The sequence below is a fragment of the Crinia signifera genome, chromosome 2 (genome assembly GCF_055691185.1).
Source record: "Crinia signifera chromosome 2, ASM5569118v1, whole genome shotgun sequence".
Taxonomy (NCBI): Eukaryota; Metazoa; Chordata; class Amphibia; order Anura; family Myobatrachidae; genus Crinia; species Crinia signifera.
Genome location: NC_139218.1, coordinates 38,127,652 through 39,208,607, shown reverse-complemented (window position 1 = coordinate 39,208,607; position 1,080,956 = coordinate 38,127,652). Strand labels below are relative to the sequence as shown.

General features: G+C 44.0%; 2 protein-coding genes across 6 annotated transcripts; both read left to right on the top strand.

Moving 5' to 3' along the window:
- Positions 1 to 5,764: 5,764 nt before the first annotated feature.
- Positions 5,765 to 9,643, top strand: LOC146058389 (uncharacterized). The gene has a single exon (XM_083170673.1). The coding sequence runs from the start codon at positions 5,765 to 5,767 to the stop codon at positions 9,641 to 9,643; it is 3,879 nt and encodes a 1,292-aa protein (XP_083026799.1).
- A 118,156-nt stretch (positions 9,644 to 127,799) lies between these two features.
- Positions 127,800 to 1,068,723, top strand: ROBO1 (roundabout guidance receptor 1). 5 transcript variants are annotated; one of them, XM_083171919.1, is made up of 31 exons: positions 127,800 to 128,244; positions 287,952 to 288,073; positions 642,481 to 642,564; positions 809,619 to 809,945; positions 951,057 to 951,214; positions 975,577 to 975,697; positions 980,663 to 980,801; positions 980,973 to 981,100; positions 993,779 to 993,903; positions 996,070 to 996,241; positions 998,553 to 998,758; positions 1,002,604 to 1,002,685; positions 1,003,050 to 1,003,218; positions 1,003,316 to 1,003,482; positions 1,005,275 to 1,005,396; positions 1,005,670 to 1,005,901; positions 1,006,993 to 1,007,114; positions 1,010,672 to 1,010,843; positions 1,020,714 to 1,020,911; positions 1,025,519 to 1,025,545; positions 1,029,660 to 1,029,702; positions 1,032,942 to 1,033,096; positions 1,037,131 to 1,037,466; positions 1,045,072 to 1,045,179; positions 1,046,416 to 1,046,560; positions 1,047,679 to 1,047,924; positions 1,051,144 to 1,051,547; positions 1,052,401 to 1,052,553; positions 1,062,172 to 1,062,480; positions 1,062,810 to 1,063,003; positions 1,065,163 to 1,068,723. In XM_083171919.1, exons 2-31 carry the CDS (start codon positions 287,986 to 287,988, stop codon positions 1,065,175 to 1,065,177), a joined length of 4,947 nt encoding a protein of 1,648 aa, XP_083028045.1. In that variant the 5' UTR covers positions 127,800 to 128,244; positions 287,952 to 287,985; the 3' UTR covers positions 1,065,178 to 1,068,723. The 5 variants fall into 5 exon arrangements, with proteins under 5 accessions (XP_083028045.1, XP_083028044.1, XP_083028046.1 ...); XM_083171918.1 differs by lacking the exons at positions 127,800 to 128,244; positions 287,952 to 288,073 and adding an exon at positions 480,227 to 480,623; XM_083171920.1 differs by lacking the exons at positions 127,800 to 128,244; positions 287,952 to 288,073; positions 1,025,519 to 1,025,545 and adding an exon at positions 480,227 to 480,623.
- Positions 1,068,724 to 1,080,956: the final 12,233 nt, after the last annotated feature.

The following is a 1,080,956-nucleotide window of genomic DNA, read 5'->3' as shown; positions in this document are numbered from 1 at the left end:
TGTGCTCCATGTCTGCCACCGCACTAAGCTCAAACCCTGCCTGTGTGACTGCACCCCCATGAACTTTAACTGCCTTCAAACACACTCTGCCTGTGTGAATTTACTCACCAACTTACCCACCCTCCTGCCCCCTCCAAAGCCCTCACCTTCAACACCCTCCAAAACCCTACCCCTCCCCGCAATACTACTGTGCCCCATGCCTGCCACCAGCGCACACACTAAGTGACAACCCTCCCTGTGTCACTGCACCCCCCAGAACCCTGACTGGCTTCAAACACCCGCATGCCCCCTCCCAAGCCCTCACCCCCCTCACAAAACCTCCCCCTTCCCCGCTATACTACTGTGTCCCATGGCTACCACCACGGCACACACTAAGCGCCAACCCTACCTGTGTGACTGCAACCCCCTGAACCATGATTAGCTTCACCCACACTGTAGCTGGGTGAATTTACTCCCCACCTACACTACCCCAACCAGAAACAACACCCACTACTCTACTATACTTTATATACCATACCCCCATACAAACACCCTTTTCGATATATAAAAACAATGCATCTACAGTCTGTCTACAACTAAATAATTATTGCTTGCTTACACAGCTACTACTGCACCCACTAAAAACACACACTTTCACAGCCTTTACACACACAATCCACTGCAGCGCTCAATGCCAAACTTAACAACGACATAACTAAACTACTACCAGTATACTGTTATAACACCCCCCACACACACACGCTTCTACTTACACACACACACATAACAAATAAACACACACACACACACCCTCATTACACAACCCGCATACCCACTGCACACACACACACAAACAACCTTTACAGCACACTTTCACATGCACACCACTAACAAAAAAACATTTATAGCCCTCACAACAACACAACATACACAAAACCACCCACAAATACACACTACTCTACATTACTCATTACACAAACACTCAAACACAATTGTTACATTACTAATCTATGTATCTCTATTCCTTACATAACAATCTAATACCTTCCTTCACAGATACTATAGGTGCAGCTGAAACCACAGAAGATAAGACCTGCTACAACATTGTTACACTGTAGCACTCAATACTGCTGTTTACTACTACATCTAAAGACTACACCACAAGCCACTAAACCAAGGTAAGACCATTACTATTTTAAACATGCACAAACTACACTGTATACGCTCACATTAGCACACTCTCATTTCATTTATAACACACTATATCAACACACACCACAACACACACTGACAACTAATGCACACCCACCTTAGCCACATAAACACTACACACACAGGCCACTCACTATGATACATCATACAACTACATTACTAACATCCAAAACACTAATATACATCCTTCTTCAACACAAAACAGTCTCAAACACATACCATTACTACACTCTATATGCCCCACATTTAGGATAGTCTTCACACTTTTTGAGTACATAAACCAACACCAAAACAATACACAACCACGCTCACAGCAATACCGACCAAACTACCCACTATTAGTGCAACTTATAGTATTAACCACAACACACCTGCATCTATTATACTACAAATACAATATACAAACTTTACTTAATACATCCACACAAAAATCAAATACTCTACCACTTTATCTACTGTATTAACCACTATTCACAACACTATATTGGACAAAAAACACATACCCACACACAACACATTTAATTTAAACCCCATACACCCTAACTTTAGCTACACACCACATTACCCTACTAACAATACCCTGAAATTATCACTATAATCATACTTTTTTACAAGAGCCCCACCGAAACCTCGATACTGTTATCACACATTACCCCACACGCTCACAAACTGAAACAAAATACGAACTCAAACACACATAACTAATAAACACCACACATACTAAACACAAACACACACACACTTCAAAATACACACAATCAACCACTGCAGCACTCAATACTTCACTTAACAACTACAGCTCAAAACTACAGCACTAACCACTAAAGGTAACTCACACATTCCATTAAACATTACTATTTTCACACTACTCATACTACACTGCAAACATTTTAATCACATCCCTTACACTCCATTTCAAAAACCATATCAACACACACCCCACATACACTTACAAATACTGCAAAGGCATCTCAAGTACAACAATACTACATGCACACACCACACTCTATAATACATAATACAACAACCTTACTAACATTGCTGGTGATTCTCAGTCACTCGCAATGCCAAAATCACTCTCTAATGTACAAAACCATATGCACTGTAGATAAGGGTCATGTAAAATGTACAGAGCAAGTTTGATTTAGTTTGGGGGAGAACTTCAAAATGATATTACTGTTACAATACAACAGCCAGTATTTACCCTGCACAAAAATAATATCACACCCAATTGTACCTCTCTCCGCACATGTTACATCAGTCCCACTGAGTGACAGATGTACCCAAATATATAAGAGATTTCTAATCATACAACAAATCTTTTTCCTTTTAACCTTTACACTGCATTTCACACATTCTTAAAATTGATTCAATCTTGATTAACAATGTAACATTTATTAATGTGCTACTCAACATTATCCACAAACTATACTTACACAATCATAGCCAACACAACACAACAATAATAAGAATACACACACACACACACACACACACACTACTATTCAACATAACTCAACACGTCCACCCATCTACTTAACAATAAAACTGCACAATTACTCTTTATGCACTACACTATGAAATGCACTATAAACACGTATACGGCCACACAAACATTCACAACCAAAACACACAAACACTATGCACAAACAACACACAAACACAATTTAATATTCTATCCAACTACAATACATACACCGCTATATCACTATCACTACACCAACACATTCAACATAACACATCACACACAGAAACACCTCTAACCCAAACAATACAACCACACAGTACTTCCCTCACATATACTAAACACAACACACAATTTACAATAGCACTGTCACATCTGCCACCAAACAAGCAAAAGTATACTACGCCACACCTTAAAATCTCTACACAACATACACACAACTCACAGCCAAAGTATTACTTTTATCATACTATAACACCTACATCACACACATACTTCTATCACTAACCCACACACACACCCATTTCTACAACACTCACAACTATAACACACAAGCACATAGCCCACCCTTCACAATACTTCTACTGTACCTTACTTAAGCCCTAAACGTTACAAGCTGATTTTCAAAAACAATTACTTAACACACAATATTACATTTCACTCTTATATACACCTGACACTATTACACCAAAATCATCCCCACATATATTTACAACAAACACAGTATATGCACACATTTATACACGCCACTATGCCAATACATTACCCACACTAGACTTACACACAACCCTCACACACATATATATCTCAATTTGACCTTACACATTTTCAAACTATTTAGATACAACAACTAGATAATTCATTTGACATTTATTGTAACTTGACTAATAGGTGAAATGTGTTAAATACAGAACATATTATTTGGAAAAGGGGTGTGTATTGTTTTGTTTAGAAATACAAGTTACAAAGTAAGATGTACACTGACATTGGTGGGTGTGTGTGTGTGGGGTGTGGGTGTGTGTGTGTGTTGTTTAGGTGTGTGTGTGTGCAATAGCATAGTAGGGTGTTTTTGAGTTAACCAATCCCCACTGGTGGAGGTCACCACACAAGAAAACAGGACCCTGGGTAGTGATAGGGCTGTGTGGCCATAAGGGGGAATAAAGAGGACGGTGGGGGACACTGTGCAACTTCTGCAAGTGGCTCAGGGTCCAGTGTGCCAGCACAGGAGTACAGGATGGTGGCAGAGGGTGTCTGCCACTGTGGCCTGGTTCTCTGTCACTATGGCCCTTTTTTTTATCGGTGCGGTAATAGGCGCGTGCGTTCGGTTCGGCGATGTTTTGTGTTTGCGCATGTGCAGAGGCATATCTGCGCATGTGCGAAAGGAACGTACCGCATGAATTGTTCACACTACGAACAGGGGGAGGAGAGGGGCGTGAAGGGCTATTTGGGCTCATTACCATATGTGTACACCCAGCGTTTCATGGGCGTTCCCATGAAAACACTGGGCGTACGTATGGTAATGCGGCCGTGACGCACGTGTAGGGGGCGGACATATGACATTGCCGGATGTCAGCTGCCCGCCCAGATCCCTGCTTTTGCACGGAAAAATGTCCGTGTGGTCTGAGGTTGCGGGAGCTGGTGGAGCACTCGGTCCTGCATTCGATGGTCTGCGACCATCGAATGATGGGGGAGGTTCCCTGAGATGGAGGAGGCGTATTCCAAGAAAAATACATGTGCGGTCCGTTTGGACAGCTTCTTACCGCGTACGGACGGAGTTGGCGATCCGTATGGAAGGCGGGGTTTCGCACGCATGGTCCTGGCCACATAATCGGATCCGGCCGCACCGATCAGAATAAGGGCCTATGTGACTGTGTGTGGCCCGAGTTAGACGCTCTGCTAGACTATCAGACAAAGACTCCAAACACCCGTATAGACACATTAATTAAGTAACAAATGTATCCTTTAATATAACACATTATAGAAAACTGACACTTCAGATTTATAATGTGGCAGATAACAACAATGGACTCTCAAGAAGATCCCATATTAAGAAAACGACGCAAAACTGCAGAACGACAAGCTAGATGGTTAGCTAAGCAAAGCCAAGAGTCCCTAAAAAAAATGAAAGCACAAAATGCTAATTCTAAAAAAATAAAACGCACACAAGAAACATTGCAACAAACTCAAAGGCGTCGGTTTGTTAATGCACAAGCACAGCGACGCAGAGTCCAACACAACAAAGAAGAAACAGCTTTACTTCAACAGACCGTGCAGACAGTGTGTCAGGCAAGCACACAAACTGACCAAAAATTACTACCAGAACCAGTACCTAAATTCAAAAATGTACCAGATGAACAACATATACTTCCAACAGAAAAAAACTTTTGCAAACAAACACACAATATTGACAACAAGATTCAACCAAGTACATCCTACACAAATACATCAACAACCACTTTTAAAACATTGTTACATGGTATTGTCAATACACAAGCACAGCAACCCACACTCAAACACAAAAAAGAGGAAACACCTTCACTTCAACAGCCAGTGCATAAACAGTGTCAGCCAACCACACATACTCAACTAAACTTACTACCCAAACCAGTACCTCCATTTGAAAATGTACTAGATGAACAAGTTATACTTACAGCGGAAAATTCAACCGTTTCCAAAACAACACACAATGTTTCAAACAAAATTCAAACAATTACATCCTATCAAAATACATCAACGACCACTTTCAATACATTGTTACATAATGACATCAACAATGGTCACTTTAACCTACACAATCCAACAAAAACAACAAATGTCAACTTTATGTTTCAACCACAAGAAGTCACACCACATAGTTGCGGACCATTTAATATTATCTGCCAGTTTTGTGGATCCTTTAATTTTATCGATGAGCGTCCACATGATGGCAAATTTACTCACTGTTGTCAAAAGGGAAAACTAAAGTTACCAAAGCCACAAGACGTTAATGGACTACAGTTACAGTATCCAGATTTTTTAAAGGAATTACTTTCAAACCCACTTTGCCCACATTACCAACATTTCAAAGAAAAAATACGATCATATAATAGTGCACTTTCCTTTGCATCTATGGGAGCAAACATTGTTCAGTTACCAGGAAATGGTCCATATGTGTTTAAAGTTCAAGGACAAACATATCATCGGACGTCACACTTACAACCCATCAATAATGAATCACCCCAATTTGCTCAACTATACGTTCTGGACAGCACACAAGCAACCAACGTTCGAGAACATCATGCTGCCAATGAAGATTGTAGACCCGATATCATGGACAAAATTGATCGCTTTTTTCGACAACACAATCGCCTTGCACAAAGCTATCACCTTATGCGCCAAGTTGAAAAACAACAACTGAAACTTGCCGCCGAAAAAGGAGAAACCATTCCAGTGATTAGTATGGCGCTGAAACGTGATCGGCAATCTGATGCAAGACGATACAACACACCCACATCCAACGAAGTAGCTATGATTTTTGTCAATGAGGACGGCGAGCCACCATTCAAACGAGACATCCGCATATACCCCATAAACCCCACAAATCCAAAGCAACAATTTATACATTTAAACATTTTAAGCCCAAACATGGATCCAATGACATACGCCCTTTTATTTCCATATGGTGAACCAGGATGGCAACCAAATTGGCAATGTGAGTCATACAATACAGCAAAACTTAATCCAGTGAACAAAAATGTTTCCATGTTACAGTACAAGGCGGCCTTAACAGCCATTCGTGAAGAATTTAGTCCCATCATGTCTGCTGGAAAATTAACTCAACAATGGTTAGTTGATTCATATCTTCAAGTTGAAGCTAATAGATTAAACTACATTCGACACAATCAAACACGTTTACGAGCAGAACAATATCAAGGACTTGCCGATCACATTGCAAACAAAGCTGATAATCTCAACATGCAACCTGGTGTCGCTGTTATTTTGCCATCAACCTTTGAAGGCTCACCAAGACATATGCGAGAGCGTTGCTGTGACGCTATGTCTATTTTTGCAAAGTGGGGTGCTCCTGATGTTTTCATAACGTTCACTGCTAATCCAACTTGGAATGAAATAAAAGACAATTTACGACCTGGCGAACAGACTTCAGATCGTCCAGATTTAGTAGCACGTGTATTTCACATTAAGCTACATTCGCTTATTAATGATATCAGCAAGAATGGTGTTTTTGGAAAGGCCAAAGCTTATGTATATACCATTGAGTTCCAAAAAAGAGGCCTACCACACGCACATATACTTATGACACTGCAAACTGAAGACAAAATTACCACTGTCCAAAAAATCAATCAATTTGTCTCTGCTGAAATACCATCAAACGACAATCCAATTTTGCGCAACATTATAACACGCTGTATGCTACATGGTCCATGCGGCATCAATAATCCACGTGCACCCTGCATGAAAGATGGAAAATGTTCAAAACTATTTCCAAAACCATTCCACCATGAAACCACCTTAAACACAAATGGATATCCTATTTACCAACGTCGACCGGGAGAACAAGTAGAAGTTCGAGGTGTACTTATGTCCAACCAAAATGTGGTCCCATACAACCCATACTTATCACTCAAGTACAATGCTCACATCAATGTAGAAGTATGCACATCACTGACAGCTATTAAGTACATATACAAATACATATTTAAAGGCTTTGATTGTGCTAATGTGGCCATTACCCCAAATGGAGAAGCAGAACTTCAATACAATGAAATAACCAATTTCATTGACTGTCGCTATGTGAGCCCACCAGAAGCCATTTGGAGACTACGAGAATCATTCATGCATAACCGCTCACACAGCGTAATTAGACTTCCAGTACATTTACCCAACCAGCAAACAATCATATTTGAGCAAGGCCATGAACAAAGAGCGCTCCGTGCAGCACAAACTGTACAAACCAAACTAGAAGCTTGGTTTCACCTCAATGCTAATACACCACATTCACAGCAATGGCTGTACTCCGATATTCCACTTCACTACGTTTACACACAATCTAAATGGCAACCAAGACAACGAGGTGGAGACAAAATTGTTGCACGAATGTATACCGTCAGTATCAAAAATGAGGAACGGTTTTATCTACGTCTTTTACTACTACATGTGCCCGGTGCTATCAGTTTCCAGGCATTGCGAACTGTCAATGGTGTGCTTTGTGAAACGTTTAAAGCTGCTGCTTTAGCACACGGCCTTCTCGCATCAGATAACGAATGGCATAACTGTTTAACTGATGCAGCCACTTACATTATGCCTAAACAGTTACGAGAAATGTTTGCCTACATATGTTGTTTTTGTCAGCCTGCTGAACCACTTCAATTATGGAAAGATCACCTGATTCAATTCACTCTTGACTTTAGTCACAATAATACCCAAAACATCGCTGAAAGCAAAGCTCTACACCACATTAACAATATTTTACAGCAACATGGATTGTCATGTGCACTGCTTGGCTTGCCAATTCCAAGTGGAAATGCACCACAAGAGCAAACATATAATGTGATAGAAGAACAAAATATAGCTAATCAACATATTTCTATGCTTAACAACCAACAGTTAACTGCTTTCAAGACAATAATCATGGCTGTACAATCTGACAACATCCTTAGCCAATGTTTTTATGTTGATGGCCCAGGAGGTTCGGGAAAAACATTCCTATACACGACACTGATAGCATATATACGAGGCCAAGGTAACATTATATTGCCGTTTGCTACAACAGGAATTGCAGCAACTCTACTCAAAGGTGGACGCACTGTTCACAGTGGTTTTAAGCTACCTGTCCCACTACTAGATACATCTGTTTCTTCCATGAGACTAACGTCCCCAGAAGCACAACTGTTACGTCAAGCTGCTGTCATTCTCATTGATGAAATAACAATGCTCCCAAAACATGGCCTTAGATGCATCGACAAACTTCTCCAAGAAGTAATGAACATAAACAAACCATTTGGTAACAAAATTGTTGTCTTAGGAGGTGATTTTCGACAAACCCTGCCAGTTGTTCCAAGAGGATCACAAACCGATATTATTGAATGCTGCATTAAATCAAGTCATCTATGGCAACATTTCACTTCTCTCAGTCTTACTACGAACATGCGAAGTGAAGGCCAAGTACAACATAATCAATGGCTTTTAGAAGTTGGAATGGGAACTCTACCACCAATACCAGAAATATCCCAAACTAACATCATAGAAATTCCACAACATATGCTAACTACTGAAGATCTCATTACAACTATTTTTCACAATGTTCAAAATATGTCAGTAGAAGACCTTTCACAACGAGTTATTCTTGCTCCCACAAATGCACATACACTTGAAATGAATCGCAAAATTATTGATTTAATGCCCGGAATTGGAAAGATTTATTACAGCGCAGACTCAGTCGTTAGTGAAGACCCCAACGACACTTTAAACTACCCTCAGGAATTTCTACATGACCAAACTCCTTCAGGAATGCCTCCACATATCTTGCTCTTAAAAAAAGGAGTCATTGTAATGCTTCTACGCAACCTTAACCCAAAAAAAGGATTGTGTAATGGCACACGTTTAATCATAGAAGACTTAGGTCAACACTTTATAACAACCAGAATTATTTCTGATTGCAACCAAGGTGACATTGTCTTTATTCCGCGAATTGATTTAGCTCCAAGTGATACCACATTACCATTTATCCTAAAACGCAGACAATTTCCAATAATTCCAGCCTATGCTATCACAATAAACAAATCCCAAGGACAAACATTTAATTTTGTGGGAATTCATCTACAAACTTCGGTCTTCTCACATGGTCAACTTTATGTTGCTTTATCAAGATCTAGACAACCAAATCAAGTCAAAGTCCACATTAACACTAATGAAGAACAAGGACGCCTACTTTCTAACCATCGTCAATTTACAAAAAACGTTGTTTTTCATGAAGTATTTCACATGTAATGTCTCATTGCTTCATAATGTCTGTTCTCTACTATGTTTCAACCATTTCTGTATGGTGCAACTTACAAAGCTAATTTCAATGTTCACAATTAAACCTTTCTAATCTTCAACCTATTTCTACGCTTTTTTCAACACATGCATTACCGCAAAAATTTATTTTATACATCTAAAGTAACGAAAATACTATTTTGAACAATAACACAAGCACAAAACCATTAACAATGTCATTTCATCACATCTTTAAATTTTCAAACTCACAATCCAATTGGCATTAGACACATTCAGACAAAAAATACAAACTTCATTCATACAAATATTTGGTTGTCATCTTAATGGGGCGCAGCCCCCTACGACGGTGTGAAGAGCGCCCGTAGGGCGCGATGAATCACCTAGTTGCATTTATATAGCTGTAAATAATAGCTTCCACTGTCTATATTGCATTGGTGTATCTTTAATGGGTGCAAAGAGTTACCATAAGGGGGCTCTGACTACAGCTCAGATACTGCAAAGGGTTGCATAGGACAATCCACAGCATTAGCATCTGCTAAAAGAAGTCCTAGCAGGCTTGTCTGGATCTCACTATTTTTCTATTCAGGTCCTAAGTTGTGGGGCTTGACTACTCTACTTACTAGTCCTGCAACTTACAATTGGATCAGACTTCTTCAGGACATGCTACAATGATCCTAGACCAATCCACCGAAACACACTGTCATGTGTACCATCTGAGGACACTACTTTTCTCTCTCTCTCTCAACTATTTCAACCTAGAGGCAGCAGAGCGTCAATGACATAGTCCCTCCAAATTGGGGTACATGGCCTTGTGGGGAAAGTGTGGCCTCATGGGAACCTCTTTCCTATTACAGCACTCCCATAGATGCTGGGCTATCCCGGGAGACTTTGGCTGCACCGACAGCTCCTTTTCAGTGGTCAGAGCTGGGTGCTGTGCGGGAATGTCAAAGAGTAGCACCCCTCTCCTGTCGCTGCAGAGTCTACAGCCCCTTTGTGATGCCTCAGCCTTATCCAGTCTATACTTTTACCTTACAACAGGCATGTCCAAACTATGGCCCTCCAGCTGTTGTGAAACTACACGTCCCATCATGCCTTACCACAGTTTTGCTATTAGGGAATGTTAAAAGTATTGCAAGGCATGCTGGGATGTGCAGTTTCACAACAGCTAGAATGCCATAGTTTGGACATGCTTGCCTTACAGTATAAATCTCCCTTTTACCTTGACTTATTCCTAGCTAAGTTATCTTAACCTATAACAAATCTTTGTTTCAAGAGCTTCTTTAATTTCACTATAAATATGTCTACTGTATTAGTAATAATTGAAGTTAAATAATATATTTCTTCTCCAATACACCTGCATAGTTGAATTTGTAATCCTCATATAACCCCAAGCAATCTAGAAAAGAAATACAATTCTGAAAGTCAACGTCTAAATGTTCTCCTGACCACATACTGGGATATTTTTTCAATTCTGTGGGCTAACATGCTATAAATTGCTATTAATGCCAGTAGTCGAGCTGGTCGGTATTGCTTTTAAGATGTCAAATCCTTTCTTCAACCTATCTAAAGAATAAAACTCTTTTCAAAGTTGAAGATTCAATCTCTTCTCATTCCAGCCTCAGTGGATGACCTTGTGACCTCTGTAAGGACTTTAAATACATTTTCACAAATGTTAAACATTGGCAATTAATATATTTGCAGCACAGAAGGTGTAAAGGTTACAATTACTGCCTCACAGCCCTGAGGTCATGGGATAACTTTCCACCATGGCCCTAATACATACTTGTCTACTTTCTGTCAGTCAGCTTCAGGAAGCATGGGGCAGGATATAATGTATTGGGGGCATGGCCAGTGCGATTGTGTCAATTTTGCCACACCCCTACCTTGCAATTTTGGCATTACAGGCATTGCACAGTGTGGACAGGACTACGATGACACGATTTGCGTCAATTGGGGTTGCAGAAGACTGACGGCAATGCGGGGGACTTTCCCACATTCCGGCGGGAGACATGCATCACAAATCCCTATGTGACCCATACAATCAGATTAATTCTCAGGATGAATCACAGTCACTCCTCAATTGGCTTATTATAAATGTTGATACCAAGAACAGAAAAAAAATAGCTAAATCCCAATACATTTTTAAACCAATCCACAGTACTGGATTCTAGAGTAAGCTGGAGGCTATTATCTGTATAAAGTACATAACATTGCTTTGCTTATTGATTTCATAGAGATAAACAAAGCAAGCTGCTGTCTAATATTTATCCTAATTTACTTCTAAAACAGTGTCGGAGCTCAATGCAGTTCAGATCACATTCCCACTGGTATTTTCCCTGCAGGTCAACAGTCGTAAATACACGTTGAATGCATATACATTTGACAAGCAATGTTGATGGTGAGTTAACTAGTGTTAAAAATGTCAGTGTAAAAACTTAGATTCATGAAGAATTGTCCACAATTGTCTCCCAAATTCTCAAGCTGTGTACATACTAGACGACGGGTGCACCCAGCAAGATCGCAGGTGACGGGACCCCAAGGTGGAGATTTTATCGGCAAGAGCATAAACATTTGGTGATAATGGTGTAGACGGACCTCCGGCAGCCATGCTGCATTACACATCATGACACCTTCTTCCGTTTGAACTGCATGCAGGGCCAATGGAGGATGCTGATGCTCTGGAAGGATTTGGACGATTGGAACATTTTGTAAATCCAAACCTGTTGGAATCAGCAAAATCGTTAAAAATATTGTCTAATGGATACCCAGCTCTAGCCACAAACTGAGTTTTCTCTTTCAATGGTCCTGGTGACACAGCTCAACACTGGGATGTAGGAGGGTCCGAAGGAGCCAGGCACCTATCCTAAAGCTTTAGAGGGTAGGCTCCTCCCCTACTGCATCCCTGGACTCTTCAGTTCGTGTTAGGTGCCCACTGGAGTGGGTGCTATTCTAAAGGGCTGCAGGAGCAGCCGAAGAATTAGAGTAGTTAGGGGATTTTTATTGTTTTATTAACTTTCACCCTAGCTAGGTAGGCACAGTGTGAGGATTCTCATAGTGAATCCTCACACTGCTTGCGCAGCAGGAGCTGACAGAAGCGCGTCCTGTCAGCTCACTGTGCACAAGGGAGACACTGTCTGGTCCCCCTGTGCAGCGCTTATAGCCTTTTCTAAAAGGCTGCCTGGGCTCCGGAGTACCCTGAAACCGGCTTTACGTTTAGGTGGGGATCATGGGGGACAGGCGCTCCGTGATGGCGGCGGCCATTTTATGCGGAGCTTACACGCTGAGCTCCTAGATGAGAGGACAGCAGCGTTGTGACAGGCATGTTCCAAGTGATCCCCATTTGAGGGGGAGACACTGGAACTAGGAAATCCTACCTAAGGAGCGGCTTGCTGGGGGTGGTTGGCGCCAAAAGGTCACGGACCCCGCAGCAGCAGGGACCTGTGGTCTCTTCCTTCACTCTGACTTTGGCGCCTTTCAGAACGCTTGCAGCGGAGCTGAGCTGGCTTACTGATCCTGGCAGAGTGACTTGGATTTCCTGGGCATCGCTTCCCCGCAGTTGAAACCAACAGACAGATAAGTGATTGGGTGCATTGCCTCTGTATAAACGCTTGTACATTGTTTGCACTGTGTATACTGATAGATATACATTTATCACTTGCATCATGTCTGAGCATCAGGCTGTGGTTTTGGGGGAGGGAGCCCTTAATGCACTGAGCGCGTGCAATGTTTGCACACAAAAGTTTGTCCCTGAGCAGATGGCCAAGGGGGGCTTATGTATTACTTGCGCTGATGTGAGACCCATGGGCAGTGATCCCCATAGGGCAGAGCATATGGAACCTGCGTGGGCCAGGGCCCTAGGCAGGTCAGTAAACGCTTTGGTGCAGCTTTTGGACAGGCAGAGTGATGGGCTGGTAGAATCACAGAGACCTATGCCATCATCTCAGCAGTCGTCTGGCTCCTTGCCTCTTACCCAGGCAGATCCTGCACTTATCCAGGTGATGCAGGATACTGCAAAAGGGATTAACAGGTTCAGTGAAATGCTGGACAAAATGGATGAAAATGTGGCAGGGACCCCTAGAAGGTCTTATGCTTTAACTACTGTGGTAGATGAAGAGGAAGGAGAGTATACTGACATCCCCTGGGATCAGGGTGATGATTTGGAAGAGAACTCTGCTGCTGGTATAGAGGATCTCATTGTAGCTGTGAAGCAGGCTTTAAAGCTGACTGTGGAGGATAAGACTCCTGTTAAAGGTGTTTTTAAGCGACAGCGGAAGGAGGCTGTTACTTTTCCTTCAGATGAGGGGTTACAGGAATTGTTAGAAGGGGCTTGGAAAACTCCTGATAAGAGGCTTCAGATGCCAAAACGATTCCTAAATCTGTACCCCATGCCAGAGTCTCATGCGGAGCTCTGGGAAAGGGTCCCAGTTGTGGACGCTTCAGTGGCACGTTTGTCCAAGGCTACTGTATTACCAGTACAGGGCGGTGCAGCTTTTAAAGATTCTGTGGATAAAAAGCTGGAGGGAAACCTCAAGGCTATCTTTGAAGGGGTGGGGTTTACCTTACGACCCCTTATTGCTTCAGCCTGGGTTTCTAAGGCCATGATAGAGTGGGCTGGTGAATTATGCACCATGCTGCAGGCTGACCCGAGTGCATTACTGCTTGCAGAAAAGATTAAGGCAGCAGCAGAATATGCAGTTGAAGCAGAGGAGGAAGCTATTAAAATGGCAACCCGAGTGTCCACAGTCTCCATTAATGCCAGGAGAGTGCTTTGGCTTAAAGCCTGGGAAGCAGACAATGAGTCCAAGAAGGCTCTGGAAACATTAGCCTTCAAAGGAAAGGTACTCTTTGGTACCGAATTAGAGGAGATTATAAAACAGGCCACAGGCGGCAAAAGTACATTCAAAACTGCCGGCCTCCTCAGCAAAGCAGACATCCAGATTTTCTGCTTTTAAGCCGTCCTTTCGGCCCTCCCCTAGAGGTGGTGCGTCCTTTCGAGGACAGTCTTTCAGGGGAAGGTTTCAGCCCTCTAGAGGCAAGACACAAAAGTCAAAATTTGGCTCTTTTCACAAGACTAAACAATCACGCACCTTATATACCTCATTTTTTATTTTCCATTTTTATTGTTAATTTTTTTTTAAATTGTGTAGAATATATATTTTTAAATTGTGTCGAATAATATTGTTTAATAAATTTATCTACTTCAAAAAAGCGCAGCAAAAACCCCCCCTTTTTTTCTTTTCACAAGAAGCCTGCCAATAAAGGAGAGGATAAACCCTCTGCATGACTGTCAGGGGCTTTGCCCGACAGTGACAAAAGTGGGCGGCCGTCTCACACTCTTCAGGGACGCTTGGGCTTCTCTAGACCAGGATGCCTGGGTGCTAGACATCATAACACAGGGTTACAAAATCCCTTTCAGAGGGCCACCTCCGAAGAGGTTCATTCCCACATCCTTACCAAAGGAGGCACGGCTGCGTACAGCTCTTGTGAGAGCAGCGCACTCCCTTTTGGAAAAAGGGGTGGTGACACTAGTCCCCAAGACAGAGTGGAAGAAAGGCTTTTATTCCACGCTGTTCCTGGTGCCCAAACCAGACGGGTCTTTCAGACCAATACTAAATTTGAAGTCTCTAAATGTTCATTTATGGGTAGACCATTTCAAAATGGAGTCTCTACGGTCAGTACTCCTGAGTCTGGACCAGGGAGAATTTTTGGCGTCCATGGATGTCCAGGACGCATATTTGCACGTTCCTATACACCCGGAGCATCAGACCTTGTTGAGGTTTGCCATAGGAGACCTGCATTTACAATTCCGGGCGTTACCCTTTGGGCTAGCAACCGCGCCAAGGGTATTCACAAAGATAATGTCAGTAATGGCGGCGGTGCTGAGGCTCAGGGGAATCACAGTAATACCCTATTTGGACGATCTCCTGTTCAAAGCAGAGTCAGCAGCCATGCTGCAGAGTCACTTGGCAGAGGCCATCAGTTTTTTGCAGGCTCACGGCTGGATTTTAAATTTGCAAAAATCTCAGTTGGTACCGTCACAAAGGCTCCAATTCTTGGGAGTCATACTGGACACCCATCTTCATCGGGTATTCCTCCCGGAGGTAAAGGCCAGGGATCTGGTCACCCTAGTCCAGGAGATTCTCAGGGCTCAGAGCATTTCAGTATGGAGGTGCCTCAAGCTCCTGGGGAAGATGGTGGCGTCATTCGAGACGCTTCAATTTGCCAGGTTCCACTCTCGGAGGTTCCAATGGAACATTTTGTCAGCTTGGTCAGGAGACACTTTGACCATGAAATCCGAGATGATAGTGCTGTCTTCGGACACCCGAGAATCCTTGAAATGGTGGACAGAAGTAGATTCCCTTCAGTGGGGTCGGTCATTACAGACCTGGGACTGGTTGATAGTAACTACCGACGCCAGTCTCAGGGGCTGGGGGGCAATAGTCCTGGATCTCAGGCTTCAGGGCCTGTGGACGGCAGAGGAATCAGCGTTACCAATCAACATCTTGGAGCTGAGAGCTGTCTGGAAAGTCATTTCCTTGGCGGGAGACAGGTTACAGAACCTCCCTTTGAGGATTCAGACCGACAATGCCACAGCTGTGGCGTATCTGAATCACCAGGGAGGTACACGCAGCAAATTGGCCATGTGGGAGGTGTCCAGAATCTTCCTATGGGCGGAACAGAATGTTCCAGCTGTATCGGCTATATTCATCCCAGGAATAGAGAATATAGAAGCCGACTTCCTGAGCAGGGAGGAGCTCAAGGAAGGGGAATGGAGCTTACACCCTCAGGTGTTTCACCAAATCACTTCGATGTGGGGAACTCCGGATGTGGACCTGATGGCATCCAGGATCAACCGTCAAGTGCCCAGGTTCTATGCCAGAACAAGGGATCCACTAGCGGAGGCAGTGGATGCCATGACTATTCACTGGCAGGGAGATCTCCTTTATGCATTCCCACCAGTACCAATGTTACCGAGACTTCTGAAGAAAATACAGGGGCAGAAGGTTCCAGTGATCTTAGTGGCCCCGGATTGGCCAAGGAGATCCTGGTACTCGAGGCTTCAGAGGTTGTCTGTGGACTCATGGCGTCTACCTCTGAGACCAGACCTTCTAAGACAAGGCCCATTCAATCACCTGGATTCAGATCGATTGATTTTGACGGCCTGGCTATTGAAACCACCATTTTGAAAAGAAAAGGGTTTTCTGAGGCAGTAGTACAGACTATGATAAAAGCCAGAAAAGCTGTATCTTCGGCAAATTATTATAGAGTCTGGAAGACTTACATTCGATGGTGTGAGAGAAGAAAGGCTCATACATCTCATTTTAAGCTATCAAGAATGATGGAATTCTTACAAGATGGTTTTTCATCGGGCCTAAGCCTTCAGTCACTGAAGGTGCAGATTTCGGCCTTGTCCATCTATTTCCAGAAAAAGATAGCCATTTTGCCGGAAATTCAAACCTTTTTACAAGGAGTATCCAGGTTGAAACCTCCATACAAGCAACCAGTAGCACCTTGGGATCTATCACTGGTTTTGGAATGCCTTCAAAAGGCACCTTTTGAACCTTTAAGGTCGGCTGACTTTAAGTTTCTCACGTGGAAGCTAGTGTTTTTGTTAGCAGTAGCATCTGCTAAAAGAGTTTCAGAATTGGGAGCTTTATCATGTAAATCTCCCTTCTTAATTTTTCATGATGACAGGGCTGTTTTAAGAACAGTGCCTCAGTTTTTACCGAAGGTGGTATCTACCTTCCATTTAAATCAGGAGATAGTTCTACCTGTGTTTCAACCCCCAGAGGGTTCTAAGAAAAGGGACAAGTTGAGAACTTTGGATGTTGTGCGTGCCTTACGCATATATGTGGACAGAGTGAAGAGTGTCAGGAAGACTGACACATTGTTGGTATTGTATGACGTACACAAGATTGGTTGGCCTGCATCTAAGCAGACTATTGCTAGGTGGTTGCGGTCTGTGATAGCCTTTGCATACACCAAAGTGGGTAGACCAGTACCGGCCAAAATAAATGCGCATACCACCAGGTCAGTTGCCACCTCTTGGGCGGTTCGACATGGGGCCACAGCTGAGCAGGTTTGCAGAGCTGCCACTTGGTCATCTGTTCACACATTTGCCAAATTCTATAGATTCCATGAGTTCGCGTCGGAGGACGCATCATTCGGGCGAGCAGTGCTGAGAGCTGCAGACCTGAGCGTACCCTCCCAAAGGACCGGCTCTGGAACGTCCCAGTGTTGAGCTGTGTCACCAGGACCATTGAAAGAGAAAAAGGGATTTTTGTAAGAACTTACCGTTCGAATCCCTTTCTCTGATATGGTCCTGGTGACACAGCGATCCCTCCCTTACGCTCAGTAAGTATGCCAGAAGTTTCATGATGTTCATGTTAAAATGGTTAAAAGTTAACAGTTTTCTGTTATAAAATGTGCATATAATATGTGCAGGCGTTTGTACTGAGTTAATGTATTCCAGTGGCTTTGAAAGATGAACTGAAGAGTCCAGGGATGCAGTAGGGGAGGAGCCTACCCTCTAAAGCTTTAGGATAGGTGCCTGGCTCCTTCGGACCCTCCTACATCCCAGTGTTGAGCTGTGTCACCAGGACCATATCAGAGAAAGGGATTCGAACGGTAAGTTCTTACAAAAATCCCTTTTACTCAAACACCAAAATATGCAATAGGAGGAACTATCTTATGCAGGTCAGTAAAGGAGGGCAATAGAAAGCCTTGCTGGGCACAGGTACTTTTCAGGGTGTGTGGTCTAACCACAGGAGGTGTGGCCATGCACCCTTAAGGTGCATACACACTGTACAATTTTTTGGACCAATTTGGTTGAAAGACATTTCCATTGAACCCAGTGTCCTGGACGAAAGAATTTGACGAAAGATATTGGACGACAGACGAAAGATCTAGCTACAGTTTATAGTCTCTTTTTGAAAGCTATACAAATTGAGCTGCATGCACAGTTGACGAACAATCTTGATGAACAACTGGCGGGTATGCGCATCATCATTCGGCGTTCATCTGTCATCAATATCTTTTGTCAACATCTTTCGTCCAGGACACTGGGTTCAATGGAAATGTCTTTCAACCAAATTGGTCAAAAAAATTGTACAGTGTATATGCACCTTTAGAATAAAATACAGAAAAAAACTAGTACTTTAAACACCTGCCTGGCCACACTGCAGCCCAGCATACATAAACATGTCCTCTGTTAAGGGCAGCTGCTGATGCTGCCAGGTTATTGGGGCCCCACTGGGCCCGGATTATTAGTACCTTCATCTCTCTCGGCGGCTCTGAGTATATAAGTGCCTGCTTTACACTACCGTGTTTCCCCGATAATTAGCCCTACCCCGATAATAAGCCCTACCCCAGATTTTGGACGCTGGTCCAAAATAAGCCCTCCCCCGAAATTAAGCCCTATCAAATTTCCCATGTTTTTTTTTTTTTTTTTTAACTGTAGCCCCCGCTCAGCCCCGCTGACCCCCGCTGCCCTCCGCTCACCTCCTCTCACCTCGCCTGCAACACCGCGGCTCCCGTTCCCAGGGATGCATTGCGGTTGGCGCGGCGTGACGTCACGCCGCGCCAACCGCAATGCATCCATGGGAACGGGAGCCGCTCAGCTCAACGCATACAGACGGAGTCGGAGAGGAGTCCCTGCACAATAAGGTTTATACATGGCTTCAGGGGGGGGGGGGGGGTTTATACATGGCTCATGGGAAGGCAGGACTTGTCTGGGTCTTTCTTACTGAGAAGTTCATAAAAGGGAGATACCTGGTCCCAGTCACTAACTGTTTTAATGGAGCAGTGGGGCATGTTTTAAATAAGCCCTCCCCCGAAAATAAGACCTATGGTCTTTTTTGAGTGAAAAAAAAAAAATAAGACAGTGTCTTATTATCGGGGAAACACGGTAGATACAAGTCACATAGAATGAATATATTCCATGGGCACAAGCAGAATGTTATTCTATGTGAAACATACAGTACTGTAAGTAATAATCATTATGCATTGATACTGATAACATATTTACAGTATATGCACTAATGTTTATTTTTTTCAACTGTAAACTACACTGCTTTTATTTGTATTGATTTAGGTTGGGTGGTTATACAGACCTTATCACACAGATGCCAATTTGCAGTGTGATTGATTATTGAACGACTGTGCTGATGTATGGAGCGAGCACCAGGCCATCCTAAAAACTAGCATATTTTTTAATCAGAGGCTGTTCACATGTTGAATGACAGGAAGCCTCGTATGGGGGATGGTACTGTAACTGAACGTTTCCTGTGAGTGTCGGGAAAAACGCAGGTTTCCAAAGTGTTCACAGGGAGGATCTGTGACGTCAGCTTCGGCCTCTATCAGCCTGTTTCTATTGCAGCTACCGAGTAAGTCCTGGGTTTGGCACAGACTGCACACAGTGGAAAAATCATTCAATGCCGGCCTACAAAATTTTCGCAGACTTTTTGGAGCCTTTTGCAGGGCGGGATTTCACTCTGGCAGGGTGGTGGCTATCTGATTGCCCTGCAATTTAGCAGAAAAGTGATCAGGTCTCAATAACCCCTATGAACATACAAGGATAATAGTTGATGAAATCACCAATCAGACAGCCAATCGCAAGTGGAGGAAGTGGCAGTAAGCTGCCATTCTATACTATATGCAAACGTCTGAGAATATGGATATGAACCAGTGCTTGCCCACATCTGGGTGGATCGGTACTGCTGGTCCAGAGACGGGACTGAATGAGCTACGACCTCCATTGATGAATCTTGCAGACCTTTAATATCAAATTCATTGCGTGGTATGTACTGAGCAGCATATGGCATTCTGTGCGTATTGCACATATTTTTGTAGCTGCCTATAGTATCACACTATCTATGCAGGTAATTTATCTTACACTTATTCATTATGTCTACAATAACTGTACACAGCTCACAAGTGTCCAATGTCAATTGGTAGAAGTAAAGAGAACAGAGACATGTCCACATAGTCTTAGGGGACCATTTATTATTATATACTTGTGGCTCTTTCCTAGACGACACACAATGAATTCCTGATACCGCCATCTGAAAGTGGTGCTAGCCCATTGTAGCCCATGGGCTGCACGTCACATAGCTGGGCATGCAGAGGGTTCCCCCAGGACCCTCCCAGGAAGTGGCCCCGTGCAGTATGGTCATTGCTGACCGTGCATACACAGGCCACCCGACCACTCATTGAGCACATCACAAGTATAGACTCCTTTTTGAGCCCTATCCCTGCCTGTGCTCCGTAATACATCCAGCTGATATGATCGCATTTTGTAATGCGATCCTGGACGCTAATATCGCTCCCAGATCGCATTGAATATGCAATCATTGATAAATAGGCCTCTTAAACTTTCCATTGATCCTTTGCCTGCAGTATATTTCTCTAGGCCTTGTAGGTAAACCTTACTCATGAAACACAATAGGGAGCATGCCTCCCAACATTTGAATCATCTAAACCGGAACCCTTTTGAAAAGAGAGTGTGGCCTCTGCCAGAGGGGCATGGACTCACAGGGACGCCACAGCTGCGAGCCACGTCACTGTTTTCCGTCACTATAGAGGTATGGCCAGCGCTGTGTGAACTGCTGGTCATCCCCAGCCCTTCAGTTTCACTCCCCACTGAGCAGCGGCAGGCAGGAAAACTCCCAACTGCCCACCCACTGTGGGACACTGCTGGCCCCGAGTGGAACGCAAATAAACAGGACTGTCTCTCAAAAATTGGGACAGTTGGGAGTTATAAAGGGGGATTTAAAAACCAACACTGTGCAAGAGATTCTGACCCTTTTTTTTTCTGCCGCGTGTTTTATACGGATAACATTCATTAAATGAATAGTCTAATTGCACTAATATAAGTCTAAAAATGATATCCTTTGATCTATTCGCTCTGTGTAAGCAATTTGGTTTCCATTAACAAACATTAGAAAATACCAGATAATTAAAGGAAATGTAATAGTACGCAGATTAAGGTTATCAAGGCACGAAAACTTTATAGCATAACGTTTGCAAAGCGATGTTTGGTTTTTCTGATTCTTTCATGATTTAGGTAAAATATAAGAAACCTACTCCTTGATATATTGATTTTATTGGGCTCAATTCTGGTTAAAGACCAAATTACTCGCCAGTCTTTTCCTGCCTGTATTTCCTGTCAGTATAAATTTAGCTCTGTGTGTATTTTGTAGCTTTGACAGCATAAATGTCTTCAGGCAGCTGCTAGACTGGAGCTATTTAAATCCTGTGTGATGTTGAAGGCAGAATATAGAGATTTATACCTCGGAGCACTGTGCGGTGTAATAGATGGCTGGAGGGAATTTGTCTCTCCCTATGCCGCACAATCTGTAAAGCCTACTTTAGCTTAAGAACAATGTTTTTCTTAGGTCATGTATTTCCCCCAAATATTCTGCATTAAGTAACCATTATATACATAGAAATTCAAATGTGATGGTCCTATGAAGAGAGATGGAGTCTAGTTTTATGAATAGAATGTCCCATAGCAGCAAATGAGAAAATGAGGTATTACAAAAGGGATCATTTTAAGGTCAAGGCTATACAGTAGTTACAAGACAAGTAGACCCCTAAATGCTATTCCAAGAAACAGAATTGTTATTATTTTATTGGAAAAATAGTAGACTAAATCCAACTTTGTGTATGTATTTCTATTAATGGGTGCAACATAGATGTTTGTTTTTTTTTTTAACAGATTTTTTTTAAATAAAGATATAATATACTATATCTATCAAATAGACAATCTCTAGCAGAGAATATATAAAGCTTACTTTGCCTTGAATTGTTCAGTATTTATGGCTCAGTATACAGTATATAGGGGCAGCATGGACGGTGTAGTGGTTAGCACAGCACTGAGGTCATGGGTTCATTACCCACCATGGCTCTAACTGTGCAGAGTTTGTATATTCTCCCCAAACATGTGTGGGTTTCCTCTGGGTACTCCGGTTTCCTCCCACAAATCAAAAATATACTGGTAGGCTAATTGGCTCCCAACAAAATTAAGCCTAGAATGTCTGTGTGTACATGTACATGTGGTAGGGCATATAGAGTGCCACTGGGGCAGGGACTGAAGTGAATGTTCCTATAATCTCTGTAAAGCGTTGCAGAATTTGTGTGCTCTACATAAATAACTGGCAATAAATAAATAGCCATAGCAGTCCACTTATAACCAAATTAGAGCCTTTTTGTTTGGTGGTACTTAATTAGTTCCATTTATTAATGCCCCTGAATGGAAAAAGTAAATTTCCCATGCAATCAATGTTGGTTCCTGCTATTATTAGCAGTTGGCTTTTAATAATAATAATAATAATTATTATTATTATTTTATTTATATAGCGGTTTCTCCAATCGGACACAAGGTGCTTAACAGATAGAATGAATGTAATAGAGTAAAGTAACAATAAAGTAAAGAAAAGCTTTTCATAAACAATACTTAAGGGACTTACAGAAATGCTTGAGTAAACAGGAAAGTATTGAGTCTGTTTTTGAAGGATTCTAGAGTGGTGGCCTCTCAAACTGTTAGAAAAAGAGTGATATAGTCCCTGTAAGTGTTTGAAGTAGATGTCTTGTATTTAAAAGGATACCGTATATGGACAAAAATATTTGGCCAAACTTGTTATTATTAAATTCAGGCGTTCCATTTGCTGTGGAAGCCATACTACAGTATTAGAATGAGAGTTTCCATAGGGCTGTAACCAGGAATCGGCTCCACCCATTATATTACCACCCTCTTCTGTATGAATAACTCAGAATAGCACTGCACTCAGGGGAACAACACTCCCCCACATGCATTGTCGTCTAACATTTCATTCATTGGGTCAATGCAAAGAGATGATTCTGAATCAGCTACAATACACCTAGCCTCAGTGTTTGCTTAGGGGTCAGTGACACCCAGCATGGCCAAGAGCACACCCTGCGTGTGCTGAATGTGTATAATCCGAGTGGCCTCATGGGACTCTCAAGCTGATATCTTTGCAGGAGGCATGGCCATGTGGGAAGCCCCCAATTACCTCACACTGGGGGCATGCCTTCGAACACTCTGGATGCATTAACAGCTCCTCTTCAGTGAAAGGAGCCAACTGTTGCTGGATAATGTCACACTGCAGCTCACAGTCCCAGTCACTGCAGATGAGCGGGTGTTTTGGTTTCATTTCCTGAACTGCAGAGGAGCGGGTGTTTTGGTTTCATTTCCTGAACTGCAGAGGAGCGGGTGTTTTGGTTTTATTTCCTGAAGATGCAACAAAACACCACTTCAATTCTACTGCAGATGCTCCCGCCAGAGAGGGGATGTAGCAGTGGGAGTGTATATGATGTAGTAGGGAGGGTCCCCTTTATCTTATGCTGTCCTCCTGCTATGACACAGCACGATCTCCATTAAAATAGAACTCCCAGTTGTTGCTACTGCTTGTACTGCATTGGAAGAAAATTGAGCAACCCCTTCTAGAGTCTATGGAACTTCCACTTCACTTGTGCCCATTCACCTTTGCTCGGTGGCTTTTCTGCGCATAAAGTCATGAAGAATACAGCAGACAGTGATGAAACAGTCAATCTTGACCACCCTCAAGTTGATTGGTGTGTGAAAAGTCCACAATCGTTTGCTCAATTTCCCTTCCCAACTCCGCCACCCATCTACACTGCATCCCAGATATCAGCCCAGAAATTATACCATTCTCAAACAGTCCACTACCTGCACCACTCATACCAGTCTGTTCCCCCACCCACCTCCTCATATTAGCCTGCTCCCCCACCCACCTCCTCATACCAGCCTGCTTCCCCACCCACGTCCTCATACCAGCCTGCTCCCCCACCCACCTCCTCATACCAGCCTGCTCCCCCACCTTCTCATACCAGCCTGCTCCCCCACCCACCTCCTCATATTAGCTTGCTCCCCTACCCACCTCCTTATACCAGCCTGCTCCACCACCCACCTTCTCATACCAGCCTGCTCCACCACCCTCCTCCTCATACCAGCCTGCTCCCCCACCTTCTCATACCAGCCTGCTCCCCCACCTCCTTATACCAGCCTGCTCCACCACCCACCTTCAGCAGAGCAGAGGAGGACAGTAGTGATTTGATCACAGATATATAAATGTTGCACATCAAATTGAGCGGTGCAATCTAGAAAAGCAGTTTTGATGCTTTGAGTTGTTTTATTTGTGTAAATAAGATGCACATTTTGAGCCAGAAAAAAAGGAATTCTGTGCATATCTTGGCATTTATAAGCACGATTCTAAGGAGCAGAATATGTTTGAGGAATTCCACAATTGTACACTTGTAAAGATTATTTCCAACTAAAAACTAATCTTATGTGCATGTTTGTGAGTGTGCACTGTATTAAATATATACAGTACATGTTTGTAATTGCTCCTTGCTTTTTATATAATGGCTTCCTCTACATTGTAGTAATTGAGGTGATACTGTACAATGAGCCTGTTTCAACATGGATCAACAACCAGGCCCATTACTAGGTGTCTTGCCCAAAGCGCATCTGCACTGTGGCCATACACCTTTACCCTTATTCAGATCTGATCGCAGTACAAATTTGTTCTCAAAATGGGCAAAACCATGTGCACTGCAGGTGGGGCAGATGTAACATGTATAGAGAGACCACAGATAATTGAAAAACAGAGAGCGCAGTTGTCACAGTATAAAAATATATTAATAACACATAGATGGATCTATATTAAATATAACAATTCATTCAGCACTGACATCTGTAGGGCACATTTATTTTAAAAACGTTGGAGACAATGATTGCCTTAAAGCAGTGGTGGGGAACCTCAGGCCCGGGGGCCGTATGCGGCCCCCGTAGCCGGTCTGAGTGGCCCTCCTACCACCCGGCAGCTTTGCTGGGAGTCAAGTACAGGGGACTTCTTGTGAGAGGTCGGTAGTTCTTGCGAGATTCCTCTTAATCAACAGCAACCGGAGACTGTCCGTCATATTCAGCGGCAGCCGCCGGAGCGTGGGGCGGCTGCAGCAGGACAATTTGTAAGAGAAATTTTTACATATGGCCCCCGAAGGATTTTTCCACCATACAATTGGCACTTGGCTCAAAAAAGGTTCCCCACCCCTGCCTTAAAGCTAAATATCACTATTGGAACCAATTCTCCCCAATGATGATCAACAAATCTCTTGTAACTTGTTATCCCTTTTGATTTTTTATGCAAAGCAGCACAGAAGTTCCAATTGGAATAAGGTTGCCTCCAGAGTCTGCCGTGTACACACCAGGCAATTTTCCAATTTTGTGTATCCACAATATTTTGGTAATTTTATATTCCAAATGCCTTTTCGATTGCGGCTGCCAGGGGGAGTGATAAAGGGCTAGACGGGCTGAGGGACCTGCCATCCGCTCAGCTCTCAAGTACTTCCGGCACCCAGGTGTTAGGAGACCGTACTCCTGGTCTCTGTGTCTCCCGCTGGAGCAATAAGGTCGTCCGGAGGAGTCTGCTGGCAGTTGTAGGGTCACGATCAGACTTGGGGGCAGCTGGAGTGGTTTTAAATAGCAGTTAGGGATAACTGTCCTGCAGTGTCAGTGCTTTAGAATAGAGGCTCTTGATGCATTTCTCCGGTGTAGCAAAATACTGGTTTCCTCAAAAGATCATGTATAGAGAGAGTTAGCTTTGTGCAAGTTATTTTGTTTCTGTGCAGGGTAAATACTGGCTGCATTATTTTTACGCTGCAATTTAGATTTCAGTTTCAACACACCCCACCCAAATTTAACTCTGCACGTTACATCTGCCCCACCTGCAGTGCACATGGTTTTGCCCATTTTGAGAACCATAGTCTGCAGAGTGGGGAAGTGTGGTGCAGGAGAGGCGGTCTCCCTGCTCTGCTGCCGGCTGCTAAGGAGATAGTGGCGCCCAGGAGAAGAGAAGCTCAGGGAATAGGTAACGGAAATGGACTCCAACCTGCACTGTATCCAACCTACACTGTATCCCACATTGTGTCCAGCCCACACTGTTCTGCCCCGCACTGTATCCAACCCACACTGTATTCTGTATACCTCACTGTATCCAACCCACACTGTATCTGACCCATATTTTATCCTTCCCGCATTGTATCCAGCCCAAACTGTTCTGCCCCGCACTGTATCCAACCCAAACTGTATACAACCCACACTGTATACAACACATTGAATCCATCCTGCACTGTACCTGACCCATATTGTATCCAGCCCACACCGTATCCCACATTGTATCCGACTCATACTTTATCCAACCTGCACTGTCCCCTACACTATATGTAACCTACAAAACCATGGGGCTTATTCAGACCTGATTGCAAAGCTTCTTTTTAGCAAATGGACGAAAGCCATATTGCACTGCAGGTGGGGCAAATGTAATATGCGCAAAGGAGAGTTAGATTAGGGAGAGTTATTTTGTTTCTGTGCAGGGTAAATACTGGCTGCTTTATTCTTACACTGCAATTTTAATTTCAGTTTGACCCCCCTTCCCCCAAATCTAATTCTCTCTACCCATGTTACATTTGCCTGTCCTTCAGTGCAACATGGTTTTGTCCATTTGCTAAAAATCAGCTTTTTGATCAGGTCTGAATAACACCCTATGTGCACTGCAGGTGGGAAAAATGTAACATGTGCTGAGTGAGCTATGGTGACAATACACTGGTACGATTTGGCCACTTTTCACCCGATTCATGCCCGAGAAATTGTGTGAAAAGTGGGCAAATCGCATGTGTTTGCGGTCCCATCTGATGCGCGGTCCCGTGCCCATTGGATCGGAGCCAGAGATCCTATGTGCAGTGCATCAGATAAATTGGATCGCAGGCATCAGGTACATATCACAGGTGGTTTTTAGCACCTGCGCTATATTGCATCTGATCTTCCTTGAACTTCCCCGGCAGCTCCCTGGGAGTCCTTTTACATACGATTCATTGCATGTAAAAAATGGCACATCAAGTGAAAAATCGCTTGAAGGACTCCCGGCTGATTTACCACTGGTACATAATAACAATACAATAATCAAGTAAATAATCTACTAGGGAAATGCCATTCTCAGCAGTAGCTTGTATATAAGGCCCCCCATACATTAGCCCGACTTGTCCTAGGGCAGAGGTTCCCAATCTTTTTTGATTCACGGCACCCTAGAGAATCAGAATTTTTTTCACGGCACCCCTAGGTCCCAAAAAAATTAATTAGATTGGGTTTATATGCGATTCTTAGCGGCAGTTATGTGGTAAAGGGCAGGATTTGCTTCTGTTTGTACACATTCTATGATTGGCAGCCACCAGCACTGGTTTTGCTCCTAAATAATTAACCATTAATAATTTGAGTTGGTCCTGGACCACCAAGCCGCGGCACCCCTGCATGTGTCCCGAGGCACCCCAGGGAGCCACGGCACACAGTTTGGGAACCACTGTCCTAGGGACAAGTCGGACCCGATTTCCCCGGCAGCTCCCCGGGAGGTTTCCATCATGATAAGGCACTTGATGTGCCAAGTTGTGCATATGATAAATCGCCTTGCGATTTATCATATAAAACTCCCGGGGAGCTGCAGGGGGAGAGCGGGGTGAGGGACACTGGGGAACAACAGGGGGGGAGCCGGGCATTGTAGCTGTCAAATAGGCAGCGGGCGGTGGGGGGGGGGGGGCGCTGGAGAGCCGGGCTGGGGACACAGGCAGTGTGCAGCCTCCGGGCGGGGGACGCCAGAGCCAGGCAGGGGGAGAGCGGGCAGCGTCAGCGGTGACAGACGCTGGGGAGGGCGATGCTGGAGAGCCGGGCTGGGGACACAGGCAGCAGCGGGCGGGGGTGGACGCCGGTGAACGGAGCTGGCCGGGCGCAGCATGATTGACCGGGGACGGGGAGAACGCTGCAAGAAAAAAAAAACCCATTACAAATGAATTGGAAGCCAGTGATTGGCTGAGAGAGCTCTCTCAGCCAATCAGCAATTGGCTGAGAGAGCTCTCAGCCAATCACTGGCTTCCAATTCATTTGTAATGGTTTTTTTTTTTTCTTGCAGCGTTCTCCCCGTCCCCGGTCAATCATGCTGCGCCCGGCCAGCTCCGTTCACCGGCGTCCACCCCCGCCCGCTGCTGCCTGTGTCCCCAGCCCGGCTCTCCAGCATCGCCCTCCCCAGCGTCTGTCACCGCTGACGCTGCCCGCTCTCCCCCTGCCTGGCTCTGGCGTCCCCCGCCCGGAGGCTGCACATAAGATTTAGGAAATCTTATGTGCAGCCGGTCCGACTGCCCGACTCCGATCCGATGCGCACGGGACCGCGCATCGGATCGGGGGGGCTGTCAAACCATGCGATTTGGGCCGATTTCATGGCCCGATTCATCCGAATCGGGTGAAATCGTGCCCAAATCGTATAGTGTATGGGGGCCTTAAGTGTGGCATATCTCTTGATCAGGAAAGGTCTGGTAGTGGACATTTGCTATGTTGGGACGGAGCCTGCAATATTCAGAGGGATACGGTCATTAGGTCTACACCAACTAGGACAACAAGCATTGGGTCGACACCACTAGGTCGGCAGGCAGCAATGTCGACATGGGTTTAGGTTGACATGTGTCTAGGTCAACAAAAGCATTAGGTTGACACAAGCATTAGGTCGACATGGGCTAGGTCGACAGTCAAAAGTTCGACATGGGTTTTTTTACTGTTTTTTAAACCGACGTGCTGGCAGGCGGTATTTCATGGACAAAGTGGAGTCAGATTTTCTGTGTCCGGTCCAGTCATCAGCATGATTCCTAAATCTGTTCCTTAGATGCTTTTGGTAATATCATGAAACTGAAAGGAATGATTAGAATATAGACTAAAATCTTATACACAAAATAGCCTGACACATCTGTAAAGGGAACAGCATTACCTTAGTATAACAGTGAAATAAAAGGTTAACATTAAACAAATGTCATACTCATTATCTGTGGCATACTGAGTCTGTGGTGACACTCAAGAACTATGACATTCAGAAGCCTTGATCAAAATATAACTTATGCCTAAACATAAGATATACTGTATCTTCCTTCCGCCTCCACAATATCTGACTCATGAACTGTATGACTTCAGGAGTAGTTTGTAGGTTTTTGTGATCACAGCTGTATGCAAAAATTGCAAGGCCATGGTGCAATGAATGTGTATCTTCATTTAGTTCGGCTATGAGCCTATTGTTCTAAAAATAGGTGAAGGCTTATCTTACTAGTCAGGGCCGTAACTGAGCAATTTTCCACTATGTGCTGGCCCCGCCACTGAACATGTGATGACACAAAATCAAAATGAAGAGTGAGGCCACCGGAACAAGGAGGAAGAGCACTGCTTGGTGGAGTTACAAATTCAGTGCCAGCTGTACCCAGGTGTCACCTTCTAGAAGGTTATACCAAAATGCTGACTCCTCCTCAGTGACAGGAGCCAGGTCCTGCAGTGTGACATTAACCTCCAGCAATCCTGTCACTGAAAATTAGCCGGCAAGGCTAGAAGAGTCTCCTCGTGCCCTCAGAGAGAAGTGATCGGGGGTTACAATAAGGTTACACCCCCTTTAGTTCTGTCAGCATGGCTGACCATTGAGACCATGCCCCCTTTCCCCAAAAATGATAAAAACCAGGGTCACAGTGCTAGTCCACGCCCCCACTACCTGGGGCCACGCCCATCCCTTAGCACCGCTGGAAGTCTGTTGGCCCACCGGTACCTTTCTTGGCTACGTTCTGTACATATATGCAGGTATGCTCAAAGAAAGGTGAAAAAGGAAAGATGAAACCAACTATTACTATATTTATTAATTCATAGTCTCCTTATGACTAGCTTTAAAACACCAGGAGTGTACCCTAACTCACACTTTGATGGTGGTAGGTAAACATGTAAGGGTTTCTTTAAAGTGTCACCTCATGCAGGGAAGAGTGATAATTCTGTCACCATAATAGGAGGGTATAATTGAATCGTACTATACTCACAGTATTGCGAGGCGAAACTTTCCCAAAAAGGTATCGTTTCGAAGAAATATGTGACCAACCGGTCTACTTCTGTAAAATTCAGTTAGTATGTGGTATGAAAAAAGTAGGAAAAATTCCACTCAGTTTTCAAAATGTATTCATGCAGACAGAAGCGTTTAAAAAACAATGACACCTGCAGTTTTTCGGTATCCTGGCCCGGTATCCACAAGACCCCTCCACCAACCTGTTTAGCTTGTGCTGTCTTTTTCAAGGCTAGAGAGAGACTGTGTCCAGTTTAAGCTATCTGAGGAAGTGGGGACATCTTTTGAAATACTAAAATATTGGTCTATTGGCTTATTTAGTTCTTTATGCCGGACAGGAAATACGGAAGTGAAGACTTCCAGGACTAGACCCGCCCTAATTACCTGGTGCCCTTTTAATGTTATAAATACCTCCACTGAATGCACTCTCTCTCCAGCCTTGAAAAAGATAGCACAAGCTATCGAAACGCGTCGGTGGAGAGGGGCTGCTACAGTATTTACAGTATTTCTTGTGGATACCGGGCCAGCGGCTTATGGTCATAAGACACGCAATACTGTGAGTACGGTACGATTCAATAAAACCCTCCTATTATGGTGACCTTGGTGACAGAATCATCACTCTTCCTTGCGTGTGGTGACCCTTTAAAGAAACCTTTACATGTTTACCTACCACAGTCATAGTGTGAGTTAGGGTACGCTCCTGGTGTTTTAAAGCTAGTCATAAGGAGACTATGAATTACTAATTATAATAATCATTGCTTTCATCTCTCCTTTCCACCTTTCATTGAGCATCCCTGCATATACAGAAGAGTAGCCAAGAAAGGTACCGGTGGGCAAACAGACTTCCAGTGTTCTGTTCAACGTTGCTTCTGCTGTATCGATTTGGATTTTGGAGGATGTTTGTGGTGGTTCTAAAATCATACCTCCCAACTATCCCGCTAAAACACGGGAACGTTACGGTTTTTTGGGACGTTCCCACGTCCCGTCCGGGGCAGCCATTGTCCCGCGGTGGGGGGACAGTTGATAGTCCCCCCCAGTCTGCAGGGAATAGACGCTGTGCGCATGCACACAGCGTCTATTCAGCGTTGCAGAGCGTCGAAACATGGGGGCGTGGCCTTAGGATGCGTCATCCCGCAAGGCCACGCCCCTTCTCTGGCCGCTCGCACAGCTTCGCCGTGCGTACCGCTCCTGTTGCAGAAAAAGTTGGGAGGTATGCCTAAACTGAATGTTTGGCTGCAGGAAGTCATTTTTCTTTGTCTTGCATATTTTCAGGGTTTTCACATCATTTTCATATGCACTAAACCCTGTAGGTCGGGGCTTGGTGCGGAGGGACATGCCAGCTTTTTCTTATGGGCTTCTTTCTGCATCATCCTGAGAGGGATCTCATACGGATTCCTCCCAGCAATCCCCGGGGCCACCCGTGTCAGTCTGCGCATACACAGATGACTTCCTGAGTCATTATCTCAGACTTCCAGTAACGGGCAAATATCATTAAGGACCGCTCTTATCAGCAGAGAGGTCCTTTCCAGTACTATTCGCATATGTTAGTGCATATGCGAATAGTATCAATGTCCATGCAATGTGTGCCTGTATGCACCAGTTTAGTGCATCCGCCCACTATCAGTTACTTTTTCTTTGCACCTGCCCACTTAAAACTCATAACAGATAACTGACTTATCTTTCTAATAATAAACAAGATGTTTAATATAGATAACCAAGTGTTTGGATGTAAAATTAATTTTGACAAAATAAATTTAAATTTTTAAAATTAATTTATCTTAATTTTTATGAAATGTAAAAGTTATTATGGTGGTGGACAAAAAACAAGATAACAAGCACTGGTGTTCAATTCTCCAGCCAAATAACACACCCAGACACGGATGGTGTAATGGTTAGCATTACTGGCTCACAGCACTGAGGTCATGGGTTCCATTCCCACCATGTCCTTAACTGTGTGAAGTTTGTATATTCTCCCTGTGCTTGGGTGAGATTCTTCTGGTGTCCTCCCACAATTTAGAATATAGTGGTGGGTTAACTGGCTCCTAGCATAATAACCATATAGTGAATAATAAATAAATTATAGGGATATACAGTCGTTTTGGGAGCAAGGTTAGGGGGTAAGAGTTCAATCCACACTGTGATGTCTAGTTTCACAGCAGCAGGGGTACCACACATTGCCTGTCCTTGAAATACATAAAAAAATAAATCAATGTTTTAAAAGCAATATGGCCGTGTTGTGTCTCAGAGCTCTGTTGGTGATAAATAACCACTGTAACATTAAGTTCATTTAATCCTCATTCGCACGGAGGACCGATGTTGCGCGTTTCTGCGCATGTGCAGATGTAGGGTGCCTGCACCCATGGCAAACTTTCAGTTCGCCGGGTGCACACACCAATGGCGGGGGGGCGGAGAAGGACGGGGGGCGCCGGGCTGCCCCATCACCATATGGGAAAGCCCAGCGTTCCATGGGGATTTCCATGAGAACTCTGGGCGTTCTCATGGTAATGAGGCCTTGACGTGGGTGTGGAGTGCAGGCAGCTGACAACACCTGGGGTGACATTCTATGGGATGAGATAAATGCTCATTTTTTTTATCTTGCACCACATCGCCGCTATTCGCACTTTTTTCATTTGCATTTTTTGGTAATAATTTGCATATTTAATGGGATGCGATTTGGAGGCTTAAAAGTGCGATGTAGTGCGATTTGCGGCGAAGTGGTGCGATTTTATGACACAAAAAAGTGTGATTTCTTCCGCCGGTCATGTGCGAGTTTTGGACCAACCGGAGTGCGATTTACAAGACTGTCTCCGCATGACTAAGAACCCCCTAACCTATTGGCCCACCTCTGTCCCCTCCATTATGCATCACACCCCCTATATAAAGGGGCACTGGCGCCATTTCACTCTTTGATAGGAAGTAAGGAGCATGGAGAGGAGCAGTGGGAGTGTGAGCAGAGGAAGAGGTGTTGGTGGCAGAGGGAGAAGTGGCAGAGGGAGCAGTGGCAGAGGGAGCAGTGGCAGCAGCCAGCCAAGTGGGAGAGGCAGCAGAGGACTGCTGAGGTCATCCTCCATTACAGGGAGTGGCAGCAGTGTGGCAGGCAGCATGGCCACAGCAAGGCCAGGCCCTGGCGGACCAGCCCCAGCAGGAGGTGGAGGATCCGCTGGCATCCCCATCCTATACCCAGGACCTATTCCATACCCCAGAGCAGCTGCAGGAGGGCCACATGTCAGAGGTGGAGGAAGATGGAGGTGAGGAGGAGGAAGACACTGGCATGGAGGAGAAGGGGTTCATGGCTGGAGTAGAAAATGAGGAGGAGGAGGTAGAAGCTGGCCGCACAAAAAGTGTCCGAAAGGTCAGATTCTCATACGAGGAAAATGCTGCGCTTGTCCGGGCTATCATACCCGTGTTTGACCGGTTACTGGGGAAAAGTCACCACAAGACCACTGCACAGTGGAAAAAGGGCTGTGTGGAAGGACATCACCCAGGCGGTGAACGCTGTAAGTCAGCACAAGCGCCTGGTCAGAAATGTCAAGAAGAGGTTCAACGACATCTAGAGACAGCTCAAAAGTAAAATGGCCATGGAGTTGGAGGAGGCCACCAAGACTGGCGGAGGAAGCCCCACCACTGTCTGCTACACGTCCTATGAGGTCAAGCTCAAAAGAATCATACCCTCTGAGGTCCTGCCTGGCATGCACGTTGCGGATACCGATAGGCCACCAACGCCATCCAGAGCTGGTAAGTGTGACCACATGCAATCTCAAACATACATGGCAATGTTTTCAAACTGTAATGGTCACTTGTATTGTTATGCTAAGTAAAGTGCTGCGGTGGAACTACATAGCCCAGCAAGGTCAAGCACAAAAAATTGCCTGCTCCTACTTTCAAATTGGTCATAATGATGGGCCTTGTAGTTCCACAACTGCTGATATTGAGCAACACTTTAACTTTATTTCTAGCAGCTTAACATGTATGTGGCCCAAAAAACATTGGTGTACTGGTGGTTTAGCTGCCATGCCTACATACAGGGCCGGCGCCACCACTAGGCAGCTCTAGGCATTTGCCTAGGGCGCCGGCACCTGGAGGGCGGCAGTTCGCCCCTCACCTGACCCCCATGTGCATATAGCTGGCCGGGGTGTCCGTGCCGTGGGGGTACCTGCGGCGCTGTCCTGTGTATATTATACACAGGACAGCGCCGCAGGTACCCCTGCGGCACGGACACTCCAGGGATCCCGCCGCCGCCAGCAGCAGCTTTACACAGGACAGCGCCGACAGCTGCAGCTTTACACAGGACAGCGCCGCACGGACACTCCATGGATCCCGCCGCCGCCAGCAGCAGCTTTACACAGGGCAGAGCCGCACGGACACTCCAGGGATCCCGCCGCCGCCAGCAGCAGCTTTACACAGGGCAGCGCCGCACGGACACTCCAGGGATCCCGCCGCCGCCAGCAGCAGCTTTACACAGGACAGCGCCGACAGCTGCAGCTTTACACAGGACAGCGCCGCACGGACACTCCAGGGATCCCGCCGCCGAAAGCAGCAGCTTTATCACAGTGACAGCGCAGTGACAGCGCCGCAGGACACCCCTGCCCGCTCCAGCACTGCAGGGACGGGCAATACAGGTACCACCCCCGGGCACCGGGGCGCTCCCAACCCGACTCGCCTGGGGCGCTCCGGTGCCTTGCACCGGCCCTGCCTACATACAGTACCACAGATTATTCACCAGTTGTAATGTGTCCAATAGTTTAATAATAATCTAACAAAAAATTCAGGTGAAAAACATATGTCAAATAATGTGGGGACTAAATAATGTAGTCCTTGACCAAAGGAAGTATTGTCCAGTAATGTAATTTCAATGCCTTTTTGGCATAAATGCTTATCCATTGCAAGGTAGATAATGGCTGCCCATCTTTCCTTTCACAGATTGTCTGTCCCGAAGTGCTCACACATCAAAGAAAAGAAGGCCCGTTGGAGCAGAATCTGTGGAAGCAGGTAAATGAACAAAAAACAGGCCATTACACATACAGTACACACACCCATGTCACATCAACAATATCTCACACTACATTCATCTCCTGCTGCTACATTGCAACGGAAATGAATTTAATCTGACCTAGCCATCTCACTTATTATTAATGTCAATGTTACATGCAGTATCGGGGTACATGTGTAAGTACATAATACCCCTAGGTATGTGCGTTCAGCATCTCAAGCCCTTTCAAAAGCAGTACTGAAGAGAGACTGGCCTATATATGCATCAGTACTTACCTCTTCATCTGTATCCACAGGTACTGTACAACTAGGAACACAACCAACAGAATCCTCTATGATGATGTTGGGCGAAATGGACATCATTCTCGAACCCGTGGAGACCTTTGCGGCTGAGGAGGAAATACAGACGTCATCACAGAGTGATCTTCCCCCAAGTGGGGTGACTCCCAACCCACCCACAAACACACCCCATACAGCAGCTTCTGCTGCACAAGTAGCTAACTCCTTGGTAAATTTCAAGGAGAAACAAATAGAATTTATGGCCTCCCAAAGCCTGCAAATAGGGAACATCCAGGGGTACATGCGTCACACTTTTCTTCAATTAAGAAAAATTTCAAGGAGTGTACGGGTTGGTGTAGGTACTCATGTGCGCATGGCTAATAGCATTGACACCCGTTTTGCAGATCTTACTTCTGCTGTAAGGGAACAGAATAGCCATATTGGCAGCCTTGCGCAAAGTATAGCTGCACTTAGCCAATCGTGCACAGCGCAGACCAATGCCTTAAAAGGTATGCATGCACAACTTCAGCAGATGGAAGGCAATGTCATAGGTGCAGCAGCATCTACACTGAGTAGTGTATCTAGCACCCCAGTAAGTGGCTCCCCCACTTCCCCACCCCGTCGGAGTAGTAGGACCCGGAGTGGCCTGGGTGCAGCTTCAAGAAGTGGTTTAGGGTGGCCTGATGGTGGGAGAAAATAATTCCTATTTTTTATACATTTTTAATTTGCATCTAATATGTTTTGCATCGTTACATCCCCCAACAGTTCGAATGTTTGAGTGACAAAAATGCAGGTTGTTTATGACATACTATACTGCAGTAAAAATGTCTAAACGCATACCATTTTGTCTGTGTATTATTTTTAAAGCAATTGTTGTGTGAAATATGACATAGTGTAATGGTATATGACAATGGGATTGCTGAAAAGTAGTGTTGGGTAACTTCTGGCCCGTCAAAGGTTGTGGAACTACATATTCCAGCAAGCTCTGGCACTCATTGTTTGTACTGTAATGGTTATAGTGTGTCAGGGCATGCTGGCACGTGTAGTTCCACAACACCAGGTGAGCCATGTTTTAGAGCAAACTTAATTCATACATGTTACAAATGTACTTACAAGGTTGATTACAGCAAGGGATAGGTCAGCACCACCAGCCGCATCAGTTGGGCTCTGTGTATTAGGCTAAATGTCAGTGGAAACAGATGATATTGCTAAATAATTTGTTTATGAGTACACTAACAGCAAAGGTACATGTTGGAATACAGGGCACATGTGCTTACCAGAAAAGTAACGCCTGATGATTTGTGTACGCACCAGATTCCCCCTCTGCGTACCCCTCACTACCCGAGGTGTGGTAGGTTGGGCTTCCTGCATGACTGCTGCATGTTCCTCCTCCACATAGGCAGGTTGGGACAGGGCTATGTTGTGTAACATGCAGCAAGCCTGGACGATCATCACTACTTTTGCTGGGTGGTAAAGCAGCGTACCTGATGACCGGTCCAAACACCGGAATCTACTTTTCAATACGCCAAATGTACGCTCCACCACATTGCGGGTTGCAATATGGGATTCATTATACCTGTGCTGTGCAGGGCCCTCTGGGGAGCGCAAAGGTGTCATGAGCCAGGAAACACACCCATATCCTGAGTCACCTAAAACACAGGTAGGAAGTTATTGCCTTATATGGTAAGGTATGTGCATTGTGCAAACAGGAGACACTGGGACAAGAGCAATATGCTTGTGAAACTGGAAACACACACATTTGAGCAGGTACAAATAAGGACAGAGAGGGTAATATGTAAAAATGTACTTACCAAGTAGCCAGCCCTCTGGCATTTGTTGTTGGTTGAATCGGTTGCAGAGGGCTGAGTGCCTCAGAATATAGGCGTCATGGCAGTTCCCAGGGACGCCTGCTACAACACTTAGGATTTTGAGATGAGCATCACATACCACCTGAACGTTCAAAGAGTGCCGCCCACGCCGATTGACATAGACGTATCCCCGCACGTGCGGTGCCCTAATCCCAATGTGTGTGCAGTCTATAGCTCCCAGCACGTGAGGGAATGCTGAGAGTCTATAGAAAGCCACCTTGTGGTCCTGCCACTCCAACTCAGAACGTGGGAATCTGATGTATGTCCGCCACAACTTCTTTAAAGCAAGTAACACTTGAGTAAAATGCTTAGAGAAAGTGGTCTGTGATACCCCCAAGGACCATGAGGTCACAGACTGAGTGGAGCCTGTGGCCAAATAGTAGAGGGTACACATTAATTTCTGCAGCCCAGACACTGCATAGTTGCCTCCCCCGAAAGGGTCCAAATCATCTCTCACCTGCTCATATAAGTCCAACAGGTTATTGCGGTTCAGCCAAAACATCCCCACAACCTGTTGATCCGAGAGGGAGTCCAGGTACAGCCGAGCACGATACATACGTGGGGTACGCACTAGTCGGGGGGCTACCTGGATCTGGTGTGCAGCTTCCTCCCTCCTGCGCAGCTCCTCCAAATGGGCCACATCACAAATCAGCAACTCCAAACCACTCTGCAAAATCTCCATGTTTCAAACCCTCACAGGTGTCCTTAATGATGTTGGGGTATATGTAGGGGTGTTTCTGAGTGAAATTGAGTGCACCTGTGTTGAAATTAACCATTTGTGCACTTGACCAAAGTGAGTTCTGGGCCAAATCGCCAAACAGAACCTGGTCTGAAAAAAGTGCGATTATTAGACACCTTAAAAGTGCGATTTGCGAAAACGCATTCCATTAAATAAGCGATTTGTATACTTTTCTGTACGAAAACATCTGGATGCGATAAAAATGCGATTTTTTTCTCACACTTTTGGTCCGCATGAGTTAACGCACATAATATGCGATATCCGTCCCTTAACGCATCCTAGTAAATATGCGATTTCAAGGAAAAATGCGATGTCGCTATTTTTTTTACTAATATTCGCCAAAAAACACAAATCTCATCCCATAGAATGTCACCCTTAATGTCAGCTGCCCGCCCATATCCGTGCCAGCGTGCACGCATATGTAAGTGACTTAAAAGTCACTTTTATATGCGTGTATCTCCCACATCTTTCGATGGTCGTCGTCCATCGAAAGATGTGGGCGGTTACCCGAGGTATACAAATGGATGTTTATGCTAAACACCCATTTGCAGCCTGTGCGGGCGAACCAGCACTGCGAGAGGTGGGCGGGTGGGCGTTCATTTGCCGGGAGGAGTTTGGTGAATTTGCGAATCAACCAAAATAACCCCCATTATATGTTAAGAATTTGGGGATAACCATATGCATTCATTCCCACAGCACCACTGTCCACATCAAAATGAGGCCAAAAAGGAGGTTAGGCCACTGTGTATATGGGTTATACAAAGCCCCAACCCATTTCCTATAACCCCCCCCCCCCCCCAAAAAAAAGAATATTGTTAAATTAAATGTACCAATGATAGGTACTGCATTAACACATTTGCAAATAAATAATACTATTGCTTCTATGTAACTTTAGTGCAGGATTTTATATATATATATATATATATATATATAATTATAAATCGTTGCCATGTTTTGTATATGCTTAGGGTGAAAAAAATATTTGTAATATTCCATTAGAACGTACAATTAATAGCATTGATAATATATTAACAATGGGTTTTTTTTGCATTATTTGTTAGGAAAATGAGGAACAAGTGTTCTCTTTCTTACTATGTAACGCTGTAACAACTTGCATAGAAGCAAATAACAGGGGTCACCTTGTGATGTATGCTGTCTGTTTGGTGTGTTGGAATTGGTTTTACACGGAGAATAAGAGTCTTCTAAAATAGTGTGCTATATATATGCAAATTGATTGTGTAACTTTCAGTAGCTCTGCATAAATTTTCTTTTCATGTTGTAAATAACTATCCCTGGGATACTGGAGGATATTATAATCATAGATATAAAGTAGATTTATTAAAAGCATTGAATAAAATTTCAGCTGGCAAATGGTCAAAATAAATTAATATCTTCATGACCATTTGTTACTTTCTCTTTTATCTCCATGCTCAGATAATGGTGTAACATAAATGTGCTGTTCGTGGTTTTTTACTATTATGTGATAAAACCATTGTTTGTAGAATGTTGGTATTCATGCGGCGTATTTCTTGGTGTCACACAAGTAATATTTCTCTCCAGTTTCTGCACAATGATGTCTGCTACGGAAACAAAGACTGGACCCTTGCTGTTGCAAAACCAATTTTCGGAGGGTCATGCAGAAAAAAATGGAGCTTTGAAGGATTAATAAAACTCCAGAGGGTTGTTTGACTAAATCAACCTATATTTAATTGGGAAAAAAACAAGTGATTCATCTGAGAACATGCTTATAGGCCAGTTCAGATACACATGTGGATGCAAGTACTATTTTCAAGGATGGGATGCAACCATTCTAAAATGTTCTAATAGACATCAATTTCCATTTACATTAGTTTCTTGTTATATATTTTAAAATATAATACTTAAACCTTAATAAAAAATCTAACAAATAATAAAAGTTTAACACTGCTCCTAACCTTTATGGCGGGGATTCAAGTGTTTTGAGCACGGAACTCCACTAGGTGGGGCCCAACTGAGCAATTCTATTGTTGTTCCTTTCGGGCATGGACAACCGCCGGCACTGACATTACAGTTATGTTGTTCCGTCTATGGAGGATATTGTGTCACAAAATAGTGAAACGGGGAGCCATCTTTATTACTATGAATGTGCAAAAATATAAAAGGCAATATAAATTAATCTTAATTGATCTTGGCAAAAAAAAATTACAGTACCCCTTCCCGCCGGAAATAAAGGCTATATGGAAAGTAGATAAGCATTTTAAGCATTTGCCCCTTTTTTGACAGAAAATATTCTCTATTTGGTACCTGGATGATATGGCGTCCCTAATTAGGTCAACAGTCAATAGGTCAACCCCATATGGTCAACATGCATTAGGTTGACTTGGTCACTACAGTAGGTCGACATGTCAAACAAAGGTCAACAGTGTTTAAGGTTGACAGGTATAAAAGTTCAACTGGTCAACCTGACAATGGTTGACACACACATATGGTCAGGATGGTTTCGGGATTCTGGGATTTTTTTTTTCTTTTTTTTTTATCAACTGTTTCATCCTTTTCCAGCCATGTGGGCTACGATTGAGAATATATAGGGGGGTATTCAATCAGTGTCGTGCTCCCGTAGCCATCTCCCGACGGGGGAGATAGCTGCGGGGCCCTATTCAATGCTGTCTTCCCCGACGGCATTGAACAGGGGTTCTCGGCAGAACGAGCCCGACATCACAAGCTGTCGGGCTCATACTGCCGAGAAAAGCCGGAAATAGGCAAGCTCCCGGCCGAGGCTCGTCTATTTCCGTCCTCAGCTCGCCGCTCGGCGGCTGGGGCATTGAATCCTGACTGCCGAGCTCCAGGCGAGCAAAACAATGCCGAATGGGACATGGGGCACGGCTGTCACGCTAGCTCGACAGCCATGCCCCTGACATTGAATACCCCCCCTAAGTGAGCCATGCACTGGGAAGCGGTATACTTAGTAGAGTCACATGTGGTTTAACATACAAAATGACACAAAAAAAAAACTGGCTTGATCATTTTTATGTGTTGACCTGTTGACATATTCACCTGTCTACCTTTTCAATGATCATGTAAATCTTTTGACCCAGTCGACCTACTGTGTACCATGTCGGCCCTAATTAGGGTAAACTCAATGAATAATACCACATACCAATATTTGCTATCCCAAGATTCCAATGAGGTTATACAGTATGTGGCCCAAATTACATAAATCGTCTACAGGACTTAGAACAGGGCTGCTTAATCGGACATAGAGGAATAATCAATTCCCTTTAAATCTCCATCTAAAGGCTGATCCCTTTGTAAAGGAGAATATGTCATATCTACTTTTCCAAATAACAAATCCAAAGACCTTGACAGATTTCCTATTGGATGCCCTATGTAGTATATAGATTTTCTTTCACCTAAACTTGATCTTCGATAACAATAACCCATTGAGGGAGAATTCTCCAAGGTCTCTGAGAAGGTAACTTTAATATCTAACTCCCAATAAATTCCGTATATGACGTTCTTGAAATTGACATTTATCTTTATTTACTCTAAAGTGCTGGCTATAAGATTGACTCTAAGTTCATTCACTTATATTGAGGATGTAGTTAATCCAGATTGTGTAGTTAGTTTATGCCCAGACACCTGTTTTAGAAGATGCATGCACTACATCCAGGTTGGTCTTTGATAACAAAAATCATAATATCATCAGAGACTGCCTGTTTTGATGGGGGGATGGGTGTTCAGTGTGTATGAGCTAGATCATTTCAGCAATATCATTAACTATATTTCTCAAGGAGGATCGTATAGTGTGTACCCAGCTTTAGAGTTACAAAAAAAATTAAAACTATGGGCGAGATTTATTGTGTTGACCGTTTTTCCGAAAATGCGATTTAAACTCAAATCGCCATATATTAAAATCACATTTTTTTCCAGAATTTGCATTTTTAATGAGGTGTGTATTCCGTCATGAAAAGTGCGAGAAAGTGCGATGTAGGGCGATTTTCGGGATGAAAAGTGCGATTTTTTAGTCATGAAAAGGTGCGATTTTTTTAAAATGTGCGATTTTGTGATGGAAAAAAAAAAAAATTGGCGTGAGGTCCCCCCTCCTGGACATAACCAGCCCCTGGCTCATTGAGCCGGATCTGGTTCCAAAAATACGGGGGACAAAAAGCGTAGGGGTCCCCCGTATTTTGAAACCAGCACCGGGCTCCAACAGCCCCCAGTGCCATGCCACAGCCGGGGGACACTTTTTACACAAGGTCCCCCGGCCGCACCATGAGCACCGTGGCTGGTCAGCCTTGGACGGGGTACCTGGAGGAGTGGGGACCCCCCCAATAAAGGGGTCCCCCCCAGGCTTCACCCGTCCAGGGGTGAATCCAGGATCCAGCGCTGGTCTCTCTGCAGCAGAGCCGGACAGCCCGCACTGACAACGGGCTGAACCGGCTTCCTCCGATGCAGCTAACAGCTTCTGTCGCGCTGTCCCAGCGCGACACAGGCTGAGAGCGTGATTGGGCGATGCGTCTCCATGGAGACGCATAGCTCAGCCCTGATTGGCTGAGCTATGCGTCTCCATGGAGACACTTAAGCCGGAGACGCTCTCAGCCTGTGTCGCGCTGGGACAGCGCGACAGAAGCTGTTAGCTGCATCGGAGGAAGCCGGTTCAGCCCGCTGTCAGTGCGGGCTGTCCGGCTCTGCTGCAGAGAGACCAGCGCTGGATCCTGGATTGGTATGTATAGCGGTGTAAAAGTGAGGTGTGTGGATGTGTGTGTAATAAAGTTGTACTTTTCTGTGTGTGTGTTTTCTTTTAACATTCTTTTTACAGGTGGACTACTAGTCCCAGCGGGCCCATTAATGCCCCGCATGCTGGGACTTGTGGTTCTCCAAGTCCCAGCCTGCGGGGGAGGTCTGCTGGCACTTGCAGTTCTCCTGTATTAAGCAATGTTAGGAATGAGATTTTAACCATATCAGGCCGGCGTCCAATGGCCAGGGACGCCGGTGACAGCCCCGGGCTTCAGCCCTGGACGGGTGAAGCCTAGGGGGGGGGACCCCTTTATTGGGGGGGTCCCCACTCCTCCAGGTACCCCGTCCAAGGCTGACCAGCCACGGTGCTCATGGTGCGGCCGGGGGACCTTGTGTAAAAAGTGTCCCCCGGCTGTGGCATGACACTGGGGGCTGTTGAAGCCCGGTGCTGGTTTCAAAATACGGGGGACCCCCAGATTTTTTGTCCCCCGTATTTTTGGAACCAGGACCGGTGCAAGAGTCCGGGGCTGGTTTCAGAAATACGGGGGACCCCTACGCTTTTTGTCCCCCGTATTTTTGGAACCAGGTCCGGCTCAATGAGCCCGGAGATGGTTATGTACAGGAGGGGGGACCTCACGCCATTTTTTTTTTTTTACTTTTACACATATTTTAACAAAGAACCATACACAGATCACAATGATCTGTGCATGGTTCTGACAAAATCGCCATGTTTCTGACCAAATCGCCAGTCAGGATCAGGTCTATTTTTTTTTGGAACTTTAGACCATTTTTTTTGGCGATTTCAAAATTCGCATCTCATTAAAAATGCGTATTGTATCTTTTTCAATGGGGAAAACATCTGGATGCGAATTCCGGAGTTAAAAAAAAGTGCGATTTTGCGGCAAAAAGTGCGATTTATGCCGCAAATCGCCACCCAGTAAATAGTCGATTTGGGAAAAAAATGAAAAAACGGCCGTTTTTGCGATATAAATCGCCAAAAACCCAACAGCGATCTCTAATAAATGTCACCCTATATTTCTGTTATCATCTTCAACCTTAACCCCTTCCTGACACAGCATGTTTTTGCCTTCCTGACAGAGCCCTTTTTTTAAAATCTGACATGTATCACTTAAGTGGATATAACTTTTTTTTGCTTTTACTTATCCCAGTGATTTTGAGATTGTTTTTTCGTGACACATTGTACTTCAAGTTAGTGGTAAATTTTCGTCGATACAGTCTGTGTTTTTTTGTGAAAAATACCAAAATGTCGGAAAAAAATGGAAAATTTAGCAATTTGCAAAATGTTAAATTTTCTGCTTGTGAGACAAATAATCATACCACTCAAAATAGTTAATAACTAACATAGACCATATGTCTACTTTATGTTTCCATCATTATTTCAACTTCCTTTTAATTTTTTTGGACACTAGGAGGCTTACAATATGAATAGCAAATTTTCAAGAAAATTTCAAACACTGATTTTTTTAGGGACCAGTTCAGTTCTGATGTGACTTTGAGGGACTTGTATGTGAGACACCCCCATAAATGATGCCATTTCAAAAACTGCACCCCTCACAGTATTCAAAACAGCATTTTGGAAGTTTGTTAACCCTTTAGGTGTTTCACAGGAATTAAAACAAAGTGTAGGTGAAATTTCAAAATTTCATTTTTTTTGCAGATTTGCAATTTTAATACATTTTTCTAAGGAACACAGTACATTTTACTAGAGAAATGTGACTAAAAATTGATTCCCCCAATTCTTTTGTTTTCATAAATATCCTATATGTGGCCCTAGTGTGCACGTTGACCAAACCACAGGCTTCATAATAGAAGGAGCACCTACTTGATTTTGGAGCCTCCTTTTTATGAGATTATTTTTTAGGCACCATGTAGGTTTCTAGGCACCATAAGATGCTAAAAGTTAGGAACCCCCCCACAAGTGACCCCATTTTGCAAACTACACCCCTCAGGGAATTCATCTAGGGGTATAGTGTACATTTCAAACCCCCAGGGGTTTCACCAATTGTGGTACAACTGGGCAGTGAAAATGAAAAATTAAATTTTTTACACAAAAATGCAGTTCTGGCTCAAAATTTTTCATTTTCAGAAGGTATGAAGGAGAAAAAGCACCCCAAAATCTGTGCCCCAATTTCTCCCGAGTACGGCAATGCTTCATGTGTGACCAAAAAATGGCAGGACTCAGAAGGGAAAGAGTGATATTTGGATTTTGCAGCTCAGATTCTGGTGGAATTTTGGTGGGTGCTATGTCGCATTAGCAAGACCCCCGAAGCACCAATACAGTGGAACCCCCCCACAAGTGACCCCATTTTGCAAACTACACCCCTCAGGGAATTCATCTAGGGGTATAGTGTACATTTCAAACCCCCAGGGGTTTCACCAATTTTGATACAACTGGGCAGTGAAAATGAAAAGTTACATTTTTTTACACAAAAATGCAGTTCTGGCTCAAAATTTTTCATTTTCACAAGGAATGAAGGAGACAAAGCACCCCAAAATCTGTGCCCCAATTTCTCCCGAGTATGGCAATGCCTCACATGTGACCAAAAAATACCAGTTGGGTGCATGGCAGGACTCAGAAGGGAAGGAGTGATTTTTGGATTTTGCAGCTCAGATTCTGGTGGAATGTTGGTGGGTGCTATGTCGCATTAGCAAGACCCCCGAAGCACCAATACAGTGGAACCCCCCCACAAGTGACCCCATTTTGCAAACTACACCCCTCAGGGAATTCATCTAGGGGTATAGTGTACATTTCAAACCCCCAGGGGTTTCACCAATTTTGATACAACTGGGCTGTGCAACTGAAAAATTACATTTTTTACACAAAAATGCAGTTCTGGCTCAAAATTTTTCATTTTCACAAGGAATGAAGGAGACAAAGCACCCCAAAATCTGTGCCCCGATTTCTCCCGAGTACGGCAATGCCTCACATGTGACCAAAAAATACCAGTTGGGTGCATGGCAGGACTCAGAAGGGAAGGAGTGATTTTTGGATTTTGCAGCTCAGATTCTGGTGGAATGTTGGTGGGTGCTATGTCGCAATAGCAAGACCCCCGCAGCACCAATACAGTGGAAGCCCCCCACAAGTGACCCCATTTTGCAAACTACACCCCTCTGGGAATTCATCTAGGGGTATAATGTACATTTCAAACCCCCAGGCGTTTCACCAATTGTGGTACAACTGGGCAGTGAAAATGAAAAATTAAATTTTTTACACAAAAATGCAGTTCTGGCTCAAAATTTTTCATTTTCAGAAGGTATGAAGGAGAAAAAGCACCCCAAAATCTGTGCCCCAATTTCTCCCGAGTACGGCAATGCTTCATGTGTGACCAAAAAATGGCAGGACTCAGAAGGGAAAGAGTGATATTTGGATTTTGCAGCTCAGATTCTGGTGGAATTTTGGTGGGTGCTATGTCGCATTAGCAAGACCCCCGAAGCACCAATACAGTGGAACCCCCCCACAAGTGACCCCATTTTGCAAACTACACCCCTCAGGGAATTCATCTAGGGGTATAGTGTACATTTCAAACCCCCAGGGGTTTCACCAATTTTGATACAACTGGGCAGTGAAAATGAAAAATTACATTTTTTTACACAAAAATGCAGTTCTGGCTCAAAATTTTTCATTTTCATAAGGTATGAAGGAGAAAAAGCACCCCAAAATCTGTGCCCCAATTTCTCCCGAGTATGGCAATGCCTCACATGTGACCAAAAAATACCAGTTGGGTGCATGGCAGGACTCAGAAGGGAAGGAGTGATTTTTGGATTTTGCGGCTCAGATTCTGGTGGAATGAATGGTGGGTGCTATGTGGCATTAGCAAGACCCCCGAAGCACGGTGAAATGATGAACCTAATAATCCATAGATGTGTGGTATATTTTAAAACACTCCTTTATACATAGGCCGGGTTTGTCGGGGCAAGTGTCACACTGGAAAATAGTTTGCTTTCTTATTCCCTTTTTATAGCAAACTTTGCACCTTTTTTGTGTCCTGCCCTTTTTTCCAGTGGAGGGGATTTCATCAGGAAAATGCTGCCCTGGTACAATACGGGGGCCAGTACTAGAAGTACTGGGGCCCTCTGCCTGCTGGTTCCCAAATATTAGGCCCTTTATGACTTCCTCTTGAAAGTGCATAAATGTCCCCCTCTGGCTGGTAGAACGGAATAGCACGTAAGCGTTATACAGTGCCATCTGGATGATATACACGGCCAGCTTCTTGTACCAGATTTTTGTTTTCCGCAGGGCACTGTACGGCTTCAGTACCTGATCTGAAAGATCCACTCCGCCCATGTACCTATTGTAATCCAGGATACAATTAGGTTTTGAGGTGTGGGTACTGGTACCTCGTACAGGGACGGAGGTGGTACTGTCTCCGTGAATTGTTGTCAGTATAAGGACATCCCTCTTGTCCTTATATTTGACCAACAACATATTTTCGGTGCATATTCCCCTGCTTTCACCCCTTCTCATTACTTGGGCAATGTGCGTTTTTGGGAGGCCTCTTTGGTTCTCGCGCACAGTACCGCAAGCTGCTGTACCTCTTGAACCAAGGGCCTTAAACAGGGGGATGCTGGTGTAAAAGTTATCCACATAGAGGTGATAACCTTTATCCAGGAAGGGGTGCACTAAATCCCAGACAATTTTTCCACTAACACCTACGAGGGAGGGGGGGCATTCTGGCGGTTCAATTCTTGAATCCTTCCCTTCATATACCCTAAACCTGTGGGTATACCCTGAGGTGCTTTCACACAGCTTATACATTTTTATGCCATACCTTGCCCTCTTACTGGGAAGGTACTGGCGGAATTTAACCCTTCCTTTAAAATGTATAAGGGACTCGTCTATGCAAATGAATTTATCTGGGATGTACATCTCTTCAAATTTGGCACTGAAGTGATCAATGACCGGCCTGACTTTGAATAGCCGGTCAAAGGTGGGATCATCTCTGGGTGGGCACTGTGCATTATCGTTGTAATGCAAAAATTTAAGGATTAACTCAAAACGATTCCGGGTCATGGCCATACGGTAAAGTGGGGTGCTGTACAGAACATCTGTACTCCAATATTGCCTAATTTCTGGCTTTTTTACTATGCCCATATGAAACACCAGACCCCAAAACGTCATCATCTCTACTGCATCTACAGGGGTCCACCTAGCAAATGATGACGTGGGGTTTTGAGCAATAAACTGCTGGGCATATAAATTATTTTGGTCCACCATTAAATTTATAAAATCATCAGAGAAAAATAATTTGAAAAAGTCAATTTCTCTGAGACCTGTTGAATCAAATTGGATTCCTGGGATGGCCAAAAACTCAGGAACCTGGGGCTCAAAATTGTCTGGTGGTGGGGTCCATACGAGATCAATTATTGGGGGGGGGGTCTCAGCTGCTCTACGGGGGCGTCTTTGAGGGGGTCCCTCATCACTAGAGGAGGAAGAGGAGCTTAAGATGAATCCTTCAAATTCTCCGCTTGCCTCACTGGCTGTGTCAGAGTCAGAGGCAAGCATGGCATATGCCTCCTCCGCTGAATACATTCTCCTGGATGACTGGGAGGACATTTGGGAGGACATTTGGGAGGACATTTGGGATGCCATTTTTATTTTTGTGTTACTGGTAGTGAAATGTTTCAACACGTGTATAGTGTAGGGGGGGGGTACAAACTTTATTTCAATGTAGTATGTAGTGTGTAGTGTGTATGTAGTGCAGAAAAAAAAAAAAAAGGTCCTGCGCCAAAAATTGAGCACAGATGTTGGTCAGTAACGTCCGTCACTGAACAGCGCTCAAAGGCAACAGGAATTTGATCAAAAAAATTTGATCAAAAAAATTTGATCAAAAAAAATTAAAAAAAGACCCCACAGCACCCTTAAAAAAAAAAAAAAGGTGATCAGTGATGTGACACTGATTACCAGTGAGGGGCAGCAGGTGCACAACCTTTGGTGCAACTGACAGTGCAACTGGCAGGTATATATAAAAAAAAAACCTCTGCACCCCCAAAAAGTTGCTGATCACCTCAGATATAGTGATCAGCACAAAAGGGGGGGCAGCAGACACAAAATATAGCACTCTCTATCACTCTCTGTCACTATCTCTCTATCTCTCTCTATCTCTCTCTATCTCTCACTATCTATCACTCTATGACACTGCAGCAGCAGCACTGACAGTTATATATATAAAAAATAACCCCTGCACCCCCAAAAAGTTGCTGGGGGTGCACAAAAAGGGGGCAGCAGACACAAAATATGGCACTTTCTATCACTATCTCTCTCTATCTCTCTATCTCTCACTATCTACCACTCTATGACACTGCAGCAGCACTGGTATATATATAAAAAAAAACCTGTGCCCCCAAAAAGTTGCTGATCAGTTAATTTATACTGATCAGCAAAAAAGGGTGGGGCAGCAGTCAGTTGCACACGCAGTACAGCTGTATATATATAAAAAATATATAGCACAATCTGTCACTATCTCTCTATCTCTCTCTATCTCTCTATCTATAACTCTATCACACTGCAGCAGCACAAAATGTAGCACTCTCTGTCACTAGCCCTCTCTATCTCTCTCTCTCTATCTCTCTCTATCTATAACTGGAACACACTGCAGCAGCACAGCAGCACAACACAGCACAGCACAACACAGGAAGTCACAAGCTCCAGGAACGCTACAAGCTGTGATCAGGTAAGTATTTTGCAAGGATCAGGTCAGTAAAACGGCAGATTGGCACGGTGACCGCACTGCACGCAATTCCAGACCGGAATGGCGTCTGCAGTGCAGTCACCGTTAGTTTAAATCCCCCTCCATGGCTGTGATTGGTCCGTCGGTCCGACGAACCAATCACGGCCTTTGGGGGCGGGTTGGGTGAGGTGGGGTGACACCAGTGTCACCCTTACACCCCGTGGTGATTGGTGCTGTACTTTACAGCACCAATCACCACCGATCCCTGTGTCACCGGCGAACGTTATTCGCCGGTGACACAGAAAACGCTGTAATTGGCTGTTCACACTGAACAGCCAATCACAGCGATCGCCGACGGGGGGCGGCATCGCAGCCCCCCCTGGGCATGCAGGGACATGTCTGCTGTCAGGGACAGCAGACATGTTTAAACTGTCACCGCGTCTATAGACGCGGTGACAGTTAAATGGCATGACGTACATTTATGCCATGTGTCGGGAAGTACATCCCGGCCATGACGTAAATGTACGTCAAATGTCGGGAAGGGGTTAAAGAATGTATTTTATCCCAGTTGCTATGTGGCCAATGAGTCTCTGTTGATACCCTTCTGTGTTTGAAAGACCTGGGGTGAAATGTAATAGGGTGAGAGAATCAGAAAGTGAGAGATTTGGTATGAAATCTCCAGGTTTTTTTTAAAGTGGCAATCATTTACACTGCAAAATCAAACTGATTTTGCAGTGTAAATGATTGCCGCTTTAAAAAAACTGGAGATTTATTACCAAATCTCTCACTTTCTGATTCTCTCACCCTATTACATTTCACCCCTGGAACCATTTCTTATGGCAACCATTAAAAGTAGTAAACACTTACTGTATGTGCTTCCCTTTTTTTTTTATTCCTTCTCTCCTTCTTCAACCCCACCCCGACAACCCCGGCTCGTCCATACTGACAAAACATCACCTCTTCCTTCCCCTTCTGCAGTAAATTTTGGCATGACTACACATTTCTAGCTACCCCTTGATTTTTAAAATTTCTCTTTGTCCTCAATATACTCTTTTGATATCTATTCTCCTATCAATGCCCAACACTCTGGGGTAGATATATTAATCAGCAATCATGGGAATATGCACTATCACCGTGTGTCATGGCAGGGCATAGTGCTTCCCCTGATGTATGACACAGGTGTTTAATTGGCAGCACTACGGGGAAGGAGGCTTAGCACAGCTACAATATTTTATATTGCGTGCATCGCTCCTACCTAATGTATGAACGGTCAGCAGCACTGTCCATTCCGCCTCCTGCAGCTATCGACTTCAACAGCTGCAGGTGGCGATGCCCTACCCCACAGCAGGGACAGCCCTGTCCCTGCTGCAGGCTCTGAGCTGCGCTGGAGATCTCGTATGAGTAGCGAGATCCCGCGCATGCCCAGTCCTGCTGGCCAGGAGGAAGGAGACAGCTGCAGGTGGCGATGCCCTACCCCACAGCAGGGACAGCACTGTCCCTGCGGTAGGCTCTGAGCTGCGCTGGAGATCTCACGTGAGTAGCGAGATCCCGCGCATGCCCAGTCCACCCAGCCAGGGGGAAGGCAACAGCGCATTAGTGTTAACTGCTGCGCTGTCAGCAGGAGGAGGTATCGCCGGAGGGAGGAGTTTGTGCTCCCCAGCTTCAGCAGGCAAGATGTTAATACATCAGACTCCCCTCCTGCTTAGCCTTGTTAATGAGGCGAAGCAGGAAGTGTTATAGCGGCGCAATAAATCTACCCCGTTACTATAATATATTTGTTTTAATTGTCCTTTTTTATTGATATACAGCCACATAGGGCTTATTATAACTATTGATTCAGAACTTTTCAACTCATATTCAGTCTGCTTTTGAAGCTGACAATTATAAATAGGGATAAAACAAACTGGGTTGTTAGACAGTCAAATAGTAGAAGGGTCCTGCTCGTAAGCTTACAATTTATAGGGTTCTGTATGTATGCACTATATCATTGCCTGAGAGTTCCACTGATATTGTTATGGATTCACCCATTGAACGTATCAACTTGTGTTTTTGGGGCTTAAGATTTTGCAGACCCCTTTGCTATAGCCGTTCTATATTGAATGTAGTGAAGATAAACAAACACAAAAAAGACAGACATATTTATACAAAGCTTTATTACAACAACAACAAAAAACACAGTGACAAAGTCTTGTTCTCTACAGGGTTCTTCTATATGATGCCCCAAAATCAATAAGACAAAAGCAAGTCAATTTGTGTCTGGATTGGAACAAACCATGTTGCTACACAAAGGGATCAAATACATTTATATGGTTTCTCTGCAGGGTAAATACTGGCTGCTTCTGCATGTAGCCCACAGATGTTAGACAACTTGATTTTTACACTGCAATTTAGATGTAATTTTGAACACACCATGTTACATCTTCCCCACCTGTAGTGCAACATGGTTTTCCCCATGTGTGTGCTTTTTTACTTTGCTAACATATCTGAATCAAGCCTGAAATCAGTGTATTTAAAAAAAAAAAAAAAACTAAATTGCTTTCAACCTGGACTTTGTACGTGCAAAATGTATATAATGTGTATTGTGTGCTCTTAAACACTTGTCATCTATGATTGTGGGCTATAAATGACCCAAATTATGTCCCATTTAGGTGTAGCACTGTAGCCAAATATACCAAAAAAAAAAAAAAGAAAACATTTTTCTGCTACTTCATTTAATTCCAGAAAAATGCACATTTCAGACTTCCTTGACAAGGTACAGTAAGGTACAAAATATGAGCTCTTTACATGAGAGGGATTCAATCCATAAATTCTTTTTGGTCTTGGCGATGCTCCAGAACCTGTTTTTTCCCTTGTCAGTTGATGACACCACTATCATCCTTTATCCTTTCTTAAGCCGTATGCTGCACTTTCCGTTTGATGTTTGCCTGATTTCTTCCCTTTTCACTTGGCCCATTTCCCAGGCTGCTATATCCTTTCTGAATGGCCTGAGTTAATTGCTTGTACTTGGATTTGATGGCCACCAATACCAATGCTATTACTTATTACCATCCCCAAACTGCTGTAACATAAGGTACCAGCATCCTCAGTGCAAGGTCATTTATGTCTGTGTCCCTGTCAGCAAAGTGCACAATGGCTATGTGAGAACCAGTTATTTGTAACATTTCTTTATTTATGATACATGGATAGTAACAGTGTTAATGGTGCAACCATAGTATAAATTTACGGATTAAAGGGTAATCATTGATGAATAGTCAGAAGCAGTGGTGGCTCAAGAGATGAGGCTGCAGCACAGTTCGAAATTCAAATAATGGAGGCACACCCACTGCCAGTGAGTCAGTTTGGAAAGTCCGGTATGGCAGCGGTTGTGGTTCCCCTATTTGAATTTTGAACTGGGCTGCAGCCCAGCCTCTGGAGCCACCACTGTCTAGGAGTGAGTATAGAGAGTAAATAGCCTGTGGTGGTCAGAGGTGGATTTAGACCTCATTAAGTTCTAAGCAAGGCCTTGTTCCTCAAACTGATTGTAGTATGCCCATTGACCTTAGTATAAAACTGTAGTAGTACTGCATTATAAAGTTACAGCCAATATTGATTATTTGTCCACCTATGGGGTACATTTACTAAGATGGGAGTTCTGTTAAAGATGGGATGTTGCCCAGAGCAACCAATCAGATTCTATCTATTATCTTCTAGAAGGTTCTAAATAAATAGCAAGTATAATCTGATCTTTAATAGAACTCCCATCTGATTTTACCCCAGAGAGAGGCAATTTTTGGGGCATTCCTTTTAGGTAACAAGCAGGTGACTAGTCAGATCCAGGCATATCCTGGACAGCAACTGTCCAGAATGAAATGCTGCACTTCCATAGCACTGCTCTAGTGTCTGATGGTACATTAGTGTGGGAAGTTGTGATGCAGCAGATGGGCGTCTCAATAGGAAGCTCATCAATTGAGGTATTAGCATTAAATACAGAGAACTCAAAGAAACATATACTACTGTCCTATCCTGGTGTAATCCAGGATCATATATTACTGTACTCCTCTTCTGTCCTCTCCTGGCATAAACCATGAGTCAGTGTCTCTCCGCCTTATCCCTCCGTGTCTCTCTAGCTTCAACCCTCACCTGTGTCTCTCCAGCACCATCCCTATGTCCCCAGTCTTACCTATATCTCTCCAGCCTCTTCCCCAAGCCTCTCTATCTCCAGCCATCAGCCCTCTACTTGACTCGACCTCAATTTGTATTTGAATTCAGCATCATTCTCCCTGTGTCTCAGTCCCACAGTCCTGTGTCTCAGCACATTTCCCTGTGTCTACAAACAATTGTGTCTTAAGCTCCATAGCCCCATGTGAAAGTTGATCACCAGACACTTGAACCTTTGTCTGACATGTGTCTCTTCAGTCCACACTTATTTACTGCTGCCTGCTGCTCCTCTCCATCTCCGATCCAGTGGCGCACATCATCCTATCATACATGTTGCAACAGCACAACAAAAAACTTTATGGTGGCAGTTGCCAGGCTCATTCTCTCTGCCTGTGCACTGCCAAGTACTGCAGCAGCAAAGGAAAGGGGGACATACAGTATGTACTGGTATCCCAGTAGTACACCCATGTCTCCAGGCTGATCAGAGCTGACAGCCTAGGCTAGTAGGAAAAATCTGATGGTCAAACAGGTCCAGAATTCTCTACTACAGCTCTAGGCTTTAGCAGCCAGGACTGGGGGTAACACCAGAAGTGCGGTGTACCATTGCCGTAGCACCATACCCACCCAATGCCAGTCAGTCCAGGGCGGCTGAATTCCTTAGGAAAAGTTAGCCTCATGCTGATAACACGTGGGTTCTTCCCATACATGACTAGTGTTGTGTGTGGGGTTCTATACATGTATGTTTATTTAATCTCATGCTACAGTTCCCAGCAAACAAAGTACTATCCAACTGTAATGGCTGCCAGAGGAAGCTGGCACCTGATAAACCTGCAATGCAGCAATAACATTTTATATAAAGGCAAAACACAGACAGAACTGTTTTGAAATAAAACCCATGAATGCGAATAATAAAGGCGAATGATTTGTCACAGATACCGTAACAGGGCTCTGATTGGTCAGAGCTTGACAACAGCCATTCTGATTTTATAGGGCAGTATTCAATGTGAATAAACAGGATTCGCTGCACATTCGCCACTGCTCGCTGCGTTCCGGAGCCTCGCCGGCTCGGGTATTCAACGAGTCAGGGGCTCGCTGCCCCTGACCGGCGAATTTGAGCTCCTGCGGCGGACGCTGCAGGGAGCCTAAGGACGGTGGTAGGCAGGGAAATGGAAGTCTCCCTGCCTACCCCAGAACGTTTGTGGGGGGGGGAGGTGGGCTCCCCGGGAGCCAGGCAGCACAGGCTGCCCCCTGGGGGTGCCAGCAGGGGACCGGGTATATTCACTACACCCGATCATGAATATGTAATGATCGGGTGAAGTGAATATATGAATATCTAATGAGCGGCTCGGCTCCGGCCCCCTGCTGGCTGGTCTGTGTAAAAAAAAAAATATATATATATATATTATTGGTACTCTTTACTTAGAAGGGCGCCCACGATTTTGATCGTGGGCATAGTTAGTAAAAAATCTCAGGCATCTCGGGCATTGAATGCACTAAAAAATCGGGTGCGATCAACCGACGAGATTTCCACGTCGGCGTGGAGTTGAGAATAGAAAGTGTGCCGAGCGCAGCGAGCCACCGAGCCCGAAGCGTGGCGAGCGCAGCGTGCCCCGCGAGGGTACGCGGACAGCTGTGAAGCCCGCGAGGGGACGCGGATACCTGTGAAGGTATCCGCGTCCCCTCGCGGGGCTCGCTGCGCTCGCCACGCTTCGGGCTCGGTGGCTCGCTGCGCTCGCCACACTTTCTATTCTCAACTCCACGCCGACGTGGATAGTGGGGGTATGAAAAGGTCGTAGGACGCGTACCGCCGCCCCTCGCGGGCTCGCTGCGCTCGCCACGCTTCGGGTTGACGTTGATCGTGGGGTGCCGTTAACAATTCAGGTGGCCATTATTCACTTCAGGGTGCCTATTTGGCCTCTGTGGCCCATTTAACATTGTTTCCTATGGAAAAATTGGGTCAATTGAGGCATTGAACAGGAAAATCGGGTCAATTGAGACATTTAACATTGTTCCCTATGGGAAATCTCGGGCATCTCGTCTGTCGCATCGCACCTGATTTTTTAGTGCATTCAATGCCCGAGATGGCCGAGATGGGCGCCCTTCTAAGTAAAGAGTACCATATTTTTTTTTAAATTAAATATATATTCATGTGCTTACAGCACATGAATAAAAATAGCATGCCGCTCCTCAGAATAAAATTCCTGATTTTTTTACACCAATTGTAAAAAACAAAATACTTTATTTTAAAAGTTCACCTTCATCTTCACCATAAAAAGATAGCAATTGCTACTCGGTGAATCATGGCGAAAAAAACCTTGAAATGTATTCGCCATCTGGTCATTGAATAGGGTGATTCACCGTTTTAGTTAGAAATTCGCCTTACAGCACAAAATCGTCATAAAAACCTGGCGAATCAGCCTCATTGAATACCACCCACAGTATTAACAGCCATTATCCAATCGGAATTACTATACTCACCCTCAGACATCTGGTGACTTGCATATTTAATATGATAAAATTCAGGTCATTAATGGTCAGGCGAGATTCAATCTGAGGCTATTTGCATTCTATTAAACCTGGCAAGTGGCAATTCACAGGACAATCACCAGCATTGCACAAGTACAGTATACAAAAAGTGGAGGCCATTACATTCCCTCAGACACAGAACAACAGTTCCATGGGCCTTCTAAAATCTTCTCTCTCTATGATCTTTAATGTGGGCTGGTTGGAAGCTCATTGTGGATCACTGGAAGGGTGGATCATTTTGTCTAGAAATCTGTTGCCTCTTTTCACATAATTTGGCCTTGCACAGTATTCTTCCATAACCATTCATTGCTTAATTTCTGAAATTAGTTTTCTACCCACTCCTATGTTAGTTTTGTTATCCTTGGCTTCTGTCGGAGGGAATGTCCTGCCGTTGTCTCTCTTTCCCACCAAAAAAGACCAAATATTTGTTATGGAATCACAGGATGTCATCGGCAACCTCGTCTTCTGTGATTTGCGAAGGAAATAAAAGCCAGTTTCAACTGACTTCTATATCCAAAGGCAGGAGAAATTATTCGATTGATCAGTGACCATCAAATGATATCTCCTGCTAGCGGCCGCATGCGAGGGGATATGTAGCAAATACATCCCATCACATTGCCGAGCCAACAAGAATCAGGCCATTGATACAAACCTGACACTTCCTCCTTTCCATCCTAGGTTCCACAGCAACAGATGGCCAACACTTATTTCTCTATGACAAAAAAAAATCACAAACAACTTGTATATCCCTCCTAACAGAACACCTGACCAAGAATTGTATCCCGCTGATGGTTATCAGATACAAATGTGATGTTACTGTACCTAATGCCTCATTTGTATATATCTATAATGTTGTCTGTGTAATTCCACAAAGAATGCCTCTGTGGAGATGTGGCTACCCACATCACCAACTTACTACCTAGAACCTTTCTCTTTCCTTCTTCTCCCTCTGGCCTAAGTCACTGGAGGTATTCCCAACTCCAGGAGCATGGCGAGTCCGGCAAAATATGGCCAGGGGTGGGTCACGTGCTTTGGTACCCTTAATCTTGAATCTGTCACTCTCCCTTTGTACATACTGTCTTCTATAATGCCCATAGTCCATTAGCACAGCTTAGATGTCTGTATGTCTCGGTATTCAGATCATTAATCAAAAATGTATTGGTCAAAAGTCTATAGCTCAACTCCATACAGTCAATGTGCAGTAGGCCAACAGGTACACAAGTGTGACCGGTACAAATGGTCGACAGGCAGAAAAGGTAATTTGCAGTACTATTACCATGGGCATGTATTACCAACATTGTACTGTCCGGAGGCGGGACTAACACACAGCCCCCTCATGTGTTCCCAAATATGAAGTGTGGCTTATGTAAAGAGGGTGTGTCTTCACGGAATGTCCGCGACCGTGAGACTATGCCTCCCGTATCGCCTCTGTGGGGGCATGGCCAGCCCTATTTTAGATGCTTGCAATGACCCTGTCCATCTGCCGCTGAGCATAGATTCTGTGCACATGCTTTTTCCACAGGAGTTGAAAGGGGGGGACTCCCAACTGCCGCCCCCCCCCCCCTCGTGACACTGCCGGATGTGGGACAGTCAAAAGATGGGACTGTCCTGTGAGATTTGGGACAGTTGGGAGTTATGGTATTGGGAATAGAAACCTTAAGCATGGCGGTCACATAACATTAAATATACAAAATTTGACTAAAAAATAAGGGGGAAATTTACTAAGAATACGAATACAAAAAATTGTATTCGTATTCTTGCTACGAATGAATACGACTGCATACGTCGCATGCAAAGTCGTGTTTCGGAGGGGAATTTACAAAGCAGTCAAATATGACTGCTTTGTAACCCTCCGATGTCGTATTAACGGCCGCTAATACGAATTAGTGTAGGCAGTCTGCTAGGCGGCCAATCAGGAGCCGACTTTCTCAGCTCCTGATTGGCCGCCTAGAATCAATTCTATGGAGAGGCTCGGAAGATGAAAGATCTCTGTGCCTCTCATCAGTCCGATGCGGGGAGCTGCTGGAGTCGCCGGCAGGTCACAGAAGATGCCAGAAGACCAGGACTACGTCGGATCAAGACGACAGATCTTCACAGGAGGACCTGGGTGAGCTGGATTTCCTTCCACAGGTCCCCCATGGATTTCTTCGGACCCGGATGGACGCCGACAGACGCCGCCAACATGGACATCGATATGGAGCCGAATGCCGACATGGATCCGGACCAAGACCCAGGGACCTATCTACGGGCTCAAGATAGGTAAGTATCAGTATGTATGGGCTTTGGATGTATTAAAGTTTTATTTTTATTGTGTGTCATTAAAAAATATTGCACTATTTTTTTTTTACTGTGGAACTACAAGTGCCAGCGGGCCCTTTAATGCCCCGCAGGCTGGTACTTGTGGTTCTCCAAGTCCCAGCTTGCGGGGGAGGCTTGCTGGGACTCATAGTTCCACAGTTAAAAACATTAGTTTTTTATTCTATTTTCTTACACTCAATCAGCCCGGTGGCCACCACCCAGGGTCGCCGGGGACAGCACCAGGCTTCAGCCTGGTCAGGTAAGTCCTGGAGGGAGGACCCCTTTATTTTGGGGGTCCCCACTCCCCCAGGGCCCCTGGCCAGGCTGACTGGTCAGTAGGGTGATGTTTTGGCCGCGGGAACTTATATAAGTGTGCCCCGACTGTCACATTACCCTGCTGGCTGGTTTGGTCTGGGGCTGGTTCTTAAAATACGGGGGACCCGAGTTCCGGTGGGCGGGGCGCCTAGAGCGGCCGCATTTTAACAGGGCTCCCATCTACCCGAAAGAAATCTCTTTCCATCGCCTCCCTGCGGTGATTAAAGCCCATGAAACCAGGCTCATCTGACAGCTGAGACCACAGGGATCATGGCGCTAATATTTTGAGCCGAAAAATCCGATATCCCACCGGAGCCCGGCCCTCAGCATAGAAGGCCTGCATGACCGCCCAAGCAAGGGCGCGAAACTCGGCGCCATATTGCAGGCGCTGCACGAGACCAAGAGCTGGACAGCCTGCGACTCCCCACAAGAGTAACCCCACACAAGAAACATAAAAGCCGGTACCCTACCTGCAGAAGCCTGCCCGGGATAGAGCCTGGCTGATTGACGTATGCTCTCCCCTCCTGCGGGTGTCTGCCATCCGCGCCGGGACCTCCGATACCCCTGACTGACGCGGTCTCTGGAGCCTGATCTCGGGTTCATCCAGGTGGGGTCACAGCCATCCCACCCACAGGCACAGGCTTCACCTACACCTCCGCACTGCCTGGAACGCGCCGCCTGAGGGAGACTCTACACACCGGAGGCCGCTGGGGAACGCGGCGGTGTCTGGCGCTGCTCACTCCTCTCCCCTGCTATCTCCGACACCGCTGGTCAGTGCGGAGCTTAGACGCCGGCGGGTCCGGCCGGGACTTGGAGGAAGGAGACAGATCCCATCCTGCCACAGCTGGTGAGTGCCCGGATCGGGCGAAGTTGCCCCCATTGAACCCCTGCTACCCTTCAGTATAATGGCTGGGTCACGGCACAGAGACCCTGCCTATTGATCTATTCAGACCCCCAGTGCCTATTAGCACCTGCAGAAGCAGCGCTGTGCAACTGCCCTAAGACATCTCCTCTGTGGACCCCCCCTCCCCAGGCATATTCTTAGTGGCCTGGAAGCCCCATTCCCACACATAACCACCTACACTTGGAGTATGGTCTGCGGGACTCTTGAACTCTAGTGCCACACCAGCACTACACACTGAATGCTCTGCTGACCCACACAGAGCCCACCCACAAGGTCTGCAGATCTCTCCCAGACCTGACTACCCATCGATCATAGAGGCCACTTAGCCGTGGACACTTGCATGTAACTGGGTGTCTGCAGTACCCGGACAGACTGCCATAATCACAGGCACCCTCTTCACTGGGCAGGACATCTATATTGGGACTGAATTGATTTGAGAAGAACATATATGGAGCAAGAGTGCCATCTACTGACATCTCTTATTACTGCAGGGAAGCACTGAATAATAGCCTCAAGTGACATTTGGCCAAGAAAGCCTTTCTATAAAGATTTTGGAATTACTATCTTACGCCATTTCTTAAGGGTCAGTACACAAACCCCCTTTCATCTTTCGAGGTATCATTCAAGGAGACCCCGCTTCCCAGCCGAGACAGTTGATAGGTTGACTGCCACACCTTGCAGAAAGAGAGTCATTGGAGACTTCATCACACTTCGACCCTGTCATAACAGTAGAAACACCTCAGTGCATCTTCAATAACTGTCAAAGCGCCACCCGGCCGATACCGTGTGGCGGATTCTGTTAGTAAGCAAAAGTGCCACGTTTATACTGTTCAATTGTTTATTGTATAACAATTTGTGAAAACCGTGCATGTTGCACAACACAGGGGTAATCCACACTGTTATAGCACGGTTAGTTCCTGAAATTGTCTGAGGACCAAACCCCTCCTTTTTCTCAGGCATTAGGCCTGAGTGGGTCGTCACCCAGTTATAGCTGTTTTCCCTTTGTTGGAAACACAGAGTGTAACCCTACAAGGGGACATTAAGACATTAGAGGTACACGATCACAAACCAGGGCCAACCCTGTTAGCCGTGAACAGACAGCCGTAACTGACGCCACTCTACCCCTGTAGAGCGACGTGGTACCTGCCTTAACAACATCAGTGAGCATAGATTGCCACACCCCCATGCTGTAATTTGGAAACATCTAGACACTAAACCATGTAGCTCCGCCCGCTTATACGGGGGAATGGGCCTCTTATAACCTTTCACGACTATACTCATACCAGGCCAATTGTCCACTATAAAAACGCGAATAAAAAAAAATATATAAAAAATAAAATAAAAAATATATATATAGAATAAAAACAACACTCCCCCGAGGTATAATATACAAATCAATAACGTCCTACCCTGACAGGGTATGGACAGATTCCTTGAAAAGAAATCTATCACAAACTCACCCCAACCACCAGAAGATCAAGCCATGGTCAAAAACCGTCAAAAACACACCCAAATGACCGCCCCCCCATCCCCAGTTCTATTTCCTACGGAAAATACCTCTAGCGGGATCCAGTCTACATCCTCCCAAACGCCGGTGATCCCTACACCGGAGGAAAACGCCAAGGTGACCATTCAAATGTTAATGCCCCTGCTCGACAAGAAATTTGAGGACTTACACACCAGATTAGAAACCTCACTAACAAAAATAGATGCTAACACTGCTAGGATAGCTACGGCCGAACAGAGGATTAGCGATAACGAGGATGCCGTGCATGATTTGCAGAGACAGCTAGAAAACAGGGAACAAACAATAAACACCTTGGCGTCTAAACTAGACGAAATGGAGAACAGAGATAGACGATGTAACCTACGCTTCATAGGTATCCCTGAGACAGTTAGAGGTCCACAACTGGGGGAATATATCAGTGTCCGAATAGCAAGGGCCCTGGGGGTATATGATGAGTCAGCGATACCACAAATAGAGAGGGCACACAGATTAGGGCCTGAGAGACATGACCAATCCTCCAGGCCGAGGCCCACCATTGCCAAATTCTTAGATTATAGGACCAAAGAAAAATTCCTAACAACATATAGAACAACCCAACCCCTAATGGTGGAGGATCAGAAAATCCTAATATTTCAGGATTTCTCCGCTTTGGTCTCCCAAAAGCGGAAAGAATTTTCAGGAATCTGTAAAATATTAGTGGAGAAAAACAAGCGCTTCGCTTTGATGTACCCGGCGAAGCTGAGAATAGTGGATAATGGCCGCACACTGTTTTTTACAGACCCAAAGCAGGCAAGGGAGTTCATAGAGAGGGCGCCCCAACATCCTCCAGATGGACAGGATGATTGAGCCGCTTGTAAATGCCCAGGGTGATAACGTTGGCCCCAGATAGATTCACTGTTTATCCATTTAATCAGTAATGTTGAAAAAAAGATGTGTTCATTAAGTAAAATGTACACCAAGAATGGTGGAATCCCATGTTATTGCATATACATTTTTATCTCTCATTGTTGGGAACAGGTTTTCATGTTTAATCTTGTACCTTTCATTTCGCATGTCTCGAGCCAACTATTCTCCCCTGATGGCGATCCATGTCTGCACAGCTGAACACAGGTGAAATACCCCAAACCCCCCCTCAGCTAAAGTTGATCTCGTGGAACGTGGCGGGCCTGAACACCCCTATCAAACGTAAAAAGGTACTTACACACCTTAAAAAATTAAGGCCGGATATTGTCATGCTGCAGGAAACCCACTGGAGGAAAGGTGATGATTCAGGGCTTAGAGCTCGATGGATCGGAGATTGCATCTCCGCTCCATACCGCACAAAATCTAGAGGGGTAGCCGTGCTTTTCCACAGCAGTCTTAGATATGAGGTTCTGGACAGGGTGGAGGACGTGGAGGGACGGTTCCTTCTTTTGGATGTAAAGATAGAGGGAACTTTGTATACACTCCTGAACGTGTACGCCCCAAACATCTCTCCGGACAGATTTGTGTCCAGACTAACTCAATTTCTCGCGACCCGCACTGTCCATAGATTGATTATGGGAGGTGATTTTAACTCTGTTGATGACCCTAAGATAGACAAGTCACCGCCGCTGCTTCGCACCCTACCCCCTTCCTGGTACCATATCCAAGCTTTAAAGACAAACCTGCAGCTAAGCGACCCCTGGCGCCTTCTTCATGACCAGGAAAGGTCCTATACACACCTATCCAGGGCACACCAAACGCTGTCCAGAATTGACTTCTTCCTAGTCTCTAATAGTTTAATGGCAGGAGTGACACAGGCTGACATCTTCGACATATTAATATCAGATCATGCCCCCATCTCCTTGAGCCTATGGCTGGACTCAGGCAATGTAGCGGACCGCCTCTGGCGCTTCCCGGACTATCTAGACAAATCAGACGATTTTAAACAATTCTTGACTAACACATGGAACAATTATCATGACGATAACCTAGAACACTGGGAGGATATTGGTCTGTTCTGGGGAGCGTCCAAGGCGGTAATACGAGGACACATAATCCAGTACATCTCTAGACGGAAAAGGGAACAGGCCAAACATTATAGAGAACTACATTCCATGGTGTCACAGTCCTTTAGAACATATCAAGACACACCTACACATAATAATCTAGAAGCCTACCTGAACAACAAAAAGATCCTGGAATCATTTCTAACAGCACAGGCCCGCCTCAAATTGGATTTTACCAAACAAACGTACTATAAATGGGGTAACAAGTCGGGTAAACTATTATCATTAATGTCCAAACCTTACAGAAAGCGTTCATTCATCACCACTGTTAAAGACCCCAAAAACAATAAAATTTACCTGACTACCAAAGACATATTAGCACATTTCGAGGATTATTATAGATCCCTGTATAAAGCAAGGCCGGTACAAGAAGCTAAACAAGAATCTTTCCTAACTTCCGCCCACTTGCCCCCTCTTAATCAGGAACAAAAGGATAGCCTTATGAAGGAAATAACGGCCGAAGAGCTCCACTCGGTAATAAAAGACTTACGTTCCCATAAAGCTCCGGGCCCAGACGGGTTCTCGGGAGTATATTTTAAGATACTAGAGCCAGGGATCACACCGACATTGTTGAACTTGTATAACACTATATTGAAGGAGAAGCCCCTACTCCCGTCATTCACGGAGGCATATACATCCCTGATCCCTAAGCCGGGAAAGGACCCCCAGCTAGCAGAGTCCTATAGGCCAATCTCCCTACTGAATGTAGATTTTAAAATTCTCACCAAAATAGTGGCCAATAGATTGCAATTATTGACCTCAGTCTTGCTCACGCCCCATCAAACAGGATTTGTGAAGGGCCGCCACTCAGTAAGGGCCATACGGATGGCTATAGCGGCGGTGATAGCGGAAACCCAAAAAACACTCCCTAGAGGCACGTTATTGAGCCTGGACACAAACAAGGCTTTCGATTCAGTGGCCTGGCCCTACCTATTTGCGGTGTTGGGAAAGAGAAATTTTGACGACTCATTTATTGAACTAATCAAATACTTCTACACCACACCCCTAACCAAATTGCTAATAAATGGGCAAAGAGGGGAACAAATTCAGATGTTTAGAGGCACCCGTCAGGGTTGCCCTCTTTCACCCTTGTTATTTAATATATGTATCGATCCCCTATTTAGGATCTTACAGTCATGGCAGTCCTTCAAAGGAATAATGGTAGGTGGGTCAGAGTTAAAGTTGTCTGCATTCGCTGACGATTTACTTTTATATATAGGAAATCCAGAACAGTCGCTGGACCAAATACTGGACAAACTCAATGATTTTGGAGAGATGTCGGGGTACACGATTAATTTATCCAAGTCCTCAGGACTATACCTACACCCTCATGTGACTACACCACACTGGGGGAAACACATCCCGGTAAAGTGGGAACCGAGGATGATTGACTATCTGGGGATCCGCCTCCCAAAGCGTCCTTCCGACCTGTACAGGGCTAATATCACAGAGGCGGTGAATAGGACTGCTGGGGAGTTAGAGGGCTGGAAACAGTTGAGTCTATCTTATGTTGGCAGAGCCAACCTCATTAAGATGGTAACCTTCCCCAGACTATTATACATTCTACAGGCCCTACCTCTCTTGTTAACCCAAAAAGACTTAAGATTATTAAATATGTTATTCAGAAAATTTATATGGGGCTCAAAACGCCCACGCATCGGTCTGGTCAAACTCCAGCAGCCGACGTTCAACGGGGGCATTAACTTCCCTCATATCTTGAATTACAACCATGCAGCCATCCTACGATTTCTTAGGGACTGGATTCATAACAATGAGACTTATGCTAATACAAAAATCGAGAATGAATTTTTGGAAAATTGTGGTCTGGTGGGTTTCCTGCACATGCATGATGGAGAAGTGCCAGAAAAGATTAAGAATAACCCCTTACTATGGTCGACAAAGAGAGTCTGGCACATACTCAGGCATAAAAATAATCTTAATGCACATAAATCATTGTTTCTCCCCTTCTTAAACAACCCAGAATTTCAGGGTGGCACTGCCTCTCAACCTTTCCTCAACCTCAAAAAAGAGGGCCTAAAAACAATACATGCCCTGATTGACAGGGACTCAATGAAACCAATGTCATACACGCAGGCAACAGACATCTTCCCAACCTTTAAAAAATTTCCTTTTGCCTACATACAGGCCAAACACTATGTGAATACGGTCACTCGCGCCTTCTCAGAAGCCGATTGGAACAACACACTAGATACCATGCTCTCCGCGGGTATTGCGGAGAGCAAAGCCATTTCTATACACTATAACTATTTACGCCAAATTCTAGATCATGATCATATAAGTTCAGGTATGAAAGCATGGACCTTAGTGATGCCCTCACTGACATGTGACCAACTGGTAAAGACCTTACAAACATCTAGAAAATTGCTACCGGCCATGCAATATCAAGAGATGTTCCTGAACATCTTCCATAAAGCCTATTTTTCCCCACACCGTCAATTCCTGGCTGGGATGACGAGGTCGGCGGCCTGCCCACGTTGCCACGACAGGGAAGCGGGTCTTTATCACTACTTTTGGAGTTGCCCCCTTCTAAAAACTTTCTGGCTTAAGGTCAGGAAGTTTTCTCTTGACCACTTGGTAAATTACATTCCTTTCACGGACCAATGGGCCATTTTCGGAATACTGCCGGAGGGCCAAAGAGTGACTAGGGGATGTAAAAGACTACTGGTGATTATAAGCGCGGTGGCACGGAAAGCTGTACTGCAGACATGGATCGACACCACACCCCCTACCCTGAGACTTTTTCAGGAAAAACTGTACCATGTATTTAATATGGATTGGATTGAGTGCCTTTTAGAGAAAGATAAACGAACCGCAAAATTCTTTAATACATGGGAGAGCTATATCTCAACATTATCCCTTGAGATAAGAGTGAAACTGCATGACTCCTTTAAGGGCACCCAATGGTATATTATGAGAATGATTGCTGGGGACCCTCCCATCGAGGTCTCGTAGCGATACTACAGGAGAGGGGGACCCCTTTGTTGGCTCCTACACCCTGAGCCGCTCTTCTAGACAAGGAGGGCGTGGCTGGGGGAACCGTTAAATCTCTCCATGTTTCCTATGATATGTGGGAAACTGGACACCTTGTGAGGCCTACCTGTTTGAACATGAAAACCAAGTGAGATTCGTTATGTAATGCCTGTTTCTTTCCCTCATTGAAATTTTATACTGCTTATTTTCACGAATAATAACTTCGTACTGTATGAACATTTGTTATCTGCATTTTGAAATACGTTTATGTAACTGGATGTATTGAACAGTGTTTTAATAAAAATATTATTAAAAAAAAAAAAAAATACGGGGGACCCCTAGTCATTTTGGGAACTAGCCCTGGAGCCTGGGGCTGGTTGTAAAAAATCGGGGAACCCCTATTCGTCGGGTTTCCTGATTTTTTATTACCGGCCCCGGCTCCTTCAGCCTGGTGCTGGGTTCAGCTGTGGGGGGGGCCCCACACTGATTTTTTTTCATTTTTTTTTTTAATTTTATATTTTTTAATCACTTCAGCCTGCACGGATCTGACTGATCCATGCAGGCTAAAGCCAAATACGACAGGAAAATAAAGTGTATTTTCCTGCTGTATATATTCGTGGCCGTTTCACTCCAATTAGCAGCCGTATTTTCAATACGGCTGCTTAGTAAATCAGGAGTCACCATTCTTTTGAATGGTGATTCCTGTCGTATTCTAACGATGGTGTATGTATTTGTAAATACAAATACGAATGTCCCATCAATATGAATACGAATATTTGTATTTTTGGCATAGTAGATGCCAAAAATATGAATACACCCCAAAAATTCGTATTTTCCTAGGAAAATACGAATTTTTCCAAGAATTCATATTAGTAAATATCCCCCTAAATGTGTTGACCATTTGTGCGTCAACCATTGTCATGTCGAACTTTTCAACTTACTATATTTGCCTTTTGTATCTGAAAACCATAAGCATGTGTTGGCTTTATGCATCTGTCAACTTTATGTACCTGTCAACCTTACTTACCTGTCAAGCTAATGCTCATAGACCATTTGGAGTTGACCATAACATTGCCAGTCTTATGATCTACCCGTATAGATTCGCAGGAAGATTGACAGCCGGCCGGCGTTTGTGGTTGGCACCCAACGTTTTCTGAGAGTGTCTCGAAAAAAAGAGCAGATGGCTCCTGGCCTTTGGGAGGGAGGGCCGCTGATGTCAAGCAATAACCGCATTAGGGTACAGTTATGAACCAGGGGAAAAGTTTAAATAATTTGGTGAAACAATGTACACATCACCCTGATTATTGGTCATTTATTTTACTACGGCCCTAATACAGTATCTTTATGGTCCTAATAACATTTATTAGTTTTTGGGAAAAAGAAATGTACTGTAGGTATGTTTTGCCGAGCATCATTTGTTAAATACATAAATATATTTCTCATTTGATCAATAAATAAGATCTGCCAGCATACTGCGAACAATACCAATTACTTTCATTTTTCCGCATCAACATACCGTGACTGGTAAATATCCTAATTAACCTTTTCCTCTGACAAAGGGTAAATGTAGATATGTAAACAATGAAACAGTTTTCATTCTCTATGTCACAGTGTCAAAACGAGATGGGAGACCCGTGTGCATTTATATAGAATACGGAACCCACAAGTATCTGCTGCCTTCTGAGTGGTAGAAAATAATATCAGATATCAGTCCAAGAGATGCCGGAACAGTATATTTCTGTTGTGTAATAATTCTATGAATATGATCATGTTCACTATTGAACACAATAGTCAAAATAATAAAAAACATTACAGATTTTTTGGTACTTGTGTAGTTTCACGGCGCCAGCTGCGGGCTCGCTACGCTCGCCACGCTATCTAAAATCAACTCCATGCCAACGTGGATAGTGGGGGTATGAACTATCCACGTTGGCATGGAGTTAAGTTACTTTGTTTTAGATAGTTTGGCGAACGTACCCAACCCGGAAGTAGCTGGCGCCGTGAAACTACACAAGAACCGATTTTTTTTATGAGTCTATTGGGTAAATAAAGCTCACTATATCGGGTTCAGGCTGCGTAGCGGTGGATTAGGTTTACGTGGCATGGTGCGGGGGGTTATATTTAGGCACTAGTGGGGAGAGTGTGGGTAAGGCTGTGGGGGGCGAGTTAGGCTGCTACAAGGGAGGTTTAAGGTTAGGGGGGACGATATCGCCAGCATCCTAATGCATGCTTATGAAGGACAGAACATTGTGCCATTGCGTACTTGCAGTACCTATTGATGAGGGATCTTTCCGACGTCGGAACCATTCCCCATCACTCAAGTGTATACTCAGCTCAACAGATGATCCGGATTTACCTCCCATCTACAGTTGTGCACTGTCACCAGAAACTCTCTTATATAAGACTATAATTGTCTTGATTAGTTTATTTGTATATACTATGAAATGTATATACACAATTGTTTATTTGTTTGAAGATGAGATTACGTCAGAGATATGTGATTTGAATTTTTTTGTTAAACTTGGGAAAAGCCGAAATGAAACTCCTGAAATGTTATGGAAAACATACGGTGGTGAAACAATTAGCTGTGCCACAGTAGTAATCTCACAGGCATATCTTTCTCCTCCACCATGACGATACCCAATGTCACCAAACTAAGGAGACTACGGTAGTCCAACCGCAGGTTCAGACACATCAGTGTATGAGCTTCACAATAACCAGCATAGCACCTGTGCAAGCTCTTCAGGATTTTCTGCATCTGTATTATTAAAGTGGCATTCATTTATAAGGCAAAACATCCAAGCATACTAAAAAGTTTAAAGGGGGGCTAGTAGCTCAATTAACAGTATTATTCACCCTGTCACTAGATACTGGAGTAATGCCAGAGGACTGGAAAGTGGCAAAAGTGTCCCACTGCACAAAAGTGGAAGCAAAGAAGGGACATATCAATTACCTATTTGCAACTCACTCACCTTTGAATTTTTCCACTGTGTGCAGCCTGTGCGTAACCCAGAACCTACTCTGCCAGTGCAATAGAATCAGGCTGATCAAGGCCAGAGGTGATGTCCCACACCCTGCCTGAAAGCGCTTGGGCACACCTGCATTTTTCCTGACACTCTCCAAAAACAGTCGGTTATTACCCACAAACAGCAACTTCCTGTCAGTTACACTGCAGCTGGCTTGCAAATAAAAAGTGTACTGAATTTTGTCGCTGGCTGGTGCTGTGCAGGCACGTTGTGGCCCAGGCGCATGCACAGTCATTTGATAGTCAATGATCCTCCTTGTGAAACTACAGGGCTGCGATCAGGTCGGCATAACCCCCTAAGATGGTTGAATTGATAAGATCTTGGTTGCAGAAGAGAAAATAGACAAATTAAGTAAATAAAGTGCATTCACAGGAGGGAGAACCTCAAGGATCTGTACTTGGACCAATGCTTTTTAATATTTTTGTTGGTGACATGCCTTTTTGTATATGACCCAAAGGTATGCAACAGGGTAGACACACCGGAAGGGGTAAAACAAATGATTGATGACCTAGGTAGACTAGAGGAAGGGTTAAGAGCATGGTAAGTACAATGTAATGGCAAACAATGCAATATCATACACTTGGGTCTCAAAAGTTCAAAGGCTATATTGGAAACAACTGAGGAGGAAAGGGATCTAGGAGTCGCTATTTCAGATAACTTGAAGGCACTGAAGCAATGTAATAAAGCAAGGAGGAAGGCCAGTCAGATGCTTGGTTGCATAGGGAGAGGTACAAATAAGGGCAACTAAAATGGTACATGGTCTACACCACGAAATGTACCCAGAGAGACTAAAAGATCTTAATATGTATTGTTTGGAGCAGAGAAAGGAAAGGGGTTTTCATAGGAAGAGAAGCTTTAGAAGAACATGAGGACATGCAGAGAAATTGGAGGGGGGCAGGCTCAGGAGATATTTGAGGAAAGATGAGGAAAAAATAGTTCACAGAAAGGGTAGGGAACAAGTGGAGTAGCCTTTCGTCAGAGGTGGTAGATGCTGAGAAGAGTAACAATTTAAATATGCGTGGGATAGACATAAGAATATCCTTACAATGAAGATTTCCACTTTTAAAATACAGACAGAAATTCCCAAACAACCTCCGCCTCATGGGGTATTACATATCGCCCTTAGTCTTACATTTACCAAGTTACAGACACACCTGTAAGCTCTGGTGTTTTCAAATTGACTAACAAGGTCTGTGCATGTATTGCGGGACAAGGTCATACAAAATCAGGAGAGTAGCAGTCTCATCCCGTTACAAATGTAATATAAGTATGATCTGCAGAGCTAAGCAGAGTATGTTAAGTCTGAGTAATTCCGGAATGCATCAATTTAAAATGTGATTGTTACGGACACTATTAAGGCTTATTTATCCTGCTGTGTGAATCTCTAATTGCACCAGCTGTGTTGTCACTCGAGTATGGCTATTTGTGTCTGTAATAATTCACTGGTGAAATAAGGGTCAAGTTAGGCATCCTCCCTCTGGACTGACAAAGTGCTGCTTCTGAAAAGCTTGCGGATCTGATTTGTTGCAGCACCTTCCTTGCATGAATCACACCTGGTTACAGCTAGACATTGATCTGTTTGGACATTTTCTATCAATTAATTCCACTATCATTACACTGTGCAATCAACTGAAAACATCATGCGCTACAAGCAGATGGAGGAAAGCCATTGTTGCAAATTACTATATGAAACCTTATCATTTGGGCTGTAGTTTAATAAAGCATTAAAAGTAAAAGTTTTGCTAATTGAAAAATAGGTTTCGGCAATATTATTTCATTCTTTCAGACACCGGTCTTAAATTTGTAAAGATGATTGGATTGATGGGTATCAGCATGGGACATAGGCTCTGTTTTAGAGTTTATGGGACGTTAGAGGGGTTCTTTAAAGGAATCACCCAAAGCCCCATAGGGCTCCCCTAATGGTCGGTGCAGGTGCTTGAGGGACATAGGCTCTGTTTCAGAGTCTAGGGGATGGTAGATGGTTTCCGTAAAGGAATCGCCCAAAGCCCCATAGGGCTCCCCTAACGGTTAGTGCACCCCCTAAAAAACTATCATAATAAACCTGTTACCCATTTCATTGCAAGTCGCTCAGCGGGACCATAGACTCCTAATGAGGAGCCTATGGGCGTATAAAGTGGTCCCTAAAAGACCACCTGAACCCCTGCAGGTAATCCCCTTACGGTGAGACTACAATGAAATTACAAGGAAGACGCCTCTAGGAGATTTTGTTTTGTTTAAGCATTAAGGACATTGTATATCTTTATTGTGTGAACATCGCGAGCGGGGGAAATGGGGAAAGATACCTGTGCACCAGTACCACTTTATTCCATATCCGAATCTGCCACTGTGACACGTAATAACCCACTCATTTGTGAGGAGAAGGTGAACCTCCTCCTGGTACAGCAAACAGCAGTGGTTACCGTGTGACATACAGACTGCAGGGATTTACAGACTCCAGCTATTCTTTCTTCTCTCCTTTTTTTTCTGTTCTTTTTTTCCTCTCTCTTTTTCTGAGATAATCATCTTAATCTGTTCAAGATCTCTCTCTCTTTTTCTGAGATAATCATCTAAATCTGTTCAAATTGTTAAATTTGCAGATGATATTGCTATGGAAGGTCTTATTGTTAATGACAATGAGTTTGACTACAGGCTGGAAGTATCCAGGCTGGAGTCTTGGAGTAGGGAAAATTGCCTGGTCTTAAATGTAAAAAAGACCAAATAAATGATTGTAGATTTTAGGAAATCCCCTAAAGTTCCATACTGCCCACTTGTTTTGAATGATCAACAAGTTGAGATGGTTGATTCTTTTAGATTTTTGGGTATAAATATGTCTAAAGACTCCCTATGGAGTACCCATATAAATACTGTTACAAAAAAAGGCACACCAGCGTATGTTTTTTTGAGGAAACTACGGTTGGCTGGTATGTGTAGGAGAACCTTGATGAATTTTTACACAAGTGTCATCGAGAGTGTTCTCACTTACGGTATTGTGGCGTGGTTTGGCTCCTGCTCTGCCGCTGATCGCAAATCCCTTCAGAGGGTAGTGTCTGTGGCTAGTAAAATTACCGGGGTTGCCTTACCAAGTATACAACACATATTTGAAAACCGGCTTCTCTCAAAGACAAAAAGTATCCTGAGGGATCCTTTCCACCCTAGTAACGATCTGTTTTCTCTTCTTCCTTTAAATAAGCGATATCGTTCAGTTTTGTGCAAAACTAAACGATATAGAGAGTTTTTTCCCCGAGGGCAATTCGTGTCTTAAATACTTAGCGGGCATACTGAAACATGCCTAAATCTTGTACTCTAATGTATTTTTCTTTTATTGTCTTTTACTCTGTATTGTCACCATTCGAATTTCGTTTAATGTTCATGTATGTGAGCATTTTATGACAATAAAGATATTATTATTATATTAATTAACTTCACTAGAGGGCACTATAATGGCCTAAATAACAGCAACATCAATACAGTCCCTATGGACCCCCATACACACAACAGGCCTAGCAATTATTCCTAAAGGAATTACTAAAGACAGAGGGTGAGATTTAATAGGATGATTCAGAAAGTGAAAGATTTGGTAAGAAATCTCCAGTTTTTTAAAAGCGGCAATCATTTACACTGCAAAACAGTTTTGCAGTGTAAATGATTGTCGCTTTAAAAAAAACTAGAGATTTCTTACCAAATTTCTTACTTTCTGAATCTCTCATCCTACTAAATCTCACCTATTGTCTCAAAAGGGGAACTTACCCTATACAATTTACTTAAACTATTTTCACGGTTTACAACACATTCTTAAGTGTGGATTACCACAGTTCTGAAATTCTGTCAAAAGACAGACAATATCCTCTTTGACATTCGTTATTAGATTGATAAGAAACTGAAAACTGATAATTGATAAGAAACTGAGTGATCCAATCTCAATACAAGATCTCTCACAATTTATGTTATATGTTATTTGCGTCATACAGTATATGTGTGTTTTTTGATGATTTACAAACATGTCTTTTTTAATTAAATCAAATAAAAGTTAAGTTTTATTAAGTGTGCCCAAAAAAAGACTCTTTCTCTTCTTCCATTTTCATATCTTTATTGTGGTAAACTGTACCTGTACACCCCCCACCACGACCAACCCCCCCCCCCCCCCCCCCCCAAAGTTTTCACTTGCATCTAAGTTAAACAAATTGCATAGTGACTATTCTCTTTTTTTCTTGTCTAGCCTCATCACTTCCTTTTTCGTTATCACTGATAACATTAACAAATGACATAGCATCACACGCCCTACAAGAACACACACACACACATACACTGGCAGCGCTAATACCCACCAATCCAATCATAATTAATTTAGAGGGTTTAGAACACCCTTAAGGTAAAGCAGCGCCAGACTCATCGACTAGTTAAGGTGAGTGCAGTGTTTCCAATCCTTGCAATTAAATTTGTAAAAACATGACAGAATTGGAATATTTTAACAAATGCTCACTCATGCATGTGTGCCTATTCTTCTCAAATTTTCAAGAGATTTACATGCATTTTTGTAACCCATACTCTGAGAGAACAGCCCACCTTCTTGGCACCCATACAATTCCCCAATGTAGGAGAATAGTGGGATGCAGCAGTGAATCACATCATTAAGCCCCAGTTGAGTGATGTAGTGAATCATGTAAGGGCCTTAATTATGACAATCTTGCCAACAAGTTCCCCATAAGAGGACCATGGAACTTCTACTTTGACATCTGTGAAGGAGAGCCTCCAAAATAATTAAGTATATAAGTATTTTATGAAGTAATCAGAGCCATCTTAATATATGGGTATAATGGGCATCTGCCAGGCAGGACCTGATGATTTAAAGGTCCTTCACCAAAGGTAGGGGGGTACAGTGCCCCTGAGGACTGATGCTTGCAAAGCTTTTTGAGACTGCCATATTGCTGTTTTAATAGGGGTGTGCATTGTGAAATATGTTTTGGGTCTGTATCTCCAGCAGTGTTGTGGATCTGTTCCAAAACACCACTTTTAAGTGTCTTGCGTTTTGGATCTGTTGTTAAAAAATTAAACAAAATCGCTAAAATCACAGAATTTGTGGGGTTTTTTTGCTCCTACACTATTATTAACCTCATCATTAATTTCCAGTCTATCCTGAATACCTTACACCTCACAAGGGGCCTTATTCTGGTCTGTGCGTCCGGAGCCGAATATGCGGCCAGGACCGTGCGTCCTATACCCCGCCTTCCATACGGATCGCTCACTCCGTCCGAATGCGGTAAGCCGCTGACCGCACGGAGCACAAGTGGATTTCTCATGTATACACCTCCTCCATCTCTGGGAACCTTCCCCATCATTCGATGGTCGCATCGAATGCAGGACCGAGTGGTCAGGCAGCTCCCGCGAGCTCAGACCACTCGGGCATTTCTCCGTGCAAAAGCAGGGATCTGGGCGGGCAGCTGACATCCGGCAATGTCATATGTCCTCCCCCTACACGTGCATCACGGCCGCATTACCATACGTACGCCCAGCATTTTCATGGGAACGCCCATGAAATGCGGGGCGTATGCATATGTTAATGAGGCCAAACAGCCCTTCACGCCCCTCTCCTCCCCCTGTTCGTAGTGTAAACAATTCATGCGGAATTTGGACGTATGTCTCTTTCGCACATGCGCAGATATGCCTCTGCACATGCGCAAACACAAAACATCGGCGGAAAGAACGCACACGGACATATCCACACCAACCAGAATAAGGGCCAATGTTGTTTTTAGGATAAAAGGTTGCACCAAGGTAGCTGGATGACTATGCTAAGCGACACAGGTGGAAAGCACAAACACGTAACCCATCTAGGAGTGGCACTGCAGCAGCACACAGGATGGCAGTTTGAAAAACTGGGCCCCAAAGAGCCCGCAACAACTCTCCCACCCACCCTTATGTTGCATAAATAGGACATGTACAGATGGCGCCGGCCTTATTATTGCTGGCGGAGCGCCAGGACCGTGTCCCTGGCGATCCGCCAGCAATCTGGCGCTCTGGCTGAATGAGACGCTTGTGCGTTTCCCACGCACGAGCGTCTCAATAGCCGGGCGGCGAGGCGGCGCGGCGGGTGCAGTCCTGCCCGTCCCCAGCTTCAGTGAGACCGACAGGGCTGCGGGGGGGCGGTGTGGACCGGCGGGGACCCGGGGAAGCCGGCGGGGACCCGGGGAAAAGCACCGTCGGAACGGGACGCGCGTGCACCTCGTGCACGCGCGTCCCCTTCCGACATACAGATGGCGCGGGGCGGGGGATGGCGGGTGGCGAGTCCTCCGCCATCCCCAGCAAAGACAAGCCCGGCGCCATCTGTATACTTTAACAAACCATTCATTTCAGAGACAGGGTCTTCCATGCGTCTGCTTGCCCTGCATCACTGCCAGCGGGTCGGGTAGAATATTTGAACTGTTTCCTTGCAGCCACAGGTGTGGGAGAAAATGAAGGAGGAGCTGTTGCCATGTCACAGTCCGCTTCAGATCACAATCTCCTGACCAGTAGGTCTCTGCACCGCTGTAGACTTTAAAACCAAGGATTGAGCACAGTTGCCAGAATGTATTTCCCTGACTCTTAATAGACTGGCCACACTCGTATCCTGACAAAGCGTATGAAGGGCTTCATCCACAAAAGCTACATGCTTTGTGGAATCACAACGCTTTAGCTCCACCACTTTCTCCAGCTGCTTCTGCAATAGCCTGATCAGGGCAATGGCCTGACTCAAGCTGGCAGTGTCGGTACTAACTTCACGTGTGGCAAGTTCAAATGGATGGAGAACCTTGCATAACATGGAAATTAGTCTTCACTGTGCTTGAGTCAGGTGGATCCCTGCACCTTTGCCTATGTCATAAGTGGCTGTGTAGGCTTGAATGGTATTTTGCTCCTCTTCCATCCTCTGCAGCATATAGAGTGTCGAGTTCCAGCACGTCAGTACCTCTTGTTTGAGGTTATGGCAGGGCAGGTTCAGGAGTTTTTGATGGCGCTCCAGTCTTCGGCAGGCAGTGGAAGCATGGCGAAAGTGCCCCGCAATTTTGCGGTTCACTGCAAGCATCTCCTGCACGCCCCTGTCACTTTGAAGAAAATGCTGCACCACCAAATTTATATTATGGTCAGAACATGGCACATGTTGGATATTGCCCATATGTAATGCCTGCACAATGTTACTAGCATTGTCTGATACCACAAATCCCCAGAAGAGTCTAAGTGGGGTAAGATACTGTGTGATGATTTCCCTCAGGTTCTCTAAGAGGTTGTTGGCATTGTGTCTCTTACTAAAACCGGTGATACACAGTGTAGCCTGCCTTGGAAGGAGCTGGTGTTTAGGAGATGCTGCTGCTGTTTCTGCAGAGGGCGATGCATCTATCCAGTGGGCTGTCACAGTCATATAGTCCTTAGTGTGCCCTGTACCACTTGTCCACATATCTTTGGTTAAGTGAACAGTGGCTACAACCGCCTTTTTCAGGGCACTGAGGACACTTTTTTGGATGTCTCTACATCCTGGGTATCGCCTGCCTAGTGAAGTGGAATCTTTGGTACTGGGGACACAATACCTCCATCAATCGTCTAAATCCCACTCCACTGATGGTGGATACCAGACACATGTCTAACACCAACATAGCTGTCAATGCCGCATTTATCCACTTTGCCATAGGATGACCGCTGTCGTACTTCGTCTTCATTGCAAACAACTGTTGGATGGTCAATTGCTTAGTGAAAGACGTATCGGTGTTCCGGGATGATGAAGGACTCCCAACAGCAGCAGCAGTAGGTGTAGCACTGCAGGATCCTCCAAAGGATTCCCAGACAGAAGAGGAGTCAGTTATGCTGGTGACATGGCCTGCCGGACAGCCTCAGATCCGGATCGAGGAGGAAATTGATGAGGAGTGACTTGCTATTGTGGTTTTCAGTCGCTTGGATACAACAGGATCAAGGGATTTAGGTGTCCCTGGACTGCTGACAGTCCTAGCCACAGTTTCTTAACTAAAAAGTGACTTATGAACCAACTTCAGGTGATGCATAAGCGAGGATGTCCTTAGGTGGCCAATGGCTTCACCCCTGCTTATTGCAGCTTTACATAAGCTACATATTGCAGGACAATTGTTGCCCAGATCTGTATAAAAATAATTCCAGACCAAATAGGTGGATTCTTTGGTCTTTCGTCTTTGCGTGGTGACGGCCTTTTGCATCTCACAGACAACAACTGTCTCACCCGGTGCCTCATTTATGCAAACCACATCAGCAGCATCTTCCTCATCAACTTCCTCCTCATCATCAGTTATATCAATATCCTCCTCCTGGTGTACAACATTGACACCTTCAATCTCAAAATCAGGATATGGACTGTGGGTGATCCTTCCAGCATATGCAGAGGGCGTGCAAATGGTGGAAGGAGCCACCTCTTCCAGTACAGTGATGGTAAGGTCATGCATCCCAACCACCAACAACCTTGGGTATTTGTGATACCATGATTTTAGAAGGCACAGTTGTTTGCTGTGTTTTTGATGACAGCTTAACTCTCAATTTTCTAACAGGGGGAGGAGGAGGGCTTAGATCATCATGTGAAGCTGAACCACTATTCATGACGAACATAGGCCAGGACCTTAGCCGTTTCTTGCCACACCGTGTCATAAATGGCATATTGGTAAGCTTACGTTTTTCCTCAAACGATTTACATTTATTTTTTTCTTCAAGTTACTAAACTTTTGGCATTTTGGATTTTACATGCCCTCTACGATGACATTGGGCATTGTCCTTGGCAGACGACATGTTCTATGCCATCCTGACTATTGGCAGCAGCTTCAGCACTAGAAGGAAGTGGTTCATGTTCTTTCACTAGTTTATCCTCCAAATTTTGGTTCTCATAATCTTTAAAAGCAGTATCACTGGACTGGACTTATGCAGCAATATCACTATATCTAATGGCAGTATTACTGGACTTATGCAGCAGTACCAATGGACTTTAACGTCAGTGCCACTGGACTGGACTTATGCAGCAATATCACTGGTCTGTACTTATGTAGCAGTATCACTGGACTTTAACGGCAGTATTGCTGGACTTATGCGGCCGTACCAATGGGCTTTAACGTCAGTGCCACTGGACTGGACTATACACACATTATCACTGGACTGGATTATACAGCACTTTCACTGGACTAAACTATACAGCAGTATCACTGGCACTGGACTGGACTATACAGCGCTTTCACTGGACTGGACTAGTATATACAGCAGACAGCACTATCACTGGACAAGACAGCACTACTGGACAAGACAGCACTATCACTGGACTGGATGGCAGACGGGCAAGCAGGCAGATGGTCAGGATGTGCTGCCTCTTCACTCTCCTAGACTCGAGTGAAGATGGCGTCCAGCCGCCTGCCCCTTTAAAGGGTCCAACAGCGGGATCTCATGAGGTCCGGAGATCTGCGCTCCGAGTGTGGGTGTGAATTCCCAAACAGGATTGGAGCATGACGTCGGATTGGGGGTGTCTGGATTTCCCCAATCCGAACTCGCACATCCCTAGCTTTAATTACACACAGAGTGACCAGGCAGCATTTTCTACCTGCCTACAGCTAGATAGTGAATGTCTGTTAGCATGCTGATTGGTGGATGGTTGGAGCTGTCCACCAATCAGAGTGCAGACAGTCATGCACTGAGTGGAAGCATGTGGAGGGATGGTGTGAGACTGCAGGAGGGGCAAGCTATTATTTTGTTAATGTATTTCCATAAATAGGTTGATATGGGCCCTGTGCAAGGCATCCAATGCTGTCGACAGCCCTGCACGCAACATATAAATATATTTTTTATTGCATTCATCTTTAATCACCTCCTTTATAATGCCACTATCACTTACCTCTAGGTATGTTCTCTGCCTAAAAGTGCATTAATGTATATTCATTTCATTATACAGTAGGTTCCCCCATTGTAATGACATGCTCCATGGTCTCCGATGTTTTCTGTGTAGTATAGAGGTAGCCAGCTTTCAAGTGAGGATAACATCTGACACAGATTTGTTCAATGAAAAATGATTTATTTTGTTTAACTGAATTATAGGAGAGCACTGGGAATACTCAACTATAGATAATATATAGAATCTGATTGGTTGCTATGGGCAACATCCCATCTTTAATAGAACTCATCTCAGTAAAATTCCCCCAAAGATGGCAGATTTGATTAAACATTTCAGCTCATTCAATACACAAATGACCTTTTCCCCTCTACATAACCTTCACTCATGTATTATGTTTTTCCTTGTGAACAACATGGCAGCTGGGTCCTTACACATACTTGCCTACTTTTGAAAACTAGTTTCAGGGAGATTATAGTTGGTAATAGAATTTTGCACTGTGCCCCATTGAGGGGGCGTGTCATGATCCTCCCAATGGGCCTGACTAGTTGAATATATGGAGAGATTGTGAAAAGAGATTGTGAACGTGGCACCTAGAAGCATTGGTGTGTAGTTTATAATGACTTATATCCAAATGTAGATGAGCCCCAATGCAGTTAATAAGAGATACTGTACTTGGTAAAGTGCTGGAAAATGGTGCTGATGATTCAGTGTAAATGTATCTGTCTCTCATTCCCTTTTCCCCCAAAAATGTAACCATGTAATGTGGGCTAGGTGAAATAAGGGAGATTGCTTGACTAATCAAGGAGAGAGGGAGATTGCTATTTCAGGGAGTCTCCCGCAGAATGCAGGAGACTAGGCAACTATGTCCTTATACGGTGGACTGTTTTGCCCTGTGGAGATAAGTGGAGATAAGATTTCTCAATTCCCTTTTGTTTCATTGTCATACTGCTTAGCTGTAAATTCAAATATTGCTGAAATGGAAAGGTCCATAGAGGAATTGTGTTTGCTTTATTGGTCATATGGGAAGCCTGCACGGCATCTATAAGGGGATATTTTTTTTTACATGTAAGCATCCCGAAGGCAGAAGACTGAGGGGTAGATTTATCAAACAGCGCTATGGGGCATTTGCGCTATCCCCGTGCGCTAAAGCAGGGGATAGCGCTTCCCATCATCTATCAAACCCGCTGTGCGGGTGCTGTAACGGCGGCGCTATGGGGAAGGAGGGATAACGTTATATACGTTATGTAACTGGGCTCCTGCCTAATATACCTTATTTATTAAGATGCTGGATGGCCGCGCGCTCCTCTGTTTTGCGCATGGGCATATCGCCAGAATTATCTGGCGTTGCGGGGCTCTCCTGCTTTCTTCTTCGCCGCTTGCTGGTCTCCGGCGTCTGCAAATTCAAACTGCGCATGCGCCGGGTACACAGCATCCCCGGCGAACATTACCCGGCGCATGCGCAGTTTGAATTTGCAGACGCCGGAGACCAACAAGCGGAAAACTGCGCATGCGCCGGGTATACAACGCGAGACCAAGGTATCTGGCGCATGCGCAGAATCCGCCGCCGGACGCCAATGCATCATTCGTTATGGGAGGGAGCGTATCCCCGGCAGGAGGGGATAACGCACTCCCATAACGTGCGGCCACACAATAATAAATTCGGGCGAAAGTCAGGTTCTCTTCACCACGATAAAGTGGTGAAGCGAACCTGCGCCCTTAAGGAACGGTAAGGGAATATTAATAAATCTACTCCTGATAATGCTATGCAGGCTTTTAATAACGATAAACACCAGCATCACAAAATACTGGACACATTGGAGAATGCAGATGGTGTGATTTTGGCTATTTATTCCTTACAATTTTGAATAAGGGGGGTGCCAAGGTCTGATTAAAGGTTCCTAGTGCCCTAGGCTAATACACATGTAGCTCCTCTTGTAATGCTACTAAACACACATGTAGGAACTCCACATTCATACTGTCCATGTGTGTGTAACAAAGGTTATACAACTGCCATGTAGGATCTAATGCTTGTGGTGTATAAAGGAGACTTTGGCTTTAGGCCGCCCAGCTGGCACTGTAGCACAATGTACATAAAGTAATCTTTCCCTCAGTAAGTTACATTGGCACAGCCGGGATGCAGTTAATATCCCGGCGGTCGGGATCCCGGCGTTCAGAATCCCGACGCCGGAATCCCGACCGCCGAAATGCCGACACATTCTCCCTCATGGGGTGTCCACGACACCCCTGGAGGGAGAATAAATTAGTGTGCCGAGCGTAGCGAGGCACCGGGCCCGCTGCGTGGCGAGCGCAGCGAGCCCGCAAGGGGGGGCGATCCACGTCCCCCCCTTGTCGGCATTTCGGCTGTCGGGATTCCGGCGTCGGGATTCTGTACGCCGGGATCCCGACCGCCAGGATTCAATACTGAATCCGGCACAGCCATCTGGCAGTCACTTTAAGAAGGCTACCCCCCCCCCCCACCCCTATCCCCACAGTAAATCAAGACAGGTAATAGCTAACAAGCATGGAATAACTTAGGCCTTCATTTTATTCCTTGGCTGTCAACTGCAAGGAACCCCCCATTCCTAGCGCCCTAGGCTGCAGCCTAATTAGCCTATTGGTTAATTAAACACTGGGGCTTGTGATACCGATGTGCGGGACAGGTGTAGAGATCTCACATAAAAGTTATTCAATACAAACACAAATGCAACATACAAAACATAATAAATAGAAATAAAACAAAATAATAATAATCTTTACTTACGCAAATAAAAAATATTAGTATATTAGTTACGTTTTCTGAATAAGTGGGCACAACTACATGTAATATATTATACAGAAAAGAATATCGGTTTATTACGGTCTATAGCGTACCGTGCAATATGAAAACCAGACCATGACCTTGCAAACGTTGCGCTGCGTCCAAACCTTGCAACAGTCGCTATAGTTAGTCATCTCTCATTGCTGAGTACAAAATGACATCATCTGAATAACAGGCATTCTGCACTGACTCCCTGTGCCACCAAAGCAATATATTAGTTTGCTTCTCAAGGCTAGAATAACCTAAGGGAAGTTCTATCTATTTTACCTGACTATGATAACTCACTTCAATAAATTGCATTAATGTTAGGACTGGATTCCTAATTAGCTGTATAAAGAATTGCTTTATAAGTACCAGGAGGTTGAGAGCATTCCAGTCTTATGCTATGCTAGAGCTATGTCACTAATTTGCTAGCTAGCTGCATTAGGACTGCACAAGCACCTACAATGGGATTCCAGTCATGCTTGAAATTACACAATTTGCTTTTTAAAGAGCAAGTAAGAGCACTTTTATGTGTTACTCAGTTAAGTACTAAAGCTCAAATTACTGAACTGTTCATAGTTAAAGACCAAGTAGCCATACACTGTTAACTTACTGTACCGAGTACTAGGAAAAAGTGGTTTGAAAAGACTACATTGTTATTATTCGTAAATATACCTGTCCAATATTTATTCACCCCATTTGCAGAGCTAGTAAAATATTGCATAAGGATATTGGAGCTTCTTTATCTTGCAGCACTCTAGAGGCCGCCATACACTGCACCGCAATACTGCATGCAGCCTAGCATATCCAGATTAAGGGGGGGATACAGGGGATACTGGGTCCGCCTCTGTAAGGGGGAATCCCATCCAGAGCACAGTGACATCACAAGCACTCTTGATTCCTTTTGCATGCAATGTATCGCATGCGATCCGAGTCATGGCTGCGGGACAGGTCAACTCCCTGCGGCAGCCTTGACGATCTCCAGATCAGATGCGCATGGGACCGCGGATCAGACCGTAATCGGAGGTAAATCACACATGATATGGCACTTTCACACGATTTATCAGCCTGATGGATGTCAATTTTGTTGTGTTAATATGTATTAACATTTACTTATATACTGTAGGTGCTTTACATTTGGGAACAAAACAGTAATAGTACAATACTGCCATGATACAGACTGCGTTTAACCCTTTGAGTACCAACATTGCGGTGAGAGATCCTCAAAATATCCACTAAACATGTAGCGACTGATCTTTTAGTATAAATATTTGTATTTGTGTATAAATATATACACAAATACAACCAAGTCGATTAATTGAAATGTAGTTAAATATTGCACACACACAAAAAAAAAGAACAGTCACTTTGAGCAGCGTTGGATTTTTTTAGTGGATATTTTGGGGACCTCTAACAGCAACGTTGGCACTCAAAGAGTTAAAAAAAACCTTGCCTATTCTTCCCCAAGTGCCAGAAGACTTCCAATTTTTTTTTCTGTCAATCCCCTGCATACATGGAATAGTTGCCAGATCTTCCACATCAGAGCTACTTCCTTGCAAAGCCTGCAGGACCCCCTGCACCACTCCCAACCCCCCCCCCCCCCTCCTCCTCCTGAGGAGCTCAAAGCTCACTCACCCGCAGGGGTCATGAAGCCTGGCGTGAAGTCCGGGTTAAAAAGTGTATTGGTACCACTTTCGCCTGCCATGTCACAGAAGCCCAGTGCCGGCTGGTGGTTCCATTGTGGAGTGAAGTAGGTGGCACCTGGAGAACCTCCAGCAGGGGTCAGTGATTGTTAGCCAAGTTTCCTGAAGCGCCGGAGCAACACACACACAGTGCATCACTTTAAGGAGCCGTGAGCTAGTAGAGCCGTGCAGAAGGAGCACACTGCGCGTGCCGCGTGGAGAGGCTTCAGCCAGTGAGTGGAAATGTGTACAGTAAGTATGACTTTATCTCTCTCCATGTCTTAGTACATACAGTAAACCCTAAAGCATACTTGCCTCCTTCTCTTGTTTCCTTTCTGAGAGAAGCCCAGACAGGAGGTACAGCAGGTGATTTCAGGTGGGGAACTGTCATTTCAAGGGTCCCTCCCACCCAACAAGTTGAGGAAATGCTTGCACGTTCCATTGCCACAAATGGGGTGCGAGAGCGTCTCACATGCACGTGCGTCTCATTCTTTGCGAACGGTGCTCCAAGATGGAAAGCTATGGCGCACCGGCTGTATGAACAAGCGTGGCTTCATCTGTACTTTATCTCTCTACACTCTCTCTCTAGACTACATAAATATATATATATATATATTATTCTGAAAACAGATATCACTCAGATATCAAGTTTTCTGGGATTAATACTGCAACAAAGTTCTCTGGAAGCTATATAGTGACAAGACTGCGCGCCTTTTGTGCTGGTATTATTGTATAGCACAATCTCATCCTTACCGACAACCATATGGCTAACTTTCATATACTGTTGCCCTGTACTGATGATGCCATATGTTCTGCTGTGTTAGCAGGGAAAATAAATTTCCCACAGGCGCTGAAATCTGGTGTGCTGCTTCTGAATTCTATCTCTAAATGCGTCACTTATTTCTACCTATTCATTTAACGTCATAATCCATTATCATCTAACGACGTGATCACTTTAGAATTGCTTTGACTCCGATACAATTTAATCATCCGTGCAATTCTAAATCTTTAAATGGTGATTTTTGCTTGAACACTTAATAGAAACACAATGGGCTTTATTGACTAAGCAGTATTGATGATTCTTGGCAGGTTTGATCTCAAATTTTAAGGTCAGAAATAATAATAATAATAAAAAAACACCACAGAAAGACCTCCAGTGATGCAGTGCGGCATAATTCTGTTAAACTGTGATTATAGGGCTGATTCTGTGGACCTCTGTAAAGCCGTGTTGCACTACTCATTGGTAAATGGAAAAGTTGCAGAGAGATTTGCTGTACATCTGTGGGCTACATGCAAAAACAACCAGTATTTACCTTGCATGCACAAAGAATATGAAAAAGTGTATTTGCGCCCCCCCCCCCCCCCCCCATGCAGTTCAATATGGGTTGTTCAAAAAATATACAGTTACATGCTCTTTGTTGTGTTTCATTGCTCCCATCTCAGAATCAGCCTCTGGAAAAGATGTGCTAAGCCTAATGGGGCGTACACATGCTTCGATCCCGGCAGCTGTCGATACTGATAGCGGGTGCTGGCATCGAAGAGGAGGGAGGGAGGATGGCGCGTGAGGGTAAGAACTAGAAAGAGGGGATGCTGCATAGAGCAGCATAGAACTGCTCCAGATCAAAGCAGAAATATGAGGTGTACACACGGTCATTTTCTATTTGATTTTGCTTATAGAAGCAAAATTAAATCAAACCAAAAATTACCCTGAATCGAAGCGGGCCTGGGGTGTCATGCTGGGGGTAAGGCTAACAATCTGGTAGATGATGGCAGAGTGTACAATCCCCCCACCCCCCATAAAACATAAACTGTCATGCTGACTTTGAGATGGCTAGGACTAGGGAGTTAGGATAGGACTAGGGAGTTAGGACATTACAAGATTCCATTGTGTCAGAAGAAGCTGATTGGGTGCAGTGAGTTGCAGCACTAGAATTCTAAACCCATTTAGAACTTGCCCTAACTTTGAGTACCAAGTGAGTTTGTTAAAATTGGTGTGAACATTGACAAGCAAACATTGTTTTATTCATCATAATGACCTGTAATGTTTACCTTACAGATGTGGCCCCTGTCATCTTTGGCCGGGGCTCGCAAGAGCGTTGGCGGACAGGGGCTATGGCAGCGGCATTCGCTTCAGGGAGACGGGCAGGGTTAGGGTGGGCAGGGCGGCGAGGGGGACCGGTGGCGGGGGAGACGGCAGGGACCCGGGGGACGCTCCATTGCAACGGGGCACGCGAGCGTCTCGTGTGTGCGCACCCCCGTGGTGGGAGCCGGCGGCTGGAAGGACTATCGAAAGTATCGCCAGCCCCTGCAAAGTTTAGCCCGGTTCCATCTGTATATAGGAAAGAAAATTTTTTTTGCACAACATTTTTATCTAAATTTATATAACAAATGTGAGCGACACTGGTATTTCTAATGGTTATTTTCCATAGCTCTCACAGAGATTTTTGACACTCAAAAGAGTTAAGAAATCTACATCCTGTGGCTTTTTGCGCTAATAGCTAAGCATTTATGTGATCCTTCTTTCAATCATACCATATTAATATTAGATATTCCAAAATGACATGGCAGTGAACTCTCTATATAAATGTATATATTAGATAACGTATATATTTTCCCATTATGTCATTAAAAATAAAACAACAAAGACAACTAAACATATTAAATTCGAATATCTGATTGCTGGAAAGTGTTATGTTTTACAGTTATTATGATATTTAACTTCATTCAATTTTTTTGTCTGGTTTTTGCTATGCATTCAGACTAAATCTAGTTTGCATGCAGAGCAGTCTCAGATGTTTGCAGCGCAGATCAATTAATTTTAAAGTGTGAACTGCTGTCACCACCATCCAACAGGCTAATTCCAATGCAGCTACTCATTAAGACCCTGACAAATCATATAACGGAACCCTATACTAGCCAGTTTGGTCCCAGGAACACAATGTATGATAAGAGTCCTAATCATATTAGTCATTCCCTGGTCTGGAAATTTAGGATGCTCTATCATTGTATCACTGATAACAGGGTTTTTACTTCCTCTTCTATTTCATGGTAGGGGTATACTTCGAATATGTCTAAGATTTCTCTAGCTGTTCCCCTTATGAGTATTAGAATAGCTTTCACATAAATTATTATGGGGAATAAATTATTATGGGGAATACGAGTCATAGAAGAACGGAAACTTCAAGTTTCTGTTTTGTTTCTCCATTTGGAGTAATGAGCTTAAGCGTAACCCGGTAGTGGAATAGGAGTAGTGAATTTCACTGTGTCCAACATCCACCCTTTGATATGGGTGGAAACTTATGTACAGGGAATTACTGGCACATGTGCAGTGTGAATTTTTCAGTAGATGTTTCCGACTCCCGATATACTGACGGGCGGAAGTTGGAGCACAGGGGACTACAGGCTCATGTGCAGTGTGACTTTTTACCAGGGGACTTTTCTGACTCCTGATATACTGTAGGGTGGAAGCTAGAGCACAGGGGACTGCTGGCACATGTGCAGTGTGACTTTTTACCAGTAGACTTTTCCAAATCCCGATATAGGGCAGAAGCTGGATCACAGGGAACTACCGGCATAAGTGCAGTGTGACTTTTTACCAGTAGACTTTTTCAAATCCCGATATAGGGTGGAAGTTGGAGCACAGGGGACTACCAGCACATGTGCAGTGTGACTTTTTACCAGTAGACTTTTCCGACTACTGATATACTGTAGGGTGGAAGCTAGAGCACAGGGAACTACCGGCACATGTGCAGTATAACTTTTTACCAGTAGACTTTTCCGACTACTGATATCCCCAAAGTCTTAGCATCGCTTGCCGGATTGTGGAGGGGCCATTTGGTGGAGGACTTTCCTGGTTGGCCACAAAACATTACTATATACCGCAACAAAATGTTGTGATTTATAGTGATATTTTTTGTCAACAGAATATTAGTAACATTTCAGGAAATCTCATGGGTGTGTGTATGTTTTATCCTATAGTATATATCTCTCACCTTGAAAACAGGGCACATTAGGCCCCAAAGCATCGGTTCATGAGAGCCTTTTGAGTGTTTTGTTTTATTAAAAAACTTTTCAACATATGATCAGTCTCTGACGTGCCGCGGCTACCACTGCAGCCTCTCTCTGTCGCTCTCTCTCTATATATATATATTTCTATATTTAAATCTATGCTTACACATGTTACATTGCCACAATTGGGCCAATGTTTAATGGTTTTATAAAATTTTGGAAATAGCAATTTATTTGAAATTTTGCTACTTATGCATATACAAATTTAGGGTCTGAAGAATTATATATCTTAAAATTGGGTTCTCACATAAAATGTTCAAGTTCTTTCTTAGAATAATTTTTTTTATTAATTTGGATTCAAAATTCTTAGTAAGAAAAGTTGACTTAGATCTTTTCGGAGGTTGTTCATTTGTTCTACTAGGCCACAATATTTTCCTAGAAACCTGTTTATTCATCCACTAAAAATATAATTTCTTATCTGCAGTAAATGGTCACAATAAGCACTGAGCACTGCTCTTGCTGTTCTTGTTTACCTAACATTTGGGTTTGGCAGATACCCATAAAGTGCAGCTGCTTCATGCAGTTAACTCTTTGTGATGGTGTCTTGAGAAGGTCAGTTGGGTTTTTCAAAATTAAAATAGTCTGATCCTCATAATCGCTTTCCCAGTACAATTTCCCTTAATCTAACCAGATGGATTTAACAAACGCCTTTATGCCAATTTAATATATGCTATTATATTGTAAGCATCTAGTTTAGTATTAGTGTCTGAATCATATATATATATATATATATATACACACATATACATACACACACACACATATATAGCCTATTTTACTACGGACACATCAGGTGCTGGGGGAACTTAGGCTACAGGAGTGTTTAGAGCAGCAGCAGGAGGGGGAGGGAGCGGCGCTGCAGATTGGGGAGCCACACTGCAGGGGGACAGGAGACTTGATGGCATGGATTATGATGTGGAAGACGTGCTGTTTCACGGACATGGACCGTGGCAGGCGAGACGGCTTTCGAGGGGGGAGGGGGTCACACGGTGAGGATGGGGGGAGCCAGGTGCATTTCAGGGGTTACCACTGATAATTTTGCAAAGTGAGTAATCCAGCACAGTGCTAGAACCCAGGGTGCCGGATTATCGGTGTTGTAGCTGTACTACAAAATTCACAGATGTGTACTCTTCCATAATTGGTGCAATGTTCATTGGAATATGACGTGTGGTAACGCTATTCCGCGTTGGGCTGCATATAGTCGGACAATGGTCTACAGTGAAGGACACGCCCAAAGATACACGAGGACACATCTGTAGCACTTTTTTCATTCACCAAATTATTTATGGCAATAACAAGATACTATCTGCACCAAGGGCCTGATTGTACGCAATGCCGATGGGTCATGCATCTGAGTGATTATCGGACATGTGCCGCAAGGTACCTGTGTGATGTTACTCAGGATTTAATTGTAAACACATAAAGGAACCGTTTATGAGAGGTAATGGGCACATGGTAGCAAAAAAATGCACATGTGCTATTGACGATTTTAAGGTGTTTTTCTGCCTCCAGCTGCAATTGCACATACAGAAAACATGGCAGCAACGTCGCTGCCCGCACCAGCCATACACTAATTCGGGACATCAATGCTGCATATTTGTATGCATGTAAAGGAATTGCTACAGTTGATGTCTAGATGTATCCATTGCAATAACTGTGTTGAATGTAGAACCAAATAATGAAAATAGTTATACGATAGAAGAATCGCCAAACATAAAAAAGGGAAAAATTTGTAGCTTCTGCCATTTGTCATGTAATAATTGAATAGGACAAGCCAAATTAGCTTAACAACATATGAAACTCATTTCTATATTTACAATCTTGTTAAAAATTCATGAAATCTCCTGAATTTAAGGGGCCGATTCAGGATCCAAATTCGTCACCAGCCACGATAGTCAGGGTTTGCACATGCGCATTTCTGCGTATGTGCAAACCCTGGCAGCGAATGGATTCAGTGAGTTACACACTCGCTGGGCCGTTCGTTGAAAAGGGAGGGAGGGGCAGAAACGGCGCTCGAGCAGGGGAACGCCCAGCACTTTACGGGCATCCCCATGAAAATGCTGGCCATTCCCCTGGGAGCGCAGGCGGGCTGATGCCTGCTCGGGGTGGGCAGCTGACATAACATGACGTCGGCAATTTGCGGAGGAAATAAAAGTCAGTTCGGGCTGACTTTAATTTCCAAAGGTGGGAGAAAACATTCAATGGTCAGCGAACATCGAATGTTCTTCCTGCGGCGGGCGCATGCGAGGGGATGTGTTAGGACCATGCAAGGGCATGTGTTCGCTGAGGGGATTAGGCAGTGGGAGGTGGGCGGGTGGCAGGCATGAATTAGGTCCTAATTTTGGTGACTGTAGACTTGAAAAATAATGAACACATTAGCAGAACCAATTCCCTGGAATAATATGAGCCCAAGGTGGAAAATCTACTGGTTTGTGCATTTCCAATTAATGTACTGTAATCATAACTTGGCAACAAAATAATTTAACTTATGGATATTATTCAATAAAGCTTTATTTAAATATAGCAATATGGGCCTTATTCGAGTTCACTCTTTCTGACAAAATCCTTCTTAGATGGACAAAACCATGTGCACTGCAGGGGGGCAGATGTAACATGTGCAGATCTAATTAGATTTGGGTGGGGTTTTACTACAAAGTGAGATCTAGATTGCAGTGTTAAAATAAAGCAGCCAGTATTTTCCCTTCACAGAAACAAAATAACTCACCCAAATCTATTTCTATCTGCACATGTTACATCTGCCCCCCCTGCAGTGCACATGGTTTTGTCCATCTAAGAAGGATTTTGTCAGAAAGAGTGAACTCGAATAAGGCCCTATGTAATATAGAATCCTGAATTTGGATATATACCAATATTTAGGACTGTATAAAAAAATCCCATTTTTTAATAAACACAAGAATGTATTCATACAGATAGCAGTATTTAAAATCACTGCCGGCACCCATTAAACTAGCTAAATATTATGAAATGGGTTGTTAAGTTATTTATTTTACGACTACCTTTCAATTTAACTAATACTTTTTTTTTTACCATTGATTTGGCGAGTTTTACAATCATGCCAATAATATCACAAAAATCAATTTTGGATGAACTATCGTAATGACTTATGGGTTAATCAACAAACCAATATGTATTCCAGAAATGAAAGCCTCACATGTATTCATTTTATGGATAGTATTATAAAGAACACAATTTAAACATTTGGAGCCACAAAAATATATTTGATTGTAATTAACAATGTGTGTGGAGCCCTGTTTTAGTTCTAATTTCCCTGTCATGGTTTGGTTTTGGAAAACAACCATTAAGTGTTTTGTTTTGAATTCGGATTTAAAATGTAATCTTGGGTTTGGATTTCTTGAAAATGTGTAAAAACAGTGTAAATTATGTCATTTTTGCAATCTAAACTTGATTTAAAATCTGAATTCCGAAACTTGAGAACTAAACCAGGACCTAGTTCTAATCTGGGGTTTTAGTTCTGTTCGGATCCACAAAATCTGGGTGGGTTAGGGTTTCTAGAGAACCAAACCACACTACTTTAAAAATTAACATTTCTTCTACATTTTTTACATGTTCCACAGAATGTAGTTTAGGTTCTTCACTCCAGTAGGAAAATATAATCTAGTTGACAACAGAATAATTCCAGTGCTAACCTGGGTCTTGATTAACACAGTGTGTAAAGTGACTGATACCAACATATTAATAACTTGACTTTGAAAATGCTGGCAGGTATTTAATTATATTTGAACAGAAATATAATGAACCCTTACCTTGCCCAGAGCCAAGTATATAAAGGCCAATTAGAATATTTATATTCTTGAATTAAATTGTAAATGAACACATCACATGAACAGTAAGAGACATATGTAAAAATAAATGTTCAAACAAATTAAAGGGGTTGAAAAAATTAATGTTAATACTGTGAACTACTAAGGAAATTGTCTAACATGATATTTAAAAATCCAATTCATTTGGGTCCAGGCTTTGAAAACCCCTGTGGTTAAATCTTGACTTAAATCCAAATGTTCAAAGAACTAGGTGTCTATGGCAGCTACCAGCCCGCCTTCAAGGGGGTACTGTAGGGAGATTTGTCATGGGCCTCACATTTTCTGAAGGCAATGCTGTCTGCCAGTTTTGCCAAATTTGTATCCCAGAGCTTGACCCGATAGAATAATGCCATCTTCAGATAATGTTACTCTATGTAGCCTATGGGCTACTTATTTGTACTAATGGGCATTGGGAACACGGACCAACAAGGGGGAGTATTCAATCCTGGCCGATATTTCCGTGAAGTCAGACATATCGTCTGTTTCCGACAAGATTAGATCGAATTAACATTCGACCTATTCAATGTTGGGTTCTTTTTTTTCAACTTTTTTTCAGAAGCGGATTCAGATTCAACAATACAGTGGCTGTTTTCGACAATGCAAATTCGACTTTAAACAAAGTCTAATCTGCATTAACCCTTTGAGTGCCAACATCTCTGTGAGAGATGCATAAACTATCTGCAAAAAATGCCAGAGTCGCTCACATGTTATATAAATTCAAATAAAAAATATTTGGTAAAAAAAGAATATTTCCTATATAAGGTAAACATTACAGGTACACCTATTTTGACAAATTTGCTTGCCATTCAAAGGGTTAAGGGAGCGCCGGGATTGAAAACTGATGGCCGGTATTTCCACCTGTCGGAAAGATCAGTCAACATTGAATACGCCCCATGATGTTACCCAATCACACTACTGTCAGCACTGGCTTTTGTCGGAGCACATATTTCTACAAGAGAATCTCCTATATATTTGGCTACATCTGTCACTCAAAGTGGGTGTCTGTGTCTATAACGCTCTGTTCCTGGACTTTCCTCTTAATGTGTGATTGCCTTCATCTGTGCTGAACACCTTTCTGAGAAATTAACCTGTAAAACAGGTGATGGCAATCATACATTAAGGGGAAGTCTAGAAACAGAGCATTGTGTCCCTCCTGGAGAGGGTCATGTTGGGAGGTATGTGACAGAGAACCAGTCCAGTGAGCCCACAGACAGTGCCAGACACCCACTGCCTTCCCATGTTGCCCAGCACTGCTACTCCACAGCCACCAGGTGAGCGCCCCCCTCCCGCGATTTGCGGCAAAACCTCCCCCCCGCGCCCCCCCCCCTCCCGCGATTCGCGGCAAAAACACCCGCTCCCCCGTGACCCCCCCTACCGCGATTCACAGCAAAAACACCCCCCGCGACCCCCCCCTCCCGCGATTCGCTGCAAAAAGAACCCCCCCACGACCCCTCCCGCAATTCGCGGCATAACCACCACCCCGCGACCCCCCCCTCCCACGAATCGCGGCAAACCCTCCCGTGGCCCCCCCCCCGATTTGCGGAAACCCCCCCCCCCCCGCGCGACCTCCCTCCCTCCCGCGATTCGCGGCAAAAAGAAACCCCCCCGCAACCCCCCCTTGCACGATTGGCGGCACCCCCCCTGCCACCCCCCTCCCGCGATTCACGGCACACCCCCCCCGCAATTCGCAGCAGCCCCAGGATTAAATGGCACATGCAAAACACTGACATGGCTATGGTCGACAATGAAAAAGGTTGACATGAGTTTTTGAAGATTTATTTTTAATTTTTTTTTTTTTTCATATTCATTGTCATGTGTCGACATGGACACCAATGAAGTGGCACACTTATGTCAACATTTACATGTGTTGACCTTTCTGTGTTGATTTTTTCTTGTGGCGATTCGCGTCACACCCCCCGCAACCCCCCCTCCCGCGATTGGCGGCACCCCCCGTGACCCCCCACCTCCCGCAATTCGCGGCAACCCCCCACCGGAACCCCTGTGAACCCCGCCCTCCCGCGATTCGCGGCACCCACCCCCACGACCCCCCCTCCCGCAATTCGCGGCATCCCCCCGTGATTCGCGGCAGCTCCAGAATTAAATTGCACATGGAAAACACTGACATGGCTATGGTCGACAATGAAAAAGGTTGACATGAGTTTTTGAAGTTTTTATTTTTCATTTTTTGAATATTTTCATATTCATTCTCATGTGTCGACATGGACACCAATGAAGTGCCACACTTATGTCAACATTTACATGTGTTGACCTTTCTGTGTTGATTTTTTCTTGTGGCGATTTGCGTCACACCCCCCCCACCCCCCCCACAACCCCCACTCCTGCGATTCACGGCACACACACACACACCTCCCCCGCGATTCTCGGCACCCCACCCCGTGACCCCCCCTCCCGTGATTCACGGCACACCCCCGCGACCCCCCCTCCCATGATTCGCCGCAACCCCCGCCCCGTAACTCCCGCGATTCGCGGCACCCACCCCCGCGACCCCCCCTCCCGCAATTCGCGGCACACACCCCCCCCGCGATTCGCGGCAGCTCCAGAATTAAATTGCACATGGAAAACACTGACATGGCTATGGTCGACAATGAAAAAGGTTGACATGAGTTTTTGAAGTTTCTTTTTTTCATTTTTTGAATGTTTTCATATTCATTCTCATGGAATGAATTCGACATGGACACCAATGAAGTGCCACACTTATGTCAACATTTACATGTGTTGACCTTTCTGTGTTGATTTTTTCTTGTGGCGATTCGCGTCACACCCCCCCCGGAACCCACACTCCCGCGATTCACGGCACACACACACCCCCCCGCGATTCTCGGCACCCCACCCCGTGACCCCCCCTCCCGTGATTCACGGCACACCCCCCGCGACCCCCCCTACCATGATTCGCCGCAACCCCCGCCCCCGTAACCCCCCTCCCGCGACCCCCCTCCCGCGATTCTCTGCAATCCCTCCCCTCCCGCGATTTGCAGCATCCACCCCCCCACAACCCCCCCTCCTGCAATTCGCGGCACCCCCCGCGACCCCCCCTCCTGCAATTCGCGGCACCCTCCGCGACCCCCCCTCCCGCGATTCGCGGACACCTAAGTTGCAATACAGGGCATCTTTCATACAATTCTAACCATATTTCTCATATACAAACGTTCACAAATTAAGGGGGCGCAGCCCCTTACGACGGTGTGAAGAGCGCCCGTAGGGCGCGATGAATCACCTAGTCTCCTATATATTTGGCTACATCTGTCACTCAAAGTGGGTGTCTGTGTCTATAACGCTCTGTTCCTGGACTTTCCTCTTAATGTGTGATTGCCTTCATCTGTGCTGAACACCTTTCTGAGAAATTAACCTGTTTAAAACAGGTGATGGCAATCATACATTAAGGGGAAGTCTAGAAACAGAGCATTGTGTCCCTCCTGGAGAGGGTCATGTTGGGAGGTATGTGACAGAGAACCAGCCCAGTGAGCCCACAGACAGTGCCAGACACAAACTGCCTTCCCATGTTGCCCAGCACTGCTACTCCACAGCCACCAGGTGAGCGCCCCCCTCCCGCGATTTGCGGCAAAACCTCCCTCCCTGCCCCCCCCCCCTCCCACGATTCGCGGCAAAAACACCCGCTCCCCCGCGACCCCCCCTACCGCGATTCGCTGCAAAAACACCCCCGCGACCCCCCCTCCCGCGAATCGCGGCAAACCCTCCCCCGTGACCCCCCCCCCCGATTCGTGGAAAAAACACCCCCACCGCGACCTCCCTCCCGCGATTCGCGGCAAAAAGAACCCCCCCGCGACCCCCCCCTTGCACGATTGGCGGCACCCCCCCCTGCGACCCCCCTCCCGCGATTCGCGGCACCCCCCCCCCTAAATTCGCAGCAGCCCCAGAATTAAATGGCACATGCAAAACACTGACATGGCTATGGTCGACAATGAAAAAGGTTGACATGAGTTTTTGAAGATTTATTTTTAATTTTTTTAATTTTTTCATATTCATTGTCATGTGTCGACATGGACACCAATGAAGTGGCACACTTATGTCAACATTTACATGTGTTGACCTTTCTGTGTTGATTTTTTCTTGTGGCGATTTGCGTCACACCCCCCCCCGCAACCCCCCCTCCCGCGATTCGCGGCACCCCCCGTGACCCCCCACCTCCCGCAATTCGCGGCACCCACCCCCGCGACCCCCCCTCCCGCAATTCGCGGCACCCCCCCGTGATTCGCGGCAGCTCCAGAATTAAATTGCACATGGAAAACACTGACATGGCTATGGTCGACAATGAAAAAGGTTGACATGAGTTTTTGAAATTTTTTTGTCATTTTTTGAATATTTTCATATTCATTCTCATGTGTCGACATGGACACCAATGAAGTGCCACACTTATGTCAACATTTACATGTGTTAACCTTTCTGTGTTGCTTTTTTCTTGTGGCGATTCGCGTCACACCCCCCGCAACCCCCCCTCCGGCAATTCGTGGCACCCCCCCGCGACCCCCTCCCCTCCCGCAATTCGCGACAACCACCCACCGGAACCCCCATGAACCCCGCTCTCCCGCGATTCGCGGCACCCACCCCCCGCAAACCCCCCCTCCTGCAAATCGCGGCACCCCCCGCGATTCGCGGCAGCCCCAGGATTAAATGGCACATGGAAAACACTGACATGGCTATGGTCGACAATGAAAAAGGTTGACATGAGTTTTTGAAGTTTTTTTTTTCATTTTTTGAATATTTTCATATTCATTCTCATGTGTCGACATGGACACCAATGAAGTGCCACACTTATGTCAACATTTACATGTGTTGACCTTTCTGTGTTGATTTTTTCTTGTGGCGATTTGCGTCACACCCCCCCCCCCCACAACCCCCACTCCCGCGATTCACGGCACACACACACACACCTCCCCCGCGATTCTCGGCAGCCCACCCCGTGACCCCCCCTCCCGTGATTCACGGCACACCCCCGCGACACCCCCTCCCATGATTCGCCGCAACCCCCGCCCCCTAACCCCCCCTCCCGCGATTCGCGGCACCCACCCCCGTGACCCCCCCTCCCGCAATTCGCGGCACCCACCCGCGATTCGCGGCAGCTCCAGAATTAAATTGCACATGGAAAACACTGACATGGCTATGGTCGACAATGAAAAAGGTTGACATGAGTTTTTGAAGTTTTTTTTTTCATTTTTTGAATGTTTTCATATTCATTCTCATGTGTCGACATGGACACCAATGAAGTGCCACACTTATGTCAACATTTACATGTGTTGACCTTTCTGTGTTGATTTTTTCTTGTGGCGATTCGCGTCACACCCCCCCACCCCCCGCAACCCCCACTCCCGCGATTCACGGCACACACACCCCCCCCCGCGATTCTCAGCACCCCACCCCGTGACCCCCCCTTCCGTGATTCACGGCACACCCCCCGCGACCCCCCCTACCATGATTCGCCGCAACCCCCGCCCCCGTAACCCCCCTCCCGCGATTTGCGACAACCCACCCCGCGACCCCCCTCCCGCGATTCTCTGCAATCCCTCCCCTCCCGCGATTCGCAGCATCCACCCCCCCCACAACCCCCCCTCCTGCAATTTGCGGCACCCCCCGCGACCCCCCCTCCTGCAATTCGCAGCACCCTCCGCGACCCCCCCTCCCGCGATTCGTGGACACCTAAGTTGCAATACAGGGCATCTTTCATACAATTCTAACCATATTTCTCATATGCAAACGTTCACAAATTAAGGGGGCGCAGCCCCTTACGACGGTGTGAAGAGCGCCCGTAGGGCGCGATGAATCACCTAGTTTTAGTATATTTGCCATATTCTTTTTCACATTGTGAATGTGATTGAAAAATATTTCTCACAAACTATACACATTAATAAAGATTGTTATATATTTGCTCCTTTGAGTATAGGAGTAAGATATAAATGAGCTCCATTATTTAGAAGACAGGACAAATTCATGGGAGGAGTTAAAGTGCTACAAGGACAAAATATGATTATGTTTAAATTCATATATTAGTGGTGAGGGCACAGAGGCAGACTTAGACCTCATGGGGCCCAAGCGATCAGTTTGGGGCCCTCCTCCCTAGAGCAATCCAGCCAGCATTGATAGAGTACCTTGGCGCATACACTGTCTACCGGTAAATGCTGAGCTGCGTGAACATCAGCATTGCGTACAAATCTGAATCAGGTCTTTTGTATGTAGGCTTAATACCTGTTACCTTTTAAGTATACTGACTGCCCACCTATAGTGGATGAAACCATTTTGTGTGTACAAACATTTTTAACCTAAAAAAAAACAGATCCCTGTGATGTCACAACAGTTGTGCAATGTGTCAGCACCGGGGTCTGCTGTGTTCCCGGCTGTGACCTTGGTGGACACTGGGAACCGGGAGGAGAGTAGTTTGAAGTACGATGAGGTCATATACAGGGACTGTTGACTACCTGGGAGTCATTAGGAGTAGTCGACGGCCTGAGAGCTATCAGGAGTGTCGACGGACTGGGAGCTGATGATGTTCGATGGCTTGGGAGCCGTAGGCGAGTGTTGTTGGCTTGGGAGATGTCGATGGCCTAGGAGCTGGTGATAGTTGTTGGCCTAGGAGCCGGTAGGAGTGTCAATGGCCTGGGAGCTGATGACAGTTGTCAGCCTGGGAGCCGATGACTGTTGTCGGCCTAGGAGCAGAGGAGTGTCCACAGCTTGGGAGCCAATAAGAGTTGATGACCTGGGAGCTGGTGATGATAGTAGACAGCCAGGAGACTGGTGGCGAAAGTCTCTGGAGAGCCCAATAACTGGGATGTCGACAGTCAGTACTCTGGTGGTGAATGTCTCTGGAGAGCACAATAGCTGGTGGTCGACAGTGATAGACGATGGTCAGGACTAAGAATGTGATAGTCACTGATGCTAAGCAATAACACGAGATTGGCCTGGGAGCCAATATAGATTACTAGCCTGGGAGCTAGCAGGGATAGCTAACCAGGGCCTGCGGTGATCTCTGCTGGAGATAGCTGGACAACTCAACCACAGGGATGAAGTAAGCAGGGGTGACTGGCAGGAGATGGGTTAACCAGATCAGCAGCAGCAGTAGAACACAGGAGATAGTAATGCTGGAAGCACTGGTTAGCCTGGAGCCTAAGAACTTCTGACACAGGAGCAGGAACTCAGGGAACAGAATGAGCAGTTGTTCAAGGCAGGGTGGCAGGGCCAGAACCCTGATTTATATCCCCCTTGCCTGTTGGTGATTGGCTGCAAGCCGCAGCATCAATCACAACCAGGAAGGACTTGAGAATACCTTGATTCTGGCACAGGTGTACAGGTCAGTGTTGGCAGGTAACCTATTGGAGCAACCATCTCAGCTTATGGTCTTCAACATGGAGGAGCCTGGAATGCAGACATCCTTAAGTAGCCTGTGATTACTTCAGCAGACAGGAATCCTCACAGGTGAGTAATCAGCTAGGAAGGTGATGCTGCAGCAGCATGGACACAGGCAAGCCTGGAAACACTTGGAAATTGAGAAAATTAATGTAGACAAGTCAGGTTTGTGACAAAATGCTCCTCTGGAAATGTTTTGGATGGCCAGGATATCTTTTTGGGGCCCCTTGGCAGACACCTTGGTTGCCTTGTGGAAATCCGCCTCTGCACTGGGACACAAATTGAGAATTCTAATCATATGAGCAGCTATGTTTTTATATAGAAATACAACTTCTAGGACATAAAGGAGTAGATGTATCAAACCTTATAGAGAGATAGCATACCACCTAATCAGTTGTAACATGACATTTAGGAGTTAATTTGCTGGTACTGCAGTATATTTCCACTTTATCTCTCTCCAATGCTTGGTAAATAGATATTACTATAAGTCAATCAGATGTTTGTATTCATGTGTAATCATGTTATCTATAAGCAAGGTTTGATATATCTCCCCCATAGTGTGTCAATGCTAATCATATACTTTTTGGGAGATTTAGGAGTATCCAATCTGTGCTGTTATTTCGCAACAGGGGAAATATCATCATTGAAGGGTTTCAGATCAGACTTTTTAAAAAATTGGATCTGTTTTGTTGGAAATGGTCGCGGATTGTCAAATTCACACTCCAGGTTTGTTTTTGCCGATCCACTGGCTTTCCAACACTCAACAGCCGAAACTGTTGGAAGAAACAAAAACGACTCGGGATTCCAATTTGGATTGTGCCCGAAGCATGGTGAGCGGACACGGTGCTGCGTTTCACAGTCCAAATGTCCACGACATTTGGGTCAAATGTCCACGACATTTGGGCCAAAAAAAATCGAAAATCCAAATGTCAACCTTTTACCTGTCAACCTAATTACCCTGTCGACCTAACCCATGTCGACCTTCAGTCATGTTGACCTAGTGGTGTCGACCTAGTTGGTGTCTATCCAATGATCCATACCCAATTAACGAGTGTTAATGTAGCTATTTAAAACTCGTGTATAATAAATGGTTCTCCTGCCAATCACTCCCTTACTGTTATGTGTCTGAAAACTGACAGTTGTGAGTTGATTAGCAGGAGCACCAAGGGCCTTATTCTAGTTCACTCTCTGACAAAATCCTTCTTAAATGGACAAAACCATGTAGACTGTAGGGGGGCAGATGTAAAATGTGCAGAGATTTGGGTGAGTTATTTTGTTTCTGTGCAGGGTAAATACTGGCTGCTTTATTTTTACACTGCAATATACTGTAGATCTCACTTTGAAGTAAAACCCCACCCAAATCTAATTCTCTCTGAACATGTTACATCTGCCCCCCTGCAGTGCACATGGTTTTGTCCATCTAAAAAGGATTTTGTCAGAAAGAGTGAACTAGAATAAGGCCCTTCGTGTCTGAACAAACCATGTTACATTGCAAGGGGTATAATTAAGTTTATTTTTTCCATGCAGGGTAAATAGCGACTGTATTTTTTTTGACAGCTTTATTTTTACACTGTAACATCTACTGAAGGGTCTGGTATGGGATCCCGGCGGTCTGATTCTGCAAAATACGGATGCCGGCATCCCAACCACCACAATGCCGACAGGGGGGCAAGCGCAACACTGTCCCTTGCGTGCTTGCTGTGTTCGCCACAATGAGGGCTCGGTGCCTTGCTACGTCCGTCACACTCATTTATTCTCCCTCTAATGGGTGTCATGGATTGTGGTGGTCGGGATCCCGGCGTCGGTATTTCGACCGCCGGGATTTTGACTGCATCCCCTAGTGAAGTACAGTACATTTTAGTGCAGGAACATGGCTTGTTCAGGTGAATAGTTTCATGCGTGTTTTTGCTGCTCATCCAACTCGGTCCGCCCAGAGTGAGTATTAAGGGCCTAATTCAAACCTGATCACAGGACAAATGTGTTCTTAAAATGGACACAACTATGGGGCTGATTCAGACTTGTTCGTACTGGTCCAAATTTGGCCCCGACTGATGATGTACGCATGCGCACTCATGAGCGTGTGCAACCCCCATTGCAGATGCAATCGGTGAGTTTTTTACTCACCAGGGCGTTCGAAAATTAAGGGACAGACAGGGGGCGGTGACTGGGGTCCGCCTAGGATTTCATGGGCGTGCCCACTAAAACAGTGGGAATGCCTATTAAAACACTGGGTGGACACCTGCGAATGCAGGGGTGCCCCTGCCTGCTTGGTGAATGACGTCCTCGCCCGCCTTAAAGCGTAATGTATAAGCTTACATATCTACTCGCATCATATCACGGGGATCCGGGCGGTAGCGCGTTTGCCGTGGCAGCATGTACCTTCTTGCTTGGCAGCGAATATATGCAGCTTAGGGAGCCGGTCTGAATTACCCCTATGTGCACTGCAGGTGGGGCAGATGTAACGTGTGCTGTGCTGTCTGCTAGCATTGCTGTCTTCCAAAAATGGGGCTTTGGGTTGAATTTATAGTAGAGCCGTATCTGTGTAAAGGTTGCATGCTCTCTCCATGGGCCTTATTTTGGTTCATTCTTTCTGACAAAATCCTTCTTAGATGGGCAAAACCATGTGCACTGCAGGTGGGGCAGATGTAACATGTGCAGAGAGAATTAGATTTGGGTGGGGTTTTACTTCAAAGTGAGATCTATATTGCAGTGTAAAAATAAAGCAGCCAGTATTTAACCTGCACAGAAACAAAATAACTCACCCAAATCTAATTCTATCTGCACATTTTACATCTGCCCCCCTGCAGTGCACATGGTTTTGTCCATCTAAGAAGGATTTTGTCAGAAAGAATGAACCAAAATAAGGCCCCATGTCTGGACGGGTTCTTCAGTGCTCTGATTTCTTCTACAAACATACTGGTACAATAATTAGATCCTAACAAGATGAATCCCAGTTTGTGTGGTAGAGGACTTTACTGTAAGCTTCAGGCGTGTGGAACTGACATGACTCATTAACAATGTACGTGTAAAGCTCTGCGTAATATGTAAGCTCTAAATACTGTAAATAAGAGATACAAAGTAAATGTGCTGTTGTAAATGGGCAAAATATTGTCATGTTAAAAAGGAGGACTACAGCTGAATGCTCCTGTTTCAGGGAATCCTATTATTCTGAGGTTACTCCTCTTGGACCTGTTATCAAGATCCTGGACCTTGTTGTGTAAATGATCAATTTCCTTGGTGGCTGTGTGCAGGGATTTTTTATGCTCAACAACATCTGCAAAATTAGCACCCACAGTCTGTTCAGTAGATAACACCCTCTGCTGCAGGTTAGCCTGTTAATGTCTGCTGCTTGTTCTTTGAGTGGGGGGCATATGGCAGCCCTGATTGCAGCCCCCATATCCCCATATGTGACAGGGGCAGTGAGAGCGGGCAGCATTTGTTCTTGTGCAGGGTACTCACTGTGGGGGCCGAGTGCCCCAGAACGGTGGGTGTCCAGCAGTGTAGGAGTGGGTCCCCGGGAGTTTGGAAGAGGTGAGGCAGGAGCAGCTCGGCGTGTGTGGGCGTCCGGCGCCATCTTGGATCCCGGAGTTTGGCACTCCCTCTCTTTATTTTTCCTATTTGCGGTGCTGGGCATTGCGCTATAATAGCGCTTCATGCAGCGGGGGTCCGCGGGGATGTGGTAGGTGTGGCGGGCGGGCTGCAGGGAGGCTTGAAGCCGAGTATTGGAGCGGTTTTAGGGCTCAGGCAGCGGAATAGCTCTCTCCTATTACCACTTCATTGTTAGGGCGGAAGCGGAAGTGAAAAAGTGCATTTAACCATTAAAAGAACTATAAGATGTTACAGCAGAGAAATAGTTAATGAATGACATGAAAAATTAGTCTAGCCACTGCTTTCAAAATTAATTGTAGGGTTACGGTATGGACAAGATGAGCCCAGTAAGAGGGGAATTGCAAAAGTAAACATGGATTATAAATGCATGAGTACAGTTATATCTTGGGTGAGGTGCATGTGTGTTGGGGAGCCTCACATTAGATGCATGTAACAGGATATGGGGAGAGATGTATCATCATGTCCCTTTTCTTACCGCTAAGAGACTTCTTGCTTCTCCAACCATTCTCTTTCCAGATGGCTAATTGGATGGTGTGATGCTGACACTGGCAGAACCAGGAGATTCAGTGCTGACAAGGTGATGATGGCAAAAGTGAGGAAATGACATGAGGAAACAGGGTCATGCTTGCGAGAACTTACAATTTATAGGGGATGGGCAGACAGACAAAAATGACACAGAGGGATGAGTCAGTGTGTGAGGAACACAGAGATGTGAGTTAGGATAGTACTGTACCCTGTAGGTTTTAAACAGATTTGGAGTGGATCTACAGTAAATAACAGTGAAAAAGTAAAAGTACCCAGTTATCCGATTTGGGCCGAAGTGACCCAATCTCGACAGATCTGGCCGAGATATTGGCCAAGGTCGGATGCGTGTGTTTTCCTCCTCGGGACTGATGTTTTGTTCCCGTGGCATCGAACCTGAGCAGCAGGGCCAACCTCCAACTCAGCTACCCTCCTTGTGGCGGGGAGCGGGGTTGTATGCAATACATTGCATGTGAAAGGACCACATGCGATACATCCTGGGCAGCTCAAGGGAGTCTGATGGCCCATACATTGCTGCTATACATTGCAGTAGTGTACGGGCACCATGAGAGTTTGCAACATCTAATGGGTACTTACAATGTTAAATGGGGACGCGTATTGCTTTACATGTATTCCATGTCCCCTCGCGGGGCTCGCTGCGCTCGCCTCACTATCTAACATCAACTCCCCACCAACGTGGATGGTGGGGGTATGAAAAGGTGGAAGGATGCATACCACCACTCCTCGCTGGCTCGCTGCGCTCGCCACGCTTCGGATTGCCGTTGATAATGGGGGTGGCGTGGGGGTGCTTTTAACATTGTAAGCACTCCTTACGGTGCTTATACAATTAATAATCTTATAGGGGGTCCATTTAACATTGAAAACACCCATTAGGGTGCTTATACAATTTTAAATCGTATACCATTGTACTGTATATGGCATACAATGGCAAACAATGCGATGGTATACGATTTAAAATTGTATAACATCGACTGCCATCGCGTAACATTGCATCGCATACCATTGTATGGCTTATGGTATACGATGCGATGGGCGCCGTGCTAGGAAAAAAGTAACTACATTACTCTTGATGCCTTTTAGATATGGAAACTGCCCTTTCATCTAGTTAGCATAGAAACATAGAATTTGACGGCAGATAAGAACCATTTGGGCCATCTAGTCTGCCCCTTTTTTATCCTTTAGGTAATCTCAATCCTTTTTAATCCTTATTTCTTTGTAAGGATATTCATATGCCTATCCCAAGCATGTTTAAATTGTTCTACTGTCTTAGTCTCTACCACCTCTGATGGGAGGCTATTCCACTTATCCACTGCCCTTTCTGTGAAGTAATTTTTAACATTTCCCCTGAACCTACCTCCCTCCAGTTTCAGTGCATGTCCTCGTGTTCTATTAGCATGTTTAGAATGATGAATGTTTCATTTTGTAATATTACAACTACATACTAAATATGCTGTCAGTAATTTAGGTAAAGTTTAATGGCATGACATAATTTTTTAAATTTTTTTTTACAGGGGCTGGTCATCACTGTCCTTGGTAGCAGCTAGAGGCGTACGCTCAGTACTGGACACGGGCCGGGCAGAAGCATTGGTTCCGTTCCCCGGTAACAGAGTCCAGGCAGAAGGATCAGGGCTTTTGCCAGGCAGTGGGACCTGACTTCCAGGTATGCTCCGGCGCTCAGCACGTCGGAGGAATAGGGTGGCTGATGTCACAGATGCTCCAGGTCATTGATTGGGCAGCTATTTTGAATACATTTCCCGGCTGCCTCCAGGGAGGAGCCGGTACTCTCTGCCACAGCCTACCTGTCAGCGTTCCCTTGGGTTCAGTATCAGCCACCGGTCTCCTGTATCCCCGGGGATGTCGGATCCTGGTGTGCCTCTGGATCATTTCCTCTTCCCTCCATTTCCCTAAGAAAGTTGAGATAAGTGTTCTCATTCCATTCCATGCTACCTTGGAATATTAACTGTAGTATTCATGCAGGTTGTGCGTCCTTGTTTGATATTCTATTCCACCACTGTGCATTGTTGCATTCAGACAGTTTATACTTTCTAATTGTGATATTCTATGTTATCACAGTTGCATTGTTGCATTCATTCAGGTTATACCTTCCTATTTTGATATTTTACTCCATCTTTGTGCATTGTTGCATTTATGTACATAGTGTGACTCCATTGTGGGATGCGACTAATCGCAATAGTCACTCCGTGGTGTGGAGAGATTCTCGCAGTTGCTATTTTATATGGTACTGTTGGTAGAACCACAGCCTGCTGGGGGCGGCAGGACCATTTTATACTTGTTTATTCCATTTTACAGGCAGTCTTAGTTAATTACAATCTTGTCTTCACTGGAGGTATTAGGCACCTTGTCCCATGTAAGACCTGGTGGCATCGGAGTTGTGGAGAACTTAATTCGCCCCTCCAAACGTGGCTATTAAAGGTGAAGCCTTAGCTCTGCAGGTGTTTATAGTCTCTGGAGGGATTAACAGAGTTAGGGTTCGGTCTGTTGCTTAGTCCCAGCTGCAGACCCAGTTGTACAGATAAACTTGAGTCATAACAGATACACAAGTACATTCTTGATGTTTGCAATGGTCCCAAATGCTCTACACTCTATAGAATTGATTTTGGTAAAAAATTTCAGTGGGCAAGTTTTTTTTTAGATTGTTCATAAAAACCTCCTGCTATAACTGTAACACTGGTAGAATATATTAATCCCTTTCATGGCTAAAGTTGGAGTTTAACAAAAACTGTATTGCTGGGAAAGGTTGTTATTTAAATTCAATTTTAAATAAGGTTTTGCTCTGCCACTCCGCTTCTGGGAACACGCGGCAGAGGAAAGTTTGTAACAATTCTCATTCCAAATGGCCAATCAGAGTCATAAGTTATTCCCACAGTACAATTTTACTTAAATGTAAATAGCGCCCTGAGTCATTTTATCCTGAAGAATTTCATTTTATAAAACAAAATGAGTTTGCAACACATTATCCTAAACATGATTGTTCTGGTCATATCATTTTCTGTCTGGAAGGAAAATGGAATATGGTGGGGTACGTACATCCTTCTACTTTTGATTTCTCATTTGACTGTAATTAAGTTTGCCTAAGGCTCCGAAGATTGCAAAGTTTACAAAAATACAATTCAAATATGTATATTTTAGGTCAACTTCTTAATGCTTGCCTTTTAAATCCCAAGATGTCTGTTGTGTATATATAGCCAGATTAAAGAAGAGACGCAGGGGATATTGTACCCCAGGCCTCCCTATGTCAGGGGGCCACCCAAATGGAGCAAAGTGATATCACTAGCTCTCCTTCTTGTGCAGCAGCAGCAGTGAGTTTGAAAAAACTCAGGAGCCCGAGGTGTGCTCCCCACCACCAGTGCTGTGCCTAAACACGTGCAAAGGAGGCCGTGCGATCGAAATGGGTCCGTCTCCGAAGAGACAGGGCCCCGTTTTTCCCCTAACCCCTCTCAACCATAAGGCTGAAGAGGGGAAAATAGGGAACGGTGGGTCCTCTTCGCCGAAGCTTAGAGAGACCCTCATTCCTCAACCCCCGAAAGGGTTAGGACGGTGGGTCCTCCGCAGCCCGTGCTTTGGAGAGACCCGCAGTGGACTTCCCTCCGCCTTGCGGCTCGGGGTCGTCCTCGGGGGGGACCGAAGCTCTCCCCAAAAGGCGAGAGCTTCGGCACATTGGGGAAATGGAAGGCCCAGAAGGGTCGACCACACTACCCAAAAAAACGTGACAAACTACAAAAAAATACAAGGAACGTGAAAAGTGACAAACGTGAGAGAGGGAAGAGAAATAAATAATATAGGACCCTAGCCAGAAGGCCAGGGTGGGGGTGTGAAAAATTGTCCTACCTCATCCAAAAGGACGAGGTAAGGACGTGAAGCGCATACCTAGAGGGAAAGTGCGCAGTGCTAGTGCCATACTAGTGCATGGTGATTTTGGGATCACCCGTGCATGTTCGGCACCCCCGAGTTTCCCCGGGGGCACAGTGCAGCCTCGGACTCCAAGCAGCCAGCCAGTCAGCGTCCGACCAAGTGTTTCTCCGCCCTACCAGTAGGCCCTTTCCGACCCCCCGGCATGGGAATGGATACTCCACCGGGCTTTTCGATGAGTCTCCCCCGCAGCGGCCGAATAGACCAACCGAAGGAGAAGAAAACACCTACTCAGTCCCGACGTTTCACCTCTCCCAGGGATTGAGTACTGGGCTGGGCTTTTCGCTGTCTCACTGGCCGAGGTCCAATGTACCCCCCGGACAGTGAGCAATCTACTCAGTCCCAGCTTTTCCCGTCTTCCTGGGATTGGATACTAGACCGGGCTTTTCGAGTGACTCTCCTTCGGAGGCTATGGACCCCCGAACAAGAGCCCCATCTACTAGGCCCGATGCTTCTCCCCTCCCTACCAGTAGGAAGGTATGCTCCCCCCCTACGGCAGGATGAAGATACTCAGCCAGACCTTACACCCGCCCAGAAGCAGTACCAGGCAGCAAGAATGTAAGCAGGACAGTTTGCAGTGCAGGCAGACAAGGGAATATCAGGTTTTATGAGCTACCAATATTGCTTCCTGAGTAGAGGAGAGATATGAGGCTGGAGAGATCTGTAAGCTGACATCGCAGAGTTTGGTGTACTTGCAAGGCTGCAAATTTTGCAGTCTTGCGAGTCAGCCAGAATAACCCCCAAAGTCCTCCTTTTTTAAATGCCCCCTAAAGCTTCAGCCATCCCTGAGTGTTGGACCCTGAAAAAATTCCCCAAGGCTTCCTGAAGGCATAAGCCATTAGCATATGGAAACGCTCAGCGTGACAGGCATGCGGGGAGTAGGCAGCTGACATCACCCACTTCCCCCCGAGCGTACATGCATATATAAGGTTGCTCAGAGCATCCATTCGCAGCCAGTGCAAACATACTCACCTTGCGAATGGTGGGCCAGCATACCACCATTCTCGAGGCGGGATCTGGGACACTCGCAAGGATGCGAATTTGCATCTGAGCGAATGAACCAGAATACTCCCCCTAGCCTAAATTTGCCATGCAACTTGACATGCCAGGTCCCGTGCAACTCTGCTAGCGTATGGTGTCTTCTTTTGCTGTAAATTTGTGTTAGTTGCAGCGTACTGATAGGATAAACAATGAGACTGTACTGATTAGTTTGATATTTGACACATATATTGTGTGCAACTAAAGGGTCCCCATATCATTTATAAAACTCATTGTGAATGATAAAACGGTTGTGCCTGTGTACAGCTGTGCATGCTACTATTGTGTTTGTGTACATATGTACTGTTGTGTCTGTGTACAGCTGTGCATACTACTGTTGTGTCTGTGTACAGCTGTGCATACTTCTGTTGTGTCTGTGTACAGCTCTGCATGCTTCTGTTGTGTCTGTGTACAGCTCTGCATGCTTCTGTTGTGTCTGTGTACAGCTGTGCATACTACTGTTGTGTCTGTGTACAGCTGTGCATACTACTGTTGTGTCTGTGTACAGCTGTGCATACTACTGTTGCGTCTGTGTACAGCTGTGCATACTACTGTTGTGTATGTGTACAGCTGTGCATACTACTGTTGTGTCTGTGTACAGCTGTGCATACTTCTGTTGTGTCTGTGTACAGCTCTGCATGCTTCTGTTGCGTCTGTGTACAGCTGTGCATACTACTGTTGTGTCTGTGTACAGCTGTGCATACTACTGTTGCATCTGTGTACAGCTCTGCATGCTTCTGTTGTGTCTGTGTACAGCTCTGCATGCTTCTGTTGCGTCTGTGTACAGCTGTGCATACTACTGTTGTGTCGGTGTACAGCTGTGCATACTACTGTTGCATCTGTGTACAGCTCTGCATGCTTCTGTTGTGTCTGTGTACAGCTCTGCATGCTTCTGTTGCGTCTGTGTACAGCTGTGCATACTACTGTTGTGTCGGTGTACAGCTGTGCATGCTTCTGTTGCGTCTGTGTACAGCTGTGCATACTACTGTTGTGTCGGTGTACAGCTGTGCATGCTTCTGTTGCGTCTGTGTACAGCTGTGCATTTAAACAGACATACTGGGTGACATTTAATGGGATGAGATTTTTAGTCACTTACCAAAATCGCACATTATCGCACTTTTAAAATCGCATTTTTATTTTATTTTTTTTAATGAACAAAAAGAAGAAACTCCAGTAAGACCATTAGGTCGCTATTCAGTATTAAACAAAGGCAAAAGTATGGATGTTGTGTGACACTAGGGTCTATTTACTAAGCCTTTTAGAGAGAGATAAAGTGGATGGAGCCAACCAGTTCTCAACTGCCATGTTACAGGCTGTTTTAAAATGACAGTTAGGAGCTGGTTGGTTGGTACTTTACCTCTGTCCACATTTCCTCTCTCCAAGGCTTAGTAGATCCTATTACTACAGACCTTAGAACATACACAAAAAAATATCAAATAATTTGTCAATTAAAATCACAGGAAAAATACAAGATGCCCCGATCTGATGAAGCAGTTGGTGATAATAACAGATAACATAGCTAAGGCTAAGATATTTCACATTATATTATCCATTCCAAACTTACATAGCCTTAATGTTATGCCTTTCAGTAAGCTTACAGACAGAGGTAAAGGCAAATAAATTGTAAATCAACCAAATGTTTTGTTAATATTTTACTCCAATAGCCCTTTGTTGGGGCACACACATATATTTCTGAACAAGAAATAGTGGCACAGAGTTTCCTCTAACATGTGAAATGTGGGTATTGATACCTTTTAAAGTATATCTAATAAAGAGTGATTTTAATTTAGGTTGCCAAGGAAACACGTGCACCCGTTTTAACAGATTCTTTAACCTTTTCTACTGTCAGTTACAATGAATTTAATTAAAGATGCTTGAAATGTTTAAAGTTTCTACTTTAATTGAATTTCATTGGTTTGCTGGCTACAGGTATATAAACATATTTGTGGCATATTCGCTGAGTAACCCTATTTCCAATATGTGGCACACATGAGTCAAGTTGGTGAAAGAACTAACATGTGGCCAATGCAAGCATCTGTTTGTAATGTAAAGCCACCAGACAGAAAGAATGAACAATCGCCACATTACCCATACCTCCCAACATTATAATGCCGTTTATCAGGATACTGATACAGCGTGGCCTCGTGGGGATGCTACAGCCGAAATCTATGCCTTCATTTTTCATCACTATAAGGGCATCGACAATTGCTGTGTTAGCTGATGCCCATGCCCCCTGATCCTCTGTTTCACATGCCCAGTTGTGCACAGCATCTATTTCCCACTTCAGGAGACTCCCAACTGCCCCCATCCCACACACACCGCAGGTGTTAGGGCTCTGGGGGTATCCCCGCCAACCCCTGACTCCGTTGCCTCAGACTGGGGTTGACGGACAAGTGCAGAGCTAGTCTTCTCCATTAACCGCCCCGGCTGTAAGGGCAAATTAGGTACGCCCAGACTCCGTTGCAGTCAGGTCTTATGTTTAGACAACGTGTCCGTCAAGGCCGGAAGATAGCAAGGGGAAAACTAACTAAAGCCCAACAAGGTATGGGGAACCCCCAGAGTCCCCAGGGGAGCAACAATGCTCAGGAGATGACACACTATATATAAATGAATGCACAGGTAACTATGGTGCCAATACACGGTGTAGGTGCAACAATGCACAGGGATGGAAACACAATAATAAGTTAACCCCCAGTCCACTGCACTGGGGTGTACAACCACAGGGGCTGTACTACCCAAGCCGTGCGGGACAGTACACTTAATGCAGATGGAATAGCAGGTATACAGGGAGTGTAATGATTGCAGGGAGAACCCTGACTTATCTGGGAGTTGTTGAACCATAGGTGGAGCACGGACTGCCGCAGCACTGGGACACTAGGAGAGGACTGGAGACACCGACAAGGATAATCCAGGGGTCAGGAACACACCGGGGACTGAGTCAAGACAGGGTCCAGGACGCTGAGACAGCACAAGCTTGCACACAGAACTATGGCTGGGAGCTCTGAACTAAAGGCTATGACTGACAGGGTTGCACAGGTCAGGATGCCTTATAAAGGCCTCAGGTAATTAGGGCAGCTGTACAGCATCCAGCCCGACATGACTGATTAAGTCAGCCTCGTGCATAATTAACCACAGAGGACTGGGTTGCAATGGCACAGACTCACCACTGGAGGCCACCAGAGAGTCAATTCCCAAAACAGGCAGAAATTGACCCAAGATAGGCAGGAAGGATAGGAGTCATACAACTGACTCCTAACAGCAGGACACTGGACAGTCCCAAAAATATGGCACTGTGCTGTAAAAATGTAGGAGCTATGCACTACCACAACTGTATAATAGGTACTTTGGAGGTCATTCTGATTGGCCCGCAAAGCCATGAAATTCGCAGCATTGCATGTCATCATGGGTCATCTCACGCCCATGACCGCCGCCCCACGCCCCCATACCCACTGCTTTGAAGGGGCTGGCCAATAATCGATTCACCGCACCCACTCGACCAAAGCAGCTGCATATGCGCAAAATAGTTTATGCGCATGCACAGATGCACAACAGCACAGAACCCAAAATGAGGGCCTTATTGTATTGCCACTAAAGTTGTGGTAATCCACTGGGTAAACTATTACCTGGTCAGTGTGCATTCTTCCTGTGTATAGCCATGGCTAAAAGAATGACACAAGTATTAGTTTAAACAAGGTTTGCTGCTTCAGTGTTTTTAGACCTTTTTGTCCGATGTTACTATGGTAAATCAACTTCTGGGCCATATACTGACTGATGGCCATATTATTGCCTAATAAATGTTTGGACGTTGTCAGAATTTTGGGGTTTTAGTTTGTCCACCTAACTTTTGAGGATTGACCACAAGTTCTCAAAGTGATTAAGGTGTGGGAACTTTCATGGCCATGGACCCAAAATGTTGATGTTTTGTTGGCAAGGTACTGTTCTTGGATGGTTGGGAGAAGTTGCTCTTGGGGGATGTTTTGGCACCATTCTTTATTCATGGCTGTGTTATTAGACAAAATTGTGAGTCAGCCCCCACCCTTTGCTGAGAAGCAACCCCACACATAAATGGTCTCAGGACACTTTACTGTTGGAATGACACAGGACTGATGGTAGCGCTCACCTTTTCTTCTCCAGACAATTCTTCTACCGGATACACCAAAGAATCTGAAAGGAGGATTCATCAGAGAAAATTACATTGCCCTACTCATTAGCAGTACAATCCCTGTGCCTTTTGCAGAATATCAATCTGTCCCTGATGTTTTTCCTGGAGAGAAGTGGCTTCTTTGGTGCCCGTCTTGACTCCAGGCCGTCCTCCAAAATGTTTTGCATCGCTGTGTGTACAGATGCACTCATCCCTGCCTGCTGGCATTCCTGAGCAAGCTCTGCACTAGTGGGACCCGGTCCTTAGCTGAATCAACTTTAGGAGATAGTGCTGGCACTTACTGGATATTCTGAGGTGCCCTGAAGCCTTCTTTACAACTCGTCAAAGTTCTTGATGATCTGACAAATGGTTGATTGAGGTGAAATCTTACTAGCAGCAACATCCTTGCCTGTGAAGCCCTTCTTGCGCAAAGCAATGATGACTGTACTTGTTTCTTCGCAGGTAAAAATTGTTTACAGAGGAACAACAATGATTTCAAGCACTGCTCTTTTGAAGCTTCCAGTATGTTCTCTAATACCACGTTCTCATTGCCGCCCCTGCAAAAAAAACGGGTTTTTGTTGCTGGGTTTTTGGCAGGGCACAGATCATCTCAGCTCTACAGACCCCAATTATACTGCACCTTAGACCCTGGAAATTCCCATGACTGCCCCGTTCACACTGCTTCCCCTGGTCTGCCTGCCAACAAGTGTGGAATCTAAGAGCAGCTTTGATTGGCTGTTGAAAAAGTAGCTTTGATTGGCTGTTGAAAAAGCAGCTTTGAGCAATACAATGAGCTTGCTTTTTTGCATCTTGTGAGAAAAACCCAGGTCTAGCCTGTTCACACTGCCATACACCCGTGTATTTCCCAGGAAAAACTGGGGCATTACACCTGGGAATTTCACTCACACCCGTTCACACTGAGACACGACACGGGAAATTACCGCTTGCCCTCGCAAATACCCAGGTTTTTGCGGCAGTGAGAACAGGGTATTACTCAATCAGCATCCTTCTCATCAACACAGTATCACTGACATGATGTGAGCTGGTGCTTTTGTTCACAGGTACACAGGTATATGGCGGCGCTGAAATGCAGAGAAAATTTGTTTTTGGGATTAAGAGCCTGATTCAGACCTCATGGCTCATCTGTAAGGTTGCAGATAACTGTTATCTGCCACCCAGAAGGAAAGAAAATCCTCCACATGCAAATGTGTGTTTAAATTGTGAAAATATTGGTAATCACTATTCACATGCAAATCAATGCAATCCTAGAATAATCTAGTGATTACTAGATACGAACCATTCCCCAACTCTGCGACAGAGACCGGCTAATCGAGGCTGGCCCTTAAAAACGCCTGGGTATGCATGGTTTTTTTCTAACGCTCCCAGAAATTGTCTTATTTCCACCCCCGAACACCGACTTCATGTCAGTGAACTTGCGAGGGGATTTGCAATTACATCCATGCACTATTTTTGACGCTTTTTGGGATTGTGAATGCGCGCTAAGATCCATATACTGTACATGCGCAGTCATTTGATAATTGAATGTTTTGTGAATTCACACAACAGCCATCAACTCTGAATCAGACAGTAAGTTCATTGTCAAGGCAAAGAGGGAATTTGCAATTAATTGCAATTCATCTGATCACTCTTCATGAAATTCTGCAGTAAATGCAAATTGCCATCATAAAAACTGAGGCAGCTGACTGTGAAAATTCAAATTTGTGTTGTTCTCAAAACCTTTGTCCATGGCTATATTGCAGACATGGCTGCTTATAGGAATTGGGCTCTCTGATAAACTTTGATACTACCATCCCCAATGAACCCACATGCAGCATTTTTCCCACATTGTAGTCTTAATGTGTTTATAGGTCTCTGTGTAGCATTACACACCCACCCCTCCAATGTCCATATGTCCCCATTGTAGCATGAACCACCACTCTCCCCAGTACTAATAGATCCCCCAGTTGAATTAGCCCCCTTCAACCCATTACCCCTCCTAGTGGAAGGAGATCCCCCAGTGAAACTAACTAACCGGGTCCCCATGTAGCAGTAGCCATATGTCCGCCATTACAGAATTACCCCCATCAGCCCAGCGGTTGACAGATCCTACAACACAGTGGTTCAGAAATTTTTGGGAATCACAGCACTCTAGAGTATTATAATCTGTTTTGCAGCACCCCAAAGCCAAAGTGTTCTAACTGAGAAATCTAGAGAAAAAAAAACTGAATTATGTAAATTGTGTTTATATATATATCATCCAATGATGTGATGATGGACAAGATTAATTTTTGTTTGTTCACATATTTTATGATTTGTAGCCACAATCACTGGTTTTGCCTTATTGATTGACCAGAAATCATTTGATTTGGTCATGGTCCACCAATCCAAGGCACCCCTGCAAATGTTCAGAGGCACACCTGCAGTGCACATAGGCCCTTATTCTGATCGGTGCGGCCGGATCCGAATATGCGGCCAGGACCGTGCGTGCGAAACCCCGCCTTCCGTACGGATCGCTCACTCCGTCCGAATGCGGTAAGAAGCTGGCCGAACGGACCGCACGTGTATTTTTCATGGAATACGCCTCCTCCATCTCAGGGAACCTCCCCCATCATTCGATGGTCACAGTTTATCGACTGCAGGACCGAATGGTCCACCAGCTCCCGCAACCTCAGACCACACGGACATTTTTCCGTGCAAAAGCAGGGATCTGGGCGGGCAGCTGACATCCGGCGATGTCATATGTCCGCCCCCTACACGTGCGTCACAGCCGCATTACCATGCGTACGCCCAGCGTTTGCATGGGAACGCCCATGAAACGCGGGGCGTATGCATTTGGTAATGAGCCCAAATAGCCCTTCACGCCCCTCTCCACCCCCTGTTCGGAGTGTTCACATTTCATGCGGGATTTGGCCGTACGCCCCGCTCGCACATGCGCAGAGACGCCTCTGCACATGCGCAGACACAAAACATCGGCGGCCCGAACGCACGCGGATATTACCGCACCTACCAGAATTAGGGCCATGGTTGCGTCCATTTTGAGAACAAATTTGTACTGCGATCAGATCTGGATAAGGGCCGTTGTTTGTGTCCTTTCATTTTTTTCTTTTTCTGTATGTCATTGGATGTCCAATTGAGGACCACTGCCGACTATTTGTACAAAGTGTATTAAGAATATCTCGAGGATTGATACTATCAAGGGACATATTCATTTTCAGAAATGTGATCGGAACCTCTACATTCTATCATGATGTATGAGCCAATCCCAGTCAGAATTCAAAATGGTAAAGTACTCATTGCAGTGGTAGTAGTTTGGGATATCATTCAGTTTGAACTATATAAGCAGTCTTTGGGGAAAATTTACTAAGAATACCTATACGACTCAAATGAATATGACTGGCAACGTCCGTATTATTGCCTAAATACAATTTGGAAATAGGACAGATTTATTAATCTGCCCTATTTACGAATTCGTACTTGGCCGATGGCATAGCCAGTTGTATTCTGGCCGATACAAATCCGTATTTAGCAACCGTATATATATATATATATATATACGGCCGCTAAATACAAATACGAGTCAGCAGCCTGCTCCGATCAGTCAGATCAGCGGTTCCCAACCTGTGGTACGCGTACCCCTGGGCGTACGCGTCCACACGCTTGGGGGTACGCCGCGGCCCGGCCTGTAATGGCGGCCGCTGGAGGGGAGGAGAGTGCATTGCGCATCTCTCCTACCCCTCAGTGTGCTTCCCTGTGACTGGCCGCCCGTCCGCCAATCAATCAGAGCTTGCGGGCCGGCAGCCAATCAGGAGCCGGCCCGCGAACTTTGATTGACAGTCAGCCCAGTCACACTGAAGGGAAGGAGAGATACGCAGTGTGCTGTACTCTCCTTCCCTGAGAGAAGCACTGCAGCGCGGCAGCTACATGGCAGGGGGACACTGGACTGTCCTCTCCCTAGCAGCAGCGTCAATGGTGAGTGTGCTGCTGCTGGGAAATACTATGGGGGCATTGCTGGCACTGTGGAGCATACTTGTTGCTGGCACTGTGGGGCATTGCTGGCACTGTGGGGCATTGCTGGCACTGTGGGGCATACTTGTTGCTGGCACTGTGGGGCATTGCTGGCACTGTGGGGCATTGTTGGCACTGTGGGGCATACTTGTTACTGGCACTGTGGGGCATTGCTGGCACTGTGGGGCATTGCTGGCACTGTGGGGCATTGTTGGGACTGTGGGGCATACTTGTTACTGGCACTGTGGGGCATTGCTGGCACTGTGGGGCATACTTGTTACTGGCACTGTGGGGCATTGCTGGCACTGTGGGGCATACTTGTTGCTGGCACTATGGGGGTATACTTGTTGCTGGCACTGTAGGGGCATTGTTGGCACTGTGGGCACATACCCAGTACCATGGGGTCATACCTGGCACCGTGGTGGCATTCTCGTTTCTGGCACTGTGCGGGCATACCTGGCAGCATTGGAGCATATGTGTATCTGGCACTATTGGAAGGCTAACGTGATCTGTTGGAATGTCTGTTGCTTCAGTAATAGAGATTTGACAAGGTTCTGTTATTTTATATGCTGTCCGCAGAATGGGCTGAGCTTATATTGTGGTCAAGTGGTTGCACTTTTTTTTTTCCTCGTCATTGCCAGTATGACTTGCCCCTGTTAAGCCACACCCCTTTTCAGGCCACGCCCCCTAAAAATTTCACGAGGGGGTACTCATAAATGAAAAGCCTAATCAAGGGGTACGGGAGACAAAAAAGGTTGGGAACCACTGAGTCAGATCCATGCAGGCTGCAGTGTAAAAAAAAACAAAAAAAACGGCGTGGGGTCACAGCCATAACCAACTCCAGCCCCCATAGCCATAACCAGCTCCAGGCTCAAAGAGCCGGTCCTGGTTTTTAAAAAATAAGGGAACAAACTAAATAGGTGTTCCAAATATAACAAAGCGGGATTTCCAAGTCCTTGGCGCAACACTTGAAGTAGGTAAGTCTGGAGGTCTTTTCCCTCAGGGATTTTCTTACTTTTCAAGGGTGTTTTCAACAGTACATAAAAAAGAGGGGGATCATTGGTTAGAAATATCTCAACCCCAATGCGGGGAAACTGCAATGAAGAAGATATAGATATAGGCGTACCCCTACTCACGGTAAGTAAGGTGATGTATAGGCCCGTAGCAGTTTCTTTATAGTTTTCTTTCTTTAGTTCTCTTTTTCTTCTTTTCTCTTTCCCTCTGTTAAGGATTTTTGTTCTCCGTTTGGACGTGCAAATGAAGATAAGGAGTGAAGGTTAGTAAGCAGATTTTTTCAATGTGATTAACACCCCGTGCAGGTTCAGATGTGGGAAAGATGTGGTTGTCGTACCTTACTCACCCCAAAATAGAGTAAGATACACATATAAAGGTTTCTTTGTGAAGAATAATTGATTGCTACAATAAAACGTGGATATGCGTACCGCACTCACGTGTGAAGGTGCGGGGTATATACCCGTAGCGTTTTCTTTATCTGTGCAGATTTCTGTTGATCCGTGAAGGGCGATATTTTCTCCCAAATAAATGGATTATAGGAAATGAAGATATAGGGTGGAGGTTAATAAATCAATTATTATATTATGATAAACACCCAGTGTGGATTCAGACGTGAGAGGGGTGTGATTATCGTACCTTACTCACCCCAACATGGAGTAAGATACACATATAAAGGTTTCTTTGTGAAAAATAGCCAATTACTGCAATAAACCGTGGATATGCGTACCGCACTCACGTAGGTAGGTGCGGGGTATGTGCCCGTAGCGTTTTCTTTGTCAACGTAGGTTTCTATTAATCCGTGAGGAACGGTGTTTCTCCCAGGTAAATGGATGGGGATAAATGTAAAAATAAAATGGATTAATATTATATCTTGTGTGTACCCCTGTACATAAATTCGAGGGTATGGGAAGAAGTGGGTGTCTTTTATGAACCAAGGAGGAGGTAACTGCAGCGTACCGTGACTCACAATGAGGAGTGTAGATAAACGCCCAAAAAGGTTTCTTTTATAGAGGAAAGTACAGCTTCACCACGTGATGTATATAAGTGTATAGCAATATATACCCAAGCATGAACCAATATGAAATCTGCGTACCCAAACTTACAATGATGTAAGTTTTTTCACCACTTATAAAGGTTTCTTTACACTTTAGATGGAGATCAATCAGTAGAGGTATTTTTCTCCCAAATACGACAAAAAATTGTTTAAAAATTATTAGTCCTTTATTCCATAGTAAAAAAAGTTAAAAAATAAAAATCCTCCATCCCAACAATGGTAGGATTATACAAGAGTCCAAAGATTGTCCACAAATATCCGCATTAGATCCCAGAGGAAATACAAAAATACAAAAATACAAAAATAAAAATAAAAAATACCGATAAAAATACAATGTTTAAAATACATACAGTGAATCCAAGATGGAAAGGATGATGGCTGCTCACTCTCCACAGAACTGGTCAACGCGTTTCGGTGTATACAAACACCTTTTTCAAGACATGTCTGTGGAGGGTGAGTGACCATCTTTTATACCTAGAGCAGCCTATCACAGCAAACAGGAAGTGAGGTTTGCACAATTAACTTCCTTTTTCGTATGTAGCTAAAAAAACATACAGAATAACATAACAATAGCAGTATAATGCTAAATAAATGTTATATATATTACATCTGGAGTGTTATTTATTCAAAACATGTGAAATAATCCAGCGTGACAAGTACATTCCATATCCGGTATAAGCGGTCACCATGACAACCGCTGATTCGTTTCCGGACGTATATTTCAAATGGCTATATGCCAGAAATTTTAAACTGGAAGGGTAGCAAATAGAGGGCTGAATGAATGCCGCATAGTAACAATAACATATAGCATTCATGATAAGGTTTAACAGTTCATAACGCTATACGAGTGTGTCTATCTCCCCCGCTTCCGGCTGCTGGAACGCATGCTACGGAAGCCTAGGGTGGTCAAAACACTCGAATGCGTGTCTGTTTCCGGGATTTTGACCCGCACGCTGCAGTTCATAGCGCCGTACGAGTGTGTATATCTCCCCTGCCTCCGGCTGCTGGAACGCATGCTACGGAAGCCTAGGGTGGCCAAAAAACACTCGAATGCGCATCTGTTTCCGGGATTTTGACCCGCACGCTGCAGCAACCCGTGTTCCTCTGTCTGGAAGCGTAGCCATTGTCATGGTGACGCGCATATCTAGGACAGAGTGAAAAAAACAATATTAATACAGGCACAATGGTGGAAATATACTTGGATCTATATGGGATACGATAGTACAGTATTAAGATGTTGTGGTGGGGGAATTTAAGCATAATTTATATTTCATCTTTGCACGTATATCATGTCTAGTAATTCTGATACAATATCCCATTGTCCTTCAGAGTAGATGGTTACATATTGTGCTCATAACTACACATAAGTTTAAAAAGATGTAATCAAGTAACATATATATTTCAAATGTGTATAACAGCGATATTTGAGCCTGGGTTATGCTTACAAGAACCACTTCAGCTCAAAATCGCTGTTAAGCCCTCCTGGTAACAAGGTTTTACAATTAAAGATGAGGTTCATCTCAGCCTTAGCTAGAGATGGTGTATTATCATTATGCCTGATATTTTTGTTCACTACTTTAAGGCCACAAAAAAATGTTATCTCTGCCGGGGAGCAATTGTGTACATTTTTAAAATGTGATGATAGGGCATGGCCCTCTAGGCCCTTTTTGATGTTCCTAATGTGCTCTCCGAGTCTAACTTTTAGGGCTCTTGTAGTGCGGCCTATATAGTGCTTATTGCAACTGCATTGTATGGTATAAATCACATTCTTCACGTTACACGTGATAAAATCTTTAATGTCCATTTTGAACCCGTTAATCTCATAGGAGGTTATTTTGTTGGTGCCATTGCTTTTAGTATTTTTGCACCCCATGCAGCTTCCACATCTGAAAAAACCTTTTGTGGTTATTCTAGACATGTGAGGTTTGGAGGTGAAATTACTTCTAACCAGACTTGTTTTAATGTTTGGAGCTTTGCGATAGATGTGTTTAGGAACTTCAGGGATAATGTTCTTCAATATTGGATCACATAACAAAACCTTCCAATGCTTTTTAAAAATCTTTTCCACTTTTTTATGTTCTTCAGTGTACGTAGATACAAAAGCCAATGCGAAAGGGTTATCCTTATTTTTTCCATTGTTCTGGTTCTTATGGCGTACAATTTCCCTCTTTTTAAGGGGCTCAATTTCACCATCTAGTTTAGTTTTTTCATAGCCACAGGCCTCAAATTTTGTTTTCATTTCTGTTGCCTGTTCTAGGAATATTTTATCATCGGAACAATTTCTTCGTAACCGTTGAAATTGTCCCTTTGGAATTGAGTTAAGCCATTGGCTATGATGGCAACTGGAGGTGGGGATATATGTGCCAGAATCAGTTGGTTTACGAAAGTTCTTATGTTTTAATACTCCATCTTCTACATATACGGTGACATCGAGGAAATTGATACTCATTTCCTCGATTTCAAAGGACAATTTTATATTGAGATCGTTATTATTGAGAAGATCACAAAACATATTCAAAGACTCTCTGTCCCCCTCCCAAACGAAAAAAATGTCGTCGATGTATCTTGCATAGGACACCAGATTCGCCCCAAAAGGGTTATTAGCCCAGATGTTATTCAGCTCCCATGCCCCCATGAATAAGTTGGCATAGCTTGGGGCGAATCTGGTGCCCATAGCAGTGCCCGTGCGCTGCACGTAGAAGACATCGTTAAAAATGAAGAAATTGTTTTGCAAGATAAATGTTATGCTGTCCAGAACAAAATCTTGAAGACCCTGTGATTTTTCTGATAGGGCAAGAAAGTGCTTAGAACTTTGTATACCTCTATCATGCTCTATGATGGTATACAAAGAGCCTACGTCGGCTGTTACGAGGAGGAAGTTTTCCTTCCATGTAATTGAATCGATAAGTTTTAGAAAATCGCCTGTATCTTTGAGGTGAGATTTATTAAGTAAGACAAGCGGTTGGAGATGGTGATCTACAAACATTGACAGGTTGCTGGTAATTGACTCCACCCCCGAGATTATGGGTCTCCCGGGTGGGTCTATAAGGCTTTTGTGCACCTTAGGCAGTACATAAATGACTGGGGTAGTGGGTTTGTCATTAAGGAGGAATTTTGCTTCTCCCGAGGAAATGATGTTTTTGTTCAAAGCCATATTAATAAGGGTTTCTAATTTTTCGATAGTATTAGACGTAGGGTCTCCTCTAAGTTTTTTATATGTCTGTTTGTCTTGCAATTGCCTAATAATCTCAGCTTCATATTTTTCTATATCTAGAATAACAATCCCCCCCCCCTTATCAGCTGGTTTAACTATGATTTTTTTATTTTCCTTTAAACTCTTCATAGCCAGCTTTTCTTTTGCGGTAAGGTTTGATATGCCTTTGTCAATTTTTATGGACTTAATATCCTCTAGTACCAATGTGGAAAAAGTTTCCACATATGGACCTTTGCAGTGCTGAGGGAAAAAAATTGATTTGGGTTTAAATTTTGATATGGTGTTTTCATTTTCTGGACTTTGTTCAATCTCCTCATTTTTATGATAGAATTTTCTTAGGGCTAGTTTCCTTGAGAATCTCTGTAAATCGATGTATAAATCGAAGTTATTCACATGATTTGTTGGGGCATATTTTAGCCCTTTCTGTAAGAGGGTTATTTCCTCTTGGGATAAATCGTAAGAACTCAAGTTAAAAATTTTAGTGGCCATTAGAGAAGAGTTATTATCACTCTCATCACTATTTGAGACTATTGTGGGAGTTTTGGTCTTTTTTTCCCTTTTATTTTTATAAGGTTTAGATTTCCTTGTGATGGGTGGTGATTTTCTCTTTCCTCCCCTTTTGCCTCTATATTGGGACCGGTATCCTATCTGTTTGGGGATGAGGTATGACTCATCTCTAAAAAAGGAGAGTAACATGGATCAACATTGTCCGTGAAAGAATCTTCCAGTATTAAAGGGCTATATCTGTTTTGTGTTTTAAAATTTACAGAATCGTTTCTTCGTCTATCACTGTTGTCTCCCCTAGAGGTTTTTGGAGGAATTCTCCATTCAGGTGTTCTTTTAGTATCATTTTTATGATACCTGTTTGTTTTGTTAAAGTTATATTTGTTCCAATGGGATGTATGATTTGTCTCCCTTCGGTCGTATACGTTCTGATACCGATAGGGTGAACGTGTTCTATTGTATCTTGGGTGTTCTATATCATTATCACGGGTCCTCTCACTATAATTGGTTCTCTCTGTATAATTCGTCCTATGTTTATATGGCTCATGGATGTAGTTTTTCCTAGTGTAATTCCTTCTTTGTCCCTGTATGGGTTGTTTGGTCTCGTTACAGGTATTTTTCACTGGATTTTTAATTCTGTTTATTTCTTCTGGGCTCTTATTTAGTTCTTCTTTGTCCCTTTTAAATTTCTTTACTTTTCTTTGTATTATGGCTCTTTCTGCTCTCCTAACATTAGATGTAATGGTTTGTTCTAGCAATTTGAAATCTTCGTTTTTAGCATAAGGGAGGGCTAACGATTTATACATTTTAATTTCTTCCTCCACTTTTTCTAACTCTCTCCTTCGTTCTTTGATAATCAAAGTCATGAGTGAAAATGAACACTCATTGATGATTATTTCCCATTGTTTTTTAAATTCCTCTCTTGCAGTGGAGAAGGTTGAGGTTTTATTAATTTTCAAACCCTTGGGGATCAGTTTTTGGGATAGATACTTCTCCAATGTAATGACCTCCCATAATATTTTACTCTCTTTAAGTAACATTGACTCTAGTTTTTCCATAATGCCCTCTAGGTCTTCATCTATTAATTCTATCTCATCAGAGTTGTCTTCAAACATTTTTTCAAAGTTGGAACAACGTTGTTCCCTAAATTGGAACATAATGTATGGCAGCCTTTACTGGTCCTCCTGAAATAGGTGACACAACAAATACAATATGCAAAAAGAAATCGGGATATGACCTGTAATGGCGCGCTGCTGCCTATGAGATGTACTTTCCCTGGTTATCACCCAATAACCGTAAAATATCACAAATATAACAAAGCGGGATTTCCAAGTCCTTGGCGCAACACTTGAAGTAGGTAAGTCTGGAGGTCTTTTCCCTCAGGGATTTTCTTACTTTTCAAGGGTGTTTTCAACAGTACATAAAAAAGAGGGGGATCATTGGTTAGAAATATCTCAACCCCAATGCGGGGAAACTGCAATGAAGAAGATATAGATATAGGCGTACCCCTACTCACGGTAAGTAAGGTGATGTATAGGCCCGTAGCAGTTTCTTTATAGTTTTCTTTCTTTAGTTCTCTTTTTCTTCTTTTCTCTTTCCCTCTGTTAAGGATTTTTGTTCTCCGTTTGGACGTGCAAATGAAGATAAGGAGTGAAGGTTAGTAAGCAGATTTTTTCAATGTGATTAACACCCCGTGCAGGTTCAGATGTGGGAAAGATGTGGTTGTCGTACCTTACTCACCCCAAAATAGAGTAAGATACACATATAAAGGTTTCTTTGTGAAGAATAATTGATTGCTACAATAAAACGTGGATATGCGTACCGCACTCACGTGTGAAGGTGCGGGGTATATACCCGTAGCGTTTTCTTTATCTGTGCAGATTTCTGTTGATCCGTGAAGGGCGATATTTTCTCCCAAATAAATGGATTATAGGAAATGAAGATATAGGGTGGAGGTTAATAAATCAATTATTATATTATGATAAACACCCAGTGTGGATTCAGACGTGAGAGGGGTGTGATTATCGTACCTTACTCACCCCAACATGGAGTAAGATACACATATAAAGGTTTCTTTGTGAAAAATAGCCAATTACTGCAATAAACCGTGGATATGCGTACCGCACTCACGTAGGTAGGTGCGGGGTATGTGCCCGTAGCGTTTTCTTTGTCAACGTAGGTTTCTATTAATCCGTGAGGAACGGTGTTTCTCCCAGGTAAATGGATGGGGATAAATGTAAAAATAAAATGGATTAATATTATATCTTGTGTGTACCCCTGTACATAAATTCGAGGGTATGGGAAGAAGTGGGTGTCTTTTATGAACCAAGGAGGAGGTAACTGCAGCGTACCGTGACTCACAATGAGGAGTGTAGATAAACGCCCAAAAAGGTTTCTTTTATAGAGGAAAGTACAGCTTCACCACGTGATGTATATAAGTGTATAGCAATATATACCCAAGCATGAACCAATATGAAATCTGCGTACCCAAACTTACAATGATGTAAGTTTTTTCACATATAAGGGAATAAGGGAACAAACTAAATAGGTGTTCCCTGTATGTTTTAAAACCAGCACAAGGCCCAAGGGCTGGTCCTGGTTCCCAAAATACGGGGGACAAAATTAGTAGGGGTCACCCGTATTTCAAGAACCAGCACCGGGCCCAAGCAGCCAGCAGGGTAATACCACAGCGGGGGGACACTTATTATATAAGTTCCTGCGGCGAAAGCATTAACCCGCTGACCGGTCAGCCTGGGCGGGGATCCTGGGGAAGTGGGGACCCCCCAATGAAGGGGTCCCTCCTCCAGAATTTATCTGCCCAGGCTGAAGCTTGGGGCTGTCCCCAGTGGCCTTGGGGTGGTGGCCACCGGGCTGATTAAATGTGTAAAAAAAATTAGAAAAAAACCTATTGGGTTCTGCTTTGGAACTATGAGTCCCAGCAAGCCTGCACCACATACTGGGAGAACTACAAGTCCCAACATGCGGCCCATTAATGGGTTTGCTGGGACTCTTCGCAGAACCAATAGTTAAATAAATACACACCGACACCAGAAAAATAAAACTTTATTACATTCAGAGCCCATTCATACAGATACTTACCTATCTTGACATGTAGGTAGGTCTCCTCTCCCCGCTGGTCCTGAAGAAAATCCATATGGGTACCTGTGGAAGGAATCCATACTAACTAGGGTCCCCTGGCATAGATGCGTCCTCTTCGTTCCAAGTAGGCATACACGGTCTTGGCAAAATTAAAAAAACGGGTGTCCCGACATCAAACTGACGAGAAGCCGCAGGATGTGTGTTTATATCCTGCAGCTCCTCCTTCCAAATACCACTATTTCCCGCCTAGCGACTCCTGATTGGCCGATAGGTACTGTACTGTATCTTTGCACCTAGAGATGCAGTTATGTCCATGCTCCCTACCAAAACCTTGGTTGAGGTAGGGTCCAGATCACAGGTAGTAGGATGCATGCAACCTTTGGTTGATTTCAGCTATATCTTTTCCCATCCATACTTTTATCCTTGACGATCCACCCCACACAGGCTTCAGCAGGCCTGCATTCCCAGGGAAACGCCTAGCATTTTTTGGTACTTGTGTACTAGTACGGTGCCCATCGCATCGCAGACCATAAGGCAGGCAATGGTATGCAATGCGATGGCAGCCGATGTTATACAATTTGAAATTGTATACCATCGAATTGTATGGCATTTTATGCCAGTGTATCGCATATACAATGGTATGCAATTTAAAATTGTATAAGCACCCTAATAGGGGCTTACAATGTTAAATGCACCCCCATGCCACCCCCACTATGAACGTGAACCCGAAGCGTGGCGAGCGCAGGGAGCCCGCGAGGGGCGGCGGTACGCGTCCTACGACCTTTTCATACCCCCACTATCCTCGTCGCGTGGAGTTGTGTCTATATAGTGTGGCGAGCACAGCGAGCCACCGAGCCCGAAGCGTGGTGAGGGGACGCGGAATACATGTAAAGTAATACACGTGCGCTCGGCAGGCGAGGAGAGGACAGGAAGTGGTGTGATCGGCCTCTTTGTGAAGTTTTTCCCCTCCCTCCCATCCCTATGATTTATGTTCGGTGGCGGTAAAGAGCGGTCACTTGTTTATATGTAGTAGTATGTAGATAGTGGGTGCGCTCTCCTGACATCGCTATCTCATTAGCCCATACTCCTGGACGGGAGATGGCTTATACCACCCTGCACGGGTGGGTTGCCAAGGTAGAGTTGATCACCAGCGGTGTGTGAATTGTGAATGATGATCTTACCTCTCCCCCTGACCATTCTTCAGTGCCGCCACCTTCTATAGTCAGATCATAATCGAGTTATCAATCAATACATTTGACATTCATTTTGAAATGCCAGCACTTGTGTCCATGTCTTATTTTAGTGTTACGTTTGATTAAAGGGTTAAGTTTATTAAAGTGAATGCATAAGGATAACCCTTGGTGAGTTTAAGGGTTATGGCTCACTAAAGTTTAGACGGGATGCGGTCATTTGGTCTACAGCATGATGGTCGACAGTCATTAGGTCGACACCATTAGGTCGACATGGGAAAAGATCAACATGGGTCTAGGTCGACATGGGACAGGGTCGACATGGTTCTAGGTCGAAAGGTCGTTAGTTCGACAGGTCATTAGTTTGACAGTGTCTCGGTCGACAGTCATAAGATCGACATGGGGTTTTTCACTGTTTTTTGAGCAGACATGTGCCGACAGGCGGTATTTCATGCTCTACCATCCACTAGCGTGGTGGGAGAATAAAATAGTGTGCCGAGCGTAGCGAGGCACCATGCCCGACGCATCGCGAGCGGATGCGGTGCACTTGAAACTGTGTCCATGTCGACTGTGTTGACATTCAGGTAAAAAAAACTGTGAAAACCCCCATGTCCACCTTTTGACTGTCGACCTAGACATTGTCGGATTAATGACCTGTCGAACCAACGACCTGTCGAACTAATGACCTTTCGACCTAGAACCATGTCAACCTAAACACATGTCGACCTTTTCCCATGTCGACCTAATGGTGTCGACCTAATGACTGTCGACCATCATGCTGTAGACCAAATGATCCCAACCCATTTAGACACCCCCTGATCTAGAATAGTAAGGCGTGTTATCCCCTGCCAACAGAGCCATGTAATTAATGTAGTGTACTTAGGAAATATGTATACTGCGATTCAGGGTTATGCAAATGTCAGAATATTTATTTAGTAAATAACTCATAAAACAAGGACGTCCTGCTACTCTCATTAATTAAGGCCAGCTGCAATTCTGCAATCACACAAGGTTAATGTTCACAATAAGACATTCTTTGTACGAGTTTGTTTTCTTTTATAATAAATATATAACTGCTCAGCTAGACGAGAGTGTATAATACAGTATATCTCTCTATAGTCTCTCTTTTTCCCTGAGCTGTTTAACCTATTGGCTATAGGAAATGTATGCATTAGCAGACACAAGCAGGTACAGACAGAGGAGATACTGATTTGGAACTGTAATATTGAACAGCCTGGAATTGTATTCTCCCTTTACTCCGAGAGCATCCCTTATTCTATAGAACGCTCTCCCTACCCCCTTCAGAAGAGATGCCTGGCTTTGTACTGCTTTGCAATTCTATCAGAGCCAGGAGGCAGTAGGACCTGACATCCTATCAGAGGCACAGAGCAAGCTTGCTGCATGGGTCTATTTGTATTCAATGGCTTGTGCTCCCTGCATTAATAGTAATACAGATAACGGGTCACAATTCTACGCTGAAGAAAGGATTTGGAATTCCACTGGACAGATACCAGGAAGAAACCTCTTGGCTGATCTCCTTACAAAGTCTTGAACTCGCCGTGCTGTCATTTTGTCCCTTAAGCGGAAAAAAAAAGATCTTGCGTGAAAGTTGCATGCATTTGTGTGTGAATAATGGAACTGACAGACTGGTGAAAGCAATACCGTCTCAGAAGGTAAGTTCCAAGCCAGGCGAGTGTTTGATTTATACGTGCACACCTGAGGTTACAACATTGTCAACATTTCATTTCAGCAACTTTGATAGCCTAAGGGGGTTAGAAAAAAACAAAAACACTTTAATAGCGGAAGGTTTTGCAGGGTGAGTGTGTAATGTACATGTTTGATGTAAAGAAATATATGCAGTGAAATCTTGGGATTGAAGGCATAGAAAATGCGGCATTGATTTGTAGCACTTGAACTTCGGAAAGTCATGCTCTGTTTTCAATTGCAAGCTCTTCAGCCTGTCTTATGTGCTACACATGTTTGGAGAACTTTGGGCAAACTGAATGCACCTCTCAATCTGCATAGACCGGGCACCACAGTAGGCAACTTTTACAAATCCACTGGGGCTGTAACGTTGCACATCGATATGGATACTGGCAGTGTACATATTGTGTGTGTGGGGTAAGGGGGGCTCAAGCCCCCACAGATCTGGCTTGTATGGTGCTCTCTGTGTGACAGGAGCTCACCCTGATACATGGGCATTGATCTGGTTAAGAGCTGCTCCCTCCCACCATTGTATTTCTTATAATGGGTCTCCTAAGCAGAAAATGCTCCTATAATTGATACACTGCTTCGGTATCTCTGCCACATCTATACAGAACTGCGCCTGATTTAAAGGGGACTATATACCAGGGGAATATCCAGTCTGGTATTTTACTTCTTCGTTATGCGTTTGACATGCTGTGGGAGGTGAGAGTGTGTCCCCTATAAATTACATAGGGAGCTCTTGATTTCCCATTATAACATACCTGCCTCGGTGACTTGTGCATGCTATATCATGGTTTATAGGACAGGAGCCGTGTTGCTTTGCATTCATGCAGCGAGGCCGTCTGCATTGTTAAAATTTATTTAGCAAGATTTATTGAAAAAAAAAAAAGAAACCGGTTGAAAAACTGAACATTAAGGAAGAAGAGATTTCTGTGTGTGGTGCTCAGAATACCAACTGTGTAATTATCTGCAGTGCTCCTTGGCAGAGCGGAGGGCTGAGAGGAGGGTGCACCTCCCCAACTGTTCCCTGTGTGTACTGAGGGAGTCAGTAGGAACTCTGCAAGACTTTCATTGTGGAAAAGGGCTGGATAAGACCTTTGCAGCTCTCTGCAGGGATCTGGACAAATACAAAAGGGTAACAGAGATACTCTAGGAATCATTGGTACCTGTAGCTAGGAGACTTTAACCTCTGCAATGATCAGCCGAGACACCAGGCTTAGAATCGTATCATGCTGGGTCTAGATAATACAGCCCTGTAGAAGGATGTGGGCTGTGGCGTTCAAGGCAGAACTGGATTCCCATTTTTCTTGCCTCAGAGAGCATGAGTAATGGGAATAAGCGCCACATAGATACTATTAAACGAATGCACAGTGTTTTTATCTGCAGAGCGTCGCTCGTTGCTTAACTTTTGCAGAGCGTTCTGGACTCTTATTAAATAATAATAATTCTGCGGGAAGACTGGGAAGAACATAACTTAGCTGTGTGCTGTTACAGAGGATATCTGCAAAGTTTGGCATCATGTGGCCGGTAGTAGCTGTACTACTGCAGCGTCCGTATCAACTGAGTGCACTGACAAGTGGGCCGGAAAATAGACAATCTACTTAATTTCAGTTTGTAAATCACCTTGATGTTTCCAGCTGGATGAGCAGAGGTGCAATGCAGCAGAGGAGAGCCAGAGAATAATGCTGAGTGCACAGCACCCGGCTGTATGGAGGCTGTGACTGTCACCTGTAGTCTGTCTGTGTGTCCCCTCGCAGTCTGACTGCTGGAATCTCACTCTCCTTGTCTGCTCACCTGCACAAGACATAATGAACCAGCTAAATACAGAATAAAGAATATGACAGATTGGTAGCTCGCTTGCCCTTACCCATAGCTGCCTACCCTCCTGCATTCTGCAGGAGACTCCCTAACATAGCAGCAATCTCCCTCTCTCCCTCATTAGTCTAGCAATCTCCCTCATTTCACCTAGCCCACATTACACTGTTACATTTTTGGGGATAAAAGGAATGACAGATAGATACATTTACATTGAATCATCAGCACCATTTCCCAGCACTTTAGCAAGTATAGTAGCTCTTACTAACTGCTTTGGGGCTCATCTACATTTGGAATATTTAAGTAGAGCGGCTCGGAGCACAGATGCTCTACAAGCCTGGTGTTTGACTGCTGTTCCGGCGGATACTTCACAGCACCGTAGTATTAGCAATTGGAGATGCCGGCAATAGGAGTAGATATAGGTCCCCCAGGATTAGCGCTGTGTAGAGCAGTGTTGAGTCCTTAAAAGACGTGTTCCGCCGCACACAGGGTGGCTTTGTCAATTTAGAAACTTCCCAAGCGCCAAATGGTACTGCTTCTTTTTGTTCCACTAATTAGTGGGTGGCATCCCTCTACCATAGAGGCTGCTGGTCTATAATACACTCAGCATTTACCCATAGGGCCATAGACACTCTTGCTACTATAAGCCCGATTCAGACCTGATCGCTGCTGAGCAAATTAGCAGTAGCCAGCGAACAGGTAGATGTCCCCCGCGATATTAAAATCGGTTATGGTATATTAGATCTACAATATCTAGGTCTACAGTGATATGGTCGACCACTAATGGTCGACAGTCAAAAGGTCAACAATGAAAAGGCCGACAGTCAAAAGGCAGGGTTGACAGTCAAAAGGTTGATGTGTTTTTTGTGTGTGTCTATGTCGACATAGGTCGACATGAAAACTGTCTAAGAGGACCGCATCCCCTTGCATGGCTCGCTACGCTCGCCATGCTTCAGGATCAGTTCATCAATAATCGGCCACTGCGTGAATTCACACTGCAATGATCAGGTCTGAATTATGCCCATGGTGATCAGCGATCAGGTCTGAATTAGGCCCGTGGTGATCAGCGATCAGGTCTGAATTTTAGATAAATATTTTGCGATCCATGCTGAGACAGGCCTATGAAGCTGTAGTGTGCTAGGGTTGGATACTTCCTTTGGGGATGCATGGCATCACGGAGGAGGTCTTAATATGTAGATCAGTATTAAGGTCCATAGATTTTGCCACTCAATACAGAACTTTCTTTTCTCAGCAGTTAAGTCTCAGAGATGCAGAGCAGTAGTCACTTCCCTGTGATGGGAGGCACTATGGATATCAATATACAGTAGAACATGCATTGGTGTAGAGGGGGGGGGGGGGTACTTTTTGCCCGGGTCTGCTGGAGGGGCCCGGGTCCCATTCCCCCCTCCCCTGTTACAGGGAGCTGGGCAGTGGGGAGAGAGATGACAGACTGCAGCCGCAGCACAGCCTCTCTCCCCAGCTCGCCGCACGCTGCTCAGTGCCATGTGCTGAGCTGGGGAGAGAGACAGCGGAAGCCTGTGCTCTCTCTCTCCCTCTGTGTATGCAATGATGATCCCGCACCCTGCATCCCACATTAATGACATATATTTTTTCCACGGGGGCGTGGCCACAACCCTTTCCGGGGGCCCAGCTGACCTGTCAGCCCCACTGAGAACATGGTAAAATTTGTTGATATCCTTTAATTACCAGATTCATGTTGGGAAAACTACAGTATGGAAACTTAGGATAAAATACAAATTACTTTCTCTTATCACAATCCCTGGGAGTGCATTACGATGAACAAGGGTGGTACTTATGTAGTAACTGGGCTGCCGATTTTGAAATCGGGTCCATCGCATCGCATCGCACCCGACCAAATCGCATGCGATGCGATGCGATGCGATGCGATGGACCCGATTTTTCCATAGGATTCAATGTTAAAATGGACTGAGTCCATTTTAACATGGAATTCAATGGGAAAAAGGGGTCCTTTTCATACCCCTACTATCCAAGTGGGCATGGAGTTGGATATAAACCTGTGGCGAGCGTAGCGAGCCACCGAGCCCGAAGCGTGGCGAGCGTAGCGAGCCCCGCGAGGGGACACAGAATACCGTCCCCTCGCGGGGCTCGCTTCGCTCGCCACGCTTCGGGCTCGGTGGCTCGCTACGCTCGCCACAGGTTTATATCCAACTCCATGCCCACTTGGATAGTAGGGGTATGAAAAGGACCCCTTTTTCCCATTGAATTCCATGTTAAAATGGACTCAGTCCATTTTAACATTGAATCCTATGGAAAAATCGGGTCATCGCATCGCATCGCATCGCATCGCATCTGATTGTATGCCTTAACTTAAGGCATACAATCAAAAAATCGGCAGCCCAGATACTACATAAGTACCACAAGGGTGGTTCCATCTGTAATTTGAGGCTGGCTCTACCCTTTTCTGTATCTCACTACTTGTGACAATGTTAAAGTTGCGAAGTTAGCAGAAATTTTGGTTGAAATTTAATAGGATGAGAGATTCAGAAAGTGAGAGATTTGGTAGGAAATCTCCAGTTTTTTTAAAGCAGCAATCATTTACACTGCAAAATCAAACTGGGTTTGCAGTGTAAATGGTTGCCACTTTAATAATACCTGGAAATTTCTTACCAAATCTCTCATTTTTTGAATCTCTCATCCTATTAAATTTCACCCAGAGTTTTTTCAGATATCACTTTAGTAGCCTCCTTATGTATTATCAAGGGCGCTCAGAAGAGCAATATGCTCTGGGTCACTGAGGGGAGGTGAAATTTTGGTGTCAACCCCCACCGATGGTGATACCTAGTGCATTTTGCAACCCCTGCGCCCGCCAGTGATGCTACTGGGCACATGGATGGAGGGCAAAGATGCTATTATTTTCTAAGAGGATTGTTACCCTGATCCGTGCTTTTCAGATACTGTATCTCTATCTATCTCATATATATAGATATATATATATATATCTATATATATCTATATATATAGATATATATAGATATATATATATAGTGGACGGGAGAGGCGGCACTCAGAGACGTTTTCTTAGTGGAACCAGTGAAGGTTTATTCAAAACATACCTTTTGGGGTCAAGCCAACAATCAACAACTTGTTGCCGTATGTTTTGAATAAACCTTCACTGGTTCCACTAAGAAAACGTCTCTGAGTGCCGCCTCTCCTGTCCACTCTGCATATACGCCGTCTGCGTTTAGGAAGGCACCTGGGCATATCCACCTAACACAGCATAAGGGAGTACCGGTCCCTACGGATTATATATATATATATATTATAGATAGATAGATAAAATAAATATCTAATGTTTGAATCATTAACATCTTATGATATTCTGACTTTTGCTACAGTGTTTAATTAATACAGGATTGTTAAGGTTATGTATTTTCTAGACAGACAGATCTGGCAGAACTCCAATACGTATCTGTGTACATGAGAAATGTTTATTTAAATAGTGTCTGATGTGCCTTTGGCTGCATTATCCTTCTAATTAAATGAGTTCAGATTACACATGGCGTCAAATTGTTCAGAGCTGTCAAGGTTTGTTTTTTAATGACATGACTGTTTGAAACGTGTAATATGGACAGTGGGAATGTCTATAACTGAGCAGTCATACGCTCCATCATTGCACAAAATATATGGTCGCAGAGTTGGGAAAAGTATTACAGCAGTCGTTGTGGGTGATGAATGGTAAAATGTCAGGTATCCGTGAAACTAAAAATGTTGCAATAAACTTTAGGGTTAGCTGGGATTAGTCTGTATAAATAGAACATTAAGGTGGTCATATCTGTTTTTAAGTATTTTCCTAGTTTAGATCCACTATAAAAATATTAATTTTTATAGTATGCTTTTCGACAAGGAAAATGGAGCCCCTCTTGTCTTTGCCTGGCACTCGCCAGAACGTCCCTGCTGGCGATCACCGGTGGAGAGGGACTCCATCAGACTGGGACGCGCGTGTGACCCAGTCTCTCGGCGGCTGGGCGGTGGGACCATGCCCATCTCCACTTCAGGGAGACAGGCAGGGTTAGAGGGGGGGGGGGGGGGGTTCAGGGTGGCGGCAGGGAGCTCCATCGCAATGGGGCGCGTAAGTGTCTCGTGCACGTGCGCCCCTTGGTGACGGCTGGTGGGGGCTGGCAAATAGAATTGCCAGCCTCCGGCTGGATGGAGAGCGCTCCATCTGTAGTGTACATGGTGGGTTGAACACGGATTCAGATTCATGTTGGACTTATTTGTACTGTAACTGGGGTGCGCATCTTTCACTGACTGTGTACAGTGGTGTAACTAGAAACTGTGCCGCCCCCAGCCAAAAGTTTACCATCCCCCATGCAATAATTATATATTTTTTGTATACATGCTCATTGCCATGGATTACGTGTTTATTGCCAGGGGTTTCTTGTTTATTGCCAGGGGTTTCTTATTCATTGCCAAGGGTTTCTTACAGGTTGCCAGGGGTTACCTTCTGGTTGCCAGGGGTTATGCATTGACATGGCTACATGCTCATTGCCAGTGGTTACTTGCTCATCACCATGGGGTCACATGCTCATTGCCGGGGGTTACATATTCTCATTGCAACATGCTCATTGCCAGGGGGTGATATGCTTATTTCTGCGGTTATATGAGGTGACATGCTCGTTGCCAGAGGGATACTGCTAAGAGCTCACCAGCGCTCCTGAAATCTGCACTTCCGCTTAGCGGTGTCCAAAGACGCATCAGTTAAACGAACTGCGCCCATCACTGAGTCAGTCCTTAAATCCCTAATATACTGTACATGTGTTTGGGTGTTTAACACAAATATATTCTTTTAGAAAAGGCAGCCATGATGTCACCATACAATTATGACATCTTTCTTACCATTATGAGTCTTGAATAAGCAGTAGATTAAGAAGAAATCTTGCAAACTTATATTAAATGACAGATTAAAAGTACTGAATTTGCACCATTCAACATCCAACACCATAAGTAGTGGGCATACTGTAGGAGTCAAGCTTGACTCACAACACTAAACAAGGTTCGCTGATTAGGCTGCGCCAATGTCGTAAGTGAATGCTTATGGTACAGAAATGTCATCCTTAAAAGATTCAATTTCTCAGATAGAATGATTGTTAGTCTGTTACGATGACTCAGAAAGCAGGTTCTTTTAGTTAGCAGTGTATCTGTGATTATGGGAACTGGTGATTCATACCTCTGATACTATGTGGCCAAACTAAACACATATACTGTATAAAATGTTAGATGTTGCATTGGGCTACAAAGCTGCTAGCAGGAAGTAATGTATGCACAGTACACAATTTAATGACTCCTTTGCATAATGTGTATAACTACGGGGTACGGTCATTAGGTCTACAACAACTAGGTCGACACCACTAGGTCGACATGGGTTAAGGTCGACATGGGTCTATGTCGACGTGGCATTGAGTCGACACAAACATTAGGCCGACGTGGGCTAGGTCGACGGTCAAAAAGGTCGACATGGGTTTTTTCCCTGTTTTTGAAAAAGTGAAATTACAATTATAGGTGCCCCTATTCTGCACTTGGGTAACCCTCACCCTACTTGTCCTGTTGCATCCACACCAGTCACACCAAGTGAAAAAGAGCTACAGTATGTTAACTGTGTGACCATATACTGTCATAAGGCCAAATGTAATCGGGTGTGAGATTTAAAAAGTGAGAGATTTTGGGAGAGTTTTCCCAATCATTTACATGGCAAAATCATCCCGGATTGTCAGTGTAAATAATTTCCGCTTTAAAAACAATGGGTGAAATCTCCCAAAATCTCTCACTTTCTGATTCTCACACCCTGGCCCTTATTCTGTTCTAAGCGGTAACGGCCGCATGCGGACGTTCCGCCGATGTTTTCGCTCTGCGCATGTGCAGAGGGCACTCTGCGCATGTGCAGGCGAAATCGCCGCACAATTTTTTTTAACGCCGCAAAGGGGGTGGATAGGGGCGTGAGGGGCTACTTAGCCTCATTTCCCTATGCATACGCCCCGCGTTTCATGGGCGTTCCATGGTAATGAGGCTGTGACGCATGTGTTGGGGGTGGCCATCTGACATCGCCGGATGTCAGCTGCCCGCCCCCATACATGCTTTCACACGGACAAGTGTCCGTGAGGTCTATGGGTGCGGGAGCTGGTGGAGCGTGCGGCCCTGCCTTCGATGGTCGGTGACCATCGAATGCAGGGGGCTGCTCCAAGATGGTGGAGGCGTATCCCCCGCCATTTTCATGCGGACCGCCACATGTCCGCGTACGGACGGCCGTGGCGATCCGTATGGAAGGCGGGGATTCGCCTGCACGGTCGGAGCCGCATATGTAAGCCAGTCACTGCATTTCCCTATCCTCGGCTGGCCTCGCAGTGCTTTATAAACTGAAGGTGAGCGTATCAGACTGTTAATCCTCACGTTCGCATCATTAAAATGTGTCCCTGACAACCAACGCTTACTACAAAGAATCAAATGAGTTTATACAAAGTCAACTTTGCCTGGCAAGGGAATAACACTGCACTATTTATTAATGCACACAGTACTGTAAACTATTATTATTACTACTACTACTACTACTACTACTATGATGCTGCTTTCCCACTGCAGACCAGTTTAAAGTACTGGTAATCTTAAATGGTATTTAAAACGTTATTAGCATTCCCACTGCAGCAGATTACCGTTTTAAATACCATTTAAGTACCATTCCCATTGCAGTGAACCGTGTATAATGTACAGTGCCTAACCCCCCCCCCCCCCAGTGTAAAGAGTGCCTAATCCCTCCCCCCCCCCCCCCCCCAAGTGTAAAGAGTGCCTAACCCCCCCGTACCTGCCCTGTGCCCCACCTCCCCTCCCCTTGTACTTACCTGCACGGGGATGCAGGGCAGTGGGGAGGCAGCCTTTTAGCCTCCAGGCAGTCCCAGTACCTGATGAGACCTAGTAGTTCTCACTTTGCGCATATGTAATGAGTGGCTCATTATTATGCACGTGCACTCATTACACATGCACAAAGTGAGAACTACTAGGTCTCAAACCAGCACTGGGACTGCCTGGAGGCTAAATAACGTTTAAGAGGCATTCCCACTGCCTCTTAAACGTTATTTTAACGTGTAGGACTCTGCTTTAAAAACGGGTTGAAATACCATTTAGCTTTAAACAGTATTTCAACTCTGGCACTTTCCCACTGCAGCCTTAAAACGGTAAATTGCACTGAAAATCGGCAATTTACCGTTTTTTAGCTGCAGTGGGAAAGGGGCATTACTGTTACTTTCGTTGTTTATAAATGTATTTATTTATTTATTTGCTTTTTTATTGGAGGGATAATCCACTGTACTATACTAAACAGTTGTGGATAGATCCATACCTCCCAACATTGGCCAATTGTGAAAAGGAACCCAGCCCCTCTGGCTACAGTGTATATACGCACTCCCCCCCCCCCCCCCCCCCCACCCCCGGGTGCAAGCCACGGGACACTGCTGGCCCCCGGACGGGATGCGGAACCATCCCCCCAAAAAAACAGGAAAAGCGGGACAATTGGAATGTGTAATAGATCTTCAGTGACATTCAATACAGTAGGCTGACGTGCAATAAGTCGACAGGGTCAAAGGGTTGATATTCAAAAGTTTAACATGGTCAAAAGGTCGACAATCAACAGCTCGACATTCAAAAAGTCGACATGAGTTTTTCACCTTTTTGGGTTTCAATGTTGACACCTGTCAATTAGTGCATGGCTCACTATTATATTCTCCTGCTATGCTGACATGGATGCTGAAGTACAAAAATATAATAAAAGTTAAATATTATGAAAAAAATCATGTTGACCTGCTGACTGTTTATCTAGACACTGTAGTTTTATTAGCCGGATACCATACTAAACAGTGATTTTGTTTCCAAATCCCAAATACTTTGACTGTCAATAAATTTTTTATCAATTAACCAAACACTTCAACCTATTTAGAAATGGATTCATTTACAAAACCTTTGATTGGACAGACTGGAAAACAAGTACAGGTACAGTTAACACCATTGTACGTTTATCTATTATTTACTATCTTTTTTGTTATGGAAATAGGCAGAAGCAGATTGTATACAAGGCAGCCAAGGCCCCTGCCTAGTTACCAGCAGGTCCCAAGATGCCCTATTCATCCAAAATGTTCCCAGAGGAGTATTGCGCGACTACCACGTGTTGTCATGACATCACTTGGACACACCCACACTCCCAAAGTCCGTTTGAGAGAATAACAAATGTTTGGACACACAGAATGCTTTCATCAGTGGCGTAACTATACATTTTTCTCCCCCTGCGGATTTTTTTTTAGCCCCCCCCCCCCCCCAAAAAAAAAAGAGGCAGAGAGAGTGAGAGCGGAGGTGAAAGGGGAGAGGGGAGGAGAAAGTCAGAGAACAAAAAGAGAGAGAGGGGAGATGTGTGTGTACTTACTACCTCCAGCGGGTGTTTTTTTCTACATCAGCGCTGGGTCTCCTTAGCGGCGCCAGCTCCTTGGTCCCCTCAGTAGCGCTGGCTCACCACATCAGCGTCAGTGTCCCTCAGTGGCGCCGGGTCGCAGTCTCATCAGTGCTGTGAGCCGTCGGTCTCCCGCACACCGCCAGCCAGCGATGTCTGCTCCTGATCTCCCGCACAGCACCAGCCGTGACACAGACAGCTTCAATTATTCGCGCCGGGGCTGGCTCACGTGACTGCAATGTCAGTGAGAGGGGAGGAGAGCAGAGGCTCTGACGGCGGAGGGGGAGAGGAAGTATGGGGCGGCTGAGGCAGGGGAAGAATGGTTGCTCAGGTTATGTCGTTTCAGTGCGCCCAGCTGGTGCTGGCTCCCCCAAGCTGCCGCGGGGGGCTGCCTCACCATAGCTACGCCCCTGGCTTTCATCCACTCTATGTGGGCAGTCATTTTACTTACACATGACACTGCGATTCACCCTACTTCCAAAAGGCCTAGAGCCTGAATCAGATTTGTATGCAATGCCGATGGTCACACATCTATAAGTAGACTGTACATGCGCCAAGGTACTCTATGGATGCCCAGGGCTGCCACTAGGAATTTTGGGGCCTGGGACTGATTTCCGGTCAGCTTCCCCCCCCCCCCCCCCATATCTCTCCCCATCCCCCACCCCCTCCACTCGACTCCTGCTGCAGGTTCACCGGCCTCTTCAATGCAGGACGCCAGCGGTCAATTAAAATGCAACACCGGCTGGTGAGCCTATCAGAGCTTGTGTACCGGCAGCTGCTCTGATTGGCTCAAAAGACGGTGTAGCGTTTTAATTGGACGCCGGTGACCTGCATTGAAGAAGCAGGCAGCACAGCAGAGTTTGGGGGGGGGGGGGGGGGCGGGGGGACTAATGCGGTGGGCAAAATGAGCTGCCTGGGCCCTTCCAGAGGCCGAGGCCTGGGACAGCTGTACCCACAGCACCCTCCAGTTGGAGGCCCTGTGGTTGCCACCTGCAAATAGCATCAACAATTTAGTGGTAAGAGGGTCCTCTTATGAGGTCTAAATCCACCTCTGGAAGTGAGATATATATATAAGTATTTTTGTTATTATAAAGGCACTATGCTGCCGTGCCGATGCATGGATGTAATTCCTGTATGATATGCTCTCCGTGTAGTAGCACATTGGGGGACTGCAGTTGTTGAATGAAAACGAGGAACATTTTCTGGTCTGTCTTTGGATATATGACACAGCTGGCAGCTACCGTATGCATACATAACAAAATGCAGGACAGCTGATATTGTGTGCCCTTTGCTCTAGTGTATAAACAATTGTTTTCCTCAAATATACATAATAGTCTACCCGCAATTGCTTGGAATTGGTGACAGAACACAGAGCTGGTGCCAAAATACGATCAATACACAATACAGCTGATTCTAAATTGGGAGCAAAGCAAAATAAGGAGTAAATTTGCATTACTACATTGCAGTACTATGGATGGAAATGCTGTTGTATTTAAATTAATAAATGTATTTCTTTATTTTTGCAGCTTTTTTACATGTAGTCCTTAAATTCTGGACAGCTTTAGTTTTAATACTGCAAGTTATTTTGAGCTAGGACAACCCCCCCTCCCAAACCATAAATCTAATCAAATAATAAATATGAATCCTGAACTAACAGTAGGTCATGCACTTGCATTGGGCAGGAACGGTATTGGTGAGAATCACTGCTCCTTCGGTAGCATTGTTAGCGATTGGTCCACGCAAGGAGCAATGGTTATTTGTTCAGGTACATATGTATCCACTGACACAACTTGCGGCAATTTGGATACTTAATAATCGGGGGCCAATAGGAACACGATAATGTAATTGGCACCAATGTCATCACGGGCTTGCAGCTCAGTGCCACCATATCTTTTATGGTGCTCTGGCATCATCTCTGTCAAATTTACCCGGAAAGACAGCTGGTGGCTCATTATTTGTGATCACTCAAAAACATTAAACGTTAAACATTCTCTGATTCTGACGACATATCACACATCAATTCTACACCGTTCATGCACTTTCTTGTTTAAATGGGTGTGTATTATTAAATAGACAGTACCCCAAAAGAGTTACATGCAATAAGCTGTCAGGGTCAAAATTCGACATGAAAACGGTAGACACTTTTTGGACTTTTTTTAAACTTTACCTTCCATGTGGACTACAACTGAAAATGGTAAAGTGTGCCAAGCAAAATGAGGCACTAGACCCGAGCAAAGCAAGCCATGCGTGGGTACGCGTCACACTAATTGGGTGTCCATGTCGACAGGTGTCGACAGCAGCAATTTTGTTTAAAAAAAACTCATGTCAACCTTTTCATGTGTCTAACTTTTTCATGGTGACCTTTCGACCCTATCGATCTATTGAATGCGACCTTTTGGAGTCGGCATATTAAGAAAATGTATGAACGGTGTAGAATTGATGTGTGATATGTCGTCCGAATCAGAGGATGTTTAGTGTTCACAAGTAACGAGCCACCTGCTGTTAATGATAGTACGTAAATAATAGGAATGTCGACATTATCTGATATAAGGTCACAATAAACTACAGTGCAAGCTTTAGGATAAGACCAAGCACCCTATTGAGAGATTGTTGCCGACGGTCGCCTGTGTGCGACTTATACAAATGCAGTTACAAAGTCCTTCCCTGGTGTACATCCATGCTATTGAATGTGCACGTACTCAGACGCCCACTGTCACTGTCAGCAGGCGCTGTAATGCCACCTGGTGCATCTTCAGATGGCACCATTGCTCGCACTTGTGGCAGCCATGGCAAGTGCTAATTTTCCAGCTGAGTTTGGCCTCCAACGTGAACGAATGTGCATCTGTGTGCACCAGCCTCTGCTTGTGCTCTCATGAATCTCATTTCAGTTACCAGACCCTTCGGACGCCTATCTGAAACCTGTAACATCTGCATTTTGTCAAATGTTAGTTGGATTATGTTGTGGTTAGGAAGGGAACCAATACCATCAATGTAAAAACATTACACAGCAGGAAGTGTGTTGTTGCCAAAAACACTGTAATACTGTGACAATCTCTGCGGCCTTGAGACCTCTTACTTGAGCTAGGATTGTCGTATCATTATATACTGAGCTAATAGGATATAAGAATCATAGCAGATACATAAACAGTGAGAGCCGCTGCGCCACAATTCTAACATGAGCAGACGCCGCTTACAATGCCTTCATGTTATTGGAGTTTTGTCACACAATGGGACACAGGTGCACCATTTGATGCAGTAACATTGATTTTCCACCATCAGACACAGTTATGCTGGAAACATCTGTACCGCAACCAGGACATTTAAATCAAAATCACTTTAGGAGCAATCTATTTTGTCTTTGCATCAGACAACACTTTTCCGGACAAGTCAGAAAAATGTGAGACTACAGTATAGCAGGTTTCTCTATAAAAAAGCAAAAACATACATAAAATATCTTCACAACTTCAGAGTGTTGTGAACTCACATCTCTATGTACAGCAGCTACAGGACAAGACCAGTTGCGTAAATATGATTTTTGCTGCCCCCTGCCAAAAAATTGTCTGCCCCCCCCCCCCCCCATAATGCCCCTTACACTCTACACCACACACGTTTCACACATGCAGCAGCCTCACTCATGGGCGCCGCATCGTCCTTGAATTTTCTACACTGCCCGCAGACCCCTTTGGTGCTGGCACCCCCAAGCCACCGCAGGGTCTGCGGCACCATTGTTACGCCACTGGACAAGACCAAATATTCTGAATTACAGTATTGCATTAGGGAAACTGTATGGCAGAAATCTGGCCACAGATCTTTGTGAAGTTTACTGATGGAATTTGACCTAAAGTGTTTCCAGTCTTAACCCTTTGAGTGATCTTGTCAAAATAGGTGGGAAAATTGGCAAGCAAACATTTTTATTCATCTCCTCCTGTGTTTGAAAAATTATAGTTATAAGCAGAATAGCTGGAACTTTATTTCTCTCCACTTTATCTGTCTCCATGCATTGATATATATTCCATATGTCGGAACCCCGGGCTGTTTTCGTTTGAACTGACAGTAACTCGACAGCCAGAATTCAATGCTGCGGCTGTCAAGTGTAAGAACGTCCATGGATCGGCAAAAAACGAGCATGAATTTTATTATTATTATTATTATAATTTTATTTATAAATTTGACAATTCGCGGCCATTTCTGACAGAACAAATCCGACTTGTTTTAAAGTCAGATCTGTTTTGTCGAAATCCGCCTTCAATGCTGTCGGGAAAACGGCAGCATAGATTAGTCGGAAATAGCGCACTACATTGAATACCCCCCCATTAAAAGGACAAACCATGAAATGGGGAACAAAACACAGAACCTGCAGACTGAATCACTGGAACTTTATCGTTTCGTAAAATCGGGCGCAAAATTTAATCAAATATTCCCTTCATTTTACACATCTCTGCTAAATTTAAATTCCCACGATTAGATTTTAGCCATCTGTAGAGCTCCAAAGATCGCAGGACTACATGTGTCAGCATACCATCCCCTTTTCCACAGCAGCTGGGGAAGGACACGTTACCTAGCGGTAGTGTAGACCTTTCCATGAACCGCAGTAATAAATGCTACGCCGCACTTCATTACAATTTGGATCAGATGATGTCTGTGCTGCTTAAATATTGACATAGGGTTGCCTGCAGCATACATTTTTTTCATTAAGTAATAAAAGCTTGTGTCAGTAGAGCTAGGTTTTAATCTACTCCTGAACTACAGGCAACTTTATATGATTAGAGACTTTCAGAATGAACTGCATATGTAAGTCGCGGGTTTTTTTTTACTGTCAAATAAATGATGAGTGTCAGGAGAGATTTATAGAGTGACTAAGAACACTCGTGTGATGCCAGGTGTCAGGGGTTCCTGTGCGTCTCATCCACACGAATCCAACCACTGTCTTATTACACACTGTCACTAAGGGGTGCATTCACTAAGATGGGAGTTCTAGTTTAGATGGAACGTCACCATGGACAACCAATCAGGCACTATCTATTATCTTCTGGAAGGTGCTAAATAAATAAGTAGATTCTGATTGGTTGCCCATAGCAACATCACATGTGACGTCGAATACAAATCTTGGTAAATTTCCCCCATTGTGTTAAGACCAGGACAACCCCCCCGCCCCCCTCATTTACAAACACCCAACAACAAAAAAAAACACATGCAACGCACATGTCACACTGGAACCACGCTTACCCGACCTCCCGGTATGTCTGGGGAATTAGTGAAATGTCAATTGTCCAGGTGCACTAAGCTGATTGGCTGATAGTTTATCACTCTCCACTTTATCACTTTTTGAAGCTAAGTGCATCTGACCCAATATGTGAAATGCTGAGATTCAGGGGCCTAATTCATATGTATTTGTATATTGTAACAATTTCTTAATTCGCAGCCATGTGAGCAGGGCCTGAATTAGGCCCAATATTCTTATGCTTCAATCCTTCCTGATTTTCCCAGTGTCTACACTTTCCTTTATGTGAAAACCTGCATTACCTGCCTCCCACAAACAATGTAGTCATCCATGACTCAGTGAGCTCAGCAATTAAGTGCATTGCTTCATGTGCCTTGAATTCAGGCATCTTTTGTAGGATCCATAATAGCACTATTTTGTGTATTGTTTTTGATGCTTTATGACTTTTGGCAGCATATTAAATTCACGTGTTGGCACTTGGAAGGGGCACTCAGGGTCACAGTACATAACTGATAGCATGAAATCAGCATGGAAGATCGTCTTGCTTTCTGTAGGACGTTGTATCTTAAATATGTTGGTGTACAAAATGTAACATGAACTGTACTCATGCAGGGATGATGGGGCGAACAGGCGGCTGCCCCTTGGACGTGGTGTGTGTAGTGGAATAGTTGCATTAAATGCAGGGTGCCCAGAGATGCTCTGCTTGCTCTGTCAAATTCTGCCTATATAATACCGTCCAAGCCGTTTTATTGTAGTACAGGCGGAAAGTGGTTTGATTGCCAGGAATGGTAGGTTCTTATCGCCCCGTATACTGTACAATCAGTAACTGCTTTTGCTGATGCCGCAGGTGGCACCTTTGGGTATACAGTATTTGGTCCCCCCTACCTAGATGATCTGCATACAGCATCAGTGGTAGTGGTTTATGAGGCTGCCCAAGTAATGTCTTGGCAAGCACTGTGCAACATCCATTCATAAAATATTTGTATACACTTTTTATATATTCTCATTATCTAAAATATGTTGAGAATATTATTGAGGATGATGCATAGTTGGCTGCGGCTTAGTCTCACATCACAGGTGCTATATCAGTAGGGGTTAAAGTGGGGTGGGATGGGGTGGAACTGAGTTCTAACACCTGTAAGGGTAGGGGGAACTCAGGAAGCTGCTGGAGGGACAGAGTCAGATACAGTACTGTATCTATAAATAGCACTTCATTTGAAGATTTTGAGTAAGGGGTACTACTGCTGAGGGCATTATATGTAAGCGACACTACCATGTATAAGGAGTATTACTTGTAAATAACATGAATAAGAGGAACTACAGTGTACCATAATGTGAATAAGGGGCACTACTTTATGGTGTAATATGAATCAAGGTCACTACATGCGGTGTAATCTGAATATTACAAATTTTGCCATTTGCAGGGGATGCCAAAAACCTCTTGTACTGGCCCAGGCTCCACTTGATGGGGGAGTGATGGACGATAGCGGCAGGGGAAATGAGTACCACTGCCTCTCCATGACCACTTCAAGCCGTTCCTATCGATGTATATTAATGGAGTGGGAGGAAATCCATGCAGAGAAAACATACAAACTCCACACCTTGGTTGGGAAGCAAAGCTAGGCCCCTAGCGATGTGATGATGTAATGTTAACTACTATGCCACCATGCTGCTCGTATGCAATGGAATATTTAAATGGTTAAATCTCAGGAAAACCTCAAATCCACGAATGTCAGATTTGCACCCAACATACTTGATATTAGGTAACAATAAAAATGCTTAACATCTCTGTCCTCTGTGCAAACATCATTTTGCTTTGACATACTGTACAGCAACGAAGAAATCACATCAGCAGTCCAGCCAATCACAAGCTGTTCACTAGTGTTGGGCACCGTCACCATCATTATACTCTAGCAGTACTGTATCTTCCAGTCACTGCTCACAAATATGGCTTTATGGTGTAGGTGTTGCCGGCTACTGTCTACTCAGATCTGCTGCTTGTGTCTAAAGATGCAGCATAATCTCACCATCACGGGCAAAATGTGGGCCATTGGCTATCTGCACAACTGTAAGGTTGCTGAGAATGACCAGCTGCCAACATCAATTAGTCCACATAGAATGATTTTTAGTCGCTGACTTTGGCATGCCTCCATTTCAGTTTCGGTCCACTGCGATCCCATATGCAGTAGCAATGGCTATGGCCTTTCATTTCCCGTGACCAGGGCTTAAAGTGGTCCTGGAGAGATGGTGGAACTCCTAACCCCCCCATCGTTAAGCAGAGCCTACTCCAGTGCCTGGCAATTTGTTCCCTACCTCCCATAAAGGGAATAATGGTCCCATAAGGAAGGGGTGTGGTCACACAATAGTAACTCCAATTAAAAATGACAGCACACAGTAGCACAATCATATACACATTACACCGCATGTAGTTCCCTTGATTCCTATTAAATTACACAGTAGTGCCCCGTATATACAGAATGCCCACAGTTGTGCTGCTTATGCACATCTGTCTGTCACTCCAGCAGCTCACTGTCCATGTCCCTCAGCAGATCCATGCCCTGTAGCCCTCCAACAGCTTCCCCACCTTTGAGTACCTCCAGCCCCCTCACCCTGCCTTCGGCAGGCACAGAGCCTGTTCCTTTTAGTGGAACTTATTCACTTCAGCGGCGGTGATGGCATGACATCACATACACTGTGCCAGAAGAAGAAACCGCTGGGACAGGGCTGTGATAGAGGTGGAACTCAGTTCTCCTTACCATTAGAGGTGGTGGAACTTAGTTCCACCCCGCTCCCCCTAAATTAAACCCCCGCCCGTGGCCATTCTGCATGACTATAGGGTTACTCAGAACGGCGATAATCAAGAGATCTGTGAACGCTGCTCAATCTTTTTACGAAGCTGCTGGGATTTTTAGGCGTCAGTTGAAGCTTATGTTAGCAAGGATAATTTAGCTGTCAGCCTCTCTGCGCACTGACTGCGGGAGGAAACTGAATGACCTCAATCGGCCTTTGTAATATCAATGAAACTCTCCAACAAACTTTCATTAGGAAAACATGTATAAGAAATAACATAACCTTGGCTACAAATCAATAGAATGTTCTGTATCCATTGATAAAAGATTGTTGTTCTTTATGAAAGCATACTTACTTTCTCCCAGTCAGCTTGTGGCAACCATGGAGACACGAAAGCCACCCTTCGCAGATCCTTGGAAGAAGACAGTAAATCTCCATCTAGTGATGGAGATCCTGGCCTCTTCCATCCCCATACAGTCCCATGAACATGAACAGTTGGGTAAGCAGCATTATTCATTTGTGTAAAAGGATTGTGTATTTCAGAGTAAAAACATTGCTGCATCAGGGTTAGAGGTTTGCATAAATTGAATTGTTTCATCTTTATCAACCAATCCTATGAAACCACAGTATCAACTTCACTCTTACACCAGGATCAGACCACACACACACAAGTTGGACCTCTCCACAGGACAGCATTTGCTATTTTGAACTGTTCATTTTAGTGGAAGTGCCACGGCAGGTACAGACCACACTCTTACTGTACTTTTGTCGCATGGAGGGCCCGCTGCTTTGAGGTCAGATATGGAGGGACCGGGCAGATATTGGATGTACCAGCAGTGGTTCGTTCCAGAGGCGGTGTTATGGGTCATGCCCCTAGACACAATATTGTTGTCAAAAATAAATAAGTAATACAAATCTCTGTTACCTCACTCCATATCTCCCCATGGCTTTCTCATTACAGCTTTATTTGCTCTTTCCAGCTTCTCCTCTATATCTTCCTTCTACAGGTCACACTGCTCTTCTCACACCTCACTGCCCACTCATTGCACACTTTCATCACAACTTACTCTGTCCCTGCATGCAAAACTTGATACAGTGTTCAATCATTGCATTGCAATGTGGCCCGATATTATCACAGCACAGACAAATCTGAGGCAGAGACAGTGTCAGGGAAAGAAAGAGAGCTTGTCAAGGAGAAAGACGGTGTCAGGGAGAGTTAAGGTGCATACACAAAACGAATTGAAGGCCAATGGGGGCATTCCCGATCGATCGTAATGATCAATTCAAATCATTATGTGCATCGTTAACGAGGCACATACCAACCGATCGTTAACACTGGTCTACGATGAACAATTTGATACACTCGTAAACGTTGTCGGATCGCTTCCGGCATTGTTCCGCGTGTATGCACCTTTAGAGAGAGACAGTGTCATTATTTGATAAATGGGGCCCGTAGCGTGTATTTTAGTGAGAAATCTTATTGATAAATAGGGCCCTTGGCGTATATTTTAGTAAATAATCTTATAGATAAATGGGCCCCTTAGTGAGAACTTTGTGAGTTGTTTAGTACAGTCTCACTTTTTTCTTTGTAGATAATTCAATATTTCAAGAAAGTAGAAACAAAATAATGAGATGCAATCTTCAGCAGACAATGCACCTGAGGTCTATTCAATATTCCACAGAGGTACTCAGTAGGAAAATACATATATATATATTATTTTTTCTTGCTTTCAAATATTTTGGTTAGCAGAAAAGGAGAGCGCTCATAAATATTATATCCTTTTCTTCTTCAACTCTTCAAATGGCAAGAGACTTTTTTTGGTGGAAAATACTGTATGCAGGATTAAAATATAAATGATAACCCCATCAAAGAAACTAAGTTATTTGTAGTGAACCCCCGGGGTATCACTAACACATAAACAAACAACCCTCAATGGTGAAAAATACAGTAAATGCTAATACAGAATAATTAGGAAAGGGTCACTAAATTTACCATATTATAATTATTGTGGGTATTGAGTGTGCCTGGTGAGTTCCTCTGAAGTGCCGCTTAACGTGCACTGGGTGCCATCAAAATAGGTGGCCGATAAAACACAGAGGAACTCAAGCGGCTACAAGTAAGAACATTTATTTGGCAGAACCCGGATTAATAATGTATGCCTATACAGATACAGACAAATAGTGCATGTATGTTTCATTCACTTGGGGGAACTGATTCATGCCTGTAAGAAAAGCAAGCAAGCAACTGGGCAAAACCATACTGCACTGCAGGTGGGGCAGAGAGATTTAAATTTGGGTGCAGGGTAAATACTGGCTTCTTTTGCATGTTGCTCACACACACACTGGACAGCTTATAATTGTACACCCACCCAAATCTAACTCAAATTACATCTGCCCTAACTGCAGTGCAGCATGATTTTGCCCATTGGAGAACAATTTTACCTATAGATCCTTACTGAATCAACCTCATGGTCAGGTATCTTATTCTTAAGGAGCCCATACACTCTTCATATATCTACCCTATGTAGTATTGTATGTGATCTAGCCAAGCCTGGTGGACATATCTATAGTGCAGCCCTTCTGATCCTGGGACTGCACATTGGATCGGACCTGTTGTCAAACACATGAGCTTTTGACCCTTTTCATCCCATTTCTCAGCCTCAGACAAAAGGCTGAGACCAACAAATGAGTTCTACAGCAATCGCAGATGTAATACGCCTCTATGGTGGAAGCAGGTGGGCAGCTGCCCGCTCCCCCCACCAGCATCATTGGTAAAGTACCATGGGAACCCCCCCCCCCCCATGCACTACCTGGTGCGAACGGGATGGCGAACAAGCAGATCACCACTCCCGCACACACCAAGCGCCTGCACATGCACTATGTCGTGAAACCAGAATATGGTTCAAAATCTCTCACTTTCTTTGTCTCACATCCTATTACATTTGGTCCATAGTTCCAGTAACTAATCACGGATCCTATGTGTTTTCATCCGAAAATAGAATTTTTCTTCATTTGAAAAACAGGCTAAAATTTTAACAGAGAGAAAAAAGAGAAACAAAAAAAGTAAAAAACAAAACAAAAAACTTTTTTTGTTGCAACTGAACATTTTTCTGCCCAATTGAATATGCCCCCCGCCCCCACTCTCAATGCAATATCTGCATCCTACCTGCTAAGGTATTAAGCAGCAAACAACCCGATAGGGGACTACAAGGGTATGTACTGACCCCTTTTACAGATACTACTTTTCGGATACTACAGTGATTCTAATGCACCTGCTGGAGGTCAGGGAATTACCAATGAAAGACTGTGGATGTCAGCTGGCTTGATTGCGACTGAGTGATGTAATGCGCAGGGACCCAGAGGACAGCTGGAGTCATCTCTGACTCCGGTCCAGGGATATTCTTAACATGAATAAACTGTTATTAAATATTACTCATAAGACCTCAACAGAGGAGATTTAACATAAGGATATATGACAGGTAATCTAAAGAGAAGAGCATCGCTGGGCAGAATAGAAGCCAACCTTGAGCAAAGGACACAACTGGAAGCCAAATGAATTGAACAATGCAAAAACATAATTGATAGGTAAATTAATTGAGATTGAGCTCCGGGAGATAAATGCCTCACGGACTCATTGTACTTGATGATAGTAAATTCTATTTGTCAGGGAAATCTGTGGGAAATGCAAATCTTCCAAGACAATTTGGAGATTTTGCATGTAATTTTATCCAGCACAATGCATTGTTAATTATGTATAAAGGAGCTGGTATTATTATAATTCATTTAGCAAAAGGCATTGCGGAGGCAAACGGAGGAACTATTGAGAAGCAGAAATTTGACAGGAACAAAGGTCAATCACTGATGGAACGTAATTAGACATTCTTGTGGCTTAGATTGTATTGCCTGTGTTCTCAATGTCAGACAGCAGTTGAAAAGGCTAATTGGATATTGCCACAAATAAAATTGTGAGGATCATTAGATCGCTAAAGCTGAACTCCTGCATCTATATAAATTTAAACATTCATGCAAATATGTTAACATAACTCGGCAAATACATACAGGGATAAATGTAACGGCCTCCTGGTTGCCGTTGGCTCGGGATTGGTGCTAAAATTACTGTTTTTTTTTTAAAGCAGCAATCATTTACATGCCAGAACCAGGTTGCTCTTGACTTTTAAATTATTGCCGCTTTAAAAAAAAAAAAACAGGTAAGAAATCCTGAACCTTTGGAAACTCGGAGGCTTTTAAGTTTAGCCCATAGTGTTAGACAAGTACAGTATGCAAAAAAGAGGTTATCCAAAAGGTAAGGGCACCTTGCTGGGTGTTTTGCCAAGCAGCTCACACTAGGGAGGGTCAAGTCTCCGTATACAGTAACAGAAAGAAATAGAAGGTGGAACGGTGATTAACAATGAACTTTGATCAATTGGGTAAATTAAAAATATATAATAGTATTTTAATAATCAAACAAATGTATATATAATAACACACTATAAAAAACCATTACACTAAAAATATATTAAAATATATATATGCACTTCAAATTTTTTAAAAGATTGTGGCACTAAGGAAATATTCAAGTGGAAATTAGAATGGAATATGCTTAAGCTGGCCCTACAGCCATGACCCTGTCCCGTTCTCGGCCAGCTCTACACTGATTTTGCAGGCGGGATTCAATGTCCCGCCTGACGAGCGCTGAGAATGGGGTGTGGCTGCAAGAAGGGGGCGTGGCTGTGAGAAGCAGACGGAAATTGTCGAGCTGCAGCTCGACAATTCCCGGCCGTTCTCGTCAGAACGTTTCCAGCTGCTTGTGAATTTGAGATCCTTGTTCAATGCTGTTGGGGAAGACAGCATTGAATAGAGCCCTCCGCTATTTCCCCAGTTGGGAATAGCGGCAGGAGATTGAATATCCCCCATAGTCCCCAATTTAGGTCCTTTGTGGTTGAGAAGGAATAACATGGGTATCCATAAACCTGGCTTGTGTATTATAGCTGTTAGGTGGTGTATCCCATTGCAGGGATTAGACTCACTGTTTAGGCAAATTGCAGTCCAATTATTAAGCAGGTGGTGTTGTACCAATGTCCTTTTTGGTGATGGCAGCAACCTCGGCCTGATGGGGGTTATGATGAGGGGAGCAGTTGATTCATGTGAGCAATCCACTAATGAAAGGGTCTAATAGCAACATGTGAGTGTTGTATACCCTATTGGACCCTTTCAAGTGGATATTGGACCCTTTCAGAATTGTGGCTGCGCATATGCCAAACATCGGTCCCCGTGTGAATGAACAGTCCCTGCGAACGGACCAGAATAAACCCCAGAGTATCATCTCTTATATAAAATCTTAAGAGTTTAGGTGGAGTAGTTGCATAAATCAACCAATCTGGTTACAGCTATCATTGAATATTAAGTACTCCATAAGTGATGGCTAGAATCTGATTGGATGCTATAGGCATATTTTCCACTTCTCTGAAGACTTGATACCTTTTTTCCCCTTATTCCAGTACACTAGCGTGCATTTATACTTTTACCACTAAGGGCGGTATTCAGTCCGAGTTTCTGACTGTCGGAATTTCGGGCTGTTTTCGCTCCGCTCGACAGATACTCGACTAGCAGAATTCAATGTTCCGCCTGTCAAGCGCCGAAAAGTGGGCGTGTCAGCAAAAACGGCAGTTGACTGTCAAAAAACGGCAGTGAATTCGACAATCTGCATACATTGCCAACAAAACAGATCCGACTTATTTTAAACTCAGATCTGTTTTGTCAGGGTCTGCCTTCAATGCTGTTGGAAACGGCAGCATTGAATAGTCGGCGGCCGCTAATTCCCCCGGCGAAAATAGCGGCCAAGGTTGACAACCCCCCTAATTCTGACATCAGGATTCTCAAATGTAAAAAAAAAAAAATAATTGCAATTATAGTGGAACGCTATATCTATGGTTTCCTATCTCATTCTATATAAGGGAATAAGGGAGAAAAGTAGGTGAAAAACTAAAGGCACTAAGATGTTTCCCAATGTTATGGTTCATCATAACTTACAGTATATCCATCATAACTTTGGAAAACAACTTATCGCCTTTGTTTTTTATTACCTATCCTTCCTTATCTTTTCTGCGGGTTCATTATGACACCCAAGGAATCTTTACCACTGGTTGCTTAGGAAGGCAAGCAGCCAGTGATTTATAGCACTTTTGTATTACATCGTAGTAATAAATAGCTCAGCCGTAGTACATATTTGCAGGTGTCAAAGCCCCACACCCTCCCCCACCCCCAGAACGAGGCAGGTCCCCCCCAGAAGGTGGCAAGTCCCCCCTGAACGGAAGCAGGTGTGCCCACCCCTCAAAGAGGTGGGTCATCTTCCCCCTCCCGGATGGAGGCAAGTCGTCGTTCCCCTGGTACCTGGGCATCGTGGGATCCGGGCAGTGGGTATCCGGGCTGCACCTTCGTGAAGTGCTGGGGAGGCAGCGGGGTCCCTGCAGCGGATGGGAACTAGTAGCGCTACTAGTTCCCATCCGCCGAAGGGACTCCACCATTGACTGCCCATCTGCCACAGGGACCCCGTTGCTGACTTCCCATCTGCCGCAGGGACCCCCTGCCCAGCCACGCGGCCTGCCACCACTGCAGCAGTGCTGGTGTAGGAGCCATGGATGTGTGGCGACCGCCCGTCACCCTGTGGATAATCCGGAACTGCTGTATAAACTACATTCAGTAGCAGCAATAATATCAGTCAGTCTAATTACTCTTCTTGAGTGTCATCTGATATGAAATGCTATAGTGGGTGATTATCTTTTCATTTGCAATTGCAACACTGTTAAATGCAAACAAGATATTTATCTTTTTTAAAATAGCTCTCCTTATTATCAAAAGAAAAGCGTATATTAAACAGTACAATCTGGCTGATAATATCATTCTATTAAGACAATCATTGCTGCTTTATAACAGATTCACCCGCTGCTTGCAAGTTTGCATTGATATAGTAGGCTGAAAAATGTGAAGACATAAATCTCCTCTTGTACACTACCATGTGAAGATATATATTTTCTGCTCTCACAGGAGTTCCCTGTTGCACACTACCATGTGAGGATATATTCTCTGTTCTCACATGAGATGCCTGTTGCACACTACCATGTGAGGATATATTCTCTGTTCTCACATGAGATGCCTGTTGCACACTACCATGTGAGGATATATTTTCCATTATCACAAAATATCTCCCATCTCGACCACTCCGCTCTGCACAAGATCTCCGTCTCTCTTCTGCACGGATCACTAGCTCCTATTCACTATTACAGGACTTTCACCGGGCTGCACCCACCCTATGGAATGCCCTTCCACTCACAATAAGACTCTCCCCTAGCCTCCAAACTTTCAAACGTTCCCTGAAAACTCACCTCTTCAGGCAAGCCTATCATATTTAAGTTCTACACGCATAACCCTCTGAGGCATTTATGTATTGTATAGCTTCCCTTCTGGACCATGCGATGTATACTGTATTCTCTGCTCTTACATGCTCAATCATGAGCACAATTGATCTTAAGATCGAACCTTCTGATGTATGGCAAGCTTTCCTCAGTTGCACCCTCTTGGCATCTACCCCTTCTCTATAGACAGTAAACACTCTTTACCCACTTTCCTAATGTTACGCTACAGAACCTATACATTTCATCTCAACCATCATACCCTTGGTAGACACACTGCCCATTCCGTAAATCCTCATTGCTTGTCCTCTCCATACCCGTGCCTCTTCTGTACTCCTCCAAACAATGCAACCCATTACTATATGTTCTCTTTGTTATTGTAGTTGTTCTGTCCCTATGCTGTCCATGCCTGCGGTTTTCCAATTAATCTGGCAGGGCTATTCCACACACTCCGGCTCATGCCGGGCGGCGAAACCCTGCACGGCCAGGAAGCCATGCCTCACACAGAAGTTAATAATGGACACAAATGTGTCCATTCACACGGGACGGCCATGGCCCGGCTGCCCGGTTGCAGCCGGATCCCACCACTGGAAGGGACAGCTTCCGGGCTGTGGCCATCCCCACCATTCTAAACTCCTGAGTGCGGCACGGCTTCTTGGCCGTGCGGGGTTTCGCCGCTCGGCAGAGTCCGGAGCGTGTGAAATAGCCCTCAGGTACCACACCTAAAGGCCACGTCCAGCGAATAAAGAAGATCCCGGAAGCCTCGTACTTACGCTCTACACTCTGTGGCCCATGCGCATTCCTTTGACAATCGCTCTGGCTGTGAATTTGCAGCCCAACGATCTGGTCTGAATTAGGCCCCATGTTAAAGACATCTAAAATTCTAGCCTAAACACATTTGCTCTAAAAACACAATAAAGTCTTACATCAGCAATAAGCAACCTGCGGTTCTCCATCTGTACGGAAAACTCTACAACAGCTGATGAGCCATAACTTGCCGATGCCTAAATTAAATACCCCCATGCAGGCTACTAATTAAGACGAGCTGCCCGCAGGCGCTATGCAGAAGTGTGTATGATATCAACGGAAAGATGAAGAAGATGTGTGACTGCAGTAAATAACAGGCATCTGAAATTTGTGCCGCAATGGGTAGGAGTGGTAATAACTGTGTCTCTCCCCACGCAGATAGGGGCAAGATCCCCATACAAGACAAGACCTAGCAATAACTTTATGGGGAAAATGTATTGTGCGGGTGTAAGAGAAGAATGGCCATGTTGTGTTCTTACTTAAACTCAGTTTCACAATAAATAAATCAGTGAGTAAAACAGTAAACCTGAATCGCACTTAAGTTAATTTATCGCTGGCAATATGGTCGTTGAGCGACCATATTGCCAGCGATTGGAGTGTGCACTGGAGATAAATCGCCGGGTGCGCGCTCCCATTTTTAACCCCCTTATGATCGCTGGTCGCAGGAGCTTGCAATTAATCTCTAGTATACTTTCCACATCAGTGACACAAACATCTGGCTTTACAGTCTACTTAAAAATTACTTTATGGGTAAAATTTAATAGGATGAGAGAATCAGAAAGTGAAAGATTTGGTAAGACATGTCCAATTTATTTTAAAGCAGCAATCATTTACACTGGTTTTTAAAAAAAACCTGGACATTTCTTACCGAATCTCTCACTTTCTGATTCTCTCATCCTATTACATTTTACCCTCTATGTTTAGATGATTTCAAAGTCTTAATGTGGGTACACAATAGGCTGGCATTGGTATGATTTGCAGTATCGTAACGTTTATTCTTGTATATTGTCTGATGTGTACTCTCAATTGCGCGCTCCTGCATGCAACGTTTTCCGGTCGGTCCATGCTACATGGGCAGCCAGGCGATGCCGCATGTAGCGATGGAAATGTTAAATCGTCTGATGTGTGCGGCCAAACAGGGATGGTCCAAGACAAAGAGAAATCATTCCGACTATTCAGTGGACCATTGTTCTGACCTTTTCATACCCCCACTCCACTATCCAGTTCGGCATGGAGTTGATTTTATATAGTGTGGCGAGGGGACACGTATTACTTTACATGTATTCGCTGCGCTCGCTACACTACATAAAATCAGCTCCACACCGACGTGGATAGTGGGGGTATGAAAAGGTCAGAGGACGCGTACCGCCGCCCCTGGCAGGCTCGGTGTGCTCGCCATGCTTCGGGTTGGCGTTGATAGTGGGGGTGTCGTGGGGGTGCTTTTAACATTGGAGAAAGGAGATAAAGCTGCAGGACGCAGTGAAACGCGTTAGGTGAACCCCCTGTTTATCCCCACCTCAGGACATACTCAGGACGCTGCTGTGGACTTTCACTTTTTTGTGGACATTTGTCTATACCCCAATACTGGATCCTATGCAAAGGCGGACACCGTGTTCCAAGATATCGCTGGTTAACAACATCCTACTGAGTGAGGTCTCCAACTTGGACACGGAAGCCACATTTCATTGCTGCTGGTAACTACAGGCTATCGTTGTATTAACATCCCTCCGGTGTTTGAGACATCATCCATCCGTCTCACACCTCAATCAGAGGACTGACTTCACCTGTGTCTTCAAACTCCTCCAGCGGCAAAATTCCACGGCTGTAAAAATTGTGAGGATACTCCAGCTACAAATTCTTTTTCCATAAAGGATCCAGAACCCAAGCCGGTAAAGTGCACTTACCCAATTGCCACAATCCAGTGATCAAATATATTTGTCCCGGTATATGCATGTCCACTGAGGCGGGATATCCACTTTTTTATTATTGCAATTAATTCCAATTTACTTTTACCTCCCCACCTTCAATCTTTTATTGAGTTATGTTATTCATTGTTTTTTACCTGTAAATGTATACTATACTTCTATGCTATTTTAAACAGTAAAATTTATATCTTTATAACCATTTGGTTTATTCATTGAAATAAGCGCTGCCTAACTTGGTTTGTACAAGTATTCTGTGCTTTTAACATTGTAAGCACCCATTACGGTGCTTATACAATTTAAAATCGTATACAATCGCATTGTATGCCATATACAATGGTATACAATTTTAAATTGTATAACATCGGGTGCCATCCCGATGGTATGCGATGCGATGGGCACCGTGCTAGGAAACAAGTACCATTTTTTTTTAAATCAGTCAGTGTCAGAAAGCTGTGTCAGTCAGTGTCAGGGAGCAGTGTCAATGTCAGAGCTGTGTCAGTCAGTGTTAGAGAGATGTGTCAGGGAGCATTGTCAGTGAGCTGTGCCAGGCGTCAGTGTCAGAGAGTTGTGTCAGGGGTCAGAGTTAGAGAGCAGTGTCAGGGGTCAAAGTCAGGGAGTAGTGTTACCACCCATCCGGGATTACTCCAGACAGTCCAGTAATTAAGCCGGGTGTCTGGAGTCCGGACAGGTGGCGTTCCCGGACTATACAATGTCTGGGAACCACGCTGCCACTAGTGACTAGAGCGAGGTGAGAAGATGCTAGAAGAGGAGGTGGTGGGTCTGAGTTGGGACACAGGCCGATGCGCAGACCTGGTTGCTCGTCGGCTATTTCAAATATTGCGGTTAAGCAGCCAATTAGGAGTGGCTATTTGAAATAGCCAGTGAGGAGCCAGGTCTGTGCAGTGGCTATCTCCCCGTGTCCCTGTCGGCGCTCTGATATAGCTGGGCTGTTACCTGCCTGACGCCTGCTTAAACTCCCCATTGGCAACGAGCATTAATAATATTCCCCCCCTTGGCAATGAGCATTAATAATATCCCCCCCCCCCCCTTGGCAATGAGCATTAATAATATTCCCCCCTTGGTAACGAGCATTAATTAAATTCCCTCTTGGCAATGAGCATTACTAATATTCCCCCTTGGCAACGAGCATTAATAATATTCCCCCTCGGCAATGAGCATTAATAATATTCCCCCTTGGCAACGAGCATTAATTAAACTCCCCCTTGGCAATAGGCATTTGTTCTCCCCCTTGGCAATAGACATTTGCACTCCCCCTTGGCAACATGCATTTGCACTCCCCACTGGCATCGAGCATGAAGGCCCTGGCATTGAGCATGAACCCACTATCAATTAACATGTAGGTAAGTGGCACTTATATGGCATAATATCTAATAGGCATGACGGTGTGTGGTGTATGTAATGGGCATCATAGTGTGTCGCATAATGTGTAAGGGGCATTACGGTGTTTGGGATAACGTGTAATGGGCATTATGGTGTTTGGCATAACATGTAATGGGCATTACAGTGTGGTATAACGTGTAATGGGCATTATGGCATGTGGTATAATATGTAATGGTTGTGTGACGTATAATAGGCATTACGGTGTATATTTTTGGTGCGCGCCTTTGGCGTGCAGTGTCCCTGTTTATAGAGAAGCAAAAATAGAGCCCTAGCATGGTGTGTAATGTGCATTATGGCATGTGGTATAATATGTAATGGGTATGTGATGTGTAATAGGCATTACGGTGTAAATTTTGGTGCGCACTGTCCATGTTATCCCTTTTTTTTGTCCTGGCATAATGTGTAATGGGCATCACGGTGTGTGGCATAATGTGTAAAGGGCATTGCGGTGTGTCGCATAATGTATAATGGGCACTACGGTGTGTGGCATAACATGTAATGGGCATTGTGGTGTGTGGCATAACATGTAAGTGGCATTACGGTGTGCAAAATCAAGAATAGAATTAAAGCAAAGGTTAAAAAAAAACCATGATAAGATGGGTCAAGGGGCGGAGCTGAGGGCGGGTCAAAGGGTGAACTGTGGGTATGTCAAGGGGCGGGCCACTGTCCGGGAATCTCTCAACACAAAGGTGGTAACCCTATATACTGTATATATCTACTTATATACACTGCATTCTGAACATTGGAATGACAATGTCCTTATTGTTCAGTATTGAACTTGTGAATGACAATTTCCACTTATTCAGCCGGTTAGGCAATTCTTAACGTGTATTTGTTATTTTCTAGACTTTATACGTTTAAAAGTATTGATCAGGAGAATCTAAATGGCAAAAAGTAAAAAAATAACTCCAGTGCAGATGTCAGGGTGGTGACTGTGCACCCCAGGGTAACATGCTTCGGTGTACCTGCAGAGCAGCTAAGTATGCCAGGAAATTTACTTAAACCTTTGATAACTATGGATCATTGTGATTTTTTGAAGGTTAAACTTAAAAGCATGCAAGTGACAAGAACAGTAACAAGCACAGCACTGTCACATTTCACCTGCCTATTATGCTGCTTGCTTGTCATTCTTTTATGCTTTATATAAGCTCTGACAGTAGTTCAAGGTTTAGACAAGGCACATTAAGGTGGCATCAAGGCACTTTGCATGCGGTAAACAGGCATGCAATAGCAATTCTGGGACTCGGTACATATTTTGGCTGGGCCCTCCCCATAGCTGTTGTGTAGATATATGGTCAATAGAAGCTTGTTCTGTCCATTCAGCAGAACACTTAATTCTACATGGATTGACTAGACACTTGTACACTCTGCTACCATTGGCTCTGAGAGTTAGCTGGTGTACTTCTGATGGCAGCCCTGGTTCTGTATAAAGAGCGCTAGATGAGAATTGCTATAGGTGAGGCGTGATGGGTGTTGCTGGCTGTTGCTGGGAGCTGTGTTTCTGGGTAATGGATGCTGTGCTTAGTACCCCTCGTACTGGGTCAAAGGCAGAATCAGTGGGAGTACTAGAGGATACAAGCCCAATTCTTGCTTGGGGCATCAAATTGGCTTTGGCCAACTCTGAGTATGTCAGTGCTAATAATTATATAATAAAACCTGGAACTCTTTATTCATTCATATAATTTAAAACAGAGCACAACAAAGTTATAGTGCAGGATATCATTATGTTCTTACCTGCACCCAGCGCTTAAAGCGATCATGCAGAGGTGGGGGAACTCATTTCTCTATGGTACCTAATTACTCCCCTCCCCCCATTAGGCAGAGACAGGGACAGTGGTAGGATATTGGCATCCCCCTAGAATGCTTTTCTGTGAGAATTACTGTGCAGGGCCAATGTGGATTTTATTTATTCATTAACAATTTCGGTACTTGTGTAATATCTGGGCACCGATTGTTTTCATCGGGTCGGAAAAATCGGGTCGATCGCATCGCATGCGACCAAATCGCATGCGATGCGATCGACCCGATTTTTACATTGGATCCAATGTTAAATGCCCCCCAGACCCCATTTTTAATTGTATACCCACCCTGATGGGTAATTACTATGTGAAATGCCCCCCCATTGTTAACGGCACACCATGGTCAACGCCAACCCGAAGCATGGCGAGCATAGCGAGCCCGCGAGGGCCAGCGGTACGCGTCCTCCGACCTTTTCCTACCCCTACTATCCACGTTGGCGTGGAGTTGATTTATATAGTGTGGCGAGCGCAGCGAGGCGAGCGGACGCGGAATACGAGCCCGAAGCGTGGCGAGCGCACGCAGAATACATGTTAAGTAATCCATGTCCCCTCACCGGGCTCGCTGCGCTCGCCATGCTTCGGGCTCGTATGTCACGTCCCCTCGCGGGGCTCGCTGCGCTCGCCACACTATATAAGTTAATTAAGTTAAGGCATGCATTCAAAAAATCGGGCGCCCAGATATTACACAGTTTCTTATATAGCGCATACATATTACGCAGCGCTTTACAGAGAATATTTGAACATTCACATCAGTCCCTGCCCCAGTGGAGCTTACAATCTATATTTCCTACCACATGTACACGCACACACAGACATTCTAGGGTTAATTTTTTGTTGGAAGCCAATTAACCTATCTGTATATTTTTGGATTGTGGGAGGAATCCGGAGTACCCGGAGTAAACCCACGCAAGCACGGGGAGAATATACAAACTCTGCACAGTTAGAGCCAGGATGGGGATCGAACCCATGACTTCAGTGCTGTGAGGCAGTAATGCTAACCATTACACCGTCCTTGCTGCTAATCATTACACCATCCGTGAGTTTAAAATGTTCCACCTCCCCATTGGAGGTGGTGGAACTCATTTCCACCCCGTTCCCCCTCACTTTAACCCCTGCCTGCACCGCATTCTGCAATTTATTGTACAGTATCATATCCTGCACAGTGACTGGAGTTATTGCTAACCAATCTGCTTTTGTCATTTTACAGACTGTGTGGAAAAATGACTGTTAGTAGCTGATTGGTTGGCACTTTATCTATCTCCACTTTATCTCTCTTTGAGATTTAATACATCTTCCCCTACCTCTGAATAGCATAGTAGGGAAAATCCTGGTAGTGCACAAGGCACTACTGTATCTCATAAAGCAAAAAAATAAAAAATTATATATAAAAAAACATAATAGTTCCGGTGACAGGTCCATTTTACCCATTATTGATAAACGATAGTCAAGTGGTACATAATAATTTTCATTTCCCAGCCTGACATTGACAGCAGAATAAATGTGCTACAGCGTATTAGTATGTAATTTCACAAAACCCCTTGAAATATTTTAAGGTGGGAGTCTACTTTCTGTCTCACCTGTCATTTTCCTTACTTCCATTTAACTTGTGATGGCTGCACAAATCATTCCTAGCTGTGGTCTGTAAAACAAATTTGGAGGTGAGCTTGGAACACGGCTAACTTAAAAGGTTTAAATTGGCTATTGACGTGTTTTAAAAAGTCTGAGATGTGAAATTCGAAAAAAAAATTCTGTCAACAGTCTGAGCAACTTTTTGGCTTCTTGGTCCCATAGCTCTGATCTCATACACTTCTCGATGGGGGGGCATTTGAAACAACCAGAGCCAAGATAAAATGCCCTGTAGCTTAAAATAACCAATGAGATGTTTGTTTTAGCTCTCTAAAGCGTATAAGACCTAAGGCAGTAGTATATTATTGTTCCCTATGAGACACCTCACTATGGGGGTTATTTTGGTTCACTCCTTCTGGCAAAACCATGTGCACTGCAGGGGGGGTAGATGTAAATAAAAGGTGTGGAGAGAATTAGATTTGGGTGAGTTTTTTTGTTTATGTTTCTGTGCAGGGAAAATTCTGACTTCTTTATTTTTATACTGCAATATAGATCTCACTTTGAAGTAAAACCCCACCCAAATCTAACTTTTACTGCACAAGTAACATCTGCCCCACCTGTAGTGCACATGCTTTTTTTCCATCTAAGAAGGAATTTGCCAAAAGGATTAAACCAGAATAACCCCCAATTTTTTTTCCCAGAGCAACAATTTCCAAAGATGTCCCATTATGTGTTCATTTCAGCTCAGAACTCTATCGCTTAGTGACAGATTTGTTTTCAACTGGGTCAGCCCAGTGGTAGGACTCCCCACAGGTTCAATTTTATCTATATCATTGTACAAAGCTATATAATTTTCTTCCAGGTAATATAAAGTGTCTATACTCGTGCATGCTATTTCTTTTCAGTCTCTGGCCAAATAACAGTACATATAGGCGCTAAAATTTTTAAAAATGGTTTTGGAAGCTGCTCATTGCATCAGATTCTAAGTTTCAGAAGACTTTTTTGAACTTTAAAATAGACAAAAGCATTTTGACAAAAGACAAGTATGATGAAAAGGTCTAGATTAAACTTTGAGTGCTAAGTGAATTTGTCAAAATCGGTGTGAAAATTGCCAAGCAAACATTTTTATTAATCATAATGACCTGTAATGTTTACCTTTATATAGGGAACTAGGTGATTCATCGCGCCCTACGGGCGCTCTTCACACCGTCGTAAGGGACTGCGCCCCCTTAATTTGTGAACATTTGTATATGAGAAATATGGTTAGAATTGTATGAAAGATGCCCTGTATTGCAGGATTGCGGGAGGGGGTGCGCGGGGGTGGCGTGAATAGCGCGAGGGGGGCGTGAATCACGGGAGGGGGGGTGCGCGGGGGGTCCGCAAATTGCGGGAGGGGGGTACAGGGCGCGATGAATCACCTAGTTGGTTATATATTCTTGTAGAAGTATGGTAGGATGTTGCTGTCATTCAGAATGCATTTACATAAACAGAACAGGTGTTATATATTATACAAAGAATTGGTTGATGATGTCTAGGTTGACGTGCACATAGTTGTCACTGGAAAAAAATTGCCACAAGAAAAAATCAACACAGAAAGGTCAACACATGTAAATGTTGACATAAGTGTGGCACTTCATTGGTGTCCATGTCGACACATGAGAATGAATATGAAAACATTCAAAAAAAGAAAAATAAATCTTCAAAAAACTCAAATCGTGGGAGGGGCCCCGCGAATGGCGGGAGGGGGGGTCGCGGGGGTGGGTGTGCCGCGAATCGCGGGAGGGGGGCAGGGGGCGCTCACCTGGTGTGTCTGGAGAGTAGCTGTGTCCTTGCTGGGCAACATGGGGAGGCAGAGGGTGTCTTTCACTGTGGGCTCACTGGGCTCTCTGTCATGTGAGTCAGTCATGTGAGTCAGAGGCTCCACCCAGCGTTAGAGAGTCAGACACACTTTGAGTGACAGATGTAGCCAAATATATAAGAGATATAATCTGTTATCACACAACATTTTTTATTTAAATGTCTATAACAAAAGTGAGCGATGCTGGTGTTTTTTGCCGATATTGTGCAGATCTCACAGAGATGTTCAAACTCATTTTTTTAATGTTAGCATTCAAAGGGTTAAGCACTTCTGAACAGCATTTCTAATGGCTTTCAAAGGAAATGGCAGCCTTTTTGAATGCCATATTGTTTGCTGTTTCAGTTAAAACAAAAATAGTTTGTGATGTTTTTGAACTTAATGAACTCATGTTGCTTAAATTATTATTTTCACTACTTAAATACCTGTCAAAATGACTACTCCTCTACTCCTACCTCCAATCTCTGTCTTCACAGCCCCCTCTCTCCATATCCAGCAAGTTGGTAATAGATCATTTTGATTTCACTCAATTTTAAGATTTTTTACTAATACCATGTATTGTACATCAAACTTGTCTATATCGCTATCATGTTTGCTAATGAAAGACTATACAGTGTATAATAGCTTCACAAATAATTGCAAAGTAGTGAATTTTTATTCCAGAAAAATCACCTACCCAGTACAATAAAAAAGAAACAATATACAAAAATGATTTAGTATACTGACGGAAATAGCAGGCGTTGTCTATTCAATGCTGCCGTTTCTAACAGAATTTAAGGCAGTTTCTGACAAAACAGATCCAACTTTAAAACAAGTCAGATCTGTTTTGTTGGAAACAGAAACGGATTGTCAAATTCACGGCTGTTTTTCAACAATTCGAGGGCGTTTTATCTCCAATCCTCAAACTTTCCGACACTCAACTGTCAGTAATTTGAATACCAACAGTCGAGTGACAGTCGAAAAAAAGCGGAAACGTCCTGGGATTCTGACTGTTGGGATGTTCTGACAATTGGTATCCCGGGCTGAATACCCGCCTATAAGCTAAATAAAGCTGAATTATAAACATGCTCGAAAATTTGGAATTCTATACTTTCTTTGACAGTAACTTTCAGATGGGGAAATGAAATACAATGTCAAACAAATTGATGAACTTAATAGTTACTAGCTGACTCGCCCGACATTGCTTGAGAAAAGCTTGTGGGTTTTTTAATTTCCAAAATTGCTGTAAAATTTTGTCTTATGCTGTGCCAAAGGCCCAAGATTGTAATTTGTTAAAACCTCCACCATAATGCTAGAATGTGTTTGCATTGATACTCAATGACCTTGAATGAAATCAGGTGTGGTGATGTTGTTTGAAATACACCGCTCCTGACTTAATAGCTTGTGTGTGTTGATGAATTCCACATCCTGAGATTTAGCACCTATGATGGATTTTTTTGTGTGTGTGTTCTGTGTGTTTGTGTGTGTTTTTACTGTTTTTGTGTGTGTGTGTGTTGTGTGTATCTGTCCAATGTATAAGTTTGTGCAGGGCCGGCCTTAGGCATAGGCAAACTAGGCAATTGCCTAGGGCATTTGGAATGCCCAAGGGCATCATCAGCTTATGTTGATTAAAATGATATGCAGCATGCCTATATTCTGTGTGTGAGTGAGGCTGTATCTGCATATGAAATAGTGTATTCATGGAAATCACTGTAACATAGCATTCCGTATGCAGGTACAGCCACAGTCGCACACAGAATATAGGCATGCCGCATAGCATTTTAATCATCGGAATCTCCTTGTGTGTCCTGGTCACATAACAATGCAAATAAGACTAATTTTCAGCAAAAAAAGGCACCCAACGTTAGCAGAACTGGCCAGGAGCTGCATGGCCTATTGAGACAAGATGTATGAGGAAACATCTGTATCCAAGCAGAGGCAGAGGTCACAGCAACGGTGTAACTACCATAGGTGCATGGGGTGCAGCTGCTATGGGGCCTAGAGCTGCAGGGGGCCCATCTTTGCTGTATAAGTAATATGTTTTACATACATTTATCACCATCAGTTGCTAAATAGGGGCCCTTAGAAACTTTTGCTATGGGGCCTATGAATATCTAGTTACGCCTCTGGGTCACAGTGTTAGTGGCTGTGCGAGTGCTGTCTGCGGGTGGGTTGGTTGTGCAATAGTGTTCGGGATATGTGTAAGGGGCATTATGTGTGTCATGTATAAATGCATTAATAATGTGTGACATATGTGTAACAGCCATTATGTGTGTCGTGTATAAGGGCATTAATAATGTGCAACATATGTGTAATGGGCATTATGTGTGTCATGTGTATAAGGGCATTAATAATGTGCAACATATGTGTACGGGGCATTATGTGTGTCATTATGTGAATGAAGGGCATTAATAAAGGTTGGCATAATGTGTAAGGGGCATTATGGTTCTAAGGACATTAATAATGTGTGTCATGTGTAAGGGGCATTACTGTGTGGTATTAACAGGGGTGCCGAGAAAAAGGGGTAGGGGGTACAAATTACCCAGGCCAAAGTCTGATGGGAGGGCCCAGTAGGGGCCCCGGGCCCCCTCCCCTTAAGTGACAGCAGCAGCTGCAGCTCTTCTCCTCTGCCCAGCACACACTGCTTTGTGCTGGGTTGCAGTGTGGCCATGGAGGTGGTTACATACAGTAGTTACATAGGAGGTTATTCTGATCGGAGCGGCCAAACGTGCGTACGTTCGCTATTAACGTACGCTATCCGTACGCGGACGTTGGGGTTAAGTCCACCCACAAATCAGCCGCATACGTACGGGCAGAAACACCGTCGAAGGGGAGTGGCGTACAATTGAGCGTACGCCAACGTACACGGACGGACCAGCCCTTACACTCCGACAACTGGCGTACAATTGAGCGTACGCCACCGTTTACGGACGTCTCTCGTCCGTCTTCCCACCGACTTCTTGTGGCTATCTGAGCGTACGCCAGCTTGCACGGACGGGTCCCTATTGTTTTCAATAGAAAACTCAGCTTATGTCACCGCTCGTGAGAGTGAGCGTACGTCCGTGTACGCTGGCATACCCTTCACATATATGGACCTGCAAATCTTGCCTTTCAACTATAATTATGAAAATTAATTAATTGATTGAATTAATTAATGTGCAAAATAGTGGGCATGGGCTTCAAACATTGCTGACACATCCTTTGTAGGTGTTAGATGTGGTTTATGTTATTGTATCATAAATACAAAACCTATGTTTGTATTAGAGTGAACACGTTGACACATGTCGACTTGTGTAGATTGAGTGTGCTACTGTGTAAAGTCTATGAAAGCACGTAGTGAATGTGTCTAACTGTTTAACAAATAGCTACCTTAGCATATATAAGCAGGTCTTAAAAAGATTCTTACCTTAAATTAAACAAACCTTTAAATGTAGAGAAGTATAGAAAGATAAGCTTCCAATGTGTTTGAGTGCTGTGTGTGGCTTGCAGGTAGTGAAATCATGGTTTGGACTTAATAGACTGCAGCATTGCTTATTACATTCAGGTGTATGTGGTTGAGTAGTAATCAGCGTAAATTAGCAAACCCAGGCGCACGCAGGCATGCGGTATCTGTAGGGGTGGTCTGAGCTGGCGGTTGGTGGCCGCCTGTTTTGTGTCCGAAATGAACGGTGCTTTAGGCGATCGTGCGGTAGTAGCACCGCTCATTTTTGGTGCACACCCCCGTGTACGCCCATATTTACGTCCATTTTCCCTCATTATTTCGGCCGCTCCCCTCAACACGCCCCTATGCCGCCCCCAATGCCCGTACTCTCGCGTACAGGTTTTTTCGCACGGAGAGACCCGTCCGTAAGCGTTGTGGAGTGTTCGCGCCTGCGCATTAGCGAATGTACGCATGCGCAGATCATGAAAAACCCCGGAACGTACGCGTACGGCCCGGCCGCACCAACCAGAATAAGGCCCATAGTTACATAGTAGGTGAGGCTGAATAAAGACTTGCGTCCATCTAGTTCAACCTATGTTTATAGTAGCTAATCCCTTGTTGTATAGTATGTTCTGATATTTTAAAGACAGATTGTTACTTATTCATACCCGTGGATGTTTTTAACCAATTAAAATTAAATACAATATTTTCTCAGGATTTTTTCTAAGGGTATAATGTGAATAATGTAAGGAGTAACGTATAAAAGGTAAAGTGGTACTACTGTGTGATTTAACGTGAATAAGGGACACCATCGCATGATATAATGTGAATAAAGTTGCACTACTGTGTGGCATAATTTGAATTGGGGGTACTATTGTGTGGCCATGCCCCTTCCCAGCAAGAACACACCCCTGTTTGGGCTGCACACCAAATGTGTGCACTGTTTCTTTTCTATTTAAAATATTGCGGGTAGGAGCACCAAAATGATGACTGCTATGATGAGGGTTGATGATGCTTGGAATGGGGAGCAGGGTCAGAGGCGGAACTAGTGGCGGTGCTAGGGGGTACCAGCCAAAATCTTGCCTAGGGCGTCATTTAGGCTAGGGCCGGCTCTGAGTTTGTGAGGTGCACTACATATACAATATATGTGTGTAGTGTGCTGTGTGTATCTGTGCAATGTTTATGTGTGTGTGTTCTGTGTGTTTGTGTATGTTGTACTGTGAGTGGTGTGTTATGTGTGTGTTGTGTGTATCTTTCCAATGTGTAAGTGTGTGAGGTGCACTGCTTATATAAATGTGTGTTCTGTGTGTTTGTGTATCTGTGCAATATTTAGGTGTGTGTGTTCTGTGTGCTTGTGTATGTTGTACTGGGAGTGGTGTGTTATGTGTGTGTGTGTTGTGTAGTGTGTATCTGTCCAATGTGTAAGTGTGTAAGGTGCACTACGTATATAAATGTGTGAAGTGTGCTGTGTGTATCTGCAATGTTAAAATATGTGTGTTGTACTGTTTTTAGGTGTGTGTTGTAGTGTATGTGGGTGTGTGTTGTACTGCATGTGGCGTGTTCTGTATGTGTGTGTTGTGTGTATCTGTCCAATGTGTAAGTGTGTGAGGTGCGCTACATATATATGTGTGTGTGTGTGTAGTGTGTGTGTAGTGTGTGTGTGTGTACAATGTGTAAGTGTGTGGGATGTGTGGTATATGTATATCCCAAATTATTACTAATTGTTGAAAGCCTCCAACATAAGGTGTTTGCATCCATACTCAATGACAGCAATAAAATCAAGGGAGAAATGTAATAGGGTGTGATTTTTAGTAATGACAATGTGCGATTTTTAGACGGGTGATTTTTAGTAATGATAATGTGTGATTTTTTTAGATGTATGATTTTTAGTAATGATAATGTGTGATTTATTTAGACATGAAAGCTTATGGTATTTATTTTAAAAAATGGCGTGGGGGTCCCCTTTTGTTTGTACAGGGAACAAAAAACGGTGGGTCCCCTGAATTTTAGAATCAGGACCGGTCCAAGAGTACGTGGCCGGTTTCAGACCGGGACCCCTATGCTTTTTTCCCCCCGTATTTTTGGAACCAGGTCTGGCTCAATGAGCCCAGGACTGGTTATGTTTAGGGGGGGGGGGATGCCATTTTTTTTTTACTTTAACTTTTACACATTTTTTAAGACAGAGCCATGCACAGATCTCAATGGTCAGAACCTGGTCTATTTTTTTGCAATTTTTGATAACATTTAGCAAAAATCGCACCCTATTACATTTGCGAGTTGTATACTTTGTAATGGGAAAACATTTTAATGCAAATTGAAGTTTGACCAGATATCGCCAGGTCAAACTGTGTGCATTTTGCTGCAAAAAGGGCGATTTTTACCACAATTTATACCCTATTAATTTTCCGAAAATGTCCGAATTCGGACGTTTCTAACAAAAAATCGCACCTGTCTAAAAAATATTGCACCCTGTAACATTTCGCCCCATGTTCCTTCGTCATCTGTTTCCCAGATCGTCAATCTTTTTTCATGATCATCAATCAAAGCAAATTGAACTTTTTAAATTTCTAAAAGAAATTTCGCAAAAAACGGTGCACACCACCGGGTTCAGAGGTGCCTTGTTGTCGAATTTGGCTGCTCTGAGTGCCACGGTGTCTCCGCAATGCGACAGACACGCACACACGCTCTTCAACTTATTATATAGATTTATTTCACTCACATTTACAATTCATACTTTGTAACGTAGCATAAATCAGATTGGTAATCAAACCAGAAGATATGCGCAGACAAGCAATAAAGTTCTCGAGATATATTATATCATTTAAACAAAAAAAAAATTGTACTACGTAGTGCTCTATGGAAATTGGGACAAATAATTGCCAAGCATTTTACAGCACAGAAAGATTATTGCAATGCTAACATCCATATCCTATTACTCTGAGTATAAATGTGCCCACAGTTCTTCTTATTATAGTCTAACTGGAGGGCTGGTGAATAATCTCAGCATGGTTGAGCAGCAAATGTTGGAGGATAATTGGATCTGCAGGCTAAGGTAGTACAAATGAAAGGATTTTGGATTGTAGATTGATAGGTAGTTCTTTTGCATTGTGGCTTGAAAACTATTTTTCCTGATGCCAGTCTCGCGTATTACAAAATAAAGTAGAATTACTTCTATCCTATTGTTCTTCTATCCTCGAGATCCATCTATGAGGAGCTTAATTTGATGACCAAAAACAAAATCGAAACCAATCAGTTGACCCAGGATATGTGTGATAAATGCAATATAAACACTGCTGCTGTGCAACTAATAAATTAGAGGATGTCACATACAGTAATTCAAGGTTCCTGTAATATTCTTAGCTTAATCTTTTTACAATAAGTTAAGTTAGTAACTTTTATTTATTTACTATGACTACTCATATTGTATAGAAAATTTAGCGTCATGATTTTGATATTGTCGATGAGTCCTAATATGCGTCAATAAGCTGCCTAGGTATCCTAGTTCAACATGGTGAGAGGTACCTCCTGTTTTTTGCCATGAATAGGGTTTTTCTAAGGGTTAATTTTTCGGTATACTATCGTTAGCTCTACACACCTAAGGTCAACATGCTTTGGGTCGACCCCTGAGGTCGTTATGGCCTAAGTTCAACAGAAGCATTTGGTCTTTAATGGCTAGGTCGACAGTTGAAAGTTCGACATGGGTTTTTAACTTTTTTTTATGCCCTACCATCCACTAGGGCATGGAGGTAGAATAGAATAGCGTGCAGAGTGTAGCGTGGCACCATGCCTGAAGCATGGCGAACACACGCGGTGCACCAATACGGTGTCCATGTCGACCATGTTGACATTTGGGACAAATTTTTTTTGAAAAACCTACAGCGACCTTTTGACTGTAGATCTAGCCATTGTCGACCGATTATCGGTAAACATCGGACGATATATCGGCCGATTTATCGGAAATCGGCCAATCTGTCCAAAAATCGTTGTAGTGTGTGGGCACCTTTAGGATTGGAGTTTGGACTTAAACCCACACACTGCAAGATTTTATTTCTTCCCAAATTACCATCTCTTAGCCTCTAAGCTGATGAAAGCTATGTATTACTTTTTTATTTACTGTTTCTTTGCCATGATTTTATCATGTAACGGTGTTTAAAGCCTGTATTTTGTAGCTTCACTGGTTATACTCCCTGCCAGCCTGTGTAGTGCACCTCAGATATTTACCTCTGTGTGGAGGATGTACTGTAGTGTCCATTCTTGCACCCTGCATGTTTTGGGGCCTATGAGGTTCCTCTCTACTGCGTGGGGTGTTGCTGTCTACTTTTGTGCTTCTGGTGCTCTTTGGTCTGTACAGTATCTCTGCACTTTGGTGCAGGCCAGGCTGCGCTGGAGGGGCTGCGGTGGAGAGTGGCACCCTGGGTTGGGGGGAAGGGGCTGCGTGAGTTTTGGGAGTTGCAGTGTGCTAGAATTTACACAGAAAATTTACTACTTGTGTATCTATTAATGCAGAGTTTATCATACTATTATACATATCAGTTTTCCCATATGTGCATTGCTTCCATTTGTGGTTTACCTCCTACAGCATAACTTTTGTAGTGCGCCCAAAATGTATGCTGTGACACTACCCCTAGGACTAGGATGCTGAAACTACACATTTTGTGTCATCTATTCCTCCCAAGGTATTCCTGTGTTGTGCAACCAAGACAGTTGCCGCACCTGGTACCTTTTTTTTGGTTGGAATATATAACCCTTAAAAGTTATTACCCAAAATGTCTGCACCAACCCCGCACTATGCTTATTGTGCTCTTTACGTTAAGTCCTTAACTATCTCTGTTTTTCAACTTCATGCCATTCTAATGCCTTTGTTCATTGTACCATGTTTTTTATGTATTTTAAGTGACTTTGAGTCCTATGGGAGAAAAGTGCTATATATATATATATATATATATATATATATATATATATATATATATATATATATATATATATATATATAGAGTCCAGGGGGTGCGGCGGCACTCAGAGTAGAAATAAAACGCAGAGGCAGAAGTATACCCAACGGTTTCGAAGCCTTAGCTTCTTTATCAAGGTGTCATAGAGAACTTCTCTATGACACCTTGATAAAGAAGCTAAGGCTTCGAAACCGTTGGGTATACTTCTGCCTCTGTGTTTTATTTCTACTCTGAGTGCCGCCGCACCCCCTGGACTCTATATTAGACAGTTGTGACTGTCTCCTCGGAGGGCACCAGCTTATTGAAATTTATTCTACCTGCAGTTGGAGTGCCGCCACAGGACTGCGTATATATATATATATATATATATATGCGGGTAGAGGGGGTGCGGCACTCGGGACTTGGCTTCAAAAAACAACAACTTCACACGCTGTGTGGTTCGTGACGTTTCAGCCGATAAGGCTTTTATCAAACAGCTTACATACAGAAATGTGAACACTCACCTCTATTAGTAGAGCAATCTCATGTGTTTGTGCGGGAACAGCGGCACCTGGGACTCCACCTCCTCTCGGCGGGTCTGTATGACGTCACTGGTCAGGGAAGCCGTTGTCTTGGAGACCAGACAACGGAACTAGAGCATAACAATAAGTTATCTCAATTAACGTGCAATCGCGTGCACAATACTGGTGGCTAAAAACACATATTAGTGTATTAAAATAGTACTAAATTTAAAACCGTGGAAGTGACATAATTGATAAGGCTGCTGTCTGTGCTCAAACTCATGAAACTCCTCACACAATACAACGAACAACAAGTGTCAAAATACCAACATTGACAGCCTTGGCCTTATTAAAGTGACAGTGCATATATATGGCAACATAAAAAAAAAATTTTTGTTGTAGAAATAAATATAAATGTACAGATAAGTGAACAGCTAGACAAGTAGATTAAAACATAGATAAGAAAGATAGATAAGAAAAGCAAGAAAAGCTGAGATCCACCTATGAAATTATTAAATGATAACAGCTTAATTGAAGTGACAAGATGTAAGCTTAAACACTCCTTTAGTTTGTAACTACATTTGAATACAGTGGAAAGGGCAAGAGTGTTGCTAAACTCGGTTAGTTCCTAAATTAATCTCTGATTGTATAACTCACATTTATAATGTTTTAAATCAACAGTATTATATGAAGAACCTAAATACTTAAAGAACATTACAAAAAGCAGTGTAAGCTCAGTTGCTCGTTGAGGCCCCTGGGGGCCAACGTGTTCAATTTGAATATCCACCTGGCCTCTAACTGGAGCAATTTTCTGCCTCTATCGCCTCCTCTACGGAGGGGTGGTATATGATCTATGATGGTATATCTGACCGAGGCCAAAGGATGCTGGAATTGCGCAAAGTGTCGGGCCAGCGGTTGATCGCTGGTACCCTTCTTAATAGCTGCCCGAATGGCCGACCGGTGGTTGGCCATTCTTTCTTTAAAGGGCCTCTCAGTTTTCCCTACATACACCAGGGAACAGGGGCAGAAAATAATATAAACAACATAACTAGAGGTGCAGGAAAGACAAAATCTGATAGGGATGCGGGCTCCTGACTGAGGATGGGGAAAAGATGTTCCCGTCTGCATGAAACTGCATGTGATGCAGCTTGGGCATTTAATGCAGCCTTTTTTGGCTCTCCCCAAAAAAGTGCTTGGTGCTTTCTTCCCTAGATCAGTGATCTCGGTTTTTACTAGGCGGTCTTTCAGATTACGACCTCTCTTGTAGGCCGGCATCAAAGAAGTGGATCCCATTTTCAACTCAGGGTCTGTCTTAACTAACGGCCAGTATTTTATTATATATATATAAAATACTAATTATTATTATTTCAGAAAAATGTTATCCCCTTCGGTAGTATGCAAGGATATTATTTGGGCTGAGGTGCACTGCCGGTGCGGGATACCTCTGAAGTTTTCCAAGCATACCACTGACATGCGCCCGTTGTCATTCCACCACACACACACATTTGTCGCCCCCCATCGCTCACACCGTCAACCGCACACTACTCCCCCCGCTGATTGCTAAGCCCCCTAACGTGCCTGAGCACCTAAATGCCCGAACACCCAAGTGCCATCGAGCACCCGAATACCCAAGTCGCACAGATCTTTAGCTGCATCTTATGATCTTCCCTGCAGCATGGAAGATCAGAAGATGTAACTAAAGACCCGTGGGACTGCGCATCAGAACGCAATCGTCCGAAATATCGCTGTAGTGTTTGGGCACTTATGCAGTGACCTATGTCGACATAGTCACAAAAACATGAAAAGCTCATGTTGACATTTTCCATGTCAACTTTTTGACCATCTCAACCTTTTTTCCATGTCAACCTAATGTTGACCGTTTTCATATATCGACCTTTTGACTGTTGACCAATAGTGGTCAACCTTTTGACTGTCCACCTAGACCCTTGATGGCTAACCTTGACACTCTAGATGTTTTTAAACTACACATCTCAGCATGCTCTGCTACAGTTTTGCCATTTTGGTTATGCTAAATCTAATGCAGAGCATGCTGGGATGTGTAGTTCAACAACAGCTGGAGTGTCAGGGTTAGCAATCAATGACCTACAGTAGGCACTGTCGACCTAATGACCCATACTACAGAGCCCTAGTACCTGTATTTTTTTGTATATTTTATTTTGTCCTACTGTAGTACCTAAATATGAACATGGATCATTCATAATTAACAGGGCTAAAATGCACCTTAATCAGGTAATACTGTATATAGACTTATACTGAATGATATATAGTAACACATAAACCCAAGACAAACAAAGGACAATGTGGCATTGTGACTGCATAGTTTTCCTACAGTAGAACAGAACATTTAACAGTTCTAAAAGTTATTATCGTTAAAAGAGACAATTTAGCTGTAACACAAGCACTTAGTCACACTGGATTTTGTGTCTTACACATTTGTTTCCTAACCTTTTGTCTCAGAAACATGGCATTATACAGACGACGTCTCTGTAATGTTCTAACACTCGATACCTCCTGGAGGGAGTTGGAAATGTAATCATTTTCTAGCCATCTTAAAATATAAACCTAAAGTCATATATTTGGGTCCAGCGATAGTCCAGAAAATTGTAAAATAAAATACGTACCATGTAATAAGACTTCTTTTTTTTATAGGGGCAATCATTTACAAAGCATAACCATGCTTTATAAATGATTGCCTCTTTAAGAATAAAATGTCCAAATTTGGCCGGCAATCCGCATGGCAAGTGAACTGGAACGCTATTACACCCAGCTCATCGTCTTTAGCGGTAACTTCTTGTAGGAAAATTTGGAGACCGACACATTTTGGATTGGAGTTTGTATAGACCATATGTTCCCACGTGGTCCTCAAGGCACCCTGACAATTCTGGTTTTAAGTATATCCGTTAGTCAGCACAGATGGTTAAATCAAAATGACTTATGTACTTATTAAGCCACCTGTGGACAATCATGGATATACGCAGTGTAGGACAGGGAGGACCCATTGAGGGGGTCCGCTGTGTGATGTCATGACGCAGGGGCGGGTCCGGCTTGTGACATCATGACACAGCGGATGCCACGATGTTAGCCCACCTGCATGCCGGCCCACCAGCCCGCACTGCTCCTCTTCTCGCTCCCAGCCTGCAGCCGCCACCGGGTCAGTCAATAGCTGATGATTGCCCGGTGGTGATTACTATGATTATATCAGCCATTACTGACTGCCCGGCGGCATTAAAGGTTTGCATTAGGCCCCACCTAATAAATGGGTAGGGTCATAAATCACCAGGGCCTACCAGTGAATCCCTACTGGGCCTGTCTAAGCCTGGATATACTTAAAACCTGGACCATTAGGGTGCCTTGAGAAACCTTGGCTGTAAGCTATAGGTTAATGGGGAAGAAGACTTCTACCATCAGTGTCAAAACAGGGTGATTTTTCACCCTGTGCTGGCCTAGCACCAGAACATGTGACATCACTATGTCACATGACTTAGCGGCACCTGGAACCGCAGCACTGTAAGGGCCATCCGTAGTGTGTACAGGCACTGCTGGCACACTGAGAGGACTTCATAATGGTTTTCCGCAGACTACTGTCCCCAAGAAAATCTTCCTTGAAGGCAGTCATCGCCAGCGCAGTATTATATAGCGCACAGTTTTTCATAAAATACTTTTCCCTGTTATTTTTTCATTTATTCATGTATTTTGCTTCCTACTTCTTATGCTTATAGAGGGATTCATTTTATTTTGTTGTAAATATTCTGCACTTAAAACCAAACTGAACAAACTGTTAAAAAAATTAATATTAATGCGCCACTTACCATGTAGAGAACCTTCTGAAGCCCCAGTATTTATTGATGGATTACCACATGTGCCACTGATGCGGAAATTGGATTAAATATAAGAAGTGTGTTCATGTGCTAAGGATGATTTATTGTGGTATATGTAGGACTAATTGCTACCCACATGTTATTTAATTTGAATGCATTCGATGTGTATTAATGAATGAAGTGGATGGAAAGCAATGCATATATTTAATACTTCAAATAATGTTCTACCCTTCAGTGTTAATTAAAGTCTCCACTGGCCTCTCACAATATCCGTAGCACTCTGTAATTAATATTCTGTAAAATTTTCCTTTATTTTAGAGCTGGCAGTATTGATTGGTTGCAATTAATGGTTGCCAGTAAGTAAATTAGCAGAGCACCTGAGGCTTATGTCTTGAGTTGTTCCTGTACAGTAGGCAAGAGTTTTCCTCCGACAGTGCTGAAGCTGCAGGGAACGCCATCTCTCAGCCCTGACACGGACATTACCAATGTCCCTAATGACAGGTCATTTACAATAAACCTATGTCTTACTGCAAAGATGTCTGTTTAGGTGGCATATTATCGATAGCAATTCAATTAGTCAGGCTGCAGGCTAGAGAGCTGTATCACATTTCTGCACGCCTGGAAACAGTTATTTGCATTTTAACTATTCATCTGTGTTTTAGGATGTACTTATGGTGACCTTCAATGCGTCTACGTTTCCTATTACTATCAATTATGAATTATATTCTACTGAAGAAAAATAAATATTAATGTTTATGTACAATTGTAGTCATGTAGAATTGTGGTGCTATGATAGACCATTGTGAAGTATTATACTTACTGGGACCGTGGGGTAAATACAACAGCCTGCAAGTTGCGGGAAGCCACAAATTTACTGCAAATTAAAAACCAGATTTAAAGAGGCAATATTTCAAAAGGCAAATCTGGTTTTGGTTTTGAAATGTTGCCACTTTAAATCAGGCGGTTAAATTCTGGAAATTTCTCAGGTGCCTGCAGCTCGCAGCCTATTACAGTACATTTACCAATAATACAGTGTGTTTGCTTATAGGGTGATTTACCAGTCTGGATCAATTCAGAGTAGAGATGAGCAAAGATGCAGAGAATATACAGGCAAGTCTTATAGTGGAACTGCTGGCGTATCATCTTCCTGCGTAAATGGTGTTTTGGAGACACAATGGAGGTGTCCTCAGAACCGTGGAACAGGCGCCATGTTCCCAGGACCCGTACCAGGCATCATGATCCTGGCCCATGTGCTGCAGACGCTGGCAAAATGTCAAAAAGTCTCCTGCATTGCAGGAGAGGAGGGTGTCCAATCGGAATCTGCACATGGGCCCCCTCCTCTCTTAAAGTGCCCCTATTCATATCGTTTTAAAGGTGGCAGTATGACCTGCTGCTCAGTCTCATCCTGTATTAAATGTTGCCCATTTAAATAACTATCCTGTACCAGATAGATAGATAGATAGATAGATTAGATTAGATGTCAAACTGACATTATTATACATATCCCTATACATATTGATTGCAATGTTATTAAGCGTTAAGATGATATACAATGTGTCACACAGCCTGGCTCACTACTGCCAGTAGCAGAGGACACTGCGTAATACACAATATATCATCTTAATGCTTAATAACATTGCAATCAATATGTAAAGGGATATGTATAAATAATGTCAGATGTAACAGTCAGTATGACATATAACAACAACTACACTATATTGATCTGACTATATGCAGTACTATATATGCAGTACTTCATGCCTTCACACTCTCATTGTCATTCAGTTCAGGGCGAGTTCCAATGGCATTTAAAGTGAACAGTAGGTTGCAATTATATTAATGTAGGGGTCCTCTGAACTAATTCTTGGGACTAATGAATGCTGGGCCGTCTTTGGTACCAGATGTAATAGGCTAAGCCATATCTGGTACCAGATGTAGTAGGCTGAGCCCTATCTGGTACCGGATGTAATATGCGGAGCCGTCTCTTGTGCCAGATGTAATACGCTGAGTTATCTCTGGTGTCAGATGTAATATGCTGAGTCATATCTGGTGCCAGATGTAATATGCTGAGCCGTCTCTGGTGCGAGATGTAATATGCTGAGCCGCTGCCAGATGTAATATGCTGAGCCGTCTCTGGTGCCAGATGTAATATGCTGAGCCATCTCTGGTGTCAGATGTAATATGTTGAGCCAGCTCTGGTGTCAGATGTAATATGCTGAGCCATCTCTGGTGTCATATGTAATATGCTGAGCCATATCTGGTGCCACCTATAATATGCTGAGCCATCTCTGGTGTCAGATGTAATATGCTGAGCCATCTCTGGTACCAGATGTAATATGCTGAGCCGTCTCTGGTGCCAGATGTAATATGCTGAGCTATCTCTGGTACCAGATATAATATGCTGAGCCTTCTCTGGTGCTAGTTGTAAAATGCTGAGTCTTCTCTGGTGCTAGATATAATATGCTGAGCCATCTCTGGTGTCAGATGTAATATGCTGAGGCATCTTTGGTGCCAGATGTAATATGCTGAGCCGTCTCTGGTGACAGATGTAATATGCTGAGCCGTCTCTGGTGCCAGATGTAATAAGCTGAGCCGTCTCTGGTGCCAGATGTAATACGCTGAGCCGTCTCTGGTGCCAGATGTAATATGGTGAGCCATCTCTGGTGCCAGATGTACTAGGCTGAGCGGCCGTCTCTAGTGCCAGATGTAATATGGTGAGCCATCTCTGGTGCCAGATGTACTATGCTGAGCCGTCTCTGGTGCCAGATGTAATATGCTGAGTTGTCTCTGGTGCCAGATGTAATATAGTGAGCCATCTCTGGTGCCAGATGTACTCTGCTGAGCCGTCTCTGGTGCCAGATGTAATATGGTGAGCCATCTCTGGTGCCAGATGTACTATGCTGAGCCGTCTCTGGGGCCAAATGTAATATGCTGAACCGTCTCTGGTGCCAGATGTAATATGCTGAGCCGTCTCTGGTGCCAGATGTAATATGCTGAGCCATCTCTGGTGTCAGATGTAATATGCTGAGCCATCTCCCAGATGTAATAAGCTGAGCCATCTCTGGTGTCAGATGTAATATGCTGAGGCATCTTTGGTGCCAGATGTAATATGCTGAGGCATCTTTGGTGCCAGATGTAATATGCTGAGCCATCTGCCAGATGTTATAAGCTGAGCCATCTCTGGTGTCAGATGTAATATGCTGAGCCATCTGCCAGATGTAATAAGCTGAGCCATCTCTGGTGTCAGATGTAATATGCTGAGCCATCTCTGGTGTCAGATGTAATATGCTGAGGCATCTTTGGTGCCAGATGTAATATGCTGAGGTATCTTTGGTGCCAGATGTAATATGCTGAGGTATCTTTGGTGCCAGATGTAATATGGTGAGCCATCTCTGGTAGCAGATGAAATATGCTGTGCAATCTCTGGTACCAGATGTAATATGTTGTGCAATCTCTGGTAGCAGATGTAATATGCTGTGCAATCTCTGGTGCCACATGTAATATGCTGAGGCATTTCTGGTGCCAGATGTACTATGCTGAGCCGTCTCTGGGGACAGATGTAATATGCTGTGCTGTCTCTGGTGTCAGATGTAATATGCTGTGCCATCTCTGTTGCCACATGTAATATGCTGAGCCATATCTGTTACCATATTCCTCCTTTCAATAAACTGCTGCAGCCGTGTGATGTGCACGGTGACGTCACGCGCTGCCCGCAGTGCATCCCTGGGACTGGGATCTGAAACGGCTTCAGTAGAAGCCTTTACAGTTCTACAGGCTGCGGAGGTGCGGGGGGTTAGCGGGGGTGGAGAGGGGGTAGAATTGAGTGTGTGCACTTCGTTTTTGGGAAATTTTAATAGGGCTTATTTGTGGGGTAGGGCTTATTTTGCACCAGTGTCCAAAATCAAAGATTTTTACGTTTTTTTTACATTCTTACCTGGTCCCCTGATGGTCCCATGGCGTCCCCCTGTATCCACGGCAGCCTTCAGGATCTTCTAAGCGGTCCCAGGGGTGCACTGCGCAAGCTTGCAGGCGTACCAGTGACATCACCAGTGCGACCGTGCACCTGCTCAAAGCACTCCTGGGACCGCTGAAGATGCTGAAGAAGCTCCGGAAGGCCACCGTGGACAGTGGGGGACTTGGTAAGTATGGGAAAAGGGGCACGGGGGAACAACAAAATAAAAAAATCTTAAATATTCTAAAAAAAAAACACGGTTTTTGGAATATTTTAGTTAAGAGATCTCCGGATACAGGAGACTCTACCTGTACTACTAATTGACCTTCGGAATTGTCATAATATAATTATAATAATAATAATAATAAAAAAATGTATTTATAAAATAGTATAAAACTGATTAAATAAAACTTCTACCAATCCTTATCTAATGAAATGAAGTCCGACATTGACAGAATAGACGTCGTTGCTTCATATTTCACATTTACGCAGTTTTTCGTTATGCATCAGATATATTATACTGTAGCACATTTTCTGTTCTTCTATTAGAATTTCAATTTGCATGAAGTGCAATCATTTCTTTAATGCCTTGTTATGCTGTTCTGCATTTATCCTGGCTAGACATTTGGTCAAGTGGGCTGTTCAGGGTGTATTTTCTAGGAAAATATATTTTTTGGCTTTGTACGAGATTTGTGATTGCCTAAAAGTAATGGGAAAAAAATGGGAAAAAAATGAGAGGGTAAAAAGGCATCCCGTCATGTTCTCCTCCATTAGCACCATTGTAGACTAATGTCGTATTTTATGGTTATCTTTCCCCTGGCGGTATTTAGCATCTCCAATTTCGAGCATAAATGCTGTAAAAGCCTTTTATTACGTCCCAGTAAAATGTGTCTTAAATAGATTTCTATTTTTTTGTTCTTGGGTCACAAGAAAAAGCTTGAAAGATTCTTTGGTCTTGTGGAACGGCTGTATTATTTACATAATTTAAAATGCCATAAAACAGTGTGACAGACTACGGGGAACTGTGCTGTAATTGGGAAAAAATTGCCTGCATAAGTCAGTCGTGTATTTGGTGAAATTCAAGTGTCTTTTGTTTATTTCTTTATTTGTAATTACAGCATTGACTCAAAAGCGGCTTCACGTGTGTCTAGTTAATGGAATTGTTATATGTTTTAATAAAGGATACCTTGCTTTTAGCTACCGAAGCACAGTCGTGCAGTGCTGTACTATCGGCTTAATTCAGTCCATATACTCGCAGTATAGAGAACAGGTCAGTGCCGTCCGCTACCCCGCCGAATGTCCCCCACTGCATGCGAGGGGATGTGTATGGGAACACATTAACTTGCATGAGGCCGTATTGTATACATACTGTAGCATAACAAAGTGTTTTCACCTTCTGTATAGCAAATCCTACAACATTGCATGCAATCTCAATTAGATGAATGAATTAGGGAGCCAGAAAATGCTTCTTGGAAATTCCTATTATATACTATCAATACCGATATTTATATGATCAAAGAACAATAAGTGAAAAGCGTAGGTTACGTATTATGTCCGTAACCTGCGTACCCTTTATTCCTAGCTACGTGCGAACAAAACGTAACGCAGCGTAGCGTACCTTTATCGTGTATTGTACACGGAAGAACCAATGTATTAATAAGAGATCCCTTCGCAGTACTTTGTCTCTAAACTGCGAATACACCTTTAAGGACAATGTCCGTAATATACCTTATCGCTAGAGACGAGACCACAGTATAAAGGTGAGGAGATAGAAACTCCGTAAATGATGTATTTAGTCCCTAATGGACAAAAGGGGATTACAGAAAATAGGAAAAACACAGTTTAACATGTAATGCAGTAGTCTAACAATGAATATACTACTCAAGCTCTTCTAGGGAAAGAAAACAGGCACAGAATACAATCAGCCAACAATACAATAAAAGTAAGTACAGTGAATGCAACCGTTTACCGTCTCATCAAATATGCGCAGCGCAGTCCGGTCGAAACTCGCTATGTTCAGGTTTGAACTATAGCCCGGTAGGGGTGGGAGGAAGGTTAGGCACTGAAAATGGAGGGTTAGGCAACAAAAATGGACTGTTAGGGTTAGACTATTGGGGGAGGGTTAGGCCTCTGGAAGGGTGGGTTAGGTTGGAATTGGGAGAGAGTGAGTATGCTTACCAAGCCCCTCTAAGGATTCTGACCGGGATGCTGGTGTGGGTCTTCTGACTGCTGGCATCCTGTCGCCAGCCATCCGCATGTATTCCATACAAGTTTGGTGTGATACACAAGAGGCCTCATTTAATACTAGGTGCGAATCCAGCTTAAGACTGAACAGTTGGCAACCCATGTGAATGCAAATACTTGCCAGCTTTATTGTTGTTATTATTATTATTACTATTATTATGGAGCCACAAGGATTCCACAGCGCCTAACAATATATAAATGAGTAAAAAACAAGAACATAATGAATTACAGTACAAGGCAATTTAGGATAAGTACATGGTTAGTAAAGACAGTTGCATCAGGGGATAGGACACTGGAGTAATTTTAAGGAAGGCAAAGATATATACTGTAGCACATGAGACACTGAAACAGCTTCAGGTGGCTTCGCACCTTATGCCATCTAAGACTTGGACAAGCGAAGCCGGCCCTAGGCATCTCAGATTTTAGTTTACACAGCGATCAGTGGCAGGATGGGCCGCTGGAATAGGCAGCTCTGCATTTGCTGCCATATCAGAGCTCTCAGCTAAGCTCTGATTGGGCATCCAAGAATATACAGCTGAGCCGGCTGTAGCAGGAGCACTGGGCTGGGGAGAAGTTACTGGAGGCATTGGGCAGTAACAAAATGGCTGCTGAAGGAGGGCTACTGTGCATGCCCAGCTGCTGCAGCGCCTTTTCCCATGGGCCTTTGTGGAGTTCAGCAGGTTACACCTGCACTGACTCCATGCAGCCTGCTAGCTACCGCCACAAGTCAATAGTCAGGAATAAGCCAACTACAGATGGAGCTGCTCCTGGCGATTCTATCACTATTTGCCGCCGCCAGAAGGGGGTGCGCGCACATGAGACGCTTGCGCACACCATTCTGACAGAGCCTGCCACCACCCTCCGCCAGCTCCCCGCTGCTCCCCCATCATCCCTGCAGCTGCCCGCACCCCCCTCTCGCTCCGCCCATCTCCCTGAAGCAGAGATGAGCAGGGAATCTGCTACCCGCCGCCATGCTGACATTACTAATGTGTGACATAATGTGCGACAGTTATTACTATGTGGCATTATATGAATACAAGCATTACTAATTTTCTGGGTCAGAGGCAAAACTAGTACCGGTGCTAGAGGACACCAGACAAATTCTTGCCCGGGGCATACAATTGGTTAGGACTGGTTCCGTGGACAAGTTTAGTTAGAGACTGCAAAAGCTGAGAGCAGAACTTTGGTGCAAGAGAGGAAATAGTGACAGTTTATTTAACCACCACCAGAGAGTTTTGTTAATAAACCATTGCTTTATGTACAAATCTGAATTAGGCCCAATACTAATTGGCAGGGTTAAAAAAAAAAATAGTATGAAAGGGGAAGAGTTCACTTTGTTAATCTTCGATGTTGCTTTACTCTTCGTGGTTGTTATCATTTGATTACGCTTGGCTGCATATGTTTTCCAGGTTGCGTACTGCAGGAGACATACTGTAGCTATACTTTAATTGGATTTCGGTTAATAAAAAAAAGCCCCAAATTTAGTCATACACTATTCTAATTCCGCCAATTCTACATGTGTAAGCCTTCATCTTTTCAGGACTCAAGTCTGGGCCCTGTGGCGAGATACAATATATATATTTTTTAATGCTGAACATTAGATAATTGAAATCTCTCCCCCTCCACTGGCAGATGGGACCCTGCTACATTCATTAATGTCAAGCGTGGCTCAATTTCATGTTCATAGAGTTATACTGCCTGGAGATTTTAACTTGCTCCCATCTGCCGACTTAAACGTATCCAATAATGAGACTAGTTCATTAGCTGACTGGTAGTGGTTGGCATTTCTGCCTCTCAGCCCTGAGGTCATAAGTTCAATTCCTGACAAAGGCACTCATTCTTTAGAGTTTATATGTTCTCCCTGGGCTTGCGTGTGTTTTCTTTGGGTTCCTCCCAAACTCCTAAACATACTGGTAGGATAATTGGTTTCTGCAAAAAAATAAAAATTGAACCCTGGTGTATGTGCTTCTATGTTATAGGGAAATATAGTGTAAGCTGCAATGGTACAGGGCCTGATGTGAGTGACAGACATATTATCTGTAAAGCACTGTGTGTGCACTATATACAGATGGAGCCCCTCTCTTTCATTGCGCTCGACGTTCTGGCGGAGAGGGACTCCACCAGACTGGCACACGCGTGCGTCCCAGTCATTCAGCGGCTGGGCGGCATGACCCTGCCCGTCTCCGCTTCGGGGAGACGGGCAGAGTTAGGGGGGGTTCGGAGTGGTCGAACAGGCGATGGGGACCAGGGAGGTGGCGGAGGGCGGGGAGCTCAGTCAGAACGGGGAGCGCAAGGGTCTTGTGCATGCCCCCTTTCCGACGGATGGCGGTGGCTGGCAGGGGGATGGTGATAGCCCCTGCAAGCATAGCTGATAAAATAAAAAATAATGCGCGATTAAATGATGAAATAAAAAAAATAGAGAATTACAGAAACAATTTAGAACCCAACTTTTCAGAAGTTGGCTAAAGGAAAAGAATAGCAAACAAACAATGAAGGACAGGAAAGCTGGATGGGAAAGGTGGGAGCTAAAGGTTAGATGAGATAATGTAACATTCAAGGAGAAGTAATTGAAAGTGTTTACCAGAAAACAGTAAATGGAGAAATACCGTGACATTAGGGGGGTCGGAGAGAATATTTTAGCTACACATAAAAAAAAAAAAAAGGAACCCTACTGATGTCATAGGAATAAAATATATTTTGCTGGAATATTTTATTTTGAGCTGGTCCATCTTGGTTCAGACTGACAAATGCAAGCACCGGGCTGTGGATGCTCTGCAGAGGGCTGGCTCTATAACTCACGCTGGCATACTGATTACTGATCACTGAGGGAGGTAAGGCATGATTTAACAAAGCCAAAAGACCAATATACTCGTCCAGATTGAGAATAAACAGTTGCAGTGCACAGCAGTGATATTGTCTATTGGCATTGCTAAGAAACAGCACAGACAAGTGTACTTTGCAATAAAAACAGAATGAGTTCTAGAGGTTAGTAGCAATAAAACGAAATATAAATGTCTATCTTTAGCAGAAACTCTAGAATAACATGATTATAGCTGTGGCCAGGTGCACTAGCTCCTGTCCTATTGTATATACTGTACAGTGTAGTTTTGTACATTGCCTGTTGATGCTGACTGTTGTATATATTGTATACTATATTGCAAAGGGAAAAAGTCAAGTATTACTTTTATCGTTGGCCTCAATATGCTGTTAGAACATAGTTGCCTCCCCTCCTGCATTCTGCAGGAGACTCCCTGAAATAGCAGCAATCTCCCTCTCTCCCTCATTAGTCTAGCAATCTCCCTCATTTCACCTAGCCCACATTACACTGTTAAATGTTTTGGGGAAAAAAGAAATGAGAGCCAGATACATTTACATTACAGTATAGTAACTCTTACTAACTGCTTTGGGACTCATCTACATTTGGATATAAGTGATTTTAAAAGATTCCTCCCAGATACAGCAGTACACACCCACGCTTCTAGGTGCCACGTTCACAATCTCTTTTCACAATATCTCCATATATGTAACTAGACACGCACTTTGGGTGGAGCATGACACGCCCCCTTAATGGGGCACTGTGCAAAATTCTACTACCAACTATAATCTCCCTGAAACTAGTTTTCAAAAGTAGGCAAGTATGTGTTAGACTGCTTAGGAGAACAATTATTTCTGCCACTATTTGCAAACTTTTATAGGCTGATACATCATAAGAAAATTAATCAATGTCTGGTTTTTGTTCATTTTGTAAAACATATAAAGTTTTGTATAGTAAAACTGCTTAAGGAGAGATCCAATCATTAAAAAACTGTAAAAGACTACTGAATTTAAAACATACCTGTAAGTGGGCTCACAGTAATTCTCACATATACAGGGAGTTCAGAAAGTCCCTTCGCAGTGGCTGTGTGCTAAACAATTGTGCCTGAAAACAATGTTTTGTGGTAGTGTCCTGTGGTGGTTGGGGGTGGACAGTTGGGACTGGAGTTCCCCCTGCTTGGGGAATAGATGAGCACAGGATCTATTCAGTGACGCAGAGGGGCTTACAGAACTCTGCCCATGCCCCCATAGTGATGCAAAATGGGGATGTGGTTTGCGGCCTCCAGCGAGGCCAAGCCCCTTCCACATAGGCCACACCCCTTTTGGAACACTTGGCCGATTCTGCCGCACGGGCATTCCGATCACCAGGATTTGAACGTTGGAAGGTATGGCTCAGTAACAGCACAACATACTGCACATAAAAGAGAATATTTTGTTACATACATATTTGCATTAACTGTTGATAGTGTTGTCCCTCTCTGGCTTTCCATGGCTGCAGCCAGAGACAGTACTCACTGCGGAGGGACTTTCCGAACTTCTTGTACTTGCAAAAGTTTTTGCAAGCCTATCAGAGTAGAACGTATCTAGAAAAATGTTGTGAATATAAGGGAATGTGTTTATTATTAAACTAATGTCAAGACTTCTTTTCCATAAAATGGCTGATATTGTAACATATAAACATATTTTAATATTTTATTAATTTGCCTAGCAAACTAAATTGAAATGTCAATCATCTTAAATCCTGTAAAGTTACGGTAAACTTAATTTATCTAAATGTTATTAGTAATTAATTTCTAAATGGTCATTTGTGGTTTAGGTTTGGTGGTGCTTCAAATTCTGGACACCATGTCAAATGGAGTCTGATCACTCCATGATTTTCACCCTGGCTCCCGTTCAGTGCTAATAGGATCCGCTAATGTTGTTAAATTAAATGTGTCAGTAGTATAAATGATTGGAAAATAACTATTTTGGATGAAGGATCTTCAGCTGTAAAAACTGTGCTTTTCCCAGGAAATAGATGTGGACTGGAGCCCTATTTATAAGAGACAAAGGATTCAGGTCCATACATACGAGCCCCTTCGTTCGCAAGGGGTCCAATGTTTTGTCCGATGCACATGTGCAGGGTCATTTCTGTGCATGTGCAGACGCTGGATGCGTGTGCCCACGGTAAACAAACTGTTGCGAGTGGAGGGCGGGGGGGTGTTCCCATGAGAACGTTGTGCGTTATTATGATAATGGACCGATGGTGCGGGAGGCGGCCCACCCACTTCCCTCAGTATGTGCACGCAGATCTAAGGTTGCTCCTTAGATCTGCGTGCACGTTTCACATCATTCGATGGTTGGCGACCATCGAATGATGTGGTTGTTGCCCTGCAGGCTGCAAAACATCCATTCAAGCCAATGCGCATGATCCCACGCTGCAAATGGGTGGAGGCCAAGCCACCATTCGAAAGGCTGGGTTAGGTGGACTCCCAAGGCTGTGAATCAACGAGAATACCTTCCAAATGACACTTTGGGGGTGGTGTTTCAAGCAGTGAAAGGAGAGAAGGGGGCCAGTGAAGATTTTGTCCATAGCAACCAATCAGCTTCTACTGTACCTCTCATTTTAAAGTATACACTTCATAAATGCTACATCAAAGCTTATTGGTTGCTATGGGCAACTTCTCCACTGTTCACTTCTCCACTCTTTCAGTGCTGGAGGTTGCTGATCAGATCAAACCTCCAGACGTACTCTCATGGGACCCAGTATCTTCTATCCACTGTATTCTGCAATCATGCAAACACTTCACCACTTGTCTACCAATGCCATGTTTTGTCACTTTCCAAACCCTTCTGCTCTAATAGTATTTTAAATAACTCCTACTGTTCCTACGAGCATTGAGAAATCAGGTGGAGAGTACATTGAGGAACACTGAAAACTATAGTCCTCTGTTTCTTAGATGTATAGTGGGGTCTTACATTACAATCTTTAGTGCTATGTACAGGGCCATCTTAACATATGGGCATACCGGGCAGCCGCCCATGGCCACACAGTTGTAGGGGCATTTAAACAAGGACAGGTCGGGCTGGAAGCCATCTTCTACAGACCGATGTACCCAGAGCTTCTTCGGAGACAGGAAGAGAATGCCTGGCTGCTCTTATTGTGAATGACATCCAATCATAACAGCCAGGCAGCATTCTCTACCTGCTTCCCTGCCTACAGCCAGACTGGAAATGACTGTTAGCATGCTCATTGGTGGATGGTTGGAGCTATCCACCAATCATACTGCTTCAAGCCATTCACTGTATGGAAGCATGTAAAAAGAGATGGTAGTGCAGGTGAGGTAAACTATAATTTGTTATACATATACAATATACAGATGGAGCCCCTCTCATCCTTGCTCGGCTGGCGAGAGACAGCGGAGAGGGACTCCATCAGACTGGGTGGCGGGACCCTGCCCGTCTCCGGTTCAGGGAGACAGGCAGGGTTAGGGGTGGGGTCGGGGTGGTGGTGGGGACCGACGATGATGGTGGGGTAGACGTCGGACAGCGGCGGGGAGCTCCATCACCATGGGGCACACGAGCATCTCATGGTGGCGGCTGGCGATGGAAGCTCCAGCCCCTGCAAGAATGTGCGGTGCTCCATCTGTATATATGTTTTTACATGAATGGGTGGGTCGGGACTCCAGTGTATTGCTTTTCCCACGGCACTGGCTATGCATGCAGCCTCTACAAGCAATGATCCCTAGAACAAAACTTGTTAAAGCTGCATTCCTACAAGTTTTATGTGTTTTCAACATTTATTTATTTTTCTAATTTTAAAGCAAAGCACAAATTATATTAAAGGCATATGAATGAGCATGACAATTTTATGTATCTTTTTACATCTACCATATATAAATTGTGTAAATCAGCTCCAATTAACGTTATTCGCACCAACATTTTTTAAGAATTCCTACTTTTTTGTTTTCTGAATAATTTAAAAAATAGCAATTAAGTTTATCAGTAAAGTGTTTCTCGTACATAATTGCTGTTATTCAGTCAATCATAGTGGAATAGCTTATATGGCTCACATATGATTTTTGATTTATTCATCCCTTGGACTTTTCATTAATATTCATTTATCCAGTGGAAGTTTGCTACTAACTCACCCATGAAACCAAATCAATTTTTATTCTTATGAGTGATTGAGCACTGGCAGTGTGCGCATATCTCGCCGTTAGCACATGCCACCAAATGAGATTAGGACTGGTTAATTAATACTGCATAGAACTGATTAATATGTGTTTATGGCTAAAAAAAATATAAGCTAAACTGTCTTTATTATTTGGCGGAAAGGTATCAAATCTGTATCAGTAATTCAGCAAAGGTGGTTATTTTGTTTATTTTTCCAAGTCAATACAAAGACAGTTTAAGTGTATACAAATTTATTTAGAAAGCACATTTGTTAATTTGTCAAATTGAGGTTTTGTTGGGAAAAAATACAAAATAAACAGACAATTATTTTTCACATGACAAAACTTTTTGCTGTAACTATAGAAAAATTGTTAATCTTGTTGAGTTGATTGTTTTCCCTCTGATTCAGTTTGCAGGGTTTATTGTTAACAACTATAAATGTTTTATTATTATTATGATGATTATTAATAATAATAATCATCATAATAATAATCATAATGATGAGTAGAACATGTGAATACAGTTTTATCTGCAAAATCCCCCCAACCCCCCCCCCCCCCCCCCCCCCAAAAAAAAATCTGGATATTAGTACAGGAACCCAGCATAAGAGGTCAACTTGGTCTGTCTACCCCTATGCCCCCTGTACAACCAGCCCACTCCCTTTCACAGCCATATACTCACCAGAGGCAGAATTTCCACAACGCAACCTAGGCACCAGTCTAGGGCCCAGCAGCTCCCAGGGGGCCCCCTATACAGTGGCGTAACTATAAATTTTGCTCCCCCCAGCCAAAATATTTTCAGGCGCCCCCCCACGTACTGTCCCTTATACATTAGGCAATACATCTTAATGTCACTTAAACTATATGATACACACTGTAATTCCACTCCCACTTCCACCCCACACCATAATGTACCTTACACTATACACTCTATGGTTAGGGTTATAGGTTGCGGGGTGGGTGTATGGTTAGTGTTATAGGCTGCGGTGTGTGTGTGTAAGGTTAGTGTTATAGGCTGCGGTGTGTGTGTGTGTGTGTGTGTAAGGTTAGGGTTGTGGGATGCGTGGTGTGCATGTATGGTTAGTGTTATAGGCTGCGGTGTGTGTGTGTGTATGGTTAGGGTTATAGGCTGCGGTGTGTGTGTGTGTGTAGTTAGGGTTATAGGCTGCGGTGTGTATGTGTATGGTTAGGGTTATAGGCTGCGGTGTGTGTGTGTGTATGGTTAGGGTTATAGGCTGCGGTGTGTGTGTGTGTAGTTAGGGTTATAGGCTGCGGTGTGTATGTGTATGGTTAGGGTTATAGGCTGCGGTGTGTAGTAGTAGTAGTAGTACGTTTATTTATAAGGCGCCGCAAAGTGTCCGCAGCGCCGTACATAGCAAACAAAAAAAACAAATTACAAGGTAACGTACAGGGTGTGTTGAAAGATACAGTGTGTGTGTATGGTTAGTGTTATAGGCTGCGGTGTGTGTGTGTATGGTTAGGGTTATAGGCTACGGTGTGTGTGTGTATGCTTAGGGTTATAGACAGCGGTGTGTGTGTGTGTATGGTTAGGGTTATAGGCTGCGGTGTGTGTGTGTGTAGTTAGGGTTATAGACTGCGGTGTGTATGTGTATGGTTAGGGTTATAGGCTGCGGTGTGTAGTAGTAGTAGTAGTAGTAGTAAGTTTATTTATAAGGCGCCGCAAAGTGTCCGCAGCGCCGTACATAGCAAACAAAAAAAACTAATTACAAGGTAACGTACAGGGTGTGTTGAAAGATACAGTGTGTGTGTATGGTTAGGGTTATAGGCTGCGGTGTGTGTGTATGGTTAGGGTTATAGGCTGCGGTGTGTGTGTGTGTATGGTTAGGGTTATAGGCTGCGGTGTGTGTGTGTGTATGGTTAGGGTTATAGGCTGTGGTGTGTGTGTGTGTATGGTTAGGGTTATAGGCTGCGGTGTGTGTGTGTGTATGGTTAGGGTTATAGACTGCGGTGTGTATGGTTAGGGTATAGGCTGCGGTGTGTGTGTATGGTTAGGGTTATAGGCTGCGGTGTGTGTGTGTATGTTTAGGGTTATAGGCTGCGGTGTGTGTGTGTGTATGGTTAGGGTTATAGGCTGTGGTGTGTGTGTGTGTATGGTTAGGGTTATAGGCTGCGGTGTGTATGTGTATGGTTAGGGTTATAGGCTGCGGGGTGTGTGTATGGTTAGGGTTATAGGCTGCGGTGTGTGTGTATGGTTAGGGTTATAGGCTGCGGTGTGTGTGTGTATGGTTAGGGTTATAGGCAGCAGTGTGTGTGTGTATGATTAAGGTTATAGGCTGCGGTGTGTGTGTGTGTGTATGGTTAGGGTGATAGGCTGTGGTGTGTGTGTGTGTGTGTATGGTTAGGGTTATAGGCTGCAGGGGGGGTAGGTGTACACACTCACACGCAAACTTGGTGCAGGTGTATTGGTGCAGTTATTATACTTATCTGCTCCTGCAGAGGTCTCTCTGCTGGCTTGAAGTCTGCACAGCCGTGCAATCTGGAGCAGGAGGGTTCTATTAGGCAGGCAATGAAATAGCGCTGCAGGCGCTATGTGGAGACACGGACACTGTCGGGTGGTGATTGACAGCTCCCCTAGCATAATGTCACAGCGGGCTCCGTCTCCTCAGCTCCCGGCATAATGATACCTCAGAGCAGCAGCAAATATAGCGCCGGGGCTCTCCTCAGTCACAGGAGGGACGCTGATCCTAGTTACACAGCTCGGGCACAGCACATTACAGCGCTGGGACCCCCCCACAAGCAGCGCTACAATTGGCTGTTAACGGAGCGCTGAGGGGCTAACTGCGCTGTCACTCAAAGATGTGACAGCGCAGGCGCGCCTATACCTGGGGATGGTAGCTGCAGGGGACAAACAGCCTGCGGGCTGCTGCTGGGGTTGACATGGAGAAGGTTGCTGAGCGCTCCCCCGTGCCACCGCTGGGGCTGCCTACCGCTAGTTACGCCACTGCCCCTATAGATACCCTTGCCATCCAAAATGTTACAGAGGAGCATTGAGCGACTACCAAGTAACACCATGACATCACTTAGACCTGTCCACAGTCCCTTTGATGTTCCTTGATAGGTTAAAAAATGTTTGGACACACCAAATGGTCCCATCCACTGTACAGTATGTTGGCAGTTTGTTTACTTTAAATGTGCCACAGGTATTAAGGGGGGAATTAAATAGGATGAGAGATTCAGAAAGTGAGAGATTTGGTAAGAAATCGCCAGGTTTTTTTAAAGCGGCAATCATTTACACTGCAAAATCAAACTGGTATTGCAGTGCAAATGATTGCCGCTTTAAAAAGATCTCTTTCCAAAACTCTCCCTTTCTGATTCTCTCATTCTATTACATTTCACCGTAAGTCTACAGTATTTACAAAAGAACTAGAGCATGATTTAGATTTGTACGCAATGCCGATGTTCAAGCAGCTGAGCATTTATCGGAAGACTTTGCACTTGTTACTCTAGATCAAAGCCAGTTAACACTGTCCGATTTAGATTTCATTTCGCTTAAATTTAGCTTCTAGTAGCAAAATCGAATCGAAAATGTGTCCAAATCGATCCGCTTGTACTCCCCATAAGTCGTAAATGTTTATGTTTAATGTTGATTGCATTTTTAGGTTCAATTAATTCAACAATTGTGGTTGTGTTTGACAATATTCTATAATACGCTGCATGATTATAAATAGAAGGGTAAATATGGATATAATAAAATTATACACATTCTGTAGTTTGGTAACAGCAGCGCACACCACATGGAACCTGAAGTCACCACTGTCAGCCTACCAGCCACCAGCTGTATTTCCCAGTGTGAGTCTGACTTAAGGTTCTACTGAGATGTAACAGACTAAATCTGTGTGTTACTTTATTCATATGCAATCTGCTGAAATTAGAAAGGCCATCTGTTATTGCCTTCAATGCTATCGTTCTTGTTACAAACGGTCAAGTGTATAATATAGAGCATGTTACTTATTTTGTTATCCATAAAGCAGGTTTGCAAAGTATAAGACATATTTGTTTTTTTTGCAACACAAATGCTCTGTCTGAATTTATTATTCCTCTTATCTTTTGATGTAAAATTTTGCAGTCAGGTCAGAGTTGCAACCATCATTCCTGGGGGAAATAAGAAGATTTGGGGGGCCCTCAATTAGATTATTGAGTCATTATTTTAATTGTGAATTCAACATCCCTCCCAGGTTATCATTGAGATGCTCAGAGTCGTGCGGAGAGAATCTGTATTTTTAAAACATATGAAAACATGAATAAAAGCAAAAATGTATGTAGGGCCACTTGGAAATTTATACAAATTTATTTAAAAGCCAGATTTAAATTCAAAGAATACGAGCTGGTTACACAAGAGACTTTGACCTGTAATCTTTTCGATGTGCCCGATTGTTCAAATTGGGTGCAAGCAGTCTAATAAGAATGACTGGCAGACAATTATAATTTTTTTTCCATTTTCCAGTGAGTTTCCTAGAACAATTGCAACACACATGTAGCAAGTGCCATATCTGTCTGGATGTTGTTTTTTTTTTATCAGAGTTGTAATATGTAATTGGACTTAACCCTTTGAGTGACGACTTCATGTTCAAAATATCCAATAAACCGCCAGTGTCGCTCACATTTGTTATACAAAATGTTGAGTTAAAAAAGATGATATTTCCTATATAAGGTAAATATTACAGTCCATTATGATGAAAACAAATGTTTGCTCTGCAATTTTTACACGGATTTTGGAAAATTCACTTGGCACTCAAAGGGTTAATTCTCGACTGACTAACGTTTGGTCCTCAAAATTGTGTTCCAGCACATGAATATAAAACTACAGATAATCTGTTCAAAACTGTTGATTTTTAAAATACAGTTTAATTTAATTAAATTTAATATAATTATGAGATAGGTGTCAAATATCATGTGATCAGTTTCACGTGATAAATCAAACAAAACTGCACAACTGCACTTGCATTGTGTTTACCCAGCTTAAGTCCCAACACCATTGGATCTTATGTATATCACCATACTTCCGGTGGTGGCCAGGGATGGTCGCATCACGTGGAGCTCCGATCTCCCATCCACGGAGCTCCACCATCCCCGGCCTCCGGAGCAGCGTGGCGGCAGCGGTGGGCAGAGAGGAGGAGGCGGCCGGTGGGAGCAGAGCAGAGGAGAGCGGAGGAGGCGGTCGGAGGTGACCTGCGGCGGGAGAGGGTGAGAAGTGAGCACCGTGTCCCCTCGGCGCAGGATGCAGCGGCACCCGGCCAGAGGCGGACAGAGCTGTGCTTCCGCCTGCAGCACCATCGATCGAGCACCAGCACCATTGAGCAGCACTGCGGGCCCCCCCCAGCAGCACCATCGGGCAGCGCAGCCCCCCCACCCGCAGTACCATCTTCTCCCCCCCCTGGCAACAACACACCACCGGCAGCACCATTGAACATTTGTCCGGGAAAACCCCCCCCCCAGAAACAACTTCAGGATCAGAAGATCCCCCGCACACTGCATTGGGGGAATATGGCTGAACAAGGCAGTTTGGGGGCAGGGCAGGTCTCCACATCACATCAGTCTGGCAGGATCCCCCCCAGACAGGCCGCACCGGCCCCGGGTAACTCTGCAGGACCCCCGAGCCCTCCACCCCCCTCCCTGACTGACTCTCCCCCGGCCTCACTGACTCTTTCTGCCCCCTCCCCCCGCCACCATCACCACCACCCACAGGAAGATACAAGTTGGCGCCGCAAATGGCTGCCTAGGATCTGTGCACTCAGCCATATGTAACCCCGTGTCCCCTATGTGATAACTGTACTGTCTCTGCTTTAATTGCAATGTTTGTGCTCATACTGTTACTGCTACCTTCCACAGCTACTTCAGCAACCAGTGGCGCCGCGGATGGCTGCCTAGGCGCTGTGCTGATCGGCGGGCTGCGTTCCCCACATGTAATGTCTCAATGTAATGTATGTAATGCCCCCACCCCCCCTTTTACATCCCTGCTGATGCTGCACTGTATATCCACAAAAAATTCCTAGTGTGCGCAAGCACACATGGCCAATAAAGTTGATTCTATTCTATTCTATTGATTCTAAATTCATGCCTCTTAACTTTAGGCAGGGATCATTGCAACATCATGATGGGGGCTTGATCACTCCGTTGGTCTAAACAATTGAATCACTAAAATTCTACTTACCCCCTTTTTCTCCTAACACTTGTTACTCGCATCTCAACTTTAAACTGTCTCAATCAGGTAAGCTTGAATGGACACTAAAATCAGAACAGTCCTGCCTAAATCAGGACAGTTGGAAGGTATGAAATTCCCTCTCACATACTGTATACTGTCAGTGACATTTCAGTCTACTTTTGTCAGCGGCCAAAAAAACTACCGTTATGTTTTTGGATTGTGGGATGACACTAAGGTTGGAAATTACAAAGCCTTTACAGTATATTCCGCCACACATCCCAATTATACTATTCACATTTGTACTAGAAGTACGGCATTTCCAGGCTCAGTACATATTGGAAATGCAACCAAAGCCCGAAAAAAAAACTTATTTTTAGCAATTTTATCTTGTTGAAGCCTCCATTCACCTGGAAAACTATTTAAAATTAATTGCAGCCACTAAGCTTAAACAGCTAATATTTTGCTACATTTTAGACTAATCTAAAATGCACAAATATATTGTACAGTTTTAAACCGCTTTGAAAGCATAATGAGCACCTCTTGTACAATGTGCAGTTGTGGGTTAAATGAAAGGAAAGCTGTATTTTCACTTTTAAATTAGAATAGAATACAGAATAATTATTAAGACTAACTCAAATTAATAAACCTGGTTAGTGATTTTGCTTTGCTTCTATATAAGCTATTCAACAACACATTTTTTTGCTTCCTCCAGTGGTTCATAAAAGACATTTTTTATTTTAAGACACAACTTCTATAACTTTTTGAAAAATGAGAAAAATGGCCAGAGATGTATGATACTGTGTGAGGATGTCTGTTTTAATGAAAAGGTGGGTTTTAAGCATGTTTAAATCCCTTCAGACTGGTCAACATTCTGATTGGGTGGGAGAGTAAATTAGAGAGCAGGAAAGCAGCACAGGAGAACTCTTAGGTCCTCCTGTTTCCAAACACGTTTCCAACCGTTCCAGTAGTCTAGAACTCATCATGGACAAACATTGTAGCTGTAGAGTATCAAATATATGAAACAGGCTTCATACAGTTTATATCATTGCTTTATATGGTTTTATTTTATTTATACCTTTTTACTTCTAGAAGTTAGGTACTAAATTTCGGAATGTGTAACTGAAACTATGCTAGATTCAGTAATTTATTTAGTTAAGGTTTTTCTTTGAAGAGCTTCTCTTTTTAAATATTCATATTTATGTAACAACAATGGTGAGATGGCGCCCTGGAGGCAGGTCTTATTAATATATAGCCTTGATTGGCACTCAACAATAATAATAAAAAGTCCCAAAGTCCTTGAGTGTATTTATTTTCCTAAAAAGTTCATAAAAGTTGATAAAATTTCACTTAATGGCAGATGTTCTGTTACAGTTTCTTTGCCACTTTTTGAGTGTAGATGGAATATTTTCACAGTAAACATTAAACCCCTAAGTTTAAAGGTTTTATGTTTACTGTGAAAATATTCCTTCTACACTCAAAAAGTGGCAAAAAACTCTAACAGAACATCTGCCATTAAGTGAAATTTTATCAACTTTTATGAACTTTTTATGAAAATAAATACACTCAAGGACTTTGGGACTTTTTATTATTATTGTTGAGTGCCAATCAAGGCTATATATTAATAAGACCTGCCCCCAGGGCGCCATCTCAACATTGTTGTTGTATTCTTTGTTGTTTCCAATACAACAGTAAACTGTGTGAGATAGGTAGCCTTTTTCAATTCAATATACAGTGTATAAATATCTGTTGGCGCGTTTGAGGAAAATTGTGTGTATTCATATTTATGTGTAAATTTTTCATGCTTCATTTATCCATAACAAAGTATCTGAAATTTTCTTTCATTGCCTATTGCACGAGTCACATAAAGTGTCATGGAACACTTCATTAAATTTGCCAACTCATCAATCAATTATTGGTGTATATAGAGATAACACCGTTTCTATGGCTGAATACATTCATGCTGTGTTACTTTTATATGAATTTAATTAAACAAAGAACCTCTGCAATTTCATAAAGTTGATAGTTTTAATTACATAAGGATAGGATTTCACAGCATGGCAGTCCCACAAGATTTCAAGACAGACCTGATGGGATTCAATTAGATATGAATGCTACTGGAGGTTATGTGGGGGTTCTGGAGTATGATAGGCTTGCCTGAGGAGGTGAGTTTTCAGAGGACATTTGAAAATTTGAATGCTAGAGGTGAGTCTTAATGTTCGTGGAAGGGCATTCCATAGGGTGGGTGCTGCTCTGAGAAAGTCCTGTAATAGTGAATGGGATCTAGTAATGAGTGTGGATGAGAGATGCAAATCTTGTGCAGAGCGGAGAGGTCGGGTGGGGATATATTTCGAGATAAGCAAAGAGATATATGTTGGTGTAGTCAGGTTAATAGCTTTATATGTGAGTAGAAGTATTTTATATTGATTACAGTAAAATATAGGCAACCAATGGAGGGACTGACAGAGCGGATCAGCAGACATTGAACGTCTAGCCAGGAAAATCAGCCTCGCAGCTGTATTCAAAATGGATTGTAGTGGTGAGGGTGTTTTTTTAATTTTTCCATAAGTAGTTTATCACTCTAATCATATTAGAGCGATTTTGGGGTAACCATGTACTGCTGATTCCAAATATAACATCAGTTTTGCTATATTAACTCCCATTTTAGAGATACGCACACAAGAACTCAACTGCTTACTGAACCCTGTGGGAGGAATTTACTAAGGCAAATACGCCTACATTTTTTTTTATATTTTCATAGTAAAATACAATTTTTTTCGGCGTATTCCTATTTTTGGCATTTACTATGCCTAAAAAATTGCATTCGTATTTGTGTTTATGGCACATTTGTATTTGTATTTACAAATACGAATATATATGCCATCGGAAAATACGAATAGGTAAATCGGCCGTAAAGGTGGCCAAATACGCCAGGAATATACACTTCATTTTCAAAAAATAGAAAAAATAAATAAATAAAAAAACGGTGTGGGGTCCCCCCATGGCCGGAACCAGCACCAGGCTCAAAGAGCCAGGGCTCGTTCTAAAAAACTCAGGAAACCACCGACATAGGGCTTTGCTGAATTTTTAAAACCAGTCCCAGGCTCCGGGGCTGGTTCCCAAAATACAGGGGACAAAATGAATAGGGGTCCCCCGTATTTTAAGAACCAGCCCCAGGCCCAAACAGCCAGCAGGGAAATGCCACAGCCGAAGGGAAACTTTTTATAAAAGCCCCCCGGCCAAAGCATTCATCCCTACTGATCAGTCAGCCTGGGCAGGGGTCCTGGGGGAGTGGGGACCCCCCCAATGAAGAGGTCCCCCCCTCCAGAACTTACCTGGCCAGGCTGTAGCCTGGTGCTGTCCCCGGTACCCCTGGGCTGTGGGTACCGGACTGATAAAGTGTAAAAAAAATAGAAGAAACCATTGGGTTTTGTTGTGGAACCACGAGTCCCAGCAAGCCTGGAACACATACTGGGACTTGGCGACCCACAAGTCCCAGCATAAGGCCCATTAATGGGCTTGCTGGGTCTCTTAGTTCCACAACAAAACCAATAGTTAAATAAAAGCACACTGCTACATATAAAAAATAAAACTTTAATACACACAGAGCCCATACATACTGATACTTACCTATCTTGAGCCCGTAGGTAGCCCTCGGTCCTGGTCCGGTGTCCGAAGAAATCCCTAGGGTACCTGTGCAAGCAACTTATACTTACAAGTCTCCTCCGGTGAAGATTACGTCCTCTTCGATCCATGTAGGCTCCAGGGGGACTTGGCAAAAAAATAAAACGAGTACGTGAACCAAGCCGGACTGAGCAGGAGCCACACAATGTCTTTGTTTACATCGTGCGGCTCTGCCCCCCGAATAGCGCTATTGGCTGGATTGCAGCCTAGCGGCTCCTGATTGGCCGCTAGGCACCGCAAGCCGGCCAATGTTTTTTTCTATTTTTTTACACTTTATCAACCCGGTACCCACAGCCCAGTGGTACCGGGGACAGCACCAGGCTTCAGCCTGGCCAGGTAAGTTCTGGAGGGGGGATCCCACGCGTTGTTTTTTTTTTATATTTATTTATTTTCTTTCTTTTTTTTTACACACTGCAGCCTACATGGATCCAGACCTGGTCCTACAACTATAAATATTAAGTAGCTCCTTACCAGCTATGTATCTGCCTCTGATTTCTGTCCCTGTGGTGTGTCCATCAGCTCTGCTGCAGCCAGACTCTGTCTGCTCTGGTCTCGGACAGCAGTTGCTGCTGGGACATGTCGTTTTTTTAAGTGTCTGGCAGCCATGCACTTAAAACAAAACTACATGTCCCAGCAGCCCCTGCTGTCCGGGACCAGAGCAGACCAGACTAATGGATGCCTGAAAGCAGTTCTCGGTAAGAGGAGATGGTGCACTGCCTGTGCGGATCAGGGGAGGAGGAGGACCCAGCAAGTCACAGGGATCCAAAGCAAATACTGCAGCAAGGATCTCCCTGTCAGCCCCCGTCCACAGTGATTACTTGTATTACAGTATATATTCTTGTTCAGGCTGATCTCTCTCTCTCTCCTTTCTTTCTTTCTTTCTCTCTCTCCTTTCTCTCTCCTTTCCCTCTCTCTCTCCTCTCTCTCTCCTTTCTCTCTCTCTCTCTCCTTTCTCTCTCTCTCTCTCTCTCTCTCTCTCTCCTTTCCCTCCCTCTCTCTCCTTTCCCTCTTTCTCTTCTGTTTTTCACTGTGTCACACACCAATTTCCCCTATTCATTCTCTCTCACCCTCCCTCTTCCATTTCCACCTATTCCCTTCTCTCTCTCTCACACACACACACATATACATACATACATACATACATACACATATATAAAGGTCTTTTTTGACAGTCGCGGGCCCCATCATTTCTGATGGCAGCACTGCACGGATCTGACTGATCCGTGCAGACTGCCCATACGAATTCGTATTAGCGGCCGTATATACGGCCGCTAATACGAATGGATACCACATCAGGGATTACAAAGCAGTCGTACTTGACTGCTTTGTAAATTCCCCTCCGGAATATGAATTTGCATATGGTCAAAACAGCTGTATGCAGTCGTATTCATTTGTATTAAGAATACGAATACGAAAAATCGTATTCGTATTCTTAGTAAATGTCCTCCTGTGCCTCTGCTCTCCCACCCTGCACATGAGTACTGGTACGGTTTCACCTGGCCCCCTTCACAGAGGCGATTTAAGAGAGGAGGAGGCCCGTGTGCAGCCTCCTCCATTTGGGCCCCCTCCCTGCAGCACAGCACAATAGAGACTGAACACTAGAGCACTCAGACTCTACAGCATATGCGAATACCCCTGTGCTGCTGCCTTCATGGCTGGATTTCAGAGGGTTAAGTATTACAAAACGATTGCAGTGTGTGTGGTGTGAGCCCCCCCCCCCCCTGTGATTGTGCCCATTATACATATGCCACTGCATCTTCACCATAATTTATACTGGTATTATTCCATAAATTCATTCTGTGTCCTGCTGCTGACTTCAAATGGTTTCCCTGCCACATGAATTTAGCAGCCATGTGAAGCTCATCATGCCAACTCCTTCTGCCCCCCAGTACTTTTGGCTGGAGCTTGCACCCCTCGCTGTTCCTCTATCCCTACTATCTTCTTCCTCTGCTCCCAAGTGACTCCCTACTACTGTGCACCACAATAAATAATTTAAGGTTCTTCCTACCCTACCCTACCCTACTCTGATGTGTCCCTCCATGTTTTTTATTTTTATTTGGTTCTCATTTTCCATACTTATATAACTTACAGTATCCCATCCTTTCTCTTTCTTGCTCTTTATTTCTTTTAATTGATTTTCCTAACCAGTGCAGTACAGTTATGGTGCCATAGTTCACTATTATGCATATCTGGGATACTGTATATACGCATTCTGGTGCTCAGGATGACAGCATCTCGGAAGTTGGAATCCTGAAAGGGGCACCAATGGGAGCCTAACTGTCTCCCCTTAGCCCTGAACTCTCCCTTGTAGCAGCCTTATGCTATCCCTCCCTGCTAGTGCCTTGCCCTAACCCCCTCATCCAATCTAAACTCAGGCTTACCTACTTTTAGAGTCTCCTCTCTGAGAGAAGCTGGGAGAGGAGACTATCAGCAACACTTCAGGGCTGGGGCCTGATCTTGACATCATCAAGCTCCCTCCTTGCAGGTCTCCGAGGAGGGGGTGGGGCTAAAATGACATGAATTGCATCCTTTTAGCCACGCCTCCCCCCCAAAAACAACGAGTTGTTGTATTTAAATGGCAGCATCAGGGAGATGCAGTGGGTCTGGGGCATGCAGGAGATTTGCCCTTCTTTCCGGGGGGCCAGGAGGGGGACCCGATTTTCTGGGAGCATCCTGGCCATTCCGGGAGGGTAGGTATCCCTGCCTAAACCTAGCCCCCCTGCCTCTCAGTCTAACCCCCACTTCCTGTGGTCTACTCTTCCCCACTCCACAGCCTAACCATAAGTTCCCCAATAGTGTCTAAACCTAACCCCCCATCCCCGTACACTTACCGATCGGGATGCCGGCTGCCAGGATTCCGGCGTTGGCATCCTGATGTATTTGGGGTTCCGGCACCAGTCATATGAAGGCAGTTGGGATGCCAGTATCGGTATAGTGAACGCCAACATGTTCATGTACAGTACACAAATAATGATTAGTAAATGTATATGTACAGTATTTATTGATGCATATAATCAAGTCCTACCCCATTCAGAGTTAATTTATATAAAGTTGTGTTTGGGAGACAGTTTCCTCCCTCCGCATTTAGCTTTTATAATGTGCCTTTTGTCCTGAAGAAGGCGGGTAGAGCTTGTTTAATAGAGGGGCTTGACGAGGGCCCAGGTCCTGATACCCCCTCCTGTTACAGGGGGATTTTGGGAAGGGAGTGAGACGCCTGGCTGCTGTAGCTGCTGTAGCAGCCTCTCTCACCAGCACAGCAAACAGCACATAGCACAATATGCTGTGTGCTATGCTGGAGACAGAGGCAGAAGCATTCATCCAGTCCATTTTTTTATCCCAATAAAAATTATATTTTAATCCACTGTGAGAAATGAGAAGATGATTTGAACGAATGAAATAGTTTCCAGTGTGAAATTGAAATCATGTTCCCTTAGTTAGTGTATGTAGTTGTAAATACCTAATAAAGCATTTAGCAGTCTATTCACTTATCTCTGTGCACATTTACATGTACTTGAGCTCAGGAATGTGACTACAAATACTGAATCAGTTTTCGTACAATCTGGACAATTAAAAAAAGGGACATTTATAGGGTAAATTTACTGAGATGGGTGCTCTATTGAAGATGGGATGTTGCCCATGACCAGTGGCGTAACTATAAAAATTGCGCGCCCCCCCCCATAAAATTTTGGCAGCGCCCCCCCCCCCAGTAAAAATAACACCCCCCCGCCGCCGCCCATGCCTTGCCCTCCTCTGTACTGCGGCTGGGACCCGCAGATTTTGTCTGCAGTCCCAGCTCCCCTCCGGCCCTGGCTTCTGCTGGTATGAAAACGGACCATCACAAAATGTCCGCCCACATACAGCAGAAAGTTTTAGAGAACTGTCTGCTCTATGGGGGCGGACATTTTATGATGGTCCATTTTCATATCAGCACTGCAGAAGCCGGGACCGCTGCGCAGAGAGGTAAATCTGTGGGTCCCAGCCACAGCACAGCGGCATTACAATAGCCCCGCAGATCCCTGCCGCCTGCATTTACACAGCGCCTCCCCGTGACCGCGGGTTCTGCGAGCCTATTGTTACACCACAGCCCATGGCAACCAATCAGACTTTTTCTTCTAATTTATTTAGCACCTTCTAGAAGAAAATACATAAGGCCAAATACATGGGGCCAAATGTAATAGATGAGTGTTTCAGAAAGTGAGACATTTTGGGAGAGTTTTCAATTTTTTTTGCTGAGCATGCTCCTGATGACGGTAATGGGACACCGAAACGGCCATCCACCATGATGATTTTTTGATGAATGATCTATGCTGGTCGTGGTAACATTTTTCCTATGGATTGTACATCCTATTGTATTCAATCTTGGTGTGTCCACCATTGATTTCTTTCCTATATAAAAATATCCTTGCTTATTTTTGGATGTCCTGGTTTCTCATTTTTCTATATTCTGAAATCCGGAATAATTCTTTATCTGAGATGGTTGTGGTCCCGGGCATTTCGGATAAGGGATACTCAACCTGTGTTCACTCGGTTTTGCAAATAAGACGTATTTTAATGGAAAAAGACCCCTAAAAAAACCTCGGGGCTACTACATTGGCTGTTTAATGCAAAAGGAGGATATACAGTATGTGGACACATCTGCAGGAATCAATATCTTCAAGTAGCAGAAGGAGTTTTGGAGGCAAAAATATCTTAGCCTTGTTAAGAATATAGTGTAATACTGGGCTATTGTTACAAGGTCTGAAAGACACTGTTTCTTTTTCAATTCCGCTCCACAGCATGAAATTTACAGAAGCTATTCACACAAGGATACAATATGTTATAGTCCCAAGTGCAGTCAATAGTTGTATTTGTCCATTTGATCTACAGTATGATTGTTTTCTCTGCTCCAGATATTTTGTATTATATAAAATTTTATCTTTTATTCACAGCGTTACCTTGTGCAGTGTTTTTATACATTATTTTCAAAAAGATAATTGTTTTGTTTTAATATTACTGTATGTAACAACCTGGCAACCTCTTATTTGTATTAATTATATTTTTTAAAGGAAATTTAGAATACTTACTTTAATAATAATAATCATAATATTAATAATATTGTGAAAAATTATATACAAAGTATACAAATGGAGCCCCCCATCATTCAGGCTGGGGCTGGTGATTGAATCTCCAGCCGCCGCCAGCAGCGGCATGAGACGCTCGCACTCCCTGTTCCGACGTAGCTCCTCGTCGGTCGCCACTGCCTCCCCGCACCCCCTAACCCTGCATATCTCCCTGAAGTGAAGATGGGCAGGGTTCCTGGTCCCCGCCACTCATTGACTGGGGTGTGTGTGAGATGCTCCCTCGTCCCAGTCAGATGGAGCGCCTCTCCACCGGCGCTCGGCAGCGGGGACTGTCTGGCGAGCCCTGGAGCTGGCTGAGCTTATTTCACTTGTTTTGAAATTCCGTGTGTGAGGAATCTATTCATACAGTTGAAGTCAGAGTAAAGGAGCCTACACATGGGGAGATTGCTGAGCGTTCTGAGCAATGCTTGATCGCTCAGAACGCTCAGCAAGATCGGTCAGCACACTATGTGTCATAGATGTCCCGCTGAACGATCTGTCAGGGCCAGTGTTCTCCGGTAAGAACACTGTCCCTGACTGAAGATTAAGTAGATTTATCCAGCATGAAGGATATTAATTGCTGGGTGATAGCGATGCGTGGGGCTGCGCAACACTATTGCTAGGGCCCCTACACACGGACCGATGTAGGGGCATGTTCTAAGCGATCTAGTGAGGTCGCTTAAAAAATGCCCTGAAATCGCTCGTGTGTAGGCCACATAATAATGGATAGTTTATACTGACTTCAACTTCATGATCTCAGCTTCCTCTGACCGTCAGCTGCACTGATGAGCTCTCTCCACGATTCTCGTCTCTGCTTGCACACCAAACAGCCAAGGAAATTGTGTGCTAGTTGCGGTAAAGGGGCTTTGCTGTGTCTGTTTTTGGAGCAATATGATCTATAAACAGGTATGCAGGACGCAGACTATGCCTGCTGCATACAGCGTTGTTAACAAGACAATCAATTTATTGAGCCAGTGAGTGAAAATGTTGGATGGGTTTGTACAGAATCATATCAGCGCTTAGCAGCACACAGTGAGACACTTCTGAGTCATTTTATGATTAAAGGCAAGCAAGTATGAATGGTAAATGGTTAGATTCTCATTTTCGTATCTCTGCCATTTTTATTTACCGTAGTCTTCATTTTAGTATTAATTATAGAGTTCATGTAGAGCTGAATGTACTCAGCTGTTTGCAGTTCTTGCACTGTTCACTCATGTTCTTGAAGTGTATACAAATACAGGCAATGAAGAGTAACATACAGTATGCGTGCTACAGTTGCATCTCTACTTGTGATTGAGACTCCCCCATAACATACAGGAGGCTCTTGAACAATGAGTGGTTCTCCTGGACTCCTGAAAGATTTACCGCAAGACCTTGGAGGCTTGATGACATGACTCGGACGATATAACAATATCTTGGCCCTCTCCCACACTTTTCAATGCTAGGAATCACACCATTGTATAGCAGGAATAGGGGTTACTGTGATGCAATTGTGGCAACCCACCCCCTAAAAACCACCTAGCACCATAATGCCTTATGGCAACTTCCACCTAGGGATGCCAATCCCGGGAATCAGGATTGAAAAATGCTCAATCCTTGGATTCCCAGGATACCGGAATTGACATCCCTAAAAGAAAACCGCCCCCTGTCCCCCACATTGACTTACTTGGGGGAGAGGTGGAGCCAGCCAGATGACAGCGGAGTGGAGGAAGGCGGTGGGTCTGATGCCGGAGATGCTTTTGTGCTGCTGGGAGAGGTCAGGTGGAGGAGGGTTCCGGCGGTGGAGGCGCAGTAGTGCCATCTGCGCAGCATGACCTATGACCAAGTCACACTGCGCAAGCCACACACTAGGTCAGGAAGAGCAGCAGTCTAATCGCTGAGATTTCGGGGCCAAATCCCGGGATCCCGCCGATCCTGAGATTGGCCACCAGGCTTCCACCTATTTCCCCCTGATGAATACCAAATCAAGCATATGGATAAAGATGAGATCTCCACAATGATGCATACACCTTATACAGTATATTTGCCCATAAAATACAAAATAATTTCCACGCAAAAAAGACAATTTTCTCTTCTAAAACCTCATTTATGGTGAGATGCACTAAGCTTGAAAAAGTGATCAAATAGAGAGTGATAAACCACCAACCAATCAGCTCCTGCCTGACATTTTTCAAACACATTCTGTGACATGGCAGTTCACCGCTGATTGGCTGGTGGTTTATCACTCTCCATTTTATCACTTTTCAAGCTTAGTACATCTGGCCCTTAAAGAGATCCTGATACAGCACAATGATGAGTCCAAACACAACATAAGTAGTTTGTGGATCCCACTAAACAGAATAGAATACTTTCCAAATGATTGTTGACTGTTTCTGGCTTTGTGTAACTGTTGGTACAGGATGCATCGTAGGTCGACAAGCAAAAGATCGACAGTCAATTGGACGATCACTAATGGTCGACAGACACATACGAAAGAATTTATATGTCTTACTTCACAGTCTTGTTGGTGTATTCGTCTTCATAAAAAAATCTATAATATAAGAGGAAGAATTCATTAATTATTTCATGAGAACATACTGTAATCTATGTTTTCAAGCTTTATCCAGTGTTCCTACTGTCTGTCTATGAGAAAATAAAGGGGGTTAGTTGAATGGAACTTTATTTTGAAAGGTGGGGAACCTGTCTTAGTTCTTTACAGCAAACGTGTTGTTAATGTTCTGAGCAGACTAAATTGTTCTGTGATCCCTAAATAACATGCGCATACAGTATATATGGCTGGAGCAGGGATTCAATCATTAAAATGTTCCCATGCAGGTGCCATGTACAGATTTTTTTTCATATTTTTTCTCATTAATATTGCATTAGAAAATTAATGAAACATTTGGGTGAATATATTATAAATAACGAAGGCATTATTGTTAGTTTTCCTACACTCAATTATGTAAATCAGCATCTGTTATTTTTTTTATGTATTTCAAAAGGTTACAATACAATGCCAAAGGAGGGAAGGCCACAATGTATTTCACGATGATAAAAAGACTGTCAATTTATTGCAGCTTAAAATATCAGTAATTTCCAAAGCTGAAAAAAAAAAATATATATATATATAGATAGACTGCCCCATCCGCCTTGACTCAACCAGCGTTACCCGGACAGCGGAGCAGCACAGAACCTGGTGGCAATCTACATACAAACAAAGGGAAAGCACATTACACATACAGTAATAGAAAACAGGTAAATACATACATATAAAAGGACAGTGCAGAACACAACCAACAAGAATATTCAATGTTTAATGAAAAGAGTTCCAGTTGATCTTATCATTCAGGCCCCCCGGTCTGGTGGTGCCCAAGCGCAAGATCCACTGGGACTCTCTAATAATCAGTGATTTAACACGATCACCCCCTCTCAATGACAGAGGGACATGATCGATGATGAAGTACTTTAAATCTTCAAGCGTGTGACCTGCCGCCTTAAAGTGACGCGGCACGGGTTGGTCTACTTCCTTGCCACGTAAAGTCAAACCAATGGCAGACCTATGTGCGGCCATCCTCTCCTTAAATTTGCGAGAGGTCTGGCCCACATACAGCAAGCCACAGGGACACGTGACAATGTACACCACAAAAGTGGTATTACATGTGAGGACATGCCTGATGTCATAGTTACGATCACAATGGGGGTGGGGAAATGATTTGCATGCAATCATATAAGAGCATGTGATGCAATTAAAACATTTATAGCAACCTGGAGGCTTGACATACACATTAGCCATGGGACGTTCAATTGTAGTGCCATTGTCGCAGATGGTGAGGGCCGCCCGTATCACCAGTCAGCCTAATAAGATCCCCGAAGCATTGGACAAAGTCGTAGTTAAGTTCAGTGATAGAGGTTATGATCTTTCCTTGTTAAATCAACACAAGAGTAAAGGGAGTGGGATGTTACGGGAAGAACTTATGTCCCCAGCCCCGAAAGTGGCCATGAATAGGATACCCTTTGTGTCCGATTTTTCTGTGTCCAGCCCCGTGGTCAGTAGAGCTGTCAAAGCTCTCTGGCCCATAGTGGGTACTGAAAAAGACTTGAATATGCTCTCCCAGTCCAAACCGCTATTGTCGTATCGACGTGGTAGAAATTTAAGGGACCGCCTTGTACATGCTGATGTCACTACAATTGAACGTCCTATGGCTAATGTGTATGTCAAGCCTCCAGGTTGCTATAAATGTTTTAATTGCATCACATGCTCTTATATGATTGCATGCAAATCATTTCCCCACCCCCATTGTGATCGTAACTATGACATCAGGCATGTCCTCACATGTAATACCACTTTTGTGGTGTACATTGTCACGTGTCCCTGTGGCTTGCTGTATGTGGGCCAGACCTCTCGCAAATTTAAGGAGAGGATGGCCGCACATAGGTCTGCCATTGGTTTGACTTTACGTGGCAAGGAAGTAGACCAACCCGTGCCGCGTCACTTTAAGGCGGCAGGTCACACGCTTGAAGATTTAAAGTACTTCATCATCGATCATGTCCCTCTGTCATTGAGAGGGGGTGATCGTGTTAAATCACTGATTATTAGAGAGTCCCAGTGGATCTTGCGCTTGGGCACCACCAGACCGGGGGGCCTGAATGATAAGATCAACTGGAACTCTTTTCCATTAAACATTGAATATTCTTGTTGGTTGTGTTCTGCACTGTCCTTTTATATGTATGTATTTACCTGTTTTCTATTACTGTATGTGTAATGTGCTTTCCCTTTGTTTGTATGTAGATTGCCACCAGGTTCTGTGCTGCTCCGCTGTCCGGGTAACGCTGGTTGAGTCAAGGCGGATGGGGCAGTCTGTGAAACGCAGTGCAAGCCAGGTGACATGCAAGCTATGCGGTCACCATGGTTACGCGCTGGACGTAACCGGAAGTGCGGCATCTGACGACTTCCGGCGGGACGGAGTCAGCGTGCAGAGACGCCGGGACCAGGTGAGTGATGGGGTATATGTAGGGGGGATTGTGTATGTGTCTAACTGCTGTAGGTATCTGACGAAGGGGCTGCGGTCCCGAAAACGGCTGTTTATACCGTGAATACAGTTACATGTTGTACCGCTGAACAAGTCTCCTGAGTGCTCTTTTTCATTTGGAAATTGGATGTGCTATTTACTGTGGCACCGGGAGCAGGTGATTACATCAGAGTGCCGGCATAAGTGGATTGCTATATATAGATAGATAGATAAGGTGACCCTAATATTGCGCTTATAAGATAAAGCAGCACCCCTATAGAACCTCAGAGACTAAAAGGAAAATGGATATAGACAGGGCCGGTGCTTGGGTGTCCGGCGCCCTCCTGCAAACCATACATTTTGCGCCCTTTCACATTGCCTTTGCAACAAGCTGCAGCCCGATTGTGGGAGCGTATGCAACATGCGATCCTATGGAGGATCTGGGGTGCATGTACATGTATGCATACACCATCTCAGTGCTGTGTCCGCAAACTGTTGCAGGCACTAAAGGTGCCCATACACGCTGTGAGAATCGCATATGTTATGTGCTAGATCGCATCGCATGGCATACATGCAATGTGATGCGATCTGAAAGCAGTACAAAAAGTATGTGCAGCACATACTTTTAGTACTGTGCGATGCCCGATTGTAGCATGTATGGCCACATTTAGGCACATAATCCAGCCCATTATTTAAAAAGTGTCTAAATTAATATAAAAAAAAAAATCTACAATTATTAAAAAATTGGTTATAAACATGTATGATAAAAGACTCACTGTTCTTTTGCTGTTTAACTCTTGTGCAGTCCCTCCTCTTCTATCTGCGTAGGCAGGACGCTGAGGACGCCATTACACCCCTCTCGTGACTGAGGGGGAAAGGAGGGGAGATGGAAGAAGAGGGGAGGAGATAGAGGGGGCGGAGTGTTGGGGACTGGCAGTGGCACTGGCACAACACACTGAGAAGAGGGAAGGAAGGGGAGGCGGTGCTGCTGCCTGTTTGTCATTTGATTGACAGTTGACAGGCGCAGGAAGCAATGGGTAGGGGGCAGATCTGGACATGACATGTCATCCAGGCATTCACAGACAGCGCTACATGCCTCAGCGCAAGTGTCCGTGAGGAAGAGGGGGCAGGTCGGAAGAAGGAGGAGGACAGTGTGTGCGTGGTGCAGGGAGCTGCTCAGCCTCTCCATACTGCCGTCCACTGTCAGACAGGTGCTGTGGGCGGCACGCAGGCTGTGTGCACTTGCGGGGCAGGGAGCAGCTCTTTATACTGCCGCCTGCCCGCTGTCAGGCAGGCGCTGCGGGCAGCGTGCAGGAAGCAGTGACAGTGAAGGATGAGGCAGCTTTAGCAGAGCAGGGAGGGAGACAGCGCCTTTTCAGCATGGCGCCTCCCTGCTTTGCAGGAGCTGCTGAGTGGGTAGCGCCGGCCCTGGATATAGAAAAGAGGTACGCTACAGTTTTATCACCAATGCCCACCGTTAGGTTGCTATTAAAAAGATAAGTCAAAGAGCTAAAACCAAATAGACGTTTATTCAATAATACAGCATGTAGATTTTCTTCAGCTATGCATTTCCATTTTTCAAGATGTGCCACATATAGAAACACTCCGCATCCTTACGCGTTTCGTCCTTCAGGACTTCATCAGGGACAATGAATACAGTATGTTACTGTACTCATCCTTGCTGGCGGGTCGCCAGAACGTACGCGCTGGCGACCCGCCAGCAGCCTCGCCAGCGGGGAGACTGAGACGCACGTGCGTCTCACGCGCACGCGCGTCTCAGTCTCCGGCGCTAGCGCGACGGAAACCCTGTCCGTCTCCGCCTCAGGGAGACGGACAGGGTTAGGGGGGGTTAGGGGGGGTGCGGGCAGGCGGCGGGGACCCCGGGTTACCGCCGGCAAGCCGGCGGGGACCCGGGGGAACGGATCGAAGCGCCGTCGGAAGGGGACGCGCACGCCTCTCGTGCGCGCGCGTCCCCTTCTCACCATCGCCATGGCGCTGGCGGGGGATGGCGGCTGGCGACGCCAGCGCCATCCCCTGCAAAGATGGGACCTGACCCATCTGTACATCTAGTTAGATGGTATAGGTAGATCCTCTATTTAGTGCAGTGGTGTACTGCTATTCCTCTATTTAGTACAGTAATATGCTGCAGTAGAATAGGTAGAGTGGATATTTATGGTCGAATAGGTAGAGTAGGTATTTATGGTCACCTAGTTCACATGAAGACTAGGTACCCAAAGGATATTTATAAATAAGCAGATGTCATTCAGGTGGTAGGTAAGTATATATCACTCCAGTCACAGAAATGTAGATTTTCTCAGAGAAAGATATGCAGAATCTACTCTATTTTAATTTATCTAGAAGATAGTTGATAGAATCTGATTGGTTGCCCATACCAACATTCCATCTGCAAGAGAACTCCCATTTTAGTATTTTAGTAAATTACCCCTGTAGAATTTGATTGGTTGCTATGGGAATCATGATTTGTAGACTCTGGTTGCTAAGGGCGAGATGTACTAAGCTTGAAAGGGGATAAAATGGAGAGTGATAAACCACCAGCCAATCAGCCCCCAACTTTCATGTCACGGGCTGTGTTTTAATAATGGCAGTTAGGATCTGATTGGCTGGTGGTTTATTACTCTCCATTTTATCACTTTTCAAACTTCTCCACAAACCTGCACTTACAGTACATACAGTATAAACCCTATTATCCTTTGGATTGTAAGCTTGTAACCTGGACTGTCTGTTAATGTCTAATCTCGTACTAATACTGCCGTTGCGATTTCTTCCCAATCGTGGCGCACATTGGACAATGCTGGTGTTATGAAAAAAAGTTAATAAATAATAACAAATATCTGACTCCTTATTTGACATTCTACTTTCAGAAAATCTGGTGCGATTAATATAAATCTACTAAAGCAAACAAATGGGAACCGGAGTTAGAAATATGATGGAACACACTGTGTTATCCATCAATTTTTCAGAACAGCGCACTCCATCAAATGTGCACAAGCCATAGACCTAAGTGTACTCCTCTGTAAACGCTGGCAGCCAGGAACTGTGAACAGAATAAACAACTGAATACACGGTACAGAGAAATATCCGATTTCTAAATGTCTTTGGCTTATGGTAATCGGACACTCCCAGCTGCAGGAAAATATTGCTCAGTATTATTAGGAGCATAGGAAAACAGCAGTAGAGCGATTGCCAGAGTAGGGTGCAACTCAATCATATCCATATCCAGGGGCCACCCACAGCGCAGTCTGGACCCAGTAAAAAAAGAAAAAGGGGCATGACCTATGAGAGGGGCATAGCCAATGAAAGGTGTGTGTCCATGTCTCAGTAAAATAAAAAAATAAAAATAAACAATTTAGCAGGGGGTACGGGTTGTGTGCGGGCGGCCAACCAGGGATTGGGGACAGGCTCTCACACGCTCAGCACACGCCACTGCCATGCCTTGCCTCTACTCCACACTGCCCAGCTCCTTGCAATTGGGAGGGTGGAGCGTGACCCTGGCCTGGGTAAAAAGTACATGCCCCTCCCTCTTGACACCACTGCTCATATCCAACCCTGAGGGTTTTCAACTGATTTGAATGACATATCGAATGACATATTGAGGTAGATGTATCAAGCCTGGAGAAGAGATAAACTGGAGATAAAATAAAAGGGGATAAAGCACCAGCCAATGAACTCCCATCTGTAATTTTCAAACACAGTTCATTGGCTGGTGCTTTATGTCCTTTCATTTTTTTCTCCACTTTATCTCCAGTTTATCTCTTCTCCAGGCTTAATACATCTGCCCCAGTGTTTTCAAACTGTGTGTGAGTATGATAATGTTGCAATGTGCACACCCATTGGTCTTGATCGCTGATCCCTTCTACATGCAGAAAGATCACGACCTGTCACACATGATTTGGCACTCATCATGTCATATCTAGGCAGGATGTCATGGATAATTTGGTGTCGCTTTGCCTGCCCGCTCCCAACCTCCATTTTCCCTAAGTATTTTGAATAAATTGAGAGCTTATTTGGTGCCAAACGATATATTGTTAACACTTTGCGGCAGTGAACGACCCATCTACAGTATAACCTTGGATCGTTTGTAAAATCCTTTCGAGTGTATGCATAATATCCTTTAAATTGGGAGTGTTAAGGAGTTCAAGGGAAACCATTAATGAGATCTGAAAAATGCTAACATCACTCCACATGTGGCCACCATTAGAAGGAGATTTATCAAAGCATGGGGAGAGATAAAGGATCAACCAGTTCCTAGTGCTTGGAGATAAAGTAGAGAGAGATAAAGATCCTGATTCAGCCCTGTTCGCTAGACAGCATATATTTGCATTTTTGCACATGTACAAACCCCCAAACATCGGACGGGGGAGTGAATTTAGATCGCTCCAATCCCCACCAAAGTACTAACGAATAGGCTGCTAACTGTCATGTTAAAAGAGATAGAACTTTATCGGAGGTTATCACCTCTTTAGCGAGTGATAATGGGGTAAGACGTGTTCTTTAATGGAGACCTCATGAACAGAAAACAACAATACTCTACCTCGCCTAGTATAAAATGAAGTAATGCATTTTATCTACCCAATTCTAAAACCTATCTAACATAAAATCATTCATTTAGTATATGTTAGACCTTATGCTGGGTACAAACCTGAATGACCACGACTGTGCCACCATTTCCTTGAAAACGTACAATGGTTGTACGATCTGTTGGAGCACACAATCTGTACCCAGTCTAAAGGTGCCCATACAAATGCAGATTTATCTTCAGATCTGGCTGGTTGGAACAAAAACATGGTTATGAATGAGAGCAAATGGAAATGCTGGAAAACTGACAAACTGTCACTCATCCCTAACCATGTTTTTATTCCAACCAGCCATATCTGAAGATAAATCTTACTAGTGTATGGGCACCTGAAGGGAGATTGACAAATCCTTAATGCAGCAGTTAAAATCTCCAAAGCAACCAAACGACTGTTGGGGACGCGCATGGGAATCGCATTGAAAACATGCCCAAATCTGCTTTTTATTACATACAATCGGTCGAAAGTGCATCGAAATTGGGGGGAAGTTGTTCTGGTGTGTTCTGTGTACCCAGTAGTAGTGTTTGTCACATTTTAATAAAATAACAGGTTCTGTATCAGGATTTGTGTTGTAAATGTCTCATTCAACGTAAGTGCTCCATGAATGCAAATACATAAAAAAAAAACTAAATACAGTAGTTAATGAAGATAAATAAAATATATATGATAAGAAGCCTTTAATAGCCTGTCTCTGGCTAAAAGACATCCCCTTCTGTTTGTTTGACAGAAGCTCCCAGATTTCCGTCAGCTTTTTGTCACTGACCTTTCCAAAGCTGTATATCATTTCTAAGACCCTCAGCTTGTTTTCTCCTCTCCCACCGGGCACCAAATGACACTTCTGCTATACCTTCAGCAGCTGTGTGTCACTTGTAATGCACCATTTTGCACCTCCATTTTGTGCTTGCTGTGCTGTTCCATAGCAACACTACACCGCCCGCTGTGCAAAGGTCTGTTGTAGTTAAGTCCACTGGGAGCCATTAATATGTTACGGTAGACTTGCTGCTAAACTTGCAGTAGGTGTTGTACTCATAAGGGCAAGATCATTTCAGATGTTGAAATGTTTTCCGCATTTTCATAGTACAGTACATTGAGCTCAAAATAAACTGCAACGTCAGTCAAAATTCCTCATCTATAACATGTAACACTAATAAATAACAAGCTGGTATAGATACATATGACCCTACACAACCACCAGAATATAAATTTAGTAATATTACTATATTAATTACATCCTCTCATTTCTGAAGATGAAACAACACAAGTGCCAAACACCCCTGGGGGGGAAGGGGGGGGGGGTATTGGTATCTGTCACTTCCACAAGAAATATATAACTAGTATGCATGAAAACTATACCGGTGAATTGAGTCGTATGAGATTCATTACATTGCTCTTTGGACCTATTCGCTGTAGTGTGAAGCGAGGATGAAACACATTTAACAACGAAGAGAATCCTAATCAGTTAGCTTCGGTTTTTTCCCCCCCTCAGAAAGATGAAATCGTATTCCATATTATAATGAGTTCCAGTAGAGATCAGCTCTAACTCTTAATATTGCACAGTAGAATCGGTGATTATTTCTCATTAATTGAAAAAGATTACCATTATTATTTTGTGACTCTGGCAATGTTCTAGCAAAGGAATCATTCAATCAGTACATTTGTTTTTGTTTCTTGCATAGTAATTCACAGTCATGTTCTAAAAGACTTAAAAGATAATTATAACTGGTGACCTTATCATTGCATTTTTAATGCTGAACACTGTGCAACTTTATTACAGATACAAACAGACTATCGCAACATTCATAAACTTGCCGCATTTTTAATGGTTTATTTCAGAGTTTTTCAACCACCGCTAGTGTGCATTGAGATGTTCTCAAGTGTACCCCCAGTACTAGAGATGCCCAAACCAGTTTACAGCCACCACCAGTTCAACTGTTATTTACTGGTCTCTTCTTTTCATGTAAAGGGCAAATGTATTTTATTTTTGTTACCTGTGGGGACCAGTGTGATTGTTTTTATATGGTGGGCCAATAGGTTTGGTTTTTTTTCCTGTGGGGGCCAATGTATTTTGCCCTGTGGGGATCTTATGGTGTACCTTGGCAATTTTTAAATCTTATTTAGTGTGCCGCAAGGTAAAAAGGTTGAAAACCACTGTTTTATTTATTTTAATCTACCAAACCATACAGGAGTTCGTTGGACAATGGAGCTGATTCTGGTTCACATGCTGTGCACCAAATTCGACCCCTGCGCATTGTACAAATCCCAACTGCAAATTGTCGTTCCAAATTACACAGTCGCCTGGTTGTTTGCATTGGGGAGGGAGGGACGGGGTGGTGGTGGCGCTGGGCCATGAGGACGCCCAGCGTTTCATGGGCATCCTCATGGGTACGCAGGTGAACCGATGCCTGCCTTGGGGCAGGTGGCTGATGTCACGTGACGTCAGCCGCTCGCCTTGTCTTCGTATCGATGGCCGCAAATATAAAAGTCCCAGCTAACTCATATTTGAGAAGGCAAGGGCGGCATGTCGGCCTCACAGGGACTCAGTAACCTGTGAGCTTTATAGCTTACCAAGTCAATCAGAATGACCCCCAATATCTCTTCGGAATGCCCAATAACAGCCTGTTTTATGTCACTGTAAAAATGTTTTAAAATGCGTCTTTTTGTTATTGTTAGTTGTTAATTGTATTCACACTTTGAATATATATATATATATATATATATATATATATATATATAGAATTTTTGTAAGGAGGGCACTCACCAATTCGCAGTTAAAACTTCATGTTTATTCAAACCATTAAAATATTGAACATCGGGTAGTTGTCAACGTTTCGGTCCGCATTTCAGACCTTCTTCAAGACAGACAAATGCAGCAAGAGATCTTACTCCAATAGAGGTCTCTATTGGAGTAAGATCTCTTGCTGCATTTGTCTGTCTTGAAGAAGGTCTGAAATGCGGACCGTAACGTTGACAACTACCCGATGTTCAATATTTTAATGGTTTGAATAAACATGAAGTTTTAACTGCGAATTGGTGAGTGCCCTCCTTACAAAAATTCTATTTCATGGTCTAGTGCCTTGGAGTGAGCACTGCCGGGATGAACTATTATATGGAGTGCGGATTCCTATGTATATATATATATATATATATATATATATATATATATATATATATATATACTGTAGATTCTAAACAGGAGTAAAACGCAACCTTCCGTAGTTTTTTTGACCATAAGGGCCCCTGACAGACAATTCTCAGATGACAAACGTCAAGTGTTTTGAGAGTGTGTCCCACCTGCTTGGGTTATTATAACACCTTGCTTTATACGGCATGGCGTAGACAAAAGCCAGCACCGTTCCCTATTCTATGCTTTGTGTGTTCTATCTGAGGTTGCTCAATAAGGTCACACAAATCCCCGGAGCCTCCGGACGCACTGGCATTATTTTCTGCAAATGTTGACACAAATGAAGCAAAACAGCAATTTATATTCACATTTACATTATTATGGTAATGTGGCCGTTGAAAGGGATATCAGTATGGTAATTCCAAATAAAAATGCATTTCGGTAAATTATAAAACCAAGTTAAATGTAATTAGACATAGCGTGTTAGATTTAAAAACTGCTTTGCAATTAGGCACTTGGAGTCATTTTTATAAGAAGGGCCGTTTTAACCCATTGAGTGACAACATGTCTGTGAGAGATGTTCAAAGTACCCACTAAAAATGGCAGCGTCCCTCACATTTGTTATATAAATTCAAATAAAAAGTGTTGTGTGAAAAAAAAAGATTATGTTTCCTATATAAGGTAAATATTACAGGTCATTATGATGAATAAAAAGGTTTGCCAATTTTCACACCTATTTTGACAAACTCGCTCAAAGGGTTAATCTTGTTTCGGGCATAACTGGACATCAATGTGTCAATGGAACTGTGGGCTGTACAAACAATATAATGATGTAATTGCGACACAGATTAAATTCATATCTGTGTAAAATAAATACTGTACTTAACAAAACTATAAGGCAGCAACTGGTGTTGTGGATAATGTTGAGTTATATACTGTAGGCACACACCAGAGGGTGAATCAAAGTATGAACAGACCAGTTACTTATACAGTGCTGTTGGTTTATTAATAAATAGCAGGCCCGTACTCACTGTTACATGTACTCTGGTGAAGGAGCAAATAGGGTTTCCGGCGCCCGGGGCAAGGCAGTCATTTGGTCGCCCCCCCATACCTATGTCCTGCCAGCAAGGGTCTGGGGAGGGGCAGAGGGGGTCCGGGGACAGGTGTTTTCAAAATCTGCTTCCCACCCGCCGGCCCGGCAAATAGCGGAGCTTGTTTCCAGGTGCCACTACACCCGTCCCCAGACCCCCACTGCCGGTCCCCGGACCCCCTAGCCCGGACCTGACAGCGCCCCCCCCCATGCAGTGCCCCGTGTGCGTGACCCCCTAGCCCCCCCTAGTTACAGCCCTGGATTTATCAAGGTTTGGAGGGGGTGACATTTAATAGGATGAGATATTTTGACCAAAAAGGAATTTAGATAAATTTACCCTAATGGTTTCATTGGGAATTGAGATCAGATGAACTGATCAATAGTAATGACTGCGATATCAAAAAAATATCCGATTTTGCACCTTTTTCCAAAATTTGCACATGCAATAGGGTGCGAATTGCGGTCAAAATCTCACTTTTTTGCCCTGAAAATCAAACATTTTGACCTGTCGATTTTTTTCTCACACTTCAATTCACTTCCAGATGTTTTCCTATTATAAAGTATACAACTCACAAATATAATAGGGTGCAAATTTTGATAAACCTGATCAAAAATCTCAAAACAAATATACCTTAATCATGCACAGAGTAAACAAGATAGTTGTTTTTGATTGTTGTGCACTTGGGATATCACACCATGCAGCCTATTCATACACGAGGGAAGAAACAACATCGTCTTGACAAATGCTACAAAGAAAGATACTGTATGTATGAAATTGGCGCTACAGGTGATATACAATGTTTTAAGATACGGTACGATAAAATATTTTTTCGAACAATACACAATTTATTCCATAAAAACAATACAATAATGGACAGTGAACACTGAGATATCATGCAGAGAGAGGATCAATGAATCCCAAAAGAATGGCTGCACGTACCCCCGGCTGCACGTACCCCCTGATATTGTTTGTTTACAATCTCGGCTCCACCCACATACCAGGGGTTAGGCCTGCCCACCAGCCAATGCCAACCCTCTGGTGTGTGCCTATGTAACTCAACATTATCCACAACACCAGTCGCTAGCTGCCTTATAGTTGTCTCATTGGCTGGAACCTGCAAGAAGTCCCACTGTAAATCTGCAATTGCACCTATTAGTTGGTCATCTTGGTATAAAATCCAAGGAGACAGCTCTGAACCTCCAGTCTCATAGCCTAACCCAAACCCTCTGCTGCCGTTCCATGCAGAATGTTCATTTGCACATGTCGACATTGTGAACATGTTGATATTAAACAGATTCTGAAAAGTTCAGTGTTGAAATTTTAACAATGTTGACAGCGTAACTCTGTGGACATTATGACACATCCTGAGTGTTACACTTCTTCAGGCCTTATATGGTTATACAGTATGGCTTATATAGAGGGGCTTTTGGCTACTCTAAGTGCATTTGCAGACTGCTTACAAAATACTTTACATATATTGGAGGGTAATGTATGCATTTTATGGTCCTGTTAGGCTGCAATTTTTGCAGATGTACAAAACCATGTGCCCTGCAGGTGGGGCAGATGTAACATGTGCAGAGACATATTTAGGGAGGTTATTTTGTTTCTGTGCATGGTAAATACCGGCTGCATTATTTTTACACTGCAATATAGACATCAGTTACTCAGACATAGAGCAACATACATTGATGGCACTATAATACCGAGACTGATCGTATTGGTGCACAGCTCGTTGTGGACGCAGTCATTACTATTGATCAGTTCATCTGATCTCAATTCCCAATGAAACCATTAGGGTAAATTTATCTAAATTCCTTTTGGGCTTTAGAATCCCGGCTAATTGGCTGCACTATGAATGTATTACCTTTATAATGGTAATGTAATGTATTGGCCTTTGCAGTGAACAAAAAATGCAATGATTTTCCATCAGGAGCAGAAAACACACAAACACAAAGTGGTAAATTTACTGAAGCTTCAAAGAATATAAAAAGAGGGTATGTTTCCCATATCAAGCAATCAGATTCTGTCTATCATTTTCTAGGATGCAATAGAAAAATGAAAGACAGCATTTGATTGGTTGCTATGAGCAATATAACCTCTCTGCTCAGATCACAGCTGGTCACAGAAGTGTGTGTTTTTTTTGCTCTTATACATGTGCATATCCTCCCTCAGGTATCCTGCACATGTGTTACAGTGTTTGTATGCACAGAGCCGCAGCTGTAATTGAGATACATGACATCAGGTATGCAGTGGTGGGCGGTGACTATTCAGGTCTGTATAATGGGCGTGTCACCGGTGTGTCGCTGTACTGGCTGCCTAGCCACCCACATAGGAGGCCATAATCACATGGAGAATCTGGACTTGCCGTAGGGCTGGTGCAAGTTTTCATTGTGCAACTAATGGTGGCATCTTAAGATGCACCAGGCTGCATTGAAGCATGTATGGAAAACATACTTAACTGCTTTTGTTTTAGGGTGATTATAGTTGGTAGTAGAATTTTGCAATGCACCCCATTGAGGGGGTGTGTCATGCTCCACCCAAAGGGCGTGTCTAGTTCCATATATGGAGAGATTGTGAAAAAAGATTGTGAACGTGGCACCTAGAAGCGTGGGTGTGTACTGCTACATCTGAGAGGAATCTTTTAAAATTACTTATATCCAAATGTAGATGAGCTACACAACAGTAAGTAAGAGATACTATACTTGGTATAGAAAAGTCACTGAGACGTGTCAGGGATTGTTCATCTGTTGTGTTTTACACACGGCTCCATATACAGTACAAGACATGCATGTAGCCATAAGGATCATTGTGTTTTATCACCAATACTGGGAAATGGTGCAGACGATTCAATGTAAATGTATCTCTCATTCCTTTTCCCCAAAAAAAGTAACAGTGTAATGTGGGCTAAGTGAAATGAGGGAGATTGCTAGACTAATCAGGGAGAGAGGGAGATTGCTACTGTTTCAGGGAGTCTCCTGCAGAATGCAGGAGGGTAGGCAGCTATGATGGAAAGTGGGTGTCCCAGTCCTTGCACCAGGAATGGCTGATACCAGCATTAGCATAAGGTTGTAGATGTGAAAAATGCATTACAGCTTTCTCTTACTCTCTCTAGACATTACATGACTTTAGACTCTCAACTGGGCAGCAATTCTCATACTTTCCTACTTAATACAGCATTTGTGTCAAATTTAGCTACACCCAAAGTTGTTTATAGCATGCTTCTTGGGGTTGGTATTTTTGTTGCATTGGAGTTGATAAAAAATCGCCACGGAAGCATAACATCAGCCCTCCGCCAGGTTAGTCTTTGAGACGTTTACTTGTGCATTGTACTTTTATAACAATAGTGATGTGTCCGTGATGTGCCAAACAGGGGTATGTGAGGACTGGGTAGGATGGGCACATTTCTGCTTATTGTAGATATCTGTTGCTAGCAAAAAGTAGTTTAGTCTAAATCGTATTCAATTGTATTTAACACTTTTGTGCTATTAATTGTGTTTAAGGTTCTGGTTGGTAAATCATCAGCTGTTAAGAGATAACACTGGAGAATTAAGCTCCCATTAAATGCTACCATTATGTATCATTAATGTTTCAGTTAATGGTTAAAACAGCATTTCACAGTAATTATGTAGGAGCAGTTGTTTTAGCTCTCACAGCGATGCCATGGAAAAGCTCACAGAGCAGATGCATTTAGCTGCAGATTTATTTCATTTCATATTGATTGTTTTATGGCTGTTGCTTGTTTTTATATATATATATATACAGTATATTATGCTGGAAATTCTTTGTGTAGCTTTATATGGCCTGTATTCTCTGTAGGAGAATTAAGGCGAATGTGTGCGCCACAGATTCAGTTTACTGCTTCAAGGTTAAGTAAGAAGTGTTATTGACATTCTTTTGTTTTATATTTGTTTTGATTTTGGGCCTTTTTAAAAGGTTTTCACCCAAACTACATGATGATATTTTGTTCTCCAAGTGCACCTCTTACCAGGATCAATATATTTTTATTGACAGTTTGTATAATTTATTATTTATTTACAGTCTCTTATATAGTGCAGCAGATTCTGTTGCGCTTGATAGAACAAGATGGCTGGCCGTACGAACACCTGCCCTCCGCTACACGCCAAATTTCCCTGCAGTACTGCCAATGGATGTTTTGCATAAACATCCATTCGCAGGCTTGCGTGCGTGCCCAAAATCATTTGATGGTCGCCGACCATCGAATGATTTCTGTAGCACTCCCTAATCTAAGTCATTCTGGTGACAATGAGTAGCGGTGCCCTGCTCCGAGAACAGGGTGGGCGGCTGACATACGTTGACGTCAGCCGTCCGCCCCTGAAAGGCAGGTGGCCACACCATTCACATGGGGACCCCCAGCTTTTTCCTGTCCGCACCCAGCATTTTTGTGGGTGCGCCCAGGAAACGCTGGGCATTCACATGCGAATGCCCCCTGTCTGCCTCCTGCACACCGCCATGGTACGAGCGCCTCAAAGACTATGCGAGTCTCCGAGGGCACCCGCAGAGAAGACCTGCACATGCCCATATTTGGTATTCTTTAATTTGCTTGATTAGTTTTAGCTTATCCTCTACCAGGTTAGTCTTCCTCCCTTCCTCCATCGTCTATGCAAGGTCATATACGCAGATACAGTTATATCTAAAGCTGCTGGCATGTTCTCATTACAGTAATGGACAAGGAAACAAGGATCTTCAAAGGATTTGGTTCGGGAGCCTCAGGAGTCATACCTCTCCTTGGATGATCATTTTGGCTGCATTGGCTATGTGTGACACATAGCCAATGCAGCCAAAATGATCAACCCACTGAACAACTGATTTACCGACTTTCTGATCAGCCGCACAACATGTCTGGCCAGTGGACACTATTTCAGTATGGTCGCTGGTCATCATTATGCTGTCATAATGATGGGCCTGTTATATGTGAACGCCAAGAGATGTAGACTGTTCCTTTGTTCATTTGGCCCTGGCACTAGGAGGCTCAGCTGTATTGTTTTCACACACATACACATTTACAGGTTGAATCTCTCTTATCTGTGTATTCTAAAAACCGAAATATTCCAACAACCGTGGTTTGACAGAATATTTTAGGTTTTTTTTCCCCCGCCCTTTTTTTCATACTTAAACTCGTCCCCGGGGTACAGGGCGGACTTTGGGATCATCTTCAGTGGCATCTCCGGTCCCAGGGGTGCCTTGAGCAAGTGCGCGCCGGTGGTGTCACCGGCGCATCCGTGCACTAGTGCAATGCACCCCTGGGACTGAAGATGCCATTGAAGAGGATCCTGGGGGACACCGTGGACATCGGTGGTCCATCGGGGCACCACCAGTGGACCAGCTAAGTATGAAAAAATATATATATTCCAAGGTCTGCAAAAATCCCTTATCCTTATCTGGTCCCGAGCATTTCGAAAAAAGGGATACTCAACCTGTATATCTGTGATATAAAGAATTCACAACATCACACCTCATTTACAGCAGGCTCAGGCGTCCAAGATTGTACTGATCTTTCAGAAGACTCCTCCAGTTGTATAACACATATCACATACAGTATGTGTTTTACTATGCCTGTTTGACCTATATGAGCCTGTATACTGCCCTGAGCTGCAGCATGCTTTTTATAAATATCAAAATACCAAGCAAATCCTAGCATGTCATATTTACTTAAATCCAGAGATTTCGATATGGTATTCCTGGTGACGGGTGCTATAATGACCTATTTAAAGTAATACTGTATAAAATCTTTTTTGAAAACCCATAAATAGAAAAAAAAAATATTAATTCTTAAAAGGGAAATTTTTAAAAGTTTATTTTTTATTTTAACCATATAGAACCCAAAAGAAGTGCTCCAATAATGTTGTTTGTAGCCTTGTTTTGATGTTCTCATGAGGAATTCAATGTTGGTTTCAAACCGATTTCTTAGAACACATTATATGAATGATCCCATTAGAACCTGAAGGCATTCTTTGTCAGCAGAAGCTCATACCTCCCAACTGTCCAGTTTACAGCAGGAACGTACAGTTTCTTGGGGATGTTCCCGCACCCCGCCCAGGGCCGTCAGTATCCTGCAGCGGGGTGAGGGCAGTTGGGAGTCCCCACTGTCGCCGTGCATAGACTCTGTGCACATGGGCAAAGCGTCTATTCATGCCCCACAGTGGTGAAAATGGGTGTGTCCTTGTGGGAGAGCGGCAAGTATAGGCCATGCCCCATTTTGTTAGTCCACGCCCCAACATTTCCGGCACGTGTGTGAGCTTTGGGGTTGTGTCCCTCCTGCTGATCTATGAAAGTTGGGAGGTATGTAAGCTATATTCAGGGCCATATTGACAATATGATGGAGCTGCAGCTCCAGGCCTCCAAATAAAAGTAATAGTTCCATCACCATCACAGCATGATGATCTATAGACACCAGCCAGTCACATGGTTGGCCATAAATCGTAAGTATAAAGATTGAAATCCTATCTTACACATATATTCTAATTTTTTGTACTTTAATATATATATGTAGGGAGACATTGGGGTGTATAGTGTATGGGTATTGGATTTATTGCATTTTTATATGATGTCACAATAAATTGATTGATTGCTAAACTCATTTCCTATTTAAAAAAAATGAACTAATAATCCACCATTTCAACACAAACTAAGAAGGTCACCTTTGGTAAGTTAAGAGCAGGGGGACAAGTGTCTGGTTTCACATATTTTATTAACTATTTTAATTATTATTATTATAATGGTTTATTTGGTGCCACAATGGTTCCGCAGCGCCTAACAATTCATAAATGGGCAAAAAAAAGAAAGAAAACAGTGACTTATAGTACAAGGCAACTGTTCAGAGGCAGCATTGGATCAACTGCATGATCATCGGACATCTGAAGTTAACCTATGATGTCCAGTAATATCTTGCTGCTGGAGCCAGTAGATCTGCATTCAAAGATGGAGCCACTGGCCTTGGCATGCTCTTGTCCTTGCAATGCCCCCAGTGACTGCACATCTGAGTAAGTTTTTACTCAGGCTGCAGTCGCAGATGAACATCGTGACCGATCGTCGTAACTGTATTCGCATTGCAGTTTTTAGCAATCACAAATGGAGGCAGGGGGTAATATGCCCGTCCTCCAGCATTGGTCATTACTAAGAATCGCACATGCTAAGCTGTTATGACAACAGAGAAACTACACAGAGCTTAATTCAGATGCAATCGATTGCAATGCTAATGCCTTAATCAATGACAGTGTTATCAGGTGCGGTGCTTGGAGATGACATCATCTCCAAACACTGGGACCGCCGATCACCCTGCCGGGACGGCCGATCTTCAAGGTAAACTGCTGGGGGCTTCCCCCAGCCCCTGTGCACCCCAGCCCCCATCCGCGAGTTGAATCGATGCCGCACACAGGCATCCATTCACCTCTTCCCTGCCTCCGCTGCTGTCTGCACAGTACAGCAGAAAGCAGCGGAGGCTGTATGCGCCCGCTGCTCAACCTCCATACTGACCGCAGGACGCTGCAGTCCGTAGGTTGGGCTCCCCATCGCTGTAAATGGGAGCTAGGTCAGGTGACCCGGTGTACCTGTTTACACTGCCCTCTACCCAGGTCCTGTCCGTGTTCTACCCTGGTCAGGACCTGGGTAGAAGTCCTGTGTAAATGGACAAAGGTTAACCCCTTTTACACCGCCGCTGATCTGGGTCCACGAGGGAAAACCCCATATTTTTGCGGCAGTGTGTAAGGGGTATAATGGACAAAACCAGAGGCAGATGTAACATGTGCAGAGAGATTACATTTGGGTGGGGTTTGTACTTCAAACTGATATCTATATTGCAGTGTAAAATTAAAGCAGCCAGTATTTACCCTGCACAGAAACAAAATAACACCCAAATCTAACTCTCTCTGCACGTTACATCCCCCCCCCCCCAGTGCACATGATTTTGTCCAGTAGAAAGAGAATTTGCTTTTGCCAGTGAACCAGAATCAGGACCCAACTGCATACTCTGTCCTAACAGCAATGCAGATGTGAGGCACATTGACTCCCTCCGTGGCTGCATTGAATAGCCCCAGGAGCTGCAACACTGGTGCTATGTATTATGCGTACCAATTTGCTGTTGCACCAAGACTTGCCTTTTCATGTCAATCTCAGCAACTGATTCCTCATTGCAAGCAGCATCGCAAATGTACATTGGCGCATTCCCAATGAGGCCACAGTGCAGTCTGCTAATAATTGCTTTGTTGTCCAACATTGAAGGTGCAACTGAATCAGGCCCAGTCACAGCTCAATGTATAACACCAAGTCTCCCTGTTATAGCGTTTCATGTAATACTTAGCCTGTAGCTATTGTTGTACTCTAACATTCCGTACCATAGTTAAACCCAATTCATCTATTCTCGATTTCTTGTGTTTGTTAATAGATTGGCTAATTAAGTGTGAATAAAACCATCTTGTTAACCTTCGCCACCTTCATGCCTAATTTGTGTCTGTCGCTGAGAACTATTTTATACCATAACGTATTTTATAAGCATGTAAATCATGAAACTTTCTTCCTCTAATACTGAAAATGCGGTGGGTGACAATATCATCAGCAGATTTGCTTGGGCTGTTCCATATGGTTAATTTGAAGTCATTTAAAAAGCTGTCGTTTCTAGGTGTAAATTCGATAATTAATGCAATTCAATTAGATGCACTCATTTGAACTACCAGTAACTATGTTTTTCATTGTACAGTACATGACATATCTGACAGATGGTTATTGCTCAGTAGCTAGCCATGTAAAGATACTGTAGCTGTATTGTTAGGAACTGCAGGTTTTTGTTATGGGACGTACCAGGCTTTCTGTGCAGTGTTTGCTTCTGAATAGCTGAACATTCTGTACACTTGCTGTTACAATGCAATCTCTGCTCATCTGGAAGCCGGTCTCATAGTGCGCAGTTTGCGCTAGCTGCAGAGGCTTAGTTAGAGAGGAAGGGGACCTTGTGCAGTCTCCATCTGGGCACACTTATCTAGGACACCCTGCACTAGCCAGCAGCTCAGTACAGACTCTGGGCACTAGGATCTCTAGGAGACTCTAACGCTGTCCCAGAGTCTAGAGCGCATGATCAGGTCTCCAGAGAAATAGGGCGTTGGTCATTTTCCCTGCGCATGGGTAAAAAAAGGGGCTTGGCCAACAGGAGAGGGCATGGTCATGCTCTGCTAAAAGAACTTAGCAGGGGGTGCGAGGTTGCGGGTGGCTGACCAGAGGGTGGAACACCCACATAGGGAGAGAGAGAGAGAGAGAGGACAGGCTGCCGCTGCAGCTGTCTCTCTCCCCTGCTTAGCACACTGCACTGAGCAGTGTGTGCTGTGCTGAGGAGAGAGGCTGCTGCAGCGGCAGTCTGTCCTCTGTACTGACACTGCCCAGCTAGCTGCAGCGGGGGTGCGGCATCTGGGGCCCTCCATCAGACCCGGGCCCAGTTAAAAGTTCTCACTGTCACTGCGCGTGGCATAACTCCAGGAAAATGGCCACTGCACCGTTTTCACAATTTGATTTCTGCAATGCTGCTGCCATCAATATGGGACTCCTTGGGGGTACATATTCAAGAAAATGGCTGCAGGATGAGTTCAAAATGATCTACACGCTAGTTGTATTACAACTTCTGTTGGCCGCACTCTTATAGGTGCTTTCCGTACTAGATTGCTGTCTCCCTGGTCACTGTTGAGAACAGGGTGATCTGATTCTGTCGGATCGACGAGTGACAGTGTATTATTATTGGGTCATACAGACCTGTTTGCTGTTCTGCAAATTTGCAGAGCCCTGCGATCTAATAGACTGCCCCGCCAGAGTGAAAACTCGCCCTGTGCAAGCCGGCGAATGGCTTGCGAATATCACACCGATTGGCGCCCAGCTGGTAATCCATACACAACTCACTCACCATAAATGATTTTTCCAGTATGTGCATAACCCAGAACCTATTCTGCCTGTGCGACGGAAGTAGGCTAATCATGGCCGAAGCTCATAGGGTAAACTAGAAAGTTGGTAATTGGTGGTCCTGGTTCCGAATTTGAAAAAAATGAATTGCATGCGCCACAGGCAGTGACTCAAAGATGCAGGAACAGTGATGGCGGGGATGCAGGGACAGAGACAGCAGGGACGCAGGGACAGAGACAGCAGAGACACTGGGAAAGAGATGCGGAGACATAGACAGAGATGGTGAAGACGCAGGGACAGTTAAGCATGAGAGCTGGGTGCACCCCACATGGGTGCCTGGCAGGGCTCCAGCAACAGCGGGCATAAGAGCTGGGCACACCACAAGTGGCCGCCTGACGGGCTCCAGCAGCAGCAGTAATATAAAGTAGTGTTCTTAAGTGCAACAGGATGCTGCCAACACTTCTGGCCGGCCAGGTAATAATAATTAAAAAAAGTAGATGTTTGGCAAAAGGGTGTTCCAGTGCACCCCCTGACCCCCTCGCAGTTTCATCTATGCCATAGCTGATGTCGCACGCTCTCCCTGAAAACACCTGCGCATGTCTGCGTTGTCCCTGACTCTAGCAGGGATTGGCAGGTTACCACCGACAAACGCTGCCTTCCTGTCAATCAAACAGCATCTGGCCTGCGATTCAAAATATTGCTGAATTGTGTCACTGTTTGGCATCGCACATGTATACTGTGATCCATTTGCATCATTCGATAATCGTCCGGCTTGTGAATTCGCACATCAGCAATCAGGTCGGAATATCCCCCTATGTTGAAAATCATTTGCAAATCAGCCATGGCTCTGCCTAACCTAGGCAATAATCCACCACAGACTTGGGTGCAATCGTGGCTCGCAGCTCACCCAAAAACACTTTTTAAAGAGGGAATACGAAAGCTTGTGGACAGATAAACAAAGTGTACTGATAAGCAGAGAGATTATGTCAGAAAAAAATATGTATCTGTCTTTTCTGACAGTTGATTAAAATTAATTTTAAACCAGCGTGTGGAAAATTTTTACCTCACCCTCGTAGATATGCCACTGGCACGCTGCTTTAAATAACAGCCTTCGGGGAATAACACATTGGCTGCCAGTTCTGACCTCCTGCTTGTGACATAGACTTTGTTATTATGCTGTATGCCATCTGGTCTGACCCTTACTCATGTACACTGACTTATCCTGCTACTTGTTGTTAGATCTATGACCAATACACACCTGTATGATGATACATCACATCCCTGCTGAGGCTATGTCATTGCTTCTCTCTACTGCTGTACTGAGCCTGCTGGATATCTTTGGTACAACACCCTGCTGTAATCAACTGTTGTCATGGAGTGGTGCCTGAAGATTTGTTAGTAGTATACAGTATAGCCTCTTATCTTTGTGAAGAGCACTTGAAAGTAGGTACATTACTACATACCTACTTTTAATCTAACTACTGGCACACACACTTTAAGCACTCATTGGAACAGAGGTAGGGTGACCAACTCATCCCTTTAATCTGGGACACATATTAATTACACAGGTTCTGTGGCTGGCTTTCACCTGGTTTTAAACTGCCACACCTCAAGACTCCATTTCACCTGGTTTTAAACTGCCACAGAACCTGTGTAATTAATATGTGTCCCGGATTAAAGGGATGAGTTAGTCACCCTAAACAGAGGTGACTGGACATGAGGGCATCACCTGTGCCCAGTGGCGTCACTACCCCCAAGGGCCAATTGTATGGTGGTAAAATCCTTCGGGGGGCCATATGTAAAAATTTCTCTTACAAATTGTCCTGCTGCAGCGTCCCATACTCCGGCGGCTGCCACTTAAAAGGACTGACAGTCTCCGGCTGCTGTTGATTAAGAGGAATCTCGCAAGAATTACCGACCTCTCACGAGAATTCCCCTGTACTTGACTCCCGGCAAAGACACCGGGTGGGTAGGAGGGCCACTCAGACCGGCTACGGGGGCCGCATATGGCCCCCGGGCCTGAGGTTCCCCACCACTGCTCTAAAGAGTCCATGCTAAAATGCTGCCACTGAAGACAGCCCTGACTCTGGGGGCAGCCAGCATCTCCAAGGATGCTGGTTACGTCCCCAGAGTGACAAAAACAGGATTCCCACAAGGCCACAGCTCTCTGAAATAGGCCACTCCCCCTTTTGGACACCCTCCGCTTCAGCGTTCGCTGGGGGGGGGGGGTTGGGGAGGCGCTCTCTACACTGTGGCATAAATGGAGAGTTTGGCTAATGGCAACACAATAACACCATAAGACTAGCTTTGTACAAATTATAAAAAAAAAAAGGTGCAACTTTTTTATCCAATCATTGATAAGTCAAAATTAATCAAAACTAATTGGAAAGGTCAGGCAAAATACATATCCATTATTACCATTGACTTTAAAAACAAGTCATTTCTTAGGGTCAGGGCCAGTTATTAGATCTGATCGGCAGAGCAGTTGGACTTACCTGCGCAGGAGATTTATCTCAGCATCAAAAAGAAAACCGAAGAGAGAGAAACTACCAACCAATCAGCTCCTAACTGTTATTTTCTAAACACATCCTGAAAATCACAGTCTGAGTGTCTGGGTACCTGGGGCCCGATTCAGACCAGCTTGCTAATTATTGTATGACTGCACACGCACACGGTATGCTAAGTGCATGTGCAAACCATCTGCGCAAAGGTAGCCAGCGATGGCTAGCGCTCCCTGGCTGCTCGCAGGGTGTTTGACACCCTGCGGCCGTTTAAGGGTGGAAACTCTGCATTTTTTGGGAGTGCCCCAGAAAATGCAGGCATTCCCTAGCTGTAGGGAGGATGGGCCGATGACATCAGCATGACGTCAGCAGCTTCTTCTCCCCGCGGCCATCACAGCGCCGATTAAGTCCTGGCTTACTCACCGCTGTAAGGGGAAAAACCATTTGATGGTTTTGTGGTTGCGAATGGTGTTCCACTCATGTGCGCGGCTGCGAACGCATTCAGTGCACATGGGCGGGATTTCACTTGTGCACGGCAGCGTTTCCCTGATCGCTGGGCTGCGAAGATTTGCAGCCCAGCAATCTGGTCTGAATCGTGCCCTTTATCTCTTCATTCTCCCCCGGTGTATCTTCAGTCATCATTGGTCTAGGGAAAAAAAAGAATGCTTAAGTAACGAAATGATAAAATCTAGGGAAGGCATCAGGCTTTGCCTTCTATCTACTGCTCTGTATTGGTAAAAAGAACAAAGTAATCACGTCTTACTTGTGTGACTGCTATTCTTTTCCCCACTAAGCTGTCTCTAGTACCACTTAAGGAATCCACTCTTCTCACGTTAACCTCAGCAGGCTTTCAGCGATGGATTTGAACATCATTATGTGCAAAAAAAAAAAATCCTTATTCACAGATGAAACCTGAGATCGGCAGAGTGACAGGATGTGCTGCTCCGAGATTCACAATGGGATTCTGTAACAAAGCCATTTATCCGCTAGCTGCCATAGAGCCTCAGATCCCGAGAGCGATACTGGGATCTCGCATGTTCATATGCACGCGGAACATGTGACACGCTTATGAAATTTATATAGATCTCAGCTAGGCTGGTTTACTGCTTTATCGATTAGACATGCAGTACAGTAAGCAGAACTAAAGGCGGTCGGATGCTATACGTGGGTATTGTGGCAGATACAGCATATTTTCACATCAGGATAATGTGGAGAATCCAGGCCAGGTTTTAGAGCAGCAGGAAAATTGGATCCGGTCCAGGTTTCCTAACTGATGTGATCAGGGTTGAGCAGATTAGCAGCACCTGTGGCTTTCTGATATAAGTCTTTCCAGGGCAGGGGGTCAATGTTCCTGATGGTGGAATAGCTGGCCAGGTGATAGGCCAGGGGTGTGGTCAGTGCCATTAAAGGATTACAAGTGAACCGCTGTTTACCCATACTCACATGTTCGTAGCCCTGCGCAGGGGCTTGGACGGTGAAGGGGCATGCGATCGGCCGGCAGGTCTGAATCCCATTAGGTCGATAGTGTGTAGGTCGGCAGTCAAAAGGTCGACCACTACTGGTTGACAGTCAAAAGTCAACATGAAAAAGGTTGACATGCAAAAAGGTTGACATGAGTTTTTCCAGATTTTTTTTCCTAAGCCGACTTCATCATACTTTACCACCCCAGTGGGTATAGAGGGAGAGTATAATAGCCCAAAGCGTGGTGAGTGGAAGGGGACGCAGTACACTTATACGGTGTCCATGTTGACCTACTGTATATTGTCAAAGACTTATGTCAACCTTTTGCTATGTTGTCTTTTTCATGTCGACTATATTCATGTGTTGACCTTTTGACTCTCGACCTAGACACTGTCGACCTAACAACCCATACCTGGTCCATGAGTCCTCACTTCAGTCCAGCCTTCTTCTCGTTGCTTCAGAACAGCTACAGTATTCTTAACTCGTTGCTTGTTCCCATGTTCTCCACTTTTAATTTTGTAACTAAACAATTTTTTTTAATTTGAGCAATTTACTACAGTACTTACCGTTCTACCATTCCAGAAAATTCACCCGACTCAAATGACTTAAGTTTTAGTAAGAACTGGGAAAATTGGGCGCTTTAAATCTTTTGACTCACATGACAGGTTGCCTGTGGTGGGCCCAGTAATTGGTTTCCTGGTACATTAGACTGCAGAGGAATAACTAAAACCATGTTATGCCATCCCTAGTATCGCAGCAATAAATAATAAGCCCCAGCTCGAACTTGTGTGTCATTGAACCTCCCCACATTTGGCTTCCTGTCCCCATAATGTTATACATACACAATATATAGTATTATGAAGCTTTATACGAGATGCAGTCAAAATCCAGACAGGGTCAACATCCCGAATGGGTCAAAATCCCGACAAGGACAAAATCCCGACAAGGTCAAAATACCGACACATAGAATGTACAGTTGAAAAAGTCAACATGACTTTCGGTTGACAGGTCGCGAGGTCGACATGGGTTTTTTCACTGTTTTTTGACCCGACATGTGCCGACAGGCGGTATTTCATGCCCTACCATCCACTAGGGCGTGGTGAAAGAATAAAATAGAAAAAAACCCATGTCGACCTCACGACCTGTCGACCGAAAGTCATGTTGACTTTTTCACCTGTACATTCTATATGTCGGTATTTTGACCTTGTCGGGATTTTGACCCTGTCAGGATTTTGACCGTCAGGGATTTCATACCGAATCCCTTACATATACAGTAGTTACTACAGCAGGTCAGATTGACACAATAAAGTTATGGTTATATGATGTAAATAAAAAGATGTTTAACATAAGTTACACATTTCATGTATAATTCACCAATAACGCCAGTACATTTTGTCCGAGAGACGTGGCAGCATACATCTATTCTTCTTGTTACTGGGAAGCTGGAATTTGGTTGTCCTTGGAAAAGTAATTTAATCCCATAGCTGCTGAGTAAGGTACACTGTGACTGCTTGGCATGTAAATAGGCAACCTTGGCAGTAGGATGAGGAGAAGCAGTGAGAGGTCAGCGGCCCTTCCTTAGAGAACTGTTGGGCCGCAAAACATGTTTATTTTATATGAGAACGGCTGATTCGGGTTTTCTAAATCTTTTTGTGTTTATTTATTGGCAGGTAATAAATACACAAGTGTATTACACATTTTTGTTTAAAATGTACAAAGTAAAACCATAGTGCCTGCATTAATATATCTGCAGAAGCAACTGTGGTGGATCACATCAGGGAGCCATAGTGATGTCATGAAGGGGACATAGCCATGTCATATTGTGGGTGTGGCCACTGTCTTCGGATGTGCCTAATCTTAGCTTCTTAATGTACCCTGAAAAGACTCTTTTGTTGCCTTACACACAAGAAGACCATGCATGGCAGGCACATACTACCCAACATGATGACCAGTGGGGTACCACTGGTGGTCATACACTAGTGAGATTTAGGCCCATTTCATCATATTCCAATTCGTCGGGCAAAGAAATCGGATGAAACGTATCAAATTGCACCTGTTTTAGCTCCGAGCCAGAGATCGCAAGGGCTGCGGTCAAGATTTACTGGATCCCGCAGCCTCCAGCAGCCTTGGGTGTGATTTCATACAATACATCCAGGGGTTAAAGTGTTGAGGGAAATGGGGTGGAACTGAGTTCCACCACCTCTAATGGTAGGGTGAACTAGATCCCCCTCCACCACAGCCCTGCACAGTAATTCAAATGGAAAACACTGCCCCAGCAACTTCCTTTCCTGGCACGGCTATGTGATGTCAAGCCATCAAGTATTATTGCTGTGGGTATTGTGTATGAGCAACACTGTTGCACCGCATACATGTATAAGGAGTACTACTAGGCAGCTTAACATAAATATGAGGCACTACTGAGTGAGGTAATGTGAATAAGGGGCACTACTGTGTCATAAAGTGAATTAGGGGCACTACTACAGTATGTGGTATAATATGAATCATGGGCACTACATGCTTGGTAATGTGAATGAGATTGTGCTTCTGTGTGAAGTAATTTAAATTAGGGGTACTATTGCGTTACCACTGTCCCTTTATAAAATTTGGGAGGTGGGGCACAAATTAATAAGGTGGGGCACAAATTAATAGTTTGCAGGCGGTTGCCAAAAACCCTGGCACTGGCCCAGGCTTGCCTAATGGAGTGGGTGATGGGTTAAATCGGTCACAGGGGAAACGACCACTTTAAGCCATGGGTATACCGATTTAAAAAGGACCGCATATGATGTATCGTATGCGATTTTTGCCTCCTTGAACCACTGCCAGACAGTTCAAGGAGGTGATATGCAAGTTCCCCCTGGGAGAATTAGCTTTTACTGTATATTAAGGCTGTCCCAAGTAAAATAGGATTGTTGGGAAGTTGGGAAATCCTATACAAGTCTCTCATGATAGGGAATGGAAGTTATATAGTTGCAATTTTGCTGACATATGATTATTTGTGGTTCGTTTACTTCTCTTTTTATGTCTGTTTTGAACTATGTCAATGTCTTTGTTTCCACCAGTTTGTACACATTTTGTTCCCCCTCAGCCTTAAAAAAGAAAGGAGAAAAGAGAAAGTGGAACAAAGTTAAATACTTTCTCTTCTGTATCTTGTTTTTTTTTCTTCTGATGTATCCAAAAAGACTTTTAAGTTCAGCTTTCCCTCAGTTCTACAGGGAGCACATGCTGGGAACGTTGAATGTGCAAGACAGTGCGGTTTGCTACACAGAGATTCGGGAGGATTTGAGGAAGATTAAGAGATAATGTGGTTGAACCGGCCGGGGCAATCATTAAGCCGAGGCATATATATAATGAGAATATTCTGGAACTCTTGCTTGCTTTAATGCATTTGGGCACAAATGACATAGAAATGAACTGCACGTTCAGCAGGTTCTCACCAAGATGACTGTGAGGAGGGAGGTGGGGGTCTGAGTACTATACAGGCACTGGATGCCGCCCATGGCTCGCCAGTGTCAGCTATTGTCTGCAGTTACTGCTGGTGTGCGGATATGTCATGTCTTCTCCAGGCTTTTGTTACATGTATATTTAATGATCACTGGATCATGATACATGTCAAGATTTGTGAGTCTAAATTTCACTTAATTACCCATGAATAATGTGTAAATCTAGTAATGTAAACAGACACACACAAACAAACAAACACACACTCATATATATATATATATATATATATATACACACACACACACACACACACACACACACACACACACACAGTCTTTGTTCAAGCTGTACTCACATTAATGCTGAGCTGACACATAGAAACATAAAATGTGACAGTAGATAAGAACCACTTGGCCCATCTAGTCTACCCCTTTTTTAAACGTTACCTGAAATCATATTTAAACCTTATTTCTTTGTAAGGATTATTTACAGTTTCTTATATTTATTTATTTTCAGTTTCTTATAGCAGATTCCATTGCGCTTTACAATGGTAGACAGTGATAAACTGGGTAACAACAGACAGACTTGGATGTTAGAGAGCTTACAATCTATAAGGATATCAATATGTCTATCCCAAGCATGTTTAAATTGCTCTACTGTATTTGCCTCTACCACCTCTGATGGTTGGCTATTCCACTTATCTACTACTCTTTCTGTGAAGTAATTCTTCCCCTTTTCCCCACATTTCCCCTAAATCTTCCTCCCTCTAGTGTCAGTGCATGTCCTCGTGTTCTGTTACTCCTCTTCCTGTGAAGAATGAGCACTCACCAGACTTGTATAGGTCCAAGGTTTTATTCAATTATCTTTAAAACAGGGCATCTGACGATGTTTCGGTCCACTGGGGGCCTTTTTGAAAACCACCAGGAATAGAAAATCAATTAGCAAAAGGGGACACCAGGATATACGATCACTACTAATAATATTATGTATAGGAGCAGATCCAATTAGTCTGGACCTACTTTATTCAATTAGATTCTGCATCACAGAGCGTACCAGGAACGTTTTTGGTGTACTCTCAAAAGCTGTGAATAAAAATCTTGGGGGAACTCAAAATTCCACCATTTAACACAGAATCTATAGGCTACAGTAGGTTACAGTGGGTTTACTGTACGGCACGGGGAAGAGAAAGAATAATTGAATATGCCTCATAATGTAAAATTAAAATATTTTATATTGATTTCCTCCTTGTTGGTCCTGGGTTTTGTCTATAGTATTCATATTGTAAAATAAAGGACAAGCTCAGAAATAATGAAGGCCCATCCTTAACAACTGGAAACAGTCTGTTGCAATCCAATTTGTGGTTTTGCTAAATTACCTCCATTACTTGGATTTTTACTGAACAATGAAGCAAATCAAAATACGAAACAAATCAATTGACACTGTATGGGACAAATCATTTTCTGAGCAATATTCTAATCCACTTACAGCATGTCGTTTTCTCTAGTAACTCTTCATTATATGCTTTCCATTATAAAGAAGCAGAAGGTGCAGCCATGTTTTACTGTGTTTATAATTATTTGGCAGTGCTCAATGAAAAAATTAAGCTTTAATGGGATATTCAATCCCGGGTCAAGACTGTCGGGCTGGCCTGACAGCCGTGACCCGGTCCCGTTCTCGGCCGGCTTGACTGCAGCTCGGCAGGCAGGAATAAATGTCCCGCCTGCCGAGCGCCTAAAAGGGGGCATGGTCACGAGAAACGTCAGTAAATCATTGAGCTGCGGGCTGGAACTCCACAATTCCCGGCCATTCTCGGCAGAACGGGTCCGACTGCTTGTAAAGTGGGGCCCGTTCTGCCGAGATCCCTCTTTAATGCTATTGGGGAAGACAGCATTGAATAGGACCCAGCCGCTGTTTCCCCCATCGGGAATAGTGGCGGGGGATTTATTACTCCCCTAAGTCTTCATTTGAAACACGTATCAAATGAAAGATTTCGGATGGGATGCACCAAATTCCGCCGGTGCATCCCGCCACACATCGTCGGGTACCGCATTTTTAATAATAGCATATGCACTAACATATGCAATTATTAACGCAAAGGACATATCTTATCGGAAGCAATGTGGCTCCGTCACTGGACTTCTGGGTCTGTGACCTGGGAGTCTCTCTGCGCACGCTGGCTGCGGGCAAGCTGGGAGCGATCTGTGATGGATCCCTCTGACAGTGCTGCAAAGAGAAGCCCATAGGCTTTTGCTGGCATTACCATTTGCGACAAAGCTACTGCGGAGGGGCTTTAGTGCATTTCAAAATTCTGTAATAACCCCCGAAAACAAGGTGTTTACCACATTTTCACTTTAGTGCATCTCGCCCTATGATAACATGATGGTACAGTGCAAGTACTTTATATAGGTTTGCAGGCTACATCCATACTTTGTATTATTGGCAGCAAATAAATGTACAGCTTTCTTGGTATAAGACTGCAGCTTGCACAGTCACAAAGATGAATATCAGCAACAAAGGAACACAGGGGAACTTTGGACTGTAATGAAGTGGGAGAACATGGGGCTTGCACCAGAGGCGTAACTACTTTTTTTGCGCCCCCCCGCCGGACATTTCAGGTGCCCCCCCCCCCCCCCGAAATATTAACCCCCTCCTTACCCGTCCCCATTGCCGCCGGCGCTTCTGCCTCTAACCCGACACGCAGCTCTGTGTCGGGTGACGGGCGGTCCCCGGCTCCGGCTGCAGTGATAATATAATAACAGACACTCGGAAAATGGCTGCCCCCATACAGCATTATGGGGGCAGCCATTTTCCGAGTGTCTCTTATTATATTAGCACTGCAGCCGGAGCCGGGGACCGCCCGACACAGATCTGCGTGTCGGGTTAGAGGCAGCGGCGCCGGCGGCAATGGGGTAAGGAGGGGGAGGGCAGGAGTCGGGAGCCGGGACCAGGTGGTAACTATAGTCCCGCAGACCCCCCAGGCGCCCACACCTGCCTAGCGCCTCCCCGCCACCGCGGGGGCTGCGGGACTATAGTTACGCCACTGGCTTGCACACATACTGTATGATGTATTGTGCACTAGCAGGAACTCAGTTCCTGACATCATCAGGAACTGGGTTCCTGAACCTGTTCTGGGCAAAAATGTACTTTCCATAAGATAAGTTTTATTTTAAAGTCCCCTGTGAGAGCGCAAAAAAATCGGGTGCGATGGGCCAGACGCGATGCCCACGATTTCCCCATAGAGAACAATGTTAAATGCCTCAATTTACCCGCGATGACCACGATTTCCCATAGGAAACAATGTGAAATGGCTCAATTTACCCAAATTATCATAGGAACAATGGTAAATGGGCCAAAAACACCCCTGAACATTGAAATGTCCCCCCAAAAGTAGTTTACGCCACCACGTGATCAACGTGAACCCGAAGCGTGGCGAGCGCAGCGAGCCCGCGAGGGGCGGCGGTACGCGTCCTCCGACCTTTTCATACCCCTACAATCCACTAGGGCGTGGAGTGAGAATAGAATAGTGTGGCGAGCGCAGCGAGCCACCGAGCCCGAAGCGTGGCGAGCGGACGCGGATACCTGTGAAGCCCGCAAAGGGACGCGTTTACCTGTGAAGGTATCCGCGTCCGCTCGCGGGGCTCGCTGCGCTCGCCACGCTTCAGGCTCGGTGGCTCGCTGCGCTCACCACACTATTCTATTCTCACTCCACGCCCTAGTGGATAGTGGGGGTATGAAAAGGTCGGAGGACGCTTACCGCCGCCCCTCGCGGACTCGCGCTCGCCACGCTTCGGGTTCACGTTCATCGCGGGGTGGCGTGAACTACTTTTGGGGGGACATTTCACTGGTCAGGGGGGTTTTTTGGGCTTTCTGGCCCATTTACCATTCTTCCCTATGATGATTTGGGTAAATTGACCCATTTAACATTGTTTCCTATGGGAAATCGGGGTCATCGCGGGTAAATTGAGGCATTTGACATTGTTCCCTATGGGGAAATCGCGGCCATCACGGGTGGACCATTTAAGCATTTTTAGGCGCACACGACGCGACCGACCCGATTTTTCACTGTTTTCAATGCATTTCAATGGAAAAATCGGGGGCATCGCGTCGGTCGCGTCGCAGGCCACTCAAATTACCCCCGATGGCCAAGATTTGTGGCCGTGCTAGGAAACAAGTACCGATTAACATGCTCTGCCAGGAGTTAACATGCTCTGCCAGGGGTTAACATGCTCTTTGCCATGTGATTAATATGCTCTGCCATGGGTTTAACATGCTCTTTGCCATGCGATTAACCTGCTGTGCTTGGGGTTACATGAGCTGCCAGGGGTTAACATGCTCATTGCCATGGGTTTACATGCTCTGCCTGGAGTTACATGCTTTGCCAGGGGTTAACATTCTCTGCCAGGGGTTAACATGCTCTTTGCCATTGGATTAACCTGCTCTGCCAGGTGCTATATACTCTGCCAGGGGTTAATATGCTCGTTGCCATTAATTTACATTCTCTGCCATGGGTTACATTCTTTGCCAGGGGTTAACACACTCATTGTCATGGAGTTAGAGTACATTCTCTGCCAGGGGTTACATGCTGACTTCTAGAGTTGATCTCAGCCCCAGCAGCATGCAGGGAGGCAGCAGACACAGAGCAACCAGCCACCCACCTTCCACCTTGGAATGCAGTGCCCTGGACATGGGTGGGGTACCAGGTCTGGGATTGCTTGGCTGGAGACATGGCACTGGCACCTGCTGCTGCTGGTGGCGGCTGGGATGGGAATGTGGAGAGTGGGGCTGGCTGGATTCTGTAGAGTGGGTGGTACTCCTCTCTCTGACCCAGCTCCTCCCAGCACACAGGAACTACGTACCCTAAGTATCCTCCTGTAGCCGAGCCACGGTAAACTCCCGAGTCACGTGGCGGGCTCTCAGCAGGCCCTGGAGTTGGAGAGCGGAAGGACCTCTGCAATGCTGCTGCCCCCACACTGGCCCACATCCGCACTCCCAATGCCGCTGCTGAAAAGCTGACTGGTACACTCAGACCCGACGCACTCTCCACCAAATAAAAAAAACTGTGTGTCCAGACCTGGGCCCCCTGGCAGGCCTGGGCCCATGTAAACTGTACCTGCTCACCCCCCCCCCCCCCCCCTCGGCACCCCCGCTGATACCAGCCAGCAGTGTATTGCCATCGGCTCCCCTTTAAGCCTCCGGATCCGATCCACTATGCATGGGGCTGTGCACCGGATCAATGGGATGTCAAACGCATGCAATTTTGGCAGATTTCACCCGATTACGCGACCCGATTTCTTCGGAATCAACTGAAATCAGCCCAAATCGCATAATTGTATGGGGGCCTGTAGAGAATTAAAAATGCTCCCTGCTGATCCAATAATTATGGGCAGGTCTGGCATATCTCCGGCTAATGTATTAAGATGCGCGCATGCACGTGCATCATGGCAAACATGTCGCACTACAAGCCTTATCTTTCACATCTATGATAATCATTTAGGAAGTGTCTTAGGAATTAAGAGGTAGATTTATGAAGCAGTGATAAGGGAGAAGTGATACAGTGCCTGGTAATTTATCACCGGCCAATCAGCTCCTATTTAAACCCAGCCTGTAACTTAACAGTCAGAAGCTGATTGGCCAGTGATAAAGTACCAGGCACTTTATCACTTCTCCTCTCTTATCACTGCTTCATGAATCTACCCCATAGTTTTGAAGAATAAGTGACAGAACGTCATAGACATAGGCGAATCTAGGGGGTGGTCCGGGGGTGCACCGGACCACCCATTAGACCGCCGGCCACTATTTAAAGAAATGACAACCGGGCAGCAAGATCTGTGCGCTGCCCGGCTGTATACTCACTGTCGGAGCAGTAAGCAAAACAAAGCAGCAGCCTATGGCTATTATCTTCAATGCCCCCGCTGGACCGCGGCAGCCAATCAGGAGTGGCCACCAATACTGCTAATGCCACTCCTGATTGGCTGCCCTGCGAGCAGCGCGAGCATTGAAGGTGTGACGCTTGTGTCCCCTTTCCAGGGCAGCGGCAGCACAGGCAGTGGAGCCGCTGCCCTGACTCCTCCGTCCTCCTCTGCCCCTCAAGAGCAGCACCGCACCAGTGTCTGCCCGCCAAAGCCCCCCCCTCCCCCGCCTGCAGCAGAGCGGCCAGCAGTGGTCCGGACGTATGGGTTTAATAGTCAGAACATCGGGCAGTTACACAGACCGGCAGCCCGCAGCCCCATCACTCAATTCTCCTCCGGCGGCGGCGCTCACATTTCGTTGTGCGCATGCATACCCTGGAGCCATAAATCAGCCTGTGCGTAAAAGCGCAGGCTGGCAGCGGCGTCGGGGGAGAATCCGGTGATTGGGCTGCGGGCTGCCGGTCTGTGTGACTGCCCAATGTTCTGACTATTAAACGCCACCCGTCCAGACAAGTCCCAGTGCCTCCGCTGCCCGGTGCCTCCACATAATCAATATATGTACTGTAAGTGCCAGTGTAATTTGTTACAAAAAAAATTAGACAGTTCAGTGCTGTGTGTGGGGCCCAGCATACCCTGTGGATCAGCTGTCATCACAGTGTGGCACTGGTAGGTTGTGTGGAGCCCTTACCTCCCTGGCCCCTGCTGCTGCCAAGGGCTCACGCTGACCTAGCAAAGCCCAGCCAGGCTCCAGCCCTGTGCTTGTGGGACCATCCTCTTGAGTCCTGTGGCTACCACTGTGTGGCTGTCTCTGAGAAGCCCTAAATTGCCCCCCTGGCCCCTGCTGCCCTGTCCTAGCAGGGCCCTCCTACTCGGCCTGTTGTGACACTGACACAGCATAGGTGTCACTGGCTGCCTGTCACAGAGACCCCAGTCAAAGCATGAAACCCCAGGCATCGAGCATGAAACCCATAGCAACGAGCATGTAGGTAAGTGGCATTTATGTGGCATAATATTTAATAGGCAGTACGGCATGTGTTATATATAATGGGCATTACTGTGTTTGGTATAGTGTGTAATGGGCATTACTGTGTTTGGTATAGTGTGTAACGGGCATTAATGTTTGGTATAGAGTTTGGTATAATGTTTAATGGGCATAGAGTGTTTGGTATAGAGTGAAATGGGCATTAAGGTTTTTGGTATAGTGTGTAATAGGCATTACAACATGTGGTGTAATTGGTATTATGGCGTGTGGCGTAATGAGCATTACGGTGTGTGGTCTAATGTGTAATATGACGCCCCCTTTTTGTGATGACACACCTCCTTTCCATGAGACCACACCCCAATTTCACCGCGCGGCTTCGCCGCGCAAAGGTCCACATTCCTGCAGTTTGGATCTGGGACCACCCATTACCATATTTCTAGATTCGCCTATGGTCATAGAATGTATATAAATGATTTAAATAGTTATAAAAATAAAAAATATATATAAAAAATATGTTTACCAAACTATCAATTAATCTATCTATCTGTAATATAAAATAAAATAAATATCTATCATATATCATATATGAAAAGGGATATATTTACAATGACAACCACAATTTCAACAACACAATGTAAACTGTTATGTCAACATTGTTGAAATATCGACATGGAACATGTCAACATGATCCCAAGGTCAACATATGTAAATTCCAACATTCCCAGAATTTCATCAGATTATGGATAGACTGCAGCGGTTGAGGGTTAGGATTAGGGATGAAGGTGCATTAGGCTGTAGAAAAGTATTTTAGGGTTAGTCTGTATGGTAAATAATGACTAGGGTTAGGGGTGAAAGTCAACGCTCACAGTCACTACTAGACTACAGTGACTACAGTGATGTCAATATCTGATGACATGATAAATGTTCAATGTCAACATCCCAAGCACATGGACATGTTGCATATCTAGATTCTCTTATTGGCAACACAAGTTACTGTACTCAAGGGTGGTAATGATCCATGGAATTTACTTTGTTGTGGACTTGAGGTGTGTATGAGCCTAACATCTGATTGGATAACCACATATACTGCCCAATCCAGTCATACAATCACTACAAACCTCCCATCAAGGTAGATTAGAATATTCAGCCTTCTGTATATCTATAAAGGAACATGTACAGTATGTGTCCCAATTGCCATCAAATAACAAACAGGCACATATTGATTAATGGTGCAGAATATTTGCCCTTTTGACATCTGAAGTATATTGTATACAGTATGGTATATTATATCCCTTTATTGCCTAAGTAACAAGCTTAGCCACCTCCATAATTTCCTCTCCAGTCTTCTTGTTTCCTAATTGAAGTATGTGTTTGTTTGTTTGTGTTTTTGTGTACTGTATGTGTGTGTGTTTCCAGTTCTTTCCTGCTTACTTCCCGCCTTCCTAACGAGATTATTTCCCCCAGCTGTGCCTGTCACTACATCAGCTGAAGTAATTGACAGAGCCCGGCGCAATACACCCAATGACTAATTGAGATACTGCTGATACCGGCATTTGCAAAGTAATTGGCGTCTAAACCCAACAAGTATGTATGCCTTGGGATTGGTTTTGCTCGTGTGAAGCCTACATAATATGAAAACAAGTTTACACTTCAGTTCTCCTAATTGCATGTACCCTGCTTAATGTAATATAATATTGTTCATAGGAATATAGGAATTAGTCGGGTTGAATTCATTATTCCTTTTGCAAACACCAAATTACTATAAGACGTGCTTTAGCATCTTTTAGATTTTCCTTGTGATCTACAGTATGTTGGAACTGGAATTCATCACATTCATTTTCATTAAGTAGTTCGGAGAAATATGAACTTCATTTGTAAAATTAAAATATTGATGAAACAATTAAAGCAACGGTTTATGCAGGGGAAGGGATCGATTCAATGCAATGCATATACTAGAACGACTTCTTAGTAATATTGGACACTGTTGGGTAAGTGCCCGAAATTGACCTCTAATGTATTTAATCATTGTTTTATAAGAAACGCTGCTTTTAATCTGAAGTGTTATTTATATTATCTAAAAAATGTCTGGCCCTGTCGAACTTAGCCATGTCAACCTACAGTACCTCTGTCTCCAATGAAGCTCTGGATGCAGCAGCCCAAGTACAAGTGCCCACCAGCCCAACCCACAAGGCGATTGGAATTGTTGGGACTTTGGCAGCTGCCCGATGTGCCTATATGCTAAGATGGCCCAGTCATTAAGCTTGCAGCTAGATTGAAAGCATCATTTTTTTTTTAAAGGTAAACCAGGTTGGTTTAGCCTTTAACTTAATCCTTAAACCCAGCATTATATCAGCGATTATAATGTAACCATGCTGCTAACTCTCAACTGTGTGTACAATAAGTAGCAAATAAGTTGCACAGCACAATGGTGTGTATGCAGAGTCACAGTCCTGGGTGGTGACTGGGAGGTGGCTACTCAGATGCACAGAGATGCATTGCCTTGTAGGTGTGTCACATAGCTAGTTGCAAACTCAGATGCTTCATCACTTATATTGGAGCCATAGCATACAGCTGGTGCAAGTTTCCATGGTGCCGGATGGTATCTGGTAGCCTCAGACTTGGGGAAGATTTATCAAAGCTTGGAGAACATGGTGGAAAGTAATAAAGTACCAGTTAACAAGCTCTTAAATGTCATTTTTCCAACACACTCATGACCTTATTCTGGTCCATTCACAAGGCCATGTGCTTTCGCACGGGGCTGATGTTTTCCCTTTGCACTTGCATGGTGCTGTGCGTCAAACTCTTCGCTGGGAACGGAGGGCAGGGGTGGCGGTGCAGCCCACTAGCATATGGGAATGACCAGCATTCCATGGGCGTTCCCTTCTCATGCTAAGGGGCTGATGATGCGGGGGCAGGAAGAGGGAGGGGCGGCCAGCTGACATCACCAGATGTCAGCTGCCCTCCCACTTCCCTCCGAATGTGCACACAGATCTAGCAGGTTGCTCTGAGCAACCTTAGATCTGTGTGCATGTTCTACATCATTCGATGGTCGGATGGTGGGAATTGAGCTCATGACCTCAGTACCGGTAGGCAGTAATACTAACCGCTATGCCAATCATTCTGCACAAGTTGGATATTTTTAAAGTTATACTTTACTGTCCCCTCCCCAAATGTCAAGCCAGAATTATTGATGACAGCCTAAGAATTTACCGTGAGTGGGGTACGCCCATTTTTTCACCATTGAATCGCATTTCAAGTTCACCTTATATAAAGATACCTTTATATGTGTACCTCCCCCTGAGATCGGGTGAGTGAGGTGCGCCTAGTAATCCCTTTTTTCACTGAAAATTCTATATACACCCATAAGTAAACGGGTTCACACAATATCATTTATTTTTTCTTTATGATATATACATCATTTGGAGCGAGGAGAGAGAATAGAGAAGATTGATTCCAACAGGAGAAAGTACACGCTACGTGCACTTACAGTGCCGCTCACAGAGTGAGTAGGGGTACGCTCACCCTCAGTTCTTCCTGTTCGCCCCATCTGTGAAATTTACCTATGTGTTTGAACTTAGCCTAATTGTTGGTTTCTCTGATTTATATTCCAAAATATATACGGAGGGGATTCACACACACGGAGAAATTGGTTGAAAATTTTGACGGTCCGAACACCATCAGGATCATTTTGCGCCTCAGACAGTTTGGAAATCTCAATTTTGTATTCTATAGCCTAAGAATTTACCACCAAATTTGGCAGGTAAAAAAATCTAAATATCCTCCGATATTGCAGATACCAGCACTAGGTACCAGCCATTGCTCTACGTCTCCACAGCATGTCCCCCCGGCTCTGCCGGCCAGTGGCTGTCTTCCTACTGTTAAGTTGAAGGAGAAAGTCTCCCCTACACTAGAACAATAAGTTGGGAGAAATCAAAATTTTTGTTTTCCCAAACTACAATAGTTGGAACAATTTTGGCTTTTTATTTTTTTTATGGTGCTTGGGAACACACAGCTGCTTATTGTTTTCTCCCACATGTATCAGCCCATTAGTTGGCTAGCTGGCACAAAGTCATTGTGGTATATGGCCGTTTTAAGCCTGGTGTGATATGCCACTAGCTTACCGTACACATAATGTACTAAATCTCAGAAATGTATGTGATATACACAGATGCAGGCACTGTAGGATACCCGTGGCTCTTTAAATTACACAAATTGCTTATTTTTTTCTGCAAGGAATTTATGCTAAAATTATTATTACTTTTTTTTTTACTGCTGAACATTTTCCCAAAAGTTCTCAATCTGTATGGAAGTCATATAAATGCTACATGACTCAGTGATTGCTTTCAACAGCCACTTCACCGATCTTCATCTCTCATTAACTTAATGGTACACGAACAGAGCTTTACATAAAGGTATAACCTATATTCATCGATTAGACAAACAGAGGTCAGGAGAGTGCTCCATATTCTGCAGTTAGAGTAGATGTATACTGTAGCAAACTTGTTGAACCTTAGACATTCGATATAGTCCTATCCACTTAGACCCATTACCATATGTCTCTTCTTACTAATAGAAAGGAGAATATTACTTAATACATCACACAGACAGCCATATCTCACAGATTATTTACTGTACTGAGCTCCCTCTTATCCGGTCTCTTTCTTCAACACCCCCATCTTTTTCCAATTTTTTTCTTCCCCTCTTAAGCTGGGTACACATATGTACAATCGTCGGGCCGTTCTTCCGTTCTGCGGACGAACGGCCGTTCGATTGTATATATATGTACGCAGTCCCGATCCCTTCGTTGCGATCGATAAACGGCCAAAAACGCTCTTGGCCGTCCACGGTCGGTCGGTCGAAGGTTCTTTGCTGCTTAATATTCTTACGACAGGACGGCTCCATATCGAAAGAAAAGTGACATGTGTACGCACGTTCGATCGATATGCAGCCCGTTCCTGCGATCATTCCTCTCAAAAGCAGCACACCCATGTGGGTGTTGACTAGCTGCGTCATCCCTCCATCAGCGCAGCATGTAAACAACAGGAAGTCTTCTCCCCCGTACTTTCCGCGCCATGCTGTTAAAGAATATTCGTTGTGTGTGCATTCCTTTTGAAATAAATAATCGTTGTGTGTGCATTCCTGGATATAGTTATATAGTATATAGCCAGATCGGGAGAGTGTGTACGGTGGTACAATCTTTTTCTTGCGATTGTTTGGACGGGAGTACATCGGACGTCGCAAGTAAAATTGTACATATGTGTACGCGCAGATCGGTCGTATGTTTTGGACGGTCGAACGTGTATTCGGTCGATCGAACGGTCGCAAGAAAAATGAAATTGTACATATGTGTACCCAGCTTTACTTCATTTCTCTCTCCACCCTCTTTCGCTTATCAGCATTTGACTTTGTTACATAGCATATCCTTTGAATGATCTTTGTTCTTTTCATATTTGCAATTGTTCTTTTTGGGATGACTTCACAGTTTTCTACTCTGCAGATTGTTTATTCTTTCTTTATGTGATTTGTGCCTTGTTTGATCTGTTCCTTTCTGATATACTGCTGTACCCTTTAGCAGGGATAAAGATGTGATGTTGTTGGGTGATTGTATAAGGTGGCATGTCATGCTCAGGTATAGGAAAACTGTTTGGAGACCGTAGATGTGTGTTATGGCGGTAATGCCAACTGTCATAACATTCTAATGTGATAACATAATTTTATATGTGCTGCTGTCAGTGAGGCGAGGAGGTGCTGCTGTCAGTGAGGTGAGAATGTGCTTCTGTCAGTGAGGCAGAGATGAACTGCTGTCATTGAGGCAGGGATGTGCTGCTGTCAGTGAGGCAGGGATGAGCTGCTGTCAGTGAGGCAGGGATGTGCTGCTGTCAGTGAGGCAGGGATGTGCTGCTGTCAGTGAGGCAGGGATGTGCTGCTGTCAGTGAGGCTGGGATGGTCTGCTGTCAGTGAGGCAGGGATGTGCTGCTGTCAGTGAAGCAGGCATGGTCTGCTGTCAGTGAGGCAGGGATGTGCTGCTGTCAGTGAGGCAGGGATGTGCTGCTGTAAGTGAGACAGGGATGTGCTGCTGTCAGTGAGGCAGGGATGGTCTGCTGTCAGTAAGGCAGGGATGTGCTGCTATTAGTGAGGCAGGGATGTGCTGCTGTCAGTGAGACAGGGATGTGCTGCTGTCAGTGTGGATGGGATGTGCTACTTTTTGTTCATGTCTCTGTGAGTGTTGCTGTGGCTGTGTGATGAGGATTTGGTGACAGTTGCTGCGGCTTTGTGATGAGGTTTTGGTGACAGTTGGAAGTAATTCAGATGTGTTATGCTCGGAGGTGTGTGGTCTTTAGTGAATAATGTGATTTAGTGGAATATATAAGTAGCAAGTGATATTGTTATTATGACTCCTTACCAATCTCATATGGTGCCCCAACAAATCAGCTCCTGTTATGTGCAGGCTGATTGGATTACGTCTAAAGGCGACACACATCCACGGCTTTCATACCCAGGCCAGATAAATCCCCCAAACCTTCATAAGGCATTTCCCCATAAGACCACAGCATACAACAGAAATCCATATGTATTCTGTAAAAGCGGGAACTCATCAACCCCTGCTATGACCTTCTGCATTCATACTGAGCATAAGGAATTTTGATTAATGCTGGACGAAATGCTGCTATAATTGTTATATGACCCAGAACTATTACATCTGAGCACATAGTTCATTCCATTTATAGTAATACACAATTTTACATGACTAATCTCAAGTATTAGTGTAATAATCTGAGTTTAGACTTTCTCTAAAGCCCTTTCAGCCACTGCTTCTCTCTCTTGCTGTCTGTCTAGTTCATTGCATTGTTGCCTAATATTTCCTGTAAGACAAAGTATTGGTCACGCTCACCTCTAGCAGCTGCCTATGTGAGATGACAGATCTGAATAACCTTAGAAATATACAATTTTCCCACAGAACATTTCATCCTTCCAGCCTGCTAGTGACTAGTTACATTTTCTATATGTTGTTATCATAGGCGTGCGCAGCCCATTTTATTAGGGGGTGCACCATTGAAGGGGCATGTCAATCACCGCCTAATGGGCGTGTCTATCAATGCCTATGGGGCATCAATGCAAACTAAATAGAAGATGACTTATTTAGGTATATGCACTTCAGAATTTAACAATCTCACCCCTCACAGCAAAAACAGAGACAATGTGCGCCAAAGACCTATTACACGCCACACACCCATTACATATTATACCACATACCATAATGCCCATTACACGTTATGCCAGAGCTTGACAAAAAAAATAAATAGGGAAAGCAGGGACAGTGCGCACTGAAAATTTACACCGTTGTGCCTAGTACACGTCACACAACCATTACATAGTAAACCACATGCCATAATGCCCATTTCACATTATGCCACACAGCGTAATGCCCATTACATGTTATACCAAGCACCATAATGCCCATTACACATTATGCCACACACTATAATGCCCATTACATATTATGCCACATAAGTGTCGCTTACCTACATGCTTGTTGCTACGGGTTTCATGCTCATTGCTACGGGTATCATGCTAGATGCCAGGGGTTTCTTGCTCGATGCCAGGGGTTACATGCACTTGTGCTAGTTGTGCTGCCCGGTGTTCTGTGCGGGTGGCAGTGGCTCCTCCACAATCGATGGCTGGGCGACAATGTCCTGGGCTGGGCAGGTCTGATATGCCTGCTGGAGCTGGTCCCCAGCTGGGCGAAGTGACATCAGACACAGTCGAACACCAAATAATAAATGACAGTCTCCTTTTGACTCTCCCTTTTATAATTGTCCCTAAACTGCTACTGCTGGATGCTTTGCTCTCTGCGGCCTGGGCCAGTCGTTTGGGGCCTGGACGCCAACCAGGTGCAGTGGCTTATCCCCCAGCACTCAAGTACCAGCTCACTCCTGGCTTATCACCAGCACTATAACACCTGGTTTATCCCCCAGCCTCTCTGCACCACCACTGAGACTACAAGTCACACTCCTCGTCACGCCTGCGGGCGTCACATCACGCAGCGCTGCTGGAGCAGGAGGGCACATCATAACACACATTGTCCCTCCTCCTCCTCCCAGCGCGCGCCGCGGTGGTGTGTGTGTGTGTGTGTGTGAAAGTCACAGACAGTGCGGAGGGAGCAGTGCGTAGGGTGTCCAGGCTGTGGGCGGGTGGAATCGTGGATGCTGCGGCTGCCAGGAGGTGCTGCAAGCGTGCGGGGGTGCCGGTCATTAGGAGGTGCCTGTGCACCCCCGGCACCGCCCGTGCGCACGCCTATGGTTGTTATGTACACACTTATATATTTACAACCAGGGTCACACAGTTTATAATGAGTTATAGACATAGGGCAGTATTCAATGTGATTATTCTCCGTGCATGGCGAGCTTATTTTTTCGCTCGCCATGCACTCGCCGTGTTTTTGCGGAGATTCTCCATGTTTGGAGACTCTCCGTGACGGCACTTTATACACTATTCAGTGTGACTGATACTCGCCGCCCCTCGCGCCGAGTATCAGCCAATCCGGCGTATGAGGTGACGCCGCAGGGAGCCCGAGGACGGTGGCAGGCAGGGAGATGGAAGTCTCCCTGCCTGCCCCAGAACGTATGTGGGGGGGAGGTGGGCTCCCCAGGAGCCAGGCAGCACAAGCTGCCCCCCGGGAGAGCCAACAGGGGGCCGGGTATTCACTGCACCCGATCGTGCATATGTAATGATCGGGTGCAGTGAATATATGAATATCTAATGAGAGGCTCCCGGCCCCCTGCTGGCTGCTCTGTGTAAAAGAAAAAAATATATATATTTTTTAAATAAAATATATATTCATGTGCTATAAGCACATGAATAAAAATAGCATGCCCTTACACAGATTAAAATTCCTGATTTTTTTACACCAAAATTAAAACAAAAAACCTTTTATTGTAAAAGTTCACATTCCACTTCTCCATGAAAAGATGGAGAATTGCTACATGGAGAGACACGGCGAAAATCACTTAGAAAGACGGCGAGAAGTGCACGTTGAATAGGGTTGCTCGCTTTTTGAGAGCAAAAGTCTCCGTCCAACGCGAGAAAAGCACAAACTCGCCATAAAACACGGAGAATTTTTCTCATTGAATACTGCCCATAGTTGCCGACTTTTCTGCTGCCCCCGGGAGAGGGCAGCAAGCTCCCCGAAGCAGGGGGGGGGGGATCGCCAGGAGGGACGAAACCACAGACGGGCTGCACTATTGGGGGTGTGTCTAGTGCGATCTTGTCATTTTAGCCCCGCCCCCCGCAGTGCAATGTCTGTATTTCACGACCGCGTCATTTGACCTGATGACCCCCCGCACCGTGAGGGGAATTCGCGGGAGATGAAGGGAAATGCTATTTCCCGGACCCTCCCATCCATTCCGGGAGGGTAGGCAACCCAGGTTATAGAAGCCTTCCATGTAAGGAACAATACTGTATTCACGATCACAAATAGCATTGCCTAACATAACAAGAGACATTATGCACACACATATGACTGCTAAACTCTTAATATATTGTTATTTGTCTCTCCCCAGGTATAAATTCCCCACCTGGGCACCTTCCTCAGGCATTGCACATTGGGGGTGATTCAGACCGGCTTGTTGCGGGTCAAATTCACTCCCATGTCCAATGTTCAGGGTGCGCATGTGCAAACCCTCACAGCAGAGTTTCCTACCCTCCCGGAATGGCTGGGAGGGTCCCATAAATTGGGTCAACCTCACAGCCCCCCATAAAGGTAGGCAAGCCTCCCAGAATCTGTGTAGCCTCCCGCAACCACCACCCCCCTGCGGCGGGGGGCGTAGGGGAGTCTGTGTGAGCAAATTACGCGAATTGTCTTTGTAGCTCCGCCCCCCCCGCTTTGTAATTCCTGAAATACTGGTATGGGGGGTGTGGCCATGAGGATGCAATTGCATTGGTCATGCCCCTGCACTGGTCATCCGCTGGCCATCCTGCCCCCATCCCGCCCTGTCAGTGACCCCGCCTCCCGTGCCTCATTAAACTTGCTGCCCCCAGGGCCGTCTTTCCCATTGGGCTGAATGGGCAGTTGCCCAGGGGCCCAAGGATTGTAGGGGCCCAGCACAATTGGGAACACTGCACTGCCCTGGGGAATGGTGGTGGGGATGCGGTCAGCGGCGACGGTGATCCAGGCAGCGGGGGGCTGGAATCTTGATGTAGCGATCCGGGAGGCGTGTGGCAGGGATCCAGGCAGCAGCTGTCAGCGGGGACAGCGGTGATTCGGGCAGCGGGGGGCTTGATGTAGCAATCTGGGCGGCATGTGTCGGGGATCCTCCGGGCAGCAGCTGTCAGCGTTGTCCATACAGGCAGTGGCGACTCAGACCTTGCTGTTGCGCTATTTGTCGCCGGGCGGGAAGCGCTGCTGATTCTGAAAATTCTGGCCGGACGCTGATTGGCCGGACGCTCAGCCAATCAGTGTCCGGCCAGTCTTTTCAAAATCTGCAGCGCTTCCCGCCCGGCATCAAATAGCGCTACATTAAGTTCTGAGCGAGCTGCCTGGACGGACAACGCTGACAGCAGCTGCCTGGATCCCCACCACACACCGCTACATCAAGCTCCCAGCCCCCCCCCCCGCTGCCTGGATCACCGCCGCCACCGATGAGTCGCCTAGACAGATGCCGCTGACAGCTGCTGCCCGGATCCCCGCCACACAGGATCCCCGCCCAGCCCTCCTCTGCTGCTGCACATAGGTGGGTGGAGGGGGGCCCTAAAAATTATTTTGCCCAGGGGCCCAGTAGATTGTTAAGACGGCCCTGGCTGCCCCCGCCACGAAGTAGGCAACCCTGCCCCAGAGTGAACAATGTTGTTGAGTTTCTCACTTGCTCACTTGTGCAAGGTTGCGACTGGCTTGTGAAAACCAAGGCGATCGTCAAAAAGTTGTAAATCCGTTCACAACTCAATCACCATCAAATGATTTTCCCAGTGCATGAAGTCTGTGCGTAACCCAGGACTTACTCTGCCTGTGCAATAGAAACAGGCTGATTCAGGAGGGAGCTGATGTCACTTACCCTCCCGGGAAAACGGCCAGGTGACACGCCCAAATGTTGGCTTCCTATCATATAATTGCGTACGGCTAGTGATCAAAAAATACGCTTGAAGTGTTTGCTGTTTGGTCTTGTGCATGCGCACAACAATTCATGTGCATGCGATAATCAGCTGATCAGGTCTGAATAACCCCCATGGCCTGTGAAATGGTGTTTAGGAGCTGATTGGCTGGAACTTATCACTCTCCGCTTTTTGGAGCTTATTATATAAAACCCCAGATCACTACACCCATTATTGGATGAGACCAACTCCGTCTGGTGATCGTCAGAGGCTCTCTACAATCCCATTGACTTGTGGTCACTCTCTGTACATCTCCACTGTATCTATTCAAGTCCTTTCTTGTTTACTGCATTTGTAAGCTGAGATGGAGCATGTATATTTTGGATTTATTAATGCTATGGGTACATTTGAAACAATTAGTAGTAACCCATGGCAACTTATCAGACGTTGAGGGCTCATATGCACAGTGTGTTAAAAAACGACTCTAAAAATAAATAAAAGCACTTGCTGTATCTAAAAACTGTCGGCAATTTGGACACGAAAGCCAAATGAATCCTTGGCAGTAAGTGTATTGGCTTATATTATTTCTTGGTCTATTAACTTCAATTCACATTTATTTGGCTTTAGGTCATAACGGACAAAATAACTGTCTTAATGGCTGATCAGGGAAACGGAACCTTTATTTTTTGTTACCGGTGTTCCAGGTTCAATGAGTTTTTTCAAATTACTTTAAAAAAAAATAAATATTTGTTTTAATATATAAGAATTGAGACGATCCACTTGTGACTTACATCGAGTCCGCTCCCAACAACCAACAGTCACTTACCAGGGTAAAGAGAACCCATTAGTGCACTGATTACAGCAGCACATTCACCCACATAATAAATCCACACAAGTCCTCATTTCCATCTAAATAATGCATTGCTAGCGTTACTTTTATTTAAGTTATCCTGGGATGAATTGATAATTTCACTTTAAGCGGTGTCATTTTATAGTCACAAATCTGAAATATTATGTTTCATTTTCTCCTTTATAGTCGGTGTGGATGGAATACGGAATTGCACCATTGACATTTAAGAAATCGCATATCCCTTCCTCTCTCCAGATTACAAATTGAATCTGTCACATTGTATGAGCATTAAAATAGTGGTTTGGTTGCCTCATATCGTGTTTTCTCTTAAGACATTTTATACACTTTATTCGTTGAATAAATTAAGTCATTCAAAGTTCAAATGGTTTACGCTCCCTATGGCTTTTGGGGGTCCTGTCAATCCCTCAAGGCTTTGCCCAGGCCCAGCTGTGTGGGTCTGAAATCGCTCGCCTGGTAATTAGGTATTTATCAGATTGTTTCTGAAAAGCCAAGAGACAGCTATCTGACACAATTATCTTTGAAAATTGAATCCCCTCTTTTAAGCCCTGCTGAGGACATTCAGAAGAGATGTGAATGTTTAAAGCTAAATGGCGTTTAAAGCCCTCTTGCCTTTTTAAGAACAAATAGATATGAAGAGTCAAAATACCATCTTGGGAGAATATTTTGCACCCTTTCCGGCGGTGTTTTTTCTTTTTGTTCTCGTCTTATCGTTTCATCATTATTTTATAAGCTAAATTACTTCTGTCTGTCAGTTCTCTACACTGGCGAATGTCTATCAGTGTTAAAGAATTCTAAGGTCTTTCTTCTGCAATGATCCTTAAAATTAAAGGTTATTCTGCCTCGGTCTCTGAAACCTCGCTCATAAATGAAATACATATATAATGTTATCTATCACAGCTAAGGTGGCTGGGTTGTTATAGCCGTCAATGTAATTTTGTATACCAGGACAATGGCTAAGTAAAAATCCTTCAGAGAATAAAAGCTTCTGGTGTTCTGTAAGAATTAAACGGTACAGGTTCATGTGTGCAAGAGATATGTAAGAAATACTCTAGAATGCATTCCTGATTTCTATTCCTTACTTCTTAATTATTATTATTTATTATTATTATTATTATTAAAGGATGAGTATCCCTCATCCGAAATGCTCGGGACCACGAGCATTCCGAATAAGGGTTTTTTGCACGGTTTTTGGAATATATATATATTTTTACATACTTTCCTGTCCCCTGGGGGTTCCCTGGCGGTCCCTCGGCGTCCATGGAGTCCTCCGGCGTCCACGGCAGGTCTTCAGCTTCATCTCCAGCAGTCTCAGGAGTGCATTGCGCGAGTTCCCAGGTGCACCGGTGATGCCACCAGCGCGCCTGGGAACTCACGCAATGCACTCCTGGGACTGCTGGAGACGCCGGAGATGAAGCTGAAGGCCTGCCGTGGATGCCGGGGAACTAAGTAAGTCTAAAAAGGGTCAGGGGGTAAAAAAAAAATTTGAATGATTACAAAAAAAACACCTTTTTTGGAATAATTCGGATACGGGATGCCCGGATACGGGATACTCAACCCAGTGGCGTACTTCGCGGAGGCAATGGAGGCTTTTGCCGCCGGGCGTTAGCCACCGGGGGGGGGGCATAGAGAGCAGGCACTAGCAGAAAAACCCGGGCCCCCACCCCCACTCTGAAAGGGTGTCCTGCGGCTGCCACTCGACGTGGATCAGATCTTTATTACAGATCCGATCTGCGCAGCTGCCCTCCCTTCTGATGTGAGCTGACAGATAAACTTAACTCACATCAGGACGGTGTCTGCCCTGTGCGGCACAGATAGTCTAGACACTGCTGAGCGACGGCTTAGCATCCAATGATCTTTAAAACTTCAGCCTGCAGCACCCTGATTGGCTGGTGCGAAGGAAGCTGTGGCGTCACTAGGGAGAGTGGACCGTCCCACACTGCTGCCTCTGCCGGTTAGGAACGGAGCACCGCAGGGTTGGAAGTGGGGCTGGACCATCCTTCTATGGTGCTGCTGAAGCAAGCAGCATTGCCGGTCACCCATTCTAACAGTTATTATGGAACACCAGCGGTGCGCTGCTGCACTGGCTGCCCCGGCTCCCTGCACCTCACTGACCCCCGCTGCCTACACCTTACTGACCCCCGCTGCCTACACCTTACTGACCCCCGCTGCCTGCACCTCACTGACCCCCGCTGCCTGCACCTCACTGTCCCCGGCTCCCTGCACCTCACTGACCCCCGCTGCCTGCACCTCACTGACCCCCGCTGCCTGCACCTCACTGACCCCCGCTGCCTGCATTCCTCTGACCTCGGATCCGGATCACTGCACCTCACTTTCCCTGGCTCCAGCTTCAGCTTCCTGCACCCCGCTTCCTTGAAGAACCTTCTATACCAAAGGTAAATAGGGAGCAGAGAGGCAAATATTATATAAGGGCTGGCTGGGGGGGGGGATTACATGCTGAAAGGTATGTGACTTATGCTGTGCATGAAACATATTAGGAGAGGGGCAGGGTGTTGATGTGCATAAAATAGGGGTGAGGGGGTGATGGATATAAAAAATAGAAAGGGCTTGAGCAATAATGAGCATAAAATATATAAGGGGGAGAAACAAAGTTATTTAAAAAAAAAAAGGGAAGGGGGATACCTAGTGGCGTCATTAGGCTGGTGCGGCCAGCGGGTGTCACTATATACTATATATGTGTGTGTTTTATTTATTTATATATATTTATATATATATATATAATTTTTTTTCTATCAGATAGCACCACTGGGGGGGGGGGGGGGGCACACCACTATCCATACCGCCTCCGGGCATCTTGCACGAACTTACGCCACTGACTCAACCTGTATTATTATTATTATGATTATTTCCACCAGTTATTTATATAGTGCATACATATATCGCAGCACCTTACAGAGAGTATTTGGCCATTCACATCAGTCCCTGCCCCAGTGGAGCTTACAATCTATATTCTCTACCACATGTACACACACAGAAACACACACATACACATATTCACGCTAGGTTTAATTTTTTGGGAGCCAATTAACCAAACTGAATAGTTTGAGATTGTGTGAGGAAGCTAGAATACCCAGAGGAAACCCACACATGCATGGGGAGTATATTCAGACTTCAAACATTAGAACCATGGTGGGAATTGAACCTATGACCCCAGTGCTGTAATGCTAACCATTGCATGTCTATACTAAGGGCCTGATTCTGAGTTGACCGTTGATATGTGAATTTGCAAATCAAGCAATTAGCGAATGACTGCATATGCGTATTGTAGGGGAAATAGCCACAGAAAAAGCATATGCATTGTAATCGCAATCTGCTTGGAGTTTGACTGACAGGAGTCTAGAGTTTGGGAGGTAGTAACTGGATGTTTTCTGGGATTGTCAGAAAAACACAGGTGTGCCCAGGCATTTTAAGTGAGGGTCTCTGATGTCTGCGGTGGCCCCGATCAACCTGTCTCAGTCACAGATACCCGGTAGGGTCAAACTTGTTCACATTCGCACAGACTGGGAAACCATTCGATGGTTCTTTAATTGCGTATTAATTGCATAACTAATAGCGACTTACTCACAGGTTTTCTTTATGTCTGGCAGTCATTGGCAACTTTGCTGATGAGCGATCAGGTCTGAATCAGGCCATAAAGACATGTCTAAGTTTAAACATGTGTGGGTGAGATCGATCTTCTATAGGGCTGTTCCAATAAGAATTGTTTGGATCACAATAGGAATAGATACATTGTTAAAATGACTTCAGAGCCAGTATGTTTGCTAAGATTCCTAAATGTCAAATATTTGTTTTAAATTCTGTTAAAATGTGATATTTATTGACATGCTCTAATAAGTTAATTAAATCAGTGTTTTGTTCCAGTGCAATAACAAGTAGCAAATTATCATTAATGTACCTCATACATTTTCAGCTACGACCCTATTTTATAACTTTTATTCTTTGCAGAAGTGATTCTCATCAACTGCCATCCAATCACCGTCCAACTTATCAGCCGCCATACAACCATCATTCCTCTTTAACTGCCATCAAACTCTCATCAATTGTTGTCAATGTCATACAACTTATCAACCTCAATTTAACTTAGTAACTGCCATACACCACCATTCAACTCATCAGCGACCTTGCAACCATCATCCAACTCAACAGCCATCATCCAACTTATAAATTGCCATGTAAACCATCAACAGTCATCCAACTCAATTGTCCAACTAATCATCTTTCATTCAGCTTATCAACCACCAACCTCATTCAATTAATCAACCATCATCCAACTATCACCAATTTGTCAACCTCCATCCAATTCATCAACTGCCATCAACTATCAATCTCCATTAAACACCATCCAACTCAACAGCCGTCTTCTATCATCCAACCACCATACAGCTCATCAACCATCAATTGCATTTATTGTTCTTTTTAATCTGACTGAATTGACACTGGCGTCAACTGCATAAATTGTATCCCTAATCAAACATGCCCATAATTTTATATTGTACTTTTCTCTTGTTCTGTGGCTTTTGTTAGAAATAAAAATGAGTAGAAATTTTCCACAAGTTATGTTTTTTCAAATAATAGTGATTTGCATCCCAGAAAAATCAGTTCAAGAAAGATATATTGAATAGTTAAAATTCCAAATGTTTTTGATCAAAACTTTTCAATTATATTATTTTTAAATAAACAATTTACCATCTAAGCAGTTAATATACATATAAAACAGCTCTTTAAAAGCTATTACATTGAACAAGAAAACAAATTTATTCACTTAATGGAGAAAAAATTTACAACTTAAAATTGCAAACCGTCCAATGAATCTCTGGCATTCAATTAATCTCTAAACACTATTTACAGCACAGTTCAAACTAGAGATGTGCAGGTTCTGATTTACTCTGATTTCAAAGCAGAATCTTATTGGCTATTAACTGTCAACAACTGTCATGTGATTTGGGATAGCCAATAAGATCCTGCTTTGAAATCAGAGTAAATCAGAACCTGCACATCTCTAGTTCAAACTGTCATCTATGAGTCCCAGCTTCCTGGTCAGTGTTCATTTAGTGCAGGGGTGTCAAACTCAAATTCATCGGGGGCCGCATCAGCAGTTTGGTCACCCTCAAAGGGCCGCTGTATAATAATAATGCAATGACACCACAGGCTGCTCCCGCTGTATAATAATAATAATGCAATGACACTACAGGCTGCTCCCGCTGTATAATAATAATGCAATGACAGCACAGGCTGCTCCCGCAGTATAATATAACAATAGTAATGCCATGACACAAATTTTTTTTTTTTTAAATAAATTTTATTAATGAGATGCCATGGATACATCAAGCAATAGTTAGGTAAAAAGACATAATGTAGAACAGGGTCCAAGTATGAACAAATTAACGTAAAATTAAGGAACCAACGCAGTGGTTCCAGAACACGGACCAAATATTTACAGTCAGTAACTTATAGAAGCATCTCTTTTGTTTTTAAGGGTGATAAAATATTAAAGGTATAAAGTATATAAACAGTGATAAATAATAAAATGAACCAAAAAAAATAAGTAAATTACATATATATTTTCATACACACACACTTACACACATACATACCTATATGTCCATATATATATACACATACACATACATATACATACCCAACTGTTATAAGCTAAAGTAACTATATAGTAAAAATATTTAAGAAATATAATAGAGAAGAAAAGGAGGGTGAATGAAAGAAGGAAGGAAGACAAGGAAAGCGAAGAGACAGGGTAGGGGAAGGGGAACGAGGGATCCGGAAAGGAGGGGGTCCTATTCGACTTGTCTAATCCATTTGGAGATCCAATTTTTTAGTGGAAGGCTGGGGGTACATTAAAATATGTGGTCCAGGGCTCCCAGATCTTAATAAACTTAGTGGAAGAGCAATTTAAGATACTAGTGATGTACTCCATCGAATGAATATGCCAGATCTTAGCAGTCACCTCAGCCAGAGACGGGACAGTTGGTGATCTCCAAAGACCCGCTATAATGGTTCTAGCCGCCAGGACCATATGAGTGAACAATTTGTTCTTTGCACGAGTTGTTTCTGGGATGTTCATTGAGAGTAGAAAATAGCCAGCTTCAAATGGAATTTGTATATGCAGAATAGAACTAGCTAAGGATGCCAGCTTCTGCCAAAAAGGGATTAAAACTGGACAGTCCCACCATATATGCAGAAAAGTTCCATCTGACCTTTTACATCTCCAGCATAGGGAGGATATATCTGCGTTCATTTTATTATGCCTAACTGGCACATAATACCATCTATATAGAAGTTTATATGCATTTTCTTTAAGTTTTACACATATCGAACTAGAGGCAACATTAGAGTAAATTTCAGACCATTCATCGTCTTGCAGCGTTTTTCCAAGGTCAGATTCCCAAGCATTTACAAATGAAGCTCTAATATCAGAAGACTGAGGTAATAAAGATAGATATAAAGTTGAAATTAGGCCTTTTGCTGGTGCTTTGCGAAAAACTAAGAATTCTAATGAGGTGAGTGGCCTAGCAGTGAGTTGTGTAATGACTGAGGAATGAAAATGCCTGAGTTGGAGATATTGAAAAAAATATTTATGCGGAATAGGGTGTATTGATTGGATGTCTGCGAATGTGGGGAAGGAGGAATTTTGAGAGATGTCATTAATGAACCTAATCCCATTTTTCCACCAGCTACTAAATGCCTTAGGAGAGCAACCAGGGTGAAAGTTTGGATTATCAAATAGAGGGATCAGTGGATTAGGGGTGGGTGCTATTTTAAAACGCTTGTTGGTAGTGTCCCAGATATCTAAAGAATGTGAAATTACTGGGTGGGCCCTTATATTCTTAGGACGGTTCGATCTGGGTAACCATAAAAGCGAAGAAACCGAATGAAGATTGAGATTTTGAGATTCAATCCCTACCCAAACCCTCTCAGAATTAGATCTATTCCAAAGGACACATTGAGCCAACCCCGCTGCTAAGTAATATGCATATAAGTTTGGGACCCCTAGACCTCCACCAGAAGAACGTCTTTGGATTATCAAACGACTAACTCTTGGCTTTTTGTTGGACCAGATAAAGTCCATTATTTTTTTTTGAAGAAATTTAAAGATACAAGGGGGAACACGGATCGGCAGGGTTTGAAAATAATAGAGTAGACGTGGTAATACATTCATTTTGACTGCATTTATTCTACCAATCCAGGATATATGATATGCTCCCCAATCAGCTAGGTCTTTTTGTAAACGAGCTATTAGTCTAGGATAGTTAGCTTGATAAAGTTGTCTGTAATTTTTAGAAATAGCGACACCCAAATAGGTGACTTGGCTTCTATTCCAGTGGAAGCCATAGGTCGACGCCAGTGCATCTTTAATGTGCTGCGGAACATAAAGGTCTAGGGCCTCGGTTTTTAATGGGTTGATTTTATAACCCGATAACATCCCAAAATCTGATATCTCACGGAAGAGATGAGGAAGGGATTTAGCTGGGTCAGTGATTGTGAGCAGGACGTCGTCAGCATATAGGGCTACTTTATGCTCCGCATCACCTATTCTGACTCCTTTTATATTGGGTTTGGATCTAATGCGTGCTGCAAGGGGCTCAATACTTAGTGCGAAAATGAGAGGGGACAGCGGGCATCCTTGTCTCGTCCCATTGGTAATCAAAAACGGGGAAGAGGCCAATCCATTAGCCAACACTGCAGCACGTGGTTTGTCATAAAGAGTTGAGATTCCCTGAAAAAATCTACCAGAAATGCCTATAGTTTGGAGCATGTTAAACATGAAGGGCCACTGAATCCGGTCAAAGGCCTTTTCAGCGTCTAAGCTTAACACTAGGGCTGGAATTTTCTGTTCATGAATAGCATGAATTAAGTTAATTGTACGACGCGTATTATCAAATGCCTGTCTACCAGATATAAAGCCCACCTGGTCGGGGTGGATCAGGTCCGGGAGTAGGGGGCCCAGCCTGTTGGCCAACACTTTTGCATATATTTTGATATCAACATTGAGCAAAGATATGGGCCTATAGCTTGAGACCAGGAGGGGATCTTTGTCTGGTTTGGCAATCACCACTATGTTGGCCAAGGAGGTCAAAGCATCGAGGGAATCACCATCAAGGAGACCATTAAAAAAAGTTTTCAAAAAAGGGGACAGAATGGAGGCGAATTTTTTATAATATAGAGGGGTAAATCCATCTGGGCCAGGAGTGGAGGAAGCTTTTAGACCCCCAATTACGGAGAGAATTTCCTCTTCAGTTATTTCTGCATTCAGTACAGCCAATTTCTGGTCGCTAAGGGATGGAAAAAGGCCACTAGAGAGGAAGGCAGAAAGAGATGGGGGATAAGTAGAATTATTCTGATCATTAGAACCTTTTAAATTATATAATTTTTTATAAAAATCATGGAATTCTGCTACTATTTGTTTTGGGTCGTAGGTGATTCTCCCTGAGCTGTCATTCTTAATCTTTGTTATTAAGCTAGACAATTTCTTCTGTCTGAGCTTATTTGCTAAAACCGAGTCTGCCTTATCTGCTTTATCATAGTATTTTTGTTGTAGTTTTTTCAGAAGATTAGCAGATCTACGGGATAAAATTGTATTTAGTCTCCCTCTAAGGGAGTTAATCTGAGTAAGTAACTCTGACGTCGGATTCAGTTTATGCTGGTCAAGAAGCAAACTGATTTCCCGTTCTAGGTGTAAGATTTCTCTCTGAGCCTGTTTTCTCCGAAAAGCAGCTTTACTAATTAAATTACCTCTAATTGTAGCTTTATGAGCTTCCCAGATAATTCCTTTTGTAATTTCGTCAGAGTTGTTAAGATTAAAATATTCAGAAATCGCTGATTTGATATCTTGCAAAATAGAGGGATCTAGTAATAAATTGTCATCTAGTCGCCAGGAACGAGATTTATGTTGGAATGAGAGAGAGTCTAACAGTATGTAGGGGCCTGCATGGTCCGTCCACGAGAAAGGGGTAATTCCTGCCGCCAAAACCAAAGGGGCAATTGAACGTGAAACAAATATCATGTCTATTCTTGAGTATGTTTGATGCGGTCCTGAAAAATGAGTATAATCTTTGGCCGTCGAATTTTTGAGGCGCCAAGAATCTAGGACCGACAATTTGGCTAAACCTGTGTTCAGATTATGTGCTGTACGCAGTACGTCTGGGGAGTGCTTGAGAGGGCGTGCTGCTTTTTTATCTATACAAGGATCTATCACAGAATTAAAATCACCACCTATTATCAGATGTCCTTGTGAGATTTTTTCTATTTGTTTAAATAAGAACGTATAGAAATGGCATTGTTTGGTGTTAGGGGCGTACAAGTTGACTAAGGTGATCTGATTTGAGCCTATAGAACCCACTAATATAAGAAATCTGCCATCCGTGTCAAGTACTTTTTTCTCTAAAACAAAAGGGACATTTTTTGAAAATAAAATAGCTACTCCCCTTTTTTTACATGAGGTCGATGCAAAATATGTTTGATGGAAATATCTACTTTTAAGTTGGGAATGTTCACCTGTGAGGTGGGTTTCTTGTAACAGAATGATATCTGCCCTTTCCCGTCTACAAGCACTTAAGACCAGGGTGCGGCGTTTGGGAGAATTTAGCCCATTCACATTTATAGAGATTAATTTCAACCCCATGGTATGCTTATATAGTTCGCTTTAAAGAAGGTTCTGGGATAACCCCTGAAGAACAAGGGTGGAGACCAGTCGGATAGGAGGGAGGGAAAAAGTTGGGCAAAGTGAGAGAGGAAGAGAAAAATAGAAAAGAAGATAGTGGAGTAATGTAGAGAATGAAGAGAAGACCTAAGTAGGTCAAAACCCTGAAAAAAATAGACCCAAATGAAGGGGCTACAGATAATAACCATTAACTAAAAACTTAGACAGAAGTAGGGATATTATATATAAACAGTATATAAATATAGGAGTATATATATTTTTATCTAAATAAGGGGGGGGGGGGGAAGGGATGTGAGCGAGGAATTCCCCTGGCAATGGAACCCGGCCAGGGACCCTCACATATACAGTAATCTGTAAAAATAACATATTTAAATATAAATATATACATAATGAAGGTGAATCCAACATTAGTTAATAAGTTACACGAAAACTATGCAAAATAGTAATAATTTTAAATAGAGAGATAGGTCCATATGGCAAAAAGTAGACCTCCTCATGAGGGGACCGAATCTTCTCTTCTGCTCCGTCGAGTTGTGGACCATTGGGTCGCAGGAGGGCAGGGACGTTGGGGTCCTGGTAGACCTTGGGTGGAGGGTAAAGTAGCGGAATCCTGTAATAAATTCAAGTCCTCCAACATTTTTTGCCCCTGTTCCAAAGTTTTAGCCGTGCGAGTGACATTGTCTTTAATGACTTGCAACTGAAAAGGAAAGTTCCATCGATATCGTATGTTATGTTGCCGAAGCACTTTGGTAACGGGTTGAAGATCTCTCCTCTTTTGAATCGTAGAAGGAGCAAGGTCCTGGAAGATCTCGATGGAAAGGTCTTTGAAAGAGATTGTCATCATATCTCTTGATGCCGTTAATAATTTCTCTTTGGTGCGGTAATAATGCAATCTTGTAACTATGTCTCTAGGTGGTTGACCAGGGGCAGGTTTAGCCCTAAGAGCACGATGTGCCCTGTCCATGAGGAAGTCAGCATTAGGAAGATCTGGGAGGAGGTGTTTAAATAGATCTTGGAGGAAAGATGAAAGTTCAGATGGAAGGAATTATTATACAGGGGGAGCAGCCTGTGGTGTCATTGGATTATTATTATACAGAGGGAGCAGCCTGTGGTGTCATGGCATTACTTTTATATTATACAGGGGGAGCAGCCTGTGGTGTCATGGCATTATTATTATACAGGGGGAGCAGCCTGTGGTGTCATGGCATAATGCCATGACACCACAGGCTGCTCCCCCTGTACAATAATAATGACACCACAGGCTGCTCCCCCTGTATAATATAAAAGTAATGCCATGACACCACCACCAGATATATTGTTTTTTTATGTAACTTACTGCATTTTATCCCTCAGGCTCCTTTACTGCTGCTGCTGCTGCGGCTCCAGTAATTTCAATTACACTCTCTGCGCCGCGGCCTGTCCTGCTGCGGCCCCCCGACTCGGCCTGCCTTCCTTCCTCTCTGCAGACGCGTGGGTGGGAGGCGTCATCGTCATGACGTCCCCACCCAGCATCTGCCACTGCCTCGATAAGAGGGAACAGGCTGCCGGGCCCTCCTCCATGTAGCCGTGGAGGCCAGCGGCCGTGTACCTGTGGCCGCAGACATCTTAAAAGACCACAGGAACATGGCCGCCGGCAGTGCAAAAAAAAACCTCTCAAAAAAGATCTAAAAAAAGAGAATAAAAGGTGAAGGCTGGCGGCGGCTGCGTGGGCCACATGACGAGGTCTGTCGGGCCGGATTTAGCCAGCGGGCCTTGTGTTTATCACCCGTGATCTAGTGGTATACTGTTACTGGTGGTTGTTTACCTTAACATAATTCTATTACTAGAACATAAGTTTTAGACTATAGACCAGTGGTTCCCAAACTTTCCTGAATCACGGCACCCTAGAGTATCAACAACTTTTTTAACGCCATCCCTGGGATAAAAGTTTTTTCATTAACAAATTTGAAAAAATGTTAACTGAAGTAAATTGTGAATACTTGTAATATCTATGGTCAGCCACAGTATGTGCTGGTATTTAGTTTTGTTTTTGATTGTCCACATGTTTTATTATTGGCAGTTCGGTTTTCCCTATTACTTTGACCATAAATTTGACTTCAACCTGGACCACCAACCTAAGGCACCCTTGCAAGAGCCTCGCTTCACCCCAGGGTACCTAGGCACACAGTTTGAGAACCACTGCTATAGACTATATCAGTGGTACCATAGGTGTTATGTAGGATGCATGTAGAATACCTCATATTCATTGTTTTGCTTATATATGTTCATAAATAAGTGTTTTATATCTCACACTGTCATTGTTTTAAACGTTCACTGGAAATGAACCTACAGATCAGAGGCAGAACTACTATTGGTGCAGCAGGTACAGTGTACTGGGGCCCACTGCTGCCCATTTTACCCTCTTTGTGTCACCCACTGTTTCCCTCTGTCACTCTCTGCCTCTCCCTGTCACCCACTGCCATGTTTCATATTGTGAACTTTGAGTTGGAGGAGGGGAAAATGTTATTTTTTCACCTTGGCTCATGACCCATAAGTTCCGCCACTGCTACAGATGTCTCCTGCTATACCTAGCCTCAATACACCATAGGGCATTAGATGAATGAACAGCGTTGAATGGTGTAGGAAAGCAACTTTTCCTTTAAATATGCATCACATTCACACCAGAGATGCAGCAAAACCACACTCAGGGCCAGATGCACTAAGCTTCAAAAGTGATAAAATGGAGAGCGATAAACAGCCAGCCAATCAGCTTCCACCTGCCATGTCAAAGACTGTGTTTGAAAGATGTCAGACAGGAGCTGATTGGTTGGTTGTTTATCACTCTCCATTTTATCACTTTTGAAGCTTAGTGCATCTGGTCCTCAATCTGTACCAGAGACAATGGAAATGTGGCATGAAAAGAAGCCAAGGGTGCTGCATTATTGCAATTCATATGCACACTCGTTTGCACACAAAGGTACAAGTGTCACATATCAAATGAATCAGTGTAGTCTTTTAAAGCCAGTTTTATTACACTGCATTGCTACTAAGACTCATATTCAAGCATAAAAGGCATAAGCTGAGTTGCAAAGCAACTGGCATCCTAAGTGCTGCAAAAGTGTATGAGGACACATCTGTATTCATTGAACACACCAGCCCTCCTCACACTCTTACCTTATAGGGCCGAATGTAATGCTGCCCAAACTGGAAAACATTTTTATGGGGAAATCACTTGTGAGGCAAAATCATGCCTTGTAAATAATGTTACCCTTTAAAAAATTTTCCCATTTCAGCTGGCATCCCGTGCGGCCACTAAAATTGGTTGCATTAAGTCCTGCCCCTACGCTTTGTCCCCCTTTCTCATCTCTTCCCAGATTACCTCAAATGTAACCCCCACTCTCCTAGATTGTAAGATCTTGCTAGCAGGACCCTCCACTTGATTTTTAAAATGCACACTGATCTATTCTATCTTCCTGGTTCATCAGGTGCTACTGCTTACACCTGTCACTCATTTAATTTTTAAATCTGTGACTTTTTTTGCCTTGTTAATATGTCAGTTCGAACCTATACTGTATATTATATACTGCATTGCTTGTCTGTAAATGGGTACTTTTTGTTTTTCCTTTTTTTTACTTTTTTACATGTCTTCAATGCATCTCAGCAAGTGGTGGCTCCAGAGATGAGGCTGCAGTGCATTCCAGAATAGAAATAGGAGACCCATCAACTGCTGGGTGCCAGAGGGGGTCCCGACGTCGGGATTCCGACAGGCATTTACCCGACGTCGGGATCCCGACTGTCAAAACATCGACAGCCGGGTTCCCGACAGCCATCGGCTATTTTCCCTTGTGGGTCTCCACGACCCCCATAGAGGGAGAATAGAATATGTGGCTCATGTAGCACCGTGCCCGCAGCGTGGCGAGCGCAGCGAGCCCGCAAGGGGGGGCGATCCACGTCCCCCCCTTGTCGGCATTTCGGCTGTCGGGATTCCGGCGTCGGGATTCTGAACGCCAGAATCCCGACCGCCGGGATTCAATACTGAATCCCTTCAATGCATCTCAGCAAGTGGTGGCTCCAGAGATGGGGCTGCAGTGCATTCCAGAATAGAAATAGGAGACCCATCAACTGCTGGGTGCCGGAGGGGGTCTCGACAGTCGGGATCCCGACAGGCATTTACCCGACATCAGGATCCCGACTGTCAAAACACCGACAACCGGGTTCCCTCGTGGGTCTCCATAACCCCCATAGAGGGAGAATAGAATATATGGCTCATTTAGCGAGCCACCGTGCCCGCAGCGTGGCGAGCGCAGCGAGCCCGCAAGGGGCTTAGTTGTGCTCACCATGCTGTCTGGGTCCGGCCAGTCAGGATCCCGAGGTCGGGCTAATGACTGTCGGGATCCCGACTGTCGGACCCCTGTACCACACCCCAACTGCCAGCGAGTGCCAGATGGTATTGTTTGGCAGTGGTTGCAGCGACAGTTGGGGTGGTTTGCTTATTTTAATTTAGTACTGAAGTTCCATCGCTACAATTGTCTCTGACTATTACCCCTTTTGGATCAAGTCAGTATAACATCATTGCAAGTGGCTTAATTTACACATCACAGCACAATATAATGCCTAAAACAGCTTAGTAAATGCCGCCACATACTGTATTGGCCTTCATTCTGCTTCAGTTATAGTTTTGTGGATTTTTGCAAAACTACAACTGATCCCAGCACAGGACAATGCTGCGCCATATGCCGGGTCCCACCCCGCAATGTGAACACAATGGGTGACATTTATTAGAGATCGATGTTGGGTTTTTGGCGATTTTTATCGCAAAAACGGCCGTTTTTTCATTTTTTTCCCAAATCGACTACTTAATGGGTGGCGATTTGCGGCATAAATCGCACTTTTTGACGCGAAATCGCACTTTCTGAAAGTGCGATTTTTTTTTTACTCCGGAATTCGCATCCAGATGTTTTCCCCATTGAAAAATATACAATTTGCATTTTTAATGAGATGCGAATTTGGAAATCGCCCAAAAAAATGGTCTAAAGTTAAAAAAAAAAAAATAGACCTGATCCTGACTGGCGATTTTGTCAGAAACATGGCGATTTTGTCAGAACCATGCACAGATCATTGTGATCTGTGTATGGTTCTTTGGTAAAATATGTGGAAAAGTAATAAAAAAAATTGGCGTGAGGTCCCCCCCTGTACATAACCAGCCCCGGGCTCATTGAGCCGGACCTGGTTCCAAAAATACGGGGGACAAAAAGCGTAGGGGTCCCCCGTATTTCTGAAACCAGCCCCGGACTCTTGGACCGGTCCTGGTTCCAAAAATACGGGGGACAAAAAATCTGGGGGTCCCCCGTATTTTGAAACCAGCACCGGGCTCCAACAGCCCGCAGTGTCATGCCACAGCCGGGGGACACTTTTTACATAAGGTCCCCCGGCCATACCATGAGCACCGTGGCTGGTCAGCCTTGGACGGGGTACCTGGAGGAGTGGGGACCCCCCCAATAAAGGGGTGTCCCCCCCAGGCTTCACCCGTCCAGGGCTGAAGCCCAGGGCTGTCACCGGCGTCCCTGGCCATTGGACGCCGGCCTGATAGGGTTAAATTCACATTCCTAACATTGCTTAATACTGGAGAACTACAAGTGCCAGCAGACCTCCCCCGCATGCTGGGACTTGGAGAACCACAAATCCCAGCATGCGGGGCATTAATGGGCCCGCTGGGACTTGTAGTCCACCTGTAAAAAGAATGTTAAAATAAAGCACACACACAGAAAAGTAAAACTTTATTACACACACATCCACACACACCTCACTTTTACACCGCTATACATACCGATCCAGGATCCAGCGCTGGTCTCTCTGCAGCAGAGCCGGACAGCCCGCACTGACAGCGGGCTGACCGGCTTCCTCCGATGCAGCTAACAGCTTCTGTCGCGTTGTCCCAGCGCAATAGAGGCTGAGAGCGTCTCCGGCTTATGTGTCTCCATGGAGACGCATAGCTCAGCCAATCAGGGCTGAGCTATGCGTCTCCATGGAGACGCATCGCCCAATCACGCTCTCAGCCTGTGTCGCGCTGGGACAGCGCGACAGAAGCTGTTAGCTGCATCGGAGGAAGCCGGTTCAGCCCGCTGTCAGTGCGGGGGTAGCCGGCTCTGCAGCAGAGAGACCAGCGCTGGATCGGTATGTATAGCGGTGTAAAAGTGAGGTGTCTGGATGTGTGTGTATATAATAAAGGGCCTTATTTTGGTTCACTCTTTCTGACAAAATCCTTCTTAGATGGGCAAAACCATGTGCACTGCAGGTGGGGCAGATGTAACTTGTGCAGATATAATTAGATTTGGGTGGGGTTTTACTTCAAAGTGAGATCTATATTGCAGTGTAAAAATAAAGCAGCGAGTATTTTCCCTTCACAGAAACAAAATAACTCACCCAAATCTAATTCTCTCTGCACATTTTACATCTGCCCCCCTGCAGTGCACATGGTTTTGTCCATCTAAGAAGGATTTTGTCAGAAAGAGTGAACCAAAATAAGGCCCAAAGTTTGGTACTCTTTACCTAGAAGGGAGCCAGCGATTGGAATCGCGGGCGTCGGGGGTAAAAATCGCGGGCATCGCGGGTAAATCGCGGGTACATAAAAATCTGCTACCCGCGATGACCGCGATTTTCCCATAGGGAACAATGTTAAAAAGGCTGATTGAGCGCGATTTTCATGTAAAATGCCTCAATGACCGCGATTTGGCCATAGGAATCAATGTTAAATGGGCTACAGAGCCCAAATAGGCACAATTTAGCCTTAAATGTCCCCCCAAATTTTTAACGCCACCCCACGATCCACGCCAACCCGAAGCGTGGCGAGCGCAGCGAGCCCGCGAGGGGCGGCGGTACGCGTCCTCCGACCTTTTCATGCCCTACTATCCACGTCGGCGTGGAGTTGAGAATAGAATAGTGTGGCGAGCGCAGCGAGCCACCGAGCCCGAAGCGTGGCGAGGGGACGCGGATACCTTCACAGGTAAACGCGTCCCCTCGCGGGCTTCACAGGTGTCCGCGTCGCCACGGACACCTGTGATGCCCGCGAGGGGATGCGTATAACTGTGAAGGTATCCGCGTCCCCTCGCGGGGCGCGCTGCGCTCGCCACGCTTCGGGCTCGGTGGCTCGCTGCGCTCGCCACACTATTCTATTCTCAACTCCACGCCGACGTGGATAGTAGGGCATGAAAAGGTCGGAGGACGCGTACCGCCGCCCCTCGCGGGCTCGCTGCGCTCGCCACGCTTCGGGTTGGCGTGGATCGTGGGGTGGCGTTAAAAATTTTGGGGGACATTTAAGGGTTAATTGTGCCTATTTGGGCTCTGTAGCCCATTTAACATTGATTCCTATGGCCACATCGGGTCCATTGAGCCATTTAACAGTAAAATCGTGTCCATCGGCCCTTTTAACATTGATTCCTATGGCAAATCGGGAGCATCGCGTCGCGGGCATCGCGGGTACATTTATGGCCGGCCGCGACGCGACCGACGCGATTTCCATGTTTAACATGGGTTTCAATGGGAAATCGCGGGCATCGCGTCGGTCGCGTCGCGGCCAGACATAAATGTACCCGCGATCACCACGACGGGCGCCCTTCTAGGTAAAGAGTACCTAAAGTTTTACTTTTCTGTGTGTGTGCTTTATTTTAACATTCTTTTTACAGGTGGACTACAAGTCCCAGCGGGCCCATTAATGCCCCGCATGCTGGGACTTGTGGTTCTCCAAGTCCCAGCATGCGGGGGAGGTCTGCTGGCACTTGTAGTTCTCCTGTATTAAGCAATGTTAGGAATGTGAATTTAACCCTATCAGGCCGGCGTCCAATGGCCAGGGACGCCGGTGACAGCCCCGGGTGAAGCCTGGGGGGGGACCCCTTTATTGGGGGGGTCCCCACTCCTCCAGGTACCCCGTCCAAGGCTGACCAGCCACGGTGCTCATGGTATGGCCAGGGGACCTAATGTAAAAAGTGTCCCCCGGCTGTAGCATGACACTGCGGGCTGTTGGAGCCCGGTGCTGGTTTCAAACTATGGGGGACCCCCAGATTTTTTGACCCCCGTATTTTTGGAACCAGGACCGGTCCAAGAGTCCGGGGCTGGTTTCAGAAATACGGGGGACTCCTACGCTTGTTGTCCCCCGTATTTTTGGAACCAGGTCCGGCTCAATGAGCCCGGGGCTGGTTATGTACAGAAGGGGGGACCTCACGCCAATTTTATTTTATTTTTTATCACAAAATCGCACATTTTAACAAAATCGCACCTTTTCATGACTAAAAAATCACACTTTTCATCCCGAAAATCGCCCTACATCGCACTTTCTCGCACTTTTCATGCCGGAATACACACCTCATTAAATATGCGATTTCTGGAAAAAAATGCGATTTTAAAAAACGGCGATACAGGGCGATTTGAGCAAAAATCGCATTTTCGGAAAAACGGTCAACACAATAAATCTCGCCCAGTATTTCAAAAGCGCATCGCTTTCGTGATTGCCCATTGAGGGTAGCACGCCTGGCAGCGCAGCCTAGCTGCAAAGTGGGAAAGCCATCTTTCGGGACACAGCATCTGCATATGAGGTCACAGCAGCCTGCCCACGCATCTTCATTGAATGGACTGCTTTCCCTCAATTCTCCAACGTCACCCCAATAACGCTGTGTCTCCGCCCCCTGCCAGCACTTACACTGCGGTCACATTTTTTGGAATGCAACCACAGATCCAGGGCTTACATGCGCACATAGCGATTTTCCGTAATTAGCCAGATTATCCAGACAATGTCAGACACTATTTTGAATAACATTTGTTCCATTTGTAACTCCAGAGCCCCAAATCAGAATACAGTAAATGTCAGGGGTGTTCTCTGACGACAAATAGACTCTGGCATAATTCCAGAATCTACAGCACATGTGCAGGTCTCCGGGAACATGGCTCCCACACCTTGTTCCCAGGGACATAGACAATGCCCATGTGCAAATCACACGGAAATGGCGGTGGCTGTTTTTTGAGTGAGATGTGCCTCCGGTGCCGAGATGCAGCTGTGGGACTCCAGATGGGAAAGTATAATGTAAGGGTGCGGTGTGATCCCCCTGGACCGAAAGGCCCGCGTTCACCTCGCACAATGCACCCATTATAGAAGCTCCTATGGTAAATGTTCCTCCAGTGTTCTGCCCAAAACCGTATTGTTACATTTCTGACCAGTGGCGTAGATAGATATTTTTCTTCCCCCTGCCAAAAAATTCCCCCAAGAAGGGGTGAGGCGATTGACAATTGGTGCCACTGGCTGAGCGGACAAGTGACCCAGGCAGCAGTGAGCACTGAGCATATGCACGGGGCAGGGACCTGCTCATTAAATATACACTGCGCTGGGTCCCCGTTCATTAGATATGCATGGAGCGGGACCAGCTCAGAGCTCACTGCTGCCTCTGTTGTCCTTCAATACAGCCAGCAGCGCCCACCACAGACCCCACTGGTGCCGCTCCCCCAAGCCATTGCAGGGTCTGCCACATATGTAGCTACGCCACTGTTTCTGACACTCATGATTGTTGCAAACTGGATGGTAAATTACAAATGCAGCATAAAGGACTGTAAGTGATTATTTTACCCCGATACTAAGTTGAAAACACATTATTTCTCTGGTTACTAGTTTTCCCCTATAAGAATGACCTTTTTATAACCATTTTAGCTAATGGGAAAGTTTGCTCACCTTAATTATAGACCACTTGACAATTAGAAGTCATCCAGGTTCAATAGCATAATTAAGTCTAATTGACTGTTCAAAGAATTTGTGTAAACACATACTCATCATTTCATTAATGTGGTGTACATTCTAAATAGCCACTTAATAATGATGAACAGGCGAGCCGCATAGTACAGCATGGGACTCGTCTTACCATACGCTGTGACAATAATCAGGGAAAACATTTCTAAATCTCATGGAGGATTAGCAGACAAAACAAGATTTATTTTATTTGTTTACGCTTTTTGGGGGGTCTGGGGTGCTCTTGTTTGGTAAACATTTGGAAACAGAATGCATGTAGATTGTATTTCGGTTTTATTCAAAGGGTTTATAATGCCCATCGTTGTGATCTACAGACAAGCCTATGATTAAGACTGATGGTTATAGTTACACTAGACCAACTGGGCACTTTAATTAGAGACTAACAAACATACAGTATACTTTCATGTGGAATTGTTCATTACAACAACTACGCGGCAGTTGGTCGTAGTCAATGTCACCCTTTCAAGTACAGTACGGACACTTATTAAAAGCAATTTAAGCCTTTTGTACACTTAGGCTTATTGGGCCTTATTCTAGTTCACTCTTTCTGACAAAATCCTTAGATGGACAAAACCATGTGCACTGCAGGCGACGCAGATGTTACTTGTGCAGAGAGAATTAGATTTGGGTGGGGTTTTACTTCAAAGTGAGATCTATATGGCAGTGTAAAAATAAAGGAGTCAGTATTTACCCTGCACAGAAACAAAGAACTCACCCAAATCTAATTCTCTCTGAACATGTTACATCTGCCCCCCTGCAGTGCACATGGTTTTGTCCATCTAAGAAGGATTTTGTCAGAAAGAGTGAACTAGAATAAGGCCCATAGTTAGCACACTTCTATTAAGACTCTCTATTCCGCCTTTGGAGGAGTTAATAGATAAGAGTGCCAATACAGTCAAAAGTCAGGATAATAGAATGAGTAGTACGGAATTGGAATAATTGAGCCTGTTCTAAGGACCTTATTCAGGTCGAATGCGCAGCCTTGCGAGTCCACCAAACCCCGCCCCACACCTGCCCGTCATGCCTCATTACCATGAGAATGCCCAGCTTTCCCCTCTCTGTCAGCTGAAGACGAGTCTGGATGCGGGCTTCACCCGCATCCAGACTCGTTTTCAGCTGACAGAGAGGGGAACCCAGACGCTTGGGAGAGCAGCGGCGTGCAAGAGGAGAAAGCAGAACCGGTATCCCGACTCCATACAGATTACACATGCGCTTGTTGAACTGTACGTCTGCAGTTCTCCCACCTTTGGTAATTACCCATTTCTCATGCTGAAACCTGACGGACAACATCTATGTTGATTGTTTTTATGTGTTATGTTCATTATATATACATGTCGTACTATACCATGATATATTTTTCTATATTCCCCATATGCGGATTACTGGCTGAATGAAAGAGTTCAGCGGAATTTGCAGCAGAGCGCCGGATAAGTGTTTGACTCCAATTTGTTGTGTGTGTACTACTACTAATAATAATAATACGACATTACCCTGGTCTGCTATTGAGGAGATCTTCTTGTATCTGGATGGGCCTGAATGTGATACAAGACCCATATGAATGGCTGACATATTTTCTGTACAGCACCAGGTAATATGTATGCGCAATATACAGATGGAGCGCCTCTAATCCTTGGCTGAGGATCGCCAGCATGCCTGCGCTGGCGATCGGCGGCGCAGAGGTGCTCCATCTGACTGGGACACGCGTGCGTCTCACACACGTGCGTCCATGTTTCAGGACGGCGCCGCGGCGGCATCCTGCCCGTCTCCTCTTCAGGGAGATGGGCAGGGAAAGGGGGGGCGGCGGGGCCGCAAGGGGCACTGGAGGAGGCGGCGGGGGAGGAGGCGGAGCCAGCTCCGCAGCCATGGGGCGCGCAAGCCTCTCATGCGTGCTCCCCCCTGGCGAGAGCCGGCCACTGGTGGGGGCTGGTGATAAACTGCTCCATCTGTAAGTAACTGTTAATCATGCTGTAAATACTAAAGCTTAGGCTCTTGAAATACAGAAAAATGGACTTTGAGAAGCATTTTCCTGTTTAATGGAATTTCATCACAACGCACTACATTGGTATTTGTGAAGATTAGTCTTCAAATTAGTACCAGCAAAAAGGAGATAACAAAAGCTTAAATCAAACGACAACCGGTGGCAATCCAGCGCTATTTGATGGGAACACAGTAGAACTTCCCGGCCTTGAACGTTGACTTAGAAGCTGAAAATGTAATCCGCAGAAAGAAAAGATAATTATTTGAAAGTGATTTATTAGCCTGCAACGGTTTGCTTGGTGACTTTTGTTACTTCTGTTCAATGCTACTTTCATCACAGTTTGTTCCAAGTTTCAAGCTGACAAAAACAAGGTAATTACATTTCACCCTAATCCATACTGTTGTGAGATTCTTTCATTTACTGTTTGCTGCCAGCCCATAAGAAAGCCGGCGTTCAAAGAGGAGAAATGTTGTTATGAACAGAATTTACATGTCGATGGATGTGCTTAGGCAGTGTGTTTCTCCAAAATACGCTCGATATGAAAATATTACTGAAGGCAATTGTATTGCTGTCTAGCATTGATATCACTGGGAAGAAAAAATGCCTTTAGGAAGAAATTATAAGTTAAACAAAAACTATTCACAGCAGTATATACCAGTGACCTGTGGTGAGGTCCAGTGGCGTAACTATAAATTCTGCTCCACCCTGCCAAAAAGTTTGTGGCTCTCCACACCCCCCCCCCCCGCTCCTTTCCAGCATGTTTCCCCAGCGTGTGACATGATGACGTCACAGGCATAACGGAGAAGCTGAAGCAGAATAGAGGATGAGAAACTAGCAGACACTGCTGATTCCCTTGGCTCCGATGCACTGGAATCCCTGATACAGGGTAACAGATTATCGGGTCAAGCATAATTAATAAAAATTACAGATTATTGCTGCAACAAATGATGGCCTGTAAATGAATAAAAATAAAATATAAAAAGTATTTACACTCATTAAAGGTACAGCACAATTTTTAGTCACTTTGTTGACACTATGAATGAGGAGTGCGTCATACTAAACTGATTTGCTTTTCTTCTATTGTATTCTATATATATTAAATCAGTTGACGGCACCCTCAACCAATTGGGGCAGATTTATCTATATAATAAATTGAAGAGTGTGTGTGCGTGTGTGTTTGTGTGCGTGTCCGTTGCATTGCGGACACACCGTGGCACTCAGAGCCCCCAAATTTGGCAACAAGGTACCTCTATACCCGGTGGTGTGCACCTCGAAGCCGTTTTTGGGAAATTTCACTCCGAAATTTAAAAACACCAAGATTCAATTTGCCTTGAATCAGGATCTGGAAAAAAAGATTGACGATCTGGGAAACAGATGATGACGGAAAAACACCACACCTGAATTCATTGCTCCCTTTGAATATGAATGCAAACACATTCCAACATTATGGTGGAGGATTTCAACAATAAGGAATATTTGGGGATATACATATACCACACATCACACACACACTATACTTGCATACCTCACCCTCTCCCTGGTAATGTGTGAACCTGTGGTGAAATACCCTTCTTATCAATTAACCAGCTCACCACAGGTGACAGTAATCAGACATTACCAGGGAAGTCCAGGAACAGAGCATTTTCTCCCTGAAAGAGAGAGTCTGGTAGGCAAGTTTCACACACACATAACACACACAGTACACCACATACGCACACACAGCACACCACACACACAGATACATGTACATGGCTCTCTAAACACACTTATACATTAGTTAGATACACACAACACACACATAACACACCACATGCAGTACAACATACACCCACAAACACTGCAACACACACCCTAAAAGAGTACAACACTCACAAATACACGCACACACACTTAAATATTGCACACATACAGAAACACACAGAACACACACTTAGACATTGCGCAGATACACACAGCACACTACACACACATATATATGCATAGTGCATACATGCCGCACACAGACATCCATTCACCTCCTCCCGGACTCCGCTGCTGTCTGCAGAGTACAGCAGCGGAGGCGGTGTGTGACCCCCATCCAACCTCCATACTGACCACAGGATGCTGCGGTCTGGAGGTTGGGCTTCCCCCATTGATGTAAACAGGAGCCGGGTCATTTGAATGTGACAGGTAGCAGGTGGGATGAATGTGACATGTAGTGTGACATAGAGGTGCATGTCCCTGCGTCACCCCACCATCTCTGTCCCTGCATCACCCCGCCATCTCTGTCCCTGCGTCACCTCACCATCTCTGCCCTGCATCACTCCGCCATCTCTGTCCCTGCATCACCCAGCCATCTCTGGCGCTGCATCACCCCTCCATCTCTGTCCCTGCATCACCCCACCATCTCTGTCCCTGCATCACCCTGCCATCTCTGTCCCTGCATCACCCCACCATCTCTGTCCCTGCATCACCCCGTCATCTCTGTCCCTGCATCACCCCGCTATCTCTGTCCCTGCATCACCCAGCCATCTCTGTCGCTGCATCACCCCTCCATCTTTGTCCCTGCATCACCCCACCATCTCTGTCCCTGCATCACCCCGCCATCTCTGTCCCTGCATCACCCCACCATCTCTGCCCCTGTATCACCCCACCGTCTCTGTCCATGCGTCACCCCGCCATGTGGCATAATGTGAATTTTGGCTCAATCCAGGTGGCATAATGTGAATTTTGGCTCAATCTGGGTGGCATAATGTGAATTTTTGCTCAATCCGTGTGGCATAAAGTGAATTTTCCCACTTTCTGTGTCGCATAATGTGAATTTTGGCTCAATCCAGGAGGGATGATGTGAATTTGGGCTTATTCCAGGTGTCATGATGTCAATTTTGCCTCAATCCATGTTGCGGAACGTGAATTTTGGCTCAATTTATGTAGCATAATGGGAATTTTGGCTCTTTCCGGGTGGTATAATGTGAATTTTTTTGCTCATTCTGTGTCGTGTAAGGGGAATTTTGTCTATTTCTGCATGGCATAATAATTAAGGGGTAAGTGTAAGGGGGTCTACTACTGTTTTGCATAATGTGTATAAGGGGCATACAGCATGGTACACTACACTCAAGGACATGCCCCCTTTGAGTGGAAGCACCCTCTTTTTCTGGAGTGTGCACACAACCGTTTACACTGTGGTGCCTACCTGAAGTGTAGACGGATGTGGCGCTTGAAGATGACATCATCTCCAAGCGCTGGGACCGCGATCACCCCTGCCAGGACCGCTGATCATCGCCTTGGGGGCAAGCCCAGCCCCCATGCACTCCCCGCCTGCGAGGTGAATGGATGCCGCACACAGACATCCATTCACCTCCTCCCTGACTCCGCTGCTGTCTGCAGAGTACGGCAGCAGAGGCGGTGTGTGAACCCCATCAAACCTCCATACTGACCATAGGATGCTGCGGTCTAAATGTTGGGCTTCCCCCATTGATGTAAACAGGAGCCGGGTCAGATGAATGTGACAGGTAGCAGGTGGGATGAATGTGACATGTAGTGTGACATAGAGGTGCATGTCCCTGCGTCACCCCACCATCTCTGTCCCTGCATCACCCCGCCATCTCTGTCCCTGCGTCACCTCACCATCTCTGCCCTGCATCACCCCGCCATCTCTGTCCCTGCATCACCCTGCCATCTCTGGCGCTGCATCACCCCTCCATCTCTGTCCCTGCATCACCCCACCATCTCTGTCCCTGCATCACCCCACCATCTCTGTCCCTGCATTACCCCGCCATCTCTAGCCCTGCGTCACCTCACCATCTCTGCCCTGCATCACCCCGCCATCTCTGTCCCTGCATCACCCTGCCATCTCTGTCGCTGCATCACCCCTCCATCTCTGTCCCTGCATCACCCCGCCATCTCTGTCCCTGCATCACCCCGCCATCTCTGTCCCTGCATCACCCCACCATCTCTGCCCCTGTATCACCCCACCATCTCTGTCCATGCGTCACCCCGCCATGTGGCATAATGTGAATTTTGGCTCAATCCAGGTGGCATAATGTGAATTTTGGCTCAATTCGGGTGGCATAATGTGAATTTTTGCTCAATCCGTGTGGCATAAAGTGAATTTTGCCACTTTCTGTGTGGCATAATGTAAATTTTGCCTCAACCTAGGAGGCATGATGTGAATTTAGGCTTATTCCAGGTGTCATGATGTCAATTTTGCCTCAATCCATGTTGCATAACGTGAATTTTGGCTCAATTTATGTAGCATAATGGGAATTTTGGCTCTTTCCGGGTGGTATAATGTGAATTTTTTTGCTCATTCTGTGTCGCATAAGGGGAATTTTGGCTCTTTCCGCATGGCATAATAATTAAGGGGCAAGTGTAAGGGGGTCTACTACTGTTTTGCATAATGTGTATAAGGGGCATACAGCATGGTACACTACACTCAAGGACATGCCCCCATTTTAGAGGCGGCACCCTCTTTTTCTGGAGTGTGCACATAACTTCAGCCTTTAATTTCCCATGCCTTACCATACCCCCACTTCAAAATTTCCACTTCGACCATTGCACACACATATTTATACGTAGCATACCTCACACACTTACACATTGGACAGATACAACACAACACACCACACCACAGTACACACACCCACATACACTACAACACACGTAAAAACAGTACAACGCACACAAACACAAAAAATAAATTCATCATAGGTGCTAAATTTCAGGAGTGGATGTGGAATTTATCAACACACATCAGCTATCAAGTCAGGAGTGGTGCGTTTCAAACAACAACAACACCACCCCTGATTTCATTGCTAGCATTGAGTATCAATGCAAACACATTATGGTGGAGGCTTTAATGAATTACAATCTTGAGCCCTAAATGCAGCATAAGACAACATTTTACAGCAATTTTGGAAATAAAAAAAAAACCAAGGTTGTCCCGGGCAACGCCGGCCGGGTCAGCTAGTATATAATAAATCCACATTGGTGGGATTATCTCCATTCATAATTGCAAACTAAAATTTATAAAATTCACCACATATGGTGCGGGTCGCCCACTTTCTCTCCAAGTATGGGTATGTGTATGCACCGATACAGTAACTGGTCAATACAACAATAGATCTTATTATTATTTTTGCATTTTTAAAAATCCCATATATAGTGTATAGCAAGGCAGGGGACATTTAATTAAAATTCATTGCAAATTCAGAAACCTCTCATGTTTGAAGAGCAGTAACTCCAGATTTAACCTCAGTAATGAAGATAGTCTCTTTACTTCTGGAATCAGATTACACTAGTAATATAGTTCATAACTTATGCAAATTGTACAATGGGCTCCAGTGACCATTCTAAATGTACAGTAAATTCACATACAGTACAGTACCTTGCTGTTTGAACTTAAATCAATTTCTCCTCGCATCTTATACAGTACTGTATGCATCACTTATGTGAAGAGATAAACTAGCCTGATGTGATGAACAGGTATCTGGGGAATTCTTCGTTTATTCCCACACTGACTGTATACTGCATACCTCCCAACTTCTGTCCGTATGAAATAGGGACACTCCCGAAAAGGGGGCGGGGTGTATGCAAATGAGGGTGCGACTTATGCTAATTAGCCGCGACTTCCTTTTCATACGAGAATAGACGCTGTGCGCATGCGCACAGCGTCTATTCTACTAGATTGGGGGTCTCCCAACTGCCACCCCCCGCAGCGGGACAATGCCTGCCGCGGGTGGGACAGCGGGACAGGACCCGAAAATCGGGACTGTCCCTCTAAAATCGTGACAGTTGGGAGGTATGATACTTCTATAAAAATAAATATATTAACATGTTCAACACAGGGATAAAAACTCTTCTGGTACAGCAGTGCATTTTCTAGGTAGGATGGACTAAGAAGAAATGTGGTAAAAAAAACCCTGTTCTTTGGATATTAACCACCTTTCCTAATGCACCACAGCCACTTCACCCATGCGCTGTTGCAGAGGACAATGCTAGCTGTAGCTTGCATTACCCTTTAGCAGCCTATGAGCTTCTCTCCTTAGAGCTCAGTGAGGGATCTGACATTGAACTATAGAACTTGGAGGATTTTTGTTTTGAAATATGCTGTAACCAGCCCCCTTTTATGGTAAATATCCATCATTTGGATTACAAATCGGAGTAATATCCCTATCTTGGATATATATTTTGGTACTTGTTTCCTAGCACGGCCACACCGATTTCCATCGGGGTGGTCGTGTCGGAAAAATCGCGTCGGTCGCATTGCATGCGATTTGGTCGCATGCGATGCGACCGACCCGATTTTTTAATTGAATCAAATGTGAATAGGGTCCCTAGACCCCCAATTTTACACCGTAAACCCCACCCCACGATTGACGCCAACCCGAAGCGTGGCGAGGGGCGGCGGTGCGCGTCCTCCGACCTTTTCATTCCCCTACTATCCACGTCGGCGTGGAGTTGAGAATATAAAGTGTGGCGAGCGCAGCGAGCCACCGAGCCCGAAGCGTGGCGAGCGGACGCGTATAACTTCAGAGGTATACACGTCCCCTTGCGGGGCTCGCTGCGCTCGCCACGCTTCGGGCTCCGTGGCTCGCTGCGCTCGCCACACTTTATATTCTCAACTCCACGCCGACGTGGATAGTAGGGGAATGAAAAGGTCAGAGGACGCGCACCGCCGCCCCTCGCGGGCTCGCTGCGCTCCCCACGCTTTGGGTTCACGTCAATTGTGGGGTGACGACGGGGCCATATATAATGTGAAATGGGTCATATTGGCCCATTTCACATTTTTTACTATGTGAGATGGACTTAATCAAGTCCATCTCATCTTGTGCCATTATAATGGCACAAGACCGATGCGATGCTCCCGATTTCAATGTTAAAAAATATTTTAACATTGAAGCCTATGGGTAAATCGCGGGCATCGTGTCGGTTGTGTCGGGGCCAATGTTAATGGTCGCGACCGACGCGATGCCCGCGATTTTCCCTTTGCCGGCAAAATGGACCTGATTTCAAAGGAAAACGGGTCCATCGCGGGCATCGTGTACCTTAACTTAAAGGTACACGATGCCCAAGATTGTGGCCGTGCTAGGGAACAAGTACCTATATTTTTGTATTATACTGTATAATCTTCTAATCAGCTACAGATGGAGCGCCTCTCTTCTTTGGCCGGGGATCGCCAGCATGTCTCCACTGGCGATCGCCGACACAGAGGTGCTCCATCTGACTGGGACAGCACACTCGTCCCAGTTTCAGGACGGTGCCGCTGCAGGGCCCTGCCCGTCTTCACTTCAGGGAGACGGGCAGGGATAGGCGGACAGTGGGGCGGCGAGGGGCACCAGGGGAGGCGGTGGGCAGTGGAGCCAGCTCCGTAGCCACGGGGCGCACGTGAGCATCTCGTGCACACACGCCCCTGGCAATAGCCGTCCGCTGGCGGGGGCTGGCAATAGAATCGCCAGCCGCTGCAAGGAAGAGGCTGGCTCCATCTGTATGTTTAATGCACAACATAATTTCCATTGTTAACATATGTCCGGACCCTTGTCCAATAGGAGAGTTTACTCTCTGAATAATCAGCCCTTGTTACTTAGCAACTTGGATCAGGTGGTGATGAGATGACATGACCAGACATATGCGCAAACGGGAGTTGGCAGAAGCTTTCACTGAGATTGAGGGGGATCTGTGGGTGCTGTTTCTGTTCCCTTTTGATCTTAATTATCTCGGTTATGTATGGCCTTGTCGGGTGGCACTTTAACTACTGTATACACTTATTTGATTTGCTGCGGGCAAACAGTTGATGTTCCCTTTTTTTTTTTACCTGCTTCGCCATATATATATATATATATATATATATATATATTATACTGTTTATCCCTCAAGTATTATCCTGCAATAACCAGAATGAACCTATTTTATCATATCCTTCTATTGCAAGAAATATGGTGCTATTCCTGATGAGGTCATCTTGATTTTGTTTTGCCCCAGGCAGTTATTCGTTTATTAATTCTTTTCTTAGTGGGATGGTGGGAGGGGGGATAGGGAGATTTGTCTAGGTTAGTATAGTTTAGAATAAGTATAGGGGGAGCTAGGTTAAAAGGGATTCAAGTACGCCTTAGTTGGGGGGTGGGTTGTACAGGGTGGGGGGTTATATGGGAGGTTTGCTTTGGTTTTTTTGAGGGGTTTCTTTATAACTGTTAGTGGTTTTTTTTATTTTAGATATTCTTTTTATTTATAAGATTTAAGTAGACTAGTAAAAAGACTATTTTACTTAGCCCAGTAGTGTTTTCAATTGACAACTGCTTTATACTGTAATTCGATGGTGCTTGATGGCCACTCGAGAAATACGACGTTGTATCTATACCTCCTCTCAAACTGTTATTCATGGGGCCCCGGACGGCGCCTCCGGGTACTCTCATGTCTCTTTGAGCTTTGCCCTATACATCCTTATACCTATAGGCGAGATTATGTATGACTACTTTTTCTATAATTGTCGTATGTATATGAGTACCGTTATGCCATATGTGTTATGCGCACCTCTTTATTTGTAACACCACAATTCGCTGTCTATAGCAAGGGCTTGTTTGTTTTTCAATGTAAAATCAATAAAACTACTCAATTAAAAAGAGATTGAGGGGGATATGCAATCCTGTTGAAAGTCTTTTCTTTTTACAGATGTTTCGTTTTTTCATCTGAAAATGTTGTAGTTTTGCTTTCGTGTATTCATTCTAATGTTTTTACGACGTTGTTTTGACATTGTATGGTTTTGTTTTTATTTCTCTTGCTTGCCGCAATGTGTACTTTGCGTCTTAACGATGAGTTGTGCTCGAAATGTTGAGATATCTTTTCAAACCTATTCAATGTGCAATAGTCAAGATGTTTACTTCACCTTACAATCACTAATCCGTCAATTTAATATAGACCGTTTTGATTGTTGTGACAAGGGTACTTTGAGAAATTTAACTGACAATATTGATGTTTATGTATTTAAATCCTGTTTTTATGCTTCAACTATGTATCCTGGCCTTTTTTTTTATTATTTATTTTTGGAGGCGTTTTCTGCTTTGGGGTCGATCTTATTACACCCGAAGGGTGCGGATGCGCCCAGTGTTTGCGAATCTTCACGACACCAGGCGCACTTTACGGCAGGCCGAATTCGCTGAAGCGTTCTCGCACCTCCATGGGGGTGGGAGCAATTCTCAGCGAATTCGGTCCTGCAAAGGGTGCGAGTTAGAGTTAATTCGGGTGCTGTTTTCAGCGTTAACACAGCACACGAACGGTAACTCGCACCCTTTGGGGTTATTGGGATCGAGCCCTTTGTCCAATAAGTCATTTCTGTCTTGTTTCCATGATGAGGCAGATTTTCCCATGATGCATTATTGTTTGTTGTTGTCATGTTTACTTTTCCCACAAGCCTCTGTTTACCTCAGAGCTCTCACTCCTGTTTTGAGACTTCAGGGAGATAACGGGATATTGCAGTGTGCTGATTTGGAAGCGGTTTTTGTAGGATATTTGCATTTTTAACAACATCAAAACTTTCTTATCATTGACTACAATAACGGAGCCATTCTCTGACACAATTGTGGTGTTCCTTATTGAAGTCCTTTTGGTGCGATGTCGCCATTGACAACAGCAGTATGGTGGATGTAGGACTCATGCTCAGAGATTGTGTGAGTCAGTGCGGGTCTCTATCCCACGTCCACGCCAAAATTGCAAACCTGCAGCAAAGACAATAAACACCTGATGCACCCCAAGTACATCACATGTCAATGCAGGCACCCCTTACCCTTTGCAGACACACATAGCCCATGATATTACTTATCATCATTGCAACAAATTTTAAGCACCAAAACTGCAGCAAAGATACAGATAAATACTAAAATAAAAACCTGATCTAAAAACGCACAAAAACAAATGAGAGCATGTTTAGAAAGCAATCATTTAAAAACCACCAAAAACCTTAACCAAGTAATAATCCAAACAAATGCAAAGACCGTCTCTCCGCCACTTGAATCGCATGCTGTCCATGGTCCTGATCATGGTCCTCCTCTGCTTCTGCTTCCCAACAAAATTACTGCGAACACTCTACAAGTGTTTTCGAATCCACTGCACTATAAGCCAAATTTAAACCACCTCCTCCAATCTTGCAAAATGGCAACGTCACACACGGTGCAGGCGTTTATATAGTAACTGTCGAAGCGGGAAGTCGATTTAGCAATGCCTACATCAGGTGTCATAGGCAAAATATCGTCAGGAGGTGTATCGCCTGTATGACAATTTCAATAGGCGGCCTGCAAAATGCAAATGCTCAAAATCGATTAATCATTTCATTTCAAATGGGATTGCATACTCTCCTAAAAGTTAATGAGTTTTAAGCACAATATACAGAGATTGTGTCCATCTGACAATTAGCAGCCATGTTGAATAGTGCCTATATAAAGGAAACTCTGGCAATGTGGAGGCACCTTTGCTAAAGCTGCAATTCTAGCAGTGAAACGCGTCAGCAATATTAGTTTGAGGGTATTCTCCACTGCAGCTCTGGACAAAAGCAAAACTGGGACTTTCAGTCTGTTATTGGGACATTGGGGCATCCATCCATCCTACGAGACTGCTTGCCTACAAATGAATTGTCCATTACCCCTCAATTGAGACTATGAGGAATTTATTCAAAGACATAGGGGGATATTGAATCTCTGCCACTATTTCCGAAAGGGGAAATAGCGGCGGGCGCCCATTCAATGCTGTCTTTCCCAATAGCATTGAAGAGCAGATCGACAGAACGGGCCCGACAGCTTTTAAAAGCTGTTGGGCTTGTTTTGCCAAGAACAGCCATGAATTATCGCAACCATGGCCGCATCTTGACAATCCACGGCCGTTTACACAGACACGCCCTCTTTTTGTCACACGGCAGGCGGGACATTGAAGCCCGCCTGCCGATATGCGAGGCGAGCAGAAGGAAATTGGGCCAGGGTCACGGCTGTCGGGACGTACCGACAGTCATGACCCGGGATTGAAAACCCCCCTTAAGCTCTATATCAGTTGTTTATTAATTTATTATAAGACTGATTTGCTGCTCACTACGAAGTATTATAAGTTATTTTATTATTAAATTCTTTGTTTTTGAAAGTTAAAATTTAAGTGAATCTGTTTACCAACGCCGGCATTCCAACTGCTGTCAGAACCCCAGAGCTTGAATTTCATAAGACATCAGGATGCCGACACTGGAATACAGAAAGGCAGCATCCCGAACAGGAATATGCCAGGAAGGGGAGGTTAGGTTTAGCCATTAGGGTGGGACTTAGGGTTAGACTGCGGGAAAGGGGGAGTTGTGTAGGAACTTACAAGGAGGGGGTTAGGGTAGGCTGTGGGCACAAGGTTAGAGTCAGGCACTAGCGGAGAGAGTTAGAATAAGACTAGGCTTAGAGTTAGGCTGCAAGCAGAGAGGGTTAGATTATTCACAGAGCCCCTGTCGGGATTTGCCTGATTGGGATGCTTTGACCGCTGACATCCCCACAGCCAGGATATTGTATGTATCCCATTTCTAGCACATGCTGTCTTTAGTTTTTCTGTACAGCCTGTAATGTATCAGTTAGGGGCTGATTGATTGATAATTTATCTCTCTCCAAGGATCCATATCCCCCTACAATATAAAAACACCCAAAATATAAACAGCTGAGCTGCATAAAGACGTTTATAATGTATAAAAGGTTTGATTGTTTTAGTTTGTGCTGCTCTGCAAGTGCGTGTATATCGCCTTTGTATAGAAAGTTACCTCTCTTACTCTATTTTTTTTTATTTTTTATTATTTGCACATTTCCATTTTACTGGTGCTATGTAATTTGCAATATTGCTGGCAAATTAATTAAGGCCTCTTTCTACCTTATATATACATATCATTAAAACTGATTCATTTTAGTCATCCCATCTAAAATCCAATTTACATTTTTGCAGCCGACACATGCCTACTGGGTCCTAAATGTGTTAACTGATAATAATAAAATGTTATATTGTATATAAACTGCGAGAATGTGAATGGTCTCCACAACTAAAGTATCCATACAAAGTAATCTATGCGAGGAAATGGCTGTATTACTGTGGTTTTTAATACGCCGCCAAGTGAGTGTTATGCAATACAATAATAAAGGGCATAAAAAGGTCCGTCAATAAAGAAAACATAACTACATGATAGAGTTTACAATGCCCTCGCTTTCGCAATGTGACTGGAGAGGTTTTGCAAATAACTTTATCGAAACCCTTGACTTAGCACATTATGACAAAGTGCTGTCCATATATTATGTCTTGCTGCCATTCAATAATTTCCAGTAAAGCACCAAATTGTGGAGTGCGGCTTTCTTATTGAGCGTCGGTTGAAGTGAAATGTATGCTTTTAAATTAATCAAGTCATTTGTCACTATTCTCCTTGAAATTGACACAAGACGGCGAACAGTTTCCAATCTCGCTTCTCTCATATCTTTCAGATAACATTGAACTAATGCGCAAAACGGGGGCAAGATGAAATGGAAAAAAATGTCCTCATTTGCTCTGTCGATGATCGCGGTTCTCTTGTACCTTCAGCCGTTGTTCGGACAACTGATTCCAGGTAAGTGGAATAATTCATGTAAATTAAGTATGGTTGTCATCTGATAATATGGACATATCACTGTACAGCAGGGATGGGGAACCTTCGTCCTTACAGCTGTTGATAAGCAACACATCCCAGCACATAGTTGCCTACCCTCCTGCAGGAGACTCCCTGAAATAGCAGCAATCTCCCTCTCTTCCTCATTAGTCTAGCAATCTTCCTCATGTCACCTAGCCCACATTACACTGTTACATCATAGTTACCTCCCCTCCTGCATTCTGCAGGAGACTCCCTGAAATAGCAGCAATCTCCCTCTCCCCCTCATTAGTCTATCAATCTCCCTCATGTCACCTAGCCCACATTACACTGTTACATTTTTGAGGAAAAAAGGAATGAGAGCTAAATACATTTACATTGAATCATGAGCGCCATTTCCCAGCACTTTACCAGGTACAGTATCTCTTACAAACTGCTTTGGGGCTCATGTACATTTGGATATAAGTCATTATAAAAGATTCCTCTCAGATGTAGCAGTACACACCCACACCCACACTTCTAGGTGCCACGTTCACAATCTATTTTCACAATATCTCCATATATGGAACTAGACACGCCCTTTGGGTGGAGCATGACACCCCCCCCCCCTCAATGGGGTGCCTTGCAAAATTCTATTACCAACTATAATCTCCCTGAAACTAGTTTTCAAGAGTAGGCAAGGTTGTCCCAGCATGCCCTGCTACAGTTTTGCTATTTGGCCATGCTAGAACTGTTGCAGGGCATGCTGGGATGCATAGTTCAACAACAGCTGGAGGGCCAAAGATTCCCCATGCCTGCTGTACAGTATAACTGTTGGAAGTATAAGTTCATTATGTACATATGATGCATGTGTTGTAATCCAGTATCCCTTTGTTCATGCCACATTTGCCCTGTCTACTATATTTTACTTTGATGGGCAATGCGGCACAGTCAAGCATGATAGATACACAATATAACAGGCACTTAATCACTCTGCTTGTCTCTTAAAACATACTGAATACTGTGGTTAAATTGCATCTTTGTCTTCCCATGATGGAGGCTGCCATGTTGTATTCTTACTATACAGAGACTCCAAGCTTCATGAATATTCATTGTGTTGTACCTCAAGTGAGAACTGGCTCATGGGCACCTGGTAGACTTGAAGCTCCACCCACCATGTTGCTGCCTGCACATTTAAATTAGATAAGGAGCAGGAATGCCAAATTCAGATTAGAAATGGAAGGCTGTGGTGAATGCTAGCAACTGCAATGAGAATCTTGATGTATAGAAGCACTTTGTGCTAAACTCCCTGTTGTTACATGATTTTGGCAGGTTATGCCGGTTGTTTATGAATTGCAATACATACGCTTGTCATGCACCTCGATTGGCAGAAAGATTTGGGCAGGTCACTGCCTTGAAAAGCATATAACTAGCTGCACTTTGGACTATGAAATACTCGATGTGGTCTGTTTTTCTATTCGATGTTGTTTATATAAGCAAAATCGAATCAAATCAAAACTGAACGGAAATCGAACGCATTTGATTTCGATTCGATCCTGATGCATGGCCCGGCGGCATTGCAATGGAATAGTAAAAGAGACTGTGCAAATTGAATGCGTTTGCCTTGCGATTCGATCCCGATCGAATAGCAAGACAATCGCACTGTTTGTACACCCCTTAAGACATACAATTGACATATTTAAGACCCCTCATTCTCCTTATTAATTTGAGGCATTAATGAATTTCAATGAAAGTATGGCCCTAAAGTACTGTACTAGGAGGTTGCACATTGCCAGTAGATGTTTGATGTTTACACTTTTATAAAGTCTGCATATAAGGGCAGATGTACTAAGCCTTGAGAAGTGATAAAGTGTAGTCCAAACTAATCACTTCCTAACTATCATTTTTGATGGCAGTTATGAGCTGATTGGCTGGCACAGTACTTTGGGGTAGATGTTTGAAGCAGTGATAAGGGAGAAGTGACAAAGTGCCTGGTACGTTATCACCGGCCAATCAGCTCCTAACTGTTCTTTTTTAAACCCAACCTGTAAATTAACCATCAGGAGCTGATTGGCTGGTGATAAAGTTCCATACACTTTATCACTTCTCCTAACTTACCACTGCTTCATACATCTACCATACATTTTTCACTCTCTAAGATTTAGTACATCTCCCCCATAGAGCGTCTCAGCACATTTCATAGTTACTAGAGTGGAAATGTACTGTATCACGCTTTCTAAATCAACCAATCAGCTTTTAGTTAGACAATATAAAGTATGTTCTATTAAATGATAGCTAGAAGCTGAAAGGTTTCTATGGACAACTTCTCCACTTGTACACTCTTTTGAAGGTTTCATACATCTCAATGTCGGGTCCGTGGATCGCCGAAAACAGGCCGCCGTTAGTTGACAATCCAGCGGCCATTTTTGACAATGCAGATTTGACTTTAAGCAAAGTGGAATCTGCATGAGGGGAGGCCTGGCTGAAAATGTCTGGGATTGAATACCGATGGCCGATATTTATACCGATATTTATACCTGCCAGAAATATCGGCCAAAATGAAATACCCTCCTATGAGTTTGAAGACGTGCTGTCCCGATTCACCTATTCAGAACGGTACAAGAATTCTTTCCTTGGTCTAGAGAATTCTCTAATCGGAAATTATATTCAACCCAAAACAGTTTCTGGTTTGCAATTTATTTCCGCAATCCATCAGATCTCAGAGCTACTTCCCACTGTTTCATTATATATCATGTCCGTGGTGAAATCTTTGTGTGACTACAGAGAAGAAAGCACTCTATGCTGATTGATTGATTTGCTCGAGATGATGCCTTGAAGCTCTGTAATCCTTTTTTAGACTCTCGGCTTGTCAGGGAAATTTATATATCACCTGTGATCAAGCAATCAGGGAATTTATGCTGGACGGGCGTCATTTTTGCAAATTGTTTTTACTACCCAACTGCAGGCAACTCTTGTCGAATAGCTAAAGGACTCGCAAGCAGTCGGCACTGTTATGCTAACAGTGACAGTAATGTATGGTTGTATTGTAAAATATGCTGAATATAACTACGGACAAGTGTCTTTTCTGCTGATTTGATTTTATTTATTTCTTTTCGAAATTCCCCAGTGACACTTTGTGTTAGTAAAAAATGTGCTGAAAGTGAATTGGGTAACTTGTATCTCTGTCAGCTGTGTAAGCACTTCCACTTATTCTATTACTAGTAAAGTGCAGTGCAAGAACTTTCCTTCATAAATCTTCCGGTAATGTCAATTGTCTCAAAGGCTTTTATGGATTTGGATTATTCGATATGAAGCCAAATCTTGGAAAGGAAAATCAAATGTCAACATTCAGTTACATGTCCTTATATTAAACAAGTTAGGATGCAGCATGGTGAGGATTCAATCTACATAGCAGCATCCGATAGGCAACAAGATTGTTTATTGCCAGTACAGTCCGTGCTCTAGATTACGCTACTAGGCAAATATAGTAGGAGAAACTAGAGAGAACTTAGGAGTTACAGTACGAGTAAGAGATCCATTATGCAACCATACCAAACTTTCCATGAATTTGGCATCGAACCTCCACCATCATGGCTAAATCAGCACTGGCCCTGACAAATTTGGTGCCAAACAAGATTTTTTTCCCCAAACCCCCCCCCCCCCCTGCACCTCATGATAGAGCACACGAAAAAGGGGAATGACCTTGTGGAAGAGGTGTGGTCTCATGGAAGGGCGTGGTCTTGTGGTCCTTTGCCTCATTTCCCATATTGTGTTGTGTTCCCCATCCCACACAGCTTCATCCTCCCTTGTGTCTCTTTAGCCAACACAAGTGTCTCTCCAACTCCACAACATTGTTAAATTTGTGCACACTTAATTTATCCAACATAATGAATCCCTGCAGACTCCAGACCCAACCCACAGAATTGTGTCTCCAGATCCACACCAACCTTCTTTGATGTGTTCAGTCTGGTCATTGCCGCGGCTCCTTAAACACAGTGGTGGCAGCAGAGATTAAATATATATGTTGTTGTGGTGGTGACACAGTGGACATCGGGACAGGACACTAACCGTTATACAGAGCAAATCAGGAGCACGTCCTACATACAGGATGGTGGAGGACATTTGTGCAGTAGAACCGCACATGCTCAGTAAGTGGTTGCTTGGGATCTACCAGGTGGCTGCAGCATTGAGAGACAGTGCTGATTGGTGCACCACCATCAGTAACTGCTTGCACCAGTAGGGGAGGCTTGAGCAACTAGACTGATTATGTATGTGCCCTTCCAGGCTACAGCACTCCAGGGACTGCCCAGTCAGCCTGCCTCTTGAGTTGCCCTGTTTATATAAGTGTGGCTATGTAAGGATGAGTGTAAGGATGAATTTCACCTATAACCTAGGCTGTCTAGCTCTAATTATTATTTCAGTGTCTTCATCTGCAAAATACCACAAGCTCGCTGTGAAATAAAAATTAATATATTTTCATGCCTGGCTCATTTAATGTTCATTGCTAAATTTTTTGTATGACACACACTTTTAAGTGCCCGATGAAAATGTAAAAAAATCATATATGTTTTAGGCATCACGTCTCAAGTATATCGACTGCTCTATTCCACTGAGATGCTTGGCCATAATATTTCCTCTTTATGTGCCCACATCTTTTTATGATGCATGCAGATAGTATTAACTTTAACACCAAGACATGAATACAATTATTTGTTTGCACTGTGAGTTTGTGCCCCTTGCTGCAAAGCATCCTTCATCAAAATTACCCAGTAATTAAATAAACTGATGTCGGTGTTATGACCAGCCCTAAAATGTTATGTGATAAACCGTATGTCGGGTCAGAGCAGGTAATATTTGTGTTTGAATATTGTTACTATAGTGGAACAAAAAGCCGGCATTAGTTTTACATTACATTTATTTTAATAATTATCCACTTTATAGCATCTATTATATTAATATATGAGATTTAATATACTATTGCTTACATATAAAACTGATTTTGAACATAATGTATAGAACCCCCCCCCATTTAGTAAATAGAACTTTGTGTTTTTAATTAAACTTATGTCCTTCAAATTCTATTTAAATTATTTTATAATTTAAAGTATTATGGTATATGCTAGTAAATCAAAGAATTAATATACAGTAACTGCTATAGACAAAAAAAGAAATATGTAAAAGAGGAGTGATTAGGAGACCTGCGCTATGGACTAAGAATAATAATATGTAGGTGCGTACAATATGAGTAGGTAGGCAAAATAAAGAGTGTAATGTCGGAGTAGGTAAAATTAAAAAAGATTTATTGATATAAATCTTTTTTAATTTTACCTACTCCGACATCACACTCTTTATTTTGCCTACCTACTCATATTGTACGCACCTACTGTACATATTATTATTCTTAGTCCATAGCGCAGGTCTCCTAATCACTCCTCTTTTACCTATCTATTACTTAGAGGGTGGCCTCCCTCTTCTTTAGGAGACCAGCTGCTGTTTCTTGTAAACCATTCAGAGAGCGCCAACCTTGTACTATATATATCAAAAAAAGAAATATAACTACTAACTGTGGTGTAATTAGAGGCTATGGTGCCCATGGCAAACCTTAAGGTGAGCTGCCTATTATATACCCTTAGGTATAGTTGTGCAGCTTTGTACCGATGTGTCCTGCTACAGTCTTACTGCTTTTGTAAATCCACGATGAGGCTTGGGGCTTCTCCAGATACAGCACTGATGCAATAACGAGGTACTTTGACTCCTCGAGTGAGTCTATTGTCAAGTAGACTAGCTTCTGCAGTAGACTGGTTGTGGCAGTAGCAACGCTGATGCCATCTTTGTCTACCTACAGTACATGATTGCAGCTGAAGGCAGATACACGCTCCAAAAACGGCCATGGAAAGCCTGCATTTTTGACAACACTCCCTCGGGCGTCCCCCAAACAGTCCCTTACTGTCAATCACAGTGTGTTAAAAAAAAAAGCAGTTTGAAGCACTACAAGAATCCTTGTCATCGTATCCAGTCGATTTATCGACGGTGTCTAGATCGACCATGTTATGGTTGAATACACTTATACAAACGTGTCTTATTAGAAGCCTAAAGATAGTCGACAGCATCTAGATCTACAGTAATGACAGTTAGACACACGCGTTAAACTTGTGTGTTGATCATGCTCATGGTGACCTAACGCTTGTGTCTAACTTTCATTACTGCCGATCTAGATGCTTCGACTATCTTTAGACTTCTAAGTAGACGGGTTCCAATTAGAACTAGACGGGTTCCATAACACGGAAGATCTAGACACCGTTGATCCGCTATACCATAACCCCTTGTCATGTGCGCAGTGAGATCAATGCACATTAGGGTGGAAAATTCCGGGATCGGTGGGATCTTGGGATTTGGCCCCCAAAACTCTGGGATTTCATTTTCTGGATTACAATGCGCATTTGCAGTCTAATGCCGGGCAGCATCTGAGCAGGTGCCCGGATTCTCCCATACCCGTCAGTGCTGCTCTGCACAGCGTGACAAGGTCAGAGGTCATGTTGCGTAGGCCACACAGCCCCACAGCCTGCCTGAGCCGCCCTGATCCTGGGTGCACTGGTCGCCCGCCCGCACCATTCTCTCAGGACGGCTCCCAGAGAAACACCCCACCCACCCAGCTTAAGGCAGTATCAGCTCGACCAACCACCCAGCTTTCTCCCGGCAGCATCAGAAAGCTCACCGACCAACCTGGCTCCAGGCTGCATCCGCACATGTAAGTAAATTTGCGGGGCGGATGGAACAGACCCTAAGTGTGAAGGAGAATACAGACCAGGGCTGCTGGGAACACAGTTACTATGGGGTCTTGAGGCATGAGTAGTGGAATTTAACAGGAAGCAGTGGAAAAGAGCTTGTGATTGGGTGTGACAGGGGAGATGGTAGAGGGGCCTGGGTGCAGTGCCGGTGCAAGGCCCCTCTACCATCCGGGGGAGATGCGGCCGCAGCGTCTCACTCCACAGGGGGGGGGGGGGTTGTTAGAGGGAGATGCGGCATGTGTAATACAGCATCTGCCTCCAGGTGGGGGGGGGGGTTTAGAGATATGGTGATGGCAGCAGCTCCAGCGGGGTCAGTGTGGCCGCTATACATGGGCGGGCTACAGGGGCATGGGTAGGCTCACTCACTTTCTTCCAGGACGGTGCTTTCCTCCTGCTCTCCTCTGCACCGGCGGGAGTCAGGACCCTTCCTGCTGCTGCTCCTCCAGCCAGCTCATTGCCGCCCTCCAGTGGCCGGAGCCCTAGGCAAAATGCCTAAAGCTGCCTAGTGTGGGAAAGCAGTAAAGAAGGGGCGGGGAAGAATAAAGTGGGAAATAGGGAAGTGGTGGATAAGAGCAGTGGATTAAATGCACTGGTCAGAGCAGCGGGTAGAGAAAGTGCCAGACAGACACGGAAAGAAAACAGACTGGGCAGAGCAGTGGGAAGAGACTGGGCTGGGCATTAATAATTCATTTACATTATTAATAATAATCATAATAATAATAATAATAATAATAATAATAATAATAAAAAGTTTGCCTTGGTGTCGGTGGTTTGGGGATTCTAAAGTAGACCAATGATTCATGGGTTCGGATGGCTCACAGATCATTGTTAATACAGCAACAAATATTCAGTAAGCCTCCCTGACCACTACACCACCCTTATTCCGGGCTACAAGTAACACCATCTTAATTGCTCGGTTAAATAGAACGTGGTAGAGATTTTCTGAATAGAAATGCTAAGGAAGCAACATATTTTAGCAACAATTTTTTCCCTCTCTAGAAATGTTCACATTTGCCAAATAAATATTCAGATCAGAGAACGATGGCATTAGACAGAACGATATGAAAGCTGGAAATCCATCCAAGGCAATTTACCTGTCAAAAAGACATTTGCCGTTGTTCTAAAATGAGTACCTGTGGAGCTCAACTTATTTCCATGATAACTAGCTCCATCTCTGCGTATTGGTTTCAATCTCATCAGAGCTTTACAGAATCCACTAAAAAGGCAGTTTGCATTGTATTGCTCTACCCATCAATTTATTTTCAGAATAAAATCACAGGTGGCATTGTGATTTCATCCCTTCTTAGTAATTTTCATCACAGCCCTAGACCTGAACTCGCTGATTACCTTCATAAAGGCAGACATCAAAGAGCGCCGTGCTTTCTTAGTAGGTGCCTGATTCTGGTCCCAGATCAAATAAAGGAAACTCGTACTTTTTCCACTGTTTCTCCCATTATACTCAGCATCCGGCCTTAGGGGGTTCTTTAACCAAGTTGCTGCCTTAAGGCTGTCAGATTTTCCATCGATTGCTCACTAACATCAATAGGAGATGCAGAGAGATTCAGCAGAAAGTGTTTTTTTAAAAAACATAAGGCGATTCTGTATCTATCTAATAATTTGTATTAAATGTATAAACATATTGATTCTGATGTTCTTTGAGGTGCATTTTGTTTGCAATGTGTGTGTACAGGCTTTTGCAGCAAAGTTTCTGTACACGCCTACGGATGTCTTATGACTACGAACAGCCCAGTTACTTTGCTAGTGCAGTGTTGTTATTTTTTTTTTTTAGGACAAACAGGTATGGCTGTACTCACTGTTATATGCACTGATAGATAGAGCAGAGCTAGAGTAGATTGGGATGTCATACAGTTCACCAGCATTTGTGTGTATGAAGGTATGTTGCAGAATGCTGGAAATACTTCTGGAATGGAAATCATATGGTCTCAAGATGGCTCTGCACATGCTTAGTAGTAGACTAAGTAGCCATCTTGGTACAGGGAATTAAGCTCCACTATAGTAGTAGCATATCCTCCAACGTTTGATGGGCAGAAACCGGTACAAAATTGGAAAGGGGTTTGGCCACAGGAAAGGGGCTTGGTCATGCCCCCTTTCCTATACTTTTAATGGAGAGTCACATTCCCAGTAAACCGGTACAAAGCCATTTTTGCAGGTACAGGCCAAAAACAAACAGTACTGTACCGGCCAATAAGGTACAATTGGAGGGTATGGGAGTAGTAACATGGAGTCTGCACAGTAGCACACTCTACTTTCAACCCATGGCACATATTGATCAGGAAAGCATCACAAATTGACTTAAGGACACCTATCACATATTAATAAGGAATACAATTATCATGTAATAAATTATTTTGTGTATTTTCTATATTTTTGAACATTTTTTATAAGAGACATTTATTTTTGATATCCCTCTGAATCTGTCCCCCTTTTGTACAACTTCTAACACTGTAAATCAGCTGTCTATAGAAATTATGTGGAAAAGCTGTAATTAAGGTTTGTTGGGGGGGATGCAGTCAAAATCCCGATGGTCAAAATCCCGACAGGGTCAAAATCCCGAATGGGTCATAATACCGACAAGGTCAAAATCCTGACATTTAAAATACCGACAAGGACAAAATCCTGACATTTAAAATCCCGGCAAGGTCAAAATACCGACATATAGAATGTACAGGTGAAACAGTCAACATGACTTTGGGTCAACAGGACGCGAGGTCGTCATGGTTTTTTTCACTGTTTTTTGACCCGACATGTGACAACAGGCGGTATTTCATGCCCTACCATCCACTAGGGCGTGGTGGGAGAATAAAATAGTGTGCCGAGCGCAGTGAGGCACTGTGCCCGAAGCATTGCGAGTGGCTGTTGTTCACTTCCAACAGTGTCCATGTTGACAGTGTCGACATTCTGGTAAAAAAACTGTGAAAAAAACCATCTCGACCTCGTGACCTGTCGACCGAAAGTCATGTTGACTGTTTCACCTGTACATTCTATATGTCGCTATTTTGATCTTGTCAGGATTTTAAATGTCGAGATTTTGACCTTGTCGGGATTTTGTCCTTGTCGTTATTATGACCCATTCGGGATTTTGACCGTCGGGATTTCATATCGAATCCTGTTGGGGCCCCTAGGCAACTACCCACAACATATGACATAGTATCCCCCACACACCGGAAATGTATATATATATACGAGGGAAGGGGGGGGGGGATTAGTTGTTAAACTAGCTCTGGATAGGATTGCTTCACCAATTCACAGCTCATTCACCGACTTTATTGCACTAGATTAATAGTGAATGGATCTCTTCGACAGATGCACTGAGATGGGGAATGGTTTCAAAGAACCCAAGGGCAAATAGACTACTCCTTGGAGAGAGATAAAGTAGAGATAAAGTACCAATCAACCAGCACTCAACTTTCATGCCAGATATGAGATGACTGATTGTTACTTTATCTCTCTTTATTTTTCCACCCCTCTTGGCTGAGTACTTCTCCTCAACAGTCTCGTGCAGTAGACTAGTTATGCCAAAGTAGCACCGCCATGTCCTCAAATGTTGACATCTTCCCCCTAGAACTGCAGAGCCAGAAATCTGTCATGGCAGTTCTGATCTACGGAGATAACTCAGATAGCTCGTTTATGCATACACAGTAAAGCCCCAAAGCATGAGTTAGCCAGGTACATGCTGAGAATAGCATAACCGGGGCTTTGGAGGAAAGTGGATAGAGATCATCAGGTTTCATAGCAAAATTGTAGACAATCCTATTACCATGAATGAGAAATGGGACAACTGTCTTGTTTCAATTATGAAGCCAACTTCAACTTTCAACACTTTTGCCTCAGGATCAGGACCATAAGGAGTGACAAGTTGTGCCGTGCACCCTGGCCCTTATTCTGGTTCACTCGCAAAGGCAAATCCCTTCTCAAATCAACAAAACCATGTGCACTGCAGGTGGGGCAGATGTAACTTGTGCAGAGAGAATTAGATTTGGGTGTGGTTTTACTTCAAAGTGAGATCTATATTGCAGTGTAAAAATAAAGCAGTCAGTATTTTCCTTGCACAGAAACAAAATAACTCACCCAAATCTAATTCTCTCTGCACAAGTTACATCTGCCCCACCTGCAGTGCACATGGTTTTGGCCATTAGAGAAGGAATTTGCATTTGCAAGTGAACCAGAATAAGGGGCCATATCCATTTTTCAACTGTATTTAGCTTGATAGAACCCTGAAATGGTGAGCTGCATCCTAGAGAGACGTCACAGAACCGTGCACAGGGCCTGCTGATTCACGTTTGCAAGCAAAGCAAAAACATTTCTATTTTTTCTGTGCAGGGTAAATACTGACTGCTAGTGCATGCAGCCCACAAATGTTAGACAGCTATATTTTTACACTGACATGGTTTTGACCAGTTACGTTTCTGCTTTACTTATGAACACGAGCCTTGCCCACATGATGGATTATGGGGGGGGGGGGGGGAATCCTTTTTTAGTTGTTGAACAACAGTTCTATGCCCAGAGTTGTATTTTGTTGTGTTGCTCTGCCCTTTTCAGAGGATACAATCGAAGCTGATGCAGACAGTTTTTCTTCCTTCTAAATGAAATGAAATTCTATTTTCGAATAAGATGGCGTAAATCATCTACACAGTTACTCTGGCATAATGGAACCTCTGTAAATGGGTTTGATTGCAAAAAAAAAAAGTTGAGTATTTCAAATGTATTGTTGAAATTCGAAATTGCAATATAATTTTCTCTGTATGCTGACAGAAATAAGAACATTTCACAGTTGTAGGAACTTAGGAAGGACCACCTTAACACTACTGCTGCTTGGGTTGTGTTGATGCATTACACTTCAGGCGGCCAACCAATTCACACATTGTTATACAGTCCCTTACAGGCAAAACTCACCGCCACCATTTAAGTCATCAATTTTGTGAAAGTAGACATCCTATGGTGTTCATGGCTTGCATTCAGTTTCTGTGCAGCAGACCACACTCCTGCCATTTTTGACAAAAAAAATATTTTTGCAATAGAAAATACGCTAAAAAATCATTACAGCAAGGGAGGTGAGAGGGGTAGAGGTGCCAGACGCCAATATGTGTATGCCGAGGGGGGACATTGGGATTACGTGTGTATCTGTGGGGCGAGGGAAGTGATGGATACCGGCTTGTGTGTGTGGAGCCGGGCAGGTGGAGTTGGATCCCAGCTGGTGTGTGTAGAATAGGGGGGAGAAAAGTGTTGTATGTCTTCTGGTGTGTGTGTGCAGCCCGACTTGGTACCCTGAAAAAAGTGTTCCATCTTTACCTGGCAGAGGCTGGTGAACTATATACAGTAGCATCCCCCATTTTAAGATACTGTATATGTATTTATATTTGTGTACAGTATTCTTATTCATTAAAACAAAATTAATTACAGTCTCTATCCCTATTTTTTTCTGGTATCTACATTGATCCATACTTACTGAGTAACTTCGGGGTCTGGTGGCCCACAAAGAAATTGTTACCAGTAAGGTGTTACAGTGCAATTCAAAAATAGGGTACGCTCCAATCTCCATTAATTCACATCGGTTGGTGCTCCCTGGTGGATCCAGGTACACTAATGATAAAGATACCTTTATATGAGGAAAGCACTCCATAACCACATGTGTTGGGTACGCCATCACCAACAATTTTAAAGATACCTTTATATGAGGAGTGTACTGTATGTCACTTGGGTGTGAGTACAGTACGCCACCCTTATAGAATCCCTCTAGATCACATGGACCTCACTAGAATTGTTTCCTAATTTTGTACAATCCTACTACACTATGTGGCAGATGTATTAAGCCTGATGAAGAGATAAACTGGAGAGAAATTGAAGATAAAGTGGAAGGAAACAACGCACGATCCAATTAACTCCCAACTGTCATATTTCAAACCAAGGTGATTGGCTAGTGCATTATGTCCTTCCAGTTTATCTCCACTTTATCTCCAGTTAATTTTTTGCCAGGTTTAATACATCTGCCCCTATGTTTGGTATCTTCTTTTCTTTTTATATATCTGAACATTGAGGAGAGAGGAAGATACAGAGCTATTGGACTATTGGACTCCCATGAAGGGTTGAAAACAAGAAAAGGACTCTTTATTTTGTCCACCTATATATTTAGTTTGTGAGCGCGGTGTCTGGCAGGTGAAAATGTTGTTCTGTAACTGTGTATTGCTAAAGGTTGGGTGACCTTCTTTTTGCCTTGTCCACGCGGCTGCTCCAGAGTGCGCAAGCAGGGATACTGTCTCTTTTATTCTTCCGGTATTTTCTAAGCTGAGCAATTATTGGCTGTCACCACATGTGCAGTGTGCACGCCTATGGCTATTATGTCCAATTTTTCCATAGACCTAAGCTTTTCATAGCTTGGTAAATAAAACCTATTCACAGTTCAAATATAAAATATGCCATTTGTTATCTAGATAATATATATATATATATATATATTTATATATATATATATATATACACACACAGATGAGGCCGTTCTCACGCATCCATTGCCAAGAATAGGGTGCGAGTGTCTCGATGGGCGCATGCCCCATTCAGCGGATGGCAGTCAGTGTCACCGGGAGCCACTCAGATGAGAACGGCTCCATCTGTATACATATATATATATATATATATATATACACACACACACACACTGTGTGTATACAGTATATATTTGATAATGCTCTTTTATACACTATAGGAAATACAGTATGAACTTCAGAAAAAAAAAGAAATCAGTGGATTGGATTTTTGGTACAATTGTGTCAATCATAAACTTTTCTTCTCTTGATCAAAACTGACAATTGTGTTAAAGTATTTTTGATAGGCTGGATAATACCGATCTGAAGGTGACCCTGACTTTTTCATTCATATTTTGTTATCGAGAAGTCACAAAGGCTTAGAAACACTATCAATACAAATGTCACCTCTCAAAGGAAAGACCGATATTAAAAAAATAGAATGAGAAGGACACGTCGTAGGCTCTCGGGATGTCACTGTAGCACGCCAAAAATGCCAGCTGTACATCAACGTCTTTATTAGGCTGGATCCTGCAGCACAAAGATTGCTTTAATTGAGTGGTCTGATGGAAGGTAGTGGGAACCGCAGTCACTACATATAAGCTTAATAAAGAAATCCGTATTTTTAATCTAGTGCAGAGACTGGCAATTCTCTTCGGATAATGATATCGGCCTCTGAGATGAGCCTGGCTCAAAAACACATGTGCTACTCTATTTACTTAAGTAAGTTATCAGAATGCAGTGGAGCAGACAAGATGGCTCATATGGACATTTACAAGTCATTGTGTCCCTATTGCCTGGTTAATAGGAACCGACAATGTTCTAGATTATGACTGATAGGGGTTATACAGTGCAGAGTCAAAGAAAAAAACACTACTTTAGTCACAATTGGGGACATTGACTAAGATGGGAGTTCTATTTCACATGTGATGTTCCTATGGGCAACCAATCAGAATCTACTTATTATTTAATTAGCTCCTTCTAGAAGATAATAGACAGGATCTGATTGGTTGCCGATAGTAATATCTTATGTGAAATAGAACTCCCATCTTAGTCAATTTCCCCCAATGTGTTTCTCATTGTCCAAGAGTGGTCTAACCTCTCTTTTTTTAACAATTATACCCCTTTAACGGCGCAATAATAACCTGGGTTGATCCTGGGTTGTTGCCAGGTTGACATGGTTTTCTGTGCGATGTGAAAGTGCCTTTTTAAATTTCCTGGGTCCAGCACCACAGCATTCTGACCCGGGTTAAAAGAAGTGTTAATCCCAGGTCAGGCCCGGATTTCTGTGCAGTGTTAACGATTAACCCGAGTTGAGCGACCCAGGTCTCGTTCACACTGTGGAGGAGGCAGCGCTTGGAGACATCATCAGCTCCAAGCGCTGCCTCCTCCCCCACCCCCGATTATGCGCCATCACTCCACCCCCGTATGAAGTCAGTGACCCATGTCCTGTTCACACTATGGAGGAGTCAGCGCTTGGAGACAGCATCAGCTCCAATCGCTGCCTCCTCCCCCACCCCCGATTATGCGCCATCACTCCGCCACCCGGATGAAGTCAGTGACCCAGGTCCTGTTCACACTATGGAAGAGGCAGCGCTTGGAGACCGCATCAGCTCCAAGCGCTGCCTCCTCCCCCACCCCTGATTATGCGCTGTTGCTCCGCCCCCGAATGAAGTCAGTGACCCAGGTCCCGTTCACACTATGGAGGAGGCAGCGTTTGGAGACAGCATCAGCTCCAATCGCTGCCTCCTCCCCCACCCCCGATTATGCGCCATCACTCCGCCACCCGGATGAAGTCAGTGACCCAGGTCCTGTTCACACTATGGAAAAGGCAGCGCTTGGAGACAGCATCAGTTTCAAGCGCTGCCTCTTCCCCCACCCCTGATTATGCGCTGTTGCTCCGCCCCCGAATGAAGTCAGTGACCCAGGTCCCGTTCACACTATGGAGGAGGCAGCGTTTGGAGACAGCATCAGCTCCAATCGCTGCCTCCACCCCCACCCCCGATTATGCGCCATCACTCCGCCACCGTATGAAGTCAGTGACCAAGGTCCCGTTCACACTATGGAGGAGGCATCGCTTGGAGACCGCATCAGCTCAAAACGCTGCCTCCTCCCCCACCCTCGATTATGCACGTCACTCTTCCCCCGTATGAAGTCAGTGACCCTGGTCTCGTTCACAATATGGAGGAGGCAGCGCTTGGAGACTGCATCAGCTCCAAGCACTGCCTCCTTCCCCACTCCTGATTATGCGTCGTCGCTCCGCCCCCATATAAAGTCAGCAGTGTGAAATGGGTATTAGTGAATAATGTTACTGGTATTATAACTCATACCTAAATTATTGTTTTAATACAAATACTCATTATTGGCTTGCCAGAAATACATCCATCTGTTAACAATGTCTATTTAAAACGAGCACATGTACAAATGTTTTTGTGTTTGCCTTTCCACTTGTAAAATGAGCATGTTAAGGAAATAACGGCATTTAATGGAGATAAATAACAATGTATACTGAAATACCCGTGTTGTCTTCTCTCATCGAAGTCCCAGTGTTCTATGTGTATTGATGATCTATTGACTAAACCATTACGCAGCTAATCAATGTATAGACTTCTAACTAATGTATTTAAATATACAGCTAGGAGCAGTGGCAGTTTTTTCCTATGGGCTGCAGGACTGCAGCCTCCCAAGGTAAAATCCGTCACTGTAGTGAAGCCAGATGCGGTCTGTGAGACTACACTGACTTCACTGTGACTGGCAGTGACTTCCTATGAGATGTTTGACCTGCCAGTCACCCAAGGCAGTCCTATTGGGAAGTGTTCCCTCCCTTCCAGGGCTGCCTCTTTGGCTTCTATGGGCTATAGCCTAAGCAGCCCACTGAACATGGGGTCAATACTGTGAGCTGCACCGATCCTGGAGCCTTTTACCTGCATTAAACAAGCACTGGGACCGTGATTCAGCTTCTATGGGCTGCAGCCGAAGCAGTCCATAGAAGCTCGGGATATGCGCATGCGCAGTACTGAGACCGATACTGTCATCTGTACAGGCACCGGGATCGCTGCAGACCTAGGAGCAGCGGGTGAAGAGGGGGTGCCGGCATCGTGGCCAGCGGGAGTCCCCCTCCTAGAGAGCGATAGCCTAGCCACAAAATGTTTAGTGGGGGTGATGAAAAACTCTAAAGTCGAAGGGGGAGTGTTATTGTCGTCGTCCCCGTCCCCCCCCTCAGCAGCAGCACACCTACAGCATGTGCTGTACTGACAGCAGGCGGGAGGGACGGGGGATGTAGGGGTTTGGACCAGGGCCCCCGCCGGGCCCCTCCAGCAAGCCCGGGCCCGGGTAATAAGTACCCATGTCCTCATCGCTGTGAGGCAGTAATGCTAACCATTACACCATCCGTGCTGCCGGCAAGTTTTCCCTATCATGTGTTTAACGACTAAATCCCTGACTAATATTACAGTAGGGAAGCAGAGAAGCATACAGTATATATTGGTTATTGAAACGCTAGTCTAATTTGGTAAATATCATATAATCCAGCCCTTTGTTAAACATCTGTAAATGGCAATTTAGAATGCTCCTTGAAATAATTATGTAACACATGAAATCTCGACGTACAATAGGCCTTTGTTTGTGAGATTGAAATGAATCAGACTGCAATTCAATGCTACCTCAAGTGAGTAATACACCGCCATGTGCGGTTATATAATTATAAGCTGCGGGCTTCGTTATAGGTCAGCACAAACCCAAGACAGCCTTGAAGGGATGCTTTAAAGAACTACCAGCTATTCATTTACAACCAAATGTACATGTTGAGACATGACTTTAATTACAATTGAGGTTGGATAGTTTTTATACAGCCCACAGGCAAAGTTTAATGATGCTATATCTTATGCTGGAAGACAGGCAAAAGGTTAGTTTTATCCTGTTTTATTTTGATACAGTATATCACTATTGTAAAACACACTGTAGAGTAGTCAATACTTAGACAAAGTAAAAAATATCACCTCAGAGTGAATAATATAAAAAAAACTTTAGATTAAAGTGTGATTCCATAAAATATGTACAGTATATGCAATAGCTTAAGTGTGAGAGAAATTAGGTGTGTGCACGTGTGTGTATTGGCCCGGGAGGGTCGCGGAAATCGGGTCCCCCTCCCGGCTCCCTGGAAAGGCATACCTCCCAACTGTCCCGCTTATCCGTTTTTTGGGACGTTCCTGCATCCCTCCCGTGGCCGGCAGTGTCCCGCGGCGGAGGGGGGCAGTTGAGAGTCCCCACCTGCCCCCTGTGAATAGACGCTAGGCGCATACACACAGCATCTATTCATGCAGCCCGATGGTCTGGGGACATAGCCAGCAGCTCCCAGACCCGCTAGCCATGCCTCACAACGGCAAAATGGGGAGTGGTTTCATGGCAGAAAAATCACAATGGGGGTCTCATGTCAATAGATCAATCCCCTTTTGGTGAGGCCACACCCCAAAAATGTGGGCGCGCGCCTCCGGCGCACAAAGTGTCCCCCCCCCCGGGGAGGTATGAAAAGGTGTGCAATCCTCCCCAATTATGCCAGACCCCCCAAACCACCCACAGCTGCCTCGTTAAATTACCGCAATTTGCAGCTTTTCACTGGGATGGGTGGGGCTAAATATTCAAATAGCACTTTTTAGCCTCACCGCCTCCTCAGGGTTATTGACATCTACATCAGGCTCCGCCCCCGGAAGTACTGCTTACAGGCTTCTCCCTAAGAGGAGACTTTGGAAGTAGGCAAGTATGGGTAGCACATATACACACGTGGCTTGCAAAAATTTCGCCCTGAGAGTAAATATACAGTAGTAATAGTAGTACGTTTATTTATAAGGCGCCACAAAGTGTCCGCAACGCTGTACATAGCAAACAAAAACAAATTACAAGGTAACGTACAGGGTGTGTTGTTAAAATACAGCATAAATAGGGGTATAGCTGGTAGAACTAAAATCAGCATCAGTTCTGAAGTAGGTGTCGAAATTGTCGAGGAGACTGAAGATGAAGTAGAGGAAGGGAAGAACAGGACAGGAGCACAGGTGAGGTAAAGAGGTAGGGTGAGTACGTGAGGAAGGAGGGCCCTACTCATAAGAGTTAACAGACCGAACGAAAAAAAATAGGATAAGTGGGAACGGATGGGAACGGAGGCGGGATAGGAGGATCAAAAGAGGTTAGGAGTAGGGATAGGCTAGTCGAAAAAAGTGGGTTTTGAGGGAGCGCTTGAAGGAGGTAAGGGAATCAGAAAGCCTGATGGGTGTCGGGAGGTTGTTCCAGTGCAGGGGGGCAGCGCAGAAAAAGTCTTGGACACGGGAGTGGGAGGAGGTGATTAGGTGAGAGGTCAGTCGGCAGTCAGCAGCGGGAGGCGGAGGTAGAGCGGCGGGAGAGGAAGATGAGCCTAGCAGCAGTGTTAATAATGGATTGGAGAGTAAGATGAGTGTCCTATTGAAGATGTGATGTTGACCATAGTAACCAATCAGATTATATTGTATATCTATTATCATCTAGAAGGAGCTTGTCACACCAGGGGGCCCAGTCGACAAGACTGAGACCTCTGGTGGGGACCTGGACCGGTACCTGAACCGGGGAAGTTGGAGAGGACCCTTGCGCATGGACTGCGCGACAGTGCACCCAGAGCCAATAAGCAGTCAGAGGTAAAATACAACCAGATTTATTATGCAGAAGGTTGTAACGGTACAGGCAGTAAAGTATGCAGGAATAATGACAGTTCATGCAGATTGCAATACTTTACAGATGTGAAGAATGGTATCGATGGTGGAACATCGGATCCGGATATCGGATATGGAAGATGACTGTGGGTCCGGAATGACGGACGGAAAGCTGGAGCTTGACTGTGGGTCCGGAATGACGGACGGAAGCAGGAGATCCGGAATATCGGACTAGCGATGAAACATCGATGGTGGATGATGCTGGAGCATCGGAAGGACCAGAGTCCCGGAGCTAGGCTTGGTCGCTGGGCTGAGAGGCAGGATCACAGGCGGTGGAATAACCTGGACTTCACAGGAGATGGAACAACCTGGAACACACTGCAGCATGGAAGACAACACCAGCAGAGAAATACACTTGCACGGAGGCAAGGACAGCTGACCATACACTGGAGACAACTGAAGCACTAGCAATGGTTCTGAGAGCTCCCAGCATACTTATCCCCACTGGGTGGCCAGGATTGGCCGAGGAAGTATGACAGGGAGATCAGAACCAACAGGATTGGACAGCACAGACATGTGACTGGAAAGAACATGGCAGCCCCCATGTCTGCTATGGCGGGAAAGTGTGTTTGTGCACACCATGCTGGATACTGGGAGCAATGGCGGCGGACAGGTGGATTGCCGTGCACTGGGGACTGTCACTGGGAGACAGGACGCCGGCAGAGATGACGTCTGGACCGCAAGCTGAACCTGCGGAGGCACTTAGCCGGTAAGAAAGTCTGTCTGACAGCTTGGATCGTGACAGCACCCCCCCCTTTAAGGGTGGCCCCAGGACACCTTTTAGGCTTGCGGGGAAACTTGGAGTGGAACGCCCGGATGAGTCTGGGAGCATGGACATCGATGGCATTGGTCCATGATCGTTCTTCGGGGCCGTAGCCCTTCCAATCGATCAGATATTGCAGACGACCATATCGGATGCGAGAGTCCAAGATTTTACTGACCTCATATTCTGTTCCACGCTGGGTGCAAACCTTAGGAGCCTTGGGGAGCTTGGAATGAAAGCGATTCAGAACCAGCGGCTTGAGCAGCGAAATGTGGAATGTAGCTGGCACTTTCAAATAGGGCGGCAACTTGAGCTTGTAAGCTACTGGATTGACGACTCGCTCAACTGGGAAAGGACCAATATATCGGGGAGCGAACTTCATCGATGGCACTCTCAATCGAAGATTCTTGGTTGACAACCAGACACGATCTCCTGGACGGAGGGCTGGCACAGCTCTGCGTTTCCTATCGGCAAATTTTTTGTACCTGCTTGAAGCTTTCAGGAGTGAAGAACGAATGAGCTTCCAGGATTTGACGAATTGCCGGATGGTCGTGTCGACCGCTGGAACAGAGGACACAGGTTGCAGAGTGAAGTCAGGAACTCAAGGATGAAACCCGTAGTTGGCAAGGAATGGAGTGACATTTGATGAAGAATGATATTGGTTATTATGGCAGAACTCTGCCCATGGAAGGAGTTGAGCCCAGTCATCTTGGGAAGAAGAGACATATGTGCGGAGAAACGCTTCAAGGTTCTGATTCACCCTCTCCGTTTGGCCATTGGTTTGAGGGTGGTAGGCTGTGGAAAACTTTAACTTGATTTGAAGCAGGGAGCACAGGCTTCGCCAGAATTTGGCTATGAATTGGACTCCTCTATCGGAGATGATTTCAAGAGGCAGTCCATGAAGCTTGAATATCTCTTTGATGAAGAGCTGGGACAGCTTGGAAGCTGACGGAAGACCGGTGAGGGGAACGAAGTGAGCCATCTTGGTGAACCGGTCAACAATCACCCAGATGGTGGTGAATTTGTCAGACTCTGGAAGATCAGTTACAAAGTCCATAGAAATATGCGTCCAAGGACGATGTGGCACTGACAGTGGCATCAATTGCCCAGGAGGAGACTGACGACTGGTCTTGTGCTGAGCACATTTAGCACAAGAGGAAACAAAGTCCTGTACATCCTGTTTGAGGGACGGCCACCAGTAGGACCTGGTGATAAACTCGTAAGTTTTCTGAATGCCTGCATGGCCAGCGAATTTTGAAGAATGCGCCCAACAAAGCAACTTCTTTCTTAGAGCTGGCTTTACATATCTTTTCCCTGTAGGGGGCGTGAGTTTTGAAACTCTCGTTGCGGAGAAGGCCACTGGATCAATAATGAAATGTTGATGTGTGGACTTAGACTCACTTTCTTGCTCCCATGAGCGGGAAAGGGCATCAGCTTTTCGGTTTTGTGTCCCTGGACAGAACGACAGCTTGAAACGGAACCTGGAAAAGAAAAGTGTCCATCTGGCTTGACGGGGATTTAAACATTGAGCAGACTTGAGATACAGAAGATTCTTATGGTCTGTGATAATTGTGATCTCATGAACAGCGCCCTCTAGAAGATATCTCCATTCTTCTAATGCCAACTTGATGGCGAGGAGCTCTTGGTCACCGATGGCATAGTTACGCTCTGCAGGCAGGAACTTACGGGAGTAGAACCCACAGGGATGAAGACGACCATCGGGCGCTTTCTGCGAGAGGACTGCCCCAACACCCACGGAGGAGGCATCAACCTCGAGAATAAAGGGCAAGGTGGTATCAGGTTGTCTTAGAACAGGAGCTGAAGTGAACCTCTGTTTCAACAGATGGAAGGCTTCGATGGCTTCCGCCGGCCACTTTGCTGGATTAGACCCCTTTTTCGTTAAGGCAGTGATGGGAGCCACAATAGAAGAGAAGTTACGAATGAATTTTCTGTAATAATTGGCAAAACTCAGGAAACGTTGAATACCTTTCAGCGAAGAGGGAATTGGCCAATCTTGGATGGCCTGCAGTTTTCCTGGATCCATTTGAAGACCGGAACCGGAGACAATGTACCCTAGGAAGGGTATAGACTTCACCTCGAAGACACACTTCTCCAGTTTACAGTAGAGATGATTAGCTCGCAGCCGGGACAGAACCTCTTTGACCCAATAACGATGTTCTGTGATGTTATTGGCGTAGATTAAAATGTCATCGAGATATACAACTACATGACGATACAGAATGTCCCGAAAAATCTCATTGACATAGTGCTGGAACACGGCTGGGGCATTGCTGAGCCCGAAGGGCATGACGAGGTACTCATAATGGCCGTCTCTGGTATTAAACGCCGTCTTCCACTCGTCGCCCTCTCGTATACGGATGAGATTGTATGCACCCCTCAGATCGAGTTTCGTAAAGATGGTTGCACCGCTGACACGGTCAAATAGCTCGGTGATGAGGGGCAACGGATATCGGTTATTTACTGTAATGTCATTGAGGCCGCGATAATCAATGCAGGGACGTAGGCCTCCATCCTTCTTCTTGACGAAGAAGAATCCTGCGCCAGCAGGAGAAGTCGAAGGACGGATGAATCCCTTTGCCAGATTTTCCTTGATGTAATTGGTCATGGCTTGAGTCTCTGGAAGAGAGAGAGGATAGGTTCTACCTCTGGGTGGTTCTTTGCCTGGGATAAGTTCGATAGGGCAATCCCACGGTCTGTGAGGAGGTAGGACATCAGCGCCCGACTTGCTGAATACATCTGAGTACTCTTGGTAGGGAAGAGGCGGAAGGTCTGCTGCATCGGCTGAAGAATGACGAGCTGGGAGTACCTTTTGGAGACAGGTACCGGAGCAGGAAGGATCCCAGGAAAGGATTTCCGATGTCTTCCAATCAAGACGAGGATTGTAAAGAAGGAGCCAGGGTAAACCCAGAACCAGAGCATGAGTGGCTCGGGGTAAAACCAGGAAGGACAAAAGTTCAGTGTGCAGGACTCCCACTTTTACTGTAAGTGGCAAAGTTCTGCGGGAGACTGTCGCATCAGGAATCCTACTGCCATCCACAGCAGTAAGGAAGACAGTCTTGGAAAGACTTTCAGTGGGTAACCCCCACTTGCGGACCAGTTCTGCAGTAACGAAGTTGCCAGCGGCACCGGAATCAAGAAGTGCGGAGACAGTCTTGAAATGCTGACCAACTTGTAGGGAAACTGGAAGGACACAATCAGTTGCTGATGGAGAGGACTTAATTACTCCTAGCCTACCCTCTCCTTGACGGGCTAGGAGGAGGAGTTTTCCTGATGCTTTGGGCATGCAGAAATTTGATGTGCAGGATCGGCACAATACAGGCAGAGCTGTGCCAACCGTCGACGTCGATGTTCTCCTGGAGACAATCGGAAACGGTTTATCTCCATTGGTTCTTCTTTGGAATGGACCGCAGGAGCAGTGGGTAAAGAAGGCGGAGGAGTTGGCACTCTAACTGGAGCGCTCTTGTGACGTTCTACAGCCCTTTCTCTGAAGCGTAGGTCTACTTTGATACACAATGAAATAAGGTCACTTAGACCTGAGGGTAAGTCTCTGGTAGCGAGTTCATCCTTAATACGATCGGATAGGCCATGCCAGAAAGCTGCGTATAAGGACTCATCACACCAGGAGAGTTCAGACGCCAGAATCTGGAACTGGACCAGATATTGCCCGACGGAGCGGGATCCCTGTCTGAGACGGAGGAGTTCAGTGGAGGCAGATGCCGATCGCCCAGGCTCATCGAAGATACGCCGGAATGTTGACACGAAGTCCTTGTAATTGGACAGGATGGCATCAGATCTTTCCCATAAGGGAGACGCCCATTCTAATGCTGCTCCACACAGGAGGGAGATGATGTAGGCGATCTTGACCCTTTCAGTAGGGAAGTTGCTGGGTTGCAGCTCGAAGTCAATCTCACACTGATTGAGAAAACCTCGACAGGTCTTGGGGTTCCCATCATACTTGGTGGGGACAGACAGATGAAGGCGAGGTGCGGCAGCCATTGCAGGAGGATGAACGGGACTTGGAAGTTCTCTGACAGGCTCAGGGCCACTGAGAGTGGTCTGTAGCTTATCCAGCCGGGAAGACAGATCTTGCAGACAATGAATCTCTTGGCTCTGCGCAGCCTCTTGCTGATCCAAGCGAACAGCCAGTTGCTGTACAGGGCTGGGTGGAGATGCTTGGTTTGCGGCTGGATCCATTTGGCTAGTGCTTACTGTCACACCAGGGGGCCCAGTCGACAAGACTGAGACCTCTGGTGGGGACCTGGACCGGTACCTGAACCGGGGAAGTTGGAGAGGACCCTTGCGCATGGACTGCGCGACAGTGCACCCAGAGCCAATAAGCAGTCAGAGGTAAAATACAACCAGATTTATTATGCAGAAGGTTGTAACGGTACAGGCAGTAAAGTATGCAGGAATAATGACAGTTCATGCAGATTGCAATACTTTACAGATGTGAAGAATGGTATCGATGGTGGAACATCGGATCCGGATATCGGATATGGAAGATGACTGTGGGTCTGGAATGACGGACGGAAAGCTGGAGCTTGACTGTGGGTCCGGAATGACGGACGGAAGCAGGAGATCCGGAATATCGGACTAGCGATGAAACATCGATGGTGGATGATGCTGGAGCATCGGAAGGACCAGAGTCCCGGTGCTAGGCTTGGTCGCTGGGCTGAGAGGCAGGATCACAGGCGGTGGAATAACCTGGACTTCACAGGAGATGGAACAACCTGGAACACATTGCAGCATGGAAGACAACACCAGCAGAGAAATACACTTGCACGGAGACAAGGACAGCTGACCATACACTGGAGACAACTGAAGCACTAGCAATGGTTCTGAGAGCTCCCAGCATACTTATCCCCACTGGGTGGCCAGGATTGGCCGAGGAAGTATGACAGGGAGATCAGAACCAACAGGATTGGACAGCACAGACATGTGACTGGAAAGAACATGGCAGCCCCCATGTCTGCTATGGCAGGAAAGTGTGTTTGTGCACACCATGCTGGATACTGGGAGCAATGGCGGCGGACAGGTGGATTGCCGTGCACTGGGGACTGTCACTGGGAGAAAGGACGCCGGCAGAGATGACGTCTGGACCGCAAGCTGAACCTGCGGAGGCACTTAGCCGGTAAGAAAGTCTGTCTGACCGCTCGGATCGTGACAGAGCTAAAGAAATAAGATGTAAAATCTGATTGGTTGCTATGGGCAATATCCCATATTCAGTTGAAACTCCCATTTCAGTAAATTTAGCCCTGAAACTCTCATCTCTATTCTCCACAGGATCAGATAACAGCCCGTCCCGGCAAAAAGTGAAGAGTATTACTGTATTTCCATGTATGAGCATGGATTGCCCAATGCACTCGGTTATTGGGTTCCCTTGTCATAAAACAATGTAGCCCATAAAGGACATGTAGCTTACAATGGCTAACCTGTCTAAAGAAGGCGTTCACTATCACAACTAAGCTTTTCTCACCTTGGTCATTTGCCCATTTTCTCAGGCCCTGTAAAATGCCAAGGTGACTGAGGTGGTACACTCAGGAAGAGAGGACTGCCCCAGGTATCTCTGATGTCTGCTCCGCTACTACCTTGCTATATTGTCCCATACTGAAATATAAAAGTTTGTTTCATAGAATCTACCGCAATAGTAGTTTAATGAATTGGCTTACAGGAAGTTTAAGTGTATATTATTATTTATAGCCAGTTGTTTATATAGCGCACACATATTCCGCAGCGCTTCACAGAGAATATTAGAACATTAACATCAGTCCCTGCCCCAGTGGAGCTTACAATCTATATTCCCTACCACATGTACACTCACACACAGACAATCAAGGGTTAATTTTGTTGAGAGTCAATTAACCTACCAGTATATTTTTAAATAGTGGGAGGAAACCGGAGTACCCAGAGGAAACCCACGCAAGTACGGGGGGGGGAATATACAAACTCCACACAGTTACAGCCATGGTGGGGATCGAACCCATGACCTCAGAGCTGTGATGCAGTAATGCTAACCATTACACCATCGGTACTGCCCCGTATATATATATAACATGGTGGGAATAGAGCCCATGACCTCAGTACTATGAGGCAGTAATGCTAACCATTACACCATCGGTACTGCCCCGTATATATATATAACATGGTGGGAATAGAGCCCATGACCTCAGTACTATGAGGCAGTAATGATAACCATTACACCATCGGCACTGCCCCGTATATATGACACATGGTGGGAATAGAGCCCATGACCTCAGTACTATGAGGCAGTAATGCTAACCATTACACCATCAGTACTGCCCCACTGGACTGGATCATTTAGCATACAATTTAAAAAAGCCCAGAAATATAGGACCTAATCCTGGTTTAATCGGACCCCGAGTGTTCGCACGGGGTCCGATTTTTGTGCGATTATTTATGCGCATGTGCAGCAGCTGTGTGCAAGCGGCCACAGCCAATAAATTATTTGCTGGGCACTCGCACACATCAGTGGGGGCGTGGGGAGGTTGGCCTGGGGGATTCCCCCATGGGAATGCCCAGCAAATCGCCTGGTGACGCAGGTTCGGGGGTGGGCAGCTGACATCAGCGGATATCAGCTGCCAGCCCTGTCCTCGCACAGGGCATCTGCAGATCAGCAAAACCATAGAGATATCTCTGATCTGTGAGTGCAGGAGAAATGATTCGATGGAAGCTGACCATAGAATGATTTCTCCCTTGCTGCAAATGGATGATTATGCAAATCACCCATTCGCAGTCGTGCAGGGGATCGCGCCCTGCGAGGGGGCTGCCGGTAGCGTCTGGTGGATTTGCAGCCTTGCGAGTCAACCAGAATAAGGTCCATAATCCCAATTATGTGCATGGCACTAGTTCATATAGCAGGGAGAGATGTCTGGATATGATAATGTAGATGATAAACAATACGATTTCTCACTCGCCGGAGTAACACAGCTTTGCACAGACGAATAAAGCTTAATGGACTGTGATAATAAAATCCAACCTAAGATATTGTCCGATTCATAAAAGGGTCGCCCCCTGTATTAATTCCCATTCAATTCAGAACTTGGGAGTATTGCTATACAAAGAGGAGGGCACGGCTTTTATATACAGCCATTTAATATTATGGCACACACACAATTAAAGGTATTAAATGTTAATGTAATAATGGACAAGTGTGAAAATGATGACTGTCATACAGTCTGCCGCCGCAACAATAGCCAAAAGTATCCCCGATAAATCTCCTTGGTGTCTTGGATTTACAGGACGGTCCCTAATGTTACATTAGTGATCTTTAGCGCATAAAGCATATTTAGATTCAATGAGTATTTTTACACCTTTAATATCCCGATCACCCGACACAACCATCAGGGGATTGGGGGATTGTCCCAATACACCACTAGTGTGTGATTCTGCATCTATGAATACAGCCATTATGAGTGACACGTCTGCTACACTCCCATTGGATGGAACATTGCCTCATTGTCTATTTTTTGTTACCTCCCAACCGCCGCCCAGGAACGCCTAATACATTGCAGCAACCTTGCATCTACCTTTGTACTGTGATTCTGCACAAGCAAAATCGGGACATATGCGCATAAGAAAAACATTGCTCCATTCAGTGGCGTAACAATAGCACCACAGACCCCGCAGTGGCAGCTAGGTGCTGAGTAAGTGAGGGCATCGGGGGTCTACGGGGCTATCGCTGCACTGCGCTGGGACCTGCCTTACCTCCACATCTCCCCTGCTTGCAGCCGCCGGGACCCGCAGATCTACTTGTCTGCACCAATCACATCACTCCTAGTGGCTTCTGCTTTGCCTCCTAATGAAAAATGACCTTCACAAAATGTCCGCCCCCTTACAGCCTACACCTTAATAACGGCATCCATTTTGTGAAGGTCATTTTTCATTAGGAGCCAGTCCAGGAGGAGCGCCAGGACCGCAGACATGTAGCTCTGCGGGGTCCCGGCCACAGACCCGGCGGCGGCGGTTGCAAGCGGAGGGTGTTGGCCCAGATTGCCTCCCCATGCCTGAGCCTGCCATGAAAGCATAAGCACGGATCTTTTCTTTTTTATTTATTTCTTAAAGTCACACAGCCCATTGTAGCCTACACAAAGAGCGTGTACTACACATCAGCAGTCACAATAATGGTAGAAATCGGACGTGCTTGTTAAGATATGTACTCGATGTCGAGGCTTGTTTTCATCTGTCTATTGAAATTTGTAAGCTTTGTATGCTGCTGAATCTCCAATCAATGTATGTAACAGTCACCTTGCAGAACAGAACTGAAATCTCTCAGTCAGCCTTTTTGTGTTGTTGTTAATTCAACAGAGGCTGACAGGATCTTGGCTCCTCCGTACAGTCTGCAGTGCAGAGGCAGCATCTACAGAGCCTACAAATGCATTCCGCCGTTACAAGGAAATGTAGACAATAAACTGAAATGAACATTTTAATTAAACAGACGATTGTTCCAGAATGGCCGCCTATTGTAACTGCTTTATCCCCCCTGCTGTTGTCCGTGACAGTTAATGTTCTCATATAGTGGCGTGTGCTGCAGTCTATTGTGTGAAATAATGATCGATTTGTACCAGAACCACTTAATTGTAGTATAAACATAGACCTCTTTAACTGGAAATGCAATACAGGTGACAAATGAATGGTCACAATCTAATACAATTGAAGTTGGTATATGTTACAATGTATTAGATTGTGATTTCCCTTGGGACAAATGTCAGATATGGGGGGAGGGATAAGTAAAAAATAAATTGGACAAGTGATGAAATTGCCCATAGCAACCAATAAGATTCTACCTATCATTGTATAGACTGTAGGATTAAGTGATAGCAACGTACAGTAGAAGCTGTGTGGTTGCTATGGCCAACTTCTCTTCTTCAGAAGTTTTAATACATCTTCCCCTTAATCATAGGTCAGAATATTACAGGGGTCTATGTACTAAGCCAGTGATGGCTAACCTTGACATGACTCCAGATGTTGTTGAACTACACATCCCAGCATGCCCTGCTACAGTTTTGCTATTTGGCCATGCTAAAACGGATGCAGGGCATGCTGGGATGTGTAGTCCAACAACAGCTGGAGTGTCAAGGTTAGCCATCACTGTACTAAGCTTTGAATGCAGACGGTGGCATATCTATAATGGGTGCAGCTATTTTTCTAATACTTTCCTTCCTTCCATTGGCGCCGGCAGGTAGCACTGCCGTAATAGCTGGGAAAATGGTGCGGTGACCATTTTTCTGATGGTCTGTGCATGCGCTCTAGTGCTCAGACTCCACGATGATGAGCTGCTACTGGCAGCAGCACAATACCAAAGCCACAGAAAAAATGTCTGCCGCGCCATTTTCCTGGAGATTCCTGCATGTGCAGTAGGATCGGAAGTCTCTAGTGCTCAGACCCTGCTACACAAGCGCTGCTCCCAGCAGATAGGAGAGGGTCTGGCCGGAGGAGGCTGCACATGGGCCTCCTCCGCTCTTAAAACGCCCCTAGACGTATATAAAGTACTAACCAACCAGTTTTTGTCTGTAATTTGCCAGTTAGGAGCAAATTGGCTGGTACTTTCTCTCTTTCCACTTTATTACTTTCCAAAGCTTAGTACAGCTTAGTATTTATCTCTCTTTGCTTTATCTCTTTCCAAGGCTTAAGCTGGAACACTAGATGACATGTGCAGTGTCTAGGTCGACAACCACACGGTCGACATGGGGGTTTTCACAGTTTTTTGAGCCGACATGTGCCGACAGGCGGTATTTCATGCCCTACCATCCACTAGGGCGTGGTGGGAGAATAAAATGTTTTGCTGAGCGCAGGAAGGCACCGTGCCTGAAGCATTGCGGGCAAAGCGAGCAATGCGAGGGGATGCGGTGCACTGGAAACTGTGTCCATGTTGATTTTGTCGACATGCGGGTAAAAAAACTGTGAAAACCACACGTCGACATTTTGACTGTCGACCTAGACACTGTCGACATATTGCTTGTGTCGACATATTGACCTGTCGACCTAAACCCATGTCGACATTGACCCATGTCCACCTAGAACCATGCCGACCTAACGGTGTCGACCTAATGCTTGTCGACCAACTTGCTGTAGACCAAATGATCCCAACCCCAATAAAGAGGATGTCAAAAACATTGCATCCCATTAATTCACAGCAACGGCAACATGCATTGCAGGCAGATGTAAAATGTGGCCAGGAACACAAACACACACAGCACATAGAGGGTATTCAGCATAACCCTCTATATTGACTACCTATCTGTAAGGGTGATCACGCTGCCCTCCACTAAGCTGTATAGCCATTCTGTCAACAAATGCAAGTCCAATCAAAATTAAACTATTGCACCCCAGTTGATGACTTTTCCTGAGACAAACTAGCCAACAACAGTGGCGGAACAGGGTTGGTGACACTTGGTACGTCCAACAGCCTACCAGCGTGCTCCTTTGAAATTGGGTGTGGCCTTGTGCAGGGCCGAAACTAGGGTTTCCGGCTCCCGGGGCAAGGCAGTCATTTGCTCCCCCCCTGGCCCCGGAGGCTGAGCGAACCCTGCGCCCACATACCTCTGTTGGGGTCAAGGGACTGCGGAGTAGTCCATAATACGGAATATACAGGGGGTCAGTGCTGTGTCTGCCGCAGTTTCTCCTGTGTATAGCGTCAATCACCTAGTGTACACAGCGCCGCTCAGAGCTGTACACTAGCAGAATAGAGTAGACAGCCCACGGCTGTGCTCCTGACATAGTACATGTGGGGTGACGCAGATACAGCGTAGGTGCGATAACTTACTGAGTGAGATAAATGCCATGCAGCTGCTATAAAGATGCCCTGCGCTAATGATACATAGGACTGTTACATATCCATCCTCCCCCTCTGCCAGGATGTACCAAGCATGTGCGCAGATGCTCGCAGCAAGAAGGGCTCTGGGACATCCCCACAACGCGCCAACGTACCTCAGGGAGCCGGCCAGTGAGCGGCATGTGTGTGCAGGGTGCTGGCACTCTGTGTCTGACCTTTGTGGCTGTGGCTGTAGCTGGTATAGGCACGGCCACAGGATCCCCCCCCCCCTGAGAGAGCAGCAGTTAGTCTGTTCTGGGCTCGGGCTGCACGCGGGGAAGCTCCAGCAGCGAGGTCTCCGGGTTTTCATCACCTGCTCCATCTTCCTCCCAGTGTCCGTGGCCTTTGCAGCTCCCCGTCAGCAGGGGAAGGCTGAGATCACTCCCGCCGCCATGCAGAAGCCGGTAACACAAAGGGAACGTTACTACCATCGTCCCCGGACCCCCGCTGCCTGGCCCGACAGCGCCCCGACCATGTAGCGCCCGGTGCGTGTGACCCCCTAGCCCCCGCTAGTTACGGCCCTGCCTTGTGGGAAGTACTGAAGATGCCGGGCAGCCCCCAAATTCTCTGTCTACACTGGTGACTCCATCTCTGTACCTGCAGCCTACTGCTGCAGGATAATGTCACAGTGCAGCACCAGGAAGACGGTCATTGCAAAGGAGCTGGCATATTGGTGTCATCCACTGGAAGAGTGACACCCAGATGCAGTGCATGTCTGTATAACTAGCCAGCAACAAACAAAAAATACACAACCATACTGTATGCTGCAGGGTGGGGAACACTCGCAAATCAAAGAGGCTTTGCCCCAGTAGTCTTCTAAAAGCTGCCACAAGACATGGTTTTACATCTTAAATGTCGACAGCTGGAAAATGTTGACATTGTTAGAATGTCAACATAAGCAATAAGCTTTAGGTTTAGTGGTTACGGTTAGTTGAAAGGGTTAGGTTTAGGTATTAGAGTTATGCGAAATTGGAACTCAAATTTCATTTTTGGAAAGACATTTCCATGTCTGAGAAATGTCTATTTCCTCCAAGAGGCTTAAACAGTCCCAAAATTAGAGATTGCCGTGGACCACTGGTGGCTAGTAGTGATAAATGATCTGACACCGATAGTAGTTTTACTATTGATGTTCATTGAGGGTAATCATAGGCTACTGAGGTACAATGATGATGGCTGCTGCCTGCACAGGTTCAGTCAGGAACAACTGAATGTTCCACTCTTGGTGAAAAGCTATCAATGGATAATCCAAAATGTCACCAGTTATCTCATCTCTACTACAAAACTTGTCTACTAGCACCTTTCATAGTCAATACTAAAATCACTAAGCAATTTCTAATTGGTTTCTATTTTAAGATAAATGGATGATGAGGAAGTGTCCCGGCTCATATTGTACTAACCCAAAGAATTAGGGATTAATTGTATTAGCATATTTTGCAACCTTTTACACGTAATTTACCAGCGACAGAGAGGCAATTATAATCAAGGTTGGAGTTAGGAAGCTATCAGAGGGGAAAAAATATTCATCTAGTCCCCTTCTTCTGATGGGTGCCGGATGAGTCACCGTCAGTCGGGATCCTGGCGGTTGTTTCTTTGACATTGGAATCCCGACTGTCAGTAGCCTAACAGTCGGAATACCGCTTACATGCGCTATTTTCCTTCATGGGGTCAACGCCCCCATAGAGGGAGAAAAGAATAGGTGGCGAGTGCAGTGAGCTTCAATATGCTCACCACCTTGTTGGGCTCCTGACAGTCGAGATTCCGATGATGGAGAAATGACCGTCGGTATCCCGACTGTCAGCAAGTTATACCATACCCCTTCTGATGTCCATGTTGATTCTCTATATATAACATATTCAGTTTATTAGATGCCTTCCTATCAGTTATACTTCCTAGGTTAAACACGGTACTATCTACTGAAGCATGCCAATAACTCACTCATCTCTTAATACAATAGCTGGATACAGGGAAATCATAATATAGAGACCAGAAACTGATAAAGGTGAAATTAAATGTCCAATAAACCTATTAACTTATTCATACCACCAGAAAAACTACACATTAGAGTTTATGGTGGGAATGATCTTACTTTCGAAACCCCTGTGATGCTGTTTAATTCCCTAAATTCCTCTTATGCAGATCATTAGTCCTTGGTGGACAATGACCTCTGCCTCTCTCCGGTTTAGCTGAATTGACAATTCCCAGCATGCACGCTCTGCATCTCTTAGCCGCTTCTTCCTACTGCCAGCTATGAAAGGACAATATGTATAATGGAATCACGCTGCAAAGAACTTTGAAAAGTTCATGGAAATGAAAGACTTTCTTTCTTTTTAAACTTCTCCATTACCAAATCACATAACGCGACCAAGGTACCAACACTTGTGTCCAGAGAAATATGCCAAAGGATGCTATCACAAATGGAAATATTGTAATTGAATGATTTAAACACACACATTAATGCTTCATGATCCTTTGTCTATTAAATTGGACAATAAATATTCCATAGACTGTATCGTGATGACAGTTGCCAGTCAAATCCCAATGGCTACTTAAATGTACGAACAAAGGGGCCTATACCCAGGAGAATGCTCAGCTTTAATGGGCGTCCCCATGACTATGCTGGGCATTCCCATGGGAACACGGGTGGGCCGATGCCTGCTGGGGGGGGGGGGGCGCATGACTGACGTCACAGGACGTCAGTCGCCCGCACCCTCTTATTCCAATGTGCTTGTGAATAGAAGTCAGTTGAGACACTTTTATTTGCAGAGACAGGAAATATCATTCGATGGTCTGCGACTATCGAATGATTTCTCCTGCTAGCAGAGGCATTATTATTATTATTATTATAATTTTATTTATAAGCCGCCACAAGTGTTTCGCAGCGCCGTACAAAGGAACAGTACAAGGAGACAAAACTTGGCATAACATTGAATAAATAACAAAAATAGAGTACAAATAAAGAGCGCCGCAGTTCATACATTGGGATGTGTTCTTGTTACACATCCCCTTGCATGTTACCGAGGGGAATCGGCGATGGGGCCGGGAGTTTGGACAGGTGGCCTTACGCCACTCGCTAAGCAGCGAGGGATCGCTCCTTAACGAAATGTGTTGAATCAGGGCCAAACAGTGAAAGTGTAAAGGGGTGTACACATGGTGCGATACTCAAAATCAGATAGTAATTTATCAAAAATCGCACATTGGTAAACCTGCATGCGATACCAATGCGCTGCCCCGCCAGGTCAGTATTGCATAGCTATATAGTGTATTTGGCCATAGGCCTAATTGCAAGTAAAGATAGTCAAAGTCTCAATTGTGTGGTCAAAATCGGCCACGAGCCAGAATCGCACCGTGTGTACACACCTTTATCAAGATATCAGATTAGCATGAATCTCAATATTTCGGCCTACAAGCTACAATACTTTGTGCTAAAGACTAAAATAACGAAATTTTCCAAACCATGGGCCTTATTCTAGTTCACTCTTTCTGACAAAATCCTTCTTAGATGGACAAAACCATGTGCACTGCAGGTGGGGCAGATGTTACGTGTGCAGATATAATTAGATTTGGGTGGGGTTTTACTTCAAAGTGAGATCTATATTGCAGTGTAAAAATAAAGCAGCCAGTATTTACTCTGCACAGAAACAAAACAACTCACCCAAATCTAATTCTCTCTGCACATGTTACATCTGTCCCCCTGCAGTGCACATGGTTTTGTCCATCTAAGAAGGATTTTGTCAGAAAGAGTGAACTAGAATAATGCCCCATATTTTTTGGGAGGTTACTCAGGGATACACCGAAAACATTAAATGGGTCATCAAGGGTTTTTCTGTGTGCTGAGAAGTTGCATAAAATACTAACAATACTGTATGCAGTAAGTTCAAAATAAATATGTCCGTTACTGTACAGTAAAGAGCCATACACACCGGGCATTTTTGCCCAACATGTATATCCAACGATGTAGTGAAAATCGCTGGCTGTAAAAATGCTCAGTACATATACTGTACAATGAGCAATTATCACCTGGCCCAGCGATTTCCACAGGGTTGGATAGCTTTCCATAGCAGGACACTATGGAAAGCCGCCTACTCAGCTGGTAAAACAGCCGGACTGCGTTGGCGGACGGTGATGATGCAAGAGCGCGCATCGGTGCTCACCACTCATGGCCTGGGCATGCTCCTGTGACCAGCAACCATTAGGGGCTGAACATGGAAGCATACACCCAGCAATTTATCACCCACAGCACCTACAAATCACTGGCAATATGGTCAATCAGCGACCATATTGCCAGCGATATGTGCTTAATATCACCCCCGTGTGTACACAGCTTTATATTACTGTATGTCAGGAATTCACACACCCACATGCACTTCCAATATTGGCATTCATATCCCCGCTCTATACAATGCAGATATTACCAGAATTCCAAAGCAGGGGGGGAAGCATGGCTATGACACAGCAATTCATCCAAATTGCATATTTGGACACTAGGACCGCTCCCTTCCCGAGTAAAGTGCCGGGTGGATAGTTGCAAAGTTGTATAGGCACACACCACCAGATGACTCAAACTATGAACAGCCCAGTTACTCCACCAGTAGTTTTGATTTATTGATAGACTGTCATTACAGCCGTACTCACTGTTACATGTACAGTGGTTTTCATAGTGTAGAACTTCAGCGAAGTGGAGTGTCATACAGCTCACCAGCCAGTGAGTGTATGTAGGCAATAGTGCATTAACAATGGAATCATTGTGGATTGCAGGTAATCCCAGGCCTCTCTGGACAAATGTTTTCCACTGCAATGTTCTCACAGTCTTTTAATATGTACCCTGCACCTGCTCAGTAGAGATATTAGTGGCCATGTTGGTATAGAGCATGAAGCCTACCTGGAGAACAGGCAGACTAGAGTCACAATGTCACCCCTTCCATCCCATCTCTGCAGTCACAAGCATTGGCAAGTGATGATGTGTGTAGCGAAGCATAGGCACATATTCCTACAAACCTTGGTTTATGGCCACACAGGGTTCAGATGTGTGGATTTTATGGTAAACAGAGAAGCTTACATCTAATTCAGCAGCTGGTCTACTGTTGGTCAACTGATACCAAAGTGTAGGGGGCCCTTTTAAATGACAAATTTAGACAACCTTGGGCTAGTCTACTCTAGCTCTCAGCCAATCATTGTTTACAAAAAAAAACATGTCTATTCAGCACACTGGCCTGACATGTGAGGTGTCCTATGTATATTGTTATCTGCACAGCCTGAACCACGGCATATAAAGGGAGGAACACAGCAGATAGCAAATCGCAGAGTATCTTCCATTTTCCAAGTTAAGGAGATCATGAAATTATTATTTTTACAACAATGCACTAAAAAACAAAATGTAAGGGTTCTATATGGGCCCTGTTACGGCTAATCCTCATATGTGGTGAGGATTTCATCTTTGGCAAACCACCACTCCCATAGATTGCTAGACATCTTGCAGAAATTTGGATGCCCAAGTTTGTTTAAGCTAATGGTAGAAGATATTAACCATCCTAATGGATGATGTCAGCCTGTGAAACCCAGCATCCATCAGTACCCCAACTTAACTAAAATAACGTTACAAACTGGGGGCAAAAACGGTCAGCTTTATTTTTGAGTATTTAAATATAGGCCTTTATTCAGATCTGATCATAGTAAAATGTGCAGAGAGAGTTAGATTTGTGTGAGTTATTTTGTTTCTGTGCAGGGTAAATTCTGGCTGCATTATTTTTACACTGCAATTTAGATTTCAGTTTCAGCACACCCCACCCAAATGTAACTCTCTCAGCACATGTTACATCTGCCCCACCTGCAGTGCACATGGTTTTGCCCACTTTCCAAACAAATTTGTACTGCGATCACATCTGAATAATGGTCATAGTGTGATGAAAAATGAATGGTGGTAGATCATCTACGAACACTTAGCCAAATGGACTGAATGGGGGGCAACTGCCTGCTCACCAATAACAATTCAAATCCAAGATGGGAGCCAACTGCCAGCTCATCACTAACAATTCAAATCCAAGATGGGAGCCAACTGCCAGCTCATCACTAACAATTCAAATCCAAGATGGGAGCCAACTGCCAGCTCATCACTAACAATTCAAATCCAAGATGGGAGCCAACTGCCAGCTCATCACTGACAATTCAAATCCAAGATGGGAGCCAACTGCCAGCTCATCACTAACAATTCAAATCCAAGATGGGAGCCAACTGCCAGCTCATCACTGACAATTCAAATCCAAGATGGGAGCCAACTGCCAGCTCATCACTAACAATTCAAATTCAAGATGGGAGCCAACTTCCAGCTCATCACTAACAATTCAAATCCAAGATGGGAGCCAACTGTTAACTCATCATCAACAATTCAAATCAAAGATAGGGCCAGCTGCCAGCTCATCGCCAATATTTCAAATCACACATGGGGGCTAGCTGTTAGTTACTTACCAACCAACAATTCAAGTTATTGATGGGAGCCAACTGTTTGCAAAATGCCAACAAATCAAGGGATCCAAACTTTCCACCCAAAGACACAAAAAGTAGGGTAAAACCAGCCTAACCCAGCTTTTAGCAGGGAAAGCACCTTGACAACTCTCTTATCTAATTGTTCCCTAGCATAGCAATATGGAGTGAAAATTTACTGATTTTGCTGTGAGTCTGGACAGGCAACAAGTTAATAACAATAGCCAGAGTTCAAGGCAGGTCACAGACAGCATATAGCAGTAAATATAGCCAAGATCAGTGCAGCAGCAGACAGCATATTTCAGTTAAATGCAGCCAAGGTCAGCGTAGTCCCAGACAATGAGTTAAAAATAACTAAGGTCACTGCAGTAGCAGGCTCAATGTTTTTGTCAAACAAAGTCAAAAGTTAAGGACAAGTTACACCACAGCAAGTTACACCACAGCAAAAAAATAAAAATGACCAATGAGATTTTGCACAGTTTGCAGGAGACAGGCATCAAAGTCGCTGTCAGCTCTGCACTCCCTCACATTTACTGTAAATACCACCCAATCAGAATGCATTCAAAGAGCATGCCCACCAGGTAGAGAAAGACCATTGCAGAAACGTGACCACCAGAAGTCAGCTGTGTCAGGAAGCATACCCTATGCTAAGCAGCCGTAGGAACTTCGATAATGCATGGGTGCGGGAACTTCCCACCTATAATCACACAATCTCGGTTCCTTTTTTGGCTGATAAAAATGGCCTCTAACTGCATATACTGCAAGATCGTTTTTATTAACCGAATACAGATCGCATCTAATTAGGAAACACCCTTTAAGCTGATTAGTTGCTATGGGAAATATCCATACCGTCTCCACTCTTTATACTTTCTGCCACAATACCCCCCCCCCCTCCCTCCGGGCACTTGAGCCACAAAGTTCCACAGTCTTCCTATATTTTTGGGTCTCTGAAGCTACAGGTTAGATATTTAGTCCTTCCCACTTTATCTCCTGGTATATCTGGATTCAAAGGATACATGCAATAGGTTATCCGATCCTATTTAAACATACCTATTGTGCATCTAGGGAATTCTGGGGGCAAATGGGTCTTATTATTTGTGCTTTACAATATATTTCTTGACATACAATACTGTTGCTAGTTATCCAATAATATTTCATACACCCACCCCATATGAAATGCAATGCTACAGTAGCATAGAAAAGCCATTTCTCATATATTAAATCTCATCGGTATTGGATATTGCTTCAGCAGTCTAGGATAGTAATTTAGTTAATTTATATTAATATGATGTAACCCATAGTTTTCATAAACAGATTACTGAAAGCAAGTATGTGAGTGATTACTTCTGCCAGCTATAAGTCTTTTACTCTAAATAATTTAAAACTTGTCACAAAAGAAAAAAATCTCACTAGCAAAATAAACTGAATGAAAAATGTTGTAGCAGACAGCGATAATATCAAATTGAAACGAATTGTTATAATGCTAAGACCCAATGTTGACATTTTATCTCAGTAATTTAATTTTTTATGATGTTCTCCCTTTAGATTTTCTCTCTACCCGTCTCTATGAATCTTGTAAACATCATAAAACAATGTAATGCCTTTCATTTGTCTTAATGACTTGCCTAAGCTACTGTAACATGTATGCCCTTTAATTAGAATTGTTATATTACAAACCCATCTTCGCACACGTTGTCTTAAAAAATCGTCCTCATTATTCTAGAGAGACTCTCCAGCACAATCATCGTTGCATCTCTAGATATGGCCAATTGTTACTTTCATCGACAACGGGTTTGACTTACAACCTTGACTATGAAATGATCGAGCTTAAACAATTCCAGGTTGATGATTCTTCTACATACAGTAGAAATGGAATGTCTCTCCAGTAATCGAATCATTCACAAATGGCATTTTATCATAGATAACAAACTGAAAATTGGGTCATAATGCTGTATGTATATTATTGTTCTGTCTGCGACGCCAATAATAAATGCACTCATAAATCAATGTGCGACGGATAATGCAAAAGTCATAATGTATTGATTAACGGCATGGGAAATAAGAAAAACAGATCTATTAGGATTTCACATATCGCTAGCACAGGGTCACCTTCAATATACTGTATAATGTACTGTAGTCATACCGTGTATGAACCAATACAGTATAATGGATGTCAATAATAACTAGCACTTCTCAGTCACTTTGAAAACACTGAAGGTTTTGTCCTTGAATCCTTTGACTTTGAATAGAAATGAAATTTTAATGACCAAGGTCTTCTTGGTGGGCAAGTGTGACGTGTCCTGGATCAACCTGAGCAAATGTGCCTTCTTAATAACTACTAATAGCAGAGCCTCAATAGGGGAGGTGCTAAAACATCTGACTATTCTCTAATTTCACTGTAGGGTATATACCAGAATGATTTGGCCTCAATTGCCCCAATTTCGATGCAATCTCGACTGATTGTATGTAAAGTGGGCATGTTTTGGCATGTCTTAGAACCGATTCCGATCCAATGCTCGTTTGTTCGTTTTGGAGATCCTACCTCCTGCATTTAGGAACTGTAAAAGATCCATTCAACTGGATACAGATCATGATCTGATCGTATGCAGATTGTGAGTAGATTGCATGCTCCAGCAGATCGTACAATCATCTCACGATCTGCTCATGATCATGATCATTCTGGTGTGTACCTAGCATAAGACTACCCTTGATCTCCCTATTTCTCACATCTACCCACGTCAATCTACTCTTAATGCTGCTGCTTGTCTCTTTCACACTACGGTGCATGCACCCTACACAACCTGATTCATTGGCTTCTATCAACGCACAAACTTTGTAAATCACTTCCTCTCTCTGTACATTTCTACTCTCATTTTTGTCCATAATTTCTCTTGGCCTCTACATTCGTCCTTTGACTAGCCCCTCTCCTCCACGTTGGTCACTTCCTCCCATGCTTCTTTCCATGATTTCCCTCACTTCTTTGCCTAGTCAGGCTCTCTAGCAATACCCCAGCTTCAAAAGCACATGTAAAATGTACCTATTTCTGAGAGTCTGCCAGTCCGTTTCATAGCAATAATTTTCTACTCTCCCCCCCCCCCCCCCCCCAGTTATTGATGCCAATCTCGGGGAATTTTTTGAAAAATGCTCAATTCTGTGATTCCCGGGAAACCGGGATTGGCATCCCTAAAAGAAAACCGCCCCCGTCCCTTAAATTTACTTACTTGGGGGAGCAGTGGAGCCGGGCAGGCAGGTATGATGCCGGAGACACTTGTGTTTGGCCGGGAGAGGTAGTATGTTGTAGGGTTCCAGTGGCGAAGGCGCAGTGGTGCGGCCTGCACAGTGTGATTTGGTCATAGGTCACACTGCACAGGCCGCACATCGGTTGGGAAACAGCCGGACAGCGTCTGCGTGGGTGCTCAGACACTGCCCGGCATTAGACTGCGCATGTGCAGTCTAATCCCAAAATCCCAGGATTGGACACTCCAATCCAAGGATTGAAATCCCGGACATTTTGGGCCAAATCCCGGGATTCCATCGATCCCGGGATTCCATCGATCCCGGGATTGGCCACACTACCTCCAGTATGTATACTTCGAAGTTCACCCGGTTACTCTTCATACTCACTTTAGTAAGCAATATATTCCTCCTCCCTCTTGTTCCCTAGAAAAATCCATGTGTCTCCATTGCTCTTCTCCCTTGTCTCCTCCCTTTATGTGAGTTAGAGTTAGGCACTGGGGGAGCTAGGCTGTGGAGGTTTAGAGTAAGGGGAAGAGGTTAGACTGTGGCAGTGAAGTTAGGGTTGTGCATTAGGGTGGTTAGACTGTGGGGGTGTTATGGTTAGACACTAGGGGGAGTTTAGGATTAGGTTGGGTATGCACTACGTAAAAGTTATTGTTGTCAATTTATCCTACCACAATCCATTTGATGAATTTATATATTATTGTAAAATCCAAGACATGCTACTAATCCGTAGGCTGTCTGTATAACTGTGAAAATATAACAATTGCTTTATATTGTTAATATTTTGCCTTTAATTGCATGTAATTTATTATGAGAATCCACTGACAACAACTGAAATTTGTCAGAGATAATTTCTATTACCCTTTCTCATTACTAGGGGATAATTTTGGAGCACAAAGGCTTTAGTTTCCTATTGAACTGCTGTATAATTTACCGTATTCAAACTCCTCATTTGTTATGATAGGACAGTGCCTCGTTTGTGTTTTGTTTTTAATTATTTTACTGTACTACATCGGAAAGAATGTTTTATGTTTGAAAAGACATATGCAGGTATAAAATAATAGCAAGTGTATGATACAGTATAAGCATAGGCGAATCTAGATATATGGTAATGGGGGGACCTTTGCGCGGCTAAGCTGCGTGGCGAAAAGGGGGTGTGGCCTCATGGAAAGGAGGTGTGTCGTCACAAAAAGGGTGTAATGCCATAATGCCCATACATATTTTAGCAAACTCCTTAATACCCATTACAAATAAAGCCACACGCTGCAAAGCCAATTACACATAAGGCCACACACCATAATGCCCATTACACATTGTGCCACACATCATAAGGCCCATTACATACTATATAACAAACAGTAATGCCCATTACATACAGTAATTGACACCTAAGTGCCGCTTACCTACATGCTCAATGCTTGATGCTCGATGCCAGTGGCTTCATGCTCAATGCCAAGTGGGCTTCATGCTCATTGCCAAGAGGGAGTTGTTAAATGCTCATTGCAAAGGGGGAATGGGGATTACTTGTTGCTAAGGGGGAATACATGCTTGTTGCCAAGCGGGAGCAAATTGTTTGTAGCCAAGGGGGAGTTAATTGCTCATTGCAAAGGGGGAGTGAATTTGCCCGTTGCGGGGGGGGGGGGGGATTGCTCGTTGCCAAGGGGGGAGGGAATTGCTTGTTGCCAAGGGGGATGGAATTACTCGTTGCCAAGGGGGAGTGACACAGGGCGCACACAATTTAAAGAAATGACAGCCGGGTAGAAAGAGCTGTGCGCTGCCTGGCTGTATAGTCACTGTCTAAGCAAAGCAGCAGCTCTGTCGATATCTTCAATGCGCCCGCTGGACAGTGAGCCAATAGGAGCTTGCGGACGGCAGCCAATCAGGAGCGGCATTGGTGGTATTGGTGGCCACTCCTGGTGATTGGCTGCCAGACCGCAAGCTCCTATTGGCTCGTGGTCCAGCTGGAACATTGAAGATATCTGCTGCTTTGCTTAGACAGTGACAATACAGCCTGGCAGCGCACAGCTCTTTTTGCCAGGCTGTCATTTCTTTAAATTGTGTGTGCGGCGGCGGCAAAATACATTATTTTAATAGGCAAGAAGATAAGGCCAAGAGACAGCAATACAACCATCCAGCCTGAAGGTCAGCAGTATGACTGACTATTAGGCTGGATGGTTGTATTGCTGTCTCATCTTGAAAAAGGCCTGTGGCCTGTAAGAGGCCGAAACGTCGATGATAGTCTGATCTTTTTGCCTATTAAAATTCTGTCTTTTGCAAGTGGTGAGTGCCCTTTAAGAGCATTTATTTGCTGATTTATATATATATATATATATATATATATATATATATATATATATATATATATATATAGAGAGAGAGAGAGAGAGAGAGAGAGAGAGAGAGCGGAGGGGGATGGTGCGGCACTCTGACAGACTTAACCACACCTGCTACAGTATTTGTAAATACATGCTGCATTAGAGTGGGCACCAGGGCAGCTTATACTGGAGATGGAAGTGCTAGGTCATCAGAGACTGTTCATGTGTATATAAATATATATATATATATATATATATATATATATATATATATATATATATATATATATATATATATACTGGTCACAGTCCACCTCCCCACAGGAAGGTGAAATACACACACGACACTCCAGGAATCTTTGCAACAAGTTTATTGAACCTCAGACGTTTTCGGAGCACCACGCTCCGTCGTTTTCGGACCCCTCTTGAAGAAGGTGCTATTGCACCGAAACGGGCGTCGAGGAGACGGGAGAAGTTGTCTATGTATTTCAATGCCTGATGGGTGATGTATTCATGCTTTGATCAATTTGAGCTTGAAGATTTGTTTGCATTAAATATGCACTAAAGAATTTATTTGGACTTCCTTATTACTGGTGCCGGTAGTTCTGTATTGCTCAGGACTCTACCTCTATGAAATTGTTACCTGGCACAGGTTATTCATCTACATGTCAGCGTGTGCGTTTGCTCTTTGGACTATATATATATATATATATATATATATATATATATATATATATATACACATATACACACACACATACATATATTCATACAGAGATATACTGTAAATTAACATATCAAACTTCCCTTGATTATATAATTTTATTTAATTGCTCATTTTAATCTTGTAATTCCCTATTAGTTCATACAGTAGATGAATAATTTAGTCAGATGAAAATGTTCGAAAACTAAAATTCAAGCAGATTTAATGTATTCTTAGATCAATGTCACTGCTAGTTTGAAAGGATGGATTAATACGATTATATGAAACTCATTTACATGATCTGTCTGAATCTATGCAATTATATAGTACTTAGCTAAATATGCTTCTAATTGATAAATGACATTTCTATAACATTCCAGGCCAGAGAAATTGAATATCTTCCATAAATACTTAATGACTTTTTGATTGGTGCTTTGGACAATGAAGGTGATATATTGTATAGTGTGTGGCAAGGCGACAGGTGTCCTTTAAGGGTTAGGCCCAAAAGGCCATGGTAGTGATTTCCAATGGGGCATTCAAGATCGATACATTTCAAGTGCACAATCCATTCTTTTTTATTATTTTTTATTTAATGTGTTGGGGATGTAAAATTGACTTCTATATTTCATATACTGTATTACATAGAATAAGCATCGGTCAAAGATCATTTGATTGTTGCAGAGTAACTGTATGGTCAGTCATCTCGGGAATGTTGACATTACCATTAGACATAGTAGTATGGGTATTGTTATAGTTACCATTATGGCTAGGAGTAGAGTTAGAGGTACGGTTTGGGTTACTAATAAAATAGCAATCAAAACACATTGTAAACACTTCACAAAGTTGATATAACATCAGTATCAACATGATCATTGATGGCCAATGTCGATATTAAGACCTTGTTAACATTTACATGTCAATGAATTGAACATCAACTTTGTGATTGTCAATAAGATATAACCCCTTTTCTTCTCTTCTTTGATTCAGACATGAAGTGCAACTGGAAGGTGTCAATGGCATCACATTAAAGAGTTAAACAAAATCATATACAGATGGAGTCCCTCTCATGCTTGCTGGGCTCTCGCCAGAACGTCCCCATTGGCGAGAGCCAGGGGAGAGGGACTCCATCAAACTGGGATGCACGTGCGTCTCGCGTGCACGAGCATCCCAGTCTCTCGGCGGCTGCATGGTGGGACCCTGCCTGTCTCCTCTTCGGGGAGACGGACAGGGTTAGGGGAGGCGTCTGGGAGCTCAGTCGCCAATGGGCGCGCAAGTGTCTTGTACACTCGCGCTCCCTGGCGGGGGCTGGCGATGGTTTCGCCAGTCCCCAGCTGAATGAGCGGCACTACATCTGTATCCTGCAGTGAGTTTAAAGTGTTTGTATCCAACACTTGGTTTTTCCTTTTAAATGATTGGCACTTTAAAAATAATGAAAAACTCACTATATCTGTTATATTCACACATAAACCATCTCCTGGTGAATCTTACTCCGATTATTTATGTACATATTCCCCTATGATCACAATTATTTTTACTGCCCAGTTATGACTTATTACAAAGCTATGTCTTACTGTACTCAGTGGATCAAAGTTCTCTTAGATTCTAATGAATCTGTTGGTACTTGTGTACTATCACGGCTCCCATCTCATTGCATACCATAAGGCTTAAGATGGTATGCAATGAGATGAGATGTGCTGCGATGGGACCCGATCTTATACAATTTAAAATTGTATACCATTGTACAGTATATGGCATACGATGAAATGAGATGAGATTTTAAATTGTATAAGCACACTAATGGGTGCTTTCAAGGTCAATTGGCCCCCCTATAAGATTTTTAATTGTATAAGCACCCTAATGGGTGCTTACAATGTTAAATGCACCCCCACGCCACCCCCACTATCAACGCCAACCCGAAGCGTGGCAAGCGCAGCGAGCCCGCGAGGGGCGGCGGTACGCGTCCTCCGACCTTTTCATACCCCCACTATCCATGTCGGCTACGCTCGCCACACTATATGAAATCAACTACACGCCGACATGGATAGTGGGGGTATGAAAAGGTCGGAGGACGCGTACCGCCGCCCCTCGCGGGCTTGCTGCGCTCGCCATGCTTCGGGTTGACGTTGCTAGTGGGGGTGGCGTGTGGGTGCATTTAACATTGTAAGCACCCATTAGGGTGCTTATACAATTAAAAATCTGATAGGGGGGCCAATTGACCTTGAAAGCACCCATTAGTGTGCTTATACAATTTAAAATCTCATCTCACCTCATCGTATGCCATTGTATGCCATATACAATGGTATACAATTTTAAATTGTATAAGATCCCATAAGATGGAAATCGTGGGAGCCGTGATAATACACAAGTACCAATCTGTTTTGTTTAGATACTGTGGGGGGGGGGGGGTGTGTGCTCTAACATCCGCCCCCCTTTACCGCCGCACATCGCCGGCTACCGCTAACATAATTATCGCATATGCTCTACTAAAATATGTGATAATTATGGCAAAAGACAGCTCTTGCGTTAAGAGCTGTCTTTTGCGGTGAGCCGGCGATGAGCGGCGGGTCCCTGTGGCTTCCCCCTCCCTCCCTTACCCGGCTAATATTGCTGCTGCTGCGGCGGGGGTGCTGGCTCTCCTTCTCCCTGCACCAGAAGAGGATCATTGTGCCGGGAGGAGGAGGTCACACGTCCAGGCAGCACAGCTGTGTGCTGCCCTGACACAGATGAGGGGGGGTCAGTGGGGGACGGTGCAGGGCGGCAGGGGGGGTCGCGGTAGTAGCCCATAGACTTCTATGGGGCATCGCCAGATTTTTCTGCCGATGCCCCCCGTCGCGGTGACCCGGCGGGGGATGCTTAAAGCATCTTAAAATGCGGTAAAAACCCTGATAACTGGGTTTTTACCACATTTTTTGTTTAGATAATCTCCCCCTGTATCTTTATTGACATTTCACCTCCTCCCCTTTAATTTCAACTAATTTCTTATCCCAATCTAAACAATCTAATTCCTGTTCCCAATCTAAACAATCCTGCACATCAAATTCATTTTATTATCATTTTGTTTAAGTACCTAAGATTTGTGTTAGATTTAAAGAAAAAAAAATAACTTACGGAAAGTTATTAAAATAGAAATACATTATTACTAAGAACAAAAATATATATTAATATTTAATCTGGAACCTACTGAATTTGAATTATTCAGTCTGTGGTTTTATTTTTCTATTTTTATTAAAAATATTTTTTTTGTGCAAAACTAATAATAATAATAATAATAATGGTAGGGCAAATAGCTTGTGCAATAATGTTGTTGTGAAATAAATATAATATGAGCTTTATTACATCAGTACGATTTTTCATTGTCCTTTGCTGGATAGAATGAAAAATAATTTATTTTACAAGAGTTGGCGTTAAGAGGGACATGAGAGAACACAGTTGTCCATCACATTTAAATTATTTAATGCATTAACCCCGGGCGTACAACTGTATGACTATGTAATTGCTTACCCTGCATAAATAAATTCCTAAATTTATTTTGCAACACCGATTCCTCCAGCAGATTACTGAAATATAACATGGCACATTGTCGAATGTGACTATTTTATTGCAAAAACCTCTGCTGTGAAATAGAGTAGTGTCTAGAGATGTGAGAAGGTAGATGGAAAATACAGACTTGCATACAGTACTTTCAGTCTTTCAAACTTTATAAGTACAATTTAATATAAATCCAAAGCTACAGCTATCATACGGCTGCAATTTTCAGTGCTAAAATTTGGAAAAATATATATACTACGCATACGGTTAGCAATGTCCATTTGTAATACATGAACTATCTTCATGAGAGTGTAGAGTGCAAGTTTCTTACGCCCCTTGGAGATGCATTGCAATTGTATTTTGAGCTCAGTTTGTCAATTGATAATGATGACCATTGTAGCTTTTTACAGTAAAGTAAAGCATTTTGAAAGGGAAAAAAAACTTAATTACTCCAGTGGTTCCTGTATAATATTTCAGCTCCCAATTAGAAAATAAAGTATGAATAATTAATTTACTTATGTTTTAAAAAAAAAAAAAACTTGAATGAAATAAAATGTTGATTGACATGATTAATATATTCATTTGAATTGATCCTAAACCTGGAACGGTGACTTAGGGTCAATTCAAATTATTTATTGTGCATGTAATAGGCAATTCTAGTACTTGTGGCTTCCGATTATAAATTGTTTGGACAATCAGAACCAAATCCTGTCCCTCGCTGTAACTGAACCTAAGAAAGACCTATAAACAAAATTTACTTCATTTTTTTTTTGGGGGGGGGGGGGGGGGGGAACTTTTGGAAAGGTACTTGTGGAGTATCACGGCTCCCACGACCTTGATCGTATGCTGATCGTGGATAGTGGGGGTATGAAAAGGTCGTAGGACGCGTACCGCCGCCCCTCGCGGGCTCGCTGCGCTTGCCACGCTTCGGGTTGACGTTGATAGTGGGGGTGGTACACTATGAAAAATGGCATTTGGGGACATTTCACAAGTTTACTACACATTTCAATGCATTTTGATGCATTTCAGTGCAAAATCGGGTGCGATCGCATCGCATCTTATGCCATCGTATGGCATCCGATGCGATCGCATACGATTTTTGACCAGAAATTATAAAAAATCGTTAAAAATCGCATTGCATCGTATACCATCGTATGCCATCGTATGCCACTACATATGGCATACGATGCCATACGATGGGAGATGTGATACTCCACAAGTACCACTGGAAATAATGAATTATAGATTATACAGAACATTACATTGTCTATCACAATTGTATTCTGCAAGTGTATATAATGAGAGTTTTAGCTCTATCTAGTATTTTTGTTGATTAATGCCTTCCGTGCATGTCTAGCATAAAGGAACTTGAGGGGAGGAAAGCTTTGGCTATTGGCATCGGAGCCCTATCTGCACAGATTTAGACTGAGTCGCAAAACAGATGTACAGGTATCACAAATCACAGCGTCCTGCATACACTAGAAATAGAGTTTTGATGCTTCCAGTAGTTTTATTTGTGCGGAAAGGCTGCACATTATTGGTGTAAAGCCACTTTGACGAGCCAATCAGGACCTTGCACACAGAGAGATGCTATAGGGCATGACTTAAGGTACGGTGTATGAAGATACATATTTATACAGCTGCTCTTGTAGTGGATATTGTCTGAGGATAGAAGTGTAGGATCTACGCTATAATGTGACTGGTATAGCTGTGAGTATATAATGGTGCTGCACTCCAGTGAATAACACTTTCCATGATGAATTCATCCAATACTGTGCTTGCAGCCCAGGCGGACTATGACTGCGAAGGGCTAATACAAAGCTATCATTCCACCACACCTCTAATGCATAGACCCGTTGTCTCCTACCATAATCCGTCAGCTCTGGGCCTTTCACAACATTCCTAAATACACTAGAAGAAAAAGGGAAATGACCAAATATTCGCACAAATGAGTAATAAAGAAATCAGTATTTCACATAAAATAACAATAGGACTTATGTGAATGTAACTATATCTAGCAGGTTCTCTAATATCTTCTTATCTCTGTGATGTATTACAATAATTATTATAAGACCTGAAGACAAATAATGGAAATGAAAATATATTAAGGGATTATTTTTGTTCACTAAATTCATGTCCGTTTGTGTATACACAGTCTCGGCATGCATGTCCTGTTGCATCATGCATAGGAGCCGGAGACACTAGACAGAGATGAGGGCACAGCCGTTGCTGTGATGGAGCTGTGGGCAGGGCTGGACTGGCCATCTGTCACTTCTGTCAAATGTCAGAAGGGCCAATACCTGGATGAGTGGATTTTGCCCATGGCTGGGCACCATCGCACCTATGTTTGTGTGCGGGAAAGTCCATTTGGCCATCCAGGCCAAATAACCGCCATATGGCTTTCTTTAATTTGTTGTGAGAGTGCCGCAAAGCTAGGCCCTCCCTGACTTGTGACAAGCCCCCTCAGACTTTGCTGCTCGAAGAGCCAACTGCGATGCATGTTCACAGGCATGTGACAGAAATGCGAACCAGCACCAGTCCGATGTTGGCTGTGGGTGATACCATCAAACAAAAAGGGAGCAATATCCAATTGTAGCGCGGTGTATTACATGTAGGTACGTGTGCGATCTGTATCACATCTAAAAAAGGACAAGTAAATAAGATTATTGCTATCATTTCAAATAATCTGATATATAAATAATATCTAGAATTTCATTGGTTGCTATGAAAGGTTTAAGAAAATTGTAAGTTTTCTTTAGGAATTGTTTAAAGCCAGGGCTGCTCTACTACACATCCCAGCATGCCCTGTCACAATTTGCAGCATTTCCTTATTAAAAACTGTAGCATGGCATGCTGGGATGTGTAGTTCTTCAATAGCTGCGCCCCTGGATTATGCAATAAAACTCATTTAATAAAATGGAATAGAGTTCTGGTCGAATTCGGAGCCTTGCGAGTCCACCAAACTCCACCTTGCGAAAAGGTGGCTGCCGCAACCCACTCGCAAGCGCAATTGGTACGCAGGGCATGCCGACCATCGTAAATGTGGAAGGGGCACGCATATGTAAGGTTGCTCTAAGCAAACTTCTATATGCGTGCAGGCTTTGAAGGAAATGGGCGGGCAGCTGACACCCGGTGATGTCAGCTGCCCGCCCTCCGCACCCGCATCATGGCCTCATTAGCATGAGAACTGCCAGCGTTCTCATGGAAACGCCCATAAAATGCCGCCCCCCCGCTGTCCTGGGTGCACCCGGCGAACAGCCTGTTTGTCGTGGGTGCATGCACCCTGCATATGCACATGCGCAGAAAAACACCGGTCCCCGTGCGAATGCAGCCCTACTGCGAACGGACCTGAATAAGGTCTAGAATGTAGTAGAAATTAAGTAGAAAATAAAATACTTTGCTAAATAAAGCGGTACTTGTTTCCTAGAAGGGCGCCCATCGCGGGCATCGCATGTACATCGCATGCCATTATAATGGCATGTGATGCGACCGATGCGATGGCCGCGATTTTACATAGAAATGCATGGTAAAATGTAAATCGCGTCGGTCGCATCGCATGCGGCCAAAAAATCGCATGCGATGCGACCAACGCGATTACCAATTTTACATAGGGAACAATGTTAAATGGCCCAATTGACCCGATTTTACATAATGAACAATGTTAAATGGCCCACAGACCCCAAATAGCCACCCTGAAGTGTGAAATGGCCCCCCCAATTGTTAACGCCACCCCACGATCAACGTCAACCCGAAGCGTGGCGAACGGCAGCGGTACGCGTCCTCCGCTGTGGCGAGCGCAGCGAGCAACCGAGCCCGAAGCGTGGCGAGCGGCCGCGGAATATGAGCCCAAAGCGTGGCGAGCGCAGCGAGCCCCGCGAGGGGACGTGGAATACATGTTAAGTAATCCGTGTCCCCACGTGGGGCTCGCTGCGCTCGCCACGCTTCGGGCTCGGTGGCTCGCTGCGCTCGCCACACTTTCTATTCTCTACGCCACGCCGACGTGGATAGTGGGGGTATGAAAAGGTCGGAGGACGCATACCGCCGCCCCTCGTGGGCTCGCTGCGCTCGCCACGCTTCGGGTTGACGTTGATCATGGGGTGGCGTTAACAATTGGGGGGGCCATTTCACACTTCAGGGTGGGTATTTGCGGTCTCTGGGCCATTTGACATTGTTCCCTATGTGAAATCGGGTCAATTGGGCCATTTAACATTGTTCCCTATGTAAAATCGCGGTAATCGCGTCGGTCACATCGCATGCGATTTTTTGGCCGCATGCGATGTGACCGACGCAATTTTTTTCCTTGCGATGCCTAAGATCAAAATCGTGGGCGCCCTTCTAGGAAACAAGTACCAATAAAGCTTTTCCCACTGACTTTTTATTGCTTTTGTACATACATACAGTATCTAACATCAACAGGATTGTGAACTCCAATTTCTTCCACACAAAATTGTATAGGACATATGTGTGTTTGTGCGAAACTCTACCAAGGCCAGAGCCCATTCGTAATTCTTAGATCAGAAGATTACCGAGCTGCGCACTTTCCCATTCTCACCTTGTAACTAGCCAACACAAATTGACACATACAACAGAGTGGTAAAGATTAATTGCTAATTTTATCTCCTCGGGCCACATGTGCAGTGCTTTAGATTATTGAAGGATACGGAAGTAAGGCGACTTTTTCCTATAGGCCATTGATTCTTATCAACACGAAGACACATGAAATGTGCAGTTTCCTAAGGAAACAAACTAAACATTACACAAAGCTGTTTTTCAAACCAGAGTAACTGTATTAAATGTATTTTTATCTGGGGACAATTTATCCCTACTGCAATAAGTATCAGATTTATTATAAGAGTCTGAGTGATAGCAAAACGATTTCAGATAGTGAGAGGTTTGGTAAGAAATCTCCAGTTTTTTTTAAAGCGGCAATCATTTACACTTCAACTACTATACTTGAGGGCCCTGCTCTCAAGCTTACTATAGATTGTAAGCTTGTGAGCAGGGCCCTCATACCCTTGACTATCTGTAAATACCCTGTTTGTTGTATTACTGTCTCCTTTTGTAAAGCGCAACGGAATATGCTGCGCTATATAATAAACTATTAATAAATAAATAAATAAAATCAAACTGGTTTTGCAGTGTAAATGATTGCCGCTTTAAAAAAACCCTGGAGATTTCTTACCAAATCTCTCTCTTTCTCAATCTCTCATCCTATTACATTTCCCCCATGATGTCATCATGTCACAAGAGCAGCTAGGTCAGGAACAATTGCTTTAGGTAGCTGGTCACACCCTAAGGTCGGGTGTGGTATAGGGGTACGAAGGTCGGGATCCTGACAGTCATTAGCCCGACGTTGGGATCCCGACTCAGACAGCATGGTGTGCACAACTAAGTCCCTTGCGAGCTCGCTACGCTCGCCATGCTGTGGGCACGGTGGCTCGCTATGCTTGCCACCTATTCTATTCTCCCTCTATGCTGCGCTCGCCTCACTTTATTAAGTCAGCTTCACGCCGACGTGGATATTGTTGGTATGAAAAGGTCGATAGGACGCATACCACATCCCCTAGCGGGGCTTGCTGCGCTCGCCACGCTCTGGGCTGGCGAGGATAGTGGAAAAAACAAGGTCAACAGCTGTTAAGTGTCATTGTTGACAGGTTTACAAGAGTTTTTCAAAAAAAATTTGGTCTGTGTATTTTTGGGAATAATGCTGCACCCCTATACCTGACTACAATTTAGACACCCAAGCATCTAAATTTAGATGCACATTTGTTAGCGGTTTGCAGAGCGTCTAAATTCTTGACGCGCCCTTTTGTTAGCGGTTTGCCGGCGCTGTACTAGCGTCTAAATTTTAGACGCACCTTTTACACGCCCCCTTTGGTAACGGTTTGCCGGGGTGTCTAGTTTAGATGCCCCCTTTGTTAGCGGTGTGCCGGGCTGTCTATTTCTCTGTGGAACTACAAGTTCCACAATGACCTATCAGCACTGGGCTGCCGCGGAGTCACTACGCTGACAACATAGTTTAAGGCAGCCTATGAGCTACACTGATAACGAAGCTACGCTGATAACGTAGAAGTAAGCCAGCCGTTGGGCATACAGCTAGCAGGATTCAAACGTAGCGTAGAGCTGCCACCGTGAAACTAAACAAGTAAAGAAAATCCCTACCATATAATTCATTTTTCTTATGTTGGTCTGAACCTTTGTTCTTTTTGACTTTTGTTTATTATGTATATTTTTTTCATTTTAGTTTTCATCTCACTTTTCTCTTTTTTTTCTATTTGTTTCTATATTTTTTTCTTTCTTTGGTTGATTAGAGGGAGGCAAAGGGATGCAAATGTCTAGTATTAGTAATATGGGGCACAAGTCTGGCAATACAGTGCTGTATGTATTACATTATATCAGTGAGTTGGTATAATCAATGAGGGAACAAGGTACTGTAACACATGTCATGGAGAACAGCCAATTTGTTTTAACCCCAATATAATAAACTGATTACTTGCACCCAAGGATGTCTAGGAAATTTGGCAGGTGCCCATGGCGACCATGGAAATGGAATAGGATGAGAGAATCAGAAAGTGAGAGATTTGGTAAGAAATCTCCAGGTTTTTTTAAAAAGCGGCAATCATTTACACTGCAAAGTCAAACTGGTTTTGCAGTGCTAATGATTGCCGCTTTAAAAAAAAAACTAGAGATTTCTTAACAAATCTTCCACTTTCTGAATCTCTCATCCTATTACATTTTCCCCCAAATGTCTAAGTGATCCTTTATCTCAAGTCAGTAATGTAAAGATGTAAGGTGAAAATCCCTTTTGGTACTTTGTGTTTCATCTTTTGTATAAACATGCAGTAACCATAACAGTCAATTCAAAATGGCTGCCTCCTCTGTGATATGTACCTGTAAACCACTTGAGTCTTTCAGGAAAAAAGCACTAAATAAACATTATTTTTGTATAATTATTATTATTGCTAGTTATCAGCCAATCAAAAATAAGGAACAACATAACATAACAATAATGTCAACGCCTGCGGCCTTGCGCATTCAAATAGAGCAACAGTTATGTTTCCTTGGGCGCTATGGAAGCAAATGCTTTGTTGGGCGCCATCTAGTGGCCAATGTACACAAAACTCTTGAATTACCTCATAAAGGGGAGGAACAGGGTTAGTCTTTTTTTATATAGGATTACTAGAACATAGAAATAATTTATTCACTTTTAAAACCTAGAACAGAGTGGAAGCAAGCAGATTAAATTTCCCAGTGCATTCACAAGCATCGCTTCCTTTTGTGGTTGAAAAGGGACATTATAAAATGGCCATATATTTCTAGAAGATACTTTCTAAACTAAGTTCCAGGTACTGTATGATATAAAAGCATAAATTTACACTAGAACCGGTCCCTACCTGCACTTCTCCGTTTTTTGTATTTTTTTTACCTTTACGAAAAAATGGACGAGCCTGCAATGCTTTTTCTTGTTAATATCTGTAGGCTGTCAATGTTGTAATACAGTATATCGAAGAAAACAAGTTTGATGTTGCAATGCCCTGGATCCCCATGGTTTAGACCAGCTGATAAAGTTAGATAACAATCCAACTACTTATGCTCAAACATATCTCACTAGACCTAAGTCTACTATAGCCACTGGGAGACCATCTGCAAAACCAGGCAGGATACATTGGCTTCTGTCTGCATTTCTTACTAGCATGTCCCCAGATCTTTCAGCCAGGCCGCGTTCTGTCCCACTGGTATGAGTCAAATGGGAGCAAGGTAAAAAATAGCATACTGTATAGCAAATTAAAACTAAAAGCAAAAACCTTATTGAAAATGTATAAAGTACCTGCATCATACTGTATCACACAATCACGCTCAACACAAATTATTTTGGCTCCTAGGATATTGACCTATTTAAAAAGTCCACATACAACAGCATTTTGTGTTCTAGCACTGGCTAATAGCTGTGTGCTATTTATTTATTATTATTTATTTCCAGTTATTTATACAGCGCACACATATTCTGCAGCGCTTTACAGAGTATATTTGAACGGGTATGGATCATTTGGTCTACAGCAAGTAGGTCGACATGGGTCGACATGGGTCTAGGTCAACATGGGTCAAGGTCAACATGGCTCTAGGTCGACATGGGTCAAGGTCGACATGAGTTTAGGTCGACAGGTCCTTTGGTCAACACACACATTATGTCGACATGGGCATGGTCGACAGTCAAAAGGTTGACATGGGGTTTTTCACTGTTTTTTGACCCGACTGTCGGCACAGTCAACATGGACACAGGTTAAAGTGCACCGCATCCCCTCACATGGCTCATTATTTTATTATCCCACCATGCCCTAGTGGATGGTAGAGCACGAAAACCGCCTGTCGGCACATGTCGGCTCAAGAAACAGTGAAAAATCCCATGTCGACCTTTTGACTGTCGATGTTGCCCATATTGGCCTAATAATTGTGTCAACCTAAAGCCATGTTGACCTTGACCCATGTTGACCTATACCCATGTCGACCTGATGGTGTCGACCTAATGCTTGTCGACCATCATGCTGTAGAAGACCTAATGACCATATCCCATTTGAACATTCCCATCAGTCCCTGCCCTAGTGGAGCTTACAATCTATATTCCCTACCACATGTACACGCACACACAGAGAGTCTAGGGTTAATTTTGTTGGGAGCCAATTAACCTACCAGTATAGTTTTGGATTGTGGGAGGAAACCGGAGAACCCGGAGGAAACCGGAGTACCCGGAGGAAACCCACGCAAGTACGGGGAGAATATACAAACTCTGCACAGTTAGGGCCATGGTGGGAATCAAACCCTTGACCTCAGTGCTGTGAGGCAGTAATGCTAACCATTACACCATCTGTGCTGCCCTATGTGCTATATAAATAACGTAATTAATTAATAACTTAGTTAATCAATAATATACGGGGGGGAGGATCAATAAATAAAGTAACAAGACTGCTCACATGTGCAATACCCTTGCAGGGGGACGCGTATAACTCGCTGCGCTCGCCACGCTTCGGGTTGGCGTCTATCGTGGGGTGACGACGGGGCCATATATAATGTGAAATGGGTCATATTGGCCCATTTCACATTTTTCACATTTTTTCCTATGTGAGATGGACTTAATCAAGTCCATCTCATCTTGTTCCATTATAATGGCACAAGACCGACGCAATGCTCCCGAGTTCAATGTTAAAAAATATTTTAACATTGAAGCCTATGGCAAAATCGGGGGGCATCGCGTCGGTCGCGTCGGAACCAATGTTAATGGTCCCGACCGACGCGATGCCCCCCGATTTTTCCTTTGCCGGCAAAATGGACCTGATTTCAAAGGAAATCGGGTCCATCGCGGGGATAGTTTACCTTAACTTAAAGGGACACGATCCCAAAGATTGTGGCCGTGCTAGGAAACAAGTACCGAAACTTCAACTTGATTATTCACATTAAGGGGTCTTTTCTTGAAGCATAAAAGAGCGGTGAAGCGGTGAAGTTGCCCATGGCCACCAGAGGCTAAATAAAGTCGATTGATTGCCATTGGCGACTTGTCCACTTGCTCACATCGTCATTCTTTGCACTGCTTTGCGAATAATCCCCCAAATCTCTGTATTAAGAGCTTGTGTTTTTTTGTTTGTTTTTTGTGGGTCTTTTTTAAACCTAAGAGAAAAATCTATTATTTAACTTTAACCATATTTTGAAAACTCAAGAAATTCGCCACTACAGTTTATCTCTCCTACCAAGCTCACTGCCTGATAAGTGATACTAGCATGTGGCGGAACCTCATAACTGGAGATAGCTATTATATTTGTATAATTTTATTATGTTCCAATGAAGAGGACCCATTCACCCTTCTGTATAGATAATATCTGTATTCTTTCTCGGTTTAAGTTTGCTTTGTCTCCCTATTGTACGCTACTCATGTATGTGTCTTTATACTGTACATAGATAACTATAATAACAGTGCCAGTATCTCCTTGGACCAGCTATTCCTACATAAACCAGAAAATCAATTGCTCAGATGGGTAGATATGCCTTCATTATGTGGCAGCCGAAGAGTAATGTGCGGGCCGTAATAACTGTACCACAACGTCCGTTAAAAGGATATCACAATCTGCAAATTACCATCCCGTACAATGAAATGCAATGCAGATTACATGCACACATGCTTTTATCCAGTCTCAGTTTTGTAATACGTCTTCAGCTGTGAATATGTTTGAGATCATTAGAAATGATTAAACAAAATTGAATTCTCACTAAAATCAATGTAGATATTGAGTTAATACACGTTTAATGGAACACGTATATCTTTATTACACACAGTCACTAGACTTTATCCGGGGTGCAAAGCGTACCACATCCATTACGGCGGGCAGCCGAATAGATGTGACCTCTAGGTAGGTCTGTTGTTGATTTAACCATTCCGCGAGCTCACTAATATTATTAACGTGAATAAATGCATTTCTTATCCCCCACCATATACAGCTGCTAGGTGGTAGGATAAACATGGTAGAACAATATGGATTTTGGAGTGAGTGGAAAAAAGGCACGTGTTGGAAAATGTTCATAGATTTATAGAGTATGGGTCATTGGGTTGGCCACTATTAGGTGGACATGCTTTCACACCCTTTCAGAGCTGAAACTGGTACTTAGTAAGAAAAGGTCTGGGCCAAGCACCCCCCCCCCCGATGGAGGCAGCCAACCACCCACCATAAGAGCCAGCCAACACACGCCACACCCCCCCCCTTCCCCCTGGACAGAGGCAGATCTCCCCCCCCCCCCCTCCCCTGGTACCTGGCCGGCGCGGGGATCCGAACAGCAGGTCCATGCAGTGCCGGGGAGGCAGCGAGGTCCTTGTGGCAGATGGGCAGTCAGCGTCGGGGTCCCTGCGGCGGATGGGAACTAGGGACACTGCCGCTGACTTCCGATCCACCGCAGGGACCCCGCTACTGACTTCCCATCCAGCGCAGACCCCGCTGCCTCCCCAGGATTGCATGGACCTCACTGCCCGGATCCCCGTGCTGGCCAGGTACCAGGGGAGGGGGGACGGTCAGGTGTGGGGGCCCCAGATGTGTTGGGGCCACTGAGAATAAATATTTTCATGAAAGGCCGCAATCTGTAAATATGTACACAGGGACAGTATGGCTCTCTAATCAGGCAACTGGGGGTAATTTTACTAATGCATCTCAAAATGAATAAAAATTATGTTGCCCATAGCAACCAATCAGATCCTGTCTATCATTTTTCTATTGCTTCCTAAAAAAATTGTAGAAATTGATTGGTTGCTATGGACAACGTCACTTCTATTCAGTTTTAGAAGCTTTAGTAATTTTACCCCCTTATGATTTATTGGCTTGGGTAAGAAGTTTGTTCTTCAATAGCGAAACACCACTATTCCCAATTAAAGTGTCCACTTAATTAACAAACCATTATCGCTTATGACAGCTAACTGTATTCTGAAAGTTTCCCATACACCAAAAGTGTACAATTTTGGAATATAATATTTACAAAGAAGTCATTATACCAAATGAATTTTGGGCAGAGAAAAAATTGTCAAGAAACAACCAATTTAAGTCACTGCGCTTCTTAATTAGAAGCTGGGGATAAATAATGGCTGATAGTCATACATCAATTGTCAAAATTGCAATAATAATAATAATAATTGACAATTGATGTATGACTCAGATTAATTCAGCCATTATTTATCCCGCAACTTCTAATTAGGAAGCGCAGTGACTTAAATTGGTTGTTTCTGGACAAGTTTACCCAACCATCCCACCCATGTGAGGAGACATTGGAGTTAAACCTTGAACGTGTATGTACAGGCACGTTAGTCTACTGCAGCTGTGAAGACTAATTTATGTACAGTATATATAAAGAACTGTTTTTAATCCTTAGCAAAGTTGGCAAAATTGGCAAAGATTCGCTCCCCCCACTCAATGCTTTTCCTATGGTAAAAACTCACAACTTTGAAGCGTTATTCCTCAACAACCTTACTGTAACCTTTACTGAAGGGCGACATAGGTTAGGTCAACAGGTCATTAGGTCAACACAAGCATTACGTTGACATGGGGAAGGTCTGCAGTCAAAAGATCCACATGAGTTTTTTTGAGGCCTGAATTTCGACACAGTCAACATGGACCCTGAAGCATAGCACTGCGTCCCATCGCATGGTTCGCTGTGCTCGCCATGATTTGGCCACTATTTTATTCTCCCACCATGCTCTAGTAGTGAAAAACCCCATGTAGATCTTCTGAATGTTTTGACCTAGTGCTTGTTGCGACCTAATGACATGTTGACCTAACCTATGACGATTTTCATGCATGTTGACCTAGTGGTGTTGACCTAATGCTTGTTCACCTAGTTATTGGAGATCTAGGCTACGATGCGGATAAGGCGCAAAATTCATCAAAACGAGTTTCTTTCAGTGTCTCTCCCCCATGTGGTGCGATAACGCTAGGTGAATGAGGACACACCGGTACACAAAGAAAAACAGAGAGTAGACCGATAGGTAGCTGAGTTTGGCTACTTTATGCGGCCTCTTCTGTGTAGATTGTTTCATGGTAGAACATTTTTTTTACACATTATTAAAATCGAGGGACTATGGGGATGATTCAGATCTGAATCTGAGAGTGAAACCCTGCCTTGCAAATGAATATGGTAGCCGTTTGAAATCAATTGTAAGCCGTTCTCCATCAAATGATTTTTATATTGGGCACTGGTCATCGCAGACTTACTTAGCGGTGCGATGAAAACAGGCATATCTGGCCTGGAGCTGACGTCACACATCCTCCCCTAAAATGCTTGGGCACACCAAGCATTTTCCCTGTCGCTCCCAGCGGTTGTTCTGGCATCGCCTAGCATTTTTCTCGGCACTCCCATGAAATGGCTGGTTACCACCCCCAATTGCCCACTTCCTGTCAATCACCTTGTGTACGGCCACCAATCAAAAAAAGTAGCAGGACGTCATCGCAGGCCGTACGCATGGGCAGTCTATCGATAATCAGCCGCAGTGCAAATTCACACATCTGCAATCAGGTGAATTGCCCTCTATGAGAGGTATAAACAAAATGGAGGATCTAGAACATTATGGCAGATTATTTTTAAATACACTATAATTACTTTAAAAAGAGTAGTGGTAACAATACAGGTCGAGTCTCCCTTATCCATGTATTCCAGAAACCATAATATTCCGAAAACTGGTTATTCAAAATATTTCGGTTTTTTTTTACCTCATCCCTAGATGTCCACGGCGGCCTTCAGGATCCTCTTCAGCGGCATCTCCAGTCCTAGGGGGCATTGCGCAATTGCACGGTTGCGCCGTTGACACGCCTGCACACTCACGTAATGCACCCCTCGGACCAGAGATTCCGCTGAAGAGGATCCTGAAGGCCGCCGTGGGACACCGTGGACATCGGGTGACTATGAGGGCACCACCAGGGGTTCAGTTAAGTATAGAGAAAAAAAAAAACATTCCAAAAACCAGAAAAATCCCTTATCCAAAATGCTTGTGGTCCTAAGCATTTCGGATAAGTGATACTCAACCTGTACTTACAACACTAATGATAGCAGTACGTGTTCTGCTGATGAAATATTGTATTAAGTTAGAGTTTAATAGTTAAAAATCTGGTCAACAGAACAAGACATAATTTTTGCCCAAATCTTGCAGCAAAAGTTTAATAGTTTGTAAACTTTAACACAAATAGACAGCGCTACAGAAATTTGCCAAGCATTACGAATAGAGCTTCTCAGTCAATTACGGATATTTATCTCTCGTCTGCAGGTTATTGATTTTGCACTTATCAATTCACTGCTTATTTTTCAAGTCAACATAAACCTTTATAAGGAATGAAGTGAAATCAATTGAAAAATCAATCGATGGTCCAGACCTTCTTTGCTGCCGTTAGACTATTATCCAAGCATATTAAGCAACATTACATCTGGCGGTGTATAAAACTAAACACAATTAAAATGATTCTGCTTGGAAAAAAGCATGCACAGTTTATTAGGGTAAATATAACTTCCTGAGCTATGGTACATGGTCATATAGTGTAAGGCTAAAACATAACAGTGTAGTTTATGGATGCAATTCAGTACAAAATTCAGCACAAGAAAGAAAATCCTGGACACTGTGCCCCTTTCATCTAATTAGGGCTGCCCCTATCATAATGGGGTACTTCAATGGGTACTCTGTTTTACGGAGGCTTTAAGTATTTACTTGTTGGCTATTGCAACTAACTGCCAGTGTAGCAGTGACATTCTGCACCCCATGCATGTAAAATGGTCCCCGATAAAATGGCGCCGGCTCCTGCATGTTCACGTCAGGAAACTGAGGGGCAGATGTATTAAGCCTGGTGAAGTGATAAAGTGGCTGGTGATAACGCAGCAGCTAATCAGCTCCTAACTCTTAAACCCAGCCTGCAAATTGACAGTTAGGAGCTGATTGGCTGGCGCATTATCACCAGACATTTTATCGATTCCCCAGGCTTACTACATCTGCCCCATAGTCTATAAATACTGCTCCTGATGTCATCAGCTTCCGCAAGCGAATGGGATGTGTTCACACCCACGGCTAGACCATGCCCGCTTTGAGCTAAACCCCACCCCTGCCTCCTCTGTAATTTTACAGCCCACACTCCTAACTGCCTTCCCCTTGATTAGCAACTGACATCACCTGGAGGTGTAGATTAAAGCCAAGGTAACCAGAAGGTGGGCTTATTGCTATAATAGATGGGGCATGACTTACTGCCGGGACAGGGCTTTGCCAGGCATTGCAGGTAGTACTGCACAACAACGTATTATAACAGAACACCATTAGGCATGAGACATGGATGACTTCAAGAGTCATCACCAGTGGGAAAAGGCAGCTGCCACCAAATGGTAATACTACTACATTGATGGGTCTCAAACTTCTCGATGCAATGTCCATCCCTATATAGATGTAATTCAGCCATTACAAACAGGTCTTTTGCATATAATCTCATATATGAAGCATCAACGTTCTAATACTAAGGGCTACATTTACTAATATGGGATGTCTATTGTCTATTGAAGGTTGGATGTTGGGCAAAGCAGCCAATCAGATTCTACTTTTTTATTTCTTTAGCACCTTCTAGAACATAATAGATGGAATCTGGTTGCTATGGACATCATCCCATTTCCAATAGAACTCCCATCTTAGTAAATTTACCCTTAAAATATTGGGCAGTAAAAAAGTGGCCTGGGTTTTCTTAAAGTTTGGCATACAGATAGAGCCATCCTCATCTTGGGCCTTATTCTGGTTCACTCCTGGCAAAATCCTTCTTAGATGGAGAAAACCATGTGCACTGCAGGTGGGGCAGATTTAAAATGTGTAGAGAGAATTACAGTATGTGCCTATGCACATCCTTGCTGGCGGGTCGCCAGAACGTACGCGCTGGCGACCCGCCAGCAGCCTCGCCAGCGAGGAGACTGAGACGCGCGTGCGTCTCACGCGCACGCGCGTCTCAGTCTCCGTCGCTAGCGTGGCGGAAACCCTGTCCGTCTCCGCCTCAGGGAGACGGACGGGGTTAGGGGGGGGTTAGGGGGGGTGCGGGCAGGCGTCGGGGACCCGGGGAAACGTTTGGAAGCGCCGTCGGAAGGGGGCGCGCGCGCCTCTCGTGCGCGCGCGTCCCCTTCTCACGATCGCCATGGCGCTGGCGGGGGATGGCGGCTGGCGACGCCAGCGCCATCCCCTGCAAGGATGGGAACAGACCCATCTGTAGATTTGGGTGAGTCATTTTGTTTCTGTGCAGGGAAAATACTGACTGCTTTATTTTTACCCTGCAATATAGATCTCACTTTGAAGTAAAACCCCACCCAAATCTAATTCTCTCTGCACATGTTACAAATGCCCCACCTGCAGTGCACATGGTTTTGTCCAGCTAAGAAGGAATTTGCCAGAAGGAGTGAACCGGAATAAGGCCCCTAGCTCTTTAATAGGATTAAGTGAGCCAGAGCTGTCAGAGTTAATCCTCTGCTAATCCCCTACTGTATTGTTCTATGAATTGTATTGCAGCTGAGAACAATAGGCCTTGGTGAGCCGTGGCTATCCAGAGAAGGCTAGCTGAGGAAGGCTCCATCTGTAATTCTGGACAATCAGAATATCAATTAGTAGCAACAACCTGCATATTAGCTTAGTGTGACAGGGTCCAGTTGAAATAACCCGAGTCACGCGACCTGGCATTTGAACCCGGCTAATGACCAGTGTTGAACAATGGGATCACCATGGGTCATGGTGCAGTGTGACCAGGTACCCTGGGTCGGTGTGACCTGGGACCAATTTACAGCATTGGAAAGCCTGCACTTGGAGATGATCTTCAAACGCCAGCCCTGCACACATGAGACCTTGCTTATTGCTAGTTCCAGCCCAACATTCCGAGCGGGGTCTAAGCAGGGTCACACCTGTGTTGAACTCATGCACACAATCCTGGGTGCGACCTGTCTTTGCAATGTGAAGGGGTATACGAGGCATATTTTTAGTAAAATAGACACACCGTGCAGCTGAGTCGTAAGGACACATCTGTAGTAAATATAGATGAAATCAGAATGATCTTTTTAAATCCTTTACTGCATTTCCCCATTTTACATCTAACAAAACAAGTTTTCATAATATTTCCCAATGTGTATTATACTTACTGTGAACTGATTGCGCGCGTGTAATTCTTCTTCTTCTTATTATTATTATAATTTTATTTGGTACTCTTTACCTAGATGGGCGCCAGCGATTGAAATCGCGGGCGTCGGGGGTAAAAATCGCGGTCATCGCGGGCATCGCGGGTAAATCGCGGGTACATAAAAATCTGCTACCCGCGATGACCGCGATTTTCCCATAGGGAACAATGTTAAAAAGGCTGATTGAGCGCGGTTTTTTATGTCAAATGCCTCAATGCCCGCGATTTGGCCATAGGAATCAATGTTAAATGGGCCACAGAGCCCAAATAGGCACAATTAACCCTTAAATGTCCCCCCAAATTTTTAACGCCACCCCACGATCCACGCCAACCCGAAGCGTGGCGAGCGCAGCGAGCCCGCGAGGGGCGGCGGTACGCGTCCTCCGACCTTTTCATGCCCTACTATCCACTAGGGCGTGGAGTGAGAATAGAATAGTGTGGCGAGCGCAGCGAGCCACCGAGCCCGAAGCGTGGCGAGCGCAGCGAGCCCCGCGAGGGGACGCGGATACCTTCACAGGTAAACGCGTCCCCTCGCGGGCTTCATAGGTGTCCGCGTCGCCACGGACACCTGTGAAGCCCGCGAGGGGACGCGTATAACTGTGAAGGTATCCGCGTCCCCTCGCGGGGCTCGCTGCGCTCGCCACGCTTCGGGCTCGGTGGCTCGCTGCGCTCGCCACACTATTCTATTCTCACTCCACGCCCTAGTGGATAGTAGGGCATGAAAAGGTCGGAGGACGCGTACCGCCGCCCCTCGCGGGCTCACTGCGCTCGCCACGCTTCGGGTTGGCGTGGATCGTGGGGTGGCGTTAAAAATTTGGGGGGACATTTAAGGGTTAATTGTGCCTATTTGGGCTCTGTGGCCCATTTAACATTGATTCCTATGGCCAAATCGGGTCCATTGAGGCATTTAACAGTAAAATCGCGTTGGTCGGGCCATTTAACATTGATTCCTATGGGAAATCGGGTGCATCGCGTCGCGGGCATCGCGGGTACATTTATGGACGGCCGCGACGCGACCGACGCGATTTCCATGTTTAACATGGGTTTCAATGGGAAATCGCGGGCATCGCGTCGGTCGCGTCGCGGCCAGACATAAATGTACCCGCGATCACCACGACGGGCGCCCTTCTAGGTAAAGAGTACCTTTTATTTATAAGGCGCCACAAGTGTTTCGCAGCGCCGTACAAAGGAACAATACAGGGAGACAAAGCTTGGCATAACATTGAATAAATAACAAGAATACAGTACAAATAAAGAGCGCCGCAGTTCCAGGGCCGGCGCCACCACTAGGCAAGGTTAGGCATTTGCCTAGGGCGCCGGCCACTAGGGGGCGGTAGTGAGCTGCAGCCGGGGAGAAGCAGCAGCCAGCAGGAAGCTATGCCCAGAGAAGCTGCCATGCCTGCAGAGGAAACAAGCAAGCAGCTATTTGTGAGTAACCCCGCCAGAGCCCGCCCGCATACTAGCCAGCTGCTGCGCTGACAGACAGTTCCGAATCCCCAGTTATCAGGCCTGCCTGCTACAGCGGGAAACTTCGTAGCCCCTGTCAGTCAGTCAACTGCCTGTCAGCGTTGATCCCCTGCCCGCCTCCCCACCCTGGATGGTCTGGACCGGACATCGACACACATGATGATGCGGGCGGCAGAGCAATCTACTGACTTTGGCGGGTGGAGGAGCCGCCGCCGCCCGACCGCCCAGCTACATAGTGAGTGTGTTTCACTAAGTAGCTGGGCTGGCGGGCGCTCCTCCACCCGCCGGAGTCAGTACATTGCTCTGCCGCCCGCTCGTGTGTGTCGGTGTCCAGTCCAGACCGTCCAGGGTGGGGAGGCGGGCAGGGGATTAAGTAACGCTGACAGGCAGTTGACTGACTGACAGGGGTGACAAAGTTTCCCGCTGTAGCAGGCAGGCCTGATAACTGGGGATTCAGAACTGTCTGTCAGCGCAGCGGCTAGCTGGTACACGGGCAAGCAGTCCCCTGCACCCTCGGTAGTTTCATTACTTTATTAATTATAGAGCCTGGTGGGGGTAGCGTCTACGGGGGGGGGCGGTGTCCTGCAGGTTTGCCTAGGGCACCTAGATGCCTTGCACCGGCCCTGCGCAGTTCAATACACATTACAGCTTGGATATAAGTAGTGAGGACTCAATCAACATACAACTAGAGGCTAGATGCCAATGATGGAGATGAGTATGCATACGAAGATGGTCACTGAGTGTTGGATTATAGGAGAGCTGTGAGTGACATGTGAAGAGAAGAGGGCTTTGACAACAGGAGGGAAGAGGGCCCTACTCGGAGGAGCTTACAATCTAGTAATGCCTTCACTAACGCTTTTCAAAAATACCCCTGGCTCTCTCATGTAGAAGTGCTGTAGTGTTTTCCAGCTTGATACATTTCCGAAGCAGACAGACAATATATATATGTTCAATACTCCCATATTATCATCCACAAACTTACAATATACAAATACACTAATTTTATTTATATAATAGTTTTCTTCCAATAGCCATCCAAGTGCCTATGAAATAACTGCAGTCCCATAAATTAATAACATGGATTCAATCTGAGTTATAATCTTGTAGGACAATGCAACCACCGCACGGTAACGGGTTTCGCCACCACTGCCGTTATATGACAATCAATCAGGGCTGTAATCTGACAGCGTCGCTGTAAAAAATGATCGTCCTTTGCATGTTGTCTCTTTTAACCACTGCATGAACCTAGTCCGCTTGTTCTTTCAATCACTATTTGCGGTGCAAACTGTTCTATTAGATTTCCCGTGTTCTATGTATATGTCCATGATATTTCCATTGCCTCCAGCATTACATCCGATATTGTAACATCTTTTAATAGGGGCATCTGTCAGTTAAAATGCTTCACATCTTGTTAATGTTATGGGCATCTGCCATTTCACAGCAGACACCGTGAGCAGCGACTGACAGTAGACGGAGGTTATGAATGGCAGGGAATTACTTTCCAGTGTAAGGGCTGTGCGTGCGAGGATAACCTAGCAACAAACAGGTGGGAAAAGTCATTCAGATATTCAATTATCACACTTGCCAAATGTGAAAGGCAGCTGGAAGCCACGAGTCAGTAAAGGACAGGCATACTTTATTCCTGAGTTGACAATATAATACAAAAAATAGTGTTTTGGAAATAGATTGATTGGACATCTGATGAAAGCATTGGTGAAAAAAGCGAATAGTTTCTTGACCAGGCGCAAAAATATATTTTGAGCCCACCTCTCACCCCAAAACCTAAAATGACTAATACCGCTTTCAGAACGCAAATGCAGGGTCGCACCGGGATTTTGAAACGGTTCAGTCCCGGTGCGACCCTGCATGTGCGGTCTGTTCAGATTGCATCAGCGAACCGGCAATATTGGCAATACTGGTCCATAAAGGATACGTCCTAGTTTTCTCTCCAGGGGAACCTCTAATTTGGGACTGGAACACTAAGGAGCCAAGTTAAGTGGTCTTGAAGGACTTCGGCTCTTCACAAGGGCATATATTCAATGCTGTGGGCGAGCGGTGACTGCGAGCAGGACGTTTTGCTCGCAGTCACCGCTCACCCTGTCAGTATTCAACTGACCCCCCTCATACGCAAATTCCCCCTCGCTCCGTTTTTTGAGCGAGGGGGAATTTCCGAATGTGCCTCCAAAAGCTGCGAGAATCGAGGCTAATTACAGCGAGTTTGCTGCACTAGCCGCGGCTCTCGCAGTTTAGGGGAATCCTCGCAGTTCTGTGACTGCGAGGATTCCCCCCGGAACGTTGCATAGTGCGAGCGGCCGGCGCAGGGGTTAAACTGCGAGGATCACTGGTTTTCTGTGATCCTCGCAGTTTAACCCCCTCGCCGGCCACTCGCACCAGCATTGAATACCTGCCTAGGTGTTCAGTGAGAAAACAAAATAGCGCAGTTTTGGTACTCTTTAATACATGAATTAGTAGCAAAGGAACAACTTAATCATACAGTATGTCTTATACTGCTAATGCATGATCCACTGTAATATTTTATGTATGATATAAAGGGGCAGATGTATTAAGCCTTAACAAGAGATAAATGCAAGGGTGATAAGGAGAGATAAACGTCCAGCCCAGGGCCGGATTAACAATGGGCCTGATGGAGCTACAGCTCCAGGCCCACTCTCCAAATAGGCCCATTTTGTAGCTGAGGATCAGGGCTTTCCAACGAGCCCAGCCCCGCATCGCTAGCCCCCCGGGAACCGGAGATACCGCCAGGCAAACCTGGAACGTTTTCCCCATAGGATAACATGGGACCCGCTAATTCCAACCTCCACCAGGTTACGGCTGCCAGTTCCCCCTCCGGCATCACAGAAGCTCGAGGTTAATCTCAGTCGAACCCAAATCGCTGGGCCTTCAATATGATACCTGGTCCATATGGGTTCATTGGTTCTAGAGTTATTGCGGGTAAACCAATTTTTATCATTTCTGAAATGTAATTTCATGGCTGTTCATGTTGTTTGAGGACAGATTTCTCTGGAACTAAATGGCCCAGATTCACGGGACTAAAATCATTCGAAGCCTATATGTAAATGAGTCAGTTGGTTCCAAAGATATAGCTGGTTGTTTAAAGGGGGGCTTGGGTGGTTTTCTCTCCCCCTCACACCAGAAAATGCAGGGACTAGGCTGGTGTAAAAGGGGCCAGTCCAGGAATGTCCCTACATGATCCTGGGACCATATTCCCGGGTAAATCCCTGCATTTTCTGGTGTGAAAGGGGTATTATTTTAAATAGCCGGGACATGCAGTGCTCTGAATACAGCCGGGCAGCCCCTGCTCTCTGCCCGGCTGTCAATGGCTGTCATTTCTGCCCGGTGGTGGCTGTCCCCCAGTTACCGCGAGCATGTAATCCCACATGGCAACGAGCATGGAACCCCTGGTAATAAGCATGGAGCCCCTGGCAATGAGCATGGATCCCCTGGCAATGAACATGTAGGTAAGCAACACTTATGTAGCATAATTTTTAATAGGCATTATGGTGTTTGGCATAATACGTAATGGAGATTATGGTATGAGGCTTAACATGTAATGGGCATTATGGTGTAAATTTTTAATGCGCGCCTTTGGCATGCAATGCCCCTATTTGTGAAGCATATTGTGCATTATTGCTCAATCTGTTTGGTATAGTGCAGGCATGTCCAAACTATGGCCCTCCAGATGTTGTGAAACTGTAAGTCCCATCATGCATTGCCACAGTTTTGCTATTAGGGAATGCTAAAACTATGTCAAGGCATGCTGGGATGTGTAGTTTCACAACAGCTGGAAGGCCACTGTTTGGATATGCCTGGTATAGTGTGTATTTTGGCTCAATCCATGTGGCAAAATGTAAATTTTGCCTTAATCTGTGTGGCATAACGTTAATTTTGACTCAATCCATTTGCCATCGTGTGAATTTTGGCTCAATCGGTGTGAATTTTGGCTCATTCCATGTGGCATAATGTGTAAGAGGCAAGCACAGTATAAGGGGGTTACTATTGTGTTGCATGATTTGTATGGTGTGGTAAATTTAGGTGACCACATAAAAGGTGCTGAAATGTTGTCTACCAAGTTTCGGCTTTCATTATTTTTTTTATGACTGGAGTGCCGCCTCACCCCGCAAGTATCTTAGGACATCGGCATCCTGCGGGTGCACCTTTGGAGGGCACCTGACAATATATCTCCCTGCATTTTTCTTATGCCAGCCCCCTGCCTTTTCCAGGCATATATAATTAGTTGAAAGTATTTACACAAATAACGACACACCCATGAGCAGACCACCCAACCAGAACACTGGTCACGCCTCCGACATTATTAGGTGCTGGCCACAACCCCTATTATTGCGCATAATAGGCCCTTGATCATTTTCAGCTCCAGGCCCATTTAGACCTTAATCTGGCTCTGGTCCAGCCAATCACCTGCTAACTGCCATGTTACAGGCTGTGTTTGAAAAAAGTCAGTTAGGAGGTGATTGGCTGGACGTTTATCTCTCCTTATCACACTTGCATTTATCTCCTGTTAAGGCTTAATACATCTGCCCCAATACCCTTTATGCATATAAGGCTTTTTAGCTACTTTTGACATTTTTATTTCTAGTAAGAGTTATTGTATTTCCATTGAACACTGGGGATTCTTATGGTAACACTGAAATACTGTAATTAATGTCGGTCTTTATTTGATGTTATTTGTTATAGATAGCATCAGAAATACAATAACTCCCCCCCTCATCCCCCACAATACTTCCAATAGGTATCTCTATATTTATTACAATGATGGAAAGAAGCACACTGTTATTAAACGTTAGTGCTTTGCAAGGTGTTATTCCAGGCATGGCTCTAGGCCTGCTGACCTGGAACAGTCCCCGGTGATGCTACATGTTGGACTCGCTGGACAATGTGACATTTGTACAAATATTCCAGTTCTGTAACCGCATTTACTTATGTCAGTATTTAGAGAATGGAATTATTAATGAAGAAGGACATTGCCTTGCTGTACTTGCTCCTTTCTTGACTTATTATCCCAGCCTGGGGTGACTGTTTCAGAATAACCAGGCTGCACAGGACAGATAAACGCTCGCTGATAAAATTCTCTAGATTAACATTAAGGAGGATGGGAGCACAGCACCAGCCCATTACTAAGACAGTGTGATGATGATCCTCCTCTTATCTGGCCCCACCGTCAGCCATAAATTAAAAATATTAAAATTGCATTTCTTTTTTCCTTGCAAGATTGTCATTGTTCTATTTTTACATGTATACAACGATATTGGGGCTTATCGTGTACACACCCATATAGACTGGCCACACCCACATATTACTGGCCACACCCACATGACACTGGCCACCCCCCATGCAGCACTGGGTATGGATTGTATGGTCGACCTAAATATGGTCGACAGTTATTAGGTCGACACCACTAGGTCGACATACTGGAAGGTTGACAGGGGTCTAGATCGACATGGCACAAGGTCGACAGGTCAGCGGTACAGAGGCTGTTATCTGTGCAGGAGAAAGCCGGCTCACCCTGCTGTCAGTCCGAGGTGAGCTGGATCTGCAGCAGAGAGACCAGCACTGGACCCTGGATTGGTAAGTATGTTGGTGTAACAGTGAGGTGTGTGTATGTGTGTGTAATAAAGTTATACTCTTCTGTGTGTGTGTCTTTTATTATAACATTCTTTTTACTGGTGGACTACAAGTCCCAGCGGGCCCATTAATGCCCCGCATGCTGGGACTTGTGATTCCCACCATGCGGGGGAGGCCTGCTGGCACTTGTAGTTCACCTAGTCCCACCATGCGGGGGAGGCCTGCTGGCACTTGTAGTTCACCTGTATAAAGCAATGTTAGGAATATCTGATTTAACCCTATCAGGCCAGCCGGTTATATAAAAAGTGTCCCCCGGCTGTGGCATGACACCGCGGGCTGTTGGAGCCCAGTGGTGTTTTCAATATACGGGTGACCCCCAGATTTTTTGTCCCCCTTATTTTTGGTACCAAGACCGGTCCAAGAGACCGGGGCTGGTTTCATGACCCATACATTTATACACCTAACCAGGGCTGGATTATAATGGGGGCACAAGGGGTCAGTGCCCCTGGGCCCCCTCTAGCTAGAGGCCCCCTGTGGTTGGCATGTCTTTTTTTTTTTTTTTTAGCTAAAGGTTTTGTGCATGGGAGTGGGGTAGTGCTGCAGCTTCACCTATCTGCCAATGTGACAATTATTAATGGTGCTGAGCATTGGGAGCCAAGTGTGCAGTGCATTACTGGGAGTTAACTAAGTCCCATGACACTTTGCACCAGAGGGCAGAGACTGAGACGTTTGTGCTGAGCTCTGATTGGTGGAGCTCATTACATGCTTCTCAGGCCCATGGATAACAGCAGCAGCAGCCTAGTCATGGGAGGGTTTTTAATCAGAGGCAGCACTGGGACTGTGAGGTCTTCTACAGAGTAAGGTGCAGAAGGACAAAGGCAGGCTTTTCATGTGGTATGTATGTATGTGTGTGTGTGTGTGTGTGTGTGTGTGTGTGTGTGTGTGTGTATATATATATATATATATATATATATATATATATATCCCCTGAAGTTACCCATTGACCAAGTTTATAATGCCTTTACTCTGTGTTTTGACAGTGTAATATTCCCCCATGCAGTTTGCGCCCAGTAATGACAAGTGCAAGGGGGCCCCCCTGTCTAAAGTTCCCCGGGCCCCCCGAAGGCTTAATCTGGCACTGCACCTAACCTAAAATCTATTCAGTCTATTCTCATTTTTGAATTGAAGAGGAAGATCAAAACCATTCCCCCAACATGGACCAGAATAGTATCACATTATCACAGCATCACTGTTATCGTTTTATGTATACACTATCAGATCTGCAAAATTTATGGCTGGAAATTCACATAACTGCCTAATGGCCTTTTTGTCATAAATTCTGAATCATTATAACATCTAAAGTGAAATGCAAAGTAAAAAGCATCCAAAATAGAATCAGTTGACTCCTCAAACACTTTTTTCCTCTGTGCATGTGTATATATGCAATCTGAGATCACGGCTGTCGATCCCCACCAACAGCCGTGATCCTGGCCCGTTTGCGGTCATATCGACCGCATAACGACAGACGGGATTCAATGTCCCGCCTGCCGCTCGGCATAAAGGGGGCACGGCTGCGAAAATGGCCGTGGATTGTCGATATGCGTCCGGGATCACGACAATCCACGGCCGTTATCGGCAGAATGGGCCCGACAGCTTCTGAAGTCGGGCCCGTTCTGCCGTATTCCCGCATCAATGCTGTCGTTAATGACAGCATTGAATAGAGAGCCTCCGCTATTTCCCACGCCGGAAATAGTGGTGGCACATTGCATACCCCCCTTAGTGCTCTCAGAACTGAAGATGCAATTGAGATTCACGGGAAACACAATCCACTCCTAGTTGTCATCCTTGGAGGGGGTGACACCAAAATTCCAGCTCCTACAATGTGACAGGGGCTGGATGCTGCACCTCAACATTTTCCTGCAGCATCTGACTCCTGTCACTGAGAAGGAGCCTGCATTGCAGGGACAAGCCTCTGAGGGCAGCGCATCATATCCATGGGGCGTAAGTAGATATTCGTAAGCCCCATAGCAAAAGTTTGTAAGGGAACTCTATTTAGCAACTGATGGTGATAAATGTATGCAAAACATATTAGTTTGACAGAAAAGATGGGCCCCCTTCAGCTCTGGGCCCCATAGCAGCTGCACCCCCTGCACCTATGGTAGTTACGCCCCTGCATGGAAGCTGGCCATGCCCACAGAGGGATGTAACCTAGGGGGCATCCCAATAGACCATGTCTACTCTGGATGGCAAGGGGATACTCCATGAGGCAACACCCTTTATCCTAGGCCCTATTTCTTTTCCATATTCCTAGGGGTACTATCAACCAAACTAGGGGATCACCAGGTGCCGTCACTGATAGGAGACGCATGGTATCACAACTGTATTTAAAAATGGTCTGGGTGTTCTGGGTGATGACTGAGAGTTAGCTATTCAGATGCACATAGATAATCCAGTTTATGGGCATGCTATGGGAGTGTTGTTGGCCTGTTGCTTTACTGTTGGGTAGTCAAGCGCATAATCATTCACATTGGAGTGCTCCCATCCTATGGAATGCCCTTCCACGCAGAATAAGTCTCTCCACTTGCCTCCAAGCTTTCAAGCGTTCCCTGAAAACTCACCTCTTCAGGCAAGCCTATCATATCTAAGTACCACACACATAACCCTCTGAGGCATTTATGTATTATATAGCTTCCCTTCTGGACTTGTAACTTGGTGGGACTGCTATGCTATTACTGGTGCCTGTCTTTGTGTTTCCCTCCTATGTCCCTATAGATGTAAGCTGGCAGCAGGGCTCTCTAACCTCCAAGTCTGTCTGTTGTTACCCAGTTTTTTATCTCTGTTTACAATTGTAAAGTGCAACGGAATCTGCTGCGCTATATAAGAAACTGTAACGGAATCTGCTGCGCTATATAAGAAACTGTAACGGAATCTGCTGCGCTATATAAGAAACTGTAAAATAAATAAATAAATTGGAGGCCATACTTTGAATGAGAATCTGCACGTATCATGGAGCTAGTGCACTTTTCAGTGGTGGGACTGTTAATGGCCTCTAAAGACACACCAAGGTCCTAATTCAGGGTGGTTTGCAAAAGCAAACTCCTTCTTTAATGGACAAAACCATGTACACTGCAGGTGGGGCAGATGTAAAATGTGCAGAGACAGTTACATTTGGGTGGGGTATGTTCAAACTGATATCTATATTGCAGTGTAAAAATAAAGCAGGCAGTATTTACTCTACACAGAAAAAAAATCACTCAAATGTAACTTGCACCTGCAGTGCACATGATTTTGTCCATTAAAGGAGTTTCCTTTTGCAAACCAACCTGAATCATACCCCAAATACTGTAGTATATGACAGGTAAATACACTCAAAGGGAGAACATTTAGGCGCACAGCTGTATACCAGGGAAGGGCATGTAGCGACATGTGACCGGTAAAAGATGTAGACACAGACGCCACAACATCTGAGACATTTCAGTCAAAATAAAAATCCCCATATGTAGCGACACTTCATAACATAATAAAATAAGAACAATGCCTTCATATATGGCAGAACATAGGAAGATTTTTGTTGTAATTTCGCTGTAAGCTAAGGTGTCAAATCGCATTTAGATCACCTTCAGCAATGAACTTGAACATATGCAAATAGGAAATTTTCTGACCGAAGACCCCATGACAACACTTCAATTTGACTGTGAAATTAGAGTATCAGTTATTTAAACAGGAATTTCACACCTGCTGAACCAGCGGGCTCTGATTATGCATGCTGAATTCATACCTCTCGCAGTCCGAAATTTTGTATTACAAAATTGGCTTAGATACAGTAGATTAAAAACATTGTAAAGAATACGGCGGCATTTTATTTATTTCTGCTTCTGGAATGGTTATATAAGCAGTTTCGGCATCACTGATATCTTTTTATAATCCAATTTTAATGTAAAAAGTGTATACAGCAACGCTTGATCTTCTCCATACAATAACATCACCGATCCCAGAGGACCCGTATTCTAACTAGATTCCTGGAAAGCAAACAATTACATCAGCCCAGCTGGGGGATATAAGATCTTACAGAATTACATATTTTATATATATATATGCTCATCAATATTAATAGCACATATTTGTTATTTGATAAGATACAGCGGTATCATTTGGACATGAGATACTTTGCAGACTTTAATTGTTCATCTAAATGTTACGGATGTAATGTCGTAGCTTGTTATTATGCGGAGTGAGAATGTAGAGTTTAGGATGAATTGTCTATTTTCCTAAGAATACAATTATTATGTGTTTATTTGAAGATAGAAGATATACTGCTGCAAAAGGCTTCCGTTACGTGTTGCTCATCACTTCAAGTTTTCAATTATCGCCTCTCCGTGACCAGGCACATTTTCACATACTGGAGATGTACTTTTCTTTTTATTTCCAATTCCATTTACATTATATTTCTATTTGTACTGCTTTTTTGTGAACAAGTATGTTCAAGTATGTCATATTCGTAACAATAAAAATGTTGTGTTTCTTAGTAACATTAAGGGGGGTATTCAATCACCCACAGCCATCTCCCGACGGGGGAGATGGCTGCGGGGCCCTATTCAATGCTGTCTTCCCCAACAGTATTGAACAGGGTATCTCGCAGAACCAGCCAGACGTCACAAGCAGTTCTGCGGAGAAGTGATGAGCTCTCAACTGCAATTCGCCTCTTCCTGACCGCAGCTCGCAGCCACGCCCCCTTCTTGTTCCACAACAGGCGTGACATTGAATCACATCTGCTTTTTCTTGGTCGAGCAGACCGAGAATGGGACATGGTCATGGCCGTTGGGCCAACTCGACAGCCATGGCCCATGATTGAATACCCCTTTAAATATACTTTTTTTTCATGGGAATTAAATTGATGATTGTATACTGTACATTATGGGGCTTATTCTGAGTCATAAGCACTACTAGGGCACAATTCAATTCAAATCCCACCCCAGTTGCCAATAGATGGCGCCCAACAGAGTAATTCAGTTGAGGTTCCACTCGAACACGCATGCGGGAGGGTAAAGGGCACAACAGCTTGCAGGCTTCTGAGATGGCTTTAAGATTTTTGTGAAATTTTAGGAAATAAATGTATATATCTTATATTTGTAAGACCCCACCCACGGAGATGGAGAAAGAGATAACATTATAAGAAATTGATGGTCATCTTGATAGTTATACAGTGATACGGTCATTAGGTCGACATGCATTGGGTCAACACCATTAGGTTGACATGCAGAAAGGTCAACATGGATCTAGGTCAACATGTCATTAGGTTAACAAAAGCATTTTGTCGAAATGGGCAAGGTCGACAGTCAAAAGGTCGACATGGGGGTTTTCCCTGCTTTTTGAGCCAACATGTGCCGACAGGCTTTATTTTATGCCTTACCATCTACTAGGGCGTGGTGGGAGTATTAAAAAAAAAAGTGCTCGAAGCACGGTGAGGGGACCGGTGCTATGTTACAGTGTCCATGTCGACTGTGTACATCGAAGTGCACTAACAGTGTGAAAAAAAGTAAAACAAATAATTTGAGGTTAAAAAAACAACACTAATAAAACCACTCAAACAACCCTGGATGAACAGCGCTTTTCGGTTCATTTTTGCAAAGATTTGTTGGCCGAAGATAGCACTTTAATTCTTTGGGTTCTTGAAAGCCCTCTCTGGCAGCCTATGTACACAGTGTTTTAAAAACAATTATCATTTGTATCTTTAAATAAAGGACCCCAAGTCTTTTACTACTGTATACCAGTCATTTTTTTCTAAGGTTGCTCAATTCTAGTTCTCCAGTAGACAATTTATTACGGACTCAATATTGAACCCACAGGCATGAGGCTAAACTACTTCCAAAGCAAATCTGTCAATCAAAATCTTGCTCGCTGAAGTTCCGTCCATCCAACATTCATAAAGCACTTTGGTGAATGAGCGTTTCATTACAAATGTCATAGTAGCTGCAGACTGGCAAAGAAGTTGCTGTCATAGGATCTTGAAAAACAATTATATTATCAGGCATTAAAATGTACCAGTGAGCATCAGTACGTTTGATGAATCTATATAAAAAGTCACACTTTTCGAGCGTTCTTGCTGGAGATATAAAATTCCAGCTGTGAAATAAAAACACTTTTGTTGAGAAGTTGTTAAAAATGCATCGTTCGAAAAGAACTTTACATGAATATAGAACAGATTTCTCAACACTTTAATATTCATTGCTTGAGGATTGTGAAATACATTGTATAGCCTTTTACATTGATCGGTCCCAATGAGGGCTTTTTAGCAAATGGAACAATATGGAAACAAGCGTTAGGTAACATACCACCAGCTAAAGATCGACCACCACACTGCACACTGTATGTTGTGCACATTGGCAACATTGGAGCATGGAGAGTTTCCCTCCTTTTTTTTTTTAAGCGGCAATCATTTACATAGCACAATCAACCTGGTTTTGAAGTGATTGGCGCTTTAAAAAAAATGAGAAATCTCTCACTTTCTGATTCTCACACCCTATTACATTCCGCCCATGAAGACCAATCTCCTTGCTGTGCTCGCAACAGGTTCTATTCTCCCTCTATGAGGGTCATGGACCCCCACGAGGGAGAATAGCCCCTGTCAGTATACAGACTTTTGGTCATTTGAACAGTCAGGATTTCGATGTCGGTATACTGACCATCTGGATCCCAATTGTTGGGCCGTCATCCGGCACCCATGTAACTGGCACTACTGGGGACATGATATGTAACGGGCACTACTGGGGACCTCTGTGGCTGGCACTACTGGGGACATCTGTAACTGGGACTTCTGAGGACACACATCTTATACAGTATGTAGATAACAGCTCGACCTTGAACACGGTATTTCCATCATCATTAGTGAGCAGAATTTCTAATTTAGGATTGAGTAAGTGCATCTGCAGATGGATTTTGGACATTCTGTCAGATAGGCCACAGGTTATCAGAATAAAATATCAAGTATCTGGTGAACTGACAGTAAACACGGGGGTACCACAGGGGTGTGTTTTGAGCCTTCTGTTGTACTGGCTGTTCACTTACGATTGCTCTTCAAGCTCTAAATCTGTCCAAATTATTACATTTGCAGATGATATTGCTATAGTGGTCCCTATTGTTAACAACAACGAAACAGCGTACAGATTGGTTGTCAGATCGAAGTCTCCAGACTGGATTCCTGGAGTAGGGACAATTGCCTGGTCCTAAATGTGGATAAGACCAAGGAAATTATTGTGGATTTTAGGAGGTGCCACCAAGATATATATTGTCCACTAGATTTGTATACAAACATTGCCATAAAGAAATCTCACGTATGTTTTTCCTAATGAAATTACTTATCTGGTATGTGCAAGGGACCACTAGTGATGTTCTACTCCTGTATTGTTGAAAGTGTTCTCACTTATGGTGTTTTAGTATGGTTTGGCTCTTGCTCCGCCGCTGAGTGTAAATCTTTTCAGAGAGTGGTACCAACGGCAAGTAGAATAATTGGGGTTGCTCTACCAAGCATCCATCATGGATATGGAAATCGGCACCTCTCAAAAGTGAAGAGCATTTTGAGGGATCGCTCACATCCTAGTGGAAAACTGTTCAAATAGGAGATATTGCTTGATTTTGTGTAGGATTAGTCATTGTAGAGAGTTTTGTCCACAGGCAATACACATTTTAAATAATTAGTGGGAGTATCGGTTGTAATTTTGGCGATGAAGTACGTTCTGTATTCCTGATGCTGGTTTTCTTTTCTGTTTTGTCTGTGCTTTTTTGTTTACATATGAATTTCGTTATCTGTTCATATTCTTTTATATGTATTTTATATGTTTGATGTGTTTATACAACATAAATGCATTTTGTGTTCACACATCGGCCCGGTACTCAAGATTCCTCATTGAAATATAAAAGTATTCCAAAAAGAGAATTAGGACAATAGGAACAGTGTATCGTTTTTAATTTTTGTACAGTTATTTTGCTTTTATTTCTGCTTAGTCACATTTTCAGAGCTATTAATCGTACATGTGTAATGTTGACACGTTTAAATATGTTTATGCTTTATGTTTTGTCAACTAAATGTTTAATCTGTCTTGATACATATGCTTCAGTAAAAATTGAATTAAAAAAATGTTCTGAAATACGGAACAATCTGTTATCCAAAATTCTTCTGGTCTCGAGCATTATGGATAAGGGGTACTCAACCTGTATATATTATTAAGTGAAAATTATAATATTGTAGAAAGTGCCTGTATCAATTACTGCTACATCCACTCAACTATTCCATTCACCTTATTTAAAGACATGAAGAAAAGATCACCAATATAATTCTTGATTTTCAACAATTTTAAGCCGGTACACCCTATACGATATGTGGCACCACCAATATCCTTAACCATATCGGCGGTGTGGTTGCACAAAGGATGTAGCGCTAATTCAATGAATGATATCGTTATCATTCATATCTTACAATTCATAGGCTATGTCCCTATCATGTGCTAACTGTGCATTGTGTTTTAAACGTGACACAAATAATGTATTAACACAAACTCTTGTTTTTAAATATTTTGAAAGGGGTTCTAGTGAATAGAGAATTAGGAATTTACTGTAAAACCTCTCTAGCGGTTGATGGCAGATTTTACTCCAAATTCATTGTGAATAGCCATGGAACCTAAACACTATAATTATGCATTTGTATAACTATACAACAACACAATACATAAGTTGGTCACCTTCATTGTTTGAATAAAATAGCATAGCGGCAGAAGAAAGAATGGCCAGATAATCAGTGGAGCTAAGAGACTTATTGCAAGATCACTTTGAAGAGCATTCCCATGGCTAACTGCCCCAATAACAAAGTCAGAGCTCTCTAACTCCCATACCTACAGTATACCAAAAACAAAGTCTTCAGTATAACAAAAACAAAGGGTTTTGTATCCTGGCCGATATTTTCAGCAGGCGAAAAAATGGGCATTTCACCCTTTTTTAGGTTCATTTCCACAGCTGAAAAAAATACAGTATTGTCAAAAACCGCTTGTATCAGCGAAATGGCTGCAAATTGATGTGGTTTTGTTAAATTTGCGTCCGTTTTCACCTGTTTTTGGAGCTGTTTTCACCCCTTGCAATTTCGCCTGCCCCAAGTAGGCTTTGGGACGCCTGCTTTATCTTGGGGATGTCCATCATTTTCCTTGACGCACCCACTGTTTTTGTGGGCACGCCCTGGAAACACTAGGCGCCCCCATTCGCCCCTTCCCGATGTTTTCAAAAAGCACGGATACTATGCAAGTCACCGAAGCCATTCGTACAGGAGGGCTGGACATGTGCATAATCGGGCATGCACATGAGCAGTCCCCAAAATTTCAGAACAGGTGCTAGTAAACATAAATTGGCCCCTTAGTTTCCTTCTTAGGGGTAAAGTTTCTAAAAATATAAGGGGTGATGTTGCCCAGAGCAACCAATCAGTTTCTGTCTATCATTTCTCTATGGCATCCTACAAATTTATAGACAGAATCTGATTGGTGGCCATGAGCAACATCACCTCTTTTATTAGAACCCTTATTAAATTTACCCCTTAGTGTTTTAGACCTTATAATGAAGTGCGGCTTCTCTGATCTTCCTTCTGTTATATTTAAAAATATTTAGTCTGTTGGCTCACAGTACACGTTGAGTGGTGGCATTACAATGAAAATGTATTAAAATATCTACCTTTATTAAATTATGTTTTATACATTTTCATTTATTTATATTATAAGGCCGGCAGCATCACTAGGTCCACATGGAATTAGCCTGTTGTTTATGTCAGGGATTCAGGGGAGTCTGTAAGTCAAGGAAAAGTGCTAGAGGGGACCTTAGGGCTTATGGGTATTAGTGCTTAATAGATGCGTCTCAGAGGCTTACATAAGTGACTTGTCCAAGGTCATAAGAGGATATACTGACATTTAACTCAGGATTTTTCTCTTAAAACATTAAGCTGTTCATTCCATAATATTGAATTGCATTAAAAACATTTGTTGTGTACTGATGTGATTTTCATTTAGTTATTTGCAGAATAAAATGCATGTGGATGGACTATGTGGAGACTGGAAACTGACTGCTATCACTGCTCTAAGCAAAGTCATTATATTTATTGAGAATTTACTGGAAATTATGTCCAAGTATGTATTGCAGAAGACACCTCAATTTGGGTTTTTGTTACCTTCCCATATGACTGAACAATTGCATACCTCCAAATTTTTGTGAACAGGTCAGGTCTTTTATGCGAATACATGAATGAAGTGGGGTGCGGCCTTGTGGCAAGGGGCATTGTCTTCGTGTGAAGGGGTGTGGCCTTACAGAAAATGCCATTACCCCAGTCCCTCTAGCGAATGAACAGTTGTGGCACACATGTGCATGGCTTCTACGTTGAGAGGACCACCCCAACAAAGTATAATAAGGTCAAGTGGTGGCATGACGAGAGAGTTAGGAGCTATGAATTTATCATGCTTGGACAAAACAATTGGCTGCAGGAATACCAATATTGGGAAATTTACTAGCACTTACATTTATGACCATCATGTAATGTCTCAACATGGTGGGCCATAGTCCGAGGACACTTATCCAAAGTGTATGAAGCAATGATCAATTGCTCTGGAATGGGCACTGACAGAAAGGGTCAGGGCTACTGGGAATGGAAGTACACTGGATTCAATGGTAATGCAGGTTGAGAACCAAGAGTTGTAGAGGCCTTCTTGATGAAGCTTACAGTCTACGGGGTTGTTAAAACAGCATAAATAATATAGGCACCTACAAATAATTTCTACACAAATTAAGGGGCTCATTTAAAACTTCTTGCTTATGAAAAATGGTGCTTTAATCAAATAAACTCCTAACTGTCATGTTTTAATCATGCACAAGTTTTATCATTCATTGATAAATGGGCCCCTGAATTATTATGTCGTTATAATTGATGAGTTGATGTAATCATTTTAGTGTTCGTTTGGAATGCTTAAATATTACATGTTATGTATACCCACTTGTACTTCAACAGAAATATTCCAGACCACCAAGGATTTTTCTTTATAATCATATATGTTTATTAGAGTTATGGTAATACAAAAACTGAATATAGCAAAAAGCCAGTAATAACATGGCAATTACAGATTATAGCAAGAGCCATCAAGTGTGAATTGCTAGAATATTGACATACATACGAACCAAAAGGGAAAACTGTGAGGGAAACACGGCTCGAGGGGTATCTACAGTAAAGAGGAACGACTTGAGAAATAGCTCTTAGAAGAGGTCAGGGAAAGCCACAGTGTGAAATATGAAGTAGCCAAGAAAGGTGGAAGAGAATAAGAAAAATAAAAAAAGGGGGAAAAAAGGGGTGGGAGGAAAGATTATTTGGAGTCAGATCACCAAGTGACTGAGAGAGTTCATTTTCCAATATTTAACTGTTATATGTATTCAAAGCAAACAGTGTTTATTCTTAGTGTTTCAAGTTTCAGGTTTTTCATTATACTGTATTGTTTTATATTGCTTTAGGTTGATAGTGTTGATTTTACATTTCTACTTTTTTTTTTTCGTTTTGCACAGCACGTAACTTTTTTTTGTAACCTCAAAAAATATTATTGCATTAAATATATGTTTCTTTTGGTTCTTTTAATCTCTGTTTGTATTACTATGACCTCTGGTAAAAGAGACCAATGTCTCCAACCTAGTTATAGGTGATATTGATCAAAACATTGACATATTATGGCCGCCTTGTAGCAAGCTCATCCTGTCACAATGAAATATGTGGTTCCAACCTAAGCATCGGAGAGGTTCATTTAAAACCTACTTACAAATCTGTGGTGATCATAAAGGATGCTTTTACTCTAAGAGTCTGTCGTTACTTCTCCGTTATCTGATAATAATATTTTATGCTATCTACAATTACAAAAAATCTGCTGTAAACTTTGCGGTTTGACAGAGCCGCTTCCGTGGTGTTCATTTCAATGTCAGATTATGGGCGTGATAAAATACATGGAATTTATGGTGTATTATTACTTATGATGTTCAGGTTATGACAAATGACCTTATTTACAGTTTATGCTTTTATCCTTTGAGGGTTTTTTTTAGTATATGCTGTGTTTTATTTCACTGTGATTTATAACTTTCAGTAGATCCACTTCTTTTTGATGGAATAATCTTCACGGATCTTATGCCCGGGGCACAGTCATAAACGGCTAAATAAATAGCTAAAGATAGCAATACTCAACGTGCCACTAAACATACGGTTTCGTCTCTTCTGGGCTAGAAATATATCTAAAAGTTAAATGTAATGGCGGAACTTGATTTTTTGGGCAATGTATTTACAATTGATATGCCTGCCAAAGTTTACCAACCATTTTAATGGAAAAATAAGCTTATAGCGGTCTTCTTAATTATCTTTCTCTAGAAAATATGATGCTCTCAAATCAGCTTTGTGAACAACTGGCAGGTTTTCTGGATAGCACTGGAATAGAATAATGTGAAGCAATACTGGAGTAAGTTTTCCAGATAGCACTGGATTAACTCAGCGCACCGATCGCCAAGAATGGGATGCGCATGCGTGTGAGATGCTTGCCCACTCCATTCGCAGGAATAGTAGAAGTATACTCTCAACAGCTACAGTCCACGGGCCAGATGTACTAAGCTTGAAGAATTATAAAATTGAAAGTGATAAACCATTAACCAATCAGCTGCTAACTGCCATGTCTGATGTCATGCCTGATGTCTGATGTCATGCCTGATTGAAAAAAGACAGTTAGGAGCTCATTGGTTGGTGGCTTATCACTCTCCATTTTATCACTTTCAAGGCTTAGTACATTTGGCCCATTATGCTGAAGATGGCTTTCCATGGATACCTTAGACTACAGCACATACCACCATCTGATGCTATTGGGGGTCAAACGAGCTGAACAGTTAAAATTGATGAATTGAAAATCGACCTTTGGTAAATATACCGGTCAGAATTATGTGCTAGGATGTAATGATGCCTGATTCGGTGGCCATAACGTGATGCCGGCCGAACTTGACATTTTTTGGGCAACCACCAACCATGCCCTTTAAATGATTGACCCTTTAAAAAAAAAATCCCAGCACAATCCAACACAGCCGACGAACTCGGGAGTCATTACATCCTACTTATTGTTTGCAAGTAGAATTTAAAGGAAATATGCAATTCTGGGTGTCGGAAACTCCGTAAATTTGCCGAAAACAACTGTGAATTTGACAATCCACGTGCGTTTCTGACAAAACAGATCTGCCTTTAAAAAAAAGTTGGATCTGACACCCTTCAGTGCAGTTGCTAACGGCAGCATTGAATAGATGAGTGCCGATATTTACTGCCAGGAAATATTATTGAATACCCCCTTAAAGGAAAAAAAAAAGTTCTGTCTCTTTTCATCTTCATTAAAACCAGTCATGATTTAAGTGTTTCGTTTTAAATGGAAGATTGTCAAGGCAGCCCGCAGTATGGATTTGTTGTCGAATGCCTGCTTAGAAAGACAGAGAAAGGACATAATGGTATGCATACATTAAGAAGTTGGTTGTCAAGGTGACGGATAAGTTACATGGTGTGAAATGCATTGATGGAGTATGCAGAGCACGTGAGCAATTTGATAGTCTCTTGTTTTCTAACACAGTGAAGCAGGAAATTAGCAAGTCTGTGATTCTGGTAACTTTGATAATTAAGCTAGTTAATTGCCAAGTGACAATCCCGGGGAGGAAGAGAGGCATTGTAAAATGAAAAATAAACTCTAGATAAACAATTCGTAGCTCTGAATCGGTAATGTGTTGGAGAACATTGACCATCAGTAACACCGCTCTTCGGTCAGACTGGCCAATAAAGTAATATGTGGGGCGAAAGTGCAGCAAACATAATAAAAATGTCAATTTTAGTGCTGAGAAGAGCTATAACAGGCTTGCCGGTCTACCTTCCGACTAAAGTACGGCCATGCTGTTCTTACACATTTACCTGGAGAATAACATGCTATTACTCCCTGCTCTGCATCAGGCTCTGTGTCACTGGAACGTACTCTGGGCAGCAGCCATGTTGTCTCCTGCTGTAGCTTTATTTATAATATCTGCAGTGTACAAAATATACACATAGAATTTTTATATATGCACAATGTGAGGGCCAGGAAGACATTTGACAGCTTGTAAAAGCAACACACCTGACCTTCCCGCCCCCCATAATATCAGGGTCACCAACCCTCCCGGAATGGCCGGGAGGATCCCGAAAAACGGGTCCCCCTCCCGGTCCCCCGGAAAGGGGGGCAACCCTCCCGGATTCCGGCTGTCCCCTTCCCTACTCATGTACCTTGTGGTGGCCGTAGTGTTAAATTGCCGCGATTCGCGTCATTTCGGCCGAAGGGCGGGGCTAAATATGCAAATTGCTCATATTTAGCCCCACCCCCTCATCGGAGACCTGCGTATTGCGGTATTTGCATTACTGGGGCAGGGACTGATGATGTCTCCATCAGGCCCCGCCCCCAGAAGTGATGTAGACAGTCTTCTCTCCGGGGTTCTCCCGGAGAGGAGATTGTAAAAGTCGTCAACCCTACATAATATATTTTTTATTTTATTGCATGCAGTTTATGTGGGATTATTGTATGTGAACTTGTGAAGTGTTATATTTATTATATAAGGGGTATGAGACTACTGCGGGACAATTCTGAAGTGGATGCAGACATTGGGACAGATGTATCAAGCGTGGTAAAGTGAATGAGTGGAAGGTGATAATACAGCAGACATTCTACTCCTAACTGCCATTTCTCAAACCCAGCTGATTGGCTGCTGCATTATCACCTTTTGGTTTATCACCTCTTTATTACCACTTTAACACCTTACTACAGGCTTGCCTACCGGGAGGCTCCCGAAAATCGTGTCCCCCTCCCGGTCCCCAGGAAGGTCGGCAATCCTCCCACAATTGCCAGGCACCCCCCTTCCATGCCGCACTTATTACCGGGTTTTTAAGGGTTCCGCAGCAAGGGACGGGACTAAAATGGCACAAAAATCGCATCATTTTGAGTCATTTTAGCCCCGACGCCTACTGGCAGACCCGTGAATCGCGGTGTTTGCATGGGTTGAGGGCGGGGCTTTCAGTCATCAGCCCAGTTCCCGCCCCCCGACCTGGAGATCCAACTGTCTCTCCGGGCTTCTCCCAGAGAGGCTATTTGAAAAGTCGGCAAGTATGCCATACTAGGATTAATACATTTGCCCCATTGTCACAATTGTGACTTTTGCTGCAGTAGAGCTTATGACATTTCACTAATACTGCTACAAAGCCCCTCCCCTTACTCTGAGGTAACATTCAGAAGGAAGTGGGCAGGCAGCTGACATCCGGTGATGTCAGCTGTCCGCCCCTGGCGCCCAAATCACTGGGTGATTTCCATGGGAACGGCCAACATTTTCATGGGAACACCCATGAAACGATGGGCGTTCCCTTGGGCACGACTATCCGACGCCGCCCCCTGCCTACAATCTTGGGTATGTGCACCCAGCAAACAGTCCATTCACCGTGGCCGCACGCACCCGGTGTATGTACATGCACAGAAATGCGGTGCGCATGCTCGTGTGAACGAGCAGCCGCTATGAACAGACCAGAATAAGGTCCCAAGTGCTTCCATGTCACCAGATACATACTGACCCAAATGCATACCTCCCAACTGTCCCGGCACTGTCCTGCGGTGGTGTGGGGGCAGTTAGGAGCCCCCCCTGCCACTTGCTGCTTTGCTTAGCAGAGCAGCTGTGAATAGAGGCTGTGCACCTGCCCACAGCCTCTATTCAGGGAGACAGTGAGCATGGCCAGCAGCTCACAGAATTCTGGCCATGCCCCACAGAGGCAAAATGGGGATGGAATCACATTTTACAGTAATTACTGTGTAGCACCACCTCCTTTTCACGAAGCAAGTCCCTTTTTGGGAGCCCAGAAACCCACCCGGCAGGAAGTTGGGAGATCTGCCAAATGCCCCCTTCTCTGAACCTTCCCCTGAAAGCCCAGGACGGTCTTTGCTGTACAGTGCGTTACATTCAAATACCCTCTCCCACTGGCGTAACTACCATAGGTGCAAGGGGTGCAGCTGCTATGGGGCCCAGAGCTGAAGGGGGCCCATTTTTACTGTCTAAGTATATGTTTTACATACATTTATCACCATCAGTTGCTAAATAGGGGGCCCTTACAAAATTTTGCTATGGGGCCCACGATTATCCAGGTACGCCTTTGCCCTCTCCCATTGGCAGCTGTAGTCAGAAATGTTTGCATTATGGTGTACAGTACCTGTTTCATGATCCACGGGCTGTGGCAAGGGGAATCAATGCTTCCCCCGCTGTCTTGCTGCAGAGCACTATGGAGCATTACAAATCAGTGATAATCTCCTATATATTTGGCTACATCTGTCACTCAAAGTGGGTGTCTGTGTCTATAACGCTCTGTTCCTGGACTTTCCTCTTAATGTGTGATTGCCTTCATCTGTGCTGAACACCTTTCTGAGAAATTAACCTGTTTAAAACAGGTGATGGCAATCATACATTAAGGGGAAGTCTAGAAACAGAGCATTGTGTCCCTCCTGGAGAGGGTCATGTTGGGAGGTATGTGACAGAGAACCAGCCCAGTGAGCCCACAGACACTGCCTTCCCATGTTGCCCAGCACTGCTACTCCACGGCCACCAGGTGAGCGCCCCCCTCCCGCGATTTGCGGCAAAACCTCCCCCCCCACGCCCCCCCCCGCGATTTGCGGCAAAAATACCCGCTCCCCCGTGACCCCCCCTACCGCGATTCGCAGCAAAAACACCCCCGCGACCCCCCCTCCCGCGATTCGCTGCAAAAAGAACCCCCCCACGACCCCTCCCGCAATTCGCGGCATAACCACCACCCCGCGACCCCCCCCTCCCGCGAATCGCTGTAAACCCTCCCCCCTGACCCCCCCCCCGATTCGCGGAAAAAACACCCCCCCCGCGACCTCCCTCCGGCGATTCGCGGCAAAAAGGACCCCCCCGCGACCCCCCCTTGCACGATTGGCGGCACCCCCCCTGCGACCCCCCTCCCGCGATTCGCGGCACACCCCCCCCCCCCCCGCAATTCGCAGCAGCCCCAGGATTAAATGGCACATGCAAAACACTGACATGGCTATGGTCGACAATGAAAAAGGTTGACATGAGTTTTTGAAGATTTCTTTTTAATTTTTGTAATTTTTTCATATTCATTGTTGTCATGTGTCGACATGGACACCAATGAAGTGGCACACTTATGTCAACATTTACATGTGTTGACCTTTCTGTGTTGATTTTTTCTTGTGGCGATTCGCGTCACACCCCCCGCAACCCTCCCTCCCGCGATTCACGGCACCTCCCGTGACCCCCCACCTCCCACAATTCGCGGCAACATCCCACCGGAACCCCTGTGAACCCCGCCCTCCCGCGATTCGCGGCACCCACCCCCGCGACCCCCCCTCCCGCAATTCGCGGCACCCCCCCCCCCCCCGTGATTCGCGGCAGCTCCAGAATTAAATTGCACATGGAAAACACTGACATGGCTATGGTCGACAATGAAAAAGGTTGACATGAGTTTTTGAAGTTTTTTTGTCATTTTTTGAATATTTTCATATTCATTCTCATGTGTCGACATGGACACCAATGAAGTGCCACACTTATGTCAACATTTACATGTGTTGACCTTTCTGTGTTGATTTTTTTCTTGTGGCGATTCGCGTCACACCCCCCGCAACCCCCCCTCCGGCGATTCGCGGCACCCCGGCACCACCCCGCGCCCCCCCCCTCCCGCAATTCGCGGCAACCCCACACCGGAACCCCCATGAACCCCGCTCTCCCGCGATTCGCGGCACCCACCCCCCGCAACCCCCCCCTCCCGCAAATCGCGGCACCCCCCGCTATTCGCGGCAGCCCCAGGATTAAATGGCACATGCAAAACACTGGCACGGCTATGGTCGACAATGAAAAAGGTTGACATGAGTTTTTGAAGATTTATTTCATTTTTTGAATGTTTTCATATTCATTGTCATGTGTCAACATGGACACCAATGAAGTGGCACAGTTATGTCAACATTTACATGTGTTGACCTTTCTGTGTTGAGTTTCTCTTGTGGCGATTCGCGTCACACCCCCCCGCAAACCCCCCTCCCGCGATTCGCGGCACCCCCCGTGACCCCCCACCTCCCGCAATTCGCGGCAACCCCCCACCGGAACCCCTGTGAACCCCGCCCTCCCGCGATTCGCGGCACCCACCCCCGCGACCCCCCTCCCGCAATTCGCGGCACCCCCCGTGATTCGCGGCAGCTCCAGAATTAAATTGCACATGGAAAACACTGTCATGGCTATGGTCGACAATGAAAAAGGTTGACATGAGTTTTTTTTTTTTTCATTTTTTGAATGTTTTCATATTCATTCTCATGTGTCGACATGGACACCAATGAAGTGCCACACTTATGTCAACATTTACATGTGTTGACCTTTCTGTGTTGATTTTTTCTTGTGGCGATTCGCGTCACACCCCCCCTGCAACCCCCACTCCCGCGATTCACGGCACACACACCCCCCCCCCGCGATTCTCGGCACCCCACCCCGTGACCCCCCCTCCCGTGATTCACGGCACATCCCCCGTGACCCCCCTACCATGATTTGCCGCAACCCCCGCCCCCGTAACCCCCCTCCCGCGATTTGCGGCAACCCACCCCGCGACCCCCCTCCCGCGATTCTCTGCAATCCCTCCCCTCCCGCGATTCGCAGCATCCACCCCCCCACAACCCCCCCCTCCTGCAATTCGCGGCACCCCCCGCGACCCCCCCTCCTGCAATTTGCGGCACCCTCCGCGACCCCCCCTCCCGCGATTCGCGGACACCTAAGTTGCAATACAGGGCATCTTTCATACAATTCTAACCATATTTCTCATATACAAATGTTCACAAATTAAGGGGGCGCAGCCCCTTACGACGGTGTGAAGAGCGCCCGTAGGGCGCGATGAATCACCTAGTAGTAATTATAACTACCTCCATTCACACTGCATCACTAGCATTTAGTGCAGCAACAATAGGATGTAAGGGCCTTTATGTGCTTTACTATTTCCTGCCTCCCGGTGCCGCACGTAAGGGAAAGTAAATCAGTTTCTGCTCCTGAAGCTGGAATGATTCAAAGCTTAAACTGACAGCAAATAATGCATGTTATATTTCATCGTCTAATTGTGTCATATAGGAAAATAGATTTCCTCGCAGAAGCAATCAGCTGAGTGTTTAATAGTTTCACTTCCAGAATATTATGCAGAACTCTACGTCTTCCGTTATTTAGTACCAATGCAGAACTTTTATTAGTGGTTTATACTGAATCCCGCTAAATATGCGATTTGTCAAAATCAGAAATTTTAAGCATTTTTTGCGGTGGGATATAAAGCAGCGCATTTTTTCACAGGAAAAACCCGGACTTGTTGTTTTATGTAAGATCACTGAGAATTTGTACAAGTCGTGCTTCTCTACATTTCCTTAGGTGTCTGAGGCACATTTACTTACATAAAATAAAATGCCGGTCCCGGGCGCGACGTGGGACTGTCCGGCGAAAACGGAACGGTTCCGCAAAAAGCGGGACAGTTGGGAGGTATGAGTAATTCAGATGCAGTTTCTTTGTCCAAGTGCAGCCTCCTAAGTGAGCATTTTAGCATCTATTTTAACAACCCGCCCTCGACACCCCCATAATACACCAAAAGATGGACCATCACCATCGCACATTTAATATTGCACAAATGCATTTGCCTACCATGTAAATTTCTGTTCTGTTTAGGGACTCTCCATGTACAAACTGTTAGCACTAATGTTTGTGAGATTTTAAAGTTACGAATAAGCTGTGTGCATATATAACTACAGTAGTAAGCCTTCTTGAAGCTAATTCTTCGAAAGCTAGCCTGCTACCTTGTGATTGCCTCTGTGTATGTGCATGTGTGAGAGAGAAACAGAGGTAGTTTCATTTGTTGCCAACAGATGTCAGTAGTTTTGGAGACACACAAACTGAAAACTAGACATATATACCGTATATGCCGGCGTATAAGACGACTCGGCGTATAAGACGACCCCCCAACATTTCCACTCAAAATACAGAGTTTGTTATATACTCGCTGTAAAAGACTACCCCCTCTTCCGCACACCTTCCACAGACTGCTGCTATTGACATGGAGTCAGGGAGACAGGGAGGGCAGACAGGGAGCAGGGACCAGTATTATAGTACCGTACCATATATTAACCCCTTGAGTGGTGGGTTTTGCTGGGGCAGGACAAACCTATCAGGGCAGGTTTGTCCTGCCCCAGCAAAACCCACCACATAAAGTTTTAAGACCCCCTCATGCCGCTGTCCTCCCCCCCCCCAGGCATAAAATATATTGTAGGGTAGCTCTCCTCAGCCCCCCCACCCCCCTTCTTATGCACACGGTACCTTGAAATAAGAGTATCCAGGTATGCCAGCGCTGCTCCTTCCGTTCTGCCTAACCGCCGATCACGTTGAGCATTGAAGTCAACGGCAGGCTCGGGTATTTTCGGCGCGGCTCGGGGGGACTCGGGAGCGCTCAGGCACACAAGTCCTCCCGAGCCGCGCCGAAAACACCCGAGCCTGCCGCCGACTTCAATGCTCAACGTGACCGGCGGTTAGGCAGAACGGAAGGAGCAGCGCTGGCATACCTGGATACTATTATTTCAAGGTACCGTATGCATAAGAGGGGGGTGGGAGAGCTACCCTGTAATAATTGTATGACGCACCCGGAAAATAATAATTCCAGTATGTCACGCCGTGCACCCGGCGTATAAGACGACCCCCCACTTGGAGGCATTTTTTTCTGGGGTAAAAAGTCGTCTTATACGCCGGAAAATACGGTATATATATATATATATATATATATATATATATATATATATATATATATATATATATATATATATATATAGATGATTGTGAAATTGAACCCTTGACAACAGTGATGTGCAGCAGCAATGCTAACCATTGCGCCATCACAAGATCTAGATAGCCGCCCTCTACATGCAATTAAACTCATCTACACTCTCTTCTCTCGTAGAAAATGGCTGCCCCCACACTGCAGACAGTTTTTGAGGATGCTAGAGGAGGCGGCGGCCTCCTCTAGCATCCTTAAAAACTGTCTGCAGTATGGGGGCAGCCATTTTCTAAGTGTCACTTTTCAGTACAGCAGCAGGAGCCAGCGCCTGGAGAGACGGGAACGGGACCGTGACTGTAGATGCGGCAGGCCAGGTACAGGCATAATGCGGGGGGGGGGGGGGGCGCACATTAGGAAGTTACACCACTGGTCATAGTACACCCCGCCCTAAGAGTGTGGCATTGCCAAAGGTACCCACTACCCTGTTCTACCCAGCTACAGGCAAAACTGCTGCTTGCTGGCACTTATGTGTGACATTATGACATCACAAATTGCCAGGGAGCGAGGATAAAGACAAACCAGAGCTCACTGTTTTAGCCATGGCGTTAAACCCCGCCTGTTTTCAATGAAGCCACACTCTCTGCCTCTCTGGTTGCCTCTCTGGTTTAACTGTACTGAGCACATGCTTGCGGTTGATTTCATTGCCCAAAACTAAAAACATGCTCTGCAAATTAAATTTCATGTTTTACAGCAAACCGATGAGACGTTCCCGCTAAATACCTCCGTTCTATGATTCCTAAATGCTCAAAGTTAACTGTAAATGTTCCCTGCCAGAGCTGCATGCAGGCAGTAATGTTACATTTTATTTGAATTTTTTTTTTAATCCTCTTAATCAGGAACGGGGGAATTAGCCAGCTGTTTGGAATTCGTGTTAAGATGTAATTAAGTATCTGATTGGATTTTTGCGCATATCAAACTCTACAGATAATATTTGCACATAAGATGTATGGCTTTCATTAAAACTAATACGTCCTTAGAAGCATCGTGGCCGTGATTGGACTGGGAGATATCCCTGTGCTGTAAAACACACATTTTGAGTGACATGAACTCTTGCTGCCGGTGTCAATCACGCGGGCAGGAATGTCTGATGAGTGACACGGAGCCTTCCCTTACATCTGTACTGCACGCCGGTGTAATACACCAAGGAATTGCCTGTCTGGGAAGTCTAACCAAAAGAAGGGTTTCACAAATTATCAATTACTTCACTGTGAAAATGGGTTTCACTGCCACCTGTGCTTTCCAATTGCTCTCTGGGATCTCCATTTATATGCATCCTTCCTTGCATTATTTAGGCAGCAGATTCAGGATAATACATTTTCTATTGCTGTAGAATTTATATGCCAGTGAATAAAGCGGACGCATCGCCAACATATTCCGCATTGCTCTGGAGAAATGAAACACACAATATTGACAGGAAAAAAAAAGAATTATACCTGGCACTTATCAAGTGTTGCCGAGCCCTAAGATACCAGCAGCTCTGTTATCTTCAGTGATTGTTAAAGGCAGTAGGTCACGCGTGGGTTTTGGTGGAAGATCATTAACACTAGTAAGGACATAGACAAAGGAACACTATTGCCTGTATTAGATATGTGTAGGCCCTATAGCAAAAGGTTATACAGTAAGGGCCCCTATGTACCACCTGATGGTGCAAAATGTTACTTTGACAGGGAACGTGGCCCCTCTCAGCTCTGGGCCCCTTAACAGCTGCACTCCCTGCACCTATGGTAGCTACACCCCTGTATATTACACATGTAACTGTGACAGAGAAGGTGGCCCCTATCCACTCTGGGCCCCATAGTAAGTAAACTCTCTGCACCTATGGTAGCTACACCCCTGTATATAACACATGTAACTGTGACAGGGAAGGTGGCCCCTCTCAGCTCTGGGCCCCATAGCAGCTGCACCCCCTGCACCTATGGTAGTTACACCCTGTATATAACACATGTAACTGTGACAGGGAAGGTGGCCCCTCTCAGCTCTGGGCCCCATAGCAGCTGCTACAGCACCTATGGTAGCTATGCCCTTGTATATAAGCCATGTAACTGTGCCAGGGAAGGTGGCCCCTCTGAACTGTGGGCCCCATAGCAGCTGCATTACCTGCTCCTATGTATGGTAGTTTTCAAGGAGATTATCTTTAGTGCCAGCCCAAAGGGAAGTACGGTGTATACAGTGTAGGGCACAGGGACACTGACACTGCTCCCAATGTTAGGTGTGCCAGTGATATTGCATTGGGTACTTATGTAGTATCTGGGCGTCCGATTTAGAAATCGCATCGCATCGCATGCGACCAAATCGTATGCGATGCGATGGTCAAGATTTTTACATAGGATTCAATGTTAAAATTGGCCATTTTAACATAGAATTCAATGGGAAAAAGGGGTCCTTTTCCTTTCCCCACTATCCAAGTGGGCATGGAGTTGGATATAAACCTGTGGCGAGCGTAGCGAGCCCCATGAGGGGACACAGAATACTTTTTAAGAAATATGCGTCCCCTCGCGGGGCTCGCTTCGCTCGCCACGCTTCGGGCTCGGTGGCTTGCTGCGCTCGCCACGCTATATAAAATCAACTCTATGCCCACTTGGATAGTGGGGAAATGAACAGGACCTTCTTAACATTGAACCCTATGCAAAATCGCATCGAATCGCATCGCATCGCATCTGATTGTATGCCTTAAGGTAAGGCATACAATCACAAAATCGGCAGCCCAGATACTACATAAGTACCTTGCATTGTTATTAAATATTCTTTGGTGCCTCATTAGAAAGAGGAGGGGACTAGCATGGCATATGTCTGTGAAATAGTTATCCTGCCTCCGGGCAACTGGGACGAACCTACGCCACTGGCATGAGATATATCGCAGGTCAATAAAACGCTAGACTCCAGCTACTGCCCCCTGTCTGTCCATCGTCTTGCGAACACCCCGGCGAGTGTAAAAACCCGCCAATTGCCATTTTCTCCGGGAGGGGGGGTTCATATATGCATGAGCGAGTATGCACATGCGCATTCCCCACCATCGAAAACTAATTTGCTGCTCACTGTGCAGGTCTCAATAGGCCCCTATACAGTCTAATACAGGCTTGCAAACAGTTAAATGGTTAATTTTTAGACTATACTTTTGAAAACGTACAACTTTAATTCCCGTTATACTTTGAAAAGAAAAGGTTGCGGAGAGAGCAAGCTATTACTATAGAAACTTACGTATAAAGTGACGACTGGCAGAGATATTTCAATTAAATGATGGCGCTACCTCTAGGTAGATTAAACTGCTTTGCATTTGAATAGAATGTCAGATACTGACGCTCTCATTAATGACAGAGTTAATACCTGCTCCTGGCTGGTATAATAGCGCAAGACTAGACTAGACTTTGCTGTGTATGCATTAGTATGAAGATGGCTGACAGACGGTGTCTAGTTTGACGGTCAATATGGTCATCACATGCAATAGGTCGACATATCAATCAATCAATGGTTGACACATAAAAAGTTTGCCATGTTTTTCATGTTTTTTTTCCATTTATGGGATTTTTTCATACTTTACCGTCCACGCGGAATGGATTAGAGACGGCAAAGTGTGCCATGCACAGCAGTAGCGGAGCGAGACACCTGGTCCAAAGCACACCATGCGCGGGGACGCGGTACACTAATTGGGTGGCCACGTGCTCCGGTGTCGACATCAACACCAAAAAATTTTCAAAACCTTGTATCTACTGTAACTTTCTTTTATGTCAACGTTTTAACAGTGTAAACCTTGTAATTGTCGACTTTTTGAGTCCCACCTAGACCTAGACATTTCCGGCCGTATGCATAAATTATTCTTTCCATAAGAGAAGATGAACCTATAATACTAATACTGTAAATTATATTTTATTTAAGATAAAACCTGTAATTTTCTGTGTTCCTGTTACACAAAATGAAATGAAAAAAAAAACAGAATAATTAAATTTTGTTAAATACTTTAATTGGACAATTTGATCAGTGCACACTAATTTAAATGCTATGGACTTTGCTAAATATTTAAATTAAGTACAATGCAATTATCTTCAGGTGCAGTAATATTTTTAAGTATTTTTTTTTTTTTATCCTCCCCAAAATAAAAAAAAACGTTGATTTAATAAAAAAAAAAGGAAGGGGAAGCACTACCGGAGGGGACCCCGTCATCTCACACCACAATATGCAGTGTGGAGCTGGTTGGCTCATATAGGCCCTTATTCTGATCGGTGCGGCCGGATCCGATTATGCGGCCAGGACCGTGCGTGCGAAACCCCGCCTTCCATACGGATCGCCTTCTCCGTCCGTACGCGGTAATAAGCTGGCCGAACGGACCGCACGTGTATTTTTCACGGAATACGCCTCCTCCATCTCAGGGAACCTCCCCCATCATTCGATGGTTGCATAATACAAAATTATACAGAGCAGTTCGGCTCTGGCTCACTTCTCCTCCCTTATCACTGCTCTCCAATCATCAAGTAGACTCCGTGACAACAATGGTAAAAAGTAGAAATTGATAGATTAAAAGACGTTAAAGCCAGATAACTTTTCTAGATTAAATTTGATTTCAAACAAAGTCTTTCACCAAATCAAACGACAGACCTCTTTCGTTCAGAACACCAGAGTGTAGCTGTTCAGCATTGTAGGGATTAGTGATCCCTTTCTGCGACTCTAATCTCTGTTCTCTATTTTTTAAGTTAAAAGATGATCAGATGCAAAACCCGCCAAGCCTACTTGCCCATAAGATTGAATAACACACATTCCCAAATCAATTAAAATTTTAGTTCTACTAAAAGCAAAATAGTATTACCAAAATCAGACAGAATCTTCGGGGGTCATCTATAAAGCAACAAAAAACATCCCTTTGGTTCCACAGTAAGAGCGACTTTTATGCACCATGAATAACGAGGTTCTTGTCCCAGACAGCAATTTCATGGTCCATCTGCTCAAATGCTTTGCATGATTATTGCACATTAATTTTAACTTTTTTCTTTTTTTTGTTATTACATAATTTAGAAGTGCAAGGGGACATGAATCTGCTTTTATTTCATGTGATTTGTTTATGGTGTTTCTAACCTTTAACACGTTAGGTTCATGTGCAGAAATGTGGGACCTGATTTATGTATTCTGCTTACAGATTCAGTGGTAGAATCAAAAGCGGAGAAAAAAAAAGGGGTAGAATCAAAAGCGGTGAAAAAATAGCAATTTGCTCCTGAAACATGACAATGTAAAGGGTATAAATGCATTTGTTTTACATTCAAGGAATATACTGGCCTACTTTTGAAAACTAGTTTCAGGGAGATTATATTTGGTAGTAGAATTTTGCTCAGCGCCCCATTGAGGGGGCGTGTCATGCTCCACTCAAAGGGCTTGTCTAGTTCCATATATGGAGAGATTGTGAAAAGATATTGTGAATGTGGCACCTAAAAGCATGGGTGTGTACTGCTACATATGAGAGGGATCTTTTAAAATGTAGATGAGCCCCAAAGCAGTTAGTAAGAGATACTATACTTGCAGAGGCGTAACTACTTTTTTTGCGCCCCCCTGCCGGACATTTCGGGCGCCCCCCCCGAAATATTAACCCCCTCCTTACCCGTCCCCATTTCCGCCGGCGCCGCTGCCTCTAACCTGACACGCAGATCTGTGTCGGGCGGTCCCCGGCTCCGGCTGCAGTGCTAATATAATAACAGACACTCAGAAAATGGCTGCCCCCATACAGCATTATGGGGGCAGCCATTTTCAGAGTGTCTGTTATTATATTAGCACTGCAGCCGGAGCCGGGGACCGCCCGTCACCCGACACAGATCTGCGTGTCGAGTTAGAGGCAGCGGCGCCGGCGGCAATGGGGTAAGGAGGGGGAGGGCAGGAGTCGGGAGCCCGGGACCAGGTGGTAACTATAGTCCCGCAGACCCCCCAGGCGCCCACACCTGCCTAGCGCCTCCCCGCCACCGCGGGGGCTGCGGGCATAGGCGTGCGCAGCCAATTTTCTTAGGGGGTGCACCAATGGAGGGGCATGTCCATCACTGCCTACTGGGCGTGTCCATTACCGCCTCCTATGCGTCAATGCAAACTAAATAGAATGTGACTTACAGTATTTATGTATATGGATTTCAGAATTAATCATTCCCATCCACACACATACTAGAAACAGGGACAGTGTGCGCCGACAGCGCTGCAAAAATTTACACTGTAAGGCCCATTCCACATGACACACACTAAAATGCCCATTCCACATGACACACACTATAATGCCCATTCCACATAATGCCATGCACAGTAATGCCCATTCCACATATTGCCTCCCAACATAATGTCCATTACACATAATGCCACACACAGTAATACCCATTCCACATAATGCCACCCAAATAATGCCCATTCCACATAATTCCACACACCATAATGCCCATTAGACATTATGCCATGGCTTGACATACTTTTCTTAAATAGGGTTAACAGGGACAGTGCGCATTGAAGGCGTGCACCAAAAATTTAATTGTGCCTATTACACCTCACACACCCATTACATAGTATACCACATGCCATTATGACCAATTCATGTTATGCCACACACCGTAATGCCCAATAAACATTATACCAAACACTGTAATGCCCATTACACCACACACCGTAATGCCCATTACATGTTGTGCCTCACACTGTGATGCCCATTACAAGTTACGCCACAGACCGTGATGCCCATTACGCCTCACACCATGATGCCCATTACACCACACACTGTGATGCCCATTATACATTATGCAACACACTGTGTTGCTCATTACACATTTTTTGACACACGTGATGCCCATTACACATTATGCCACACGCCGTAATGCCCATTATACCACACACAGTAATGGCTATTACATATATGATGCCAGATAAGTGTTGCTTACCTACATGTTAATTGCTATGGCCTTCATGCTCGATGCCATGGGGTATTACATTCAGGCTAAGCTATAATGTGTTTTTTTTAAACAATATAAATTAAAAAACATAAAACAGCTGGCATATAAAAGGCTGGTGAGAGAGGGACTAGCACTCAGGGGCAAATGTAGGCTTTTTAGGAAAAGCTTTCCAAATATTTGAATCTGTAATATACAGTATATAAGGATGCACATGAGGAGAGATGGAGACATGAAGAGAGAAAGGGAATGTGGAGAAACATGGAGAGGGGGCATGAAGAGAGAGATGGAGTAGAATAAGAGATGGACAGAGAAATATAGGAAGAGAGGGAAATGGGAGAGAGATGCAGAAAAGAGAGGGGGGGGTACAGAGAGAGAGAGAGGGGGGGGTAAAGAGAGAGAGAGAGACAAGGGGGTACAGAGAGAGAGAGGTACAAAGAGAGAGAGAGAGAGAGGGGGTACAGAGAGAGAGAGAGAAAGGTACAGAGAGAGAGAGGTAGAGAGAGAGAGAGAGAGAGAGAGAGAGAGAGAGAGAGAGAGACATGAAGACAGAGAGTATACCATTAATCTCTGAATGTGAGGTGCACAGGTCAGAGAACAGTTACCCGGAGCAGCTCTGTATTGCAGGGGCTCTCACATCATGAAGCACGTGAGTGGCGGGGGAAGGGGGGTGAAGTGAGGAACCCACTTGCCGGGTGGAACTTTCAAGGAGCTGCGCTATAGCTGCGCGCTATACCTTCCTGGTGTGAGTCAGCCCAGGCTTTGCCGCGTCATATGCATAAAACGTCGTCTGTAGCAGCCTGAGCTAGAGCTATGCTGTCTCTGATTGATCGGGCAGCAGGGGGGTATGCCGGTATTGAGGTAACTCCACTTCAGTGCTGCCTCCGCATCAGCCTGCCTCTGCCACCTCGTACTGTTCCCTGCTGCCGGACCGGCTCTGCCCCGGCACGCAACCACCTCAGTGACTCCCCACTCTGCAACGTCCACGGCAGGGGGAGCGGCGAACTTTAGCATTAAAAAAATATTTTTTTAGAAGTGTTGCCAATCGTGCGGGGGGTCATTAGGAGGTGCCTGTGCACCCCCGGCACCCCCCGTGCGCACGCCTATGCCTGCGGGACTATAGTTACGCCACTGTATACTTGGTAAAGTGCTGGGAAATGGTGCTGATGATTCAATGTAAATGTATATGTCTCTCATTCCTTTTCTCCCCAAAAATGTAACAGTGTAATGTGGGTCAGGTGACATGAGGGAGATTGCTAGACTAATGAGGGAGAGAGGGAGATTGCTGCTTTGTCAGGGAGTCTCCTGCAGAATGCCGGAGGGGAGGTAACTATGATGTAACAGTGTAATGTGGGCTAGGTGACATGAGGAGATTGCTAGACTAATGAGGGAGAGAGGGAGATTGCTGTTATTTCATGTAGTCTCCTGCAGAATGCAGGAGGGGAGGTAACTATGATGTAACAGTGTAATGTGGGCTAGGTGACATGAGGAGATTGCTAGACTAATGAGGGAGAGAGGGAGATTGCTGTTATTTCATGTAGTCTCCTGCAGAATGCAGGAGGTGAGGCAACTATGGTCTTAACAAGATGTAAATTGCTCCTTTTTTACTTGCTCCTATCTCTAAATCAGGTCCATAGGACATCCCATGAGCAGCAGTTACTGATGCATCCATTGGATGTTAAATCTGATACTTTAAAATTTCCATAAACTTCCAGTATTAGAGTAACTATTGCACAATTAAAATGACACGAGTGGTGAAATGTAATAGGGTGCAGTTTTTTGCAATGATTTTTTGGTCAAAACCAGTGAAAATTGCACATGTAGTTAGGTGTGATTTGCGTAAAACATCAAATGTTGTGCCATGACCAAAATATCTCACATTCAAAATTGCAACATTACCAAAAAATAGGCCAGGTTCAGCCTGACGACTCTGACAGAATAACCAGGCCTGGGCACATCGAGCTGGTCCTGGTTTCCAAAATATGGGTGGAAAGGTGTGTGAGATTGGAGATGTGTGAAAAGTCTTCACAAGTCAGGGCTAGTAGTTGGAATTGCCCTCTATAGGGGATAGAGAGCCAGTATAGTCACTGACAGCGATGAAGATCAATCGTGTTGTGGCATTCAGAGGCGACTGAAGAGGAGAGACGGTGGATGAGGAGGAGATGGCTGTAGAGACAAGAGAATATTACAGGGATAAAGCCTGGCTTAGCACCAGTTTAAAGATACAACAACAAATAATTATTTCATTCGAGGTTTGTCTGTAGATAAGTAACTTGTTTTACTCAATGTTCTACAGATTCTTTCGTAAAGCCTCCAGGCATTCTTTGCTGTGGTGGTAAAGTTTCGTTCTAAAGTATGGAAACATAGAAAAATATATAGAGCTGCGCACCCAACTTGAGTATAAATATAACAATTTATTACAATTAATATATACAATACAAAATAAAAAATAAAAAATTAGGTATAAAAATTATACAATAAAAACACACACAAAATATGAAAAATTGGGGAAAGGTGGATTATACAACCGGTTGTATTCACTGTAATCCAGTCCTGGTGTTATTAAATAAAGTCAGGTTAGTACTGTTAAAATTTGCAGTGTTAGTGACAGTCACTATGCATTCCTGGGTTTTTCATAGTAATGTTAGGTTTTTGTTAGACTGCGATATATTAGTAGTTAGATGGAGTTTCACTAACTTAATTGGTCTGGCCAGACTATATGGGTACCTTACAGACGACCTGATACTGCTTTCTCCTGTTCTCCCAGTTGATGGCGCTGATTAGCCAAGGTTACAACTTTATCCGGAGTAATAATTATTTCAGGTAAGCGGGTCACAGTAAATTCGGTGGTACCACGTCTCTTAGGTGTATTGCCAGTATCCTTGTGCTCTAACGCGTTTCCCCGCCTTTGAATTTTCAGCGGCTTCCTCAGAGAGTCTGCAAGTGGCAAGGCCTAAAGTATACAACGAAAAATAATTTGTGAAATAATCATTATTTTAACATTTACAATTAATTATTTATTTGTTTTGAGCATAATCATCACCCTGGACTGGAAACATTTCTCCCAAAAAATGTACAACTGTCTCTGCTGGTGACCAACGTGCATGGTTTGGTGAGTGGGATTTAAAAAAAACCTTTGGGCCTGAACAGACCTTTTTGCGTATACTCGCAGCATAGCGAACGGGTAAGCCCCACCGCGCCGAATGTTAGAATGTGAGGGGATGTGTATGCAAACACCTCCCCTGCACGCAGCCGCATGGGGATTCGGTCTGAAAAGTAAGTCAACACTTTACTTTTCAGATGGCGCTGCAGTACGAATTCGGGTGCAGGCGCTGACATCATATGATATCAGCTGCCCACCCCAGGGGAACACCCACCATTTTTACGAGGATGCCCCCCCCACCTCGGCCCATCTCCAGACCTCTTATTACTGTGTGAACGCCTCAGCGTATGTGTGATACTTCCCTGGGATTTGCACATGCATATATTCACGCATGCGCAGGCACCCAACATCGAAAACAGGGCCGAATTTGTACCCATACAGCTCTGAATCGTCTAGACAAAAACGTGTATGTACGGTGTGGCGGTAAGAGGCTACATTGTTTTTTTGTTTTTTTTTTACATTTTTCCACGTGAACAAATTTTTTTATTTTTTTTGTTTCAAATAAGAATATTTTTTAAATACTTTAGCTTAAACAGGCGACACTTTACAGATTATTTTAGCATTATTTGCTTTGAGCTACGAACAAGAATTTCCAAACTGTGTGTCCACCTCAGAGGGCAATTTTGTTGCAGAATTTAAGTTAAAAATGCTCAAAATTAATTATTGAGTCAAATAACTGAAACATTTGTAGGATTTTAGTTTTTGTTTAAGGTGATAAATTTATACTTGAATGTTTTGCACCTAATAGTACTTTCAGTCCACTGCACAACTGGCGTCTGTAGATCACTGCACAACTGGCGTCTGTAGATCACTGCACAACTGGCGTCTGTAGATCACTGCACAACTGGCGTCTGTAGATCACTGCACAACTGGCGTCTGTAGATCACTGCACAACTGGCGTCTGTAGATCACTGCACAACTGGCGTCTGGTTTGAAGGGTTCCGCTTTAAACCTCGCAAACCACAAACTCGCATTGGCCAGCATTTAATTAGGCCACTGCCCTGCTGGAGTGAAATCCCACCTTACAAAACAATGCGCATGCTTTACGGAAGGAGGTGTACAGATACACATCCATTTGCAGCCATGCAAATTTATCCAAAACCAATGGTACCAGGCTGACCATCGAATGATGTTTACACTGGCCACAAATCGTTGCAGGTGCCGCCAGGGCCGGACTGGGACCAGAAATTGGCCCTGGCATTTTCAGCACACAGGCCCACCCAAAGTAGGCGGGACCCTTGCGTGGCTTCGCCGTGCAGCGAAAAGGGGTGTGGCCTCATATAAAGGAGGCATGGTCTCACATAAAGGAGGCGTGGTATAAAAAAAAAGGAGCCATTACACACTGTGGAACACACCGTAATGCCCATTACACATTGACGCACACTGTATTGCCCATTACATATTATTTATAACACACACCCTAATGCTCATTACACAGCATGGCACACACCGTAATGCCCATTACACACACATATATATATATATATATATATATATATACATATACATACATACATACATACATACACACACACACACACACACACACAGTTCCCCCCACCACTGCAGCGGGCTCAGGAGTCAGGACGGCTGCAGTGCATCATAATGACGGGGGCACACATCATATCGATGTGAGTCGGCACCGTATGATGACGGGGGGTGGCGCCGCATCATGACGGGCAGCAGTGGGGCGGGGGCGGCGCGGCTGCAGAAATTTCTAAGAACCTCTAAGTTCTAAGAACTATCTGCACAAAATCGGCCCACAAGGCCATCAGCCCTTCTGGCATTTGCCAGAAGAGCCAGATGGCCAGTCCGGCCCTGGGTGCCGCGTAGCCAGAGACTTACTAGGCGGTGCGATAGATAAAAGCATATCCTGGCTTGAGCTGAAATAACACACCCTCCCCTAAAATGCTCAGACACCCCTAGTGTTTTCCGGGACACACCCAGCATTTTCCTAGGCACGATTGCGTTTTTCTTAGCACTCCCACTAATCGGCCAGTTTCCACCCCCAGGCCCCTACTTCCTGTCAATCATCTTGCAAGCGGCTAGCGTATATAGTTGCAAGACTTTATCGCAGGCCTTGTGCATGCGTACTACATCGATAATCGCCCCCTGTGCGAATGTGCAGCCATGCCAACGGGTCTGAATTGGGCCCTGTGTTCTATAGTGGATATAAGGCTCTATTCATGAAGTAGCCACTGGCTACTACCTATAATGTTATACACAATGGGGCAGTATAAATGGTGTAATGGTTAGCATTACTGCCTCACAGCACTGACGTCATGGGTTCTATACCCACCATGGCTCTAACTGTGTGGAGTTTGTACATTCTCCCCGTGCTTGTGTGGGTTTACTCTGGGTACTCCGGTTTCCTCCCACAATCCAAAAATATACTGGTAGGCTAATTGGCTCCCAACAAATGAACCCTAGAATGTCTGTGTGTGTGTACATGTGGTAGGGAATATAGATTGTAAGCTCCATGGGGCAGGGACTGATATGAATGTTCAAATATACTCTGTAAAGTGCTGCGGAATATGTATGCGCTATATAAGAAACTGTTATTAAATAATAATAATAATAATAGAATGCACTAAATGTTACTTCAAAGCTGATTGGTTGCCATAAACAACTTCTTAATTGAAACAAACATGCACAAAGGCACAATCAGGCGCAAATAATAATCTTAACACTTAGAACTAAAATAAATAGATATGAACAGAGAGCACCATCCACGGGTGTCAGCGCCTCCAGAACGTCAGCGCACTCCATCTAATGCTGACCGCTGACGACGGACAGCTCCCCCCCTGCACATTCCAGCATCAGTGGTCCGTCAACAGGTGGCAACCACGGAGCAGGGTGGCTTGGGCGGTCTGCAACAGGATCCTAGCCAGCTCCAGTGAGACCAAATTCATCCAGGTCTAAGGTATATTCTTACCTATGGCATTATTCCACCATTGAGGCTGACTTGAGGAGAGCCAAGTGAAGTGCCTATACCCATTGCACTACACAGCATCTTTATTCTGCATTTCAAGCTTATTTTTCAAGATCTATGAACAGGGGTGAACCCCTGTTCATATCTATCTATTTTAGTTCTAACTTCTCAATTGGCCCACTTCTCCACCCTTATCACTGCTTTACAAATAGACCCCCCTAATTTGACTTTCAAATTACATTACACCATTTCAGCATTGAGGAAATACTGTAGATGTGTGTAAAATGTTACAATCTACAAGCTGATGCTAAAATCAATCTTTCCAATGTGTATTTGCATCATAAACATAATTTAAGCATTACTGTATATCCATTGCAAACAGCTCACATTTCACATTTAAGTTTTTATTATGTTTAGCAACAATTACTATTTTCCACTTTAAAACTTAAAACTCACATAAGCCGTTATACATTTTGTACAATGTCCACTATCGCCCTCTAGTGAATATTTCTGTGATATACACTACACCATATCTAAAGTACAATATTTATGCTGTAAATTTTGTAATTTATTATTATTATTATTATTATTATTATTATTATTATTATTATATTATTAGCATATAATATGGTTTCAAAACCTGATGAATTTACCGCTTTACCCAAAGTGGAAAAGGCTACCGTATGTAAAATTCTAAAATTAGATTTATATAAAGTTTTTGTTTACATTACTCTTTGGAATAAGTCTTGTTGGAGGAAGTGTGTTATATTAAATAAAATAATAAGTATTGTTATTATTGTTGTTTATTATTATTATTATTTCTATTGATTATACTGTAATATATACATTGGATGGAAATGCCCTAGGAGCCTTTATCTTTTATTTTCTGTGTGACTTCATAAATCATTGCAGTTCTTGTAAATCCAATACAATTAGATTGAGAAAATCAAGCTGCATTCTATGTATATACATACAGTAGCTAAACTTATATATTTTCTATAGCAAATGAGCATTTACCATTTCCTTAGCACAGTGGTTCAAAACTTGAATCATGACACTCTAAAGTGTCATTATTTTTTCACATCACTCCTAAGAAAAAAGTTTTTTATTGTGGAATTTGTAAAAAAAATTATAAATTAAATTATGCTTATTTGCCATCTTTACAGTTTGTTTTGTAGTGGTTTACAGGGTTGTACTACTGTTTATCCACATGTTTGATGATTGGGAAAAACCACCTCTGGTCTGGTGCGTCCTGTCACTTTCACCTTAAATATTTTGATTTGGTCCTGGAACACCAAACCATGGCACCCCTGCAAGTGCCCGCTGTACCTAAGGGTGCCACGGCACCTAGTTTGAGAATCACTACCTTAGAATTTTGCAACACACAGTAACACAACCTTATTCCCATTACACCACATGTAGTATCCCTTATTCGTGTTATAACCCACAATAGTGCCTCGTATTCACATTACGACACTCAGTAGTGTCACTTATTCACATTAAGTACACTATACATGTTATGCCACACAATAGTGCCCATTGTACACAATTCCAATAGTAGTAGTGTCCCTTATACAAATAATGCACTCAGTAGCAGTGCCCATTATACAAATAATAAACACACTGGGGTGCCATTCATACACATCTCTGCCTCTATCACTCACTACCTGTGTTCCTCCAGCATTTCTATGCCCTTTGTCCATCCATGCAGTTTCCCTGCCTTTCTGTGTCCCTCCAGCCCCCTATCACCTTGTCTTCACCATGTACAGAACCTGCTCCTCTTAATGGCTCTTCTTTACTTCAGCAGTGGTGATGGCATGACATCACATACGCCGTGCCAGAAAAAGAAGCTGCTGGTACAAAATTATTGTGCAGGCCTGTAGTGGAGGTGGAACTAATTCTACACTACCATTACAGGTGGTGGAACTCAGTTCCACAACATCCCCCCTCACTTTAACCCCTAACATTTTCAAAGGTTACTCCTGGGTCATCAGCCTTCTTCCAGTGAATCGGATCTTCCGGCTTACAGTGTCATCTCCAAATGCTACTGTCCCCACCAATCAGATCTTTTTAGACATGACCTGGGTCATCAAAACTCAGTTTATAACTTTCAGACAGAAGCAGGGGCACTATCCCGAGTTGCTAGTCCAAGCAGTAACAGTGTTTGATTATAAGGGCACAAGACATAACCCGCACCTGGATCCATGTTTGTTCATGACCAAACCCAGGTTTTTGGCTTGTTAAAACTTTGTATATGTAAAGTGGGTACTTGTTTCCTAGCACGGCCACACCGATTTGTATCGGGGTGATTGTGTCGGAAAAATCGCGTCGGTCGCATCGCATGCGACCAAATCGCATGCGATGCGACCGACGCGATCGACCCGATTTTTACATTGAATCAAATGTGAATAGGGCCCCTGGGACCCTATTTTACATTGGATTCAATGTAAAGTAGTCCCCAGACCCCAAATTTTACCCCCTCAATGACACCCCACGATTGACGCCAACCCGAAGCGTGGCGAGCGCAGCAAGCCCGCAAGGGGCGGCAGTACGCGTCCTCCGACCTTTTCATACCCCTACTATCCACGTCGGCGTGGAGTTGAGAATATAAAGTGTGGCGAGCGCAGCGAGCCACCGAGCCACCGAGCCCGAAGCGTGGCGAGGGGACGCGTATAACTTCACAGGTATACGCTGCGCTCGCCACGCTTCGGGCTCGGTGGCTCGCTACGCTCGCCACACTTTATATTCTCAACTCCATGCCGACGTGGATAGTAGGGGTATGAAAAGGTCGGAGGACGTGCACCGCCGCCCCTCTCGGGCTCGCTGCGCTCGCCACGCTTCGGGTTGGCGTCAATCGTGGGGTGACGCTCACAATGGGGTTGCTTAAAGCTGACGGGGCCATATACAATGTGAAATGGGTCATATTGGCCCATTTCACATTGTTTGCTATGTAAAATGGACTTAATCAATTCCATCTTATCTTGTGCCATTATATTGGCACAAGACCGACGCGATGCTCCCGATTTCAATGTTAAAAATATTTTAACATTGAAGCCTATGGCAAAATTGCGTCCATCACTTCGCTCGCGTCGCGGGCCATGTTAATGCACGCGACCGACGCGATGCTCACGATTTTGCCTTTGCCGGCAAAATGGACCTAATTTCAAAGGAAATCGGGTCCATCGCGTCCATCGTGTACCTTAACTTTAAGGTACATGATGGACAAGATTGTGGCCGTTCTAGGAAACAAGTACCGTAAAGTGTATTTAAGTAAGAGTGCTTATGAAGTATTTGTATTTCCATTTAATCAATTTCAAGTATTAGGATGGTGTCAATCTATTACTGGAACTTGTTTTGAAACACATGTTATCCTGCCTATTTGTTATGGTATTATGAATCTGTAACAATTCCTATGACATCTGGAGCAGAGATTTGATTTTTATGTCTCTTGGTCTTCTCTTTCCTTTTATGGAAAGTGCAGGAGTAAATGCGCACATACGGTCTCGTTGTCTTCCTCCTGCAATCACTATGTGTGCAGCACAGTGACTGACAGCAAGAACGTAGGTGATCAGGAGTCTAGGGAAGAAGAATTCATCCACCACCAAACCCTTCTCCTACCCGTCAGTCACGGTGTCGTTATTACAGTGACTGCAGTAGGAAACAAAGTGCTGCTCTAATCCATGTGTCATTTCATAAGGACAGTTTCAAGCTTCATCCTTTTCCATTATAATCCATCACAGGATTGGGAAAGTTTAAGTTCAATGACTAAACCAGTGGTTCCCAAACTGTGTGCCGTGGCACCCTGGTGTGCCTGGCGGGACTGGCAGGGGTGCCTTGGGTTCAGGGGCGGGCTGGGCCGGGGGGCAGAGTGCCATATGCCCCCCGGGCCGCTTACCCACCCACTGGCTGCGGGCCGTGCTGCGGCTGGATCAGCTTCTCCAGCCCTCCTGCACTGGCCGCGGCTTACATAACACGGCCGCGGCTACAGGAAAATGGCCGCCGGCCCCCTGCACTGAGGACATGTTCTCAGTGCAGGAGGCCGGCGGCCATTTTCCTGTAGCCGCGGCCGTGTTCTGGAAGCCGCGGCCAGCGCAGGAGGGCTGGAGAAGCTGATCCAGCCGCAGCACGGCCCGCAGCTAGCGAGTGGGTAAGCGCTCTCCCCCCCCCCTCCCTCACCCCAGCATATGTGTTTCTGTCACTGTGGGGGCATATCTGGCACTGTGTGGGGGCATATCTGGCACTGTGTGGGGGCATATCTGGCACTGTGTGGGGGCATATCTGGCACTGTGTGGGGGCATATGTGTATCTGGCACTGTGGGGGGCATATCTGGCACTGTGGGGGCATATATGTATTTTGCACTGTGGGGGCATATGTGTATCTGGCACAGTGGGGCATATGTGTATTTGGCACTGTGGGGGCATATGTGTATTTGGCACTGTGGGGGCATATGTGTATCTGGCACTGTGGGGCATATGTGTATTTGGCACTGTGGGGGCATATCTGGCACTGTGGGGGCATATGTGTATCTGGCACTGTGGGGGCATATGTGTATCTGGCACTGTGGGGACATATGTGTATCTGGCACTGTGGGGGCATATGTGTCTGGCACTGTGGGGGCATATGTGTATTTGGCACTGTGGGGGCATATGTGTCTCTGGCACTGTGGGGGCATATGTGTCTCTGGCACTGTGGGGGCATATCTGGCACTGTGGGGGCATATGTGTCTTTGGCACTGTGGGGGAATATGTGTCTCTGGCACTGAGGGGGCATATGTGTCTCTGGCACTGTGGGGGCATATGTGTCTCTGGCACTGTGGGGGCATATCTGGCACTGTGGGGGCATATGTGTCTTTGGCACTGTGGGGGAATATGTGTCTCTGGCACTGTGGGGGCATATGTGTCTCTGGCACTGTGGGGGCATATGTGTCTCTGGCACTCTGGGGGCATATCTGGCACTGTGGAGGAATATGCGTATTTGGCACTGTGGCAGAATATCTGGCACTGTGGCGGCATTTGTGTCTGGCACTGTGGGGGCATATGTGTATTTGGTACTGTGGCGGAATATCTTGCACTGTGGGGGCATATCTGGCACTGTGGACATCACATTGTGCGGTGTAATGGGCATCATGGTATGGGGCGTAATGGACATTACGGTGTGGGGAGCATTGGGTAATTGCCATCACAGTATGGGGTGTAATGGGCATCAAGGTGTGCAGCATAATGTGTAATTAGCATCACAGTGTGCGGTGTATTGAGTAATTAGCATCGCAGTGTTGGGCGTAATGTGTAACTGGCATCATGGTGTTCAGCATAATGTGTAATTGGCATTACGGCATGTGGCTTTATGTGTAATGGGTATTACAAGGTTCGCTAAAATGTGCAATCTGCAGGTACACAATACAATCATGGTACAGGCAACGCCCCTTATGATAGGCCACGCCCCTAATTTTTGGGCGCGCCTACGGCGCGCAAAAGCATTCCTTCCGACGGTGACTTGGCTGATTATGGGCCAGTGCTCTGGACTTGCCCCCTAGGCTAAAAGTTGCCAGCCAGCCCCTGCTTGGGTTGGTGGTCCAGGACCAATTCAAGTTATTTATGTCCAATATAATACTGAAATTGGGGACAGACTGTAGTGAATCCGGATGAGTTATAAAGACAAATAGGGGTGCCGCGAAAAAAAAATCTGGTGTTTCGGGGTGCCGTGATTCAAAAAGTTTGGGGACCCCTGGATAAAACATTGAAATAGAAAATTAAAAATAAGTTAACTTTTTTTTGTAATATAATTTTATAAGAGGCTGAAGAAGTTTATAACCTATGGCAATTTGGGCCCCAGACATATAAATAACTGGAGGGAACTGAAAATCATTTTATTAAGACTGTACATCTAAATGAATCAATACTTGTCCAATGCAGCTGATGGATGTGTCTCCCCGGCTCTTTGGCTGTGCTGGAGAATATTCCTCTTTGTCTTCTCTGAGAAGCATTGATAAAAGGCTCAGTGCTGACTTATTGGCAATACTGAAAGCTGCACGCTGTCTTTTCATCTAACTCTATTAACACATGTTGAAAAGAAACAATCCATTCTGTTGGATAACTAAGGAATTCGTTATGAACCCTTTAATGACTGACTTAGATTTAATACGTTAGGACCATCAGGTTCGTCCATTCCATTCATTCAATTATTATGTGCTCTTTGTGTCATATGTTTGGCAGGAAGCACCTTCTTCTATCTCCTACCTAGCATCCATTGCCGTCCATTGGGTGGTGATTGACAGATGCCAGCTGTGGCTGAGGTAATGATCCGAACACAAGTACTGTACCAGTATGTGTTGAAAATACATTTGGATTTTAATTGGACTGGAAAAACGTATAGATGCTTTATTATAGAGGAATTTTCATTCAATTGATTTTTTTTGTAGGTAATCACAGTGAGATTCGACTACGCACTATAGTTTAGGCTGATTGTGCTGTCTACAGATGGGAGTGGGGCAGAGCACAATTGGAGTGTTCATTTAGTGGCACGTCTCCAAATGATGTACAGTACTAGACAGTCAGCCCTGTTACGGCTGGTGCTTTGTACTGTACCTCACTTCTGTGTTGACATGCTTGATGGTGGCATTACAGCCATGTTGTGAACCTAATAAAATCCTATCTACCTAGCTGCAGCAACACCTAAATTTACTCCTGAGAGATTGAGTTTGCGGACAATCTGTCAGTGATTGCTGAGAGGCAGAAGGACAGTTCCCTTTCCCATTAAGGCTAACCTGTATGCCTGGAGCCCTCAGCCACCTCAGGTCCAGTGGCAACCTCATTGCAGTGGGTGGCAGCAGTTATCGCCATGCCCATGGCCTTGCTTGGAAAGGTGGCCCCGCCGTTGTTCGCACTGACAACACCCCCCCCCCTAGATGGCCTGCTGCTATGACACCCCTCAACCTTACTCCCTGGAAGCACCACATGTGACTGCCTCAGCCAATAAGAATCAGCATGATTCTTATTGGCTATCACTGGGTTGTCTCCTTTAGCCTGCTTCTACTACGATCGACTGGTTGCCTCCCTGTTGACCAGTTAATTGCCATTGACCATTTGGCCACCTCTGCACCATGTCATTTGTCAAACACAGCTTGTAACATGGCAGGAGCTGATTTGCTGCTGATTTATCTCTCTCTCCAATACTTAGTGAATAGACTCCTAAGGGTCCTATTTATCTATCATAATCCACATTTTTAATGAGAATATGATTTAATTTTGAACAAAATGAAAAGTACAATTTTCACAGCAAGTTTGCGATCGGTCTGATTTTGGATTTGGATCTAGCGTGCTAGAACTAGCAGAATTTTAGGAGAAAATTTACAGTTTATGGAATGTAAAGGCCCACACACACTGGGTGACTTTGAGCTGAAAGTCGCTCAAAACAGCATGTTTGAGCGGCTTTCAGCTCAATGCCGCCAAGTGTGTATTCCCCGGGCAATGAGCGGTGAGCGCTGCTGCACGCTCCCGCCTCATCGCCGGGAAAGCCGTTCATCTGCTGGTAATACCAGAAGATGAGTGCCTTTGAGGACATCTTTGCATAGCGCTGCACTATGAAAAGCCGTCCTCTCCCCGCTGATGGCGCCGGGCAGGGGGAAAGCCGCTCAGTGTGTATGCACTGAGCGGCTTTCCCCCCAGCGATGATAGCGATCATCGATGTCCATACACGCTGGGCTAAGTCGCCATGAACCTTAAGAGTGTGTATAGACCTTAAGATTGACTTTTTTAAATGCAGTTTTACAATTTTTCATGTTGCTCTTCTTCAGGTTTAACTCCCCTGTAAGCAGGGAATTTTGTGCTAAGCATGCATTGCACTTTGTAAGTGAGACTCATAGGGGTAAATTTACTAAGATGGGAGTTCTATTGAAGATGGCATCCAATCAGAAGATAAAATATAGAATTTGATTGGTTGCTATGGGTTACATCCCATCTTCAATAGAACTCCCATCTTAGTAAATTTACCCCCACTGTGTGTAACCTGTTGCAGAAACAAGATGAGCAAAGGCCTCTGCTATTATCCAACATGCCTCTTTGTGGCTACCCCTTCTATAGGCTCTGGGAGGGAGCCCATCATTTCATACAAAAAGTACAATGACTCCCTCAGGTGCATTGGAACTTGTCAGCCATTTTGTTGAGGTCTGCAGTAAACAGATTCTGTCTTTGCTCGTCAACAGGTTCACTGTTATCCACACATCAACACCCAGGCTACCAGGGGTCCACAGGGAAAGGCCACAAGATAAAAATAGATATTACTCTCCAATGTCCAGTGATTTGAGGGAAAGGAATGAATTGCTTTTAGCTGCTATCACTGCTTCACCCTTCCCTGAGGATGTGAATATATCAGGTATACTACAACTGAGAAAAGTCATTACCTTTGGAAGCAGTGAATCACCAAGCAGCTGTAAAATAAGTCATATCGTGTCTGAATTGTGATTTTGGTATTTGAAAACCCTATAAAATACTCAATGAATTCGGCAAATTGCACCACAAATCGCAGCATATTCTTATCTTTCTTGAAAGAGCGGCTGGGATAAAAAATATGGATTGCAGGATCCAGTCACGTCAATGTGTTTGGGTATTTTTCTTTTCCCATGTCTGAAATACCGTTCAAGATTCAGACCTTGCTCGTGTGTTTTTATAAGATATATTTTACCGTTAATTTAGCTTTGCAAATTACCTTAAGACCAAATGGTAATTTGGGATCCTAATACCCCTTTTACGCCACCGCCTAGACCTGGTTTAATGTGGGGGTAACCTGGAAAGCAGCTCAGTGTAAAAGGGTCCCCCTCCCCCAAAAAAACTAAGATTGAGTGACCTGGAAATCCTAACCACCTGGGTTACGGGGTAGTAAGAACAGGTACACCACCCTGTTAGCACTATCTGGAGATCTGGCTCATCTCAAAGCGCCAGCAGAGGAGAAGACCACTTAGGTATCTGCCTATGGCCCAGAGGACACTGAGGGTCCATTTTTTCTTTCTGTTTAGCCCAAATCAATTTATTGGGCCCAATGGTTCTTAATCTGGCTCTGACCAGGAACCCACAGTAAAATAACTAAATACCGCCTTACCTGTTCACCTGCATCATATAACAATACAACACTTAAGGCTCCCTCCATTGACTTTGTGTGCATGTGTGAACCCAAGTTTATGCATGAGCTCCAGAACTGCCAAGCCAGATGGCAGAATTAATTAAGTATCGGTGATAAATTTTGTGGAGAGATCTGATCTTCTGTTCTTACACCCGAGCAATGTTTAGTTTCTCTATTGATTTCTTATAAACTATTACTACTCACAATGAGTTGGATAAGTAAATGTTGTGGACCACCATCCCCCTGATAATTAGGTTGATGAATAAGTCAGTTAGGATGTTGGGTAAGATTCAGATGGAGTGTAGGTGGATATCTCATCTAAAAGCTGCAGTGGAATGTCAGGATAACAATGAATAATGTACTCATTTACAACACGAGTGCTTTAGATTGTAAGCTCTCATGAGCAGGGCCCTCTGTCCTCATGTGCTTCCCCTTCCCTCACTGGGTACGGACGTGGTATAATAGGTCAACAATGAAAAAAAGTCAACAGTGTCTATGCTGACCCCAGATGGGTCAACATGCACAATGTAGGCACAGTAGAAAGGCCGGAGCAATCAAGAAGTCGTCATATAAATGTCAGCACATAAAGTGGCACAAGTTATTTATTTTTTGTGTCGATTTTAAGAATTCAGCAAATGAAACCGATCATAGTCCAAGTGGATGGTAAAGTATAAAAAAGTTGAAAAATGTGTAATTTTGACCACCTTGTTGACTATATAGAGCAGTATTCAATGCTCTTTAGTGAGCTGTGATGGCGAGCAGTGCTGATTGCTCGCCATCACAGTATTCAACTGACCCCCTTGCACCTGCACTTTCCACCTCAGAACAGCGGGCTCTCTGCATTAGCCGCAAACTTCTCGGTTTGGGGGAATTCTCACCATCCTCTGACAGCGAAGATTCCCCCGGAACGTTGAATAGAGCGAGCGGGTGGGCAGGGGGGTTAAACGGTGTGTGTGGCTTGTTTCTGCCCATCCTCGCTGTTTAACCCCCTCGCCGTCGGCATTGAATACTGCCCATAGTGTTGACCTGGAAAGAACCGATTATTCTGACTTCACATTCAATATTGTTTATATACAGATGGGGCCCCTCTCATTCAGCTCAGCCAGCGCTCGCCAGAATGCCCCCGCTGGTGAGCGCTGGCTGAGAGGAACTCCATTAGGCTGGAACTTGTGAGCCTCTCACATGCAACAGCAGGGAGCTTCGTCGGAACAGGGCGCGCAAGCGTCTCATGCACGCGCGCCCCCTTTCGACGGATGACGGGGCCTGGCAATCGCCAGCAATCGCCAGCCCTCGCAATCACCAGCCCTCGCAAAGCTGACCAGTGCTTTTAAAAATACCAAGGCACACCATGAGATCCCCATAGGGTAACAGCCCATCTTCAGTAGAACTCCCATCTTAGTAAATCTACCCTATGTCTTTGACTTTTCTTGTTTGGTTTGCAATGTCTCTGCTTGCATAATGTGTTAGGTGCTGCGTAACTCTTGTTGTGGAACCATACACATACAGCATTATAATTTGTGTTTATAATTAAAGATATTCCCGAAAATGAAATATATACTTACTACATGACGTTCTACAACTTTTCCGGTGCATAAAAATGAAATAAATATTATGGTAAAGTTGTAATTCCCCCCCAGCACTTATTGATTCCATGGAAATACATTTTAATTATTTAATTAAGTATAAACAATAAGATAGAAATCGATCCATTGCATTGTGTCAGATAGTAGCATTATAACATCAGTAATAGAATGAAAAATCTATCCACAAACAATAAAAATACTATACAGCGTAAAATTAATCTGAACAATAATTTTAAAGTAACACTAAGCGAAGAATTCAATTAGTCCCATAGAGATGGTTTTTTTCACCTGCTCAGTGTCGGGCAAAAAAAATCAGCATCACAAAGGACAGCTCTTATCGCCAGAGCCGTCCTTTGTGTTACTAATGGCATATGTTAGTGCATATGCGATTTATATGAATGCGGCAGCCGGCAGGTAGGGGTGGCCAATGTTAGTACATCCCGCCATTTATCTGCATTCCGCCATATTGAGCCATCTGACAGTTAAAGTAAAGTTGTCATTAACCTGTTCACACCCACAAAAAAAAAAAAAACACCTACATGTAGTTATCTCTTTTAAATTTAAATGGGAATCATGTTTCCTGCAGCAGTCCATGTGTAAATAAAAAATAGGACATAGGAATATTCTAAATCATGTAAATATGTTATACAATAGTAGTCCTGCATTATAAACCATAAACAGCCATGCAGAAGCCGCTTATCGTCATTGTCATTATTGCGTTTATATTTGGAAGTTGCCTACCCTCTCGCTCCCGACAGTTGGGATTCCGACGTTGAAGAAATGACTGTCGGAATCTGGCACCCATTTCTAAAAAGGGAATAAACATATTCACTTTTTATTTTGTTGTTATAATAAATATCAATACCAGCCATAAAACAAATAAGCATAAGAAAAGTAGGCGAATAATAACAATTATACTCTATTAATAGATGTCTAGAACATTTTACCATCTCCGGATCGCTTGCCTTACTGAATGCTTGCACTGGAGCCTGGAGATGTTGTCTTGCTCTGCCATCTAGTGTCAACAGTAAACATTTCAATAGTTTATATATATAGAGAAGTTGGTAAGATTTAGTAAGCAATACAATATTAAGATATATTGTACATAGTATATACTACAGTCTGCACTAAAATAATATCAATTCTGATACCATTTTCAGATATACGGCACACACATTATAAACATCTATAAATATCTTTTATGGGATTATAGACAGTTTAAATTGGGATATGGCCACTAGGTCGACCATGGAAGGTTGACAGGCCTAAGGTTCATACACTGAAAAGATTGACGTGGGTCTAGGTCGACGCACACATTAGGGCAACATGGGGAAGGTCGACAGTCAAAAAGTCGACATAGGGTTTTTCACCTTTTTTTATAGCTCACATGTGCCGACAGGCTGTATTTCATGCCCTACCATCCACTAGGGTATGTAGGGAGAATAAAATAGTGTGCTCGAAGCATGGTGAGCGCAGCGAGCCATGCGAGGGGACGCATTGCACCGATACTGTGTCCATGTCGATGGTGTCAACATTATGAGCAAAAATGTGAAAGATCCATATCGACATGTTGACTGTCGACCTTCCCCATGTTGACCTAATGTGTGTGTCAACTTAATGACCCTGTCAACCTAGACCCATGTTGACCTTTTCAGGGTGTTGACCTTCAATGGTCGACACAATGTATGTCGATCCTCCTGTGGTTGACCCTATGAACCCAACCCGTTTAAGTTAAGTTCTGATACCATACAGAACATGTGGTCCTTTAAAAAGTTCTTAGATTTAAATACTGTGGGCAGTGATAAAAGGTTCCATTATTCTCCATTATTCTCTATCATTAGCTGTTCACAATATTTTCGTGCCAGTAACAATTACATTAAATTCCACATTATAACATACATATTGCTGATATATGCCACTATAAACCAGCTCGATTTGTAAAGGTGCGTACACATTGGATGATATATTAAGTGATATGCACAATAACAGCTGGTCATAAGGACATTTTCATATCATCTAGTGTGTCGTTAACTATGCCCTTTGTCATCTGTGAATGCAGCTCAATCCGAGGATATCGCCAACAATAGCTATACTCCTGGATGTGGCCACCGACGATGTCGTTTGTAAAATCGCTCAGTGTGTACGCACAATATTGTTTGTCTGGTAGTTCCAGGCAGGGCTGGCAACAGAAATCTTGGGGCCCGGTACACTGATATCTCTGGTGGGCCCCCTAACGCTGCCCCTTGAGCAAAACATTTTAGTATACTGCATATTGAATGTGTTTTGTTACAATATTTCACTAATACCGGAGGAGGGTCCGAGTAAGTACCCTTACAGGAACCAGGGGGGTGCCTTTATAAACCATTGCTAGGCACTGCACTGCCGCAGCTATGCTATCAGCCCCTGAGCACCTCAGAACCTTGGGGCCCCTAACAAGCTTGAGGCCCGATACAGGTGTCCCCTTTGACCCCCCCTGTCGCCTGCCCTGGTTCCAGGGAGTTCAAGGGAAATCCTGAAAAACATTGTATCGTTTGCAGTGTTGTGTGGTATGTACCCAGCTAAAGTTAGTGTACACTGCTAGTATCCATCATTAAATATATCCATACTTAGCCACAGGTGACTTAATATGTATCTTAGTCAATTTGATGAAGCTATCTGTCCTGTCCTGTGTACTGCTGTGCTTCTGATATTCCACATTGGCAACCGCTAACACTGGTTTTGTCTATCACTTTGACAATAAATAATTTTATTTGGTCCTGGATTACCAATGCAAGCATTGCGGCACCACATGGTGGGAACCACAGAGCCATGGGGTAAAAATCTACTTTTTGGCAGGTAACTATTTTTGGAAATCCAGGCACGTTTCCATGTGACATTTCACCAGTTTCCTAAGATGAGTACTTTAATTATTTTAACAAAGGAAACATAATTATGCATATGTCTTTAGGGATTGTTCACTCAATGCATTTAATTTTTTTGGAAGAATGTATTAAACCCCTTAAGTGGTGGGTTTTGCTGTTGAGCTCCCTGCTCCCCTGGGACTGCTACAGAAGGCTCTGTCTGTTTACAACCACTCATGAAGTTTGGCGCCACTCGGGGGTGTGGCTTTGGAGAGCTTGGGTGTTTGTGCGCTCAGGCCCTTATGCGTTTGAGCGCCCGAACACCTGAGCACTCCCGAGTGGCCTGAGCTTCCATGAGCGGTGATGGAGAGGATCGGTGGCGGGGACCGGCGGCAGGGGCCAGCAGCGCAGGGGGATATGTATCTGAGCACCAGGTAGGGGTAGGAGCATTGAGAGGGTGAGCGTTTGAGCTTCCAAGGTGTGGTGTGCCAGTGGTGCACCACTGGAGACACCACTGGTGCACAACTGCCCATCAGTGACATGTCCAGAACTTTCCTAGGAGAGTCCGCTCCTGCAGCGTACAGTAGCTCAGCCCAGAAGATTCCGGGCATACCACTGAAGCGGTTAAATATGTTAATTTATAAAACGGGATATGGTCACTAGGTCGACATAATGAAGGTTGACATACATTAGATTGATGCCTCAAGGTCGACAGGGTTTAGGTCAGCATAGCTAAGGTCGATACTTTTTTTATAGCCGATTTGTGCCGACAGGCAGTATTTCATACCCTACATCCAATAGGGCAAGGAGGGAAAATATAATAGCTTGCGCAGCAAGGCACCGTGCCCGAAGATTGCAAACATAGCGTTAAACTGACACTTTGTCCATGTCGTCTTACTTGGAAATTTGGGACAAAAAACATGAAATATCATGTCGACTGAGAGCGGCAGAGGCATTAAGACAGTATGCGGTTAACATTAGTATTTGTTGGTAACCTAGTATTTTGACTGCTTACATCCCAACTGAAAACTGGTGCCAGAATACCGAAACAGGTGGAGATACTAACAACTGAATCCAGACTGGTGGCATTCCACTTGTAAGTATTTCAGGAGTGGGTTAGGGTTAGGACAAGTTGGGGGAGGAGGTTTAGGTGGAGGGTCAGGTTTAGTCACATGGGGGATTTAGGATTAGACTGTGGGGGGCAGGATAGTGTTAGGCTGTGGGGAGGGAGGGTTAGGCACTTAAAAGGGTGAGGTTAGGGATATGCTTAGGGGGAGACTTAATTTGCAAGGTATTAAGGTTAGTGATGGGCACTAATGGGGAGGATTGGGCTGTGGGAGGGGAGAAAGTTTAGGGTTAGACTGTTGGAATTGAGGGTTAAGGGACAGGAGTATGAATACTTCACGGAACCCCTGTCATGATTCCTTCTATCAGTATGCCGGTGTCGGTATTCTGACCGTCGTCATCCAAGCCAGTGAAGGGGGAGGAATGGCTGTTATGGGGCTGGTTATTTAACTGCCTGTTGGCTACATTTTGTACCAGCTTCAAGCGGTGTAATTCTTTTGCTGGGATACCAAGAGGGAATTGCAGTAGTCCAGGCATCCAAATACAAATGCATATATTACTTTCTAAGTACTGTATGTGGCATATATATAGTACTGTACCCGATGTGTAAGTGTCGGGCCACCATTGACATCTGTCATTCGTGATAGGTTTTGTTTTGATTCATAACTAATTTCATGAGAATTTAATTTTGGTGACTTAATACCTGGATTACCACAGGTTAATATTAGGTGATTTTAGGTGATTATTTTCTAGCATCTACTGTGATGTCCCTTTATTTGGGGTTTATATACAAAGCCTTGGGGTGAAATGCAATGCAGCCTGAGTTCGGTGGCAGTGCAGGATGCCGGCTGAACTAGGAAGTTTACAATCATTTACATGGCAGTGATTGCCCCTTTTAAAAAAACATCCGATTTCCTCTAGCATCCCGTACTGCTGCCAAGCCGTTCGCTCCAGAGGAGTCAGGCGGTAGTGGACACCGGGCAGCAGGGGAACCCCCAGCATTTTATGGGCATCCCAATGAAAATGCTGGCCTTTCCCCTGGGAACGCAGGAGGGCTAATGCCTGCTCGGGGCGGGCGGCTGACGTCACATGACCTCAGCTCAGCGCCTGCCCCTTTTTCGGCCATCTTCGGCTGAAATAAAGTTACGTTTTCCCTGCTTTTATTTCTAATGGGGAGAAAAATCATTCGATGGTCAGCGACCATCGAATGATTTCTCTTCCACTCAGCTACAGTAGGAGCAAGTTTCATCTTTGCTCCTTTGGCCATGGCTAGCCATGGCTTTTCTATTGTTCTCAGCTGCAATACGTATTGTATTGCAGCTGAGAACAATAGAATAGCCATGGCTAGCCATGGCCAAAGGAGCAAAGATGAAACTTGCTCCTACTGTACATTCAAGCGGATGTGTTCTCAGTTACATCCCATCGCGGCGTGCGGCAGGCGCCGGGCAGCCGCCCCATCACTATATGGGAATGCCCAGCATTTCATGGGCGTTCCCATGAGAATGCTGGGCGATGTCATGGTAATGAGGGCGTGACGCGGGTGCGGGGGGCAGGCAGCTGACATCATCCATTCGCAGCCTGTGAGGGCGAACCCACGCTGCGAGAGAGGGGGTGGGTTGATGGACATTCGCAGAGTGGGGTTAACCTTCTTAGTACATGGACCCCTTAGTGGTTTGAAAATTACCATATAAAATGTTAAAATACAGATGGTGTCTTATTATCTATTGTTCTCAGCTGCAAAACAATACATAGAACAATACAGCAGGGGATTAGCATAGGATTAAGTCTGACACCTCTGGCTCACTTAATCCTATTAAAGGGCTAGATGGGGATGGCTCTATCTGTATGTCGGGGTAAATGTTACAGCCCCCTTGCTGCTTTTTGCCTATCTGACTCTAGCAGCTAATCACTGAAACCTTGCAGGGGACTGCAGACAGCATAGGCCATTACATTTACCCCATATGATTTTTTTTTGTATAAATAATGAATTCCATTTCCAACAATATATTTATGGTGGAGGCAAAAATCCATTCCGTCCAAAATGTCTTCTTATTAACAATAGTTTTATCTGCTTCAGAAAATAAACTCTGAATGTCATAATGATGTTTAATCGGACAATTTAAATGCATCCAGCTTGGCTGCCTGCGCGAGAAGCAAGCGCACATATTTTGTTTTAAAAAAATTCTCATTCCTCGCCAGGATGACTGATGTAAATGAATGATTGATTGTAAATGCCACGCCATCTTATTTCCAGTGGTGAGCCAAGAAATGAAGGATACTTTAAATTTAGTTTACACCATTTCTGCAATTTTTCTAGATTGACTGTAAAGTTATTAGGGATTTCCTGCTGAGACGCAGCGATACAAATGCAATGAACATGATGGAGGATGGGGTTCAGTCCTGCCTAGAACTCCAGGACAGATAGACAGATTTGTGCGAGAGAAAGACATTTATGGCTCTTTTACATTTCATTTATATTATTACAAAGCCTTGATTGCTTAAGTTTAATGTATCATATTTATCTTTACTACAGAAATATCTACCCAAAATAAATGATAGTTGGGAAACGAGTGTAGATCATTTGTAACTGTGTACAAAAGAAAGAGAGGGCTAGTTTTAGAGAAGCTGTATTTGAGTGCAGTCCATCACTTATAGTAATAATACTGTAGCATCTCAAATCTATGATAAGTGTTCTCTCTTAATTCTCCTGATGATGTTCTTAAGTTCATATATATGAAAATAAGACAGAAATTGGTCCATTCACTCTACTGTGATTTTTAGAGTGACTGTACCTATTTCTCACTCTTATTTCCATATACAAACTTATGAACTTCATCAGGAGAAATAAGAGAGAACAGTTTTCGAAGATTTGAGATCCTATGTAAGGTTGTTTTTCCATTTTTGTGCTATATTGAAATGTTGTACCTAACAATTGTGCACTGAATTTCCATACTTTGACCTATTTCTGTGGACCTTATTCAGGTCCGTTCGCAATTGGCGCTCGTTCGCACGGGGACCAATGTGAATCAGCCTGAATCTGGATCAGCGGGATACTGGGATTTGGCACCCAATTCGCCAGGATTTTGGGATTAGACTGTGCACCAGGCAGCCTCTGAGCACCCTTTCAGAGGCATGCAGCTCGGTGGTCAGCGGTCACCTTGTGAAGGCCACACCACTTTAGCCCGACCCCCTTCCGGCGTAACCCCTGCACCCGACCACACACTTTTGGCAGCAACCCCAGGCACGCACTGCCGCAACCCTGCCTCCCGTCCTGCTCACGGCCGCACATGTAAGCAAATGTGCAGGATGGTCGGTTTTATTAATTATGGAGGCCAATCCCGGGATCCTGGGAATCCTGGGATTGAGCATTTTTCAATCTTGAAACCCGGAATTGAAAAAATGCCCCATGATTGGCATCCCTACTGGCGGTGTCTGAATCACTGCTTGTGTATAAATGATAGCATCTCATGATCAGATGCAAATCAGTCAAATATCGACCTTCAGAGTAACTACATAGTTGTGCACCATTTCTGCTGTAAGTAAGAAACCAGATCCATTGTAACAACATTAGGCATAGCAGCCGCTAGCTGTGGCACTTCCCTACTACAGCCGCTTGTGTTTGAGTCACCTCTTCCTCATACCTCCCACAAACGCTTCCATGTTTCTTTGTAAATAAATCTTTGCTGTGACTGTACATCCACCAACATCGACGGTTCATCCATCTCTGTCCCAGTGTTCAGATTGCACTGTACGGTGTAAATACTCTACATGTCCATCATAGAGAATGTAAAAAAAAATACTGTTCAGATAAATGTAGAAAATTAAATAAACACCCGGAAGACAGGGACAAATTAACTAAAATGTACACTTTGGTATAAAATAATTATGTTGGTCATTAAAGAAACCAATTATGGCATGTCTTACCACATAGTTATTTCAAAGTTTCATCTTTCCCTATCTCCCTGGGGTTTCATTCACTGGAAGGACAAATGCAAAGTCAAAATGATAAAACAAAGAGATGGTTGCTAGATCAACAGTGATGGTAATGTGATATAAGATCTGGTAAGATCCAGTACAATGTTAGACAGTAGTATATACTGTACAGTCAACAAGCATGGCACTGAAATGGGAGTTGGACCATGAGAGTTATGGGCCCCATACATCAGCAATCACAATTAATGGTTTTCCAGATCCAATGATTTTTCTGGGCCAGATAAATGGTTTCTACAATCTATTTGACTTGCCCACACATTACAGATTTATTTCAGTGATCGGCAGATTTTTCCCATCTAAAGATTGCATCTTCATATCTGGAAAGTGCCCATACATCACCTCAATCCATTGTCATTTCAGATGTTACTTCTTTTCATAATGTAAATAGAAGAATAAGAGGAAGCGGGAATGCCCACACATATAAAAAACAACCGCAGATAATACCAGATTATTAAACATTTTTAAAAATCTGATTCAGCAATCGATTGGCCATCCCGATCAATTTTTGATCGGGATCGCCAAAAGGGGGAGCCCACACATTAAAGATTAATTGTGACAAGCATCTCTAGATCTGAGAATTGTCACAATTAATTGCTGATGTATGGGGCCCATTACTCTAAAGTACATACTAGGACCTTGGATGACAGTTGATGTTAATGATGATGATGATGATGATGATATTGGGGATGGATAAATCTCATGGTAAATCAGTAACTCATGCTGAGCCAAATTGAAAGCTTGGAAAATTGTCTGTGTGGGCCAATAGCTGTTCTTTTAGCCGTGTGATTACACCTGGAGAAAATCACTTTTCTATGGCAACGAACATTTAGATCAATTACAAAACACAGCTTGTAGGGCTTGGTGGGCGGCACTGGTGCTGACTCATGGACTTAGTAGGGTGCAAGGACCGTCACCCTACAGCTAGGATCACTGTCTTAGTGGCACTGGAATGTGCTTTTAATGCTGCAAATAGATACGGTTGCTAGAGACAGTCACAGGCACAGATTCATTCTTTAGATGGAAAACATTTAAATACTCATTGTAGAAATATTGAGCTTAATGTATCATGACCTTTAATGTACAATTTTACCTTCTGCACAGTCAATTGAAGCAACATAAACATTACATGAATGAATGGGGAGATCCTTAAGTGGTTGCAAGTTGGACGAAGTAGAGATAAGTTTACAGTTTCCACCCTTGTAATTCTATAGTGTCAATAGAATCACAAATAATTATTCATTGTTCTGTATATTGTACAGTGGCGTCCCTACCTTTTGTGATAGCTGGGGCTGTAGAACATGATTCACGTATGCTGACAATAAAATAATATGTATGCAACAGTTTTCCATGTTGGAGGGGGAGTTGGGAGCAGGGCAGTGCAGCAGTGAATAGAACAGCCATGGACACAGCGTCTATTCATGGCAGCTCACCAAGCGCTGGGCATGCTCACACAGTGACGGCAAACTACGGGGGTATGGCTCGCAACGGCATCATTCTGTGAGGTCCCGCCTGTTTGGTCAAGTTCATGCCCCTTTTGAGGGGCAGCTTCGCCTCATGGCGGAGTCCCAATTAGAGATGGCCATTGGCACATCCCCCATCTATGGTTGCCATTGATGGCTTTAAAGCAGGAAGCATCGATGACTTCTACCACCTACCATCAATGGTTCCCGCTACCGATTTGCAGCGTATGCCCAGAGTAATGGGATGGGCAGCCACGTCGCTGCTGGCTGCCTGCCCGGGCAGGATGTGAGCACATGTGCATTTTAACTAGCCATCCATCCAGTTTAAGGTTCTTCTGTGCATGCGCGCACCTTACAGCGGGGAGGGCCGCCTGCAGCGACGCCGCAGAATGCAGCAAAGCTGCACACCCATTGCACAGGCGCCCTCAACCTTACCATCGCAAGCCATCCATCGGTGGCATAAAACTATTCAACCCTCCACTATCGATGCTCAAAACATCGAGCACTAGGTCCCAACCATCGATGTTTTTGGAACATGGATAGTCGATGGCCATCCCTAGTCCCAATCGGGACAGTTACATTGTTGGGCGGTATGCTATAACTGAGCAGATTTACGCAACACATTCCCTAGTCCACACCGCATTAGTAAGCCGATCCTCTTGTCTTTCTTATCAAAACATTTATTCAGTTACCGTTGTTAATTTTAGGCACCTGTACTTCTGTCACTCTCACCAGCAGAACAATACACGGAATGCACATTTATATAAGATCGGACATGACAAAAGGTTCTGTCAGCCGGATAAAAGACCCTCTATTGTTGCATCCCGAATCAAAGGAAGATAAAAGATTACTCATAAATATGTAGAGTTCCGTACGCCAGACTGCGAATAGTTATATTGCAAAGTTATATTTATTAATGTTCAAGCAAGGCTGGGTTTTTGAACTCCGCTACGCATTAATCTACAATGTTATGCATATTAAAGTATAGCTACACAAGAACATATTCCTTTTTCTTCTTTTTATGCTTGATATTTTATTCTAAACATAAGGGTGTTTTTTTTTTGTTTTGTCTGTTTTGCACAGCGTGCCATCATTTGTCGTTACACAGGAAAGAGATGTCTTTACATGAAGTTCTTTTCAAGCTGTTAGAAACAAACAAATAGCTTTTGGCTGAATGGATTTTACATCACTCTTTGGTTTCGGAATAAATTACAATATATATTTCAGAAAAAAAAGGTTGCTCCTGGTAATGAATGTGTATGGCCTTGTGTCAACGCGCTGCGGAATAAATGATATTATTCACCGACTCGAAGACCATTTCAACTTTTCAGACGCTATTAGAAAGGAAAACTTTTATAACCGCGTGAACTGTTTGTTTTGTTCCCAACATTTCCATATTTGGGTGTAAAATGATGACCTTATTCTATATGTTCCAAGTCCTACACCATACAGTTACTGTATGTCCTTGTCATGGACACTTAAGGTACATTTACTAAGATGGGAGTTATATTAAAGATGGAATGTTGCCCATTGGCAGGGCCGGTGTAAGGCATCTCAGCACCCTAGGCAACACTTCAACCTACACCCCCTCCCCCCATACTGCCACCAATACCCACTTTCCAACCCCTTAAGGCATAATTGCCTAACATTCCAGAAAAGAAGGGAGGCTCCCAAAAATCGGGTGGTCCTCCCAGCCCCTGTGGAATGTGGGCAAGTCCCTTGCTTTCTCTGAAGGTCCCCTTTTCCACCCACAATACAGTACAAGGAGGAGGGGCAGCAAAGTAGGGAAAGTACAGAGGTGAGGTCTTAGAAGTTCCACAGCAGCCACCTACATTAAATGCAACAAGGATCCTCATAGACATCCTTGATTTTTTGATAAGCAGATTGGTGATGCCCCCCCCCCCCCCACCTAGATCCAGGCGCCCTAGGCAGCTGCCTAATGGTAGAGCCGTCCCTGCCCATAGGTTGTGCCCATAGTTTTATCAAAGATGAGATTCTATCTATTATGTTCTAGATAGTACTATATAAATAAAAAGTAGAATCTGATTGGTTGCTATGGGCAACATCCCGTCTTCAATAGACCTCGTATCTTAGTAAATTGACCAATTGATGGGCATATTTACTAAAGATTTTTTTTTTTTTGCAATGCTTCCAATTTGCAGCATTTTTAAAGGCTGGATTTCAAAATGGCAATAGCCTTACACAGAACCCAAGCCTGATTTTGTGTGTATAACTATTGCCCAGAGTCAACCAGAATACCCTCCTATGACCATCTTATCAAATTGCCAATTTGGACTTATTGTATTGTGATTTCAATTTACACTACAACTACAGTATGTGGCCTAATTCAGGGTGGATCCTTAATCTACAAAATTGTATTTGACTGCAAGCAGAAAGCCACCACTCAGACTGAAAGAAGAAAGGCACCGTGCCAATTTACGGATGCATCGGAGATCACCGTCCATTCGCGGATTCATTTGCAAATCCCGGAACATCGAAGAGACTTTGCCGCCTGTGCAAATGTGAGTAGGTCTGTGACTGAGACAGGCTTTAAGTGGTCAGCGCTGACATCTGAGTACCACTCTAAAAACACCTGTGCACTCCCGCCTTTCTTTTCAGACACACCCAGAAAACTCCATGTTTCTGCTTCCAAACAAGGGTCAAACTGTGGCTACATTGCTATTACGATCGCATTTCCGGTCGCTAATTCGCAAAGCGCAATGTGTATGGTACACATTCGCAGTTGAGTGATAATCAATTTCTTACACATCATATGCCCAATGGCGGATTTGATCTCCGTAGAACAACAGAGGAGTTGTGTCCATATGTTTTGTATTGTACTTGGTTTTATTGCAGCTGCCTTCTCAAATATTCATCAGACAACTTCTGGTCGTGGACACTGGATTATTGCTAACAGCTCCCTAGGATAAAGTATACATTATAAACAGGACATTGGAATGAACAGATTCAGCGCAGTAAATCAATACTCAGCCATATGCAAAAATAAGGCTTGGAAGTAGAACCCATATATTGGAAACCAAGGATGTAATATGGCTCTACAGGAAATTCTTTACATTTTTAACTGTTTGAGGTCATCCATGACCAAAGTCAATATTATTTTAATATTGGCGAACACTTAGCGTAACGTGTATTGTTTCCATCAATCTGTCTGCCTTGAAGACAAGCCTAGGCTCACAGGACCAGTATGTCAGCTTGTAGTCAAGCTGTTAGTGACAGGGGGAAGAAGTCAGGCATTGCGCTTAATAGGAAATTGATTAGTGACGGTCTCTTCAGAATACAGCTAACAAAGCTTACTGTAGGAACAGAGTCAGCGCTGTGTTATAGTCGTCCAAGATAAACTAAGTGAGATAAATAACTGCCTTCAGCTCGGAAAATAAGGAGGCAGTTCATTATTATCATTGCATATATTACATTTACATTTTAGGCCATTTGTTATCATTATTTTATAGTAACGGTGAAAGTCATGGGCTACAACACTGCAGTGACTGTTGTCACAACACATTTCATTATATAAGGTGGAAAAATAATGTAGCTTTCACATCACATAAAACATTTTGAAACGTTTTGAAAAACTGTAATTTTAAATGGTATTTTAAAATGGATTCAGTATTGAATCCCGGCGGTCGGGATCCCGGCGTTCAGAATCCCGACGCCGGAATCCCGACAGCCGAAATGCCGACAAGGGGGGGACGTGGTTCGCCCCCCCTTGCGGGCTCGCTGCGCTCGCCACGCAGCGGGCCCGGTGCCTCGCTACGCTCGGCACGCTAATTTATTCTCCCTCCAGGGGTGTCGTGGACACCCCAGGAGGGAGAATGTGTCGGTATTTCGGCGGTCGGGATTCCGGCGTCGGGATTCTGTACGCCGGGATCCCGAACGCCGGGATTTTAACTGCATCCCTTTAAAATGGGTCTAGTGTTCATATTGCAGCAGATTACCATTTAAAAATACCGTTTAAGTTCCATTCACATCACCAGTCAAGCCGTTTAACCTCTGAACACGATTCTACCCACAGCTTATTTCCTGGTTCAGGGAAGGGACACAAGACAAGGGACAGCCTATCACAGTGCTCTAACCTTTATTTTTTACTAAATACCATTTAGGTGCCATTCAGACAGCACAAAAAACGGCTCTGAATTGGCTTTAAAACGGGTAGGACTCTGCTTTTTAAACGTGTTGAAATACCAGTTAACTTTAAATGGTATTTCAACTCTGACACTTTCACACTGCAGCCTTAAACGTTTTAAAAGGCAAAAAAACGGCAATATACCGTTTTAAAAGTGTGATGTGAAAGCTACATTAATGTACAGTAGTTGACCTTTGTATTTAATTTAAGAAAACAATTGTATTTTTGAAAGCAAAGATTTTATTTAGGCTTCATCAAACTTAATACAGGTTGAGTATCCCTTATCCGAAATGCTCGGGAACACAAGCATTTCGGATAAGGGATTTTTACGGTTTTGGGATATTTTTTTATTAACATACTTACCTGGTCCCCCCGGCGTCCACGGCGTCCCCCGGCATCCACGGCGGCCTTCAGGAGCTTCTTCAGCGGTCCCAGGGGTGCATTGCGTGAGTTTGCAGATGCGCCGGTGATGTCACCAGCACACCTGTGCAATGCACTCCTGGGACCGCTGCAGAAGCTGAAGAAGTTCCTGAAGGCCACCGTGGACAACGAAGGACTTGGTAAGCATGAAAAAAGGGGCAGGGAAAAAAAAAAAATCTAAAATATTCTACAAAAAAAACACGGTTCTTGGAATATTTCTCTGGATACGGGAGACTCGACCTGTACCCCAAGGAAGCTGTTATTAGATTAGACCAGGGGTCAGGGAACTTTTTTACATTTTACCTCAAAATATATTTGGATACGCCGACATTACCCACCCCACCCCTGTCAATTCTACCTCCAAAAGCGTCAGCAGTACGTACAGCAGCAGGCCGGGTCTTCCAGCCTAGTGGCATAGCATGTCAGTGGTCGGGTCTCCCATCTCAGCAGCGGCAGGCTGCAGCACATGGGTGCTAAGGCCACACCCATCGCTAAGAGCTGTCCTCACCCGCGGCAGGTCCTTCTGCACTGGGCTACGCCGCCTGATCTATCCGTTCATAAATCAAACTCTATCCCCGTTGCAGTTAAACCCATGCACGGTCTGCATTTCATGTTGCAGGGCTGAGGATTCCAGGGGATTCCAGCGCAATCATTGATTACCCCCTGAATTCAATTTTTACCCCATTTGGGGTAATTTACCCCAGTTCCCTGACCACTGGATTAGTCAGCTACCTGTGGGGCTGGGCTGTTGGAAATAGACTGTTAGGTTAGGTGACTGTTAGAATGCGGAAAAGCAAAAACTCTTCTCTTACGATATATTGAATTGCTGGATTCTTGCTTTTTCTGCGTGCAGATAGCTTATGCAACTTATCGCCCATGTCACTTCTTTGTGCGTGTGATCAATTGTTCTCACTATAGACCGTTTACCACACTTGGAAGGATCAGCAACTAAAGAAGATTCAGCAACAGAAAGATTCAAACTTATGTGTACAAATATTCCATACAAATTTGCATATAAGCATATCACAGGTGGTCCCACTGCCCCAGGGGCCTTAGCCAAGGCTGATAATATGGGTGGTAATTCCACGGCCTCTGGCATTTATAAAAAAAAAAGTGACTCCCGGCTGTGGCATTACCTTAATGACTGTTGGAGCATGGTGCTGGTTTCAAAAATATGGTGGGATCCCTACTTCTTTTGTCCCCCTGAAGTTTTGGAACCAGAACTGGCTCAAAGAGCCTGAGGCTAGTTATGCTTGGGACGAGGGACCCATGCTATTTTTTTTTTATTTGAACTATTGCACTGAAAGATATTTTGACCAATTTCATTCAGAATGGCCGAGATGAACGAAATTGGTAAAAAAAAAGTTGGTCAAAAAAATTGTACAGTGTGTAGGCACCTTATGCTTTTGTTAAACTCGTTAGCCAGAAGCTTGTCTATTTTTGGGCAATCCTTTTAGTCATTTTTTCTGTGCAGTTTTAAAAATTGCACCCTATTACATTTGTGATTTTGTATGTATGTGATTTGAAAACACCTGGATTTTTTTATGTGCGATTTTTTTGGTCACTGTAAAAATGTGCGATTGTTACTGCAATAGCCCCATATTCCATGTGCTATTTGTGGTAAACGTGCAGTTTTTTAGCACTTTTACCACAGAAAATCATATATTTCCAAAAATTGCACCGTATTACATTTGGCCCCTGATGTAAACAGTTTGCAGAAATGGTGGAAGCCTGAATTTTTGAAGTTTGACGTACTGTGGATGTTCTCAGTCACAAAATATCATAAACACTGTGTATGTCATATTATAGAGGTCAATAGACTAAGCCTTGAGGAGCGATAACCCCTAACTGTCATTTTTTTAATGTAACATGGAGATAGAAGCCAATTGGCTGGTATTTTATCTCTGTCCACTTTATATCTCTTCAAACCTTAATACATAGAACCCAAAGCCCCTTGTTTGTGATGCAACAAAGTCCACCTTTGGTTTCGTACCTATATACTGTAGTATGTAGGTGGTATTGACACAAACAACTGTCTATGGGGAAGGAGCTACTGAGTTGAAAAATAAAAAATAAAATACTGTACATTAATACCATATTTAATAATCCCTGAGAACAAATATATGTAGTCGCTAGGTACTTTGGGGGTTACATTTTTGGTACTTGTTTCCTAGCACGGCCACACCGATTCAGATTGGGGTGGTCGTGTCGGAAAAATCGGGTCGATCGCATCGCATGCGATTTGGTCGCATGCGATGCGATCGACGCGACCGACCGATTTTTGACCCGATTTTTTTCATTGAAGATTCAATGAAAAAAATTCCCAACCCCCCCAAATTTAAGCGCGTTAATCACAGGCCACGATAGACGCCAACCCGAAGCGTGGCGAGCGCAGCGAGCCCGCGAGGGGCGGCGGTACGCGTCCTCCGACCTTTTCATGCCCTACTATCCACGTCGGCGTGGAGTGAGAATAGAATAGTGTGGCGAGCGCAGCGAGCCACCGAGCCCGAAGCGTGGCGAGCGCAGCGAGCCCCGCGAGGGGACGCGGATACCTTCACAGGTAAACGCGTCCCTTCGCGGGCTTCACAGGTGTCCGCGTCGCCACGGACACCTGTGAAGCCCGCAAGGGGACGCGTATAACTGTGAAGGTATCCGTGTCCCCTCGCGGGGCTCGCTGCGCTCGCCACGCTTCGGGCTCGGTGGCTCGCTGCGCTCGCCACACTATTCTATTCTCACTCCACGCCGACGTGGATAGTAGGGCATGAAAAGGTCGGAGGACGCGTACCGCCGCCCCTCGCGGGCTCGCTGCGCTCGCCACGCTTCGGGTTGGCGTCTATCGTGGGGTGACGACGGGGACATCTATAATGTGAAATGGGTCATATTGGCCCATTTCACATTTTTTCACATTTTTACAGCATTTCAATGTTAAATTTTTTTTTAACATTGAACCCTATGCAAAAATCGGGTGCATCGCGTCGCATCGCGTCGGGACCAATGTTAATGGTCCCGACCGACGCGATGCCCCCGATATTTTACCTTTCCCGACAAGATTTCAATGTTAAATTTTTTTTTAACATTGAAGTCTATGGAAATATCGGGGGCATCGCGTCGGTCGCGTCGGGACCAATGTTAATGGTCCCGACCGACGCGATGCCCCCGATATTGTCTCCTAGCCGGCTAAATGGACCTGATTTCAAAAGAAATCGGGTCCATCGGGGGTAATCGTGTCCCTTAATTAAGGGACACGATTACTTAAGATTGTGGAAACAAGTACCCATTTTTTTTTTCTTGATTATGCTAAATAGAGGAATTTGCAGCTTATTAGAAGTGTTTTCTTAAGCTTCTCAGAGCGTAATGTTATAACAAGTCACCGTTTTCCCATCCATCACTATTTCTTTATGACTTTGCTGTCGTTGGATTAAGTGCGACACCAAGATTTTCCTTTTTCTCCTTTTGTCTCGCAATGGGCTGAAAAGATCCTGGCACACCTAAACAACTTGGCACATCCTACCAGCTCATTTGGTTCCATTGAACCGTGGCTATTTGCTGAATAAGCCGCTTCGAGAGCAAACACAAAGAATTATTTGCATCAATGATATCACCTGTGAGCAGAATTTTCGAGGGCCGTGGACAGGCGCCAATGAGCCAAATATTTTCCTATTTGCAGCCTCGAGAAAGCAAATGAGATGCTAACTATTCCGCCAGGTCGCGTGTTGATCTAGGGGCTTTTTAGCGCTCTGTAGGATTTTTATTTGTGGAATATTCTGTTGCATTATCTGCATTAGAGCACACACACAGTCAATTGTATACAAAATCTGCTGAAGACCTCAACCGCTGTAATTATATGTATTATTCCATTAGACGCGGCAGTATAAGAAAAAAGATTCACTGGAACCATATATTACTATGGGCTATTATCACAATTAAAGTGCTGTAGGTGATCTCTGGCATACACAAAGCTGGAACATATCATTTTGAGAATTAATTAATGTATCGGGGTGATTCAGGTTGGTTCGCAAAGAGCAAAATCAGCCTGGGGACCGATGTTGCGGATCTGCGCATGTGTATTGGCAAAATTATGCACGTGCAGGCCCCTGTGCGAATGCCTTTGGCGACTGTCACAGTCGCGGAAGCGCTCGCACAGAGGAGAGTGGGAATGTGCAGACAGGAGGCTGGCACATAGGGACGCCCAGTATTTCATCGGTGTGCCCAGAAAAACAGTGGGGGGCTTCACAGGACGTCAGCTGCCGGCCCCATCTACGTCCAGGCTTAGACTGACTTTTATTTGCAAATGGGTGGAACAATCATTCAATTATCGCTGACCATCGAATGATTTTCCCCATACACTTGCATGTGAATGGATTTTGCTTGTCGTGCGTTTGCTTTCCCACCGGGTGGCATCTAACCATTTGGATATGCAGGGATTGTACGCTGCTTACCCAGCCACTGGGAATCACCCTCATAGTGCTGCTTACCCAGCCACTGGGAATCACCCTCATAGTGCTGCTTACCCAGCCACTGGGAATCACTCCCATAGTGTTATTTAAAAAAAAAAAAAAACACAAAATAATGAATATTACTGTCAGTACTCGGTTATGTGAAATCATATTAATGTTACTGCCAACAAATTGTTATACTGTACTTTTAGTACACTAGGCACACACACATTGCACATTACTATTCAGGCTCATTATACCGGTAAAAAATAAATCCCCCAAAATTGGTGCATTCCGTTCCCCCTATATCCATATATAGGTTCTACCCCTTTTCAGGATGTTGCCCACTAATGTACCATTATGTAATTGTATAGACAATCTTCACCAATATATACCCTTACCCACTGACATTAACATTCATTCTTTTATCATTTATGTGACAGAATATTGGGCTTTATAATAGAGAACACAGTAAAAATAAATGCTATGGGCCAGATTCTGTAAACTTCAAAAGTGATAAACTGGAGAGTGATAAACAGCCAGCCAATCAGCTCCTGTCTGATGTTTTTCAAACACAGCCTGTGACATGGCAGGTAGGAGCTGATTGGCTGGCTGTTTTTCACTACGCTTCATGAAGAATTCTAGGTGGGCACTGACACCATGTGACACCAGTCGTCACCCCAATCAGCATTCGAAGGGGTATGCCCAGCATTTCTATGGGCGCACCCATTAATCGCTGGCCATTTCCTTGCTTCCGTCCCATGTCTGCCTACTGCCCGCCCATCCTGGAGCGAACGCCCCACCGGGAGCAAAACTTGCTGAAGGCATTTGCTCTGGGGGTTTGCACAGGTGCATATTCTCACATGCGCAAACCCAAAACATCGGCTGGGGGAGCGACTTCTGCCTGCAGAGAGCGGGTCTGATCTCCCCATTAATGTGAAGGGCAAGGCAATGGGCGGTATTCAATGTGAATACCGGCGACGTGCAGCGAATCCTGTTTAGGATTCGCTGCACATTCGCCACTGCTCGCTACGTTCCGGAGCCTCGTCGGCTCTGGTATACAACGAGTCAGGGGCTCGCTGCCCCTGACCGGCGAATTTGAGGTCCTGCGGCGGACGCCGCAGGGAGTCTGAGGACGGTGGCAGGCAGGGAGATGGAAGTCTCCCTGCCTGCCCCAGAACGTTTGTGGGGGGGAGGTGGGCTCCCCGGGTGCCAGGCAGCACAGGCTGCCCCCCGGGGGTGCCAGCAGGGGACCGGGTATATTCACTACACCCGATCATGAATATGTAATGATCGGGTGAAGTAAATATATGAATATGTAATGAGCGGCTCGGCTCCGGCCCCCTGCTGGCTGGTCTGTGTAAAAAAAAATATATATTTTAAAAAAAAAATTAAATATATATTCATGTGCTTACAGCACATGAATAAAAATAGCATGCCCCTCCTCAGAATAAAATTCCTGATTTTTTTACACCAATTGTAAAAAACAAAACACTTTATTTTAAAAGCTCACCTTCCACTTCACCATAAAAAGATAGCGATTGCTACTCGGTGAATCATGGCGAAAAAAACCTTGAAATGTATTCGCCATCTGGTCATTAAATAGGGTGATTCACCGTTTTTGTCAGAAATTTGCCTTACAGCACAAAATCGCCATAAAAACCTGGCGAATAAGCCTCATTAAATACCGCCCAATGTGTGTTCACCAACGCCCTATACATAACTACTGTATGGATGGTGTAATGGCCCTGTCAGTACTTGTGCTTGTCTTTTAGCTGGAGCATTAGTAACAGGTATGGATCATCCAAGAAAGGTTGACACTCCTTAGGACGACACCGGCAGGTCGACAGGCAGAAGGTCGACAGGAACTGAATGTCGACAGTGAAGATCAACCGGCGGAAGGTCGACAATGCAGAAGGTCGACACGTTGTTTTTTTTTTAGGCATCTAGATGTAGACGTCTAGTTCTGGACACTGTCTAAGTGTTCGGCAGCCCCTCGCATCACTCGCTGCGCTCGCAATGCTTCGGGCACGGTGCCTCGCTACGCTTGGCACACTATTTTATTCTCCCTCCATGCCCTAGTGGATGGCAGGGCATGAAATGCCGCCTGTTCTGGAACCACAGTGGGGAAAAAATCAGAAAAATGTTGACCTTCTGCATTGTCGACCTAAGGAGTCTTGACCTTTCTTGGGCCTACCTAACGACCGTATCCCTTAGTAACATGGCCCATCCTCTGCTACATGCAGCATGTAGAACTGTAGTGTAGAAGTAACGTGCAGTACTTCTTGTATGACATTGACACGAATGCTAGGTGTCACTACAAGAGCTTCCAAACATTACTTACAGTATTTCTGGCAGGAAATTCGTATCACTCTATAATGCCCAGAGGGGCTGGGGGCTTGGCTAGAGGCTCACAGAGCCTCAGGGCCATGCCCCCACAGCATAAAACAGGGGCGTGGCCTCGGGATATGACGAGATTATAGGCCACGCCCCTCCCACGACAAACCACGCCCCCTCATTTCAAGCGCAAGTGTCCCTCCTCGGACAAACTAACAGTTGGGAGGTATGTGAATACAGTGGTGTAGTTGGCAGGAGATGTGATGCAAATAGTCAGTGCTAAAGATTGGACGAGAGGACTCCAGCAGCTATGTCCCAGGTGCAGGTCAGGCCAGTGCTGTTCAGTCATGTCAGCTTCTATTGTGTAAGCATACTGTACAGGTGTGTGCATTGGCAGACATGACTACAAATTAACTCAGGATTAATGGGGGCAATATACTCCACTAACTCATGTATTTTGTTTGGGACATTGGGCCTTATTTTGGTTCACTCGTTCTGACAAAATCCTTCTTAGATGGACAAAACCATGTGCACTGCAGGTGGGGCAGATGTAACATGTGCAGAGAGAATTAGATTTGGGTGGGGTTTTACTTCAAAGTGAGATCTATATTGCATGTAAACATAAAGCAGTCAGTATTTACCCTGCACAGAAACAAAATAACTCACCCAAATCTAATTCTCTCTGCACATGTTACATCTGCCCCACCTGCAGTGCACATGGTTTTGTCCATCTAAGAAGGATTTTGTCAGAAAGAATGAACCAAAATAAGGCCCATTGTGACAAAGGACCTTATTCTAGTCCGTTCGCTTGGACCAGAATATTTGCAGGGTCTCCGATGGTGGACGTATGCGCAGGGTAATTTATGTGCATGCTTGCGTCCATGGGGAACATGGTGTACGCCGGGCGCACACACCCAAGTGTGCGGGCAGGAGGCGTGGGGCGGCAGCCTGGGCCATTTGCATATGGGGATGCTGCCAGCCCACTTCCTGATAGTCACTTTTAAATGCGTGCCCCTTCGCCATCATTCGATAGTCGCCGATCATGGATGGATGTGGGTGGATCCCCCTAGGCTACAAATGGATGTTAATGTGTAACATTAATTTGCAGGCCCTGCGATGAAATCCGCCTTTGCGAATGGGTAGCGGCCAGGCCTCCAATCACAAGGCGGGGTTTTGTGGACTCGCAAGGCTGCGAATTTGCAGCCTTGCAAATCAACCTGAATAAGCCCCAAAATGTATTTTTAGATTGTTTTTTACTATAACAAAGACATACATTGTGGTGTTCTGTCATCTCAAGTATTTGAAATGTTATTTATGAATATTCTAGGAAAATGATCATTTACAACCATGACATGATAGCAAGTCAAATACGACCAAAAATCTCTCATTATTATTATTATTATTATTATTATTAGTTATAATATGTTTAGAGAAAAACCTGGTCAGTTTTACTTCAGACAGTAGATGTATTTTGTCAGTAGGTCACTAGAGGGCAGCACATGTTAAATAATTAAACGGTGCTGATTGCAACAGAAAACTTATTTTCAAATCTAAGAAACTGGTGCTTTCTCTGGTGTAACTATGCTAACAATGATACTGCATTCAATTAAAGGGATAGTTAATGAACATTTAAACATGTTATTCATTAAATCTCATATTTTATTGAAGTGAATAATTTGAAAGAGTAACAGATGGCAGCATTGGGAAGAGGAAAGCTCATCTCTGGTCAGGGACCTGTCAGTCAGCACAAACATGAAAGAAGGGTTTGTGCGATGCATACTAGCGTATATCACGTGTGACCAGATTTCTTTAAACGATGGTAAAAAAATAAACATACAGGGGTGTTTCAGACTAATTTGGTTTGTGCTCTAACGCCCTTTTCTTTACACTGTTTCATTCTCACCCACCCTACCCATCCTGCTATAACCAGCATTACATACTACCTGTAGCAGAGACACATGTCATAGATTAACAACATAATAAAATATGCACTGAGTGGGGCCAAGACAGGTACCTGATTAACCCATGATCATATAGTTTATATAGGGTTCTCATTATTAATATTTATGTAGGGTCCTCACTTTGTGTTATTATAATCAATTATGTCTGTGTATATAGATCAGTCGGTGGTGGTTTGTTTGCAGCAAAGGCAGAATTATTAGTTTGCCAGGCAAGTTTTGTTTGTCCACCAGAAACCTTTATACTCTAGTTAGCACAATACTTATTTCCACAGAATACAGACTGTGGGTGCACCCTTATTACCTCAATGTTGTGTGTTCATGTGTATTCCTATTTTATTTTATGTGTTGTACAAAATTTCATAACGTTCTGTGTAAGCTTTCACGAGCCGGGCCCTTTTCCCTCTTGAGCGTTTCCATGTATTTCTGCCTACTGATAACTTCCTCCCAGTCCTACTTCCAAGACTTTTCACATGCTGTTCCCTACCTCTGGAAATCTCTACCTCTCTCCCTCAGACTCTGCACCTCTCTACAAAACTTCAAACAGGCTCTCGAGAACCCATTTCTTCACCAAGCCCACCCAACTCTCATCCTAACTCACTGTTACTATCTCATTTCTACCCCATCTATGTAAACCCTGTCTGTCTGGCCCTTCCCTCATGAGCAGGGCCCTCTAGCCTCATGTGCTGTTCCTTCTTTTATTAATACATTTGTCATATTTAGCATTCATACAATATTGAGGTCACGGTTACCCACACTCTGCATGATCATCTAAAATAAGAGATTGGATTATTACATTGCATCGAATGGTGCACATCACAGAACCTAACCATTGGACGTAGGAGATAGGATCGTTACATTACACTATCTGTCCTTGCAGATTTTTTATCATGGCATGTAATGTCTGAACTATTACACTTTAGGGCTGCAGCGTCTGCTGACAAGTTTCTTTATGTAATAAATTTTGATACATGCATTATGCCCCCCTAGTGCCACACGCATAATGCTCCCCATAGTGCCACACACATAATGCTGACCCAATAGTGCCACATACATACTGCCCACCATAGAGCCACACACATAATGCCCCTGTGGTGCCACACAGATAATGCTGACCTTTTAGTGCCTCACACAATGGCCCATGTGCCAAGGGAGGGGGGTAGAAGAAGGCGCCAATCGGATGGAGTGGTGGAGGATGGAGGGGCTGGGCAGAGGAGGGATGGAGCTAACGTTGCCGGGCGGAGGGGGGGGGAAGGAGCTGATGTGGCTGGGCAGCGGAGGGACATTTTGCAGCTTCCGGACGGAGGGGGGAAGGAGGTGGCAGGAAGTATGTGTCTAGCGGCTGAAAGAGGAAGGTGGCATCATTAGGAGGTGCCTGTGCACCCCCTTGCACACGCCTATGTCCAGCGGGACAGGGGGTTGCGCTACTGTGTGTGGGCATTGTGTATTTCTTTCTGTAGTGGCGTGGGTAGTAGCAGCACTTGATGGGTGAGCGGCTCCTCCCACTGCCAGCCTATGGGGGTGTGTGGGTGCGCATGCTTCATCAGCGCACCTAATCAGTGTAGGGGCAGGTGTGTGGCTACCCCGCTGGAGTAAAGTAGCAGCAGTGGAGGAGAGAAGATAGTCAGCAGGTCCTCCCACTGATTGGATCTCCGGTGTGTGGGGTTTGGCTGCATCTTAAAAGCATGCTCCTACACTGCATCTTAAAAGCATCCCAGTTTTTTGGTTCTCCTCCATATGGGGGTGTGCCCAATACCCGGAGGCACTCCCCTGTTTGGTTAGGGCACACGCCTGCAGTGACATCACAGGACCTCCGGACAGCTTTCCCGGGGAGTATGTATATGAAATTCATATCTCTTATATAATAGCCCAGATCTCTTGCTCCAGCTGTAATGTGTGCAGCTCTAATGTGTGCAGATAATATATATGGTGGCCTGCTCCAGCTTGTGCTCACTCTGTGACTGTGTGTATGGCTCCACCCAGTGTTATACATACACTGTGACAGATCTGGGCTTTTATATAAGATATATATATATATATATGAAAAGCCTGTGTTTATCTGTTCCTTACTCTGTAGGAGCCCTGACAGGCTCAGCACTGCCTCTGATTAGAAACCCTCCCATGATGAGGCCGCTGCTGTCCTCCATGGACCTGAGAAGCATATGATGAGCTCCACCAAGCAGAGCTCAGCACAAGCCTCTCACCCTCTGACCTCTTGTGCAAATGGGACTTAGTCAACCACCAGTAATGGGCAGTAAATACATGCTAACCACAGGGTGCCCCTAGATAGAGGGGGCCCAGGCATACTGACCCCCTGAGCCCCCCTCCTTAATCCAGCCCTGGATATAGATATATAGATAGATAGATATAAACTCTGGAAACCCCCCCCCCCCCTCCCGCACAAATCCTGCGTTTATCCCTGACTATGGTGGTTAGAGCCTAATTGGTTTATTTTGAGTATCGTTTCTTGGTCAAACACCTCCCATGTCTGTAGGAAGCAAATCATTGGTGCACATATTTATTTATTTCTTCTTATTTATTGCCAGTTATTTTTTATAGAGCCAGGGCTATTTTTCTGCAGGCTCCAGCAGGAACTGAGGCCCTTATTCTAGTTCAATCTTTCTGACAAAATATTTCTTAGATGGACAAAACCATGTGCACTGAAGGTGAGGCAGGTGTTACTTGTGAAGAGATAATTAGATTTGGGTGGGGTTTTACACCTGCCTCACCTGCAGTGCACATGGTTTTGTCTATCTAAGAAATATTTTGTCAGAAAGAGTGAACTAGAATAAGGGCCTCAGTTCCTGCTGGAGCCTGCTGAAAAATAGCCCTGTATAGCGCACACATATTCCGCAGCACTTTACATAAACTGCAGTATGCAAAACAATATACATACATCTATGTGAATTAATATCGCTATTGTATATTTCTATACGCAGACTTATCCGGGTGCCACTGCGTCAAATGCATTATTCTAAAATTCGTATTTCGCACCATTTGCCTCTGTTAATATCCACTTTAGCAAGGGAGAATACACCAGGACTGCACACTACATGTAGCGTGAGCCGACAGAGGTAATCTAACAGTGGCGAACACACCAGGACTGCACACCAGGACTTCACACCAGGACTGCACACCAGGACTGCACAAGGAGAACACACCAGGACTGCACACTACATGTAGCGAACACACCAGGACTGCACACCAGGACTGCACACCAGGACTGCACACCAGGACTGCACAAGGAGAACACACCAGGACTGCACACTACATGTAGCGTGAGCCGACAGAGGTAATCTAACAGTGGCTGCCTACGCGTCTTAGTTCATTAGGCAGTTATGTAACAGTTTGACTTTTAACTTTTATGTACTGAAAGTCATCAATGACATTTTGTAACTGATGCCTGAGCAGCCAATCAGTGGGCAGCTAAGCGTGCACTGTAAAAAAAAAAAAAAAAAAGAGCTTGCGCTTTATTACTATATGTACTCATACAGTAGCAAAACAGGCCTGGTTTTTGATAAACACTGGAAATTGTTTTGTGTGTAGACTTTCAGCTGGGCATTCGGTATTATGACGGAACACCTGTTTTCTTGACACGCGTCACGTCAGAATGATTGAAGTAAAGCCCCATAAGAATATGTATTTACTCAGGGAAGTCAAACAGTCTCACCACAAAATCTGCAATTTCACCCACACAACTGGCTTGATGCAAAACACAGGCTCCCTGGGCTTCCACAGAATGCAACTGCAAGCCAGATTGAGGTAGAAATCCAGGAAGATGTAAGGCTACAGCCAGTGAATTGTAAAAGCAAAACATGCTCATTTACAGCTATTTTATGGAGCAGAACAGACCAACATGGAAATATCTTGAAAGAAGCAGAAGTCAAATGCAGCTTGATCTTGCTTCTTTGGAATAAGGAGTTTTGTACCCTGAAACACCTGCTTCATTTCCTGCTCCATAACCCCCTCCGAACAAGTCATGATGTCATGTCTAAGGGGCGGAGCCACTGGCACCAGGAAGTAGAGTTCTGCGCATAGAGTCATTAGGACTCTCCAGGCACTTCTGCAGCTGTACTATTGACTACAGGATTCCGTTCCAGTCTTTTGCAGATGCTGCGGGGCAGTGATTCTGCCCCCACAGGGCCATGATGTGACCCCAGCCAGGGCTGCCATCAGGAATTTTGGGGCCAGGGATTCATTTCCAGTCCCGGCTCCGGATCTCCCCCTCCTCACTTGACTTACCTGAGCTGCAGCCCAGAGGTACCGGAGCACAGGCTTCTTCAACTCCGGATGCCGGCTGCCAATTACAATGCAGCACCGGCTGGTGAGCCAATCAGAGCTTGCGTACCAGAAGCCGCTCTGATTGGCTGCCGATACGCGAGCTTTGATTGGCACAAAAGCCGATGCAGCATTTTAATTGGCCGCCGGCGTCCTGGGTTGAATAAGCCTGTGCTCCGGTACCTCTGGGCTGCAGCTCAGCGCAGCACAGTGGAGTCAGTCAGGGGGGGGGGGGGGGTTGTGGTCGGCAAAATGAGCTGTGGGCAAAATGAGCTGTACCAACAGCACCCCCCTATTGGTGGCCCTGCCCCCAGCAACTGCACAGCTCTAATTATATCAGTTCCACTCTCGGGAGAATCCATAGTCACACTTTTGCTCTATGAAATCCAAACAACAGCAGTCTTTAAAAAGTTAACATTGGAATAAATATTTGGTAAAATCTGTTGGGTCTATTTATTAAAATTATACGCAGCTGTAAAAGGTACTCTTGGCTGGAACTGCAGCTCCAGGCCTCCAGATAAAAATAGGCCCACCTATAGGATCACCAGACACCAGCTGGCCACATGGTTGCCCATGAATCATAAGTATTAAAATGGCAACCCTATTTTACACATTTATACAATTTTTGGATTTTTATATATGGGACTTTTTTTGTGGCTTATAATGTAGGGCAGTGGTTCCAAATTTTTTTCAAATCACAATGCCCTATAACGGGGGTTCTCAAACCTGGTCCTCAGGACCCTCACACAGTGCACGTTTTCCAGGTCACCAGCAACTGCCCTCTGTATCAACAACTGTCACATTTTTAAAAACTGGAAAACATGAACTGTGTGGGGGTCCTGAAGACCGAGGTTCCGAACCCCTGCCCAAGAGTATCAGAACCCCAGGACAAAAGTTTCTTTAGAACAATCATTTATTATTAAGACATTTGTTCCTACATTATAAGGTTTAATTACATGGTGAGGGACAAGATTTGCTTCATATTTTATGATTGGCAGCCACAAGCCCTGGTTTTGACTATTACATTGACCATAAATAATTTTAACAGGTCCGGGACCACCGATCCAAGACACTCCTGGAATTCCAACAACGTCCATACAACTGGCCACACACAAGTGCAATTTGGGTCCTTTTCGCACTATTTCGACCCATTGGGCCGGCAGGGAGTTGCACCAAGTTTGAGTCATTCCATCAAACTCTTTTTCTTCTTGCTCCTATACTCTTTGTTGACCATCCCATTACACCACTGCTAGACCAGGGTAGTAATACCTATGCACTGTATACACAAGGATGTGTGTGAATTCATCAGAAGAACTATAAAAAATCCATTTGATGTAGCCCATCAATTTTCAATTGACTGTACATAAATGATTTCACTTTTAAGTAGAGTTTGTGGTTTTTACTTGAATTTTAAGGCTGATCTGAACCCAAAGTACACAATTAGATGTGTTTCAATGTTTATATGCGTCTGGACCAGCCATGATACCGTAATGTAGGATCTTTTTTATCCTGCCTTCCTTATATTTACATTGGCAGGACTGGCCTGTGAAGATCTATTTCTAACATAATATAATCTGTAAAAAATGGTGGATAAAACACTTGCGTAAGTTCATTTTAGTTTATTCTTTCACCTTCATTGCACAGTCGACATGATACACGATCTCGCTCCAGGACGGCTCTTCTCCAAGGCTCCCTTACCAAAATAAACTTCCCTGTTATTCTTTGTTTAACTTATAAGCATTTGTAGTAAAGAATGTTCGAGCTTAGAACCAGCTACACAGAAGTACTGTACAGTATATTTGGATTTACTTTAATATAGAGGAGAAAAATTATCTTTGTATCGAATAAGAAAATACTGGGCCGGTGGCTGAGTTATTATCTGAAAAATGACTTCTCAAGCTGTTCCCTGTGATATCACTGTCTAGCACATATTTGGCGTGATGTAATGTGGTGCGGGTTTAGCGCTAAAACTCAACAATTTTTTAAAACGAGACCAAAGTAATTTAAGTAAATGGGTGCGAGTACTTGCAAACTTGCGCGCCGCAGAACTTACAGTCCAAGCTGTTTTTCCATTTTGCACGTACCACTTGGCCAGTGTTATAGGGTGCAAGTTCTAATCTGGCACCAGGAAACTGGCACAAAAATTCCCAAAAAGTGTAGACCAGGTTTACATTGGCGAGTTGCATGTGACAATTTGGGGTAAATATTAAAAATATAATGTAAAAGCAAATTTACAATAAATATACATTTATAAAAAGATAAGGTACTTGTGTAGTTGTGTATACACGTCAAATAATCCGCTGCGCTCGCCACGCTCCGGTCTCCTTTTTACGCGTCCCCTCGTGGGGCTCGCTACGCTCGCCACGCTTCGAGCTCGCCACACTTTATAAAATCAACCATTATAGCCATGTTTGAGCACAGGTGCATTCATTAGACCCTTCATTAAATAAATGAAAATACTACAATATACAGTAAGCATATTTATTTGGGGGTTTGGCTAAAAATAAATCCTTTACATAGTGGGGGGATTATCGAATCCGCTGCCTTTTTGTCAAAATACAGGTGGATTCAATGGGTGCCGGATGACTGCCCGACAGTTGGGATCCTGACAGTCAGAATTCCGACTACCGGTGCCCCGACAGGGGTGATCCAGAATGACAGGGGCTATTCTCCCCCCACAAGGTGCTTCTTTGAGCTCGCCACCCTGTCAGAGCACCGCCAGTCGGGATTCTGATGTTGGTATGCTGACTTTCGGGACCCCGATTGTCGGGCAGTCATACCACACCCGGATTCGACAATTGACATGTATTCCATCTGTCGGAAATGTTGGAATCAACATAGTGTGATTTAAGTATGACAGTATTATATATTCACTGATATTGTATGTTGTTGATCACTGATAGGTTGCAGATTTAATCATATAATATTGCAGGCCTGAATGTCACAATGTTATAGTAATTAATGTTGTGTGACATATTTTTATTAAACTAAAAGCTGCTGACCCATAGGAATGGATGTAATGTGTGTTTTTTGGGGGACAATACTCACCAGCTTCCTCCTCGTCTGATTCTGAATTAACTTTATTGGCCAAATTTAACACCGGTTTTCCATTGCGCCAAGTACTCACACAAATAAACAAACAACCTACATACAAATTACAATTCATGATGCAATAAATAAGTACTATCATGCAATACAATGTCTATAATTAAAAATATCCTATACTACAGGAGCAGTACAATACAGATCATGTTAAGAACCTCTTCTGAACTGTTCAATAAATTAACTGCCTGTTAAAAAAAAACTTTTAAGATGTCTAGTACAGGCAGCACTCTTTCATACACCTTCCAAATGGCAGCAACCGAAACACCTCACAGCCAAGATGGTACTGATCCCCTGCAATTATCCATCCATGCTTTTTAACCCTAGACATATACAACTCCTGAACGGGAGATAGACCTAACCCAATAATCATTTCTCACTACCCTTTGAGTCTATCACATTCACTGGTAGAACTAAACCAAACTATAAGTGAGGACTCAATTTTAGCAGAATGCAAATGTTGAACTTCTTAAGCTGACACAAAAAAATACGGCTTCTGCTGCACCTTTTAACAATAGCATACCTCCCAACTTCTGTGCTGATGAAATAGGGACACTCACGCGGCGAAGCCGCGCAAGCGTCCGAAAAGGGGTCGGGACGTATTCAAATGAGGGTGTGGCTTATGCTAATTAGCCGCGACCTCATTTTCATACGAGAATAGACGCTGTGCGCATGCGCACAGCATCTATTCTATTAGATTGGGGGGTCTCCCAACTGCCAACCCCCGCATCGGGACAATGCCTGCCGCGGGTGGGACAGCGGGACAGGACCCGAAAATCGGGACTGTCCTGCTGTAATCGTGACAGTTGGGAGGTATGCAATAGCATGAAAGATGGGCCCCCACTTAAGATCTTGTAAAATTATAGACCCAAAAAACTTAAAGGAGTCCAGCATAGATACAACATTATTTATTTATTAATGGTTTCTTATATAGCGCTTTACAGAGTAAAGTTGAACATTCACATCAGTCCCTGCCCCAGTGGAGCTTACAATCTATATTGCCTACCACATGTACACGCACACATAGAATAGAACAGAATCAACTTTATTGGCCATGTGTGCTTACGCACACTAGGATTTTTTTGTGGATTTCAGTGCAGCATCAAGCAGGGGTGAAGGGGGGGTGTGACATTACATACATTACATTGGGACATTAAATGCGGGGGAACATGCCCGCCGAGCTGCGCGGCGCCTAGGCACCCGCCAGCGGTGCCACTGGTCGTTACAGCAGCCAGGTGGGTAACAATATAAGCAGGGACAGTACAGTTTTCACATGGGGATACCCGCCGAGCTGCACAGCGCCTAGGTAGCCATTCAGCATACATACCCACATACACATACATTGTAAGGAAAATTTTGTTGGGAGCCAATTAGCATACCAGTATATTTTTGGATTCTGGGAGGAAACCGGAGTACCCCGAGGAAACTCACGCAAACACAGGTAGAATATACAAACTCTGCACCGTTGTGGTGGAAATCAAACCCATGACCTCAGTGCTGTGAGGCAGTAATGCTAACCATTACATTGTCCATGTTGCCCAACATTACCAACAATCTTAAGTGGGAACACCCACCATTTAGTCTGATCTCTATTTATTTAACCATATTGTTACCTCAAACCTTCTTTGATCCTTATTTCTTAGTAAGGATATCCTTATGTCTATCGCATTTTTTAGTTGTCTTACTGTATGTAGACTATGTACAATTTTATATGAAATGGATAGCAAGGGATGGGCGCTACTAGAATCAGCCTTGCAGGATCACAAGGGTCTATTCCCGAGGACCAAGGAATCAATGTAGAAATGTGTGGGATGTGTGCCGCTGGGCACTCTTATTGGAGACAGTGAGCGTGTGGACAAAAGAATGGGGGAGAGGAAAGAAAGGTTACATTCCTGTCCGGTGCTTCAGGTTCCAGGATTTCTTTTTTTCTCTTTCTTTCCTTTTTAATTTATGTTCTTCTTCTCCCTTTTTAACTTCTCATGGTGCCAGGTATCTTGGTTGCAGGTGGATTTCACAAGGATTAATATGTGAAGACAGGGGCGGATTGGGGACTAAAAGTGGCCCTGAAAAATTTCTGAAAGTGGCCTCATGTGGGTGGCAACAAAGCAATAAAGGGCGGAGCCAACATTACAGTAGGCGGGATTATTACATCACTATACTTAGATACATTGTTGACAGGCAAAACGATGCCACATTTTCATAAGATAGGAATAACAGGGGTAGTGCGCGCCGAAAATCCACACCGTAACGCCTATTATGTGTCACACACCCATTACATAGTATACCACATGCAACGATGGCCTGCAAGGCTAGCTGGTGCCGGGCCCCCCAACTAACGACTACACTACAGCACTATGGCTAGGGCCGTACAAGAACCGTTGTTAGGGTTACCTATGATTTTAATGCTAGTCCACAAAGTAACTTACTGCTTTGTGGGAGATCCTGTAGAGAGGCAAGGAGAGTGCAGAGAGAGAGAGAGACAAGGAGAGAGCAGAGAGAGAGACAAGGAGAGCACAGAGAGAGAGAGACAAGGAGAGCGCAGAGAGAGAGACAAGGAGAGCGCAGAGAGAGAGAGACAAAGAGAGCGCAGAGAGGGAGACAAGGAGAATGCAGAGAGAGAGAGAGACAAGGAGAGCGCAGAGAGAGAGAGGAGAACGCAGAGAGAGAGAGAGACAAGGAGAGCGCCGAGAGAGAAAGAGAGACAAGGAGAACGCAGAGAGAGAGAGAGAGACAAGGAGAGCGCAGAGAGAGAGACAAGGAGAGCACAGAGAGAGAGAGAGAAGGAGAACGCAGAGAGAGAGAGAGACAAGGAGAGTGCAGAGAGAGAGACAAGGAGAATGCAGAGCGAGAGACAAGGAGAGCGCAGAGCGAGAGACAAGGAGAGCGCAGAGAGAGAGAGACAAGAAGAGCACAGAGAGAGACAAGGAGAGTGCAGAGAGAGAGACAAGGAGAATGCAGAGAGAGAGACAAGGAGAACGTAGAGAGAGACAAGGAGAATGCAGAGAGAGAGACAAGGAGAGCGCAGAGCGAGAGACAAGGAGAACGCAGAGAGAGAGAGAGAGACAAGGAGAGTGCAGATAGAGAGACAAGGAGAGTGCAGATAGAGAGACAAGGAGAATGCAGAGAGAGAGACAAGGAGAATGCAGAGAGAGAGACAAGGAGAGCGCAGAGAGAGAGACAAGGAGAGCACAGAGAGAGAGAAGGAGAACGCAGAGAGAGAGAGAGACAAGGAGAGTGCAAAGAGAGAGACAAGGAGAATGCAGAGAGAGACAAGGAGAACGCAGAGAGAGACAAGGAGAATGCAGAGAGAGAGAGACAAGGAGAGCGCAGAGAGAGAGACAAGGAGAGCACAGAGAGAGAAGGAGAACGCAGAGAGAGAGAGAGACAAGGAGAGTGCAGAGAGAGAGACAAGGAGAGTGCAGAGAGAGAGACAAGGAGAATGCAGAGAGAGAGACAAGGAGAACGCAGAGAGAGACAAGGAGAATGCAGAGAGAGAGACAAGGAGAGCACAGAGCGAGAGACAATGAGAGCGCAGAAAGAGAGAGACAAGGAGAGCGCAGAGAGAGAGACAAGGAGAGCGCAGAGAGAGAGACAAGGAGAGCACAGAGAGAGAGTCAAGGAGAGCGCAGAGAGAGAGAGACAAGAAGAGCACAGAGAGAGAGAGACAAGAAGAGCACAGAGAGAGAGAGACAAGGAGAACGCAGAAAGAGAGACAAGGAGAGCACAGAGAGAAAGAGAGACAAGGAGAGCACAGAGAGAGAGAGAGACAAGGAGAGAGCAGAGACAGAGAGAAAGACAAGGAGAGCGCAGAGAAAGAGACAATGAGAGCGCAGAGAAAGAGACAAGGAGAGCACAGAGAGAGAGACAAGGAGAGCACAGAGAGAAAGACAAGGAGAGCACAGAGAGAGAGACAAGGAGAGCACAGAGAGAAAGACAAGGAGAGCACAGAGAGAGAAAGAGGGAGGAGAGCTCAGAGACAGAAAGAGAGACAAGGAGAGCGCATAGAAAGAGACAAGGAGAGCGCAGAGAGAGAGAGACAAGGAGAGTGCAGAAAGAGAGAGAAGGAGAGCGCAGAGAGAGAGAGACAAGGAGAGCGCAGAGAGAGACAAGGAGAGCGCAGAGAGAGAGAGACAAGGAGAGCGCAGAGAGAGACAAGGAGAGCGCAGAGAGAGAGAGACAAGGAGAGCGCAGAGAGAGAGAGACAAGGAGGGAGCAGAGAGAGAGAGACGAGGAGGGAGCAGAGAGAGAGTGACGAGGAGAGCGCAGAGAGAGAGTGACGAGGAGAGCGCAGAGAGAGAGTGACGAGGAGAGCGCAGAGAGAGAGTGACGAGGAGAGCGCAGAGAGAGAGATGAGGAAAGCACCGTGAGAGAGATGAGGAAAGCATCGTGAGAGAGACGAGGAGAGCGCCGTGAGAGAGACGAGGAGAGTGCAGAGAGAAAGAAAGAGACGAGGAGAGCGCAGAGAGAGAGAGATGAGGAGAATGCAGAGAGAGAGAGAGACGAGGAGAGCGCAGAGAGAGAGCGCAGAGAGGGACAAGGAGAGCGCAGAGAGAGACAAGGATAGGAGAGAGAGAGGAGAGCAAAGGCGGCAGGTCCCGTGGGAGAGGCGGCAGGTTCTGTGTGGAGGGAGATCGGGCAGCAGTGGGTCACGTGGAGAAGACCATGGAATATGAGGCCGCCAGTCCGGCGGCAGGACCTGCAGGCAGTAGCAGGTCACATGGAGGATGTGCCTACCAGGCAGCATCATGATCACACCAGCTCTTCCTTCCTCTCTGCTGTTTCTTGCGCCGGGGCTGTCACATGACGTGAAGTCCCGGCAGCAGCATTAGGAGAGGCTCAGACAGAACAGCGGGCGGGAGGAGGCGGGCCACTAGCTCTGACTGCAGCCACCCACCTCCAGTGACGCTGCCTGCCACTGTGTGGCTGAGCAGCCCCTCAGCCCATCACTATAGTTGTGTCAGTGCATACGCATGCGCAACCACGGCGGCGGCCTCACTAGTGTCGGTCCCCGGGAAAGTTCCCGGCAGATATAATGGCCAATCCGCTCCTGTGTAACGCCGACGCCAGCTACCGACAGTAGCGCTGCCTATATGTAACGCCCACTCCAGCTGCCGACAGTAGCGCTGCCTATATGTAACATCCACATCAGTTGCCGACAGTAGCGCTGCCTATATGTAACGCCCACACCAGCTGCCGACAGTACTACGCTGCCTATATGTAATGCCCACGCCAGCTGCTGACAGTAGCGCTGCCTATATGTAACGCCCACGCCAGCTGCTGACAGTAGCGCTGCCTATATGTAACACCCACGCCAGCAGCTGACTAGCGCTGCCTATATGTAACGCCCACGCCAGCTGCTGACAGTAGCGCTGCCTATATGTAACGTCCACATCAGTTGCTGACAGTAGCGCTGCCTATCTCTGACGTCCACATCAGTTGCCGACAATAGCGCTGCCTATATGTAACGCCCACACCAGCTGCCGACAGTACTATGCTGCTTTAACAGATGGAACCAGCCTCATTGTTGTTGCTGGTGCATATGGCGAGCAGCCCGCCAGCATAAATGGACACGCAAGCGTCTCGGACGCTCGCATGTCCATTGCCGGGAATGGGGCGGGCAAGCATCAGAGACGCACACATGCCAGAATCCCCAGCGCACCGCGGTGATTGGCGCTCCGGGGACAGGTACAATGAGGATGGCTCCATCTGGACAAAGTTTGGTGACAGTATTACTCGCTCTCACACACATTTTTTTTTACCTTAAACTCTGTGGCAGCTCATCCTCTCCTGTCATCAGCCCTGCTGTGCTCCGATGTAGCTCCGCCCCCTTGCCCCGTGTGGCTCCGCCCATCCGTCCCGTGTAGCCCCGCCCCCTTTTCAGTGTCTGCTGGCTGACGCTAGCTAAAGTAGTTAAAGTGGGGTTGGGACATGGGAGCTGGGATGGGAAGGAGCCTCAGGAAGCTGGCGCTGCTGTGCTGCCTGTAGTGTGATAGGCAGCAGCAGCCACGCACTGAAAGCAGCAGCAGCAACAGGGGGGCAGCGGGGGCTCTCTGCTCCTCCGCTCCTGGCTCCCCCCTGGGCTCCTTTTATGTTGTGCCCGATCCTCGTGCGGCACCCCCGCAGTCTTTGCAGCCGCAGCTCCACCACCTGACCTGCTGCTGTTTGCTTGGCTGGCCTCATCTCCCTGTAATGCAGGGAGCAGGAAGAGGGGCAGTTATGCTGGAGCTGGGGAACTGCTTCCGGGCACGGCCACTGCTACCCATAACTCCGCAGTGGCCGGCCCCTTCGGTCATCACATGCAGATTTCAGCCTCAGGGTCGGCCGGCCTCCCGGGAAACTTCCCGGTGCCTTTAACCCCTTCCCGACATTTGACGTACATTTACGTCATGGCCGGGAGGTACTTCCCGACACATGGCATAAATGTACGTCATGAGTTTAAACTGTCACTGCGTCTCGAGACGCAGTGACAGAGGGACGATGTCTGCTGTCCCTGACAGCAGACATGTCCCTGCATGCCCAGGGGGGGCTGCGATGTCGCCCCCCCGTCGGCGATCGCTGTGATTGGCTGTTCAGTGTGAACAGCCATTCACAGCGTTTTCCTGTGTTACCAGCGAATCGGACGCTCGGTAACACAGGTGTCAATCACCGCCGGGCGTCAGGGGGCATGAGGGGGTCATCGGTGACGATGACACCTCACCCCACCCTCACCCCACCTGCCCCCAAGGCTGTGATTGGTCCGTGGGACCCACGGACCAATCACAGCCAAGGCGCGACATTTAAACTGACGGTGACTGCGCTGCAGACGCCATTCCGGTCTGGAATAGCGTGCAGAACGGTCACCGTGCCTGCCTGCCGTGAATACCGACCTGATCCTTGCTAATACTTACCTGATCCTTGCAAATACCTTACCTGATCACCTTATCACTGCTTGTAGCGTGCTGGACGCTTCCTGGATCTGACTTCCTGAGACTTCCTGCTGCTGCTGCAGTGTGATAGAGAGATAGAGAGATAGAGAGAGAGATAGAGAGAGATAGAGAGAGATAGAGAGATAGTGACAGAGAGAGCTATATTTTGTGTCTGCTACCCCCCCTTTTTGGGGGTGCAGGGGTTTTCTATATATATATAACTGTCAGTGCTGCTGCTGCAGTGTCATACAGTGATAGATAGTGATAGATAGTGATAGATAGTGAGAGGTAGAGAGATAGAGAGATTTGTGTCTGCTACCCCCCCTTTTTGGGGGTGCAGGGGTTTTATTTTATATATATAACTGTCAGTGCTGCTGCTGCAGTGTCATAGAGTGATAGATAGTGATAGATAGTGAGAGATAGAGAGATAGAGAGAGATAGTGACAGAGAGTGATAGAGAGTGTATATTTTGTGTCTGCTACCCCCCCTTTTTGGGGGTGCAGTTTTTTTTTATACATATAACTGTCAGTGCTGCTGCTGCAGTGTCCTAGAGTGATAGATAGTGAGAGATAGTGAGAGATAGAGAGATAGAGAGAGATAGTGACAGAGAGTGATAGAGAGTGTATATTTTGTGTCTGCTACCCCCCCTTTTGTGCTGATCAGTATATCTGTGCTGATCAGCAACTTTTTGGGGGCGCAGAGGTTTTTTTTTTTATATATATACCTGTCAGTTGCTGCCAGTTGCACTGTCAGTTGCACCAAAGGTTGTGCACCTGCTGTCCCTCACTGGTAATCAGTGTCGCATCACTGATCACCTTTTTTTTTTTTTGTGAGTGCTGTGGGGTCTTTTTTTAATTTTTTTTTTACACACACTGATTTTGTGGGTGTCCTGTGGCCACTGTGCGCCGATCAGTGACGTACATCACTGATCAGCTTTTTCGGCACAGGGTTGATCAATTTTTTTTTTTTTTTTTGATCAGATTCCTGTTGCCTTTGAGCGCTGTTCAGTGACAGACGTTACTGACCAACATCTGTGCTCAATTTTTGGCGCAGGACCTTTTTTTTTTTTTTTTAACCCCTTCAATTTTTTATTTTTAACCCCTTCATTTTTTTTTTTTTATTGGTATAAAGTATTTTTTTTTTTTCTGCACCACATACACACTACATACCCCCCGGATTGAAATAAAGTTTGTACCCCCCCCTACACTATACACGTGTTGAAACATTTCACTACCAGTAACACAAAAATAAAAATGGCATCCCAAATGTCCTCCCAAATGTCCTCCCAAATGTCCTCCCAAATGTCCTCCCAGTCATCCAGGAGAATGTATTCAGTGGAGGAGGCATATGCCATGCTTGCCTCTGACTCTGACACAGGCAGTGATGCAAGCGGGGAATTTGAAGGATTCGTCTTAAGCTCCTCTTCCTCCTCTGGTGATGAGGGACCCCCTCAAAGACGCCCCCGTAGATCAGCTGAGATTCCCCCCCCAATAATTGATCTAGTATGGACCCCACCACCAGACAATTTTGAGCCCCAGGTTCCTGAGTTTTTGGCCATGCCAGGAATCCAATTTGATTCCACAGGTCTCAGAGAAATTGACTTTTTCAAATTATTTTTCTCTGATGATTTTATAAATTTAATGGTGGACCAAACTAATTTATATGCCCAGCAGTTTATTGCTCAAAACCCCACGTCATCATTTGCTAGGTGGACCCCTGTAGATGCAGTAGAGATGATGACGTTTTGGGGTCTGGTGTTTCATATGGGCATAGTAAAAAAGCCAGAAATTAGGCAATATTGGAGTACAGATGTTCTGTACAGTACTCCATTTTACCGTATGGCCATGCCCCGGACTCGATTTGAGACAATTCTTAAATTTATACATTACACCGATAATGCACAGTGCCCACCCAGAGATGATCCCACCTTTGACCGGCTATTCAAAGTCAGGCCGGTCATTGATCATTTCAGTGCCAAATTTGAAGAGGTGTACATCCCTGAAAAATTTATTTGTATCGACGAGTCCCTTATACATTTTAAAGGAAGGGTTAAATTCCGCCAGTACCTTCCCAGTAAGAGGGCAAGGTATGGCATAAAAATGTATAAACTGTGTGAAAGCACCTCAGGGTACACCCACAGGTTTAGGGTTTATGAAGGGAAGGATTCAAGAATTCAACCGCCAGAATGCCCCCCCTCCCTCGTAGGTGTTAGTGGGAAAATTGTCTGGGATTTAGTGCACCCCTTCCTGGATAAAGGTTATCACCTCTATGTGGATAACTTTTACACTAGCATCCCCCTGTTTAAGGCCCTTGGTTCAAGAGGTACAGCAGCTTGCGGTACTGTGCGCAAGAACCAAAGAGGCCTCCCAAAAACGCACATTGCCCAAGTAATGAGAAGGGGTGAAAGCAGGGGAATATGCAACGAAAATATGTTGTTGGTCAAATATAAGGACAAGAGGGATGTCCTTATACTGACAACAATTCACGGAGACAGTACCACCTCCGTCCCTGTACGAGGTACCAGTACCCACACCTCCAAACCTAATTGTATCCTGGATTACAATAGGTACATGGGCGGAGTGGATCTTTCAGATCAGGTACTGAAGCCGTACAGTGCCCTGCGGAAAACAAAAATCTGGTACAAGAAGGTGGCCGTGTATATCATCCAGATGGCACTGTATAACGCTTACGTGCTATTCCGTTCTACCGGCCAGAGGGGGACATTTATGCACTTTCAAGAGGAAGTCATAAAGGGCCTAATATTTGGGAACCAGCAGGCAGAGGGCCCCAGTACTTCTAGTACTGGCCCCCGTATTGTACCAGGGCAGCATTTTCCTGATGAAATCCCCTCCACTGGAAAAAAGGGCAGGACACAAAAAAGGTGCAAAGTTTGCTATAAAAAGGGAATAAGAAAGCAAACTATTTTCCAGTGTGACACTTGCCCCGACAAACCCGGCCTATGTATAAAGGAGTGTTTTAAAATATACCACACATCTATGGAATATTAGGTTCATAATTTCACCGTGCTTCGGGGGTCTTGCTAATGCCACATAGCACCCACCATTCATTCCACCAGAATCTGAGCCGCAAAATCCAAAAATCACTCCTTCCCTTCTGAGTCCTGCCATGCACCCAACTGGTATTTTTTGGTCACATGTGAGGCATTGCCGTACTCGGGAGAAATTGGGGCACAGATTTTGGGGTGCTTTGTCTCCTTCATTCCTTGTGAAAATGAAAAATTTTGAGCCAGAACTGCATTTTTGTGTAAAAAAATGTAATTTTTCATGTTCACTGCCCAGTTTTATCAAAATTGGTGAAACCCCTGGGGGTTTGAAATGTACACTATACCCCTAGATGAATTCCCTGAGGGGTGTAGTTTGCAAAATGGGGTCACTTGTGGGGGGGTTCCACTGTATTGGTGCTTTGGGGGTCTTGCTAATGCGACATAGCACCCACCATCATTCCACCAGAATTTGTGCTGCAAAATCCAAATATCACTCCTTCCCTTCTGAGTCCTGCCACTTTTTGGTCACACATGAGGCATTGCCGTACTCGGGAGAAATTGGGGCACAGATTTTGGGGTGCTTTGTCTCCTTCATTCCTTCTGAAAATGAAAAATTTTGAGCCAGAACTGCATTTTTGTGTAAAAAAATGTAATTTTTATTTTCACTGCCCACTTGTATCAAAATTGGTGAAACCCCTGGGGGTTTGAAATGTACACTATACCCCTAGATGAATTCCCTGAGGGGTGTAGTTTGCAAAATGGGGTGACTTGTGGGGGGGTTCCACTGTATTGGTGCAACATAGCACCCACCATTCATTCCACCAGAATCTGTGCTGCAAAATCCAAAAATCACTCCTTCCCTTCTGAGTCCTGCCATGCACCCAACTGGTATTTTTTGGTCACATGTGAGGCATTGCCGTACTCGGGAGAAATTGGGGCACAGATTTTGGGGTGCTTTTTCTCCTTCATACCTTCTGAAAATGAAAAATTTTGAGCCAGAACTGCATTTTTGTGTAAAAAATGTAATTTTTCATGTTCACTGCCCACTTGTATCAAAATTGGTGAAACCCCTGGGGGTTTGAAATGTACACTATACCCCTAGATGAATTCCCTGAGGGGTGTAGTTTTCAAAATGGGGTGACTTGTGGGGGGGTTCCACTGTATTGGTGCTTGGGGGGTCTTGCTAATGCGACATAGCACCCACCAAAATTCCACCAGAATCTGAGCTGCAAAATCCAAAAATCACTCCTTCCGTTCTGAGTCCTGCCATGCACCCAACTGGTATTTTTTGGTCACATGTGAGGCATTGCCGTACTCGGGAGAAATTGGGGCACAGATTTTGGGGTGCTTTTTCTCCTTCATACCTTCTGAAAATGAAAAATTTCGAGCCAGAACTGCATTTTTGTGTAAAAAATGTAATTTTTCATTTTCACTGCCCACTTGTATCAAAATTGGTGAAACCCCTGGGGGTTTGAAATGTACACTATACCCCTAGATGAATTCCCTGAGGGGTGTAGTTTTCAAAATGGGGTGACTTGTGGGGGGGTTCCACTGTATTGGTGCTTGGGGGGTCTTGCTAATGCGACATAGCACCCACCAAAATTCCACCAGAATCTGAGCCGCAAAATCCAAAAATCACTCCTTCCGTTCTGAGTCCTGCCATGCACCCAACTGGTATTTTTTGGTCACATGTGAGGCATTTCCGTACTCGGGAGAAATTGGGGCACATATTTTGGGGTGCTTTTTCTCCTTCATACCTTCTGAAAATGAAAAATTTTGAGCCAGAACTGCATTTTTGTGTAAAAAAATGTAATTTTTCATTTTCACTGCCCACTTGTATCAAAATTGGTGAAACCCCTGGGGGTTTGAAATGTACACTATACCCCTAGATGAATTCCCTGAGGGGTGTACTTTGCAAAATGGGGTGACTTGTGGGGGGGTTCCACTGTATTGGTGCAACATAGCACCCACCATTCATTCCACCAGAATCTGTGCTGCAAAATCCAAAAATCACTCCTTCCCTTCTGAGTCCTGCCATGCACCCAACTGGTATTTTTTGGTCACATGTGAGGCATTTCCGTACTCGGGAGAAATTGGGGCACAGATTTTGGGGTGCTTTTTCTCCTTCATACCTTCTGAAAATGAAAAATTTTGAGCCAGAACTGCATTTTTGTGTAAAAAAATGTAATTTTTCATTTTCACTGCCCACTTGTATCAAAATTGGTGAAACCCCTGGGGGTTTGAAATGTACACTATACCCCTAGATGAATTCCCTGAGGGGTGTAGTTTTCAAAATGGGGTGACTTGTGGGGGGGTTCCACTGTATTGGTGCTTGGGGGGTCTTGCTAATGCGACATAGCACCCACCAAAATTCCACCAGAATCTGAGCTGCAAAATCCAAAAATCACTCCTTCCGTTCTGAGTCCTGCCATGCACCCAACTGGTATTTTTTGGTCACATGTGAGGCATTGCCGTACTCGGGAGAAATTGGGGCACAGATTTTGGGGTGCTTTTTCTCCTTCATACCTTCTGAAAATGAAAAATTTCGAGCCAGAACTGCATTTTTGTGTAAAAAATGTAATTTTTCATTTTCACTGCCCACTTGTATCAAAATTGGTGAAACCCCTGGGGGTTTGAAATGTACACTATACCCCTAGATGAATTCCCTGAGGGGTGTAGTTTTCAAAATGGGGTGACTTGTGGGGGGGTTCCACTGTATTGGTGCTTGGGGGGTCTTGCTAATGCGACATAGCACCCACCAAAATTCCACCAGAATCTGAGCCGCAAAATCCAAAAATCACTCCTTCCGTTCTGAGTCCTGCCATGCACCCAACTGGTATTTTTTGGTCACATGTGAGGCATTTCCGTACTCGGGAGAAATTGGGGCACATATTTTGGGGTGCTTTTTCTCCTTCATACCTTCTGAAAATGAAAAATTTTGAGCCAGAACTGCATTTTTGTGTAAAAAAATGTAATTTTTCATTTTCACTGCCCACTTGTATCAAAATTGGTGAAACCCCTGGGGGTTTTAAATGTACACTATACCCCTAGATGAATTCCCTGAGGGGTGTACTTTGCAAAATGGGGTGACTTGTGGGGGGGTTCCACTGTATTGGTGCAACATAGCACCCACCATTCATTCCACCAGAATCTGTGCTGCAAAATCCAAAAATCACTCCTTCCCTTCTGAGTCCTGCCATGCACCCAACTGGTATTTTTTGGTCACATGTGAGGCATTGCCGTACTCGGGAGAAATTGGGGCACAGATTTTGGGGTGCTTTTTCTCCTTCATACCTTCTGAAAATGAAAAATTTTGAGCCAGAACTGCATTTTTGTGTAAAAAAATGTAATTTTTCATTTTCACTGCCCACTTGTATCAAAATTGGTGAAACCCCTGGGGGTTTGAAATGTACACTATACCCCTAGATGAATTCCCTGAGGGGTGTAGTTTTCAAAATGGGGTGACTTGTGGGGGGGTTCCACTGTATTGGTGCTTTGGGGGTCTTGCTAATGCGACATAGCACCCACCAAAATTCCACCAGAATCTGAGCTGCAAAATCCAAAAATCACTCCTTCCCTTCTGAGTCCTGCCATGCACCCAACTGGTATTTTTTGGTCACATGTGAGGCATTGCCGTACTCGGGAGAAATTGGGGCACATATTTTGGGGTGCTTTGTCTCCTTCATACCTTCTGAAAATGACAAATTTGGAGCCAGAACTGTATTTTTGTGTAAAAAAAATAATTTTTCATTTTCACTGCCCAGTTGTACCACAATTGGTGAAACCCCTGGGGGTTTGAAATGTACACTATACCCCTAGATGAATTCCCTGAGGGGTGTAGTTTGCAAAATGGGGTCACTTGTGGGGGGGTTCCTAACTTTTAGCATCTTATGGTGCCTAGAAACCTACATGGTGCCTAAAAAATAATCTCATAAAAAGGAGGCTCCAAAATCAAGTAGGTGCTCCTTCTATTATGAAGCCTGTGGTTTGGTCACCGTGCACACTAGGGCCACATATAGGATATTTATGAAAACAAAAGAATTGGGGGAATCAATTTTCAGTCACATTTCTCTAGTAAAATGTACTGTGTTCCTTAGAAAAATGTATTAAAATTGCAAATCTGCAAAAAAAAAGAAATTTTGAAATTTCACCTACACTTTGTTTTAATTCCTGTGAAACACCTAAAGGGTTAACAAACTTCCAAAATGCTGTTTTGAATACTGTGAGGGGTGCAGTTTTTGAAATGGCATCATTTATGGGGGTGTCTCACATACAAGTCCCTCAAAGTCACTTCAGAACTGAACTGGTCCCTAAAAAAATCAGTGTTTGAAATTTTCTTGAAAATTTGAGAATTTGCTATTCATATTTGAAGCCTCCTAGTGTCCCAAAAAATTAAAAGGAAGTTGAAATAATGATGTCAACATAAAGTAGACATATGGTCTATGTTAGTTATTCACTATTTTGAGTGGTAAGATTATTTGTCTCACAAGCAGAAAATTTAACATTTTGCAAATCGCTAAATTTTCCATTTTTTCACGATATTTTGGTATTTTTCACAAAAAAACACAGACTGTATCGACCCAAATTTACCACTAATTTGAAGTACAATGTGTCACGAAAAAACAATCTCAAAATCACTGGGATAAGTAAAAGCAAAAAAAAGTTATCCCCACTTAAGTGAGACATGTCAGATTTGAAAAAAAGGGCTCTGTCAGGAACGCAAAAACTGGCTCTGTCAGGAAGGGGTTAATGGCCAATCCGCCCCTGTGTGGAGAAATAAGAGGCAAGAAACAATGTGTATAGGTGAATAGATGGGGGGTGGGGGTGGGGGGGCACTGGATAGATGGGCATACCCTGACTCACGGGTAGGGTGGTGGAGACTGATTTGCATCCAGATGCTAACTTTATAAGATCTCCAAGTAAATCCTAGCTAATGTCCAAGGTCAAAAGTAATATCAAACTGCTGCAGGACGTGTTTCAAGACCATGTGTCGCTTTCTCAAGGCTAGAGAGCAGTCGGAAGGCAGGGATTTTTAAGCTAAAGTGCCGCATACATCATTCTCAGTTCCGGTTATAATGGATTTTCCTGTTCCATATGACTACTGTTACTGAGTCCTGTCCAGATGCAATATATATGTGTACATGTGTCAGATGTAGAGTGTTCATAAATATCTCAGTTTTAAAGGAGAATTCCAAAAGGGACGCAGACCTCATGACCGGAAGTGAGGGAGCTCCGTGACTGGAAGCTGTTATAATACTGGCGGGGAGATGGAACATGTAGTGTTGATGCTTGTTGTCCATTTGCCACAGCCAGAAGTGGTCACAGCCTTCTCAGAATTTTGGGATGAGGTGGACTCTGTGGGCTTCCTTCAGGCGAGGCTGCGGCCGTGGTGGGTGCAGGCAGGGTTCCTGCTGCTCGGACACTCCTCTCTTTAAGTCGCAGCAGGAAATCTCTCACGCGGCGCCGGAGGGCACATGAAGATGACAGCACACACATCACGCCTCCCAGCGTGCGCCGCTGCGGAGTCCACGGTCATGAGATCTAGAAATGGGCCGGGCCAGGGGCGGGGGGAAGTCAGGCAGCCGCAGAGGTCAGAGAAAAGTCAATCTGACTTCCTGAGGAAAATGCCAGCCGCCAGGCCAACACAGTATTCCCAGACATGACTGCCGGGTGGCATTAATCCTAGGGGTCAGAAATCACTGGGGCCTACAGGGGGATGCCCCGGTTCCCAACCAGGCCAGTCTGAGCCTGTATGCAACCAAGCATCTGACTTGCCTTCCTCATTGCTTTGTTACATTGTCTACCTGCCTTTAAGTCACCTGAAACAATGACTCCTAGATCCATTAAATCCTCAGTAGTTTCCAGCAATACTATTGAAGTGGTCCGCTGATAGAAAACCAGCATGTGGAGTGGCCTTCTGTATTTACATGAAGACAGACTGATGACCGGCATAGACAGACAGGAGATACTCAACATAAAGTACAGTAGTTAAGGCTGCCAACACCAAAAGTAAAATCAGCCTATTCAGCCTCTGTCCCTTTGTCCTTTCAACTCAATTTCATCTTTTCAGACAAAATCTTAATTCGGTGAGTATACATCAAATATCGTAATTTATTACTACCCATGCTAACCTACAGAGTTCTAGGTCTCCAAGGAAGGAACCAGTGGGATCAGAATGAAAGCATTAGGTAGTTTTTTTATTTTATTTTTAATAGTTTTTTAAGTATGTAGCAGATTTTTCTGAATTTGTTGAATAACAAGAAGGTACATCTTTGTTGGCTGATTTCATGCACACGAGTAGTCTAAGGATATACATAACGCAAATCTTAATTTTGGTATTCCAGTAGTGAGGCACCAACAGTCCGAATATCATTATACTCTTACTTAAGCTTTCATTTAAAAACATTGATAGAGCCATTGAAGATCCTTTTATCCCACAAAGCCATTTCTCAGTTACTTTTCCGTCTTCATATTTTATCCCGTAAAACGTGAAATTTTGTTCTTCGACACTCTGCCCAAATTTTTTTTTTTTTTACTTAGAGAAATATTGATCTATTTCTTAAGCGACCGATTGTGCCAGACTTATGAAATAAGCTTCTTACAGAAGCAAATTTACTTTATCAGCATAAATTGCAGCGCCGTCTGCAAGCTCTTACGGTTCTGACGGTATTTTAGTCGTTGGAAAATATAGAATATAACTCCCTGTAAACATTCATTTGGTAAGTCATAGAATAATCTATTACACGGCATGTGTTCTGTTACGCTGTATATTTATCATATATTCAACATGAAATAGGCTGAATAAATATGCATGTCTGAATTCACACACTATAAATAAACCTCAGGTTTACTACAGTAAATGAGTTTGCTGATGGAAATCAATAAATGCCAGCATGTTGAATGTTAATGTCCTTGGTGCATTTCCTGGAAACTAGTGGTCAATAAATCCAGCACTCCGTCAGTAACAAACAAAGAATAATCCCGATCTGGACGTATAATGTACTGTAGTAGTTGCATTACAAAAAATAAAAAAAATAAAAAGCTACAATAAATTCATTGAAGCAGAGAAGGTCTCTACATCCTTGAGATGAAAATGAACAAAAAGAAAATACAAAGATGTTAGTAATTTGTTGATCCCGCTTCTAAACATGAGGACACACGTTGCAAAGTTCAACTTTCCTTTAACTAGGCATGAATTCTAACCGCGCAATTAAAAAATACAACGGCAATCCTTGAAAAAAGTACAAAGGAGATGAAAACCTCTGCAGTTGCAAAGAGAACTTTGGCATAACTGACCGTTCTGCCGCTACAGTGCATATAATAAACGACAATAACATGTGCTTACGCGTTTCAGTAGCACCCATAAAAAGCCAATATTGTCTGCAGCAGCTTTAAAGCAAAGTTAAAGTTGCACATGTTATATAGATTTTAAAGTAAATAAACATCATACAGATGTAGCGCCTCTCATGCTTGCGGGGGCTGGCGATAGAATCGCCAGCCCCCGCCAGCCACCAGGCCCCACCATCTGTCGGAAGGGGGCACGCACGCACTGAAGCAGAGACGGGCAGGGTTCTGCCACGCAGCCGCAGAGTGACTGGGATGTGTGTGCGTGTGAGACGCTCGCGCGTCCCATTTTAATGGAGTCCCTCTCGACCAGCGCTCGCCAGCGGGGACATTCTGGCGAGCGTCAGCATTGAATGAGAGGGGCTCCATCTGTAGGTGGTCAATTTTGGATATTGGGGTTTATTCAGTATAGATGGATAATTAACAAATTTGCAAATCAAGCAATTACCAAACAACTGCACATGCCCAGCGTCCACATTGCGATTACACGAGAATAGCGACTGAAAATTCGGGCACATTATAATTGAAAAGCAGAGGAAGTTTGACTGACAGGAAGTCTGTGTTTGGCGGTAGAAACGTGGCATTTTCTAGGTGTCTTAAAAAAGCAGGCATGTCCAGGCACTTTTGAGGTGGATCTTTGCAGTCAATGCTGACTATTTTCAGCCTGTCTCAGTCACAGATTAGTGACAGCCCCAGACCTACTAACAAAGACTATTCGATGTTCCGAGATTTTCGTAAGGATATGCGAATACACAGCGATATACAATGCATTTGCAAATTTGCACAAGGCGTTTCTTCTTTCTGCTCGCAATGAACTGCAACTTCTCAGATTAAGGTGTGGAGAATAAGTGGCAGACACGCAAAAGAGTGTCTGTCACTTTAAGAAGCGCGAACCTGCTCAGTAATTAAATGACCAACTTTTGGGTAAAGAATATACACATTTTTATTAAAATATTATAGAAAATAATCAATAATTCCCCCCCTCAGTTACAATTCATGTGCACAGTAACAACAGACAGACAAGACAGACAACAAAAAACATATAGTAAAAGCTGAATTAGCTGAGAATGCCGTTTAATGCAGTCACTTGGATTGTGGCAATGAATAAGGCAAGTGAATGAGGCTTTTGTGCAAATTAGCTAGAGGCTTATAAGGTGCTTCATATAGTTACCAGTCCTGTACACTTGATTTGCGCTGTTTTTAGAAGGAAGGTGGAACTCAGGTCAGTCTCTCCATGAATTACCAGAGATGTGCTCCGGAAGTGGCTGCGATGGGGACCTCTCCTGCTGGACCAGCCAGCTGGGTAAATATTTGTAATCCACGTGTGTTGCGCTTCTGCAGAATCAGTGCAGGACCAGCGGTGATAAGGGCTCAAAAACGCGTTTCTCCGCCTGTCACTGGAATCGGCGGCTTCCTCAGTCTCAAGGACTCAAGGACTGAGGAAGCCGCCGATTCTTTACCCAAAAGTTGGTCATTTAATTACTGAGCAGGTTTGCGCTTCTTAAAGTGACAGACACTCTTTTGCGTGTCTGCCACTTATTCTCCACACCTTGGGCCTTATTCGAGTTCACTCTTTCTGACAAATTCCTTCTTAGCTGGACAAAACCATGTGCACTGCAGGGGGGCAGATGTAACATGTGCAGATAGAAATAGATTTGGTGATTTTTTTGTGATTCTGTGCAGGTTAAATAATGACTGCTTTATTTTTACACTGCAATATAGATCTCACTTTGAAGTAAAACCCCACCCAAATCTAATTAGATCTGCACAAGTTACATCTGTTTCACCTGCAGTGCACATGGTTTTGTCCATCTAAGAAGGATTTTGTCAGAAAGAGTGAACTCGAATAAGGCCCCTTGTACTATCTAAGGGATCGACACTCCCTATCCAAAGAAGCAGCGATTATCCTGCCCAGTTAAATAAATTCATAATTGATTGAATTACTGCTCCTGTTTTAGTGACAGATCTGTATATATTGTTTTATGGTGCTATTAATATACCCATTGGGGAAAAATAAAATAATTTAGTTTGGGAACTAAGGATCCAGCACGACCAGCGCTACGGAGTGGCTCTAGGGTCACTAAATTCTTTCTCAGATTAAGGATCCTACTTGAATTAGCCCAATTATAACCAATATGGTCCTCATTTGCCTGATTCAGGGTTGCACAGAAATAGGATGTAGATCTGCCCACACTGTTATCACGGTTACAAGATAAATATTTGCTTTTATTCATAGTGGCACGCTTCTATGTGGCTGCACTAGTCCCATACATCCATTTGAGGAAGTAGTCCACCCAATCGAAATCACCCTTACTTGATGAAAGTTGTGTATGCTTGGCTCAAGCGTAGGTTCAGTTTCCACAAACGCGTGCAAATCAGACTCTGTGTGTGCAAAAGTTGATTTATAAGCTGGTTCTCCAGTGAAGCAGTATCTACAAGTTTATACAAATGGAATAGACCTTTCTGTAGGTATTACGGGTGATTTATGTTACGTGCGACATATTTTGCAATTGGACCTTTAATAGATGTCTACATGGCTGCACTTATTATGTCTAAACATAATAAGATGTAATAACAAGATGAGACTTGAAGGGCTATATGTAATTTGGTGCGAGTACAGTGGCTGTGCGAGATGCTGGCAGAACTCAGATGTTTTTTAAGGGGGCAATCATTTACAAGGCATGGCTTTGCTTTGTAAATGATTGTCCTTTTTATTAAAAAAACTCAGAGTTTGAGCAGCGTCCTACACAGCCACCAATCTCAGGCATCAATGCATCCAGACCGTAGTGCTACACAGAAAAATGAGAAAAAGCAGGTGCACAGTCAAGTATAAAGAACTCTAATAATCAAAACAATTATTATAATCTCTGCAATTTAACATGGAGTAAAACTGAAGTTCTTAGCATAATTTTGGTCCAAAATATGGGCCCACCTACCATAACCAGGTGACCTCATCAGTTGAGTCCCCAACATTCCTAAGGATCAAGTCCAGAGCATAGGTCTTCCTGGGCTAGCACAACCCAACCGGCCCAAGGTAACCAAAAATCTGATCTTGATTGAATTTATTGAACATATTGGGCATGATCCAGCACATCTCAGTGGACATTATTCTGAGATCTATCATTATTTTGCACCTCTCTAATTGCTCGACAAGCTGACCTGTATGTCTGCGGTTGGAGGTCAGCAGAGAGTGTACAAGGATCTTAACACTGTTCCTGCACAGCAAATCTTTGCCATTTCTTTCTATACATACTGTACTGGCAGCCAGTGCCGGCGCTACCCACTCAGCAGCTCCTGCAAAGCAGGGAGGCGCCATGCTGAAAAGGCACTGTCTCCCTCCCTGCTCTGCTAAAGCTGCTTCAGCCCTCACTGTCACTGCCTCCTGCACGCCGCCCGTAGCGCCTGTCTGACAGCGGGCGGCAGGATGGAGAGGCTGAGCAGCTCCCTGCACCCACTGTCCTCCTGCGGCCTGCCCCCTCTTCCTCAAGAACACTTGTGCTGAGGCATGTAGCGCTATATGTGAATGCCTGGATGACATGTCCTGTCCAGATCCTCCCCCTACCCATTGCTCCCTGCGCCTGTCAGCTGTCAATCAAATGACGAACAGGCAGCAGTGCCGCCTCCCCTTCCTTCCCTCTTCTCAGTGTGCTGTGCCAGTGCCACTGCCAGTCCTCAACACTCCGCCCCCTCTATCTCCTCCCCTATTCTTCCATCTCCTTCTCTCCCCTCCTTTCCCCCTCAGTCACGAGAGGGGTGTAATGTACTGCACATACTTTTTGCACTGCTTTCGGATCGCATCGCACACACATTGCATGCATGCTGTGCGATGCGATCTAGCCCATAACGGATGCGATTCTCGCAGCGTGTATGGGCACCTTTAGTGCCTGCAACATTTTGCGGAAACAGCACTGAGATGGTGTATGCATACATGTACATGCACCCGAGATCCTCCATAGGATCGCATGTTGCATACACTCCCACAATCGGGCTGCAGCTTGTTGCAATGGCAATGTGAAAGGGCGCAAAATGTATGGTTTGCAGGAGGACGCCGGACACCCTAGCACTGGCCCTGCTAGCAGCTTTCTATGCACACCTAATGTCAGTACCAGAAGTGTGGTATAGCTCACAGGCAATGTCAGGATCGACCCCAAAAGGTCAACACTTTAAAAGGTCGATTTGAGTTTTTACCTTCTTTTGTTTCATTGTCAACGCGCGAGCACATGGAGCCCAATTAGCATACTTCAGGCCGGCATGTTCTGCAATTAGCACGTTCCATATGAAATACAAGTACAAATGCCAAATGCTAATTAAATTAAGCTAAAACAAACAACTGTTTTTTTGTCCCTTAAAATCTTATAGGGGAATAGTTTCTTCTGCAGTTGTCCAAATAGAAATGCCTATAAAGTAATCTGATTACATAGCCAAACCTTCAGATAATGTAACCAAGACGTTGACGTTGAAGATACTATCATCTGGAGAAGTCAATCATTGTAAATGTAATAATATGTAATCAGCCAATCAGTAGCAGTAAAATAATTCTGCTTATAGTCTTCCTCACCATATTGCTCCAGCCTCCCAAATGTTATATGTATAGATGCATGCACATCTAATTGTGTTGCAATCACACTTGCCCATCCCTCCTTCACCCATTGTACATCTAAAGAGGTCATCTATTGGTAAAGTACGTCATACACTGTAGTCATACTCTCCTACTCTGCCAGAATGTCTATGAGGCTCCTTTATATTGGGGGTGCAAGTGGCCAAGTCATTACCAAAGCCACAAGCAGCCACTCCCCTAACCACAACCTCTTGCGCTGCATCACCCTCATACCTCCCCCCCCCCCCCCCCCGCTGTGCCGACCTGGCAGCTAAAAAGTCGGCTATGTTATATGAACGCATTTTTGGGACATATATATAAGCTGCACCCAAAAATAAGCATTACATGAAGAACCTTTCCTTGGAAAATGATTGGCAAATACCAGGAAAGATGTATATCTAGTGTGCACTGCGCGGTTACTTTAAATGTATTCTGCAATTTGATATGATACATTCTGGTTTTTACATTTATATATAACTTGCTGACCTTGATTTTTCTTGTTATTGCTTTTCCCCTCTGCAATCCGGGACCTGCGTGACTTTGATGTTACATGTTATTCGTTTCTATGATTAGGGTTATAGAGTGATGTTACAGTGCTTGCATTCATATTTGCTTTGAAGATAAACTACACGGAAGTAATTCAGGCTTAGGCATATGACAAGAAAAATAAGGCGCTATTGGGATACTCGGAAAGACATTGCATTCTAAACAAACAACGTGTAAGGTGTCTTACATATATAAATACATATAAAAATTATATAGAGGATGATATCGAGAAATATAGCTAAAATACACAAATATAGTCCAAGGTGTTTGTATATTCAATCATAATCACTGAAGTCCTTATTGAAATAGCGCCTGCCGCCTATTTAATGCTGCCATTTCCAACAGCATTGATGGCGGATTGCAACAACACAGATCTGACTTTAAAACAAGTCAGATGTGTTTTGCCATTTCTCGACAATCCATGGCGGTTTTCGCCAACACGCCCACTTTTCTCCACTCTACCAGCAGAACATTAAATTTTGCCGGTCTAGTTTCTGTTGAGCAGAGCAAAAACGGTATGGGATTCCGACTTTAAGAACGTTCTGACAGTCGGAATCCCATATTGAATACCCCCCCTTGGGGTAAATTTACAAAAGATTTCAAAAATGAAAAGAGGTAATGTTGCAAATAGCAACCAATCACATTCTGTCCATCATTTTTTTAAGTGGCAGAGGGAAATGAGTTCCACCACCTCTCCAGGACGTCTGATTGGTCACATTACATTCTGTTTACAAACCATTTGCATTGAGAATACATTGTACTTGCATGCAATTTGGAATCAAGTCCTACAAGCAATAAGGTAGCAGTGCTCTCACTAAGGGCCAGATGTATCAAGCTTCAAAAGTGATAAAATGGAGAGTGATAAACAGCCAGCCAATCAGCTCCTACCTGCCATGTCACAGGCTGGGTTTGAAAAATAAAAGGCAGGAGCTGATTGGCTGGCTATTTATCACTCTCCATTTTATCACTTTTTGAAGCTTGGTACATCTGGCCCTAACACTTAGACATACCTCTGAACATTTGTGCATGCCTAAGGTGCATGGTAAAAAAAGGAACATGGTGAGCTTGCTTGTGGTGAGCATGGCATGAGGCTAGGCCTACCTTTCCATTACTCTAAGGGCATGCACCACTCCCTGAGTTACTGGGCTGCTTCAGGGTCACTATACCATGCTATTTAGATGCAGTGTGGTAGAAGGTTCTCTACCCACCCCTGCTTAAGTCATTATAGAACAGCACCATCTTCTGTATCCCCGTTAATTTGTCTCTAAGTGACACATTTCCCTTTGAATTATACATGTCAACAATACTCCTACTTCATTGGACAACACACACACAGTATATTTTGAACAGAAATACTAAATTTAAAATCCAGTGGCTGCAGGTTTTTTTAAAGGGTCAGTCATATTCATGGCATGGTTTTGCCTTTCAATGATTGGCCCTTTAAAAAAAGACCTCTGCCAATCCCACACTGCCGCCTAATTTGTACCGCATTAAGGGACAGATTCAGACTCATTTTTGCCAAACTGCTCAAAACTGCAAATGACAGTGCTAGGATGTGGGGGGGGGGGGGGGGGGGGGCGCACCCAGTACAGGGCAGGCCACCCCACTCACCGTTTCCCTCTAGAATTTGCGTGCACATAGCTAAGGTGCAAGCGTTTCGATACGAAGTGAGCACTAATTCCTGGCTGCCCTCTGACTGCGCAACCTAGCTCTGAAGACAGGCGTAGGCTGGCCATGTCATGCAGCCGCCACCCCCTCCTCCCAAGCGGTCTTGACACGTCTGTGTTGTCCGAACCGCTGCCACAAAACTCTGCATCCTGCCGCGTCGCGGCTCCAGCCAGCACTAAAACGGAGATCTCCTGTGATCACAGTGTTCAGGGCTCGGATACGCGCACTCTTCTTCTGCGGCCCACTCTGAATCGGGCCCTACATCCGAACAATTATGATCATACATTGGATAACATCATTTTATTTAACTTAGTTTTCTTAGCCTTTGTGGACAGGTTTTTGCCCCATATGAGTTTGCCAGTGGTGGTGGATGGTTATAAAACACGACAGATGAGAGACTATTTATCATTATAGAGAAGCTACTGTGTACAGCGCACATAACAGATGACATAGACAATCTCTACTTTTCCAGATTTATCTGTTTTGTTCCTGAAGCCCAAGCCACGGTGTACAGCATCAGTCTGTCTCTCCGCAGAGCAATGAGCTCTCCGCGAGCATCCGTCTTTCCTCCACCCATCTGTCAATTAACGGAGCTGGTAGGCGCAGAGAAGTCCAAGTGCAGGATCCCGTAGTGTCTTCCAGCCCCACTTCATGGTAACACAGTATTGGCTGCTAGTGTACGGTATATCATGTTAAGACAAGTTAAAGTGAACGCTGACAAAGCATCTTTGTTGTAGCTTTTATTCTGAAGATTTCTTACTGTATTTCAAAATAAAAAGCGTCAACAAATGTATAAAGCTCTAAAGGTGCCCATACACTCTGCGATTATCGCATGCGTTTTGTACATTTAAAGTACAAAAGCTTTGCATGTGCAATAATCGCACCGCGTACCTGCGGGGATGCGATGCGCGTCCCCGCAGGTACAATATTGTAAAGCACAAAAAGTATCTGCAGGCAGTACTTTTTGTGCTTTATTGCATCAAATCAGTACAGGAGTACATGCGATGCAATGTCCATTAGTACCTATTAATTAAAAAAAGGCTAAAATCGCATCTCATCGCATCGCACCCGCAAAGTACAGTACATCGCATCGCATTCGCATCCACTTTAAGTGCCAAAACCGCATGGCAGCTTGAAGTACAAAACGCACAGCACACAAAATCGGTGCGCGTATGGGCACCTTAAGAACTGAATCCCCAAAATGTATCCATCAGACAGCCCATGTCCTTCTTTTCTTAATGCTCTATGGTAGTTTAAGTTTTTATTAAGAATAATGATGGAGGAGTTTAGTTTGCACCTCAAGCAAATATCACATCAGTGAATCACCATTCCATTTAGGGATTAATATTATTATGGGGCATAGTTTCAATCCTGGGATTTGGAATTGAAAAATGCTCAATCCCAGGATTCCCGGGATCCTGGGATTGGCCTCCCTAATGAAAAAGAAAAACGTCCCTGCCCCCCCAAAGCGGCCACCCCACACATTTACTTACATGACCGGGCAGTGCGCCTGGGAGTGGGGAAGGTGGCAGCAGTGTGGCAGTGCCACCGGGTGTGGACAGTTGGCAGCGGTGTGGACAGATGCGGCCTGCGCAGTATGACTTCTGACCACATCACACTGCGCAGAGCCGCACGCTGGAGTCAGGAACAGCCGGGCAGCGTCTGAGCGGGTTCTCAGATGCTGCCCGGCGTGCAGTCTAATCCCGAAATCCCGGAAATGGAAACTGCAATCCAAGGATTGAAATCCCAGCAATTTTAGGATCAAATACCAGGATCCCACCGATCCCGGGATTGGTCACCCTAATTCCATTCAGCACAGTTGGGGGGGGGGGTGCATAAGTAAGAAAGTATCTACGGCGCAAATACTGTATATGCAAGAAATGTTCCACAAATGGGTGTACATTCAAATGTGTACTAGTCCCTTTGATTTCCAAAGGGCTAAGGTCCAGATCTAAAACGGGGTGCTGCTGTAAATGTAAGGCACCTAGGGGTAAATTTACTAAACTGCGGGTTGTTAGAAGTACAGATGGGGCAGGTCCCATCTTGGCAGGGGATGGCGCTGGCGTCGCCAGCCGCCATCCCCCGCCAGCGCCATGGCGATGGTGAGCAGGGGACGCGCGCGCACGAGAGGCGCGCGCGTCCCCTTCCGACGGCGCTTCCATCCGTTCCCCCGGGTCCCCGCCGGCTTGCCGGCGGTAACCCGGGGTCCCCGCCGCCTGCCCGCATCCCCCCCTAACCCCCCCTAACCCTGTCCGTCTCCCTGAGGCGGAGACGGACAGGGTTTCCGTCGCGCTGGCGACGGAGACTGAGACGCGCGTGCGCGTGAGACGCACGCGCGTCTCAGTATATTCGCTGGCGAGGCTGCTGGCGGGTCGCCAGCGGGGACGTTCTGGCGATCCGCCAGCCAGGATGGGAAGTGCCCCATCTGTACCACTAAAAGATAATAGCTGGACTCTGGATACTATAGGCAACATCTCCACTCAGTGCCGGTGTAAGGCACCCCAGCGCCCCAGGCGGGGGTGGGGGGTGCGCCCCGCCTGCTGCTCCACTCGCTCAGGGGGGTGAGGGGCTGCAGCACGGGGGTGGGGGTGCGGCACGGGGGGGGGGGGCGCAGGGGGGTCCAGCCGTATGTTACACAGGCGGCGGGGGGGGGAAGTCCGGCCGTATCGCTACACAGGCGGGGGAGGGGGGTCCGGTCGTATCGCTACACAGGCGGGCGGCGGGGGGTGGTGGGGGGGATGTCCGGCCGTACCGCCACCGCTCACATGCCACCGACCTGCTACTGCCGCTCACCAGGCTCCACACTGAGGGGGGGGTGGCTGCTCCTAAGTGCCGCCCTCCAGTGGCCGGCGCCCCAGGCAAATGCCTAAGGCTGCCTAGTGGTGGCGCCGGCCCTGTCTCCACTTTTTAAAACATGCACTTTAGTAAATATACCCTTTATATTATTTTATTTTTAGGACACCTGTTTATTTTCTCTTGCCCTGGTTTCTTAATGAATGTACAGTAGGAAGTCTAATGGTGGGCCTTTTGCCCAGAATGGTTCTTGTACAATTGTAGCTTGAACCACTTTGCTAGACAGCCCTGCCTCCAACCTGGTTACGATTGATAGATCTACAGTGTCTAGATAGACAGTCAATAGGTCCACATGCAATCAGTTGGCAGGGTCAAAAGGTCAACATGGTTAATATGTCGACATGACAACGTAGACACATCACAAGGTTGACATGAGTTTTTCATGATATTTTTTACAATCATGTGCCATGCATGGCGAGTGCAGCGAGCCCTGCTAGGGTATGCATTAAACTAATAGGGGGTCCATGTCCACAGTTGTCGACATTAAAACAAAAAATATGAATAGCATGTCTATCTTTACATGTGCCTACCTTTTTCATGTTCACATTTTCACCCTGTCGACATTTTGTCCATGTTGACCTTTCCTATGTCAACCTTTTGAACCTGTTGGCCTTTTGCATGTCAATCTTTTGGTTTAGACCTATTGACTGTTCATCTAGACATTGTCTATCTATTAATCGACACCCCTTCCAACCATAGGTATCATGAGCGCGGGCACTCTTGACCACACTTACCCATGACCTGTCGGGCTTGGGATTGGACATTCCACCAGTGTGCACCAGAAGCATAGATGAAGATTTGCATGTTTTATTAGATATAACAAATGTGATTGAAATAGAAACTGTTTTTTATTTTTATTATTATGTTACATTTTCTAGTTTCCTTCAGACTATTCTATAAATCCAGCAGATTCAGGGCAAAGACAAATTACTGGCCAACCATAATTCTTTTTAACACAAGGGAGTGTCAGCAAATGTGCCCAGAGTATCAAGTTTTCTTTACAAGCAATAGCAGAATATAGGGCTAAAGCAAATTGTTCTTTCCCAGCGATAGACATGTTGCCCATTAGTGGCCTCTTCAGCGATGGTAACAAAGTTCAGTTCAGCTTCTCATATATCAGTTTAGCTCATACTTTTTCATTGAACAATTTGTAACTTAACCTAATGAATTCCTTACACATCTTCCTTCGCCCGAGCACAGGTTATTTGGACCCATAGTCACAGTGTACTTATGATAATGGCTTTAGGGCTCCCTTTGAAAATGTGGCAGACATGTCTTCGAGAGGGCCTCAGCCAACATCTGTTGCTCTCTGTGTTCTAGCTAAGCTGGAGAACCAGATCACCATCAGCTTACGGCTCAGCTTTGTAGAGCGCAAATGTAAATCACAGATGGAATAACATATTTTATAGCTTATTACTTTAACCTTTGCTGAATGTCACACATGAAACAAATGTTCTCATGAAATCTATTGACAGCCTAATATAATGTATGGGAATACAATTTCCTATAGGAAGCTTCAACGAATAAATCACTGTGTTTAGTTCAGTTGTTTTCTTACCGTCTATCTGCCTACAGTGATATGAGTTAGGGCTATGTACTATAGGTCATGCATATTAGCATTTTACAAAAACTGTATAGAATATTTTCTCCCACCCACTCTCTCCTTTCTCCCGCTATCCCACTCATCTCTCTCTCTCTTTTTCCTTACCTTTTCTTCAACTCTCCCCCATCTCTCCCCTTTCTCTCTCTCGGCATCTATCTCTATCCTTTCTCCCTTTCTTCCTCCACCTTTCTCCTGCTTTCCCTCAATCTCTTCCCTCTCTCTCTGTCCTTCCCCTTTCTCCCGCTCTACCTCCATCTCTCCCCTTTCTCCCTCCACCTCCCCCCCTTTCTCCCTCCACCCTTCTCTCTGCCCTCTCACTTCTATCCACTTGGCCCATCTAGTCTGCCCCTTTTTTAAACATGTTACCTCAAACCATATTTGATCCTTATTTCTTTGTAAAGATATCAATATGCCTATCCCAAGCATGTTTAAATTGTACTACTGTATTTGCCTCTACCACCTCTGATGGGAGGCTATTCCACTTATCTACTACTCCTTCTGTGAAGTCATTCTTCCTCAAATTTCCCCTGAATCTTCCTCCCTCTAGTTTCAGTGCATGTCCTCGTGTTCTGTTGCTTCTCTTACTGTGAAAAATGTCTCCCACCTGTACCTTGTTATAACCCTTGAAATATTTTAAAGTTTCTATCATGTTCCCCCTTTGATAAATTCAGGGATCATCGGCTGCTCTGCAGAGCACTGGTGATCATTTCACCCAGCAACCTGCCCCCCACCCGCAGGATACTGTGACCCGCAGGTGGGTCAGTGGGACATTGTCCAATTAGCAGGACTCATCGGGACAGTTGGGAGGTAAGATAAAGGTGTGTTCCTGAAAATGCAGGCAAGTTATTATGTGCATATACACCTGCTAGGAGGCGGGTCTTTAGCACCCCCTGTAGAGCAGATACAGATATGCACTGATAATGGAGACTTGCAGGAACCTAGGAGCAATGCTTACTGCATGTATAGCCATTTTTAACGGTGCATCAGTCCATCAGTAACCAGAACAAACAACTTTGGTGTGTGTATGGGGAAGGTTCTCATTGCATTGCAGTACTGGCACCAAAAACATTCATAAAATCAAACTTTTTAAATTTCACTTTTGAACTAATAGGGCGCCACTGATTTATTCTGTATGCGAATTCCTGAATTTCACTTACACAGTGCTCCTAGGAGAACACCCAATTCAAATCAAAGAGCCTTAAGATGTATTAACAGAAGTGTGTGCATTGCCTTAATCTGCACGACATTCACAGGTGTTTTACAATCAAAGCATGTCTGTTCCAGCACTTGACTATATCACCGACAGACAATCTAGTGAGTAACTTTCTATAAATCATTTCCAGCTCTCCATAACAGCGCAAGGCATTGGGTTTCATGGGATATGCTACACTGGAAGTCCTGCTTCTTTCCTGCACATTGTCTGCCGTGCGTGTTACATACCAAGAACTCAGATAGGCAATACATGAGATATCCAGGCGCTGCGCTGTTGTTTTAACAGCCGCGTAATGTTATTGCTGTTAAAATCTAGCTAGGTCAGATGATACTGACATATATTTTAAAGAGCAAGTACATTAAATTTCAATTATTTATTCCTTTTCGTCTATTATATATGTAATAACTCTACTCAAACTGCTAGAAGGAGGAAGCCTGATCTGGGTTCATTGGAATGATTTTATATGGGGGGATAAAAATGCTACACAAATAAAATGTGACTCCCCCTAATAATTTTTTACCTACCATGTCCCTCAACAAAGAAACGTTGTTTATGTAGGTGCATGACTAAGTGCATTTTTAATTATAACTGGGACAATGGGATTGATTCAGTGGTGCAGTGGCGTAACTACTGTAAGGCAGCCCCAGCTGCCACTTGGGGAGCAATCGGCAGCAGGGTCTTTGTGGGCCCCGCAACCTGCTCGACGCACTGACATGCTGCTGCCCACTGGCTGAGCACTGGAGGCGAGTCAGCCGCAGCGCGGGTGCGGCCATGGCAGAGATCACAAATCCCCCCACTGATTCAATTGACTGTACACAGAGCCAGCGGCACAAACTTTTTGGCAGGGGGGAGCAAAATGTATAGTTATGCCACTGCAGTGGTGGACACACTGCCCTTGTAGGACAGGGAGGAGAACCTCCACCGTTGTAGTCCTGGTCTATGCTTAGATGGTGTGGCTCATGATGGCATCTAAGGGTGGTTTCGTCACGTGTCTAAGCTTTTATATTAAATTAATTGGCAATATTATATTGATTACTGCTGTTGTCTAGTCATTATTTCAAGTGACTGCATACTGCTCCAGTTCTAGTGTAGGTTGTGGTGTTGGGGCTGAGGTTTCCTGGATCAATCACTGGTGGTTGGATGACATGGCCATTACACCAATCACCATACAGATTTAGGTGGAGGTACTGAGAAAAGTTAAAGGAAGTGACGGAACAAGGGGTGTTACTAAGTGGCCAGATTAACAATGGAATGGATGGAGCTTCAGCTCCAGGCCTCCACTTTAAAATACATCCCTCATCATGGCAGCATAATGATCACCAGACAGACACCAGCTGGTCACATAGTTGCCCATAAATCATTAAGTATTAAAATTGTATATTTTACACATGTATGTAACTAGTACTTTTATATATTGAGACAGTGGGGCTTATAATATATGAGTTTTACATGCCTAAATGAGTCCGTCCCTCATGTCAGTCCCTATAACAATGTCATTGCTGGCATGAGGGAAGGACTGCACCTCAGAGGTTGATTAGGACCTCTCTCTGCAGTATACCTTATTGTTACTATTGGGTATATTCAGGAGAGCATAATCAAGGCTTCATTAAATCCATATTCCAACAGTGTTTTAAGACTAACATTATTTGGCTTTATTGTACCTGCAAAATTAACGCCTGATGAAGTCTCTCGGAGATGAAACGCATTGGGTCACTTTCTTGTACACTCCGAAAAGGGTTGAAGTGTTTCTGACTGTTTGAAAATCAGAGATTGACTGTCTTTCTCTATGTTGACTTTTAATAAATATTTTTGGACTTCACACCATTGTTTTATTGGAATTTGGAACATTACGCATATTTTATTGCACATTGTATTTTACTACTCCCAATCTAAGAGTATCTATACAGGTGTCTTTCCATTATTGTGGTGTATGTAGAATGGTAATCCCAGGGGGTAGTCCAAGGGACGGCACTCCAGGATTTGTAGTAATGGTGAAATGTAATAGAATTTAATATAATTTCACTCTTACTACAAATCCTGGAGTGCCGTGTCTTGGACCCTGGGGTAGCCATTCTGCTTTTATAATCATCTATACAAAGGACATTAAATACATCATGCAGAGTGCCAGTCTGCCACACCTATATATCTATAGATAGCCTGAGTGCCATTTATCTTTTGTCGAGTGCCGCCATCCCCCATCGTCAGTCTATAGATAGATAGATATATATTATATATATTGTAGCATTTTTTGTATCAATTTATATAAACTACCCGCTTATTGAACCATTCTGCCCTGCTATGGGTACGCACACCATGGATTTGACAGCTCACGCAGTGAGGAAATAGAACAGAAATTCTGCAATTATTGTATAGAAGTATTCGAAATTAAATGTTAGTAAGAGAAGGGAGACATTTGGACTTCATTTCTCACATGAGTTCCCCTTTAAAGTCTATTGTTGAGCGGAGCTTTGAGTTTTATAAATATAGATTGATAGATAGGTATAGATTGCTAGATAGATAATGTCACTGCTATTATACCATTTGGTTGTATTTCTTCTATTCTTCAGTATGTTTTTTTTTTATTCATTTTTGTATACATAATATGCAGAGGGAACCTTTGTTACCGACGTCCATGAAGCTAATCAGTCTTAAGACACACACAAAATTAAATAAACGTGCTTTAAAAAACAAACAAATTTTTTATTTGGATATTTATTTTTCAAAATCCATTCCTTTATGTCATCATATCTGTTATATTCTTAAATAATATCATTGTTACATTTGGTATTGATTTTCTATTTCTGCATTTGTAAATACGCATATGTGAGTGATATATTCATTTTAGATATCCATCAAAAAAGAATGACCTAGGTATATAAACATTTCAACTGTACAATTTACAGTTTTGGTGCTTATAATTACGCTTTGTAAACTTTAAAAAGAAAAAATATGCAACCATAGGAAAGTTAATTGGCAGTATTCTCTATAAAAGACATGTTTTTTTATTTGTAAAAGACCATGGACTTAGGTATTTTTTCTAGCTCAGTGTTGGACGTTTGCGCCAAGAACAACACTTATTGAATTCCTAAGGTTTCACTGAAGTACAAGCCAAATTAAAAAAATGTCCAAATTAAGCGTACAGTATGTGAAAACTCACTGGAAGGTAAAATAACCGAATGTTAAACTGAAGCAAACCGTAAAGTAGTTAGTATCATTATTTACATTTCTATGGAGCTGAACAATACATTATATGTCTCTGGTGACATATATCGTATTCTGGACCCAATATTATTTCAGTTTAGAATAATAGAACATTAAATAAATCTATCTGGTAAAATAATAATATGCACATATTTCATTTCATTTTTTTTTAAATATAAACATGTAAAATGGCCTTGACCAGTTATACATTTTTCCAGATGGAAAATATAGTTTTTAATTGCTTAACTTTTTTTATATCACTATTAATTGTTTTTTTGTTGTAAGATTCAGGGGTAAATCAATGAAAAAAATATTACGGGGAGGCTTTTAAACCTTGGCATATAAGGCAATAAATAAGTATTTGATTAACGTGCAGGTTAAGTATCCATTATCCAAAATGCATTTCGAATAATGGATTACACCGTATTTCGGAACATTTTTACATTCTCATTTGGTTGGCCATTGTCTTTCAACCAAATTGGTCAAAAAAAATAGTACATTGTGTATGCCCCTTTAGATGGCGCCAGTTTTAAAGACATCCCTGGTCCCAGTGATGCCTTTCTCAGATGACGTTATGATGGGGGGCGGGTGGGTGACGGCAGGGCAGCAAGCAAAAGAAAAAAAAAGTACATTCCAGAAACTGATGTGGTTTCCATGATGTGGTTAAATTCAAAAGTTGAGTGATTCCGTTACCGAAAGCAATAAAGGTGATTCCGTTACCAAAAAAAGGTAAAAACAAAGTTTATTGAGATTTCGGGATATTACCTCAATTTTATATTAAAGTTTCTAATTATAAACTAATTATTCTCAAAAAAAATTCCAGACTGAATTTGAGGTAATAGAATCTCCTATATATTTGGCTACATCTGTCACTCAAAGTGGGTGTCTGTGTCTATAACGCTCTGTTCCTGGACTTTCCTCTTAATGTGTGATTGCCTTCATCTGTGCTGAACACCTTTCTGAGAAATTAACCTGTTTAAAACAGGTGATGGCAATCATACATTAAGGGGAAGTCTAGAAACAGAGCATTGTGTCCCTCCTGGAGAGGGTCATGTTGGGAGGTATGTGACAGAGAACCAGCCCAGTGAGCCCACAGACAGTGCCAGAAACCCACTGCCTTCCCATGTTGCCCAGCACTGCTACTCCACAGCCACCAGGTGAGCGCCCCCCTCCCGCGATTTGCGGCAAAACCTCCCCCCCCTCCCGCGATTCGCGGCAAAAACACCCGCGACCCCCCCTACCGCGATTCGCAGCAAAAACACCCCCGCGACCCCCCCTCCCGCGATTCGCTGCAAAAAGAACCCCCCCCACGACCCCTCCCGCAATTCGCGGCATAACCACCACCCCGCGACCCCCCCCTCCCGCGAATCGCGGCAAACCCTCCCCCGTGACCCCCCCCCCAGATTCGTGGAAAAAACACCCCCCCCCGCGACCTCCCTCCCGCGATTCGCGGCAAAAAGAACCCCCCCGCGACCCCCCCTTTCACGATTGGCGGCACCCCCCCTGCGACCCCCCTCCCGCGATTCGCGGCACCCCCCACCCCCCCGCAATTCGCAGCAGCACCAGGATTAAATGGCACATGCAAAACACTGACATGGCTATGGTCGACAATGAAAAAGGTTGACATGAGTTTTTGAAGATTTATTTTTTATTTTTTTTAATTTTTTCATATTCATTGTCATGTGTCGACATGGACACCAATGAAGTGGCACACTTATGTCAACATTTACATGTGTTGACCTTTCTGTGTTGATTTTTTCTTGTGGCGATTCGCGTCACACCCCCCCGCAACCCCACCTCCCGCGATTCGCGGCACCCCCCGTGACCCCCCACCTCCCGCAATTCGCGGCAACCCCCCACCGGAACCCCTGTGAACCCCGCCCTCCTGTGATTCGCGGCACTTACCCCCGCGACCCCCCCTCCCGCAATTCGCGCACCCCCCCCCCCCCCGTGATTCGCGGCAGCTCCAGATTAAAATTGCACATGGAAAACACTGACATGGCTATGGTCGACAATGAAAAAGGTTGACATGAGTTTTTGAAGTTTTTTTGTCATTTTTTGAATATTTTCATATTCATTCTCATGTGTCGACATGGACACCAATGAAGTGCCACACTTATGTCAACATTTACATGTGTTGACCTTTCTGTGTTGATTTTTTTCTTGTGGCGATTCGCGTCACACCCCCCGCAACCCCCCCTCCGGCGATTCGCGGCACCCCCCCGCGACCCCCCCCCCTCCCGCAATTCGCGGCAACCCCCCACCGGAACCCCCATGAACCCCGCTCTCCCACGATTCGCGGCACCCACCCCCCGCAACCCCCCCTCCCGCAAATCGCGGCACCCCCTGCGATTCGCGGCAGCCCCAGGATTAAATGGCACATGCAAAACACTGGCACGGCTATGGTCGACAATGAAAAAGGTTGACATGAGTTTTTGAAGATTTATTTCATTTTTTGAATGTTTTCATATTCATTGTCATGTGTCAACATGGACACCAATGAAGTGGCACACTTATGTCAACATTTACATGTGTTGACCTTTCTGTGTTGATTTTTTCTTGTGGCGATTCGTGTCACACCCCCCCGCAACCCCCCCTCCCGCGATTCGCGGCACCCCCCGTGACCCCCCACCTCCCGCAATTCGCGGCAACCCCCCACCGGAACCCCTGTGAACCCCGCCCTCCCGCGATTCGTGGCACCCAACCCCGCGACCCCCCCCTCCCGCAATTCGCGGCACCCCCCGTGATTCGCGGCAGCTCCAGAATTAAATTGCACATGGAAAACACTGACATGGCTATGGTCGACAATGAAAAAGGTTGACATGAGTTTTTGAAGGTTTTTTTTTTTCATTTTTTGAATATTTTCATATTCATTCTCATGTGTCGACATGGACACCAATGAAGTGCCACACTTATGTCAACATTTACATGTGTTGACCTTTCTGTGTTGATTTTTTCTTGTGGCGATTTGCGTCACCCCCCCCCACCCCCCCACCCCCCACAACCCCCACTCCCGCGATTCACGGCACACACACACACACCTCACCCGCGATTCGCGGCACCCCACCCCGTGACCCCCCCTCCCGTGATTCACGGCACACCCCCGCGACCCCCCCTCCCATGATTCGCCGCAACCCCCGCCCCGTAACCCCCCCTCCCGCGATTCGCGGCACCCACCCCCGCGACCCCCCCTCCCGCAATTCGCGGCACCCCCCCGCGATTCGCGGCAGCTCCAGAATTAAATTGCACATGGAAAACACTGACATGGCTATGGTCGACAATGAAAAAGGTTGACATGAGTTTTTGAAGTTTTTTTTTTAATTTTTTGAATGTTTTCATATGCATTCTCATGTGTCGACATGGACACCAATGAAGTGCCACACTTATGTCAACATTTACATGTGTTGACCTTTCTGTGTTGATTTTTTTTTGTGGCGATTCGTGTCACCCCCCCCCCCACCCCCCCGCAACCCCCACTCCCGCGATTCACGGCACACACACACACCCCCGCGATTCTCGGCACCCCACCCCGTGACCCCCCCTCCCGTGATTCACGGCACACCCCCCGCGACCCCCCCTACCATGATTTGCCGCAACCCCCGCCCCCGTAACCCCCCTCCCGCGATTCTCTGCAATCCCTCCCCTCCCGCGATTCGCAGCATCCACCCCCCACAACCCCCCCTCCTGCAATTCGCGGCACCCCCCGCGACCCCCCCTCCTGCAATTCGCGGCACCCCCCGCGACCCCCCCTCCTGCAATTCGCGGCACCCTCCGCGACCCCCCCTCCCGCGATTCGCGGACACCTAAGTTGCAATACAGGGCATCTTTCATACAATTCTAACCATATTTCTCAAATACAAACGTTCACAAATTAAGGGGGCGCAGCCCCTTACGACGGTGTGAAGAGCGCCCGTAGGGCGCGATGAATCACCTAGTCACCATATATTTGTTAGCCGGATCCCATTACATATGTGTCCTCAGTACAAATAGTCTCAGTATGCCATATTACCTGGTGCAAGGGGCAAATTTTTTGCATTCTTGTAACTAAAAATGTATCTTAGTCATAATACAATACAACCAGGAGACTTATTAAATTTATATGCGACACTTGGATCTGTGTGAATCTGTGAACATAGCACAACAGAACTTGCCATGCAAAAATCCACATCTACTGTATCATAGCAATTTGTATAAAGATTCCGACTCAGTCGCACCCAGATATATGTATTGCATATCGAAACAGTCAGATCCATGTGTACTAGTGGCAACAGATTGTGACTAAGACAAATTCTGCCATCAGAAGCTGTATGATGCCACTGCATTAACAATAAATGAGGACACATCGGCAGGTTGTTCCTTTGAATAAGAAGTACTGTAACTCTAAAGGGGAAGTGCCGCCATTTATACAGCTGATCTCAGACAATGATTACACAGGATGCAATGAACCATGTGTTGTGTTATTTGTTAAATAATCACACTTTTGTATTATTGTCAATTAATTTAACATATTCTGGTGAGTTCCAGAGGCTCCATAAAGCTACATTTCATAAATATACTACTTCATTAGTTTTCGGTTTTGTTTTGAATGCACCCATTTGTAGTAATAATTTGTATAACATACAAGTAGGAAATATAAGTAGTAGTAATTGCATTAGTAGTTAGTAAACATATTGTTACCGTGATCATAAGGTGATTAATAAAATATGAACTCAGGTTGCCTTTTTTACTGCATGTGCCTAGGACCCACTCTGGGCTGGGCCTCTAGCAAAATGCACGGTTTACCAACAATGCATAGTAAAGCAAAAACATGAGCATATGTCCCCAAAAATCTTGAATTAAAAATGTATTTCCAGCTAATCTTTCGATGTTTGGCTAAAATGGAAAAATTTAATTTTATGGTAAATGTATATTGTCTGAAAATAAAATCTTAAAGGCAAAAATATATAAATTACACTTTTAAAATTAGCTTATACATATTGCTAAAAGTAGATCATTGGGACTTAAATATCAGCTGGATTTTTGGGATAGTGACCTATAAGATAAGGACCGCTGACGCACATACTGTATTGTTAACATTCAAACTTCATGATTCTTTTCTTTTTCATTCCTATCTGCTTGCAATTTGAGATATTTTTGAAGAACACCAAATTGAATTTCGCAATAGAGGAAAATAATGGAAAAAATGCTTTTATTTATTGCCCAAATTCCAAGTATACTTGTAGCCAGACTTGTACTAAGCTCTTAGAGGGAAATGTATCCTGCCCTGGAGAAGTTTCCGAAAGCAGATATATTTACAGACGGATCAGGCAGCGTTCTCTCCATGCCGATCCGTCAGGAATGACATCACAACTGGGCAGGCGCATTTGCATGCACCTGCCCATTCAGCTATCAGCTCCTGCAGTGGCTGTAGTCGATGGTTGGCAGATCGAATGAACACACAGAACGATGCGCCGATATGTCTTTAGATGTGTGTTGCACAGCCGACAACGCTGTTCACAGATATATCGACTGTACACACTGGCTGAAGGAGCATCAAATTATCAGCTGTTCAATTGAATGACTAATATATCGGCCAACGTGTACGCAACTTATCTTTCATTTCAAAGACTGTGCTAGAGAAATGCAGAAGCTGATTGGTGATTTTAGGCAACCTTTCCTATTTAATTATTATCCACCTTCGGTTTGTTTGCAGTTTTTTTATATTTTATGGTGGTCTTTCTTGATGTATAGTGTATGAACAGCTTTCACTATGTTTGTGTTGATTTTAGTCTTCTTAGGCGTGCACTCTTTTAGTTTGGTGGTTGCCGATAATCTGCTACTGGTTTGGCTGCACCACTTGTCAATGTGGGTCCACCATAAGTTGAATCTAAAGGGGTGTACACACGGAGCAAATTTGTGCTACTTTCTAAGCAATCTGACTAGATTGCTTAGAAAGTAAGCACAGATCTCTCCGTGTGTATGCTCCGAGAGATTAAATATCTCTTGCTAACTAAGTCAGTGCATGCAGTCAAAATCTAGTCAGATTGCTTAGCAAATGACTGCAAATCTCTCTGTGTGTACAGAATGAGAGATACTGATCGCAATCTCTCATTCTGAACCACTACCCGGCCTTTTTTTGCTTAAGCAAAATTGCTTAGCAAAATAACTTAGCACAAATCTCTGCATGTGTATGTGCTCTCCATGGGAGATCTTGACACCAGCAAAATTGCTTAGCACAGATCTCTACGTGTGTATGCTCCTTAAGGAGGGTGGAGTTTGTTTTTTTCTTAGATAGATTGTCAGCCATTCTTTATTTACAACCATTCGGTACTTCTCACTTCCTGACCCTTATTTTTAGCATATTAACATATTAATGATAAAAACAGCAATTGTTGCCTCTGTTTCTTTAAGATCATTTGGTTATTTATATGTTATTTATTAGAATTTCACATGAGCATATACTTTGGTGGGTAATGGACTATTAGGCAGTGTATCTATCTTTTTGCTTTTAGCATTACCAAGAGACGAAAGTCCGTATTTTAATTATTGAAGAGTAGTATATAAAAATACATTAATTTCAAAGTACAGTACAGTAAAACTAAATTTAGTTTAAGTGTGGACATGAAGTCATCTCTTTCCAAACTTTCTGCATGTGTTAGAATTACTGGGGAAAACCTGAGTAACCTGGATAAGTAACGATCTGACATTTCCTGCATTTGATCTAAAGAATGAATCCTCCATGGTAAAATTACCTACGGTATTATTTCCTGCCTTGGACAGAAGAACTTAGAACATTTATGCTATGGGAAAGTATGTGATCTGTTGATTTCTGGTAATAATTTCCCACAGTTTCTTAGGATTTCAAGACTTTTAAAAATTGAGATTTGATTAAGAAGGTGCTTACACACTGGGAGCGATTCGGGACATGAACGATGTAGCCCTAAAACATTGAACAATATCGTTAATTATATCATTATAATTCAGTGACATCACTGGGTGTGTGTGTCCCCCGCCCCACTGAGCATGCAGTTATTTGCCGATGTCTCAAAGTGAGCTGCGTGGAAAGATGGTGAGCGGGGGTGAGGAGGTTTGTTAATCGTTTGTCATTTTTAGCATACATACTGGTCAATATTTTAAACAATATCGTTCAGAAGTGCCAAAATGAGCAATATCATTTAAAGCAGTGGTTCCCAACCTGGGGTACTAGTACCCCTGGGGGTACTCTGCAGACCAGTTGGGGGTACTTGGAAATAATATTGGTAATGGCGGAAGAAGAAAATGTCTCCCAATGGCAAAATAAGTCTACCATTAAAATGGAAACAATCCACGTTGTGTAATTTCCAGTTCCATCTGCAGCGTCATCAGCGTCTCCTCGTGCTTTTGCCCAACCAGCAATTCACTGAGAGCTACCTGTGAACATCTGCCCCGCACTGACATGGGTGGAAGAAGCATTAATCCTACAGGCGTTAGCAGGAACTCTGGAGACAATACACAGCCAGCGGCCAGACAAAGACGGACCTGATTCCTGACCATATACTAGTCCACGGCTACTCCTTAGTATTAGGGCACGCTCACTTCCACTCATAAGTACTGTGGAAATTTCAAATGGAGAGGAGGGGTACTTATAAATAAAAAGCCTAATCAAGGGGTACGGGAGAGAAAAAAGGTTGGAAACCACTGATTTAAAGAATAACCCAGTGTGTACTCACCTAGAGACAAATGCTCGTTTCTACAAATCTAACAATCTGAAAATGATAGTAACCCTTTATAATATTTACTATAAGAGAAAAAGGGCAGAGGTAACATACCAACCAATCATCTTTTGACATTTTTCAAACACAGCCTCTAACATGACAGCTGATAGGCTGTTATTTTATCTCTCTCCAATCTTTCATAAGTCTGTCCCAAAGAATGTCTCTTTAATACATCCCCAATAATATAAATTTGCCAAAATGAGAGTCTTAATTACAATAGCACTTGGTTGGACAGAAGTTGGAACTATCCAATCACACACCTTAGTACACACCTTGCACTTCAATTTTCAAGACTTCCAGCACTGAGAAGTTTCTGACCTCTGTGTTTTGGGTCCTTAACTGCAACAAACCAGCCTTTTATGCCAGAGGTAGCAATTTTCTAGGTTTATTGCTGTAAATGGACTTCTAGATTGCATTTCTATAAATCTTTCTTTTAGAATTACAAATATCTGTAGGATAAATGAAAAAATGTATATTATATTTGTTATGTTGCCACATTATAAAAGAGTGTTGGGTCTTTGTTTTATTTTGTTTTTGTTTGTTATTTAGCAAAATGGCTATCTTGCGGAGAAGCATATTCTGTTCCAAAATCAGCATTAATAATTTATTTATCTTTTCTTTGTACTTGGAGGAGGTAATTAATTCCAGCTCCCAGGATTCCAAGCATTTCCTCCAGCAGCATACTGACAGCACCATTTCAAAGCTGCCCACATTAAAGCTACATGGGACAAAACTCAGATTATGAAAAGGGAACATTTTGGGAAATTTTAATCCCTTCATTGCACGGCAATGTAGGATAACCAACACAGACAGCTTCTATGCAAATGTTACATCTGCAGGCATTCCTTTGCTGAGTGTTCTAAGCTGCGTCTCAGACACTCAGAGAGCCGGCAGACACCATGTTCCTTAGAAACATGATTGCTTTTAAGGGAGAGACACACAACCTCACCCCCCACGCTAAACCACCGTTATGGTCACACAATGCCATACCTCCCAACATTGTAGCACGCCAATTCGGGACAATGTGCGCAGCCCTAAAATGGGGGTGTGGCTTTCTGGAATGTCAATGAATCCACGCCCCTGTTTTGCCCCTGTGGGGGCATGGGCAGTGCTCTGAGAGCTGCTCGCCATGCCCCTTCTCCCTCCTGTCTCAGTGAATAGATGCTGCGCACATGCGCACAGCGTCTATTCCCTGCTGCTCTCCTAAGCAGAGCAGCAGCGGGAAGGGGGACTTTCAACTCCCCCTCCCCCCATACCGCGGGACACTGCCGAACCAGGGAAGTATCCGGGACACTCCCAAAAAACAGGGCTGTTTCTCAAAAATCTGGACAGTTGGCAGGTATGGTGTGAATTGGTAGCACCAAACGGCCTTTGTCCAACTTTTTTCATTAAACTGCATTGTGTTTCTGAAGTGATGCAAGTAGGATGCACAAGCGAATTCGCAGCCTTGTGAGTCCACCAGACGCTGCCCGCCGAATGCCGGTAGGCCTGCCCCCCCCCCCCCTCACAGTCCGCATTTGTTCACATGGGCTGCTAATGGATGTTTAACATAGGGGCCCAGCGCTCCAGGCTGCAGCCTAATCAGCCTATTGGCTATAAGGCCCTGTTATTAAGATGCACTGTGTGAGAGGAAAAGAGGCTCTGCGTTAGCGAGGTGCAACAGACCTTTTGTCCCAAGAGGAAGCATCAGTATAAAAGGACAAATGTACACTCTTCCCGGACGGGGGGGTGCTTGATCGCAGGTTAGGACAGTACCCTTACATATTAGGGACTATCCAGGGGTTTGCAGGGGGTGCTGAAAACCTTACCCTTGGCCCTGGCGCTGCCTAATGAGGGGAGGGGGGGAATTAGGTGGCAGAGGGAAATGAGATCCGCAACTTTTCCAGGACCAATTTAACCCCTGGGACTATTCTACCAAAATATAGACATATAGGATTTTTTATCACTGATGTGTAAACATTTTTTTTCCCAACAACGTTTTGTGTTATTGTCACTTTTCAGTTCTGTGCCACTCAGAATGTGACTACTTCCGCTGAACCATGCTTAATGAAAATGTAACTGCATGTACTCACTCGGTCATGCTCAATATATTTCCCAGAAAAGTCCAATTCGCACTGATTGGAATCTTGGGCTTCAGCGGATGGAACCTTGTTGGTGAACTTGATATTCTCCTTAGAATGAATATTCTGTTGCACACATTTTATGGGTGAAGTAATGAATAATAAGGCTTCTCTCGCTCTTGTGCTTGTGACGCCGTTTGCAGTATTGATTACGGGATAACCTTGCATGCTTGAATAACATGACTTATTGATCAGCTCACAGCTATGGAAGCTCGGTGTACAGTGCATATTGTCATCATAATGAAGCTGATTATCTTTCATCTCCGGAAAAATATTACACAGATGTCAACACGATATAATCTTATGTTATTTCTCGGTAAGTTCTTCCTGCTCACCTTACTCAACAATAGATAACCTGTATTGAGCATGTTAATACCACATACAGTATAGGGCAATTATTTCGAAAGTGTCTTCACACTCATTTATATACTATCGATAATTGTCTGACACATTATTAAGTTAAAGAAGCGATCCGCCTATATTGAGCAGTAGGGGGTATTCAATCTTGGATTCCAAATGTCCCAACGTTTCAGCAGTCAATATCCTGGACCATTTTCGCCCAGCTTGCCTGCAACTCGACAGTCGGAATTCAATGTTCCATCTGCCGCGTGTCAGAAAAGGGGCGTGTCGGCGAAAACGAACATGAATTCGTCAATTCACGGCTGTTTTCGACACAACAGATCTGACTTGTTTTAATGTCAGATCTGTTTTGTCAAAATATGCCTTCAATGTCGGAAGAGGCAGCATTGCATAGGCAGCAGGCGCTATTTCCCCTGTCGGAAATAGCGCCCAGGATTGAATACTGCCCTTGATAGGAAAGTGTCTGTTTTGAAAATGTAGCTACATTCCTATATCTAGCCATTGAGCTAAATATACCTGTAGTCTCTTATAGAGAGTTTCTATACAGTATACAGTATATACTGTATATGTAGATATATACTACTACCACCTGTCAAAATTACAACATAACAGTAATGTCAGCACCAACTGTGCGGCCATACAGAGCAACACTTGAATTGCTCTGTTGAGCACCATCTACTGGCCACTGGTGTGTAAAGCACATGCATTCCCCCTGTAGAAGTGAGGAGCAGTATTAGACTTTTAGGTACTTCTTTACTTTCACGGCGCCACTAGATTAGGACAGATAGGATATCGCGGTCATCGCGGGCATTGAATGCACTAAAAAATCGGGTGCGACGCGATGCCCGCGATGCCCGCAATTTCCCATAGGGACCAATGTTAAATTTCTCAATTGACACGATTTTTCTGTTCAATGCCTCAATTGACACGATTTTTCCATAGGAATCAATGTTAAATGGCCCACAGAGGCCAAATAGACACCCTGAAGTGTGAAATGGCCCCCACAATTGTTAACGCCACCCCACGATCAACGTGAACCCGAAGCGTGGCGAGCGCAGCGAGCCCGCGAGGCGCGGCGGTACGCGTCCTACGACCTTTTCATACCCCCACTATCCACGTCGGCGTGGAGTTGAGAATAGAATAGTGTGGCGAGCGCAGCGAGCCACCAAGCCCGAAGCGTGGCGAGCGTACGAGGATACCTGTGAAGCCCGCGAAGGGACGCGTTTACCTGTGAAGGTATCCGCGTCCTCTCGCGGGGCTCGCTGCGCTCGCCACACTATTCTATTCTCAACTCCACGCCGACGTGGATAGTGGGGGTATGAAAAGGTCGGAGGACGCGTACCGCCGCCCCTCGCGGGCTCGCTGCGCTCGCCACGCTTCGGGTTCACGTTGATCGTGGGGTGGCGTTAACAATTGTGGGGGCCATTTCACACTTCAGGGTGGCTATTTGGCCTCTGTGGGCCATTTAACATTGTCGTGTCAATTGAGGCATTGAACAGTAAAATCGGGTCAATTGAGAAATTTAACATTGGTCCCTATGGGAAATCGCGGGCATCGCGTCGCACCCGATTTTTAGTGCATTCAATGGCCGCGATGCCCGCGATTTCTAGTGGCGCCGTGAAAGTACAGAAGTACCGACTTTTATTATATAGGATTTTGCAGCAAGGATAGACTCTTCCATGTGCACATTGATGATGATGACTAGTAGCAGTACAAACACGTAGAGTGGGGGAAGAGTACTGCAACTCTCTGTATTACTGTCGAGTGAATGCAGATTACAGTGTGGGAGCACATACCTGTATGCGATATTTCCTATAGACCCTTTGAGGAAGTGGTGATATATTTTTATTGTTTAGCACAGGGGCATGGTTGGACAATAGATTGCCCTGTTCTGGTCTGCCACCTGAAAATGTGACACAATGACATAACCATGAAGGGGAGGGGTGCTGGCACCAGGGGGGAGATGCTGAGCTCTTTTGGATGCTCTGATTGGCTCCTCAGTGGCTTGGCGCCATGAGCATAGAGAAGCAGAACACATGTGGTGGCACTGCAGAGGCTTGCAGCCAAGACTAGGGGGGAAGCTAAGCACCCAGAGGGTCCAAGGGACACTTTAGGTGGTAGCTTTCTGCTGCAGAGTGTTGATCCAGGCACCCTGTGTGCCAAGTATTGGATGATAAAAGGCAGCCACCCCCTTAGGGCCTGGGCAGTAGTACCGATGACCCTGGATACTGGACGGTGGTACAACAGTAGGCTTCTGGTACTGACGCGTTTTGCTGTCACTAAATGTACAGCTTTGATAGATCTATACAGTCAGTGAGCGCAAAGCATCTCAGAAACCAGGAGCCCAGTCTTGCACCACCGCCCAGCATCAGCTGATGACACTTCCGTCAATCCGGACCAGCCAACATCCCTCACTTACAGAGCAACTATATGAAATTGCCCAGTGTATCGAATCCCTGCTTACACCGCACAATTTTGAGGATTTTTGCTGCTATGCTTCCTATTAGGGATTCTTTCTTCCAGCGGGATTCAAGTGGTAACTATACCCTATTAAGGGGGACTACACATATCAAGAATTACAGCATTCTCATGTGTGGATATTCTAGTTTGGCGGTTTATATAGGAACGGATCAATTCTACATCTGACAGTGACTTTTCCTATAATATCAGTGGTGCAATGTGTTTTATGTTTATATTATTTTAATGCATTAAAAGGTAGAATTTAATTTCTCATTGGTGATTAGCGCTACCATTTTCTTCCGCATCCATGATATCTTTTTGGGAGTGACTATCCCATTTTTAGTAGTTGCTTAATGAGTCACCCCTTGACAATACCCGACCCATCACCTTGGTCATCTAAGTGGAGAATAAAGAAAAAAAGATACTAACTTGTATACTTTCCAGCAGGAGGTATGCAAGAGCAGCGGGAATAGATGCACAACATCTATTCACGGCATACAGGGGGGTATGGTCATAAGCTCACAGAGCTCTGGCCATACCCTCAAGGTGGCAACATGGGGGCGTGGCCTTGGGGGAGCCTCACCTGTGCAAAACCACACCCTTAAAATAGGCCACACCCCCTTACCCAAAGCACACTGTTTCAAAGTCCCGCTTTACATACCTCCAAAGTTGGGAGGTATGAACATGATTCTTGGTAAAATGTGTAGAGATTTAGATATGGGAGACGTGTGTCCACACTGAAATCTACACTAAATTGTACAGTAAAACCAATGCTGTCCAACATTAGTGGGCTACATGCCCAAGCAGCCACTATTTACCCTGCATGTAAAAAATAAACATGCTTGCTCCCCATTCATCGCAACATGTTTTGTCCACATGCAAAGTTACTTGTTATTTTTTTATATGCTCCCAACTAAAAAACATCACCAATATTGTATATTAAAGCTACCAACCGATATTGCCGGTTGTTATGACACATTTATGAATTGTTGTTGATATTACTTTGATTAGGCTTTTCAGCCCTTGTTTATTAGTCTTTGTTATGTCTTGTGTTGTGCTGTTTGATTGTGCAGACAATGCTTCTCCCCTCTCTGTATGTGCCATGAAAACTGGAAGAGCGGAAATGTTTGAATGTGCACTGTTCTCACTGGCAGAGCTGTGACAAACGTTGATAAATATTTAGAGGCACAGGGAGACCAGGCAAGCAGGCGACTGATAACCCAGAGAGGATTCAGCTCCTTTCCGGCACTTCTGCAATTCTGCGCCTACTTCATGGAATAACAATCTCTCCATTCTCACTTCAATAGAGATGTAATTATTCTGTCCATATTTATCATGAGCCTCTGCATCAGACGCAGAAGAAAATATTAGAGATGTCATATCCATTTTCGCATACCTCTCAGAGGAAATGTTTCTCGGTGTGATTGTCGCTGCTTCTCCCAAAGATTATAATGTTCGTTCTGTAATCGGGCATGGCATTTCTGACTCTGCTGCTGGTGCTGATGATGGGGATGATACAGGCAGCAGCTGATATGGATGTGAGAGCTAAAACAGGGTCAAGGTGGAGAGGTGACAAGAACCGTGAGTACAGTACAAGTCCTATTTCCTGCCCTTCTCTTTTTGAAATAGCTTTGCAGTTTTGCTCCAAACAAATAAATGCATTGGATATATTCATATGTTGGACGTATAAATATATTGGATGTGTAGCATAATCCTGGTCATTCGTTGTTTTACTCAACACTTTAACCCTCTCCGTGAGAGATGGGCAAAATATCGGCTCAAAATGGCAGCGTCTCTCACATTTGTTATATAAATTAAAATAAAAAAATATTGTGTCAAAAAACATTATATTTCCTATATATAAGGTTATTATGAGGAAGAAAAATGTTTGCTCTGCAAGTTTCTCACCAATTTTTACAAATTCACTTGGCACTCAATGGGTTAATAAAAAGTGAAATACCTATCTCATATACCACGCTCATGGTAAAAATATGATGAGAGTAGGTGCAGACATAGTGGGTGAGATTTAATGGGATTAGAGATTCAGAAAGTGAGAAAGTTGGTACGAAATCTCCAGGGTTTTTTAAAGCGGCAATCATTTACACTGCAAAACTAGTTTGATTTTGAAGTGTAAATGATTGCCCCTTTAAAAAAAAAAAACCTGGAGATTTCTTACCAAATCTCTCACTTTCTGAATCTCTCATCCTAGTAAATCTCACCCAGTGTATATATTAATGTTTATAGAATTTATCGTTATGGGTTTGATCTGAATTTAAAACACTTTATTTGTTTCCAAAGAAAAAAGAAAGAAATTAAAACATCACAAATAGGGGATTTTCCCAGCGAAAATGTGTGAACGGGTTCTCAAATGTTGCGGTACAACATTTATGTTGCTGTAACTTATGGTGGTATCTATTCTTTTGTAGGCTTTTATCGTGTACGGTATTATTTTAATACCGATAGCTTTTATTAGAAATTGTACACATCAGGTGCATTTGCAAAAATGCAGCTGATTTAGCGTATTTACTGAGTGTGAATATGTGTGTGTGTGTGTGTGGGGGGGGGGGGGGTTACTGCACATGTGAACAGTATATAGATAGATAAATAGATAGATATAGATATAAACACACACACTGTGTTTTTGCTGTCAGAAGTTTTCTTCTCACTGGGGGTAAGATTAATCAAAGCTTATAGGGAGATACAGAACCGGCCAATCAGCTTGTAGCTGCCGTGGTACAGGCTGTGTTTGAAAATTTGCATTTAACAGCTGATTGGCCAATACTTTATCTGTTTTTATAATTTGATACATCTCTGACTGAAGAAATACAGTGATATATTTTATCTTAGAGGTGTGGTATGCAGGGGTTTAACCAATTCATTTAAAAATACTAAAGGTGCCCACAGACGCATCAATTATCGAATGCGTTTTGTACTTTTTAAGCACAAATTGCATCTTATGTACAATTATTGGATGGTGTTTATGTTACTGGGAGTCCGATATTGTATGTCTAAAAAAGTACGTGCTGCACGTACTTTTTAGACTACATCTGAAATTTAACATTACAAACATGGGTTCATCACATGCATCCAAGTGCACATCTCATAGCAAGCTGGAAGAAAAATTGTATAGAACCATTGTACAGTCAAAAACGCATAGCACAGTACAATTGTAGCATCTGTGGGCACCTTAAGGGTGGAAGATTTAGCAAAGCATGGGGAGATACAGCATGTAAAAATACAGTTATGAGCTGATTGGTTAGTACTTTTTCTCTGTTCACTTTTTCTATCTCTGAGCTATTATAAATACCCCTTAGAGATTCTAGTAATGGCAAAGTCATATATGGGTGCTACTAACTCGGAACCATAACCTAGAACATACTGTATCTTCTAACGGGCCTAGATTGTTCTAGGTGTAGTGTCACTTGTTAAAAGTCTAATATGTGTTGCAATTTTGGTGGCCAATAAATTCTTTCTGATTGAACATATAACGCAAATTGTGTTGGCCCAAAAATATTGCTGGTCTGATCAAAATCTCATTGGGATGCATTAGGTGATGATAACTGTACTTTGACCCCCTAACTTGGTAATTGCCTAATTAATCCAAAAAATGTCCCCGCAACACCAAAGGGCAGAACCTCTCAGACTTGGCCACACAGAGGCATGCACAGTACATGTCCGTTGTTATTTATATGCCATATTTACATTTGCACATAAAGGAATCATTACCTTTTGCATTTCATTGTTATTCACAGATAATTATGGGCTGAATGGTATCCATGCTCTTATCCTTGGGCCAGCCATATGTTTAAATGAAAGTCAACATCAATGACATAAGATAAAGGTCAGCATGCTGAGAAGAGCCGGCTCATTTCATGTGGTGTTTCTGCTAATTATCTCATCACCACCAAGCCTAAAAGCAAAAACATATATATGTTACGGTAGGAGAAGCTGAACTACCATCTGATTAGTTTAGCGCAACAAACACAAAATAAAAGCTACAACAGGAAAATAATATGATAATGAGCAAACAACACCGGATTGCTGTATTTTAATTATAGAAGGGGGCTTTGTGCACGCTATGGGGGCTATTTAATCCCCCGCCACTATTCCCGATGGGGGAAATAGCGGTGGGGTCCTATTCAATACTGTCTTTCCCGACAGCATTGCTCAGGAATCTCGACAGAACGGACCCAACTTTAGATGAATTCGGGCCTGTTCTGCTGAGAATGGCCATGGATTATTGAGCTCCCGGCCATAGCTTGCCGATCCACGGCTGTATCTCATGGCCACGCCCCCTTTCCGGCATTCGGCAGGCGGGACATTGAATCCCACCTGCCGATTCTTAGTCGAGCCTGCCGAGAACGGGACAGGGTCACAGCTGTCAGGCCAGCCCGACAGTCGTGACCCGGATTGAATATCCCCCTAAAGCTTCTGTCTCCTGACCACAAAGATGACCACCACCCAAAGACATAATTTATTGTTCCCTGACCCTGTTATCAGAATAGCCATGGGTGCTTATTGGGAGAAACCCTTGTTGCTGGGATCTTCTTTTGATGGAATACCAAATATTCAAAGAGCCCTCATTGGTGTCCTATTTTGTTTTGTTACTCTCAGCTCAGAGTGGGATCACTGTCCAGCTTAGCCATCAACATGGATTGTTAATATGAATGAGACATTAACTATAATTCAATTGTACTATTCCATTACAACTCATTTTCCTGCCACATTTTCCGAATTTCTCAAATTAACACATTAGAATATTTAGCCAATTGCCCAGTCAGTGCTAATTATTACAGTGCACTTGACCAGTTGACGAGAGCAGATGTTTTTTGTGACCATACAGTACTTGCTGTATTTTCCACCAATTTTCAACACTGAAAAATGAAAAAGGCAGGTGCTTACTCCAAGCACCAAGAATATTGAATATCAGAACAATTATAATACAAGCTACAATGGAATAATAATGTTTCCGAGTACATGCTTGGCCAACAATACATGCCCATCCACCCCGGCAAGGTGAACATCTATCAACTGGGTCACTACATCCCTAATACTGATATATTATTTATTCAGGACTTACCTATAATATTGCCCATTATATTGTGTAGACTGCTATGCAAGTACCATACACTAACTAAAATCACCTACGGGCAGGTTGGTTGGGTGCTAATCCATAAAGAAGGAGTCTCACTTCTCAATATTTACACAAATACACAGGTATAAATGTGTGTGTGTGTGTGTGTGTGTGGGGGGGGGCACACCCTAATTTTAAACATATGAGAGGGGTTTATCTTAACACGTTTACTTAATGTCTCTATTGCCTATTACCCTAAATATGTTCTCCTACCTTTAGATTTAAATTTGTTGACTAGACCAGTGGTTCTAAAACGTTATTGAATTAGGGCACTCTAGGAGTATCATCATTTTTTTAATGGCGCCTCTGGGCCAAAAGTTTCTAACTGAGAAAATATCAAATTAAGTAAACTATGTTTATATATCATCCTTAAGTTCAATTATGTGGTGATGGCCAGGATTAATGTTCACATATTTTATGATTTGCTGCCACAATGACTGGTTTTGCCTATTAGACTGGCCATCAATAATTTGAATTGGTCCTGGACCACCAATCCAAAGCGCTAAAGGATGTCACATGCACATTCCTGAACCACTGGACTATTCACCAATATAAATGAATGCATCATATAACTACTGCCAGGGCTTGCCAGTTGGTGGAAGATTGGAAACATTCTGCTCCTCCATCTTTGTAGCCTATTTTGTCCCTAATATCTATCGCATGGAGCACATGACCAGTATTATTAACCATTCTTCTAGATCATTTGACCAAATTTGGAGTCCTTGGTTAGGCTCTCAAAACACCCCTTTCCCTGTAACTTTCCAATAGTCACCTATATAAAGTAGTTTGTTTCTATTCTTAGAACCCACCCCAGAGGTTCTGTTTGTTTATCCTTTCCTATTTTCCTCTTCACCTTTTGCTTTTCCATTCCCTTCAGTTTCTCTTTCTCCTATATGACCTCACCATTTGTTGTATATATTGGAGTTTTCTTTATTTTGCATGTAATAACAATAGTTGATCGCAAACCAGTTTGTCTATGGTTCCTATCGTTGTGTTTACAGTTGTCTTGGTCTCTGATGTTTATTGTGATAAACTTTACAACGTAACATGGAGTAATAATAAGGTTTCTTAGTACGCGTTTGGCCAAATATGCATGCCCACCTACCACATCATGGTGAACCTTCATAAGATGGGTCCACTCATCCCTAATCCTGAGACACTTCTTATGAGGTTGGACCTATTCAATAATAACAGAATTGCATTGTTTGCATTTATTACTTTATGGAAATGAAGTATTACTGGAAATTGCTAAGAGGACTCACAAATATTGAAGTAGCAGCTTCGGATTAAGGGCCTGATTCAGACATTTTCTTATGGTAGCAGCCTAGCGAACAGGTAAATGCTTCCCGCCGCCCGGCCGAACACCCGGCTTAACGTCGCTGATCATCAAACGATTTTTCGCAGAAAAAAGTCAATCTAAACGGACATTTATCTTGTGCGGAGATGGCCGATTTCAGACCCCCGCCATCGGCCGGAGGACCAAATTCGACCCGCACCTAATGGGTCTGAATCGCCCTCTAAGTTATCCTGGCAGAAAAATGCAAGCTAGTTTATACTTCTTTATTTATTAATGAATTTAATGACTTAATTCATTCAAAGTTAAGTTTCTATTTAACTGTTAAACACAACAGAAAATGTGGGTATTATTGAAGGTAATGAAAAATTGTTACTTTTATGAGCAAAGGAAAATAAAAATGAATTCACTCAACCTAGAAAAAAAAAGTTATTTTAACTTTCTTATAAAAGTACAGTGTTCCGTTGTAAACTACAGAGAAAGTGTGTGGGAGTGCAAATGCAATGATACTTTTGTTTTTCTCATCTCCCCCCCCCTGAAATTGCTTCTTTCCGAAGGAACCGGGAGACTAATAGCTTGTCAGAGAAAATCATAGGGCGTTCCAAATGCATCCTCATTGCTACATAGACAATACAAGAAATATGAAATATTCTTTGCTGTAAATTGTCTGGGAGCAATGGTATTAAGTTAAATGTACTCTTACCAACAATGTTCGGTGTTTGGGAAAATTACCTGTAATCTTATGGTTTTGGGTACACTGACAGGTCAAGCTGCACATATTACTGTAATTGCAGCTGTGAGAAATAGCTTGGTGTTACACATTTCATTGTGATTAGCCAAGGCTTGTTCAGATACATTTAATGAGATTTGCACTGATAGTCATACAGGCACTTAATGCTACCATTATTGGGGCCACTTAACAATGATGCTTATTACCAGCAGAATATTTTGTGGTATTAATATTACTTACCCTGCTGTGAGATGTATCGACGTACTGTAGTCGGAACATGTGCATTCAACTGTCATACTGTTGGATCGTGGTAAAGCCTGAAATTGATTGAATTTAAGTCTTTCCTTGCCCAGCCACAGACTCCGATAAGAGCTCACCCCGATGAAGTGTTTTAAGCAAAGTGATAGCTTGTTCAGTGTGTTGACTTGCCCAATCATCACAGGAGAGGGATCCCGAGGATCAACATCCATAAAAATCTCAGAGAAGTGCATAGGCCACTTGGTAAAGCTTGGTAAATGAGTTCAGAAATTAAGGGATGGCAGAAGATATCTACTGCAGTTATCCTTGTGACAACCGAAGGCAGTGATTTTCAACCCTTTTCAACTCAGAGCACACCAAACAAGGTTTTAAAATTGCTAAAGCACATAATCAGACCCCACGGGGAAAAGCACAATGGTCACACAGGGAAAAAAAACATTGGTCCCCATATAAAAAAAATAATAACTGGTCCACACAGGTAACAAAAATAAAATACATTGGCCCTCACATCAGAACAAGAGACCAGTGTATAACAGTTGAACTGGTGGTGGTACTGGAAAAAGGGGGGGGGGGGGGGAGACAGCGCTTACATTGATGACAAAATAAGGTCAATTATAAAAAGCAATTTAATTGTACAATACACATACAAATATATAAAATATGATAAAAAGGCACACAATGGTGGGGGAAGGGAAGGGGAAATGTGAAAGCTGCAACCACTTGTTGTATTCACCTTTTGAGAGTCCACAGTTCAGTGTGTGACTAGGAGATGAATGGAGAGGTATGACCTCTAAGCCTGGCCAAAGCGGTATCTCGGTGGTACTTCCTCCCAATTTTGTGATGGGGGTGGCAATCCTCCCAGTTGGAATATCAGAAGTGAAAGGTGGAGTGTCCGCTAGGTGACCCCGGGTGGGTGTTTAGATAGGCTGGCTTGCCTTCCGATAGATGTTTACCTCACTCCGGTCAGGCACCCAGATCGCCCACCCACCTTTGCTGCTATCCAGCCACTATCACCTGCCACCGACCAAGCTGACAGGAGACCCAGCTTTGCCATTTACCAACAGCCAAATGACCGGAGTGAGGTAAACATCTATCGGAAGGCAAGCCAGCCTATCTAAACACCCACCCGGGGTCACCTAGCGGACACTCCACCTTTCACTTCTGATATTCCAACTGGGAGGATTGCCACCCCCATCACAAAATTGGAGGAAGTACCACCAAGATACCGCTTTGGCCAGGCTTAGAGGTCATACCTCTCCATTCATCTCCTAGTCACACACTGAACTGTGGACTCTCAAAAGGTGAATACAACAAGTGGTTGCAGCTTTCACATTTCCCCTTCCCTTCCCCCACCATTGTGTGCCTTTTTATCATATTTTATATATTTGTATGTGTATTGTACAATTAAATTGCTTTTTATAATTGACCTTATTTTGTCATCAATGTAAGCGCTGTCTCCCCCCCCTTTTTCCAGTACATTTTCTATAGGGACTGACAACCCCTTTTTTTGACAGCTGCTGGCAGTAACAACTCATACAGGCGCCCCTCTAGTTACTTCGGTAACTGCTTTCTAGAACTGGTGGTGGTGACTGTAAACTGGTGTGGACATCTCTAGATCTGGTGGTACACTTAAGAACTGCTCAAGGCAAATTAATGTGCCACAGCACAATGGTTGAAAAACGCTGACCTAACTGTACTTAAATTTAGAGAGGATCAGCTCTAATATCAATTATCAAACATTGTGTAGCATTTCTTTGTAAATGTGTACAAACTGCAATACTCATGCCAGTGTGCATGCCAGTGATAGGCAATAGGGGTTCCTCTTAGTCTTTAACTCTGGCCCTAAATATTTGTTTTTATAACGTGCTTATGTTATTACAGACAGGAGCCTCTTTGCTTGATTAAATACATATTTTTTTAACTGACTGAGACCAGGGCTGGGCACTTCTGGCTAATGCCAGGACTGATAGGTCAGTCCTGCAGCACTGTGAGACTGGGGTTGGCCGAGCAGCTCCAGGGCTCAGTTGCCTGTGCAGGGTTGACAAGCCAACAAAGTTGTTTCTAACTGTTGCAGGATGCCACCATTTTTTTATAGAGAAACATAAACAAAAACACGCCCAAGTTCTGAAAAGGCCAAACGCAAGTATGTTTTCTCCGTATAATAAGCGGTAAAGATTAAGTCAGGGATGACAGCAAGATAGCAGCTAGGGAGGACTGAGTAGTACAGTGATGGAGAGCTATGTCACTGAGAGACACAGAGAAAAGCAAATGACCATGAACAACAGATCCTTGAAGAAATTCATCAGATAGAGGGAGTGTACGAGAAAGCCAGGACGATATGTATTCAGGAGGGAACATGTCTATAAAACATTGTCAGCACCAAGGGGAAGGAGAAGAGTAGGGAGATGTGACCCATTGACTTCACTGTAAGTAGATCATTTGTAACTTTAGCGAGTGCTGCCTTATTGTGTAGGTTGTAGGAGTGGAGTTTGCAGTGTCCTTACTCTATGCATAATTGGAAAATGCGTTCCATTGCCACAATAATTATTTACTTGCATTTTTCAATTGACCTTTTAAATTATTAATTACAGGTTGAGTATCCCTTATCCGTATATCCCATATCTAGGGAAGCCAATCCTGGGGCATTTTTTTCAATCCCGGGATTCGGGATTGAAAAATGTTCAATCCCGGGATTCCAGGGATCCCGGGATTGGCTTCCCTAAAAAAAAAGAATGCCCCGCATTTTTACCTACAAGGAGCTGGTTGCCGGGTGGGGTCGTCGGAAGGGTGGGCGGGGAGCCGGGAGGGGTCTCAGGGAGCAAGGAGCTGGGTGGGTAGGCAGAAGCAGGCAGGAAGCCGGGTGGGGGAGAGACGAGAGAGTGGTCTGTGAGCCGGGTGGGTAGGTGGGCCTCCAGGAGCCAGCCAGCAGCACGTCTTGGCTGTCTGTGCGGCCTGCGCAGCGTGACCTATGACCTTGTCACGCTGCGCAGGGCCGCGCTGCCGGGTACAGGGGAAGTCGGGCAACCAGAGGTTGTCAGACTATTTTGGTATTTTTCTTGTCCCCCCCACACACACACACCTTTTCATATACTCACCTCATACCAAGGCGGTCATCAGAATCGTCTTTAGCTGTATCCCGGGTCCCAAGGATGCATTGCGCAGATGTGCTGGTTACATCACTGGCACTCCCACGCGATGCATCCTTGTGATCGGGGCGATGTTGGGGGACCAGGTAAGTATGTAAAAAAGATTATATTCTGAAATACAGTATAATCCCTTATCCATAATGTTCGTGGTACCAAGCATTTCGGAAAAGGGATACTCAACCTGTGTAACAAAATACTTATGTGTCACTAATTATCAAGAATTGAAATATCAATAGGGATGACTCTCCAATGATTTTTTTCCCAGAATATGACACAGTAGTTATTCCATCTAATGAATGCACAATGTTATACTGTAATATTGACTTGCAGCTTAAACTACTCTTTTTAAAGTCATTTTATGGCAGTTATTTTTTGTGACATTTCTTAGTGAATTCAGCATTTAAGACGTCCACTTATCCCATAATCCGTTGTGAGCACAATCTGATTCAGAGATTGATTTCAGACCTCCAAAATGTCAAGAACCAGTATTATTTTGGGCCCTGATAAATCGGTTAGTTATTGCTTGAACATTTTGCATTATTTTATTATTTAAGAACCAATGGCTACTTAACCCTTTGAGTGCCAACATCTCTGTGAGCGATGTGCAAAATGTTCGCAAAAAATGCCGGCGTCGCTCACATTTGTTATATAAATTTAAATACAAAAATGGGTACTTATGTATTATCTGGACTCCCATCTTAAATGCACCCCATTTTCTCATACCCCTACTATCCAACTACGCATGGAGTTGATTATATATAGTGTGGCGAGCGCAGCGAGCCACCGTGCCCGAAGCGTGGTGAGCGCAGCGAGCCCCGCGAGGGGAGGCGGTCTCATAAGAAAAACGGGAGTCCAGATATTACATAAGTACCCAAAAATGTTGTGTATAAAAGATTATATTTCCTATATAAGGTAAACATTACGGGTCATTTTGATGAATAGAAATGTTTATTTGACAATTTTTACACCTGTTGCAGTGACTTAAGCAATTTCTAGTCCCGGATATAAGGAAAGGAAAACGTTCAGCACAGCTGCCTTAGGGCCTGATTCAGATCTGGTCTCTAGGCCGAGTACATAATCGCAGCCTAGCGAGCATGTAAACACCCCCTCCCCCTGCCGTCTGCATCGGCTCACTAGCATGCAAGCAGATGCGTTTGCATAAACATCCGCTCGCACGCAGCCGCATCGATGAAAAATCGTTAGATGGTCACTCACCATCGAATTATTTTTTTTCCTCTTTGCTAATAAAAGTCAGCCTAGACTGAGTTTGATTCTGACCAGAGATGGCCAAGTTCAGAGGGGGAAGGGGGGGCATGTCACGTCATGTTAGCCGCCTGCACCAAGCATCGAGCCGCCTGCACCAAGCAAGCATCGATACGCCCAGCCTTTCTACCGTTCTTGTGGGCACGCCCATAAAACACTGGCTGATCAGATGGGGTAGCGAATTCCGCCCGCACCAAGCGACACTGAATCACCCTCTTAGTTTGAGGACATGGGGAACGGTTGGAGAGGAACCCGCAAGTTAAATTACCCCTGCGGGTTTCACGTTTTCATTGGACGGATTGTGTTATATGAGGTTTATTTTGGAATAGCAACGTGATACGGCCGACTTATTTTTCTGTTATTTAAGCACAAATTGTGGGGAGAAAAAACAAGTTTTTCCTTGAGGTGTCAGATGCGGATACTTGTGATCTGTAATAGGCGCTAACCAATTTAGGGCTCAGACGCAGTTGTGTATAAGAATGTGCGGTATGTGTAACATATGGGAGTAATTATACAGACAAAGAGAATAATTAGTTGTCCTTGAACAATTTAGAAAATTGCTCCCTTATAATATTCCTAAAGCCTGAGATTTGTCTGTACACGTTCTACGCAGTAAGCTTAAATAAACAGGTAAAGCCCCTATTGGGGGGAAGCCATCTGAGCATCTGGTATCAGTGAATTATATGGGAATCTCAGTGCGTGTGATCAGGGTTACACTGTAGACTTTCGCTGGCAGCAGTCAGTAAATCTAGATTCGCTAGAGACCAATTTTTTGGAATCCCATTATGTGCCCCTCGGTTCAGTGACTGGGCACCTTTTCCTGTAACAGGAATTGCATAAACAATGCATCTTCAATAACTATTTAATGAAATTGTCATTAAGAATATTTATAATGGTTTACAGCCCTGCAATGTACTTGTACCGCTATCCCCTCCCGGTGCTTATGCCTGGGCTGTCAGAGAGTCAGGAGACAAGCAGAACTGCCCAAAAGCCAGCTGTCACGGTGAATTATATATGAAGGGGTCCACTACCTTTCATTTCAGAGACTTATATAAGCAGCTTATTAAATTAAGGTTTGATGGTTCATGTGTCCGTTTTCTCCCCCAGTCTCTGTTTATTTCTACTGAAAATCTTAAACATATATAGGCCCTTATTCTGGTTGACACGCAGCCCTGCCTGTCTTTTTAAGCCGTTCGCATTGCCGGCCGCCCCCCTTCGCAGGGTGAATTCGCCAAACAAAGACATTCTCAGGTGTCTACGTTTTGCGTGATGTCAGCTGCCTGCCCCCCGTCACCCACGTCATCGGGGCATTGCCATGAGAACGCATAGTGTTTTGTGGGAACGCTCCCATGAAATGCTGGGTGTTCCCATGGGCACATCCCCCGGCCCGCTGCCCCACGCCCCCCGCCCGCACTGTTGTGTATGAGCACCCGGTGGCCACTCTATTCGCTGTGGCCACTTGCACACAGCGCGTGCACATGTGCAGAAATGCGCATGCGCAGACTAAAAACATTGCGCTCCTGTGCGAATTCGCATGGGAGTGCATGAACCAGAATTAGGTCCATAGTTCTTGAGTGACGTCTGCTTATACGGAGTGGCATAACTAGATATCTGTAGGCCCTATAGCAAAATTGTGTAAGGGCCCCTATCTCACACACTCACACACACGCCATACTGTACAGGCCAACATTTTGTCTACCCCTTTCCAGGAGGAGGAGGCAGCCAGGTTAGCACATAGAGAGATGTGGTTCTGCACGGGGGGTCGTAGTGGGGGATGCGATGCCAAATAGGGTCAGAACCAGGGGTGTGAGAGCATGACCACATGCTGATATTACCAGCACTGCGAAGCAGGGGATGGGGCCATGATGATGCAACTTAGTGTCTGGATCATGACAACTGCAGGGGGTTGGTAAGATGGGTTTGCTGCAGCGGAGACTTGCCCACTGTTCCAGGAGGTCAGGAGAAACACTTGATTTTTAGAAGCCTCCTGGCCATTCCAGGAGAATTGACAAGTATGACACACACAATCACACAAACTCTCTTGCGCATACTGTATGTAATAAAGTCCAAGTTTGTCAGAGGTATGGGATCTCTGACTTTTTTTTTAAAGCGGCAATCGTTTACAAGGCTGAACTAGGTTGGCTCGCATCCCACCCCTCTGGCAAACCCGGTATCTGTTACATATTATACCCCTCCCTCTCTCTCTCTCTCTCTCTCTCTCTCTCACACACACACACACACACATACATACTCCCTCTTCCTCTGTCTCACTCTTATTCTCACTTCCTCCTCTCTCTCACTTTTCTCCCCTCTGCCTTTATTGTGCGGCCAATACAAGAGAGATTCTGCAGCCAAATGCGGAAATGTTCCATAAAACAGTTTTATAAATATTGTCTCTACAAATGAGCCTGAGCTTAGATGATGCAGCGCTGCACGGCCACCTGTGGAGTAACTCTTTGAGTGGTTTCCCACATAATTTATTTTAATTTTCTCTGTGACTCAGCGGTAGAACTCCTGACAGCGGGCAGCCCGTACAGCTGTTATATGGGTCATGTTGATTTTGCTATGGAAGTCACTGCTTTCTTCTGTGCATTGTCGGGGCTTTAAGGTCCCAAACTGAAAGTCTTTATGGCGCTTCTCTGCTCGTGTGCCTTTCCCACCTGCCCATATGTATGCAGCAATGCCTGACATTTTTCAAACACAGCCTGTGACATGGCAGGTAGGAGCTGATTGGCTGGCTGTTTATCACTCTCCAGTTTATCACTTTTGAAGCTTAGAGAATCTGGCCCTAAGACCAATCCTTCAAATTTCAAGGGTGGATGGTCTCAGTCAGTTATGTTACTAAGGGCCAAATGTATCAAGCTTCCAAAGTGATACAGTGGAGAGTGATAAACAACCAGTCAATCAGCTCTTAACCACCATTTTATAGGCTGGGTTTGAAAAATGAAAGGTAGAAGCTGATTGGTTGGTTGTTTATCAATTATCACTCTCCACTTTATCACTTTATGAAGCTTGATAAATCTGGCCCTAAAGGTTTAATTTTATTCTGTTCCATATCCTGATATCAAACCATCAGCCTGGAACTATTGGATAGGCCCAATGGTTGCAATGTGTGTGGTGCACAAGAGTCCCTGTGTCCAGGGGCCGCACACAGCACACCTAGCATTCATATTTAATTAAGTCCCTGGAGTCCTGTATCGGCACTGCTGATGCAGGAGAAATTTAATTATCCTGGTGATTCATACATAAGCCATAAAGACTTGTCTCCAGGAATATGGGGACGCCATGTTTTTAGTGACCTAGGCATGTGCACTCTGGAAACATAGCGGGCACCATGTTTCTGGAGACCTGTGTATGCACAGAGTCTGTAGAGCCACAGACAGGAGGGTCCCACAGAGAGGAGAGTATAAACAGGTCTCCACTCTAAACCACATCTACTTTATATTTTTTCACCATTTGAGGCCTGTCTATTGTATCTATAATAATAGTTTGAGTTACATCTTTCACAATGATACTGCGCCTCACTCAAAAGTTTTCCTTAACTGCGCCTATTTTACCCGTTTAGCTGCAGGGAAGGAAAACCAAGGTCTCTTTTACCAGTGCCACGGTGCAGAACTTGGACGGGAATCAATCAGAACCGTGAAATTGGCACAACAGCAAAATTGGTTCCTGCTAAAAGAAAATTGCCCATTTTTGCTCCGACATCTCGTCATTGTTTCAGAAATGAAGAGCAGCAGGTGGGCGAATCTCTCCTCCTGCATTCCTCAGATAGAGCTCGCTGACGCCCCATTGTAAAGCCGATAGGACAGCACACGTGAATGGAATTGTAAAAATGAGATAACACTGAGCAGTGCATTCACATGGCTCGACATTAATGGGAGATAAGGGGAATTAAACCCTATGGCTTTTTCCGTCAAATTAAACCAATGTCACTTTTTAAATTACTTTGCAAATACAACTAATAAAGAGGAGATACAACAGCTTTAATGAGGCTGAGTTATGCTTCTTATACAATATTTCAAATGTGCATGAAAAGTTAAATAACTTGATACAAAAGAATAATATTCTATATAGATCATTGGGGTGATTCAGGCCCGCTCGTAGTGCGCCAAATTAGATCCCCTGGCCAAGAGAGAAGGTTTGCGCATGTGTGAATATACACATGTGCAAATCCCCTGAGCGAACACCTTCGGCGAGTTTCAGACTCGCCTGGGCTTTCACTCCACTATGGGAGGGCAGGGGGCAAGGGTGTAACTACCATAGTTGCAAGGGGTGCAGCTGCTATGGGGCCCAGAGCTGAAGGGGGCCCATCTTTACCGTCTAAATAATATATTTTACATATATGTATCACCATCATTTGCTAACGAGGGGGCCCTTAAAAACTTTTGCTATGGGGCCTAGGAATATCTAGTTATGCCCCTGGCAGGGGGCAGGCAGGGGTTGAAAGCAGAAGATTAAAGATACCTTTATAGGTTTTCTCTACGCATCTTATATGTGAGTTGGAGTACGCATCTGGCCTCCATAATTACTTTGGTGGAAGGGCGATTCACACCTAATCTTAAAGACACGGGTGGAAAAAGAAAGTTGCATCTGAGACGTGCCTCACCAGGCCCTTATTCTGATTGACGCGTACTTTACCGCATACTTTCGGATCGCGTCTTTACGGCGTCTGCGCATGCGTGGAGAACGCCACGCGCATGTGCCACGCCTTGACTCCGTACCTGTTCGGGCAAATCCCGTACAAAACTGTTCACCGCAATCATTCGGGAAATATGGGCGTATTATGGGCGTCATGCGGAATGACACATGGGCGTAGTTTCAAAGTGGGCAAAACGGGGCGGAAACATGGGCGGACACGGGGGAGTACACTTATGTTGGGGGGCGTGCATTCGGATACCACTCCGAATGCACGCGAACAAAAAGGAAAGAAATGTGCGGTGTCCAAAAGGCCACTATTGCTTTGCGGACACCACTCGTTCCTGCGGGAGGCGAACGGACCGCCTAATGACTACAAGCATTAACACCTGAACCCAATAAAATCGACTCCTTTACTCATTAATCACTAATAGGACGCTTGTCAGTGCTTTAATTGAAACCATTGCACTTCAATTGCTGGAAGGGTTAATGTGTGCAATGCATGTGTTAGGCATGCTTGTAAGGATATATTGGCATCTAATTGATTCCAATTCCAAATAAGCAGTTTTTTATGAGGATAGGTAATTGAATAAGTGGGTCATGTGATGTATTGCAGAAGATACATAATAGTGGGTTGTTTGGCGTAAATACTCCGCTTACGGGCGGTAGCACCGCTTGGCTCCCGTTCGGATGCGGTATTCCCGAGCATACTCTGTAATACTCTGTAATACCGTGCAGAATCGGAGTGTTTCTCCCGCACACGCATGGTTTGTATGTCGTCCGTAAACACGCCCTGTTCTTAAAGAGTGAGTCCGTCCGAATGCGGAGGACACGTGGGCGTTTCTACGGACAATGGCCGCACGCGGCAGAACACCGTGGCGTGCGGACCGCTCCGTAAGAATGCGGGAATATCCGCACCGATCAGAATAAGGGCCCATATGTTGTTATCACATTCCTTCTTTTACATGGACCTTTGTGACAAACATCTTAAAGTATCCTGTATCTAAGCAATCGATTGTGGTTCCTGTGAAAAATTTCCAAAAAGAAAAATCCCATACAAAAGGGAAGTAACGTATTAGTGCCAGTGTGTTTCCACTTGTATTTTGTTGGATGTCCTTCACACAATTACCTACTGTACTTTAAATGACTCCTCTCCGGTAGTAGGCCGGAAAAGAAATGCTTCTGCAGACTTAGGGTGGCAGGGCCAGGCACACGCCCTTCAGTTCCTCCTCAAATATTAGGAAGTAGGTGGGGTGCTGTAGAGTAGGCCACTCATCCAGGAGTGAAGGGGACTGCCTAAAAAAACGTGAATCTCACTCAACTTCTGACACAGTAACTCAGCTCGTTTATCTCCCCAGCCTTTCCTACTGGGCCTACTCTTTAAATAAATACTGTATCTACAGTACAAACTTGCAAACCACTGTAGGTCCAGGTATATTCCCACAATGGAACTCCATTTTGCAGCTGTGTAAAGGATTCTTATTCCCTAGAAAGTGTTCTCTTTTTATCTTTCATTTCATACAGTCCTTGCAATGAATATAATAATGGCTTCAGAGAAAGCTTCCAAAAATATATTATTATACAGTTCAGTATTTATTTTGACTTACATTCACTCAAGAAACTTCATAGTAATCAGAGCATAATACAATCATTATAAATCCACACAATATCCAGACTGCACCATACCAGCATTTTACTGTGAAAATATATGCACGGACTGATAACCTTTCCAGAATAATAAATCACTTTCCAGTAGACCGAATCATTATAATTCTCCCATTTGTTTGTTCTCACAGTTCTCATTTGGCGATACAGAGAGCTCTTGTCTATAGATCCCAAATTCAGTTTCTCTTAGAAAAACTCATGACTGGCAGCATTGTATCAATTTGACATAAAACAAGTTGAGCTACCATAGGTGCAGTTGCTTGGGGGTCCAGAGCTAAGAGGGGCCTAAAGCAAAGTTACATGTGCAGTGTTTTATGGGAAGGTTTTATACAAGATTTTGGAGTGTTTCTGCGATAATTTGTGCCTAGTCATTCTATTAAAACCAGGCACTGATGTTGGACAAGAAAGGGCTGGCTTGCAATCTCCATTACAGTTCATCCTCGTTAGGGTTGAGGTCAGTGCTCTGTATGAGCAAGTCAAGTTCGTCTTTATTGTCCTTGCTCCATGTACAGCCCCATACCATTATCCCTCCTCTACCGGTCTTCATAGTTGGCACAATGCAGTCAGACAGGTAACGTTCTCGCAGCATCTGCAAAACCTAGACTTACCCATCGAATTGCCAAACAGAGCAGCGTGATTCGTCACTCCACAGAACAGGATTCCACTGCTCCACAGTCCAGTGCCAGTGTGCTTTACACCACCCCATGCGAAGCTTGCCATTGGACTTGGTGAATCATCAGCTATGGAATCAGCAGAGCATTAAAGACTATTACGCACTATGCACCTTAGCAGTTGTTGACCTCACTCTGTGATTTTACCTGATCTTTGCTTTATGGCTGAGTTGAGTTGTTTCTAATTGCTTCCACTTTCTAATAATACTATTTACAGTTGACACGGTGCCCATCATGGGTCATCGCATACCCATTGCATACCTTAAGTTAAGGTATGCGATGGAGGCGACCGACATGGAGGCGACGACACAATTTTTTGGCTATTTTTAGTCTTTTCCCCGACAATGAAAAAATCGTGTCCATCGCGTCCATCGCATACCTTTGTATTCAATGTTAAAATCCTATGTAAAATCGGGTCCATCGTATGCCATTGTAATGGCATACGATGCGACCGATGCGATAGACCCGATTTTACATAGGGAACAATGTTAAATGGGCCAACAGACCCGATTTTTTTTGTATAGGCACCCTGATGGGTAATTTACCCACCCTGATGGGTAATTTGTATGTGAAATGCCCCTCCATTGTTAATGCCACCCCATGATAAATGCCAACCCAAAGTGTGGCGAGCGCAGCGAGCCCGCGAGGGGCGGCGGTACGTGTCCTACGACCTTTTCATACCCCCACTATCCACGTCGGCGTGGAGTTGATTTTATATAGTGTGGCGAGCGCAGCGAGCCACCAAGCCCGAAGCGTGGCGAGCGCTGCGAGCCCCGCGTAATACCTGTGAAGTAATGCGCGTTCCCTCGCGGGGCACACTACGCTCGATGCGATGCGACCGACCCGATTTTTCCGACCCGATCAATACAATTAAAATCGTTGGCGCCGTGCTAGGAAACAAGGCCCTTATTCTAGTTCACTCTTTCCGACAAAATCCTTCTTAGATGGACAAAACCATGTGCACTGCAGGGGGGCAGATTTAAAATGTGCAGAGAGAATTAGATTTGGGTGAGTTATATTGTTTCTGTGCAGAGTAAATACTGGCTGCTTTATTTTTACACTGCAATATACTGTAGATCTCACTTTGAAGTAAAACCCCACCCAAATCTAATTCTCTCTGCACAAGTAACACCAGCCCAGGGGCGAGCTGGGCCGGGGGGCAGGGTGCCATGTGCCAATAAGGGCCCAAGTACCAAATATCCAGCATAAATTAAATGTCACTAACCAGTCTTTTTGTAAAGGTGGCATCCTATCACAGTACCACATGTGAAGTCACTGAGCTCTTCAGAACAAACTATTTTGTATCACAAATATTTGCAAATGTAGATTGCATGGCTAGGTGCTTAATTTTATACACCTATGGCAACGGGTCTGATTGAAACACCTAAATTCAATAACTAACAGGTGTGGCCAAATTCTTTTGTCCATATAGTGTATGTACTGGCTGGTTCCCTGAGGGGCGGATTGACAATAGAAGCCACAGAGAAGATTCCCAGTGGGTTGATGGAATACTGTGTTCAGTTCTGGGCACCGCACCTTAAAAAGGACATAAATGAATTGGAACAGGTACAGAGACGGGCGTCGCGTGCACACAAGATGCTTGCATGCCCTTTTCCAACAGAGCTCTCTACCACCTCCCTGTCACTCTCCACTGGTCTCCACCACCTCCACGCACCCCCCCCCCCAACCCTGCCCATCTCCCTGAAGTGGACACGGGCAGGGATGCCGCCGCCCACCACCAAGTGATGGGGACGCACTTGCATGTGAGATGCTCACGCATCCTCTTCAGATGGAGTGCCGCTCCGCCAGTTCTCGCCAGCGGAAGGGATCTGGCGAGCCAGCTGGGGACGTATGAGAGGCGCTCAGGGAATGTTAAGGGGGTAGAAGGTGGCATGCTGGTGATGTGGGCGTGTATGGGGGCCACTTTTTGGGAATTTTTCTAGAGCCACTTAAAATTTTTAATCCACTCATGACACCCGGGAATGGCAATGTAGTGAAATTAGCATAAAGTCACAGGCAATACTTAAGGAAAAGAATCAAGGATGACTGCAACTGTGTTCAACTCAGGAATCAGGCCCTAATAAGCAGGACCCCCGCCCCTTTCATAGACTCCACACCTTCAACAGAACCCACCACCACGAGGGCAGATTCCAAAAATTACCCAGGCTTGTTTTCAAACCCAATCCGCCCCTGGGTGTGCTGAGTGTATCAGGAGCTGTTATGTATCAGGAAATCAGCATACAAACTTACACACTCATTCTAAGCCCACACCCAAACTCCTGTGAGCACATATTTTAATCATCAGAAGCTGCTTGTGTGTCTGATTCATATTGCGATGCGAATAAGTTGCATTTTACAGAGAAAAAGTACAAAACTGATATGTCCTGTACATCACCTATTTTTTTATTTTAAGGTTAGAAATAATTATAAAATTAATTACTTCTTGTTACTAGGTCTAAATATACAGATCTAGATCCAGTCTCTTTTCCAAGTGGATATCTTGTACCTCTTCCTTTCAGGATAGCATCAGATTCGGATCCAGGGCCCAATGCAGACCTGTTCGCAGAGGCGGAATGGCCCACCGGGACACCGGGCCACTTCCCGGTGGGCCGGTCCAGATTTACTTCTAGCTGGGCCGCCGACCGTGCTTCCAGGGCTACCGCTGGCGTCATCCTATATATGCAACCGGCGGCAGCCTGGTCACAAACGGCAGCATAGCCCAAAACAAATAAGGCCACAGCATATATTCATATATTATATGCACATATGCGGCGACCATATTTGTTTTGGGTATGCTGCACTTTGTGACCAGGCTGCGGCCGCTGTCGGATGACGTCAGCAGCGAGCGGACCTGAAGCTTGGTGAGTAGTGTTAGTGCCTCCCCCCCCCCTGGGCTGTAGCGTCACCACCACCCCCCGTTCCCGGGCCGGATTTTGATCCCAATACGCCCCTGCCTGTTCGCATGGCTTCGATTATTGATACACTGCAGATGCGTACGGTTTGCAGTACGCAGCACAAATTTCATGGCTCTATGACAAGGTCGGGCCCCCAATTTGCATTCATAGTGTTAAAGACGCACACCATTACATTGGCCGGGAAAAAGTAGACTTTTATCCCGACCGCTAACATAGCCTCTCATTACATCTTGGCCATTATGGGGCAGATGTATTAAGCCTGGCGAAGATATAAACTGGAGATAAAGTGGAAGGACATAACGCACCAGCCAATCAACTCCCAACTGTCGTATTTCAAACACAGCTGATTGGCTGATGCGTTATCTCCTTTCACTTTATCTCCACTTTATCTCTAGTTTATCTCTTCGCCAGGCTTAATACATCTGGCCCTATGTGTATCTACTTTCTGTAAAGCATATTACGTGTTAAATTTTGTTGCCTTTTTAAAATGCGCCACATAACTCCTGCACAATTGCAATATTTGTCTCTCATTACTAAAACATCACTTGAATACAATTGCTATCAGCTGCTTCATTATGCTCTCTCAAACCTGTATGTAGCCAATGGCGCATTTACTATATGCAGCTAACCCTTGTACGAAATTCAATATATTTGGTTAGTATGCTGTCGTATCATTGATCTGTGTTTTTTTTTTTTTTTTATGCAAACTTTATTTAATATCCCCAGCAGGCTTTCTACCTTTTACTTAACAAGCAAAGAAAAAAAAAAACCCTGTACATATGCTAAATCATTACAATATCCTGTGTGGTGCCGTTGTGTGAAAATCCCATTCTTTTTTAATAGCTATTTGTTGTCTCGGGGTACCCTGTTTAGTTTCTTGTAACGCCTTGATGTTAATGCATTTTTAATGACTGGTAACTCGTATTTTCCACAAAGCTCATTTCAACGGAGAGCAAACAATTTATGGGTTGGGTTTTTGCGAGAGAAACTCACATTATGCACATTTTGGGGGGGGAACCAGAAGCAATGATGGCATTGTACTGGCTGTCTCACATTACGCGTGCCCCATCAGATATTCTCCTAGGAATGTCTGCGATTTCTCAGAGACTCACGTCGGTACGAAGTGTTAAAGGAATATGAAAATGATGAAGCAGGTGCCGTAGCCAACCTTAAACAGATATCGATTCCCACATGGCTGGATTTTTTTCCTGTCAAGATCAGAGCTGCAAGTTTAACCTGTCTTGACAAGAAAATCCTTTGATATATATTTCTGAGCTGACAAGCTTCGAGTGTTGCAAGCGTATCACCTGCTTTATGTTTAACATCTAGAGTCGCCGCAGGAAGCTTTAAACAGTTCAAAAAGGCGGGAATGTGCGTCAGTCCTCCATCGCCTAGGCAGCCGTATCACAAGCTGTGCTATTGATACATTGTTTTAATGCAGGAAAGAAATGAGCGTTATCCAGCTCCATGTTGTTAGTAGGTGCTCACAATATTACCTTTATCTACCACAAAAATGATACGCCATCTTTTATTATAGATGTTGGATAAATAGTTCAATACAGTTTTATTCATGTATGAAAAGTTCCAACAATAGTTCCAAGTCTGGAGTCTCACTACTGCTAGTTATGGAAAGTTTGACTTAGAGTGCTGCTAAGTGTGATATAGTGCTGCTGACAAAAAGATCTTTGGGGAAAGTTCCACAATTATTTAGTTAAAGAAAGTGAAGTAATGCGCCCAGTAGTGTGTGGCAGCCTCACAGCCAGGGCATCCATCTTGGGTGTCTGCAGGGACTCCAGGTCCTGGCCCAGACAGAAAGGGGGCCCAGGACTGGAGTCTACCAAGTATAATTTGTCAAGTTCACATTTCCCTTGAAGCGATGTAGAGATTGAGTAGTGGGGCCGGTGCTGCCGTCTCACCAGACTAGCCAGGGGTTCAAGAAGGGCCTATCTTGTGTTAGTCCCGGACCCCACAATTTCTGATGGCAGTCCTGGTCTTAGCACTGAGGTATTGGGTTCAAATTCCTCAGATGTTGCCCGGCTTCTCCTATCTCCAGCTGTGCGGCTATGTGCAGCGTGACATGGTTAGAGATCATGCTGCACAGCCCACCTGCCGCACCCCCGCTCTGTCCCTCCGAGCCGCACCGTCGCTCTGCTGCTCCCAGGTGCACCACCACTCCCGTCTGCAACAATCCTGACCGCACCCCTATGTGAGTAAATTAACTGTGTGGGTGGTCGGTTTTGGAAGACAGGGGTATTTTTTTATTAGGGAGGCCAATCCTGGGATCCCTGGATTAACTGGATTGAGAATTTTTCAACCCAATTCCCAGGATAGAGAAATGCTCCGGGATGGGCATCCTTACTTCTAATATTTACCCATCTTAAGCTCCACTGTGGCCGGGACTGATGTAAATTAATTAATATTCTCTAAAGTGTGTGCGCTATATAAGAAACTTTTTATTTTTGGATTGTGGGAGAAAACAGGAGTACCCGGAGTAAACCCACGCAAGTACGGGGAAAATATACAAACTCCGCACAGTTAGGGCCATGGTGGGAATGGAACCCATGACCTCAGTGCAGTGAGGAGGTAATGCTAACCATTACACCATCCACGCTGACTTTATGAACTCATGAAATTTGGGGGGCGTGATCTACTAAAGGCATCACTCCCAGAAGGCCATGCTCCAATTTTCACCACCGTCAGAGGGAAGTGGGGGACTCCCAACTGCAACCCCCCCTCCCCAACCTCATTGATTGACAGCAGTAGCTTGCCTGGTAGGTGACATTGTTAGTAAATAATACCCTTTCCACAAATAAGACCATGGGCAGGTTGTAATAGTGTCAAAGTTCAGCGGGAGTTTGGTTTGCTGGCCGAACTCTGACATTTTTTTGAAGGGGTAATCATTTACAAGGTGAAACCATGCCTTGTAAATAATACCCCCTTTAAAATACTGTATGAGTTTGGCCGGTACATGCACGGCCCCTGAACTCAGACGCTATTACATCTGGCTGCCTAGCTGGGATTTATATGAGTTAATGCACAGCTTTTTTTTATTTTTATTTCAAGAATACCCCCTGTCCCCAATGTTATTTTGTGATAATGCTAAGTATTCCTAAACCAGCTTATTGTGCTCATTCACAGATCAGCTCACAATATAAGTACTGTCCAATGCTACGTTTATAGAAAAAAAAAAAAACACAAAACACCTTAATGAATGAAGTTAGTATGAACTCACCTTGCCTTGGGGTTCCCCTGCCAAAATATCCTTGTAAATCAGTAAAAAAAACTATCTGGCTATGTGCCATATCCATTCATGGCTAAAATATATACTGTATAAATTCTTTTTATTACAGTCTAGCGCTTGAAAACTGTAATGGATCTGTAATTTAAGTAAAACATACAAATTTTTAATTAATTTTTTCTTTAACATATACTTTATCGAAATGCACTGGAAACTTGCCTGTTTACAAAATGTCGAATTAATCTGCCCTCTACATGCTTCAAAGTCGTCGATATGTTACCAAAGCATTAAAACATTCCGTTTGAAATACAGCCTGCAGCCATTTCACTTATAAACAAACTTACATTCATTTATTTATGGTATTAATACGTTTACTCGAAATCTGTATGCATTATTTACGCGTACACCGTGAAACTTTTGCTTTGTAACTTTTATTTGGAATTGAACAGTAATGATTTCATGTGGATTTGTTTGATTGAGGGATATGAAGAACGGAATGACTGAGATAGGCATGTAGTGGGTTAAACATTCGAGCCTGTGATGACCTTAGTGAAGCATGTGACTCGGGATCCAATAAGGATGCAGGGATGACAAAGTTAGCTGACGATATGAGTTTCAGGAAGAGGAGGAATCTCCCTCTTTTCCCGAGTTTCCTGTCCTCCCTCCCCTAATTTTAGGCGGTGGGTGGGTGTGTCTTTGCATTGGCTGTTTGGCTGGAAAGAATGGCAGGTTAATCGATTTAAAGTCTTCGTTAAAGGATGATTCATTGAATATGGTTGATTTTCGGTGTGCTCACCTTCGTTGACTCACCCAGTCAGCGACACCACCTAGATTGGTGGGCAGTTAATGTAGAAGGCTGAGCGGATTCCGCTTGTTGTTAGGATATTTGTTGATTAGGTAGGATAGTTATGGGTGGAGCTTAAATAATTAGCCGTTCTGGTACCTATATGTTAGTTGGGCGCCCACTAAGCAATTTTGTTAGTATTCCGCGTCTCCTCGTGGGGCTCGCTACGCTCACCACGCTTCGGGCACGGTGGCTCGCTGCGCTCGCTACACTATATAAAATCAACTCCATGCCGTCATGGATAGTGGGGGGTATGAGCGTAGTAACTATAGTGGGCGCCCAACTAACATATAATTACTGCCTTCTTTCTTGGACATGATTAATTAATTGTATCAATCAATAAATTAATTTAAAATTGTTTAATAAATACAGCTAACACTTTCTGCCAAACCTAAGTCTCCGAGTCGTTATTTTAGGTTTAAGCTAAGTGTTAATTATCATGCAAACACTAGGTCACACATCAGTTGCTAGGATTTTAAAATAAATCCAGTTGCTCCATTTGTCACGGATGTAAACCGGGTGGATCAGAAAACGTTTAAATAAGGCTATTTCTTTTTTGCAATCAGGAAAAAAATAACAGAAGTGCAGTTTCCACCTCTGGGGTAAATTGCCATGATTCAGAGCAGAAAGTGAGTGCTGCAGTGAAAATGGTGGGCTTTTATTTGCATTTTGATTGGTTTAGCGTTACTTACAATGGATTTCTCATGTTGCTTTTTTGTAGGTGATGCATTGTCACGGTTTTGTTGGTGCTTTTGATGGGTCTTAGACAAAAAAATGGTTGTTCCATGTGAACATGCTCAAAATCAGTGCATTTATTTAGTGTACTGAGTTGCGACTTTGTCACGATTTTGGTGTGAAGTGGACTGGAGCCATTTCACAAAAGCAAATCATTTTGCAATTTCCAATGCAATCAATGTTATTTGGTCGATGTTTGCTCCGATGGCAAATTGGCACGATTTGGAGTAGAAAGCTGCATTTGTCCAAAATCAACCTTTGGTATATTTCCCCTCTGGTAACTAAGGGCCTTATTCTAATTCACTCTTTCTGACAAAATCCTTCTTAGATGGACAAAACCATGTGCACTGCAGGGAGGCAGATGTAAAATGTGCAGAGAGAATTAGATTTGGTGAATTATTTTGTTTCTGTGCAGGGTAAATACTGGCTGCTTTATTTTTGCACTGCAATATAGATCTCACTTTGAAGGAACATCCCACCCAAATCTAATTCTCTCTGCACAAGTAACATCTGCCCCACCTGCAGTGCACATGGTTTTGTCCATCTAAGAAGGATTTTGTCAGAAAGAGTGAACTAGAATAAGGCCCAGAGCCGGATTAACAATGGGCCTGATGGAGCTATAGCTCCAGGCCCACTCTCCAAATAGCTTTCCAACGAGACCAGCCTTGTGTCACTAGCCCCCCGGGAACCGGAGATACCGCCAGGCAAACCTGGAACGTTTTCCCCATAGGATAACATGGGACACGCTAATTCCGACCTCCACCCGGTTCCAACGGCTGCCAGTTCCCCCTACAGCATCACAGAAACTCGAGGTTGATCTCAGTCGAACCCAAATCGCTGGGCCTTCAATCTGATACCTGGTCCATATGGGTTCATTGGTTCTAGAGATATTGCAGGTAAAACTATTTTTTTTTTCATTTCTCAAATGTAATTTCATGGCTGTTCATGTTGTTTGAGGACAGATTTCTCTAGAACCAAACGGCCCAGTTTCACGGGACCAAAATCATTTGAAGGCTACATGTAAATGGGGCAGTTGGTTCCAAAGATAGAGCTGGTTGTTTAAAGGGGGGCGGGGGTGGTTTTCTCTCCCCCTCACACCAGAAAATGCAGGGACTAGACTGGTGTAAACGGGGCCAGTCTGAGAATGTCCCTGCATGATCCTGGGACCATATTCCTGGGTAAATCCCTGCATTTTCTAGTGTGAAAGGGGTATTATTTCAAATAGCAGTGCTCTGAATACAGCCGGGCAGCCCCCTGCTCTCTGCCCGGCTGTTAATGGCTGTCATTTCTGCCAGGCGGCGACTGTCCCCCAGTTACCGCGAGCATGTATTCCCCCTTGGCAATGAGTATGTAATCCCACATGGCAACGAGCATGGAACCCCTGGCAATGAACATGGAACCTCTGGCAATGAACATGTAGGTAAGCAACACTTATGTAGCATAATTTTTAATAGGCATTATGGTGTTTGGCATAATACGTAATGGAGATTATGGTGTGAGGCTTAACATGTAATGGGCATTATGGTGTAAATTTTTAATGTGCGACTTTGGCGCGCAATGCCCCTATTTATGAAGCATATTGTGCATTATTGCTCAATCTGTTTGGTATAGTGCAGCATGTCCAAACTATGGCCCTCCAGCTGTGAAACTACAAGTCCCATCATGCATTGCCACAGTTTTGCAATTAGGGAATGCTAAAACTATGTCAAGGCTTGCTGGGACGTGAAGTTTCACAACAGCTGGAGGGCCGCTGTTTGGACATGCCTGGTATAGTGTGTATTTTGGCTCAATCCATGTGGCAAAATGTGAATTTTGCCTTAATCTGTGTGGCATAACGTGAATTTTGACTCAATCTGTGTGCCATAGTGTGAATTTTTGCTCAATTGGTGTGAATTTTGTCTCATTCCATGTGGCATAATGTGTAAGAAGCAAGTACAGTATAAGGGGTTACTATTGTGTTGCATGACTTGTATAAGAGGTACATGGTGTGGTAAACTTAGATTACCACTTAAAATGTGCTGACATATTGTCTACCAAGTTTGGTTTTCAGTATTTTTTTTATGACTGGAGTGCGCCTCACCCCGCAAGTATCTTAGGACATCGGCATCCTCCGGGTGCACCTTTGGAGTGTACCTGCTGAGATATCTCCCTGCATTTTTCCTATGCCAGCCCCCTGCTTTTCCAGGCATATATAATTAGTCGAAAGTATTTACACAAATAGAGACACACCCATGAGCAGACCACCCAACCAGAACACGGACCACGCCCCCCACATTATTAGGTGCTGGCCGCAACCCCTATTATTGCGCATAATAGGCCCCTGATCATTTTCAGCTCCAGGCCCATTTAGACCTTAATCTGGCTCTGATAAGGCCCTAAATGAGAAGCTGTTTCAGTTGCACCAGCAAATGCACAGTACATCCCTTATGGCCCCTCCCGCTACCTGTAGTTGCTCTTGTACACTGCCACATCTACCTGCAACCATCAATGCTCCAGGCACTGTTGGCAGGAGTGACCATGATTACTTTAATGGTGAGAGAAGCAGAGAAAGCCTTTTGTGTGTGGGAAACTTACAGACCTGGTCATACACCCAGTAATATCAGACCCGACACCCTGCCTGCAAGCAACCTGACACTGTGATACAGTATGTTTAATATTCACATTCATCAGTATCTGAGGAAAGACAGCTGCAAAGTGCCAGCAAACTGTGTGCATCCAACACATTGACATGGCGATACCAGCTCTTCGGAGAAAAACTACAGGTGGTGCCAGATTAACAATGGGATGAACAGGACTGCAGCCCCAGGCCCAAAATCAATACAGATGCCTTGCAAATGGATGTTTTTTTTATCCCTTTATGTATGTAGGGAGACAATGGGGGCTAGATTCTCTAAGCTTCAAAAGTGAAAAAATGGAGAGTGATTAACAGCCAGCCAATCAGCTCCTACTTGCCATGTCATAGACTGTGTTTGAAAAATGTCAGGCAGGAACTGATTGGCTGGCTGTTTATCACTCTCCATTTTATCACTTTTGAAGCTTAGAGAATCTGGCCCTTAGTCTGATAGTGTAGAATATGTACACGCCCACCTGACACTGGCCACACCCATGCAGCTGCAGCTTTGATCACAGCACCTCCCCTTCTCACAATCGGCTGTTTATATTTTTCAGCCTTATGTCCAAGTGGCCCTTAATACGATTCCAGGTACAGAAGCATTTTGGCATGTTGGTTGGATAAGCAGTTCCAGTAGACGCAGCCCTTCTCTGGTATCTTAGCGTACCCTGGCTTCCCCCTTTAGCAGCTGAATGTATGTACTGAACCATTCATACCATACTTGCAGACTTTTTTGGCTGCCCTCTGCTGCCCAGCCAGCTTAGTGAGGCAGGGGAGGGGGCCATCACCGGGAGTAAAAAGGGGCAGTTCGGGGACGGGCTGACCTGTTTGGGGGCGTGCCTAGAGTATTTGTGTCATTTTATCCACGCCCCCCACCGTGCAATGCCGGTATTTCAGGCATTGAACTGCATGGGATGGGGCTAAAATTATGAAATCTCGTCATTTGACCCGGTTCGCAGGAGATGGAGGGCTATGCGGGAGGGTTGCCCGCCTTTCCAGGGGGCCGGGGGGGGGGGACACACCCGATTTCCTGGACTCTCCCGGCCATTCCGGGAGGGTAGGCAACCCTGATCAGTACATTATAAATGGTTACCTGCAAGGGTTAATTCCATTCTGGCACAAAAATAAACCAGCACACTCATAGTAAGGGGTTAATAGTTTTGCTGAAGTCTTTTTCTTGATTGAAGTACTCAAGTGTTAAAATCTATTTCACCATTTATTAAATCTTTGTAATTATATAAGCACGTTGGAATATGGGAGCCCCTTTACATCTCATTAAACACTTTTCCAACACTTTGATTGAAATAAAAAGGAAACACTGTAAAATAGCAATGCCTGATCCCAGCAAGCTCCACTAATACGGATGGAGACTGACCGTTATTGTATGTCCTATTGTTTGTTTTGTCGCCATGCTTACAAAAGGGTACAAATGATGAGATCTCGTTATGTAATATTACCTTTGTATCTTATTATTTTCAATGAATGAATAACTAAGAATTACACTGTATGCAGCTTGTATGTGTCACTTCTACACAAAACCCTTGGAGAAATAAACTGGGTGGAATGTAATAAGGTGCGAAAATCAGAAAGTGAGAGATTTGGTGCCAGATGTATCATGCTTCAAAAAAATGATAAAGTGATAAACAGACAGCCAATCAGCTCCTACCTGCCATGTTACAGGCTGTGTTTGAAAAATGACAGGTAGTAGCTAATTGGCTGGTTGTTTATTACTCTCCACTTTATTACTTTTTGAAGCTTGGTACATCAGTGTTCTACCCTGGTCAGGACCTGGGTTGAAGTCACGTTTAATGGGACACAGGGACACTATTACACTGCCGCTGACCCGGGTCCATGAGGGTAGAACCCGGGTTTTTGCGGCGTTGTAAGAGGGGTATCGGTGGACAATTGTGCAGCAATGAAAATGCAGTAATGTAAATAAGCCTGGAATGATTTAGGCATGCAGAAGGTTGCACACAGGGAGAGGTACCACCCATTAGAATGTGTCAGGCTCCAATGCACAGAAATTGGATCTGCTGTGTTTGAAAACGTTGAAATAATGTTTACACTGATTTAACAACTGGACCTGCAGTGAATCTGAACATGTCAGAAACTGTCACATTGCGAGCCAGAGAAAATAACAGAAACAGCTCAAATTGCTTCACAAACCATAATAGCAGTGTTACACCTTTATGCAGGACTAATGTGCATCGTGTCCAGCTACAATAAGTCATTTGCTGGTTACACTTACAGCAATTTAATGTTTAAAAAGAAACAATTACTCTCACACAGAAATGTTTTCAGAAACAGTGTTGTATACTCAAAAAAACAAGATTACTTTACAATGTGCCATTATTGGTACTCTTTACCTAGAAGGGCGCCCATGATTTTGATCGTGGGCATCGTTAGTAAAAAAAAAATTGCATGCGATGCGACCGACGCGATGCCCGCGATTTCCCATAGGGAACAATGTTAAATGTCCCAATTGACCCGATTTTCCTGTTCAATGTCTCAATTGACCCGATTTTTCCATAGGAAACAATGTTAAATGGCCCACAGAGGCCAAATACTGTAGGCACCCTGAAGTGTGAAATGGCCCCCACAATTGTTAAAGCCAGCCCACGATCAACGTGAACCCGAAGCATGGCGAGCGCAGCGAGCCCGCGAGGGGCGGCTGTACGCGTCCTACGACCTTTTCATACCCCCACTATCCACGTCGGTGTGGAGAATAGAAAGTGTGGCGTGTGCAGCGAGCCACCGAGCCCGAAGCGTGGCGAGCCCCGCGAGGGGACGCGGACAGCTGTGAAGCCCGCGAGGGGACGCGGATACCTGTGAAGGTATCCGCGTCCCCTCGCCACGCTTCGGGCTCGGTGGCTCGCTGTGCTCGCCACACTTTCTATTCTCAGCTCCACGCCGACGTGGATAGTGGGGGTATGAAAAGGTCGTAGGACGCATACCGCCACCCCTCGCGGGCTCGCTGCGCTCGCCACGCTTCGGGTTGACGTGGATCGTGGGGTGGCGTTAACAATTGTGGGGGCCATTTCACACTTCAGGGTGCCTAATTGGCCTCTGTGTCCCATTTAACATTGTTTCCTATGGAAAAATCGGGTCAATTGAGACATTGAACAGGAAAATCGGGTCAATTGGGACATTTAACATTGTTCCCTATGGGAAATCGCAGGCATCGCGTCGGTCGCATCGCACCCGATTTTTTAGTGCATGCAATGCCCGCGATGGCCGCGATGGGCGCCCTTCTAGGTAAAGAGTACCCCATTATTTTGTCCAGTATTTTTTTTTTTATGAATTTATTTATTTATTGTTTTATTTAGTTATTTATCTATTTATGTTGGTGGTTTATTTATTTATTTGTTACTGTATTTCTTTACTTCATGAGTGTAATACCCCGTAGACACTGCCCAATTTGGTAAATTTTTCTATTCGATTTTGCTTATACTGTAGCAAAATTGAATCGAAAACAAATGGACATTGTAAGGTTTTCAGCCACATTCGATGCCAATTCAATCCTGATACCCCGCAGCATCGAAATCGAACAGAAAAATAGGCTGTGCAGGCAAGACTATATAGTACAAATATGTACAAGCAGTGGGGCCTGTTCTGCCATGAACGGCAGGGAATTGGCGAGCTCCCGGCTGCAGCTTGACGGTTTCCAGCTGTTTCTCGCGTCTATGCCCCTTTTCGGCGCACGACAGGTGGGACATTGAATCCCACCTGTGGAATCACTGTCAAGCCAGCCGAAAACGGGACAGGGTCGCAGCTGTCAGGCCAGCCCGACAGGTGTGACCCGGGATTGAATAACCCCCATAGTCCGAGACAAATGCGTTTTGCTTGCCGTTGGAATTGCAAGCAAAATCACACTATGTGAACACCCCTTTATAATGAGGCATACACATGGGGCCATTTCTAAGAAATTTGACTAGATAGCTTAGAACTGCAGCACGGATCGCTGTGTGTGTATGGGTGACGGGGATGCGTGCCCCCACACATCGCTATCACCTGACTAGATTTATAGTGCATGCAGCATAAATCTAGTCATTGCCCGTATTCTCTCTATTGAGAACAGCTGTAGTGACAGATCCCTCAGCACAAAGCTCATGTCACCCTGTATGTACAGTACGGGGCATAAGTTTTAGTTTATTGACTGTTTTATTGTTGTCCCTTTTTAAATAATGATTGTTATTTCAATAAAATAATGTATTGTTCTGATATAATGAACTTATTGTTATGTTTTATATGCAGTTACAGTACTCTTTACACTGCATCTTTTTTGATCCATTCACATCCACTGGAGATACAGTATCACTGCGGTCATCAATCAATGCTACTTATAAGGTGTTGGTGACCATGTATGTACACACAATTATTATTTATATCTATTTCACACTGTAAACATACGCATGTCCCATTGATGATTTATCTGCTAAGTTTCCACTATGTAACCGTATCTGTGGAAATACAGAATGCGTTCTCCATGCGTAACATAAGTTTTGCTTAAATAAACTATTAATTTGTTAAGTGTAATAGGCTTAGCTGATTTATAGTTGTATGTCTAACCAAACACATTTTTTTTCCATTGCAACAGCTGTAAATACAGTGGAAAAACCACTATGTCTTCCAGTTATCATGGTTGCTTTGAATTTCAGTTATGCATTAAAGCAGCTGCACTTACACAATAGTTGCAATGTGTGTACTGTAGAAGAGGAATCTGCGAAGCTCTAAGAAAATATGAAATACAAAAACCTTGTCTGTTGGAGTCTCTAGTACACACGTGTGATGATCTTCTATATGGGGCGGTAGAACACTATCCAATAAAACCATTGTTATATTTAGGTTTCTTTGATGTGGCTAAATAAAATAATTTTGTACTGGGACAAATTCTGCAAAATCAAATGATTGCAGAATAAACTAGTGCAAATTTTTAAAGGCGGGGGCGAAAGTGGGTAATAGCAAAGGATCTGAGGGATCTGGGCAATGTAGATCACTCAGGATCAGTAAGATTGCTCAGCACACAGCGCTGCACAGCGGTGTGTCAGCGATATGTTAGGGCCAGTGTTCTCCGGTGAGAACACTGGCCCTGACCGGTGATTAACTAGATTAACTAGATTTATCCAGCATCCATGCTTAATCGCCGGGTGATAGCAACGCGTGGGGCCGCGCAACGCTATCGCTACGGCCGCTACACACGGAGCGATGTAGGGGCATTTTCTAAGTGATCTAATGAGATTGCTTAGATAATGCCCGGCAATGGGCCGGTGTGTAGGCCACATTAGTTTGGTGAAGGCAGTTAGAGGCATGATGGCACAGCTGTGGGGAATGCAGAGACAATTGTATATGCAAATACTGTACAACTGATTTACTCTCTTATAGGGTTCTGTATAGGGTGGATGTATGACAACTATGAAATAACTAAGTATTTAGCATGCCAGTGCTGGAATCCAGGCATCAATCGAGATGCCAATACCGAAATCCTGACAGCCGGTATCCTGTTAATATGTATGCCGGGGACTCAGCGTTAGTCCGCAGGAGAGGGGTTTAGGCACTAAGGGGTTCAAGGTTAGGGTTGGCGGGAGGTTAGGGTTAGGCTGCATGGATGGTTAAGGTTAGGCCCTAAGGGGGAGGGTTAGTGTCAGGCTGCAGGGAAGAGATTTAGGCACAGACAGGGAGTCTTAGGGTTAGGCATCAAGTAGTGTAGCCAGGGGGTGAGGGCAAGGATACCTACCCAGCCCTTGTTGGGATAAGGAAGCTGCTGTTGAGTGGAGAATACGCTAATTACAATACACATGCAAATTTGTATGCAGCAGCTGTACAGCATGGGCCCCTCTCTGTCTGCAAACCCCGCAGCCCCCCTTCAAAGGAACCATAACTGATTTAATGAACCACTCACAGTTTCACTGTACCAGGCATGTGAACTTACATGTGCATGGCTTAATCTTTCAGACAAGCATATGCTACTGGCAGGATCAACCAGGTAGCTCTTGGGTCTTCGTCCCCCTTCATGGCTTCCCTGATGGCTCCAGTCTTGGGGATGCAGCACAGTTCAAAATTCAAATAGGGGAGAAACACCAACTGCCAGTGAGCCAGTTTGGAATGGCAGTTGGTGGCAGCAGGTGTGTCTCCCCAGTTTGAAATTTTAACTGTGCTGCAGCCCTTCCTCTGGAGCCCCCCCCCCCCCCCCCTGCTTACAGCATCACCTAACCCTCAGTGTCGGCCACCCTGATGCTTATTTCAGTGTCATGTCCGCTGATACAGCAATGTCTATATACCATGTACTTGCCCTACATTGTATAGTACCGTAAGCCGCTGTTTTATTTGCCTAAGTACTTTGTTAGGCGCTGCGGAACCTTTATGACTCCATACAAAATAGCAATAATAACGGTACTTGTTTCCTAGAACGGCCACAATCTTGTCCATCGTGTACCTTAAAGTTAAGGTACACGATGGACACGATGGACCCGATTTCCTTTGAAATCAGGTCCATTTTGCCAGCAAAGGCAAAATCGGGAGCATCGCGTCGGTCGCGTGCATTAACATGGCCCGCGACGCGATGGACGCGATTTTGCCATAGGCTTCAATGTTCGGTCATTATAATGGCACAAGATGAGATGGACTTGATTAAGTCCATTTTACATTGCCAATATGACCCATTTCACATTGTATATGGCACCGTCAGCGTTAAGCAACCCCATTGTGAGCGTCACCCCACGATTGACGCCAACCCGAAGCGTGGCGAGCGCAGCAAGCACGCGTGGGGCGGCGGTGCGCGTCCTCCAACCTTTTCATACCCCTACTATCCACGTCGGCGTGGAGTTGAGAATATAAAGTGTGTTCCTGTGAAGTTATACGCGTGCGCTCGCCACTCTTCGGGCTCGGTGGCTCACTTTATATTCTCAACTCCACGCCGACGTGGATAGTAGGGGTATGAAAAGGTTGGAGGACGCGTACCGCTGCCCCTCGCGGGCTTGCTGCGCTCGCCACGCTTCGGGCTGGCGTCAATCGTGGGGTGCCGTTGAGGGGGTAAAATTTGGGGTCTGGGGACTACTTTACATTGAATCCAATGTAAAATAGGGTCCCAGGGGCCCTATTCACATTTGATTCAATGTAAAAATCGGTCGCATGCGATGCGACCGACGCGATTTTTCCGACACGATCACCCCGATACAAATCGGTGTGGCCGTGCTAGGAAACAAGTACCATAATAACTAAAGGTTTTGAACCTACATTATGTTGCCTCTTTAGCTCTTTAAAATATTTTTACAATATTAATTGATTAGACTAATTAGAGTGATTGAAGAACGTCCTTGTTGGTTTAGGCGACGATGTTGCAGCTGAAGCTGTTGTTTGTGTAAAACATGAGCCAGTTTAGCCGTTTACCATTGTTTGAATGTATTGGGCTGTGATAAGTTTAACGTAAGATTGATCACGCACAATACTGCTCCCGGCCTACAGATGGCAGAACAATATAGGTGATGAAAGGTCTGCCGTACGCTAGGCTAAAAGAGAGGCTTTATATTTTCTTTGCAGGAATGAAAGACAAAATAGTGCAGTGGGGGGGGGGATCTGTGTTTATTTAAGTCGTGTACAATTGCAGTTTACTAATGTGTTACGCAAGTCAAACATTACGCTTTATGTTGGTTATTAGGTTGGGATTACTATTGCAGGTGTCAGATCTGATACATTCCCAGTGGTTTAAGTCATACAAGGTAAAGCACATAATGCATTTCTATTTTGTGAATTTGTATAAATGAACCGTCATTCTGCCGTCGGCCTAAATTGCGGCACTTCTGAGCGTGTCGCACATTATAGCAGGCTTACAATTACTCCAGTCAGGAATTGACGTATTAATAAGACATCGCTATGCAGAAGTTAGAAAACTTTTGCAAAAAAAAACAAACGATTTAAATTCAAAAAAGTGATTGTTCATACATTAAGAACTAAGGACACACACATAAAAAATAACTGGTTCTTGGTTAGTTTTTACGGCAGTGTTTGGTCAATGCCACGTAATGTACTCAAATTGTAAAGTCTGTATATTATTTATTTAGAATATTTGCTGCTTTAAAACATACCTCTTAACATTTTGTAGTCAGCAACGAGGGATGCCCCGAAAAGGGGCGTGGTCTATGATAAGGGGGCCTAGTTTCACAGGGATGCCACGCCCCCCTCCCCGGTTTCGCCCCCTCTGTATCGCTGGGGTTGGAATCATTTGGTCTACAGCATAATGGTCGACAGTCATTACGTCGACACCATTAGGTCATCATGGGTCTAGGTCGACATGGTTCTAGGTCGAAAGGTCATTAGTTCAACAGGTCGTTAGTTCGACAGGTCATTAGTTCGACAATGACTTTGTCGACAGTCAAAAGGTTGACATTGTTTTTATTACCTGAATGTCAACAGACTTGACATGGACACAGTTTCAAGTGCACCGCATCCCCTCATCGGGCACGGTGCCTGGCTGCGCTTGGCACACTATTTTATTCTCCCACCACGCCCTAGTGGATGGTAGGGCATGAAATAACGCCTGTCGGCACATGTCGGCTAAAAAAACAGTGAAAACCCCCATGTCGACCTTTTGACTGTCGACCTAGACACTGTTGAACTTATGACCTGTTGAACTAACGACCTGTCGAACTAATGACCTTTCGACCTAGAACCATGTCGACGGTTTCTTATGTCAACCTAATGGTGTCGACCTAATGACTGTCGACCATCATGCTTACCGCATCCCGTATCGCTGTTTTCCCCTTTATCACTGGGGAGACTCCCAACTGCCCCCCCCCCCCTTCCCCCCCTGCCAAGGGACACTGTCGACCCGGGGCAGGACGTGGGACCATTAAAAAAAAGCGGAACGGCCCCGCAAAAAAAATCGGGACAGTTGGGATGTATGTTTAAATGAATTGCCATTATGTATATGGGATAAGGCTGGTGTTTTGCTTATTTCTCCTGACAATTTCCCATTACCTTGTCAATGCCAAATTCACACCTTCAGCAATTAAGTTTTAAGGATATTTGGATAAAATGACTGTGGGGTTATTAATGAATTTTTGTTACGCTGTATAATGCTTTGGTTTGTCGCTCTGCTTATACGGAATAAATTATCATTTAATTTTCTTAATGTCAAATGTTAGTCTTGGACATTCAGTGGAAATGGGGAATTTAAAGTTTCACAAATAGATTTCAGGTCATTTGGTGAAAATCAGACTGATTGATACAAATACTAATGCTCAGGTTCTTTTCCAGCTTGAATGGGTCAGACATTTAAAAGATGTACATAGCCTTGCAGAGTGATAAAGTAAACAGAGATAAAGTAACAGCCAATCAGCTCCTAGCTGCCATGTTACTGGCTGTGTTTGAAAAATGACTGTTGGCGCCGAGAAGTATACCGGGCCCCGGTAAAATTGTGGGGGTATGGCCTAATCACGTGAGGCGTGGTCTCCTTCCAAGATTAGGCCACGCCTGAAATTGTTTAGAGGGGGTGAAAAAACACCCTTAAGTCGAGGGTGGTGGTGTGTGTATGGGGGTGGGGGGGGTGGTGTTGTTGCCTCCCCCCCCCCCCTCAGCAGCAGCACGCACCTACAGCATGTGCTGTGCTGACAGCAGGCTCAGCATGAGTTCTCACGCTGTCAGTGAGACACTCATGCTGAGCCTGCTGTCAGCACAGCACATGCTGTAGGGGTGTGTGCTACTGCTACTGCTCGGGAGGGACGGAGGGGGAAGGGGGGGTCGGACCAGGGCCCCCACCAGGCCCCTCCAGTAAGCCCAGGCTTAGTACCTTAGTACCTCCCCCCCCCCTATCGGCGGCCCTGGTTGTAGTTGGCAGTGGACATTGGTTGATACTTTATCTCCAGACAATGTATTACTCTCCAAGGCTTAGTATATTTGCCCCATAGACATTAACAGGGTGGTATGCTGTGTGATTAGGGTGGCCAATACCAGGAACGGTGGGATCCTGGGATTTGGCCCTAAAATTGCTGGAAAGTCAATCCTATGATTATGGGACTAGTCTAATGCCAGGCAGCGTCAGAGCACCCGCTCAGATGCCGCCTGGCTGTTCATGACCCCGGTGTGTGGCTCTGCGCAGTCTGCCGGCTGAACCCCTCGCTCCCATCATCACCACCTTGCTCCTGGTGGCCCCCCTGCACCGCCGCACAGCTTTTTTTTAATGAAGGAGGCCAATACCGGGTACTAGATACCTCTTTGAAACGATGAGAGGGGAGGAGAGAAGACAGCTGTGTCAAGAGTTTCTAGAAGAATTCCTTATAACTTAGATTTGTAGATATTTCCTTCTAACCAGTAGTGGTTGCAAGGACGGTGCAGGCTTCCCCCGAATGTCACCGTCTGAGGGATCATACCAAAATACTGAATCCTCCTCAGTGACATGGAGCCGGGTGCTGTCCTGTAACATTACGTGTAGAACTCGGCTTCTGTAACAGTGAAGGAGTCACCCAGATAGTCTTCAGGGGCAACTCAGCATCCCCGGGCCACCTGGGGTTATGAAAACTGGGGTTGGGCTGCAAGGACATGACCCGTTGCGCAATGTCATGCCCCCTTGTTGTCGGGGGAGGGGGGGGGGGTAATTACACCGCTACCGATGTCCCGGACCATATTGACACCCTTATTTGTAACAGTTAATATATGTCTTATTCTTGTATCACCTCACCAATTATATATTTGTTATTACTTTTCCTATTATTGTAATGACTAATATTGTTGTTATTATTATTGTTATTATTATGTTATTATTATTATTCTATTATTAGTAGGAATATAAAACAATCTGCATGCATGGCATGTGTGGGATAATTAATATTCAGAAAGACAATATTTGTTTTGTATGTTATGGTTTTCATTTCTAGATTTTCTTTCTTGAAGTGGAAAAAACAGTTTATAAGTGGGCAGATTACACTGCAGACTGGCTGGTTGCATTTTATAACCTACTTACACTAAATTAGTAATATTTTACAGTATGTGTTTTGTGTCATTTTTGGAGGTTTTACAGCCTATGTGGTATATTACTAAGGGCTATTTTATAGTTCAGTGTGTCCAGCCATGTGCTGCTGAGAGGATTTGTAAGCAATGGCACCATACCAAGTAAATGAAAAAATTGCCACCTGGATAAACATCTCAAATACTAGTTTCCTTTAAGCAGTCAGTGATGTATAAGTAGTGTGCTGTAGGCGATAGCTGGGAGGCTGTGAGGGATGACATAGGCGGTGCGCTCATTTTCACAGGCATGCCTGGAATCAACAGTTATTCAGTTTCAATATGGTCTATTAAAAACAAAAATTATTTTGGAGAGTATTATCATTAGTATTATTATCATTATTATATAGTGGGTTGTAAACTTTGAGGCCTGTCTGAGGAACATATATTGCATGAAGTTACTATATACATGCACAGAAATTGGTGTTATGCAGTTTTGTGTTATGCAGATTCATACAAGAAGTAAAGCTGCGGTATTGTGTGTGTCTGTGTGTGTGTGTGTAGACAGATATGTAGCTTAGTATTAAATCGCCATGTGCTGCCTCCTAGCTGTGGGTTATTATGCATGAATCAGGTGTAGGACTTGTCTACATGTAAAAGTAGGTGCACAAGTCTGTCATTGTGTTATTGGAGCATAACAGTTCCGTACAGCTGTACAGCACTTAGCCCAAGAGACACTGATATCTTATCGCAGAAAATACCAACCTCGGTCGTCAAAGCACACTAACAGTCCTGGTTTTAGTGATATACATGCTTGAGTTCAGGTAACTTAGCTAAATTATTTTGATTTAACCATCTCTGCTTTAGCCTTTGTTTCACTAGAATCTACACTGTTAGTCTGCTTTGTGGGCTTGAGGTTGGTAATTACAGTATATTAACTGTTTTTTAATATCTTCAATCACATGTATCTTGTTATATTCAATAAAAACGACTCTGGTTTCGAATCAAAGTGTGGAATAACCTAGTTCAGCCACCTCTCAATGAATATGTGGCTGATTCATTTCAGAATCAGAATTTTAAGAACTTAATATAATATGATTCCAGGAAGTCCAGAAAGATAACATGCAGCCCGTCAGTTGATTATTAGGGAAATTCAAACAAGCACTTGTGGACTTCGGAGATCAGAATGTATGTTGGTGGAAGATCTCAAGCCGGTTTCCCTTTGCCAGAGAGCTGCAAAATGATAGACAGGGCCAGAATAACAGTGGGACAGATAGAACAACAGCTCCAGGCCTGCACATAAAAATAAGCCCATCATTTTAGCAGCATGACAAAGACCAGCCACCAGCTGATAAGTATTAAAGCTGCAATTCTATTTTCATTGTGGCTGATGCTCTAGGGAATGTACGCCCCCCCCCCCCATAGCTCTCTGCTCCTTTTTCCTTTCCTTCTCACAATAGGCTCTTGTACATTTTTCAGCTCAAGGCTCACCTCGAGAGACATATATTATATGACTATGACTACATACAATATAGACTATAAACTAAATAAGAGGAAGATAAGTATAAAGCTATGCAAAATACGGTGTACTTACAGCTGACTGTTAAGTTGTCTAGCAGACTATCCATCACTGCCCAAAATAACAATTGGGGACATTGCACATTTTTACGGAATGGTGTAGAGTTCCGGCTTCTATTTTGTTGCAACTGGTAGTCAGGAGGTGTTGGGTACGAAATAACCCCTAACCGACCCCACCCACAGGCTAAGCCCCCCCTTCATGGTCTAAAGGCCCCCATACACTAGGGCGACTTGTCCTTAGGACAAGTCGCCCCCGACTTCCCCCTGAGCTTCCCCGGCTGCTCCCCGGGGGAGCTTGATTAGATTGGCACTTGATGTGCCATTTTTTACATGTGATAAATCGTCTCGATTTATCACATGTAAAAAACCCGGGGAGCAGGGGGGGGGGGGACGCTGCGGGGGACACATCTGTGTCCCCCGCTGCTGGGGACGCTGCGGGGGACAGCGTCTGTGCGGCGAGAAGGTAGAGGGAGCAGGGGGGGCTGGAGACGCTGCGGGGGACACATCTGTGTCCCCCGCTGCTGGGGACAGCGTCTGTGCGGCGAGAAGGTAGAGGGAGCAGGGGGGGCTGGAGACGCTGCGGGGGACACAGGCTGCATAGAGCCGGGCAGGGGGAGCCGGCCGGGAGCTGTCAGTAATGAATAAAAAAAAAAGCCCATACAATGAATGGGCAGCCTGTGATTGGCTGCTGAGCGCTCTCTCAGCCAATTGCTGACTGGCTGAGAGAGCGCTCAGCCAATCACAGGCCGCCCATTCATTGTATGGGCTTTTTTTTTTATTCATTACTGACAGCTCCCGGCCGGCTCCCCCTGCCCGGCTCTATGCAGCCTGTGTCCCCCGCAGCGTCTCCAGCCCCCCCTGCTCCCTCTACCTTCTCGCCGCACAGACGCTGTCCCCAAGCAGCGGGGGACACAGACGTGTCCCCCGCAGCGTCCCCAGCCCCCCCTGCTCCCTCCACCGCCCCACTAGGTCCCAAGTCGGGTGGTCGGACGTGCAGCAGGTCCGACCACCCGACGCAGATCCGATGCGCACGGGACCGCGCATCGGATCTGAGGGGACATCAAAACTAGCCGATTTTGGTCCGATTTCGGCCAGATCCGACTGATCTGGCTGAAATCTGACCAAAATCGGCTAGTGTATGGGGGCCTTAACACTAACATCCTCCACACTTGCAGCCTAACCCTTCCCCCTAGTGCCTAACCCTTCATACTTCCGGATCCATCAGATTCACATTACAGTTTCCAGCTTGTTGACCGTTGGTTCTCTAAAATGAAATTCGTAATAGGAGCTCATTTTTTAGGGGGACCCCTGACATCTCAACTGCCTAGGGACCTCCTCAGGGTTTAATCCAGAACTGGCCAGGAGTCACGTGTTATACAGTTGGAGTTCAAAGCGGTTCTAAGAAGGGACCACACCATTGCATGGTTTTAAAACATCCAACCAATGTGCAGAACTTATGAATGCAATACATTGGGTACAAATATATAAATAAAACAGAAACCATTGCAACATGTTTGAGCGTAATAAAAATAGTACTAATTATCATAGGCATAACTGAGGCCAGAACAATCATATATCCTGCAGATTAAAGTGGAGGTGACTGCTAAGTGGAGATTAGTGACGAAAAAGCTGAATAACCTTGTTTAATTTTCCTGGGTAAGATTGATGGTGCAGCCACAACTGTAGAAGTGGTAGTTAATGTTAATTTATGTTATGTCAAATGGAAAATATTATATAGATTCCTGTTCCACCGCCAAACAAAGTATTTATTGCTATCAGGCTACTGCTGGCCTTCAGTCTACTGATTTATGCTTCCAGACTACATTTGAGGGTCTTGAAGAAGAATGATGCAACAATCTAGGTATGAGGGCATTAATTACCTTCCAACATAATCTGATTTATCCAACTGTGGGTCTTTTCTCTTGCAGTAAAAATAAGAGAGAAACATTATTAAAAATGCACGTGCTTTGCAATACAATGCCTCCTGTGTTTACTTGTTGGTGATTATACAGTAGACAAAGTTTTCGACAAATAATACTAAGTTTATATTTATACTTTGTGAGTAGACTGATATATACATAACTGATATATACAGAATATATACATAAGATATATGTTACAATGCAGCTTTTGATTTGATGGCTGTATTATTTAGTTCTAAATTAATTGTTTGTAGAATATTTTTTTTTTACATTTTGGAAAAAGTTAATTGTGGCAATAACATTGTCACAAGTGACAATTAGGTTGACATTTAATAGGATGAGAGATTCAAAAAGTGAGAGATTTGGTAAGAAATCTGCAGTTTTTTTAAAGCGGCAATCATTTACACTGCAAAACCAGTTTGATTTTGAAGTGTAAATGATTGCCGCTTTTTTTTAAAAAAATGGAGATTTCTTACCAAATCTCTCACTTTCTGAATCTCTCATCCTATTAAATTTCACCCCAAATGCTTGTCTTCCAACTGCAATAATTCATTATTGTATTATTATTGATAAATCAATTCAATTTGATAAACTATTAATAATAATAATTATTACTATTAATCATAGAATTTTTTTATTAAATGGTGAGAATATCCTACTTGACCACAAAAGTACACATTTCAAAGATAATTTAATTTTTTTGAGTGTATAAAAAAAAAAACAGGTAATGATAAAAATCAAAAAAAGAAGAACAAACAATTTATAATAAAGTTTAATAAGGTTACAATATCTAAAGTTTAACAAACTGAACTTTTTTGCTAATTGAGTACTGCATTGGCCAGTTATAATCATCATTAATTCACAAACATGAACTTTTTTGAAAGATCGGATTGTTAAATTGGCGTTCTGGTTAGAATTACTGTCTTACAGCCCTGAGTCATTTCCTGAAACAGGCGGTTATCAGTGTGGAGTTTGCGTGTTTTCTTCATATATTGTCATGGGTTTTTCTTCGTGAGAGAAGAAACCTGTGGTGCCCATGTCAGCTGCCCACCCGCTTCCCGCACAGGTACGCAGCAGATTTGTGAGGTATCTCAGATCTGCGAGTGCTTGCAAACTGACGGCGACCATTGAATGATTTTGTTCCCGCACGCAAGACTGCGAATGGATGTTTATGCAAAACATCCATTCGCGTGCCTGCTGGGGATGGCGGTGTGTGAGGGGGGCAGCCAGCCATGCGGGTGGCAGGAGGCCTTTGGTGGTCTCGCAAGGCTGCAAAATTCGCAGCCTTGTGAGTCAACCAGAATAAGGTCAAGTATGTGTCCACTATGTCAATATTTTACTAAATAAATAGAACTGCTAAAAAAATCCCAGCAGTATCCCACCCCTCCAGGGATATGCAGGTAGATATAGAGACCATGAAAGCAGGGGGTTCTGAAGCTTCAATTCTGCCGCCGGGTCTGTGAAATGGATTTGTGGTGAGACCTCTGTAACAGGAGCTTAAACAGTGGCATTAGCAGGAGAAGCCTGAGGAACATTGAAGTAGGCAATATGTAGGTCATAGATGGAGGAATCGAGGACACACTTTCCAGATCTCCAAGTCTAGTAAGGATCATCTGAGTGCAGGCACTAATGGCCTGAGGAAATTGTTGCAGAGAGACAGACATAATTGACATAGTGCTGTACAGTTGGAGCCCCTGTCAACTTTGTTCCTTAGGTCGTGGCTCACCATGGCTAGCCATGGCTATCCTATTGTTCTCAGCAGCAATACAATACATAGAACAATACAGTAGGGGATTAGCAGAGTAATCCTATTACTCACTTATTCCAATTAACAGGCTGGCGGGGAGATTCTCTAAGAATCTCCGCCCCCCTTCGCCTGTCTTCGCAATTATAATTATCGCATATGTTGTAACATATGCGATAATTAAGGCAAAGGACAGCTCTTGCGTTAAGAGCTGTCCTTTGCGGTGAGAGTCGCCGGGTCCCAGCAGGTCCCGGCGGCTCCCCCCTCCCTCACACACCCGGCGCTGCTGCTGCTGCGCCGAGCTCTCCTACCTGCACCCGGAAGAGGATCAGTGCAGGGAGGAGGTCACAGGTCCGGGCAGCACTGCGCTGTGCTGCCCGGACACAGGTGAGGGGGGAGGGGGCGATGCAGGGCGGCGGGGGGTCGTTGCGGGGCGGCGGGGGGATGCGGTAGAAGCCCATTGGCTTCTATGGGGCATCGCCAGATTTTTCTTGCGATGCCCCCCGCTGCGTTAACCCGGCGGGGGATGCTTAGAGCATCCCAAAATGCGGTAAAAACCCTGATAACGGGGTTTTTACCGCATTTCTTATTTAGAGAATCTCCCCCTAAATGAGGAGGCTCCGTCTGTATGTGGGAGTAACACTTCAGACGGAAGGTATAGGCAAGACGGTGGCGGGTGGTTGTGTTTGGGCAGTGATGTGTTGGGGATAGATTTTAGAACCAAGAAGGCATCTGGATACTGGCGTCATAATAGCAGCAGAACAGAGCATTAAGATATCGAAAGGGAAATAAAAGTATTGCAGATTGAAGAAAATAAACACTAATTAGATCATCTTCGATAATTAATTATTTATATAATGAAAGGATTAGAGGTCTCATAGTGTGTTTACATGACTCCCCCCGATAGACGTGGAAGGCTCCCGGCATCTCTCCCCGTATGCGTGTACAAAATACATTTTACATTGGAATTAATGCGATATACCTAAATGCAAAAAAAGAAAAAGAAAGAAAATCAACAAAGGGACATTATAGTAAGTACTTATGATTTAGTGCGCGTACATAATATTATACAACCATTAGTATTTTATGTTACATAATTACAATTTTTACATATTCATAGCCATTTGTAGTAAACCTCTCTATCATTAAGACTCTGTAAATGATATTTCAGGAAATACTCTAAACCCCTGCTGTTATGATTTATGATATAATGCAACAATAATCCCTCCATTTACGGTGTTTAAAGGTTTAAAAATGCATTAACAGTATATTATATTTAAACTACACCAGCCCAAATTGTGGTGTTATTTTAAATGTATCACAGAGGGCACTGAGCAAATCCCACACATATTAGTAGCTATCTGTGCATTTAAAAGGATTTTCCAAGCATTATCCTCGTCAGTATTTACATAAGAGTCAGTTGACTACTCCCAGTACATTTTTGAATAAAGCGTGAAATGTGGAAAATGTAGGAAGTATTTGTAAGGATTACAATATGTGACTTCAAGAATAGGTTACATTGTTGGTAGCCTGCGCCTTGTTGTTTTTCTGGGTTGTGCTATATACTTTCTGGAGTACCACTAAGGAGCCAAAAAAAATTGACAGCCTTATCAAATATGTTTCCATAAATGGCAAAGGTGGCAATGATGGATATATGTGTACTCAGGCTTGAAGATAGAACAGAGGGGGAGATGTAATAGGGTACGATTTTTAGTCATGTTTTAAAATAGCACTAAATAGCATGAGAAAAAATTGCACATTTTTTAAAAAAAACTCGCAAAATGTAATAGGGTGCAATTTTTTGGACAAAGTCGGAACTCGCATACGATTTAGTGCCAAAAAACTGGGGGTCCCCCATATTTCAGAACCGGAACCGGGCTCCAACAGCCCGCGGTGTCATGCCACAGCCGGGGGACACTTTTCAAGGTCCCCCACCATACCATGCGCACTTTGGCTGGTCAGCCCTGGACGGGGTACCTGGGGGAGTGGGGACCCCCTCAATAAAGGGGTCTCTCCCAGGCTTCACCCATCCAGGGCTAAAAAACATTGCTTTTTACAGTCAAACTACAAGTTCCAGCAGGCCTCTCCCGCATATCGGGACTTGGTGTACCACAAGTCCCAGCAAAGCTTTGGGAGATAAATTGGAGAGAGATAAAGTACCAACCAATTGGGCTCCTGTAATTTTTCAAATACTGCTTGAAAAATGACAGTTAGAAGCTGATTGGTTTATTTATTTCCAAGTTTTGACCAACTTCAGATTCCTTCCGACGTTGATGGATGAAACGGGGAGTAGCTATTAAAATGCAGAAGCGATGAATCATTAGGAGTCATTACTGTCTGTGGCCAGTCCCCCACCACCTGTCTGGGGCCAGTCCCCTACCACCTGTCTGGGGCCAGTCCCCTACCACCTGTCTGTGGCCAGTCCCCTACCACCTGTCTGTGGCCAGTCCCCCACCACCTGTCTGGGGCCAGTCCCCTACCACCTGTCTGTGGCCAGTCCTCCACCACCTGTCTGTGGCCAGTCCCCTACCACCTGTCTGGGGCCAGTCCCCTACCACCTGTCTGTGGCCAGTCCCCTACCACCTGTCTGTGGCCAGTCCCCCACCACCTGTCTGGGGCCAGTCCCCTACCACCTGTCTGTGGCCAGTCCCCTACCACCTGTCTGTGGCCAGTCCCCCACCACCTGTCTGTGGCCAGTCCCCTACCACCTGTCTGTGGCCAGTCCCCTACCACCTCTCTGTGGCCAGTCCTCTACCACCTGTCTGTGGCCAGTCCCCTACCACCTGTCTGTGGCCAGTCCCCTACCACCTGTCTGTGGCCAGTCCTCTACCACCTGTCTGTGGCCAGTCCCCTACCACCTGTCTGTGGCCAGTCCCCTACCACCTGTCTGTGGCCAGTCCCCTACCACCTGTCTGTGGCCAGTCCCCTACCACCTGTCTGTGGCCAGTCCCCGATCACCTGTCTGTGGCCAGTCCCCTACCACCTGTCTGTGGCCAGTCCCCTACCACCTGTCTGTGGCCAGTCCCCTACCACCTGTCTGTGGCCAGTCCCCTACCACCTGTCTGTGGCCAGTCCCCTACCACCTGTCTGTGGCCAGTCCCCTACCACCTGTCTGTGGCCAGTCCTCTACCACCTGTCTGTGGCCAGTCCCCTACCACCTGTCTGTGGCCAGTCCCCTACCACCTCTCTGTGGCCAGTCCTCTACCACCTGTCTGTGGCCAGTCCCCTACCACCTGTCTGTGGCCAGTCCCCTACCACCTGTCTGTGGCCAGTCCCCTACCATCTCTCTGTGGCCAGTCCCCTACCACCTGTCTGTGGCCAGTCCCCTACCACCTGTCTGTGGCCAGTCCCCTACCACCTGTCTGTGGCCAGTCCCCTACCACCTGTCTGTGGCCAGTCCCCTACCACCTCTCTGTGGCCAGTCCTCTACCACCTGTCTGTGGCCAGTCCCCTACCACCTGTCTGTGGCCAGTCCCCTACCACCTGTCTGTGGCCAGTCCCCTACCACCTGTCTGTGGCCAGTCCCCTACCACCTGTCTGTGGCCAGTCACCTACCACCTGTCAGGCCTAGGACTGATGTAGGGGTCTAGTTGGGGCCCCATTACTTGGCAGCAGCAGTGGCATTAGCTTTTCTAAACTCAATACATGCTGCTGTGTGCTAGGCTGCAGTGTGGCCAGTGATGTGCTTAAATTAAAAGTACATTTTTTTGTGTAATTTATTCTAAAGGTACATGGCCACATCCCCACCATTAGTACCTGTGCCTGGCCATGCTCTATATTGCCCTGTGTATATGCACAACTAGCCTCCTCTGGACTATAAGACTAGCTTTTATATGGTTCTGATTAATTGGTTATATTTCTGGTTATAACTGCTCTTCTGCCTCTAGTTACTAGAACCAAATCCTTCCACCAGAGGCAAACAACCTCATTCCAAGTTATTCAGGCCATTGTGTGTGCTGAGGTTATATAGCATTTATCATATGTACCAGATGTACTAAGCTTCAAAAAGTGATAACATGGAGAGTGATAAACAACAAGCCAATCAGCTGCTAACTGTCATTTTTCAAACAGTCTGAAACATGACACTTAGGAGCTGATTTGCTGGTACTTTATCTCTCTATCCTCTTAACTGTAATTTAAGTAAAATGAATTAATTATGGTAATTGTTACATTCAGTATATGAATAACCTTTAATGCAACACACACCATACTTGGTACCAGAACCGTGACTGCAGGAGCACCAATACGGCTTACCCGTGATGTTTGACACCTTACTATATCAGGAACACTATGTGATGATGTTATTGCTCAGTGCTCCTGGCTGAGAACGGCTCATATCTCATCTTCCCAAGCTACATTCATGTTTGTACAGTTGTGTTCCAGGTCCCAATATAGGAGGAAGGGATGAGATACAGTGGAATTATGTCATGAGCCTTAAACCGACATAGCATGTAGGAGCTGCTATAATACGGTTCTAATACTGCTATAATACTACTATATACTGCTATAATCTATATATTAGCCCAGATCTGTCACTCTGTGACTGTGTGTATAACGCTGGGTGGAGTCATAGAGTGACAGATCGGGGCTAATAGCCTATCAGCGCAGCACTTGCCAAGATCGCCCCTCCCCACCCATGTTGCCTTTCTTCACTGCAACCTGCTCATAGCCAGCTTACAGGCTGGCCTCAGGGAAAAATCCTGGCCACTGCACCCGCCACTCCCCTACCTCAGTACAGACCTCCACAACTCGCCGCTCCCAACCCTCCAGCATCCACACTATGCTCGCACATGCCCCTACCCCCCTGCAGCATCACCGTACCTCCCCCACTAACAGCACCCCCGGACACCCTACCACACCCCCAGCAGCCCCACAGCCACCCACCCATCCCCCACCCCGCAGCACACGAACTCGGCCAGCTAAGAGAGCGGGTCTGAATTGGCCATTTTGCTTTTGCATTTGCTGCATAGGGTTAAATTAGAAAGTATACAGCCCCTCCCCCCTCTGCCTCCCCTCACCGCCCACCGCCCCGCCTCCCCCCACTCTCCAGCCCCATGAAAATGTTTAATATAAAGTGAGAAAGTGATCATTATCCTAGGCAGGTCTAATGCAGGAACATTGGGAATAGGATTACCATACAACTGTCATATTAGCAATGCAATGTAGGCATGCATAGCGTATCTGGTTTAACACTCTGACTCCTCATTGATGTACCAGTCATACAGGCAAGCTTCAATGACTCTAGGATTGCAGTGCTTTGCTATATATTCATTACTAGAGAAATGAATGTCAAACAATAGTGTATTCTAGAATTACTGCACTCAACGGACCACATCTTACCACAGGTAATGCAGAGCAATGCAAATAAATATCATTGATCCACCTGAAATCAAATACTTTACATAGGAGCATTTCTGTTATTAATGTTCCATGATAATGTAGAGATGGGGACAGAACTGTACAGATTGGCGCAGTGCTCCACAGATCAGCAGACAGTGGTATACAGTATATGGATCAGGAGATGTATGGGGGCAGAACTGTACAGATTGGCGCAGATTCCTGCAGATCAGCAGACAGTGGTATACATGGATGAGGAGATGTATGGGGGCAGAATTGTACATATTGGAGCAGGTTCCTGCAGATCATCAGACAGTGGTATATATGGATGAGGAGATATATGGGGGCAGAATTGTACAGATTGGCGCAGTGCTCCACAGATCAGCAGACAGTGGTATACAGTATATGGATGAGGAGATGTATGGGGGCAGAATTGTACAGATTGGCGCAGTGCTCCACAGATCAGCAGACAGTGGTATACAGTATATGGATGAGGAGATGTATGGGGACAGAATTGTACAGAATGGCGCAGTGCTCCACAGATCAGCAGACAGTGGTATACAGTATATGGATGAGGAGATGTATGGGGGCAGAATTGTACAGATTGGCGCAGTGCTCCACAGATCAGCAGACAGTGGTATACAGTATATGGATCAGGAGATGTATGGGGGCAGAATTGTACAGATTGGCGCAGTGCTCCACAGATCAGCAGACAGTGGTATACAGTATATGGATGAGGAGATGTATGGGGACAGAATTGTACAGAATGGCGCAGTGCTCCACAGATCAGCAGACAGTGGTATACAGTATATGGATGAGGAGATGTGTGGGGGCAGAATCGTACAGATTGGCGCAGATTCCTGCAGATCAGCAGACAGTGGTATACAGTATATGGATGAGGAGATGTGTGGGGGCAGAATCGTACAGATTGGCGCAGATTCCTGCAGATCAGCAGACAGTGGTATACAGTATATGGATGAGGTGATGTGTGGGGGCAGAATCGTACAGATTGGAGCAGGTTCCTGCAGATCAGCAGACAGTGGTATACAGTATATGGATCAGGAGATGTATGGGGACAGAATTGTACAGATTGGCGCAGTGCTCCACAGATCAGCAGACAGTGGTATACAGTATATGGATGAGGAGATGTATGGGGGCAGAACTGTACAGATTGGCGCAGTGCTCCACAGATCAGCAGACAGTGGTATACAGTATATGGATGAGGAGATGTATGGGGGCAGAATTGAACAGATTTGTGCAGTGCTCCACAGATCAGCAGACAGTGGTATACAGTATATGGATGAGGAGATGTATGAGGACAGAATTGTACAGATTGGTGCAGTGCTCCACAGATCAGCAGACAGTGGTATACAGTATATGGATGAGGAGATGTATGGGGGCAGAATTGAACAGATTTGTGCAGTGCTCCACAGATCAGCAGACAGTGGTATACAGTATATGGATGAGGAGATGTATGAGGACAGAATTGTACAGATTGGTGCAGTGCTCCACAGATCAGCAGACAGTGGTATACAGTATATGAATGAGGAGATGTATGGGGACAGAATTGTACAGATTGGCGCAGGTTCCTGCAGATCAGCAGACAGTGGTATATATGGATGAGGTGATGTGTGGGGGCAGAATTGTACAGATTGGCACAGATTCCTGCAGATCAGCAGACAGTGGTATACAGTATATGGATGAAGAGATGTGTGGGGGCAGAACTGTACAGATTGGTGCAGATTCCTGCAGATCAGCAGACTGTGGTATATATGGATGAGGAGATGTATGGGGGCAGAACTGTACAGATTGGCGCAGATTCCTGCAGATCAGCAGACAGTGGTATACAGTATATGGATGAGGAGATGTGTGGGGGCAGAATCGTACAGATTGGCGCAGATTCCTGCAGATCAGCAGACAGTGGTATACAGTATATGGATGAGGTGATGTGTGGGGGCAGAATCGTACAGATTGGAGCAGGTTCCTGCAGATCAGCAGACAGTGGTATACAGTATATGGATCAGGAGATGTATGGGGACAGAATTGTACAGATTGGCGCAGTGCTCCACAGATCAGCAGACAGTGGTATACAGTATATGGATGAGGAGATGTATGGGGGCAGAACTGTACAGATTGGCGCAGTGCTCCACAGATCAGCAGACAGTGGTATACAGTATATGGATGAGGAGATGTATGGGGGCAGAATTGAACAGATTTGTGCAGTGCTCCACAGATCAGCAGACAGTGGTATACAGTATATGGATGAGGAGATGTATGAGGACAGAATTGTACAGATTGGTGCAGTGCTCCACAGATCAGCAGACAGTGGTATACAGTATATGGATGAGGAGATGTATGGGGGCAGAATTGAACAGATTTGTGCAGTGCTCCACAGATCAGCAGACAGTGGTATACAGTATATGGATGAGGAGATGTATGAGGACAGAATTGTACAGATTGGTGCAGTGCTCCACAGATCAGCAGACAGTGGTATACAGTATATGAATGAGGAGATGTATGGGGACAGAATTGTACAGATTGGCGCAGGTTCCTGCAGATCAGCAGACAGTGGTATATATGGATGAGGTGATGTGTGGGGGCAGAATTGTACAGATTGGCACAGATTCCTGCAGATCAGCAGACAGTGGTATACAGTATATGGATGAAGAGATGTGTGGGGGCAGAACTGTACAGATTGGTGCAGATTCCTGCAGATCAGCAGACTGTGGTATATATGGATGAGGAGATGTATGGGGGCAGAACTGTACAGATTGGCGCAGATTCCTGCAGATCAGCAGACAGTGGTATACAGTATATGGATCAGGAGATGTATGGGGGCAGAATTGTACAGATTGGTTCCTGCAGATCAGCAGACAGTGGTATACAGTAAATGGATGAGGAGATGTATGGGGGCAGAACTGTACAGATTGGCGCAGATTTCTGCAGATCAGCAGACAGTGGTATACAGTATATGGATGAGGAGATGTATGGGGACAGAACTGTACAGATTGGCGCAGGTTCCTGCAGATCAGCAGACAGTGGTATACAGTATATGGATCAGGAGATGTATGGGGGCAGAATTGTACAGATTGGTTCCTGCAGATCAGCAGACAGTGGTATACAGTAAATGGATGAGGAGATGTATGGGGGCAGAACTGTACAGATTGGCGCAGATTTCTGCAGATCAGCAGACGGTGGTATACAGTATATGGATGAGGAGATGTATGGGGACAGAACTGTACAGATTGGCGCAGGTTCCTGCAGATCAGCAGACAGTGGTATACAGTATATGGATCAGGAGATGTATGGGGGCAGAATTGTACAGATTGGTTCTTGCAGATCAGCAGACAGGGGTATATATGGATGAGAGCAGCTGGAATATTTAATAGTGAATGTTCAATGAATAGAGAACGCCTTTTCTGAGGTACACTCGGAAGCAGCTGATCAGAATTGGGGAGTTACAGATGTTGGCGTAACTATTGCTGCTGCTGCTGCAGGTCATCATCATCCTCTGTGCGTAATTGTACCAGACCTCAAGAAGCCACAATTAATACGGATACTACCAGGTGTATCTGGGTCTCAGTGGAGGTCTGGAACTCTTCACAGTTATTAGAACACATTACTCTGTTAGACAGCCCCTTCTCTGTCTCCTCTCCCCTGTCTAATCGCAAACAGGTGCTAGTGTTTGATGCAAACATCTGCATATACCGGGGTTTTGTGTGTGTGTGTGTGTGTGTCTGTGTGTGTGTGTGTGTATGCATGTTGAAAACATTTAACGTTATGCAAACGAGCACGCATCCAGCTATTAGCATCAGGCCCTGAGAGTCATTAACAAAAGGCAGAATATCTTATCGCCCAGTGCATTTTATTAAGTGACGGTGCACCTTATTGCACTGCTCACGAGTAGGAGACACTCAGCATTCCAATTATTGGAAGTTCCTGTTTAAAACATTTGGGACACCCATGAGTGCAATTCAATTGTTGCCCATTACTATATGCTCAATTCCGTCTAAAGTCCTGGATAGGGCACCCAAGCTCCCGTTTCGGTGTCTAAACCCCAGGCTTTACACACATTTCTTCTCGCACCTCAGGAGGCTGGGAGATGAAATGTCTCTCTAATGTGCCGTATACGTGGTGGTTCAAGTTGGACACGCTTTCGATTCGATTTTGCTTTTAGAAGCAAAATCGAATCGAATCGAAATTGAACAGTGTTAACTGCCTTCGATCCAGATTAAATTCTGTTGTGCGGCCTGCTGCAACAGGATTGAAAGCAGAAATAGACTTGTCAGGCAACGCTTTTTCTGCTTCGATCTGGAAGATCGAAGGCAGTTCCATGTTGCTGTATGCAGCATCCCCCCTCCCTCCCCCCACCGTCCGTCCCTCCCTCCCTTTTTTCCTCTTCGATGCCGGCACCCACCGGGTCCCGGCGGCAGTTGATATAGAATCAGTTTCGACGGCCACCACATTGAACCATGTGTATGCCCCATATAACTAACAGGTGTCTAATCACAGCAACAACTGAACTGCTCCACTTTGCACCCCCTAGAGGTAGTCATAGTGGAAAAACAAAGGAATCAGTCCTGAAGAGACTGATTCTGTGTTGGGAGCATGCTGCACACAGGAGGTGGCTAAATGTACAAAGATAATTAGATCTGAGAGGGGCGTATCCAAAATAAAGCTTTCCTGCACTTGTGGGATGCATACAAAAGCAGCCAGCATTTACCCTGCATGCAAAAATACAGTATTAATTGAGCTTGCATCTTTTACATAGCAACCTGCTTTGTTCCTGAGAAGTTTTTTTTTGCCTTACTCCTAACATAGAAGCAACCCCAAAAATGCACTCCTATGACAGTCTCAGTAGTTTTCTGTTTTAACCAAAGAAATGTAAAACATTTCTGAAAAAATTGTAATAATCTGTTGAAATAATGGGTCCATCTGTAGTCATAATGATAGGTAATAATAGCAATGGGAATACTAATGCACATCTATGCTTAAAGACTCAGTAAAGGTATTCTGACGTCCAGAGTAATTATAAATGCAGACCTGGGCCTTGTAGCCAGAGCCTGCCCCTAAGTTATTATGTAACTATCTCACATGAAAGGAAATACATAGAAGAGGGAAAACATAGGAGTTCTTTAATCAAGAGAAATGCTGCACTGTCCTTTATGGGAACTAGGAAACATCATGCAGCAGGAACCATTACTAGATTTCCCATCTAATATTTTGATTGGACAAATGCAATGGAAAAAATGACTGCATGCTCTTAACAACTTATCTGGCTAATGTATTTATTCATTTATTTGTATTAAAAAATTTTTTTAAATGACTTAAAATATATTGTGGAACGAAGAAGGGTCTCGACGGCGCTAAACAAGTATGTCCCTCAGAATGTGTGTTGCTCGTGATATAGGGCAAAAAAAATAATATGAAAAAACGTGTTAGATTTTTCAAAAAAGACGGGGTATATAAATAAACCACTTGGTAGGGGATTTCGTACCCAGACTCACAAGGTAAGGGTGTGGTAAAAGTGTATAAAGGTATCTTTAAGGGGGTCCACCCGTGCAGATAGATAATATTGGAGTACCAAGATAATGGAACAGTGTCCAAGATGGCGTACCGTACTCACTGTATGTACAGGAGCTTGACGTATATAAAGGTATCTTTTGGTCACACACAAAAAATATTTTTAGAGATTGTAGATGCCTACCGTACTCACTAGGTGGGTAGGTGGGATACACATATAAAGGTTTCTTTAAGGATGCAGCCGGGTCACTCAGATCTTTATCAACCCCGTCCCAGGGGTATAAGGTGTATAAAAGGAAAGGAGGACCGGTCTCAATAAAAGAATTTATTGTAGGTACATCTGATATGTGGCCAATTGGCCAATAGCCACACACAGGAAGTCCAATGCAATAAAAACAAAGCAATAAAAACAAAGATAAAAGGTAAAAACTCACTTCTCTGCCGTTAAAATATATACCTAGTAGGTGTCTCGCACCACCCCTTTGTCCATTGCCCAATACTATAATTGTACCTTCAGCCTAATAGCGCTTGTAAGGGAAGTACAGATGGAGCTGGGCTAGTTCTTGCGGGGGCTGGCGATAGAATCACCAGCCCCCGGCAGCCACCAGGCCCTGACATCCGTCGGAAGGGGGCGCACGTGCATGAGACGCTCGCGCGTCCCGTTCTGATGGAGCTCCCCGCTGCCATCTGCCGCATCCTCGTCCGCCCTTGCCGGTCCCCGCAACCCCCCTCCTAACCCTGCCCGTCTCCCTGAAGTGGAGACGGCAGGGTTCCGCCGCTCAGCCGCCGAGTGACTGGGACACACGTGTGTGTGAGACGCTCGCGCTTCCCAGTCTAATGTAGTCCCTCTCAGCCAGCGCTTGGCAGCGGGGACATTCTGGCGGGCACAGGAGCTGAATGAGAGGGGATCCATCTGTATGTTCCCCTCCCGGAACTTTCCGTTCCGCAGTACTGTTCATATCACTGCCAGGCGGCTGGGCCACTAGGACGGATGTCATCAGTTACAGCCTGATGCAGAACTGACACAGGCGGCACGGTCGCGTGAGATGCAACCGAGTTAGCGTAAACCCAGTTGGTTGTGATAGTATTGCAAGTGGCAATGTCGCCATGTTAGTTAAGTGGACAATGAAATTACAATTGTAATTAACATGTGTACTAGGGGGCATGCCGTTATCATTTTATAGATGCACTTTATGTATACTCAGGGGTAAATTGACTAAGATGGGAGTTCTAATGAAATCGGATGTTGCCCATGGAAACCAATCAGATTATTCTTCTTTATTTAGCACCTTCTAGAAGATAATAGATAGAATCTGATTGGTTGGCCACAGCAGCATTCTATCTTGAATAGAACTCTCACCTTAGTAAATGTACCTAGTGTTCATTCTAGCACCCGCCATCTTTGAAAACCCATGCAGTTCCTGTTCCCTGCCTTGGGTGTCATTGTCTGCTGTAGTGATTCTAGCACAGTGTGGTCTGTATATCAGCACTGATATGCAAACCAGACCTGTGCTAGAAACACCACAGCAGACAGCGACACCCCAGGCAGGGAAGAGGAACTGCATGGGTTTTCAAAGATGGCGGGTGCTAGAATGAACACTATTACCCCTCAGTTCTTTGGGTTTTTCTGCCCCAAATGCTTAAAAATGAATTTGAATGTGCTCTCAGATCCACTTCTGTTTTATATGTTTTCAACTTTTTTTTTTAAACCAAGTTCTGGTTATACTGTTATACTGTACTTCCATAAACCTATTACAGAAAGAGGTATTCTTGTATACAGACACTTTGGCGCTAGCCTGCCTAGTCTCTGTGTTAGATGTTGGGTTCCGCACGTCATTTTATGTATATACTGTATCAGTGTTCTCCTTAATCTCCATGTGCTTGGGAGATTCTTTTACACCTTTTTACATTATGCCATATTACTGTGACATAAACAACAGCTTGTCAGTCTTCTGCCACGGGAATCCGACTGCTACTGTAAATTCACTACATGCTCTAAAGCAGTTTGATCAATGTAAGGAATGTTACTGCTTGTCATTGCAATGTCAGTGGGATATGACTCCTAAGAAGCTTCCATACCCACTAGTGGGTACTTTGTCTTAATACACAGGGCAGATCATATACTAAATTGAAGGTCTTGGTCCACAGATTTGCAGAAAATATTGGCCTTGGAGTTGTGCCAAATCAAGGGCCGGTTTAACATCTGTGGGGGCCCCTGGGGAACAAAGTTGAAGGGGCCCTATCAATAAAATATATCTGTCTATATATATATATATATATATATATATACATATATATATATTATATATAGACAGTGACAAAACCCATGTCTACCTCCCGACCTGTCAACCTAACCCATTATGACCTTTTGCATTTGTTGACCTAAACCCATGTCGACCTTGTCCCAGGTCGACCTAGACACCTATTGACCTTCACTCATGTCGACATAGAACCCTGTCAACCTTGTTGCCTGACGACCCAACGGTGATGACCTAATGACTGTCGACCTAAGTCGGGTCGACAATACGATCCACACCCCAATCTGACAGTGTCTTGCGGGATTTGTATATCATTATTCCGTGAGAAAAATGTTTGTGGTGAAGCAATCTGCCAGCCGCTGTTAGGAATTCAGCTGAGCCATCAAAGCATAAGAGAACGGAGACAACAAAATGCTGTACTCCTCTATTCTAATAGAAGTTAACAATTGTGGGGGACAGAGTGTGGGGGCTCCAAATGTGTGGGGGCCAGTGGCGTGAATTTTTGTGTCCCCAAGCCAACAAAGTCTATGGCCCCTCTCCCTACCACCCCACACACACATTAATTATAAAAATGTTTACCTACATGCTTGTTCCCATGGGTTTCTTTCTCATTGCCAGGGGATACAAGCTTGTTGCCAAGAATTTGTTGCTTATTGCCAAGAGCTACTGTACATTAAGTTATATGCTCGTTGCCAGGGGTTACATGTAGTTAAACGAATGTTGCCAGGAGTTACATGCTCGTTGCCTATTGGCTGATGTTAACAAATAAAATAAATAAAAAATAAATTAAATATTAAATAAAATAAAAAATAATTAAATAAAAAATATATAAGTAATACAAAAATGTAAGGGCCAAATGCCGAGTTTACTTGGGTGGGAGAGGTCCCATATTACACACACACACACACACACACACACACACACGAGAGGTCCCATATTTCACACACACACACACACACACACACGAGGTCCCATTATACACACGCACACAGGAGAGGTCCCATATTGTGTGCGCACGCACACACACACATAGGAGAGGTACCATATTGCACACACACAGTAGAGGTGCCATATTGCGCACACACACACAGAAGAGGTCCAATTTTACACACACACACAAGAGAGGTCCCATATTACACACACACACACACACAAGAGAGGTCCCATATTACACACACACACACACACACACACGAGAGGTCCCATATTACACACACACACACAAATTACCCACCACATTGCTGGCTTCTGCTTCCCGGCTCCTCTCCAATTCCAGCGTGTCTCCCCTGCATGGCAGCTGCTTCCCCTCTGCTCTGTCCTGGCCAGCCAGCAGCTGCTTCTTTCCATCCCGGCCAGCCCGCCCCCGCTCACCCATACTGTATACAGTAGCCAATAGGCTCTGTGTACAGAAGCACATTGGCTTGTCCCAGTATATCTGAGTGACAGACATCAATGCAGAGGCGGCGGCCAGCGGCAGCGCAAATTCAGGCCGCGCACCGTTGCCGCAGCCGCCAGCCAGGCACTTACTGTTAGCTCAGCAGCCTAATGCAGTGAGTGCACCAGGCGCCGGCGCCCACCGCAGACCCCACTGGCGCTTGCTCCTCCAAGCAGCCGAGGGGGCTGCCTCACTGTAGTTACGCCGCTGGTGGGGGCCTCTATTGTCCCTCCTCTTATCTGGCCCAGGCACAGTTGTTTGATCTGCCTGCCATTAACAATGTATCACCGATGTGCTCTGGAAAATGTGACACTTGGTGAATGCTACTATACCTTTGCACCTGCTAGGTGACCTGGAAAATATGACCTCCTGGGTGGTTTGGAAATTGTGACCGTTATTTGCAACCAGCCACTAAGCAGGGAGTATTTTGAAATTCGACTCCTAGGCGGTAAAACCAGGTCCATGAGCTAGTATTTATTAAGCGTTATTTCTATAGTGCACACATATTCTGTAGTGGTTTACAGAGAATCTTAGTCCATTTACATCAGACCCAGCTCCAATGAAGCTTGCAATGAATCGAGGCGTTAATACCAACCATACATTTGAAAAATTAATTTAATCAATATTATTTAACAAACATCTGTCACAAAGAAACAGTTTTAATCTTCATCTAGCCAAATGCACAACGTAAGTAAAAACAGGCGAGTGCCAGCATCCAACCTACATGAAACGGTCATCACTGGCTTTGATTGCACAGAGGGCTCGCACATATGCACTACCATCTGTGCGCACATGTGGCCTTTTGATAATCACTCGGGCTTGCAAATTCGCAGCCCGGCATTCCAGCACTATATAACCAGCCAATGGGGTGCTCTGATATATGTCAGCCGTCTGGGACACGGTCTGTCTGTGTGTGTGTGTGTATATCTATCTATCTATCTATCTATCTATCTATCTATATATATATATATATATATATATATTGGATCCCTGAGGACGGGCGGATTGTGCCCGAAACATGTCGGAGGACTTGTACTGCAATAAAATTGCTTTTTTCACTTGCCAAAAATCCGGGAGTGCCACCTTCTTGCCTACATAGTGTGTATATATATATATTGTTTTACAGTTCATTACAACCATGGGCCCTTGAAGAAAATGCCAGTGGGGGCATTGAAACGTCGGGGCACCCACCCATGAAGTATATGTAATTTGCTTGATATATATATATCCAGAGAAAAGGGGGATGTATGGCACCACCTGTGTTTCTGGACTAATATATAACCTAGTAATATGGTTATGATAGGTAACCTTTATAAAAAGGGGGGGGGGGGGGTGGGAGTCAGCTGGCCTTTAAGGAAAAACACCTTGGTAAGTGGTGTAAATACAAATAGCAGCAAAATTGGATAAAGGAAATAGCGACTACCTATACCTATACAAGAAACGTATCCAGTTGTGAAATACAAAGGATTTTATTCAAGTACACAGTACTAGTTAAAAGAGCAAACAATGGGTAAAAATAGAAAAAATAGAAAAAACACTTAAGTAAAATATGCGAAATACTATAAAAAAAACGGCCTACATATGAATTCGCTATAAAAAGGGGGCGAAGGGGGAGAGAGATAAAGCTGTAATAAATAAATAAAACAGGATCAAGGAGAAAAAACGGTTTTAAAAAAAGCTGAAGTGGAGTATCACTTATCTAATAGGGAGGAGTCAGCAGGCTGATATATATATATATATATATATAATATATATATATATATATATATAAAAAAATATATATATCTATATATATATATATATATATCCAAGGGTAAGGACCACACTCTCCTCCAAATAGTGACAACTGCCGGGGTGTCAGCTCAGGGGTCCCAGACAAGTCCAGTTCTCCGATACAGCCACAGAAATGAGGACACTCACCGGTCTTTCTTCCACAGAAATTTTATTCCATCTCACCACATCAGATAAAGTGCAAAGTGCATGACAGTGGGCCCTAGGCCCACTGTCATGCACTTTGCACTTTATCTGATGTGGTGAGATGGAATAAAATTTCTGTGGAAGAAAGACCGGTGAGTGTCCTCATTTCTGTGGCTATATATATATATATATATATATACATAGAGATAGGTTCAGCCTGGCACTCCACCTCTAATACAGCAGCCATGGGTGCCTCACTTGATAAAGGGGTATCCATTCCCCGAAACGTTGGACACCTGTATTAAATCACTTTAAGTTTATCTCGCGGAGTGCCACTGTCTGCTTTGAGAAAAAGTCTATATATATATATATATATATATATATATATATATATATATATATGACCGTGGAAGGAATAAACTTCACTTGATTGCTACACGTAAAGCCCCAGAGTGACGCCTGTTTTTTGGAGAAAATATTTGTGGACACTGCACCACTGGGAAGGCACCCGGGCAGCAGCATTGCTTGTTAAGAGCGGGGAGTGCAGGACACCCACACAGAATATATATATATATATGTAGATGTCCTTTATTATCACCATGCATTTATAAACTTTTTTACTATTTACCTAAACCCTTGGAGTGCCGCCTTATTTCCTCTAAGCTCAATTCTATGAGCCAAAGGAATCTGCAGGACTATATATATATATATATATATATATATATATATATATATATATATATATATATACATATATATATGTGTGTGTATATAGACACACACACAGTAATTTTGTGCCTTTTAAAATGGTAATTTTTTTAAATTTAACAAAAAAAAATACATCACGACTGAAACTCAGAGATAAGGGATAATAGCTCTAGAAATTGCAATATGTGGATAACAAAATAGTTTGCAAATGTTGCACTGACAAATCTTTCTGATTTGCCATTTAAAGTGTTTTTTTTTAAAGAAATTCTACAAAAACAGCAGAATTTCGTATTTGCATTTCTTTTTGCAGAATTTTCATTTACATTTAAAACCAATGAAAGGTTTGTGAATTGATTTGCCAAAAATAGGTACGTCCCCATTATCTACAGCTGTCATGTGAGCTTTAAGCTTGTTACTGCTTAACAACTGCTTAAATGTCAAGACAGTGTTTATGTCATTTCTTATGCCAGCCCCATTCGCCCATCAGATGAGCTGCAATGTTATCTAAATGGAAAATAGATACAGGCAAGACCACGTGAGTATTTTGAATTCAGTCAAATCTGGTGTGTGAATGTCACATATGTGCGAGAGCAGGGCTCAGCGAGTTAGGGAAGGTCAGGAGCTTATAATTTATGCAAACAACCCGGTGTGTGTGGTTTCATTTTCATTTCCATGCACCAGTAACATAAGAACATGATTAATATGTGCTGTCTCTCTATTGCTTTCTTCTAGCTTAAAAAAAACAACATATACATGCGGATGACCAGTGGTAGGGATGCTGGTGTTCAAAATCCAAATAGGGCTTAGGTATAGTATACCTACCCTGCCCCCCCCCCACTCCCCACCAACCCTCCAACCCCGCTGTCAGACCCTAACCCTCCTTGCTACTGCCTAACCCTAACCCTATACCTCACCACCTAAACCTACCCCCCCACCCCGCATCCTAACTTTCACCCCCTTCTTAGTGCCTTACTCTGCCTCCTTGCAGCCTAAATCTAACCTCCCACCCCCAAAGACACCCACACAGCCTAACTCTAACTCCCCTTCCCCACCCTAGACCTCCCTCGCATATTTATGTATGGCATTCTGGCAGTAGGGATTCCTGCGCCGACATCCTAATTGATGTTGGGATTCTGGCAACGAATCTCCTTATGGAAGTTGGGGTGCTGGCGATGGTATTGTTAATGCCAGCACGCTGACCGTCAGGATGTGGAGCCCATCCTGTATATTTGAATGTGGTGAAGCAAGTGGTTCTAAATTAATTTGCAAGTGGACAGAGGGATGTCAAGAGTGAAGGGCAAGTCCTTGTTACCCACACATGGGCTTGTTCACAGGAGACTAAAAGGGACCATTTAAGCGGGGCTAAATTATATTGCCAAATTAATAGCTGCCCCTGCAGTGGTGGTCTACATGCAGTAATGGCTTGTTGCAAGGGTTGGGGAGGGGCGTGGCTACAATGATGCAATTCATCACAAATTATGTCATCGGTCACCCGGACCACCCTCTCTGCTTGGTAAGTGGGCAGCTGCAGTCGAGTCCAGGAGACCTGCCTACTTTCTCGGGGTGGGGGGCACAAAAGTGCCAGACATTTTTAGGGAAAAGTAAGCAAGTATGGGATAAATGCTCCTCGATATGCATATAATTTTTTATTGATTTTTTCAGAAGGTGCCTGGCCACACCGCCTGGATTTGGTCATACTGCACCTGGGTACAGCCCGTCAGACCATTTTCGTAACATGTACCCCCCCAACATAAGCAATAGGTTTCTTAGAAATAAATATAAATGCTAAAAGGTAAAGCGTTTATGATCCGTTAGGTGTGAAATTAATAAATGTTCTATAAAATAGAATTAATTATACATATACATTTCTCAATGGAATTTGTGAACATATAAAATTTACAACAAAATTATAATCTACATGGGCTTTTTTTTACAGGGAGACCTGTGATGCTTGGGGCTCAAGGACAGAGCTTTCCCTATATATAAATACTACATAGATGCCCCCTACCCCAATCTAGCTCCCTGCCATTACAGAAAATTTTACACAGTTGAGGTTATCCTTAAAACTCTTTAGATAAGTTTACATTGGGCTGTAGACAAGTAGCAAGCATAGTGTACTTTGCGATGAACATGTAATTACAATTACTGGTGTTTGCTCAGCATTCTGTATGTAAGTAAGCAAACAGCTTTACAGCTTATCGACCCATTGTGAAAAAATATACCCCATTGACAAAGACATCAATATTCTGCTGGTGATTAGGTCATTATCAGATAACGGAACATATTTTAAAATGCAAGACCAGATGAGATAAGATTTTTTATCTTTAGCTATGAGACATCTTTATTTTGACCATAAATCCCTTGCGATTCCTATTTTACACCATTCCATATTTTACAGATGAGCCTTACTTGGCTGTTGATTAACGCATCCTTTGTTGCTTTTCATTAATTTTTCATGCATTCATTTCCAAAGATTAAATATCCAGAAAACCATTTTCGTGTGCTATATATAGTCCCGAGTTGACTATTAAATGTCACGGAAGGTATGTTTTATAGTTTATTACCAAAAAACAGAATAGAATTTTGTGGCATGAGTTTAATTAGATTACCAGATTGGCCTTGTTGTCATATATATATATATATATATATATATATATATATATATATATATATATATATATATATATATATATACGTCCTCAAAAGGTATCTTTTGCTTGATGGCGGTAGTAATTTTTCATAGAAATTTATTCCACTCTATGCCAGAGTTCAGCTGCTGCCTGCTCGGTGCATTGTCATGCCTGGGCCGCCACGGTGGCCACTCGAGGAGGGATTTACAGAGTGAGCCCCACAAAGTAGGACTGCACCGAGCAGGCAGCAGCGGAACTCTGGCATGGAGTGGAATAAATTTCTATGAGAATGACTACCGCCATCAAGCAAAAGATACCTTTTGAGGAGTGTCAACACGTTATCCACCGTGAGTACGGGTACGCACCCACTTCGCCTCTTTAAAGATACCTTTATAAGTGTCAAGCACCTCATTTATGTGTAAGTCAGGTAATTCACCTTGCCTACACATTATGTACTTAGCCATCATTTATCTCTTATGCGAATAATATAAGATTTATTAAATTCCAATAATCTTTTCCATGTATTCACCAAACGAACATAACGAATACAAGAGGTGAAAGAAAGAAAGGTACTTGTGTAGTTTTCCGGGTGTACGCTTGCCACGAAATATGTCCAAAAAAGTAACTTAACTCCATGCCAACATGGATAGTTCATACCTCCACTCTCCATGTTGGCATGGAGTTGACTTTAAATAGTGTGGCGAGCGTAGCGAGCCACCGAGCCCGCAAGGGGACTCAGACGCATGGCGCCATACTGGCGCCGTGAAACTACACAAGTACCAAAAGAAAAATCCATCAGCAGTGGAAACTGTCGTCTTTTTAATCTGGAACCATCGACGAGATGAGTAAACCCTCCCATAGTACGTACTGTGGGTTAAACAGAAAGTTTTCAGCATGTGTTTTGTTACGGTTTCAAACCGGCGGATTTCTTTAACCCTTTGAGTGCCAACATCTCTGTGAGAGTTGTGCAACATATCAGCTAAAAATTCCAGCGTTGCTCACATTTGTTATATAAACGAAAATAAAAAAGTGTGTTAAAAAAGATCATATTTCCTATATATGGTAAACTTTAAAGGTCACTATGATGGGAAAAAAATGGTTTTGCTTGGCAATTTTAATACCTGTTTTGACAAATTCACTTGGCACGCAAAGGGTTAAGCTGGAGCCGCCAGATAAGTGCTGCCAAAGTGACAGTTTCAAACACGACGTGATGCAAATTGACTACAAATTTCTCCATATATTAAATCGTACTTTCACAAACTGCCATTACATGATTTTTAGCAGGTTTTTTAATAATATTTTTGTGGATTTTTAGCCATGGTTATTTTTTTATTTTATTTTTTTTAAACCACATCAAAAAAATGAACTAAACGAAAACAGTTGAGGGTGATTTTATGTTGTGCTTTATAGAACTTCCTTTTAATTTTATTATTTTGAATGAGTAAACTAACAACACGTCACAATGAGATGCTGGGTAAAATCCTGTGATTCGCTGGTTCGCCGGGAGGGGTGTGGCTAAATTACATCATACCCATCCTTTAACCACGCCCCATTGGCGCTGTCATAAGGTTTTCCCTGCTTTTAACACCATGATGCCTGCTTCAGAAGGAACCAGATAGGAAGCAGGAGAGTCACCAACCCTTGAGGGGGTCCCTGACACTACCTTAAACATGGAGCCTGAGGGTAGGCAAGTATGTAGAATGTAATTTCAAAAGTGTAGCTATACATTACTCTGGATAACGTGCACTGATATTGTTGATTGGAGACAGATTAATGACCGTTAAATAATTAGTCAATTAAATTGCCATTTTGTTAATCATGACGTTTAAGAATAGAACGCTAATCCTTCATTACATGTTGTGATGTCATATCAGAAACTGCTGGAGACAGTCTCACACAGCCCCCGTATTAACCTGCGTTGGCCGATACCGCCCTTGCTATGTGCCGGGAGGCGGATAAGGCATAGCAATCACCTGACGTCATTACATATATAAGCCACAGCAAGGACAGCAGCTGCCAGACAGACAGGCCATCACCACTCTTGTTAGAATCCACAAAGGGGACTCAACCCTGAACTAATATGCTTTAATTAAGACAGACATGCTATGGTCCAGCAGAGCTGGCAGGGTCAGTGCTCACGCAGTTCCAAATGAGGCATATTATAATTAAAATCTAATTAAAAAATCTCCAGGAGAAGTCAAACTTGAACTTTGCAGGCCTGAAATGTTAAGTTGCTGTTTGGGTCCTGATGTGTACCTTATTAAATTGTTACTGCTCAATTAGATTGTTATGTAACAAAAATGTAAAAAAATAAAATAAAATGAAGGGCAGGCATGCTACATTTTATTAAATAGCTCCGCGATGTCTACCTTTGGCCTGAAACATCTGTTTGGATTCTGTTCAAAGTAATGGTTTTCAGTTTTTTTTGTTTAACAATACCTCTTTGTTGGTCTACGCACCATCCACAGGTGACCACTTTTAATCAAGATCTTTTTAATTTTCTGCTTCATATAAAATATATTTTTTTTGATACCATGAGATTGCTTCGGGTTATGTAATATTTTACCTGTATACCTTATTTTACTTGTTTATGCATTGGCTTGCATTTGTAATGCAACCTGTGTATGTATTTGATATGATACAGTACTATGGGGAAGATGTATTAAGCTTTGCAAACTGATAAAGTGGTGATAATGCAGTGATAAAGCGGAAGGTGATAATGTATCAGCCTCTAACTGTCATTTATCAAACCAGTGGATTGGCTGGCGCATTATCACCTTTCAATTTATCATCCTTTATAATCACTGTATCACTGTACCAGGATTAATACATGTGCCCTATTAGGTCTTATTACCTTAGAGCTGGGCTGGCCAAACCCATCTGCCAACGGTCCTCGTTTTCCAAATCACCTAGCTGTTGCACAGCTGTAGCCATTACTAACTGTCACATGACCCAAATCACCCATCTGATGCACTGATGTAGTAATTACTAACTGTCACATTTCCCAGACCACCTAGCTGGTGCAAAGGTGTAGTCATTACTAACTGTCACATGACCCAAATCCCCTAGCTGATGCACAACTGTAGTCATTGCTAACTGTCACATTTCCCATATCAACTACCTGGTGCACAGCTGTAGTCATTACTAACTGTCACATTGTCAAATCTGCTTCATCCATTCCTACAATACATCCACAGGTGGCCTGACAAACATGAACTGTTGGTAGATCTTGAGGACAGGTTTGGCCACCCCTGCCTTAGAGTTACTGTATGCTACATGTGGATCTAGGTCACAAGTTCGTCCAAGTCGTCTAAGGATCCTTCTAGCACTCTCTGCTGTGGTGCTTCTAGCACAGGTCTAGTCTGCATATCAGTGCTGAAATACAGACCACATTGTGCTAGAGGCACCACAGCAGAAAGCAACACCCTACGCAGGGAAGAGGAACGGCATGGGTTTTGAAAGATGCAGTGTGCTAAAATAAACACTATCTTCTATGCATCCTCTCGTATACCCAAGTGGCGTAACCAGATTATTTACGGCTACAAAGATGAATCGTCAGGAAGACGTGCTCTGATTGCCAGAGGAAAGGGAAGTTAGTACATAAAAGGATTTCAATGTCTTCCTTAATGGTTATCTTTTTCACTGTTCACCCACGGGCCGGGTTGTGGTTTGCCATTCACAGTATGAGTAGCGATCTGCATATAGAACATCTTCCAGAATGTCTGATTTCATTACTGAGGAACAAAATCCATATTACCTCTCTATGTTCTACAGCTGTCAGATCAAGTCACATGTCAATAACATTGATATCTGGATTGATGTTACATTAAGCATGAACACCAAGTTCATCTACTTCCTGACAGCTCTAATCAGGCTTGCAGGTACAAAAAGACATCAAGTACTGTACTATCCCTTCCTTAGCAAAGACCAAACAATCAGAAGATGAGTAAAAGCCTGAGAATAAATAGAGGAGAGCAGGGAACATAAAGGGGGATATTCAATCCTCCCACAGCCATTCCCGACGGGGGAGATGGCTGTGGGGCCCTATTAAATGCTGTCTTCCCTGACAGTATTGAACAGGGGATCTCGGCAGAACGTGCCCGACTTCACAAGCGGTCCGGCTCGTTCTGCCAAGAACGTCCGGGAAAGACGAGCTCCCGGCCGCAGCTCACCGATTCCCGACCGCAGCTCACGGCCACACCCCCTTTTAGTCCCGTGGCTTGGTGAATCTGACAGCATCACAGAAACCTATGGGGCAAGTGGCCCCAAAATATTTGCATTACCCACTAAAAATAGATGTGTTGATATATTAACCTTTATACAGAATGAGGCGCTCAGCTGTCGGAAGGGGACACGCGCGCACTAGACAGTCGCGCGTCCCCATACCTCCCAACTGTCACGATTACAGCGGGACAGTCCCGATTTTCGGGTCCTGTCCCGCTGTCCCACCCGCAGCAGGCATTGTCCCGCTGCGGTGGCAGTTGGGAGACCCCCCAATCTAATAGAATAGACGCTGTGCGCATGCTGTGCGCTGTCTATTCTCGTATGAAAATGAGGCCGCGGCTAATTAGCATAAACCGCACCCTCATTTGCATACGCTCCGCCCCCTTTTCGGGCGCTCACGCGGCTTCGCCGCGCGAGTGTCCCTATTTCTTAAGCACAGAAGTTGGGAGGTATGCGTCCCCTTCCTATGAAGCTCCCCGCCACCTCCCCGCCGGTCCCCGCCGGGGAGGGGACCGGCGGGGACCACTGAGAGGCACTCAATCTTTATATCTGGAAGTTACCAAACACCAATGAATCAGATATTAACTGCCATGTTGCAGGCTATTTTTAACAAATACCAGTTAGGAGCTGATTGGCTGGCAATTTCTCACTCTCCACTTTATCACTTTTGGAAGATTAGAACATCTGGCCCACAATGAGATCCCCATCCTTCACCGTTCGTCCATACTGCGCTATTGATATGTTAATTTCTTTAGTAATGGTTATATTCCATGTATAACACTGCACAATAAAAGATAATACAATAATAATACAAATTCCAAATATTGAAATATTAATGGTTTTTATTGCAACATACTAGATCATAATGATCATTAATACATTAACAAATGTAAAATGATATGTCAATTCATGAAGAGAATAAATTATATGTTGAATTTGCATAAAAAATAAATCAGAGGTTTTCCTGTTCTTACAGGTTGTAGGTTGGTAGCCAAAGTCGGCCCAGATGGTCATTCACTCAGGGAAATGATGCTTCTACCATCAATCATAATGACAGCCAACACGGTTCTCAGCTTGCTGCCTGGAACATAGCCCCCTATTCTAGTCAAAACTGATGTTGCATAATGTGACTCACTGCTGTCTGCTAATAGGATATAACCTTGTATGATCTGGAAAGCACAAGGATGTCAGGCATTAATCAAAGTTCTGCGGCAGAATCCACTATGTGTGTATGTATTTCCCTAACAAATACTGAAGTTACTGTATAGATAGCTACAGGGGCAAACGCAGGATTTTCAGAAGGGGGTTTCCAGAGAGGGGCGGAGCAAAGCACGGAGATGGACACTTAGGTGACCCAGTATATGCCGGGTCAGTTAAAGTATAATAGATAGACCAAATGTATATAAATAATAATAAAAAAAAAATATATATATATATTTATATATATATTTAACAGCAGTGTAGACCCCTGGGCATAGCAATGTATTGGGGCCCCTACCGATCCTCCAGCAGTAGGGGTGGGGGAAGCTTTGATGTCCCGCAGGTGGTAGGGGGTATTATATCAACTGCTCAGCATGTAGGGCCTGGATCAGTAATTTCCACTAATTACCCTTTTACTGCACAGATGGTGGGAGATGGGGTGGGAGAAGGGGGCATTGGGCCGAATGAAGGGGTCCTGATACATAACTTCCAGGGTGGTAGAGCATGTTTAATATGCAGAGGAGGGGTGTATAGTGGAGTGAGCTTATTATTCAGAAATTTCTGGTGGGAGGACAGCTTGCTTGACTGCAGATATCTCCACTTTCCGGAAATAGATTTCTTAGCTTTTAATGGAATTAAAAACTAGAGAATCCCAACTACCAAATAGTACTGGATACTAGGGAATCCGAGTTCAGAAGGCAGAGCAATCTGCCTACGAGTATATAAAACTACATACCAGGTGTGTGGAGCTGGAGCAGTAACCAGCTGCTGATATCTCTGGTTCTGGGAACAATAGAGACAAGCTTCTAGTGTCCATCAAAGGAGGAGAGTCCCAGCTTTTGGAATATATCCTCAGAAAAACTCTATGTCAGACAAAACCTGAAATATCTGACTGGGAAAAGCAATTAACAGGCTTGGATGGGGAACACTCCTTTGAAGTCAGATATCTCCGGTTCCCCAGGGCTGATTTTTAAAATTCTTATACCCATGGAAAGAGAGGACCCTCAGCTTTCAGACTAGGGCCCTTAGATTCCTGGGGAGGTTTCTGGGTACTGCGCTACTGAGCTATAGTTAGTAACAGAAGGGATGGTGTTATGAAATCTGGAACAAGTCCAATCCTTTTTCAAATATGTTTTAGGTACTCTTTACCTAGATGGGCGCCAGCGATTGAAATCGCGGGCGTCGGGGGTAAAAATCGCGGTCATTGCGGGCATCGCGGGCATCGCGGGTAAATCGGGATGCCCGCGATGCCCGCGATGACCGCGATTTTTCCATAGGGAACAATGTTAAAAAGGCTGATTGACCGCGATTTTACTGTTAAATGCCTCAATGGACCCGATTTGGCCATAGGAATCAATGTTAAATGGGCCACAGAGCCCAAATAGGCACAATTAACCCTTAAATGTCCCCCCCAATTTTTAACGCCACCCCACGATCCACGGCAACCCGAAGCGTGGCGAGCGCAGCGAGCCCGCGAGGGGCGGCGGTACGCGTCCTCCGACCTTTTCATGCCCTACTATCCACTAGGGCGTGGAGTGAGAATAGAATAGTGTGGCGAGCGCAGCGAGCCACCGAGCCCGAAGCGTGGCGAGCGCAGCGAGCCCCGCGAGGGGACGCGGATACCTTCACAGGTAGACGCGTCCCCTCGCGGGCTTCACAGGTGTCGGCATCGCCACGGACACCTGTGAAGCCCGCGAGGGGACGCGTATAACTGTGAAGGTATCCGCGTCCCCTCGCGGGGCTCGCTGCGCTCGCCACGCTTCGGGCTCGGTGGCTCGCTGCGCTCGCCACACTATTATATTCTCACTCCACGCCCTAGTGGATAGTAGGGCATGAAAAGGTCGGAGGACGCGTACCGCCGCCCCTCGCGGGCTCGCTGCGCTCGCCACGCTTCGGGTTGGCGTGGATCGTGGGGTGGCGTTAAAAATTTGGGGGGACATTTAAGGGTTAATGGGCTCTGTGGCCCATTTAACATTGATTCCTATGGCCAAATCGGCTCCATTGAGCCATTTAACAGTAAAATCGGGTCCATCGCGCCTTTTAACATTGATTCCTATGGTAAATCGGGAGCATCGCGTCGCGGGCATCGCGGGTACATTTATGGCCGGCCGCGACGCGACCGACACGATTTCCATGTTTAACATGGGTTTCAATGGGAAATCGCGGGCATCGCGTCGGTCGCGTCGCGGCCAGACATAAATGTACCCGCGATGACCGCGACGGGCGCCCAACTAAGTAAAGAGTACCATGTTTTAATATATTAAATAAAATGAAAATATTTCTTTAATCATTTAAGTTTTGTTGCATTTTTAAGGGAGGCAGCAACATGTATGCTATGGTCAAAATGTCTACTTCCGAGTTACATTATGACAAAATAAACTTGAAAAGGTGTCCAATATAGTTCAGATCAGACGCATATACAGTATGTAGAGGATGCCCTGCTATTTGGGTGTCTGGTGCCAGTAACAAATCTTGGAGGTGTCCATGAGAGGTGGTACTTAGGGTGGATAAAAGGCTGCAATTGGTGAAAGAGCGGTGGGGCCAAGAGCAAGTTTAGACAGAAATTAGGTAGGAGGTTGAGACTTTATGCTGGTGCTGTAGCACAATGTACATAAAGAAATGGTTCCATCAGTAAGTTACTGTACATTGGCACAGTCCCCTTAAGAAATTTGCCCCCCCACAGTACCTCGGGACGGGTGATCGCTAACAAGCATGGAATATATTCTTTTTATTCCTCGGCTGTCACCTGCAAGGCGCCCTCCCCCAGTCCTGGTGCCCTAGGCTGCAACCTAACCAGCCTATTGGCAGTGGCCAGGCGGGAGATGAAGAGAGCATGGCAAAGGGTATAGGCAGTGGCGTAGCTAGGGTGGTGCCGGCGGAGCACCAGCTCCAGGCGCCGACTTGTCACCTGGCGCCGGAGCTCTGCCGTCGGCTCCCTCGCCCTGCATCAGTCACAGTCAGTGGGGAAAGTAAAAGGTTCGCAAATACGCGCTATAGCGCGTATTTTACCCACAAGTAGTGACTTACTTTTTGAAAACAGACGGGTCCCCTCTGACGCGCTCTGTCCGTATTGGTCGGCAGCGTGGACTCCTGGGCGGGTGCAATTAACTTCAGTAGCAGCGGCGGCGGAGGGAATGGCAGGACGGCGGAAATATGGCAGCAGCTGGGAAGGGAAGGCGGGAGTGGGAGACGGCAGCCCTGTCACAGGGGTCCCCGCCCCAGCACGGAGGTCAGCACTGAGTCCAGGTCTTGCTGCTGGTGAGGATTCCCCAGGATTAGTGGCCTTGGCAGGTACTCTGAGAGCCTGACCCCCCCCCCCCTTTCCATCGGGGAGGAGGAGAGAGAGAAGATAATCACTATCTTCAGCAGCCATCCTCACATCCCTTATCAGCAGCCACCCACCCCTCAGTTACCAGCAGCAGGGCGAAATCCACCAGCGGCGCTGTGGAGCTGGCAGCACTAACGGAGACCAATGCTGCCCAGCAGCAGTAACCTGGCTGGTGGCACCATAAGCCCCAGGATGCAACCACCCTTTACTCCCTTCTGCAGAACCAGGGACCCCCCTTCGATGAAGCCGGCCTGACCCTGCCAGAGTAATTGATCACCCTTCTTAGGTGAGGTGTCAGTCTTGGTGGCTGCTGTACTGCATATACTGTATATGAGCCCTGACTTTTAATATATGAGTGATAGCTCTATATATAGATAGACATGTGTGTATGTATAGATATATATGCCCTCAGAAAGGTACGGCAACTTTATACATCCAAACATAGGGGTTGATTATAGTGTTTTTGGGACAGCGATGTACACAAATAGTAGAAAAGAGGTTTGGTACTCCATTTTCAGTGCACAAACGACAATACAGTGTCATTTCAATCAACATTTCAGTGCTTTATTTCTAACGATAGTGCGGTAATTGGTGGTGCAAGGGGGGAGGAGCGGGGGTGTAAAATTAGAAGTTCTGCGTAGGGTGCTAAAAAAAACCTTGCAACGGCTCTGATTACACCACAAGGGGTCCGCCCGCACCTTACTAAGCAGAAGCAGTGAGTATAAGCAGGAGTACTTGGGGCATAACGGTTTTTGGCATGTTATGTAATGGGCATAACGGTGTGTGGGATGTTGTGTAATGGACATAATGGTGTGTGGCATAATGCGTAACGGGCATTATGGAGTGCGTAATCCTGGCGCAGCGTGTGTCCATGTGGCTCTAGCTGGTACAGTGTGTATAAGTGGCACTATTGTGTGGTGTAATGTGTATTGGTACTATTATGTGGCCACGCCCCTTCCCCACAAAGCCATGCCCTAAATTTTTGGAGCGCGCCGTCCTTGTTTCGCATTTATGTCTTTTCTAATATAGGTCTTTCTTGCTTTATGTGACTGGGCAATTATGGTGTGTGGTATAATGTTAGACCACGCCCCCTCTTCACCGCGCAAGGGTCCCACCTACTACAAACCGGGGGGGGGGGGGGGGCGCGAAACATGCCCTTGCTCCGGGCACCGTGGAACCTAGCTACATCACTGGGTATAGGTGGCATTAGGGATTAGAAAGGGCATCATCTAAGGACCTGTGGCGAATATGAAAACGGCAAGAGTCAGATATCTAATTTATTTGTTTCTGTCATATTGTACATTGTAAAGTGACTGTTTGTATGATATTAGAAAGTTAACAATGCAACATAAAAACTGTTGGCAACGGTAGACTGTAAAATACAATAAATAACAGTCAAGAAGCAGGCGTGTACAACAGTTACTGTAATTACATATGTTGTCACACATGTCTGGATAACGTCTAAATCAGGGGTCCTCAAACTTTTTAAATAGGGGGCCAGTTCACTGTCCCTCAGACTGTTGGAGGGCCGGACTATAGTATAAACAGAAACTATGAACAAATTCCTATGCACACTGCATATATCTTATTTTAAAGTGAAGAAACAAAATGGGAACAAATACAATATTTAAAATGAAGTAAAGTTAAACCCCCCCCGTATAATAACAGGACCCCATAGGCTGCTCCCCCCTGTATAACAGGACCCCCACAGGCTGCTCCCCTGTATAACAGGACACCACAGTATGTCTGCACCCCTGTATAATAATAATGCCATGACACCACAGGCTGCTCCCCCTGTATAATAAATTATTATACAGGGGGAGCAGCCTGTGGTGTCATGGCATTACTTATATTATACAGGGAGAATAATGCCCCCTGTAGCGGCCTGTGGTGTCATGGCATTATTATATGGCATTATTATTAATAATGCCATGACATCACAGGCTGCTTCCCCTGCATAATAACATGATGTCCACACCCAGCATTTGAGGCATCAGAGGGAACCTCCTCCACATAGACCTGGAGGCAGGCGGCCATGTTCCTGTAGCCGCGGCCATGTTTTAAAAGCCTACAGGAACATGGCCGCCGACAGTGGAGGAGAAGGTGAGGGACCACGGCCCGCAGCACTCCTTTTAGAGCTGCTTCCGGTCTGATTTTGCCATAACCCAACGGGTTAAACATCCTCGGCGGGCCGCATAAACGTCCTCAGAGGGCCGCATCTGGCCCGCGGGCCGTAGTTTGAGGACCCCTGGTCTAAATAAATAGCAAATACAATTTGAGACCATTTTGCTTGATTTCATCCATTAATAATAAAAACAAAAGTACAGGAACAATATGAGGTGTATATTTTACATAATCAGGGTGAAGGAGAGGGGGGGGGGATCAAGGGTGACACTTAGACACTAAACATGCAGCACAGTCAGAAGATAGATGCTATCAACAGAAAGAGAAAAGTGGGGGGGGGGGGTGGGTATTGATAGGGGTAAGATGATTAGTTCCATTTGGAACATTGTTGACCTGTACAAAACACTAGTACATCCAGGATGAGATCAAGGAAGGTTAGGTCATTGAAAGTCATTGGAGTAGAGGGGCAGATGTATGGTGAAGTGATGAAGTGGTGATAAAGTGGAAGGTGAAAAGGCAACAGCCAGTGATCTCCTAACTGTCAAGTTACGGGTTTGAAAATGACAGGAGCTGATTGGTGGCATTATCACCTTCCCTTTATCACTTAACCAGGCTTAATACATCTTCTTCCCTGTCGGTAACATGGCAGTTAGGAGCAGATTTGATGGTACTTTATCTCCATCCATTTTATCTCCGTCCAAGGGGGACATTTACTAAGATGGGATGTTGCTATGGCCAACCAATCAGAATCTAATTCTTATTTATTTAGCACCTTCTAGAACATACAGATGGAGCACCTCTCACTCTCAGCCAGCGCTGGGGCTTGCCAGAATGCCCCCGCTAGCGAGATGGTGAACCATCTGACTGGGACGTGCGTCCCAGTTTCTGAGCAGTGTGGGATGCGAACCCTGCCCGTCTCCGCTTTAGGGACACGGGCAGTGTTAGGGGGGAGCACTGGGTGTGAGTGGCGGAGAGGCGGCGGGGAGCACTGGGGTGAGTGGCAGAGAGGCGGCGGGGAGCTCCATTGTAAGGGGACGCACGCATCCCCTGCTGGCGGTTGGGATACGACCACCAGACCCCCGCTGGATGGAGGGTGCTCCATCTGTAAGAGATTTTGGATGGAATGTAATAGGGTGTAAGAATAAAAAAGTTAGAGATGTTGTGAAAGTTTTCCTATTATTTTTAGAGGCAATCATTTACACTGAAAAACCAGGTTGATTTGGCCATGCCATTGATTGCCGCTTTAAATAAAAAGGGAAAACTATCAAAAAATCTCTCACTTTCTAAAACAGAACTATCATCTTAGTAAATCCCCCCCCCCTCCAAGGGTTAATACATAGGGGTCTTCAAATGTGTGGTGCAGTCTCCTCTGCTATTTAAGATATTTAGAGCTAGACAAGTATATCTGAGGAAGATATTCAGCTTAGATTATGAAGAAGATCGTATAGTGTCAAACTAGAAAATTACCTATTTTAGAAATCGTATATGTAAGGTAGAACTCTAACAAACTTAGGGTGACATTTAATGAGATGCAAAAAATTGCATGTTTAATGAGATGTGAAAAACTGCACAAAACGCTGATTTTGCCACGAAATTGCACATTCTGAATTCGCATCCAGATTTTTTCCCATTGAAAAGTATACAATTCGCATATTTAATGAGATGCAAATTCAGGAAAATGTTTCTAAAATTTGCCAAACATGTAGACCAGGTTCAGATATGCGAATTGGCCAGAACCCTGCCCAGATCATTAAGATCTGTGCATGGTCCTGTGTAAAAAAAATGTGTTAAAGTGTTAAATGGCGTGGGGTCCCCCCTCCTGAGCATAACCAGCACATTTTCATGCCTAAAATTCGCACATTATTGCACTTAATCGCACTTCTTTTCCCCGGAATACGCACCTCATTAAATATGCGAAATCACTGCAAAAATGCGATTTTAAAAAGTGCGATAATGGGAGAATTTGAAAGTGCGAAAAAATCTCATTCTATTAAATGTCACCCCTAATCTTTCTTAAGTGACTGTTTAGTTTCATCTAGAGACGCCCAGTTGGCTGGACGTAGACTGTTCTTTGTCCTACAATGAGCGTGCCACATCCTATCACAGTCCATCTGTGCAGTGTCCCCTAGCTGAGTTTTTGATAAATACTGCATCTTTCCAGTGCAAGGGTGGTCTAACCTCTTTGGGTATAAAATTGGATAATTTTAGAGATATTTTCCTTGCAATCATCGCCTTCTTGAGACTGGTGGATTCCCAAGCAATTGGAAGTCTCCAGACCAGTCTGGAAAGAAACCACATAAATAGAAACTATTTAGTATGTCCTGGCCAATCTCTATTCAGCATGGAGATAGCAGAAGAAATTTACATTTTAGTAGCCATCAAAAAAGGAACATGTAATGAATCACAGGCTTCAAACAAAAACTGTGAACAAAGAGTTGGTTTTATTCGAACTGTAAAAATGATGTGTCTGATTTTGATTAATCTGTTTTTTTAAGCATTGGAGCTCAGAATATTTATCATATAAATGAAGTTTCAGTAGCAACAGTTCTTCTCTTGCAAATCCATGTACTGTGTGCGCCCGGAACCCTTTCTTCAGTTCCACATTCGCCATTAACATTTTAATATCACTGCTATATACTATATATTCTGTTTTTAAATTAGCCTGTAAGACAGCCGAAGTAAAAGTAAAGAATTATGTCTAGAAGAAAAGACATGTACATAGACAGATAGAAGTAAGATAATGTGATAAGTGTAGTTTATGCGGATACGTACAGCCACTGCTTTTTTTCTATTTATGAAAATAGATTGCAGTACTTTCCGAAAGTAGACATAAGATTTATAGTAACATCCGTAGTCAAAAGCTTTCAATGACTATTTTCTTGTTTCTGAACTACTTATACGTAAGAATGAAAGAATGAAAGATTATAGAAATGAAAAAGTTCTGGCATTTCATAGTTCAAGGTGCCACCATAAACGGTGGGTTCGGTAGAGATTTACGAAGACTCATGCAAGTTTTTTAGATCTAGATGTGCAGATCTGGTCCGGTGACTATGGTCTCAGTGCCCAAAACGCTACAGAATTATAGATTGATTGATGCTGCTGTTGCCTGGTGGTAGCAACACAGAGCATATAAGAAAAATGTCGGAGTGTCAGCCCTGTTGCCTTGGCATGCCAAAACCAGTGGCTGGATCATTGAACGCAGCTTCGCTGGCCCTAGCACCATGGTTTGGCTGGACATCCTGAGTGACATGAGGGTTCACGCAGATTGATCCAATGATCTTTGGAGTTAGCAGCAGATCAGAGAAAGCAGAAATGGGCAACTTTTTATTCATGGCCAACTGTGGTGCATGGCGTTGCTCCTATTTTTACCCGGTGGTCTGGGGCGGTAGCGTTAACCACCTCATCGATAAGCTGGATCTGCTCAGATGTAAGAGAAAAATATTTAATTTTTTTATTTAAAAAATGATGTATGTGTAGCTTATAAAATGGGATGTAGTTACAATATTGTCAGTGGAATTCCAATTGTCACATTCCGCCGGGAAGTATTGGTGAGGGAAACGGTTAGGGTTATAGTTTGGCTGTGAAAGAAGGGGGGGGTGGCTGGTAAGGTTAGAGGGACGGGAAGTTAGGGTAAGGTTGCGGGAGGGGAGGATTAATGGAAGGTTAAAGGTTACAGTTCTTACCAAAGTCTGTAGAGATTATGACAGATGGCATACGTCTGTCAGAATTCTGACCAGTGGTATACTAACTGTTGGGATCCTGTACCCAACCTTATAGATTAGGTACATCAAGCTACCTGAACCATGCTCTAGGAAAGCCACCTTTCATTCAAGGTAACACTTGCCTCAAGCACAAAAGCTGTGCATGCAAACTAGGGAACACATTCAGCGGCGTAACTATAGCACCGCAGCCCCTGCCACCGCGCGGGGGGGGGGGGGGGGGGCGCTGTGCATGTGGGGGCGCTGGGGGCTGCGGTGCTATAGTTAACCCCCCCCCCCCCCAATCCCCCGCAGACTTACCTATCTCGCTGGTCCCGGCGGCTCCGTTCTTCTGCTGAGGACCACCACAAAATGGCCGCCCCCATATAGCACACAGTTCTCTGAAACTGTCTGCTGTATGGGGGCGGCCATTTTTGGTGGCCCTCAGCAGAAGAACGGAGCCGCCGGGACCAGCGCGATAGGTAAGGCTGTGGGGGATTGGGGGGGGGGGGTTTTGCATGGGCGGCGGGGCGGGGTGGTAGGGGTGCTTGGCGGGGCGGTGGCGGGGGGGTGGGGCGCCCAAAATGTAGCTACTCCACTGAACACATTTCAATCCTTACAGCAAATGTAAATATATCAGAAATGGTATTTATTCTATCTTTTGCTCCAAGTCCTTATGGTCTAGTTTTGAATTTATTATCATAAATAGAATCTGTTAGTTTAAATGTTCCGCAAGCATCAGATGAATATTCTTATTATGCATCAACCGAATAGCGCACCCCATGCAGCCAGAATATCTCAGAGACAATAAATACTCTCAAATTGTTTAACAAACCAGATTTTAAAAAATAAAGTAAAAAAGAAAAGTCGATCACAGTTCTGTCTCATTGTAACAGCAATGTCTTCAATCACTCGTTAATGTGTAGCATTATACACAATTTATGTAGTTTGATTTAAAAAACGAAAGCATCTTTCCAATTGTAAAGAGCAATAAACTTAGACAATACTTAAGCAATAAACAGGGAGAGGAAGTGTTAAGCTACTGTACTTCTTAGAGACATCATATACATACAATAACTAGTTAGGCCTGATCAAGCTTAAAATTAGTCCAGCCAGATGCAGTCAGTGAGACTGCACTGGCTTCAATGTGACTGGCAGTGACATCCTATTGGAAGTCCTACCTGCCAGTCACACGCATAACAAGCAGTCCTGTTGGGAGGTGTTTCCTCCCTCCAGGACTGCCAGTCTGGTCTGCAATAGGCAGAGAGCTGGCTTCCTGTAGGAAGCCACTCCCTGCCTTACTGTGCCACAATATCCATCTTCTATTGGCAGGGCCGGATTTACCACTAGGCCCGTGAGGCACGGGCCTAGGGGCGGCACCTGTCATGGGCTGCAGGCTGTGACCATCAGCCGCCGCCAGCCAGGCAGTCAGAATGACAGCCGGGCAGTGAGCCTCAGAGCAGGTGCGCACTCCCACCCCCTCCCCAGCACAGATCGGATCTTGCTTCCGATCTGCAGCACCGCGCTCTGCTCCCTCCCCGCCGCGCTGATTGACAGCTGAGCCGCCGGCACCCTATAGCAGTACAGGGCAGCTGAGCGACGGCTCAGCTGTCAGTTAATGTAAGCAGCCTGCGCCTCTGTCACTGGGCGTGGAAGAAGGCTGTTCAAAGAGGCGGGATCTGGGCAGGCAGCTGTGGACTGTGGAGAAGTCGACTCTGGTTCTTCTGCTGGGCTGACTGCAACTTTAAGATGAGTAAGGCAGTCAGCTCTTACAGCTATTATAATTTTATTATTTTAGGCAGGCTTTGGGTTATATATATATATATATATATATATATATATATATATATATGTATATATATCTGTATATATATGTATGTATGTATATTTATATGTGTTTGTATGTATATTTATGTATGTCTTGATAAAGGGGTGATACATTAGCATTTATGACTGATGCTGTGAAATTTTATTCCTGAGTGCTGTCCATCCTCTATATATACAGTGTGTATTTATATATATATATATATATATATATATATATATATATATATATATATTATATATAGGGCACTCAGGAAAATATATCACAACATTGCAGTCCTAAACGTTAACGTATAGCCCCTTTATTCAAAACATATATAAATATACATACATACATACATACATACATACACACACACACACATAGGGTGTTTATGTACACACATGTATGCATCGGATATACATGTATTTTGTGTTTGTACATATATATCTGATGCATACATGTATACGGTCCACCGGCAGGCAGCATGCCGATGCCAGCATCCCGAAAGATGCGCACCCCAATTCTCCTCCATCTACAGCCTAACCATCCCCACTAACACCACAACACCCTACCACCTAAACCTAACCCCCCTGCCCCACATTCTAAATCTAAACCGCCCTTCTAGATACTTAAACCTACCCCCCAGCCTAAACCTATCACACACACCCCCCCCCCCCCCCCCCCGACAGTGCTCCCTTGGATTTAGTACACTGGTACTCCCAGAGCCTTAATCCAATCACACTTATGCGTTATAATATATAATACGTAATTGTGTGACACAATGTGTAATGGGCATTACGGTGTATAGCACAATGTGTAATGGTGCAGTGTGTCTAAGGGGCTCTAGCTTGTGTGGGGTATCTAAGGGGCGGCCAAAAATGTTGTGCCTAGGGGCGGCCTGACCCCTAAATTCGCCCCTGTCTATTGGGCTGTAGCTAGTGCAGCCCATCAAAGCCGCCACTACTGTGCTGGCCCTGGCACCTAACAGTTGCATTGTACAAGTCCCGGGACCAGTCGATGGCACGAACAAAAGCAGCGGAGACTGGGGACCTGTACAATGCAAGCGGCAACTCCCCTCCTACGCACAAATAGGAGCTGCCGCTGATCACAAGAATGAATATTAGCCACCAAGTTGATGTCTGTATCTTATATTGCTCACTACATTTCTCCATGTAACAATCACTGAAGTGCCCTCTGGTTTGTATACTAGTTACTAGAATGCTCCCTGTATTGTACAAATGACTAGAATACACTTTTAAGAAATTTATCAAACCTACTACAAAAGGACCAATGGATGTATAGACCAATCAGATTCCTACTAGTGTTTTTTTTTTAAACTTAGTTAACAAATGATAGCTAGGTCCTGATTGGTTGCTATGGACAACCCTTCCTCTTGTCCCCTTTAAAAGGTATATGCAGTAAGGGGGGGTATGCAATCCTCGGCTGCTTTTCCTGATGGGGAAAATAGTGGTGGGGCCCTGTTCAATGCTGTCTTTTGCATTTTATCAGTAGAGTTCTCTCCTCATTGTAAATAGGTCAATAGTGTGGGGATTATACAGCTGGGCTCTAACCAACCTGTTTAAGTGTGAACAAATGATCTAGACCTACAGTACAGCTGCAGTGCCCTATTATCTACGCTCATGCTTATGTTACGCTCATGTTACAACTTAAACAGGACTAAGGTGTCCAAGCCACCTTAATAAATCTATCCCTCTATGTCTAAAATACAAAACACTGTGCAAATATATATATATCTATTTTTTTATGATTACCAGACCTAGATCCTATTGGTTACAGCATATTGTTCTCATCAGGGTTTATGTCCATGTAAGCTTTTTGATCCCGTGTCACAAAACAGCTGTAACCGAAAAAACGGGTCAGATGGGGCTGCGTGCCTGGAAGACACACAATGAAAGTCGCCCCTGCCAGCTCTCTGCACATTCCTGCTGCCGAGAGCAGATTGGGATTGATCCCCAGACACGGACGTGACAGAACTTCTGCATAGAAAGCATGGTGGAACCTATCTCCATCACTGTCTGTGCTATTTGTTAACCACCCATGCCGCAAACATGCCACATGTCAACAATGCAATATTCCCAACTATAAATTTGAATGCGGCACGCCAGTAATTGGAACACATGACAGTAAAAATTTAATTTCCCATTTGTCAGAGTGCAATGGAAACCGTAAATATTAACTCGCCGGCAATATTTCAGAAATAAGTGAGCGCCGTGCAAATTAGATTGTGTTTAGTGTAGATACGTAATACAGATTTGTTGACCATGGTAATCGCATTACATATTACTGGAGGCCGGGAAGGGTTCACTAGTCTTTATTACAATTTGGGACACAGTTTCATATTCTAAGAAGCCGTCTTTTCCTTGTAAGGTAAGAATGCAGCTTTATTTAAGTAATGGATCCAAAGGATTATTACTTTGGGCCCGATTAGTTTTGTAAAGTAAAGCAAAAAAGCAAGTCAATCAGCTTCAATCAGCTCCTTACTGCCAGTCCAGCCAATCAGCTCCTTACTGACTTTTTTCAAACACAGCCTGTAACATGGTAGTTAGAAGGTGATTGCCTGGAGAGTTATCTCTCTTTGGGCGGGATGTTGTAACATCCGCGCCCATTATCGCCGGACATCGCATTTTTAATAACGGCATATGCTATAACATATGCCGTTATTCATGCAAGGGACAGCTCTTGCGGTAAGAGCTGTCCCTTGCGATGCGGTGCCGGCGCTGGACTTCCGGGTCTGTGACCCGGGAGTCCATCTGCGCATGCGCAGACCCCGGCGCCGGCCGCAGGGCACGCTGGGAGGGATCCGTGACGGATCCCTCAAACAGCGCTGCGGTAAGAAGCCCATAGGCTTCTGCAGGGATTCGCCAGCTTTAGCTGGCGATTCCCTCCGCAGCGCTGACACTGCGGAGGCGCCATATAGCATATAGAGATGCGGTAGAAACCCCGAAAACGGGGTTTTTACCGCATTTCTGCTATATAGCATCCCGCCCCAAATCACCCTTGCATTTATCTCTTGTTAAAGGCCCCCATACACTATGCGATTTTCGGCCGATTTCATCTGATTTCGGCCCTTTGGGACGATAAATCGGGTGAAATCGGCCCAAAATTGCATGTGTTTGACATCTGATCTGATTCGCGGTCCCGCACGCATCGGATCGGATCACGGCATCGGACCTGCAGAACATAAGATATATCGGAATCTGAGCCATCATGGGTGCTTTTTAGCACCCACGATGTTCAGATCCGATATATCTTTATATACAGCCCCCCTGTCTTACTAGCAGCGCCCCGCCCCCCCGCATTGACGGCTCCCGGCGAAGGTAGTGCAGGCGGGGACCGCAGGCATCGCAGAGCAGAGACCGTCGGCTCGGCGGGAGAATAGGAAGAAATCCTATTCAAAAGACCTGGCGGCCGCTGATTGGCTGAGCTCTCAGCCAATCAGTGGCCGCCCATTCTTTTGAATAAGATTTCTTTCTATTCTCCCGCCGCGCCGACAGTCTCTGCTCTGCGACGCCTGCGGTCCCCGCCTGCACTACCTCCGCAGAGAGCCGGGAGCCGTCAATGCGGGGGGGAGGGGGGCGCTGCTAGTAAGACAGGGGGCGCTGCGGGGGACACAGAGTTGGCAGTAACAGAGCCGGGCAGGAAAAGCTGTCAGCTGGTAGTTTATACTGGTAGGCTAATTGGCTGACAAAAAAATAACCCTAGAATGTCTGTGTGCGTGTACATGTGGTAGGGAATATCGATTGTAAGCTCAACTGGGGCAGGGACTGATGTGAGTGTTCAAATATTTTCTGTAAAGCGCTGCGGAATATGTGTGCGCTATATAAGAAACTGTTAACAAATAAATAAATAAATAATGACCTCAAGTTGTCCCTGGCTTGAGACTGCTACTAAGACCCAATCTTTAATACTCCCTATATTGCTAATATATGCTAGCCCAGTGGTTCCCAAACATTTTTGAATGAGGGCGCCCCTGAGTATCAGAAATTTTTTCATGGTGCCCCTAGACCAAAAGTTTCTGATTGATAAAATAGGGAAAACAATATTATTAAGTCATTTCTGTTTCTGTCTCATCCTTAGGGCCAGTTATGTGGTAATGGACAGGATTCACTATTGTTCGTCTACTATTTTTCTATTACATGGGTCATAAATAATTTTGAATTGGTCATGGACCACCAATCCAGGGCACCCCTGCAAGTCATCCACGGCACACAGTTTGGGAATCACTGTGCTAGCCTGTTTCCTTGTAGTGGCAATTGAACTGCGAACCGGGGAAAAAAATGCGTCCTTTGATTTAATAAGAATGTGGGCACAGTTGGGCTGATCTGAGCATGGTTTGGGGGGGTGGTTTCAGCACCTCATGGGTGGGGCTTATTTTGTCCAGCTTTTGATTTTTACAGTGTGGGAGGTATAAAAATAATCACACACTGGTTCGGTATGAAGAGAACCCTGTAGCTGGTAGATACTTCCATCAGTGGGGTCACTAGGTGGGTGCAAAGGGTGTGCATTCAAATGTCTACCTCCGAGAGGTGACACCAAAATGCAGGCTCTCCTCGTCAGTGACAGGAGCCAGCTGCAGCACTTGGCTCCTGTCACAGTGTAGGGGTCGGCAGTGCAGCCAAATAAGCCTCTGGGTGCAGCTCAGCATCTCTCGGAATGCTGAGCACCACAGTGATGAAATGGAAACACTATTCAAATGAGATCACACCCCGTTCCCACAAGGCCACACCCCCTTTTAAGCCAGACTCACCAAAGGCATGCTTAGAGGGGGTTTTCAGGACACCAGGTGTCACTGTTCCCAGTGACGCACTTAGACCCATTTACAAGAGTAAACTTTGTTAATGTCTGTACAGTATTATGTTTATTTATGGCATAATTTCCTTTTAGAATTTTGCTTCTCTCTCCAAGACATTCCTTTAAGCTACGCTATTACTTCAAAGAGCTGGGGAAATAGAATAGTCTGCTAGGCATCTACATAAGATGGTGGTGATAGGAAATGTATCCTAGCAGCTTTTTGTGTCTTGCAATAGTACCATAATGTCGTCCAAATTGCTGACAGCATAAAGTTGGTTTTGTTTGATCCAAAGTCTGAATGTAATTCCAGGACTAAAAAGACTTAAAATAAATGTTCTTTATTTAACGATAAATTCTCTATAACTGTTATTGAGTGGTCAGATGTGAAAAGCACATTGCAGCCAGCAACTTGCTTGTCCTCCGTGATGTATTGCAAAGCAGGGTCCATTCACCAAGAAGCTAATAGAGGAACGCACAGGCACGGCACAGCATGCGATGTGTTAATAGTTTGTTCTTGTCATCTTAACAAATATGTGTCTGACAATAATCACTTCTCTTTAGGAATTCTTTTCAAAAACATTAATGCAGCCAAAAGAACGTCATCCTTGTTTTATCTCAGCGTGAGCAGTTCTGTGCAGCCAGCAGAACGTCATCTGTAAAAGAGCATGAACAAGGCCTTTGGCAATTTTTTGCCTTTCATTATAAAATAAAAGAGTATTTTAAATAAATGGCTCGATACTAAGCTACTTGGTTACTTGGCCAAGTTACCGTAGACGGTGATATAATGGGCGATAATCCATCTTTTTTCAGCCCATATCTTTCATGAAAGAGCGGAAGTGTCAGCTGAGATGGTTTGTATTTATTGCTAATTGTATGCATTCATTATTATTATATTTGTTATGAAGTATTTAAAGGTTCAATGTCCTCCTTCTTTCTTCTGTGATGATAAGAGTTTGGCCGAGATGTAATGTGAGCAGATTTTAGCTGGTGGGAAAAAGTCATTCCAAGTCAGACCGAACAAAGGGCCTTATTCGAGTTCACTCTTTCAGACAAAATCCTTCTTAGATGGACAAAACCATGTGCACTGCAGGGGGGTAGATGTAAATTGTGCAGATCTAATTAGTTTTGGGTGGGGTTTTACTTCAAAGTGAGATCTATATTGCAGTGTTAAAATAAAGCAGCCAGTATTTACCCTGCAAAGAATCACCAAAAAAATCACCAAATCTATTTCCATCTGTACATGTTACACCTGCCCCCCTGCAGTGCACATGGTTTTGTCCATCTAAGAAGGATTTTGTCAGAAAGAGTGAACTCGAATAAGGCCCAAAGTCAGACTTTTCCCCAGAAATCTTGCTCAATTAATGGTGTGCTTCCTTAACGTTCCGAATGTAAATTGGATCCGACTTCTGATGGTATATTTAGACCGGAAAGTGTCCGAATTTAGGCCCTTATTCTGGATGGTGCGGTAATATCCGCGTGCGTTCGTGCCGCCGATGTTTTGTGTCTGCGCATGTGCAGAGGCGTCTCTGCGCATGTGCGAGCAGGGCGTACGGCCAAATCCCGCATGAAATGTGAACACTTGGAACAGGGGGTGGAGAGGGGCGTGAAGGGCTATTTGGCCTCATTACCATATGCATACGCCCCGCGTTTCATGGGCGTTCCCATGCAAACGCTGGGCGTACGTATGGTAATGTGGCCGTGACGCACGTGTAGGGGGCGAACATATGACATCGCCGGATGTCAGCTGCCCGCCCAGATCCCTGGTATTGCACGGAGAAATGTCCGTGTGGTCTGAGGTTGCGGGAGCTGGTGGAACACTCGGTCCTGCATTCGATGGTCTGCGACCATCGAATGATGGGGGAGGTTCCCTGAGATGGAGGAGGCGTATTCCGTGAGAAATACTCGTGCGGTCCGTTCGGCCAGCTTCTTACCGCGTACGGACGGAGTTGGCGATCCGTATGGAAGGCGGGGTTTCTCACGCACGGTCCTGGCCACATATTTGGCTCCGGCCGCACCGATCAGAATAAGGGCCTTAGTTTCAGACCAAACGGAATGCCTTATATAGTGTAACAGTTGATGGCCAGAATGTATCTGTTGGGCATGTGCAGCAGCCCTCCTCCAGGGCCAGTGCCAATTTTTGTTACTGCCCCCACTGTCTTTTGCTCCACGCTCCTCCACTCCTGCCACTGCTGACTGAGAGTTTCAATCATTGGTGAAGTCTGCATTTCAGATGCCCCACCACCCGCTGTCACATTGAGCCGCCCTCGCCTTAGCCTGCATGACTGTAGCAGGCACTTCTCTAGTTTGCATAAGATTAAGGCCGGCTCTGGCTGTCAGGGAATATATGATCCACAACTATGTAAGAGTATGGGATGTTAGGCCGACAGTATCTATTCGACAGTCAACAGGTTGACACATCAAAAGATCAACACAAGCAAAAGGGGGTTATTCTGATTGATTCGCAGCCTTGCGAGTCCATCAAACCCCCCCCCATGCGAATAGTGGCCTGGCTGCCATCCATTCGCAGTGTGTGTTTGCACGCACTGGCTGCGAAGTGGATGTTATACATAACCATCCATTCACAGCCTGCGGGGGAAAGCCCACATCATACGATGGTCACCCCTGGCGTTTACCGTGGGAACGCACAGCACTTTCATGGAAACGCCCAAGAAATGCTGTCCGTTTCCATGAGTGAGTATCAATGCCCGCCGTCCCACGCCCTACCCACCGCATGCGCATTCGCACTAAGAAAACGAACGGGGTTGGGATCATTTGGTCTACAGCATGATGGTTGACAGTCATTAGGTTGACACCATTAGGTCGACATGGGAAAAGGTTGACATAGATCTAGGTCGACATGGAAAAAGGTCGACATGGTTCTAGGTCGAAAGGTCATTAGTTTGACAGGTCGTTAGTTCCACAGGTCATTAGTTCGACAATGTCTAGGTCGACACTGTTTTTTTACCTGAATGTCAACACAGTCGACATAGACACAGTTTAAAGTGCACCGCATCCGCTCGCTATGCGTCGGGCACACTATTTTATTCTCCCACCACGCCCTAGTGGATGGTAGGGCATGAAATACTGCCTGTCGGCACATGCCGGCTCATAAAACAGTGAAAAAACCCATGTCGACCTTTTGACTGTTGACCTAGACACTGTCGAACTAATGACCTGTCGAACTAATGACCTGTCGACCTAGAACCATGTCGACCTTTTCCTATGTCGACCTAGACCCATGTCTACCTTTTTCCATGTCGACCTAATGGTGTTGACCTAATGACTGTCTACCATCATGCTGTAGACCAAATGACCGCATCCCGAACCAACGGGCCACTGCGAATGGCCCTGAATAAGGTCCAGTGTTCAGTTTGTGGTTACTGGGGTCTTATGAGCAATAGGGCCACAAATATGAACAAATATTTGACTGCGGTGCTGCTGCGCTCAACATGCAAAGTACATAGAACAAAGGGAGATAAAATGACTTTGTAGAATAGTAACACCTTCTAAAATAAGTAAAAAAACCTGGCGCTGTATAGAACTGTGCTTACCATGATGGGCGCCCCTCTGTTCTGCACAGATCATTTGCTCAGTATTTGTTGAAAAAATGGCAGTTAATTTACTGCCAATGTTGTATCATTTCCAGGCTCTGCTGAAGCACTTATCGCTGTGAAAGATAGTTGGCCCGGAGTCTGAATTGCACAGTACTGGGGGGGGGGGGGGAAACATGTCACTAGTACGAATGGAAGCCAAGCGGTATTATCACCATTATAGCATTGTATTTTTGCATCTAATATTACAATGAAGTTTGAAAGGACAGATTTTTTTTTTTAATTTACTGTTATGGAGCATTTTAAACATTTAACCATTTCCCAAGTGTAGTGTTATGTTCTGCATCCTAAAGAAAGCCATAGATCATCGAAGTCAATGGCTATATTTTAATCCATACAGAATATGGGTGAAACCTGAAATAGAAATTCAGTATGTTCCAGGATCAAATAAGGTCATAAGCAAAACAAAGAAAAAAAATCAGGTTCCGAGCAAATAAGAAATCACGTGTATATGAAGTCATGTCATAGAATATTTGGCAACGACATGTGGCCAGAGTGGCCTGTATACAGTGCACTGTGCGGAGTGTGGGACAGCGTGGTGCTGGTGGAAACCTCTGAGCAATCAAAACAGGTCATAAGGTCCTCCTTATGACAGGTCACAGGACATTGAAGCATAACCTACCAACAGGGTTTCACTTGGGTATTCAGACCTACAAAACACCGAACATGTGCAGAACCTTGGCATCTTCCTGGATACTGGCATGACCCTTAACATTCAGTATCAGTCACAATGAAACTTTTTCTTTCATCTAAGGACATACAGAATCAAGCACCTAAATCCCTCAGTGGAACTGTTTAAATTCATACATACAGTATCCAGCAAAATAATTCTACCACCACTTGCAGATGGTGCAAAATGTAGCGGCCAGGCTAGTAATCGACCAGCCCCGTTCCAGCCACATAACACCCAACCTCTACTCCCTGCACGTAAGATAGCATATCGCTTTCAAGACTGACTTACTGACTTTCAAAAACCTTTGTGACCAAGGTACTTGAAGGAGCTTCTGATCTCCTCCAACCCCACTCAGTTACTGCTATCTGTTATTGATGGACTTTTGACAGAAGCTAGAAGCTCTCTGAGCTCATCTGGAGGTGCTCTGAGCTTAGTGGTTCAGACTCTATGGAACTCTCTACCTTGCAGAGTTCGACGGACCTGGACTCTAGAATCCTTTAAATATAGACTCAAGACTTTCCTGTTCTCTCAAGCATTCCATTAATGTCTGTCAAGCTTGTTTTGTGCAGTAAAGGTAAATATTAAACCCATTGAGTCCTATTTGGAGAAAAGTGCTATATTAATAACTTTATTATAATTTATTACATCTATGCCATGTTCCACAAACTAGTGGGCAACCAAATATTCCCTGTGGATGGGATATTATAATCATAAAAAACAACACTTCCCACCTGGGAGGAAATGCTGTAACATCATGTCTTCAAAGTCTTCAAAGAGAATGACTACACCCAAACTGTACCAGGGAAAGTGGTCCTCATGGCATTAGAGAACTACCAGCACTCTCCAGAGTTTAGATGCAGCTTCCTTCTTTTGTCAAGATGATGAAGAATGATTCTTTTGACAGCAACACTTTCTTTAGATGTTCAATAGTCCATTGTTAACATGCATTGACAGATGTGGTTCCAACACTGCAAATCATCTATAATATCCTGCATTTCAGAGTTTTCAGATTACTATGTCTCAGGAAACTACTTACAAAGAGCTGCTCATCTGTTTTGTGGATCTTTTTATGAGGCATTAAAAGCATTGCCGTTTCATTTATGAGACTTAACACTGTTTGTAAAGTGATATATGTATAATGGAGACTGGCATGTCCTGAGATTGAGGTAGGCACTATAGTCTGTTTGCCACCATGGAGGAAAACAGACCAGCAGAGGAGTGTCCTGGCACAGGTAAGCATTACAGGGGCACGGTGGCAGGCTGAGGTCCATTTGTTTACATATAATGTACAGTACTTGCCTCTGCGGACTGGCACCCCTAGCCGTGAGAAGAAGTACTTTGCTTCTTGAAAGAACTCTGAATCACTGCTAAGGAAAAAGCATGAAGGCGAGCTGTGACGCTATAATACTAGATATATACAGGAGTTAAAGTGTGTGGGGGGGGATGTGGTGAAGCTGAGTTCCACAACCTGCAATCAGGGCCGGCAATAGGCGGGTGCTGTGGGTCAGAGCGGCTACCAGTATGCAAGCTCTGATTGGCTCACCAGCCAGTGCTGCATTTTAATTAGCCATTGGCATCCTGAGTTGAAAAAGCCTGCGCTCCGGGCTGCAGCTCAGCGGAAGAGTAGATGGGGCCAGCAGGAGCCGGGTTACAGTAAGTCAAGTGAGGAGGGGGGGGGGGGGCTGGGGATCGTACTGGAAATTAGTCCCGAGCCCCAAAATTCCTGATGGCAGCCCTGTCTGCAATGGTGAGAAGAATCTCAGGTACTTGTGTACTAGCACGGCGCCCACGATATTTGGTCGCATGACATATAATCGCATGGCATACACCCGATGCATTGCGATGCGATTTAAAATTGTATAAGCCCCCTATACGATGTTTAATTGTATAAGCTCCCTAATGGGGCTTACAATGTTAAATGCACCCCCACGCCATCCCCACTATGAACGTGAACCCGAAGCGTGGCGAGCACAGCGAGCCCGTGAGGGGCGGCGGTACGCATCCTACGATCTTTTAATACCCCCACTATCCACATCAGTCGATTTTATATAGTGTGGTGAGCGCAGCGAGCCACCAAGCCCGAAGCATGGCGAACGCAGCGAGCCCCGCGAGGGGACGCATATTACTTTATATGTATTCCGCGTCCCCTCGCGGGGCTCCCTGCGCTCGCCACACTATATAAAATCGACTCCACGCCGACGTGGATAGTGGGGGTATGAAAAGATCGTAGGACGCGCACCGATGCCCCTCGCGGCCTCGCTGCGCTCACCTCGCTTCGGGTTCACGTTCATAGTGGGGGTGGTGTGGGGGTGCATTTAACATTGTAAGCCCCCATTATGCTTATACAATTTTAAATCGCATACCATTGTATATGCGATAGAATGGCATACAATGCCATACAATTCGATGGTATACAATTTAAAATTGTATAACATCGGCTTCCATCGCATCGCATACCATCGCATGCCTTAGGGTCTGCGATGCGATGGGCGCCGTGCTAGTACACAAGTACCGAATCTCATTTAACCTCCACCTTGGCCATGTACAGTAATTCTATCAGAAAAGCATTACAGTTTGCAGGGGAGGTGCCAAAAACCCTACCACTGGTTCTAGCTCTGACTCTGCCTAATGGGGGGGGGGGAGGGGGGGGGGACACCTTTGAATGATTTTGAGAGTGGGCACAACTATTGCAGAGCCAGAGTAGCCAGAGACTTAATCGGCAGCTGCAATGAAAACAGGCATATCCGGCCCTGCAGCTGATGTCACACACCCTCCCCTAAAACGCTTAGGCACACCTTGCATTCTCCTAGGCACGCCTAGCGTTTTTTGTTTTTTTTATGGCACGTCTGCATTTTTCTCACTCCCACCAATTTAAGTTTGAGTCTAACACCACTGTCAGACATGCTGTAAAATCCATGAATGCACATTGACCCGGGATTTTGCTATGTCTGAAAGGCACCAACCCGGGAAAGTGTTCCCTGGTCCCTGCAATTGAGGGATTCCGACTGTCGGAGGCCATTTTTAGTCAAATCGCCTGCAACTCGACATGCGGAATTCAATGTTCTGCCTGTCAAGTCAAGTCAGTCAAGCAGTCAAGTCACCACTGGGCATCCAGGATGACATGTCGACCTTGCAACATGCCGACATTTCATCACTGTGTACACGATAAATGCTGATATTATGGCCGTCACCATTTCAATTCCAATACAGCCGCAAGCCCTATATTTTCAGACCATTATTTTCATTTTATATATTTAACAACAAAAGAAGCAAATCCATATACTGTATGGTCTCTTGCGTGACTGGTACATTGAATCAACTGTCTAGTACGCCCTCGCTTAGTGCATACTGATCAATAGCAGAGGCAGCATTTTAATAATGTCAGGGCCTAATGAAAGATAAGGATGTTGTGTAAACAATGAAAATTATAAATTCAAAGAAAAACATAATTATATTTTAAATCTGATAAAATGAAGCAGGGAACAACGGATACATTAACCATTATCGGCTTGTGTTCACAAAACCGTACTACAATAACATGGAAATAATATTCCCCACTCGCGCAAAAAAAAAAAAATCACTGAGGCCTTGCCAAGCTTTTCCTGGAGAAGAAAATGTTTTTCTGAGTCCGGAGACAATGCTTCTAACCGCGCTATCACTGCAATAATAATAAAACTGACAGTAAGTCACCGATACCTCATCATACAATAGAATATCAGTGACCATTTAATAGGGGGGGGGGACGTCATTAGAAGTGTTGCTTTTATTGAGGAGCTAAGCACTTTACCACAACAAATGCAACACTGAAAAAGGAAAACAGTGAAAGATAAACTTGTCATAAAAATAACGAATTTGGTGTGCTAAGCAATCGCTCCTAGTCTGCTGCAATAAGAGGTCAAACATCTGCGTTTTGCAGTAGCAGCCCCGGTTCGACTTCCAGCAGACGCCACGAAAATAGATCATTGTTTTTAATGGGCCTGAGCTACAACGTGGATGCGTTCCCGCTTGGCTAAAATGTAGCATAATATCTTGTTGATAGAACTCTTTTTGCTAATAGCATTGGCAATCATTTGAACGGGATAGCATTTTTATGATAAACCTTGGACCTACAGGCATCCGTAGATACAATAGACGTTAGCCGATGACATCGAAAAAACAAACAAAGCTGTTTATGAGCTGTGCCCAGATGGGAAATGATCACGGAGAAATGTATCCAAGGTTGTTTTACTGAATTACGCACAGAAGTGTGTTACAATTCATGCGATGATCCGTCCATGGGCTCCAAGATTTGGTCAATAAGAGACACAGCCATAGGCGGATAAATATTCAAAACCCATAGTACTAAGCAAAATAAAAACAACTGTATGCAAAATTTCATATCAGTTGCACGTTCTACCAGAGGAACCGATGACTTGTGCATTCTAACCGCGAGAATATTGACTACATTTCAGTGATTGCTTGTTTCCTAAATCTGAGGGGTTCATGACACTCTCCGTGCAGTGGTGTAGCATTAGTACCCACAGAGGGCGCTATTGTTACAGCCCTGCCGAGACCTACAGAAAATGTCTCTCCCATAATTACCGCCTCCTCAAAGAAAACACTTATTATATAAGATAGAGGAGGCAGTGGCCATTTTGGGAGCGACAGACCTGGTGGTGCCATATTCCCTAACAACAAGTAGGATGTGGTACAGCAGCCCATGAAAATTAGCAGGTGTGAGGGGGTTGCCATAATTTTTTGGTGGGGGAGTTCCGTAATTTTAGTTACGCCACTGTCTCCATGCTTTTATTTACACTAGCAACCAAACTGCAACTTTTTGTTTTTGACTTGCATTAGTGTGGGATATATGTTATACCCAGCAGGATTAGATTAGCAATGGGGCTGATGGCACAAGAGCGCTAGGCTTCCACATGGAATAGTCCCGTCCTCGTGTTGGATTGCTGATGACCAGTCAGATGATGCAATGTTTGTACTAATTTGCGGAGACATTGGGGCTGGTAGTGTAGTGGTGTACAGGCCCATATGACACTTGCCACACCCCACAGAGAACTATTCACAGCTCCTCTGATTATCAGAATAGGCTCTTGATTATCTTCAGTTCCAGGCCTACATAATCCAACCCTGATACCCAGTCTTAAGCCAGGTACACACTAGACGATTCACTCCATGTGCAATATCGTTAACAATTTCCACTAAACGTTTTAGCAAACAATATAGTGCGCATACCCTGAACGATACTGTTAGCGATATCATTCAGTGACGTCATCCGATGTGCGCTCCGTACATGCAGTCGTTGACGATATAGTCAAATTGAGCTGAATTTATAGCCAAGGACGTTATTAATAACCCACAGGAGCGTACACACTAGACGATATTACAAAATGATATCGATCAGAAGGGCCAAAATGATTGATATCATGTTAAAATATCGATTAGTGTGTATGGTGCTTTACGTTCAGATATGTTGTATGAAAGCGATTAGTGTGTATGGTGCTTTACGTTCAGATATGTTGTATGAAAGCGATTAGTGTGTATGGTGCTTTACGTTCAGATATGTTGTATGAAAGCGATTAGTGTGTATGGTGCTTTACGTTCAGATATGTTGTATGAAAGCGATTAGTGTGTATGGTGCTTTACGTTCAGATATGTTGTATGAAAGCGATTAGTGTGTATGGTGCTTTACGTTCAGATATGTTGTATGAAAGCGATTAGTGTGTATGGTGCTTTACGTTCAGATATGTAGTATGAAAGCGATTAGTGTGTATGGTGCTTTACGTTCAGATATGTAGTATGAAAGCGATTAGTGTGTATGGTGCTTTACGTTCAGATATGTAGTATGAAAGAGCAATGTAAAAGCAATAACCAAAAAACACATAAAAGAGAAATGTTGAAAGACGAAGCAGTTTACGTGTAACTAGCAGGAGGTCATTACAGACCCAGGCACTCAATTTGTCGGCACTCGGAAATCGCTTTTAACTTTGGTTTTACACTGCGTTGAATAAGCCTGTCTTGTCCTCCTGTGAACAATCCCATTTGCAGGATTTGGAACGAAACGTGGCATGGTAGATTGATGTTATAATGTGTGACAGGAACAATGCACACTCCTCATACAAATAGAAGCCTCTTCTATATTTTCATGCGGGCCCTGACATTCGCCAAGATCATCTGCAAAAACTACTTGTGGCTTCCGACAGATCGCCAGGGATAATTTATTGACCAATAATAGGGAAATATGTCCGCGATCTGTCTCCGTTTGTCCCGTTGAAAACCGTGGATTACATGCAGCACCTGGAATTTTAAGCATGATAAAATGTCTCGGTTTCCAATTTTGCCCCAAAAGCAGCTTAGCGTGGAGAAGAAGTGTGAAAGCGATCATTCCACGGGCGCTGTAATGTATACTGTACACGCTGCAGAAGACTGTTTATACTCGATCTTCAGCCACAATGGAATATGACACACACACAGCGTAGATTAAATGACAGCCTGTCAAAAATATGAAGAATATAGTATATTTACCTTAAAAAATGGATATTCCACATTCGGGGTATTTTCCTTTGTGTGGTGTCTTTCCACTGTGACATTTATTTGGCAGGGATATGCAATGAGTCCTATGTCTAAGAATTACAACAGCTGCTAAAGCGTTAGATTAGAACACCCGGCTTCACTGTAAGCGTCCCATGCTAGGAGTCCCGGGAGGCTGAGGTAGCTGTCCTCTGAGGTAATAATGGATTCTGAAGGAAAACTAAAGCAAGTTCCCCCCAATTTAGCCAGTGTTTATCTGACTCCAAGTGATTTCCTGAACTTTTCTTTATGTTGCAATGTCTGGTGAAGTCAGCCATTTTGTTCTGTTGGAGTATAATGAGAAATACTATCTTTATCTATGAGTAGTTTGTTTAAGCGAGAAAAATACTTTTAAAGGACAGCAAAGCATAAAATAAACGGTACTTGTTTCTTATCACGGCCACAATCGCGGGCATCGTGTGCCTTAACTTTAAGGCACACGATGCGACGCGATGCCCACGATTTCCCCATAGGCTTCAATGTTAAAATATTTAACATTGAAGCCTATGCGATGGACCCGATTTGTCCATAGGCTTCAATGTTAAATTATTTTAACATTGAAACTGAGTCCATTTAACATAGTAAAAATTGGGAAAAGGCCGAATAAGGGCCATTTCTCATTGGCTATGGCCCCGTCATGTGTGTAAAAAATAATGGCCCCCCATTGTGGCCGACACCCCCACAATTAACGCGAACCCGATGCGTGGCGAGCGCAGCGAGCCCGCGAGGGGCGGCGGTGCTCGTCCTCCGACCTTTTCATTCCCCTGCTATCCACGTCGGCGTGGAGTTGAGAATAGATTAGTGTGGCGAGCGCAGCGAGCCACCGAGCCCGAAGCGTGGCGAGCGCAGCTGATACCTGTGAAGCCCGCGAGGGGACGCAGGGATCTGTGAAGGTATCAGCGTCTGCTCGCCACGCTTCGGGCTCCGTGGCTCGCTGCGCTCGCCACACTAATCTATTCTCAACTCCACGCCGACATGGATAGTAGGGGAATGAAAAGGTCGGAGGACGCGCACCGCCGCCCCTCGCCGGCTCGCTGCGCTCGCCACGCTTCGGGTTTGCGTCAATCGTGGGGGTGGCGGCCACAATGGGGGGCCATTATTTTTTACACACATGACGGGGCCATAGCCAATGAGAAATGGCCCTTATTCGGCCTTTTCCTATTTTTTACTATGTTAAATGGACTCAGTTTCAATGTTAAAAAAAATTAACATTGAAGCCTATGGACACGATGGACCCGATTTCTCCATAGGCTTCAATGTTAAATTATTTTAACATTGAAGCCTATGGAGAAATCGGGTACATCGCGTCGGTCGCGTCGTGTGCGTTTTGGTATGCACCCGACGCGACCGACACGATTTTTTCCAACACGACCACCACGAAAGAAATCGTGGTGGCCGTGCTAGGAAACAAGTACCAAATAAACAAATGAAATAAAAGCAATTCAGAACATAGATGGATAAATAAACTGTACTGTAGATAGATAGAAATACAGATGTATCTATGCTCATCGTGACTGCATCTTGTCCGTTAGCGGCCCATTTGAAATCCATATCGCCCGGGATCATGGTGCGCCAAGTGGGCACCAGCAGCTTCGATATAGCTACTGTATGATGAGGTTGACTCCATCTGTAAACAAAAGATAGTCCCAATTGTGAACTGTTCTGCTGTCCCATCAGGACATCCTGATTTGGCGGAATTTCAATAAAAAGACTGTAAAAGTTGTGATTCTATGGGAAAACATTTCCGTTACAGGATAAGAGGTCGCCTATATGGTACAGTAATATAATTGCAGTTTACGATGTCAGAACTTGCTAGACCAATGCCATCACAGGGCAATAGTGAACACTGGGCTAACTCCTCTGCTTCCCGCACATGTGATGTCATTATGTCAAAAAGTGGAGGCTGAGACTTGAGTTTTCCAGATTGCAAAATGCTAACCCCTAGGCCAAATAAAGGGGCCCTGAGGGCAGTGAGACCAGGCTTCCTTATCTGATACTGCAAGGGTGGGCAATAAACGGCCCTCCAGCTGTTGATGAACTACACATCCCAGCATCCCTTGCATCAGTTTCATCATGGCCAAATAGCAAAACTAAGGCAAGGCATGCTGGGATGTTTAGTTCATCAACAGATGTAGGGCCGCTTATTGCCGACCCCTGTGGTACAGTATACAGTACGGTGATTAGGAGGAGATCACTTGTGTTCTGCCGTCTTTAGGCCTACTAAGCCGGTCACCTAAGAAAGCAAGACGTCCCTGTTCTGTTATTGCCCTATTTTATTCATTCTCTAGTAATCTTTTGGTAACAGAACATTATGCGCTGCAGCAGTTGTGTGCTTATGGGATGCCTACTAATCTACGTTTGACTTGCGAAAACCAGAATAACAGGATTAGCAATAGACTTCTACTGTACAGTATCTGGGCTTCGCATATATCATAACTCCCAAAGATCATTGAGCGTCTGCAGGATTCATAAGAACGGCAAGCGATGAGTAAATTCCAGAACAGCTCTTATAACTCATGTCAGAGAGATATATGGCAGAAAATCAAGAACATTAGGGCCTTAAGAGACGCACAATTCATTAATGGTCTGTAGCCTGGATAACGCATAGCCATCGGTCTTTACATTTCTTGGCACGAGTGCCCATATGTAACTGGACCTGTGCTCTGTATGCTGTAAGGAGACAAACATCAGTGAAAACTATATTTATAGAGTCTTACATTTTTGTATATTTTATATGATGATGACAGCAAGCATAATCCTGGCTTTCTAATTACCAATAAATAAATCGGGACTCAACATATAGTTTAATTCTAGATGCATACCGCATGCCACTGTAATATGATTGTGTACTATACGGTCATGTGAAGGACCTTTTAAACTATCTTGCTTACTATATGGAGTTTGATAAGTGTTTGTTTATGTACACAGGATGCCATAAACAGTAATGGCGACCCTTATACATATTAATTTATTATTTATTAACAGATTCTTATATAGCGCACACATATACCGCAGCGCTTTACAGAGAATATTTGAACATTCACATCAGTCCCTGCCCCAGTGGAGCTTCCAATCTATATTCCCACAATGTACACACACACACAGACATTCTAGGGTTAATTTGTTGGGAGCCAATTAGCCTACCAGTATATTTTTGGATGGTGCGAGGGAACCGGAGTACCCGGAGGAAACCCACGCAAGTACGGCAAGAATATCCAAACTCTGCATGGGGAGAATATACAAACCCTGCAGTTAGAGCCATGAGCCATGGTGGGAATCGATCCCATGACCTCAGTGCTGTGAGGCAGCAATGCTAACCATTACACTGTCCGTGCTGCCCATATAATGTCACACAGTCATTACACATTATACCACACATGAGTAATGTCCTTATACACATAATGCCACACAGTAATACCACTTACATATATGCCACATATTATTACAACCCAATCCCCCATTCCCTGCACAGCACCCACCCAGCTTGGACTGCAGGGAGTCACTCAGTGCAAGCTCATTCTGCTGGACTGCATGTACAGCAGCCCTACTCCAGGGAAGGTGGAAATTTCCATTACGGACCACTGCTGCCTCCAATGTCTCTGCTGACTGCACTGGCACTCCTGCCGCTGCTGGCTCAGTTGTATGAGTTGCATCCCCTTAGGCAATCTAAATGCCCTAGGCATTTGCCAGGTCGGCATATACCTAGGGCTGGCTCTGCCCTTAAGCACGGGCTCCTCTCACTTACCTCTGTCTTCCCCCAATAGGCCCATCATGACCCATTCCAAAACTGACCCTAGGCCTGGGTAATTAGTACCTGCCATCTCTCAACGCCACTGATCATGGTACTTAGTTATCTGGTGAATGTTGCTGCTTTGGGGCTGATTCAGGATGAACGATACACCAATTTTCTGGCATGATTTCCCTGTATACATGCACGTATATGATGAGTGGTTCCAGACCTGCTCTCATCTGGCTCCCTTCTCAATTCTTTACCATCAATATTTTGCTTTGATTGATGGAACATTTTTTTCTTCATCTTCAGCATTAAAGCATCTATTTCATAGCTATATTCAAACTAATTACAGAACATTAGGAACAGTTCAGTGATCCATATCGCTAGCGAGTCGCTCATCTGTACTAAAGATATAATTAGAATATTACGGAATTAGTATATGAGTTACTACGTACTGTAAATCCTTTCACTTTAATGTTAAATAAGAAAACAGAGGGCGAGATTTACAGATGTAGCCCCTGCCATCCTTGGCCGGGGCTCGCCAGACCCTCCCCGCTGGCGAGCGCCGGCGGACAGGGGCTACACTGAACTGGGATGCGCGTTTGTGTCTCACATGCACGCGCGTCCCAGTCTCTCGGCGGGGACGCTGCGTGTCCCTGCCCGTCTCCGCTTCAGGGAAATGGGCAGGGTTAGGGGGGCGCTCGGGGCGGCGAGTGGTACCTGCGGCGATGGCGGGGGAGGTGGCGGGGACCGGAGGCAGGCTCCATTGCCAGGGGGTGGGCTAAGCTCCATCTGTATCAAAGCCTGGAGAGAGATAAAGTGTAGAGGGATAAAGTACCAACCGATCAGCTCCTTTCATTTTAAAAGCTGTGTTTAAAAAATGACAGGAGCTGATTGGTTGTCATTTTGGGGCCAATTCAGACCCATTCCTTAGGGGCCGAATTCCTCCCATCCCTGATGGTTGGGAGCGAATGGAGTTCGCCGAGCTGTTTGCCCAATAGTGGCAGAATACTCAGCATTTTATGGGCGTGCCCATAGAAACACTGGGTGTTCCCCCTGGGAACGCAGGCATGTTGAAGCCTGCATTAGGTGGGCGGCTAACGTCACCTGACATCAGCGCCCACCCCAAATTCGCCCATCTGTGGCCACGATAAAAGTCGACTTTTATCTACGCGCAGGGGAAAAATCATTCGACGGTGAGCGACCATCAAATGATTTTTCACTGTGCAGCCATATCCGATTGGATGTGTAAGAGTACACACCCACTCACATGCAAATGTGGGGAATAGCGCAACGGGGGGTGACCATTCAGCGGGGTGGTAGGTGGCGTTTACCTACCATACGCAGCCCAGCGAACAGGCCTGAATCTCTACATTAGTGCTATCAAGACTTTAATACATCTCCCCCCATTAAAGACATTAGACATTATTCAGGTCCATTCAAAGCAGCGCTACATTCGCACGAGGACCGATGTCTCGCCAGGGCAATCACCCTAGACAACAGGCAGGGGGCACAGAAGGGCGCGGGGCGGCAGACGGTTCCATTAGCGAATGAGAACGCCCAGCGTTTCATGGGCGTTCCCATGAGAGCGCTGGGCGCGTGGCGCGGGAGGCGGGCGGCTAACATCACCGGATATCCGCTGCCCACCCATTTCCTTCCCAGCGTGCACGCATGTGTAAGGTTGCTCAGAGCAACCTTACATACACGTGCACCTTCCACATCTTTCGATGGTCGGCGAATTCACATCCGAGAGACTCAACCAGAATAACCGCCATTTTGTATCTCCCGTACTATTGCCAATCCCTAAAAAAAAAAGTCAGAGTAGTTTTCATCTTACAACGACTGAGTAACGTTTCATTTTATTTGTATTAATCTATTCTCTTCTAATAAACTTTCCCCAATAATCACTCATGTTACATTGGCTTCTGCGCTAATCTATGATCTGTATTTCATTTTACAATCCATTACTGTCTGTCAGTGCGCTGAATGATGTGGATGTTATTAAGAAAAGAAATTGAAGTGAAGAGGGTGATTCCTGCGCCTCCTTTTGAAGACTTTGTCGAGCTAAGTAAAATAAATAGCTTTAATTTCCATCTCTTCCTTGAACCCTGTTGACTACAAGCTCCTAATTGACTTTCCTGCATTCCAGCTTATGTCTGCAATGTATCCAGAATACATCAGCTGCCAGCTCCTATTATCTCACTAATGTTCTTTTCAGTTCCCTCTTAATAAAAAGATTCCCCCACACTTTGCCAATTACAACTTCATTTAACATGCTTGCATTGTGTTCTATTGTATTGTATTGTTAGGAATCCCACACATGCTTTACACGGCGCAATTATAACCGCCGCTGATCTTCAAATCCTGGCTGTCATCATCACAGTATGTACCAGTAAAAATTTAATTAACTCTGCGTGGTAAATTTACTAAAGCTTCTCAAAATTAAAACAGGTGATGTTGCCCATACTGTAGGAACCAATCAGATCCTGTCTATTATTTCTCCATTGCATCTTAGAAATGGGTAAAATCAGATTGGTTGCTATGTTAACATCAATCTCATTTCATTTTTATAGAAGCTTTAGTAAATTTAAGGGAAGATTTAGTCAATCCAAAATGGATACACCAAGGCCATTCCGGGATAGGGCAACCAGGTCGCACAGCGAGTCAAATGAGGCCGGTCTGATAGGGTGATTTCCACAGATATATCATCATGGACACACCCACTGCTATAGAATGCAAAGATACCAGCACGTGTGGGGCGTGGCTACTAGAACTCAGATACATCAAAAGGCACACATGCACTATGCAATTGGGGCTCGATTTCACCCGATTTCATCAGAAATCGGGTGAAATCGGCCCAAATCGCTGGTGTATGACATCCGATCTGATCCAAAGTACAGTGCACATTGGACTGGAGTTGGAGGTTGGACCTGCAAAACATAAGATAAATCGGAATCAGACCCATAAGCGGCACTTCACATCAGCGGGTACTTTTTAGAACTCATGATGTACCATGTCCGATTATATCCACATGGTTAAACATCCATTCTCAGCCAGTGCGTGCGAACACACCCGGCAAAGGAATGGCGGCCAGGCCACCATTGGCAAGGTCGGGTTTAGTGGACTCGCAAGGCTTCGAATTTGCAGCCTCAACCAGAATAACCCCCAATATCATGCTATTGTTTCACCTCCCCTTGTATCACCAGCTGGTCTCCCAACTCTTCACACTGCATTCCCCTGATACCGGGGTGGTGTATCTCAGTTACTATTCCATACAGGTAGGTTCCAGTTATACTTAGCGCAAACGGTCGAGTTCAGCCAAGTGTATGCTCTGCCCCCTGCACAGATATAACAGAAGCAGGAACAGTCGCACAGTCAATGCTCAGGTTATGTGATGTGAATCGATGTACATACTGTAAGCTCAAGAAAAGCAAAATGTTGACACACGAAAAGTTTGACAGATGAAAAATAAACCTTTTTTTTACTTTTTTGGGTGTCAATGTTGACACCTGAGAGTCAGCAGCTTTGAAGACACACAGTTTAGTAACTAAGCCCCCTGCAGTGGTGTAGACAATGAAGAAATGATGAGATATTAGAATGTTGACATACTGTATTCCTTGTGGCCTAGTAGTGACTCACTTTCTCTTGGCAAGTGCAATGGCTTCTGGGTTGTCTTCCAGGTCCCTGTAGTCATGTGACCATCATTTCCAGGTCAGAGCTCTGATCTTATAGTGTTCTGAAAAGTGCTATCCCTTATCTCTACCCCTATCCCTCCTTCCAGTACCTAGCGCGACCCCCCCCCCATAGCCTCTACCTGCAGCCTAACACTGTCATTATTTTTCCTGTCAACATTCTTAGAAGGACGACCATTCTAACAATATCAACATTGTAACTGTTGACTTTGTGATGTCAGCATTATGAATGTCGACATTGTTGTTGTCAACCTTTTTACGGCATCCCCTCCCATAAATATATATCTACAGTATAACCAATTTTGAAGTGGGTGGGCATAGAATAACATGTGTCCAACCATATGATCAGAATGTCCACAGCAGAACAGAGAATGTTTAGGAAGTTATTTTTTGCTGATCTTAGGACAGGGGTGGCCAAACCGGTCCTCGAGATCTACCAACGGTCCACGTTTTACAAATCACCTAGCCGGTGCACAGCTGTGGTCGTTACTAACTGTCACATGACCCAAATCACCTAGCCGGTGCACAGCTGTAGTCATTACTAACTGGCACATGACCCAAATCACCTAGCCGATGCACAGCTGTAGTCATTACTAACTGTCACATGACCCAGACCACCTAGCTGGTGCACAGCTGTGTTCATTACTAACTGTCACATTGTCAAACCTGCTGCAGCCATTCCTACTATAAACCCACAGGTGGCCTGAGACACATGAACTGTGGTAGATCTTGAGGACAGGTTTGGCCACCCATGTCTTAGGATGTTGGGGGGATAGGGGGGCACTGATCGGGATGCGGTTAATTTCCCGGCGGTCGGGATCCCGGCGGTCGGAATCCCGACACTGGAATCCCGAACGCCGAAATCCCGAAACTTTCTCCCTCCGTGGGTGTCCACGACACCCATGGAGGGAGAATAAAATAGCGTGCCGAGCGTAGCGAGGCACCGGGCCCGCTGCGTGGCGAGCGCAGCGAGCCCGCAAGGGGGGGCGATCCATGTCCCCCCCTTGTCGGGATTTCGGCGTTCGGGATTCCAGTGTCGGGATTCCGACCGCCGGGATCCCGACCGCCGGGAAATCATATCGGATCCCACTGATCGGTTCAGTTGGGTTTATATGTTAATACGGGCATGGCCTGCATGCTGTAGGAAGGAGATGATGGAAGGTAGGAAGATGTAGTCTGAGATAACGGAAGTAGAAACATCACACGGAACATGGGAAAGATTAATAATGTCAAATGCCTCTCTATATGAAATAATAATAATAATAAATCCATCTTCATTGTTAAAAGAGGTCTGTGAAGTTTATAAAACAATACAGAGAAGATTTCTCATATCACTGTTCAGTAAGAGAACGCATTCATCTAGTAATAGTAATAACGTAACTGTTCGGTGCTGTTTCCGAGTCTCATTTTTCAGTAATTCCCCATGTATCGCCTTCTCTACTTACAGATGTTACTTGAGAAGTATGTAACGGAAAACTTTATGATGACAGTAGTCAGATAATCCAGCTCCAAACCCCAATTCATTAAATGATACGGCTTTCACTCTTGCAGGTCAAACTGTTAATTGTGCTGAGAATTGGTTTGAAATACAGCATGTCAGGGCTCAGGGCTCCCGTCCCCCTGAGACCCCAGGAGGTCACAGTCGATATCACACTTTACAGCACTAGAAGATGAATGCCGGCTAATCTCCTTAGCACATATAATACTGCATTCTGGACTCCCCATCGGAATACATGTAACCTCTACATCAATATAGTCTGCTCCTTCATGCTTCATGGCAGAGAAATCGTGTGTCAATATATAGTTTTTAAATGAATTTATTGAATTACAATCAATCTTTTTTTCTTCTTGGGAGACGCACCTTTAAATCAATCAGTATTATAAATGAGCGTCATGGATTCCTAGGCAAAATATGCATTGGACGTATTTGTTTGCATTCAGATATAAATTATAAAAGACCCTGCAGGGAACAGGAAAGGACATGACTGGTGTTTGCTGTTGTTTGGACTGTATAGAAGGCACATCTGGTAAATGTTGACCTATTATATTCACATCACACCTTATATAATGTATCAGGCAGCTATGAAGTAGCTCATTCCCTTCTTAGATTTTCTTTACATTGCTGGTAAAGGTGAAATACAAGTCCATTAAATTCATTGTGTTTATCAGAAGTAAAAAAAAAAAATAATATATATATATATATATATATATATATATATATATATTCTATGTTGATTGACAAAACATCTTTCGTCTATCCACAACTGATGCCCCGTTGACCACTGTACGGTTTTTGGGTGATATCTATATATATATATATATATAGATGGAGCCGGGTTTTATTCAGAGGGGGTCTGAACGCCAAATGCCAGCCCCCGCCATCTGCCAGAAGGGGACACGCACACATGAGACACTTGCGTGACCTCTTCCGACAGAACTCACCGTCGGTCCCTGTCACTGTCTGCCGGTCCGCACCACCTCCCTGAAGCAGTGATGGGCAGGGTTTACGTCCGCCCCGCTACCCAAAAACTGGGACGTGCGTGTGGGACGCTCGTGCATTTCAGTCAGATGGAGCGCCTCTCGGCCGGCGATTGCCAGCGGGGGCATTCTGGTGAGCCTCAGCACTGGCTGAGAGGCACTCTGTATATATAAATTGTTGTATATCCTACCAAAAATACCCATTGTTAAAAAACAGTGGAGACTCCAGAGGTGTGACTGCAGCACAGTTCAAAGTTCAAATAGAGGAGTCACACCAACTGCCACCTCAAAACATCATAGGCCTGGACTCACTGACAGTTGGGTGTGGCTCCCTACTTGTATTTTGGACTGTGCTGCAGTCCCACCTCTGGAGCCACCACTTTTAAGGACTGTTAAGAAACCTTAGGATTTATCATGGGGGGTGGCTGCAAATACCCCATAGTTTGTATATTGTTAGTTTTCCCAAGCACTGGAATACGAAGCATTGACCTTGACCTTGGCAGATAACCCCAGCTGAAAATGGTGTTAGCCTATAGTAGAATTTTTAGGAGAGAGATGCTCCGGATCTCTCTCCAGTGCCTCTGATGACAGTTGGTTTATGACCTCACGGCATTCCAGCGCTCTGGTGTTATGTGATGTGTGCGACTGAATTGAATATTGTAATGCTATAAATAGTCCATGCGTACCTGACATAGGAGTGTTACACAATCGGGTGCTCAAATCCAGAGCTTTCAGTTGCCTGGACCTTGGGTAGAGGATGAATATTCTTGCTGTAAGATTGATACAAATATTTGAAGTTAAATATGACCATGCCAACAACCGAGGTTATAAAAATAAAACCTAAGGACACCCCAATAGGGGATATATAAGACACTGTGGGTATTTTTATTCACTTTTAAAACCATCAAGAAGATGTGGTTTTTAAACACATAATAAAGTATTTAATGTCCTGTGGTTTGCTTAAAGTAGCATCACACACGTGGCTGTTTTACAAGTCGGAAACCACAGGTATGCAAACCGATCACCTTGCAGAAAACATTTGCTCCTCATGCAACCCCTTGGGATGTGTAAAACTTCATTAATATATGCCCTTAAGGCAATGGTTCCCAAACTGTGTGAAGTGGCACCCTGGAACTCCTTTGTTGACTTTCAGGGATGCCCTGGATTGGTGGCCCATGACCAATTCAAATTTTTATGGCCAATGAACATAGGCGAATCTAAGGGGTGGTCCAGGGTGCGCGGGCATTATGGAGTGCAATATTATGTGTAACGGGCATTACGGCATTTTCTATAATGGGCATTACAGTGTGTGGTATAATGTGTAATGCCACGCCCATTTTTCATCACATGGCTTCGCCGCCTAAGGGTCCCTGCACCTTCGTTAGTTGGATCTGGGACAATCCATTATCATATTTCTAGATTCGCCTATGCCAGTGTAGTAGGCAATTTGTGGACAACACAGAAGTGAATCCTGTCTATTACTATATACAGTAACTGACTCTAATGATGAGATATTAGCATGCTTTTCTTAATATATTTTTCTGACCTTCTGAATGAGAAACTTATGGCCTAAGGGTACCATGATAAAAGTTCTGACACTCCGGGGTGTCATGATGCAAAAAGTTTGGGAACCACTGCCTTAAGGTTTATTCTTGTGCGTCCTACATTGTAATGGTTGATATTGATGATTGTCGCATATTTTCGATGGATTCATCTCTATGCTTTAGTAAAGTTGTACACGGCATAGGTTTTGCATCTCAATGTACTTTTGCAGCTACTTTGCGACTGCATATCTGTGACCGTCTACTCATCAAAACCTTCCAGATTTTCTTGGTTTTGATGTTGCACAGTAAATCCGTCTGTCTGGAATGCTACAAACATACCTTGTTAAATGTGAAGCAGCTTTGTGTAGCATAATGTTACATGTATAATTAAATAATTTAAATAAGATTTTCTTGACATTTATCCCAACGCAGAGCATGGTTCAGATGCCTTACACTTAAAACGCAGACAGAGTTTTTTGGTTAATTGAGCTCAATGGAAATTCTCATCGTGAAATGCTAAAATTTGACATGGTCAGGTTGCCTTCGAGATCATTAACCACAAAGTCTTACAGCTGTTCAGACATTCAAAAGCACGTGCCATTGTAACAAATGGAAAATATTTCCATCCTTTAGGATTACAGTGTCCCCTGAAACGCAATAAACAAAACATAATGAGAACTCGTGGCATATGTGTTTTTTACCATTCGACCTCCATCTGCCAAATAACAGAATCATGGAGTTCCAATGTCACCGAAGACCCAGCTAATCAGTTGTCTGGACCTAATTTGCAGTCAAGGATGAGTTTCTTTGTAACTTCTTAAGTCCCAGATCTGACGCCCCTAGGCCTCCCCAGCTACAGGTGGGCATACACATGCAGATTTATCTTCAGAGATGGCTGGTTGGAACAAAAACATGGTTATGGATGAGAGCAAATGACAGTTGACCATTTGCTTGGAAATGCTGGAAAACTGACAAACTGTCACTCATCCATAACCATGTTTTTGTTCCAACCAGCCAGATCTGAAGATAAATCTTACTAGTGTATGGGCACCTTAAGACTCATCAGCTTTCCTTCCCATATGCATGAAGCTTTATATACACACCCAAGAGACTACCATGGAACTCCCACAAGACAGAGTGGTCCTTATTCTTTGCATTGTCACCTCCCAGTTGCTGGCCCGGGATGTCAAATTTTATAGACAGATAGAACCATTCTGTCCAACTAAGAATAGGTCAGACTTATGTAAAAATACATACATTTGTATTTACACCAATACGCTATGTGCAAAAATTCACCATGCACAGAGATTCGTCCAAACCAATTTGGGTCTATTTACTAAGCCTTGCAGAGATATATACTGGAGAGAGATGAAGTGGTCTATTTATTAAGCCTTGTAGAGAGAGAAAGTGGTAAGTTAGGAGCTGATTGGATGGTACTTGGTCTAGGTCCACTTTCTCTATCTCCTAAGTTTAATATATAGAACACGAAGTTCCAGCCAATCAGCTCCTACCTGCAATGTTATAGGCTGCATTTAAAAAAAAGTCGTTATGAGTTGGTTGGTTGGTTGGTTGGTTGGGACTTTATATCTTCCCACATTATCCCTCTCTATGGCTTAGTGAATAGATCCCTTAGTATTGTTCATAAAATGCATTCTGTAATTAAGGTATTGGTGGGGTTGTATGTGATATTCTGTCAAATTGCACTTTTATTGTCTGTCAAATTAAAATTTAACAAGCGATTACAATTTCATTCACTTTTGAAAGCTGACTTTGATGCGAAGTGACGTGCATTGGTGAAAGCGACCATATAGGACAAAATTATAATGATTAATAGTATGAAAATGCTAATTATTTCTGTCATATTAATATTCTGCAGGCATTTATTCCAGATTTAGAAACTGGCTAAAGATATTTGAGGAAGTACAAAACTTTCTTTGGTACTTATGTAGTATCTGGGCTGCCGATTTTTTGATTGTATGCCTTAAGTTAAGGCATACAATCAGATGCGATGCGATGCGATATCGCATCGCATCGCATCGCATCCGATATCGGATGCGATGACCCGATTTTTCCATAGGAATCAATGTTAAAATGATTCCTATGGAAAAATGGGTCCTTTTCATACCCCTACTATCCAAGTGGGCATGGAGTTGGATATAAACCTGTGGCGAGCGTAGCGAGCCACCGAGCCCGAAGCGTGGCGAGCGAAGCGAGCCCCGCGAGGGGACGGTATTCGTCCCCTCGCGGGGCGCGCTTCGCTCGCCACGCTTCGGGCTCGGTGGCTCGCTACGCTCGCCACAGGTTTATATCCAACTCCATGCCCACTTGGATAGTAGGGGTATGAAAAGGACCCATTTTTCCCATTGAATTCCATGTTAAAATGGACTCAGTCCATTTTAACATTGATTCCTATGGAAAAATCGGGTCATCGCATCGCATCGCATCGCATCGAATCGCATGGTCGCATGCGATGCGATGCGATCTCCCGATCCGACCCGATTTAGAAATCGGCAGCCCAGATACTACATAAGTACCCTTTCTTTTTTCTTGCATATTTTTCAATGCATAAGACTTCATGCTAATGGTTACAGTGTGTTGGGTCGAGGTATCTTCTGTATTTTAGTACTGTGCATGTTCTAGTGCAAAGCTGATGCAAATTTGGGCATCTTCACAGTAATATAGGGTATATAGTAAATAATCTATGTTATATATATATATATACAATATAACAAGCTATTGTTATCTGAATGTGACCTGCCATACAATTGTAGATGTTACAAGAGTTTCTTTATTATACTGAGCTATGTTTTCTACATTAGTTCTAATAATAGGTTCAGGTTCCACTTTTGGTTCTATACCCTATTTAATGGAACATACTGTACTTGCATCTACTGAACAGTTGTAGTTCTACAGGGATTTTTGGGCTATAAAATGCAAGACAAACATTGTTTGAAATAAAACCCTGAGTATAAACCGGTCACGTTTTGGACAGGTGGTTACACAACGGTAAAGCCAATATGTAAAGAACAGAGAAAGACATTTCTGAAACTTGTTCTCAGCCAGATCAGTTGTCTGGGAGTTCACACTTCAAGACTAGACTCGAGTTACACAATATTATGCTGCCTACTTTCAACCTTGATGTATACTGCAGTATACTCCATTCCAAAATCATATGGGCTACATTTGATACTACTGCCAAAATCATATGTGTTACACTTGATGCTAACGTTAAAATCATTTGTGTTACACTTGACGCTAAAGCCAAAATCATATGTGTTACACTTGACGTTACAGAAGGACTGAATTAAAAGACGAACCAACAAATAAACTCAATATATTTGAAAATTAACTACAGTATATATATCTTATGTTTCCAGTAAAAGCATGTTTGTTCTACAAAATAGATACAGGTCGGGTCTCCGTTATCCTTGTATTCCAAAAACAAAAAATAATCCGAAAACCATGTTTTTTAGAATATGTTGGGGGAAGGTTCCCCCCTGCCCCTTTTTTCATACTTATCTCATCCCCCAATGTCCACGGCGGCCTTCAGGATCCACTTCAGCAGCATCTCCGGTCCCAGGGGTGCATATCGTGAGTGCGCAGGCGTGCCGGTGACATCACCTGCTCGCCCGTGCATTCGCGCAATGCACCCCTGGGACCAGAGATGCCACTGAAGATGATCCTGAAGGCCGCCGTGGATGCCGGGGGACACTGTGGACTTCGGGGGACCATCAGAGCACCACCAGGGGACCAGGTAAGTATGGAAAAAAAATATTCCAAAATCCGGAAAAATCTCTTATCCAAAACGATCGTGGTCCTGAGAATTTCGGATAAGGGATACTCAACCTGTATAAAACTTTCAAGAACTATGTAACCATAGCATATAATTCTTCAAGGACTTATAGATAGTGTCTCAATATATATATAACACAATAATTTTGCAAGAACTTGCAGTTGCGTTCTCAGTAAGTATAGAGAACTAGTCCATAGAATGATCGATATCTGTATGAAGTCTCAGTCATTGGTACGCCTCCATAACCATTTGGATAGGTGAAGAACAGTGTTGGACAGAGGGATCGTGGATATATAGCCCTGTTACAATGTACAAAACAATATAAAAACTCTTTACCAATTTTCAAGTACTGCTGAAGTCCTTTAATAATCTCATTGCAATCCTTCATGATCGCCTTAAATCACCAGTCATAGGTTGGAAGGTTGTTTGGAAGGCCTGGAGATTTCTCAGTTGGAGGTATAGTTTGGAAGATGATGTCAGCCATGAGGGAAATGATGTAAGCCATGATAATACCTTGAATTAACTTTGTCAGAGGTGATAGAAGAGTACAAAGGCAAATTCACATCAACACATAATAGATTAAATGTAGAGTTATGTTTTCCATTTGCAATGTGGTAGGAAGCTTGGACACTTAATAAACAGTGGCTTCCATGACCAAAAAGGCCCTGTCAAAAAGGTTGGACCATGGTTAAGTGGGATTTTATTCTCAAATCAAAAATAGTCCTAGTTCTCCATGTATGCATCATCCAAACTGCTGCGGAAATCAGGGCCGTCTTTCCCATTGGGCTTAATGGGCAGTTGCCCAGGGGCCCAAGGGTTGTAGGGGCCCACCCCAATGGGGAAGACAGCACTGTCCTGGGGAATGGCGGCGGGTGATGGGAAACCAGGCAGCGACTGTCAGAGGTGACGCAACAGCGGCGGTGATCCAGGCAGCGGGGGGCTTGATGTAGCAATCTGGGTGGGTTGTGTCGGGGATCTGGGCAGCAGCTGTCAGCGGCGACTCAGCAGTGATCCAGGCAGTGGGGGGCTTGATGTAGCAATCCGGGTGGCTTATGTCGGGGATTTAGGCAGCAGCTGTCAGCGGCGACTCAGTGGTGATCCAGGCAGCATGGGCTTTACGTAGCAATAAGGGCAGCGTGTGTCTGGGATCCAGGCAGCAGCTGTCAGTGGCTGTCCAGGCAGCGGCTACTCAGACCTTGATGTAGCGCTATTTGCTTAGTGGGAAGCGCTGTTAATTTTGAAAAGTCTGTCCGGACGCTGATTGGCCGGATGCTCAGCCAATTAGTGTCCAGGCAGTCTTTTCAGCGCTTCCCGCCCGGTGGCAAATAGCGCTACTGTACATCAAGGTCTGAGCGAGCTGCCTGGATGTCCGCTGACAGTGGCTGCCTGGATCCCCACCACATGCCGCTTGGATAGCTAAATCAAGCTCCCAGCTCTCTCACTGCCTGGATCACTGCTGGGTCACCACTGCCTCTGCCTGGACGTCCGCTGACAGTTGTGCCTGGATCCCCGCCACATGCTGCCCAGGTAGCAACTTCAAGCCCCCAGTGCCCCCTGATGCTGCTGCACATAGGTGGGTGGAGAGGTGTTGTGAGGAAGGGGGGGGGGGGCCCTAAAAAATATTTTGCCCAGGGGCCCACTAGATGGTTAAGACGGCCCTGGCGGAAATACAGAGAGAGCCTTTTTAAAATATGCAGTGAAATAGAACCAGAACTTTGTGGCACTCGCCAGGTGATTAAGAGCCTACCCATAAGCGTTAGTGGGAGCCGACATTGGTGTGCCACTCAGAGTTATGGACTTCTCTTTATCCACCCCCCTCCAGGATGTGGACTACAAGAGGTGGAGGAGGTCGTCTGTGACCTGGCAAAGGGGGTAGGAGTCCCAGAGCAGCACCTTCTTGTCAGCTCCTGTGCAAGCCTATGAACCCATCCACATATTGCCTTAATACATGGACACTGGAAGTGCCGAGCATGTTTATCAATAATTTGCAAAACACTTTTTCCGTTCACCACAGGAGCTTATATTTTACAAGATTAGGAAAACGATTAACTTTCTGCTAAAAATATTTTATAATTTTTTTTTATTTAAACATAATAAAAAAATCAAAATCCTACTGTTGATATTTTTCTTGGGATTTAAATTACTTAAAACAATTAGTTCCTTGTTTCCCTAAGGATAGACAACAAAGATATGGGCCACAGAGGAAGAAAGGTATTTGAAGGGATTAACCTAGCCATATACTCATTGGAAGCAGAATGGCATCTGAAGTGACTTAGTCACGGTTATTCACATCACCGCTATAAAGAACCCTAGTAGCCGCAGTTCCCTGCATGACTCTGAAAAGTTCCTCATAAAGTAAATCTATGTAAATCTCTCTATAAGATATGTTTCTTTTACAAAACTGAAATTCTTTACATCCTTTCCGAAGACGTTTGGTTCGGTTTGTATCTGTAATATATCCCTAATACGATTTCTGCCATTTAAAGCAACGTTGCCATTTTTTGGTTTTCAGAAACTAGATGGAAAATTATCAAAAATTAAAATTAGCTAATTGCTTATCATACAATTTTTTTTTCCGTTTCTGTACAAACTGTTTATTGAATTTGTTTCCATTTGAAAGTAACATTAGTAATGTAGCCACGCTAAATCTTAGTTATAAAAAATAAATAAAAAAGGAAAAGGGGAGAATATTTTGCAACCTAGTTACAGAGTTTGAATGATTATTTCAATTTTAGTAATAATTTAGTAATAATTTTAGTAAATTAGAATAAAAAATCAAAACTGAGTGTCCCAGATATTACATCCTGCCATATTTTCTGCTATATTAGTTTCTACATAGATGTCAATTTGTCTCCTTCTATTAAAAAAATAAACATATTTATAAAAAAAATTTTTTTGAATTTACTACAATTCCCCACTCTACTGTTAATTAAAATTATATTTCCTGTACACTGGTTTTTTTTTTTTCTGCATTAGCAATCTTGCAGCTGGTAAAATTGTCCATAGAAGTTTGATGGATTGTAATACAGTAATAATAGCCAAAGTCAGAGAATGCTAATGGTATGGGTGAAGTGATATCCTCATGACTGCAAAAATAGGAATAATTATTTCCTATTGTATAATCTTCCACACTGTGAAATGCGTAGTACCATCTGTTGATATCCTATTCTCATACTTTTCAAGATAGTCAGCACGGATGGTGCAAGGATTTGCACTATTTCTGAGGCCATGTGTTCCATTCCCAACATTGTCCTAACTATGTGGAGTTTGTATATTCTCCCGATGCTTGCGTGGGTTTCCTCTGGATAAACCGGTTTTCTCCCACAATCCAAAAATATACTGGTAGGTTTATTAGCTCCCAATAAAAAAATAAACCTATTGTGTACCTGTGTGTGTACAAGTATATATGCCAGACTAGATGAGTCAAGTGTTTCTTTTCTTCCCAAAAATTCTATGTTTCTAAGGTCAGAACTTGAATTGTTATTGAAAGCCCACAAATATTACAATGATTAATGATGGTAAAATTGCCCAAAATAACCAATTAACACTGTACTATGGACTATGGCCCTTATTCTGGACCACACGCAATGCTGTAGAATAAAGTCCTATGTGTGGTCAACTTCAGATTGTGATTCCAGACATAATTTCAAATTTGTGTCACAATGCCGGTACAGAGGTTTTACAAGCATGGAATTAGTATGATGAATTAACTCGTTCTTGAATTGAAAGTATTTAGCAAAAATTTGTCTTGATATTTATAATTATTTTCCATGGCATGCATTTTGTATATTATTATTATTATTATTATTATTATTATTATTATTATTATTAGTTGTTGTTGTAGTAGTAGTAGCATTAGTAGTAGTAGAAATATTTGACATCGGTTTGCTAAGATAAAACATGTCAAGTGTGTAACTTGATTGAAACTGCTTTCTTATTTTGTTGTGGCACTGTGTGTCCCAGAAAAGAACCATTTGGCTAATGTACAGTACTATCTACCCAAGACACATACTGTACTACATCTGGTCAAGTCAACTACTTCTGAAAGGATGTGTCATTAGTTACAAAGGGGTCTATGTACTAAGCCTTGGAGAGTGATAAAGTGGAGACAGATAAAGTACCATCCAGTCAGCTTCTAACTGCCATGTTGAAAATGGCAGTTTCGAGCTGATTAGACCATACTTTAACTCCATCCAGTGTTCCAGCCAACCAGCTACGAAGTGTCATTTTTCAAACACAGCCTTTAACATGACAGTTAGGAGCTGAGTGTCTGGTACTTTATCCATGTCCTCTGTATCTGTCTCCAAGGTTTGAAAAATCTTTTGAAAAGACTCTAGAGGGATGTAGCTGGAATTAATGGGGTAGAGAAAGTAGTAGTGTGAAAAAAAGCCAAACAAAACATAAAGCAAATAACACAAAGCGAGACTCTTCAATGCACCAACAGATATATGGACTGTATAAAGTGAAGTCTCAGTTGACATCAAGCAGTGGAGTTGAAGGTAAAGGGAAAGTGTATCAAACCTTCTAAAGAGAGAAGTGGCCAAGTAGAGAAGTTGCTTATTAAAACTATCCAGCTTATAGCTAGCATTTATTAACTGTTGTTTTGTATAAAATAATAGGTAGAAGCTACATGGGTGCTACGACCAGGGCTGCCAACAGCCCTGCCGGGTCCCGGTAAAAAGAGGGTGTGGCCAATAAGAGGGCGTAGTTGCTCCCCTGTAAAAAAAAACAAAAAAAAAAAACAAGGGACACCCGCTCAGGGAGAGAGAGAACAGACTGCTGCTGCAGATTCCTTTCTCCCCCGCTCAGCACATGAGAAAGAGAAAGAGGCTGTGCTGCAATGGCAGCCTGTCCTCTCTACTCCCATTGCCCGGCTCTCTGCAGCACGGGACCCAGGACCCTTTATAAGACTCGGGCCCGGGTAAAAATTACCGCTCCCCCCCTCTCAATGCCACTGGCTACAGACAACTTCTCCACTTGTCCACTTCTCCGCACTTTAGAAAGTCTGCCCAAATTCTTCCACCTGTTGTCCATAGCTGGTATTGCAGTATACCTTCATCATCCATTTAGGACAGTTTATGCCCACTGCTAATGTATGCTTGCACACTACGGATAATGCGAAACGAGTAAACGAAAGAGTTAAAGAACCTAGATGTCAAGAACTGCCCCTAGAGACTCTGAAGGAAATCTGTTCCCAACTTCATTTCTTGCTTCCTCCAGGCTGTCTAATGTCAAGGGAGGTCTGTGTGTCTTACACAGGAAAGCTCCGGCCCCGCTCTGAATCCACAGGTCAGGCTCTCCTGCTCAGCTCTGCTCTGGTCTGGTCTTTCTATCTCCAGTAAAGCATCTGGCTACAGAACTTGCAGTCAGATAGATGCAATTAGTTGTTCCATCAATGCTCATGCTACCGACAGCATACATTGCGATTTCTATTCAAAATACAAAGGTGTAACTACCATTGGTGCAAGGGGTGCAACTGCTATGGGGCCCAGAGCTGAAGGGGGCCCATCTTTACAATCTAAGGTATATGTGCTATATTCATTTAGTACCAACAGTTGCTAAATAGGGGGCCCATACAAACTTTTGCTATGGGGCCTATGAATGTCTAGTTACGCCTCTGTCAAAATATACATGTCGTGAAGTCTTTATAAAACAAGAATAAATTGCTATTGAAATCGTCTATGAAAACAAATGCAGCAATAAAGTTATTTCTGTCTTAAAGAGTTTCTAACATAAACAATGTGCTGGAGAAAAAACACAGGACACAGTAGGAGGTTTCCTCCCGTTTTAATCTCTGCCCCCTTTGTGAACTAAGTCAAACTATTTAATTTCCCAATTGAGAAGAATGTTTTTATTAGAATGCCTATCATTTCTACAGGAAATTGCATAACTTACTGTTGTCCAAGAGAGTTAACAGACTGTTTAATACTAATGACATGATGTTATTTAGGTTAGAACAGTGAGAGCCTTATATGGAACTAATGGTAAATGGAGGATAACAATACTTAATACAACGCACCCATTCTGTGCATTCAATGTTTTTTGTTTGCTTACATAGCATTGAAGAATTCATATTTTTTTTTTATAATTAAGGATTTTTTTTTTTTTATTTTATAGCGAATATGTATGCGCTATAAAATAACTTAATAAATATATATATATATATATATATATGTTTTGGCTCCTTGTATTTAAGGTTCACAGTAGGTTGATAGGGACTAGTTAATATGAAATGCAATTCTATTTTATGTTGGTCAGACAGAAGTTAAAATTTTGCTAATTATTGTAGTACAACTGAAATATACCCATTTGGTAGACAAAAGGATAAAAAAAAAAAAACGTAAAAAAAAATGACACATATCCCAATGGTGAGATTTTTCTTCTTCTCCTATAACTGCGCAGAAAATGGGCCTGATTCAAAGATGTGCAGAAAAGCAGCTTTGAATATCCATCCAATTTGAAGGAGGGACATGCAGAGATGTCTCCATAGAAGAGACACCTTTTGCATGTTACTGCGATCCCAGTACTGTGCACTAGAAGCAGTGGCGGTTTTTATCCCCCCCCCAGGTAAAATCCATCACTGTAGCAAAGCCAGATGCAGACTGTGAGACTGCACTGGCATCACTGTGACTGGCAGTGACTTCTTATTGGAAGTTCAACCTGCCAGTCACCAAGGCAGTCCCATTGGGAGGTGTTCCATCCCTCCGGGACGCCTTTCTGCGGGCTGCTATGCAAAATCAGCAATTGCGCATGTGCAGTACCTATATCGTTAATGTGAACGTGCTGGTCCCGGTGCCTGTCATTTGTATTGTACAGGCGCCAGGACCATGATTCCTTCTGTGGGCTGTTGCTGAAGCAGCCCATAGAAGCTGGCCACATGTGCATTACAGATGTTTGCACTGTGCATGCACCAGTCCCGGCGCCTGTCATCATAGCACAGGGGACCGGGGACCGGGAGGAGAGGCAGCGGTGGCAGCTGCAGCAGCGACAGGCGGAGGGGGGTGCCTGCATCTCAGTACCCCCACGGCCAGAGGCAGCCTCCGAGAAGGTGCGAGCCGCCACTGACTAGAATCCAACTCAGACAACCCATTGTGTAAGCCTCCGCCCCCAGTTCACAATATGCCACATTGTAGTAATACCAGTGATCATTATGACACACAGTGCTGCCAGTGCACATTATACTACACAGTGTCCCCAGTTCATATCAAACCACAGTAAAGTGCCCCCAGTTCACAATATGCCACATTGTAGTAATACCAGTGCTCATTATGCCTCACAGTACTGCCAGGGCATGTTATGTCACACAGTGTCCTAGTATTTTGCCACATTGGAGTGCCTCCAGTACAAACTTTGCAACACTGTAGGGCCCCCACTTTATATACGTGTACAAGGAACTAACATATTCTTGGCTCTGGTGCATGTGTGTGAGTAAGCAAGCACGATGCCCTCACGATGCACATACATTATGCTCAGTTACCATTCAAGGAAGTTGAGGATCGGTAGTTTCATATAGTGTTTTTAAAATAATCTGCTGTTATTACATCTTGGGGGGTCTTAGATGAATGCTACGCCACATATACTGAAGCCAATTTATTCAATTTTCGAACAATTGGTCAAATTTAGCGACTTGTCTATCAACCCGCCGCAGGTCCACTGTCCGCTATTCACATTCTTTGATTCTTTTGATGAAACGCAATGCTTTGAAATACATTTGTATACATTCCCCACCTGTTCTCCATTTGTTCCACAACATAAACTGTAACATCGACTGCGGCTGCTGCAAAACTAGGAACAAATGTGTCTCTCAGATGTGTGTAATGCCATAAGAGTACGCTGATTTACAGGCATTTTCAGGACTTCAGATGTAAATGCAATTACCCATTACCTCACAGAAAATCTCTTTTGATGTGTCCAGGTCGTTCATCAAACTTAATAAGGAAACGGTTTAAACTGCGGCCTGATTACTCACATAACTGTAATACTGATAGAGAATGGGGGTAAGGAAAACAAAAGCCAGCAAGTTATCAAACTCCAGTCGTGCTGTATAAATCATGCCGGAAACCCAAGGTGGAATATAATTACCAGCTTAATAGAGTCCTAAAATTCCTCATAACTACAGAAGACGTATTTATGAATGTAGCATTTAAATTCAAAGGTGGCTAACAGATATCTCTTCACAGCTGATAACTGGAGAAGCAAATAACAGGAAGGTCTCGATAAGGCCGAATATTTCCTGAGCAGAGTAAAATATGAGATGAATTTAGGAGGTATCACTTGGGTGAAGGTCAGTCTGCGAAAATAATCTTTATTGTTCGGTGCAGTGAATTTAATCAGTCGCCTCCCGTTTTACTGCTAGAATTCTTGACATTCCGTCTCTGGTTTACTTCCCCTGAGAAAAAAAACCATTACTCGATAATATCAGCAAATATATTTAGATTTATTTGTAAAACAAATCAAAATGAAAGGTCCATTTGTTCAATTGAAATCATGACTGCGGTATTATTTGGTTTTGAGTATACTATATTGAACCTCAGGGATTCATGTGATGAAAGGGGCCATGACTAAGGTCCAAGAAGAGACCGAAACATTGGTGATTATGCAGTCATTTTGAGGAATAAAATATCTCTTTGCAAATAATAATTGGTGAGTGCCCTGTCTCTGGATTTTCTATATTGGACATATACAGCACTGTATATAGGTTTTATTGCTTCGTTGTCGTTTGTTAACTGTTATAAGTGATAAATGACAGAATTTTCTATTAAAAAAATGTTGTAAGAGGACTAGTTGGAATGACCATGATAGACAGCACCATGCATGTGTCCCGATGGTGTCCATTACAGAGACACTATAGTGATTTCAGGCGCATGCTTTTAGAAGGTTACGGTAAAATGGAAGACATTTTATAGGTTGACACTACAGTAGGAGCCCATCTCATCTATCTTCCTTAGGCCATGGCTCACCGTGGCTCACCATGGCTATCCTATTGTTCTCAACTGCAATACAATACATAGAACAATAGAGTAGGGGATTAGCAGAGTAATCCAATTACTCACTTAATCCTATTATAGAGATAGATGGCAGTGGCTCCCACTGTAGGTCGATACTTTAAAATGGTCAACATACCCAAGGTCAACACAGACAAAAGGTCAGCTCAAGCTTGTGTTCAATAGAGACATGGTCGACATGAATAAGGTCGACATGATTTTTTTGCGTTTTTGTTGTCTATGTCGACATATGTTGACATTGACACCATATAAGTGCACAGCATCCGCTCGCCATGCTGCCCTTGGCACACTATTATATACCTACGCTATGCCCATTTGGATAGTAAAGTATGAAAAACCACCTTTTAAAAAAAAAATGGGAAAAACTCATGTCGACCATAAGCTTGTGTCGGCTTCGGGTATGTCTACCATTTCAAGGGATTCAGTAGGAAATCCCGGCGCCGGAATCCCGACCGCCGAAATCCCGACAAGGGGGGGACGTGGATCGCCCCCCCTTGCGGGCTCGCTGCGCTCGCCAATGCAGCGGGCCCGGTGCCTCGCTACGCTCAGCACGCTAATTTATTCTCCCTCCAGGGTTGTCGTGGACACCCACGGAGGGAGAATGTGTCGGGATTTCGGCGGTCGGGATTCCGGCGTCGGGATTCTGAATGCCGGGATCCCGACCGCCGGGATTTTAACTGCATCCCATTTCAAGATGTTGACCTTGTCACTGTTGACCAATAGTGGTAGACCTTATGACTGTTGACCTAGATATTGTCTACCCAGTGACTGCAAACCCACGAAGAAGTGTATTGAAAATGTAGTGGGTGTTACAGGGGGGCCACTTAGCACGGTGTGTTTGCTAAAGTGGTGGCTTACACAGACACAATGCTCACCTAGAGGGCCAGGTATCCCATCAGATGGTCAACAGTAACTATGTCACTGAATGTTGACACCAAAATGTTGATGCTTGCATATTGACATTGTCTAAATTGTCTGAGGGGGTAGGGGGTGTTAGGTACTAAAGGTTGAGTTAACTTAGTGGTGGGGATTAGGGATAGGAGGTCTAATACTCATCAGAATGCAGGAGAATCAGAGATCTGACCCAGAACTGCACCACACCGCACGCGACCCCTGGGACCAGGGAGAAGACCAGCGTCTTCTCCCTGGTCCCAGGGGTCGCGTGTGGTGTGGTGCAGCCACTGGGTGCTGCCACTGGGAGAAAAGAAGAGACCATTAGTTCAACATGGGTGGTTTGTCAAAAGCTCATCATGACGGCATGTCATCCATGTTGTATCAACATGCTAAGCATGACAATTGGCTTCATGTCGACAGTTTGAATAAGTCAACATTCTCATGGTGATCTGATGACTGTTCCATACCATAACCAGGAGGTCATAATCGGACAGAGAAGCTGCACTTGCCATAGGCTAGTGATCAATAATGGCATCTAAAGATGTACTAATCAGCACTTTGGCTCCTATACATCAGTGGTTGTCAACCTCGGTCCTTAGGGACCCCCAACAGTGCACGTTTTACAGGTCTCCTCACAGAATCACAGGTGATATAATTAGCTCCACTTGTGATCTTTTAAAATGTGCCAGTGAGTAATTAGTGCTCCTGTGTATCTGTGAGGTGACCTGGAAAACGTGCACTGTTGGGGGTCCCTGAGGACCCTGAGAACCACTGTTATACATCACATGACTATTTACCCGATCTGGTGCCACCGCCGATCCACAGAACAGATCTGCCATCGATGATCAGGGAATTTAAACATGTCATGCCTGATTTGCCAATCTTGACAATTTTCGGTCAGAATCGGGGAATCGGGATCTTTAAACAAGTTTAATATTCTCAATTCCCCCCTGGCTGTTGGGGGACCACGGGGACATTGACTCAATAATGTATGGAGGCCATTTTAGCTTCTTTGGATACCGACAGTGGACGTCTCCGTTCTTGCACATTCTTGCACATGGATCTGCACCAGGGAAGGACTTCATTTTGCCATTTGCATACAGTTGCAGGCGGGTGACTGCCAATTGACGAGGCATGAACACAGAATGAGCCCCATAATGTATTCGTGTTTTTTATGCAAATGTCACTATCCATTCGCAGGTCAGCTGAAAACATTTAATCCGCACACGATAGATCTGGCAGCTTTTATTGTTGTTTTTCAGTTGCTTGTGTGTGTCTCATGCTGGTACAGGTGTCGGCAACAAATATGTAACAAATTCATCTGCGGTTCTGCCAAATCCCATTGCAGGCATTAAGTCAGGTACAAACTGGCAAGTCCAAATGCAATTTTATGCTTTCAGTTACGTTTTTTTTGAGAACTTATGTAAAGGATTAGTCTGAGTTACTAATATCTGTAAAAGTTATTGGTGCAGGCATTGTAAATATCTGAACTAGATTACCATAAATTATCATGTCAGAATTAACGAACAGACAAAAAAAATTATAATGTGAGTTTTTGCAAAGCCTAGGCTCTGGGTTTAATTTCATGCAGATTGTTATCTGTGTGGATGTTGTAAGTTCTCCCGGTGTCAGCCTGGCTCTCCTCCGGGTCCTCTGGTTTCTTTCCAGGGTCCATAAGTGTTTGCTAAATTAATTGTCTTCTGACAAAATTGCCCCTAGTGTCTGAGAAGGGAGGCGGTGTGTAGGGCTTGTTCTTGTCCTGCATGTTCTTCAGTACACTATGGAAAAAAGCAAGCGTGTCTGGAACAAACCATGTTGCCAAGGGCGTAACTACCATAGGTGCCAGGGGTGCAGCTGCTATGGGGCCCAGAGCAGAAGGGGGCCCATCTTTACTGCCTAAGTAATATGTTTTACATACATTTATCACCATCAGTTGCTAAATAGGGGGCCCTTACAAACTTTTGCTATGGGGCCCACGAATATCTAGTTACGCCCCTGCATGTTGCTGTCCAAGGGAAGCAAATACATTTTTTTTTTTATTCTATGCAGGGTAAATACAGGCTGCTTTTGCATGTAGCCCATAAATGTTAGACAGCTTTATTTTTGCACAGCAATTTAGATTTTGGTTTAAACACATGCACCCAAATCTAATACCACTTTCACACTGCCAAAACGTTTCAAAAACCGGTATTTTTAAACGGTATTTGAAACGGGTCTGAGCCTTCACATTGCAGTAGATTACCGTTTTAAATACCGTTTAAGTATCATTTACATCAGTCAACCCGTTTAATCCCCTGAACACGTTTCAAGGCAGAATGCAGGGGACAGCCTATCACAGGTCTGTAATCTGTTATTTTTACTAAATACCGTTTCAGAGCCATTCTCACTGCAAAAAAAAAAAAAAAATGGCTCTGAAACGTTTAGGACTGCTTTTTAAATGTTTTGAAATACCGGTTATCTTTAACCGGTAAATCAACTCTGGCGCTTTCCCACTGCAGCCTTAAACGTTTTGAAATGGGAAAAAAAGGCAATACAGTATACCGTTTAACAAGTGCGTTGTGAAAGGGGTATAACTCTCTCTTTCTCTGCACGTTTATTTTTTATTTTATTTATTTATTTACATTTTCTTATATAGCTCCAGCATATTCCGTTGCGCTTTACAATTGGAAATTACAGTGATCAAACAGACTGGGTAGATACAAACCGACATGGAGGTAGTAGGGCCCTGCTTGCAAGCTTACAATCTATAGGGATAATAGGAGGGATACATAAGGATAGAATTCCATAGCATGACAGTCCCACCAGGTTACAAGACTGTCCTGATGGGATGCAATTAGATATGAATGCTACTGGAGGTTGTGTGGGGGTCCTGAATATGATAAGCTTGCCTGAAAAGGTGAGTTTTCAGGGAACGCTTGGAATTTTGTCGGCTAGAGGAGAATCTTAGTGTGCGTGGAAGAGCATTCCATAGGGTGGGTGCTGCCCGACAAAAACCCTGCAAGTGTAAGTGGAAGCGAGTAATGAGCGTGGATGAGAGATGCAGATCTTGTGCAGAGCGGAGAGGTCGGTGGGGATATAGTTTGAGATAAGCAAAGAGCTATAAGTCGGTGTAGTCAGAGTGATGGCTTTGTATGTAAGTAGAACTATTTTATATTGAATGCCGTAATATACAGGCAACCAATGGAGGGACTGATAGAGTGGATCAGCAGACGATGAACGTCTAGCCAGGAAGATCAGCCCCACAGCTGCATTGAAAATAAATTGTAGTGGTGAGAGTCTTTTCTTAGAAGACCGGAAAGGAGGCCATTGCAATAATCAATGTGTGATATAATGAGTGCATGGATTAGAGTTTTTGCAGTGTCTTGTGTAAGATTTTGGATATGTTTTTTGGATGCATTTAATACGATTTAGAGACAGATTGAATGTGAGGAATGAAGGACAGTTCAAAGTCGAGGATGACCCTTAGGTAGCAAGCTTGTGGATTAATTTTAGTGTTCTCAACATTGATAGAGATATCAGGTTGGTGACTACTCTAGGCTGGTGGGAATATAATTAATTCTGTTTTGGAAATGTTGAGTTTGAGGTGGCGAGATGATATCCAAGATGAAATGGCAGAAAGGCATTCAGAGACACGGAGCAATACTGATGGTGACAATTGGGAGGGAGATGGGAGGAAAGATAGAGTTGAGTATCATCAACGTACAGATGATACTGAAATCCAAAAGAGTTGATTAGTTTCCCAAGTTAGGAGGTATAGATTGAGAAAAACAGAGGACATTAACCTTGTGGTACACCAATGGACAGAGGTAGTGAGGAGGAGGTAGAATCAGAGAAAGCGAACACAGAAAGAGCCATTAGCAGGGCCGATGGCCAGGTGGGCCGAATTTGTGTCCCGCTGGTGCAGGATGCCGCAGGCCATGTTTCCTAAGCCATATTCTTAAAGCCGCGGGTTAAGAAACATGGCCGCCGGCCTCCTACACCGAGGACCTGTCCCCCGTGAAAATTGTGACTGCGCATGTGCGAGTCACCGGAGTTCTGGGGTCAGGTCCTGCAAGAGCGGCATCATGACGTACCCCGTCATGACATCGCTTTCCTACAAATTCCAGCCACCGCGGGTCTCTGGGGCACTACTAGCCGGCGACCGTTGAGGCTTGAAAGCAGGAGTGTCAGCACCATAGGAACGGCGGCAAGGGTAAGATTTTAATATTAACTAAAAGCTTCTATTCTTATCCCCACAATCATTTATTAGGCTCCGCTCTGTCTCCCTACTTCAGGCCTCCACACCGCTGCAGCTTTATAAAAATCGTTCCTCTCCCCCGGCCACCTCTTCTGCTTCATTAAAATGGTTCCTCTTCCCCCTCCCCACCACTTCATATTTTTTTTCATGTAGCAGTGGGGGGGGGGTGAACAATAACTGAAGCAGGGGGAGAGGATCAACTTCTATGGAGTTGCAGCAGCGTGGAGAGAGAAGAATACTTTTTATAAAATCAGCTTCACAGCCTCATCTGTACAGGAGGAGAAGAGGGCTGAGGAGTCAGGACACCACAGGCTTCTCCCAGAGAACTTCTCTGAGAGAAGCCTGTGGTGTCCTGACTTCTCAGTCCTGTTATTGTACAGGGGAAGCAGGCTTTGGTGTCCCTGCACAGTAATTGTGCAGGGAGAGCAGCCTGTGGTGTTGTTACTGTGCAGGCGGAGCAGCCTGTGGTGTTGTTACTGTGCAGGGGGAGCCGCCTATTGTGTTCTTTTATCGTTCAGGGGGAGCAGCCTGTGGGGTCCATTTATTATACAGGTGGAGTAGCCTGTGGTGTTCTGTCATTATATTTTGAAAAGAAAAAAGATAACTCTCTTTTTAGGGGCACTAACTTGTTCTGTTAAAATTATATCATTTTTATTAGTATATTTTAAAAAATTATCCAGTACACTATTCAGCACAAATACAACCTGGGGGCCAAGGGATACAGAGAAACGTTGTCGCATGAGGCAGAGCTACAGCCCTAAGGTGGGATTGCATGGTCATATAACAAAATTTGTTATGCGATAAAGTGAGGGAGAGCACAGGTCATAGGGTGGAGTTTGCAGACATGAGAAAGTTCCTATAAAGGAACTCACCTGTATTTCTTTCACACTCACATTTGGTTATAATACTTTATTTTCCTCTCTTTGTCTGCCTTTATTGTGCTTCTCTCTTTCTCTGTATCCCTTGGCCCCCAGGTTGTATTTGTGCTGAATAGTGTACTGGATAATTTTTTAAAATATACTAATACAAATTATATAATTTTAACAGAACAAATTAGTGCCCCTAATAAGAGAGTTATCTTTTTTCTTTTCAAAATATATGGTTACCCATAACTCTAGGGAGCACCGCCAACAAGTCTATGCGAGGTATCTGCACCTATAATTATACATAAGTTGGTCTATTTATCTACCTTAATTAATTTTTGTCAGTGCAAGCCATGACTTTTCTCTACAAATTGTGTTCTGTCATTATACAGGTGGAGCAGCCTGTTGTGTCCTGTTATTATACAGGAGAAGCAGCCTGTGGGGTCCAGATTGTGTCATATTCTGTAATGTGCATTAGGGTGTGTTTCATAACGTGTAATGCCTCCTTTTTCTGAAGCCACGCCTCCTTTCCATGAGACCACGCCCCCTGTTTCCACGCAATGGTCCTGCCTACTGCAAGTGGAGCTGTGTGCTCAAAATGTCAGGGCCGATTTCTGGTCCCAGTCCGGCCCTGGCCATTAGATAGGTAGGAAGAAAACCAAGAACGGACTGTGTTCTGAAGACCTAGGGATTGTAGTGTTTGTATGAGAAGAGAGTGGTCGACAGTGTCAAAGGCAGCTACCTGTTATATCTGCCCCACCTGCAGTGCAACATGGTTTTGCCCATTTTTGCTTTGCTAACAAAGATGAAGCAGGCCCTAATTTTGCATTGGTTTTGTTGACCTGCAGCTTGAGAAAATGCTTTTAGGGACAGGCCCAAAATTGTTACTCTCATCTTCAGCTGGATCACCCCCACTAAAAATGTCCAACCCCTGAAGATGGACGCTTGCGCTAGAATGTACATGTAGAGCGCCTGTCAGCCAGCTGGTGCAGGTTGGAGGACAGGAGCTCCATCCAGGAGCTCCATCCAAGCATCTCACATGCTCGCGCATCCCCGTAAGTACGGAAACGGGAAGCGGCTTCCCTGCCCATCTCTGCTTCAGGGAGACAGGCAGAGCGAGTGAGGGCTGCAAGGGGCTACGGGGAGACGGAAGAGCTGCGGGGAGGACCGCAGTGGGGCACGCGAGCATCTCATGCACATGCACCCCCTTCTGTCAGATGGTGCACAGCGGTGATTTACAATACTATCGTCAGGAGCAGCTCCATTGGGAACTGCTCCATCTGTACCTGGTAGATATCTTGTATATTGGAGTGTATCTAACTAGCAATTAAATGTAGGATATTCTACTTACAAATAAAAAAAAGGAAAAAAAAATTAAAGACAAATGGGTATATTTACTAAAATGTAGGTTTCTGGAAGTGAAGATGTTGTCCAAAGTAACCAATCAGATTCTAGCTATTATCTTGTAGAATAAAAAGTTTAATCTAATTGGTTGCTATGGGCAACACCTCCACTAAATACCTACACTTTAGTATACAGATGGAGCGCCTCTGATCCTTGCCCGGGAATCGCCCGCATGCCTGCGCTGGCGATCGCCGGTGCAGAGGTGCTCCATCTGACTGGGACGCGCATGCGTCTCACATGTACACGCGTCCCAGTTTCGTGATGGCGCCGCGTGGCATCCTGCCCGTCTCCTCTCCTCAGTATCTTCCGTCCTCAATACTGATACTCCTTTATTAAATATCCCTCTTTTGACCCAACTTTCCCCCTATACAGACACATCCCAAAACATCTTCCGTCCTCAATACTGATGTTCCCCATAGTCTATCCTTTGTATTTAGAGCTTTACAAGTAAAAATGTAATTTCGATAACTACTTACAAACAATAAAATTCCAGAAAAAGTAATCTGCAAATTACCTCCAAAGCACTTCAATATATGGACTGGAGGGGATGCTAATTCATTTGCCAGTATTAGGAAGAAGAGAGACGCTAATATGGCTAATGACATAAAGGAGAAGCCAACCAGCAATAGCCTCCAGGGCTAACCCAGCATCTTCGGGAATGCAGGGCTGCCCCCGGAGTGATATCATCGAGATTCCTGTCTAGGCCACACACCCTTTAAATTAGACCACATCCCCCTTTTTGGACTCATAGGTACCTCTGGTTGCAATGAGTGGAACTAATACAATTAGGCCTTCTCTAGTACAATGGTGGGCGGTCAGTGCTCACCAAATTACCAAGTAAGCAGAGTAGGCACCAGCCTATGGGCTTTTTAGAGGCCCTGCAACAACGGATCAACACAATATTGATTTCATCTTGAAAAAATAAATTAAATCAAGGTTTCTTATATTTTTACAAAAATAGAAAAAAATAAGCAACTCAAAAAAATGAAAACTTTAGCGTAAAGGCTCCATAGAGGAAATACTGTATTAATGTAATGTACAAATTTACAACTCAAAGTACATAAACCATAGACAACAGATTCACATTACAGTTTCTAGATCTATTCGACTGTTGGTTGGCATAATTAAAAACGTATTAGGAGATAATTTTCTAAGAATGCCCCGAAAATTTCCACACGTATCAGGAATTAATTTCCAAGGCTGGCCCCACGATATATCAAAGGCAAAGGGGCCGCCACGAGGTTTAATCCAGAACTATGGGCTGTACAATCAATTAGCCCCCATTTATCTACCCAGGTCCCTAACCTGGCCCCTTGGATCCTTATTTGAACGTTCCTATACCTTGTTCCTACCAGTAAACCAGACCCCAAATAAATACTTTGAAATTGTATCTGTCATATTTCATGTGAAGAAGTGCCACCTTAATTAGGCACATTTCCTATGTTTTTAAGCAATTGGTAGAAAAATTCAACTATGTTCAGATAGAAAAATGAAAGCATTAATAGTTGAGCTGGACTGAACGGGATTATTACCAGGATATTATATAAGCACTCAATTTGTATCATTTTGATCTATTCAGAGATATAGGGCTACATTCATTAGCAGTTACTTTTTGTTTTAGGTTCAAAGGCATTTTCTTCCATATTACAGAGTCTAACCTCTACAGAGGATTCTGGTAAAAACTGCCATTACTGCATTACTTTTTTTCCTGGTGTAGTACTTTGATCTGTTTTAATGCACGTACTGAACTTTTATAGACTAACAAATAATTCAAAGCCTTGGGACAAATATAGATGGCGCTGAATTAACCCTTTGGGGGTAAAAATGGTCCAATTTATTCCGTTCCAGAATATCAGCAACAGACCTGGTGCTTAAAACTATTTCCTTTCCGAAGAGCATCATCGTTCTCCCCCCCCTCCTCTTCTGTCGGGACAGCCATTTTGTTTAGATGCCTATGTTACTGTAACAAAACGCATTGCACTGCTAATTGAATTCTCGAAGACATTACTGTACATTAACAGAAAATTGGATCCTACGTTTTTTTTCTTTTTCTATTCTTATTAAAATCAAACGTGTAACCGGCTGTTATCTCATGTTTATTATGTTTAAAATTTTAAGAGACAATTCTTTATAAAAGATAATTCCACATTACAATCTTTTTTTTCTTTTTATGTTCAACGTAATGCCTTTGAGTCGAACCAAAAAAAGAAGAGATGAATGTTATTATTCAGCCTAGACTTAATTATTATAATTAGGATGGGCAATTTGTAAAGTTGGCTGCCGCGTTATGGCATATTTTGCATAATTCTCTTTCTCTTTCAAATTAAGCAGGTTTAATCAGTTTCTCTAAGACACTGTCTGGTCATGTCTCTTTGCTATAGTCTTTGATTCTGACATTGAATGCAGGTCCAGACTCATATAATTAGCAGGTTTGATATATTTAACTTTGATGAAACTTTTATCTTACCATTAATCCCCAGCATCTGTGATAGACACATTGGGGATCTCTCATTGTGCTAACCCAGAAGAAGACAAAAAAAATAAAAATCGACGTTGCCTATAAATTAACCCCAGCAATGCCAGTCAGCTGCAGTTGGGTTTACTCATCGCCTTCTGCTTTTTTCTATTATATGTAGATTTCACGCTAATGGCTTTTGGGGCAGACTTGGCCCTTATTTGCTTCATGTAGCCATCTGTCTTACATTATCATGCAAAATGGGCATATTCCAAGAGGAAATAGAGCCATTCACTTAAAACAATGTCAGTTAATTAATAAAGTATAAACAATAAATTAAATATTCACATACCCCGCATTTATTTTTGCATCGGCAAAAGAGGGGGATATTGCATTATTATGTTATTTACATTCCCGTTATTGCTCTGTACAAAAGGGCCTATGATGTTTGTTTGGATCTTAATGTTTTCTAATTTCCCGGACACATCATCAGCTGCGCTGCTCTGGAACAGTCACTATTACGTATAAATAAAGTCTCGACAATTTAACACAAACATAAACATTAATGTAAAAAAGAATGCGATAGATGATCAGAGTTTAGTCTTGACGATATTTAAACAGTCTCTAAATGGGCTCATTTACAATCTGTTTATACAGTTGAAGGAATAGAAGATCACAAAAGCCTTTGGAGATTATCTGAAGACTGGTAAATGTTTCTCCTTGCCCCCCCTTTAAAAATAAATGTTTATGCATTGGTAAATTTTATTGGCCGCTGATGCAGAATTGACCAAATATGGTAAGGGTGATTTCTCTACTTCTTATCAGTTAACAGAACATCAGTCGTGATGCCGACATTTCAGATGTCAGCTTGTGACCTGGGCCCTCCTACATATTTGACTGTTTGTAAATACACAGTTTATTGGGTCGTTGTTTCCAGTTGTAAAGCATAAAGGAATATGCTGCGCTATGTAAGCCACGGTTAATAAATAAATAAATAACAAAATACCATCTCGTAACCAGAATACTGGCATTGGGATACTGACATCGCTAGAGATACCGATACTGACAGCATCTCGGTAGCCAGTATTCTTAATGCAAGCATTCCGGGGCATGTTATGGTGCGGGGGGAAGGAGAAGGGTTAGGTTCCGGAACTAGGGGTTGGGCTACGGTGTAGGGGCATCCTGTCTGGAATTCTGACTCTGGTGTATACTACTTAATAATAATAATAATAATGATAATTTATTTAGCTCTTTTCTACCAATAGGACTCAGAAGTGCTTTACATTTGCCCCCCAGATGAGTTCAGGGATATTCTAGTAGGTACAGGCAGGGCCACCGAGAGGGGGGGGGGGGTACTAATTACCCGGGTTTGGCCATGGTCTGACCCCTCCCCCTTCATCCCTCCCAGGAGGCAGCAGTAGCAGCACACACCTCTACAGGCAGTGGTGTGCTGACAGCAGGGTCAGCATAAGTATCTCACTGACAGCTGGAGAGATCATGCTGGGCCTGCTGTAAGCACAGCACATGCTATAGGTGTGCTGCTGCTGCCGAAGGGGTGGGTGGACAATAACACTCCCCCCCCTCAACTTTAGAGGGTTTTTTCACTCTCCACGCCAAATTTTGGGGGCATGGCCTAATCGGGGGAGGTTGCCACGCCTCCCGCAATTATGCCACATCCTCAATTTTACCATGGCCCGGCATACCTCTCGGCGGCCCTTGGTACAGGTACTTACATAGTAACATCCCGATGGTCACAATCCCAGCCACCAGAATAGCGGCAATAAAATATCCCAATCAATAAAAATGCCAACAACTTGCTGTAAGTAAGAGGGTGTAGGAGGAGGTGTTAGGGTTAGAACCAAACCACACCTCTTTACAATGAATACAATATATGTGGATGGTAAGACCAACTCACTTTATATATAGTATTTATAATGCCAGTAAAAAACAAATGTTCCCTAAACATGTTCACGAATCACACCATATAATTAGATTTTATTTATTTGTTCATTATTATCTGCTGCCCATGTAAAGGGCCCGAGGGAGGCGCACACAGTGACATTCAGGAATGTGTAATCCTAGCATATAAGAAAAATAACTTTCCCAGGCACTGCAGTTGGTAAAGACAAATACCCATGGTTGGCAGCCTGACTGCAGATTGTGAAGAACCTTGATAAATACTGAAATACCACAGGACATCTGAAGATAATTATCGCGGTTTAGTCAAACAGGAAATAATGTCTGCTAAGCAATCAAGTTGGCAAATAGACATACGGCAGAAGATAAGGCGTAATGGGAAAGGTAAATGTATTCACGCTAAAATACCGCCAGCTGACTGCATAAAACATCCTTCGCAAAATATTATTATAAAGACAGTCATCTAGAAATAAAATAGTGGTGAGTAAGAAAAAGTAACATTATGGAAATAGGAGGACTCACAGGTGCAGAGATTAGGTACAGACCTCAGACTCATTGGCAAAACACACAGACGTCCATCTACTGGATAAGGCTGATTTGTAACAAGTGTTCTCATTTGCAGAAATGTTAGAAATTTTAGTTTCTGGCACAAAAAAGGGGAGGGGCTTTCACAAATAGGGCACATGGTGCTAGTTGGAGAGTTGGAAATATGTGGGTATGGATCACTAGGTCACCAGCAAATAGGTCGACACCACTAGGTCGACATGCAGTAAGGTCGACATGACTTAAGGTCGACATGAAGGAAGGTCGACGTGTGTAAATGTCGACATGGGTTAAGTAGACAGGGCCATTAGGTCGACATGGGTAAGGTCGACATTGAAAAAGTCGACGTGGTTTTTTTTCACCTTTATTTCATCAAATGTCGACACAGTCAACATAAACACTAAAACATAACACTGCGTCACCTTGAATTTTATTCTCCCACCATGCCCTAGTTTATGGTAGGGCATGAAATACTGCCTGTCGGCACATGTTGGCTCAAAGAACAGTAAAAAACCCATGTCGACCTAATGACACCGTCGACCTTCCCCATGTCAACCTAATGACCCTGTCGACCTATCCTTTGTCGACCTTAAGTAATTTCGTCCTTCCTGCATATGGACCTAATGGTGTCGACCTAATGCTTGTCGACCTATTTGCTGGGTCCCCAATGACCATATCCCGAAATATGTGTACACAGGATTAAGACTGGAGCAGAGTCTCTGTACACACCAGCAAAAAAACATGCCAACCGCAGGGGCCCCTAGATAGAGGGGGGCCCAGGAATACTGACCCCCTGTGCCCCCATTATAATCCGGCCCTGGCGTTCGGTGCTTACCAGCTAGCTAGGCAGCGAGTGCGTCTCAATAAGGCTCTATGTTTATTTTCTATACTTATTCATTGTTAATATTGCACTGATACAGTGTATTCAGGATGGGTTTATTTACAAAGCTTCGGGCTGTAGTACAGTATTTACCGCTTCTGAGGGGTTTACACACAATATTTTAAAGGGCAATACATTTACGTGGTTAGGTATTGCTTGTAAACACATAACCCTTTAAATATTTGGCATGAAAAACATCAGATGTGCCAGGTTTTTACAGCCCAATGCTACATAAATACACCCTGGAATCTTTTGCGTATAAGACCGTTATCCTCTCAAAAAAGTATTTAGGGCCCTTCTGCATTCAGTTGCATTCATGTATAAAGCTGGGTATTGTGAATTTGCTGACTTTCAGCCAGATGTAATTAGGGGCAATTTTTTTAATGTTCTAAATTTTTTGGGTACAAATCGGCCAAAATTGCACATTTTCCGAAAATCGCCCATGCAGTAGAGTGCAAATTGCCATAAAATGGCATGTTTTGCCCTGACCAAAAAATCGCACATTACAAATCACATCCACATGTTTTCCCATTAAAAAGTTTACAACTTGCAAATGTTTTTTAAATCGCACCCTAAACATTACCAAAAATCATCAGAAAAACAGACTTCGTTCTAGCTGGCGAGTTTGACAGAACCATGCACAGATCATTGAGACCTTCACTAAATCTCTGGTGAAATCATTATGTGCCAATGCAGCTATCCCTGCCCTGTGTGCACCTGGCACAATCAGCTGGCAGCACTATGTGTGACTCTAGCCCGGAGCGATGGTCCAACAATGTACCAAATAAAAATGTCTCTGGCCACAGCAGCGGGCCTCTCCAAGCTGGTATTGTATGTATGCAAGCTTCCTCCCCGTTCCAGCACATGCCCACCACTTATAAACATGTCATTTTGTAGTGCCCCATGGTGTAACCTTATTAGTTCCGCCACTATCCTTTTCGTAGCAAAACAAGGTCAACTGGAAAAAGTAGTGTATCTATCACACAGTTATTGCTTAGTAAATAAAGTCATGTTTATCCTACTTGCCTACTAGTTTCAGGGAGATTATATTTGGTAGTAGAACTTTGCACAGTGCCCCATTGAGGGGGCGTGTCATGCTCCTCCCAAAGGGCGTGGCTAGTTCCATATATGGAGAGTGGGGTCTTAGAGGATGCATCTAATGATTGAACATTGTTATATTGACAGTAGATGAATTGGTTACACTGGGCAAGATTCACCAAACTAAAAATGCCGTAAAAAAATCAGTTTTCGTGGTTTTTACCACATTTTCATATGCAGCAAAGCCCCACCGCCGGGGCTTCACTGCGGGGGGTTACGCCAGTTCTAGATGGCGTAACCCCATGGAAGCCTATGGGCTTCCCTTCGTGTCCCCCGCCGCCCCGCGCGCCCCCCGCCGATCTGCGACGCACCCCCCTCACCTGTGTCCGGGTAGCCTCCTGCTGTGCTGCCCGGACCAGTGACCTCCTCCTCCCTGCACCTCTTCCGAGTGCAGGGAGGAGGAAACTGAGCCCTTACAGCCAGGTAAGGGTGCAGACAGGGAGGGGGAAACCCGCTGCACATCGCCGGCCATCGCCTTTGAGTTAATAATCGCATATGTTAGTGCATATGCGATTATTAGCAATGCGAATGCCGGCGATGTGCACCGGGGGTTATTAGTGAATCCCGTCCATTATGATAAATACGTGGAAGCAGATTAATAAAGGTTTTTGATGTACAAATTAATTGCATCTCTATGTTTTAATGAGCATTTCCATAACAAAACTCTTGTATGACCAATCATTAATATATATATATATATATATATATATATATATATATATATATATTTATAAATAGGTCTGTGCTATTCATTTCAACTTTTAATATTTGAAACAGTCACAAAAATGAAACAAATCTAATAAAATCATTGAAGGTGTTAGTTACTCAGAATACTGCAGTCTTTCCTCATAGCCGTATTTTCTCCTTTCTCCTGTATTCCATTGTAGATGGCTTTGATTAATGGATGCATAGCACTTGATTTACAGTATTTAAATGTCTCCTTTGCTGTTCTCTGTGTTATTAAATAGTGCTCAGCTAGACTATTGTGATTCTTCCTCTGTCCTTCACTGTGATTGATTTCTACTTCCAACCTTTTCCAATCCTCAATACTGTATGCCTAAGAAATATTGTAAGAAACATTGTCTGCCACATCTACAAGATACAGTATATATATATATATATATATATATATATATATATATATCTGCTACTCCCATATAAACCAGCTAAACCAGCACTGGCTTTACCATTATGTGTATATATATATATGTATATATGTATATGTATATATATAGACATATATAGATATATCTTTATATAGATATATATAGATATATAAATATATCTATATATAGATATAGACGTAGGTGTAGGCCTGGCACTCCTCCAGCAAATTAATAGACCCAGGTGCCCTCCGGAACAGTAATGTACAGGTTTTGATAGAAGAAACAAACGCGGCACTCTGGGGATTTTTGAAAACGTGTATTACAGCATGAAAAAGCTTCCAACGTTTCGGGGTATAGATCACCCCTTTGTCAAGGATAATTGCACAACGTTGGAAGCTTTTTCATGCTGTAATACACGTTTTCAAAAATCCCCAGAGTGCCGCGTTTGTTTCTTCTATCAAAACCTGTATATATAGATATATGTATAGCTATATCTATCTCTATATATAGATATAGATATCAAACAAAAGACAATGGTCCGGGTATTGCGCTACTCTCAATAATTAGTGAGCAGCAACTCAAAACGACTCTCCTGTTAGCGAGAGACACAAGATAGTATGGACAAAGAAGGGGGTTGTTTAAAGTGCGCTCAAATTGTACCACCTAGCAATTGCATATGATTACAGTGATATCACAGTCACAATTTCTCTGCAGTGTAATTCAGATGTTTTCAACAATAAAACGTAGACTTTGTTCGAATAATTTTTCTTTATTAAAAAGAGCCCAATGCATTTCGTCAACACGACTTCATCAGGGGCAATGCAATTCATAAAATAATGGATACAGAAGGATTATCCTTACATCGAACAATGAATATAAAATCAACAAACGGTAGTAGAAAACATTATTCCAAGTAAAATCAATCAATGGCCCACAGGCACCGAATAATAATGATACCGTATCAACGGGATAAGATTCACCCACTATGGGATGGTCACTTAAAAAACAGGAATTTCCCAGCAGTGAGAAGCAAGTCCTACACAGTCTGGACAAGCAATCAACTCCACTGCAGGTACAAATACATAATCATTTTCATGTGTGCGGCACTCCAAGGTAATGCTGTACAAGCAAGCGAATGTGAAGCACGGTGCCCTCCGTGTGATACACCTACTGGCTGCAGGTGTCTGTATGTAGCTGCGTGTGGACGGCGGCACTCGGTTCAATAATAAATAACAGCCAGGAGACCTTGGTTAGGAATCCAACGTTTCAAACCTCAGCAGGTTTTTTAGTATATATATATATATATATATATATATATATATATATATATATATATATATATATATATATATATATTAGTTAAAAGCCCCTCAGATTTATGGCTTCTACAATGTACTTTTACTTTAAGCTGTGACAGTTTTTACTTTCACTTTGAGCTGTGAGTTTTTGGCCCACAAACTCCCCATCCCCAGTCCTTATCTGCTCCTACCTCTAATCTCTGTCATCACAGCTCCCTCTCTCCATATCCAGCAAATTTGAAGCAGAACAGTGTCCCTGCAAAAATTGCTTTCACTTTTTTGTCATGACATCTTTTAGCACAGACATGGAGGTGAGGTGAGTGCCATTATTTCCGCCGGCGGAAATAGCATCCGGGATTGAATACCCACCGAAGGAGTAATTTGGTCTGTCAAGTGTCCTCTACTGGTCAGCGGAGGTACTTCACCTCATAGTGGTGAGGAGTAGTTAGTCTTTTATATATAGATATATTTACAAGTTTTTTGTGTTTAACAATAACGTTAAGGTCACGGAAGGAAAACGTAAGGGTAGAACATGGGGTTTGGAAACAACGGAAAGTTGTAGGGGATATTAAATCTGATGTTCTCATCTTTGATATATGATACTTGATATGTATGGCATCTTTGATATCGTCATTTAATAAAAAAAAATCGAAGAACTTCAGCAATAGAAGGCTTAGACCTCAACAACAGAGTTTTGCATTCAATTTGTGCTCTACCCTGGTACTATATATATTTGAGTGCAGTTTTTGCTAATCTATTAGTTTTTTGCGGTCACTTATGTCAATTACCAAAATGTGCCTTGGTTTAACAAATCAACAGCTTTTCCTATTCTGCTAAATGTTTTTGGCACCACAGATGGAGAAGACAGCAGTCAGGGGTAGTGCTCAGAGGTGTCAGATAACAAAATTGGATTGTGGCTGCCATTACACCAGTATGCTGTCTTGGCACGGAGCCCCGCTCAAGTAATACAACTGGAGCGTCTGCCATTTGTTAATTCTGCATAATTAAGCAGCAATTATACATGGCATTGTGGTGTAGCAGGCTTATCATCTGGACGCCCCTTAATGGAGTTTTGGGCCAGTGTGGCTATTAATTTGCAATAAAATAAAAGTTTTTGATGATTGAGCTATAAAACTATGATGCGCCCAAGTATTCAGGCAGTTACAGATGTTTGAGGTGATTAAAACAACACAAAAATGAGGTTTGGATGGTAAACTTTCATGTGTTACATAGAAGAGAAGTCGTTACCAAGCATATTAGATGACTGCGTGGTTCATAGCTGTTATGTAGATTCTCTTTACAGATGGGTGCGGGGTGACTTGTTAGGCTCTACCTTGCATTGTTAGCATTTAGAGACAGAGGGCGGGATGCACTAAAGGAAAAAATGCAGTGAAAACACTGTTTTCAGGGTTTTTAACGCATTTGTCGATGCACTTAACCCCCGCGTGTTGGGGTTTTGCTGCGGAGAGTAACAATAGCATTACCCTAGAAGCCTATAGTCAAGGATCCCTCCCAGCTGCCACCGCCGGGTGCATCAAAAAGTACAGCTCTTATCGGAAGAGCTGTCCTTTGCGGTACAGGTCGAGTCTCCCGTATCCGTAGATCTCTTATCCGAAATATTCCAAAAACCGCGTCTTTTTTTTTGTTTCCCCCCCTGCCCCTTTTTTCGTACTCACCAAGTTCCCGATGTCCGCGGCTGCCTTTAGGATCTTCTTCAGCGGTCCCAGGAGTGCATTGTGCGAGGGCGCGCCGGTGATGTCACCGACGCGCCTGCAAACTCGTGCAATGCACCATTGGGAACGCCGAAGAAAATCCTGAAGGACGCAGTGGATGCCAGGAGACGCCGTGGATGCCGTGGGACCATCGGAGGGACCAGGTAAGTATGTTAAAAAAATTATATTCCAAAAACCGGAAAAATCCCTTATCCGAAATAGTCCCGAGCATTTCAGGTAAGGGATACTCAACCTGTACTAACTGCATATGTTAGTGCATATGTGATTGGGATGCACCGCCAAATTTTAGTGCATCCCTCCCCAATTCTGATTTGCAGAAGTAGACGTAGCAGTGTGTATTGGTGGTCGCCCGTCTGCGAGTTTCTCAAAAATGTTTATGTTATTCAACTAAAGCAGTGGTTCTCACCCTCGGTCCTCAGGACCCAACAGCAGTTCACATTTTGCAGGTCTTCAGAATCACAACTGAAGTAATTAGCCCCATCGAGGTTGAGAACCACTGATCTAAAGCAAGCCTAATGCAGAGACCTGTGGTTCTTGCTCTGTGCACACTTTTAAAGTGCGTAAATATTCCCTATAAAGTACAGAGTTTGAGACAGAATTGCCACCTTATGTGCCTGATTTCTGGGCAAATTACAGTCCAAAGCTCCACAAGCTGTGCTGGACCCATTGTGATTGTATTATCATGCATGACTTTTCCTGTTAATGCTGGATCAGAAATGTGTCCAGTTCTCCTCCCAATGCGTATAACTGAGAGGCTCTGTGCGAAATCCTTTTGGTGACATAATTTTCCTCAATTTGTGTTGATTATAGATATTCTCAAGCACTGAGTATTATCCCCACTACACCTAGTTGAAGTAAGAGTGGTACTCCTGAGCCTGGAGTAAATACACATATTTGGAGTAGGATTCGGTATTCCTAAGCATGGAGCAGTATCACCAATACACCTAGTTGGAGTAGGAGAGGTACTCATGAGCATGGAGTAGTATCACCAATACATCTAGTTGGAGTAGGAGAGGTACTCATGAGCATGGAGTAGTATCACCAATACATCTAGTTGGAGTAGGAGAGGTACTCATGAGCATGTAGTAGTATCACCAATACACCTAGTTGGAGAAGAAGAGGTACTCATGAGCATGTAGTAGTATCACCAATACACCTAGTTGGGGTAGGAGAGGTACTCCTGAGCCTGGAGTAAATACACATACTTGGAGTAGGATTTGGTATTCCTGAACATGTAGTAGTATAATCAAAACGCCTAGTTGGAGTAGGAGAGGTACTCATGAGCATGGAGTATTATTTCCAATACATCTAGTTGGAGTAGTAGAGGTACTCCTGAGCCTGGAGCAAATGCACATACTTGAAGTAGGAGTTCCTGTATTCCTGAACATGGAGTAGTATCATCAAAACGCCTAGTTGGAGTAGGAGAGGTACTCATGAGCATGGAGTAGTATCACCAATACACCTATAGTAGTTGGAGTAGGAGAGGTATTCCTAAACATTTAGTAGTATCACCAATATACCCACTTGGTGTAGGAATAGATATACCTGAACATGAAGTAGAATCCCCAATTGACTAGTTGGAGTATGAGAAATACTCCAGAGAATGGAGTAATATCACCTATACCCCTAGTTGGAGTCTGTGCGTAGTCCAGACCCTGCCCGGCCGATGCATTAAAATCAGGCCGATCGGTGCCGGAGCTGATGTCACACACCTCCCTGAAAATACCTGGCACACCTGGTTTTCCCTGACACCCCTAGAAAAGGCTTCATATGGCTTTTGAATCTGGCCCTTGGTGGCATATGCTATTAGAGGCCTTACAAAATTGGGAATTTGCTATAGTATAAACATATGATTTTAAACTGGTGTGAAATGGGTTTGATTTCTATGTTAAAAATTGTTAAAAAATAAAATAAAAAATAAAAAAAATGTTTAAAGCAGAACAATTACTGAAGTGGAAAGTTTTTATGACTTTATTATAATTTCTAAGTGCATTAAAGCGTAAAAAGTGCCCCCTTCCTACAGCAGGTCTTGTCACATGATTTATAGTGTGCGCAGTAATTTACACTAGATAGCTGAACACGGTAGTTTTATGCGAGTTTTCCCTAATGAAAAATAAACATTCTATTGCAAATCTCCCACTCTGCACAGTGTAAAATCATATTCAGAAATGTGACCGATATCTCCCCTTCCCATGCATTATCCTATTTCCACTGTCACCGAATACAAATAAACATTTCTCACCTGCTCTAACAAATTTCGCTTTCTGACTTGGCAAACAAGAAGAAAACTGGAGATACCAGAGAAAATGTAGCCACTTGGAATTAATTCCATTTTTGTTTTTTGTTTTGATAAAAAAATGTTTCTTAGGTACGCTGACTTTAGTTTGAATTATTTTTTTTATGTATCTATGAACATAGAAGCAAATAAATGAGATAGAACTTACTTTGGAAATTCTAGAATAATACTTTGGGGATTCTAAATAGCTCAGAATGCTCAGCAAGATCGCTCAGCACACAGCGCTGTATAGCGAAGTATGTGCTGAGCGATATGTCAGGGTCGCTGTTCTCTGGTTAGAAAACTGTCTCTGACTGCCTATGTAATAGGTTTATCCAGCAAGCTGGATATTAGTTGCTGGGCAATAGCGACATATCGCTGTTGCTATGGCCCCCACACACGGAGCGTTGTAGGGGCATTTTCTAAGCGATCTAGTGAGATTGCTTAGAAAATGTTCTGAAATCACCCCCTGTGTAGGTCCCATTACGCAACACCAATGAGTCGTTGTAAGGAGTCGCTGTGTAATAACATGCTAATTACGTACCATGTGTAATTTGTGTAAAAATCTGCTGCGTCCAAGGATGTCAGAGGCTGGCTGGTGACTTTAAGTCTGTCTAGGGGGGCAAATGCAAACAGACAATTTCAGAATAATAGTACCACTTTACATTGGTAAAATAAATAAGATAAGTGGCCACAACAGAATAGTACAAATTCACCATACACTAGTGTCTGTTAGTCACATTACACCACACAGCAGTACCCCTTATACATGTTGCACTACACAGTTTGCCCCTAATACACATGACAGAACACAGTGTGCCCTTTATACATGTTACACCACTGTAGAGCCCCTTGTATACATTACAATATCCACAGTCAATCTGTTTATACAGATGTAGCCCCTGCCATCCTTGGCCGGGCTCGCCAGACCCTCTCCGCTGGCGAGCGCTGGCGGACAGGGGCTACACTGAACTGGGACGCACGTGCATCTCACACGCACATAAGTCCCAGTGTCCCTGCCAGTCTCCGCTTCAGGGAGACGGGCAGGGTTAGGGGGTGCTCAGGGCGGCGAGGGGTTCCTGCGGCGACGGCGGAGGAGGCAGCGTGGACCGGAGGCAGGTATCCGTTGCCAGGGCGCACACAAGCGTCTCGTGCACACGCGATCCCTGGCGTGGATGGCATGATGGCAGGGCTGGCATGATGGCCCTGCAAAGATGGGTCAAGCCCCATCTGTACAAGTTACACCAGAAAAGATTCCATTAAAGATATTGGTAAAGCCCCTAGAACATGTTACACCACAGAAAAGGTGCTTATACATGTTACACCACAATAGAGCATTTTATAAATAGTATCATTTTGTAGAGCCCCTTATACACACAATGCCAGGTACAGCTCCTTATACACATAATGAATGGTAGAGCCCCTTATACACATAAAGCCAGGTAGAGCCCTTTATACACATATTGCCAGGAAGAGCCCCTTATTCACCATTTGAGGTAGCAAACAGGATTTTTGGCCGTGCCAACTGCTGAGATTCACACCTCCCTTCCTAGAAGCCTCCAGTGCTACGTGACCGGCCTTCCCTCTGGCCAACCGGGAAGCTCATTGTCTAGTTTCACAGGAGTCTGGAGGCAGACTTATGTAAGACAGACAAGCAGAGCCTGTGTCCCATGCTGTGGCAGGTCAATGAAGCACAGCAGCATTGCTGATCGCTGGGAAAGGCAGCCAGCACATATATTACATATAGCATTCCATACTGTATATGTTTGTTTATTTGTGCTGACCAGCTTCCCCCTGCAATATGCTGCTTCCTATTGGGCAACACTGTCATGCCCATCATAGGCCAATCGCATGAAGGATCTACTGCCCACCCTTCATCAGTTCCGCCCACAACTCTTTTGACAAATTTGTCAGCTCCATTAATACTAAACATAATAATAACAAAAATAACATTAATAATAATAATAAATTAGAGAAAAAAACAATGTACAAATAAAAGGACAAGCAAGTAGTTGTGCTTTAAGTACAGCGTATTAAATTTGCCTGTCGGTCCTAAACATTTGTTTGCCTTAATAAATACTGCATTAGCCGGCTCAGGTACACCTATAACTTCTGCTGTACAGATCTCTTTCCTCCCTTCAGCGGTGTTAATGTTATTTTTATTTTACTTGCTCCCAGCTGGCATTTTCATTTCGCAGTGTTCCATTTCTGTGCTGCTATTCTTCACGCTCTCTCTTATAAATTGCATTTGTAAACATGGGTGAAACTCCAATTTTCCTGCAATAAGAGGAGCACGGAGTCAGACCGAGCAGCACATAACAGAAAATCAAAAGATCTATGACCAGAATAATTCTTCAGGGGAAGAGAACATAACCTGTGGAGACACATTTTTGCTTGCGTTTGAACTGCAGGCTCCTCCGTATCGTACTGTGTAGTCATATAAGGTGTTATTAACCTTAGCAATAGAGTGCAGTCATCTTACTGTGGGTGTCTGCCGCTGCAAACATCAATCACCCTTTACCAACCCAGATGATCCGTGCTTTGACCACTGTTACAGGACACAGTGCGTAAAAAAGAAAATATCATATTATACAGATTTTATATGGGATCACACAGGTCCGGTGCACACAAGCTTTTTGCTTACTGCAAATGCAGCGATAAAAAGAAACTTTGAATTGTATGCCAGCTGTTGGTACTACTGCTCCCTTAGCCTGAGGAGTCCCCCCGCGGCCGTTGCTGTCACACTGACTCCCTTTCTCACCCGTGACCTATGCTCTTTCAAACTGATGCCCTCCCTTACCCGTGGCCTGCGCTTTTTCACACTGACGCGCACCCTAACCCTCCCTACCCCTGCAGCCTAATCTTAACCATTGTACCCTTCAACCTAAACCTTATCTTACCCCCCAAAGTCTAACTCTAACCCACCCCACATATATACACACATATATATACACACACTCAGCACTCACTGTTACATTACAAACACCTGCTGAGTGTAGTCTTACTGGCAGGGTGGCGCTGGAAGGGTAGAAGTCTCTTGTCTCCCGAGTAGTGCCACCACCTGTCTGTGCTCCACCAATTCCCATTTAGCCACCAGGGGGGGGGGCTGATCGGCAGGGCGTGCATCTGACCCGAGACTGGGCATCTAAGCAAGGGGAAGGGGGCAGCAGAGTGTGGGACCGAGCGGCCGGACAGATGAGCGGGGGGCTAATCTAGGGACCCCTCAGGTCATCGGAGCCCAGGACCCTCCCTGTCTCTTGGCCTGGGTAGACCCTGCAACCCAGTAAAAGTGAGTACTCCTACCATTTCCCACCCCCTTCCTGGAGAATCAGGAGGACACTCAGTTAAAGCCACAAATCCTAGGTCCTCTCTGGAGGGGTGGAAGGCTAAAATGATGCAAATCACCCTCATTTTAGACCTGCCCCCTACTATTTGGAACCACAACTCATGGGATTTACCATCACAGGGTGGAGCCTAATGATGTGACTAATTGGCTCCACCTCTCTCTGGTTCTGTTTATTTAGAAGGTAGGCAACTATGATTTTATGCATGCTCCAGACCTATACTGCAAGGCTGCAGACTAAAGCACAGTTGGCTAATTTGACAAATTTGCATAAATTGACAAATTTGCATACATCCCTAAATCCTGGCTGCTGGAGATCAGAAAGCAACACATGGAATTATAAAATATTATCAATATGCATACAGAAGAAACATTTTAATAAAAAGAAAATGTCATTTTAGATTCTTTTCTTTAAAAATCTGTTTATTGAAGATGTATCAAATACACAATTTCTAGAATGAAGTACAAAATACGGTGAATTAATATTGCACGGTCAGCAATATAAAATAAATGGGAAACAGTCCAATTTAGAAAGAGTGGGATCTAGTTTATAGATCTACAGTAAAACGATAAACAGTCAATAGGTCAACACCAACACCAAAAGGTCAACAAGGTCAAAAGTTCAACAGGTAAAAGGTAGACAGTGCTTAAGGTCAAGTTTTTTCAACTCTTTCATCATTTACCAGCCACCTGGACTACAATTGAGAATAGTAACATTACCCAAAGATTGATACAGTATGTTAGGCTTGTCATTTTTTTGTCTACTATTTTTAGGTCAACCTTGTGATCCTTTGGACCTTTTCTACTGTGTACATTTTTAGTGACGACCTTTTGACCCTACTGACCATTTAATCCTGTTAAACTTTTGCATGTTTGGGGTCGACCTATTGATTGTCTATTGTTTTGACTGCTCATGTATTGAACCACGCCCAGAACGAGTGACAAATAGGAGATACGTAGAAGCGAGTAGCCAAAATGGTGGTTGGATATCTCTGGTGCATAGTGGAAATTTCGTTGGTCATCTGAGTGAAGTGTAGGGCAAGGGTGACAGACTATAGAATAGGAAAGGAACATGGGAGAAGGTATAGAAAGAAAGGAGGGAAAGGAAGGGAAGGGGAACCAGTCGGGGCGCATTGTCAAAATATCTGCTAAATCGGGTTTCATTTTAGATTCTTTAAAAATTCCATTGCAGTGCAGCTGTAGGTTGGCTTGTCTATTGCTGTATTGCTTATATCTTCTGTATTGTGTGCATTGTTCCTGATGTAAAAGGCCTTGAGATTTGTAGGACAATAAGCGCTATTCATATAAAATGATTTATATTTTTTATTAAAAAAATCGTTGTGTTTACTAAGGAAAAGAAAGGGACTCCTGGGTCTCAGACCTGGAAGTCCAGGAACGGCGCTGCATCGCAAGAGCTCTCCTTTGTGTTACTGACAGGGCTGTGGAGTCGGTAGATAAATGTTCCAACCCCGACTCTGACTCCTCGTACTTCTGACGCCGACTCCTCGACTCCGACTCCTCTGTATTAATATGCGAATGTATTTGATACATTCCTTGAAGGAAAGAAAGGCAACATACATATTATTACTACAGAAACTAGAGGCTGGGAAGCCAACAGTCTACTGTATTGGACAGTTTAAGCCAGGCATGTCCAAAGTTGGCCCTCCAGATGTTTTGAAACTACACATCCCAGCATGCTTTGCAATAGTTTTAGCATTCTCTAATAGATGCTGGGATGTGTAGTTTCACAACATCTGGAGGACCAACGTTGGGTTGGGATCATTTGGTCTATTGCATTATGGTCGAAAGTCTTTAGGTCGAATCCATTAGGTCGACATGCTAAAAGGTCGACATGACTCTAGGTCGACATGGAAAAATGTCGACATGATTCTAGGTCGAAAGGTCATTAGTTCGACAGGTCATTAGTTCGACAAGGTCATTAGTTCGACATTGTCTATGTCGACATTCACAAGGTCGACATGGGGTTTTTCACTGTTTTTTTACCTGAATGTCAACACAGTCGACATGGACACAGTTTAAAGTGCACTGCATCCCCTCGCATCGCTCACTGCGCTCGCTATGCGTCGGGCACGGTGCCTCGCTACGCTCGGCACACTATTTTATTCTCCCACCACGCCCTAGTGGATGGTAGGGCATGAAATACCGCCTGTCGGCACATGTTGGCTCAAAAAACAGTGAAAAACTCCATGTCGACCTTGTGAATGTCGACATAGACAATGTCGAACTAATGACCTTGTCGAACTAATGACCTGTCGAACTAATGACCTTTCGACCTAGAATCATGTCTACCTTTTCCCATGTCGACCTAGAGTCATGTCGACCTTTTAGCATGTCGACCTAATGGATTCGACCTAACGACTGTCGACCATAATGCAGTAGACCAAATGACCGCATCCCCCAACGTTGGACATGCCTGGTTTAAGCAAAGGACAAACAGAATGAAAACAAAGTTTTTTTTTTTTTTTATTAATTAATTAAATGGCTGGATAGTAGCAGTAGGCATAAACATCAGGAACAGGAACTTTACCAGTTCAAAGATAAAAACCACATTATTTAGTTGTTTTTGGAACAAAAACAATAGGAAAGGTTCAGAAGTGTGGAGCATGAGTTCCGCATGCTTTGTGACGACAACAAAAATCAACGAGCCACAATCTCCGCTGGTTTGCTTGCTCGTCACCATTCAATTCATGGACACAAGGAACGATTTCTTTACCGAATCGTTACTGGCGATGAAAAATGGTGCCTGTACATCAATATGAACCAGCGTAAGGAATGGCTTAGCCAAGGTAAACAAACGACCCCGCGCATGAAACAAGATCTTCATCCGTGTAAAAAGATGTTGTGCGTATGGTGGGAGAGCTTGGTTGCATGAATTTTTCGAGTCTACACCAGGTGATTTCTACCAACGAGGTATTGAAAACCTTATTGAACGTTGGAAATAAGTTGTAAACTACAAGGGAGAATACATTTATAAGTATTGGTGCTCCGAATTGTGCATTGCGTGCCATATAGTGAAGCACATGAAAAGCATGCTTTTTCACGGTCACTTAACGTGAGGCACTGCATGCATTGGTCTTTATTCTTATAGTAGAGAAGTCATTAATTATCATTTTCGGAGTACCTGGAGTCGGGGTCGGAGTCGGCAAACAATGCACCGACTCCGACCCCGACTCCAGGTACTCGAAATTGCCTCCGACTCCTCGACTCCGAATCCGACTCTGACTCGACAGCCCTGCTTACTGATCACATATGTTAGTGCATATGCCATTAGTATGAATGCGGGAAGCAACAATGTGGGGCAAAGAGGGGCGGCAAATGTTAGAATATCCTGCCCCTAAAGCCTGACTCAGATTTGTACACAAAGCTGATGTTCATGGCACCATTGCGATACCCCATACCATCAGGAGCGAAAATATAGTGCTATGGATTGTTTAAGGGATGGGGCCCCTTACAGTATCTTGCCTAGGTCCCATATGAAGTCTAAATCAAACTCTGGGAAGCCGGTGCAAATGACCCCATGACCACTGCTCACTCGGCTCCGTATACCATATCAATGTTCAAAAGGTTGGGTTGTAATTGTCCTCCCGGCTGTACCTTTAGTACCTGGGCCCACCCGATGTCTCGGCAGCCCTTGTTTTAATACAATATACAAGTTAAGTTATAATAAGAGTTTTTATATAATCACTTAAAATTAGTGAGTTCTGGTGTCATTATTTATGTATTTAACCCTGCCATAAATCATTAGCTATTTTTGGAATCACGGAACTCCCCGGTGACTTCTAATATCTATATATGTTTACAGTAGGGAGATCATTATCCCATATATTTCCTGGTTAGAGGTGATGAGAGAGTACAGTGGTTCTTTCAGTAACATTCCGTGTATGCTATCCTGTGACAGTCATTAGCTGGGGGCACAAAGCCAAATAAAGCAAGACTGAGACTGCACTATTATAAGGATCACACGTTTGACCATAATAAGTTAATAAGGTACAAAATAATGCTCAAATTTGTTTTGACTCTTTATTTGAAACATTTTGCTCTTCCCCTACAGCAGAAATGACCTTGTCTGTGCTGCTTGCCGATAATTTGTCTTTATCAAATGAAAAACTAACTCAGACTCACAAACCGGAAACCTCTCCCAAGAGGGTAACTGCAATGATGTCTTGACAGAGATAAATGAGCTGCTGAAAGTTGGGCTAGTACTTCGCTTTGTACATATATAGTAAATGTAAAAACTTTGCAAGCTACACATACAAGGCGCTATTCAGAGTGAGATGTGAACACCAAATGTGCCTTTATATTGCAGAAAGAGGCATTTTTCCTTAGTGTGTCTTTTTCTAGCTGCACAACATATGTGTACCAGTTTATGACTGGAGATCTGGGACCGGGGCTGGATTGGGAGGGCAGTGTGGGGAGATGGCCAGCGTACAGTAGGTGCGAGATGTGGGGGGTGGAGTCACAAGCACATTGGAAACCTAGTCAATGGGAGGGGACTGCCTATGTGTGTATATGTTGCACAATGGTGTTGACTACTGCGTCTAATTGGTTGAACACATTGAAAACACGCCCATATATGCTAATTCACTAAAGCTGCTGAAACTGTGTTTTTATCATCACTTTGCTCTGCAGATTCCCACTAGAGCCTAAATCTAAGCCTCCTCGCCCCTAGCCTAACTCGAACATTGCTTACACACTTCCGTTCAGGATTCCAGCAGTCGGGATTCCGTGCCGTTTTTTTGGCGGTAGTCGGGGGCCTGCGTCAGTGTTGTGACTACCAGCATCCCATCTGCCAGGATGCTGAGCACATTGTGTGTTGTCATAAATAAAATAAAAATTCCCTATTCCTATCTGCTTTGCGTTTCGAAATGACGGCTTCTGCAATGTACTTTCAATTTGAGCGGTGACAGTTTGTACTTTCGCTTTCAGCTGTGACCGTTTTTAGCCCACTAACTCTCCACCCCACCCTCCCAGTCCCTATCTGCTCGTTCCTCCAACCTGTGTCTTCACAGCTCCCTCTCTCCATATCCGGCAAGTTTAAAACAGATCACTGTCCCTGCAAAATAGCTTTCACTTTCTGTTATGACATATTTTAACACACAAAGGAGAAACTCGGTCTGTCGAGTTTCTCTAGCGGTCAGTGGCGATACTTCACCTCATAGAGGTGAGGAGTAGTTTGCCTTTTATATATAGATAGAATATATAGATAAAAGTTTTCCCATGCTTTTGTTATATTAACTCCATCCTTATATTACATAAGAATAAGGCATTACAAAAACCTGCAAACCTTTCAGGCAATACAGGTACCACCTTTGTATAACAAGTTGCGATAATGAGCTCTGTCATCCAAACAATACAGTGTGCTCCCTCTTTCATAAATAGACTACTTAACTTTTTATTTGCTTCTTGGATTAAATTAAAATACACAAATATTCAGGCGCTAACAGTGCGAAAACAAATTCACACAATGTAAAAATAAATGATCTTTATAAAAACAGCTAGATCACAGGAGGCTCTCTGCTTATCCCTTCTGAAAATATATATTTTTTCATTAACGCCACCACAGCGCTACTTTTTATTCCAATCATTGAAATAATTTGTTAATTAATTATAAGGCAGTCAGACAGAATTCTACCTTATAGTTGAATTAAGGAATAATTTCAATTATTGTGATGTCAAAAACTCTGTTCTCTCTGCGGTAGATTTGTCAGATTAAAAGGTCTATTCATCATTACTTAATTTATACAAAAGCAGGTGATAATTAACATTTTCACATGCAGTACTTTGTATAAATTAAGTGTCAGGGCAATTTATTATAACGGCAACTCAGGAGGTATCACGGATATCTCCTACTTACCTTTCACACCAAATCTGGCCGCTGTTAAGCTCCAAACAGAGGCAAAACTCTGGAAGGCAATGGCGTCATCTGCCACCGGACTCCTGCTCCCAAGGGGGCACCTCTCCTCCCCTGCAAGTTTGAATCAGTTTTTGAAAGCTGTTGAGATCTCTCCTGTTGCAGACTTCCCCTCCAAACTTCATTTTTGAAAGCAGTTGATATCGCTCCTGTTGCAGACTCCCCCTCCTAACATAATTTTTGCAAGTGTCAAACCCTGTATTAGAACCCAGTCTGTCTTACTGGAGACGGACACCTTACTGATTGAGCTATTTGGGTGGCATCAATATTTATCTTGCCTCCGGGCAACTAGGACAAACTTACGACACTGGCTCCAAAGATACACATTTTTCAGAGCTTGACTGTGGGAACCTGTGTCATCTTTAGATGGCATTTTCACCCCCTGCTCCTTCCCTATGGGAAGTAGTTTCAGTCACAGTTGGATTTAGACCTCATGAAGCCCTAGGCAAGATGAAGATACCAGTTTGGGGCCCTCCTTCCTCAAACAGTCCATAGCACTATATTTTTGCTGCTGATTTCAGGTGGCATTTATAGAGTTATAGAGTATATGTGGGGCGCTTAGTTATACAACGGAACACAGGTGTGATAAAACAAATTTATTAATGCCACAAATGAACAAAAATAAATTGGTAATTGGTAAAATTTATAATAAGTGATAGATGTAAAAAAGAAAAAAAAAGAAAAATTAAAAGTAAAAAAAGGGGAAATTCTGTATAAGAAGCACACAATTAATATAGATTCATCTACAAGTCATAGCAAGCTTGCTAGCATTAATTGGATTGTGCACTTAATATGTAGATGACCTCAAATCCTTATTCTGAATACAATAAATGGCAGTAGTCCTTATTTAGAATAATAGCCTCCAGAAGTTGGGTATGTGACCAGTGATCAATGATAAGACAGAAATGTCACCAGTATATCCCTGCAGAAGCATCCTCAGTTGGGACTATGTAAATACTGGACCCGGACAAGTCCCCGGACCACTGGACCGGACATCAAAATCTGCAGTCTGGAGCTTGTAGTTTCCCGTCCAGGGGGTGTCTTGCCCGGGGTTGTCCCTGTGATAGCTTTCACCAGGGACATGGGGAAGGGGAGATTACAGCCTCCCCATGTGGTTCGGACCATCCAGATTTTGCCACATGCCCGGACCATACAGGGAGGCTTTATTCTCCCCCTCCTCCTCTCCCTGGTGACAGGAGTGACAGGCAGTCCCCCAGACAACACCCCCAGACAGGACACCTCCCCCTACGCTACAAGCTCCAAAATGCAGAGTTTGATGTTCGGTCCGGTGGTTTGGGGGGCTTGTCCTGGTCCGGTTTTTACCCATACCCTCCTCAGTTAATGATGGCTCCCAGCTTGTAGTAGGGGCTCGCACAGCCCGGCTGTTTGAAGCTGCTGCTTGTGAGACGGGACGCTATCTGCAGTGCAGCGAACAACACTGGTTACCTGGATGCCTGACCTCTGTCCCCGGCGTGTTTGCTCCAGCCGCCGTGGGGGACCTCACCGCTAGCAGTGTGCAGGTGCTGTATAGACTTCAGCCGTCATTGGCAATGTGTACAAATCTGGCTCCAGGTCTTCTGGAAGTAGGCTAAATACCTGTGTCACATTTAAAGTAAAAATGACTGCCCGCACACTGTACAGTGGATGAAACCATTTTGTATGAACAAACATTTTTTATCCTACCAAAGGGACTTTGTGGTCCATGTGATGTCATAACATCATGCTGTAGCTGTGCAATGCTTCTCTGGGAAAGTTTTGGATGCCCAGGATATCTTTATTGGGCTACTGGGCCTAGTTTGCCTTGTGGACATTCAGTCACTGGTCCCAGCTGCAAAATAGGGATTATGTTTGGTACCCATCCGTTAGTGCTCAGCCACTTCTGCTGGAACTTGAGCATGTGTCCCCAGTAGCAGCGCCACCATCAGAAATTGTGATGCCCGGGACTGACAAGGTAGGCAGGGTCTCCCCTTTCTTGAACATCCGGTGTGCCTGGTGAGCCCCCCCAAGGGCTACCCTGCTCAGTAGACCTGCTGAGTCAGGCAAAGTAGTGGAGAAAAGACTCCTGAGGACAGCAGATTTTTAGGTCAGCTGTCTCAATGCCAGAACTAGGTTGAATTGCGCCAGTGGTCATTGTGACGCTTAATTAACATATAATCAAAGGTGAGGCACATTATGTTCTTAATGCAAAAATGGGGGTTATCGGAGTGCGCTAATAGGGGTACCACCTAGCATTTTAGTCCACTATACTGATATGTTTATCAGTCATTTTAAAAAACACACACGGTTCTTCCGTCTGCTCTTTCAAACAAGAAGATGACCTCCAGTCAGACAAATGGTCCTTTTATTCATAAAATCCAACGCGTTTCGTCACAAGGGACTTCGTCAGGGGTATGGCAAATCAGTAGTTAACCTCACACCGAGATTCAGTGTTGGTGGATGTCTTCACACAATAATATAAAATCTAAATGATTCTAGGACTACGTCCAGGCTTAAATAGTTTGCAATCAGTCCGGATACTCTCTGAAGCTCTTATAAAGCCAAGATATTAGAGGTGGTGTTTTCCTCTTGTTGGTGTCGTCTTAATAGACGCCCTGCTCAATTGAAAGTATTCTCAGAGCAATTTGCGGGTTCGGGTCATCAAAATCTGTGTTAACTTGAGAATGCTGCTAGCAGATAGATATGCTGGAGAACAGCCCCAGTATAAGCATCCAATCGCTTCTGTTAGCAGACATTATGTTCTTAATTAAGAAATAGAAGGACTTTGACAGATTCATTCTTTCTGCATATTGATCTATTGCAATATGAATTTTTGCAAATTTATGTTCAATATTAAATCCTGGCAAGGATGCAGAAATCGGGGTCTCTTTACTAAGCCTTGGAGAGGAATACAATAGACAGAGATTAAGTACCAACCAATCAGCTCCTAACGGCCAAGCCATGGGCTGTGTTTGAAAAATGTCAGTCAGGGGTTGATACTTTATGTCCGTCTAAGGCTTAGTATACAGACCCCCTTAGCTTTCAAAAAGTAATAATCAAATATACTGTATTGTACACAAAGCTCTAATGGGATTTATCTCATGGCATTATATAATACTAGTCATAATGACAGCTTAGTCCCTATCTGCCCCTACTTCCAATCTCTGTTTTCCCTGCTCCCTCTGTCCATATCCAGGAAGTTCTAAGCACATTCAGGAAGTTTGAAACAGATCATTTTGGTTTCACTTTCTGTTAAGGAGTAATATAGGGGTAGATTTATTATAGCAGCTCTTATTGCGCCACTATAACACTTCCTGCTTCGCCTCATTAATGAGGCAAAGCAGGAGGGGAGACCAACAAGATGTATGAACACCTTGCCTGCCAAAGAAGGGGAGCGAAAAACTCTCCCCTCTGGCGATGCCTCCTCCTGATGACAGCGCATCAGTTAACACTGACGGCTGTCTCCTTTCCCCCGGCCGGCTGCAGTGGGCATGCGTGGGATCTCACTACTCACGCAAGATCTCCAACGCAGCATAGTGGGTGTCATGCATCAGGGGAAGCGCTATCCCCATGCGTTATGGCATATTCCCCTGATTGCCAGTTAATAAATCTACCCCTTAGTATGTCAAGTGGCCTCTAGTGGTCACTGGCAGTACTTCACCTCAAAAAGGTGAGGATTCAGCCTTTTATATATATGGGTGTCTACAGCCTGGGTGTCATGCTCAACTCCTCCAATTTCTTCATTCCCATATTTCTGTCACATCACGGAACTGCTGCTTTAACCTGCCCAATATGCAGAGCCTTCCTCACGCTCGAGGCTACCAAATCTTTCTTTCATGCCCTTGTCATCTCACATCTGAAGGTGACCCCAGAGTGTAACCACCTACTCTCTGGGGTTCCTCTTTCATTTCTCTTGAATCTAACCTCTGCACACCTTCATTAGTTCCTCTTTCCCTACAAAACCCAGTTGAAGTTCCTCACCCTCACTTTTAAAGCCCTGAATTTCTCTTCCCCATGTACATCTCCTACCTTATATCAATCCACACTCCCTCTCACCTTGTTGTTATTGTCCCATTACCTCCCTCCACTCCTGCATATCACACAGGGGTAGATGTATGAATCAGTGATAAGTAGGGAAGCCAATCCCGGGGCATTTTTTCAATCCCGGGATTCGGGATTGAAAAATGCCCAATCCCGGGATTCCCGGGATCCCGGGATTGGCTTCCTATACAAAATCCCGCCCCGGCCGCCCGCATATTTACTTACAATTGTGGTGCGGCTGGGCCGGTGGGCGATGGAGCTGGGCATGGAGGAGGATGCAGCCTAGGTGGGTGGCTGGCTGGTTCATCGGGCGATGCTTTGGGGTCCGGTAAGTGGCGAGTGCAGGCAGCCTGGGTGGGTGGGCGGTATCGTCGAGGCGGCCGGAGGTCAGCGCGGCGCGCATGGATGAGGCGGTTGTTTGTGTGGCCTGTGCAACGTGACCTCTGACGCCGTCACGCTGCGCAGAGCCGCGCTGCCCGGGACCGGAGAAGCCGGGCAGCGTCTGAGCCCTAGCTCAGACGCTGCCCGGCATTAGACTGCGCATGCGCAGTCTAATCCCGAAATCCCGGGATTGGAAACTCCAATCCCGGGATTGAAATCCCGGCATTTTAGGGGCCAAATCCCGGGATCCTGCCAATCCCGATCCCGGGATTGGCCACCCTAGTGATAAGAGAGGAGAACTGATAAAGTGCCTGGTACTTTATCACCGGCCAATCAGCTTCTAACTGCCCTAGCTGATTGGCCGGTGATAAATTACCAGGCACTTTATCACTTTATCACTTCTCCTCCCTTATCACTGCTTCATACATCTACCCCTCATTCTTCTGCCCTATCAGACTCACCACTGGCCTGTATGGGTTCAAACATTCTGTTTATTACAACCTACCAGCCCTTATTGCACTATTATCTTACATCCTCTGTCCAGTCCCCTCACCTCTTCCCAGCTAGACCCCCACTTCTCTAGACTATAAGTTCTCACGGACAGTACCCTCCACCCTTTGCTCTCACCCTGCATATCTGTGTCTCCAATGTGCTGCTACTCAGTGACTCAGTGATCCTATCTATACTTCCTTCCTAGAACACTGAATCACTGAGTACTAATGTCATCATCTGTCACTTACAGTATGTCACTGTTTTATTAGGATTTAATCTAGTTCTGTCTGTTTACGTATATTGGATTTGTTTGTACTGTACATTTTTTTTCATTGTCCCTATTTACATAAAATATAATAATAATAATAATATTAATATCCAACAAATACTAGCTAAATGTATTTTGTATTGTGCAGAATCTTATATGCAGACATTTTTGTAAAAATAGCCAAATGTAATAGGGTGTGAGAATCAGAAAGTGAGAGATTTTGGGGGGTATTCATTGTAGGGTCACGATTGTCGGGCTGGCCCAACAGCCGTGACCCAGTCCCGTTCTCGTCCGGCTCAACAGTGATTTTGCAGGCGGTATTCAATGTACCGCCTGTTGAGCGCCGAGAAGGGGGCATGGCAGCGAGAAGCGGCTGGAAATCGGTGAGCTGCGGCCCAGAGCGCGACAATTCCCAGCCGTCCTCAGCAGAATGTGCCCGACTGCTTGTGAAGTCAGGCACGTTCTGCCGAGATCTCTGCTCAATGTTGTCGGGGAAGACAGCATTGAATAGGGCCCCGCCGCTATTTCCCCACCAGGAATGGCGGCGGGAGATTGAATATTCCCCTTTGGGAGAGTTTTCCCATTTTTTTGAAAAGAGGCAATCAATTACATTGCAAAATCAATTTATTTTGTTTTTGTTCTTTTCAGTGTAAATGATTGCCACTTTAAGAAAATGGGAAGACTTTCCCAAAATCTCTCACTTTCTGATTGTCACATCCTTTTACATTGGGCCCATACTGTAGTCTTTTTATAAAGAGAGATTATATAATGGAGCTGGAGACTAATAGGTCTTCAGGTTCCAAAACATTGATGAGTTTGTTTCTCTTTCTGGCCACAGAATAAAAGAATTGTTCTCATCTGTTTAATACATTTATTTGCCATATGACGTCTTCAAAGCTGTAAATACCTTGGCCTATGTTTCATTCAGTTTATAAATTTCATGAACTGGTTATATTATATGAATCATGGTAACGTTATTAATAACATAAGCATTGTTTTCAACAATGGCTGAACTTGGCCTTTTCCGTAACTGCTTCAGTTTATGAACTGTGCTCTACTATCAAGGCTGAAGTATTTATGGCAAACATTGACTTACGTGCATGTTATCTTCCGCGCACATAAGTAGATTCAATAAAAAATATCACTGGATTAATTTAGATTAATATTAAAATTGTAGCTCTCAATAAATTTTAACAATGCTGGTCTAAAAACATAATGTTTTTTTGGAATAACATTGACAATTGAGTTGTATAGCAAAGAAAACGGTTTTCTGATCTGTGCTTAGATGAACAGCTGTACTCTTAATCTCATTACACATACATACACATACACACCCACGCACATATATATATATATATATATATATATATATATATATATATATATATATATATATAGTGACAACAAATCACATACACTGGATGAAATAAGGTCTGGTTCTTTATTTGTATCAGGTAGACAGCATACACAGTATCAGCTTGGCAGATCTTGGGTTACAGCATGGCAGGTTTCCAGCCAGTAACGCATATGCTTTTCAGTATGGGAACACTCCAAAGATCCCTAATGTAATCCCCACATTCCCCAGCCTTTTGCCCAGCCACTAAAAGGCATTGGCAACCCTGACCCACTGCTTTGGACAAACATTTAACAGGCAGTAACAGGTGTTGTTTATTATCAGATACAATATATAAACTACACCATAGGAAAACCCAGATTGGATCTCACTAGTGCTGCTGCTGCTCCAAATCCTGAAATGGATCTTCCAAATTCACCTTGTGGAAGTATGCTGTCCCTGGCACAGCAGATAAAAACATGAGCTTTATTCACATAGTTTCCATACCTGACACTTTGGTCCTCATTATGGACTTTTTTAAGACAACCTCATTGTGACACAGGGCCGGATTAAGGTCTGTGGGGGCCCCGGACAACACAAGGTGATCAGGTGGGGAGAGCGGGGTAAGACAGTGTGACAAGAGAGCAGGTCGCTGACTGTCCAGGTGCCGTCTAGACCCCACTGCCTGCCACCCACCCACCTGGAGTGTGGGGGCCCCTGATGTGTGGGGGCCCAGGGGCGACCACCCCTACTCGCCCCTTGGTGGATCCGCCACTGTTGTGACATGTTCACCAAGCAAGCTACTGTAGGAAACGTAGATCAGAATTGCCCGGAGATCCATGCATTTCTGATAGGCATTTGTGGATGGTGATGAGGGGATAGGTGCATTGGCAGCTGTACCAGTGGGCTTGTCATTTCGGTGTCACGGACTGCTCCAAAATATGCAGTGTCCAATCTACGTCAGACATTCTAAGCAACTTTAGGGATGCTCCGAGGTCCGAGTGTGTGGCCTGTATCCAATGGTATGACTTATGTTCACCATGGTGGATTCGAGCAGCAGAAATCTGATTGGCTGCAGCACTAGCATAAATAGTTATAGTGGTTACGACAAATGTCACAGCAGCTCATGCATATCCCTCAATGTCAGAATCAAGTCCACTATGTGCTGAGAAATGGGCAAAAACATTTCTGCAAACTGATATAATGGATTATGTTGATATCTAGCAAGGGTTATTGCTTTACCATTGGAACAGGGGAACAGATGCATACCTCCCAACAGTCCCGATTTTAGCGGGACAGTCCCGATTATCAGGGCTTGTCCTGCTGTCCCACCCGCGGGCGGCAGTGTCCCGCGGTGTGGGGGGGCTGTTGGGAGTCCCCCCCTGTCAGCTGCTAAGCAGCGGGGAATAAACGCTGTGCCATAATAAACGCTCTGGGTCATGCTGGGAATAAACGCTCTGGGTCATGCCCCCATAGCGGCAAAATGGGGGCGTGGCGTCACGAAATAGGCCACCCCCCCCGGAAATTTCCTATGGCCTACGGCGCGCAGCAGCAGCGTCCCGCCTGCTGAGCTCTCAAAGTTGGGAGGTATGCAGATGTCAATACTGTATAAACATACTGTATAAAAACTATTAATCAAGCTTACACAACAATCAGGCAGTGTGCTAGATTCAGAACAGATGTATGCAATGTTTGCACCCAATTGTGGCATATTTAACCTGGACTCTCTGTCTGTGATCTATACATGTTCTGCTGCCGTGTTCCCACTGAGAACACTGGTCCTAACAGATCGCAAAGTGGCACATCGCTGTGCAGCGCTGTTTGCGTTTGCTGAGTGTTCTGAGTGATCAGTACGCTCATCTCCACATATCGCTACTCGTGTAGGCCCCATAAATCTCTGAGCCTCTCAAGTTATTCCTACTGTATCTTTTTTTTATATATATTAATTTGTCTAAAAGTGTAATTCATATTAACAGATGTGGTCTAATAAGTAACGTGCGCAACCTGCTGTGACAAAACTGCTTTTGTGGCAACATAATTGATTTTGCCCTCTTCTCCATATGAAAACGGACAAAATGCAACCTCCACTCTCCCGCCTCCTCCAGTGCCTTCCCCGCCAAAGCATGCTACCACATTGCCACCCTGGTCAATTTATACCTCTCATCCTTCAAGTAGACTCTAGTCTCATTCTTGTAAACTTGAAGCTGACACCCTCACTAAATACTGTCCTCTTATCGTGTTTCATCCAACCTTGTATGTACCGCCTCACCACCTTCTTCGCCTACCACTCCTAATCTGACTTTTTTGTTTCTTCATTCCACTAATTCTGCCCTCACCAATGTCAATACTTGTTCTCTTTGACTGTGCAGCTTCATTTACCATCGCTCCTCCTCCATACCCTCCACTTCATTACCGTTAGGACTAAGATCTCTCCTCTGCCTCCTACTTGTTCAACAGCTACTTCGCTGTATCCACATGAACCTTCATCTCCCTTACGTTTCCCTTTTCTGTAAGGTTTCTTCTAGAGTCGGTCCTTGGATCACCATCTAACGTCCTTCTACCCATAAGCCCTTAGTAAGCTTCTGTGTCAACGATACATACATTCTCTCGCATACACTCACTCTCTCTCTCCATCCGCTCATGTGTCACTTTCTGTTTGTCAGCCATCTATTCCTAAATGTCACAATGCCTCAGTAACTGAATATTTGAAAAACTAAACTCGTCAACTATCCCCCAGCCAAGCCCCCCTGTACTCCCACCCTCTCTTCTGTTCCACAGGTTCAGTGTCTAGGTATCACCTTTTTGTCTCCATCCCACCCAATCTCTTTCCCATTTCCTTTTCCACAATATTTGTAGGACCATTCTGTAGTCCTCCCTAATCTCCACCCAAATCTGCGATCGCATGCAATTTTGCGGGAGGTGCGATGCGATTAGGGTTGCCAATCCCGGAGCATTTTTTCAATCCCAGAATTTGGGATTGAAAAATGTCCAATCCCGGGATACCCGGGATTGGCTTCTCTAATTAAAAAAACCCGCCCCGGCCACCCCCGCATATTTACTTACATGTGCGGTGCGGCCGGGAGGGTGGGCGGAGAAGCTGGGAGGGTGGGCGGGCGATTACTGATGCCGGGAGGCGGCCACTTCACGCCGCGAGCCGGCAGCTGGAGCCGGGCAGGGAGGTGGGCGGGCGGCCGGGCGATGACCTCATCATGCTGCGCGCCCAGGACAGGGCTGTGCAGCTGCTTGGCCTGCGCAGCGTGACCTCTGGCCTCGTCACGCTGCACAAAGCCACAATGCCGGGGAAGGGAGAAGTCGGGCAGCGTCTGAGCACATGCATGCGCAGTCTAATCCCGAAATCCCGGGATTGGAGACTCCAATCCCGGGATTGAAATCCCAGGGTTTTAGCGGCCAAATCCTGGGATTGCGCAGTGAATAAATTACATAGGAAATCGCATCGCACGGCACTAAAACGGCCCATGCAATGCGATGCGATTTCCCTATGCTAGCATACGTATGCTAATTGGGCGCCCTGCTAATACATAAGTACCATATATACTGTCTGCATTAGTTTGTTCTATTGTATCTTGTTGTCAATTGTATCCTTTTTTATGTTGCTAAGGAACCAGTGTAGCACCTTATAAATGAAACATAATAACAAATTACAATCATTTACAAGGCAAAACCAGGTCCTGGACCGCCACCCACCGAATTGCTGCCCCACGCAGCCGCATCCTCTCACAACCATGTCACAGACACAGCCCCTCACATGTCCCAAACAACGTTTTCCACTAGCTATGCTAATGAGAACATGGCAGCTACCGAGATGAAAAATTGATAACAATGATATGTCACAATCCCATGTCCCGATGGCGGAGATATCACTCGGTAGTCGTCGACCATCGAATGATTTCTAAGGCCACGCAAATATAAGTCAGATGAGACTGACTTATATTTGCGGCCTTCCGGTCGAAGACAGGGCTGGCGGCTGACTTGTGACGTCAGCCGCCGCGGCCCGCCCCCGGCACCCGCGTCAAGCCGCCATTTGCATGGGAACACCCAGACTGACACCCATGAAACGCTGGGCATTGCATGGGCAACTCCTGTCCCAGCTGCCACCCCCCATGCAAACGGCCCGTCGATATCATGAATCGCCACGGCCGTTTGCACAATGGACCTGCACATGCGCACAAAAGACCGTACGCATGGGCACTCCACCAACCATCAGAATGAGGCCAAATTCGGCACCGTCCGAATGGACTACAATGTCCCCCCTTGTGTGTTCTTCTTGAACCCTTTTATTAAATATTCACCAATGATTTGTGATGACCACATTAGTACGCATTAGGAACTCATTATAAAAGCGTAAATATTAATAAATATTGTCCAATACCTTCTAGATCGACAAACTAACACCTGCACATAGGCACCAAGCTCAATGGTGACCTACAGATGAAGCCAGGCTCATTGTGGTTGCAATGTGGCCGCGGGTGCCCGTTTGGTGCGCCTAGTCACACCTGCAACTTACAGTGTCGGGCTGTGCTGGGGCTGACGGCTAATGTAATACTAATGGTGCGCAAGATGCACCCACATGCCGGAGTGCACGCGCATCTCGGTATACAAGTTGCCCCTGCGCCATGTTGGAGCCACATCTGTATAATACCCTTACAAATGACAACATACACTGTCCAATATACAACGGTCTATGGGCCAGATTCTCTAAGCTTCAAAAGTGATAAAATGGAGAGCAGCCAGCCAATCAGCTCCTGCCTGACACTTTTCAAACACAGTCTGGGACATGGCAGGTAGGAGCTGATTGGCTGGCTGTTTATCACTCTCCATTTTATCACTTTTTGAAGCTTAGCAAATCTGGCCCTGTGTGTTTTTGTCTTTCGACCCAGGACATTAGATTTATCTTTACGCCAGACAGACAGACTGACGATTGTCTCTCAGTTGCTTGTTATACCGTGCATGCACCCCACAGATGTTCCGGCCTGCTGCTTCCCTTCTTCCTATGGTTCTTTTTTCACGTTGTCTTATAGAGGTCCCCATTTTCCGCTCCTTATTCTCCTCCTGTTTTCCCAACAAAGGGTTACTCCCAAGAGACTCCAATTGTCAGGAGATGGAGCAATGATGGTTAGTGATCACAGTCAATAGCTTTGATTAACAATAAGGTAGAAAATTAGCAATGCTAGCATTCAGCCAGCCTGCCTTCCCCTCTCCATATGCTCAGTACATCCTATGTTGATTGCCTCGCAGCATGTCCTCCAGGCAGTCTTCACGCTGAGAGGCTGCAGACAAGGTGCACTGGAGAGGTTACAATTAAGACCCTAGAAACATCAAATGCAGAGAAAATTGGTGGGAACCTGAGACGTACATGAAAGCCAATATTTTAAGAGTTTGCTGAATATGATGTTTCGCAGAAAAGTTCCCTGCCTGCTCTATATGTGTATCTATCTGCTTCTGGGCCTGGATTGTTATGTGTCTGGAATTGTGCTGATCAAAACAGCAACTTCTGTAACGTCTATGACTACATCTGCAGATGTGATGTTATTCTCAACAGACGCGGAGGGCGCGGAAAGGGGGAGCGACGCAGCAACACCGCCGCCTGCATCCGACAATGATGACAACTCTCTGGTGTATACAGGTACTGTTCCAGTCTTCAAACTTCTAACCGTCCTATCATGTCTTCATTAGAATGTCTAAGATGCTTTATTTTAATAAGGTATTTTTGTCAACCGAGCATAATATTACATTTGATTGGCATTTATGTTGCAGAGCATTTGCCATCTTTCAGATTGAAGCAATAAAATTGCCTACGCAAATGACTTGTGTTATGGGGGGGGAGATGTATCAAACCTTCTAAAGAGTGGAAAAGTTTTGTTTCCCATAGCAACTATACATCTGCTAGATACAGCTGCTAGAACATTTATCAAGTACATTCTATAAAATGTTAGATAGAAGCTGATTGGTTGGTGGAGCTATGCTCAACTTCCCTATTTGTTTATTTCACTCTATAATAGGCTTGATACATATCCCCTTTAAAAGTAGCGTCTCATTCCTGTGTTACTCTGTTTTGGTGCCTGGTGTGTACTATTGTGAGAAGCACTACATGTACCAGAAATTCATGGAAGATATTAGAAATGTTTTCCCACTGTGCAACTTGTTACAAGGAGCATCACGGTGCTATGTGTAATTTAATGAGATTTTTTTAATCTATGTGTTAAATATGTGAAGTGTATTAACACAGAATTTCAAGTTGTTCCTTGTATGTTAAATGCCCTAGTATAAGGTCTCTCTGTCTGAAACCAGAGGGGCCTCTGCATATGTTTAGCACCGCTCACGCCCCCCCTGACATGCCTTCTGAACAGGGGCGTAACTACCATAGGTGCAGGGGGTGCAGCTGCTATGGGGCCCAGAGCTGAGAGGGGCCCACTTTGCCTGTCAAAGTATCATGTGCTGTATAAATTTTTCAGCATTTGGTGATAAAGAGGGGCCCTTACAAACCTTTGCTATGGGGCCCACATGTATATAGTTACGCCACTGCCTCTGAACACAGTCTATATGCGAACACCCCATAGCCAATCAACTACACTCATCATAAAGCGACAAGTGGAGGTACAGCTGACGAGCCTACATCTCGGTAATCCTTTAATTGTTCATAATTGTCTGAGCCCGGCCATATGCGCAGTGCGGAAAATAATGCAAGACTTATTTGCAGGACAGCGTTACACAGTGTCGGACTGGGTTCAAAACTTATAACCGTCAGATTTGCGGGCTCTGTCCACCACCCCAATCAGCTTTGTCCCATGGATCAGAAAGTTATGGTGTATGTCCTGTGTATTGCACAGTAGCAGTAGACAGGTGCTGCAAGGTAAAGAATGGGGCATTGGGAGCAACAAACATTCAGATACTTCAGAAGCACTAAACATACTCTCGGGATGTAGTCAGGCCACGCCCCATTTGTGTCCTGGCCACACCCCATTTGTGTCCTGGCCACACCCTCTTTCTCTGTATATAGAGAGAGAAAGAGAGAGAGATGTCCATTTGGAGTGCATCTTTTGTAGACCAACACACTTTAGGAATTATGACACTTCTGGGCACGTAGTTTGTAATATAATGGTGCTTGGGGCTTGGGAAAGCTGGATACTTTAATTGGGATAGGTCGACACATGAAATAAGTCGACATGTTCGGAAGGTTGACACAAGCATTAGGTCAACAATGGAAAGGTAGAGTCAAAAGTCGATATGTTTTTTCACGTGTTTTTTTTTTTTTTTTAAACGGCGGTATCTCATGCCCTACCATCCAATAGGGCATGGAGGGAGAATATAATAGTGTGCACCATATCCGAGGCTTGGCGAGCGGACGCGGTACACTGATATGGTGCCCATGTTGACGTACATCGAAATTTAGAACAAAAAAACTTGAGAAACTCTTGTAACTATTTTGACTTTCCCATTGTTGACCTAATGCTTACCCTATGACCCTTACCCCTTTAATCAGTGGTGTCAAACTCATGGCCCTCCAGCTGTTGTGGAACTACACGTCCCAGCATGCCCTGCCGCAGATTTTATATAATGGATTGCTAAAACGGTGGCAGGGCATGCTGGGACGTGTAGTTCGACAACAGCTGGAGGGCCATGAGTTTGACACCACTGCAATTATGCCAAATATAATTGCTTTCTTTTTCTTTACTGAATCTCCTTTTAAAGTGTATCCAGCGTTCTCCTGTGCCTGCCCATAGCTTGTGTGAGCTGGGACCGGATTATATACTGTACACTTACTAGTTCTGAAGGCCATTTACAGTATACCGTGCATAGTAATTGAGCCAAGCTGAATGATTGGCATTTTCAAAAATACAGCAGGAATTAATGATAGTTAGAATTTGACCATTAGAGGCCTCTGTGTATTAGAAACAGCCTCACAATGAATCACTATGGAAAGTTCAACTGGCCTGGGATAAGCAAAAAAGTGCAATGCCTGATTCATTGTGTGTGTGTGTGTGTGTGTGTGTGTGTGTGTGTGTGTGTTATGATTATGAGTCTTGACTTATTCCATTGTTGTCTGATAATAAATACAAGCAAACCTTCGCCAGTCACATTTAGTGCACTTACTAACTACTTGTGTATGACATCATTAAGTGGATTACACTCTCGTGTAATTTACTTAATGCACTCGCTCTGTTTTAGGACTCGTTTGCTTTACATGACAAAGGTCTGTCACAACCGTTAAAGTGTTTTGTTGCTGAGGGTCACTTAGCTGAATGTGTCTCTCTGTTTCACAGGCCCCCCGGCGTTCTTATATCAGGCTACAGTGTGCGATGCAGAATTCAGCCTCGGTGCTGAACAGACCACATAACAAGGGTTCCAATAGAACTTTCAGATTCTGCAGGACCTCATTGCGTCCTGTCTTTGTCAGATCACATTTTGCTGAATTTTCAGTTCATGAATAGAACTTGGACATAGGTACATAGGGACAGAGGTGAATTTACTAAAGCTTCTAAAAAGTCAAAGAGATGATGTTGCCCATGTCAACCAATTAGATTTTCAAGGTTGCAATAGAGAAATGATAGACGGAATCTGAGTGTATCCTGTGGGCAACAACTTTTCATTTTTAGAAGCTTTATTAAATGTACCCTATAGCAGAGCCACCCCTAGCTAATTTGTTGCCCTAAGCAATATTTTGGATGGTGCCCTCTCTAGCACTGTTGCCAGACCAGCCCCTGACCCATTGCTCCTTATTCACATTACACCACATTGTATTGCTCCTTATACACATTACATTGCTCTTTATTCACACTGCACAACAGTAGTGTCATTTAGTTTATACACATTATGCTACACAGTAATGGAGACACTTATACAAATAATGGCACACAGTATTAATGCCCCATACATATTATACCACACATTAGTAATGCCCCATTACACATATAGCCACACAATAACTCCCCTTAAAAATTATACCAGACATAAGTAATATCCTTATACACATAATGCCACACAGTAATAACGCTTACATGTCTACCACATATTATTACAACCCAATCACCCATTAACCCTGGCGCTTCTGCTGCTACTGGATCAATTGTATGAACTGCATGCCCCTAGGCATTTGCCTAGTTTGCCTATGCCTAGGGCCGGCTCTGTCTCTTAGAATCTGCTTCGTGGGGTGGTTAGAGGAGGACCAGGGCAGAGTAAAACCTACAAGAAATGTGCTCATTTTATAGACACAAGTGGAATGCGGGGGATACTTGTGGAACAGTTGAAGAGTTACTTGTCGCTGTGTAATACTTTTATCATGCGGCCTCCTGACTCTACTCTGGCTTGTATTAGGATTCCCTACTCCTGGAACTCTAGACCTGTATTTTTTTTAAAGTGGGAGAAAATGGTAAATGTCCAGACAGTAGCCAGTAATGTAGTGCTGGGAAGGACTCTATTGTATTATTGTTTCAGCTCAGGCTCATCTATATAATAGCGCTGTGACTTCTGTTCCCTGGCAGATGAGAGCTTTTGTTATTGTGCCATTTATAATGGTCGCTATACAGGTCAGGTCACAGGGAGCCGCAGCAGAAGTGATTGACAATATTTAGATTGCTGCCATTCAGTCCTTACTGCTGGCTGACAAAAGGGACCTGTGTGCTTTTGATCTTGTCTCTGACACTTGAATTCTTAACCTCTTCACAGCTGTAGAGTATATTGAAGGATCTCCTAACCCCACTGGCAATGATGCATATAGGGAAAAAAATGCACTTTTACTGGACAATATTTTAAAATAGTTTCTTAGGAAATAGAACATGTATATTGTCCACACAAGGGATTTGGGTATAACAGACACAAATATATAAGTTGCCTGTAAATAGTTCTAGCAACAGTATCACCACTGCAAATATATATTTAAACTAGCTGGAGTACCCGGCGTTGCCTGGGATCTTAAGAATGTTTTTTTCTTACAAAAATCAATTTAAATATAAAACACACAGTATAAATAACATTAGTTGTTCGTTAAGTTACGTGGTAGCGCAGCACATTATGCATAGCCTGATATACTCTGTGCTGCTGGTGTACCCTGCTACTGCCACTATATAACTATCAGTGTGTGGGTTCCTGCTATCTCCATTCTCCTCCTCACATCATGTCACTGTCTCTGTCATATGCAGCCCTGTCATCACTGACATACTGTATCATACATTCCCTGATATAGTCTGTGCTGCTGCCCCACCCCTAGGGGTGCTAGGGGTGTGTTACCCCCACAGTATTTGTTCACAGATTCTAATTGATATGTGCACCAAGTTTGGTTATAGCGTCTGCTGAAATATTCTGTGCTGCTGGCTCAGCCCTAGGGGTACTAGGGGTGTCTTACCCCCACAGTGTTTGTTCCCAGCAGTGGCATAACTAAGTTTTGGGCACCCCCCTGCCGCGGCCCCCCGGCAAGCACCCCCAATCCCCCGCCGCCCATGCAAACCCCCCCCCCCAATCCCCATGCAGCCTTACCTATCGCGCTGGTCCCGGCGGCTCCGTTCTTCTTCTGCTGAAGACCACCACAAAATGGCCGCCCCCATACAGCAGACAGTTTCAGAGAACTGTGTGCTATATGGGGGCGGCCATTTTGTGGTGGTCCTCAGCAGAAGAACGGAGCCGCCGGGACCAGCGAGATAGGTAAGTCTGCGGGGATTGGGGGGGGTGTAACTATAGCACCGCAGCCCCCGGCGCCCCCACATGCACAGCGCCCCCCCGCGGTGGCGGGGGCTGCGGTGCTATAGTTACGCCGCTGGTTCCCAGATAGGAAGTCATATGTGTACCAAGTGTGTTGTAAATTGCTCCAGCCATATAAGAGTTATGCTAACTTCTGAAATACTCTGTGCTGCCTTACCCCTAGGGGTGCTAGGGGTGTGTTAGCCCCAGAGTGTTTGTTCACAGATTGTAAGTAATATGTGTACCAAGTTTGATGTAATAAAAAATGAACAGAACTTTTTTTTAGTTGCCTCGGCCGTGTTTTAATACGTATGTAAAATTTCCCGATCTTCCCTGTGGATTTGTATAGAAAGACAGAAGGACAGACACATTTTCACTTTTATATACAGTATTAGATGATTGGTTCCCAAGCAGTGTTGACTTGGTTTGACTTCGGGAGTCTATTTATTACCTTTGGGAATTTGGCCCTATAAGACACATAATTCCTTATCTCCATATAGTGAGAGCTTTACAGGACTGGTTATGAAAAATGTCTTGCCGGAGACTGGTCAAGAGATCATTGTAAAGATGTCATTTATACTATGAATTCTGGGCCCAGACCAGACCTGGCTTAACTACTAAGTCTGCCTAATGCAACCATTCCCTATTCCTTCATATCACAGAAATAAAGTGAGCCCAGAAAAGGTGGTCATTCCACTATGTATGCCCCATTCTGTAAGCGCAGGGATTGCAGCTAACGCCAAAGCTGCTCTCAATGCTGCCCTGTGCTGGCCGCCAAATACCTGATTGTATGCAAGCGCCTGGCTTCTAGCAGGAGAATGTACTGTCCTGGTGGCTCTACATACCGCACATGGCACTTATGCAGATGCTCCAAGCAGCAGTTATACTGGGTGCCAGTCCAGGCACCAGCTAGCTCATGGGTTCCCAAACGCGGTCCTCAAGGCACCCCAACGGTCCAGGTATTAAGTATATCCATGCTTGGCCACAGGTGACTTAATTAGTAAATCAGTCATCTGTGCTGAGCCATGGATATACCTAAAACCTGGACCGTTGGGGTGACTTGAGGACTGCGTTTGGGAACCGCTGTACTAGCCAGATGCAGGGGTCGTGGAGCAGTGATACTTGCATATCCCTCCCTATGGCCCGGGCATGTGCCGTAAGGTCCTGCTTGGCCTTTCAGTTTCGTTTAATTGTATGGACTGTATGTGATCACACCAATCTTCCTCTCTATTTGGTAATAATGGGGCAGATGTATGAAGTGCCGTTAGGGGGGAGAAGGCGTATCAGCGCACGTTATGTGCACTGATACCGCTTCTCCCCCATGTTTGAAGAAGTCAGCGTGCGCTAACTCATTAATGAGGCAAAGCAGGAAGTGTTATCGCGCCGCTATATTACATCTACCCCAATATTACAATGCTATGAGCAATTACATCTATCATATGTGCTCGGCATTATTACATTGCATAGTAGCACAAGTTGTTCTAATATGGCAAGAAAAGGTTAATTAAAAAAAGCAATAACGTGCAAGATGTACTAAGCCGACAAAACTGGTGAAGTGGAGAATGAAAGTACCTACCGATCAGCTCCTAACTCTCATTTGGCAAATACAGCCTGTAGCATGGCAGTTAGGAGCTGATGACCGGTAATTTATCTCTGTCCACCCTATCACTCTCCAAGGCTTTAGTACATATGACCCTATAGACTACAGTCTGGCACACACCATTCCAGCAAAACGTTTATAATTATTCAGTCCCTAGAATCTGCTGTCTCCGTATGTATTAAAGGGTCTAATTCAGCAGGGATCGCTAATTAGAGAATTCAAAATCCATCTGATTATCGGATGACTGCGTGTGTGCTGCGCTCACCTTGTGCGCGCACAGCGCCAATGTGCAAATAATAATCTGTATGCATAAAAGTCAGCGTTTGATTGACAGGAAGCCAGTGTTTAGAGAAGAAAACAGGCGTTTTGTGGGTGGGTCTTTGACGTCATCGATGACCACTTCCAGGTGGGTTGTTTAGCATATTAGTGGAAGCCCCAGACTTACTCAGATGGAAATAAAACTGTTCAATGTTTTGGTTTTAGTGGATGGATCTGTGAATATATTGCTGTATGTGATGCATTCGCAATTTTGCATGCGACGGGATTCTCACTTTCTGAGAGTCACATTTTTTTCACTAACTACCCCATATGGTGGATACAGTCGTATTGTCGACCCGACTTAGGTCGACAGTCATTAGGTCGACACCGTTGGGTCGACAGGGTTCTAGGTCAACATGGATGAAGGTCGACAGGTGTCTAGGTCGACATGGGTTAGGTTGACAGGTCATGAGGTCGACATGGGTTTTTTCACTGTTTTTTGAGCCGACATGTGCCGACAGGTGGTATTTCATGCCCTACCATCCACTAGGGCGATGTGGGAGAATAAAATAGTGTGCCGAGCACAGCTAGGCACCGTGCCCGAAGCATGGCGAGCGATGCGAGGGGCTGCTGTTGACTTCCAACTGAGTCCATGACGACTGTTGACATTCGAGTAAAAAAACAGTGAAAAAAACCACGTCGACCTCGCGACCTGTCGACCTAACCCATGTCGACCTAACGCATTTGTAGACCTAAACCCATGTCAACATAGACACCTGTCGACCTTGCTGCCTGTCAACCCAATGGCGTCGACCTAATGACTGTCGACCTAATTCCGGTCGACAATACGATCCACACCCCCATACGGACATAGGCACAAAGACAACGCTACCTTTGTTGTAGTGCCTCTACCCACATATTGCTGTATTAATATACACATGCCACTATTGGGTGCCGGACGGGGTCCCGAGAGTAGGGATCCCGACTATCATTTACCCGATGTCGAGATCCCGACCAGTGGCGGTTTTTACCTATGGGCTGCAGGGCTGCAGCTCCCCCCAGGTAAAATCCGCCACTCTGTGAAGCCAGATGCAGTCTGTGAGACTGCACTGGCTTCACTGTGACTGTCAGTGGCTTCTTATTGGAAGTCCGACCTGCCAGTCACCCAAGGCAGTCCTATTATGAGGTGTTCCCTCCCTCTGGGATGCGTCTACGGGCTGTTGCGGCGGCAGCCCATAAAAACAGATCCTGCGCATGCGAGAACGATACTGCGCATGCGCTGGGACCGTGAATATGCTTATATGGACTGCTGCCAAAGCAGTCCATAGAGGATGGGGCCAGTGCATGCGCAGTACCGAAGAAGCTACCGTGCCCGCAACGGGGGTCAGGACCTGAAGCAGGCATCAGTGGCAACCAGAGAGCAATAGAAGTGGGGTCCATCAGCAGATGTGGAGGGGGGGGGGGGTGGCGGCATTGCAGCAGCCCCCCTTCTCCACAGAGGTAAGAGCCACCCCTGATCCCGACTGTTAAAACACCAACAGACGTGTTCCCGACGGCCACCGGCTATTCTCCCTCGTGGGGGTCCACGCCCCCCATAGAGGAAGAATAGAATAGGTGGTGACCGTAGCGAGCCACCGCGCCTGCAAGGGGCTTTGTTGCGCTCTCCATGCTGTCTGAGTCCGGCTGTCTGAGTCGGCTAATGACTGGCGGGATCCTGACTATCGGAACCCTACACCACACCCCCACTATTACCCCTTCCAATAAAAGCTGCAGAACAGACATACTGTATAGATAGTGGCAAGTGCTCAATTAGTTTTGTAAGACCATTCAGGTGCATGGAAGGAGGGGTAATACTGAGAAAGTAAGAATCCATGGTTCCCCCAGCTAACTGAATGGTATTAGTAATAGTAACCAGTCTAGAACACTACATGATACAGGTTGAGTATCCCTTATGCAAAATGCTCGGGACCACAAGTTTTATTTATTTATTTTTTACATACTTACCTGGTCCCCCCAATAGTCCCGCGGCTTTCCCTGGCGTCCAGGATCTTCTTCAGCGGTGATGTCACAGGCGCACACGCGCAATGCACTCCTGGGACAGCTGAAGACACTGGACAAGATCCTGAAGGCCGCCGTGGACATCGGGGGACTTGGTAAGTATGAAAAAAGGGACGGGGGGATCCTTAATATTCTAAAAAAAAACACTTTTTTTGGAATATTTCGGATAAAAGATCTCCGGATTCGGGAGACTCTACCTGTAATAGAATTCAGAGATATTGGTTACATAAATTTGCGCAAATATATGTAAGCAATATCAATGAATTCTATTATCATGTAGTGTTCTAGACTGGTTACTAATACCATTCAGGGGGCTGGGGGAAACCATGGATTCTTACAGCTGCAGAACAGTAATGAGTAGATAACTGTTGTTAATATAACATAACATAATTTCTCTGCTGCTCCCTAAACAATGCAGAATTAAGATGCAACCTCCATAGGCCTGCCAAATAAACACGACTTACTTCTATATTTATCCCGTAGCTGTAGAACAATGAGATATTGGAGCCGGGACTAGTCACATTTTGATTACATGATGTCTAAATCCTCGGCTGATCCTAGTATTGATGCCTCACAGCTGCAATAAACATTAGATTGATCATTATGTGACAATTTTATTCTGTATTGAAAATCTGTAGAGGTAGATGTGAAAAATGCATTCTGTCTAACATGCCAAGATGTATGGCCAGTGCTGCAAATCTGTGGGTTTATTATGTCAGGCGGCTGACAGTAACGATCGATGCGTGTTAATGTATAAGCACATTACTAATGTCTTAGGTCATCAATAAGATTATTGTCTGTAGGAAAGGCGATCCGTTCTCCCAATCTGCCCTGAAACAGGCATTTGGCTAGAATGACACAAATGTAGGACTAAGGCATAGTTGCCTACCCTCCTGCATTCTGCAGGAGACTCCCTGAAATAGCAGCAATCTCCCTCTCTCCCTGATTAGTCTAGAAATCTCCCTCGTGTCACCTAGCCCACATTACACTGTTACATCATAGTTACCTCCCCTCCTGCATTCTGCAGGAGACTCCCTGAAATAGCAGCAATCTCCCTCTCTCCCTGATTAGTCTAGAAATCTCCCTCGTGTCACCTAGCCCACATTACACTGTTACATCATAGTTACCTCCCCTCCTGCATTCTGCAGGAGACTCCCTGAAATAGCAGCAATCTCCCTCTCTCCCTGATTAGTCTAGAAATCTCCCTCGTGTCACCTAGCCCACATTACACTGTTACATCATAGTTACCTCCCCTCCTGCATTCTGCAGGAGACTCCCTGAAATAGCAGCAATCTCCCTCTCTCCCTGATTAGTCTAGCAATCTCCCTCATGTCACCTGGCACACATTACACTGTTACATTTTTTTTGGGAAAAAGGAATGAGAGACAGATACATTTACATTGAATCATCAGCGCCATTTCCCAGCAGTTTACCAAGTACAGTAGCTCTTACTAACTGCTTTGGGGCTCATCTACATTTGGATATAAGTCATTTTAGAAGATTCCTCTCAGATGTAGCAGTGCACACCCACGCTTCTAGGTGCCACGTTCACTATCTCTTTTCACAATCTCTCCATATATGGAACTAGACACGCCCTTTGGGTGGAGCATGACACGCCCCCTCAATGGGGCTCTGCACAAAATTCTACTACCAACTATAATCTCCCTGAAACTAGTTTTCAAAAGTAGGCAAGTATGGACTAAGGGGGTTATTCTGGTTGATTCGCTCAGATGCGAATTCGCATACTTGCGAGTCAACCTAATCCTGCCTTGTGATTGGTGGTACGCCGGCCCACCATTCGCAAGGCGTGTACGTTCGGCGACCATCGAATTATGTGGAACGTGCTCTAAGCAAACTTACATATGCGTGCATGTTCTGAAGGAAGTGGGCGGGCAGCTGCCATCCGGTGATGTCAGCTGCCCGCCCCCCCCCCCCCCCCCGCACGTCTTGGCCTCATTAGCATGAGAAGCCCAACGTTCTCATGGGAACGCCCATGACATGCCTGGTGTTCCCATATGCTAATGGGGCCGCCCGCCTCCCCACGCCCCTCTCTCCGCCCCCACAGGCTGTTCGCAGTGGGTGCACGCACCCTGCATATGCACATAGGCAGAAATGCGCTGTAACACAACATCGGTCCCCATGCGAACGAAAGGCTACTGCGAACAGACCTGAATAAGGCCCGAAATGTAATTTGTAGAGCACATACGCCTATAGAATTATTACAGAATGTTTTTTTGCCCCAAAATAACAACAACAAATGAAGGGCCTGATTCAGACCTACTAGCTTGGCAGCACATATTCGCTGCTTAGCGAGCAAGTAAACACCACCCACAGGGCAAAGCCCTACATTTGCATGTGAGTGGCTGTGTGCGCTTACACATCCACTCGCATGCGGCCACACGAAGGAAACTTCGATGGTCGGTCACCATCGAATGATTTTTTTTCCTCAGCACTTGCTTCTCATCTGAACGCTTTCCTCCGAATTTGGACGCTGATGTCATGTGAGCAGGCATTGACACATCTGCGTAGCACGCCCAGCGTTTTTGTGGGCACACCAAAAAAACGCTGGGTGTTCCCCTGCATCAGCCACCCATGCCCGCCCCCTCCCCCCCCCCCTTCCCCCCCCACTATGGAGCAAACGCCCGGCGGGTGTATAACTCCCCGAAGGCATTCGTGCCAAGGGTATGCACATGCGCATATTCGTGCATGCACAAATCCGCACGATCGGCCAGGGGAGTGAATTCGGGCCCACATCGAGTGGGTCCTGAATCACCCCCTAAATGCCAACGAATACAGAATTTGGACCTATTTCAGAGATGTTCAGGAACCCTCTGGTTTAGGTACAACACTGACAGGCGGCATTGTAATGACAGTGGCTGCATCCTTGGACCCAACTTTGCTGGCTTCGGCAGCGCAAATTCTCCGGTCACCCTGTGTAACCAGAGGGTTACTCATATGACCGGTGTTCATGCAGATGATCCAATGTTGTTCCCTCAGACTAAGCATCAAGGGCCTTATTCTGGTTCACTCTCAGAGGCAAAGTCCTTCTCAAATGGACAAACCATGTGCACTGCAGGTGGGGCAGATGTAACGTGCAGAGAGAGCTAGATTTGGGTGGGGTTTTACTTCAAAGTGAGCTCTATATTGCAGTGTAGAAATAAAGCAGCCAGTATTTTCCCTGCACAGAAACAAAATAACTCGCCCAAATCAAACTCTCTCTGCACATGTTACATCTGCCCCACCTGCAGTGCACATGGTTTTGTCTATTTGAGAAGGAATTTGCCTCTGAGAGTGAACCAGAATAAGGCCCCAAGTCAGAGAAGATGCCTCCGGGAGAATCATCACAATATAACACAGCTGCTGCCTACAAAGTGGCAGAAGCTGTATGATATGTTGGGCTGTCTGGCTGCTCCATGTGGGAGGATATAATAGTGGGTGTTGCTTCGACATGGGTGGGCACTGCGGGGGGCATGGACGCAAGATGGCATCATTGTAGCCACTGTCCCGCTATTCAATCCCAGGTTACTACATCGAGAACTGCGTCATCCGCCTCCACTGACCTACTTTCGAGGACAGCAGTGCTGAGGTTCAGGAAGTGGGAAGGGTTGCAGCGGGTGACCCCTGCCCTTCCGGACACGATTTTCAGGCACTTGCCTGCCCTTCCAGGCACGATTTTCAGGAGCCTCCAGATTAGGCATAAAATATGATATCTATTTGTCTCTGAAGACCGTCTTTGTAGAGATGCGGGTACATTAGGGATCAGTGATCCTTACAGGCAAAGGATCCGCCTGGCCACAACAGTACTCACATAGGACCTGTTCAGATGCAGTTGCTATGCCGACACAGCAGGATCTCTGTGTGATGGAGCTGCGAGGCAAAGCCAGTGTAGCAAGGGATCAGAGACACCCACCAAAGTCATCACAACGTTCTCAGTAACTGCCTGCTCAGATACAGATTCAAGGAACATTGACTCCCTGACTGCCTCCATAGCCGTGCAGAGTAGCTGCAGGTGCTCCAACACTGGCACCATGCTTTATGCATAGGGGATTGCAGTCACATGCTGAGGCATGCCCTAAAACGATCACAACGCAGGTACATTTTTGCAGACACACCCAGTGGAGTAACAATAAATTTTGCTCCCCCCAGCCAAAAAGTTTGTGGCGGCCCTCCCACCCGGGCTCCTCTCCAGCGTGTTTACCCAGTGTGTGACGTGATGACGTCACATGCATAACGGAGAAGGTGAAGCAGGATAGAGGAAGAGAGACCAGCATACACTGCTGCTTTCCTTGGCTCCGATGCATCCCAGGCCGCCCTAGCATGCCCATCCACCCTCCCATCCTGTACACAGTAGCCAATAGCCGGCTCTGTGTACAGTCAATTGAACCGTTGAGGTTTGTGGTCTCTGCCATGGCCGCACCCGTGCTGCGGCTGACTAGCCTCCGGTGCTCAGCCAGTGGGCAGCGACAGGCAGCAGCATATCAGTGCGCAGAGCGGGTGCCGGCGCCCACACAGACCCCGCTGCCAGTCGCTCCCCCAAGCGACAGCTGGGGCTGACTTACAGTAGTAACTCCACTGGACACACCCCATCACATCACCCAAACGGCCTCTTCCTGTCAATCACTTTGTACCTGATTCCTCGCGGTGAGCGGCATCTTAGCAGCACTGCAGCAGTTTACCAATGATTGCTCTGTTGCGACACCATTGAAACATTGACAGCAGTTGAATCAGGCCCATAGCGCAGGATGAAATTGGACGTAGAAGAAAAGGGTTTGTCCTTTACACAAACCTGTTAGGTGAGGACGCCCATCTAAATCAGCCCAACTCTTCCTCATAAGGAATCAATGATCCCAACAGCACTGGCCCTATAAAACCTCTCCAATCCCCAGCATCTTGCTAATCTTCAGGCAGAAGTACAGAAAGTTCAGGTCAAAAGCCACCAACGCTGATTTGCTCTACACCGGCTAGATGCACCTAGCATTTAGGAAATGTAAAGAATTATGCGCTGAATTGTGTTATTGTCAGCGTAGCATAACATTTACTTTCATAAGCTGTGTCTTGCCCACGGGAAAAAGTCATAATAATTAACTACCGCAGAGAGCTAATAGCTGTCTTAAAAATCATGTGCAGTTTCCAAGAAAAAAAGCAATTACAGACTGAAACATAATGTGTCCTGTTCCTATTTTTGTCAGTAAATATTGTGTAAATAATATCTAAATTAAATTAAGGATGCTTTTGAGGAGTTGCTGATGTGCGATACAGAAATTAAGATTTTAATGGGAAAAAAAGCTCCTAAAATTACTTGTTTACTAAATTAAAGCAATCAAGAGATAAATAACTTATGTTAGTAAAAATAGATTGCTACTTCCTATTATTATTATTGTCCATTACTTTTATGGTGCCACAAGGGATCCGCGGCGCCCAATTACAGAGTACATAGACAAGTAAGCAAAACAGGAAACGGTGACTTAAGGCCCCATACACTGTGCAATTCTCCTGCAATTTGGGCTCTTTTCCTGCGATTACGGCGATTAATACAATAGGGGACAAGTACAGGATATATAAACATACAGGAGCTGCATCAGCAGAGGACATTTAAATAAGGGTCAGGGTGGCAAAAAAAACGCAGGATCTGGTGCCATCGAACATGGTTGAAGTAAGAGAAAGTAAAGCACATGAGGGAAAAGGACCCTGCTCGTAACAGCTTACATTGCAATGGGGAGGGGTAGTAGACAGATAGGGGCGATGCAGATGGGGTAGACAGTGAGCGTATATCGATAGATAGATAGATAGATAGATAGATAGATAGATAGATAGATAGATAGATAGATAGATAGATAGATATATTCAGTTTTATTATTCAAAAGCACAGCACAGCACGGAGCACATGGCACGGAGCACAGCACAGGGCAGTGAGGGCACAGGGCAGGTCATTAGGTCAACAAGCATTGGGTCGACACCATTAGGTCGACATAGGTCTAGGTCAACATGGGTCTAGGTCGACAAGTCATTAAGTCGACACAAGCATTAGGTCGACATGGGCAAGGTTAACAGTCAAAAGGTCGACATGGGGTTTTTCACTTGAGAAAGCCAACAAATACTGTATAGGGTACAAAAGTCTGGACAATGAGCGAACACTCACCAAGCACTTACCGGTAAATTTACTCTGGGAGAAGGAATTATTTTTAATGTGAATGTGATAGATTTGTAAAACCTCAAATTGCGAAGTCAAAACGTCAGTCAGCGTCAGGGTCAGTGTAGGGGGTGGATCCAGATGATCCCTTTCCGAAAGAAGTGTTCCAGGAAATGGCATTAGCTATCAATGCCAACAGGTACAGCAGACTGCTTCGAAGGCTAGAGAGCCAGTTTTTCAGCCAGAAGGACTGCCACAAATATCCATGCAGCCATCCATGTTAAATACAGGCGATCCTTAATGTTTCCAGGTGTCCCTGTAAAATATGTATTTTGGGGAATAGCCTGAATATATTATTAGAAAAATAGGTCCCTAAATATTTTCTGGGAAGCTGTTGGAAAGTGATTCCTTATATATAGATGCTATATATATATATATATATATATATATATATATATATATATATATATATATATATATATATATATATATATGTCCGTGTGGCTCCATAACACTGCCATCTGTTGACAGCAAGGGAAACCACATCTACTAGCTTTGGAAGTATTTGCTTTGAGCGTGCTTATGGTGTGTACACACGGTGAGACTTGACATTAGATTTTGACTGTATAGTCAAAATCGCACACAGATCGTATGCAGATTGCACAGGTTTCTACCTTGCGATCCCGATGCGCTCTCCCGTGACAGCACAAATCGAAACCCAGATAGACAGGGCAGCAATGACTATATAGTGCTAATCTAATGCAGATAGCAAGATATGTATGTACTGTATATAGTTAGCAAATATTGCATAGCAATCGGATCTTAAGTCGAATAGCAAGGGAATCTCACTGTGTGCATACACCATTACACTGCCATCTGTTGGCAACAAGTTAAACTACATCTAATAGCTTTCAAAGCATTTTCTTCCAGCGGGCTTACTAGTAACAAGAGTTGGGGACAGACCGGCAGTGTAAATCAGCCCGTCAACTGCAATATGCATATTCCCTCAGGACGTGGGCATGCCATGAGTCCCGAGGACCTGGCCTTGCGGCACACCCACCTGCAGGGTGGCAGTGCTAATTATTCAAGCAGCGCTTTACCGACAAAGAGCTCTTTGGCCCTTATTCTGGTTGGTGCGGTAATATCCGCGTGCGTTCGGGCCGCCGATGTTTTGTGTCTGCGCATGTGCAGAGGCGTCTCTGCGCATGTGCAAGCGGGGCGTACGGCCAAATCCCACATGAAATGTGAACACTCCGACCAGGGGGTGGAGAGGGGCGTGAAGGGCTATTTGGGCTCATTACCATATGCATACGCCCCGTGTTTCATGGGCGTTCCCATGCAAACGCTGGGCGTACGTATGGTAATGCGGCCGTGACGCACGTGTAGGGGGCGGACATATGACATCGCCGGATGTCAGCTGCCCGCCCAGATCTCTGCTTTTGCACGGAAAAATGTCGGGAGCTGGTGGAGCACTCGGTCCTGCATTCGATGGTCTGCGACCATCGAATGATGGGGGAGGTTCCCTGAGATGGAGGAGGCGTATTCCATGAAAAATACACGTGCGGTCCGTTCGGCCAGATTCTTACCGCGTACGGACGGAGTTGGCGATCCGTATGGAAGGCGGGGTTTCGCACGCACGGTCCTGGCCGCATATTCGGATCCGGCCGCACCGATCAGAATAAGGGCCTTAGAGTCTAAGTACCCGCCCACTCATGATGTTGCCCACATACACAAAAATCAAATGACCATTACATTTGTCGCATACAAATACAAAAAGAAGAAAATGAGGTAATCGCTTGGCATCTCCTTCTGCGTGACTTCTAATTATATATCCACTGGTCACATGGTATGTTCTCAATTAAACAACCCCTGTGCTAACAATTAAGCGTTGCTCAGTCATGCGATATTAATTGAATTTTGCTGATTAGAAAATTGGAAGAATAACAAAGGATCAATAACTGCAGTGAATGGTTTTCTCACCAGAGTTCACCGATTTTGCAGCTGAAAAATTAGGACAAATTACTCCATAGCGTCAATGAGCCTGCGAAAATCTATACCCGAGCAAAACGTGTTTACTTACCAGAGTAATTAATGAGCATGTTGCTCAACGATCTTTAAACTGGATGCTAGAGCGAGGTCTTCATATTCAATGGAAAACGTTTCCCTTTACTCTGTTGTTGCTGTTTGAAATTGAAACAGTACATTTCCTTTTTTCTTATACTGTACCTTTTTTAAATTTAAATGCTGAGTTGTACCCGTTACTTTGTGTATGGGTCCAACCTGGGTGTGACCTGGCTAAGACCCCTTTCAGAGTGGCAGTTGTACACGGCTTACTGCTGGGTTGGTGATGTCACCGCACACATAACCAGTGCCGGCACTTGGAGATGATATTATGTTCCGTTCTCCCTATATAGTAAAAGGATCCTGAGTCACATCTTCCTGTCTTGCCTGTGTTCACTGCACCGGTTAACCGGGTTAATCCTTTTCCACTGAACCGCTCCAGGGTTATCACGGCAATAACCTGGGTATTTAAAAGCAGTGGAAAAAGGGTATGCTCAAGCTATATTTATAAAGCTCTACTATGTGCTATAACACTCTACAGTGGTACTACAGAGCACGTGTGACACCTTATAAATAAAAGATAATAATAATTGGTGTTCATTCTAGCACCCTGAACCTTTCAAACAATGTGCAGGTCTGGTCTGCATCTAGACTACTGCAATGTTCTTCTCACTGGCCTCGCTCGTTCCCAACTGGCTCCTCTCCAATCTGTCCTCAACTCTGCAGCCAGGCTTATCTTCCTCTCCCGCCGCTCTACTTCTGCCACTCCCTTTCAACAAACTCTTCACTGGCTCCCATTCCCCTACAGAATCCTCTTCAAACACCTCACACTCACATACAGGGCCATCTCTAATTCCATTGCTCCTTATAGCTCTAACCTCATCTCCATTCATACACCCTCCCACCCTCTACGGTCGGCTGATGACTGTCGTCTCTCCTCCACCCTGATCACTGCTTCCCATGCTAGAGTACAGGACTTTGCCCGTGCTGCACCCCTTTAGTGGAACGTACTCCCTTGCTCCATTAGACTCTCCCCGACCTTGCAAAGCTTCAAACGGGCACTGAAAACTCACCTATTCACCAATGCATACCCTTCAGCTGCATAAACTATTCCTGAGGCTGGTTCTCCGACCCCTTGCCTGTTTACATCCTGCTATCTAGCCACCACCCACTTGCCTGCACCTCTTGTAATCTGTCTGTCTCCCCTTCCTACTAGATTGTAAGCTCCTCCGAGCAGGGCCCTCTTCCCTCCTGTTGTCATAGCCCTCTTCTCTTCACATTTCACTCACAGCTCTCCCATACTCAAACACTCAGTGACCATCTTCGTCTGCATACTCATCTCCATCATTGGCCTCAAGCCTCTAGTTGTATGTTGATTGAGTCCTCACTACTTATATTTAAGCTGTAATGTGTATTAAACTGTGGCGCTCTTTACTTGTGCTCTATTTTTGTTATTTATTCAATGTACTGCCAAGTTTTGTCTCCCTGTACTGTTCCTTTGTACGGCGCTGTGAAACACTTGTGGCGCCTTATAAATAAATAAAATAATAATAATCTCAGTGCTAAATTAAACACCACACTGTGCTAGAAGAACCACAGCAGAGAGAGAGAGAGAGAGAGCAGAGAGTGACACCCCAGGCAGGGAAGAGGAACTGCACAGGTTTTAAAAGATGCAGTGTGCTAGAATAAACACTAATAATAGTATTATTATTGTTATTATTATTATTATTATTATTATTATCATTATTATAAATATTATTATTAATAGCTATAGACTCACATATGATTTTTTTTTATTATCGTCATTAAATAAAAAAAAATTGCCAACCCTGGAATTTTTTTGTTATTCCCGTATTTGGCATCTATACATGAAAAAATAAATCAAATAACTAATTTTAAATCTGACTTTAACCTGATTCAGTAGAGGAGTAATCTCTCCAATCTACATCCAACTGATCGCCCTCTAGTGGACATCACAAAAAGTTGACGTGCTCACCAGTAGCTCATTTTACTAAAAAGAAAAGTACGACTGCGTCTCTGTATATTGTGACTATGTAATAGCTATTGTCAGTTTTTCCATTTTCAAATTATAGGCCGTTTAGAAAGATTGATGATTATTCCTGTTTTCTTTCATTCTTCCAAGGGACCAGATTGAATGCAGCCGCCATTAGTTTTGGTTTTCAAAGAGAGCAGGCACTCATTTTAGTTTTCAATACATCAAATGCATTTTCAGAATAAAAGTCAGCTGCAGAATAGCATACAGTACATAACTCACTCGCGGATATGCTTACTGAGACCTACTGAAATGCACCGCTATAAGGCCGTAATGGAAAGGCAGGCTATTTACACATATGTATGACATTACTGTTAGGAAGGAAGTGCTTCAGACTCACACATGCTTTGGGTTGGAATTTTAGATTTTATGAATTTGGCAGGAACGTCAAAAAATCCAGCTCGCTGCCCATTTTAGCTTTTCCTAAGCTTCAAAACTTTTATGCTGAAAAAATGTCAACTACTGTACTTTATACAAATCAATCACCATCGTGCAATGAGACCATATAGCAATTAGATTTAAAAAAAAAAGGTGTGTGTCATGTCCTGAAGACGGGCCAAGCCCGAAACGCCGTAGGCATCAGTAAACGCTTTTGTTTTTGAAAAAGACCTGGAGTGACATCGCTTTTTTTACGCTATACTAGTGGAATTGTTTCCACCTTCGATGGGCACCCGGGCCAGCTGACCACTTAAGAGCGAGAGGGGCAGTGCTGGACTTTGCATACATTATATATATATATATATATATATATATATATATATATATCCCTTGAAGAAGTCAGTAGATGAACGCGGTTGGGTGTGTTTCCTGCCTGCTGCTAGTACCTCATAAGATAAGCCATCCTTTTACTAATTGCAATTTTACCACGAAAAACTGATCGTATTTCTCCCCAACAACTTACACATTTTTTATGTATTTCATTTTTTTCTTTTTTAAATATATTTTTTTGCGTTTATATACATATTTATATTTATACTTATGTCCCCCTTTTACGATTAATAAATGCATCTAACTTTTATTCTGCACTTTTTAATTTGTTCCTGATATAATAATCATTGAAGATGTTGCATATATGTATGGTTTTAGCACTCTCACAGAAGGGTACTGTATTTTAGCCAAAAAAACAGAGCAAGATTACAATATTTTGATAATCTCCTTCAAACTCTGGCGTATTTTGTAGATTATCAAAATATCGTAATCTCGCTCTGTTTTTAATGTTGCTCAGGTGTTACATAATAAGATGAACACCTGAGCAGAATTAGTTTTAGGGACTTAATGCTCCTGAGTAAAAAATCATGCTAGTTGTATATATATTTTTATTTTTCATCGACACCTGTATAGATTAATACTGGCATTTCTCTCTATAGTGGTAGTTTGCCTAGTTTGCACAGAAATTTAGTTTGTATCTTGCCGCTTTTAAATTAAAGCAATAACACCGGACCTAAATAAAACTCTCAGTGTGTAAAGCTGAGGGGGCGTGTGTGATGTATCGCACGCATCCTGTGATTGGATAATAGTGTCCGGCCCTCATACGTTGATTGACAGCGATGGGTGGTTAAATTGTATTGAGCGTCCGCATTGACCACACCTTCTGATGAAGTCATCCTGACAAAACGCGTTAGGGCGTGGTTAGTGGATGCTCCTTCTGCTGACACTCAGCTGTGTCCGTGAATCCGGCCTCCCATCGCCCCGGAACTGCAAGCCAGCGTGTGGACGTGTAAGTGACAAAGACGAGACGGACACCCTGGTGCCCAGCTGCTTTGCCGTGGTATTTTCTTGTATATGCCGTGTGGTAACCAGCCCACAGTGTGTGTTATTCTGGTACGGGCTCTTTGTGTGTGTACCTTGGATCTAAGTTTTTTATCCATATTAAAAACTCTTTTAATGCACTACGAAGCGCTCCTCCTCCCTCTTGTTCTCTGTAGTACAGATATATATATATATATCAGTGTTTCAGAGACACACAGGCACTAGACATATACATATAGATGATATATAAATATATACTTTATATATATTTTTCATACATACGTGCAAGCCAACTGCTCACCACTGCAGTTATCCATATCAACGTTTCAGAATGTAATATTTCATCAGGATATGTATTCTAGATAGATAGATTACTGCAGTGATAGATATATACTAGATAGATAGTTAAATATACATTAAATAGACATAGGCAACGAATGGTGCTGGACTCAGTTTTTCAGACTTTAATATCCAATTCTCGTGAATAATTGTAAAATGGATGTGGTTACATGAAAGATATTAAATAGATAGTAGATACTAAATAGATAGATACTAGCTAATAAGATAGATAGATAAATAGACACTAGATACGATAGATAGATAGATAGATAGATAGATAGATAGATATGTAGCCAAGCTCATCATTGCTAGCCAATCGCCACCTGCAACACAAAAGCATTGGGCGGCGCATGGCACAGCAACAATGAGTGTGGCTACATCTGTAGACAGAATGAAACTATTTTTTTTTTAAAATCCCAACCACACTTAAATCTTTTTTTTTTTTTTCTTAATTTCGACAGGACCGGATGAAATGTTAAACATTTCCAAAATATTTATTTTTTGAAGAAAGAACAGCCTGCATCTCTTCACGTACAATCTGATTAAGTAGTACTTTGTTTATTTGACAGTATTGTGATTTCCAAAAGATTTGTAATCAGTCATGATCAGTGTACTTTACCCTTCCCGTCAGAGCAGCAGTTCAATACGCACAAGAAAAGCAATCTATAAATATATAGATATTATCTGTATAGTATCTGGCCATCCCTGGTCATGCTACAAAGCTGGAATCCACATTTCAGAAAATGTAACTGGGGGAGTTCTCATCGTTACTGCCGCTTATTAATGTAAAATAATTAAAAACTGCCAAACAAAGTGAAATTCCAAATGAAATACCATGGCAGGAAAATCCTGAGAAAACTAGCATAATTCCACGGAGAAAATATCTACATCTGCTGTAAATTTGATTAATGGGAAATAGCAATGGTTTAATTAAAAAAGAATATTGTTTAATCTCAATTTTAAGGGTTGAATTGACTGTAAATTAAGTTGAGCTCATTTTATAATCCCCCATAAGACAAAACATGGATATTGTAATGTGGTATCTGATATAATGTTTGGAAGACACCAGAACATTAACTATAATGGAGATAGCAGTGGGCAGTGTTCATTTATAATGTGAAACCTCATCTGAGAGAATACCCATGTATACAGACACATAGTAATGTAGACAAAAGAAATGTATTACAAATGTGAAAACATTTCCATTCACACCACAAAGAAACGATCATGCAGTTTTGCAAACAATAGGTACGTGTATGGTCATTATGGGATGCAGTTATAATCCCAGCGGTTGGGATGCTGACTGGAGCCCCGGCATAGGAATCCCAACTGCCGGCAGAAGACTAACGCCAGAACTTCAGATTGGATTGGGACGGCGGCACTAGAATTCTAGCAGCCGGAATCCCAAACATAAGTATGTGGGGGTGGATTAGGGTCAGGGGGCCCTAATCCTAGAGTGGAATTTAGGGTGATGGTTGGAGGGGGATGGGGGTTTAGGGTTAAGCTGTAAGCAGGGAGGGTTAGGGTAGGTGGGTTAGTCAAGATTCAAAAAGTGATAAAATGGAGAGTGATAAACAACCAGCCAATCAGCTCCTACCTGTCGTTTTTCAAACCCAGACTGTAACATGACAGACAGGAGCTGATTGGCTGGCTGTTTATCACTCTCCATTTGTTCACTTTATGAAGCTTGATACATGTGGCTAACAGTCAATTATGGGATATCTGGGTCGGTCTTTTGGCTGCTTACATCAAAACCGCCGGTATATTGTATGTATCCTAGTCATTACCTACGATTATATAGGGGTTGAAGTAGCAGTGAAAGAGTAAAGAAGTTTCCCATTGCAACTAATCAGCTTAAAGGTAGCAGTTATCGCGTATATCCGTTAAAATTGTAGGTAAAATGGATTGCTATGGCTAGACTCTTTATTCTTTTTTCATAATTGAAAGGACAAGAGATGTCACTAAGTAAGACCTGACTGCTGTGAAAGGCTCTCACTGTATATAGACAAAATACACCAGCACATTTCACAGTCAACAATGTACTAGGCCGGGGAGCTGGAATAAAAGCTGAAAGGGATAAACTACCAACCAATCATCTCCTGTCATTTTTCAACTACAGCCTGTAACATGACATTTAGGATCTGATTGATTGGTTCTTTATCTTTCTCCACTTTATCACTCTCCCCACTGTCCCTAATTATTTTTCACAATAATGTCCCTCTGTAGATCATCAGATTTTGTTTTGTGGAGTCTCAGCATTACAGACTAATGCAGGGTACAGGCCATATCGATTTGCCCCCAATTCACCAAAATTTAGATACAATCTTGACCGATAGTATGTAGATTAGGCATGTTTTGGGGCCAACCAGATCTGATTCCGAACCGATGCGTGGCCCCGCGGGTCGTTTGGTCGTGTTACAGATCTTACCTGCAGCAGGTAGGATCGGTAAAAGATTCATTCTCCTGGATACAGGTCGCGATCGGATCGGATGCCGATTGCAACCAGATCGCGTGCCATCAAATTGCGTCATATGATCGTCTCCACATTGGCACTGTACGCTGATTGTGTGCGACTTTCCATAGTAAAAACTTGGCATTCATTTCCTCTAAAAGGAAAATTTACAGTAATATGTAATTAATTAGGGATGCGGTTAGTGGGCTCGATTTCCAACCTGATTGCATGGCCATCGTTAAATTAAGAAGCTGCCCGCTAGAGTTAATTCCCGCCTTGCAAATTTATCTGATAGCTGTGCGGATTAATGTTTACAGCTACACATGCATTTGCAGCCGTGCGGATATGTCCCACACCCATAGTAACAAGCTCGCCATTGAATGATTTTTATAATGGCCACAACACATTGCAGACACCGCCTAGCTTTGGACTTACTCAGCGGTGTGATGGAAAAAGGTATATCCGGCCTGGAGCTGACATCACAGTAGTATTTCCCGGGTATTTATCATTGGATAGACAGCAACTAGGTTGACAAGCATTAGATTGACACCACTAGGTCAACATGCATGAAGGCCGGGATGGGGTTAGGTTGACATGGGGTTAGCTCGACAGGCAAAACATGACATTGGTCAACATGGGGTTTTTCACTTTTTCCACATGGACAGACACGTATGAAATGTAGCACCGCGTTCCTTTGCATGGCTCGCTGCGCTCGGCACACTATTTTATTCTCCCACCACACCTAGTGGATGGTAGGGCATGAAAAACCCCATGTCGAAATTTTGACTGTCGGCCTTTGATCTAATGACCCTGTTGACCTAACCCCATGTCCCATGTTGACCTTCAGTCATGTCAACCTAGTGGTGTCGACCTTAAGCTTGTCAACCTAATTCTTGTAGACCTAGAGACCTTATCCCATATTTCCCATGACACTCCCAGCATTTCCTAGGCACGCCTACGTTTTGCTCTGCCCTCCCACTAAATGGCCGGTTTCCACCCCAGACACCGACTTCCTGTGTCAACCACCTTGTGAACGGCATTCGCATAGAAAAAGTTGCAGGACTCCAACACAGGACGGCCTCACGCATGCGCACTATGGGCTGTACGCATGCACAGTGTATCGATAATAAGCTGCTGTGCAAATTCGCAGCCTAAAATAAGGTCTGAATTGGGCCCAATATCCCAGTAGACAGGATGCCAGCAGTCAGCATCCCAGCTTGCATCCAGAAGACTGGTGCCTGAATCTCGACATCAATGAGGATGCCAACGCTGGAATCTCAACTGCCAGCATCCCGAATGTAAGTAGGCTTGTTGGCGTGATTGGGGGGGGGGAGCGGTTGGGCTGTGTGGATGGAAGTTTAGGGTTATGGACTAAGAAGGGAGGTTCGGGATAGGCTAAGGGGTGGGAGGGTTGTGTTCAGGCTGCGGGTAGGATGGTTAGGAATAGGCACTAAAGAGGGGAGTTAGGCTTAGGTTGTGAGGGGGGGGGGCAGGGGGAAGGTAAGAACACGAACATGACCCGTGTTGGGATGTCCCCTATCAGACATTGAATATATATTACATATTACATACATATACAGATGGAGCAGCTCACATAGGAGCTGCTCCTGGTGGTTCTATCACCAGACGCCGCTACCCACCACCAGCCGACAGAAGGGGGCGCCCTAAAGTGGAGACGGGAGGGGAAGCCGGTGCTGACAGGTCCCACAAGCCTGTGAGACGGATGGAGCGCCTGTCCGCCAGCCTGCACCAGCTCAGGACATTTGGCGATCCTGCATCTGTAGGACGCACCTCTATAAGCAGCAGATGTCACAGAGCGCTGACTGATGGGATGGGCAGAGCTGACCTTTGCGGAACTCTATTCAGAGCAATGAATGGAGTCCTGCTAAAGACATCTAGAGTGCATCAATCAAGGAAGCCCGTGCACTTCTCTTGTGTTATCTGTAGTGTTCTATTGAATAGAAAGGAGTTTTGTTCATCGCATAGAAAATGCATATCTGTATATAGTCACACCTAAATGTGGGCACACACTGAATGGAAAGCAATTACCATAGGCTTTAAAACTATAGGGTAACATACCTACAAGTGAATACATTACATTCTCATTAATAATATATTTAATAAGTCCCACACTGCCAATAATGCAAGTGAATAAGGGTATCCCAGTAAGTAGTCGGTGATTAGGGGGTGTGTGCTTTCACCCTCTCCCCACTGCTCCAATCTTCACTACACCACCTTTCTCTTACACTAGTCCCATTTGGTTCCCTTGGCCGCTATTATATCCTCTGCTTAGTGCTAAAGGTGCCCATACACTAGTGCGATTTGGGCTCTTTTCATCCTATTCCGATGAACTGGGTCAAGAAATTGGATGAAAGGTGTCAAATCACGTGTTTCAGCTCTAATTCCGGTCCATGCGCAGTCCCATGCGCATCGAGTCGTAGCCGGAGATTGCAAGGGCTGCACTATAGATTTACCGGATCTGGCAGGCCTTTCTGGGACCTTACCACTTGAAATGTTGACCATCATAACATGGTAGCACCATCATTGAGCACTGACATCTCCACTTCATACTTTCCTATAATCGTTAATTCCTATCCGTGAGATGTCCGGAGAAGAGAAGCAGATGGGAATCAATGGGGGTGGAGCCAGGCTAATCGTATCATTAGGCCCCATCCTCCACTGGGCACTTGCCCACCGTTGGATAATATTTGGATCAATAATGAGTTAGCATTAGACTCCGCCCCCACCACCAGGATAGCGGTTTAACTCTATTTGCTCTCTAAACTGCCCACTTTACTAGGAAGTGGGCAGAACGCAGGAGAGGTACCCATTTTTACAGGGGTTGGGGCTACCCCAAAATCCATGGGTCTCCCACAGGATCTGGGAGGGTAGATAAGCATGATCCACCTTAAACACGTGTTTTAGCAATATATTTATTTCAACATTTATTTTATTTGACTTTAAATTCGTTTTTGATCTCTGTCAACTCTATCCATCTTAAAATGCAAGGTGAATATAGCGTTAGCTCAATAACATTAAGTTATTCAGTCTGTCATCTCCTGTATATGGCTGAAGGTTCTGTTCTGACTTTATAGAATGTGTACTCTTTCATTATGAACCCAAGGGATATTCAAAACCAAAGTCCGCTTACAAGACCTTGAAATGACTGGAACAGGTTTAGCATGATTAAATATTTCAAACGTACTTGTCAGCAGTTGAGTGTATATTTGAATTGCAAAACCATTCATATTACAAAGGAAAGGAGATTTATAAACAGGAATATTTCTCCGGCTGCTGTGTGAATTTTAGTATCTACAAACGCAGCTCTAAGATACATTGAAAATTTCCAGGGTTTTTTTTTCATGTTTTTGTCAAAATTTGTGTAAGGGAATTTGAAAAGCAAATTATAATTTTGAATGTGCCGCACTATTTGCTCAAACTCTATTTTATAATAGGTCCACTTCAATCGTATGAGGTGTTTTTATTTTCTTTCTTTGTATTTTTTAACCGGGATTAATTTCTATTTTGTTTTAATTCATTTTATTGTAATTATTTATTTTAAGCTTTTTTTGTGTGTGTGTGCGTTAGCACTTTTCTTTTACTGTTTTCTTGGTGAAAATTAAAACTACCCAGTAGCTCATTGTAACACATAAACAATCACAGCTTTATAATACAACTGTATAAATTACCAGTTCAACAGCAAAGACTTCAATTAAGTAACTTGCGGCAGTTCGGTTCTAAGATTAGAAACTCATTCAAATGATCTTATAAAACAAAGGAGGAATTTAGCTTTGTAGAAATATTGTCAGCGATAAATTCTGGTTATAAAAACTCAGCTATAATACAGCACTTAATACATTACCCTGTGTTGTTTAGGAAGGTACAATTATAGATTAATGGATGACTTTTCACCTTTTGAGATCGGACAATCATCAATTTCTTTGTGGTGACAATCAATCAATTGCAGAGACGCTTTAGGCAAATGAGTGTGATGAACAGAGAATGGTGTCCAGTCTACTAGAGCAAAGAGCAGAAGATGTTTTATATGGTTCTAATGGAGGGTGAAAAACAATCTATCCTACTCTAAGGGACCAATTCAGACCTGGTCGCATAGGTCCGAATTGAGCCCTGTCCTGGATGTTGGGAGATTACGCATATTGTGAAATTTTCATTCGCCGGGTCTGATTGACAGGCAGGGGGCTTTCCGTGGTGGACACCCGTAATTTCATGGGTGTGCCAACAAAAACAGTGCCCTCCCCCAATTCGCAGAAGATCGACCATCTAAAAAGTAAGTCCTGGCTTTACTATTATCTGCAAAAATAGGAAAAATCATTTGATGGTGGGCAACCATCGGATGATTTCTCCTCTGTGCGGGAGAATGTTAGCAGATGAGTATGCATTCACATCCGCTTGCAGCGTAGCGGGGGGATTCGGACAGCAAGGGGGCGTGCGTTCGCTGGGGTGGTGTTAACCTGATCGCTAGACAGAGAATATATGCAGCCTAGCAAGCAGGGCTGAATCAGGCCCTGTGTGAAGAACACCACTTTATAGAACACCAGTCATCAGAATATACCTTTGTGCCATAAATATATTTGAGGGATTTACAGTGTATGATGTCCGTTGAGAGCAAAGACGGAGGAAACTCTACGTACTATCGGAAAGGAATCTATCTCAGGCAGTCAGAGGCACTCTGCATAAGAGGAGTCCATGGAAAACCAGCAATCTTCCCTAATGAACTTCAGATATTTTGAGAGGAACTAATGATAGAAGCAATCAGGGGCCTGTGACGATGCAGGGGACATTTACTCGACGGTAATGTTAACGTCAATTTTGGCTAAGTTGGCTAATACATCAATTTAAGGTTAGAGAAATGGAGGACAATGAGAAGGAGTAAATGCCTCCTATCTATAACTGGCCTAGGATCTACTATGGATAGCTTTCATGAATTCCTTGGAAGAACTTTTAAAGGCACACACAAAACACATCACATCACCTTGGATGTTGCAGCCAGAACACAGCAGAGATGCAGGTTATACCGTATTGTAGCATCTTTTCTCAGAGGTGTAGCTTTGCTGTACTGAGGAGATGACTATTGGCCAGTTGGTATCTTCCCAGCATATTGTGGTCCCTAGTTGTCCAGATACACGAGTCATAAACAAAAGTAATTCCCTAACCTTAAGATACACCTTAATTAGAAAGATTGGTACCTTCTTAGAACTCTTAGGTGCGCCTACTGTAAGATGATCCTCCATCTTCACTCGTTACAACACCTTTTTTGTGTTATGTTGTCATCTATGGCCTCTTTTAAAAAAATAATATTTTATGAACAAGTAAAGACCTGATTAACGCGTGCACCCGAAACAGAGGCGCTTTTCATGACTTTTTTAAATCTTTCATGACAGATATTCTTAACATACGTGTACAGTAGCCTTCCTAATTTGGAGAACTTGACCCAGTCCACTGCAGTTCAGTTGCTCAGGGAGGTTGCAGAGTAACTGGATGACAGCAGTTTGCCTCCACATCTGGAAGGCAGAATGCACAGATGCAATCATTCACCATTTAGACAACTGAAGGAAATAGTCCAGTCAGCCTCCCCACCAAATTTTGCCGATGACCTCATACATGTGTAGATGGGGTAATAAACCAACTGTTTTACTGATCCATTAGATCTAAACACTATGTAATAACTGGGTAGTAATCTGCAGCCAAATTTAAGGCCCCCATTCACTAGACCAACTTATCCTGTTGGACAGGATTTTCCTTGAACTCCCCCGGCAGCTCCCTGGTAGGGCTTCCATGTGATGTGCCATTTTTTACATTGCTTGCACTTTATCGAAAGGAAAAGGACTCCAGGGGAGCTGACAGGGGAGTCCAAGGGAAATCGGATGCGATGCACCGCAGGTGCTAAAAAAAGCAACTGCAATGTGCCGCTGAAGGGTCCGATTCCGATTTATCTTATGTTCTGCTCATACAACCATGAACTCAATCCGATGTGCACGGGAACATGCATTGGATGCAATCAGATGTCATACACCTCCGATTTGGCCACTTTTTATCCGATTTCTCAGGTAGATTTCTCAGGTGATCTTAATCATCAATAAAAACTCTTTCAGGTTAATTACAGTACCTACTAAAAAGGTAATTAAATTAGAAATGTTCGAGCCTTTGCCAGTCAAGCTGAATAGCTGTTCTAATGGAGCTCCATTACTGCAGATATCAATAGCTACACTCACATACACGTGGTTACCACCATAGAGTTGCATATCCAACCAAGGCCAATGAAATCCATGTTCCAGTCAGTCTCTGTCTGCTGTGCTGTAAGCGGATGCCCAATTGGACCCAAAAATTGCATATATGATCATCTTTAGAAGCAAAAAATAAAACAACCGTCACAACCCGGTCCCGTTCTCGGCCAGCTCAACGTCAGCTCGGCAGGCAGGATATAATGTCCCGCCTGCCAAGCACTGTAAAGGGGGCATGGTCACGAGCTGCGGCCGGGAGCTCGACAATTTCCGGCCGTTCTCAGCAGTCCCGACTGCTTGTAAAATTGGGCTCATTCTGCCGAGATCCCTGTTAAATGCTGTCAGGGAAGACAGTATTGAATAGGGTCCCGCCGCTATTTCCCCCATCGGGAATAGTGGTGGGAAACTGAATACCCCCCCTTAGGTGGAAACGTATTAAATCTTGTAAAGATAAAAAATTGAAAGAGAAAATCGAGACAAAATCGAGAGTGAATATTTGAGATGTTAGTCATAGCAGCTGATCAGATTTGATCATTTATCTACTGTATTTATTTTAAATAATAGCTAGATTCCCATTGGTTTTTAAGGGCAACACCTCTACTTGACTCTTTACAAAGCTTAGCAGTCCTACTTTTACAAAAGCTAGAATTGAAATACTTAAATTTCCTACATTCCTTGCAACAGAAATAACTTTTACTTGTCAGGCTGATTCCGTAGTACTCAGCGTTTCCACTCAAAAATAAAATGATTCATAATTTTTAGACTTAAATCAACACCGAGCTTAGGATTTCTCAGAAATATTAGCTGAAACATAAATTTTTCTCCACCGTTGACCAGCAAACCGAATTTTCACTTGGATAAGAATATTGAAGAATCAAAATAAATGTAACGGAAAAGTTAGCGTGTTGACCCTGATTTTTTTTTTCGAAGACCCCCCTACAGTTTCCAAAGAAATCTCTTACAGAGGCGACACCGGTAATAATATTATTCATTCAACAAAAAAAAATGGGATGGTAGGCATTTATTATTACCCCAGCAAATCTTTGGCAAGTTAATCCTCTCTACCTTTAATATTTCAGCAGTCACTTCTGAGGAATCCTGATGGAGAAATGAAAATGTTCTTTGTTCGAAAAATATATGTTCCGTAAGAGAAATAGAATTCTTTGTACCGCGCCCCAGGGTATAGATGCCAATAGGTCTCTGCAATTCTTTTCCTTAAGCAAATGAACAAATCGGATTCTTTAATGTAAAACAGTAGACGTCTGTGAGCTTGTGTGATATATATCTACTGATCTTGAAGAGCAAATCTAAGACTCAATACGATATTGTTCAAAGCTAAAATATTTATTGAAGGAGACCGAACTGAAAATAGAATTTGCCAGTGTGATGCAGAAGTTTGTATCCTACAAGTATGGGTTATTTTTTTCAACATCATGATCAAATGACTAAAGGGACATCTGCAGATTTATTATGCGGAAAATGATGAGGTTTGAGAGAGCATTTTAAAGTATCGGTTCCTATTATAGACTGAAATGAACAAACCGTGTCTTTCTGCTTGGTGACCGCTTCCTAATACCTGGGTGGTTGAGAGCGATATAGATAAGGGCAAGTAGCAAAATTGGCATTTCTTTCCATTTGTTGCTGTACCGTTAATAAATTATATCCATTCTGTGTGTGCATAAAGAATGGTCATTGGAAGTATGGGTCTACTCATCATTCCTTATTGTAGGTGAATATATTATATTCCACCTACTTATGTAGGAATAAAGTAACAGACCCATTCCTTAAAAAGGTAACGCAGGAAATAAACCAGATCTTTCCTGCTCACCTTACTGTCCCAATGAGACACTCTGTCCCCACACATGTATGAGCTGATCGGAACAGACTTGACCATATCTTCCAGAGGTGGTTTAAGAAAGGAAGGGGCCTGTGTGTAGGCTCTGCTTAGGCCCGCTCCTCCTTGGCGGTGCAGGTCTACCGGAATATAGCACCAGTGCTGTATTCCTAAGAAGAGCCGGCCCTAGCTATTTTGATGGCCCAGGCAAGATTTTGGTTGGTGCCCCCTAGCACCATTGTTACTTCCACCCCTTACCCATTTCTCCATATTCACATTACACCACATAATATTGCCTCTTATTCACATTGCACCACACAGTAGGAACCTTTATACAAAGGCCAATGGGAGGAGCAGCTGCTTCAGCTGGGCATAAACAGCAGCCCTGTTCCAGGAAAGTTGGCCATTTTTGTTACTGCCCACTGCTGCCTCCATTGTCTCTGCTCCCGGCACGGGTGCTCCCGCTGTTGCTGGCCCAGTTATATGAGCTGCATGCCCCAAGGCATTCAAAATGCCCTAGGCATTTGCCTAGTTTGCCTATGCATATGACCTGCTCTGTTCCAAAGGACATCTTCACTGCATATGTGCACATGTGCAAACAATGAAAAATGGCCGCCAAAAATGGATGGCTTGTTGGGAGACCTGGATCCATGCTCCCCAGCAGCTAACTCCTTCCCTATCCTTAAATCCCAATGTTATGCACTTTTCCGAATGCACGTATATTTTTGTATAGGAATTGGTCATATACAAATCTGAGTAATGCGGGTCACGGTATCAGAACCTTTCCTCGCTGCTTTGCGATGATTACATTTCTGAAATATATGTTTGGTTCTATGGGATTTCACACCTCTATGTCCTACGGAATGGCATGGGTTGAGGGATGAGCTCATTATTCCTCGATAAGATGAATGCCCGACATAGAAGTTTCCCTTTAGTACTGAATTAAGGCAGTTCTTCATTCATCTCTAAGCTTGCAGGCTCTATTCCTCTCCAAATGATCTTTTCAGGCAATAGAGTTTATTAGATTCTCAGAGCCGGGGAACGATCAAATCTGTATCACTATCTCATGCATGATCAGCTACGATCAGAAAGGACAACACAAACTTTATTTACCATAAAAGTAAACATCCCTGCCACTTCCAAAGCATAACATCTGATTCATAGAAGTTAAAGGGCATATGTTTAGTCATTGTCAGCTAAAAAGGTTTTTAAGTGTCCCTGATACGCTTTCCAGGGGAAAGATTTGTCACGTCTTGAGAAAGTTTCCTAAAGATTGGGCAAGATGTACTAAGCTTCAAAAAAAAGGGATGAAGTGGAAAATAACAAACTACCAGCCAACCACCTCTTAGCTGTCATTTTTCAAAACACAGACAGTATCATGCCAGTTAGGAGCTGATTGGCTGGTAGTTTATCACTTTCCACTTTATCGCTTTTTGAAGATTAGTACATCTAGCCCAAGTTAGAAAGTTTCATGAGTTTTCTGGCAGAAACTTCACCTAACTAATCATTTTTCCCTGTCATCTATACCTGCACTAGCTTAGATTACAGTATACATTTCCAGTCACACCCACAAGCACCTGGGTCTATTTTTGACAATAGCCAATTAACTCACCTATCAGTATGTTCCTGGATTGTGGAAGCAAACCAGAGCATATCGAGGAGCCGCAGCAGCAAGCATGGGGAGAACAAACAAACGCCACACATTGACCTAGTTAGAAGAACCAAATTAATGAGGGCTGAAAGTCAAGAACTGAAGCAATCGCCACCCAGTGGTGAATCAGTGCAATTACATGCTTTGGATCCTCTTACGCCTTAGTACGCTTTAGTGTGCTTTAAGGTACATTTCTTATAGCACGACTAGGAATGGCCTTCTCCTCGGCTCGCATTAGTAATTATCTTCTATGAGGTGGCGGCCATTTTGAGAGGGACATTTTCAAAGTGTACAGGTGTGCCGAAGCCCTGCAGGTCCAGGCAGAGCTATAACATAGACCCCCAGTGCCCACAGCTACCCAGCACCTCCAAGCCACCATGGGGACGGTGTAGGTTATTGCTAAAAGGATTTTCTGCTCTGACCATCCGGGGTATTGTGGTAGTGGTGGTTCTATGATGGGCGCAGGATGAGAGTGGTGGCATATCTACAGTATAATGTGTGCATAATGTGTGCTGCCTAAGTGCCCCTGGGTCAGCGGGCACTGTATGCCCGCCCTGCAGACCTTTTCCAATGCAATCTGATAGCAACAACATTTTGACCTAATACTGTATGTTTGGAAAGAGTCTTTGAACAAGATCGACTTTGCTTAATGCACAATTTTCCCAAAGTCTCACATGGAAGATGGCACTTTTGGCATAAGAGATAGGCAGGTAGGTGGGTGGGTGGGGGAGGGCATTAGAAGCCCAGCAAAAACAGGCGTTAATAAGCCACTTAATTGTGCAACCATTTGGATTGTACGACCAGCACAAGAAACAATGTAGTGTTTTACCCATCATCTTACTTCGCTATTTTTAGTTGTTGGCAGATAATTCCTTTAACTGTGGTTCCATTAGGTTTAATAAAACATGCAAAGCCTTTGTTTAAAATGAGACAGTTTGCAGCCGTGTTTGAAGCCGGCACTGATAAGCCAACGTCACTTCTCCATAGGCATCAGTGGTCCACTGGGAAACCCAGGGAACAAAACTACATAGCGAATGCTAACATCAAACCTTTGCTACTGTAGAATCCAAAATAGTTAACTGTTCTCTGCATGCATGTTAATGCTATTCTTTGAGCTGTCAGTACTCGCAGCTTTACTTTGCTGGGGCTTGCCTCAGAAAAAAGTTGCTACAATCTATAGTCTGAAAACTCACAAGTTTTTTTGTTTAAAGGACACATTAAAATAGTTAAAATCCCCAAGGCAAAAGAAGAGATTAAGTAGCCTTCTCCCTCAATGGAGGCCCTGACAGACAAAGCATTCTATTGTGTAATTCAGTACGCTATCTCTTTCCAACACTAGACTTTACTTTTTAAGCTCTGAGATTTTGGTTTACAAAGTGTTTGGGGAGCCTGTACATAAAGCTTACTTGGCAGTGTGTTTCAGAGCCCCGGCCCCTTCGGAGTGTGGGAATGTGTTAAAAATAAAATACATTCAATTTGTACCTATTTTCAGCATATTCTAAAGTGATTTTTCACAACCTTTTTCCGAGCGAGAAAATGTCTATTGGATACCCCCCACTATGTAAAAAGAGACCAGTGTGAGCCTAAATGCTTTAAAATTACCAGCAGACGCATGGCACACAGTGATTATCATCCAGCTGAAAAGGTTTTAAAGCATCACTTGGATCTCTGTTACGTATCCTGGGGGGAAGATTTGTCACAGGCTGGGAAATATCGTCCTACAGATTCTAACAAGAAGATTTCCAACTTTTTTTTTTAGTCACCTGTTATCTTTTAAAATGGAAATACACATTCATGTTCAACGCTTAATTCAGCGCTGGCTGTAAAATTGCTAAACTCGCAATTCAGCACATTTGCGCTGGTCGCGGTTACATTGTTGAGTGATGGCGGGGGTGGTGACGCAGCCTTGGGTGGACGTGGTTCAGACAACGGAGGTGTGTCCGGACCATTTTCCGGGTGGTTTACAGCCACTGGGAGCCGGGAAAATGTCGGCCTGGTGCAATTGCACATGTACTATGCCTTGGCTAGTGATAAAATGGTGAAAGATAAACGACTAGCTAATCAGTTCTGAACTGCCATGTTTTAGGCTGTACTTGAAAAGTTCCAGTTAGGAGCTGATCGGGGGAATGCCTTGGAAAGGCCCATGTGTAGGGGTGTGGCCAACTACCACATAGGTTTTTCTGAGCCCCTTGATGAAGATAGATAGATAGATAGATAGATAGATAGATAGATAGATAGATAGATAGATAGATAGATAGATAGATACAGAAGTACCAACACACTTGCCTTTTTTTATGAATGGGGTGCAAACAGCACCCACACTTCCCAGGTCGGGGTGCACTGGCCTCTGACCACACACTCTAGTAAATGCAAATACAAGGGGCCCAGCACTCACTTCAACAAACTAACTCATCTTAACATACAAATAATCAATTAAATAAATAATGGGGTTTTAGTTCATGAATTGTTCAATGTATTTAAGCTTGCAGCCTATCGCCAAGGGACCCCAATTGACTGCAAGTCCTACACTAACAACTGGTTTTCATGGAAACCTGGCCACTGCTTACACATCATAGCTAAAACGAACATGTGTTTACTATGCTGAGTGCTGGGCCCCCTGTATTTGTATTTCCTAGAGTGTGTGGTCACAGGCCACTGCACCCCATCCTGGGATGTGGGGGCTGTTTGCACCCCATTCCTAGGAATGGCGAGTGTGTTGGTACTTCTGTATCTATATATTTGGGTTTATTTTGGGTTAAACCCCATTATTTATTTGATCATTTGTATATTAAGGTGAGTTAGTTTATTATGCTGAGTGCTGAGCCCCCTGTATGTATATATATATATATATATATATATATATATATATATACCATGCTATATCGCACAACGCTTTCCAAATCAATATTGTCCGTGCCCGGTCATTTTTGATAGATACGTTGCCATCCACAAAGAAATAGCTTCCTTTTAGGAAGAACCAGCACAAGACGGTAATCCAATTATAAACCAATTTTATGTGTCCATATTAAAATGTCATCTTTCCTTGAGCAATAGCATTAAACGGCATAGCAATGTATGGGACTAGCTGTGTCCCCACCTTTAGGCATAATAGTACAATATACATTACATAGAGGGGTTCCATTGCCACTGTGTCTCTGTCGGCCCGTTTCAGTGCCCTCCGCACCTTTCTCAAAGGCAGGCATTCTCTTTTTCCTTTGAGAAAGGTGCAGAGGGCACCGAAACGGGCCGCCAGGGGCACAGTGGCAATAGAACCTCTCTAAGTAACTTATATTGAGATATATATTGCTTAGTGCTTTACAGAGAATATTTAATCATTCTGTCCCTGTCCTACTGGAGCAACCAACAGGACTACAGAACAGTAATTCTAGTCATGGTGCAATTATGCAGCCCATAAGGAATTCTGAAGTTATTACATCAGTCCTCGATAAGGTTCATTTAGGAACAATAGTTTAAGAGGACCTGCACTTCATTATTTCAGCAAATGAATCTACTTGTTTGCCAAATGAATTTCAAAGTACACATCCACTTCATGTTCTGTTAGCGTGCCCCAGGAAAATCAGGCATTGCCTAGAATTGTGAGTTTGTTTATCCACCTGAGAATGTGCACAATGGAGAGAGCGAAACATCAGACCAAGTTACTAACACCTTATGCCCCTTCATGTGTACAGTACATTCCTGGTTTTAACTGGCTGAGGGCTGCATAAGCACAATGCCACATAAGAGCCCTGTCTTTTGGGACAATTAGTTAGAAGCAAGTGTAAGGCTAGTTTTAGTTTCAGGTGGGTTGTACTGTGGTAGTCTGGTGATAAGGAGGCAGCCTATGAGGAGTATAAGGGGAGTTTATCTTTGAAGGGGTATATATTCCTGGTCAGGTGGTCTCAATTTCCTCCTATCGGAAGCCCTTCCCGCCCGCCCTGGATTTTTTCTGGAATTTTTTGGCCCCCATTTCTGGTTTTGGGTGTGATTGTTGTCGGCTTTTATAGCCAGATTGGCGGGAAGTCGCTACCAGCCAGCGGTCAAAGCATAGCATAAGACGTCATTGTGGGGTGAGATGCGAGCAATATGCCGGCCGTCAGAATCCCGGCGGTCGAAATACAGACGCCGGAATCCCGACCGCCGCAATGCCGGCACTTTCTCCCTCTATGGGTGTCCACGACACCCATAGAGGCAGAATAAAAAAGTGTGCCGAGCGTAGCGAGGCACTGGGCCCGCACCGCGGCGATCCACGGCCCCCCTTTGTCGACATTGTGGCGGTCAGGATTCCGGCATCAGTATTTCGACCGCCGGTATCCGACCGCCAGCATATCATACGGGACACTGTGGGGTACCCCCTTTTGGTAGGACGTGAGTCTGTCCTTCTCATGCAGTTGGACAAAGGGCATTCTTGTATGGGAAGGCCCATTGCTCTGCCAGGTTAAAGGGTGGTGGGTCCCACACAATGCAGGTTATGCAGGACGGAGGCGGTGGTGAGCCCCTCCTTGGTTTTTGGATAAGATCAAGCTGACTGGGCTGGCTTTGGTAGCTCCTTTCTCTCCTCTTCTTTCCATCCTCCAAATTTAGTTTAAAGCTTATTTCTAAAACCTAGTGTAAATTGCAACTCATATTTAGTTTAAAGTTAGACAAACATGGTCACCAATCAATAAATGCTTGTTGACATTTTGAAATCCAACACATTTTGTGTCAATGTGATTTAGTTTAGGTTAGGATAGCTTAAGTTAAGGTAGAGGTCAGTCACAATAAGTTATGGGCGCCTTAATACTAAATTACTACTCTAGTTATGTTTACACAGGTATGCATTGTAATATAGGGTACAACAGGATTCTCAATGGACAAAAAGTCCTTTCCTGGAATACAAACCCATTTTGCAGGCTCTGTTCTGGCGTACCACTGATATAGATCTGCTTAGCTGCAGGAGGAAATAGCTCAAAGTGTAAGGTATCTGACTGCAGTGTGTGAGGTTGTAGGTTCAAGAACCAACTGGGAAATGTGTTTTAAATACAGACGGGGCAATTGAATGAGAAGGTGCTCTCAAATCTGGGGGACATGTGTCATGTATTGGCAAGATAAGATATAAAGTGAAGTTGTCCAAAATATCAAGATGTCATTTGTCTAGCACAGTACATGAAAGGACTACTTTATGCTCTCTGTGCCTGGATTGCCAGGGTATTTAAGGGTCTGCCCGACTGGCCATTTATGTGACATGTCGAAGTCCAATGGGTACTTATGTATTAGCAGGGCGCCCATTACGTAGTTTGCGTAGTGGTGTATTAAGAATACCAATAAACCACTATGCTGTCTACGTAAACTACGTAACTTATGCAAATTACCTTACTTACGTAAACTACGTAATTTACGTAACTGGAGCTGTGCTTCTACATAATGGATCATATCCCCACTATCCACGTCATACCCCCATTATCCACGTGGGCGTGGAGATAATTTTATAAAGTGTGGCGAGCGCAGCGAGCCACCGAGCCTGAAGCGTGGCGAGCGCAGGCTGATATACGTCCCCCTCGTGGGGATCGCTACACTCGCCGCGCTTCGGGCTCGGTGGCTCACCTCACTTTATAAAATTAACTCCACGCCCAAGTGGATAATGGGGGTATGACGTGGATAGTGGATATATGATTGTGTTAGTGGGTGTTGTGTGTGTGTAGTGTGTGTGTGTGTGTGTAGTGCGTCATACTTACCCATCAACGATGTCCCCGGCGCTTCTGGCACTCGGCTGCCCACACTCCCGGCCACCATGACAGTCCTCCCCAGCGGGCGCAATGTACACAATTTGCGTAGTGCTGCTGGGGGAGCCGGGAAAACATGTGATGCTCCCCCAGCAGCCGCCTCGCCTGACTGCCGGCTTTATCCCCCTCCACCCGCCCACCGCTACAGCACGCCCACTCCAGCAAGCCTGGCCGCTGCTCCAGCACTGGCCGCCCCCCCAAGCCCGCTGCCCGGACACGAAGTAAGTGTCCGGGCACGAAGTAAGTGTAAGGGGGCGCAGCAACATATTAGCCGGGCGCACGACTAGGCTATGCTGACAACGTAGCCTAAGGTAAGGTCTTGGGAGCATTTAAGGGGCATCTGAAGCGGTCTGATGCTATAAAAAAAGAGCAAGTGGGCATAATAAGGGTTTCTTTGAAAACACATGCTTATCATTTCACGTTCCCTCCCCCTCATGTTAAAAGCTGGCTTCATCACCGCTCCCCCAGCCAAGATATATGTTCATCTTCTCCACTTGTCCTCATTAGATGGTTTGACACATCTCCACCCTTAGGACATTACAGAACTTGAATACTGGAACTCAACAAGGTAAAAAGGCTGAAGACTGAGGCCTTTAGAATGGACACAGACCACAGAGATATTTGATATATTCTTATAAATCATAGTAGTAGTGGGTAGGTTTTTGCTTTTAACATATGACTTAGTATTGCAGTATTTATGTGCTCCTTAAAGATAAGAAATTTGGCAGCGGCTCTGTTTAATGCGATATTATCAACACAGTTTGACAAAATGGATGATACAGAAGCGTAAACTGTAAAAGCTATATACATTCGGCAAGCCAATCTTTCCTTTAGGCGCTCAGTCACTGGAATAATGCAGAGTGTGAGGGAGTTAGGTCATTTGATCTCTCCAGATACTGAGGCTAGATCTGTCTCACACACACTGTTTGGGTTACCCGTTGCAGCATTGAAAAGACTCTGCCCTCGGATGACCTCCATGTCTTTGCAGTGATTTTTCTTATAAATAAAAGTATCCATTTACAGAAAGATATATTATTCTGTGTTGCGGCCTGGAATTTGGTTGTTTAACCTCTTCAGGGCTAGGTGTGATGTTTACCTTAATATAAGAATTTGCAGCTGTCAGGTTGTGTAAGTTCTTATACATGAGCAGGGACTTATTTACAGGTGGATATATCTGCTGTCTGGGGTCGTGATGGATATTTGAAGGCAAATCGGGGGTATGTGCTGTTTTTTAGCTTGTATGGAAATAATGGGTTGGATTTTTATTTAGAATGTAAGCTCTCACGAGCAGGGCCCTCTTCCCTAATGTCCTTTTCCTTCTCTTACTTAAACCATCTTCGATGGCACCAAATCCAGGAATATTTAGACCTTCATAGTTTCCTTGAAGAGGTTAGCAAAAACCTTGATAATGGAAACGCTGTAGATGTGATTTTCCTAGATTTTGCTAAAGCCTTCGACACAGTACCACACAAGAGGTTGACAAATAAAATGGAGGACATGGGATTAGGGGCAAATATCTGTAGATGGGTAGGAAACTGGCTGTGTAATAGAGAACAAAGAGTGGTCGTGAACAGTGCCGTATCTAATATTATACCAGTACTAAGTGGAGTGCCACAGGGTTCGGTTCTTGGGCCCATTTTATTTAACATTTTTATTAACGATATTGGGATGGGGTTACTCAGCAATGTATCCATCTTTGCGGATGATACAAAACTGAGCAGAGTTATTAAATCATCAGAAGATGTCACCACGCTTCAAAATGATCTTGGCAATCTAGATGAGTGGGCAAAAAAGTGGAAGATGAGGTTCAATGTGAACAAATGCAAGGTCATGCACCTTGGGAGACATAACCAGTGTGCTAGTTATAACCTAAGTGGGGATGAATTGGGTAAATCAGTACTCGAAAAGGATCTAGGAGTCCGAATAGACAACAAACTGGGGTGTAGTGCTCAATGTCATATAGCAACAAAAAAGGCCAACAAAATTCTCGCATGTATTAAAAGGGGCATGGAAACTATGGACTCAAAAGTAATTATGCCTCTGTACAAATCATTGGTTAGACCGCACCTCGAATACGCAGTGCAGTTCTGGGCCCCGCACTATAAAAAAGGACATCATAGAATTAGAAAAAATCCAAAGAAGAGCAACAAAGCTTATTAGGGGAATGGAGAATTTAAACTATGAGGAAAGATTAAACAATTTGGGACTATTTACAGTAGAGAAAAGACGTTTAAGGGGGGATATGCTCAACATGTATAAATATATTAGGGGCCAATATAAGGAACTGTCAAACACCCTTTTTTCTGGTAGACAGGAATCTGGGACATGAGTGCACGAGTTTAGATTAGAAGAAAAAAAGATTTTGTTCATCTATAAGAAAAAAATTCTTTACAGTCAGAGCAGTCAAACTTTGGAACTCTCTTCCTGGAGAAGTGGTGTCGGCAGACACTATAAATATGTTTAAAATAAGGTTGGATAAACATTTATTGGTTCAAAACATCCATGGGTACGAATAAGTAACAAAATCTGTCTTTAAAATATCATAACATACTATACAACAAGGGATAAGCTACTATAAACATAGGTTGAACTAGATGGACGCAAGTCTTTATTCAGCCTCACCTACTATGTAACTATGTAACAAATCATGTGGTTTTCTGCCGCAAGGATACTTCTTTCAGTGTCCTCTTCTGATGCAGCGATGGTAATGTGCCCTGTACTTGTCCTCTATTGTAGTCAACTGTAAGTCACTGTTTCCTGTTTTGCTTATTTGTTTATGTACTCTGTAATTGGGCGCTGGGGATCCCTTGTTGCGTCATATGAATAAAGGATGATAATAATTAGAGACAGGATTATATGCAACATAAAAAGCTTGAAATATGCATGCAAATATGCATGAAAAATACTTAAAATATGCATGAAAAGTGTTAAAATATGCTACATTAAATAATAAAAAAAAGTAATTTTTAACTTATTTATTTAAAAATCAGCATACAATTAGTTGCAAATAAACCTCAAAAATAGGCCCACAGCATCTGCAGATGTCTAGTGCTGTACATAGGATTTGTTTTCTTCCTGGCTGCTACATCATACTGCAGCTTCCAAAGCTCTTCTTGCATCAACTACACTGACCCTCATCTCCAGCGCCGATGGATCAAATGTCAGCATAGCGTGTGAGTGCGGCGCAGTGGAAGGCTTCCTCCCTACACCGCATACTCACTGTGACACGGCATTTCCTCCACGCCACGTGATGTCACAACCCTTCCGCCCGCCTCCTCTGCTGCAGAAGTCTGTCTCTTGGTGTAAAGTCCCAGGCCAGGGGCAGGCAAAGGTTCAGGAGTTTCGTAATGGCATCCGCCCGACTGACTTTTATGAACATGGATTGGCCGCCTAGAGCAGTGTCAGACATATCGTACATCCAAGGTTCCCCACACTGCGCACACATTGCCCCAGCCTGCAACCTCTACCACTACCTGGCCAGCAGCCGCAGGGCAAAGCAGTGCTGTGACTCGCGGGTGGGAAGAGGGCAGGGCCTAAAATATGCACCATCACTAGATTTTAGGTAAAATATGCAATAACCAGTGAGAATGGGCAAAATATGCAAATGCATATGCAAATATGCAAATGCATATAATCCTGTCTCTAATAATAATACTCAATATACACAAGAAAAAAACTTACACCTATCCCCAAATTGTGTCAGATAACCCTGTTTAGTGCTCCATGGAATTTACTATTAAGCCACTCCAAAACCATTCATTGCTTGTCTGCACCATCCTCTCTACTCGCATTGTCTGTGCCATCTCATTCTTGTCAGTTTGCAACCCCTTTCTGGCCTTTTCTTGTCTTTGCCAGCCTACCTGCCCTTCATCTACCTGTGCCAGCCTTTCTGCTTTTCCTTTGTCTGTGGAGCCTTTCTGCCTATCCCATCTGTGCCAGTCTCCTTCCTTGTCTGCACCATCCCATTTGTCCTTGCCTGTCGGACCTTGACCTATCTGTCCCACCTTCATTGCTCTTTCCCCAGAGTTTTTGTGTGTGTGTGTGTGTATATATATATATATATATATATATATATATATAATATATATAAAATGCTGGGACCTGACGACAGTACAGTATGGAAGGACTTCACTCAGTGCTCTCTATATAGAATATCACAGAACATAGGACGGTGCTGACAGATGTATCGCATTGTAACTTTCAAATACAAGACCAGAGGAAAAGCGTTTCCTTACCTCCTGTTTCCTGAAGTTCTTAAAAGACAACATTTGTGTTGTTCTTAGCTCCTCGCGGCGTTATCCTGGCTTTTCTGAAAAAGTCATCACATTTTTGTTCTTTGTTACATCTGGGCCTTATGAAGAACGGCCCCTTCAGGGATTCTATATATTCATAGGAAAAAGAATAGAAGGCTGTTATTGTATAATATAGGAAATATGTTCAGCTCATAAAAAATGATTGCTTGCTAATTTTGGATAACATAGGAACATACAATTTTGATGGCAGATAAGAACGTCTTGGCCCTTCTAGTTCTTATTTCCAGCTGCTGATTCTTCTCCCTGTACAACCAAGCATCTGATTTTCCTTCCTCATTGCTTTGTTACATTGCTTCCCTGGCTTAAAGTCACCTAAAATAATGACTCCTAGATCCCTTTCTTTCTCTGTATTTTATATTATAGCGTCTTTGATACTATATTAAAGGTCCATACACACTGGGCGACTTTGAGCAAGTTTGAGCGGCTATCAGCTCAAAGCCACCCAGCCTGTATGGCCCAGCGATGAGCGGTGTTCACTGCTGCACACTCCCGCATCATTGCCTGGAAAGCTGTTCATCAGCTGGTATCTGCTGGTAAAGCCGTCCCGTCACCCCGCGCGAGCGCTGACGGCGCCGGACAAGGGGAAAGCCGCTCAATGTGTATGCACTGAGCGGCTTTCCCCCCAGCAATGATAGCGATCATCGCTGTCCATACACGCTGGGCATAATTGCCCAGTGTGTATGGACCTTAAGCCTTTAGATTTTTGAGACTCAAGTGTATGATTTCACCGTTTTTGACATTAATCTGTAGTTTCCATGTTCTTGTCCATTCAACTAGTCTACCTAGGTCATCATTAATTTGTTTTACCCCTGCTGGTGTGTCTACCCTTTTTCTTACCTTGATTTAGAATTTGATTTATTTTTACATCTCAGATTTACTAATAATATTTAAGTCTTAAGCTGGCCACACACTATCTAATCAGTACAGAGAACCCAGTGGACAGATGAGGGGAATAACAACTGTCACATAATTGGGGCAGCTACAGTACATACATTGTACGATGTATGGGGGCAGTCTACAAATCGATTAAATCATGGTTAGGAGGATCGGACATGTGTGATAGCCAAACCCAATGAGGATCATTATTTTCAGCTAACTTACTATCGTGGTGGCCCCAGTGGTGGGGGCTGGGGTAAGTCCCAGCCAATGATGTTTGGCAGCATTTTGGGTGACAGTTGGTATTGCTCCCCTATTTGAATTTTGGACTATGCTGCATCTCCACCTCCACTGTAGCCACCACTGCTACTATAGACTAAACCTGGGCTTAACGTGGTCCTGGAGAGGTGGTGGAACTAATTTCCACATGAGTACCAGGAGACGGACCACAGGTTAAGGAGAACCATGAAGCCACCAGGACCTAAAAAGGGGGAGGTGGCTCCAAGTTGTTAGTGACACTAATACCACCTGAATCATCTATTGATTTGGGTGGTGAAGCATGCTTTCCTGTTGGAATTTACTGTCCAGGGCTGTAGGGGAGGTGGAACTACAGTAGTTCCACCTAAAACTTAGTTCCACCTCATCCCCCTCCACTTTAACCGTAACTGAACGATAATCATTTTAACCAGTGGTTTGATCAATTGAAACAATTGTCTTACATCGTATGGCCAGCTGAAGGTGAAAGTATGTCGTGTTCAGCTGTCTATACTTACGGTAAGCTCAGCTATAACAAGAGGGTTGACTGTGTTAGTTAGAAATGTGGAAGTAATATTAACCTATATATACACAATATAATGTAATTTAAATTACAAAATACAAATACACAGCCACAGAATGACTTAGTATACAGTAATGAATTAAGTACTATCATCAGGAGCAGCAGGTGACTGTACACAGTGTTGTATAAGGGTACTTGGTCACCATGCAGTATGCTCAGCACTGTGTGCAACCTAGGGCGGAACATACATTAGGATGATGACTAATTGGGCCGATGGTCAGGATGATTTCCCTTTGTTCTGGACCATGACACATTGTCCAATGTAATGAATGACACAACAATCTCTCATTCCATCTTCCCCTACTGCTCAATGCACACACTTCTTTCCTAGTGTGGTTGCATCCCCTACTGTATTTTTGGGAATACGGTGCCCCGTAACCATTAGCACCCTAAACAGCGACCCATGTTCTCCTACTGGTTGCAATGGCAGTTTACTATGATAAGTATGCCTAGACCAAATGAACACCCCAATATATTATATGTGTCAAATAATGCAATAGATGAAGTTGGTATTTTTTGCAAAAAAGCAGGAAATTACAAATAGTTAGTAGATTAAGGTATCCTGCGGCTTTCCAGCCATCATGATAGTTTTACTAGAGTAGTGATAAACAACTGTAGCATACCAGTTGTTGTTTAATTACACATCCCAGCATGCCCTGCAGCAGTTTTAGCATGGACAAATAGCAGAACTGTTGCAGAGCATGCTGGGATGTGTAGTTCAACAACAGCTGGAGCACAGTAGTATGCTGGGCATTGTACAAAAGGTTGAAACCCACACAGTGCCTAATGGGGGTATTTAATATGGGATTCCGATTGTGGTAACGTCCCATCAGCCGGAATTCAGTGTTCAGGCTGTCGAGCATCGGAATGAGGGCGTGTTGGAGAAAACTGCCGCTGATTGACGAAAAGACGTACGTGAATTCTACACTCTGCGGCCGTTTCCGACAAAACAGATCCGACTTGTTTTAAAGATCTGTTTTGTCGGAATCCGCCTTCAATGCTGTCGGAAACGTCAGCATTGAATAGAAGACGGATGCTATTCCCGCAGGCGGAAATAGCGGTTGTGATTGAATACCGTCCTTATTACACGAGTTATAGCAAATTACCAAATACAAAAATATCCAGTTATGACCTTCTTTTTTTGTTGTTGTTTTACAAATAAAAATAGTTTTTTAGGTTATTTTTAAATAGGCTGGCAATTTTTATTTTATTTTTATAAAAGCTTCCATTTAATAATAATGTTCAGCCACCTTGCAATGCAAATGGTATGCTAACGCTTAGCGTGCCGACTGTGAAAAAGTTCATGCGACTGAAAGGAGCGGAATTGTTATAATAAAAATAGATAAAAGACCAAGAAGAATGGAAAGGACAGACAGTCTGTAAATAAAAGCTGGGTTTGTATATAACTAGTAGCTTGAAGTATTTGACATACTCTGTTCCTCTGGAATGGGAGATGGATCTACATCTTACACAAACGCTGGTAAACATTTGGGTTTGTGTCGTGGTGGGAGAATGTAGTGGGGAAATTATAGGAACTGTAAAAATACAATTTGCAAAGGCTCAATTAGGAGCGAGCACACCACGCAGGAACAAAAATCCATTATATTACCCATTTCCTAACAATCCATATAACTGTCTGCATCCCGGGTCAGTATGCGGCTTTACAAAACCGCAAGTTTAAAGAAAACATTTACCCTAGTAATGAACAGAATTTTATTTTCTTTTTCAGTAAATGCTGAGTAAAACATTAAAATTGACGTTATTTACTACTACAGGTTGAGTCTCCCGTATCCGTAGATCCGTTATCCAAAAATATTCCAAAAACCGTGGGTTTTTTACAATATTTTGTTATTTTGTTTTGTTTTTCCCTCCCTGCCCCTTTTTTCATACTTACCAAGTCCCCTCATGTCCACGGCGGCCTTCAGGATCATCTTCAGCGTCTCCAGCGGTCCCAGGAGTGCATTGCGTGAGTGCACGGACGCATTGGCGACGTGCGCGGACGCATTGGTGACGTCAACGGTGTGCCCCCGATCTCACGCAATACACTCCTGGTACCGCTGAAGAGGATCCTGTATGCCTCAGTGGACGCCAGGTGACACTGTGGACGTTGTGGGACATCGGGGAACCAGCGGGGGACCCGGTAAGTATTCAAAAAAAGTATTCCCAAAACCGTAAATATCCCTCATCCAAAATTCTCGTGGTCCCGGGCCTTGCAGATAAGGGATACAATGGGTTTTATTCGACTTGATTGTAAATTACAGTATATGTAGACCCCCATATTCCATATTTCAGATTCCATATCCCATCAGTATGGGTCACAGAGTCAACATTAATAAGGTCGTCAGTCAATAAGTCGAATACTATTGATCGACGCATGAAAAAGAAAAACATACGTAGGTTGATATGGTCAAAAGGTTGACACAAGCAATAGGTCGATATAAAAAGGTTGATGCCGGCGTTTTTCTTATCACTACCATTAAACGGACGGTTTCCACCTCCTGTTTCATGGCTTGATGGGAATGGATCAGAATCGAATCGGGATCGTATCACACGGCGTACACATTTGATTTAGACTATATAGTACAGATCTAGTCTTGCCTGCAGAGTATATTTTTCTATTCGATTTCGATGACGCCAGGCTTTGCATCGGGATCGAATCGAAATCGAATGCATTCGACTTCCATTTGATTCGATTTTGCATGTATATGCAAAATCTAATAAAAAAAATAGATAAAATCTAACCGTGCATACACCCCTTTACACATATTTCACGAATCTGCCAGAACCATATTTAAAAATGTGTCGTTTTAGGGGAACTCCGCCAGCTCCCTCTTACTAGAACCACTCCTTTCCCGGACAAAAATATTGCAATAAGGAAATGCGCGTCAAACCAATAACTATGGTACATTCTTATAGAAATATACTGTCTTACTTGAAGTTTAAAGTAAAACACATTTGGATGATACTGGCCTTGAAAGTAACCTGAACTAGTTGGGGGGTGGAATATTTGTTCTTCTCTATGTGAGTATTTCTTTGTCTGCATGGGTCTCTGAGTAAAAGTGTTGACAACAGTGGGATCAATCAGGATATATCATCAGCAAGATCTCCTTTTAATCTCCATAACTAGAATAAGAGCTTAAGTTGCTAGGGTCCACTGAGAACCTGGGCTAACTAGAAGTACTGTAGCCTGGCAATTTCAATTATCTCATGATAAAAGGTACTGGTGTCAATGTCATTGCCCTATATAACAAAACAAAAATGTGTTCATTATAGAAGGGAGTGGGGATGTCGAGAGATAGAGAAATAAAGAAATGGGTTAAGGGCTCCCCCCCCGACATCACTCCCTTTTCCTCCCGGCATTGGCAAGTGTATATGCCGGCACCCCACCAACGTTAATATCAGCATCGGCGGAGACTCATTTAGTGTGTATGGGGCTTAACACATAACCTATCTTTTATTACATTGCCTGCTGATAAGTTACAGTACCACAGATTTGTGTTTCTTAAATGTATTATTGTGTATTAAATGTATTGTTTTAACTGACTACTTTTTTATACTTTAGTTATTAATTACCATTATGGCAGGCAATACACTCAAACTCATCTGTCAGAAACGTCTATTAGTTTTACTACTACGGTAAGTAGCAGGTCATCATGCCGTTTGGCAAAGCTCCACTTACTGCCCCTGCGTAATGCATCCCAACTGAAAACAATATTGCAGATTGAACTGGAGCAGTTTTAATTAATATATTTTGGTGTGTAGTTTGGTCTCTAGTGGGGAAAAGTTGCTAAGATGGGAGTTCTATTGAAGAAGAGATGTGCAACCAATTCTGATTGGGCAACATCCCTTCTTCAATATATCTCCCATTTTAGTAAAATCTCACAGTTTTCAAATCACAAATAAAAAGCGGTACTTGTTTCCTAGCACAGCCACCACGATTTCTATCGTGGTGGTCGTGTCGGAAAAAATCGTACACGACGCGACCGACGCGATGTACCCGATTTCTCCATAGGCTTCAATGTTAAAATAATTTAACATTGAAGCCTATGGAGAAATCGGGTACATCCTGTCCATAGGCTTCAATGTTAAATTATTTTAACATTGAAGCATATGGAGATATCGGGTACATCGTGTCCATAGGCTTCAATGTTAAATTTTTTTAACATTGAAACTGAGTCCATTTAACATAGTAAAAAATGGTAAAAGGGCCAATATGGGCCATTTCTCATTGGGGATGGCCCCGTCATGTGTGTAAAAAATAATGGCCCCCCATTGTGGCCGGCACCCCCACGATTGACGCGAACCCGAAGCGTGGCGAGCACAGCGAGCCCGCGAGGGGCGGCGGTGCGCGTCCTCCGACCTTTTCATTCCCCTACTATCCACGTCGGCGTGGAGTTGAGAATAGATTAGTGTGGCGAGCGCAGCGAGCCACCGAGCCCGAAGCGTGGCGAGCGGATGCTGATACCTTCACAGATCCCTGCATCCCCTCGCGGGCTTCACAGGTATCAGCATCCCCTAGCGGGGCTCGCTGCGCTCGCCACGCTTCGGGCTCGGGGGCTCGCTGCGCTCGCCACACTAATCTATTCTCAACTCAACGCCGACGTGGATAGTAGGGGAATGAAAAGGTCGGGGGACGCGCACCGCCACCCCTCGCGGGCTCGCTGCGCTCGCCACGCTTCGGGTTCGCGTTAATCGTGGGGGTGGTGGCCACAATGGGGGGCCATTATTTTTTACACACATGACGGGGCCATAGCCAATGAGAAATGGCCCTTATTCGGCCTTTTCCCATTTTTTACTATGTTAAATGGACTCAGTTTCAATGTTAAAATAATTTAACATTGAAGCCTATGGACAAATCGGGTCCATCGCATAGGCTTCAATGTTAAATATTTTAACATTGAAGCCTATGGAGAAATCGGGGGCATCGCGTCGGGCGCGCATAGGCTTCAATGTTAAAATATTTTAACATTGAAGCCTATGGGGAAATCGTGGGCATCGCGTCGGTCGCGTTGTGTGCCTTCTTAAGGCACACGACCGACGCGATGTACCCGAGTACTGTTTTTTTCAAAGGAAATCGCGGGCATCGCGGGCATCGTGTGCCTTAAAGTTAAGGCACACGATGCCCACGATTGTGGCCGAGATAAGAAATAGGTACCTAAAAAGCCCCTAGGGGGCTTTTTAGAGCTAAATGGCAGCTACATTAAAGCTGCTGATTACCACCAGTTTTGCTTGAAGAACTTGATACAAAGACACTACTTATTGCCAGCGTCACCTGGTTATACACTTACTGGTGTGACTTTTTGAAATTGGTGCAAAAACACAGATAATTTGTAGCTTCATTTATTCGTGGCTTCCAAAATCCGTGTCTTCCATAATCCATGACTTCACTCAGTGTCGGAACTCGTGGGTTGTGTTCCCAGGTGCAAAAATATAATGTGGGCCCCTTTCCTCCACCGCAACCCAAGAGAAGCAGAGGGTGACCGGGGGAGCAAGAGGGATACAGGGAAAAACAGTGGGTGACAGGAAGAGGGTGAAAGGGCAGTAGCGAGTCCCTTAGGGCCTTGGTGCACTGCACCTGCTGCACCAATGGTAGACCCCCTCTGGCTTCGACAATATGTGGCTTCCCAGGTTAGAATTTAAACCAGTTTTTTTTTATTCATGATCATGTGACTATAGAGGTATATCCATTTATATTTTAAAGAATGGTGACTTTAAGCACAATCTAGAGGCAAATAGTGGAAATGTCCTGGGGAAACTTTGAATATTTTTATTCCAATTTAATCGACCTAATGCAACTCACCAGACGCTGCTAAATGTTGGATTTTCTTCCAAACTCTTTGTATTTCAAGCCCATTTTTTTCTAACATTCCATAAATCTATCAACATCTCGTTGAAGGATTTTATCACATTCCAGCTCCCCTTCCCACCTTCCCACTTCAGAACATGACATTTCTTATAACATACAGCTTCTGCCTGCGCTTTTGTTTAAACTTTTGAGGCATCGAAAGCTTTTATGCCCAAAACTATTCGTCTGCCTCCATATATTTTTTTTTAGAACTTTTTATACACATACCGTATGTATGTTTATAATAGTCTCATATAGCCACAGTAGGTCACTTGAAATCCTCCCGCAATAAGTGCCACAGAGCAGAGAAAGTCTGTCTCAGCAGGGTGCGCCGTGTGGGTTGAATGAGAGAAACGAGTGGAGTTTTGCCGGAAATTTAGCAAAAGGAACTTGAACTGCACATTAAAGAAAGCTGAATCCCTTTTTCTTTCTATTTCTTAAAATATATAAAAGTCAACACAGCAGCTTTAAGCAAGAATGTGCTGAGATTAAAGTTTGGATGATGTATGACTTTTAAGATTCCTTCTCCTGGCCCCAACAGCGAAAAAAGGGATTGATCTGTACGAGCATTTGGAGAAGTCATGCAGATCTTATTTTCTTTTGTATTTTGGTGGCTTTCCTAAACTAAAGCTAAAGGACATGTTTGTGTACAGAGGGAGCATAAAGTACCGGAGTTACACAGTTGAGGACCAACTTTCTGTGTAAAGGAAAGTATATGCATAGTTAAAGTCATAACTATTTGTGGCAGAGTGCAACCTGCTACCATTAAACAGACGGCAAGGCTCTGAGGTTGGCACCATCTCTGCCCTACGGCGCCTGCTTCCGGGCGGCTAGTGTATAGCTCTACGCAGGCTCCCTGCAGTCTGTACAGCCACTCAGAGTTTCCTCAACAAGCTTCCTGGTAGGGTTGCACTTTCTGGTTCTAGCGGCACTAGTGGGGGGGAGGGGGGCTAATGTTAGTCTGCGGGGAGGGGAAGGTTACAGGAAGGGGTGGATAGGTTTAGTCTCCTACAATGGGAGGGATTAACTGTGGAAAAGGTGGGATTACTAGAGAGGGGTTTTCCAAATGCAGTCCATAATCGCCCACACTGTGGAGCATTTAATCAAGTGCAGAAATCTGGGAGTACAGTAGAAGAACCTAGAACTGACACTGAAAAATTAATGTACACATTGGCCTTTTTATACACTAGATACTGTATGATATACAGTTTAAATATATGGTCTATAGAATGGGCTGTATCAAACATTTAAATAAAATAAATGAATGGTCAGAAGAAAGATAAATATGTTATAATAAAAAAAAATTCCAAGGCCTAACAGAACTAGAACTGCACTTTCTCAGCACACATTCTCCCACCTTATGGTAAGGCTCCTGTCTCTTCTTCCTGGTTGCTGCTCTCTGGTCCAGTGCACTGATTAAGGTCCACACAAACAGCAAATGTGGTAGAAGAAACAGCTACCACTGGGCATGTGCATTAGCTCTGCTCTGTCCCTTAAACAGCATCATGTGGTGGCAGCCAATAATATTATATATTATTGCTATTGTTGCCATAATTTGAGCCATTTGCCAAGAGGAGGAGGTTTTCAGGCAACAGGAACCCCCCCCCCCTGCGCTTGCCTATGGGTTAAGGTTAGGCGGCAGGGCAAAGTGGTTAGGTTTAGGCAGTGGGGTGCAGGGATCTATATTTAGACACAAGCGGGAAGGGTTAGGGTCCGGCTGCAGGGTGGAGGATGGTAAGGGGAGGTTAAATATACTTACCTGCCTCTTGACAGGATTCCCTCCTTCGGGGTGTCATCATTGGTATTCTATATGCCAGCATCCTGACCACCAGTCATCCATATATATCCCATAACTAGTGGTGTTAGAGTGTTTCCATCACCCAGGCAAGGCCATCTTAACATATACAGTAGGTACACAGGGCACATTCCCAGCACCCCATGATTCTAGGGGCCTTTGTGCAGGGGTGAGCTGGACCAGTGGGCATCTGCCTTCTGAACTGGTGACTGCAGAGCTATTTGTGTCCAATTGCGTGCCTACCTTAGGTGACACATGGTACAGTGGGACATTCTGTTTGCATGAATTCTTATCTTGCACCATGGATATTCCTGGTTTCTGCCCCTTCTTCGTGATGTCACGTGTGCAGGGATGGGGGTAGGCAGTGCGGCTGGACCCAGGGTATAGAGCAGGGATGGGGAACCTTCGGCCCTCCAGCTGCTGTTGATCTACATATCCCAGCATTCCTTGCACCAGTTTTAGCATGGCCAAATAGCAAAACTGTAGCAGGGCATGCTGGGATGTATAGTTCAACAACAGCTGGAGAGCCGAAGGTTCCTCATCCCTGGTGTAGAGTTTGTTTGCATTTCTGAGCATGGTTCGGGTGTGTCCCTATCTTCCTTTCAAGAAAGTTGGCAAAACTACATCAAGTGAGTACAGATATTCCCAGGCATAGACGGCATAATGATAAAATACTGTTTAAAAGACAAAATCGCTTTCTTGATTCTGGGGATTGGAAAATCTGAAATGTTAAATGCGTACACAGCTTGATATCTCATCTGTTACTGCCAGTGACTGCAGAGACCAGGAAGGAGATAGTAACAGCACAGAAGATTCCTGATAACATTTTAATCCTTCATAGCAGTTATCAGATATCAGTGACTTCAGGTAGTTATCTTCCCCGGTGCGGCTAGTACAGTATGTGAATTACTTGGTGATGCAGTACAGCATACAGAGTTGAGTTGGAGTCACAGTAATGTATTAAGCCACATGCATTGCAGTTGCTTGATTGACAGCATATCAAATATCTCAGTCACTCGTCCATATTCTTTTGCAAATGTAGGCGACAGGAGAACACATTGGGCGAGGTGTATAAACCTCCTAAAGAGCCAGCACATCTTCCCCATTGTTCCCAATGTCACCATACTGTACCTACCATTTTTGCTTTCATCGAAGTGAGTTCCATGTTTCCTAATGCATCTTGCTCTCTCCGTATGCATCTACTGGCAGTGAGCATATTGGGAAATGTACAGTAAGCACCGGGTGCACCACAACACAAAGTACATATAGAGCTTTATTCAGCTTTGTTAGGAAAGCAAAAATGCACACAACTGGGCAAAAACCATGCTGCACTGCAGGCGGGGCAGGTGTAATGTAGAGAGATACTGTTACATCTGCCCCACCCACAGTGCAGCATAGTTTTGCCCAGTTGTGTGCTTGTTTAATTAGATAATGGGGTCAATCTGTAATATACTAAGGTCTAGGTGACCTGCACTGCAGGGGTGACGCCGGGCTCTTTACATCATTAAGGGGCCCATTTATCATGTATCGCATTTACAATGCGATCTGGGCGGAATGTTACCGCTCAGGGTAACATTGTAAAATGTGATACTAGCGCTAGGATGTATCCTCCCACAGGCGCAGGGACAGGGCTCCGCGAATTTGCATCCTTGTGAGTGAACCAGATCCTGCCTTGAGAATGGTGGTAAGCCGGCCCACCATTCGCAAATCGCGTACGTTCGCAAGGGCCGCTAATAGATGTTTTACATAAACATCCATTTGCATGCCACTGGGACCATCCCACATCATTCGACGGTCACTGAGCAACCTTACATATGCGTGTACGCTCCGGGGGAAGTGGGCGGGCAGCGGACATCCGGTGATGTCAGCTGCCCACCCCCCGCATGTCCGTCGCGGCCTCATTAGCATGACAACACCCAGCATTCTCATGGGAACACCCATGAAACACTGGGCGTTCCCATATGCTAATAGGGCAACCTGATACCCAACGAATAGTTTGCGCACCCAGCACATGTTCAGAAATGCGCAATGCAAAAACATCCGCCGCGAATGCACGCGGCCATGCGGACGGACACACACCCTGTGATTTAAGCCTCATTTCTAAGTGATCTGACTAGATTGTTGAGAAATGAAGCACAAATCTCTGTGTATGCCCCATAGCAATAGCGATGAGAGGCCCAGCGCGTCGCTATCGCCAGGCCAGATATTTCAAGCATGCTTGAAATATCTAGTCATCGCTGGTGTTCTCTCTATTGAGGTCGCTGACAGATCGCTCAGCACATACCACTGGTGCAGCGCTGTGTGCTGAGCGATCTGTGCTGAGCGATCTGAGCGAATCGGGGTTGCTCAGCATAAAGCTCAACTTGCGCCGTGTGTACAGGGCATATGAGAGATTTCAGCACAGAGCGGGGGGGTGAGGTGGCATCTTTGGAAAATATTTTGCTACAGTAGTTTCTTATGTATTAGCGCAGTTTCATTAACAGAACCACAGTCACCAGTTAGCCTAACGCCAGACATTGTATTGTGCCTTCAAGGTTTATACTGTATGTGAAATTGACATTTTTGTGGTTCAGTGGTTCTTTAAGATATTTTCACACTTCCTCAACACTTGTCAAACAAATGTGAGGGGTTTTTCGATACCTGGCGCTGTCAACACCTCCCTTATAAAGAACGGCATCAAATTACTAAAGTACAGTCAGTTCAAGACCAGATTTTAATTAAGGTGCGGAACTTAGACACGTTAGACTGGTCTGTTACTTTAACTCTTTTGCCGCAAGGGAGCAAGAGCCAAATGTGCCCCTCATAAGGACACACGGCTTCTTCTGACCCCCTTGAGTCAGCCTTACCGGGAGTATAATCTGCGTACCCAAGGATTTTTCTTTTTTGAGGGGATGAGGTGGGGAGCATCTTGGGTAATGAAAAAAGTTGAACTCCTATTGGTACCTTTTTTTTTTTTTTTTGCAGTTATTTTCATTTCATGAGGAAAAATTGCAGATAAGTAATATAAAAATAGATTTTTATTTAAATTATTATCATTATTATTATTATCATTATCAGAAACTTGTATATGGTGCCACGAGTTTCACAAGGGGTTTGCAGCACCTTAGTCATACTTGCCAACCCTCCACATCCTGCATTCCCCCCAACCGAAAGGTGAACAAGTCCACCAGTCCCCCACAACACCTCCCCCCCTCCCTCCGTTGGGGATTCATAGACCTCAAATGACAAGATTTGAATCGCGTCATCATCAGGGGCGCCAATTTACTTTTTGTGCGGTGGGGGCTCCCACAGACCACCCCCCCCGGGACTCACCCGCTGCTCACTGTCGTGGATCCTGGCAGCGCTGCAGCAGGGTCCCAGCAGTGGATATGCCGTCAGCAGCAGGGACCCCCTCTGCTGACAGCATATCCGCTGCTGGGACCCCGCTGCAGTGGCCCGTGGGTGCTCCTCACTTTCCGTGGGTGCTCGGGCCCCAGAGCACCCACGGTTTCGGATCCTATGGTCATCATACCCCCCCCCTTCTGTGCAGTGCCTGTAATACAGTCTTCTCTCCATAAGCCTTGCCCCTGTCCCACCCCTTATGTATCACTCCACTGGCTCCACCCCCTGTGTTCCAGGGCTGGGGGATTGCATATGCCAGTGGTTCCCAAACTGTGTGCCATGGAACCCTGAGGTGCCTTGGTACACTTGCAAGGGTGCCTCTGGTTGGTAGTCCGGATATGATTACAATTCTAATTGGTCAGTGTAATAGGTAACATTAGTGTTTGCGTTTAAACCCTGTGTCGGCCACTCACCCTATTCAACCCGCTGTCAGATGACAGCAAGGATTACCCAAACAGCGAGGCTCATGGCTAATGCAGGGTGCTCACTGCATTTAGCCGCAAGCCTCCCTGTTTTAGCGCCCACACATGCCGTTTCCCCATCGCTGCAAAAACCGAGTGTAGGGGATCCGCTGAATATTGACAGTGCTAGCTACAACAGCAAGCATTCAGCACTGCTCACTGTCACAGCTCGCAAAATCCATTGAATATACCCCTAAGGATGACATATAAACACAAAAAACTTAATTGAATATTTTTTTTAAATTTCTCAATAAGAAACTTTTGGCCAAGGGGTGCCATGAAAAACATTCTTATACTCTTGGGCTCCATGATTCAAAAAAGTTTGGGAACCACTAGCATATGCGATTAGTATTGCAAATTTTACACACTCTTAGTACATCCCTGGCCTTAATGTGGTATTATTGATCGCAATTAATTGCTTCATTGATGCTGTCCATTTAGCCGCCATAAGCCGGTGCTTGACACAGCTTATCAGTGATTTTGTTTTACCTGCCTCAGGCAGGCGAAGCCAAATCCCTGAAAGGGATCATATGAAAGCAGGGCTACTGCTGTCGGCAGCACTGCACATTTTCCTGCTCACAGCAAAGTCGCAGAACAGGGAGAGTACCTACACAGCATGGCGCCTCCATGCTTTGCAGGATCTGCTGAGCGGGTAGCGCCAGCCCTGACTGCTGGGCCTAAACACACAGGTTTCAATAAACCTGTGATTCTGGAGAAATTTGGATAGCAACAAAAACATATTGGAGAAAAATTGGCAAAAATTGCGAGGAACTCATCAGTTTTTGTTATTTACCTCCCATCTCCACACCCCTTTTTTATTTCTCTCTTAACTATAGTTTATATCTTTCCCTAGGCTTTATATTCTTAGATAAGTTTAAATGATTACAGCAGTCTTATTTATTACTAGTTCTATCCATAACCATATTATCACTATCTGTCATTTTTAATTATGGCTCTCTATTATTTGTTGTTTGGCAATAACATCTTTTTATTATGTTTCTAGTCTTGGTTTTGTATTATTGCTATGTTATAATACTTTCATGTTGTATATTGTCTATCGTTTCAATTTGTATTTGAAAAACTCAATAAAAAAACAGTATTTAAAAAAAAATTGTATACCTTCCTAACTACAAAACATTGCAGAACAAGGATTACAAAGTTTATAAACATTGTTGCCTCTTCAGTCATAATATATTACCCAAATCAGCAGTGGCGGCTGAACCCAAGGACTAGGTGCTGTTGGTAGTAAGGAGGAAACAATGGTTAATGTCATGGAATGTCATGGAAGGTAAAGAACTTGAGGGAAGAGGGTATACAGTATATGCTATATACTGTATGTTATATGCTGATCTGCTATATACTCTATGTGTATGTTATACACTGATATGCTATATACTGTATCGGGGGCATAAGTTCCTCCCATCTGCCCGGAGGAATGATAAATACTGGTGCCCTCAAACACACACACACACCACCTTATATATATAAATAAATATATGTATGCATGTGTATGTATAATAAAGCAAGTGTGATGACTATCTATCCTGCTAGGAGGGGGAATCAGCTACAGAAGCTATATCAATGGCTTTCAATTAACTGATTTAAACTTGCAAGGGAGGAGAGGTGCCCCCTTGGTAGCAGGAGCCCGGTGGCAGATGACTCCATTGCCTCCCAGAGTTATGCCTCTGTACAGAATGTGTATGTTATATACTGATATGCTATATACTATACGTGTATGTTATTTACTGATATGCTACATTCTGTATATGTATGCAATATACTGATATGCTACATTCTGTATATGTATGCAATATACTGATATGCTATATACTGTATATGTATGCAATATACTGATATGCTATGTACTGTATATGTATGCAATATACTGATATGCTATATTCTGTATATGTATGCAATATACTGATATGCTATATTCTGTATATGTATGCAATATACTGATATGCTATATTCTGTATATGTATGCAATATACTGATATGCTATATTCTGTATATGTATGCAATATACTGATATGCTATATTCTGTATATGTATGCAATATACTGATATGCTATATTCTGTATATGTATGCAATATACTGATATTGCTATATACTGTATGTGTATTTCTTTGAGATTTGCTCATCAAAATATAATTCTGTCTGACTGCTATAACAATAAAGGTTCCCACTCTGACATGGCAGAACCCAGGGCACATCCCACACATTGCAAACTACAGCAAACACATTTGTCAGAGTCCCAGCGGCAGACTCCCAGACAGAATTGCTTGTACTGTATTCCCCAGGCTGTATGGGAGACCTATGGTTGGAAGTTCATCCCTCCCCAAACCTCAGAGTAGAACATATAGCTGCAGCTGAGAGTCAGACAGTTTTAAAGGGAACCCATATTTTTTTTACAATAGAACACGGCTATACTGTAGGCAGCCTGAGAGTCATACATGTTATAGGCACCCACGTCAAGGACCTTATTCTGGTTGCAAATTCGTCCACCAGATACCATCCTGTGAATGCCGATATGCATGCCCCCACTTGAACGCTGCATTTGTAGGCATGGGCTGCCAATTGATGTTTAACACAGCCTTGGCAAACAGTCTGTCCGCCATGGCCGAATGTTCCTGGCGTATGCACGTGCGCAGAAATGTGGCTGCGCATATGCAAAACATCGCTCCTCGTGCGAACGTACGGTCCTTGAAAACGGACCAGAACATGGATATGTGCACTGTACCATTGGGAATGCTGGGGCAGATTAGGTGTAGGAAGCAGCCATGTCTCTGGCCTGTCATTGGGCCGTCATTATGACACATGGGATTAGTGACCTTGATGAGATAGCATTAGGCATGTTTCTAATTAGCAACTGAGTGCCTGGGAGCGGATGCTAAGTGTCTGAGATTAGTGGAATCCAATGTGCAGAATAGGTCCCCAATGTGCAGTTTACAATAATATACTGTTAAAACCATTGGCCAGTTTAACTAAAGTAAGTGGAAATTTAGCTTCCATGAAACGATTCTAACCACAGACACAACTCTGTACCACACACACACGCACACACACACACACACACACATATATATCTCCGAGTAGTTCCTTTTAAATAAAACTTTTTGCTTGTAAATAATTTCCGCCGTATAGCAAACTCTAGTGAACTCACATTTTTGCTGTTGTGAAAATCTCAATCCATTTTCTGTTATTAAGAAATAATTTGAAACATATATAGCTTTTGTTGCCTCCATTGAAGAATGTAGAAATAAAAATCTAATACAGAGCAGAACGGGAGAGTACGTCAGTTTGCTCAAAAATACAATTACTGTATAACTACAAAGAAACCTATAAAATACAATTGTAACTATGTCAACCTAATATTATTACTTCGGTCAGTTAACAATAAAGAAAACTATAAAAGAACTGCGTAATAATATTTTCAGTTCATGCGCTGCAAACATTCAATGGAAGAGATGATCGTATTCTTATGTTCGTTTTTATTTGTGCAGTGATTTTTTTTTTTTTTGTCTACATAATTATATTTTTTAATAGGTGTAATTTAATAGTATCATATGTGACCACAGGGGTTGGAATGTCTGTCCAGATGCGTTACTCAACATGATATTACTGGAAGAGCCAATGCAGAATGACGGCCGCAATTATTCACGCACTACCTTCATGCAACTATGGGGGTTATTCAGATCTGATCGCATTGGGGTGATTTTGTAGAGTCCTGGGATCAGATAGCCACTGCCGAGACAGAGTGAAATCCCGTCCAAGTCTGCAAATGGCTTGCAAATACCATGCCGCCCGGCGTATAGTTGCAAATCCATTCGCAGCCTGTGAGTAACCCAGAACCTACTCTGCCGGTGCTATAGAAACAGGCTGATCAAGGTCTTTGCTGACATCACAGACCCTCCCTGAAAACGCTTGGGAATGCCTGCGTTTTTCCTGAGACTACCAGAAAACGTCCGGGTAACACCCACAAATGCCGGCTTCCTGTCAGTCAACTTGCGGAAGAAATGCAATTAGAAAAGACGCTGGATGTTTTTGCCTCGTGTATGTGCGCTACAATCCCTATGCATGCATGTTCGATAATCGGCCATCTTGCAAAATCACACAGCAGCAATCTGGTCCCCCCAAATTCGTACGTTCACCCAGTGCATAACCAAACGCATCTCTGCACTCAGACTGATACTGTCCATACTCTTGGCATCCTTTGATAAAAAGTTTTGTAGGAAGTCCAGCGTCCATGTACACTCGCCTGCCGAGCCTCACAGTGCTGATCGTTCCTCCATTCCAACCCGGCCTAACAAAACCAATAAGTTAAAGGGAGGGGTTGAACTGCCTGCAGAAGAGGGGTGGAGAGCTTCCTATATGTGTTCTAAACACTGCAAGGTGCATGCACGGAGCTTCTATTGAGGCTGCACTAGTGGCGCAGAGAGAGTCGGGGGGTACTAATTACTCAGGCCCGGGTCTGATTGAGGGGCCCGCATACATGACAGTGGCAGTTGCAGCAGCACTTTTCAACCCAGCACATGCTGCTGTGTGATGGGCTGCAGTGTGGCCAGGGAGGTGCTTGAAGTTCTATTTTTATATATTTTAAACTAAGGGCACATTGCCACGCCTCCCATGATTAGGCCACACCCCCTGAAACATAGTTGGGCCCGACCAGGCTCTCTACTGCCCTGCTACTGTCACCCTGCTAGCCAGATGCAGGGGCTGTAGGGCTGCGATGTTGCCTTCTGAAACATCCCTAGCTCACCCCTCTCTACAGCTCTGTTCATAGAACTTAAGTCTCCCATACACTAGGGCGTTTTTGATGTGTTTTCGTCAAACCAATCGCATGAAAAGCGTCCAAATTGCATGTGATTGCAGTAGCGCACGCAGGGGGGTTTTCTGAGTACCCAGAAACCCCCCACACACTAGACTGAAAGCTGAGAGTCCCCTCTTTCCATGGGTACAAGCAGGGCTATTTTTGTGCAGGCTCCAGCAGGAACTGAGGCACTTATTCTACTTCACTCTTTCTGACAAAATATTTCTTAGATGGACAAAACCATGTGCACTGCAGGTGAGGCAGGTGTTACTTGTGCAGAGATAATTAGATTTGGGTGGGATTTTACACCTGCCTCACCTGCAGTGCACATGGTTTTGTCCATCTAAGAAATATTTTGTCAGAAAGAGTGAACTAGAATAAGGGCCTCAGTTCCTGCTGGAGCCTGCACAAAAATAGCCCTGGGTACAAGAATTTTAAAAATCGGCCCTTGGGGACCGGAGATATCTGACTTCAAACCAGTGTTCCCCATCCAAGCCTATTAATTGCTCTTCCCAGTCAGATATTTCAGGTTCTGTCTGACATAGAGTTTTTCTGAGGGTATATTCCAAAATCTGAGACTCTGCTCCTTTGAGGGACACTAGTAGCTTGTCTCTAATGTTCCCAGAACCAGAGATATCATCCTTCCAGCAGCTGGTTACTGCTCCAGCTCCATACACCTGGTATGTAGTTTTATATACTCGTTGGCAGATTGCTCTGCCTCCTGAAATCTGATCCCCTAGTCCCCAATACCATTTGGTAGGTGGGATTCTCTAGTTTTTAATTCCATTAAAATCTAAGAAATCTATTTCCGGGAACTGGAGATATCATCAGTCAAGCAAGCTGTCCTCCCACCAGAAAATTATGAATAATAAGCCCACTCCAATATACACCCCTCCTCTACATATTAAACATCCTCTACCACCCTGGAAGTTATGTATCAGAGCCCCTTCATTCAGTCCAATGCCCTCTTCTCCCACCATCTGTGCAGTAAGGGGTCATTTTTTTATTTATTATTTATATACATTTGGTCTATCTATAATACTTTAACCCCTTCACGACATATGACGTATATATACGTCATATGTCGGTTGCGGGGGAATCAAGCCAGCTCACGGAGTGAGCTGGCTTGAAAGAGAGCAGGTAATGGCTGTATATTACAGCCAGGTCCCTGCTCTCACGGCCACGAGCGGCGAGTTCGCCGATCGTGGCCGTTTAACCCTTTAAGCACCGCGGGCAAAGCGCCCGCAGTGCTTAAATAGCTGATCGGAGGGGGGGCGCCCCCCTCCGGCGCCGATCGGGGCCCCCCGCAGTGAGATCGGAGGGTGCCGATCGGTTGCCATGGTAGCCAGGGGTCTAATGTAGACCCCTGTGCTGGCCGTGTATGCATACCTATTACATCCTGCCTCAGGCAGGATGTAATAGGAAGTGCATAAAATCACTACGTTCAGCCATAGAGCTCTATGGCTGAACCTAGTACAGGCGATCGCTCCCCCTAGTGGTCAAGTACACTAGGGGGCCTTGTAGTAAAAGTAAAAAAAAAAAAAAAAAAAGTTTAAAAAAAAAAAAAAAAATATTAAAAGTTCAAATCACCCCCCTTTCCCCATTTCCCAAATAAAAATAAATAAAAAATAAAAAAAATAAACATATTTGGTATCGCCGCGTTCCTAAAAGTCCGATCTATTAAAATATAACATTAGTTATCCCGCACGGTTAAAGGCGTAAACGGAAAATAATCCCCAACGCCAAAACTATGTTTTTTGGTCGCATCGCCTACCCAAAAAAAAATAGCTAAAAGAGATCAGAAAGTCGCCCATATCCCATAATGGTATTAATTAAAAAGTACACTTCAGCCCGCAAAAAATGAGCCCTCACCCAGGTCCGTAGGTGGAAAAATAAAAAAGTTATAAGCCGCAGAACATGGCGACGCATCGCAAATTCGAAAAACCGTAACATATTCTATTTTTTTTTTTAGTCGTAAAACGTAACGAAAACTATATAAGTTTGGTATCACCGGAATCGTAACGACCCATAGAATAAAGATAACCCATCATTTTAAACGAACTATGAACTCCAAAAAAACCGTAACCAGCGCAAAATTGTGGAATTGCGTTTTTTTTTCTTTTTACCCCACATTGAATTATTTCCTGATTCCCCAGAATATTATACGGTATAGTAAATGGTACCATTAAAAAGTACAACTTGTCCCGCAAAAAAAAAGCCCTCATGTGTCTATATAGCCGGAAAATTAAAAAAGTTACGCTTATTTGAACGCAAGGAGGAAAAAAAAAAAAAATTACCTTAAAAGGCAATGTCGTGAAGGGGTTAACTGACCCGGCATATACTGGGTCACCTAAGTGTCCATCTCCGTGCTTTGCTCCACCCCTCTGGAAACCCCCTTCTGAAAATCCTGCGTTTGCCCCTGGATTGACAGCAGGTTTGATGCAATGTGCAGCCCAATGAGCATTGCATTGGAGACTGCGAGTTGCACCGGCTGCAGCAGCAATCTGTTGGATTGCTTCCAAGCAAGGCTTGGCTGGGACCGCATGCGATATAGTCCCGGGCAACTCAAGGGGGGATAGCGTGCGACTTCTCCAAGGGGAGAAGTCGCCCTAGTGCAGGGCTGGCCAACCCGTGGCTCTCCAGCTGTTGTCCCAGAATGCATTGCTACAGTTTTGCTGTTGGGAAATACTAAAACTGTGGCAAAGCATTCTGGGATGTGTAGTTTCACAACAGCTGGAGAGCCACAGGTTGACCGGGCCCGCCCTAGTGTATACCCAGCATTAGAGTACATGTAAATGCTCATGTACACCCCTTGAGCTGCAAGTAGAGATGTGAATTACTCTGTATCGTCCGTGCTTCATACGTTCGGCTATGGAACGCTGTGTACAAGGACAAAATTCGCCAAACTGACTTGCCTTCAACTCTCCTCCATCTTCACAAAGTATAGAGTGCATTTGATTATTGTCAAATCACCGGCCATATTGCATTCATTCTTTTAAATTGGCAACAGATGGACTCCCTAGGGATGGAGTGGGAAGGGGGTAGAACAACCTGTAACTATCCAGTGCCTTTAATGTGATCTCAGCAGCACAGAGCATTTAAGACAGACCAACTCCTGCATGTCCATGGCTTGGCAAGGACAGTGTGCTGCAGGTCCAGTAACATTTAAACAGTAACAACAGCACAGTGACATGCACTTACAGTCACGGTAGTACTGGATCATTTTGGTGTCAAATGCATTCTCTTAATACCTACATCTGGTTTATAAATTAGTGATATTGCGGAATAGCCTTAAAATAGAACAAATGTAATGAGACCCTGCTGGGATACAAGAACCACACTGTGCCTGTATAACGCACAAATGAAAACAAACAGATGCTTCCCCAAAGCTGTTAAAATGATGAAACACCCTGTTCCTCTGAGGGAATAGGAGAGGAGTTGCACTTCGCAAAAGCTTAAAACTACACAGGTCTCAGTGATTGGCTTGCAGTCCTCTAGAGATGATGTCAATATTTTTTACAGGTTGGTAGACCCCCATGGCTATATAGAAAGCCTATCTCCCCCACTGTCAGATACATTGGCTGGGAGGAATGGGTGTAGAGAGCTGTGATGTCCACCATGTATATTCAGAGCAGGGCCTAATCACAGGAGGTATGGCCATGCCACCTAAATCAAATTTGTGTTCAAAAATTATTTTCTGGGCCGGAAGCGCAGAAATGGGGGGTCTCTTTCATGCCCCTTAACCTGGGGCAATTATGCAAGAGGAAGACTGTTACTGCTAAGCTCCCTGCACCACATGCTGCTGTCTGGCTGGGATGCTGCTTTTGAAAGGTATGGGGGTTCCCGGGACCCTCCATCAGGCCAAGGTTAGTTAGTGACCCCCACCCTCTAAGCGGCAGTGCTGGGAGAAATAAGCTACTTTCTTTTTGCAATTTAGAATAATTGTATTAACCAACACATTTTGAAAAACACAAAGGGGGATATTCTGATTCACTCGCAAAGGCAAATTCCTTCTCAAATGGACACAACCATTTGCACTGCAGGTGGGGCAGATGTAACATGTGCAGATATAGTTAGATTTGGGTGGGGTTTTACTTCAAAGGGAGATCTATATTGCAGTTTAAAAAAAAGTATTTCAGTATTTTCCCTGCACAGAAACAAAATAACTCACCCAAATCTAAATCTCTCTGCACATGTTACATCTGCCCCCTCCCCTGCAGTGCAGCATGGTTTTGTCCAATTGAGAAGGACTTTGCCTTTGTGAGTGAACCATAATAATGGCCACTATGTAGAGGAGAAATGATGAATGTTTTTGTTAATTAAGTAGAACTCAATGCAAGTTCTAAACTTACAGATGGAGCCGGCCTTAACTTTGCAGCGGCCGGCTCCCGCCAGGGGCGCGCGCGCATGAGATGCTTGGGCGCCCTGTGGCAACGGACCTTGTCCTAGGTCCCTGCTGCCTCCCCTGCAACCTCCCCCGGTGCCCCTCGCCCCCTCCCATCCCCCCTAACCCTGCCCGCCTCCCTGAAGCAGAGAGGGCAGGGACCCGCATCGCCACCGTCGAGAGACTGGGACACGTGTGCATGTGAGACGCACGCGCGTCCCAGTCTCTATCGTCGGCGCTCGCCAGAGGAGGGGATCTGGCGGGTGCCGAGCAAAGAAGAAGGGCGCTCCTTCTGTATATAACTTTTAGTTTACATGAATTGACCCCTAGGTGTTAACAAACGGACAGGTTGGAGGGCCCTGCTCAAACACCTACAATCTTAGATATACATGTTGGACACTGTGGAAAACCCATGTAATGACAAGGAACATGCTTGCAACGACATTCCTGTACAGGGGAAATTCAAAAGTGTGGGCGTACTAAGTACACTTACTGTACATCCTGGTGCGAGAAAGGGTCAATGGCTTCCCATACTGTAGGAACACTTAGCATTTTGGTTGGTTATGCATTACATACATAACAATAAGCAGTGAGGAATTTCCCGCCAAACAGCAGCTGGATAGCTGAACGTTGCCTATTTCTAGACTATGATATTTGAGCCTCCAGTCACAAAAATAAAATGGTTGCTATCCCAGATGCGGTCTGAAGAGTATATATGTATATATTTCTTTTCATTGCTACCTATTCCTTATATTTTAATTGTACCCTTATGCGTCTCGCAATGTTAAGAAGGTTTTCTTTGCTCTACGTTTTAATGAGCCAGCTGTTGTTTTAAAATGTAACTTTTTTTTTTCCCAAGCAGGTGGTACTTTGTTTTATGTAATAAATGTACGTAATGTTTGGATAAAATTGTTATTGAAGTACGCCTCACTGGAACTGCAGACACTCGAGTTCATTGACTTTCTAGGAGTGAGTAGGGCAAAAATTACTACAGTAATATAAACAAAGCAATTTCCATAGGAAGGAACCACAAGAGACTGTAACCTAGACGATATACTGTAGCTTATTATTAAACTTTTATCAACGCACAGCTTATGGTTGACCAATAATGTTTGCTTTCTATCTCAAAGTGGCTTTTTCATATTTAATTCCGTTTGTCTTATATGTTTTGTTTATGATTTATATATGTCAGATAAGTAACAAAGAGCGCTTAGATTAAATGAACACGTAATTTATTATAACACATAATATAAAATGCTAAAATCAAAGCAAGTATAAATGTATATATATAAATATATATGAAACACAATTATTACATGTAACATGTAAAAAAAATTTTTTTTTAAGTCTTTAGTGCACTGATTAACAGACCGGGGGACCCACATATTGTAATATTTAATTTGTATATGATCCAAGTATCTTGTTGGGTTTAATATTTTGTGCTCAACCATTCCAATCCCAAACAACTTTCAGGAGGGAATCAGTTCATATTCACATTGGTGTTAATTAGAGGAATAAGCCAACAGGCCTGTATGTCTGTACTCACCGCCTGCTGATCAGTAGATAGAGATGAATTGGTAAAATGATTACCGGTTGCCTCTTGGGGTGTCTCTATGTTGTATATTGTCCGGATAACCTCCCGTGAATTCAGGGAGACTTGGTTCTCCAATGATTGCATTACTTGTTTGTCAGAGAGGGTCCCCAGCAGTAAGGTGGATAATTGTAAGTCCCTGTGAGCCTTCGGGGGAATGCAGGTGGTCTGTGGAAGCCGATCCCTACTCACTCTAAACTCTGGGATCCTCAGACTAGGTCCAGGGGGTGCCTGGAGTCCAGCGGGGCCTGCACTGTACACACTGTACTCATACATTATAATTACCCCTCCAGATTCCCAAGGTGGCATCTCAGCGGTGGAGTCACAAATCACTCTAAAAATGGCCGTGCGGAATTCCAAGTGATTTGCACATGTGCACTGGACATGTCGCCAGGAACAAGGTGCGGGCGCCAAGTAAACCTAGTGAACACATCCCATAAATATCTATATAGATGGATAGATAGAGAGATAGATAGATAGATAGATAGAAAGATATAGACAGCTTTTGTGTATTGTGCCCTGAGCATGGGGTTGGACCCCGAAAGCGCTTGGCTATAATACAATTTTATTTGCCTTTAAAGATACGTTGTCTGAGTGCCTCCTTTTGTTGCATGCATTGGATATATATTCCTCTTCTTCTTTCCTATTTCCACACTTATTAACTTTATAATTCTAAGCTATTATTTTAAGCTTTCATTTCACACATCTCCAAAGTATTTCTTTGAAGCCTGTCCAACAAAAAAGTTTTTTAAAAGATAATTTTTTAGAGAACTTAATTTTATAATTTTGTAAAACTTATTATAGAAGCATGCCACTGATGAAGTCTTGACTAAAAAGATGAAACGCGTTGGATCATTTTACTTCCATCCTATATGTATGAGCTCACTATGATCAAATAAAGCTTCTGGACAAGCCTACTTGCACTTCATTGTAAACATACAGGTCATGGACTACTAATAACTGCATAGGAGATTTCCTGCTAAGGAGATATGTGGTGCTTGTTTATAAATATATATATATATATATATATATATATATTATACAGTGATACTGTACTGCCTTTTATTTATATCAACGGAGCCCAGTGCCATACCTGCATGCCTCCATGAAATCGCTTACCTGTAAGCTGTAAGGGCACCGCCGAAAGTCATTTGTCTTTATGGCAGTGCCAGTCCACCATATATATATAGCGCAGTGGCTGAGGGCTGTAAACAGGTCATGGAGAAACACCAACTGCCACCCCGAACGATGCCAAACATTGCGGATGGGACTTACTGGCAATTGGTGCGGCTCCCCTATTTGATTTCTCCACCTCTGGAGCTGCCAATTAGCACACACAATGGTTGTGATGGTGACCTGAGAGTGTGTCTTCAGATACAGTATGTGGATCTGCAGTGCATGCATAAGTATAAAAAAAATCCTACATGTAGCACCTGTAGTACAGTATTTGAGCAATGTTGCAGCGTGTTGTGTAGTCTAACCTGCCCAGCCCAGTATTCTGTACATTAGTCAATGATATTACAGAACAATAGTGCAGTAAGAAAAGAAAAGAAAGTGAACAATAGAACACATATAAACTCTCCCTCATCCCCCCTCCCTTCCCAGGGGAAGTCCACGCCACCCGCATCGCAAGACCGATGGTTCAGTATTTTACCAAACAAAGTACCTTTTCAATAGACCTTGCCTCCTTTTCTCAAAAAAGTTTCCATATTGAAACTTAGTTTCTGATTTGGGCAGCTTAAAATGTCAAGAAATATAATTTGAGAAATGCAACGTGATCTGTGCACGTCTCCCGGACTTTATCCAGCACAGCTACAGCTTAACAAAGTGTTTAACGTAGACTGTATTCTGATTAATAAGTGCATCACTTGTCATCATTCGTGATGGTCTGCTGGAATGTTTAATTTAAAATTCTTTCAAGTTTAATAAAACTCAGAAATTCCTATTATGCATTATTTCAATTGTAATCACGTATAATCTTTTAATAAAGCGTTTTGGAACTTGATCAACACAATTTTAGCGTTGGGAATGTGGATTCTCCATCATGTCTATCACCCAAAGTGACAACAGAGGTTGGACAGAATTTGAGGCAGATTTTTACTTTCTTCTGCGTAATGAGAATGGAAACTTCACTGGGCCCTTAGGGGTACATTTACTAAAGGTTCAACCAATCAGATGTTATCTATCATTTTGTAGGATGCATAGAGAAATGATAGACAGTATTGAAGGCCCTGAAGATCCAATAATCCTTTCTCAAATAATCTGGAGATAGTCTGGAGATCTCTAGATATCGGTGAAGATGATTTTAATTGTTGAGTGAATGTACATGTTATCGATGTAATTATTTCTTGTTTCTTATTAAATAACAATATCATACATACTACATTATAGGGTTGCTGTTCTGCTAATGTTCTATTAATATATATAGGGGGGGGGGGAGGATGCGCACTGAGGTTCTGATATGGTACTTATATGTTAGTTGGGCGCCAACTAAGCTATTTGCTTAGTTTTCCGCATCCCCTCACAGGGCTCGCTATGCTCGCCACGCTTCGGACTCGGTGGCTCGTTGCGCTCTCCACACTATATAAAATCAACTCCATGCCGACATAGATAGTGGGGGTATAAGCGTACTAACTATAGTGGGCGCCCAACTAACATATAAGTACCTCTGATACAAATCAGCCTAATACATATATGTCACTTAAGATGTTTGTATGAGGGTACTCTCCCCCAACATATGTTACATTATGACATCATGGGCACTGCAGATTATACTGGAAAAAAATATATATTTTTTTTTTTTTTACTGCACATCACAAGATGAACTCTGGAGCCATCGGGGCAGCAACGGTGCCCCCGAAATGTTCGCATTACCCATAGCATGGTCTTGTCACTTTTTGACATATGTGCCACTTCACTAATAAGCCTTCCATATGTGTTCTTTTTTTTTTTGCATGATTTTCATGATGTTGCTCTATTTTAAACAGTTTGCCCCTCTTGTTCATAAAAGGGTAGTGCAACTATTCCAGGAATTTCATGACCAAATTAAGGGGTACATTTACTAAAGCTTCTTAAAATGAAAAAGGAGATCAATCGGATCAGATTCTGTCTATCGTTTCTCTATTGCATCTTGGAAAATGAAAGACAGAATTTGATTGGTTGCTATGGGCAACATAACCTCTTTTAATTTTAGAAGCTTTGGTAAATGTAATTGTAACAGCCTTTGGGGGTTAGTCAATCCCTAGCTGTCTTTGTTTGACCCGACAATAACTCGACAGTCGGAATTCATTGTTCTGACTGTCAAGTGTCGTAAAGTCCGTGGACCAGTGAAAATGGCTGCGGATTGTTTCAAAACAGCCTTGAATTTGACAATCCTCGGCCATTTCCGACATAACAGATCCAACAGCCTTCAATGCTGTCGTTAACGGCAGCATTGAATACTGTAGGTGAGTGCCGATATTTCCCCTATCAGGAAAGATTGAATACCCCCTTTATGTCAGGGTACTTCATGGCGCTCCTCATATTTCTGTGTATTTTGCTATTACTTATATTTTATACATTCAATTGTTGCAATATGTGAATCTACCATACCCGTGATCTCTGATGCCACTGCTGACTAACTGTTGATTTATATCAGTGCGGACTGATTTTGGATTGGTGAACATTTATCTAAATCAGTGTTGTACTTTCAAGGTTAAAATACTTTATTTACTAACATTTAAAAACTAATATAAAAAACACATATTTTAGTAAATGGTTGTTTCACCCCCTGAAACCCAACATGTATTGTTTTCATTGATTTAAAATCGACGGAAGTCAACTTTTAGTACGTAAATAAACTCCCAAGGACTATTTTATTCTAACGCTATATAGAACTTAACATGTGTAAGGATATTTAGACAAAATGGTGCAGAGGACCAAGGACATAGGGCGGGATTCTCTAATAACCCCCGCAGCACATCGCCGGCACTCGCAGTGTTAATAATTGCATATGCAGTAACATATGTGATTATTAACGCAAAAGCGATGGCCGGCGATGTGCCCCCTCCCTCCCTGAACCCTTACCCGGCTCTGTGAGGGCTCCTTTTCCTCCTCCCTGCACTCGGAAGCTGTGCAGGGAGGAGGAGGTTACTGGTCCGGACAGCACAGCAGGAGGCTGCCCGGACACAGGTGAGGGAGGGCATTGTGGATCGGCGGGGGTTGCGTGGGGTCGCGTGGGGCGGTGGGGGACAAGAAAGGAAGCCCATAGGCTTTCATGTGGTTACGCCATATAGAACCGGCGTAACCCTCCGCAGCGAAGCCCCAGCGGTGGGGATTTGCTGCATATGAAAATGCGGTAAAATCCCTGAAAACTGGGTTTTTAAGGCATTTTTAGTTTGGAGACTCTCGCCCATATTCTGACCAATGGCTTATCTGTGTGGAGTTTATAGGTTATACCAGTTGTAACACTGTAGGAAAACTGGATGCATTTTCCTGGGGTAGAAGGCAGCAAGCAACTGATTTGAATTCATACAAGTCCAGTCAACAACTAAAGAAAATACCTTGCCTGTCCGGCACTAACTAAACACAGGATATTCCTAACTATCTCTAAACAAAACACCAAGTTTTCCAGTCACTACTGGATGGCTCACTTGCATCAGAAAGCTTGTTCCTCTCACATTCTGCAGCCTACCCAGGCAGTCTGCACACACTGATCAGTCCAGCAGCTCTACATGGGCCTTGCACAGCTGCAAGTGCCGATTAGCCCTCTGTGAGGCCAAACACCTGAGCTGGGCCTTTACTCAGCTTTAACAAAAAATAAACATTCTCATGGAAGTTTTCCTGTTTCTAAAAGGTGTAAGACAAGAACCTTGTACAAATATACCTGCCCTCAAACACTATTCCAGTGTTCTTGTCACACCGTATTTTGTGTGGTTTTCCTGAAGGGCACTCGGATTCCCCTCCTCACATGACAAAAACATACTGGTAGGCATGCTGGCTTCATCCATATAATAGGACATATAGACTATACGCTCCACTAACACAACTGGAGTGAGAGACTAAATAATAGTCTGTAAAGTGCTGTATAATATATGTGTGCTATGTAAAAAAGGGACCCTATAACTGTATGCAATTTTTTGCATAGATTTATGAAATTATGGCCTCTCATTATAACGCCATATAGGCACTGCTCTCAAGAAAACGTAACCAATAAAGTTTTGCAAGGTTAGCATGGATACCAAAGCAAAAATGTAGTCCCTTGTAAAACTTTATGGACACAAAAAAAAAACCAACATTCTGTGAGGAAATCTGGTTTTACTGTTAACATCTCCTTTCTTCCTTCGAGTTCTCGTGTTCAACGGCTTCGTTTTAGCTCAGATTGTTTTTATTATCTCAAATTTGGTGCCAATGGAAATACGACAGCCATAAAGCAGCTATCTGCCTCAATTTTGGCTCCTACTTTTTCTTACATCTTTTTTTCTCCGCATGAGATAATTACGTCTTAGTTTGAAATGCAAGATTTAATTTGTTGCGTTAATGTCTATAGCCTGAATACATCACAATACGAATGTTCAACTATTTTTGTGCCCCCGAAGAATGAAAGGAGAATTTCACATTGCATGCCCTGAGTCTAATTGCATTAAAGTATTACTTTTCCAAACTTAAACATTACCAAGCTGTAAAAACAGGGTGTAGGACTGAGCTACGTTTTCTTTGTGTAACTAGGTACTTGCAAAATGATAGGGACGCTTTCCTTATAATTAATCTGATTTAGGCTTTTATTACCTATAATTTTATTCCTTTTCTGGAAAAAAATAAGGGAAACAAATGCTAAAGAGTTCTCTAAATTATGTAGATTTCATATAGATAATTTAATGTTATTCCAAGCAGTCTGCCTATGATTAGGCTGGGGGGGGGGAAGGGGGGGAGCATTAAAAAGTTAATTTGAAAATTAATTAAAAATATATTATTAAAGTCTAAATAAATAGTATTTAGCATAAGGTAATAGGTAGCCGGAATATGGGGGACGCCACTTAGACTGACTATTGCAAAACCAAGTATGTCTACGAGGAAGTATTTAATACAGGCGGAAGCTGCGGAAGCTGCGGAACTTCTAAGACGCCACCTACACAGTTTCTGAAAAAGTGGGTATTGGTGGAAGTTTGTGGTTGGGGGATCGGTAGGTTGAAGTTTTGCCTAGGGTGCCTAGAAGTCTTACACCGGCCTTGAGGAAGGGGGTGGGGCTGAAATGACGAAAACCATGTAATTTTAGCCTTCTCCCCTCCCAACGGACATGCGAATCACAGCCCTCTCTGGGAAGTCAACCCGTGGAGAAAATTGGCAAATACAGTATGTATAGGGATCATGCATGGGAAAGTCTGTAGCAGAATTCAAAGGGCAAAGCAATTCACATCCATCTATCATAGTAACATAGGGCCTGATTCAGACTTGATAAGTGGGCCGCAAATCTTCGGAGCTCAGCGATCAGGTAAATGCTGCCTCCCCGCACAAGCTATCTCCTGACCCTGTGCACAGCTGCAAATTGATTCGCAGTCGTGCACACAGGGAGAAATCCATTCGCCATTGAATGGATTTCCCCCTGTGATGGGCATGTTCAGAAGGAGGCCGCTGATAATATCAGCGGCTCTCCCTCCCAGCGGCCGGGCAGTGCCTGCGTTTTCTAGGGATTGCCCCTAAACGGCCGCCTGCTGTCAAGCACACTGCTAGCGGCCAGCGATCACAGGCATTCGGAGCCTGTGATTGCAGAGAGGCTCGCACATTGGTCCTCCAATAATCGTCGGGGCAGTTTGCAGGTTCTACATTAGAATATTCATATTCTCATATGTGCAGAGTTTCTGTGGGGGCGTCTTTGGCGACTTGCATAGTCGGCGTGCCGCTTGCAGGGGCTGGTGGGATGCGAATGCTTTGTGTTTCCTGGGCATACCCATAAAATGTCTTCATAGGATGTCCAGACTGACTTAGTATTACAAGCAGGTTAGATATCATTGGATGGTCGGCTACCATTGAATGATGGTCAGCTACACGCTACCCTGCGAATGGATGCTTATGCAAAATGGTGGAGATATTCAGTGGCGGAAGGCGGGCATTCATGTTAGAAGGCTCGCTAAGCGGAGAATGACCACTGCTTAGGAAGCCAACCCCAATGACCCATGTCCTGGCTCGGCCCCTCTCTTTGTGCTCTGAGTTCTTTCATTGAAAACTCAGTGACAGTCACTTTTCCAAGCATAATGTATAGGAATATTAAAGGACCATACACACACTTAGCTCATAGCCGCTCAGTGTGTACGGCCCGGCGATGAGCGGCGAGCAGTGATGCGCATTCCCGCATCATCGCCTGTAAAGCCGTACATTTGCTGGTATTACCAGCAGATGAGCGACTTTGTGGACAGCTTTGCATAACGCTGCACTACGCAAAGCCATCGCCCTCCCCTCCTCCGCTCAGTGTGTATGGACCTTAAGAGACAGTCACACACTGATGTTAAACAATTAAGTGCATGTACTGTACTGTATAACTTTGTATGATACTTTTTAGCTTCTTTTATTGCATCATATGGTTTTGTTATCTGAAGTACTCTATTTAATGTGTTTAAAATAGGCTGGAATCCATAGCGGGCGATTGCGGTAAATCACTAAGAGCACTCTCAATCAGCGATGACACTCCAGACTGACATGTATAAAAAGCAATGTCTAGAATGCATCTTCATAATAAGCTGCGGTTTTTCTGTAGATCCTTAAATGCTGGATGGAATCAAAGGTCCGTGCCTCTCTGAAACGATGTGTCATCTGATCTGTAGTTAAACTCCTAAATTTGCAATACTGCTTACTGTGGAATTGCTGGTTACGTTACATATATCAAGAAAAATGTGGTACTTTCTACTCGATTCAGACAGAAAACCACAAACTTTAAAGGCCGGCTACACCCTTCAGGAAATAAAGTTTTGTAGTATTCATTGAGAGACATCCGTTATAGAGCAAATAAAAAATAATAATGATCCTATCTAAACCCGTGACACTTAATGCTTATATATATATCAGATTTTTATATGCAGACTATTAGCAGAGACGTCCGGTTTGGATTGGTTGTGATGTGAAACATAACTGTGCATAAGACACATTTATTTTATGAATGAGCTTCTATCTGCGCTATTTCTATGTTTCTCCAATCAGACATTAGCCGCAGCAGTCGATTTTCTTTTCTCGTAGCCTCCAGAGGAGAACAAAGAAATGTGCGGAAAACTCCATAGTTTGGGCACCCAAAGCTCCCAAACCATGACTTTGGGGACCCAATCAAGATCTTTAGATGGGCTTAGCTGCGCAAGCTGTCAGACCCATAAACTATTAATGGGTGGCTGACAATTCAAAAAGTAGCTCTGATAGGCTCCAATTTGTATAGACTCCTAGCAAGGGATATGCATCATAATGGAATCAACCCCTTACAGGGCCGGATTTCCCATTAGGCAAGCTCCCCCCTAACCACCCCCCCCCCCCCCCCCCTTCGAAGTTTTTCAGGGACAGCTCAATTCGCTTGAGGAGTGGTCGCAGAGGGGTAGAGAATCGTGGGAGGGGGTCATGAAGGAACTGCGAACCGTGGAGGAGTGCAAATTGTGGAAGAACAGTGCTCTCTTTGTCTCTCTCCACTCTTGCTCTCTCTCTCTCTCTCTCTGCACTCCTCTTGCGCTCTCTCTCTTTGTATGCTCCCTCTATCTCTGCCCTCCCTCCCTCCCTTTCTCTAAGCTCACCCTTTTCCTCTCCCTCCCTTTTCTCTCTCTTCCTCCCTTTCTCTTGTTTCCTTCCATTTCTCTCTCTCTACCCCTTTCTGTCCCTCTCTTCCTTTATCTTTATCTTAACGCTGGGTGTTCCCATGGTAATGACCCAGTGATGCGGGTGCCGGGGGCAGGCAGCTGACATCACCGGATGTCAGCTGCCCGCCATGCTCCCCTCCAGAACACACGTAAGCCTAAGACACCTGAGAGTATTTTATATTTGCGTGTGCGTTCCACATCATTCGATGGTCAGCAACCATCAAATGATGTGTGTGAAGCCCCATAGGCTGCGAATGGATGTTTATGCTAAACATCCATTCGCAGGTGCGTGGGTGAATTCGCCTTGCGAAGGTCTGTGCGGGCGGCGGGTCAACCAGAATCACCCCAAAAGTGTTTTGTTCCCACTTCCATCCATCTTCCCAGCTGCACCTGCAACAACACAATAACACAAATTTAGGTGATCGATTTTTCGGAGCAGTTTCCAGAGCCGGACAGTGCGGCTGCTCGAGGCGGATACAAGGACATATGATCAGTATTACGTAGCCTGTGAAAGTGTGTTTTTTTTCCAGTTCATAAATGATCCCCATTGTGTATATTAGCCTTGGAGGCATAAGCACTACGATGAGTGTAGGAGTGTATGGACAGCTTTAAAAGATTTTATCATCCATAAAAAGTTATATTGAATAGGTGGTCTTCTGAACTGTCCGACACCAAGGTGTAAAGGCGGTTATTCTGCTTAAGTCGGAGCTCACCGCAACGAAATAAAACTTTACAACTTCAACTAAAATGTCTTGAGGCAAAGTACCAAGGATTTCATTGTCAAGGGCTTTGTGCTACATTATAGACGCTTTGCTAATAAGCAATGCTGAAAAAACATCATTTTCGGTCACTTAAAGCATAATAAGTCATAGTAATAATTGGCATAATAAGTCATAGTAATACCTGGTATGTTAGTACTACAGTATATGCAAATGACAGTTGGTGTATGTCTTGTTATTTTGTAATTCATTATTTAAACAACTTATTCATGGCCATTCATTACCCATTCAAGCTTACAATGTGTCGCAGATACAAAAAAAAACCACAACAGTAAACGAAACAAAGAGTAACTTAACAAAACCCACATAAACACAGAGGGAAAATGGAAATGTTGCACACTAAACAACCTAATTGAAAATGAAACCAAGGCCATTGTACTGCCAGACTGTAGGGTTAGCTTATTAGTAAGACAAGTCAGTGTTTCTTCCGACCTGCTAATGATGACGCGGGGGGATCCGATGGCGACCCACACCCGGGAGTATGGTCGTTCTTCAGATCCTACCTGCTGCATGTAGGATCTGAATACCGACTGACCCGCGGGACCGCGCATTGGATTGGTATCGGTCCACACCAGGACAGAAAAGGGCCCAACCACCACACAATCTACATCCAATCAGTTGGAATTGGATCTAGCTTGATGGGATCAGACCCTTGTCGTCCTGGTGTGCACCCAGCATTAGGAGCTGATTTACCTCTCTTTTACCTACTTTTTGCCTCCATCTACTTTATCTCTCTTCAAGGTTTAGTAAATAGACCCCATAGCCAGGTTTCGACATTAGGTGGAGCCTAACGATATGGCCGGCCTACCAATTCGCAGCTGTGCGGTCTGGTCTGATTCGCTTGCAGCTCACCTCAGACACTCACTTGTAAAGCGATTGTTTACCTTAATGGCTACCTCTCCCATTATACGACCAGTGACAGCAGCATCTCAGTCTCCCACCTACACAAAATGATAAGGACCCGTATGAAATACTACAGTTCTAGTCATGTAGTTCCAGGCACACGCCCTTACACTAACACGTCACCTCCTAATCCGCAAACCATTGTAAAACGATAGGTTATGAAATAAAAATGCATCCTGTCTATACGCCGTAAAAAATATATATATCTGCAGCCAGGGTCCGCTTAGCGGTCTGTTTTAAGCACTCCTTCAATGATGCATTTGTTTATATCCTGAAGCCCTTATTGATTTTATAAATGACCTACTAATGGAAATAAATGGTTTGTTTCAGATGTGATAGCTAAAATATCTCTTCATTAAATTTGAAGTATTGCGCTACTCTGTGGGTAATCGTATGGAAAATTAAGTGCATAGCGTCTCCAGCCATCTCTAAGCAGCTGGGAAAAGGTTCTCCGAAAGTGTAAACATTACACCCTAACCTATGTGCTGAAGATGCATCTATCATCACATTTACCCATAATGCAATGTTTTCATTCAGAAATGTAAATACTACAATATTTTTTTTTTCAATGCATGAGGTAAAAAAAAAAGGAACATGCAATTATTAATATTAGTGCCGGAGTATTAATCTTGATTTTAATTTTTTTATTTTTTAGATCTAATACGCACTCAGTATTTTTAATCATTTTACTAAATTGTAATTAAATTATTTGTTTATATATTTTTATGTATGTATGTATATATTTATGTATGTGTGTTATATCTACTTGGCAGAAGCCATGTCCATCCAAAAACAGATTTTCTTGGGCGCATATATTATTATTATTTTTTTAGATCATAAGTGATCACTTAGAGGTCAATATAAATTGGAGGCGATGCCTGTGATGCAACCAATGGCCACGATGGCCGATATTTTGTTTGTGTCGGTATTATAAATGTCTGCATTTCAATCCTATCTCGATTTTGACCTTGTCTGTATATTGACCATCGGCAACTGGTTGTCGGGATTTTGACCATTGGGATTTTGACTGTCAGGAAATCCTACTGAATCCAGATGGGCTACATGCTCTCCTTGCCCGATCCGCTTACAAATGATTACACATGGACATATAGAAAACTTGCTTTGTTGGTCTATGCAATCTAGTCTGCAACCAGCCTCCCTCCCAGCCACTCCCTGCTTCCTGTCACAGCCATCGAGACTCATGTGATGCTAGGTTGAGTTGACCTTATCTTGCGTCCTGGTCATGCCGACCATCTCTTGCGTCCCAGTATGACTAGTGAATTATTGGTAGTAAGGGAAATAATTAGAGTACCCAGTAAGACCTCGTGCCCTGCACCTCTAAAGCCCTTTTCTACAGAAGCCACTAGCACCACAACTGCGGTTCTCTAAAATATTTAGGATGGATAAAATTATAATCAGGGCCTCCAGATATTTATTCTATAACCTAGTAAATAGATGTATGAAGAGACAGAATCCACACATTATTGGACTTTGGGTCCATGAGAACGTTACCTCCAACAGACAAAGTGCACTTGGAAGATTTCAACCACCTGCATCTAATTATTAATTGGCCTTAACGTTACTATGCTTCCAGCTAACATATATTTGCTTTCAGCTGAAATTAATTAAGGCTATAGCTTAGAAAAACTATTTATTTAACTTAATCAATTTAAATGAGTTCCAAAATGAAGGCCCGTGTTATTTTATTTTCATTTCATCTGAAGATAGAACATATTTGATCAAAGTAAACAACATTGTTTTTGGACTTCGGTAAAACTCAGCTTAGACATCGTAGTGGTATGAAGCGCAGAAGAGACTACTCCAGTTATAACTAGGATTAGGAAAGCAAACAGATGTAAACCCAATGCTGAATAAAGCATGAACGTATAGGTGACCTCTGTATTTTAACAGCTGGATCTAGCTTCACACGAAGCTTTCTCGTACTAGTTGACATGTATCTGTTAATATTAAAGTAAACACGGTGCGGCTAGTGACATGACACTACATTGTCCGAGTAAACAGGACTCTCCTTGTCGAGTAATAAACTACTTCCAGTCTTTTTTTTTTTTTTTTGGAAGAAATTAATAAACTGTGGCAATTTTCTGCTCCCACGGAGTTTGTTTTTGTCTGTAATAGAGGTCCGTGGCACTTTTAGAGGGAAGCAAAATAAGACGTATTGCTGTGGCCAATTCAGTAGCAAAAATAAATAAATGGGGAGTTGGGAGCACTCTGAGTTGTATACATTGAAGTTCGGATTTTGTTTGGTTAATTAATAAGGTTTACCTTTGGTGCACCATACTTTAAGGAGCAGTAGCTGATGGACTCAGATGTTCTAAATGATGCAGGAATGCATCAACAATAAAGCTCATTGATGAACTGAAAAAAAAAAATGATTTCTTAATGTGCAAACTGTATCCTTGCCTATTTGGTCATACAGAGCAGATCAGGTTACATCACCACTTCAGAGTCCTTGGAACTGTTTCTGGAGAATCAAAGGGCTTTTGGTTTTGCGGGTCTGCAAATCCAATTTCTTCTGATTTGTGTGGTTCTGCAGACAAAATGCTCCGGTTTTTTGCAGGTTCTTGCAGAGCAGTTCAAGGTGCCTCCCTTCTTCATGGTCCTTGAAACTGTTTCAAAGGTCTCTTGGTTTTGTGGGTCTGCGGATCCACTTCCTTCCAGATTTTGTTGTGAAATGAGTGAAATTATCAACTCAAAGTGCACATATTACAACTTTAGGTGCGCCTCCTATATTCATTCTCCTAAAACCATACATGCCAACAAATGGTACCTCCCCTCTGGGAGGGCCATGATAACGCAGTAAGCAACGAGTCACATAATCAAGACTCAAGCTCTTCACTAGGGAAGTGAGCAGGATTACAGGAGTGTTCCTTGCTTCCACAGGAGTCCAGGAGAATGCCCCAAAATGTGTTAGTCTCTGATTCATTCTGAGAGAGTTGTTGAGTCTATGTTACTCACTGCTCGTTTTTTTTAAGTCATGCCTTACGTTATTATTATTTATTTATTAACAGTTTCTTATATAGCGCATACATATTCCGCAGCGCTTTACAGAGGATATTTGAACATTCACATCAGTCCCTGCCCCAGTGGAGCTTACAATCTATATTCCCTACCACATGTACACGCACACATAGACATTCTAGGGTTAATTTTTTTTTGTTGGAAGCCAATTGACCCACCAGAGCCATGGTGGGAATCGAACCCGTGACCAGTGGCGTAACTATACATTTTGCTCCCCCAAGCCATACAATTTGTTGCGACCCCCCATCCCCCCTTCCCTCTCCAAGACCAATACAGGAGGCGGACCAGAAGAGCCTTCCACTGTGCCGCTGCGCTGTCCGGGAGTCGGAGGTTGTGTGTCAGCTAGCATTATCATGTGATATGGGCACATTACACTGCTGGTAGGAGCGTGACAGGCTGATAAAAATCACATGGCGCATATGTGTCACTGCTAGCTGACACAACCTCCGACTCCCGGACAGCGCTCTGGCAACCATGCTGCTCACAACCCTTATCTCCTGCACTACACCTAGGTAGCAGCAGTGCCGGGCGAGTGCCGGCATCCGGCGCCCACGCAGCCCCCGCTCCTCCAAGCGGCAGCGGGGGCTGCCTTACAGTAGCTACGCCACTGCCCGTGACCTTAGTGCTGTGAGGCAGTAATGCTAACCATTACACTATCCGTACTGCCCATTTAACTGCCTTATTAACAAGAGTGAAGGTAGACGCAGACTTATATTCTATTATGTATTATTTTTTCTTGTTTATTTCTAAGGTCACTTTAGGTGTAGGAGTTGGGGTTCAATCTCCATCACTTCAGTTCAGAGGTGATAAGAAAATCACGAGATATATTTACAACTGCAATTTTACTTTCATAGAATACATATAGGGAGGAATTTAGTAGGGTGAGATATTCAGAAAGTGAGAGATTTGGTAATCTCCAGTTTTTTTTAAAGCGGCAATCATTTACACTTCAAAACCAGTTTGATTTTGCAGTGTAAATGATTGCCGCTTTAAAAACAACTGGAGATTTCTTGCCAAATCTCTCACTTTCTGAATCTCTCATCCTATTAAATTTCACCCATAATGTATGATAGTCCTTTTGTCCACTTGCCTGGTTTCAGTGTAACCCGGCCCTGTCATTGTACAATACCGTAGCTTGAGGCTGGTATTTGACAAGTTTGCAGGTGCTGTTTTCAGGATAAAGCACACTGTGCACACTCTATTTAATCAAAGATGTGTTCATGTTCTTAGATGTCAATAAAGAAATGACATTCAAAGCATATAAATATGAGGTATGTTGCTATTTATTGTCATAGAACCTCAAGTCTAAATAAAGTTCTGTACCTTTAAAAAAAAATGCATGCACTTGCAGCCTAGCCGCATTTGCATTAATATTTGGTATTGTGACCCTACCAAGTATTATTCATCTTCTTCTTTACATCTAATCCAATGCATATCAAATGTAAAGCTCTGCAGCGACACAATCCCACCGGAAGAATAATGTATTGGGTTTCCACATGGGTACAAAGGAAAGGACGAGAACCTCACATCAATGTTAAAATGGATTTTCCCTTTGTTTTCCTTATAAAGGAATAAGAGAATTAATATTTTAAAAACCCAGGAGAGCTGCCTATTGTTTGCATGTCACTCTCAGACACTGGTGGGAGCCCGGATCCAGCCGACGCTGTACATGCAATTTCCTGAATAAACAATCATGACATATAGTACACTCAGAAGGGTTCATGTCATCTTTGTAGAAGGTGAAGGAGGTTTAATCTGGAATACAATTGCATTTTAGAGCGTTGGCTTTGTATGCAGAACCTAGACATGAAAGCAAGGCCTCTACATCATACAGTAGGTCATGGACGAATATCTATAGTCCAGCCCGTAGGATACTGACCTCTAAGTATATGTAATAATACATGCTGGTGTTTTTTATAGAGGAATTAGAAACATTTTAAATGCTTACTTTGACCTAAAGGCGCACTCCTCCTTGGTGTATTCATTTTATGAGGTGGCCTGAGAAATTTGATAAAGTACATTGGCCTTATTATGTTCTGACACACATGGGACATGATGGGCCCACCAAGGGGATATAGTGGTAGGGACCCATGTATAGGGGTGTGGCCAGTCTCCAGGGGCGGGTGTGGACAGCCACCGCAGCCACTACCATAATCCTGTGCAGTATAATGTAACATATGTACAGTATAAAGTATAATTCAAGAACATTGTCTGGAACCTGATTCCAAGAAGAGGAGATGGACCCCCTGGCCAGTGGCGGATTAAGGCAGGGGCGATAGGGGCGGTCGCTCCGGGGCCCCCACACATCAGGGGGCCCCCACACTCACGGCGCCGCTGCCAAATCAGTCAGAGAGCACGGCACTGCCCTGGGGAGCAGCGGGTGCTGGGACCTTGTAGCGCTATTTGCTGAGCGCCGGGGCGGGAAGCGCTGCTGATTTAGAAAATTGTGGCCGGGCACTGATTGGCAAGATGCTCAGCCAATCAGCGTCCGGCCAGTTTTTTTCAAAATTAGCAGCGCTTCCTGCCCGGCAAATAGCGCTACTAGCCGCCGCTGCCCAACCAAGTGCCGTAATCTCGTTCCACCTTCCCAGCCCTGTGCCAGGGACACTGACTGTTGCCAGTATACCTCTGGCTGCCACTGCCGCACACAGGCGCCTCTCTCCCGGCTGCTGCTATAGCATAGGTATGCCTCATACAGGAGCCCTGGGGAGACCCCTCCCGTAAGCGTGGGACACAGGTACAGGAGCAGGGGGAGGGAGGGGGGGGCATCGTCAGCGTGATCTGTGGGGGCCCCCACAAATTTGTTGTCCAGGGCCCCCACAGACCTTAATCCGGCCCTGCCCCAGGCAGTGGGGCTCACCAGAGGTTTCCCGCTTATGGGACTTGTTAATGAGATGCGCAAGACTTGCAGAATTAGTGTCACCAAATATTTTGAGCCCAAGACAGATAGATGGTGGCATTTAGTGGGATCTGTTAACACAGTCATTTATTGTACCGCCATGTCCGGTAGTAATGTGACTCAATTGTATCACATCATTATTATGCATTGGCCTAGTTTGGTCCTAATGTTACAGTGTGTGTGGCCACCTTTAGTCTGAGCAACTTGATTGTTCATTTTTGCTATAGTTCCATATTATGTTATCTACATACAGGTTGAGTATCCCTTAACTGAAATGCTCTGGACCAGAAGCATTTTGGATAAGGGATTTTTTCGGATTTTAGAATATATATTTTTTTCTATACTTACCTGGTCCCCTGGTAGTGCCCTGTTAGTCCCCCAGCATCCATGGCGGCCTTCAGGATTCTCTTCAGCGGCATCTCCGGTCCCAGGGGTGCATTGTGTGAGTGCCCGGGCGTGCCCGTGACATCGCCAGCATGCCTGCGCACTCGTTCAGTGCATCTCTGGGATCGGAGATGCCGCTGGAGAGGATCCTGGAGGCCGCAGTGGACATTGGAGGATGAGGTAAGTATGGAAATATGGGCGGGAGGAAAAAAAATCAGAAAAACCACAGTTTTCGGAATATTTCGTTTTTTGGAATACACGGATAAGGGAGACCCGGCCTGTATACATTACAGGCTAACTACTCCTCACCTCTACGAGGGGAAATACCATCACTGACCCCTAGAGGCCACTCGCCGGACCAAATAACTCCTTTGTGTGCTAATAGATGTCATAACAGAAAGTGAATGCAAATTTTGCAGGGACACTGATCTGTTTAACATTTGATAGATGAGGAAAGAGGAGGCTGTGAAGACAGAGATTGGAGGTAGGAGCAGATATGGACTGGAGGTGGCGTGGAGAGTTTGTAGGCTAAAAATTGTCACGGCTCAAAGTGAAAGTACATAGCAGAAGCTGTCATTTTGATGAGCTTTTAACTAGCCGCTTCCTAAATAAATTATATCAGCAGAAAAGCTTTAACAAAGGCGAGAGCTGGTGGTGCTTGTGGTATGCAAATACGTTACAGTTGTATCATCCAATAGGGGAAGAGTGAACACTGACCGGTGATGGTATTGTTCTATGTGGAGCCAGCAGGCAGGAAATATGGAGAAAGTTATTGTGTATTCCTTCAACAAGGTCACCCAAGCCCTCATTAGCCATATGTTTTACATGTGTAGACACATTATGCACGGATCAGCCCATTCAGCGATATACTGTACGTGTATGGTTGCATTTATGATCCCACATTAGCTTTTATGTTATTTCTGTCTCTTTAATAGCGCTCCTTGCTTCCTTCCGCTAGTGCTTTTCAACGTTACTGTTTACTCTCCACAATCTTGGAAATCCTGATGCCTCAGATGTCTGATTTCTAGGGAATAAAAAGTCACTTTGTCCAAAACAGGCCAGTCCTGGTTTTTTGCCACAGGAAATCCTAAAGGCTACATATTTTAGAATAAATAAGGATTATCTAACCATGTTCTAGAATTGTAGCTACAAGGTGAAACTCCAGGTCACATGTATGATTGCTTCCAAATAATGGAACTCACCCTGACCATTTCTTTACAAGATATCTCCCCTCTGTCCATCTGCTAAGTATTATTACCCGCGGTGCTGCTTCGTAAGGAATTAGTGAGCAATTGGCCCTGAAACTATATAAAGGGCCATTGTCCATACAAATGTCCCAGTATGATAGAAATGTAACCTTGAAAAATGTTTTTCTGCAATGGCTCCGTTTTTCAATTCAAACTCATTTAAATGCCATTACATGGGGCTTCTTCTGAGTCGGGTGCAGCTGTGACCGTTCTTTTACGACTTTTGCCAGAGTTAATCCTGTGACTTCATGCTAATTCCCCTACAGATCCCTTCCTTGGGGTACTTTACACCCATGCGTATGAATGTGCTAGGAATATGATGCCCACTTTGAGCATCTTTAGATACTCAAATACCACTTGGTGCTTTTTTGGATGCCACCACAGGATCAATAAGGGCATACTGTATAGCAAATTAAAATTAAATTGGTCTGCAGATTTGCAGAAAAATATTGGCATTGTAACTGATTGCTTCGTTTCTGAGTTATGTGGCAAAGCATCTGTTTGACAGTTAAAATGCATCATCACTGTGCTCTGGAAAACGTAACAGTTGGTTTTCTCTCCCGGTGCACCTGCTAAATGATCTTGATCATGTGACTCAAGGGTGGTCTAAAACGTTGATAGTTATTTGCAGTCATCCACTAAGCATGGAAATTTGACTCCAAAGGAGGTAAAAAGGGGTATAATGTTCTGCTTGGTTGAAACTGGACAGATAAGCTAGATATCATATTTAATAAATCCTACATCGCAGTGGTCATAAAATATGAAATGTGTTGTTCAATTATCAGACCAAACAGGATTTTGTACGGAGCAATTTAACATACTGGGGGGGTTCAATCAACTTGCCCCGCATGCAATGGGGTGAGTCGCCATTGCAGTAGCAACAGCAACGGAACTTGCCCCACTCACGGTTTGTCTCACACCGGACTCGCCCATTTTTGCTCGCAGTGGTACAAGAACGTCACTCCTAATTGAATTTACCAAATAAATTGGCCTCAATGGAAATAACTTGCAGAAAGCACTGTTGCCATCATTTATTTATTTATTGATAAAATGACTAGCAATGTGTGAGACATCCTCCAAGATATGGCAAAGGCAGTGAGCAACTTCTACATGATTTTGTAAATACGTGCATCTATTCTTGACACTAAGCAAAGGCAGTGCAGAGTAGCAAAGCCTTCACTGAAGGTTTTAAGGTTTGTTTTTTATGAATTTTAGCTTCACTTTCAATAACTGATGTGCAATGAATTTATAAATGTCCTCTGATTGTTCAAGGCTTTTTTAAGTAAATATTTGTAAATCACAGACCGGTGGGAATGGAAGTTTCATACTAACTTTGATCTCCCTGAGAGGTGGAAATTTGGGGCGTACATAAGACTCAATGGTTGTTTTCAGGCTTTCATGTGTATAGTGCTTTTCCAAGAAGTCAACATATTTATTAGTAAATTATTCAAGAAGGTTGCCCATGGTTGTGGATACACACAGTATTTTCTCTTGATCTCTGCATGACATTCTCTGTATATGTTAATTCTGTTTGACAATGAATATATAGATATATATAAACACACACAATATTCAGATTATTTGGGTTATGAATGTGAAATATATTTATCATAACCAATTTTTTGTTAGTCCTGAATTGGAGATTTGGAGTAAATTTGCAGTCTTCATTTTAGGGAATGACAAATTAATGTTCGTTAGTAAGATAATGGTTCATCATTAGCAAAGGTCCCAGTAGGTAATGAGTCCACCTTCAACAACTACAAAATTATCAAAACCAGGGGTTCCAGTCCCACCAACAGATCATGTTTTCTGGGTGTATTTAATTATGTAAAGGTTGGCTCGTTTGTTTTCTTGGGTCTGCAGTTATCCCACCTGCTTCCACAGACAGAAATCCTGAAAACATGACCTGTTGGGAAAGAAAATGAGAACTAAGGATGAGAACCACTTAAACCCTGTTCTCACTGCTAGTCAAATTCCCGGGTCTAGCTTGTCGACCTGGTAATTTGCCTATTATCACAGTTTTTTTTCAGTGTGAACAGGTCAACCCATGTCAAAATTCCCGGGTCTCCAACCCTGCTTTTACCCGGATTTGAGACCCGGGTATGCATACACCGGTTGACCCATTCACACTGAAAAAAAACCTGTGTTACAAGGCAAAGTACCGGGTAGAACTGCTTCACCTGGGAATTTGCCTTAGTATTGAGAACGGGGGTCCAATGGTATAGCCCCCAGCATTAAAATGGCGGGTAAAAGACGGGTATTTCACACAAGCAGTGTGAACACGGCATAAGTTGTGGTCACCAGAGCTTGCATTTTGGCTTGGTGGTTAGGTATCGATGTAGGACACTGTAATCACACCACTTGCAGTGAACACAACTAAAGGGAGCATGCCACATTAAAAAAATACTGCTGCTGAGTCACTTATCCGAGAGGCAAGCACATGTGGGTACAGAGTCAGTCTAACCAATAGGTTCATTAACACACTTTTACTGACCTCAAAAACATTAATAAAAGCAAGATTTTTGACCCAAGTGGATAAAGGTCAAGGTTGGGGGTCGCTAAAAGCTGCAAGACTTAATAGCTAATAAATTTAGGCATGAGCAATTCCCAAGTTGGGAAGGAACCCGTGTGACACCACCACAAGGCCTAACAAGTCTTACTGGGAGCAAACAAAATGGTTGCAGTAAAGAACGAGTGAGTGGTCATATAATTATTGCATCTAGGGGTCACTAAGGGGGTTATTCTGGTTAATTTTCTCAGATGCGAATTAGCATCCTTGCGAGCCAACCTACTGTAACCCTGCCTTGTAAATGGTGGAACGCCAATGCACCATTCGCAAGGCGCGTACGTTTGCACTAGCTGTGAATGGATGTATTACATAAACATCCATCTGCAGTCTGCATCCAGCATAAAAATAGAACTGGATGGTGACCATCGAATGATGTGGAACGTGCATGCATATGTAAGGTTGCTCTGAGCAACCTTACATATGCGTGTACGTACGGTCTGAAGGAAGTGGGCGGGCAGCTGACACACGGTGATGTCAGCTGCCCGCCCCTACCCCCGCATCAGAGCTTCATTATTGTGTGTGGTACAGGGTTCCGACAGTCGGGATCCCGACTGGCCGGATTCAGTCAGCGTGGCGAGCGCAACAAAGCCCCTTGCTACGCTAGCCACCTATTCTATTCTCCCTCTTTGGGGGTCGTGGACCCCCACGAGGGAGAATAGCCGGTGGCCGTCAGGAACCCGTCTGTCTGTGTTTTAACAGTTGGGATCCCGACATCAGGTAAATGACTGTCGGGTCCTCGTCCGGCACCCCTCATTAGCATGAGAACACCCAGTGTTCTCATTTGAACGCCCATAACACACTGGGCGTTCCCATATGCTAATGGAGCTGTCTGCCGGCCCACGCTCCTCTCCACCCCCCTCACCCTGTCCTGGATGCCTGCACCCAGCGAACAGAATGTGTATGAACATGCGCATGCAGTAAGACAACATCGGTCCCCGTGCGAACGAAGGGCTACTGCGAACGGTCCTGAATTCCCAAGTTAGTGCTGGCACTGCATTATACCAAAATCCATTAACCCTGCGTGTGAAATGGATTGGGTAATAATGAGCTGTATTCGTACAGAGCTCATTTAATGAAACGGAACGACTGCCCGTAAATACAGGGGGCGGAGCCATAAAATATCCACCAAAATGTAAACGTGGCCAACAACGAGGGCTCAATATAACGGGTATGGCGTCTTTGTGGCCATTGAGTTCTATTTTCACGCCCACTTTCATGCTTTTACTAAAACACAGTTCTATTTTTATGCTGGTTGGTAAACTATTGGTGCGATAGTTCTTTCTCTTTAATGGATTTCCAACATTCCCTGCAAAACACTCTATAGCCCCAGGCAGACGCCTTATATTGAGTCATTAGGAGCACTTCTGTGTGAGCAGTCATTAGCCATCACCAGACGTGTTCTGCACGGATTCTGAGGAATAATAATCTTACTCTACTGTCCAACAAATGTCATCCGTACAGTAGTTCTGCACCTGCTACCGTGGTAACGAACTAACAGCGAATGCTTGTCACTTGCACTAACAGTGGGTGTCATAGATTGAGCCACAACCTGAATTGAGATCTTATGCACCCAATTGGATCACTACCCCCAACAAAACATTAGCGTCGATATAAATAAATAAATAAATCTCCTGATATACAGAAAAAGACTCGGATAGAATAAAACGTATACGAAGAGTCTTTTTGTATGCCCAGACAGATTTTCCTTTGGCAGCAGGTACCTGGGGCGCTTTGATCTTTCGGATACGCTCCTAATATGCCTGTTTGTTCCCTTGAAAGAAATTCTTAAAATAAGTTTAAAACTTCCCATGGACATTTTATTCTTGTTTTTCGGACACGCTACTGTAGGTAGAGACAAATAAATGCAGAACTGCCTCATTTTCCATTCTCAATGCAGTTGGCGAGAGGGGAGGGGGTGCAAATTTTAAAACACAAGTTTAAAAAAAAGCCAAACAAGTGCCCTGCAGTACAATAATGACCTATCCGGAGGAGATGCTACACGAAACGGTTAGAAATTGATAAGTGTTAAAGGGGCCTACACATGAGGAGATCGCTCAACACACATTGATATGTCAGCACTGTGTACTCAGTGATCTATCAGGGCCCGTGTTCTCAGATACTGTTAACGATATTGTCCAAACAAACATTACCAATATCGTTTAGTGATGTCACTCAGCCTCCGCTGGATTGAATCTAATGATACAGATGGAGCAGCTTTCATTTGAGCAGCTCCTTACGATTCTATCTCCAATTGCCACCAGCCCTTGTCCTCCAACAGAAGGCGGCCGGCGCGCACGTGACGCTCACACGCCCCGTTCTGCCGGAGGCTGTAGTAGCCCTCCGCAGTGGAGTATGTGAGATAGCTTAAGGCGAAGGGTAATGGGGCGTACACACTAGATCGCTTAGAAAATGACCTACATCGCTCCGTGTGTATGGACCATTGTAGCGATGTACGGCCCTGCGATTGGCTATCGCTGGTCGATAAAGATCCAGCATGCTCAGATCACTCAGCGCATTCGCTGTTATGGGACTTGTAGTTTCACAACAGCTGGAGGAGCCAATGTAGGACATGCCTGTTCTAGAAGGTGCTAAATAAGAAGTAGAATCTGATTGGTTGCTATGGGCAACATACTATATTCAATAGACCTCCCATTGTAGTAAATGTAAAGAGCTGCAGCCTTCCAGTAAACCTTCAGAGCCTTCTGTGAAAATATATTTAGAAAATATTTTCCGCCACTTTAATGTAAAAAAAAAAAAACACGACAACTTTATTGACATATAACAGAAAATGACGATTCAACTTGCATACTTCATATATGGTCAATTGCATACACCAAATAAGTTACTCTTTATACTATCATTCGGGTTGCCAGAATAAATAACATGTAAGTGCCAAGTAGTTGTAAATGTGAGTGACTTATTTGGATGCAAATAGTGCTACTCTTTATAACACGCGGATACAGCATTTGTGGCCAGAAACTGTAATGAAATAGGCCATTTAGAGTGCTATTGGTTTGGTTACCATCATGCCACAAGATGTGTGTTGCTGGACCACTAATTAAATTGTAAATGCTTGCAAAGCTTAAACTCTATAGTGCAATTATGTTAATAAAATAATAAATTATGGTAAATAAATTAAGGGGTATGTCCATTAGACTGTTTATTTTGCATAATAAAATGGGGGAAGGATAGGCCAACTATTTAAAAATAAGTTGTATATACAGACTGGGTTTCATGTACAGCTGCATTTACAGTCTTCCTGCATCAGAAGCCTCACTACTCCGTGCTGAAGGAGGATCCTGCTCTTTTTAATGTTTCTGGGGTAAATTTACTTAGCGGCAGTTTTTGTAAGCTATCGTTTCTTGTCGGGTTCAATATAAAAAATGTAATACAGCAGCGATATTAAAAGCAAACCTATTAATTATAGATTGTGAAATGGTTGGCGCTATTTACATACGCGGCTCCTATAGATTGCGTTCACAATACCTTCCAACCCTGACTGCTGCAATTACAGTATTAGCCATTTACAGGCTAGTTCTCCTGCAGCGGACCTGTACAATTGCTGGCCCGCTTACCCGATATCGGTGATCATGATTGGCAATGGATTCTATAGGTGAGTACAGATTGGTCTGCAAACAAAAAAAAATTCTAAAATACAATGCAAATGTTTTCACCTAAGTTAGAGGGTATTCTCAATTCAGTCCTTTAGTGCTGTCCTATTTACTTTAAAAGATGAAAGTATTTATCAATATTTTTTTAGATACAGTAATTTTTTTAGATATAACATTATACTATATTTCTCTTGTCATTATATGCCACACTATTTTAGGAAAAACGTTTGTTACCATTTTATGTAAAGGTTACTATTACTTGTGTATGGGTTTGTATATATAGTTTTATATAATCCTAGTCTCTTATACAGTATGATAAAATGTTATAGCTGATGTACAGTATGTTCCAATAATACACAACAGTCAATACAGTATTTATTTCTGATATAGCGCACACATATTCCGCAGCGCTGTACAGAGAATATTTGAACATTCACATCAGTCCCTGCCCCAGTGGAGTTTATATTCCCTACCACATGTTCACGCACACAGACATTCTAGGGTTCATTTTTTTGTGGGGAGCCAATTTGCCTACCTGTATATTTTTGGATTGTGGGAGGAAACCGATGTACCCGGAGGAAACCCACGCAAGTATGGGGAGAATATACAAACTCCACACAGTTAGAGCCATGGTGGGAATCAAACCCATGACCTCAGCGCTTTGAGGCAGTTAAAATGTTTTCACAGTTTTTTATCAGACATGTACAATTGTTGCAGTTGCAAACCCCCCTCTCCAAGTGATAATAGATAGGGGTCGTGAAAAGCAGTGGACCTATGCATACTTGGCTACTTTTGAAAACTAGCTTCAGGGAGATTATAGTTGGTAGTAGAATTTTGCACAGCACCCATTGAGGGGGTGTGTCATGCCCCACCCATAGGGCGTGTCTAGTTCCATATATGGAGAGATTGTGAACATGGCACCTAGAAGTATGGGTGTGTACTGCTACATCTGAGAGGAATCTTATAAAATGACTTATATACAAATGTAGATGATCCCCACAGCAGTTAGTAAGAGCTACTATACTTGGTAAACTGCTGCGAAATGGCACTGATGAAAATGTAACAGTGTAATGTGGGCAAGGTGAAATGAGGGAGATTGCTAGACTAATGAGGGAGAGAGGGAGATTGCTGCTATTTCAGGGAGTCTCCTGCAGAATGCAGGAGGGGAGGTAACTATGCCTACAGTATGTATATTTGCATCTGCGATCGCTTAAAAAAAAAAAAAAACAGTGTATCACAGATAAGCACTGGGATTGGGAATAACAGGATATCCCCCCAGTGATACCTGGACCAGTTGTACATTACTGCGGTAATTGGATACCCATCCACTAGTGCAAGGCATCACATGCGACACAACAAAACTCACCTGGCAGCTCCCGGGTGGATTGATTGCATAATACTGCTTTCACATTGCAGAAATGGGTAATGACACGGTATTCTTAAATGGGACTTTAAAACGGGTCTGAGCCTTGAGACCTTTCACATTGCAGGTGAAAACCGTTTTAAAAATCATTTAATACCATTCAAACATTCAACCCGTTTAACTCCCAAGGGCCACGTTTCAAGCCATTGAAATAGAGCTGTTCATACTGCCAAAAAAACGGCTTTGAACCGTGTAGGACTCTGCTTTTTAACCGTGTTGAAATACCGGTTAACTTTAACCGGTAAATCAACACTGGCACTTTCACATTGCAGCCTTAAACGTTTTAAAATGGGAAAAAAACGGCAATATAACGTTTTAAAAGTGCGATGTGAAAGGGGTATTAGTTACATCCTATGCGGTCCTTCTGCATAGGATGTATCGTATGGGATCATAGTCATGGCTGGGGGATCCGATAGATCCTTGTGGCAGCCATGACAATCTCCATCTCGGACCAATATTCCTTCCATCATTATTTACGGTAATTACCCACATCAACTTTGAATCTATTATTATTATTTTTATTATTATTATTATCCAGATAATATTTAATACTTTGTATCAGCCCCCCCCCCCCAGTTGCTGTGTATATAAATACTTGTATAAATAATAATACAAATAGTGATGATAATAACAACAACAACAATAAAAATAATAATTATTATTATTATAGTAGAATGGAACTAGGTAACACGAGTGTAACCAGTAGGTGGCAGCATCGAGCCTGGATCTAGACACTGCACACACTACAGGGTTACATGTGTAACAAATAACAAAAGAGCAGTAGAATAGTAGGCGGCCCCTTTAAGCAGAGTTGCTGCTGCTGCTGCCGCTGAACCCATGCATCGCCTGCTTAGAATGAAATGGGGATCTGCCCGGGTCTGAGCAGGAGACAAGAGGGACAGACACAAGACTCTGCAAACTTCCCCGCAACATCCCACCTACAGTAACCGCAGCAGCAGGACCTGCAGCATCCCCTCTGCCTGCTCCCAGCCTCAGCTCTGTATCTGTGGGAAGAAGAGAGAAACAAGTACACCAGGAACTGCTAGAAGTTGCCACTGCAGCAGGGATCAGTGCAAATCTGCCTGGCTGAGAGATGGAGATACATGCCTGGGTGACTTCCTTACAGGGATAAAGTACAGCCTTGGCAGAGAGAGGCTGCCATCACATTCACATGAGTGCTGGGATAATTCCATGTGCTGAGGTTTCCCCTTCTATCCCTCCTCCTCCTCCTCCTGCCCTGGCTGATGTGATCTCAGGCTGCACCAGGGTCTGAAGTTGGCACCAGCTTGGAGTGCACTGGATGCCCCTGAGCTTGGGACTGAGAGTTCTGCAGAGGTGACAGAGACAAGTACTGAGAACTCTTTCTTCCTCAGCACCCAACGAGCTTTGCATATTCCTGGGGTACACTGGACACTTGGGCTGGAAGTTGCCACCCCTTGCTGCTGATGAACACCTCATCTTCATCTTTGCTCCTGCACCCCCTATTTTTGTATATTCCTGGGGTAGCTGGAAGTCCCCCTCCCCTTGCTGCAGAGGAGCACCTTTCCCCATCTCTGCCCTCCTAGGATTTAAAACCCATCTCTGGAAACGTTGCTTATATTAAGCTCACTGGATTCTGGATTTACAAAACCTCTCCCAAGGAATTATTATTATTTTGGATTCTAAACCTCTTTGGGGGTCTCTGGGGCATGAGAGTGATCCCTGGCACTACTTGAGTACAATGAGTGCACCCTTGGCTCACTTTTGCTTTCTCTGTGGAATAATATGCATCGCATCAGGTAAGATAGACCCAAACTGTATAATAAGTGTGTGCACATGTCCCCAGAATTTTTTTAATTTTTTTTTTTTATAATTAAGAAACCCAACCAGAGCCAATTCTGTGCATTGCAAAACCATGAACCCTTCATCTGCCACTGCTGCAGAACCTCTTTAATTCAGAGGTGTAACTACCATAGTTGGTGCAGCTGCTACAGGACCCACCATGGGGGTGCATTCATGTAGAGTTATGCCTCTGTCTTGGGAGTTTTGTAAAGTACTACAAAGTGAACAACAAAGAGGTTCTGCAGCAGCCACGTGTTTAATCCGCCAGACTCTGTCATTGAGAAATCACTTCCCAAAGATTTCCCAGGTAATTACAGTCACACCAGAGGGGAGGGAGTGAAGCCAGTTATCAGCCCTCTAAAGCCCCCACATTTCTCCAGCAAGGTGCTTTGGATGCTCAATTTCTCATATTCCCTGGAGCATTCATTTGAGTGTCATAATCCTATAATCAATCCTAATTACACACTTACAATGCTGGTTGGAGAAATGCTAATGAGATCCCCCTCCTGGGTTATTGGGAATAGGTGCCCTTCTGCGGCAGGTAACAGCTTCAACTTTAGGGGTATTCAAAATTAGAGTTCACATTCAAATGTGAGTGGAAACAAACTTTGTAACTGGGCTAAGCCAATGTCTGGGTGATGTGAGCTGAACCTTTCTCTGCAAGATGTTAGATTGGTCTGATTGTTCCAGGTCAGGCTCATCCAGGGGAGACCATTGGCCATGCACAGTACTGGGGACGATGCCTTCAGTGGAGCTTTGTGGAGCCCTGTAATTTGAATTAACAATCTGTGAGCTTCCCATTGTTATTCCAACAACAGGGACAGAGTTTCAAGGAACAAGTTAATTTTCTATAGTGTTTGATGTAGCCCAAGGATGTAATTAGAACCCATTGCAACAGCCACCCACCCCCCACACACAGCTTTAGACATTGGTGATTCTCGGAGTAGTATAGGATGAGATAGATAGATAGATAGATAGATAGATAGATTTCAGAGTAAAAAAAAAAAAAGTTTATACTTGTGTTTGTCTCTCTATCTCTCTGCCAGATGCACTAAGCTTCAAAAGTGATAAAATGGAGAGTGATAAACAGCCAGCCAATCAGCTCTTCCTGCCATGTCACAGACTGTGTTTGAAAAATGTCAGACAGGAGCTGATTGGTTGGTTGTTTATCACTCTCCATTTTATCTTTTTTGAAGCTTAGTGTATCTGGCCCTTTTCTCTCTCTCTCTCTCTCTCTCTCTCAGGGCGGGATGTACTAAGCCAAAAATGCAGTAAAACCCCTATTTACCTTTGTTTTACCGCATTTTCAAATGTACTCACACCTGGCCACCCCATTTTCGCCGTTTTCTATCGCCGACCCCCGCCGTAGATACAGCCCCCCGTCACATGTCTTCCTCTAGGACCTCCTGGACCCGGAAGGTAAACTCCTTCAGCCAGACGTCCTTTCGGCTGTAGGGGGGAGGAGGAGGCGCCGGTGAGGTGATGGAGACCCCGCACACCACATCCCAGGCATCGCTGGTGGCCTCCGTCACCACACTGCAATGCTAGCCGCAAATGTTAATACATATATATGCTAGCATCGCTACGGTCAGGTGGCAAGGGGGCAGCGATGTATTTTAATACATCCCGCCTTCAGTGAGTGAACTGTCAATGACAAGCACTTTCACCATTGAAAAGACGGGCCACAGTCACAGAATTATATTGCGCACTTGGTTGTGGTGCATGATGACGCCACTGAAGCCACTTTTTCACACCACAGCTCATCCTCATATAAGAAATAATTCCTCCTTGTCCCTTGTCCCCAAATTGATGTGGCGTTAGGTAACTGTGATGCGGTCACCTTTACCTTCCCTCTGATTATTGCGCCATAGTTGCATTATCTAGATCCAAGCTATAGATCTTGCGTTTCACTTTTGAATTCCAACGTCCAATGTGTTTGGTTTGGGTTCTTGTTGTATCATTTGTCCCACAGCTCTGCCCCCTATGCGGGCCCTTGTCTGCGCCTATGTTTACCCTAACTCCTAATCTTAAGTGGCCTTCCTGGGCCAGCCGAAATGTTAGGAAGTCTAGCAGAGCAATCTGAAAACTATTGGCCATTATTGGTCCATTATATACACATGTGTGTGTGCATTGTATATGTGGATGCCAGTAATTGACCCCAGTTGTGACACTGAGAACTTCACTTTTTTTACTTCTCCTACTGGAATGTGTAATTAGGGACCTGGAAGAAATAAATAACTTTTTCTTACTTGTATCTTTTGTACTCTGGCTAATTTATCGCAGTGGATTAGTCTAAAAAAGATACCGATCACTCTTTGTGTTAAAGTTTATTTGCATGTTTAAAGACAATTGCCAGGGTGATGTATGGAGGAAGGAAAGATTACAGGGGAGGTAAGGGATTTAGGGGCCATTAGTTAGTGTTTGAGTTTGGTTTACTGACTGGTGAATGTTATCAGGACATCTCAGTTTGTGTGACTAGGTCTAATGTTCCCCTTCTGTGCTTACAGAACTCAGGGTCATACTCTAGAAAAGGTCTACGTCAGGGGTCTTCAACCTTTAAGACAGCGTGGGCCACCTAAAAAAATCCAGTGAAGCCCGAGGGCCACTAAACTCTACTGCGGTATTTCGGACAGCCTCATAGAATCACAGCTCCCCTATAACGTCAGCACAGTCCTTCATAGATAGTTGGCACAGCTGCCCATACTCAGAACATAACCCCCCCCCCCCCACACACACACATACCCAAATAGTTATCAGCAGCCAATTTGGGTTCCAGTGCAAACAGTAAAATTTTTGCCCCCCCCCATATATAATTTGATATTGAATAAATTGCACACACCGTAGGCGCGCTCCCAAAAAAGGGGTGTGGCCTAATTATAACGAGTGTGAACTAGCAGGAAAACCATTACCTGACACCTCTTTTGCAACCTGCATGACCAGACATTGGTTACCGCAGGAATGGTCGTTGTCCTCACACGCTTAAGTTGACTGTGACCTAGTACGCCTCACAGATCGAACCCAAACAATGAAAGGCTACTTAAATCAATATACACTGTTACACTGTTTATCCATAATACACATTACACATTATGCCACACACCGTGATGCCCATTACACATTAATCCACACAAAAATTATGCCCATTGCACATTATGCCCCACACTGATGCCCATTATGCCACAGACCATAATGCCAGCAGTACTCCTGCTTATACATATGATGCCCCAGCAGTGCCCCTCACCTAATGCCCCAGCAGTGCCCCTCACACACAATGCCCCAGCAGTGCCCCTCACAATGCCCCAGCAGTGCCCCTCACAATCAATGCCCCAGCAGTGCCCCTCACACACAATGCCCCAGCAGTGCCCCTCACACACAATGCCCCAGCAGTGCCCCTCACACACAATGCCCCAGCAGTGCCCCTCACACACAATGCCCCAGCAGTGCCCCTTACACCCAATGCCCCCAGTAATGCCCCACACACAATGCCCCCAGTAATGCCCCATACACAATGCCCCCAGTAATGCCTGCAGCATTGCCAGGTCCCCTGCTCCCGCCAGCTGTACCTCCTCATCCTGCAGCTTTGCCGGGTCACCTGCTTCCACCATCCATGCCTCCTCCTGCAGTTTCGCCGGGTCCCCTCCGCCAGCTGTGCCTCCTCCTCCTGCAGTTCCAGCACCGGGTCCCCTGCTCCCGCCAGCTGCGTCTCCTCCTCCCGCAGCGTCGCCGGGTCCCAACTCCCCAGCTCGTGACCAGACGTGCCTCCTCCTCCCTCAGCCGCGCTGGATCCACTCCTCTGCCCTGCCTGCAGCCAATGGAAATCGGGTAGGCGGCACCCGGGGGGACTCCATTACGCTGCCTCCCTCGGCAGCGTTTTCTTTTACTTAAAAAAAAAAAATCCTGTGCATGGCGGGCAGGGGGCCACTGAGATCAGCTCCGCGGGCCACTCGTGGCCCGCGGGCCATGGGTTGAAGACCCCTGGTCTACGTGATCCCCAGGGGATATGGTCATTTGGTCTACAGCAAGTTGGTCGACATGGGGATAGGTCGACATGGGTTAAGGTCGACATGGGTTTAGGTTGACACAAGCATTAGGTCGACAGTCAAAAGGTTGACATGGGGTTTTTGACTGTTTTTTGAGCCGACATGTGCCGACAGCTGGTATTTCATGCAATACCATCCACTTGGGCATGGTGGGAGAATAAAATAGTGTGCCAAGCGCAGCGAGGCACCGTGCCCGAAGCATAGCGAAGCGAGCGATGCGGTGCACTGTAAACTGTGTCCATGTCGATTGTGTTGACATTCGGGTAAAAATCCAGTGAAAAACCCCATATCGATCTTTTGATTGTCAACCTAGACCCTGTCGACCTAATACTTGTGTCGACCTATTGATCTGTCGACCTAAACCCATATCGACCTAAACCCATGTTGACCTAATGACTGTTGACCAACTTGCTGTAGACCAAACGATCCCAACCCGATCCCCAGTGTCCCAGCAGTGGCACTAAATGTCCCAGCATACCCTGCCAGCCAAGGCCGTGCAAGGACTTGTTCCACAGTTTAGCCTGATTGGGTTATACATTCTGCATGGGGCACCACAGACTGGCCCTAATGCAGGTTTGCTAAGTAAGCTACGAATATCGAATACCTGTCCCCTCGCCGCCGAATCCCCTCGGTACCATGCGGTACGAGAAAACATCCCTTCGCATGCCTCCGCTTACAGGAGAGATCAGCCGCTAAATGATTTCTACTGCAGTCTCAACTGACTTATTTTTGAGCGCTAGGATAAAAACAGGGCAGCGGATCATATAGTGTGTACCCAGTGTAAAGGTGCCCAAACACTAGTTCCATTGGGGCCCCTTTTCACCTGATTCCGACGCATCGGGTCAAGAAATCAGGTGGAAAGTGTGAAATCGCATGTGTGTGTGACCGATTCGGAGCCAGAGATCGCCATGGCTGCCATTAAACGTTCGTGGGATCCGGCAGCCATGACTAGGATCGCATTCCATACGGTGTATCGTATGTGATCCTACCACCCGGGAAGCTCCCAGGGAGTTCATGGGAAATCATATGAGACTTCTACCCTCAGTTTATGGGGGCCTTAAATAAACTGTTGTAGTTCCAACAGCTCATCTAGGCCTGCTGAGACTTGTAGTTCGACAGCAGCTTTATATTCTTAGATTGCCGAACTCTGCACTAAAATCTGCTTATAATGTGACTTCGGACGTGTGTTACATTTATAGAGATTATATAGGGGGATATTCAATTCAGCATTTCGACCGTCGGAAAGTCTAAATCCTGGGCCACTTTCGCTCTGCAGAATTCAATGTTCCGGCTGTGCAATGTCGGATAGTGGTCGGTGTCAGCTGTCGATTATTGTTGAAAATGACCGTAATCCGACTTGTTTTGAAGTCGGATCTGTTTTGTCGTTATCTGCCTTCAATGCTGTCGGTAACGGCAGCCTAGAATAGGCGGCAGCCGCTATTACTGCAGGCGGAATTAGCGGCCCGGGATGGAATACCGCCCATAGTCTATGTAGCTAGAGGTTCAGTTTACTTTATGATCTATTTCTTTTGTTTTCTGTTTGTCTTTCTATTTAAATAACTCAGCTGAATGTTACATTGGTGGCGTATAAATCATCCACGGTTCCAGAGAAATTCATTCTGTCTGTTATGTGCAATGCTTTGGAGGACCTCCGCCACTCATGGGGGCTTAATGTACATTTGCGCTGCTTATTGTCTGCTTTCAATGCCAGCTATTTATATGCGAGGTTGAAGGACATATAAGAAAAACATTTTCTTCTGGTGCAGATGGAATTGCTACATGGCATGGCATAATGGCAGGAGCGGGCTACGACTCCCAGCGCAGGTATTGTGGACCTGGAGAATGCCTGACTGTTTTCAACAAGGTCAACTTTCTCATTTCGTCCTGAGATTTATTTATTTTGTATTCCAAAGGATCAAGTGCTCTTTAACGTGCATCGGTTCGTTTTTTTTTTTCTTAACGGCTTTCAACGCTTAAAGATCATGGCTATTTCCTGTACACGTGCAGATACTGCTGTGGCGGTGACTGTCATTTTGTATTGAGCGCTAAAATACTCCGCAGTACGGCCTTGTGGTGGGACGTTAGTATTAGGCACTTTTTCAACTTTTGGTCATTAAGGCCCTTATTCTGATCGGTGCGGATATATCCGCGTGCGTTCGGCCCGCCGATGTTTTGTGTCTGCGCATGTGCAGAGGCGTCTCTGCGCATGTGCGAGCGGGGCGTACGGCCAAATCCCGCATGAAATGTGAACACTCCGAACAGGGGGTGGAGAGGGGCGTGAAGGGCTATTTGGGCTCATTACCATATGCATACGCCCCGCGTTTCATGGGAGTTCCCATGAAAACGCTGGGCGTACGTATGGTAATGCGGCCGTGACGCACGTGTAGGGGGCGGACATATGACATCGCCGGATGTCTGCTGCCCGCCCAGATCCCTGCTTTTGCACGGAAAAATGTCCGTGTGGTCTGAGGTTGCGGGAGCTGGTGGAGCACTCGGTCCTGCATTCGATGGTCTGCGACCATCGAATGATGGGGGAGGTTCCCTTAGATGGAGGAGGCGTATTCCGTGAAAAATACACGTGCGGTCCGTTCGGACAGCTTCTTACCGCATACGGACGGAGTTGGCGATCCGAATGGAAGGCGGGGTTTCGCACGCACGGTCCTGGCCGCATAATCGGCTCCGGCCGCACCGATCAGAATAAGGGCCTAAGTGAGTGGGAGGACATTTCAGTTCTCTTAAGCCGGATACGCACTATGGGCCAGATGCAGACATTTCTAGCAAGGCTGCAATTCTTGTAGATGGACAAATCCATGCTGCACTGCAGGCGGGGCAGAGGGAACAGGTGCAGAGAGAGTAAATTTGGGTGCGGTGTGTATAAATAAGAAAAAAATTATATTATTACAATTATAATAAATGATTAATTATCCATCGGAATACAGTCAGATGATGTCTTAAGGCAGTGGTTCCCAAACTGTGCGCCTAGGCTCCCTGGGGTGCCTTGGAGCACTTGCAGGGGTGCCTCAGGTTGGTGGTCCAGAACCAATTCAAATTATTTATGGCCAATGAAACAGGCAAAATCAGAGCTTGGGGCTTCCAATTATAAAATATGTGGGGAAACAGAAGTGAATTGTGTTCCTCACCACATAACTGGACCTAAGGATGACATTTAAGCACAACTTATTTAATTTAATCTTTTTTTTTATTTTTTATTATTGGTAACAAACTTTGGCCTAGGGGTGCCCTGAAAAATATTCTGATACTCTAGGGGTGCCGTGATTCAAGAAAGTTTGGGAACCTCTGTCTTAAGGTAAGATTCCCTTCTCTTTTTTTTTTTTGGGGGGGGGGGGGGCGATTGCAGTTGCTGTGTATTTTTATACACAGTTGGCGTAGAAGGAACACATACTCATCTTTCCCAAGTGTTCATTAATTTGTAACAGTATCTTGTCCCCGTGCTTGAAGTTCTCACTGAAATTGGGGATCCGGCTCACAAAACCACCTGTCAAAATGTCAACTGAAAAGCAAAGCCACCCACAGAATGTGTAAAAAATATTTGTCAGCTTATCTCCAAGGTATTTAAAAATCCAAGCGGGAAGTGTTGATTGGTATATTTTGGGGAATATTTGGTCATTAATCCATCATCATAGCCTTTCATTAAGCACTGCTATGTATTAACTCAAAGCATGTCTGCGTGACGGTAATTGTGAGACGGTAATAATCTATAGCAACAGCCAAAAGTGCTAATATAATATTTTCCTAAGTATTACTAATCCACCGTCTTTTTCTTGTCACTGATGTGTCAGAGCCTGTGATGTCATGTATGAGCCTGCCAAATGTATTGTCCGGACCCTGACAGAATATAGGGACGTATAAGACGGCGGAGGAAAATAGACAGTGTTGGTACTAACCATTAGCATACTACTTAATCTGTTAGGACACCTGCATATTTTGTTCTTCTTATACGGGAAAACAGTTTTGGCACTTTTATGCCAACCACAACATCCTGTGATGACCAACACGTGCAGCCAGGGAAGTGGTGGTGATGAGGGAGGGAGGGTAATGGCGGACTCTAGGCAAGTAAGTAAAATAAACATGATGCTGTTGCGTTGGCGCACCCATTTGCGCGCATTAGTGCCAGTCCCTATGAGGTCATGTGATGACAATCATACTGTACCAAGTTCACATTTTGCTTTGCGCTGTGATGAAAACAGAGACAGAAACAATGGCCCTCTGCAGAATCTAGCTCTGGCGGCAGGTTTAGGTTCTGTTCAGTTACCTGCAGTAAATAATCACTGGTGAAAAAAGGGAGGAAGCCTCAGGCTTGAACACCCGCGGCAATTCATTTACACTCCCTTTTTACCCAACAGCCCATTAAATTAACGTGTTAATGTACTTTAACAAGGGTTAATGGGTGTTTGCACACAGTGGGGCAGACTTATCAAGTCTGGTGAAGTGATAAAGTGGAAGGTGGTAACGCAGCAGCCAATTTGCCCCTAACTGTCATTCTTTTCCAAACACAGGCGGTAACTTGGCAATTAGGAGCTGATTGGCTGGTTAGTTATCACATTCCACTGTATCACGTTACACTTCTTAATAAATTTGCACCTGAATCCATGAAATGGTTATATGCAGTATTAACATGTTAACAGGGTTGCTGCATCCAGTGACCAGTAGGTTATTGCGGGGGGGGGTTCACCGCATAGGCAAGGCAAAAAAAAATCCCCAACGGGGGATTATGGAGTAGCCTTAGAGGATTAATTGATATTCAGCAAATCACTATGCCTGTTTGAATCCCCCACACAGACATTAAATAAAGTTCTGTTATTTGACTTTTTTTTTTTTTTACAGTCAATATTTATATTGGACAAATGCAAAATGAATATAAAAAAAAATAACGCGTCTTTAAAAGTTGGTAACGATCCACGCGGCACGCCCCGTTCTACGACAGTACAGACAGTCAGCGCAGATGTTTCCAGTCTGTTATGTTGCTCCAAAGCCGAGTTTAGCGAAAAACTTTTCAGATTTATTAAGTCGTCCAAAAAAATGTCTCCGTCGGGATTCCTTCATGAAAGAACCAAATTAAATACGCAAAAATAATCGCACATGTACTCGTTAGATGAAAACTGAAACTAATATGCCATGGGTGCATTAAAGAGGAATGCTATTGACTTAATAAAAGTGAGGAGAGCCCAGATGAGCAATTAACTTATGGGAATGTAACACACCTGGCCTGCGAATGAATGAAGTTTGTGAAATATCCCGTTTCATATCGTGCCTAGGGCATTAAATAACAAATCTATCACTTTTATAATGTAACAGCAGAAGTACAAAATACCCCTATATTGCTTTTAATGGCCCAGCAATAAACGAAAATTGCTAATGTCGAGTAACTGAAAGTATTTTAAAGGCTGGCGCTCTATAATTAACGGTGTCATCGACCGTCAAAATTCGGCTTTTAAATGTTTAGCGCAATCTTTCAGCCTTGTGTGGGGATTCCATTCAGAGTTTCCCTTCCTGCGATTCAACTGTAACTCACATAGAAATCCTCAAAATGATTAGCTGTTGCTAAAAGGAGCGCTAAGATTTTTAACCCTTGCAGTGATCAGTCACATGACTACAGCGAATAGTGTCCATTTTATATCGAGTTTGCAAAGCAGCCAATGAGATGTGGCATTGACCAATGGGTTTCACAGGGCAATAACAATTAATAATTAATAACGACACCCCAGGCAGCAAAGAGGAACTACACGGATTTTGAAAGGTGCAATGTGCTAGAATGAACGCTAGTCACTATGGGAAACACCCCATCTTCAATAGAACTCCCAACTTAGTAAATTTACCCGTCTTTCTATTATATGTATATGGGGCCCTTGTGGTACCGTACATGAGGGTTATTGCTGGTGGAAGTATTTTTAGGGTGCACATGGGCACAAGGCACCCATTTTTTATAATATTTTCCTGAGTCCAGCGGTGGCGGCAAGAGTACTGCCGCCGCTGGACTCTAGCGCTCTAGTGTTCAGACCCTACTTCTCCCATCGTTGCTCCCTGCAGAGAGGAGGGGGCGTGGCTGGAGTAAGCTGCACATGGTTCTCCTCTCCCCAGATTATCAGTTATAAATGATATGGATGTGTCAGAGAAATCATTCTACAAAGACAGTATTGCTTTTTTACAATCATTACATGATGTGGTTTTATCATTTCAGACCCGTAGCTGTGTGCAGTAAATGTGGTGTATTTTTGTCATCCAATTTATATTTTGAAGTTTAAGCCGATTTCATCCACAATGATTAATTTTCTTCCCATGTTTTCTGTCCACCTTTGCCCTTTTTGGACATATGGTTTGATAAATAGAGTCCCGCATGTATTATCCATATTAACAACATGGTCATCTGGCCATAATAATCAGAAAAAGTGCTGCCTCAGAGACCACGATAATCCCATTTAGCACTTATTGAAATTACAATATTGGACAAAACTGGCACGTTTCATCTCTGTAATGGGTTCAAAGCTCACTCTGTGTTCAGTGGCTGTAAGGTAAGCTGAACAATGAGCTGAATACACAGGTTTCTTGTGGTCCATACATAAAAAGCAAATGCATGGTATGCTTGGAGAACCAACCAATCAGCTCCTGAAATATTTCAAAGACATCCTGTAACATGTCAGGAGCTGATTGGTCGGGACTTTATCTCTCTTCAGATATCTCTGGCCATCGTACAGTAACCAGGATCTTTCCAGGACAGTGACATCCAAGACATAGAGTACCCAGGAACAAAGGCCCTTATTCTAGATTTGGGTGGGGTTAACTTCAAAGTGAGATCTGTATTGCAGTTTAAAAATAAAGCAGCCAGTATTTTCCCTGCACAGAAACAAAATAACTCACCCAAATCTAACTCTCTCTGCACATGTTACATCTGCCCCCCTGCTGTGCACATAATTTGGTCCATTTGAGAAGGAATTTGCCTTTGCAAGTGAACCAGAATAAGGGCCAAAGAGCAGGTGTTTCCCTGATGTTCTGAGAGCTGGGCCCTCAGGCTGTCTTTGTCTTTGTTTTCTGCCTGAATAAAATGGAAAAGATTCAGGACTGTAAATGGCTGACACCTGAAATCTCTTCACGGGGGAACTGCTACTATCAAAGATACTGCTTTTTATTTGATTTTTTGCTTGTGCTCCAGCAAGAACCAAACCAGAGAAATACAGTCATATACATACATATGTGGCAGTGGTGGCTCTAGAGGAGCGGCTGCAGCACAGTTTAAAATTCAATTAGGGGAGCCACACCAACTGCCATTCCAAACTGACTCACTGGCAGTAGGTGTGGTTCCCCTATTTGAATTTTAGACTGCTGCAGCCCGAACTCTGGCACCACTGATCTGTGGTATTATTGTTTTTTATATTGTGCTAACATTGATGGGGCAACAGGTGCTGCCACTGGGAAAGACTGGAGCCCATGCCACATGAAGCGTAGCATAATGTGTTCCCACAGCATACTTGCCTACTTTTGAAAACTAGTTTCAGGGAGATTATAGTTGGTAGTAGAATTTTACACAACGCCCCATTGAGGGGGCGTGTCATGCTCCACCTAAAGGGCGTGTCTAGTTCCATATATGGAGAGATTGTGAAAAGATATTGGGCCTTATTCTGATCGGTGCGGCCCGATCAGAATATGCGGCTGCGACCGTGCAGGCGAATCCCCGCCTTCCATACGGATCGCCACCTGCCGTCCGTACGCGGATATGTGGCGATCCGCATGAAATTGGACAGGGATACGCCTCCTCCGTCTTGGGAGCTGCCCCTGCATTCGATGGTCGCCGAACATCGAATGCAGGGCCGCACGCTCCACCAGGTCCCGCAACACAAGACCACACGGACACTTGTCCGTGTGAAATCATGTATGGGGGCGGGCAGCTGACATCCGGCGATGTCAGATGCCCGCCCCGTACCCACGCGTCACGGCCTCATTACCATGCATACGCCCCGCGTTTGCATGGGAACGCCCATGAAACGGGGGGGCGTATGCATAGGGTAATGAGGCTAAGTAGCCCCTCACGCCCCTCTACGCCCCCTGTGCGGCGTATAAAGAATCCGTGCGGCGAAATCGCCTGCACATGCGCAGAGTGACCTCTGCACATGCGCAGACGATCAACATCGGCGGTCCGTCCGCATGCGGGAATATCCGCACCGATCAGAATCGTGACATTGTGAACATGTCACCTAGAAGCGTGGGTGTGTACTGCTACATCTGAGAGGAATCTTGTAAAATGACATATACAAAAGTAGTTGAGCCCCAAAGCAGTTAGTAAGAGCTACTATACTTGGTAAAGTGCTGGGAAATGGTGCTGATGATCAATGTAAATGTATCTATCTCTCATTCCTTTTTTCCCCAAAAATGTAACAGTGTAATGTGGGATAGGTGACATGAGGGAGATTGCTAGACTAATGAGGGAAATATTGAGAGCAGTGGAATAAGAGAATTCTACACCGACAATTATTATTGTAAGTCTCCCATAACTCCGCTCTATACTGCAGCTTCCTTTCATTCGCTCTCATCAGTGTGAGCTATAAATTCTGTTTACAGTGAGGATTGCCAAGCCAGACATTTAATTATAATATATAAAATATACATAATGCGTAAGTGTACTGCAATTAGTACACAGACATGCAGGGGCACTAACGGGTATATTTCATACTTGCCGACTTTTGATTTCTCCTCTCTGGGAGAAGCCCGGAAAGAAGACCCAAAAGTAGTATGATAGGGGGGCGGGGCAGACGTCACCAAGACCCGCCCCCATGGCAGACAAACCCCGCAATATGAAGGTCCGCGGATTGGGGGAGGGACTGAAATGATGCGATTTGCGTAATTGTAACCCCGCCCCTCGCTGTGGGCGAGGGGCGGGGTTAAAGATGGGATGTCTCCTATAGCAACCCATCAGATTCTACTTATTTATTTAGCACCTTCTGAAAGATAAAATATATAGGGCCAGATGCACTAAGCTTCAAAAGTGGTAAAATGGAGAGTGATAAACAGCCGGCCAATCAGCTCCCATCTGTCATGTCACAGACTGTGGTTGAAAAATGTCAGGCAGGAGCTGATTGGTTGTTTATCACTCTCCATTTTATCACTTATGAAGCTTAGTGCATCTGGTGGGTTGCTATGGGCGACATCCCATCTTTAATAGAACACGGCACACCATGGGGGGAACCCATTTAACAAGGACAGCTGAGATATCGCAGTTTAAAAATTCAAATAGGGAAAAGAACCAACTGCCAGTGAGTCAGTTTGGAACGGCAGTGGGTGTGGCTCCACTATTTGAATTTTGAACTGTGCTCCAACCCTGGCTCTGGAGCTGCCACCAGTCTTACCCATAACCCACCTCTGGAGCTGCCACTGGGTAAGAGTCCTGCCATCTAATACGGCAGGGGAGCTGGGCATGCCCCCGGCAGTCCTGGCGAGCCTTTATTGGTGTACTGGGATGAAAATAAAAAGCTTTTATAATGAACCAGGATGTAATTAAGCAAAATTGGAAGTTTGCGCACACACTACAAAACAGCCATTTTACTGACTTTCATCGCTAAAGTGGAACCATCCCACCTCTGCGAAATGACGCATTCCGCCATGACACCTCCAGCAATCAATTTAATTTGTCGTGAGTACGGACTTATCTCCCCTACAGTAAAACGCGTCATCCGATGTGTGGGTGGGAGACACCGGGCGACTGAATATACATTACAAATAGATGCTCTTGTAGCCTGGGTCTTGTAATGTAAGCAATCATAAAAAACCTTCCATTTGCTTTCTAGGTATAATAGGAGGCATGAAAGGATCTGTAGAGTATTTTTTTAAGCTCGCTGATTTTAAGAGGAAAAGGCAGCGGGGGTCAGTAAATGTATACATTAAGGAGTTGTGTTTATTTTAGGAATCAGCTATCCAGATTGGAAGCAGCATCAGAAACGACTAAATGCTCATTATTGTAAATTTTCATGCAGTTTCTGTGATACTCCAAATAAAGACACACATAAAAGGCCCTTTCTTCGCCATAGCTTATGCATTTATTCAGCTAAATCTTTCATTCTCCAACAGATTAAAATAAAAAGCTTTCAGGCTTCCCCTATCCTGATGGCAGAAAGGATTGAAACCCCCCTGTCTATGACACTCAAAGCACAAACACTCATAGGTACTAACACCGGGGAGCCGGAGCATGTGGTTAGTTGCACTTTACCGCAAACAAAGGGAGAGCCCCACTGACACCGAGTCACCGTTCAGTCGGAGAAAGTACAATAATGTTAATCAGCTGCACAAGGATACTTTCAGAAGCCTCAACCATGTTGTATTAGCTTTAGTATTTTGTGTGTTGTTTTTCTATTTTGTGCTTTTTTATGGTTTTCTTTGTTCACGTTGGGAATAATTACCATCAAAGTAGAAAATCGTTAGGAAAACAATAAAAGTATCTGAATTATCATAAAAAAAATGACTGAGATTGGGCCGCTAAGCTGCTAAATAGGAAACGTGAATGTTTTGCCTGTTGCAACCAATGGTATTGTTGCTAGCATTTTTCTAGTAAATTCTAGATGAGAGCTGGAATCTGGTTGCTTGATCAACACCTCCACATTTTCCTTTTTAGAAGTATTCGCATATCTACCCCGAATCTTCTTCCTTCTACCTGCTATGGCAAAAAGCTGTTGAGATCTTTTATACACACATATTGGGACGTATTAAAGGGAGAACTGACGATTTGTTTTTTTTGCCACATTCAGGGTTGTTGAGAGGGGGGGAGCGGGTACAAATTACTCGGGCCCAGGCTTGCTGGAGGGGCCCAGTGGGGGACCTGGTCCGACCCCCCCTTTCCCCCTCTGTCCCTCCTGGGCAGCATATGGTATGCTGACAGCAGGCTCAGCATGAGCACCTCTCTGACAGCGTGAGCTCATGCTGAGCTTACTGTCAACACAGCACATGCTGTAGGTGTGTGCTGCTGCTGGGGGGGGGGGGGGGGGGGCAATAACACCCAGCCTCGATGTTAGAGTGTTTTTTCAAACCCACTAAACATTTGGTGGGCGTGGCCTAGTCACAGGAGGTGGCCATGCCTCCCATGATTAGGTCACGCCCTCCAAAATTTTACCGGGGCCCGGAATACCTCTCGGCAGTCCTGCCCACATTTGCCATATGTACCAAGCACCAGAATGCAATGCATTACGGAACTTGGACTCGGTGGACTTCTCTTTGCATTTGTTCCTAAACCCCCCATACACAAGCTGATCCCCCATTAATCTTCCTGGGCGGCTGTCTAAATCGGGGTCAGACATGCAAGCAGGTCCAATCTCCAACTTCGATCCGATGTGCGCGGAACCTTGCATCAGATCGGAACCTGCGATTTGCCAACTTTTCACCCGATTTCTCGGGCCGATCTGTTGGAATCTGATGAAAAGTGGACAAATCTGACAAGTGCATGGCCAGCTTAAGAGGTATCCAGCACCGCCCGCAGCCTCCGCCTCAAACTGTACATGCACAGAAGGACCCCAAAGTCCTAAACAAGGAAGTCCTTCTACTGCAGAGAACAGCCCTCATTAGTAGTGCTGTCCTTTGTGCATTCCTAGGTACATACCAGTGTTATGTATGCCAGTATGTCAAAGGCAGGGTATGCGGCATTGCGCTTGCAATGTTTAGTACATCCCGCCAACAGTAAGAATTCATTGGAAGCTTTTAAAGTGCATTTCTATGAAATGAGTTATGATGTAATAATACTGGACACATACACACACACACACACTCTTATTGACACACACTTGGTCTCAGTGTCAACATCGCCTGCAGCATTTAGCAGCGTCAATGTTCTGTGAAACACAATCATGGTATACGTGAATGTTCATTAAGTGCATGTTACACTCTGCTGCGGGCAGGAACGTGAGAACAAAGCAGAAGGTTCCGTCTACACTTAACGCGTGCGAACCATCCATAAGAATTCGCACAATCAGGCTAATTAGGACGAGGTGAGAAGATTGAGTACAGTTGATTTAAAAGTTAAGTAACATCTGCGTGCTAACTCTCCGGGCCAGGCCTGCTGCCGCATTGGCAATACGTCTAAAGAGCATCATAAAAACAAGGAGAGGTCTAAAGCTTGTTTATGTACTTCCGACACAATAGCACAGTCTGGACATTTGGGAGCCGTACTAAGTAAATAAGCAGAAATACAATATTGCTTCAGTCACAGATATTGTTTCAACGCACAACACTTTATTTTTACAACCTTTGGGTACACAGAGCTTTAGTGCACGGGTACTGTTCAGGGAACTGCTTTATGTAGATCTTTGTTGGCGATAGAGGACAAAGTATTTGGTTGAGGTTGACCTAGACTTAAGGGGTAAAAGAGTCAACTTCCTCATTGTCAATAAAACCGATATCCCGCTGAGATCAAAAGCTTCCTCCTCCACCCCCCTCCGTCTTGAAACAGGCATGGGGGCTGATGGGTAGTGCATTGCATAAGTGACACGCTGTCATTCTGCACCTGCACTGACTTATTGTCTACCGCACGACTTCTGAAACGATGATTAAGTAGCATTCATTGGCATTATTATCTTTGACGCCTCAATTTCCATTACAGATTGCTTCTTGCGCTCCACAACACACACACACACAGCCTCTTCACAATAAGCACGGATGAGATGATTTGTCGCTTCTTTACCTGCTGAAAGTGGCACAAAATTTCGGAATTATGTCCCAATTTTCACCGCCTTGCCAAATTACTGCGCGCCCGCGGCGTAAACACTCCATGGCGAGAACACGTACATTAGGCGCGGGGGCCTCCACCGTCCATGGTCAGCCTGTCATGGTCTGCAACAGTAATTGCAAAAATCTGGTACACGAGATGTGTTTGTGATTCCAGGAAAAATATGGAGAGGGAATTATATGCGATTTCACTTACAGGTTGCAGTCTGAAATGTATTTCTTGCACAGGCTGGGAAATGAAAACCTGCCTGTGATACGAAACACATTAGATTCACACAGAGAGTCAATTAGGTCTATTTTGAGAGTATTTATGAAAAACATGTGTCTCCGTGCTCTGGGGGAACATGATAAAAAATCACCCTTTCCTGCACCGTGCAAAAAACATAGGGCCTTATTCCGATTGAGTCGGGCGGCTGCGTGTTCGGACGGACGGGCGGTGTTATGTGTTTGCGCATGTGCAGAGGCGTTTCTGCGCATGTGCGAACGCCGCGCACGTCCTAATATCGGTCGGAACCATCCGAGCAGGGGGTGGAGAGGGGCGTGAAGGGCTGTTTGGGCTCATTACCATATGCGTACGCCCCACGTTTCATGGGCGTTCCCATGAAAACGCTGGGCGTACGTATGGTAATGCGGCCGTGACGCACGTGTGGGGGGCGGACATATGACATTATTATTATTATTATAATTTTATTTATAAGGCGCCACAATTGTTTCGCAGCGCCGTACAAAGGAACAATACAGGGAAACAAAACTTGGCATAACATTGAATAAATAACAAAAATACAGTACAAATAAAGAGCGCCACAGATCAATACACATTACAGCTTGGATATAAGTAGTGAGGACTCAATCAACATACAACTAGAGGCTTGAGGCCAATGATGGAGAGGAGTATGCAGATGAAGATGGCCGGATGCCAGGTGCCCGCCCATATCCCTGCTTTCGCACGTAGAAATGTCCGAGTGGTCTGGAGCACTCGATGCTGCCTGACCGCTTGGTCCAGCATTCGACGTTCGGCGACCATCGGAGGATGGGGGAGGTTCCCATAGATGGGGGAGTTGTTCACATGAAACATCCACTCGCAGTCCGTTCGCTCGGCTTCCTACTGCATTCGGACGGTGTGAGCGATCCGTACGGTAGGTGGGGCTAAGAACACTCGGTGGCCGTCCGAAAATACGCATCCGTCCGAGTCGACTAGAATAAGGTCCATAGGGGGGTGAATTTCTCCTATGGAATTGGGTAGGGTTTCTAATAATGGTTAAGTGCAAAAGCAGAGGAGGAAATTTACTAAGATGGGATTTCAGATGGGATGTTGCTATGGGCAACCAATCAGATACTATCTATTATCTTCTAGAAGGTGCTAAACAAATAAGAGGTCAATTCTGATTGGTTGTCCATAGAAACATCACATATGAAACAGAACTCCCATCTTAGTAAATATGTGCTTGCTGTTTGTTTATCTAACTCTGAAACCACAGAGGTATGGGTCATAGTGTCGGCACATATTAGGTTGACATGCATTGGGTCGACCACAGAAGGTCGAACATGTAGTTTGCCATGGCCACTTGCACCCTGCGTCTGTACTTGCGCAGAAATGCATCTGCGCAGACGCAAAACATCAGTCCCCCGTGCTAATGAACTAACAGGAATAACCCCCTTTATCTCAGTTGTGTCTCCGCAGGTCTCTTAGGTAACATATATCTGTTTTCAGATGATATCCTGCATGTCACATTGCGTATGCCTCGGATCCAGGTGTTGTGCTCATTTCAGTTGAATCTCTGACTGATGAGATCTTATACCCCTTTCACACCAGCCTAAATTCCCGGGTTGAGCCCGGGAATAACCCGGTACTACCTCTGGTGTGAAAGGTACCCGGGACAAATTACCGGGCTAATTTGCCGGCAATCCAACCCTGCTAGGTAGCAGGGTTGTTCCCGGGTTCAACCCGGGGACCTGGCTGGTGTGAAAGGTGTAGGGTATACTTACCCGGTTTGCCGCGTCCTGTCCGACAGGAATTAATGCAGGCGGCGGGCGCAAATGACGGGACAGCCGATAGATGATGATGACGCAGCTCTCCGGCGGCAGTGAGGGCGCCGGAGAGCTGCGTCATCTTCATCCGCTGCCTGTCCCGTCATTTGCGCCGCCCCCTGTGTGGATCCCTGGCCTGTGCGGAGGACCAGCAGACCACCTCCTGTCCACCTCCGCCGCCATCCCGCCGACTGCCCGACGTCATCCCGCCGACTGCCCGCCTCCTCCCCACCTCCTGCCAGCCTCCTTCCCGCCCCCTTCACAAACCAGAAAATGCAGGGACATTTCTGGTGTGAATGGGTCCAAACTGAATTCCCGGGTTTGTCCCTGCATTTCTGGTGTGAAAGGGGTATAAATGGGCTGTAATAGGGATGGCCATCGGTGCCTATGCCATAGATGGTTGCCATGGATGGCAAAAGTGCAACTGGCTATCGATAGTGTAAAACTCTGCAATGGGTGACCATGGATAGTTTTACATATCGATGGTCATCTATTATATTTGAGTGATTGGCCTGTGGGCCAATCAAAACACGTGGGTGGGGCTTTGTGGGTGTCCCAGCACTTTGAAAAATAAAACAACAAAACATTGGTTTTGCTGTGCCATCGATGTAGGGAAACAATCTGTTCTCCCCCATCGATGGCAAAAGTATTCGACATCGGCCATAAACCATTGATGGTCGATGGCCATCCCTAGGCTGTAACTGTGCATTTAGACGCAGGCCTAAAGTCATGCCGGCACAATATGGGGACTACGCAGAATTGAACAGGAGATGTAGCATTACCGCACAGCACGGGACTGGCGTAAGTGCCGACTTATGATGACACTGATGGATATCAAATCAAGAACCCAGATGGGTGGTGCAGGATGCATATACATCTGCATATGAGTGAATAAGCAAATGAATGTCTTGCCCACGATGCGTCGCACATGCGGCAACGGCGCTTATCATTAGACTCTTAAGGGAAACTGATTTCCCGATATTGACACAATGTGCTGATCCGGAATCAGAAATAACTTTGCAGAGTCACATCTTCTATAATAGACTCAGAGAAGAGCGCACAGGGTTTATTTGGCTAATGTGTTGTCTTTGGTATAAGAACAGCGGTGAACGTGTCCGTGTTTGCCTATGTACCAATACACTGCAAAGTCCATAAAGAAACAACACTACTTTACTTGTTAGAGAGATACTTCTCTGTATCTTTGTTCCTGTCATTCAGATGTGTGTCTGCTGTCATAGCTGCTTCCTACTGGGCAGGAGGTCAAGTGGCTTTGCCATGGCCGTGTCTGTCATCAGTGCATCAGATGCTGGAGGGAGACCGGCCGGACGGCTGCCGCTGCGACTTTTACTCAGGGAAAAAAACAAACAAACAACTTTTTGTTGAATGTCGGAGATATTTTTGCTTCCCAAGAGCCTGCACATAGAGATGTATTAATGGAAGTGAGATGTTCTCAGTGTTCTTCCCGTAGTTGCGATGACAGCTGCAATTAGTGACTTTAAATTCTTAGGCTGCAGATAAAATATTTACCATGCATTCAGTTTGGGTTTTTTATAGCCAGCAGTGTTGGAATAGGATTTGTGGCAGGCGAAGGGTGCACTAAGCACAAGCCTATGCATCTGTTTCCACGCCATGTGTTTTTAAATAAATAAAGTACATGAGATTGGATTTATAATATATGAAAGGATCCTCTATACCAGGGGTGGCCAACCTTGTCCTCAAGGTCCACCAACAGTTCCTGTGTCTCAGGCAACCTGTGGGTCTATAGTAGGCAGGGCCCAGGCGGGTGGGTGCCTTGCCGCTCACCTGCTCATGGGGGGGCTGATGCGGTCTCCGCCGCTGAGTCCGAGGGGGGGGGGTGAAGCGGCCGTTGCAGAGTGGTGGGGGGAACTTGAAGCGGCCGCTGCTAAGCCCAGGGGGTGGGGGGGAGAGGGCAATGTCGCCGAGTCCAAGGGGGGGGGGGGAATGCAGCCACTGCTGCCGAGTCCAGGGGGGTTGAAGCGGCTGCAGGCATTGCTGAGTGGTGGGGGAAGCTTGAGTTCAGGGGGGAGGGGGCAATACCACCGAGTCGGGGGAGCGGGGGATGCGGCCGCTGCCGAGTCCAGGGGGAGGGGGGATGCGGCGGCCGCCGAGTCCAGGGGATGGGAGGGGGTTTGGTGTGGGGCACCGCTCACCAATCTCCAAGTGGGGGAGTCAAATGCCTAAAGCTGCCTAGTGGGGGCGCCTCCTGATAGCAGGAATGAATGCAGCAGGTTTGAAAATGTGACAGATAGTAATGACTACAGCTGTGCACCAGCTAGCTGATCTGGGAAATGTGACAGTCAGTAATGACTACAGCTGTGCAGCAGCTAGTTGCTTTGGAAAACGGAGACCGTTGGTAGGTCTCAAGGACCGGTTTGGCCACCACTGCTCTATACAGTCCATCTTTAGATGTCTCTACACCTCATGGATCACTTATTCTGTTTCTCCAACCAATGGGGCATATCCAGGTTTTAACAGCTTAATGTACAGTTACTTGGATTAATTGCCTCCATACGGTATGTGGTCATTCAGTCGACTGTGTCTAGGTAAATAGATCCCGACACTGTTTTTTTTTTTTTTTTCATTTATATTTTAAAACAGTTTAACAGACAGAACCAGGCACAGATCTAATTGATCTGTGTCTGGTTCTGGAAAATGCGCCAGCTTAGACCTGGTCTATTTTTCTATCGATTTTTGGTAATGTTTAGGGTGTACCCACGAAAACGTAGGAAAACGCTGGGTGTCCCCCATACGAACGCAGACGGGAAGCTGCCTGCCAGGGGCAGCTGAAGTCACAGTACAGATGGAGCCCTCCTCATTTAGCCTGTTAATTGGATGGCCATGGTGAGCCACAACCTAAGGAACAAAGTTGACAGGGGCTTTAACTGTACGTCAGCCCCCCGCCCAGTTCTCGTACCCAGATGCCCAGATTGACTTAGAATTGCAAGCAGAGTTGAAATCATTCGATGGTCGGTGACCATCGAATGATTTTGGCCCCACAAGCTACCCTGCAAATGGATCTTTATGCAAAACATCCATTTGCAAAGCGGCACGGGGGGGGGGGGGTTACGGGCATTAGCACACCCACCGGGCGGCGTTAGTAGACTCGCTAAGCAGTGAATTTTCAATGCTTAGTGAGCCAATCAGAATCATGTGTCAGTAAGTAGTAAGGCAGTACTATACAGGGTAGGCTGCTATCGATACACACGATATGTCAACAGGCTTCCCTTCCCAGTATCTCATGGAGAATTTGATGCACATTTTTTTTTTCTTACAGAATGTTTAACAACAATTTGCTTCCGCTTTCAGCTTTTTCCACATTTTACTTTTTCATGGTTCAGTTCTACTTGAACATTGTACACACGGTATCGAAAACAAAAATAAAACAAAAAGAAAACACCTGCTAAAAGAAAGGACTAAATATTGAACTGCGTCCTGTCTTTTGACATAGTGTCAGATGCGCGTACACCAAGCTTCCCTACAGCATAGTCTACTGTGACCTTAATGATCGCTCCCGCGGTGCTCCATTGTATTCCACCGAGCGTCAGTTCTTCTGCAACGCTGCAGGCAGCCCCCAAACTGACACAAAGTAAATGCCTATAGAAAGTGTATGTGTGTGTACAGGTCCATTCGCTGACATCATCTCTATCACTCCCGGCATCTTTTTAAGAACATTTGGAATACATAAATAGCCACGTCATGAACCCTCATCCACGTATACCATTACTCCACGTTTATCATTGCTCACTATGGGGCACATTTATTAAGCATGGTGAAGTGATAAAGGGGGTAATTCTGTACTGCTCGCTAACCAGAAGACCTTCACTGCCTATTGAGCGTCCGAATGCTCCCCCGCCCGCCGCCACCACAACCCTTGGTAACATTGGAGGGGATGTGTATGAGATCTAATCATGATTTCTCTTGCCATCGCAAATAAAATACACTCCGAACTGACTTTTATTTATGAGCTCTAGGACGAAGACGGGCCAGGCGGCTGACATCCTGGGAGGTCCACCGTCCAACCCCGGCCGGCATCGGCCCGCCCATAAAACGCTTTGCGTTCCCTTGGTCCGGCCTTGTTTCCGCCCCCGGCCCACCCTTCCCGCAGCGAACGACCCGGCGAGTGTGTAAATCTCCAAAGCCATTCGCCATCGGGGTTTGTACATGCACAGAAATGCGTATGTGCACACCCCAACCATCTGCGCTGGGGTTGATTTCGGATCACTATGAGCGATCCTGAATCAGACCCAAAGTTTCCAGTGATAATGCACCAGCCAATCAGCTCCTAACTGTCAAGTTGCAGGCCGGATTTGAAAAATGACTGTTGTAAGCTGCCTGCTGCGATTTAACCTACCACTTGATCACTTCACCAGGCTTAATAAATTTGTCGTGTTTCATGAGCTGGTTCTCGCTGTAAGTTTTCCCAGATGGAGTAGTTCCCAGCGATCTGCGCTCATCTGTATTCGTGCGGTGGAGCCTGCTGTATTCTCCCCCAGCTTACTGCGCAATGACGAGCAATAATAAAAATAATATTCCGATGAATTCCGAAGGGAAGTGGAACACAAAGAGAGTGGAAATTGTCAGTACTGTGTTAATTATCTCTGTGGTTCGGAGAGAGGATGAAAAGAATAGCGCCTCGCTAATTAATAAAACTTCAATGTGACATCAATTCGCTGTTCTGGGTTATGTCTTTTAACAGCCCGGTCTCGTCTTATTACTTTAAATTGTTGCAACTTGTCCTGCTATTTATATTTGTCTGTAGGGAAGACGATTATTTAAATGGTGTATCTTACAGCGCATAGAATTCTTCACATTCTTTGAATTTGCTTATACTGACTGGCAGAATATAATGAGGGTGAATAGGAAGGGACGGTACCATGCATCTGCACAAGAAGCAAAACAGTAAGACGATACTTGTTAAAGCATTTTAATGCGCACACTGAAATAACCTCTACATGTTCATACCGCCATAAATATAGGCTTCCTTAAGCCAAAAGCCTTGGCCGCTGTTGCCCACGTGTAAATGCGACAGGGGACCTGGTCCAGAGATAGACGGTAATACAGGTGCAACTGCGAATATCACTAAATGAAAACGCCCCAGAAACGGAAATAAACGTAGCCCGTGGCAACTGCTACTCATTCATTATTGAGGGAAGATACATAGCGTATATCAGGGGTGGCCAAACCGGTCCTCGAGATCTACCAACGGTCCACGTTTTCCAGGTCACCTAGCTGGTGCACAGCTGTAGTCATTACTAACTGTCACATTTTCAAACCTGCTGCAATCATTCCTACTATAGATCCACAGGTTGCCTTGAAAACATGCACCGTTGGTAGATCTTGAGGACAGGTTTGCCACCCCTGGCCTATAAGCAGGATTAAGGAACATTGGGTTTATCAGAAGCTGGACCTGGCAGTAGTCAGACAGACACCATGTTTTTTTCCATCATGGATTATTAGCTGATCAGATATGCGCCCCACGAACAGCCAAAACCATACTTATCGACCTTTAAAGTTGCCTCTCCAATAGAAGCCCAGAGAGAAGACCCAGTGCTGCATGCTGATGGGGCGGGGACAAGGCTGACGTTACAAAACCTCAACCCCCAATCCACACAAACTCAGCGATTCAAGGGTTAATGGGGAGGTGCTAAAATGATGCAAAATTACATGATTCGCTTCATTTTAGTCCCGCACCTGCAAAATTACAGGGTAGGCAAGTATGGCCAGGATTCAGGTATGTTTTTGCAACCGCCATGTTAGAACCCCCAAATTGTTACTTCCTGTCAACCACTTTGCAATGGAAGCAGGGCCAGGTTAACAATGGGCCATATGCAGCTACAGATCCAGACTTCCACATTAAAAATATCATGACAGCATGATGATAACAAGCCGCCTAGCTGGCCACACGGTCAGCCATAAATCCTAATGATTCAAATTGTGTTTGTAATTTCTAACAACAGTTGTCAGGTGTTCTATTTTTAGGTATGTTGTGAACCAGTGGGTCTGATAGGTTAGGGGATGTACCACATGGCACTGACCACACCCACACAGCCCTGACCACACCCACACTACATTGACCACACTCATACAACATTAACCACACAGCACTGCTCACAGCTCCTCCCCTTCTCAGCATGGGGCCATAAAACATTTACACCCCATGTGACTCTTCACCTGGCTCTGGATGGAATCCTCATTGCTCATTTTGACGCAATGTGCAATGCAAAAACAGCACGTGAGTTTCCTGCCTGGGTTTGAGTTTTGATTTTAAGGCAAGATTTATAAATGTGAGACATAATGGTGACATTTTTCTCTTGATAGGCTGTTTATTTCCATTTCAGATATTCAGATCAGTCTGTAGTTAAAAGAGTTATATACTGAATTTTTAAAGTCAGACTTTTTGTGCAGGGTTGACCTGAACATCTGATTGTACAGATTCCTGATATTCACATTTTGTATCCTCAGCCGAATTTCAAGCTAATGATGTTTCTAACTGAGGATCGGTAACTGCACAACCCCGTCCATAGGGCTGTTTGATTGACAGTTGACTTTAAACACATTACTAACGTGTTAACTAAAATATGTTCAGTGTTGTTTTTGCTGCGTCTACGAAGATAAGTGTTGCTTTTAAAGTAGGCCGCCTGGCATCCTACTACTGTACACAGATTTCTTCACTGGAAGTTAAATGAGCTCACCTTGAGTTTGACATACTGCCATAATATTGTCAATAATGATGTTGAAGTGTTACTGCTGAATCTGACATTAAATCATTATTCTTGACCCTGAAATAATACACTATGATGTCTCAAATATATGATCAATGTTACATTTTACAGTAACGGACAAGCAGACATAGTGGAACCCTGTGGCAGCTGGATAGCTCATGTAGGTAGGACAGATAATTCAACATGATTCCCATAGAGGCCATGTTACTTCCTGGCACAGGAATATCTCAGGTAAATAGTGACGTGCAAATCATGGCAATATTACAAATATGCAGGAATGTATAACGACAGTGGCTAGACAGACAGTCAGTAGGTCTACCCCAAAAGGTCAAGATGCAATAGGTTACCTCAAGTTCTGGCTGCCCTTTCTGGGAGAGGGCAGCTAGATCAGGGGGGGGGGGGGGGGCACCAGGAGTGAAAAGAGGTGATGTGGGGGGTAGAGCCACATGAGTGGCTACTTGTTTGGGGGCATAATCAGAGTAATTGCGATGTTTTATCCACGCCCCGGCGTGCAATGCCGTTTTTAAGGCATTGCACTGCGGTGGGCGGGGCTAAAACTGCGTGATTCGTGTCATTTGACCCACGGAACACCCCCCCCCCCCTGCCGAGGGAGGCCATTGACAGCCGCTGATGGGTGAGAGGAGCTGCTGACTACAGGCGACAGATGGCAGAGGAGCCCCTTCAGGGCTTGGTGCCTGGTGGCAGGAGACTCCATTGTCTACAGAAGTTCCACCATTGCATGGCATGGTTGACATGAATCATGAATTTTTCATGTTTTTTTTTTTTTATTTGAAACCGCCTTGTTCTTACTTCACCCTTTTATGTCAGCATAGAGCAGTGGTTCCCAACCTGGGGAACATTACATTCATTTGTCACTGTTCTACACATTCAATTATACCAATTCCAATTTTAAAAAAAATCCACAGTATAAAAACCAGATCTATTTATCAAAGCGCGTTTATCCTTCCATTTCAAAATGATGACATCACCTTAATCTTATACGTGTGATGTAATGTTCACAGTCCTGTTTGATGTCACTTTTTAGAGTCTACATTTTCTCTTTTAGAGTCGTATTAGACGGAATTATACTGTGCTTACTTGATTTAGGACAAGCCACGGGAACATGAAAGGAAGCCTTTCTACAGGAATCAGCCTTGAAACCCATAAAAAGTGCAAGCGGTTATTAACTCGGCCTCTGTGCATTCAGCCATAGTTCAGGTGCCGGCAATTTTGTTTATAATGTGTAAAGGTTTAAAGGTGAGATTATTCAGGCACTCGGCTGGGTAACTTTTACAAGTTTAACTTAGCCCCTCTAAACAAAGACTGTTTTGTCTCCAACTTCTACATACAATTGGGAACCCAAACATGCACAGCCCGTGAAGGTACAAACGTGCACATTTGCTTGTTTTACAATAAATTACAATAGGTGACAACTGTTCATTTACATTTCACGTTCGCTAAAATAACCTTTTTGATGTTTTTTTTTTGTTATAGCTTTGTAATTATTAACTATTAAGTATGCCACGTCTGTCATTGTGATTTGTATTTTTAAATTGCTTTTAAAAGGTAATTGGCTTTAAAACCCGGCAATTATTGCGCCTTTGTAAGTAATACAAGGATCCATAGCCCGTAACAATGGCGAAATGAACTGCGCAAGAAAAGAAAATATGTTTGTAGTAATGTGTAATCATGTGTTGACTAACAGCAGTCTGGGACCAGATTGGGAGGGAGGGTTACAGATTGAGAGGAAAGTATTATTTCAGGTATGGGCAAAGAAAAGTTTGGGTGATACCTTGTACTAAGGGGGTGTTTCAGCTTTATGCCGCCTGGCCGAACACCCCCCCCCCTCGCCACCGAATCCCATTGGTATCATGCGTGGGGATGTGCGTGAACACATTCTCTCGCAAAATCATTCGCTGCTCGACGACCATCAAATGATAGTTTAGTCCCTTCATTGTCCACCGAAGAGGGGTGGATGCAAAAAGCGCTGGGCGTTCCGGGTAACCCGGGATGATGCGATGTAAAAGCAGCCGCTGGGCTATGCTCTCATCTCCCCACACCACCCTGGCCCCGCCTACCGATGACGTCTCGCGTCCGGCTTTATGCTGGGTCAGAAGACTAGTGGGAAGGGGTAAGCAAGCCAGGTCGCGCCCAGGTACAAAATCCCAGGTGCAACCGGCTTGACTAATGGAAAAGGGGTATTGGGGATAGACTGAGTAAATCAGTTTAGGATAATTGGAGCTCCACCTGTAATTGAAGTAGTATTGTAGCCTAGGGGTCAGAAGTATAATACATACAAGAAGATCACTTTAGACAAAAATCAAACTTATACACATAACCCCCATGTCTACTACACAGTAACACCACCCCTTCTACACAATAACGCTACCACTTCTACACAGTTCCACCACCTCCTCTACACTTTGCCACCACCTCTTTTACACTTTGCCACCACCTCTTCTATACAGTGCCACCACCTCCCCTACACTTTGCTGCCACCTCCTCTACACTTTGCTGCCACCTCCTCTACACTTTGCCACCACCTACTCTACACTTTGCTGCACATTCTTATATACAGTGCCACCACCTCTCATACACGGTACCATCACCACTTTGATGCTCAGCAACCATGGAATTATTTCTCTCATCTTCGGCTGCATGCAAGGAGATGTGTTTGAGTACATATCCTCTCGCATGCTAGTGAGGGGATTTGGCACGATGACAGTTGGGGGCTTCCCTGTTTGCTAGTCTGCGAGTATACGCTGGCTAGCGAACAGGGTCAGTATCAGTGCCCACGTTATCCAAGTTATGGGGCAACGAATGAGTTACTTCTGTACTGATTTAACCACATAGCCAGGCAGAGGTGGATTTTGATCAAGCCAAGGAATTGTTCCTCTAGAAGTTGGACGCTGGGGAATTCCATGTCACACTGAGTAACGTATGATTATTCCCATGTCTGACAGATGTTTTCTTACAAAGTTATTTCATGGTGAATTCATCAAAGTTTTTTCCCGTTTCCAAGAATATTTAGCAGGTGACAGCAGGGCTCAGTTCAGATGTGTGGTTGAGAATTGCCTTCACTTAGGTCTAGAAACGTCATAATAGTGCTCACAAGGTTCAGGACGATGCAGAGCTGGGAGAGCATGCAGGGTAAATACTTGCTTCATTTGCATGTAGCCTAAAAATACTAGGTAGCTTTATTTTTACACTGCAATTTACAATTAAGGTGCAGATTTGTCCTCATACAGGGCCAGATGCACTAAGCTTCAAAAGTGATAAAATGGAGAGTGCTAAACAGCCAGCCAATCAGCTCCTACCTGCCATGTCACAGAATGTGTTTGAAAAATGTCAGGCAGGAGCTGATTGGCTGGCTGTTTATCACTCTCCATTTTATCACTTTTGAAGCTTAGTGCATCTGGCCCACATTGTGGTTTCATTTGCGCTAACCAACCCCCCTCTCTATGCAAGGACCTGGGTGACCCTGTTCACTCCAGGTTCCGTTGTACTTCATCTGCAACTTTATATGTGTTTGAAGCTAATCCCTGTGTGGTAGTATTTACAGCCCATTGTCTATAGATACACTTTGGTGTTTCCTTGTGTCTGTAATGTGAATGAGATGCAAAATGAATATAAATCACAGCTGGCTTGTACTGCTCAGTGCAACGTGCTGGGCGTCTTGCGCCGTATGGTTAGGTGTCTGCGGCCATATCTCTTTTACATGCACCTTCCAACTCCCAAGTGTCTGTGGAAATGTTAGCTCGGCCCCACCTGCAATGTAACATGGTTTTCTACAGTATTCGTTTGCTCCTGGTTTTGCCCCAAATCAGACCCTTAGGAGTTTACAGTATTGTGCGATTTTGCTTATTATTCTTCTAGCACTCTGTAGAAGATAATAGCCACAGTATAATATGATTGGTTACTATCGACAACACCTCCATTTTAGTGAATATACCCCTAAAGCCCCACGTACACTAGTGAGATTTGGGCCCTTTTTCACAAGATTTCTACCCATTGGGCCGATAAATCGTGTGAAAAGTAAAAATTTTTTACCAAAGCTCTACAATGATTGGTCAGACTATTAATCAGTGGCGGTTTCTACCTATGGGCAGCAGGGCTGCAGCCCCCCAAGTAAAATCCGCCACTGTCTGCAGGGGACCGGCGGCCGGAGAGCGCAGTGGCTGGGGTGCGTGCAAGGGGCAGCGGAGGGGGCCGCTTTGCAGCAGCAAGGGACGCCACTGCTAATAATACAATAATACTGGATTGATTTTATTTTGTATATGGCAAAAAAAATCCAGATTTTGTTTGCAATTGCATTCCAGAATAATCCAGCTCCCTTCCCCCCACCAATCACAACACAGAGCCGAGCGGTAGGTTTTACAGTATATCTTACATAATAGCCAACAGGTTGGAGCAGGAAGTGCTGTGTGAGTGGGTTAAAAGTGCAGACATTGTGCAAGTGATTAAGTATAAAAGTGTCACAGGAAAAGATTACTTTTATTTGCGTTCTTGTTTACTTTGTATAGTCAGTCCCTCTTCTATTCAGCCAGAGGCAGAGCCCTTTCTTCCAGGGGTGTACTCAACTAACAATTATACAATTATTATATTTGTGTACGTCTCACAATCTCGTGAAAAAATCAATAAAAGGGACAAGGGGAAAATGTAATATGTATGCTGCTGGTAGCTTGATACCTTTTCCTGAATAAGCAAATCAATGGACTATACAATTACTGAAATAATAGCCTTTCAAGGTTTTCAGTTCTTGTAAGCTGCATTATGATAAAATACTTCAGTCAGCTTTGTGTATTTTATCCCCTCATGATTTATTAATGAAAATAAAGGAAGCAGACTTTTTTTTTTTTAAACAAACTCCCGCAGTTTGTGCTGATGTGATCTGCCTGGAAAAAGGGGGGGGGGGGGGGGTATCTACCTTTAGACATACTTGCCTACTTTTGAAAACTAGTTTCAGGAAGATTATAGTTGGTAGCAGAATCTTGCACGGTGTGTCATGCTCCACCCAAAGGGCGTGTCTAGTTCCATATATGGAGATATTGTGAAAAGAGATTGTGAATGTGGCACCTAGAAGCGTGGGTGTGTACTGCTGTATCTGGGAGGAATCTTTTAATATGACTTATACACAAATATAGATGAGCCCCAAAGCAGTTACTTGCTAAAGTGCTGGGAAATGGTGCTGATGATTCAATGTAAATGTATCTATCTCTCATTCCTTTTTCCCAAAAAAATGTAACAGTGTAATGTGGGCTAGGGGACATGAGGGAGATTGGTAGCCTAATGAGGGAGAGAGGGAGATTGCTGCTATTTTAGGGAGTCTCCTGCAGAATGCAGAAGGGGAGATAACTATGATGTAACAGTGTAATGTGGGCTAGGTGACATGAGGGAGATTGCTAGACTAATGAGGGAGAGAGGGAGATTGCTGCGATTTCAGGGAGTCTCCTGCAGAATACAGGAGGGAAGGCAACCATCCCTTTAGATGACTTTCATTATTAGCTTGTATGCGCCGCCCTGCAACTTTCATACATCTGTTATCTATCTCTGACATTGTTCTTTTCGGAATTCTTTTATATCATTGTTTTTATTATTGTTGTATAAGGGGAAAGAAAAAAGAGGGTAAAGGTATGCTGAATATTGATGTGAAAATCGCTGGCCGATAAATCGCTCAGTGCATTCACCCTGGGTGATTTTTAGCTGGCCCAGCTATTTTCACTGGGGTAGAACCACTGGTGGCTCACACGGCCTGTAGAACAGGCCAAGGGTCGGCGGTGGGCGGCAAATATGCAGGACGCGAAAAATGGGAACTTCTAGATCTTCTGGTTTCATATATATTATTGGCGTACATATGTAATAAAACTTTTAACAATAAACTAGTAACAATATTTATATATGAAGTCATGTCAGCAAAAGCTTGACACCATAACATTGCAGGAAACAGAGGTACAGCAGGAATGGAATACAGCAAGCTATTTAATAATATATGAGCGTTCCCAAAATCATCAAGTTCCTCCCATGATGCTCCTCTCTGCCTTCACTTTTTACAAATGCATGACAGGTGTTGCATGTAATAAAGAATTGCCTCAGGCCTCTCGTTCTCAGCTGAATATTATGGGAAAACCTTTGTTGGTAGCTAAACATCATGAAAAGACAGAATTCTCTGCAAGAAGCTTAACACATCTTTTAGGTGAGATGGATTAAAAAAAATTTAAATAAATTGTTGGATCCGCACAACAGAGTCGGCCATTTTGTGTGATGTAAATGCGTCCTGTGAATGTTACCAGGGCGTACATATGCTGTACTTAGTACACTATTGTATGCAAATATGGCTTTATATCTCCTAAAGGAAATGGATGTTCATTGTTGGTGCGATAGGTACTTTACTGTACATCAATGGAAGAAAACCATTGCTGGTTTGAACCACTGAGCATGACTACTGTAGGAAAAGCTACCACTGCTGGCCAATTAGGAAACGGGGTGGAGCTAAGTGGGGTAACAGGGGAAGGGCTAAGCGCCCCGTGCCACATCCATATAAAACCGTGAACCACCAGTATCAAGTCAGCAATGGGTAGTAACCATCAATGGTGGGTGACCATTACTACGGGGAACCATAAATGGAGTTGGAGGACCAGAATGATGCATGGAGATATAAACCAACCCTTATACCCCATTACTGTTAGATTATCAGATATATTATATGGCTAACTCTGCTCCTCACCTCCAAAGGGAGAATTCAAGTGTTTTATACCCTGGTGACCACTAGTTGGCCATTGCTCCTTTGGGCAGCGCACATGCGCCGCTGATGACATTACCTGTATGCTGTTTTATCATTCTGACAGGGTGGCTGACTCATACACTACTGTATGGATTCTTCTCTGTGCACACGTTTGACCAATGTGCATCCAATTTACTACCAACTGTATCAGGTGCTTTGTTTTTAACAATTGAAAGTGTCCATAAGATGTATGCAGTCTCTGGGGGTGGGGTGCAGTGTAACATAAGGAATGGAGTTTCACATAATTACTGGTTCCCATCTACCAGCTGGATGTAACTTGAGTTCTTCGAGCTATTCATTTTACCTATCTATATGTCCATGAGTACGTATCTCTGTCTATGTAAATGAGTGTCTTGTATCATATGTCTTATAAAATAATACATGCATAGTTCTTATTGCCTCTCCAAGCCCCGGGGACCCATTGACACATTTCACCTCATCATGGACTCCCCAACACCGCTCTTTTTAGAATTCTGCCACCGTCCCCCACTTTCCTCTTCCCCTCACTCACTGATGCTAGCTCCTACACAGGGGACCCATCTTGCTGTGTAAACCGATGCACTTTTGTACAAATCAAAGCATGACCAAAGGAAATTTTTGCAGAGCACAGTTGATGTTTTTGGAAATAATCTCAGTGGTGACCTGCACTTGACTGACTTGTTCACGTATCCTTGGAATATGTTAAGACTGGTTACCTGCTAAACTTCCCCTCTGGTAGAGTTCCCTGCAAGGAGATACAGCCGATCACTATAAACCAAACGCTTCTAATCATTCCGCCCCACCCGCTATCCCAGCCATTTGTTAGGAATTGGGCAGCATGTGGGAGGGACGGCTCCTCTTTGAGGTGTCCGTGGGAGTCTCCTAAAATTCCAGGTGCTAGTAGATGTATTTTTTGCATGCTCAAAAAAAATGGGCATGACCATGCATTACAGGGTGTGGCCAGACTTCAAGGGGGCATGTCAGAGTGACCAGCCCCATTTCTTGTCACTCTGGGGGCATGCTCCGTGTTTCAGGATGGGTTGCTGGTGGTTATGGGTATGGCATAACCGCCTGCACCCCCTTACTTGCACCACTGGGCAAGTCCTCTAGATGTTCCGTGACAGTAAGCAACTATTAACCCTTTGAGTGCCAAAATATCTGTAAGAGATGTTCAAATGATCTGCTAAAAATGCCGGCGTCGTTCACATTTGTTATATAAATTCAAATAAATAAACGTGTAAAAAAAAAAAAAGATGATATTTCCAATATAAGGTAATCATTACAAGTCATTGTGATGAATATAAATGTTTGCTTGACAATTTTCACACCTATTTTGTCAAATTCCTTTGGCGCTCAAATGGTTAATACAGTATATAGCATTTTTTGTTTCTGTTTATGCTAGTATATAATTTTTACATACCACTTACACTGTGCATCAGGTCATTAAGTCATTCGATACTGGATCTTCATAAATAAATACAATAATAATAATAATAAAAACTATAGGTTGAAGGTTAATGTCAGTAAATCTGTAGAGCAAAGCCACAATGGGCCTTATTCTGATCGGTGCGGATATTCCCGCATGCGGACGGACCGCCGATGTTGATCGTCTGCGCATGTGCAGAGGTCACTCTGCGCATGTGCAGGCGATTTCGCCGCACAGATTCTTTATACGCCGCACAGGGGGCGTAGAGGGGCGTGAGGGGCTACTTAGCCTCATTACCCTATGCATACGCCCCACGTTTCATGGGCGTTCCCATGCAAACGCGGGGCGTATGCATGGTAATGAGGCCGTGACGCGTGGGTACGGGGCGGGCATCTGACATCGCCGGATGTCAGCTGCCCGCCCCCATACATGACTTCACACGGACAAGTGTCCGTGTGGTCTTGTGTGGCGGGACCTGGTGGAGCGTGCGGCCCTGCATTCGATGTTCGACGACCATCGAATGCAGGGGCAGCTCCCAAGACGGAGGAGGCGTATCCCCGTCCAATTTCATGCGGATCGCCACATATCCGCGTACGGACGGCAGGTGGCGATCCGTATGGAAGGCGGGGATTCGCCTGCACGGTCGCGGCCGCATATTCTGATCGGGCCGCACCGATCAGAATAAGGCCCAATATAACATACATGTCATATTAGCTCAATCAAACTGGATATGATTATAAATTGTACTTTACATACTGAGTTTCCATGCATGATAACCGATCAGCTAACGATAGGTACTTATGTAGGGTACACACCAGGACGACCCGCTCACGATGCATATCGTGAGCGGGTCGTCAGTGTCTCGTCCGACCCGCTCACGGTGACGCGGGGGGGGGGGGCACGACCCGCTCACGATGTGCACCGTGAGCGGGTCCGATCCGATGGCGACCCGCACCCGGCTGTATGGTCATCATTGAGATCCTACCTGCAGCAGGTAGGATCTCAATAACGACCGGCCCGCGGGACCGCGCATCGGATCGGTATCGGTCCACACCAGGTCAGAAAAGGGCCCAATCAGCACACAATCTACATCCAATTGATCGGAATTGGATCTAGATTGTGGAGATCGGGCCCTAGTCGTCCTGGTGTGTACCCAGCATAAGATTTCCATATATCCTATAAAACCACTGTAAACTATTAAAGAGAGCGAAGGTCGGGGACAAATCGAAACAAATGGATAGATATAAAAATAGGTTCTGTGCGTATCCGCCGAGCCAAGATCACTTGTATAGATGAATAGGTTTGATGAATGCAGGTAATGCGGAGGAACACTTATCTGTAATGAATGATATTTTACATCTGTCGCTTTCCCTTACAGACCCAGAACAAAATTTCCACCTTGTACTTCCCCTCTGATATCCACGTCCGCAGGGCATGTGATATGTCATTAGGACAGAACTACGGTATGCTGACAGATCCGGACACGTGACATTAGTCTAAACAGGCTGGGACACTTTTAAAGGTTTACGTGATGTTTGGACGTGGCGCATAGAGCTTGTGCCTAGATTTCAGACATTCGTTTTCCATGGGGCTAATTCTCGGATGAATGCGTCTTGGTGATCTCAGATGTTGCCGTGTACTTTGTTGCATCTAATCAGTTTCCATGACATGTTTTCCTGGCCTGCTTACTGCTTATTAATGTTTCTCTAACAAAGGATAACAACGCGGGTTCTGAGGATTAGGGTTGTGACATATGCAAAAGTGCTTGGTATAAGCTGTCTATTCTCAAACAGAGCACAAGTGTGGTGGCGGACCCCACTTCTTAAAGGGGAAATGCAGTACAGAACACAGTGGTTCTGTTTCTCAGTCGGGCACATAAGGGTTTATTTACGAGTTCTGTTGTAGATGGGATGTTGCTGTGGGCAACCAATCAGAATCTACTACTTATTTATGTCGCACCTTCTGGAATATAATAGATACAATCTGATTGGTGCCATACAATGTATGCGCACGTGGGTGACGATTGAAGCGGCGGACAGGTTGACCCGTCTGTTAACAGATCACTCGTTCCATGAAATGGCCATTTCTGGGAAGCAATAATGCAAAGTACTGTATGTGGAACTGATCCCTATCATGGGAGTGTTCAGGTGGACTTAATGCTCGATAATGTATTTGTTGAGAGTCAATAAGTCAACACGTATTGGGTCAACAGGTACGACAGATGAAAGGTTGAAGGTGCTTAAGGTAGACAGGTACAAAAGTTTGATACTGTATGACAATGCTCAACACACAATTGGTCAACTTAATACACATTTGTGTCCGTTGTTTTGCTTAGATCTTCTATGTTTGGTAATATGTGATCTCCAAAACGTCGGGAAAACCGCCATGCCTTTTTGAGCCAACCGTGTCAACTTGTTGAACCCAGTCATCCTTTTCAATCTGTTGACCTTAAGCACTGTTGACCTTTTATACCTGTCAACCTAATCATTTTCACCTGTTGGCCTATGTCATTCTAATCCATGTAAATGTATTGATTTTCTGCCCCAGGCTCTGTCTACTTATCATTCAGATACCATGGACCCTGGAAAATCCATTTCCTCCTATACGCCTCTTGCACGCCGAATGTTCACAAAGATCTGTCCGCCATGTTGCATTGGCTTTTATACTCTTGCAAAGAGAAAATGGTGTATATAATATCCAGAGTTTTTTTCCCCCTAATATTTTTCTAGTTCCTTGGAAGTTGCTAATCGCTTTTACTGGTTACAGTCATTCTACAGGTCTCATGTTTGCTAATCCTGCCAGGATGACGCACCATAAACGATTGGAAATCGTGCACTAAACACTTTATGGCTGGCCGGGTGAGAATGACACCGTGTTCATGTCATTTCCTTCCCAGGGAACAGAGCAACCCTGGGGTCCAACTAGCAATCACTGGCGCAGTGTCCTAACTGTAATCCCCTAAGAAGCAAAGTATAGAATTGTCATTCATAGCCATCGGGTCAACCGTAATCGGAGGCTGACTCATCCTTCCAAATAAAATGACCTGTGTTAAAATGAGTCCTCATCTGAACCAACGCTGAAGAAACGGGGGTCTAGCTGCAGACTGTCGATTTTACGGTTTGTAGACGCACAAATTACTAGATGGACGTCCCCAGCAACCAAATTTGTTACTGATCGGCTGAGCAGTTAGAATTTATATCCGCTCACTCTCTCTAAGGATGCTTTGATGATTGGAAAAACAGAACTCTTGCAGGTTCGGGTTTCTTCATTTGTGTTGTTTGTCTTTTTTTCTCTCCCCCCCCCCCCCCCCCTTAAAGTAATAAAATGTCGCTCTTGCTTCACTGAGCAGTAGTAAAAATGTGAAACCTTGTATTCACCATGGGCATGACTAGAATAATGAGAGGTGCAGGGTGCATTTCTCTGCTTAATATTGTGTGAATGTTACTGGAGTCTGATGACCTTTTAGGATTCGTGCGCAGAGGGTTATGGAAAACGTTTAGCACGCATTCTTGGAGCCAGCTAGACGCTCTTCGACGTTGATGGCCCGGAAAAAAAAAAGTCAAATAAATGGGAATTGTAGGCAAATATTTTAAGGCCAAGCTTCGTGTTGGTTTGCTGAGAATCAATTTCAGTATTCCCTGTAGGATTCAGTGTGAAAAATAGCAATTGCTTTCTATTGGAATACTCATTATTAAGGGTCTAGCAAACTATACTGCATGGAGAATGTGAAAAACCAAGGTTACCGTATAATACTTTTCTTTCTTTAACCAGCGATGCTTTGCTGGTTTGCACCAGATCTAACAGAGACTTTCTTGGGGTGTCTAGTAGAGTTGTGACGGTCAGTAGACGTAATCCGGAATCAGTTTGACTGGGATGCACTCCTGTTCCACAGTAATAAAATATTATTTTTACCTATAAAAGGTGTATACTTTATTTGTTGACGTATTTGATTATTTTTAGAAGTTTTATTTATTAAACTTTATTAAGAGCTAGTAGGTCATCATTCTGTAATGGTGCTGGATAATACAGTTTGTCAATGATATGAGACCTTAAGGTAAGTAGTGAAAATATTAAAACAAGATATAGATTTAAAGAGAAAAAGAAATTTTAAAGATTAAAAATCACTCTGTGAATATTGTAGCTTGAGTATACTTGTCTAGTTACTGCTTAAATTCCACAGTGTGATAGTGGATTAATGCAGTGCCTGTGTAGGGTGTTTGATTAACACGGTGATATTCTCACTGTCTGTTGTCTAATCAAAGCAATGTATTGCCCTCTGCGTATATATTCCTCAAATGGGGTTGATTCTGCCCACGATAGTTCTATCTGAACCACTGCATATGGTGCAGATGTATAATCCGTACGGACAGGTTTGTCCTACACTAGTACTAGTGCTCACAATCTGTCAGGCAGAGTCACTGGTAATTGTCAAAGGGTGTGCACTCAATTAGTGCCGTGCACACTGTGCGATCTTCCAATTGGATCTATGCTGATCCTATAAGGTGCTCTACATACAATTCATGTGGCACATATACGTGGGTCGTACACACTGTGCAATCTTCCGATTGGATCTGTAATGATCCTGTACTTCTGAGCTTAAATGGCTGATGTGCTTTATGGTGCACTACATACAGTTCATGTGGCACGTATACATAGGTAGGAACAGTACTGATGGTATGTTGTGCACAGTTTAATGAATCACGTGTTCACATACATGCATTTCTTTATTGGGCAAGATCACTGGTAGGCTGCCAGTACGAATGTGTGATCGCTGGATGTCATACACACTATGCAATCCTCAGGTTGGATCTACACTAGCATTGTGTTTTTGTGCTAAAATAGCTACTGCATTTTGTAATGCGCTGTTAACAAGTTAATATATCACATATACATCAATGAAAGCAAATGCCAGTGGTGTACTGCACACAGTGAGTCACTGTTAACTGCCAAGATGGATCTTCAATCACTGATTGCCATACACACTGTGCAATCCTAAGATTGGATCAACACTCGCACTGTGCTTCTATGTTTTGATAACTCATACGCTTTCTGATGCGCTTATTAACGAGTTCTGATATCACATATACAAGAGTGAAAGCCAATACCAGTGACGTATTTGACAGGCTTAAATGGATTATATGTGCACAGCAAAACAGTTCTCTAACGGGCACAGTTACTGGTAGCTGTCGCAATAAATGTGCAAACACTGATTGCCCTACACACTGTGCAATCCTCAGATTGTATCCCCACTAGTGTTGCGCTTCTGTGTTTTAAATAACCAATGCGCTATTAAGGGTTAGTATAACATATATATGTGAATGGAACTTGTGTCAGATCGTATACACTAGATTCTATGCCAGGATCTCCTTTACTATTGACAGTGATCCATTGCCTGTGTAGGGTGTTTGATTAACACGGTGATATTCTCACTGTCTGTTGTCTAATCAAAGCAATGTGTTGCCCTCTGCGTATATATTCCTCAAATGGGGTTGATTCTGCCCACGATAGTTCTATCTGAACCACTGCATATGGTGCAGATGTATAATCCGTGCGGACAGATTTGTCCTACACTTGTACTAGTGCTCACAATCTGTCAGGCAGAGTCACTGGTAATTGTCAAAAGGTGTGCACTCAATTAGTGCCGTGCACACTGTGCGATCTTCCAATTGGATCTATGCTGATCCTATAAGGTGCTCTACATACAATTCATGTGGCACATATACGTGGGTCGTACACACTGTGCCATCTTCCGATTGGATCTGTAATGATCCTGTACTTCTGAGCTTAAATGGCTGATGTGCTTTATGGTGCACTACATACAGTTCATGTGGCACGTATCCATAGGTAGGAACAGTATTGATGGTATGTTGTGCACAGTTTAATGAATCACGTGTTCACATACATGCATTACTTTATTGGGCAAGATCACTGGTAGGCTGCCAGTACGAATGTGTGATCGCTGGATGTCATACACACTATGCAATCCTCAAGTTGGATCTACACTAGCATTGTGTTTTTGTGCTAAAATAGCTACTGCATTTTGCAATGCGCTGTTGACAAGTTAATATATCACATATACATCAATGAAAGCAAATGCCAGTGGTGTACTGCACACAGTGAGTCACTGTTAACTGCCAAGATGGGTCTTCAATCACTGATTGCCATACACACTGTGCAATCCTAAGATTGGATCAACACTCTGGCTATACGCCAGTGTGGGCAAGGACGCTCACTCTCCTATTAACGCCTGTTGCCAGGGATGTAATCCCCTTGGCCGGCGTGTGCTGCTGCGCCTCAGCGCTACTCGCACAGGAGCTGCTGAGCTAACTAAACAGAGGTATTTTTACATGAGACAAACAGACATTACATAATTTAACAGGCTAAATTGCTACAATTTCACAGAGGAGGGCTGCCAATGCGCATTTCACTAAGTAGCTTTTTCAAGGCTAACACCTAAGTACCTGGCCCCCCCTGGATTGGTGATATTTATGGGATCAGTCTAAAATGGGCGTATTTTGCTTGGAGCCAATGGTAGTCCGTTTTTTCACTATTCAAATTATATTTCACTATTCAAATGGATATTTAAGGGCAGTGGGGATACTGGCCTTTGAGAATTAAAAGACATGTAAAGGTGTGTGACTGTGCTTTTTCTGGGGGTCCCAAGGGTGGCCTCCACCTCCAGCACAGTACACAAATTTTTATTTTACAGATAAGCAGAGTAATGGATTTCTTCATTCAGACCATGTGGTTTGAGGCTATCCATTAGAAAGATGTATCTGGATTCTTTCTTCAGAAGTTCGAGTGTAATGTCCCCACCTCTGATACCCAGTGTAATTCTCTCCAAGGCAATTTATTAATTGCAGTTAACAAACCAGGTAACCTTAATTACCATATATTTAATAGTGACACATTGGTAATGTGTTACTTCTACCATGCAATAATTTGCAATAACATTGTACAATGTGTTGCCATATCTGTATAAAAATGATGCAATGTGACTTCTCTCACATTCTATGATGGATCAGACAAATCCTCCCCTATTCCCTGGGAAGCTCAAGCAACCAATGAGAATGCCAAAGTCCATTTGAATAGTGAAAAAACGGACTACCATTGGCTCCAAGCAAAATACGCCCATTTTAGACTGATCCCATAAATATCACCAATCCAGGGGGGGCCAGGTACTTAGGTGTTAGCCTTGAAAAAGCTACTTAGTGAAATGCGCATTGGCAGCCCTCCTCTGTGAAATTGTAGCAATTTAGCCTGTTAAATTATGTAATGTCTGTTTGTCTCATGTAAAAATACCTCTGTTTAGTTAGCTCAGCAGCTCCTGTGCGAGTAGCGCTGAGGCGCAGCAGCACACGCCGGCCAAGGGGATTACATCCCTGGCAACAGGCGTTAATAGGAGAGTGAGCGTCCTTGCCCACACTGGCGTATAGCCAGAGTGTTGATCCAATCTTAGGATTGCACAGTGTGTATGGCAATCAGTGATTGAAGACCCATCTTGGCAGTTAACAGTGACTCACTGTGTGCAGTACACCACTGGCATTTGCTTTCATTGATGTATATGTGATATATTAACTTGTCAACAGCGCATTGCAAAATGCAGTAGCTATTTTAGCACAAAAACACAATGCTAGTGTAGATCCAACTTGAGGATTGCATAGTGTGTATGACATCCAGCGATCACACATTCGTACTGGCAGCCTACCAGTGATCTTGCCCAATAAAGTAATGCATGTATGTGAACACGTGATTCATTAAACTGTGCACAACATACCATCAATACTGTTCCTACCTATGGATACGTGCCACATGAACTGTATGTAGTGCACCATAAAGCACATCAGCCATTTAAGCTCAGAAGTACAGGATCATTACAGATCCAATCGGAAGATGGCACAGTGTGTACGACCCACGTATATGTGCCACATGAATTGTATGTAGAGCACCTTATAGGATCAGCATAGATCCAATTGGAAGATCGCACAGTGTGCACGGCACTAATTGAGTGCACACCTTTTGACAATTACCAGTGACTCTGCCTGACAGATTGTGAGCACTAGTACAAGTGTAGGACAAATCTGTCCGCACGGATTATACATCTGCACCATATGCAGTGGTTCAGATAGAACTATCGTGGGCAGAATCAACCCCATTTGAGGAATATATACGCAGAGGGCAACACATTGCTTTGATTAGACAACAGACAGTGAGAATATCACCGTGTTAATCAAACACCCTACACAGGCAATGGATCACTGTCAATAGTAAAGGAGATCCTGGCATAGAATCTAGTGTATACGATCTGACACAAGTTCCATTCACATATATATGTTATACTAACCCTTAATAGCGCATTGGTTATTTAAAACACAGAAGCGCAACACTAGTGGGGATACAATCTGAGGATTGCACAGTGTGTAGGGCAATCAGTGTTTGCACATTTATTGCGACAGCTACCAGTAACTGTGCCCGTTAGAGAACTGTTTTGCTGTGCACATATAATCCATTTAAGCCTGTCAAATACGTCACTGGTATTGGCTTTCACTCTTGTATATGTGATATCAGAACTCGTTAATAAGCGCATCAGAAAGCGTATGAGTTATCAAAACATAGAAGCACAGTGCGAGTGTTGATCCAATCTTAGGATTGCACAGTGTGTATGGCAATCAGTGATTGAAGATCCATCTTGGCAGTTAACAGTGACTCACTGTGTGCAGTACACCACTGGCATTTGCTTTCATTGATGTATATGTGATATATTAACTTGTTAACAGCGCATTACAAAATGCAGTAGCTATTTTAGCACAAAAACACAATGCTAGTGTAGATCCAACCTGAGGATTGCATAGTGTGTATGACATCCAGCGATCACACATTCGTACTGGCAGCCTACCAGTGATCTTGCCCAATAAAGAAATGCATGTATGTGAACACGTGATTCATTAAACTGTGCACAACATACCATCAGTACTGTTCCTACCTATGTATACGTGCCACATGAACTGTATGTAGTGCACCATAAAGCACATCAGCCATTTAAGCTCAGAAGTACAGGATCATTACAGATCCAATCGGAAGATTGCACAGTGTGTACGACCCACGTATATGTGCCACATGAATTGTATGTAGAGCACCTTATAGGATCAGCATAGATCCAATTGGAAGATCGCACAGTGTGCACGGCACTAATTGAGTGCACACCCTTTGACAATTACCAGTGACTCTGCCTGACAGATTGTGAGCACTAGTACTAGTGTAGGACAAACCTGTCCGTACGGATTATACATCTGCACCATATGCAGTGGTTCAGATAGAACTATCGTGGGCAGAATCAACCCCATTTGAGGAATATATACGCAGAGGGCAATACATTGCTTTGATTAGACAACAGACAGTGAGAATATCACCGTGTTAATCAAACACCCTACACAGGCACTGCATTAATCCACTATCACACTGTGGAATTTAAGCAGTAACTAGACAAGTATACTCAAGCTACAATATTCACAGAGTGATTTTTAATCTTTAAAATTTCTTTTTCTCTTTAAATCTATATCTTGTTTTAATATTTTCACTACTTACCTTAAGGTCTCATATCATTGACAAACTGTATTATCCAGCACCATTACAGAATGATGACCTACTAGCTCTTAATAAAGTTTAATAAATAAAACTTCTAAAAATAATCAAATACGTCAACAAATAAAGTATACACCTTTTATAGGTAAAAATAATATTTTATTACTGTGGAACAGGAGTGCATCCCAGTCAAACTGATTCACCTTTTTTCTCTTCCATTGTTATTGCTCATTTTTGAATCAGGGGATCAGCACCCTAAATTGCCAGGAAAGATATTTATAAAAATTTCCAGCGAATATAAGCACAATTATTCCACGATACCATACATTGCTTCAAAAGCACCTTATGGTGCGGGTCTCTCCACTTCTTCTCTTCTCGTAATCCGGAATCAGTAGACGAAATCTACTATGGCATACCTCAGAATATTGATGAGGTCATAATCAAGAACCCTGCACAGCAAAGCCGCAGCGGTGTACGGAAAGGCCTCATCAAAATGGGTGTGGCTGATGCTACCATGAGCCAGGCCCTGTTTCTGTGGGGGCATGGCCATGGGGACATTATATATATATATATATATATATATATATATATGTCTAGTGTCTGCAGGTCTCCGAAGCACTGCCATCTGCTAAGAGAGTGAAACTACATCTCTCTCACACATGCACAAACACAGAAGGTAGCAGACTAGCTTTGGAAGCTTTTGCTTCAAACGGGCTTACTAGTATGTATGTATATGTGTATGTATGTATGTGTGTGTATGTATATATATCCGCGTCCGCTCGCCACGCTTCGGGCTCGGTGGCTCGCTGCGCTCGCCACACTATTCTATTCTCAACTCCACGCCGACGTGGATAGTGGGGGTATGAAAAGGTCGGATGACGTGTACCGCCACACTTCGGGTTCACGTTGATCGCGGGGTGGCGTAAACTACTTTTGGGGGGACATTTCAATGTTCAGGGGTGTTTTGGGGGGTTTCTGGCCCATTTGCCATTGTTCCCTATGATGATTTTGGTAAATTGAGCCATTTAACATTGTTTCCTATGGGAAATCGGGGGCATCGCGGCTAAACTTAGGCATTTAACATTGTTCCCTATGGGGAAATCATATGGTCCCTATGGACCATTTAAGCATTTTTAGCCGACGCGATTTTGACTGTTTTCAATGCATTTCAATGGCAAAATCGGGGGCATCGCGTCGGTCGCGTCGCAGACCACTAAAAATGACACCCGATGCCCGTGATTGTGGCCGTGCTAGGAAACAAGTACCGAAAATAGCAAATAAGATAAGAAGTCCAAACAATATAAATATAGAATCTAAGAACATGTATGTCTCTACAGACCATGACAGGAATGAGGGAGGAAGATTGCTAGACTAATGAGGGTGAGAGGTAGATTGCTGCTATGTCAGGGAGTCTCCTGCAGAATGCAGGAGGGTAGGTAACTATGTCACAGCACGGTATAAAAATATACAAAAATAATTTGGATTAAAGTACTGCAACTTGCAGATTGTTGTATCAGAAAAGTTTGCTATATGATGACATTATCCCCAGAAGGCCTCATACTTGGTGACATTGCATAGCAGTCACACTTATCTGTGTACATGTCACTGGTAATTAGCATTTATTTAGACGTCCCCGATCTGGTTACTTGCAATGAACTCAAGGGCAATGCCCCAAAATGCCAGTAAAAAGCAGTGTGTTTGGAGCCGCTGAAGTCAATGCGTATTGCTTATAGATGTATTTACATGTGTTGTACTAGTGTTAATACCTGTAGCTTGCATGTAATTAATGTCAGTAAGCATTAGTCCTGAGGGAAAACTATATAGTCTGTGCATCGTTAGAAGTTAATTACCTTAACGTGCTCTTCTTGTCAGTACTCCACAGACAACATGGAGGCAGAGGCTGATTAGGACCCAGCGGGCCATAGGCCACATACTGTTGTTGGATCCCATTTTTGGCTTGTTAGAAAAAAAAAAAAAAAAAACACATGTAAAAACTACTCTATAATAACCTGGTCCCCTCAAAGCCACTGGGCCATAGGGGTATGGGTCATTAGGTTGACAGTCAAAAGGTCGACCACTATTGGTCAGCAGTCAAAAGGTGGACATATGAAAAAAAGGTTGACATGGTCGAAATGCAAAAAGGTTGACATGGGAAAAGGTCGACATGAATTTTTGCGTTGGTGACATGCACACAGTATAAGTGCATGCATGCTTCGGGCAATATTACATTCTCCCTCTATGTCCAGTGGGATGGTAAAGTATGAACTAGTCATTTTAAATATATCATGAAAAACTCATGTCGACTTTTCTTACGTCGACCCTTTTATGTCGACAGTTTGCTTGTGTCGACCTTTTGACCATGTCCACCTTATGCATGTCAACTTTCTTTTAATGTGTTGACCTTTTAACTTTTGACCTAGGCACTGTCGGCTTTATGACCGCGTACCGGGCCTTAGACAGGGGCCTAGGTTGTGTAATGGGTGATATTTGGGTTGGGATCATTTGGTTACAGCATTATGGTCGACACCATTAGGTCGACATGGGTATAGGTCAACATGGGAAAAGGTTGACATGGTTCTAGTTCAAAAGGTCATTAGTTCGACAGGTCATTAGTTGGACATTGTCTAGGTCGACAGTCAAAAGGTCGACATGCGGTTTTTCCGTTTCTTTACCTGAATGTCAACACAGTCCACATGGACACAGTTTAAAGTGCACCACATTTGCTCGCTATGCATCGGGCACTTGTGGTTGAGTTGCACGTTGTGATTGGCGCATAACAATGGGCGTGGCTCCTTCTGTAAGCATGCTTGTTTTGGTGTATGTAAGCATCCACCATTTCTGCCTCTTTGTTGTAAAGCCGTGTACGCACGGTGCGATTTGACCAGGCCTAGAAGGTTAATCAGAATCGCCCCATGTGTACACTGCAGACGATGGATGGGTGCCAGACAGTTTTCCAACAATCGGGATCCCGACAGTCATTACCCCGACGTCGGGATCCCAACAGTCAAAACCCCGACACTCGGGGTTCCGACGGCCACCGGTTATAGTGAGCCCACAATTGGCTTTGTTGCGCTCGCCATGCTGTCTGAGTCCGGCCAGTCGGGATCCCGACGTCGGGCTAATGAGTGTCGGGACCATATACCACAACCCGATAGAGATAAGTATCCCTGAAGCGCTGCTATCAATCAGCCAAAAAGACTATGCAGACAAGGCAATTTTGACTTAGTGGCTGTAAGAGGCTGGGGATGGCAGCTGTCACATACCCTCCAACATAACCCATTGCATTCGGTACACAGTGCACTGCTCCTGGACTTCCCTGGTAATGTAGGATTGCCAGCACCTGTGTGGAACTAGGTAATTGACAAGAAGGGTTTTTCAGCACAGGTGATTACAAATATACATTACCAGGGAAGTCCAGGAGCAGAGCATTGCGTACCGAATGCAATTGGTCATGTTGAAGGATATGCCGTCTGTCTCTGATGGCTTAACTGCATCTAAGCCAAGTCGCTTAGTCAAAATCGCCCAGCCCGAGCCCGTGTGTACACCCCTTAAGTAGGAAATGGTAGAGATTATGTACAGGACTTTAAAATCTTCTCTCTCTATTGCCACGCCCACTATGCTAATCAAACTGCCACACACCCCTACTTACCATGACAGATTGCCCCGCTGTGTGATCAGCATCCTATCTGCTAATTAGCATATCTTAACAGTACTTCTGATTACTATTTCCACCAAGACAACGGAAGTGTATTTTCTTTATTGCAGTAGAATTATATTACTGTCAAGGTAATTAAACATTTGCCCCAATAATGAGATGTCCTTATTCAAAATGGGGAAGATTTAGCAATTATACTTTATTACGGGTTCAGCTGCTCTTGATTATTTTAAGTTGGATTTAGATTTATTTAACCCCAGCACTCTCCTTGTTATTTTGCGTCCCTCTATTTTACCCCAAATATCTAGACTGTACCTGTCTCTCTAGTGCGTCAGTTCAACCCTATGATGGATATCTTTTTCAGTGTGTGTGCCCGAAAAGGTGAATTATTCACTTGTATTCTTAAATAAGGTCTCCAGAATAAACTGGTTCATTCTAAGAATCTTTATATGTAAATTTACTATGTCATTCTGTTCCCACTCACCCCTCTTCCTGTGCTTCAAACTACTCTACCTCAAGGATGACTGATTGCAGACAAAAATGCCTCGGAATGAAATATTGTCACCAGGAATTATACGTCTGTTGTACAGCAGTATGTAAGAATGGGCTGAAAAGACAAGAGTTAAGTTATGCTTACGAGGCATTTGCATTAAAATGTAGCTTTGAAAGAACAGACATAGCAATTAACTTGTACAACACGTTTTTAAATGGCGTCATCTTTGGTAACTTGTGTGCAGCAGGTGCAGAAGGCAATCACGCGACTCTGCAGGAAAACTGGATATATGTATCTATAGTCCTATGTGTGGTTTTTTTTTCTTTTTGGAACTCGTTTATCAGTCAGTTTTAGCTATTTCTGCCAAGCGATTTTGTCAAAATAGGTGTGAAAATTGCCAAGAAAACATTTTTTATTCATCATATTGACCTGCAATGTTTACCTTATATAGGAAATATAATCTATTTTTACACATTTTTTTTTTATTTGAGTTTATATAACAAATGTGAGGGAGACGCTGGCATTTTTTTTAGCAGATATTTGCTTACAGAGATGGTGGCACTCAAAGAGTTAAAACTCGTTGTGTTTAATGAAATGGTGCTGCAGCCAATCAGCTCCTGGCATGTGTTTAAAGAATGACCGTTGGGAGTTTATTGACTGGAGTGCCATTTATCATACACAATGATTTTAAAATGGCTAAAATAGGTTCGACATTTTTAGTGAATTTATGTAATAGTATATGACAGTGTATGGGGGAAATGATTATACACTAGCTAAGCCCACTCAAAGCAAAAGATTAGAAAGCTAGTCTGCTACCTTGTGACTGCCTATGTGTGTCTGTATGTGTGATTGCCTCTGTGTTTCTGTATTTGTGAAAGAAATGTTGTTTTACTCGCTGCCAGCAGATGGCAGTGTTTCGGTTACACACGCACACTACACACATATCTATAGGATAACGTAAATATATAAAGTAACCGAAAGGATGATATCATATCCCCCAACATGACCCTCTCCAGGAGGGATACAATGCTCTGTTTCTGGACTTCCTTCCAAGTGTATCATTGCCATCACCTGTGTTGAAACACTTTTCTTCTTAAACTGTTCAGCACAGGTGATGGCAATCATACATTAAGAGAAAAGTCCAGGAACAGAGCATTGTGTCCCTTCTGGAGAGGATCATGTTGGGAGGTATGATGATATTACTGAAATAAAGGATGGTTGTCTGTATGATGTGTAACGTCACCCACTCAAGTACGGGGAGAATATACACCATCCGTACTCCCTCCCTTAGCCACCTGGGCAGCAGAACCGCTTACAATATACAGTATCTGTATAAATATAGTGACACCCCAGGTAGGGAAGAGGAACTGCATGGGTTTTGAAATATGCAGGGTGCTAGAATGAACTCTAGTAGATGATGGTATGTTTAAGCGATGTTCTGCGTACGTGAGACAGTGAGATGCTTCTGTTGCTTTTAGAGAGGATTTCGTAGGTTAATTTTAGCCACATAGCAAATTTGTTTGTACCACATAAAGTAAATGGTTTATAACATGGGCATGTGTGCAGTTTATGTGTCTCCGACACGTGCCTGTTATAATCCAGACTTCTACCGGCCAGAACACATCTTGAGTATTGTGTATGGCAGAAATGTGTTGTTTTGCATGAACTTTTTCATTCACTCACATGTTGCAACCAACTTTTGTTTGTACCTAAGGACATAACTGAAATCAGTATGGGTCATAGCGTCGACACCGTAAAGGTCGACATACATTAGGTAGGCACAAACATTAGGACGACAATGGGAAGGACAACAGTCAAAAGGTCGCACATGACTTTTTCATGATTTTTTTTTTGGTCTCAAATGTTGACGTAAGTCGACATGGACACCGTATCAGTGTACTGCGTCCCCTCGCATGGCTCTCTGCATTTGCCATGCATCTTTGTAGCCCCGCCCCCTACTGTGCAATGCCTGAAATACCGGCATTGCATGGCGGGGGCGTGACCACGAGGAGACGATCGCATTGGTCTCTCCCCTCACACTCATCAGCCGCCCCGCCCCTACCCCGCCCTGTCAGGGGCCACGTCCCCTGCACCTGACTGAACTGGCTGCCCTCTCCCGAAGTAAACAACCCTGGAAAATCACATTATTATTGATTATTAGTAGATAATCGAAGGTAAGATAAATGCGGCATGTTATTTCACATCTTCTCTCCCCCTGTTTAATAGCACGATAAAAAAAGTTTTGCAGTTCGTAAAGTTAAATAAAATCATTTGTCCGCACAGCGCTTTTCTTCTGCCCTTTTCAAGCTGAAGTTTTCTGTTTATTGTGCCGCTTTTCCAAAGTCTTTTCTAAGAACTTGTCACAATAATGGACTCCCTGTAGCCCGTAGGACCAGAAACCAACAAATGAACACAGTCATGCTTCAGGAATACGGTTCTTTAAAGGGAGAGGAAAAAAAGAAAAAGAGTTGAAAGAAGGTAGCGAAAATTAAGAGCATATAAAGACAGTTTTAAAGATTAAATGTTCCCAGAGTTAGAGGAGCTGATTTGAAATATAATGCAGCGGGCTCTATAGACGAAACCTGAGAACGCGCCTTTACCTTGTCTCCGAGGTAGGACTTTCTTTTTGAAGGAGGGAAGAATATTTAAACAGTTTCTTTTTGTAAGCCAACATTTCGGCAATTGTTCAGTTCACAGCTTTCAGCACATACTCTGAGGCGCTTTAGCCGGGAGAACAGCGGGTCTGTAATACGAGTACGGTCCTGCGCATTTTAATTAGTTTAAAAGCCAGTGGTGGAGAAAGCCGGTGGTGGATAAAAGCTACAGGGTTTTCCTTCATTTTTACTTCACATTGACTGGTTTTAAAGATTCCTTTGTCAAGCGATCTGGTTTACCCTAGCCTAAGTGACCGGCATTTCATGAAACCGGCGCTGCTATGGGCTCGCTTGTGGTCGGGGGCTAAGGGGGATTAAAGAGGAGGAAAAAAAAAAAAGCTAATTAGCAAGAAGTTGAAATCTAGGAGACACGGGGAGGGACATCCAATAAATCTGCGAGAAGCAGATCTACTCTGGAGACCTTTATCCAGCTCCATCAATTAAGGCTGGAATATCTGAGTATGTTCTGGGTTGCGTTTAATTTTATTCCCGGAATACCAACACTGCCTCCATGTGTGCAGCTGGTCAGTCCGGCCTGCCCACTGCGCGCCTCTCTAGAGGGTTTGCGTACATTCCTGTGTGTGTGTGCGTATGTTAGATGGATTCATTAATGCCAACCTCAAGTCAGTCCGTATTTCGTATTTTGTTTTATATCTATCTATCTAACTATATAATATAGCTATTGAAAGATATTCTTTGAACTAAGAAGGTCACAGAGAGGTAAAGAGATCCCTTGCGTGACACAGTAATTGACAATGGTGACTTCATTTGTTGCCTTAAGGGGCCTACACACGGGACTTTTTCAGGACATTTACTAACTAGGGGCCAGAGGCACTACAATTCAAAAGTGATAAAATGGAGAGTGATAAACAACTAGCCAATTGGCTCCTACCTGACATGTTACAGACTGTGGGGCAGATTTATTAAGCTTAAGGCCCCCATACAATAGGCCGACTTGTCCTAGGGACAAGTCGGACCCAATATACCTGCGAGCCGCCCGGCAGCTCCCCGGGAGGCTCACATACAATTTGGCACTTGATGTGCCATTTTTTACATGGGATAAATCGCATGCGATTTATCCCATGTAAAAAGAAACCCGGGGAGCTGCAGGGCGGTGAGGAGTAGTGGGGGCGGGCAGCGGCGGCCAGCGGTGGTGGGGGCGGGCAGCGGCGGCCAGCGGTGGTGGGGGCGGGCAGCGGGTGCGGTAAGCGCTGCTGACCTGGCAGGGCAGTGTACTTACACATAGCAGCAGCGGGGACGGGACGCGTAGTGGCGGCTATTATATTTTAAAATATTTGTCAAATGACCGGCCGCTCTCTGATTGGCCGGAGAGCTCTCAGCCAATCAGAGAGCGGCCGGTCATTTGACAAGTATTTTAAAAATATAATAGCCGCCACTGCGCTGCCCGTCCCCGCTGCTGCTATGTGTAAGTACACTGCCCGGCCAGGTCAGTCAGCAGCACTCGCCGGCGCTCAGGGACCCGCTGCCCGCCCCACTGCTCCCCCGGTGTCTGCATGCATATGCCTGTCAGGTGGCAGGCATATGCATACAGGGAGGTCGGACGTGATCGTATGTACAGACCATCCGACCTCCCTGATCCGGTCCGATGCGCACGGGACCGCGCATCGGATCGGATCAGATATCACACACCTACGATTTTGGGCCGATTTCACCCGATTATCGGCACAAAGTGCCGAAATCGGATGAAATCGTCCCAAAATCGCATAGTGTATGGGGGCCTTCAGAGAAGAGATAAACTGGAGATAAAGCGGAGAAAAGGTAAAAGGAGATAAAGCACCAGCCAATCAACTCCCAACTGTCTTTTTCAAACACAGCTGATTGGCTGTGCTTTATCTCCTTTTACCTTTTCTCCGCTTTATCTCCAGTTTATTTCTTCTCCAAGCTTAATAAATCTGCCCCTGAGTTTGAAAAATGTCAGGCAGGAGCTGATTGGTTGGTTGTTTTTCACTCTCCATTTTATCAGTTTTGAAGCTTAGTGCATGTGGCCCTAGATCACTTAGAAAATGCCCCTACATCGCTCCGTGTGTAGGGGCCATAGCGATTGCGAGGCCCCGTGTGTCACTATTGCCCGGCAATTAATATCCAGCATGCTGGATAAATCTATTTAATCGACGGCCAGGGCCAGTGTTCTCACCGGAGAACACTGGCCCTGACAGATCGCTCAGCACACAGCACTGACACATCGTGCTGTCTGCTGAGCGATCTTGCTGAGCGTTCTAAGCGATCTAGCAACGCTCAAGCAAATCTCCTCATGTGTAGGCCCCTTTACATTGCACATAATAAATTCCTTACAGCTGGGTATACACAAGATGATATCTGGACCGATCGAGTGGATCGGACCGACGTATTCTGTTTCACAGTAACCTTAGTTAAAACAGACATGCGGGCATGTGTAAGATCAAGACAGAAAATAAAAAATATTAAGGGAGACCTAAATATTAAATGCCACAAGTTGAGCGATGACTGGATAACGGACAATATTGCTTTGTGCATGATATAATAAGCTGATGAAGGTACTGCATGGATCTTACAGCTGTGGCACTACGGTGCCTTGTGCAGGGATCATGGAGAAGTAACTAACATGGGTGCATGGTGTGCTGTGTGGGGCCCCCTAGATAAACGGGCCCCTCCATGCACACATTATACTGTAGATATGCCTTCTAATTCGCTTGACATAATGAGAATTGCAGTGTTGTTTTAAAGCTTGAAGATTTCCCCCGGTATGTTACTACAACCTGCACACATCTATAACAGAATTGCAAGTAAAAGATTTGCAAAACCTCAGTGCCAGTTCATTTAGCCCCACACAATAACATCGGATTTACAGTAAGGACGGAGAGATCAGTTTACGGAGCATTTGGTTGTTGTGGTCTGAAAGGTTGGCTAAAGTGAGTATACTTTGTCTACGTGAATTTCCCCTGCCCTCTCCACATTTTAAATACACGTTTATTCCACAGGGAACATAAGAACACACAATGCTGCTGCTGCTGCGGTATGTTTTCTCCATCTGTGTAGGTCTATATACAAATGTGATTCAAGTCAGTGTTTCCCAAACTCCATCACAATCCAGGTTTTACAAATATCTATGCTTGAGTCCAGGTGGTTACATTTAGATTTATTGAGGTACTAATTAAGTCACTTGTGTTCAAGCAAGGGATGGCCATCGACAAAGGATAAGTCAAAATCATTTAATGGACTTTGTCCAACGGTGAAGAATATTACATACCTCCTAATTATTGCTGCGTGGGACACTGCGACCCACAGGTGGGACAGCGGGACAATTAGTGGGACTGTCCTACTGTAATCAGCACGGTTGGGAGGTATGATATTAGCAATGATGGGAGAGAACCAAGTGGTTTCCAGCCATCAATGATACAAAACCTCCAGATGTGTTTTCTTTTATTTTGGACCTCCCAAGAACCAATCCTCATAGCCTACCTCCCACAAAGCCCCGCCCTTAAGCTCATTGGTCCACAGCCAAGTGAATGGTAAACCATCTGTGTGAAACCATCACTGTTTCCCTTGCAGATGGTTTAACCATCAATAGTACCATCGGTGATGACCATCAATAGTTAACCCATCAAATCTGGATTGTAATGACAGAGTTTGTGAAACTCTGACTTACAATGTGACATTGTACGATAAAGGGCCACCTACTGTTCCTCCAGTATAGAGTCTCAATTAGCCTATAATACCCCTTTCGGTACATGTTTCCTAGCACGGCGCCCGTCGTGGTACATCGCATGCCTTACATTAAGGTACTTTTTTTTTGTCTTTGATTTGATTTATTGTCTTTAACTGGCTCAATTGCCGGTAAAAGTGAAAATCGCGTTGATCGCGTCCATCGTGGCTGATAAACGCGATTTTCCCATAGGGAACAATGTTAAATAAATTTTAAAATGAAAATCTGGTTGATCGCGTCAGTCACGGGCCATTATAATGGCCCGCGATGCGATCAACCCGATTTTACATAGGTGACAATGTTAAATGGGCCAATATGTCCCATTTCACATTAAATATGTCTTAAAAGCATGGTTAATGGCCCCCCCAATTTTAACGCCACCCTCCGACCTTTTCATACCCCTACTATCCACGTCGGCGTGGAGTTAAGAATAGAAAGTGTGGCGAGCGCAGCGAGCCACCAAGCCCGAAGCGTGGCGAGCGCAGCGAGCCCCGCGCGGGGACACGGATACCTGTGAAGCCCGCGACGGGACGCGGATACCTGTGAAGGTATCCATGTCCCCTCGCGGGGCTCGCTGCGATTTGGTTGGCATGCGATGCGATCGACGCGATTTTTCCGACCCGATGCTTACAATCAAAATCGGTGGCGCCGTGCTAGGAAACAAGTACCCCCCTTTCACATTAAAACCTATTGCCAGATTTTTGCCTGGTCGGGTCTAGGTGCGGCATAAAAGCACCAAACCTACTAACCCAGGTTGACCAGCCTAGAAATTGACGCGAGTTATAAGAATGGTTAATTCTGGGTTCCCCTGTGTGTAATGGGCGAACCGGATTTAGGGGGTTATTCAGGTCTGATTGTATCTTGCCTGCATTCACAAGGGGGCCAATGTTTAGTTAGTGCACATTTGCATTTCTGTGGTGCATACGCAGGGTGCGTGCACTCATGGCGAACATTCTGGGCGTTCTCCTGCTAATGCGGCATGATGAACAGGCAGAGGGCGGCCAGCTCACATCACCGGATGTCAGCTTCCCGCCCCCTTCCCCCTGAACGTGTACGCATATATAAGGTTGCTCAGAGTAACCTTACATATGCGTGCACCTTCCATGTCTTTCAATGGTCGGTGACCACCGAAAGATGTGGGAGGTTCCCCCTGGCTTGTCCTTGGCTTGGCCTGCATGCGAATCGCGCTTGCGAATGGGTGACGTCAGCCAACCATTCGCAAGGCAGGGCTTGGTGGACTCGCAAGACGGCGAATTCGCATCCTTGTGAATGAACCAGAATAACCCCCTTAGTGTGAACGTGCCATCCCAGGTCAGACTTGGAATAGATCCTGGGTCCGACCCAGCAGTGTCACTTCAGTTATCTACAATAGCTGGTTTTAATTGTTAAATGCCCAGACATTTATTTTTCATAGGTAAAAACACATAGACTTGGAGTCGCTGAGAAGGTAGAGGCTAATTACTATCATTTGCCGCTCAGGCTAGGATAGTCACGAAGACCTGTCATCAGCCGGACTAAAAGTTCTAATTAATAGTAAGACAGATGTTGAACGTGTCTACAAAGGCCTTGTGTGTGTACATGAAATGCTTGTAAGAGGTAATAGACCTCTGAACCTGAATTAGCTTACTGTCAATAGCTAATTCACTTCTTCTGCAGCTTTGGTCATGTCGCCAAAAGCAAACAGCTTTGACAGTTTTGTTGTGGGAGCACTGACTAACCACCTATTACCAGCAAAATGGTCTAGGCCAACCCATTGTCTCCAAGCCACATTCTTTCTAACATTAATATGTACGGTTATAATGAGCTACACTTCTATTCAGATCTGTCTGTGTTACAGGAATAATGAGCTCCGGATAATTGGTACATTTTAATAAAATCCTGTCATTCCTGTTTTTTGGGGGGAAGAAGGGTGGGGGGTTAAATTAGGGTATTTTGAGATCATTCCTCTATGTGATGTGTATCACGAAATACACGGTTTTCTCAAAATGAAAATTGTATTCATCATTATCCCGGAGCGGATGGAAGACGGATCTGAAAATAAATAATAAAGAAATAAAGAAATGTACAAATGTAAATGAGCTGCTTATAGGAGGAGGTTATCCACCCTCATGTGGCTTTGATGACCTCCGCATTCCAACTTGCAACTTTTCAAGGTACATACACACTGGGCTATTTTGCCCAGCGTATATGGGCAGTGATGACCTTGCATACACACTGAGCGGCTTTTCTCCTGCCCGGTGCTGTCATTGGTGGGCAGACTGCTTTGTATAGCGCAACGCCATGCAAAGCCGTCCCCAAAGCCACTCATCTGCTGGTAATACGAGCAGATGAGCAGCTTTCCCGGGTGTTAATGCGGGAGCACGCATCACCGCTCACCGCCGGGCCATACACACTGGGCGGCTTTGAGCTGAAAGCCGCTCAAAACACCAAGTTTGAGCGGCTTTCAGCTTAAAATCGCCCAGTGTGTATGGGCCTTTACAGTTTTCTTCCTGGATGTTGTCTGAGCTTCTGAGCCATCTCATCAACAAGGAAACTAGAACATTTTTGTTTCCAAAAAATTGATCTCTGCATAAATTGTATAAAATCTCTGCCAAGCAGCATAATAACGAAGGCGATAAAATGAAACCCTTGTCCAGTGATAAACACATCACTAGAAAGCACAGTGGCCCAGGGTGCACTGCACACCGCGCACCAATTGGAAATATCCCTATGGGATATTTGCATGAACATGATTCCTATTATGGGGGCTCTGCCTGCTTCGTTAGTGAATTGGACAGCGCAGGGGAATTGATGACGTGGTCTATAGGTTGACATGGCTTAGGTTGACTCATGAAATGGGTCGACATGGCTAAGATCGACAGGGTTGGAAAGTCGACACAGACATTGTCTAAGTGTACCGCGTCTCCCCGAGTGACTCGCAGCACTATTCTATTGTCCCTCCACACCCTAGTGGACGGAAGGGCATGAAGTACCACCTGTCGGCACACGGCCCCCTCCCAATGGCTGCCCTTCTTGTTATTTGGACTTCCATAAAGTCAGAGTGTCAAGTCATGTCAGTAGGAGGATGTTTTTTGTTTATTTATGTATTGAGTGCACGAGTGCAAACAGGTTAAAGCATTGTTGTTTCGTCATTGACTCTTGGCATATTTATATATTTCTAATGCTTCAGCTTGTTGTTGTTGATACTAGAATCCTGAACTGTGGTTATGTTGCTAGCAGTGTACCAGATATACATTACTCAGAGACTTTGGACTGATCTTTCTTCAAGCATATGTGGGAAGATGAATCAGAATACATCCAGCTGTTATGCAGATGGGATGCGACTGTGCAAGAAAAAAACAAAGAAATTAAAATACAGCTTATTAGACTTGTTCCAGCCACTAACTTGATTTCAAGCATCGACTCATTAGCGTCTCGTGTGAGACATTCCACCTGAACATAAATGACTCGCAGACAGTAAATGAGAACAGTGATTGTTCCCCAGAGCTCCTCCCCACCTTGTCACTCAGATGCCACCAGAACCGCAGACCAACAAAAAATCTCAGGGCTCAAAGAGATGACTCACAATGGAGTTTCCAAATTTTCTTGTTTCACATCCTGTAATGAGGGTTTAGTGTGAGTTCATCTAATCGCCTAATAAAATAGTAACAGTAAAACGCATTGTAAACAGGTTTTTAGGGGCTTGTTAGTTCACGTACACGTTGTGTCTTCTGAAATAGTGTCAGTAATCCCGCAGTAGGTCATTCCGAAGGTGAAAGACATTTCTTAGTATGTTTGTAAGAATCTGTCGGCCGGTAGTGACATTTGTGTTCTACCACTGATTGTTGTAGGGTCTTTGTTATCTGATGTTTCTCGTCTGACACGCCAACAGTGGTGTAGCTAGAAATTTTGCCCCCCCAGCCAAAAAAGTCTCTGGCGCCCCTCAACATTAGTTTTTTTTACCTATATCTTCGTTGCCAGGGAGTTTTTTTGTTGCCAGAGGTTACATGGTCATTGCCAGGGGTTTCTTGCTTATTTCCAAGGGTTCCTTGCTCATTGGCAGAGGTTACATGCTCGTTGCCAAGGGATTACATGCAGTTACATGCTCATTGTCTGGGGAGGCAGCACACGGGCAGCTCCAGCTGTCCCCATCTGCTGCAAGGTAGTGCTCCTATTGGTTAAATTTGTACACAGGGCCTATTGGCTGCTGGATATAGCCTTAACCAATGGGACCCAGTCAGCGCAGACTCCCCCAAGCCACTGTGGGGTCTGTGGCACCATGGTTACGCCCCTGCACACCGACATCCATCCATTCAATGAGGCAGAAAACGTGACTCATCATAGAAGGCAAACAATATACGTATATAAGTATTTATATATATATATATATATATATATATATATATATATATATATATATATACACACTCATGCTGGGCCTGTGAATACATAACATTAATTTCTATTTTACAATTTACATTTGCAAATAGCAGCTACTGTACTTGGTTTAGAGAGCATCATATAAGATAATGCAGCCCAAAGACTTTCAGGCAACAGCTACATATGTTTTATGCCTCAACTCTGGCAATAATGAAATAAAGGTTCCAAAGTTTTCATGGAAGCAACAAGTTTTTTTCAGTCAGGCAATTGTATTATTGAATACAGTGTATACAGTATGTACGCCATTAAGGAGTGACAAATAAGTAATTCGCCCCTGTGAGCTGTACCTTTGTGAGCACCCACATTCCTTGATGCTAGTGCTATTCTATTTGTTTTGTCACCTGTCTGAAAACATCGTATTCCTGACACAAAACAAAGCAAATTGCCAGAGCGTGAATGGAAATACAACCCGATACAAAACATAGAAGTAAAACACAACACAAAAAGCAATCAAAGCAATAGCAAGCAGGTTTGGTTGCATAATTTCATTGTTGAAAATATGTTCTACTTGCCTACTCTCTTGGAATGTAGGGAGACTCCCGAACTGCCGGGAGCTCTCCTGTATCCTGTCCTCCTTCTCATTTTGACCCCGCCTCTATCGCTACAAAATGCAATTGCTCACAGCATTTTGCAATGCGGTTAGAACCTGATTGTTTTACTTATTGTGTCCATCCGTCCCTCCCCGCAGTTACTGGGGAGACCTCTTCCTCTAGGATACCTCAAACTGGTGTCCCACAAAGCCTACAAAATGGCCGCTTTGGATGTGTGCAGGTGACAGGTTATGTGATAATAGTAAGGGGGAGATCTATCAAATTTTGGAGAGAGATACAGCAGAATGTTGCCCATAGCAACCAATCACATTCTAACTGCCATTTTATAGGCTGATGTAGATGCTGGTTGGCTGCTGTGAGCAGCTTCTCGACTTTATCTCTCTCCAAGATCTTCTAAATCTCTCCCAAGGTACAGATGCTGTATATCAAATTCTGGGGTCTATGCACTAAACCTTGTAGAGTGATAAAGTGGAGAGAGATAAAGTACAGGTTTGGTATCCCTTATCCGAAATGCTTGGGACCACAAACATTTTGGATAAGTGATTTTTGCGGATTTTGGAATATTTTTTTTGTTTTCATACATACCTGGTCTGCCGGTGGAGCCCCGATGGTCCCTCGATGTTCTCGGTATCCCCTGGAATCCACCACGGCCTTCGGAATCAGCTTCCGGGGCATCTCCGGTCCCAGGGGTGCATTGCGCAAATGCACAGGTGTCATTGACGTGCCCGTGCAATGCATCCTTGGGACTGGGATGGCCACTGTGGACCGGGTGACGAGGTAAGTATGAAAAGAGAGGTGTGTGTGTGTTGGGGGTGGGGACAAAAAACAAACAAACCACGGTTTATGGAATATTTTGTTTTTTGGAATATACGGATACGGGAGACTCAACCTGTACAAGCCAATCATCTACTAACTGCCATGTTACAGGCTGTGTTTTTAAAATGACGGTTATGAAGCATCATTTAACATCTGTAACTAATGAGAACTTGTTAAATCTTCCCTTAGTACATAAGTAAGATGCACCTCTATGATATATACTTCTCTATAACATGTTCCTTACACTTTCATACCTCTCAACTTTGGTATTCTGTGAATCTGGGCCAAAAATGGGTGGAGCCACAGGAGGGTTGGACGTGGACTCAGCTGGAGGGCGGGTCCTAGCGCCATGACCCCTATAGATTATAAGCTTGCGAGCAGGGCCCTGCTACCTCTATGTTGGTTTGGTTCTACCCAGTTTGTTTTATCACTGTTGTTTCCAATTGTAAAGTGCAACGGAATATGCTGTGCTATATAAGAAACGGTAACAGCGCATGCTGTAGGTGTGCTGCTGCTGATGTGGGAGTGTGGCCAATAATACTACCCCCCCCCCCCCCCCCCCCTCAACTTTACAGTGTTTTTCACCCACCTTAAACATTTTGGGGGCCTAACCGTCCACCTCCCACTTTAAGGCCACGCTCCAACATTTTACCAGGGCCTGGCATACCTCTTGGCGGCCCTAGGTGGGATAACGGGAACTTTTCCAAATAACAGAACTCTGCCTCTGTATTTGGAACAGTTGGGATGCCGATAATTTAAACAATCTGATTTTCTTGCAACACATAGCCGTCTCAGTGTAAAAATGTTAATTGTCCATAAAGTTGAAGAAATTTTTTTTTTGCAAAATGTATTGCAATTGCAAAATGTGATCATTCATATGATGAGAAGTATCTTGAAGTGCTACTTAAATAAATCCCGGGATATCTTTCTTGCACCTAGAACATAAGTGAGTGGCTTGCTCTCCCTGAAGCTGGGGCCTTGCTGGTGGTGATGTGTCATATCTCTCGCAGAGTGTTTTATCTGCTTGCCAGGCCACTAAATCATGTCCTGCAACTCGCAGCAGACTTACAATGTAAACCCAGGGAAGTGTGGACGTATTTTGCTGGGCAAGCGTCATACATCTTCCTAACAATGTAACTCCCGGGCATTGGGAAGCATTCCAGGCTCCACAGGCACTTCAAGCGGTTTATTTTTAGAAACTTCAGTCTTCTGTTCGGATCGTCCTAAGAAACCAATATAAAGTATTAGCAGAAAAATCAAATCTGTGAAAATACTTTACCCAGCCGGAAAGACGTGTATTTCTGTCTGTACAGTTCTGTGGATACAATAACATCTAGAGTTAATGAAAAGTTGTAAAAAGAAAATGATTTGAAAAAGTTTATTGAAAGAAGAATTTCTTGTGTTGTGTATTGTTTATTGCTGCTTTAGATAATTTTATATACCAACGTTATATTTCCTAACTGCAGTGTTGTTGGCACAGATTGCGAGTTATCATGGGAGGGAAAACCTCAAACATCTCGCACCTCTACAAGAGAGTGTTTCTTCCTGGATAACCCACATTATATTAGGGCTCGAGATTCGGATTGATCCTGGTGGCTTATTGCAATTCCCTCATGGAATACAGTCACACCAATGTTTCTTAACACGTTTTACATCACCTGACAGTTTAATCAGAGCAGTATTAGTGTATATTGTGCTATTCCAGTTCCAGGTTCCACAATAGTATATTGTGCTATTCCAGTTCCAGGTTCCTTCCCGCTTCCCCCACCCCTGTTGCAGGGAGCCAGGCAGTGAGGAGAGAGATGACAGGCTGCAGCACAGCCTCTCTTCACATCTCAGCACACGCTGCTCAATGCCTTGTGCTGAGCTGGTGAGAGAGACAGATGCGGCAGCAGCCTGTCATCTCTCCTTCATTTATTTATTTCATGGTGCTTGGCCCCTCCCCCTCCCAGAGGCCCTGCACCCTCAATTTTACCGGGGCCTGGGTGACGTGTCGGCACCCCTGTGTGTGTGTAGTGCCAATATTCTACAAGTCCACGAAAACATGCATTTGGAGGATAGTAAATGTGTTTTTTGTTTTACCTGCTTGATTAATTTCAGTGCAGTTCTCCTCTCCAGCCTGGGGCAGCTGACAGCATGTGATTAATCAACTAGAGGCAAGGTGGGAGTGTCATTTTCTCTTCAGTCTGGGAAGGGTAGGAGGAGTCTAAGGTATAAAAGGTTGCCTGGGGGATTTATGTCCATGACCAATGTCTGTAAAGCTGACCGGTGACTAGGGTGTAGATGGATCTCTGTCAGTGAACATTTACAGTGATCTTGACAAAATGAAGAAATAGTGGAGAGTCAGTTTCACTTCTGCTACACAGCTGCTTTATCACACATACTGTATATATTTGAACCACTGTTGTCATATACCCTACCACTCTCCAAATTAAAAACATAAGTTAATTTGTTCCCAAATTATAGATATTGCTTGGACAGTATATTTTAATTGGACTCTGCTTTATGTATGAATGAATGTACTGTAGCTGTGCCATATCATATACATTGGAGTTTCCCGATTTTTAGCCAAATAGTCATATACACTGTGTCACTGTTATTTTAACACTGAAAAGACAATTAGTAAATGCATAATGCCATTTTCAATGTATAGTCTAGCATAAAAGATTTAGTAAGTGCATTGGCTAACACTGCGCAGCAGCTGTGCGCCTACAGGCCTAACTGCATGTAATTAATCCCTTAGAAATGGCTCTACCTTCCAGGATCTCGTGCATGGCCAGGACGCTTGTTTATGTTCGAAGAAATTGTTTACAGCCACGGTTATGGCAGAAAGGGATCTCTGATATTAAATTATGCAGTCAAGTCTTTTCAGTTGTATACTGTATGTCTCTGGTATGCACAGTATTAGACTAGTAGTAGAAAACTATTGGAGATTTATTGGTTCTTTTACATTGCCCGGTGCCCTGACACTAGAAGTATCAGTTTATTTGCCTAAATGACCATATATAATCTAGACACAGTTTGAGGACTGGAACAAGGATAAGCAAGGTGACTATTATGAAGTCAAAGTGAGTTGTTCCTGGGATTCGTACCATGTGCTGCAACAATGTTTCCAGCACTGTCCATAACCAGTGGTGGCTCCAGAGATGTTGCTGCAGCACAGTTGAAAATTCAAATGGGGGAGCCACACCCACTGACGGTGAGTCAGTTTGGAATAGCCGTTGGTGGCAGTGGGTGTGGTTCCCCTATTGAATTTTGAACTGGGCTGCAGCCACACCTCAGGTGCCACCACTGACCACAACCGCAGAACCGTGAGGGTGAGATACAGGATTTGATGATTCCTTACTGTTGGTGAGAACATAGGAGGATATCTCTGCGATATGCAGTTGAGCTGCGGCATTAGAGGGGAGAAAGCCCTAAGTGAGGGAGAGCTGCAGCATTAGAGGGGAGAAAGCCCTAAGTGAGGGAGAGCTGCGGCATTAGAAGGGAGAAAGCCCTAAGTGAGGGAGAGCTGCGGCATTAGAGGGGAGAAAGCTCTAAGTGAGGGAGAGCTGCGGCATTAGAAGGGAGAAAGCCCTAAGTGAGGGAGAGCTGCGGCATTAGAAGGGAGAAAGCCCTAAGTGAGGGAGAGCTGCGGAAGGGAGAAAGCCCTAAGTGAGGGAGAGCTGCGGCATTAGAGGGGAGAAAGCCCTAAGTGAGGGAGCGCTGCGGCATTAGAAGGGAGAAATCCCTAAGTGAGGGAGAGCTGCGGCATTAGAGGGGATAAGCCCTAAGTGAGGTAGAGCTGCGACATTAGAGGGGATGAAGCCCTAAGTGAGGGAGAGCTGCGGCATTAGAGGGGAGAAAGCTCTAAGTGAGGGAGAGCTGCGGCATTAGATGGGATGAAGCCCTAAGTGAGGGAGAGCTGCAGTATTAGAGGGGATAAAGCCCTAAGTGAGGGAGAGCTGCGGCATTAGAGGGGATAAAGCCCTAAGTGAAGGAGAGCTGTGGCATTAGAAGAGACCCAATGTTTGTGAAGGATGGTGCAGCAGGGGTGTGGTTAATGCATACAGAGCTGTTATGTAGAAACTGGTTAAATAATGTGCAGCACGACCCAACAAATACACGCACTAAGGAGATTTCCACGAGGAACTATTGGTCGACTGAAAAGGTCGACAGGGCCAAAAGGTCGACAGCCAAAAGGTCGACAGGTTCGAAGGGTCGACATGAAAAAGGTCAACATGAAAAAGGTCAACATGCATTTTTTAACAAAATTTTGAGTCTACATGTGCTGACAGGTGGTATTTCATACCCTAGTGTTCATTCTAGCACCCGCCAACTTTGAAAACCCATGCAGTTCCACTTCCCTGCCTGGGGTGTCACTTTCTGCTGTGGTGTTTCTAGCACAGGTCTGGTTTGCATATCAGTGCTGATATACAGACCACACTGTGCTAGAAGCACTACAGCAGACAGTGACACCCCAGGCAGGGAAGAGGGAAGAGGAACTGCATGGGTTTTCAAAGTTGGCGGGTGCTAGAATGAACACTAATACCCTACCGTCCACTACGGCGACCTATATCGACATAGGTTTCATAAACAATGAAAAACGAATGTCGACCCTGTCGACCTTTTCACTGTCACCTCTCTTCATTTTTAGAAGCTTTAGTACATTGACCTCCTAATATCTAGAATAATGTTTAATGCAATACAAATAAGAAAATCACAATAGATTTTTGGCTTCTCATTTGAGCAATTCCAGCTATCTACATATGTAATCTCCACAGATCCTAATGGGGCTTACAGCCATTGGGGAAATGTAGACAGCACATGCCAGATCCAGGATCTCAGTCGTAGACACAGCCGCATGAGCTAAGCAGGGGCCGACGGATGTGTGTGAGGGGATTGAGTGTCATAGCCTCGTGGTTTAGGTACTATTACAAACTTGTTACCAAGGGGCGCCGGGAAAAGAGCCACCAGTGTATTCAATCCAAGAAGTTAGGCCTTTAACTTCTGTCTCTCTCTCGCGCTCTCTCTCTGCCAGACAAGGGTCTGTAAAGCAGCTGTTTATGTATTTATAGAACAGGCTTTCAGCGTCCGTGCGGAGGAGACATTTCCTCTGTCAGCTCTGCCTCTGTGTTCCACTACTAGTAAGCATCCTATCATTTGACTGACAAGGCATTTGCCTGCAAATTGTTGTAAAATTCTGGAGCCATGCCACCGATTTCCTTCATTACTTCTTCTGCTTGTCTCTTCCACATGTCATCACTGCCAGATGACCAGAAAAGTTTCCCATTCATAGTAAAATTTAATTAGTAACCGGTCCCCCTTTCTTCCACTAGCATAACCATGGGGTCCCTTTGCCAGGGGTTCCCATTGGTCTTAAGAATTCTTTCCCCACAACTGAATTTCCACAAGTCCAATTTTACCTTACATGGTACAGGCAGATTCACAGAGGTGCGGAGATGCAGTCAACAAGCTCAACTACGGTTTGGCCATTCCGCACGGCAAATGGGGATTTTGCAGACTTTTCTGTCTACCTAAAGAACTGGGCTGATCAAAGGCAATTCAGCTGTGTTGCGAGGGTAGGGCGGGGCTAGTAACGGCAGTAAAACGTATTTTCTAGATGGTTTTGCCCGTCTTTAGTTACTAGTGAATTGATTAGTTACTTTTCAAAATGGCTGCCTCAAGCGGATCTTCAAACTTAACAAAATTAGAAGTTGTGGATGTTTCCAGGCTAAATTATCTAGGGGAAATAAAGTACTTAATGGGGGAAAAAAAACAAGATTGGGGTAATTGCATGAAGCAGTGATGAGTGGAGAAGTGTGCCAGTGAATAAATTGCCCATGGCAACCAATCTGCATTGGTAGCCATAGGCAACTTATCCACTGGATCACTTATCCACTCTTATCACTGCTTCATACATTTACCCCCTTGTGTTCCGAGACCAATTGTCAAGTACAGAGGGTGTGGCTACTTGTATCAATCATCTTGACCACAATTCCCTCTGCTCAATGTCATGATTCGCCTAGTAGGGGCAGGGCAATTTTAATGTGATTAATTGAGAATCACATCATTACTTATATTTGATGAATAAAGTGGCACCAGAGATAAGGGTGACCTGCTCTTCTGGGAGTCCAAGAAATTGGGCCAGATTCTATAAGCTTCAAAAGTGATAAAATGGAGAGTGATAAACAGCCAGCCAATCAGCTCCTACCTGCCATGCCACATACTGTGTTTGAAAAATGTCAGGCAGGAGCTGATTGGCTGGCTGTTTATCACTCTCCATTTTATCACTTTTGAAGCTTATAGAATCTGGCCCATAGTCTCTTAGACATTTTGGGAAAATAGGAAAGTACGTATGATTAGACTTTTATGTCTAATTCATTCCTTGGTGGCTAAATGGGTCAGTTGTGTTTCTTGCACAAGGGGCCTAATTCAGCACACCTCCCTAATCAAAGAAAATGCTGTGGACTGAAAGCTGACGCCCATTCTTAGAAAACCCCCCAAAAACCATCAATGCAAATTTGCTAATTAATTGCAAATGCATCGCTAACCACCATGCATTCAAAAATCCATTCGCAATTCCTGGAACATCGAAGAAACTTTGCCGTCTGTGCAAATGTGAGTAATTCCAAGGCTTCCACTAATCGGTGGCTGGATGTGGGCACAATGTCATCACAAAGCCTCCCCAAAATTACAACTGGGCACGCCTGCATTTTTCCAGTCACAGCCAGAAAATGTCACGTTTCTGCCCCCAAATGCCAGCTTCCTCTCAGTCAAACTGCGACTGGATTGCGATTGTAAAGCATTTGTATTTTCAGTCGATATTCGTGCTGGCGTAAGCACGATGCAAATAAATGCGCATATCCCGCTCTTTCACACACGGTATACTGTATGTAGCTTGGAGGCAAAATTGTATGTTCAAATTCGTACTCGCCCTTTAATTTGCTCGCTGCTGATGGAAAATGGATTGAGCATATGGCATCTTGATTCTTTTAAAAGGACAGTGATTGTTATATTAGTGCATTGTTTAGAATTCTGCTTGTGATGGATATTATCCTTAGTGCCACTCATTCCGGTTCCTGTTTCCTATAGTCTCTGCTCAATCAACAACACGTGTCATTCAACACTTTTCTCAATCAAACAGATGTTGTTCATTTCGTCAACAGTCTTTGTTGGAATGTGTTACAATTTATCTCTGTCTGCTTTAATTCTATGTCACTTTAAATGATTGAAAATAAAGCCAGAGGGGTGTAAAACCAATGTTACCCTTTCTGTCTAGTATCATATCACTTAATCTCTTCAAGGTGAGGATACCCATTCTCTATGGTGAAACTTCAATACAAATATACTAAGCATTTCAGGAGGGTCCAGAAGAGTAGGCCTCCAGGAGGGTGGTGAAGGGGAGTGGGGATATGACTCAGCCCTGTCCCTACTGCACAATGCCACTGTCAATGATTGTACACCGGGAGATGTGGCCACAATCATGTAACCCCGTCACTGTGCTCTTGCTCAGCCATCAGGCCTGATCAATCAATAGGCTGATCAGGCTTAGGCCTGGAGCACAGGCACAATAGATGCTGCGGCTGGAGGCCACGGTGGGGGAAAGTCGGGTCTCTGAAGATTCCGGACAGTATAGAATCTGCAAATACAGCCTCTCAAAAATTTCTATGAGACAGACCCTAGAGGTCCAACCTCTTGCATCTGTCAGTGGAAGGCTGCGCGCCCAATGCTATCTGGATATGTGGATTCCAGGAGCTCTGGTGAACTCGGAGCAGTAACCCTCTGGCAATGGCCATGTAACCCCTGGCAACGAGCATATAACTCCCCTGGCAATGAGCAAGAAACCCACTTGCAACAACTACATAACCACAGGCAAACGAGCATATAATCTGTGGCAATGAGCACGTAACCCCTGGCACCAACGAGCAGGCAGCTAAGAAAAATGATAATTAATGTTTGGTGGTGGGGGGGGGGGGGGGGGGGGTCACTTCTATATTAGACTAGGGCAGCTGGAACAATTAATCAGTCCCTGCCCAGCCATCTGGGTTTCTTACTTCCCTGGCCACGATGAGGAGACTTAACATCGACTTGGAGCACCCGTTAACCGTGGCAGCACTGTATGATACAGAGGTTACACAGATATGACACACAGATGACAGAGCAGTTAGCATTGCAGACTTGTTGGGGGTCATGCGTTTGATCCCAATCAAGGCTTTATCTGTGTGGCATTTGTATGTTCTTTGCGTATTCGTGTTGGTTTCCTCCCACATTCTAAAAAACATACTGGTATTGCTTACGTGCCTACTATACGGGAATGTCCGGAAGTCTTTTTAATCCCCGATCTGTCCACTTATTTGGAGCTTGACGCAATTTATGGTGAATTGTTGGGGGAGGGGGGGCACTATTAATAATATGAATAATAATGTATTTTCCTAGTGTTCTGATTTTGGTGGGAAGGTCCTATATGATATTGTGGGGGTGGTGTCGGGAAATATGTACCACCATTGCAAGTAGTATATACAATGTTTGTCTGTGACATGGTGCTTTGTCCAATTTTAAAGGCGGTCTGCTATCACCGAATTACTTGTGGCAGCCTCTTTCATCGGTCACCTGTACACAATGGTCATGTCCAATATTCAACACATTTTTGGTCAGATGTACAAAGCTTCAAAAAGTGATAAAGTGCAGAGTGATAAACCACCAGCCAATAGGGTACTTACTGTCATTTTTCAAACATAGCCTGTAATATGGTAGCTAGGAGCTGATTGGCTGGTGCATTATCGCTTTTCGCTTTTTTGAAGCTTAGTACATCCTTTGAGAAGTACACACACATGTATTTATACAATAGCCCACACACATGTATGTACCATGTAGTCCACACATTTATCTATCATGTAGCCCACACTCTCTCACACACACACATACATGTATTTATTATGTATTTTTTTTTTTAAGTACATTTCCATTACCGCAATTTACTATATACACTACTGTAGGTGCTTCTTTGAATGCATGGACAACTGCATAGTACAACTTCTCTTGTTCTCTGATTTATGTAAGGCTCAGTCAGTTTGGTTTTCTTATTAGATGTGATATACAGGGTAAAGTGATTTAAAAACACGAATGTGAGATTATTTTTATTATACATTAATCGTAGTGTATTATGCACCTGCCGAGCAGGACAGTGTGACATTTAGGATTATTATTATGCCGTCACACCTCCTGTAATATATAGTCCAATTAATACCAGAGCTGATATTGGTGATCACCTAGTTTGTAGCATTCATTTTGATAAATAACTACTGATGGGTTTCTAGCGGGGCATGGTAACCACATCATTATTGAGGGTTATGTACTGTCATGACCAGCCTACGGGGCCTATTTATCAAGCTGTAACTTTGTCAGAAGCAGCAGTGTTTCTATGGGTGGGCTATTTAGTGCCTCTACAATTATGAATCCCAAGGGGCAAGAACACAAGGGGTATAGAGAAACCATTGTTATGCCATTGTTATAGGGTATAAGGCGATGCAGTCAAAATCCCGATGGTCAAAATACCGACAACCATTGACCGACGGTCAAAATCCCAACAAGGTCAAAATACAGACATTTAAAATCCCGACAAGGTCAAAATACCGACATATAGAATGTAGACAGCTGAAAAAGTCAACATGACTTTCGGTCGACACGCTGTGAGGTTGACATGGGTTTTTCACAGTTTTTTGACCGTCAGGATTTTGACCGTCTGTCAATGGCTGTCGGGATTTTGACCGTCGGGATTTCATACTGAATCCGGTATAAGGACGTATAGAACGGATCCTGAGCATGCACAAAGTACCGATATTTAAGAAGTAACTCCAATCCCATTGAAATAAACCCTATATTCAGTGGCGTAGCTAGAAATGTTTCTCCCCACTGCCAAAATAAATTCTGCCCCCCCCCCCCCCCAAGAAGGGATGAGGCCATGGGCTACGGGGGCCACTGGCTGAGCTGACAGGCGACCCAGGCAACAGTGAGTGCTGAGCTGGTCTCGCCTGTCAGCTCCCCCAAGCCGCCGCGGGGTCTGCCATGTCAGCTCCCCCAAGCCGCTGCGGGGTCTGCCACGTAAGTAGCCACGCCACTGCCGATAATGCCTTGTCCATTATAAGTAACAGGTTCTCTTTAAGAAGTCTGGATCTGTGTGCTTTTGTGTATGTGCCTGGAGGCACTTTTCTTTTTAGTTGCATCTGCTTATCGTCCAGTAAATATGACACACCTTGTCAGTTATTGATGCTGAAAAGACATAACTGATACCTGCACAAAGGAGAAAGGAAAGACTTAGCCGTATACATTTCTATGTATTATTTACGAAGGGTGAGCGCGGGGTATGGAGACTGCATCTGTATCTCTTTGTATGCCAAACTGCCAAGCGCGTCTCAAAACGCTTTTGGAAATTCTAAGTTATCTGAGGAGTATTTTGTCAAAAGACGTATGAAAAATGATGCGGCCTAAAACCGGATAGCGCTCGTAATTAATGGGTGCACGGTTCTTATTTTCAAGAAATATTCTTCGCTGGAAAGGACTTTTGACAAGAAAATTATAGGATTGGTGCTGATTGCAGGATTTATATAATATTCCAGTAATAGATGGTCTCTTGTTCAGCAGAATGTACATATAACAGGGTTGAAAAAGCAAGATTCAAATGCATATAGGATTGTGTTAATAACTTGTGTATAAGGGGGGTGGTAATAATTCACTTGTCAGGGATATTGCATCTCCCTCGGAGAAGCATGTCACCAGCATTCCTGCTAATGCTCGGTATCTGCCAATCATGAGCCTTTTAGATCTTTTGTCCTGTTTGGCTTCCAGCAATTTTCCAAGTCTGTAAATGAGAGGTCAGATTACAGTATACAGAGCCAGGATGGTGGTAATGGATGTGCTTGTTACAATATCTTGTGTTGTTGTTCCCCATAAAACAAGGAGGCGCTGACTATTCATTACCAGATGACGTTACCCTTTTCATACTTGCAAATCTATCCCGGTTTTCAGCAATACGAGCAGGCTCCTGTGTATTTGGCTTTGTAGGGAACAAATCTGTATATTATCATTAAACAAGGTACGGATGTGTCCTAGTACACCAAACCTCCAAACACTGTATGACATGAGACGCGTGGCGAGAGAGAGAGCCTACCGGATCGGTGTTGGTCGGTTTTGTGTATTTTGTGTCCTAATCACAACGTCTTCCTGCGACTGCACTGCTTAATTTGATATGTGACACTTGCATATCTGTGTGCGACTGAGTCTGAATCTGCATACAGAGCGCATCGGCGTGAAAAACATGGATGCTGGATCGTAACAGTTCATATACTGATTCAGACTCAGTCACTTTGTGATTAAGATGAACATTTATTCAAAAAAAGATGTGAAAAAAGATGCTGGGTACTGTAAGTGACTTGGTGCGTTGAGAAGGGATATTTGGTGCAATAGCGTTTGAGGACACATCTGTGGTGTGTTTATATAGTTGCAATTACATAATAAAATGTGGTTACACTTAAGCCCCCCTATCTATAAGCCCCAATCTCTTCAGATTTCCCTTGAACTCTCCCAGATATCTGATCTGACCATGGGCTAATTTTTCACTCTGTTCACTTCAGATACATGTGGTCAGACCTATGATAAAACCCTGAAGGTTTCAGATCAGATGGATCTTTGGTGCAGCACAAAAGATTTTTTTTTTTGTCAGATGGATCTGAGACTCAGCCACACATCTGATCTGAGGGAGCACAGATTTGTCCTTTTTTCATCAGATCGGTCTGTCAGATCCATCTAAATCTGACGAAACAGGCCAAATCTGACTAGTCAATGGGGGCCTTTAGAGCCTGATTTAGATTTGGGAATAGAGTAATGCTGTGCATACACACTACAATTATATACTGGCTGCTTTTCCATGTAGCCCACAAATAATGGAAAGCTTTATTTATACACCGCAATTTACATTTCCGTTAGGAAACACCCTGCACCTCTCTCTGCACATTTTTAATCTGCCCCACCTGCAGAGCAGCATGGTTTTACTATGATGTACAGTACTGTACATACTCTTTCTTACTCTTCTTGAATGAGGGTTGTTACTTGTAGCAACATTTAGTAAGTAATGAAAGTTGGCTTGATTGGGCTGTACTAAGCCTTCCATTAGCTTAGGGTTATGGGTGAAGTTCGATGTGGATAGACATAGACTGCACCGTCTATGAAGCTAGAGATAGTCTTTCAATTAAGCCAGAAGTCTAAACAAAGTTGACCCCATGAACACATTGCATTCCATCTGAGGGACATGTTGGTGGTGGAGGTTGGGTTGTAGCTTTTGAAGGTGTCTCGATCTCTGTTTATCTAATTGTTAACAATAATGTTGAGTTCACTAATAACAAATGTGTTGTGTAGACATCTCCTTTACTCCAGTATGTCTTTTGAATTTCCAGTGATTTCCATTGTTGGTTGTCTTTTCCCCAGGCTCACGTCTTCGCCAAGAAGATTTCCCACCTCGCATTGTGGAACACCCTTCAGATCTTATTGTCTCCAAAGGTGAACCTGCAACACTGAACTGTAAGGCAGAGGGCAGGCCAACGCCTTCCATTGAGTGGTACAAAGGTGGAGAGAGGGTGGAAACGGACAAAGATGACCCGCGCTCTCATCGGATGTTGCTACCGAGTGGATCTCTATTTTTTTTACGTATTGTCCATGGACGCAAGAGTAGGCCGGATGAAGGAGTTTATGTCTGCGTGGCACGGAATTACCTCGGAGAGGCAGTGAGTCACAATGCATCACTCGAAGTAGCCAGTAAGTGAAATTTACTATAGTTTTTATGAGTTAGTATGATACTAGATTGTAGACTCACGTTGAATACAAGAAGGACCTAAAAATGTAATGGGGTAGGGGTTGGGGTTGGTTTAGTTAGTTATTATGTTTTACTTTGTGTTTTGTTTTTTATTTGTTTTGTTTGTGGGAAAAAGTAAAAGTTTTTTTTATTCAATGTTTATAATGTTCTGTAAAAAAAAACAGGAGAACCTTTTGCCATCCCTATTTTACTGGTTTGTGTGAACCTTTCACATAATAATGAATACAATAATGTCCTTTCTTATTAGGCACAATGTACAATTCATTGCTTTAGTATTTTTATTATATATTTATTTGAATATTGAATATTTAGTATCACTCTGTTATACTATTTTTACAAGTTGATTTTCAAAAATAAAGGGATCATTGACAGACGGTGCATCAAATTGGGGGGAAAACACGTGAAAGCAAAGTAGGTATTGTTGGCTCATAATTAAGGGAGTAGTACACACTGGAAGTTTCATTTGTGTTTTTTATTATGTGCCTGTTTGGAGAAAACCATTAATTTTATATTAATTTTATCTAATACTGGTTATTCATGGGCTTGACGGTATTGTTAGAAACAATAGGAAAATTTGCTACTCAAAGTGAATCAATGACTGTATTCATTATGAAAACGGAACTCTGCTTTCTGTACTTTCCCTATATTGCCCTCCTTCATGTCTTGGTGCAGTATATTATTAGCGATGTAGTACACTATTTGTGACGTAGTACAGTATTATTAATATTGTATATTTATTTGACGCCACAAGGGTTCCGCAGCGACTGACAATACATAGATGAGCAGCACCAGACACTGATACAAGTATAAAAGTAACAGATATAATATTAGAAAAGCACATGAGGAGAGAGGGCCTGCTCATTAGAGCTTACATTCTAAAGGGAAAACTTGGGTGACCCAGCAGGGATAGAAGTGAGCATAAACAGAAGGTTATGATGAGAAATTATTCTATTTAATGAAGAAGTGGGTCTTGAGAGCCCATTTAAAGTTTTGTAGGGAGGTGGCGAGTCTGATGGGGAGCGATAGAAAATTCCAGAGTTACGGAGCACAATGGGCAAAATCTTGGAGGCGGGAATGGGAGGAAGTAACCAGTTGGCACTATTAGCGATATAGGGCACTGTTATTGAAGTAGGGCACTATTTGCGTTTTAGGGCACTATTAGTGACGTAGGGCACTATTACTGAAGTAGGGCACTATTAGCGACGTAGGGTACTATTAACTATGTAGGACACTATTAGCAATGTGGTGCACTATAAGCGAGGTAGGGCACTATTAGCGACGTAGGGCACTATTAGCGATGTAAGGTACTATTAGCGACGTAGGGCACTATTTACGACATAGTACAGTATTAGCGATATAGGGCACTATTTGCAACATAGTACAATATTAACTATGTAGGACACTATTAGCGATGTAGTGCACTATTAGCGTGGCCAGGCGCTATAAGTGACGTAGTTCAGTATTAGCAACGTAGGACACTATATGCCACATAGGACACTATTAGCAACATAGAGCACTGTTAATGAATTAAGAAGCAAAATGGGAATCGCTTTCCTTGGTGGAGCATAAGGTGCAAAACAGGATTACCATTTGCTAACACATCTTTATGTATCAGTAGTATTTCACTAGTAATAAATTGAAATAATACCGGTAGGTGCTGTGGGCCGCAGGTGACAGCTTGGAGCTCCACATACAACTTTGACCTTTTGCTGACTTAGATAAAGTGAGAGCATTCTAAAATCATTTGGTTCCAGTTATTCTAATAAACTATGGAAAATATATGTATATATATTTTTAACATATGTTCATCTGATAGTGATTTGTGGAAAGGTGAAAGATGCCAAGCCCTCAGATTCATCTACTATACCTTGGGATTGGGTGGTCAGCGCTTGATTGCTCGGGTCTGCTCAGTGTTTGTAAAGCTTTCCATTCATCCTTTCCTTGTAATCTTATCGTGATGACTTGGAACAGAAGTCACTTTACATATTTAGAAACTGTCAACTGAATTAAACGTGTTACAGTAATAACTTTGACTTTCACACAGAGCCAAACTAAACGGTCCTGTTGGTGTGATGCACGTAATGAAAAACTCAACCGAATGCCAAATAGCGTATATAATAAATAATTCCCATCTTAAGTGAGCGGGAGACGTTGGGCTTTGGCCAGGTTTGACTTTTTTGTTAAATGTAAAATAAATTAAGTTCTGCCTATGTCTGGTTTATATCACATAATTAAGCTAGAAAGAAAACTAGTAGATGAGAACATTAAATCTAACTGTGAAATAATTATGTTCTCAAACTAGCAGGGTTATCTGCTTACAGTGACAGAGGGCGCATGAGGGATATTGTTATTCTTGGGTTTATAATATCAATAAACAACAATATGGATTTTTTTAAACGGTATTACGATATAGGACATATTTAATTGCACTTGGTTTCCTTGCCAAGCTAGACGAATATCGGTCATGTAATAGTTTATAGTGGCCAGATGCCCGTACTTTCCGGGGGCAGGTTGTGAACTTTTTGCAATTTTTTTTTTCTTTTCATAATATCCCTATGTTTTTTTTTATTATCACATGAATAACACAGAACCACAAGGTGATCTAACTGTATTGTATTTTACTATTGTTATCATGGCTACATCGCATGTCACATTTTTAAGAATAGCAGTTTAACCTACTATCTTCATCTGAGAATTTTCCCTCTGATCCCCCATGAACTCTGACAGCATCTGGGGTTAGTAGGCTAATCTGGATTTCTACACAAAGTGGTGAATTTAGGGGTTGGGCCGGCCCTAGGTATGGGTAGTGTTCATTCTAGCACCCGCCATCTTTGAAAACCCATGCAGTTCCTCTTCCCTGCCTGGGGTGTCGCTGTCTGCTGTGATGTCTCTAGCACAGGTCTGGTTTGCATATTAGTGCTGATATACAGACCATAGTGTGCTAGAAGAGCTACAGTAGACAGCGACACCCCAGGCAGGGAAGAGGAACTGCATGGGTTTTCAAAGATGGCGAGTGCTAGAATAAACACTACATGGGCATGGTATTACTCATTGACAGTGGGGATCGGACGGTCGTTTCTCTGGTATCGGAATCCCGACTGTCAGGAGCCCAACGGGGGCAAGCGCATTCAAGACCCTTGTGGGCTCTCTGCCCTCTCCACCTATTTTATTCTCTCTCTCTATGGGGGTCGTGGATCCCTATGAGTGAAAAATCAGGATTCCTACTGTCGAACTCCTGATGGGATTCCGATGTCGGAGAAATGACCGTCAGAATCCCGATTGTCGTTGACTTATCCGGCACCCCTGGGCATAACATTATTAGTCACCCTAAATTACATTACTGTCCCTTTCATGTCAGGTCTGGTATTGATGCCGTTACGATCACCAAAGAAGCCCCCAACCTCATCCCCTATCAGCTCCCGCCCTACAAAGTAACTGCTCATTGCACCCTCAACCACACCTGGCAGTAACAAAATAAAAATATAAGTCGTAATGACAAAAAAAAAGTATTGCCTTGTCCCATGTGGCCAGTAGCAGGGTGCTCATGCAAGGGAGTTTGGTGAGCTCTTGTCCCAGCAAATAATAGCGGTCAGCACTGCCTCATGTGCCAAGCTGCATTCCGCACAACTGTTAGGGAGATGGAGCAGGGACAGGGTGTTGCGCGCCGCAGGCGCATTGAAAATTTGGGGGGCATGGCCTAATTTCGGGGCATGGCCTATACTCGCAGCTCTCCTGCAAGGCCACGCCCTGTTTTGATGGTAACGGGGCATGACCCAGAGGCTCTGTGAGCCTCTAGCCATGCCCCCAGCCCCCTGGCTGCGGGAATAGATGCTGTGCGCATGCGCACAGCGTTTATTCACCACTGCTCAGCAGCCGACAGGGGGGACTCCCAACAGCCCCCCCCCCTCGCCGCGGGACACTGCCGGCCAAGGGAGGGACACGGGAATGACCCTGAAAATCGGGACATTCCCACGGTTTTTGGGACTGTTGGGAGGTATGTCCTAAGACGCTCATGTCTCCCTCCTATTTTGATACTAGTAATACATATTAAAGCACATCACTGACCGTTCCAGAACAACATGGCAGAATATAATCCAACTCCTAAACATGGCCATGTTTTCTACATCTCCTTCTTTTCCTAAACAATTCTGTGCTCCGCTAATCAGGGCTCCCCTCTGCACCCCTATACCCGCCACCCTATATAGAACTACAGAAACTCTTGTTCCCATCCCATTGTTACAAGGCAAGCTGCTACATTTGGCTCATCCAGAGTATTCATCTGTCATATCCGGTAATATAAAGCGATGTAGGAAAACAAAAAGTCTGAATAAAATATATATGGTGTACATTACATTAACGAAAACAAAAAAACTGTGGCTTTCTTCAATCAAAATGTAGTTATCACGTTTGCCGCAATAAATCATGTCTGAGACGGCATCCAAGTGCTTTCAGTGAAAGCTGATGAAAACGTTTTGGAATTTTTGTTTTTTTTTGCAGGTTTTGGGATAGGTTAAATGGCTTGCATATGTCCTGTGCAGCGGAACATTATTTCTCCTAGATATTGTTTGTGAAGGTAGAACAGATTTATAACAAGTCTCGACAACGCCAATGCCGGCACTTTTACATAGGAAAGTGTAAATGAACAGATAGCTCATATAAAAGTAAAATGATGTAAGAGCAATTTAAGTGTCATTTCTAATGCCTAAAATATGACTTCAAAGCGCTTATTCTGGTTCTGCAGATAATTACCCATAGTTAAAGAGAATCTATTGTGGATTTGAACTTTTTCATGATGGATTGTGTTTAAACGTATCTGAGAATTCACTTATAGCAATTACTATTCATTCAGTATGCAATAAAACATTGACTTTCTCGGGGGCACATACCTGACTACATTCCGAGAGGCTCAAGATTTTTTTGGGAGTATCCTCGTAGGTCAGCGATGGCTAACTTTGACACTCCAGCTGTTGTTGAACTACACATCCCAGCATGCCCTGCATCAGTTTTAGCATGGGCAAATAGTAAAACTGTAGCAGGGCATGCTGGGATGTGTAGTTTATAGTGTTCACTCTAGGATGGAGACCGGGCAGGGCGCCGGAGGCGGACCGGGCCACAGCTGGGGGCGGTCCCGGGCCGCCTGCGTCATCAAAGGGGCGTGCCTGGGCCGCCGGCGTCATCAAAGGGGCGTGCCCTGGTCTCCGGCGTCATCAAAGGGGCGTGCCCGGGCCGCCGGCGTCGCCAAAGGGGGTGGAACCGGCCCCTCCGAAGCCACTATGCTGCCGGGGAAGCACCAGGCATCGCCGTCTACGGCGACGCTGGGCTTCCCCGTGAGGCTGTTTTAGCGGGGCGCTGCGAGAGGGGCAGGGCGCATTTTGCCCTTCAAAAATCGGGCAGGGCGCATCGCCCCGCTAAAACAGCCTAGCGGGAACACTAGTTTAACAACATCTGGAGTGTCAAGGTTAGCCATCACTTTTCTAGGTCCTGCTTCGCTTTCTTTACAAGTGAATGGGTAGGTGCCTTGAACATGCGTTTCGCTGCTAATAGTTTCAGAGTAACCTCAACCCTACTGCATGGTGAGACCATAGTCCTGCCGCTTGTGCATGATGTTGCCTTACCATGTGTGCTGGGCCTATATTTACCGTATAATCCCTGGGTATTAATGACATTATTGAGGTATGAGGAACAGTTTGCTTCAGTAATGTCACTATGGAATTGGTAGGCTACATTATGAATACTGTCCATGATTCTGGTTGAATCGGTAAGCTGCGAAGTCCGCAGCTTAGCGGAAGCCCCCGCCACCGTATCCCCTCACAACCATGCAATGGGATATGTTACGAAGACACACCCCCTCGCATGTGCCCGCTGCAGTAGAAATAATTTGATGGTCGCCTATCATCGAATGATTTCTCCTGCCTTTGCAAACATAAGTCAGTGGTCGGGCAGTGGGACAGTGGGCGGGCAGCGGGATGATGGTGGGGGTGGGTGGCTGACATCATGTGACACACCTCGTCCCGCCTACAGTACCATTAGGAATGCCTAGCATTTTCATCGGGACTCCCATGAAATTCTGGCCGTTCCCATGTACATACGCTGCCACCGCCCCATCTGCCCCCATCCCGGCCCTTGGGACCCCCTCCCCGCTGCGAATGGCCCGGCGCCATTCACAGTCAGGGTTTGGGCCTGCGCTGAAATGCGCATTTGTGCAACCCCGACCATCGGGGAAGGGGACAAATTTGGTTCACTGCGATTAATCCGGAATTGGCCCCATTGTCACAGTCCACAGAATGTCTGTATTCACTGCATCAAAACAGAGTCATTGTGTACATAAACCAGTCTAATTACTATTTTTGTGACATATAAATATATATATAAGAATTCACATATCTGTACTGCAACCTCTGATTCTAGCAGTCATTTCTGCCTCTAAACGTCATCAGTTAAGCCGCACACATCCAGCATATGGAAAGATCTTCTCTGGATTTTAAGCCGTTCTCTCCGGAGAAAGGAAAATTCCCCTCTGACCTGCCAGACATCTGCTGGTTCTCTTACCAGCCACACCACATGGACGGATAATGATATCTTCCATGTGATTAAAAAAAATGTGATACAACAAAAGCCCCTTGCTTCTCTCTGATTAATCAGACTGATATACTGACATGGATTTTCAGAAGTAAAAGTGAATCATTAATCATAATTCTCTTGTTATTTCAAAAATGTGTTTTTTTTTATATTTTTATACTAGAGCTATCTAATTATTCAACAGTAACATGCACATAAGTAAGGAAACCCTTACTTCCAGGGATGCTTAATCTTTGTGGATATCCCCCCAAAATGTCTGTTTTTCGGGGGACTTCTGACAAAATAACTAAAATTGGGGCAGATGTATCAAGCCTTAACAAGAGATAAATTCAAGTGTGATAAGGAGAGATAAACGTCCAGCCAATCAGCTCCTTACTAACTTTTTTTAAACACAGCCTGTAACATGGCAGTTAGCAGGTGATTGGCTGGACGTTTATCTCTCCTTATCACCCTTGCATTCATCTCTTGTTAAGGCTTAATACATCTGCCCCAATGCCATTTAAAGACCTGAAGGGTTTGTCTTCGTTTACTAGTTAAAGGAAGCTGGCCAGTGGAGTGTTGGAATATGCCACCTGATTGGATGGCCACAATTCATGTCCAATCAGGAGACATCTTACGTACACACCTCCCATTCACAGTTTTCCAAACCCATGTTCACTGCAGTTACTCAAACTGTATCTGCTGGATTTGTTATATTAGGGAAAAAAAACTTTCTAGGTTCACCCCAAAAGGTAGACATGCACATGGATCGAAATAGTAAAAAAAAAAATCCCCCAAATCTCAGGTCAACCGTCTGTTGACCATAATATCCATATGTATGTTCGCTTCATTGTGTCAACCTTTTGACTGTCAACCTAGACATTGGATATCGTCCATCTTGATGGCGAATCCGCTTCCCCTCTTGGCTTCATTTAGCAGTGAGAGCTTCAGTCAAGGGACACCCACCAAGCCTATATTATAAAGTAAAAGGTGGACCAATCTTCCAGATAGATGTGCTGGCAGGAATATTATACTGATCATTTAATCAACATATTCATAAATGGACCTATTATAGCTTGCGTTATATTTTAAATCATTCCCTAAGATGCAGTTTGATATCTTCTTGGCTGATGCATGTGATTGCAGTGTCACAATCATTTATTATATTAAATGGGGAATCGTCCGAGGCTGGTTAACCCCAACTGGTTTCTGTGCAGTCCTGCTGATGGATGCAATTAATTCACTGAATGCTCCACAATGCCCATTACTAATTAAAAGCAGAACAGGAGTACAGTTCAAGGGCCCCAAAGCATAAATGCATCTGTTCTAAATCCGAGATCATATACAGAAATAGTTCCGCTTTGAGTTGAATACTTATCTAGCCAACATTTTATCATCATGGAAATGCTCTTGTAATACTTACAGACTCATGCAGTCACATGTCACAGGACCGGGAACAGACTGGGTCCATTGGGATTGCATGCACTGAGCCATAAGACAGCCTTATTATCTCTTGGCTGTGAAAGCGAGCTTGTCATGAGTGGGCATCATTTTGGGTATATGACCTATGTATACTAATTAAATGATGGATCAGAGGGAAAGACTTCATGTTCACTGAAGCGATGGAAGATTGGAAGCTTAGTTAAATCGAGTGCTGCAGGTGCTTAATGACACCAAGTAGACAGGTCTCTGGAGGATGGAGAAAGTATATTCTTAATTATACCGAAAGTGTTTTCGGTCTAGGCTTTATTTAACTCTGATAAACACACGATTTCCTTATAAATGTCAACAATGTGGAGGGGGTTTCATTTGACAGGCATAAATTGCTTTAATTAACCGATTAACGAGATTTTAAAAAATACATTAAACCAGGGGTTCCCAATCTTTTTTGATTCACGGCACCCTAGAGTATCAAAAACATTTTCACGGCACCCCTAGGCCAAATTTTTATTTATTAGATTGGGTTTATATGTGATTCTTAGGGTCAGTTATTTGTTAAAGGCCAGGATTTGCTTCTGTTTAAACACATTTTATAATTGGCAGCCACCAGCACTTGTTTTGCTCATAAATAATTAGCCATTAATAATTTGAATTGGTCCTGGATCACCAACCCAGGGCACCCCTGCAAGTGTCCCGAGGCACCCCAGGGAGCCACGGCACACAGTTTGGGAACCACTGCATTAAACTGTTATAAAAGCCACAGACATGGCGACAAATCCAAATGCGCGCTATAGACTTGTGTTGGTGATTTTCTTTACATCTAGAGAATTTGTCGTCTAGTATCTTTGTCGTGGATCTAATGTTCTAGCCAAGCAGTCAAACAAGCGTTGTGAGTGGTACAAATATTTATCGATTTAAATAAATATTTGGTGTAAAGATTAATGATGTCATCATAGCAGCTCATGTGTAAAGAGCAGATAAAATGTCATATAGTGTAGTCTTATATTTACTAATATTTATGTTTGCCGAGGAGTTACCGGTGATATTCATGTGCTGGGATTTGGCGGCTCCTAAGACCACATAAATGACACTCTTGGCTGACGAAGGCCTTTACGAATTGTAACATAATACCATTGGCCATGGTTGAATCCGTTTCCTATATCAGATTGCAGGAGGGTATAAACTGCCGTGTGTCTGTAATAACTTCTCCACTTCAAATGGTGTCAAATACATCCCAAGATGAAATACCATTTAACTTCCATTTACAGGCCAATGGTTCTTAACCTTAGGGACGCAACTTAGAAAATGAGTCTTGGTTCAATGTTTCTAATCATCTCTAAGCCTGGTGTATACAGAAAACAGAATAAACTGCTCATAAATACCCATTTTATTACCATTATGATTATAATTACTACAAATATTATTGCAGATAATATTGTACAAATAGCTAGAACATGCATTTCAATTCAAATAAATTAAATGTAAGTTCATTAAATATGTTTCTCGGGTAAAGGATAAACCACAAAATGATAAATCGGAGGAAGGATTTATTATGTTTAACCAGTGGGTCTGGTCCCAACCAGTCACAGAGAACTTTACACATATTCAAACTGCATTATCTGTTGTAGCCTTTGTTCTACACGTCACAAGATTAACCGGGAGAGGGATCATCCTCAGCAATGGCTACCTGCGCCATAGCGTGGCCGGCTCCCTGACCAGGAAGTAAAGTGGGCAACATTTGCGGGCACTACATTGACTCATCGCAGAGATTAATTCCTTGGCATTCAGGTCAACAGTAAAAAGATTCAGTCAATGGATGATCACTATCGGTCGACAATATGGTCAAAAGGTCTCCATGCTGTTGGTCAAAACAGCATATGTTCAACATGAATTTTTGTATTTTTTTTTATTTTATTTTTACATTACCTTTCCCATCCACGTGGATTAGGACTGCGTGGAAAACTTGTGCCTAGTGCAGTGGTTCCCGAACTTTCTGTACCAGGGAGCCCGAGAATATCAGCATTTGTTCAAGGCACCCCTAGTCAAAAAGTTTTTTATAGATAAATAAAGTCAATTGTGCTTAACGTTCACTTTCAGGTTCAGTTATGTGACGGGGAACATACTTTAGCTGTGGTTTTAATTGTCCATACCATTTATGATTGGCAGCCACCAGCAGTGGTTTTGCTTATCACTTTGATCATGAATAATTTGTTTTGGTCGTGGACCCCCAACCCAAGGCACCCTTGCCAACATCTCGAGACACCCAGTTTGGAAACCACTGGCCTAGTGCATTGGTGATGCAGCAAGGCAAATTGCCCGAACCACTGCATGCCATACGAGGCAACCCTGCACACGAATTGGGGGTCCATGTGCTAAAATTAATAAATTGACACTACACGACACCATCAATATTATGTTGACCGTTTGCATGTGTCTTTTTTTGTCATGTGAACCTTGTGCAAATCAACCATTGGGGTCAACCTAGGCACTGTCAACCTAACGAACCATACCCAAGTTCTTATGGGAAGCCCCGTCGCTGCATGTAATTTTTAATACATGCTGGCAACCCTAATTTCTAACTGTAATAAAAGATTAAATCTGTCAACTCCTAAAAGGATCGTTGATAAATTTTACCCTTTACCAAGGTATTTTCAACGGCTGTGAATTGGGTGTGAACCATACTTGGCAAACCATCGGGCACATTCCTGGAGAGGTGTTGTCCACAGATGATGCTGTTTGGAAATTACTAATTTTGACCATAGAAGAAAGAATCTAGCTGCAGTCCGATCCAGACGGAGATTACCAAGGTCTCATGATTTATTCAAGATAAATAATATCCATGAGTAATCAATTCCAATACATACATGTCAAGGCCTCGATGATGTGCCGGTGGTTTTGACTTCATCATGAACAGAAAATACTTGACCGCTGAATCTAACAGATTAAACGTTGGAGGATGAGTAATGTTACCAAGGCGATGATGTATTGTGCCTTAGGTTTTTAGCATTGTGCAGCAGTTTTATTGTTGTAAGGTTTGTAGCAAAGCGCACTTTCCTTTGAGCTGGTGACATGACAATGGGCAGTATTAAAATGTAGCTTTGGACAATAACAAATATGTACGATGTAGGTATTCTTACACTAGTAGAATGTTAAAATCTCTCTTTTTTTCCAATTATTTTTTTTTTACAATTCCACCAGTATATATCTGTTCCACAGTTTATCATGGCTAGACTGCTTCCAGTAGCAATGCGTGTCAGATAAGCTTCACGAGATATAAAGGTATAGACTTCAAACTGTGTTATGGCTTCGCAGACGGTATATAAATAGCACAAAATAATAAGTAAAATAGCCTAATCCAATTAAGTCTCCTGCTATAGAGAACATGCCTGGAATAATCCCCCTGCTTGAAAGAGCACACCAACTAATTAGTATGAAGGGATACGTCTATTGATAGAAGCATTAGGTTCATATATTATGTGCTGTACTATCACATTTACATCGCTTGAGAAGTCAATAAATATGGCAGGAGAACTCCTGATTGTGATGCATTGCATGTTGGCCCTTATTCTGGTTCATTCGCAGGGGGGGGGGGGGCGCGAATTCGCACGGGGACCGATGTTTTGCGTATGCAGCAGCATTTCTGTGCATGTATACACGCTGGGTGCATGCAAACTCAGCGAAAAAAGTCTGTTCGCCGGGTGCATGTACCCAGCCTTGCGAGCACGGGAGGGGGGGGGGGGGTGAAGAGCTCCATGTCCAGCAAATAGACTCCTTCGTGCCACCCCTGGCAGAATCTAAAGAATCTTGGAGATTAGAGGGGATCACTCTGGTTGATTCACAAGGCTGCAAATTTGCAGCCTTGCGAGTCCACCAGACACCGCCCTGCGAACTCCGGTACGCACGCCCCGCCTTGCACGCCGCATACGCTCGCACGGGCTGCGAATGTATGTTTTACATAAACAGTCACTTGGTCAACCACAAAACTTCGACATGCACTGTGTCGACGCAGACAAAAGGTCAACATGGAGAAAAAGATCCACACATGAAAAGGTCGACATGAGTTTTAACTTTTTGGTGTTTATGTCGAAACCTGGCGACATGAACCCCCAATTAGTGTAGTGTGTACCTTGGCATGCTTTTGAATCTAGTGGCGTTTCACTCAGCCAGGCACTTTACCGTTCCCACTTGTAGTCCCCCTGGATGATAAAGAAAGAAAGTCCTAAAAATTTGAATTTTTTTGAAATACTCATGTGGACCTTTACATCTGAGTAGATCCGTCCAGTTTCTATTGCGATAAAGTGCACGAGAACTGGGGAGGAATATACCGTTGCAGGAGCTGGGGGACACATAAAACAGAAGCTGGTAGGAAGATACAGTAATGCTGTTCCTCATACGAGTTGCCTTTGCTACGTTTGCGTGTAAGATGTATTTCCCATGGACCACAGGCAGAAATGCCGCCTCCGTCACACATTGTAACCTTCTGTATCATTGTATCGTAAACAGAGCTGTGTGCTTTGGGGCATGGCAGTAACCGAAGAGGAATCTGTTTATTATTCAGCCCTGTCAGAGTCTGCTGGACTATGGCGGATGTGGCCACTGGATTTAAAAAGTAGTATTATGACGCTTGCAGGGGTCATTAACTGAGTGAGAAACTTGTCTCCTCGCTCTGGCATTAGGCCCATATGTTAATCCGATTTTCAAATGTTCTCGCACATCTGCAGCGGATGGATGTTTTTCTTTAAAACAAACAATTCAGGTCTTGAAAAGTGGACCAAAGGGGCTATTCAAACCTGATCGGCTGGCCTGCGATTCCGCAGGCTGAGAGATTATCAACCTACTGCGCATGAGTACGGATCGCAGCGCGCATGAGTACGGATCGCAGCGCGCATGAGCGAGGTCATCCAGCGAGGTCATCCAACTTCTTTTTTAATCGCAGTCTTGATTGACAGAAAGCTGGCATTTGTGGGTGTCACACCCCTCCCCCCCTGTTTTCTGGGAGTGTCAGGAAAAATGCAGACATTCCCAGGCATTTTCAGGGAGGGTCTGGGACATCATCTCCGGGCCCGATTAGCCTCATTCTATCGCACTGGCCGAGTAGGTTCTTGGTTACGCACAGACTGCACACAGTGGAAAAATTATTAGATGGTCAGTAAAGATGCAAATGGATTTACGGCTATTCGCCAATCTGCGATGTTTTCACAAGCCTTTCGCAGTGATGCACGGGGCAGGATTTCACTTTGGCAGATTGGCGGCTATCTGATTGCAGGACGCTGCAAATTGGCAGATTTGAATCACCCCCTAGGTGGATTATTCAAGTTATTGTTTGATGCCATTTTACTTGATTATTTGATCAATAGGTGGCACTGTTCTATTGTAAATAATGCATTCTATTTACTCTTATTCCTATTACCTTGGAATCCTACTTATTTGGGAAAAACAAAATAGAGAAAGTAAAATGTTGAATTACTTGGGAACTTGGCATTCAAGTTACACTGAACACAGGAGGTGGTATACAGTATGCACTTAATGAATCATTTGGTTTCTTTGCTCAAGTTTAATCTCCAGGTCTGTTTTCTTTATACTGTACCTCTCAAAATTCTAGTTGGGCAAAGTCATGATAAGATAAGCCACACCCCAATCCATCTACGCCACTCCCTGATCTGTCCAGGCCAAGCCCACATCAAGAATGACCACACCAACTTTAAAAGCCACACCCCTTTTGATAAAAAAAATTTGAATTGTCTCGACAAATGGACAGTATTTTTTTTTTGTTATCCTATATAATAGAAGGCTAACGCTGCTCCTCACCTCTACGGGGGCACGACACAAGTGTTTTGCAACGCCGGCAGTACTGTTATGATGTTCTGTCATTTTGATGGGCTGGGAAATAGTGGTTTATACTGCGTCAGAGCATTTTATTATAGCATTGTCCATCTTCCTGGCCGGATTACAACGAAGCTTCCTGCAAATCACTGAATGATCCTCAACTCTAATCTTCCTATCTTTCCAGCAATCTTCTCTTTTCCTACAGATCTCGGTACATTGTAACAGACAGAAAAGCAAAAAGTCCCCTTTTCTTAGACCTGTTTCTGTGTTTTCACTGTGAATTGTTTCTATTGTGACAGCATTCAATAGCCCAATATTTGTTTTTCTGTTTTCTCCGCCTGAGTGAATTTATGTCATCTTAAAAACGCACTCGCTGCTTTGCCCTTATCCTTTCAGTACTGTTATTACATTGGCGGACTCAGTGCTTTGTACTGTGAAGTAGGCTTGTATGCTGAGCCTGGCGCAGATCAGAAGAAAGAGACATACCAGATGTGAGTGCCACTACACTGTAGGACACTTTCCCCCGCATACACAGGAGGCACCCAAATTAAATCCAGCTTGTGTATAAAGGCTATTATGTGAGGTGTTCCGTACACGGAGATGTATCAGAACTGTGTATTAGACATGGCTGAGATTATGTGCTAGAATTTCCATGTTTCTACCTCTCAATGTTCCTGGCAATGTGGTCCAGCAGCGGCATTACTATAACCGTACTTTCCAACTATGCTGCCCAATTATGTACCTAAATCCCCCTTACTCTGCTTCCAGAAAGTCCTGGTGCCTGGTCTTTTAACCATTCACTTACCAGATGTTATTGGGGATACAGGTGGGGCTGGGGTGGGTAACTGTAGCCCCAGGCAGAAGTTCCAAGAAGGGGATGAAGGGAGGATTCTTTTTACCCTTCCCTTCACTTGTACCCCTTTCTCACTGCACAAATAACCCAGGTCTGACCCTTGTTGTTGAGCGCTTGACCCGGGTTTCTATGTGGTATCAAACCGTCATTTGGAAGAGCACCCGGTATTTTGACCCGGGCAGTGTAAACGGGTAACCCGGGTCGAGCGAAGAGGCAGCATCAGCTCGAAGTGGTGCTTCCTCCCCTGCCCCCTATGATGCGCCGCTGCTTCACCCACCCCCGTATGATATCTGCAACCAGACTTATTGCCAGGTCGCTAAGGGGCGCTTAACCTTGCAAATGCCCAATTGCTCCCAAGACAGACCCATGGCCAAATCCCAGATGCGACCCTGCATTTGCGATGTGAAAGGGGTATAACAAGACCAGATGTAATAAGCTTCAAAAAGTGGAAATTATAAACTACCAGTCAACCGACTCCTAACTGTCATTTGTCAAACACAGCCTGTAACATTGCATGAGCTGAATGGCTGCTAGTTTATCACTCTCCACTTGATATTCACAGCTTACTGAGCCAACCTGAACGAGGACCTAAGTGCACATTGTTAATGAGGCCCACTAATGTATTTCCAACTAAGAATCACATTTTTAACATCGTAAAACGAGCTTGTTATTTCACCTTTTACTCATTAGCAAAGCTGAGAAATAAAATAATTCAATAATCTGCAGGTTTTATATTCACATGTGTTGCTTAATAGCCTTTTTGTTCACTTGTGAGCAATGATCCCAAGGGGCAATTATCTCTGGAGCCTCCAACGCCGTAGTTCTAGTCCAGTGGGTGAAATTACTCATGTAAACAGAATTATAAATAGGTGTATTGTTTAATGATGCCATGGAGATCTTTGTTTGTGTACTATTATAGACTGGTGTAAGTATATATGATACAACACAGAGGACTAAATATTACAATCAATCTCTTTTTTAAATAAAGTGCCTAGTGGCGGGCGCACTGCAGTTACAGTGTGCCCAGGACCCAACAACCAGTCCTGCAGCACCTACCTTGCACCAGGGTGAGATCACAAATCCATATCAAGTGCAGATCCAGTGCTAGTTGTGCAAATCATTTCAATGGCTCCTGGACACTTTAGACAGGAACTACATAAAAAAAAATTGTTAGCACCCTAGTACAGTAGATAGCAAGGTTTATTGGCACCCTAGGCAGAACTGACTGCTCCCACGACCACCCACACACCATACCTCTCAAATGTCCCGAATACCGTGGGACGGTCCCTCTATTTGGAGACAGTGTCCCGGGGATGCGCGAGGGGTGGAGTCGGTGGGTCGCCATCTTTTCAGTGCAAAGAGAGAGAGTGCAGGGAGGTGGCCAGGAGCTGTCCATTCGCTATGTGAGCCCTTGTCAAGCCCCCGAAAATGATAAAAACGAGGGTTGAGGATCTAGACTACCACCCTTAGCCCTGCCAGCTTTTCGGTACGGCCGCTCCTTCGGCATGGCAGGTCGCGATTTTAAAGTTACCAAAGTTGGGAGGTATCCACACACCAATACTTTCCAGAACCTCAGATTAATGGGGTTATTCTAGTTCATTCTTTCTGACAAAATCCTTCTTAGATGGACAAAACCATGTGCACTGCGGGTGGGGCAGATGTAACTTGTGCAGAGAGAATTCGATTTGGGTGGGGTTTTTCTTCAAAGTGAGATCTATATTGCAGTGTAAAATAAAGCAGTCAGTATTTTCCCTGCACAGAAACAAAATAACTCACCCAAATCTAATTCTATCTGCACATGTTACATCTGCCCCCCTGCAGTGGACATGGTTTTGTCCATCTAAGAAGGATTTTGTCAGAAATAATGAACTAGAATAAACCCCCAAGTGTGGAAGAGGTTCAACACCTTTGTTTGTATTAATTTCAACAAGGGGGCCTCTTTCAATGTCATCCTTCATTTTTTTTATAGACTCTGGCACCTCCAGTTTCTATAGACCTTTGGCAAATGCTTAATAATGAGGCAACATAGATGCTACTCTGTGTACAGAAATGTCGTACGTGTCTTTCCAAGCATCTTCAAGTGACTTGTGCGTACCAATGAATCAGGCTGTTAGGCGCCGTGGGAGCGCTTCTGGAAGGACAGAGCGGCATGTACGCTTAGCCGCCTGTCCTTCCGGCTCTGACGTCCGGTTGCCTAGCAACCAGGGACGCCGGAGGACGCAGCGTCGGAGCGTGACGCCCGTCCTCCCTCCTCACGTCTCTCAGCGCCTGAGACGCGGCAGCGCCGTTGCTTAGCAACGGCAGACGCTGCTAGGCAGAGAGGAAAAGCCGCGAAATTCAACAGGCCGCAGGTGTCAGAAAGGACTCGTTATGACAGGCGGGACTCAGGCCTCCATTCTCATTGGCTCCTAGCCTTCTTATCTAGGAAGCCAGCCCTGCAGTCCTCGCCGGTGATAGCTCCTGTTTGGACCTATCTGTCTGCTGCTCTCCGGTCCGTTTCCCTGCTGTTCCCAGCGGCTCCTTCGTGGTCTCCTCTTCCATTGGTTCCTCCTGTGTCGTGAGTTGCCCCTTTGGGGTAGTTTCATTCACACCTTCTTTATTGTCATTACCTTACTCATTACCTGTGTTCTCTGTCTGCCGCATTGGCAGGTCATTTATGTTGGGAAGGTCCATTGCTTCCCACTCATTCTCTCCCCTTGTCTCCCAGTTTTTCTGGGGTTTTCCAGTCCTTCCTGCTCTTTGTATACTTTGGTATTGTGTCTTATATTTTGTATGGTTCCCTGGGCGACGGTTGTCGCGGGTTGTGGCGACCAGGTCGCGGGCGCTTAGTTGCGTTAGCCAGGGCCCGGCAAGTTGCCGTTTGTTAATTTCAGTTAGGCCCTTCAGTCAGCTTTCCTCTTGACCGTACCCTAGGGGGGTCCCCGGTTCCTTGTCCTCTCATAACACCTGGCTGCACCGGAGCTTGGGTGGGCTTAACCTACCCATTCAAACGTGGCGGCTACAGGCGAAGCCTAGTAACACCTGCAGGAGTCGGTCACCCAGCCTGGGGGGTACAACAGAGGTAGTATAGGGTTTGGCCGTGGCTGTCCTAAACAGCAGTCCCGGCGGTGGGGTCACACCCGAAACCTAACACAGGCCTAGGGAGTGCTGCTGTTGTCTTAAGAATATACTGTTATTGCATGGCAAACTGCGACAATTGATCAATGCTATTTAAGATTTTAGCATCAGGTTAGTCTGAAGCAATATCTAATTTTGAAGGAGCTAAATACAGGTAACACATTTGTTTACTTCTTAGAACTTGGTCTTCAAGGACTTGATTAAGTATTGGGTAATTGGTGAAGTTTACACAGTGTGATTATGTGTTGTTTGTTGCGATTGCGAAGGTGCTAGGAATAACTTAATAGCAGAGGCTTTGTTTTTCGTAACTTCTTTGCTTGTCCAAGATCACCCTCTTCTATATCAGTTCCAGAATAAACGTTATTATGGCCCAGTTTTCCATCACTGTTGTGCATACAGAACACATGTGCCACCAGGTTGATCAATGATCTCTAGTGCTGCTTCATTTCTCCTGCCGTTCTCCTCTGCGTGTGTTCATTTGGAACGGAAGGGAAAATAAATTATTGCGCGTGTAAATTAGCCCATATACTCAATTTCCCAACCTGCCTCGTCTTCTCGGTTTCTTCCAATCTCTCCTTTTCAAAGCTGCAAAAACACAGGGAAACTCTAAGGTTACTCTCTAAACCCAGTTCGTGTTACTGTAACAATGTTGTACTGATGTTGTGTAACTGATTTTCATAGTCACTAAAAATATCAGCAGAACAATATGGCACTACAAACGCGGGATTTATAGACCTGAACGTTTCACTCACATAAAATATCTCAGTTCGAATTGACCTTTCTTAAGGTTGTACAATGTGAAAGGTCACGGCTTCAGAAATACTATCAGGGTTGTAGCTACATTCTGTGCTGCGGAATTATTGTATATTTAAGTCCAAAATAAGGATATCCTGATGACAATAGGATAGACTACAGAAACGTTGGTATCACCAACCTGAGACTCGTTTATATTACCTGAGTGCTGCCGAATGCTAGATAGATAGATAGATAGATAGATAGATAGATAGAGGGGGAAATTTACTAAGATGTGTATTCTACTTCACATGTGATATTGCTATGGGCAACCAATCAGATCCTGTCTACTATGTTTTAGAGGGTGCTAAATAAATAAGAAGTATATTCTGATTGGTTGCCCATAGCAACATCACATGTGAAGTAGAATGCCCATCTTAATAAATTTCCCTCATATAAAATAGTTCATTCTAGCACCCGCCATCTTTGAAAACCCATGCAGTTCCTCTTCCCTGCCTGGGGTGTCGCTGACTGCTGTGGTGTTTCTAGCACAGGTCTGGTTTGCATATCAGTGCAAATCACAGACCACACTGTGCTAGAAGCACTTCAGCAGACAGCGACACCCCGGGCAGGGAAGAGGAACTGCATGGGTTTTGAAAGATGGCGGGTGCTAGAATGAACACTATAAAATACTATTTGCTCATGTCTTTTCTCACTTGCATGTCTTCCAAAAAGAAAACACAAATGTCTCCATAATTCATAAACAGTCCCTAAAAGTATATTTCTCCCTCATATTACAGGTTTAAAATATATTTATCGGTCGAATTTATTAATTATTTATTAACTTGTATATGTTAGTAAATTAGTGTTTTAGCCCTGGAAAGCCAACATCAACTATGATTGATCTTAAATTGATGGAAATAGATTAAAATCGATCTTTAGTAAATATGCCACTTAGAGTGTAGCACAAGGTCAAATCTGGCTCTTGTTGTGCTATCCATTTAGTGCTCACTTTTATCGACCAAAAATGGATCCGCAAACTGGTGAAAACACATTGGATTGGGGATAAGTCCCCGTACCAATGCATACCTCCCAACATATGGTCCAGACATGAAGGGACACCCCCAACCCCCCCCCCCCCCTAAAAATAGAGTGCATGGCCTTGCAACCAGGGGTTGTGGCCTAAGATTGCAGTACTGCCACGAGGTCATGTCCCCATTTGTTTCCCTGCTGTGGGGGGTATGACTAGCACTCTGAAAGCTGCTTGCCATGCCTCCAGCCCCTCTGTTTTACTGAATAGATGCTGTAGGGGGGCTTCCCAACTGCCCCCTTCCACCACAGGACACTGCCAGCCCTGGGTGGCATGCAGGACAGTCCCTCCCCAAAAATTGGGACCGTTGGGAGGTATGACCATGGGTTATCGCAGGTCCTAGTAGCTGCTTATCGGGAATTACGTGTTGCATCATGCGTTCCGGTAGAATGGTCAGGGCAGTGTCTCTATAGAGACCAGTGTTTCCTATGTGAACATCCATCTCGTCTACATTTACTAGGAAAAAATTGGAAATAAGAGATATGGATTTAAAAAATTTGCTTGTGCGGAAAACCCAAGTATGTCATATAACCAGTCTGGTCTTTTCACTTTCCCTGCTTGTCATTAGTTGGCCGGGATTGTGGGTTCTTGGAAGCGCAGCTTAGCGGTATTGCCAAACTGATTTTCTTGCTGGCACCATGCGCATGGTTCGTGACTTCCCTTAATTAATTAGAGTAACGTTTCCCAAATGCCCCGGTGTCTACACTTCATTATTCAGGAGTTTGTCTTATGCACATGGCTTTCTGGTCACCGCGATCGCAGGAACATTCAGGAGACGGTTCTTTAATCATCTCATCTGTACTCATGAATGATGCACAGAGATTTAATTTTTCAGCAATATGCTGCATTAGCCTTTTAACTTAATTATACACTAAAAGTACAATACAAGCAGTAAAAACAAGAAAGCACAAATCGTCCTTTGTTCTCCGACAGCTATTCGCATAGTCCCTTGGAAAATCTACAAGAAGTGGTTTAACATAATGTCAGGCAAGAAATGTTTCAGCGGGGGGAAAAAATGTTTACAAGTCGTCTTTTTGCCAAATCGAGTGAAATTTCACCGTCTTTTGCCAAGATTGGTGAAATCTCGCATATTTGAACGTTCGTTGCCAAGAAACTTTTGTTGTACACGTTGTATTTCTCAAATTGTAAATCAAATCCTAATCACATTTATTTTGTGTAATGCAGCCACAATTATTGCTGGCCCCTCTGGTGTTTTTTATTATAAGCTAAGTAGGAACTGGAACAATGGGAGTAGTTATCGGGACTCCGTAATGTTCTGTAAAGAGAAGTTTCCCTGTCATGGCTCACTCCTAAATAATGTAACATTTTACGTTACTCATTATCGCACAATTCTATGGGGCTTTCCATGGGCTTCTTCCAAATTGATGATTTTTCATGGGTAACAAAGTTGACTTTCCTAAACTAGCTGAGTCCGTCCCAACACCAGATCGCTTTTATTGCTAAGATTGATGAGTTTAAAAGCATTCTCAATCAGTTGTTTAGATAGCCTGCATATACTACTTGCCAAACTGTATATTATTTCAATAAGAAAATTTGGCTGCAATCCCTCTTTTAAGATCTTGGCCCTGGGAAGACAGAGGGAGTAAAGTAGCTTTTCTCTCCTTGTGTTTATCTTACCTGCCATTCCTTGACATCAAAGTTGTCCTCCCAATGAGTCGTACAAAACTTCTTTTGAATTAATTTTAATAGTAATGTATTGTTTAAAGGATTTTATATATATGAAAAAATAACTTCCACAACATTGGAAAGGGGGGTCAGTAATAAAATATAGTGTGCAGTTGTAAAAAAAACAACAGCTCACATCTTACCTTTGAATGAATGAGTATGTTGTATTGCACACAGATATTTGGGCAACCTTTTTCATTCTTCAAAACTAAAGTGAACACACTGGTTGGGTGTGTGTGTTGGGGGGGGGGGTGTCTGCTGACTAAAATTCCCTGATGTTAAGGAGAGTTGGTTCTGGTATTTCAAACCATTTTGCTATGGTCCCGAGGTGTTACATTACATTTTAAAATAATGATGATAATAGTAATTATTCAAGTTTCCACCGGGGCAAAGGTTTGCTGTGTGGAACATTTTATACATTTTCACCCACTTAGTCTAATTTCAAATAATCAATGGCGGCAAATAACAGTGACAGTTTCCTGGTCACCCAGCATGTGCACATTTTCCAGAGCACAATGGTGATGCATTGTAGATGGCATTTGGATGTTTTGCCATGTAACTCCAAAACAATGCAACCAATTACAACATCAATATGACCATACAAATCTATGGACAAAGAGCTTTACTTTGTTTTAATAGAAATATGTCACTCATAAAAGTCACTCATATAAGTCAAACTTTTGTTATTAATATATCAATAACAATAAAAATAGTGGTAAAACTTAAGGTGGCCATACACACACAGATTTATCTTCAGATCTGTCTGGTTGGAACAAAAACATGGTTATGGATGAGAGCAAATGACAGTTTGTCAGTCATTCATAACCATGTTTTTGTTCCAACCAGACAGACCTGAGGATAAATCTTACTAGTGTATGGGCACCTTAAGTTAGAGCATCATTATTTCGCTTTCACATCGTTATGCTAGGTCAGACCTGGGATCTCAATCCTGAATGCCAGACCTGGGTCATGCACTTTTACATTAAACCCGGTCCCCCATTATTTCACACCGCACCTGGCCCCGTGTTGACCCGGCAATAAATCGGGTATGAGGTGCGATGTGAAAGGGGTATTAGACGTCTTATAAGTTCCACAGCTGCCACCTGCATTAAGTTCAGCAAATTTACTAAGATATGAGTTCTGTTCACATGGGATAAATCTTATTTATTTAGCACATTCTAGAAGATAATGAATAGTATCTGATTAGCAACATCACATCTGAAATAGAAATCCCATCTTAGTAAATTCCCCACATCTTGTCATAATGCCCCCGGCACTTGCCACCGCCCCACTAGGATGTCCCCAGAATGAGATCTTCTAAAAGTAGGCCCGAATAGATTTATTAAACCTTCTTGCCCATATCGTCTAATCAGAGTCCAGTTATCATTTATTTGGTACATTCTAGACACCTGAATTCTGATTGGTTGCAAGCCCCTATAGCAATCACAGTTACGAAAATACTTTTTTATTGAAGAACGTCTACAAACACAGCTTCTTTACCGGAGCTTAAACATAGCGTTAAGTATATTAAGAATATCAGTATGAGGACGGAATAATAGCCGCTGTGGCCATTGATCACTGTCAGGCTATTGGCACACCATACTTTTTGCAGATTGCCAAAACAGCAGTAACCTGAGATGGGCATAGTAATATGGGCAAATCTGCTCTGATTAATAGAACAGTACATGTCGCTGACAAGCGCAAAACCTCTAAGGTCAAGTCAGCATCTTTCATAGTGATTGAAGTCATTACAACTAATACACAGATACAGTACTCACTAGTGAATCTGATTGGCTAAGAATAACTTGGGCAGGTTCTGAGACTGCGGAAGTTAAAGCAAAATCGAATTGGTATTTTTTATAGACCCGTATTACAGCAATAAAATAAAATAAAAACACTTCTTTATACAATGTATTAACCAACTATAGCTCAGTTGCTGTCATATTCCGACTTGGATTGTTCAAAGTTACAGTTTAGATGTCATAATATTGAACCACTTAACTGGCAATAATTTTTTTTTTTGTAAAATGTCCTAAAAATTAAAAAAAAAAACTATTATCATATTATGTAAATAATACATTATTATAACTAGTTATTGTTTCATTTAGAGATTGTACTGACTATCTTGAAATTGAATACACCCATATTAGGTATTCTGAGGGTGGTTTTCGTTTAGCCTGAACATTGCTCTCCCTCAAAAATCCTAACGCCAAACACACGCACAATTTTTTTTTTTCCAGATTTAAAGCCTTTTTTTCCCCGTAGAAAAGCGTCCCGTTTTTGGGCGATAACACACGGAATCTGTGATAAGGTCCTGATCCCATTTGTTACCGGAAACTCTGAGTTTTTCACGGATGCTGATTCAGGTGCAGGACGCAGCCAAAACATAATCCCGGATAAGTGCAGAGTATTAAATTTAATTGAATAGCACCACGACGAATCGAATAGCTGCAGTAAATTACCATAGCTAATTGAATAACCCCCTCCATTGAGGTGCTCTAAGTGAGTAACGTTTTGTGTAATATTATGTGTGTATTTGTGTGGTATTGTATATGCCACTCAGCCGTGTATATTTCATAATAATGATACAGCAATAAAAAATAAATAAAAAAAAAAACGAATTGTGTAATTGAGATTACTGTATGCAACTTCAAGTAGGTTTGTGGTTTCAACAGCATTGCTTTAATTCACAATATTAAACCCGTCAACTCCGGTCAACTGGATTATATGGTTCAGTGTGTAAATACAAAGAACAATGCTTGTGACATACTGTAAGGGTTGCAGCTATACCAAATATACAGGAACTGTAAAACCTCTGGTTGTATGGCGTCGGGAAGAAATAAAATAACAGATGCTTTCCAAAAATTGCAAATCATATATATTTGTTATTGAAATTGTTTTCTATAAATTGGCATTTACTTGTATACATGTATACCATTTATAAATGTTGGGCGCTATATATTTAATTTTATATGTCTAATAGATCCCACATTTGTGTATACAAGCGCGCGATCAGTGGCATAATGAGGACGGGTTGAGCAGGGTGCGTACCCTGAGTCCCAAGGACAGAGAGGGAGCTTGTCAGGGGAGGTGGAGAGACAGTTGGGGGTAAGCAGAGGTTGGGAGAAATACAGGGAAGGGGAGGGGCATGCTGAGAAACCACGCCCCCTCTCAGGATAGCCACACCCACTTTTCTGGAGTACATTATACTTTTTTACCCTCATACGCATCGGGGCATGCTACTTGTGAGATTAGTAAAAAAATCGTAAAAAAAACCTGGAGATTTCATACCAAATCTCTCACTTTCTGAATCTCTCACCCTATTACATTTCACCCATGATGTCATATTTTTGGGGCAGCACTGGTTCCCTGCCTCTTCAAACAGCAGCCCCGTATTGTCCATAGGGTGATATTAGGTGTGCGATGTCACACAACCTGTTTACTTTATCCCTCAAACAAGATCAAGTGCTTACAAAATACAATGTCTAATGCCTTTTTCTGTTGGCTTATGTTAATGTTTTAATAACTCCGTTCTTTGTAGTCTCCATTTATGCACCTTTATAGTAGGCTGTATTAAGCTTTTCGTGGTAGAGGACATGCTTTTATATTAAATACGGGACATTGATCAGTATCCTTAGTTTTTGCCCTCTGTAGGGCTTTGTGAATACCTTTCTGTACTTGGGCGCGGCCCCGGAGAAAGAGAGGAGCCTTTTGTGACTTAGACAAAGGAGTATGTTTTATATATTTTTTTTTCTTAAGAAATAATAATCCTTTCATTGGAAAACATTTAGTTCTGTCTCTTCATGAGAGTCTTGTATACTTTATAGAATGGGAAGAATGTTCCTAAATGCTTTTTTAATGCTTCTTCTCTTGTAAATTGTTAAAATAAATGATTCTTTTAAATAACACGCTATATATATTTATATATATGCAGGAACCGTGGTCTTTTTAAAGGTAGATCTGTGACAGTATGAAAAAAATGCAGCTTTGGGCCAAGAATTGTCATTTAGGACTTACTAAAGCTTCTTAAAGGAGAAATATAATCATGGTCAATAGCAGCCGATCACTCGTCGCTATAATTTTGTAGAAACTACAGATGGACGCATATAGCCGTCAGCTGGCTATAGAATCGCCAGCCTCCTCCAGCCCCCGCCATCTGCCAGAAGGGGGCGCGAGCACATGAGACGTTCGCGTGCCCATTCCAAAGGGGCTCTCCGCTGCCTCCCCGTCACTCCCCGCCGCCTCCCCGCACCCCCTCCCCAACTCTGCCCATCTCCCTGAAGCAGGGATTCTGCCGCCGAGTGACGGTGACAGACGTGCGTGTGAGACACTTGCGTGTCCCTTCAGATTCTCGTGAGTATCTATCAGTTTGTCTTTCTTATAATGACAGAAAACCCATTACATGATTGGACACACTAGATCACATGACTGAGCACAGCAGTGGCGTAACTATCTATTTTGCGCCCCCCCCGCCGCAAATTTTTGGGCGCCCCCACTCCCCCCCCCCCCCCCGGCGCCCCCCGCTGCTGTCTCTGCCGGTACCTGCCTTCCGTGCCCGGTGCCGTCACGGTCCCGTCTCTCTTAGCGCTGGCTAGTGGCTCCTGCTGCTATAATGAAAAGTCTCTTAGAAAATGGCTGCCCCCATACTGCAGACAGAAAACTGTCTGCAGTATGGGGGCAGCCATTTTCTAAGTGTCCGTTTTCATTAAAGCAGCAGGAGCCACTAGCCAGCACTGGAAGAGACGGGACCGTGACGGGACCAGGCACGGAGGCAGGTACCGACAGAGACAGCAGCGGGTAACTATAGCCCCGCAGACCCCCGACGCCCAAACTTTCTCTGCGCCTCCCCGCCACCGCGGGGGCTGCGGAGATATAGTTACGCCACTGGAGCACAGTCTATATAGTATTCTGAGAACCGGCACTCTTCCTTGCTGACTGTATGTGGGACCAGAGCCTTTCTCTTAAACCGCTTTCACATACCAAAGCCGAGTCGCACCCGGAATCTTGATCCCAGAGCCAACCCAACTCTGACCCAGGTCCGACCAATCCTTTCCCACTAAACCCAGGTCATCCATTATACAGGGGGCAACCCGGGTTTAACCTTTCTTACAACCTGTGTTGAATTGCTGTGTTGCGCGACCCGGGTTATTAGGTTTGGTGCTTTTACACTGCACCCCGACCCAGGTTTAAGTTGTGATGTTTACGGTGTATTAGATGAAATCACATCAAAATGTCAGTAAGGGTGTAACGACAAGAAATGGTGTCCTGAGATTAACGTTCCAGTCTGTCTCTATCATTTAGTTGGATATCTCAATCTCTTATGTATTGTCGCAGTATTTGTGGTTAAAATGGAATATTGCCCATAAGTCAAGTGGATAAACCGGTTTTTCTAACAATGACACAGAATATTTTTGTTTCACAAACCACCCTCATTCAGTCATGCTAAGAACAGATTTTTTTTAAGGGGGGAATTCAGTGATATATATGAAACAGTGCATGTTTTCCAGGTCTCCGCACAGATCCACAAGTGAAATAATTAGCTCCAACTGTGGATCTTTACAAAAGTGTAATTGTGTAATGAGTATACCTGCGCTTCGGCCGGGTCACCTGGAAAACGTAAACTCCTGGGCACCACTTGTGTAGAGAGTTCTGCTTCCAGCATCCCTTTCTTATGGGCTGTATGCATGTGCAGCCTATCGATAATTGTCTGCAGTGTGATCTGGTCTGAATTACCCCCATTGCCAGAAGCCAATGAGAATGGGAAAATGAATCTGTGGTATTTAAGAAAACAAGGTGCCCATACACGTTGCGATAATTGCATGTGTTTTGGTCCCGATTGCATCACATGCAAATTGCCTGCTATTTGTGTGTGAACGGAACCAAGTTCAAAAAGTATGTGCAGCACAGCGGCGTAACTATAGCACCGCAGCCCCCGCCACCGCGCGGGGGGGGGGGGCGCCGGGAGCTGCGGTGCTATAGTTAAACCCCCCCCAATCCCCCGCAGACTTACCTATCTCGCTGGTCCCGGCGGCTCCATTCTTCTGCTGAGGACCACCACAAAATGGCCGCCCCCATATAGCACACAGTTCTCTAAAACTGTCTGCTGTATGGGGGCGGCCATTTTCTGGTGGTCCTCAGCAGAAGAACAGAGCCGCCGGGACCAGCGCGATAGGTAAGGCTGTGGGGGATTGAGGGGGGTTTACATGGGCGGCGGGGCGGGGGGGTAGCAGTGCTTGGCGGGGCGGCGGGGTAGGGGTGCTTGGCGGGGCGGCGGGGGGGGCGCCCCCCCCAACGGCGGGGGGGGCGCCCAAAACGTAGCTACGCCACTGGTGCAGCACATACTTTTGGAACTGTGCGATGGGATGTGCGCGGGAGCATCGAACCCGCAAATCGAAGCATGTTTGGGCACCATCATTTCTAATGATATGCAAGATAATGATATTGTTTTATTACTTGCATATCGTTTAGAGTGTACCCACTATATCGTTAGCGAAACACGCTCTCACAGGTCTTTTACATTACAACCCTACCTGTCTCTGAACATACAGTCAAATTTTGCCTATGTCCCTAATAGCTATGGGCATGTTTTTCAAGGTGTACGCAATGCGAATGATAATGATGAACAATAATGACATTTTCATAAAACAAGATGGTCACTGGTAAAGAAACACAATATATTTGTTTAATCGTTCAGTGTGTATGCACTGTATCATTGATTCTGGAACTCCGGGGAGGTCAAGGGAGATCATTAACGATAACATTGAGTGAACATATCGCATGGCCCTCCAGCGGTTGTGAAACGACACATCCCAGCATGCCTTGCCATATTTTTAGCATCCCCTAATAGCAAAACTGTAACAAGGCATGATGGGACTTGTAGTTTCACAACAGCTGGAGGGCCATAGTTTGGGCATGCCTGGTATATACTATGGGGGAAATTTACTAAGATGTGAAATACACTTCACAGGTCATGTTGCTGTGGGCAACCAATCAGAAGCTACTTCTTATTTATTTTTCATCCTCTAGAAGATAGTAGACAGGATCTGATTGGTTGCCCATAACAACATGACCTGTAAATTTCCCCCTATATGTGAATGAGATCTGAATGTGTTAATTGTTTCATTATCAAAATGTTAGGTCCATAGCAGATGGACTTCTGTTAAAACAATGGAAGTAGTTATGTTTCCTAGACGAATGCCAAAACTTGATCTGTCCAGAGCATTTAATCATAGAGTTGGAGTAATTAAGCAGAAGCTCATTTTGTAACCTAATTGAACCAAATTGGAATATTATGATTTGTTTAATAAGTAAATCTGTTTCGGATCCTCCATAAGCATCTGCTGCTTTCTTCTTCTCCTTTTCTTACTTTTTAACGATTAATTCTTTCATTGACTTTTTAAACTGAAAGACAAGGTGGTATAGAAAGCAAAACAATAAAATACTTTGGGGGTTATTCTGATTCACTCGGAAAGGCACAATCACTCTCAGATGGACAAAATTACGTGCACTGCAGGTGGGGCTGATCTAACATGTGCAAAGAGTTAGATTTGGGTGGGGGTGTACTTCAAACTGATATCTATATTGCAGTGTAAGAATAAAGTAGCCAGTATTTACCCTGCACAGAAACAATTAAACGCCCAAATCTAACTCTCTCTGCACGTTACATCAGCCCCACCTACAGTGCACATGGTTTTGTCCATTAGAGAGTGATTATGCCTTTACTAGTGAATCAGAATAACCCCCTTTATCAATCATCTCCTGACTGTTAAGTTACAATCTGGGTTTAAAAAGTCCTGATTGGCCAGTGATAAAGTACCAGGCACTTTATCACTTCTCCTACCTTATCACGGCTTCATACATCTACCTCACAGTCATTATACAGTATAATCAGTGAAATCTGTCTGGAGTTCCTGAATGGCTGGGAGGGTCCCGAAAATCAGTGGGCAACCCTCCCAGTTTCTGGGATACCCCCGCTCCCTCCCTGATCACGGCTTCCTCCCCCCTGACCGCACTGTTTAAATAACCTGATCTGCCAAACTCCGATGAGGGGGCAGGGCTAAAGTCATTTAAGCCCCGCTCCCAATCCGGAGATTGGCAAATCGGGTCATTTCCCACCATGAGGGTGGTGCTTAATGACGTCACACTCAAGCCCCACCCCCAAACTCCTGCTGAAAGCCTCCTCTCAAAATATCCGTTAAAAATGCCAGCATCGCTCACAGCGACTGTTCTTTTAGTATAAATAAATACACATACAGCCGAGTCAATACATTGAAGTTTGGTTAAATATTGCACCTAAAAAAAAGAACAGTCGCTGGCATTTTTAACGGATATTTTGAGGATCTCTCACAGCACCGTTGGCGCTCAACGGATTAACAATAACGTTTGCTTGGCAATTTTCACACCCGTTTTTGAACATTCCCTCGGCACTCAAAGGGTTAAATAAGCCTTAAACCATGTGATAGAGCTCTGACGGTGGAAGAGATAAAACAATAGACGTGTTCTTGAGTCACCTGCATTGTGGAGATGAGCAGCATTCACGCTCCTGTGACAATCATAGTATAAAGTCTTCATACCATTGTGCATATACTGTACGCCACATGAGCATCTGCGCCGACTGTCTATTCCATTCATAAGGATAAATAATTACCGGTAGTTATCCTTAAGGCACCGTTTAATGCAGGTTACATTTTTAGTGGTAATCTGGTCTTGTACAAGGTATTTCCTATGACTGTAATACATGGGCAGTACACATTGTTTTGTGTATTATAGAACATGTCAGGGGTACTCTGTCTTCTCTCAGCAGAGACAGCTGGTATTGTGTTTTGGCTGTAGCGCTGTGTTTCCGTCTAGGCTTTCCTCCCAGCTGATGCTTTGCTTGTTAGCATATTCAAAGATATAAATTATTCCGGCTACAGATTTCCCGATGGTTGGTGCGGAGACCAATATTTCTGGGTGCTGAATATGCATGCTCACATTTAGCCTGATGTCTGCTTCATGCTTTTGTTTGCTGCAGTGTGTAGCTTACAACAGAGGTTAAGAACCTTTTTAATATGACACACAAACAAAATGTTTTTAGCAAATAAATAAATATTTTTTTTTGGAAAAAAAAATTCTAGAAACATAAAATAAAATGATTGACCTGTATTCAAAATCATTATCTATTACAGACAGCTGAGAACAGCACATCCCGCCTCACTGACAGCAGCACATCCCCGCCTCACTGACAGCAGCACATGCCTGCCTCACTGACATCAGAACATCCCCGCCTCACTGACAGCAGCACATCCCCACCTCACTGACAGCAGCACATCCCTGCTTCACTGACAGCGGCACATCCCCACCTCACTGACAGCAGCACATCCCCGCTTCACTGACAGCGGCACATCCCTGCCTCACTGACAGCAGCACATCCCCGCCTCATTGACAGCAGCACATGCCTGCCTCACTGACATCAGAACATCCCCCCTCACTGACAGCAGCACATCCCCACCTCACTGACAGCAGCAAATCCCTGCCTCACTGACAGCAGCACATCCCCGCTTCACTGACAGCGGCACATCCCCACCTCACTGACAGCAGCACATCTCTGCTTCACTGACAGCAGCACATCCCTTCCTCACTGACAGCAGCACATGCCTGCCTCACTGACATCAGAACATCCCCCCCTCACTGACAGCAGCACATCCCCACCTCACTGACAGCAGCACATCCCGCCTCACTGACAGCAGCACATCCCCGCCTCACTGACAGCAGCACATCCCCGCTTCACTGACAGCGGCACAACCCCACCTCACTGACAGCGGCACATCCCCGCCTCACTGACAGCAGCACATCTCTGCTTCACTGACAGCAGCACATCCCTGCCTCACTGACAGCAGCACATCCCCGCCTCACTGACAGCAGCACATCTCTGCTTCACTGATAGCAGCACATCCCCCTCACTGAAAGCAGCACATCCCCCTCACTGAAAGCAGCACATCCCTGCTTCACTGACAGAAGCACAGCCCTGCCTCACTGACAGCAGCACATCCCCACCTCACTGACAGCAGCACATCTCTGCCTCACTGACAGAAGCACAGCTCTGCCTCACTGACAGCAGCACATCCCTGCATCTCTGACAGCAGCGTTTCACCACCTCATTAATAGAAATACAATGATGAAAAAATTAAACAATTGTATTCACTTACACTGTTATTCAGTTATATGTTTGTTAATTAAACATAATTCAAATTCAATAGCCTATTCTGTAGTTAATTTAATTAAGGAGAGGAATAAATGGAGAAAAGTATACTGCCATCCCCTTAGAAGCAAAAAATTAAGATGTGCACCTACTTTATAAATCTGTAGCAAAGAATTGATACTAGATTTCACTGGGATAAAATGATCAGGTTGAGTAAACCTAAGGGCATAGGGTTATATATAAGAACATTTAAGAAGTCATTGACAATTTAAAGGACAGAGAAGCTGTTGAGTAGCAGAATTCTCATGTAGAAGTGCATTTCTGCTTCCCCAGTGCCCAAAACCTCTACCTCTTCCAAAAACAGATATTGCTTATTCTCTAAAGGACTGGAGGCCATGGCAGGGAAGGTGACCTCGGACAGGAGGCTGAACAGAAAAATGCAATATCCAATTAAGATGACTGGTAAGTTCAGAAGGGGGATGTCTGATAGGCATATAGAAAGCATTTCTGCGTTAAAATGAAATAAGGAGCCTGTCTAAAGGTGCATACACACTGTACAATTTTTTTGACCAATTTGGTTAAAAGACATTTCCATTGAACCCAGTGTCCTGGACGAAAGATGTTGACGAAAGATATTGACGACAGATGAAAGACAAAAGATCTAGGCTCTTTTTGAAAGATATTCAAATTGAGCTGCATGCACAATTGACGAATACTCTCGATGAACAACTGGCGGGTATGCGCATCATCATTCGTCGTTCGTCTGTCGTCAATATCTTTCGTCAACATCTTTCGTCTAGGACACTGGGTTCGATGGAAATATCTTTCTATCGAATTGGTCAAAAATAATTGTACAATGTGTATGCAATTTAAGGATTAGTGTTAAATCCAGGGAGCCCCAGAATCAAGAAGTTGTAAGTGTATTGGGAGGATTTAATAAAGGCGTGTAATTGTAGGCAGGGTATAAGGCTGATGGGAATATATCACCCAAGAACAGAACTCAATTTAGCTAAAACGGATACAAGGTATATGGATGATATACTGCAGGAAAGGCTGTATTCTGTTGTAAGTGGGCTAATTAGAACCGTTTATTTTCAGTTTTAAAGGTATTTTAACAGCCAAGAAAACTTGGGTCTAATGCAGTGGTTCCCAAACTGTGTGCCGTGGCTCCCTGGGGTGCCTTGGGACACTTGCAAGGGTTGGTGGTCAAGGACCAATTTAACTTATTTATGGGAAAAAACAGTGCTGGTGGCTGCTAATCATGAAATATGTGTACAAACAGAAGCAAATCTTGCCCTTTACCACATAACTGACCCTAAGAATTGCATATAAACCTGATCTACTTAATGTTATATTTATTCTGCTTTTTTGAGGGGGCCTAGGGGTGCCGTGAAAAAATTATGATAATCTAGGGTGCCGTGATTCAAAAAAGATTGGGAACCCCTGGTCTAATGGATTTGTGCTACCCACACAACATCAGGTTCATAACGGATAGATTTGGATAGTTTATCAAACCTCAGGAATGCGTAGCAAGAGGCACGGATCACCATTGGTGACACCCTAACCTTCTCCGTCACCCAGTGCGAGCTACAGTATCTAATCGGATAATCCAGAAAGTTTCTCCTCCTTTAGTTGCACCCCCCTTTAAGTAGGACGAATGGCTTTGTAATGGGAGTATTGATACCAGTGAGGACAAGCAGCGTGTTGATACTGAATTAAGACAACAAAAATCTTACTTCTTCAATCATGATATGAGCTCATGTACATTTAAAGGTAATTCAATTGTTTATCGTGCTGGCAGACAGTGCAGTGCAATTGATGCTCTGTCAGGGTGTGGAACGCTGCTGGAGCTAGCATTTCCTGGAGGTGGCAGGCTTCAATGAGCAAAAGGTGGCATGGTCAATATTCTTAATGGAAATGTAATGGTATGTATAATGAACCATATAAATGTATAACAAAAAAATAATATATATATATATATATATATATATATGTGTGTATACAGTATATTGTATAAGGTATATGGTACCTTGACGTGTATATGACATCCCCATGCATGAATATATGTCACACCCCAACGTGTATACAGTATGTGTCATCCTAATAGGTATACTGTATGTGTGAGTGCATTGTTCCATAGAGATGTTGCTGAGATTTGCTTTCCTGTGGGAGTGTAGGTACCTGATTTGTATTCAGCTTATTTCCTCGCACATTACACTTTTCTTGTTGTCTTTGGAAGTACTTGATCTCCTGCTCTGTAATTATATTTGTGGTTCTGAGACTTTATTTCAAGTTTATTTTGTGCTGAGGCAGCAATTATGAAAAGCGTTCGTTGATCGTGTTTTATTCTAGTTCAGAATCTTTGTAATTTGTTTTAGGGCCAATCCAAACGCCTTATTATTCCAAATGTTTTTTAAAAGATGAATCCGATGTGTAAAGGCATACATAGGGCTACATTTACTAAAGCTTCTAAAAGAGTAAAGAAGTTATGTTGCCCATAGCAACCGATCGGATAGTGGGCCAGATGTATTAAGCTTGAAAAGTGATAAAATGGAGAGTGATAAACTAACAGCCAATCAGCTCCTACCTGTCATGTCACAGGCTGTGTTTGAAAAATGATAGGTAGTAGCTGATTGGTTGCTGGTTTATCACTCTCCATTTTATCACTTTTCAAGGCTTAGTACATCTCGCCCTTTGTCTATGATTTTCTAGAATAAAAAAGAGAAATTATAGAATTTGATTGGTTGCTTATGGGCAACATCCAAACTTTTCTAGCACGGCACCACCAATTTTAATTGTATGCAATCGGGTCACAAAAATCGGTCCAATCGCATCGCATGCAACCAAATCGCATGCGATGCGATCGACCCGACTGACCCGATTTTTTACATTGCAACCAATGTTGAATGGTCCCTGAGCCCCGATTTTACATTAGCCCCAATGTTAAATGCCCCCCAGACCCCATTTTTCATTGTATGCCCCCTCATTGTTAACTCCACGCCACGATCAACGTGAACCCGAGCGCAGCGAGCCCGTGAGGGGTGGCGGTACGTGTCCTCCGACCTTTTCATACCCCCACTATCCACGTCGGTGTTGGGTCGATGTTATATAGTGTGGCGAGCGCAGCGAGCCCGTGAGGGGCGGCGGTACGTGTCCTCCGACCTTTTCATACCCCCACTATCCACGTCGGCGTTGGGTCGATGTTATATAGTGCGGCGAGCGCAGCGAGCCCTGCGAGGGGCCGCGCATTACTTCACATGTATTACGCGTCCCCTCGCCACGCTTCGGGCTCGGTGGCTCGCTGCGCTCGCCACACTATATAACATCAACTCCATGCCGACGTGGATAGTGGGGGTATGAAAAGGTCGTAGGACGCGTACCGCCGCCCCTCGCGGGCTCGCTGCGCTCGCCACGCTTCGGGTTGGTGTTCATCGTGGGGTGGGACCCGATGGGCGCCGTGCTAGGAAACAAGTACCAATTTCCCCATAAAGTACAATATCATATACCAATATAAGCATGTAATAGGTGCCGTATTGTATATAGTGTTGTGCCTCTTTATCATTTATTGTTAGCCGATAAACTTTCTAGAAAAGTCTACACAAGAAAAGGGTAATTTACATTTAGCATTGCTCAAAGCCATAGCAACAATCAGAATGCTTGACAAAGACAATTATTGATTGTTTACTAGGGATTACAGCCATTGGCTCAATCCCTGGCCGATCTGAGGGATCTACATTGCTCATATCACTCAGCACAGTTGCCCCCATGTGTAGGCCCCATTAGCAGGGCCGGATTAACAATGAGCCTGATGGAGCTACAGCTCCAGGCCCACTCTCCAAATAGGCCCATTTTGTAGCTGAGGGTCAGGGCTTTCCAACGAGCCCAGCCTCGTGTCGCTAGCCCCCCGGGAACCAGAGATACCGCCAGGCAAACCTGGAACGTTGTCCCCATAGGATAACATGGGACCTGCTAATTCCGACGGCTGTCAGTTCCCACTCCGGCATTACAGAAGCTCGAGGTTGATCTCAGTCGAACCCAAATCGCTGGGCCTTCAATCTGAAACCTGGTCCATATGGGTTCATTGGTTCTAGAGATATTGTGGGTAAACCAAATTTTTTTTTTCATTTCTAAAATGTAATTTCATGGCTGTTCATGTTGTTTGAGGTCAGAATTCTCTGGAACCAAACGGCCCAGTTTCACGGGACCAAAATCATTCGAAGCCTACATTTAAATGGGTCAGTTGGTTCTGAAGATATAGCTGTTTGTTTAAAGGGGGCGGCGGTTGTTTTCTCTCCCCCTCACACCAGAAAATGCAGGGATTAGGCTGGTGTAAAAGGGGCCAGTCCGAGAATATCCTTGCATGATCCTGGGATCATATTCCCGGGTAAGTCCCTGCATTTTCACGTGTGAAAGGGGTATTATTTCAAATAGCCGGGACATGCAGTGCTCTGAATACAGCCGTGTAGCCCCCTGCTCTCTGCCCGGCTGTCAATCAGTGCCAGATTAAGCCTTCGGGGGGCCCGGGGCACTTTAGACAGGGGGACCCCCTTGCACTTGTCATTACTGGCCACAAATTGCATGAGAGAATATTATACTGTCAAAACACAGAGTAAAGACAGTATAAACTTGGTCAATGGGTAACTGCTTACTCTGTAGGACTGTAGGAGACCTCACAGTGTCAGTGCCTCTGATTAAAAACTCTCCCATGACTAGGCTGCTGCTGCTGTCCTCCATAGGCCTGAGAAGCATGTTATGAGCTCCACCAATCAGAGCTCAGCACAAACCTCTCAGCCTCTGCCTTCTTGTGCAAAGTGTCATGGGACTTAGTCAACTCCCAGTAATGCAGTGCACACTTGTGCAGTCAGTGTGCCTTGGATCCCGATGTTCAGCACCATTAATCAATGTCACATTGGCAGATAGGTGAAGCTGCAGCACTACCCCACTCCCAGGGGCTGGCTGGCAACTTTCAGCCTGGGGGGCAACACAAGCAAGTGGCCCACCACCATCACCATCATTTCACCAACCTACCTTCTCCCCTCTATCTAGTATGCAGCAATTATTAAACAATTATTCCCCTACACACACCCGAAATGGGTACAACGCGCGCCGAAGGCGCACTGTAAAATTTTACACTGTAATGCCCATTCCACATAATGCCACACACCGTAATGCCTATTAAACATATATTTGCCTGCTTTATATATATATATATATATATATATATATATATATATATATATATATATATATGTGTGTGTGCATATACTGGCACTCTAAGGTCTTTTCAAAGTATGTATTTAGAAAAACATGGAACAAACATGGTTTGTTCCATGTTTTTCTAAATACACGCTTTGAAAAGACCTTGGAGTGCCAGTATATACACACACACACACATATATATACATACGGTGAGACACAGTGAAGGTAAGTGTGACACAGAGATAATGGGTGACATATGATTTGGTCGCATGCGATGCTATGCGATGCGATGCGATCTGATTTCTAAATCGGACGCCCAGATACTACATAAGTACCCACATTTTTGTCAACTCCACATTGTGATATCTGACATGTACATTGGTACTAGAACAATAAAACTTTGTATGTATACGCCCTCCGTGGCAGAAATAGGACCACAAATGTGAATGAAGGTTTTTATTATGCACAGATGACTAATACATTCCCTCCCCATTTAGGAACAATTGTGTCAGAATACTTGTTGCAAGACATTAGCAACATACGTTGAATGTGTATAAACCATTAGATACACTATCCATTTGAAACAGGTCCCTAGACATACTAGACTCTTCGGGCAGATTAGCTGCTTGGACAGACTGTGAGTGTGTGCAGCTAATTAAGGTGGTACGAAATCCATTTTGTACATTTCTCCCTGCTCAATCTGTTCCCAGAACCTACTTTGCCACACATACGGAGATACACACGTATACTGTCGTTTATATGTTTGTCTATATGTACGTATGTCTAAGGCCCTTATTCTGAATCGGACGGTACGGCCCGCGTGCGGCCGTACCGCCGATGTTTTTAGTCTGCACATGCGCAGAGGTCAATCTGCGCATGTGCAGCCCCATTCGCCGCAGACGTATTTCGTCCGCCGCAAAGGGGGCGTATAGGGGCGTGAGGGGCTTCATACCCTCATTTCCCTATGTATACGCCCCGCGTTTCATGGGCGTTCCCATGCAAACGCGGGGCGTATGCATGCTAATCAGGGTATGACGCCACTGATGGGGGCGGAAAGCTGACGTCGCCGGATGTCAGCTCTCAGCCCCCATACAAGCTATCACACGGACGATTGTCCGTGTGGTCTCAGCTTGCGGGAGCTGCTGTGGCGTGCGGCCCTGCCTTCGATGGTCGACGACCATCGAATGCAGGGGGCAGCTCCCACCATGGTGGAGGCGTACGCCCCACCATTTTTATGCGGATCGCCAGCCGTCCGTGTACGGACGGCCGTGGCGATCCGTCTCGTGGGCGGGGATTGGTTTGTGCGGCCGGAGCACCGTGTGCGGCTCCGGCCGCACCAACCAGAATAAGGGCCTATGTCTTGCTAACATGTCTGTCTAGCCAATTTTTTATATGTATGAATTAAAAGCTATATTTTAATAAATCAAGAATACCCAAACCAGGAAAAATAGGGAACCCCGTTTAAGGCTCCCCCATTCTTTTCCTGAATACATTGTTTTCTAGCAATTATCCAACAGCGCAAATATATATTTGTCTTCTCACATGAGGAGTAGCTACATGCCACTCTGGCATTATAGTGACAAGTGAAGAGTGTGGTTTACTCACTACCTACCTATATGATATCACTACACATTTAAATCAAACGCATAGATTACCACGAGTAATCTGAGTTAAAGAGTGCCCCAAAAAAAGAGAGAGTCTTTTTTCTCTGTTTCCCAGTAACCTCAACCACTCTCCTGGGTGCACCTCCACTTAAAAAAAGTGTTTTCAAAAAAAGGGAGTATACCATCTCCTTAAAATTATTCGCTATTGTGGATTCTAACATTTCTGTACGCCATTTTTTTCTTTGTGACATTAACCTGTGCACCGGTCACCATCCCTTCCCCTTTCCCTTGAAAAGTGATATATAATTAGTTGAAAGCATTTACACAAATAAAGACACACCCATGAGCAGACCACCCAACCAGAACACTATTCACGCCCCCCACATTATTGCGCATAATAGGCCCTTGATCATTTTCAGCTCCAGGCCCATTTAGACCTTAATCTGGCTCTGCCCATTAGTAGTTCATCTCTATTGACAAACTTGTACGAAAGGGAATATTTATTAAGATAAAATAATAATTACTGCACTAACATGGCAGAATTCAGGCAACATAACAGAGGCTTCAAAAAGAGCATTCCTTAGAGGATGGATAAGTGGCGTTGCCCATATAATGGAGGTATAAGAATGTCCACATGATACACGAGGGTAGATCAGTAAGTAACTGTTTTTGAAGACAGGTGGCGTTGCTGAGGAAAGTTGGTATTACTATCGCGTATTACCATCTTTCAAACCACGCATACCAAATTTCAGATTGATTCATAGGTTGTTTTTGTTTTTTTTGCCACCACGACAAGGCACCAGCTCCCTTATCCGGAATTTCTGCTGTCAAATTGCATGAATTGCGCTATGAATCGTTGCCGCATCCACCGTACTCGCCCGACTTGGCTCCCTGCGACTCCTTTCTGTTCCCTGACCTGAAAACGTGGCTCGCGGGAAAAAATTCAGCTCAAACGAGGTGGTCATGGCCTATGTATGTGTGACTAATCGTCATTTTTAGAGGGTTTAAAGAAAAGGCAGGGACATTGGGAAAAGTGTATTGGCGTGAAAGGAGATTATGTTGAAAAATTTATAAAAGAATTTGTGAAAAAATGTCGTCTTCATTCTTAACACAGGTACTTATTGATCCACCCTCGTATATTTTGTATACCCCCCCCCCCCCATTTCTTTTACAGAAGTGTACAATATACAGTAAATTTGCATTTTACATATGGCATAATTGATAAAAACTATTTATTTAAGAGTTCATACATAGACCCTTATTCAGATGTGATCTCTCTATACATGTTACATCTGCCCCACCTGCAGTGCACCTGGTTTTGCCCATTTTCCAAACAAATTTGTACTGCGATCAGATCTGAATAAAGGCCATAATGGTTTTTTAGTAAATGGCACTTTCTCCGACAGGGTGGAATAAATAGGATCTATTGAGTAAGCTATGCTGTATGATTTGCCTATCCATCACCGGGGCTTAATATATTCAAAGTTAATTGTTATCTCATAGTCGGCTGTAATCTTGGACTGCAGCTTCTGACAGGACTCATCAGTTATCTATGTTCCATTGTGCAAAATTGCAGATTCTCAACATGGTCTTTCTACAGCGCTGGCTATGTTTGGCATCTCATTAGTTCTTCAGCAGTGACTTTCAATCAGAGGATATTGGGGGGGGGGGGGGGAATTAATGGGCTAAATTGATAGCATTAGTCTCTACGGTTTTATTTAATAATTCAGCGTAATGTGCACATGTGTGATAGAACCCGTGTAACCAATCGCTTTCTCTCACTGGTTAAGTTGTCTTTTGTAAATGGAAAGTTCTGATTGGTTGCTCTGATTTAATTGTGTACTGTATTTGAGCTCTTTAATTTTTATAGTCAGTTATAAACACAGTAGGATCAAACCTTGAGGGATAAAACTGTAAGAAGTGGTTCTTGGTTCCACCGTTCCCAGGTACAGCCATAGGGTTGGCGGTGGGCACTAACTGTTTGTGAGGGGCCAAAGCCAACCATTATGGTAGAATAATGTCCCCCACATCCCAGTAAAAAAGTTTTGCATGCAATAGCCATACTTGTCAAACGGTCCGGAAACGGTTGTATTGTCCGGACCGCACCCCGCAATGCCATGCCGCGACCCAGTCAGCCCTTAGACTGCCGTCCTATTTTTTTTAATGCAATTGGGGTTCAACAGGGCACTCATGCAAGTTGCCGCTTGATCACATGCGCAGATTGCAGAAAACTGCCGAGTTGCAATTTTCGGTAATTTCCATCTGAACCAGAATTAGGTTCTTAGCTTCCCAGCGGCAGGAAACGGGATACATCGCATGTGATCCTGCCGCCCAGGAAGGTCGCAGGCATCTCAGGGGGGTGGGGGGTGGGTGTCGGATGGCCATACACTGCTTCGATACAGTAGTGTATGGCCAGCTTAAGCGTCGCACATTGATAATCGACCCCTTAATGAGAAGGTATCTGGATGATAAGTTTACAATGTCTAGGACAACAGTCAATAGACCAACACAAGGGTCAAGATGGGAAAAAATACATTGCCATGTCAACATTTTGATTTATTTGTCAATACTGACAAATAAATCAAAATGTTGACATGGCAATGTATTTTTTATTATTTATTTCATTTTTTATGGGCCTTTTACAAAAATTTAACCTCCACGCGTACTCTGAAAAAAAAAAAAGGTTAAAAGGCTGTGTCAACTGTGTGGGTAGGTTGTCATACTGGGGCAGATGTATTAAGCCTTAACAATAGATAAATACAAGGGTGATAAGGAGAGATAAATGTCCAGCCAATCAGCTCCTTACTGACTTTTTTCAAACACAGCCTGTAACATTGCAGTTAGCAGGTGATTGTCTGGACGTTTATCTCTCCTTATCACACCTGCATTTATCTCTTGTTAAGGCTTAATACATCTGCCCCATTGTTTGTTACACCTGAGGGCATCTATGTATAAATCAGAGGTGACTAGTGTAATGTGGCCCCCGATGTTCGGGCGGCTAAAGGCTCTAATTATTTAATTCCAGCTTTCTGTACAATTCCAAACGCTGGAAATACTGTACCTGCAGGAAAAGAATATAAAACGCAGCGACTAACAGACGTATCACAGTTTAAAACAATGAAGAACAATGGATGTGTTTATTCTGCGTCCCGGCTACGTTTATTGCTATGCCCGTTGCAGTAACTTTAAACATGTTTGCTGTCGGTCAGGATTTAAAACATATGTTGTAAGGTGTCTACGTGTATAGAGTTACACATAGCTGCAGAAAAATAGGATATTCACTTCTCAGTGCCGTACAAAAAAATGTCACGTGTTTCATTAGAGACCAACAAATGTGACCTAGAACTGGTATTTTTTTCTTGATTTTGGGAGGGGAGATGGCCCATTTTTCTGTTTGCAATGTTCGATCCTTTGCTGTTGGACAACAGCGTTTGTTCTAAGAAATCACAAGAGGCGAGGAACTAATAGGAAGCATGCATAAAACTAAGGGCCTGTTATAAATGCTGCTTATAAAACATGTCTGCTGCGCTTTGCATGGCAGTGCTGAATGGCTTTTCTGTACATGCTGGAATGTTTGTCTACAGATGGCTCGTTTCACTGCTTTGTAAAGCAGACTTGTGATTAGCAGCATGCTCTTTAACGAGACCCTGATATTTGAGCAAAATAAGCTAATTAGGGTTTATAGTATGTTGGATATATATCTTCTATCAGATCAAAAAAACAGCTATCTTCAATCAAATTTGTTCAGCCTGTGCAGGTATAAAGTGTGTGTGGGGGGGGGGGGGGGGGGGGAGGGGAATATATATGAAAGAAAATAAATGTATTCCAAAAATAATATGTGAATCCAAGCATATATGTCCTAATGTTCTCAACTGTTAATATACCTACTGTGAATGGCCCCGATTAGAGGTGGGGGGGCGCAACTAATGTATGGCTGTGCCCCTATGTCTACCCCATACTAGCATCAGGCATAGTTGCCTCCCCTCCTGCATTCTGCAGGAGACTCCCTGACATAGCAGCAATCTCCCTCTCTCCCTCATTAGTCTAGCGGGATACGGTCATTAGGTCTACAACAACTAGGTCGACAAGCATTGGGTCGACACCACTAGGTCGACATGCAGCAAGGTCGACATGGGTCTATGTCGACATGGGATTAGGTCGACATGGGCTAGGACGACATGGGGATTTTCACTGTTTTTTGAGCCGACATGTGCCAACAGGTGGTAATTCATGCCCTACCATCCACTAGGGCGATGTGGGAGAATAAAATAGTGTGCCGAGCGTAGCACTTCAAACTGTGTCCATGTCGACTGTGTCGACATTCGAGTAAAAAAACTGTAAAAACCCACATGTCTACCTTTTGACTGTCGACCTAGCTCATGTCGCCCTAATGCTTAAGTCGACCTAATGTCATGTCGACCTAGACCCATGTCTACCTTGACCCATGTCGACCTTAACCCATGTAGACCTTGCTGCATGTCGACCTAGTGGTGCCCATATTACACTGTTACATTTTTGGGGGAAAAAGGAATGAGAGACAGATACATTTACATTGAATCATCAGCGCCATTTCCTAGCACTTTACCAAGTATCTCTTACTAACTGCTTTGGCGGATCATCTACATTTGGATATAAGTCATAATAAAAGACTCCTCTCAGATGTAGCAGTACACACCCACACTTCTAGGTGCCACGTTCACAATCTCTTTTCACAATCTCTCCATATATGGAACTAGACACGCCCTTTGGGAGGAGCATGACACGCCCCCTCAATGGGGCGCTGTGCGAAAATTGTACTACCTATTGTAATCTCCCTGAAACTGGTTTTCAAAAGTAGGTAAGCATGGTGTGGGGGCCCAAACGGCGTCTATAACTGGGCAGCTCTCCCCTCCAGATACATGATAGAAACATTTGTTTGATAGATATTGGAGCTTTGGAAGTTTTTTTGGGAGAATAAACTAGCCTTGAGGCCTAATACATGCCTCCTGGCCAAAATGTCCAAATACTGAGTTAAAAGTGTCCCAAAGCCATATGTTGTCTGCTCCCCCATATTGTCTTAGTCCAATGGCGCTCCAGGGGCTGCAGCACAGTCCAAAATTCAAATAGGGGAGCCACACCAACTGCCATTGAATCAGTTTGCAATGGCAGTTGGTGGGACTCCCCTATTTGTATTTTGAACTGTGCTGCAGCCCAACCTCTGAAGCCACCTCTGGGTCTTAAGCTGGCCATACACTACTGAGCCGCCAGGACCTTCGCGGGTGGCAGGTTCTTTCACATGCAGTGTATTGCATGCAACCCCAGTCCCCACTGCTGGAAGGGGAGCCAAGTCGGATGGGCAGCAGGTCCAACCTCCGCCTCCGGTCCAATGTGCACAGGACCGCGCATTGGACCCGAGGGGGGTGTCAAATACATCCGATTGCACCGATTTCTCGGCCCAAACCATCCTGATCGGGTCATAACGGCCCAAATCGGATTAGCCTGTGGGCGCCTTTACTCTGACTCCAGTCACAAAGAGAAGCAGCCAACAGCCCTAAAAGCAAGTTACACAGCGGGGGTCTCAGAAGGACCCCCAGAGTGGCCGTTGCTATTACTCTTTGTAAATTATAACCCATAATAAAACAAATGGCTATTTTTATGTTGTTTGGAAAAGATATCTAAATAAGATTAAAAAGAAAATTCCCACCAGCTGTATTCCTTACATACATTATGGACATATTTATCTTATTTGTCTATGTAGCTTGGCCAGGCTCCTTGATTCACAGTGTTTAGACAGTAACACTCTTTATTGTCTGGGTTTCAAATCAAACTTGTCACCAGGTTACAGCTAGCAGAACATGACAATTCAACTTGACATTAAACACTACCTCTCTTGCTTGGGGGCTACTTTAAATCAGCCCTGTGTCATCAATCATATTATATGACCGGGGCCTAGTCTCTTTTACTCTGTGCTATAATATCAATGCAATACTCCTGTAATAACAAGCACTTAGAACAACTGCTTTTATACTTTAATGAAAACAGTCATATAGAAACTTTTTTATATTGACGTGAGTTTGTTATCACCAACTTGGGGCCCGCGTGACTTCACAATGCTACTCTGTTTTGTTTAGATGCCTCTATGTTACCTCCATTCTTACATTATGAACATTCTTCAGCATAGACCCACAGGAGTTGACTGAGCTGAAATTGTCCATGTTGCTGTTATATTCTGGTGCATACTTGCCTACCCTCCTGGAATGGCCGGGAGTCTCGCAAAAATCAGGTCCCCCTCCAGGCCCCCCGGGAAGATGGGCAAGTCTCCCGCATGGCCCCAGAGCCCCGCCCCCCCCCGGAGCTGGTAAAAGAAGTGGTGAAAATCGCGTGTCCATGGGAGGGGTCGGGACTAAAATTACGTGAATCGCGTCATTTTAGCCACGCTCTCTACACATGGACCCGCGAATCGCAGCGTTTGCGTGGATTGGGGGCGGAGCTTTGAGACGGCAGCCTTGTTCCCGCCCCCCCGACCTGCAGGTTTGGTTGTCCTCTCCGGGCTTCTCCCAGAGAGGCACAATAAAAGGTCGGCAAGTATGTTCTGGTGTCCTGATTGGCTAATGGCTTCTGCATCCTATCCACTTTTTCTTTGGAAATTAGTGAAATATAGATTGAGTATCCCTTACCCAGATATCTGTTATCCAAATTGTTCCGAAAACTATAGTTTCTGGAATGTACTTCATTTTTCGCTAAAAGTACTACTGAGGACATCTGTACCTGCCACTACTGGGGACATGATCTGTAACTGGCACTACTGGGTACATGATCTGTAACTGGCACTACTGGGTACATGATCTGTAACTGGCACTACTGAGGACATGATCTGTAACTGGCACTTCTGCTTACATGATCTGTAACTGACACTACTGAGGGCATGATCTGTAACTGGCACTACTGGGGACATGATATGTAACTGGCACTACTGAGGACATCTGTACCTGCCACTACTGGGGACATGATCTGTAACTGGCACTACTGGGTACATGATCTGTAACTGGCACTACTGGGGACATGATATGTAACTTGCACTACTGGGGACATGATATGTAACCGGCAGTGACGTAGCTAGAAATTCTCCCCCCTGCCAAAAACAAAATCCCCCCCCCTAATAATTACATATGCACGGGGCAGAGACCCGCTCATTCAATATGCACTGCACTGGGTCCCCGCTCATTAGTTATGTACAGGGTGAGACCAGCTCAGCGCTCACTATGTACAACATATGTAGCTACACCACTGGTAACTGGCATTACTGAGGACATGATCTGTAACTGGCACTACTGGGGACATGATCTGTAACTGGCACTACTGGGGACATGATCTGTAACTGGCACTACTGGGGACATGATCTGTTACTGGCACTACGGAGGACATGATCTGTAACTGGCACTACTGAGGACATACTGAGGACATGATCTGTAACTGGCACTTCTGAGGACATGATCTGTAAATGGCACTACTGGATACATGATCTGTAACTGTCACTACTGGGTACATGATCTGTAACTGGCACTACTGAGGACATGATATGTAACTGGCACTACCGGGGATATGATATGTAACATACAGTTAATGTATTTGTGCAAATAAGATGCTCAGTCGAGCAAGAAAGATGCTTGGCTCCCGGGACATTCTGTGGGAACAGATAATGCCCATTTAATGGCCAGAGTGGTCCATCAACACCCAGATCAACCCATTTGCAGTAGCGATTTCTGAGTCTTAAGGTCCATACACACTGGGCAATTTGCCCAAAGCGTATGCTGACCGATGATGGAGAAAATTACTGGGCTGAAAAACGCTCAGTGCATACGCACTGAGCGTTTTTCGCCTGTTTTCGGAGATTTTCCAAGGGGTGGACTCTATGGAAAGCCTTCCACCCAGTTGCTCATCTGCGGTAATGCCAGCAGATGAGCAGCCGGGCCAGAGATGATGTGGGAGCTGGGCAGCGTTGGAGCTGAAAGCAGCACAAAATACAAAATTGAGCTGCTTTCAGCTCAAAGTCACCCAGTGTGTATGGGCCTTAAGTGTAATATATTAAAGTGTAATATACTAAAATCCGTACGATCCGGACACTTTCTCACTTGTATCTAACTTGCTTATTACGCCTTTAATCTAAGGGAAGAATATATTAGAAAAAATTTTCTTTCAACTAATTAAAACATATTTGTTATTTCAAAGCGGCACATTCCACAGCAAAAAAGAAATACGCTTGAAAGTATATTTTCATGCATTACAGTAGTGATTTAAAGCATGAGAGATAATTATTACCACTATTGAAATGATGATTAGCATTGATTGAATTCTCCGTTCTACAAGGTAAATCAATTAGTCCAGGAACATTCCACTTGAAAGTACTGAGCTCAGTAATTATTACAAACCAGAGTCAGGTACAGTGTGTGGTGGTTGAGTTTACTTTAGAGGTCCTGGGCAGATATATTAGCATGCGTACTTCCGCTATGGATAAATATTACACAATTGCCAATGATTTTGTATGGATGTAGTTGGTGCAAGTCCTCACTGCCAGCGATGTCAGCTACTATCCAGGCCGATTAATTATGTTGTTGCAACAGCCACATGTGGCCAACTCTAAATTTTCACTGTCAATATAGACACCTGAGCACGTAAACCCCAGCTTAACACGCCACGTCCTCTCGCATGATATAAAGTATCAAAAAATAAAACAAAATTGTTATAAAGCTCAAGTCGACCTTTTCATGTGTCAACCAGCGCAATGTGGACCTGATGTTTGTGTCAATATTTTGACCATGTCATATGATGTCAACCTATTCAATCCCCGACGCTATTTTAGATTGGGGAAATAGCGGCGGGTGCCTATCCAATGCTGTCTTTCCTGACCGCATTGAAGAGGCAGATCGACAGAATGGGCCCGACTTTAAAAGCTATCTGGCCCATTTTGCCGATAATGGACGTGAATTGTCACGATCATGGCCGATACTCCACTATCCACAGCTGTTTAGGCGGACATGGCACCTTTTTCGGCAAGGGACATTGAATCCCGCCTGGCGAGATGCTCGAAACGGGTCAGGGTCATGGCTGTCGGGACATATTGACAGTCGTGACCCGGGATTGAATACCCCCCATTGATTGTCCACCTAGAAATTGTCTGCCATCCAGATACCGCTTAGTACGGTGGTTCCCAACCTGGGGTACTCGTAACCCTGGTGGTACTCTGCAAACTAGTTGGCGGTACTTATAATAATAAATAATATTGGTAATGGCGAACGAAGAAGTCTCCCATTGCCATGGAGATGGACCACGTTGCGTCAATAACGCTTCTGTCTGCAGCGTCATCTGCATCTTCTCGTGCTTTTGCCTGACCAGCAATCAACCGGGAGGAAGCAGTGGCACTAATCCTACAGGCATTATCAGGAAAACCAGAGACAGTACATAGCCATCGGCCGTACACAGAGGGACCTAATTCCCGACTGCACACTACTCCTCCGCTACTCCTTGATACACATACTGCTCACTTTCTCTCCAGTCGTAAGTTCTGTGGATATTTTAAATTGAGAGGAGGGCGATCTATTTGCTTAGCACTGGAAAGTGTGGAGAAGTTAACCACTAGAGCTTTGAGGAAGCATTTATCAAGTACATTCTATAAAAGGATTGGTAGATGCTGATTGGTTGTCAGGGAAGGTAGTGACTTGATTAAAGATCGTTCTAAATGTGATTTCCAAACTGAAATCAATAAAATAAATATACTAGTAAATAACTACTTCATGTAACCAGAATGATCTGGCGCTGTGGACCATCTGCGTGTGGATTTAGAGGACGTGTAACTGAGCGGATGTTTAGTATCCAGATATTTGTTTATCATTCCATTTAGCTTTAACAAGATTTGATTCAGGGCGTAAATACTAACAGGACATTTCATGGCCGACTGCCGTCTATCTTTTGGTTGTTTTATTTTTTTCCCTAACATCCTGCCATAAAAATATCACCTGTAAAACAATACTAAAGTAATGATTTCAGAACACATCGCGTGACGTCACCCGCAGCTGTTTGAGAAATAGAAGATAAAACTTAATCCCGGCAGCTGGGAAAATCTCATCTGACACCATCTCAAAAAACCTCCAAGTCAATGATTTTGCACCTGGCTCTGGTATTTCGTCTATAAAAGGATTGCAATTAACAATAGAATGTCCCCGGGTACCTTTTTTGGGCTTCAGGACAGAACAAATAGGCCACTATAATATTATAACTTGTGTTTGTTTTTGTATTCTCTTTCTTGTGTGTTCTGAAACAATCGTACGATTCTTCAAAAGCCCACCAGTGTTCTGTAGTAACTGCGATGAAGAACAAGCCATACAGATCCATTGACCTTATGAAAGTAACTCAAGAATGTCTGAAATGATTATGACAATAAGACGCAACAAAAGGACAATAGACATTTAGGTAATGCCATTTAGAGGCCATATACTGTAGGCTTATGAAGCATGACAATGCTTGTGTTGACTTAGAACATCTACAGGCGGTGGAATAGTCTGGTCTGGTCGGCATGAGAAGCACTATAGAGCCGATCTCTCAAAAACAGCGAGTGGAATTCCCAGTACAAACATTTACATAATACAAAGCTGTGATGTAGACATCATACCTGTGATCTTTTGTCTTTGTGCTGTAGACTGTATAGGTACCATGTGATACATATGAAGAATGTACTATATATGATGTTTATGGGAAGACAAGACCACACCCTCTTCAACACGTATGTGGAAGCTAAAAGCATACTTGCCTGCTCTCCCACACACATTTCGGGTAGACTCTCAAAGTATGAAGAGTTTCCGCTGTCTCCTAAGAGATTAAACCGGCCTCCCACATCATGTTCCAGGCCTATGCCGTCTATGCCGCATAGGTGGATGTACCAGGAGGGGCATATCTGTGCCCTCTACAGTGGCCATACCTAGTCAGTACCCGTAGCTGACTCATGTTTCTAATTGGACCCCACTCTAGTGTAATAGGCGTATCACCACATCTGCAGGACATCCCACCTGGACTTCTTATACATGATCTACAGTCCTAAGATCAGTATTTTGGAATTATTTTGTTATATGGTTAAACAACAGGTCTTGTATATTTTCTTTATAGAGGATTTCTAACTTAATATTCAAAGTTTTTGCATGAACATTTTAACATATCGATCACTTTGCCCTTCAGAATCTAGTTTTTAAGAGCATTAATTGTTTGGAGACAATCTACTGTATTTATAAAATTATTTGCTTAGGCTCGATGAACATGCTTACTCATGTTTATTTATTTGATTGTCCAGCCATGCATGCCCAAATGAAGTACAGTACAATAAAGCTTCTCATTGCCTATTGAGATGCCAGATGGAGGCCGCAAGAAAGGTCTGTCTCTGAGAACCCACTTACCGCAAATCTCCGGGTATTTGGCGGCAGAAAATATCCCAATACTGTGTCTATGCATACGCCACCGCCAGGCACCACTCGTGTCCCCCTGTGACCTACCCATGTTCCCCCACCCTCTGATTACATTTACCTGATCCGGGAGGGCAGCCAGTCATCAGATCCTTTGCTCTGTTTTGACCATGGTGCTGTAAAGTGAGATTCCGTTTTGCAGCATCACCTCACCGGGAAGTCGCAGCAGTAACACAGCAAACCAAATTTCGATATTGGTTCTTGTTATTACTTTTGCCTGATCATTGAGGAACCAGAGTGAAGCCTGGATGATGCTCAGAATAGCATTATTATCACAGGGCTCCCTCTGGAATTTTGTTACAATTATTATTATTCTTTTTTTTTTTTTTTTATACATGTAACTAGATTGCATTTCCCAGTACAAGTATGTGAAATTCGATCTGGATTATGAAATTAAGGGCTTTGAGGAGAATTTTGCTAATTCTCTTCCAATTGCCTTTTAGTACATTCTAGTGATATTAAAATAATGTGAAGAAGGGTGTGAAAAACAAAACAAAAACACCAATATTGACTTTTAGTATATATATTCCTTTGAATTTGTCTTGGCAGATGTATACCAATATTCAGCATGATAAATAGATGGGTATACTTAGAGAAACAACTATCAAAATAAACCAAAGGGTTAAAACCGTAATCACAATCTCATAAATTAAGGAAACATTATTTACTGAAACATTTTAATATTTAAGTTTTTATTTAAACTTCTGGAGAGAGAAACAATTCTGTCTGTCTGTAGGAAAGTAACAGACAGATCAACAGTCCCATATATGGGCTGTGAGTATTTAGAAAAGAACGGTGCTAACATTAACACCATCGCTTAGTATCAACCATGGTAGCTGCTAAATAGTTGGTTTCGGTCAAAAACATCTTCAAATATTTACATAGCTCAGTCACTGCGCGCTTGTCTGCTTATCTATCACTTTTCATGTATTTTGGGATTTTCCATCTTTTAAGACATGAGAGATTTTTCAAAAATATTACCCAGAAATACGGGTCATTTCTGTTGATGCACTGGTAGAAGGGCGGATTATAGCCGTGTAAACACAGGCCTTTTTTTAGGAAGCGGCTTATAACAGACTCATGGCTCGTTCCATGTTACAGACTGCCCGGTAATAAATCATTGACTGCTCGTAATGTGGTTTTTTTAGGGGCAATTTCTCAACATTAATGAGTGTGTACATTCTGTGGCACAGGGTTACTCAGCAGACACTTACTGCGCATGGAAATAGTTTTGCTGGATCCACGTTGTTTTAACAAAATGCATGAGTTTTTTTATTATTGGGATTTTTTTCATGGATAACGTCTCAATAAGTAAAAAATGAGCAATCTCTCATTGGGGATAATTTATGGTGATAGAGAACTTTAGATATAAAAAAAAAAAATGTTTGTATAGTGGTGTTTGAAGAAAGGTTGACACACCTCAGTCGTGAGTTACTGGCATGGCATATAATATAGTAAGAGAGCACAGATATGTATTAATGCCCAAGTAGGCCCGTGGACAGCAAGCACCTAAACCGCCTCAGACTCAATATACCTTCTCCCCACAACCACCACCAATGATCACTAACTTGTTGGTTCCTCCTACCGACTTGTCAGCCGTCGGTACTTGTGTAGTATCACGGCGCCCATCGCATCGCATACCATTTGGCATGCGATGCGATATCGCGCGATGTTAACCAATGTCATACAATTTTAAAATTGTATGACATTGTATATGGCATACAATGCCATACAATTCGATGGGATGCAATTTTAAATTGTATAAGCAGCCTAATGGGTGCTTACAATGTTAAATGTAGCGCCACGCCACCCCCCCCACTATAAACATGAACCCGAAGCGTGGCGAACGCAGCGAGCCCGCGAGTGGGGCGGCGGTATGCGTCCTACGACCATTTCATACCCCCACTATCCACGTTGGCGTGGAGTTGATTTTATAAAGTGTGGCGAGCGCAGCGACCCACCGTGCCCGAAGCGTGGCGAGTGCACGCGGATACCTGTGAAGCCCACGAGGGGACGCGGATACCTGTGAAGGTATCCTCAGGACAAGTCGCCCTAGTGTATGGGGGCCTTAAGATGGATAACCTTCCTACAGATCCAGAATACAACTATCACTAGTTAACTAGAGCCTCTACAACCAGTATAAATAGGCTGCTGCGGATTCATCTCCAGAGCCAACCATAGACCTAGGTCCTACAGGTAAATGCCCAGACGCCCATTGTCATTGAAATTAATTTCTTGCTCAGTGTGCCAAACTGTAGCCTTACATACATAATTCTCTCTGCGCATGTTACATCTGCCCCACCTGCAGTGCACATGGTTTTGTCCATTTGAGAAGGAATTTGCCTTTGCGAGTGAACCAGAATAAGGGCCATTATTTAGTGTGTAGAAATACTGTGTTAAATTAGTAAAACATGAACTTAAATTGTGTCCTTTTTATTGTGTTCTGCCTTTTTTGTCTCTGTTCGCAGCATCCGTCTTGACAAGTTTTTTATTCTTGTACTAATGGTTTGATTTGGGTGTATAATTGTAGCAGCCCTCAGAGAGGAATTTCTCATTTACTCTTTTTAAACTGTTCAGTTCATTACATTAATTTAATATGCTGATTGGCTGAGTAAAGTTCCTCAGCGCATTGGACTAATGCCAGGTTAAAACAACAGCGCACTGTACAATTACCACATGAATAGAAAACATTTAAAAGTCTAATAGCTCTGTTAAATATTTTGCTGCCCATAAAACGCGGGGCTACTATTACAGTACACACGTCCGGCTGCGTATCGGCTGCACTTTATCGCTGCTCGGTGAAGAAAAAAAACTCTTAAGATCTCAACATTAAGCTTTATAATGAGGTTGGAATAAGTTCACATATACATACATCAAATAATATTGTTAGCCAACAATTCTGCTGACTAATGCATTGCAAGTAGACCTACTATATGCTCTATGGGACGGGTGCCGGACGTGGTCCCGACAGTCATTTACCCGACGTCGGGATCCCGACTGTCAAAACGCCGACAGACAGGTGCCCGACGGCCACCTGCTAATTTCCCTCGTGGGGGTCCACAACCCCCATAGAGGGAGAATAGAATAGGTGGCGAACGTAGGGAGCCACCGTGCCCGCAGCATGGCGAGCGCAACGAGCCCGCAAGGGGCTTTGTTGCGCTCACCATGCTGTCTCAGTTCAGGCACTCGGGATCCCGACATCAGGCTAATGACTGTCGGGATCCCGACTGTTGGAACCCTATACCACACCCCTATGAGACGCGGAGAACATTCTGGCTGACAGAATACCTATGTGGGAATCTCGGCTAGCAGCCAGGAGACTGGCAGGTGAATCCCAATATTGATGAAGAAGCCCAAACTTGCATCCCAAATGTAAGTATGCTTGGCGGGTTAGCATTAGGCCAGGAGGGGAAGGGGGGGTTAGACACAAACCCCAAAAGACAACTCTCCAGATAAAAGCTGGAAAGAAGAAATTATTCTGGTTTTTGGACCCGAGAGTGTTGTGCTGGGAGGGATCTGATTTGATCCCTCTCAGGGAAAAAAACTTGAATACAGCCCAAAGGCTTCTTTCTATGGCATTGCCCACTGAATCCAACCTTGGTGCATATGAGAAGAGCGTTGAAACCTTTTTTTTACTTTCCACCCAAGGAAAACATATGAACTTTGCACACACTGGGTGAGATTTAATAGGATGAGAGATTCAGAAAGTGAGAGATTTGGTAAGAAATCACCAGGTTTTTTAAAGCGCAATATTTTATACTGCAAAACCAGTGTGATTCTGCAAAGTAAATGATTGCCGCTTTAAAAAAAATCTGGAGAGTTTTTACCAAATATCTCACTTTCTCAATCTCTCATCCTATCAAATCTCACCCAAAGTAAGGACTTGCGCTCACATCTTCAGGGCTGAGAGGCTGTAATGCTAACCACTATGTGCTGGAAAATAGAAGAACTGAGACAAATTGTTTAAAGAAGACACAGATTAGACAAAAATGAGCAAATGCGGTAGATGGCCCTGCCCAAGAGAGTCTGCATTCTAGAAGGACAATGTATTTAGAGTTCCCTGTATGACAGATGTATTAATCTTGAAAAGTGATAAAATGGAGAGTACTAAAGTACCAGTCAGGCAACCCCTAACTGTCAATTTACAGGTCATGTTTAAAATGTTTTAAATGACAGTTAGAAGCCAGTTGGTTGGTTATTTCCATTCACTCCTCATTTTATCACTATCAAAGCTTAATTCATCTACTCTTAGAATGGGTTGAGCAAGAAGGATAGGGGAGATTGGTGGGGGGAGGGGGGAGAGGTGAAATAGGGGGTGAGATTTAATAGGATGAGAGATTCAGAAAGTGACAGATTTGGTGAGAAATCTCCAGGTTTTTTTTAAAGCGGCAATCATTTACACTGCAAAATCAAACTAGTTTTGCAGTGTAAATGATTGCCGCTTTAAAAAAACTGGAGATTTCTTCCCAAATCTCTCACTTTCTGAATCTCTCATCCTATTAAATCTCACCCAGGATGTTAGAGAGGGAGTAGAGTGCCAGGAATAGGTGGAGCAGAGGGAGGAGTGTAGGAAGGAAAGGTGTGGCGGTGGTTAATAAAAGCAAACATGTTAGCTGTCGTAAACATATTAGCCAGGGTGGAATGAAGTTATCTGTTGATTAAATTTATATTTTAAAGTATGTAACTGGTTAATCTGATCTCTCCATTGCATTATCTCCTTCCATAATGCATACCAAACTTCTCAGAGTTTCTAATCAGCAAAGGGGCCTTTTTGATTGCCATGAACAGATGTACTTCTGCCGGCATCCATAAACGTGTGCAGCGGATTACTAGGCGCGGACAGTGCGCCACCAAGCACTAAAGCACACCGTTGCACACTCAGTTTGAGCGAACTTCATGCATTATTTTTATTCACGCTGCAATAAATGTGATGTGTCCCCTTTCTTTCCCACAGTCTGTGCATGCAGCCTGATCAATAGATATCACATTTCCGTAGACGTGACTCAGAATAAAACGCTTCCCTTGCTTTGTCTTCCTTTGGTAATTATTTGCAAGGGATAAAGACCTATTTAATTGCTATCTATTTTCCCTACAGCATTTTGCAGCCTGTATAGCGGTGGAGTTCATGAGCTGTGTGCTGACCTCTCATACTTACATTCATTTATAAAATGTTAGGTCATTGAACGGACAGGATTGCCAATTCTTGTAAGTGGTGATTAAGCTGTTTTCCCAACTATGGAACAGAGAGCGGATAGTGCTCCCTCTGTGGAATAATGGGGTGTTTGAGTATAGTATATATCAGAAAGCAAAGCAAATCAATGGTATTCTTGTAGTTTTCTAAATATTTATTAGGCATTATTTTAGCTTGAGTTACTTGTTTTGTTCCCCCAATTGCTTTATAAAGTTGCTTTTCATTGACTAAGGTTTAGCCAGTCAGTCACTAACCTCCTCATTGGGCATGTGATGGCAGTAGATGGAGGGTGGTCATGTGATGGCAGTAGATGGAGGGTGGTCATGTGATGGCAGTAGATGGGAGGTGGTCATGTGACGGCAGTAGATGGAGGGCAGTCATGTGATGGCAGTAGATGGAGGGCAGTCATGTGATGGCAGTAGATGGAGGGTGGTCATGTGATGGCAGTAGATGGAGGGTAGTAATGTGATGGCGGTAGATGGAGGGTGGTCATGTGATTGCAGTAGGTTGAGGGTGGTCATGTGATGGCGGTAGATGGAGGGTGGTCATGTGATTGCAGTAGATGGAGGGTGATCATGTGATGGTAGTAGATGGAGGGTGGTCATGTGATGGCAGTAGATTGAGGGTGGTCATGTGATGGCAGTAGATGGGAGGGTGGTCATTTGATGGAAGTAAATTGAGGTTGGTTATGTGATGGCAGTAGATGGAGGGTGGTCATGTGATGGCAGTAGATGGAGAGTGGTCATGTGATTGCAGTAGATTGAGGGTGGTCATGTGATGGCGGTAGATGGAGGGTGGTCATTTGATGGCAGTAGATGGAGGGTGGTCATTTGATGGCAGTAGATGGAGGGTGGTCATGTGATGGCAGTAAATGGAGGGTGGTCATGTGATGGCAGTAGATGGAGGGTGGTCATGTGATGGCAGTAGATGGAGGGTGGTCATTTGATGGCAGTAGATGGAGGGTTTGTCATGTGATTGTAGTAGATGGAGGGTGGTCATGTGATGGCAGGAGATTGACGGTGGTGATGTGATGGCAGGAGATTGACGGTGGTGATGTGATGGCAGGAGATTGACGGTGGTGATGTGATGGCAGTAAATGGAGGGTAGTCGTGTTATTGTAAAAGACTGCTTACTACAATATATTTTGTTATTACATAGCTTATTGTTTAGTATAAACGGATAGCAGGTGATAAATATACGCTTCTAATAATGGGGGTTATTCAGGTTCACTCGCAAAGCACATTTGGTATCGCTAATGGACAAAACCATACTGCACTGCAGGTGGGGCAGATGCAACATGTGCAGAGAGAGTTCGATTTGGGTGGGTTTTGTACTTTAAACTGAAATCTAAATTGCAGTGTAAAAATAAAGCAGTCCGTATTTACCCTGCACAAAAAAAAGAAAATAATAATTAACCCAAATCTAACTCTGTGCACATGTTAGATCTGCCCCACCTGCAGTGGTTTTGTCCATTAGCAAACCAAATGTGCTTTGCGAGTGAACCTGAATCAGGTACAAAGTCATGATACCCAGAACCACGTCCATATTTTCCCTATATGTCACAAGGGTCACCGCCTTGAAATCCAGTCGTTCTGTATCATGATAACCGCTTGGCCGCTGGAATTTTTATCCGTTTGGTTTCAATGCTTGTCAATCCATACATTACAGGCCTGAGATATTCAATATCCTTAATGTCTCTCATGAATGCACAGGAATGACACATATAGCCGATAAGATACAAAGAAACCATAGAAGAGACACAGGAATAAAACATTCTTTGTTTTTTTTTCTTTACATTTTAGCTACCTATTTTGTTAATGCTTTTGTTGCTACAAATGAACCACGCTCTAAACAGATTAAAGGGTATCCATGGTATTAAAGCCAGCTTTCCTCTGCCCGATCAATAACAGTCAGTCTGTATGCTGCAAATGGTGTAATCCATTGAGACTTATCAATATCTGTTAGAAAGTACTAGGCAAACACGTGTGCCGATGGTGATGGCAAGAGTCACATGGGGGATGGGCGGAGATACTGGTGCGGCGTTTGTCCTACAAAGTAAGAAGCTGAATCAGTTATTTTATTGCGTATTACATTCTACAATGTATAAGGAAGAGCTGGGCATTCACTGACTTGTTGTTCTACAATCTATCCCTGCGTTACTGAGCACATCTATACTATGGGTGGGATGTTTTAATATACATCGCCGCCCTTCAATATGTACTAACATATGCGGCTGGCATCGCGGTGCGGTGAAGGAGGCCCCCGTGATACCTGTACTGTGGTGTGCGGGGGGTCTCCGTAACCTCCCAGCTGCCTACTGCTCCCCTGCACCCGAGACAGCTCAGCGTGGCTGTCCCGGAACCTCCTCCTCCCCCCTGCAGCCAGAAGGTCGTCCAGCTGCGTTGCTAGGGTGAGGAGGGGTTTACCTTCTGGGGTCCAGGAGGAGCTGCAGGAAGGTAAGCAGGAGGGAGGGGGGCCATACCCTACTATGCGGTATCGGTATGGCCGGGTTTTAATACATAGGATAATGTGGTATAACGGGGGTTTTACCGCATTTTCAGCTTAATACATCTCGCCCTATGTGATATGCTTAAGTCACAGCATTCCAAATGTTGGTTACACCCCTCACTGATCAACCAATGGGAAAATATGTTAAGGCCCCTATACACTATGCTGAGGTATCGCCTACAGTCTCGCAGCCCTGATGCCGGGGTGGGGCTCCGACGCACAGGGTAGTGCCCATTGGTTTCTTTTCACATTGCGCTGTGTGAGGGATCCAATCAAATCCGTCCCAGCATGCCCTGCGGCCACCCACGTCAGTCTATATATATATATATATATATATATATGCAGAAAGACTCCCAGATCATAAACCCCGAAGTCCAGGGACCAGAGCAGATCACAAAGGACGTAAACTATCCTTCACATTACTAATAGCATATGTTAATATATATGCAATTAGTATTGTCACAGTGGTCCTTATTCAGATCTGATCGCAGTACAAATGTGTTCTCAAAATTTGCCCTGCGGGTGGGGCAGATGTAACATGTGCAGAGAGAGTTAAATTTGGGTCGGGTGTGTTGAAACTGAAATCTAAATTGCAGTGTAAAAATAATGCAGCCTGTATTTACCCTGCACAGAAACAAAATAACTCACACAAATCGAACTCTCTCTATATGTGTTACATCTGCCCCACCTGCAGTGCACATGGTTTTGCCCATTTGAGAACAAATTTGAGCTGCGATCAGATCTGAATAAGGCCCAAATGGGTGAACATCATTGCATCTTTAAGAATCTTCTATCTGTTATTTCATAAAACTATTTTAAACAAGTTGCTAATTGCTGATAGGTTGAAGTGTTAACTGCATTGTGTAAATCTGCAGCACTGCTGCTAAGAAACACCCATCTCTATTAATTGCAGCGCAAGCATCCTATGTCTGCTGATATAAAATTACATAACACTGCATTATATAGTTACAGTACGTGGTGATTGGTGGAAGAACTCTATTGATGTTGAAGATATCCTCATTGCTGTAGCTGAGTTACCGCTAATCTAATTTACAGTACTGTAGCTGCTGTTTGCAAAACCTTAACAAAGCACAAACAAGGCATAATTATTTATATATTCCTGTCCCGTGAAATCATTTGATACGGATTCCTGAAAGGGATAAGAACAAGGGGAAGCAAGAATCAATACTTTCCACTAATCTTGTCATTTCTGTCTATGGTGCATTAGACAGGGAGAAGAACAAAAATCCTATTTTAAAATAAACTGCTATATCAGTCCTTTGTTTAATTGCTCCCTGTAGGCTCGCATTCGGTATGCTGCTTCGTAGTATCGTTGTGCTTGAGACAAGCTCTATGTAAATGAACGAAGTAAAATCTTCATTGTAGCGCGTTAACGTTACACTGAACAGATGTCCATGTTCCGTGTTCTAATGTGTCAGCATAAATTGAGCGATGCAACTTACAGTACAGTAACAGTTTACACTGTTTCGCAGCAGTTTAGCGGCCGTATAAAACGGTGATATTTTAATGCAAGGTGAGGCGCCGTAGACAAAGCTTTGGTTGACATAAATATCCATATGAAAAATAAAATAACAGATAAACCAAAACAGAATATTTTGTCTCTGTGCTGCCCTCAGGTGGATCTTCTGCAATAATACTCTCGTTTAATTGGGAGCTTTTTACTGCTTTTGCATTAAAGGAACTGCTCCCGGAGCAGTGGAATTATAAATGGCTGTCAAAAATCGGTGCCTAGAGCGAGTCATTTTATCTTCTGGTGTCTTTGTCTGCCGGAAAGGTTGTTATAGATATGTTTTTTTTCCTCTTCATATGAGTAGCAGGTTATATGGGGGATAATATTAACTGTGAATTCATGGTTGCAACTGAGTTTAAAGTCACTTTCTGCGGAGAAGTCTAATGTGAAGCTTGTTTACAGTTTGCAAGTGTCTCTGGTGAAAAACATGTGCATTGAAGTAAAGACGAACCTGAGGAAACATTTTTTCCATATAACACGCAGAAGGGAACGATGAACTGTAGTGTCTTTCAGTGCATATCACCTCATGGTACTTCCTCAGGAAATAATTCGGAAGTTGTTCTCTCCACACTGCCTTTTGTGTCCATCATGAGGGCTGTAGTAACAGGCGATACTTGGATGCAGTGAGCTGAACTATGGGCCTGGTTCAAACCTAATCACCAGTGGCAAGCCCAGGATTTCTAGAGGTGTACACACTAGTCTTTTTATACACTGGTTACTGTATGGAAAACAGTACTAATTTAACACTATGGGCGGGATGTACTAAAGGGAAAATGTGGTAAAACGGGGGTTTTACCACATTTTCCTATGTACCATTACCCGTCCGCTCCGTCTCCGCCTGGCAGAGGGTGGCGATACCCTATAGAAGCCTATGGGCTTCTATCGCCGCCCACCGTCCGCGCGACCCCCCCTCCCGTCCTTCATCGATCTCCTCCTCCCCCAGCAGGTGTCACAGCCGGGAGGACATCCGGCTGCAGGGGGGAGGAGGAGACGCAGGGAGACACTGACAGCCGCCGGGATGTGACGGAGACCCCCGCACACCACATTACAGCCTTTAGTATAGGCTTTTCCAAGCTTTTAAATATGAATAAGTTGTCAGGAAAAGGTTAAACATACCATAATGAATAAATACACAAACTTAATTGAACCAGTACTGCACTTTCAAAGCATTCCCCCACCTCATGGTAAGGCTCCTGTCTCATTTTCCTGGCAACTGCTCTCGGTTCTAGTGCAGTGACTGAAAGCGAATGGTCAACTGTCATTTGCTCTCATCCATTACCAGCTTTTTGTTCCAACCAGCCAGATTGGACAATAAATCTGTAGATGTATGGCCAGCTTAAGTCTGACCGTTCCGCAACTCTGAGACAGAGTCAGGCTGATCAAGGCCAGCGCGGACATCACAGACCCTCCCTTATGCCTGGGCAAGCCTACCTTTTTTTTCAGTCAGCCCCAGAAAAACAGCAGGTGTCCACCCCCAAATGCCCGCTTCCTGTCAGTCAAATGGCTAGGGGATTGAGATTAGATATTTTTGTTGCTATTTGGACTTGTACATTCACGCTATGATCCGTACGCATGCACAGTCATTCGATAATAATCGGACGGATTGCGAATTTGCGAAATAGCGATCATCTCTGATTTGGGCCCTATTGGGGAGGTAACCCTGCGTTTTCCGGGAGTGCCCCATAAAAGGCAGGTGTTCCCCAGCCATTGGGAGGGAGGGCAGCGGCGTAACTATAGCACCGCAGCCCCCACCACCGTGGGGGGGCGCTGCGCATGTGGGGGCGCCGGGGGCTGCGGTGCTATAGTTACACCCCCCCCTCAATCCCCCGCAGACTTACCTATCTCGCTGGTCCCGGCGGCTCCGTTCTTCTGCTGAGGACCACAACAAAATGTCCGCCCCCATATAGCACACAGTTCTCTGAAACTGTCTGCTGTATGGGGGCGGCCATTTTGTGGTGGTCCTCAGCAGAAGAAGAATGGAGCCGCCGGGACCAGCGCGATAGGTAAGGCTGCAGGGGATTGGGGGGGGTTGCATGGGCGGTGGGGGATTGGGGGATGCTTGGCGCGGCGGCGGTGGGGGGGGGCACCCAAAACTTAGTTACGCCACTGAGGGAGGGCCAGTGATGTCAGCAAACAGAGGGGAAAACCATCTGATGGTGAGTTTTTGCTAATGGTTTTCCCCTCATGTGCATGGCTACAAACAGACTTGCAACCGTTCACAAGGGGAGAGGGGGGTTACCTGATTGCTGAGCTCCAAAGATTCGCAGCCCAGTGGTCAGGTTTGAATCGGGCCTTATATGTGGACAGCAGAGGATCCTAGACACCATTTTATCTAGATGCTGTGTTGTTTCCAGGGAGAAATCCTTAAAAAGAGCGGATGATGGAATAACAGTTTATTTAGAGTAGATATACATGACATGGTTAGTGCCAGAAGGCTTAGAAAGGAATCAGCTAACAAAATGTATTTTCTTTCGGAGTTGCAGGCAAAGTGGTTGCAGTTGCATTACCCGCCAAAGCCTGGTTTTCTACGAGTGTTTATTCAGTGCAACTGAGACGCTACCTGCACAACTTGCCACCCATTACTCAGAGTCATTATCTATAAAGTCAGCATTATCCTCATATCACACAGGCTGTTTGTACTTGTATATGTTAGTAAGCCGATTCTATTCAGGGTAACAGCATAGTAAACCTGTTTTAGTTGTAATCTGTCCATGGCTCTGATAGTCACTTTTTATATGAATTAAAAACAATTCGTCTTTGTAGCCGCGCTTTGTAGGTGTGATCCCCACACGATTTTTCTTGCATTGTGACTGCAGATAACAGGGATTAGCACCAACGTAAAAGCATAACAAATGTAACTTATCTGACGGTACTGCCCCGAAACAATTGAGCAGACATACTGTTTGCTCTGTAATTATGTGGTGAATGACAGCCCTGGGAAGACTAATCTGAGACGTGAACATTCTTGAAAAAGAACTTTAATTAGGAGGTTAAAAGTTTATGGAATATGGTGTGATATGTGTAAATGCCAAGATACAGACACAGGTATGCTTATAGGCTACCGTACGGCCTTCAAAGTGGAGCTGAAGAATTCACTGGAGGCATCCATTTTGTGGACTGGACTAATATTCAGAAGATTATGGGGATACTATTCCAGGAAGGGCCAGATCCTCATAAATATAATATTTGCCTCATGAATATTAGTGAGGCAGTGCCTCTGCTCTGTGTTTTCCAAGCAATTGTCTGGCCTCTGGTTCAGCCACCAAAATGGCTGCCATCTTTGTGCATAGGTGAGAGATCTACTCTACATTGGTATAGTAAAAAATAGTGTTGAGAGGTACACAACTGAAAGGGGCTGATTCTGAGGGGCGATATTTGGGCAAATGGTCAACATTTTCAACTGCCATTTGTTTAAATGACTAAAAACGTCTTGCAGCGCCCGCATCCCTTGTTGCATACACAGAGGCACTGTAGCTACACAGATAGATACACAGTGGCTGCTAAGATACCTAGAGAAGCATCTGAGGCGTCTGTGGTACAATGGGGTATTTTACTGCATTGTCGCTATACCGTTTGGGTCGGCTCATTGCACCAGGCATCATGCCTACATATTGTACTGAGGCTTGTTGTATGAGGACACATCTGTATTGTATAAAATCAGTAACCCTCAAGCCCTCTAAGCGGTATTAAAATGAATATTGATCATTTTGGCCTGTCTCAACAATTTTATTTGTAAGCTTCAAAAGTGATACAATGGAGAGTGATAAACAACCAACCAATCAGCTCCTGCCTGACATTTTTCAAACACAGGGGGGATGCTCTAACATCCAAGCCCCCTTACCGCCGCACATCGCCGGCTACCGCTAACATAATTATCGCATATGCTCTAAAATATGCGATAATTATGACAAAAGACATTTGAATAGGATTTCTTTCTATTCTCCCGCCGCACCCCCGGTCTCTGATCTGCATCTGCGGTTCTCCCGCCTGCCGCTACATCTCTTGCCACTCGCCCGGACCGGTCCCCGCTCCCAGCATGCTCCTGACGCTCCCCTGGACCATCCCCGCTCCCAGCCTGCCACTGCCACTCCCCCGGACCGGACCCTGCTCTCCGATCCCCGCCTGGGGGAGGGGTTAGGCTAAAATGATGCTAAATAATGCAATTTACATAATTTTAGTACCGCCTCCTCCCCGTGGACCCACAAATTTCCAAAATTTCTGGGTTTTTGTAAAATGTGGGAGGCTTGCATACCTTCCCGGAGGAGCCAGGAGGGGGCCCAAATTTTCGGAAAGGTTCTCGGACATTCTGGGCGGGTAGTCAGGTATGGTTTTATTTGTTTTAAGACATTAAAAAAAATGGAACGTTTGCAAATGAGCAATCTGGAGAAATGAATAAATAAAAGAGCAGCTGTCGTCTTAAATATGATTTTGTTCCGAGGGTAAAATAGATCATTGTTTCCCTCTCTTTACAAAATGATTATGAAGTTCTCTTTATCTGTTTGGATAGTAACATATGATACAGCCGAAGTTGAAAAACTTTTATTTGAAATAGACGACTAGATTTTAACCTTCAATATCCCCTGAGCTCATGCTCACAAATTATATCTTTGATGTCTTTTGTTTATTTTCGGCTTCCTGCGGTGCTTATTCCACCACCACACAGGCAGCTGTTATAGCAACACTTCTCTTCATGAGGTTAGTACACTGGAGGGAGAGCCCTTCCAAGTCTCGATGTTTCACCAGAGTTTACGGGTGGCCCTCTGTGCGTCCTCAAATTAAGAGTTCTTCTAGATCCCGAACGTGCTCTACCTCATCATTATTATGCCGTGTAATAACTCTGCCAAAGCTTTATTCCATTAAATCCATCAATTAAAATATCTGTCCGCCCCCTTATAACATGATCTCTGTACATTTTGTGATCTGCGAGCTATGTTCTGCTAATAACAGTTTTTAAGTTACTAATTAATACATATATACAGTATGTCTTTCTGTGTGCGGTACTGTATATCTAGTCATATAATCATTAGTTGCTCGGAAAGTTTGTTCCAACTTGTAATTGAATTATGTTTAAATGTCAGGAATTTTTAAATGAACACAAAACAGATTTGCTTCAGCCCTTCTCTGCCATGTGATAATGGGGATGATACTGAGATGTACACACAGGCTGGGTACACACTAGTAAAGATATCTGCAGATTAATTTATCTGTCGGCGGATTGGGCAGCATGTTTTGCCATACACACTGCCCGATCCATCGTGACTGACATTTTTTGAGCTGTCAGTCACCAACGGCTCCTGGTGTGTGTGTGTATGGGCTGTTGGTGGATCACCCGTACACACAGGACAATGCAGCAAATATTGTTAGACTCTGCCTACAATGCTGAATAAGGCACAATATTATGTCCTTACAAGACACAATGAAAAGATCACAGTATTATATTGTCATTTTGTTTATTAATCTATGATCCCCAAAAATGCTTTTTTATTATAATTATTCTCTATGTTAATATTTATTTGCTTATTACAGAAATAAAATTGTTGATGTAACAAGGCAAAACCCCTTTCTGACCCTATCCATAGCCCATGGGAGCCTCTACGGCAGGCATGGCCAAACTGTGGCCCTCCAGCTGTTGTGAAACTTCACATCCCAGCATGCTATGGCATAGTTTTAGTATTCCCTAATTGCAAAACTGGCAAGGCCTGATGGGACCTGTAGTTTCACAACAACTGGAGGGTCATAGTTTGGTCATGCCTGCTCTATGGTATTAGCGCCACTCTGGCCACTACAAACTCAACACAGAGCAAATATCTGACCTGATAAGATGGCTCCGAGCACTTTTTAATGTAAGGTTTCCTGTCTATAAGGAACAGTTTACCCTTTACTAAGGCAGAGGTACATGATTAATGTTCCCTCCGTATCTCTAATAAAAAAAGGCCTCTATCTGCATCAGGATTCTGATGATAGTTTATTTTGAGGATCTGAAGCTTGTGTGTGTGCAGGTTTTCCAGTCATCTCGAGTCACCAGTGTAAGCGGACTACATTTTTACCACACTATATAATTGTCTATAGTCTCCATATGTAATTGTAGCCACCGTCATTTTTCCATCAAAAAAGGAAAACATTACAGAAAACCCAGATTCATGAGAGAAATACACAAATTATTAATGCTGATTGCAACTGTTTTTAGGCTGAGCCCAGTTATGTTAAATGGGATGGAAATATAGCTCAGACAGCCAATAAACTTCAGTATATGAGGGAAATGAGCCATAAGCCGTGTGTTTGTAGAAGGCGGAGGCGGTTTGGCAAAATGGATTCCAACATCCCTCCCTCAAAGGCATTCCTGGCCAACCTGTGTGTCTCCAGCTGTTGTGGAACTACAAGTCCCAGCATGCTCTGGCCCAGTTTTGCTACTAGGGAATGCTAAAACTATGGCAGGGCATGCTGGGATGTGCAGTTTAGCAAAAGCTGGAGAGACATGGGCTGGCCACGTCTGAGGTAATTTTTTTTCCCCATAGTAAATTGATGTGCTCCCATTAGCTTGGACTATAATATAATTGCCCTCATGATAAGTAGGAGATGAGTGTACTTCATATCCTATATGGATAACCATTCTGACTGAACACCCCCCCCCCCCCCCCCCCCCACACACACACACACACACACACACCTCAAATGTTCTTGTACTGCCCATGTAAGTGGCATGAATAAAAATAGCAACAACATAGCTAACCGGATTGTAAAATAAAACATATTCTGCGGAAAGCCTTTTATCTCCTGTTATTCTATATGAATTGCATAATGTATCTCTTGATGTTAACCAGCCAGAAATCCTGCTTTAATCAGGAAGTAAGCAGACAACACGGGACACATTCCGCATTAAAACCATGCATCGCCGTGCCATTGGCTTTTTGATCTTCTGATTCTTTTTTTCATCAGAGTTTCTTCTTTCTGTTTGAGAGGCAAATATTACTGCTCTCTGCTGGGATTAATTTGCTGCAGTCGGCTAAAGCAGCGAGCAGTCTCTGGCAGACGCTCGTAAGCTGACTAAGCATCGCTCAAGCATCTGTTGACAATATGAAATTGGCACACAAAAAAAAGCAGGAAAGAGGCGAACCGAAAGCCGTCATGAATGAAGGCAAACATTAGATATTAAGTAATAGCTTTGTAGTTTCCTTGTGGTCAAACTTGAGTTTCTGGAAGCAAAGCCTTTATTAAATTCAGTCTGCGGTGTGGGCGCATAAGAGGGACAGATAATGATGAATTGCATTATATTTAGATTTGTTGACAATCTAGCTTTTATTCTCCTCTGTCATTTGGGGTTTTCACAGTAACATTGGGGTGGGGGGGGGTGGGGCTATGCTCTTTCTTAACCCTTTATTTATTGAGCATTAGATCAATCGTTTTCATTAATCTTCTTATAAATCAAAATGACCCCACCCATTATTATATTTATTTCTGCATATCGAGTTGGTGATTTCCATTCTGATCTATTGTTGCGCGTGGAACTGTAATGGGCCCTACAAGGGCCGCCGAGAGTTCTGAGCGGGTGCTGCTTCGTTAAGACCGCTTGTTCTCTCTCAGGTGTCAGGGTCAGAGTTTTCCATTGAGAACACTGGCCCTGACCGATTAATAACCTGTGTGGATTCAGAGCGGGCTACACACACACACAGCGATTTAAATGCGTTCTCAATGAATTAATCAAATTGCTCAGAAAATGCCTGAATGTCTTCGCGTGTGTATGGCCTATAGCAGGGCTCCCCCAGCCTGAATTTGATTGCTCACTTGTGATGTAATTAACATGGGTGAGATAATATAAGTACTAATAGGCAAATACAGAGGATGGAAATAAGACACGGTCTCCTGCATTTTATTGCATGGGAAAAAGAGAATATAAACACCCCTACACAGAGGGGCTCACCTTGCGATGCTCCTGTTAGCCTCTTATCCATACGCCTGGCTTGCTGATTGTCATTATTAATTCTCGCTTGCACCCACGGTATACTGCATGCACCGCTTCCACCCGACACCTCCCATTTCCTGAGTAAAGTATACTGCCAATGACATGATTGGACCTGAATCACATAATGATAGCCACGCCCACCATTGTACAATGCATTTGTCACTTTAGTGGGGCCTCAATGATGCCATCTTGTTGTCCGGACCTTGCACTGCTCACCTATGTCCAGTACATTTAAACGTCTTTAAAAACTTGTAACGGAACTTTAATGGAAATCCCGTAAAGTCTCATTTCAAATCCGAAAGTCTTCCAGAGACCAGTATTAAATGTAGTACAGTGGATGAGATATTATTGATATGACTTATCTCAGTGGCAACAATGGCCGTGCCAGGGAGATCTTATGAGATTGAAAGTTGAAAAGGGAACAGTTTTCATTTAGCAAATTGAGAATGGTATTTATTATAGAGAGGGAACAAGAAGGTTTAAAGGGAGAACTGTGGGGCTGATTTATTAAGCCTGGTGAAGAGATGAAGTGGAAAGTGCTAATGCACCAGCCAGTCAGCTCCTAACTTTCAAGGTGTAGGCTGGGTTTGACCTCGCATCGGACCCGATGGAAAATCAAAGGCATCCGATTTGGGACGATTTGAAACTGGTGAAATCTGCCCAAATTGCTGTAGTGTATGGGGGCCTTTAGACTATGTTCTGATTCACTATTCAGCTTATCAATTCACTGGGATCTAGAGACTTCACCAAGGCATAAGATGCAAAGCAATGCCACGAGTCCCAGGTGATTTAATAGACTGCACTGCAATGGATACTAATAAAGCAGGCGCTTCTGTTACGTTTATTAGAATGGAAACACCAAGTGGGGAACAAGCTAAAGAAAGTGGGAAATTTGGCTCTAGGTCTACACAAATATGATCATATGAGTTTGAACAAAGCGTCATTCTTCATATAGATTGTAAGTGTGCGAGCAGGGCCCTCCTACCTTTTTGACTGTAACTAGTTTTATCACTGCTAAGAAAACTGTTAAGAAAAATACATGTAAATATTATATATATATATATATATATATATATATATATATATATATATTAGCAGAAGAGGATTGGCACTCAGGACCAACTTTGTGATGCCGGGGTGCCTTCCGAGGAGATCATATAGTTCAGGTATCTACCCAGTACCCTATTCAGGTTCTCTGTAGAAAGGAGGCGGCACTCAGCGGACTTTAAATCATGGTGAAGATTGTATTAAAACATGAGTACAAAAAGGTGCGACGACGTTTCAAGACCGAACACCGGTCTTTTCATCAGGTCTGTATAAAGGTTACATAATGCAACAAAGTGATCACAAAAGTATCTTACCTCTAGGGAGACTTTATAGTGTTTGTATAGTGCAGCATATACAAACACTATACAAACACTATAAAGTCTCCCTAGAGGTAAGATACTTTTGTGATCACTTTGTTGCATTATGTAACCTTTATACAGACCTGATGAAAAGACCGGTGTTCGGTCTTGAAACGTCGTCGCACCTTTTTGTACTCATGTTTTAATACAATCTTAACCATGATAAAAAGTCTGCTGAGTGCCACCTCCTTTCTACAGAGAACCTGAATAGGGTACTGGGTAAATACCTGAACTATATATATATATATATATATATATATATATATATATATATATATATATATATATAACTAGTAAGCCTGCCCTAAGCAAGTGCTTCAAAAGCTGTTCTACTACCTTGTGATTGCCTCTGTGTTTGTGCATATGTGTGAGAGAGATGTAGTTTCACTCCCTGCCAACAGATGGCAGTGTTTCGGAGACACACAATCAGATTCTAGACATATATGTAGATGATAGTTCTTTGTATGTTAGCAATAACAGTTGTTTCATGTTAATAAGCAAACAATGCCCGAGTTCCAAAATGAATTCGGTTCTCTGTTGTTTGCTTAGTGATTCAGGAATAGAATCCGCTGAGAGACCACCTTCCATATCTTCTTCTTGATCATTTCCCTAATTTTTTTTCCCTCTTCCTTTCATGGTAAGAAACGTGCTTACACATGTGCGCTAAAGAAGCTTCTCTCGGTTTAATCCTCTAATTAGACTGTCCTGCACAGATGGTATTCCAGCATATCCCCTTGTAAGACATGTGCTGGTCATAGTTCGGAATTTTTATAAGATTTGACATTTTTGAATTCTCCGTATTGGATACTAGAATGGGATATGTTTACATCGGAACTCGCATTTCTGCTCCGTAAATGTGTTTATATCCTGACGTGATTCTGTACTCAGTAATCAAGTTCATAATACAGGCAGAAGACTTCCAATTAGAGCCGTTATCGCTGTTTCTTTTAGCTCTAGTCTCAAGGCCGTTTCATGTCTTTTCCCCCAAAAAAACACTTAAAATATGTTTTGCATAATAGCATACGTATGTACAAATTGGGTTCATTGTCCTCTGGTTGCCTTAAGAACTACTAATTACATACAGGGAAAAGCTCATTAATTTGAAGTTGTGTTTACTTTAAGACAGACATGCTTTTTTTCCTTGCAAACATCTGTTTCCCTACAGAATACTCCTAGCTTTAATGTGGCTGTGTATTTTGTCTGTTAGTAATTTTATAGCAGCAGCGGAAATGCTAAAGCAGGCTACGGAGATGGGGATTTTAGATCTGAATCAAAACTGCTGCAATTTTGCGCAATTTGCGCATTACGCAAAATTGCACAATGCTGATGTTCACGCGGCTCAGCGATTATTTGGCGCAAAAAGAGAAAACCATGGCAGTGCATACTTTATAGGCGATGGGCCTAATTCATTTTTGAAAGTTGCAATGGCGACTATCAGGAGACTGCGGTTGTAATGCACATGCGATCCCATTTGCAATGTGGGTTTCTTTGCAAAGTGATTGACAGGAAGGGGCTATTTGGAGGTATAAAGTTAGTGGTTAATGGGGTTGAGAAATCGCAGCCACATCATGGCTGTTTTCAGGGCATGGGGACTGCTGACATCTGAGAGGTCACACAAGCAAAAGCTTAGTGCCTAAGCCAAAGACCAATCCTTGATTTCTATTGGCCAGTTGGAAGGTATGGTGGTGCAGTCTCTCTGAAAATTTATATAGTGTGGTCTCTCTGCAAAGTGACATAATGTGGGAGTGGTCTCTCTGCAAAGTGACATGGTGTGGGTGTGGTCTCTGGAAAGTGACATGGGTCCTTATTTTGGTTCATTCTTTCTGACAAAATCCTTCTTAGATGGACAAAACCATGTGCACTGCAGGGGGGGCAGATGTAACATGTGCAGAGAGAATTAGATTTGGGTGAGTTATTTTGTTTCTGTGCAGGGAAAATACTGACTGCTTTATTTTTACACTGCAATATAGATCTCACTTTGAAGTAAAACCCCACCCAAATCTAATTCTCTCTGCACATGTTACATCTGCCCCACCTGCAGTGCACATGGTTTTGCCCATCTAAGAAGGATTTTGTCAGAAAGTATGAACCAAAATAAGGCCCATGGTGCGGACGGAAGTGGTCTCTCTACAAAGTGAGATAATGTGGGTGCGGTCTCTGCAAATTGACATAGTGTGGGTGCGGTCTATGCAAAGTGACATGCCGTGGGTGTGGCCTCTGCAAGGTGCGGACGGGTTATTTCTTTAAAGTTGTTGCTTAAGACGACTAAAAGTCTATGGTAACTTTATTCTCTGTAAAAAAAAAAAAAGACAAGAACACAGCAATTTCCTGTATTATTCATTGCGGATATTGCTGTTCTTTCTTTTATTCAGCTGGATAATTAGTTAAAACTGACTGCAGCTCGATGATGAACAAAATGTTCCCTTTTTACCATTTGTTATGCTTTTTTGCATAATTTACAGGTCTTCCAAGCTGGGAATATTTGATTTATTTCAATCATTTTAATTGCGGACCTGCTGAAAAGTCAAACAATCATGTTCATGTCAGAGGAGGGTGAAGATGGCTCAATGAGATTTTAGAATAATGGGAGCAATAAAGTGATACTTTGTATGATTAAAAAAGGTGTTAAATCACCGCTCTTCAGATAACAATACCGAATGTCTTGATTGCACTAAACGATCAGTGCCATCCAATTTTCTAAATCTATGAAAGGATCGGTAATTAGACATCATATATCCATCTTGGAATAGGATTGACAAGCTTCTTTGTTCTTACATTTTTGGATTCTGTTTATGAAGGAGAGATGTGTGTAGCACAAGTAACTTATACCTGAAGCAGACATTTTTTGGATTGAACCAAATTTTCTTAGTATGCAGCCTGGTATCCAGTGACCCCCATCAAGGCTTCTGTCATGGGTAATGATTCTCCTGTATAGTGGCTTAGCCCACCTCCCTTTTTGTGTATAAGGCTGAATAAAGTTATTTGTGTTGTCATTATTGAAGTGATTTAAAGCTCAATGATCAGATTTATTTATCACTTCAAGAGTTTTTTTCTTATTTGTTAGCAAATTTGTTTGAGGGAGCAAACCGGAGTACCCAGGGGAAAGTCAAGCATGAGGGGAATGAGCGAGGTCCACACAGTTGGAGTCACGGTGGGAATTGAACCCAAGACCTCAGTGCTGCCATTACACCATCTGTACTGCTAGAACATTATATTATAAAAATGTCATATTGTATACCAGATGACCATTGTGTAGATTTCATAACGCTTATGAAAATGAAAAGGTCAACAGGGTCCAAAGGTCGAGAGTGAAAAGTTTGACAGGGTGAAAAGGTCGACATGGAAAAGGACAACGTGAGTTTTTCATAGTTTTGTCTATGTCGACATAGGTCGACATGGACACAGTCTAAGTGTTCCATGTCCGCTTGCCATGCTTCGGGCTCGGTGACTCTATACACTCGGCACACTAGTATATTCTCCCTCAATGCCATAGTGGAGGGTAGGGTATGATGTTTTTTTTTTTTTTAAAGCATGTGGACCTTCTGACAACGTCGACCTTTTGGTTGTCAACCTTTTTGACTATCAACCACTTTTTGACCCTGTTGACCTTTTGACCGTCGACCAATAGTGGTCGACCTTATGACTGTCGACCTAGAGTCAATCTATCATGAGTCCGGATACTCATCAATAGAACTCCCATCTTAGTAAATTGACCCCATAGAAACCAGGTTGTAGCTAGTGATGAGCGCCGGGGCCGAAGATTTGGATTCGTTGCCGAGATTTGGATTTTGGTTTGTCGAGCGGCGATGAAACGCTTTGGATTTGGATTTTTTAATTGGTCAAAAAAAGCCCAAATCACGTAATTTTTGTGTTTTTTTGTCCCTAGAGTAATATTTACCTCAATAACATTAATTCCCAGCCCTTTCCAGACGATTTTGACCACTTTACAACTAAGACTGCACTAGATAAATTATAGCTAAAATCTAATTGGCTGCAGTGCAGCGAGCCCGCAAGGGGCTTTGTTGCGCTCGCCATGCTGTCTTAGTCCGGCCAGTCGTGATGCCGACGTCGGGCTAATGACTGTCGGAAACCTATACCACACCCTTGCAGGGCATGCTGGGATGTGTAGTTCAACAACAGCTGGAGTGCCAAAGCCCTGACATCGTTAGTTTAGTAAGTATTTGACAATAAACAGTAACATTTGTGATAAGGTTTATGCATAGGCAAGGAAAACATTTAGTAAAATAGAAGACCCGCTCCAATTTTTTCTCTCCTATCGCTCGTTAATCTCCTTCAGAATATAGTAATCATTTCTTACCTTTCAAATGACACGCATTAAATTGGTTGGGAGCAATTGAAAACAGACATTACCAGAAAGTGCACCATTTTACTTAAGTACTTGCACATTAGGCCTTGAAAGTAATGGCTGGTTTTAAATTTTATAATTTGACATTCATTTTTGACGTCTCGCTGTAATGCGGGAACAAAGAATAAAACAGCCTGCGGTATCATTATAGTTCTCTGCTTCTCTGCTCAGTCTGGCTGGTACTTCAGTGACAGATCTAAATGTGGCAAGCATGTATATTTGTTGCATGCTTTTAGAAGAAAAAAAACCTATAAATTCAAAGAATGTCTAATTGCGACACGTTATACTTTGGCCACATAAGTGGCACTTGGGTCCGGGACGCGCAGCCACGATAAAAATATCCATTGGCATACTTATGGGGATGTCATAATATTGTACACTGCTTAGCAACCCCAAAAGAATCCTTGTTGTCAGGAGAGAGTTCCAAAATACTCGTAAGTCCGGCAACATTCCTCCTAACCAGATCTGTGGAAGCTATAGCAGGTAGTCTTGCAATGATCGTGTCGGATAATAGGGGATGCAATGAACGTTTACAAATAATGAAGGGTTTTACAACAGGTATTGTGAATATTTATTTATTTATTATTTATGTATTAACAGTTTCTTATATATCGCACACATATTCCGCATCGCTTTACAGAGAATATTTGAACATTCACATCAGTCCCTGCCCCATATATTCCCTACCACTTGTACACGCACTCACAGACATTCTAGGGTTAAGTTTCTTGGGAGCAAATTGACCTACCAGTATATTTTTGGAATTTGGGAGGAAACCGGAGTACCCGGGGGGAACCCACGCAAGTACGGGAAGAATATACAAACTTGCACAGTTAGGGCCAGGGTGGGAATAGAACCCATGACCTCAGCGCTGTGAGGCAGTAATGCTAACCGTTAACATGATCATTAACATGCGGTGTGCAGATGTTTGGTTTTTTTAGTATGTTAATTTTGACGTTATAATGGATTTGATAATGAAATACTGTATGGTGTATAGAATGTCCCTGAACCTGAAATAGAAAACCGATGGCTGAATAAGCTGGAGGTAACATAAACTACCGAAGGAGTCTGAGATGCCTGCACTTTGGTTGTGGTTTGTGTTTAGACTATGATGCTGCAGCTATAGCCAATTAGGGAGTAGGGAGGAGTTTCATGTAGTAGGAATAGCCAGAGAGTCAGGTGATCTGCTCTCTGGTCCGATTTTCCCCACCCTCCCTCCCTATTTTTCTATCCTTTCTTGGCGGCGGTAAAGAACGGTCCTTGTTCAAATGAAGTGTTATGAGGATAGTGGGGTGCGCTCTCCCGTCAATGATACGCTTGTAGCCCATGCCCCTTGGACAGGGGTGGGATGCACCACTTGCCCGAGTGGGTAGCGTGGGAGAGTTGAACACCAATGATGTATGAATGGTGTGATGTCATCTTACCCCTCTTTTCTCTATGACCGTTCTTTAGGGCCGCCACCCTCTTCTATAGATTAATATATATAGTTGTCAATTAATAAATTTGACATTCATTATTTTAAACGCCAGCACTTGTGTCTGTCTCTTTATTTGTAGTGTTAAGTTAGATAAGATTAGATAAGTTATTAAAGTGTTATGGCATAAAGATTGCCGATGGTACGTTTAAGAGGAAAGGACAGTACAATTCCAATATAGTCTTGCAGCTCTTATCCATTCACCACCTCATTAGCTTTACAAAGCACATCAACTGTGCTTTCACTATATAGGGAGAGGTGTACTAAGCCCTTCTGATTGATGCATTGGAGAGAGAGAAAGTACCAGCCAATCAACTCCTAACTGTCACGTTACAGGCTAGATAGTTAGGAGCTGATTGGTTGTTAGTTTATCGCTCTTCACTTTTTCAATATCCAAGGCTTAGTACATCTGCTCTTTTATCACATGTACAAAAAAAAAACAGGGTGTTGCCTGCCATGGGATTTTGTTGGCTTCCCGGCAGTCAGAATCCCAACGCTGTCAAAATGGTGACAATTTGGAACGGTAGGTATGAGGGTTAGGGGTATATAGCGGAAGGGGTAGGATGGAGGCGGATTTGGACTTAGAATACAGAAGTAGCCACGCTCATCATTGCCACGCCAATCACCATGTGCAACGTCTGTGGTGATTGGTGCGCTACTTTCACCACGTTTCTGTGTCTAATTTGCAAAGGAAAAGAAAAGAATTGAGTGGGCGTGTCTTTGTTGTGCCAAACGTACTAGCAGCCATATTGCAGCAACAATGAGCCCAGCTACATTTCTACTTGCCAAAAACTTTAATCGTTTTCACCCTTGGGCTCCCTCTGTCGGTATTCTGACTTATGGTATGCCGTGTCCAAACCCATGCCATCTATCCTCAACTCATATGTCTGCAATACAAGGAGATTGCGCCGGATCTTTTAAAAATGTACTTAATAATGTATGAAAATAAAACGAGACAATGAATATTAGAAACGGCAGATTTTCTGCTGAGATTATCAGCGGTCTAGTCAGTTATCTGTACAGTAATTCACCACGCATGATTATCTAAATCCTAATGTTCTGGGCGCTTACAGAAAAAGGGTTTTAAACACTCATGACTGTAGGCTAGTAGGATATTAGCAGTTACCCAGGACTACTGCGTAATCTGCTCACAATACTGAAGTCATATCTCTTTATTATTATGTTTTAATCTTTAACGTTACTGGTTCATCGTGCGTCTGTTACTTATTAAGTTATTTTATTTATTAAAATAGAATGTTCCTTCTTTATACGCGCCATTTATTCTAACGCTTGTTCATTCACTTTCTTTTTTCTTTAAAGTTTTCAAAACGCATTAAAGTTTTTTTTGTTTTTTTTTGCTTTCTCGCTGATATATTTATTTCACAGTAAGTGCCTCCTTATGTTACTATAGGGTGATAATAACCTACTTTCATTATTATAAAGGAATGGGTGGGGGGGGGGCACCTTATTTTTCCTTTAGTTGTTTCAAGTTTTAGGAAAAGTTTCCTGTGTAGCGAACACATTAAAGTCAGTCTTCGGAATATTTAGTGGTGCAGTCTGAGCAGCTCAGGGTGTAAACAGATCAGGTATGTTGTATATCTGCCCTAGACTGCTCTGGCTGGAATTGTTAGGCGCCGTGGGAGCGCTTCTGGAAGGACAGAGCGGCATGTACGCTTAGCCGCCTGTCCTTCCGGCTCTGACGTCCGGTTGCCTAGCAACCAGGGACGCCGGAGGACGCAGCGTCGGAGCGCGACGCCCGTCCTCCCTCCTCGCGTCTCTCAGCGCCTGAGACGCGGCAGCGCCGTTGCTTAGCAACGGCAGACGCTGCTAGGCAGAGAGGAAAGCCGCGAAATTTAACTAGCCGCAGGTGTCGGAAAGGACTCGTTAGGACAGGCGGGACTCAGGCCTCCATCCTCATTGGCTCCTAGCCTTCTTATCTAGGAAGCCAGCCCTGCAGTCCTCGCCGGTGATAGCTCCTGTTTGGACCTATCTGTCTGCTGTTCTCCGGTCCGTTTCCCTGCTGTTCCCAGCGGCTCCTTCGTGGTCTTCTCTTCCATTGGTCCCCCCTGTGTCGTGAGTTGCCCCACTGGGGTGGTTTCATTCACTCCTTCTTTATTGTCATTACCTTACGCATTACCTGTGTTCTCTGTCTGCCGCATTGGCAGGTCATTTATGTTGGGAAGGCCCATTGCTTCCCACTCATTCTCTCCCCTTGTCTCCCAGTTTTTCTGGGGTTTTCCAGTCCCTCCTGCTCCTTGTATACTTTGGTATTGTGTCTCATATTTTGTGTGGTTCCCTGGGCGACGGTTGTCGCGGGTTGTGGCGACCAGGTCGCGGGCGCTTAGTTGCGTTAGCCAGGGCTCGGCAAGTCGCCGTTTTATAATTTTAGTTAGGCCCTCAGTCAGCTCTCCTCTTGACCGTACCCTAGGGGGGTCCCCGGCTCCTTGTCCTCTCATAACACCTGGCTGCACCGGAGCTTGGGTGGGCTTAACCTACCCATTCAAACGTGGCGGCTACAGGCGAAGCCTAGTAACACCTGCAGGAGTCGGTCACCCAGCCTGGGGGGTACAACAGAGGTAGTATAGGGTTTGGCCGTGGCTGTCCTAAACAGCAGTCCCGGCGGTGGGGTCACACCCAAAACCTAACATTATCACCGGCCATACAAAAAAAAAAAAAAAAAAATTTTTTTTTTTTTTCCCCCTCTCTCCCTTCCCCTTTCTTATTCTCCCGTTTTTCTGGACAGATAGCATTTTGGGTGTGTATATCTTTGTTGTCTCTGGAGTGGATCTGTTATTAAGATGAATCCTACTCCTGAGGGTCAGGCTCAGGCATTTGCCAGTCAATTACAAGGTTTAACGCAGATGGTTCAAAATTTATCTCTTAGGATGAAAACCCAGGAGGAGGGTGTACGAGGAAATCCGCCGGTTCTGGTAGAACCCAAAATTAATCTTCCAGACCGGTTTTCGGGTAACCGGAAGGATTTCTTTAATTTTAGAGAAAGTTGTAAGCTTTATTTCAAGCTGCGACCCCGGTCATCCGGCTCTGAATTGCAGCAAGTTGGTTTAATTATGTCTTTGCTTCAGGGGGATCCCCAGACTTGGGCTTTTGGGTTAAAGTCTGATAATCCCGCCTTAGCGTCGGTGGATGCTTTCTTTAAATCATTAGGACTTCTATATGATGACCCTGATAGAGAGGCGTCTGCCGAGAGTCATCTGCGCTCTCTCAGACAGGGCCGGAACCCTGCAGAAGCATACTGCACAGAATTCCGACGGTGGTCGAATGACTGTGGCTGGAATGACCCAGCATTACGTAGCCAATTCAGGCTAGGGATTTCTGAAGCCATTAAGGATAGCCTTATCCAGTATCCTGTCCCGGGATCCCTTGATAAACTCATGGAGTTATCGATTAAAATTGATCGGCGTCTTAGGGAACGCAGGTCTGAGAGAGGACCCAGTTTGAGGCCTACTTCCCTCGGCTTTGTACCCTCAGAGGACGAAGAAGAACCAATGCAAATTGGTGCTTACCGCATCACCCCAGATGAGAGAGCTCGCCGGATGAATGCCGGGTTATGCATTTATTGCGGGAGCAAAGGGCATTTCCTCCGCGCTTGTCCCAACAAGTCGGGAAACGCCAAAACCAAGTGAATGCAGAGGGGATTCACTTTGGTTCTCTTCTTATTTCCCCTCACAATGCATTATTAGTCCCTACTGAGATTCAGGGTGTAGAGGTGAAGATGTCTGTTACTGCATTTATTGATAGCGGGGCAGCTGGGAATTTTTTAGATATTCAGCTGGCTGAAAGACTGGCCATTCCCCTGCTCCCTCTAAAAAAACCTGTAATAATGCGAGGCCTGGACGGCAGCCCGTTGGTCAACGGAGTGGTCCGCCATCAGACCCCGCCAGTTTCCCTACGTGTGGGCATTTTTCATACAGAAAAAATTTCTTTCTTTCTTATCTCATGCGCTACTGTGCCGATCGTTCTGGGTCACCCCTGGCTCCGGGTTCATAACCCACAGATTGACTGGCAGGCAGGGGAAATAACTCGTTGGAGTAATCATTGCTCCAGTCATTGTCTAGGGCAGCCTATACTTGGGGCAATGGTTTCTGTGGAGGGGATTCCAGCGGCCTACGCTGACTTCCAGGATGTCTTTTCTAAAGGCGAAGCTGAGGTCTTACCCCCTCATCGCACATACGATTGCGCCATTGAGCTAATTCCCAAGGCACAATTTCCCAAAGCCAGACTTTATTCCTTGTCTGGACCTGAGACGCAGTCCATGAATACCTATATTCAAGAAAATTTGGCTAAAGGCTTTATTCGGCCCTCAAAGTCTCCCTTAAGTGCAGGGTTCTTTTTTGTTTCCAAAAAAGATGGCTCCTTAAGACCCTGTATAGATTACAGGGCACTCAACAAGATAACGGTAAAAAACACGTATCCATTACCATTAATATCTGTGTTGTTTGACCAGCTTCGCACCGCTAAGATCTTTTCTAAGATCGACCTGCGCGGTGCCTACAACCTTGTCCGCATAAAAGCGGGAGACGAATGGAAGACTGCCTTTAGTACCCAAACAGGGCACTACGAATATCTCGTAATGCCATTCGGCTTGTCCAACGCACCAGCGGTCTTCCAAGATTTCATCAATGACATTCTTAGAGATTTCTTGGGAGTCTTCGCTGTGGTCTATTTAGACGACATTTTGATCTACTCCAGCTCGTTGGAAGAACATCGCCATCAGGTCAGGTTAATTCTTCAAAGGCTTAGAGAACATCGTCTCTTTGCTAAGCCTGAGAAGTGCGAATTCGAAGTTACTAAGGTATCCTTTTTAGGATACGTGATTTCCTCGGAAGGCTTCTATATGGAACCCAAAAAACTGCAAGCAGTTTTAGATTGGGTCAAGCCCACGACCCTTAAAGCTGTCCAAAGATTTTTAGGGTTTGCAAATTACTATAGGCGGTTTATCCGCTCTTTTTCTGATGTGGTAGCTCCCATAGTGGCGCTCACAAAAAAGGAAGCAGATCCGTCCCAGTGGCCTCCCCAGGCAGAAGAGGCATTCCGGGCCTTAAAACAAGCTTTTGTGTCCGCTCCCATTTTAAGACATCCCGATCCCCAACTACCGTTTGTCGTTGAAGTTGACGCTTCTGAGGTAGGGGCAGGGGCAGTCCTGTCTCAACAGGATCCTGAGTCCTTATTTTTTTTTCCTTGCGCCTACATGTCTCGAAAATTCTCTACTGCAGAGATGAACTATGACGTCGGGAACCGGGAATTGTTGGCCATAAAATGGGCATTCGAGGAATGGAGGCATTGGTTGGAAGGGGCCAACCATCAGATTCTGGTTATCACAGACCACAAAAATTTACAATACCTGGAATCAGCTAAGCGTCTGAATGCCCGACAAGCCCGGTGGGCATTATTCTTTACACGTTTTAACTTTATTATCTCTTACCGTCCCGGGTCTAAAAATGTAAGAGCAGACGCATTGTCTCGGAGTTTCTTACCCAAACAAGGTTTGCGGGAATCTCCTCGGCCCATTCTTCCGGCATCAATTATCCATTTTGGCATTACTCAGACCCTCAAGGATCTACTTCTGCAGGTCCAGGGTCAGGCACCCAGACAGATGCCTCTCGGCCATTTATTTGTGCCGCAGTCCTTGAGAAAACGGGTCTTAGAGGAGTTCCATGACAGCCAGATTGCAGGGCATTCCGGCGTCAAGAAGACACTTGATCTTCTCTCCCGATGCGTCTGGTGGCCGAGCATGGTTCCAGATACCAAGGAGTATATCCAGTCTTGTCCCGATTGTGCTAGACACAAGATTCCTAGAGTGTCGCCCACAGGACAACTTATCCCCTTGGCAATTCCCTCCAGACCATGGTCACATATTGCCATGGATTTTGTGGTCGACCTACCCCTATCATCAGGTTTTCAAGTAGTATGGGTGATTATTGACAGGTTCAGTAAGATGGCCCACTTTGTTCCTTTGCCCCAGTTGCCATCAGCCAATAAGTTGGCCAAATTGTTTTTAGCTCATGTTTTCAAACTTCATGGTCTTCCAACCGATATAGTTTCTGATCGAGGTCCGCAGTTTATTGCCCGGTTTTGGAAACTTTTTTGCAATGCATTAAAGATCAAGTTGAGTTTAACTTCCGCTTATCATCCCCAATCCAATGGGCAGACGGAACGCCTTAATCAATCCTTGAAGCAATATCTGCGCCTTTTTGTGTCCAAAGCTCAGAATGACTGGTCGGAGTTCCTCCCCGTTGCCGAGTTCGCATATAACAACTCCTATCACTCGGCAACCCGGACTTCACCTTTTGTAGCCAATTATGGCTTTCACCCTAAAGCCACTGCTCTGGCTCCAGAGGGATCAGTAGTTCGCTCTTCCACTACTGCCCGTTTAAAGGTCATTTGGAAGGAGGTACACGACGCTCTTAAGAGGGCTGCCCTTCAGGAAAAAAATTTTTCTGACCGGTCAAGACGACCATGCAACTTTAAAGTAGGCGATAAAGTCTGGTTGTCTACTCGGAACATCAGATTGCGACAAGGAACTTCTAAATTTGGTCCAAAATTTATTGGTCCATTTGCCATTGTTAAGAGAGTTAATCCTGTAGCCTTTCGGTTACAAATTCCTAGGGCTTTAAAGATAGCCAATACTTTTCATTCCTCTCTGCTCAAGCCCGTTTTCACGTCTAGGAAATTTCCTCGAAAGGCAGACCTGGGTAAACCACCTGTTAATGTCCATGGACAGTCAGAATTTCTTGTGGAAAAAATCTTGGATTGCAAGGTCTCTCGAGGTTCTTTATGTTTCCTTGTCCATTGGAAAGGATACGGCCCGGAAGAGAGGTCATGGGTTCCCGATAGGGATCTACACGCCCCACGCCTCAAAGCAAGCTTCTTTCGTGATTTCCCTCAGAAAGCAAGGCTTCGGGGTTCTTTAACCCCTCCTCAAGGGGGGGGTACTGTTAGGCGCCGTGGGAGCGCTTCTGGAAGGACAGAGCGGCATGTACGCTTAGCCGCCTGTCCTTCCGGCTCTGACGTCCGGTTGCCTAGCAACCAGGGACGCCGGAGGACGCAGCGTCGGAGCGCGACGCCCGTCCTCCCTCCTCGCGTCTCTCAGCGCCTGAGACGCGGCAGCGCCGTTGCTTAGCAACGGCAGACGCTGCTAGGCAGAGAGGAAAGCCGCGAAATTTAACTAGCCGCAGGTGTCGGAAAGGACTCGTTAGGACAGGCGGGACTCAGGCCTCCATCCTCATTGGCTCCTAGCCTTCTTATCTAGGAAGCCAGCCCTGCAGTCCTCGCCGGTGATAGCTCCTGTTTGGACCTATCTGTCTGCTGTTCTCCGGTCCGTTTCCCTGCTGTTCCCAGCGGCTCCTTCGTGGTCTTCTCTTCCATTGGTCCCCCCTGTGTCGTGAGTTGCCCCACTGGGGTGGTTTCATTCACTCCTTCTTTATTGTCATTACCTTACGCATTACCTGTGTTCTCTGTCTGCCGCATTGGCAGGTCATTTATGTTGGGAAGGCCCATTGCTTCCCACTCATTCTCTCCCCTTGTCTCCCAGTTTTTCTGGGGTTTTCCAGTCCCTCCTGCTCCTTGTATACTTTGGTATTGTGTCTCATATTTTGTGTGGTTCCCTGGGCGACGGTTGTCGCGGGTTGTGGCGACCAGGTCGCGGGCGCTTAGTTGCGTTAGCCAGGGCTCGGCAAGTCGCCGTTTTATAATTTTAGTTAGGCCCTCAGTCAGCTCTCCTCTTGACCGTACCCTAGGGGGGTCCCCGGCTCCTTGTCCTCTCATAACACCTGGCTGCACCGGAGCTTGGGTGGGCTTAACCTACCCATTCAAACGTGGCGGCTACAGGCGAAGCCTAGTAACACCTGCAGGAGTCGGTCACCCAGCCTGGGGGGTACAACAGAGGTAGTATAGGGTTTGGCCGTGGCTGTCCTAAACAGCAGTCCCGGCGGTGGGGTCACACCCAAAACCTAACAGGAATGATATAGTGAGCTGGAGATAGGAGCTGTCACAGTGTTATAAATATGGACTTTGCTGTTCTTGAAGAACAACTGAAACTTCATGTATTTCCCAGTGATTTCTTTGAGGCATTTGTTTCAGCAATGAAAAATGTCAACGTAAAGCTTCTGCATTGTCTGTAAGCAGGAAAATCTCAGATGCAAAGTAAAGTTTTGAGCTATGGAGATAGTGGCCTTGAGGATCTTGGGGTGTGGGAGTTGGCTGACAACGAGTGTGAGGTGTGTAGAGTTCTGTAGAGGACTAATCGTGTTTGAGAAGGTCATGAGTTGGGTGGGGGTCATTGGCTGCCAGGGGAAATAATGACCTTGGAGGTGTCTCTGTCTCCTGACTGTTATGATACTTTAAACAAACAGACTTGAACTTTCTATGCCCTTACCCTTACTATCTCTATGGTCAACTATACGCTGCTCACATGGATTGGGAATATTATATGCTAGGAAATTAACTTGGCATCAGCTGGGTCACCTTAGCTATTCCATCCCACCATGTCCGGTCATGCTTATCCTATCATCTGACCTCTTCTGTCCCACCATCGCAGCACAAGCGAGCATCTTTACGCAAAACATACACAATGTGTGCTGTGGGAGCCAGGTAAAACACAGTGCATGTTAGGTGTGGCGTGCACGTGTTTCGCAGTCACCATGATATCATTTTTATCAGTTGGAGTTTTATGTAATAGATGTATTTTATATATAGATGTGTATTATTCTATTTATATAATAGATGTAAAGTTTTTGGTATGCCTGTCTGGTAGCACATCTCCCAACTGAATTAGCTGTCCAGGCTAAAAGTACTTTTATCCTGATCCAATGACAGATCTGCATGAATGCAGAGATGCATTCATCTTTGTGTGCACACTTCCTATGGTGTCATTGTCATCACCTCTCTATAATCGGTACAACTAGTTCTCCTGAAAGAGGCAAATTTCTCTTCTTGGCCAGATCACCATAGCAAGCAGTTCCATTGACACGCCGTTATTGGGTTCTGGTATAAATGGTAGACAATGTCTATTTCTGCAATCACTAGGTGACCACTAATGGTCGAAAGAGTATGTTGACACTTAAAAATGGTCAACATACTCTAGGTCAACAGTGACTGAAGGTCAACACAAACAAAAGGTCACCATAAACATGATCGACACAAAAAAGGTCTTCACTATTTTTCCCTTGTTTTTGGTTTTTATGCCGACATATGTTGACATAGCATTGTATAAGTGTGCTGCGTCCCCTCACGTGTCTGTTTCAGGCACGGTGCCTCGCTGCGCTTGGCACACTATTATGTTCCATCTCCTCTGGTATAAGTATAAACAAGTTGGTTAAAAACAAAACAAAACCTGAAAAACTCAACCTTTTGCGTGTGTTGACCTTCTATCAATGTCAACCTAGAGTATGTCGACCATTTTTAGGTGTCACCATTAGTGGTTGACCTAGTGATTGTCGACCTAGACATTGTCAACCTGTTGACCGGATACCCATCAGCGAACTCCCCTTTACAGTCCAGCCACGCCTCTTTGGTTGTACAGTAAGCCTAGATCCAATTGAAATTCATACAAAGCCCATACATCAGGCAAGATCAAACTATGGCCCTCCAGATGTTGCGAAACTACACATCACATCATGCTTTGCCACGATTTTACTATTAGGGAGTGCTAAAACGATGGCAAGGCATGCTGGGATGTGTATTTTCACAACAGCTGGAGGGCCACAGTCATGCCTGCCATACATTCATGTGCTCAACTATAGCACTTGCGCAGTACGCAAACTTTGCAAGATACTTTTGCCAGGTAGGTTTAGGACAGTAAGTTCATCTTTTCATCAGCCCCCAGGTGTTGAAATTGGAGGACAAATCACATGATTACGTATCAATAGAACTATATATTCTTATAGATGTCAATTAGTCATTATTCAATATGTACAACTCTACAAACACTATAACATTCTGTTAATAATTGTCGAATAATAGCTTTTCACAGATCAAAGCTGTATCAGTAATACATTAATGCATTTAAAAACATGAAAAAAAAAATGTTAATAAACCAATCCAGAACATCAAAGTATGTGTAGACAGAAGGACGGTTTGTATCTTGTCTTCTGTGTTAAGGGCACATACTGTAGGAAAGCTTGAAAGCAGCTACTGTACTGTACATTAATAGATAACTTTGTCAGTGTTGAAAAGTAATTAAAACATGGTCATTCCATAACCTGGCAATATGGTATCTTTGGTGTTTTGTGTACATACTTAAAAGCAGAAACTGAATGTAAAAAGTATTATATTAGGTTAATATTGCCTTCATGCAGCCCCAGTATAGGTAGGTGCAGCGCCGTACAGATATTTTCCCCTGACCTCCCCATAAGAGAGATAAAGTTATCTTCTATGGCGGGAGATCATGCCCCGATCTCTTCAACCGTATCACTTAGGACATAATCTCACACTACTGCAAAAGTGATATGTTAATCAGAGCATATTTCTCATTGGTTGATTTAGAATAGGGTAGATGTTTGTGTAATGTCAACCCTGTAATGTCATGGTTTCCCTGATGAAGCAATGGCCCTTACTCTGGTTCACTCGCAAAGGCAAATTCCTTTTCAAATTGACAAAACCAGGTGCACTGCCGGTGGGGCAGATATAACTTGTGCAGAGAGAATTAGATTTGGGTGGGGTTTTACTTCAAAGTGAGATCTAAACTGCAGTGTAAAAATAAAGCAGTCAGTATTTTCCCTGCACAGAAACAAAAATCTCTGCATATGTACATCTTCCCCCCCCCCTGCAGTGCACATGGTTCTGTCCATTTGAGAAGGAATTTGCCTTTGCGAGTGAACCAGAACCAGAACAAGGGCCAACATGTGCCTTGATCATTTTATTTAAGTATAAAGCTACCTATGAATACCTGAGGTAGAAGGAATGTTCAAGAGGGTCAACCCTAGGAAAGCTGGAGGCCCAGACGGAGTGTCTCCATCTGCCCTCAAGACCTGTGCAACACAGCTCGCCCCTATCTTTACCAGGATTTTCAACACTTCACTAGAAATGTGCAAGGTCCCCACCTGCTTCAAAGCCTCAATTATCGTCCCGGTTCCCAAGAGCTCAACTGCGAAAGACCTCAATGACTACAGGCCGATTGCACTAACATCGGTGGTCATGAAAGTGCTTGAACGTATGGTGCTGAACCACCTGAGAGTTGTTACAAATGCTCACCTCGACCCCCTGCAGTTTGCCTACCGAGCAAACAGAAGTGTCGAGGATGCAGTCAACCTAGGGCTGCACCACATTCTACAGCACCTGGACAGTCCAGGCACCTATGCAAGGATACTATTTGTTGATTTGGTACTTATGTATTATCTGGGCTCCCATGTTAAATGCACCCCATATTTTCATACCCCTACTATCCAACTACGCATGGAGTTGATTTTATATAGTGTGGCGAGCGCAGCGAGCCACCGTGCCCGAAGCGTGGCGAGCGCAGCGAGCCCCGCGAGGGGATGCGGTCTCATAAGAAAAACGGGAGCCCAGATATTACATAAGTACCGTTGATTTCAGCTCGGCATTCAACACTATTATCCCTCACATCCTGGAGCCAAAACTCCGTTCACTAGGAGTCCCAGAACCTACATGCTCCTGGATCACTGACTTCCTGACTGAAAGGAAACAGGCGGTGAAAGCAGGCGCATTCATTTCAAACACATGCACAATTAGCACCGGTGCCCCTCAAGGATGTGTCCTCTCCCCCATGCTCTTCTCCCTCTACACAAACGACTGCACCTCAGCAGAACAGTCAGTAAAAATTATAAAATTTGCAGACGACACAACGGTTATCGGCCTAATCATGGATGGAAACGAGTCGGCATACAGACGGGAGGTGGATCGGCTAACTAAATGGTGTAGCGGAAACAACCTTGACCTCAACCCCCTCAAAACGGTGGAGATGGTGGTGGACTTCAGAAGGAAACCAAATGCCATGCATCCACTCATAATATCTGACAGAGTAGTGTCGAGGGTCGACTCCTTCAAATTCCTAGGAACAAAGATTTCCTGCGACCTCAAATGGGGTCCCAACATCATTACAACTGTCAAGAAGGCTCAGCAGCGGTTGTTCTTCCTGAGGCAACTCAAGAAATTCAACATCCCGCAGGAGCTGCTGCTCATCTTCTACACTGCCATAGTAGAGTCTGTCCTTTGCTCCTCGATCACAATCTGGTTCGGAGGAGCAAACGAGAATGACAGACGAAAGTTGCAAAGAGTGGTGAGGATGGCAGAAAAGATCATTGGGGCGGAGCTCCCCACTGTCCAAGAACTATACCTAGCCAGGGTCAATAAGCGTGCAGGAAAGATCTTGGCGGACAAGCTACACCCTGGCCACAACCTGTTTGAACCCCTTCCGTCAGGCAGACGTTTTAGGTCCATCCCAGCAAAGACGACAAGAACTACAAAAGGCTTCTTCCCAATAGCTGTCCACCAACTAAACCGTATTGAACATACCAAATACTAACTCGAACTTTTCTAGATACATGTGAAATGTATGTGATGTATGTTTATGCCTCTCTTCCCACCCCCTTTGTGTTCCCTGATTGATGCTGCACTGTTACCACAAAAAATTCCAAGCATACGCAAGTATACCTGGCCAATAAAGATGATTCTGATTCTGATTCTAAATAAAATCAATATCAGGTCTGTAATGCCAATATGATGTAAATCGGTGAAACATTAGATCCAGGCAGATACTTGGAAGGTTGATGCCCAGGAAATTTGTCAAAATACAGATGGAGCTGGCTCCAACTTTGGCCTGCGCTCGGCAGATGCCTTTCACTGGCGAGCGCCAGCGATAGAGACTGGGATGCGCGTGTGTCTCACGCGCATGTGCGTCCCAGTATCACAGCGGATCATGGCGTCTGGGCAGCGTCTCCCTGCCCGTCACCGCTTCAGGGAGACACTGCCCAGGTCGGGGGGGCGAGGGGGACCGGTGGCGACAGCGGGGGAAAGCAGCGGGGACCCACGCCAAGCTCCGTCGCCACAGGGAGCGTATGCGTCTCGTGCGCGCGCTCCCCTGGCTGTAGCCGGTCGCTGGCGGTGGTTCTGTAGGTGTGAAAATTTGCCAAGCAAACATTTTTATTCATCATAATGACCTGTAATGTTTCCCTTTTTTTTTTTAACCCAACATTTTTTATTTGAATCTATATAACAAATGTGAGCGACGCCGGCATTTTTAGTGGATATTTTGCGCGTCTCTCACAGAGATGTTGGCAATCAAAGGGTTAAATAAAGCTCCATCTGCTCTGGAATCTGCCCAAGTTAGTTAACAAAGGGACAAAAGTGCAGTAACCCATAACAACCAATCAGGACATTGCTGTTATTTCTCAGATTTAAACCGATGACATCATTTCCCCGACTCAAGGGCATGTCTGCAGGGGCCAGAAGAATGTAAGGTTTCCATTGAAAGAAAATCCTATCCGTTCAAACCAGAAAAAATCTGATGGTATTGTTTTATTCAGTGATATTATATCCACAGATCTTTCCCTGAACACTGTAGCAACAGCTGCAAGAAAAACATTATCATTCATAATTTAGCGCACTGTTAGCTAATTCTGTGTAAGGCAATGTTGTATGTGCTGCAAACATATCTGCAGGGCCGCAGGGAAAACCGCAGGGAATGAAAAAGCAAAAGTCATTTGCAGATTTAAAAAATTAATGTTTCCTTCTGCGATTTATTACTTGCGTTCAACATGCAAAGTGACAGGAGGAAATAGTTTACTAGATGAAGTGATGGTGGAAAGGGGCCTAAATGCGGGTTCAGTGCAGGGGACTGTTACCGTGTGCAATGCCTTCTGGGATGCTTACTGACCAATGCAAAAGTATGAATAGCCGTAGTGTCCTACATCAATAGGTGAGATAAGTTCATGACCGCCGCCAAAATAACTTAATCGCATTAATCGGCAGGCTGGTCAAGCAATGGCTCTCCAGCTGCGGCAAAACTGCAGATCCCAGCATGCCAAGCCACAGTTTTAGCATTCCCTAATACCAAAACTGTAGCAGGGCATGCTGGGACTTTTAGTTTCCCTACAGCTGGAGGGCCACAGCCAGGCCTGCGCTAATGTATTAGGGCAGGATGTATTAATCATATGTACTAAAACCCACCCGCACCATTACCGCACGGCAGGGTATCACCACCTTTGGGCTTCTTTTTCGCCGCCTCCGCCACAATTCCGCCGATCCCCCTCCCCCTAGCTTACACACCTGCTGCAGGTCCTCCTGGACCCCAGAAGGTAAACCCTCCTCCCCCTAGCAAGGCAGCCGGACGTCCTTCCGGCTGCAGGGGGGAGGAGGAGGCACCAGGGACAGCTATGCTGAGCTTCCCGGCGTGAGGGAAGCAGTAGGCGGTTAGGAGGTGACGGAGACCCCCCGCACACCACAGTACAGGTATCGCTGCAGGCCTCCGTCACCGCATATGTTAGTACATATGCACTGGCATCACGGCGGCCGTGCGGCAAAGGGCGGTGATGTACATTAATTCATCCCGCCCTTATTTATACTTGTCTCCTTACCACCGGGAGGGCAAGTCTCCCACATTCCCCACTGCATAAAATTCTAAATTTTGCAGGTCCACATGAAGGGGGTGGGGCTAAAATGATGCAAATTGCATCATTTTAGCCCCTCCCCCAATCCGCGGATGCGTGACTTGGCGCTGGTGACTGTCACACGGGGAGGGCTTGGTGACGTTAGAAACGCGCCACCACCGAACACGTAGCCTCATCCTGACCCCCTTTTCACTCCTCTCTGGACTTCTCCTGGAGGGAAGCGTTGAAAAGTAGGCAAGTATGGTATTATTGTTTTACGTATAAGTATTTTATATGCAACCAGCATAAAACTAGGTACTGTGCTAAACCACAAATGCATAGGTATTAGACATTAAAGCAACATTTAAAAAAAAGCATTTGCACGCATAGTATATATATATATATATATATATATATATATATATATATATATATATATATATATATATATATATATATATATATATATATATATATACAGGTCGAGTATCCCGTATCCGAATATCCGTTATCCGAATTATTCCGAAAACCAGACATTCCAGAAAGTGAAAAAAAAATTTTTTTTTTTGCTAAAAACTCACTGGGGACATTTGTAACAGCATCACTGGGGACATGATATGTAACTGGTACTATATATGTGCAAGACAATGATTGCTTGGCATTTAAATTCAGTGCTGAGATAGTACACACATTTTGTTTCACGTTTTGAAACCTTGTTTTTTGAACAAATAAAATATATTTGTGTGTATTTTATGTGGTACTAAAATATAATTGTGTGTATATAGTGGGTGAGATTTAATAGGATGAGATATTCAGAAAGTGAGAGATTTGGGAAGAAATCTCCAGGTTTTTTTAAAGCGGCAATCATTTTCACTGCAAAACCAGTTTGATTTTGCAGTGTAAATGATTGCCACTTTAAAAAAAACTGGAGATTTCTTCCCAAATCTCTCACTTTCTGAATATCTCATCCTATTAAATCTCACCCTATGTGTTTATACAGCATAAATGCAAGATACTTCAAAATACATCATTGAAATATTAAAATATTCCGAAATACGGAATAATCCGTTATCCAAAATTCTCCTGGTCCCGAGCATTTTGGATAAGGGATACTCAACCTGTATATATATTCAGTGTGGATAACTTGGTATGACAATTCATTGGTGGATAGAAAGCAAAGTACTGAGTGTGAATCTGAAGGAATGCCTGTCGAACAGATTTTACTTGGTGGTATTCTGAATGATCCTCCACACTTCGGCCTGTTTCAAAGTAGTCCCGCTAGGAGTAATTAGGTGGAGGATATTAGACTAGCTTTGCCGCACCTAGTTATGTCTTGCACAGCTCATTGCTCAGAGATGTGTGTCACTCCAAAACAAGCTTTAATTAAAGCAAGACTTTCACAGTAAATGAAATAATAGACAGGTATGTGGTGATCCAGACACAAAAGCCTAAACTACAATAAATTTTCGCATGACCCTTCATTATCCTTCACATCATGCAGTAAGTATAAAGCTATACAAAAATAAAAAAAATTGAACATTGTAAATGTGTGACAATTCAGGCCGTACTGGGCCACAGGTGTACAGGGGAGAAACACTTGTGGGGCCCAAGGCCTCCTCCCGCGGTTAGTTTCTACTGTTACTCTACTAGGTGAAGCAGGACCATGAATAAACTTGGATGATTGGTTCATTGTTGTTGGCAGTCTTTTATAAAACGACCTTGTTCTTTGCAGGCTGACTATATCATCTCTAAGGCCCTCTGTGGTGACTATCCACACCCTTTAAACTTGGGATCTTATCATTGCATTCCCTGATGGACCCTTCACAGCTCAGTCTGACACTGGTGACCATGCCTGGGAGAAACTAGACAGTTATGGAACTTTTATCTGTTATGCACCAATATAGCTGGTGGTGGAACTACAGTTGGTTCAGTGGGTGAAACCACAACAGGGTACATAGATGAGGGGCACCCCCCAATGCCCCTACACATGAGACCCCAGCTCTACTGTAAAAAAAACATAGTAGAGGTCTCTACAGACCAATGCCTATGCAATGGGTGCTTGTGCACTACACACAGGGTCATCTCTGGCCTGACCAAATTGTTGCTAAGGGGCCTAGCGAGGCACCGACTAGCCTCTGGGTTGTACTTTGTCCGGCCTCATTTTCTGCTTCGGTAGGGAAGTTTTTGAAGCTACTGTATCCATTCGTAACAATCCTGCTGTTAAACACCAAAAATTAAAACCGTCTATAGACCATACATTATTTCTGAAATTTGCATTATATTGGAATATTTTAGTTACTTCCCCTTGTGAACAGGGGACAGTAGAGAGCCTTGTGGGGCCCTGGTACTTTTCATGGGGCGTGGCCTAATCATGGCAGGCGTGGCCATGCAGCCTTAGAATAACATATAGAAAAAAATAAATAAATTTAAGCACCTCACTGACCACACTGCAGCCCAGCAACACAGCAGCATGTGCTGGGATACACTGCTGCTACCACATAACAGGGGCCCCACTGGGCCCCTCCATCAGACCTGGGCTCCGCTAGTTAGTACCTCCAGAACTCCCCCCCCCCCTTTCTTGCCGCCACTGTTTGTGACTATAAACTCGTTTCTGTCAGTTCCTGCCTCTAATCTGTTGTTCTCCGTCTCACCCATCTAAGCTGTCATTCTCATCAGCAAATGGCATATGACAAAAATGTTTTCCCTTAATGCATCCGGGCGCTTTGTACGGCCAGCATTTAGGTTACATAACGTATGGGGACTGTATATGCTACGGAAATTGACATTTATCCTCTGCGAAAGGATTTATAATGTCGCGGGAGGGCTAAATTGAAAGGAGATTAAAATTCAGTGTCTTAGGGAAATTAATGACAGTGTACGCTCTGCATGCAAATAGAATGCCGATAAATGTTTATTTGGAAGATGAAAAGCGGCCTTCGGTCGCGGCTGACCAGTAACGACCTGCGCGAAAACATCCATCTGCCAGGCTTTTATCCCATGGAGTGCGTATCAACAGGGAAATTAACAAAATGCAATAGACTAATATTATGTATGTGATACTTCACCTATCATTAACTGCTGAAATAATAAGCGTACTCTCCAGCAACACATGATAATCTCTGTGTCATGATTTATATTGTGAAAGATAAAGTCGTTGGAGGGTGCTTGAACTCGTCCTGTCACGGAGACTGAAGTGGCTTTCCCGTCTAATTTTTTGATCACTTTATTAAGGGATCAGGTTTAAGTTGTAATAAAGATTGTTGATATACCGTAGTTTGTTGTCAACAGCAATAAATGGTTGAGAAAATATTTAATGTTAATTTAATTTAAAATCTTATACATCGCCAAAGTGAGAAAGGGGAGACGAAAATGCCTTCTTAGATGGACCAAACCATGTGCACTGCAGGTGGGGCAGATGTAACTTGTGCAGAGAGAATTAGATTTGGGTGGGGTTTTACTTCAAAGTGAGATCTATATTGCAGTGTAAAAATAAAGCAGCCAGTATTTACCCTGCACAGAAACAAAATAACTCACCCAAATCTAATTCTCTCTGCGCATTTTACATCTGCCCCCCTGCAGTGCACATGGTTTTGTCCATCTAAGAAGGAATTTGTCGGAAAGAGTGAACCAAAATAACCTCCTATGTGCACTGCAGGTGGGGCAGAGAATTACATTTGGGTGGGGTGTGTTCAAATTTAAATGGCAGTGTAAGAATAAAGCAGCCAGTATTCACTTTGCACAGAAACAGAATAACTCAACCAAATCTCTCTGCACATATTACATCTGCCCCACCTGCAGTGCAGCATGATTTTGTCCTTTAAAGACTTTTGCAAACAAACCAGAATCATCCCTTTAGTGTCACCCCTGTCCTGTCGAAGTCCAATGTGGGGTTTTTGTTTTTTTTGTAATATAGATAGCAGTGATTACCCACTATCATATATATTTACCCGTCATTGCATTATTGATTGGTAACCAAATGATATAGGTACTTCATACGTGCCTACTTTGATTTTCAACTCTCCAGGAGAAGCCTGGAGAGGCAACACGTCAGGGGGGGCGGGGACAACGCTGACATCTCTTGGCCCCGCCCCCATGCCAGGAAACTCTGTGATTTGCAGGCCACGGAGAGGGGTGGGGCGTAAATGATGCAAAATGCCGGTACCGCGTAATTTTAGCCCCGCTCCCTCTCTGCAGACCCACAATATCCGGTAAATGAACCAGCGGTGAAGGGGGTATGGGGGCTCTGGCCAGCAAGCGGGACACTTGCCCACCTTCCCAGGGCGCAAGGAGGTGGACCCGATTTTCGCGAGCCTCACACCCATTCCTGGAGGGTAGGTAAGCCTGATGTACCTTATGTTGAGTAATGCCTTTTTCTATATTGGATAAAGGTGCAGTCTGCTTAGCCTTTATCTGCGGATGACCTGTGTGATTCTTGTCATGTGTTACTTATTATCAGTGTGCATTATGCACTGTTAACTATTAGATTACCTGATCTGTGAAGAAGGAATTCCTCAGACTATAAACTGAGCGCCACAGGAATGTAAACACATCGCTGCCATCTATTCAGTGTATAAACACACTTTATAGCCAGTTTTACAATGTTTGTGACATAGAGTTGGGTAATTGTGGTACAGAGATAATATCCATGCACTCCGCAAACAGAATGTTCACCATCGCATAGACACACATCTCGGGCTACATTTAGTGTAGTGGGAAGGCAAGTATCCTAATAAAGGTTCAAAGCGCAGATATTTATAAATATGTGATGCACATGTGGCAGGTACAGTATGCACTAAAGCGCTCCCATGCAAAGTATCATTATACTGTATATGGTGAGTAACGTAATGACTGTAAAATATAATGTATACCTGGTAAGTAGTGATTACTCACAGTGGCCTAACTACAGTTTGGGCGCACTAAAATATGTGCACTCCCCCCTTACTGCTGCATCTGCCGCCTGGTCCGTTGTGGCCTGCCGGGACCACAGATCCTCCTGTCTGCGGTCCCGGTATGACGCTCCTCCTATTAAAATGTCACTAGGAAAATGGCCGCCGCCTACAGCAGACCGTTACTTAGGATGCTGCCTCCTCTAGCATCCTTAATAACTGTCTGCTGTGAGAGGCGGCGGCCATTTTGTAAGTGACATTTTAACAGACGCCAGAGGAGCGCTGGGACTGCAGACAGCAATATGCTCTGCTGGACTAGGATTAAGCTGGGAGGGAGGTTAGGATTAGGCTAGGGGTAGTTAGGGTTAGGCTGGGGGTGGGGGGTGCATTAGGCACTAGAGAATGTTACGGTTAGAGTGCAGGATGGGAGACTCACTCTACCCATTCTGTTCCCGATTTATAATCTGGCTCATCCCTGCCCCCCTCTTACTGTCCCTGAGAATTCCAAATAAACCCACTTTAGCCCTCAGGGGTAGATATATGAAGCATTGATAAGGGAGGAGAAGAAATAAAGTGCCTGGTACTTTATCACCAACCAATCAGCTCCTGACTGTTAAGTTACAGGCTGGGTTTAAAAAGGGACAGTTTGGAGATGATTGGCCTGTGATAAAGTACCAGGCACTTTATCACTTCTCCCTTATCACTGCTTCATACATCTACCCCTCCGTGACTTGCAATATTGTCATACTGTACAATAGGGGTGTGTATCATTTACATGACCTTAGATTAGGTGGAATGTACCTGTTTCTATCACAAGTAGCAGTTGATAAAACAATATACTAGTAAAATGAACATCTGTAGTTGTCTTCAAGTTTGCATATCGATTTCCTTTATTTCAGGAACACTTGGGGCCACATGCTGAAATCTCCACAATTGTCATAATAGATGCTAAGATGTCCTGCCCGTTCCTCCGCAGGAGTTTAGGATAATACTTTGCTGTCAAAGGCCATATTCAAGCCTCCACTAAAGTGTCTTTGTCTATTCTGGGAATAGTTTCATGTACACATTTTTTTTTTCAGACCGAGCAGCAAGACATATTATCGCCTTCCCCATCATTGTTAGACGTGTTAAGATCTGAGGCGGCCGGCTGCAGCAGCTGTGCTTTCCCCAGGATAACCAGCTCCCAAACTTTCATCTTTGTTGCTGTTTTAGCTGTTAGTCCCAGGCAGAGGTCTTGCCATAATTCAAACCCATTTCAAAGTCCTGCGTGGAATCTTCCCAGAATCCTTTATCCACATCACAAAGCTTTGCTCCACTAAAACATATTTTATTGTTTCTCCCAGCTTTCCCATTTCCAATAAAATGTTAGTTATAAATTAATACCATATATATATATATATATATATATATATATTGTGGTGAAACAGGGTTAGTTTCACCAGAGAGGGATGTTTTTCTCTGGTCACAACTGCCCTGTAAAGGGTTAAGGAGCCATCCAGCCTCGAATGGGTCTCTGAGTTATGTTTGGGGGAAAGATGGGCGGGCTTTGGGCACATGGCTCCAGTCCAGGTTTTCAGACCTGCACAGCCACAGGTGGGAACTGGGCTAATTGCAGGAGAAGATATTTAAACCTTGTACCTGAATGATAGGTCAACTGTCAATAGGACTTTGACAAAAGGTGGCAGTGGTTACCACGTGAAAATGCCAACATGAGTTTTTCAGGATTTTGTATTTTTTGGGAGATTTTCATACTTTACAATTCACGTGGACTATGATTGGTGATGGTAAAGTTTGCTGGGCATACCGAGGCACCATACCCAAAGCATGGTGAGCAAAGCGATCCATGTGAGGCACGCGACATTGACACAAAAAAATCTTTTTCCTGTTGAACGTTCGTCCATGTTGACCCAATCCTTGTCAACCCTTTGTCAATGTTGACCTGTTGACCTTGTGCATATCGAACTTTTTGGGTCAACCTATTGATAATGACCTATACACTGTTGACCTTTCGATCCGCACCCAATAAGCCCACATAAATTTTTCTGCAAAAAGTTATCAGTGATAACTTCACCACCTCTGAGCAGGAGGGTGATCCCTATTTTAAGGTAAAAATTTCATGATTTGGTTCACAACCCATTTCACACCCGCTGAGTGACTAATTGGAATGTAGATGTTTTTTTTTTATATTTTTATTTGATCCATAATAGCCCGTCAATGTTGGAGTAAAAAAAATGCAAAATGATGGAAATTGGATTGCGAGGTATGGGACAGGTACAGTATATTAAGGTGCTTTATAAGTTGGACAAGTATTCTTACGCTTGCAGGTGGGAGTTATCAATTTTTTGCCTTAAAGTGAACCCAATATATACTTACAGATGGTGCCGCTTTCATCGTTTCCGTCATACCTCCATCCCAAGGTTTTTGCCAGATGGCGATCTGTAGGACAGGGACAGGACACGGACACGCGAGCGTCTCACATCCATTGCCGACAATGGGGCACAGGAGCGCCTCGACGTGTGCGTGCCCCATTCTGGTGGGGGATGGTGCTAGGCGAACGGCGGTAGTCGCGATGGGAAACACTCAGATGAGAGCGGCCCCATCTGTATACCCATTTTTATGTATACACTTTAAAAAATAAAAATAAAATGCATTAATGCAATTTGACCAATTTTAAGTAGCTCAAATCTTTTTATTTTGACCACTGATAGACTTCCATACTGCTTTCCTTTCTTTTATTTGCCTATTCTCAGGGTAGAGGCAGATTTACCCATTTTCTCCTATACTTTTCTCTGGTTTTGATGGCAAGAATAATTGCAAAAATCCCATTTTAGGTCAAAATGTGAGAGTCTGCAAACCAAAGATAAGCCTGAGGTTTTTTTTAACAGCTCAAAGATCAGTTGAGGAAAAAAAAAAATATATATATATATATATATATATATATACAGGTATGTATGTATGTATGTACAGTATGTATGTATGTATGTATGTACTGTATGTATCTATGTATGTACAGTATGTATGTATGGACAGTATTTATGTATGTATGTATGTATGTATCTATGTATGTATGTACATACGTACATACATATGTATGTATGTATGTATGTATGTATGTATGTATGTATGTGTATATGTATGTATGTACAGTATGTATGTATGTATGTACTGTATGTATGTGTGTATGTATGTATGTATGTATCTATGTATGTACTGTATGTATCTATGTATGTACAGTATGTATGTATGGACAGTATTTATGTATGTATGTATGTATCTATGTATGTATGTATGTATGTACATACGTACATACATATGTATGTATGTATGTATGTGTGTATGTATGTATGTACAGTATGTATGTATGTACTGTATGTATGTATGTATGTATGTGTGTATGTATGTATGTATTTACTGTATGTATGTTGGTTTGTATCTACCCCAGTTTTTTAACCACTGTTGTTTCCAATTGTAAGCGCAACGGAATCTGCTGTGCTATATAAGAAACTGTAAATAAATAAATATGTGTGTGTGTGTGTATATATATATATATATATATATATATATATATATATATATATATATTCTTGAACAAATACATTGCTTTGTGTAAACCTAACGCATGCTTATTTGGAAGGAGGGGAGTATAAAAAAGTGCACTTCATTCTTGCTCGCTTAATAATTTCACCTCTCCCCATAGTGATATTGATTTATCAGTAGCTCTGGTTGAAGACTAATTTCTAGATGGCAATCCTTTGACCCAGCCATAACATCAGCATGCATTGAAGATGTGTTAGCAAATGTATTTTTGTCAGTTAAGGTCAGAAATGGTTTGTTTGAGTAGATTTGGTCGGTCAATAAACCAGTCAAAGGTTGTGAGAGTGAAATTGCACAAGCTTGCAATTCAATGCTATATTTTTTGCAGACGATAAGACTTTAGGCAAATGCTCATCCCAAAAAGCAAATTGCCTTGCAGGAAAACTTTATGAGAAATGGGATAAGGCTGTGAATAGGGATGCCAATCCCCAAGCATTTTTTCAATCCTGGGATTTGGGATTGAAAAATGCTCAATCCTGGCATCCATAATTAAAAACAAAACTCCCATGGTCCCCCCCCCCCCCCCCCAAACTGACTCACATTTACTTACTTAGTGGGTGCATCGGGGGTTGCGGCTGGGGAGCGGGACAGGCGCTGCAGCTGGTGAGCGGGGTAGGGAGTGCGGGGGTGCCGCACTGAGGGGCTGGGCCAGCGGCAGCGGAGCGAGTATGTGCAGCGTAACCTTTAGAATGAAGTCACGGTGTGCAGAGCCGTGTGCCGGGTCGGCACAGCCGGGCAGCATGTGAGCGATTGCTCAGACACTGGCCGGCACTAGACTGCGCATGTCTTATCCCAAAACCCAGGATTGTTGGGGTTCCGGGTCAATCAGTGACCTCCTTGATCCTTTGTGGGTGAGGTAGTGTTCACACTAGGATTTTTTAGGGCAGGGCGCTGACCACCGGGCAGGGCATTTTTTTCAATCGGGAGGGCACATTTTATATTACAAATTTACTTTAGAAACAAACAAGAAAACCCCATATATTAAAATTTGCACACTGCACTAGGATTATGCCCGATACTTGTGTATTATTACGGCGCCCCCGATATTTAGTTGCGCGATTTTTCATCGCATCGCATGCCATATACCCGATGCACTGCGATGCGATGCGAATTTAAGCCCCCTATGCGATGTTACATTGTATAAGCACCCTAATGGGTGCTTACAATGTTAAATGCACCCCCACGCCACCCCCCAGTATAAACATGAACCCGAAGCGTGACGAGGGGCGGCGGTACGCGTCCTCCGACCTTTTTATACCCCCACTATCCACATCGGTGTGGAGTTGATTTTATAAAGTGTGGCGAGCGCAGCGTTCCACCGAGCCCGAAGCGCGGCGAGGGGACGCGTATAACTGTGAAGTTATGCGCGTCCCCTCACTGCGCTCGCCACGCTTCGGGCTCGGTGGCTCGCTGCGCTTGCCACACTTTATAAGATCAACTCCACGCCGACGTGGATAGTGGGGTTATGAAACGGTCGGAGGACGCGTACCGCCGCCCCTCGCGGGCTCGCTACGCTCGCCACGCTTCGGGTTCACGTTCATAGTGGGGGTGCATTTAACATTGTAAGCACCCATTAGGGTGCTAATACAAGTTATAATCGCATCCCATCGCATTGTATGGCATTGTATGCCATATACAATGCCATATAATTTTAAAATTGTATGACGTTGGGGAACATGGCGCGATATCGCATCGCATACATCGCATGCCTTATGGTCTGCAATGCGATGGGCGCCGTCATACTACACAAGTACCTTATGCCCATTTAACATTGTCATACTCTGCTATGCCCTTTACATATTCTGTCATAATGACAATTACACATTATACCACACACTATACTACCCATTACACATGATGGCATACACTGTAATACCCATTACACATGATGGCACACACCGAACGTCATCAGCAGCATGTCAGCGTGGTGGGGGCAGAGGGCAGGGTCCAATCTGAGTTTTTAAAAAATGTTCAGGGTGCAGCAACCTGCAAAAGAAGCTTAGAGGGAACACTAGGTGAGGTGACGACTAGTGATGGGGAGTGTAGAACTGCCTGATATAGATCATGTGGCTCCATATGGCTCCTGAATACCAGATTGCTGAAGTTTGGTCACTCGTGTGTGACCAAATAGTTTTTAGACCCAGCATCTGGGAATTGCAGCACAGGCTGATCTGTGTGGCCTGCTTAAATGATTATTTAGTTACATTTTTTCAGGATTCATTGATGTCAGATATAGATGATGAGGATGATGAGGATCTGTCATGTTTGCTCATTTGGTTTCTGTGCAGAATATAGAACACTGCATACCAGATTCTACTTTTAGGTAATGGTTTTCCTGTACTTCAAAGAGATTCACTTAAGTTCTATATTTTAAATGCATACCCATTACAGAGTGACTTTGTGTGGTCATTGAAGCTTTACATCCGTCTTAGAAGCAACATAGTAATGATTTTGCAATTTAAATGACTGCTTGTGACCTGTGGACTTTAGTCACTGTTATGGTGCGTACACACGGAAAGGTTTAGCAAACGATCCAGTCTCGTTATCGATTTCCTCATAACCTCCTGGACAAACGATATGGTGTCAAATAGTGAACGATTATACAAACGATTGCACATGAAAGATCAATCTTTAACGATGGTGGATGAGAGTGGGAGGCAGTCAATCAGCTTTATCAAATCGTTTATCGTTAGCGATTGGTCACACATCGCTAATGATTGGTCTATGATCTTTCTGCATGCAGGAAAGATCATCAACCTCTACCGATGACCGCATCATATAAGCTACGCGCATCGGCATCAATATCGTTCATACACACGGAACGATTTGAGCGATTGGTCATTTCAATCGTTCGAGAACACCCAGATCTTTTGTCAAATCTATCTGTGTGAACGCACCTTTACTCAATTAGTAGATAGCCACCGCCCAGACGTAAAGCAAGCCCGATCCGTGTTAATTTGTGAGTGAATTGTGAATGGATCGCTTTTCGCAATCCATAAGAAATTTATTGACCATCTGATGTCACAGACTCCCCTTTAAACGCCTGAGCACCCCTGCGGTCTTTTGCACTCCCAGAAAACATCCAGTTACCACCCTTAAATGGCGGCTTCCTACTACTGCGATCAGACTCCGATTATGTAGTGATGCTGAAATTTGTCCCTATTGCACATGCGCCAGGCGGCTGATACACATATTTGTTCGTACATCTGAGTCAGGCCCATTGTCCTGTATAAATGAAGAAGTGACTTCTAATAGGATATTACCATACAGCCACTGATCTCTTGTCCTGGCATGCAGTTTAGATTTGTTAAAACTGTTATACAGTTTATAGTGTACCCCATAGGCTGTTTTAGCGGGATGCTGCACCCTGCCTTGCGCCCTGCTAGAACAGCCTGCTGCCGATGCGCACTGGAAAGCCCAGAGCCCATGTTGAAGCCCGGCACTTCCCCGGCAGTTACTTTGGTGACGTGTCGGGCTGCCCCCGCCCCCTTTGGTGATGTTGGCAGGCCAGCCCACCCACTTTGGTGATATGGCATCCCAGACCTGCCCACTTTGGTGATGTCGGCTGGCCTGGTCTTTCTGGGCAGTTCCTAGAAGGAACACTAGTTTATTAGAGGAATCAGGGCTACAGTATATGATTCATCTATAGAGAACATTAATCATTGTAGCCTAAAAGTTTGCTTTGAAAGCGATCTGATGGATCCCTTCCCAGTACTTTTTGTTTAACTATTTGATAAACTCTTCACTATTTTACTGTGTTTTTCAATAATTATTAATTTATAATTAATTATTATTTATTAAACGTATTGGTATAATCTTAAGATCTTAAAAAATATACATATATATAAATATAGAAAAAATGGAGACAAAAATGAGACAAAAATAAATTCAATAGTCAAAGATGTCTCTGCCCCCCCCGAAGAAGAATCATACTTTTGCGATCAAAAAATAACAACGCACAATAAAAATATATATTTTTCTTTACTAAACTTAGCAATTGACTTCTGGGGCAAGCCTAGAAGTATAAGTAATAACACCGGTTAGCCAGTTTTGCTGAATAGCTGAAATTATTTCATAGACTTATAAACAGTAGCATATAATTCCCAGACTTCTAAAAATGCTTAGTAATCAAGACTGCATTCGGTGGTGCTCCGTGGACCAGAAAAATTTAAAGATAAGGTCGTGTACATTGTTAATTAACAATTGAGAAACCCTTTCTTCTATATTTTGAACCCTACTAAAAGGCTAGTTATATCATCTAGTATTCCTAAAAATTAGTCTTAGTGTACAGATTCACTGAATAATCAGAATCATCTTCGTCGTTGCTCTGTTTATTTCAAACCTCTTTACAAACATCAGTTCTGAAGCCCCGGCATGGCTTAAAAAACATATCTGAAATATCTTGATTAAAGACAGCAGTATTGGGTTTTTGCCATTAGAACAGAAAGGCAGGATTGTTACTGAACTCCCATAGAGCGAAGGACTCTGGTATTTGTGGTGAAAGGAAATTGAAGAGAAACAGAACATTTGGATTCATATTTCATGAAATAATGTGTGTGACAGAATAGAGACTGGGCAAAAATTGACATATTTTTTTTTCTCCTTTTTTTTCGACTGGAATAGGACAGATAAATATGTCAGTGCTAACAAATGCACTATTGTGCCGTACATAGAAAGCATTCTTTTCACTGTGTCCAGAATGGATATGATTGAGGAATGCAAACTTGATGCCTCCATATGCTTGTAATGGGAAAACATTTCTTGTTTGTATAAAACATATATAAACAGCTAATAAAACAAACAGCGGTTTTGTACAGTATGCTGTCCAGATGTAACGCTAATTTCAGTTTACATGCTATTCCAATTCCCAGTCACTTCAGAGAAGTTAGTAAAAAATGTACTACGCAAAGTCAGATGTTTGACATTTTCACTGACAATCGGACGTTTCTTGGGAAATGTTTTTGATAAATATTGCTTTTCACGAAATCCTTTTGGAAATTGCTTTGAGATTCAACAAAATCTAAAATGCGTATGTGCAGTAAGATAGACTTAGACTCAAACTATGATTTACCCACGCATTTCGCCGATTTCTCTGATCAGATGTTTTATCTTACTGATACTATAATATTGACAATATGTAGAGCGGCCATGAGGGAAATGAAATATATAAGTAATGCAATTTACTGGCTATTAGATAGAAACAAGAAACATACTGTAATTTGTTTTCATCTACCTTAGCATTCCTTTCTGTATGACTACTGCTTGCGGTCACAACTGCATGACAGAAGTGAGCCAGAGATATTGCTTTCTTCTTAGTGCAACAGTGTTGGGGTCATGAGTTTGAATCCCAGCCAGGGCCCTGTTTAGTTTTTATGTTCAACTCATGATTGCAATTAGTTTTCTCGCAGTCGCCAAAAAGCGTTGCTGAAAATAGATCCATTTAATGTGTGTGTGTGTGTGTGTTTGGAAATTTAGAATGAAAGCTCCAGGCAGGGGTGCTTTAACAGTGAAGGAGGCCCATGTGAAAACTTCGCGTTGGCGTCTTTCTTTTTGCAGAACCGTAGCTTAAGTCTACTGCCCACGCGCAAGTCTCCGGAAACATGGCGACCGCCATGTTCGAGAGACTTAATTCAGTAATAGTGCTGCTTTAATGTTTATAGCCATGCAGGTAACCACTTCTACTATCATTGGCCCCGCCTTATCACATGGTAGGCTGGCACACTGGCAGCAGTGAGACCTGCTGAATTACATGAAGTAGGATTACTTCATTATACTGCAAAGGTAAGATAATGGGGGAGGGCATACCTCCCAACTGTACCTGATTTCAGATCAGGTCTACTTTGTCACTTTGGGTAGGTGTATTTGTAGAATGATGAGACTGGCACTAGACAAGGGGCTGCATAGCCGTTTTCAAAGCTCACCACATTCCCAGAGGTGTAGCCATGTTTATTGAATGACAAGGCCAATGACCTTGTCCCAAGATGCCAACCTTCACTGTTGGTAGGTAAGGGGGGCAAGGGGTGGTGATGGAGAAGTAGAAACTGGAGCTCCGAGAGGGACTCTTTTGTAAGACTGCAGCAGCAATGGATATTAAGGGGGAAATTTACTAAAGGAAATTTGTAAAAAATAGGTGTATTTGTATCCAGAAATACACCTATTTTTGACATTTACTATCCCAAAAATACGGCAATTCGTATTCTTATTGATAGCACATCAATACGAATACTAATTGCCGTATTTTCGGGATAGTAAATATCAAAAATAAGTGTATTTCTGGATACAAATACACCTAATTTTTTACAAATTTCCTTTAGTAAATTTCCCCCTAAATAGCTAGACTGAAGCTATGATGTACGTTGAATTATATTAAGTATATAGCTGTGCTGTAGCTCATTGTTTTACAACTCACCTCAGTAACTGATGAAAAACAGGTTCCGTTTAGTACAGATTTGAGATTAGAAAAAAAAACAGTCAAACGGTGCAAGATCTGGTGAGTATGCATGGGGTTCTAGCACTGCAATATGTTTCTTGGCCAAAAACAGCTTCACAGAGAGTTGTGTGGGCTGAGTTAACCTGATGGAGGATGAAACCATTTTTCCACAACTCTGATTCTTTCCTGCAAACTTTCTGGAACATTCTTGTAGTAACATTGATTCACTGTTCTGGCACACCCCTGTATATAGATGAATAGATGTAGAAGACAAGGGTTCGTTCTGCACTGTGGTGTGTTTGGATATGACAGGGAATTCCGTGTGGTTACAAATGATAGGGGGAGTTCCACATGGAACACTTTAAGCCAAACTTCACCAGATTTATGTGCAAAAATCTGCAGCCCAATTATAGAGGGAACATTCCAAAATGATCAAAAGAGAGAGAGAGAGAGGGTGTGTGTGTGTGTGTGTGTGTGTGTGTGTGTGTGTGTGTGTGTGTGTGTGTGTGTGGGGGGGGGGGTATTGTCTATCCCGTTGTTTTTCCCATTGAAAACATTGCAAACATAACTCAGTGTTGTAAACAACATCCTACTGTGCTACTCACTGGAAAGAGTCTTGAAGTTTATTTTTCACCTTTCCTATAAACAATGTATTTTTCATTGTGGTTTCTGTGCATTGTCAAAGTACTTTGCACATTCAGTTATTGATATATTTCAGTGAAATAAAAAATAATGAGAACAAGCTGCCTGAAGACATTTTACTGTAATGGATAAATAATCCAAGGCCAAATAGAATCATTATAATATGTGCACATCGGGACTCGGTGCTGAATTCTGTAGAGGTTTCATCTTGAGAGCCTTTAGAACAGAAGTATTGACGTCTTGTGTGTTCTGGCTAATCTCATAAATGATTTAGGTATGTCTGTTGCCATACGTTTGATACGTTCTAGATAATTTTTGGAATAGAGTAATAAATCCTTCTTTGAAGCCCTTTTTTTGTTAACAAGCCAGAATGTCAATGTGAAAATGGACCTTTGTTGTTGTACTAAACGTACGAGACGTCACCCGCTCCTTATGGCTTACATACATCTGTAGAAACGTTCTAGAAATGGTCTAGCTATGACATCACTTTAGCAATATTTATATTTGTCAAACCTGGCTTTTATATTTGCAGTTTATTTAAAAACTGTAGTTTTAGGGGGCTATTCAATCTCCCGCAGCCATTCCCAACGGGGGAAAGGGCGGCGGTGCCCTATTCAATGCTGTCTTCTCCAACAGCATTGAACAGGGGATCTGGCAGAATGAGCCCAACTACACAAGCGGTTGAGCTCGTTCTGATGAGAACGGCCAGGAATTAATGAGCTTCCGGTCGCAGCTTGCCGTTTCCCGGACACTTCTCGCGGCCACGCACCCTTCTCGGCGCTCGGCAAGCATTGTATCTTGCCTGCGAAATTAGCAGTGAGCGGACCGAGAACGAGACAGGGTCACGGCTATCGGGCCAGCCCGACAGTCGTGACCCGACATTGAATACCCCCATTAGAGTCGCTTTCTGTTCAGTCTCCTATTCACATTGATGGTTTAATATTATTTTCTCTAAAAATGAAATTGACCAAATTAAAGCGGTTGTCTGATACTGTGTAAACTCTTCTCCTATTTGTTGGTGTCCTATCACCATTAGGGCTTTTACGGGGACCCATCTTCCACCCTTTTGAAAATACCACCATTTATGGTTCTAGCCACTGCTACAAGATTGGAAGTTCAAGAGTTCTAGTTTCACATATTGAAAACGCATTTTGGTTTCATGTTCTTCCATCGGAGGCTGAAACGACTGGGAATATTACGACACAACAGAGCTTTGAGTCCTAGGAGAACAAAGAAGATAATGCAAAAGACAAGAGTTAATACGAAATAACACGTTTTTCCCATAAACATCTAGAGAGATGTATTTAATATGTATGGATGTTGCTCAATAGGTCTACAGTATTAAGGTCGACAGTAAATAGGTTAACCACTGTTGGGCGACATTCAAAAAGTCGACACGTTAAAAGGTCAACACACATTAGGCTGACAAGGTCAAAGGTCGACACAAGTTATAGGTCAACAGGGAAAAGGTTAATATGCAAAAGGTCGACATGACTTTTTGTTTTTTTTTTTTTCAAAAAAAGGTGTTTTTTTCATTTCATTGGACATGTGGACATAGAGGGAGAATATCATAGAGTGCAAAATGCAGCAAGCGTACCGCCGCCAATCGTGGGCTCGCTGCGCTCGCCACGCTTCGGGTTCACGTTTATAGTGGGGGGGTGGCGTGGGGGTGCATTTAACATTGTAAGCACCCATTAGGGTGCTTATACCATTTTTAATTGCATTGTATGGCATTGTATGCCATATACAATGTCATACAATTTTAAAATTGTATGACATTGTACAACATCGCGCGATATTGCATCGCATACCATCGTATGCCTTTTGGTATGCGATGCGATGGGCGCCGCTAAAATACACAAGTACCTCAGTTGCTTATATAGTGCAGCATATTCCGTTGCACTTTGTATGGGTGATGCTATGTCTGTTCCCTGTCCTGCACATTTTGCTAGTAAGTGGGCAGGATAGTAAATGGGTAACCCAGGCATAACTACAAGTCCCATCATGCCTTGCCAAAGTTTTGCTCATAGCAAATGCTATAACTATGGCAAGGTATGCTGGGATGGGTAGTTGGATGGCAACAGTTGGAGGGACACAGTTTGGCCATGCGTGAGCTAACCTATTCTTCTCGGAGTCCAAAGATTAGGGTCTCCACTCCGTTCATTCCAGGGGAGTAGGCAAAAATGACTAATACTATTATATATAAATTAACCAGAAAAATTAATAGATCTGACCACTGCGCAAAACACTTGTAGAGATGTGAATCAAACAGACATTTAATATAAAAAGACTGCCAACATTAAAAATGATATCCAATAGGCTGTAAGTACTCGAGCAGGGCCCTCCCACTCATCTGTCTCATGTCCACACATTCTAAAACTCATCCTTGTATGTACTTTTTATGCATGATTTGTTATAACGACACTGCAGAATTTAGTGTTTCGTAATCATTATCTTTATGCGCAGTGAGATCACAGCAAAACATCTTTACATCTCCACTCCGTTAACATTGTTTTTTTTTTTTTTTATAACCTTGAAACCATACATTAAGTTGACATGTGATTGGTAACACATGCAATCATTCTACATATTGAAAACACATTTCGCTTTCATTTTCTTCCATCGAAGGCTGAAACGACTGGGAATATTACTATACACCAGAGCTTTGAATCCTAAGAGATACCGTTTTGTTACAATACAATAACTACAACATGCTACAAAAAGATACAATTGAACAAAGAAGACGGTGCAAGAGACAAGAGTTAAAACGAAATACCACGTTTTTCCGAATAAAAAAACATCTAAAGAGATGTATTTTAGCAATAATAAACAAACAATAGGTCAAAATGTGAAACATTGTTCTGTTGTGTGAACAGAAAAGACAAAAAACAGCAAAAAATGTTTTTAAAAAAAATGAAGTCTTGCTAATTGAATACGGCATGTACAAATACAATACCTCACTAGCTATGGTTAGAGGTTTGTGCTAATTAATAAATACCTTTAACTGATAACCTGTTGTATGAAATGAATATGCCCGGCCTAGTCTGGCTTTCTGATAAGGACGTCTTTGTGATGAATGGCATTGCATACTTACTCTGGAAACTACACAAGATAGCTGGATGTGGTTAGCTGTGTGGTCCAGATTAGGCTCATTGAGAAATATTTCCACTGGGGTAGCTTGGTAGCAGAGTAATGTTTAGATAAGACCTCGATAAAACAGGCGTCATTGTCCGAAGGACAAGTTGGACCCAATTCTCCTGCGAGCTGCCCGGCAGCTCACCGGGAGGCTCACAGACAATTTGGCACTTGATATGCCATTTTTTACATGTGATAAACCGCATGCAATTTATCAATTGTAAAACCGGGGGAACTGAAGGACGGTGAGGAGCAGCGGGGTTGGCAGCGGGTGCAGAAGTGGTGAGGAGCCGTGGGACGGGGAGTGGTGATCAGTGCAGCGGGCAGGCAGGGCGGCTATTAGAATTTTAAAATAATGTGACAAATGACTGGCTGGCCTCTAGTTGGCTGAGCCCGCCCACTATCGGAGGTACATGCTGCATGACCGACCTCCTGCTCCGGTCCAATGCACACGGGACAGCACATGAGATTTTTGGCCGATTTCACGCCGATAGTGCCAAAATCAGGTAAAATTGGCCCAAAAGCGCACAGTGTATGGGCACCTTTAGGGTTCTATTTATTAAACAGTCATAAGATCTGTCCAAGGGACTTGTCAGTAACAGATTCTCCCTGTTCTAATTAACAAGCTTTCTAACATTGAAAGCAACACACAGCACAAAAATAGAATATAGTATCAAGCTATCCAATTATAGCACATATTTATTGTGCTGTAAATATTTAAGCGATAACAGAGAGAAAAAACTCAGGGCTGCCTACCCCGTTGTCGGGGAGGTTGTGTGTGATGTTAGTTTCTGACTCGATCAGCCTGTCTCTGTCGCAGACTTGTAGACGGGTCAGAGTTACCCACACTTGAACGGACTGGAAAAATCATTTGCCATTATTCCCAATGTGGGAGATCTGACTTCTTACTCAAGGGTGCAGGAGACTAGGCAAAAACTCAGAAGTCTCCCTTAACTTCTGAGAGAGTAGACAAGTATTTGTTTTCACATTACCAACGATGTCACCTCTGTAGGTAAATACACACCACTTCCTGTGATTGACAATCATATGAGCCCCTAAATGACGTGCTTCAATTTGCCTCACTTTTCGACTATAAGGAATATGTATTAAGCTTTTATCTAGGTCTTATTTTACCGTTTAATATCAAGTTCACCCTTGTAATTGAGGATGCCGGCTGATAGTCACAATGCAGAAGATGAATCGTTTTGGTTTAGAACCCGTGGAACAATAAATTCATCTGATTGCATAGATCTTATATCAAAGGCACTTATCATGTGTATTGTCTAGTAAGCCTGGTGACTGTGGCATGTCCCTGCATTGTTAGATAGCTTTGGCTGGCAGCTGATTAGCAGAGTCGTTATGAAATCTCATTTGATCATCTTTAGCTGTACATATCAGCGGAGATTCATGTGGTCGTCGACATGTGGGAACGATTTTAGTTTTGGTGTCTGCTGATACTCTATAGATGTGTCTACGTGTTGTGAAGACTTCTGCAGGTTTTTTAAATCCCATTCAAATAAGTAAATTTTCAGTTGAGGAAAAGAAAGGTCTGTCAACATCGATATGTCACATATATATAGTAGTTCTTGTTAATAATTTCTGGCAATAATACTTTGCAGATTACACCGAGATTCATTGAATCTGGTGCCAGGGATTTAAGAGTCGATTGCAATTAATTTTGTGCTCCTGATCATGAATATGCCATGCTTAGTTTTCAATCGGCTCTACTTTTTGAGATATACATATGATGTCTCCCAGAGTGAGGGCGGGATGTGCCGAAATGCCGTAAAATCCCCGTTTTCAGGGGTTTTACCGCATTTTCAAATATACTAAGACCCGGCTGCCACATTTTTGCCACCCAGGGTATCACCACCTTTGGATGGCGATACCCTATAGAAGCCTATGGGCTTCTTATTGCCGGCCGCCACAACCCACCACCTCTCCCGACCCCCGCTGTAGATGCCAATCCCCCTCCCCCTGGCATACCTTCCTCCAGGAAGCCTGGACCCGAAAGGTAAACTCCTCCTCCCCCTATCAAAGCAGCCGGAGGTCGTTCCGGCTGCAGGGGGGAGGAGGAGGAGCCTGGGACAGCCTGGTTCTGCTTCACAGCATGGGGGGAGTGAGGAGAGCCCAGGGAGGTGACGGAGACCCCCCACACACCACCTCACAGGTATCGCGGGGGGGGCTCCATCTCTGCATTGAGATGTTGATCACATATGTTAGTACATATGTGATAAACATTGTGCGAGGGGTATTTTAGTACATCCCGCCCTTAGTGAGGAGATATGAATGTGTTACGTGTCTCAAATATGATGACTAGCTATGTCTCGATTGGACTGATAACATGGCCAATCAGAGGCCTCCTTCAATTGCCCTCATCCTTTTACACTTACTACATCCATCTTCTCTTACAACCTCTGGTCCACTGGGCACTGGCAATGCTAAAACAAATGACAGATTTCCACTGTACTGCTACCTGTAGCGCTGGGCTTCCTCTTTAACAGAACCCATTGCGTTCACGTAATTTCTTGCATATTCCGTCTATATTGCATTTTGACTAACTCTTGTGTCTGTACATCTAAAAGTGTCATAAAACATAGATTATGTCAAATGTATTTTCTCTGGACCATGTGTGCTTAATTAGTTATAAACCATTTTTCTCTATAGTAATCAATAGTCAGTCGGGCATAATCCTGAGACCGTAGCTCTATTGGGCAATATTAATGGAGCGTGTAGCTTCTGTTTCACATCCACTCTTATCTCGAGTCTGTCAGTTTGTTCAATTACTGCAGACATAGTTGCCATACATTATAAACTGGGAAATAAGCTCAGGAAATGAATGGTTCCCTCTGCATCTCTTGCGAGAGCCATCACATCATGGATAATTGCTGTAGGGAACGTGATTGGTAATTGTGGGTGATAATGTACCTTGTAACATTATGTCATAGTGTAAAGTTCAGTGTTGCTTAGAACTCTGAACATGGGGAAAATTAAGGGTGGATTATAAATTGCATAGCATAGAATGACAATTATGCTATTTAATGGTGTCTATAGAGAAAAGCAACAATGGAGAAGTGTATAATTCAATAACTTAAAAAGAACGTCCAACTTCTTTTTCAAAATGGGTGAGATACAGTAATGGCAATAATGGAAGTGAGTCAGAGGATCATCTAGTTCAGGGGTGGCCAAACCGGTCCTCGAGATCTACCAACGGAACGCGTTTTCCAAATCACCTAGCTGCTGCACAGCTGTAGTCCTTACTAACTGTCACATGACCCAAATCACCTAGCTGGTGCACAGCTGTAGTCATTACTAACTGTCACATGACCCAAATCACCTAGCTGGTGCACAGCTGTAGTTATTACTAACTGTCACATTCCCCAAATCACCTAGCTGGTGCACAGCTGTAGTTATAACTAACTGTCACATGATCCAAATCACCTAGCTGGTGCACAGCTGTAGTCATTACTAACTGTCACATGACCCAAATCACCTAGCTGGTGCACACATGTAGTCATTACTAACTGTCACATGACCCAAATCACCTAGCTGGTGCACAGCTGTAGTCCTTACTAACTGTCACATGACCCAAATCACCTAGCTGGTGCACAGCTGTAGTCCTTACTAACTGTCACATGACCCAAATCACCTAGCTGGTGCACAGCTGTAGTCCTTACTAACTGTCACATGACCCAAATCACCTAGCTGGTGCACAGCTGTAGTCATTACTAACGGTCACATGACCCCAATCACCTAGCTGGTGCACAGCTGTAGTTATTACTAACTGTCACATTCCCCAAATCACCTAGCTGGTGCACAGCTGTAGTTATAACTAACTGTCACATGACCCAAATCACCTAGCTGGTGCACAGCTGTAGTCATTACTAACTGTCACATGACCCAAATCACCTAGCTGGTGCACACATGTAGTCATTACTAACTGTCACATGACCCAAATCACCTAGCTGGTGCACAGCTGTAGTCATTACTAACTGTCGCATGACCCAAATCACCTAGCCAGTGCACAGCTGTAGTCATTACTAACTGTCACATGACCCAAATCACCTAGCTGGTGCACAGCTGTATTCATTACTAACTGTCGCATGACCCAAATCACCTAGCCAGTGCACAGCTGTAGTCATTCTTAACTGTCACATGACCCAAATCACCTAGCTGGTGCACAGCTGTAGTCATTACTAACTGTCACATGACCCAAATCACCTAGCTGGTGCACAGCTGTAGTCATTACTAACTGTCACATGACCCAAATCACCTAGCTGGTGCACAGCTGTAGTCATTACTAACTGTCACATTTTCAAACATGCTGCATTCCTACTATAGGTTCACTGGTTGCCTGAAACACATGAACTGTTAGTAGATCTTGAATAATGGCTTGGACACCCCTGGTCTAATTAGTCCAAAGCCTACATGGATTCATATGACATGCTTAGAGCACTGTAAACATAAGATACATTCATTTATCAGGGAAAAAGTGGGGAATAACAAGAGTAAAGGGATCCTATGGTGCGCTGCCAAGACATTACCCATTCCATAGACATCACCCATTCCATAGACATTATCAACATATTTTAAATGATGTGAGATTTGGAAATAGTTACATATTGTCCACCACCTACAGCAGTGATAGAGAACCTTGGCACTCCAGCTGTTGTTAAACTACACATCCCAGCCTGCCCTGCAACAAATTTTCTATTTGGCCATGCTAAAACTGTTGCAGGGCATCCTGGGATGTGTAGGTCAACAACAGCTTGAGTGCCTATGTTATATATGCAGAGGTGGGTATAGTGGGGCCTGACGAAGGGACAGGATTGGTGCTATTGCTTTAACGTTTCACAGAAGCACAAAGCAGAAAGTGTTTGACTCATTACATGGAAAGCTGTAAGTAAGTTTAACAGGGGACGCCGAGGCTGCTGGTCCAAATTAGGTGAGAGAGACATTAGGCAGAAGGACACAAGTATGCACAACTAATGAGTCAGCGGACTTCAGTCAAGACTGGGGTGTATATTTTTTTTGTTACTCTTTCGGTGGGATGTAATATGGGCCAAGTCTGCGAGCGGTGTGTTATGCCGACCCAACTCAGACGGTTTTTTTAAATCGGCAAACCCATGCCTTTTAAATGATTGCTGCTTTAAATCGGCAAACCCATGCCTTTTAAATGATTGCTGCTTTAAGAAGACAGAGTTTGGCTGACATGCCCCACCTCTGGCAAACTCGGACTGTATTAAATCCTGACGCTGGTGTCTGTATATTTAAATGTTGTTTTGTTTGTTTTGTTTTTTTGACATGTAACATTTTGTGCGTGTGTTTGAAAGAAAATTTCACTGTGCACTGAATTTATATTTGCAATTTATTCATTGATTCTGTTCACTACAATCCATTGGTTATACGGAAACTTATATTTTGTTCATTAAAAAAAAAAGGTGGTGCTGGACAGGAAGCCGCATCAGTGCTGCTGCAGCTGCTCCAGTATACATGAGACAGAGGGGGAGATTCTCTAAAACTCTCCGCCCCCCTTCGCTACCCATCGCAATTATAATTATCGCATATGTTCTAACATATGCGATAATTATACTGTAGCAAAGGACAGCTCTTGCGTTAAGAGCTGTCCTTTGCGGTGAGAGTCGCCGGGTCCCAGCAGGTCCCGGTGGCTCCCCCCTCCCTCCCACACCCGGCGCTGCTGCTGCTGCGCCGGGATCTCCTCCTCCCTGCACCCGGAAGAGGATCAGTGCAGGGAGGAGGTCACAGGTCCGGGCAGCACAGCTCTGTGCTGCCCGGACACAGGTGAGGGGGCGATGCGGGGCGGCAAGGGTCCGTGCGGGGGGGGGGCATTGCGGGGCGGCGGCAGGATGCGATAGAAGCCCATAGGCTTCTATGGGGCATTGTCAGATTTTTCTGGCGATGCCCCCCGCTGCAGTAATCCGGCGGGGAATGCTTAGTGCATCCCAAAATGCGGTAATGACCCGATAACAGGGTTTTTACCGCATTTTTAGCTTAGAGAATCTCCCCCAGAGTCACATTCCTCTGCAGAGGAACCAGCTGCAGATCCTGACGCAGAAACATGACCAATCAGCTGCCAAAAAATGGCATGGAAAAGATGTATTAAGCCTTGGAGAGGGATAAAGTGGAGAGATAAACTACCAATCAATCAGCTCTTGACTATCATTTTTCAAACTAAGGGCGATATCCAATTAGCAACGGTAATGGATTCGCAGAGGCCTATCCTATTAAACCTGACGCTGGCGCATTTAACCTCCGATGCTAGCACTTATCATGATTACACTTTGCTTGCCTCAGGCATAATCCCCGATAAAACAACCATTAGAGCATCCATAACACATGGCCCAGGAACTTATCCTTATCTAGTGTTCATTCTAGCACCCGCCATCTGATTTGCATATCAGTGCTGATATACAGACCACACTGTGCTAGAAGCACTACAGCAGACAGTGACACCCCAGGCAGGGAAGAGGAACTGCATGGGTTTTCAAAGATGGCGGGTGCTAAAATGAACACTACTTATCCCTTGTGTCATTGACAAACAATGTGTGCTTTTGGACAGAGAACAGGGCTGTAATTGGTCCAACATTGAAAAATGAACAGGGCTATAAGGATGTGGATCACATTCTTTAAAATTGCATCTAGGAGCTGATTGGCTGGTTATTTATCTCTCTGCATTTTATCACTCTCCAAAGCTTAGCACTTTACACCTCGCTCATAGAGAGAAATGAGGCTGAGGAGGTCAGAGGGACAATAGCAGGGAACATTGGGGGGGAACAGCTGTGGGGGGGAGCAGAGGAGGGGGGGGGGGGTGAACAGCTGGGATCGTCCTCCCTACGACCCCGGCGCTGGAACCTGTGCATTTAATATATTGTATATAACACTGGAAATCAGTTAACAAAAACAAAATAACATTCACGGTTTTATTTCAATGATTAATTATCTTACACCTTATTTGTGCATATGTATAATGTACCTACAGCCGTACATGTATGTGTGCATTTTTATTTTGTTACTACAGGTTGTATAAATGGGACCTGTGTAGTTACGTATTAGATATCCAGCGTTAAACTATTTACCATTAAATGATGCGCACAAGTGTATTTTTCCCCTAAACGGATAGATATGGCCGAACAGCATACATAAGGTGTTATTCTAGATAATAATGTTGCTGCGGCAGGAACCAATAATTCAGCCAGGCATGTGACTGAGCAGACCAGCAATGGCAGTATCCCCATGTGCCAGGATTAACCCTTAAACCTTTCTTCATCTTTTTTACAGCTACAAGTAACCAGTATTCGTGTATCCGGGTTTACGCCGTTTACTGCTTTAAATATCATACAAGATTTAATATCATAATAGTCAAGGATATTAGAAGGTTGACATAAATGGCGTATCCAGGCCTGTTCTGCGGTCAGATTTCGCATTATCATATGTTTAAATCTAATGAAAACTAGATTGTTTCCTATTGTTTAGTAAGTCGCTGCTTCCAGGCAGCGAGCGCTTTGTGTTTTTTTTTTTTTTCCCCCCGTTCTCTGTATTTCCTTAGGGAAATAATTATGTTTGATTCCTGCAGTGTGAAGAAATGCCGAAACACTGATCGCGCCTCACATTTGTGTGTCTGGTAGCAGTGATCCCTTGCTACTAATAGTGTGCAGTGGGGGGGACGCGCTCTGTGCTCTGTTATCTGAGAAAAATGTTAATAAGAGGAAGCGGGAATGTTTTTTTTTGTCTTTTTTTTAATATATGTATATATCCTTGGCTTGGATGGGGCGAACGTACAAAACATGGTCATTTACATTCCGTGTGCTATATCATCCTGACTTTTTTGCCTCCAGGATTCCGCGTGTTCACTTTGTTAGTGGACTTTATAATTGGAACAAATGTTTTACATTTGGAGAGCAGACAGCTGAAATGCTGTGGAACTTATTAATTGAGCTTCCCCTCATATAATAAAACACTGTTATGGAGACGCGTCTTATGACCTTAACCAGTAGCCCAGACGTGATTCCAGAAATGAAGAGTTTGGATAAATTGGTGGTATTATAGTAGCAAATGAAAACACTCATGATTAATTTATCTTTTTTCGTTCTTTTTTTCTTCAAAGGCTACACAGGGCCACTGTTCTAATCCAGAGTTACGCTTTTATGTTAGGCTTTAATGTGTGCAGTTCTTCTCCGTTTACAGCCAAAGGGATACTGCCATAGATGTCACAGTTTGGTAAAGCAGAGATATATCTTTCATTATATAGAGTCTGCTTGATGGTTATATTTGTGGCACCTCCCACTGAAAACACAACCGATAAGCCATGGAAATAACCAGTGTTGGCTCCAGAAGTGCGGCTGCAGCACGGTTCAAAATTCAAATAGGGGAGCCACACCCACTGCCACCAACTGCCAATTTAAACTGACTCATTGGTAGTGAGTGGGGCTCCCCTATTTTAAAGGTTAACTGTGCTTCAGCCCCACCTCTTGAGCCACCACTGGATATAACAACAGTATACACAGCCTCCATAGGTTTCTATGAGGGCTGGGGTCATGCAAGGCTGCCAAATTGACCAATTCAGAAGTTTGGTTTAGCTTTAGCAAACCTTTCTACTTTCTCAGTTTCTCAATTTTTTGGGTATTCCCCCTCCTCCCTGGAAGAGTTGGCACCCCTCCCGCATTCTGCCTACTATCCAGTGAAGTAGACATAATCGGGAGATAGTGTGAATCCATGGCCGCTGGGGAGGATGTGGGGCAAAAGGCCGTGATTCTATGTTAAGTGAGTCATTTTAACTCCACCTTTATGCAAATATGTCCCAATCTCATAATTTTCCCTGCAAGGGGGTGGGGCCAAATGATGTGATTAGGCCGGTGGTGATGTCTCTAAAGTACAGTTGGTAAGTATGGGGCCATGAGTGCAGTGGTCCGCATTCATGCACGGTCAGTAGGTCACGCATAAGCACTACAGGGCTCCTGGTAGAGGAATGAATTGTCTTCACTCTTGATATATTGTAAGGACAGACTCTTTTTGGAGCCCATGTTCTGAATTAATACAATTTAGCTTTTATGTTAATTTCTTGATGCCAACGTATTATCAGCTCTAAAACTTGATAATTAATACATTTGTTGTGTAGACTCTAAAGGTGCATACACACATTTTCTTTTGACCAATTTCATTCATTTTGGCCCTTCTGAACGATATTGGTCAAACATCTTTCAGTGTGTGCACTGAAAGACATTGATGACCAATTTCCCTTGAACCAAAGTGTCCTGGATGAAAGATGTTGACGAAAGACGAACGATGTAGCTACAGTTTATAGGCATTTTTTTAAAAGATATCCAAATTGAGCTGCATGCACAGTTGACGAACAACCTTGATGAACAACCGGCGGGTACGCGCATCATCATTTTTCGTTCCTCGCATACACACTAAAAGATATTTTGAGCAATATCGTACAGAAGGGCCAAAATGAACGAAATTGTTCAACAAAAAAAGTGGTACAGTGTGTATGCACCTTAAGGGCAATTGAAGATGGGGTGTAGCTCATAGCAACCAATCAGAATCTGCTTCTTTTTTTATTTAGCACCTTCTAGAACATGATAGATTGAATCTTATTGGTTGTCCATACCAACATCCCATCTATACTAGTTCTCCAATCTTGGCAAATAAACCCCTATACATAAATTTGGATGTCCACGTTTGCACAATTTGCATTAATCCGCACCAGTGGCCGGGCAGAGATGATAATGTGAATCCCGTTGCTGTGCCACTCCGGGCATCCCACTTGGATTAGCCCATTCATGATCACCCAGAGGGGATACTAAAGTAGTCAACAAGTTTGCTTTAAGTCCAGTGGATTTATATCAGACCATTAAATCAAACAATCATGTATGTGTTTAATAAAAAGGACAAAGAACCATTTTATGAAACACGTATATACACATACATAGTACAAGGCGATGACATGTAAGGAACTAAAATATGTGAAATGTACTGAAAATAAACTTAAATAATTGAATTTAGCTGTTGGGCGCCACTACACGGCCCACATCACAGGCGGTCAGTCGGGATTATGTTATACACTACGAAGAGAGTAATATACAGCATAGAAAGCATTATTCCCAGCAAGACGCATATATCTGTTATATTTTAAATAACTTAATTCAATCTTTACTTGAATATATCAGAAAAAACATAAACATACCTCAATATTCCCTCAGTCAGTTTACGGCAGACTGTACCCCCTTCCTTTTTCCACCACTGCAGCCCTGCCCCCCCCCCCCCCCCCCCCGATCGATGCGATCAGCACAGCCATCCCTGAAATACTTTGTGCTTCAGTGAGCATTCCGATGAATGGGTTGGCACCTGGACAAAATAGATTTGAATATGGCTTTTTTTTTTTTATAAAGTGCACTTTCAAAACAGGCAAAAAGTGAGCAGTAGAAACAGGAAAAGTTATCTGTATTTTTAGATTGTAAGCTCTAGAGCACAGTTCCCCTCACTCGTTGCTGTGTTGGAAGTACCTGTATTTTTATTATTATGGAATCAATATATCTGCCTCATTGGACGAAGCTCGGGCTGGTGCTATACAGCCATATTGTTTAACGGCATTCCTCGGAGAAGTACAGTGTAACCAGCTAATTGCATCGGTATTGATTCTTGTGTTTATTCATCGAATGCGCGCACAAACAAATCTGCAGATAGCATTTCCGTTCTGCATCGGCTGCCAGTTCATCTGAGGCAAACATCTTGTGAGCATGCATGTCTTCTAGCGTGCATCTTTTATATGTGTGCTTGTAAAATGACTGGCATTCTCCATGCAAAATGTTTATTCAATGACCTTGGAACAATGTGGATTTCAGTGCTTTGGACGTGTGTGTTATTATGTGACTCCACGACAACCACTAGCAGTAAATAACAGACTTTCTTTAATGCTTTCAGCTTGCCTTGGCATTCAAGTAAATTATATATCTTGTCAAAACCTCTCTTGATTACCTAGTTATTTCTGAAAAGATCAATTATAAACACATATTCGCCTTCACCCTTTATTTATGTTATTGCAGAGCTGCTTGGAAATGTCTTATTGGGCATACACATTAGCAGTATTAAAAGTTTTGCCAAAGCAGCTTCCGGCGCCAATGAATATAAACGTTTGCCTATAAAGTGTTTTGATGGGTTGATATAGAATTCAACGATAGCTCCTACCTTCTGGTAGGAGGGATGCTGCTGCTGCTGCCTGCGCAGTGCTTGGAGAGGTCCTATGCAATGGATCTGGACCAGAATCATGCCTTGCAAATTATTGCCGCTTTAAAAAACTGCCCCTGAGATCACTCAGCATCGCACCTCCCCAACATACTCAGACCCTATTACTTATGCCCCTTGAAGAGATATAAAGTAGAGAGAGATTAAGTACCAATATGCCACTAACTGTCATTTTTCAAAAAATCTGGCTGCAACATGCTGCTTATTGCTGGTACTTTATATCTGTTCACTTTATCACTCTCCAGCGCTTAATCCAGACCCCTTTGGAGAGGTGATAGATGTATTATTGATGTCTAAAATCAAATTGGATAGGATAAGATAGCACCCAAAATGAAATCTACTAATAATATCTTTGCTTAGACCCCATTTCTACTGCCCCGTAGTCCCGGGTTTTTCCCAGGTTGCCTCAGTTTCCATTGCACCCTGGAAAACCCAGGAAAGCCCAGCAATACCTGTGGATGTCATTAAAAATGGCCTTTGGTTGATGACATCAGAAGTCAGCATCTTAAAGGACCAATCAGCAGCTATAGTAGTTACCCGAGTATAAATTCCCATGTAAGAGTTGTTTCCACTGCACTGTCAGCGTGTTTTTCCTGCTCTTTACCCAAGAGAAAATCTCTTGAAGCCGTTTCTTCTGGACCGATTCCCGGTTACACCCGCCAACTGCCCGGGATTTTTTGGGGGGTATTATACACACACTGACCTGATCTTTATGATATTTTTAGGGCACAAATACTTCAGAATCATTCTACAAAATGACGGTGAACATTCTGAAAAAGAATCTGGTAGCAACACGTTCGCCAACATTCTATTGTTGCCTATAGAAGCAGATGGGAGTCTCCACACATCCACCTAAGCAAGACATACAAACCATCATGCATCATTCCTCAACTGTTCTGCAGGACCAGGATGTTAAAGTCATTTCCCAAATCAGTAATAAAACTAAGGGAAGTGGGACAGGAAGCCTTGGGTGCACAACTGTCATATGGTTCGCTGACAAGGGCCTGCAGGGAATCACTAGCACTGGATAAATATTCAGTAATTACACCTTTTCTGTCATTATCTCGGACAATTAAAGAAAAGATTATAATACCCTGCACAGAACAGGGAGTTCCCTTTATAAATATTTCCCAGGCTGCGAACAGGAAGTATGGTTCCCCCAATTAGACAATTTCATAGGAACCTATATGAATGGTAACATTCTTATTGGTCCCTGTTGAAGACAGTTGTAGCAAATGACTTCAGGATGTGTAGCCTCTCATGGCCTTCCTATATTTTTTTGACATTTGCAGGCCTTATTTACTGTTAAAATAATATGATTAGTTACATCCTGGTGTTAGCATAATGGGATTGTACCGTATTACCTTGTGATTCCAAGTCTTATGCTGCCCATACATATGTGAGATATCGCATGCAATCCTTTGATTTTGACAACATCTGGCCGATAAATCGAATGATTGCATGCATTTTTAAGCTGACATCCAAGTCAATGCGCAGGCACGCCATTGAATGTTGCATCAATAGATATTATGAGCTGCACATATTTATCGAATTGCATGAGAAATCACATGTGGTTTTTAACCACATGCGATTGCTCGAATGCAATCAGCGGCGGGTTCGGGGAACGGGGCCGGGATGGGGACCTGAGCGCTGGTGGGGAGCAGCAGGGGAGGCATGGCGGCTGTGTAGCGGGGACCAGAGTGGTGGAGCTTTCAGGTGGTGGCAGCAGATTACTTTGAAACACTGGACGGCCCTCTGATTGGCTCAGGCTGCTGAGAGAGAGAGCTCTCTCAGCCAATCAGAGGGCCGTCCAGTGTTTTAAGGTTAACTGCTGTCCCGCCGCCTGAAAGCTCCACCGCTATGGTCCGAGGCTCCGGTGCCGCCTACGCATCCGACACACCACCCCTCTTCCAGCACCCGATGTCCATCGCAGGATGGCATGCGACATCGGGTGCTGCACTGGGCACCACTTGATGCGATCAGATGTGACAAGACATCGTATGGGCATCATTAGAATGAGATCTCATGGTCAGAGAATCGTTGGTGATAATTTTTTAGATAGATTTTATACATATTGTAAGTGTTATTTAGGGGTACATTTACTAAGATAGGAGTCCTGTTGAAAATGGAATGTTGCCCACAGCAACCTATCAGATAATTATGCAGATGTATTAAGCCTGGAGAAGAGATAAACTGGAGATAAAGTGAAAGGAGATAAAGCACTGACCAATCAGCTCCCAACTGTTGTTTTCAAACACAGCTGATTGGCTGGTGCTTATCTCCTTTCACTTTATCTCCAGTTTATCTCTTCTCCAGGCATCTGCCCCAATAATTATTACCTTTTAGAAGTTACTAAATAAATAATAATTAGTATAATCTGAATGGTTGCTATGGGCGACATCCCATCTTCTGTAGAGCTACCATCTTAGTAAATTTACTCCTTAGTTACTGATTCATTAGCATTGTGTCAAATGAAGTGTCCTAAAAAGCTTTTGTTTTTACTCTCACAATTTTATTTGTGGTGGCCTAATTCAGAGGTGGATGCTGGAAAAATGTTGGGTGCAAGTGCTTGATGATATACGTCTTTGCATTGGTTATGGTTGGGGATGCATATTGGAATTGCAATTTCGATGCAGTTAGCCACACCCCCTAGGCAGTGACTGGGGTGTTTGGCTAATGGCAGAATGTTAGAACCATATGGTAGAACCCAGTTGTATTGTTGTACCGTATGGTTGCTGGAATGTCCAGTGGGGAGGCCGAAGTTTGAACGGTAATGTGTATTTTTGTGCACATTGTTATATCCCACCTCGCACCATTGCCGCCTCATAGTCTAGGTGGTGGCACTGGTCTCTCTTGCTGCCTAAGTTGTCCCAAAACAACCAGACCCAACCATCAAAAGTACTGGTCCCTCAAATGTTGTATTACCAAGGCATGTTTGCAGTGAGTGGAGACATTTTCCAGTACTGTAGTTAAACCAGTTTCAATCAGGCAATACTTAAATACCCTATAGTGCTACCGGTTTTGCTCTTCAGCTGCAATCTTTAAGGGGACAGTAATTAAACCCTTTGACATCCCGTGGTGTTCCGCAAATGTCACTTTTCGAGATCACTCTTTTTACACAAATGGGCTGTATATTGGTAATAGCGCGGCTTTCAGGAAAATGCTTTATCTCCTGTCATTTTATATGGAGGAAATAAATGTTTTACTACCAGACTATAGTGCAGATTTTCCACCCTAGCGATCATTCACATGAGGGGAGATCAGGTGGTGGTTTAGATGACAAAATGTAATTGTAGAAGGTTTTTTTATCCTCTTTGTTGTTCTGTGCAATTCAGTGGAAACAGTCTGATTGGAATGAGTTTGGTGGTGGAAATTAAGAATGTATGAGATATCCAACCTTCAATTTATCTCTCATTTTTCGCTGGTAGGACTTTGACAGTTTGAACAGAGATTCTTTGGTGAGGGGTTCAGACATTTCTTTATTTAATCTAGTTAAGGGGGCAGATAAATATATGGTAGATTCCTTTGCCCCCTCTGAAAATGTATGGGTCGTTGGGTCGAAACAAGTAAGGTCAACATACATTGGGTTGACCACTGAAGGTCGTTTGGCCTAAAGTCGACAGGGTAAAAGAAAAGGAACTAAATGAACTATCTCTGGATTTATAAAGATTTTTTGCAATTTAATAAACTGACTCAATTGAATCAGATGTGTCTGTGGTTTCATATAAGTTCCGCAGTAATACAACAGGCATTGTAGAGTCCGGAAAGGCTGACTAATGAATGAAGAGTCATTTATATGAATTTTTTGTATGGGAAGTCATTTTTATAGTTCAGGAACAGTTAAAGAATCCCAAATCTGCATTATTAAATGTAAAAGAACTTTGTGCCAGGGACGTAATGGAGACTAACCCAATGCTGTTCTCTAAGTAATGCTGCTTTTACATCGCAAAATAAAGGTTCTCACCGGAACTTTGAAACGGTTCAGTCCCGGTGCGAACCTATATTTTGGGATGTTCACATTCCCACAGCGAACCAGCATTATTTCTGGTTCGCTGACATCATCCGCAGGCACGGCGGGGAGGAGGCGCATCATCGGGGGCAGAGGAGGAGGCAGCACTCCTGGAGCTGCTCCAAGCGATGCCTCCTCCATAGTGTGAACGGGAAATGGGTCACTCGACCCGTTTAACCCGTTCACACCTCCAAGCAACACGGCAACGATCCGGGAAGAACTCTGCTTTCTTACTGGATTTATTGACGTGTTGCTACCCGTTTTCGGGACACAATCTGTTACCCGGTAATTAGTTGCGATGTGAAAGGGGTATTAGTGAAAATTGCTATAAGTTCTAAGAAAATTGTAGAAGCGTGTAACACTAGTATAATTGAGACAAAGCACAAAATAAAACAGAAGAGATTGTAAAGTCAGCAGAAAACAAAATATTCATTATATACATTTGAGAAAGGGGTACATTTAATCACTGATCGTGTTCTAGATCACTCAGATGTATCAAGAATATCTGCTGGGGTCCCCTGAAGAGAAAGTGGTGGATACTTCATATTTGCATGCAGACAGGAAATATTGCTTTATAAATAGGGGAGGTGTAACCATGCCCGATATAATTCCAGGTGATCGGAGAATAGCTAATATTAATGTAAATGACAAACAAACCTTTGTGTTTTGTAACTTAGTATCTGTGCTGATAGATGCGGGTAAATCAGCGGATGTTGCCTATTGAGATTTTACAAGACATATAATACAGTTGACCACAATAAATGAATACAGAAACTGGAAATTCTTGGATTGGACTCATAGATAGTGTCACGGGTAAAGGCTTGGCTAAAGGACAGGAGACAGAGAACTGGAGTCTGATACCTGAGAAGAGATCATAGCCAAGCATTGCGATTTCAAGAAAATGGGATGGACTATAACGTGGACATGTAATGCATCCAGATATAACATAATACATATGGGAGACAGGCATCGCACACCAGAATATACTGTAGGAGGAAAGGTGATGTCATATTTGTAACATATATTTACAGGTGATTTACTGGTTATACTGTATGAGGAGTAAGAAGAAGGAAGTTCGGTTAAAGGTCACTTGTAAGGCCGCACATTAAGGGGCCTATTTATTCAATAATATTTGCAGAGGATCCACTGAAAACATACATTTTTGTATGAAGGAGGGACCACAGCAGTCATCCCTATATCCCTATACCTGCAACAGTACCTCCATTTTCATCAACCATCACTACCCTTATAGGTTTCTATGATGGTTGCATAGCTATCACATTGACCAAGTTTGGCCCCTAGAAGCCACTGTAATCTATTGCATACCTCCCAACTGTCCCACTTTTAGCAGGTTGACTTTTTTGGGGGGGGGGGGGGCAGTTGGGAGTCCATTCTTCTTCCAGCTGCAATGCTGAGAAGAGCAGCAGTAAATTGATGTCCGTTATCCCGCAAAGCCACACCCTTTTGACTGAAGCCACTCCCTCTTTCCAGTGCCATGCATTTCAGGCCGCGCCATAGTCCCAACTGGGGACTTCTAAAAAGTTGGGCGGTATTGTCTATAGACTACGTGATCGCAGAAATCACCAGGAGAGGGTTCCTTTGCGGCATCCTGTACCAGCACAACTCACTTTGCGTGCATGTGGTTATGGTAAAAAGGCACCAACACCAAAAGGTAGACATGCACAAGGTTGACATAGACAAAATGTCGACACAAGGAAAAGGTCAACTTTTTCTTGTTTTTTTGTGTCTACTTGTAGATTTAAGCTCACCGTTCTTCAGGCACACTTTTACGTTACCAATCCACGTGGATGGTAAAGTATGAAAAATACCCTTTCCTGTATCGGCCATTGCTGTGTCTATCCTTACTTGTCTACCTTTTGGCTTTGTTGACCTTATGCATGTTAATCATGGTTGAACTATTGACTGATGACCTAAGCATTGTTGGCCACACCTGTACATGTTACTCTGTGATGTCACACAACAAGTGCTGATGGAGCAGGAAGATGAGCGTCTTGTGTTTTCTAAGTAGCAGAGAGCTTCACAGGGCATCTTGCAATCTTTAAATACGTGTTGTCCGGTGCAACAATCTGGGCCACACCTTGGCCTTTTGCCTGTGATGCAAGATGACCACCCAGCACTATGCCCGTGACTAAAATTATTTAATTTTTATTAACAGTTCTTATATAGCACATATTCCATTGCGCTTTACAATAGGAGACATTGATACAACAAAATGGGTATTTACAGATAGTCAAAAAGGTAGGATAGCCCTGCTCGCAAGCTTACAATCTATAGGGAAAATGATGCATGGGCAAACCAAGAATAAAGAAAACACTTGGTACAGTGCAAAAGTGTACAGGTAAGTAGTTATAAGATTCAAATACAAAAAATGTTGTAATAAAAGTAGTCAGAAATTGTGTAAATTAAATAAATATATTTTTACTACAAGGAGACACCATTTTGAACTATAAGTGGATAGCAGCAACGGAAGCAAAGCTATACAGATGGGAGTAAGATCTGTGCACCCGTCTCCCAGCAGTTGTTGAAATTCCAATTTTTTTATGTTTCCGTGATCAATCACAACTAATTTAAATTAAAGCTTTAAAACTAATGATATTAATAAAACCCCTACATCTAATAAAAGAGGAATTAGTTTACCAGCATAACAAAGTTCACTCTACAAGATAATGTACATTTGGCATTTACAACATAATACCGAACTTTGCTAAATCATTATCTTTATATTGTTTAGGAAATGCCATTTTTTACATTGAATTTTTTCCAACCACAAATGATCAATGGCACTATTTATCAACATTATTTTACATAAATAATGTGAAAAAGGGTGTTTTTCTAATGTTTTAGCATCCCCTAAATGTACTATATCCTAAAATTCTCCTCCAAGCCAGTGATATAACATTTTTATTTAGTAACCAGATCACATGCCCCATACTTGGAATTGGAAATGCACTATGGGAAAATGTATTAAAAAGAAAAGTGAAAAGATACCAGAGGGAGCCTTGTGATAATAACACTATCTTAAGATACACTCGGTTATCACTGGTTCCCCCTGGATCCTTGTCTCCTTCTCCTCTATGACAGGCAGAGCATGGTCATGTGTATAATATGACCACAGGCTAATCCAATTTTTTCTTTTTTTAAATGACCTGGTGTGCTCCTCTGTTATGCTGGTTATAATAACTGACTTTCTGCGCTGTGACCCCAGTCATCTGATGTCTCCTGTAAACCAGTTTCTCAGTTTACAGAAGACAGAAGATGATGGGGGTCACAGAGCTGGAAGCCGGCGATCATTTGACCAGAGCTGGAGGAGTCAACTGGATAACCGTTTTAGGGCAAGCGGGGGTGGGATTACCTGTTGACGGTAGTTTTGGGGGCATGTACGGAGACACAATCACTGTACTTTTTGTAAATATCCAGTTGCATCTGTAATGCATATTGTGATAAATATTCTCCTAAATTATTGTGTTGAAAATGTGACAACAATATGGGTTTATATGGACGACTAATGTCAAGAAAAAAATAAGTAGGGATGGGATTTAATATTTTTAGTTAACTCCGTATGTACTAATTACTTTGTTTAGAAAATAAAAATTCTATAGAAAATAGAAAACTTTTATTTGTATTAGTTGGTAAAAAAAAATATACATTTTAAATGATATTGACATATACGTAAATGTTGGTTTTCGGAATCATGAGGTTTACAGTGCATCCTTCTTTTCCCCTCCTGTAAAATTTAGTGTGTATTCGTTTTACAACTGTTGGTCTGATCTCGATTTATACGGAAACACAATATACTGCTGTAAGTCACTGAGAATTGCTCAATTACCGTGTTCGGGAGAGATGAATTCAGCCAACAAGTACGGTCAGGGTAAGGCCATACATTCAGATGAGTGATAAAGTTCTTCAAGTGTCCAATCCCTAGCTAATAAAAGCAACTCAATAAAAGACTGTACTAGAAAAATAGAAAACATAGATGCCGCTATTTTCTTCATTTTATTTATTAACCGTTATTTATATTGCACTTTCATATTCCGTTGCGTTCTACATTTGGGAATATAGTAGTAAAATTACAGTAGGTAATAAGAGATATAGAAAAAGAGGGCCATGCTAATGCTATACAGTCTATATGGAAACAGGTATTTCACACATGCGAGGCTACACATAGAGAGTGCTTAGTGGACTGATTGATCCAGTCATAAAGAGAAACGTTGGCCCAGAATCAGAGGTTTGAGTATGTATAGAACACGTAGATTTTTTTGAACTGTGTACAGTTATTTGGGAAGGTTGAGTAGGCTGTTCTGGAATTAGAGCCAGGGGGTAGGTGGAGAATAAGTCAAAGGGGCTTAGGTTGGATGTATGAATTGAAAAAGGTCTGTCCCAATGAGAATTAATAAGAATATTTGAATATAGTCACTTTAAAAACCAAAATTCCAAAGAGCATCAAAAAAAGAAAAACCATAAGCAAAGTCCAAATTCCAATAAAGACTAGATCCACTTTATATTATACGGGGTGGGATAAGCAGTGCACAGTTCATACCTCCACTCCCGTATCTCAGATCACTCTTTCCGCTCAGTGTAGTCAGCGGTGATCGGATATTCCACAAGAGTCACCTGTCTCTGCTGCAGCCGTGGTCCCGGCTTCCAGTCAGGTAATGGGCAAATCTTTTGATTTAATTGACGGAGGAACCACACTGAAATATAGTCTAGGACTTTGATATGGCTTGGTAGTAGGGTAAAATAGATAAAAGCATACTTGTGACCACGTCCACCTGCTGCTCACCAACGCGTTTCAATCCGATTAGGGAATTTTATCAAGGCACGGTTCTGGAATTCGATGACCTTGCCTCTATAGGTGAGGTTTTCAGGGGATGCTCGAAGGTTTGAAGGCTAGAGTAAAGTCTTGTTGTGTGGGGAAGGCATTCCACAAAGAAGATCAGGTGCAGACTGTAAACAACCATCCAGTAATAGGGAATGGGGGTAGGTAGTGAATGTGGATGAGAGACGCAGATCTTGTGCGGAGACGGGGAAAAGAATATTGCGATAATTTGAGACAATACACTAGATAAATATTAGTGTAGTGTTGTTTATGGCCTTGTATGTCTGTATTGTATGTATTATAGTATGTTGTGTTTATATCAGTATTTTAGATTTTATCTGATAAGGTACAAGCAAATAGTGTAAAGTCTGACAGAGTGGTGCAAGAAAATATTCTGTGATCTTGAATTCAGTTTAAAATAAATTTTTGCATATCCACACACGGATTCAGTATTGAATCCCGGCGGTCGGGATCCCGGCGTTCAGAATCCCGATGCCGGAATCCCGACAGCCGAAATGCCGACAAGGGAGGGACGTGGGTGGCCCCCCTTGCGGGCTCGCTGCGCTCGCCACGCAGCGGGCCCGGTGCCTCGCTACGCTCGGCACACTAATTTATTCTCCCTCCAGGAGTGTCGTGGACACCCACGGAGGGAGAATGTGTCGCATTTCGGCGGTCGGGATTCCGGCATCGGGATTCTGAACGCCGGGATCCCGACCGCCGGGATTGTAACTGCATCCCCCACGCACATTACAAAGTAATAACAATAATAATTGTATTTATAATAGTCGATCACAACTTGTATGGAAAACATTTCTTGGAGAACAAATAACAAATCTAATATTAGATTATTTTAACTTTACCAAACAGTGAGTACAATTTTTTCCATCATTCAAAATATAATGGTATTAAATTAGGAGTTTAGATTAGAAAAACTTGGAACAAAATGCAAATAATTAATGTTAACATTTTAAATAGAAGTCAGTTTAACCGGTTAATGTTCTATTATCCCGGGACTCACATTTACTCTGACACATTTAATAAGCATTAGCACAGCTTGTACACACAGATGCTAAATGCATTGAGTTCCATCTGTTTTAATAACTTTGCTAGACTACCAAAAAATGCACGGAGAAACGCACAGTACAATATGATCCTTTTTGCTAGGGCGATTTTTTTTTTAAGAGCCTGTTTTTTTCTGCAATGACCAGATGACTTTCCAGCTATTAAGTTGGCATTTAGCTTTGCAGAGCCTGTATGTTTCATTGTTAGGCGGAATGGATTTCACCTGTCTGTTTTTTGTGGCATATGCTGAACATTTTGATATTTTGGGATTAGTTTTTTTTTGCAGCAAGTAATCATGACTCATTGCATGTAGATAATACATTGGCGTTTTTGTGCCATCAGATTGTAATCACTAAATATTCCTAACATTTGGTGGGGTGTGGTATAACACCCCAACAGTCGGGATTCCGACCGTGGGGACTCAGACAGTGGGCAGAGCGCAACAAAGCCATTGCGGGCTTGATGCGCTTGTCACACTGCGGGCACAGTGGCTGGCTACGCTCGCCACCTATTTTATTCTCCCTCTATGGGGGTCATGGACTATATAGTCTTGGCTGCCCTCACTATTCCACTGCTAATTTGCGCTCATCGGCAGCACACTGGGCTCGCAAGCCCTAAAAAAGCATGCGATTTGCATGTGATATGGCTTCCGATGTTCACTATATCGGGAACATCGAAAGCCACATCTTACCGTGTGTACACACTATTAGAAGTAACTGCACAGCCTCCTGTGTTACGTAATAAATATGATGTGTCCTGCGGACTACATCCCTCCATTCCGGAGCTTGGTACACACGGGGATGCTGTAACAACTCCAAAATCGTAATTTCAGCGTTTTTTACCGTATTGTGTCTTTAGAAAATACCTCCCAAGCTATTCCGTATCTACATTATTGTATAAGCTGTTGCATATCACTATTATTTCCAGAGCAGGTTGACTAGAAATATCTGTGGTAAAAAGTAATTATGCTCAGTCCTGAATATCACCTGTCTGTGCATTGCTACCACTATAGCACTAATTAATGACTTCAAAAGGAGGCAGACTACAGAACATACAGTAGTAATGAAATGTACGTCTCAAGTCTAATCAAGACGTACAAGCCACGATCGTTCTAGAGACAAGCCAATAAACTAGTTACTATGGCGATAATATATTTCATAGCAAACATTTTAACCCATGGATTCCCTGTATCTGTGAAAAAGACCAAAATTCTGATTTTGGAGACATGTTTTCAAAGGTAATTACAGCAGAGGCGTAATTACGACTTCTTTCATTTACTCATTAAAATTGTATGTACTATACGTTCACACATCTTGAGAGGTCTATTATTGAATTTACATTTGCAGTGAAGCTGATTGCATTCTGGTATTCTTTGTTAATTATTAGCTTTTATCTGACATTTTTTTTTAACCCTTTGAGCGCCAAGGGATTTTTATCATAATAGATTTATTAATCATTTGAGTGCCAACGTTGCTGTTAGAGATCCCCAAAATATCCGTCACGGTGACCTTTCTTTATTTGGATGCAATATTTAACTAAACGTCAAATAATTGACTCGGCTGTATTTGTATTCATTTATACAAAAAGAACAGTCGCCGTTAGCGACGCTGGCATTTTTAGCGGATTTTTTTGCGGATCGCTCACAGTATCGTTGGCACTCAAAGGGTTAAGATGTTGTCAATAGCAACTGTAACATTAATAATTTCTAGTAGTGCAATATTATTAAAACCCAACTTATATTTAAACTTTAGGGATCTTACATTTCATTCCCAGTTTTCATTGGAATTGGAGATTAATTTAACATTCGGCAAAATAGGCTACCGCTTAGGGTCTGTTTGGCACTGAGGGACCCTCTGTTTCTCTCTTTTTACATAGGGATGGGACCCCAAACAAGCACCTCGCCTAGAGTACCATGTGGTCTCAATAAAATCGTTCCCCATCAGTAAGAAAGCTATTAATGGTGCATATTAAAATACATTTTTAGTTTGCCCAAGCAGTAAGTAAGTAAGTAAGTAAAATTTATATAGCGCACTTTCTCCAGAAGGACTCAAGGCGCTTACAGACATTAAAAAAAAACAATGCACATAATACAGAGGATGTTGGAGGTACAGTAACAGACATGTCACAGACAAAAGAAACCCCTGAGCACACAGTAAGCATAATGCAGGAGTGGTGCAGCATTTTGGATAATAACTTCCATGGGTTGTGTACTCCACCCTGACAAGGTACCAAGTGCAGCAGCCATTTTAGGCGCTCTGCGTAGGATTACCCAGGGTGAAATAGATTACCCCTAAAAGAAACTACCCAAAATGGATGATTTCAATGTATACTCAGGTCCATGTATTTTTCATCCCATTCACAAGTGCACCAGATGAGGCAGCCATGGAGGGCGCACTACGAAGGTTACACTGTAAGGGGCGAGCCATACAAGGACCCAATGCATATATTGGAAAGCAAATACTTCTGTAGTAGTATGATAAACCCTGCACAGAAACATCCACGTGATCAACATCCTGTCCGCAGTAAGGGAGTCCTAAATCGGGAAGTCTTTGCAGGATTTAGGACTTTTGCCTACTGACTAATCCTGCAGCTGGGATGCTCATACCAAATCGGGGATCACACCTGTATAATCCCAGGTGTGTGTAGGAAACAGTGGCCTTTTTTTTTTACAAACATTCAAGGTACGTGTTGGATTCCAACTAGGACATTTTTGTCTCATGATATCAGTAAACGGTATCCACAATCATTACTTTCATATGTATGGCAGTTGTTCAAAAGCCATTTCTTATATCAATTCTTGTCATTAGATTATTTTAGGGCAGGGGTGGCTAAACCTGTCCTGAAGATCTACCAACAGTTCTCGGGAAACCTGTGGGTCTATAGTAGGAATGAATGCAGCAGATTTGAAAATGTGACAGTTAGTAATGACTACAGCTGTGCACCAGCTAGGTGATTTGGGTCATGTGACAGTTAGTAATGGCTACAGATGTGCACCAGCTAGGTGGTTTGGAAAATGTGAACCGTTGGTAGATTTCGAGGACCGGTTTGGCCACCCATTTTTTAGACTGTACTACAAAAAACATGCAGACAGATATAGGGGGATATTCAATCCTCCGCCGCTACTTCTCTCTGTCAGAAATAGCGGCTGGTGCCTATGCAATGCGGTCTTCCCCAACAGCATTGAACAGGCTTCTCGGCAAAACAAGGCCGACTTTAGAAGCAGTCGGGCTTGTTTTGCCAAGAACGGCCATGGATCGTCGAGCTCCCGGCCACAGCTCGACGATCCAATGGCTGTATCTCACGGCCACGCCCCCTTCTCACCAATTTCAAGTCGAGCCAGCCGAGAACGGGACAGGGTCACGGCTGTCAGGCCGGCCAGACAGTCGTGACCCTAGATTGAATACCCCCCTAAATTGGGAGGGACCTGCTGCAGGCATACTCTGGGGTCAATCCTGGGTGCAAGACATGCAGTGGTGGGATTCCCTATGACACAGGGACCCATATGCACCTCACACTCTGCACACATTCTAAATACACCACAGTGCAAAAGGCATCCACACAGCCACCACCATCAGTGCAAACTTGTCTATGGGAGACTCTGAATTTTTTGGGTTGTCTCTGCTCCTCTAGTAGAGTGTCATCCCTCCCAGATCCTGCCAGCTTTCTATTGAAGAGAGACCAAAGCTGGAATCGTGACTCAAAGTGGAGGTGGGCAGAATAATACAAAAATAGTCACCACAGACCCACAAATCGTGGCTTTTTGCCTTGAAGGAGGTGGGGCTTAATGACATCAAACCCCACCCCAGTAAATGGCTACTACCGCCTACTCACTGTGCTTCTCCCACAGACATTCATAGTAGACAAATATACATCAGTGTTCTTATGGAAAGACTCCACTTATTTTCGCAGTCTGCCAGTAATTATACTGGTGCCTGGTAACCTTGTCGGTTTATCTCTTCATTCCATTCACAATATTCCAGCCACAATAATGCTGTGAGAGCTTTCTGACAGGGACGGAACTGTACTTGCAAAGCTGAAATGTGGTTGGTATGAATGGCAGCATCTGCAATCAGGCATCTGCTTGTATCCCTCCTATCAAAATGTGTACATGATGCGTAAGTGATAAGGCATGTGCAAAAATCTGGGATGTGCATGTTTAATCTGATATAGAATGCGTATTTTATTGTTACTTTCATGTCCCATGAAAGTATGAGGAGAACACACATTTTTATGGTGTTACAAGTAGTTTGCATTCATTTTTTTTTGTTTACTGATTGGAGAAGACTGTGTCCCAGGCGTGTGTTAGAAGCCTTGTCACCATAGCTGCAAGCAATACACTGATCATCCTGCCCTTGGTTACTACTTGTAGAAATCTACATTCTCTCATATGTTGTAAAAACTGCACAGTGTATGAAAAGTGTATGTAGTGTTAATGTATGCAGAGTTTAACCTGGGGAAAATGTATTAACAAAAATATTCATACCGTAAAAGATTTCCGTGATTTATTTTATATCAACATATGGTCAGTTTATTTATTTTATTTATTTATTAACAGTTTCTTATATAGCGCACACATATTCCGCAGTGCTGTACAGAGAATATTTGAACACTCACATCAGTCCCTGCCCCAGTGGAGCTTACAATCTATATTCCCTACCACATGTACACACGCACACATTCTAGGGTTAATTTTGATGGCAGCCAAATAGCCTAACAGTATATTTTTGGATTGTGGGAGGAAACCGGTGTACCCGGAGGAAACCCACGCAAGCACGGGGAGAATATACAAACTCTGCACAGTTAGGGCCATAGTGGGATTCGAACCCATGACCTCAGTGCTGTGAGGCAGTAATGCTAACCATTACATCAGCCCAAGTTTACTACCAAGTTTGTTTGGGATTGGCAAGACCTCCACTTGTGCTGTCTCTGGCGCCCCTTCTGCATTGAAATCATGTTGGAAAACTGTTTTTCCCTTCACCAGATTTGCCCCCTGTCTTGTTACTAACACCGCTCTCGGTGGCCTTGTTAGTGACTAAAATCCATTCTTGACAACTTCTGTACATACACCAGGAGAAGGGGCAGTTCTTTCAGGTGGACAGGAGAACCCCCTCAGCTTACATAACTATGTGGGTCTTCCGGTAGAGTTGGCAAATACATTGCAACCTTAAGCTGGCCATACATCAGGACCAGCTTCCGATCCAGATCGTGTCAGGATTTCCCTTCCCCCCCCCCCCCCCCCCCCCCGCAGCTTCCCAGACACATGATAGATCTTGTGTGTGTAATTTAACATAAGATCTACCGTAAGATCTACCAGCATACTGATCATTAGCAGCATCTTCAGATCATATGTGCAGCACATAAGATTATACAAGCCATCTCACGACCAGCGGGCCTGCACATCGGATCGCAGTTGTACCAAACCACTTCAAGATGTGCACAAAAACACACACAATGCATCATACGAGCCGCCAAAATTGTGCATTCGGGTCTGAAATCGTTCTGATGTATGGCCAGTTTTAGACGTGGGCAGTTACAGTAGCTTCTATAAAATGGACCTTGCACAATGTCTTAAGGTACCCATACACGGTCCGTTAAACGGATCCGTTCGGGTCTTAATTAGCATGCATCGCATCGGATCGCATGCCTAGTGCATGCGGTGTGCATGCAATGCCATCCGATGCGATGTATAGCAAGTACAAAAAGTATGTGCAGCACATACTTTTTGTACCGTACTATGTGATGCGCGGGAGCGCGCATCGCATAGTACAAAACGGACGGTCCGGGAACGGACTGTCTATGGGTGCCTATAGAAATAACTAAAACCATAAACCTATGTACAGTAGGTGCACCTAGAACCCTTTTTCAACTTTTTGCGTGTGTGTGTGGGGGGGGGGGCTTGAGTGTGACATCATTAAGCCCCGCCCCAGGATTTAAAATAGTCTAATTCATGAATTTCCGTGGAGGGGGCGGAGCTAAAATGATATGAATGTGACAGTTTAGCGCCACACCCTCCTCTGAGACCCGCGGATTGCGGCATTTAAATGGCGACATCGGGGGAAGACGCCGTGATCGGGGGGGGGGGGCGCAGTGGGGATTTTTGGGAGACTTCCGGCCATTCCGGGAGTGTTGGCAACCCTGTTATAAATTGCTTATCTATCACTTCCTTTTTTAAAATCATTTTCTACCATCAACATCCTCAATCTCCTTTTGCCGCAAGGATTTATGTAAATGAGTCATTTTAGGAAAGAAAGGAGTTTTTTGAAAAGTCCAAAAAAACAAAAACACAACATCAACATAACACACTAAAGCTGGGCTTTGCACATTTGCAAGTATCAGCTAAGTAAATAGCAGGAAGGCCAGCTAAAAATATCTTCTCGAAAAACTGAAATACTTGTGCGCATTTACATTTCCAACCGACTCGACCCATCTGCTCGTTTCCTTTTTGTCTCGGTAGTCTTCTTTATATCAGCCTACAATTATAAATGTGTTTGCTTGCTGCATGTCAAACAAGTATAATAATATGAATAAAAAAAAATCACCGCGCTTCCTGGCAGGAGTGAAGTCTGTGCGCATAATTGAATACATTTGTTTCTGGTTAGGAGTATGTGTCTTCAAGGCAAATTGGCATTTTCTTTTGTAAAACAACAGACAGTCATTAAGTGAGGTTTGATTCTATATGTAGATAGATCGCTGTTTTCTTTCTTTAGTTTGGCATAATAAGATACGGTTCTGAAATTCATTTTTCTTTTTTTTAAACGTGTCGGCGACAATTTAAACGTGTCGGCGACAATTCTCGGTTAGCCACATTTCTATGATACAATTTGTATTGTTCCTTCAATATAGCGTACAGCGCACTTTAGGCCCCCGTTATGGCTGGAATGCTATATCAAACTTTCGTTCGTTTTATCTTATTTAATTAATAATTTATTAATAAAAAAAAAATCTAATTTAAACATGCATCTGATAGTTTTTGTTAGGTGTATTCCTTTTCAAAACTTCTCTGGAGAGCAAACAAATATGGCTGCCGCAAGGTCACAGATGTTAGCATGTCATGTGATAGCAGAAGGGAGAGAAAGAGGGGGCGGATGTCACATTGAACACAAACCAAGGGATGGATTCAGACAGAGTTGCAGATCATTTAGAGTAGATAGTCGCCACCCAGACAGAGAGAAAACAAGCCCCGTGTGCATCTCCGAGTGAATTGCGAATGGATTGCTAGTCACTATCCACTTGCAAATCCAGTACGCAATTCCTAAATCAAACGGTTTTCCCAATCTGTGAATATGTGAATAAGTCTGACCCTACTGGTCATCTGCGACAGACTGGCTGATTGGGTAGGGTCAGCGCTGACTTCACAGACCCTCCTTTAAACCGCTTGTCACATCCAGAAAACAGCAGGTTGCCACCCAGAAACACTGGCTTCCTGTCAGTTAACCTCCGTCCACTTTGAGATTATGATCCATACACTGTTAATGCCGCTATTTGGGTTCTCGCATGTACTGTACAATGCGCTTGGTACGCATGCGCAGTCATTTGATTATCTCTCGATCTGTGAGTTTGCATAACATCGATCATCTCTGACTTGGGCCCCAAGACCTCTCTGCTCACTACATCATGTGCCCGATTCAGACCTGCTCGCTGGCTGCGTGTGTTCAGAGCACAGCGAGCCGGTTAACGCTGTCCCGTTGATCGCCTCCTTCCTCGGCCGAGCCCATGTGCAGGGCTGCGAATCGATGTGCACATCCGTTCGCTAATGCCCGATCTGTGGAGAAATCATTAGATGGTTACTTACTCCTCTGCCCGGTGCTCGCAGGCGGCGCGTGACCCAGGAGTCACTCGGCGGCTGCTTGTAGCGATGCTAAATCAGGACGGGCGCCGATCTTCATGCGTCCGCCTGGAGTGTTTCTATGGGCATGCACATCATTTTTGCTGGCACATACATGAAACCCCAGGGGTCCACCCAGGAAAGCCCACAAACAAATCTGAATCGGCCCCCATGTGCTACTTGACTGTGGTTGCCATCATGGACACTGACCCAACAAGCCAGACTCTTCTTATAGTAATCGACAGTATTCAAACCCCGCAAACCTCGTATTTTTCTTGACTTTGCTGCTTTAAATCGCCAATAAAACTCCTGTTCAGATTAACCATTTTTTCCTCTCCTTTACAGAGAATTTCGTATAACACAAATAAAAGTGGGACAAAACATTCTGCCACCATTTAAATAGAACATCTTTTACAAGAATAATTTGCATTAATTATCACTACATAAACAGTGACATTTTTTTTCCTCTTTAATGCAAGTTCTAGAGAAAAATGAAACAACTGCTGTAAATTACATGGGAAAAAAAAAACCTAGATAATTATAGATTAATGCTTAAAAATGTCTAATGTAAATAAAGGGAGGCTTAAGTGTGTTGTAAATGGCTTGTGGGAATGGTAATCAGCTGACACTCCAAAATGTATTGCAGTTTAAAACACTCAAGCACGTCCCAGTTCTCTGTGTGTTTCTCCAGGATGCGAAAGAACAAATGACCCGTACTGTAGAAAGTCAAGTATTTGTGGAGAATCATGAGCGATCGATCATAAGCATTGCTTCATTAACTCAAATGGAAAGCAGTATATTCTTCTTGTACAAAATAGCGACACACTTTAGTGAGCATTGCACTGCGCCGTCCTAGATACCACTATGGTATACTAGCCATGCTTATTACATGTCTAGGACAGTGGTTCTAAAACTCAGTCTTCAAATCCCCTAATAGTTCATGTTTTCTAGGTCACCTGTGGATTTGTAAAATTTGACAGTTGGTCATGCACCCGTACTGAGCTTGGAGACCAGGAAAACATGAACTTCTTGAGGTCCACTGGTCTAGAAAATAATACATTTCATAATAGTCTGAGTCTAAAGGCCCCCATACACTGGTCAGATTTGTCTGACCTCAAGTCTGACCACGAGGCTTCATCCGATTTTGCACTAGATGCTCCATTTTTTAAATGCGATTTGCGTGCGATTTGATTGAATGCCAATCGCATGTACCTTCTACTCCCAAACACACTCACACCAGTATGCCATACATTTCCTATTAACACACCCACACCACCAGTCTGTCATGCTCTTCTGGCCACAAGCGGAACCACAGACACCCAGGCCCATCGGGAATCTTCCCTGTGCTGTCTATTGCCAATCCGCAACTGTGTAGCATCAGGCAAGTCTCTACATTGTAACATTGTAAGGGCTCAAGTCAAGGGCTTGCGACTCACCCAATATAAAACAGCCCAGCCAATCCACCCCGAGGCATTATGCTAGTGGAGAACGTGATGTGTTAAAGAGTGTTAGTTAGGTAAGAGCAGCAACTGGAGGTGTCAGGTGTGTTATAGAAGTGAAAGATAGTTGTGTGAACAATTTAGCATATATAGAACCAAACAATAAGATTGCTATACACAGCTAAAATAAGTGTTTTATTGTGATGCTCTGAGGCAGCAATTCAGGGGTGGGGGGGTGGGGGGGGGGGGGGAGGAATCACCCAACAATCTCTGAATCTACAAAAAAATGTCTGTAGCTCTGGTGTCAATACCATGTGGATTCTCATTATTTCACCAACCTTATTAGTGCTTGGACAGTGTCCAACAGTCCCCACCACTGTTACAAGCCCTACTGAATTCTGTGGCAAAACTAGTGTCTGTTAACTGTATGCTCGGGTTCCTGCTCAGGAGACAAAGTACAGAGGGGTCAATCCAGTAAGATTGGGGCATGAAGGGCCCACCAGGGAATTCAGTGGTAGGGGTCTAGCTAAAGTGAAGTGTCCAACAATTAAGACGTGCAAAGAACTGGACCCCTTTATAAAGGGGTGGCCAATGCTGTGTCAGAATCACTTACTAAGGGCAGTATTCAATGAGAAAAGTTCTCCGTGTTTTGTGGAGAATTTGTGCTTTTTTCGCCGTGGAGAGAGGTTTTTTTTCTCCAAAGGCGAGCCACCCTATTCAATGTGAAATATTCTCCGTCTTTCTTAGTGATTCTCGCCGTCTCTCTCCGTGAAGAAATTCTCCATCTTTTGATGGAGAGCAGGAATGTGAACTTTTAAACTAAAAGGGTGTTTTTTTTAATTTTGGTGTCAAAAAATCAGGTTTTTTTTTCTGTGGAGGGCCATGTTATTTTTATTCATGTGCCTATAGCACATGAATATATATTTAATTTTTAAAAAAATATTTTTTTACATTTTTTTTTTTCTTTTTTTTACACAGTGCAGCCAGCAGGGGGCCAGAGCGCTCGAGCCGCTCATTAGATATTCATATATTCACTGCACCCGAAGCACGTTCGGGTACAGTGAATACTGGGTCCCCCGCTGGCTATAGAGGGGGGCAGCCTGTGCTGCCTGGGTCCCAGGGGGGCCCCCTACCCTCACATATGTTCTGTGGCATCCAGGGAGACTTTAATCTCCCTGGATGCCACGTCCCTGTCAGCTCCCTGCTGCGGACGCTCGTCCGCTGCAGGGGTTAAGACTCGCCGCGAGTGGCGGCGAGTCTTATAAACATTGAATAGTGGCAGCAGGAGAGGCAACGAGCCCTCCGGAACACGGAGAGTGCACGGCGAGCAAAAAAAAATGCTCGCCGTGCACGGAGAATTTTCGCATTGAATACTGCCCTCTGACTGGCAGGGTGACTACCCAGTATAGTTTCCTTAGAAACAAACCAAACACCCAAGTTCATCTTTGATCCCGCTCCACTAAGTTACTTACACTTAGAGGGCCATGGGGCCCTCAGGCAGTGAAGTTCACTTGGGATTTCTCTAGTCCAACCCTGGGACAGTAAATGCGGGCATTGTTAAAAGTGGGCACAACCTGAAAATGGAAGTTGAGGGTAATTAATGATGGCAAATAATTATGCTTTTCGGTGTGTATTCAATAGATGACTGTATCCCAGTCTTTAATGGTTAATAACATCATGCTTTATTTATTTGTTCTACATTAGGGCATAACATTGTTACTAAATAATGGAAGCAAGTCTGTGTTATCCCAGCTATTCCATATTTGACCCTTGTTCATAGTGAAGAACATATTCTAGAGCCAAGTGCCTTAATTAGACGTTGGCAGCAATAATGGATGCAGTGCTGTTTGTGAAGGTTATTGCTGTGATTTGGATCACAACAGTAATGTTAGTGACCAGCTCTGCCAGCTGCAATGCATACATATTCCAAATCCACGCCCACTGCGCTAAATTGCAGGTTTGCTCCTAAATCTCATTAATAATCACTCCAATGCAAATTGGCAGCAGTTTAATAGATTGAGATGTCATGTTAAAGAGAACACGTTCAACAGTAGCTTCTCCATTATATCCATAATATATCATGCATGGAATTATCTGTCCACAAGTCTTATAACCATGCCTTGTAAATGATTGCCGCTTTAATAATTTGGCCAGGAATCTGCACCAACGGCTAACTCATTAACCCAGTCCATAGTTATGAGCAGGGACCTACTTATACCCCTTTCACATTGCAAAGCCGCATCGCACCTGGGATTTTGACACGGGTCTGTCCTGGGAGTGACCCGGCATTTGCGCTGTTTGCTGCTCACAGCGACCCAGCTTATTGCCGCCGGGTTGCTGATGTCATCTGGGGATTGCCAGATTTACTTAATGGATGTCTGTTGTGCTCGTCCAATCTCTCTGTATATACAACAATAAAAGTTCCATCCAGATTTGGGGAAAGTTTAATTCATGTTTATTGATGCTAATGCAAACATCTGTCCCTGTGACATGGTAGTCTTAGTCTAAGGCAGGCATGTCCAAACTATGGCCCGCCAGCCGTAGTGAAACTACAAGTCCCATCATGCATTGCCACAGTTTTGCTATTAGGGAATGCTAAACTATTGCATGGCATGCTGGGAAGTGTAGTTTCACAACAGCTGGAGGGCCATAGTTTGGACATACCTGGTTTAAGGGATATATTTACTAAAGCGTCAAAACTTGAAAAAAGGTGATGTTGCTTATAGCAACCAATCAGATTCTGTTATGTATTGCTTTCTAGAACATGATACATAACAGAATCTGTTGACACCAGTTTTTCACGTTTTATTTTTATTTTTTTGTGAACCTAATGATCCATGCCCTTACATAATGGTTTCCCTTTGGTTTTCAGGCCTGGTTAACATATTTCTCCTATATTCAAATTGCTCCTCCTATACAGTTTTTGAGAGCCAGATGTGCTAAGCTTGAAAAGTGATAAAATGGAGAGGGATAAACCAACCAATCAGCTCCTACCTGACATTTTTCAAACACAGCCTGTGACATGGAATCTATGAGCTGATTGGCTGATGCTTTATCACTCTCCATTTTATCAATTTTCAAGCTTAGTACATCTCGCCCTAAGTGTGATCTGAGGAGATAGAATTGTGCTAATCAGGATCTATTTCTTCTGTCTTTAGTTTTGAGAGACGACTTCAGGCAAAACCCTTCAGATGTAATGGTGGCGGTAGGAGAACCTGCGGTAATGGAGTGTCAGCCCCCTCGAGGTCATCCCGAACCCACAATATCCTGGAAGAAAGATGGGACACCAATAGATGACAAGGATGAAAGAATAACAGTAAGTAGGGGGCTTCTCTGTAGTTTACTGAACTGCATAAGTCCACAACTTGTGATGGCAAGTTGTGAAGGAGGAAGGATGTTTAATGACGAGTAAAAACCGATCAATCATGTCGCTTGGCTTGATCATCCAGCAGCAGGATCAATATCCAATTTTGGCCATGTATGTATATGACCACGGGAGCCATTTTCGCTGGGAAAATGGCTCCTGTGCAAGGAGTCTAATGTGGGAAAATTCAAGAAGAGATTTGTTAAGCACGGTGAAGTGATAATGTTTCCGGTACTTTATCATTGGTCACTCAGCTCCTAACTGTTATATTTCAAACCCACCTTGTAACTTTTCGTTTAGGAGCTGATTGGCCTGTGATAAAATACCAGCTGCATTATCACTTCACCAATGCTTAGTTATCTGCCCCTTGGTGAGAGAGAGGGGGGAAGGGGCCTGGACAGGGCTGTACATGGACCCTTCTCGCTCTTGATCCGCCACGGCCTCTCTCTCAAAACTAGTTAATTCTACTACACTTGACGTTTGCACACAATAAAGGCGGCCATTTTGTTGTATGTACCAATGCTCAACAAATACAATGTGAACACATACTAACAAATTGTGAAGAACTAATGAGATCTAAAGATGAAGACTGTCTATCTATCTATCTATCTATCTATCTATCTATCGTGCAGCTCCTTAAGGAAGATCTGCAATAACCCTCCTCCTCTCAGCAAGTACATTTAGTAGACATCCCAGTATGGGGACGCTGGTGGTGCCCAGGGTGATTCCACATGCGATGCGGGCGCAGCCCATATCTCAGTCAAACTATTTTATCACAATAGTCATAACCGGTTCTGTGCGACCCATTTGTTATTTATTTTATGTTTTGTTTTTGTTATTAGTTTTCATTTAAAACAAAAATACATTTGAAATGTATTGCCGTCCATGAGATTTCTGAGCTCCCCTATCCCGATATGATTTACGTTGCCTTGTTCCCAGCTGCAGTGTTTGCCAAGTCTGATCTTGCCGTGCCACAATCCGCAGTGGTCCTCTAGTTGGAGCTCTAGACCTTTTTTTTTTTTTTTTTGCATTATTTTCAAGCTATTTTTTTTGTAATTCAAAATTGATGCAATTAAATCTAAACATGTGTCACGTTGCAGATAGCTGATAAGTATGTTTTATTATACTAAAACGGCGTATCAAGATGTTGATCCATATGCTGGGGAAATGGCAGACTCACACTGCACGTTTTTTTTTTTTTTCTCGGACCATCTGTCCTAGCATTACCATCAGCATTACTCTAGTTTTCTGATAAGGGATTGTGGTTTCTCAATCATTTAATTAAAATGTCTGCTACTTGGGGAATCCTGTGAAATATATGACAGAGTGCATCCCCTCCAGCCGCCACATTTCTAAAGCACAGATTTATGAATATGTTCAGGTTGTCCATCTTAGTACATTTCAGCTTGAAAATATACCTGGACACAAATGCTATGAGGATGTGGTTCCTATAGGCCCTGCGTTAATACTTCCGCCCCCATAGTTGCTAGATAATGAATAAAGCAGCAGCTCAAAGTAACACTATACCTAGAACCGTATTATCGCTAGTATTTTTGAGCTAGTAATCCAGTATTTTTACATATAAAGTGGTAGGACTGCTTTAGACGCTTTTTTCGTTATATAATGACCCTCTTTCATCAGGATGGAGTAAATATATTATGTCTCCGCATGCCAATGATGAGAATGCCCGAATACGCTGTGGGTGGGGACAGTCAAGGTTAGGCTGTGGGAAGGGACAGTCAAGGTTAGGCTGTGGGAAGGGACAGTCAAGGTTAGGCTGTTGGAGGGGACAGTGAAGGTTAGGCTGTGGGAAGGGACAGTCAAGGTTAGGCTGTGGGAAGGGACAGTCAAGGTTAGGCTGTTGGAGGGGACAGTGAAGGTTAGACTGAGGGAGGGGACAGTCAAGGTTAGGCTGTGGGAAGGGACAGTCAAGGTTTGGCAGTGGGAGGTGACAGTCAAGGTTAGGCTGTGGGAGGGGACAGTCAAGGTTAGGCTGTGGGAGGGTACAGTCAAGGTTAGGCTGTGGGAGGGGACAGTCAAGGTTAGGCTGTGGGAAGGGACAGTCAAGGTTAGGCTGTGGGAAGGGACAGTCCAGGTTAGGCTGTTGGAGGGGACAGTCAAGGTTAGGCTGTGGGAAGGGACAGTCAAGGTTAGGCTGTGGGAAGGGACAGTCAAGGTTAGGCTGTTGGAGGGGACAGTGAAGGTTAGGCTGTTGGAGGGGACAGTTAAGGTTAGGCTGTGGGAAGGTACAGTCAAGGTTAGGCAGTGGGAGGTGACAGTCAAGGTTAGGCTGTGGGAGGGGACAGTCAAGGTTAGGCTGTGGGAGGGTACAGTCAAGGTTAGGCTGTGGGAGGGGACAGTCAAGGTTACGCTGTGGGAGGGTACAGTCAAGGTTAGGCTGTGGAAGGTGACAGTTAAGGCCCCCATATACTAGTCCGACTTGTCCTAAAGACAAGTCGGCCAGTTTGCTCCTGAGAGCCCCCAGCAGCTCCCCGGAGGCTCCCTTACGATTTGGCACCTGATGTGCCTTTTTTACATGCAATAAATCGCAGTCGATTTATTGCATGTACTATCCTCTGTGGAGCTGCGGTGGGGGGGGGGGGGGGGGGTCCGTGGGGAGAGCAGCGGGATCCATGCGTCACGCAGTGGGTTCCATGCAGCTGGTGGCAGCCAAGAAGGTCCGTGTGGCTGGGGGCGGGCAGCAGCGAGCTTGTAGCGCTTGTAGGGAAGCGCTGCTGAATTTGAAAAGACTGGCCGGACGCTGATTGGCTGAGAGAATTCAGTCAATCAACATCCAACCAGTCTTTCTAAATTCAGCAGTGCTTCCTGCCCGGCAAATAGCGCTACAAGCTCACAGCTGCCGCTGCCCCCCCGCCGCACGGGCCCCGCTGCCCACCCCAAGGGCCCTGCTGCCCACCCCCGGCCACTTCTGCAGCTCTCCAGGGAATATTACATGCAATAAATCGCATGCGATCTAATTTTATCGTTGGTCAGGACCAGTGTTCTCACCGGAGAACACTGTCCCTGACAGATCACTCAGCTCACAGCGCTGACACATCGCTGTGTGCTGAGCGATCTTGCTGAGCAGTCTTAGCAATCTAGCATCGCTCAGCATGCTCAGCAAATCACTACATGTGTTGGCCCCTTCTATTTGTGCTTCTCAGTTCATACTGTCTGTGGACTAATCTGCATAGTTGCCTACCCTCCTGCATTCTGCAGGAGACTCCCTGAAATAGCAGCAATCTCCCTCTATCCCTCATTAGTTTACCAATCTCCCTCATGTCACCTAGCCCACATTACACTTATATTTTTTGAGGAAAAAAGGAATGAGAGATAGATACATGTACATTGAATCCTCAGCACCATTTCCCAGCACTTTATCAAGTATAGCAGGGTTGCCGACTTTAGAAAGCTCCTCTCCGGGAGAAGCCCGGAGAGGAGACTTTCAGCAGGAGTTCGGGGGCGGGGCTTAAACATGACATCATTAAGCCCCGCCCCATGAAGGAAAGTGCCTCAATTTGACGATATCCGTGGAGGGGACGGGGCTAAACTACGCGATGATGACACTTTGGCCCCGCCCCCTCTCCGGAGTTCGTCAGAAAAGGTCATTTAAATGCCGCGGCCGGGGTGGGGGAAGCTGCAATCAGGTGGGGGAGAGGGGGTCCCCCAGAATCCGGGAGGGTTGCCCATCTTTCCGGGGGGCCGGGAGGGTGACCCGATTTTCGGGACCCTCCCGGCCATTCCGGGAGGGTAGGCAACCCTGAAGTATATTATCTCTTTCTAACTGCTTTTGGGCTCATCTACATTTGCATATAAGTCATTTAAAAAAACTCCTCTCAGATGTAGCAGTACATCACAAACTCTTTCCATAATCTCTCCATGTATGGAATTTTACACGCCCTATGGGTGGAGCATGACACACACCCTTAATGGGGCGACGTGCAAAATTCTACTACTAACTATAATATCCCTGAAATTAGTTTTCAAAAGTAGGAAAGTATGGACTAATGATGACTCACTATGGTTTCCCCGCAAAGTACTAAGCACTGGCTATATACATTATGGTCTCTAGTTTGCAATTTTAACCCCTAAATTACAAGACTCCATGAAAGTGGAGTTCTCCTTTAAAGTAAGTCAAAGTAAGGCAAAATCCCTATAATAAAGCATAACATGAAAAAGTCTTTTGAAAAGTATGTAAATAAACATGCCTATCCTATCTGCTCTTTAATGTGGTTTAGTGTCTCTCCTATAATGAGGTTAAAAAGTGTTTTTCTCCCACCTGCTAGAACAAAGAAACAGCTTAGATCAAAGGCCTAGATGCTATGCACAACACCTGTACTGTTTGAAGAATTTTAATGTGGGCTTATTGTGCTAGTAAATTTTGATTTACCTCCTTTAAGCGGTGGGCTTCCTTTGTTACGTGGGACTACACCACTATTCTTTAATCTTGTTTGACAACGAGGGACATATTTACTAAGTGATAAGGAGCGATAAGGAATGAGACAGAAATGTGCAGGCAGTTAAACAAATAGGGCGTGAGACTGCTGCTGGGGCCGCCTGGTTAGTGAGCCCGGCAACATGACGTTCTCTTTGAAAAACCCACAACTGCTGATCAAGTGCAAATAAAGCGGAGCAGACTGTGGGTGAGATTCAAGCTGGAGACAAATCTCTTTTTCTGTTTCTTCTTTGTAAACGTGGAAGTCTGCAATGTAATTGCATTCCTATGTATACTGTTTATTTTCATTTTATGAGGGCATTTAATTTGCAGCGGGATTTACTCGCACTGCCCGATACAATTAGCTGCGGAATCCCCACGCGCTAACTCCCGGGAGACAGGATCTTTCCTTGTGAAGCCTTTAAGGGGTGTGCACACGGGCCGTATCAGGAAGATTTTGACTAAGCGATTTTTGCAGCCGGAGATAAGCAGTCTAATGAGAGCTGCTCCATCTGTAAATAAAACTATTATTATCATTATTATTACTAACACTATATGGAGAAATGCACAAGATCCTGCAGTATACGCCGCTTTCCACGTGATAACCCACTGCTGCTACCACAGCTCCTAACCACTACTGCTACTACTACCACGGCTGCTACAACTACCACTGATACTACCACTGCTGCTGCCACTACTACTGCTACTACCACTGCTGCCACTACTACTACTACATCACTGCTACTGCCACTACTACTGCTACATCACTGCTACTGCCACTACTACTGCTACTACCCCTGCTGCCACTACTACTGCTACTACCACTGCTACATCACTGCTGCTGCCATTACTACTGCTACTACCCCTGCTGCCACTACTACTGCTACTACCACTGCTGCCACTACTACTGCTACTACCACTGCTGACACTACTACTACCACTACTACTGCTACCAGCGGCGTAACTATAGCACCGCAGCCCCCGCCATCGCGGGGGGGCGCTGTGCATGTGGGGGCGCCGGTGGCTGCGGTGCTATAGTTAAACCCCCCCTCAATCCTCCGCAGACTTACCTATCGCGCTGGTCCCGGCGGCTCCGTTCTTGTGCTGAGGACCACCACAAAATAGCCGCCCCCATATAGCACACAGTTCTCTGAAACTGTCTGCTGTATGGGGGCGGCCATTTTCTGGTGGTCCTCAGCAGAAGAACGGAGCCGCCGGGACAAGCGCGATAGGTAAGGCTGTGGGGGATTGAGGGGGGGTTTGCATGGGCAGCGGGGCGGCGGGGTAGGGGTGCTCGGCGGGGCGGCGGGGTAGGGGTGCTCGGCGGGGGGGGGGGCGCCCCCCCCCCCTAACGGCGGGGGGTGCCCAAAACGTAGCTACGCCACTGAATGCTACATCACTGCTACTGCCACTACTACTGCTACGACCCCTGCTGCCGCTACTACTGCTACTACTACCACTGCTACATCACTGCTGCTGCCATTACTACTGCTACTACCCCTGCTGCCACTACTACTGCTACTACCACTGCTGCCACTACTACTGCTACTACCACTGCTGCCACCACTTCTGCTACTACCACTGCTGCCACTACTCCTGCTACTACCACTACTACTGCTACATCACTGCTGCTGCCACTACTACTGATACATTACTGCTGCCACTACTACTACCACTACTACTACTGATACTACCACTGCTGCCACTACTACTGTTACTACCACTGCTGCCACTACTACCACTACTACTGCTACATCACTGCTGCTGCCACTACTACTGCTACTACCACTGCTGCCACTACTACTGATACTACCACTGCTGCTGCCACTACTACTGCTACTACCACTACTACTGCTACATCACTGCTGCTGCCACTACTACTGCGACTACTACGACTACTGCTACAACTACTACTGATACTACCACTGCTGCTGCCACTACTACTGCTACTACCACTGCTGCCACTACTACTGCTACATCACTGCTGCTGCCACTACTAATGCTACTACCACTGCTGCCACTACTACTGCTACTACCACTGCTGCCACTACTGCTGCCACTACTACTGCTACCACTACTACTGCTACATCACTGCTGCTGCCACTACTACTGCGACTACTACCACTACTGCTACAACTACTACTGATACTACCACTACTGCTGCCAAACTACTACTGCTACTACCACTGCTGCCACTACTACTGCTACTACCACTGATGCCACTACTACTACTGCTACATCACTGCTGCTGCTGCCACTACTACTGCTACATTACTGCTGCCACTACTACTACTACTACTACTACCACTGCTGCCACTACTACTATTGATACTACCACTGCTGCCACTACTACTGTTACTACCACTGCTGCCACTACTACCACTACTACTGCTACATCACTGCTGCTGCCACTACTACTGCTACATCACTGCTGCTGCCACTACTACTGATACATTACTGCTGCCACTACTACTACTACCATCACTGATGCTGCCACTAGTGCTACTACTACTACTACTACCACTGCTGCCACTACTACTGCTACTACCACATCACTGCTGCTGCCACTACTGCTACATCACTGCTGCTGCCAGTACTACTGCTACCATCACTGCTGCTGCGCTACTACTGCCACAACACCGCTGCTGCTGCCACTACTACATAACTGCCCCTGCCACTACTACTGCTACCATCACTGCTGCTGCCACTAATACTGCTACATCACTGCTGCTGCCACTACTACTGCTACAGTACACCATTGCTGCTGCCACAACTACACTTACATCACTGCTGCTGCCACTACTACTGTTACATCACTGCTGCTGCTGCCACTACTACTGCTACTACCACTGCTGCCACTACTAAAGCTACCACCGCTGCGTTTACTGCTACCACTACTACTACCACTGTCTCTCCGTAGTTCACATAACGTCCTACATTTCGTTCAATATTTTTGTCGGTTGCTATTATACTGATTCAACTCTTCAGCACTTTTATCTCTGATCAAACACTGCTTATCTATTTGCCTATGCTATAATATGGTGATAAAAAACCAATGAACATTTTAACGGATAATAAAAGCAGACAGACATTCTTTTATTATGAACCCGTATATTTATCCCTGTCATTTAGATGTTTAACTCTGAGTTTGTTCTCCTTTTTACAGCCACTCATTTTTAAGTTAAAGCCACACTAGCTAGTCAGTCATTTGATGTTATCCTGTGATGTGTACGCCATGCTAATCGCTGCAGCCCCGATTTCCATCTAACTGCTTCTCAATTGTATCACAACCTGTACAAAGCTGAAATCTGCTTTAGAAGAATCTCAACTGCCCTCTTCAAACGCCGCTCCCCTTTCTTCCCCGCTCCCTCCTTCTGATATGTGACTGGCTTATCTCCAGGGCAATACTATTAGCATTTGAATAACTTTCATTCTGGACTATATCAAGAGGAAAGACTTTTGAAACAAAAAAAAAATATATATATATATATATATATATATACAATTGCAGTCAGTCCGGCACTCGACCTCGAGGAATTCAGCCACCTGGGTGCCCTCCGGGGGATAGGTATAGGTGTCTGTAGCTAGCAAGCAGCGGCACTCAACAGGATTTGTGATGGTGGCAAAAAGGTTTTAATTCCAACGTTTCGAGGCTCTGAAATGGCCCCCTTGACAAAGGGGCCATTTCAGAGCCTCGAAACGTTGGAATTAAAACCTTTTTGCCACCATCACAAATCCTGTTGAGTGCCGCTGCTTGCTAGCTACAGACACCTATATATATATATATATATATATATATATATATATATATATATATATATATATATATATTAGAATTTTAGCCATTTGTTTTTTTTAATGATTGTTTCAACCTCTTTTTTTTATAATATCCCTTATCATTTGGAAATGTGACAACCCCAACAGCCGCAGTGCATCGGGAAAGCTTGGACATTTTTTCTAAAAACAAATTTTAATTTTTATCATTTATAAAGATAACATTAATAATTCCTAATTCGTGTTTTTCCATCATGTTTAGGGGTGTTTTTTTTTTTTTTCTTTTTATCAGATTATTAACTTTTTTGCGTTCCAACGTTGCTGTGAATGATCCGCAAAAAAATAACAGCGTCGCTCATGGCGACTGTTATTTTAGTATAAACAAATACAAATGCAGCCGAGTCAATTCATTGAAGTTTAAATAAATATCGCACCCAAAAAAAAGGAAAAGTCGCTGTGAGCGGCAAATGCATTGAAAGCTAGTAAGGTAGCTAATGTGAGAGATAGAGATGTAGTTTCACTTGCTGCCAATAGATGGCAGTGTTTTGGTGACACACAGACACTAATATTTATATATATATATATATATATTTTAAAATCATCCAATGTATGTGTGATGGCGGTTTCACACGCTCCGGTTGAAGCCGGGTGGCGAAACCCCGTATGGCCAAGAAGGTGTGCCGTACACAGAAGTTTACAATGGTCGGGATGGCCACAGCCCGGCAGCCACCCTTTCCAGTAGTGACATCTGGCTGCAACCTGGCGGCCGGTTTCTCCGCCCTGCGTCAGCAGGAGCGTGTGAAACGGCCCTTACACTTCCTGTACGCAACATTTCTGAGTTTTTCAATGGCTGTCGCTATTCTTTTTTTTTTTTTTTTTACCAAATATTGTAATAAATGTTTTTTTTTGTTATGATTCAAATCTGGATTTTATATTTTGTTTGAAAGGAAAATGTAAATATTTAGGAACATGGGCCATCAAGCTGTGTCGTTTTTCCTTGTTCCCAGAAAGAGGATACGCTGGTATGCTTTGCTCTATGTATACGCCGCATCCGTTTTGAGGATACAGTTTTATTGTGTGACTATTGTTTGAAATCTTAGATCTGTTACTCCTCAAGTTTTATCAGGGAACTTTCCAAATCCCTTTGTTGCCAGAGAGACTGGCAATGCCATGGAAGGAAGATAGCCGAATGCTTAGAGTCAATTAATATACTTTAAATGATCCATGCTTCTAGATAATATGGATGACATTGCACAGCCCCTACAAAACACATATGCTCATTTATCATAAACGGCGGCAGGAGAATTAATAATGTCATTTACTGCTCATTAATGTTCTTTAGGAATGAACACATTTGCTTTGTAAAGATGGGCTTCAGATTGTTATAATGAAGCTTTAGTTTTATCACACTGGTTGTGTGTTTGTACATCTTGAACAGTGATTATCAACCTTTTTACCTTGCGGCACACTAAATACGTTTTTAAAATTGCCAAATCACACCATGAGATCCCCACAGGCCAAACACATTGGCCCCCACCAGGAAAAAAAACAAAAACTATTGGCCCCCCATATAAAAAAATAAGGTACTTGTTTCCTAGCACGGCGCCCACGATTTTCATCTTATGCCATCGTTTCGATTGCATCGCATGTGACCTGTTCACATGTGATGCAATGCGATCAGACCCGATTTTTTAATTGTACAGGCACCCTGATGGGTGATTACTATGTTAAATGCACCCCCATTGTTAACGCCACCCCCACTATGAACGCCAACCCGAAGCGTGACGAGCGCAGCGAGCCCACGAGGGGTGGCGGTACATGTCCTCCGACCTTTTCATACCCCCACTATGCCTGTCGGCGTGGTGTAGATTTTATACAGTGTGGCGAGCCACCGAGCCCGAAGCGTGGCGAGGGGACGCAGATTACTTCACATGTATTCCGCGTCCGCTCGCCACGCTTCGGGCTCAGTGGCTCGCTGCGCTCGCCACACTATATATATATATATATATATATATATATATATATATCGGGTTGGCATTGATAGTGGGGGTGGCGTTTACAATGGGGGTGCATTTAACATAGTAATCACCCATCAGGGTGCCTGTACAATAAAAAATCGCATCGCATGCCATTGTAATGACATGCAACCTTAATTAGTGGTATGCGATGGCATACGATGGGCGCCGTGCTAGGAAACAAGTACCAAAAATTAAATCACACTGGGGACCACAGGTAACAAAAATAAAATACGTTAGCCCTTTATATGAAAATAAGAGACCAGTAAATAACAGTTGAACTGGTGGTGGCTGTAAGCTGGTTTGGGCATCTCTAGATCTGGTGCCATGGAACAGTGGTTGAAAAACACTGATCTAGAAATAAGCAGCACAACATTGCATACCCTCCAACTGTACCGAATTTGCCGGTACAGTACCGTTTTTTTACGGTCTGTACCGGCAAATAAGAACTGTACCGAATGTACCGGTTTTTGTCTTTGTCCGGGCTGTCACTGCTCCGGGCTGTCACTGTCATAACTTCCGGGTCCCGCCGTACCTTCCAATGCGCAGCAGTTTCCTCCTAAACTCCCGTGTTCTGTGTCCCACCAGCGTTCCACCCACCCCACCCGGAAGTGTAGTTGTATCCTGGATGTCCTGCTGTGTGGTGCGGGCTGGGCCGGGGGACAGGGTGACACATCCCCCCCAGCAAAGATGCGCCGTCAGGGCTAGCGCTAACCGACTCGAGGTTGCAGTGCAGAAAGCACTGCTGCTGATTGCTGGCTGTCACCAGCTCCGTCTCCAGCAGCCCTGTCAGCATGGGCTCTGGCGGAGGTAGACACTCCTGACAGCTGCAGAGGGACTCCCAGCCGGGCCGGCCACGATAAACACAGCCATACCCCCATGTTGTTTCTGCCTATTGTTGCTGTCTCTGGCAAGTATGGTAGAGCTTGCGAGCACTAGGACGCAGCGAAGCTGTAGCAGCTGTTTGTCCAGAAGACAGCTCTATGCTCCCCCTGTTCATGACCCTCCGTCTACCCTGCAAGCTGGCCAGCTGCCAGAGGCTGACCGTGGCGCGCAGTTCAAATTGTGGGGCAGATGAAGGCTTCACAAGCCCTCCCTGTTCTACTCGCTTTTCTTCCACTCCCACCCCCTTAACAGTTAAGAAGTATCCCCTTTTAAAAGAAAAAAAATGGCCAGTACACATTTGGAAAGGAGGCATGGTCACGCCCCATTTACCCATGGCCACGCCCTGTTTATATGTGGCCACGCCCCCTTTATGAATGTGTACCGATTACTGCCCTTCAGATGTTGGAGGGTATGACATTGTCCAGGTCGGAAAATATTTATGTTTGTATTTAGTATATACTATAATTCCCTTATTTTCATTGGACTAATTTGTTTCTGAACAGTTTTCATATGGAAATCTATATATAGTAAAGGTCCATACACACTGGGCGACTATGCTCATCTGCTGGTATTACCAGAGATGAACGCCTTTACCGGCGATGTTGCGGGAGCGCGCAGCAGCGTTCACCGCTCATCGCCGGGGCATACACACTGGGCGGCTTTGAGCTGAAAGACGCTCAAACATGCTATTTTGAGTGACTTTCAGCTCAAAGTCGACAAGTGTCAATGAGATAAAATATTATGATCTGGGAAAAAGTTTTCTACAGTATAAAATAACAAAATATTAATCTGGACGTGAACCAATCCCACGGTAATTTATTTATCTGATCCAATAATCCAACCAATCAGAGCATTTGTTCAAATATTGAGTATGGAACAATATTAACAATGAGCAGAAGTTGTTTTTAATTAAGGCATCGGGGTCTGTTCATAAAACAGTGAAAAAAGTGATTCAGTAGAGAAGTTTCCTGTGGCAACCAATCAGTGTTGAGGTAACATTTATCAAATGCAGGCTATAAAAGTATACAGCTGATAGGTTGCCATGGGCAACTTCTACACTGGCTCACTTTTCCACTGTTTTACTGCTTCATGTATAGACCCCAATATAATTGTATAAGCATACATTTGAAAGTCATGTTTAGTCCAGGTTCTCCTTTTCAAAATCTCTCTGGTGAGTAGGCAAGTATACATGCCAGCCACAAGCACAGACATTGCTTTTAGCTATGGTGGTGGTGGCGGAAGGGGGTGTTACATTTTACAAAGCAGTTTGAGTTCACTGGAGAGATCCAAAATCTGCTCTCTACATATCTTGCCATGCGACTGTGGTTTCCATGGGCTGAATGAAAATAATCCTCATTACTGACCAAAAAAATCAGTGGGTTCTTACCTCAATGCCCTCCGTCCTTTGATAAACCGCCCCCTACACACCTAAACCTAAATAAACACGGCTGTTCATAAGTCTTGTAATTCCGATCATTTAAATCTTTAAGTGAGAAACAAAAGCTACAGAAACTCAAAGATCTCGTTAGTCATTAGTATTCCCATAGAGAAACCTCTGTAGACGCTTAATCAGACCGAACAAGTATCTGAAATTCTCTTGTTATGAACTGTGCGCTGATTACACAGGTCTCCTGTGTTTGCATAAAGGAAACACGGATTGGTTGGGAATGTTAATATCACACCGGTGAAGCAGGCAAAAACGTCTTATTGTTGTAAACCCTGGCTAGCAGATAGATTGTGCGTGTGGCAGGCAATTTGCTCTAGCAGGATAACCTTCGTGGCACACGAATACCATTGTGGTAAAAGATCCTTCAGAAGCTTCCTGTATATCAAATCATTTAAATCAATTGACATGCTTAAGGGCAGGGAGAAGGAGACATGCCAGCCAGGAGGTTCAGAGTGAGTTCATCTACTACTGATCATGAGATGTGAACTTCAAAGAGGATTCTTCACAGTAGTTTGGATTTTAACAGGAGAGGGAACTTTTTTTTCTCTCTCTCCAAATAGCACGTGTTCCAGTTTATCTTTTCAGTTCTCCGACAAAGGACGTTTTTTTTCTTTCTCTCCCCTGCTTACGTTATGCCATACGGCACTTGGGAAAAGATATCAATCTGCGTTTCATGTGGAAACCATTTACAAATCACAGGACAGCCCGACTGGAAAATTGAGCCGCACTCTCCACAAGATGAAACTTTTCCCTTGTTGCATTGATTGATAAATATAATAGTTTGAATGGAAGTCTTGCTTGTCTTTCAACGTAAAATTGAGCACATTACATGACCTCACCCTACAATAGAAGACCACCAGACATGACTATGATGCATTAATATATTTAGTATCTATAGGGTTGGTGATTGATTCATGGAACCCCCTTCCCCATTGGTCAACTCTCTCTTCCTTTTGAAGGAAGTTCCCTCCCACTTCATACCCGGAGCAGAGGTTAGGCGGCATGTTCTTCTCTTGGGGATTGTACCCATGGGCGGATTTAAGGGGGGGAAAGGGGTATACTCCTCACTGCTGCCGACTGCATCTGCACCTGAACCTACTAAGTAACGATTGTAGTGATGATGGGGAGGTGATGACGCCGCCTCTCTCACCCAGTAGCTGATATAGCGTGGCATTCTCTCCCCATCTTGCTGTCCTATTGGCTGGTGGGCTGTAAATTAGTTGGTTTACCACCCTGATTGCTCACAGACAGTGTGGGGTGGGCTGTGTCTGCAGCACTGCCCGGCGGGCACATGGTGGGTGTGTGCCCGTTGTGTGCCCGGTTTCAGGATGAAGCCGCCTGATGAGCGGGAGCAGCCACAGCCTGGAGATCCCTTGTGTGTGCACTGGCTGCTGGTGTGTCCGGCTGCACATACAGTGTGTTTGCAATGCAGACCCCCCATGCAGGGTTTTTTCTTTGACATTTTATTATAATTTTTTTTTTTTATTATTATTATTATTATTATTATTATTATTTGGGCGGGGGTGGGGGGGCAGTCTTACAATGGGAAGAGTCAGGAATGGGAAGGGGAGGAGTCAGGACTGGAGGGGGAGGGTCAAGTTTAAACAGTAAACCGCCCCCCCCCCCCCAGAAGAGAAGTCTAGATCTGCCACTGATTGTACCATACTGTGACATCATAGTCCAGTCTTGTACCCGCATGCCATGTATAATATGTAAGAAGCAGCCAATAATAGCTGTGGAGCTCAAAATATGCGGAAAGTAGCCCCTCCATATCAGCAGCTGACACAGAGTGAGGGGGTTTCATAGGTACAATAAAGAAACTATATTAGCTCCATCTTACTCATTTATGGGCCTTTTTACTTAGCATTACATGGAGATAAAATACCAACCAACTAGCTCCTATCTGCCATGACACAGGCTGTGCTAGAAAAATAACAGAAGCTGATTGGCTGGTACAGTACTTTTTCTCTATACGCTTTATCTCCATCCAAGCCTTAGTAATGCTGCTTTCAGACCGCATAACTGGCTTTGACCCTGTATTTGAAAACATTTCCAAAAACGGGTCTGCCAGGTAAAACCCCTTTCACACTGTTAATTACCGTTTAAGTGGCGTTTTTTGACACTGGCAGACCCGTTCTAGGAAGCTTTCCAAAAAACAGGGTCAAAGCCAGTGCGGTCTTCAGTGCCCCCCCCCCCTCCCCCCGGTTAACACACACTCTGCCCCCCCTGCAGTGCACATGGTTTTGTCCATCTAAGAAGGATTTTGTCAGAAAGAGTGAACTAGAATAAGGCCCATAGTTACACAACAGTCATTTATGTACATTAAATATATAAGCAAGCTTTACCAATAAATGGTTAAATCTTCCCTTTTACAGACGGCGACAGTGTAATATAGAGCGATACAGCCGTACACTTAGTAACGTGTGTAGTCCGTGGTAGGGTGTAGTATATGACAACTAGCTGATGATGCCCTTGGGGGATCCAAGGGCATGTAGCTCCCTCCCTTATGGCAGGATACGTGGGCGCACACACAAGCCGCAGCACATGCAGGTGTGGTATGAATTACACATACGTGGGGAGGCAGGTGGGTGGTGAGCTGACAGAAGGCATGAGAGAACCTGGATTCAGGTCACCCTCTGTGGTGAATAACGTGTTTTAGAATATATTTACCCAGTGAACAGATACAATCCCTGGATGGAGGCAATAACTCCCTCAGTAATGTCTCTCCTCTGAACTGTGTGATACAGGAGTTTTCCCTCGTAGCTCTCACTCCAGTCTCTCGCTATCACATCTGGTTCTCATAAGATGACCTCACGCTCTCATCACCAGACTCTCACATACTGTACTGCAGGTCAGGTTTAGCTGCACCCTGAGCTCACCACTCCTCACAGCCGACAGAAGCTCTGCCATAGGACTTGGCTTCAGTCATCGAAACTCTATCTCCATGTTCCTCTTCTGCTCAGGATTCCTCACATCTACTCCATCCGGGGAATCACTGGTCTCCCCAGGAGGACAACACATCACCTTAAGGGGGTTATTCTGGTTCATTCGGTCCTCTGTGCATTTGCACATTTCTGTGCAGATGCAGGGTGCGTGCATCCTGATCGCCGGCGGAAAATGGCGGGGGCGCCGGGCAGCCCCATCACCATAAAGGAACTCCCAGCGTTTCATGGGCGTTCCCATGAGAACGCTGGGCATTCTCATGGTAATGAGGCCGTGGTACGGGGGCGGGCAGATGACATCACTGGATTTCAGCTGCCCTCCAATTTCCGTCCCAGCGTGCAAGCATTTGTAAGTGACTTGAAAGTCACGGTAGTTGTTTAGTTTCACGGCGTCACTTCCCAGCAGATCATATGTAAATCGTATGCAAATTGCATGTGATATTTGCATACAATTTGCATATGCTTCTAAAGTGTGGCGAGCGCTGCGACCCACCGGGCCCGAAGCGTGGCGAGCGCAGCAAGCCCTGCGAGGGTCTGCTTAAAACGAGCCCTAAGCATGGGGAGGGGCCGCACAATACACGGCAAGTAATCCATGTCCGCTTGCCACACTTCGGGCTCGTTTTACATGTGCGCTCGCCGCGCTTCGGGCTTGGTGGCTTGCTGCACTCGCCACACTTTATAAAATCAACTCCGCACCGACATGGATAGTGGGGGTATGAACAGGTCGGGAGGACACTTACCGCATGCGCTCGCCACACTTCGGGCTGACGTGGGTAGTGGGGGTGTGCTAAATCGCATCCCGGATCGCATCGTATGCAAATCTCATGCAACTCGTATGTAAATCGGGTGCTATATTTGCATACGATTTGCATACGATGCGATCTGCTGTGAAGTGCCGCCGTGAAACTAAATAAGTACCAAAGTCACTTTTATATACCTGCACCTTCCGGATAGTAGATAGACCGTAAATACATACACAGTTAATAGTTCGACACCAGATAGTCGACAGGATCAAATTGTCAACTTGGTTGTCATGATTTTCATGATTGGGAGGTTTATAGAGAATTAAGGTTATACTGTAGAAGGGGGTGAATGTGTCCACTTTTTCGTGTCCACTATTTGCACTTCAGCCATTTGACCTTGTCGATAGATCGATAGATCATATCCCGACTCTCACTGTTGATAGGGATTTCATTTACATGTGTTTATACATACAGTATATTAGTGTCACTCGATGCGTGTATTCATATCACTTGTGTATTGTGGTAATATTTTTTCAATTAAATAAGTCTAAGCAGTTATTTAGCAATGGAAAAATCTGCTCATTGTCCTCCTTCAACAATATGTTAACACCAACCTATTACGTATTATAAATCATTACACCCGCAGCCAGTAAATAACGTTATACAGTACTTGACTGAATCTGTAAACTCCGTTCAATTTCCTTTTTCCATCATTTATCATGAGCTGATTTTTTTTTGTCAGTTATTTTATTGAAAACACACCTTGCCTATCACCAGCAAGAATCTTAATTAAGAAAGGAATCCTTTGTGGTTTGTTCGTTGTTGTACTAAAATGGTATTTATGTTCAGTACTACAATGCATTTTAGTCATCTCCTGTATGGAACTCATTTATTTGTTCATTGACTCATAACATTTTATATATACCTGAGTCTGAAAAAGTCCTGAGGGAGTAAAAAGGTCAATAGAAAGTCATAACGGGTGACATTTTCAAAACTGTTCTGTGTTACGTTTACCTCCAACTGTTGGCTCTAAAATGAAATTTGAATTTGCCTTTATTTTTCTCCAATTTTGCCTCAATCTCACAAATAGATATCTGTCATTATCCCCTTACTATTCATAAAGGTGAAATTCACCATCGTTCACAATTTGTCCAGGCAGGAAATCCTTGCTTGCGTCTTGCTTCATGCTTATAGAGGCGCAAATTTAGCTAGGTTTCCTTTATGTAAATACTTGATAGGCCCTGGGCAGCCAACTATCACAGAACCTCATCATATACTAATCTTCAGGGGTCCCAAGGGTGAGGGTGGGAACAAAGTACCTATGCCCAGACCTGCATTGGGTGCCCAGTAGCAGTGGATTGTAATAGGGATTATGGAGTGACTGCCTATGGTCAAGGCAAGTCCATGGCACTGGCCCATCTGCCATCCACCCTGCCAAAACCAGAGGAGCTACCGTATAATGTCTCTTTGCTGCATACACATTCTTAGGGTAGGAGAACAAAAAGCTCCACTAGGGTTGGATTCCTCGGTGACCCCATGAACTAGGGAAACAGATTTCCCTAGTTCATTTTATACCAACAGTAGCTTCTGTTGATAGTTTTTTTGGTAAGGACTTGAACCAAATGTATCTGATTTAAATCTGATTTACATGAGGAAACCTATTTTCCTAAGTACTGAACATTTATGAATTTTGCTGCCCAGGTCATTATGGGAAAAAGGTTTCTGTAATTCATAGCAACCAATCAACTTCTAAATTCTAAATGCCTTTTATGTCTACTTAGGAAGACATTTTATTGGTTGCTATTGAACATGTTTATTGCTCATTTTGGTGTTACCGTAACCGTTTTGATAAGCATCCTCCAACCAAAGCCCTTGGTACGATTACACAATAGTAGTACATTCCTGAGTTGTGAACCTCAAAAGGGTCAATGCTAAAATGGATCTTTGAGCATATCCTGGGCCAGTGTTTAAAAAGGTTCCAGTCAGGGATTATTTTGTGCTGAATTTCCATGTATCAAGAGGAATACGTAAGTGGAGAAGTCTTCACACACTTATGGGGAAATGTATCAAGTCTTAAAGAGAGTGGAAGTGAAGTTTATCACTAAGTAACCAATCAGCTTCTGTCATTTTTCTAGTACAGTGTTTAAAATAACAGTTTCTGATTGGTTGCTTTGGGAAAATACCCCGCAAGCTCTCTCCCAAGGCTTGATACATTTCCCCTACAAACTGTTTTATTTTTCCTTCAGTATATATACAGTATATAATTTTAGTTTCTGAGCTGTGTAACTTATATTGCTATTTGCAGTATAGATATTTTCCTTTGGAGGATTAAACAGCATGACAGGAAAAAAGAACAACAATAAAGAATTGGCTAGCATTTAATGTAAGGGTAAATGAAGCCTACTTTGAAACAGAATATATTTCCTGAACTGCACTTATCTCAGTACTGAGCAAATTTTCTGTGAGAAACTCACAGAGCGAGAACAACGGCTGATACTGAACACCTGCTCTTTACACTCACATATACCATCATGAATGCCGCTCTGTGTAAACAATTCAAGTTATTACAAGTGCCTGAAATATTTGCTACATGGATTCAACTATCAGGAAAGGAATGGAAGTCTTTGAAAGCACCAATTAAAATAATAACTCACAGATGGTTATAATATGTCAGCCGCGCTTTAAATGACTCTACTGGGTCGAGCCTCTGTAATACTAAACTTTATCTGTTCTATACAGACAGTGGTGGCGGCCATTTTGTGCACATTCAGGAACTGTTGACAGAAACAAGGGGCTCTTTTTAAGATGAGTGCATACTTGTCTCTTTATTAAACCTGCCCATTTAGAGATCCCATGGAGGAAGTCCAAGGGACAGGTGCAACATCAAGGGCCTGCTCATTTTAGAAGAAAATGACGTGGGATGTAGGATGGTGGACATCTCTATCAGGAGTATGAGGTGACTTCCTGAAGTTGAGGCATCTCCCAGACATTTGAGCAGAGTAGGCAAATATGATGCACGGCTTGGTGGGCAATTGCCCTGGTACCACCATAAACCTTTTGTTGTGTGGTGTTCGTCCAGGCGAAACGTATTTTTCAGCCATACTGTCCCAAAATAAAATTAGCATAATTTTGTTAGAAAAAAAGAAAGTACTTTTTTGTAAACTTATGATTTACGTCCGACAGTGTGATCAGCGAGGCAGCTAGCCACTGTCAAGTGGTCATGATGATAGGCCTATTTTTTATGTGGAGGCCTGGTGCTTTAGCTCCTTCCGGCTCATTGTGAATCGGCCCCTGCACTGTTACTGTGCCGTGATACTTGTATTTGGCTTGCATGGTACCTAGGACAAAACCCTGCAGCCAGTAAAGACACCAGGCACCAGCAGGATACGGTCACTAGGTCAACAAGCATTAGGTCGACACCACTAGGTCGACATGCATGAATGCCGACATGGGCTAGGTCGACAGGGTCATTAGGTCGAAATGCATTAGTTGACATGGGGAAGGTCGACATGGGGTTTTTCACAGTCGACATGTGCTGACAGGTGTTATTTCATGCCCTACCAGCCACTAGGGCGTGGCGGTAGAATAAAATAGTGTTCCCGAAACATGGCGAGTGCAGCAAGCCATGCAAGGGGATGCGATGCTACGTTTCAGTGTCCATGTCGACTGTGTCGACGTTGGGGACAAAAAAAACACGAAAAACCCCATGTCGACTTTTTGACTGTCGACCTTCCCCATGTCAACCTAATGCATGTCGAACTAATGACCCTGTCAACCAGATCCATGTCGACTTTCAGTGAGGTCGACATTCCTGCATGTCAGCCTTCAGTCATGTCGACCTTCATGCATGTCGACCTAATGCTTGTCGACCCAGTTGCTGTCTATCCAATGATCCATATCCGCACCAGGATACTCTTGGGCGCTCAACTTCTTACTATTCCTGGCAAGCCCACCCCCATCATGGCATCATGCATGTAGGTTGTCACTTGCTCAGGGCACATTATCTCCCTGCTAAGGCCCTGCCAATAAGGAATATGAGTGAAAAGGGATGTAACCCCATAGATGCTATGATTTTGATGAACACTGGTTGCAAATACTTTCATTATGGGCCTTATTCTAGTTCACTCTTTCTGACAAAATACTTCTTAGATGGACAAAACCATGTGCACTGCAGGGGGGCAGATGTAAAATGAGCAGAGAGAGTGAAGCTCAGTACACACGGGGGCGATAGGGGCTATAATCGCTGGGAATATGGTCGCAGGCGACCATATTGTCAGTGATTGGAGTGCGCACCAGCGATAAATCGCCGGGTGCGCGCTCCCGGTTTCTGCCCCATTGTAATCGCTGGTCGCAGGAGCTTGCTCCTGCGACCAGCTAATTACCTCTGCGGCTCCCCCAGCAGAGGTTCCTTTTCATCAGCGACCATCTCTGCTCGCTGATGCAAAGGAGACACTGGGCAATATATTGCTCAGGAATATATTGCTAGCAATATATTTTTGAGCAATATATCTCCCCCCGTGTGTACGGGGCTTTAGATTTGTGAGTTATTTTGTTTCTGTGCAGGGTAAATACTGGCTGCTTTATTTTTACACTGCAATATAGATCTCACTTTGAAGTAAAACCCCACCCTAATCTAATTCTCTCTGCACAATTAACATCTGCCCCACCTGCAGTGCACATGGTTTTGTCCATCTAAGAAGGATTTTGTCAGAAAGAGTGAACTAGAATTAAGGCCCTATGTTACAGAAAAACAATGAACTATGTCTATCAACATTTGACTGGGAAATGTTCACATAATGGCCAGGACTGGTGGAACATGTGGAACATATACTATTTGTGCCCCTTGGGACCCAGCTGCTCAGCTTACACACACACCAGCTATTAGCCACATATGAAAAATTGGACAAAGTTCTTGAACCAACCGCTCTTGTCTGAGTCATTTTACCCTAATAGCAGTGCCAATCCAGCTAGGATACAAAACGTTTCCAGAAAATGATCCCGCTGTATTATATTTGACATTACCCAAGTGTGTTTGGAAACTGTACTGGTTTCTGTGTTGCTAATAATAGAGTTAATTACATATTGCATGTTGCAGTATTTATTTCCTAATGCACTAATGTATTTTAGTCTAAACAATCCTTAAATTTTTCATTTGCAGTTTAAATGAATACACATTACAGCACTTGACATAACTCTGCACTTTAAATTTGATTTGCTGTTTTAATTATTGAACTCTATATAGAGAGCATTTGAAAAAAAAAAAATCCCTGGTGTTTAATTAAGATGCGTCTTTGAAATTGTTTGTGTCAAAACTCGGTTAAGTCAATAAGTTGCTTATTCCCCAGGTGATCAAAATGAAGTCTGCTAGTCAGGAATCTAATTGGCCACTTTCTACATGTTTGTCAATGGTACTTTTAATATGCATTATTGTAAATCTCTTCTTGTATCCCAAACTAGGAGGCTCCTGACGGCCTCTGCTTTTGACGCTGGAAATGCTCATTTTTACTCACTTTCTGAAATCTAATCCTTTAGATCAATGATAAGGCCCCCATACACTAGTACGATTTAGCCCTTTTTTTTTTACACAATTTTGACCCATCGGGATGATAAATTGTGTGAAAAGTGTAATATGGAATGACATTTGCTTCTGATCTGATCCGAAGATTGGGGGGGGGGGAGACGTACTTAGCCTTACAGCAGTGATTTTCAACCTTTTTTACCTTGCGGCACACTAAATAAGATTTTAAAAATGCCAGGGCACACCATGAGCCCCCACAGGAAAAAAAACAAACCTATTGGCCCCCATATGAGAAAAACAATCACACTGGTCCCCACAGGTAACAAAAATAAAATACATTGGCCCTTTAGATGAAAAGAAGAGCTCAGTAAATAGCAATTGTGTTGCACGCACCCTACTGGCTGCCTACAGCAATGTGCATCTATCAGAACCATTCAATTGTTGCTACAATCAGACACCCATTAGCATCTAATGTCCTCTGGAGGCTGCAAGAAAGATGTGTGTGTCCCGGTAATGGGTATTCGATCGGAGCAACAATTGAATAGCTCCTATACACTGTATGGCCGCTACTATCGATGGCAAGTGGTGGTCATGCAGCACAATTGAATTCCCCCCAATGTTTTTTTTTTTTTCATGAATGGAGAAAATCTGCTTGTTGTTACGCAATGCTTTTGTTATCTGTTTATGACATCGGATCAGCAAGAGGTAGAGAATTAGCATATATAATGCTCCTATGCCTAATTGGCATATTCTAAACAGGTCCAATGAAATGTGTTCATAATTGATATTGCATTCATTAGGAGCTTAAGAGATCTGGGAATAATAATCAATACACCAAGAAGTACACTGGGGGCTGGAGCTTTCCTTTTATCTAATGCTTTCTATAAAATGATAGCTTATGGCTTATTGGTTACTATGGGCTAACATTTGCCTGTTCTCTTCAGCAATTTTGATAACTTTCCTCCACTGCATTATTCGTAATACTAATTATTGAGTCTTTTGTCTATTTCTCTGGATCCAGAGTTAGAAGTCAGTACTGTCTCCATTACATTTTAATTATTGTTACATCCAAACCCCATTCCAAGACATTATCAGTGTAGACGTTCCCGTTACAGTTTCTATTTCCCAATATTAACCCTAATGCATTCACAGTGCTCCATTGCCAGATTTGTAAAAAAAAAACACAAAGCGTTTTGTTTCTAAGGATTTTTATTGGTTGTTTGAATGTTTGATGGTATGCTCATTAAAAAAAAAAAAAAATAGGTATTATGTGTTTCAGGATTAGGTTTATCCATTTGAAAAAGTGATGAGCGTACGATTCGAGGCTTCGGTATTCTCTTGTGTGAAACCTTACACTGCTTCCCTACTATAACACTTAATCTTATTCCACTCATCCATTTTGTCATTCATCTTATTTAGTGCTTTTGAATGGAATTATTGCGCTGTCTTTAATGAGACTTCCATGGATTGTACTTTCCCTACATATTGAAAATGTTATTTTTGAATTTATTTTTATTTCGTTTTATTTCAATTCTTAAATTGAAAGTCTTGCTTTTCATTACGTTACTATGAATGTTTAGTATGGTTGTGCTTTAGGACTTTAATGTTACGAAACGACCGATTTAGATGTTGTGTTATTATGTATTATAATGCAGAATTTGTGTGTGTGTGTGTGTGTGTGTGTGTGTGTTTATTGGAAAACTTTAAAGCATAGTATATTTATTATAGCAGATAATAGATTCATCAGTTTGGTCAATGTTTAATAACACACAATGGAAGGAACCGCAAATCAAAAGTAACTCACTAGGCGAACTGCACCGAGGGGGGGGGGGGGGGGGGGTGGCATCTGCAAGTCTACACACACTTGCTGATGGACAGGTAAGGGAACAACGGTGGAGGGGAGCGGGGGCCTTGCTGTAGCATACAGGACGAGGTGGGTCTTTAATGATGCGCGGGAGCGCGTATAACTGACAATATGCAATATATGTTCTTTACTTGCTTCAGCATGACAGTGTCAGGGGTCTATGTACTAAGCCATGGAGAGTCAGAGATAAAGTACCAGCCAATCAACTCCTAACTGTCATGTTACCTGCCAGGTTTGAAAAATAACAGGAGCTGATTGGTTGGTACTTTCTCTCTATCCACTTTTTTACTATTTTCTCTATGTAAGGCTTAGTAGATAGATGCATAAAAGTCTTAATTTATTAGCACTGTGTAAGCAATGCAAGTATTCTGTAACCCGTCAATCATTCAATACTCTATACTTGCAATGTTACATCTTGTACTAGACACAATTGTCTACTCTGGTAGAATATGGCATAAGTAAAGTTTGGGCAGTATTACCAATATAACCTATATAGTATACTTGCTGACGCCAGAGTGGATGGCCCAGGCGGAAGATGCAGTGAGCGTAGCATTATGAATGGTGATGTTAGCCAGAGGAGCCATTACCGTCCTCTTCTGAAGGCATTGGCAAGGATGGTTTATATCAATGGTTGTTGCACAGATGCCAGTGGACTACACATATTCAATGAATGAAAATTATTATTTTTCAGATACGAGGAGGAAAGCTTATGATCACCTACACGAGAAAAAGTGATGCAGGAAAATATGTCTGTGTTGGAACCAATATGGTTGGAGAGAGAGAAAGCGAGGTTGCGGAACTCACAGTACTGGGTAAGTAAAATAATAAATTAATCAGCACTATTCCTCAATAAATTAAAATATGTGTCATATATATATATATATATATTTTTTTTAAAAGAGTAATTTTATTTAACATAGGCAGTTACATTACAGAAGTCAATGTAGTACAGGTCGAGTATCCCGTATCCGAATATCCGTTATCCGAATTATTCCGAAATACGGACATTCCAGAAAGTGAAAAAAAATGTTTTTTTTGCTAAAAACTCACTGGGGACATTTGTAACAGCACTACTGAGGACATGATATGTAACTGGCACTATATATGTACAAGAAAATGATTGCTTGGTATTCAAATTCAATATCTGAGATAGTACACAAATTTTGTTTCACGTTTTGAAACCTTGTTTTTTGAACAAATAAAATATATTTGTGTGTATTTTATGTGGTAATAAAATATATTTGTGTGTATATTATGTGTTTATACAGCATAAATGCAAGATACTTCAAAATACATCATTGAAATATAAAAATATTCCGAAATACGGAATAATCCGTTATCCAAAATTCTCCTGGTCCCGAGCATTTTGGATACGGGATACTCAACCTGTACAATAAACTTTTTTTTTTTTTTGTTATATTTGTTAAATATATTGGTTGTTTTGTATTTTCCAATAGAACATGTATATATATAGTAGTTTATGTCACTGTGTAGTAAAATGGCAAAAGAAATCTAAAATTCAAATTTGTAACGGCTTTTCTGTTGCCTGGCAACTCGTTGTCGTGACAAAATTATTGACATGTCACTGAAAAATATTTTACCAGGATGCAGAATAAACAGATACTTAATAAATGACGGATGATTATAATAAAAATCCAATTATGCTACACAAACTGGGACATTTATGTTGATTGATTAAACATACAATGTAAACAATGTACAATGTAAAATGCAATTTTTGGCCTAATTTTACTGTTGTATGCAGTCATTATACCATGTCTCCTCTCATACAAACACTGTAATCCCTAGGTATTCAGGACACAGTCCTTTTTGGTTCTCTTCCTACTTATCTAATCACTCTTTCACTGTTCGCTTCTCTGATTCCACCTCCTCTTCCCTACCTCCAGTAGGGGTACCACAAGGCTCAGTCTTAAGTACTTTGCTTTTCTCAATGTATACCTCATCTCTTGGTGAACTAATCATCCCCTTTGGATTTCAGTATCATTTATATGCCAATGATACTCAAATCTACCTATCCTCCCAAGATTTGTCACCATTCAGTCACTCACTGAATGCCTTCTGTCATTTCATCTTGGATGTCATCTCGCCATCTCAAGCTCAACATTTCCAAAACAGAATGACTTATTTCCCTACCAGCCAAGAGCAGCAACCAACCTGATTTCTCCATAACTGTTGACGAGACAACTACATCCACCCTAATCTCGTTGTCAAGGTGTCATCCTTGACTCTGAACTGTCCTTTGTTCGACACATTCAATTAGTCTCTAAATCATGTTACATGCATCTAAAAAAACAAATCCAAAATGCGACCATATCTCACTCAAAACACTGCAAAAGCTCTAATCCGTGCACTCATCCCGCATTGGTTATTGCAATAGTCTCCTTACCGGTCTTCCCTGGAAAAGACTATCACCCTTTCAGTCCATTTTGAATGCAGCTGCAAGGCTAATCTTATCATCTGTTGACCCGCTCTGTCAGTCCCTCCATTGGCTACCCATATTCTACCGCATTCATTATCAAAACTTCTACTCACATATAGAGCTATTAACCATGCTATACCAACATATTTCTCTTCACTTATCTCAAAATATCTCTCACTAAGATCTGTGTCTCTCCTCCACAATCATTACTAGATCTTATTCACAACTGCCGGACTTTCATCGGGCAACATGACTCTATGGAATGACCTTACACGAATATTAAGACTCTCCTCTACCTCCAAACTTTCAAGCGTTCCCTGAAAACTCACAAATTCCTAAACCGCCCACCTAACAATCAAAACCTTTCAATCTAATTAAATCAAATCAGGACTGTTCTTTGTAATCTAGTGGGACTACTATGCTATAGATAGCGCCTATCTTTGTGTATCCTTCCTATTTCCCTATAGATCATAAGCTTGCGAGCAGGGCCCTCCTACCTCTATGTCTGTGATTAGCCAGTTTGTCTTATCACTGTTGATTCCAATTGTTAAGTGCAACGGAACATGCTGCGCTATATAAGAAACTGCAATAGAATTTCCAGTTGCAGAAGAATGAGGGTTCTATATATTTGCCTTGCGTGTCAAAACACTATAGACTAAAAACACTCCAAACAGGCAAATTATGCTTCTAAATGTCAGTAAGACACAATTGCTTGGATGCCAGGATAAAATGTAATGATCTAAGACCTTTTGTATGGTTTCAGTGTCTTCGTGGATCGTTTTCTACCGAAGACCTACTGTATACGAAAACATTTATAGACTTTGAAAATGTAGATAGCTTCGAACCATCACCAGTTGATAAACAGTACAAAGCTTTTTGGGAAAAATCTAACTTTAATCTAATTAGTTTACACTGCATTATTGCCGCACAAAAAAACTCCCCGAGGATGAAATGCTTTTTGTTGAAACAGGTGCTGCTTGTTATTTTTGGCTGTAATAAATGAGAAAGGAAATTTTTTGTGATTGCCTGTCATCATAATTCTATTTCACGGAGCACAGTATTAAAGAGTACTAATCCCGAACAGAAAGTAATCATCATTGTTCGCATTCCCCTCATGGTGACAGCAAAAGTAGATAACTTGGGTTGCAATTATATATTTAAAAATAACAGTGTGAAAGTGCAAGTAGTTACTTTCCGATTAGTTGTAGCCTCTAAAAAATGGATAGTGTTGCCGTGTTTCTTCCCCTAGAGGTAGTAGATGGTATTGCTATGTGTCTGCTGGCTCCAAGTTGGCTGCCTTCACAGACCTATATGCAGAATGACCTTGGGAATAAGGTCACTGTGGGATAGTTTCTCTTGTCATTAAAAGTTGACATATTATGATTGCATAAAACGTAACACTTATTACTGTATGTCCCAGTTTCACATCTTTCATTTTGGCACGGGAAAATGAACACGTCTTACATACACAGCCGGTTTGTTAGAGCAAATGGACTGACACAGAGGCAGAACTCTGGGAGGCAATGGAGTCATCTGCCGCCGGGCTCCTGCTTTCAAGGGGGCACCTCTCCACCACTGCCAGTTTAAATCCATTAAGCCATCAAAGTCACTTCTGTGGCTGAGTTCTGAAATATATATCTGTTCTCTCTCTCTCTGTATATGTATATACAGTATATAATATATATTCCATAACAGACTATATATATTTTGAATAACGTTGTGTGTGTGTGTTTGTGTGTGTGGGCGTGGCACCAATTTTCATCTTGCCTCGGGGCAACTGGGACAAACTTACGCCACTGGATTGACATTTTGGGTTGATTCAAGCACTTTGCCATGCCTAGAGTCCAACAGGTTCTTGATTCAATGTTTGTGAGAAAGAGGAGGATAATATTCTAACATTTTGTCATCTCATCATTGTAGTTCTTGATACAGTAGTTACCTGTTAATGGATTAACATGAATATGGAGAGGAGTCAATAGCTGAATAGCTGACCGCTTGAGTCAGACAGATGTAGGCCCACTTAAGCCAGGCACATGGGATTAATTCAAAAAGATCCAGTCACTCTGGGCTTGTTTCGTAGCAGCACATAAAGTCGTCACATCTATGATTTTCCAAGCTGTACATATGTCCAAGACCATTTCCACTGTGAAATTGGCGATCATTGGACACTCACACTTGGCATGTTTACTATGGACAGGTAGTCATCATTACAGCCTATTCAGAGCCAAGGATCCAGCAATGTCAGATGGATCTTTTGCACCCAGGATAGGGATGGTTGAAATCTGTGCAGATAGGTGGGATCACTGCTCTTACATGTGCAGAGGTGCCAATAGGCAGCGAGCGAGGGTATGCAGGCCTGAGCTGCTTGAGACAAAAGTCTTCCTTTGGTTCAGGCACAGAGCTGCTTTATGGCAATGTGTATTGTATTTTGTGTATTTCCAATTTTCCAGATGGATCGTGGACATGCCTCTAGAATTTGGCCACGCCCACTTTAATACTGCTGGTGCCTCTATGGCCCTGCACATGCAGTTATTTATTTATTTACAGTTTCTTATATAGCGCAGCTATATTCCATTGCGCTTTACAATTGTAGCCAGTAATAGAACAACAGACAGACTTGGAGGTAAGAGGTTCCTCGCAGCAAGCTTACAATCTATAGGTATAAGAGTGGTGCAGTATCATAGATGATTTTGATTATGAATACAGGCAAAGATCCCCAGCTATTTGAATTCAGCGGCTCTGCGTGTAGCTCTGAATGAGTCCTTTGGTGTCTGAATTCATCTGCATCCTATGGGGTCCAAATTAAATTGGAAACTGTCCACACAGAATCATCTGTGGCCATCGAGCACCCACATCTTTAGCCAGTCCTATCCCATATTTTATAAACCCCAAACTGGCTGGCGGAATCCTGATAAATTTAAGCAGTTTTCAATTTTTGTCACATGAATCAAACCCAAACTACTGGGGTGAATTCAATATGGGTTTCCGACTGACAGAATTCAATGTTCCGGCTATCGAGTGTCCGAAAACTGGGCGCATCGGCGAAAACGGCCGTGAACTTGACAATCTGTGGCCGTTTTCGACATAACAGATCTGTCTTTTTGTAATCTGCCTTCAATGCTGTCGGAAACAGCAGCATTGAATACGCATCGCTATTTTCCCTGATGTGAAATATTTGCTCATATTGAATACCCCCCCCCCCCCCTTTGAATTGCTACAGATAAACTCCAGTAAAATGTGAAATGACCATTTACTCTTAAAAATAGTGTTCCTTATTCTGTTCTGTACTGAGATAAAAGGTTGACCGATTTAACAATCGCTTTGTGCTGCCTTACAGAACGACCGTCCTTTGTAAGGAGGCCAAGTAACATGGCAGTAACGGTAGACGACAGCGCTGAGTTTAAATGTGAGGCGCGAGGCGATCCTGTTCCTACTGTTCGCTGGAGAAAAGACGATGGTGATCTGCCCAAAACAAGGTATGGTCATGCTTTATATGGAATAAATACAAATCATAATCCCCTAAATGCCACACTAAAGTATAGTGTAAATCCATTTTGCTCTTAAATAGTTCACCAGTCACAAATCCAATATTTAGGCATTGGATTAGACTACCTGACCATATGCTAATATATTATAATGCTTTGAAGGTATGAAATCAGAGATGATCACACGCTGAAAATTCGAAAGGTAACAGCCGGGGACATGGGATCGTACACATGTATCGCAGAAAACATGGTCGGCAAGGCAGAGGCATCAGCTGTATTAACCGTGCAAGGTAAGACTCACAAAAGAATCCTATTCATTCGCTTTTACAAGCCAGACGCGTGTTTAATTACGAGAGCTCCGGAGAGAGAATTCAGCATTTAGTTATTTTCTTCCACTTATATTTGGAATAAATCATGTTTATAATGACATTTATTTGCCATGACTTTTTGAATGAGATCACGATTAAGTCCAACTCTGAAATGATGTCTGTCACTCTCCACTGAATTCTAGAACAAAACACAACGCATCTTGCGCGCTGCCTCTTTTCTAGCACCTCTTTCATGTTACGTTTTGGGCTACTCTGCAGATTTAATGTCGTCTGAACATTTTTATTGAAACAAGATGAGCATCTATGGGGGTTTTGTAGTTCACTTTTGTCTCAGCTAAAGCTGCCGATATGAGTAGTTATGGTTTATCAATGACAATGCTTTGTATGAGTGCGGGCAATTCTAAATCATGAGATATTAGATATTGTACAATGCCTAGCAGTACTAATGAGATTTAGACTAGTGTAACCCTTACTAGAATGAACTAAGGAGTTCCATCATATCTGTAAGAATTTACTGTAGGAGGTATTACAGTATCTCTTGTAATCCATAAGTCTCAGTTACTAACACAAACACACACTTCACACAGACACAAAAACACACACACACATGTGTGTGCATAAAGGAATGGCACTCTAGAAACCGTTTGAATGCAAATTACTGCAATATTTTAGGGGTACCCCCCCCCCCCCCGCAACCCCAGGTAGGTAGGCGTATTTCCCATATCCTACTTTCTTCCTAGTAAAATGAGCCGAAAGGGGAGATTATTACAAGAATTGTGGCACTGGAAGGAGGGGGTGGGACTAAAAGATGCAAATCACGTAATTTTAGCCCCACCCCATCCACGGGATCGCCAATAGCAACATTTTGCGGGCGGAATGACAGGACATTCCGGCTCTGCTCCCCAAAGTGTGCAGCAGTCTCTCTACTCTGGGCTTCTCCCGGAGAGGAGAGAAGTGTTGACAAGTATGCTCAGGACCTTTATTATAGCTTTATCATGAATCTTGATGTCAGCCATCAAGCCAAATCCATCTGCCCTTCTTACACCAACAGCAGTCCTGGTCATGAGTTGCGCATATGAGATTAATTAGTTGTTGCACCTCTGCTGAGACTAGTGTCCACTAATCCCTGAAACTTCAGGACAACCAGAGTAGACGTCTGAAGAACCTTATTGGCAGTGGCTGCAGCAAAGTTCATAATTCAAATAGGGGAGCCAAACCAACTGCCAGCGAGTCAGTTTGAAATGGAAGTTGGTGTGGCTCCTTTATTTGAATTTTAAATTGTGCTGCAGCCCCCCTCTGCTGCCGCCAATGAGTATTGGCTATTTTGAGGAGAAATGGTGCGGGGGAGTAGGAACCAAGTCGAGACCCCTCTATTGTAAAGGTAATGGGGAGTCCATTGCTTTCCTGTATGTGAGGGTGACGGCCAAAAGTGTACATTACATCTGTTTAATGTCTTCATTAAAGAAGACGGGCCGCATGAAAGTGCCGATAAGAGAGAATAGCAGAACACACATAATATTCCTCTTTTAAGCTCTACACAGTAAATATGGATAATGCTCCTTCGGTGGGAAGCAGCCATCTGTATGTTTGCCGGGAGCAGGCTGTTTGTTCTGAACTTCCGACTGCAATCTACAGTTTCTCTTCAAAGCAGGATAAGAGCAGCGTAACTTTGAGGTTCAGTGTTTAGCGGGATTTCAACTTTCATCACTTAAACAATGTTTACTTTCTGTATTGATTCCCTATGTTAAAAGCGCCATGAAAAGAAGTACACTCCTGACCCGGTTACAGGCGGCCTTCACATGTCACTGCTGCCCGTGGTATTTCTCTGTATTCTATAGGAATCTCAGGAGTAAACATAATGCAGCTTAGCCTGTGTGCTTTCTGGCCTGCTCTGAGATTATCATCATACAGTACCTGAAGCCGTCTACTTTGATGATTAATGCAATACTATATAGACATCAGCTAAGGAGACTCTATGTGATGTTGAATGCTAAATAGTATATATTTATATATAGAGAGAGAAAAATTTACAGTCTACTTGACTTTTTACCAACTGAGTGCCGCTCCTAAATGCTGATATATAAATATATATGAGAAAGTGGGGGGTGATTGGGGTGCGCTACTTAGTAAAGAAACTGTACCTCCCAATATAACATATCAATTTCAAAACAGAATACACATTTCTGAAATAGTGTCCTTGTGTTTGAGGATGTTCCCAATGAATAGGCTCAGTCCATTTCTGGGTAAATTGTTCTTTTATTGGTGAAGAAACCCGACGCGTTTCGTCTATAAGACTTCATCAGGGGTAAGAACCAATGGGTGAATGGATTTTGTATAGCTGGTCCTATATGGAAGTTTTCTGCTGATCACAGCTGATGCAATAAAAATAAATATCACCAAGTACTTCTCGATGGGGCTCAATTAGATGGAAATTTCTGAGTCGAAAGTTTAGTGTGAGTTCGTGTTAGGAACAATATCCGGAGTTCTCTCTGTGGTAACCTCCTCGTTCTGCATTCAGAACGAGGAGGTTACCACAGAGAGAACTCCGGATATTGTTCCTAACACGAACTCACACTAAACTTTCGACTCAGAAATTTCCATCTAATTGAGCCCCATCGAGAAGTACTTGGTGATATTTATTTTTATTGCATCAGCTGTGATCAGCAGAAAACTTCCATATAGGACCAGCTATACAAAATCCATTCACCCATTGGTTCTTACCCCTGATGAAGTCTTATAGACGAAACGCGTCGGGTTTCTTCACCAATAAAAGAACAATTTACCCAGAAATGGACTGAGCCTATTCATTGGGAACATCCTCAAACACAAGAACACTATTTCAGAAATGTGTATTCTGTTTTGAAATTGATATGTTATATTGGGAGGTACAGTTTCTTTACTAAGTAGCGCACCCCAATCACCCCCCACTTTCTTGTTTACTACACCGTTCCTCACTAACAGGAGGAATTTTGGTGGTGCTGCACACACAACCCAGCGCAACTCAGAGTCTAAAACCCTTTCTTCCATATAAATATATATATATATATATATATATATACATACAACCAGGATAAGTAGACGGCACTCTGGAGATTTTACATAGAAACTGCACGGCGGCAGATCAAACAATCAAAGAGACAAAAGTCGGTCTGTGTGTCAACGTTTCGGGAAGTGAAACCCTTTATCAAGACATAACAGGTGAAAGAATACATACTCACATTTATAGGGAAGTGTGGGGGCAGGAGCACCTCGTGCAGCCATCACCTGCACGGCACCCGGCGAGTAGTAGATGACGTCATCCCAACCCCGCAGTCGGGGAATCGGGGTCACCGGGGGGCGTGGTAGTGGAGATAAGGGCTGGTGTCCATGGAAACCAAGGACGCTGTGTACGGTGTCTCTGTCCAAGCAGGGAACACCGTCGCGTGCAGTGAGGGAAGGAACGGAGCGAGCCAGGGGACCGCTGGGGTGCTCACAGATGACAGCTGCAGTCGGAGCTGGGGACATATGGATAAACAGCATAAATACATACGGAGCTGTGGGGACATCAAGATAAACAGCATAAATACATACGTGAACGCAGTGTAAAAGCGGCATGGGTAAACAGCAGTGTAAAAGCGGCATGGATAAACAGCCTAAATACATACGGAGCTGTGGGGACATCAGGATGAACAGTATAAATACATACGTGAACACAGTGTAAAAGCAGCATGGGCTGAAACAACCTAGCAACGGAAAAGTGTACTGTATAGCGCGTACGGGTGACAGGCTGTGGGAGGCAAGGGATCGGGTGTCTATCACGAAGTGTGTGTGTCCAAACAGAATTGTGTGGTAAACAAATAGTGTTTAAAACTACGTGCTCCTGAGGTGCGTGAGAAGGGAGGACTCTGACCACGGTGCTGAAAGATCAGCCACACGCTGCAGCCGACCTCCACCCTGTGTGTGCTGGAGTGTGAATAAGATGTGGTAGTGTGAGAAGCGCAACCACCAAGAAACACTGTGTGGTGGTGCTGTGAAACGGACCACAGTGCGGTCACTGGTGTGGACGTAAAGAGGTGTGTGGGCAGAGCTGGTGAGGTGCCCACCACCTAGTGAAAGAAAGCCTCTAAGTGTACCCGAAATCTAACAGAATGAAAAATGAAAAAAAACTGATGAGAGTTAGAAAATAAAAACATAAGATGCATACACTGTATAGAAAAGCGCTGAGAAGAGATCAAGGGAATATGGGGAATGAACCCACGCTATAAGTGGGACCAAAGTCCAGCAGGGAAAACAGTCCATCAGGGGCTAGGGCCAGGGACTGAATAAGCAAGTCCGGGTTTACAAAAAGCAGGACAAGGGAAGAATTTCATTAAGTCCACAGGGTTGTACAGTGTTCAGTCTGTGGATCCATTTCGCTTCACATCTTAGGAGGGCTCTGCCCCTGTCGCCACCACGGATGTTCTCTGGGATGTGGTCGATCATTTTGTATTTCAGGCTAGGGAGGCTGTGTTGGAAGGTTCGCCAGTGTCTGGCCACCGGTTGGTCAGAGCCCTTGGGGCCCAGGGCGGCTCTGATACTGGATTTGTGGAGGGCCATCCTCTCTTTAAATTGTCTAATGGTTTTACCCACATACATGGAGCCACAGGGGCATTTGATGTAATACACCACGTAGCGGCTTGAGCAGGTTAGAGGGTGTTTGATGGGAATCTTCTTCCCCGTATGGGGGTGGAAGAAGTAGTCCCCAATCTCCAGACCACCGCAGGTCACGCATTTGAGGCAGCGGAAATTGCCATCCTTCCTTTTGAGAAAGGTCGGCTGGCTGTCTGCTTTTAGCTTAGAAATGTCATTATGCACCACCAGGTCTTTTATGTTCCTGCTGCGCTTGTAGGCAGGCATGAGTGTGCTATTTTTCAGGGCCGGTGCCTTCGGGTTACAGGCGATGAGGGGCCAGATTCTTCTGGCTGCCTTAACCAGTTCAGTGCTGGAAGTGGAAAAGCATTGAGTCCACACAATGCGATTCTCCAGAGTCGGGGTGGTCTTGGGGATGAGCAGCGAGTCTCTATTCATCTTAAGGACTTTGTCCATGATGCGTCTAAGCAACTTGATGGGATATCCTCTGGCCGCATACTTCATGGCCATATCCTTAATCTCTGTGGCTGCGTCGCTGGTTTCGGAGCACTCGCCGGGTGCCGTGCAGGTGATGGCTGCACGAGGTGCTCCTGCCCCCACACTTCCCTATAAATGTGAGTATGTATTCTTTCACCTGTTATGTCTTGATAAAGGGTTTCACTTCCCGAAACGTTGACACACAGACCGACTTTTGTCTCTTTGATTGTTTGATCTGCCGCCGTGCAGTTTCTATGTAAAATCTCCAGAGTGCCGTCTACTTATCCTGGTTGTATCTTTCCCCTGCTGTGGGGACAGAAAGGCACCGGAGTCGCTGTGTCCTGTTTGAGAGTGCCTTGATTCCCTTTTGTGTTATATATATATATATATATATATATATATATATATATATATATATATATATATATATATACAGGTCAGGTATCCCGTATCCGAATTATTCCAAAAACCGTGGTTTTTTGGAATAATTCAAATTTTTTTTTGTCCCCCCCCCCCCAGCCCTCTTTTAATACTTACCAAGTCCTCCGGCGTCCATAGCAGGCCTTCAGCATCCTCTCTGGCGTCTCCAGCGGTCCCAGGAGTGCTTTGCGCGAGTGCGCGCGCGCGCCGGTGACATCACCGGCGTGCCTGGGAACTTGCGCAAAGCACTCCTGGGACCGCTGGAGACACCGGAGACGGTGCTGGTGGCCTGCCGTGGACGCCAGAGGACTCCATGGACGCCGAGGGACCATCGGGGACCCACCAGGGGCAGGTAAGTATGGCTAAAAAAAAAATTATTCCAAAAACCGGAATATTCCCTTATCCGGAATGCTCGTGGTCCCGAGCATTTCGGATAAGGGATACTCAACCTGTATATCTATTTATATAGATACGGGTGCTGCGAGCTGGCACTCTGGTATAAGATGACAAATGCCCCGGTGCCTTCACATAAGTAATTTAGGGTACAGGTGGTCTCAGTGTAGGATTCCACTCGTGGGTCTTATGCAAACAATTATTTTAATCTTACAACGTTTCGGGGGTGCTTGGCCCCCGTCTTCAGGTAACAAACAACAAAATACAACCCCACCACCTCACCTTTTAAAACTGTGGCTCCTGCATCCCCGGGCCCACCGCGTCCTCCGGGCGGAAGTCGTCAGATGATGCAGTTCCGCTCTGGGGTTGCTAGGCTACCGCCCAGCGTCACCGGCATCAGCCGCACTTCCTGCTTGGTGTTACCAAGCAACGATGATGCAGGATTCTGCCTGGACTCCGGTGTATATGTGTATGTATATATATATATATATATATATATATATATATATATAGGGGAACGTTTGTTTGCTAGTCTGAAAATTTCTAACCCACAACATTCAAGTTTTTATGGTCTGAAAAAAGCACCTTTATTGAATGAGAAGATTAAAAGAGACTTTTTAATAAATGTTTATTAAGTATTGGACTTTACTTTGATTTACTACCAATATAACTAAAGGCTACTATAGAACCAATTATTGAGGGTTCAAACAGGGGCGCCAACTTACAACTGCTATATATATATATATGTATATATGTATGTATATACAGTAGTTGTGCAGCCTGGCACTCTCCTCTGTAAGTAACAGCCCCGGTGCCCCAACGCAGATGGATATTGTAGAAATGAGGCTGGCACTCAGAGGACTTAGGAACAACGTGCTGTATTATGCAAAATTGAAACCAACGTTTCAGGGTCTAATCGCCCCTTTGTCAAGGTGTAGGTGACGGGCAATTAGACCCCGAAACGTTGGTTTCACTATTGCATAATACAGCACGTTGTTCCTTAGTCCTCGGAGTGCCAGCCTCATTTCTACACACATATACAGCAGGGTGGCCTACTTTTAAAGTCTCCTCTCTGGGAGAAGCCGGAGACTGTCACCAGCAGTCTACCTCGTGTAGATGCCATCAAGCCCCGCCCCTAGTACTGCTAATCCTGCAATTTGCAGGTCTTCAAGGAGGGGGAGGGGCTAAAAGCTGTGAATCGAGGGAAATAAATGCTCACATTTGTTATATAAATTCAAATAAAAAATGTTGTGTAAAAAACATTATCTTTCTTATATGAGGTGAACATTATGATGAATTAAAATGTTTGCTTGGCAATTTTCACACCTATTTTGACAAATTCACTTGGCACTCAATGGGTTAAGCTTAATTTGTTTTAATTAGTTTTCCAGTGCTATGTTAGTATAGTGAAGGAGAGCGGGTCTGTGAGTGCAGAAAGAATATGAATTCTGGTTACAAACCAACACCCAGTCCCACAAAATCCGGCCCCTCAATCAGTGCAGTGTGATGTACCGAGCAGCTGGGAAACAGATACAATCTTTAATCTATTAAACATTATGTTTTGGAAATTGTTTCTGTCCTTTGGACTCCGTTCATTTGCAGGTTTTCGTTAAACATATGACAGGCTAGCCCCTGAGTATTATCCTCTAGCTCAGAGATGGGTAACAGCATCTTTTTGGGACCTCACCTGTGACTTGTGTTCTCATAAGGGAGGGGCCCACACATTACATTTACAGTTAAGCGTCACAGATCATAGCAAAAGATACATTAAAGGGGCATATCCCCATATACAGTAAAGATTTGATCCCCGCAGCCGCTCATATCGGCAACCGCGGGACCCGGCCGGGGTGCTGGTATATGCAAATGCATACACACTTGCCAATGAGCATGGCCCTCATTAGCGATCCACTCCGTAGTAAAAATACAGTGTGCCTGCACACTGTTTTTTTACTTTCCATTCCGCCGCGAGCCGCGGATCGGTACCAAAAGCATCTTATATGGTCAAAATCGTAAGAGAGTTGAGCCAAAATGGCTAAGTGTGTATGCCCCTTAAGATCACTGTAGGAAATAGTGAACTGGTCACTGACTAGATGATCTGGTGAGAAGACATCATCATCCTATCACAGATAGGGCGGGATACACTAAACCTCACCAGTTCATCCCACCACGCATCGCATAGGCATCACATCCATACTAATCGCATATGCACTAACATATGCAATTAGTAACGCAAAGAAAGACTTTTTCAATAAGATCTGAACTTTGCAATGCCAACCTTTCACTGGACTTCCGGGTTTAGGACCTGAGAGTCCATGTACGAATGCGCAGGTCATTCCTGGTGGCCGCAAGGCAAGCTGGGAGGGATCTGTGTCGGATCCCTCAACCAGTGATGCGGAGAGAACCCCAGGGGAAGCTCCAGAGGAGGAGCTGCAGGACAGTTCAAAATTCAAATAGGTGAGACACAGCAACTGTGACCAACTGCCATTCCAAACTGACTCACTGGCAGTGGGTGTGGCTCCCCTATTTGAAGTTTGAACTGTGCTGAAGCCCCTCCCTTGGAGCCGCCACTGGTTATTTCCCAAAAGTGTGATGTGCAGGTACAGTAAATCTATGGTACCATTTATATAATGGACAATGGGATTATTTATTCAAAAAGCAGTATTCATTTTTCCCCCCGGTTTATAGATGACCCCGATGTTTGAAAAACAAAATGTCTCTGGTGAAGCAGAAGAAGCATTCTATCATTTATGTTTGACATCCAATTTGATTTTCATTATTATTATTACTATTATTATTTATTATTATTACATCAGAATTATGTGTGTCTCTATGATTTTTTCTTTCTTTTCATTTTTATATTTATGATTTTATCACTTTACGCATTTTCTTTTTGTTCCTTTTTATTTTTTAGTTGTGTCTGGTAAGTTGGAATTTTATTATACATCATTTTACATTCATCATGTTGCCATGATCGGAAAACACTCCCCCCATCATCCATTGACCTCCATTACCCACCAACCAATCAGCCTCCATGTTTCATTTATTACTGGACCCCAGAATGACCGGTGAGAGCACCATCTGCCCGAAAAATATTGGTAATTGTGACAAAGTTAACAGGTAATAAGTCAGAGACATTTTCTTGTACCTAGGGAAGAACTTTCTCAACTAATCAATCACAAACCTAGTAACAATATTAATGAAAGTGTGAATATAGCACTTACTGTAACCAAAATGTTTCTTATGTAATCTATTAACACATTCCAATTAACATACTTATTATGCAGTATTTTTTTGTGAATATCATTCATTTAATGGTGATGACATCACTGTGGAATTAAGTCAGCACGCAGCCAATAGAGGAAGCCATTGTGTGGTCACAACCAATGTTAACAAGAATAAAGTTTAAATATAAATAAAATATAAATATAAATAAAATATAAATAGCAATTTTAAAGGTCCCCATACACGCTGCGACAAGCAGCGCGCAATGCGAGACATCGCATCGCACAGTACAAAAAGTATGTGCTGCGCATACTGTTTGTACTGCCAGCGGATCGCATTGCATGCAAATCGCATGCAAAAAAATCATGTGTTGCGATGCAATCCACACGATAACGCACCGCCTTGGAAACCCTTGTATCAGGAAATCCCAGGTGCTGCTGATTACACACCTGGGATAAACTCACCATCGGTAACCCTTTTTGCCACACACTTTAACCAACTTAAACTTTACATATACTTAACACTAAAATAACGAGACAGACACAAGTGCTGGCGTTTCAAATAGAATGTCAAATGTATTCATTGACAGCTATATCTGACTGTAAATGGTGGCGGCACTAAAGAACAGTCATAGAAAAGAGGGGTAAAGATCACACAAACCATTCAAACATCGTTGGTGTTCAACTCTCCCATTACACTCACCTGTGCGGATGGTGCAGCCCATCCCCTGTCCAGGGGCATGTGCTAATGACATATCGATGCTGGGAGAGCGCACCCCACTATCTACATACGATTTCCATATATACAAGACCGTTCTTTACCGCCACCTAGAAAAGAGAAATAGGGAAGGGTGGGGAAATTCTGAAACAAAGAGGAAGTTCAGCTTAACTTCCTCTTTGATCTAAGCATGTACAGCTCCACCCCTGAACCCTGATTGGCTACCTATTCTCAGTCATAGCCCTAACAACTTGCTACTAAAGTGCCTGCAACTCAGGTCCCTTCGGTGGTTTATGTCACCTCTTGCTTAGACAGCCCTCAGTTTTCTTTATGCTGCTGCTTCCAAAACCTGGTCTGGATCCTCCACATTATACTGTACTGTATATATGTGTTGGTATACAGAGTTGAAATCTGCCCTGTCAGAATCCAGCCTTCACTCTGCTTCTAGAAATGTTATATTGCTGAGTGAAAATAAAACAGCATAAAGACACATGATTCCACATGGGTGAGCATCGGAGCTGATTAAACAAGGAAAATTTGTTTGGTCGTCAAAACAGCCACATAACTGTCCTATGTCTCTAAGTAATTCTGGCTGGCATCTTATTCCACTGCATTGCTCTCATTTTCCACCACTGCTTTCTCAGCGCGTGAATCCTTTTCTGGTTTTTTTTTCCTATTCATGTGAATTTAATTTTCCATTCTCATCCTGGGGAGTCTTTGCTTAGCTACTACTATCTAGCTAAATTTCATGTAGCTTTCAGCTTCTTCCTAATTTCTATCCCCTCTTATTGGGGTTTATTCTAGTTCATTCTTTCTGACAAAATCCTTCTTAGATGGACAAAACCATGTGCACTGCAGGGGGGCAGATGTAACATGTGCAGAGAGAATTAGATTTGGGTGAGTTTTTTTGTTTCTGTGCAGGAAAAATACTGACTGCATGATTTTACACTGCCATATAGATCTCACTTTGAAGAAAAACCCCACCCAAATCTAATTCTCTCTGCACAAGTTACATCTGCCCCACCCGCAGTGCACATGGTTTTGTCCATCTAAGAAGGATTTTGTCAGAAAGAATGAACTAGAATAACCCCCATTGTTGTGTAAATGTGAAGTGTTTCGGTGAATTGTAAAAAGTGTCAAACAAAAATATACAGTGCTTAAATTGTGTTGTGTGTTACGGTCTGTTAAAAATATCACTTTAATTTACCCCCCAAGTAATGTCAGGAACATTATTTCAGAATGTATGAAAGACTTGTTAACGGCCATTGTAAAAGAATATCAAACAAACTTGAATGGCCACTCCCTAAATATTGAGTATCCAGTGTTTGTAAACCCTGTGGTTAGCCATGGTAGCGGCAAGACTAGCCTGGTGCCCTAGAGCACAGCCCACGTTATGTTGGGAAATAGAGTTGACATGGCTTATGGTTCGAGTTATCACAAAGTTTGGTAAATTCATGATTTCTTCAACACAAACATCTCCTGGCCATGGACTACAGTGTGGTGATTCAACAGGACCAACTTAGCACTAATTATATAAAAAATATTACAATAAATACATAATTGTACATAATTATTTTGTACATAAAAGTCACTAAATGTAATACTATTATTTGAAAGTCACAAATAAATCCCCCGGCAGCAAATCTGTGACACACTAGAGGCGGCCATGTTGTTGGTTGAACCCACTCATGCTCCTGTATCTCATGAATAAGTCTATATACTACTATAACGTTAGAGTAAAAACTGGGGTAAAAATAGTCCTATCCCCTGACATCCGCTCAACCGGGTCCAAAATAACTGAAACCCTTCTCCTATAGTAAATAATATGAACCACTGGAGGTATAATCTACTAGGAACCAAAAGATGACAAATACTGGTAACATCTGCAGTATCGGCAGGCTCTTGATTCTAAAATTATTAATGTAGACCATTCTTGGCAAGTATTTGGACCTCCAAGGTCCAAGCGTCAAAGCGGTTTGTGTCTTCCTACTTCATGCTGCAAATACTGTAGCTACCGGTTACAGCAACTCCCAGCAGAGGGCGCATAATGTAGTAAAGGAATCGGGTAAGTAGGCTGCTACCCTTGGAGTCCAAGAAAGCTCCTCTTAATTTGGGTTCCTCTTTCTTGCTCTAGAGTGTAGGTACATATGATATTTGCTTAACCTATTTAAAATACAGACAGGAGACACTGACTGCCACATCGCAGGAAGGATGTTATAGGACACATCTGTAGTTAAACGTTATCCCATCAACAAATTGTGTCTTTCCTCGCACGGCCTCAGTGTAGATCCGTGTTTATTTCCCAGGTGCAGATGCACGTTTTCCATATAACATTAATGTTACTGTAGCATATGGTTTTATACACATCCTGTTTACTGTTATACGAAATGACCTTATAAACCATATAAACCAACTAAACAGGAAAAAGCTGGTAGAGTTTGCGCTTATGGCACAAACAGATGTTCTGGTTTATATCTCCATTCATGTTCTTCACGTGCAGTTCTGAAAAGTCCTATTTTGTTTAAATAAATAGAGTGCGACACAGTCCCCCTGCTTCGGCAGCCAAAATGGATTGAGAGAGAGTATTAGAAATAGCTTTGACTTGCCGAAGTCCATAGAGAAAGCTGGATTCTTTATGAACTGTGATCCACCACGGAGTGTCAGCCATGTCAACCTCTCAAGCTATTGAGTTACACAACACTCTGAGCCGGCTAAGGAGAAGACGAGACCTAGATTGTCTCACAGGCTAGTGAATAACAATAGAAGCCTTTATTGATTTACTGTCTATTTTTTTTTTTTTAGAGCCCCCAAATTTTGTGGTGAAACCTCGCGATCATGTAGTTGCATTGGGCCGAACGGTCACGTTCCAGTGCGAAGCCACCGGAAACCCACAGCCAGCTATCTTTTGGCAAAAGGAGGGCAGCCAGGTAATGTTTTTATTTCTTTAAACGTTGTTATTGTTTTTTGTTTTTTTTTAGTTAATAGCCGATAAATTTTAAGTCTCATTAGTGAATGCTTTCAATGGCTCAGATGCAATCAATTAATGTATCACCCTTTAAGCGGCGTAGTGAGCCAATGCAGCCGATTGGCTGCTGAGGAGGAGTACTTTGCTCAATTTGGATATCAAAATGGCTGTCACTGGGCTAAGGAAGATGCATACATCATTAACGGGAGGCAGATCCATAAAAGATCTGACAGGTACAATTTATTTCACATGCGGCTTGTATTATTCAGAGATAAACAAGGGTTTGATTACATCAGTTAAAGGTCATCCATTTATCAAGCAGCAACCGAAGATTTCTCATTACCGCGGTGAGTGTTCGGCAGCCTCGTGCTAATGATACGGCTTTTAAATTGGATCTAAAATATGGTATTGTGGGCAAACATTATGATGAGTATTTTTGTAGCACGAAATAAGCTAGGTAAACAACAAGTTTGGTATGTCATTGTAGAATATATGTAGAATACGTCAGAGGCGTACCTAGATATTCGTAGGCCCCATAGCAAAAGTTTTAAGGGCCCCCTTTTTAGCAACTGATGGTGATAAATGTATGTAAAACATATTACTTAGACAGCAAAGATGGGCCCCCTTCAGCTCTGGGGCCCATAGCAGCTGCACCCCTTGCACCTATGGTAGTTACTCCCTTGTCCGTAGTCAATTATAAGGGTCTATGGACATTATTCAGGTCCGTTCGTATGGACATTTTCGTTCGCAAGGGGTCAGATGTTTTGCATCTGCACATGCGTAGGGTCATTACTGCGCACGTGCACATGCAGTGTGCATGCGCCCGCGGAGAACAGACTGTTCGCTTGGTGCACACACCCATCGCAGAGAGCGTGGGGGGCGACTATTCTGCCCATTAGCATATGGCTACGCCCAGCAGCTTCATGGGCGTTCTCATGCTAATGGGCCGCTGATGCGGGTGTGGGGGGCGGGCAGCTGACATCACCCGTCCTCTTCCCTCAGAGTGTGCACGCAGATGTAAGGTTGCTCTGAGCAACCTTAAATATGCGTGCACGTTCCACATCATACGCATACCGTGCAAACGTACATGCCATGCGAATGGTGGGCCGGCGTACCACCGTTCGCAAGGCGGGATCTGGTTGACTCGCAAGGATGGGAATTCGCATCCGAGCGAATCAACCAGAATAACCCCCTATGTACGAAGGGCCTGATTCATAGTCGATCGCTGTTTTGTGCATTCGCAATCCATTTAATTGTTAATTGACTGCGCATGTGTGCGGATTGTAGCATGCGAAATAAATAGCGACAAAAAAAGTGTATGGATTGTAATCGCAAACCCCCCCCCCCCGCAATTTGACTCAAAGGAAGTCAGCATTTGTGGGTGGTAACCGGCTTTTATCTGGGAAAATGGAGGCGTGACCAGGTGTTTGAGGGGAAGTCATGTGATAGCAGCTCCGGCCGCTATCAGCCTGTTTCTATCGCAGCCACCAAGTAAGTCCTGGGCTACGCACTGGCAAAATCATTAGATGGTGAGCCGATTGCGTATAGGTTTGCAGCTGTTCGCTGATCCAGCTAATTTACACAAGATGTGATAAGCAAATAGCAGGCTTGCGGAAATTCACTCTGACAGGGCGGCAGTGGTGGAACTCCCAGAGGCAATAGAGCCCATTGCCTCCCGATGTTCCGAGCCAGCAGTCAGGTGGGAGATTCCGCAGAAGTGCCGCGGGCCCTAACACAAATTGACCGGTAAAGGCTGTGCTGGGTCCCCGCTCATTAGATATGCGCGAGCAGCGAACCAGGCATCCCTTGCATATCTAATGAGCGGGGACCCGGTGCAGTGCATCTTGAATGAGTGGGTCCCCGCTCATTAAATATGCATGTATGTAATTAACCATGGATATCCTTAAACCCGGACTGTCCGGGTGACTTGAGGGATGAGTTTTAGAATCTCTGCTTTATCGTATTAAAATAAACCATATCATACTGATAAAATGGAATTTTATCAAATCTAAACATTCTTTTTTTGCTCTAGATTACTGTACATTAATGCTATGGTACCGATTCACTCGTCTTATACAAAGATACATTTTTACTGATGAAGCTTTTTTTTCCCCCCTCTAATTTACAGAACCTGCTCTTTTCCTACCAACCGCCGCAGTCTTCCAGCCGGTTCTCTGTCTCTCAAACCGGTGACCTCACGATCATAAACGTCCAGAAGTCTGATGTCGGCTATTACATCTGCCAGACTCTAAATGTGGCGGGCAGCATTACAACAAAAGCCTATTTAGAAGTAACTGATGGTAAAGAACAAAAAGTTTCTAACTAAAGCTTTCAAGGACACAAAATTGCCTTATCAGTGTAATCCCGTCTCAAAAAAAAAAGAAAAAAGGGGGGAGTCGTTCCAAACCGCTCCTTGTTTTACAGCTTTCTGGATAGAGCATGTTTTTAATTAGTGCTGTTTGGGTTTCCTAATTGGCTGTCAGTGCCAAGAGTGGAGACTCTGGCTTCCCAATCTACATGGTTGGAGCACAGAATGTGACTTTTGTGCAAACATAATGCTAATATTTTGTCTGTATTATCGCTGGAATGAATTAGGCTTTGTGATAAAGATCGTTTATTGATGTTAAAAGAAATGTAGATGGGATGGTTTGGCGCATAGTTTGAATGCCAATCCAACCAGTGTTCGTAAAAGTCACACTGTGGTTTTGGCGTTGTCGAACGAGAGATGGATTCAATACAGCGACGTGTGAAAGGCCTACGGGAAAGTTCTACTAAGCCGGGGAGATTCTAGGACGGGTTTAACATCTGTTGGCTGAATTCTGTTATGGCGTCAGCTGCCAAAAAGCGAGCTCTGCAAGATTATAGCACGCAATAAACGCAATTTGCCATATGGATTTACCACTATATAACCAATGCTAACCTATTACTAGATCCCATTTACAGTTTCACAGCGATAGAAAGTTCTCCGGCAGAATATAACCATTGTTTATCTTGTAGCTTACGGTCATGATTTGTGGAATTTGTGGCCTCCGACTTCCCTTATAAAGTCATTATCAAGACTTTTAATAAAGGAAAGTGTAAAAACTCTTATCTACAACCATATGTATAACTAGTTAAAAGCTTTGAGCTGTGACAGTTTTAATCTACAAACTCTGCACCCCACCCCCAGTCCCTATCTGCTCCTACCTCCAATCTCTGTCCTCACGGCTCCCTTTCTCCATATTCAGCAAGTTTGAAACAGATCAGTGTCCCTGCGGAAATTGCTTTTACTTTCTGTTACGACATCTACTAGCACACAAAGGAGTAACTTGGTCCGTCAAATGGCCTCTAGTGGTCAGTGATGTTGGTGTGTTGCCATGTGCATATACACCCCTGAATCTGGCCTTTACGTATATCTCTACTATCACTTACCCAGATGGATGAAAAAAAAGGGGATGTGCCAAATAAAACATGGTTTAAGCAGATTGCCCAAGGCCGCAACCTTGCACTTCCATATTAATGAAGCCACCCCAAACCGATCCCTGTGGCGTGTGGTTATTAGGGATTCCCTGCTTTTGGCAATCACAGTACCGACATGCTTATTGTATTGATGCTAATGGCAATTAAGTCTAAAGAGCTAAATTTACTAAAGCTTCAAAAAATGGAAAAAAGATGATGTTGGCCATAGTAACCTGGTTATGTCTATCTATTTCTAGGATGCTATAGAGGTGATGTTGCTATGGGAAACACCACCTCTTTTTCATTTTTAGATGCTTTAGTAAATTTTACTAAACCTATATATTTCATAACTACATATGAGCCTACATCGGGTAACTTAGTCTTAGTTAGCGGCTTGGCATGGGCGCTCCAGGCAACCATTCCTTCCATATTAGAACCCCATCCTCCATCTCCTTACCGCAGCCCATTGATTTCATACATTACCTGTATTGTACATTGTACAAGGCCCCTCTTGCACCTGTTCTGCCACAAAGTACCGTTATTCTTGCTTTACCCACATAAACCCCTAAGCAGTCACCCTAAGCTATTATACTTATTGCCATAAAATACCGTGCTTAAAGAAATTGAGATGCTACTTTAGAAGGATTTTAATATTACAAACACAGATGCCAAATGTGAAATCAAGAACTTTGCATGAGGAATGTATACGAGCAGTGTGCTAACGTACGTTTCTTGCATGTCATCCAAACATCTGTTTTTGCATTAGCGTAGAAGGGATAAAAGCCGAGAAACGGATCGTTCCGTGATGAACTAATGTTTTTCTTTCACCCCACTGTGTCATTTTTGTGGATCAGAATGGTGAAACTCTAGATTTTGCCACTCAGCACTTCAGGCTATTAAGTTATTGGAAGTGAATTTGAAGATTCCTGTTTCTTTCTGAAACCTTTAATATGGTGCTTGAAAAATGCACATCTTTCGCTTCAAACGAGAGATACTGTGTCGGTATTATGTGTCGCACGAGAATTCTGCCCGAATAATGCACGGCTCCTCGTTTAATTACTTGCTTAATTATCTTTAGCTTCTTTTCAAAGCCTACAGCAAGTACTGTTGCTTGATTGATTAGAAAATTGCTTCCAGTTGCAGACATCTATTTCCTGTTATTTTCTTTGGCAGTGGTCGCCGACCGTCCTCCTCCAGTTATTCGCCAGGGTCCTCAGAATCAAACGGTAGCTGTTGACGGCACTTTAGTCCTAAACTGTGTGGCTACAGGAATTCCAGTTCCCACAATCCACTGGAGGAAGGATGGGACACTCCTAACCACCCAGGACTCTCGCATTAAACAGCTGGACACCGGATCTCTGCAGATCAGATACGCCAAGGTACACTACCGTATATATAGAGTCATTGCGTCATTCTACGATGCATTATCCTGCTTGGGTCTTTGGGTCACAGTCTGATAACAATGTTTAATTGGTTTTAAAAATTAAGGGGGGGATATGTATCAAACCAATCAGTTTGTAGCCATCGTTTATAAATTCTATAAAATGATAGCTAGAAGCTGATTGGTTGGGATGGGCAACACCTTCATTTGTGCACTTTAGAAGCTTGAGACAGTATCCTAAATATGACGATATAATACTACCGCTAGAATATTACCTCTGTTGTGTTACATAAGCCCCTATGGGAGAAATTTACTAAGATGGGAGTTCTATATCAGATGAGATGTTGCTATGGGCAACCAATTAGATACTGGGGTATATTCAATGGATGTCAGTCCATTCTGAAATTATTTTGACGGAATGGATCCGGCATTCATTATTCAATGCAGCAGCCAAATCCGGATGTCGGATTTGGCCGCTGATTGATGCTCACCCGGTCGGTGCGGGGACTGAGTGAGCGCAGCGGCGGGAGGTGGCAGGAACGGCCGGAAGGCAGTGGGAGCCGGGTGAGCTACTCTCACCTGCCCCGGCGGCAACACAGGTGAGCACAGAGGGTGGGTGCGGGAGGGTACAAGAGGTGGTGGCGGGAGGCGGGAAGAGGGTGCGCGAAGCAGCGGACAGGAGGACGGCGCCGTGTAAGCTGCTGCTGGTAACCCGGCGCCACCCCCCCCCCCCTTCCTCAATCCGACATCTTTTCATGTCAGATTGAGATTGCCATAAACATAGCCATTCGGTTTTGCCTGTGTTTCCATCAAAAGCAGGTGGATTGGCGGCTATTCCACCAGTCCACCTGGTTTTCGGCAGGTCAGAACATTCAAACCTGCCACAAAAAAAACAGCTAGCACTGAATAGGTCGGAAACCCCTTCCAACCTATTAACGTCGAAAACTCACGTCTTTTCGGCAAGAAGGCAGTTTCGACATCAATTGAATATACCCCTCTATCTATTAGAACAGTGGTACCCAACCTTTTTTCTCTCCCGTACCCCTTGATTAGGCATTTCATTTATAAGTACCCCTCCTCTCTATTTGAAATATCCACAGTACTTATGAGTGGAAGTGAGTTGTATGCGTGTCCCAATATTAAGGAGTAGCCGTGGACTAGTATATGGTCAGGAATCGGGTCCATCTTTGTCTGGCTGTATTGTCTCCAGAGTTCCCGCTAACGTCTGTAGGATTAATGCTTCTTTCACCCATGTCAGTGCGGGGCAGCTGTTTGCCGATGTCTGAGGGCAGCGCAGGTAGCTATTAGTGGACTGTTGGTTGGGCAAAAGCATGAGGAGAAGCCGATGACGCTGCAGATGAAACCAGAAATGGCACAACGTGGTTGTCACCATGGCAATGGTAGACTTCTTTTGCCATTGGGAGACTTTTTCTTCTTCCGTTATTACCAATATTATTTTCAAGTACCCCCAACTGGTCTGCAGAGTACCCCCAGGGGTACTAGTACCCCAGGTTGGGAACCACTGTATTAGAAGGTACTAAGTAAATAAGATGTCGATTCTGATTGGTTGCCCACAGCAACATCCCGTGTGAAATAAAACTCCCATCTTAGTAAATTTCCCCCTATGTGATCAATACACCTTCAGTAGGTGGCGGGAATGTGTTGGATCAGAAAGTATGGACATAGGTAAAGAGACTGTCTACCGGGAATGACAGCAAACACCAAACTGTAATGAAATGATCATATCCATCTGATAAAGTGTTCACGTAAAAGTAGTTTCCATATTGCTTATTTCTGTATAGATAATGTATTGTCAAATGACAGCACGTCAGACCATTATCAACCAGTAGTTATTCTATACAATGTCCAGTGACAACAGATGTCGGTATACAAAACATTTAAATACCCACCACATAAATTATTTATGCACTTAACTATAATGCTTTTTTAAAGCGTATTTAATGTATTCATATTTAACATTAAAAAGCTGTGCTAGGTTGAGTACATTATTTAATTCAGGTCATAGATAATTAATGCAGCTTTAAGTCCAATTTAAACAAATAATTATATGTTATAAATATGCAGCACTTCCCATTCTAAAAGCCAAGGCCAAAGATTTATACCAGGAGGGAGGTTGGCACTATAGAAAGGGAGAAATGTTAGAGAATTGTTAACCCTTAATGCCCCTTTGTGCTGAGAATATAGCTGCTGTCGGAAGGAGTTGCACATGTACAAGATCCTACGTGTAAGGGGATCAGATGTTGATTTCAAGTAGATTTGAAGATATTTGCGGTAGACTTGTAATCGCAGGGAAAGATTTTTTGGTACTTCCTCATCTTTGCGGCCACAGCTTATGCTACGGAAGTTACGTAGCACCATTGTCCCTTCGCGGGCTCGCTTCGCTCGCCATGCTTTTGGCTAAGTGGCTGGCTCCACTTCGCACAACTTTACTAAAGTTGGACACAGGAGGGTGGGGTACTTCCTCGCCAAAAATCCTTAGGCGGTTAAGTAGCGTCTAACGTAACTGGTGTAGCGGTGGCCACAAAGATGAGGAAGTACCGATATTTTTCCTAAACATCAGATCCTTGTTAGTAATCCCTTGGAACTACAGTGATGTTAGAGATGTATATTATCTGCATTACAAATGTAATTATTATGTTAAACAATTCAGAGACCACATGCTCAGGTATCAAACATTGAACCCCCCCCCCCCCCCCAAAAAAAAAAACGGGAAAAACTCACTTTGGCCCATTTCATGTGTTGACCTTTTTTATGTTGACCTTGTGACGACTTTTTGTCAATGTCGTCCATGTGTTTGTAGAGCTTTTGGTGATGACCTAGACATGGTCCATCCTGTGAGACACACCTGAACAGTATGCAGTCGTTAGGTCGACACATAACAAATGTCAGCATACGTTAGGTTGACATGGTCAAAAGGATGACATGAAAAAGTTCAACATAAAAAAGATCAACATGAGTTTTCACTTTTTTGTCAAAATTAAGGTTCATACTTTACTATCCCAGTGGACGTAGAGCGGGGATATAATAGTGGGCTGGGCACAGCAACGCCCTGACCCTGTGCGAGCCATGTGACGGGACACGGTACACTTGTACGTCGACAAAGACACAAAGAAGCATATTGATCTTGACCCTGTTGACCATGTGTCAAAATACTGCCTGTTGACCAATAGCGGTTGACCTATCGACTCTTGTTTTAACCTTTCGTTCTTTTACGCACATTCATTTGAGTTTTATTAGTCATTTAAATGTGACTACCGTCCATTAATTAACATTTTGGATTTTCGCTTCCTATCCTTTTATGCCCACACACCTTATATTTGTAACACACTATTTACCTAAAATTACAATTACATTTTTTTTTATTCCCGTCAAGTTTAAAAATTTTTGATGTTTGTTGTTGTTTTGTTTATTCACTCTTTAGGGATTGCCTGAATACTAACAGCAGGAATTATATGTAGCACGATGTAAATGTTGGTGGAATTAAAAGTATATACACAGTGACCGGAGTCTAAATGGCTGTTGACGATTGTTATAATCCCACACTCGCTGCCGCTTATGTCCTTTTGACATGAATTTGCTTTCAGCAAATATTTGCATGTGTAATTGTGTAATTAGTCTGATAAACGTCATTAATTCTACTATACAAATAAAATAATGTATTTTGCCACTTCTTTGAAGTCAAGAAACAAATTGGCTGCCTGTAACAGCTAATAGCTCTCTGTCCAAGCCAAAAGCATCTTCTGTTATAGGGCACGCTAATTACTTTTTTAGCCCAATGCATTTCTGATCGCCCCAAATACTAATTTCAAGCTTTCTTTACAGTTGAGTGACACAGGCCGGTACACCTGCACAGCTTCCACACCGAGCGGGGAAGCCAGTTGGATAGCGTACATTGAGATACAAGGTATGAAAAGAAAAAAAAAAAAAAAATTAGAACAACCGTCAACTAGATTTCAAAAAGATTCTGTGTTCTAGTAGTCATTGAAATTGTACCAGCGCTAAAACATTATTTTATGCAGGATCCACTTCTGTTTTTACCCATAGTTTAGTGACATTGTACAGCACCAAATAGGTTGTGGTGTAGTACTGTCCGTAGCAATATGATCTATAAGTAACCTTAAAAAATAGATTAAAATAGTTACTCCTTTCCAATGAACTGATCACCGCAATATTGGAATTTCTGCAGTTTCTTTTTAAACATACATGTTCCCCAGCTACCAGTATTTCCTATTTACTCAGTTATGCATTTCTCTTTTTTTTTTTGTTAGAATATGGTGTTGCGGTACAACCGCCTCGAGCCACTGACCCCAATCTCATCCCAAGTGCTCCTTCAAAACCGGAGGTCACCGATGTTAGCAGGAACACCGTGACCTTGTCCTGGCAACCAAACTTGAATTCTGGCGCAACACCAACATCATACATTATAGAAGCCTTCAGGTACTAGACCGGTGGAGGTCACAGCGCATTTCGCCTATTTTTTTTTTCCTGTTAGGATTGGTTTTATCAAATAGTTTTTTTGTTTTTGTTGTTGTAGCCATGCGTCTGGAAGCAGCTGGCAAACAGTGGTGGAAAATGTCAAGACTGAATCTTTTGCTGTTAAGGGCCTGAAACCCAACGCAATCTACCTCTTCCTAGTGAGGGCCGCTAACGCATATGGACTAAGCGACCCAAGTCAGATATCGGATCCCGTAAAAACACAAGGTATGTATAATGTATAACTTTAGGTAATTAGCTGTTTAGGATACCAAATAACTACTAAACCTAAAATACATAAAGGGGCAGACTAGATGGGCCAAGTGGTTCTTATCTGCCATCAAATTCTATGTATCATATTGGAGCATATTTACTCTTACTTTAAATAGGTCTGTGATACAATGCCCCCCCCCCCCCCCCCCCCCCCAATCTATATTGGCACAGATTCCTTCAGTTTCTGGCATGTGCAGAGCACTTTAAACCAATATATATGCAAATCAAACTTCAGTGGTACTCACTCTCCAGGAACAATTAATGACCAATCAGGTTCGAGCTGTCATTATTGTAATACAGATTAGAAGATGGAAGCCTACATTTTGTGTGTAAAATACTAATGAAGGGACAAAGCACAATAAAGCGAGACCAGGTAAATAAGAAACGTCGGGTGCCCCAAAAATATACCGTAAACATAAACAGTGCCCAGATTGCACTATGTACCATTTGTACCGTATTTATACAAAGGAGGATTAATCCGCACCACAGTTAAAAGGCCCCAGATAATCAGGGTTTTACTGTAACACCAAATGCAGAAAAATAAGACAAAAACCGAGTATCCTTACATGGTTTGCACGGCTGCATTGACCTCTATATTACATCATCGGAAACATATTTTCCATCTATTTTACACATTATAGCTTCAAAGTGCTTCGCTGTTCATTTTATTGGATACATTTGCATTTATATTTGCAGACAATATTATTAAATTCTAGAGGATTTTATAAGAAAAATAGAAATAAGAGGTTTTAAAATTCAATGTAAATCTTGTTTGGTCTGAATTCAGAAACCGAAGTGTGTATTAATCCATCAATAAAATGTAGGGAGAGGAGAAGAGTACACTGTGGAACTTGTGATCATGTGAATTCTTTTCTATAATTATTTTTCGGCAACTTTAGTAAGTTCTGAGCTACCCGTTCATAGCTTATCCTGATGTCGTAGATTGCCTGCACTCTGTTTGTCATTGCTGTAGACCGCAGAAACTACTAACTATATATAACTCTATAACTATATATAAATATATATTCAATATTGATGGCGAGCTGTGACAGCGAGCAGCTCTGCCTGCTCACTGTCACAGCTTGCAGAGCAAGAATTCAACTGACCCCCTGCATACACCGAGTCCCCCCTTTTGGAGCGAGGGGAAATCGGCTTATGGGGCTGAAACAGCGAGACTCGTGGATAAATGCGGTGGGCTCCATGCATTAGCCGCGAGGCTCGCTGTTTGGGGGAATCATTGCTGTCCTCTGACAGCGAGGATTCACCCAGAACATTAAATAGAGTGAGTGGCCAGCATGGGGGTTAAACAGCAAGGATGGCTTGTTTTTTGCGATCCCCGCCGTTTAACCCCCTTGCCGGCCGCATTGAATACGGGCCTATGTATTGTATGCTCATTATTTTGTATCTTAATTGGTGTTCTAGATGCCCTTACATCTACTTAGTATAGGCCTTTGTGGGAAATCAATTATTGGAGAAGAAACATCGGGAGCCCCAAAAAAATATATTTTTTGTAATTTAGGTTCAGTGAAAGGCAACGGAAACATAATCCGTTAAAAGTCGCGGCTTGCGCCAGTTTATCAGGGATAATTGAATGATCGCTGGTAATTGCATACCCCCCTATATATTGCCCGAGCGGCATCCAAAGATTTGCGATGTCTTTCAAATGCCCGGAGCCACAGAAAATAAAAATAAAATAATTGTCCTTTCAAAAACATTACTAATGATGATAACACTTGAATCATTCCAGATGTCCCTCCTACGAGTCAAGGTGTGGATCACAAGCAAGTCCAACGAGAACTCGGGGATGTGGTCCTACACCTTCATAATCCAACCATCCTTTCATCCTCTTCAATCGAAGTGCACTGGACAGTAAGTAGACATAAATTTTTGTGTTGCCAGCCACATTCCGCGGTACTGCGCAGGAATATACAGCTTCCCCAAGAGAAAAAATTAATTACCTTAATGAAATGTTAATCACGGGAACAAGATAAGCCTCGTGACATTAAAATATTCTTGACTTTTCAAATTAGCATTTAAATTGTTCCTTGTTCCGAAATGCCTGAAAAGTCCGTATCGGAGAGTACACGTTGCATCAGTCATCGGAACTGCTAAAATTGCCCGTGTTTATCATCTCTCCCGCAGGTAGACCAGCAGTCCCAATACATTCAGGGTTACAAGATCCTCTACAGGCCCAGCTTCGACAGTCGTGAGGAATCTGCTTGGTCCATATTTGAAGTCCGCACTCCTGCAAAAAACAGCGCAGTCATCCCTGAGCTTAAAAAAGGTGTAAACTACGAAATCAAAGCCCGACCTTTCTTCAACGAGTTCCAGGGAGCGGACAGCGAGGTCAGATTTGCAAAGACCCTGGAAGAAGGTAACTCTCTCTCTCTCTCTCTTTATATCTTATTCAAGGTTACACAATTTACTCCCCCAATGTTTTCTGTATTTCTGGAAGAGCTATGCAGATTTTCAAGGTAATCATTTTGCTGATTGGAGATAAATTTTAAATTGAAATAGAAGCAGATACCGTAACTGTGATTTGTGTTATGTATACTATACACTGTTTATCCTAAACAAAATAGATTGGCTTGATTGGAAGAGATTAATTTGAAATTATTCATATCGTATCTTCCAGGCCGCCTTGATTCAATTAAGTGCAGTTTTTTCGGCTAGCCAAAAAAACAGCACTAATTCGTCCCCATGGTGTTAAATTGTGCCTGTTTTTTTAGTTCTTTTTCGCCCATGCCTTTTAACTTTTTGGGGGGAGGGAATCGGCATGGGTAAAAACGGACCCAAGATTGGTCGAAAAGGCCCACCGATTCGACCAAAAGTGGCTGAAATCACTTGGATCAGTGACAAATTTGCCAATCCAAAAGGTTTTCGCCCCTTCCGGGTTATTCATCCAGTCAAAAAAATCAGCACAGGCATTGAAAAGGGTGAATCCAATTCACCCTAAAAAACGGCCAAAAATTGCTGGCAATAATTGAATAAGCCTTTAGATCTCTATTCACAAAGTGTATTGTATTTGGTGCAGAGTTCCGATATTATTGTCTGGTTAGAAATTTAAAATTAAAATCACAATGCTCCATAGCAGCAGTTTGACAAAGTGTGATACATACAATAAATACAACTCGACAAGTCTGATGCTGTTACCTGAGTTAGCAGGCATTGATTTAATTGTATAATGCACATAATGTGTACAGTATGTTCTCTATCAATACGTCTCAGGGTCGTTGAACGTGTCAGCAGTATACCTGGCGACCATTGTGCAGTAATTGAAGTCTATTAAAGAGCAATTACAATACAGTAACGGAATGGAACAGCCTTCAGTGGCGTTATGTTGATGTGTCTTTGACCAAGTACAGTGACTATTAGTGCTGTAGGTGTTTATTGTTAAAAAAGACCGCCACTGTGGTACAGTGCGATTAACCAACCTTGTTCTATTTATATGTCCCCCCATTGCAGCACCCAGTGCTCCCCCTCAGAGTGTAACCATCACAAAGAATGATGGCAATGGAACTGCAATTGTAGTTGCTTGGCAACCACCCCCTGAAGAAAACCAAAATGGTTTGGTCCAAGAATACAAGGTAACAGAGCTGAATAAAAGTAAACTAAGTTAATGACTTGTATAGTATAGACTTTCATTCCAATGCATACTTATCAACGTATTCAGCTGCACTCGATCACAGGATTTCCTAGGACAAATGGCCTGATTCTGGTTCATTTGCAAAAGCAAATTCTCTCTCTAATGGACAAAACCATGTGCACTGCAGGGGGCAGATGTTACATGTGCAGAGAGTTAGATTTGGGTGAGTTATTTTGTTTCTGTGCAGGGTAAATACTGACTGCTTTATTCTTACACTGCAATATACTGTAGATCTCACTTTGAAGTACAAACCCCCACCCAAATCTAACTCTCTCTGCACATGTTACATCTGCCCCACCTGCACTGCACATGGTTTTGTCCATTAGTAAGAGAATTTGCTTTTGTAAGTGAACCAGAATCAGACCCACAGAACCTAAAATCCTTGGGCCCACACTAATTATTTTCCTTTATTCATGCTCCTAAAACTATCATGCTAGTGTCCCAGGATATAGGTATAGAGACCCTTTAATTTGCAGTTACTGTACCCATATAGATTGCTAACACATGTCTTAGCCAATTAAAAAGAACAGATGGAAGACTCTGGATAATTCAGCACCATTGACGTCAATGCTGTGTTATTTCCTCAGCAAGTTGAAAAGACCAAAACAAATGTTCATTTTGGAGCCTTATAAATATATATAGTGTATATGTTTTTGTTAGTAAGCATCTTGCCGGTGACATTTCATGTTAATTTAGCCCAGAGCCTTTGTTTACCTAGCACAATAAATGACCCGTCATCTACAATATTTCATGGCGCTGTTTAAAGCTCTTTTTGAAACTGGTATAAATACATCCCGGAATCCTATTAGCAGGTGTACAACAGAATAAACATGCACATTTATTTATCTAAACACATCAGAATGCAGCGAAGCCCATTTCAGTACATTTAAAATGACCTGATAACATTTACATGATAAGGAATAGGGACTAACTAAAACATAGGAGATCCAACCATTAGTCAACATTAATCAGAATGCAGATGGAAAACAAGTGTATTAGTCATGTGTATGGGTGGATGTCTCCATCTAGTGGGGACAGTAGGGAACTGAACGCTTGAATGAAAAACAATACTGGACATTATACAGCCCATTCTTGTATTAGAACACCTCACTTTGGACAATATTATCTAATAATCATCTGCTATGGTGATAAAAATAGTTTGTTTTTATCATACTGTATATATATATATATATATATATATATATATATATGCTCAATGGATGAAGATGCGGCGACTACTGCTCTTTAAAAGATATATATCAATATATATATATATATATATATATATATATATATATATATTTTTATATATATATATATATATATATATATATATATATATATATTAATAGTGCAGGCCTGCACTTTTTAATAATAAATAAGTTACTGGTGATAGATATGGACCTGGAACCACGATATGTAAAAAATGTGTCTATATAAATAATTACAAATAATGTCAACATATATATGTAAAAAATATATACATTTATTTATACAATAAGAAAAATTAAAAACAAACAATTCATTGAAAAAAATCCTATCCTAAAAATGTTTCGGAGAAATTTCTCTTAGAGTAATACTAAAAAGAGGATAAATATATTCAAGGTGCAAAAATAAAAGTGCTTATCTTTAGATGAGGCAGGAGGGCTAGAATGTTCCAACGCGTTTCGTCCTTCTGACTTTATCAAGTCAATGCTGCTCCATTCACCACGGGTTTTCCTCTCCAACACCGCTGATAGCTATTGTCTTTGTTGAAAGAAGCTCCTTGATAAAGGTCCATTTATGAGGGACCGAAACGTCGGGGCATTTCCTATGGCTACTTGTGTTATAACTACATGACTGATTGAAAGGATTGGAATAAAACCACTATTTGGATTTTATGGATAAATCTACCGGATCTGTTATTTAGGCGAGTGCCTGACATTCCACACCACAATAGGTGCGGATACAATCTGGTTTATAATTGGGCACATGTGTATAGCGTGTACCCTTTGTCTGGCACCCCACATTTCTAAATTAAGTGTGAGGGCGGTCTAAACACGGGACTATATATACAGTATATATATATTCTAATAGAGAGCACTCACCAGTCTTCAAATAAGATGCAAGTAAAAAGCTTTAATACATCACCAAGGTTTCATGCAAATGGTCGACGTTTCGAGCCTCACCGGGCTCTTTGTCAAGATGCACAGACAGGATGGGTCACAGCCCCAGAAGTTAATTCACCATTGGTACTTACAGGGTTTATATCCCCCTGAGACAGGAAGTACTAGCACCAGTCGCTCATAATGTTCATATGCTTCAAAAGCTATTCAAATTATATAATACAGCGCTAGAAAACTAACGGAGGCATACATATGTTCAAAAACAAGAAGAGGTGCGCCTCATAGTGTAAAACCGTATTTATTTTAAAACACAGACAAGTGCAGGTACACAGATCAATAAAGACTCGTACCAGGCGGATAACCGCTGTGGGCTGGTTACCACAAGGTTTATCATAAAACTCCCAGGCAATAACTCCTACCACCTTCCAAGGCGCCGCTGGATCTCGAACAGACTGCTGGCTAGCCACCAAGACAAGCAGCGTGCCACGTTCGCGTACACGTTGACACGCTGCTTGTCTTGGTGGCTAGCCAGCAGTCTGTTCGAGATCCAGCGGCCCCTTGGAAGGTGGTAGGAGTTATTGCCTGGGAGTTTTATGATAAACCTTGTGGTAACCAGCCCACAGCGGTTATCCGCCTGGTACGAGTCTTTATTGATCTGTGTACCTGCACTTGTCTGTGTTTTAAAATAAATACGGTTTTACACTATGAGGCGCACCTCTTCTTGTTTTTGAACGGATTACCCCTTTCACTCCCGGAGTCCGGAGTGCTTCTTGGAGGTTGCTGCAGTCTCACCACGGACTTAGTGTTTTCTACAATCAGTGGACTGTCTGATTGGTTACAGCTGGTGGTTGGCTATACACTAGCGCAGGTTTACCTATACCTTTGTGCTCAAATATACATACATATATATACACAGTATATCTATGCCACGACAAATAAATAATACAAGGTGTATTGTAAAATGCAGAAGGGTGTACACATCCAAAAAGTTATTTCTATTATGAATTAGTGTCACATTGTATTATGTAGCCACCGTTATGAGCGTTGAGTTGTGCTGTGCCAGTAAATATAAACTTAAGCAAAAATACCTGAATACCTGAGTGGTTCTATTGGCCTAATTCAGACCTGTTAGCAAAGTGTTTTTTTTTTGTTTGTTTGTTTTTTCTTTAGCAAATGGACCATGCTGCACTGCAGGTGGGGCAGATGTAACATGTGCAGAGAGAGTTAGATTTGGGTGAGACGTGTTTAAACTGAAATTTAAATTTCAGTGTAAGAATAAAGCAACCGGTATTTACCATGCACAGATCAGCGATCAGCTCTGAATTAGGCCCAATATCATACACCCGGTGCCTATTGCCGTATTCTGAGGTGATGTATTTTGTTTGCCTCCCAGGTTTGGTGCCTCGGCAATGAAAGCCGGTATCACATTAACAAGAGCGTTGATGGTTCAACATTGTCAGTAGTGATTCCCTACTTAGTTCCTGGTATCAAATACAGCGTGGAAGTGGCGGCCAGTACCGGGGCCGGGCCGGGGGTGAAGAGCGAGCCGCAGTTCATCCAGTTGGGTGAGTTTACAACAATTCTTAATGTAATTGCATGTTCCCTTCTGTGTTTGGTATAGGAAAGGGCAATTCTTGTTTTTCTACAATTTCCTCTGAGCATCTTTCCTGCCTCATTCCTCTGGGTTGTCACGAGGTAATTAATATACTGGTGCACAGTGGAAGCCTGTACTGTCTGCAGATAACCAGAAATTGCCGTAGACTGTCAGCAAAAAGTCTGGAACCTTTGAACAGTAGTTATGTATTACAGAGCAGTACATCACAGGATTACTCCGTTCACTGTTCTGTTTGTTTTTGTCCTCTAAGAAGATAAGAGTCAATTTTGTAAGTGAAACGTAAGAGGTACACCAGTGGTTACCAGCAGAGATGTGCAGGGTCTGATTTACTCTGATTTCAAAGCAGGATCTTATTGGCTATCAACTGTCAACAACTGTCATGTGATTTGGGATAGCCAATAAGATCATGCTTTGAAATCAGAGTAAATCAGAGTCTGCACATCTCTAGTTACCAGTCCTTCATCTGAGCTTACACCATTGGAGGCAGATGCCGGTGAGCACAATGCCAGCAGCGGTACCATAGTCTGCATATCTTTCCATTGTGCTTGCAGAATAGGTGAACGCAAGCCAATGTGTGTTTGCAGAGTAGGACGCTTTATAGTCACATCAAGACTTAGATCCGGAGTTGAGGAACAGGGTCTGGAATGGCCGTCTACAGTTGTACGATGTTGGAGATGACTTGTCACAGACTGGGCACATATAGAATGCTGCCCATGGAGATCCAGGTGCATCCTGAGATATGCAAATATGACGCAATATGCAATTTTTACATGCGCTATTTTTTTTTTGTCGTTTGCTCTCATTTGGACACCAGTGGTGCATCGCTCCCTCTGTCTCCTGTCCTAGCAAGCCAGAGCAGGATTCCAAATGCCAGAAGGCCCTATGATCAGATGGGCCGGTCCAGCTATGAGAATGGCTGTTGGAGCTGTTCCGCCTCCCAAAGCTTTGCTCGGCCAGTATACTTAGACTGGCACATGCCCCTCGGCCATCCCCAGTGACTTGCGGCATATGGTGTGACCATGGCTCTATTTGGGGTGCACCAAGGGAATGCGGGACCCAAATTGAAGCCCCAGTGTGTTCCTGAGCCCAGATGTTATTCTTTCCACGATTTTACAGTCATAAATAAAGATTTTCAGGTTCAGAGGGGGAAATGTAATAGGATGAGAGATTCAGAAAGTGAGAGATTTGGTAAGACATCTCCATTTATTTATTTTTTTTAAAGCGGCAATCATTTACACTGCAAACCCAGTTTGATTTTGCAGTGTAAATGATTGCCGCTTTTAAAAAAAAGTGGAAATGTCTTACCAAATCTCTCACTTTCTGAATCTCTCATCCTTTTAAATTTCAGCCAGAATGTCTCTATTGTGGGATACCATATACCAATGTCTGCTAATATCTAGATAAGCTATATCCCCTAATCCTCCGTTATCTGTCACTACACTTCGTCAGAACTAAAATCCTCTCCCCACAGCAAATCCAGGATCTAGCAACTTCTGTGGCTCTAAATACCCAACAATTCATTCTCTATTTTATTGTGTTAGTAATTTCATTAATGTCCATATATTTTTATGTGAGACTCTCCAATATACAGTAATCATTTGCCAACTGTATTCTACATGGAAATGTCACGGTTCTCGGCTGATTTATCAACTGTCAGTTTCCACTCTATGTCAGGCATATTGAAATCTACCATAATTATCCCCTAGCCCGTCTCTGACATCTCAGTAATGGCTTTGGCTATTAGTATTCCCACCATCTCCTCCTGACCTTGCCGTCTATACATTGCACCTACTCAAGAAATGTATCTTCCCAATTATTTTTAATGCTGACTGCAGTTCCATGTATTAGTCACCTTTATGTCATCTTCACGTATATTACACCTCCGCTGCCCTTTTATACAAACGATGTAAGCAAAATTAATGGTGACCATTCAGTACACAAAGGGGTAGATGCATCAGACATTCCATTAAGGCCAAGTGGAAGTATTGCCCATTATGTCCAATCAGCTTCAAGCTATCTTTTATCTACTAAACTCTATGTTAGGTAGTAGGTGATTGGTTGCTTTGGTCTAATTCTTCACATTTCCTCGTTAGAAGGTTAATACTCAGCAGGGGAGGTGTGAAGGCTCCTTTTGGGCGCCCTCCTTTCTTGCAATGCAGTAAACTCTACTGCGCATGAGCACATCTCAACCAAAATGTCCACCGTGCCATTTTCCTGGTGATTTTTGACTGACACGCTTCCGAAAAGCTACTTTTCAAACATTCAAAAAGTTCTCAGCACATTCCCAACACCCACAGAAATGCGTAGTACCAACATGTATAACAACCTATACTTCTCTACTTTGAGTCGTATTCAATGACCTTGACGGGGAGCTATGATGGCGAGAAGAGCCGAGAGCTCGCCGTCAAGTATTCAACTCCCTCCCCTTCACTTGCCATTTCCACCTTGCTGGTTCCCTTTGGCGGGGTGGAAACGACGAGTGTGGCCATTAAAACGGTGGTGCTCACCACTAAATGCAGCGAGCCATTTAAGGGGTATTTTTTGCATTTTTAAGGCTAGAAATGATTTAAAAAATATTAGTTATTAGCATATGTGCTGTATTTGTGTACTCGGGGATGATTTTTAACATTGCCCAATACAACTTATCCCCCGAATAAACAGCGCTCTTTATGACTGACTTTATAGAGCTGATGTGTGTAAGACTTTCAAACTCGGCTCCCATTAAATCCTGGCCTGCAACTATTATACGATATAACGCATTCTAGTCGGTCTTGAAAATTGGCCGCTTCCTGCTTTAAAAGTCAGATGTCTGATCCGATATACATTCCGACGTTAAAGACAAGCAAGCAAGTAAACGCCGCCCCAGTGATTGCATGGTTTGAGGGTTAATCACCATCAAATGATTTTTCCTCTGTTCGCAGCCGAAAGTGAGCCAGGTCTTAGTTTTCAGCTGAACGGTCTTCTGCGAATTGTGGGCGGGTGCTGACATCATGTGACATCATCTTCCTACCCCGAGCAGGCAGAGGCCCAACTCACTGGTGTCTGCCCAGCATTTCTGTGGACACGCCCACCGTTTGTGTGGGCACGCCCATGAAACACCAGGTGCCCACCCCAGAACGCCCCCCCCCCTTCTTGTCAATCAGGCAAGCGCCCCGGGGAATGAAAATTTTGAAATGCGGTCTGCAGATGCGCATGCACATTCCCACAACATTGGAGACGGGGCAGAATTCGCTGCTCAATGAGCAGGTCTGAATCGGTCCCATAGACTCTATGGGGTATATTTATTAAAATGCGTATTGGAGATTCTGCCCATAGCAACCACTCAGATTCTACTTATAGATAATAGTCTAGAATCTAGTGTTATATGCAACATTTCCACTCCTATAAATCTAACCATTATTAATTAATCAGTAAGAAGTACTGTGCCCCGCTTCCCGGATCCCCCACGCAGGTAAGTACCAGGGGAGGGGGGGCGCAGGGCAGGTACAAGGGGAGGGGGGGAGCGGGCGCAGGGCAGGTACCAGGGGATACCGTTTCAGCCCCTTTCCCACTGCCAAAAAAAACCCAGTAGGACACTGCTTTTTACCCGTTTAACAAATACCGGTATTTGCCAATACAGTGTAAATACTGTGCAGTCATATAACAAAGTATGAGCTAAAAATGTTGGCAGCGTTCATTTTAAAATCTACCACTAGATGGCGGCTTTGCCTCATAAATATGTTGCGTCCATGATTGTAAACTAACCACGTAACTACTGTGCTCAAATTGTATGCTGTAAATCTACATGTGTGCTACTGGTATTGTCAGAGAGGTGTGTAATCATAGACAATATAACCGTGAATAATGTCAGTGAACTGAATTGCAAGATGTTTATCTCTAAGTAGTAGGACAATATTGCCCTTGCTAGATGGACATATATTTTACTATTTGTACATATATTTAGCATTGTTCTATATCATTTTTTATTTCTTTTATGTGTGTTTTTTTTTATGGCAGTTTATAATTTGGTTTTGGTTTATATATTTATGTTTTACAGTAGAATTTAGGGGTCTATTTACTAAGCTTTGGAGACAAATATAAAGAGTCCGGAGATAAAGTAACAACCAACCAGCTCCCAACTGACATTTTTCAAACACAGACGGTAGCATGGCAGTTATGAGCTGATTGGTACTTTGGGCGGGATGTAATAACGGGAAAATGCGGTAAAACCCCAGTTTTACTGCATTTTCCTATGTATTAAAACCCTGCCGCCACCTCAACGCATCGTAGTGTATCACCACCTTTGGGTGGCAATACCCTATAGAAGCCTATGGGCTTCTTTTCGCCGCCCGACTCCTCCGCCGCAAACCCGCCGACCCCCCTCTCCCCCCCTCCCTCTGGGTTACCTGGTCCTCCTCCTGGACCCGGAAGGTAAGCACTGCCTCCCCCTAGTAACACAGCCGGACGTCCTTCCGGCTGCAGGGGGGAGGTGGAGGCGCCGGGGATGGGGGGGCTCCGTCACCGCATCGCGATGCCAGCCGCATATGTTAGTACATATGCGCTGGCATCGCGGCGGACAGCCAGCGAAGGGCGGCGATGTATATTAATACATCCCACCCTTTATCTCTGTTCACTTTATCTCTTTCCAAGTCTCAGAACACAGGTGCTGATTCAATTCCGTTTGGATCGGGTCCGAATTCAGCCTCTTGTCCGATTGTGGGGTGTTTACGCATAGCCATAGCAACCAATCAGATCCTATCTATTATCTTCTAGAAGGTTCTAAATAAATATATTCTGATTGGTTGCTATCTTCAATAGATATCCCATCTTAGTAAATGTACCCCTTGGTCTTTGAGGTTCTGTGCCGTCGCAAACATCACATAAAGGAATTCTGCCAAACACGCCTGTTTGCACTGAGATGTCGCTGACTTGTATTACATGAAGCCGGTGGAATAAGCTGCCAGATTTGTCCCTTAGAAACGATGAGTTCCGGTTTACCCTTTGGTTTCACAGTTCCAGCTGTGCTTGGACAATGGAAGAGATATCGGTTGGTGGTAGGAAACATCAGTCACGGTATATTTTATATATTTAAGCCTAGCCGGATCATCAATTGAACCCAATAAAACCTGACCCAAACCAACTTAGCCCTTCACAAATATCTGTGAAATCAGCAAATCTTGGAGATACAAAGGGTTTACTAGGCAGCCAAGAAGGGAATTGTTTAAGGAACTTCTCTGCTCTAACGATCACTGACATAAAACTATCAGCCAACAAATGTCTGCCACACGTTGTTACTTGCCAGTGTTACTGTTCAGATGAAAGTGTTCATGGATTATAGAACAGGAATCCTGTATGCGGAGAGGTTGGGTGGCTTCTATGGTTACAGTGCCTGAGGGAGGGTGGGGGCGTCTTCCATTGGGGAGGTGTATCAAATATAGGAAGGAGACAAAGTTGTGGATTTACCCTAAGCAACCAATCAGCTTCTGTCATTCATCTAGCACAGTCTATAAAAGGACAGTTAGAGGGTTGCCATTTTGATCTTCTCCACTTTGATACCTCTCTCCCATGTGTTATAGGTTTTTCACCATCGGGTGATACGTAAGTGACCAAAATAAAGGGCATTAAATCACCCAGCTAATAATCTATTAGTGTAATACCTTTATTGCCAACTGTCTGCATTTCCACTTCTTCCAGGGGCATCATTATTAACAATATACATAGAAAACCTGAGCAAAAGTGTCTCACGCCAACATGTAAGGGACTCTTAGCAGGAAGGACATACCTATTCACCTCCTGGCCACTGTACTTGGCTCAAAATTTATTTTACATATCTTAAATCACCCCCCCCCCCCCCCCCCCAAAAAAAAAAAAAAAAAGTGCATATTGTATTTTGTATTTGCAGGCACATTTATTGAAGGGGCAGTGGATGTATGGAAATTAGTTCCACAGATAACTGTAAAAAAAAAAAACTAGTGACCAAGGAAATGTTTGCTTTCATTTGTTAATGTGTGTTAAAAAAATGACAATTTGATTGGTTGCTTAGTGAAAACACTGTTGTTTTTTTTGTCCTTGTTGATCATGTTTCACAAGTGTCTCCCGTTGTGTTGGCATGTTATATTTGACTCATCATTAGACACTTAAAAGAAGACATAATGACTTCAACTAGGGGTGGCCATTGTTTCCATAGGTGGAACTGGCCATCGATAGTGGCATACTATGCCATGGATGACCATCAATGTTTTTGGGGTACTTATGTAATATCTGGGCTCCCGTTTTTCTTATGAGACGCGTCCCCTCGCGGGGCTCGCTGCGCTCACCACGCTTCGGGCATGGTGGCTCGCTGCGCTCGCCACACTATATAAAATCAACTCCATGCGTAGTTGGATAGTAGGGGTATGAAAAAATGGGGTGCATTTAACATGGGAGCCCAGATAATACATAAGTACCGTTTTTGGTACTTGTTTCCTAGCACGGCGCCCATCGGGTCCCATCGCATACCTTAACTTAATGTATGCGATGGGACCCAACCAACCCGATTTCGGGAATTTTTTTTAGGTTTCCCGACAAATGTAAAATCGGGTCCATCGCATGCCATTATAATGGCATGCGATGCGACCGACCCGATATTACATTGTAAGCATTGTATGTAATGTTAAATTCCTATGTAAAATTAGGTCCATTGTATGCCATTATAATGGCATACAATGCAACCAATGCGATGGACACGGTTTTACATAGGAACCAATGTTAAATGGCCCCCCATACCCAATTTTTGTTTGTATAACCACCCTGATGGGTAATTTCTATGTCAAATGCCCCCCCCCCCCATTGTTAACGCCACCCCATGATGAATGCCAACCCGAAGCGTGGCGAGCACAGCGGTACGTGTCCTCCGACCTTTTCAGACCCCCACTATCCACGTCGGCGTGGAGTTGATTTTATATAGTGTGGCGAGCGCAGCGAGCCACCAAGCCTGAAGCGTGGCGAGCGCAGTGAGTCCCGCGAGGGTACGCATAATACCTGTGAAGTAATGCGCGTCCCGTCAAGGGGCTCGATGCGCCCACCGCGCTTCAGGCTTGGTGGCTCGCTGCGCTCGCCACACTATATAAAATCAGCTCCACGCCGACGTGGATAGTGGGGGTATGAAAAGGTCGGAGGACGCGTACCGCCGCCCCTCGCGGGCTCGCTGCGCTTGCCACGCTTCGGGTTCACGTTGATCGTGGCGTTAACAATGGGGGGCATAGAATGAAAAATGGGGTCTGGGGGGCATTTAACATTGGGGCCAATGTAAAAAATCAGGTCGGTTGGCTCAATCGCATTGCATGCAATTTGGTTGCATGCGATGTGTTCGGCCCGATATTTGCAACCCGATTGCATGCAATTAAAATCGTTGGCGCCATGCTAGGAAAAAAGTACCTATCCATTTTCTTTGGCTGATTGGCCTGCGGGCCAATCAAAGCATGGGGGCGGGGCTTTGTGGGTATGAGGGGCAAAGCTATGTACCGGTCCCTTGGGGGAAAAAAATATATTAGTTTACGGTTGACATCGATGGAGGGAAACCACCTGGTTCTACCCCCATCAATGGCAAAATAATTTTACATCGACAACAAACCATCAATGATTTTTTTCATCAATGGTCAATGGCTATCCCTACCTTCAACCCCCATCATATTTACTCTTTGCTGCTTCCCTTCATAGACACTGTGACGTTGGTTTAGTCATTATGACCCCAGCCCTTGCTCTAGCGACACGGTCAACCATGCAGTAGAGGGCGGGGCTAAAATGATGAGTGTGGAAGTGAGCGGTGGGTGGGCTACATAGCAGTAAGGAGGGCCATGTGATTGGCTGCTCAGTGTGCTAGGTCAAGGGGTTATCATGATTGCTGCCACAGCTGCACCTCTTTCCTCTTGTAGGATTTCTGGTGAGGTACCAGCTACATGTAGAGGCATACAGTGCATTCCTGGAATCCCCCAGACTTCTCTTGTAAGTCTGGGGGAACCAACCAAAATTGTCTCCCGTAAATTCCAGAAGACTCAGAACAGGCTGACGTCAGACAAAATGAGCCTGCAAAATATTTTGTCAACAGAATCCATCATTGAAATTAAATCCATCTCAACTTTTTTATGGCCACAATAGCTTCCAATTTAGATTTCAGAGCAGTAATACCCTGTGACTTTATACATTCCCTGTCTCCACTACCACTTGTAAAACCCAAGTCTATCGCATTGATGGTGTATTTGTTCCCAAATATAATACTACTAATTTTCTGCTGATGCTTACGTTTAATGCTGAGTTTGACCGCTCTTGCCAAGTGTTAAGTGCTTATAGGAAGCTGTAATAAACTCTCCCAGATTTACAAGCACTTAGTTTTATTGTGCAAGATACATAGAACAGGGGATTATTGTGCCTAGCCGGTCAATCACAGCTTATTTAAAAAGGAAGGTTTATTCATTTGTCGTTAAATGCCCTTTTCAAAGCTGAAAACGACATGTAGTATCAGTCAGTCCACAGACGTAAAATGTCCTTTACAAACATTGTAAGAGAGATTCATTGGGCTTGATGCAATGTTGTGTTGTCGCTTGTGAAACTCTGTGGACAGAGGTTGACAAGTAAAAAGTTCTCAGTCCAGAATGGATTAACTTTACGTCTTCTGAAAGACTTTGGATGCTTTACTGTGTATGTTTTATTTGTTTATATGTTTTTCAATGCCTTAAAACGTATGTCTAGCTGTAAACAGAGACTATTACTGAACATTAACAAGGGCTGTTAAAGTGGATTGAGTTTGGAAATTGCAATCCTCTGGCATGCATAAGTTATGGGCAAGGGCGAGACTATGATTTTGAGAGTAGAACAAAAGTTTGAGTTATGAATAACGTTAGTTGTAGGGTACACACCAGAACGACCATGATCGTGCAATGATTTCCTTGAATTCATACGATGGTCGCACGATCTGTTGGAGCACGCGATCTGTACCCAACCCAATGTAGATGACAATTCTTTAGTTGAGCGGGTAAAATTTCCAAAGCACCCAATGACCAGCGGGGACGCACATCGGATTGGAATTGCATTGAAAACATGCCCAGTTCTGCTCTTTTTACATACAATCTGTCGAAAAAATTGGGGGAATTGAGCCCAAATCGTTCTGTCGTGCACCCAGTATTCGCTACAAAGGACTTGATGAGTTTATGTCTGGGGGGGGGGCTAATCATGGTGTCATTTATCAGGGGGATAAGAGATCTTCATCCATCCAATAAAGGAGCAACATTCAACCCTTAGGAAGCTGAGGCTCTGTCCATATATAGACCTTAAGGTGCATACACACTGTACAATTTTTTTGACCGATTTTTTTAACCAATTTCGTTAATTTTAGCCCTTCTAAACGGTATTGGTCAATCTATCTTTCAGTGTGTACACTGAAAGACACTGATGACCAATTTACTTTGAAGATTGTCCTGGCCGAAAGATGTTGACGAAAGACATCCAAATTGAGCTGCATGCACAGTTTACGAACAATCTTGAACAGGCGGGTTTGCACATCATCATGCGTCATTCGTCGCATACACATTGAAAGATATTTTGACCAATATTGTTCAGAAGGGCCAGAATGAACGAAATTGGTCAAAAAAAAAATTGCTAAAAAAAAATGTACAGTGTGTATGGGCCTTTAGGGGCGGATGAAGCATCTGTGTCTGTAGCCGGTCCTGCTAATGCATCTGAATGCTCCAGGACTGCAGTGGCCACTTTCAGTGTTGAATACCGCTTGGTGCAATTCATTCTAATTCAATATCTTGTTGCCACGTCTTATCACAATGTAGAGAACAAATGATCTTTTGTTTTACAGATTCTTTCGGAAATCCGGTGTCTCCAGGTGATCAAGTGAGCCTCGCCCAGCAGATATCCGATGTGGTAAAGCAGCCGGCTTTTATTGCCGGAATAGGAGCTGCTTGTTGGATCATCCTGATGGTTTTCAGTATCTGGCTGTACCGCCATCGCAAGAAACGTAGTGGTCTCAACAGTACCTACGCTGGAATCCGGAAAGGTACTCGCAGGATTACACTCGATATTAATTGTATTTTCCATGAAATCCATACATTTGTCCAGTGAGCAGATCAGGGGATATGGGCCATTTGATTTAAGAAATCTTGCGCACCTGAAAAAAAGTGCGAATCTCTGTAGCGATGAATTAGATCACCCGTCACCCATTCTCAATATTTAAACCAATAATTAGCACAAAAAACATGGAAAACTTTAATCTCATGAAAGGGGTGGTTCTAAGCTTTATTGGTTTACACTTTTGCGTAGTTTTTTCAGTGTCTTTGCTCACTTAGCAATACTTCTAGTTTACAGAGGTCGATACACGTGAAGCACTCCCCAATTAGCTGCCTGTTCCACTGCCCAAACAAGAACATCAGTTATGTATGCACCATAAATACATACGTACGTTTCGCACTGGGGGGTAGTGATGATGTGAAACGGGTTGTCCAGTTCCTTTTATCGCCCTTCCAGGATTTCCCAGAGAGTCCTGAAAGTTAGGCGTCTCTTTGGAGTGGAGGCTGAATTTTATAAATAACTTCAATGGCTTTAATCTAGATCAGTATTTCCCTGTACGTAGATAAAGTCTTATTGCCATGTCCTATTGTACAAACTCATTGTTAAATACTGCATGCTTTTACCAAGTTTGTTACTCAGCTCAAGACTATAAAACGTAGTAGGAGATGTAGCCAACCTTCTAACAGCTTCTAACGATCATTTATCTAGTATATTTGATAAATTATAGTTAGATGCTGTTTGGTTGGTATGGACGACTTAACCAAGTTATCTTGGCAACATCTTCCTCATCCATCCACATGTAGCAACGTACCATGTTATGTACTTCTATTCCCTCCAACCTCCGCTCATCCGTTATGCGGTTCCTAAGAACCCAACAATGTCTACAGAATAAGGTCAAAGGAAAATATGTACTGGCTGAAGCATGCCATGTTGTCCTCCCTAACCCCCCAGTACACACCTTCCTTGACATTTTAAAGTGATCTTTGCACCTCTTCATTTTGGGTTGAATAGCTGTTCACTTAAATGCACCTATTTAATTCGTTTTAGCAGAGCATTGTCATAATCTTCTTTTCTGCCCTTTCCCCCCGACTGTTGCTAAATTGCATGGATGGTTTGAAAAGAACTGGCTACAAGGAGTTAGAAAGAAAATCCTGTGCAACGAATGAAAGACTGTTTATGAATGGGGAAACGAAACTCATATTTTGCATTTGCTTTGAATGGGATGAATAGATGATATGATAATAGGGGGAGATTCGAAGACATAATTATAAGAGGAAACCAAGTTAAAGTACTTTACATATGATCATCTACACAAAAAGGGACAATAATCCATAGCTACAATGATACAATAAATAGCATTGTTACTGTATATTGGCTCTGCTTTTTGTAATTCATAGAACCAGAGTCCTGATTATTCATTTAATTAGCTCTACATCCATTTCTAAATCCCGATAATCAAGTTTGATTTTCTGTAAACACACAATGCAACTCATACAATCAATACATTTCGCACGACAAATCGTGGACGGATAAATAAAAAGAGAGCCACGGTTTAAAGATGAGAATACGACTCTAAATGTGACATCCGGTAAACCTAAGAAATGTTTTTGGCTTTGTGGTTTAACCCTTTGAGTGCCAAGTGAATTTGTCAGAATAGGTGTGAAAATTGCCAAGGAAAACATTTTTTATTCTTCATAATGACCTTTTATTGTTGACCTTGTATAGGAAATTAAGAGGGGTATTCAATCCCCACCACTATTTCCGACGGGTGAAATAGTGATGGGCGCCGATTCAATGCTGTTTTTCCCGACAGCATTTAAGAGGCATCTCAGCAGAACGGACTCAACTTTAAAAGCCGTTTCCAGAGAATGGCCGTGGATTGTCGAGATCACGGCCGTGGATTATCGAGATCACGTTCGTATCTCGACAATCCACGGCCATTTATTCGGCCACTCCCCCTTTTTGCCAATCGGCAGGCGAGACATTGATATGTAGGCAGCCTAGAAATGGCTGTTAATGTTATCAGTTGTTATCCTTGTTAGTTATAACAGTGCTTGTGCTGCACATTCAGGGGTAGCATACCCTCCAACTGTACTGTTTTAGCCGGTACAGTACCGTTTTTTAACAGTCTGTACCGGCTTAAATAAATTGTACCGATTGTACCGATTTTATTAAACTCCCTCGCTGAAGGACTCTGGGAGATGTAGTTCACTGCTCCCCAGGGAGTGTGGGGGAGCGGCTGGCCAGGACTACATCTCCCAGGGTGCACAGCGGTGGGACGTGGGCAGGCCCGCCTCCCCCTGCTCAGGGAGAGACTCTGATTGGCGTGCACCGTCCCATGACCCCAGATTTCACTCCACATGACCCTGGATTTCGCCTGCCAGAAAATGACACCCGGACTCGAGCGCACCATGACACCGCCGGAAAACCCCACTGTGGGGGGCGGCATGTGTAAGCCGCTCTCCCCTCCAAGCGCCCTCTCCCCTCTTGCAGCGGGACCTGCTCGTCCTGCTGGACGGGCGGATTTGAGCCCTGACCCCGCGCACCTCAACATGACCCCCCGAGTAAGGTAATCCAGGTAAACGGGGACCGAGGGATGGGAGGACACATAGGCTCACTGACCACGCCCCCTTTACAAATGGGCACACCTCCATCTATGTCCACACCCCCTGGCCTGTACCGATATTTTAGTTGGAGTTGTTGGAGGGTATGGGGTAGCTCTGTGAAGCAGTAATAAGGGAGAAATGAGCAAGAGGAGAAGTGACCCATGGCAACCAATCAGCTGCTCTGTATCATTTTATAGTATGCAAATTATAGATATTACTTCAGTGCTGATTGGTTGCCATGGGCCACTTCTCCTCTAGCTCACTTCTCCTCCCTTATAACTACTTCATACATCTACCCCTGAGTCTATTGCATGGGACCATGAGGACCAACAAGAAGCTGAAAGCAGGGAGTTGCAGATTCCTGTCCTTGGGGTCACATCCATCTCAGCAGCCATATTAAAAGCTGCAAACCATGACTTTGTGACGGTGCTACAGTGTACTACCAATAGCATGCAGTTCCTTGGACAAAGTCTCACATTGTTTTAAATAACTGGAAAACTCTTATTAGTTTAATGAGTTATATAGACACTATTTTCAGTTATCGTTAGGGTTTTAGTCATTATTAGTTTAAACAATGGGAAACTAAGCATTTGAAGTTAAAAGAGGGCAATGTCCTTGAAAAATCCCCCCCAAAAAACGAGTCCTTTGACTAGAACAAAGGCAAAACTATTGTATTATTTATTACTGTTTATACAGCGCATACATATTCCTCAGAGCTGTACAGAGAATATTTACCCTTTCACATCAGTCCCTGCCCCAGCGGAGCTTACAATCTATATTCCCTACCACATGCACACACCCGTGAGGTCGACTTGGTTTATGCTATCCAAGTGGACATAAGTGGTTATTCTTTTTCATTCGGTGCATACAATGTTCCCTTTGCGCGCATGCCCATGTGCCGGGTGTGTACGGTTTATGTCAAACATCCATTCGCAGTCTTGTGGGCAAACCCAGGGGGGTGGGCGGTCCTGCGAGCGGCGGGCGGCGTCTGGGGGACTCGCAAGGCTGCGAATGTAGCAGCCTTGCAAGTTAACCAGAATAAGGGCCATAGATTGAGATGATCATACTATAGTGTGCTGGATGCATGGCGAGCAGACACTGTGCACATATACATTTGTATATGTCATTTGGCACCCAAAAAATGTGAAAAACTCCTGTCGACCACGCTCCCGTCCCTTTAACGCTGGCATCTAACTTCCGTTACTGTCGATCTATGCACTAATTTACTAAGGCGGGAGTTCTATTCAACTAATTTAAAAAGAACCTTCTAGAAGATAACAGATAGAATCTGATTGGTTGCTATGGGAAACTTCCCATCTTCAATAGAACGCCTATCTTAGTAAATGTACCCCTTAATCTAACTGTAGCGGCCTATATATCTTGTTCCTATACCTGAGTGAAACACATTGGACAAGGCATGTCCAAACTATGGCCCTCCAGCTGTTGTGAAACTACAAGTCCCATCATGCCTTGCCACAGTTTGCTGTTAGGGAGTGAGAAAACTATGGCAAGGCATGCTGGGATGTGTAGTTTCACAACAGCTGGAGAGCCACAGTTTGGACATGCCTGCATTAGACCATTCTAATGCACATGAATTACCCAGCATTCCTGCTGTACACAGTCCTCTGTGTTAGCAGTGTAATAGGCTGTTGTAGCGTGGAGGAGGCTGGCCCCACCGCCCCTGCCGCAGTTATTATTGATTACGGAAAGATTTATAAGGACCGCAAACAACCCTCTTAAGTAATGTATCAGATCCCATTATTCATACGAGAAATAAAAATTGAACTAACAATTAATTGCAGATGGTGCTGACGTATATTGTGTGAGAGGCACTTCTGCTGCGATCACTGTGCCTCGCCTGCCGTTCACCCCAATGCTTGCCTAGATCTGATTACTGTATGTTGCCTGAGATGTACTAATTTGAGACATGCTCTTTCTTCAGCTTAATAACCAGTTTTTATTTATTTTTTCTTTTATTTTGATTTTTCAGTCCCGTCTTTTACCTTCACACCAACAGGTATATACCGTATTTGCACTCTCTTTCTTGTCTGTTTGTGTTGCATGTGCTTTATAATCATACGTCTGTTCTGCTCAGATAGATGCCCCTGGGGTTTGCTGCACTGGAAATGTACAGTTAGAACATTTGTGCTGTGGCTTTGTAGCTGCCGGCATCAAACCATTGTTTTAGCTCTGATGGACCTTTGGCCCTCTTGTAGCATCTTCACGGGTGACGTTCAAAGAGACAGGCAGTAGCGCGACATCCTTGATCGCTTGATTATATAACAAAAGAACTTTACATGAACATTAGCGCACGTTTTAATTATGTTTATAGACGTGTACTGCTGCAAAATGACTGTAAGATCTATGAAGCTCAATATTTGGGGGGTAAATATACCAAGATGGGAGGTCAATTGAAGATTAGCAGAAAAAGAAAAAGGAAATGTTTTCCCCACTAAAGTAGTTGATTTAAAAAAAAAATGTTGCCTTAATTTACAAATTTTAAATATTTTTTTTTGTGGGTTCTTACAATTTTGATGATTTAGCACTATTTTGCCTAGCGGTAATGTGTTTGGTTCATGCTCTTATATAAAGGAATCAGTTTACTAAGATGGGAGTTCTATTGAAGATGGATTGTTGCCCATAGCAACCAATCAGATTCTATCTATTATCTTTTAGAAGGTGTTAAATAAATAAGAAGTTGAATCTGATTGGTTGCTATGGGCAACATTCCATCTTAACTCCTATCTTAGTCAATTTACCCCTTCATATAAGACGAAACACATTACCGCCATGCGAAATAGTGCTAAATCATCAAAAATTTGTTTTCATGCATTTGTTAGAACCTATAAAAATATTAAAATTCGGAAATTATGTCAACATTTTTTTTTTAAGCCAAATACTCTAAAAGGGAAAACATTTCCTTTTCTTTTTTTGCTAAGCCTGCAGTTTCTTATTAGTGGCCCCCAGCTTCCTTGGTGGCAGGCCCTGACTTCATTGCCAATACCTCAGTGACAGATTTAACACTGCCTCTTAAGTTTTAATCCTGTTATTGTAATCATTGCAGGCAGTTATCTCTGCTCTGCAGACTGCCAGCTTGGAATTCTTCTAAAGGGCCCGATTTGACGTCTTTTCAAACATTTTCCTAGTTAGGAAACGCATAGCTGTAGTCTCCATCAGCATTTTCCGTGCAGCTAATCCTCGTTAACTCTTTCCAGTAGTGGAATGCCTAAATAATAATAAAAAAATAGAGTGTACTAAAATTTGAGATGCGGCTGTGTGTGTGTAATATAGGAGTGGGGAATCTCCGGGTGGCATCAGTGTTATGCCTGCTTTCTGCTGTTTAGCTATTGTTCCATCTCACGTACTGTCAAATCGCCCAATGCTCGACCACCTAGCGAGATGATTTTATTGCAGACACAGCAAAATTCTAATCGTTACAGTTCTCCATTGGTTAACGTGTTGATGGAGGCATTTTAGGAATTATCTCTGTACAGAAATGCTTCCAATTATTCAGCCGTAATTACTGGGATGTAATTGCTTTTTCCCTTTGATGTGCAGAGCAGGAAGTGGAGTAGAGTGGCGTGTTTTGGCCTGCTCTGTGTACAAGGGAATATCTTGAGAGCACATTGATTGGCTAGTTGTGGCCTTATTTCTTGAGGGAGTTTTTGAAGTTACCTGGGCATGCCTCCCCCCCCCCCCTCCCCCCCTCTCCCTGTTGGCCAGACACACAGATTACAAAGTGGAGAACAATATTGTTCTACCCATTACACAAGTATTTATTATAACTCTTGGTTGCAGGGAATTTTGATTTGGAGGTGTTTCCAATGTTATAGGTACTTCATAAAGGATATATATATATATATATATATATATATATATATATATATATATATATATATATATTATACATAGCACACATCTTTCAACTGTCCCAACATAGTTTAAGATTCCCTGGCCCCAAAATGGGCGGGACTCATATGGAAAGGGGGCTTTGCCAGAAAGTGGGCATTGTTTGGCAGATAATGGTGTTTTATGTTTTTATGTGCAGTTGTGGTTTCTGGCCAGAGCAAAGATATCTCTCAATATTTAAAAAGCAACAGGACACATATAACCCCTTCGATTAACCACCCAAACTGCACCAAGATCTGTCCAATCCAAACCCAGATCTGGCCAAGCCACTCCCACATCCATCCACACTACACTCCTATCTGCCCTAGCTCAGGGTTGCCTACCTGTCATGTTACAGGCTGGGTTTGAAAAATAACAGGCAGGAGCTGATTGGCTGGCTGTTTATCACTCTCCATTTTATCACTTTTTGAAGCTTGATACATCTGGCAGGGAGAAAATGCTCTGTTCCTGGAGTTCCCTGGTAATGTATGATTGCCGTCACCTGTGGTGAAATACCTTTCTTATCAATTACCTGGCTCCCCACAGGTGCTGGCAATCATACATTACCAGGGAAGTCCAGGAACAGAGCATTTTTTCCCTGAAGGAAAGGGTCAGGTAGGCAACCAGGCACTAACTCCCCCAGGGTGTAGTCTAATGATGGACAATTCTATAGGTCTATTAAGTCCCTCTAATATAGGGACTGGTATGAGGTATTCCAAAAGTTTTGGGACACCAGATGAGAAGTACTAACGGGGCATACACACGAGGCGATTACAGCCCCATTTCTAAGTGATCCAGGGTTGCCTACCCTACCGGAATGGCCAGGAGGGTCCCGGAAATGGGGTCCCCCTCCTGGCCCTCCAGAAAGGGGGGCAACCCTCCCGCATTGCTTTCCATCTCCCGCGACCTCCCCCCCCCCCAATACCGGCAGTGCACGGCAGGGGGCGGAGCTTAAATGATACAAGCATTCTAGACATGCCCCAATAGGGCAGCCCACTCATGGCTCCACCCCCAAACCAACCCTTTTACCTCCCCGCAATAGCCCCGCCCCCTGCTTCACTGAGCTGGCGGCCTTCTCCCGGAGAGGGCAACCAAAAAGTGGGCAACTATGAAGTGATCTGATTCTGACCAGATCACCTAGAAATGAAGCGCAGATTGCTCCGTGCGTATAGCAACCAGATCAGATTCTGGCTGTCATTTTCCAGGCTTTAGTAGAGAAATGAAAGCTGCAGTCTTATTGGTTGCTATGGGCAACACTACCACTTATTTCTTTAAAAAAAAAAATCAAGTTTTAGTAAATCTACCCCATCGTTCAAGCTGTGTTTTTTAGACCATTTTTGTACCGCTTCATTAGCTGCTTAAGTTCTACCTTCTAGCCCAATGAGCTGACAATCTTCCGGTTAATGGAAAATCTCTCTATTCCAGGGCTGGGCAACACCGGCCCTCCAGATGTTAATGAACTACACATCCCAGGATGCTTTGCATTCGTTTTGCTATGTGGCCATGCTGAAACTGATGCAAGGCATGCTGGGATGTGTAGTTCATCAACATCTGGAGGGCCGGTGTTGCCCAGCCCTGCTTAACTATAACATTTCTATAACGATCCCCGATCCAACTGTTGTAGGGTTAAAACTGGACCCTATAAAGCTCTTTAAATTAATATTTTTGTAGGAATGAACATTTTATTTGTCGTAAAAAGAATAGTACTGTTATTACCAACACAAAACACAATGGTAAAAAAAACAAAGTACCATTTAACAAGTATTATGTGTGCATTACAATGCATTTATGTTTTGTCACATGATCATCATCGCTACATAATGGCGGTTTGTATGGTGATACATGGTGATATATGTGATATATACATGAGTGTCTTCATTTAGCAACTATCTGCTCAATAGAACATAAATCTTTATTATTTTCCCAAGCTGTCCTTGAATAAAACAAGTGATCTGTTATGTTCGAAATATCACTATAGCGTCCCGGTGATCAATCCCGCATCAAAACAGCCTGTCATATTCTCCTTGATATCTAAGATGTATCACCCCAGTTATCAAGTGCTTGGGAAAGAATAGATTCGGGGGAAGAAAGGACATGTGGAATAGGCCGTCATCACATGTTGATTGTACAAACGCCGTGGATAATGTTGATGACTATCCATTTTGTGCTTATTATTTTTGCAATTGTTGCTACATTTTTTGCTTACAGTTGTCCTATTGTTTTATTTGTGTTTTATCTTACAGTGGCGTACCAGCGAGGTGGCGAGGCTGTGAGCAGCGCAGGCAGGTGAGAAACCATATATTTCATGATAAAAATGAACTTTGCTTTTGTTGCTCTGTTGTTATAGTGAACATGTTCTGGAGGATTCATTTTGTACTGGGAAGCCTAAAATCTTGCCTTTATGTGTCCTTACAATATGTGTCCTGCACTGGGGTAACTGTTATATCATGTATTATATTGTCAAACAGCATGTTTCTGATGTAATCGATCACCAAACGTATTATATTTATCAGACTAAAAATGTGATCATTAAGTGGCCAGGCCGTGTGCATGGTGAAATATTACTTACTGACACCAGGGGGAGCACTTTAGCCAGGAAAAGAAAGCAAACAACTACTATTTATTTCCAGTTTCTTATATAGCTCACACATATTCCGCAGCGCTTTTCAGAAATAGTTGCCTACCCTCCTGCATTCTGCAGGGGACTCCCTGAAATAGCAGCAATCTCCCTCTCTCCCTCGTTAGTCTAGCAATCTCCCTCATTTCACCTAGCCCACATTACACTGTTACATTTTGGGGGAAAAAAGAGACAGATACATTTACATTGAATCATCAGCTCCATTTCCCAGCACTTTACCAAGTATAGTAGCTCTTTACTAACTGCTTTGTGGCTCATCTACATTTGGCTATAAGTCATTATAAAAGATTCCGCTCAGATGTAGCGGTGCACACCCACGCTTGTAGGTGACACGTTTACAATCTCTCTTCACAATCTCTCCATATATGGAACTAGACATGCCCTTTGGGTGGAGCATGACACGCCCCCTCAAGGGGGCACTGTGCAAACTTCTGCTACCAACTATCATCTCCCTGAAACTAGTTTCCAAAGGTAGGCAAGTATGTTTTCAAAGGGAACAATTTAACCTAACAGTATTGTTTTGTAGTGTGGGATGAAACTGGAGCACCCAGAGGAAACCCATGCAATCACGTGAAGAATATACAAACTCCACACAGTTAGTGCCATAGTGGGAATCGAACCCATGACCTTAGTGCTGTGAGGCAGTAATGCTAACCATTGCACCATCTACAATAAATCTTGTATACATGGTTGGCAAACTTATATTTTTTAAAGCCTACTTTTGTCTTGATTGTTTTTCAAAGCCGCTTCTTGTCACCGTCCCCAAGCGCCTGCAACATATCAGGCAAGCTGCGGCCAATACCAAACGGCAACCTGAGCTGCAACAACCTATCAGCAGGCTTACTGTACTGTCCCTTTAAACCGGAACACTCATAAACAGCACAGGTTCTGTGGCTATCTGACTTCAAGCCTGGATTTCACCTGGTTTTAATCACCTGTGTAATTCATGAGTGTCCCGATTTAAGGGGATAAAATGTGAGCCTAAAGGCGACCATACACAGGTCCGACTTGTCTGACGCACATACAGATGGAGCCGCTCTCAGTGCGCCCGCCAGCGCGACATATCTCTAGCGCTGGCGGGGAAGTGGCCAGCAGACGGAGACGCGTGAGTTCCTCTCTCTGGTGGACGGGTTGGGGGTGGTTCAGGATGGTGCATGGTGCACCGGGAGCCGCTCTAATGACAACGGCTCATCTGTATATAGGCCTCATTTCCTTTGAACTTCCCAGGCAGCTCCCTGGGAGGGCTCCATCCTTGGCCTTGATGCATACTTGCCTGCTTTCAATTTCACCTCTCCGGGAGAGGTCCGGAGAGGCAACACGTCAGGGGGGTGGGAGCAAGGCTGACATCATTTGGCCCCGCCCCCCATGCCGGAAAACTCGGTGATGCCTCTGATTTATCTTATGTGCTATCTAGGCTCCGATCCGATGCGTACTGGAACAGGCATCAGATCCAATTTAATGTGAAACACCTCCTATTTGGCCAGTTTTCATCCGATATATCGAGACGATCGGTCGTAATCGGATGAAAATAGGCCAAATCGGACCTGCGTATGGGCTCCTCAACACTGTGGCAGTAGCGTAGGCACACACCAGAAAACATTGGTCACTTGTGGTCAAATCGAAACGGCGTCCTCCCCTGGAATTAGTCCCTTTGCACATATCCCTGGTGCAGTATGGCCTTAAAACCTACCCCACAAAACCTTGTTTAACAAAATGAATTTACAAAATTCAAAAGTGTATTAAAAAAATTCAAAAGTGACAAATTGCAAAGCGTTAAATGGAAAACATAACTGTTTGAGGTGTTTAGTATTTACATCTCATCCATGTCGTCATTTTGAATGTTGATATTCAGACCCCGTCGACATTGGGAATGTTTACTCACCTGGGTCGAGTTCATTTTCCAGAGTTGAAAGCTGTTTATGTAAAGTTAGCGCAGTCTCGGATTAACCTAGGTTACTGCAATTGGGAAATGTGTGTGTAGATCAGACAGACAATATTATCTTGCTGTGAGAGGAATCAGGCTTGCGGGTACAGTACAGTATGCATAATGAGGTACCAGCTTATTAAAGGGCAGATCTTCACCTGTTTATATGATGCCATGATCTCATCTTCCTCACCCGGTCCTTCATATATCACTTTGAGTGAAAGTACAAGATTCCTGCCCTTTGGTAGACCTGCATTTTACTGACAAATGTTACCCCGACTGACATCCTGAAGACAGAGCCATCACTCTGCAGAGTGACAGCAGATGTACTGAAAGCAGCAAAATCACTGGTATTAAAGTGCACCTGTCAGATATACACAGCGGAGGAAGCCATGTTGTGCAGGCAGCCATGTTGCATTCCCTTAAGCTGTGTACACACCATGCAATATATAATCCAAAACCCAATTACAGCCTTCTAGAAAGGGGTTTAATTATACACTATCCCCTAATCGTCCATCTTCGTTTGCTCCTCTTTACCTGATTTACTAACCGTGGACTCGCTCTTTTGTTAGCTTCCGTATTATATTGAGCTGTTTCAGGTCGCTGGTGATTGAGGTCCCAACGCATCCGCTGTTAGTACCCTGTAACATCATTGGCCCGGAGCAGTGTGATAAGGATTCAGTGATATAATTTATAGATATATAATATTTATATATAATTTACATATAAAACAAGCACAAGCCTTTCAATAACAGATCATGCCCTAAAATTTTCTGCAAGCTACAAAAAAACAAAAACAAAACCAAGGGTGTTATATTTCCACCTACTGGCCAGGAGGGCTACTGCAGTTTGTACTTGGATTTATTTTTTCATGTATAAAAGTGACATTTTGGAGTTTTAGAAGTATTCGCAAAGATACATGATTGTATTAAAATTGTGTGTTTTTTTACCTTTCTTTTGCAGGCCGGGGCTGTTAAATATTGCGGAGCCTGCAGCTCAGCCATGGCTTGCCGATACGTGGCCAAACACGGGAAACAGCCACAACGAGTGCCCCATTAACTGCTGCACATCTGGCAATGGGAGCAGTGACAACAACCTCGCCACTTACAGCCGACCAGGTGAGCAGAGCCTGTAGCTGGGAGCACAGATTTGCTTGTATACATGGTTTCCTACTTCCGACATGATCAGATATAGCAAGGTCATAATCTGTGTTCTTAACCTTTGACCTCGGTGTGTTTGTACAATGTCCCACTCACCACTTGATGGACCGATATAAAATAGGAATTGGAATCAATTATCAATAGTTAAGATTCACAGATGCGATACTCAAAGCACCCAGGTTTAAGGATATCCATGCTTGACCGCAGGTGACTTAATTAATACTTCAGTCATTTTGATTTTGCCAACTGTGCAGATACATGGAGATCCATAAAACCTGGACTGTGGCTTGAGAAACATGTTTGAGAACCTCTGATCTATATTGAAAACAAACTCATGGACCCACACAAAGGAGAATAGGAAACAGATGACAGACCATGATCAGCAGGGCATACTGCATCAGTGTATAATGGTTACTATGAACGTATAGCGGTTATGTTGTCCATATGGCTACACAATGCCTGGTATGTTCACAGAGTAGTCGCCAGGTGCCAATACAGGTGGATTTTACTTTCTTTTTCTCTGGCAGTTTCCAAAGAGCTTAGGTCTCCACTGCTACACTAGGTGCTAATTGCAACATGCAATTATACATAATGTTACACTAAACACATCACCTAATATTCCCATGCCCTGGATTCCTCCTTACCTAAATTACTACCTCAAGGCTCCTTCCTCTGCGCTGTTGGAGTCAATATTACACTTCTGCAGTTTGGCCTTTATTCTGGTTCACTCGTGAAGTTATTTCTCAAATGGACAAAACCATGTGCACTGATGGTGGGGCAGATGTAACATGTGCAAAGAGAATTAGATTTGGGTTTGAGTTACCTGTATTTTGTTTCTGTTCAGGGAAAATACTGACTGCTTTATTTTTACACTGCAATGTATATCTCACTTTGAAGTAAAACCCCACCCACATCTAATTCTCTCTGCACAAGTTAAATCTGCCCCACCTGCAGTGCACATGGTTTTGTCCATTTGAGAAGGAATTTGGCTTTGCGAGTGAACCAGAATAAGAGCCAGTATGCGCAGTTTGTTAAAGATCACAAGAGCCATCCGAAATGGGAATGACATTCACAGTAGGTCATAACAATTGTAAATTCATTTAAATAAAAAAAAAGTCTGTTGCTTAATGGAACGCTAATTTATTGGTGTACTATCTACGCAGAGAAATATGGCAGCGTGTGATGAGCAACTGAACAATTGAATTGTTTACCAAAACTTTCTTGACATTCATGATAAGACCATTCATACCCAATGACACAATTCTGCTCCGCATAAAGACTACACAATACAGCACTTGTAGAAATGTATCTAGTTCGTATCTCAGTACCGCAACGCTCTTACAATTTAGTGCTGAGATCCATGCTTTTATATAGCTACGCAGATATTTAAATTTAATGTTCCCTTAAGAAACATTTTGGGGAAAAAATGATCTCGGTGCCAGAAATTGGAAATGTACAGCGTAACTTTTATAGAACACATAATAGTTTAAATATACCTCCACAGAAATTATATAGAAGAATGTTAACCTGGATCAGACCTATTAAAGTGCATTTTAAATCATATGCTGGAGTTTAATTGGAGGTAATCAGCAATAAGGTACCAATATCCAAGGTTATATACATATACATTTCCAAAGCAGGACCTGGATATTATTAACATCTGGATACTGCTTACAGACCACTTCTGGGATAGTTTTAGGGAGCAGTTCAAAATATATCTTATTATTCCCATAGCAGCAGCAGTTCATTACCTGCAAATGGAGTCTGTGTGCTTTAATTACTATTTAAAGTCACCATTTTTTTTTTTCATATAATGGATAATATAGTCTATAAATTATATATGTCAGAGAAAGCTGATCTGCAAATCCCAGAATTCACACTCGTTCACCAGTTTCCTTCACGCAGCAAGACCCTGAATCCTTCCTAAATCCTCATTCACTCAGCAACATACTGAGTCCTCACTCAGCACCATACTAAATCAGCCCTCCCTCTCAGGGCCTTATTCTAGTTCACTCTTTCTGACAAAATTCTTCTTAGATGGACAAAACCATGTGCACTGCAGGGGGGCAGATGTTACATGTGCAGAGAGAATTAGATTTGAGTGAGTTATTTTGTTTCTGTGCAGGGTAAATACTGACTGCTTTATTATTACACTGCAGTATAGATCTCACTTTGATGTAAAACCCCACCCAAATCTAATTCTCTCTGCACAATTAACATCTGCCCCACCTGCAGTGCACATGGTTTTGTCCATCTAAAAAGGATTTTGTCAGAAAGAGTTAACTAAAATAAGGCCCTCCGTAACTCCCTGAATCCTTCCTTGGCAATGTACTTAATCTTCACTCACTCTGAAACCCTCACTTGGAAATATGCAAAATCCTCACTCACTCAGCACTGTACTGCACTGTACTACATCATCCCTTAAGCCCTGTACACACGGGGGAAATATATTGCTCAGTTTCTCCTTTTCATCAGCGACCAGAGATGGTCACTGATGAAAGAGAACCTTTGCCGGCGGTGCCGCAGAGGTAATCAGTTGGTCGCAGGAGACAGCTATTAGAACGGCTGAAAATAGGAGCGCGCACCCAGCGATTTATCGCCGGGGCACTCTCCCATCACTGGCAATATGGTCGCCTGCGACCATATTTCCAGCGATTTCAGCCCCTATCGCCCCCGTGTGTACACAGCTTTCCTCAGCACCAACTCGTTCCTCACTCAGCAATGTTCAACTAAATCAACCCTCGCTAATTAAGGGCCAGATTCTCTAAGCTTTAAAAGTGAAAAAAATGGAGAGTGATAAACAGCCAGCCAATCAGCTGCTGCCTGACATTTTTCAAACACAGTCTGTGACATAGCAGGCAGAAGCTGATTGGCTGGCTGCTTATCACTCTCCATTTTATCACTTTTGAAGCTTAGAGAATCTGGCCTGTCTGTTAAGTGTGTAATACTCTGCATCCTTCCTCAGCAATGTACTAAGGGGGTTATTCTGGTTCACTCGCAAAGCCAAATTCACTCTCTAATGGACAAAACCATATGCACTGCAGGTGGGGCTGATGTAACATGTGCAGAGAGAGTTAGATTTGGGTGGGGTTTTTACTTCAAACTGATATCTATATTGCAGTGTAAAAATAACGCAGTCAGTATTTACCCTGCACAGAAATAAAATAACACCCAAATCTAATTCTATCTGCACATGTTACATCTGCCCCACCTGCAGTGCACATGGTTTTGTCCATTAGAGAGTGAATTTGTTTTTCATGTGAACCAGAATAATCCCCATAATCCAACATACTGAATCCTCAGGGGAATTTACTAAGATGGGAGTTCTCTTTCACATGGGATGTTGCTATGGGTAACCAATCAGAATCTAAATCTTATTCATTTAGCACCTCTAAACTCTAAAAGATAAAAGACAGGATCGGATTGGTTGCCCATTGCAACATCCCATGTGTGTGAAATAGAATGTTGATCTTAGTAAATTCCCCCCCTCCCCCCCACCACTATTTTAGCATGGAACGAAGCACTCACATGTTAGCGATGTGGAACCCGGTGTGTGGGGGTGGCCTTGCCATGTCCTGGACAGCCCCCCACCGCCTGCTGCCACAGGTTGTAGTTGCGCTAGTCCTCGCTAAACTACAACCCACTCTGAATCAGGACACGTGTTTCGCATGAGAGAAATGAAAGCTAATTGGCTGTGTGACGGTTGTGTTATTTTTCTATGATTGTTTCGTCATTGTGGATGGACGCAGGGCCGTGTGTAGTGTTGGTGAGTATACTGTACATGTTAAGAGTTAAGCTGGGTACACACTGTAATCCAGGCTGGTGGGAGTTTGTCCCGCTGTATAATCTGGCCCTGGTGTCCATCATTTTGATGGAATTTATCTGGTATTGCAACAGCATGCGCTGGTTATAAAGACAATATTTACCAAGTATTCCCACAGCAAACAGTCACAGCATTCACGTGTCATGTCTTTCTTTTGTGTGTGGATTAGCCGATTGCATAGCAAACTACAACAACCAGCTGGACAGCAAACAGACCAACCTGATGGTGCCCGACTCAGCTGTTTATGGCGACGTTGACTTAAGCAACAAAATCAACGAGATGAAAACCTTCAACAGCCCAAATCTGAAAGACGGGCGTTTTGTCAGCGCAGCCGGGCAGCCCACCCCGTACGCCACCACTCAGCTCATTCAGTCCAACATCAGCAACAATATAAACTCATCCAGCGGCGACACGGAGGAAAAACACTGGAAGCCGTCGGCCCAACACAAGCCGGACATCGCCCCGATGCAGTACAACATCATGGAGCAAAACAAAATCAACAAAGGTGATAAAAGCATTTCTATACTGTATACAGCTGTGGTGAGGACCTAGGACAATGTATATAACAGTGACTGTGTGTACTTCATTATAACATACTGTAGCTCCACTATATTATATATATATTATCTTCACATAGCGGAGACATCCATTATAATGACCAAGAATAAAACATTGCTGTGAGTTTATATAATAGCACGGTGCTATGGCCTTTATTCTGGTTGACTTGCAAGGCTGCGAATTTCGCAGCCTTGCGAGTCCACCAAGGGCCACCTGCACAGCCGCCCGCCCCCCCCCCCCCCCAAACCCCCGAAGGCATGATTTGTTTCAAATGATTTCTTCAGCGCTCGCAGATCTGAGACACCTCTAGGGTGTCAGACCTGCGTGCACCATGTGCAAGGACAGGGTGGGTTGCTGACATCAACTGCCAGCCCCCCCGCACCTGCGTCACCGGGCAATTTGCATGGGAACGCCTGTGAAACACTGGGTGTTCCCATATGCAAATTGCCAGGTCCACTGCCCCATGCCCTTCCACGCCCCCCCGGCCAGACTTCTCTGTGCGACTTACGTAAAAAAATGCAGGAAAAGCGAAATGTGAAAAACTCATGTCGACATTCCCATTGTCGACCTAATTCTTGTGTTGACATTCCGCACCTGTTGACCTTAGCCATGTCGACCGAATGTATGTTGACCTTCGTAGTGTCCACCCTATTACCCCTACCCCTATGTGCAGTAGTGTAATCCATCCTTACCTACTTTCCCAGTGTGTGTGGGGGAGAATCCCGAATATCGGGATACACAGGGAGAACGTTGGACCTTTCCTCATTCCATCAAATGGGACGGGGATTTAGCAGAGTTGTAGGGGCTGGCGGCTCACTAACACCATGGGCTAAATGTAATATATATATATGTCATATGTCATCTACGGAACGTCCCCCATCAAAACAAATCCTATATTTGCCCCCTGGGACTTTACCTCTGCGAAATGGCCGTTTCCACTGCAAAATTAGATTAGCACAAGACTGTGCTCCCCAAGTGCATCTGCTGTATTCCTCTCTCTCTCTCTCTCTCTCTCTCTCTTTTTATATATATATAGGTTCCAGGTCAGCTTTCACTATGCGCTGGTCACTGGTGCTCTATAAAGGCCTCTTTTCCCTTTCTCTTGTTAGTAGTGTGTTTCTAGCTTGTGTTCATATTAGAGAAACTGTAAATTCCCCCGTGTGCGGATGGAGAACTCCGCGCCGCTCGCCACTTGTTGTTATTACTTTTATTGGAAGGTGAAGTCTTTCGGGATCTGGGGCTTAGATCTTTTTAATAACGAGGCTCAGCGTTTGCCAGTCTCCCACGACTCATGCAGAACCGTCAGGCTACTATACATGTAAATGCAGAGAGATCGAGATTAACAGTGTCAAAAAGTTAATTAGCACTCGGCTAACCTTTGCAACTGTATTTAGTGCTTGCAAATAATAAACCACAGATGAAATAAAAAATCAAATAAAAGAAAATGAATGCGGTGAGATTTGATCAGAATGTTATACTGGATGAGGGATTGGAGGAGGACAGCGCTGATATTTAACTCCTGAGGCTGACGCGGTGCAATCGCTGTAGGGTCATCCTTTGATTAAACAAAGATCGCAATCTAAATTTTCACGTCTTTGGCAAGGGCAATTATAGCTGCCGTAAAATAAACACTATACAGTATGTGCTACTTGTGTATTTGCAGGGCGCCCACTAAGCTATTTGCTTAATGGGCTATTCTGCTTAGTGAAATCACATTGCATCGCAGCGCATGCCATTTGCGGTGCGATGCGATTTTTCATTGTATAAGCACCCATGTGATGAGATGTGATGGTACTTAATTTTAAAAGCACCCATGAACACCCCCACTATCCACGTCACCCCGAAGCGTGGCGAGCGGACGCGGTTACGCGTCCTCCCGACCTTTTTCATACCCCCCCACTATCCACGTTGGCGTGGAGTTGATTTTTACATGTATTCCGCATCCCCTCGTGGGGCTCGGTGGCTCGCCACACTTTACGTACGGTGCCGTACGTATGTAAATTGGGCGCCCTGCAAATACACAAGTACCCAGTATGTATATGTATATGTTGTTGAACTACACATCCCAGCATGCCCTGCTACAGTTTTGCTATTTGGCCATGCTAAAACTGATGCTGGGATGTGTAGTTCAACAACAGCGGTAGTGTCAAGGTTAGCCATCACTGGTCTGTTAGAATTGGGGCAACCCTGACTGATGCAGGATGGGTGTGGGTGGTATGCGCACATGTGTCCTTTCCTTTGCATGGATCAAGGGAATTCACATACCCATACGCTACAATAAAGGGGTTCCGACTCTAGTGCTTGAGAGGGTTAACAGTGTATGTCTATGTCTCTCTGGTAAATGTATATTTATTTGTACATGCGTGTAAAGGTGCATGGAGATATACGCGTGCAATATCCATTTCTCTAAATGAGCTTTCTTGTTCAGAATAAATTGATATCAGCAGTAATCTAAAACCCTGGCATGCACCGCTCCATTCTTAAGGGCACATTTCACTAAGGTAATATGTTGGAGAACCGGCGTGTCATTCCTTCCAGGGCTGCAGGCTACAGAACCCCGCGTTTCACTTTAATAACACGATTTGCAGCAGCGCTGTCCCCGGTATCCAGATCAGCGACAGCTTTGAACTCGCCACATCACAAAATTATTACAGTGCCCCGGTAAAAGGCCATGTTCTAGCACAGCTCAGAGCTGTTGATTATTTCACGTGACCTGGTTCTCCTGCTTGACACGGGCCGACCTTTATGTGAGGGAGGACCGGGTTATATGTGTGGCGGATACCTAGGTCTCTACTCATTATGAAGGGAGCCGTGGATGATATCTGTGGCAGATAACAGGCAGCGACAGATAATTGACTTTGGCTGCTCTCTAATCATTTCCATGTTGCATTTTCCCTACCAAGGCGTTATGTACAAATTGCTAAATTTAAACATCTGTAAACGACAATTAAATTTCTTTTAAACATTTTTCCTGACGTCATTCTATATTTTTGTGTGCCCGGAGCTTAGGCTGTATGTTCTCGCAGCTGCTGCCGTATTATATACTCTGCTTATAAACATTTGGGGGATTGGCTAGGAAAGCAAATATACAAAGCAGGCAGAGTGCGGTGTAATAATGGCAGTGTTATAGCGCTGGGTTCTCGTCTTTACTGATGGTGGATAAATACTGAAAAACATATTTTTTACATGCACCTATCCTTAAATTATCACAAAAAAAGCCTGTTTGGCATAGCACAATCTTGGTGACTTAGGGCCTTATTCTAGTTAACTCTTTCTGACAAATTCCTTCTTAGATGGACAAAACCATGTGCACTGCAGGTGGGGCAGATGTTACTTGTGCATAGAGAATTAGATTTGGGTGGGGTTTTACTTTAAAGTGAGATCTATAGTGCAGTGTAAAAATAAAGCAGCCAGTATTTACCCTGCACAGAAACAAAATAACTCACACAAATCTAATTCTCTCTGCACATTTTACATCTGACCCCTGCAGTGCACATGGTTTTGTCCAAGAGGGATTTTGTCAGAAAGAGTGAACTAGAATAAGGCCCATAGTCGCGCCAAGCATCCGGCCATGCATTGCTGATGCTTTTTTGGTAAAGCTGCAGGAGGTGCCACAAAATGGAGGCAACGCACCTGTTTTTTGTAGAACACTGCTGCCCACTCCCCGCACCCAAACAGATGCAGCTTGTCATTTGCTAGCCTTCTGCAGCTGTAGTGGGTTTGGGGGGCTATGGTATAAAACATCTACAGTACAGTGTCTAGGTCTACAATCTTATGGATAACCACTAATGGTCGACAGTCAAAATGTCATTGAAAATGGAAAATGTCGACAGGGTCCAAAGGTCGACAGTCCAAAGGTCAAAAGGTTGACATAGTTAAAAGGTCGACATGGGGAAAAGTCGACATGTTTTTTTTTTTTTTTTTTAAACTGTTTTTAGGGTGTGTATATCGACATAGGTCGACATGGACACTGTCTAAGTGTACCGCATGGCTCAATGCGCTTGCCATGCTTTGGGCTCGGTGCCTCGCTACGCTTGGCACACTATTTTCTTCTCCCTCCACACCCTAGTGGATGGTAGGGCATGAAATACCGTCTGTCGGCTGAAAATTTTGTAAAAAAATGCATGTCGACATTTTGACCATGTCGACCTATTGCCTGTTGACCTTTAAACCCTGTTGACCTTTTGACTGTCAACCTTTAGACCCTGTCAACCTATTGGTGGTCGACCATATGACTGTCTATCATGAATCAGTCTATGATCAGTCCGGATACCGTTTGGGGCAGGAGCCATAATGCACATGTGCGAAATACTTCCCGGCTCGGACTGGCCTGGCGGAGGACCGGGGAATCACACGTGATTTTGGCCCTGCCCAGTTTTTAGGTGGGTGGGGTCTAGGGATAATCCTGCCATTTATCCTCGGCCCAGTGGAGCAGACAGGCTGAGCCGGGGAGGAAAACAGAGCTGAGCAGTGTGTGCGGGCACCTGGCTTGGAGCAGAGGTGGGCATGTTGCTGGTAGCCAGCGCAGGGGAAAACTGCACACTTGAGTTATCCGACCAGAGCCCCATTTAAAGTCTATGTAGAGTCGACTCAAAGGCGCCTGGAGATGATGTCATCTGCATGCACCGGCAGAAGGAAGCCCCAGCACTATCCCGCAGCTGCCTCTGTGACACAGATTAGACCCAGGTTTTTAGTGGAAAAGGGATATAACTGAAGTAACAAGTGGCTACCTTTTTTCATGTGTCGACCTTTTCCATGTCAACCGTTTGTCAACATTGACCTAATTCATGTTGTCAATATTGACCTAGCCAATGTCTACCTTTTGACTGTTGAACTATCATCCAGATACCGTCAGACTTGCCTGAAATAGACATAGTTTAGTTTTTAAATTCGCATTTTCTGCCCACATCAGGGGCGTAACTCTAGAAGACAATGGAGTCACCTGCAACCGGGCTCCTGCTCCCAAGGGGGCACCTCTCCTCCCCTACCAGTTTGAACCAGTTAATTGAAAGCCATCCATATCGTTTCTGTGGCTGACTCCCCCTCCTAACATCATTTTTGCTAGTGTAGCACCCTGTTTTTGAACCCATGACCTGTCTTACTGGAGACAGACACCTTACTGATTAAGATGTTTGGGGGGCACAATATTTATCTTACCACTGGCCCACAGTAAGCGAATCTCTCTTATGAGAGTATAAATATAGTTCTAAGTCAGGCAACAGGGTTATATTTAGGTGGCGGCTGTGAGCATCTGGTTGCATTCATATGCAGGGCTTCTATTTATCCTGACATTATTAACTGAATGAAATGGCAAGGTTCTAAAATATGTAGAAAAATATATATATTTTCCCATAAATACTGTATTGTTCCCTGGTATATATATATGGCGGCACAGTGAATAAAAAAAAAAGACTTGTTCAGTAAAATAATGAAACATTTGAAAGATTCTGAAAGCAAAGGAGTCCTTGTTCTAGCAGCGGCGGGTTTAATAATTCAGCGTGGCTGCTTAGCCTCCTGCTTGCATGTTGTTCTGTACAATGGCTTCGGACATATGTCTTGCAGTGAATGGGGGGGGGGGGCAGCCTCTGATAATGACACATTATAAAAAGCTCTACGGTGACCTCTATATGATGTCATTATAATGCAACCCAAAGAGCACAGCTGCTGTTCCATTCCTTAATTATCCCATGTAAACAGCGACCCTACATGTGTATATAGCACTAATAAGTGTAGGATGTAAGCTTTCACGAGCGTGATTGCTAATGAATAGATGTTGACAATACACTTTATGCCTCAGCGTCAAATAACCATTTGGCATTCTTTATATTTCGTGTGTTTCTTGGATCCCTAATTAATGACTAACGCGATCCCTGTTTTCTTCCTTTGACACATATATTGAAGTAATTCTGCGTGCGGGAAAACTGAGAGCGTTACCTTTTTATTTTCAGTAAAAGTACAAAAGGCAGCTATTTATACACATAGATCACTCACGGCATTCACAGTAGGAGAATGGACTCCTTACATACTAAGGCAGTGAGTCATAAAGACAATATTAGTTACTGACATATCCACTGACTTGGATTAGTCCTTAAGCTCTTCAGACGATTAAGATCAGTAAATCACACTAAGAATTTAATATTTCCACGTTTTGTGTATTTTTCCTTGCAGGGGAAACATGGTTTATTGCGATGATATTGAGCTTGTTGAAGGAATTATGGTATAGAAATACAGATTTTCTTTTCCTGGTTGTTTAGATAACAGTAATTAGGGTGCTGCTTCTAATGCTCTGTTCTAGAATGCTATTATTTTAGAACATCCTTGCCTACACTCCTATGTCATCCAGCACTCCCAGGCAAGGAGGCTGCCCTTCCACAGTGCACCTGCTTCCCTAATAAGGATGTCGTTGAGGACAGCGCAGAGTTTGCCTCACCACATACCTCTGCGCTTTCCATTTTAGATTCCCCTCCAGGATTTCCTGGAAGAACGGCCCATTGGGTAGACAAGTACAGTATGTTTTGGAAGATAAATGAACAGTTATTCGGTGGTACATGTACCGCTGCGATTCTTGTTAAAGGATAACAGAACACATTTTATATGCCAGGCGGTGTTTAAACCATGAGGCTGAGACTGTATATTAAGGCTATGGGGGAGGAGTTTTCAAAAGACTATTTCGTAGCTTTGGTAAGAACAATTAGCATGATCGTAGGGGTTGTTAATGGTAAAGTGTAAGCCTTAAAGCAGTAGCCTGACTGGTCTCCATTTCGTTGTTTCTTGTTGGGGTGTTGGCTTTCAGTTTGTGGGGAAAGGATGGCAGTCGGTGGTCATCTTGCCGAAGTAGTTGTTGAGGTGCGCTATCATCATCTACACAGTATAGCTGGTTTTATCCTATGGGAAAAACTCATTCAGGTGGGCATTTTCTAGGAGGTTAGTTTGGAGACAGTATCTTCATTTTGGTTGTGTAGAATGGCTGCCAGTTAGCCCCAACTATATATCCCAGTTTATTACCATAAAGATTCGGAGTTCATATTCTGGCAATGGTGATCCTATGATCATAGCCTAGTTGCTGGAAGCAAGAGTTAGGTGGTTTATTTATTACTGTATGTTTCATTTATCATGTTTATTCATAGCCTGTTTATTCAACTATAAATATGTGAGGAACCACACAGTGAAATATGTGAATATGAAATAAAACTGTATAAATAAATGTATGACTTGTATAATCTAATTTTTTTACCATCGAAGTTAAACAATGTGGCTTCCGCACTCATTCCAAAGAGTAAATCTGCCTTTAGTATTTTCTTTTTTTTGCCCTCTGTGTTTGTCATAATGGAAACAAAAGATATAACATAGCAGCTCTGTTGCCATAGCTATGGACACAAATCTGTCATCTATGGTTGGAGTTCTTCTTATAATTGAAGTTCATATAATAATAATATAAGGTTTTCCAATCCAATTATGGTTTTTAAGCTATATTTCCTTTTAGCAAATCAATAATGGAGACCTTCATTACCGGGTCACTGTATTATTATTTCATGTATGTTATGTATTGTAGATTACCGAGCCTCAGACACTATGCCAGCCACTATCCCCTACAACCAGTCTCATGAGCAGAACACCAGCGGATCGTACCACAGCTCAGACCATGGAAGTAGCACATCAGGTACGTAGAGCAATTGTGTGTATGCTCTAATAGGAGGAGGGTGGGGACTATACATGGAAAATAAATACTCAATAAGTAAAGATATATTATTTCATAACCAGACGTAACCAATATGGCTTAATCCTAGATCATTCGGTTAATTTTGTGATGTAGCACAATGAGGCCAATTCAGACCAGTTCGCACAGGTCCCAATTCGGGCCATTCGTGATGGTGGGGACCGTAGGCAATTAGCCCTCACTCACCACCAGCTCTGCGGGACCTGCAGATCTAATTGCCTGCGGCCCGGCGCTCTTCCTGCTAATGAAAAATGCCTCCAACAAAATGGCTGCCCCTAACAGCAGACCGTTTTTAAGGATGCTAGAGGAGGCCGCCTCCTCTAGCATCCTCAAAACCTGTCTGCTGTAAGGGGGCGGACATTTTGTTATGGACATTTTTCATTAGCAGCAGCAGTAGGAGGAGCTCCGGGAGTCGGGACTGCAGTCAAGTAGATCCGCAGGCTCCGGCAGGCAGCAGCAATGCAGCAATAGCCCCGCAGAACCCCGGTGCCCACATTTACTCAGTGCCTCCCTGCCACCGCAGGGTCTGCTGGGCTATTGTTAAGCCACTGGGTCATGAGCATGTGCATTCCTCCCCCAGAGCGTTCCAATAATAATGGTCAGGCAAGAGGGCGGTCACAGGGGACCACCCAGCGTTTTATGGGCGTGCCCACAAATAACATGATAGTTGGGATTATAGCATGCTCCCCTTTTCTATAGGACTAAATGACTGACTTATACCGCTTTCCTAACTAAACCAAATCATTTAATTTAGCTTAAAACAATTTCTAAGACAAGAACAAATGATATATGTTCAGCGAGTTAATGCAACAGTGGAACGTTAATAGATCATATCAAGATCATATTGTATTTTTAGGTTGCAGCAATTAAATAGTAAAAAAAAAAAAGCACTTGAGAAAATATGTCTACAGCTCATTTGTTTGAGATGATAATCTATAATGCAATTAATGGCTAGAGGAAGATCACTCTAAATGGTGTTGCTTGTAAAATTAATTTGCGACTTTATTGCATTTTAGGTATTTATTAGCTATTAACGTAATGAATATGGGTAAATTATGTCTATTTTCAATTTTTTCGTTAGAGATTTATTATAATAGTTACATAATCACAATATTTAAAAAAAAAATTCCAGAAATGAGAATGATTCTTTTATACTTCGTATCGTCCATACTCTTGCAGGCAGTCAAGGACACAAAAAGGGATCACGTGTCCCTAAGGGGTCTAAACAGGCTGGCATGAACTGGGCGGATCTGTTGCCACCACCTCCAGCACACCCGCCGCCACGTGGAGCCAGTGAAGACTATACTCTGTCAGTGGATGAGAGGTAAGGTCCTCTGCCTTCAGTTTGCTCAGTCCTATAGTTACTAAGCCTGACCTCTACTGGAGAGCTTCTGTACTGCTCTCTTGGGAGGCAGAGCCGGGTGCAGGTGCCTTGCGGCTCCCATTGAAGTGTATGCATAGCAGGAGTGTATGCAGGGCCGGATTTTGCACTAGGCCCGTGAGCCACGGTCCTAGGGGTGGCACAATGTATGGGCGGCAGCGGGCAACATTGAGATCAGATGGCCGGCAGTGCAGCAGCATGGCCAGGCGGAACAGGCATTAGCAAATGATGAGCAGCACTGCCGGTGTCATGATCGTCGGCGGTGCCGCTTGTCACTCTCATATGTGTGTTTGCACTGTAATCCGTCTCCTGCCACAGCGATGTCACCGTCTGGTTCGGAAGTTCAGCTAGCTCAGCGTGCTGATGCTGAGCTCAGCTGAGCCACTGCCTCCCCTGCCGCTATTGGCTGCTGTGTCAATGGGCGTGCAGGGTGGACGTCATACTGTGTGTGTGACTGTGTGCCTCAGCTCCAGGCTCCCGCTCTCCCTCCCTCTCAAGACGAGTTCACTTCACTACACTACAGAAATTTTAAAAAAAAGGTGCGTACCGCTGTGGCTGAAGTTTGATTTTATATATATATATATATATATATATATATATATATATATATATATATATATATATATATATAAAGGAGAGGGGTCCGGCACTCCCAATAACACAATCACTTGGCGATCGGTGCCTTCACTGCAAATGGATGCTGAAGTAGTTTGTAGAAGGTGCGGCACTCACGATCTTTCACACCATAAGCTGCACGGTGCCTCTGTGATATCATCAACGTTTCAAAACTTTATTGTTTTGTCATCAGGATCTGATGACAAAACAATAAAGTTTTGAAACGTTGATGCAAAATACAAAACAAAATAATTACAAAACGTAATAATTTAATAAGATAATACCTGTATGAACCTGGATACAATCCTAGTCCTTGTTTTGGCAATGATGAGGGAACAGCAACAGGCTCGCCATCCATGTAAATACGTGAGGTATACGTCTAATACCAATGAAGTATTAGTGCACACAGGAGAACTCATTTCTTGTTTTCCCAATTATTTTACCAGCTATGACAGGGAACTACCATGTCCTATGCCGCCAACAAGAATGTATCTCCAGCAAGATGAGCTAGAAGAAGAAGATGAGAGAGGTCCTACCCCACCAATAAGAGGCGCTGCTTCATCCCCAGCCGCTGTGTCCTACAGCCACCAGTCCACTGCCACCCTTACTCCGTCCCCCCAGGAGGAGCTGCAACCAATGCTCCAGGATTGTCCGGAGGATTTAAGTCTTGTTCAACATCAGCTTGAAAGAAGGTAAAATCAATATCAATAATAGAAGGGAAAAGTTACATCAGTCTCCATATACTGTATAGCCAGTAAGTCACCCAGGAGTAGATGTACGAGGCAGTGATACGGGAGGAGAAGTGAGCCAGAGGGGAAGTGGCCCATGGCAACCAATCAGCACTGAAGTAACATCCATCATTTGCATAAAATACAATTATACAGAGCAGCTGATTGGTTGCCATGGGCCACTTCTCCTATGGCTCACTTCTCCTCCCGTATCACTGCCTCATACATCTTCCCCTCAGTTTTATTCCAGACAAAAAAGTAGATGAAAGACGCTTATCGCCAGGGCTAATGGTGCCGTCACAGCAGGTGCTTTTGGGGCATCACTATCGCTACCCCATGGCCCTTGCTTCTGGCTAGCAGGGTAACTGAGATGGCAGAAGGCATACCACAGCCATTTCTAGTAAAACTCTATCATTTGTCCTTTGTGACTTAGGGGGGTGATTCAGATTTGACGGGGCCCCATTCCGATTGGTGGGGGTCTGCGCATATTTGCGCATGCGCAGAACCCGGGAGCACACAGCTTCAGCGAGTGTCACACTCGGCGAGCAATTCCCTCCAGTGGGTGGTGGGCGGTGGAGGGCACCGTGCCAGAGCAGGGGAATGCCCCGCGCTTTTTGTGGCATCCGCATGAAAGCACTGGGTGTTCCACTTGGAATGCAGGCGGGTCGAAGCCTGCTCTGGGTGGACAGCTGATGTCACATGATGTCAGCGCCCGCCCCCTTTTCAGCGAACAGTGGTGTTATATTTTACAAGCAACACCTTTTTAGAGCATGTGTTCCAGCAAATATAACGATCCATTTATTAACAGAAACAGAGGCCGGGGAGGGGGTGTAAGCGCCTGAGAAATCAGCAAGATTTACAGAGTGCCAAAAATAACAATATCTTCCACCAGCTCCGTGCATCCAAACGTTATAAAAATGTGCGTTATAAATACATTGTTACAATAATAGTTGGTGCCTCGCTTGCCAAGTCTCTTAAATTCATTTCTGTGCGTTGATTAATTTGGTTTCAGAGTTTTTGTCTTTGGAACGGAATGTAACGTGTCATTAGTCTTTATCGTATGTATTTCTGTGTACTGGGTTCTAGAGTAAGATTCAGCTTCTACAAGAAATGCAGATCTTTACGTCCTGCTTCATTTTTCACTTTAACAAACGCAAAATGAGTTAGGAGAACTGCAAATATCGGGCATTTTTAGACAATTCAGCGAAGGGTATTTCAAATTAATCTGATGCAGGGCAATAAATAACTATTTTAAACTTGGGGAAAAGATATGCCCTCTTTAGATTTGTGCGATAACTTTCTTAACAATATTTCCAATACATTTAGATTTCTTCATTCTGCATCCCTACAGGAAACACATCTCAAATTTCTTCACAGGGCATACATTGCACCAGAGATCACATACAGATGTAGCCCCTGCCATCCTTGGCCGGGGCTCGCCAGACCCTCCCGGCTGGCGAGCGCCGGCGGACAGGGGCTACACTGAACTGGGACGCGCGTGCATCTTAGTCTCTCGGCGGAGACTAGATGAAGATACACAAAAATATATTTATAAACTTTTTGAATGGTTTTCGATTAGACAATTATCAAGAACACCCTAAGAAAATACCTTTCTGCAGCCTTCATTTTAATTATTGATAAAATAAATAATTTATTTAGACCCTAAAAATCTTAAAGGTTTTAAGTCTTGTCTTGTCTTCTCCCCATCCCAATACACCCTTCCTCTTTTTCCCTTTAATGTTTATTAGCTTATAGGAATAATATTTAGATATTTACCCCAAAGAGATAGTTTAAGTTAAGCAGAAATATACGTACTGTACTGTAAAATTATCTCAGTGTAATTTTTTTATATATACTGCAATTGTATTTCTTAATTATACAGTAATTGTACTTCTTAATTTTTACATAATTTGTGAAAAATAAAAAATATCTCTTAAAAAAAACTATTTTAAATTTAGTTTGTGGTGAAAGTTATGGTCATTGTTATACAGTACAGTATGTAGTATAATCCTTTATACTACCAGTACCTCATCTGGAATTTAAATGTTTCATTTTCCCCATAAACCACTGAAGTTGTACAGAAGGCACTGGGATTGAACTTTCAGTTTGTTTAGTATAGTTACCACCACTAAAGGTCAAGTCAGTGTTTAGTTTTTATCTACAGTATCTAGTACAGGTCAAGAGTAACTGGCTGCTTTGCTGTTAGAGGATTTATACCTTTGGGCAATAGTACTTAATGTTTTCAGATTGTCGCAGGTAACATTAACCAAATGCTTTGTGCAGCGTACATATATCTGGGTTGCCGACTTTGTAATGCTCCTCTCCGGGAGAAGCCCGGAGAGGAGACTTTCATTACCCGTTCGGGGGGCGGGGCTTGACTGTGACGTCATTAAGTCCCACCCCCATTATGGAAAATACCAGAAATCACTGATCTCCATGGAGGGGGCGGGGCTAAAATGACACGAGTGTGTCGTTTTAGCTCCGCCCCCTCATCTGAGACCCGCGGATTGCGGCATTTAAATGCCGCGATCGGGGGGGCTCAGTGGGGGTCCCCCTGATTCCGGGAGGGTTGCCCACCCTTCCGGGGGGCCGGGAGGGGGACCCGATTTTCGGGAGACTCCCGGTAATTCCGGGAGGGTCGGCAACCCTGACATATATCCAGATGAACTGTGCCCATGTAAATGCCCCGGTGACACAAGTGCGGGGGGCAGGTGGTGCATAGATGACAAAAAAAAAAAAATGTATTTGTATTGTGACATGCAAAGCTGTAAATTACTCTGCCTTGCGTTTCAGCCAGAAACACCCCCATAGTTCGATTTATTTAAAGCATACAAACAGCAGACATTTGAAAAAAATCCAGATTAAATTCATGTCTTGCAAAGCTAGTAAGGGTTTAGGATTTTTTTCTTGCATGAGGGTTTGTTTGCCATAATTAATGGAAGCCAAAATTAGTCACCAATTAATGTGTACCTACCATGGTGGTGGCCATTTTGAAGTCTAAAGAACATTTCTTGAAAGTAAGACATAAAGTGCATTACTGTATGTCTTCATGATGCCATTAGTTACTGAGTATTGGTCAAGGCCAAAACTTGATTGTCCTGGTATCTGCAGGAGGTAGTATTCTAAAATCAGCTGCTACATTTTGTTGTCTAGATGTTTATTTATTTATTTCTTTTTTAATAGACGACATCAAATAAGTCCTCCTCCACCCCCAAGACCTATATCTCCACCTCACACATATGGGTACATTTCTGGACCAATCGTCTCTGATATGGACACAGATGTTCCAGAAGAAGAAGGAGATGAAATGGAGGTTGCCAAGATGCAGAGCCGCAGGCTGCTATTACGGGGATTGGAGCAGACCCCTGCTTCCAGCGTTGGAGACTTAGAAAGCTCCGTCACTGGATCTATGATCAACGGATGGGGTTCTGCCTCTGAAGAAGACAATGTCTCCAGCGGACGATCTAGCGTCAGTTCTTCTGATGGCTCGTTCTTCACAGATGCTGACTTTGCACAGGCCGTTGCAGCCGCAGCAGAATATGCTGGATTAAAAGTAGCACGACACCAAATGCAAGACATAGCAGGCGGTACGTTACATGCGCAGATTTCTGTGTTTCGTGGAAAGCTTATACTGTATTCTAGAAAGTTCCGTATCATTTGGAGAAGAAGCTATTGTTCCCGAGATTGCTGCACAGTTTTCTGAAACAATATGGCTAAATTGAAGACACATTTATTGTTTGCATGCAACAGCTGAAGCTATCGCCTGTCATTTTTCACTGTCAGTCATAAACTGCCCACATGCTGTGATTGGGTCACCCATTTTAATTTGCACCCCAAAAATGACCAGTAATCCTCATGATCACATTTAGATGTCATAATTGTCTTAATCTAGTCACCAGTTTCATTTGCCAATTTATAGCAACCAATCAGATTCTGTAATTTAACTTGTTGCGTTAACTCGTTGATAAATCAGTTCCTTACGCTGATGGGTGCTGGACGGGGTCCCGACAGTCATGTACCCGACGTCGGGATCCCGACTGTTAACAGACGGGTTCCCGATGGCCACCGGCTATTCTCCCTTGTGGGGGTCCACGACCCCCATAGAGGGAGAATAGAATAGCTGGCAAGCGTAGCTAGCCACCGTGCCCGCAGGGGGCTTTGTTGCACTCGCTATGCTGTTTGAGTCTGGCCAGTCGGGATCCCGACGTCGGGCTAATGGCTGTTGGAAACCTATACCACACCCACGCTGATCTGTGTACCTCTACTTAACCATGACATCTCATCTCCGGCCAGGACACCTCAGCTCTATAGGGGCTCCTGGAAATTCTGATAACTTATATTAGATTTTCCTCATGTCAGGGCTTATTTGAGCAATATGTATACTGTTCTGTCTTGTCATCATGTGGGAGTATGATTACAGCTTGTATCCTCGTTTTGCAGGCCGAAGGCACTTCCATGCAGCACACTGTCCTAGACCTACAAGCCCTGTGTCCACCGATAGTAACATGAGCACTGCCGTCATGCAGAAAAGCCGCCCGACCAAAAGACAGAAACACCAGCAAGGACATCTACGGAAAGACGTCTACACAGATGGTGAGGCTCATTTAAATGCAACGCAATTAGGCTTTTATTACAGTTCCGTCATTTCACCACATATGGCATGAATGCAGTCTTTCTCCTTTTTCCAAGTTTCTCATTCTTTGAGGCCTAATTTATTTTTAATGTGTTTTAGAACATTTTATTATGTTAATGAATCATTTTAAGCTATCAATATGCCGCGTCATTTGGCTGAATTGTTCTTCTGAGAAAGTCGACCAGTTGAAGGAGATTTAGGGTGTATTCAATCCCGGGTTACAGCTGTCGGTACGTCCCGTTTTAATTTTCTCGACCACAAATCACCAGGCGGGATTCAATGTCCCGCCTGCCAATCGGTGAAAAGGGGGCGTTTCCGCATAAACAGCTGTGGATTGCCGAGATCCGGCCGTGAACGCGACAATTCATGGCCGTTCGCACCAAAACACATCAAATACCAAATGAAAGATCTTGGTCCTTGGACAAATGTTTGCTTTGGAATTGGTTGCTTCTTTTTGGAATTATGTGGACAAAAGGTCCCTCTGCCATTTAGAATTCATCACCATTGTGCTCTTGAAAATGTGATGGTGAACTCTCCCTGTGTACCTGCTGGTGAACCAGAACATGTGACCTGCTGGATGGTCTGGAAACTTTGGCAGTTATTGCAGCCACCCACTAAGCAGGGAGATTTTTGGACTCCTAAGGGGGTGAAAAGTAGTAAAATGTTCCACACGGCAAACCTTTTTTGCTTGAAACTGAGCACATTAGCTAGTTATTTCATATAACTTGTAAGCCCGCTTGAAGCAAATCCCTCGAAAGCTTGTCTACTACCTTGTGATTGCCTCTGTGTTTGTGCATGTGTGAAAGAGATCTAGTTTCACTTGCTGCCAACAGATGGCAGTGTTTCTGAGACACACAATCAGACACTAGACACACACACACACATATATATATATATATATATATATGATTAATAATAATGTGCTTGTAATAATTAATGCAGGTGAATATAATCACATGACACATACACACTGGGCGGTATTCAATGTGAATACCTGCGAGGTGCAGCGAATCCTTTTTAGGATTCGCTGCACATTCGCCACGTTCCGGAGCCAGCGGGCTCCGGTATTCAACGTGTCAGGGGCTTGCTGCCCCTGACAGGCGAATATGAGCTCCTGCGGCGAATGCCGCAGGGAGCCTGAGGAGGGTGCCAGGCAGAGAGATGGAAGTCTCTCTGCCTGCCCCTGAACGTTTGTGGGGGGCAGGTGGGCTCCCCGGGTGCCAGGCAGCACAGGCTGCACCCCGGGGGTGCCAGCAGGGGAGCGTATATTCACTACACACGATCGTAATGATCGGGTGCAGTGAATATATGAATATGTAATGAGCGGCTCGGCTCCGGCGCCCCCTGCTGGCTGCTGTGTAAAAAAAAATAAAAAATAAAAAAATATTTTTTTTTTAAATTAAATATATATTCATGTGCTTACAGCACATGAATAAAAGTAGCATGCCCCTCCTCAGAATAAAATTCCTGATTTTTTGACATCAAATGTAAATTACAAAACACTTTATTTTAAAAGTTCACATTCCACTTCTCCATAAAAAGATGGCGATTCCTACTCGGTGAATCATGGCGAAAAAAAACTTCAAATGTATTCGCCATGTGGTCATTGAATAGGGTGATTCACCGTTTTTGTCAAAAATTCGCCAAACAGCACAAATTCGCCATAAAAACATGGCGAATCAGGCTCATTGAATACCGCCCAATGACACAGTATAAGGGTAGTTTGTTGCATTCTGCGTATTTTGCTGAATGAGTAATTAGTACCAAATATGAAAGTCTGTATTGAAATGTATGCATTATTTAAAATCAATCTATGGATTGCACAATGCTGAACAATTTTAATTTGGCAAATGATAGATGGAAGAAGTGGACAGCAATATTTTTGAAAGTGCTCTTATCAACATTAATGCACTTTAGCTGCTGACACTAGATACCAGTTTTATTGATTACAATTTAAAATCAATTCTTTGAAAATATTCCATTAGCTCTACAGAGATATATGTGTAGAAGTCACCAAAATAAATTGAAGGTAACATTCTGTTTTTTTTTTTTTTCATTGCAGAAATGTACTGTAGACTTTACCATTTAATTTTATAGTATTACTTTGGGGGATGTGAATTGCACTACACTTAGGCGGTTATTCTGGTTCACTCGCAAAGGCACAATCACTCTCTAATGGACAAAACCATGTGCACTGCAGGTGGGGCTGATGTAACATGTGCAGAGAGAGTTAGATTTGGGTGGGGGTTCGTACTTCAAACTGATATCTATATTACAGTGTAAAAATAAAGCGGCCAGTATTTACCCTGCACAGAAACAATAAAACCCTCAAATCTAACTCTCTCTGCACATGTTACATCAGCCCCACCTGCTGTGCACATGGTTTTGTCCATTAGAGAGTGATTGTGCCTTTGGGAGTGAAAAAAAATAACAACCCCCTATTGCCGCTTTCGAAACGCAAAATGCAGGGTCCCACTAGGACTTGGAAACGGTTTAGTCCCGAAGTGCATTCTGCTCTCTCTGGCCCCTTTTAACTACATATTTATAACTAGATGCTCTTCACACCGGCGTAAGGGGCTGCGCCCCCTTAACCTGTGAACGCAGGGTGAGGGTAGGGTGCTATGGGGGGTAGGTGGGTAGGTGCTTGGTGGTGGAGGAGTGGCGGGGCGGGGGGGTGCAGGCGGAGATGCTGGTGGGAGCAGAGATGCTGAGGGGAGATGGGGGGGGGCTGCTGCCAGTTACTGGGAGACAGCATCACGCACACCAGCCTGGCCCAGCACCCTGTCATCAGGGGCACATCTAGAAATTTTCTAGGAAGGGCAACCGCCCCCTTTGCCCCCCCCCCATTACTACACTGCCCCTTCATACAGCTTGTCCCTCATACACTCTCCCGTCCGGCCTCGCTGAGACCCGCCGCCGTACTGACAGTCGCACACACCCGCCTCTCCCGGGTGAAGTCACAAGCGCATAGCACACCCTCTCCCCCACCCCTGGCTCCGGGCGCACCCCTTTGGCTGAGTGCAGCACACTGCACGCCGCAGTGGGACTTCCGTCAGGGGGACCCTTGAGCTCCGGAGTCCTCTCCCACACTCCAGGGCTGAGCGGCGCCGGCTTCTTCCCCCAGCTCCTGTCCGAGGCATAGCAGCATTACCGTGTTCTCCCCTCTTCCAGCTGCTGGAGGTGAGTATCTTCCTCATTCTCCTTGCCAGGGCATAGCGGCACTTCTCCCCCGCGCAGTGCCCTCTCTTATATATTTAGCTACATGTACCGGCAGTCGATCCGCCCCTGGACGGGGCTATGTGGCTTGTTTGTGTGTATAACGCTGGGCGGGAGGCCCTGCATTATATACATACAGATGGGACCGGGCTCTTCTTTGCTGGCGAATCGCCAGAACGTCACCACTGGCGATCTGTCAGCAGCCTGGCTCGCCATCTGACTGAGACGCGCGTTCGTCTCACGCGCGTCTCAGTTTCCATCGGCGGGGCGACGGGAACCCTGTCCATCTTCAGGGAGACGGGACAGGGTTAGGGGGGGGGTGCGGGGAGGCGGTGGGGACCCCGGGTGACCGCCAACAAGCCGGCGGTGACCCGGGGGAAGCGCCGTCGGAAGGGGACACGCGCGCATCTCGTGCGTGCGCGTCCCCTTTCGCTGTACGGGTGGCGGGGGATGGCGGCTGGCGTCGCCTTTGCCATCCCCTGCAATGATGAGACCTGCCCCATCTGTACATGATTGACACATGTGTATATGTGTGTATAACGCTGGGTGGGGACTGTAACTCCGCCCAGCGTTATACACACACATGATTGACACATATAGCTAAATATATAAGAGATATCAAATAATTGTTTCAAACAGTGAATTCATTATGTGAAGATGTCCTATTTGCACACTGAGGTGTCTGTAAAGCCTTTATACCTTGTTCGAGTGTGGAATATATCTACGCACAGTTATAGAAACGTTACTTGCTCTTTCTTGGCAAACTATTATACTGTACAGTCGGCAACCGACATATGACACATGAAACGGCCCATTTAAATGGAAATACCTTTGCACTTTACATTTCAAAAATGCTGCAGAACGAGTCGTGGCCCATTTGAACCCTTTCACTTCCCAGACTCTATTTTTTTTCTTTTCCTATTGGCGGTACTGACGAGATGCAATCTTGACCATTATCTAAAGTGTTTTTCCAAGCAAATGTTGTGTAAATAAACTTGTAGCTTCTAATCATCTCTGTTCATGCCTTCACACACAGTATCGACCCCTGCTGAAGAGGTAATTCTTGTACTCCCATGAGGGTGTGGAAATAAAACACAAGCGGCGGGGCAGTGTTTGAGGAGGAAAGCCTTAATGAAAATGCCTCAGGTGGTCAACTCTTTATGGAACCTCGGCATTTTCTTCCTCTTTCTTCCGTTAAAATAAAAATAACTAACAACCGCCTTACTGTCATATATCACTTATTTCACTGTCTATATAAATTAAGCGGTTTTACTTGATCGTAAAATGTTTGTATTGCGCTCTTTATTTTCCTGTCAATAAAATTTTTGGAATTTTTTTTTTTAAAAGCGAACAAGTGACAAGCTATTCTGGGGATATATACGTTTGGCATGTTCTCCTATGTTGTCAGCCTTAGTAAATCTGTTGAAGGGACGCACGTCTCCTGCCTTCCCTCTCTAGCTTCAGCAACAACAATCTGATTAAGAATTTCATTACCAGTCAGCAATTTTTCAAAGAGGGGCATCACTTTCCATTATCATATGAAAGCTTAATATTATAGATTCTTATCGGCGGCAACACAAGGGGTTTTCAGCTCCTTTTTTCCTGTCTTTGAGTATCAGACACTTGATAAAAAAATAAAAAATTAAATGACAGAGCTCTCGGCGCAGTGAACACAAATAATTTTTGAAGGGAGTAGCTGACCGTCATTATCTGTATATATTACCTTGAGTATATATTCAGAAACCAATATCCGAGATTAGCACAAACGTGACAGTACACCTGGACAACCAGGCTCCTTAGCAGCTTGCGGCTTAGACGTTGGAAATTCCTCAGATTTTTGGATAAATCACTTGGATCTCCGAATCGCAGGAAATTTCCTAGACAGTGAAAGTGGCACTTGGGGTCAAAAAGAAAAGATAAACGAATAAAGATCTATTAATCCCATAATTTAGAAGCATGTTAAGGGGCTTGGGGCATGTTTTTTTTTTTTATTAGATTTAAGTGCTTTTATTGGTTTTACAGAAAAAAACCAAATGTATAAGATAAACATCAAAGTTAGACCATACCATGATATGTATAAGATTGAAAGTGCAATAACATACTCATACAAAAAAAAAACTAATATTTTTGGGGGCAAATGCAGGGACACAACATATGATTAAAAACAAAGGTCAGTACACAAATATGACAAAGGTAGAAGACAATACAATTTAGTACTCTGGCAGCACTCCTGTGATTAAGCATTGCTTCCTCTCCAACCCTATCTGGATAAGTACAATGGATGGTACAAATTTAGACATTGCCTTCCTACAGATACTGTATATATGTATTGTGTGATTAATAGAAAAGAACACCAACTCAGGAGAGTCAATACTTTGCCAACTTCTGGCTATAAGTATACGCAGCCTAGCGTGTGAATTCCTTACTCGTTGACACATTTTAAAAGATCCACAGGTGGAGCTAATTATTTCACTTGTGATTCTGTGAAGAGACCTGCAAAAACATGCACCGTGTGGGTTCCTGAGGACCGACTTTGAGAACCTGTGGGTTACAAGAACAGAGAGACTTTTGTAGGAATACTGCAAATATAGATATTTATTAAAACGGGCATTCAGTTAACAAATATTAAGAATAGGTTTGTGGGGGTTTCCCGCGCACTGTGCTATGTTCGGTGCTAGCGGCAGCACTTACCACTTGACCAGACACGGCCAGGGTAGACAAGTAAAATACAGTTGTAGTGCTGCATTCTGCTCCTTTTGTCTTGTGGTCTGTCAGGTAATGGTTGGTACGATACCAACCATTACCTGGCAGACCACAAGACAAAAGGAGCAGATCGCAGCACTACAACTGTATTTCAACTATTAAGAATAATTACCACCACTGCAAGAAGGATTCTGTTTTCTCCAGATCCTATTTGATTCTCCAAACATGGGTTCCCATAAAACATTCAGTGAGTGACATCTTGTCAACATTGTTTATTTGTAAGACGCTACACAACTCCACTTCTCATGTTGTGCAATTTAAAGAGGTGGAGTAGGTACACATGGTACAGTATGTTTTCTTTAATTCATCCTCCACTGTAATGGTGTGTACATACGGTACAATTTGCCATTCGATTTGGACTATATAGCCAAAATCGAATCGGAATTGCATAGACATCAAATGGAGATCGATTCACATCCGATGCCAATGCGCATAGACATCAAATGGAGTTGCATAGACATCAAATGGAGATCGATTCAGATTCGACGCCGATGTGCGCTCCCGTTGACCTAAAATCGAATAGCCATATAGACAGTGCAGCAATGACTATATAGTACAGATCTGTACAATATAGTCAAAATTGAATATATGCGTTTTGGCTTGCTGTGTGTTTCGATCCCAAGGCTAACTCACCGTGTGTACGCACCATAACCCAAAGCTTACAGCGTGCATCAAATAATAAAAGACAAAAAAATTGGAAGGAACAAAAGATAACAATTCATTTAATTGCTACATTGCATTTGCAAAAGGACTCAAGTTGAGGCTGCTAGGATATTATAATGCGTCCTGCATTAACTCAGTAAATTTGATAAATGTGATCGATATAAATTGTATCTTATTCAGCATATTGTCTAAAATAGACTCTGTTCCTTTCTAATGTCAGCGTTCCAATTAGTAGCCCCATAATGTACGTATAAATAGCAAATTTATGTCAAATTAGAAGCTGCTGTTTGGAGTTTATTTAGCGCTTATTCATTTTAATGATCATTTAGATATAACAGGCCTCATTGCAAAGTAATGTGCGGTAAAACTCCTTGTTATTGCAGTAAATATATGGAAGCAGGAAGTGTTACTATTACTGAAAATGTTCACGGGGGCACTCAGGAGTGCCTCAGCTGAAGTGGTACTATAAGTCTCAGCATGGAGACTGCTATAAACATAAGCAACGTTTTGTGATTTTGGGGGGAAAAAATGAAATCGTTCAAAATAACAAATAAGTATTATTACTATTTTACTTGTAATATCTATATCTGAATTCATTGACTTTCTTTTATTATTATTTAATATTTTATTATTTCTTATATTTTACACAGTAGATGTAAGAGCAGTAACTAACACCATAGTTTATTTAAAATCAGCAGTGGGCTGCAGCTCCATCTAAAGACTGCAGGGGGAGCTGTCCAGCACATATCACATACATGTAAAGTTGTACACAAGATAACGCGTGGATGAGCAGCCACCTGAGCACAGGACAGGCTGAACGCTGTAAGCCTGTGCATGTTTGGCAGCGGCTGATGATTGGGGGTAATTGGATACCGCTCTATGGCCTAATTCAAATGTGATCACAAAGCACGTTTTTCTCAAATAGGCAAAACCATGTGATTTCTCCCAAATCTAACTGCATATGTTATATCTACCCCACCTGCAGTGCAGAATGCTTTTGTCCAACTGAGAAAAAACTGCCATCAAGTCTGAATGAAGCCCTTAGTGCAGCCTTTAAGTGTCCACGCATTCTTCACAGGGGGATGTCTTAGCTAGTGGTCATCAGTGGGGGCGGACAGGTGCAGTCTCTCTGCTGTGCACATCACACAGTGGGGCAGATGTATTAAACCTGGCAAAGAGATAAACTGGAGATAAAGTGAAAGGAGATAAAGCACCAGCTAACCAACCCCTAACTGTCATTTTCAAACACAGCTCCATTTTATCTCTTCTCCAGGCTTAATACATCTGCCCCAGGGTGCAAGAGGGCTGACTGCTTATTTGACTAATAAAAATAGCACATTAGGTGTTTTTTTTTAATTTAAGTTGTTAAAAAAAAACAGTTCTGTCAAACATCCAATAAGCATACCTCCCAACTGTCCCAATTCCAGCCGTACAGTCCCACTATTATGACACTGCCCCGATGTCACACCCATTGGCTCCAGTGTCCCACAGATGGGGGTGGTGCAAGGCAGAGAGAGCTTCCGAACATCTGCTGCTCTGCAAAGCAGAGATGTGATCTGCTGCTTGGGTAGTGCTGGGCACGCCCCCAAAATGATTAAAACAGGGTTGTGCGCTTATGTCCGTTGTTAAGCTCTGATATCACCAGAAGCCACTACACTGCCCCCCCCCCCCCCCCGCACGCTTCCCCCCCCCCAACAATTCATTCCCTCATCTCTATAATTTTCTTGTGTTTGGGTTTCAGTTTCCTACACAATTTCTGACTATTTGTATTTATATGAATGTATTGGCATCCTTTTTTGTACTCTGAATCCTTTTTTGTACATACTTTGTATGTTTCTTCTTCGAGTCTATGGGCAGTATTCAATTGTTTTTCACCAGCATTTCAGCCGGCTATCCCTGGGGGTGGTGAGCTCAAATGCACAAAAGCGTGGCTAAACCTGACTATAATGAGCGCAATATGCGCAAAAAAAATAGATCAATTGGATATTGCCCCCCTTCTCCCAATACTTTAGACGGGAGATCGGGTGCGATTTAACAATTGAATGCCACCCTGTGATTGGTTACTGGCATTTCACTCTTTTACATGAGGAATCTCTATTTTTGCCAGATGCTTACAGATTACATTTATCTGCTAACTGCTAGCATGTTGTGATCTTTATTTGTTTATGTGTATTCTAATGTAACTATAAAAAAAAGATTTAAAAAAAATCAGGGTCGTGCAGTGAGGCCACGACCGTCATCCGAGGCAATGCCCCCCCTTTTCAGGTCGCTCATGTCGATTAGGCGAGAGGGTTCCTTTTAGAGAATGCTAGTAGTTACAAGGTATGGAATGAATCATTCCAGATCATGAGGGAAACAGACAGTAGCTGCGGAAGGAACATAGATGGACAGGACTTCCTGTAAAAAAATTAAAACAAAAATGCTTTAATTAACTGTCTGACAAATTAAGTTGCACATTTTTGAATTTCTGAATTTTAGGATTGAATTCACAAATCCGTCATAAAATGTTTCCAACATAATATTGGCACAGGTCCGCGGTAGGAAGCTGGTGGCTTACGGGCAGCTGCGGAATAAAAATTCCAGCATGTCCTGCCAACATGGCCGCCTACTTCCTGCCATAAGTATTCTGGAGCTCTGTAAAACTACACTGCCAAATGTATTACATGTTTTGTATTTTAACTTAAGAATTCCATTTAACGCCTAAATAAAATCATTCTGAACTTTTTAAAATTAAACCCAGAACCCCGACAACTCCCCCACAAAATAAGGATTTGGCGGTAAATTATCATATTTTACTATAGTGTTAAGACTAGAGCCATATTCCATTTATGGGACTAACATGATATGTGAAGTCACGTGACAAACGCCATAATTGTACAGTTCATCAGCTTATTCAGAATGATGTAAAATACTATTTTTGTCTATTCCTTATATAGATCTACCACCTCCACCTCTACCCCCTCCTGCCATTAAATCCCCAACTGGGCCTTCCAAAGCACAACTAGACATGCGTTCTGGCATGCCTCAGAAGTACGCTCCTGTTGAGCAAAGACTAGACAGACCTACAGAAAGAAAAGGCGTCAACTACAGAGGAAGGGATGGAGCGGATAGCAGGCAGCACGCAGACGTCCGGACAAATTCCGGAGAGCGGAGAGAATGTGTGGAGCAGCAATTGGATGGAAAGATCAAAAGAGGGAAACCAGCAAAGAGGGATGGCACCCCAACAAAAAATCCTCAATTACAAGGTAATGGATGTAATGCTCTATATGCAGCAATCATCTCAAAGGCAGCACTGATTATATGGTGCTAACCGAGCTCAAAATGGTGATGCTTTGCCAAAGCTTTTAAATCATTAATTAAGTCCCAATACAAGCTAGAAATAGCATTGACCTATACATCGCCATTACGCTACACTCATGTTATGCCAGTTGATAATATTTCTAGGCTTCTTTGAGAAACAATTTCTAAAAGGAGCCAAAAAATATTATCAACAGAATGTAAGATACATTCTAGATGTTGGTTCGGATTCCTAGTGTTTTGTACAATGCTCATTGTTTCAAATTTACTTTTGCAGAGGACATCCCACCATATTGTAAACCAACATTCCCTACATCAAATAATCCCCGAGACCCTAGTTCCTCCAGCTCAATGTCTTCAAGAGGATCTGGTGGAAGACGGAGGACAGATCAAGGATCAGGGCGACGGAATGGCGCAGAGATGCAGCTATTAGGGACATATGACCGAACAGTTGATGAAGATGAAATTGAGGTAATCTACTTTAGCTGGAATTCTAAGCTACTGTATGACTTTGTTGTCCTGTTTCCTGTGATCCAATACCCTACTTGATGAAATAGGTTAATATAAATCCAGAGTCAACGTTGGCATCACACGATCAAAGCAACATTACTAACCAGAGATCATGGCAGACAAGTTCAAGCACAATAGGCAATTGAGGCCAGGTAACAATATGATGGGCCAGTGATCAGGGCAGGGAATGGAGGCCAGGTGACCATATGACCAGTCAGGGATCAGGAGAGGCAATGAAGGCCAGGTGACATTTATGACCAACCAGTGTTCAGGGGCTAAGTGACAATATGACCAGCATAGAGTCTGGTTGAGACTGTGGAGGCCAGGTGACAATATGACCAGCCAGGGATTGGGAGAGGCAGTAGATGCCAGGTGACAATATGATCAGCCAGGGAGCAGGAGAGGCAATGGAGGCCAGGTGACATTATTAGGAGCCAGTGATCAGGCCAGGCAGTCGGGGCCAAGTGACTATATGACCAGCCAGGAAACAGGAGCCAAGTGACAATATGACCAGCCAGGAATCAGGTCAGACATTGGAGGCCAGGTGACAATATGACCAGTCAGGGATCCTGAGAGGCAGTGGATGTGAAATGATAATATAATCAGCCAGGGATCAATATATGGAGGACAAATGACAATATGTTCAGCTGGGGATAAGAGTAGACATTGGAGGTCGAGTGACAATATGACCAGTTAGGAATAAAGACAGACTGTGGAGGCCAATTAGCAATATGACCAGGACAGACATTGAAAGCCAGGCGACAAACCAGGGATCAGGGCAGCCAAGAGGGGCCAAGTAACAATATGATCAGCCAGGGATCAGAATGGATGGATAATAAAGGCCAAGAATGGACAATAAAGGCCAAGTTCTGAAACAGCCCAGGTTAGAGTCTTTAAAGCACTAATGCACATCTACTAGTCCTCAAAACCAAGAATCTGCACACTCATAACAGCAAATGCAGGAGCCTGAATTTCTGTCTGATCATATTTCTTTTAAAAAAATAATTAATTTCTTAAAAGTCACTCTTCCATTGACATCTTGCCAACAGTGGCATAATGGGCCTAGGTACAGGCAACTGCTCATCAAAGGTTCTACTGCTAGTGGCTGCATTATGAACAAACAAATCATATGATATTTCAGACTCTAGAGTGTACAATATCCATTGACTACTAAGCCTCTTCGTGCCCCAGTGAAGGATGTTATCATTAATAACATGTTTATTTATATGGTGCCACAAGGGCTCCACAAGGCCTAACAATACATAAATGAGTAAATACAAGCAAACAACGACTTACAGTAAAAGGCAGTTTAGGACAAGTACATGGTAAATAAAGACAGTTTCATTAGGGGACCTAGGGTTACGTTCCGTTGAATGGAGAAAGGTGTAACAAATGAATATATACATATATATATACACACACATACATATACACACACACATTCTAAGAAAAGAACATGAGAAGAGGGTCCTGCTCGCAAGACCTTACATTTTAAAGGGGAGGTGATTACATTTATGAGTGGAAACTTTTTTTGAATTAAGTTTTCCTGTTTTCTGGACTGAGATTTACTAGAAATTCAATAAGAAAATTCAATAAATTAGATTGATCTGGACAAATGAAATACATTGCACAAACCATCTATTTACAGAACCAGGCACAAAAATCAAACTAAAAGTCGAACGTTTGGCCAAGTCAAATGGAAGTAATTTTTGTACGATAAACCAAATCACGTATTCAATTGACTATTAATGCTAACAGAAATGTCAAATTACTTAGTCTAGTGCCACACAGAACATAACAAGGGGAAATACCTAAATTCTGTATCTCTGAAATAACATATTTAGCTTTGTGTGATTGAATTACCTGGCTTTAAATGTGACCCCTACTGTTTCTCAATCTTAGGCATAGCAGTAACTACGGCTTAACTTAATAAATCATACTATGCAAACATAGATCCTATCACTGTTGCTTCATTAGAAAAATGAATCGACTATCCATGGGAATTGAAATATTATGTTGTTTTTTTGTACAGGCAATAAAACCACTCAGGGTAAATTGATAGAGAACTTTGGTTGGAGAGAAATATTTGTTCAAACTATTTGTTTCATTTTATTTCTCAGGAAACAGAAAGTTGAAGGGTAAAGATGGAGATGGCGGAGATGCTATCAGATAGTAAATCCCTCAAGATGCCTCAAGATGAATGACGTTTTGCCAGAGATGCTGTTCAGTGCAATCAGAATATACGCGCTCTTTCATTTTATACTCATGATAACAGCTGAACACATTTTTGCTTCATTTGTTTACACCCTCTTTATAAAAGACCACCATGATATTTCCCTTGACCTCCCCCAAAAGCAGCACTTACCCCAGGCACCTTCTTTACTGCTCCAGCCGCCGGGAGAACGGTAGTCCGCCCTCTAAGGTGTTGGTGCCAAGTAGACTGCTTTAGAATACAGATGACAGAAGGTGCCAAGACTGGAATCTTAAGCTGATTGCCTATCAAGCCGCTCATGTCTTTTGCCTATCAAGCCCCACCCACCAGGAAGTGTCGCAGCTCGCTGCTTCTGAATCACCAAAGCAACCAATGTCCATCCGCAATTTAAGGCAACCTCTCAACCAATGGAAATCCATGCACAAATGTCTAATGTTTTAACGACTGAGCATTGGGTTGCATTAAGTGATTATGGGTTTAATCAAGGATTATTTCATTGTAGACCTGAAATTACTGTTCGCAGTATTGACCTTCATACCCTTAGTTATAAGAAAACAGTATGAAGGTGATTTCATTGTAAATATGTACTTTTTTTCATACGTTCCTGTGGTACTTGTTCCCCCTCCTCCCATGTCCATCATTAAACGTATCTTTGGTATTACATCCTATTGATTATGTGGAAGTCAAGCCAATCAAACACCTGGTGGTCTTGGGATACGTAAAATGAAAATCTTACAGAAAATCATTTATTTTTCCATTCAACAACATTTGTAGGAAAAAAACGAAGAAGAAAAAACAAAAACTATAACATTTGTAATAGACACCATGCGAGAAACTGTTAGCGCTATTTGGTTATTATTGAATGAGGCCTCTTTACAGAGTCAATCCAGTTTAAGGAAAAGTGCCACTTCAGGAAATTTGGTTTGATATGGTTATTTTGTAATGCACTGTTTTGTTGGTTTTAAAAGCACAATCACTAAACTTTATTTTTAAACCATTGCATCTATTAACCTTTTTTTTGTCTTATTGAAAAATGTTGAAAAATCATTATTATTATTATTATTATTATTATTATAATTTTTTGTTTTGTTTATGCGTTTTTTTTGTTAATGCTGAGTTTATTGTCAAACTGTGTGGAAAGATAACAGGTGGTCAAGCGTGAGTTGTTTTTATATATGGCTCAAATAATAAGCTGTGTGAAGGCTGTTGTTTTTATCATTACTGACTTGGGTTAGAAAAGATTTTTTCTTAGAGAAAATTCCGTAAAATAATGTTTTCTCATTTGGGACGGTCAGTAGTGATAAATACTTGCACATCTTATAGTCCTTATTTATACCATAGGGGGGGCACGTCCATGCTGTATCTGATACTTCTGGAAATTAAAATAGCAATTGGATTTCATCCCTGTGGGGCAGGAGCTATTGTTACATTTTAAAAAACATTGAATTTAATAGTTGAATTCTTACTGCCGGTGAATGACTCATTTTTTGTGTAGATGTGTCAGTGGGAATTAATCATGTCTTGCACAAATAAACTTACTAAAAGTCTATTCTACATTACTTTAATGATAGGTGATTCATATCATAATAAGTTCAATAGAGGATCACATTTTCAAAATTCAGAAAGAGGCCATTACTTGTAGTGGCAGAGCCAAAGAGGCAATATGGCGGCTGTGGTGGGGAGAATTGTACATAGACCAGCTTCTCCTGCATTCTGACTGGTGAATGATCAGTAATATCCACCAATCAGTGTGCTGCTGAGATGTCGGCTAAGGATGCTCGGATGCATTAAATATGTAAGAGCAGCCATTATATGCTTGTGTGTAGCCGACCTATCCTAGCTAGGGGGATGCGCTATTGATTAAACATGCAGCTTACAATATTCCTTGTCTAAGCTCAGGATGGGTTAACTCACCCATATTTAACATGGTTTTACAAGAGATGTGCACAGAGTCTCGTGTTTTGGTTCTAATGTTGTACTTGTGCTTTGGTTTTGCTAAACAACATTTAAGTGTTTTGGTTCAGAATACAAATTTAAATTTCAAATTTTCGGATTTTGAAAATGGATTAAAAAAAAAACCCATTCAAATCCTGTAAATTTTGCAACACAAAACAGGAAATTCTGAATCAAAATCTCAGTTCCAAACCACAGAAAGATCCTTACCGGTTTTGGTTCAGACCTATTAGATCCTAACCAGAATTCGGTTTGGTCCGTACCTAGAAATCCTAACTGAGACTCTACTTGTGTCAGACTGAGTAGATTCTAAGCAGAACTTGGTTCGGTCTGGACCTAGAAATCCCAACTGAAACTCTGTTTGGGTCGGACGTGGAATATCCTAACCAGGACTCAGTGTGGTTAAGTTTTGCAAAATTTGGATGGCTTTGAAATTCGAAAGAAAGGTTCACACATCTCTAATTTTAACCACAATTTAATTGGGTAAAAAAACAACAGTGAATATAACATTAAAGCAAGCTTTCTCAGTTCTAGTTGGGATTCACATAAAACAAGTCATTTTTATAGGGTTATTATAATGATTCATGACCGCGAAACAGATTAATTCTCCTGCGCCTAACAAAGGAACCTCTTCAAACAACACGGAGAGTTGTATGTAGTTGATAAATAGATACTAGATATTTTTTCATGCCATTTTGGTGTGTTCTACAGAATGCACATTGTGATGGTAGTTGTTATGCATAAAACTGGAACATTCTTTAGGGAAGCTAATTTTTGTTAGGATTTTGACAATTTTTCATAAACAGCTGGTTATAGGGCAGGTCACAATTTTGACCAAAAGCCACTGCTCCCGCAGCAATCTGGATATCATAACTTAAATGTTGAGGTACCAGTATATCCTGCTCTAGACTGGCTGACAAATCAGGCTCTGTTAATTTGTGTTAATTGTTTTATTATAAGCCATTCTAAAAATTAAAACGTCTTATTTTGCTTTGGCCCTATGGTATAAATAAATTTAAACAATTGGTTCACGGTATAAAACATAAACTGGATATATTGAGAAAAAAAATCTCTCAATCATTTGGGAATTTCTGGAAATATATTTTTTTCAACCTCGGATGAAGCACCTCGGTGTTATAAATCTGTCACAACATGTTTTCTGTCCATGAATTTTGTCCCTGGTTTATATTATGTACCTTGTCGTTGGTGCTAATACATAAAACTGCTTTTCTTTTGTTTACATGGCAGCCTTAAAGTCTCAAAAACAAAACAAGAAATAAAATGCTTTATTTCATTAATTCGTTAACAAACTTCTTTCTTTTAAAAAAAACAACAACACAAAACTTCCAAAAAGATTAAGAAATGTACGGTATCAATCGAACAATGTGATAAATGTTTTTGTTATTGTTCATTTAAGAAAACATTTTATTTTTAGCCATAACTTTACATATTGAGGATCTGATCATTCAAAACATAATTTTTTTGTCACATTATTTATTAAAACTGTTCTCAAGTACTTCCTTGGCGCATCTGTGTTTTCTTTCTTCACTCTACCATGAAATGTTGCCAGATAATTATTTTGTAATTTTAAACAAAGGTCTTGTTTTAGTTATTAACCTCTCAATAAATCCTGATGAAGTCTTATTTATGTTCACGTGGGAATTTCCGGATGCTGAGAAGAAATGTGTGCCGTTCCTCGGCATATCTAATTGTTTAACGATACTTTCAAATAAAACCAATTGTAAATTATTATGTTGTACAATGTTTGTAGTAATTTAATATGAAAAGTTACAGCAACAAAGAAGATCTAGAATCTGTGGGGGTGATTCGGCTTCATTCAGTTTTTTCGAATTCGGCCCCATTCCGATGCTTCCGAGGTGGTTGCATCCAGAAAAACACTGGGCATCCCCATGTGAACGCAGGCGTGCCAAAGCCTGAAGCCACATGACGTCAGTGCCCACCCTGGTCTCTGACATTTTTGTGCCAAAATGTAGTCAGTATAAACTTTTATTTGTGAACGGGGGAACACATCCATTCGCATGCTTGCGGGGACCTTTGCAGGGCGGCAGGCATTTGGTACCCCATCGGGCAGCGTTAACCCCCTCGTTAAGCAGCGATATACTGCCGCTTAGTGAATGCTGTGAATCACCCCCTGTGCACACTGTGACTTCCCATGTGACACAACTCTTAAGATTAATATTTTGTTTAATTGACTCTTCCAAAAACCGTTTGCATGCCTCTCATGTCATTCTTCGTGTGATCTATATTCAGAATGATCAGATTAATACAAATGACAATGATAAAATGTATTGGTTGCTGTGGATGTACAAATTAAGGGGTATAAAGGGGTCTATGTGGGGTCTTCTACTAAAGCCCCATCCAATAGTAAGATTTGGCCTGATTTTAGTCAGATTCAGATGCATCTGATGAAAAAAATACCAAATCTGAGTTCCCTCAGATCAGATGTGCGGCTGAGTCCCAGGAGCATCGTAGGGAGCCGGGCAGGCAAGCCGCTGCTGGGCAGTGCACTTACAAAAGAAAAAAGCCCATACAAATGAATGGGAAGCCACTGATCAGCGATTGGATGAGAGAGGTCTCAGCCAATCAGTGGCTCTCATTCATTTGTATGTTTTTTTTTAAGTGCACACTGCCTGGCAGCGGCTTCCCCTGCCCGGCTCCCTGGTGCCTGTCGCATCGGGTCGTACGGGATGTCTACATGTGCGATTTGGGCCCGATTCATCTGAATCGGGTGAAATCGTGCCCAAATCGCATAGTGTATGGGGACCTTAACATGCTGCACCAAAGATCCATCTTATCTGAAGCTGTCAGGGGTTTAACTTAGAATTGACCAAATGTATCTGACGGGGTGTGGATCATTTGGTCTACAACAACTAGGTTGACAAGCATTGGGTGGACACCACTCGGTCGACATGCAGCAAGGTCGACATGGGTCTACTGTAGGTCGACATGGGTCTACTGTAGGTCGACATGGGTTAGGTCGTCAGGGTCATTAGGTCGACACAAGCATTAGATCGACATGGGCAAGGTCGACATAGGGGTTTTCACTTTTTTTTACCCGAATGTCGACACAGTCGACATGGACACAGGTTAAAGTGCACCACATCCCCTCGCTGAGCTCGCCATGCTTCGGGCACGGTGCCGAGCGTATTTTATTCTCCCACCATGCCTTAGTGGATGGTAGGGCATGAAACACCGCCTGTCGGCTCAAAAAACAGTGAAAAGCCCCATGCCGACTTTTTGACTGTCGACCTAATGCTTGTGTTGAATAAATAACCCTGTCAACCTAACCCATGTCGACCTTGACCCATTTCGACCTTGCTGCATGTCGACCTAGTGGTGTCGACCCAATGCTTGTCGACCTAGTCATTGTAGACCTAATGACCGTATCCCATCTGACATGGATAGAGTGAGGAATTAGCCCAGGGTCAGATCAGATACCTGGGAGAGTTTAAGGGAAATCGGAAGAGATAATACAGCTTCAGATATGTCTGCGTAGTGGATGGGGGCTTAAAGGCCCCCATACATTAGGCCGACTTGTCCTAGGGACAAGTTGGACCCAATTTACCTGCGAGCCGCCCGGCAGCTCCCCATGAGGCTCACATACAATTTGGCACTTGATGTGCCATTTTTTACATGGGATAAATCGCATGCGATTTATCCCATGTAAAAAAAAACCCGGGGAGCTGCAGGGCGGTGAGGAGTAGTGGGGGCGGGCAGCGGCGGCCAGCGGTGGTGGGGGCGGGCGGCGGGTGCGGTGAGCGCTGCTGACCTGGCCGGGCAGTGTACTTACACATAGCAGCAGCGGGGACGGGACGCGTAGTGGCAGCTATTAGATTTTTAAAATATTTGTCAAATGACCGTCCGCTCTCTGATTGGCCGGAGAGCTTTCAGCCAATCAAGAGAGCGGCCGGTCATTTGACAAGTATTTAAAAAATCCGCTGCCCGTCCCCGCTGCTGCTATGTATGAATGGGCAGCCTGTGATTGGCTGAGCGCTCTCTCAGCCAATTGCTGACTGGCTGAGAGAGCGCTCAGCCAATCACAGGCCGCCCATTCATTGTATGGGCTTTTTTTTTTTATTCCGTACTGACAGCTCCCGTCGGCTCCCCCTGCCCGGCTCTATGCCGCCTGTGTCCCCCGCAGCGTCCCCAGCCCCCCCTGCTAGCTCTACCGCCGCGCCGCCCCACTAGGTCCCAAGTCGGGTGGTCGGACGTGCAGCAGGTCCGACCACCCGACGCAGATCCGATGCGCACGAGAACCACGCATCGGATCTGAGGGGACATCAAAACTAGCCGAATTTGGTCCGATTTCAGCCAGATCCGACTGATCTGGCTGAAATCTGACCAAAATCGGCTAGTGTATGGGGGCCTTAAGACCTGGGGACTGATTTATCACCATCTGCAGGATATGATACGATACAATTGTCCCACCCTGCAATGATAACAGACCATGGGTACATCGTCAATTCTGTATGCTGGGACAGGGTTTGCGAGACAGCTCTGTTCCTGCCAATGCACTGCGCAGCCTTATAAGGGTACCCGAATATATGCGGGCATGGTGACCTCCCCACTATTGCTTATACTTATCTACACCCAGGGACAGGGCTGTCTTAACATCATTGCAGGCCCTGGGCAAAGTAATGCATTGGGACCACTCTACACCCATTCACAGAAAAAAACTGTAAACAAAAAGAAATCATAACTTGCCCCTCATGTGCTCCCATGCCTTGTCCCCGCATGCTTCCACACAGTGATCGTCTGTTAGATCCAGCCATCCAGTAATCAGCATGCTGACAGCCTTTCACGGTCTGACTGCAGGCTGGGAAGCAAGTCGAGAATGATGAACTCTGATTGGTGGATAGCTCCAGCCATCCAATCAGCATGCTGACAGCCTTTCACTGTCTGACTGCAGGCTGGTAAGCAGGTGGAGAATGCAGCCTGGTCGCTCTGTTCGTGTGTGATTCACAATCAGAGTGACCAGGGAGCATTCTCTACTGCCAGAAGCTCAGGAGGCAGATGCCCACAACCCAATCTGTCCAAGCTCCTAGGCCCTTAGAAGTGGGGGCCCTTAGGCTGCTACCCATTAAGCCCATGTGTTTAGATGGCCCTGTGCAGGGTGGGTTGCCAGTCATCAGATCCTCTTACTGCTGTGACCCCTGTTGCTGTACCGTGCGTTGCGCCCTCATCTGAGCGCCGTTTACAAGTCGCTAGGTGTGGAGGGGACAGGATCTGCTGTGAGCGCTGTTATAATGCTATCTGAAGACAGCATTTTTATCACATGGCTTTTTTACACAAAAACTGCTCCAAAAGCCCTATCAGGGGATAATAAAATAATGTGAAAAATATTGATAGTCATTGTACGGTTTTGTCAAACTGGTTACAGAAACAATGGGGGAAATGTATTAAAGGTCTGTTTTAAGTAGATCATAAAATGATCTAAAACCAATCAGCATCAGCAGATTTTCTGAAAACCCCTAAATACTTATCATCCATTAAGTATCAAATCTATTAAAGGGTCCTTCCTACTTGGATCACCTATGCACCAGTGGTAGCGGGGGATGGGTGTGGTATGCCGGTCCAACAGTCGTGATCCTGACAGTCATTAGCCCGACGTCGGGATCCCGACTGGTCAGACTCGCTGAGCTCGCCACGCTGCAGGCACGGCACCTATTCTATTCTCCCTCTATGGGGGTCGTGGACCCCCACGAGGGAGAATAGCTGACGGCCGTCAGGAACCCGGTTGCCCGGAAACCCCCCTCCTCTTGGCAAATGCCTTAAATACTATAGACCATCTGTGCTGTTAAATATTAATACTGTATTCCATACAGTATCCAGTGTATAAAAAGACAAATTTTCAAGGCTCTTACTGCTCCCCCAGACTCCCATACTTTGGAACCCCCTGCCCCCCCCCCCCCCCCCCCTTCTAAAAATCCTGTGTTTGCCTCTGGTGTGTACATACATTAACACATTGGAGGGGAGATGTATTAAGCCTTGAAAAGTGATAAAATGAAAAGTGATTAACCACCAACCAATCAGCTCCTACCATACATTTTTCAAATACAGCCTGCGACATGGCAGGTAGTAGCTAATTGGATGGTGGGTTATTACTCTCCATTTTATCACTTTTCAAGCTTAGTACATCTGGCCCTTGGAGAGATTTTACAAAGCTTGGAGAGCTAAAGTTGGAAGCAACAGAACCATTCACACCCGACACTTTTCAAACAAAGCCTGTAAAATGACAGCTGATTGGTTGGTACTTTCTCCACAGTTTGCTAATTCTCCCCATTGTCTGCAAATGATTCTATCCTTAAAAACAATATTAAACCCCTGAAAGACAGTAAATGTAACAAAACATTTCATACTTTCTCTTGAAAGATGATGTAAAGGGGACAAATGTATTTACCGTACTTCTTATGCTAATGCTCCTAAGATGCGCGCTGTAGTAAAATGACTATCTAGTGAATACATTTAGCAATTTTCTTGTCTTCTTTCTATGACTTCCATACTGTGGAATGGATTTAACATTTTCCTCAATACATTTTATGTATACAATTAAATTGTATCGTTTCTTTCCCCCTGAAAAGTGCTAAAAAGTGATTTAGAACACAAGAATGGTTTTCCCAGAGGGCTGTTATAATCGAGATGCTGCAAAGCGAACGCACAGAACAAGTCGCGTACTCTGCTGTACACATCGCACATCAGATGCAAATACATTTCGGTTTGTGGCATTGTGTAAAGAGTATAAAGTGCTGAGAGACAGGAAAGCTTTTAAGAGAAATAATAAACACATTACTGTAATTTTGCAGCACAGCTTAAATGCAAATTTCTTTCTGCTCGGAACATACTTTGTTACAAAATCATGAGAGTTTTAGCACATAATAAGGCGTGCTAATGTATATATGGGCATAATAGAGCATAAACAATAACAAAAGAGTTAAGTAACTAGATGCAGAGTACTTTGTGTTCCGTAGTGGGCAGCGGGTGGGCGGCGCAAAGACATAATCGTTCCAATGCGTTTGTAAAGTGCCTGTCTAACTTTTACCAAACTCTTGACACAGCGGCGGAACTTGTGGTTGGTAGGCCAAGGTGCAAAAATATCATGTAGGCTCCCACCCTCCTCCACCACCCCAACCCAAGTTCGCAGTATGCATCACGGCAGGGGGAGCCAGAGTGTGACATGGGAAACCAGTGGGGGGACAGGAAGAGGGTAACACAGGGCAGCAGTGGGTCCCTTAGCCACCGAGGGCCCAGGTGCACTGCTCCTGCTGCACTGACGGTAATTCCGCCCCTGTTTCGAAATCAAATATATTACTTCCAAATACTGTGGTGCAGAGCGCTATGGCATCCTGAAACGACAGACACTGCACATTACAAAGAAATCACAAATGCATGACCCAAGGCCAAAGGATTGAAAAAGCACAGAGTAAGTGTCAGGGGAAAAGAACATGCAGAAACCACCAATCACAAGGGTTTGGACGGTACAGGCAGCAGTTAATATAATCTGCTGCTCTGTGCGCCAACTCCTGACCAGGCCTGGACGGGTCCCGGTAAAGCCGTGGGTGTGGCCTAATCATGGTGGTTTGACCATGGCCCCTTTAAAACAAACCTGAATAAACTGAACCTGTAGATCATGGGTCCTCAAACTGCGGCCCTCCAGATGTTGTGAAACTACAATTACCAGCATGCCTTGCCACAGTTTTAACACTCCCTTATAGGAAAACTGTGGCAAGGCATGCTGGGATTTGTAGTTTCACCACATCTGGAGGGCCGCAGTTTGAGGACCCATGCTGTAGATTGAGTAAGAGTGGTGGGGGGTGTGGGGGTGATCAGAAGTCTCACTGCTGATGCTGCCTCCTACCTGTTTGGAAGTAAGCTGACCAAGGGCGTAACTAGATATTCGTAGGCCCCATAGCAAAAGTATGTAAGGGCCCCCTATTTAGCAACTGATGGTGATAAATGTATGTAAAACTTATTAAACAGTAAAGATGGGACCCCTTCAGCTCTGGGCCCCATAGCAGCTGCACCCCTTGCACCTATGGTAGTTATGCCCTTGAAGTTGTCCATCGAAGGCTTGACAATTGATGATCGATCGTTTTAAAACCATTAACCATTGGGAGTAAACCATGGATGGTGGGTGGCCTCAATTCCCTGGCCACAGAGTTGCACACATGGTAGCTATGATCAATGCATGTATTGATTTCGTATTATGGGAGAGAATTATCAAATCTTGTATAAACCAATCAGCTTTTGTCTTTTGTCCATCACAGCCTGTAAAATTACAATTTAAAGCTGACAGATTGGTACTTTGGCTCTTATTCTGGTTCACTCGCAAAGGCAAATTCCTTCTCAAATGGACAAAACCATGTGCACTGCAGGGGGGAGGGGGGGGGGCAGATGTAACATGTGCCGAGAGATTTAGAATTGGGTGGATTATTTGTTTCTGTGCAGGGAAAATACTGACTGCTTTATTTTTACACTGCAGTATAGATCTCGGTTTGAGGTAAAACCCCACCCAAATCTAACTCTCTCTGCACATGTTACTTCCGCCCCACCTGCAGTGCACATGGTTTTGTCCATTTGAGAAGGAATTTGTCTTTGCGAGTGAACCTAAATAAGGGCCTTACCACTAAATATTCCCTTATGAATAAATTAAAGGATATTTAATTATTTTTTACCTGGCAATGACACTGCACCCTATATTATTACACCATGACCCCCACTGATCTACTGTACATAACATTAGGCAGAGTGTCAACTGTGACTTGCGTTATAAAAGATGCAAAATATTTTTTAAACTATTATTTAACCCAGATGTGATAGTATAGCTTCCGATTTATAAAATATGGGGAGAAGCTGATGTAAATGTGCATCCTTTTCTTTTCTCATCATCTTGGAAAGCTAAATAATGTATATTCCAGTTTCTATCCAGATACAGCACTGTATTATTCCTATATGGACAAGTGCAATGTTTGACCACTAGATGGCAGACACATGATTCAGGTAAATTATGGATATTCTTTCTGCTAAATGAGAAAGTAATGTGCTGCTGTAGCGCTGAAAGCTTTGCAAATGGATATAATCTCCAGTTTAGGTGATTTAGTGGGTTTTTTTTGCCATTGTTTGAGGTTTTTAAATGTGATTTTATTATTTGTTGTTGCTTTATATTAATTATATGTTATGAGTCCATGCAATTAGTGGTATTTGCTTTTTTAGTCATGAATTCTATACGGAAGTGCAAGATCATTATATTTATATTACAGTTATTGTCAGTTTTATTGTAGGGCTGGCACTGCCCACCATTTTCCTTTTTGTTGGCATTAGTGTTTAGTGTCCGGCAGCTCCCCGGACGACCTTCCAGCCAATTTGGTACTTGATGTGCCATTTACACATGGGATTTATCTCATGTAACAATGGCAAGGACGGACACCTGGTGAGCTGCTGGGGGAGATCAATGGAAATCGGATGATATTTAAAAGCAGCCGTGATTTGCACTGACTCTTGTGATCAGGGGCGGATTGGGGACTAAAAGTGGCCCTGGAAAATTTCTGAAAGTGGCCTCATGTGGGCGGCAACAAATCAATAAAGGGCAGATTCAACAACACTAGGCAGGATTATTACATCACAATACTTAGATACATTGTTGAAAGGCAAAACTAATGCCACACACCGCACCGTAATGCCCCTTACACATCATGTCAGGGCTTTACAAATGTCCGTAAAATAGGGATATCGTGGATAGTGCGCGCCTTAGGCGTGCGCCGAAAATCCACACCGTAATGATTATCACACGTCACACACCCATTACATAGTATACCACATGCAACAATGGCCTGCCAGGCTTGCTGGTGCCGGGCCCCCGGCCCCCCCAACTAACGACTACACTACGGCACTATGGCTAGTGCCGTACAAGAACCATTGTTAGTGTTACCTATGATTTTAATGCTAGCCCACAAAGCAACTTAAATGTTAACCGTAATCCTGTATTAAAACATACATCGCTCTCATACATACTTGTATACACCGCCACTCTCATACATACATACACCGCCACTCTCATACATACATACACCACTGTCTTACATACACCGCCACTCTCATACATACATACACCGCCACTCTCATACATACATACACCACTGTCTTACATACACCGCCACTCTCATACATACATACACCACTGTCTTACATACACCGCCACTCTCATACATACATACATAGCCACCCTCATACATACACCGCCACTCTCATACATACATACACCGCCACTCTCATACATACATACACCACTGTCTTACATACACCGCCACTCTCATACATACATACATAGCCACCCTCATACATACACCGCCACTCTCATACATACATACATACTCCAACACTCTTAAACATACATACATACACCACCACCCTCATACAAACATACATACATACACCGCCACTCTCATACATACATACATACATACATCGCCACTCTCATACATACATACATACTCCAACACTCTTAAACATACATACATACATACACCACCACCCTCATACATACAAACATACATACGCCGCCACTCTCATACATACATACACCGCCACTCTCATACATACATACATACATACATACATACACCAATGTCATATATACACCGCTGTCTTACATACAACACCACCACTCTCATACATACATACATACACCGCCACTCTCATACATACATACATACATACATCGCCACTCTCATACATACATACTCCAACACTCTTAAACATACATACATACATACACCACCACCCTCATACATACAAACATACATACGCCGCCACTCTCATACATACATACACCGCCACTCTCATACATACATACATACATACATACATACACCAATGTCATATATACACCGCTGTCTTACATACAACACCACCACTCTCATACATACATACATACATACTCCGCCACTCTCATACATACATACTCCGGCACTCTAATACATACATGTATACACCGCCACTCTCATACATACATGTATACTCCGCCACTCTCATACATAAACACCGCCACTCTCATACATACATCGCCACTCTCATACATACATACACCGCCACTCTCATACATACATATTCCGCCACTCTTATACATACATACATCGCCACTCTCATACATACATACACCACTGTCTTACATACACCGCCACTCTCATCCATACATACACCGCCACTCTCATCCATACATACACCGCCACTCTCATACATACATACACCAATGTCATTCATACACCGCTGTCTTACATACAACACCACCACTCTCATACATACATACATACATACATACACCGCCACTCTCATACATACATACATACATACATACAGTACATACATACTCCGGCACTCTCATACATACATGTATACACCGCCACTCTCATACATACATACATACATACATTCATACACCGCCACTCTCCGGCACTCTCATACATACATGTATACACCGCCACTCTTATACATACATACATACACTGCCACTCTCCGGCACTCTCATACATACATGTATACACTGCCACTCTCATACATACATACATACACCGCCACTCTCATACATACATACTCCACCATTCTTATACATACATACTCCGATATACATCCTCATTCCCAGGGGAATACATGATTGTTGTCAGGGCATTTATACTCCTTGCCATTGGGGGGGGGTTTAACTGCTTGTTGCCCAGGAGGATTACAGCTCTGGGGTCTGGGCTTGTGGGACGCGGGTGGGACAGCGGGACAGGACCCGAAAATCGGGACTGTCCCGCTGTAATCGTGACAGTTGGGAGGTATGATTCTTGGTGCCCACAGACGCATCGATCCCGGTGTGCGTTGTGGGCTTAACTAGCACACATAGCATTGCATCGTATGCCTTGTGCATACGTTGTGCATGCGATGCTGTGCTAGAAAAAGCTAGTACAAAAAGTATGTGCAGCACATACTTTTTGTACTGTGCGATGAGGTGCCGCGATAGCGCGCACCCCATCATATAGCATCGCACCGCCGGGATCGGTGCGTGTGTGGGCACCTTTAGCTGCCCCGTGCGATTCCACCGCGCACGTTTCCATATAGCAAAGATGGTGATTAGTATAATCACTCACTAAATAAATGATCAGAGTGAGTCATTTGTTATTATGTCATAAATGTCACATATGAAGACATAAAATAATAATGCATACATTATACAGCATCTAACATATTGCACTAGTGTGAGAAAGCAGGTCTCCAGGTTGATCCACTGCTAGTATGACTGGCAGATTTGAACCCACCCTCAGTGTCGTATCTATACTGGGCCCAAAATACATACCCCACGCCTGTATATTATACTTACCTCTCTTGAGTCTCCCATTGGCAGTGGCTGAGGCGCTGCATAGATCACAGGAAAATGGCTCTACCACCATTTTCCTGGAGATTTGCATATGTCGTAGAAAAATCACTGGAAATATGGCTCCCGTGCCTAGCACCAGAGTCTACTCGTCTGCGCTACCTGAGATAGCGGAGGGTCCTTCAGTGCATTTGCACACAAGCCCCTTGCTCTCTTAAGCTTCCCCTGTCAACCTACCTGCAGCATGCTGTGGTGTAGAGTTGGGGACCACATGTCCAAACTCCTCTACAGTGACAGGAACTGGATGCTGCAGTGTGATATTAACCTGCAGCACCAGGCTAACGTCACTGAGAAGGAGCTGGCAGTAATAAAAGAGTCTCCAGGAGCAGCCCACACTGGTAATATATAGAGGTAAGCCCCTGTACATGTGGTATTGCATACAAACTGTGAGCAACACTGGGGCAGGAGTTGTTGTGAATGACTGGCATGTTCCGAAATTTTTTGGGGATATGAAGTACTTTTAGGTGCGTTTTCCTTGCATAAATCTGTAGTTAACGCGTAAGATGTGTAGCCTAATTCATTTGGAAAGGCCCCACTCTCAAAATACCTGACAACTCCTAACTGCAGACCGGAAGAGTTGGGCGCCGCCGCCGTGTGAGTGACTGTTACGTGGCTTGCGCATGCGCAGAAAATCTCGTCAGCGTGGAGGGACAGGGTGCCGCCCATCAGCGTTGTACAAGTGTAACAAGAAACTCAGCCTCAGCACAGTGTCTGCCTGACGGCGGCGGCCATTTTGATGGTTACCTTAAGTTTGCACATAGTTGCACAGAGCCATTGGTCTTCAGAAACATGGCCGCGGCCCTTTATGTCTGCAACCTGGAGCTCAGTCACTAGGATGGTATCAGTATTCACTGTCACTTAAAACCGGGACTTTCCGTGTCCCAGGATGGGTTTGGCCGGGACACGGGATTTACTAGTGAAAACCGGGACAGTCCTGGGCAAACCGGGACGGTTGGTCACCCTACCTGTTAAGCACTGTGGAAATACATACCTCCATGTGGAATACATACCTCCCTACCTATCTTGATTTTCATCGGACAGTCACATTATTTGTGACTGTGCAGTGTCCCACACAGGGCAGCAGTGTTTCAAGATTGGGGGAGTGGGGGGGGGGGTGACAGTTGTGAGTCCCTCTGTCACTTACTGCTCTGCCTGTGCACAGGATCTATTCAGGGAGTCAGAGCGATGGCCATGCCCAACAGTGATGAAAAAACGGTGCTGGTGGGGATGGGGGGGGGGTGGTATGGGGGGTGGCGGAGTAGTTCGCAATAACGACATTGCTCCAAGTTAAGCCCCCTTCTGAGATTCCATGTCCCCCCCAT

What these genes read in the sequence shown, in the direction of transcription:
- LOC146058389 (XM_083170673.1), top strand. Translation starts at nt 5,765, where the DNA reads ATGGGAGCAAACATTGTTCAGTTACCAGGAAATGGTCCATATGTGTTT.
- ROBO1 (XM_083171918.1), top strand. Translation starts at nt 480,515, where the DNA reads ATGGCATTTCTGACTCTGCTGCTGGTGCTGATGATGGGGATGATACAG. An exon ending in AGCGTACATTGAGATACAAG is followed by an intron (nt 1,002,686 to 1,003,049) that starts GTATGAAAAGAA and finishes TTTTTTTGTTAG; the next exon opens with AATATGGTGTTGCGGTACAA. An exon ending in CAACATCAGCTTGAAAGAAG is followed by an intron (nt 1,047,925 to 1,051,143) that starts GTAAAATCAATA and finishes CTTTTTTAATAG; the next exon opens with ACGACATCAAATAAGTCCTC.